Source organism: Amblyomma maculatum, chromosome 1 (assembly GCF_055883805.1).
Source record: "Amblyomma maculatum isolate TAMU_Amacu chromosome 1, ASM5588380v1, whole genome shotgun sequence".
Classification (NCBI taxonomy): domain Eukaryota; kingdom Metazoa; phylum Arthropoda; class Arachnida; order Ixodida; family Ixodidae; genus Amblyomma; species Amblyomma maculatum.
In genome coordinates, this window is record NC_139344.1 from 503,665,459 (window position 1) to 504,545,458 (window position 880,000).

Below are 880,000 nucleotides of genomic sequence, written 5' to 3' on the forward strand. Positions count from 1 at the left end.
ATATGGGTTCCCTCAAGAAATAAATTACAAGTGTTGAATGCTGCTGAACCAAATATTGAGCGAAAGCATTAACTGCGGATGACCGAGAGTTCTCTGTTTCTTCTTCCTCAGTCCACATATAAAGCCTCGCTTTAACCAAGCCGTATGAACGTGCCTCTGTGGCCTTTAGGGGTAACGTGAATGCCACGGTCTTAGCAGGCTGATTCTGACATAACCATCCCATGTGAAACGAGAGACCAAAGTTGGCAGCTCCTGCCGACCGCTTGAGTCGGTAGCCCAGCTCTTACCCTAATGTTACGTGGGGTGTGACGTCACAGCGCCTGTGGGTAAAACGTGGATACCGGCCGCGCTACGCTGAAGGCTCGAAACCTAGAGTAGTTTTGAATTAGCAATAAAATGTCCGCATCTGGAACTGCACCATTTTGGGGTCTTCCTCGAGTCCGAGGTTTAAGAACCAGGAATGCAGAATTCTATGGTAAGTAAAAGTGTCCGAAGTCTTTCAGGTAGTTGTTGGTGCCATCGATGGCTTCCTGGAGGGTCTCATCTTGCGTTTCTGGGCAACCACCTATTTTTCGCCGTATAGAGCGAGCCGTGTGTCGTTGATTTTATCGAGGGTCTTCGGTAGTATCAGCAAGCGACATTAAACAAGAGGAGCTATATGTGAACCTTGATGGGTGTCTGTCCTAGGTATTTGCTCCTCTTGATGTTCTTCAGGCTTGTGGTGGCCATATGGGTCCCACAATAGTAGGACGTAGTTGTAAGTTTGTTTTCCATAACTGGTGTTATGCAGGTCGCGAATAATTGCGGCGTGTGAGACGCTGTTAGACGCCCCGTCAATATCCATTGCAAGAATTCCGCTCTTGTTATTTTTGTCAAGGTGGTCAATAAGACCCTATTTGAGTTGAAATATAATGTCTTGGAATGAAAGGGGTTGACTGAAGCCATAGAGTGTAGTGAGGATGTTTCCTTGGCCTGTGAGATGGTTCATGACCGTGTGCTCGTAAACCTTCCCGCGCATGAGGTAAAGGATATAGGTCGCATGTTCCCGAATCCCGATGGTTTATTGGACTTGTGAATCATGATCACCTTAGCAAGTTTCCACGCTTCCGGTATATCTCCTGTCCTCAAGCTGCTATTTATTTGCTGAAGTAGGTATGTCGTTGCTTCTGTGTTAATGTGTCATAGCATTTTGCTTGTTATCCGGTCCTTTCCAGAGGTGGTTTCCGTGTGAGCTTTGCCAAGTACGTCATTATTTCCGTCGTCGTAAAAGTCCGTTCCAGAACCTCATTTCGGCTCCTTCGATACGTTGGGTGCATGATGTGGTGCGGAGGTAGTGAAATGAATTAAGTGGTGCGGGCACTGTATTAAGAGCAGGCACGGGATAGCGGCGACAATGCGTTCGTCGCTCACAAACCCGTTTCTATTCTACATGCAGTTCGTCACTTTGCTTGGCGCATATATCCCGTCCGAAGCTTCAGCAGTTTCACCGGCAACGCCGCCATCGGCATCGACTTTCGAACATGATGGAGCATATCTTTCTAACCTAGATTACGGCGTCCCTTCAGTCAGCGACTAGCTAGCGGCATCGTCACCGACAGTCTCATCAGAAGGGTACAAAAGGACGGTATTTCCGACTTCCGCCTTCAGTGGGCACGGGATAGCGGCGACAATGGGTTCGTCGTTGATAAAAAACCATCACTAAGAAGAGCAAGCGATCGAACAATATCTGCTTGCTGCTTATCCCGTGCCCGTTATTCCAATGTTTTTGTGATTGTGTACTAGTGACAAAGGCACTGGCTTGTGGTGATGTTGAGATGAATCCCGGGCCTCTCAGTGATTCTAGTGCACAGTATACATAATTGCTTGCGGTAATCTTCGACCTGTCATCTAAGATTGAATGGTGACGTGCAGAAGTTATTGAAGATTGAAAAACAGGACGCGCTCGCTCTAACCTTATCTCATTTAACGACCAGTAGAATCAGTTGGTAATTTTGAGAACTCGCCACCTGTGACAAAAATCGAGGAAGCAGTCAGAGAAGCAATCAAAAATGAGAACAGTCTCTCTCCCTGACGATCTTGAGGATCGATCAAGGAGGGATAACCTGCCCTTTTACGGAATCACTGATAGTCCCACAGAGACTTGCATTGAGTCTGAAATGGCGAGGTCGGGACATACTGTCACTGAATTTTGATATTTATAGCCAAAACATGGCTGTATCTAAAGCTGGGGTTGTTTTTTGCGAATTAGACCCGCCCTATAATTGTTATGTTCTCGGCATTTAAGAATAAAGTATCCTTTCCCTGAGGTCAAAGCTAAAAGGCTCTGATGTATCTATAGGTGAGGCTTTCTGCAAAAATACCAGGCAGATGAATAAGAAACTTCTTTGGAAATTCCAGCAAACAGAATTTTTCAGTTCGTTACAACAAACTGATCACTGACAAAAAAAAACAGGTTTACTGCGTCGCCATCGATAGCATCTGTGAGATGTATCCCCCTTCAAATGTGCCAGCGGCCGCACCTGAGTCTGCTGCCGCCCAGATGAGTAATTCTCGATAGCTATCTGCAGTACACCACAAAGTCAAAAGCTTATCGATACTGTTCAATAATACGCGAAGCGTACTCAACAAACGCGTAGCTTTATCATCAGCCATTGATTCTTGTTCTGCTGATATTATCATTACGAAAACGTGGCTATCCGCAGAAATAGGCAGCAGTGAAATACTGGATTGCGAAAACACTCAGTATATACTGATATGACCACGACATTCGATCAGGAGGGGGAGTCCTTTTTGGTGTCAAAGATGCTCTTGTGTCGCACATCATTCCTTTTCATCATCATTAGAGCTTGTGTGTGTACGTGTAGCCATCGCCAATCGCGAGTTTATTTTCGGTGTCTGTTATAGACTACCCGCTGCCCCTATTTCGTTTGCCATGAACTTCATGATGTGATTAATAATTAACCAGCCAAAGGACGAGACACAGGAAAGAAGAGGACAAGACAAGGCTGGACTAGCAACTGAATGTTTATTGATCAGAAGAAAACAACGAAGACTCCTTCCGAAAAGCTCGCGCACAACTCAACCGGTATTATGGCAGGAAATTGGGAAGAACATGAAGAAATTTCAAAGTCAAGGCCTAACGACTTTTCTAATAGATCGAATTCCTTACAATGAAGGCTAACCGACGCCTTAACCACACACTTGTCCTCGGCTTTAGCAATGTAAAATGCTTCAACCAACTCTCTGCAGAGTTGATTACCATTGATGTAAACTGTAACCGTATTATTGAAATCAGGCGCACAAAGGGACGGGCCATGCTCCGACTTACACTCTCGGGATTGCACATGTAGCGCCAGATTAGAACTCGCCTTCCCTCCCAGAGAATTAGAGTGCTCCGTCAGGCGCACATTTAGACATCTGCCTGTCTGCCCGTAGTAGCACCGGCCACAATTGAGCGGAACGCGGTAGACCACATTCTTTCTGCAGGTGGTGAACTTTTTCTTATGTGACACTGCACACCGAAAACTATCACTAGGTACACTGTCGAGCACCTTTCTAACTCTGGCGCAGAAGCCTCCTATCTTGTTTCTCGCTATAAATACAACGTCAACGTCGTACCTTGCCGCCAGCTTCTTCTGATCAATAAACATTCAGTTGCAAGTCCAGCCTTGTCCTGTCCTCTTCTTTCCTGTGTTTCGTCCTTTGGCTGGTTAAGTATGAACCCTTACCAACGTGCCCAGTCGTCAACCATGTGATTAATAACCTTATTGTTAGATACCCCCGTCACCCTAGGGATACTAGGGGATTTCAATTTGCCTAATGTTGTGCGGTCGAAGGATAACGTACTTGTGAAACAGAGTTGTCTTCAATTTTTGAACCTGTGCTGCGATTTTAACCTCATTCAACTTGTGCCACGCGCACTACACTGACTTCTACCAATATCCAGAACCTCATTCTTGCCCCCAACATGGTTTCACTTCTAACGATCCTGCAAGAAGCGACCATGTAATGAACCACTTTACTTTTAATGCGCACGTTCTTACTAAAAAAAAGCTCAAAAATTATACTAGATTATAACAGAGGTGATGGTTCGTGAATAACAGCTGAGTTTGAGTATTTCAATACAAACTACTTAATGAACTTTTCACAACGAACAACTGATGAAAACTGGTCTGTACAAAAACAAACTTCTGCCGATAATTGTCCGATATGTATCTAAAAGAAGAGTGCCTTCTAACCCCCGATCACCATGGTATAATAATGCGCTAAAGCGCCTGCGCAACAACAACAACAACACAAAAAAATCAGGGGTTTCGCCACGCTAAAACTACAAATCATCCTGAACATTCGTTTCTTTATCACCGCATTGCAAGTGAATAGTGTTCGGCAGTAGCCAGTGCCAAAAACACATTTCTGTATAACACTGTGCCATCGTTTCTGGTTTCTAACCCACGGAAACTTCGGTCTATTGTTGCAGGTACTAAAAAAAGAATGTTCTCCAATTAATTCAATCAGATGTGCCAGTTCCAACTCACGAGTGCTACGAAACCTTGAATAATACCTTCTTATCATTTTTTCAGCATTCAATACCCCCCGCTCTACCATTCTTATCGGCCCCAAGTTTTCCGCCTTTGGATCCTATGTTGCTGGACTGGATTGGCATCAGAAAATATATCAGAAATCAAAAGATTTCTTCTTCCTGTGGTCCCGACACTAGAATTCAACTACGCTAAAGTGTACTGAAGCTTTTTTAAGTATTATTTTGTCAAATATATTTGAGCAGTCCTTACAGCTTTCTACCCTGGCCAAAGACTGGAAGGTGGCAAAGGTAGTTCCGGCTCATTAATGAGGCAACATTCATTCCTCTTATAATTATCAACCAATTTTATTGACATGCATTCCAAATAAAATATTAGAGCCCATAATTTATTCACACCTCATTATTTACTCGAGATGAATTCCTTCTTCAACAACGCACAGCATGGATTTAGAAAGTTCATTTCCTGCGAAACCCAACTCCTGTCTTCTACTTACGACTTGTTTATTAATTTAGATCAGCAAATTGATACTGACTGTGTATTTCTGGATTTCTCGGGAGCTTTTCAATCTGTTTCTCATGAATTACTCATTTTCAAACTTTCCATTTTTAATATTGCCCCTAGAGTATTTGCATGGATTAAGGATTTTCTCTGTAACAGGACCCAGTGTCCAACCGCTAACTAACCTTAATGATTCAAGGGCGCTTCAAGATGATCTCGTTAGTGTATCAAATTTTATAACAAAGGGAAAATGCAGCCTAACACAAATAATTGCAAATGTATGCGTGTTTCCTTCCGCTCTACCCCTTGTGATACCCCCCCACCCTTCCCTATTTTATTAATGGCACTTTCTTGTCAGTTGCTAACTCTTATAAGTATCGTGACCTGCAAATTACTAGCCATCTTTCAGGGAACATGCATTGAATATATTGTTAGGGTTTATTTACAGAGTGATTCTGCACCTTAGCCTGATGTGCCAACTAACAGATGGTGAGCCTCTTCTTCTTCCTCTATTCCGGAGAGCCTCTTTTTGCACTTCCTTCTCCTCTTCTGTGCGCATGCCTGACGTTTCCCCCTCCGCAGACGAAGCCCCTGGGCTGTCAGAGTCCCGAGCGAGAGTGGCAGCGCTTCATTCTTGCGACATGAACTATCAGTGTTTTCCTAGAGGGGCGACCGTGGGAACATTGGCGAGACACGACGTAATGCAACTCATTGATGCGTTGAGCACAATAAATGGGCATGTGTAGTGCGACAACAGCTTCTGGGACAAACCACGCTTGCGGAGAGGTGTCCAGAGCCACACTAAGTCGCCGGGAAGGTAGGAGACATCCTGATGCCTGCGATCGTAGGGCTGCTTAGAGCGGTCCTGCGAGGCCAGAGTGCGTAATCGGGCGACCCGACGAGCCTGTTCAGCGCGGCAGAGGGTGCTCGAAACAAACGGCTCGGTGTCGAGAGAGAATGGCAAAATGGTGTCAAGAGAACGTCGAGGCATAGAGGAGGGAAAATGGACTATAAGAAGTTGTCTCATGCTTCGAGGTGTTATAGGCATAAGTAATGAAAGGAAGCACGTCATCATGGTTCTTGTGCCGCAAGTCAACATACATCGCAAGCATGTTTGTCAGTGTCCGGTTTGTACGTTCGACGAGGCCATTTGTCTCGGGAGGGTACGGCGTAGAGTGACGCAACTGGCAAGTGCAATATCGCAGAAGCTGTTCCACAACATCTGCCGTAAACTGGCGGCCTCGGTCACTGATAATTACACGAGGAGGCCCATGACGGAGGACGACAGCGTGAAGAAGAAAGAACGAGACGTCAGCGGCGGTGGCGGAAGGGATGGCGGCAAGTTTCACAGTAACGCGTGAGATGATCAACGCACACGATGACCCAGCGATTGCCTTTGGACGAGCGGGGAAACGGGCCTATGAGGTCAACACCCACTTGCTCATATGGTGTGGTCGGTGGTGTCACCGGATGTAAGTGGCCCGGCAGGGAAGTCATGGGGAGCTTGAATCGCTGGCACTGCACGCAGGAGTTCACGTAACGCTGAGTCGTTCGACGCATATTTGGCAGTGGAAACGTTCCTTAATGCGCGTAAGACTCCTGGCAAACCCCAAGTGCCCAGCTGTAACGTCATCGTGTCATAGAGTGTAGAACAGAGGAATAGATGCTAGCCGGAATGTCAGGCATGCGATCAGAAACTGGTGAGTCGTTGCGTGGTAGTACGTAGCGGTAGGAGCCCGAAGGAGGGGGATAGGTCGGGTCACGGACTTCTGCACTCACAGTAGAACGGCGATTTGTCCATTGGCGCTGGTAGCGTGATGCCGGGTTCCGGCGGCGGCAGAATCTGGATATGTGGCCAAGCATACCACAGCGGTAACAGACGGGTGGCTCACGAGCACGGTCCAAATAATAGCCCTCGGTAACAGGATCGCAGCGATCAGCAAAGTCCAGCCGCTGGGGTTGTTGCGGAGGAGGTGGCGTTCTGTAGTGGGAACGAGCTAGGGGAGCAGGGCCATATGAGTCGTTTCGGTAGTCACGGACGGGAGGAGGAGCGGTAGAACACCAAGAAGAGCGCTGGACAGGAGCTGCCTGCAGGGAGCAGCTATCACAGGGGATTGCACTGCGGTTCACATCTTGATCGCGGGAGAGCTCATCACGGACAATTTGGCGAATCATGTCGGCCAAATGCGGAGGCTCATTTTAATGCTCGTGAGAATCCGCGCTTGCAACAGTGGTCACGTTAGGCAGACGGCCGAATTTCGGGGTTATGCGACGCAGCTTTAAAGTTTCGAACGTACGACAGTGCTTGATCATGGCCGCGGGAGAATCTAAGTTTTCTTTTGTAATTAAAAAGTTATATACGTCCACCGCGATGCGCTTTAAGAGGTGGCCAACTCTGTCTTCGTCAGACATGCTCGGATTCACCGCTTTGCAGAGTTTTAGGACCTCTTCTATATACATTGTGCATGTTTCACCAGGCCCTTGGGCTCGCTGGAATAAAGTCTGCTCAGCGCATTCCCGTTTTGCCGTGGTATCCCCGAAACAATTTCAAATCTCCTCTTGAAAACGATCCCAGCTCGTTAGAGACGCTTCATGGTTCTCAAACCATGTCAGGGCTGTGGAGTCTAAGAAAAAAAAAACATTTGCCAGCATTGCAGTGGCATCCCAGCGATTGTACTTGCTCACCCGCTGGTAATTGGTGAGCCACTCATCCACATCTTCGCCAGCCTTGCCAGAAAAGGTCCGCGGCTCACGGTAATGCTGCCATGCGGGTGCCGCTGGACCTGGCTGCCGTGCGTCGCCGTCTTGGATCATTGTGGTGGTCAAAGGGGGAAGCCCAGCGAGTCGTCGGCTCGAACGAGGTAGAGAGGAATCCGTGGTGATCTTTGCAGCACCTTCCACCACACTGTTAGGGTTTATTTACAGAGTGGTTCTGCACCTTATTGTTGTTGTTGTTGTCCAAATAATTTATGGCACATACCCACAGAGGGGGATCGGCCAAGAATTGGGTAGCAAAGAATTTTTTTTAATATACTTGCATAAAAAAAAATGATTTGAGGGGTAGAGGAAAGGAAACAAAACGGGAAATAAGTGAAATATGAAATGAAAAGTGGTAACACTCACGGGAGATTGACACTATAATTGTAGAACAAGATATGTTTAAATATTTAGCAAGGCAAACGATTTGAGTCCAGTAAAAAATTTTGCATGGCGGTAAAAACAGACCTGTGACTGTGCCCAAGGATGGTGGCGCCAAGTGATAACAATGTCGGGCTGCTTAAACTAAGGCCAAGCTGTTGCAATGGCCTTTCCATCAACTGTTTTCTCAACGTAGTAAAGCGGCGGCAAAACAATAAAAAGTGATGTAATGTTTCTTGTTCACCGCAAAATGCGCAGACGGGAGACAGTGCCAAACCAGACCTGTAAAGATAGAAATTTAAAGGTGGGATACGGCATCGCAGCCTTGTTAGTGAAATCTCAAGTTGCCGTGAATGACATAATTTTCTATTCCAAGAATAATTTAGATGCAGGTAGTCATCAGATCTTAAAAGATGTCCATTTTTCATATTTAATAGAACGTTTCTTCGAAACCTCGCTGCGGTGATGTACGCGGTCGCCGGAAGGATAGATAATACGGGGCCATTAAGGGACTCTTTTGCCAAATTGTCAGCATATTCATTTAAAGTCACATTGCTGCGGCCTGGTACCCATACCATATGTACAGTTTTCAAATGTCTAGGTATCAGGGAGACAAAGGTTTTTACTATTGCAGAATCCACCGACGAAGAGAGAGATGAACACAAGGATAGAGAGTCGGAAATTACTGCCACTTTAGAAAAAGAGGAGGCTAATTTCCGTAAAGCGAGTACCACCGCCAGAAACTCCGCCTCAAAAATTGGGGTGAAGTCCGGAAGCCGGACAGAAAAAGACCAGTCTAAATGTGGACAATATATACCCACACCCGCCTTTTCATTACTTTGAGATGCGTCAGTAGCTACAATTAAACTAGCAGAAAGACTTCTTAAATGATCTTCTAATAATCCGTTAACAATAACCTTAGCCTGATGTGCCAACTAACAGATGGTGAGCCTCTTCTTCTTCTTCCGCTATTCCGGAGAGCCTCTTTTTGCACTTCCTTCTCCTCTTCTGTGCGCATGCCTGACAATATAACTAGCAATGCTAACGGAACATTAGGTTACCTAAGACGTAACTTTGCCTCCGCTCCCACCTCACTAAACCTTCATCATCATCACCATCGTGACTATACCCACTTCGGGGTATAACCATGTTCAAAACGCTCGTCCGTCTGAAATTAGAAAAAGCGTGTGCCATATGAGACTCTGCTCATTCCAATCTCATAATTTCTCTTGAAAGCATCCACAACCGTGCAGCGCGCTTCATTCTCTCTAATTATTCACGTTATTCTAGCGTACAATTCATGAAAAAAAAACATTAGGTCTGCCTGACTTTTCACTACGTCGCAAGCACTCTCGCCTTTGTCTTTTTCCTAGAATATACTACCTCAATTATTTCATGAAAGAAAGTCTTTTCACCAGACCCAGTTACATCTCATCTCGCATCGACCATCAACGCCAAAGGTACCAAGAACCGCCACTGAATGAACAGTTTTCCCGCCTCCTCAATTGCCATCTGTGACAGCACCAATTTCAAGCTCGCTGTTCAAAGTGCCTATAGATCCTTCAATAGTTTTTCGTTCTGCAAATAATGTAGCTTACCACTCCTTTCTGTATAAAAGTATGCACAATAAATAAATAAATAAATAAATAAATAAATAAACTGCTTCTTTATATCAGGGTTTCTTGTGCCGTGCTGTTTTGGGTGTTTATTATTCTGGCCATTATTTTGCGAGATTTTGATTTCGACTCTGTAGTGTTGATCGGAGATTTAAGAATGTTCCCAATATTACGGCTAATCGAGATTCTTGAAGATGGTCGCAGAACTGGCACCAATTTCGTCCTCCTAGATGTTCGGCATATTGTTCTGCCTGTTTTGAGATTTTGACAATCCGCTTCTTTACAGTCCGGTTTCTCTTCGGCCTCCCTCATCTTCAAAGGCATTCCAAATGTACAGGAAGTGAATGTTCACAACCGGAGCTTCTCTGATGAGGTCAAACAGTTTAGTGTGAAATTCGACTTTTTTCATTTAAGAATTTTTCCAGGCTTCGAAGTCGACCGCCGATTAGAGCGAGGGGGGGGGGGGGGGGGGTGAGTGTGCGATGCGGTGGATGATAAGGACTAGGCCCGTATGATGTGCGTCCGGCGTTTTCACTCACGTAGTAGAGTGCGATTCTGCCTAGGGAGGGCGATGAGTATGGTAACGGTGTGATTCGCCTTTTGGCGGCTGCCTTGAAGTTCGCGTTTTTCGCTGTATAAGTATGCGTTCTTACGTTCCTAACATTAGGGCTGAAATGCACCAGAAAAAACGAGCTTTTATTTTTTATTTATGTGCTTATATCCGAAAGGAAGAAAACGGACCTAGAAATTTTAATAATCATTCTTAGGGGTATCTTGTGTACTGACACATTATGCGGCTCGAGTACACAGTTATGGGGATGCTTGTTAGCTCTTTCAAGCCCACGGCCTTGCCTTTTGTATTTCCAAGCCGTTTTAGTTAACCCCTTAGTTACTCTGTGCATAAGATTATACAATGTGGGAGTAAAATCCAGGTTCGTTGTCTTTAATTCTTCTGCACCTCTTCAAGGTACTCGTCGATTCGGCAGGCGACGTGTAGTTTGCACACACTCAAAACGAGACGTAGGACGACGACCTTGAAGTAACACGACGAAAATTAACTTTATATAAAGTGTTTGTGTTATATAAAGATAATTTTCGCCACAGAAAAGTTATTATTAAGAGAGAGGCGACTACACTACAAGAGAGGCTGACTAAAAGGTAGCGCGCTGCTACACGAGCTGACACGCTAACAGCAAAATGAGCTCATTGCTCTTTATACGACTTCTAGGTAGAGGCTTGCCTGCTACCGCTAGCTGCGTTGACGACCACAACCAGAAACGCCGATGGCTGCGCGACGCGAACTCAAATAGCCGGTGCCGAAACTTCCAGACGCGGAGGAGGAGCGGAAACAGCATATATCGTTGCCAAAGCTATGCTCTCTTGCCCCGGCTCACTAGAAAAACCTGGAATCTACGAGAAGCCATCGTCAGCACGCACGGCCTTCCCAATGACGCGAAGTGAGGAGGAGGGCCAGGGCCGTGCGGAGGGATGCCCGCGTGAGTGAGAGAGAGAGAGAGAGAACAAACTATTTCAAAAAGAAAAAAAAGGGGGACAGTGAGGGGAGTCTTCATTTCAAGACCCCAGTGGCCTGGGCTGCCGCTCTTGCCTGAGTTACCAGCCTAGGCTGGGTTGCTAGGTCAGAGCATAGCAGAGTGGCCTCCCACTGCGCCTCCGAATGGTGTATGTTTAAGTCTGTAGGTTTCAGGCCCGTGCACCCCCATGTGACGTGGTAGGCGGTGGGCTGGCCGTTACACCAAGGGCAAATGTCTGTGTAGTGTTCTGGGGAAATGATGCTGCATTGATGGAGTTTGGGGAAAGTGTTGGTTTGGAGCGGTCTCGATACCGGCGTTTCCTGTGCATTCACCTCTTGCGTGGAGGGGGATAAATCCGTCGTTATTCTCGTAGGTGTACTTAAGTCGCGCGCAGTAAGCCGCGGGGACCGGAATGCTAGTTGTGAGATCGGGGATGGTGGCCGCTCGGTTGGTGTGATCGCGAGCTAGCCTGTCCGCGACTCATTATCTTCCAACCCGGCATGCCCCGGGACCCAAGTGATCTGATGTTTGAGAGTGAATTTGTAGCCAATGGATTTGTTGTAAAGTGAGCTAATTTTTTAGGTATTCTGCTTGCAGAGCCGACACGCCGCTTGTGAGTCAGTGATTACGTTGAGCTCTCGGTTGGTCGCGTCTGCGCAGGTAATCTCCAGCACGATCGCCGCCACTTCCGCTTCTGTGATAGTAAAGTGCGGAATGGACATGCTGGAGACTTCTGTGTAAGAAGAGCCCATCACCACGGCTGCGGCTGCGGTCGATGTATGCTGGTATAGAGCAGCGTCCACATAGACAGTTTTCAGACTGCGTTTCACTGCGCGCTTAAGGTACTTCACTCGGGCGTTTCTTCTGCCTTCGTTGTGTGCTGGAGACATGTTCTTTGGGAGCGGGGCCACATATGCCCTTGCCCGGTGCGAAACAGGAATGTTAGTCGTTGACTGGATGGCATTTAGGTCCGCAGGATAGCCAACGGGCTCGAGAATGAGCCGGCCTCTCTCATTTGACAGAAGGCGTTCCCTCTAGGACAGCAGGACAGCCTCTTGAATATCTCCACATGTGTTGTGCAGTCCAAGAGCTTCCAATTCGACGTTGGAGGTGTATGGTGTAAGGCCTAATGCGTTCTTGTAAGCTGCACGTATTATTGCATTGACTTTGTTGAGATCTATTCGTAGCAGGGTGAGGTAAAGTAGTCCATATGAGAGGCGACTGCTGACAAGGGCCTGCACCAGACGGATCGTGTCTTCTTCCCGCATGTCTTTTCTGTTTCTGGCTACCCGGCGGATCATTTTAGAGATCTGTTGTGTTGTATTCTTGAGGAGGTGGAACACGTGATCTACTTTTCTATCACTCTGAAGCCAGAGACCCAGGATCCGGATGAGTGCTACTTCCCGGATTGAGACCCCATGCAGGGGGATGCTAAGTTTACCTGGTGATGTATAGTGGTATCCACGTATGCGGATGACTTCGGATTTATCGGGGGAGCATCGGCACCCGCATCGAAAGGCTTCTGTTTCCACCCAGGTTGCTGCTGCTTGAAGTGCTTCTTCCTTTTGATCTAGAGAGCCGGTGGTTGTCCAGATCGTAACGTCATCAGCATGCAAGGTGTATCCAATGTTCGGGACCTGTTGCAGAGCTCTTGCGACTGTAATCACGGCGATGTTGAAGACGAGCGGGGAGATGACCGATCCCTGTGGCGGGCCCTCGTTTGGCATGTCTGAAGCCGATCATGGAGGGATGGAAGAGGCCGTTATTTTCTATGTAGTGTTGAAGTCAAGTCAGGATGACTCCCTCGTAGAGCTTGCCCAGGCACGAGGTGAGTGATATGGATCGTAGCGTTTCGACTGCAGGCTTCTTGTCCGGTGTCGGAATTACGATTATCTCCGAGCGTTTCCAGTCACAGGGAATTTCATTCATCTGCCACTGCGAGTCATTTATGTAAGTGATGAGGGCGCTGATCTGTGCCTTGCTGAAGTTGCGGATCATGGCGTTGCTGATCTTGTCTGCTCCCGCCGCCGTGCTGCGGGTGCATGATCGAACTGCAGCGTACACCTCGGCTTCAGAGATGGGAGCATCGAGTGCCGGATTTTCCTTGCCCTGGTAGGTCAAATAGCAGGGTGGAGTAGTGCTGGTGCCGAACTATTTTTCCTTTAGAGCCTGAGGCAGCGTGACGTCGTCCCCCAGAAAAAGGTGAGTAATACGCTTCTGGGTCCGTGTAGATGCAGATTTTGTTTTAGAGGGGTCAATGAGGTTCCGCAGGATTGCCCAGGTACGGAAGGTTTCCAGCGTTCCTCGCAATGAGTCGCAAAACTGTTGCCAATTTTGTTGTGCTAGGTTGGTGGAGTATGTCTGGGCTTCCTCCGTGAGCTGCGCAATCCGCAGTCGGAGAAGTCTGTTAAGGCGCTGCCTTTTCCATCGCCTCACAAGGCGGCTGCGCTTCGGCCATAGCTTGGCGGTCTACCCCTGGGGCTTCCTTGTGCATTGTATTTTTTTGGTGGATTTCTTGTGTGCTTGTCTGATGTCTTCGCTCCAGTTTTGTATGAACTGGATTGGACCCGATGGGACGTATGCGTTTCGGAATTTGGGCCAGTCGGTGATGCAGGCAGCGTCCAGATCCTTTCGGATTTTGGTAGCTGATATGGATGTGCTTAGTATGCAGTGGTCGCTTCCCAGAACTTCCTCTAGTTTCGTCCTTGTAGCCTCAGCAACGTTCTTGATCAGGGTGAGGTCCGGGCAGGAGTCACGGGTGACGCTGTTGCCCTCCCTGGTCGGATATGGAGGGTCGGTGAGGCGTTCCAAGCCGAGGGCTTCTCTTGCTCACGCGACTGTCACTCCTCTGGCTGAGCTTGGCTGGTACCCCCAGTCCTGGTGGGGCGCGTTGAAGTCCCCGACCACGATAAGTTGATTTGCTTGCGCCAGTCGAGTGGCTTCGGAAAGGAGGAGGTCAAGTCGGTCTTTGCGGGTTTTGGCGGCTTGCACGTGTTGATGACGAATGTGCCCTTTCGGCCGCGCTTGTTAAGCGCTATTTCCACGCGTGAGTCAGCGTACCTTAGCGAGGAGGTGCAGCGCGGTGGTCAAGATTGCGAAACCGACCGCGCCTCGGTAGAGAAGCCGCTAGATTTTTCCAGTCCGGCGGAGTACGTGAGCATGGTATAACGCTTTTTCTTCGTTTGTGTACGAACCGCCAGACCGAAGGGACCCGATTGCCGTTTCCCTACTTCGGATGTTTCCATCTTCGACGGATTTATCAAACCACGAAGAAGATACCGCGCGAGCGCCCCATGGCTACCACGACTACGCTGAAGGTGCATCATCAAGGAGGCATCCAATCCAGGCAGGTGACACCGGGCGAACAATCAGTCAATGAATCACGGGTATTTTATTCACCACAAAGATTGTGGAGGAGGCCGAGGGGAAAGCAGTGTCTGCGGCTTGAGAAGGCCTCAGCCTCCTCAAAGTGTGAACAGCAGCAGGGTTAAACGAAAGTGGGCGCAAAACGGTTGCAGGCGTTAAAAAATTAATTATGAAAAAAAAAACAAAAACAAAAACAAGAAAGAAAAGAAGAAAAAATTATAAAGGCAACATAATGCACATCAGAAAATGCACTCTGAAAAAAAAAGACAATCAACATGCACCTGACTTAAGAAGGCACACTCGCTGATCAAAGGCTGCAGTTCGTCGGAGTACGTGAGTACGGTATAACGCTATTTCTTTGTTTGCGTAGGTGAGAACAATTTTTTCTAACTTTTTACTGTGTCCAAAGTCTAACCTACTCCGCCGGACTACACAAAATTGCTTTCAAAACGTCTGACAGTGATTGTCTTGCGTGCCTGAAAATTATTGCGCCTTGTAGACCGTTTTACCGCGAGCAAGCAGGAGAGGAGGAAAATACTCTGTAACCAGATTCCTTGCGCCGGCCCATTGTTGCCAGTATCGAGTGGGCTGGGCACGCTTCATGCATAGCAGAGTGGCCTTGCACCTCGGTATATTGTCGTTTCAGAGACTTAAATACCTTTATTAGCGCCCATTATAGTGGTAATGTCATCTGGACAGCAATGCGTGATCCTGGAATGCAGAAACAATTAAAAAAATTACACGATGATTGCCGAGAGCGTATGCGGGAAGCGTGCATCGACAGTCCGAGTTCGGCTATGATATGTTTCTGCTTCACCGCTTTCCAGTCTATCCTGATTAATTTCGCCTCTGAACGTCTTATGTAAGCCAGATAGATTTAGTACCAATGACAGACTCGCAAATATGATGCCCATTTCACTTCCTACGCTGTAGTAACCACCCACGCCGGGCGGATCGTTCCTCCCCCAAGCCCTGTGCGCCAACGATACGGTGGATCTCTTCTGCCAGCGCAAGAAGAGCACGCTAAAATCTGTTCTTCACTTAAACAATAAGCCAACAGCAAAAAAAAAAAAAATCTTTCTTGCGGATTTCTGACCATACCGTGTTATTGATAATTGCAATACAAATAAATTACGCAACACATTGGTGCGGCGCGCGGGTCATCGTCTGCACAGTGGCTTTACATCTTTCTTTTACTGATACTATGGGATAGGCAGTAAAGCAGTTCCATGAGAGGCCATTTACACTAGCGCTGAGCAATTACAAAGCGCCGTCGCACGTGCCTTCGATGGGAAACAATTTAGGCCTAGCGACGACTAGGGAGCAGCGCTTGACGAAAGTGCTGTAGTCCGCCGCTTTCTTAAGCGCTGCTGTATGTGCTGCGAATTTGTCGTCTTCGCTCATGGTGCAGCTGAGAGTGCAAGTTCACCAACGTTTTGCTCAACAATACGTCGCGCAAACGATGCTGCTACGACGTACGGCCCGGGGGTACACGATGTTGTTGCGCCGCAGGACGAACACTAAGGCATCATAAAAACGTCGACGGATGGTACTTTAGACACTACTTCTTTGATGTGCTGGTCTTGAACCGTGGTTTAACTTTAAAGTATACATTGTTGAAGCACGACAGCTCGATCGTATATCGAAATGGGTCGCACTTCACGTAAATCAATGCGGCGATAACTGGAGAGCATCTTTCGTAGTATCTGCATTCCGCGTTCGGTAGCTGCCCGTACGGTTCATTCGCTGTGTGTTTGTGTGTACAGTTACCATTGCGATTATAAAATTTAATTGAAAATACATGTATCGTGAACGATACAACAGATACACCCTCACTGCGGAAGTGAAGCGCAGTCCTTCGCAGTCAGTCCGGCCGCTAGTGCTGCTTCCAATAGCTGCCGCCATGCCAAACGGATAGTATACGGTTTGCTCGCGCGCTCAAACACAGCACAAATAGCTCCAAGGTGTCGGATAGCTTTCACAAGCCCCGCGAAACAGCACGTTTACACTACCTCACCGCAGCACCAACACGAACAGCACAGCCCAAGATGGCGTCAAGAGGAGCCCAGGGGGGTAAAGCTGAGACGAAAACGAAGTTCCCCCATGTAGTGCCGCCATTATCAAAGTGATCATTATGGCCAGCATAGTTTTTCCCCGCGATGTCAAAAATGAGCGAAGTTTGGATTGGAGTTTTAAAAACTGCGGTAGATAACGCAGCTTTAAACAATTTTTACCCGCTTTTTCAAGTTTTGAAACACTTTTGAGACAATGTTTGGGGCTTTAGGAGTTGATGTATGACAACTGTGGATCATGCTTCCGAGAAGACGCTCCGAATTTCGGTCTGAAAGTTCGGGTTTTGACTGTCCCTTCAGCTTCAAGTTGCAAGATCAAAGCATTCAAAATAAGAAGCTGTTCGTAACAAAGAGGCGCTTGCATTCTTATGCATCTTGATGGAACTTTCATGATTTGTATGAAAGGCCAAAGCTCCAAAAAGATTCGCCATATCGCCTCACGCACATGTGAGATAACGCGCCGCATTGAACTTACATTTGGAAATATCAGTGCAGGTTTTCTCTCCATTGCGAGCAGCATGGACAGCAAGGCGTGCGAACGAAAACATCCCGAAAGAAATGACAACAAGCGAACTGAACGTTTTATTTTCATTCAACAAGATAGTTTTGGATGATATTTTTATTCGCCGATTTTCTTGCGAGAACAACTGGACTCGTTAAACGCTACGGGTTTACCTCCGTCTCATTTAGACCAGAACATGCTGCTCTGCTCACAGCATTCTCAACCGTCATTGTAAAGTGAACAGTAAACACACGCGATCACTCTTTGACGTTTGCTGTGCGGAGCGGAGCGCTGGCTATTCAGAATAATACAGGCAGAGGGTGAGATGCGTGTGTGCTCGACGGACGAAATGCAGGCTAAGCGCGTAACATTCACAGACTAGCTGGCCTTAAGATAACAACACAAAACAATCTTGACTCCTATAAGACCCTACAATTGATACGCGACGCAACGTACCATCACAAAAGTTCCGGACGCGACGATTTTGCCGTTGTTTACAGCAGCTACTCAGTTGCAGCCGTCCGCTGCGCGCCTCCATCTTCCAACGATCTAAGTTGCCAGGTTCAAACCTTGTTCATCGGCCAGGTTCAGCAAGCAAAAGTCATCTGGCAACCATCAAATAGTTTGATAGTGGCGGCAATCACGTACGCGTTCACCGCTAGAATGCATTGGCTGAACGGGCAGCTTTCCCTCTAGAGTTTTTGTATTAGCTCTATGGAGGAACCGAAGCTGACTTTCCCACTTTGGCTAATACGGGGCGCCACCATCAAACTAAGGCATCGATACTAAAAAGGTCTATAGCCACAGACTTCAGTGCAGCGATTGTGGTAGCCTTTATCACATTAGCAAATGATCTGGCGTCACAAAAGCTAACCTAAAAAGCATGTCGGCAGAAGCGGTTCGTACTTGGCTATGTCCAACATGTGCAAACCGGAAATTGCGATCGGTACGCGGTGCAAGCGAGCATGGTAGGAACACAGCAGCAGAGTGCAATAAACCTTATCTGGCTGACGTCGTGTCAAAGCTAGATATTGTACTGAGCCGTTTAGACTAGCTTGAAAGAAAACAAGAACAACAAATGCCCAAACTACTAACCAAGAGCTTCAAACTCAAGGAGCAACAATACAGAGCATAGAAGCATCATAAATTTGCTTTGTTCTAAATATGATGAAATGATCAGAAGTCTTGAAATTCAGAAAGGAGAGGTGAAAGCTTAGCTAACTCAGAGAACCGCTGATCGATTGCTTACGAGGACGCTTTCTCAACTGGAAATGGAGGTGAGCAAGTTGGAATCCTATTCAGGCGTAATAATGTAGAGATGATGACAAGCGTAATGAGAGTGAAGACTTGAAAGCAGTCATAAATTTAATAGCCACTAAACGTGTGCTCCTAATCCCCAGCAATGAGGAAATCAGTGCACAGGATTAAAGGCAAAGCAGATGAAGAGGCTCCCAAGTTTGTACATTCCACCAAGAGGTAAATACGGGAAAACTGGCTTACGAAACGAGCCGCACTGAAGAACGACGACATTTGCATATATTAAAATTTAACCCATCTAAGAAGCTTCGATGGATGGCAAAACGCGTGGAACCTGAAAAGCAGTACAAGTATGTCTGGGCGGTCATGTATATGTAAGGTGATTCTTGTTGAGAGTGAAGCGTAACTCTGTAGGATAACGACTGAAAGTTCATTTTCTGAATGGACGCCGTGAACTTTTGCGTGTTTCGATCTCATCCATAATGTGAGGAGCCTTGAGTGCTTTCCTGGAGGTCATAATATTAATATCTGTGGCTCTGAGGCTTCTGTTTATAATAATATACAGGATTTGCAATCACATGTCTTATGCAAAGAAGGCAAACGCAGTGGAGGAGTGCTTGTTTTTGTGAAAAATGGCTAGTTTTATGAGCGCTTGAATTTTGATTTTGATGAAGGCGAAGTTATAACGCTTAATCTCATAAATTGGGATGAGGAAATACTACTGTGTGCTGTGTACAGGCCACTAAGCAAAAATGTTACAGTATTTTTAGAGGAGCTGGATTCCTTTCTGATATAATATGGAGTAAACAAACGTGACTCATACCGGAGATTTAATTATTGACATATTAAAGAACTGATAAAGCAGGTTTAAGCGATTATCTAACGTTGCTGGCCAGTTTCGGCTTAGAGAATAAAATAGAAGGCAAGAACTTTGTAGAGCAAAAAGACGCAGACATGTATTGATCAGTACAACTGCAAAGGATTGGGAAATACTCGGCTATATTATTAAATAAAAGGTCGCTGATCATTATTTTGTTTCTATTACGCTACTTAAAGTAGGTAAAACGGTGCCACTTGAGCAATCTGCAGATAGGCTGGTAGTTAACGCCAAAATAGATAAACTAATCAAGCCATTTGACTGGAATTCGCTTCTACAGTACAATCATTTAGATGCTTACGGAATGCTTGTAGGGAAGTTAAAATCGATTTACAACTCATCAAGACTAAGGTCAGGCTGAAGCGGCGAAATCAGGCCAGTCCTTGGATAAACTAGGAAATAATTGAATTATCATATATTAGGAGTAAACTATTAAGAAGATATTTGAAGTCAAGAGTTTGACGGAAGCCCGTCTGGTCGGTATGGGACATGTAGAAAAATAAACGGCACCGAACAAAAGAAGAATGATGGAATGACGTTTCGGCTCCCACACGAGAGCCTTGTTCACAATGAGGTGAAATGAAAGGCTGTGCGCTTCATTGAAATGAAAGGCTGTGCGCCTATCGCGCCAAGAAAAAGACACTCTCAGGAGCCTGCGTACTAATCTTGACATAGTAATTCTGCCAGCGGATAAGGGTAAAGCCACCGTGCTGTTGGACAAGAGCGACTACCGAAAGAAAATCCAATACACTATAGCACAGCAAAAGACGAGGACACAAGAGCGAGAGACGAACACCACGTCCTCGTCTTTTGCTGCGCTATAGTGTATTGGAATCATGTACCAACAAGCCCAAAAAACCACGCGAAAGAAAATGTTGTCCCTCTTGGAAGACGCTGACACGTACGCTAGTCTCGCGCGGGATCCGACAGCAAAAGTACAAGGAAAGCTGCAAAAGCTGCTGGCTGACGTCTTCAGAATGGTTCCACCGCAACACCAGTCGTTGTATTACCACCTATTATGCCACAATGGTTCAGCCCCTGCGATATATGGCCTACCAAAGATCCACAAGCCTGATGTCCCGTTGTGTCCTATTGTGGACTTCACGCGTTCCCCCCTTCAAAACCTGTCGAAGTTTTTACACAGAGTTATCTCGCCACTCATCGGCAGGAGCACCACGCACACAAAAAACACCTACGACTTCACAGAGAAGGTCCGAGACCTTGAAATCGACACGGGAAATCATGGTCTCGTTTGATGTAAGGTCCCTGTTTACAAGCGTGCCGATAGACCTTGCTGTGAATGTCTGCACCTCCGCCCTCGAAACTGACCGCACGCTACCAGAAAGGTCTCCCTTCGAAGTACAAGATTTGGCTAGATTTTTTCGCTTCTGCCTCTCAAACACTTACTTCACTTTTGAGCAAGCACCGTACAAGCAGATTCACGGAGCCGCAATGGGGGCATCGATTTCGGTCACGGTGGCCAATCTGACAATGGAAAACGTCGAGACTCGGCACTAGCATCGTTCACGCGTGCCCCCAAAGTTTTTCTGAGATACGTGGACGATTGCTTTTGTGTCTTGAAGAAAGAAACGCTGGACGCATTTAGGCTACACCTTAACAGTATGGAACCAGAAATACAGTTTACCGTTGAAGAAGAAGTCAATGGCCGCCTCCCATTCCTGGATGTACTGGTCTCCTGTGAACCATCAGGACTAACCTTCAACGTATACAGACAACCAACGCACACCGGCCACTACCTTCATTTCACTTCTGTTCATCCTGTTTCCCAAAAGCGTTCCGTGGTTGCCTCGCTCCTCCGTCGAAACGAAAGAATATGCACAAAAAGAGAAGATAGGTGTACTGACACCTTGCGCATACGCCATGATTTGTCTGCTTGCGGCTACCCTGGACATTTTATTGACTCAGTGGAACGACAGTTTGCACGCCCTGCGCTGCATCGGACCCCAGGCACCCGAAAGCGGGCATCGATTCCATATGTCCCAGGCGTGAGTGAAACGCTGGCACGCATACTGCGTCGCTACGACGTGCAGACTGCGCATGTGCCAGCCCACAAGCTCAGGGGAGAATTGGTGCGAGTGAAGGACCCACTCAGAAAGGAAAAGTTCCCAGGCATCGTATACGCAATCCCATGTGCCGACTGCGCAGCTGTGTACATTGGCGAGACAGGGGATTTTTAAAGAAGATTGCGCGATCATCAAAACGACGTGAGGAAATAGCGGGTGGCTTCGAACGCGCTGGCCGAACATTCGGTATCTGCCAAACACAATATTGACTGGGCACAGGCACGTGTGATAGCGAAAGAAAGGAACAGAGCATCACGGCTCTATCTTGAGTCGCTGATCATTCAGACTACAGCAAATACGCTAAACCGTAATCATGGTAATCTGTCCCATGTATACGCAAGATGTCTGGGTTATGTGATGCGCCGTATTTAGGGCAACGGTTCCCCGTTTCGCCTCATTGTGAACAAAGCTCCCGTGTGGGAGCCGAAACGTCATGCCATCATTCTTCTTTTGGTCGGTGCCACTTATTTTTCTTTATTAAGAAGATGCGTTGAGGGTGGGGGACAATGCACATGACCTTGTACTAAGGGTAGAATACTGGCAGCTACGGAATAAAATCGCTGCAAAGATACGACTGGCGAAGAAACAGCACTAATTTAATCAACATGCAGTGAGGATATAAAACACAAACATGGAACTTACTCCAGAACGCTATAGGAAAACCACCCAAGGAAAGCATTGATGCTACTCTAGAACAGGCATTTCTAGATAACGCAGACTTGGAAGACGACTTAAATAACCACTTTATAGAGTCTGTTTTATTCTTGAGTTCACAAAGGACAGCCATTAGGAAGGTTACTATTGCTACATCGAGCGTTCATTCAGCTTACATGCCTACTCTTACCGAGCTAATTTGAGGGCTGCATTGCAAACAATGGAAAATACAAAATCGCCAGGATATGATGGTGTCAGGATGAGAGACCTTATGGTTCATTTTGATAGATTTAAATGAGTCTTAATTTTTATCATCAACAAAATTTTACAAGTGGCCAAATATATACATATCTGTATATAAATGTAATAAGACCATTACATAAAAGAGGTTCTAAGAGGGCCTTTAATGAATACCTGCAAATTGCAATTTTGTCCTCCATCGCTTGCATTATGACGAAAATTCTACATGCTAGCGTGATATCCTTTTGTGATAAATACAATCTTCTAAACATCGCCCAGTATGATTTCCGCATAGGCAAAAACACTCTAAGCTCACTGGAGGGTTATCATGACTTAGTCTGTAAAGAAATTGACAAGAATAACAGTGTGCTTAGACATATTATTGATTTGCAAAAAGCGTTTGATACTCATTAATCACAATCTATTATTAGATATACTCTACCATTTTGTATTCAGAGGTTCCTATATGTGCTTTTTTTAAGAGCTATTTTACTGATAGAGCGCAGTGTATAGGCGGATCATACAGTTCAATGCTAAATGTTTTACCGGGTGTTCCTCAGGGTTCTGTTTTAGCACCCTTATTATTAAATATTTACGTCAATGATATAACCAACCTTCCATTAAACCCTCAGCTTTTCTTATATGCGGATGATACCGCTCTGGTGATCCCAAGTGAAACATATGAAGAGGCAGCCAACAAGATCCAGCCGGATGTTCATTCCTTAGTGGAATGGTTTAATGCTAATCAGATCTTTACTAATAATTCAAAAGCCTGCCTTGTCTGCTTTTATAGCCCATGTAAAATCTTACAAATATGCTCTAATGTATACCTTCACGATAAGAATTATACGGGCTGTTCATGTCTGCCTTTGGAGCTGAAATCGAATTTCAAGTCTCTTGGGATAAGATTTGACGAAACACTGTCGTGGAATACCCATATTCAAGAAATAACCCAACGTTTGCTCCTGGTATGCATTTATATGTACGCTCTACGATCCTTTTGCAATGTGTGGGAGAAAGAGGGTGCATAAGGGCTAAGGAGAGTGCATAATACGATATGGAATATCAATTTACGCACCGCATCATTATATAAACTAAACACGCTTAGCCGCATTCCGCACAGGATTGCAAGTAATCTCGCCCACGGAATCGACTATCACAGTGAACCGGCAGTAGCTTGTGTGGAACACTTTGACATCTTTGACAAAAGCAATTTATCTTTGATATATTACAGAAGAAATTCTTTCGCAGCTCTATTAAAATCGACAGCATTAAAATCCGGCCTCTCCGTCGGTCAGAAAAGTATGTCACACCCCGCATCTTCACTAATTATGAAACAAAAGCTCGTGTTATGTTCCGCACTGCTTTAATAAAATGCGAACAGTCCCGATCATTACCGGAATAAAACAATTGAACATGTTTCTACCGCTTACCACTGTCATGACCTTTGGTCTCAGACGAACGCCGTCAGCTGGAAGAGACGGATGTGATAGAGCGCGTCAACGCATCAGAATGGGTCTCCTCTATCGTCGTGGTAAAAAAAAAAAGATGGAGCGATTCACCTTTATATTGACCTTCGAGAAGCCATTAAGGCCGTCGTGCCGCACAATTTTCCGCTTCCCCATACTGAAGAACTTGTGCACAGCCTTGTGGGCGCAGCATACTTTTCAAAGTTAGATCTGGCATCTGCTTATCATCAAGTTTTGGTACATCCAGAGAGCCGTGATTTAACAGTCTTTGTAACACATGACGGACTTTACCGCTTGAAGCGTCTATGCTCTGGATTAGTTTCCGCCCCCTCGGCCTCCCAACGCATGATGTCGCAAATTCTTCAAGGATGTTCTGGTGTGTTGTTTTACTCTGACGACATCATTGTTCTTGAAAAGAGTGAAAAAGATCACTGGGCAAACCTTGCGACCGTTCTGAGGAGTATAAAAGAAGCAGGACTCAAGCTAAATGGCAAGTTTGTATTTTAGACAAATGAACTTTCATTATTGGGCCACAAAGTCACGCTCGATGGCTTCAATCCACAACCGGAGAAGGTAGAATTCATCAAAAACATCCCTGCTCCCGCAGATGCTGCTGGTCTTCGATCCTTCCTTGGCCAACTTAGTGAAATATTGCGCAAAGTTTGTTCCAAATTTAGTCGATGTTGTGGAGCCTATGCGCGTCCTTCTTTGCAAGAATGTGTCTTTTATTTGGTCTGAGAACGTCGATGCCAGTTTTCAAAGGTTAAGTCCATGCTCGATTCCGGACAGTACCCCGGATGTTCGACACATCACTTCCAGTCATTGTCGCCACAGATGCATCCGACTGCGGCCTCGGAGCAGTTCTTCAAGAATTGTATGAGCACTGTGACGTTTGCGTCATGCACACTGTCGCCTGCAGAAAGAAGGTATGCTGTGGGAGAACGCGAAGCGGTCGCGTGTGTCTGGGCTATCGAGCATTGGCAGACGTATCTTTGGGGGCGCCACTTCACACTGTACACAGACCACCAGGCCTTGGTATCTCTTGCAGAGTCAAGGTACTGGTAGACGGCCGCTGCGCATAGCAGGCTGGGCAGAGCGACTTCTCCGATATAACTATACAGTGCAATACCGGAAGAGATTGGGAAAACAAGTTGCAGACACTCTGTCACGTCTTCCAATTACGTTACGGCAAGACGAAACGTCTGCAGAGGAACCATTCATTCATGCGCCATCGTGCACCACCAAAGAGCAATTTCAGAAGAGTCTAGCTGAAGACAAAACGCTACAGCAAGTCATTTCGCACGTCCAGTCGTCGTGGCCTTCGCACAAAGTGCTTCCGGTTGAACGTAAGGTGCGCCAAGAATTTTTCTTTGTTGATAACTTCCTGCTCTGCGGAGAGGGTCTCATTGTTCCAGAAGCACTGACTCCGCAAGTGGCCGCCGCAGCACGAGGCCCATCCCGGAATCGTCAGGACGAAGGCACGTCTACGAGAGCGGTTTTGGTGGCCGGGCATGGGTCGGCATGTAGAGCTCGCGATTCAGACCTGCAGTATCTGCCAGGGAGCAGACAAGAGCGCCAGTGTATTTTCTACACCACTGCAGCCAGTGCCATTCCCAGACGGCCCATGGCAAATGATAGCACGCGACATCGTGGGGCCCCTGGAGCGAGCTTCACATGACTGACGCTTTGCAATTACGCTGGTCGACCTTTTTCGAGGTGGCCCGAGGTACAGTCTGCTCCGACATCTCCACTACTACAGTCACAAAGTTTTTGCTTTCTGTATTTTGCAGTAAAGGTTAGCCGGATGAATGTTTTTGATAATGGCCCCACAGTTCACGTCTAGAGAGTTTGAGCAATTTCTAAAAGATCGTAGCATCCGCCTTCTGCATGAATCCTTGTATCATCCTCAAGCGAACAGGGAAGTTCAACGGTTCAACAGAATTTTCAAGTCGTATGTAGAAGTGGCAGCATTGGAACAGCGCCAGCTTCGTCAAGCAGTAATGAGGTACCTGGAAATTTACCGCTTCTCTCCTCATCCTACTACAGGGCTTACCTTTGCATTACTGCTCCATGGACGCGCACCAAGAACGAGACTTGATATTGTCGGATACCCGTCACCTGCCTTTTTCAGCTATCCCGACTCTGAGCTGTAGCGCCTGCGCGAACGGGTGAAGAAGCAACAGTACAATCAGAAGTATACGGAGAGCCGCAGGTCTGCGAAAGCGACTACTGTGAAAGATTGAGACTTTGTGCGGGTGAAGAAGCCAGCCGCTTCGTTTACGGGAGACTTCGCTTTCACGGGTCCCCGCAAGGTAACGAAGAAACATGGGCTATCGTCCTTCCTTCTCGACGACAGCAAGATATTGAATGCGGCCAAGCTGTTGAGGGTTCCAGCTGTGCTTCAATTGTGGAACCTCAGCGAGAGTGGTGAGTGTGCTGAGAGAGTTCGCATTCAGCATGGGTCGTCTCCTGACGCATCACGATTGCTCGGATCAGTTCTTCACACTCCGGACCCACCACAAGACACGACAGATGCGTTGCTTCCACTGTCGGACCCGCCGCGCCGTGTACTGCCAGCTCGCCAGAGACGACCGCCTCACCAATATGGCTACACGTAGTGTGAACACTAGGAGAAGAGTGCATAAATGGATTGAGCTGTGATAATTTTCTAAAATTGGAACGATTTACATCTACATGTGCATCTGACATTAGTAAATTCTTTGAGATGTTGAAATACGTACTAATGTACTAATATACTAACCTTAAAATAAGGGAGGGAATATGTTGTATATTTAGTTCTTGTTTCGTTTTCAATGTGAACGCTGCCAGGGGGCTACAGTTGTATATATATATATATATATATATATATATATATATATATTGCCACCTAGCGTTGCCAGGTGGCGCATGACTGAGGTGGAAAAGGAGGACGAAGTTGAAGAGGACGACAAAGTGTCGCTTACACGTTTGCGTCTGTGCTGCTGTGTTCTTGTGTCTGGGCTACCCCCTGCTATCATTGGTATCCTTAGTCACCGTGTACGTGACATTCTGGTGGAGGTGCGGGGTAAAACGATCGCCTATGCAAGAATCTCCATCTACAAGACGTCGCGCCAGCCCTGTACCATTGGACACCCCCGTGCATCGCTCCAGTCGACGGCTCCAGGGACTGTCTCCGGAGTTTCAGCCAGCACCCGCCGCCATGACATCTAGTGCTCCTGCGCAGCAGGTGACGGGCCTCGCACCGGCCTGTAACTACACCTTGCAGGCCTCTCGGGTACCGAAGACTTTCCATGGGGACCTCTTTGAGGATGTGGAGGATTGGTTCCTTCAGTTTGAACGTGTCGCTGCATTCAACCAGTGGGACGATGCTGCCAAACTAAGGAACGTCTACTTCAGCCTTGAGGACGGCGCCCGTATCTGGTACGAGAACCGAGAGCAAGCTTTAACTTCGCGGCGGGAATTCCGTCGTCAACTGCTCGAGGCTTACACTAGCGCAGATCGTCGCGAGCATGCAGAACGTGCCATTCACTCTCGCATCCAAAGGCCGAATGAGAGTGTCCAAGCATACGTCGAGGACATGACGCGCCTCTTCAGGCGAGCCGATCCCGCCATGTCCGAGGACAAAAAGGTCAGGCACTTGATGCAGGGTTTGAAAGAGCAGTTGTTCGCAGGCCTTGTGCGAAACCCACCCTCGACTGTAAACGGATTCCTTGCGGAGGCCACCACAATGGAAAAGGTGCTACACCAACGTGCCGTGGCTTATGACCGACCTTTTCATACACGCACAACCGCGGAATCATTTGCATCTTCAGAGCGGCATCCCGATGCATTGCGCGAACTGATTCGCAGCGTCGTGCGCGAAGAACTAAGCAAGTTCTGGAGCCCTCTGCAGCAATCGCCATCTTCCGTTTCTGCTATAGTGCGGGAGGAGGTGCGGCAGGCACTTAAGAGCCCTCTTTCGCCTGTAGTTCCGAGCCCGCCATTGCTGTCAGGGACCGACAATCGTCCCACATATGCGGAAGTTCTGCAGAGTCAGGCTCCCCCTTCACCACCGCCCATTCTCGCGTCACCTACAGTTCCGCTGCCCTCGGTGCAGCCAGTGCAGAACTTCGACAATCGCCCGCTGCCCCGACGCAAAGCCGACATTTGGCGCACGCCTGACCGCCGTCCGCTTTGCTTCCACTGCGGTGAACCAGGACATCTCTACCGGGATTGTCCGTATCGACGCCTCGGTCTCCACGGCTTCCGCATCGACTCGCCTTCTCCCCGGTTTGGTCAACGGCCCCGAGTTATTGAGGAGTACCTGGCGGAGCAGCGTTCATCTCGTTCGCAGCGTCAGCCCCGCTCCCCTTCGCCAAGGCGCTCCTCCTCGTTCACTCACGGTTCCTCGCGAGAGGACCAAGGCCGCTCGTCTAGCCCTGGTCGGGAAAACTGAAAACAGCGACCTTCGGGGGCGAGGCCGCTGGTAGTCGCTGCGTTGAAGACCTCCCGTCGTCGCCGCTTCGATCCGACCGCGAGCTGCTGGTACCGTCACCTAGGGAAGCAAAAAGCGTTTCTCTGGACCTTCCGGTTATTTTAGACGGTCGCACTACGGTCAATGCTTTAGTGGACACCGGTGCCGATTATTCAATTTTGAGTGGTCGCATGGCGACTGTTTTGAAGAAGGTGCTCACTGCTTGGCCAGGTGTGTGCCTTCGAACCGCCGGCGGTCATATAGTTACTCCAAAGGGGATGTGCACGGCTCGCATTCAGATTAACGGACGTACGTTCGTCGTTAGTTGCGTTGTTTTAAGTGACTGCTCCCGTGACCTTATCCTCGGCATTGACTTTCTGCGGGAGTACGGAGCAGTTATCGACCTGCGAAATAGACTCGTCACGTTTTCGATGGGACAGTCTACCGAACAAGATAGTAGCAGTCCTTGCAATAACGCACTTCGTGTTTCCGCTGAGAGCGTCTCGCTGCCGCCGCGAAGCAGTGCTCTTGTGGAAGTTACCTGTGACGATTTCCGTACCGGTGATGCTGTAGCGGAGGCGAACCATACACTCCTGCTTGCTCATGGCATTTGCGCTCCCCGAAGTTTATTGTCGTTTCACAATGGCCGGGCTGCACTCCTTGTCACAAATTTTTCTAATGAGTACCGACACTTGTTCCCGGGGACTGCTATCGCTTTTGCTGACCATGTTGCGCACGATCCGGTCTGTTTTGCATCCACGGCAGTAGAAACTAACGAGCCATCTCTTGACAACATCGACATTAACTGTCACTTGTCAAAGGAGAAACGGCGGGCTTTAGAGCAACTGCTGCTAGACTTCAAGCACTGCTTTGCTTCTTCCTCGAAGGTTCGTCAAACGCCCATTACACAGCATCGCATCATTACTTATGACGACGCTCGCCCAATACGACAGCAGCCTTATCGTGTGTCTGCGAAAGAACGAGAAGTGATCCAGACGCAAGTTCAGGAGATGCTGGATGATGGTGTTGTGCAGCCTTCACAAAGTCCGTGGTCTTCACCAGTAGTCCTTGTCAAAAAGAAAGACGGCACTCTTCGATTTTGCGTCGACTATCGGAAATTGAATAATGTGACAAAGAAAGATGTATACCCGTTGCCGCGCATCGATGACTCACTGGACAGATTGCGACGTGCGAAGTATTTTTCATCTATTGATTTAAAAAGCGGCTATTGGCAAATTGAAGTAGACGAAAGAGACCGAGAAAAAACCGCATTTGTCACTCCAGATGGCCTATATGAATTCAAAGTACTCCCATTTGGATTGTGCTCTGCCCCAGCTACATTCCAAAGGATGATGGACACCGTCCTCACTGGCCTCAAGTGGCAGATCTGTCTTGTGTACTTGGACGATGTAGTTGTTTTTTCCGAAACATTTAAACAACACCTCGAACGCCTTCGAGCTGTCCTGGAAGCCCTCCGTTCTGCTGGAAGCCCTCCGGATGGGGTGCGCCCGGATCCCGATAAGACTGCTGCCGTCGCACGATTTCCCGTTCCAGCTAATAAGAAGGCTGTTCAGCGCTTCCTCGGCCTGTGCGCATATTATCGGCGTTTCATTGCGGACTTTTCTCAGATCGCAGAACCTCTGACGCGCCTTACAAGGAAGGACACCTCCTTTGTGTGGAACTCTGAGCAGCAGATGGCCTTCTCTTTGCTTCGTGAGCGCCTTCAAACATCCCCTGTTCTGGCGCACTTCGATGAAGCGGCTGACACTGAGGTACACACTGACGCCAGTAGTATCGGTCTTGGCGCGGTCCTTGTTCAGCATCAAGACGGATTTGAGCGAGTAATAGCCTATGCTAGCCGCACTCTCTCTCGTGCCGAAATGAACTATTCCACCTCAGAAAAGGAATGCCTGGCGGTCGTATGGGCTACTATGAAGTTTCGTCCCTACCTTTACGGCCGGCCATTTAAAGTCGTCACCGACCATCATTGTTTGTGCTGGCTGGCAAATCTGCGAGACCCATCTGGACGACTTGCACGCTGGAGTTTACGTCTTCAGGAGTTTGACATAACCATTGTTTACAAGTCCGGCCGCAAACACGAAGACGCCGACACGCTGTCACGAGCACCCGTTGACACTGGCGATACTACAGCCGATGACGATAGCGGTTTTCTAGGAGCCCTCAGCGCATCTGAGCTCAGGGATCGACAAAGAGCTGATCCAGACATCCTTCCACTCATCGATTATCTGGAAGGGCGTGATACGATTCTGCCTCGACACCTATCTCGGCACCTTGGTTCCTTCTGCATACGGCAAGGCGTATTGTATAAAAGAAACTCCCAGAGCCAAGACAGAACTTACCTTCTGGTAGTGCCATGCGAGCTCCGTGAGGATATTCTCCTTGCTTGCCATGATGAACCAACTTCTGGTCATTTGGGTTACTCACGGACGCTTGCTCGCGTCCGCAACATGTATTACTGGCCAGGACTTTCCGCAGCAGTGAAACGCTATGTACGAAGCTGTCGCGAATGCCAGCGCCGTAAAACACCGCCCCAGAAGCCTGCCGGATTTCTCAAGCCCGTTAAAGTACCCCGCATTCCGTTCGACCAAATTGGAATGGATCTCCTTGGCCCTTTCCCTTTGTCGCAGGCCGGAAACAAATGGATAGTAGTCGCTACTGACTACCTGACTCGATACGCTGAGACAAAGGCAATCCCTCATGCCACAGCTTCCGAAGTAGCAGAGTTTTTCATGCACAACATAGTCTTGCGGCATGGCGCCCCTTCCTACGTCATTACCGACAGAGGGACAGCTTTCACATCACAGCTGATCGACCGCATATTTGAGCTGAGTTGCACGACCCATCGCAAAACCACAGCGTACCATCCACAAAGCAATGGCCTTACAGAAAGATTGAATAAGACGATTGCGGACATGTTGGCAATGTACGTCGATGTGCAGCACAAGACCTGGGACGAGGTGCTGCCGTACGTTACATTTGCGTATAATACAGCCTTACAAGAGACAACGCGCTTCACACCATTTCGACTTGTTTACGGACGCGAAGTTCAGAGCATGCTCGATTCCATGCTCCCGTGCCCAGATGATGACCAGCTATCCTCAGATGCCCAGCAATATGCCATCCGCGCTGAGGAAGCCCGCCAGCTCGCCCGTGTGCACATTGGGCAGCAGCAGACCACTGACGCGCACCGTTACAACCTCCGGCACCGCCAGGTTGACTACAAGCCTGGAGATCAAGTCTGGGTATGGACACCAGTTCGCCGTCCAGGCTTGTCAGAGAAACTCCTTTCCCGCTACTTCGGGCCGTACAAAGTGTTGCGCCGTGTGAGTGACCTTAGTTATGAAGTTATCCCAGACGGTGCCACACAACCAAAACGTCGAAAGCACAGCTCGGACATTGTGCACATTGTGCGGCTGAAGCCGTACTACCACCGATAGCGTATGGCCACCCGCTGTGACCACTCTCTTGCTTTTCACACCATTTTTACCGGCCCTTCTCATTTTTTTTCCGGAGGGAGGGGGTAATGCCACCTAGCGTTGCCAGGTGGCGCATGACTGAGGTGGAAAAGGAGGACGAAGTTGAAGAGGACGACAAAGTGTCGCTTACACGTTTGCGTCTGTGCTGCTGTGTTCTTGTGTCTGGGCTACCCCCTGCTATCATTGGTATCCTTAGTCACCGTGTACGTGACAATATATATATATATATATATATATATATATATATATATATATATATATATATATATATATATATATATATATTGTTACGATGAAATAAGAAGGGGTGTTTGTTTACAGTGCTGATGTAGCGGAACAAGATGAAGCCTGCTAGTGCCCAGAAATCAACGCTTCTTCTTCCTCTTCTGCCACACACTCACCATCCTTCATCGTCGTCATTAGCGTGACATTTCCCCCCTACTCAGACGAAGCCCTCTGGGGGTTTTCGTGAGTCGTGCGAGGCTGACACGGCTTCAAGCGGGCAACATGACATAGTTCGGTTTTGCAGACCGGCGACCCGATGCTGTCAGGCGGGCTATTCCATAAGTTAAATCACTAATGCGTTTTACAACCACATATGGGCCGTCATAGTGGGCCAAGAGTTTTTGATCTAGGCCACGGCGCCGAATTGGATGCCATAGCCAGAATAAATCACCTACAGAGTACGTGACCCGCCGGTGACTGGCATCGTATCGCACCTTAGAACGTTCTTGTGAAGCACCAGACCGTAATCGGGCGATTCTCTGAGCTTCTTCGGCGAGACAGAGGGTCTCAACCAGGCAGGGGTCTTCACGACTTGTGAAGGGCAGGATAGTATCCAGAGAGTAGCGTGGCGGTCTGGCATAGAGCAGAAAAATGGACTGTATCCAGTCGTCTCATGCGTGGCGGTATTAAACGCATACGTGATGAAGGGTAGTATGGTGTCCCAATTCTTATGCCCTGCGTTCACATACATGGCTAGCATGTTGATAAGCGTTCTGTTGACGCGCTCAGTCAAGCCATTTGTCTGGGGATGGTATGGCGTCGAGTGTCGGAAAGTTATGGCGCATAAACGCATGTGCTCTTCAACAACATCAGCAGTGAATTGTCGGCCCCGGTCAGTGATGACAATTCGTGGCGGCCCGTGTCTTAAGATGACTGAGTGCAGCAAGAAAAGCGACACCTGATGCGCTGTAGCAGATGGAAGAGCGGTGGTTTCACAGTAACGTGTGAGATAGTCCACGCAGATCACAATCCAGCGATTTCCATCTACAGACTTCGGAAACGGACCTACGAGGTCAATGCCTACTTGATCAAACGGAGCTGTCGGGGTCTTCACAGGGTGCAGCAAGCCAGACGGAGTCGCAGTTGGACGTTTGTGGCGTTGACATTGCTTGCAACTGGCAACGCATTGTTCAATCGTCGAGCGCATTCTGGGCCAGTAAAGTCTTTCTTCAGCACGGTGGAGTGTTCGAACCGATCCAAAATGCCCAGAAGTTGGATCATCATGCATAACATGCAATACGTCCGTGCACAACGTCTTGGGAACTACGAGTAGGTATCGCTGGCCGACAGGCGAATAACTCTTTTTCCATAGGAGGCCATCATGCACACACAAAACGGCTTGTAGGTACGTTGGCTTGGGCAAAGAGAGGCTGCAGATTGCTATCATTTTGCAGTTCCGTTTTGAAAACATTCGTGTCGGGGAATGCTGGCTCGAGGGTCGATATATAATTGTCGAAATCGTCGCTTTCAGGTCCACTCGTGGCCATTGGCATCCTAGAAAGACAATCTGCGTCTGCATGACGCCTCCCGCTTTTGTACACCACGGCAAAGTCATATTCCTGTAACCGGAGGGCCCAGCGTGCGAGGCGACCACATAGGTTTCGAAGGTTCCGCAGCCAACAGAGTGAATGATGGTCAGTTACGATAGTAAACGAACGTCCGTACAAATATGAATGGAAACGCTGCACAGCTAAAACTACAGCTAGGCATTCCTATTCGGTGAATGTGTAGTTTCGCTCCGGCTTGCTCAGGGTACGACTTGAGTACACGATAACATGCTCTCGGTTATCGTGCCGTTGGACAAGGACCGCACCGAGACCGATTCCACTAGCGTCCGTGAGTACGTCTGTCATTGCAGTAGGGACGAAGTGACGTAGGGTGGGTTTCGATATTAAAAGAAACTTCACTTGACGGAGTGACGTGTCGCAGTCTGGTGTGCAGTCAAAAGTAGAGTTTTTGTGTAGAAGGCACGTCAATGAGTAAGCAACGTCACCAAAGCGATGTATAAAGCGTCTAAAATACGAACACAACCCTAGAAAACTGCGCAACGCCTTCACTGTCTGCGGGGGTTTAAAAGACTCAACAGCGGCAGTTTTCTGGGGATCCGGCATTACACCATCACAATTGACAAGGTGTCCTAGCACCAGCGCTTGGCGCTCTCCAAAGCGGCACTTTTTGGAGTTCAGAATTAGGGCGGCGTTGTGCAGACAATTCAAGACACGTACTAGACTGTCATTGTGTTCTTGGAAGGATTTCCCAAATATGACGACATAGTCCAGATAGCAAAGACAAATGTCCCATTTTAAGCCGCGCAAAACTGTGTCCATAAAGCGTTCAAATGTGGCTGGCGCAATAAACAGCCCGAATGGCATAACATTAAACTCATAAAGGCCATCTGGCGTTACGAAGGCTGGTTTTTCTTATCCGCAGGGTCCATTGGAATTTGCCAGTAGCCAGATCCGAGATCAAGACGAGAAAAATAGGACGCACCAGAGAGGCAGTCGAGGGCATCGTCAATGCGAGGAAGAGGATAGACGTCCTTTTTCGTAACAGAATTTAGACGCCGATAATCGACGCAGAATCGCCACGAACCGTCTTTCTTGCGTACAAGAATAACAGGGGCAGCCCTGGGGCTAGATGACTCCTGTATCACCTTCATCCGTAGCATGCCCTCCACTTGCTCATGAATGGCTTTGCGCTCAGATGGGGACACGCAATATGGCTTTTGACGAATGGGACGAGCCGAACCAGTGTCGATGCTATGATGGGTTCGATGTGCAGGGCGAGAGGTTAGTCCATCTGTTTGAGAAAAGTCAAATATAGGCGAAAAAGGTAGAAGAATATCCACAAGAATACGGCGTTGAGGTGAGCTGAGATCCGCGCGGATCATGCGGAAGATCGAAGTTTCATCAGCAGGCAGAAGTGCGGTGGCACTCGTAGCATCTGTGACTAAAGCAACGGCGTGGGGCGCATCGGGTCCACAGGAGGCAAGCTTCAATCCAGTTGGTAAAACTGCGGGCTCGGACGATGGATTGAGGGTCCATAACGAGGCACTACCGTGATGCACGGAGATCATACAGTGAGGGATAATTACATTTTTCTTCAGGCATGCTGAGTGAACTGGGTGCACCTCGGCCTGGAATGAAACCTTCTCAAGAAGTGGAACGGACACGGGGACGAACATGGCAGACAAGGGTGGAACTACTGTGTCTTCGGTAATACTAAAAACTGTTTCTTCATCACGGCCACTTTCAAAAAGTGTCGGCAGATGCGAGCCATCAAAATGAACCTCTTGACTTCGGCAGTCCACGGTAGCGCCACAAAACTTCAAGAAGTCCATTCCTAAATGATGTCATGCGTAGAGTGGGGTAAGACTACGAATTCGGCTTGAAAAATTGAACCACCCAGAGACACTTGCGCACTACACACACCCAGTGGTCGCAACGCCGCTCCACTCACACCACAAAACGTTGAAGCATGGTCATATTCAAACATTACTTTGCGTCCCAACAAACGTCTAAATTGATTACTCATCACAGACACAGTCGCACCCGTATCTGCCAAAGCTAATGTACACACACCATCAGTGAACACACGAATTTTGGTTCTGAGCATTGCAATTGGAGGGATGTTGGCACACGGCACATTTCCAGCGGCCTCACCCCCATCGGTCGCGCTGGTTAGTTTTCCTTATGGGGCGACAGGGAGCGCCGCCGCGGTGATGGAGAACGACGTGCACGGAAGGCGGGTGGAGGAGTAACACTTCGCTCAGATGCAGGCGAATGGTCGCGGAGATTCCCGTTCTGAATGTTGTCGAAGTACCCACGGGGAGTATTGGATTGCTGGAAAACGGGGCTGTATTGCCGATTGTTTGGTACTGCTGGAGGCACCGGGCGGTTATAGCGTGGCGGGAACCTACTGCGGCAGTACCTGGCGATGTGACCTTCGACGCCGCAGCGGTAGCATATCGGTGGGGAAGGTATAAAATGCTGTTGTGGATACGAGCCAGGCACAGCAGGGCGCATCGTAGGTCTGGCTGAATGCTCACACTGCACAGGAATCCTTGTCGATCGAATAGAAGGTATAGGTGCTCTCGAGGTGACGTCATACCTTGGGGCTTCAAGCATCGACGCAGTCGGGTTGGCAAAATGCATTGGCGGGTAGTCAATAGAAGCTGTAATTTCAGGAGCTTGGGAGAAAGGCTGCACTTTACTCGCTTGTGGTGGTGAAGCTGGCCGTCTAGAGGCCCTCTGGACAGAAACCTCAGCAGATTCATGCAGGGGAAGCGTGTTGATCCGTAGAAGTTCTTCGCGCACGATTTGCCGGATAGTTGACGGAAGATCTAGTTGGGCATGGTCATGAAGACTGGCCGCGGTAGGCACGTTGGCCAGCCGCCCAAATTTCGGCGCAATACGACGTGTCTTAAAAGCTTGAAACGCGCGGATGTGTCTAATGACATCGGAGACAGTATCAAGGCTGTCTTTGGCGATTAAGAAGTTGTACACGTCCGCCGCGTTACCCTTCAAAATGTGACCGACTCTGTCTTCCTCGGGCATGTTGGAATTGACACATTTGCATAACTTGAGGATCTCTTCTGTGTATGTTGTACAAGTTTCATCGGGCAATTGAGCTCTTTGAGCAAGGGTCTGCTCAGCCCGCTTTTTGCTGGGAACAGAGTCGCCAAACCGCAGTTTTAACTCGGTGACGAACCGTTCCCAAGTCATTAAGTTATCCTCGTTATTCTCAAACCACGTCATAGCCGTGTGAGTGAGTAAGAAAACGAGGTTTGTTAGCATGGTAAGAGGGTCCAACCGGTTGTACCGACTAACTCGTTGATAATGAAGCAGCCACTTCTCAACGTCCTCACCTTCTTCTCCGGCAAAAGATCGTGGTTCTCGATGAGGCTGGAACGGAATTGGGCTGCAGTGGGCAGGCATGCCGCCAGCCTGGCTTGCAGCGTCGCGGCTTGCATGGTTTGAGTCGGTGTGGTCCATGATGGTCGTGAGCGGTGGCAGTCCAGCGATGCGGGGACTACGTCGAAGCTCCAGTTGGTCTTGCAGCGCTGTAGGTAGGGATCGAGGGATCGTACGGAGCACCTTCCACCAAGTTGTTACGATGAAATAAAAAGGGGTGTTTATTTACAGTGCTAATGTTGCGGAGCAAAATGAAGCCTACTAGCGCCCAGAAACCAACGCTTCTTCTTCCTCTTCTGCCACACCATCACCATCCTTCATCGTCGTCATTAGCGTGACAATATATATATATATAGGATGCGAGAACAGTTAACATACTTGGCCGCTTAAAAAATTTCAGAGCGAAGTATACGCTTCATTTAAAGAAATATTTTATTGGGCTAGACGTTTCGACCAGAAGCTGGCCTTCATCAGGAGTGCGAATGCAAACGATGCGGGTAGGTTCTATAGGCGAAGAGTGGAAAAAGAAACAGGTGGGTCTCGAAGAAGCATGCAATGGTATTGTAGTGATGGGTGGGGTAAAAAGCAGGTGCAGGCGGGGAGTGAAAAAAAGTGCAGCTGCGGAGTGCGAGGAAAAAAAAGACGACACATGGAAGGAAGCACAGTAATAGGTATGACCACAGTCGACGAAAGCAGGCATTGTGTGGCCTTCATTGCGTGCAGGGTGGGGGATGCTGACATTCCTTCGGTCTATTGACAGTAAGCTTGACTTGGCAGTTTGGGTGAGTTTGCGGGAGGAAGTTAGGGGGTAACTGAAATTTGAAGTGGAGAAAGAATACCAGGGCTCTTATTTATGCCGGCCTGCTGGGCATTAAATTTTAATATCAAGTACGATTCTCGTTGTTCCCGTTCGCGGTTGCTGTGGAAGCCGCTCTGGAGCAGAATAACTTTAAGTTTGTCGAATTTGTGACTTTTCTGTTGCAGGTGTTTGGACAGGGGAAGATGGGGGAGAGATTTAGTGTGCGCGCGACGGTTGTTGAATCGAATTCGGGAGGGGTTCACGGTCTGGCCTATGTACTGCATTTGACACTCGCTACACTCCAGCATGTATACCACGTTCCTGGAGTCACAATTCAAATTTCCGAGAATGGAGTGTTTAAAATCAGAGTCTGTGCTGTTTGCCGTGGTCGTTGTTTGCATGTGTTTGCAAACTTGGCATTTGCCAAGTTTGCAAACACATGCAAACAAGTTTCGCTTGATTAAAAAGGGCCAGCTCGCTTGTTCTGCTGCTTGCTACGTGTTTTGGTCACATTTGGTTTAGGTGCGGGGTAAAATCCCATGTACGTTGCCCTCGAAGACGTCAGTGATGCTGCTCATCGATGCGCGGACAGAACTTCCGTCCATAAAGCTAGCCGTAGCCTCCGAGGCCTACAACCTGAGTTCGAACCAGTGACCACACCGCTGCGGGCCATGACACCCACGACGTACAGCCAGACAAGTCAGCATTCCAGCAACGCCCCACCATTCGTCCTTTTCGCACCTCGATCGCCGGCATCATTTCACGGTGACCGGTTCGAGGATGTGGAAGAAGGGTCGGCCAGTTCTGACCGCGTGGCCGCATTCACCCAATGGGGCAACGAGCGGAAGCTAATGAATGTGTACTTGTTGCTGCAAGACTCGGCCAAGACGTGGTTTAAGAACCACGAGGCGTCCTTAGTCAACTGGACAGCCTTTCGCCGTGAGTTGCTTACAACATTCAGCTCGAGTACGCGCAAAGAAAACGCAGAGATTACAATTCGTTCGAGATCTCAGCAGCCAAACGAGAGTGTGGCCATGTTTGTCGAGGACGTGACGCGACTTATCAATCGGTCCGACCCTACCATGCCTGAGGCAACGAAAGTACGGCTTCTCATGCGCAGGGTAAAGAAACAGTTGTTCGCTGGCCTCATTAGCGACCCTTCAAGAACTATCGCAGATTTTGTGAGAGAAACTGCCAGCATAGAACGTTCACTGCAGGAACGGAGTACCTAATACGGCCGGTAGGCAAGCGTAGCGGCCACACCCTACTGCGCTTCCGTGCCAGCAGCCAGAGACGAGGCATTGCGGCAGCTGGTGAGGAGCATTGTCCGCGAAGAGCTGCAGAACCTCAACTTGGACGCTCCACCTGCAATGAATTATTCTACCGGAGACATCATCCGTGATGAAATCCGGCAAGCAGTGCAGCCACCACCAGCACCACAACCGGAGCCATGCATTATGACTTATGTCCTACGTCGACCTGCTCCCGAGCCACATGCACTCCGCCCCTTTGCCGGACCACCCCCTCGCTACGTGCGCCCCGTCGAGCAGCAACAAGATCTGCACCCCGTCGAGCCGCAGCATGAACAGCCTCCCGCTATCAGCAAGGCGCACTTGTGGCGCACGCCCAACAGGCGGCCGCTCTGGTATCACTGCGGCGAGACTTGCCACATTCTTCGCATTTGCCCATACCGGAGAATAAGTTTAAGAGGATTTCCACCAAACGCGCCTCGACCCCGCTATGGCGAAAGACCACGGGAGATTGAAGAATACCTGGCTGCTAACGAGATGCACCCGACGTCACCGCAACGGCAGTCGCGATCGGATTGGCTGAGGCATTTTGCTTCACCCAGTCGATATTCCGCCTCTGGGCAATTCAGAGGTACGTACCCTCGCCGGGAAAACTCAACACGGCGACCTCCGGAGATAAGGCCGCCGCTACGGCTCAAATTAAGCAGCCTCCACCCGACGATTTGACGCGACGGCCTGAGCGGCGACAACCCGATTCGACGAACTTACCGACGTGCTGCGAACGCTTTGTTTCCGGGGAGTGTTTGTAACTGCCGACAGTTGTGAGGTGACCGCACTTGTGGATACCGGCGCCGTCATGAGCAGCCAGCCCACGGCACTCCGCAAGGTTCTGACGCCTTGGTCTGGGCCAATGATGTGCACCGCCGGTGACCATGTGATAACGCCGATTGGCATGGGCACTTGGCGCATTGAGATCTGCGGTTTTACTTTCACTGGAATTTTTGCCGCATTACAATAGTGCTCCAAAGATGTGATTCTCGGTATGGATTTTCTTCAAGAGTATATGGTGCTGTTAGAGACCTTCGTGATCAGCTCATGGTATCTTTTTCAACCAAGCGAGCCGTTGACAGCAACACGGACTTCCAGAAAACTATGTTGCGCGTCTGTGACGACCACATAACGATCCCTCCGCATAGGAGGAAGTTCGTCACAGTCGAATGTAATGTCAGCACCGGCACGCGTGGCATTGCTGAAGCTAATATGTCACTGTTTCTCACTCGACAAGTTTGTGTAGCTAGGGGCCTTGTTGAACGTCTCCGTTGGCAAGCCGAAGGGCTAGTGGCAAACTTGACGTGTGAACTCCAACATTTGACAGTGAACACGACGGTCGCTTATTTTGAAGAACTTGGAGAATGTACAGGCCAGTACGCTTTATCCAACACATCAAACGTCGACAATGCGACGTCTACAACCATTCAGACCGATGTGGATCCACTTGCCCAGTCAGAAACACCGCACAGACAATCTTGTCAATTCGTTCCGCAATTGTTTTGCATCAACCTCCAAAGTCCGACAAACGCCACTAACGAAGCACAGAATTATACTCGCCGATGCCCAATGTCCACTATGTCAGCGTCCTTACCGGGTGTCTTCAAAAGAACTTGACACCATCCGCCGCCAAGAAACAGAAATGCTACAGGACGACGTTATCCAACCGTCGACGAGCCCCTGGGCTTCGCCTGTTGTCCTCGTTGCGAGAAAGGATGGAACCTTGAGGTTCTGCGCAGATTACAGACGCCTCAACAACTTCACGAAAAAGGATGTGTACCCACTGCCACGCATAGATAACTCCTTTCATCGCCTTCGCCATGCCACTTACTTTTGAACGAGAACATCTTCGGCGGAACTCTGCCTGGTTGGGTACTTGAAACAGAAGAGATACACTTAAAACCAACCATATTATTTATTAGAACCCGACGTTTCGGGACTAACTCGGTACCTTTCTCAGGGGCAACTAAAGTTTGAGGCCCGCAGTAGCTGGCAGCGGCCTACGCTTCCCCTTTCTCCACACGTGGCGAAGTCCGATTGTGTACGCGGAGGGTTGTGTCCCCGGTTTTCTGTTCTTTGCTGCACTGTCAGCCGGATGAACCACGACACGACGTGACGTTGTCTCGACATCAAGTATGTTCACCTCCTCAAAGGCGATTTTGTGGTCGGCGCGTTCGCAGTACTCGGCGAGGGGGTTGCTTTCCGAGTTAAATTTCCGGGCGTTATTTTTGTGCTGAAAAATCCACCGACGATTTTTCGTTTTGCCGATATACGAGGCCGGGCACTCGGAGCAGAGAATGTTAAAAACAACGCCTGGTTGTTTTTCTCTGGGGATACGGTCTTTTTGTAGTGGTAGAAAACGGCCGATTGTTGAGGCAGGTTTGTGCGGCGCACAGACGTGTTTGCGTAGAATGCGAGCAAGCGCCTCACTGGTGCCCGCCACGTAAGGGAGCACAATGCGAGGGCGCTTCGCCGTTTCCGCGCTGACCGATCCTCCTCTCCTGCTAGCTCGACGGCGGTATGCACGTTGAATAAAGGTGCGTGTGTAGCCATTCTTCTTCAGATCGGAGAGAGCGGTGGCTTCTTCCGCTTTTTTCTGCGCCTCGGAGGAGCAAATGTACTCAGCTCTCCTCAGAAGAGAGGAGATGACGGAGACCTTGTGCGCAGCGGGGTGGATTGAACTGAAATTTAAGTAGCGGCCGGTATGAGTGGGCTTCCTGTATAAACTGAAGTTTAGGTCTCCCCCTGGCCTTGAAATTAGGACATCGAGGATTGGTAACTGATGGTCCTTTTTCCGTTCCAAAGTGAACTGTATAGAAGGCTCAACCGCGTTCAGGTGCGCAGGAAGTTTTCAACTTCTGATGTTTTTATGATGCAAAAGCAGTCATCGACGTACTGAATGAAAACTTTTGGCTTATCTTTGAAAGAGGGCTTGTTTCGCGCTTTCTCTTCAATGGCTTCCATCATTAAGTTGGAAGCAATGACTACAATCGCGGCACCCATAGCCATGCCACTTGTTTGTAAAATTCCCCCTTGAAGGAAAAGGCCGTGCTGTTCAAGCAAAACTCCAAGAGCCGGAAAAGTTCTTCCGAGTTCAAGCTCGTCTTGACACCGAGGTCAGCGTCCGCTTCGAGGGCTTGTTTCGCTGCGCAGACGGCACCGGGCACAGGAACGCATGTAAAGAGCGCGACCACATTGAAAGAAACCATGCACTCATCTGCTTCCAGTTGTACGTGGGAAAGAAGTTCGACGAGGTGGCGGGAGCTGCGTACGTGCGTCGATGTTTTGCCTGTCAGGGGGAAATAATTTGATGGAGATAGTTCGAGATGGCTCGGAGCGGAGAAGAGGTGAAGTCAACGATTAGCGAAGCGAAATTCCAGGTTTATGAAATTTGGGGATTCCATAGAATATTGGTGCCGAGCCGTTCCAGCATATCAGGCGTGAGTACACGTGTTTAGACGGAGAGCAGCGTTTGAAAATGGAAGCCAAAAGCTTGTTCATTCGGGTCTGAAGTTGAGTAGTAGGATCCTTAACTGATTCTTCGTAAGCTGGGCTGTCGAGGAGCAACCTGACTTTTTGCTCGTAATCCTGTCGGTCGAGGACTAACGTTGAATTTCATTTGTCTGCCGGCAGAATGACAATGTTCTTGTCCCCACGGAGGAGGAGGAGGAGGAGGAAAAATTTTATTCTGCGAAGCATTCGAGGCACGCAGGCCTCCTGGGTCTCCGCACGACCCCACTCCCGATCTAAACGTTCATGTGATGTTGATCCATGACGTATGCGGCCCGGCTGACGACGATCTTCTGCCTAACCGGGTCCGCTGACTGAAGTGAGGTCTCCCAGTCCTGCCAGGTTCAGAGAGGCACCGGCCCGGCGGGGGGAGGAGACGTCGGGCAGGATAAAAGAATGTGAGTAAGCTTGGCCTTGGGGTGGGAACACAAAGTGCATATGGGGGATACCGGCTTAAATTTGGAAAGTAGAGCTGGTGTCGGCAGCGTTCGTGTCTGCAGGCGACGCCAGATTGACTGTTCTCTGGTTTGAGGGATGGGTGGGGTAATGGATAGATGAGGCGCTCAGTGCGAGAGTTCGCAGTGAACTCAGCAAATGAGTGCATACGCTCCTTCGAGAAATCCCCCACGAGGTCTGCCTGTGCCCGGTTTCTAGACCCTCGGGCTAAAGAGTCGGCGGCCTCGTTGCCGAGATTTCCCGAGTGCGCAGGCACTCAGATGAGCTCAAAACGCCGGGAGAGGAGTTTTCTTAGAGCTGACATTTCTCCTTGGAAGATATTCGTCGGTTGACGGCAGGGTAGCTTGGACAGGACCACGATCACCTTTTGACAGACTTCTTCACGGGCGGAAGGCTCAACGTGCCTCATACCGTCTTCCACGGCACAACTAGTTTTCGGAGGGGCGGCGCCATTACTGTGGTGTTGAACCCGTGGCCTTTCGCCAAAACAGAAGTTAGATTGGAGATAGGGGTCTCGAAAAAAGTTTTTTGACAAAGTTGGAAACATCACCAGGTGGCCTACTTGTCTAGTCTTTTTCCTGTCACAACCTGGAGAGTTTCACTGCGTGGGAAGATGCCTTTTTTTGGCGTAGGAGGAGGAGACCTATCGGCGAACGATTTAAGTGAGTCGAACGCACCCGGTACTCAATGTTCAAGCTGCCGACGCAAGAACAGGTCCAGCTCTTTCTGCCTTAGGATGTCATGGCTCTCATTTATCCTTGCGTGCACCAGTCGTCGTTCAGCTTGGTATTTACAGCACAAAAATGACGTCCGGCAATTTAACTCGGAAAGCAACCCCCACGCCGAGCACTGCGAACGCGCCGACCACAATATCGCCTTTGTGGAGGTGAGTGTACTTGATGTGGAGATGGACTCTTTCAAATGACGTCACGTCGAGTCCTGGTTCACCCGGCTGACAGCTGCAGCAACGAACAGGAAACCGGGGCACTACCCTCCACGTACACGGCTGGACTTCGCCACGTGTGGAGAAATGGGAAGTGTAGGCAGGTGCCTGCTACTGCGGGCCTCGAACTTTAGTCGGCCCTGAGGAAGGGACCGAGTTTGTCCCAAAACGTTGGGTTCTAATAAATAATTTGGTTGGTGATAAGTGTTTCTCTTTTCTTCCACTTACTTTTCGTCACATGACCTCCAGAGTGGATATTGGCTAATAGAAGTTGACGAGCGAGACCGTAACGCCGGATGGTTTGTATAATTTTAACATGATCCCGTTTGGCTTGTGCTCGCCCCCTGCAACATTTCAACGAATGAGGGACAGCGGTGTGACATTATTATTCTTCTTATTATTATTATTATCAGCGGCGCTTTATCCGGCTTGTGTGCCGAAACATTAGAAAACGGACCACTGCGGCCTTACACGCTCCACCATAAGAGGATTGCTGTGCTTTTTTGCCCAGCCAAGCCGAACACATACAAATGGGCGCGGCTTTCCGTCCACCAGAACACAATTACATGCACACTTTCTGCTTACAGTCCTTGGATGGCACAATTGACATTCATGATATGTGGCAGTTCTTGCCACACAAAGTTTACAAACGACTTTGTCGTGTCCAGTCACAGCACTGCATGCAAAAAGTTCATGGAGGTCCTAAATCCTGAAGTTCTGCATACACCGCCCTTCATGATGGTCTTGTCCGGAAAGTGTCTTTGACGCACTTCGCTCATCACTCTCTGCGCACAAGCGCGCACACTTTGTAGAGGCGAGCGAGACCCCCATGCCCGCCGGAGCAACGTGGTTCAAGCTTGCCTTGCGGTTTCTTTTCGTCATGTTCATTAGAGCCAGGGAGGTAGGACTCAATGTGTGGCTCCCTTGGATTTTCACTTATGCTACCCACTTGTGGTGTTTGAAGTGCCGTGTCCTCATCCTCGTCTTTCTGTGACTAGAGCAGTGCGCCTTACCGGACAGACCCTGGCACCCCTCTCCGTGCGTCGCCTCGAGAATTCGCCCACTGTCCGCGCCCATCGGGAAGCTCCACGGCGGGCTCCCTCACCTTCCTGTTCAGGGAAGCAAGTCCCATCTGTGGACGTGCATTCCCTCCTAAATTCGGCCGGCCAGTTCGGCTTTCGCCTCGGCAAACGCTGGTCGCACCCTCTTGTCTGCTTAATAAACAAAGTTGACAGTACCGCCTACATCTTTTTTACATTGACGATGAGAAAGTGGATAGGACCCACGCTACGCAACGCTATTAACAAGCCATGGCTACGCGAGAGGTTCCAAACTAGATAGCAGAATTCAACTCTTAACGTGGTCATCGTGCTCTGGACGCCTTCAGTTCTTCTTTGGAGCTAACGACATCACAGATCCAGCCTTGAAGGGTGCCAATCTGCTAAAGCTGTGCGGGGAGAAGACTTACACATTGTCTGCGCCCTTATTCAGCCAAGCGCACCAGCAGAAGTTCCTTACGATGACATCTTTACAGCATTGATAAAGCAGTACGACACGAGGCCATCAGAAGTTTACAGCCGAGCCCGCTTGCAGCGACGAGATCAACTTGAAGGCGAAACTTTCAGAGCATACATAGCAGCGCTCAAGAACATTGTCATCATCATCATCATCAGCCTGACTATACCCACTGCAGGGCGAAGTCCTCTCCCATATTTCTCCACTTAACCCGGTCCTGTGCTAGCTGCATCCACTTGACCCCTGCGAACTTCTTAATCTCATCCACCCAACTAACTTTCTGCCGCCCCCTGCTACGCTTTCCTTCCCTTGGAATCCAGTTTGTTACCCTAAGCTACCATCGGTTATCCTCTCTTCGCACTACATGTCCTGCCCATGTCCATTTCTTCTTCTTAATTTCCACTAGAATGTCGGTAACTTGAGTTATTTCTCTGACCCACTCTGCACGCTTCCTATCTCTCAATGTTACCCCTACCATTTTTTGTTCCATAGCCCTCTGGGTTGTCTTCAACTTAAGTAGAACTCTCTTGGTTAGCCTCCACGTTTCAGCGCCATAAGTGAGTACATGTAAGATGCAACTGTTATATACTTTCATTTTAGCGATACCGGTAAGTTGCTAGACATAATCTGCGAGTGCTTGCCAAATGCGCTCCATCCCAATCTTATTCTTCTTGTTATTTCCTTTTCATGGTCCGGATCTGCAGTTACTACTGTCCTAAGTAGACATATTCGCCTACTACTTCCAGTACTTGGCTACCTAATGTAAACTGCTGTTCCTTCCCGAGGCTGTTGAACATTACCTTAGTCTTCTGCATATTGATTTTCAAGCCTACCTTTCTACTTTTCCTGTCTAGGTCATCAATCATTATTTGTAGTTCATCTCCCGAGTTGCTTAGCTAGGCAATGTCATCAGCAAATCGCAGATTACTGAGGTATTCTCCATCTACCCTTATCCCTAACTGCTCCCATTCCAAGTCTCTGAATACTTCCTCTAAGCAAGCTGTGAATAGTACTGGGGAGATTGTGTCTCCTTGCCTAACACCTTTCTTTATGGGAATTTCGTTACTTTCTTTATGCAGAACTATGGTTGCTGTGCAGCCACTGTATATATCTTCCAGCACTTTCACGTACGGCTCGTCTACCCCCTGATTTCGCAATGCCTGTATCACCGCCGAGGTTTCAACTGAGTCAAATGCTTTTTCGTAATCAATGAATGCTATGTATAAGGGCTGGTTATATTCCGAGCATTTTTCTATCACCTGATTGATGGTAGGGATATGATCGATAGTAGAGTACCGTTTCCGAAACCCTGCTTGATCCTTTGCTTGATTGAAGTCTAAGGTTGTCCTGATTCTATTAGCGATTACCTTAGTAAATACCTTATCGTAACAGACAGTACGCTGATTGGTCTGTAATTTTTAAGGTCCTTAGAGTCCCCTTTTTTATGAATGAGGATAATGTTTGCATTCCTCCATGGTTCCCTGTACTGTCGATGACACCAGGCACTGCGTATACAAGGTGGGCAGTTTTTCTAACACGATATCCCCCCCGTCCTTCAGGAAATCCGTAGTTATCTGATCCTCTCCAGCTGATTTCCCCCTTTTCATAGTTTCTATTGCTTTCTTGACCTCGTCCTTCGTCACTGGTGGAACGTCTGAGTGCTTGTCCCTACCGCCAATCTCATTACTGTCCTGACTACTTTGGCTACTGTAGAGATTTGTATAGAACTCCTCGGCTACTTTGAATATCTTATCCATATTCGTGATGACGTTGCCCGCCTTGTCCCTCCTCGCATACATCTGGCTTTTGCCTATGCCCAATTTCTTCTTTAGCGCTTTAAGGCTTCCACCGTTCTTTACAGCATGCTCAATTTTCTCTATCTTACACTTCCTTATATCGGCCACCTTGCGCTTATTGATTAGCTTTGATATCTCGGCCAATTCGATCCGGTCCGTTGGATTGGAAGCTTTCATTCTCTGCCGTTTCTTAATCAAATCTTTCGTCTCCTTAGACAGCTTACGGGTATCCTGTCTAACTGTCCTACCGCCTACTTCGACCGCGCACTCAGTAATGATACCTCTGAAATTATTGTTCCTTGCTTCTAGGGTAATGTCGCCATCCTCGGTTAGAGCTGAATACATATTCTGTAGCGAGATCCTGAACTCTTCGGCCCTCCCCCTCACCGCTAATTCGTTGATGGGTTTCTTTCTTACTAATCTGTTGCGTTCCTTCTTCAGATTTAGGCTAATTCGGGACCTCACCATCCTGTGGTCACTGCATCGCACTTTCCCGATTACCTCTACATCTTGCATAATGGCGGGGGTTGAACACATTATGAAGTCCATTTCATTTTTAGTCTCCCCGTTCGGACTTTTCCATGTCCATTTCCGGTCCTTCCGTTTGCTGAAGAAGGTATTCATGATTCGTAAGTTATTGCGCTCTGCAAACTCAACTAGTAACTCCCCCCTGCTATTCCTAGAACGAATGCCATAGTCACCTACTGCCTTGTCTCCTGCCTGCTTTTTTCCTACCTTGGCATTGAAGTCGCCCATAAGTACAGTATACTGCGTTTTCACTTTCGCATTGCCGATTCTACATCTTCGTAGAAGCCTTCAACTGCCTGGTCATCATAACTACATGTAGGTGCATAGGCCTGTACAACCTTCAGTTTATACCGCTTATTAGGCCTAGTTACGATGCCTGCCACCCTATAGAATACTATAGAATTCATCGATATTACCCGCTATATACTTATTCACAAGGAAACCTACTCCTAGTTCTCGCCTCTCTGGTAAACCTCGATAACACAGTACATGCCCATCCTTCAGTACAGTATATGCCTCATTCGGCCTCCTAACCTCACTAAGCCTTATGACATCCCATTTCATACCTTCTAATTCCTGTAAGAGCACTGCTAAACTGGCTTCACTAGCTAGGGTTTTAGCATTAAACGTTGCCAGGGTCAGTTTCCAATGGCGGCCTGTCCAGCGGAGCCAGGCTTTCTTAGCACCCCCTGCTGCGTCACAGGTCTGACCGCCGCCGTGGTCAGTTGTTCCGCAGCCGCTGGTGACTGAGGGCTGGGGTTTTGTGGAGCTTATCATGGGAGGTTGCGGCCAATTACTGCACCAGGGTGGCCAAGTCCTGTTCTGGTGAGGGAGTGCGTTGCCCGAGGTGTTCACCGGCATCAGGTCGCACCCCAAACCTGTTTATGCAATTCCATCGACACGCGGAGTTTTTTATTTTATTTATTTTTTAATCCGGTGGAGAATTGCGCGGCACCGGGATTTGAACCCCGGTCCTGTTGCATGCGAGGCGGATGTTCTACCGCTACGCCACCGCTGCAACCTACGCCACCGCTGCAAGAACATAGTAACTGACTGCAATTTTGGGACGCTGACCACAGCCTGGATAGCTACCGGGCAGGAAGGAGACGCAGCTTCTGCTAACACCACCATGCTTCCTTTGGACGTCATGCTACGTGACAGATTTGTGTGCGGACTGAGTGACGAATCGCTACAGCAGTGCCTGTTCGCTGAGAAGGATCTTGCGTTCGACAAAGCTATGGTATCGCCGTACGAGCGGAGAGCGCAGGTCTTCAGCAGAGAGAGATGCGGCGGAACACCGATTCGGTTCACCAAACAAGCAACCGGGTACGCAAACCTGTTGCAAAATCTGTCGAGAATGCACAATGCATCTGGCGCTGGGACGGTGTGGCGGCCAACACAATTCCCAGGGATGCCGATTCCAGTCAGCCACGTGTAATTTTTCCCAAAAGCGCGGGCATATTGAGAAAGCGTGCATTACGAAGCGGAAGCTGCCAAGATAATGTCATCTCAGCGTAAACACAGCGTTGACGCTTCAGAGAATAGGCCGCCATTTGAGGTCCACTGAACATCAACACTATCATCAGTGTTGTATGATCTAAACTTCGTGAACCTCGGCACGCGTCCGAAGAGTTTTACCGAAGGTACCTTGCATCATGAATTGATTAAGTTCGAGGCGGACTCAGGCGCAGCCTGTTCTCTGATGAGTAAGGCCACGTTCCGAACTTCGTAGTCATCAGACGCACCACCCTTTCAAGAACACGAAACGCACCTGCGAAAGTAATCAGGACAAAACTTCCCACTATTGGGCTTTGCCAACGTGCTGGTTTGTTACAATGGCCAGACTCACACGCTCCCTCTCCTTTTGTGAAGGGCTCAGGATCAAGCCTTCTAGGGAGAAACTGGTCTTCTCCATCAGGGGTGACGACATATGGCCTACACCAAACGCCGAGCTATAACGTTATTGAGCAAATGCAGGAGAAATGCGAAAGAGTATTGTCTGAGGATATTTCAGGAAATGAAGGGCCCCCTGCCACACTGTAGTTCTTAAGCGGCGCACAACCGAAGTTTTTGAAGGCCAAAAGCTTCAGTTGAATGGGAGTTGGACAAACTAGAGCAGCAAGGTGTCATCGAGCCGACCCATTCACAATGGGCCACACAACTTGTTGTAGTTCGCAAAAAGAACTGAAACATACGCCTATGCGGAGACTACAGGAGCACCGTTAATTTTACGACTAAAGCGTCGCCTTTCCCTCTGCCGACAGGTGGAGAAGTGTTCAGTGTACTACGCGACGCAAGTCTTCAGCACACTACACCTCTAGACCTCACTCAGGGACATCAATAACTGAAGGGAAGTGAAATAACTTCAGAATTACTGACAATTATCACGCTAAAAGGCCTGTACAAAGTCAAGAGACTGCCCTTTAGCGTAGCTGCAACCCCGACTATATTTCAGAACCTCATGGAGACAGTACTTCAGGGAAACCCAGGAGATTGTGTCTACCAAGACGATGTCATCATCAGTGGCAATGCCACGGTAGAGCATGTAGCGCGCCTAGAGTACATTCTTTAAAAGCTAGCAAACACAAAATTGCGTTTAAGCAAATAAAATGCTATTTTGCGGTGTCAGAGGTGCAATTTCTGGGACAACGAATTGATGCAGAGGGCACCCACTCGACCGAAGACAAAGTGCCAGCGATCACCAAAGCACGGGCGCCAACAAGCAAACAGAAGCTACAGGCGTTTCTCGGGCTCTGGCCATTCTACGACCGTTTTTTGGAACAAAGAGCTACCGTGGCCAACGACTTGTACCAGCTGCTGCGGAAAGATGTGAAATGGACATGGTCGCCACGCTATCAGCAAGTATTCGACGCCCTTAAAGACCTGCTTCGAAGGTGTCCTCACCGACTACGAGGAAAGGAAGCCCCTGCTTTTGTCTTGCGACGCATCCCCGTGCAGAGTCGGAGCGGTTCTGTCGCAGATTGAAGACGGAGGAAGGGAGGCCCCGATTGCCTTCGCCTCCCCTGCGAACGCAACTCGCAAGCGGAGCGCAACTACGCACAAAGAAGGGCATCGTATACGCATCGACGCACTTTCCCCAGTACCTTGCCGGCCTAACGGACCGCTACTGGGCATTTTGGGGCCACGTCTATGCCAGCGACGTTGTCTCCGCGAATGACACGTTGGTGCATCAAGCTCTCAGTTACGACTACGGCAATGGGACTAAAATGGCGACGCACTATGCCGCCTGCCACCTCCGCCCGGAAAATTTCGTATATTCGAAGCGCTGCCGGAACCTCCGCCTACAGCAGGCACAGTTGCAGCCTCTACGCATCTCTGCCACAAGTTAACACAGCTGTTCAACAAGACAACGTGGAAAAACTCAAAGCGGACAAGTTCGACGCTTATCGCAGGCGAGCTACAGAGTTGAGCATCTATCGCGACTGCATCCTCTTCGGATCTCGAGTTGGGATTCCGAGAACGCTAAGCGCACTAGCGATGTTTCTCATCTACGCTGAACATAGTGGCCTCGTTGCCACGAAAACGTGTGCCAGAGGCTACATGTGGTGGCCTAACATTGATCGCGACATTGAAATGACAGTTCGAAATTGCAAGCCTTGCCAAAGCAGCCAGAGCAATCCGCCGAAGGCTCCTCTTTCAGATTGGGAAAAGCCACACACACCTTGCACATTAATTTTGCAGGCACAATTGAAGGCTGCACTTTTCTTGTGCCTGTAGCTGCCTACATAAAATGGCTTGAGATAAGGGAAATGCAACAGACGACTTCGGCAGCAGTCATTGACACCTCCGATTACTGTTCGCAACGGTCGCAATTCCCGGCAAGGTAGTGTTGGACAACGGAACATCGTGTGTGTCTGCGGATATTCTCGAGATTTATCGTGACAACGGGATCCACATCAGTCACATTGGCCCCCTACCAGCCAGCGACAAACGGACAAGTCTAGCGCTACGTTGCCGAGCTAAAACGTGCCCTTGAAAGAGACCAGACAGGGTCGCTGCAACGCCGCCTTGCGTGTTTTCTCTTCAAAGCAGTACACGATAGGTGAAAACACTACGGGCCAGACCCCAGCAAAAATGATGTCCTTACGCGAAATGCGAACGCAGCTCACAGCTATCCTCCCCTGAGCCAGAGGCAGAGACGACTCGGGACGCAAAGCCGATTCCGCGCTGCGGGACACTTGTTGATGGGCAGCGCGTCCTCGCCCGCCAGTTTATCAGAAAACCACGCCGCTAGGAAACTGCTGTTGTGAGACGCATAGGCCTGCGCTCTTGGCTCGTCAACATACATAGAGCAGTAGCACGCCGACACCTCAACCAGCTGCGGGGATTTACGGCGCCTTCCAAGAGCGGTCTGGCAGCGGCGAAGGCAAATACACTATCCTCCCATATGACTTGGCATCTCTCCTCAGAAGAAAAGACTGCGCCCAGGGCAGACCTAGAAAGCACATTTATTTATTTATTTTATTTATTTATTCAGTGATTGTGTGGGCAATACATGGTACTGCCCGTGGGGCAGGACAAAAGGAGGTAATTAGTCTCCTGACGAGGTCCTGGCCCCACTGGGCGCAACAGCAGCGGGTACAAAGTACAGGCAATGCACATGCAACTACATATAACAATCTTCACCGTATATGAAACAAAAACACATGAAACAAAAACACCGAGTTAAAAACTATCACCGCAGTACAAAATACGCATTCAGACACGTGCCAATAACAAAACATAAGGAAATGTAACAACAGTTATGAAACTCTGGAACAATGTAAAGGAATAGCACAATACATTTCGATTTCGCATCTACTTTAGTCATGTATTTGGTTTTCTGTTGAAGTGGAAAGAGGTTTTATTCTCCGTTTGAAAGTTGGCAGACTTCTACTTGTTCTTGCGATATCAAGTATGTCTGGGTAATTATTACATAGTTTCATGATTTGATGATCAATTGTCTGCTTAGCATAATTAGCCCGAGGTTTATCTACAACAATGAAAGTCCTCCGCAGATTGTGACCAGTATCCCTATTTAGATAATGACTAAAAAATCTATTATAATTGCTCGACACTTCAGAAAATACGTACACAGATAATTTCTGCTTGTATATATCGTGGAAAGGTAGGATATTATGTGTTGCCATGAACGTTACGGTGTCTAAACTTTCCTTATATAATGCTCTAATGGCCCTCCGCTGCAGTGCAAATAGTCTATCATTATCAGTCTTAATTCCGGTACCCCATACTAAACAACAGTAATTAAAGAGAGAGTGTATTAGTGAGAAATAGAGCTGCTTTTTGAGCCTGACAGGGATAAGATTTCGAAGGCGGCTTAACATTCCAATACATCTCGCTACTTTCATTCTTACATTTCCCACATGGTGGGAGCATGTTAGGTTTGACTGGAAAGTAACACCTAAGAATGTATGACAATCTACACGCTCAAGCAAAGCATCATTATAGTACAGGTTCACATTGTTGAGAATGGGCTTGTTTTTTGCAGAAAATATCATATATTTTGTTTTGCTAGTATTTATTTGAAGCTTGTTTGTATGTACCCATAAACCAAGGTCATTCAGCCATGCGTTCGACGTGGTCTCAAGTTCCTCAAGGCTCTGCCCAGAAAAAAAGACACTTGTGTCGTCAGCGTACAGCAACACCTCACCCGCAGTTGAAATGTTAATTATATCATTTATATACAGTATGAATAACAACTGGCCGAGTATAGAGCCCTGAGGAACGCCGTATTTAATGTTTTCTTTTCCTGACGTAATGCCATGTATGGAAATAAACTGAGCCCTCGAGTGTAAATAACTCCGTATAAGACTTTGTGCTGTGCCTCTAAAACCATATGCCTCAAGCTTACTGAACAAGATATGGTGTTGTATAGAATCAAACGCCTTACGAAAGTCTAGGTAGATTCCAACTGTAAATAACTTGCCTTCGATGTTACGGATGATTTTATCTTTAATATGCAGCAGGGCCATTTCGGTCGATTTCCCCTTCTGAAATCCGTACTGCTGTTCAACTATCACTTACCTTGACGATAAAAAAGTGCTAAATCGTTTATAAAGGATTCGCTCTGCAACTTTGGAGAACAGTGGCAACACTGAGATTGGCCTGTAATTGTTTAACTGATTGTATTTACCACCTTTGAGTATTAGAGTAACGCGAGCAATTTTCAGTCGTTGTGGGAAGATACCAAGGGCTAGCATTTGATTGAAAATATGAGATAGGGGCTTTGCTATGTCATCTGCAACTGCCTTAATCGGTAGGGCTTTAATATCATCTTCACCAGCAGCCGATTTGTTGTAAAGGGAATTCAAAATAGAAATAACTTCATCCTCAGATGTAGGAACAAGAAATAGACTGTCCTTTACGACATTATTAATATAACTTAAAGGGTTGCACTCTGGTTGGTTACCTGGCACGATCATTGAAGCTCCGACATTTATGAAATAATTGTTAAACAGACTGGCTAACGATTCGCGGGAGTATGTTCTTCCATTAATTTCCAGTTCTAATGGTAAGTCAGCCGTCGGGGCGTTGGTCAACTCACGAAAAACTTTCCATGTTCTGCTACTACTTTGGGTAGAGTTCTCCAACTTACGTTGAAAAAATGCAAATTTGGCTTTTTTTAAATCTGAATTTAACCTATTCCTGAAGCGTTTGAATTCATGCAATAGTTCGACTTCACGCGTTTTTAGAAAAAGGCTGAACATTTTTCCTTCTGTTTGATGCGCTTATAAAGATCCTTAGTTATCCATGGTTTCCGGGCTTTTTTGTGCTGAAGTATCGTTGATAACGGAAAGGCAACATTATAGCAATGCTTTAGTGTAGAAATGAATGCATCATATGACTTAGAGGGATCGCTTTCAGCGTACACGTTTGTCCATTTTGAAGTAGCCACCAAAGACGTGAATAAACTAACACTATGGTTGTTAATGTGTCTTTTAGTGTGTTTTATACTTTGAGAGTTGCTTTCTATGGGAAGTGCTGCAAATATGGATAAATGATCACTTATATCCGAACACAAGACACCGGATAAAGTTGTCTCCTTAGGAATGTTTGTGAAACAAAGATCAATCAGCGTGCTTGAATGCATTGTTACCCTAGTGGCTTCGGTGATTAAATTTTCACAACCATTTGCAAGCATGACTTCTAGAAGTTGGTATTTTGGTTGCTCAGCTGAAAAAAGGTCAACATTGAAATCACCAATGACAACAACGTTCCATTTTTTGGCGTTTACTAAAACCAATATTCTCTCAACAAAGCTAAGAAAGTTTTGAAGAATGCCATGGGGAGGCCGGTAGAGTGCAAGAACTAGTACATTGTGACACACAATCGCAACTGTTTCAAAATCATTGGTCACGCATGTGAAATCTGGCAAGAATTCAAACTGATGATGCTTCCGTACATAAATAGATACGCCCCCACCGCGCCTTTCCGCGCGATGAACAGAAACGTGCCTATAATCACAAAAACTGACTACTTCTGAGCTATCGCAAAACCAGGGCCCGCTTGCACAAAACAATCTTAAGACTGTCTTAGCTAAGTCCAGACTTAACTGGAGTCTAAAGAATAGGCAACTAGCATGGCCGCTTAAGACTGGAGTCAAGACTGGACTTCAGTCCTGACTTGAATAAGTCGCTTGTATGATTACGACTCTAGTGCTGTCTTGGTTAAGACACAAGGACGCCAGGTGTCTAAGTAGAGAAATTAGGGAAATACAGGGATGCGCTGGCACTGTCCCTGCTGTAAGATGTACACATTCCGTCAATTTTGCGTTGTGTAAAATCCGTGCCATTGCTTTTTGCGGCTTAAGATTGTGTTACGAGGAAAAATGCCCCAAGTGGTTGCTGAGGCCGTTCTGGGAAGCCACTCTGGTGAACATGAACCCGAAGCGTTCGACGTTCGAAACACGAGCCGTCTTAAATAAGCTTGGTCTTTCTAAAGGCACCATTTAAGTCTGGACTTAGCTCGGACTTTATCGTGCAAGCCGGCCCAGGTTGTGACAAATGATGCCGTATTGGAAGGCTCACAGAATTTCGACCTCTTCTCTAAAGGTCGCTCATTCACGGATCGTGCATTTTATCTCGACGCAAGATTCACCAATCATGCATTTTATCTTGACGCGAGACTCTCGGGTCGCTCATTCACCAATATCTGCACCAATATCACTCAGTATCAATATCAATCTAATGTTCAATATCATTCCGTTTTTAGAAAACGCCTCACTAGCTGCCACGCTCACACATTCCCATTTTTGGAGCCGTCACCACATCCTTTCTTCGACACGGTTTCCTTACCCACTGCTGGCACAGGCCCGTCGCTGGGAACGTTGCCTGTAAACCTATTTACCAGCAGTATACAAAACGGACCACAATAGCACTAAAACAAAATGCGCTTAGCACAGGTTAGAACACATGCCTGCAACACCCCTGAATAGAAAACGGGGACGTATTGACGTACTGCAAGATATGCGGATTTCGTTTTAGAGGGGCTTCGCAAAAAAATCTATACGATTGAAATATGCTTGTTAATCTATCCGTCTTCCGAAAAGTTGATTTGAATTTGTGACTAGTGTAAAAATACCAATTATACCGTTAATTTCTTAACCATCTTACTTTGAATGCTTGCACGCTTCGCCGTGATCGCGTGCACCATGCAGTGAAGTATTCTCAAAAAGCGACGGGGCCGTTTTGAAAAGAGGGCCTTTGCGACGGTGTGCCCAGTAAAGCGCTTTACCCGATAATAACGTGGTTCTCAATACGCTTTCATTTAAAAAGCAGACAAAATCGCGCAAGTGCACGGCAGGTACAAATGGTTTCGGTCAATTTATTCAGGCCCCTTAAATAAACAATGCTTTCTTATATACTGCATATTTTTTCTGGATCCTTAAAGGCTGATATAGGTATACGGAAGTTTACTGCATTCTGCCACGATATGACAGCTCCCACTAGTTTCATGCAGGACCCTATTAAAAAAAATTGTATGTCCAAAGCTGTGTAACATTTGTAATGTACTTTTAGTTCTGGTGTATGCTTATGCACAATATCAGTCATGTGCAAATGTTAGGCAGAAATGACATACAAATTTTATTTTTATTCATTTTTATTATTTTTGCATCAGTCTATTGAATATTTATTCTAATGCATCCTTCGCCACAAATGTACTTGATTTGTATATCAAAATGTCAGTACTCCACACCCCAATTTCTGAAACACAAATGAACACAAATATTTTACAGTATTGTTGACAAATACAGCTGTTCATATGTCTACAGCAGTTGCCATCATGACAGTAATGTGGTATACTTGTGCAACCACAGAATTTGCTCTCCACCGTTTTTTCCTGCAGATAAAGAAAAACGACCAGGTACTTTACTTCCAGTCATATAATTCTGGCCTGTTCTCGGTGTTGGATGTGCACAGGTATCGAGTGGTATTGCAACCAATGGTATTGCAAGATCAGTAGCCCTTGAGGTGATTTAATGCAAGCATGTGACTAGCACCAGCACGATATTGAGCAAAATCATTTGCACATACTATTCTCGTAGCTACAATTGAGAAAATGGTAGCCCACATTGGCAAGAAATATTATCATACAAGCAAAACAACACATACTTGAGAAAAGTACAAAATGACAGTTGTAGATGCCTTACACACACACCAGACATGCTGATATTTGCTCTGCAGGTCACACTACATAGTCAGCAGCAAAGAATAAATAAACAGTTTGTAAGGGTTACAGGTATTGGTCTCAAAGAGTGGAATTAATAATTTTGAAGCACTTGCGAGAGTGTAATGCAGAAAAGCTTAGTTAACATAATAACTGAACACAACAAAACATGCACATGATTTGAATCACGGTGGGTGAGGAGTGCTACAGAAGGCTATAAACATTCTAATACAAGGTTAACCAAAATGCTGTTGAATATTGTACCTGCAAATAATAAGACAGTTTTCTGTGGCCCTATATATATTTTTCAGCTGTCGCAAGTGTAATTGCAATGTAAGCACTGTCAACAATACAGGTGTGATCATTGAAAGTTGATGGCAAAATTACTCGTTACACTTTGAGCAGGTAGCTCGCATTTTATTTTTATACCACATGGCTCGTCCGAGCATTGCTGCCATGGATGCCGTACAGCGAGACAGTTTATACAAAACCTGGGGCTGTGAACACCTACCACAATAAGGTTGTCCGGACTTCTGCTTTTGCACACATTCACCAAGTCTCCCAGAGTTTACCATTGCACTCTGATACCATGCAAGTATTTGACAAAATGGCAATCTTTGAGTGATGGAAAAACATATTGCATGTTTAACAATTTACTGCACAGACTCTAACAAAATATTGTCATGGTGTTGGCGACTGGGGCTAGGCTAACAGAGCTGGTACAGGTGGAATTACATGGTCCAAGGTTTAGGTACGTCCTGCGTGTCCGGAGCCGATTCACTTCAACCTCGTTTTCACTCCGAGCACCCCATGGCATTCCTCCCTCCTTAAGCGTAACGCACACAGTCACACGTGCACACAAGCGTGCAAAAGCAACCCCCACCCCCCGAAAAAAAAAGTTTGTAGATGTAATTTGTCAGTCACCGTGCAAAGTGCGGCTTCAATCGTAAGACATGAACTGTCTCTGGACGAGGTAGCCGACGGCCTGTGTGCTCTGATTCATCTGGGAGCACCTCGTAATTGACGCTACTGATGCGTCGCACGATTTTATACGGTCCGAAGTAGCGGCAAATTAGCTTGTCTGAAAGGCCGCGACGTCGAACAGGAGTCCACACCCACACCTGGTCCCCAGTGATGTAGGAAGCTTGTCTGTGGCAGAGGTTGTACCGGCGTGAATCCCTGTCCTGTTGCTGGGTGATGTGGACGCATGCTAGTTGGCGTGCTTGCTCAGCATATTGGGCAAACTGCTCGGCGTCAGAACAAAGTTCGGTATCTGTTTGGCAAGGGAGCATTGCGTCCAGCATCGTCCGAACCTCCCTGCCGTAAACGAGGCGAAACGGCGTGAAACGTGTAGTCTCGTGGACTGCCGTATTATATGCGAACATCACATATGGTACGATCGCATCCCAAGTCTTGTGCTGGGCATCGACGTACATCGCCAGAATAACCGCGATGGTCTTATTAAGCCTTTCCGTCAGCCCATTGGTCGGCGGATGGTAAGCAGTAGCTTTTCGATGCGCCGTACCGCTGAGATGAAAGACTAATTCGGCCATCATTTTTGAAATAAAGGCAGTCCCTCTATCAGTAGTAATACAGGTAGGAGCACCGTGATCTGGTGTACAAAGAAATGGGCAACTTCAGACGCTGTACCACCAGGTAACGCTTAGGTATCGGCATAACGAGTCAGATAGTCTGTGGCGATGATTATCTAATGGTTGCCACCAGAGGACCAAGGGAAAGAACCAAGAAGGTCCATGCCGACTTGACCAAATGGTGCTCGTGATGGTATTATGGGCATGAGGAGGCCTGCAGGCTTTGATTGCGGAACCTTCGGGCGCTGACATTGCCGACAGCACTTGACATAGCGCTAAACAACAGTAGAATGTCTGTCGTATCCTAGCAAGTGTACGAGAATAGCCCAAGTGGCCAGAAGTTGGTTCATCGTGGCACGCGGAAAGAATTTCCTCTCTCAGAGCTGTGGGTACCACGAGGAGGTAGGTTGTCGACTCGGATCTAGAGTTCTGCTTATAAAGCACACCACCTCTCAGACAGATAGTTGAGAGGCTCCGAGAAAAGCACTTAGGTATGGTGACTGGCTGACCTTCTAAATAATCAATCAGTGCTCGTAAGTCTGGATCGGCACGCTGCTGATGAGACATATCTGAAGCATCAACAGCTCCGAGGAAACTGCCAGCGTCTTCCGTGTCTGGTGAAGCGAGCTCGACAGGCGCACGGGAGAGCGTGTCAGCATCTTCATGCTTATATCCGGACTTATAAACAATAGTGCGATCGAACTCCTGCAGGCGAAGGCTCCATCGCGCCAGGCGGCCGCATGGGTCTCGCAGGTTGGCCAGCCAACCAAAAGAATGGTGGTCAGTGACCACTTTAAATGGGCGACCATAAAGGTAGCGGCGAAATTTCGCATCAGCCCAAATAACGGCGAGGCATTCCTTTTCAGTAGTTGAATAGTTCGTCTCGGCGCGGGATAAAGTACGGCTTGCATAGGCGATGATTCGTTCAAAACCCTCTTGACGTTGCACGAGAACCGCCCCAAGGCCAATGTTACTGGCGTCGGTGTGTATTTCTGTCTCCCCCTGCTCATCGGAATGGGATTGGAGACGGAGACGCATCTCGGCAAAAGCAGCTTCTTGTTTGTGAGTCCAAACAAAAGGGGTGTCTCCCCGGGTGAGCCGAGTCAGCGGTTCAGCGAGATCAGCGAAGTTATCGATAAAACGCCGGTAGTAACTGCACAAGCCGAGAAATCGGCGAAAAGTTTTCTTGTCACGTGGAATCGGAAATTCCGCAACAGCAGCAATCTTGCAGGGTCGGGCTTCACGCCGGCGGCGCTGACGACATGGCCGAGAAATTTAAGCTCTCGGCAGCCAAAGTGGCATTTCTGTGGCTTAAGTGTACGGTTAGCGGATCGAAGGGCTTCGAGTACTCTACCGCAGGCGCTTAAGATGTGCAAATGATTCTGCGAAGACCCCCACGTCATCTAGGTAGACTAGACAAGGCCGGCGAGGACAGCGCCCATCATCCGCTGAAATGTGGCCGGCACGGAACACAGGCCGAAAGGTAGAACTTTAAATTCGTAAAGGCCGTCGGGTGTTACGAAGGCCATCTTCTCACGATCTCGCTCATCGACCTCAATCTGCCAGTAGCCACTTTTTAGATCAATGGATGAAAAATAGTTTGCACGCCGAAGGCGGTCGAGAGAGTCGTCAATCCGCGGCAAGGGGTAGACATCCTTTTTGGTTACGGCGTTCAGTTTGCGGTAATCGACGCAAAAATGTAACGTGCCGTCTTTCGTTTTAACTAGAACGTCCGGGGAGGACCACAGGCTATTGGAAGGCTGGACAACATCATCTTCGAGCATTTCCTTAACTTCGCGCTCGGTTGAAGAGACGCGGTAGGGGTGCTGGCGGATTGGGCGCAAATTATCAAATGTCACGATCTGGTGCTTGGCGATGGGAGTTTGATTCACTTTTGACGACGATGCAAAACACTCTTTGAATTCGAATAACAATGAAAACAGCTGGCCACGCTGGCTGACCGATAGCTCTGAGCAGACATCGAGATTGTCGAGGGATGTGGGCGGTGGCAAGGTTTCTGTGGACAAGCACTCGGAGACATCAGAGATGCGTTCGGCGAAAGCTACGGCAGTGTCACGAAAAAGGGGCCGTTACTCGTGCGAAAAATTGGTAACAAGTACCTTGGACTGACCACGGTGAAGATGTATCAAACTGCGGGCCACGCAGACTCCTTGTGTCAACAGTAACGATACGTTAGTTTCGGCTATTGCGTCACCATCGTGAAGGGCATTGCATTTGCATTAACGAAGGGGCTCGTTCGGGGTGGCAGAGTGACACTGTCCTCATAAACTCGAAGCACATTGAGTGGTTGCTTTGCACCGCTGAGGGCCACTGCTTTCTCAGTAGAAAACGAGACCTTAGAATTCCGGAGAAAATCTACGCCCAGAATCAGGTCACGCGAACAGCTTTTCAGAACAAGGCAGCTTACCACAAATGTTGACTCTTGAATTTGAACTCTGGCCGTGCACATGCCCAGAGGAGTAATCAGATGACCACCCGCAGTGCGAAAGTGTGTGCCAGCCCACAGAGACAAAACCTTGAGAACTGCGGCAAACTGGCTGCTCAAAATAGAATATCAGCGCCAGTATCCAACAGAGCTCGAACATGGCGATCATCGAGTACTACGGGTATGTCCAACGAAAGCTGCTCGCGAATGTCAGGTTTCTCAGTCTTTGAGTGCTCTGCGTCGGTGTACGCGGTATGCTTCACCTGCAATACGTCGTCGTTGCAGGTGTGTGTGTGTTTTGTTTTATTTAGAACATACTGCAGGCCTACAGTAGGCCCAAGCAGGAGGGGCGAATACATAATATATGCAAAAAGAACAGGATTAGCAAAATTGAAAAATGTTAAAATACAAGTTGTAACACAAAATACAACAATAAATACAAGGCAGAGATGCAAAATACAAAAAGTAAACGCAGAAATAAATGGCTCTCAAATTAAATGCTGTGAAGAAAACATTGAGTCAAAAGAATCAGCTCTTGTTAAAAGATCTGGCGGACACCTGTTGCACTCCTCAATGGTGCGTGGAAAAAATGTGTATTTAAAGGCGTTAATCCTAGCACTGTAAGAGGTTAATGATTGTCCATGATGATTTCGTGTTTGGCGCGTAGTGTTAGGTTTAAGGAAGGGGTCTGCATTCATAGACAGTTTATGGTTTTTTAGTAAGAAAAGTAGTTTCAGTCTTTGAATTTTCCGGCGCAGCTGTAATGTTTCAATACCGTGAGTTCTCATGAGGGTCGCTGGTGAGTCAGTTACACGATACTTTGAAAAAATAAAACGGACGGCTTTGCGTTGAATCACTTCAAGGGCCTCGATGTTACGTTTAGTGTAGGGACCCCAGACGGTGCACGCATATCCTAGTGATGGCCTTATTATTGAAAAGTAGGTTAATTTTTTAAGTTCAGGTGGCGCAAGTTTTTGTTTATGTCTAAGAAAGCAGAGTTTACGAAAGGCTGAGGAGCATACATTTGATACATGTTTATTCCAGCTAAGGTTTTTCGTTATTGTAGCTCCTAGATACTTGTACTCGCTGTCTTCGGTCAGAAGGTGAGATGAAATATTGTAAGGAAATGAGAAGGAAGCCTTTTTGTTAGTTATCTTCATGTATACAGTTTTCTCTAAATTTAGCTTCATGTCCCATTTATTACACCATGTATGTATGTTCTAAAGATTGGAGTTTAGTAAAACTTGATCATCTTGGCAAATAATCTGGTGAAATAAAACGCAGTCATCTGCAAATAATCCAATTTGAACAGGGTAGTTATAACGTTAGTAATGTCATTGATATATATCAAAAGGAGGAGCGTTGCAGCGTTCCTTCCACCGGCAATTCGTCGTCGTTGCGGGTGCGTGATTGCGTCGTTTGTTCTACCGGCAATTCGTCGTCGTTGTGGGTGCGTCGTTTCGTCTTCGTTTCCACCGGCAATTCGTCGTGGTTGCAGGATTGTAGGTATTAAAATACAAATTCACAGCTTAAAGACATATCTGTAATCTATTAAGTACCATACTTTACCATATGGAACCAACTCTTGGTGTAACCGATGTTAAGGTTACGCTTGGTTTCATTTATTGGGCTTAACATCCCACAGTGACTCAAGCTACGAGAGATGCATTAGTGGAGAGGTTGGGAAATTTCGACCACCTCGGATCTTTTAACAATCACTGACATCGCACAGCAGACGGGCGCCTATGTTTTTGCCTCCATCGAAATGTGGCCACCGTGGCCAGGATTCAATCCTTCATCTTCGGGTGCAGTAGTCGAGCACCCTAACCACTGTAATTGAGGAGAGCATGTTGCCGGGCTAGTTGGTGATCCATTAAGTAAAAAATTTAGCGCAAAAAAAGAACACAAAGGACAAAGAACACATAAGACGTTTGACGAGCGCTAACTACCAACTCTTTATTCAAGCCGAAATATATGAAAACATCGAGCATGTGCAGAAGGGGGCAGATAAAACAGTAGCAGTCAACACAAAAACATGTCTAGAAAGGCATATTCCGCCGAGTACATGTGTACAGATGTATCGCTAACACAAAGATCGGATAGCTTATCTATATGATATGCCTGTAATAGAAGTCTCGCCTTATAATTCCCACTTTAGCCCAGAATTGTCGTCTTCCCAAATCCTGCCCTACACTTACAAGAAGCAATGTTCCGCACAAGGTTGGCGTTTTCATCTTTAATTTCAACATTTCGAGCATGCTCCCTCAACCGGTCATTGACCAACCCCCGCCGGCACACCCAGTGATGCGTGGCAAAGCTTAGAAAGCTTGTTGGGTGCTGTAAACACCAGGGGCACGTTGTGCCTGCCCGCAACTTTTCTAAGATTGTGAGACAAACGGTGTACATAGGGCACCGCAACCGGCTTGGAATAAAGGGGTTCAGCTCTTCTTCTTCGGGTGCCCTTCTCTTTTTGCAGGATGGTCTCAGCTACAGCTGATATGACCGGTTTTGAGTAACCTGCTGCTACTAGCCTCAAAACCTGATCATTCAGACTAGCTTGCATTTTGTGAGGGCAAGACTTTTGAAGCTCCGACTCCAAGCAAAGTGAGGCTATGGCTCTTTTAACCACTTTTGAATGCGCCGAATCATAACTTAATAAATCTTTTCTGGATCGGGGGGAGAACGCGTCGTGATATTGTAGACACCGAATTTGTGACTGCGAGTGCAGCAGTTTGGTTTTTATTGTCGGTCTTGTGCGGACCACCTGCGAAACGCTAGCGCCCGTTTGGCCTAGCGCGGCTTCTGCCGAGGAGACCGGCCCGGAGGCCCCTTCACCGCCGGTCTACCGTCGCGTTTGTGGACCAAAAATGACGATTCACGTGACCGTAGAAGGTACTGACCTCGATCCAGAAGACTACGACAGCACCTGTGTACAAACGCTCAGGAAAAAGGTTGAATCGAAAAGCAAGCAGACGCTCTGAATGATTCCAAGGAGGACAAGGTGGTGCAACACCGCGTTCCAAACGGAGAAGCCGCTCATGGCGCTGCTAAAGCAGCTAGAAGAAAATTGGCTGAACGGTAAATAGCTATGAATCTTCCGAGGTTCCCGGAAGAAGGTATCAAGGTGATTATTAGGCCTCGTGAAGGTCTAGCCGTCATTAAACGCACGTCGGGCCCGCTGCTTAGTCAGGCCCTCGCCATGGCTGCCGGAATCAGCTGGTCGGAGCTGGACTCATGGTGTGTCAACGGAAATCAAGGTACGGTGCTCTTTCTTTCCTTGGACGTTAGTCGAGACGTGAAGGTAGCCGCAATTCGTTGCTTTAAACTCGATGACAAGGAGCATGAAGTGGTGGCCAATCTGATCGCAGTGGAGGATTGCGGCCGAGGTGTCGTCCATGGGATCTGTGATACATTCACGGAAGAACTGTTGTTCAGAGCATTGAGGGAGGATCCACAGAACCCAACAGTCGCTGGGGTGCGGCGGATGGGGAAGACTTCCACTATTATTATCACCGTTTTGGAACCTGAAGTCCCAAGATTTGTCAGGATTGAAGGCATGCTTATGCCATGTCGCTTGGTCAAAAAAAGATATGAAGTTTGCTTCAGATGTGGGGAACTTGGTCCTCGCTCAGATGTGTGCGATAGTGAAAAACCTAAGTGCCGTGGCTGTGGGGTGGTATCGCCGCCCGAAGATTACCAGTGCACTCCCCAATGCCGCCTATGTGGAAAGGGCCACCTAACGGGAGACAGACGCTGCAAAGAACTCTTCCGTACACCCTACGTCATCAAGAAGAGACAGTGGGAAGCAAAATTAGCCGCCGAGGAGGCAGCCAAAAAAAGCTAGCCGTCGAGGAGGAGGCCAAGAAGCTACAACAGGTCCGCTTTAGTCGTCGCGATGGGCGTAGTGAGTCCCGCAACCGGTCCCAGAGCCGTACAAGTACCCGTTCCTCTTCGTTCCCGCGACTGCAGCCGCCGTCGTCCAAGACAATAATGGAGGGCTCTCGACCAAAGCAACAGCCGCAGCAGCAGCAGCAGAAACCGCCGCAGATACCATCAAAAGGAGTGAGTAGTGACTCTCAGGACTCAGCTGAGGTTTAGGCTCTAAAAAAACAATCAGTTGTTACAGGCGCAAGTTAAGGCACTGCAGGAACAAATCATTGCGATAGGCGAAATTTCACAGCCAATGGAGCCCAACATGCCGGTAGCGGAGGCACCGCAGAAGGAACAGGAAAAGACCTTTAGGGACAATCCTCCTGCAACAAAAAAGAAAAGAGGTCCCGAGCCGGATCTTGAAACCCTCGTCCAAGGATTGGAAAAACGATTCGCTAAAAAAGGAGACGACGACAAAATTTTACAACAACAAGTTATGACCGTGTTAGAACGCCTGAACAGTGCTATGGCAGAGATGCGGGTCGAAATCGCTAGGAGATATGTGGGAATTCAGTTAGTTTACCAAGAGATTCATAACCTTAAAAATGGCTCTGTGTCACCGTAGAAATACCATTTGGCAGTGGAACTGTAGGGGCTTCAGTCGCAAACGCTCTGTTCTGGAAACTTTTTAGACCAACATTGACAAACCCGAAGTAATCGCATTGCAGGAGTGCAGTAAGCACGCTAAGCTAGCGAGTTACAAATCATACGCGGGACGAGATGACAACACGCGAGTGGTCATCCTTGTCAAAAGGAATATAACGGTGCTGCAGCATAATACCGGGACAACAAACGTTGACCAAATACTAATCAAGATAATCCCACAAAAAAGAAAATTCAAAAGTCTATTCATTCTCAATGTATATACCCCGCCTCGACAAAAACGTCAATGCAACTTCAATGAACTATTCGCCAAAGCGCGAGTGATCGCGAAAGGAGGACCCCTGTTGATACTAGGGGACTTTAACGCGCATCACACGGCATGGGGTTATAGTTGCACGAAGGTAAAAGGACGCGAACTATGGAACAGCATTCAGCAGAATGGCTTATTGCTTCTGACGGATCCCCTGAAACCAACCCGCCAGGGTAACAGTCTTCTGATAGACACATCTCCGGACTTAACTCTAACCGGAGGCTGCATTTACACAACGTAGCGCAACACAGGTGATAATTTAGGCAGTTCAGTTCAGTTCAGCCGTTCAGTCGTGTCCGACTCTTCGTGACCCTATGGACCATGTCACGCCACGCTTTCCGATCTCTCACCATCTTCCTAACATCACATAACTTCATCTCTAGTGCCTTGAAGATGCCATCTAACCATCGCGTTCGCTGCCAACCCCTTCTCCGGCGACCCTCAACCTTTCCCAATATCAAATCTTTCTCCACCGACTCCTCTCTTCTCATCAGATGACCAAAGTAGCTGAGCATTAACTTCAAAATTTGACCCTCCAATGAGCAGTCAGGGTTTATGGTCGGCAATATCAACTGATTTGATCTTCTGGCAGTCCAAGGAACTCTCAAGAGTCTTCGCCAGCACCACAATTCAAACGCGTCAATTCTTCGGCGGTCAGCCTTTTTCACAGTCCAACTCTCGCATCCATACATCACAACTGGAAAGACCATAGCACGAGTTATACAGATCTTGGTTGGCTGACTAATGTCTCCGCTCTTTACTAGGTGGTCAAGGCTAACCATTGCTCTCTTTCCCAGAAGCTGGCGTCTCCTAATTTCATGGCTGCAGTCTCCTTCCGAGGTAATCTTGGAGCCCAAGAAGAGAAAATCTGTCACAGCTTCCACTTCTTGTCCATTGATGCTCCAGGACTTGATAGGGCAAGACGCCATGACCTTTGTCTTTTTATTGTTTAGTTAAAGCCCAAACTTCTCACTCCCTTCTTGTACGCGCATCAGAAGTCTCTCGAGTTCCACTTCACATTCTGCCATTAAAGCGGTATCATCCGCATATCTAAGGTTGTTGATACGTTTTCCAGTAATCTTCACTCCAGCTGAAGACTTGTCCAGACCACCCTTCCTCATGATGCACTCTGCATATAGGTTAAATAGGCAGGGCGACAGTACGCAGCCTTGCCTCACTCCTTTCATTATCGGAAACCAATCAGTAAGACTATGCCTAGTTCTGACTGTGGCCTCTTGCCCTTCATACAGGTTCCTGAGGAGACAGATGAGGTGAAATGGAACTCCCATCTCTTGGAGAGCTTGCCACAATCTGCTGTGATCTACGCAGTCAAACGCTTTCGCATAATCAATAAAGCAGAAGTAGATGGGTTTCTGGAACTCTCTTGCTTTTTCCATGATCCAGCGAAGGTTGGCAATTCGGTCTCTAGTTCCTCTGCCCTTGCGAAACCCAGCTTGCACGTCCGGAAGCTCCCGATCCACATACTGCTGCAGCCTACCTTGGAGGATTTTCAACATCACCTTGCTAGCATGCGAAATAAGCGCGATCGTGCGGTAGTTGGAACAATCTTTGGTACTGCCTTTCTTTGGAATGGGGATGTAAACTGACCTTCTCCAATCCTGTGGCCATTCCATGGTTGACCAAATTTTCTGACATAATGTATGCAGAATGTTAACAGCGTCATGGTTGAGGTATTGAAGCAACTCAGCTGGAATGCCATCAATTCCGCTAGCTTTGTTCTTAGCAAGGCTGGCTAAGGCCCATTCAACTTCACTCTTCAGGATGCCCGGCTCGAGATCAGTAATCACAACCGTCTTATGTTGGGTTTGCTCATTCGGATCCTTCTTGTACAGTTCTCCTGTGTATTCCTGCCACCTCTTCTTTATCTCTGAGGCTTCAGTGAGGTCCTTGCCTCGTTTGTCCTTTATCACGCCCAGCTTAGCACAGAAGCTTCCTTTGATATCTTTGATTGTCTTATACAGAGCTCTTGTGTTCCTTAATTGGCTGTTGTCCTCAACTGCTTGGCACTCTATGTTCAGGAAGGCATTCTTATCTCTCCTTGCTGTTTTCTGAAAATCCGCATTGAGAACCTTGTATCTTTCTCTTTCCCCTATAACTTTTGCCGTCCTCCTTTCCTCAGCTATTTGCAAAGCCTCTTCAGATAACCAGTTTGCTTTCTTGCATTTCTTTTGCTTTGGAACTACCTTAGTAGCAACTTCATGTATTATATCACGAACATCAGTCCACATCTCTTCGGACTCTCTGTCTTCTATATCTAATTCTTGAAATCGATTCCTCACTTCCACAGCATATTCTAATGGAATTTGATCCAGATCATACCTGCAAGGCCTTCTAGTTTCCTGCGTTTTCCTCAATCGAAGCTTAATTTTGGCAACAAGAAACTGATGATCGGTGCCACAATCGGCCCCAGGCCTTGTTTTTACTGCTTGTATAGCGCTTCTCCATCTCTGCCGGCAAAGATTATAATCGATCTGATTCCTGTACAAACCGGCAGCGACCATAAAATTATAGAAATCGTAGTAGATAACGGCCCACCGGTCGTCCGCACCAAAACGGCAACGTTGGTGAACTGGAAGGCTTTCCGAAATGGCCGCACAGGTGACGAGGAAGGCATAAGTAACATTGACGATTGGAATAAAAAGGTCATTCAGTCGGTCAACGAAGCAACGGTGGAGGTGGAGGTTGACGAAGACATTGAAGGAGTAGACCGTCACATGGTCAGTCTCTGGCGTAAGAAGAAGGATCTAGAAACGAGACTCACACAGAAAAGAGGGAATAGGAACTTGCGCAGGGAGTTGGTAGTGCCTAACAAAGAAATTGAAGAATATGCGCTCGTTTTTACGAGGAAAAACTGGGGCAGCATTTGTGAAAAACTGGACAGGAATATTGGGAAGGCAAGTACGTGGCACTTACTTCGGCATCTTCTAGATCCAGACAAATCTAAACTGGAGGCCAGGCAGCAAATTCACAGGCTAATACATACCTTTGACCGGACCGTGGCTACTCTCATAGCCCAAGTCCGAGACCGGTATTTGAACTGTGCAGAGGGTATAGGCCAACAAATGCCTAATTACAAGGGCCAGGAAAGCCTGGAGCTAGATAGCCCGATAACGGTTGCCGAAGTCCGGGCAGAAATAAATAAACTGAGAACAAAGTCTGCTGCAAGTCCGGACAGAGTCAACAATCGATTGCTAAGAAACTTGGACGACGCGTCGATCCGACACCTCGCAGCATTCATGCAGGAATGTTGGGAGGCCAATCGGCTGCCGGCGACATGGAAGGCCGCAAACCTCGTATTCCTCCCAAAGCCGGGGAAGCGGCCGGATTTTGAACACTTGCGTCCGATCTCGCTCACGTCATGCGTGGGGAAACTAATGGAGCATGTTGTCCAGGTCCGGCTGAACCGGTTTTTGGAGGACAACGATATCTATCCGAACACCATGATAGGATTTGGACCGCATTTGGCCGCATGCGATGTCATGTTGCAGCTAAAAGAACAGATCATATACAATTCAACAGTAGACACCAGGGTAATCGTTGGTCTAGACGTGTCAAAAGCTTTTGACAACGTGAAGCACTCGGCTATTCTGCAGAATCTCAGTGCATTAGATGTTGGAGTTCGCACGTACAACTACATACGCGACTTCCTCAGCAACAGAACGGCAACTATCAGTATGGGGAGACACACAGTGGAAGGTATTCGACTGGGAAACAAAGCCACACAACAGGAATCGGTGTTGTCCCCGACGCTGTTTAATATCGCCATGATTGGTCTCCCCGCAAAACTAGAGGAAATCCAAGGGCTACACCATACATTATATGCAGATGACCTGACAGTGTGGATGTGCAGGGGCAGTGACGGTGAAATTGAACAGACACTCCAGCGGGCAATCGAAGTTATAGAAATATACTTAGAACCGATCGGGCTCAGATGCTCGGCCGAGAAATTGGAAGCGCTCATTCTCACGTCAATGCGACCGCCCCATCGTCGGCGTATAAAGCAGGATAACCCGGAAATAACACTCAGGGTCAACGGTAACGTTATACCAACGGTGGCAAGCATTAGAGTTCTGGGATTACGAATTCAGGCCAACGGCAGGATCTCGGAAACGATACAGAGGCTAGACACTAGCACCAGTCAAACCTGTAGACTCCTGAAGCAGATCGTAAACATATATGCGGGCATGAAAGAAGCTAACCTCCTTAGGCTAGTCCAGTCTTTTATAATCAGTAGGATAGTCTACGTGGCGCCGTATTTACGACTTCACAAGGCAGAAAAGGAGAAACTTGACGTTCTCATTCGTAAAGGGATAAAAACGGCACTAGGTTTACCACCCAATACATCGACAAACAAGATTATGAGACTAGGGGTTTCCTATACCCTCGAAGAGCTCATTGAAGCTGCAAGGACTTCACAATACCAGAGACTGTTGCGCAGTCGTACTGGTCTGAGCATTTTGGAAAAACCGGGGTATGAAGGAGGGTTGAAATCTGGGTCAGTTGGTACATAGTCAGAGAATAAAAACCAGCCGAGGGACGAGGACGAAGAAAGACGATTTACACACGGAAGCTGGAAGTATGCTCCACACGTACAGAAAAAGTACCTAGACAGGCTAGGGACAAATTAAAAATACCTCCGCTCCCCAAAAACATGCCCCCCGTTTACCATGATAGCCGGAGGAGTGATAGAGCAACAGTGCTGCAAGCCCGTTTTGAGGGAAGACAGGACGTCTTATATACAGATGCCGCACAATGCGCGAACGGTAGGGAACGTGTTTCAGTAGCAACTAGAGAAGATGGGGGCTCGGTAGTTTGCTGCAGCACCCGAAATTTGACCACAACGGAGGCGGAAGAGGTGGCCATCGCGCTAACTCTAACAAAACAACAGGTCAAAATTATAGTTACAGACTCGAAATCAGCGACTAGAAACTTTGATGCGGGCCGCATTTTGGCCATAGCAGCAAGAGTGTTGGCCAGTGGTCCACCACCGGCAGAGCAGATCGCGCTCATTTGGACACCGGCGCACCAGGGGTTGAAGGGGAACGAGGAAGCGCACGTACTGGCCCGAGGATTAGCTACATTCCGGGATCCCAGTGACGACTTATGCGCAACCCCGTACCCCTTGCGCGATGAGGAGCCCCTACAGTTCGACGATGACCTTAACACCTACCAAGATATCCTAAATCATTACAAATTAGGCAGATCAGTACTACCAAAAGCGTGTAAGCAACTCACTAAAAGCGAGGAGGTTATGTGGCGTAAGCTACAGGGTGAAGTATTCCCGAACCCCCAGCTTTACAGCAAGTGGCACCCGGAAATTTTTAGCCCCAGGTGCAAACGTTGCGATGACATAGCGGACATGATCCATATGATATGGACGTGTCCTAGATTTGGAGAACCTGACAGAACAGATCAGTCCTGGGAGGCACTACTTCTCAAGCAGGACGAAAAAGGGCAACGAGAAGTCATCCGTCTTGCTCTGGCCGCTGCTCAAATCCAAGGGATCCAGGTCAACGGCTGAGGGGGAGGACATGGTTGGGACAGAGCTTCGCCTCGGATCTTCACCAACCTTTTGACGGGTGCAATAAATGTTAGTTCTCTCTCTCTCTCCCTAAGTCGCTTGCACTAAACGTTCAGTGCGCGTTTAAGACTGCGGTTAAGACGGAGCTTATAGACGGCGTTCAGGCTGTCTTAACTGCAAACTTTATTAAGATTCAAAATGGCTGCAGTGCGGCTGCTACGGCTGGATGCACACGATAGACCCCTTAGAGCGTGGAAAACGTGCGACTAAGATTTTTCTGTACCCTTCGTGTTGATGCAGAGGTGAAACGCGTTCTCTCGGAGTTGTTTAGTGACTGGGAACTTATGTCGACGTTCTTCCGTTGCTCTTTGGACTGCCATGCGAGTCGCGCTGGCTTCGTCGGCTTGAGGTAAGCTTGAACATTTTCGCCATTCTTTTGCGCGGGTGCTTTGCTATGATATGTCTCTCGTGTATTAAACGGTGAATGCAGTAAAAAATAATAATAACAGTACGCGGAACGTATTGATGCTCTTCTTCACCGTTTTGTTTCTACTATGATACCGGGCAATGCAGAATAATGGATGTTTCCGAAGCCATTTCTTGGTTGCCGTATTTGTCGTCGTAGTTGTAGCGACGCACATATTTTTTTTTTCGTTTTCCCTGTTGTGTGTACTGGCACCGTACATCCGACGGGGGCCTTTAGTGGTGTGACTACGTCTAATTGCGGCACGAACTGCCGGTTTCAAACCTGGCATGAGTCTCGCTTGCTAATCGCCTGTTTCTTTCCGCTCAGTGTGTAAAATGGGGCGTGCAGCTCAAACATGCGTTCGTACCGCTACATGTAGGTTCCAAATCAAGAGCAATTGAAATGTGTGTCAGAAGTAAAACAAGTACGTCATGTTTCCAGCCGCCATTCTCCAGAGGATGGGCCTGGCGTGAATACATCAAAGCTTTGGGAGGCTTCCAACGCGTCGTGGGTGCCATCCATTGCACTCGCTTCAAGATCCTAGTGCTGGGCTGCATCTGAGAGCGTGCACAAACCAACTGATCGTCTTCGCATTAGTGCTTCAGTGATTTTGCGCTGTTCAAACAGGGCTTGTTCTGTCATCTCAGGTAGCAGCTCGCAAGTAGCCCGTTGATGGTGGGATGTTATACGTCCCCGCTGCTTTTAGTGTCAACGCTTTGTGCTTACCGTGTGGAGCCGGGACGTTCACAGCGTCACCAAAAGTGAGACTAGCTGCAGATTCTTTTGATTGCTCATTTGTGCTTGGTGTCAGCACTATGTGTTCAGTGTGTGCAACTTGGATGTTTACAGTGCCGCTAGAGAAGTGAGACCCGTTGCCCCTGTGCTGTTGGTGTCAGCCTTGTCAGCTTTGTGTGGTGCCGAAACGTTGAGTGTGAACACATGTGAAGCTGCAGCTGCCAATGTTGGACTTCTAACATATCTAGCAAACCTTAAAGGTTGCTGTATCAAGCTCCAGCATATTTAAGCACTCACTTTTGTGGAGACAATTGGTGGAGTCCTGACCGGCCTGCTTTTAACATGTGATTCACAAGAATGAAGATATTTGCAAAGTGTTTACGCAATTAAAATGGCAATTGCATTCATTTATAGCAAAATATCAACACACTGTTTAAAATGTATTACTGCATTTGCAACTTTTGGAACCCTTTCATTATCCCACAGTGTTCACATACTCCTGTATCCAATGTGAGCAATGTGTTTTGAATACTGATACTACCTGTTGCTGCAAGCAGGTACGTTATGTGTTTGCCAAGAATGTGAGAGATGTTTCCAACTCCCTGGAATATTCTGTCGCCTGTCTTGAAGGCCTTTTTCTCAGACTGCATGACCACCCTAAAAATGTGCTGTAGCAAAATCCAGCTCTGAACCAGGGCTTGTCCTTTATGTATCATTTATTTATGTATTACGTTACTGTGAAAGCTACTGTGGCAATCAGCAAAAGACGATAAAGATGCAGGCGCAAAAGTTAAACTTATCCGTGGCAAAGTGACAGTAAATGGTGTAGCCTATACCTGGAACATAGAAACTAACAGTCGTGTTAAGCTGAGCAGCACTCGCGGCAGCTCATCCGATAAAGACCATTGACAAATGTTCAATAAGGAACTCAGTCGGCTAAATGTTAATGCCCCCAGTACTGTTAATAAGCCTGAACTATTCGAATTTTTGTCAGTGTTGCACGAAGCGCACTTAATTGCTGGCACGGAAACTTGGTTGCACGACGACGTACAGGACGATAAATTTTTTTCCACCTTACTATAATGCCCTCAGGGAAGACCCAAAAACAAGAGGCGGTGGCGTCGTCTTGTTAATTAAGAAACGTTTAACCTACAAACATCTTCATCCCATAGATGACCATAAAAATCTATGGTGCACGTTATTTCTTAAGGATACCGCATTGATAATTGGTGTATTGTATAGGCCCCTGGTAGCTCTGTTGAACCTTTTCAGAAGACGGATGATTATATTGCCAATAAGCGTAGCAGAATAGTACTGTTGGGTGATTTCAACCTGCCAGGTGTAGACTGAGAATTTTGAATCCCAGGAACAGTAGAAAAATTGCATGCCGATTACATGTTAGAAATAATGGCTAAGCATGGTCTAATCAGGTGGTTCTAATACAGCAACTCGAGTGCAAGGGCAGGGCAGCGGAATACTGGACTTACTTCTGCCAGACAGTATTTTCCAGTATGACGTAACTATAGAGGACGGAATTTCTGATCACAGCTGTGGCGAACATTTCGTTGGATACCAACATTACACTCAACAAAAGGGTAACTGCTTATAACTTTAATCAGGCTGACGATACCGCAATACTTGACAATTTAGAGTTTGAACTCGACCGAATCCCCAATACTAGAGATGTAGGCACTTTATGGACATATTTTAAAACTGTTGTTCATGACTGTATGGTTCAATTTACAGCCGCTCAAATCAGACGAGTAGAAAGACCCAGTCCACGGATAACTCGTAAAATAATTCACTTAAAACGAAAACTACGACGAGCACGGCAAAAAATTTCAATAAACCCGGTTCTTATTGCTAAGTTTAGTATGCCGGTTCGAGAAGAGCTACAGAAAGCTAGAAGATTGTATTTTTCTACCACATTACAAGCATGTCTGCAAAGTTCTCCTCATACGTTCTGGTGTTACCTATCCGGCTCTAAACCTGATTTGAACGGTGTCGAGGTGAATGGAAATATCTGCATTACTCCATCCATAATTGCTAAGGCATTTAACAGTTTCTTCAGCTCTCTTTGTCTCAAGGGCTGACAATAGTACAACGATAGCAATGTATAAGGCCAACACTGATTGTAGTAAGGATCAAAACATTATCTCGAAAGAAGGAGTGTTGCCATTGTTACTAAAGATGGACCCGAAAAAGCCGTCAGGTCCCGATATACCTAATGAATTCCTCAGCCATTATTGCGAATGGCTCTCAGAGTTCTTGGTGAAGGTTTTTACTGTATCTCTGTGTGAATGTTCTGTTCCGAGTGATTGGCTGCTTGCGAGGGTTACTCCCAGTTCATAAATCGGGTAAAATTATCCTTTTATATTTATTATATATACTTCGTGCAAACTACTCGATCATGTTATAGCTATGGTATTTCCCTTTCCTTTTTACCAGGTCTGAGTGATCACTCAGTCGTTGTTTTTAATGTGTCTACCACCTCACCTCGTAAGCAAAGCAGGTTGAAACTAATTAGGGATTACGCAAGAGCAGACTACTCATCAATTAATATCGAACTTCAAGTTTTCGTAAATGAATTCCTTGAGATGTTCTCCAAGCGATCGGTTAATGACAACTGGCTCATTTTTAAAACCAAAATTGCTGAACTGACTAACAAATATGTGCCCCTGCGTAGGATACGAAAGCTCGCCTTGGTTTACGCCGACGCTGAAACGGCTGTTGAACAAAAAGAAGCGCATTTTTAGGCGAGTCAGGAAAGATGGGCCGCTTATCACCGTGTGGCTGATGAATACGCAAATGCATTATCTGTCGCCAAACACGCTTTCTTCAATAAAACACTTCCATCCTTGTTAAACAACAGCCCCCGCAGGTTTTGGAACATTATTAATGGGAACGAAAAAAAACCCATAGACCTTACATCTGATGATGATCTACCTATTCCAAGAATTCATTGTTGTACTGTCTTAAACTCCATTTTTTCGTTGTCATTTTGTACCATTGTGCCATGTTCATTTCCTACTTTACCTGCTTGCAGTTTTTCAGTGATGGACCCGATTGTAGTTGACTGGGCTGGCATTAGCAAATTACTCGAGAATATAAAGTTTTCTTCTCCCGGTGAAGATGGAATAAACCCGAATTTTTTAAGAAATACTTCCATATACTCTTCAGTGATACTAACAAATATTTTTTCACAGTCTTTGGAATCATGTGTTCTCCCTGATGACTGGAAGGTGGGGAAGGTGGTTCCTTTGCGCAAATCAGGTAACTCTCATTGTCCACAAAATTACAGGCCCATATCATTAACTAGTGTACCATGCAAAATTTTTGAGCACATCATTTATTGTCACATTGTAACCTTCCTCGAGTCCAATTCATTTTCCAGTAACTATCAGCATGGCTTCAGAAAAAACTATTCCTGTGAAACACAACTGCTCTGCTTTACTAATGACTTATTTTCTGCTATTGATCGTTCATCCACTATAGACTGCATATTCATTGACTTCGCTAAAGCTTTCGACACCGTATGCCACAGATTACTAATGCTCAAGCTAAGTGCACTGAACCTCGATCCTAACGTTCTTAAGTGGATAGAATGCTTTCTTTCTAACCGCATGCAGTTCGTAACAGCTAATGATTGCAATTCACCCGCATGCCCTGTAACTTCTGGCGTACCAAAAGGATCTGTCTTAGGACCTCTGCTGTTTTTAATATACATTAATGACTTACCTGACAACATATCTTCTTCAATAAGACTGTTTGCTGACGATTGTGTTATTTATCGCGAAATCCTTAACCCTGCCGATCATCTTGACCTTCAATCTGATCTAGATACTATTTCTTCTTGCTGCGACATTTGGTTAATGAAACTAAACCATACTAAATGCAAGGCAATGCGAGTTTCACGTAATCTTACTAACTACTTTCCCTGCGATTACAAGCTTAATGGTGCCCATCTAACCAAAGTTGCATCTTATAAATATCTCGGCGTGCACATTACTGATGACCTTTCATGGAAAACTCACATCGACTACGTAACAAAAAATGCCAGTCGCACACTAGGTTACTTACGCCGGAATTTTTCTCTTGCTCCTACTAATAGAAAGTTGATGCTTTATAAAACCCTGGTCCGACCGAAACTCGAGTATGCGTCATCAATCTGGGATCCGCATATCAATACACTCATTAACAATGTTGAAGCCATCCAAAATCGTTCTGCACGTTTCATACTATCAAACTATCAGCGTACTGCCAGTGTCTCCATAATGAAGTCAAACCTTAATATACCTGATCTGTCTCTTCGCCGAAAAATATCACGCCTCTGCTGATTTCATAAGATTTTTCATTTCAATTCCACTCTTAGATCCTCTCTGTTTAAGCCACCATCATATATTTCATCACTCACCGACCACAAGTTCAAGGTTGCCATACCCAACTGCCGGACGAATCTACATTTTAATTCTTTCATACCAAAGACTTGTTCTGACTGGAACCACCTTCCCGCCTCCCGCGCTGCCATTATTGACACCAGTCTCTTCAAAACAACCATTTCTAATACCATTTAATGTACCATTGTTTATATTGTATAATGTATTCAGTTCCCTGTTCTTGTTTTTGTTCAAATTGTGTTTATTAAAACACTCCTCTCTGTAATGCCTTGGCCTTGAGAGTAAATAAATAAAATAAATAAAAATAGCTAAACATTTAATGAACTTTCTCGAAAATAACAGTCTGTTTTACCCCAGGCAATATGGTTTTCTACGTTGCTTATCGACAGTAACTCAACTTATTGAATCAGTTCGTACCTTCGCAGCAAAGAAACAGATAGATGTTATTGAATTCATCATCATCATCATCATCAGCCTGATTATACCCACTGCAGGGCGAAGGCCTCTCCCATATTTGTCCACTTAACCCGGTTCTGTGCTAGCTGCATCCACTTGACCCCTGCGAACTTCTGAATCTCATCCGCCCACCTAACTTTCTGCCGCCCCATGCTACGCTTTCCTTCCCTTGGAATCCAGTTTGTTACCCTCAGCGACTATCGGTTATCCTCTCTTCGCACTACATGCCCTGCCCATGTCCATTTCTTCTTCTTAATTTCTACTAGAATGTCGGTAACTTGAGTTATTTCTCTGACCCACTCTGCACGCTTTCTATCTCTTAATGTTACCCCTACCATTTTTCGTTCCATAGCCCTCTGGGTTGTCCTCAACTTAAGTGCAACTCTCTTGGTTAACCTCCACGTTTCAGCCCCATAGGTGAGTACAGGCAAGATGCAACTGTTATATACTTTCCTCTTGAGCGATACCGGTAAGCTGCTAGTCATAATCTGCGAGTGCTTGCCATATGCGCTCCATCCCAATCGTATTCTTCTTGTTATTTCCTTTTCGTGGTCCGGATTTTCGGTTACTACCTGTCCTAAGTAGACATATTCGCCTACTACTTCCAGTATTTCGCTACCTAATGTAAACTGCTGTTCCTTCCCGAGGCTGTTGAACATTACCTTAGTCTTCTCCATATTGATTTTCAAGCCTGCCTTTCTACTTTTCCTCTCTAGGTCATCAATCATTATTTGCAGTTCATCCCCCGAGTTGCTTAGCAAGGCAATGTCATCAGCAAATCGCAGATTACTGAGGTATTCTCCATCTACCCTTATCCCTAACTGCTCCCATTCCAAGTCTCTGAATACTTCCTCTAAACAAGCTGTGAATAGTACTGGGGAGATTGTGTCTCCTTGCCTAACACCTTTCTTTATGGGAATTTTGTTACTTTCTTTATGCAGAACTATGGTTGCTGTGCAGCCACTATATAAATCTTCCAGCACTTTCACGTTTTCGCAATGCCTGCATCACCGCCGAGGTTTCAACTGAGTCAAATGCTTTTTCGTAATAAATGAATGCTATGTATAAGGGCTGGTTATATTCCGAGCATTTTTCTATCACCTGATTGATGGTACGGATATGATCGATAGTAGAGTATCGTTTCCGAAACCCTGCTTGATCCTTTGCTTGATTGCAGTCTAAGGTTGTCCTGATTCTATTAGCGATTACCTTAGTAAATACCTTATACGTAACGGACAGTAAGCTGATTGGTCTTTAATTTTTAAGGTCCTTAGAGTCCCCTTTCTTGTGAATGAGGATAATGTTTGCATTCTTCCATGGTTCCGGTACCGTCGATGACACCAGGCACTGCGTATACAGGGTGGCCAGTTTTTCTAGCACGATATCCCCCCCCCCCGTCCTTCAGCAAATCTGTAGTTATCTGATCCTCTCCAGCTGATTTCCCCCTTTTCATAGTTTCTAGTGCTTTCTTGACCTCGTCCTTCGTCACTGGTGGAACGTCTGACTGTTTTTCCCTACCGCCAATTTCATTACGATCCTGACTACTTTGGCTACTGTAGAGATCTGTATAGAACTGCTCGGCTACTTTAACTATCTTTTCCATATTAGTGATGACGTTGCCCGCCTTCTCCCTTATCGCATACATCTCGTTTTTGCCTATGCCCAATTTCTTCTTTACCGCTTTAAGGCTTCCCCCGTTCTTTACAACATGCTCAATTTTCTCTATGTTATACTTCCTTATATCGGCCACCTTGCGCTTATTGATTGGCTTTGATATCTCGGCCAATTCGATCTGGTCTGTTGCATTGGAAGCTTTCATACTCTGGCGTTTCTTAATCAAATCTTTCGTCTCCTTAGACAGCTTGCCGGTATCCCCTCTAACTATCCTACCGCCTACTTCTACCGCGCACTCAGTAATGATATCTCTGAAATTATTGTTCTTTGCATCTAGGGTAATATCGCCATCCTCGTTTAGAGTTGAATATCTATTATATAGAGAGATCCTGAACTCTTCTGCCCTCCCCCTAACCGCTAATTCGTTGATGGGTTTCTTTCTTACTGATCTGTTGCGTTCCTTCTTCAGATTTAGGCTAATTCGGGACCACACCATCCTGTGTTCACTGCATCCCACTTTCCCGATTACCTCTACATCCTGCATAATGGTGGGGGTTGAACACATTATGAAGTCGATTTCATTTTTAGTCTCTCCGTTAGGACGTTTCCATGTCCATTTCCGGTTCTTCCGTTTGCTGAAGAAGGTATTCATGATTCGTAAGTTATTGCGCTCTGCAAACTCAACTAGTAACTCCCCCCTGCTATTTCTAGAACCAATGCCATAGTCACCTACTGCCTTGTCTCCTGCGTGTTTTTTCACTACCTTGGCATTGAAGTCGCCCATTAGTACAGTATACTGCGTCTTTACTTTTCGCATTGCCGATTCTACATCTTCATAGAAGCTTTCCACTGCCTGGTCATCATAACTACATGTAGGTGCATAGGCCTGTACAACCTTCAGTTTATACCGCCTAATTACGATGCCTGCCACCCTCTCATTAATACTATAGAATTCATCTATATTACCCGCTATATACTTATTGACAAGGAAACCTACTTCTAGTTGTCGCCTGTCTGGTAAACCTCGATAACACAGTACATGCCCATCCTTCAGGATGGTATATGCCTCATTCCGCCTCCTAACCTCACTAAGCCCTATGACATCCCATTTCATGCCCTCTAGTTCCTCTAACAGCACTGCTAAACTAGCTTCACTAGCTAGGGTTCTAGCATTAAACGTTGCCAGGGTCAGTTTCCAATGGCGGCCTGTCCAGCGGAGCCAGGCTTTCTTAGCACCCCCTGCTGCGTCACAGGTCTGACCGCCGCCGTGGTGAGTTGTTCCGCAGCCGCTAGTGACTGAGGGCCGGGGTTTTATGGAGCTTATCATAGGAGGTTGCGGCCAGTTACTGCACCAGGGTGGCCAAGTCCTGTTCTGGTGAGGGAGTGCGTTGCCGGAGGTGTTCACCGGCATCAGGTCGCACCCCAAACCTGTGTATGCAATTCCATCAACACGCGGTTGTTCTTTTTTCTTTGTTTTTTTTTTCATCCGGTGGAGAATTGCGCTGCACCGGGATTTGAACCCCGGTCCTCTTGCATGCGAGGCGGATGTTCTACCGCTACGCCACCGCTGCACCTGCTCCACCGCTGCACCTATCCTTCTTTTCTGTCCTTGTTTTCTTTGCGCTACGTTTCCTAAAATGCGTACAGGTGCTGGTGTGTGAGGGGGGGGGGGGCAGGCAGGCCGCGGATATCAGACTTGTACGTAGTAGTGCTGTTAGGGAGCTTTAATTAACTGCTGTCCTCAAAAGCAAGTATTGCGCTGACGTCAGTGCCGGTTGAATCACTACTGAGGCATATTATAGGAATTGACCAGTTACATTTAGACGCTGTCCTAACAGCTATCAAAAGCTGAGAGTTGTCCCCACAATTTTAGAGCACTCTACTCACTGCAGCTACAATTGAGGTTATGTTCGCCGCAAATGTGACCTAAAATCAGGGCCCGCTTGCACAAAACAATCTTAAGACTGTCTTAGCTAAGTCCAGACTTAACTGGAGTCTAAAGAATAGGCAACTAGCATGGCCGCTTAAGACAGGAGTCAAGACTGGACTTCAGTCCTGACTTGAATAAGTCGCTTGTATGATTACGACTCTAGTGCTGTCTTGGTTAAGACACAAGGACGCCAGGTGTCTAAGTAGAGAAATTAGGGAAATACAGGGATGCGCTGGCACTGTCCCTGCTGTAAGATGTACACATTCCGTCAATTTTGCGTTGTGTAAAATCCGTGCCATTGCTTTTTGCGGCTTAAGATTGTGTTACGAGGAAAAATGCCCCAAGTGGTTGCTGAGGCCGTTCTGGGAAGCCACTCTGGTGAACATGAACCCGAAGCGTTCGACGTTCGAAACACGAGCCGTCTTAAATAAGCTTGGTCTTTCTAAAGACACCATTTAAGTCTTGACTTGGCTCGGACTTTATCGTGCAAGCCGGCCCAGGTTTCTGAAAAAACCACAAAGTCAAACGCGCAATCGAAAACCGATAGATATGCTTCGATTTCCACATGTTTGTTTCGGAGACTTCTTGCGTTCATATGAAAGAGAGAAACGTGCTTATTGCGCAAACAATTTTCACTGATCAGTAATCTTTTAAAAGTTTCAGTAGTGTACGTGGCCATAACTTAAATTCGGATGTCACAGTGAGCTTGAACTGAGACAGTCTTTTCGAGGTCTTCTTCGTTTGAGATCCTGATAGCAGTTGCACCGGTGCATTTGCGCACAAAGACTCGCCCTTCTGAAGTCCAAACATACTGATACCCATTTTCTTTCGCTTTACGTTTTGCAAGCCAGCGCAGCTGTTTGTTGGTTGCCGTCAGGTTGTCAAAGAATATGACGCCAAGTTTCTTAGTCTGTAGTTCCTTTCTTTTCTCGAACCATTTGGCCCTAAGAGTTCGCGACGCAAATCTGACAATTACCACATTTGGCTTGCCGTCTTTTTCGGGCAGTCTGTGTAACCCTTCAATGTCGTCTTCAGTCAGTTCTGCGATCTCAAGATGCTGAGCTAATTTATTCACTTCTAGCAGGAGGTCCTCATCGTCTTGTCGTTTCAGACCGTGAATTTCAATGTTTTGTCTCCGGCTGTACTGCTCTAGATCATTTATCTGTTGTTTTAGTCCGGACACAGTTTTCAGTACTGGTGAACTTTCCATGGCGTCTACCCGTCGACGCAAGTCGATTATTTCCTGGTCTTGCCTATTTTGCGTGTTTCTTAGGTCGTCATAGGTATTGGACAGGAACTGAACGGATTTCTCAATATTTGTTACAGTTTCCTGCAAGCTCATCAACATATCCAATTTTGCTTCGAGTAGCGGAATTTGGGACAGCTTTCCATTTATTTCTGCCAGCTCTGCCTGTATTTTTCCAGTCATATCTTGTATTTCATGCTCGCTAGCGGAAGGCTTGCAAGACAAACATTTCTGCTTTTTTTTAGTTGTTTCTTTCTTCGGTCGAAAAGACCGTTCAGATATGCCACTGCATTTACCAAGGTGAAACTGCAAGTCACATTCAGCACATGTCATTATCAAATCATCTTCATCAAACTCTTGATGACGAGAGGAGCACTTATCTTTATCAAATGGCATAGTACACTTCAAGCCAGGGGCGGCCTTATCAAGAAAGAGAAATCTTAACAAGCAAAGACGGTAAGAGCAGCAGCAGTAGCAGTGGTGCAGTTGGGCTAATAGTACATAAAATAAGGCGAAGTGTTTTTTCACAAACCTGCAAGGAATGCGGGATGCGTTTTAGGCACCGGAGAACTGGACCATGCCACCGCTACCGCTGCCGCCCAAGAAGTGAAGATATCGGGGTCCGGATTGTTGCTTTTGTAGACGGGTGCTGGACGATGATTTGTTGGCGCGGCCTCTGATGCGATGGTGACGCCAGTGGTGATCACGATGGTCAGCGTTTTCGTTCCGTTATTCTTTCACGGCGATAATATCTGTAAGGAATGCGGGATGCGTTTTAGGCACCGGAGAACTGGACCATGCCACCGCTACCGCTGCCGCCCAAGAAGTGAAGATATCGGGGTCCGGATTGTTGCTTTTGTAGACGGGTGCTGGACGATGATTTGTTGGCGCGGCCTCTGATGCGATGGTGACGCCAGTGGTGATCACGATGGTCAGCGTTTTCGTTCCGTTATTCTTTCACGGCGATGATATCTGCAAGGAATGCGGGATGCGTTTTAGGCACCGGAGAACTGGACCATGCCACCGCTACCGCTGCCGCCCAGCCTACAATATCCAGCCTACAAGTGGTTCTTCCCTGTGTGCACAGAGCCAGCGCGTCTCCACACGTCCTCGCCGCCCCCTACACGCTATAAGGGAACTTTTTAAGGGGGAAGGAAGTGTTGTGCTTGAAGTGCTTTGCCCTCGTCCTGTGACTAGAGCAGTGCGCGTTAATGGACAGACGCCCCCTATAGCGGGATCCCTCACTCTCCTGTTCGGGGAAGCAAGCCCCATACGTGCGTTGTCTCCGTTCTTCGGCCGGCCAGTTCGGCTTTCGCCTCGGCCAACGCTGGTCGCACCCTCTTGTCTGGTTAATAAACAAATTAACAGTACCGCGTACGTCTTTTCTACATATCGACCCTCGAAGACGACACCACTGCAAGCCTATCCTCGCGCGGGGCGGTCGCTGCATCGTGGAGCGTCTCTGGTTCAAAATTACGAGCAGGGGCTAATTCCGAGCCTATTGTGAGTCCGACATTTGTATTTCCGCCTGCTACTGAGGCCGCTATGCTGCAAACTGTATCTCCTACGGTCAACACATTTTCTCTGATCTCGGCGATCGCATCCTTCGCGATCGCTGTCACTGAAACAACAGCTATCACGCCTTGTTCTTTATTTGCTATCGTGCTCGGTGCCGCTGTTCTGCCCGCATTTGGTGCATTTAACTATCCAGCGAAAATCTGACCACACGCCGCAGCTTTCGGCTCTACGATTGCCTTGCCTATAGGTATTTTCGGTTCTATCTCCTGCTGCCGCGAATTTTCCGGTGCACCTCATGGGACGTTGACGCCCTCGGTAATCTGAACTCACGCGGGAACTTCTACTGCTAAGGCTTCCGCAGTTATTTTCCGTTGTTTACTTCGCTGGCCAGTAGCGTGCCGCGCACGCCGGTTGAATCGCTCTCCTCGCCGAAGGTCGTCTCCGCTGGCTCTATGCTCGCGGTAGCGTCCTGCCTCGAGGCTGCTGCGTCACCAGACACGCAGCTTGGGAGTACTCGCGGTGCTGGTAGGGGCCGCTCTTTTGCGTTCGTGCTAGTTCCTTCAACTTTACTTGATTCGATTTGGGATCCACGAGGCATTTGTCTTATTTCCAATAACCTATAACCACTGCTTGTACCTTTCGAGCTGTAGCTAACAGTTTTTGAGTTTCGAGTTCGCGCTTTCTCACTTCTGCCTCGATCTTTCCAATTTCCAACTCAGCTGCTATCTTCCTAATTTCTACTTTTTTCCTTTCGTCTTTGCATTTCTCGCCTCCGAGCCTTTCGTCTAATCTCTGTCTCTCGACGCTTCACTTCGTGCTTACTTTTCGTCTATGTTACATAATCCTTCCGCAGCTACGGAGACTCTAATGGACGCACTGGTCTATCCGGAAAACACTGACTTTCTATTGTTCATTTTTACTAACCTAACTGCACATCGAAAGCACACACCTCCCGCTACTAATGCCCGAGCCGCGCACACCAACGGGGGCAAGAAATTCTGCTTACCTGAGCAACGGGTGCGCCTTCCTCGCCGCGTCGCTCTTCGTTGTGGGTCACTTCCGATTGTCGCTGCCTCTGACCGTCACCACTGGGGGTCTCTGGGTCCTTGCACGCATCGATGAGGCTCCTACCCCGAACAACCGGGACACCTCGGACACCTCAGCAACGCTTGCTCCTTCCGTACCGCGCAGTCCCTCGCCGGTGGACATTTCTACTCGCTGTTGCCTCTTGGGGTCCCTAGGTCCTTGCACCTCAGCAACACCTGCTTCTTCCTTACCGCGCAGCCCCCCTCCGGTGGACATTTTGATTCGCCGTTGCCTCTTGGAGTCCCTATCTCCTTGTACGCAGCGATGCTCGTCCACCTTGAACGGCCGGAAGACGTTGGTGAACGCCGATAACTTTGCGACGGCTCGATTAACGGACTGGGCTTGCGGAGTGCTTCGGGTGTGAAATCGTAGTTTCAACTGCGCCAGTAAAGGTCAGGTTTGTTGTTTTCTTCAATTCTTGCACCTCTTCAAGGTGTTTGTAGATTCGCAACATGAGCTCATTGCTCTTTTTAGGAATTTTAAGTCGGGGCTTGTCAGCTACTGCTAGCTTCGTCGACGCAAGGACCGGAAGCGCGGATAGCTGCGCGGCGCACGCTCAAATAACCGGCGCCGAAACTTGCAGAGGCGGACGAGGAGCGGAAACAGCATATAACGCTGCCAAGACTATACTCCGCTCCCTCGGCTCACTATAGCCACGAAGCACAAAAAGAGCTAATTGACATCTAGAATATGTCTAGGCCAAGAAATGGGCACGTCTAAAAGAAGTCTCATGTGAGACGTTCTCTAGACCCAAGAGCTACAAGCTTTCCTGTAGCTCCGATTTAGCTTTGCTAATGCTACGCTGGTAGAAGTCTTGAAAACCTCTCACCTAGAAAATTTTTATACTTGTTCTAGACATTGCTTCTAGCTGTAGCTCTGCTATAGCTGTGCTAGTAGACATTTTTAAACTCTCTTGGCTAGAACATTTCTATTCTTGTTTTAGATGTGTAACGATTTGCAGTTTCTGCTCATTGTCCTCAATTCTGCATATGAGGTCACACACTGCTCTGCTTTGAGAGCATTATTTTTCTAAGTTTAATGAAATTACACATTTACCTGGGAAGAAGGCGAATTGATGGAGGCTTGCACTTTGTACAACACAATAAGACACAGCTAGAGATGGCACAAAATAAGTTGGGCTTAGAGAATTGAAATTTTAAATTTTTTTATAGAATTTTAAATTTTACTCCTTTACCACCCCACCGATTTTGTGCCGTCTCTAGCTGTGTCTTATAGTGCTGTAGAAAATGCAAGCCTTTAACAATTCACTCTCTCCCCAGTTAACTGTAAATTAAAAATTTAGAAAAAAATGCTCTGAAAGCAGAGTATTGTGCGAACTCACATGCAGAATTGAGGACAATGAGCACAAACTACAAATTGCTACACTCAATAGTGAATGCACATGCTGAATGTATGAAGAACACATGCTTCTCCAGTCCCAATTTTATTGCACTCCATCTACAAAAGTAATAGCAATCAGCAAATAAACTTGTTGACAATATGAATTTGAGAAGCCTTTTTTGAAGGTTCTTCTGCAAAAGTAAATTCCAAACAACTTGCACTGGCAAAAAACAGGTAAGTTACAGGCAGGCATGCAAATACACTGGTGTAAACTCACTGGAACCATCCACCCTGAAGGTTCTGCATAAAAATATTTTTTTATAACTTGCATAGAATAATAAAATCATAATGCACACTGAAGACATTGGCTGATGAGCTAAATTCAATGGCTTATCGTAAACTCCATGTTCTGCCTTTTCCAGAGATCTTTAAGACAGACAAGATCCAGCAACCTGCAAAGACACAAAATACTCAAAATTATCAAACGAGCCAAAGGCAGTGGCAGTTGAGCCACGTGCCTGGGTTTTGTGGGGTTTTTAAGAAAAAAAAATATGCGCGGAGAAAGGAAACACCAAAATAAGATGATACGACTAGCATCTATTCAAAATGCCCAGACCTACTATGAACGCCATTGAAATCGTTCACCTAGTAGGCCCCATGCATGAAAAAAAATCCCTCATAGCTCGCACCACAAAACGAGGTCGAGGCAGTGGCCTTATGCTTCAGGCACTGACTTACCGTGACCTTAAAGAACAGTCTTTGCTAGTGTGTTTTAAGCGAAGAAATCTTTATTCACCCTGTACATATACAGAAAACCTTGAAGTGAGCTGAGGTTACTGATTTGAAAACGCTACGGTGCAAAGATGACAATAAAAACGAATAGGACACCATATGCGCACAACTACAAAGTATTTACTGGAAGAAAACACGAATATTCTACATCTGATGCCAGTGAAGTGCCAGAATGTTTTCGAACAGACTCATACAATTCCACATCTTCAACACGATCATTAGCAACAAAATAATTCCTCGAGATATATTACTTCAGTTCTACATTTGCTACTGCACATACTTAGCACGCATCAGTGAAGTTAACAAAGCCAATACATTACAGCTAAGTTGCTTGTTGGGCGAGTTGGTTGGACAGTACGTTAAAACAGCGCTAGAAACATGGCCAGATAGAAAGACAAACACGCAATGTGTGTTTGTCTTTCTATCTGGCCTGGGTAGATAGAAGGACAAACACGCAATGTGTGTTTGTCCTTCTATCTACCCGTGTTTCTAGCGCACTAGTCAGACGCATCTGCGGCTCAGCTTCGGCGTCCTGCTTTCACCATACAAGAGAAGTGGAAAGTTACTGTTGAGAAATATGAGCTCCATATCACAGCGCAGCAATGGTTGTAAAATACAGTGCGGGAAAGCTGCAAAATCAGCGTAAATGTCCAAGCGCGGGAAACAAAGACAGCACACCGAACACACACCATCGAGAGCACGTTGAGTAACCATTTAGCATGTCGAAAGACGAGAAAGGATGAGTTGAACGATCGGTGCGCGCGGGTAGCAAGCAGTCGCTAGCGACTGCAACGCCAAAATGCTAATAAAGCAATAAGTGCCTACAAAACCCAACTATTACAAAAACAATTATGGGTTTAATTTTATATTTTTTCTCAATTTAAAATTTATGATTTGTAAAGAAACAAGAAAAAAACAAATGAAGCAATGTTGACAAATTGTAAATTGCATCGGCATCTAGCAAAGCGCCACCACGCAGCAGGCTTCAGCGTGCAGAACGATGTTTGAGCGTACGATCGGCTCTCCTGCTGACTGTTCTCTTGCCCAAGCAACAAACGACTGGTATACAATATTTGCTATGCATTTTCCGGCAGTGCGGTGGTTTCCTCGTGCTCCCAGGCAAGCCGGAGTAGAACCATGTCATTCGCGTTCCTCCCGTAGTCTTTCAGGACCCGTATGCTACCCCAGTGCGGCCTTATGAGCGGCAATACGGTGGTTTTCTGGTGTTGGCCAGGCAAGCTGGAATGAAGAGGCATTCGAAGCATAAAAACATGTTGCCATTCGCGTGCCTCCCCTCGTCTTTCAGGACCGGTGTGTAACCCAGTGCAGCCTTACGAGCGGTAGGTTAGCTGGAGCGTAAATGATGGGGCTTTGGTTCCCGCTAGAACGAACCGCAGTTTCAAAGTTCGAGATTATTTTAAAGCAGTCTCTTACCTTCTGTTCCTGATTATCAAATAATCAAGTTGAGACATTGGAGTAATGCAAAACTGTCTAACAATTTATGTGCCGTAGTTGTTTAATTCCGTGGCTGCAGTAAACCATGCATAGAAAATGTTCGCTGTGATTCGTGAACATTCTTTGAACAGGGATTCAACATTCTGAACAGGTGAAACATGGAGTATTTTTTGTGGACTTTTAGAAGTTAGTAAACCCTTTCTACAATAGTATTTGTGAAACGTTTCTGAATAAACATCGCTGAGAGGTCTTTGGCAAAATATCTAATTGACGTCTCCAGAAAAACATATCTGAGACGTCTTTGAAAAGGCGTCTTAGTATAGACGTGCCAACGAAGTTTTCTAGGAAACTTCTTTCCGTCGACGTCTGTGAGATGTTTTGGCCTAGAGCAAGATGTTTGTAGCCTTCCAGAGCTGTTTAAAGACGTTTATTAGACGTTATGTGTTTCGTGGGTAAAGACCTGGAATCTACGAGAAGCCATCGTCAGCACGCGCGGCTTTCCCAATGCCGCATAATGGGAAGGAAGGCCAGGTCCGTGCGAAGGGATGCACGCGCGAGTCAGCGTGTATTTTCGCCCATGTCGACGAGGGCGAGGAGGCGCAGCGTGGTGGTCGAGATTACGCAATCGGCCGCGCCTCGGTCGAGAAGCAGTCAGATCTTTCCATCTGCGTCACTTCCTCCCGCGTGCGCGCCGAAACATTAGAAAACGGACCACAGCGACCTTACAGTGGGATTGCAAATATTTTTTTCGTTTTCTCGGTATTACGTTTTTCAAGGCGAAAACCTTTATTGCCTCATCGTTGTTGTAAGCAAAAGTGCACGCTTTTACGGCGGCTCTGATCGGTCGAGACGGGATGACGTCATGAAGGTCTCGACCAATCACAGAGCACCACCATGCGCGAATGCGTGCCTTATAGGGCCATATGTCAATCAATAATCAGTTACTAATAATTAATAATTAGTAATTAACGAATTACGTAGCATTGATTGCTGACTAATTACAATTTCCTCACTATTGACTAATTAAATGTTTGTCACCAATTAGAAACAGGTACGCAATTAGTGAATTATACTACTTAATGCATAATTACTAATTAATACCTGATGACTAACAATTTATTACTTACTAATTAGTGACAGTCCGATTATAATTATTAATTACTAATTGACACCGCGCACCTGGAAAAATCAACCACACAACAGTAAACGTAGAACTTCGAAGATACAAGCAGCGGGATCGCGTCGCTACCAAGCAGAATTCACTGAACGTGCAGAATGTGTAAGAGTTGTCGCTCGCTTAATACGTAGAAGCATTCATCGCTACCCGCGCAACAGTCGCGTAGCAAAATGCAGTACTCAGTCTTTCGCCTTTCATCACTTTAGTCGTAAAAGTGTCCTGGAATTTGTTCTGTTAATTTTTAATACAGTGTGTAATGAATACTCCCTCAGGCTTAGTCCACAACATAATTTTTTTCAGCACGCAGAACCCTTTATTTCTGTCGAACACTTTTGCGTAAACCTAGCACGTTAATCGTAGAAACCACAGCTGACGGTATCAGCTGCCATCTGCCGCTAACTGGCACTTCAAACAAGCAGAAAAATGCTATTTTGCTGGCGCATTTTAACAGCGCTGCAGGTAAAGCAAGCAGCATCCCTTGGCCAAAAAAAAAGCGTCTCATGTCCACTCACGTGCAGTTCGCAAAAAAGAACGAATACCGGTCATTGCGCTAGTCCGAGCACCCTCGCTCATAAAAACAAAGCTCACACGCGATACGTGCGTACTTTTTATCTTCCAAAGAGTGAGGCTACGAAATTACACCAGCTGCCATCGGAGCGAACGAGCGCCTACAAACGCCAGCAAACGTAACGCCACCGCTGGGCCGCGTTCCGACAGCATTCGGAGCAGCCTTGTTCATTTTGGCAAACATGGTACATGGCTTGGGGGCCGTTAACTGAAAGTGCGATCATTCATATGAAATCAGATATATACATTCTCTTGGTTCCCCTAAAACCATCCTGAATAAAAAAATAGAAAAACATTTAGGAGAACGCTGCAGAATCTGCACTGGAGAAACGCATAACCGTTAGCGTTGCTGTGTTGTCCGAGAGATGCGTCAGCGAGACTTCGCGAGTGACAGATACTGCGCCTTTCATTTGAACCAATTATAGTACGCCGGCGAGATTCGATGCGTCCAAGGGAACGCTGGTAGTGTTCTACAAGGAGCGCGCAATGTACCGTGTGCAGCAGCAACGCTAAGGATTTAGCATTCGTTCACGGCATTTCCGCAGTGCTCTCGGAATTCTGAAGTGAGAATCTCCAATACGAGGTTTGGAGCCGAGCTTCGTGTGAGCCGGTGCAGAGATTTGTCAGTTCTGTGTATGCGCGAAACCGAGTGACGTATGCCGTATTCCGCGACCGAGTGACGTCACAGCCAAGGCCAGCTGCGCAGCCCCCTCGCCAAGCTCTGCCGGCGCTGCCTAGCAACGCTTAATATGTGTGCGGCTCTTCCTCATTAAAAAAATCTCCAAAAAGTCTCAATCTGGGAATAGAACCTCCATCCCTTGGATTCCCAGCCGAGAGAGAGAGACAACTTTTATTTGTCCAACAGAGTGACTATCCCGCTTTTCGGGGGTTATACCCGGAAGGTGGGACAGTCGCCTTAGTTGAAGGCTGGTAGTTCCTGGACTCCGGCGGCATCTTCGGCCAGTCGAACAATTTCTCTTTTGGTAGCTCTTGGGTCTGATCTTCGCACAAAGGTCTCCCAGGTGTCTTTAGTTATATTTGTAGCCCTGCCTGGTGACTTCGCCCATTTCCATATTATGTGATCTAGTGATCCCCTTTCCTTAGATAATGAACATAAGTCTGGTCGTATTTCTGGCCATATATGGTTGACTAGAACTGTGGTCGGGTATGTTTTTATCTGTAGCTTTCTCCATGCTACTGATTCCTCTTTGCTTAACGTGGGGTCTGGTGGTGGTAGGACCCTCCTGCTCAGTCTGTAGTGCGTTGTTATTTCGCTATAGTTAATCAAGTCCTCTTGTTTGCCTTTCTCTGGTGGCACTCCTCCAGCCCGGTGTGTGAGATCTCGGGCTAGTTTGTGCGCAGCTTCGTTTCCGGGCACGCCTGCGTATGCTGGTGTCCAAACAAGGGTGACGTCTCTTTCTATTCGCTCTTGATCAAGGATTCTACCCGCGATTTTTGCTATTACTCCAGCGGCGTAGCTCCTGATTGCGCGTTTGCTCTCACTATGTATTTTCCCTCGGTCTGAGCCAGTGCTATTGCAGCCTCTTCCGCGGTCTGTATTGATTTTTTTATAGAGACTGGTGTAACCATTTCTCGCCATTGATTACGACGGCATTCATTTTTCCTTTGCAGCTTCTACATATGCAATTCTACCTGGATTTTCTGCCTCGAATCTCCGTGTGTGCATTTCTGCCCTTTTCTGTCGTCTTCGCTTATTATATTATATTATTAGGTCCGGAAACGGATCCATATCCCCAGCCGGGCGCTGTACTGCTGTGCCACGCACCGGGTCGTGAAACGCTCTTCATAATTCCGCTTGTCTACCGTGACGATGATAGCGGATTCCGCGAGTGACAGATGGTGGGATTGGCTCGCAATTTGAAAGTATTTAAGACTAAAATAGTTAAGTAGGGTGACGTCAAGAATGTGACTTCGCCAACCTGCCGTCAGCTGTGAGGACTAAGTGGGAACGAGTGCGCTCCAACACCGTCGGGCGGCGCTTCTTGCCTTCCGTGAGCGACAGATGCTGCGCCTTTCCTGTAAACGAATCATAGAACGCCGGTGAACTTAGACGTGCTCGACATGGAAGCCAAGGAGAGTTTAGGAGAACGGCGCAGAAGACTAGTGAAATTAACTTCTTCTGATCCCGAGGTAGTCACTGCTTTTCGCTACCTATATCCAGGCATAGCAGAGCTAAGCCAACTTTTTTTTTTAATACAATAACTTGGTTGAGTACCTTTCTTAACATATTTTCTATTTCCACCGTTTATGCACGCAAATGACACCTTTTTCTGCTCTTTCTCGTTCAAATAGTGCCCATTTCCCGCTATCTGAAGTTTGGTCTACTCACCGGAAGTACAGTACCTCATGACGTCATTTAGAAGTCGTCATTGCTCCTCCCGGCTATTGCGATGCCTGATTTACTTAATTGGTTTTAGGTAAATACATAATTAACCCACATGCATTAAACTTTTCCCCAGTGAGATTTGTTCTTCCTCTATCTAATGAAATTGCTCTTTTTCTTGTAACTTGTTTCATTCGAACACAATCGCGTTGAGAACGTTTGGTGACACAAAACTGTAGACATATAGCCATACAATGCTTACGCTTTGAAAAAAAAGCAGAAAGAAAAGGCAGCCTACTCCTAAAGCTAATCTTTAGTGTCCTGTATAATTTTACTTCCGCTCAAACCTTTTTTCATCCACGCGTTTCTTCTATTTCTATATTATGACCTAAATTCATTTACACTTATATATCTTCGCATTCATGGCTTGTAGAACAATCCAATCATACAAAAACTTTCTTCAATTTATATTATCTCCTAAACGACGCAGCATCTGAAACGTTAAGCCTTTGAGTATAGAGGAATGCATTTCGAAATGTGCCATACAGCGTAGTTAGCAGTACAACAACGCCACCGCATGAGAGCATTGCCTCGATTAGGAAGAAGACGAAGCCAGGGGTGAAATCGGCCCGGCTGCAGCAGCATACACGATGCAAACATTTTATGTGAGTATTTCGTCGCGCCGTGATGCAAAGTCTACTTTTACGCGCCTAACTACTATGCGAATCAGCCTGGAGGTCCAAATGCTTATTTCGTGCTCTGTAAACACACATAGCCTTTAAGGAAAATGAACGTGCTCTGAATATAAGAGCAATTTTACCATCGCATGTTGTCCAGAATTAAAGGGACCACGCAATGCCTAAAATGAGGTAAAACAAATCGGTCGAGAGATAGGTACTCCCTCGGAAGTCAATTCACCGCAAGAATTTTTCAGCTAGCTTCATTAACACCGGAAATATCTGCGATTAAAAATGGCGTCCCTCGACTCCCCCCTCAACTCAATACTCGGAGACACCAGAAAAAAAACGAAGAAAACAGCTCGGGAACTCCGCACCGCCCACGAATCGTCATCGGGTGAAACTCGGTTCTCAGACGGTTGCCTGTTTTTCCGATCATCGCATTCACGGTCTCTGCCCGTCTGCGTTTGCATAGCTTTCAACCTTGTCTGGTGTCTTCCTCGGATGCCGGTTTCTTGAGTTTCTTGACCTCTTGGAATTGTTTCGGACAGCGATCGACTCGGGTCGTTAGCGAGCGCATACCTGCATGTGGGCACACACGCCGGCGGCCGCTGCGAAGGAGCACTTTTCTTCATATCCCAATCCCATTCAGCGCAAATTAGCGTGCACTCCTGCAGAGCACGGCTTTCTACAAGACCGCTTTCTTCTATCGCGCTGCCGGGGTCAGTCTCCGGTGTCAGTAGCTTTGGTACCGTCTTGTGCGGTTTGACCAACGGCGGCCGGTAACCCCTCGCGGAGTTGACGCGCGATAGCATCGACTCTGCATGAATGTTGGCAGATGATCGAGCTTGCGAGTTGGCCGCGTGCGAACATGCCGTTTTTAGCCAGGAGCGTTTTCATTATGGTCGGCGAGAGGCATCTCTTGTGGTACATAACGAATGGAATGCATACGCGTATCACCGACGAGAGCACGGATTGATCATCGCCACAGAGTTTGGATATCGGTTTACAGGTGAAAACGAATTATTCGTTCACGAATCTTAAGAATTGAGATTTAAAAAAAAAAGGGTAGTGTAGTGTTTTTTGGTTCTTTTTAAGTCTTTTCGCACATCGTTTAGGAAGCAGCAATGCGTAACGTTCACGCGTGTATCTCATGTGTAAGCATCATCCGAGCCAGAATCGACGGCGCAAAAAAGCAGCTTGGCCCATGCAGTTCGGAAGCGCAGGTTGTCACTGACTTCCGCAGCTACATGCAAGAATCGCGCGCAGGAGCATGCGAGCGGCTACGCTAGAGACGCAGCGAAGCGGGCGATTCTAAAATGCCGTCAGCCGTGGCTTCGATGCAAAAGAAAGAAGGCCTAGCTACGACCAGGGACACGGCCGGTCTCGAGGGAGAGCGCGCTTCTCTTCTCCTACGGCCTCTCCAATGGGGTCTGTTTCCACCGCCCGCCGCGCCTCGCTGGGGTCGCCACCGCTCCACTGCTGCTCCTCCGCTACAGCCGTTCACGCGCAAGGGAAACGCGCGCTCGCTTTTAGCTTCGCCCGCGTCAGTTGCAACCTGCAGGTCCTGACATTTCGCCCCTTATGGTTTATACAAAGGCCGTAATCAGCATTGAACATTTATCGTGTACGAGGAATAAAATACAGTCAACAATCCGCTCACGCGCGCGCGCCTTCGTCAGTGCGGCCGTGCACGGTCGAATGAAGCTTCGGGTACACATTAACATTTTTTGCCCCTAAGTTTTGTACAAAAATAAATTTACCAGGCTATGCAATGTGCCTTTGGATGTTTTAAGCAGGTGTAGCGCGACCTGACGTGAGTGCATGGTGAACTTTTGGGTGGAGATTCTGTCAACCGCTACCGTTTTCGTTTAGATCAAAAGACGCACCAGCGAAAATTCATGGCGCGTCTCAGATTCAGAGAAAAGAACAAAATTTATTCATATAGTAAACATTTCACTTGTCTTGTGGAGTACATGTCAAAAGTACCATTGAGGGATAATTTTGACCGTAACTGTACAGGTCATTAATAAATCCAAATCCACTTTATTTCCACTTTGGGCGTTCCCTAGGGAAAAAGCTGTCACAGACAGCTTGACTGGGCCCTGGGGGCCTACAGGCAGCATCTAACAGTGGATTTCACAACACAGTCAAAAAATGGATATGTACACGAGATCAAAAGCAAAATAATTATACAGACATCAGATTTCAGAAATGAATATGAACATCGCAGTAATATTCATTGCCTCATCATAAAATTTGTTAATTCGTGTCTAAATGTGTTAAGCGGGGCAGTAAAGTGAATGTGGGCTTTAAGTTTATTATAAAGTGATGGTATGCGGTAGTCAAGAGTGGCCATAATTTGTTCGTGGCACTGCTTTTAGTTCTCTACGTAAACTGTAAGCATGCAAGGGACGGTGCGTTTATGCATATAGAGAGACAGTTTGTAATCATATAATTTAGTTGCTTTGAGCATATTATGTTTAGTAAACCAGGGATCAGTAGATAGTTGGCTAGGGTTTCCATAAAAGTTTTCAAGAATTCGTAGCACCTTTTTTTGTAGTCGCTCGAGTTTATTATAATTATGGATGGTTGTAACTCCCCAAACTAAAATGGAATATGAAAGAGGAGAGTAGAAATTAGCAAAATATATTGCTTTTTTGAGCCTCACTGGAAGTAATTCTCTCAGCTTTAGAGACAACCAACTGTTTTGCTTAACTCTATCGCAAGCCTGCCAACATGCGTGTTCCACGACATGGTTTCTTCAAACTAGACGTCTAAAAATGTTTCTGAAGTTGCACGCTAAAGTGCTGTACCTTGAAAGTTTAGGACTAGCTCAATCTCACAGGCTTTGTTATAAGGCTTGAAAATAATATATTTAGTCTTTTTATCATTCAAGGTTAATCTGTTTGTATGCAACCATTCTTCAAGTTTGATAATATAACTATTTATGACAGTGTTCAATTGTGTTACGGTTTGTGCGGAGAAAAAAATTTGGAGGACGCTTAAGCTTCGCCTTCAAGAGTGGAACGCGATAGCGTTATTGCACCTCGTCGAGAAAACTTCTTAAACGCAAGGGTATTGGGGCATACTCGCACCGGTACCCGCGCGGCCCGAAGGAAAGACGCTTGATTTTACAACCCGTGAGGGTGCACGGCGAAACGTCAGGGGCGAGTGGCGCGCCACGTGTCGGGGCGAGGAGGGGTCCTTCTGTGTTTGCCGCAAGATGGCTCTGCATGTGCGCAGAGCGCAGAAGAAATGTAGCGAAAACGTACTTCGCTACTCGTGTAACTGCGACTTCTGTAACATGCTCATAATTACCGATATACGCCGCAGTATAACGTTCTACGGCACGTTTCTAAGGCAACACCGCATTCTCTAGAAGCGCTTTTGTACCGCTTTCAAGCATCGAACTCGTGGCTGAGTGGTAGCGTCTCCGTCTTACACACCGGAGACCCTGGTTCGATTCCCACCCAGCCCATCTTGGGAGTTGCTTTTTATTTATGAAGTGCATGACGGGATTTATCGCTCACTGCCAACGACGCCGACGACACCGGCTTTTCTGCGACACGAGCTCCTTAACGCTACCGCGTTAAAATATTTGTCATCAGCGTATTTGACCAGTTTCGGTGAAAGAGGCAAATTGCACATTCATTAATATACAAAATGAACAACAAATGTCTCAGGATCGATCCCTGTCTTACTGTTGTAATCGAAGACTTCAGGTCACCAACATTTGCACACTGTTTTCTGTCTGAGAGGTAACATGTGATAAGATCAAAAACAACACCACGTATGCCGTAATCTTACAACTTTGGGAGTGAGTAATATATTATGGTTTACACAGTCAAATGCTTTTCTGAGGTCAATGAATAGGCCTACAGTGAATTGTTTGCTATCCATATTTTTAAGTATTTCATCTTTGATTTGTAATAAGGCCATTTCAACTGATTTTCCTTTCTGGAAGCCATACTGCGATTCACTGATAGCATGGTATTTAGTAAGAAAATTCGTAAGTTCAGAATTAATCACATTTTCAAAAACCATAAAAATATGTGCAAAACGAATATAGGGCGATAATTTGATATATAACTAACACTTCCACCTTTGTGGACCGGGGTATACGCGCTTGTTTAAGGTCAGAAGAAAATATACCTGTTTCAATTATTTTATTGATTTTAAATGCGAGTGGTTTGACTATAATAGGTTCTATATGTTTAATAGGGGCACTGCTCACGGCATCTAGTCCAGCCGCGACATTCATTCGAATTCTGGCCATGAAGCTGATGACTTCTTGGGAAGTAACTGGGGAGAGCATAACTGAATTCTCAAGCCTTGGGCGAAGTCTCGAAAACGAATTAGTACAGTCTCTGTTTGGGGAAACGTATTCGCCAACATTAGCAAAAAACTCATTCATTGTGTCCAACGTCTCTATATCAGTCTTCCCATCAGCAAAAGCTGCAATATTAAGAGGACACTTAGCTTTAAGGTTATTGGTCAAATTACTGACTTCCTGCCATAGCTTTCTTGGAATGTTGTATATCGTACCAAACAGACACTGATAGTAGTACGTTTTTGCAGTCCTTAAATCAGCATTTAATTTATTACGGAATGTCTTGTATTGTTTTAGTAGGATAGTGTCACGTGATCGGAGGAAAGAATGTTACATTTTGTTTTTTACTTTTATTCTCTTATGCAGGGTAGTCGTAGTCCAAGGCCTGCGTATTTTTTTTCTTCGGTTGGACTTGTGCACCAAGGGAAAATGTTTCTCATAGCAGGCCTTGAATATACCCAGGAAACGACTGTATGCTTGACTAGGATCGCATTTGGCGTAGACACTTTCCCATTGAATATTTTCTATTTCAGTGTAATATTTCTCTAGCGAAGCAGAACTGATGTCCCGATAAGTAGAACTAAAAGTGACTTTCTGCTTGACGATCACAGTCGGCAAACATGTAAAAATCGGGAGATGGTCACTGGTATCCAGGGAAGGCACACGTGATAAGCACTGGTCACAAGGTACGTTGGTGATGCACATATCTAGAAGTGTGGCACTGGTATCGGTAACACGGGTAGGCAAGCAAATTATATGTGAACAAGCGAAAGTGCGAAGTATGGTTTCTAGGCGCTCAGAAGATGAATCTTAACCAAGCATATTAATATTCACATCGCCCATAACTAAGAAGGCTCCTTGCATTGAAGGGAGGCTTGACAGCAAAATTTCCATGAATTCGAAAAATTGGGACTTGTAGCTTAATGGTGGCCTATAGACAACACCTATACGAGTATTTTTTAACCGTACCACAAAGCACTGAACATTGGGTGTAATGTATGTTAATTCGCTGATAACTTCACAGGCAATTGAGGCTTTGATGAACATGCCAATTCAACCGCCTTGGTTTGCGGGCCGCACGATGCCGTGATAAATATAATGTGGTATTGTCGGCGGACTATCAGCAACAGAAAGTCAGAATTCTGTGAATAATATCGCATCAAATTTATCCCGGAGGTCATTAGAAAACATGCGCAGATCGTCCATTTTATTTTTGATGCTTCGAGTATTTAGGTGAAATGCCCTGAAGTAGTGGGACAGCACTTTCAGTGCTTTGTTGAAATTGCCAAGTTCATAGTATTTACAGTCTGGTGCGGAGCCATATCGCTGTTTGCGCGAAAGTTAGTTTTAAAAAAGTATTGCAAGTCCTATTATTGGATTTTGTTCAAATCTCCCTGGCGGGTAATTCTTACCATATCTGGTGAATCTGTCTTCCTATCCCAAATTTTTCCGCCTTGTGTCCAAACAAATTTCCATCCTGCCCCTGCCTTTCGTTTCTGTGCTACTGCGGCTCCCAAAGGCTGTTTGATTTGCCTAGTCAGGTGCTGATTGACAAAAACAGAATCATCTGCTTCGAAACCAATGTCTGTAGTGGAACAACGTGCCTTCCTGGCATTAGCCAATACAGCATTTCGCTTGTCACGTCGCACAAAGCGTACAACAATGTTCTTTTCATTACATTTGTTGGTTGGTACTCTGTGGCAAATGTCAACACCTTCCTGAGGGACCGGCTCCCCTACGTTTTCACAAATATGCTGCACAATATCAAAACTATCTCCCCTATCAGGCGCACCCTTAATGTCGAGGTTATTGGCCCGTGAGTACTGTTCCTATTCTTTGATTCGCATGTGCAGTTTCTGATTTTCTGCAGCGAGTTCTTGGTTGCAGTTGCGCGTGGCAGCAAGTTCCTCATGTAGAGCCTTTATTTCTGCGAAGAGTGTGTTGATACCATAACAAGGTTCACTGCAATATTCTATACTCTTTTTGAAGGAACGAAGCTCAGCACGAATCTCCCGTTTGAAATCATCAAGCATCTTACTAAGCTCCTTCACGTTTGACATCACAAACAACTAATTGAAAAAACTAGAACTGTTCTTTGGCAGCAGTACGCGCAACAACAGCCAGTTAATAAGAAATGAGGAAGAATGGTCCTCATCTGTACGAGAAAGAACTTGGATGAGCGTTGTGAAAACCGCACGTACTGCTGCCCCAACTGAGGAAAGCACGTGAAAGCAGTCCGTATGTCTCTGGTTTGGCAGGACACAGCGCAGGCGCGGCAACGTCGACGTTCACCAGCTAATCCCGGAGGATAACGGTGAAGCGATGCTTGTCGCAATCAACGCTTTTAGCTTGTCAGACACGTTCGTTTCCAGCGCAGCTTGTACCCATGCAGATGCCAACGGATATTGCCGAAGAAAGTATGCGCTCCGCACCTGTACGAGAAAGAGCTTGGCTGAGCGTTGTGAAACCCGCATGCATTGCTGCCAAACTGAATGACTTGGCCTGGTTTGTGGGTGTGTACGTTCCAAAGCTACTGTGATTATGAGAGACGCCGCAGCAGAGGACTCCAGAAATTCCGACCACCTGGTTCTTTAACGCGCACTAACATCGCACAGCACATGGCACGGGCACGGAGCTTTCGCCTCCACCGAAAAGCAGCCGCGCAGGCCGAGATTCGATCCCGCATCCCTGAGCACTTTAGTCGAGCGCCTTAAGCACTGTGCTACCTCGACGGGGTTAAATTAAAGGCAATCCCAGAAATGATTCGCTCCACTAGACAGGTTCAGCCTCATGATGACGATGATAATATCTCAAATTTCGTCTTGCAGTTAATGAGGCACCAATTATCTCATATGTGTACACTTCTTCACAAAGGCTGTTCAGCTTTGTTTGGTGGAAGGTCTGACAATGTGCGTAAGCAAGCTATGCCCAGTGGTGCGCACGTTATACGTAGAGCTGGTGTTTCTATGCAATACTGAGGGGAACGATCTCCCATCGCCCCTTTATGGTCAGATTTCCCCCGCGGTAGTTACTCTAGCTATTGCGGAATGGCGCCAACATTGGTGGCTAACATAAACTATCGAGATATGGCGCCAGCGTCGCGGCAGCACAAGCGCCATCCCTTATCTTGTCGCCGGGCACGCGGGCAAAGTTGTCTCTTCGGCTGGGGAGCTCGACGCGAGCGGAGAGAGAGAGAGAGAGAGAAAACTTTATTTCAAAAAGAAAAAGAAAAGAAAAAGGAAAAAAGGGGGGGGGGCAGTGAGTGGAGTCTTCATTTCAAGGCCCCAGTGGTCTGGGCTGCCGCTCTTGCCTGAGTTACCAGCCTACGCTGGGTCTCTAGATCATAGCATAGCAGAGTGGCCTCCCACTGCGCCTCCGAATGGTGCATGTTTATGTGTGGAGGTTTGGGGCCTGTGCACTCCCATGGGACGTGGTAGGCGGTGGACTGGTCGTTGCACCAAGGGCATATGTCTGTGTAGTGTTCTGGGAACATTATGTTGTATTGATGTAGGTTGGGGTAAGTGTTGGTTTGGAGCTGTCTGCATTCCCGCGTTTCTTGTGCATTTAGTCCCTTGTGTGGAGGGGGATAAATCCTACATCGTTCTCGTAGGTACTTAGGTCGCGCGCCGTAAGTCGCTGGGACAGGAATGCAGGTTGTGAGATCGGGATTGATGGCCACTCGATTAGTGTGACCTCGAACTAGCCTATCCGCGACCTCATTACCTTCCACTCCAGAGTGCCCCGGAACCCAAGTGATCCGATGTTTGAGCAGTGAGTTTGTAGCCAATGGGTTAGTTGTGAAGCGAGCTAATTTTGTAGGTATTCTGCCTGCAAGAAGGAGCCGACACGCCGCTTGTGAGTCGGTGATTACGTGAAGCTCTCGATTGATCGCGTCTCCGTAGGTAATGGCCAGCACGATCGCCGCCACTTCCGCTTCTGTGATAGTACAGTGCGGGATGGACATGCTGAAGACTTCTGTGTACGAAGAGCCCACCACCACGGCTGCTGCTGCGCTCGATGTATGCTCGTATAGAGCGGCATCCACATAGACAGTTCTCGGACTGCGTTCCACTGCACGCTTAAGATAATTCACTCGGGCGTGTCTTCAGCCTTCGTTGTGGACTGGAGACATGTTCTTTGGGAGTGGGGCCACATATACTCTTGCCCGGTACGTAACAGGAATGTTAGTCGTTGACTGTATAGCTTGTACGTCCGAAGGATAACCAACGCGCTAGAGAATGAGCCGGCCTGTCTCAGTTGACAGAAGGCGTTCCCTTTGGGACAGGAGGACAGCCTCTTGCATTTCTTCAAATGTGTTGTGCAGTCCAAGAGCTTCCAATTTGACGTTGGAGGTGTATGGTGGGAGGCCTAACGCGTTCCTGTAAGCTGCACGTATCATTGCGTTTACTTTGTTGAGATCTCTTCGGAGCAGGGTGAGGTAAGGTCGTCCATAGGAGAGGCGACTGATGACCAGCGCCTGCACCAGACGGATCGTGTCTTCTTCCCGCATGCCTTTTCTGTTTCTTGCCACCCGGCGGATCATTTTAGAGATCTGCTGTGTTGTGTTCTTGAGGAGGTGGAGCACGTGGTCTACTTTTCTATCGCTTTAGAGCCAGAGACCCAGGATTCGTATGAGTGGCACTTCCCGGATTGGGACCCCATGCAGGATGATGCTGAGATTGCCTGGTGATGTATAGTGGTACCCACGTATGCGGATGACTTCAGATTTATCTGGCGAGCATTGGAGCCCGCATCGAAAGGCCTTGGTTTCCACGCAGGTTGCGGCTGCTTGAAGTGTTTCTTCTTTCTGACCTAGAGAGCCGGTGGTTGTCCAGATCGTAATGTCATCAGCATACAGGGTGTATCCAATGTTCGGAACCTTTTGCAGAACCCTTGCGATTCTAATCATGGCGATGTTGAAGAGGAGCGGGGAGATGACCGATCCTCGTGGCGTGCCCTTGTCTGGCATGTCTTGAAGATCCGATCTCATGTCACCCATTCCTATCGTTGCTTTTCGGTTGGACAAAAAATTCTTGATGTATCGCAAGGTGCGTTCGCCTCAGTTTAGGTTATTGAGCTCGGAGAGTATTGCCTCGCGAGACACGTTATGAAACCCGCCTTTTAGATCTAGCGCCATAATGAGGTGCTCGCCTCCTCTCGGAATGTTAGAAAGAACCTCCTCCTTAAGGAGAAGGAAAGCGTCTTGAGTGGACAATAATAGAGTCGAACGATGAGCTAGTTGGTCACACATCTCTTGGAAGAAGGCAGCCGAGCTGTTAATACCAGTTGAGTGGACAGGCCCGATCTGAAGCCGATCATGGAGGGATGGAAGAGGCCGGTACCTTCTATGTTGTGTTGAAGTCGCCTCTGGATGACTCGCTTGTAGAGCTTGCCCAGGCACGAGGTGTGTGGTATGGGTTGTAGTGTTTCGACCGCCGGCTTCTTGCCCGGTTTCAGAATTACGATTATCTCCGAGCGCTTCCACTCAGAGGGAATTTCATTCTTCTCCCACAGCGAGTCGTTCAGATACTCGGTGAGGTCGCTGATTTGTGCCTTGCTGAAGTTGCGGATCATGGCGTTGCTGATCTTGTCCGTTCCTGCCGTCGTGTTGCGGGTGCATGATCGAACTGCAGCACACACCTCGGCTTCAGAAATGGGAGCATCCAGTGCCGGATTTTCCTCGCCCTGGTAGGTCAAAGAGCAAGGTGGAGCTTGGCTGGTGCCGATGTATTTGTCCTTAAGAGCCTGAAGCAGCGTGGCGTCGTCCCCTGGAAAAAGGTGAGCAATACGCTTCAGGGTCCGTGTAGATGCGGATTTTGATTTAGAGGGCTCAATGAGGTTCCGAAGGATTATCCAAGTACGGGACGTTCCCAGCGTTCCTCTCAATGACTCGCAAAACTGCTGCCAATTTTGTTGTGCTAGGTTGGTGGAGTATGTCTGGGCTTCCTCCTTGAGCTGCGCAATCCACAGACGGAGAGGTCTATTTAGGCGCTGTCTTTTTCATCGCCTCACAAGGCGGCTGCGCTTCTGCCATAGCTTGAGAAGATGGCGGTCTACCTCTGGGGCTTCCAGTGTGCGTTATATTATTTAGGTGGCTTTCTTGTGTGCTTGTTTGATGTCTTCGCTCTAGTCCTGTATGGACTGAATTGGACCTGATGGGACGTATGCGTTACGGAATTTGGGCCAATCGGTGATGTGGGCAGCGGCAAGATCCCTACAGATTTTGATAGATGATATGGATGCGCTTAGTATGCAGTGGTCCCTTCCCAGGGTTTCTTCTAGGTTTGTCCATGTAGCCTCAGCAATGTTCTTGATCAGGGTGAGGTCCGGGCAGGGGTCACGGGTGACGCTGTTGCCTTCCCTTGTCGGATATAGAGGGTCGGTGAGGAGTTACAATCCGAGGGCTTCTATTGCTCGCGCAACTGTCACTCCTCTGACTGAGTTTGACTGGTACCCCCAGGCCGACCACGATAAGCTGATTTGTTGGCGCCAGGTGGGTGGCTTCGGAAAGGAGGTCGGTGAAGTCGGCCTTTTTCGGGTCGTGGCGGCTTGTACATGTTGATGACGAATGTACTCTTTCGGCCTCGTTTGTTAGGCACTATTTCTATCGCTAAGTGCTCAACGTCCGGTTCGGATAAGGAGTGCTCGACTACAGTAATGGCGTTTGTGACGAGGATTGCAACCGACGTCATGTGGGGTTGGCGGACCGTGTAGTAACCGTCTAGCGTCGGTGATCTGTCGGCTCCTACCTCTTGCAAACAGATAGTGTCAGGTCTGATGAGGGTGGCGCAGAGATATTGTTTCAGCAAACCCTGTTTTCGTCTGAAACACCTACAGTTCCATTGCCAGATTTCTGTGTGTTCGATGTTTGGGCTATGGTGTGGGGTGCCAACGGGTAAGGGACACGAGTGCCACCTGACTGCTAAGGCCCATACTGAGTTCGAGCGCGGATTTTGTCCGAACGTTCGTGCAAAACAGAGCACGACTCATGTCCTGCATGATGGTTCGACGGGCGACCGGCGGCAGCACAGGGGACACACTTACCGTTGGGGTCCCGGACGGAGCGAGGGCAAGCCGCCAAAGCATGTGACCCCGCACAACGGGTACAACACGCCTTCGAAGGATCGTTCTTGAGCTTGCACTTCAAAGCGTGGCCATACTGCGCACAAAAAGTGCACAGGGGAACGTGCACGTCCTCACGAACCTCGACGGAAGTCCAACCGATGGTTACACGATGCGCCGCCCAGGGACGGCCAAAAGCGGGTGGGTCAGTTTCAATAACATGAACAAAGTGTCCGGAGCGCTGAGCAAAAGAGAGCCTGACCTTATAAGAAGAAGGGTCCAGATGAAGAGCGTGGTTCCGATGATTGAGTGCCGCGATGAGCTCCTCTGGCCTTATATCGGGGTCAACCCCAGTAAGCCGTACTTGCGGATTCCGCTGCTTGGGGATTCGGACGTTCACGGAGTTCCACGTTGCCTCGATCCGTGAGATTGCGGACTTCAGATGGTCGAGGTCCTCAGGGTCTCTGAAGGTAACCGTCAGGGCGCGACGAGAGGCCCTGAGAGTAACAGTTCTGATTCCCTCAGCTTCCGGATCGATGTTCGCCTTGAGCAGAGCCGCTACCTCGCTGCCAACGTTGTCCAAGGGTTCAACAGAAGTTAGGAACATCTGGTGCAGCTGAGGATCCGGGCACGAGTCTCCAGACTGAGGAGGCCTGAACGAATTAGATTTCGCAGCAGGAGCTGCAATGACAGCGCCTCCCTGTTGATGAGATTCTGAAGCGCCGCTCAACGTGGCAGCATACGTCCGCGGGACCTGGGGTTGCCGCCTCACGTCGCAGAGGCCTGCCGCAGTAGTGGTCTCATGGGTAGTCCCGCAAGCAAGCCGCATTCGGAGGACATCCAGCTCATGCTCTCGCGCCGCCAGAGAGGTCCGGAGCGTTTCTGAATGATTCAGCTCAGCGACCGCACACGCAAAGAAGTGCGCAGTGTGTCGGTACAGGGCACAGACCAGAGGCAAAAGGACTGCCCTGGTTCCGGGACCAATCTTGTTATCTTTGTCCAGATTTGCCGCAACGATCTGCTGATGGACCCTCATGGCGTCCGTGTCTGTACCAAGCTCCAAGCGGTCAGATTGCGGCGACTCCAAGTTCGCAGTTGTCCGCGGCGGAAGGCCCAGGAACCCCGAAAGCTCAGAAATGCCGGGTTCCAAATGGAGACTGGCGGAGGTGGAGGCAGGGTGGGACTCACGAAGCGCACCAGGAGGTGCAAGGACGACGGGGTGGTATGAAGTCTGGTCCGCGGTGGTGTTATGAGCAGCCCGACATGAGGACGCGTCGCACAGAGACGGTGGGCTGCCTGGAGCAGCCTCGTCGGCCATGGCCAAACAGGCAGCCGGTAGGCCTACCCAGCCAGCAGCCAGAGACCAGAACGGGGAAAAAAGCTATCCAAGGGCACGGCCCGCCAGGAAGGAGGCCACTCGGAGATTCTCCCAGGCCTTACCGGGCTCCTCCGAGTAACATGGGTACCAAGACACCCGGAAATTAATATAAAAGCGAAGTAGTAAGAGAGGCGAAAAGAACCGCCTGTCAGCCAGCCATCTTCGTATCCTCGTGCGACTCTGCAGTCGCCGGCGAGGCGATGGCCTCGCGGGACTTTTCCACCTTGTCACCCTGTCCGGCGTCGGAGTTTATCCTCTGCCCTAGCGTGGGCGAGCATTCGCATTTATTATTGCTGGTAAGTCGGACGACCTAGATTCATTAGCGTGTTTTATTGCTAGCTGGCGTTGTTACGGCAGTAATAAATGCCTGTTTGTTGTAGGCACGTGTTGTTCCTTTGTATCCAAGAGCACGGCCCGTAGTGGTCGGCATCCGCTCGGTAGCGCACGCGATCACTGGGTGAGGCGGACCGGTTTGGACTGTCAGCCGCGATTAAGGGGGGAAAACGTATATATCCTCATATTCAAACCCCCATCTTGCGCCCAACGTGTGGTCGCTCTTAGAAAATTGGACGACTGTTTGTTCGGGACAAGGGACGCTATTTGTTCGGACATGACAAGTGCTAGGCCTAGAGTGAATTTTGATAGCTAGGCCTGCAGCAGGCTTTCTTGTGTGCGGCATGAATTGCACTGCAGGATGTTTGAATTTTTCGACATGCTCAGCACACTTTTTGTGGGCTTTGGAGAAGTTTCTTCAGCTTAAAAACCACACAGTCCACACCGAGAGAGCGGGAGGCTTAGCGCCCGTGTAGGCGCCAAGCCTGTAGCGAGCGAGTACGGAAGCCACGTTGGGGGTCCAAGGTTTGTGTACATATTTTCTTATCTTTCTCTTTTGCCACTCCGGTAGCCGCGGGCTCCTGGAGCCGAGTAGCCTGGGGCCACGAGTGGCACGATAAGCTTGCTGGTATTGCAGCTCGATACCGGGTGTTCCGACACCATCCGTGACGGTGGGCGTTGACCGCAAATCCGCTTCGAGCGGAGTAGGACCAACCCATCGTGCTGTTGCCTCGCAGCTGTGTGGACGTAACCCTTTTCCAGTTTTTTTTAAGGCTGGCCTTTGTCATAGCGAATATTAGTCCTAAGGTTTTGCATAGCTATTTGAACCACTTCTGAAGAGACAACCGCCGGGAGCGTGGTGTTGTAGAGTGGGAGCCACAACTGCCAACTTGTTTTTGTAGTATTCTCACACGAACTGAGCAGACAGGGCTTTGTTCACTTTCGCATGACACGTTTTGCTAGTGACCTGTGTATGGAGCCATGTGACCCGTGCAGATGCCGGTGCCGCCTCTCGTAACTTACATTAAAACATCAGGAGAGCGTTACGGCAGTTAAGCAGGTTCACTGGAGCCACCCCGGCGTACTGGCCTCTGCACATCGTCGCGCTGCTGCTAGCTGCGACGGAGGTACATGTAACTGTTCAGCGCATCCATCCGGAGCAGTCATGGCGAGACTAGTCAGCAGTCAAATCTAGCTGCTGCAATCCCGGCTTGCACCTTTCAGCCGCCCTCGCGGGCTCTGTGGACACATGGCCCTCTCTCCGCGATCCCTGATCTAGCGCAGTACCAGCACCTGGCTCGGCTCGGTACCCTCTCTAGCGTCGGCTGCATCTGCTTTTCAGGCAGCGGCTCTGCCTGTATGGTCTCCTGGCCGCATGTTTCGACCGGGCCCCGCTGCGTACCGACCTGCAGACACTGAAGTCCACGTGACACGCCAGCCATCCTGCGGAGACCTTCACGCTACCGTTTGCGCACCGCGGAAGTCTGTGAGGACGTCGCCGGTGCTCTCTGCTGCAAGCTCCTGCCTTACGTGAAAGTTCGTGAAGACATCTTCATAGCATGTACTTGCAGGCGCGTGGGTCAATGTAAGGTTGGCGGGATGTGGGAGATTTCCCATCGTCCCCTTTAAGTTCGGCTTTCCCCAGCGGTTCTTACTCTAGCTATCGCGTAATAGCGCCAACATTGGTGGTTGACAATAATTATCGAGAGATGGCGCCAGCGTCGCGGTAGTACAAGCGCCATCCCTGATCACGTCACCGGGCACGCGGGAAAGCGAAGTCTCTTCTGCCGGGGAACTCGACGTGAGCGGACGTATCCTCGCGCGTCTCTGCAGTCGCCGGCTAGGCGAAGTCCTCGCAGGACGTTTCCCGCCTTGTCGCCCTGTCCTGGCTCGGAATTTATCCCTTGTGCTAGCGTGGGCGAACATTCGCCTGTGGCCTTGCTGGTGAGTCAGATGACCTCGATTCACTAGCATGTTTTATTACTAGCTGGTGTTGTTGGTATTGCAGCAATAAATGCCTTTTTGTTGTCTACACGTGTTGATCCTTTGTTCCCAAGAGTACATACAGCCCACAGTGGTCGGCGTGCGCTCGGTAGTGTACGCGATCACTGGGTGAGGTGGTGATTGGGACTGTCAGCCGCGTTTAAGCGGGAAAATGTATTCATGCCCCTATTACAACCCCACATTTGATGGCTTTCATGGAATTAAAATAAGTACTTGTACATTCAACTATTTCTACGTGCGTCATTTATCAGCAGGTGAGCGTCTGTAAAGCAGAAATGTTTTCGAGTGAGAAATTTGCACTTTTCATATCCTTTGCTCTTACACGATAGCGTCAGTACGCCATGCCTTTGAGAAGTCGTTTTCAGCTTTGTATTTTCGATTTTATCTTGAAACTTGTCAAGAAGCAAGACGGCAGGGAATCTTGGAGGCCCACAGGATCGGTACTTGGGAGCACAGTGCAGCAGAAATTATTTATCAGAGCTTATCCCTCATAACATTTTTGTTATCTTTGGCCAATTTTTTTCTTCAAGAAAGGTTTTTTCAGCAGTGTTTTGCTCCCTGCCTTGGTCACGTGTTCCGATAGGCACCGCTTAAATACGAGTTACCTTCGTTCGAAAATAAAAGTTCAGCGCTCCGTCCTGTCTACATTCGTTCTCTTGTGTTGCGTCCTGTTCTGCGCTGTATTCCCAAGTATGGATTTGAACCAACTAGTCCAACAGCAAGTGTTGCACAGGATCGGATGAATTTCATATGCACATAATTTCGGGCGAAAATTGTGACACAATCGTTCGTTGTGCACCGTTCAGGCTGATGCCACACTATTTAGCTTCCAATTTAGCAACCATCAGGTGGCCAAGTTGGAGGCTGGATGCGAAACGACGACATTTGTAGCCCCGCCGGGGTGGCGCGTGGTTACGGCGCTCGACTACTGTTCCCAAGGATGCGGGATCGAATCCCGGCCTCGGCGGCAGTTTTTCGATGGAGGTGAAAAGCAAGGCGCCCGTGTACTGTGCGATGTCAGTGCACGTTAAAGAACCCCTGGTGGTCGAAATTTCCGGAGTCCTCCACTACGGCATCTCTCCTAGCCTGAGTCGCTTTGGGACGTTAAACCCTACAAAAATAACATCAAACGACGACATTTGTATGTAGCGTTTTTGCCGAAAGGTACAAGGCTGCATGTTCGCTTCCAAGCCGAGTAGGAGGGAATTGAGTGGGCAGGGCGAAAGCGCTGGCAGCAGACAGCTTACCATGCATGTCGTCCTTGTGCAGTCTTTGCTTGCATCGGTGGCTGCTGAGGAATTACTGATGGCTACGACTAGGCTGCTTCCAACAACATCAAACGATATCAACGGGCATGCTCGGAAACGTTTAATCCTTGACTACTATGCGCATCAGTCAGATCGTGGTTGAGTAACGTCACCAGCCAGCATTCCTGAAAGAAAAGTCCGCATCTGACGATAACCATTGGGCATGGCGATAGCACTGGGCGCAGACAGCTTACCATGCATGTCGTATTCCTTATGCAGGCTTGCTTGCATCGGCGGCTGAGGCAATACTGGCGCTTACGATTACGCTGGTGCCAACAACATTAAGCGATATCGAAAAGCATGGTTGGAAATGACTCATCCTCGATGACTCTGCGCATCGGCCAGATAGTGGTTGGATGACGTCATCAGCAAGCATTCTTATATTAACAGCTACACATCTGAAAATCCCCAGTGGGCACAGCGAAATTGCTGGGCGCAGACAGCTTACTATGCATGTCGTCTTCCTTGTGCAGGTCCGTTACACCAGTCCCTTTCGCAGTGATGATAGATCTCTTGTGATTCTGCCGTGCCCTCGTACTTGCATGAGTATTGTCCATGAATGTTTTGTGCTTGCAAATTGATTGCATGTGGCGATGTAGACGAGACACTGGGACCTTCTTCTGAACACATGTTACCCTCGTTGGTGGAAGGACAGCAGGACCATACCAATGAAATTGCCGCTTAAGAGGTTGCCTTGAATACACAGAAGAGGCAATAAATACATTTAAAAAAATTGAGCAGCTTACAAAACATCGTAAAAGGCACTCAAACAAAGACTACTGCAACCAACGCTCTGGCTACATCTGTATCTATGATCAAAAACACCCATATGGGCCAACATTAAAATATAGTTGACTTGAGAAGACCGCTGCCGACGGTGTAATCTTGTAATATTCGGAATTCCTGACATCCCTAATGAATTGGAGCCACTTATACGTATGAGAAATATTAAAGAAGGGTTTGAAGAACAACTGGTATTAAGGTGTCCACTAGTAGAGCGAATACATCGCCTGGGAAAGGCTTATTCGAAGAGAACAATAATTTTGTACTTGTAAGGTTGTACGAAGAAGCAGGCAGTCCTTCATAATGCTCGACGGTTGAAGGGAACTGGCATTTTTTTGCAGGGCGAATATTGCACTGACGCGTTGCGCAACCGGAGGCTGGTCTGGCGCAGCGCGAAAGTAGATAAATAGATGGGCAAAGTGGTCAACAATAAGCTAAGCACTGACGAACAGCTTTACACGTGGGATGATAGGTTGAATGCCCGTAAGCGATCAGCGAAAATGAACAGCTCACCTCATTAAAGCTAGCCATTAAAATATCATGAGCTCCGCTTGCTCTCTTTCAATGTTAGAAGCATCGTCAACAAAGCAGGCACTAGATGATATTCTGCTGTTGCATGACCCGCATGTTTGTGTTATCTCTCAAACATGGTTCGAAACGATAGCACCACCCGATTATCGTATGTTTGGTTCTCGCTGGGCGGTAGTTACAAACTCTGGTCTTGATGCTCTCATAAAAGTGAATTTTCATTTCTTTTGTGTTTACCGTAGCCAGGATGATTCATAGATGTATAAGCTCTATGATTTTCATTTCAAGCTCCCCATTGTTAACTGGAATGTACTTAATTATGGACAGTCTGCTTCTTGCAACGCGGTTTTATACTGCTGTCGCACGGGCACGGCTGTACTCCTTTTACCTCCCTTCAACCAAGGTAGTCTTTATCTCAATGGAGATACGCACCGTGTCACACGGCAGTCCTTTAGGAAAGGAAGTTTAAGGAAGTTCCTAGCGTAAGGAGTTCCAATTATCTCCCTCGATTAGGTAAAGGGAGTACTCTGGTTCCCCGTGAGCTTTATGCAGGTTTTAAAAGAAGTACTTATGCATTAATTTTGCGTTTGTAACTAATTTTAATGCTGCAGCACAACGTAGAGCATGGAAAAAAGGAAATGCGCTAATATCCAAGCATACACGCAAGAATTTTGCAAGCACATTGTGGTCAGCAGAAAGGACAAACCCACTATGCTAGTAAAAGTAACAGCGCATTCCTTTCATATGAATGAAGGTACATTTATATTTTAAATTAAATTCAAACTGTTGCAAAGAAAGCAGCTAAAAATTACGTGTTTCCAACTTGATTATATAATATGCATACACAAAACGAACAGCGCCTAATGGGACCCTGACGGCGTCTTTGAGGAGCTCGTTCTTAACCGCCGTGTAACACGGCGACAACTTCTTTGGGGCTGAACTCCCTGCGTGGTCCTTTATGGAAAAGAGGTTCGAGGGAGTTGGGACAGAAGTATTAGACACGATGCTGAATGAGCCTCCAACAAGTTGTGAACGATTGTGCCAGAGGAGGTAATATACTAGACATTGCTTTTATTTGTGACATATTTACAGAGAGAACGGCACAGGTTGGAACTAGGTATTTTGCACCAAAATGATATCCTTCGGTTGGAACACGCCTTCCAGTGGGGCTGATAATTTTTTTCTTGGTTCTAAAACAGTTCTAGACATTAGCCAAGCAGATGACGTTGCAGTGATTGAGTACATTGATATGCACTTGAGTATAACCAGTGATGATGCTGACCTCTGTTGGAAGACGTTTTGTGAGGCCAGTAAATTGTGCATTGAAACCTTTGTCCCTTGAAAACAACTCAGAAAGCGGGAATAAATCCGTGGATTACTGGAGATCTTATTCACGCTAAACGTAAAATCAAGAGACTTAGGAAGAGACATAAAACGACGACGCCACAGTTCGCAAAACAAAAACGAGAATTATTATCCAAAGTTAAACTTGCTAGAGATGAATACTTTAATCATAGACTTGCAGACTCTATTTCAGGTGACCGAGCAGAAATTTTGGTTGCATTTAAGTGAAATTAAACAAGAAACAGAAAAGGTTAAAGTCAAGGATCTAATTGTATCTAATACACATAGCATTGCGGAGCAGTTAAACAAGTATTTTCAGAGTGTTTTTCACATCCTGAAGAGTTCGAAAGTAGTGGCAGGAACAGAGCCTCGATAAACGATCTTATAATCACCCAGGAGGATGTCTTGGGAATGCTTTTAAATGTTCAAATAAAGCCTCCGCCAGGCCTGAAGGTATTCCAAATTAAGTTTTGAGGCTTTACGCTGAGTACATAGCTGAACTTCTTACAAATAATTTTTTGATGTAATTATTAATAGGAAGGATACCTTCTGACTGGAACAAAGCACGAGTTGTCCCAATTCACAAAAAGGGAGACCGTTTACCAGTATCAGACTACGGTCCAGTATCGAGCACGAATGCTTGTTCGAAACGTTTACAGCACGTTTTTGCAAGACTTATTTATGACTTCCTCAGTGATCAGAATGGTTTTCTGAGCATCGGCACGGTTTCAGGAGAGCATTCTCTGCTGTAGCAAAACTCGTGGCTACAGTACATGAATTTTCGCAAATATCAGACATGTCCGAAAAAGTCGATGTTTTGTTTTAGACTATCGCAAGGCTTTTGACAAGGTACCATATGGAAAGTTAGCACAGAAATTAGAGTGTATAGGTCTCCCTTTTGGCATTATTTAATGGATATATGATTACCTTAGAAACAGATAACAATTTGTTGTGGTCAGAAATTGCTGTTCTAATGTTCGCCGTGTTACTTCTGGTGTTCTGCAGGAAAGCATGCTAGGGCCACTTTTGTTTTTAATATGCATCAATAATTTACTACTAAACAATACTGATTCCATTCACCGTTTGAATTACTGATTTCATTTTCTTGTGAATTAGTAATTACTCAAATTGATATTCACTGCTTAAACTGTACTGATGGTTAATTTGCAGATTTATTCTTCGTTTTTGGTTTGAGAATTGTTTTGTTACAAGAGCGAGTGTTCTTTTTACCCATTTCTTCTCGCAGCTGGTAGGCTGCATTGGTTTTGTGTACACCATTAATTTGGTTCGTGTTTTTCTTACGTCTGCTCATGTAATTACTCTGTACTTCGCCCCTCCTGCCTGGGCAGCAACGAGGCGTGCAGTATTAAATAAATAAATAACCATTGATTATAAACGAACCAATAATACACATTTGACATGCGTGACAGAATCACATTGATAAGGCCGCATAGCGTCGGCTGCCAAAAACAACAAATAAAGTTTTGAAGGTTTCACGGCATTCCTCCCCCCAAACATGATCTCCTTAGTGTTCCAAAATAAACAAAGCAACTTAAGCAAACATTACAGAGTTTAATCACCACGAATTCTTTAACGCACGTAATAAGGCTCCAGATGAATAACATGAATGATTTCCGGATGCACGTGTCGCCGTTGTGATGTTGTTTTACCGCCGGGAATGACTTATTAGTCGCGTTGTCCGACGCGGCGAAGGATTTTGTACGGCTCAAAGTATCGACGCAGTAGCATTTCACTTTGTCCACGACGGCGAATTGGTCTTGTAGATTGTATTCTGCGTGGCGGCGTCGTAAATTGTATCTTCAGGTGTCGGTGCGCTGTTCGTCTTTATGCGCAGCCGTGCGAGTTGTCGGGCTTCCTCTGCACGCTGCAGGTAGGCGGTGACGTAAAATTTGTTCCCCTTGGTTACGTGCGGCAGCATTGCAACGCGCGTCGTCGTGGGCTCCCTGTCATACACAAGCTTGAACGGGGTCGCTCTGGTCGTCTCCAAGACTGCAGTGTTATCCTGAAAGATCGCGTACGGCAGGATGGCGTCCCAGGTCTTGTGTTCAGCGTCGACGTACATGGCGATCATGTCGGGGATCATTTTGGACGCTCCGTAGGTCCATTAGTCTGGGGATGGTACGCAGTTGGTCGTTAATGGCTTGCATGACTGTATTTCAGGATGAGTTTGCGTCAACTCTGCCGCAAACGCCGTTTCCCTGTCCGTGATGAGCCCTTCCGGGGCGCAGTGTCGCGAGAGATTTTGTTCGACAAAAAGTTTGGCGACTTCTGCCTCGGTGCCATTGGGTAGTGCTTTTGCTTCGGCGTAACGGGTAAGGTAGTGGGTCGCTACGATGTTCCACTTGTTACCCATACATGAAGATGGAAAGGGGTCGAGGAGATCCATGCCAATTTGTTGAAAGGGCAGGATTGGGAGCGGAATCGGGTTCAGTAGTCCAGCTGGTCTTATCGATGGCGTTTTGCGTCTTTGACACTCACGACACGTCTTCACGTAGGGGGCAACTTTGCCAGGCAGTCGCGGCCAGTAGTACTCCTGGTTTCGACGCAACGCGCGCGCAAACCTGAGATGGCCTGCTGTGGGCGCATTGTGCAACGCTTTCAGAATTTCTTGCCGATGGCTTTTAGGCACAGCAAGAAGCTGCGCGGTCTTGTTGGGTGCAAAGTCAAGCAGTCTGCATCGGAGTGCTTGCAGCCTGACATTCTTGAAGACGTAGGCTCCATCGCGCAAGGCCGCCGGAGGGGTCTTTCAAATTTGCCTGCCAGCATAACGTGTGGTGACCGCTTACCACCTAAATCGTCAGCCGTATGAGTACGAGCGGAACTTCGACGTAGCCTAGATCATCGCGAAGCATTTTTAGTCGTCGAGTAATTGATTGCAGCTTTTGAGAGGGAGCTGCTAGCGTAAGCGATAACCTTTCCACATCCAGCATTCCTCTGAACGAGCAATATGCCTCCGCGTTTTCATCAAAATGCCCTAGGTTAGGTGGGGACTGTAAGCGGCGCTTAAGCATGCTTCTGTTTGGGGTGCTTTTCTCTGAAATGGCACGTCTGCCTTTGTAAGTAGCGTCAAAGGTTCGGCGAGGCGCGGTAATACGCGTACAGTCCGAGGAATCGGCACACAGCTTTCTTATCACCTGGCTAGGGAAACAGCGCGATAGTAGTGTTTCGTTTGGGTCTGGACGAACACCGTCCTTGCTTATGATGTGGCCCAGAAACAACAGCTCCTCGTAAACGAAGTGGCACTTCTCTGCTTTCAGTGTTAGCTCCGACGAGTTGATTGCGTCGATCACTGTGAAAAGCCTTTTCAGGTGGTCTTCAAAAATAAAGACAACGACATTATCTAAGCGTACATATTCAGAGAGAAATAAGACAGGTATTGTTCTTTGTTTTCTTCAAAAACATGGTTAAAGAAATATTATGTAAACGCGGAATGAATGGGCAGTGTCAAAGGCGCGTCTACTCTTAAGGCGAATCTTCTAGGGTGAAATGATACGGCGCCACTCGAACTTGTGCACATGGTCTTTGGTATTTCCGACGTTTCTTCAATAACGAGTCTCTAAACTTTCCACGTGTGTGAGGATCATATATATATTGCTACGCGATGACGACGACGAAGTGTGTCCTCTTGCCTCGCGGAAGGAACAAGGTGATGAAGAAGTGGGACTGGTTCCGTGTTGCTGCTCGCTGCCGTGCCAGTTCTGTGCTGTAAATATACTGCAAATACATCGAGTTTCCACTTAACATCTTGGTGGAGGTGCGGCCGTTGATCCCGGCGTTAGCCACCGCACGACAGAACTCCGCAGCGGCCGCCTGCTTTCCTGCCCAAAGATGCCTCAAGATACTGTCCCCACACCAGCGGGGGCCTTGCCATCGGTCATCCTCACCCACCCGCGCGATCCTGGCAATTTCACTGGTACCGGCACTACGGACTTCGACGAATGGATACGCAAGTACGAACGTGTGAGCACCTATAATCGCTGGGACCCGACCCTCATGCTAGCGAATGTTTTTACCTCGAGGGCACTGCGCTCGCCTGGTACGAAACTCATGAAGATCAGCTCACCAGTTGGGATACTTACAAAGAGAAGCTCCACGAACTCTTTGGAAAGCCCCTTGGTCCAGAGCTTACAGCACAGAGAACCCTCGAGACCCGTCTCCAGACAGCTACCGAGTAATACGTGGCCTACATCCAGGACGTCCTCACCCTTTGCCACAAAGTAGATCGCAACATGTCGGAGTCCGTCAAAGTTGGTCATATCCTGAAAGGCATCGCAGGCGATGCATTCAACCTGCTTGTGTACAAAGATTGCAACACAGTTGATGCCATCATCAAAGAATGCCGCCGTTTTGAAGACGCCAAAACTCGTCGCATAGCTCATTCATTTGCCCGCCTTCCAAATACTGCCCCGAATTCTTCGTGTTAAGATTTGCTCTCCCAACACCAGCCAACTTCCACCGAAAATGTAACCCGTATCGTCCGCCGCGAACTCGAGGCCATAGCTCCCGCTACCTTGCCGCCACATTTGGCCGACGGCCACCACCCGGACGTTCCCCTAATTCAGGCCGTTGTCCGTCAAAAGCTCGCCACCTTGGGACTCAACTCCGTTGCTGCCGTCAGCCCGCCCCCTGTCGCCGACGTTCGCTCAGTTTACCATCGTCAACCTCCTTATGACACCGACATTCGCACAGTTTATCTTGGCCAACTTGCTTATAACCCTGACGCTCGCAACCTTTATTCTGTCCGACCTGCCTATGTTGCCCAGCGTCGACGCAATCCTGACGAATGGCGCACATCTGATAACCGACCTATTTGTTTTACTTGTTCCGGCGTCGGCTATATCGCCCGTTATTGCCGAAATCGTTGGTTCCAGCCACAAAGGTCCCGCCTAGCTGCCACCGTCCTCTATCTACGATGACCACTCTCGTCCATTCCCACCTCGTCATGACCCTTCAAGCACAGCCGCTGGTACCGAGTCTTCACGCCTCAACCGATCACCCCCCCCCCCCCCCCCCCCGCCCCAGTTTCGTTCGCCCCAACGCCGTCGCTTTTCATCTCCCAGTTCATATGGCCGCTCTCCGACGGAAAACTAGGCGCTGCAGCGTCTAGAGGTGATGCTGCAGTAGTGACCACGATCTCAAATCCTCGTCTAGCTCTTCGTGCACGCCGAAATTGGCTCACCGTGCTCGTGGATGGCACAGCAGTTCAAGCCCTCATTGATACTGGTGCGCAAGTTTCTGTCATGAGCCCAGAACTCCATTCTCGCTTGCGGAAAGGGCTGACCCCTGCCCCTATACAGCTTGTGCGTGTAGCAGATGGAGCAACTTCAAAGGTTATTGGCTTGCGCACTGTCCGCGTAACGATTTATGGCCGCTGTACTACTGTCCTCTTCACAGTACTGCAGCATTGTCCTCACAACATCATTCTTAGCCTCGACTTTCTTTCTCACCATGCAGCCGTCATAGACTGTGCTACCAGCGTCGTTGAACTTGACCTCTCCTCTCCTTTCGACGCACCCTCTCGTGTTCTACACCGCCTTTGTAGTGTCGACTTTGTCCGCCTGCCACCTGAAGCCGCAACCTATGTTACGTTTTGCTCTGTACCCTCAATTCTCGATGGACAGTATATCGCTGCCCCAACTCTTGATGCTCCCCTAACCCGACGCATTGCCCTTGCTCATACAGTCGTCACAGTGACCGCGAACCAAACATGCCTCCCTGCTCTGAACTTTGCGTCGCAAATCCAGCCCCTTCCGCAAGACATCTCGTTCGCCACTTTGTGTCCTGTAAATGAATGTAATCTCTCTGCTGTGACTACCGGCTTACCGCCCTCCTCTGACTGCTTTTTATCTGAAGTATCCGATCTCCAAGACTACGCCAAGATGGTCGCTCCTGACCTTTCTCCTCCACAAGCTCATGCACTCTGTCGTCTGCTGGTATCTTTTAGAGACATTTTTATTTTGGATCAGCGCCCATGGTCTCGAACTGCTCTTGTGCAACATAGCATACACACCGGCGACGCTTCTCCTATACATCACCGTCCTTACCGCGTATCCGGTGCTGAACGCCAGGTAATACAAAAGGAGGTTGACAAGATGCTCGCTCAAGACATCATCGAATCCTCGACGAGCCCTTGGGCGTCTCCAGTCGCTCTGGTTAAAACGACAGATGGCAGTTGGCGCTTTTGTGTTGATTATCGCCATCTCAACAGTATCATTAAAAAGAATGTGTACCCCCTCCCCAGAATTGATGACGCCCTAGATTGCCTCCATGGAGCTAAATACTTTTCTTCAGTCGATTTACGGTCCGGGTATTGGCAGATCGCTGTTGACGAGCAGGATCGTGAAAAAACAGCCTTTGTCACACAAGACGGCTTGTACCACTTTAAAGTCATTCCGTTTGCTCTCTGCAATGCACCGGCGACCTTTGAACGAATGATGGACTCCCTTCTTCGCGGATGTAAATGGACAACCTGCCTGTGCTACCTCGACGACGTCGTCGTTTTCTCGCCGACCTTTTTTTCGCACCTTGAACGCCTTACCAGTATACTCAATGTATTCCGTACAGCCGGCCTTCAGCTCAATTCATCAAAATGCCAGTTTGGTCGCAGCCAACTCACCATTCTTGGATACATGGTTAACGCCTCCGGAGTACGACCTGATCCGGCTAAATTTCAAGCCGTCAAAGACTTTCCGCGCCCCCAGTCTTCGAAGGATGTGCGCAGCTTTGCCGGCCTCTGCTCTTACTTCCGCCACTTTATCAAAGCTTTTGCGCGTATCGCTCGTCCTCTCACAGACCTCCTTAAGAAAGACACCGCTTTCACCTGGGGCCCTGACCAGCAAGGAGCGTTTTCAACACTTATAAGCTTACTGACGTCTCCCCCTATCTTGGCTCATTTCGATCCCTCAGCTTCCACTGAAGTTCGCACAGACGCCTGTGGATATGGGATCGGTGCAGTGCTGGCTCAACGCTAACATGGCAACGACCGCGTCATTGTATATGCTAGCCGCCTTCTCTTCAACGCGGAACGCAATTATTCGATTACTGAGCGTGAGTGTCTCGCCCTTGTATGCGCTGTCGCTAAATTCCGACCTTACTTATTCGGCCATTCTTTCTCAGTTGTCACTGGGCACCACGCGCTTTGTTGGTTGTCATCACTGAGAGATCCCTCCGGCCGTCTTGGTCGGTGGGCTTTGCGCCTTCAAGAATACTCCTACAACGTCGTTTACAAGTCGGGGCGCCTTCATCAAGATGCCGATTGTTTGTCTCGCTATCCTGTAGAGCCCGCTGATCTCGGTGATGCAGAGGCGATCCCCTGTGTCTTCGCCCTTTCCAATCTCGCCAACATAGCAGGCGAGAAGCGCAACGACCCATCTTTAAGAGCCATCACTGAAGGCCTGGCATCTGGAAGAACAGATTCTTCTCTCCAGCTTTTTGTTGTACAGGATGGTATCCTCTACCGCCGTAACTTTCATAATGGCGGTTCTCCCCTCCTGTTGGTGATTCCCAAAAAGCTCCGCTGCTCTGTTATTCAAGAACTCCATGACCTGCCCATAGCTGGCCATCTCAGTGTGTCTCGCACTTACGACCGGGTACGGCGTCGTTTTTTTTGGCCGGGACTATACTGCAGCATCCGGCACTACATCGCAGCATGTGACACGTGTCAGTGGAGGAAAAAAACCATCGCGGTCACCAGCTGGCCTTCTCCATCCTATTGACGTGCCCTTGGAACCATTTTATCGTGTTGGGCTTGACCTTCTTGGCCCCCTCCCGACGTCACGGTCGGGTCACAACTGGATCGCAGTGGCAACCGATTATGCAACACGCTATGCCATCACCCGAGCTTTGCCCACGAGCTGCGCTACGGATGTCGCTGACTTTCTTCTACACAGCGTCATTCTCAATCACTGTGCTCCTCGTCAATTAATCACCGACCGCGGTCGCTACTTTTTGTCCAGAGTTGTTGAAGACATCCTGAGTTCATGTTCCACGAAGCATAATCTCGCGACCGCGTACCATCCCCAAACCAACGGTCTTACCGAGCGCTTCAACCGCACACTTACGGACATGTTATCTATGTATGCATCACTTGATCATCACGACTGGGGCTTAGCGCTGTCATATGTGACCTTTGCTTACAACTCTTTTAAGCACGAGACGACGGGTTATTCACGCTTCTTCCTGCTCTTTGGCAGGCACCCCGCTTTACCTTCGGACACGTTGGTTCCGCCTGCTTGCCGCCCCATAACTACCTACGCACGTGACGCCATTGCGCAAGCCACTGAAGCGCGCCAAGTAGCCCGTAGTCGGCTCCTCGCCTCTCAGACTTCTCACAAGTCTGCCTACGATAGGCGACATTGCACACGTAACCTATGACCCTGGGTCCTTGGTTCTTTTATGGTCTCCTGCACGCCGCATTGGTCTCTCGGAGAAACGTTTGTCCCCCTACAGTGGCCCTTATCGGGTTGTGCGCCAAGTCACTGATGTGACGTATGAATTTGCACCTCTTGTGCCCGCCTCCTCCTCCTCTCGCCCCACTACTGATATTGTCCATGTTTCACGCCTGAAGCCATACAAATTCATGCCTTCTTTACCAGCTAAGCGCCGGGACGACGCTTACACCGCCGGGGGGTCATGCTACGCGATGACGACGACGAAGTGTCTCCTCTTGCCTCGCGGAAGGGACAAGGTGATGAAGAAGTGGGACTGGTTCCGTGTTGCTGCTCGCTGCTGTGCCAGTTCTAACTGTGCTGTATATATACTGTAAATACATCGAGTTTCCACGTAACAATATATATCTCGAATTAATATTGCTTGCCAGTCATGAATGTTCTAAAGAATTCTGTTTCGAGCTTCCTATACGGCACAAACTTACCACGATCTTAGAGTGCATGATGTATATCAGAGGGATCGCGGCACGGTTAACAATAATGACAGTTGTATAATGAATGAACTAGTTAATAAATTAATTTATTGCAATTGAAGCAGTGGCAATTTGGGGAATTACGAAAATAGAAGAGAGGAAATGTAGCTTCTTTGTTATATTTCATGACATTCAGCCGATCGGCCCATTGTCGTCCTCTCTCTCAAAACTCTGCCATATGCTGCAATAACATGTTGAGGCAAGAAAAATAATACTTCAAGCACAAAGTTTGTGCGGAATTTTTTAACCCTTTCGCTGTCGGGCGTTTCTGGCCGTGACGCATCCCCAGTGTCGGCTTGGTTACAGAGAACGAGCATATCAGGGAATGATCATAGCAATTTATTTTTGATTATGATTACTTACAATTAAAATAATCAACGGAATATGCATATTTCAGTGTTCTGCAGGGGTTAACATCATCATCATTATCAGCCTGATTATAAATTCGATAAATGAGGATAATATTATAAAAACAACTGCTTGATGCTTCTTGAGAGACCGAATCCGAGCTCGACTGGTATTTATAACCAAAAGAGCCATCGCTCCAGTCCGCAGTCGAAGGTCCCGCGTGGTCAGCCAACCGAATGTAACTGCTCTCACGAAGGGCGCCCTTTCAGGGACCAGCACAATGGAGATAAATGACACGTTGTGAAATACAGATAACAGAGGGAGATCGAAAGAGGCTAAAAAAACCTCCTTTGCTGCTGCTAGCCGCAAATAAGCGCGCGGCAAGAGAGAGCGAAACCAACGATCGAGTCACGTGTCAACCTATTGGAGAGGAAACAGCGCGAGCCCCAGAGCTTGACGTGTCGTAGCAGACACAGAAAGAAAGTAAAAATAAAAAGATGCAAACCTGTGGCAGATGGCAGAACAACCCTTGAACCCGCAACTGCATGCACGCGCCACGAAACGCGTGTGCCGCATGAGCAGCAAAGAAAGTGGCGGGGGTGGGCGCGGTCGCTCCATACTCTTTACAACGCGCGACGAAATTATGAACTTGTAGAAAGATTTTACAGATGGCGCAGCCAGTCCAAGCACGCCAGCTTCACGTTCAGGCGCGAAGTTTTCAATGCCCGATTGCGAATGTACCGGTACGTCGGTGACATTGGGGGGGGGGGGGGCGAAAACGTGACAGCAAAAAGGTTAATTCAGTTCAGGTTGACGTCTTTTGCGTTCGGCTCCGGAGACTCATGTCGTTCAGGTTTCCGACTGGTTCGCCCCAGCCCGAGCCGGTTCAAACGGGTTGAAACGGGTTCAGATAAAAAAGAACAATGTACATTTTTTACTCAACTTTTTTAATACCTGTTATTTTTCCTGTGCCCCTGTATAATAAAAACTGAACATTCTTGTAGTATTCCTTCTATTGTTATGGGGTCAGATGTGACGGGTTTCCTTTGGTTGTACACACCTCAGCAAAATGTTTGTAACAAGTGACGGAAAATTAGAGCAGGATGGGGGAAAAGGATTATTTTCATTGGCACGTAACAAACTAATGCTGTCACGTGCCGAAAGAAAGCTGCAAAATAATGTTTCTGCTCCGCTTTCCTAATACACAAACTTTCACATGAATTTTAGTTTAGAGCGAAGCCTCTACTGCTACATGTACAAAATGTTTCGTCCGGCTTCCAGTAATGGATTTTGAAATCAGATCAATGTCGAACCATGCGCATTGTTACGTTTCGCCACCGACAAGTGGGACAGCTGACGCGGCCACCGCATAGCAAGAGGCAGAACCGCGAGCGGATCGGCCATTTCGGCGCCGTTCATCGGCCGCCCAACATTTCCTCCCGCGGGCAAGTCTCGACGTGATCCTGCCACGCGCCAAATGTGTGTGCGTGCGTGTGTGCGCAAACGTCGGCCAAGCCCGGAGCTCGAGGGAGAGTGCGTCGCCCTCGCCCGTCTGCAGGAGGTGGAGGAGATGCGGTCGGGCCACCTGCGATTGAGTCATCCCGTCTTGCCCAGACTTGTCGGGCTCTCCCTTCCCTTTGAGGGCTCTCCGTTTCCCTGTGAACTGGCAAGCCTATAAAAAGCAGCGGCAGACTCCGCTGCGACAGAGACTACTTTGACGCGCCGTTGGCACGACGCTAGACACCAGCTGTGTGAGAGTGTCTGTATTCTCTCCGGGTCAGCTTCTCTGCCCGTTCCTTCATGATGTTTTAGTAAAGGTCGTTTCGTTAGAAGACGCCTCGTCTTTGCTGGGACCGTTGATGCCGTCCGCCGAGCCACGGAGCCGCTAGGCCAACTCTACCGAGGGGCGCGCAAGCCCAAACGTAATAACTGGTAGGCAGCGGTGGGACGACCAAGCCGTAACCGTGGTCGGAGTCAGACGAGCCAGGCGATACCGTCGTCCAACAACTGGCGATTAGCGAAGGGACGATGACGACCAAGCCGTGACCGGGGTCGGTGAGGTGAGCCAGGCCTGACCGAGGTGCAACATCTGGTGGGAAGAGCAGAGATGTCCCTGGCGTGACCCGTGCAACAAGCAGCTCAGCGGAAAGCTGGGAGCAGTGCAACGAGCCCTGTGTGATGACTGGTTGCCTGCAGCGTAACGATTGCGTTGGATTCTTGGCTGCGAGGTTTGGTGAGTGCGGGACTTTCTTCTACTGAGTTTTGCCAGGCTTTTGTTAAGTAGAGAACAGAGCTGGTAATTGGGTTGTCGTTGTTTCTGGGTTAATTGCAGCAAGGCAATAGTGGGCAGTAGAGAAGGCAGCACTCGTAACAGCCATGGATCTGGATTTGAAGTTGTTGCGCAACCCGAAATTGCTGGAGCTTGCGAAGGAGTTGGGTCTGGATTTGTCAGACAAACTCAGAAAACCAGAAGTGTTAAACGCTATTCTTGTGTTGGAAGCTGAAGATGACGAGCGTTTGGAATGCCTTGAGATCATTGACGAACGTCACGAGAAAGAGGATCTTGAACGTAGGGAACGTCACGAGAAAGAGGATGCCCGCGTATGGCAATTGATGCAGCTGGAGATTTCAGCACATGGAATAAGCGTGGAAAAGATTAAACCTTTTATTGCCATTCATTGTAACGGTTCAATACCGCGAGACGGTCCACCACCGTTCCTCATCGCCGAGGATATGGCAGAGTATTTGACAGACTTCGAGAGTGTCTGTAGAAGTAAACACTTCGAGCGAGATAGTTGGACGATGAAGTTGGTAGCTCTTCTCTCCGCTGAAGCGTCGGAAGAAATCAAGCGATTGGTTGGCAACCGCTCGAAAAAGTATGATGAACTAAGAGTCATTGCTGATACGATATCAGATAACGCCTCATGGTCTTCGGAAAAGATATGAGAGCGAGAAAAATTGTTACAAGTCGTACTTTGGTTTGGCGTATCAGTTGAAAGCCGCTGTTAGCGAATGGCTAAACAGTGCGGAAGTTCCGGAGCAAATCGAACTTGCACCGGAGTGTGAGAAACAGCTTGGGGAAACGGCCGAGCAATGTGACCGCAGCAGCGAGCCGACCGAGCCTCTAACAGAAGAGTATCGTGTTACCTTGGTCGAGCCACTAGTTGAGAAGGTTAGCGCCGGCTCCAACGGCGGGAAATCCGCAGGGACGCTGTCCAGCGAGGTGAACTGCACGCCGACCCAAGTAGCTGTAGTAGATACAGTTCCATCAAATGAGAGTGGGGAACTGGCAATAACTGAACCGCATCTCGAGTTAAAAGCAGAAGCTTGTGTAGAGTGTGGTGGAGATCGAAATGAGCTAGAACATGAGAAAATTTCGGTTTCCGAAATCAGCCGTGTCGTAGAGCAGGGCACGCAGAAAAACACAGTGCCGATCAGCGAAACTATGCAGCCCGCGAGTTGTGATCAGCCAGGGCATACCGACGAGGAGTGCACGTCGGCTTTAGAGAGCGAGACTTGCGAAGGCGACAGCGAACGACCAGAGCAGAGTCAGAATCCTTCGTGCCCCGATACCGCGCTAGATTGTATTCGCGAAAGCAACCCCAGTGCGAACGCGGACGTGGCACACATGGCCCTTACGCAATCCGAAGCGCACCAGCTGTCGAAGGAGCTTTATCGTGCGCCGGTTAGCGCTGAGCAATGCGGCTCATCCGAGGACCCGGGTAACGTGAGTGGCGAGCCGCCAGAGGAAATGCCTAGCTTAGGGGCTGGCGTGAGCAGTTGTTGTTCGGACTGGTCTGAAGGTGAGTCATGCGCTGCTGGCCGCGATGCAGACGCGGCACCACATTTTGACCATTCAGACGACACCGGAGTCCTACTAGCTCCAGTTACCGCTAGAACGTTGACCGCTAGCTTGTCAGAGATGGCCCAGAAAGAAAGCAGAAGGCTAGTATTCCAGTGCTGCCGACGAAAAACGAGAAAGGGCAGGCACGAGAAAGAATGCTGCCATCGTAAGGAGAGCAAACTCAAACGATTGCGAAAAGAAAGTAGAAAGCCTGTGTTCCCTTGCTGCCGAAGAAAAAGGCGGAAAAGCAAGCGCGAGAAAGAATGGAGCAAGTTGAAGTTATCGCGAAAAGGAAAGAGACTATCCCAAACGCACAAATGCGCCCGTGCCGAAATAATGCATGACTGGTGCGCTCCCCGTAAGGAGAGGGATAGGTTGTTCAGAAAAGTGAGTGATTAATGCTCATGTGTTTCTTTGCATAGAAACAGGAAGGTAAGGTTGTTCCGTGAAACGGACAGCCGAAGCTTTAGTGAAAAGGGTGATCTCAACGGTAACGCCGATGTCTTAAGTCGGAGCCCATGATGTGAGAAGGATCCTGTTTTCACTTGTTGGTGTTTTTCTTCCTGACATAGGATTTTGAACATACTGCATTGTATTATCCTTGTTTGAAGTGATGTTTTGAAAATGCGTTTTTCAAATTTGTGGACGCGTTCCAAGTGCTGCTGAGCTGCCCTTTAATATAGATAGGGGCATAAGAGGAAAATAGTCTGGCATGACCTAGTGAAGATTGCACCGTGCTTGCTGGTTGAGCGGTTGAGTTTTTAGCGTGGTTGTGACGTTGCGGGTTGTCAGAAAACTCTCCTGAAGACAAGTTGCAGAGTGCTTTGGAAACCCGAACTTGCCAAGGACTTCTTCAGGCTGTTTGGGCTCAAGGGAAGCAGAATCGGACGACCCCGGCTAGCAGCAACATCCCGATCCCTCCGGACAGCGGATGCAGTCTCCTGCCCTTCGGGATCTCCCTTCCCCGGCGGGACAGTCTGTTACGTTTCGCCACCGACAAGTGGGACAGCTGACGCGGCCACCGCATAGCAACAGGCAGAAGCGCGAGCGGATCGGCCATTTCGGCGCCGTTCATCGGCCGCCCAACGCTTTCTCCCGCGGGCAAGTCTCGACGTGATCCTGCCACGCGCCAAATGTGTGTGCGTGCGTTTGTGTGCAAACGTCGGCCAAGCCCGGAGCTCGAGGGAGAGTGCGTCGCCCTCGCCCGTCTGCAGGAGGTGGAGGAGATGCGGTCGGGCCACCTGCGATTGAGTCATCCCGTCTTGCCCAGACTTGTCGGGCTCTCCCTTCCCTGTGAGGGCTCCCCCTTTCCCTGTGAACTGGCAAGCCTATAAAAAGCAGCGGCAGACTCCGCTGCGACAGAGACTACTTTGACGCGCCGTTGGCACGACGCTAGACACCAGCAGTGTGAGAGTGTCTGTATTCTCTCTGGGTCAGCTTCTCTGCCCGTTCTTTCATGATGTTTTAGTAAAAATCGTTTCGTTAGAAGACGCCTCGTCTTTGCTGGGACCGTCGATGCCGTCCGCCGAGCCACGGAGCCGCCAGGCCAACGCTACCGAGGGGCCGCGAGCCGCACCTAATAACTGGCGTCAACGGTGGGCGGAGCCACGTGAGCCACAAACGTAATAACTGGTGGCAGCGGTACGATACCCAGGCTCGCGAGCCTCAAACCTAATAGCATGCACTCCCAAAAACTAACGATGTAAATACAATATGTAAAGAACGCAGTGTGTTGTAGTTAGCGAGACATCCTCCTCTTATGTTGTTGTGACGTAGGGAGTACCACAAGGATCGGTTCTAGGGCAGCTCTTTTTTTTAATGTATATTAATGATTTTGTGAGGGTCTCGTCTCATATACGGCTGTACGCTGATGATTGTGTAACTTACTTCTGCAATTCGATTGACGTTCGCATTCTGCAAAATGATTTGAACTATGTGGAATCAAGGTGTGATATGTGGAAAATGCGTCTCAATATTAATATAATTTTGTTATGTGCAATTCACGCGAAAACGACAGCCCTTCCCCTCCCATTACCACCTGAATGGCGACTCTTTTGACCGTGCTAATAATTTTAAGTATTTAGGCGTATACTTCTCGTCCGACTGTTCATGGAACAAACATGTAGACTTCTTGGCTAGCAAAGCTAGCACTGTGTTGAATTTCTTTAGGCGAAACTTCGAAACTGCACCCCTTGCCCACAAAGAAGCATTCTACCTCACTAATATCAGCCCTATTCTATAATATGCGTGCCCGATCTGGGACCTACATAGGCAATACCTGATTAACGAACTAGAATGTATTCAGAATCGCGTCGCTTGTCTCTATAGCGCCCGCCGACGCTATAAAGCTGAAGTGCTGAGATTAGCGTTACCAGCCGTGTTAGAGAAAAATAAAGATGTACAGCGCGTGCTCGGAGCTCAAGCTTGGCACGGGCTGTTCAGAATGAGAAGCCTGCCACGCTGGTCATCTTGCTCTGGTGCTCCGCTGCGATCCTGCAAATTTGCAACAGTGGTGACTCCGGCCTAAGAAATGACAGCCACCAGCAACCTACCGCCCTCAGGCAATCTTCCACCTGATGCTACCTTGCGCCAAATGGACGTCGCGGCTTTTCAGCTCCGCCTACAAACATTGTCCCAAGTGTCTGCAGATCTGGTTCGCCCAAGTGGAAGCCATTTTCTATCTGCACCACATCACCCCGGAGGCATCTCGGTTTCGTCATTTACTTTCCAACCCGCCTCCTGAAGTGGCTCAAGAGGTGGCGGAAATTATCGCTGGACCCTTGGGCGATGCCCCGTACCAGCGACTAAAGCAGGGCCTTCTGGACCGCACCACGGCGTCCGAGAGTGCACGTCTCCCGCAGCTGCTCACCTACGAAGAGCTTGGAAACCGCCGCCCCTCCCAGCTACTCACTAGCATGCGGCAGCTCCTGGGCGAAAGCAGCGTCGGCTCGAATGGCGCATTTTTGAGGCAGCTCTTCGTTCAACACTTGCCGCAGTCCACCCGCCTCATCTTGGCTGCTGCGGGGGATTTGATCCTTGACCGCCTCGCCCAGCTCGCTGATCGAGTCCACGACGCGACTTCTCCTTCCGTCGCTGTCCTCTCTTCTCCACCGGAGACCTCCGCCATTTCATGGTTAGAGGCCCGGATTGTTCAGCTGGCCGCTTCTATCGATGCCCTTCGGACGTCCTCTCATGCCCTGCACGGTTTCTCCTCGAAACCTCGACGCCGTTCGTCTTCGCCGAGCGGTCCGCACTCACCCATTCCTCGCAGTCCGCGCCTCTGCTGGTATCCCCGAACTGTCCAGCACTGCGCCCGCCAGTGCACTCCACCATGCAATTGGTCGGGAAACGCGGACTGAGATCACTGACGGCGGCGTGTGACCTCGCTCTTCAACTGGGCCTCCTTTTCGTCGCCATGGATCGCATTTCTGGCCTGCGCTTCCTCGTCGACACCGGTGCCGAAGTCAGCGTGCTGCCGACCTCCAAGGCCGACTGTGCTTCCAAGTCAAATGGACCTATTCTCCGTGCGGCCAACTCAACCTCCATCGCAACGTATGGTCTCCGATCTCTCACTCTGGACATTTGCCTGCGGCGCACATTTCGATGGGTCTTCATTGTCACTGATGTACATCAAACCATCCTCGGATCCGACTTCCTGACGCATTTTGATCTGGACGTCAGCGTGCATCGCTATCGTCTCATCGACAGCAAGACGCGCCTTTCCATCACTGGCGTTATTTTGGCTGTCACTTTCACTGGCATCCGAACTCTGATTCCGTCATGCCCGTACGCCCAAGTCCTCGCAGACTTTCTTGATGTCACGAGGCCTTGTAATCATCAGCCACGCAAGCATGGTATAGCCCACTGCAATGTCACGCAGTGTCCACCTGTCGCAGCTCGTCCGTGCCGCCTCTTCGGTGAGCGTCTGGATATTGCAAAACGGAAATTCGACTACATGCTCCAGCTGGCTATTATTCGCCCTTCATTCAGCGTTTGGGCCTCACCACTCCATCTGATGCCCAAGAAAAAATTGGGTGACTGGCGTCGTTGCGGCGACTATCTGGCTCTCAACGCTCACACGGTCCACGACAGCTATCCCCTTCCACACATCCAAGACTTCACTAGACATCTGGAAAGCTGCAAGATCTTTAGTAAAGTGGGCTTTTTCATGGTCTACCACCAAATTTTGTTGAGCTGGCCAATATTCCGAAGACGGCATCACTACACCCTTCGGACTGTTTGAGTACGTACGCATTCAATTTGGGCTACGCAACGCAGCTCAAACTTTACAGATTTATTGCAGAAGTGACGCGTGGACTCCCGGCGGTATTTGCCTACATCGACGACATTCTCGTCGCGAGTCGTTCTCCATAGGATCACGAGCGTCACCTCCGGGAACTCTTTCAACGCCTCCAAGAGTTTGGTTTGGTCGTCAATGCCCAGAAATGTGTTTTCGGCTCTTCTGAGCTCGAATTCTTGGGCCACCGCATCTCGGCATACAGCGATGTACAGAATGAGATGTACAGCGCGTGCTGGGAGCGCAAGCTTGGCACGGGATGTTCAGAATGAGAAGCCTGCCACGCTGGTCTTCTTGCTTTGGTACTCCGCTGCAACCCTGCAAATTTGCAACATTTCGTTACTAAAACTAATAACTTTGGCACCAGCAGAATAAACGTTAAAACCAAACGTAGGTGGCCGCCCCTGCACCAAAGAAGAAAATTATCGACATTGAACTTTTACCGCGGTGTATTTAATAGTGACACTGGAATAGATAAAAGTATTTAGCTGGAGGACCAACAGTATCTTTGGCCTAGAATTTACCATCCCAAAAGGTTAGAGAGATTGCTTGCTTCACGAATGTTCGGAGCATTCATTGTTTTTCTTTTACGGTTATCGAATGCAATCGACTGCCTGAAAGAGCCGTCAATGTACTGTCCGCCGTCTTTTCCTCAGTCCCTGTTGAAGTGTGTTTTCTGTGAGCTTAGTTACACTTTTCATTGTTTATTATGAATTTCATTATGTATAAGATGTATATTCTTACGGTAAAATAAGAAAGGGGGTGTTTATTTACAGTGCTGTTGCAGCTGGACAAGGTGAAGCCTACTAGCCCCCAGAAACCAATGGTTCTTCCTCCTCTTCTGACACCATCACTATCCTTCATCGTCGTCAGTAGAGTGATATTTCCCCCCTACTCAGCCGAAGCCCTTTGGGCGTGTTTGTCAGTCGTGCGACGCTGACACGGCTTCAAGTGGGCAACATGACATAGTTCAGTTCTGGAAGACCAACGACCCGATGCTGTCAGGCGGGCTATTGCATAAGTTAAATCACTGATGCGTTTGACAACCACATCATCATCATCATCATCATCAATATACTGTAATAGAAGAGACATCTGGGCGAGTTGGTATGGTGACATGATAGAAAAACAGCGCAACAGACGTGGACGGAGGTGAAGAACAGACAGGACGGGCGCTGAGACAGGATCAGCGCCCGTCCTGTCTGTTCTTCACCTCCGTTCACGTCTGTTGCGCTGTTTTTCTATCATATCATCATCAAGCCTGATTATACCACTGCAGGGCGAAGGCCTCTCCCTTATTTCTCCACTTAACCCGGTTCTTGACAACCACATACGGGCCGTCATAGTGGGCCAAGAGTTTTTGATATAGGCCGCGGCGCCGAATTGGACGCCATAGCCAGACTAAATCGCCTATAGAGTACGTGACACGCCGGTGAATGGCATCGTATCGTACTTGAGAACGTTCTTGTAAAGCACCAGACCATAAACGGGCGATTCTCCGAGCTTCTTCGATGAGACAGAGGGTCTCAGCCAGGCAGGGATCTTCACGGTTTGAGAAGGGCAGGATAGTATCCAGGGAGTAGCGTGGCGGCCTGGCATACAGCAGGAAGAATGGACTGTACCCAGTCGTCTCATACGTGACGGTATTAAACGCATACGTGATGAAGGGTAGTATGGTGTCCCAGTTCTTATGCCCTACATCTACTTACATGGCTAGCATTATTATCAGCGTTCTGTTGACGCGCTCAGTCAAGCCATTTGTCTGGGGATGGTATGGCGTCGAATGTCGGGACGCTACGGCACATAAACGCATCACCTCTTCAACAACATCAGCAGTGAATTACCGACCCCGATCAGTAATGACTATTCGTGGCGGCCCGTGTCGTAGGATGACTGAGTGCAGCAGGAAAAGTGACACCTGATGCGTCGTAGCAGATGGAAGAGCGGCGGTTTCACAGTAACGCGTGATATAGTCCACGCAGATTACAATCCAGCGAGTTCCATCCAAGAACTTCGGAAACGGACCTATGAGGTCAATGCCTACTTGATCAAACGGAGCTGTCGGGGTCTTCACAGGGTGCAGCAAGCCAGATGGTGTTGCAGTGGGACGTTTATGGCGTTGACATTTCTTGCAACTGGCAACGTATTGTTCAATCGTCGAGCGCATTCTGGGCCAGTAAAATCTTTCTTGAGCACGGAGGAGTGTTCGAACCGATCCCAAATGCACAGAAGTTGGATCATCATGCATGACACGCAATACATCCGTGCAAAGCGTCTTGGGAACTACGAGTAGGTATCGCTAGCCCACAGGCGAATAACTCTTTTTCCATAGGAGGCCATCACGCGCACAAAAACGGTTTGTAGCTCATCTGGCTTAGGCGGCGGCAAAGAGAGGCTGCTAACGGCTATCCCTTTCCTGTTCAGTTTTGAAAGAATTCGTGTCGGGGAACGCTAGCTCGAGGGTCGATAGATAGGGGGTCGAGACAAAATCAGAATGAAAATTTTTGCTGACGAATGTTTAATTTACTCTCCGGTGGCTTCCACGGAAGGTTAGATGAATATAAATAAGTGTCTTCAGTCGTTAAACTCTTGGTGCCTGAAATGGGACAGGAAAATAAATTACCAAAAATCTACTTACATGCATGCAATAAGGAAGCAGAATGTTATGCCGTTTCAATATAATATCGGTGAAAATTCTTTGGATGAGGTAAAGTGTTTTAGATACTTGGGAGGGACACTAACACATGATCTGTGTTGGCGCACCCATATTGAAAATATCTCTTTAAAAGCCTATCAGTAGCTTTGTTTCCTGCGAAGGAAGTTGCCGAATGCGACTAGAGAAATTAAATTGATTGCGTACAGGACATTCGTGCGGCCAATCCTAGTGTACGCAAGTGTATTGTGGAGTCCACATCAAAAGGGTTCAAAACGAAAACTGGAATGATTGCAAAGGACTTCGGCACATTTTATTTGTTCCAAATGCCGGCGCACTGACTCAGTCACAGAAATGCTAAAACAGTGTCAGTTAGAATCACTAGAAATGAGAACAAAGCATAAATTGAAACTTTTTTTCTGGTAATGAATGGTAATGTAAAAGTTAATAAACAACACTAAGTTACACGTCCTCTGAAGCGTTGCCTACGAAACAATCACAGTAAGGTATTGCAACCTATTATTGCATGTACTCATGCATATCGCTACTAATTTTTTCGGATGCAGTAGAAATCTGGGACCAACTGCGAAGCGAAGTTGTGGACCAAACAGATGTAGAAAAATTTAAGATGGGTGTTAACACGTTCTTGGAGCATTACAGTGCAAATCTATAATTCTGTTGTATAGAGTGTATTTTACCGAAGAGAATTGTACTTGTATGTGTTTCCCTCCCTGTAAAGACCCTCATATAGAGGGTTAACAGTCATCATCATCATCAGCCTGACTATACCCACTGCAGGGCGAAGGCCTCTCCCTTATTTCTCCACTTAACCCGGTTCTGTGCTAGCTGCATCCACTTCACCCCTGCGAACTTCTTAATCTCATCCGCCCACCTAACTTTCTGCCGCCCCCTGCTACGCTTTCCTTCCCTTGGAATCCAGTTTGTTACCCTCAGCGACCATCGGTTATCCTCTCTTCGCACTACATGTCCTGCCCATGTCCATTTCTTCTTACCAATACACTATAGCGCAGCAAAAGACGAGGACACGAGACGAGAGACGAACACCACGAGCGCTACCAACAAGCCCAAAAAACCACGCTACTGATCTTCTTCTTAATTTCCACTAGAATGTCGGTAACTTGAGTTATTTCTCTGGTCCACTCTGCACGCTTTCTATCTCTTAATGTTACCCCTAGCATTTTTCGTTCCATAGCCCTCTGGGTTCTCCTCAACTTAAGTAGAACTTAAGTAGAAGAGTTCTACTTAAGTTGAGGGTTAACAGTATGAATAAATAAAAAAAGATAAAGTATGTGTCAAAATCGTCGCTGTCAGATCCAGTCGTGGCCATTCGCATCCTAGAAAGACCTGCGTCTGCGTGACGCCTCTCCTTTTGTACACCACGGCAAAGTCATATTCCTGTAACCGGAGGGCCCAGCGTGCGAGGCGACCACCTGGTTCTCGAAGGTTCTGCAGCCAACAGAGTGAATGATGGTCAGTTACGATAGTAAACGACCGTCCGTACAAATATGAACGGAAAGGCTGCACAGCGAAAACTACAGCCAGGCATTCCTGTTCGGTGACTGTAGTTTCGCTCCGGCTTGGTCAGAGTACGACTTACGTACCTGCTCTCGCTCATCGTGCCGTTGGACAAGGACTGCCCCGATTCCACTAGCGTCCGTGTGAACTTCTGTCACTGCAGCAGGACCGAAGTGACGTAGGATAGGTTTCGATATTAGCAGAAACTTCAGTTGACGGAATGACGCGTCGCAGTCTGGTGTCCAGTCAAAAGTGGAGTTTTTGTTGAGAAGGCACGTCAATGGGTAAGCAATGTCAGCAAAGCGATGTATAAAGCGTCTAAAATACGAACACAACCCTAAAAAACTGCGCTACTCCTTCACTGTCTGCGGGAGTTTAAAAGACTCAACAGCGGTAGTTTTCTGGGGATCCGGCATTACACCATCACCATTGACAAGATTTTCTAGCGCCTGCGCTTGGCGCTCTCCAAAGGAGCACTTTTTCGAGCCTATATTTAGGGCGGCGTTGTGCAGACAATTCAAGAAGCGTACTAGACGGTCATTGTGTTCTTGGAAGGACTTCCCAAATATGACGACATCGTCCAGATAGCAAAGACAAATATCCCATTTTAGGCCGCGCCAAACTGTGTCCATAAATCGTTCAAATGTGGCAGGCGCATTGCAGAGCCCAAATGGCATAACATTAAACTCATAAAGGCCATCTGCTGTTACAAAGGCTGTTTTTTCTTAACCGCAGAGTCCATTGGAATTTACCAGTAGCCAGATCTGAGATCAAGACAAGAAAAATAGGACACACCAGAGAGGCAGTCGAGGGCGTCGTCTATGCGAGGAAGAGGATAGACGTCCTTTTTCTTAACAGAATTTAGACGCCGGTAATCGACGCAGAATCGCCACGAATCGTCTTTCTTGCGTACGAGAATAACAGAGGCAGCACAAGGGCATGATGACTCTTGTATCACCTTCTTCCGTAGCATTTCCTCCACTTGCTCATGTATGACTTCGCGCTCAGATAGGGACATGCGTTATGGCTATATAGCCGAACCAGTGTCGATGGTATGGTGGGTCCGAGGTGCAGGGCAAGAGGGTGGTCCATCTGTTCGAGAAAAGTGAAACATAGGCGAAAAGGGTAGAAGAATATCCACAAGAGTACGGCTTTGAGGTGAGCTGAGATCGGTGCTGATCATGTGGAAGATCGAAGTTTCATCACCAGCCGCAGGTACGGTGGCACTTGTAGCATATGTGACCAAAGCAACGACGCAGGGCGCATCGGGTCCACAGGAGGCAAGCTTTAATCCGGTTGTTAAAACTCCGGGCTCAGACGATGAATTGATTGTCCATAACGAGGCACTACTGGGATGCAAGGAGATCATACAATGAGGAATAATAACATTTTTCTTCAGGCATGCTTAGTGAACTGGGTGCACCACGGCCTGAAATGAAACCTGGTCAAGAAGTGGAGCGGACACGGGGACGAACATGGCAGACAAAGGTGGAACTACTGTGTGTTCGGTAATACTAAAAACTGTTTCTTCATTACGGCCGCTTTCAAGAAGAGTTGGCAGATGCGAGCCGTCAAAATGAACCTCTTGACTTCGGCAGTCCACGGTAGCGCCACAAAACTTCAAAAAGTCAATTTTTAAAATAATGTCATGCGTAGCGTGGGGTAAGACGACGAATTCGGCTTGAAAAATTACACCACCCACTGACACTTGCGCACTACACACACCCAGAGGCCGCAACGCCTCTCCACTCACACCCCAAAACGTTGAAGCACGGTCATATTCAAATATCACTTTTCGTCCCAACAAGCGCCTAAACTGATTACTCATCACAGACACAGTCTCACCCGTATCCATCAAAGCTAATGTACACACACCATCAATGAACACACGAATTTTGTTTTTGAGCATCATAGTTGAAGGGATGTTGGCACACAGCACATTTCCGGTGGCCTCACCCCCATTGGTCGCGCTGGTTAGTTTTCCTGCTGAGGCGACATGGAGCGCCGCCGCACGGAAGGCGGGTGGTGGAGTAACACTTCTATCAGATGTAGGGAGGAGAAGTGGACAACGACGGCGCAGAACTGACAACGGATTTAATGGAAGAATGGAAGAGCATATTTATATACACACATTTGGTGTACCCACATGCGCATAGTAAAAATTTATAAAAATATATCGGCACATGGACGTTGCGGTAATACCCACGCGGAGCATTTGACTGCTAAAAAACGGGGCAGTATTGCCGAATGTTGGGTACTGTTAGAGGCGCCGGGCGGTAATAGCGGAGCGGGAATCTACTGCGGCAATACCTGGCGATGTGATCTTGGACGCCACAGCGGTAGCATATCGGTGGGGAAGGTAGAAAATGCTGTTGTGTATAAGAACCAGCTACAGCAGGGTGCGTCGTAGGTTTGGCTGAGTGCTCATTCTGCTCAGGAATCCTGGTAGATCGAATTGAAGATCTAGGTACACTTGAGGCGACATCATACCTCTGGGCGTCAAGCATTGACGCATTCTGGTTGGCAAAATGCATAGGCGGGTAGTCAATAGAAGCTGCAACCTCATGTGCTTGGGAGAAAGGCTACACTGCAATTGCTTGTGGTGGTGTAGCCAGCCGTCTAGATACCCTCTGGACAGAGATTTCAGCAGATTCTAGCAGGGGAAGTGTGTTGAGCCGTAGAAGTTCTTCCCGTGCGATTTGCCGGATAATCGACGGAAGCTCTAGTTGGGCATGGTCATCAAGGCTGGCCACGGTAGGCAGGTTGGCCAGCCGGCCCGATTTCGGCTCAATTCGACATGTTTTGAGAGCTTGAAACGCGCGGATGTGTCTAATGACGTCGGAGACAGTGTCAAGGGTGTCTTTCGCAATCAAGACGTTGTACACGTCAGCCGCAATACCCGTCAAAATGTGGCCGACTCAGTCTTCCTCGGGCATGCTGGAATTGACACATCTGCATAATCTGAGGATTTCTTCTATATAAGTGGTACACGTTTCATCGGGCAATTGGGCTCTTGAGCAAGGGTCTGCTCAGCCCGCTTTTTGCTCGGAACCGAGTCACCAAAACGCTGTTTTATCTTGATGGCAAACCGTTCCCAAGTCGTCAAGTTGTCCTCGTTATTCTCAAACCAGGTCATCGCCGTGTGAGTTAAAAAAAAACATTTATTAGCATGGTGACAGGGTCCCACCGGTTGTACCGACTTACTCGTTGATAATGAAGCAGCCACTTCTCAACGTCCTCTCCTGCAAACGGTCGTGGTTCCCGGTAAGGCTGGGACGGAATAAGGCTGGAGGGGGCAGGCCTGTCGCCAGCCAGGCTTGCAGCGTCGCGGCTTGCACGGCTAGTGTCGGTGTGGTCCATGATGGTCGGGAGAGGTGGCAGTCCAGCAAGGCAGCGGCTACGTCAAAACTCCAGTTGGTCTATCTGCGCCGTAGGTAGGGATCGAACGGAGCACCTTCCACCAAGTTGTTACGGTAAAATAAGAAAGGCGGTGTTTATTTACAGTGCTGTTGCAGCGGGACAAGGTGAAGCCTACTAGCCCCCAGAAACCAATGCTTCTTCCTTCTCTTCCGACACCATCACAATATTTTTATTATTGTTCTTGTTCTGTTTTGTATCTCCATTGTTGTTCCTGACTTTTCTTTCTCATGACATACAATGCTTGTAATCCCCCTACAATGCCCCACCGACGATGTAGGCATATGCGTAAATAAATGAAGAAATATCGCACACCACACGGACGTCTTTGCATTTCTCGTTTCTGTGGAGCTAAAACGCGGACATCCGTCTGTTGGAACCCGAAATGCACTAGCATAAGTTCCCTCCGCTACATCATTATAGTCCGGAAAAGCGACAATTTCCTCGCTTCTGTGGACGCCGTCTTATTGGACGTCAAAGGCTAGCTATATACCTTCTTCTAGGCCACTTTGAGGCCAGAGTGGTATGTTTAGTCGCATAATTTACAACAAGCGGGACATCACATCATGGCTGCTCGCAAACATTTCACTATGTGACCAGCAAATGCAGCCGACATTTTATTTGCCAGCCCAAAAAGACCGAAGTAAGATGACATTGTAGAGGGTTGTTGAAGGCATCCGGGCTCTATGACAAGAGAAAATATACTTTAGTCCAGAAAATGCTCTGTCGACGCTGACTTGTCACAGCAAGCGCTGTTGCAGCTAGTCAATACAATTCAGGGCGCCGCAAATTTTCCCAACGTTTCAGAACACCCTAGTCTTCTTTTCAGGGCACCTTTTCAAACACGAAGAGCAGGCTCTGAACTAAGTGTCGAGAGAACTGCAGCTGTCATTGTTGTTTACCAAATACCATATGACACATACCCACACAGGGGATAAGGCAAGATATGCGCAATGCAGCAGCTACCCGTGATTGGTTCGCTGCTACCAGATATTGGTGCTATGTATTTTGCAATGTACTTTCCTTTGTTCTTGAAATCATTTTGAAAAAAAAATGATATTCAATATAGTTTTGATGTTTGCTATGGGCAGTGGTGGTTTGAAATAAGCGAGAACAGCGTTTCACAGGCAGCCATAAAAGAAAAAAGTATGAAAGTAAGTTGCCAGCATACATGGGTTGAAATCGAACCTAAAATCCGTTTCAGAGCTGTTCTTCCCTCGTTTTCGAGGGACATTTTGGGTTCAGTTCCGGTGGGAAACCATGCCCAGTGCAGCACACTAACTTCTTCCAGGCGGGGCTGCAGCTTAACAATGAGCTGCGCAACCTTTCCAAAGAGTCAGGCTCGGAGTCGGGCACTACTCGCTTCCGATTCCGATTGGTGGCCTGCCTCCTCGCGGGCGCCGTGGTGGCCGGCGTGGCCGTCATGACGCTGGTGCTGGTGTTTCTTCCACGCACACGACGCGACGGTCTTCAATCCCGCGGGCTTCTTTGCGTGCGAGACGAGTGCTTCCTAGGCGCCAGCGTCATGAACCGGGCGCTGGACCGCGGCCGGGATCCCTGTGACAACTTCTACGCCTACGCTTGCGGTAACTGGAAGCCCACTGCGCGCGGGGCGCGCTCCGCCGTCGATGACGTACGCCTCAGGACGCTCTCCAGGTGAGCAGATGCGCAGAGCCCTGCTGATCACTTGAAAGGCCTGAAAGATACCCGCCGAGCACTAATTTAAAGAAGGCCTTATTTTGACTTTTTTTTTTATTTGGAATGACGCACAATAGAGCTGTATATATCGATTACCACACAGATTGTGCCCCCTCCGGTTAAAAAATATTCCGAAAGAACTGCAAAATTCTAATCAGATAAAAGCAAAAGCCTAAGGGCTGCTGCTGCACATCGTGCGCCCCTTGTAGAAAACAAACAGCGTTCCATTGAACGCGTCAAAGTTCACCGGCGTTTTATAACTGGTTTACAGGAAAGGACAGGTGCAGTTTCTTCACTTGCGGAATCTTGTTGACAGATCTCGCTGACGCGAAATGTTTACTATGAGCCTGCAACTGCTTTCGCCTTAAAACATTCTGCCTTCTGATGTCGCCATAATTCAGTTGAGATCATATTTAACGTGGCGGCAAGAAATGCAACACCGCAGCATGATAGAAACGAATCGAGGTGTTGACATAACGATAAGATATTCTCTAGCGTGAAAGATGCACCCAGCGCCAGCCATGTAGCATCGTCTTCGTCTTAAAAGTAAGATAGTACTGCGCACGGAGCTTGACAGCAAAGCTGCTAATTTCAAATCAAATCGTTTATTTTCACCAGGTGCTTGCTGGTTGAAGCACTTGGGCTAAAGATGCTCGAGGTAGCTTGACGACGCCCGGGTGACCATTACAAAAACAAACCAAGGTTCCATGGCGTGCGTGAAAACACTTCGACAAAAAGCACAACAAAAACCAAACTGTCTGCTCATTCGCACGGGACTTATGAGGCGGATTCGAAAAACAGTTCGAATGATTTAAAATGACAAACCACCGATTACAACCTAGGTTTCTCTCCCTATTGTATGCTCATTGGTCTGGGGGAATGCAACCAAATCGAGCGTAAATAATCTAAGCAATATCCAAAATAGGGCTATCCGCATCATGTCATCATCATCAGCCTAATTACACCCACTGCAGGGCGAAGGCCTCTCCCATATTTCTCCACTTAACCCGGTTCTGTGCTAGCTGCATCCACTTGACCCCTGCGAACTTCTTAATCTCATTCGCCCACCTAACTTTCTGCCTCCCCTTGCTACGCTTTCCTTCCCTTGGAATCCAGTTTGTTATCCTAAGCGACCATCGGTTATCCTCTCTTCGCACTACATGTCCTGCCCATGTCCATTTCTTCTTCTTAATTTCTACTAGAATGTCGGTAACTTGAGTTATTTCTCTGACCCACTCTGCACGCTTTCTATCTCTCTTAATGTTACCCCTACCATTTTTCGTTCTATAGCCCTCTGGGTTGTCCTCAACTTAAGTAGAACTCTCTTGGTTAGCCTCCAAGTTTCAGCCCCATAGGTGAGTACAGGCAAGATGCAACTGTTGTATACTTTCCTCTTGAGCGATACCGGTAAGCTGCTAGTCATAATCTGCGAGTGCTTGCCAAATGCACTCCATCCCAATCTTATTCTTTTCGTTATTTCCTTTTCATGGTCCGGATTTTCGGTTACTACCTGTCCTAAGTAGACATATTCGCCTACTACTGCCAGTATTTCGCTACCTAATGTAAACTGCTGTTCCTTCCCGAGGCTGTTGAACATTACCTTAGTCTCCTGCATATTGAGTTTCAAGCCTACCTTTCTACTTTTCCTGTCTAGGTCATCAATCATTATTTGCAGTTCATCCCCCGAGTTGCTTAGCAAGGCAATGTCATCAACAAATCGCAGATTACTGAGGTATTCTCCATCTACTCTTATCCCTAACTGCTCCCATTCGAAGTCTCTGAATACTTCTTCTAAACAAGCTGTGAATAGTACTGGGGCCTAACACCTTTCTTTATGGGAATTTTGTTACTTTCTTTATGCAGAACTATGGTTGCTGTGCAGCCACTATATATATATCTTCCAGCAATTTCACGTACGGCTCGTCTACCATCTGATTTCGCAATGCCTGCATCACCGCCGAGGTTTCAACTGAGTCAAATGCTTTTTCGTAATCAATGAATGCTATGTATAAGGGCTGGTTATATTCCGAGAATTTTTCTATCACCTGATTGATGGTATGAATATGATCGATAGTAAGTACTGTTTGCGAAACCCTGCTTGATCCTTTGCTTGATTGCAGTCTAAGGTTGTCCTGATTCTATTAGCGATTACCTTAGTAAATACTTTATACGTAACAGACAGTAAGCTGATTGGTCTGTAAATTTTAAGGTCCTTAGAGTCCCCTTTCTTGTGAATGAGGATAATATTTGCATTCTTCCATGGTTCCGGTACCGTCGATGACACCAGGCACTGCGTATACAGGGTGGTCAGTTTTTCTAGCACGATATCCCCCCGTCCTTCAGCAAATCTGTAGTTATCTGATCCTCTCCAGCTGATTTCCCCCTTTTCATAGTTTCTAGTGCTTTCTTGACCTCGTCCTTCGTCACTGGTAGAACGTCTGACTGTTTTTCCCTACCGCCAATCTCATTACGGTCCTGACTACTTTGGCTACTGTAGAGATCTGTATAGAACTCCTCGGTTACTTTGACTATCTTTTCCATATTAGTGATGACGTTGCCCGCCTTGTCCCTTATCGCATATATCTGGTTTTTGCTTACGCCCAATTTCTTCTTTACCGCTTTAAGGCTTCCCCCGTTCTTTAAAGCATGCTCAATTATCTCCTTGTTATACTTCCTTATATCGGCCGCCTTGCGCTTGTTGATTAGCTTTGATATCTCGGCCAATTCGATCTGGTCTGTTGGATTGGATCATGTAAAATACTTCATCTCTTGAACATATTTGACTGGAGATCGCAACAGCCTCAGCGGCAACATGCTAAGGAACCCCTTCTGTTTCGTGCTGCGGGTTGTGACATTTCTACCATAGACAAAGGGATTGGGTAAAGAGCGGACACTTCCATAGCACTCAGCAACCCAATTGACTGTAGCACACCAAGCGGGCTGCAGCTTGACGCACATCTGTTTTCGGTTAAAGGCGCGCAGTTTGAATGCTAAAATGCGCTGCGCCATGGTGCGCATGAGAGGGTTGCAGGCATCGTAATTAGACTTAATAAGCGGTATAATCTGAAGGTTGTACAAGCCTATGCACCTACATGTTAGTTATGATGACCAGACAGTTGAAAGCTTCTACGAAGATGTAGAATCGGCAATGCGAAAAGTAAAGACACAGTATACTGTACTAATGGGCGACTTCAATGCCAAGGTAGGGAAAAAGCAGGCAGGAGACAAGGCAGTAGGTGACTATGGCATTGGTTCTAGGAATAGCAGGGGGGAGTTACTAGTTGAGTTTGCAGAGCGCAATAAGTTACGAATCATGAATACCTTCTTCAGCAAACGGAAGAACCGGAAATGGACATGGAAAAGTCCGAACGGAGAGACTAAAAATGAAATCGACTTCATAATGTGTTCAACCCCCGCCATTATGCAAGATGTAGAGGTAACCGGGAAAGTGCGATGCAGTGACCACAGGATGGTGAGGTCCCAAATTAGCCTAAATCTGAAGAAGGAATGCAACAGATTAGTAAGAAAGAAACCTATCAACGAATTAGCGGTGAGGGGGAGGGCAGAAGAGTTCAGGATCTCGCTACAGAATAGGTATTCAGCTCTAACTGAGGATGGCGACATTACCCTAGAGGCAAGGAACAATAATTTCAGAGATATCATTACTGAGTGCGCGGTAGAAGTAGGCGGTAGGATAGTCAGAGAGGATACCGGTAAGCTGTCTAAGGAGACGAAAGATTTGATTAAGAAACGCCAGAGTCTTGCAATCCAAAAGACCAGATCGAATTGGCCGAGATATCAAAGCTAATCAATAAGCGCAAGGTGGCCGATATAGGGAAGTATAACATGAAGAAAATTGAGCATGCCGTAAAGAACGGTAAGGAAGAAATTGGGCATAGGCAAAAACCAGATATATGCGATAAGGGACAAGGCGGGCAACGTCATCACTAATAAGGACAAGATAGTCAAAGTAGCCGAGGAGTTCTATACAGATATCTACAGTAGCCAAAGTAGTCAGGACCGTAATGAGATTGGCGGTAGAAAAAAATAGTCAGATGTTCCACCAGTGACGAAGGACGAGGTCAAGAAAGCACTAGAAACTATGAAAAGGGGGAAATCGGCTGGAGAGGATCAGATAACTACAGATTTGCTGAAGGACGGGGGGGGGGGGATATCGTGCTAGAAAAACTGGCCATCCTTTACACCCAGTGCCTGGTGTCATCGGCGGTACCGGAACCATGGAAGAATGCAAACATTATCCTCATTCATACGAAAGGGGAGTCTAAGGACCTTAAAAATTACAGACCAATCAGCTTACTGTCTGTTACGTATAAGGTATTTACTAAGGTAATCGCTAATAGAACAGGACAACCTTAGACTGCAATCAAGCAAAGGATCAAGCAGGGCTTCGGAAATGGTACTCTACTATCGATCATATCCATACTATCAATCAGGTGATAGAAAAATGCTCGGAATATAACCAGCCCTTATACATAGCATTCATTTATTACGAAAAAGCATTTGACTCAGTTGAAATCTCGGCGGTGATGCAGGCATTGCGAAATCAGGGGGTAGACGAGCCGTATGTGAAAGTGCTGGAAGATATATATAGTGGCTGCACAGCAACCATAGTTCTGCATAAAGAAAGTAACAAAATTCTCTTAAAGAAAGGTGTTACGCAAGGAGACACAATCTTCACAGCTTGTTTAGAGGAAGTATTCAGAGACTTGGAATTGGAGCAGTTAGGGATAAGGGTAGATGGAGAATACCTCAGTAATCTGCGATTTGCTGATGACATTGCCGTGCTAAGTAACTCGGGGGATGAACTGCAAATAACGATTGATGACCTAGACAGGAAACGTAGAAAGGTAGGCTTGAAAATCAATATGCAGAAGACTAAGGTGATGTTCAACAGCCTCGGGAAGGAACAGCAGTTTACATTAGGTAGCGAAATACTGGAAGTAGTAGGTGAATATGTCTACTTAGGAGACGTAGTAACCGCAGATTCGGACCATGAAAAGGAAATAACAAGAACAATAAGATTGGGATGGAGCGCATTTGGCAAGCACTCGCAGATTATCACTAGCAGCTTACCGGTATCGCTCAAGAGGAAAGTATACAACAGTTGCATCTTGCCTGTACTCACCTATGGGGCTTAAACGTGGAGGCTAACCAAGAGAGTTCTATTTAAGTTGAGGACAACGCCGAGGGCTATGGAACGAAAAATGGTAGGGGAACATTAAGAGATAGGAACCATGCAGAGTGGGTCAGAGAAATAACTCAAGTTACCGACAATCTAGTGGAAATTAAGAAGAAGAAATGGACATGGGCAGTGTATCAGTCAGGACATGCCAGAACAGAATGAACGTTTATTGATAGAAGGTGTTCGCTTTTATAGTGGCTGATCGATGCCGGCACGTGCTGGTATCACCGGCAGTGGTCAGTGCATGACGTTGCCGGTAGGCACTGCGCATGCGTATCTTGCACGATACATCTTCCCCTGTTTATTAGTTCTTTGAAAGGTCAGCGAGTTGTTATTTGGTTGAAGTTACCATCGTAGTGTAGCCAGGTTGGCTGGCGCCTGATTCTGGAGGACCGCCTTACTGTTGGCGTCGACTGCCCGTCCGTAGTTGGCGCCGCTACAAGTCTCGGGCTGGGCACGTGCTCGTCTACGGGCTCGCACTCACTGTCGGACTCTTCACTTTCGGCTATGCCGCTCTCGAAGGGTTCCAGCGTCGAGTTTAGGTGCCTTCTGTTGCGGCGAAGCAGCTTGTTATCTTCCGTAATGACCCGGTATGACCGCGGGGCAGCCGGTCCCACTACTCGCGCTTTGCGGGTCCACTGTTTGTCACGAATCCTAACCACCTCTCCTTTCTTGAGGCACGGTAGAGATTTAGCATTAGCATCCAGTGGCTTGCGCTTGAAGACAGTTGTCTTTGGCTGGCGGCTGAAGTCAGGGAGCAGCGTGCGCAGTCTTCTGCCTTGCAGGAGCTCACCCGGTGAACGACCGTCCTCCAATGGAGTCGACCGGTAGGACAGCAGTCCCAACCAGAAGTCCTGACGTGTCTCCTGCGTCTTTTTCATGATTCTTTTCACAATTTGAACGCCTTTTTCGGCAAGTCCATTAGATTGTGGAAATCCAGGGCTCGAAGTCACGTGCTGGAACTCGTACCTGGATGCAAAAACAGCAAATTCGTGGGAGGAGAATTGGGGACCGTTGTCACTGCAAACTTCTACTGGTATCCCGTAGCGGGCAAAGATGGCGCTTAATTTGTCAATAACAGTGCGAGCTGTGGTGTCGCTGAGTTGTTCAACTTCCGGGAAGTTGGAGAGGGCATCGTACACGCACAGGTAAGAACTACAGCCGTGCTGGAAGATGTCCACGCCGACTCTGTACCAAGGGTAATGAGGTGTTGGCCGCATCAAAAAAGGCTCGCGTTGTCGTTGGTACGCGTATTTCTGGCAGACAGTACAACCGTTTAACATCCTCTCGATATCGGAGCAGAGTCCGGGCCAGAACATTAGCTGTCGAGCTCTTGCTTTACATTTATTCAAGCCCAAATGACCCTCATGTAGACGTCGAAGCATTTCTGCCCTCATAGACTTTGGAATGACTACTTTCGTCCCTTTTAACACGATTCCTTCTATGAAGGACAACTCTGCAGCGAATGGCTTCAGGCTGCCGAACAGATCACTGTTGTCTCTAATGTAACCTATAACAGACTGTAGATCAGGATCCTTTGCAGTAGCCTCCACAAGTCTAGTCATTGTTCTGCTGCTCACCAGATCCGTGACCACTCCAACGGCATGAACCTCTACGTCGTCTGGGAAGCCGGTGGTGTCCGCTGATTCCTTGGGCGATGACCTCGACAGCATGTCGGCCAGCAGCAACTGTTTCCCTGGTACAAAATGAAGGGAATAATCGTACTTCATCAAGCGTAAAAAAAAACGTTGAAGCCTTGGCGGCATATCGCCAATATCTTTCGATGCAATTGCTAGGAGTGGGTGGTGATCCGTTTCAATGACAATTTTTCTTCCATAAACAAAGTGGTGAAATTTTTCGCAGCCAAAGGTAATTCCCAGTGCTTCTTTCTCAATTTGCGAGTACCTTTGTTCCGTTTCAGTCATGACACGCGATGCGTAGGCGACAGGTCGCCAGCTATCCCCGTGACGTTGCAAAAGCCCAGCTCCTAGACCGTTTTTTGATGCGTCCGAGCTGACCTTTGTTTCCTTAGCTGGATCAAAAATTGCCAGCACAGGTGTACTGCTTAAAACAGAGCAAAGAGCAGCCCATTCAGCGGCGTGTTTCTCTGTCCACTGAAAGATTGTGTCCTTTTTGATAAGATCTCGCAACAGCTTGGTCTTATCAGCCATACGCGGAATATACTTCCCAAAGTAGTTGGCCACCCCCAGCATTCGCTGAACAGCCGTCTTATCAGCCGGGGTTGTCATTTCGGCAAATGATGCTGTAAACGTAGGATTAGGCTTTATCCCGTCTTGGCTGATAATGTCGCCCAAGAATTCAACCTCTGTGCAAGCGAACTTGCATTTGTTGGCATTGAACGTTAAGCCAGCGTGCTTTGCAAGTTCCAATACCCCACGGAGGCGCTCATCGTGTTCTTCACGTGTCGCACCCCATACCAGAATGTCATCGACATACACGCGCACGCCTGGGGCTCGGTCAAATATCTCGCTCAATGTTTTTTGGAACACCTCTGGTGCTGAAGCAATCCCGAACGGCAGTCTCAAGAAGCGGTAACGCCCGAACGGTGTAGCGAATGTGCAAATTGTTGATGTGTCCTTATCCAATGGAATCTGATGAAACCCAGAATTTGCATCGAGACGAGAGAAGTATTTAGCGCCAGCGAGCTCCGCCTCAATATCATCACGCTTTGGCATCTGGTAGTGTTCCCGCTTCAGGTACTGGTTAATGTTTCTAGGATCCATGCAGACCCGCAGTTTGCCATCTTTCTTCCTAACAATAACTAGTGGGCTCACCCAGTCTGTTGGCTCGTTGACCCTTTGAATGATGTGGGCCTTTTCCATGCGTTGCAGCTCCTCCCGCAATGGTTCTTGCAATGCCAACGGAACACGTCGCGCTGGCTGTATCACTGGTATGGCATCTTCGCGCAGAACCATCCGGTATGGACGGGCAACACAGCCGGTACCTTGAAAGAGCTGCGGGAATTCTTGCAGTACTTTTTCAGAACACTCCGTGTCCACGGCTTCCACCGAACGCACCACCAGTCCCAGCGACTCAGTTGCGTGTAGTCCAAGTATTGACTGCTTGCTTTTCTTCACGATAAAGAAAGTGAAAGTTCCGGACTTGTCGTTCATCACCACTGGTAAGGTCGCCGTGCCGAAGTGTTTAATCTCGTCCCCGCTGTAGGACCGAAGAATGGAGCTGCTTGGCTGCAGGACTGTCTCTGCTTTGCATTTACGAAAGACCGAATAGGGCAGCAAGTTTGCCTGAGACCCAGTGTCTACTTTGAAAAGAACATTTTGATTGGCTACTTTAGCTGCAACCATCCAATCAGGTGTTCTTTCGACAGTGCAGACCCTGACATTGAGGATTTCCAAGCTTTCCTCGTGAACTACTGCACCGACTGCAGGCTCATTCTGGCAGCAGACAGCGAAATGATTGGCCCCTTTGCACGCAAAACATGTCTTCCCGAACGCTGGACACTTTTTTCGCTCGTGTGTTCGATTGCACTTGCCACAACGGAAACGCTGACGTTGTTTCACTGAAGCCACTTGCCTTTCTAACTGGCCCCAGGCCTCATTTTGCTGCGATGACACTTCCGCAGCTTTGCAGATCTGTTCCGCCTTAAACAGCGTAAGGTCTTTCACTTTAAGCATCCTCTCCCGGACCTTCGGACTACTTGTGCCGAATACTATTTGATCCCGTATCATTGAGTCACTCAATGCTGCAAAATTGCAACTCTGGGCTAGCTTCCGCAGGTCACGAAAAAAATGTTCAAAGGTTTCACCTTCCGCCTGGATTCTTGAACGAAACGTGTATCTCTCGTACACTTCATTCTGCTGCTCTTGACAGTAAACTTCAAACTTCTTCACGACCGTTGCATAGTCGTCCTTGCTTTCCTCCTCCGAAAAGGTAAAGTTATTAAATACCTCAAGGGCCTCGTCCCCAGCAACACTCAGCAGCAGAGCCGTCTTAGCCGCTTCCGTCCTTGGTTCTTTGGTGGACACTGTAGCCTGCAGGAAGAGCTCGAACTTCTGTCTAAACAACGCCCACTTCTTTGCGATGTTCCCAGACAGAAGTAGTTGGTCAGGCGGCTTGAGTAGCTCCATTATCTGGCGGCTAGCACGGACGTTCCCTGCTTCCTTCAAGACACTGTTCGAAAGGCCAACAGCCGGCCCACTTCTGACACCATGTATCAGTCAGGACATGCCAGAACAGAATGAACGTTTATTGATAGAAGGTGTTCGCTTTTATAGTGGCTGATCGATGCCGGCACGTGCTGGTATCACCGGCAGTGGTCAGTGCATGACGTTGCCGGTAGGCACTGCGCATGCGTATCTTGCACGATACAGGCAGGACATGTAGTGCGAAGAGAGTATAACCGATGGTCGCTTAAGGTAACAAACTGGATTCCAAGGGAAGGAAAGCGTAGCAGGGGGAGGCAGAAAGTTATGTGGGCGAATGAGATTAAGAAGTTCGCAGGGGTCAAGTGGATGCAGCTAGCACAGAACCGGGTTAAGTGGAGAAATATGGGAGAGGCCTTCGCCGTGCAGTGGGTATAATCAGGCTGATGATGATGATGATAATGGCGCGCAGTTTGAGTGCTAGTGAGCGCTTGCCGTACTGTCGCACCCTGTTGGCACATTATTTCTGATATCTACAGCCTGGCAATATTTTTCTATTTTCAGCAAAGAAATATAAAATTAGGTAACAATTACTGCTTACTAGCCGTCAACGCAGCTACTCAAAGCCCTTGCCAAACAAAATACTGTAAAAGCAATATTGCAGGAAAGATTCCAGGGGCTCTGTGATATGAACTTTTATTTTCCTTCATGGAAACACAAAACCGACGAAATTATGGCAATTCGGTGCATACAAAGCAATCCGGAAGACAGACAAAATGTAGGATACGTCAGCACACGTGTACATTAGAACAAAATAAAAAAACACTGCACAAGAAACAATACACAGCTTTATGTACCATTACATGCAGATATACAAAGTATCGAAAATGATAGATAAGAAAATAGACATGCACTATGCCACAATAAATTCGCGGCTCCCTCAGAATACCTTGTATTTTATTTTAAACACAGATTTCAAGCAAAATACTTCAAATCGTCTTGGGTATTATGCCACGGAGACATTGCTTTCAGCTTAAATGCGCACCACTTCCCAACTCCGTGCTTTTAGGTGCGACCTTGGCAGCAAAATTCCAGCAGACTATCACGTGTTTGGTCTTGTGTGTAGGGTTTAACGTCCCAAAGCGACTCAGGCTATGAGAGACGCCGCAGTGGAAGACTCCGAAAATTTCAACCATCTGATGTTCTTTAACGTGCACTGAAAACGCGCAGCACGCGGGAGCCTTGCTTTTCGCCTCCACCGAAAAGCGGCTGCCGAGGCCAGGATTCGATCCCGCTTCCTTGGGCACAGCTGTCGAGCGCCGTAACCACTGGGCCACCCCGGCGGGGTGGTCATGTCTCATCCTCAGCATTACCTTTAAGAAAACTTGAAGGGTTTCTAAACACAAATATTCTGTAAGCCCGAAATGTGCCGGAAACATTGACATGTGACAAAGTGCCTTATATTTATTGTACAATACAAATGTAACTAGCACTCATAAATTCATAGTCAGAATGCACAATATTGTCAATATTGTATGGTTCCTCTATTGGGCGCGTCGTTATAGCGCGAGTCTCTTTTGGACGGCAAAAAAACAGAAACCAATCAAGCTTTGCTTGCAATGCTCTCACATGGCATATTTGTTGTAATGTAAAATAATGTACTGATAATATTTCAGGAAACATTAGGGATATTTATTTCATGCTGAGTGATACAATTTTCATCTTGAATAACAATTATATCGTTGAAGAAATGCCTGATGTGCACGTTAAGTCACGTGAAATGGCAAGTCGAAAGTGAAAGCTGAAAACTATTGACTCGTGTAATGCGGGATATTGGTCCGGACCTCTTGCAGGTATGCTGCAATTGTTTCAGCAGGGCACACAGCAGCGAGCGCCCAATGCTAGCATCAGATGTAAAAATTTACAGTAGAAATATTTGTCATCGTGATACACCTTTTACTCAAAACTGTGTAAACAGATTAAACGCGAGAAATCTGTAAAAAAATAAAATTAAGAACATGGTCTATGGTTTATCGAACCTCACGTGCATACCCACGTTTAAAATGCACATATCAACCTACACGGCGAAGATTCATATCAGTAATTTCTAAGCATTGCTCCATTTCCCAATGGAAGTCTTTAGTTTTAAAAACTGCATTGACAGCCGACTACGCGTTTCATTCAATAAAAATATCTGATACGCGGACGGCAACAACAAAGGGGCTACCAGTTGCCAGACATCTATAGTGTGCGTTAGGAGCATTGAAAGTAAGTGCGCGGGTGGAATGCATGTTTTCGGAAACGGAGTGGCCGGAATTATCGGCGCAACACTTCTTTAGTATCAATTAGTTTAAAAACACCTTGGAGTTTCCTTTTCTATTGCCTTTCTTAGAGCGCATTCCCTTGCTGCGCGCGTGAAAGGCGGGTTTTTCGTCGCAGATAACAGTCCTCGAGGCACAAGTTCCTGTTTTTTTCCAGGTTTTTTGCGTTACCGTTTTTTTCCTGCCTTCCTATTCATAACGGTCCCATACATACTACGCGAGAATGCTCATCTTTGAAACATTGGCCTAACCTTTCTGTGTTCAGATTTTATCCGGCAAACATATAGCACCTAAAAACGATTGTGCACTGGTGAAGGCCATAAAAAAAGCACCCCCTCACGTAGAACCCAACGAGAAACCACGCAAATGTAACCACCAGGCAAACCAAGCAAAAAGCGTCAGGCATGGGTTCGTTCTTATCTAAATGCGCAGTAATCGGCGGGCCCTTGTTGCGCCATAACCGAGCAAATATGTGCCTTACTTTCACAACCGCGCCAGCCAGAGTGCTGAGCTAAACTGCTTAAAATATAGATAGTTTCCAAAAAGAAAACATTTCTTACTTTGCCTTTGCTGGAAGCTGCCGGGGTGTCACAAACTGGCCGACCCACGACCTGCGCACCGGCGCTTGTTCATGAGCTGCGCAATTCAAGAAACCGTACGGAGCGGCAAGCTTAAACTGCTTGAAATGTAGCGCTTTTCGGCAAAGTAACGTTCGTCTCTTTGTCCTCCTGACCAACTGCAGTCCTTCCGATTCGAAGGCCAATAAAGCCGTAAATGTACGAAGTCAGCCCTCGCAAACAAAGCGCAGTTGTGTGTGTTCCTAGTCCTGTTGTCCTTGCCTGCCAGCGCTGCGACATCATAATGTTTGACAAACAAACAAGCAGCCCGCGTAGACTACCCTGCCCTTACGGAGTCTGCTTTATTCTGCGCCGCGGCACCCGCGCTCGGCGCGCTCGCGACAAATGCTGGTGGCGCACTATTTGGAGGAGCTGAACTAACTTTATCAGTGAAGCCTCATTTTCTAGGGCCGCATTTCGCCGAGTGTCCCAATTCTTTACCCAATCCTGTCTGTATAGTTCACTGTGAGCTGAGTTATCATCGAAACCCTCGAGGCGTATCCGATATCGTAGACACGCGTCGGCGACATTTGCTACGTGGAAGATCCGACAGAGCTAGCTATTGTTGTCACGCCTATGCCAAATGCGGTTGCTTCGGGCCACGTGACCCACTTTCCCGCTATGAAAAGACAGACCACATTGAGCCTTATCAGTGGGCATGGCAGCAGCCTCAGCGGTAACATGTTAAGGGGCCTTTTTTGTTTCGTGATGCAGGTTGTAACGGTTCTGATGCGAGCTGTTATCGTCATCCACTTGTTTCCGCGCTGCACCACGCCATCATTGAAAGACTAAGGGCGAATCCGATATCGTCGACACGTGTCGGCGCCATTTGCCACGTGGAAGATCCGACAGGTCTAGCTATCGTCGTCACGCCTATGCCAAATGCGGTGGCGTCGGACCACATGACCCGCATCCCCGCTATGAAAGGAAAGACCACACCGGGCCTTATCAGTGGGTATGGCAGCAGCCTCAGCGGCAACATGCTAAGGCATTTTTTTTTGTTTCGTCCTGCAGGTTGTAATGGTTCCGCTGCGAGCTGAGTTATCGTTATGCAGTTGTTTCCGCGCTGCACCACGTCATAATGAAAGCCTGTGAACGTATCCGATATCGTCGACACGTGTCGGTGACATTAACGACATGGCACATACGCCAGCGCCAGCTGTTGTCAAGCCTATGCCAAATGCGGTTTCGTGGGACCACGTGACTCACTTTCCCGCTATGAAAAGACAGACCACATAGACTATCAGTAGGCATGATAGCAGCCTCAGCAGCAACATTCTAAGAAACCTTTTTTTGTGTCGTGTGGCAGGTTGTAACGGTTCTGCAGCGAGCTGTTATAGTCATGCACTTGTTTCCGCGCTGCACCACGCCACGATGAAAGCCTGGGAACGTATCCGATATCGTCGACACGTGTCGCCAATATTTGCCACCTGGAAGATCCGACAGCGCCAGCTATCATCGTCACGCCTATGCGAAAAGCAGTTAGGTCAGACCACGTGACCTACTTTCCCGCTATGAAAGGACAGACCACATCGAGCCTATCAGTAGGCATGGCAGCCGCCTCAACGGCAACATGCTAAAGAAGCTTTTTTGTTTTGTGCTGCAAGTTTTAACGGTTCTGCTGCGAGCTGTTACGGTCGTGCACTTCTTTCCGCGCTGCACCACGCCACAATGATAGCCTTGGGACGTATCCAATACCGTCCACACGTGCCGGTGACATTTTCCATGGGGAAGAATCGACAACGCCAGCTCTTGCCTTCACGTCTATGCCAAACGCGGTTACCCGCGATAAAAGGACAGACCATATCGAGCCTTATCAGTGGGCATGGCAGCAGCCTCAGCAGCATCATGCTTATGAAACGTTTTTGTTCCGTGCTGCAGGTTTGGACGGTTCTGCTGCGCGTTGAGTTATCCTCAGGCACTTGGTTCTGCGCTGCACTATGCCACAATGAAAGCCTGGGGGCGTATCCGATATTGTCGACACTTGTCGGCAACATTTGCCACGTGGAAGGTCCGACAGAGCTAGCTATCATCGTCATGCCTTTGCCAAATGCGGTGGCGTCGGACCACATGACCCGCATCCCCGCTGTTGTTATATTCAGATTTGTTTTCGGTTTGTATTCTTTATTCCTCAGGGGCGTTTCTGTTCTCTTTATATATGTGTGTGTATGTGTGAATAAACGGGGTGTGTTCGGGACAGCTGGAATTATCTTCCACCTTCGAAAACATCACATTGGCGACGAGGATGCTGTGAACCTACCCCCAACACCGCCGTCTGGAACCGGCGCCATGAACTTCACCGGACTTGCTCCGCCACCGTTCTTCCTTCCGACGCCCGGCCGTCCGTCATTGCAATGGGAGCAGATTTTCAACGTGTACTTGGCGGCATCCGGAGCCACCGCATTCAAGCCAGAGCAACGCAAGGCTTCTCTTTTGCATTGTTTGGGGGCGGAGGGCCAGCGTGTTTATCAGACGTTACGTGCAGGGACCAGCGCCGCAGTCCTCGCCGATGACAAGTCTGCCGCTACTGACGAATATGACTCCACACTCGCCGGATTACGGCAGCAGTTTTCGACGTCGTGCAACGTTATCGTCGAGCGCCATTATTTTCACCGCCGCAGATCACAGGCGAGTCCGTTCATGACTTTGTTGTCGCTCTACGGGAGCTAGCCGCACATTGTTCGTTTGCTTCGCAAGATGATGCTCTACGGGATCAATTCGTTGCTGGCGTAGCTTCCAACCGCGTACGTGAACGGTTACTGTTAAAGGGTCCCGCACTGTCTTTCGATAATTCAGTTCGAATTGCACTTCAGTTTGAGCAAGCAGCGGAAGAACTGAAGGAGCTTTCTGCTTCAGTCGAGGCAATTTCACTGCGGCAGTCTCGTAAACCTTCCTCGAATCCTCCGAAAAAAAGAAATGCTCATCCAGCAGCTCCCTTTCAGCAGAGGTTAAGGAGGGGCGCGGGCGGCTCACGTGCGCCGCAGCGGAACCGAGAACGGAGTAGCTGATCCGTTTCAATACATTGTTTCCGATGCGGCTCGCAGGACCACTTCGCATTAGCGCCGCAGTGCCCAGCGCGTGCGAAAACGTGTTCATTCTGCGGTCTCAAGGGCCACTTTCAGAAAGTATGCAATCGCAAACGAACTCAAATGCAAGACCGAGTCCGTGAAGTTCAGTTACATGAAGATGTTCCGTCATGAAGCAGTGGTGAGCAAGTTTTGACTTTGCAACGTTCCGCACCTAGCGGAATTCATATTCAAGTGAAAGTCTTGAATGTCACTTTGACATTTCTTCTCGATTCAGGGCCGTCTGTTTCAATTCTGTCGGAGCAAGAATACAGTCGATATTTTCAGAGCGTTCCACTCTTGCCTGCTCCGCATGTCACTCTGTTCGACTACTCTCAACGGCCGAAATCCGTGCTAGGTTGTTTCCAGGCACACGTTCAGTTTAAAGGCCGCGCAGCTTCACTACGCTTTTATGTTGTTCACCGAAGAACTTGTCGGATCGGTCTTGACGGCATTCAAGCCTTGGATCTTCGCATTGAGGGTTGTGTCTTAAATACTTGCGCACGTCCGTTGCTCCGCTGTCGACTGTCAATGACCCGCTATCTCGTTCCATTTCCACACCGTCAAGCGAGCAGCCCCGCAACAAAAATTTGCCGCCAGCCTTAGCAGATGAGTTCAGTTCGCTTTTCAGTCCCGAGTTGGGTCTTGCTAAGGGGTTCATCCATCGCATCAAGATGCGGCAATGCGTGCAGCCTGTAGCTTCCAAGCTTCGCCGTCTGCCATATTCTCTCCGGTCGCCAGTATCAAATGAGCTTCAGGGCTTATTGAGCCTTGACACTATAGAGCGCATCGATGCTTCTGAGTGGGTGTCCCCTATTGTTGTAGCAGATGCACTTTCTCGGCTGCGAGCACCTCCCTCAGAGGCAGAGATTGCTAAGGAGGAAGGAATCGTCTCGTTCATTGAGCCAGCCTGTGTGACAAAGGAAACGTTCAGGCAGGCCGCCCTCGACGACGGTTTCCTGGAAACCGTCAAGGAATTCGTACTGAATTCCTGGCCACCAAAGAAGTCCATACCAGAAGAGGCGAAATCATTCTACCCTATTCGGGAAGAACTGTCCGTTGTTGACAATTTGCTACTGCGTGCAGAGCGCCTCGTTGTTCCATCCTCCCTCACGGCTCAGATCATCGGCACCGCGCACGAGTCACATCGGGGTATCACGCGCCAAATGCACGACTGCGTGAGCGGTTCTGGTGGCCACGAATGGATCAGCAAGTGGAAATGGCAATAAAAAAACTGCCACATCTGCCTGGAGGCAGATAAGTCCGCCAAAACATCACCAGCACCATTGCAACCTGTTGAATGGCCTGAGCAACCACGACAGAAGCTTGGTCTAGACATTGTTGGAGCTTTGGTGCATGCAGTGTACAACAGAAGATTTGCCGTAACGCTTGTTGACTACCATTAAAAGTTGAGAGGTACACTTTTGAGCGAAGTGTCTACAAGCACTGTAAAAGACGTGTTAATTTAACAAGTGGTTTTGCTCGTGAAGGCCATCCAGAAGAGATAGTCTGTGATAATAGACCAGTTCACATCGCACGAATTCATCACCTTCCTGCAAAGTAGACATCCGTCTTTCGCATTCGTCGGTGTACTATCCCCAAGCGAATGGGCAAATAGAGCGATTCAATCGCACACTGAAAAACTTCCTTCAAGTTGCACTCCTCGAACGACAACCACTTCGGCAAGCAGTCATAGAGTACTCTGCCATTTATCGATGTACTCCGCACGCTACCACAGGGGTCGCCCTAGCAGTTCTGCTACATGGTACAATGCCCCGAACTAGGCTGGATGTTGTGAGCTTTTCAGCACCAGGATTTGCGGAAGACCCAGCCAAGGAGTTGGCGCGACTCCGTCAAAGAATCCGGCGACAACAGCAGAGCAGCAAATGCTACACGGACTAAAGGAGAGCTGCCAAGAAGACTAAGATAGCCGTAGGCGATTTTGTCCGCGTCGGAAAACCACCAGTTCGGTTTAAGGGATACAGCGTTTTTTCTCGACCAACAAAGGTGATCGAGAGGAGGGGACCAGCTTCTTTCAGACTTGGAGATGGCCGTACGTGGAATGCCTCCAAGCTTTCCAGGGTTCCAGAGCCACGGTCTCCTGGCGTACTGTCTCTAGCCTCTCCTGGCATGCTCCGCAGCCCCGGTCTCTTGGCGTGCTGCCTCCTGCCACACCCCAACCCCGGTCTCCTGGCATACTGCAGCCGCCTTACCCCAGGACGCAGGCCCGATCTCCCGGAGTACTGCAGCACCAGCCTACGAGCCTGTCGCCGGAGTCGCGGTGCGACGTCCAAAGCGAGAGCGCCGGCCACCGGCCTGGATCCAAGATTACCAGACCCATTAGTTGGGAATGACATGTACATATGTGTAAATATGTACATATGCATATATGTGTAAATAAGTAGTGTGCATGTCTTGGGGTTTCCCTGCTAATAGCTACTAACAACTAATCACTAAACAATAAGGGGGAGTATGCTATATTCAGTTTAGTTTTCGGTTTGTATGTTTTCTTTATTCCACAGGGGGCGTTTCTGTTCTTGTTATATATATATATATAATGACACATGCCATTCATAGACTACGAAGATTTGAACGGGCGATTCGGAAAAGACGACGAAGCAATACGGTTCTCCGCTTTTGTGCTGCCTTGACTGGCTGTTGGTGTTCTTCGGTGCCAGAGTGCAAGAGCGCCTTCTGTGTAACGTTACGTTACAAATCTGGTGGAGGAATTGCCAGGTATCGATCCAGTCCTGCATAATCAACCTGTAAATACGGAGCTTACCCCCGTACATCAACGCCTCGGCCGCCGCCTACGTGGAGAGCCCCCTGAATTCGTACCCCTTCCGGCCGCTACCAGAACGACGCACCCACAGACGGTCGTAGAATCTGCTGCAATGACATCTGAGAGCAGGCTTCCCACCCACATTCTATGTCATCAGCCGCGAACACCCCCCTCTTTTCATGGCGACGTGTTCGAGGACGCCGAGGACTGGCTTGAGAACTACGAGCGAGTTGCTCGTTACAACGGGTGGACTGATGAGCGTAAGCTCCACAACGTGTACTTCACTCTTGAAGAGTCTGCACGGACATGGTTTGAAAACCATGAGGCTTCCTTCCCATTCTGGGCAGCCTTCTGTAGTGATTTTAAAGCCACTTTTCCTAGCGCCGACCGCCGGGAGCGAGCAGAAGCTGCGCTACACTCGCGCAATCAGCACCCGAACGAGAGCGTGCGTATGTTCTTTGAGGACATGTCACGCCTTTTCAAGCGTGCAGACCCACAAATGCCAGAAGATAAGAAGCTGCGTCACCTGATGCGGGGCGTTAAACAAGAACTTTTCGCGGGACAGGTGCGCAGTCCACCGCGCACTGTGGCGGAGTTTCTCAGCGAGGCAGCGACCATGGAGACAACGCTGCAACCCCGAGCCCGTCAGTATAACCGTAATGTGAACATCATTGGGTACGACGCACCCCCTGTATAGGTCGGCAGCGACATGGACGCATTACGAAATCTCATTCGTTCTGTCGTGCGGGAGGAACTGCACGCGCTCCGGATGCCTTGCAACACAACACCTTTTCCTTCACTGGCTGAAGTCATCCGGGACGTGGTGCGTATGGCAGCTGAGCAAGTTGCTGACGTTCCCCAGCAGCGTGTTTCCCACCAGACGTTCGACATGAGGCCCACCTACGCGTCCGTCCTACGTAAGGCTCCCCCGCCGGACCATAGTGTCAACGCCGTAGCTCCAGCAATGGATCCGCAGGGTCCTCGCATGGAGCACCTCGTATGGAGTCGCATGGAGCCTCGCTACTCCCCTCTGTCAATCTACCAGCGACCCCTTAAAAGTCAAGTATGGCAGCCCCGGGATCGTCGGCCCCTGTGCTATCATTGCGGTGAAGCCAGTCACCTTTACCGGGCGTGCCCGTACCGCCGCGTCAACATGCGGGGTTACGCCTTGGAGGGCCTCTACCCTCGGAACGCAGAACGGCCTACTGAGATTGCAAGCGACCTTGCAGCGCGACAGTACCCCGTCACATCCGGTTACCAAGAGCATCGGTCTACGTCCCCGACGAGCAACCGTTCGACAAGTCCCAACTCTTCCCGACGCCGCTCTCCCAGCCCTGGCCGGGAAAACTAATACCAGCGGCCTTCGGAGGCAGGGTCGCTGATGTCGGGAAATGTGAAGATCCTCCGTCATCGCCAGGCCGAACCGACGAGACTTCGCTTGTGTCAGGTAGGGACAGCATCCGGCATACTACCTCCGATTTGTGTGTAACGATTGATGGAGTAGATGTCACCGCGTTACTCGACACTGGTGCCGATTATTCAGTAATGAGCCGTGGTCTCGCCCGAGAAATGAGGAAAGTTTTGACACATTGGTCCGGCCCGAAAATTCGTACGGCGGGAAGTTACTTGATTGAACCTGCAGGCAAGTGCACAGCGCGGGTCGGCATCCGTGGTTTTGTGTATGTCGGAGAATATATCGTGCTTCCTGAGTGTTCGAAACACTTGATCCTTGGTCTAGACTTCCTGCAGACCAACGGCGCTGTCATTGACCTGAAAGAAGCACGTGTTTCCTTTTCGACGAAACGAGCCGTGGCGCGCATTGAAAACGAAGATCCGGGTCTGAACTTTTTGCGTATAGTAGACGATGACGTGAGGGTTCCGGCACGTTCTAGTGTGCTGGTTCTTGTAAAGCATGATTTGTTCCACGATTACGAGGGCATCGCGGATGGGCACCTTCCGCTACTACTCGAGAAGGAGTTAGCCATTGCTCGAGGACTCGTACAAATCCAGAACAGTTGTGCTACTGTCCTCCTGAGAAATTTTGCTAAGGAGATGCAGCATCTCGCCAAGGACACGGCTGTTGCCGTCCTTCATGATGTTACTGCCTTACCTCATTTATGCACCGCCGGAGCGAACCCTTAGGAAGAGACCACGCCTTGTCAGGCTCTGCAAACCGTTAAAAGTAGCCCCGACTTGAGGCCCGATCAAAGGAATCTTCTCTCGGCTCTTCTGAGTGATTTCGCAGACTGCTTCGCCACAGGCTCGAAGGTCGGTCGCACTCCTGTCGCCAAGCACCGCATCATCACCGATGAGACCACGTTACCGGTATGCCAGCGCCCGTACCGGGTTTCTCCTAAGGAACGTGAAGCCATTAAAACGCAAGTGGATGAAATGCTTGCGGACGACTTGATCCAGCCTTCGACGAGCCCATGGGCGTCGCCAGTGGTCCTTGTCAAAAGGAAAGATGGCACCTTGAGATTCTGTGTCGATTACCGAAAGTTAAATAACGTGACCAAAAAGGACGTCTATCCGCTGCCCAGGATTGATGATGCCCTCGACCGACTATGCGATGCCAGGTACTTCTCCTCATTAGACCTCAACAGCGGATACTGGCAAATCGAAGTGGATCAGAGAGACAGAGAGAAGAATGCATTTGTGACGCCCGACGGCCTATACGAGTTTAAGATGCTTCCGTTTGGTCTTTGCTCTGCACCGGCCACGTTCCAACGTATGATGGACACGGTTTTATCAGGTCTCAAGTGGCAGTCGTGCTTGGTGTACTTAGATGATGTTATTTTATCGCCTACTTTCGAGCAACACTTGGACAGGTTGCGCATCGTGCTTCAAGCACTCAAAGGCGCGATACTAACGATCATGCCTGAGAAATGCCACTTTGCTTTCAAGGAACTACGCTTCCTCGGCCATGTTGTCAGTGTACAGGGCGTACTCCCTGTGCCCGAGAAGACTACCGCAGTGTCAAATTTTCCACGTCCCACCGACAAAAAGGCACTTCGACGATTTCTAGGTCTTTGTTCGTACTATCGACGCTTCGTCCAAGATTTTTCTAAGATAGCTGAACCACTGACAGCACTAACCAGAGATGACATACCCTTCCTGTGGGGAGACGATCAAGAGCAAGCCTTCCAGGAGCTTAGAAGCCACCTACACAAACCCCCAATACTCGCCCATTTCGATGAAGACGCCGCAACAGACGTACATACTGATACCAGCAACGTTGGCCTCGGCGCGGTACTCATTCAGTGGCAAGGCGGAGTAGAACGGGTTATCGCCTACGCGAGCCGAACACTCTCACGATCAGAGGCGAACTATTCGACAACGGAGGAGTGCCTTGCGGTAATCTGGGCCATCAGCAAGTTTCGACTATATTTGTACGGACGACCCTTCCGTATTGTCGGCGACCATCATTCCTTGTGCTGGCTGGCAAGCCTTAAAGACCCTTCTAGACGCTTAGCTCGTTGGAGCCTCCGTCTTCAAGAGTATAACGTTACTGTTGTCTATAAGTCTGGACATAAACACCAAGATGCGGATTGCTTGTCACGCGCGCCATTGGACTCCACTGCAGTAGAAAACGCCGACGATTTTCCCTTTATTGGGGTCATTACTCAATCCCATATGGCTGACCTTCAACGCAAGGACCCGGAGCTGGCGCCGCTCATCGATTATCTGGAAGGACGAAGTGGTAGAGTACCGCTTGTTTTTCGTCGTGGCTTGCAGTCATACGCTTTACGAAGTGGGGTTCTCTACAAGCGCAATTTTGAAAGATCAAGAGAGACATTTCTACTCGTAGTACCTACGCACCTACTGCCTGACATCTTGAGCGCTTGTCACGACGAACCGTCCGCCGGCCACTTGGGAGTTAGTCGTACGCTTGCAAGAATTCGGGTGAAATACTATTGGCCGAAATTATTACCTTCTGTACGATCTTACGTTAAAACCTGCCGTGACTGTCAACGCCGAAAGACTCCACCCGTGAAACCAGCTGGATTTCTTCAGCCGATCGCTCTACCGCAAACTCCATTCCAACAAGTGGGAATGGATCTTCTTGGTCCTTTCCCGAAGTCAACTAATGGAAAGCGTTGGATTGTTGTCGCGACAGACTACTTGACCCGATATGCTGAAACCGCGTCGCTCACAAATGGAACTGCCTCCGAAGTAGCAGAGTTTTTTGTCCACGACATCGTGTTGCGTCATGGCGCTCCGGCTGTTATCATTACCGACCGCGGGGCAGCTTTTACGGCCCGCTTGACTAAGGCTGTACTGAACCTTACACATACTAGCCATAGACGGGCCACGGCATACCACCCGCAAACTAATGGTTTGGTGGAGCGGCTAAACAGAACTCTGGCCGACATGCTGTCTATGTACGTGGATATAGAGCATAAGACCTGGGATCAAATCCTCCCATATGCCACGCTCGCATATAATACGGCACTTCAGGAGACGACGCGGCTCACATCCTTCGAGCTTGTCTTCGGCCGTCGAGTGACCACTCCACTGGATACAATGCTGCCCGTATACACAGACGACGAACATGAGCTTGACCTGGACATTGCTAGTTTTACTCAGCGTGCGGAAGAAGCGCGGCAGCTGGCAAGACAGCGCATATACCTACAACAGCAACTAGACGCTGACCGTTACAACAAGGGACGGCGCTTCGCTGCCTACGAGCCTGGAGACTATGTCTGGATTTGGACGCCCGTTCGTCATCGTGGGCTCTCTGAAAAATTGCTGCGTCAGTACTTCGGCCCATACCGTGTCCTCCGCCGCCTCAGCGACGTTACTTATGAAGTTGAATCCGCGACCCAAGATCCCTCAAGCCGCAGACGACGCAAGTTCACTGATGTTGTGCACGTCGTCCGGATGAAACCCTACCACGATCGCCCCGCTGACTAATCTTGAGACTGATGGCGCTCCGCTTTTGTGCTGTGGTATCCCATACCAACCTAGCATACTATCTGTCAGCTCATCGCATCAAGCAGCATTTGAAGCATCGAGGCGATGCTGCCAAGAAGGGGGGCAATGACACATGCCATTCATAGACGACGAAGATTTGAACGGGCGATTCGGAAAAGACGACGAAGCAATACGGTGCTCCGCTTTTGTGCTGCCTTGACTGGCTGTTGGTGTTCTTCGGTGCCAGAGTGCCAGAGCGCCTTCTGTGTAACGTTCCGTTACAATATATATATATATAATATATATATATATATATATATATATATATATATATATATATATATATATATATGTGTGTGTGTGTGTGTGTGTGTGTGTGTGTGTGTGTGTTCGGGATGGCTGGACTCTGCTTCCACCTTCAAAAACACCACAACTATGAAAAGACAGACCACATCCAGCCTTATCAGTGGGCATGGCAGCAGCCTCAGCAGAAACATTCTAAGGAACCTTTTTTTTGTTTCGTGCTTCAGGTTGTAACGGCTCTGCTGCGAGCTTGTTTATAGTCATGCACTTGTTTCCGCGCTGCACCACGTCACCATGATAGCCTTAGGACTTATCCAATAACGTCCACACGTGCCGGCGACATTTGCCACGTGGAAGAACCGATCGCGCCAGCTCTAGTCTTCACGCCTATGCCAAATGCGGTTACCCGCGATGAAAGGGGAGACCGCACCGAGCCTTATCGGTGGGCATGGCATGGCAGCAGCCTCAGCACCAGCATGCCCGTGAAACGTTTTTGTTCCGTGCTGCACGTTGGGACGGTTCTGCTGCGAGCTGAGTTATCCTCAAGCACTTGATTCCGCACTGCACCACACCACAATGAATGCCTGGGGGCGTATCCGATATCATCAACACGTGTAGGCAACATTTCCACGTGGAAGATCCTACAGCGCCTGCTATCATCACCACGGCTGTGCCAAATGCGGCTGTGTCGGCCACGTGACCCGCGTTCCCGCTATGAAAAGACGGACCACATCCAGCCTTATCAGTGGGCACGGCAGCAGTCGCAGCGGCAGAATGCTAAGGAACCTTTTTTTTTTATGTCGTGCTGCAGGTTGTAGCGCTCCTGCTGCGAGCTGTTATGGTCAGCACTTGTTTCCGCGCTGCACCACGCCACAATGAAAGCCTTGGGACGTATCCAATAGCATCCACACCTGCCGGCGACATTTGCCACGTGGAAGAACCGACAGCGTCAGCTCTTGTCTTCACGCCTATGCCATACGCTGTGGCCCGCGTTGAAAGGACAGACCACATCAAGCCTTACATTGGGCATGGCATGGCAGCAGCCTCAGCAGCAGCATGCTCCTGAAACATCTTTTTCGTGCTGCCGTTGGGACGGTTCTGCGGCAAACTGAGCTATCGTCATGCACTTGTTTCCATGCTGCACAACGCAACAATGAAAGCCAGGGGGCGTATTCGATATTGTCGACACTTGTCGGCAACATTTGCCACGTTCAGAAGAGCGTGTTGTCGGGCTAGTTGTTTCTGTATAGGATATAAGAGAAATGCGCTACGAATTAGACAGGACACAGGTAGAAACACATACAACAGTTCACGAGCGCAACTACCAAATGTTTAATGGGGTGAAGCAACAACAGCATATATACAGAAAGCAGAGCATGCGTAAAGGTAGCGCAGGCATACACATCTCCAAACACCGCAATTTTACACAAACTAATCAAGATATGAAACTTCAGTATCATAGATCTGCAACGAAGCATCTCTTATGCAGCGATCAGATAGTTTTTTGACAAGGAAGGCCTCTAAGACAAGCCGGGCTTTCACATTGGTACTCCTGCCTAGAATCTTTGCCATCTAAAATCTTGCCCTACACGAGCTAATGCAAAAAGAAATATGCCTTACAAGGTTTGAATTTTTATCATTATTGTCTACATTTTTTGCATGCTCCCGTAGCCGGTCATTAACGCAACGGTCTGTTTAGCCTACTTAGGAAGAGCCACAAGAAAGGGGCAAGCTGTATACCACTCCTGTGGTGCACTTAACATAGGAGGTGCCATGCCTTTTCTTGCAACCCCTTTCACAAACGCCAGAAATCCGGCGGCAAAGCTGTGATAGCTTGTTGGGGGCTGAGATCACCAAAGGTACATGATGTCTACTGGCCACTTTCTTCAGGTTATGAGACACCTGGTGCACATAGGGGACCACAACCGGCTTTGAAGCCGAGTAGTCAGGTCTTTTCTTTGTGCGCTTTTTTGTTTCTGCAGGAGGGTTTCAGTGACGGCAGATATGATCGGACCAGGGAAGCCTACCGCCAAGAGGCGGGAAACCTGATAGTCGAGACTTTCCTGCATGCTATGAGGGCACGACTTGTGAAGCGCCGACTCCAAACAGAGAGACGCATTGGCTCTTTTTACAACTTTGAAATGTGATGAGTCGTATCTCAGTAGCTCCTTGTTAGCACGGGGGGAATACATATGGCAAACGTGGTTGCCACAGAACGTAAGTTTGAGGTCCAAAAAACGTAACTCACGATTATCTGGGAGTTCATGTGTAAAAACCAACCCTCGTCCCAATTGATTAAAAGTAGATAAAATCTGTGAAACAACCTGGTCAAGGGATGTGAAGGTCCCAGGCTTTAAAAGGATTAAAAAATCGTTAACATATCTAAAAATTATTAAAACCGGGCCATCACTCTGGGTTAGTTGCAATGAGTGGTCAATATAAGGTAAAAAGATGTCGCATAAAATGGGTGCAACACATGACCCTATGCAAATGCTTTTGCGCTGCAGGTAAGACTGGTTGTCATGAAAGATAAAGGTAACATGCAGGTAATACTCTAAAAGCTTTAAGAAATTATCTGTAGAAATGCCGGCTATGTTCTGGAATGCCACCGCCCCCGAGCTTTCGATACAATCTCTAACAGAGGCCATCAAGTCAGCATGTGGGACAGAATAAAACAAATCTTGAATATCCACGGAGAAGGCAGAACCTATCTGATCGCTATTTTGCAGAAACTCGGCAACATCAGCTCACTTTTTTTACCAAGAACGGATCGTTAAAGGAAAGGCATTTAAGCTTAGCAAGAAGGAATCGGCTGACTTGGTATTGCCAGGATCCCTTCTCACTTACAATACCCCTAAACAGAAGATCAGGTTTGTGGGTTTTTGCTGTAAAAGATACTGACAAAGAATTCTTAGAACTGGCATCGATTGCATATGCTAAAGACGTCAGTTGCAAGCTCTTACAAAAGTTAATAAATTTGGTTCTCACTCTCACTTCGCTTTTTTTTAACGGGTGCAAAGTTTTTGCGAACCGCCTCGAGTGCTTTTTCTTGAAAGAAGTCATTAGGTAAAGTTACAAATCTGCCATCTTTGTCAGATTGCAGTAAGCGCAAATCATGACTTTTGAAATGGTGCACAACAGAATTTACGTCCAAACAGCCCTTCTTACAAGAACGAAAGCTAGCACACCTTTTTAGGCTGTCCACACCTTCTAGGAGGCACCGCTCCTTGTCCTCATCGTTGGTCTTTGAGGCAATATTCCTGTTTATGGCGAGGAGCTCATGCGCAGGTACCTGGGGTTGGATGCCAAACTTGGGACCTTTTTCCAAGACGGATGAAATCTTCTCTGGGACAGAAGTACCTCCAGCGAAAACCACGCGATCCTTATTGTCATGGCGTCTATTCTTACCGCAGAAGGCAAGAAGGTAGGCAAGGTCCGCTTCCATTGTTGTTCGATGAGGTGCGACGCTAACTTCTTGAGGTCAGCTAGCTTCTTCTTGGCGAACCATTCAGGGAACGTTTTTGGCAGACGACCCACATCCAGTCATAGTAGAGCCTAATCTGGCGCCAAAGCTTCGACTGAAAAATCTTCACAATTCTTTATACATGGCCCCACGAAGGTTGAACGGGGCCTGCAAGTGCACTAACACGCACAGGAATGACCCCCTTCCTGAGGCAGAAGGCATACTGTCTTGCTAGACACGAAGTGACCATGTGCCGAACTAGGTGATCCAAGAAGGAAGGATGAAGGGGTGGGGAACAATAAAAAGAATGTAGACAATAATGATAAAAATTCAAACCTTGTAAGGCACATTTCTTCTTGCATTAGCACGTGTAGGACAAGATAAAGATTCTAGGCAGGAGTACCAATGTGAAAGCCCGGCTTGTCTTAGAGGCCTTCCACGTCAAGAAACTTTCTGATCGCTGTGTAAGTGATGCTTCGTTGCAGATCTATGATGCTGAAGTTTCATATCTTGATTCGTTTGTGTAAAATGGCGGTGTTTGTGATGTGTGCGCCTGCTCTACCTTTACGCATGCTCTGCCTCTCTGTATATATGCTGGTGTTGATTCACCCTAATAAACAGTTGGTAGTTGCGCTCGTGAACTGCTGTGTGTGTTTCTTCCTGTGTCCTGTCTAAGTTGTTGCGCATTCCTCTTATGTACTATTTGCCACGTGGAAGATCCGGCAGAGCTAGCTATTGTCAGGCTATGCGGTTGCGTCAGGCCACGTGACCCCCTTTCCTGCTATGAATAGTCAGACCACATCGAGATCGAGCCTTATCAGTGGGCATGGCAGCAGCCTCAGCGGCAACATGCTAAGGCATTTTTTTTTTGTTCCTGCGGCAGGTTGTAACGGTTCTGCTGCGAGCTGTTATCGGCATGCACTTGTTTCCGCGCCGCACCAGGCCACAATGAAAGCCTGGGGATGTATCCGATATCGTCGACATGAGTCGGCGATATTTGTCGCGTGGAAGATCCGAGAGAGCTAGCTATCTTCGTCACGCCTATGCTCGACCATAATCCCGTCTTGTGCCCCCTTCATCATGTCTCATCCCAAATTTATCATTCCCATAAGCTCGCTATTCCTTTCGTTAAACCAAATGTGCAGCATACATTTCCATTCCACGAACAGCAAAGGACTAGACTCACCTTCGCGGGCCCATTGCCTCCATCACCGAACATCGTCTTTTGCAGTGCTTTAGCTAGAATAGGAGGATATATGAATGGACAGATGGAATATAGGAGCGTCCCCTTTGAAACGGGGTGGTAGCAGTAGCTATCATGCTCATTTTTCTCAATATATCTTAATTATTGGTTTAGATTGGTTAACCATACCATCATTCTATTTATTAAATTTTTGTGTCTACGTTTCTAACAATATGTATTTTTTCTGCTTTTAAGGCACCCTTCTTTCAGTTTTTTTTTGCTAGCTTCTACCTCTAGCTTCCACCGCGAGGATGGATGGATGGATGCATGGAATATAGCAGCGTCCCCTTTGAAACGGGGTGGTAGCAGTAGCTATCATGCTAACTTTTCTCCCTATATTTTATTTACTATTTTAGATTGGTTAACTATACCATCATTCTATGTATTGAATTTTTGTCTCTACATTACTAATAATATTGCGAAATATTAGCGCTGCGACGGAGAACAACAACGAGGGAGTAATGACAAGGACAGGCGCTACTATCAACTGAAAGTTTATTCGAAGAACACAGAATTAATACTCGCAGAAGACAACCAAAGGCATATGCGCTTCACAGATTTTTCCTAGGTATCCAGATATAAAATCTCACAATCTTGCATGCTTACAGATGGTGAGCTCGCGCACGTGTCACTGTTCTTATGGATGTGATACGACTCTGACAGTTCTCTAGTCATTTGATCTTTGTGTCTAAACTTAATCTTGGTTTTGATAACAAGCGGTAGGCATTTTTTCCTACTAGGCACATTTGACCCACTATGTTTATTCAAATTGAATAAATTGAAAAATTTGAAGCTGGTTTCCCCTCCGGTAAAACCAGCTTCAATTTTTGGATATAAGATTAGAAAAAAAGCTGGATCATGTTTGTTGGTCTTTTCTACAGCGGTCAGAGAAGCCCTTGCTTAGTTATCATTCAGGTCATTCAAAGATAGTAAAATGTGGCATTGCAGTGTCTTGTTTAAGTTCTGCTGTTACAAAATCATGTGTTCACGCTATAGATAGCAGTTTCAAACAACAGGTCCAAAGGTTACGGTTAGCGGGCTTTCCGATGGATGTGATAATTCTAGCTAGCAATAAAATCATAAAGAAGATTAAGGCTTTTGGTAGAGAGGATACACAGGTCCATATCAATAGCGATAGAAAGAAGTATGCAGTGATCACGTATTTCCATGGGTTATCCCATAGGCTTAAGCAAGTCGGCAGTAGATATGGAGTTAAAGTGTTATTTTCGGTTCCTAATAAGCTGGGCAAAATTTGTGCGGCAGTTGACAGAAGGGCTAGAGATCAGAAACAAAAAAGTAGAACAAGAAAAGGTGCGTGCCAAGTGGACCATGATTCGCGTTTTGTCGCATGTGAAGAAGGGGTTGTGTATCAAGTACCTTTAAAATGTGGAAAAAATTATATAGGGCAAACCGGCAAATGTATTAATACGCGCCTGCGCCAACATAACACTTCTTTGAATAGTGCCCCTTCATCCAATTTGGCCCTTCATTGTAGAGACTGTCATTTGAATAAGCCTAGTGGGTCAAATGTGCCTAGCAGGAAAAAATGCCTACCGCTTTTTAACAAAACCAAGATTAAGTTTAGACACAAAGATCAAATGACTAGAGAACTGTCAGAGTCGTATCACATCCATAAGAACAGTGACACGTGCGTGGGCTCACCATCTGTAAGCATCCAAGATTGTGAGATTTTATATCTGGATACCTATGAAAAATCTGTGAAGCGCATGTGCCTTTGGTTGTTTTCTGCGAGTATTTAATGTCTTCTTCGAATAAACTTTCAGTTGATAGTAGCGCCTGTCCTTGTCATTGCTCTCTCGTTGTTGTTCTCCGTCGCAGCGCTCGTATTTTGCAATCATGTACCAACTAGCTCAACTTTCCGTATTACTAACATTACGTCACTTTTCTGCTTTTAAGCCACCAATCTTCCAGTCGTTTTTTGCTAGTGTCCACCGCCGGTTTATTCACCCGGCCACTCGTATCTCTAAACCCCAGAGCTTCAGGAACAGTGACTGCGCCTGCATCAACTTCTGGATGGATACCATTACTTTCGAGTATAATATGGTCAATTGTTTCACTGGAGTTACCACATACAGCACATGCGTAATCTTCATTGTTCAATTTTTTTTTGTAGCTGCGTGTTCTAAGGCACCCTGATCTAGTTTCAAAAAGTAGGGCACTGCCTCGAGTTATCAAAGAAAGCTTCCTTGCTTATCTGCATTTTCCACTTTCGGTATAATTCCACACTCTGTTTCTTTTCCATAGAATTTATCCAATTTTTACCTTCTGTGTTTTTCACCTGTTGCTTAACGCTCTTTATTTCTCCGTCCTTGTGACTAACATACTTACTAGTTAGTGTCTTAGTTCTTTTCCTCCATTGTGAGTCAACGCTTTTTAAGTACAGGTATTTAAATACTTTAGCTGCCCATCTGTTACTGTCCAATTTCCTCAGGCGTTCCTCATAAAATATTTTGCTCTGAGCTTCCCGTACTTCGAAAGATGGCCAGCGCATATCTCCCTGTACCGCTTCATTTGTGGTATTGCCGTGGGCACCTAGTGCTAATCGTCCAACGGCTCTCTGATTTATTGCTAATGTCGACTGTACCTCTCATTTTAGGCACAAAACCGCATTTCTGAAAGTAAGTCCGGGCCCCATAATTCCTTTCCAAATACCCCTCAAAACCTCATAGCTATTTGTATCCCCACAATGCCTTATGCTTCATTATCCCTGCATTCCTTCGCCCTTTGGTCTTAAGTGATTGCTCATGCTTTCCAATATTTGCCAATCCTTCGTTTACCCTTAACCAAAATATTTATATTCTACTACTCTAGGTATTTCATGGCCTTGTATTTTAAGACCCTGATCAGTTGAGCCGTTGAAAATCATCAGACCCGACTTAACTGCGCTGAACTGAAGCCTAGAGCGTCCCCTTCGTCTCCGCAATACTTAACTAGAGTTTGCAATTCTTCCAGACTCTCAGCTAGCAGCACAATATCGTCTGTATATATCAAACCGGGGAGGCGCTGCTCTACTGCCTTTCCACCTAATCTATATGACAGGTTAAAACCTAGGTTACTGTCTTGTATCCTCCGTTCCAGGTTTATCATATAAAGCTAGAACAGCACCGGTGATAGAGGGCAGCCTTGTCTTAATCCTTTCCATAGTTCGACATCCTCCGTACTTCTTATCCATTCCCACGTAATTTCTACTTTCTTATCGGGGTATATTTCCTGTAGGAACTCTATTATCCCATAACCGATACCTTCTTCTTTTATTTTGCTCCACAAGAGTTCCCTGCTTACGTTGTCGTACGCCGTTTATGTCCAGGAAGGCCAAATACAAAGGTCTATTTTCCACTCTAGATATTTCGATGCATTGGGTAAGCACGAACAGGCTATCATCTAAGCGCCTACCATTTCTAAAGCCGTTCTGACATTCTCCGAGTATCTTGTTACTTTCAACCCATGCTTGCACCTTTAATTTCACCGCCTGCATGGCTAACCTGTACATTACAGATGTTATGGTAATCGGCCTGTAGGATTGTATGTGCATACTGTCTCCTTTCCCTTTATAAATCAAATTCATTTTACTCTGCCGTCAGCTGTCCGGAATTTGCTTATTCGTTATGACTGTTTCCAGAGCTTTTAACAACGTTTCCTTATTTTTTGGACCGAGTTCATTAATAAGCTTGATCGGAATTCTATCTATTCCTGTAGATGTGTTTTTCGGAATATTTTTTTCTGCCTTTCTCCAGTTTAGATTGGTCAGTTCTCAGCTGCTTTGTATTCTGCTACCTTGTGTTGCTTCCTGATTTGCGGAGATTACCCTGTCGTCGCTCTTAAATGACTCGGCTATAACTGATGTAATGTAGTTCACTGCGTTATCTCCCTTTAAACAATTTTCCTCGTTATCTTGAATCCGATCCTGCTTTCTTTGATTCTTCTTCTCTAACCAGCTTATATGGTTCCAGAATTTTCTTGCTCCGTCTCCAGAGGCATCGGGTAGGTCAGCCATCCAGCGATCGGTGGACTGCCTTATTTTACTTTGGACGAGGGCCTGCACCTGAAGTTTCTTTTATCGATATGATTCCCATTTTTGGTCGATTTCCTCCTGAGATACCTGTGCTTTCTTTGCCATTCGGTGTTCCCTTGAAGCAGGCCGTCGTTGTTCAATAGCTTCCCTGATTTCCTTATTCCACCAGCTCCGAGGCTTCCTCTTTCCATTCCAGCGGTTTGCTACTTTAGCCTCCTGAATTTTCCTCCTTATGAGTAGTTCTACCTGTTCATAATCCCAGTCTTCAATGGGGCTTTTCTCTATTGCTTCCTCTATGTCTGCTGCTATCTGCGCTATTTGATCGTCGTTTAATTTCGTGTTTACTTTTTGTCTAAGTTCTATTTCTCTTTTCATCAAAGGTCATATCTGCAGACTAATACGTTTATGATCACTTCCCAGACTACAGTCCCCTTCTTCGTATATTTCCATTTTTGTGACCTTGCTATAAATTTCCTGTGACATTAGACAGTAGCCAATGGTCGTCTGCCTATTGCGGAATTCCCACGTGATTTGGCCTTCACCATTTTGTTTCTCTATTTACTATAACTAGATCGTGTCGCTCACAGAAATCTAGCATTAGCTTCCCGTTACAATCCGTGTATCCATCCAGATCGTCGATGTGGCCGTTCATGTCCCCCAGTAGAATAATATTGGTCCTGTTTCCAAACTGGCTTATATCGTCACTGAGACATTCCACAAGATCCTTGTTTTCTTGCCTGCATTGATGTCCTGTTCCTAAATAAACTACCCCTAGCCATGTCCTTATGCCGGCCTTTGTTGCTGAAACCCAGATATGTTCTTTACAAGATGATTCCTAACCTGTTTCCTAATTAAGCGCCATCTGGCGAGTGAAGCAAGACGCCTTTGCTGCCGCCATTAGATTGGCGAGCCACTCCGGTGGAGTCCGTACGCGCGTATAGCCGTGACGCTATCCGCGTGGACTTTCCCGTTTTCTCCGTGTTGCCGTTCCATCGTTAGAACTGCTGCTTTGAAAAGTGTGCCCGAATCATGCCCGTGCACTGCTGTGTGCCATTGCGCAAGCAAAGAGCAGTGCTCGACGAAAAGTACTCAGGAGCAAGTATGCTTATTATCAGCCTTTTCACATTCATGTACTTGTCTCAGTTCGTGCGTGACCTTGTGTCTACTTATTTTCTTGTAGGTTTTCTTTTGCTTTCCGAGAGACGCTTATTGGAAGAAGAGGTGGCTTATTGAAATTAAACGCGATGAGGGCAAGTTTTTCACCGTTACGAAGTTCAGGAAAGTTCACTAGAGACATTTCACGGAAGGCAGCTATCTCCCGAATGTAGCGGGGAACCGGCGTTACCTGAAACAAGGGGCACGACGTCGCAGCCTCCATGCGCTCACCGCTGTTTCTTGCTCAGGTGCTGTCCTGCGTCCTCTTTTCTTGGTCTCCCGTGGATCCATCATCACTGGATGGGGCATTCAAGCATGCACCTATCCATTTCATCATCATCATCATCATCAGCCTGATTATACCCACTGCAGGGCGAAGGCCTCTCCCATATTTCTCCACTTAACCCGGTTCTGTGCTAGCTGCATCCACTTGACCCCTGCGAACTTCTTAATCTCATCCTCCCACCTAACTTTCTGCCGCCCCCTGCTACGCTTTCCTTCCCTTAGAATCCAATTTGTTACCCTCAGCGACCATTGGTTATCCTCTCTTCGCACTACATGTCCTGCCCATGTCCATTTCTTCTTCTTAATTTCCACTAGAATGTCGGTAACTTGAGTTATTTCTCTGACCCACTCTGCACGCTTTCTATCTCTTAATGTTACCCCTACTATTTTTCGTTCCATAGCCCTCTGGGTTGTCCTCAACTTAAGTAGAACTCTCTTGGTTAGCCTCCACGTTTCAGCCCCATAGGTGAGTACAGGCAAGATGCAACTGTTGTATACTTTCCTCTTGAGCGATACCGGTAAGCTGCTAGTCATAATCTGCGAGTGCTTGCCAAATGCGCTCCATCCCAATCTTATTCTTCTTGTTATTTCCTTTTCATGGTCCGGATCTGCGGTTACTACCTGTCCTAAGTAGGCATATTCGCCTACTACTTCCAGTATTTCGCTACCCAATGTAAACTGCTGTTCCTTCCCGAGCCTGTTGAACACTACCCTAGTATTCTGCATATTGATTTTCAAGCCTACCTTTCCACTTTTTCTGTCTAGGTCATCAATCATCATTTGCAGTTCATCCCCCGAGTTACTTAGCAAGGCAATATCATCAGCAAATCGCAGATTACTGAGGTATTCTCCATCTACCCTTATCCCTAACTGCTCCCATTCCAAGTCTCTGAATACTTCCTCTAAACAAGCTGTGAACAGTACTGGGGAGATTGTGTCTCCTTGCCTATCACCTTTCTTTATGGGAATTTTGTTACTTTCTTTATGCAGAACTATGGTTGCTGTGCAGCCACTATATATATCTTCCAGCACTTTCACGTACGGCTCGTCTACCGCCTGATTTCGCAATGTCTGTATCATCGCCGAGGTTTCAACTGAGTCAAATGCTTTTTCGTAATCAATGAATGCTATGTATAAGGGCTGGTTATATTCCGAGCATTTTTCTATCCCCTGATTGATGGTATGGATATGATCGATAGTAGAGTACCGTTTCCGAAACCCTGCTTGATCCTTTGCTTGATTGTAGACTAAGGTTGTCCTGATTCTATTAGCGATTACCTTAGTAAATACCTTATACGTAACAGACAGTAAGCTGATTGGTCTGTAATTTTTAAGATCCTTAGAGTCCCCTTTCTTGTGAATGAGGATAATTGTTGCATTCTTCCATGGTTCCGGTACTGTCGATGACACCAGGCACTGCGTATACAGGGGGGCCAGTTTTTCTAGCACGCTATCCCCCCTTCCTTCAGCAAATCTGTAGTTATCTGATCCTCTCCAGCTGATTTTCCCCTTTTCATAGTTTCTAGTGCTTTCTTGACCTCGTCCTGCGTCACTGGTGGAACGTCTGACTGTTTTTCCCTACCGCCAATCTATCTCAACCTCCATTTCAACCTCAGCTTGATTGTTGCCGATGATGCTTCGATAGCAAGTTGGTGCGTCTCGCCTCTGCATCTGCCTCCCAGTTTGGCTCAGACTGCGCTGGTGATCTGGCAACACGGATGCACGAGCAGCGCTATCTTCGAGGGGCGGATATTTATTCGCCAGTTTCAAGCCAGCCAGCTGGGGCACGACGTCGCAGCCGCCATGCGCTCGCCGCTGTTTCTTGCTCAGGTTGGTTACCGGTTTCCCGCTGTATGCTATTGCAGTTCCAATCAATGTATTATTGCGGTGTCGTGCCCCGATGGTCTGCTTTGTGGTATGAAAAGGTGTGCTGCTATGTGGAAGTATGGTCATGGTCTCCTATGTCAGATTTTACTGTTATTATGTGGTGATGTTGAGAGGAATCCCGGTACCGATTACGATACTCCTCAGTTTAATTCGGATAGCGAAGCTATTGCTGGGATTTACGCAGTATTGAAACGTCTAGAACTACGCCAGATGCAGTTTGTTCAGGAACTCCACATGCTTAAACAACAGCAGAGCGCTACAAGTGCGTCTTTGCAAGGCTTCCGGGGCAGTGTCTCTGCACTAGAGACCGACTTCCATTCCTTACGGCAGAATGCAAATGCTCGTACTCCGAATGCATTACCCTGTGTTTACACCTTATCCAGTCATATTGCCCATCTTAAGGCCTGTTTTGAAGATGTATCCATAGGCCCCACAGAAATAACCTGCTTATCCTAGGTCTCAAAGATTCCGCAACAGAGAGTTGGTCTGAATCTGGAAAAAATGTGCGCGCTTTCTTTTCCTCTTTTCTTTTCCAAGATGTTCCATCTGAAAGTATCGAAAGTGCTCACCGAATAGGTCGCTTTGTTGAAGGCAAAACCCGACCTATTGTTGTTACATTTTACAGTTATAAGGTCATGGGCAGTATCTTATCATGTGGTTTTAGGCTCAAGGATACTAAGTTTGCCTTGTGCGAAGTCTTCACGCCTGCGGTTAGAAAAGCACGTTTCAAGCTTTCACAATACGCTCGTGACCAGGCTTTTCCTTCGAAGTTGCGATTCGATAAGCTTTTCGTAAATAAAATGTGCTTTGTCTATGATTGTGAACATGACCTAGTTGTTGAGCTTAGGGAATAGCAAAAAGGGGGGCAACTGCCCAATCAGCAGCATGGGCCTGATCTTTATTCTACGCCTATGGCATCATCAAATTTTGAATTGACAATTCCCATCGTGACATGCAGGAGTATAAAAAATAAAACTGATGAATTTGCTGCCCGTGTTTCCTCTGTGAAGCCTCATGTTATAATTGGCACTGAATCGTGGCTGGATTATTTCGTTCTGAGCCCTGAAGTTTTCCCAACTGGTTATAACGTGTATCGTCGCGACCGACACTTGCATGATGGAGGGGTATTTATACTTGTCTAGGAATGCTTTCGCGCTACAGCAATAACAGCGCCCTTAGTTGGCTGCGAATCAGTATTGTGCAACCTTCGCCTAAGCAATGGAAGGGACCTGAAAGGGTTCCGTCTACCGTCCGCCTTCCGCTACCAACCCTGACGTTTTCAGGTCACTGTCTGAATTCTTGCTTTGCTTAAAAAATGACTTTGGCGGAGATTTCAATATGCCTGATTTCAAATGGGTTGACTACAAACATCTTCGTACGAACCAATCTTCATTGTCTTTGGCTTTTTGTGAATTAATTACTACTAATGATCTATATCAGTACGCCACTGAGCCTACTCGGGAAACTCAGCACTGATCTTCAGTGTTCAATTTACTCTTCTGTAACCGGCCATCGGCAGTACGCGGCACTGTTATACTATAAATAAGTGATCGCAGTTGTGTTGTTGCTAATGTTAGACATTTTCCTTATTTATCTCCAAAAGGTGTTTCTAAGAAAGGTTTTGTTTTTACTAGGAGCGATTATACATCAATGAATAACGAACTTGGTTCCTTCCTTCAAATTTTATTACTCTAAGGCAGAGTTTAGCCTGAAGTTCAATCTGGGAGGTATTCAAAACTAAATTGAGCAGCCTATTTGATAAATACATCCCAACAAAACTTCTTTCTGGTAAGCGGCGCCGCGAGAAATCAGACGGCTTGTCAGGAAAAAATATCCCCATCTTCAATTCTATAAAAAGAATCGATGCCCTGCTGTACTGCAGTCAATTCGGGCCATTGGCAGTACACTAAAAATTTAAGTTAAAGCTCATAACTATAACTTCGTTAATAATCTGGGTTCTAAACTGAGTAGTAACCCCAAGGAATTGTGGACGTTTCTGAAACACAACGGACGCGAACCAGTCGGAATCCCAAACTTAGACGTCGATGGCGACCTTGTTACTACTAATGGTGATAACGCTTGCCGCTTTTCTGCATAATTTCAGTCTGCCTTCGCGCCAGCATACATCGGAGAACTTCCGAACACTCGTGAATGTATTACCAAAACCATGCCTGAATTGGTTTTTACTTACCAGGGTGTTTTAAAACTGTTTAGTAACATCACTGCCGCCTCCGCCAGCGACCCTGATGGTATACCTACCTTTGTTTTAAAATCATGTGCGAATGAAATTGCTCATTATTTAGTCACCTTGTTTCAAACATCGCTTAACTCGGCATGTTTGCCAAATGACTGGAAAAATGCTAATGTTGTCCCAGTGCATAAAAGCGGTTCGAAAACGTCTGTTGTTAATTACCGACCCATTTCCCTGACTAGCGTGTGTTGTAAAACATTGGAACATATAATTTACAGCGCAGTCATGAAACACCTTGACTCTCATGACTTCTTTACGCCAGTTTACCATGGTTTTAGAATGGGTTTTTCCAGTACCACCCAGTTACTTGAATTCAGTAATGATCTATTTTCCCTGTTTGACCACGGATATCAAATTGATTGCGTCTTTCTGGATTTTAAAAAAAAGCTTTTGATTCTGTACCTCATGTGCTATTATTACATAAGTTACGTTGTCTGGGTCTGCATCCCAATATCATTGACTGGCTTCATTCATATCTCCGAGACCGCATGCAGAGTGTTGTAATTAATGGTTGTCACTCCGATTCCGTAAACGTCTCCTCAGGTGTGCCCCAGGGATCTGTCCTGGGACCCCTTCTTTTTCTCATTTTTATTAATGATATTGTTCTTGACCTCACCTGCCAAGTTCGGCTATATGCTGACGACTGTGTGCTTTACCATGTTGTGGAAAGTTCTTCTGACGCATTAAAACTTCAAAGAGACTTAAATTCTACCAGTATTGGGGCTCAAAATGGCAAATGTCTTGAAACATTTCAAAGTGCAAACTTGTCTCGTTCACTCGTAAGCGTTCCCCTCTACAGACCTGTTACTCATTAAATAATGTTCCCCTTCAAAAAGTTTCTGAATATAAGTATCTCACCGTATATTGCACGTCTAACCTTACGTGGACGAGACAAGTTGAGCATATTACATCGAAAACCTGCAGAATGTTTAATTTTTTAAAGCGTAATTTCAACAAAGCGCAGTCAAATGTCAAGCAGCTCCTGTAGTTCACTTACATAAGACCAATTCTTGAATATGCATGCGCTGTATGGGATCCCCAGTTTATTTGCTTATCTGACATGCTCGAACGCGTCCAAAATAATGCTGCCAGATTTGTGTCTAACAATTACAACTTTCCATCTAGTGTCACGTCTACTAAACATCATCTTGGCTGGGAATCTTTAGCTCACCGCAGAAAACATTTCAGATTGCAGATCGTGTATCGCATTTATTCATTTATTTTGAAAAGCTCAGCATTGATAAAGACCGGTACCTGCTTCACCCTCACTTTTTATCTAGACGACTTGATTATGAATGGAAGATCCGAGAAATAAAATGCCGCACAAATGTATATAAAACCTCGTTCTTTCCACTGACGATCAATGAGTGTAACCGACTGCCAGCTGGCATCACTTAGTGCTGCACGGAAAATTTATTTCGGGCTTTTTATCAGATGTGTGACGTAGCGCGCAGTTCTCTTGCGTGTGTTTCCTTCATCAATTTGTTTTTGTGTGTTTTCATCACTTTGAGAAACATGCATCCTTTAGATGCATGTTTCTCATTCTGCATTAGCACTTGTGTCGTGTTATTTTCTTCATTTTTATGTATTTGTATTGTACTTCTGGCGTTTCTAGCAAAGTTATTTGTCATCTCCTCCTCCTGCAGTAAGGCCTTCGAGCGCTGCAGAAATCTGTAATAAATAAATAAATAAATAAATAAATAAATAAATAAATAAATAAATAAATAAATAAATAAATAAATAAATAAATAAATAAATAAATAAATAAATAAATAAATAAATAAATAAATAAATAAATAAATAAATAAATAAATAAATAAATAAATAAATAAATAAATAAATAAATAAATAAATAAATAAATAAATAAATAAATAAATGTTGTGCCGGCTGTGTTTTTGTGCGTCGAAGCCTCCACCGAGAAGAAAGCCCCGAAGCAGACAAGTATGCAGCCTAAACTCGACCACCGCCGGTTCTAGTGCCGCTACATCCGATCTTGTGCCGACCACCGATGTTGAAACCTAGCCATCGGAGGCAGCAGAAATGATCGACGGGAGCATTCCTGCCGAGGTCAGCACTTCGGCCAGCATCGGTGACGACGCTACGTGCGATTGTGTGCGTTCGCGTGAGGTGGTGAAAACATTTATTATATCACATAGAGGTATATACACTGGATGGCCTGGTGGGATGCCTAGACAGGCACTCCGTTGGCGTTTGCCGCAGTCCGGGCGCGCTGCGTTAAGACCTTTTGGGCCTCTAGGGTGCAGCAGCCGGACAGGGTCGCCTCCCAGTTCTCTCGGGAGGGGTTGGGGATAGGGGGCAAAGATGGGTTTTTCTGGCAGGCCCACACCATGTGGTAGGTGTCGGACACCTCCCCACAGTGCGAGTACAGCCCGTCGAATTGCGGATTAAAATGTTTTAGAGTAGCCGGGCACAACATTGTTTTGGTGAGCAGGCGCAGGAGCACCCGCTCGTTAGCCTTCCCCAGCCCTTTGCACGGGGTGGGAAAAGTTTGGTGCGTGGATCTGTAATACTCACATATTTCTTTAAATTTGTAAACTGGGCTGAAATCAAAATCCTTGTCCGCATCGGATGCTGTGGGAAATGCCCGGAGAAAGAGCGCGCGGGCGGCGTCGTCGGCTGCTTCATTCCCTTGGAGACCTTGGTGACTTGGAGCTGGCAGATCTCAAGAAAATAGTGGACGCACTGACGGCGCACATTGAAACCTTTGAGGCAAAGCTTAAGGGCCAAGCAGAGAAACTCAGTTTGGCAAAGTCCTCTTTGTACAGGGCGCAACGTGATCGTGAGCTGGTAGAAGCTAAAATGTGCAGCATGAAAAACAAACGAGTCGAAAATTTTCTGTTGAATGTTTTCAGGACAGCCCTGAATACATGGCATTCTACACGTGCCTTCTTTGCTATGATATGAAAAAGAACTGAACAAGGGTAAATGGGGTACGCCTCAGTTCGCAGATGAGCCAACGTTTCGACAAGTGGACTTTTCTTCGTCTGGGCATAGCGATCATCACTAGCAGGGGTTTAAATACGCTTTTTCTTCCGAAGAAGAAAAGCTGGGGAGGGGAAAGTGGGTGTGAAGGAGTGGGGAGGAGAGGATGGGTGAGAAGAAAGTGGGTCATGAAGTGAAAGAAAAAAAAATCTTCAGTATGTACTTATCAGCCTGGAACCAGGAATTCTGTGGCCTGCAAAAGAAGTAAAAGCGGCAGTACCAGGAAAAACTACAATGCCGGGTAGGTGATTAGTCACCACTTAAGCCGCTTTGGTGCAGATACACCTTACAAAGGGACAGGCTATACAAAGGGCACTGATAAGGCATATATCTAGGGGGACAATTCTTAAAAGGAGGGGGTAGGGGGGAGCTTTTTAACTTCCTTGATCCAGGGGAGAACTGCGAAAACCCTAAGGTCTGGTCAAGAAGTTGTAGGCAGGGCTCTAACAATGCTGGAAGGCTTCATTTGCTGCCTGAAAGAACAGCTGTTCTTAGTGCTGGTCAGGCTTCGTGTGGCCTGCTGGAAAAAGACCTAGCCTACAGGATTAGGATTTCAATGGCAACGGTATCCAGGCTGTGCACAACCTGGATAAGCTTCATGTACAGTCTTTGCCAAAAATATACAGCCCAACGGTTTCGCTTCTAAGCCCTGTAACGCGGTTTCTGGTAGCAATATTGGAATATGAATGTAAGCTAGAGCAGAATCAGGACGAGTTTTGTCACCTTTGAGATTGCGAATGCCAGAGCTGCGATACGAGTCCTGTTACGGGGCTTAGAAGAAAACCCCTTGGGTCGCATATTTTGACAAAGGCTGTACCTTCAGGTAGGCCAGCTTAACTTTCGGATGTCAAGAGAACTAGTGCCAGCTGTGTTTACCGCACAGGGGTGCTCTAGCACCAGAGTAATCATAGATGCAACAGAAGTAAGGTGTGAGGTCCCAAGCTCTATTGTACTGCAGTCACAAACTTTCTCTACCTACAAGTCCGCAAATACATTTAAAGCATTCATTGCTATATAACCAGAGGGGACAATGACTTGTCGAAACTATTTGCCGGATCGATTTCCCACAAGGACGTCGTGCGAAAATGTGGATTCCTAAAGCTTTCCAGCCTGGAGACACTGTCATGGCTGACAAAGGATTTAAAATAGACGAGTTGCTCAACAAGATTGGTGTCACATCGAATACGCCTCCATTCTTACGTAGAGAATGTTTCACAGCAGAAGAAGTAACCAAAACACAAAAGATTGCAGCACTTAGTATTCATGTTCAAAGGCGAATTGTGCGCATCAAAGCATTTCACATCTTTGACAGGCCAGTCTCACCGACCATAAGCGCCTATCATCAATGAAATGTGGGCTATTTGTGCATTTTTGATCAATCTCTAGAACCCACTTATAGGATGCGACGATACTGAATAGTGCATTTGCGCTCTTTGGTAGCCTTTTTTTAATTATTGTATAAGTATGCATGCTCTTCCCTTATTTTCCCCTTATTATTAGTGGATACGTGATGTTAATATTGATGGTTTATTATGCTGCATGCTCTGAGCAGTGTATCGGGCTCCTGGGCTCCGTCAAGCAGAGTACATCTCCCTTTTGCCCTTGCATCCAAGACTTCGTTGTGTGAATATCAGTGTCAATAATGTCACTAGTATGTGTTTGGTCTCAGTCTGTAAAAATAGTGAAGCAGTTCTGTTCTTATTTTTCAAGATTTTAGATGACCTGCAGTTTATTGTTCTGCCAGAAATGGGAGACAGGTGTCAAAGTATAATTTGTCGAGTTTGTTTTGGCATAGCTGCCATGCAGCTTCATCGAACATTATTCTTTCAATGACGATAAAACTCTTTGAAGAAGGCAGCAGAGCAGGTAACAACACAAAGCGTTTGAGGCACACACACGCACGCAAGGACAACGATAAAATGTGGTGAATAGACCACAGTCTGCCCACGTGAGGCTAGTTAGCACCATTTGTCCAAGAACTTGATAATAATAAGCATCTTGGCGATCAAGCCGGATAACTGCGGTGGCATCCTTCACGAGGCCTTCTATCTTGGAAAGTCCACATACTTGAGTAAGGACACTTGATCTCAATAATTCCATGGCTGCCTTCTTCTTGGTCCCAGACTATCCTATCTGGTGATGCTCCCAGCCACGGGCAAGCTCGACCTGCAGCAAGTTCACAGTGCAATGTCTGCACGTCGTACTGAAGGGCCTGCATTGCTGTCGCATATCGGCGTATGCCTTGCAGCTCATTTGAAATGCCGTACCTGAAGTAGGGACAAGAAAGCTGGTTCTACACTGTACTAAAAGCAACACCTCCAGTCATAAAAGAAAGACTGCCAGTGAAAGCAGAAATATGACCATTATTAACCTACGCCGAATGAGGTTAGCTAACTTGTAATGTGGTAAAGGTGATTTTTTTTACAAGACAGCATGAATGATTATGACAACCTGCTCATGGATAGGAGAAAGTAGTTTTTCGTGTCAGAGACGAATGCCAGCAATACTATGTTTGGGGACGTGCTGGTGGTGCACGTGTTGGCGCAGAATTTTCTCTTTTCTGTATAGCGCCAGGGGGCGCTCGGAGAGAAAGACGTTGAAGTGGCGCTCGGAGCGAAAAACGAAGTGAATCTGCTCCGCACTCGCAGGACATACCCAGAACTCGGAGCTTTGAATTTCGCCTGTACCGGCTCAGTTAAGCTAGCCCCAGTCACCAACATCGTGACAAATCTGGTGGAGGTGAGGTCTGATGTCCCGTACCCCTCCGCTAGGCAGGAGGGCTGGTCATATATTCGAGGAAACGCCTGTTCACCGCACCAGCCGCAGTCAAAGAGGCCTACCACCTGAGTTTCCCCATCGACCATGACTACCGGCAGCCACGACGTCGTCGCAATGCCTGGAGCGACCCCCACTTATGTTACATTTCAGAACCCCCACGTCCCAAAGACCTTTCAAGGGGCACAAATGAGGACGTCGACGACTGGCTGCAGCACTACGAAAGGCTAGGTACCTTCAACCTCTGGGATGACTCCGCCCGGCTTCGCAACGTCTGCTTCAGCCTTGAGAATGGCGCCCGGATGCGGCTCGAGAACCATGAAGAGCAGCTGTTTTGCTGGAGGGAGTTGAAGCGTCATCTTGCGGCTACTTACGGTAGCTCATATTACCGCGAAACGGCCGAACGCGCTCTCCAATTTCGGGTCTAAATGCCTAACGAAATCGTCGTGGCGTATATCGAAGACATGACACGTCTCCTCAAGCGTGCAGATCCTACAATGTCCGAGGACAAAAAGCTGCGCTACCTCATGCGTGACATTAAAGAGCAGCGTTTTGCTGGCATCGTGCGCAGCCCGCCAAAACTGTCGCAGAATGCCTTGCGGAAACATCCACGATAGAGAAAGTGCTTCAGCAGCGAGCTTTGGCACAGGATCGTACCGTCCACGCCCCTCCGTCTCTGCCAAGTTACCATCGCATGGCACGGACATATCGGCACTACGGGAGCTCGTACGTTCGATTGTGCGCGACGAACTCCGACTGCTGTATCGCGCACCTCAACCAGCTTCAACCTCCATTGCGAGCGTTTTCCGCGACGAAGTGGAGCGAGCGCTCCGTCCTCCGTTTCCAAGCGGTGAACCACCTTTCCCTGCTCCTCCTCTTGCGCCACCTGAGTGTCACCGCCCCACATACGCCGAGGTGCTACAATACTATCCGCCCCAGTCGCCGACCCTCACTCCTACTAAGGTAGCTTTACCGATAACACTAGCCCCCGTGATCCAGTACCTAACGGATTCCCGACCGTCTACACGGAAAGCAGACGAGTGGTGTACCCCCGACCGACGGCCGTTACACGTTCACTGCGGCGAATCAGGTCAAGTCTATCGGCGCTGTCTCTACTGTCGACTGGCCCTTGAAGGTTTTTCCGCGGATTCTCCGTGGCCTCGCTACGGCGAACGGCCCCGAGCCGTTGAAGATTTCGTTAATGACTAGCGCCGTGGTGTTCCGTCTCGTCTGCGGCAATTTCGAGCACCGTCGCCCAGAACTTGCCCTTCGCCATCTGCTGCGAGGTCTTCATGGGCAGCGCAAGGCCGATCGCCCAGTCCCCGGCGAGAAAACTGAAACCAGCGACCATCGGGGGTAGGCTCACTGGACGACGCTGCGCGGGAGACCCCCCGTCGACGCGGACATGGAAAGGCTGCCCATCGACATTGGAAAAGTCCAGGGTTACCGGTCATAACGCTACCTCGACGCCACAAAAACGCACCCGCCCCGACGACGAATTGCCGGTGGAACAGATGACGCAAAAACGCTCCCGCAACGACGACGAATGGCCGGTGGAACAGATGACGTGACAACGCACCCACAACGACGACGAATTGCCGGTGAAACGGATGCCGCAACAACGCGCCTGCAACGACGACGAATTGCAGCTGAAGCAGACCGCGTGCACCGACGCAGAGCAATCAAAGACTCAGAAGCCTGACATTCGCGAGCAGCTTTCGTTTGGCATACCAGTAATACTGGATGGTCACCATGTTCGAGCTTTGTTGGATACTGGCGCTGATTATTCTATTTTGAACAGCCAGTTTGCCGCAGTTCTCAAGAAGGTTTTGACTCCGTGGGCTGGCACACACGTTCGCACGGCGGGTGGTCATCTGATTACTCCTCTAGGCATGTGCACGGCCAGGGTTCAAATTCAAGAGTCGACATTTGAGGTAAGCTGCCTTGTTCTGAAAAGCTGCTTACATAACCTGATTCTGGGCGTAGATTTTCTTCCTGAATATGGCGCACTTATTGAACTCCGGGATTTTTAGGTCTCATTTTCTACTGAGCAGTACAAAGCGACCACTCAATGGGCTTCGAGTTTATGCGCACAGTGTCACGCTGCCACACCGAACCAGCACCTTCGTTAAGGTCAAATGCAATGCACTTCACGATGGTAACGCAATAGCCGAAACTGACGTCTCGTTACGGGCAGAGGCACATTATTTTATGTTTTTTTTGGGGGGTAGCCGCACCATAATATATGTTGACGCAGGGAGTCTGTGTGGCCAGCAATTTGATCCATCTTCACTGTGGTCGGTCAAAGGTACTTGTTACCCATTTTTCGCATGAGTCATCATCATCATCAGCCTGACTATACCCACTGCATGGCGAAGGCCTCGCCAATATTTCTCCAATTCACCCGGTTCTGTGCTAGCTGCATCCATTTGACCCCTACGAACTTCTCAACCTCATCCGCCCACCTACTTTCTGCCGCCCCCTGCCACGCTTTCCTTTCCTTGGAATCCAGTTTGTTATCCTAAGCGACCATCGGTTATCCTCTCTTCGCACTACATGTCCTGCCCACGCCCATTTCTTCTTCTTGATTTCCATTAGAACGTCAGTAACTTGAGTTATTTCTCTGACCCAATCTGCATGCTTCCTATCTCTTGATGTTACCCCTATCATTTTTCGTTCCATAGCCCGCTGCGTTGTCCTCAACTTAAGAAGAAACCTCTTGGCTAGCCTCCACGTTTCAGCCCAATAGGTGAGTACAGGTAAGATGCAACTGTTGTGCACTTTCCTCTTGAGCGATACCGCTAAGCTGCTAGTCATAATCTGCGAGTGCTTGCCGCATGCGCTCCATCCCAATCTTATTCTTGTTATTTCCTTTTCATGGTCCGCATCTGCAGTTACTACCTGTTCTAAGTATACATATTCGCCTACTACTTCCAGTGCTTCGCTACCTAACGTAAACTGCTGTTCCTTCCCGAGGCTGTTGAACATTGCCTTAGTCATCTGCACATTGATTTTCAAGCCCACCTTTCTACTTATAGGTCATCAATCATTGAAGTTCATCCCCCGAGTTATTTAGCAAGGCTGTGTCTTCAGCAAACCGCAGATTCGCACGAGTATCGGCACCTTTTTCGTACCACTTCCGTAGCTTTCGCAGAGCGCATCTCTGAAGTCTCCGAGTGCTTGTCCATAGAAACCGTGCCGCCGCCCACATCCCTCGACAATCTCAATGTTAGCTCACAGCTATCGATCAGCCAGCGTGAACAGCTGTTTTCAATTTTACTCGAATTCCGAGTGTTTTGCATCGTCGTCAAATGTGCATAAACTTCCATCGCCAAGCACCAGATCGTGATGTTCGATGATGTGCGCCCAATCCGCAAGCATCCCTACCACGTCTCTTCGAGCGAGCGCGAAGTTATTCGGTCACAAGTTAAGGAAATGCTCGAAGATAATGTTATCCAGCCTTCAAATAGCCTGTGGTCCTCGCTGGTCATTCTAGTTAAAAAGAAAGACGGCACGTCACGTTTTTGTGTCGATTACCGCAAGCTAAATGCCGCAACCAAGAAGGTTGTTTACCCCTTGCCGCGGATTGACGACTCTCTCGACCACCTTCGGCGTGCGAAGTATTTTTCGTCCATCGATCTAAAACGTGGCTACTGGCAGATTGAAGTAGATAAGCGAGATCGTGAGAAGACGGCCTTTGTCACATCCGACCGCCTTTACGAATTTAAATTTCTACTTTTCGGACTTTGTTCCGCGCCTGCCACATTTCAGCGGATGATGGACACTGTCCTCGCCGGCCTTAAATGGCAGTGTTGCCTGGCAGTTTTGCCTAGTCTACCGAGATGACGTGGTAGTTTTCGCAGAATCGTTTGCACAACATCTTAAGCGCTTGCGGTTAGTACTCGAAGCCCTTCGATCCGCTAACTTGACACTTAAGCCACAGATATGCCACTTTGGCTACCGAGAGTTTAAATTCTTCTCTCATGTCGTAAGCGCTGCCGGCGTGAAGCCTGACGGTGACAAAGTTGCTGCTGTTGCAGAATTTCCGATTCCACGTGACAAGAACGCTGTTCGCCGATTTCTCGGCTTGTGCAGTTACTACCGGCGTTTTATCGACAACTTCGCTGATCTCGCTGAACCGCTGCCTCAGCTCACCCGGGAAGACACCCCTTTTGTTTGCAGTCACAAGCAAGGAGCTGCTTTTGCCGAGCTGCGTCTCTGTCTCCAATCGACGCTTGTTCTAACCCATTGTGATGAGCACGGTGAGACAGAAATCCACACCGACACCAGTAACATTGGCCTTGGGGCGGTTCTCGTGCAACGTCAAGAGGGTGTTGAACGAGTCGTCGCCTATGCCAGCCGTACTTTATCTCGCGCCGAGATTAACTATTCAACTACTGAAAAGGAATGCCTCGCCATTATTTGGGCTGCTGCGAAATGTCGCCCCTACCTTTATAGTCGCCCATTTAAAGTGGTCACTGACCACCATTCCCTGTGTTGGCTGGCCAACCTGCGTGATCCATGCGGCCGGCCGACGCGATGGAGCCTTCGCCTACAGGAGTTCGACCTCACTATAGTCTTTAAGTCCGGACATAAGCAGATGCTGACGCGCTCTCTCGTGCGCCTGTCGAGCTCGCTTCACCAAACACGGGTGACACTGGCAGTTTTCTCGGAGCTGTTGATGCTTCAGATATGTCTCATCAGCAGCGTGCTGATCCAGATTTACGAGCCCTGATCGATTATTTTGAATGTCAGCCAGCCATCATACCTAAGTGCTTTTCTCGGAGCCTCTCAACTTCCTGCCTGAGAGGTGGTGTGCTTTATAAGCAGAACTCTAGATCCGAGTCGAGAACCTACCTCCTCGTTGTACCAATAGCTCTGAGAGAGGAAATACTTTCCGCGTGCCACGATGAACCAACTTCTGGCCACTTGGGCTTTTCTCGCACACTTGCTAGAATACGACAGACGTTCTACTGGCCAACCCTTGCCACTGTTGTTAAGTGCTATGTCAAGAGCTGTCGGCAATGTCAGCGTCGGAAGGATCCGCAATCAAAGCCTGCAGGCTCCCTCGTGCCCATAATACCACCACGCGCACCGTTTGATCATGTCGTCATAGACCTTCTCGGCACTTTCCCTCGGTCCCCCGGTGGCAACCGTTGGATAATCATCGCCATAGGCTATCTGACTCGCTATGCCGAGGCCAAAGCGCTACCTAGTGGTACAGCATCTGACGTTGCCCATTTCTTTGTACACTAGATCATACTGCGGCACGGTGCTAAGAACTGTATTATTACTGACAGAGGGACTGCCTTTACTTCACAAGTTATGGCCGAAGGTTTTCTTCTCAGCGGTACAGCGCATCGAAAAGCTACTGCTTACCATCCGCAGACCAACGGGCTGACGGAAAGGCTTAATAAGACCATCGCGGGCATGCTGGCGATTTCGACGCCCAGCACAAGACGTGGGATGCTATCCTACCATATGTTACATTCGCGTACAGTACGGCAGTCCAAGAGACGACACGCTTCACGCTGTTTCGCCTCGTTTACGGCACGGAGGTTCGGACGATGCTGGACGCAATGCTCCCTTGCGAAACAGATAGCGAGCTTTCTACTGACGTCGAGCAGTTTGCCCAAGATGCCGAACAAGTACGCCAACTAGCACGCGTCCACATCGCCCAGCAACAGGACAAGGATTCACGCCGGTACAACCTCCGCCACAGACAAGCTTCCTACAACATTGGGGACCAGGTGTGGGTGTGGACTCCTGCTCGACGCCGTGGCCTATCAGAAAAGCTACTTGCCGCTACTTCGGACCATATAAAATCTTGCGGCGCCTCAGCGACGTTAACTATGAGGTGCTCCTGGATGGCCCAGAGCAGAGAGGCCGTCGGCTACCTCGTCCAGATACAATTCATGTGTTGCGAATGAAGCCGTATTTTGCGCGGTAACTGAAAAACGGCATCTGCAAACTTTTTGTTTGTTTGCTTTTGTCCGCTTGTGTGCACGTGTGCCGTGTGCGTCACGTTTAAGGAGGGAGGAATGCCAGGGGGCGCTCGGAGCGAAATACGCTGAAGTGAATCGGCTCCGCATTCGCAGGACGTACCTAGAACTCGGACCGTGGAATTTCACCTGTACCGGATCCGGTCACCAACATCGTGAGAATAATTTCTAACCTCACATAGTTATGCCTCTAATGTACTGTATGCCCTTACTGTGAATTCATATAATTGGTCTAGTTTACACTTGTTTTGTTCCTTCTCCTTGTCACATTCTAGGTTTTGTTTTATATTTACATACTAGATTATGTTACTCCCTGTGTCGCCTTTTATCTTGTGTTTCTTCTTCCCAGTATTTAAAAGCTTGTTAATTATTTACCTTCTCCGAGTTTCTTTTAGATCTCTGACGCCCCTACACACATGAACGTCACACGGGCTGGCCGACTTTGAATAAGTGTTGTCCAAACCTCGCTTTTAGATCGTGGGAAGCATGAAGTCCCTGTGTCTCCACGGCTTACGCATCCAGTCGACGAGCAGTTTGTGACACATGTCAAAGTTTGAGTGTACAAAAGTGGCGACCACTGAACAATTAATAAAAGACTTTATTTCATGCAGTGGTGTTTTGCTATTTGTGCACGTTTGGATGCTACCAGTGTTCGTTTACAGTGCTGCTGAAGACTTCATGGCCTATCAACTAGCATCTACTGGTGCCTTTCTGTCATTTTATAATGCCTTATTACAGAGTCCGTACCTAGTGTCCATACTAGTAAAAGTTGCCAAAAATTGTAACAGGCTGCCACAGATCACCCTAAAGATTAATGCGCTGTGGAAGCAGTGCATACAAGCAATAAAGTGAGCACCGTTTGTGTTTACAAGCAAAATAGTAATTATGTATGCTTACTGGATTGCTCTTACTCGTGACAGATCCCTCTCGGCAGTCAAGTTCTTGAGACCCTTCACTGTCTAGTTCTCATGTTTCATAACTGCACCAAAGTTGGATGCAGTCAGTTGCTGCCTGCCATGCAGCACTCTTGTTTTGCCCACGGCTACTTTTCTCCAACTGGTGAGCCTCGGTGATGGTAAGGCTTAGTGATTGCAAAAACAAAGGGAAATATGCTTGCACACGTAAAAAGTAACATTTACCAGATAGATTATAGCAGCAGCTGTACTTCTAACACATTCATATTTGAGTGAAATATTAGTTTGTTTCGCACTATGGTTGACATGTATATATTTATGTTTGCGCTGGGTGAGCAGTGACGTTCAGCCCTTTACCATAGTTAGACGAAGCCCTGTGTTTGCACTCTGTGTGTTATGTGCATTTAAGAAAGATAACATTAGGAACTGCAGCTGCAGACATTTTTTCTAACATACTAGCCACACTTGTATTACTACATATTGGCTTACTACAACTTCTCTATTTACCTCAAGTATGGCTTTCTGTGATGCTGGCAGATGTTGAGATGAAGCGACATACAGTGATGTTGAAGGTATGATAGTTGGTTCTGGTGGAAAGAGTCGGCACCTCTTGATGTGGAACCCAACTTGATTTCTGGACTAATATGAGTGGAGAAATGATGAGGCATTAACGGGTTCTGGCTCCATAACATACTGCCTTCGCAAGTTTCCCCATAGCCAGAACCTGAAGGTTTCACTGTCATTGCGTGCAAATGCTTTGAAAATGGGGTTTGTGCCAGTTTTGCGAAATCTTGGCCGAATTTAAGAGCAGCTTTTTTAACATCCTCTGCAAGCCTGGTTTTTTTGCGAGCTTCATAAAGTCGAGAGGCCGTGACACATTCCCCACCACCAGGCCGTACGGACCTCCAATTGCATCATCTACCGCGCTGGATGATATTTTATCCCCACGCGGTCGTTTCCACTTCTGCGGCAACTCCGTGCAGGACAACTCAGGCAGCGGTTCTTCATATTCTTGCTCCTTGAGCAACACAAGTAACTTGAGCAGTGCCAGAGCATGGTGACACACACCACTCTCCCGCGCAGCGCACTCGCATGTGCAGCCGTCGATGAAGCCATCTTGCGTTATCACAACACTGACTTGGTATGGCGACGCAGTCTTTTTCTGGCTTCTAAAGCGCCGCACGCGTGCACGCACGAACCTTGAGTTACTGCACAAGAAAAAAAAAGTACGAGAGTTTTTGATTGATGTTGCTTACAGCACAACCGAAGTGAAACAAATAGCAGGCACTCGGTTTAACCGGCCATGCCTGCTATTGAGTGCATCCGCATAAAGCTTGTGCGCTCTATTTTCTCCCTCAGAATGCGAATGAGCATAGGTGGTTCAGCAAATAGAACGCATCTAGCATTCGAAGACAAAAAAAAGCATAGTCGCACAATGTGGCAGCTTACTGTATAGTGAATGGTGACGTTTCAATGTAAGCGCACTGAACGTAGCTCTCGGCGACAAACTTGTGGCTGCGCTCATCGTTCCATTGCTGAGGCTTCTGGGAGCGCTGTACGCTTGTATTCTGTCGATGGTGAGGCTCTTCGGGACAGGAGAAAGGCTTCTGGACCATGAAATTGCTAGCGAAGGGGACAGTACAAATAGACTCAAGAAAGAACGCGGACGCTGAGTGATCAGTGGTGTTCGTCGCCAAGCTAATGGCGTATGGCGTCGGCGACCAGTGTTGCCGCAACGAATTAGGAAATTATCCTATTGTACGAGCAGCAATACAAATATCCTGAAAACATGCGCCCTGTTTGTATCCACTCCCCTCTTCAATGCCCCCGGCTTTGAGGATAAAATTAAATAAATATATTAGGTACAAGAATTCAATTAACGCTTATGCCATTCCCACTGGTTGGTGGTCGCAACGCAGTCGGACATATATGCTCGAAAGGCGCTCACGTGGACGAAGGGGGCGTTGCCCAGCAACGGGATTCAGGTGCGCATACCCCTTGTGGGTGCGATTCCTCGGTCCTGGGTTGTGCCGGAGAACATGCCGCTACTTCATGTTAAGTGTGGATGTTTCATGGCATTCTTGAAACAGTGTAACGATGGGCGTTGCAAAAGCCATTATTTATTATTATTATTTATTCATATTTGCAAGTACTGTTCGTCCTTCCGGGCTGTTACAGGGTGGGCAATGTACATTTAAGCTGCACAACAAAATTCCAACTCTTTCTCAAAAGTTTCTAAAGAACAGGTTTTTTTCAAATACGCTTCGGTCAAGGTTGCTCCATTCAATGATTGTTTTAGGCAGAAACGAAAATTTAAATACATCAACTCTTGGCACATACGACATCACTTCAAAGGAATGATTAGTGCGAGATGACAATCTCCCGGGCGGCCGCAAGTACAAGCCGGAATCCAAATTGAGTTTATTGTTATAAAGTTGATAAAGGAACTTGATCCTAGCAATTTTTCTACGAATAGCCAAGGTGTGAGCTCAGCAAGTGAAACAAGTTCGGTTGCGGACTGTGTTCTTCGATAGTGAGAAAACACGAACCTCACTGGTAATCTCTGAATCCGTTCAAGCTTATCTATGAGATATTTCTGGTTTAGGTCCTAAATTATGCTCGCGTATTCCAGACTTAGCCTTACCGATGATTTAAAAGATTTTAGTTTGACAGCCGGTGGCGCATCTGTTAACTTTCGCCGTAGGAATTCAAGCTTTCGTTGGGCTGCTCCATAAACATTCTGTACATGATCACTGCAGTTCAAATCATGAGAAATTGTAACACCTAAATATTTTAATCTATTGTTTTATTTCAATGTTATTAGTTATATACGGAAACACTAATGGGGTTTTCTTGTTCGACACAATCATAGTAATTGACGTTTCAGAATTGATTTCCATGTCCCACTTAACACACCATTCATACACAACTTTTAAAGAGTCATTCAAAAGGACTTGGTCTTGCAGGCTTTTTATGCGACAGAATAATACGATGTCATCAGCAAATAATCGAGCTTCAACGAGAGGGTTTATGTCCTTTACAATGTCATTTATGTACATCAAAAATAATATGGGACCAAGAACGGACCCCTGCGGTACACCGGATGACACTGGTGATGTTGATGAGTAAACATTATCAATAACCACAAACTGTTCTCTGTTCAACAAGTAAGCCTGAATCCACTGATAATTTGCACGTCGATACCAAACTCTTGCAGCTTGTGCAAACGTTTCGTGTGACACACTCTGTCAAATGCCTTCGACAGGTCCACTGTAATCACATCAATTTGTTCTCTAGAGTTTATGGCTGTTGCAAAAGCATGAGTAATTTCAAAAAGCTGTGTTATTGTTGATAGACGACTCCGGAAGCCATTCTGCTTACTGTAAAAAAGTCTACTACTTTCAATGTAATCTACAAGATATTTAATTATTATATGCTCAAGCATTTTGCATGCACAACATGTGATAGATATTGGACGATAATTGGAAACAACAAATTTGTCACCAGATTTGAAAACCGGAACAACTCTTGCTAACAACCAGTCACTCGGTACAGTGCAGTCACATAACGATGCTACGAATATCTTCTCTAAAAAATAGGAAACCCATTCACATCATCATCATCATCATCATCAGCCTGATTATACCCACTGCAGGGCGAAGGCCTCTCCCATATCTCTCCACTTAACCCGGTTCTGTGCTAGCTGCATCCACTTGACCCCTGCGAACTTCTTAATCTCATCCGCCCACCTAACTTTCTGCCGCCCCCTGCTACGCTTTCCTTCCCTTGGAATCCAGTTTGTTACCCTCAGCGACCATCGGTTATCCTCTCTTCGCACTACATGTCCTGCCCATGTCCATTTCTTCTTCTTAATTTCCACTAGAATGTCGTTAACTTGAGTTATTTCTCTGACCCACTCTGCACGCTTTCTATCTCTTAATGTTACCCCTACCATTTTTCGTTCCATAGCCCTCTGGGTTGTCCTCAACTTAAGTAGAACTCTTTTGGTTAGCCTCCACGTTTCAGCCCCATAGGTAAGTACAGGCAAGATGCAACTGTTGTATACTTTCCTCTTGAGCGATACCGGTAAGCTGCTAGTCATAATCTGCGAGTGCTTGCCAAACGCGCTCCATCCCAATCTTATTCTTCTTGTTATTTCCTTTTCATGATCCGGATCTGCGGTTACTACCTGTCCTAAGTAGATATATTCGCCTACTACACCCAGTATTTCGCTACCTAATGTAAACTCCTGTTCCTTCCCGAGGCTGTTGAACATTACCTTAGTCTTCTGCATATTGATTTTCAAGCCTACCCTTCTACTTTTCCTGTCTAGGTCATCAATCATTATTTGCAGTTCATCCCCCGAGTTGCTTAGCAAGGCAATGTCATCAGCAAATCGCAGATTACTGAGGTATTCTCCATCTACCCTTATCCCTAACTGCTCCCATTCCAAGTCTCTGAATACTTCCTCTAAACATGCTGTGAATAGTACTGGGGAGATTGTGTCTCCTTGCCTAACACCTTTCTTTATGGGAATTTTGTTGCTTTCTTTATGTAGAACTATGGTTGCTGTGCAGCCACTATATATATCTTCCAGCACTTTCACGTACGGCTCGTCTACCCCCTGATTTCGCAATGCCTGCATCACCGCAATGCCTGCATCTCTAACATAATCTCTAGCGGTAGAAGTAGGCGGTAGGATAGTTAGAGAGGATACCGGTAAGCTGTCTAAGGAGACGAAAGATTTGATTAAGAAACGGCAGAGTATGAAAGCTTCCAATCCAACAGACCAGATCGAATTGGCCGAGATATCAAAGCTAATCAATAAGCGCAAGGTGGCCGATATAAGGAAGTATAACATGGAGAAAATTGAGCATGCTGTAAAGAACGGGGGAAGCCTTAAAGCGGTAAAGAAGAAATTGGGCATAGGCAAAAACCAGATGTATGCGATAAGGGACAAGGCGGGCAACGTCATCACTAATATGGACAAGATAGTCAAAGTAGCCGAGGAGTTCTATACAGATCTCTACAGTAGCCAAAGTAGTCAGGACCGTAATGAGATTGGCGGTAGGGAAAAACAGTCAGACGTTCCACCAGTGACGAAGGAAGAGGTCAAGAAAGCACTAGAAACTATGAAAAGGGGGAAATCAGCTGGAGAGGATCAGATAACTACAGATTTGCTGAACGACGGGGGGGATATCGTGCTAGAAAAACTGGCCACCCTGTATACGCAGTGCCTGGTGTCATCGACGGTACCGGAAGCATGGAAGAATGCAAACATTATCCTCATTCACAAGAAAGGGGACTCTAAGGACCTTAAAAATTACAGACCAATCAGCTTACTGTCTGTTACGTATAAGGTATTTACTAAGGTAATCGCTAATAGAATCAGGACAACCTTAGACTGCAATCAAGCAAAGGATCAAGCAGGGTTTCGGAAACGGTACTCTACTATCGATCATATCCATACCATCAATCAGGTGATAGAAAAATGCTCGGAATATAACCAGCCCTTGTACCCATTCACAGTAACGCTTCAAAAATTCATTAGGTATCTTATCAGGACCAGGTGATTTCTTAGAATCGAGCTTTAAAAGCAAGGAGACTATACCCTCCCGTGATATGACAATACCATCACTATAATGCCGGTCTGACGCTTTTATCGAAGGTTCGTCTCTTTTTGGAGTAAATACAGATACAAAGAAGCTATTAAAGGCTTCAGCGATTGACTTCGGTTCGCAACTTAAAGTGCCATTTATTAGTACTCCATTTATTCCTTGGCTGGAGCCAGAGCGATATCTCCAAAATTTCCGCGGAGCGCTCTGTATGTACTCCGCCAACGTGGTAGAAAGGAAATGCGATTTGGCTTTCTTCAATTCCCTTCGCAATTGCGCACTGAGAGTTGCAACTACACTGTCACGTCTGGGTTTCTTTTTGCGAGCAGTTTGTAGACGGCGTTTAAGGTGAATAATACTTCTCGTGATCCACGGATTTTGTTTTCGTAACCGTTTTCTTTTCAGTGGAATAAACTGGTTCAAACAATGCCTCACTGTTGAGATGAAATATTGCCACGCGCTCTCGACACTATCATCTTGTGGCATTACATCAAAGGCAGATTCCAAGTAGTCAATAACTGAAGTGTCATCAGCCGCGTTGAAATTGTAAATGTTTACAGTCTTGTTTTTAGAGGCGCATTTCTTGTTAATATGAATAGTAGCAAGTACAATTTTATGGTCTGAAATTCCATCGTAAATATCTATTTTATAATCAAAAGCTTCTCCTGACAAAAGTATTAGATCCAACAACGAATGACAGTTTCCTTGAGTTCGGGTGGGTTTCTGGACCGTCTGAATGAGGCCGTACTTAGTCATAATCTCTAACATGATGTCACAATGAGACCGGTCGATAGCCCCTGGAACACGTGCATCCCAATCTACACCAGGTAAATTAAAGTCCCCTACAAGTATTTACGAAAAGCTTTACGTATTTACAAAGCTTTACGAAAAAGCATTTGACTCAGTTGAAACCTCGGCGGTGATGCAGGCATTGCGAAATCAGGGGGTAGACGAGCCGTACGTGAAAGTGCGGAAAGATATATATAGTGGCTGCACAGCAACCATCGTTCTGCATAAAGAAAGTAACACAATGCCCATAAAGAAAGGTTTTAGGCAAGGAGACACAACCTCCCAAGTACTATTCATAGCTTGCTTAGAGGAAGTATTCAGAGACTTGGAATGGGAGCAGTTAGGGATGAGGGTAGATGGAGAATACCTCAGTAGTCTGCGATTTTCTGATGACATTGCCTTGTTAAGCAACTTGAGGGATACACTGAAAATAATGATTGATGACTTAGACAAGAAAAGTAGAAAGGTAGGCTTGAAACGCAATATGCAGAATACTAAGGTAATGTTCAACAGCCTCGGGAAGGAGCAGCAGTTTACATTAGGTAGCGAAGTACTGGAAGTAGTGGCGATATGTGTACTTAGGACAGATAGTAACCACAGATCCGGACCATGAAACGGAAATAACACGAAGAATAAGATTGGGATGGAGCGCATTTGGCAAGCACTCGCAGATTATGACTAGCAGCTTACCGGTATCGCTCTAGAGGAAAGTATACAACAGTTGCATCTTACCTGTACTCATCTATGGGGCTGAAACGTGGAGGCTAACCAAAAGAATTCTACTTGAGTTGAGGAGAACCCAGAGGGCTATGGAACGAAAAATGGTAGGGGTAACATTAAGAGATAGGAAGCGTGCAGAGTGGGTCAGAGAAATAACTCAAGTTCCGACATTCTAGTGGAAATTAAGAAGAAGAAATGGGCATGGGCAGGACATGTAGTGCGAAGAGAGGATAACCGATGGTCGCTTAGGGTAACAAACTGGATTCCAAGGGAAGGAAAGCGTAGGAGGGGGCGGCAGAAAGTTAGGTGGGCGGATGAGGTTAAGAAGTTAGCAGGGGTCAAGTGGATGCAGCTAGCACAGAACCGGGTTAAGGGGAGAAATATGGGAGAGGTCCTCGCCCTGCAGTGGTTATAGTCAGGCTGATGATGATGATGATGGTGATGACGATGATGACAGGTATGATTCTGATTCTATCATTGGTTATTATGCTTAGATGTTCATAAATCTTTTGGAGGTATTCGACAGGGCTTGCTGGAGGCTTATAAATGACCCCGATTACTAGTGTCATATACGGTATAACTATTTTACACTGCAAAAGACACAGGAGTAGATTTAACGCTTGCAGTGCCCACTGGTAGGTTACAGCAAAATAGGCGGAGATATATGCTCGCAAGGAGCCGACATGGACGATGGTGTCGCTATGCCATATGAAGTGTGAATGTTTATGACCTGCACAAGACACAGGAATGTATTCAACGCTTTTTGGATGCCCACTGGTCGGGGGCGCAAAGCAGTCGCACATATATGCTCACAAGGCTCTGACCTGGACAATGCGCTGATATCTACAGGGGCCAGGTGCGCATATTACTCGTCGATGCGACTTCTTGATCGTGGGTTTTGCCGCCACCCCTCCTTTCTATTGCCTATAAGTGCTCTTTCATACCCCATGTGGAGAGTTAATGCTCAACTGGATTCTTGAGTTGCAGTAACGATGGGCTTAGTTAAAAGCATGGCCTGTACAACACACAGGCATGGATTCAACGCTTCTGCTATGCCCACTGGTCAGTAGCCGCAAAGCAGTCGGATATATATGGTCGCAAGCCACTGATTTGTACGATGGTGGGCGATGCGCAGCAATGCGCAGAGCCAGGTGCACATGCCCCTCGTCGGTGTGATTCCTTGATGCTGGGTTGTGCCTCAGAATACGCAGCTATGCCATGTGAAGTGTGAATGTTTGATGGCATTCTTCAGTCGGTATATCGAAGGGCATAGCAAAAAGCATGGCCTGCTAAAGACACAGGAATAGATTCAACGCTTCTGCGATGCCCACTGGTCGGGGCGCAAAGCGGTCGCACATATATGCTAGCAAGGCGCTGACATGAACGATGGTAGGCGATGAGCGGTAATCCATGGGGTCAAGGTGCTTATGGCCTTCATCGGTGCTATTGCTTGATCCTGGTTTGTCCCGGCAAAACATGCAGCTACGCCATGTCACGTGTTGGATAATTACCAGCGCACACAGGACAGGGACAAGGAAGAGAACACCACAAGCGCTGACACGGGAAGAGGAGCTCGCAGTACTAGAAATGAACGTGCGAATGATCTATATTTATCTTTGATTCGGTGTAACGATGGGCTTAGCCAAACAACTGTCTGCACAAGACACAGGAAAGAATTCCACGCTTCTGTTGTGCCTCTGCTCGGTGGTTGCAAGCAGTCGCACGTTGTGGTCGCAAGGCACTGACGTTGACGACGGTGGGCGATGCACAGCAATCCATGGGGCCAAGTGCGCTTGCGCCTTGTCGGTGCGATTGCTTTTTCCTGGGTTGTGCCGGACAACACGCAGGTACGTCGTGTGAAGTGTGACTGTTCTATGACATTCTTGAGCCGGTGCAACGATGCGCTTTGCAATAAGCATAACCTGCACATGTCTGCGAGGAACAAGTGCCACATAAGTAGAACGTCGAAGACGACGAAGACAAGCAACAAACGCATGGTGCATCGACTAAACATTACGTGGGGAAAAGCAACCTGCGTGGCCCATCAAGAAAGTGCCACGTGGAGCAAGCCGCAGGTGGAGACAAGGGCGCAGGCAGAGCGGGGAGTCAGGACGAGGACACGGAAGAGAACAGTCATGGAGAAAACGTCTCTTGGATACCTCTGTCTGCTGGCGACCAGAGTGACCAAGCTTAGGCTTCCGACACAGACGTCCGGGATTGCAGACCTGGAAGTCATCGATGGCAGAAAATTCTTTTGGCGACCTGAGTGACCTGGCTTGGGCTTCCACCCAGGCGTCGGGGGTTCAAAACGCGGATTTACTCGATCTTGACTCCAGACGCATCTGCCAGAGCTAGAGGACTCAGGCGCAGCTGGACTCGCACCTTCCCAGAAACTATGATGACGTGGCCACCAGCCGGTTGGCCGAACGCAAGTGGCCCGCGTCTGTACCAGACGCTGCTCAGGCCACCTGGAATGCAGTACGAGACGCGTAGCTGTCGGATCAAGGCTGCACCTCAGAGGCCTGCTGTAGAGCGGCCATTGATCCGAATCGTCGGTTCGGGACATGCCCAGAAACGCCGACTCCGCCGACACCCAGACAGACCACTTCGCCGTATGCACCACCACTTCGAAGAACACCAGCACAAGAGTGCACCTTTCCATTTCGTTTGTAGATTATTTTCCTGTTCGTTGCGCATTTCATTTTCTTTTTGATGGCACGTGCTGTCGTTTCTTCGTTGTTCAATTAGGTTTTTTTTTCCAAGTGACGCCCCCTGGTCCGTTTAATTTTACCTTCATTCTCGACAACCTGTTCAGAAAGACACAGGAATGAAGTCAACGCTTCTGCCATGCCATGCCAAGCCGTCGTACATTTATTTATTTATTTATTTATTTATTTATTTATTTATTTATTTATTTATTTATTTATTTATTTATTTATTTATTTATTTATTCAGATACCCTAAAGGCACTGGGGGCATTACTTTTCCTGAAGCTCTGGGGTTTAGAGATACCAGTGGCCGGATGAATAATCAGGCGGGGGAAGCTAGCAAAAGACGACGGGATTGGTGGCTTAAAAGCAGAGAAGTGACATAATGTTGGTAATGTAGAAACAAAAATTTAATAAATAGAATGATGGTATAGTTAACCAATCTAAAACAATAATTAAGATATAGGGAGAAAAATGAGCATGATAGCTGCTGCTACCACCCCGTTTCAAAGGGGACGCTCCTATATTCCATCCATTCATCCATAAACCAGTATACAATTCTTTGTTAACGAAACAATCAACCAAACAAACAAACAACAACAAAAAAAAGAACAGAGAAATGGAGATGGTGAAGTAGCACTCATGAAGAACACACCCAGAGATAACATAGCAATATATACTAGAAATTTGGCATAATGCAATCTCGGTGGAAATTCATGCAAAAGAAAGAAAACAGCGTAAGGAAAAGAGACGGCATAGTGATCCAATATATTTACCGAAATTGTAATGATTCGATGTAGGTTTTCAATGCTGAAAGATGATTCTGTTATCGTGTCGATTCTGGGTGGCAGTTCATTCCATTCTTTTATTGATAATATTAATAGTGAACGTTCGTATTTTTCCGTTCGGGCAAAAACGGGGTTAACTTTATGGGCATGATCAACGCGATGTGACGTATGAGGGGGTGGAGAAATATGCAACCGGGTGAACGGAGTGCTATTATGATAAAATGTATGAAAATGCAATAAACGGGTGATTTTTCTGTGCACTGATAGGGATGGACATGTTGAGTGTTTCCTTCAAAGATGAAACGCTTTGATATCGTGAATAGGATGACAAGATGAATCGAGCAGCTTTATTTTGGACGCTTTCAAGAACGTTAGTTAGGGTGTTTTGATAAGGGTGCCCAATTATTGATGCATATTCCAGAGAAGGACGCACAAGGAAATTATAAGCTTCAAGTCTAGTGTCCCTGTCGGCGAGATATAAGCGACGCTTCAGAAAACCAAGTTTCTTTTCTGCTTTAGACGTAATTTACTCTATGTGGTCAGTCCATGTTAATGTAGAATTTAGGTAGACGCCGATGTATTTGATTGAGGAGACCGAGTCTATTAAACTTTAACTTATAGTGTAAATATCGGGAGAAGACGTTGAACCTATTGGAAACTTTATATGTTTAGTCTTTTCTACAATAATTTGCATCTGCCATTTGCAGCACCATGCCGTTAGCTTGTCTAGATCAGATATATTGTAAAGTAATTATGCCGTTAGGGCTGCTTATATCTCTGTATGTTATACAATCATCGGCAAAATCCGAACTGTGGAAGTAATATCATCAGTTATTTCATTAATGTATATTACGAATAAAAGCGGGCCTATTACCGAACTTTGAGGGACAATTCAATTCAATTCAATTCAGTTTATTTCCTTTAAAGCGGCAGGGGCTCGAACAAAAGTGAAAAACACTTCACTTGACGAGGTTCAAGCCCCTGTGTACAAGGCATACAACGGTCGCAAATGTTTACATAAGCAGTGCATAATCTGCAGGAAAACCTTTTATAGAAACAAATTAATGTGCAAAGACATTGCATACACTGAAGCAAACATAATAAAATAAAAAGGCTTCATTTGCATGTTCAAAATTTGCTCAATCAGTGTAATAACACAATACATATATACAGTATGGACAAAAAACAAAAAACAAAAAAAAAGATAAAAAATAGTCATCATTATACAATTAGTAACGAAGGTACCATCTCTATTATGATGCAAAAAAAAGTCTTCAACGTTGACATACTGACATTTTCTACCATGATATTGTGAGTGGAGATAATTAAGTAACGATGGAAATGAAAATTTCAACATTTGACGGCTAAAGGTTGTGCGTAAAAAAGGAAATTTCCAAATTTCTGGTGACCGGGATGTAGACCTACTCTCCCTTAAACTTAAATTTGCAATGGATGTGATAAAGGCTTCATTGTTATGTAGACCTTGCTTGTACCTTCTGGCCAAGGTGAAAGAGTAAAGATTATGTATGGGAAGTATTTTAAACTCCGTGAAAAGGCTTCTGGTGTGTGTATTTGGTACTGCACCTGCAATGAGTCCAACGGCTTTCTTTTGTAGAATGAGAACTTGATTTAAATTTGTGAATGTAGTGTTACCCCAAACAAGAAAACAGTAATTTACATTGGACATAAATAACGAATTAAACAAATGAAGTTTAACAGCCGGCGGTAAGAAATATTTGAATTTAGCTAGTATACCCACGGTCCTTGAAATTCGAGAAATCACGTTATTAACATGAACATCCCAGAACATATGTTTATGGAAATACACACCAAGTGTTTTAATTGTATCAACCACCTCTATTGTTGAGTGACCAATAGATGGGTTTATACCCTTTGTCGTTGTAGACTGTCTTGGGGTGGAAATTACTGCCTTAGTTTTTTGCTGTTTAGTTGCAGGGAATTCGATGTGCTCCATAAATATAAATCGCTGAGCGTTTTGTTTATGTCATTTTCTAGGCAATTGTAACTGTGATTACCAAACAACAAGGTGGCGTCATCGGCATATATGACAAACTTTGCAATCGAGGTGATGCTCGTTATATCATTGATATAAAAATGAAATAGTAAAGGTCCCAGGATGCTTCCTTGAGGTACTCCTGTCGTAACTGCTTTATAGTTCGATAAATATTTACCTTTTGCTACACATTGCTTACGATTTTGCAAGTATGATGTCATTAATGCTAATGTAATTCCCCGCATGCCATATAATTCTAACTTCCTTAATAGTGTTAGGTGACTGAGACTATCGAATGCTTTAGAAAAATCAATGTAAAGGCCCGCTGCAATTTTCTTGTCTTCAATTGCTTTCAGGATTATTTCTTTTTGCGTTAAAAGAGCAGGCTCTGTCGACCTGCCTTTACGAAATCCAAATTGAGATGCACTGATAACGTAATGCTTATTTGCAAAATTTGTTACTCTCGAGTGTATTATCTTTTCTAAGCCTTTTGAGAATACCGGCAAAATCGAAATAGGGCGGTAATTAGAAAATAAATTTTTGTCACCTGATTTAAATACTGCTATAACTTTGGATATTTGCATTCTGTCCGGAAAGATACCAGTTGAGAGGGCGAGATTGTATATATGTGTAAGCTGTGGTAAGATTAGGTCAAGAACATATTTAACAGGAATTATTTGAATATTGTCAATGTCGGTAACATGGCTGTTTCTGAGCGATATAAACACTGTGTAGATTTGAATATGCTGTGTAGATTTGAATGAAAGATTGAGAATATGCAGATGTGAAGAGATTGAGAAACTCGTTATACGCGTCAATTGCAGAGTTAAGTTCATAAACGTTATCCCAGCTTGTTTCCATTATTTTCCTCCGAAAATTATTTAACGTTCGTTCATTGATGTTTTGCTTTTCGCACCGGTCTTCAGCTTCTGTATCAGAATGTGTTAATGGTAATGTTGTGAACATGTAGATGGGTAGGTGGTCACTTATGGTTGCAGCGCATACGCCCGCGGAAACCTCGCGGGTAGGTAAATTTGTAATGAACAGGTCTATTAAAGTATTCGTGTTTATTGTAATACGAGTTGCGGTTTGTATTAAATTGCTAAACGCGTTTGAGGAGAGTGTAGTTTGAAATTTACGTTGAGCTGTTGAGTGACTTAAAAGATCAATATTGAAGTCACCTCCTAAATATAGCGTCAGGCCATTTTCATTTGTGTACCATAGCAGTCTTTCCAAGCTAGCAAAAAGGTTTTCTATATTGCCATCAGGAGGGCAATAAACAACAGCAAAAAGGTTTTTGGAGCTGATAGCAGCAAGACATTCAATGTGATCGGTGATAAAACAGAACTCTTCAAGTAAATCGCAATTTAGATTTTTCTTCACATTAAGCAATAAACCACCACCGCGCTTATTATCTCTGTTAAAAAATAGGTATTATATCTTTTATCCGTCATGACATCACTATCGCTGGAATACCAAGTTTCCGTCAACATTATGACATCAAAAGAAAAAGTAAAACTTTCTAGAAGAATATGCAACTGATCTTCTTTATTTACTGCGGATCTTATATTTGAATCGAAGCACTTAAAAGCAAATATCTTTTCAGAAAAAATGTTATTGATATCCCACGGCTGTAATGCCATTCTGGACAAAAATGAAAACTGGGTGCAAGTTCAATGTGGGTTTAGACAATTAACTGCACGTCACGCTCGCATCGTACATTGACGACGTTAGCCCGTTCATCTTTTCGAGCAAAAATTTTGCCATCCCTGGTCCACGCGAACGTCCACTGGCATTCCTCCTTTCTTGCCACAGTCAGTCCCAAAAGTCGCTTCATTACGGGACATAAATGCTCATTAATGTAAACGGGTGTACTGTCGCAGTTTTCGTCAAGGTCTTTTATGGAAATACGTGTTTTCCTTTCTTTAAGAAGCAAGGAATTTCCTTTAGATCTGTTTTTAAATTGTACAATTATGTTTTCAGATGAATCCTTTCGAATTTTCACTCTGTGACACAGTTCAATGTCTTCTTGTGTCACTGGTTCATTCAGGACATTTCCAATTTCACTGACAATCTTTATCAGGTCTTCACTGTCCACCTTTTCAACGCCTTTGATTTCAATGTTTCAATTCCTTGCGTATTGTTCACTAGCTGTGATTCTAGTTTCATGCTCTTCAAGTTGCTTTTTTGCCTTCTCACACTCGTCTGCAAGTGCTTTCTTGAGTGCTTCGTTTTCCGTCTCAAGCTGCTCGTTCTTACTTTTCGCTGGTGCTGACTGGTGCTGGACTGAAAATAGTACGGTTCAGTTTAACCGCCTGAAGATGATTGGTGAGGAATGCTTCAAGCCATCTTATTGTTTTATTATGTACTTCCAGATTGCGTATTTTCATTAATAATGGTTTATGAGGTACTCGGTCAAAAGCCTTTGAAAAATCGATAAAGATACCATCCACTAATTAATCAGTTGCAATGAAGTGTGAGTGTCTGTGTCTGGCATGAAAGCTTCGGACGGAAACCGTGCCGATTGTTTATCAGCAAATTATTTTGGTTCAGGTGGGCCATAATGCGGGTGCAAAGAATGTGCTCGAGCAGTTTACAACTGATTGAAGTTGGCCAAATGGGCCGGTAGTTGCGGAAAAGTGTATTATCGCCAGATTTAGGTATTGGTAGAACATAGGCTAATCTCCAGTCATCAGGTACACATCCAGAATCGATTGATTGCAGAAATATAAGGGAAAGTATAACAGCTAAAAACTCACTTGTTAGCTTTAAAAGTTTACCACTCACGCCGTCGGACCCTGGGCTAGTTTTCAAAGTTAGACAGTCTATAGCGCATTTCACGCATGTGCGGTGATGATAATGGACGGGTATGCTAACGGCATGCTTAGCCTGGGGAGCTTAAGGGAATCGGAGATTGGATTTTCTTGTGTGAATACGCTTGCAACGTGCCTGTTAGTGTTCAGCGCACTCATCTGGTGGTAGTACGTTGCAACCTGTCCCTGTCATGGCTGGAATCGACTGATTTTGCTTAGCATTTATCATATTCCAGAACTTCTTGTTCTTAGGATCTGTTTTTAAAAGATTCGGGAAAGTGCAATTAAAATATTTCTTTTTCGCATCAGCAACTGTTTTTCGGCAAGCTAGGAAATTTCCTTGCATTTCTGCCAATCTTCATGAACATTTGACCGACTAGCTTTTCTATACGCTCTCTTCTTCCTGTTTAGGTGCCTTCCAACATCCCGAGAAAACCATGGGTCGCTTTCACGAGATGTTATTGTACATTTGGGCACACATGAATCTTCTATATATTTCAGCTGATCTCGAAATAAGCACCAGTTTTAATTAGTTGAATGAGTCATCATGCTGGAGTGAAACTGTTAAAAAACCATCTAGCATAATATTTATTCTTTCGGTATCTGCGCGCGCATAGTTTATTATTTGTCTTTTTTATTTTTGTCTTTTCAGGGCGGGGTAGAAACAATGAGCAGTAAACGGCTCTGTGATCGCTGATTTCTTCCATGATTTGAGTACATGCAAGGTCTGGACTGTTTGTCAGGATGTCTAATATGTGATTTGCGCGAGTTGGTTAATCGACTACCTGGGTGAGGTGATAGTAGTGAAGGCAGTGAGGAAACCGAATATTTTCTGCGCGATCATGCTGTGTATTAATAGATGAGGTGCTCCAATCTATGGCTGGATAGTTAAAGTCCCCGAATGTGACTAGAAAACTGCGTTGAAATTTGATCAAGATTTGGTCAATTGCGTCACTGAACAGTTTAGAGAAATTAGACCGGCAGTCTGGCCGTCGGTAGCAAGCACCAAGGACGCAATGAATGTGCGAAAAGTGGACAGAAACCCAGAATATTTCTAGAGGCGATTCAATATCTTTGAGCGATGGTTGAAACTGTTCCTTTGCCGCAATAAGCACTTCTCTAGCCCCGATCCTATCTCGACGGAAAAGTACAAATGACGATGGGAACATTAGTTCGCTGCTGGCGATGTCGTTAGAAAGCCAGGGCCCGCTTGCACAAAACAATCTTAAGACTGTCTTAGCTAAGTCCAGACTTAACTGGAGTCTAAAGAATAGGCCACTAGCATGGCCGCTTAAGACTGGAGTCAAGACTGGACTTCAGCCCTGACTTGAATAAGTCGCTTGTATGATTACGACTCTAGTGCTGTCTTGGTTAAGACACAAGGGCGCCAGGTGTCTAAGTAGAGAAATTAGGGAAATACAGGGATGCGCTAGCACTGTCCTTGCTGTAAGATGTACACATTCGGTCAATTTCGCGTTGTGTAAAATCCGTGCCATTGCTTTTTGCGGCTTAAGATTGTGTTACGAGGAAAAATGTCCAAGTGATTGCTGAGGCCGTTCTGGGCAGCCACTCTGGTGAGCATGAACCCGAAGCGTTCGACGTTCGGAACACCAGCCATCTTAAATAAGCTTGGTCTTTCTAAAGACACCATTTAGGTCTGGACTTAGCTCGGACTTTATCGTGCAAGCCGGCCCAGGTTTCAGTTCCCACAAGGATATCGGCAGAACAAGTGTGAATTATTGTTTTTAAAACATCAAGTTTACCAAATATGCTGCGTAAATTTGCCAAGAGCAGAGAAATCGGATTTGGGGAGGCCGTTTTCTTATGTGCTTTTACATGCTGTCATTCACTGGTTTTCTCTTGGTTTTGAGAGTGAGAAGTATCGGTTACAGTAGGAGAGGCGCTTTGTTCTTGTACATGAGGGGCAGAGATACGGAAAACACAGTCTGAGGCTGAATCATAGTGATAAATGCCGCCCCTCATGTGTAGGTTATTGTAGCGCACTCTGAAACGCTCGTTTGCACTGCGTTACTCTTTGGCGAAGTCGCGTAGCCTTTTCTTTAGTAAAAACACTTTAGGAGAAAAATCCTCATCCAACCAGATTTTTGGTGTTTTGACATCCTTTAACTTGATTGCATTACTTAGATCTTCTGTTTTCGACTAAGAAGTTAAGGAATTTAACAATGCTTGGCCGATGTCTCTCAGCACGACGCTGTCCTAAACGGTGGGCTTCGCCGACTTGAATACCGAGACAGGTACGTACCTCTAAATACTTTGAAAATGCGCTCGGATTCAGCATATCCTTGTTCGACTTCAGGAAGGTCTTTAATAATCAAGTTATTTGTTCAAGTCCTCCACTACACCAATAAATGCATTGCTCGTTTTGTTAATGTTCACCTTACATTCCTGCACATAGTCGTTTTTGAGCCCCGATGCACCAGTCATTGTTCGCGCATTAATGGAGTTGATTTGCTGATTTATTTCTCTCAACGACGTAGTGGTTTCAGTATACATCGTAAATCTTATGCCTCTTCGTCGCCCTCATTGCAATACACATGGATAGTATAAGCGAAGGTCTAGGGCACAGCATACGTAGAAGACCATATTCTAATGCGAAACGCTCACTACAGGAGCAGTGAATTGACCGATGAGCAAAAATTTAACCAGTGCGAGCACGGTACGTACACACGTCAATACCCATTTAAGCAAAAATCTAGAAACAGTAATAGGGCAGCCATTGTGGTCAAGAACTTTGAAAGAACAAAGAAACAAAATGCCTACCTATAACAGCAAAGGACACAAGTTACACATGTGCAGTTGTGGCTGGGAATCCAAGGGCGATGATGCCAGGCGGTGGTCTTTAGAGGGTTTGTTGGTGCGGCGACCTCTCGTGGTAAGCCGGGGTCCCGAGTCACGGTGCGGTGCAGGATGATTGCCGGTCCTCAGCTGGCACACCTGGGAGACAGATAAGATGGCGAGCTGGTCCTCGGTAGATAGCAAGATGTATCAATAGGGCTTGGCTGGCACGAGGCAAGGCACGCCGATCTAAACCAGCAAAGGACACGAGTTACACATGTGCAGTTGTGGCTGCGAATCCCAGGGCGATGATGCCAGGCGGTGGTTTTTATAGGGTATGATAGTGCGGCGACATCTCGTAGTGGGCCGTGGTCCCTAGTCACGGTGCGGTGCAGGATGATCGCGGGTCCTCAGCTGACACACCTGGGAGCCAGATAAGATGGCGAGCTGGTCCTCGGTAGATAGCAAGATGAAGCAATAGGGCTTGGCTGGCACGAGGCAGGGTACGCCGATCAATAACAGCAAAAGGACACTAGTTACACATGTGCAGTTGTGGCTGCGAATATATGCTCGTAAGACGCAGACGTGAATGATGGTGGGCGATGGGAAGCAATCCACGGGGGCCAGGTCCGCATGCCCCAAGTCGGTGCGATTGCTTGATCCTGGGTTGTGCCGCAGAACATGCAGCTACGTGATGTTGAATGAGAATTTTTCGACGGCACTCTCGAGTCAGTTTAACAACGGGCTTAGCAAAAAGCACGGCCTTCATAAGACAAGAGTTTATTCAAGGCTTATTTATTTTATTTATTTATTTACAGGATACTGCCGGCTTCAGTTTGAGGCCTTAGGCAGGAGTGGGCATATCAATAATACATCAAGAAAACGAACATAGAGAAAAACATCGCAAGAATTTAAGTGAGAAGAAGAGACGAAATCCAGCAATAATAATAGTAACGAAAAGCAAAGCGCGACAAAAACAACAAGGCGCGTACACAGCAGCATGACACAACCACGCATGCTCAGTCACTTGAGCAAGAAACGAAATGTACAAACAATGAAAACAATCATGCATATGAAGCACTCAAGGCATTGCGCACAACGACACGATGGTAATTCTATTTTGCTTCAATACTGTTAAGCATGCCGCAGAATGACTGGACCGTCGGGCATTCCACTGTACTCGAGGTGAGCGCATTCCACTCACGTACTGTCCGTGGAAAAAACTAGTTTTTAAACACGTTAGTCCCGCAAGAATATTCTTTAATTTTTTTCGAATGATTAGATTGTGTTGGGCGCTTAGAAACTAAATTAGTGTACACATCCTTATCTATTCCCAGCATATCATGATATAGTAGGTACATATATTTCAGTCTGTCCCTATACCGTCTCAATTTTAATGGCTCTAAGTTTGCGTTGTTTAGAAGAACCGTCGGAGATACTTGCCAGCTATAACAGTTGAATATAAATCTAACCGTTTTTTTTAATGCTTTCTAACTGTGTCATGTTTTTCTGGGTATCATCATCATCATCATCATCAGCCTGATTATACCCACTGCAGGCCGAAGGCCTCTCCCATATTTCTCCACTTAACCCGGTTCTGTGCTAGCTGCATCCACTTGACCCCTGCGAACTTCTTAATCTCATCCGCCCACCTAACTTTCTGCCGCCCCCTGCTACGCTTTCCTTCCCTTGGAATCCAGTTTGTTACCCTCAGCGACCATCGGTTATCCTCTCTTCGCACTACATGTCCTGCCCATGTCCATTTCTTCTTCTTAATTTCTACTAGAATGTCGGTAACTTGAGTTATTTCTCTGACCCACTCTGCACGCTTTCTATCTCTTAATGTTACCCCTACCATTTTTCGTTCCATAGCCCTCTGGGTTGTCCTCAACTTAAGTGGAACTCTCTTGGTTAGCCTCCACGTTTCAGCCCCATAGGTGAGTACAGGCAAGATGCAACTGTTGTATACTTTCCTCTTGAGCGATACCGGTAAGCTGCTAGTCATAATCTGCGAGTGCTTGCCAAATGCGCTCCATCCCAATCGTATTCTTCTTGTTATTTCCTTTTCGTGGTCCGGGTCTGCGGTTACTACCTGTCCTAAGTAGACATATTCGCCTACTACTTCCACTATTTCGCTACCTAATGTAAACTGCTGTTCCTTCCCGAGGCTGTTGAACATTACCTTAGTCTTCTGCATATTGATTTTCAAGCCTACCTTTCTACTTTTCCTGTCTAGGTCATCAATCATTATTTGCAGTTCATCCCCAGAGTTGCTTAGCAAGGCAATGTCATCAGCAAATCGCAGATTACTGAGGTATTCTCCATCTACCCTTATCCCTAACTGCTCCCATTCCAAGTCTCAGAATACTTCCTCTAAACAAGCTGTGAATAGTATTGGGGAGATTGTGTCTCCTTGCCTAACACCTCTCTTTATGGGAATTTTGTTACTTTCTTTATGCAGAACTATGGTTGCTGTGCAGCCGCTATATATATCTTCCAGCACATTCACGTACGGCTCGTCTACCCCCTGATTTCGCAATGCCTGCATCACCGCCGACGTTTCAACTGAGTCAAATGCTTTTTCGTAATCAATGAATGCTATGTATAAGGGCTGGTTATATTCCGAGCATTTTTCTATCACCTGATTGATGGTATGGATATGATCGATAGTAGAGTACCGTTTCCGAAACCCTGCTTGATCATTTGCTTGATTGCAGTCTAAGGTTGTCCTGATTCTATTAGCGATTACCTTAGTAAATACCTTATACGTAACAGACAGTAAGCTGATTGGTCTGTAATTTTTAAGGTCGTTAGACTCCCCTTTCTTGTGAATGAGGATAATGTTTGCATTCTTCCATGGTTCCGGTACCGTCGATGACACCAGGCACTGCGTAGACAGGGTGGCCAGGTTTTCTAGCACGATATCCCCCCCGTCCTTCAGCAAATCTGTAGTTATCTGATCCTCTCCAGCCGATTTCCCCCTTTTCATAGTTTCTAGTGCTTTCTTGACCTCGTCCTTTGTCACTGGTGGAACATCTGACTATTTTTCCCTACCGCCAATCTTATTACGGTCCTGACTACTTTGGCTACTGTAGATATCTCTATAGAACTCCTCGGCTACTTTGACTATCTTGTCCTTATTAGTGATGACGTTGCACGCCTTGTTCCTTATGGCATACATCTGGTTTTTGCCTATGCCCTATTTCTTCTTTACAGCTTTAAGGCGTCCCCCGTTCTTTACAGCATGCTCAATTTTCTCCATGTTATACTTCCTTATATCGGCCACCTTGCGCTTATTGATTAGCTTTGATATCTCGGCCAATTCGATCTGGTCTGTTGAATTGCAAGACTCTGGCGTTTCTTAATCAAATCTTTCGTCTCCTTAGACAGCTTACCGGTATCCTAACTATCCTACCGCCTACTTCTACCGCGCACTCAGTAATGATATCTCTGAAATATTTGTTCCTTGCCTCTAGGGTAATGTCGCCATCCTCAGTTAGAGCTGAAAACCTATTCTGTAGCGAGATCCTGATCTCTTCTGCCCTCCCCCTCACCGCTAATTCGTTGATGGGTTTCTTTCTTACTAATCTGTTGCGTTCCTTCTTCAGATTTAGGCTAATTCGGGACCTCACCATCCTGTGGTCACTGCATCGCACTTTCCCGATTACCTCTACATCTTGCATAATGGCGGGGGTTGAACACATTATGAAGTCGATTTCTGGGTATACGGGTCCCATACTACTGAGGCGTACTCAAGAATTGGTCTAATGTACGTTTTGTACGCTAAAAGACGGATTTCTTGTGTTGATTGTCGAAGCGACCTCCTCAAGTAACCAAGCTTGCGCATTGCTTTTTTTGAAATATATGACATATGCTCGTTCCATCTGAGGTCAGATGTAATTACGAGACCCAAGTATTTGTAGCTGTTGACCGTGGAGAGAATATTACCGCCAGTGCTGTAAGAAAATTTTAAAGGGTTTCGTTTTCGCGTGATTGACATAGCGACCGTTTTCTTTGCATTCATAGTCATTTGCCATGTGGCGCACCATGCTTCTACACTGGCCAATGATGAATTCAAACAAACCTGGTCACTGCAGTTATTGATTTCTTGATATAGTATGCAGTCATCTGCAAATAACCTTATTTTCACGTTCACTACTTGTATCATGTCATTGACGAAGATAAGAAAGAAAAGGGGCCCAAGGACGGATCCCTGTGGAATGCTCGACTGTACCGGTGCTGAGTCAGAGCGCACACCATCAATAAACACACTCTGTCGCCGTGATGACAAATATGCAGAAATCCATGCAAGCAGCAGATCATTTTTAAGTATTGGCTGTAGTTTTAAAAGTAGTTTAGAATGAGACACGTGGTCAAATGCCTTTTCGAAATCTATGAATATCATATCAATTTGACCCTGCTTGTCTAAAATTGCGGCGAATTCGTGAATGGTTTTGAGAAGCTGCGTTGTTGTAGATAATCCCTTTCGAAACCCATGCTGCCTGGAATCAATTATGTTGTTGTCATTCAGAAAGACCGAAATATGTTTGAATATAATATGTTCAAGTGATTTGGCGCATGTGGGCAGCAATGAAATTGGTCTGTACGAAGTGATAAGCGACCGGTTTTCTGTTTTGGGTATTGGGGTAACCTTTGCGTACTTCCAGTCATTTGGAAGTGCTGCGCACGATAAAGACTTATTATACAGAGTACACAAATACTTCGAGCACCACTCGGCGTATCTCGGAAGAAATGCAGTAGGTATGCCGTCCATTCCAGGCGATTTCTTGATATTTAGATTTAACAAGAGGGATAAAATGCCTTCTTCAGCCACTGAGATATTATCAATGGGTGGGCACTCAATTGAAGGATTAAAGGTTGGCTTTCGACCGTCATCATTCGTAAACACCGAACAAAAGAAGTGATTGAAAGTCTTTGCAATCAAACATTTATCTGTTTCTCCGTCTATGCAGAAACTGGATAGGGGCTGTTTTTTCGAAGAAAAGTGTCGCCAAAACTTTGCAGGGGAGGAAAGCAGATAATTCTTCAAAGATACACTTTATTCCTTTGCATTTTTAATGGCCATTTTTAGTTGGAGGCGTATGTTAGAAAGTTTAATGGTGCTAATCTCTGTTGGACGCTGACGGTGTTGTTTTCTTATTCGTTTAGCTTTCCGCCCTATCCGTACTATTTTCTTCGTCATCCATGGACGTTTGCACTGCTGTATACTTAGTTTCGTGGGAACAAAGTCCTTAACGCATTTCAGGACTAGGTTCTTAAAGAAAGACCATAGCTCGTTCACGCAGCATGTGCTTGATTCAGAAAGCGAGATAAAATCCGACAGCGACCTATCCATGGCGTCTAAAATATCGACGTCTTCAGCGCGCGAAAAGTTTGGAACGAAACTTTTTTTTCTTTCAATGTCAGTGGTACGGCGAAGTTGAACTGTTAAAGATATCATTTTGTGGTCAGATATTCCATCAAAAATATGTACTTCGGGATTACGGTTGAGCACTGCATTGCTTACAAGAAATAGGTCTAAAATTGAAGCTGTCTCGTTTTGAATTCTGGTGGGCACTTTTACCAACTGAGCCAAGTCATGAAATATTACGAGGTCAACAAAAGGTTCAGCTTTGCTTGTAAGGGGTTCGGGAAAATCGCTACTCCAGTTTATTGACGGCATATTGAAGTCGCCACCCAAGAGGACATTGCAAGAATAGCTTTGAATGGAACATAGAAATTCGTTTAGCTCGGAAAAAAAGTTTTCTTGTGTAGGTGGACGATAAAAGCCACCCACAATTAAATTGTGCTCATCGAATTGTACTTTAATGATGACGCACTCGATTGCAGGTATATCAGGTAACTTTGAGACAAGTAATGATTGTTAGTAAATAATTGCAACCCCTCCGCCTCGCGAATTTCTATCTTTCCGGTGAATTCCGTAACCTGGTAGTGTTATTTCGTCGTCGGAGATATCAGAGTGAAGCCAATTTTCTGTAACTATAAGAATATGCGGTTGGTGCGTCATAATAATACTTTCAATGTCATCTGATTTATTAATGATGCTGCGTGCGTTAACGTTGAGGCAACGGAGTGGCTTTTTGACATGGGTTTCGGTTCACTGGGGCGGTGACGGTGGGTTATGTGCGTCTACTGCTGGTCTGCTTGTGGGAATCCTTCCGTTACTTGCACTATTCCAAAGGAACAGTTCGCCGTTAATTCTAGTTTTGTCGTACACTAGTTGCACTTTCCCTCCAGCTGCTCTAATTTCCGAAGTACTATCCCAGAGTTTCTTTCTTTTGAGCCTTGTATGTGCTGAAAAATCTTCCGAAACTGAAAATGCTGTATCCTTCAATTTGGAACAATTCTTTAGAATGGTCATTTTTTCGCGGTGGTCGAAGAGCTTAATTATTACCGGTCGTGGTCTAGTCCCTTGTTTGCGCCCAATCCTATGTATACGCTCTACCGAAGACACTTGCACTCCAAGGGTGTTCTTAAACACGCCCTCAATCACAGCTTCCTTCAAATCGTCTTGAGTTTCTTCATCTTTTTCTTTGACCCCGAAAACTAGAAGGTTGTTCCTCCGGGAACGGTCCTCTAGGTCAATAAATTTGTCTTGCAAGCTGCGGACAGTTTTTTCGAGACCAGAGACTTTTTTGCTAATTTTCTTAACAGCCGATGCTGACTCCTCAACTACCTTTAGCTTCATTTCAATTTCTTCTAACCTCTTTTCAATTTTCTTTTGCCCATTAAGTATTTCGGCTAGCATTTCCTCAGTAGTGGGCCCAGGATTCGGCTCTACATCTCCAGAAAGCATTAGTAACGAAAGCACAAAATCACGAACAACCAAGCACAGTGTACATAGGATTGGTGGGCACGTCAGCTGGATGAAGCATCTATCGCTAGATTTAACAGTAGCAGACTTGTTACTGACCTGCATGAAAAAAAGCAACGGGTTGGACATGCTGTCAGGCGGCCAGCCAACGTGCCCACTGGAAGACGGTGGCTGGCTTCTTATGTAGGCTCTTGATGATGTCGATGGGCCTGGACGCATTGACGTCCAGCGATCGTCATGGTGCGGCGGCTCGTACGGGCAGACTGCGTAGGTGGCTGGTATTGTGATGACCAAGCACGCTGAATCTTGCAATGCGCTGACCGATGTTGTGCCAAACAGGAAGAACTGCATGTAAAAAAGCAACGGGTTGGACATGCTGTTAGGCGGCCAGCCAACGTGCCCACTGGAAGACGTTGATGGTGGCTGGCTTCTTATATAGGCTCTTGATGATGTCGATGGGCCTGGACGCATTGACGTCCAGCGATCGTCATGGTGCGGCGGCTCGTACGGGCAGACTGCGTAGGTGGCTGGTATTGTGATGACCAAGCACGCTGAATCTTGCAATGCGCTGACCGATGTTGTGCCAAACAGGAAGAACTGCATGTAAAAAAGCAACGCGTTGGACATGCTGTCAGGCGGCCAGCCAACGTGCCCACTGGCTGGCCGCCTGACAGCATTCTGTCAGGCGGCCAGCCAGTGGTATTCTGTGCTCAATGGTCGCTGGCCGCATATCAGTCGGATATATGCTCGTAAGGCGCTGACGTGTTCGATGGTGGGCGATGCACACCAATCGACGGGGCAATGTGCGCATGCTCCTAGTCTGTGCAATTGCTTGCAGCTACGTCTTGTGAAGTGTGAATGTTCCATGGCGTTTTTGAGGCAGTGTAACTGTAGGCTTAGAAACGACTACGTCATGCACAAGACACACCAATGAGTTCAAAGCTTCTGCCGTGCCCAATTATCCGTTGCCGGAAAGCAGTCGCACATATATGCTCGCAAGGCGCTGACATGCAATATGCGCAGACATCCACGGGGGCCAGGTGCTCATGTTCTTCGTCGGTGCGATTGCTTGATTCTGCGTTGGGCTGGAGAATCGGCAGCTACGTCATGTGAAGTGTGAATGTTCCTTAGCAATCTAGAGTCGGTGTAGCATGCGTTTTGCAAAGCGCACAGCCTCCACAAGAGGAATCGATTCAACGCTACTACCCTGCTGACAGGTCGCTGGCCGCAGAGCAGTCGTACTTGTATGCTGGCAAGGCGCTGACGGGGACAGTGGTTGGCGATGCGCAGAAATCCACGGGGGCCAGGCACTCGTTTTACTCATGGGGTGATTGCTTGATTATGGGTTGTGCAGGAGAACATGCAGCTGCGTCCTGCGAAGAGTGAATGTTCCATGACATTCTTGAATCGGGGTAACGATTGGGTTTGCTCAAACCAATGCCTGCACAGGACACATAAATGAGTTCAAGGCTACTGCCGCGCTCACAGGCCGGGGGCCGCAAAGTTGTCATACGTACATATATGCTCGCAAGGCGCTGACGTGGATGACGGTGGGCGATGCGCCGCAATCCACAGGGGCCAGGTGTGCATGCTTCTTGTCGATGCGATTGCTTGATCCTTAGTTTTGCTGTAGAGCATGCTTCTCCGTCATGTGAAGCGTGAATGTTTCAAGGCATTCTTGAGTCGGTGTAACGATGTGCTTAGGAAAAATCACGGCCTGCACAAGACACAGGAATGGATTCAACGCTTATGCCGTGCCCACTGGTCGGTAGCCGCAAAACAGTCAGGCACATATGTTCGCGAAGCGCTGACATGGACGATGGCGTGAGATGCGCAGCAATCTACGGGGTTTAGGCGCGCATGGCCTTCGTCGTTGCGATTTCTTGATCCTGGGTTAGACCGGAGAACATGCAGCCAGGTCATGTGAAGTGTGAAGTTTTCATGGCATTCTTGAGTAGGTGGAAGACAAGAGAATGGATTAAACGCTTCTGTCATACCACTGGTCGGTGTGCGCAAAGCAGGCGCACACCCCCGCAGGCGCACCATCACCCCCGCGACAAACTCACCACCCTTCCTCTCTATTCTAAGCTTTCCATTTGTTGCGATAAAGCGTACAATTTCAGATAATACCGAAGAATACGTCGTTCGCACAGCGATCACTGCCTGTTCGTAGAACTAAAAAAGAAAGTGATGTCCCAGCAGGGAGTGACGGCTCCTAAAGAGACAGCAAAAAGAGTGAGGGAAGCTGGCCTGATACCTCCCTCGCCTCGGCAGAGAATTCTGGGTCATGGCGCTGTTCATGTTCCGGTCAACGCTCGCGCGATAACCTTCAAATCGCGCTCGACTGTACACATATGCTCGCAAAGTGCTGACGTGGATGATGGTGGGCGATTAGCAGCACTCCACGGTGGCCATGAGCGTATGGTCCTTGTCGGTGCTATTGGTTGATTCGGCGTTGGGCCGGAGAACATGCAATGCAACTCCATCATGTGAAGTGTGAATGTGTCATGACATTCTTAAGATGGTGTAACGATAGGCTTAGCAAAAAGCATGGCCTGCAGAAGACGCAGGAATAGATACAAAGCTTCCGTCGTGCCCATTGGTGGGTGGCTGCAAAGCAGTAGGACATATAAGCTCGCAGGCAGTGAAATGGATGATGCTGGGTGATGCGCAGCAATCCACGGGGACCAGGTACGCATGCCCCTTGTCGGTGCGATTGCTTGATCCTGGGTTGTGTCGGAGAGCATTCAGCTACGTCATATAAGTATTCCCTGCACAAGACACAGGAACGGATTCAGCACTTCTGCCATGCCCACTTGTCGGTGGCTATAAAGCAGTCAGAAATATATGCTCACAAGGTGCTCACGTGGATGATAGTGGACGATGCGCAGCATTCCGCGCGGCCAGGTGCGCATGTCCCTCGTCGGTGTGATTGCTTGATCCTGGGTTGCGCCGGATAACATGCTGCTACGTTATGTGAAGTGCGAATGTTCTATGGCTTTATCAGTAACTTTATCAATTAACTCTCTCAAGTTTATATCAGTAACTTTCTGCGCTTTGTACACAGTGTTGCGTAATTTGGGATTCCATTAATTCTCTTTTGTGAAGTTAGCGCACTACTACAATAATTATGAACAACCAACTATAGCCCCCTTTAAACCATTATTAACGCAAAGCAAAAAGCTGCGTTGCTGCAGCTTGAGAGAAACCCTGGACCTTCTTCCGGAGTGTATTACACAGCAGCTGATCACATCCGCAGTGGAAGAGCACACTCACAGACACAAAGGGATACAACCACAAATTATCTGAATTTACCATTTGAAGGAAGTTAGGAATTTACAACCACGGAACAGAATTTGTCAAAAAAGCTACTTTTTATGTACAGAAGCCTTACTTACAATCAACAAAATACATGCTCTCTGCATTCGCTTGTACGATAGAGGCAATTATGAAGCTATCAATAACCAGCTTCAGACATTTTTTCCTATCTTTGAAACAGGCTTCTAGGACCGATGCGTTCAAAAAAACTGGCTGACTTTCAGAAGTGAAAGTTGAAAACTAGCGACTGAATTTATTGCCAGCGTAACGTTTCATTCTACCCAAAATAAGCCACGGTTCACTAAATCTATAAAAAGGCCAGAAAATAAGAAAAAGCGCCTGTTCCGTCCTGCTAAACGCAAACTTAACGTACGCGCGTGGAACAAGTATTATGCAGCCGAGGGCGTGTATTTGAAATCCATCCGCAACGCTAAACACACATTTTTTGGAACAGATCTGCCTAGAATAATAATTCAAAACCGGAGAAAATTCTGGCAAGTACTAAACCCTCAAAAGACACGCGCTATCACTAGGGAGGAGACCAACGACGCCGAATGTGCAAATATGTTTAACACGGCGCTCCCATCCGTTTTCACTCAAGAAACTGATGTGTCATTATCTGCCGCAAATCCGATATCCCCAATGACGTCAACCACATGGGATCGCCTTTTCATCCTCACTTCTCTTAAATATACTCGGCATGTCTGCTTTTCGCGCAACCACCCAGTGATTGGATAGGTCATTCCAGTCTACAAACCAGGTAACAAAGAATGCCTTCTTAACTACCGTGCTATTTCTTTAACTAGTGTGCCATGCAAAACATGGAACGTGTGATTTATTCTCACATAAAATTTCTTGACTCGAACAATTTTTTCATCCTTCACATCACGGCTTTCGCAAGGGATTCTCCCGTGAAACACAATTAGCCATTTTCATTCACGATCCGCATATAAATCTCGATTCTAACATTCATACTGACGCAATATTTTTATACTTCGCTAAAGCTTTCGACAAAGTGCCTCACAAACGCTTGATACTAAAACTTGCGCATTTAAATTTAGACCATAATGTACTAGAATCGATAAGTGAATGTTTAGCACACCGCACGCAGTTTGTCTATGTTATTAACCAATCTTCTGATTCTCTTGCAATTTCATTCCGGGCTTAGATAATGTGCTTATTTTTCATATTTTCATTTTCATGGTTTCATTGCTTAGTTGTTTTTGCTGTTACAGTGTACTGTTAGCATATTGACGATCCTCAGATTACGTCGCGTGCTTGTGGTTCCTTTTTCTTATTCTAAGGAATTAAACTTCAGTTGGTAGATTGCGCTTAACCTCAGCATGTTTCCAGTTCCTTTGTCCTTGTACAACTAAGAAGCGCAGCATTTATGAGGACGCTTATAAATTCTCGTTGGGGTATTGAATGGCATTGCGTATCATATTGAAATCACCCGATAAAAATAATACTTGCTGGTTTGTTACGTAATCAAACAGGGTTTCAAGGAGGTCTAAGCAAACTCTAAAATTTCCATCAGGAGGATGGTACAGAACGGTGAAGACGTTATATCTACCGTCAAATGTCAGGATTTCAATATGTCGGGTAGAAACTGAATTGTTTGTTTTCTATGCAGTTTGTGTGTTCAGTGTCTATAACGACACTCCGCCACCCCAGCGCCCAGGTCTATTTCGAACAAAGTGTGTGTCATTACTGAATGCTAAATAGTGTCGTCTTGATACCAGGTCTCGGAAAACATAATAACATCGAACCATGGGGCATGACACCACCAGACACAGAATGTTCCCCAGTGTACTCACCTTCCAGGTCCTGACGCACTGGATCCTGGCAAGTGCGTGCCCTTCGGTCTACTGCCTGCCACCTACCGGAATCCTCTGCTTGCATGGAGCAAGCCCGCCGCCATCTACAATTTTCCTGCCCAGAGGAACACCGCCTGTCACCCGCCACTACTAGCACACTCCTGGCTATCGACCTGGCAAACCTGGCCTTCGGCGACGTCAACTGTCACGGGACCGGAGCACAGCCTATTTAGTCACAAGCAACCCAGCAGCTACTCGGGGCATGACACCGCCAGTCACAGAATGTTCACCAATGTACTCACCTTCCAGGTCCTGACGCATTGGATCCTGGCAAGTGCGTGCCCTTCGGTGTACTGCCTGCCACCTACCGGAATCCTCTGCTTGCATGGAGCAAGCCCGCCGCCATCTACAATTTTCCTGCCCAGAGGAACACCGCCTGTCACCCGCCACTACTAGCACACTCCTGGCTATCGACCTGGCAAACCTGGCCTTCGGCGACGTCAACTGTCACGGGACCGGAGCACAGCCTATTTAGTCACAAGCAACCCAGCAGCTACTCGGGGCATGACACCGCCAGACACAGAATGTTCACCAATGTACTCACCTTCCAGGTCCTGACGCATTGGATCCTGGCAAGTGCGTGCCCTTCGGTGTACTGCCTGCCACCTACCGGAATCCTCTGCTTGCATGGAGCAAGCCCGCCGCCATCTACAATTTTCCTGCCCCAGAGGAACACCGCCTGTCACCCGCCACTACTAGCACACTCCTGGCTATCGAACTGGCAAACCTGGCCTTCGGCGACGTCAACTGTCACGGGACCGGAGCACAGCCTATTTAGTCACAAGCAACCCAGCAGCTACTCGGGGCATGACACCCCCAGACACAGAATGTTCACCAATGTACTCACCATCCAGGTTCGTTACTTCCCGTTTTGTAGAGAACTAAGAAGCGATGACGGATTCCTCGTCGCGGTGGCGTGCCCCTACGACTTGAAATGCCGCGATCTTGCCAACCTCCTTCGCCTCTGTTGTGAAGTGTATGCTTTTGATTTGCTCTGTCAATTTCTGTTATCACTCTCCGGCGATGCTGAGGAAAATCCTGGACCCCCTCAAATGCTGATGAACTCACAGAAGCCCTCACGCGGTTAGAAGCTAGCCTCGCCGTCCTTCGCGCAGATATTAAACAAATTAAATCTGCCCAAAATACACAAGAAAAGTTAATATCCGATTTGTTAAATCGCACCAATAATTCTGACACAGCTGAAAAAAGCTCAGGCAATGTCGCCAACACAGACATGACACAAAAATTTGAACAGGAAATCGCAGCACTGAAGGCAGCAAATATCGACACCAATAATCGCATGCGCAGAGCAAATCTTTTGTTCTTTGGAATCGAAGATTCCTTCAATGAGCAATGAAAAGATTCCGAGGACAAGTTCTGTCGCTCTGCGAAACAAATCTTGACCTTAAGCTCGACCCTTCGTGCATAGAGCGTGCAAATCGCCTTGGTAACTTTTCATCCGGGAAAAAACGCCCAACAATCGTCAAACTCGCCCATTTGAAAACCAAAGAAAGCATACTGAGCTGTGCGCGCAAGCTCAAAAATACAGATTTTGCCATTAGAGAAGACATCGCTCCTTCCACGCGGTTTGCACGCTCTAAACTATTGGCATTCGTCCGGCCACTGAAATGCGCTTTTAAGCTCTCCTTCGATAAACTACACGTGGGAAGCAAATTCTACTTTTACGATTCCGCATCCAACACCGTAAAAGAGCACACCATCCCTCGCTCCACTTCTTCCATTGTTTCAGCATCTGATAATACTTGTGCACGTGCAAAGTGACGCCCTATCCCGCAATTCACTCCGATTGCTTTAAGCACCCGTCCGCGCTGTTTTCGAAATTTCAGTATCATTTATACCAACATACGAAGTGTAATCCCGAAGCGTGAAGACCTTCATTCTTTTATCGAAGATAGTAAACCGGACATCATTCTGCTCACCGAAACGTGGCTACACCAGGACATATACGACCACGAAATTTTCTCTTCCAGTATGAACTCAACACAGTATCGTGATCGGCAGGAAAAAAGAGGAGGAGGTGTACTTTTAGCCATCAGAAGCTCCCTATCATCATCACTCATCTTCCATGACGACAACACCGAACTATCATGGGTCTGCGTGCAATGTACAGCTATAAAAGTAGTTTTTGGTGTCTGTTACCGTCCTCCAGGAAATAATCCGTCGTTTAGCAATTCCCTTCCCCTATCACTGACGTTAGTTCGAGCGAAATTACCCAACGCCCCTATACTTTTTTTCGGAGACTTCAACTATCCGACCATCAACTGGCCCCTGCTATCAGAACTTCATAAGTCATCGTCAAACGAAGCAAACCAGTTTCTAGACTTAGTTTTAGATTTCAACTTACATCAGGTAATAACATACCCTACACGGGGCGACAATACTCTGGATCTTTTGCTTACATCTAATCCGGATCACATCAAATGTATAAACTTAATACCCGGCTTCAGCGACCATAGCATTCTTCATGTGTGCATAGCACTGCCTATCAAAAAGCGATCTCCCACTCATAAATTAATCACCGACTACAAGAGGGCGAACTTTGAAAAAATTAACCTTGAGCTCGAAGGCTTTTATGAACACTTTAAAACTTCATACTCTGCTCGTTCCGTTATTACCAACATGGGAATTATATAAAAATGTAGTGTTAAATCTGCAATCCTCATACATTCCGACCATCCTAGTAAAGTGTGATTCAAACAACCAATGGTTCAATAATCGTCTAAAACGCCTGCTTAATAAGAAAAAACGCCTCTACCGAAATGCTAAACAAGCCAACAATCACAAATCATGAGAGCGATATCGACGTAGTGCGAATTGTTATGTGAAAGAATTAAAAGCTTCTAAAAGAAAATTTTTTTCTTCTGACCTCTTATCCATTCTGCAGTCAAATCCAAGCAAATTCTGGCGAATTCTCTCCCCAAAAAACCGCATAAAGCAAATAGAACTCTTAAGTGCAGATGAGCATCTTAATGGGATTGATAAATGTGCGTCGGCCCTAAACAATTACTTCTCATCAGTATTTTCTACCCCTAACGCCGATATCCCCTTATTTACCGACTTATCGGTGACTCCAATGCCTGAAATACAAATCAGTCCTGATGGAATAGCAAATTTGATTAAATCCCTCAAAATATCATCGTCAGCTGGCTGCGACCAAATCAGCCCCAAAATGATAAAAAATACTATCGCAATATCAAGCAAGATACTCTACGTGTTATTCACACAGTCGCTTACCAAACGCGAAGTCCCTCACGATTGGAAAAAAGCAAAAATAATTCCCATTTTTAAATCCGGCGATAGATCAAAAGCTAATAACTACCAACCAATTTCGCTCACAAGCATTCCGTCCAAACTCCTGGAACACGTGATAGCATCAAATCTAATCACTCAGCTTGAATCGCTGAAATACTTTTATCCGCTTCAACATGGCTTTCGCAAGTTTCTGTCATGTGAAACTCAACTCGCCGAATTCACACACGACATCCTTCAGTACATGGATGACCGCTTACAAATTGACGCCGTATTTCTCGACTTTTCAAAGGCATTTGACCGTGTTCCCCATAATCGTCTACTAGTTAAACTTGCCTCCCTTGGAATCCGGCACTCATCCTGAAAGGCCGTGTAGTTTACTTCCGCCAACAGTCATATCGCTAATTGACCTAACATCAGGGCGCTGGATTGTCGCCGTTATTATTTCTCATATACATTAACGACCTCCCAACTAACATAAAAACAAAAACTTCGACTTTTCGCGGACGACTGTGTCATTTATAACGCTATCAAAGGCCCTGAGGACACCATTAGGTTGCAAAATGACATCGCCACGGTTGTATCATGGTGTGAGCAATGGCACATGCCGCTTAACGTAAGCAAATGTCAATACATGTCCTTCTCTCGTAAGCGCAGCTCTGAATACAGCACATATCGTATCAGTTCCACTCCCGTTGCTCGCACGTCATCTTATAAATACCTTGGCGTCCACCTAACATCAACTTTATCATGGGTTACTCACACTGAAACAATATGCTCGCAGGCTTCACGCACTCTTGGTTACTTACGGAGAAATTTACAATCAGCACCACCCCAAATCCGACAGCTCGCATTCCAGACCTATGTTCGTCCAAAACTAGAATACGCTTCATCCATCTGGCACCCTTCACAAGCATACCTCGCTAATAATCTAGAGGCCATCCAAAACCGTGCCGCGCGATTTATCATGTCACAGTACTCACGTGAAACCAGCATCACAGCACTAAAACGAACTCTTTCCCTCCCAAGCCTTCAATCACGCCGCATTATATCACGTCTCTGCCTCTTTCATTCTTTTTTTTACCATCCTCACAACCGGCACCCTCTCCTGCAGCCTCCCTCAAGAATTTCCCGTCGACTTAATCACAATCACCCGATAAATTTGATTTTTGGCCGCACTGCAGCAATGAATAACTCTTTTTTTCCAGATGCCCAATGGAATGCTCTACCGGCCGTTATTGCTTCATGTAAAGGTCGTAAAATTTTCCTAGCAAAACTAACGAGTCACCTTCAGTGTTCTATTTGACAATGCACACTAGCCTGCTCTTGTATATTTTGTTAATGTTTGGTTGTTGGTTTCGTTTTCTTTCCTTGTTTTTGTTTCTTGAACTGGTGTTCGTATGCTGTTGTACAATGTTATTGCCCCCGCCTTATGTAATGCCCTCGGGCCTTTAAGGCTTCAATAAATGAAATGAAAAATTGAAAACAGAAAAAAGGGCTTCTATGTCATCAGCTTTGCTATTTATCGAATAGCAGTTGAAGTGAAAACGTTTTATGGCATTTGAAGCTTGCCTAATTCTGCTGGAGCAAGTAGGTGATAGCAAACCATGACGATGGATTCCTTCTTAGGTCATCTTGGCCATTCATTATCTTTAGCCGTTCTGAATTGATTGCGTGACGCACCCAAACAAACTTCCAACTTGATCTCACAGCAAGCGCTTGCGTTCTGTGCTCATTTAGAATTTGTTTCCTCAAACCAATGACAGCCTCGTTTTTTATGCCTGTTCAAGGAAAGCGCTTTTTTCGACGGTGCTTTTCTTTTTTGCTTCCATGAACACCCTGTCGGAAGGCGCAACACCCAAATTTCCAGGATTTCATTTGTGCTGACTGGTATATTAGATTTCCACATTTGGGTCCAGCGAATGCTGTTCACAATGCCGCGACTCACACAATTTGACCTGGCCAGCTCGAGAATCACAGCTAAAGTTCCTTGACTGTGCTCTTCAAGTATTTTTGCTATGAGGTGCCTCATAGTATTTTTCGCTGATGAATACTGGTTTTTATTTCTCTGAGTTAATTGCGAACACCGCGCTCAAGAGATTTGCTGAAAGCCTTAAATTCCACCCTGATTTCTTCCTTCATATAGCGGTAGCGCTAGTTCCATGCTGAATTGGGTCAAAATAGTGCGAGGCAAGCTACCGCAAAATAACAAGCGTAGCAGTTGACAAATGGCAGTCTACAAAAATCTATAAAGCAAAATGACCGCTCACGCTACCATTGGATGATCGGTCGCCACCGAGCTTTTGAAGCACGCGGACGTCACCGCGCCTGGTCACAGATATCTTCAGGTACGATTCTCTCGAAAAGATATCCGTGCTTGAATGATACCGGCATAGCTGCAGCAAAGCAAATAGTCGGGTTAGATTTTATGTATAGGTCGCGCTGCTCACACCACTGCCGTCATGTCAAGTGTGAATGAGTCGGTGTAACGATAGGCTCAGCAAAAACCCCGGCATGCACAAGACACAGGAATGGATTCAACGCTTCTGTCGTGGTCACTGGTCGGTGGCCGCAAATCAGACGGACCTATACGTTCAAAAGGCGCTGACAGGGACGATAGTGGGCGATGCTCCGCGTTTCACTTCGGCCAGGTGCGCATGCCCTTCATCGGTGCGATTGCTTGATCCTGGGTTGTGCCGGAGAACATGCACGTGAAGTGTGAATGTTCCATGACATTCTTGAGTCGGTGTGGCAATGGGTTTAGCAAAAAGCACGGCCTGCGCAAGAAAAGGGAATGGATTCAACGCTTCAGCTGTTCCTACATACTTTCGTTAGCAAAACGGTCCGCAGTGCGTTAGTTCTGGCTGAATGATACGTCTCTATGCCTACGGCAAAAATGAGCCGGGCTGACGCGTGTTCTTGTAGAGAGCTATCTAGCCCAGAGAAATGTAGATGCAACATAAAGCGAAGCCGCCATCCATCTAACCAGCAAAGTCTGAAGCAAAACGCCAGACCCGACATTAGGTAGATGGCAGGTTCGCTATTATGGGAGATACTTCAGGTTCGCTTTTGAGGGTTTGACGCAGTAGCGCCAAAGGCTCCCGTGTGCGGCTTCAGTAGAGTTAGTTGTTGGGAAAGTTGGTATTTTAGATTTAAGGACATAGTTCTCTGCACAAAGGCACGAGGCAGAAGAAAAGAAGACGGAAGACAACGGACGAACACAGCGCTGGCTCAGAATAGTTCATTTAGGGATGCACACAAGACTTATTACATCGAGACTAGCGCCGGCGCATACCGTGCAAGGTAAATGAAAAGCAAAAGAAACGCATCACACTTTTTATCTTAAGAACTTAGAAAGTGCTTTCTGCGTTATATAAAACAACTGAGCTATCACTAGCACAATCTGACCCTCTGAATATAACATGCTTTTTTCGTTTCACGTTTTTAATTTGCTTCTGCTCAAATCCTTACTCCGGAAAATATCGTGAACTGCTTGCTCGTCGTAGGAGAGCAGCGGAATCCCGGACCGCCAGTATAAATTCCGCCAACAATTACGTCCCATACTCCTATGTCCTTCACTGATTCTCACAAGTTTTCTGCTGTATTGCCTGATAGCTCTTCGACATCATTACTGAGGTTTAGGGTCACTCAGTTATCTAACCTGACATCTGCGTTTTTCCGACATCAGGACTCGTAATCAAGATGGCGACTACAAGTTATCGCGGTGTGCTTCAGTGGAACTGCAGAGGACTCTCCACAAAGGTCGGAGAGCTCAAATCCCGTCTCCGCATGAACAAGCTTCATGTTCGGGCCCTGTTACTGCTGGAGACTAACGCGTTGCCAGCCATTCCTGGTTTCAGCCAATACGTGTCTCCTTCCATGAGCGACCGACGTGTGCACACGGATACACATCCAGGAAAGGTGGCTGTGTATGTTGACACACGGTTTCCGCAGGTTCGCCTTGCTCTGAAAAACTGCCATACTCCATATCAGGAGTGAGTTGCAGTGGTATTCAAGTTTAATAAGGCAACTGTTGTAGTTTTGTCAGTCTATGTCAGACCTGGGGGTGACGCTCCCTCCCGCATAAACATGGGATGGTTACTGAACGTTAGACAACAGTACCCGGGATATCCAGTTTTAGTTGATGGTAACTTCATTGCACCTCACCCGGACTGGGGATACTCCACGTTAGTCCTCGCGGCAGGCGAGTGCGGGACGCCTTTACGGATGCGTTGTTTATTCTCCTGAACCACCCCGATACTCCGACGGGGCCTGTTTCATACTCGAAGTAGAACATGCGCTCCAGATCTTACGGGGGGACGTGATTCCGTTCTCTCAACGGTAGGGTCCTCTGAGTAGCGTCACCTGGCGACAGATAGCGGAAATATTGTAAAAATAAATAAGAACGCATTTAAAGCCTGCTTCACTCGTTGCTTCAGCGGCGCAATGGATTGGCACTACTTACCCGACCACTGAACGAGTAAATCATCCGTTCGAATCCTTTAAGTGCAACTTTCTTATTATTTTTTTTAACTCGCAAGGTTAAATTAAGCTACCAAGATCTCGCCTGCGGTGTGTTTCCCTTTAGGTTGCATTATGTGCGATTTTTCCTGATTCTTAATAGCCCCAAAACCAGCCACGAACAGAGTCACGAGGTAACGGCATGACAACGGTAACACTATCAAATTACTTCTACCGTAATCATTTCCTGCTTTCAGTGAGTGTATTTTACCTTTAGGTTGCGTTCAGTTCAGAAACACCTCTTGGTGACAATCGCCGTTTAACCCGCTGAGAGGCAATCAATGAGGAGAAAGAAGTTGCGGGACCCTACCGTTGAAGAGACGGAATTACGCTACTGGGTGGTCAGGACCCGGCACTCCCTCATGGCTCATGGAGCCGGACTCCTGGGGGAGTGATCATCATCCTGTCGTCATCGGCCTCGATCCATCACAAGCCAGATGATTACACCGCAAGTGTTCAGCTGTCCACGTGGACAATTTCCGCGCCATTCTTCAAAATTACTCTTTGGAGTCGATACCATCGCTTCTAGACTGCATAAAAAGCGCACTAAATGAGGCTACAACCATTACCTGGGTGGAGGATGGTCGACCAACACCAAATGTGCCTCTGCTCACCTTGTGGGCTACATGTCGACAAGAGGAGTTGACTGCAACTAGAGACACAACTTCTGCACAAGCACGTACAAGACTGAATTATATTACTGATAAGGCTCGAAAGTATGCACGTGATCTCTCCCGACGGCAATGGCATCTGTGCTGGGAGCAGTTCTCCAGAAATGCACCTAATGATAATCTCTGGCGAACGTTCCATGCCATGGAGCATGGTTGTCGTCGTTCTGATGAAGCGGCCACAGCATGCTTTGTAGCAAACTTGTCTCCGGATGATTTCACAAGACAAGCAGCGCACAAGTGCTTCCCCAAGTACGACCTGTTGTCTGCACCAGTTACAAGAACTTTCTTGTGGGGCATGCCAGCCCATGTCGATAAGCTGCCATCTGCTGCCGACGCTGAGGGAATCGCGAAACCATTCTCTATGCCCGAATTGATTGCAGCTATAGATTAAGCCAACCGAAAGACAGCGCCCGGTCCGGACTCGATTACGTACGAGATTTACAAGAACCTCAGTGGTGAATAACTTCAACTCCTTGACACCATAAACAAGGTATGGCTGGACGGCGATGTACGAGAGAGCTGGAAATCGGCTACTGTGGTCCCTATTCCAAAGCCGGAGAAAACGCCAACAGACCTTAGAAACTTTTCACCTGTATCCTTAACGCCAACAATTTGCAAGCTTGCTGAGAAAATGCTCGCCACACGAATCTTGTGGTGGCTTGAACATCACGGTTTCTACCACCCGGCCCAAATTGGCTTTAGACCATCTATTGGCACAGAAGATGGGTTGGCTCTCTTGGCGTCCTCAGTATTATCATCCACCCGTAGCCACAATGTACGCACCGTCCTCGCCATGGATGTCAAAAAGGCTTACGATAAATCAGTCATGCTGTCATTCTGGATTCAATTGACATAGTCCATTTACCACATAGAGTACTCAACTTTGTAAAATCCTTCCTTGAAGGTAGACAATTTGCAATACACCTCAGTGCCAATGACATAGGATCATTTGACCCTCTTCGCGGCGTACCCCAGGGATCAGTGTTGTCACCAATATTATTTAATATTGCATTTATCTCACTTGCATTTTGGTTACATATAATTTCTTTAGTTAAATTCTTAATATATGCTGATGACATTATAGTGTGGAGCACACACAAACACTTACTGACTCAATCTTCTGCCCTGCAGTCAACTTTAGATATTACGTCTATACGTTATCGTAAATTAGCCTCGAACTTTCCGCCAGAAAACTAAGTTTATATCAGTCGCCAACCACTGGGGGCGCCGTAAACTAGCGGCCACACCTATTCGCCTACATCTGTCCGGAAACTCACTTCAGGAAAGTTCAACAGTAAAAATATTGGTTTTAACGATTCATGAGTCAGAAACTGGAACTTCATGGATGTCTCAGGCTTAAAAACAGGCGTTACAGACTCTGGGTCTGATCAGACGTATTGGTCTAAAAACGGATGGCGCTCGCTCAGATGTTGCAAGACAGCTGGTGCGGGCAGTTGTGCAACCGCGCTTTGTTTATCAAGCCCAATTCCAGCATTTGACAAGGGCACAATGGGATCGCCTTGAAGCTATAAACCGAGAGGCAATAAGGGTCATCATCTGCCTCGCTCGCATCCCACTAATCGTGGCACTCCAAGAAAACGCGCAGCTAAACACAATAGATGAACTGGTGCAGCAACGACGTCATGCACGCAGGCTTAAGGGCACCCCCTCTCCCGCAACGTGCCCTCTGAGGGCTTATGCTTCATCACATTCACTTCTACCACCGCCACTGCCAGTTCTTCCTCCTTGACGTTTTGTACAGCTAAGCAATAACAAGCCCACTGATTTACGACGGCCTTGAACGCAGGAAACGGCATCGTCACTTCGCGAGCGAATTATGGAACAAGACGCCTGCTTGCCATAAGGATCCATTATAATTTACCTCGACGCGAGATTCATGCCTGCGAAGTGACCACTGCAGTTTACTGCCCTAGTAAGTCTTCACTGAAGAGGACATCAAACTTTCAATTACCGGAACCTCCATCTTCTTTTTGTGCGGAACTGCTTGCAGTGCAAGAGGCGATTCGCTCTGTGACCGTCATTCTCATGCCTCCCACGGTCCGTATTACCATACGCACTGATGCCCTCTAGGTGACAGAGCTACACAGACGCGTTAGTGGTAGCACAGAAATCTGCCAAAACATACACAGTCTAGCAGCACGATTACCACAGCCAATTCGTATGGAATGGACTCCGCGTGACAGTTTAAGTGCTCAAAGCCAGGCGGATTCTGCTACCCGCCTTCACCCTCAATCTCGACATCGCCGAACCTCATAAAATTGGACAATACTACCCTGCTTTTGACAAGAAATGAACACCTCCGACGCCGTACACGTGCTCTGAGGAGGATTAGAGTTGGGGTGGCCCTAACACCGGCAGTGGTCAGAAAGTGGCCTCAATTTCGACATTGGTATCCACAACCTGAGTGCTGCGTCTGTAAATCCAGAAACACAGAAGCTGACATCCATCACTTGCTGTGGGAATGTCCAGCGCTGAAGACAACGCGGATCTGGCATTTGGTGGCAGCTGGCCTCTCCCCCCATAATCGGCAGTCATATGCGGCTTGGACGCAGGGACGATATCGTCGTTCACTCCTGAACTTCATTGCATCAGCCAACCTTTATTCATTTATTTGACCCCACCCTTCATCATTCATAGCATTTTTTATGCCCTGAGGTAATAAACATCGCAAAAAAAGCCTTGCCAGTAGTGCAGTGCGCGACAAGGTTAACACCTTCCGTATTATTTAGGTCTCTTGCGTGCTCCCTGAGCCGGTCGTTGATGCAACGCTTTGTTTGCCCGATGTACGATCTACGACACGTCAGGGGAATTTCGTACACTACGCCGGTGGCGCGTTCCGCAAAGCGGTTCTCATGCCTGTTTTTACCCGCGGGCTTTGTTATCACCGGTGAAGCGTCGGGCCAATTGGCCAAGCTTTCCAGGGGCTGACCAACGGCACCTTGTGCCGGTTTGCCATCTCCTTGAGGCCATAGGAGATTTCGTGCACATATGGCATCACTTCAGGCCTAACTTTAGCCTGCGGAGGGATTATTGCCTCCTTACCAGCTCCAGAATTCAACTTCATTAAGAGCGTTTCTGAAACAGACAACAACCCACCCAAGGGAAACAGTAGCCTCAAACCTTGCTAACTGATACCTACCTGAAGCTGTCTTGTATATCATGTACACATGATTTTCGGAGCACAGACTCTAAGCAGTATTTAGCGATCCCTCTCAAGAATATTTGAACAGGCTGACGTATATGGTAATAGCTTTTTTTGTGCTCTAAGTGAGTACGCCCAGCAAACGGTTGATTCAGCTCCCGATTTATTCCAGCCTGCAGTTCTTGGATTTAGGAATTAGGTTCACAAATAATCACGTTTGCTAGACGTACTCGCTCTATCAAAATGCATAATCAGCAATGGTTAAAGTAAAAGCACATTATACGGTACAGACGGGCGAACTTCAATGCCAAGGTAGGTAGAAAGCAAGCTGGAGACCACGCAGTGGGTAACAATGGCACTGGATTAAAAAATAGCAGCGGGGAGTTAATAGTTGATGCAATAACTTACGAATCATGATTACCTTTTTCAGCAAATGGAAGAACCTTAAGTGGACATAGAAAAGCCCTAACAAGGAGACTCAAAATTAAATTGACTTCGTACTGTGTTCTAACCCCAGCATTATGCAGGATGTAGAGGTAATCGAAAAGGTGCAAGGCAGTGACCACAGGGTGGTAAGGTCTCGACTTTATATCGATTTGAAGAGGGAGCGGAACAGAAAAGTGAGGAGGAAGTCCAGCAACACCTTAGCGGTAAGGAAAACGTAGAAGTATCCAGGCTCTCGCTCAGTGCTAACCGAGGAAGCCGACCTTAGCCTCAGTTCAGTTTAGTCGTTCAGTCGTGTCCGACTCTTCGTGACCCTATGGACCATGTCACGCCACGCTTTCCGGTCTCTCACCATCTTCCTAACATCACATAACTTCATCTGCAGTGCCTCGAGGATGCCATCTAACCAACGCGTTCGCTGCCTACCCCTTCTCCGGCGACCCTCAACCTTTCCCAACATCAAATATTTCTTCAGCGACTCCTCTCTTCTCATCAGATGACCAAAGTAGCTGAGCTTTAACTTTAAAATTTGACCCTCCAATGAGCAGTCAGGGTTTATGGTCGACAATATCGACTGATTTGATCTTCTGGCAGTCCAAGGAACTCTCAAGAGTCTTCGCCAGCACCACAATTCAAACGCGTCAATTCTTCGGCGGTCAGCCTTTTTCACAGTCCAACTCTCGCATCCATACATCACAACTGGAAAGACCATAGCACGAGTTATACGGATCTTGGTTGGCAGACTAACGTCCCTGCTCTTTACTAGGCGGTCAAGGCTAACCATTGCTCTCTTTCCCAGAAGCAGGCGTCTCCTAATTTCATGGCTGCAGTCTCCTTCCGAGGTAATCTTGGAGCCCAAGAAGAGAAAATCTGTCGCAGCTTCCACTTCTTGTCCCTTGATGCTCCAGCACTTGATAGGGCAAGACGCCATGATCTTTGTCTTTTTAATGTTCAATTTAAGCCCAAACTTCTCACTTTCTTCTTGTACGCGCATCAGAAGTCTCTTGAGTTCCGCTTCACTTTCCGCCATTAAAGTGGTATCATCCGCATATCTAAGGTTGTTGATACGTTTTCCAGCAATCTTCACTCCAGCTGAAGACTCGTCCAGACCGGCTTTCCTCATGATGCACTCAGCATATAGGTTAAATATGCAGGGCGACAGTATGCAGCCTTGCCTCACTCCTTTCTCGATCGGAAACCAATCAGTAAGACCATGCCCAGTTCTGACTGTGGCCTCTTGCCCTTCATACAGTTTCCTGAGGAGACAGATGAGATGAATTGGAACTCCCATCTCTTGGAGAGCTTGCCACAATCTGCTGTGATCTACGCAGTCGAATGCTTTCGCATAATCAATAAAGCAGACATAGATGGGTTTCTGGAACTCTCTTGCTTTTTCCATGATCCAGCGAAGGTTGGCAATCTGGTCTCTAGTTCCTCTGCCCTTGCGAAACCCAGCTTGCACGTCCGGAAGCTCCCAATCCACATACTGCTGCAGCCTACCTTGGAGGATTTTCAACATCACCTTGCTAGCATGCGAAATAAGCGCGATCGTGCGGTAGTTGGAACAATCTTTGGCACCTTAGCCTAGAAGCAATGAAAAACAATTTCAGAGATATCGTTACTGTAGAAGTAGGCAGTAGGATTTGTACAGAGGATACCGATAAACTGCCTATGGAAACGAAAGATTTGATTAAAAAATGCCAAAGTATGAAAACCTGCAAGCCAACAGACCTCATAGAACTGGCAGAGATATCAAAGCTAATAGATAGGCGCTAGGTTGCCGACATAAAGAAGTATAACACGGAAAAAATTGAGCATGCTCTAAAGAATGGTAGTAGCCTGGAAGTGGTAGAGGAAATTAGGCATAGGCAAACACCAGATGGATGCACTGAGGGGCAAGAAGGTCAGTGTCATTAGTGACATAGAGAAGATCATGGTAGCCGAGAAGTTCTAAGCGGACCTCTAAGTATCCATAGCAGTCAGGCTAATAAAGAAATTTGCTGCTGAAGAGAAATCAGACGTTGCACCAGTTACGAAGGAGAAGGTTAAGAAAGCCTTATTTGCGATCATAAGGAGAAAGCAGCTTGTGAGGATCAAGTCTGTACAGATTTAATGAAGGACGCAGGGGATATCGTGCTAGAAAAACGGGCCACCCTCTATACGCAATGCCTGATGACATCTAAAGTACCGGAATCATGAAAGAACGCTAACAGTAACTTAATTGATAAGAAAGAGGACGCTAAGCGTTTAAAAACTTACAGACCACTCAGCTTACTGTCTGTTACGTATAAGGTATTTACCAAGGTAATCGATAATAGGATCAGGAAAACAGACTTTAATCAACCAAATGATCAAGCAGGAGTTCGCCGAGCTCTACCATCATTCGTATCCGCACTATAAACCTGGTACTCAGAATTTAACCATCCCCTATACATAGCAATTATTGACTACGGGAAATCGTTTGACTCGGTCGAAACCTCAGCGGTCATGCAGGGAGTGCGATAGCAGGGTGTAGTTGAGGCATTTGTGAAATTAGAGGAAGATATCTTTAGTGGCTTCACTGCAACCATATTTCTGCATGAAGAAAGTGATTAATTGATATCAAGAAGAGTTTTAGGCAAGGTGACACGATCTCCGTAGTGCTATTTACAGCTCTCTTAGAGAGTGTAATAAAAGGCATGGGCTGGGAGCAGTTAGCCATCAGGATAATGGAAAATATCTCAGTAATCGTCGATTCTCTGACGACATTGCCCTGTAAAGGAACTCAGAAGACCAACAGCAACTGATGGTAAATGATCTATACAGGGAAAGCAGAACGTTAGGGCTAAAGATTAATATGCAGAAGACTAAGAATCGCATATCCTGATCGCGAAAGAGAAACAACTAGGAGAATAAGATTGCTATGGAGCAGATTGGAAGGTACTCAAAGATTGTGACTAGCAGCTTACCGGTATCACTCAGGAGGAAAGTGTATAACAGTTGCATTCTACGGGTACTGGCCTATGGGGCTGAAACATGGAGGTTAATGAAAAGAGTTCTACTTAAGTTGAGGACGACGCAGAGGGCCATGGAACGGAAAATGGCAGGTATAACATTAAGGGATAGGAAGTGTGCAGAGTGAGTCAGAGGAATAACTCAAGTTACTCACATTCTAGTCGAAATTAAGAAGAAATGGGCCTGGGCAGGACATGTAATTCGAAGATAGTATAACCGATGGTCTCTAAAAGTAATCAATTGGATTCCAAATGGAGGTAAACTTAGCAGGGGGCGGTAGAAATTTAGGTCGGTGGATGAGATTAAGAGATTTGCAGTGGTCATGCGGATGCAGCCAGCACCGGACCGGCTTAATCGGAGGAAAATTGGAGGCCTCCGCCGTGAAGTGGGTATAGCCCGGCTGATGATGAAGATCAGTATTATGCTTTGTTTAGAAGGACTCGAAATACTTTAGGAAAATTTGTTGAGAACTGAAATTTATGCTAACATTTTCGAGGAATATGCATATGCTATGCAATGTTTAGGTATTGTGTAACTACACATTTGCATTCCATAGTTGGTACGCAGATTCTCTTCTGGATACGGGCCTTTTGCTACTTGTTTAATGTTTCATGAGTATATATTTCAAAATATTTTAAATATATATTTCAAAATATTTCATGAATCATTGTTGCCTGTTTCATTACCCCCTGACTGGCTCATGGCCAGAGTTGTACCTATTCACAAAAACGGAGACCCCTCATTGATGGAGAACTACCGCCCAATCTCGTTAACTTCCAATTCCTGCAAACTCATCGAGTATGTAATAGCAAATCATATAACGGAGATTCTAAATTCAAATTCAGCTCTTAGTTCATGCCAGCATCGCTTCAGAAATAAATTTTCAACTGTCACGCAATTAATTACAGCCATTCACACCTTTAGCGAAATACTGGATAAATCCTGACAAGTTGACGTCATATACCTCGATTTCAGCAAGGCTTTCGATAAGGTTCAGCATAATAAACTAATTCTGAAGTTTAATACAATTGGAGTGCCAGCACAACTCATCAACTGGATTTCTGCTTACTTAAAACAGAGAACACAGTATGTGGAGATTGACGGATTCTGTTCCCTCCCACTTGATGTTACCTCCGGTGTTCCGCAAGGGAGTGTGTTGGGTTCTTTATTGTTTTTGATTTATATAAATAATTTGGTCTCTTTTATTGATGAACATGTTGAAATTAATCTTTTTGCTGATGATTGTATGCTATTTAAAGAAATTCGCTCTGGTTCAGATCAAACTCTGCTTAATACAGCTTTAAATGATGTTGCGTGCTGATGTAACCAATGGGGAATGTCACCGAACCTTGAGAAAACTGTATTTATGAGTATTACGAGAAAGAAGATGCCTCTGGACTTTGTCTACACCCTTAAAAATATACATGTGACTAAAGTAAATAAATACAAGTATTTAGGCGTAATAATTAACGACCAGCTAACATGGAGTGATCACATTTCCCATATAACTTCATCTGCAATGAAAAATCTGGGTTTCTTAAGACACAAGTTGAAAGGTGCACCAAGTAACGTAAAAAAATTAGCTTATGAATCTATTATTCGGCCAAAACTCGAGTACGCTGCCGTGGTGTGGGACCCTAGCTCACACGAAAAAAGACATCGCGCGGGTAGAAAAAGTTCAAAGGCGGGCCGTACGCTTCATCTATAGCAAATATCTAAATTCTGATTCTCCATCTTTCCTTATGGAAACGAACAAAATAAAACGGCTCTGTACCCCACGAAAGATAGCAAGGTTAGAATTTTTACACTCCTTAATTCATGGGAAGCTCGGAATATCGGCAACACTTTATGTCACACCATCCCTCACTCGAAAAACAAGACACACAATTATAGCTTAACTCCCCATTTCGCCAGAACCAACATTCACAAATTATCCTTTTTTCCAGGAACTATCGAGGACTGGAATGTGCTGTCTGGGGAGGTTTTCACTTGTGAAAAATTCAGGGAAGCCATTGTCAATGTTTTTGGCCACTGAGAGAGTTTTTGTCCGGTTGTTTGCAATGTTTTTGACCTCTGAGAGAGTTATTGTCGTTTTTCGTTTTTTTTTTTTTGATAGCGACATAATCAAAATGGCCATCTGTACCAATTCATGCTTCCAGGTTATTTGTAGAAGTGTATCTGTGCATGACACGCAAAAATTTCTCCTTTTCTTTGTTATTTCTTAACACTGATTTTGCCCATCCTGCTTGAACCAAAGAGGTCTGCAGCATCATGTAAATAAATAAATAAATAAATTATTGTTTTTATTTTTCTCCTATTATTGCACACCTACTCATAAGCATGCAGTCCTAAATTACTACATTACTACAAGACCACACAACGCAGATATAGAGCCTCACTTTACTAAGTCGCACCAACCTGTCTGTATGCCTTCGTGCAGAGTGCTACACTCCTGATTAAGAAGGGAGTAGATTACAGTCGCACTCTCCCATCTCAGAAGGTTAGTCCAAGTTGCATCGCCTGCCAAGGTCGCCAGGTTATTAGATCTTATGACGTCACAGAAGCCGATGACCAATCTGTGAATGGGCATTCCGCCTGGCAAATACCACCTTCCGGAGTCATAACAGCATTTCAATCAGCTTTCATTTTCTAAACAACGGGGCTTTGACACTGTCGATCTTCTCAAATTAGCATTTTCTTCAGGGCCGCACTTCTCCTGGACCAGCAGTACGGAGAGGACTTTATCGGCCAAGCTGCGGCGCTGTACAGGAGCTGCCTGGCAACCATTCGAGGAGAGCAGGATCTCACGGGCACACTGAGAGCATTCCTCCAAGCAAGGTAGGCGTATCCCGCTATATTGAGCAGTCTCAGAATTTCATGCGATAACGATAACATACACACACATTTGGGGAGAACATGCTAGGCCCAAAGGGTCATCCACCCAAGGCGCCGGCCGCCAGGAGCCATCTGTGTACAATACTGGCAGCCGCGGAACAACCTCAGGAGAAAAAAAAAAAAAAACAAACAGGTGGGGAACCGTGTTTATTGCAGATGGTGAAAAAATTTTTTGCCGTTCTCACTAAAAGATGGGAGCGCCAAGCGTGAAGGAGGTTTTTGGGAGAAGTGGTCAACTATCAATGGTCAATTGAACATTGTAAAAACAAAAAAAAACAGGTGGGGTACCGTGTTTGCTTCAGATGGTGAAAAAATCTTTTTGCCATTTTCACTAAAAGATGGGAGCGCCAAGCGTGAAGGAGGTTTTTGCGAGAAGTGGTCAACTATCAATGGTTAATTGAATTTGAACATTTTTTCTTTTTCTCTGCTGTACCTGTTATCCTCCCCACCCTTGCTCCGACCCGCGGCCCAACAGGATGAAAAGACAAAAAAAAACACACACACACACAACCGAGTGTACATTGCTGGTTAGAAGAACCTGACTGCGGCGAGTAAAGTTCGAGCCTGCTTAGAGCGATAAGCAACTCGCGACGAGAGATGAATCTCAAAGAAAGAAAAGAAGAAAAAAAAATATGGGGGGCAGTAGAATGGTGAAATACTTTGAGGTTTTTGCTAAAAGATGTGAGCACCAAGCATGAAGAAGGTTTTTAGGAGAAGTCGAATATGGAGGGTATCAAAGAAGCGGAAAAAAAAAAGAGGGGAGTGGGGGGACGAAAACAACCCGAGGAAAACTGTGAAGGGATAATGATTGATATATGAGCTTAGCATTAAACTTGCAGGGCTTGTATAGAAGACATTGCCCCAATGTTTTCATTTATCCCAGTATTAATTGTCCTAAACTTATAAATAAAGTAGGACTCACGCTGCTCCCGTTCCCGAGTATTATTGAATCCCCCCTGAAGAAATGTTAGTTTCAATGAGTCGAATGAGTGCTGTTTCTGGTTGATATGTTTTGAAAAAGGAAGGTTGGGCAGAGAGAGCGGACATGAGCACGGTGATTATTAAATCGCATTCGTAGTGGGGTAGCTGTCTGGCCAATATACTGCATGCGGCATATACCGCATTCTAGGAGATATATTACGTTTGAGGCATCGCAATCAAAGTCACCATCTATTGTCCACTTAAAATTTGACGCTGTGCTTGTTGCGCAGCTTGATGTCTGCATGTCCTGCACACCTGGCATCTACTCTTTCCGCAAAGCCGGCACCCCAACCGCGGGTTATTACCTATTTTTGAGTGGACTAGGATGTTGCGGATGTTTTTCGGTCGTCTGTAGACAACCTGGGGAGGAGTCGTGAAAATATTGGAGAGACGTTCGCTCTGTTCTAGAATGTTGAAATGTTTCTTTAGGATTTTGTTCACGTTGGGGGGGTTACTCATGTAGGTGAGTACCAGGCTTGTTCGACGGTCTATGTTTTCCTTTCGTGGACCTCCCTCCAGTATTTCATCTCGGTCGAGTTCATATGCCTTTTTTATGGCGTCATCAACAATATCTGGCGGGTATCATTGTTCAGTCAGGACTTCCCGCATACGTTTTGCGTTTCGTGCGAAGTCCTGATCTTGGGAACAAATTCTTTTGAATCGATGAGCCTGAGAATATGGAATGCTTGTTTTTGAGTAATGAGGATGACAGCTTTGAAAATGTAAGTATTGCTGCCGGTCCGTGGGTTTTCTGTATACGCTTGTGGTGAGCGAACCTTCATAAACCACAATATCAACGCCCAGAAAGTTATTTTTGTTTCGGGAATATGTGTGCGTGAAGGATTTGCTAGGATGGTGGAGATTCAATGAAATGTAGGAGTGACTGTTCTGTGTCAGTCCAAATTAAGAAAATATCATCCAAGCAGCGTTTGTATAGGGTGGGCTTAATAGGGGAATTCAAATTCAAGGCTATGCATGAAACATAAGCAGGGGCCATTTTTCTACCCATTAATTTGTAAGTAGTGTTCATTGTCGAATTGAAAGTTGTTGTATTCTAGTTTCGTCAATACCTCTAGGACTTCTGGATCCTTCCTTCCTATTCTGATTATAGGCCTCAATCAGAGCTTTGATTCCGTCGGAATGCGGGATATTTGTATATAGGGAGACTACATCTAAGGCTACAAGGAAGGCCCCCTTAGGAAGATTTGGGAGTTGCAATTTGACGTTTTCTAACAATATTCTCACGACTTAGTTTGGTAAGCTTATTAATAGCATCCTTAATGATGGGAGCCTGATAGGGTTGGAGGATGGAATCCGTCCAAGTTTTAGGGACGTGTCAATCACAGCTTGGCACATTTATGACCTCATCTTTAACTGCCTGCGACACGATACCATATAGAAATCACCTGTTCTCGCCGCACACTTTCACCCGGTCCCCCGAGGAGCACCACACCCGAGTAGCTTCCAGCTACTCGGAGGGTTTACATAGCCACCATAAAGAGGCTTCGTTACTCGGCACCTTCCCCACGATCGCAGAATCGCACCGACGAACGGAGCGGGCTAGAATGAATGACCTTCGAGTACACAGCGGCTTCAAACTAGAGAGATGTCGCCAGGCCACACATTGAGGACCTTAACATCACAACGAAATCGCCGCAACACGAGACGCCTTCTCGAAACGAGCCCCGAGAGCCTATTGACTGAAATGCATCGGCGGGTACCTTCGGCTGAGGACGGCCACTCGGATGCACCCAGGTCAGATGACGCTGTGGCTCAGCCCAGATGGTGAAACAGGATTGACGGGACGGCCAGACGTGTCCACCTCCCCCTCAGCAGAGGCCACGTACTCTCACAAAAAAATTTTTAATTCTAATAAAAAAAATTTATAAATTAATTAGACATTAGCTCCACATAAAGTCCCTCAAAATTTATCTCAAAGCAAATGTCCCTAAGGACCTCTCGATATTTCATAACCCTTCCATGCTTGATCTCTCGAATACACATAGACAAGCATGGAATGCAGAGCTGCATAGCTCGTCATTAAAACTGCTTCAAATAACTATTAGACACTGTGAAGAAATGCTGGCATCGCTGAAACACGAGAAGTGTGCGCGGGAGGGTATGACACTTTCCGTGTCTGAGTCCGAGGAACTTAAAGTCTTCGAATCTAAAAAAATAGCTGAGATCTGGGCCATTAAATTTCATAAATTTTCACGAGATAACATCCTCTCCGAGGCAATATACCACTCTGCCGCACCAAAGTCCAAAAACCAAAAAGTCACACTCGGGGACACCAAAGAGCGCTCCAACATTCACCTTACCCCCCCTAATCAAGGATTAGACACCGCTAAACACAAAGATAACATAATTAACCTCTCTAAAACATCACTGACCGAGGACGAGGTATCGGTTCTATCCCGAGGTCTAAAATGTTGTCCAATGAATACGAACTACTAAAGAACCTGAATAATTTCTCTAACTCTGATTACAAAAATATTTCTTTGATAAAGAAAGGCCCGCTAGCTCACTTCCACCCGCTTAAGAACAATGGGCACCCTTACCCGGAAGAGATAAACATATTGACACATATATAAAGGATGTAGAACAACATATAATTCATGCTTTCGCAAAACAGCCGGCCGGATCCCCAAACCTCTCAAAAAACGAACGTGATGCTTTAGATGCTTTGAAGAAACGAAGTGATATCACTATCAAGCCCGCAGACAAAGGAGGGGCATAGCAATTTTGGATACAGAAAAATACATACAGAAAGGAAACCGCCAACTTATTAATACCAAATTTTACAACTCCTTCTTTGCAGACCACACCACAAAACATCAAAATACTATAACCACCACTCTGAACTAACTAACCCAGGAAGGAGAAATAACACCTCGAATAAACAAGGCACTTACAGTAGCCAACCCGTCTCCAGGCCGGTTCCACATGCTCCCAAAGTCATAAAGAAAACAACCCAGGGAGACCAATACTTTCCGGCATCGGCACGCTCACGGAACCCATCTCCGCTTGCATAGACTCACTAATTAAACACATACCCTCACTTACCCGTCCTACATATGCGATAGTAGCCACTTTCTCGAAGAGTTAACGAAATTAAAAGTTCCCGAAGGCGCGCTACTTATAACCCTATATATGGTTTCTCGCTACACTAATATTCCACACGATGATGGCATGCAGGTCCTAGTTACAGCCTACGAAAAATACAACAGCAAAGATTCCCTAACCCGAGGGCAATCATGACACTCACCATGCAAGTTAGTATTGGAATTAAACTCATTAAAATTTAATAATAACTAATACTTCGAAACGGGCGGCACGGACATGGGAACTAAAATGGCACCAAATTAAGCGAATATATTTATGCCTCATATCGAGTCAAATTTCCTTTCCTCAAATCCGTTTAAACCGGCCTTTTACAAGCGATTCCTTGGCGACATATTCATGATATGGACAGACACAGAAAAGAACCTCAACCAGTTTATTGTAACGCCCATCCAACTATATCTTTCACCAAATAAACGTTTTGCGCCTCACGATCCAAGTAGAAGGGGGCACGCTAATCACTAGCGTCTACAAAAACCCACTGACAGAAAACAATACCTTCATTTTAAAAGATGCCATCCACGACACTGCAAAACATCTATCCCCTACTACCAAGCCCCTAGATTTAAGCGCATCTGTTCACGCCCTGAGGACTTTGAGGAAAAAGCCAAACGCCTACGTACAGTTAAGAGCCAACACTATCCAGCTCCCATCATTAACGACGCTATTGGTAAGGTTACCAAACTAAGTCATGAGAATATTGTTAGAAAACGTCAAATTGCACCTCCCGATCCTCACCCCTCGAACCTGATTCTAACTTTCACAAATAACGCCCCTAACATCAATAAAATTTTGAACAAGCACTTTAATATTATTGAGCAGAGTGGGCGACTCTCCAAAATTTTCCCAAATACTTCACGGCTAACCAACAGACGGCAAAAAATATACGAAATTACGTAGTTCACACTAAAGTAAACAAACCACCTCCCGCAGGTTGCCTACCTTGTGGTGAAAGTCGTTGCCAGTTGTGCAAACACATGCAGACAACAAAAAAGACTAACAACGCACATTCAGCTTTCAAGCATGACATTAAAAAAAACCTGTACTGCGAATCTGGCAACGTTGTATACCTACTGGAATGTTGCCAAAGTCAGATGCAATACATAGGTCAAACCCACACTCCCTTCAGAATCAGATTCAATAACCACCGCGCACGCACCAAGTCACTACCTAACCTTCCCCTATCCAAACACACTAATCAAACAGGCCATGAATTCGAAAAACTGAAAGTTACTACTACAAAGCAACTTCAGAACTAATCGTGAGAGTGCGCAACGTGAGTCGTATTTTATTCATAAAATTAATACAGTGGATTGCGGCATAAATGAGCACCCGGGAATCATTTCGGCCCTTCGGGGTCACTAACCTATCGAAGCATTCCAAGTAACAGATTCACTGTGAGGATAATCTTAGCCCTGTGCATCTATTTAGTTAACTGACTTCACAAATAGACACAGCCGGCGCCGTCGTCTGAGACCATACCGAAAGTGTTTCGTCCGTTTTCTCCCCATTTCACTCCCACCCCCCACTCTCGCTTTTCTTCTCCCCCCGCCCTCTCTTTTTGGTTATTTTTCTTTTTTTTCTTCTAATCTGCTTGCCCCCTCTTTCCCGGCCTTCGGAATCTTCACGCTCCCTGCATTTGGTTGGTTGGGTTAGGGACTTTGGGATATTCTCGGGGGGGGGGGGGGGGGGGGGGTACCGGACACTGGTTAAGCAGGAGACACATGTGCGAAAGCTTGACCGGCGTGCCGCAGCGAACGCCGCATGCGAACTCCCGCCGCAGTGCCAGCCGGGACACATGGAGCACCGCGCGTCCGGCGAGCGAGCTCCCTCAAGCTCCGCCCACAGCCGGTGTCACCTCGCAGTGGAGACGGAAGGCTGTTTGGCTTGATAAACTTCACATGAGTTCACGCTCGTACAAGAAATGACAAAACAGCGATGTTATTAGAAGGATTGTCTGCTGTACTCGTGCAACAACAGCATGCCTGCACACGTACGAAGCTTTCGGCAACGATGCCACCCGCGGACGCGCTGGGCGACGAACTCCATCGATTCGTGCTTGCCCTAGTCGTCGCTAGGCCTAGCCGGTGTCGTACCGAAGAGGCAGCGGACCACGCTTCGGAACGGGCCAACGCTGTAATAAAGGTTCGAATTTCATCACCAGCGTACTGAGAAAGCCATCTTATAATAGAATGATTATAAGCTCGATTTGAGCGGCGCATTCGGCAGCGGAGCGAGCAGACGTTTGGCGATCGATCGGGCAGCAACAGTGGCTGGGCGAACAAACTCGCTTCTGTCGCAGTTATCACTCGTAGCAGCACCTCAGTATTGGCCAGCGATCCTCGCAATTTGCTTGTAGTTGACAGTCCTGTATTTAGTGACTTTTTATGTACACGAAGAAACAATACTGAAGGGCTTTTCAGATGCCAGCGGCCGGCGCGTTCGCGTCGTCCGCTAGGCAGTACCATAGAGAAAGAGATTGGCAGTACCTCGACGGTGGAGCCAAGAGGCGCTCCATCGCACAGCCCCCCTACGTCACCGTGACGTCACCGCTGTTCGCGCTCGCATTGCCTGCGGCCACCCGCCGGAGCGTCGCTTCGCCACGCTTCGCATGCGGACTGCCGGAGACGCGTGATTCCGTCTTCTCAACGGCTGGGTCCCGGAAGTTACGTACGCGTCACTATTAAAGCAAACACAATAAAAACAAGTAATTATTCGTTAGCGGTTTGATTATTTATGCTAAATATTTTTATATATTAGAAAGTGTGTTTTATAATATATTCAACAGGTTTGAAACTCGATGCTTGCAAACAAAACTTCTCATCGCTCACGCTTGTTCTGCCATCTATTGTGCAAAATAAACAGGCGCGGTCTTCAAAGAAAGCAGTCGACGCAGTCATTTCTCGCAAACTTACACGCATTTGGCTTTAGGACAGGCTACTGAGTCACGCCGCTACTGCTGCTGCTTGTTACCACATGCAATTTCACTTTTTTGACACGGAACGTTCAAAGTGTGCTAAGAGCGTGTCAAGTGAGAATACTGGACTTGAGCGGCGATTGCCGCTGTCGCCGACTCGGCCGCATAGACGCCGAGCCACTTAGCTTCTGCTGGTGCTGTGTGCGCGAGCTGCAACATCATCTGGAAATGGTATCGTATTGCGCAGCAACATAGACTGCGAAGCAAGTGCAACATAACGTTACAGCGCGGCCACAAACACAGCGTGGACCGTGTACAGCGTCAGGAAAGAGGTAAAGTTACACTTCTCTGTCATGTACCTTTGCGGAATTCTGAAATCTTTGGTGCTAGAGATTTTGTAGTACAGTTAGATGGAATATTAGTAGTTCGAACTTTTTTCTAGCCTCTCGGTAAATATTGTTTCATAGTCCGTTTAGAGATTACTGCTTCTAAATATGATCTTGGTTGGGCAGTCATATGCAATAAGGCCGACCACGTTTTGGCCAGCAACCTAATAATTTAGATTGATTACATATGTATACCAATATCTGACTTACTTCCGGACAGCTAAATTAAAGTAGCCTTGCATTGAAGCCAACCCACATTATATGCTTACGCATAGTTAACATATCCTGCCAGCACAATGCCTTTGTGTCGAACCCATCGTGTTCTTCGCTTGTGGTATTATGAAGCAACTGCACTAACAATACAAAAAACCTGATGTTTCATATTAATCTGACTTAGTAATGAATATAATGGTCAGAATAATTAGTAACATGTGTTGGACATAAATGTAAGAAAGCTGTACTATTATTATGTTTGCAGTGCACTGCACCCTAAATTTGTTCTTTTGCTTCCCTGTGGCAGGATGATATGTCACAAAGTGCAAAGTTTCAGAGGCAAACTTTTAAGCCGACGCAACACAAAGTGCGAGGCCACAATTGACATAAAAGTGAAGCTTGTGAACAAGCGCACAGCGAAGAATGACATCTTCCTTCGCCGAGACCCTCCTCTGTGTGCTGTCATGAAGTTAAGTCTACAGCACAACCATACAGTTGAGAGTGCAGATGCCCTCCGCCTTCTGCGCTGCAGCAACGAGACTAAGGAGAAGTTTCGAGAGTACTTTGCCCAGGGCTTCTCACCCTCAGAAGCCAGGCGTCTACATGAGAGCAGCCTTGCTATAATGGAAGATGCTGCAAGCACATTGCAGCTTGCTAGCGGATCTGTGAATCCCACAAAAAGGACTGTTTACCACCTCTTCGAGGCATGGCAGCGGGAGCACCATGGCACCATTGTTGATCCCTTGACAAAGCTGTAAAAAAAAACTGCCGGAGTACTTATCCAAAGGCGAGTTTGAAAATTGGTTAATGCCATTGTTATCTACTTACCTTTCATCATGGCACAGAGCCACAGAGGTTGAAGCGTATGTAACAATAGTGCACAGACTGAAGTGAACAGTAATGGAAAACAATAGTATGTATGCTTATGAAGCACAATATATGTGTAAAATATATGTTACCTATAATAATAGAACCGAAAAAGGAGAAACTGCAGGAGCAGTTGTGTCTATTCAGTGAGCTCCTCATCTGTGGCCAACATGGAAGATCTGGCTGAGACCTATTAAAGCAGAGTTTCACACGTGAGCAATTGTCACCCTAGTGTTAAAAAAAATTGCAGGCTAACGGATATCATCAAAGCAGATAATTTCGTCTGCCACTGGATATATGCATGAAGGTATCCGTTATATCAATGAAGTAGTGGAAAGTATGCTTATAAGCAGTAAAAATAGATGCCAGCATCTCTGGCTAGGCTAATTCATTCAACCTCAAAAATTCACATTCATTAAACCAATGTCGGTCATAAAATGCAATGAGCTACGGCTTTCGTAAAGGTGCAGTGCATGTAGGGTATACTGCTGGGCTAGTTGGTGGTGGTTATCAAACATTATGGTATCGCAGCGCTGGCAGGCAAGGTCAAAGGACTAGGGACACACACAACTGCGCTGACAGTGCATAGTCACAGTAGAGAACACCAGCATAAGTGACAATTTAAAGAGTAAGCAGCCACAACCATGAGATGTTCTAAATTCTGCAGCACTAAAGAAATGTATATGCATGTTGAAGTGCCAAACAAACACAAGTGCTTAAATTGACCTTGGAGTTTTATATAAAAAAATTAATATTCCTAAATAAAAGAAAGGCTAAGCTACAGGACTTGGACTCTATAAGTTCCCCACTGGCAGCATCTGAGTAACAAAACAATCTTTAGCAAGCCGATTTAACTTTGATACATTTGAGTTGCTAAAGGAAGAAAAGGAATATAGTGGTTTTTGTGTTGAGATACGTGGCTATCATTTAAAGTAGCGAGGGATACCCTGTAAGTGAACCTAGGAGTGATCATAAGAGGGAAAATTTAGGACAAGCGTCATTTGGTTTTAGTTCTTAGTAAAAATTTGTTAAATGGCTCTTTCTAGGAATGCTGAGGTCTGAATGGCACAAAAAAAATGTGCTGGTTGCTGAAAATTTGCATATAAACCTTTCCCCGCCCTTCTATTCTAACTCATGATGTCTGTGAAAGAAAGTACTCTTGACCACCATTCTAAGGTGGATGGGAATGCACAATAGATTATGGGATCTGTGCTAAAAAATTCCTATCCATGGGATGCAGCCTATTGGCGAAATCATTATTTTGGCAAATCAGCAATATTTAGTTTTTGGCCATTCCAGCTTGTGAAATTCTGATTTTTAATGAGCACAGTCTATTTATCATGATGAAGTAATCTGCCTGCAAAGGTCAATTTCATGTTGTCTTCAAGTGCATATTTCATCAGTGATGCAATAACTGCCTTGAGCTTTGTAGGCCACAGCCGTCTTGTTGTAAGTCGAGGAATAAAATGAATGAATATAAATGAACGCTATTTGCGAATGCAGGCTCAAAATTTAGTATGTTGCGCCAATATTTGAATATTCTGTGCAGGCATCGACGTGAAGTTATGCATAGATGAAGCCACTGGCTGCTGGGCAGTTGTTGTAACTTCGATTATGAGGCATGCACAGCTTCTCCAGTCTGCCTCGGAGATAATCTTCATCGACTCCACGGCATCCTGCGACACGGCAAGAAGCACCGTGACTGTGGTGCTGACTGCCACAGCTGCAGGGGCTGTGCCCATTGCTGTCGTGGTTCACAATGCACAAACCACAGATGGATATGTAGCTGCTTTTGGTCTCCTCAAGAGCAGTTACCCCTTTTGTTTTGTTGGGCTTGAGGTGAGCATACAACTTATTCACAGAAAATGTGGTTTGGTTATTACAACTTTAAATATACTTGCACTGCAAATCATGTACGTTAATTTAAAAGCATGAAAAATGAAATTAACATTTTAAAGGCCAAACCACAGAATGATGCCAATGCTGGAAAAAGCCAGTTGTATAACAATTTTTCTTGCATTAGCCAAGATACGCCACAGCTTGGCACAAAATGCTCAACTAATGTTTGGGTACTGGCCGCTGTCTCCACTTTTGAATAGTGTTGATAACAAAATTGGCATCAAGACAGTACTGGCAATTTGAGAAGACCATATGCAAGTTCTGGTCTTTGCCTCTTTGCCACCTGTGTCTCATTCGCACAGTTCTTCCTTTGTGCCAGCTGATGGACCAACATGTGTCTCTTGCAAACAAGGCTCTCAACTTATTCACTTGGCAAATAGGTCATTTTAGTATGGTTTCCCATTTGCCGCCCAAATGAAAGGTGTGCATATCTGCAAAAGTACCATTTATGTGCTAACATTGCCTCTACATTATATGCCATTTATGTAACTATTAAGAACCCACAGGCATTCATGACGGACAACAGTGCCGTGGAAAAAACTGCACTTCTGGAAACTTGGCCACAAGCTAGGCAGTTGCTCTGCCATTTTCATGTGGCACAGGCCGAGTGGCACTGGCTGAGTTTGGCCAAGCATGGAGTAACTGCAGTCCAAAGAAGGCAACTGATGTCAGCATTCCAAAAGGTATCGAAGCCACTTATTTTGCGCATAATATTCATACTACTATTCCATACAGTCAAGCTTATTTCTAATGAACCTGATGGTCACATTGTGTTCATTGTATCAGAGCTGCACAGTAAAAGGACCTCTGATGTTAAACAAAAAGAATATAGTTACAGAAAACTGTCCCTTATTTTTTAAAAGTGGGTTATGCACACACATTTTAATATGCACTTGTCGGTGCATTTTCTAAGCACTGAAGCATGGTCCTTGCTATGACTCCAAGTGCCAATTTCCCCTTGAATTCACTTTACTGAGATTTGATTTATGGAGTTCTACAAGCCAAAGCTATTTGAGCTATGAGAGGCATTGTAGTGGAGAGCTGTGGACAATTTTGACTACCTAGATTTTCTAATGTGTGCTGCCATTGCACAGTGCTGGAGCATCTTACTATTCGCCTCCACTGAAATGCAGTCACTACAGCTGGGTTTGAACACTGGTCCCTCTGGCTCAGTAGCCAAGCACCCTAACCACTGAGCCACCGCTGCAGGCAAGGGATGAGCTGTGTAATACAGGTGTGAAATGCATTTAAAGTCATTTTGCCACATACATTTAGTGTCATAGACTAACTCTGAGACAAATGTAGGTTTGCATATTGTCACGTGGTGGTGACAATGCTGTGCGCACAAAAGAACAAACAGGCATAGTAGCACTGAAAGCAACTCTTTATTGGGCTGAGCTTCGCTCGTAAAAGAACTACAACTTCGTGGAGTCGATAGCAGCAAACATGCTCGCTGGTGCTCAAAAAGACAATGCCCACTGAGTTTGGCAGCTCTCAAATTAAATTCGACGAAGAAGCATCTAGATAACCTAGCCAAAGGTGATGATGACAACCTGGAACATATGGAAACAGATGCATGTGGTGGTAAGCATTCTAGATACATTTTGACGCATCTTGCACGGCAAAGAAAATGGTGAAGTCCACTCTCTGCAAAACTGAGTGTGAAGAAACAAAGGCCACAAGATTATTCAGCATAGTACAAGCGAAGTGAACAAAGCGATAAGGTCCGATGCTGGTGGCTGTTGAAACCAATAAATAAAGGTAACAATGGTTCACAGCAATATGCACGGAAAGGTGCCAATGAGGTATCTCAAAATAACGGCTTGAGGGGCTAGTTGGTGCTGCATAATATTCAGAAATGTGGCGCAACAAACACAAACACGTGTTGTGTTTGTGTTTGTTGCGCCACATTTCTGAATATTGTGCCAATGAGATCTAAACATAAATTATTTTTGCAGTACAATTAAAGAAAGCTTCCTATTTTCCAAAAAATATCTTTGTCACTAACAGTTGGAAGGAATGCTCTACCTTGGTGGAGAATTACAAAGGGCAAGACACTTCTCTAGGAGGACCGAACTATTTGCTGCGGGCCACCTCGGGCTACGTGCGTGAAATCTAGTAATAACACCTCGTTTGAGACCGATTATGTGTGAGAATGAGTGGCCATACTGATAGCATTGCCCAGCTTTTTGGGGCTCGTCATCCTCGCGGGTTCGCCACCTGTTTTCATTGTCAGCACTGTCCGCAAACTGCTGGCTTTATTATTTTTTTGTTGTGTACTTATTGAAGCTCTGGCACCCAGCTTTCACTGCAACATGGATACATCTATGTATTGCATCATCATCATCATCTCTGGCACAAGTGGTAGGTTAGTGTGCAGGTCTTGACAGTTTGCTATCTTCAGAGAATCCTGGGAAACATTTTGTTTTCACGGAGCCACAGAGTATAAATCATTCGTATTAACTTCACAAGCAACGGTTTTACCTTGGTTAGAGATGTTGAATTTATTGATGCAAAAAATAAATGAAATGCTGGTTTCTTAGATAACCCTAGTTTATTTTGCAAAAGTTGTTTTTTATTTTGGAGTGGGTGTTTAGGATAGGCTAGTAGCGATAAGACGTTCCATCAGACTGCTTGAAGCCCTGAATCCTGTACGGGAGCGACCCGTACCAAGAGTCAACAAGTGTGGGGTGAATGAAAAAGACAGCTTATTGCCAAACCCTGCGCACCAATTTACCACTTGTACCAGCAATGATGCAGTACATTGGTGTAACTATTTTGCATGAAGATGCTGCACATCAAATCTTCTGGAGTACACAGAAATAGAGAAAAAAAAACTAGCAAGCAGCATGTACCGAGCTGCTAAGGTTTGGCTTTGCAGTGGCCAGTCCTTAGACATAAAGGCAGGCACTGAGCAAGTCCTGAAAGGACAGGCGATGCTATCACTTTGGCCGCACATCCTCTCACACAGTCCGTCTCAAACCAGGCATGATCGCCAGATGTTGCACACATAACACTGAACAGCCCGAAGCGCACAGTTTAGTCGTTCTAGAGAAGCGTTTTGTCATCTGTACATTTTAATGACCTTTGGTATTGATGACAACAAATATGTAGTGGTGGCGAAAAACTGCATTTCAAAGAAACACTTCAATTGTAGCAACAGCTATCAGTATTTGACGTGACAGTGTCAGTATGAGCATTATGCGATAACATGTGCAAATGTCTGAAACACATTTCTTTTATTAGTGCAAAAGCACTAATTTGCAGGTAAAAACCCTAGCAAAATCATTGAATGCTTGTATGTCCGCTTGTAGTGCTTTCACACTAAAAGAAGAAACTGCTGGAGTGGAGTTGATTTGGTTTTGTTTGTGAGGTTTAACATCCCAATGCGAGTCGGGCTATGAGAGATGTGTAGTGGGAGCCTCTGGAAATTTCGACCACCCCAGGTTTTTTCAGGTTAATTTTTAGTTCAGTAGCCGAGAGTGTGAACCACTAAGCCAGCATAAGGCAGGGGTACACATCTTGCATTTCTTTTGGCTAGCTATGCAGGAAACTGCAGCCTGAAAGCAGTGCTTGAACTGAACTCTTGACCATGCTCTGAAATGTCTGACATGTCATGCCATATTACTGCTGTTTTTGTTGAAACTCTCACCAAGTACAACTGGTGTTGGGGAAACTGATATAATTTTGCACACTACTAGTGCAGTTGTAATGGTGTTGCATACAAGTATGAATTAAAGTATAAGCGCATTTCAAGGTAACTAGTCTCAAATTCGAAAGAACAGTTCACACAGATTAATTCAATTTTCAGATATATATAACTCCATTTTCCTTTTCCTTCAACCATGCAGATCATGTATGCCAACACACCAGACGAGCTGGAGACGGCTAAGGAGGATCTTTGCTGCCTCGATCACAAAGACTATGTAGCCCGTGTCCAATCATTTTTACGAGAAAGAACATGAATGGGTACTGTTCCACAGGCTCACACTAACAACGAGAGGGCATAACACCAATAATTATTCGGAAGCCTCCATTAGAATACTGAAGGACATTATCCTTCAGAGGGCAAACCCTATTGCACGCTCCAGCGCCATACCTGATTATGGTCCCAGTATGACGCTGGAAACTGGACACACTGGGACGCGGCATACTGGGACGCTCCGCACTGGCGGCATTGTTCGCCCGGAGAAAAAAAAGGCGTGGGATAAAAATTAAAAAGTAAAAAGTAACGAAACAAGTTAGGTACATAAAAAAAACGTAAAAAAAAAAATTTTGTGCAGCAAGCGCGCCTCGAACTACATCCCTACGAACTACTTACCAATCACTAGCTCAGCACGCTAACCACTCGGCCACGCCGAGAGGTGTATGTTGTCGAAACATTTCTGCATTTTATGTCATGACACGCATTTATAAAGTTGGGACTTCATGTTTCGCAGTCTACAGGCCATTGCTACCGCACTAACAATTGCAACTTCTTGATCATTTTAGCTTGCTGTCTGCTCTCACGACTTGCAACTAATGTTCTGGGTGCCTATGCGCGCTATTTTGTGCACTGGAATCATTTTAACAAGTGGAGTTCGACATCGCTGGTAAATTTACCAACGCCGTCTCTTGGGTGGTGCTCTGCTACCGTGGGCGTAATTTTCGCTAAACACGGAGCTTTAGTAGAAGCCTTCAAGGAAAAAAGTGCGACCGAGCTTCAATACCGGCAAGCGCCGCAGCGATGACCCTAATTGCGTGTAACTAAACCTTATTTGTATGTTAACATTGCGGGAAGCGTTGCGATGACCGAGGGCTCGGCTTGTTGATACGCAGAGTAAGAAGGAGCACAAAAACTTGAGAAACACGCCAAATATTTTGTATTACAAGCGCTGTATGTTGTTGCTTTTTCTCTCATGGGCCCATCGATCGGTAAACTACTCTCTTTCTGGTTTTAGTTTTTCTTTCTGCTGTTTATACTGGGCCGTGGTGCAGGCTACGCTCGCCTACGATTGAGCCCGCATTGAACATTTTGGCAGTAATCATTGTGTTAGAGTGCCCTTAAGATCAGCTGTGAAGTTGGTTATGCATGGAAGCCCACATTATTCAATTCCAGCTTTAGTTGTGCGTTAATCGCCAGTGTGTAATGAGATCGAGGCGCGGCGGTCGTTGTCTCTCTCGAAACGCTCGAAACGACTTATGGAAACATGGAAACTCTAGAAAAAAGATACTGCCTTTGTTTTATTACAAATGCGCAATGACTTCGCAGCAAAAAGCGCTTGCTTGAACTATATTTTTCATACGCCCCCCGATGGTCGATTGAAAGTACGCTGTTGCCCTGTTGGCCCCTGAGGGATGCTACTCCGGCTGACGCCGCAGGCCGCTCCGGCTATTCGCAACTTTCACGTACAGTGCCGCCGCCACGCGGCCGCTTCCGGTACCGCCCTTAAGGGGATACTCGGAAAACGGCTCGTGCTCCTCCAGCTTGCTGCTGCGTCTCCCGCGAAAATTCTTTACGTGTAGCTCGGTACTGCAGCTCCTGTAGTGTGTAACTGCTTTTCGAGTTGACTTTGGCTCGCAGCCATGACAATAGATTAATAATATAACTTCTATTTGGTATGTGGGGCACGCGTAGTATGAGGGGAAAACATAAAAGCAGTCGAATCTTCCATACACCGATGTGTTCTGACTGCACGGTCAAAGGCGGGATAAACTTTCACATGTTACCTCCAGATTATATGCCCCGGAAGGAGAGGATAATTAAGTTAATTAAGATTTCGGTAAGATCAAGTCGGTTACTTTATCGTGAAAAGCATTGTGATAAATCCTGGTCGACAAAGAAACACCCCCTTAGTGACAGTATGAGCGGCGTAGCTATCTCATTTCTGGGGTTATGCATGAGCCTCGTTTTTCATTGCCGCTATAAATTCTGAGCAGAACCAAGTTTCGCAAAAAAAAAAAAACTGCGACTAAAGCTATGACGGTTTTCGGTGCGCATTTTTGATGTGAGAAGTTAGACTGGCGTAAGTTGCGAGCCATACCTGCCTGATATTTTTGATGCCGACCAATTTATGGCCCACACATGTTTGAGAAATTAAGAATGTTTGTTTCCTACCCGGTTGAGTGAATGCAGTGTTTGCAATCAGCACCTGCCATATGAACGCTAGATTAGGAGCATGTATTGAACGTTACGGAACATACACTCGCACTCCACATTGAGACTGTTCTCAAAGCCGGCGCTCTAGCTGTCTTGCTTTTCAAGTAACTGTTCCCGAAAAATTGTCTGTGTCAGCACTGGGTCATCACTTGCGAAAGTAAAAATCACTGCCTATCAGAGGTGCAGCAAAAAAAAAGAAAGAAAAGTAAAACAGATTGGTTAAGGTCATCACAGTAGACCATCATTATTACCTTGTAGGGATGTTTTCTTGTGCCCAAACAGGGTAGTAGGTACTTCGATGCGACGGCGTATATTTTGAAGTCAAGGAAAAACTTTGGCCACATAAAATTCGGGGTTGGCTGCTCGGCATGCCTGTGCTACGCGCGTGAATGCACAGCACGACTTCTTGAAATGCTGCAGTTCGCGAGTGCCCGTGATCCCTGGATAAAAGTGGAAAGTTTTATCTATATGCATGTTTATTGTCGAACGTTTCTCTGTAGCACTTTGTGGCGCGATTAGAGTCGCCTGGGAACCTGTTGTACTTGCGTACAACACAGTCAGCAGTAGGATGTTTCACATACCTGACCCGCCACACTCGAGGGGTCCTTTGTATCGCACCCCTGCAACGCATGCTCACAAAGGGCTTGCATACGCTGACTGACAACGCCGTGCATACGTTCGCACCACAGAACACTCGCGCGAATATTTTAATGCAGCTTCAGGAAACGTAGCCCAGCGTCCCAGCACAACGCACTTGAAGCGTGACAGCCGGATCACCTTAAGGGCAGCCATATTGGATTTCCAGTGGCGCCGCCTATAGCCCGTGAAAGTTGCGAATACTGGGGCACTGGGACCAGTGCGGCCCCAGCGCACATACAGCGCTTCTCCCAGTGCATCGCGGATGCCAGCGACACACCCAGCGTCAAAAGGCTAATCCCAGCGTTTTTCTTCCATCGCACCAGTGCAGCCAGTGTCTTCCCGTTACTACTCCAGTGAATATCGCAGACCTCCAGCGTGCCCAGCAGATCCAGTGCAAAACCAGCGCGAAAATCTTACTGTTTTTGCACTGGAGACGCTGGTTTTTGCAATAGGGAAGGCATTCATCGCAGTTGCCCTCGTCGAATTTGTTGCAGTGATATGGGAAAAATATTTCCAAAATCGGATCCTGCAGCATGCCAACCACCGAATGGCTCATCACAAGATCGTCTACAACAACCTTTTGAAGAAGCTGCCTGACGAGGAAAAATATCTTGTAACCTGCGAAGAGCCGAATATTTATCAAGTGCCCAGTGGGAAGACAAAAGATGAAAAGGATGTCGGAATTTGCACTTGCCGATCTGGCTAGCAAGGTGCATTCTGTAAGCACCAAGCACTCGTGCGCCAAATGTTCGGCGGAACTTTCCCAAATGCTCCACTCCTGAGTAAGCAGGCCCGCTATGAACTGGGGAGACTTGCATTAGGTAATGCATGCCCTGAAATTGAGTTTTTCTAAGGGCTTCATGAGCAGCAGTCGGAGCCTTCCAGTGTTGCTAGTGTTGCATACTATAATGAAGAAACTCCTCATTATGAAGACTTTGAGTCTTCAGCTGCTGCGCCTTTGGGCGAACCTGCTTACGGAACGCTACAACAGCCTTCAGGCAGCCAAAAGAGTCAACCAGAAATCAAGGTTTGCGCTTCATTTCCGTTTCCTTAAAAGCGGCGAACTGTCTCAGCCATGATGTAGTTGATTTCACAGAATTGTTGCCGATGTGCTGTAACTGACTTCTTTTAGTGTTTATAGAATTATCGCTTTGAACAGTTTAGAGTATAGCTACTGCAGTTTGTTAACCTAAAATGTAAATGTTTTTAAGTCGCACTTTGTTGGTATATAGACAAAGAAACCGTGTGCTGTTTGCGTAAAATGGATGGTCCTGGGCTATAACAAGGCACTGTTCCATCCTTTTTGTACCATTTCAGAACATGAAAAAGAACCCGTACAGAGAGATGCTGGCAACGTTTCAGGAGCTCGAAGTCCTCGCTCACAATGACCCAGGTAGCCAGATGTATGCGGCCAGCATTACAATGCGTCTAAAGAAGGTTACCAACAGGAAGCGATTAGCTGTAGTCCTAATGACAATAAATACATCAGTTGGCAGGGCTACGCGGTCAGGAAGCAAAATCGGCGTACAGCCAACCAGCATTGCCAGACGACGTCCTGGCCTCAACAGGGCTCGAAGCGTGCGCCAGCGGGACGGCCTTCAAAAGGATCAAGAGCAAAGCGCACAAAGAGGAGTCACTCACTATGCCGCAACATCAATAACGACGAATTGCCTCCAAAATGAAGCCTGTTGGAGTGCCATGTGATTAGCAGCAGCACGCACTCCACCTGAAACCAACTGTGACCTGGCGTAGAAAGTACAGGAGAACCTTCAAATAGTTCCAGTTTTGTCTCTGAGCCTAATGTTCACGAGTTACTCAGACTATGAAGGGTGCCGCAATGGAAAGCTCCAGATATTTTCGACCAACAGGGTTTTTTTTACTGTGCACTGACATCACACAGCTCAAACTGCATCTTGAAAATTATGAAAAAGAGTGCCATAACCAGTCAGCAAATGTGGCAGGGCAATGAATCATGAAGAGCCTCTAGTGACTTTCCGACGTGACAGTGTACTGCGGTTCCTCTGCAGTCACCCCGGCGTCTTGATCTCCCACCGGACCAGGACGCTTGTCGAGCAGCATGCTGCTCGTACCTAAGCCGACATTGCGCTGGGCTCGGACTTGCCGGACGTGGCTGCGCTTGTGTTGTGTGCGTTACCCGCGGGGCACCCAGTATAGCCCTCTGTGTTCTGCGGACCTCCTCACGGTGCTTCCGTGCTTCGGCCCCTGACTCTGCGGACTATTGCTCGCGCGTCCTCCCCCCCCCCCCCTCAACCGTCCCCTACCCATTCCCCTGGATACCAAGAGTGCCGCCGCTCGCTCAGGCTGGCATACGTCGTGTCCAGTACCCCATCCCCCCTCATCATAGTTACCGCCACCACGACCAGCCTCTAGTGTGGAAGTGTTGCTATGAGGTGATAGCGCGTGGAAGCATACACAGAACAGGTGCTGACACCTACTACCTGCAGAGTTGTCATCGTGAGTGAGTATGAAAAGGCTTGGTAAGGAAGTGGTTAGGCCAGAATAAGCACTGCTCCCTTTTGCAGCAAGATCGTTATTCTGTAAGACACCACACGACCTGTCAATGTTTGAACGAGCTGCAGTCATGCTGTCTTATGCAAGATCCCAGTGATGGCAACGTCCTCACAGATAGGAAGTTGCGTTCCCTTATATGTACCATGATATGAGAGGAGCTCTATGGCCGCCCCACCCCAGCCCCTAGATCTCCGATTCTCTCGCCAGCTACTGCGGATTTGCGCAGCATCATCAAAGATGAACTGGCCACTTTCAACTGCGTTGTGGCACCTGCTACGCCTCCCATCGCCCCTCAGTCGCCAACCTATGCTGAGATTGCTTCACACCCACCCGCCCTGACTCCTCCGACTTGTCCAGCACCCGTGTGCAGTCACGTCGCTGCCATGGCACCATATCCTCCTGTGCCTCGTCATGTTCCAACTTAGCGTCTTCCCACCCTGTGTGCTACTACTGTGGAATATGTGGCGACATTTCCCGTATTTGTCGCCGTCACCAGCAGGATGAGCAATGGGGTTATGTCCCCTTACAATGTGCCCTCGTGTGCCAGACTGATGATTGTACTGTGCCCTACTCAGACTTTCCTCAGCGTTCTCCCCGCATACGAACTCCCCCCCCCCCCCAATGTTTCCCGGCCCTTGCGTCCTTCTCGACGCCGATCCCCTTCGCCTTTTCGCCGCACGTCACCGCTTTGTCCTGCCTCACAACTCTTTGCACCTAGAGTGGAAAACAAACCGAAGCAGTTTTTGGAGGGAAAGCTGCGTCGAGTACGAATTCTGAAATTCCTCCCGGGTGGCCGTCAAATATGCTAACAGTAATTACTGAAAGACTGTATTGAGGCCCTCAGCGACATGGGCGCCATTTATTCTGTCATACAGTTTACCCTCTGAGCCTGTGCAAAGTTATTACTCCATGCATCAGTCCGCCACTTCGTGAAGCTAATAGCACTCCGATCAAACCCACCGGCCAATGCACAGCATGTGTCTTCATCGATAGTCAGTGGCATCATATCAAATTTGTTGTGCTCCCCACGTGCGTTCATCTCCTGATCTTGGGGTGGAAGTTTTTGTCCTCAGTGTCTGCCGTCATCTTTTGCTGCAAGTGCCTCATCCAACTTGCGGACCCGATATATTATCCCCGCCTGACTGTTCACCACTACGTGTTCGCAGCAGTTCATTTCGTTCTGTTCCCTGAGGACGTGAGCAGCTAATCATATTGGCATTGGATTATGCTCTTGACGGCGAAGCCTTAGATATGCCCACTCCACAGTGGACCTCCGACGGCCTAGCTTTTGCCTCGTGTCTCACCTGCTTCACACACGGTTGCGGCCCTGAATACAACTGGCCAGCCATTTTTACTGCCCAGAGCTGTTGGCTATATTTAACGGCAAGCCTGTGCCCCTCAACATACTTTCCTGTGCACCACCGTCTGCTGCCAAACCACTCAGTCCGAATGTTTCTGCGCTCGCAGCCGCCATCAGCTCTGACCTCACATTCGAGCAGTCAACAGCTCCGCTCGACGTCCTCTTGCGGCACTGAGAACATTTTGATGTGCGCACCTCTGCTTTAGGGAAGACCTCCGTCACCTCTCATTGTATAGAGACAAATGGCTCTGCTGTTGTTCAAAAACGGCCATATCGTGTTTCAGCATCAGAACGAAAAGTCATTAAGAGCAAGTTGCCGACATGCTTTCTCGAAATGTCATCCGGTCATCAACGAGCTCTTGGTCTTCGCATGCGGTTCCCGTTCGTAAACAAGATGGCTCAGTCTGTTTCTGCATGGATTACCGGGCCCTTAACGAGATCACCCGCATGTTTAACCTTTGCCTCGCGTTGACGACGAATTAGACTGTCTCCAAGGCGCTGAATATTTCTCGTCTCAACTTTTGCTTGGGATACTGGCGAATTCCCATCCACGATTCAGACAAGGTCAAGACTTCCTTCTCTGCACCCGACGGTCTATACGAGTTTAACGTGATGCCTTTTGGACTCTGCCATGCGCCGGCCACCTTTCAGGGCATGATTGACACCGTGCTTCGTGGAATGAAATGGAAGACCTGCCTGTGTTACCTCGACGACAATATCACCTTCTCATCGAACTTTAGCCAGCAACTCCACCACTTGTAAGATACTACTTCAAGAAGTGTCTGTTTTTCCAGGACAACCTGGCACACAGCTTGAGATGCTCACAGCGGCAGCGAGCGATGATGGGTCTATACAGATGAAAGAAGTGAAAGTTCGTGCACTGTGCTCACTTTCTGGCAGCATTTGCTGCTTCTAAAGGCTTCGCTAAGTCCGTGTATTTGGTTCGCAGGTTAGTTGAACTAAATTTTTTGGTCTTGCTTGTTTGATATTGCCGCAGGTGCTGCCAGCTGCCTTTTGTTGTTTACTGTCGCAATTGTTTGAAATTCCTACGAATCCAGAGCTCGCAAAGAGAGTTGAGGAACTGGAGTTGTTACTTAAAGGGAAACTAGAAGACGTGGTGGCCGAGATCACCACAAAGGTTTTTTCACAAATGAAAGCTACTGAAGGTGACGACAATGCTTCTTTGCTCAACAGTGTTCAATTTGCAAATGAATTGAAATAAATGAAAGTCAGGGAGGCCGAGTTCATGAATGCCAACAGGTTGCTGGTAGAGGAAAAGGACAAACTCCACAAAAGGGTTGGTGAACTCGAACAGTATTCTAGGATCAACAATGTGGAAATAAAAGGTGTTCCAGTAACTAAAGGCGAGGATGTTAAGAAAGTGCTTGAAACCATCGGTGATGTCATTTCGTGTCCTATCAACGCCGCTGACTTTGACATCGTCTGACTTTGAAATGAAAAAACCATCATTGCTCGCTTTGTGTGTCGGGAAAAGAAAAATGAATTCGTGTGCAAGGCACGGAAAGCTCGGCCAGAAACAGACCAAATTGGTTTTCCTGTAGATTCAAATTCCCCAGTTTTCGTAAATGAACACCTTAACTTTGAAACAAGAAATTTTTTGTTAGAACTAAGTTGCTAAAGAAAGAAAAGAAATGAAGAAATGCAACATCTCTGGACTGACAATTGTCACATACTTGTGCGTCAGACTGGCGTGAGCACGGTCTTCCGCATAAGCACACAAACAGACCTTCAGGTCTTCCACTAGTTCATATACATTCATGGCTTCTGACGGTGCTAAAACCTTAGGCACCCCGCTATTCCCTGATGAACTTCATCTTATCTTTGCAAACAGTAGTCATTCTCTGATCCATTTCAATGCACGCAGCCTCAGGAAGAATCGGGAATCTATTGATAATTTTATCATCTCACTTCAGCACTCGTTCTCTTTCATCTGCGTTTCGGAGACCTGGCTTTCCAGTTCTGATGGCAATCTATTTGGTTTTACATCTTATCTTCCAGAATACTGTCATCGCTCGCAGATACAGAGGCGCTGTAATCTTTATTTTCCCTGAAATTTCTTACCAGCGTAAATGTGATCTCGCTCTGAATGTACCGCAATCTGTTTCGATAGAAGCTAACGATTATCTTTTCCACTGACTCTCGAAAGTTGGTACTCGGCTGCATTCACCACTCACAGTCTTCATCAATCCCGGAGTTTCTGTTAGCATTAGACACCACACTAAATAAGCTATCTTTCGAAAACAAAAATGTTTTAATTTTTGGTGACATTAATATTAATCTTTTAGATACAGGTAATTCTAATGTTGTTTCCTATACCGATTGCTTCCGTGGGTTCGGCTACGAATTTATCATCAATGCTCCAATGAGGTGTACTTCCAGTGGATCCTCTTCTTTAGTGGACCATGCCCTGACAAATATATTACCCTCACCCCACTCAGGGGTCATTGAACTTGACATTACAGATCATTTTCCTATTTTCGTTACGCACAGTAAACCATCCCGTACTCCAAGGGCAATTTTCTACACTTCCAGATTCAACAACGAAGATTTTGTTAACTCTAATCAGTAACACAGACTGGTATCCGTGCCTCTTGTTCAGCAATCTGGAGGGAGCAATGGAGTGTTTTTGTCACCTTTTTTCCAATTGCATATCTGAGAGTACAACAACAGTTAAATGTAAAAAGTATTACAAATTTCACCATAATCCATGGCTTACAAATAGTTTATTAAGTAATATGCGTCGAAAAGAAAATCTGTACAGAAAAACGAAGAAGCAGCCTTTTAAAGCTTCTTTGAAAGTCCGCGACAAAAAATACTCCGTTGTTCTGAACAACTTACTTAAACACGCGGAGAGATCTTAGTATGAACACGAACTGTGTAGAAACGCTAACGTTACTAAAAAGCAATGGAGACTTCTGAGCAAATTCCTCAATTTTCCCTGCGCTAACAATGCCCCTACTGAAATTAATTTCAATGGTACTATCTACACTGAGCCATTTTACATCGCGAATTCTTTCAGTGACTTCTTTTCTGAGCCACATAACCAACTTCCACTTCCACCAGAGCTAGATTTAAAACACACTAATCAATCTTTCTGTTTCCTGTCTCCTCTTGTAAAATCTAGTTGACTATTATTAGCCTCAAGGACACTAGTCCTGGACTTGATAACATATCCTCATGGCACCTGAAACTTGTTGCTAATCTAGTTTCTAAACCGCTTTGTCATATTATTATTCTCATGTTAAAGAATGGCGTTTTTCCTGATTGCCTTAAAACAGCGAAAGTCATTCTGGCCTTCAAAAAAGGTGACAGACAAATAATATCTAACTATCATCTCTTAGTAATTGAAAAATCAGTAATCAGTCACTTAGACAATTATCTAAATAAATTTAATATTATTTCCTCCTGCCAGTGTGGTTCTAAGTCCGGCAGCTAAATTAACTTGGCTCTCTTCTCTTTGACTGAATTTATTAAGCATGGCATTGACAATGGCAAATTTTTTGGGTCCGTGTTTTTGGATTTCACAAAAGCTTTTGATACGATTAACCATTTGATTTTGGTAAATAAACTAGAATGTTATGGCATAGTAGGCCCTGTATCTCTCCTTCTAAAAAGCTACTTACAAGATCGTAAACAAGTAATCAATATTAATGCAACTACCTTTCTAGCTTGAACTATTAACCAAGGTGTTCCTCAGGGATCTGTTTTCGGACCTTTACTGTTTATATTATATATTAACAACCTTCCTACTTCTATTAGTCCAACTCACTGTGTTTTAAATGGTGACGATACTACCGTGTCATTATCTAACAGGTTCATTGATGATCTTACTGTTGATTTGAATACCGTTTTGAGTAACATAACAAAATGGTGACTCAGTAACCACCTGGTTATTATCCCCACTAAAACAAAGTTTTTAATCTTCAAAAGTAGCCAGAAAATCCTTCCATGCACTCCTAGGTTAACCCTCTGTTCTTACACTATTTCAGCTTCTGATAACACTAGCTTTCCGGGCATTATTCTTGATTCTGCACTTAAATTCTCAGCCCACCCATTGCTCATCTGAAAAAAAAAAAATCTATGTTTGGTATTCGAGCTCTTATTAAAGCAAGCCCATATTTTTCTTGTTACATTCTCTTATCTCTGTATTATGCTTTCATTCACAGTAGCCTCACTTACGGGATTGTAGTTTGGGGAAATACAACTGCCATTTATCGTCTGCACAGATATACAAAATCAGGCCATCCGCATTATCACCTGCAGCACTTTTTCCACTAATGCTCATCCCTTATTATAAGAGCATCATATATTATCAGTCCACCAGCTCTTTCAGTATCACCTTGTAATCGCATTCTTTAAGCTATTGAATGGAAGCCTGCATTTCCATTTGTTAATGCGATCCTACTTTCAAACTGTAACTCTACAAGATTTGTAGCGCATAACAATTTTTTACTCCTGAAAGTTCATACTAATTATGGAAAAATGACATCTTTTGCAGCCATTTAATTCTGGAACTAATTGCCTTTAACACTGAAAACATATATGTCCTTGCCCGGATTTAAAAATAACTTGAAGGAGTATTTGTTGAATTGCTGATGTTTTATATTTTTATGTCTAATACCTGTGCTAGTGCCTTTGTTCTTGTATAAAAATACTGATTTGGCATGTTTTGTATATTATAACCATTCGCTAACTATGCTGTTATTATTTATTTTGTTGTAGTAATCTATCGAGGGTCCTGGTGCAGTCTTCCGACTTGGGACCCTCGTCTGTATTTTTATGCACTTTGTAAATATGTTCAAGCTAATAAACTTTCACTTCACTTTAAAAATACATTTATTTAATGAGGTTATATTAGGCTCGTCAGTGCTGTCGAGTCTGTGTAGCCGGTACAAAAGGGGCAATACAATAACTGCCCTAGTATGTTGTGCATTCCTTAACCACACTGTTAAGGAAAGCGCTGATGGAGAGATTGAAAGAAGGGAGAGGTCAAAAGGCACTGCAGTAGAGGGCTCCTGCATGCCAAGTGCCAGTGAGTAGCTATAATAGTCAAATGATCTAGCTATATCAAAGGTATATCACTAAGTGACAGCTTTCACTGTGCTAAGTTCAGTGGACCTTGACTAGCTTAATTTTTGTACTTGGACATACTTGTGACAGAAGAAATGTGCAGGTTTCTGTTTTTCATGCATTTGGCAAATTAAGTCTCCAGTGCCAAGATGCTGTTAGGGAAGCACTGAGGACAAGGTGAAGTCTGCCCACTTTTTCAGTGAAAAAAAAATTTTTTTTTTAGAAGTTAGAAGAAAAAATAAATAAATATGGGTGCAGTTTCCACTACTGGATGTTATAACAAGTAAACTTCCGCAAGGCACAAGTCACTAATTTGAATACATTGGCAAGAAAACGATATATTAATTTTTAGAGCTAATTTCCGAATTTAAGAAATCATTCTTCTTCTTCTGGACAAACATCAACATACCTAAATGGGCCTAGACGAATTTTCTATTAATGAAAAATGTATAGAGCTGTCCTTAGTGCTGCTTTAATGAGTTTAATGGTGTCAGTACAGACGTTTTTAAACATCTTTATTAATGTTGCATGGCACCAAATATCGGATGCCGTCAAGTGTTTTTTTCGTTTCATCTTTAGTTAAGAATGCAAGTATGTGTGAAAGAAAAAAATAAAAAAAGCAAAACCCCATTGTTTTGTACTGCACTGGTAAATCAGATATTCCCAGAAAAAAAAAAAAGAGTATGAATATATTGAGCACAGTAGTTTCCTGGCTGAGGATCTCCGTGCACACATCACAGAGCTTGATTATGCATAAAATACTCAACGACCTCTTGCATCCTCTGTGTGCAGTCAAAAGTACCATAATGCAAGTCATCATATGCGATAGCAGCACGCCAAAGAGACATATCCAACTAATGTCTATATTTGGTCATGGCCATAATGCTTGCCTTATTGGCAACAGTAGCCTTCACAATGTTAGTACAATAATGCAATGCCAAGTACGCGTGATCAAAACTTGTGCTGTTTTATCTCATATCCACGAACTCCAAAGTGACGGTAGAATGAGGAAGTGAAAACCAGACATGGCTATGAAGCAATCATGAATACACAGAACAGATTTTTATTTTTCAATTGTTCGCATTTGATTTACTATCATATCTGACAGTACCAGACACACCTGCTACATGCCCCCCAAAGACGTTGTTGCCTTTGTATGTTTCCAGCAGCACAAACCTGTTGTATAATTAATTGCCTGTTATTATGTTGCACCTGACATGTTTCCTGGCCATGATAATGCACTACTGCCGAGTTTTAGTACTGTTGTGGAGTTAGTGATGCATGTATGCTACAAATTGCTTTACAGGTGCATGAATGAGCGCAGATATTTTGTTCTCGTAAGGTGATCGAAACTGAATTTCCGTACCAGTGATCCTGCTTTTCCATGGAACGGGTAAACGCAGATAGGAAATATTGTTATACACAAAGTAGCACTTCGTAATGCCCCTCGCTCTAATTTTGTCACGCAAGCGTGGCTGATTGCTCTGCCAACAACTTTGAGCAGGGATGTGCACTTGTTTGTTGCCTGTGCTTTCATGAAGGTCATGAAAATATGTTCTGCAGGATTGCGCTCTCTGGAGTCTCCTTTAAGACTGCATTTCTTACCTGCAAGTGCTATATCGACTGCATTGTCTATTTTACGACTCGCGTTTTCAATGGCGGTCCAGTGACGCATGAAGTGCACCTCAACAAGCAAAAAGGTCACCACACAGTTTAACGCTTAAAAGTGTGCTCGTTGCACCTTGTTCTGAGCTCCTGAAATAAGGGTCAATGTTGGCTCTTGGCTCTCGCAAGCTGTCATCATTTTCTTGACGTCCACTGTGTCGCGTGAGGCGAAGTTTCAAAGCTTGGAGAGATGTCAAAAGGTGCGTCTTCGTGCCCTGATATTGAAGCGGACATCGCTGTAGGCTGAAGGTATCTCGTATTTTTACAAAGAAAAAAAAGGAGCCTTACTTTGTAATAATTCAGACCGTTTCCACTAATGGCCCTTCTGGCTAGTTCTAGCTAGTACTGCTAGTACCCCTTGCAAGGTATACATATATGCCCCTTGTAGTACAGATGTCCGATGTGCCGATGTTTATCTACCGATGTTTCCAATGCTGCACGATGCTATGCTGCTGCCGACGTTGAAGCTAGTTTGAAGTGATAGCAAGTAACAACTATTTTCTTTCAACAATGTTATATTGTTTCACAGTACTCAGAGCTACGTTTTTGTTGTTATTTACGCTGAGATCATTTATTTTGGGTTCAGATTTTGTGAGTTCTGTTTGGCAGGCTGGCAGCTTGTTTGGGCGCTTAATCAGCTTGACTGTTGGCTAGATTTCAAGATGGCAGCGTCCGGTGCGTAAATATGGTGCGTATAGTGATCTAGATGACTACAGTATTCTAGTTCACTTTAATGGCGCGTACATAACCAGTCGGAGAAAAGGATCTATAAACGATACAGTACAGTACTGTAGCCTGTAGCCTTGTTTTGTGAGCCGATATTTCATTTATCCTAGTCTGAAAGTACTATCCTAGTTCACTGCCTTTTCATGTTTGCGTGAAAATTGTTTCAGTTCGAATTTTCTTGGCATGTTTGCGCCTACGAAGTCATGTTAATATTTGTACTCTGGCTGCATAACACGGCAAAGTGTCTGAAAATTAATTTCATATACTGCTCTGATAAATAGTCCAGAAGAATGTATGTAAAGCTCCGTGAAGCTTAACTAGCAGGGTCGGGACGTTGCTACAGCTGTTGCGCTTAGCAAGGCCACGTTTTGCAGTACGGTCATAGTTGCCCTATATTTACCAACTAAGAGTCGTACACTCTCAATAAAGCAAACAAGGTTGCATACTGCCGTAGCAAGAAAGGATTTATTGTTTATTTTTCCCTCCCACAAATATAAATCTCAGTAAGCCCCAGTACCACCCTTAACAATCTCTGCGAGAGAACCAACTGTAATCACCGCCCGGTCATGGCCCTTTGTGGGTATGAGCCACTTTTATGAGGGCAAAAAAAAACAGTGTTCAGTGGTGTTTAGTAGAAATGGCAAGGGTTGACGCAGATTTGGTAAATACACAGCTAGGTAATACTAAAGATAGAGGACTACCATCTTCGCATCGGAGACTTTTTCAACAGCCTCGGATAAATTGGAGAAGAGAAAGCGCCACTGCCATTTCACTCAAAGCTGACCTTGATGAGGGCTAGGCCAGAACAGCAGGTTCAGCCAAGGAAAGAGAAAGGATGCCTGCACTAGGAACACCTTATATTCAGAGCATTTTACATTGCCTAAAAAGAAATGGTCGAAAAGCCGTGATGACCGACCCTAACAAACTGAAAGGTCTGTGCAGACGAATGAATGATAACACTGCAAGAAAGAAACAGATGCACGATTAAGCACCGAACCCCCTTTTTAGGCTAAAATGTTCCGAGGCCTTGTTTATTCATTGCCTGTGATATGTGGGAAAGAGTACATAGAACAGACTGGCAGGTACATGAATGAAACACTCTAGAACACGAAACGAATTTCGAGCAAGCGTCCAGAAACCTGGGAATTCGTTGCACAGACTGTCCCTCAAAACCTTGTGCACCTGAGCTAGGCAAATGCAAAGCAATCGTCAAACACAAAGAGCTGTTGATCCAAGGAGGTATCGAGGCAGCTTCAATAGCGAGGCTGAGAGATAGCTGCATCAGCACATCGTCTGTCACATTAACAAACAAGGAACTGAACATGTCACAAATGTGATTCGCCTCTTTCATTAAAAGTCTTTGCTTGTCATTTGAGATCGCCTCAGTGATATGGTTGTTATTATTTGAGTTGTGGTGCAGATGTTATATAAGAAGTTGTGTTGTTTAAAATAAAAACTGAGTTTTAATTCAGTACTTGTGTCTTGTCCCGCTGTTCTGCACTGTTTTACCACAAGTGGACAACCAACTTGACCAAGCTACTGCCCTGACGATGTATGTCAAGGCCGTTGTAGTGGAGTATAGTTTGGTTGTAGAGTTCAACATCCCAAAACGACACAGGCTATGCAGAGATGTCGTAGTGGAGGGCTCCGGAAATTTCAACCACCTGGAGTTCTTTAATGTGCACTGACATCGCACAGCACATGGGCACCATGCTTTTCATCTCCGTTAAAATTGACCTCCGAGGCCGGGATTCGATCCCGCATTCTTGAGTTCAGCAGTCGAGCGCCCTAACCATTGAGCCAACGGCAGGTGTCGCAGCAGTAGAGTGTTCAGCCTATATAGTTACCCATCATACGCATAGGCGTGCACAGAGTTCTGCATTGGGGAAGCCAAGTTTCATTGCTGCCCCCCCCCCAACAACCCTGTATTTAAGGCCCCTACAGCCAAAATGCAATGTGAGGATAAGGAATGGTTATAAAATACTTATTTTGACGCGATATGAAATAGCAACACACGCAAAGTATTTTGTGCTTAAGAGACAAAACAAGCTTTTCCATCGATGCAAAACTGAACATTACTCGATGACTGACTTTTCAAAATGGTTCTTTATTGAGTCCACGATTTTCCGGAGGGTAAGGTAGCTTCGAACGCAACAGCACGAGTTCTCGGCCGCCAGCGTAGTAAAAAAAAATGTCCACGACCATAACCCTGCACTTTTAAAAATGACACACAGGTCCGACAGAGTAAAGATTTGGGACGAACTTGGCACCCCCCTTTAGAGGATTACGGGGGATGGCCGCCCCCTTTGCGCAAGCTTATGATCGTATGTTCAAAATTGCAAGTTGTGTCTACCATAGATCGTGGCAGTGTGCACACAGAATCACAGTCAAAGCTAAGCAGTGAAGTGAGGTATAACAAAGTAATCAAAATTCTTTTTAAATATACCTCGAAAATCAACATACTTAATGTCTAATTTAAATGAAGAGAAAATTTTCTTGAAATGAATATAACAAACTTGTTTCACTTGAGAATAATGATATATAGTTACTTCACACCGATAAGTTAATTCCAATACTAGAGAGCATGCAATCACTAAAGCAATTCAAAACTTATACCGGAGGCTTGCTCCTCAGCATTTCTTTTCCTGCCCTCCTTCAACTCCAGCTGGCAAAGCTGAGAGGAGGGTGAAACCATGGCACCAACTGCAGTGTGCAGATACAGTCACCAACTGCTTCTGACACCCCTCGATAGGCACCAGCAGTTGTTGAGCGAACTAGATGGCTTGGAGAATGATGGCAGCGGAAATTCTTTGCAAGCCACAGCAGCTTTATGGCATGCTGTTTGTTACGCTGCTTTTGTGCCCGAGAACAATATGTTCTGCGGCTGCATAGCTGTCGACACTGATGCCGTCGCAACGTAAAAGCGAACATAGAAAGGAATTGTATGCACTGTGACCTTACTGATTAGGACAGCTACGAGTGTGCCGTAGGTGACTGTGACAGTCTAAACTTAGGGATGTCCAGTTACGAACTCAGTGCAAGACGATTAAGAGGATCGGATGGAAACAGTGCTATAGTGCAGGAAGTGGCCCTTTCCGAGAAAACTTGTTGGAGCATAATGAATGGAATACTTAGCTGCAGAATGGGACTAAGCCAAAATTTACTTTTTCCTAAAACGGGCTAATATACATTCTTCTTTTTCCTTTGTATTCCCGCCCATGGTCTCATAACACACCATGAAGATCGCATGGGGATGCTCGATCGAGGGGCAAACCGCCTGTTGGCGTCAATTTACTTGGTGGTATGTCTCTCTGGCATGCCATACTGGTAGGAAATGGTTATAACAGAGTAATAGTTACGAAAAATTTTGACTTCACCTTCAACTTCATTAAATGGCATTTGACTGTGTGAGTGAGGTATAAACACAGAAGTAATGTGTTTGAAACAGCTGGCTTAGCTGTGTGAAATACCAGTGGTCCATTGCAATATCTTTATCTTTCACCAGCATCACTGATAAAGATAAAATAATTTAATCGAGTGAGACAATCCAATACAAAGCTATTTTAGTTGTTGGAAGAGGCAAGTTTTCATTGTCAGGATATCCAGAATTGCTGCACACCTCGCATTTCGTGACCTTGTGGCTACGTATGTTCCTAATTTGTGGAATTGAACGGCGGCGCAACACGGAAACGGACACAGACAAGAAGGGGACACCACATGCGCACACTACCAACTATTTAATAAACGGAAAGGGGGCATATTTATACGTCCATCTCAAGCATCAGACTCATCGCCACAGTCCACTCCAAACCCAACCCGTGAACGCCGAGCAGTACCAACAGGAAATCAGACAAGATATTTCTAACCTCAGTAGATAAACTATCAAAAACGGAAAAAAAGAAAGAAAAAAAAAACAAAAAAAAAAGAAGCGACCAGCCCGAACCCTAAAAAATAAAAAATAAAACGATAAAACAGTCGTAGCAAAAGCAGTGTCAAAACAGTTAAGCAAAAGCACTCAAAACCCTAAGCCAACAACAAAAGACGATCGTAGCAAAAGCAGAGACAAAACAAATGAAGCAAAAGGCGTCAAAAAAACTAAGCCAACAACAACAAAAGACGATCATAGCAAAAGCCGAGTCAAAGAAATGAAGCAAAAGCAGTCAGGAAAAGCAAAAACAATCATAGCAAAAGAAAAAACAATTGTATACCAAAAGCATAGTCAAAAAAAGGGGGAGCAAAAACAGTCAGGAGCCTAAAAGCAACTAAAAACGATCGTAGAAAAAGTAGTCAAAACAAAAGAAACAGCGGTCAAACCTGAAACACAGCAACAAAAAACCCTGGTAGCAAACGCAGAATTAAACGAGCGACGAAATTAACAACCCGCCTAACTAAGCATCACAAGGCCGTTAAAAATTCCGGCCTTAAAGTCGCACAGAGCATGCCGTCACAAAAAATTATCAAGGAATGAAACTTCATTTCTACAGAGGGATACAGACGAGTCTCTAACACAAATGCTACCCTTCTTTTTGATCATAAAGGCTTCAAGAATTTCCCGTGCCACCTGATCTCGACTCCTGCCCAGAATCCTTATACCGTTAAGCATTGGCTCACAGTTGCATTCTTTGCAATGGGTAGACAAATTTAACCCGCCTCCGTTTTCTAAAGATTTCTCATGCTCCCGTGCTCCGTCGTTAATACAGCGACCCGTCTGGCCTATATAGACCCCTCCACAAGTCAGTGGGATTTCGTAGACCACTCCGACAGCACAGGAACAGTAATGCTTGCCGTGCCTCTTTTCCACAGGGCTTTCTTCTTCTGCCCGATTTTCGAGCACAATCCGCTCAGCTTTTTGGGCGCGGAGAAAATGACAGGTACGTCTTACCGGCCGGCGACCTTCAAGTTATGTGCCACTCGGTGAATATAGGGGACCACTTGTGGTCGCCTTGATCCTGGCTTAGCATGGGATTTCTTCCTCTTCCCTTTCATTTTTTGTAGGACGGTCTCCGCTACGCTGCAAACAACAGAACACGGGAAACCAGCCATTCGAAGTCTTTCGATCTGATTGTTGAAACTAGCCTCAGCCATGTGAGCACAAGACTTAAGTAATGCGGACTCTAGGCAAAGCGAAGCGATCGCCCTTTTTACAGTCTTTAGAGTGTGCTGATTCGTACGGAAGCAGTTCCTTTTTGGCACGGGGGCAATACATCCAACACACACGCCCTTCAAGAACTTTGACATTGATATCTAAAAACTGCAAGCTGTCCTTAACTGGTAGTTCATGAGTAAATGCCAGCCCCTTTCCTTGTTGTCTGAAAACAGATAAGATATTTTCCACTTTGCTAGGGAGCGTCAATGCAGTGTTAGTTCTTTTAAGAATTACCAGGTAGGCAACTGTTTAGATATGTTGAATATTTTATAATATACCCGTTTCAATTTATACACTTATCTGCATAATCACTCAAAGTACAAATGAATGTTTGTTGTTTTTGTTGTGTTTGTTTTAATTGTGGTGCGTACGTAACTTCCGGGACCAAGCCGTTGAGAAGACGGAATCACGGAATCACGCGCCGGAGACATCTGCCCGGTTGGACGCGGGCGGCGAGCGCCGGTTTGCCGGATCGGACTCGTCCGGACGCGGCGAGCCGGACCGGATCGCACTCGCTTTTCGGACATGTGTCCCCGCCTTTATGCCGGCCTAATGTCGCGGCGGCATTCTTGGTGTCCGGGGGATGGGGAAGTGGGACGTGGGGAGGGGTGGGGGCCCCCGCATTTTCTTGATTGGGCCGCCCGCCCGTACTAATGTTTTGTCTTCTCCCTCTTTCCTAGCATTCAACAGATCCCTCATGGCCCTCTTCTCCTCTTTTTTTTATGATCCTGCTTACCTGCGTCTGTACATTTTCCAAACCTTTAAAACTGAAATTCAAGCAATGTAACCACAGTCTTGAGAAAGACCGGACCCCGGTCGAAACGTCGACGAAGAATAAATGAAGTGTTAATTTACCTTCGCTATTTATATCCTCTGCAGCCAGAACGTCTTTTTCGCAAGGATATATATATATATATATATATATATATATATATATATATATATATATATATATATACAGACATGGGTTGCTTGTTACTAATGGGCCAGAGTTAAATTCAAACAGGATGTCACACAACTTTCCCGATTAGCTATTTTATTCCAACAGTTCGGACGGTGGACCGTCCTTCTTCAAGGTAGAATTGAGAATCTACCTTGAAGAAGGACGGTCCACCGTCCGAAACTGTTGGAATAAAATAGATAATCGGGAAAGTTGTGTGACATCCTGTTTGAATATATATATATATATATATATATATATATATATATATATATATATATATATATATATACATACATACATACATATGTACGTACGTATATAGTGAAGAAGATGCCACTGCACCAATAAAAATGACGATGAAGGCCTATGGCTTCCTCATAAGTTATCGTGCTAATTTCAATTTCGATGCGACCAGGTATTGTACTCCGTAACACGTTCATCTTGCGCATCCGGTCGCTGTCTGAAGCGCTTCTGAAAACCCAATAAACCCCTCTCCAATTGGTGGAAAGGGCGTGTACGACTTATACACGATCACCGTGAGCTCCCTACTCATGTAAGACAACAGCCAGTAGCAACCCCGTCGCAGTTAATCTCATTCTTCGGAGCCGTTCGACAGCGAGACCCCGCTGTTTTCAGCGTGAAGATTGGTCGGCCTCGTACCAGACAATCGAGATGACCGCAAGAAGATCAACAATATCATCTTCTGCCTAAGCGACGTTGCTAACCTGTAGTATCGGAATAATGGACTGACATACCAACTTGGAGCGCCTTCAAGACAACGTTCGTGGAAGTTTTTGGTCGTTCCATAGTGTGGAAACTGCGCTGAGCAATCCTTGTAGGTGCGAGCTCAGGATTGCAAATTACGAGCGCTGCGACGGAGAACAACAACGAGAGAGTAAAGACAGGCGCTTCTATCAACTGCCAACATCCTGAGCCCCAGTTCTCAGCAATATTTAACTTATTTATGTCGACCGAAAAATAGAGAGCGACCTAACAGGAAAGATCATTCGTATATTCCAATACGTAGATGATTTCCTTGTTTTAGTTAGATCCTTGGATGCTGTAAGTGTGCCTCAGATCCTTGACATTTTTGCTCGGAATGATACAGGACTGAAGTTCACCTTTGAGGTTCCTCAGAAAAAAAGTGTATTGCAATTTTTAGATTTAAAGTTGACTTTTTATGTAAATCATATGGGTTGGCAGTACTCTCCTAGGAGTGTAAAACCTCTTTTAAACTATAAGTCATGTCACTCCAAACTTGTTAAATCTGGAATAGTAACAGCTTGTTTTAGGATGGCTATAAGTCTTGTGCACATCAAATGTTTAATAGCCTTGAAATCCAAGCTAATAGATGTAGGGAGGCTGGTTATCCACACTCAGTGGTTGTAGCTAGTGCTGATAAGGTTCTGCGTTCTTTGAAGTGTTCCGGACAGATAGAAAGAAAAAATGAAAGAAATAAAATTGCAGTTGTCTCTTACATACATGCATTGTCACATCGGTTTAAAAAAGTAGGCTCAAAATATGGCGTACAGGCGTTGTTTTCAGCCCCTAATAAGATTGGCAAGGTAGGCGCAGCAGTTCAAAGAAACCTGGGGGGCCCAAGAAGAAAGAACAGATGCCAGGTTAGTCACGCCAAGAGTTTCATTAGTTGTAGGATGGGTGCAGTATATCGAATACCATTGTCCTGTGGCCGTACGTATATTGGGCAGACAGGCCGTTGCATCAACATTAGGCTGATGGAGCATGAGCAGTCCTTAAAAAAGAATGAAACAAACTTAGCAAAACATTGTAACGCGTGTGAGTGTGTACCTTTCTTTGTTGATACTAATATATTGTTTCTTCATAAAGACCAGACTACTCGAGAAATCGCCGAGGCTTTCCATATTAACCGAAAGCAAAATGTTTGTGTTCGTAAAACGTCCGTCGCATTGACAGAAAAAGAGATGACCATGCTGCACAATCGATAGTGCGTCGGCAGTTTTCACCACGTGCGTTTGATGGGGGGAGTTTTACATGTGCTGATATATATTTTTATGAATTTTGACTATGCGCATGTGGGTACAACAAGTGTGTGTACATATATATGTTCTTCCGTTCTTCGATTAAATCAGTTGTCAGTTCTGCGCCGTCGTTGTCCACTGCTCCTCTTTGTCTCGTCTTTTTGCGCGCGTATTTTACTGTTTCATCATGAGTCCATTCGTAAATAGTTACTTTTTCCTCCTTTATATATTTCACGCCGAACTGGTCACATACATAAAATAGGCATTTCTACATGCAAAACTAAAACTTTTTTGGATTCTTTTATTCCTTGAACGTCATATGACTGGAACCATCTCCCTTCTTCAATTGCCACAATTTCTGAACCTGCATTGTTTCGGTCTGCTGTTACAGTTTCTATTGTGTAATATATCCACTTCTTTTCCACTTCTCCTCTTTGTCTCGTCTTTTTACGCACGTATTTTACTGTCCATCATGGTTCACCGACCCGCCCAATCAGCCGTTCTTCTACAGTTCATGATGAAACATTTTGTGAAAGAGACACAGGCGTGCAATTCTTCGTCGTGATGCAACTAAAGTTAGGCCTAAGCTATTCTTCATGGCAGTTACTCTTGATGTGCACTGAAAATCATAGAGTATAAAGCGCGCTGATTTATTTTGTGTCATTTCCAGTAGGTCAACCAAGCTATTTACACCAGGATCCCAGAGTGATGAAGCATGCTCTACTTGTGAGCGTACGAGTGTAGTGTATAGTAAAAGCTTGATGTTAGTTGGGGCTGCGTGAAAGTTACGTTTCAGGTAACCAATTAGCTTTGATAATAATATGCTTAATGTGCGCGTGTCAGCTAAGGTTAGACGTATTATGAATTACCAGGTATTTATATGTTGTAACCAGTTTAAGTAACACTCCGTTTCGAGTATATAAGAGAAAATCGCTACTAACACGATAAATCCGCATAAGTTCGCACTTGTCAGCATTCAATTTCATATTCCAATTTTGACACCAAGGCAATAACGCGTTAAGGTCAGACTAAATCATGTGCTTGTCCCTATCACTTGTTATTTCACGAAAAATAACGCAATCATCAGCAAAAAGATGGACAGAAGAAGAAAGATTATGGGTAAATCGTTTATAAATATAAGGAAAAGCATGGGCTCAAAGACGGTGCCTTGGGGTACGCCGGAAAGAACAGGGTGAGTGGTCGAATTAACGTTGTTGACGGCAACGAATTGCTGATGGTAAGTAAGAAAAACTTGAAGCCATTTGAGAATATTAGTATCTAATCCTATCGTGCGCAGTTTTGCTAAGAAGGGAATTGTGGGTAATTCCGTTTTCACGTATTAATCATGGCCTAATCTATTACAGGGAAGCAGTATCGATATACATAACATCTCAAAGAAAAAATGGAAAGAACACCTGATATTAGAAAGAACGTAAACATACCATTTGTTTACTTTTTTTTTTACTTTTTTTAGTTTCTGTTTTTTTTTTACTTTTTTTACAGTGAATACTAAACAATTATTTCGTGCAAAGTGTGCATTTCAATGTCCTGTATTTTCTTTTTTTATTTCTGTTGTTATTTTCCGAGCAAGTGCATAATTACGCGACATTGTGGTTTGAGTGATCTTAAAGCGTTGTGAATTTGTGCATAAGTGCCTGTTTTTGTCTTCCACCCACAGGGGCAGGAAGCCCGTCAAGCTACTAGTACAGTAGCTTTTTGTTTCTGCCCTACTATTTTTTGTAAAAAAAACACTGAATAAAGGATTTGGATTTGAAAATATGATGGCAAACGTTATCAAATGTCTTTGCGAAGTCAAGGAAAATCCTGTCTGCAATAGAGCGACGGTCCAAGATTGCTTGAAGTTTGTGTGAACAAGAGTAGTTGTGTTTCGCATGAATAGGACTTTCTGAAACCTTGCTGAGGGGGATGATAAAACGAGTTAGATTCAAGGTAAGTGATAATATGTGAAAAGAGTATGTGCTCGAAGATTTTGCATGGAATTCTGGTAACAGATTTGGGTCGGTAGTTCAAAGGCGATTGTTTACTACCAGATTTATGCACACGAACCACCTTACCTATCTTCCATTCACCCGGTATTTCACCTTTGTCAAATGATTGCTGAAATATTTTAGTTAGAGCAAGGGATGAGTACATTTTAGTACTTTTCAGGAATTAAGCAGTTATGCAGTCAACACCAGCAGAAAAGGATGTCTTAAGGCTCTCAATTATTTTCACAATACCGTCAGGATGGATGACTAAAGGATACACTGGGAGGTAGTTGAGGCATTTCAGGCAAACCCGTATATACAGTACTTGAAAAGAAGCTGGAAAATACTCTCACGTGGTGGTGACAAGGTCGATGACACAAATGAAGAGTCGGTGATTGCACCGAAGAAAATCTTTATTGGGCTGAATTGCGCCCGCCAAGGATATAAGCAACTCGGCGGCGGCGATAGCAACAAACGTGCTCGTCGATCTTTGAACAAGGAATGCCCGTCACACTCGTCAACGCGCAATTTAAAAACTGCTCAGAACAATCTAGATAATGTCGTAAACAGCTACCAGCGCAAGCTGGAACATCGTAGAAAGACACACGAGTGGCCGGAATCTTCGAGACAGATCTAGGTGCATCTTACGCTACAACGAAACTGATAAAGGTGCGACTCGCGACATCGAGCATTAACAAACAAAGAATACAGAACTGATACGCGATCCAGAATCAGAGTGATAAGGCCATATGCCGGCGGCTGTTAAAAAACAACAAATACAGTTTTGAACGTTTCGCGGCATTACTCCCCCCTTAAAAAAACATCGCCTCGATGTTCCAAAACAAAGCAACTTAAACATAAACAACAACAAGGTTTAAACACCACAGCTTCTTTAACGCGCGTAATATGGCTTCAGTCGTACAACATGTACAATTTCTTGGCGTGCGCGTTGCCGTTGTGATGCTGACGTTTCGTCGGGAATGACTTCATAGTCCAGTAGTCCGACGCGGCGAATGATTTTCTATGATCCAAAGTATCAACGCAACTTTTCACTTAGTCCGCGACGGCGAATTGGTGTCCATTTGGTCTCCTGAATTGTATTCTGCGTGGCGTCGTCGTAAGTTGTATCGTCGGCTGTCGGTCTTGGTCCTTGATACGCAGCCGTGCGGGTCCTCGGGCTTCCTCTGCACGCTGCAGGTAGGCGTTGACGTCAAGGTTGTCCTCGTTGGTTACGTGCGGCAGCATTGCGTCGAGAGTCGTCGTGGCCCCCCTACCGTACACAAGCTTTAAACGGGGTCGCTCTGGTCGTCTCCTGGACTGCCGTCTTATACGCGAAGATCACGCACGGCAAGATGGCGTCCCAGGTCTTGTGTTCAGCGTCGACGTACATGGCGATCGTGTCCGCTATCGTTTTGTTCAGGCGCTCCGTAAGGCCATTGGTATGGGGTGGTACGCAGTTGTTCGTCGATGGCATGTATGACTGTATTTCAGGATGGTTTGCGTCAACTCTGCCGTAAACGCCGTTCCCCTGTCCATGATGAGCACTTCTGGGGTGCCGTGTCGCAAAAGAATTTGTTCGACAAAAAATTTGGCGACTTCTTCCGCGGTACCATTATGCTTTTGCTTCGGTGTAACGGTTAAGGTAGTCAGTGGCCACGATGATCCACTTGTTACCCATAGACGAAGCTGGAAAGGGGCCGAGGAGATCCATCCCTATTTGTTGAATGGGCAGGTCTGGGGGCGGAATCGGATTTAACAGTCCTGCTGGTCTGATCGGCGGCGTCTTGCGTCGTTGGCACTAACGACATGTCTTCACGTAGTGGGCAACTTCGGCAGGCAGTCGCGGCCTGTAGTAATTCTCCTGGATTCGACGCAACGTGCGTGCAAATCCGAGATTGCCTGCTGTGGGCTCCATCATGCAACGCCTGCAGAATTTCCTGCCGGAGGTTTTTAGGCACAAGAAGTTGCGCAGTCTTGTTGGGTGCGAAGTTCTTCTTCACGAGGAGGCCATTGCTTAACGCGAACGAAGATAAATGTCGCCTGAACGCACCAGAAGGGGAAGCGGTCTTTCCTTCTGAGTAATCGGCTAGCGCTTTGAGCTCAGGGTCTGATCGCTGTTGTTCTGCGAAACTGCTAGCGCTTACCGGCCCCAAAAAGGCATCGTCGTCATCGTCCTTCGGGGGAGCGTCGACGGGAGCGCATGATAAGCAGTCTGCGTAGGAATGCTTCCGGCCCGACTTATAGACTACAGTTAAGTCAAATTCTTGAAGTCGTAGGCTCCATCTGGAAAGGCGGCCGGAAGGATCTTTCATATTAGCCAGCCAGCAGAGCGCGTGATGGTCACTTACCACCTTGAATGGTCGGCCGTATAGGTATAGACGAAACTTAGAAGTGGCCCAGATGATCGCAAGGCACTCCTTCTCGGTCGTCGAGTAATTGACCTCGGCTTTTGTGAGGGATCTGCTAGCATAGGCGATTACTTTCTCCAGTCCGGCACTCTTCTGGACGAGAACGGCTCCTAGGCCCACACTGCTCACGTCGCTGTGAATTTCGGTCTCGGCGTTTTCATCAAAGTGGACAAGTACAGGAGGGCGCTGCAGGCGGCGCTTAAGTTCGTCAAAGGCTTCTCCTTGGGCACTTCCCATTTAAAAGGTACTTCAGCCTTTGTGAGCTGCGTCAACGGTTCGGCGATGCGCGAAAAGTTTCTGACAAATCGTCAATAATAAGCGCACAACCGAAGGAATCGGCGCCAAGCTTTCTTGCCGGCAGGTGGTGAGAATAGTGCGATTGCAGCTCTTTTCTCCGGGTATGGGCGCATACCATCCCTGCTAACGCTGTGACGTAGAAACCGCAGTTCTTCGTAGGTGAAGTACACTTCTCGGCTTTTAGCGTTAGTCCTGATAACTTGATGGCTTCCAACATTGTCTGCGGTCGTTTTAGGTGGTCTTCAAAGTTTGTCGACAAGACAACAACGTCGTCTAAGTATATCAAGCAAATTTGCTACTTCAAGCATGCCAGGACTGTGTCCATTACTCGTTGAAACGTGGCTGGTGCGGAGCCAAGGCCAAATGGCATCACCTTGAACTCAAAACGGCTCTCTGGTGTGATGAATGCGGTCTTCTCGCGATCTCTTTCGCCGACCTCAATTTGCCAATATCCGCTCTTCAGGTCCATCGATGAAAAGTACCTTGCATTGCAGAGCTGGTCGAAAGAGTCGTCGATGCGGGGAAGCGGGTAGACATTCTTCTTACTTATGTTATTCAAGCGGCGATAATGAACGCAGAAGCGAAGTGCGCTGTCTTTCTTCTTGACCAAAACGACTGGTGCCACCCAAGGGCTGTTCGATGGCTGGATTACGTCATCACGCAGCATTTCCTCAACTTGATCGCGAATGGCCTGCCGTTCTTGCGGCGATACACGACAAGGGCTTTGGCGCTGAGGTCGGGCTTGTTCGTCCGTTATAATGCGGTGCTTGGCAAGTGGTGTTTACCGTACCTTCGATGCTGACGAGAAGCACTCCCTGTAGCCTCGAAGAAAACTGCGAATCTGGTCTTTCCTGCTGTGGATCAATGCCGGGTTGATGTCAAATGTGGGCTGACGGAATTTGTCCGGTGCGTCTTCCAGTCGTTGGTCGTGGAGGGTGAACACATCATTGAGGTCCGCTAATTCGTCGAGAAAAGCTATTGTCGTGCCCTTGTTAAGATGCCGGTATTCTTCGGTGAAATTTGTTACCAGCACCTGAGCTTGTCCTCTCCGGAATTTCGCGATGCCTCTTCCGATGCCGATACCTCGTCCCAAGAGCAATTGGATATTTTCTTCGACGATGCCTTCAGCGGTTTCGATGTCTGCGCTACCTACGCTGACTGCGACGCTTGATTGGGACGGCATGGTCAATTCTTCGTCGAGGACGTTTAGAGCGACGTGTTGCGCCGAAGTCGTTGTAGCAGGAATGGCTTTGTCTGCAGAGAGCTTGACGAGCTTAGATCGGAGGTCGATGGTACACCTATGTACATTTAGGAAGTCCATGCCTAAAATCACGTCTCGGGAGCTCTGCTGCAAGACAACAAAACTGGTGGGGTAAGTACACCTATTTACGGTTATTCTTGCAGTGCATCGTCCCGATGGAGTAATCAAGTTGCCACCTGCGGTGCGAATCAGCGGGCCATCCCAAGCGGTGGTAACTTTCCTAAGCTGAGAGGCTAACGGTTCATTGATGACTGATTAGTCAGCTCCGGTGTCTACTAGTGCAGTGACTCTGCGACCGTCGACATCAACTTCAAGGTCGCTTATTCACTTCTTCGCATTGCATGTGGGCCTTGGTGTCCGATCTCGGCTCCGTCGTTTCTTCAGGTCATGGCCGGTGAATACCGTTATTATTTCACTGGGCGGCGGTATCGACTTGCACTCTGGTCGTGTTGTCATCGACGTCGTCGTGTGGAGCGGCAATGCAAAAGCTGCGTCGTCATTAGTGGTCGTCGGCGGCGGAGGATGTTGTCTTTTCGCCGTTTGGCAACCTCACCTCTAAAGGTTTCTGCCTTTAGTTACCCCTACGGGGGCTAGGAGACCGTCCTTGCACATAAAAGCGGCCCGGTGACGCAAATCGGGCATTGTGCGGCGATGGGGAGCGTGACAGACGCCTTGGTGACGAGTGCTTTCCGCTGCGCAGGAAGTCGTTGATTTCCTGTGGTCGCTCGCCAAAACGGGGTCGTGGGGCGTCGACAGCGAAACCACGGAGGCCGATCCGCCTGTACGGGCAGTGAAGGAGGATGTGTCCTGCCTCACCACAATGGAGGCAGAGCGGTCGGTTGTTTGCTGTCCTCCAGGCGTCGCACTTCCTGGGGCTTGGGGGGTCCTTGGTAGGCTTGGCGGGCGGGGGCCAAGGGGCGGTTTTCAGGAACAGGACGGTAGCGGCGAGGGCTCGGAAAGTCATCACGTCGGGGCGCAGGGCGACGCAATGCAGCAGAGTAGTTCATCGCTGTTGCCTTTTGTGCTGGAACAGTCGCAGCCATCGCTTGAGGTACGCCCAGCGCCTGCTGGACTTCTTCACGGACGACGTCCGCAAGCGTCGCCACCTGGGGTTGTTGCGATGATGGCATCACTAGGCGGAGCTCCTCTTGCACGATCTCCCGGATGAGGTCCCGGAGGTTCTCTCCGCTTGCAGATCTGCTGGGGTAGTGGCTTGAGTATTCCGGCTGAAGTGGTCGCTCTTAGTGGTGCATCCGGGTGTCCAATGTCTTCTCGATGGTAGACGCTTCCGTTACAAATTCCGCCACGGTTTCTGGCGGATTTCGGACAAGACCTGCAAAAAGCAATTCTTTAACGCCTCGCATTAAAAATTTGACTCTCACACCTTCGGTCATGTTAGGGTCGGCGCGGCGAAAGAGGCGCTTCATCTCCTCCATGTGCGCGAGGACTATCTCGATAGGGAGTTGAACTCTTGATTGGATGAGGGCCTGAGCTTTTTCCTTTCGGACATAACTTCCAAAGGCAGTCAAAAACGCTTCCTTGAAAATCTCCCAATCCTTCATAGCTTCCTCATGATTTTCGAACCAGACTCGGGCGTGTCCTTGAAGAACAAAGTAGACTTGCCGGAGTTTCGCGGTTTCGTTCCAGCGTTGAATTCTGCCACACGGTCAAAAAGGTCCATCCAGTCTTCTGCATCTTCACTGGGCAGTCCTTGGAACATCAGGGGCTTCCGGGGCTGCACAAAGACGACGGTTGTTGTTGGCTGGGCCATTTCCGAGGTTGATGCTTTTTGGAGTCGAACGGAGTCAGGCAGCAGACCGTGTTCCGGTTGTAGGCCTTGGAGTCGGCGGCTGGCTCGGGGACCGGTAGGCTGGTCCCCCAGGGTGACAGGAACAAGGCTAAGGTCTTGACTTGAAAGATCAAGGGCAGCACCTCCACCAGGTGTCACGTGGTGGCGACATGGTCGATGACACAAATAAAGAGTCAGTGATTGCACTCAAGAAACTTTATGGAGCTGACTTGCCCCCGCAAAAGAAACTAAGCAACTCGGCGGCGGCGATAGCAACAAGCATGCTCGTCGATCGTCGAACAAGGAATGCCCGTCACACTCGTCAACGCTCCATTTAAAGGCTGCTCAAAACAATCTAGATAACGTCGTAAGCAGCTACCAGCGCAAGCTGAAACATTGTAGAAAGACACACGAGTGGCCGGAATCGTTGAGACAGATCTCGGTGCATCTTACGCTACAACGAAACTGATAAAGGTGCTACTCGCGACATCGAGCATTAACAAACAAAGAATACAGAACTGATACGCGATCCAGAATCAGAGTGATAAGGCCGTACCCCGGCGTGTGTTAAAAAACCACGAATGCAGTTTTAAGTATTTGTTGTTTTCATCATTCAGTACGTTTGCACAGTCACTATCAGATATGTGTCCGTCACTCAGGTTGGTTAAAATTAACCTAGATGTTTTGGATGGGTTAATGGTGCTCAAAAATTTTCTCGGATTATTAAGCAACATACCCGGTAGTGTGACATTCTGATAATTTGTTTTAGCGCTCTGGACAGCAGAATTATAGATGTCAGCCGCAGAGTGGTAGCGGGACCAATGATGTTCAGTGCGATATTTTTTAGGTGATCGGAAGAAACGTTCCTTACGGTTAGACAAGCGTCTAAGATGGACATTATACCAAGGTGCATGTAGATAGATATCACGCGAGTGGGTATGAAGCGGTTGGTGAGATCTAAAATTTTGTTCTTGAATGAGAGCCAGTTTGTGTTCACCAATCCCGAGTCGAAGTCGTCGAAAAACGTTTCCAGGAAAGAACTTAGTTCATGAATAATTTTGCTGAAATCGGCGCGATGATAAAGGCGTATTGTTTTAGTGTGACTAACATATTTTTGTAAAGGAATGTTCACAGAAAAATTTAGCAAAGAGTGATCGCTTATCTGGGACATGTGGGTAATTTCTGAACACAGTTCTCGGCTTGTTGTTAGTACGTGGTCTAATGTACTTGCTGTAGCTGCAGTAACCCTTGTAGGTTAAGTAAAGATCTGAGTAAGGTTAAACAGCGATCATAAGTGTTGAATATGAAGAAGGTGCTCCAATGACCAATCGATGCCCGGAAAGTTGAAGTCGCCCAGTAGAAAGATTGAGGACGAAGGGTGGCGCGTTATGACAACATTATTGGCATCGTGAAGCTCGGCAACAAATGTAGGAGATGCATTAGGCGGTCTATAGCATGTGCCTAGGATTACGCTGCGGTGCCTTAGTAGAAGAGATACTCATATCATTTCTATGCTTGATGTTATGTGAAGGGAATACTACTGAATGTTTTATACTGACAGCAATAAGTACGCCACCGCCTTACCTATCCTTTCTGTCACATCGATAAAAGGGGAAATGATTTGAAAAATCGAATATTTCACAGTCACGTATGTACTCGTGTAGCCAAGTTTCAGTTAGTACGATTATGTCAGCGCAGCACTCACTTATGGCAGAGGAGAGTTCTGTACGTCTTTTGATGACACTTCGAACGTTAGTAAATAAAACTGATATTTTGGCTACGCTTAGCCAACGACCACTACCCCTCGGTAACCGGTAGTTGGATTTCACGGGGCTAGATGAAGCCAGGGGAGATGAACGCACGTGTTGGGTTCTCGGCTTGGTGCTTTCTGCGGCAATCTCGATTGTATTATCGCTAACACGATTATTCATGTAGAATCTCTTACTCACGACTAGCTTATCGTATTTTTGTTTAAAAGATGGGAAGCCGGGTAGTGATTTGGCAAAGGAAACCAGTTTCTTGCATGCTTGGCGCGTAGCAAATGAATAATCTTCAGCCACTTGAATATCATGATCTTTGTTCTTTTTACATTTCAGGATTTTTCTCTGGTTTTGAGGCTGCTGAACTTCGCAATCACCGGACGGCATCCGGAACTAGAATACCTTCCTAATCGATGAGTGCGATAAATATCGTTAGGTGAGAGTTCGCCGCCGACGTATTTAGACAGCACATTTACAAGCTGTTTTTTCCGCTTCATCCCATGTTTCATGGTCATGGTCACCAACGATGCTATGAAACACCAACTTATTTCTTCTGCTCTGGTCTTCTAATTCATGAATTCGTGCGTGCAGCAGTTGATATTGTTCGCAGAGATCAAGAGTTGTGCTTTTAAAACTCCTGTTCTACTTCATCTATCGCTTCAAGCGAGTGTTCAACTGCAATAAGCCTGGCATTCATATTGGCGAGGGCAGTGTCAATACTCTGCTGTCCACGCCATAGCTCTTCCATAGTTTTCTTGATTTCTTCGTTAATGGCTGAAAGCGCGACTGACTGTGCCTGCAATTCTTTTAAGATACGAAGTACTTCCATGTCTTGTTCCGATTGTGTTAAGATAACATTAGCTGCATGGCTGTCCCCTTCGCTTGATGTGTCTTTGCATGGTTCGTTGACGATAGTTTTGGTACGCGTCTGAAAAGTACCTGGATTTACTTCCACATCTCCCGACAATAGCAGACGAGGACAGCTGTTGAAGTATTCAGTGCACACGCTCAATAAAACCCGTGGGCACGGGAGCAGCCACAAGCATCGATTGTCACTTTTCTTAACATACAAAGGAAAGCAGTTACGCACCTGTGTGGCAAACATAGGCGGTCCGTTAGCCATTGCAACTGCAACGCTGCTGTCGTGCCCACAGTGGTTTGGGCGCCCGTCTCGGCTTCGGGAAGTGTTCAGTTCGAAACCCGCCGCCGGACACCCACCGGTAAAATATGGTACAAGCGTCCCCCGGCCCGGCGCCCGGCTCTTTCAGAGGTGTGCGTTTGGAAGAGGCTCTGCTAACCCTGATGTGCTCCTTCGAGGGCTTAAAGTTTCGAAGAACTAATTGCCTGCCAAGGCCGGGCTGACAGAAAAAAGGGCCTCATAATGGGCTTTTGCCGCACAAGGCGGACTTATTGTTGTCTGACGGCGGAACTTATCACTGCAACATCGGAGTGTGAGTGAGTGAAAAACTTTATTAAGCTCTAGATTGGCTTGTCTTCTGCGGTTTACAGATGGCTTCTTCCATCTTCTAAGAAAACGGTCGGTTGCCCTTAGTCCAGGGCTCCGCTGGATGCTGCTGTCAGTTGTGCTCGCCGAATCAGACCTTCTTGGTCGACTCGGCGATCGCTGGAGAGCACTCCTGTAAGGCCGCAGTGAAAAGCGACTCGCACGTGGAGTCGCGCTGGCGGTCGAACCCCCCCACGCGCCGAGGCCAAGGAGCGAGCGCTGTTGTTTTTTTTTTTCCTTTTCACCCCTTTTCTTGGGCGCGGGCTCGCGGGGCGCGCGGGAGGCCTGGTTTGTTTCGTCCTTTCGCCCCGAGGTGTCGCCAAGACGCGAACGACAGACGCTTCCAATTATCAGCCGGGAACAACAGTGGCACGCTTCTGCGAACCACTTCACGGCCAGCTCGTCCAGCAATCTCAGCGATCTCCCGCCATGGCGCCAAGCATGGGTGCATGGAGACGCCGTTCATGAAGCTTTTTGCACTGCCACAAGCGCTCGCTAAATGGCCTGCAGAGGGCGACAATAGGCGCGACCCTTGCCCCCCCCCCCCCCCCCCCCCAAGTAGGCAATCAGCCCAGCGCTCTCCCGCTGTGCCCGAGACATTCTGTGCGACGGCGACTGTACACTGCTCTGGAACAGTGCCCCCCGCCCCTTTTTCCTCGAACGGGACGGCTGAGTGGCCTCTTCTCGAGATCCCCGCGGCGTTTCTTTCACAAAGGCACCAGCTGCAAGGTCGCGTCGCAAACACGCTGAGGAGGGGAGGTAAAGACAGGCGCCGTGTGAGAGGGTTTGGGGACCGGCGAGTGGAAAGAGTGTGTGTTTTGAATGTTGTATTTTTATTTGAAGTAATTAAGGACCTGCGTCCGAGATTATTCCCAACCCACGGGGGTTGTGGCATGTTTTTCAATAATTTGATTGGCTGCTTTATTTTCGGGGCGGATCGCCGAAGGTGACCGCCCTCGGGCCTTTGTTGATGTTTGTCATCAAAAAGCGGTCTTCGGACCATGTTTGTCAGTCAAGTTTGAGGCTCCGTGCTTAGCACGTATTTACAGTCCCTAGGCTTTAACCGAAATGCTCGGTAGAAAAGTAAGGGCTTGTAGAGTGACTTCTCTGTGTGAGAGTCTGTTTTGTTTTAAGTTACAGTTGTCTGTGTGACTCTTGTTACTGTAATTTACAGTTTGCCAATGTATAATAGTTTCCTTCTGTAAATATATATATCTCCTCCTGACCATCATCAGATCATCGTCGTCTGCTTCTGTACCTGCCGAACACGAACTTAACATCACTGGCGCAGCCGACAGGATTCGGCAACCAGCGACCACAAGCATCACCCAGAGCACCCAGGCCCTGGGAACCCACTAGGCAACAAGCGTCCGCACGTCCAGCCAGAAGCAGCAAGGTGATCCAGGCCGCGAACCAGAGGCAGCGTTCTGGGGAAGGACTCCGACGAGGCTGCGGCACCAAGGGACAGAGGCCCCAACTGGCGACACCAGCACGGGTAAGCGGGATTTCTTGCGCTTTATTGAAGTGGCTATGGCTCAAGTGTAAAGTGGCGTATGGTTTTAACACGGAGCATGATGGCGAGCATAGACGAGAGAGAGAGACAGGGGGAGATATAACAGATGACAGCGAGCAGTCGCAGCGAGCGACAACTCAGCCGGTAGCAGGAGCGCCACGTGAAGTAGCGGAGATGTCGGTATCCGATGCGGTTGCAATTCGCCGCATGGAACTAGATTTCGAGCTGGAAAAATTGAATATTCTTTCACAGGAACGCCTAGAGTTACAGAAACTTGGGCTAGATCCAGCGGTTGCAATGGCGATATCGGGAAGCGGGCAGACGTCTGTAAGGTCAGACATTGACGATCAGCATCGAATGGGGCCCGATCCAGTCTCCCAATGCGCTAAAGCCCTTAAGGGACTGAAGCTGCCGTGTGACGCGAACGTGCCGTTATGGTTCGAGGAAGTCGAGATAATTTTCACGACGTACAAGGTGCCAAACGAAAGCCGCGTTCACTTAATCATGCCAGCACTAGCTGAGCGTGTCAGGTACCTTCTCCGTAACCTCGGGGACGATGAGTGTGGCAGCTACGAGTCGGTAAAAAACAGCCGTTTTAAAGGAGCTGAAGCTTAACCCCTCAGAATACCTCGAACGCTTTGAGCGCGCGACGAAACGCCGGGATGAAACTTGGTCGCAGTTCACCTCGCGCACTAAGACGTACTTTCAGTACTACCTTCGGTCACGGGACGTAGAAACCAAAGACGACCTGGTATCATTGATCATCGCAGATCGCATAAAGGGTAGCTTGAGTCTTGAGGGCTTAGAGTATGTGCGTCTTCGAGAGGAGGAGAGGTGGCTAAAACCGGATGAAATATCCGACGTTCTCCAAACGTTCGAACAGGCTAAGGGCAAGGGGCGCGCAGCGAAACAAATTGTTGTGTATGCGGAAAAACCGAAGGGACCCCCGCAAGGGGCGAACAATGATAGCAAACGGCCAATTCAGTGTTATGTTTGCCGCGCACCTGGCCACCGAGCCAAGGAATGCCCTCGCGCTTCACAAAACGTGCAGAAGAAGGAGAAACGCGCTCGAGCTCAAAAAGTAGCTGTAGCCAACGTAGAGGCATGCGAAACACCGGCGTCAGTAACCTCCCAGACAACCCTAGTAGCAGAGATGAAAACGCCCCAATCATTCGACGAGGTACGCAAATCGAAGCTACAGCAGGTGGAGATTGAGTGCGCAAGGATACCGGCGACATCTATAATTGCTACCGGTAGCGAGATAACCGTGGCTAGGGAAGGCCTCGTGCCAAGTATATGTCGGGAGCCATCCGGCTCAATAAAGCTAGTTTCGGCTTTTGGGGAGACGGTTAACGCAAAACTGGTCACTCTTGCGGTAAGCATCAGGCGGCCCACCGCACACATAGCAGGGCCCGAGGCAGTAGACATTGTATGCGCGCTTTCGGATAAGCTGGCGGAGGGAGTGGATTGTTTGCTCTCCAGGGAGGATTGGGAACTGCTTTCGGAGATAGACAGTCGTTACGAGGCACTTGTTATGAATAAGGCCTGCCCTCTGTCTGAAGCAGTTAACGCGTCTGTCACCATGGCGGAGCAGAGCGCAAAGCTGAGCTCTACATCACACAAGGAGCAAGCGGCGGGGCCTGAGGCAGACAAACTAATGAGTGGTGAGCAGGGTGTGGCGACGGAACAGCCCTGTGAAGTAGATCTGGAAGAAAGTGAGAAGGAAGATGTAATCTCGATTCAGGATGACGTGGACGCAGCCCTAAAACAGCGCCAGGTATTCAGATCCGACCAAGTATCAGACGAAACCTTAAAGGAAGCGTGGGCTGACGCAAAGGCAAGGAAGGCAGGCATGTTTGTTTCAGACGGTTTGTTGTATCACTGGGACGCGATCTCCGGTAGCAAAGTGAAGCAGCTTGAGCTCCCCCTTAGCAGGCGTGAAGAGGTACTCTGCCTTGCGCATGAGTCCCTTTGGGAAGGCCATTTGGGGCCACGGAAGACAAAGACCAGAATTAAGTACAGTTTTTTCTGGCCAGGCTTAGAAGTGGACGTAACGCGACACTGCAGGACATGTCACGGCTGTCAAGTGCGCTCAGACAGGCGAATTAAAGATAGGGTTCCCATCACACCTCTCACCAGACCCGACCATCCATTTCAGGTCGTAAATGTCGATATAATCGGGCCGCTCGATGTTCCGTCGAGCAGGGGTCATAGGTACGCTCTCTGCCTCGTTGACTTGTGCACGCGGTGGCCGGAGGTAGTCTGTTTGCAATCCCTAACCGCTAGGGCAACATGCGACGCCTTGCTTACGATTTTCAGCCGCACAGGCATACCTGAGGTAGTCTGTTCAGATCAGGGAACGAACTTCACGGCGCAGCTGACAAGTGAGATGTTAGCAAGACTGGGATGCGCACCGCGTTTTTCGACTCCTGAGCATCCGGAGAGCAACACGGGACAGTGGAAAGGTGGAACCGCGTTTTGAAGAACATGTTGTTCCATGTTATTGAGAGATCCCAAGAACTGGGATAGACTGGTCCCGTTTCGTTCTCTGGGCGTACAGGGAAGTCCCCCATGACACTACAGGCGTGGCGCCGTTCCGGCTCTTATTCGGTAGAAACCCTATCGGACCGCTAGCAATTCTGCAGCGAACATGGATAGGCCAGCAACCCCTCCCGAACACACTCAGGAAAGAACCCGCGAAGTATTTGCGACAGCTACGCGAGCAGCTAGAAGTAGCAGCAGAAGTAGCGGGTTTGACGTCGAGCGCACGTCAGGAAAGTTACGCGGAGGCGTATAACAGGCGCGCACGGAGCAAGACGTTTGTCGTCGGAGACCAGGTATTGCTCTTTGACACAGACCCTGGCAGTAAAATGGCCCCCAAATGGCTCGGTCCATTCGTCGTAACCGCGCAAGAGAGGCAGAACTCGTACAGAATCGACAAGGGAAAAAAGGCTACAGCGATAGCGCATGCGAACAGGCTGCGACCCTACTACGCACGTGTCAGCCATGTCGGAGTAGTTTTCGAGGAAGACGAGGAGTTTGGTGAAATCGAGTACACCCTTCGGTCTGTGCCTGAGAGATGTGGTGGTTGTCTGATAGATGCGGAGAAACTCGCACACCTACCTACTCAGGACCGCCTCGAGATCTCGGAGGTGTTTGCCGCTTACGCTGATTTGTTCAGCGAAACGCCGGGAGTCGCACGAGTTGGGGCACATAAGATAGAGCTGCACGAAGGCCACCAGCTCAAACGCACTTTCCCATATCGCGTGCCGGGGTTATTAAGGAGTGAGGTGAGCCGCCAGGTAAACGAGTTGCTAGACCTCGGGCTGGAGTATCCGGTGGAAAGCGAGTGCGTCCATCCCGTTGTATGCGTGGGTAAGAAGGATGGATCGGTGCGCATGTGTGTTGACTATCGCGCTTTAAACGCAGCGACGCGCACGGATACCTTTCCAATGTCACCCCCTAAAGAGCTCATCATGAGGGTGGGCCGCGCTAGGTATCACTCTTATCGACTTGCGACGCGGATACTGGCAGGTGCCGGTAGCTCCGGAGAGCCAACATCTTACCGCCTTCGTAACTCACGAGGGACAATATGCTTGGCGCGTCATGCCGTTCGGGCTAAAGAACGCCGCGGCCACCTTTCAGCAGATAATGAACACCCTCCTCTCGAAACATCAGGCTTATGCGGTCGCATACCTCGATGACATCGCCATTTTCTCTCCCTCGTGGACTGAACACTTGCGGCACTTAGAAATATTTTTTGATTTGTTGCGCGACGCCAAGCTTAAAGTGAGCCGAGAAAAGTGTCAGGTTGCACAGGCCCACATTAAGTACCTAGGACACATAGTGGGAGGCGGAACCCACGGGCGTGACCCAGAAAAGATATCGGCCATTCGTGGGCTCGTGCCCCCCGCAACAAAGAGACAGCTACGGAGTCTGCTAGGCTTATGTGGTTACTACTGCGATTACGTTGAAGGATACGCCGAGGTGGCCGCACCACTCACGTCTTTGACGAGGTGAGGTGTAGCTAACACGATTCCGTGGAGCCAGGAAGCGCAAAACGCGCTCGACAGGCTCAAGTCAGCTCTGTGCGAAGCTGCATCGCTGAACACCCCCGACATTAAAAGGCCATATTGGCTGTTCACCGACGCGTCCGACGTTGCAGCGGGGGCTTGTTTGGCGCAGATCGGATACGAGGGACGGGAAAGGCCGATAGCGTTTGCCAGCCACCGATTCACGCCAACGCAGACCCGCTGGTCTACGATCGAGCGGGAGCATTCGCCATTATCTGGGCACTAAAGAATTTTGATCATTGGGTGCACGGGGCAGAAATTAACGTGGTGTCTGACCACAACCCCCTCTCCTATCTCACTACTAGTACGCCTCATGGGGCAAAACTCGCGCGATGGGCGCTGGCCTTACAGCGCTACAATGTGACGGTGACCCACAGGAAAGGGTCAAGCAGTGGTAACGCCGACGCGTTAACCCGTGTCCCCAATGTCACTTGGGGCGTAGAGCAAGCACACGCTTGAGCCATGGCCTTTCGACGACGCGTGAATGTTCCCGCGTACCCGGTGCAATGTGTGATGTGAACGGTGGAGTGCGCGTGAACTTGACGTGAGGACATCCAATTGCTGGCGCGCGGGACTTTCACGAACACTGTCCGGTCCGCCAATGCGAATGTGTGATTTGTTTTGTGTTATGCCCATCTTGTGTCGCGAGTTTCATTTGGTGTTCCATTCACGTGCGAAGTGTCTTACATGTTTTTTTTTTCTTCGCGGGTTGTTGCGGCCTTTGTTGTATTAGGCTGAAATGACCGGATTCCAAGCTCATTTACCCTCTTGGGAGGGGCGTGTAAGGCCGCAGTGAAAAGCGACTCGCACGTGGAGTCGCGCCGGCGGTCGAACCCCCCCCCCACGCGCCGAGGCCAAGGAGCGAGCGCTGTTGTTTTTTTTTTTCTCCTTTTCACCCCTTTTCTTGGGCGCGGGCTCGCGGGGTGCGCGAGAGGCCTGGTTTGTTTCGTCCTTTCGCCCCGAGGCGTCGCCAAGACGCGAACGACAGACGCTTCCAATTATCAGCCGGGAACAACAGTGGCACGCTTCTGCGAACCACTTCACGGCCAGCTCATCCAGCAATCTCAGCGATCTCCCGCCATGGCGCCAAGCATGGGTGCATGGATACGCCGTTCATGAAGCTTTTTGCACTGCCACAAGCGCTCGCTAAATGGCCTGCAGAGGGCGACAATAGGCGCGACCTTTGCCCCCCCCCCCCCCCCCCCCCCCCCCCAAGTAGGCAATCAGCCCAGCGCTCTCCCGCTGTGCCCGAGACATTCTGTGCGACGGCGACTGTACACTGCTCTGGGACAGTGGCCCCCGCCCCTTTTCCTCGAACAGGACGGCTGAGTGGCCTCGTCTCGAGATCCCCCGCGGCGTTTCTTTCACAAAGGCACCAGCTGCAAGGTCGCGTCGCAAACACGCTGAGGAGGGGAGGCAAAGACAGGCGCCGTGTGAGAGGGTTTGGGTACCGGCGAGTGGAAAGAGTGTGTGTTTTGAATGTTGTATTTTTATTTGAAGTAATTAAGGACCCTGTATACGCAGTGCCTGGTGTCATCGACGGTACCGGAAGCATGGAAGAATGCAAACATTATCCTCATTCACAAGAAAGGGGACTCTAAGGACCTTAAAAATTACAGACCAATCAGCTTACTGTCTGTTACGTATAAGGTATTTACTAAGGTAATCGCTAATAGAATCAGGACAACCTTAGACTGCAATCAAGCAAAGGATCAAGCAGGGTTTCGGAAACGGTACTCTACTATCGATCATATCCATGCCATCAATCAGGTGATAGAAAAATGCTCGGAATATAATCAGCCCTTATACATAGCATTCATTGATTACGAAAAAGCATTTGACTCAGTTGAAACCTCGGCGGTGATGCAGGCATTGCGAAATCAGGGGGTAGACGAGCCGTACGTGAAAGTGCTGGAAGATATATATAGTGGCTGCACAGCAACCATAGTTCTGCATAAAGAAAGTAACAAAATTCCCATAAAGAAAGGTGTTAGGCAAGGAGACACAATCTCCCCAGTACTATTCACAGCTTGTTTAGAGGAAGTATTCAGAGACTTGGAATGGGAGCAGTTAGGGATAAGGGTAGATGGAGAATACCTCAGTAATCTGCGATTTGCTGATGACATTGCCTTGCTAAGCAACTCGGGAAATGAACTGCAAATAATGATTGATGACCTAGACAGGAAAAGTAGAAAGGTAGGCTTGAAAATCAATATGCAGAAGACTAAGGTAATGTTCAACAGCCTCGGGAAGGAACAGGAGTTTACATTAGGTAGCGAAATACTGGAAGTAGTAGGCGAATATAACTACTTAGGACAGGTAGTAACCGCAGATCCGGACCATGAAAAGGAAATAACAAGAAGAATAAGATTGGGATGGAGCGCATTTGGCAAGCACTCGCAGATTATGACTAGCAGCTTACCGGTATCGCTCAAGAGGAAAGTATACAACAGTTGCATCTTGCCTGTACTCACCTATGGGGCTGAAACGTGGAGGCTAACCAAGAGAGTTCTACTTAAGTTGAGGACAACCCAGAGGGCTATGGAACGAAAAATGGTAGGGGTAACATTAAGAGATAGAAAGCGTGCAGAGTGGGTCAGAGAAATAACGCAAGTTAACGACATTCTAGTGGAAATTAAGAAGAAGAAATGGACATGGGCAGGACATGTAGTGCGAAGAGAGGATAACCGATGGTCGCTGAGGGTAACAAACTGGATTCCAAGGGAAGGAAAGCGTAGCAGGGGGCGGCAGAAAGTTAGGTGGGCGGATGAGATTAAGAAGTTCGCAGGGGTCAAGTGGATGCAGCTAGCACGGAATCGGGTTAAGTGGAGAGATATGGGAGAGGCCTTCGCCCTGCAGTGGGTATAATCAGGCTGATGATGATGATGATGATGAATTAAGGACCTGGGTCCGAGATTATTCCCAACCCACGGGGGTTGTGGCATGTTTTTCAATAAGTTGATTGGCTGCTTTATTTTCGGGGCGGATCACCGAAGGTGACCACCCTCGGGCCTTTGTTGATGTTTGTCATCAAAAAGCGGTCCTCGGACCATGCTTGTCAGTCAAGTTTGAGGCTCCGTGCTTAGCACGTATTTACAGTCCCTAGGCTTTAACCGAAATGCTCGGTAGAAAAGTAAGGGCTTGTAGAGTGACTTCTCTGCGTGAGAGTGTTTTGTTTTAAGTTAGTTACAGTTGTCTGTGTGACTCTTGTTACTGTAATTTACAGTTTGCCAATGTATAATAGTTTCCTTCTGTAAATATATATATCTCCTCCTGACCATCATCAGATCATCGTCGTCTGCTTCTGTACCTGCCGAACACGTACTTAACATCACTACTCCCTCCCATTGCTCCGCACTCGGGTTTGTTTTAACAGGTACCACGCTTATCCTCTGGCATGCCCACTTTATGTGGTACAGCGTGGGTGGTTCTTGGCACCAAGGGCATTTGTCAGTGTATTGTGTGGGATTCATTTTGTTGAGTACGTGTAGGTTCGGGTAGGAGCCCGTTTGTAGCTGCCTCCACACGACTGAGTCCTCTCTGCTAAGGGAGTTGTGTGGTGGTGGGTACCGCTTTCTGTAGCCCTTGTAATGATTTAGTATCGCCGAATAATCTTGGGGTACAGGTTCGTTCCCCTCGAGGTCGCCTACGTTGGATGCTCGGTAATAAGTGTACCCTCGAGCTATCCTGTCCGCCTCTTGGTTCCCTATTACTATCGGAGGAACTATTTGAGACATTAGACCCCTTTCCCAAACATTTCACCCCAAAGAGCCGAGCACCAGGCCGGGGAAAAGCTTGTACCCAATGCAAAGCCGATGGGTACCCGGCTGCACCAGAGATCGAACCTGGTACAGCCGAGCGCGATTTAAAGGTTATCGCGCGAGCGTCGACCAGCTTAGCACTCCAGGCACCTGGCGGCCGGGTTTGGAATAGGAAAAATTATCATTCTGCACTCTTCTCTCCCTCGTTCGCTTTTCCATACAACAACCATCACCCCCGCGACAAACCCATCGCCCTTTCTCTCTATTCTAAGCTTTTCATTGGTTGCGATAAAGAGTCCAATTTCAGATAATACCGAAGAATACGTCGTGCGCACAACAGTCACTGCCTGTTCGCAGAACCAAAAGAACAAAAAAGAAAGCGATGTCCCAGCAGGGAGTGACGGCTGCTGAAGGAGCAGCAAAAAAGTGAGGGAAGCTGGCCTGGTACTTCCCTCGCCTCGGCAAAGAATTCTGGGCCACGGCGCTGTTCATGTTCCCGGTCGATGCTTGCGCGATAACCTTCAAATCGCGCTCGACTGTACCTCCCGAACATGAGGCGAATGCTCTACCACAAGGCCACGCGGGACGGCGGGGACGACTTTGAACTTGTCATCACTACCTAGTGCAGTCTAGTCTAAGCTCTGGAAGCGCCAGAATTGCTGTTGTCGAGTGCCTACTGAAAGAGACCCTATCACGACATGAGATTGAAACCGCACGCAAACAACGGTAGGCGATCATAAGTCTTGCCGACGCCTACAAAATGATTGAGTAAGCCTACGATATTTCTGCTTTCGTATGTTTTCATGTATCAAGGTGATTAATGCGTTTAAGGCGGGCCTACGAGACACCAATAATGAATCCTGCTCTAGACTGCTATCCACAAGCATAAGTGACAAAAATATGTTTCGTGTTCACATCGTTTTGAGCAGCATTAGTCAAATAAGTGCTGCGTATGATAGTAGAGACTCCAAAAATTCCAAAAATCACTATGCACGACATCGTAAACGATAATTTGGCCATGTAGAAAATGTGCTTCAAGCCAAATATTGATTGAAGACTACAAGAACAACGAAGTGGAGGGAACATCTGGACTTAATTTGAGCCTTGAAATTGGACCTTATTCATTGGAAAGTGTCTTTAACGGTGACGAAAGATGTTTGGGCGAGTTGGTGAGGCATACTTGGCATGAAAGGCAGACGAGCACAGTCTTGGTGTCCTCCTCGTCCATTTCATGTCAACAAAGATCGCAATTCGATCCTGAAGCGAAGCGCTAAGGTCTTGACACCTCAAAGTCCCCTCGCTCCAAAAAAGCACGCGTGAGCCAGTCAAAAGTGAAAACAACGTAAATTATCTTTTTTGACGGCATTGGTGTGGTTCACAAAATTACAACCCCGAGGACTCGCAACAAAGCTGTTTAGTACATAGATGTGTTCTAGAGATTGAGAAAAAGGGTCCTCCGACTGCGACAAATCACCGATACCTGGCAGTTGCATCACTACAGTGCTCCCTGCCGCACTTGTCTGCGCGTATGGGCATTTCCTGCTACGCACGGCGACGCTGCCCCAGCCCTCCTATAGCCCAGACCTGGCAGGCAGACGTCTTCCTGTTCCCGACAATCAAATGCGGCCTGGACTTAGTTTCGGCAACATCGAAGCGGTCCAAACTGCCGTGAGAAAGGCTGAAACGAGGTTCCTGTCGACGCCCTCCAAGTTATTTACAATGCGTGACAGAACCACTGCCAGAAATTTTGTAGGTGCTAAAGGGGTCTACTTCACAGAATTGAAAAGGGTCATAACGTTATTTTGAAATATTTTTCTACCGATAAAATTACACTACATTCCGGACGCACCCTGTATACATTGTCGAGTTTTAGTGCCTGTACTAATCTTGACCATGCAGTTATTGACTGCACCCGTGCCCCCGTCTCCTACTCTGCGCTCTGTGATGCCATTCTCGTCGACACGCCATCTTTCGCTTTCGCCAACTTGTTCCTGCCGACACCAACATTCCCCCCAACTGCGCTCTGATTGTTCTCGTGTGCGGACTTGTTACTTCGGCTCGATGTTTCTCTTTGCACCTTCTCCCGGGTTCGCTTCTCGCGGCCACCTAATCCTTCTGTTTGCTGTCATCTTCATTAACTGCAGTGCAGCCGACATTTTTCTATTGCCTCATCCGCTGTGGTTCCATTACTTGATGGCAAATGCCTCGGCCGTGTCGTTGCTGATCATCTCGCCAATTCATGTTGATATGCATTTCCCAGAACGTGCCCGCGTAGACTTGTTCACGACGACTACCGCTTCTCCCGATCAACCGAGTTTGCGCCTTCAATTTTCCGTGGCTCCGACCCCACTAACCACAAGCTCTCCTCAACTAATTCAGGTTTTCGCTTGAAGTTGAGACGACGCACGACCGCGGTCACCACATCGGTAATCATGCGCCTGTGTCGCCTAGAGAGCGCCGTCATTGCTGAGCAGGTCGACAGCATGCTGCATCGCGACGTAATTCAGCCTCTTTCTAGTCCCGTGGTACTTGTGAAAAAGAAGTATGGCTTCAAAAGTGTTTGTATTGACTACCGCCATCTTAACGAAATTACCCGTAAATACGTATGCCCACTACCCCGCATTGACGACCTCATTGAACGTTTATTAACGCTTCTTTATGGGCAAGTTGGTTTATTTTGAAAAATTTGAAACAGCGCTAATATACACAAGCACAAAAGATTCGAGTAACTATGGGCAACAAAGTGCACTTGCTTTCCTATCGCGCACCGCTGCCCAACTACTGCAGGAATGCTTTTCCTAAAGTCATCTCCTACAATGATTTTTTTTATGCTCGTCGATCCTTTACAAGGATCCTGGATCCGGCAGTTTAGCAGCGGTGCGTGAACGGAAGTCGCTATCCCTTGTGCTTTTTCAAGTATCAAACACTTATACTGACAACGCGTGGTGGAGATGCTTTGTATTGCCACGGTTAACCATGTCTGCCTGGCTACAGCAGATCAATTCCGGTGCATAAATTGTGTCGGTGTGTGTCAACTGTTTTCAGCTGCCTTTGACAGCATTCCTGAGTCTGCAGTAGCTTCAGTAGCTGCAGTAACGGAAGCCGCTTCTGCTTTTTTCAGGTTAGCGAATTAACCTTTTCGTGCTCAGCCCATAGTTTCTTTGCTCACTGCTGCAAAACTCGAATCTGTCAAGTAGCTTTTCTGCCGCTCTTGTGCCATGTCGAAAGATAAAGAAATAGGGAAAGCATTGCACGATTTCAAACGTGAAATGAATTCCTGCCTTGACTGTCGAGCAGTGCGGACGTGCGTCGCATGGGCCTCGACGGCAACTTTTGGCGGAACGCTTTGGGTCTTGGACATTCCACTTACTGGAGCATCTAAGAGGGACCACCCGGCACCCGTAGATACCAATTCTTGGCACGTCGGCCCCCAGCTTTACCCGGACGAAGTGACGGATAGAAATAAGCCTAACCCGTGGCCTTCATTTTGTCATTTTTCTTCGTTACGCATGACTTTACGGAAGACAAACGCCGGTCATAACGGAGGATAATGACGAAATGAAGTTTGTAAATGAATCGGGTGTTCTTACAACTGTTGACTGTCTACCTGAGTTCCACAATTGTCGGTTGGAGAGACTAGGGAATTTGCATCCCCTGTTGCACCCATTTTGAGTAGTAATTTTTTTTAGCAATGTGGATCGTATTCTTAGCCAGAAGTTGGATGGCATGCACAAAAGTATATTTCGTTATGTTGACGATTTTGTGGTTTTCATTGACAGAAGGGGGTTTAGTAATCGCATGGGGAACATCATAAAAGTCTTCAAGGGGCTGAAATTCACCTTGGAGATTCCTAAAGAAAATAGGTTACAGTTTCTTGATCTGAAGCTGCACTTCAACCACACACATGTTTGTTGGCAATACTGGCCTAGATAAAAAAAAACACTGCTCAAATACAGCTCACAACATTCGAAACTAGTTAAAAACGGAATAGCGGTTTCTTGTCTCAGATCCTGCCTTGCAAAATTATGCCCACATGTTCTCCCTGATAGCTTCAATATCCAAGTTTCTAGATTGTCAAACGCAGGTTACCCCTATAATGCCATTTCCCAGTCATGCATTAAGTTATTGAAATGGGTCAAAGGTCGCGTATCACCCGCTCAAGTGAACTTGAAGAAGCGCGCTGTCATCCCATACATTCATCGCCGGTCACATGGGTTAAAACATGTCGCAAAAAGATATGATGTAGGATTAGCCCTATCCGCCCCTTTCAAGTTAGGAAGATTATGTCATCTTGTGCAAAGAAAGACAGAAAATGTACCCAATGATTCCCGCACCTGCAAAGTAAAGCATAGAGCAAGGTTTGTGCGTTGTGAATCTGGTGTGGTGTACAAAATTCCTTTTCTCTGCGGTTTGGCTTACATAGGACAAACTGGGCGATGTTTAAATATTCGACTTCGTGAGCACAAAAATGATAGCTCTTCTGGGCTGAGTGAACACCTGCGAGAGAGTAACAAATACAGTCCCATCTATGAAGATACACAGGTCTTATTTCGTCATCATCAGCAAAGAACCAGAGAAGTGATGGAAGCGTTCTATATTGCATCATATGGTAACTGTGTAAGCAAGCCTCGGTTTCACTATCTAAGAGAGAAATAGGATATCTGCGAAGGTTTTGACATTGTTTTCTTCTTCGCCTGGATTTGTTAACTGACTATCTTTGTCGATTATATACTTGTTCACATTGAAGAGTTGGTATTTTTCCCAATAAACCGGTTGTGAAAACGGCGCTTGTCTTGTATTCTTATCTGTGTCCACCTTCCGTCTGCGCCCTCTTATCCATCATGAACAGCTTTCTTGCCCAACTTTCCCAACTAGCCCAACTTTCCATTCTGCTGAACAAAAACTGCATCTTTTTTACGTTTTTTGAAAGTTTACTCTTGAATCTTGCCAATTGCTGGTTACCTTTTGTAATAATGGGTGATGTTAATATTAATCTAATGCATGATGATTGTAGCACATGTGAATTGAATAATCTTATAGCGCCTTATAATTGTATAAATGCTATATCTCTACCAACTAGAGTTACCGTTGATACAGCTTCTCTTTTGGATGTTGTGTCACAAATACGGTATCTCCTCAAATGGAGGTTGACCTTTTCTGAAATTAGTGACCACATCTCGTTTTTGTGTTTCTTATGAACCGCAATATCGAAAAGCGCTGAAAAGGAAACTATTTGCGAAATAAATCATGTTAAATTTCGAATTCTTATTGAAACCACCATTTGGGAGAATATATATGGCATAATTTCCTTCAAAGTGCATTGGGTGCTGCATTTCCTTTTCTTGAAGTAAAGCCAATAAGCGGCTATATAAACAAATACAGGTTAAAAATAAAATGTATGTATGCACTCGTGATGCAACCATTTCTATTACGTTTAAGAAATTCAGAAATAAATTAAAGACAGCACAAACAGCTTACTATACAGAACGTTTCTCCAGAATATAGAACGACCGCAAGAAAGTTTTACATGAGGTAAACGAAATATTAAACAAGTCCAAGTACGGAGATAATGTGAAATTGTTATATCCCAGGCTAGTGAAACTGATTTAGTAAACACCATAAACTTTTTCATTGAAGCTGGTAAACCCAATTTGGATCAACCTTTATCAAACCCCTCTGTTAGTGACTTCATTCAACACTCATCTATTACTATTGCGTTGCTGCCTGTGGTTCCACAAGAAGTAGCTCTTTATATTGGTAAAATAAAAAAAAACTATTCCGCCGTAAATAACGGCACCAAAGCTATGCCGTCGGAGTATGTATCCCATCAGTTTGCGACGTTCTAGCATGTCTTAAAAATCTAACTTTCACCAATGGTGTATGTCCAGATGAGTTAAAAAAATGCTCGGCTGTGTCCGGTCCGGAATATAAAGGAAAAAATAGAAATTATGTCTCGAATCATCGACCTATCTTCGTATTATCTGTTTTCTAAGATATTTGAAGGAGTCATTCATAGCAGAGTGGAAAATTGTTTCAGTGTTCATATTATTATTAACCAGACCCCAGTATGGCTTTCTAAAAAATATATCGACCAAACGAGCTTTACTCGCTGTTAAACAGATAGTTATTGATAATATTGAGTCCCAAGCATATACGCTTCGCCTATTCTTGGACCTCCAAAAGGCTTTTGATTGCGTGCACGACAAAATTCTTTTAAGAAAACTAAATTGCTATGGAATACGTGGGACTTCCCTGAACCTGCTTAGAAGTTACTTGAACAAATATGTAAAATGCAATAATTTTGTCTGAAATTTCTTGTGCATTACACAAGGTGTGTCGCAAAGATCTATCCCCTTCAGGCGCCAATTAAATGTTCTGGAAGGAAAACACATTGCAGACAATGCCCGACGAGTAGACCAGGAAGAATTCAAATATAAAATATTATGGAAAAATATTTATATTTCAAATTTCTTTATTCACGTCCACATATGTGGACGCCTCAAAGCTGCTATGCGAATGAAAACGTTGCGATATTTTCTGCATTTTTGAACTAATCATTAAGCAAGAATAAATGTTTTCCTCTTAGAATGCCTTGGCGCCTTCACGAGTGGGACACCTGCACGCGATCAGTGTATTATTTACTGCTCTGCACAAAACAACGAAGCGCCGCGGAACGAATGCGCTACATTGAAAATTTGCGCATTAAGACACCGTGTCCGCATTTGTGGACGCGAAACCCTGAAAGTCTGCTGAAGCACGTTTTCTGTGTCTAATATAATGAAATCTGGTGAGCTATTTCTACAGTGATTATTTATTTATTTATTTCTGGTACTGTCAGGGCCATTGGCATTAGAGAGGAGAGTGGTCTAAAACGAACCGTAACAAAACGAGATGAGGCTATTGTGAAAAAAGTTACAGGTGTGCCTAATCATACAATGCAATTAAGGCGTTTTTGAAAAGATGGTAATCTTTGATGGTGGCTGATGGTGCGGGAAGGTGATTCCACTCTGCTGCTGTACGAGGACTGTAAGAAAGCGTTAGCTCTGCAAAATGGGATACCAATTGTGTAGTTGTGATCTCAACTTGGGGACAGGGGAGTTCACTGCACAATTTCGGATCCTATGGAATAGGCAGATCCGAAACGAAACATTTTGCGACGTGAAGCTAAGGTAGATATGCTAGCAATCCTGTTATAGTTGGAAAGAATGAATCGGGTTGCGTTATTTTGGATCATTTCAAGAATTAGGTTTTCATGATTAGGGTCCCGTATAGATGGGGTCTGTTCTAGTTTCGGACGTACCACCGCCTTGTATAGCAGTAGTTTGAGGGATGTAGGCGTTCTGGCGAAGTTGCGGCGGGTGTAACTCAGCATACGATTGGCGTTGTTGCTTTGTTACATTGTTAAGGTACTTGTACAAGTGTACCGATTCTAAGAGAACATGATTTAGGAAATACGTAGGGGTACAGTGGCAAGTGTGGACACGCGAACGGATTTACATTTATTGATGTTTAGTTCCATGAGCCATGTTTTGCACCACGAAGAAATAGCATTCAGGTCAGATTTAAGTGGTTACATCGTCGCTGCATGTTATTGCACAAAACATTACACAGTCGTTAGCAAATAAATGACTATGTCAGGAAGCGGAGGAAGCCAAATCGGTAATGTAAATTAGAAAAAGAAGAGGACCAAGAGCCTTGTGGGACGCCAGAATGAACAGGTTTTGAATGAGAGCTGTGATTATTGGCTGACACATATTAAGAACGGTCAGTTGCAAAATATTTAATCCAAGTAATAAGTTGGCAGTCCATGTTCATTGGCTGTAGTTTGTGAAGTTGGCGATCCATGTTCATCAGCTGTAGTTTGTAAAGTAACAGTTTGACACACTTTATCAAAAGCTTTGGAGTAGTCAAGAAAAATACAATCTGCCATTGAACGATTTGTGAAGATGAACCACAAACACACTCGTTGTTGGGCCTCCACAAATATATTTGGCAGGACCCGCTGAGCGGGGACGGGACAGCGAGCCGCCGGCATTCAGTCCTCCGAACTGCGCGCGCTTGGCAGGCCGTAGATTATAAAGCATACGATGTGGTATATGTGTTGAGCAAGCCAGTTGAGTTTCCCGTTTTACGAAAGCCATGCTGTGGGCTAGAAAAAAAAATCAGTTAGATTCGAGAAATATTGCAAGACATTAATATAAAGTATGTTCTAATATTTTGCATGGGTTACTGGTGAGTGAAATAGGTTGGTAATTCAGAGGCGACTTTTTATCTCCTGAGCTATAGAGTAGAATCACCTTACCGACTTTCTAGGGTGAAGGAACGGACTAGTTCGTAAATCATCTTGGAAAGCAAAACAGCGCACTTCAAAACCCAGTGCGCTGTTTTGCGCTGTTTGAAGTGCGCTGTTTTCTAAGACGACTTTCTAGTCAAGGGGCAGGTATCCTGTCTCAAGTGATTGCTGAAAAATTTTTGCTAGTATAATGGATGAATAAACAACAGTACAGGGCATACATTTGACTGTAATTAGGTTACAACCGGGAGCGGAAGAGATACGCAATGAGTTATTCACTGCTTCGAAGCTACATGGATCAGCTGTAATTGGGAACTTATCATGGCTGTCGTAGTAAGGCACAATGAGTAGCAAGAGGTTGCAAGCTGCAGAAAAGTTTTGGGTAGATGTGTGATTAAGAAGAGACGCGACAAGGTACGTTTCCAGAGTTGTTAAAAGTGGTGTCGTCATCGTTATAATTTGTGACGCAATATAATTTTGGTGTTCTTTTGCGCCGACACGTATTCGCTGTAAATTAACTTTTAGGCCTTCTAACGGGCTTCATATAAAGAAAGCTTGGCTGACCTGTACAGTCGCTTCCTTTTATTTCATTGCCGTCTGACGTGATTATTATACCAAGGAACTTCTGGTTTGTTGGTTACAGTGCGAATGAGAATGTACTTGTCTGTTAGGTAAACCACGTTTTCCACGAACATCGCCCAGTTAGCTTCGATTGCAGGTTTGTCAAAGTTCGCAAAAAAATGTCGAGAAATGAGCATAATTCGTTATCATTCAAGTCAGCGTCTGCGTTTTTGTAATTACGAGTGGTTACTGCTTTTCAGACATGTTTAGGTTGGGCGAGATATAAGTGAAACGAACGTAAACAGTGGTCGCTCACGCCTGGGACGTGAGTGGTGAAGGATACTACGTCGTGCTGTGAAGCAAGAACGAGGTAATGTGTGTTAGATACAGAATGCAGTAGATCTTGTCGGTTCAGTGAGCAGTTTTCCGTGAGAAAAAATTATGCACATTTCTAAAAATTTCTAAGCAAACGTGCAAGGTGGCTGCATTGTAGGGATAGTGTTACAAAAAGGTTATGCTTGGCATAATAAAGTCTCCGAGCCGAAGTAGTGAGCAGTTTTGATAACGAGTGGAAAGGATGGAATGCTTTCACTTCAGATGCAAGGTCACCCTTTCAACATAACAGTTATCCAAGTCTATGCATCAACCACCACTGCTGAAGAAGCTGATGTTGAGAGATTTTATGCTGACCTGCAATGCCTTTTAGACCGCACTCCGTCATCAGACGTCTTTTTCTCATAGGAGACTAGAATGCTAAGGTGGGAAGTGAAGAAATATCCGGAATTACAGGCAAGTTCAATCTTGGTGAGCCAAATGAAGCTAGGCAGAGGCTAGTAGAGTTTTGTCAACAAAAAAACCTGACGATAGCGAATACTCATTTTCAACAGCAAAAGAGGCGCCTGTACACATGAACTTCACCGGACGGTCTGTACAGGAATCCGATTGATTATATTCTTTGCCGGCAGAGATGGAGAAGCACTATACAAGCAGCAAAAACAAGGCCTGGGGCCGATTGTGGCACCGACCATCAGCTTCTTGTTGCCAAATTTAAGCTTCGACTGAGGAAAACGCAGAAACCTAGACGGTCTTTCAGGTATGATCTGGATCAAATTCCATCAGAATATGCTGTGGAAGTGAGGAATCGATTTCAAGAATTAGATCTAGAAGACAGAGAGCCTAAAGAGATGTGGACTGATGTTCGTGATATAATTCAAGAAGGTGCTACTAAGGTAGTTCCAAAGCAAAAGAAATGCAAGAAAGCAAACTGGTTACCTGAAGAGGCTTTGCAAATATCTGAGGAAAGGAGGATTGCAAATGTTATGGGGGAAAGAGAAAGATACATGGTTCTCAATGCGGATTTTCAGAAAATATGAAGGAGAGATAAGAATGCCTTCCTGAACATACAGTGCCAAGCAGTTGAGGACAACCGCCAATTGAGGAACACAAGAGCTCTATATAAGATAATCAATGATATCAAAGGAAGCTTCTGTGCTAAGCTGGGCGTGATAATGGACAAACGAGGCAGGGACCTCACTGAAGCCTCAGAGTTAAAGAAGAGGTGGCAGGGATACACAGAAGAACTGTACAAGAAGGATCCGGATGTGCAAACCCAACATAAGGAGGTGATTACTGATCTCGAGCCGTTCATCCTGAAGAGGGAAGTTGAATGGGCCTTAGCCAGCTTTGCTAAGAACAAAGCTAGCGGAATTGATGGCATTCCAGCTGAGTTGCTTTAAAACCTCAACCATGACGACGCTGTTAATGTTCTGTATACATTATGTCAGCAAATGTGGACAAACTTGGAGTGGCCACAATATTGGAGGAGGTCAGTTTACATCCCCATTCCTAAGAAAGACAGTGCCAAAGATTGTTCCAACTACCACACGATCGCGCTTATTTCGTATGCTAGCAAGATGATGTTGAAAATCCTCCAAGGTAGGGTGCAGCAGTAGGTAGATCGGGAGCTTCCGGACGTACAAGCAGGGTTTCGCAAGAGCAGAGGAACTAGAGACCAGATTGCCAACCTTCGCTGGATCATGGAAAAAGCAAGAGAGTTCCAGAAACCCATGTACTTTTGCTTTATTGATTATGCAAAAGCGTTTGACTGCGTAGATCACAGCAGATTGTGGCAAGCTCTCCAAGAGATGGGAGTTCCAATTCACCTCATCTGTCTCCTCAGGAACCTGTATGGAGGGCAAGAGGTAACAGTCAGAACTGGGCATGGTCTTACTGATTGGTTTCCGCTTGAGAAAGGAGTGAGACAAGGCTGCATACTGTCGCCCTGCATATTTAACATATATGCTGAGTGCATCATAATGAAGTCCGGCCTGGACGAGTCTTCAGCTGGAGTGAAGATTGCTGGGAAACGTATCAACAACCTTAGATAGGATAATTATACTGTACTGGCAGAAAGTGAAGGGGAACTCAAGAGACTTCTGATGCGCGTACAGGAAGAAAGAGAGGTTTCGGCTTAAACTGAATATTAAAAAGACAAAGATCATGGCGTCTTGGCCTATCAAGTCCTGAAGCATTAAGGGACAAGAAGTGGAAGCTGTGACAGATTTTCTCGTTTTGGGCTCGAAGATTACCCCGGAAGGAGACTGCAGCCATGAAATTAAGAGACGCCTGCTTCTGGGAAAGCGAGCCATGGCTAGCCTTGACCACCTAGTATAGAGCAAAGACATTAGACTGCCAACCAAGATCCGTATAACTCGTGCTATGGTCTTTCCAGTTGCGATATATGGATGCGAGAGTTGGACTGTGGGGCTGAAACGTGGGGCTGAAACGTGGAGGCTAACCAAGAGAGTTCTACTTAAGTTGAGGACAACCCAGAGGGCTATGGAACGAAACATGGTAGGGGAAACATTAAGAGATAGGAAGCGTGCAGAGTGGGTCAGAGAAATAACTCAAGTTACCCACATTCTAGTGGAAATTAAGAAGAAGAAATGGACATGGGCAGGACATGTAGTGCAAAGAGAGGATAACCGACGGTCGCTGAAGGTAACAAACTGGATTCCAAGGGAAGGAAAGCATAGCAGGGGGCGGCAGAAAGTTAGGTGGGCGGATGAGATTAAGACGTTCGCAGGGGTCAAGTGAATTTATTTATTATTTATTTATTACAAGTTCCTGCAGCGCCCGAAGACATTATTGCAGAGGGGGAGATGACAAATAATCTTGCTGGGAACGCCAGTGGTACAGTAAAATACATAAAAATGAAGAAAATACCACGACACAAGTGATAATGCAGAATGAGAAACATGCATCTAAAGGGGGCAACTGCGCGACATACAAAGTGATGAAAACCCTCAAAAACAAGGTAATGAAGGAAACACACGCAAGAGAACTGGGCGCCACGTCACACATCCGATAAAAAAGCCCGAAATAAATTTTCAGTGCAACACTCAGTGATGCCAGCTGGCGGTTGGTTCCACTCATTGATCGTCAGTGGAAAGAACGAGGTTTTATACACATCTGTCCGGCATTTTATTTCTCGGATTTTCCACTTGTGATCAAGTCGTCTAGATAAAAAGTGAGGTTGAATTAGGTACCGATATCTATCAATGCTGTGCTTTTTAAATTAAATGCGATACATGATCTGCAGTCTGAAATGTTTTCAGCGGTGAGCTAATGATTCCGAACCAAGATAATGTTTAATAAACGTGACACTAGATGAAAAGTTATAATTGTTAGACACAAATCTGGCAGCATTATTCTGGACGCGTTCGAGCATGTCTGACAAGTAAAGAAACTGGGGATCCCATACAGGGCATGCATATTCAAGAATTGGCCTTATATAAGTGAAATACAGGAGCTGTTTGACATTTGACGGCGCTTTGTTGAAATTGCGCTTTAAAAAATTAAACATTCCCTAGGATTTCGATGTAATATGCTCAACTTGTCTCGTCCACGTAAGGTTTGATGTGAAATATACGCCGAGATACTTATATTCAGAAACTTTTTGCAGGGGAACATTATTGAGTAACAGGTCTGTAGAGGGGAACGCTTAAGAGTGAACGAGACAAGTTTGGATTTTGAAATGTTCAAAGACATTTGCCACTTTGAGCACCAGTGCTGGGATTTAAGTCTCTTTGAAGTTTTAATGCGTCAGAAGAACTTTCCACAACATGGTAAAGCACACAGTCGTCAGCATATAGCCGAACTTGGCAGGTGAGGTCAAGAACAATATCATTAATAAAAATGAGGAAAAAGAAGGGGTCCAAGGACAGACCCCTGGGGCACACCTGAGGAGACGTTTACAGAATTGGAGTGAAAACCATTAATTACAACACGCTGCATGCGGTCCTGGAGATATGAATGAAGCCAGTCGATGATATTGGGATGCAGACCAAGACAACGTAACTTATGTAATAATAGCACATGAGGTACAGAATCAAAGGCTTTTTTGAAATCCAGAAATACACAATCAATTTGATATCCGTGGTCAAAAGAGGAAAACAGGGCCGGCTTGCACGATAAAGTCCGAGCTAAGTCCAGACTTAAATGGTGTCTTTAGAAAGACCAAGCTTATTTAAGACGGCTCGTGTTCCGAACGTCGAACGCTTCGGGTTCATGTTCACCAGAGTGGCTCCCCAGAACGGCCTCAGCAACCACTTGGGGCATGTTTTCTCGTAACACAATCTTAAGCCGCAAAAAGCAATGGCACGGATTTTACACAACGCAAAATTGACGGAATGTGTACATCTTACAGCATGAACAGTGGCAGCGCATCCCTGTATTTCCCTAAGTTCTCTACTTAGACACCTGGCGTCCTTGTGTCTTAACCAAGACAACACTAGAGTCGTAATCATACAAGCGACTTGAATTCAAGTCAGGACTGAAGCCCAGTTTTGACTCCAGTCTTAAGCGGCCATGCTAGTGGCCTATTCGTTAGACTCCAGTTAAGTCTGGACTTAGCTAAGACAGTCATAAGATTGTTTTGTGCAAGCGGGCCCAGATCACTACTGAACTCAAGTAACTGGGTGGTACAGGAAAAACCCATTCTAAAGCCATGCTGAACGGCGTAAAGAAATCAGGAGAGTAAGGTGTTTCATGACTGCACTGTAAATTATATGTTCAATGTTTTACAACACACGCTAGTCAGAGAAATGGGTCGGTAATTAACAACAGACATTTTCGAACCGCTTTTATGCACTGAGACAACATTAGCATTTTTCCAGTCATTTGGCAAACATGCCGAGTTAAACGATGTTTGGAACAAGGTGACTAAATAATGAGCAATTTCATTCGCACATGATTTTAAAACAAAGGTAGGTACACCATCAGGGCCGCTGGCAGAGGCGGCCCTGATGTTACTAAGCAGTTTTAAAACACCCTGGTAAGTAAAAAAAATTTCAGCCATGGTTTCGGTAATAGATTCACGAGTGTTCGGAAGTTCTCCGATGTACGCTGGCGCAAACGCAGACTGAAAATATGGTATAAAGCTTCAAGCTTTATCACCATTAGTAGTAACAAGGTCGCCATCGACGTCAAAGTTTGGGATTCCGACTGGTTCGCGTCCGTTGTGTTTCAGAAACGTCCACAATTCCTTGGCGTTACTACGCAGTTTAGAACCCAGATTATTAAAGAAGTTATCCTTATGAGCTTTAATTTCAGTTTTTAGTGTACTGCCAAGGGCCCGAAGTTGACTGCAATACAGCAGGGCAACGATTCTCTTTGTACGATTGAAGAAGGCGATGTTTTTTCCTGACAAGCCGTCTGATTTGTCGCGTGATCCATGGTTTGTCGCGGCGCCGCTTACCAGAAAGAAGTTTTGTTGGGATGTATTTATCAATTAGGCTGCCCAATTTATTTTTGAATACCTCCCAGAGTGAACTGCAGTCTAAACTCTGGCTTAGAGTAATAAAATTGGCAAGGAAGGAAGCAAGTTCGTTATTCATTGATGTATAATAGCCCCTGGCAAAAAAGTCGGACATGACGAAGAGTCGGACATGACTGAACGACTGAACTGAACTGAACTGGAAACAATGTTAAATACATCATGTAATTCGTTATCAAGTTCTGTACATGGGTAACAGACCCCGCAAATAAGTTTTGTAGGGAATTTACAGGGTCGCAGCGGGGCACCAGAATAAGAGAACCAGCGTGGCAGGCTTTTTGAACCCAACAGCCCGTGCCGTGCGTGCGCACCAAGCACGCGCCATTCAACTTTTTTTTGTCTTTTGGCGACTTGGAACGCCGATTTTAACACCTCCGCTTAAGAACATCGCTTTGCGGAACAGGGCTCCCCACCTAGACGGCACAGCGAAATGTACGCACCCACGGGGTAGGGATAGGGATGCTTCGGCTGCAGGCAGGTCGGCAGATAACCTAGCAACATCCGAGGAGAGGTCCTCGGGACGTGTTTTCATGTATGCTGGTTTGAGGCGATCTAAGGAGCCGATCTCTTACCGAACATCGAGCATGATAGTCGCCGACTTTGTCATCTTGATGAGAGCGGGGTACGGGTGATGTATGGAGGGTAAGGGGCGCTTTTATAGCGTCTCAACTTAGAAAAACATGCGTCGAGGACGCAACGTCTGGGTGCACGACAACCTGACGGTCAGATGATCGAGGCGTGACTGGGCGCAGGTGTTGAATGCAGTCCTGAAGGCGTTGACGATACTCCAAGGGCTGAGACGAGGGAACCGAAAGAACGAACAAGAATCTGGGAAGACGCAGGGGTGCACGGAAGACTACTTCGGCTGCCGAACAGCCAAGCTCACGACGAAGAACGGCGCGTGGGCTAAGAAGCACCATAGGAAGGTAGTCAGCCCACTGCTTACGATCAAGGTGAGCAGCGAGGGCAGTCTTGAGCTGCAGATGGAGCCCCTTGGCCATGTCGCTGGCACAGCTAGGGATCGTATGCTGTGGTGCGGCAGTGTTTAGTGCCGAGAAAATGGGTGAGGGAAGTGAAGAGGGCTCATTCAGACTGTCGGCCGCGATCCGTGGTGACAATTCTGGGGCAGCCGAAGCGGGAAACGCATGCTGAAACGAAGGCTTTGGCAACTGTTTCCGCAGTAATGTCCGACCTCGGCACTGTTTCATGCCAACGAGTAAAGTGGTCGATCATCGTCAGAATGTACCGGCAGCCATTAGAGGGAGGTGCTATAGCGCGTGGTCGCGTTATCAGTCGCGGAAGCATTGCCCGCCTTTGGAGTGCATGACGTCACTGTCGGTGTTATATATCTGTACTGCGTCGGAAATAAATGTTCAGTTGTTTCAGGATACCCTTGTGATAAGATATATCATTCTGGCGTTGAGGCTGCCTACGTCCCGCGTAGGCATGCAGCAACAGGCGCCGGGTCGGCAGTGCAGGCTCGGAAACGAACGGCAAGCGTAGCTTTCGTCTCGCACTCGAAGCCTTTAGCGAAGTACGTACTCCTGGATATCGTTCCTGACCACTGACCGACGCCTGGTATTACCGATGGATGGCAGCGTCAAGCGACCACTGAAAAAGGACGGAGAAGCACCGACCAAAGCTGACTACGCAAAGGAAGGAGCCAAGCTGATCAGTGCTGCATTTTCTTTTCGGCTACGGAATGTCGCGCGTAGGAAGGATAGCAGAGTTCGACCCCAAAACACAGAACATTGAATCATACCTCGAAAGATTTGAGCAGTTCCTATTAGCGAACTACACAACCGACGGAAAGAAGTTACCAGGATTTTTAACAGTAATCGGCCCGAGAGCGTACAAAGTCTTGAAGAGCTTGGTTGTGCCGGCGTCGCCAAGCGAGAAACCTTATGCTGAGGTTTCCAAGTTGTTGAAAGACCATTAAAGCCCCAAGAGTTCAGTGATAGCGGAGCGCTGTAAATTTAACCGGCGTTGTCAGAATGAACATGAAAGCGTGGAAGACTTCATAGTCGAGTTGAAGCATTTGGCGAGGAAGTGCGTATACGGCGAAATTTTGCAAGGTGCCCTGCGCGACCGGCTAGTTGCAAGCATATGCAATGGAGAGAGTCAGCGTGCCTTATTCGCCGTGGAAAACCTGACGTTTTAAGGCGCCTGCAAGGTCGCACTCGATAGAGAACTAGCGGAAGGAAATACGGCGCTAATGCAAGCGAGAGACCAGGAGGCGTCGCTAAACGTGGTCAGCAGACGTTCGCTAGGAAGGTCTAAAGAAGTGAAACATGACCAAGGTCAGAAGAGAGAAAAATGCGGAAGGTGTGGCAAAGGACATTCGTCTGACGCGTGCTGGTACACAAACTTTGTGTGCCGGAAATGCTCAAGAGAAGGAGATCTGAAAAAAATGTGTCCGAACGGGGAAGTCGTTGCCGCAGAATGAATGCCCTAGAGTGTTCTGAAGAAGACGAGGAGCAGGAAGTCTATTATATCATAAACTCCAACCATTTAGGTTACGAAGTGAATGTATAAGTTGAAGGGAAAGACTTAAGCACGCAGATTGACACCGGGGCGGCTGTCACAATTATCCCTGAGAGTATACGAGTCTCTTTCTCCGCATGTAAAGTGCCAACCCTCTAAAATCTCTGTCCGCACGTACACGGGAGAACAAATGCGTAGTGCGAGGTATCTGTTCGCTACAAGAACCAAAGAGCCACTTTACCATTGATAATTGTCAAGAACAACGGAAAGAAACTTCCAGCGCTCCTGGGTCGAAATTGGTTGGAATACCTAAAGCTCGACTGGCCAGAAATTGGACAAATCATGTCTGAAGATAGGATGCGAGCACTGGAGAAGAAGTATCCTTCTGGTTTTACCGCCGCCCTAGGTACCATACAGAACTTTGAGGCGCAAGTAGTGTTGCGAACTGGCTGCGCTCCAGTTTTCTGCCGCGCAAGACCCGTTCCTTTCGCTCTTGCAGAGAAGGTAGGATGCGAGCACTGGAGAAGAAGTATCCTTCTGGTTTTACCGCCGCCCTAGGTACCATACAGAACTTTGGGGCGCAGGCAGTGTTGCGAACTGGCTGCGCACTAGTTTTCTGCCGCGCAAGACCCGTTCCTTTCGCTCTTCGAGAGAAGGTAACAGACCAGCTGAACAGCATGGTGGAAAAGGGAATTCTTCGCCAAGTCGCGCACAGTGACTGGGCAACGCCGTTTGTTATTGTTCCGAAACAAGACGGCAGTCTCAAATTCTGTGGCGATTACAAAATGACCTTGAACCCAGTCATGAAAACCGATCATTATCCCTTACCCAGGCCAGAGGATCTGTATTCGCAAATCGCAGGAGGCAAGGTGTTTTGTGTCCTTGACCTATCTACCGCGTATCAGCAGGTTCCTCCTAAACCAGAGTCACGACCACTTTTTACCATTAATACCAGCTTGGGACTTTTCGAGTTTAAGCGCCTTGCCTATGGCGTGGCCAGTGCACCAGCGAATTTTCAATCCATGATGGGCGTGGTTTTGAAAGACATTCCGCACGTCGGATTCTATATGGATGATGTAATCGTAGCGGGGTTCGACAAAGCGGACTGCCAAAAGACCCTTGAATGTGTCCTGGATAGGTTGCAAGAGCACGGTATCATGCTGAGGATGGCAAAGTGCCGTTTCTTTCGGAATGCCGTGACATACTTGGGCAACACGGTAACCTCTGAGGGAATTTATCCCACACGCAAAGAAGACGGCAATTTTGGAGGCACCGGAATCCACCACAGTTACAGAACTAAGGGCTTACTTAGGCATGCTGAACTTCTATTCTAAATTCCTAAATAATGGTCCCACCGTCGCAGAGCCGCTGCATCGACTATTAAGGAAAGGTCAAAAATGGTCATGGACAGAGTAATGCCGTCAGGCTTTTACCGCAGCAAAAGAGCTGCTTGCTAGCAGCCAGGTAATGACGTTCTACGATGTAGATAAGCCGATAGCGATGCTTTGTGACGCGCCAGCGTATGGCTTGGGGGCGGTTGTCTTCCATGAAACGGCTGCCGGCGATGAAAGGCCGATAGCATTCGCGTTCAGAACGCTCACAGCAGCCGAGCAAAAGTACGCGCAGTGCGAGCGCGAAGCATTAGCTTTGATCTTTGGGCTTAAAAGATTTCATCACTACCTGTACGGTAGGATTTTCACGATCTACACAGGCATTTTAGGGCAGAAGTCAACGCCTACGTTAGCCGCTGCGCGAATGCAGCGATGGGCTATGATACTGGCAGCATACCAGTGCCGCCTCCGGTACCGCCGGGGGAAAGATGTACAAGTGGCCGATGCCCTTTCCAGATTACCACTGCCAGCCAAAGCTGAGGAAGGTCCAAGGGAGTGCTTCCAGTGTTCAAATGCCTGTCGATAACGGCCGCTGACATTGCTAAAGCGACAAGGCGAAACTGGGCTTTGCCTCATGTAACAGAGTTCACCCTGAACAGTTGGCCTAGGCAGTACGCAGAACAACTTGGAGCCTATTACAGGCGTTGCGATGAACTTTCACTGGAACAGGGTTGTGTAACCTGGGGTGCTAGAGTGGTGATTCCGGAAGAAATGAGGGATCACGTGATGAACTTGCTGCATGAGGAGCATTAAGGCGTCAGTCGCATGAAGATTCTGGCTAGGAGTTTCGTTTGGTGGCCTGGCATTGATCTGGCCATCGCGCAGCACGTAGCAAGGTGTAAAATCTGCTAGGCCACAATTTCGGTATTTATATCTACACCCTGGGTGCCCCATCTGCAAGTCAAGAAATATAGAAGCTGACATCCATCACCTACTGTGGGATTGTCCAGCGTTGAAGCCAACGCGGATCCGGCACCTGGTGGCAGCTGGCCTCTCCCCCCCTAATCCGCAGTCATATGCTATTTGGACACTGGGACCGCATCATCGTTCACTCCTCGATTTCATTGCATCAGCCAACCTTTTTTCATTTATTTGACCACACCCTTCATCCATCATAACATTCCTTTTATGCCCTGAGGCAATAAACTTCGCAAAAAAAAATCTGCTAGGCGGTTCAACCCGCGCTCAGCCTGTACCATTGCAGCCGTGGAACTATCCGGCAAAGTGTTGCGGCCGCGTGCTTGTAGATTTTGCCTCCAAAGGCTCTCATGTGTTTCTTGTCTTAGTGGATGCATTTTCCAAGTGGGTCGACATCCACCTCGAAAACTATTGACGAACTCCGCAGTATCTTTGCAGCTTACGGCTTGCCTGACATCCTAGTCAGCGATAACTGTCCCCAGTTTATGTGCTCGGCGTTTGCCGCATTCTTGTCTCGAAATGGAATCAAGCACATCCGTCCCCTCTTTACCATGCTGCGTCAAACGGCACTGCAGAACGCACAGTGCAAACGCTAAAAAAAACATTGCTCAAGCAGGTTCTAGAATGCCAGGTTTTTGGTGTGCCCTGTTCGCTCCAGGAGGGATTTCACAGTTTCCTAATGAGCTACCGCAACACTCCAAGCAGCGTGACTGGCCGCACACCCGCCGAGCTGTTCTTGAAGCGCCATCCCCGTATAAAACTGTCGCTACTCAAACCAGACTTTCACAATGCTATGCAAAATAAGCAGGCACATTTGAAGGAACAGCGTGATGTGACGCGAGGGACTGAGCGTGTATTTGGTGTGGGGGACCATATGTTCGTGAAATCAGTGCGTGGTGAGCGTGTCAAGTGGTGAGTGCGGTGACCTACATATTGAAAGTATGGAACCAGCTTCGCTCGTCACTCCAGCCGTTGTACCGAGCCACTCGCTCGAAGGTCGCCAGCCAATCCTCAGCGTCTTCAGACACCGACCACTTGCGCCCTCGGCATGCAGATCCAATCTCGAGTCCGGCGCGCCCAATGCTGCTAGAGCAGCGACCATCGCCATGCACTGACGTCCCCGCGGAAGTGTCGTTACCCGCGACTGTCTCGGAAGAGCCTGTGACTGCACCGCCAAACACGGAGTCAGTACAAGACGCGACGGGTGAACACCTGACATAGAATCGGCGGTTCCTGCGGCAGACCTGAGTTTCAAGTCTCCACGAGTTGCCGAGACGGCACTTCCGCCAGTCACAACAGTTGGAAAAGAACCGCTTCGGCGAAACTCTCGTGCACGAAAACCCCCCGATCGTTTCAAGCATGAGGACTTTTCGAAATAAACTTTTTTTTGGTTGTGGGAAGGAGGGAAATGTTATAGCGCGTGGTCGCGTTATCAGTCGCGGAAGCACTGCCCGCCTTTGGAGTGCATGACGTCACTGTCGGTGATATATATCTGTACTGCGTCGGGAATAAACGTTGAATTGTTTCCAGGATGCCCTTGTGATAAGATATATCAGAAGGTAGCGGTCCAACAAAGTGAAGATGAACGGGATCAGAGCGACAACCAAGTTGCAGATAAGACTGGGGTAGAGTCTGTATGGCGGGTCACTTTAGCGGACTGGCAAGCAAGGCACGAGCGGGCCGGGCCCACTTGCGAGCGTCGGTGTTAATGTCCGGCCTGACGTATCGCTGGGTAACGAGGCACTGTGTGGCTCTCATGCTGAGATGGCAGGTGTCGTGAAGTGAATGGAAAATGGCCCGACGAAAGGCCTCCGGGATGAATGAACAAGGTAGAGCATGCGATATTTCGCACCAGAGCAATCCGGTCACGCGCGGATGAGGCACGAGCTGCAGAGGGAGGGCACGGCTGTGTTCGCATAAGCCTTGAAGCTGAGGGTCTTCGAGCTGCGCCAGAGCCAGACATTCCCAGTCCACAGCAGATGCGGACACGCCGATGGAGGTAATTCGTGAAATTCCATCAGCTGCCTCATTGTCAATGCCTTTGATGTGCTGGATATCTGTTGTGAACTCCAATATGTACGCCAGTTGACAAAGTTAGCAGGCGACGTACTTTGAAGAATTCAATAATAGCGCAGGAATAAAGGGACGGAAAACACAGGAGAATAGAGCGCGAATAGAGAATAGAGCGCAGAAGAGAATAGACACAAATAGAGACGAATAGACGATGATCGCAGAAAAGTAGCCGTAATTCCATATGCGCACCAGACATCACATAATCTAAAAAAAAAAACATTGGAAAAAGAATAGGGGTTCAAGTTGTGTTTTCTGCTCCGTTGAAACTATCAGTATTATGTGAAAAAACAAACCCATTCGCAACTAAGGAGAGCAGTTGCAGTAATAGTCATCAAAACCGCTAGGTCAGTTGTTAAGAGGGTTCAGTATATCGAGTGCCTTTGTCGTGTGGCCGCGAATATATCGGACAAACGAGCAGATGTGTTAACACAAGATTAAAGAACACAATAACCACGTAAAAGAAGGGAACCAGGGTCAGCTCAGCCTACACTGCCGTACCTTCGACAACAAATGTGAACGACAACATCGGAAAAAGCCATGCGTGCCAGCGTTTAGTATATGCACAATTTAAAGCAAACAACAGGATCAGGGAGTAGAGAAATAATCGAGGCGATGAAGATTGCGCGTGCGGGGGATAAGTGTGTAAGCATGCCATCGGTCTTTTTCAGCCAGAAGGAACTCAGATTTTTAGATGTATGAAATTGGGCTGCTAGTGATATGCTGTGGCATCATGACGAGTGTCGTTTCCCTTTTCACTTTTTCTATGATTTCACACTTGCTGGTATATGTATGTATACATGGCACGCTTGGTGAAATAAATAGTGTGAAGAAACAGCGCTCTATTCTCTTGTGCTTTCCGTCCCTTCTTTCTACCTGCGCAATTATTGAAGTCATGAATAACCAACCAGCCCAACGAACACCAATCTTGTAGTTGGACGAGTTCGTACGGAACATATTGTAACGGGTATTGCGCCAAACGTCCAGGCAACGCCCTGAGCCTAGAAGACTGCTGAAGTCCGAGAGTGGTCCGAGCAGTGGTCTGAGCGCGGTTCCAAGCAACCAACTTCGTCGTCTACGCCAACCAGCAACCACTTCATCGTCTACGCCAACTAGCCACTGATTGTCTCCGCTTCGTCGTTGACTATAGCTTGTATCACTGCCCCCTCCTCTGTTGCATCGCCTCGATGCGACGCGGTGCTACTAGGAAGAAGTTAGCGAAAGGCTGCACAAAACTGTCACTAGGACACAGCGGCGTTGACGAAAAGTTCAGTCATGCACGATCATGATAGGGCTTCAGCCGAACCACGTGTACGACTTCAGGACGCTGTGGCCTTCGGGACGGAGCTGAAGCTGCGGGAACAACGGCGTAGGTGGCGTCACTGATACGGCGAACAATCTCGTAAGGGCCGAAGTATCGGCGTAGTAACTTTTCAGATAGGCCGCGATGACGAACAGGTGTCCACACCCAGATAAAGTCGCCCGGCTGGTAAGTGACGATTCTTCGGCTGAGGTTATACCGAGCAGCGTCATTCCCCTGTTGTCGGTGGATTCTGAGGCGTGCTAGTTGCCGCGCTTCCTCAGCACGCTGAACAAAGATGTCGGCGTCAAGTTCTGCGTCAGAGCCGCAAGAAGGACAAACTGGCATCATGGCATCTAACGGCGTGCTCACTTGGCGACCGATGACAAGTTGGAACGGGGTCAGTCGCGTCGTCTCTTGAGTGGCGGTATTGTACGCGAAAGTTATATAGGGCAAAATCGCATCCCAGGTGCGATGTTCTGCGTCCACATACATAGAAATCATGTCGGTGAGGGTGCGATTGAGGCGCTCCACCAGCCCGTTGGTCTGAGGGTGATACGCCGTCGCACGTCGATGGCTAGTGTGAGTCAGAGTCATGACCAACCGGATTAGGCGAGCCGTAAAAGCTGTTCCACGGTCAGTGATTACCACGGCGGGGGCGCCATGACGTAGGACAATGTTATGAACGAAAAATTGAGCAACTTCGGCTGCAGTACCTTTAACAAGGGGCGCGGTCTCTGCGTACCGTGTTAGGTAATCTGTCGCGACTGAATTAGTACTTCACCACTTGTCGCTGAATTAGTACTGCACCAACCCCAACGTTGCTGGCATCAGTGTGAACGTCAGTTACGGCGTTTTCGTCAAAATGGCCTGGTATCGGGGGATTCTGTAGGCGGCTGCGAAGCTCAAGGAAAGCGGCCTTTTGTTCACTTCCCCACAGGAACGGCGTATCAGCTCGAGTCAGTGTGGTTAGCGGTTCCGCGAACTGCGAAAAGTCTCGTACAAAGCGTCTGTAATAGGAGCACAAACCTAGGACCGTTGAACAGCTTTCTTGTCAGTAGGTAGCGGAAAACCAGAAACGGCAGCTGTTTTTTCAGGGTCCGGGCGAACACCTTTTGCGCTGACCACGTGACCAAGGAATCGAAGTTCCTCAAAGCCGAAGTGACATTGCTCTGGTTTGATTGTCAGGTTGGCGTCTCGGAGAGCTTTTAACACAAGGCGTTACCTTTCTAGGGGTTGGTCGAAGGTGGTCGAAAATATGACATCGTCCAGGTAAACCAAACACGACTTTCACTTCAATGCAATAAAAAGCTGCGCTAATAAGACACGGACGAAGGAAAGCACTAATAAGACACGGACGAAGGAACTGCGTTTGTGTGCTTCCTACCTTTCCTTCGTCCGTGTCTTATTAGCGCAGCTCTTTATTCCATTGAACTATGAACCAACTAGCCCGACAAATTTTACTCATACTACTTTCACTTCAAACCGGACAGAACGGTGTCCATCATGCGTTAGAACGTGGCCGGTGCCGAACATAGGCCGAACGGTAACACCTTAAACTCATACAAGCCATCGGGTGTCAAGAAAGCCGTCTTCTCCTGGTCTCTCTTATCCACTTCTATTTGCCAGTACCCACTTTTTAGGTCTAGCGACGAGAAGTATCGGGCATCTTGCAGTCGATCGAGTGCGTCGTCTTTGCGGGGAAGTGGGTAAACGTCCTTTTTAGTGACGAGATTAAGTTTTATGTAATGTACACAGAACCGCAGAGTGTTTTCCTTCTTTCTGACGAGAACATCCGGCGAAGCCCACGGGCTTGTAGGCGGCTGAATGACATCGTTGGAAAGCATTTCGGTGACCTGTCTCTGAATTGCTGCTCGTTCCGTTGGAGAAACGCGGTATGGGGGTTGACAGGGCGCGTGGTTTCGTCTGTTATTATACGGTGCTTGGCGACTGGAGTTCGGCCCACTTTGGAAGACGTTACGAAGCAGTCTGCAAAATCTGCAAAGACAGCCGAAAGCAGATCCTTCTGAGCCGGCGATAACTCGGTGTTTATTTCGACAGGTGGCAGAACGTGGCGAGGTCCAGTGACGTCTTGAAGGGCTTCTTCCACGGAAGGAAAGCGTAGCAGGGGGCGGCAGAAAGTTAGGTGGGCGGATGAGATTAAGAAGTTCGCAGGGGTCAAGTGGACGCAGCTAGCACAGAACCGGGTTAAGTGGAGAAATATGGGAGAGGCCTTCGCCCTGCAGTGGGTATAATCAGGCTGATGATGATGATTCCACGGTGTACAATAGTGGAGACTCCGCGACGTCTTGGAGGAAGGAGATCACCGTGCCTTTGATGAGGTGCTGAAATTCGTTCGAAAAGTTGTTGAGCAGAGCGGTAGTGCAGCCATCCCGTAGGTGGGCGAGACCCCTCTCAAGCAGCAGCGGGTTATGACCCTCCACCATGCCCTCAAAGTCATGAAATAGGTCATTCTGCACGCGCATTATGCACCGTGTTGGCACCGTGATATCATCCTCCACAATATGCAGAGCATGGCTACAGGGATTGCGGGTGTCTAAGCGTGCCACTGCGCGTTTGGTCGAGAATGTGACTCGTGCCTCGTGTAGGTAGATCACAGCACCGTTTGCCTGCAGAAAGTCGAGCCTCAGAATCAAATCTCTTGAACATTCGCTCAAGACAACGAATTCCCCGACGTAGACGAAACCGCGGATGTCAATTCGGGCTGTGCACCTTCCGGCCGGGCTAATGAGGTGACCTCCAGCCATGCGAATGCTAGGGCCCAACCATGGCGTCACAACTTTGCTCAATTCCTGGGCGAGGGCGTAGCTCATCACTGAATAGTCTGCACCGGTGCCAAGTAAAGTGATCGTGTCAGTTCCGTTAAGTGTCACGCACAAATCAGAAGTAGCGCGTCGGATGCTGTCGCTACCCTGATCCTGTGAGAAATCAGCGTATCGGCGTATCGGCGGCGGAGGATCTTCAATTTTTCCGCCAGCAGTGGCCCTGCCTCAGGAGACCGCTGGAATTAGTTTTCCCGGTGTGGACTGGGAGAACGCCGCTCAGTATTGCTGGCGTCTCTTCGAGGGCTTGGGGGACGGTACCGCAGCGGAGTAGACGATCCTGAGTCATAGCGCCTGTATCTCCCAGGCCTCTGACGGGCCGAAAGATGAGCTTCAATTTCGAGCGGCCGTTCACCGTTCCGTGGACAGGGCGCATCGGGTCCGAAGCCGCGAAGACCCACTCGGCGATACGGGCATGCACGGTAAAGGTAACCGGCTTCCCCGCAGTGGTAGCAGATTGGCCTGCGGTCCCGCGTACGCCACACGTCCGACTTGCGAGGGCGTGGAACAGGCACCACAGCTTGAGCCGATGCGTCATACGGACTGATGTGGCTAACCACCGGTGTCGGGTCAATAGGACCACAGGCGTGCTTGACGTGCAAAGAACGCGTACGTTCGTTTGTCGTCGACCCGTGGGGCATAGTAGCGACAGGATCGTAGGCAGCTGCCTGACGAACAACGGATGTGTGCGTGGGCATTTCATCGACGCGCTGCTGTACGTTGGTGACCGGGAATTCACGAGCAGCTTCATCTCTGACGACTTCGGTCAGTGATGTCACTGGCGCACTCTGAGGCAGACGGAAACGTTGGAGTTCCTCTCGAACAACCGACCAAATGATGTCACTTAAGGCGTCCGCACCGCCTCCATGGCACAACGAAAAAACATCTGAGGCCAGGCTGCTGACATCTCGGTTGTACTGCCGGGCCCGTTGTTGGAGCGTCGTTTCCATGGTCGTTGCCTCCGCGAGGAATTCAGCAACGGTACGCTGTGGACTGCGAACGAGGCCCGCAAACAGCTCCTGCTTAACTCCACGCATGAGGTGGCGACGCTCCTTCTCCTCTTTCATATTGGGGTCTGCGCGCTGGAAAAGACGAGTCATGTCTTCACAGAACATGCGAACACTTTCATTTGGCCGCTGGTTTCTGGACTGAAGTGAAGCTTCAGCTCTCTCGCGGCGGTCGGTGTTGGGGAAGGTGGTCAGAAGTTCACGGCAAAATGCTTGCGAGGTGGTAAAGGCGCCCTCGTGGTTTTCGAACCACGTACGCGTAGACTCTTCTAGGGCGAAGTAAACATTATTGAGCTTTCGCTCGCCACTCCAGCCGTTGTACCGAGCCACTCGCTCGAAGGTCGCTAGCTAATCCTCAGCGTCTTCGAAGACGTCGTCGTGAAAAGATGGTGGCGTTCGCGGCGGGTGGCAAAGGATTGGATCTGAGAGCCTGGGATCAGTGGCCATGTCGAGGTGGCTCGAGAGTTGCGGCTGCGTGATCCTCGTAGGGGTGGAAAGGGGCCCAACCTCAGGCGACTGTCCGCGCAGGCGGCGACTGAGTGGACTGGACCGGAGTCAGATCCGTCGTGAAGCGTGTAAACGTGGGAAAGCGCACCCAGCACCTCCACCAGACTGTAACGAGTATTGCGCCAAACGGCCGGGCAACGCCCTGAGCCTAGAAGACTGCCGAAGTCCTAGAATGGTCCGAGCAGCGGTCTGAGCGCGGTTCCAGGCAACCAACTTCGTCGTCTACGCCAACCAGCAACCACTTCATCATCTACGCCAACTAGCCACTGATTGTCTCCGCTTCGTCGTCGACTATAGCTTGTATCAATATATACAAGAGGCTTTGGATCCTTAAGGGCATAGCTGCCGATGACCGTGTGAGCGTTGAGAGCTCTGTATTTACCGCACGGATGCCAGTTTCCCGGTTGTTTCTTGGGCACCAGATGGAGCAGTGAGGCCGAAGTGCTGGATAAAAGGCTAATAACACATAGTTGGAGCATGTGGTGGAATTCCCGTTAAGCAATAGTCAGACGCTCACTGAAGAGGCGGCGCAGACGAGCTGCGGTGGGTGGTCCACGCGTGACAATGTGGTGGGTTATACTATTCTTTGGTGGGTGGTGGCGATTACAAGGCCTCGTGACCTCGGGAAAGTCTGCGAGGACTTGGGCGTACGGGCATGACCGGATTGGCTTGCGGATGTCTGTGGAAGCGACTGTCGATATAACGCCAGGGAGACAGGAGCGTCCTGGTGTCGATGAGACGATGACTACGCATGCTGACATCCAGATCAAAATACGTCAGGAATTCGGAGCCCAGGATGGGTTGATGGACATCGACGACGATGATGACCCATCGAAATGTGCGCCGCAGGCCAAGGCCCAGAGTGAGGGAGCGAAGACCACACGTGGGGATGGAGGTTGAGTTGGCCGCAAGGAGAGTAAGTCCACATGACTTGGAAGCACGCTCAGCTTTGGTGGATGGCAGAACGCTGACTTCGGCACCAGTGGCGACGAGAAAGCGCAAGCTGCAGTGTTGTCCAAGGCTACGAAAAGGCGACCAGGGTGAAGGGCGAGGCCACATGCCCCTGTCAGTGATCTCACAGCGCGTTTCCCGGCCAGTTGCATAGTTGAGTGCATTGGCATGCGCGATGCTGAAAAGTGCGGTGATACCAGCAAATACGCTGACTTCGAGGACTTGACAAGAACCCGTGCTGGGCATGAAAGGACGTTCGAAAGGCATCGAGAGAAGCGGCCAGGTGATCAATCCGGGTCTCGTGAAATGACTTAGGGGTCTGGTGGAGAGGAGAGGGTGGCGATGAAAGAAGTCGCGTCATAGAATCTGACGCTGGGCGAGGAGGTCAAGGGTGAAGTCCCCCGCATTAGCCAAGATGAGGGAGGTCTACTACGGCAAGCATGGTAGGAAGAGCTCTCTCAACAGTGCGCCGGTGAAGTCGGCGTTGCTTTCTCCCAGGATCTGCCGCATGCTAGTGAGTAGCTGGGAGGGGCGGCGCTCTCCAAGCTCTTCGCAGGTGAGCAGTAGCTAGAGGTGCGCAATTTCAGAGGCCACGGTCAAAGTCATAGTTTATTTCCCATCTAAAACTACAGATGGAGGAATCGAAGAAAAAAGCTGCCCTTGGGCAGCTTGACGAGTCTACAATCCTAATTATTGGCAGGGAGGCAACACAAGAGTTTATACAATCTTAAAAACAAGCTCATCAAGAAACACCAGAAGATACACGAAACAGCAATATGTATACATAATGAAACTTAAACCATGTTATTCAAAAACAAATTATGTAGTTCACGACGTGGAAAAGAAAACAAATCGAGGTTAATGTGGATATACCTATTTAGAAGAGATGGAAGAGTGTACTGAAGGCATTCCCTACCAAGATTCCCTACGGTGCCATCCAGAATCCAATGCTTAAGTTGTTGGTCCAGAGTATTGCCCAAAATCTAAGGAGGACATCCGCCCCCTCTTGAGCCACCTGAGGAGGCAGGTTGAAAGTAAATAAACCGAGATGCCTCCGAGGTGACGTGGTGCAGATGGAAGATGGCTTCCACCTGGACGATATTTGTGGCTCTTTGGGCCAGAATCTCGGCAGGCGGAGCTGGATAGCTGCGACGTCTCAGAGCCGCAAGGTAGCGTCAGGCGGAGGGTCGTCTAAGGGTAGTAAGCTGCTGGGGTCGGTCTATAGGCCAGCGTCGCCACTCTAGACAATCTATGTGGTCGAAGCGGAGCACCAGAACAAAACGATCAGCGCGGCAGGCTTCTCGAACCGAACAGCCCGTACCACTGCGTGCGCACGGAGCACGAGCTGTGCAACTTCATTTTCTTCTTTCGTGGCGGGGAATGCCGATGTTAGTGCCTACGCTTTACAGCGTCGCTCTGCGCTACACTTTCTATTGATTTAAAGCAACGCATGTCCAAGCAGTTTTTAAGGTGTGTTAATATGAATGCACTGCGAAGTGAAAATTTTTGTAATTGAGAATTAGACAACTTTTTGTCCCACAAAACGATCGCAGCGATAGATAGAGAAACTATGTTACAAGAAAACTTCTTGGTCTCGAATTTCAGAACGCAACCAAGTATCTTTTAAAATTAATATATCAACGCAGCACTTGAAAATGCAAGACATAAGACAGGTAAAAAGAGAGTGCATATCTGTCAGGACGAACGTACACGTTCCCTCGCGCGTCCCTACGAGCTGCCGTGTGGTGAACTGGCAAAATTATCATGCACTGAAGCAGGTTTCTGCGCGTGCTATTTAGCCGAATTAGTGTGATGATTATCACCCGAAGGCGGCTGCTCTACAAAATCTGTAACAGAGTTAGATTCGGAATCATACATATTGTATTTCTTATTCATGAGTAGCTTGTTTCATCGCAGTTGAAGCTAACCGTTGCTGGATTCTTTTTGGCATACTCTGTTAATTTCCTTCTAGCATGACGTTTAGCTGGTAAATAATCTTAATAAACTGTGACATTGTTTACTTTTAGCTGTCTGCGTGCAGAAAAGACCCGTTCTTTAACTTTGAACTCCAGAACATCACAATGATTGGGCGCTGTTTTCCCGACGAATAGGCGATGAGCGCGTTCGAAAGCTGAATCCGGAGTTGTGTGAAGCACATCAGCCAAAACTTCCATGAAAAACTTCCGATAAAATAAGGTTTCAGCATCCTGATTGATCTCATATCTCGATCAGTCGTAATTGCGAGAAGGCCGAATCGATAGATAATGATTGTAGTGACGATTGGACTCGCCAAGACGTGATCAATGTGGTCGAGGGAGTTGGTTTTACCTTCCAGGTCGTCTATAGCCTCTTCTCGATAGCACCAAAATTTATATCAAATGTTTTTTGACTGGCTTTATTAGCTTTTATATCGACGATTATACAGGTCTAGTTGTTTGCTTGAAAATGGTTTAAAATATCAAAATATCACTTTCATCTGCTTAGAAGGATTCTCAGGCAATGACTGGTTCAGCTAGGGAGTGAGAGCTAGACGGGGGTCCAGGGTTACACTCGATATCACCAAAAAAACAGTAGTAAGAATGCCATAAAAAACGGTCAACAGCATATCGCAAAGGACACGTAGGGGCGAGAACAAAAATAGGAAACGGTCATTGCTCCACTTGGCGTACATAGAAAAAATATTACATACCTGTAATGTGCAACAGCGTGGAGCATGAGAAACGGTGATGGCACTGCGTTCCTTGAAAAAACTGTCGTAGAGACTGCTTCTTTTGACTTCGGTGGTGGTTGACGTTGCTGCCGATTTGAATGATACGCGGAAGACAGAAATCACCAGCTGGTCAGGACGGGCGATGTGGTGCTCGAGGTGATGGTGCGGCATTGATGATATTAGTCTGGACGAGCGTTATGCGCGTCGGCAGAAAAAAGGTGCGGTGGACAGCAGGAAAAGCGGCAGGAACACCTGTAATGCGCTACAGCACGGAGCGTGAGACGTGGTATCGATGATGGCCTCGTGCTCACTGACGAAACTGCCGTAAAAGCCGCTGCTTATATTTCCGGTCGTGGTTGACGTCACCGTAGATTTGGATGATGCATCCAAAAGACGGGAATCACGAGCGGGTCAGAACCGCTGATGTGTTGCTGGAGGTGATGGTTCGGCTTTGATGGTACTGCGCTGGGCGGGCATTCATAGATAGGGCGCCAAAGGTGCGGCGGACAGCAGATGAAGTGGCAGGAACAATTATAATGCGCTACAGCGCGGAGCATGAAACAGAGTTTCGATGATGGTCCCGCACCCACTGCAGAAACTGTCGTAGAGGCCACTTCTTATATCTTCGCTGGTGGTTGACGCCGCCGCAGATTTGGATGATGCGCGCAAGAGGGGAATCACCAGCGGGTCAGAACTATGTGGTGCTGGAGCTGACATCATGGCATTAATGATATCGGGCTGGATGGGCATTCAGATACATCCGAAGCCAAACGTGCGGTGGCCAGCAGGAATAGCAGTAGGAACGCATGTAATCCGTAATAGCTCGGAGGGTGAGACTTGGTGTCCGTGATGGCAACGCGCCTGCTGAAGAAACAGCCGCAGAGGCGGCTTCTTATATCTTCAGTGGTGAGTGACATCACCGTAGATTTGGATGACACGCGGAAGAGAGTAATCACCAGCTGGGCATAACAGTTGACGTGGTGCTGGAGGTGACGGTGCGGCATTGATGGTATTGGGCTGAACAGTGATTCAGATACTTCGGAAGTCAAAGGTGCGGTGGACAGCAGGAAAGCTGGCAGGGACACCTGTAACACGCAACACGCATACTGTGTTAATTTATTCCTAGCGTGAAGTGTAGCTAGTAAATAATCTTCATAAACTGTGACATTGTTTTCTTTTAGCTCTCTGCGGGCAGAAGGGACCAGTACATTGAATTGTAGCCTTGAGAACATCACAGTGATTGTTCGCCGTTTTCCCGATGAATATCATCCTAGGCGATGAGCGCGTTCGAAATCTCAATCTGGATTTGTGTGAAGCACATCAGCCAAAACTCTTACTTTTTCTTCTGACTCCGGCCATGATTAGACTTCCGGTTCCGCCTTGCGTGGAGTGCGGACGCGCTTCACGTCGGCTTCATGCGAAGATGGCGAAATTCGCTAGTAGCCCGAACCAGTGGCCTTTATTTCACCGTCAAGAGCCCCGTGAAGGTGGGCGCCACGCCCATACCACTTTCGGCCCGAACTGGCCAGTTTTCGGGCCCCCATGGCCCATTTCGCCTTGAGCCGCCGCGTCGCCCGAGCTAGGCCTACTCCGAACGCGACCTCCAAGCACAAAGTCATCATGAAGGTGCAAGGGCTAGGCGAAGCTATTTACCCTCAAGACTTCAATCCACGAGACTGAACTCACATCCTCAGTGTTCCCGCCCGCACCCAGGAGCAACAGCAGAATCACCAGATCTCCGCCATGCAGACCGATGAGGCAGACAAGCCTACCACAGACGCTGGAGCAGCATCACCTGCCACCCAAAATACTATCAAGGCCCAGGCAACCGAGCAGCTGCGCGCCGCCCGCGCTGCCGCACAAAGGTCACGACCCCAGCCGCCACTACTGACTGAAGATTGCAAGGTGATTTTCCGTTCCCGTAGAGGACTTAACCTCGCCTCTGTACCGTCACGGCAGGTCCGCGTTTCAATCTTGAATGCCACCGCTTCCCTCCAGGAGCCCACCTGCACTCAGCTACGCGTTCATTCCACCAATGACACGTGCACAATGAGCACGCCACACCAGACTGACGCACTTATGCTGGTGCAAATCACCAAAATTAATTACCAAAACACCGACTACCACGTAGCAGCCTACATCGCTCCCCCGGACGGCGCGGTGAGAGGGGTAATTTCGAACGAATACTGGAATGAAACCCCCAGGGAGCTACTGGAGGATCTCGTGAACAGCAATCCGTGTACTCCAATAGTGGACGCTCGACGCATGATGCCACTCGATCGATATAAATACTTTTATAGAAGGCCCGGTACCTGCACAGTCCTTTATGGCGGGAGACTCCACAGGTGCACCCCTTACAGAGTCCACATGGACGCTTGTATCAACTGCAGACAGCCAGGCCACAGGATAGATGTGTGCACGCTGCCACGTATGAATAACTGCACGAGGTGTGGCAAACCGCATCCCAAGGAGACTATCCCTTCCTGCACTCCGGAATGTATGTTATGCGGAGAAGCACACATGACGGGCACGGAGTCATGCAAGGCTAAAGGGCGAAGAGCTGTAACCAACCCTGCACCTCAACACCTCTCTCGTAAGGACAAGCCGCCCGGAGACGATACTCGGAAGATAGCACGCAACGCCACTCGCTCCACGTCGCTTCGCAAAGGAGAACGCGCAAAGGTCCCAGAAAAATATCATGGGCCGACCGAGCAGCTGAAGTCATCTCCGAACAAACCCCGCCACTCCAGCCCCACCAGGAGGACTCACGCGACAAGGAACTCAGGGCCCTGCGGGAAGAGGTAAGCCGCCTTTCCTTCCTTATACAGACCACCCACTAACCCTCCTAATCCACCCTCCTTTCCCAAGCCGTACCTCCTTCCTTTGCTCCAACATCTCCAGCCACGCAACCACCTCCAAAAAGAAATGTACATCAGAACCCCCACTTGTCACACATAATTTCCTTGAGCAAGTTGAGGCAAAATGTGAATCAGAGCTAAATGCTTTAGAAGCTCGGATAGATTCCAAAATTGGTTGGTTTGTGGGGTTTAACGTCCCAAAGCAACTCAGGCTATGAGAGACGCCGTAGTGGAGGACTCCGGAAATTTCGACCACCTGGGATTCTTTAACGTGCACTGACATCGCACAGCACACGGACGCCTTGCTTTTCACCTCCACCGAAAAGCTGCCGCCGAGGCCGGGATTCGATCCCGCGTCCTTGGGAACAGTAGTCGAGCGTCGTAACCACTGCGCCACCCCGGCGGGGTAGATTCCAAAATTGACTCCCTCTTCAACCAACTCGAGTACAAAATTGACTCGATGTTCTCACGCCTGGTTCATACGCTCGTCATGAGAATGACCAACATAGACACCCGCATTCAAATCATAGAGCACAGGCAAACCGTTATCCTGAAGCACATCAATCTCAAACTACCTCCACTTCGTCCCTCGAAACCACCACCCTCTTGAATGCCTAGCGCACTTGGCTCCCAATTGCTCCACTATTGTGGGGCAGCAACTTAATTTACTCATTCTCCAGTGAAATTGCCGCGGCTTCCGGGGCAAGCGCGCGCCTTTTCAATTACTCGTTTCCATCCTCACCCCGTCACCCCATATCCTCCTTCTGCAGGATACGGCAACTAGAGCATCACTGTCTAGTTTTGTGCCCTACCACTCAGATGCCACGGACATACCCAGGTGTCCACTCTTATTCACCGTTCAATCACCCACCAAACACAGCCCCGTCGGGGTGGCGCAGTGGTTACGGCGCTCGACTACTGTTCCCAAGGACGCGGGATCGAATCCCGGCTTCGGCGGCCGCTTTTCGATGGAGGCGAAAAGCAAGGCGCCCGTGTGCTGTGCGATGTCAGTGCACGTTAAAGAACCCCAGGTGGTCGAAATTTCCGGAGCCCTCCACTACGGCGTCTCTCATAGCCTGAGCTGTTTTGGGACATTAAACCCCACAATCCAAACCAAACCACCAAACACACGCCATTATGTCAGAGACACCCTACGTTATCACGGAAATAACGCATCACACAGTACCCTCCATCTTCATTGCAAATATAGACCACCCCCCATCTCATCCAGTGTCTTCCCTGGAGATGCTCTTGCGGGACCTCCACCGACTCACTGGAAAGTACTCTCTCCTCATCGGAGGAGACTTCAACTGCCAGCACACCGACTGGGGGTACTGTTATACTACAGGCCATGGTCGACGCCTCTGCTCCTTAGTCCAGGAGCCGCGCCTCACTACACACAACAATTTCCACACACCTACGCGGATCGGCACCAGCGTCAGCATGGACACCAGTCCGGACCTGACGCTCAGTCGCTTCCTCGGTGGCGTCACCCGGACAAGAACACAACACACACTGGGAAGCAATCACTACCATCATTAACATCTCGCTTCCCTTTAAACAATCCCGCCACACACACACATCACACAAACTGGTGAACTGGAACGCCATCCGCACATTGCGGAAGGACGACTCAAACACAACAATCACAGGCATAGAAGAGTGGGTAGAATCACTTATGATCGCTGTCCAACACAATACCCGGCTGATTACAACCACACAGGACACCCCCTTCTAGATTCCCACCTCCCCCACCACTGGGAGGCGTACTACAGCTTACTCGAGCGTTGGAAACGCAACAAGTTAAACAGAACGCTTAAAAAGCGACTGGCCGCACTGCAGACGCAGATACAACACGCATAGGAAGTCTACCGCTCTAATTGGAGGCAAGTTCGCAACGGACTCGCCGGAAAACTGTCCACCATGCGAGCTTGACAACTTCTGAGGCAATTCACAGATCCCCCACAGTTCAAATTTGCTATACAACGCCATGTTACACGCCTCGTACACACACACAACAGAGACCCGGACGCTCTCCTTGACACACTTCAGCACACATGCACCTCACCTGGCACATCCGACTCCATGCCCCTACTCAGGAAAACCTAACCCGGAATTAGAAGCTGATATTTCGGAAACGGATGTAAGAGCGGCCCTCCTGACTCTCCGCACAAATTCGGCACCGGGACTGGACAAAATCTCCAGTTCTGTAATCCGCAACCTTGATGACAAATCAATCGCACAGATTACAGACTACAACAAATGCTGGGCGGAAGGCACCCTCCCCCGGCCCTGGCGACACGCCAAGGTAATATTTATACCAGAACCGAACGAGCCTCTTAAACTAGAAAACCTGCGCCCAATCTCGCTCACCTCGTGTCTCGGGAAACTTTTCCAGCACGTGGCACTATCGAGATTGACACTTCACATGGCGGACAACGACCTTTACCCACACAGCATGGTGGGATTCCACCCCCATCTCCCCGCTCAGGAAGCCATGCTGCAGCCCACTCACTACATCTTCGACCCGGCTATTCCGGGCCACACAAAGCCAGTCCTGGCTTTGCATCTGTCCAAAGCTTTTGATCGCGTCGAACATCAGGCGATCATGACTGCCCTCCCTCCCCTTAACATAGGTGCACGGATGTACACTTACATTCAGGCTTTTTGAACCGACCGCAAGGCTGAGGTTCGTTTTGGCCCCCTTGCCTCCCACCCTACACCCTCAGGAGCGTCGGTAATCCACAGGGGTCCGTTCTCTCTTTTCCTGTTCAACGCCACCCTCATTCCCCTCAACCGGAAACTGTCCACGATACCTCATCTTAGACATACCATTTATGCGGACGACATCACACTGTGACCACACACAGTAGCGATGGCGACACAGAGGGTACCTTACAAAGCGCTGCATCCCTCCCACAAGAACACGCCCAGAGCATCGGACTCTCATGCTCCCCAGAGAGGTCTGAGCTACTTATACTTCGCACCACGAGCAACGGATGCCCCACCACACCCATTGTCATTGAATTCGATGGCCGTCCCGTCCCAGAGATGAATACGCTTCGGGTTCTGGGACTTAACATCCAGAACAATGGCAAGAACACCTTAACTCTCAAGGAACTAAAGCGGGTGACAGGCGCGATATGGCACTTCATCTATCGAGTTTAGGGCCATCACAGAGGCATGAAGGAGAACGACCTATGTCGTTTATATCACGCCTTCGTCTTCAGCCGCTTCTTATACACAGCGCCCTATCTCCGACTCAACAGGCAGGAAATGGACGCCTTGGACGTCATGTTGCGCACGGCATTCAAGACGGCCCTACATCTCCCAATCAATACTTCCACAGAATGCATTCTACAGCTTGGCCTTCACAACACAGTTGGGAAACTTGTGGAGGCCCATCGCGAAGCCCAATACTTGCGTCTCACCAAGACCTCCACCGGTCACCATATCCTGGAGACTAGACATTCGCGTCCCAGTGAATGACGTGGGGGGGGGGGGGGGGGGATGGGGTCCCACCTGTGTTGCTAGGCAAGGTGGGGACATTTTTATCCCTTTAGAGGTGGTCATGGAAATACTCCCGTAATCTCATGTGGCGCGCAAAGTTATCTAAATCTTTAACCAATCGAAATTCATTGTATCGTCCCGTTGTTGGGCAGAAACTAAGGGCGCTAGAGAGGGCACTCACCTTTGTATTGCTAAGTGCGGCAATAGAACTATTTACCATCGGATTATTGTAGCATTGATACTGTGTTGCAGAGAGAGGTATGGGAAGTGCGAGAGATGTGAACTCCGAAAGGGTAGTGACGGCGACCCCATTACGTAAAAACGTTTGTAATGGAGCTACCCAAAAATCTAACCGCACGAACCTTGTCCTAACACATTCTTGCTCTGTTCCCAATGTCTCGCACATTCTAGACAAACACTACAATATACTCGAGCAGACTGAACGCCGCAAATCTGTTTTTGCAGAACCACCACGGATCGTGTACTGACAAAACAGAAATCTTAGGGACATTTTAACGTCTTCAAAAATCAGCATTCCTAAGACCGCGGGTTGTACGCCTTGCAATAAGCCTCGTTGTCTGGTCTGCGCCCAAATGAGCACATCAACCACCACTGTTAGCACAGCCTCCGGCGTTTCCATAAAAAATAAAGGGTAACTTCAATTGCAATAGCTAACATGTGCTATATCTCCTTGAGTGTTCAACATGTCAGCTGCAGTATATCGGGCAAACACAGACACGCTTCAGAATAAGATTTAATAATCATCGTGCACATGCCAAGTCACTCCCTAATCTCCCCTTATCGACGCATGTTAACATTCTCGGTAACGAATTTAATAACCTGAAGGTAACAATCCTGGAACCAAACTTCTGCACACACCACGACAGGAAAGTGCGAGAGTCGTATCTTATATATAAATTCAAGTCAGCTTCCTCGGGACTTAATGAGAGCCCTGGAAAACTCACATATCTACCTATAGTATATGATTCCTATTTGAAATGAAATCGCACCCATACATAACCAGAATGTTTCACTTTTCTTTTTTAATTAATTCATATCCCTAATTAGGGCTGCGTTCTTTGGTGTCACTTCTCAGCATTACTGCTCTTTTCTCGTTGGAATTTGGTATCCGGAATGTGGATTTCTTTTCCTTTTTACCCCTGTGCAACTCTTGATTGACTGGTTGGTCTCTATGCTTGTGTGCGTTCCGAGGTTTTATTTTGTGTCCCCCTGTACAGCCCACTGTGAATACTTTACATACAGCGACTCATCCTTGAGACGCGTCTAATGTGTGCAGCACAATTTGGGGAACAAAGAGCACTCACTTTTGTATTCCTGGTGTCTTCCTGTCGGCTTTCTCCTGCTGTGGTACTTTTCTGAGAGGTAGGGTTACTTGGCCTAGACACTGAGTTCGGCGCAGACCTTACCATATTGCTTTTTTGGGCTCTTCATCTTTTTTCAAGAATTTTCGGTCCCTGTGGAACTCATGCTTGGCTGGATGATCTCTGTGTTTGTGTGCCTTCCGGAGTATTTTATTGCGCCACCGTGTATATGAATAGCTTACTGTGACCACTAGCCATATTTGTGAGCAGTGACTCCTGCTGGAGACGCGGCTATTGTGCGCAGCGCAGGTTCGTGGAGAATGGGTCAAGGGCAGGCTTCCAGTCGTAGTCTTGGTGTCTGCCTGACTCATGCTCGACTGTCTGGTCTCTGTGTTTTAGGATGTGTGTGTGTGTGTGTGCATATGCATTCAGTTATCTTCTGCCCATGTGTACGGGTTACTGTGACAACTGAACATCTTTCCGAACCGTGAGTCATCCCGTGCCATGTGCTTCTTCGAATCTTTTGTCTGTTTTTAACTCAGGCGCACTGTAGCTGCCTCCCTCAAAACCCTATAAAACTGATCCTGATCTGTAAATGCCACCCTGATGAAGACTTTTCCCCAGTCGAAACGTCAGTAAAACCTTGTAATGTTTTAAGCGTGTGTCAGTCTACTTTTTATAATTATATATATATACATATATATATAGGTTGCGAGAACAAAACGTACTAGACTGCTAAAAGAGTATATAGCGAAGTATACGCTTCATTAAAGGAAACATTTTTTTATTTTTCATTTCACTCGAGGTTTCGATCGGAGACTGATCTTTCTCAAGAGTGAATCTTCTTGGATAGTGTTGCCGCTTTTAAGCGTTTGGACACAGACCCCATCTGGGCAGGAAAACGAAACGAAAGAGACAGATGCAGTAGGGAAGGATGATGTCCAGGTGTGCCATCCCGGGTGCAGCTCTGAGCTCGACAGGCCTGTCGAATTGCGCTGACACAGGTGCCTGGATGCACAGCCTCTGCTGCGAAAGAATGCGGGCTATTGCCACTCTTCCTGGCCAGGACGGCCGAAGAGTGGGGGTAGGGAGAAAGAGATGGCCACCATTGTTGCCGCCGGAAAAAAAAAAGGGGGGGGGGAGGTGGAGGTGGATAAGGAAGGATGTTAGCTTAGAAAAAAGTCGGAAGCAAGCGAAAGAAAACAGAAAGGAGGTAAGTGGCCTTGACAAAACGAGAACATGCAAACACTTTGGCATTCAAAAAAGGCGATGACCTCAGACGACTTGGCTAGGTGTGCTTTGTGCATTACAGTTAGAATTTCCCTGTGTTCGTGACATCGGAAGAGAGGACAGGACCCCGTGGTTTTCGTTTAAGCCCTGTTGTAGAGCGTTAAATTTAAAAATGAATAATGATTCTCGTTGTTCGCGCTCACGAGTGTTTTTGAAGCCACTCTGTAATATTGTGACTTTAAGATTATCGAACTCATGTCCTTCCTTGCGAAGGTGCTTCGAAAGGGGGAGGTTGGGAAGGGTTTGAGCGTGCGAGCGGTGGTTATTAAATCTCAATCGGAAGAAATTATCCGTTTGGCCAATGTACTGCATACCACAGTCACCACACTCGAGCAGGTAAACAAGGTTGCTAGAATCGCAATTTAAATATTCTCGTATAAAATGTTTGAAATTTGAGTGGGTGCTTTTAGCCAGTGCTGTGGACTGCATGTGTTTACAGATTTGACATCGGCTTTTTCCGCATGACGTGCAACCCAAAGGTCTCGGTTTATTGACAGTTGAGTGGACAACTTGGCTTTGTAAATTCTTTGGTCTTCTGTATGTTACCTGAGGAGCCGTCGAGATTATTTTGGAGAGTCGTTGACTTTGTTCTATAATATTGAAATGTTTTTTAAGGATTTTGTTAATAATCGGGATATTGTCTGATAAAGTTAGAATGAGATTACAGTGTTGTGGTGTTGGCTGTGATTCCGCAAGAATGTGATGACGATTACTTATTTCAGCCCTTTTTATGGCATCTTCGATGATAGAGGGCGGGTAGTGTTGTTTCTCTAGTGTTACTCGCATGCGATTAGCGTTTGCTTGAAAATCTACGGATTTTGAGCAAATGCGTTTGAATCTGACAGCCTGCGAGTATGGGATTGAAGTCTTGCAGTGACGTGGATGGCAGCTTTTGAAGTGAAGGTATTGTTGTCTGTCTGTGGGTTTTTTGTAAACGCTAGTGATTAATGCGCCTCCTTCAACCCGAACCAGAACATCTAAGAAGTTGATTTTACTACTTGAGTAGGTGTGTGTGAAAGAGATGTTAGGGTGTATGGTTTTTTTTTTTCATTTTTTCATTTTATTACCTTCAAGCGCATACGCATTACAGAGGGGGTGGTACATCATGTATGATAGAAAGCATAGAGCACTAAATGAACAAAACATAACACAGGCTAAACGAAACAAGGGAATACAGAACAACGAAAATAGTCTTACAATAAAGAAAGTTATACAAGCGGAACAAATTGAAAACAATCATAAGCGGGGAGAGAACAGCATTATACAGCGAAAAGAACAACAGCACTGGGAGCAAACAAGCATGAAAAACCAAAAACGGAAATAAGATAATAGTCAGGAAAAACAAAAGTGTCACGGATCAGCTTCAAGATATTGCATCAGTGATAAGCGAAATGAATCGTGATCTTGGATTAATGCGATATCGGGCGGAAGGCGATTCCACTCTACTGACGTACGAGGTAGAAAGGAATGAAAAAAGGGCATTAGTATTGCAAGTTATGACATTTACTTTGTAAGCATGATCGAAGCGGGAGGAGCGATACGATGGCTGCGAAATGAAAGTATGCCTCAATTCGTTATGATGATAAATTTTGTGAAAAAGGCTAAGACGTGAAATTTTCCTTCTAAGCTCGAGAGATGGCAAAGATAGCTTTAGTTTCATTGAAGTTATGCTGCTAGTGCGACTGTAATTGGAAAGAATGAAACGCGCCGAATTATTTTGAACCATCTCGAGTGAGGATTTCAAGTTCGGGAAACCGGGTTCCCAGATTGCAGAAGCATATTCAATCTTTGAACGTACCAATGTTTTGTACATAGTCATTTTAGTCAAAACAGGTGCCTTCGAAAAGTTACGGCGCATATACCCAAGCATGAGGTTAGTGTTGTTAATATTGTAATCAATATGTTGCTTCCAGCTGAAGTCATTAGTAATATGCACACCCAAATATTTGTATGAAGTAACAGTATCTAAAGGAGTGCTATTAAATACATAGCAAGCAGGGGGGAAATTACTGCGCGACACTCGCGTAGCTTTACATTTTTTAACATTTAGGTCCATACACCATGTGCTGCACCATTTAGTTATATTATCGAGGTCAGATTGTAAAGCAGAAACAATGGCGGGTTCAGCAATCTCGCGATAAATAACACAGTCATCGGCAAATAAGTGAATAGGGGAAGTCATACAGTTAGGAAGGTCATCAATATAAGCTAAAAAAAGAAGGGGGCCCAAAACGGACCCTTGGGGTACACCTGACGTAACAGGTGTTGACGGTGAATTATTGTTGTTAGCAAAGACATGCTGTGATCGACCGATGAGGAAAAATTCGACCCAAGTAAGAAGATGTGTGTCAATATTAAGGCACTTGAGTTTAAGTAGTAAAAGGCGATGGTTTATTTTGTGAAATGCCTTAGAAAAATCCAAGAAGATACAATCAGCCAAGGAAGGGTTGTCAATAAGGGTTAGCATGGAATTTGTGAAACAAAGCAGCTGTGTCTCGCATGAGTATGATTTCCTGAAGCCATGTTGCGCTGGATTGAAAAACAGGTTCAAGAAAACTAGCTGGGTGTGAGCAAATGACATGTTCAAAACTTTTACATGGTATGCTAGAAAGAGATATGGGGCGATAATTAAGGGGAGATTGCTTGTTACCGGATTTATGATGTGGAATCACCTTCGCCTGCTTCCAATGTACAGGACGAGCGCCAGTATCTAAAGATTGTTGAAATATTTTTGCCAAAAGAACAGAGGAGTACATGCTTGTTTCTTTAAGGAATCTTGCATTTATATTGTTAACACCAGAGGAACATGAATGTTTTAGTGTTTCAATGAGCTTTGCAATCCCGTCGGCATCTATTGATATCGGATGCATAACCGTATAGCCCGAAAACGAATGTGTAAGCAGTTGAAGATTAGATGCAGATGAAACGTTCAGTGTGAACATATTGTTTAAAATCGATGCGCACTCTTTGCTAGGCACAGGTAAGTCGTTCTGGTCAAGTAAAGAAATCTCTGATTTGCTCTGGGAGTTAGTTACGATGTTCCAAAATTTGCTAGGCTTATTTGTGAGCAAGAATGGTAGAGTGCATTTCAAAACAGTAGATTTTGCAGAAGCGACAGCTTGAGAGCAGGTGCGAGATGCATTACTGTATGCTTGCCAGCGTGCCGCAGTCTGCTGCAGTTTTGCAGCCCGAAATAAGCGTTTTTTTCTGTTCGAAAGTCGATTTAAGTACGGGTTATACCATGGTGATTGTCTATGTACTGTCAGTATTTTCTTGGGAATTTAGGCCTCAGTTAGATATGACATCTTATTGACGAACAGGTCCCAGTTCTCTTGGACAGAACGATGTTCAAAACCACTAATATAGCTGTCAAGGAAGAGCGAAAGTTCTCTATTTATCTCTTCAAAAATTGCCTTTTTGTAATGAAATAGAATCTTGCGTTCTTTCGTAGCTGAAGACGCGGTAAAGTTTAGGTCGAAATGAAGTAAAGAATGATCACTGAGTCCCGGCATGAAAATTATTGGGCCTATCATATCAAGGTTAGTGGTGAGGCGATAAACTTAACGAGTTCGTCCTTTGTTTCGGTCCAAATCATGAATATGTCATCCAGAAAGCGTTTGTAAAAAAATTGGTTTGATTGCACATGAGGACAGAACGTCGGACTCAATTTTGCTCATAAATATGTTTGCGTAATTTGGAGCCATTTTGGTGCCCATAGCTGTACCACTAGTTTGAAAATAGTATGAGTTGTTGAATTCAAAAGCGTTAAGTTTAAGGACCAGATTGGCTAGTGTCTCGATGGTACTTGGACTAGGAGAGTCTTAAATTTTATATTTCTCGTATGCTCCGATCATGGCCTGGATTCCGTCGTCATGAGGGATGTTGGTGTAAAGTGACACCATGTCTAGGGTGACTAGGAAACGGTCATGAGGGAAGGTAACATTGGATAATTCTCTCAGGAAATGATTGGTGTCGCGTATGTAAGATGGATATTTCGGAGGTATGTGTTTGACTAGGGAATCGATATAATCTGAAATTGGCTCTGTGAGTGTGCCGATACCGGAAACAATAGGTCGCCCTGGATAACTCTCTTTGTGTATTTTCGGGAGCATGTAGAAGCGCCCCGCTGAGGCATTTTTTGGCGTCAGAGCCTTACTTACACGTAGGGGTAATTCACCTTCATCGGTTAGTTTAGTAAGAGTTTTTCCTATGATGCTCCTGTGTTCAGCGGTGGGGTCCGATGAGAGTTTCTTATAGAATTTTGGGTTATTGAGTTGACGGTTGCCCTCCTGAATGTAATCGTCTTTGTCTAAAATGACTATACCTCCACCTTTGTCGGCGGGCTTAATAACAATGTCAGTTCGTTTGCTGAGTAAGCCTAATGCATTACGTTCTTTCCTTGTGAGGTTAGGTGGGCCAGATCTGCGTGTCCCAAAGGCCTGAAGAATATCCCCTTGTACTGCTTTTATATACATGTCCAGTTATTTTTCCCTACCAGGTTTGGGCGTCCACGGTTCCTGAGGTCGGGGGAAGTGCGGATTACTCGAGTTTGGTCTATCGACAAAATATTCACGTAGTCTAAGATTTCGAGAAACGTTATCCAGATCTTTGAATAGTTGAAATTCATTATACTTTCCATTACTTGGACAGAATTTTAGGCCGCGTGACAAAAGGGACTTTTCATCGGAGGTGAGTTGAGAGTTTGAGAGGTTAATTATAATTTCTTGAAGGTGTGGTTCCTCGGGTGTTTGGTCTAATGTGGTTAGGTGTTCGGTTACGGTTTTGAGGTTCTCGTTGGATGGGTGTATGTGGCTCCCTGGTTGTAATTCTTTTGTAGGGTATATGTTCGCACCAACAATTATGTTATCCCGGGAGAACTTTTTAAGTTTCTTTGACCAAATTTGCTCAGATTTGCAAGACTGGAAGACATCAAGCTCGATTGCCTGTGATGTTGAAAGCAACATGTTGTGACGCGCCCGCCTCTCCTCGAAGTTTAATGATGCCAATGTTTGTTCGAAATGCTCAATTGTTATTTTCAAAAGTTTAAAAGATGCCCCGAGTCGTTCTTTGGTACATGTATAGTCGATGGGATTCCGAAAGGCTATTCATCGACGGGGTTAGAGATAGAGTAAGTCCTCTCGGTACAACTTCCAAATTCAGATATATTCGAAGGGATTTTACGTGGAGCTCGTGCCTGATTCTTTTGTCTATTATTTTTCCTAACTTTAGAAAATTCCGAGAGTGTATGTCATCGCCAGAAGGAGAATTGGTGGGCGCGTGAGCCTGGTCGGCCTGTCAGTATTGCTTCAGCCGTTGGGCTGAGCCACAGCGTCGTCTGAGGTCATACCTTTGTTTTGGCGTGGTGGCTTCATCCCCGAAGTACTGCACAGTGATTGATGTTTGCTGGGATCCAAGTGCCGGATCCATGGGTGCCGACATTGGAGCCATCCGTGGTCCCAGGGTTGTCGGCGTGGAAACCGGCGACGTGTCGCCCTTCCCTATTGGCGTCGGCAGTAGGGACGGGCAGTTTGACGTAGAGCTCTCGTTCCGGGGTGTGGTTTCTCGTGCTGCAACACTGGATGATTTTGCGGCGTCTTGAGACACAGTGCGATGCGATGGTCTGCTTCCTGGAGTTGGCAGCAAAGCTTGGCGAGGGGTCGTAGTTGCCTTATTGAGCCTGGTGTCACCTGAACATTTTGGGGGTGAATTCTGGGAGGCTCTACTCCGGAGACACATCCGACGGCGGTCTTGCAATCCAGGAGATCGGCTTTGGTGGATCAGATCCTCTGCTTCCGCAATGGTCGGGAAATCAGGGGATGCGGGTGCCCTGGCGTCTTCATTGTTTTTCTTGGTCTCCTCAAAATAGCTGTCGGCTATTCGGGTGCTGTGCTGTATCGTGCGCCGGTGGATCCTCTCAGGTGTTAGGAGATGATCTTGCCATGGGGAAAGGGAGTGTCGTCGAGCACTCAGGATAAGGTTGAAGATGTTCCAGGCGAGCACCGAAACGCCTCCAAAGCTTGGGTGCACTCCATCAACAGCCAGAACCCTGATCGCGGGGAAAGCTTCCCGGTAGTGATAGAGGTAGAACACGTTTTCACTTTGAGCGCACAATTCAACAAGTTTGTTGTTGAATATGATGGCACGTTGGTTAGGTTTCTCCACCAACCGCCGATTTCCGGAACCTCGTCCGCGATTAGGGGCCCGCGGAAGTACTAATTTGTCATAAACCACCTCTATATCAGGACGTGCGGTGCGTATGAGCTTAATTGCTTCCTCATAACGAGCGAGGGCTACATCAGTGCTTGTTCGGTACAGGTCGTTGGTGCCCAAGTGAAGTATCAGTCCTCTAACACTGGGGGGCACGAAGTCCAGGAGCTTTCTCACCTCGGTGATCTCGGCTCCGGGTTGCGAGATAAAGGCAGGTGCGCACAGGCTTCATGCTTCAAAGTGGTTGTAGAAGTGTTTGGTCTGGGAATCTCCAATCAAAGCCCATGTCAGCGCGTTGAGTGAAAATTTCCAGAAAACGTACCTTGAAGCGTTGGTTGCAGCCATTGAAGAAAACAGGTTGCGATAACAAAACGTACTAGACTGCTAAAAAAGTATATAACGAAGTATACGCTTCAATAAAGGAAACATTTCTTATTTTTTCATTTCACTCGACGATTCGATCGCAGACCTATCTTTCTCAAGAGTGAATCTTCCTGGATAGTGTTGCCGCTTTCATTTCACTCGACGATTCGATCGCAGACCTATCTTTCTCAAGAGTGAATCTTCCTGGATAGTGTTGCCGCTTTTAAGCGTTTGGACACAGACCCTATCTGGGTCGGAAAACAAAACGTGAGAGACAGACGAAAGAGACAGATGCAGTAGGGAAGGATTATATCCAGGTGTGCCATCCCAGGTGCAGCTTTGAGCTCGACAGGCCTGTCGAATTGCGCTGACACAGGTGCCTGGATGCATAGCCTCTGCTGCGAAAGAATTCGGACTATTGTCACTCTTCGTGGCCACGACGGCCGAAGAGCGGGGGTAGGGAGAAAGAGATGGCCACCATTGTTGCCGCTGCAAAAACAAAAAAAGGGGGGGGGGGGGCGGGTTGGAGGTGGATAAGGAAGGATGTTAGCTTAGAAAAAAGTCGGAAGCAAGCAAAAGAAAACTGAAAGGAGGTAAGTGGCCTTGACAAGACGGGAACACGGAAACACTTTGGCATTCAAAAAAGGCGATGACCTCAGTCGACTTGGCTAGGTGTGCTTTGTGCATTACAGTTGGAATTTCCCTGTGTTCGTGACATCGGAAGAGAGGACAGGACCCCGTGGTTTTCGTTTAAGCCCTGTTGTAGAACGTTAAATTTAAAAATGAATAAAGATTCTCGTTTTTCGCGCTCACGAGTGTTTTTGAAGCCACTCTATAATATTGTGACTTTAAGATTATCGAACTCATGTCCTTCCTTGCGAAGGTGCTTCGAAAGGGGGAGGTTGGGAAGGGTTTGAGCGTGCGAGCGGTGGTTATTAAATCTCAATTGGAAGAAATTACCCGTTTGGCCAATGTACTGCATACCACAGTCACCACACTCGAGCAGGTAAACAACGTTGCTAGAATCGCAATTTAAATGTTCTCGTATAAAATGTTTGAAATTTGAGTGGGTGCTTTTAGCCAGTGCTGTGGACTGCATGTGTTTACAGATTTGACATCGGCTTTTTCCGCATGACGTGCAACCCAAAGGTCTCGGTTTATTGACAGTTGAGTGGACAACGTGGTTTTGTAAATTCTTTGGTCTTCTGTATGTTACCTGAGGAGCCGTCGAGAATATTTTGGAGAGTCGTTGACTTTGTTCTATGATATTGAAATGTTTTTTAAGGATTTTGTTAATAATCGGGATATTGTCTGCGAAGGTTAGAATGAGATTACATTGTTGTGGTGTTGGCTGTGATTCCGCAAGATTGTGATGACGATTACTTATTTCAGCCCTTTTTATGGCATCTTCGATGATAGAGGGCGGGTAGTGTTGTTTCTCTAGTGTTACTCGCATGCCATTAGCATTTTCTTGAAAATTTACGGATTTTGAGCAAATGCGTTTGAATCTGATAGCCTGCGAGTATTGGATTGAAGTCTTGCAGTGGCGTGGATGGCAGCTTTTGAAGTGAAGGTATTGTTGTCTGTCCGTGGGTTTTTTGTAAACGCTAGTGATTAATGCGCCCCCTTCAACCCGAACCAGAACATCTAAGAAGTTGATTTTACTAGTTGAGTCGGTGTGTGTGTAAGAGATGTTAGGGTGTATGTTGTTGAATGAGGCGATAAACTTAACGAGTTCGTCCTTTGTTTCGGTCCAAATCATGAATATGTCATCCTGAAAGCGTTTGTAAAAAATTGGTTTGATTGCACATGAGGACAGAAAGTCGGACTCAATTTTGCTCATAAATATGTTTGCGTAATTTGGAGCCATTTTGGTGCCCATAGCTGTACCACTAGTTTGAAAATAGTATGAGTTGTTGAATTCAAAAGCGTTAAGTTTAAGGACCAGATTGGCTAGTGTCTCGATGGTACTTGGACTAGGAGAGTCTTAAATTTTATATTTCTCCTATGCTCCGATCATGGCCTGGATTCCGTCGTCATGAGGGATGTTAGTGTAAAGTGACACCATGTCTAGGGGACTAGGAAACGGTCAGGAGGGAAGGTAACATTGGATAATTCTCTCAGGAAATGATTGGTGTCGAGTATGTAAGATGGATATTTCGGAGGTATGTGTTTGACTAGGGAATCGATATAATCTGAAATTGGCTCTGTGAGTGTGCCGATACCGGAAACAATAGGTCGCCCTGGATAACTCTCTTTGTGTATTTTCGGGAGCATGTAGAAGCGCCCCGCTGAGGCATTTTTTGGCGTCAGAGCCTTACTTACAGGTAGCGGTAATTCACCTTCATCGGTTAGTTTAGTAAGAGTTTTTCCTATGATGCTCCTGTGTTCAGCGGTGGGGTCCGATGAGAGTTTCTTATAGAATTTTGGGTTATTGAGTTGACGGTTGCCCTCCTGAATGTAATCGTCTTTGTCTAAAATGACTATACCTCCACCTTTGTCGGCGGGCTTAATAACAATGTCAGTTCCTTTGCCGAGTGAGCCTAATGCATTACGTTCTTTCCTTGTGAGGTTAGGCGTGCCAGATCTGCGTATCCCAAAGGCCTGAAGAATATCCCCTTGTACTGCTTTTATATACATATCCAGATCTTTTTCCCTACCAGGTTTGGGCGTCCACGGTTCCTGATGTCGGGGGAAGTGCGGATTACTCTAGTTTGGTCTATCGAAAAAATATTCACGTAGTCTAAGATTTCGAGAAAAGTTATCCAGATCTTTGAATAGTTGAAATTCATTATACTTTCCAATACTTGGACAGAAGTTTAGGCCGCGTGACAAAAGGGACTTTTCATCGGAGGTGAGTTGAGAATTTGAGAGGTAAATTATGATTTCTGGAAGGTTTGGTTCCTCGGGTGTTTGGTCTAATGTGGTTAGGTGTTCGGTTACGGTTTTGAGGTTCTCGTTGGATGGGTGTATGTGGCTCCCTGGTTGTAATACTTTTGTAGGGTCTATGTTTGCACCAACAATTATGTTATCCCGGGAGAACTTTTAAGTTTCTTTGTCCAAATTTGCTCAGATTTTCAAGACTGGAAGACATCAAGCTCAGTTGCCTGTGATGTTGAAAGCAACATGTTATGACGCGCCCGCCTCTCCTCGAAGTTTAATGATGCCAATGTTTGTTCGAAGTGCTCAATTGTTATTTTCAAAAGTTTAAAAGATGCCCCGAGTCGTTCTTTCGTCCATGCTAGTCGATGGGATTCCGAAAGGTTATTAATCGACGGGGTTAGAGATAGAGTAAGTCCTCTCGGTACAATTTCCGATTTCAGATATATTCGAAGGGATTTTACGTGGAGATCGTGCCTGATTCTTTTGTCTATTATTTTTCTTCACTTTAAAAAATTCCGAGATTGTATGTCTTCGCCAGAAGGAGAATTGGTGGGCGCATTAGCCTGGTTCGCCTGTCAGTATTGCTTCAGCCGTTGGGCTGAGCCACAGCGTCGTCTGAGATCATACCTTTGTTTTGGCGTGGTGGCTTCATCCCCGAAGCACTGCACGGTGATTGATGTTTGCTGGGATCCAAGTGCTGGTTCCATTGGTGCCGACATTGGAGCCATCCTTGGTCTCAGGGTTGTCGGCGTGGAAACTGGCGACGTATCGCCCTTCCCCATGGGCGTCGGCAGTTAATGTAGAGCTCTGGTTCCGGAGTGTGGTGTCTCGTGCTGCAACACTGGATGCTTTTGCGGCGTCTTGAGACACAGTGCGATGCGATGGTCTGCTTCCTGGAGTTGGCAGCAGGGCTTGGCGAGGGGTCGTAGTTGCCTTATTGAGCCTGGTGTCACCTGAAAATCTTGGGGGTGAATTCTGGGAGGCTCTACTCGGGAGACACATCCGACGGCGGTCTTGCAATCCAGGAGATCGGCATTGGTGGATCAGATCCCCTGCTTCCGCAATGGTCGGGAAATCAGGGGATGCGGGTGCCCTGGCGTCTTCATTGTTTTTCTTGGTCTCCTCAAAATAGCTGTCGGCTATTCGGGTGCTGTGCTGCATCGTGCGCCGGTGGATCCTCTCTGGTGTTAGGAGATGATCTTGCCATGGGGAAAGGGAGTGTCGTCGAGCACTGAAGATAAGGTTGAAGATGTTCCAGGCGAGCTCCGAAACGCCTCCAAAGCTTGGGTGCACTCCATCATCTGCCAGAACCCTGGTCGCGGGGTAGGCTTCCAGGTAGTAATAGAGGTAGAACACGTTTTCACTTTGAGCGCACAATTCAACCAGTTTGTTATTGAATATGATGGTACGTTGGTTAGGTTTCTCCACAATCCGCCGATCCCCGGAACCTCGTTGGCGATTGGGGGCCCGCGGAAGTACTAATGTGGCATAAACCACCTCTATATCAGGCCATGCGGTGCGTATGAGCTTAAGTGCTTCCTCATAACGAGCGAGGGCAACATCACTGCTTGTTCGGTACAGGTCGTTGGTTCCCAAGTGAAGTATCAGTCCTCTAACACTGGGGGGCACGAAGTCCAGGAGGTTTCTCACCTTGGTGATCTCGGCTCCGGGTTGCGAGATGACGGCAGGTGCGCACAGGCTTGATGCTTCGAAGTGGTTGTAGATGTGTTTGGTCTGGGAATCTCCAATCAAAGCCCATGTCTGCGCGTTGAGTGGAAATTTCCAGAAAACGTTCCTTGAAGCGTTAGTTGCAGCCATTGAAGAAAACAGGTTGCGAGAACAAAACGTACTAGACTGCTAAAAGAGTATGTAGCGAAGTATACGCTTCAATAAAGAAAACATTTTTTTATTTTTCATTTCACTTGACGTTTCGATCGGAGACTGATCTTTCTCAAGAGTGAATCTTCTTGGATAGTGTTGCCGCTTTTCAGCGTTTGGACACAGACCCCATCTGGGTAGGAAAACAAAACGCGAGAGACAGACGAAAGAGACAGATGCAGTAGGGAAGGATGATGTCCAGGTGTGCCATCCCAGGTGCAGCTCTGAGCTCGATAGGCGTGTCGAATTGCGCTGACACAGGTGCCTGGATGGATAGCCTCTGCTGCGAATGAATGCGGGCTATTGTCACTCTTCCTGGCCAGGACGGCCGAAGAGGGGGGTAGGGTGAAAGAGATCGCCACCATTGTTGCCGCTGCAAAAAAAAAAGGGGGGGGGAGGTGGATAAGGAAGGATGTTAGCTTAGAAAAAAGTCGGAAGCAAGCGAAAGAAAACTGAAAGGAGGTAAGTGGCCTTGAAAAGACGAGAACACACAAACACTTTGGCATTCAAAAAAGGTGATGACCTCAGACGACTTGGCTAGGTGTGCTTTGTCCATTACAGTTGGAATTTTCCTGTGTTCGTGACATTGGAAGAGAGGACAGGACCCCGTGGTTTTCGTTTAAGCCATGTTGTAGAGCGTTAAATTTAAAAATGAAATATGATTCTCGTTGTTCGCTGTCACGAGTGTTTTTGAAGCCACTCTGTAATATTGTGACTTTAAGATTATCGAACTCATGTCCTTCCTTGCGAAGGTGCTTCGAAACGGGGAGGTTGGGAAGGGTTTGAGCGTGCGAGCGGTGGTTATTAAATCTCAATCGGAAGGAATTACCCGTTTGGCCAATGTACTGCATACCACAGTCACCACACTCGAGCAGGTAAACAACGTTGCTAGAATCGCAATTTAAATGTCCTCGTGTTGCTCCATCATGAATATGTCATCCAGAAAGCGTTTGTAAAAAAATTGGTTTGATTGCACATGAGGACAGAAAGTCGGACCCAATTTTGTTCATAAATATGTTTGCGTAATTTGGAGCCATGTTTGAAATTTGAGTGGGTGCTTTTAGCCAGTCCTGTGGACTGCATGTGTTTACAGATTTGACATCGGCTTTTTCCGCATGACGTGCAACCCAAAGGTCTCGGTTTATTGACAGTTGAGTGGACAACGTGGTTTTGTAAATTCTTTGGTCTTCTGTATGTTACCTGAGGAGCCGTCGAGAATATTTTGGAGAGTCGTTGACTTTGTTCTATGATATTGAAATGTTTTTTAAGGATTTCGTTAATAATCGGGATATTGTCTGCGAAGGTTACAATGAGATTACAGTGTTGTGGTGTTGGCTGTGATTCCGCAAGGATGTGATGACGATTACTTATTTCAGCCCTTTTAATGGCATCTTCGATGATAAAGGGCGGGTAGTGTTGTTTCTCTAGTGTTACTCGCATGCGATCAGCATTTTCTTGAAAATTTACGGATTTTGAGCAAATGCGTTTGAATCTGATAGCCTGCGAGTATGGGATTGAAGTCTTGCAGTGGCCTGGATGGCAGCTTTTGAAGTGAAGGTATTGTTGTCTGTCTGTGGGTTTTTTTGTAAACGCTAGTGATTAATGCGCCCCCTTCAACCCGAACCAGAACATCTAAGTTGATTTTACTAGTTGAGTAGGTGTGTGTGAAAGAGATGTTAGGGTGTATGTTGTTGAATGAGGCGATAAACTTAACGAGTTCGTCCTTTGTTTCGGTCCAAATCATGAATATGTCATCCAGAAAGCGTTTGTAAAAAAATTGGTTTGATTGCACATGAGGACAGAAAGTCGGACCCAATTTTGTTCATAAATATGTTTGCGTAATTTGGAGCCATTTTGGTGCCCATAGCTGTACCACTAGTTTGAAGATAGTATGAGTTGTTGAATTCAAAAGTGTTAAGTTTAAGGACCAGATTGGCTAGTGTCTCGATGGTGCTTGGACTAGGAGAGTCTAAAATTTTATATTTATCGTGTGCTCTGATCATGGCCTGGATTCCGTCGTCATGAGGGATGTAAGTGTAAAGTGACACCACGTCAAGGGTGACTAGGAAAGCGTCATGAGGGAAGGTAACATATTGGATAATTCTCTCAGGAAATAATTGGTGTCGCGTATGTAAGATGGATGTTTCGGAGGTATGTGTTTGATTAGGGAATCGATATAATCTGAAATTGGCTCTGTGAGTGTGCCGATACCGGAAATAATAGGTCGCCCTGGATAATTCTCTTTGTGTATTTTCGGGAGCATGTAGAAGCGTCCCGCTGAGGCATTTTTTGGCGTCAGTGCCGTACTTACACGTAGGGGTAATTCACCTTTATCGGTTAGTTTAGTAAGAGTTTTTCCTATGATGCTCCGGTGTTCAGCGGTGGGGTCCGATGAGAGTTTCTTATAGAATTTTGGGTTATTGAGTTGACGGTTGCCCTCCTGAATGTAATCGTCTTTGTTTAAAATGACTATACCTCCACCTTTGTCAGCGGGCTTAATAACAATGTTAGTTCGTTTGCCGAGTGAGCCTAATGCATTACGTTATTTCCGTGTGAGGTTAGGTGGGCTAGATCTGCGTGTCCCAAAGGCCTGAAGAATATCCCCTTGTACTGCTTTTATATACATGTCAAGATCTTTTTCTCTACCAGGTTTGGGCGTCCACGGTTCCTAAGGTCGGCGGAAGTGCGGATTACTCGAGTTTGGTCTATCGAAAAATTATTCACGTAGTCTAAGATTTCGAGAAACGTTATCCAGATCTGAATAGTTGAAATTCATTATACTTTCCATTACTTGGACAGAATTTTAGGCCGCGTGACAAAAGGGACTTTTCATCGGAGGTGTGTTGAGAGTTTGAGAGGTTAATTAAAATTTCTGGAGGGTGTGGTACCTCGGCTGTTTGGTCTAATGTGGTTAGGTGTTCGGTTACGGTTTTGAGGTTCTCGTTGGATGGGTGTATATGGCTCCCTGGTTGTAATTCTTTTGTAGGGTCCATGTTTGCACCAACAATTATGTTATCCCGGGAGAACTTTTTAAGTTTCTTTGTCCAAATTTGCTCAGATTTGCAAGACTGGAAGACATCAAGCTCAGTTGCCTGTGATGTTGAAAGCAACACGTTGTGACGCGCCCGCCTCTCCTGGAAGTTTAATGATTCCAACGTTTGTTCGAAGTGCTCAATTGTTATTTTCAAAAGTTTAAAAGATGCCCCGAGTCGTTCTTTGGTCTATGCTAGTCGATGGGATTCCGAAAGGTTATTCATCGACGGGGTTAGAGATAGAGTAAGTCCTCTCGGTACAATTTCCGATTTCAGATATATTCGAAGGGATTTTACGTGGAGCTCGTGCCTGATTCTTTTGTCTATTATTTTTCTTAACTTTAAAAAATTCCGAGAGTGTATGTCATCTCCAGAAGGAGAATTGGTGGGCGCGTGAGCCTGGTCGGCCTGTCAGTATTGCTTCAGCCGTTGGGCTGAGCCACAGCGTCGTCTGAGGTCATACGTTTGTTTTGGCGTGGTGGCTTCATCCCCGAAGCACTGCACGGTGATTGATGTTTGCTGGGATCCAAGTGCCGGCTGCATTGGTGCCGACATTTGAGCCATCCGTGGTCTCAGGGTTCTCGGCGTGGAATTTGGCGATGTGTCGCCCTTCCCCATGGGCGTCGGCAGTTGATTTAGAGCTCTGGTTCCGGAGTGTGGTGTCTCGTTCTGTAACACTGGATGATTTTGCGGCGTCTTGAGACACAGTGCGATGCGATGGTCTGCTTCCTTGAGTTGGCAGCAGGGCTTGGCGAGGAGTCGTAGTTGCATTATTGAGCCTGGTGTCACCTGAAAATCACGGGGGTGAATTCTGGGAGGCTCTACTCGGGAGACACATCCGACAGCGGTCTTGCAATCCAGGAGATCGGCTTTGGTGGATCAGATCCTCTGCTTCCGCAATGGTCGGGAAATCAGGGCACACACACACACACACACACACACACACACACACACACACACACACACACACACACACACACACACACACACACACACACACACACACACACACACACACACATATATATATATATATATATATTGTTATGCCGCGTAGCGGCGCACTGAGAAGCAGCAGAAGCAGAAGAAGAAGCGGAGAAAGCGAGGCGCGCTCAGACTGATCCGGGTTTTCTGAGCCGTGTGCGTCCGTCCTTCATACGAAGTTCATATGGGATAAAATCACTTTATCCGCTACATTTGGTGCTGGGCGCTGGGTAAAAACGTTCTGGATCCGCCAGTACCTCATCGCAGCCGTCGTGTAGCAGGTTTGCCACCTTTATCTCCTCAACAGTACCTTTCAATGGCTGCCACCCGCACAACGCATACTCATGAACAGCAACCTGAAGAGACGACGGCCTTTTCCAACCAGCGAGAGCCACGTACGTTCCACGGTGAGCCCGAAGATGTGTTGAGGAATGGCTCCGACATTACGAAAGATGCAGCAAGTACAACCGCTGTAACGAAATTGCACGTCTGTACAATGTTGTTTTCTTTCTCGCTGGCGCGGCTCTGACATGGTTTGGTAACCACGAAAAAATCCTGACGACCTGGGACCGCTTCATTGATGAAATACGAAGTCCTTTCGGGATACCCTTGCGAAGAAGGAACGCGCTGAGCATCAGCTTTCCCAGAGAGCGCAGCTGCCCGGTGAGACATGCATACGTTACATCGAGGAAATATTGAAACTCTGTCGCATTGTAAGGCGGCAGATGTCAGAAGAAGACAATGTAGGGCACCTTCTGAAGGGGATTGCTGAGGATGTGTTCAACTTCTTATTTCGCGCGACACCCTTGCCACAGTAGCAGATGTCATTCAGCGGTGTCGGGCATTTTAGGCGTTTAAGGCACGTCGGAGAGCGCCCAAATTTGGCCGTCTTTCTATGACTACTGTTGCCGGTATCGACATTCCGGAGACTGAAGACATCGCTTCTATGGTCAGGAGGCTTATACGCGAGGAGCTGTATATTCAGCGGCAACATATAAATTTCGATGTACCTTACCACTCGACTTTGAGGTCCGTATCATCATGGGAACAATGCACGCCATGGGCTGCACAAAATAACCGCCAACCATCTTACAATGACGGCGTGGAGCGGACCCTGCAACCAATATCGCACCCTTATTTCCAGCAGCGTCCAGCCCATCCGGATCAAGTGCCTCGTGGTGCTCCTCGTCGCGCTTCTGTCGCCGAATCTCGGCCTCCAAGGAGTCGCCAGCCATCCGTGTGTTACGGCTGTGGGGGCAGCGGACATATCTCCCGCTTTTGCTCGCGTCGTCAAATTATCAGACCCCCTGTCCCACGAGCACCATGCTTCACGAATAGGGCCCAGTGGAAGCAGCAGCCACCCGCTACCTCCTATCGGCCCTCTTCTCCTCAACGCCACTCACGGAATGACTCCCCTGTGTCCGATCGCAGCATCACAACTCTATCGGCCCTCTTCCCCTCAACGCCACGCACGGAATGACTCCCCTGTGTCCGATCGCAGCATCACAACCCCACTGCAGCGACAACCCCGTTCGCCATCCCCATGTCATCAATTTGTTTCTCCACCGCTGGAAAACTAGGTGGTGCAAACGATGGAGGTAAGGTCGCTGGACGGCCAATTTCACGCATACCTATCGCCATGCTAAAGAACAAAGTGTCAGTGTGTGTAGACAATGTTAAAACGGATGCTTTGGTCGACACTGATGTCGCTGTGTCAATTATGAGCCTTTCATTTAAGAACCGCCTTCGACAGAAAGTTATGTTTGTGTGGGACAAAAACACTACGTTTTGTGGCGTTGGGGGTGAAACTTAAGTTCCGGTTGGCTTGTGCTCAGTTTCAGTTGTAATTGGTTACGAGTGTTATAGGGCAGAATTCCTTGTATTGAGACGTGCCACGCATGACGTTATCTTGGGTGTTGACTTTTTGTGCGAGTGTGGTGCGACTTTAGACTTTAGTGCGGGTGGAATTTGCAGCCGAACATTATCCCCGCATTAGTAGATAACATGTCTTAGAGTCATCAAGGAGTTCTCGCCGTGAAGGAAGATGTGCTGCTGCCTGCGATGACGGCGACGTTTCTCCCCGTGATGTCATCTGAATCCTTCATGGATAAACATTCAATAGTCGTCGAGCCAGATGTCTCGAATGGAGCGAAAAAAAAAATATTTTGGTGCTACGCTCTGGGGGGGGGGGGGGGGGGGGGGTTGTGCAGGCGGAGGATGGTCACGCATACCTCTTGGCTGTGAACGTGTCAGAAAATCCTGTTCGTTTTCCTTCTGGCTTGACACTCGCGAGATTTGATAATTATGTGACTCATACCGTTAGAATTATTTCCGATTGCAGAGGAGCCACGAAAGACAAGTCTGAGTATTGTGCTGAGTTTGAGGGCATGGTCTACAAATCGCTTCCATCTAGTGAACGTCGTATTCTGCAAGACATTTTCACTTTGCCTCAAACGGATCGGGCAGCCATTTCCCAGCTTCTCGTCTAAAGCATAAAATTAACACAGGAAACGCACCCCCCTATTCGCCAAAAACCTTACACAGTCTCCCCGGCAGAGCGCAAGATAATTCATGAGCAGGTTGACGAAATGCTTCACAAAGGAATCATCCGAGAATCTTCCAGTCCGTGGGCCACACCTGTGATCCTGATGCGAACAAAAGATAATTCTTGGAGATTTTGCGTAGACTACCATCATTTGAGTGTGGTAAAAAAAAGGCGTATACCCGTTACCTCGCATTGATGACGATGTCGACTGTCTGCATTCGGCATCATATAATTCTCCTCTGTTGATTTACGATCTGGCTATTGGCAAATTCCTCTACATCCATCCGACCATGAGAAGACTGCCTTTTTAACACCAGATGGTTTATACGAATTTAATGTAATGCCCTTTGAATTATGCAACGCTCCCGCGACGTTCAAGCGATTAATGAACACTATCCTTCGAGGCCTCAAATGGGAAATATGCATGTGTTATCTTGATGTTATCATTTTTGGAAAGACCTTCCAAGAGCACAATGAGAGGGTTAATAAAGTTCTTGAATGCATTGGCAAAGCGGGCCTCATTTTGAATTCGAAGAAATGCAATTTTGGAGAGCGACAAAGTTTAGTTCTTGGGTTCCTCGTTAACGAGGATGGTTTCAGGCCGGATCCGCACAAGATTGCTACATACGCGACTTCGAAACTCCACGCACCCTGAAAAGTCTTCGGAGCTTTCTTTGCCTCTCTTCTTATTCTCGTCGCTTCATTGCTGGTTTTGCGCAACTTGCCCACCCCCTCACTTCTCTACTGCCCAAGGATTCGCAATTTGTGTGGGCACCAGAGTGCGAATCCTCTTTTAACCTGCTCAAGTCTTCTCGAACCTCAGCACCACTGCTGCGCCACTTCGACCCTTCTGCGGTGACAGAGGTTCACACTTACGCCAGTGGCGTTGGTCTTGGGGCGGTGCTTGTGCAGCTGCATAGTGGGGCTGAACACGTTGTAGCATATGCCAGCCGCACGTTGACAAAATGTGAACTGAACTACACAGTTACCGAAATGGAGTGCCTCGCAGTTGTGTTCGCAGTGCACAAGTTCGAACATACCTATACAGACGCCACTTCACCGCAGTTACTGACCACCATTCGCTATGCTGGCTCATCGGACTTCGCGATCCATTTGGTCGTCTGGTGCGCTGGGCATTACGCCTGCCAGAATACAACTTAGGTGTCGCGTACAAGTGTGGACGACATCACAGTGATGCAGACTGCTCGTCACGGCACCCATTGCCGACTTCCGTTAACGATGAAGACGGCTTCGACGGGTGTTTAGCCTCAATCGCGTCGACGTTTCCTAGTATGGCGACCTTTAGGCGAGAACAACTCAATGACCGGTCACTACAGCCTCTTATACAAGAGGCAGAAGGAAGAGCAGAGTCAAAGCAGTTTACTATCGAAGATGGTGTTTTGTTCAAGACGAACTACTCAATTGACGGTGCTGCCCTCCTTTCAGTCATTCCAAAAAGTCTCCTTGCACAAGTTTTGCATTCCATGCACGGTGATATTACCTCTGGACATCTAGGCTTCTGTCGTACCCTGCACTGAATTCGCCAGCGTTTTTACTGGCCACAATTTTATAAGACCATCAAGCAATACGTTGCGACATGTGAAAAATGCCAACGACTTAAGGCACTCACCACCACGCTGGCACGACCTTTACAATCCGTCAAGCCACCTACCTCACCATTTGAGAAGATTGGAATTGACCTGCGCGGTCCTTTTCCAGAGACTGTAGAGGGCTGCCGCTGGGTCATCGTCTGCGTTGACTATCTTACCAGATACGCGGAGACCGCTGCTCTCGCTAGCGCAGAGGCTGCTGATGTTTCGTCGTTTCTTTTGCATTCCGCTATTCTTCGCCATGGCGCACCCCGTGTTATTAATGTGATCGTGGTCGGCAATTCACTGCTGATGTCGTGGAAGAAGTGCTCCGACTTTGTGGTTTACACTACCGACACTCGACGCCGTATCATCCGCAGACCAACGGTCTCACCGAGCTCACCAACCGCACCTTGACAACCATGCTGTCAATGTACGTCTCGTCTGACCATCGCAACTTTGATGCGGTGCTACCGTAGGTGACGTACGCTTATAACACTGCAAATCATGAAGTTACCGGCTGTTCTCATTTCTATTTACTCTATGCAAGAACTTCCCACGTTTTCTTAGACACCATCTTCCCATTTTTCCCCAACGACGAAGCGTCTGTTTCCCAGACACTATGCCGTACCGAAGACGCCCGTCGTTAACCCTGTTGTGACCGTGCATGGTCCGCGCTTGCGCGCACTATTGTGCGCCTGTGGACATGGTACTGATATGTGCTGTTTGTGCAAGGGCTCTAAGTGAGCGTGTTCACATGAATCTTTTTGTGTGAGCATGCTTTGCTTTGTCGTGACCCTACAACTGCCAAGTTGGCCCTGTCAAGGGAACGTCAAGAAAAATACAAAGAAAGGTCGCCCTGTGAGAAATAGCCGAAAGTGCTTTTGTTCAACTGTTCATCCTTCCCGTCGAGAGGCGCTATTGTCAAGTGAGGAATGCATTGTGTCCAAAGGAGACGATCGGAGTGACACGTCCGCTGAGGTACAGGAGAAGAAAGGAGCATGGGGATTACGGCCATTAGAGGATTTCCCGTGAATGCAGGAAAGAGTTGCAATTGCCGGAAAGGCACAATGCTGGGAGCAGTATTGTGGCGCGCAGGTACGCTTGGGTTTCTGAGAAGGAAATCCACTTGCCGGAACCAACATAGCGGATCTTTGCAGAAGAATCGAAATTTACCTCCTCGCCGTTCCCAAGCTCTACCCGACAAGTGACCACGCCCGACGAAACAATACTGGACCAGTCAGTACATCAGGCCATCAGTGCAGGGATGTGTTCGATTGGTTGCCGATATCTGAGGGGTGTGCACTGGAACTGATTGGTTAGCATCTTCAGAGAGAGGCTGGACATAGGGGATTTAAGGACGTTGCAGAGCACGAAATGAGGCTGTGAGCCCTGGGTAAACGGCTCATCCAGACGCTTCTCACTATGAACTTTAACGCTTGCCATTTTGCTGATATACGCTCTTTTTTTCATGTAAATAAGTTTTCCCAAAGTGCCATTAAACCTGCTGGCATATATTTCACCAACTTCGAAGATTCAATCCTTCATCAACCCGGAGTCTCTGCACGCTACCAAGTGACGGCCGGGTCGACTTAGTCCCAGCGTCACGACAGCCCGCATATGCACACTGGCTTCTCAAAGCCGCTCGAAAGAACACTACGATCTTCACCATCGTGCAGTTGCTTACTCCCCTGGAGACTACGTCTGGCTTTGCACGCCTATTCGCCAGCGAGGATTATATTAGAAGTTTCTGTGCAAGTACGAGGGCCCCTTCGTGGTGTTGGACCATTTGAATGACGTGAATTACGTCATCGCCAAAGTCACGACGGATAACCGCCAATCCCGCAAGACACAAGTTGTTCACGTGGCTCGCCTGAAGTGCTGCCATCTTCGATCTGCCTAATTTTCTCGAGGACGAGAATTGTTTGCCCGGGGGCAATTGTTGCGCCGCGTAGCGGCACACTGCGAGCAGCAGAAGCAGAAGAAGAAGCGGAGAAAGTGAGGCGCGCGCAGACTGAACCGGGTTTTCTGAGCCGTGTGCGTCCGTCCTTCATACGAAGTTCACCTGTATTAAAACCATTTCATCCGTTACAAGCTATATATATATATATATATATATATATATATATATATATATATATATATATATATATATATATATATATATATATATTGTGGGCCTCAGCCCTCACTCAGGGGGGTTCGTGAGCCGCCACCCATGCGACAAACGACCGGCAACAACGTGAACAAAAGAAACCGCTTTAATTTTAGCAGTCAAAAATAAACTCTATGATGAAAGGCATGGTGAAACGCATGGTGAAAGCAAACAATCTTGCGAGTTGCTGCACAGCACCGTACAAGGAAGCGAGCATCGATAACACGCCACACAACCAGGTGGAAACACAAGAGCCAAGCCGCATGTGGCGAGGCCGGAAAGCGCCTGCGCTGCCGGACAAAAACACGACGCTTCGAAAACGCACACACTCACGTAGAGCTCCCGGCGAACGCCGCTGCCCGGGCTGTCCAGCGGGAAAAAAGCCCCCTGCGGCTGTTTGCTCGTCGCTTATCTAGACGCTCGGCGAGTCACGTGCAACGTTACACGTCAGAGTCCAGGCTGCCTGACATGCGCAGTAGCTTCGGTGCCGGCCGAGTGCGGCCGGCTGCGTTGTTGCATTGATATGCTCCAAAACAGGGGCCGAGGGCCCCACACTCTCCCCCTCACAAGACGGTACCCCTCCCTGGGGTTAAAAAGAGAACTGTAATATTGTTCATAATGGACAGAGTAATAACGTTCATGAGGTTCAAAAGGTACTGCATGGGTGTTCACGACAAATTAGACATCGTCTAAGTCCAAGAGGTTGTCAGCTGCCACCGCGTCTTGAACTGCAGGTGCTTGGGGCAGGCTTTGGCTGTGGATTAGAGCTGCGGCGAACTCTGTAAGCAGGCGGCGCCTGGCGTCATTTGGAGCACCCGGCTGCAGAGCCTGGCGCAATGTGTCGTGCAGCCGCTGCTGCTCCTGGTGTAGCGCGCTGAGGGAGTGCGCCTCTTGAAAGATTATGCATGTATCGCATAGTGAGCACCAGCCTACGTTGGCTTCCTCGGGGAGGGGCCGGATGGGGTCTCTACGGCGATGCTCCTCCACGGTATGGCCGGTGAATGGCGGTGGTGCCGGTAGACTGCCTCTCTCCGGCCGTACCTGCGTCTCCCAGGCGGAGGCCGATGCAAAGCACGCCACCGTGCCGTTGCCGATGTGGCACCAAGTTGCCACGTGCCGCCAGCGCCCGGGAACCTCGTCCCTTGCTTGCCGACGCCGTGGGAGAGCAAGATAGGCGGGTCGACTGTACGGAGTCTGGACCGTCCTGCGATGACTGCGGCTGCGGTAGGCCGCAGAGCTGCCATCATAGCTGGGAAGGCTCCTTTCGTTGCGGTGATCACGTGGCATCCTGTAGAGCAACGGAAAAGGATGGGGACAACAAGGATCGGTCTGCGTATGGACGTTCCAATTCGGAGTGCAGCGACAACGATGAAAGTGTTGTAAAGTCCAAGACACCGTTATTAGTGGTTTAGAGGCTCGTGGTAAGGTCTTAGATCATTGATGGTAACGGGGCCAATTGTCCGACCACCATGCATGTTTCGGAGAAGGTAGGCTAGACTGCTGACGCGTTTTATTATTAAGAAAGGGCCCTCCCATCGCGGCACGAGGGAGGCTGCAAACCCCTTTGCAGCATCGCTGAGTGGGTGTGTGTGGCGGAGGACCTTGTCGCCAGCAGTGAATTCCCCGTGTCGCCTTCCCTTGTTGTACTGACTGCATTGCTCCAGGCGGGCGATGTCCAGGTTTTCTCTGGCCTCCTTCAGGGTCCCGGCAAGGCGGCTCGATAGATCCTGGGTGAACCTGGAGTAATTGGATGGTGGTAATTCAGAGCTGGAAGTAACGTCGTGCTCGATAGGAAACCGGAGTTCGCGACCAAGAATAGCTGCTGGCGTAAAACCTGTGGATCGGTTCACCGTGGTTCTTGTGGCGAAGGCCATCTCCTGGATTCGAGCGTCCCAGTCCTTGTGGCATTCTGTGAAAGCCACCAGCATTGTCTTCAGGTTTCTGTTGACCCGCTCTGTAATGTTCGTTTGAGGGTGGTAGGGTGTCGTTTTTTTGTGCTGTACTCCGAGAGCTTTACAAGAGTCAGTAAATGTCCTGCTCGTGAAATAACTTGTGTTGTCAGTTATAAGCTGCGCTGGGAAGCCAAAACGGGTGAACGTTTCTTGCAGCTTATCCCAAATTAGCTTAGAGTCGAGCTTTCGCAGTGCGTATAGTTCTACCCATTTTGAGAAGTGATCAGTGAGCTCTAACAAATAGCGATTCCCTCTCACCGATCGGGGGTAGGGACCCATTACGTCACAGGCCACGATTTCCCATGGGTATCGACTCTCTACGGGTTGCATGAAGCCCGGTGGTTTCCCTCCCCTCGGCTTCGCGATCTGGCAAGTGTGACAAGCGCGAACATGCTTGACGACGTCCTTTCTCATCTGAGACCATGTCACGATACGACACAACTTGTCATACGTTTTCCTACCATCGCTATGACCCGCGAGGCATGTGTCATGGTAGTACTCGAGGAAGGCTTTGCGAAGGCTCCTAGGGACAACGACCCGAAAGGGGACTCACCGCCGTCCGCATCAGCAGTAGGTATATACCGCAAGAGTAGGCCGTCAGCTGCTTCCAGGTAGCTGTCGTAGTTGCCGGCTGGTACTGTGCTGGGCCTGCTCAGACACTGGCGTATCTGGATGCACTGGTCATCAGTGTTCTGGGCGTTCAGGAGCTGTTGCCTAGAGACTAATGTTCCCCAGGCGTCTGCGGGCGCTGCTACAGCCAGGGCTGCAGGTGTTGGCCCCCCTTCTCCGGGAAGTGGAGCTCTGGACAGGGCGTCTGCTACCTTATTGAAGGTTCCCTTGCGGTATTCCACCCTGTAATGGTAATTTTGGAGGGCGAGAGTCCAGCGGGCCAGGCGGCCAGCTGGGTTTTGCAACTTTGAGAGCCATGACAATGCCTGGTGATCTGTCTGAATGGTGAACTCGGCTCCATCCAAATACATGTCAAATTTCTTTAGTGCGAAAACTATCGCATGACACTCCTTTTCTGTCACGCTATAGTTGCGCTCTGGCCCAGTAAGGGTATGACTCGCAAATGCCAAAGGGCAAAGCTTCCCTTGATGCTGCTGAAGCAATACCGCACCTATGCCGTACTCACTTGCGTCCGTTTGCACCGTGAATGGCAGGTTGAGGTCGGGAAGCCATAGGCGTGCCGTATCCGCGATCGCTGCGGACAACGCTCGAAATGATCCATCCTCAGTGTCCGTCCAGGACCAACAGGCGCCTTTCCGAAGTAGCTGATGGAGGGGTCGTGCTAGGTCGGCGCAGTTCGGAATGAAGTGCCGGTAGAATCCTACCATGCCCAAAAAGCGCTGGAGCCTCTTGACGTCTGTCGGCGGTGGGAACTTCAGTATGGCCTGGAGTTTTTCTTCAACTGGGCGGACTGTGCCTTGCTCCACAACGAAACCAAGGAGGTTGATTCTATTTGTCACCAACTGGACCTTGCTGGGAATAATGGTGATACCTGAATTCTGCATTCGCTGAAGAACGTTGGTTAGATGATTGAGGTGTTCTTCTAGACTCTCCGAGAACACTACTACATCATCCATGTAGGCCATAGCGTAGTTAAACTTAGCGTCTCCGAGCACAATATCCATTACTCGCTGAAAAGTGGCAGGTGAATTACACAAACCGAAGGGTAGCCATACAAACTCGAACAGTCCTCGATGGCAAGTAAAGGCAGTTTTTTCAATGTCATTACGGTCAATCGGGATCTGCAGAAAACCTCTGCTACAGTCAAGAGTAGTAAAAACTTTGCTGATCCAAGTGAATACATGACCGATTCGACAGATGGAAAGGGGTAGGAGTCTCGAACTGTTGCAGCGTTCAGCCGCCGATAATCGACGCACAACCATGCTGTGCCGTCTTTCTTAGGCGCGAGAACAACAGGGAATGCCCAAGGACTTTTTGAGGGTCTCACCGCACCAGTGGCCAGCATTTCGTTGAGGGCACCATCCAACAGTGCTCGCTTGTGGACGCTCAAGGGCCTTGGGTTGAACCGGATCGGACGAGCCCTGCTGGTGTCGATCCTGTGAGTCAGAACGTTGACCCTCCCAGGGGCCTCCGTGAACATTGCTGCGAAGGGCCTCAGTGTCCTCTCGATTCTGCACCTTACGGCTGGTGATCCCCTGAAAGACTTCAAAACCGTGAGAATACCACTTCCAGTGACGGTGTCCGAATGGCTGTTTGTGGCCAGTAACTGTGAATGCAAAGAACCAGGTTGTGCTGTGAAGTTAAATGCCGCAGTATTCATGCCGTACTGGTAAGTTTGGTTTCGAAGGTCTATCACGATTCCCGCCTTGGCTATGAAGTTGCGGCCCAATATCACTGGACAGGAAAGGCCGGGAAGGTGTAGGAAGCGCTGTCTAATCTTTCGCCCATTGATTGTGACTGTTAAACGGGCTGCCGAGGTGGCAGATGCTACGTGAGTAGACGCCATACGCAGGTTGGTGCTTGCACTCCGTAACCGGAGGTGTTTCGCATCACAGGCGTTTTTAACTCTATCGCCGAAAACTGAAACTCTAGAGCCTGTGTCTAAAAGCGCAGGCACTTCTATTCCGGCCACATTCACCGCAACCAGCGGCATATTGTCAAGGTGGGTCTCATTACAACGAGATGTTGACGGAACAGCGCTCACCGTTTGTTCCTGAAGCTTTTTGGGTAATGCCGGAGGCTCCCACGTTGATCTGGGCCGGGTGAGCGGTTCTCGTCTCTGCTTCACCGGCGGTCGTTCACGGTTGCATTTTGTGGCAGCAGGATGGTGCGACGACCAAAATATCCTGCATCGTGGTGTGGTTCTGGCCCCCCGAACTCCGTCAGCAGGAGGGGGAGAACGACGACTTGCACCCACAACTCCGTCAGCAGGAGGGGGCGAACGACGACTTGCACCCACAACTCTGTCAGCAGGAGGGGGCGAACGACGACTTGCACCCACAACTCTGTCAGCAGGAGGGGGCGAACGACGACTTGCACCCACAACTCCGTCAGCAGGAGGGGGCGAACGACGACTTGCACCCACAACTCCGTCAGCAGGAGGGGGCGAACGACGACTTGCACCCACAACTCCATCAGCAGGAGGGGGCGAACGACGACTTGCACTCACAACTCCGTCAGCAGGAGAGGGCGAACGACGACTTGCACCCACAACTCCATCAGCAGGAGGGGGCGAACGACGACTTGCACCCACAACACCGTCAGCAGGAGGGGGCGAACGACGACTTGCATCTGACACCGCGGGGCAGTCGGCAGGTTGTGTACACGGCACGCCTACCGGCACTTCATAGCAGGCTGCAAGGAGGCTGGGCGGCTGCAAGGAGGCGCCCGGGACCGGTAGGTTGCGGGCCGGCAAGTGGTCATAACTGCTTACCACCGCCGGCCGTCGTCGTTTCCCTGCTTACGAGAGCCGCGGGGACTCGGGCACTAGCTTCTGTAGTGGCCTCGACCACCACACTGGAAACAGACCGGAATGTCAGTGTTTGTGTCGTCCATACCTTGCCGCGTGCTTGGATCCGCAGACCGGCGACGGCCCTGGGTACGCCGTGGGGGTGCTCCCGGGTTCCGGCCTCGGAGTGGGAAGGGGCCCGGGGATCCAAGAGCTTGGTAGCTGAACGGGTTCACCGAGCGAGGCAGGGGCGGAGGCAAACGAGGTCCCCCATTTGCAGTGAGTGCACCAGGCCACGCGCATGAGGGCTCCAGGGTGGTTTCTGGAGGGGGCGGAGGCCGATAGGTCAATTCGGCTAACATGGCGGCCTGGATATCAGAAGCCGCTTTTGCGAGATCGTCCAGTGACGAAAAGCTACGCCGCCGCAAATAGGCCTGAAAGCGTGGGTGGGCTTGGCGTATCGCTCGTGTGACCTTCTCTGTTTCTGGTGCAGAGGGGTCGGCACGCTCATAAAGTTCTTGAAATGAGCGTATATATTCCAAAAGGCTTTCCTCCTCTGCCTGTGTGCGAGTGTACAATTCATCTTTAATGCGGACGGCATAGTCGGGGGGAAGGAACTCTGCCCTTAGCAACTGCTCGAAATGAGTCCAGTTTTGAAACGTCTGTCGACGCCGCCAACGTGCGGCGGAGCCTTTCAGGGCCACTGGCAAAACGCGTTGTAAAATAATGTCGTCTGGTAGGGCTTCCGCGTTACGGTAGTCAAGCATTTCTTGTAGGAAGTCTGCTACAGATTTTTTGTCCGTGTGCCCTTCATATGTCGGCACTGCGAGCTGCAAACGGAAGGTGGGTGGTTCAGTTTGTGCCTGTCGCTCAAGCAGCGTATTTATCCGGCTCAAAACGTCGGTCATATCTGCCGCGGCCGCCCCTTTTTCCTCGTTGTCAGACATTCTGTCAGTCGGTTGGCTCGTTACGATTAGTAAGTTTACCTGATCGTAGAAGCATTAGAAATGGAACTGTCCGAGGAGAAATGTTTGGCCCACAGCTTACGTTCCTTGACGCAGTTGTATCCGGCAAGTTACTGGGGCTGGCTCTGGACGGGGGTGGTTCCCTTGCATTGGCGGTCCTCGCGGCACGGGTGCGTGCTCAAAGTGGCGGGTAACAACTCCCTGAAAGCTCAGAAAAAATCCCGTTGGGCGCCAAATGTGGGCCTCAGCCCTCACTCAGGGGGGTTCGTGAGCCGCCACCCATGCGACAAACGACCGGCAACAACGTGAACAAAAGAAACCGCTTTAATTTGAGCAGTCGAAAATAAACTCTATGATGAAAGGCATGGTGAAACGCATGGTGAAAGAAAACAATCTTGTGAGTTGCTGCACAGCACCGTACAAGGAAGCGAGCATCGATAACACGCCACACAACCAGGTGGAAACACAAGAGCCAAGCCGCATGTGGCGAGGCCGGAAAGCGCCTGCGCTGCCGGACAAAAACACGACGCTTCGAAAACGCACACACTCACGTAGAGCTCCCGGCGAACGCCGCTGCCCGGGCCGTCCAGCGGGAAAAAAGCCCCCTGCGGCTGTTTGCTCGTCGCTTATCTAGACGCTCGGCGAGTCACGTGCAACGTTACGCGTCAGAGTCCAGGCTGCCTGACATGCGCAGTAGCTTTGGCGCCGGCCGAGTGCGGCCGGCTGCGTTGTTGCATTGATATGCTCCAAAAAAGGGGTTGAGGGCCCCACAATATATATATATATATATATATATATATATATATATATATATATGAACGAAATAAGCCAACAGTCGGCGAGGCTAAGGAAAGCGTATATATATATATATATTTATATATATATATATATATATATATATATATATATATATATATATATATATATATATATATATATATATATATACGCAACAAATTTTAGTTTACCGAATGCACATTTTGTTCAGATTGTCATGGGCACAACAACAGGCCCTAATTTTGGTAATATTTTTGTGGGCTGCCTGGAAACCGCGTTTCTAGAAAGCCAGAGCTTGAACCCGTTCTTCTAGAGAAAATTTATTGAGGACATCTTTCTTGTCTGGGATAACGGGCAAGCAGAACTAGGCACATTTATAAAAAAATCTAGCCGTTTTTATCCATCAATCTCGCTTTCGCACTATTACTCAGCTTCAAATATTAATTTTCTTGATGTGTCAGTATCAGTGCCTAACGATCAACGTATTACCAATCTTTATAGGGAGCCTACGAACTGCCATCGGTACCTCCACTTTTAATAGTAGCCGCAAAGAACATTGCAAGACGAGCTTTTCTTGCAGTGAAGTAGTCCGCTTCAAACGAATATGCTCCGAGCCCCTACACGTTTCCCGCGACTGTGCAAAACTTCGAGATCTTACTAAACAAAAATATCCGCCACAGCTGAATAACGGCGCCATTAAAAGAGCAGACGCACTAGACCGTAGGGCCTTTATTGGTAGACTTAAAGAACCTACGCAACAACAGCAAACTAACCTTGTGCTAACTTTGTCAGCATAAATGCCCAATGTAACAGGCATTCTAAAAAGGCATCACAATATTCTAATGCAGAGCGAGCGGTTGAAGGATATCTTTCCAGAACCACCGAAAGCAGTCCATCGGCGTGCTAAAAACCTACGTGACCGCTTAATTTCGTACAAAATAACTACTGCAGTTTTTAGCGGCTGTTCGCTTTGCAAAGAACCACGGTGTAAAGTTTGTTCCCAAAGTACCACGTCACAATTAGCCGCCTAATTACAAGGTAAAGATAAAAGGCAAGTACACATGTGACAACGAAAATGTAGTCTATCTGCTTGAATGTTCTGTCTTCAGGCTTCAGTATATTGAGCAAACTGCGACATCATTTCGGTTGCGTTTTAATAACCACAAAGCAATAACCAGCCTTCCTAATTTGCCATTATCTAAACATGTAAGGGTCACTTATTTGATAAACTAATTTGGAATAAGGATTTAGATCCCGACTGAAAAGACAGGGAATCGTTCGCAATTCATAAATTTAAAGCTGCATCGTCAGGCGATAATGAAAGCGCCGGAAAATTAACTGCCTGTCAAAATTCGTCCCGTTGGACGACAAATATCATTGGGGTCGTGACGGTGTCCTCTTTTCAAACCAGGTATGCGTTCAAACATGTGCTCATGCTACGCGCGTTTTGATTTGTATTGCTTAATGTCCGTGTAATCTCTGAATAATTTTTATTACTGAGCATCATTCTCGTACATTAATTTTTTTTCTTTTATATAACTACCACGTGATCGTTATCGCATTGTGCCATACTTGTATTCTGTATGCAGTTCGCTTTCAGTGATTATTCTTTGAACGTCGCTGACCTGGAATCGCGATACGTAATCACATCTTGTTTACACCATTGCACTTTCACGTCACTGCTTCGCCACGTGCCTCTTCAGGATTACATATTTTCGATTACGTCATTTTAACGCTATGTTGATATCGCCAACCTCTATATATTGCCGCAAAGCCTTCAAAACTGTTTTTGTTGTTTTTAAACAGCCGCCGGAATGCGGCCTTATCACTGTGATTCTGGCACGCGTAAAAATTCTGTATTCATCGTTTGTTAATGCTTGATGTTGCGAGACGCACCTTTATCAGTTTCACTGTCGCGCAAAATGCGCCGAGATCTGTCTCAAAGATTTCGACCAGTCGCGTATGTTTCTACAATGTTCCAGGTTGTGCCAGTAACAGTTTGCGACGTTATCTAGATCGTTCGGAGCAGCCTTTAAAATTGAGCCTCGACCAGTGCGACGAGATTTCTTAGTTCGATGATCGACGAGCACGCCGCTACGCAGCACTTCGCTCCCAACAGGACCGCGCAGCTTCTTGTCGTGCCTAAAAAACTCCGGCAGGTATTCTGCAGGCATTGCACGATGAGCCCACAGCAGGCCACCTCGGGTTTGCGCGCACGTTGCGTCGAATCAGGGACAAGTAACACAGAGATTTGAGCTAGTTGATTCATCTTCGATATTTTACCGGCGCTACGACAGGGGACGAGGAACAAGACCAGACGAGACAAGCGCTCGGACTAACAACAGTTGTTAGTCCGAGCGCTTGTCTTGTCGTCTCTTCTTGTTCGTCGTTCCCTGTAGCAGCGCCGGTAAAATATCGAAGCAGGAAGAAGTACTACTGGCCGTGAGTTGCCCACTACGTGAAGACATGTCGTGAGTGCCAGCGACGCAAGACTCCTCTCATCAGACTAGCAGGACTACTAAACCCGATTCCGCCCCCAAACCTGCCCTTTCAACAAATTAGAATGGATCTCCTCGGCCCCTTTCCATCTTCATCTATGGGTAACAAGTGGATCATTGTGGCCACTGACTACCTTACCCGTTAAGCCGCAGCAAAAGCACTGCCCAATGGTACCGCGGCAGAAGTTGCTAAATTTTTTGTCAAACAAATTCTCTTGCGGCACGGCGCCCCAGAAGTGCTCATCACGGACAGGCGAACGGCGGTTACGGCAAAGTTGACGCAAGCCATCCTGGAATATAGCCATACAAGCCATCGACGAACAACTGCGTACCATCCCTAGACCGATGGCCTTACCTGAGCAAAACGATCGCGGAAATGTTAGCAATGTACGCCGACGCTGAACACAAGACCAGGGGCGTCATCTTGCTGTACGTGATCTTCGCGTATAACACGGCAGCACAGGAGACGACCAGACCGACCCCGTTCAAGCTTGTGTAGGCAGGGAGCCCACGACGACGCTCGACGCAATGCTGCCGCACGTAACCAACGAGGACAACTTTGACGTCGCCGCCTACCTGCAGCGTGCAGAGAAAGCCCGGCGACTCGCACGGCTGCGTATAAAAGCGTATCAATAGTGACTGCAGACCTCTGTGGAACATCACCTCATCCACCGGCTGGCATGATTAAGATACTGTGCGCCCCAGCAACGGGTGAGGAAATTGTAAGCGTGTTGCGAAGCATGCACCAAGCTTCGGCACCCGGACCAGATGGATTGGCTCGGGGTTTTATTGCACTTTTTTCATGTCATTGGAAGGCATCTGACGCCCCTTGTGCACATTTTGCTCGAAGGTAAAAAGCCAGCATCATTTTCTTCAAGCCGAATCGTGCTAGTGCCGAAGCATGATGCGACGTTATCGGAGCCGGAGGCGTGGCACCCGATTACGCTACTTAACACAGATTACGAGTTGGTCGCGTCCCTTTTGGTGAAACGGCTGCGCCCCGTCCTACCATTTCTTGTCAGCGAGTATCAATCATGTGCAGTTCTGGGTCGTTCCGTCTTCGCGTCAGCGCCGCCGGGGTGGTGCAGTGGTAAGAAGCCCGACTACTGTGCCGGAGTACCCGGGTTCGAACCCGGCCTCGGCGGCTGCGTTTCGATGGAGGCGAAACGGAGTGGCGTCCGTGTGCTGTGCGATGTCAGTGCACGTTAAGGAACCCCAGGTGGTCGAAATTTCCGGAGTCCTGCACTACGGCGTCTCTCATAACCTTAGTCGCTTTGGGACGTTAAACCCCACAAACCAAACCAACCCTTCTATGCGTCACTCACGCTGACACGAGGAGTGCTCGCTTATGCAAGAGAGAAGGCAGTAGACGGGGTCTTTCTCCCCTTAGATCAGTCGAAAGCATTTGACAGAATCGAGCACGGCTACTTGTTTGCTGCCCTCCGCTGCTTCGCTCCTCCTCCGGTATTTATCGACAGTATACGAGTTTTGTACGGCAACCTAAGTAGTGCACTTGTTCTCAACTGGTCAGTAGACCCTCCTTTTGCCTAGTTTTATAGCGCTAAAGAAACACCACAGGAAGAAAGACACAATATGACGCAAGTCGTTCACGAGTATAGAAAACTGGGCGAGTTGGATTGGATTCATCTTAAAGCAGCGCGAAAACACAAGACTAAAAGGAACAGGAGACGTACCAATTTGTAATCATGTACCAACTAACCCGTCAAAAACTCCTTTCGCCGTAACAAGTGGAGATCTCCAGGGTTGCCTCATGTCGCCTGCACTTTTCGTCCTGTCGTCGGATCCGCTCTTAAGGAACGTTGCCTTCGATCGGCACATCGAGGCTTTCCAGCGACGGGGCAAGAAACGGTCGCGGTATCAGCTTACGTTGACGATCTGTCCCTTTTCTAACGCGATGGCCGCAGCTTCGACGCTTTTCTTGCTGTTTTTTACACATATTCCAATTTGTCTGGAGCGCAGTTGAACGCCAGGTAAAGCCACGCGCTGCGCTTTGGCTCTTTCGCGGACCCTCTCCCAGTTTGGGTTCCATTTGTCGACGCGGTCCGTGTGCTGGGCGTCTTTTTCGAACTGAGCGGCGTGTCACCGCGGACGTGGCAGGATGTGGTCGCGCGTGCCACAAGTGCGATGTCGGAGGTCTCCCACTTTGCACTTTCCGTACAGACAAGATCCGCTGTACCCGGGGCGCTCCCTGTTACAGTACTGGCTGAGCACAGCTCTCTGGGTCTTTACTGCAGACCGGCACCTGGGCCCACAGACCAAAAGGCCTCACAGATTCTACCAAACGGTAGCAGGCTTTAAGACAGCGATCGACAGCGACCTGACCTCAATATGTTTTAGGTGCCCCCCCTGCAGGTCAGCGAGATGGTTGCCTCCTGGCGTCTAAACAGCGAAGACCAGCTCCACACTGCCGTCAACAAGTGGCGTCGGTGGGCGGTGAGCCGTGTGCCTTCCGAGGTCCGCGATATCGAGTGGCGCCGGCGATGGGGTGGGTTACCCAAGCGAGAGCGCCTCACCTTGTGGCATGTCGTGCTGAATGACCAATGCCCAAACTGCGGCCACACGGAAACCATGAGGCACGCGTTCTTTGAATGCCCAGTCGCGCTGGTAATGTGGCCCTTAGTGAGAAGGATGTTGTCCGTGCACGGTGGCTCTGGCGCCAGGCCACGACGCGGAAGTTTTACGCGGCTAGTAGCCGCCTGTGTATATTTTGTGCTGTGGAAGAGGCGTTGCCTTGCTGAAGTCCGTAGGCTACCAGCCAGGGCCATGTACCCAGCGCTGCAGAAACTGCATCTTCTACTGTGGAAGTATCGCTCTAATCATCTGGACAGAGATGGAGAGGCGCGGTTTCTGCAGCGCTGGCACACCCGTTTCTTCTTCGTTTGAGGCGGGAAGCGTGTGATGCCAGCTTTGCCATACTAACCCCTCCACCCTCTGTTACGTACATTGCATCATGAGGAAATATTTTGCCATATAAGATTTAATAATCTGTCATTAAGTTTCTCATTGTAATTCCTTTTGATCTTGTGTTCTGTGGGTATTGTCGAACACGGAATGACTATTAATATGTGATTGTTGCTTGTATCGCACGTTTTGTTGTCCTCCCATGTATGTACTGCAGTGCGTGTGTGCGTATACACAAGTACCTATGTTTGGAAGACAATAAATTCCCTCTGCTGTCACTGTGATTCTGGCATGCGTATAAATTCTGTATTCTTTGTTATTGCTTGATGTTGCGAGACACACCTTTATCAGTTTCATTGTCGCGCCAGATGAGCCGAAATCTGTCTCGAAGATTTCGCCCAGCCGCGTATGTTTCTGCAATGTTCCAGGTTGTGCCAGAAACAGTTCGCGACGTTATCTAGATGGTTCAGAGCAGCCTTTAAACTGAGCATTGACGAGCGCAACGGGCTTTCTTAGTGCGACGATCAACGAGCAGGGTTGTTTCTATCGCCACTACGCAGAACTTCGCACCCAACAGGACCGCGCAGCTTCTTATTGTGCCTAAACAATTCCGGCAGGTAATTCTGCAGGCGTGGCACGATGGGAGCCCACAGCAGGCCATCTCGAGTTTCAGGCGCGTTGCGTCGAATCCAGGAGAAGTACTACTGGCCGCGACTGCCTACCGAAGTTGCCCACTACGTGAAGACATGTCGTGAGCGCGAACGACGCAAGACGCCGCCGATCAGACCAGCAGGACTACTAAACCCGATTCCGCCCCCAAACCTGCCCTTTCAAAAAAGTGGGATGGATCTCTTCGGCCCCTTTTCATCTTCGTCTATGGGTAGCAATTAGGCCATCATGGCCACTGACTACCTTACCCGTTACGCCGCAGCAAAAGCGCTATCCAATGGTACCGGCTGAAGCCAAATTTTTTGTCGAACAAATTCTCTTGCGACATGGCGCCCCAGAAGTGCTCATAACGGACAGGGAAACGCTGTTTACGGCAGATTTGACGCAAGCCATCCTGGAATATAGTGATAAAAGGCATCTACGAACAACTGCGTACCATCCCTAGACCAATGGCCTTACGCCTGAACAAAACGATCGCGGAAATGATCCCCATGTACGTCGATGCTGAACGCAAGACCTAGACGTCATCTTGCCGTACGTGATCTTCGCGTATAGCTTGGCAGTACAGGAGACAACCAGACCTGCCCCGTCCAATCTTGTGTAGGAAGGGAGCCCACGAAGACACTCGACGCAATGCTGCCAAACGTAACCAACAAGGACAACTTTGACGTCGCCGCCTATCTGCACCGTGCAGAGGATGCCCGATGACTGGCACGGCTGCGTATTAAAGACCAACAGCGCACAAACAGCCGATGATACATCTTACTACGACGCCAAGCAGAGTACATCCAGAAGACCAAGTGTGGGTTTGGACATCAATTCACTGTCGCGGACTAAGTGAAAAGTTGTTGCGTCGAAACATTGGGCCTTACAAAATCATTCGCCGCGTCGGACCACTGGACTATCAATCTTTCCCAACGTAACGTCAGCATCATAACGGAGACGCACACGCCCAGAAATCGTACATGTTGTAGGACTGAAGCGATATTACGCGCGTTAAAGAATCTGTAGTGTTTAAACCTTGTAGTGTTTATATTCAAGTTGCTTTATTTTGGAACATCAAGACGATGTTTTTTTAAGGGGGGAGTAATGCTGCAAAGCATTCAAAACTGTGTTTTGTTGTTTTAACAACCTCTGGCTTGCGGCCTTATCTCTGCGATTCTGGCACGCTAATCAATTCTGTATTCTTTGTTAATGCTCGATGTTACGAGACGCACCTTTACCAGTTTCATTGTCGTGCAAGATACGCCGAGATCTGTCTCGAAGATTCCAACCAGTCGCGTATGTTTCTACAATATTCTAGGTTGTGCCAGTAGCAGTTTGCGACCTTATCTAGATGATTCGGAACAGCCTTTAAATTGAGCGTTGACGAGGGCGACAGGCTTTCTTGCTTCGATGATCGACGAGCACGTTTGTTTCTATCGCCGCCGCCGAGTTGCTTAGTTCTTTTGCGGGCGCATGTCAGCCCAATAAAAAGTTTCTCCCCTGCACTCCAAGACTCTTCATTTGTGTCTTCGACCTTGTCCCCACCACGTGATAATGTGACGCTGCTAAGCATGCGCAATTTTTTCTGGTGAAGACCGGTGCCGCAGCCGAAACGCCAATAAATTGTTCCAAGCCACAAACGTCTTCTGATATTTTTTTGCGTATATTTGTAACCGAGCCCAAGGAAGGTTTTTCAATATATATATATATATATATATATATATATATATATATATATATATATATATATATATATATATTGAAGGCCTCGCTTTCAAAAGACGGGTCCGCGAGCAGCAATGATCTCGCCAGACGAGTGACAAATACAGTCTGTTGAAAACACCTAAACGAAAGAGCATTGAATCAAAACAAACATCAAGCGCTACTGCTCTGAGAACATGCTGATCATGCGCGCAACAATAGAGCACCAAAGAAACGTGAGAAGAATGTCAGGGCTTTACCCCGGCGAGACAAAACACACTGCGGAGCGAATAGGGTGAGCAATAGGTCCAAAGCGCTAACTGCGGCCCAAGAAACATTGCTCTTCGCGTGAAAAACTCACGCGAATACGCCTAGGCTGTTTCTGCAGGACTCCTCCCATCTTCGTTTCGCCGGTCCTCTTTCCGTCGTCCGTGCACACCCCGCTGGCCCGTGACGCTCGCTGGCCTCCCCGCGCTAACCTCTCCGCCTGCACAAAAGGCCTCGCGCCTTGCTTCCGACGAGCTTATCTACCCTCGTCTTTTCGCCGTTAACATCCCGCCCCCAAGACTAGCTGCTCGCTCATGCGCATTCGCGCTGCCCGCGCAAACAGAATACATATAGAAAAACGCGCGCGCTTTTTAAAACAATTAAAAGGGCTGCGGAGCCCCCTACTCCCCCCCTCTCAAGACGGGGCACCTCCCGAGACGTGAAAGAACGAAAGAAAGAATGGGGTTGGGAGGAGTACAAAAAACAATGCTGCTGCTGACGAGCTGCCCGCTTGAAGACATCCGCTGGGTTAGAGAAATTCATCAGACGATGGTCCAGGTGGCTCACATCAGGTAGACCGAATGCCTCTACGTACTTGCCGTCTTGTTGTACTTTCTGAGGTCGGCGACGTTGTCTAGTCTGGTCTCCCGGCCACTCTGCACATGATGAAGCATGTACGCGAGCGGCGAAAGAAGCTTTATTACTACGAAAGGACCATTCTACCGAGGAGCGACAGAGGCGGCGAACCCTTTGGCGACATCACTTAGGGGGCGCGGTCGGCGGAGTACTTTATCCCCAACCTCGAACTGCAAAGGACGCCTTCCCTTGTTGCATTGGCCGCAGTGCCCCAGGCAGGGTTCCAGCGAGACGATTGGAGAGATCATGGGTGAACCTGGAATAACTGGGAGTAAGGATATGCTCAATAGGAAATCGAAGTTCACGACCTAGACATATAGCCGCCGGCCTAAATCCAGTCGACCGGTTTACTGTGGTCCTTGTGGCAAAGGCCATCTCCTGCACACGCGAATCCCAGTCTTTATGACGCTCAGTGAAAGCCACGAGCATGTTTTTCAGGTTTCTGTTGACCCGCTCTGTGATGTTGGCCTGAGGATGGTAGGGCGTAGTCTTTGTGCTGCTCGCCAAGAGCTTTGCAGGTGTCAGCAAATATTCTGCCCGTAAAATATGTCGCATTATCAGTGATCAGCTGCGCGGGGAAGCCGAACCGGCTGAATGCGTCTAGGAGCTTATCCCAAATTACCTTCCAGTACAGTTTACGCAGCGGGTATAATTCTACCCATTTAGAAAAAGGGTCAGTGACCACTAGCATGTAGCGATTTCCTTTCACCGAACTAGGATAAGGGCCCATTACGTCACAGGCAAAATTTCCGACTGGTAACCGCTCTCAAGAAGCCCGGTTGACCTCCCCTTGCCTTCGCTGTCTGGCATGTAAGACAAGTACGGACGTACTTATAAACTTCAAATGTACGGAATCTGTGGTAAACCACTCAGACTGCTTGAAGATTACCTCCAAAACAGAAGCCAGTCAGTATCTGTAGATAATGAACTTTCATCCCCTTTACCTATTAGCTGTGGTGTCCCGCAAGGGAGCGTACTTGGACCCCCTTTTTTAATACCTATATAAATGACATTGTAACTATAGATCCTATTCATTTTATAATTTACGCCAATGATTGCACATGACTTCTTTCAGTCCGTAATCTCAACGGTTAATAGCGAAAGGTAACGACCTACTGGATAGATTATCTAGATGGTCAATGATGAATAAATTAAGATAAATCGTACAAAGTCGAAGGCTGTAATATTTCGCGCAAGAAACAAGCCGACATCACTAACCTGTGTACTGAAGTTTGAAAACCAACAAATAGAAATTGTTCAGGAACATAAATCCCTTGGTGTATATTTTTCATCTCATTTAAACTGGAATGCTCACGTTGAACATATCTGCAAAAAACTGTCTTCTGTCTGTGGGGCCCTCTCGCGATGTCGTGCAACTCTAAATACGAAGCGTAAACTACAAGTTTACTACGCATTATTTTTTTTCACCTTAACTACTGTCGTTTAGTGTGGGCCACAATGACCAAGGCAAATATAAATAAGCTTCTCGTATCGCAAAAGAAAATTGTTCGAATAATAGCTAATGTTGATTATGCGACTGCCTCCAAATATGCATTCCAAGTACATAACATTATCCGTGTTGATCAATTGTAAGATTATAGGTTACTACAAATCATATGTTTTTCGAAGGCATCCGTTGCCGAATTTTATTCTTCCTTACATCTTTGGAGACGTATCGTGCTAACATGCACACAAGAAGTACTAATGCATGGAATGTGCCACGTTTTCGCACTGATTCTAAATTACAAACGCTATCTTACAACCTGCTCCATGTTTTAAACAGTTATCAAAATACAATAGGATACACAAAAGCCGAGCTGCGCAAATAATTTGTTGAAATGTGGTTTTATGCTTCTGTTTGTAGATTGCTGAATGTTTGCCCAGTTGATATTTTTATCTTAAATCAGTGCGCATTTTAACTGTTTTTCTCTTTGTGCCATTTACTTTAAAGCTTATTAGTGAGTTTACATGTGTATTTAATTTTTTGTTATTGAATGTGGAATACTGTATGTATGACAGATTTGGAGATTTCCTTCACCACTCGTCTGCTACTGCTTGTATCGGTTTCCTGGACACTGTCAAGCTGCGAAGGCAGCTTTTATCCGGGAAACCCTCCATTTGAACCTAGAAATAAACTTATTATTATTGTATTGTATTGTATGTTACGACGTCCTTTCTCATGCGGGGCCAAGTCAGAATGCGACCCAACTTTTCATACGTTTTCGTACCATCGCTGAGGCCTTGCGTGTGTCGGGTATATACCGCAGGAGAAGTCCATCCTCTGCTTTCGGGTAGCAATCGTAGATGCCTGTAGGCGCTGTGCTCCTGCAGGGTTGGCACTGTCCAGGCCTTTTTGTATCTGGATGCACTGAGGATCGCTTAGCTCAGCTTCGAGCAGCTGTTGACGGGAAACCAGTGTACCCCAAGAATCAGCGGCTTCTGCCGTCACCAAGACTTGTGCTTGCTCGCCATCTGCAGGTAACGGAGCTCGGGACAGGGCATCAGCTGCCTTGTTTAAGGTGCCTTTCTTGTATTCCACCTCGTAATTGTTCTTCTGAAAAGCGACAGCCCAGGGGGCTAGACGACCAGCTGACTTTTGCAGCTTTGACAACCAAAACAGTGGCTGACGATCGGTCTGAATTGTAAACTTAGCCCCATCCAAATACATGTCGAACTTTTTTAGCGCAATTAAATATAATTACCAAGCATTCTTTCTCTCTTACCGTGTAGTTTCGCTCCGGAGATGAGAGAGTGTGACTTGCAACAGCCAAGGGGCAAAGTTTCTCTTCGTGCTCCTGAAGCAAAAAAGCACCGATGCCATACACACCTGCATCAGTATGCACTGTAAAGGGCCGGTTTGGGTGCGGGAGCCGCAGACGAGCATTATTGGCGATAGTGTTGACAACGCCAGAAGCAATTCCGGCTCCGTGTCCGTTCAGGACCAACGGGCACCTTTCAAGAGAAGCTGATGAGGGGATCTTGCCATGTCCGCGCAGTTTGGAATGAAGTGGCGGTACAAACCCACCATGCCCAAAAATCTTTAAACACTCTTGACATTTTTTGGTGGTGGCAGCTGCAATATTGCCTGCAGTTCCTCCTCATCAGTCTGGACTGTGCCCTGTTCAACAATGAAACCAAGCGCGTTGATTCTGCATAAAACCAACTGCACTTGGCGGAGGTTAATGGTGATGCCTGCGGCCTGCATTCGTTCTAAACAGTGATTTAATGGATCAGATGTTCACCTAGGCTTTCTGAAAACACCACGACGTCGTCCATGTATGTCATTGCATAGTTACATTTCGCGTCTCCGAGCACTATATGCATCACGCGCTGAAAGGTAGCAGGTGAACTGCATAAACCAAAAGCCAGTCTGACCAACCCGAATAATTCCCGATGGCATGTGAATGCAGTTTTTTCGATGTCACTCTGGTCAATCCGTATCTGCAGGAAACCCCTGCTACAGTCCAGAGTAGTGAAGAGCTTTGCTGATCGAAGCGTATACATGACGGAGTCGACTGGCGGAAATGGGTACGAATCTGACTGTTACGGTGTTCATTCGCTGATAGTCGACACATAAGTGTTCTGTGCCGTCTTTTTTAGACGCATCATTAACGGGAAAAACCCAAGGGCTCTTTGAGTGTCTTACTGCACCGGTAGCAACCATTTCATCCAGAGCTGCACCCAGGCGTATTAGCTTCTGGACGCTCAACGGACTCTGGTCGAAACGGATCGGGCGGAAGCTGCTCCGTCAATCCAGTGCGTCAGCAAGTTAGCATTTCCAGGAGCCTCCGTGAACATGGTACTGAAGGGCCCAAGTGCCGCCCGGATTCTGGATCTTTCCGTTTGTGACTCTGCGAAAGGCTCCAGGACACTGCGAAAACCACTTTCTGCCACTCCGACAGAGAGGGGGGGGGGGGGGGGGGGGCTGCGACTAGAAGATTTAAGTAACGCTCTGTTATCTTTGTAATGAACTTGAGTGGTTCTGCATTAATGCTCAATCGGTAGCTGTCTGAATGTAGGTCAACGATGATTCCTTCATTCGAGATGAAGTTACGGGCCAAACTTACCGGAAAAGAGATTCCGCGAAGATGCAGAAAGCACTGCCTTATCTTCCGACCATTCGCAGTAACTTTCAGACATGCTGCAGAGTTTGCCGATCTGTGGCGATGCCATCCGAAGCTTTGTGTTAACCTCTATTAATCGCAAATGTCTTGCGTTGCATGCTTGTTTGACCTCATCGCCAAAAACAGAAACAGTGGAAGCTGTGTCCAGTAGAGCAGGTACATCCATTCCTGCTATTTTGACAGCCACCAACGGTGCATTATCAGGGCGGGATCCTGGAGGCGGAAAGTAGCGGCAAATCGATACTTCATGAAGAAAATCGCAAGCAGATTTCTTGTAGACATATCCTTCAAACGTCGGCACGGGAAAATTCAGCTGCAGGTGGTTATCGCGATACAAGGGAGTCGGCGCTAACGAAACTTGCTCGCTTGCCACCATTTCTCTGAAATGTGCCTTTGATTCAAGTAGCTGGGACAGCAGGCCAATCATTCCGGTATCGAAATACTACGGTTCGCTTTTCCGGTCTCCTAACTGCTCATGCACAGAACCCGCATGGGTGGGAAGCGGAAATTCAGCCGTCAACTGGGCGCTTGCGCCAGGTAAGTCGAGATCGTCCGTCATAGCTGCGCGCGAAAGCATGGAATGTTGTCACTAAATTTGCGACACTCGCGGGGCAAACCAAAGCTTGAGCAAAAGTTACGTTGGGCGCTAGATGAAGGCCTCGCCTTCAAAACACGGGTTCGGGAGGCATGGTGTGGACCGACGAGTGACAAATCCAATCTCTATAATTATTATTTCATTTATCCGGAATAAACAGCGGTTTATTCCGGATAAATGAAAAAGCATTCGATAAAAAGAAACAACATCAGGCGCTACTGCGCTGAGAAACATGCTGCTCATGCGCGCGACAATAGAACACCAAAGAAAAGCGGGAAGAATGTCAGGGCTTTACCGCAGCGGGACAAATCACACCACGGAGCGAATAGGTAGAGCAATAGGGCCAAAGCGCTAACTGCGGGACAAGAAACATTGCTCCTCGCGTGACAACAACTCACGTGAACATGCCTAGGCCGTTTCTGCAGGCACTCCCTCCATCTTCGTGGCGCCGGTCTTCATCCGTCGTCCGTGCACACCCCGCTGGCCCATGACGCTCGCTGGCCTTCCCGCCGGCGCAAAAGGCCTCGCGCCTTGCTTCCGACGCTCTTATCTACCCCCGTCTTTTCGCCGCTAACATCCCGCCCCCATTATTGGCTGCTCGCTCATGCGCACTCGTGCTGCCCGCGCAAACACAATACAAATATGAAAACGCGTGCGCGGTTTAAAACGCCTAAAGGGAGTGCGGAGCCCCACAATATATATATATATATATATATATATATATATATATATATATATATATATATATATATATAAGTCTTCCAGGATCCGGAATTATGTATAAGATGAGGTAGGGGCGCACAAACGAAACCAACGGTTTATTTCCGACATTTCGGCCGGGGCCCGGCCTTCGTCAAGGAGTGCGCAAAGCAGCCTATGCTTTCCGCTTAAATACATGCGCTATCGAAGGACATGTGACAAGTAGTAACACTGTAATTACAATAGAATAAAATGTGCGTAAAACTACAAATAATACATTGTCAAAGCGGTTGTACCATTTCATAATGGCGCGTATGGCGCTTATGCAGTACATTTTCGGCGTGGCATGCAGATACAAACCAATTCGGCACACAGTGTCCGCTCACATGCGCACAAGGTAATGATTAACGCGTAGTGCATCTTTTAAAATATTATTTGCGTATATTAACTTATTACCTTTTTATTATTAAGATATTAACTTGCGTATGATTCTTAGTAATATCTGTCGAGGGAATATCGAGGATCACGGGCTTAGAGAAGAAAAAACGGGCTGTAGCCGGTCGTCTTATGTGTTGCAGTGTTGAGGGCCAACGCTATAAACGGCAGTATTGTATCCCAGTTCTTGCGGTCTATGCAATGTACATAGAGAGCATTTTGAGGAGCGTGTGGTTAGTGCGCTCTGTCAAACCGTTGGTTTGAGGGTGGTATGGTGTGGAGTGTCGAAAATGTGACACGCAGAAACGGAGCAGCTCTTCCACAACATGTTCCGTAAATTGGGGACCTGGATCACTGATGATCACTCGCGGAGGTGCAAGGCGCAGGATGACGGAACGGAGCAAGAACATGGACACGTGGTGAGCGGTAGCTGAAGGAAGAGCTGCCGCTTCGCAGTAGCGGGTGCAGTAGTCAGCACAAACCACGATCCAGCAATTTCCATTGGAAGATTTCGGGAAGGGACCCATAAGGTCGTCGATCAAACTTTCTCAAATGCACCTTGTGGTGGAGTCATAGAATGCAGCAGGCCTTGTGGCGTGGGCGTAGGACGTTTTTGTCGTTGACACTTACTGCAGCTCGACACATATCGCTCCGTCGTCTGCGCATCTTCGGCCAATAAAACTGGTCGCGGGCACGTTGGAGGGTTCGTGCAGAGCCCAGGTTACCAGAAGTGGGGTCGTCGTGCGTGGCACGCAGGATGCACGAGCGGTAACTCTCGGGAACCACAAGCAGAAAATTTGTGCCGGTGCTGGAGTAAGCCTTTTTGTAGAGAAGGCCATCACGGAGACAGAATGGACTGGGAGCTGTTGAATCCGGCGCCGCCGCAAGCAGTGGCTCGATGCTTATATCGGTCTCTTGCGCAGTCCGCAGAGCAGAGGCGTCGGGAAACTCTAGGACGACGGAAATGTAGTGATCGAAGTCAGCAGAGTCACATTCGGACGTAGGAAGGGGAAGACGTGAAAGACAGTCTGCATCAGCGTGTTTGCGGCCACTCTGGTACGAAACAGTGAAATTGTACTCCTGCAGACGAAGGGCCTAGCTTGCCAGACGACCAGATGGATCACAAAGGTTGACGAGCCAACACAGGGCATGATGGTCCATCACAACCGTAAAATGGCGTCCATATACGTAGTACTGAAACCTCTGAACAGCGAAAACAACAGCGAGGCACTCGTGCCCCGTAGCAGTGTAGTTGCGCTCAGGTTTGTTGAGCTAACGGCTTGCATATGCAATTACATGCTCGCCGACTGCCGAACATTGCACAAACGCAGCACCAACACCAATCCCACTTGCATCAGTGTGGACTCCCGTCGGAGCGGAGGCGTTGAAATGCCGTAGTATGGGATGTGACGTAAGCAGAGATTTGACCTGGTGGAAAGACGTGCCACCATAAGGGGTCCAGTCGAAAGGGACGTACTTTTGAAGAAGGGAGGTCAGAGGGTAAGCGACGTCGGCAAATCTTGGGATGAATCGCTGAAAGTAGGAGCACAGCCCCAGAAGACTGCGGAGTTCTTTTTGAGTCTGGGATCGTTCAAGTGCTGCAACTGCTGCAGCCTTCTGTGGATCTGGCCGAACTTCATCGCGAACGACGAGATGTCCGATTACCAGTGGTTGACGCTCGCCAAAACGGCACTTTTTAGAATTCAGGACAAGGTCAGGCTTCTGGAGGCAATCTAAAACAATAGCGAGTAGCGTGTCACGTTCAGCAAAAGTCCCACCAAAAATACCTACGTAATCTAAATAGCACATGCATATTTGTCGCTTGAGGCCACGCAGTACTGTTTCCATAAATCTTTCAAATGTGGCCGGCGCATTACACAGGCCGAAGGGCATCACATTGAATTCAAATAGGCCGTCCGGAGTGATAAATGCAACTTTTTCTTTGTCAGCGGGGTCCATCGCGCTCTGTCAATAACCCGATCGCTAATCAACCGAACAGAAATAAGATGCAGAGAAAAGGCAATCTAAGGCATCGTTGATGCGCGGGAGAGGATACACATCCCTTTTAGTGACGGAATTGAGGCGACGGTAGTCGATGCAGAACCTTCATGTTCCGTCTTTTTTTTGCCAATATAACGGGAGCAGCCCAAGGACTAGAGGAATCTTGTATTACGCCCCTCTTCAACATTTTTTTAACTTTCTCGGTGATCACCTTGCCCTCTGACGGCGACTCGGCGGTACGACTTTTGGCGGATGGGATGGGCGCGCGCGCGACAGCGGAAAACGTTCAGAGCCCTTGGATTGATCGAAATCAAAGACGGACACGTGCCAAGAGGTTTTTCAACATCTGTCGTTGTGAGGTGTTGAATGATGCGCTGATAATCGGAAGAAGCTTCTCGTCAGCAGGTGAGTTAGTAGCGGTGTTATCAAGAGGAGTAACGAGAGTCACTAATTCGGGAGAGCTGCGCTACACGAAGCTAATTTAGAGCCCACTGGAAAAACAACCGGTTCCGGTGAGCAATTTATAGTCCACAGCCCGGTACGGCCCTCTTTCACACAAACAATATAATGCGGCACTAACACCTTTTTTTGACGCACTGTAAATTAAGAGGCGCTAAAAAGTGCGCGCCTCAAAAGAGTCGTTAATTGCACGGGAGCAGGACACCTGAACGCACACTGCAGAATGTAGCGGTACGATGACTTCATCACACGCACACACAAAGCGTCCTCATAATTTGACGTCTCTTCCAAAACTTCACGAGGAAGAGAACCACTAACACTTAGCGCTCCCGTTCGAAAATCAACTGTAGCGCCGCACATACGCAGGAAGTCAATTCCCAAGATTACGTCGTGTGTGGATCGGGGCAATACTGCAAACTCCGCCAGAAACACTGTGCCCCCCAAAGAAACTTTAAAGGTCCCCTGAAATGGGTCTTCAAGTAGGGTAAACAACACCATAACACTAATAGATATTGAACCACCCATCATTCTCCCGCAAAAATTTTCGATCTAGCTTCTGACAAACCAGAGATATCGGCGATTAAAAATGACCCGTCCAATTTTCCCTCTCAACTCGTACACCGAAGGGAGCCATAAAAAAAAATAAAAATACAAGCAAGTTCAAAGCTCCACCCAGAAATACGTCACTTCGACGAACTTTCGGTTGACGCGCGCTCGCTCGCTGGCGTACTCGCGTCAACCCGTCCTCGCTCGCACACGCCTGCAGTTCGCCAGTTCGCGCAGCGACGGTTAGTGTAACCGCGAACCCGTTGTTAGCCCATGTTACACTGCGGACCAAACCATGTTTACACCACTAACCGCGGTTATCGCAAACCGAGTTTGGCGACCTCGGTTTGCGTCGTTAATCGAGGTTATGACGGCGTCTGTTGACGGAGGCTACTCGTCGGCGCCCGAGTGCGCGAAACGTACGAGCGGGTCTGCTTCACAAAGTTATTCATTTGCCCACTGTATCACGTTTAAAGCTCGATGAATAGAATATGGTGCCCCCCAACGTCTTCGATTATGGCCAACAGCGCACCGACTGCGTACTGAAGCCTTGTCTTGCCTGCAGTATCGTTTGAACGGCTAGTTGCTGAGCAGAACGTCAAAAAATGCGCGGCCTTAGCTATGAAAGTACACGAGTTTGCAACGCTTGCAGCACGGGATGCCGCAAGCAGGCTGAGTTACGTTACACAATTACCGCGGGGGTGGGGCGCGCGAGCGCGGCGAATGACGGCGCCGTGCGTGACCGTCCCTAGTCGTCGCTTGGCCTCAATTGTTTCGCTTCGAAGCCGCGGCGGTGGGCGCTTTGGAACTGATCAACGCTGTCGCAAATCGTCTACTTATGAAACTGCCTTATAGTGAATCCTGTCCTGTCGTAGTAAAAAAATTATAGGATTAACTCTGGCGACGCATTAATCGCAGAGCTAGTACGAGTAGATCGGATCAGCCGAAATGCACCAACGGCAGCTGGCTAGAGCAGAAACTTGCTTGTATCACGGCTATCGCTCTTACCAGCAATTTTCTGCTGGTCAGCGATCCTCACGAGGGCTTCATGCTTGAAATTCGGCTCAGTATTCCAGACGCCAACAAATTTTAGCGCGCTTTATTTCGGACATCGGTGCTAATCCGCCCTGTCGTTCGCATACGGTATGCGGGAGGAGGGGCCACAGCGGCGGTGTTTACGGCGGTCGAGGAGGTGCTGCCATCGTGCGGTGCTTGACCGTGCTGTTGACGCCTCATCGGACGACACTCCGGTACTCCTGAAACCACGTTATATAATAAGATATTTGTAAATGCAGCTTCGTTCCGCCGATCACTGCGTCGCTTCGGTTGTTGTACTTGATGGGCAATGGCCGCCTAACCGATAAGGGCGGCGAGCTGTGTATCAGCCCGCACAGAGTTCGAGCAGCGCTTGAGCAGACGACTTCCGCAGCAACCGGAAGTGTGTCCGTGACGTCATGGCTGCAGTGGCCGCAGCGCATGGCAGCTTCTAGCAAGCCTTGCCAGTGAACTCACCATGACGTCACGGGTTAAGGAAATAGTTCCATGCGACACCGCCAAACGACGACTTCTCTGCCCCGCGAATTTCAAAAAACGCTGTTTTTAAAAATTAATAATAAATCGCTGGCTTTGTTCCAAGGCGTTATACTTTGGGTTAGTGCTCAAAAGTATTTGTTCTACACACTGAACACGTTTATCAGTGGCTTCTTGGTGGCCGTTTCAGTGGACCTTTAACGCTGCATACCCAAACAGGATACAATCACTCTCCACTCACTCCATAAAAATTAGCAGTTTTGTCCCAAACAAACATAACTTTGTTCGTCAAAAGGTTCTTAAAATCTAAACTCATTACCGAAACAGTAGTAACAGGGTGTACCAACGCCATCGTAGGCAAATCGTCAACAAGTACAATAACCTTGTTCTTTAACACGTACATAGAGGGAGGAATAATAGGAAACAGCGCACATTGTCCAGCGACCTCACCTCCACTGGCCGCGCTGGCTAGTTTTCCTGCAAGGTGGGCGGCGATCGGCGCCGTATTGACGGGGAACGGCGCACGCGAAATGACGGAGGTGGTGTTACACTACGGTCAGACGCTGGAGAATGGCTGCAGAGCCCTTAGTTTTGCAAACGGCCCCTCCGGGGAAGATGTTCTGGTCGATAGGTGTCGATGTAGGGCTGGACGGCGCGTCGGTTTGATGCCGTCGGAGGATTCTTGAACGATGAGCGCCGACTGCAGTAGCAGGAAATGTGACGCGCGACACCACACCGAAAGCACACGGGAATAGGCCGATCAAACAGAGGCGCTTTATTGGACTTTTGAAAAGTAGGACGCGACGAATATTCAAATGTAGGTTTCGGGTCGACGTAGCTTTCACGCGGTAGGCGCGGTGTACGGTTGGAGTTGGACCGAGGTTCTCTGCGCTAAGAGAATTTCGGGTAAACCTGGTTGGGCCTTGGTCGCGGGGTGTCCAGGTCTTCGCGGAAGGCGAAGTCGGTGTCACTGGCTGGTGTATAGCTGGACGTTGGTGGGCACCCACGTGCATGGGCTGGAAAAGCGTATGCTTTATCAGCGAAGCCAGAGGGCCGGGCAAACAGCTCACGTCGTGAAATTTCATCCTTAACGATTTCACGAATGGCACACAGGAGACTTTGGGATGGAGACTCTGCGACGCTGGCCACGGTAGTGACATTTGCCAGCCGCCCAAACTTCAGCGAATGCGCCGCGTCTTGAGGGCCTCGAATATCCGGCAGTTTCGAATAACGTCGGTGATCGAACCCAAGTTGTCTTTGGCAATGAGGAAGTGATAGACGTCTTCCGCAGTGCCCTTGAGCAGATGGCGTACCTTGTCTTCCTCGGTCATCCGACTGTTGACGGTGTAGCATAATTTCAGCATTTCTTCGATGTATGTGGTGCAAATCTCACCTGCTGTCTGAGTTCTGTGAGCAAGTGTGCTCGGCCTGCCTCTTATTTGCAGTTAGATCGCCAAAACAGTCTTTGATAGCTTCTACAAAGCCCTCCCAAGTGGTCAGAGAGTCTAAGTGGTTCTCGTACCACATCAAGGCGGTCTGCGTCAAGAAAAACACCACATTCGCGAGCTTCACCACCGAATCCCAGCGGTTGAAGCGGCGCACACGTTAAAAGTGAGTGAGCCACTCATCAACGTCTTCCCCTGCTTGACCGGCAAAAGAACGAGGCTCTCGAAACGGTAGCGTCGTAGCGTCGCGTTTGAGGCAGTGGGTGGTACATCACCAGACGGGGACGGAATGCTTCGAGTTGATGTTCAGGACTGCTCAGTTGTCGCATTCTCAGAGGAATGGGAGGAAGACCAGCGAGGCGATGGCTCCGGCGAGGCTCTAGTGGTTGAGGATGCGTCGTGAGGGTATTCGTACCCAACGCCTGCCACCAAGTTGTTACAACCGGGGTTTGACGTCGGAGCGCTGAACAGGTCGAGGAGGCATAGAACTCAGCTGGTCAACGGCTGCTAGTCCGGCACGGGCACGAGATTCTCCATGTCTTTCTCAACGTCTTTTTCTCTATCTTCTTCGATGTGTTTGCTCTTCTTCAAGATTGCTACAATATATATATATATATATATATATATATATATATATATATATATATATATATATTAATATATATTGTGGAAGAAGGCTCGGTCAAGACGGCGAGGTCGTGGCGGCAAGGACAGCGAAGCCTTGTCTAGCGTTTTAATCCGATCACGAACCCAGGCACGCGCCGGAGCCGGCGCCGCGGGACGATGATGATGGTATGTACAAATGAAAGAAGATGATGATGGCATGTACAAATGAAAGAAGGTCCACAGCAGGCTCACACAATCTGCCCGGGGGGTCGGAAGCGGCCAGCGTGGCCGCTCCTGACTAACCGATGTACCGTGGCTTACAAACGGTTTCAAGCGAGAAACATGAACAGTTTCAGTTCCACGGTGGCGTCGATCGGCTGGGGGATCAACAGGCGTGACTTTGTAGTTAACTGGAGAAGTTTGGCTGATGATCTTGTAGGGACCAAGGTAGCGGTGGTGGAATTTGTCACTAAGGCCAGGGGTGCGCAGTGGAGTACAAAGCAGTACTTCGTCACCGGGACGATAAGAGACCACGCGATGCGTAGAATCGTAGCGAGTCTTGCGGTCTTCCTGGCACGCTGCTGTGTTGAGGCGGGCAAGATGACGGCATCTGGCCACACGAGACAAGAACTGGGTAGGTACCGATGTGGAGTAGTCGGGCGTAGAGAAGAAGGAAGCGTCGAGAATTGTAGTGGGAGGACGGCCATAAACGAGGAAAAATGGAGAATAACCGGTAGTCCGCTGTACTGCTGTGTTATAGGCGAAAGTGACGAATGGTAGAATAGTGTCCCAATTTCGATGATCTGGTGTGATGTACATAGAGATCATATCCGATAAGGTGCGGTGAGATCGCTCAGTCAGCCCGTTAGTCTGGGGATGGTAGCTCGAGGTTGTCTTATGAAGGGTGGATGACGCGTAAAGGACTTCGGCAACGACTGTCGATAAGAAGGCCGTCCCGCGGTCACTTAGGAGCACCCGAGGAGCGCCATGACGCAATACAATTGATCGCAAAAAGAAATTTGCTACTTCTTGAGCGGAACCGGTCGGTAAAGGTGCTGTCTCAGCGTAGCGTGTAAGGTGGTCGACAGCTGATATAATCCAATGGTTACCCCCATCGGAGAGAGGTAGGTGACCATATAAATCGATGCCGACTACGTCGAACGGCGTGGCGGGACAGGGAATAGGTTGTAGAAGGCCAGCGGGTGAAGAAGTTGGCCGTTTGCTACGTTGGCATAGAGGGCAGGATGCGACGTATTTGGCAACGCTGGAAGATAGGCCAGGCCAAAAGAATCGTTTTTTAACGCGGTCGTAGGTTTTGTCAACACCAAGGTGACCTGCAGTAGCGTCATCGTGGAGAGCCGCCAGTATACGTGGGCGAAAGACGCGCGGCACGACTGGGATCCAGCGAGTTCCATCAGGGCAATACACGAAGCGGAGTAGGATGCCATCTTCGAGCTTGAAATTGCGAAGTTGTCGGCGAAGCCGAGCATTGGGTGGGTACGAAGCGCCAATAAGGCGGTCGATGATGGGACGGCAGTAGGCATCGGCTAATTGCTGTGAGCGGAGAGCGTGTTTGTTCTCAGAGTCGTCAAATGAAACTGTTGTGATATACGTCGGGGAAAGAGATGGTCGGCTGTGGTCATAGGTGGAAATGCATTGGGAAGAAAAACAGCAAGCCGATTCCGAAAGTGGACAGCGAGAAAGAGCGTCGGCGTCTTGGTGTTGGCGACCCGGTCTATAAGGGACGTCGAAATTGTATTCTTGCAAGCGTAGAATCCAACGGCCAAGTCGGCCTGTCAAAATTTTGAGCGAAGACAACCAACAAAGAGCATGGTGATCGGTCACAACTGTGAAGTGCCGACCGTATAGGTAAGGGCGAAACTTTTGGACAGCCCAGACGACGACAAGGCACTCCTGCTCGGTAATAGTGCAGTTTTTCTCAACTGGAGTCATAGTCCGACTGGCGAAGGCAATCACTTTCTCACGCGAAGTTGCATCGCGCTGCAGAAGTACAGCGCCAAGACCGAGACCACTGGCATCAGTGTGCAGGATGGTTGGAGCGCTGTCACTGAAGTGGCCAAGAACAGGGTCTGATGTGAGGGCGTGCTTCAGGTTATTAAAAGCAGCTTCGCACTGTTCAGGCCACACGAAAGGGCTGCGTGCTTTAAGCAGTTGATGAAGTGGAGCAGCGATACTTGCAAAATGCTTTATAAAACGCCGGAAATAAGACGCCAGGCCGAGAAAACTGCGCAATTCTGTAGTCCGTTGTGGACGAGCGAATTTGAAGACCGCGATGATTTTTTCTGGGTCTGGACGAATGCCGTCATGGCTGACTAGATGTCCCAATATTTTAATTTCCTTCTGTGCAAAGCGGCACTTCTTGATGTTGAGCTGAAGGCCCGCTGAAGCGAGACACGTAAGGACCTCATTCAGGCGCGTGAGATGGTCGTTAAAAGTTGACGAAAAGATGACAATGTCATCCAAGTAACATAAACAGGTTCTCCATTTTAGGCCACGAAGCACAGTATGGATCATCCTTTCAAATGTCGCTGGTGCGTTAAAAAGTCCGAAAGGCATAACATTAAATTCGTAAAGGCCATCGGGAGTTGCGAAAGCGGTTTTTTCTTTATCGTCCTCGTGCATAGGTATTTGCCAATAACCTGAGCGGAGGTCCAAAGTCGAGAAATATTCGGCGCCTTGGAGAGAGTCAAGGGCGTCATCAATTCTTGGCATTGGGTATACATCTTTGCGGGTAATTTTGTTTAGTGCGCGGTAAAAAACACAAAAGCGTACCGAGCCGTCCTTTTTTCTAACTAAAACTACTGGGTAGGACCATGGACTTGTCGAGGGACGAATAATATTACGATGGAGCATGTCATTTACATTTTCTTCAATTACTTTTCGTTCTGAGATGGAAACCCGATAAGGCCGTCGGCGAACGATAGAGTTACCTTCAGTAATGATGCGATGGTGCGCAACAATATTCCGTCCCAGTGGTGGGGAAGTGGCATCAAAAATGGCTTGGTGTTGTCGAAGCAATGTCAGCAGTTCTTGGCGTTGGTTCGGCTTGAGGTTAGGATTAATAGTCTTTGTGAGAACGGAAAGAGAGACGTCTGTCGAAAGACGGTGCTGAGGCTGAGGGGCGGTGAGCACAATCAAGGACAAAGGTTGAACATCCACCATGCAGGGGAGAGAAGTTCCTTTTCGGAGCACGAGTGATTCACGTGAAGTGTTAGTGGCCGCTACTGTCGCTGAGCCGTTCCAGAACCTCACAAGACTAGACGGGAAGGCGATACCGCGTGCAAGATGACGATAAGATGGTGCGATGATTACGTCCCCGTCAGCGATGTGGTCAGAAACAACGGTAAGCAGTTTTTCGCACTGAGGAGGCAGAACAGTATCAGCGGCAGCAACGAGGGGATGATGTCGTTCAGAAACTTCAGATGAAAAATCGCTGTCTGTCATATGGACAACACGGTCGCCACAAGAAATTAACGCCGAAGCGGTTGACAAAAAATCCCATCCAAAAATCATCAGATGCGCACATGGTGAGAGCACAGCAAACTGCACATTATGGCGGACGCCGTCAATACCAACTCGTACGGTGCACTTTGCTAAAGGGCGCAAAGGGACGTCATTGGCTCCACGGAGTTCAGGCCCATCATATGGTGTCGTAACTTTTCGCAAACGGTAGCACAAATCAGCGTGAATGACAGAAATTGCAGCCCCTGTATCAATCAATGCTTCGACCGGTAATCCTTCAGCGAAAACAGAAATCACATTATACGGGCGATCTGGAAGACTTTCGGTAAGTTCGCAGACTGCAGTTTGACCTCCGGAAACTGCAACGCTTAGTTTTCCGGATGGCGGACAGGGAGAGTTGTTGCGGGTCTGAGAGGGGAAACTGAGTGGCGGTATGGGGATAGGGACCGACGTCGGGATGCATGAGTTCCACGAGGCTCAGACGAGGATTCTGGAGGTGGGGATGATCTTCGAGGTGGGCTGGAAATAGGTCGTCGCTGATAATATGAGGGTACGTCACTTTCGAAGGCGTCATAACCACGCCGCTGGTTCTGAATACGTCGACGGCAGAAGCGGGATATATGTCCTCGTATTCCACAGTAGTAGCACACTGGGCGAGAGGGGCGCCTGGGTGCGTAATAGGGTGGCGTAGGCTGAGCCGTCGTCACGGCGTTGATGTGGTTGCAGGGCGATGGCAGTTGGGGCGGCGGAACAAAAGGAGGGGGTCATGCTGCGACGTGCGCGTAAGTCGATGTTGGGCTGGGTGCAGGAGGGTCGGACGCCATAGGTCGCGTGATTGTTGCCAGCTCATCTTTAATGATGTTGCGGAGACCGGCGTCATTAGAAGGTACGGAAGAATGATCGCACCGTGTCGACAGACCGGCTTGAGGGCTTGGGGCTCCTCCCGGATGATGGCTCGAATCAGTGCCCGTAGATCCAGGTCAGCATAGGTCGGGCCAGTAGCAATGCCGGGCTGCAATCGGGAGGACTGCAGCTGGTCGATGCGTTGGCAGGTTGCAATAATGGCGTCAACAGTAGAAGGATTCTGGGCAATCAGGGTATTATAAGCCACAGAAATAATTCCTTTTAAGATGTGGTGTACGCGTTCAGGTTCCGGCATGGTGGGACTAACACGCCGGCAGAGTGTAAGTATGGCCTCTATGTAAGACGCGTACGACTCATCGAGACCTTGGAGGCGAAAGGCGAGCTTGTTCTTTGTGACCTTAGTCCGAACTGCTGGGTCCGCGAAATATTGGCGGAACTGCTGCTTGAATGTTGTCCAGTTAGTGGTGTGGGGTTCGCGGTTAATAAACCAGGTTCTGGTGACCTCAATGAGGTAGAAAGAAACATTCAGAAATTTTAGAGCATCGTCCCACCGGTTGTAGTTACTGCAGCGTTCATAGGTGTCCAGCCAGTCATCGACGTCTTCGTCGCGACGACCAGCGAACAGCGGCGGGTCGCGTTGTCGTGTGGGCACAGTCGGAGGGGGTGGTGCAGCCGAGGTAGAGGGTCCTGCCGATTCGTGGGTGTTCTCGGTAGATATAACGATGGTGGCAGGCGGTAAACAGCGACCGGAACGTAGCTCCAGCGAGAGGCAGGGCACAAAACAGCAAGGGGATCACTTCTCACCTCCACCACTTGTGGAAGAAGGCTCGGTCAAGACGGCGAGGTCGTGGCGGCAAGGACAGCGAAGCCTTGTCTAGCGTTTTAATCCGATCACGAACCCAGGCACCAGGCGGAGCCGGCGCCGCGGGACGATGATGATGGTATGTACAAATGAAAGAAGGTCCACAGAAGGCTCACGATATATATATATATATATATATATATATATATATATATATATATATATATATATATATATATATATATATATAGCACAGGAAGGTAGCCGTACTTTGTTCATCATCATCATCATCATCATCACCATCAGCCTGATTGTACCCACTGCAGGGCGAAGGCCTCTCCCATATTTCTCCACTTAACCCGGTTCTGTGCTAGCTGCATCCACTTGACCCCTACGAACTTCTTAATCTCATCCGCCCACCAAACTTTCTGCCGCCCCCTGCTACGCTTTCCTACCCTTGGAATCCAGTTTGTTACCCTCAGCGACCATCGGTTATCCTCTCTTCGCACTACATGTCCTGCCCATGCCCATTTCTTCTTCTTTATTTCAACTAGAATGTCGGTAACTTGAGTTATTTCTCTGACCCCCTCTGCACGCTTTCAATCTCTTAATGTTAACCCTACCGTTTTTCGTTCCATAGCCCTCTAGGTTGTCCTCAACTTAAGTAGAACTCTCTTGGTTAGCCTCCACGTTTCAGCCCCATAGGTGAGTACAGGCAAGATCCAACTGTTGTATAATATCTTCTTGAGCGATACCGGTAAGCTGCTAGTGATAATATGCGAGTGCTTGCCAAATGCGCTCCCTCCCAATCTTATTCTTGTTGTTATTTCCTTTTCATGGTCCGGATCTGCGGTTACTACCTGTCCTAAGTAGACATATTCGCCTACTACTTCCGGTATTTCGCTACTTAATGTAAACTGCTGTTCCTTCCCGAGGCTGTTGAACATTACCTTAGTCTTCTGCATAATGATTTTCAAGCCTACCCTTCTACATTTCCTGTCCAGGTCATCAATCATTATTTGCAGTTCATTCCCCGAGTTTCTTAGCAAGGCAATGTCATCAGCAAATCGCATATTACTGAGGTATTCTCCATCTACCCTTATCCCTAACTGCTCCCATTTTAAGTCTCTGAATACTTCCTCTAAACAAGCTGTGAATAGTACTGGGGAGATTGTGTCTCCTTGCCTAACACCTTTCTTTATGGGAATTTTGTTACTTTCTTTATGCAGAACTATGGTTGCTGTGCAGCCACTATATATATCTTGCAGCACTTTCACGTACGGCTCGTCTACCCCCTGATTTCGCAATGCCTGCATCACCGTCGAAGTTTCAACTGAGTCAAATGCTTCTTCGTAATCAATGAATGCTATGTATAAGGGCTGGTTATATTCAGAGCATTTTTCTATGACCTGATTGATTGTATGGATATGATCGATAGTAGAGTACTGTTTCCGAAAACCTGCTTAATCATTTGCTTGATTGCAGTCTAAGGTTGTCCTGATTCTATTAGCGATTACCTTAGTAAATACCTTATACGTAAAAGACAGTAAGCTGATTGGTCTGTAATTTTTAAGGTCCTTAGAGTCCCCTTTCTTGTGAATGAGTATAATGTTTGCATTCTTCCACGGTTGCGGTACCGTTGATTACACCAGGCACTGCGTATACAGGGTGGCCAGCTTTTCTAGCACGATATCCCCCCGTCCTTCAGCAAATCTGTAGTTATCTGATCCTCTCCAGCTGATTTCCCCCTTTTCATAGTTTCTAGTGCTTCCTTGACCTCGTCCTTTGCCACTGGTGGAACGTCTGACTGTTTTTCCTTACTGCCAATCTCATTACAGTCCTGACTACTTTGGCTACTGTAGAGATCTGTATAGAACTGTTCGGCTACTTTGACTATCTTGTTCATATTCGTGATGACGTTGCCCGCCTTGTCCCTTATCGCGTACATCTGGTGTTTGCCTATGCCCAGTTTCTTCTTTACTGCTTTAAGGCTTCCCCCGTTCTTTACAGTATGCTCAATTTTCTCCATGTTATACTTCCTTATATCGGCCACTTTGCGCTTATTGATTAGCTTTGATATCTCGGCAAATTCGATCTGGTCTGTTGGATTAGATGCTTTCATACTCTGGCGTTTCTTAATCAAACTTTTGTCTCCTTAGACAGCTTACCGGTATCCTCTCTAACTATCCTACCACCTACTTCTACCGCGCACTCAGTAATGATATCTCTGAAAGTATTGTTCCTTGCCTCTAGGGTAATGTCGCCATCCTCAGTTAGAGCTGAATACCTATTCTGTAGCGAGATCCTGAACTCTTCTGCCCTCCCCCTCACCGCTAATTCGTTGATGGGTTTCTTTCTTACTAATCTGCTGCGTTCCTTCTTCAGATTTAGGCTAATTCGGGACCTCACCATTCTGTGGTCGCTGCATCGCACTTTCCCGGTTGCCTCTACATCTTGCATAATGGCGGGCGTTGACACATTATGAGGTCGATTTCATTTTTATTCTCTCCGTTAGGAGTTTTCCATATCGATTTCCGGTTCTTCCGTTTGCTGGAGAAGGTATTCATGATTCGGAAGTTATTGCGCTCTGCAAACTCAACTAGTAACTCCCCTCTGCTATTCCTAGAACCAATGCCATAGTCACCTACTGCCTTGTCTCCTGTCTGCTTTTTCCCTACTTTGGCATTGAAATCGCCCATTAGTACAGTATACTGCGTCTTTACTTTTCGCATTGCCGATACTACATCTTCATAGAAGCTTTCAACTGCCTGGTCATCATAACTACATGTAGGTGCAATGGCCTGTACAGCCTTCAGTTTATACCGCTTATTAAGCCTAATTACGATGCCTGCAACCCTCTCATTAATGCTATGGAATTCATCTATATTACCCGCTATATACTTATTGACAAGCAAACCTACTCCTAGTTGTCGCCTCTCTGGTAAACCTCGATAACACAGTACATGCCCATCCGTCAGTACAGTATATGCCTCATTCGGCCTCCTAACCTCACTATGCCCTATGACATCCCATTTCATGTCCTCTAGTTCCTCTAACAGCACTGCTAAACTAGCTTCACTAGCTAGGGTGCTAGCATTAAACGTTGCCAGGGTCAGTTTCCAATAGCGGCCTGTCCAGCGGAGCCAGGCATTCTTAGCACCCCCTGCTGCGTCACAGGTCTGACCGCCGCCGTACTTTGTTGCTGCAGCTATATTCAGGTCGGAAAATGCTTCACACAGATTTTTTATTTGCATTTTATGCGTAGATTTGGCATGTCTTAGCGCTTGTAAACAAACAGCTCAGCATGTCATAAGCCAAGAACGAGCTCTTTAATACTCAATAAACAAGATTCGTTTCGCAGTGCGTAACTTACGGACTTGAGCACTCTGAAAGAATATTCCTGTTGGAACCATCCCCCATCTTCCCTCCCGCGCGTCGAGAATCGTTCTGAGATATTCAAAACAGACGCATAGCCACGAAGACGTCTGTCTTTACTAGGTTTATCAATCTTGCTACATTACAAATCAGTGCCTTCAGGGGCGTATACTTGACTGCAGGGATCGGTGCATTTGATCACCAAATATGCAGCCTCACTTTCTGTACTTATTCATAACGCGCCGCAGTTACAGTATCTGAAAGGAGTAGAGTAGCTAATGAGAAACTACAGGCCTCTACACCATAGGAGAGCGATACAGTTAGTAAGCAATAATAAAGGAAATCGTCCTCTTACACACCCTCGAGCACTCATACCATCATTTGAGTCGCCATGCTGAGCTGATGACCGCATGTGGTAGGTTGAATTTTGACGCATATTTGTCCCACGGATCATAGCTGCAACCCATTCTTAGAGATGTGTCTATTTATTTCACAACGCTGTGAGCTTTTCTCACGTCTAACACGAGTGAAAAGAAGTGCAAACTACAGGCATTGTATTCCAAGGCAGGAGGAAAACGATACAGTAATCAATGTATCAAAAGCGCGGATCAGTAAAAGCAAGGAATCGTTGGTGCCAGTGATCAAAAAGAGGATGCGGCTACAACTCTACGAATATGACATTTCTCGGAAAAAGATTTAACACTGGTAGCAAAAGCATCAAGTGACACATCATTCATAAATAGATGGGGCAGGTTTTTTGGTATTTCAATGGAAAGGGGAATAAACGAAATTTGAACGTCATGTTTAGCAGAAAATTGTGTTATATACAAACCATGGTTGGGTCCTTTACAGCGGTGATAAGGTGGCTTTATCTGTAAATCTTCATCTAGGTTGACACCATTGCAATACAAGAGGAAAAGAAATTTCATGCAGGCAAAGGTTGGCAGCGTAATTAACTTGACTAAAGGACATCGCATCTGAAAATGAAGAAGCAATGGGCAACACATCTAACGCAAACGGGAGATTGACAAACCTAGGCTCGTTTATTTAGCATAGTGGCTGACTCGAGGAGCAGATGGCTGCACATGGTAAAATGGGCGCATGAAAATTTAGGGGATTACGGTGGTCGCAGCCGGCGAAAAAAAGAAGCTGCTAAATTGTAAATTAGCATGGCGCCTTTCCAACGTAGCTTGTGTTCAGCACAATGCATGTCACCACTTTACCAGGGGCTTGTCCTGGCCACGCGCCACGCCGGTCAACACTACTGCGGACCCCCTCGAAGTCCTCGTCGACCTGTCTCTCAGCTGGCGCCTTGATCTCTGGTTTCACCTGGCCTTGGTAGCGGCCAGTGAGAAATCCCTTCACGTCCGCCTCCAGCCGGGCATGGTCAACCGAGACTGGGCTCGCTTCCTCTGGCTCGTCCACCAAGACGCCCAGATAACGCACCTCGCATACCAGCAGGTGAAAGGCAACATTCGGTGTATTTCACACAGGATCCAATAGGCCATGGATGTGAATTGCAGGAGGTTTGACACCTAAGCTTGCACCAGATGCTATAGAATTCTATAAAGGCACTGCCCTGCCCCACCGGGGTGGCGCAGTGGTTACGGCGGTCGACTACTGTGCCCAAGGAAGCGGGATCGAATCCCGGCCTCGGCGGCTGCGTTTCGATGGAGGCGAAACGGAGTGGCGTCCGTGTGCTGTACGATGTCAGTGCACGTTAAAGAACCCCAGATGGTCGAAATTTCCGGAGTCCTCCACTACAGCGTCTCTCATAACCTGAGTCGCTTTGGGACGCCCAGAAAACCAAAACCAAACCAAACAAAAGCCACTGTACTTAAATTTGACTGCGTCGTGATGACCTACATTTTAGCGTAAATCCAGCGGAGCTATGAATCGCGCCCCAGGCAGCGCGGATGATGGGCCCAATATTGGGTGCATGTTGGCAATTTTCCTCTCCAAGTAATGCAGTGCCAACACATTTCAATGTTTAGATGATAATTTGTGCTTGCGAGAGGGAGCAACTGTAGAAAAAAATGAAACCCCGCTATAAATAATAAATAATTGCACTTACGCTCTTAAAGCGCGATCTCTATCGTAACGCATATGCTACTTGGATGGAAAAACAGCGCAAAAGACGAGCGCTCGTCTTGTGTTTCTTTGCTCTGGTACTTGTCTTTTGCGCTGTTTTTTCATCCAATATGCTCCACCAACTCACCCGTTTGGCTATAGTGTTGAGCATATACTACCCCGTCGTAGTAATGTGTCCTTCTAGAATAATATTCAGGAACAAACCTCGAATTGTGAGATCTCTGCTCTTGCGATCCGAAGCTATTACCATAATCTCAGCACATTACCTAACATAGCTCAAATATAGGACCCACTAGCTCCAAGGTACAATTTTCCAGCAGACTGCGATCTCGCACACGATAAAGTTAACCGCAACTTCCCTTTACCCCCGCCAGATATCGTGCCAAAATTAATTGCACTCGACGCAAGAAAGTTGTTCAAAAACAATTTTTTCCGTTATAAGTGCAGTGAAAGGAAAAGGATGGGAGAAAATGATGAATCTTCAAAAGTGTGCATCCTTCTTCACTGCTGAATTCTAATACACCTTTAAAGATCTCTGTAGACAATACAGCAAGGAAGATTATTGCAGACTAATATTTACACGCAGTCTCTTCGCGTACTCAGAGGTGTTCACCCCAGAAAAGCAGCCGATAAATTGTTTGTAGACACCATACAAAATATAACAGCCACTGCCCAGACACTAGCACTCAGAGTCTGATGTGTCCCGAGCCATGTTGGAATGAAAAGCAATAAGAGAGCAGGCGTATGGGCAGCTTAAGCTTGAGACAGACAACGAAAGTAAGTATACCCTTTGAAGATTACAGAAATTTAATACATTGTAAACTGAGAGATACATGGTAGTCTACATGAAAAAATGCAGTAGGCAATAAACCTCACGGAATAAAGCCTGTATGGAGAAAGGAATACATGCACTCACCAGGAACGTTTTCGGAAATGTATATTATGTCGGCTTCGCATATACGCTTTAATCCTGTAACCGTTTATATGAATACACACCGTCGCAGAATTGTGCACCGATAATTTTCGGTTACAACATACCGTATACGTTTTAGCGGTTACGCTTTACCTTCAAACTTACTGCCTGTCATGAACTATAATGAGGCTAGGATGTAACCCTCATCTTTGACCTCAATTTTGATAAATTTAAAGGCTGAGCGGCGACCATCATTCCTAACGTCGGCCGTGAATATTTGCAGGTTACGTTGCAACCTTAATTTTGTCCTTTAGAGGTCACATTTTAACTGTCATTTTGTCATTTTAATTTACTCATGCGTGCATACAGGCGTACTTACAATGAGTATCATGAGAGCTTTACAATGAGATCTTTGCCTAGCTGCTCGCAGTCACCTCATGCTGGGTGATCTGTTATAGATTCACGTTTTTCAAAGTGGCTATCCAGCTATTCCTTGTTTTTTTTTTCCCCATCGCAGTTGCACAATGTGGAGACCCACAGCAGCTGTGATACATTGAATTGAGTAACTGCGGATTTAAACATCTGCATAAACTGCGCGAATAAATACTTCCTCATTAGTGAGGTTACCAGAAGTAATCAGTTACATGCGTACAAAGCCCACAACGAGAATAATTGCTAGTAAACAAATATCTTTCTGAATATTTAATTCAAAAAGAAACTGAAATGACTATCTATTTTTGATTTATTTAATACTGCAATCCCCTAAGGGGATTTTAGCAGGATGGGACACAGTACATATGTGAAGAGTACAATGATAACACAGGTTAAAAAATAATGAAAATAAATCAATACAAATCAGATCAAATGAGCTCGAAGTTGGCGCTCTGTAATTTTTTTTAAACAATGCTTGAAACAAACGCCGATTGTGATGATTTCAACACTTGGTCATCAGTAAGGCGATTCCATTCTGCGACAGTTCGTGGAAAGAAAGAATACTTAAAAGAGTTGTTACGTGCAGTAAATGCGGTTATTGTACGACTATGTCTCTCCTTAGTAGCATAACCAGAAGAAAAAACTAGTATTTCCGTGAGAGCTATGTTGTAGTGTCTGTTAATATGCTGAAAGAGGAATTTAAGGCGTGACACTCGGTTTCCTTGCGTTAATGATGGTAAGTTTGCTTTTGTTAAGAGCTCTGTTACTGAAGTACGTCCAAAACTATTATAAATGAAGCAAGCTGCTCTTCTTTGCACCATTTCTTTCTTGTTATTGCTAGTTTTAGTAAAACGGTCCCAAATGACACATGCTTAGTCTAGTATTGGCAAAATTATCGTTTTATATGCAAGTAAGCGGACAGCAGGAACAGAAAGTTCCAAAGCTCTCCTCAGGAACAACTTGCAATTAGCAATAGCTACTACATATTAAAGGTGCTTAGTCCAGTTTGGGTTATTAGTGATCCAGAGTCCGAGACTCTTGTACTGTGTTACTTCAGAAAGAAATATATTACTAGCCGCTTAAGGAAACTTTAGTTTATGCTTTTTGTGATTAATGAACATGAAAACAGTTATGTCAAAATTAATCCCCATTTGCCAATCGTCACACCATTTTACAAATTTTTGAAAAGCATCGTTTAAGATATTCTGGTCAGTTGTGTCGTCTATTTCAGAGTAAAATACACAGTCTTCAGCTTAAAGCGTAACCTTAGCCGCAACCCCTTGCGTAACATCATTAATAAATGAAAGGAACAGGAGTGGTCCAAGAACCGAGCCCTGGGGAACGCCAGAGTCTATTAAAGTCTTTCAGAGTAATGCTCATTAAAAACAAGTCTCTTTGTTCAACGTAAGCTGTAAGCCAGTTCATCAGCCGCGAACTTTTCAGTGCCTTGCGCAATTTGTGAAGGAGGCTTTCGTGCGAGACCTTATGGAAAGATTTTGAAAAGTCCATAAAAATTGCATCTATTTGCTTCCTCTTGTTAGTTGCTTTCACGAAATCATGCACTGTTGGAACTAATTGTGTAGTTGTCGAAAATTCTTTTCTGAAGCTGTGTTGATTTACCCAAGAATTCTACGATATGATTATCTATTATATGCTCCAAAAGTTTACATACTGTGGATGTTAAAGAAATTCGTCGGTAGTTCTGAACGGAGTGCTTTTTGCCTGTCTTATGCAGCGGCTTCACTCTGTCAGTTCTCCAGTCACTCGGAACTCGTCCCTCGCACAATGATCTAGTGAAAATAACGTACAAGTACTTTGCTGTCCATTCATCATACCGCTTTAAAAAGCAGTAACGATCAGGTTCTTTGTAGTCTTCAAATCTTCCGCACCTCTCAAAGGTGCTCTCCGATTCTGCAGGCGACGTGGTGATCACACACACACACACACACACACACACACACACACACACACACACACACACACACACACACACACACACACACACACACACACACACACACACACACACACACACACACACACACACACACACACACACACACACACGCACGCACGCACGCACGCACGCACGCACGCACGCACGCACGCACGCACGCACGCACGCACGCACGCACGCACGCACGCACGCACGCACGCACGCACGCACGCACGCACGCACGCACGCACGCACGCACGCACGCACGCACGCACGCACGCACGCACGCACGCACACACACACACACACACACACACACACACACACACACACACACACACACACACACACACACACACACACACACACACACACACACACACACACACACACACACACACACACACACACACACACACACACACACACACACACACACACACACACACACACACACACACACACACACACACACACACACACACACACACACACACACACACACACACACACACACACACACACACACACACACACACACACACACACACACACACACACACACACACACACACACACACACACACACACACACACACACACACACACACACACACACACACACACACACACACACACACACACACACACACACAATGAGACGTAGGACAGCGAACTTGCAGTAACAAAACGAAAATTTACTTTAAATAACAAGAACACAAAGCACAGAAAACTATTTATAGGAGGCAGAGAGGCGACACACTTTACAAACAGGTTCTGAGCGAACAACTCACGAGCGCATAGCTCTTTTTACAACTTCTCAGTCGGGGTCTGCCTGCTACGCTGTCGTCGTCGGCGAGAACTAGAAATAGAATCAGAACCAGAATCGTCGATGACTGCGCGGCGCGCTCCTGAATAGCCAGCGCAGAAGCTTCTAGGCGCGGTGGAGGAGCGCAAAACACCGCTGCCAAAGCTATGCCTTCCTCCCTCAGCTCGCTAGAATGGTCTCGAATTTACTGGAGGAGGGCCGGGTCCGTGCAGGGGAATGCATGCGCTACTCAGTCCATGACGACGAGGACGAGGAGGCGCAGCGCTGGGGCCGAGATTGCGTAATCGGTGGCGTCGCGTTCTCGATGCTTGTAGATATTTCCCTTGCCGCTTTCTGCGGCCGAAACATTAAAGAATGGGCCATTGCGGCCTTACAAACGCTTTTTAAATGTTGTCCGGGCCTGAAGATTTCTTAAGGTTAGGATTTAAAAGCTACCACCCTTGGTGTAACAATCCCGGGAGTTGAAAGAATTCATCGTCTAGGCGCAGCAAAGGCCAACAAAATCCGACTTATCCTCCTGAAGTTATTTGATTTTCGTGACAAAACTAAAATCTTCCAAAAGTGCTATAAATTGAAGGATTCCGGAATATCAGTAAGCGAAGATTTTTCGCCACGACTGCGTAGCATCCGAAAAAAACTTTGGGACAGCTGCAAAGCAAACAAGGATAAAGGCGAAAAAGTTTCGTTGGTCTTTGACAAGATTAAATTTAACGATGTGCTGTGCACCTGGGACGATGATAAGGAAACCAAAGTAGCCGTAGGAAAGAAACGTGCAACACGCAGCAAAAAAAAACTGAGCAAACTTGACACTCCTCACTTCCTAACAATTGCCAACATAAATGCCAGCAGTGTCGTGAATAAAGCAACTGAACTCGAAGCCTTCAGTATCGAACATAACCCTGACATTATCACCATAACAGAAACCTCGATTTCTCTCAATATATCTGATGCAAATATTTTCCCTCCTGGCTATAACGTAATGCGTAAAGACCGAGGTACACGTGGCGATGGAGTGGCTGTCTTGATCAAGGATAGCATACATGCTACGACCATGCCAGCTGTAAATGGCGTTGAAGCCCTCTGGTGTAAAGTCACTATGGAACAAGGCTTACTTTATTTAGTCACGATGTATCGACACCTGATGACATCGATGAAACGTTATGCCTGATGGCAGAATACATGAAATATTGCCATCTAGCGTTGCCAGGTGGCGCATGACTGGGGTGTGAAAGGAGGACGAAGTTGAAGAGGACGACAAAGTGTCGCTTGCACGTTTGCGTCTGTGCTGCTGTGTTGTTGTGTCTGGGCTACCCCCTGCTATCATTGGTATCCTTAGTCACCGTGTACGTGACATTCTGGTGGAGGTGCTGGGTAAAACGATCGCCTATGCAAGAATCTCCATCTACAAGACGTCGCGCCAGCCATGTACATTGGACACCCCCGTGCATCGCTCCAGTCGACGGCTCCAGGGACTGTCTCCGGAGTTTCAGCCATCACCCGCCGCCATGACATCTAGTGCTCCTGCTCAGCAGGTAACGGGCGTCGCACCGGCCTATAACTACACCTTGCAGGCCCCTCGAGTACCGAAGTCTTTCCATGGGGACCTCTTTGAGGATGTGGAGGACTGGTTCCTTCAGTTTGAACGTGTCGCTGCTTTCAACCAGTGGGACGATGCTGCCAAACTAAGGAACGTCTACTTCAGCCTTGAAGACGGCGCCCGTATCTGGTTCGAGAACCGAGAGCAAGTATTAACTTCGTGGCGGGAATTCCGTCGTCAACTGCTCGAGGCTTACACTAGCGCAGATCGTCGCGAGCATGCAGAACGTGCCATTCACTCTCGCATCCAAAGGCCGAATGAGAGTGTCCAAGCGTACGTCGAGGACATGACGCGCCTCTTCAGGCGAGCCGATCCCGCCATGTCCGAGGACAAAAAGGTCAGGCACTTGATGCAGGGTTTGAAAGAGCAGCTGTTCGCAGGTCTTGTGCGAAACCCACCGTCGACTGTAAACGAATTTCTTGCGGAGGCCACCACAATGGAAAAGGTGCTACACCAACGTGCCGTGGCTTATGATCGACCTTTTCATACAAGCACAATCGCGATTTGCATCTTCAGAGCGGCATCCCGATGCATTGGGCGAACTGATTCGCAGCGTCGTGCGCGAATAACTAAGCAAATTCTGGAGCCCTCTGCAGCAATCGCCAACTTCCGTTTCTGCTATAGTGCGGGAGGAGGTGTGGCAGGCACTCAAGAGCCCTCTTTCGCCTGTAGTTCCGAGCCCGCCATTGCTGTCGGGGACCGACAATCGTCCCAAATATGCGGAAGTTCTGCAGAGTCAGGCTCCCCCTTCACCACCGCCCATTCTCGCGTCACCTACAGTTCCGCTGCCCTCAGTGCAGCCAGTGCAGAACTTCGACAATCGTCCGCTGCCCCGACGCAAAGCCGACATTTGGCGCACGCCTGACCGCCGTCCGCTTTGCTTCCACTGCGGTGAACCAGGACATCTCTACCGGGATTGTCCGTATCGACGCCTCGGTCTCCACGGCTTCCGCATCGACTCGCCTCCTCCCCGGTTTGGTCAACGACCCCGAGTTATTGAGGAGTACCTGGCGGAGCAGCGTTCTTCATCTCGTTCGCAGCGTCAGCCTTGCTCCCCTTCGCCAAGGCGCTCCTCCTCGTTCACCCACGGTTCCTCGCGAGAGGACCAAAGCCGCTCGTCTAGCCCTCATCGGGAAAACTGAAAACAGCGACCTTCGGGGGCGAGGCCGCTGGTAGTCGCTGCGTTGAAGACCTCCCGTCGTCGCCGCTTCGATCCGACCGCGAGCTGCTGGTACCGTCACCTAGGGAAGCAAAAAGAGTTTCTCTGGACATTCTGGTTATTTTAGACGGTCGCACTACGGTCAATGCATTAGTGGACACCGGTGCCGATTATTCAATTTTGAGTGGCCGCATGGCGACTGTTTTGAGGAAGGTGCTCACTGATTGGCCAGGTGTGTACCTTCGAACCGCCGGCGGTCATATAGTTACTCCAAAGGGCATGTGCACAGCTCGCATTCAGATTAACGGACGTACGTTCGTCGTTAGTTGCGTTGTTTTAAGTGACTGCTCCCGTGACCTTATCCTCGGCATTGACTTTCTGCGGAAGTACGGAGCAGTTATCGACCTGCGAAATAGATTCGTCACGTTTTCGATGGGACAATCTACCGAATAAGATAGTAGCAGTCCTTGCAATACCGCACTTCGTGTTTCCGCTGAGAGCGTCTCGCTGCCGCCGCGAAGCAGTGCTCTTGTGGAAGTTACCTGTGACGATTTCCGTACCGGTGATGCTGTAGCGGAGGCGAACCATACACTCCTGCTTGCTCATGGCATTTGCGCTCCCCAAAGTTTATTGTCGTTTCACAATGGCCGGGCTGCACTCCTTGTCACAAATTTTTCTAATGAGCACGGACACTTGTTCCCGGGGACTGCTATCGCTTTTGCTGACCATGTTGCGCACAATCCGGTCTGTTTTGCATCCACGGCAGTGGAAACTAACAAGCCATCTCTTGAGAACATCGACATTAACTGTCACTTGTCAAAGGAGAAACGGCGGGCATTAGAGCAACTGCTGCTAGTCTTCAAGCACTGCTTTGCTTCTTCCTCGAAGGTTCGTCAAACGCCCATCACACAACATCGCATCATTACTTATGACGACGCTCGCCCAATACGACAGCAGCCTTATCGTGTGTCTGCCAAAGAACGAGAAGTGATCCAGACGCAGTTTCAGGAGATGCTGGATGATGTTGTTGTGCAGCCTTCACAAAGTCCGTGGTCTTCACCAGTAGTCCTGGTCAAAAAGAAAGACGGCACTCTTCGATTTTGCGTCGACTATCGGAAATTGAATAATGTGACAAAGAAAGATGTATACCCGTTGCCGCGCATCGATGACTCACTGGACAGATTGCGACGTGCGAAGTATTTTTCATCTATTGATTTAGAAAGCGGCTTTCGGCAAATAGAAGTAGACGAAAGAGACCGAGAAAACACCGCATTTGTCACTCCAGATGGCCTATATGAATTCAAAGTACTCCCATTTGTATTGTGCTCTGCCCCAGCTACATTCCAAAGGATGATGGACACCGTCCTCACTGGCCTCAAGTGGCAGATCTGTCTTGTGTATTTGGACGACGTAGTTGTTTTTTCCGAAACATTTGATCAACACCTCGAACGCCTTCGAGCTGTCCTGGAAGCCCTCCGTTCTGCTGATCTCACGCTGAAGGCCCAGAAATGCCACTTCGGGTATACAGAACTCAAGTTCCTCGGCCATGTTGTAAGCGCTGATTGGGTGCGCCCGGATCCTGATAAGACTGCTGCCGTCGCACGATTTCCCGTTCCAGGTTATAAGAAGGCTGTTCAGCGCTTCCTCGCCCTGTGCGCATATTATCGGCGTTTCATTGCGGACTTTTCTCAGATCGCAGAACCTCTGACGCGCCTTACAAGGAATGACACCTCCTTTGTGTGGACGTCTGAGCAGCAGATGGCCTTCTCTCTGCTTCGTGAGCGCCTTCAAACATCCCCTGTTCTGGCGCACTTCGATGAAGCGGCTGACACTGAGGTGCACACTGACGCCAGTAGTATCGGTCTTGGCGCGGTCCTTGTTCAGCATCAAGACGGGATTGAGCGAGTAATAGCCTATGCTAGCCGCACTCTCTCTCGTGCCGAATGAACTATTCCACCTCAGAAAAGGAATGCCTGGCGGTCATATGGGCTACTATGAAGTTTCGCCCCTATCTTTACGGCCGGCCATTTAAAGTCCTCACCGACCATCATTGTTTGTGCTGGCTGGCAAATCAGCGAGACCCATCTGGACGACTTGCACGCTGGAGTTTACGGCTTCAGGAGTTTGACATAACCATTGTTTACAAGTCCGGCCGCAAACACGAAGACGCCGACACGCTGTCACGAGCACCCGTTGACACTGGCGATACTACAGCCGATGACGATAGCGGTTTTCTAGGAGCCCTCAGCGCATCTGAGCTCAGGGATCGACAAAGAGCTGACCCAGACATCCTTCCACTCATCGATTATCTGGAAGGGCGTGATACGACCCTGCCTCGACACCTATCTCGGCACCTTGGTTCCTTCTGCATACGGCAAGGCGTCTTGTATAAAAGAAACTCCCAGGGCCAAGACAGAACTTACCTTCTGGTAGTGCCATGCGAGCTCCGTGAGGATATTCTCCTTGCTTGCCATGACGAACCAACGGCTGGTCATTTGGGTTGCTCACGGACTCTTGCTCGAGTGCGCAACATGTATTACTGGCCAGGACTCTCCGCAGCTGTGAAACGCTATGTACGAAGCTGTCGCGAATGCCAGCGCCGTAAAACACCGCCCCAGAAGCCTGCCGGATTTCTCAAGCCCGTAAAGTACCCCGGATTCTGTTCGACCAAATTGGAATGGATCTCCTTGGCCCTTTCCCTTTGTCGCAGGCCGGAAACAAATGGATAGTAGTCGCTACTGACTACCTGACTCGATACGCTGAGACAAAGGCAATCCCTCATGCCACAGCTTCCGAAGTAGCAGAGTTTTTCATGCACAACATAGTCTTGCGGCATGGCGCCCCTTCCTACGTCATTACCGACAGAGGGACAGCTTTCACTTCACAGCTGATCGACCGCATATTTGAGCTGTGTTGCACGACCCATCGCAAGACCACAGCGTACCATCCACAAAGCAATGACCTTACAGAAAGATTGAATAAGACGATTGCGGACATGTTGGCAATGTACGTCGATGTGCAGCACAAGACCTTGGATGAGGTGCTGCCGTACGTCACATTTGCGTATAATACAGCCTTACAAGAGACAACGCGCTTCACACCATTTCGACTTGTTTACGGACGCGAAGTTCAGAGCATGCTCGATTCCATGCTGCCGTGCCCAGATGATGACCAGCTATCCTCATATGCCCAGCAATATGCCATCCGCGCTGAGGAAGCCCGCCAGCTCGCCCGTGTGCACATTGGGCAGCAGCAGACCACTGACGCGCACCGTTATAACCTCCGGCACCGCCAGGTTGACTACAAGCCTGGAGACCAAGCCTGCGTATGGACACCAGTTCGCCGTCCAGGTTTGTCAGAGAAACTCCTTTCCCGGGCCGTACAAAGTATTGCGCCGTGTGAGTGACCTCAGTTATGAAGTTATCCCAGACGGTGCCACACAACCAAAACATCGAAAGCACAGCTCGGACATTGTGCACATTGTACGACTGAAGCCGTACTACCACCGATAGCGTATGGCCACCCGCTGTGACCACTCTCTTGCTTTTCACACCATTTTTACCGGCCCTTCTCATTTTTTTTCGGAAGGAGGGGGTAATGCCACCTAGCGTTGCCAGGTGGCGCATGACTGAGGTGTGAAAGGAGGACGAAGTTGAAGAGGACTACAAAGTGTCGCTTGCACGTTTGCGTCTGTGCTGCTGTGGTGTTGTGTCTGGGCTACCCCCTGCTATCATTGGTATCCTTAGTCACCGTGTACGTGACAATATTACCTAAGTGAATCAAAAAATGTTGTCCTCACAGGCGATTTTAACCTTCCTTGCATCAACTGGGAAACTCTTCACCATGGTAACATCGACACACTTAGCGCGAAAGCGCTGCTTGAAATCTATTTTAACTTCGGTCGCATTCAAGTAATCCGTGACCCGATGCGCGTTACAAAAACAAGCACCAGTACTCTTGACCTCACGTTTATTAGCGACAAAGTTCAGTTTGCTAAATATTCATGCGAGGTTGTAGATGGTGTTTCAGATTACAAGGCTACATTATGCACCCTCCCATTATGCAAATCAACTTCCGTTGGGAGAGGAAAAGCATTGATTTTTGACTGGTCCAAAGCGGATGATGTCAGCATACTTGACCACTTGACACTTTCATACACACATTTTAGTTCCAGTTCTCAAATTACCACACTGACTGTCAACCAGTTATGGCTGACGTTTGTAACTATGGTACAAGATTGCTTATCCAAGTATATTCCGAAGAAAACCTAGCCAGTACACCGATCGAACCCATGGATAACAAGTGCAATTATATATCTTAAGCGCAAAATAGCTCGATTAAGGAAGCTGAACCGTCGACTCCAGTTACCAAGTTATGCTGTTAAAATTCGCAGCCATTCTCAGGCACTCAAAGAAGCCGTGAAAGCGGCCAAGCATGAGTATATGAATGTCAAACTAACAAATATAATCAAAACGGCTCCTAATAAATTCTGGTGGTATCTGAACTCGAAGACTAAAAGAGTAAACCTCATCCGAATGTAGCACCAAACACAGCCACAACCTTTAACAATTTTTTTTAGATCTGTGTGATGATGGAACCATCCAAGCGCTAGAATCCCAAAGTAATAACAATACACTCGATGAAATAACATTAACTGAAGAAGGAATATTTTCCTTGCTACATAGTATCGACACAAAGAAATCGATGGGTCCAGACAATATACCAGACGCTTTTTTGAAACGTTATGCTGAATGGATTTCAAAATACTTACTGGTTATATACAATAAATCAATAGAAACTGCAGAACTACCAGAAATGTGGAAATTAGCAAAAGTGATCCCGATACATAAATCAGGAGACCCAGCCAATGTTGCTAACTATCGCCCAATTCTCTTACGTGTACAGCCTGTAAAATCCTTGAACATTTAATTTTGAAGCATAATACAACGTTTTTCAAAGACCACAATTTAATTATTCCCAATGAGAATGGCTTTTAAAAAGGTTTGTCTACGACAACGCAATTGCTAGAAATCGTCCACAAACTAGCTATCACAATCGATAAGAGGGGGCGAACAGACATCGTATTTCTTGATTTATCAAAAGCCTTCAACCGGGTATCTCATCCCAAACTGCTGTATAAATTGGTTCACTATCTTGGTAATGGAGCAATCATCAACTGGTTGAAAGCATATTTAAATGGTCTACGTCAATTTGTCTACTTTGAAAACGGCCAGTCGGATTTGGCAGAAGTGCTATCTGGTGTGCCACAGGGCACTGTACTTGCCCCAATGTTTTTCCTTCTCTATATCAATAATCTAACCAACAATATCGACGCAACAGTACGTATGTTCGCAGACGACTGCGTTATCTACAAAGAAATTAATAGCTCTGCCGACCAAATAGCTCTGAACAACTCACTGCAGTACGTGTCAAAATAGGGTGACGATTGGCAGATGGCCCTCAAGCTGGAAAAAACTGTCTGCATGGCGGTCACTAGAACGAAATATCCATTAAATTTCACTGATGAAATCGAACATAACGCACTCACTAAGGCAGAACACTTCAAGTATCTTGGGGTGATTATCGACTCCGATTTACGATGGAACAAGCACGTGACACACACTACCTCAAAGGCGCATTCTTCTCTTTACACGATACGACGTTCCCTTCGACTTGCTTCACCGGAAACAAAACTTTTGGCATAAATTTCACTTGTCCGTTCTGTAATAAAATACAGTAGTATTATCTGGATGCCCTACACCAAACAACATTCCCAGTAAAAAGCTGCCCGATTTATTTTCAATAAATACAGTCGTCATGACTCACCCGCACTGCTTCTGCAAAAAGCCGGCCTTCCCACGATTCACACACGAGCCAGATGGTTGAGGCTCAAGTTTCTTTTCCTCCTTTTAAACAATAACACTAAACTTGACCAGATATCCACTTGAGACGTGTCACAAGAGCAAAACATGCTAAACATCCGAATACAGATACATTCATATTTTCATTTTTTCCAAATCAAGTGTGCCTTGAAACTTTTCTGTCGCAGTTGACAAGCTATTTTGAATAATTGTAAACGCATTGTCACCATGTGCGATTTATTATTTTTGTTTTTATAAGAGTGAAAAGGTTGCTTCTCTGCTGTGTGTCTTTTTTGTTTCCGTACTCTTTCATATGCATGTAAACCCGATCCTGTTACGGCCTCAAAGTGAGGCCAACATTATGGTTTAAATAAAAAAATAAATGTTTAGTATGCCTGGTTCACTTAACTGAACCTCGGGAATAGGTGGCAAAGGCAATTCAAAATGTGGCATTACACCATTATCTGTGATAAATACGGATTTAAAGTGTTTGTTGAATGCATTTGCTATTTTTTTTACATTAAGAACGGCCTCCCCATCAACATCAAATAGATCGCATTCCTTCGAGGTTGGAGATATAGAACGCCAAAAGTTTTCTGGAGCTGTGGTCATTAATCTTGATAGTGATTCACCAAAGTAGCGTTGTTTATCGATGTCTGCTTGACATCTAAGCTGTAAGGAAAGGTCGTCGATCTTTGGAGTAACTAAAATGTATGGATTTTTAATTGTTTCTTGAGACGTTTTAATTTCCTTTGAAGCCTCAATGTCTCACGAGAATGCAAAAGGTTATTACTGCGTTTCTTTTTGTTTGTCCACGGGACAAGGCGGTCAATACACTCTGCAACTAATTTTTTTAGGCCTGCACCAAAGCGAGTCTACATCTTCCGTGCTAATTGAAAAGTCATCAAAGTTTAGAGAAAGTGTGCCAATATTTGATACATTATCGGCTCGAGAAAAGTTTCGGTAAGATGAACTTTTTCTTGTGTTACATATGACGGTGTTTGAAATGGTATTACAGCCTCGTGGTCCGATATTCCAGGTAATATTTCGCAATCTGTCTTGTTGGTATGGAACCGCTGACAAAAAAAGGTCAAGTACTGACTGCCTCGAATTCTTGTGTTTTGTTCTAAATTTGAAATAGATCAACGGAAAAGGCGATGTCCAACATCACTTCCCCAGGGGGGTCATGATTTTTAAGTTGCCCATTCTATATTAGGGAAATTAAAATATGTTGATTGTAAATACGATCATGATATTTTACATTTCTACACATATACCGCTTCAGATTGTCTACAATGGTAGAACAAGGAGGACTATACATTGCTGCAATAACATATGTAACATTTTGCATAGTACGCTGTACAAAAAATACATTCAACATCAGGTACATCAGGCATTGAAAAAATTATCAAGGATGATTTGAAAAGAAGGCTAACGCCTCCTCCTCTACCATCCCGGTCTTTTCTGTACGCACTGTAAACAATAGGAACAAACTCACTGTCATGCACAGTGTCGTTAAGCCTAGTCTCTGTCAAAACCACTACATCTCGATCGTGCAAAAGCAGAAGAGCCTCCAACTCAGGAGTCCTATTCAGAACACTCCTACAATTGATATTTAAATGTTTTCAGTGCCCGTGGTGTCTTCGTACTACGTCAGTTTGTTTTTGTTTGTGTGTGTTTTAAGCTTGAAACGCAACCCTGTGGTTTCGTCCCAACCATATAGGACACTGTCAACGCTTAGTATGTCGAAGATCAGCTTTCTCTTGGCTCCTTCTGTTCTTTCTTCTCCGCAGCTTTTCCACAATTCTTTAAATATTTACCGGACCCGTTTTGAATAGTCCTCAGCTATTGATAGTCCGGAGTCTTTGAGCTTGTGACAAGATTGCAATACATTTTTTTCGCGAAAGTCAAGCAGTTTCAAAATGACAGGGTGAACCCTGTTTCCGTCCTTTTTGCCTAGTCTATGGCATCTTTCTACTCCACTGTTAAACCGAAATTTTCGAGAAAATCGCCACCGGTAACTTTTTTTCTAGTTCCAGGCTACACTCTCCTCTGACCTCCTCTACACCGCAGATAATCAGGTTATTTCTCCTGTCTCTGTTTTCCAGATCGTCTATCTGGTTCCTGACTGAAGCGAGCTGTCCCTGGACATGTAATATGGTGGTTTCCATATTTTTAATCCTTGTGGCTAAGAGGCCAGATAACTGTATTTCAATACTGTCTATGCGCTCAGGGAATAAGGAAAGGTTACCTTTTATTTTGTTCTGGAAAGCCTACAGGCCCTCCACAGCTGAACTATTCTTGATCTGGCCAGCTAGTAATTCGAACAAAATTTCGTGGTCTGTTGGATCAGGATTCGCTTCAATGTCGCCACAAGACAACAGATTTTTCGATAATGTGATAACACAAAACAGAAAGAACCGAACACCCAGTGGGCCAGGCAGCAGCATTAGAAATCGATCGTCACTTCGATAACAATGTTCATATTTGTGTGCCACAAACCTGTAGCGCAAAGAAAAAAGGATTGCTAAGCATACTGTTGTGGCTCCTGCCTCGATGCCCACAGGAGAAGAACGATTCTGTCGGTAATCTTATAGTCCCTGGATGAGACACGTTACATGACGTCCCCGATGTCGTCAACGGTATAGTCGCTGACAGCCACGGTTGATCTGGTCCAGGTGTGACATTGGTATAGAGCAGTGCGAATGATACGGCCCCGAATTCTGGAAGATAATCGGCACGTGTCACTCGATGGAATCCATGAGGAAGACCTGTAGCGCAAAGAAAAAAGAATTGTTCAGCATACTGCTGTTTCTGCTGCTGTGATGCCCACAGGAGAACGATTCCGTTCGTAGTCTTATAGTCGCTGGATGAGACACGTTATATGACATCCCCGATGTCGTCATTGGTATAGTCGCTGACAGCCAAGGCTGATCCGGTTCAGGTGTGACACTGGTATAGAGCAGTGCGAATGATACGGCCCCGAATTCTGGAAGATAATCCGCACGTGTCACTAGATGGAATCCATACAACGCCAGTAAAGCTGCGAGGAAGACCTGTAGCGCAAAGAAAAAAGGATTGATCAGCATACTGCTGTGTCTGCTGCTGCGATGCCCACAGGAGGAGAACGATTCTGCCGCTAGTCTTATAGTCGCTGGATGAGACACGTTACATAACGTCCCCGATGTCGTCAACGGTATAGTCGCTGACAGCCACGGTTGATCCGGTTCAGGTGTGACACTGGTATAGAGCAGTGCGAATGATACGGCCCCGAATTCTGGAAGATAATCGGCACGTGTCACTTGATGGAATCCATACAACGCCAGTAAAGCTGCGAGGAAGACCTGTAGCACAAAGAAAAAAGGATTGCTAAGCATACTGCTGTGTCTGCTGCTGCGATGCCCGCAGGAGAAGAACGATTCTGCCGGTAGTCTTATCGTCGCTGGATGAGACACGTTACAAGACGTCCCCGATGTCGTCAACGGTATAGTCGCTGACAACCACGGTTGATCCGGTTCTGGTGTGACACTAGCATAGAGCAGTGCGAATGATACGGCCCCGAATTCTGGAAGATAATACACACGTGTCACTTGGAATGCATGAGGAAGACCTGTTGCGCAAAGAAAAAAGAATTGCTCAGCATACTGCTGTGTCTGCTGCTGTGATGCCCACAGGAGAAGAACGATTCCGTCGGTAGTCTTATAGTCGCTGGATGAGACACGTTATATGACGTCCTCGATGTCGTCAACGGTATAGTCGTTGACCGCCAAGGCTGATCCGGTTCAGGTGTGACACTGGTATAGAGCAGTGCGAATGATACGGCCCCGAATTCTGGAAGATAATCCGCACGTGTCACTTGATGGAATCCATACAACGCCAGTAAAGCTGCGAGGAAGACCTGTAGCGCAAAGAAGAAAGGATTGATCAGCATACTGCTGTGTCTGCTGCTGCGATGCCCACAGGAGAAGAATGATTCTGCCGGTAGTCTTATAGTCGCTGGATGAGACACGTTACATGAAGTCCCCGATGTCGTCAACGGTATAGACGCTGACAGCCACGGTTGATCCGGCTCAGGTGTGACACTGGTATAGAGCAGTGCGAATGATACGGCCCCGAATTCTGGAAGATAATCCGCACGTGTCACTCGATGGAATCCATGAGGAAGACCTGTAGCGCAAAGAAAAAAGAATTGCTCAGCATACTGCTGTGTCTGCTGCTGTGATGCCCACGGGAGAAGAACGATTCCGTCAGTAGTCTTATAGGCGCTGGATGAGACACGTTATATGACGTCCCCGAGGTCGTCAACGGTATAGTCGCTGACAGCCAAGGCTGATCCGGTTCAGGTGTGACACTGGTATAGAGCAGTGCGAATGATACGGCCCCGAATTCTGGAAGATAATCCGCACGTGTCACTCGATGGAATCCATGGGGAAGACCTGTAGCGCAAAGAAAAAAGAAGTGCTCAGCATACTGCTGTGTCTGCTGCTGTGATGCCCACAGGAGAAGAACGATTCCGTCGGTAGTCTTATAGTCGCCGGATGAGACACGTTATATGACGTCCCCGATGTCGTCAACGGTATAGTCGCTGACAGCCACGGTTGATCCGGTTCAGGTGTGACACTGGTATAGAGCAGTGCGAATGATACGGCCCCGAATTCTGGAAGATAATCCGCACGTGTCACTCGATGGAATCCATGAGGAAGACCTGTAGCGCAAAGAAAAAAGGATTGATCAGCATACTGCTGTGTCTGCTGCTGTGATGCCCACAGGAGAAGAACGATTCTGCCGGTAGTCTTATAATCGCTGGTTGAGACACGATACATGACGTCCCCGATGTCGTCAACGGTATAGTCGCTGACAGCCACGGTTGATCCGGTTCAGGTGTGACACTGGTATAGAGCAGTGCGAATGATACGGCCCCGAATTCTGGAAGATAATCCGCACGTGTCACTTGATGGAATCCATGAGGAAGACCTGTAGCGCAAAGAAAAAAGAATTGCTCAGCATACTGCTGTGTCTCCTGCTGCGATGTCCACTTGAAGCCAATCTAAATAACTGAGAAAATAAAAAAACGAGCGCGAAATTGAATACACTGCCTTATTAAATGCACATAAGGCTGAGAATTATTTTTCCTTTCGTGGTAAGGAAATGGCGCAGTTATTGCTTCACATCTCGATGGACACAGAGACGCGCTGTAGGAGGCGAGCAAGAACCGATATAATGAAGAGGTCGGGAATAATACCTAATAAAACGTTGCGAGCTAGTTGGTTCATGCAAAGGGGGAACAGCGCAAGCTACACACGAACAAAAAGGGGAGGACGAGACACACATAGCGCTGTGTGTGTCTTGTCCTCGCCTTTTTGTCCGCGTGTAGCTTGCGCTGTTCCCTCTTGCAACAATACCTACTACCTGGGGATTGTTATTGTGCACTGACATCCACGATGACGCATTCACGTTAAAGTGGCGGCTGCGGCTGAACCTAAGACATTTGGCTCAGTAGCCGAGGTCCCATGTTCTAACCACTGAGCCAATAAGGCTGGTGGAAGGTTCAACAAATAACTCTGACTGGCCCAAGTTTAAGCTTGATGTACTGAACAGTAGGGAAACATGTGCTTAAAAGTTATGCTATTGTTGCGTAAAAAAACATGTATTACGATGCAAAATTTGTTTTAGTTAACCTCACTGCTTGAAAAGAATATTGTCACGTAGTGGTCACAAGGCCGGTGACACCAAAAGAAGACACAGGCTTGATGGTACTGAAATTAACACTTTATTGGGCTGACTAGCGACCGCAAAAGAACTAAACAACCCGCCGGCGGCGATAGCAACAAACGTGCTCATCGATCGTCGAACAAAGAATGCTCGTCATACTCGTCAACGATCAATTTAAAGGCTGCTCAGAACAATCTAGATAACGCCGCAAACTGCTACTAGCACAATCGGGAACATTGTAGAGAACAGCAGAGCGCGTGGTGGTCGCTTACCACTTTGAATGGTCGACCGTTAGGTATGGACAAAACTAGAAGTGGTCCAGATGATCGCGAGGCACTCCTTCTTGGTCGTTGAGTAATTAACTTCGTCTTTTGTGAGGGACCTGCTAGCATAGGGAATTGCTTTTTCCTGTCCTGCCCTCTTCTGGACGAGAACGGCTCCTAAGCCCACACTGCTCGCGTCAGTTTCAATTTCGGTCTCGGCGTTTTCATCAAAGTGGCCAAGTACCGGAGGGCACTGCAGACAGCGCTTAAGTTCGTCGAAGACTTCTTCTTGTGTCGCTTCCCATTTAAAAGGTACGTCAGCCTTTGTGAGCTGTGTCAACGGTTCAGCGATGCGCGTAAAGTCCCTGACAAATCGTCGATAATAAGCGCACAGCTTTCTTGTCAGCAGCCGGTGGAAATTGTGCGATTGCAGCTGTTTTCTCCGGGTCTGGACGAACACTATCATTGCTAACGATGTGACCTAGGAACCGCAGTTCCTCGTAGGCTAAGTGGCACTTCTCTAGTTTTAACGTTAGTCCCGATGATTTGATGGCTTTCGATACTGTCTGTAGCCGTTTCAGGTGATCTTCAAAATTGGACAAGAAGACAACGACGTCATTCAAGTATACCAGGCAAATCTTCCACTTCAAGCCCACCAGCACAGTGTCCATTACTCGTTGAAACGTCGCTGGTGCGGAGCAGAGGTCAAATGGCATCACCTTGAACTCTAAAAGGCCGTCCGGTGTGATGAATGCGGTCTTCTCGCGATCTCCTTCGTCGAAATCAATTTGTTAACATCCGCTCTTCAGGTCCATCGATGAGACGTACCTTGCATTGCAGAGCCAGTCCAGTGTGTTGTCGCTGCGGGAAAGTGGGTAGACATCCTTCTTAGTTATGCTATTCAAGTGGCTGTAATCGACGCAGAAGCGAAGTATGCCGTCTTTCGTCTTCACCAAAACGACTGACGCCGACAAGGGGCTGTTCGATGGCTGGACCACGTCTTCAAGCAACATTTCCTCAACTTGATCGCGTGTGGCCTGGCGTTCTCGTGGCGATGCACGGTAGGGGCTTTGACGTAGCGGTCGAGCGTTTTCGTCCGTGATGATGCGATGCTTTGCCAGCGGAGCTTGCCGCACCTTCAACGCTGAAGAAAAGCACTCGCTGTAGTTTTCAAGAAGAATGCGAATCTGGTCTTGTCTGTCTCGGGGGAGCGCTGGATTAATGTCGAAATTGGGCTGCTTGGCTCGGTTAGGTGCATCGTCTTCAAGTTGGCTGGGGAGCGCGAAGACTTCTCGGGTGTCCGCTAGGTCGTCAAGGAAAACAATCGCCATGCCCTTGTTCAGGTGCCGGTATTCGTCGGTGAAGTTCGTGACGAGCACATTAGCTTATCCATGACGGAAACGGACGATGCCTCCTGCGATGCCGAGTCCTCTATCCAGTAACAACTGAGTGTTTCCTTCGACAACCTCTTCCGGGATTTCTACTTCTGTTGTAACCAAAAGTATGATGACGCTTGATCGGGGCGGTACGGTCAATTCTACGTCGAGGACGCTGAGAGCGACGTGATGCGTCGAAGCTCTCGTAGCAGGTATGGCTTTTTCGGTCAAGAGCTTGATGAGTTTGGATCGGAGGTCGATGATCGCTCGATGTTCGTTTAGAAAATCCATGCCCAGAATCGCATCGCGGGAGCAGTGCTGTAGGACAACGAAGCTGGTAGGGTAGGTACGTTCATTTACTGTAACCTTTGCGGTGCAACGCCCCGACGGCGCAATAAGGTTGTCACCAGCGGTGCAGATTAGCGGGCCGTCCCAAGTGGTCGTCACTTTCTTGAGCTGGGCGGCGAAAGCTCCACTGATGACAAGGCCGTTGACACCAAAAGAAGACACAGGCTTGATGGTACTGAAATTAACTCTTTATTGGGCTGACTTGCGCCCGCCAAAGAACTAAACAACTTGGCGGCGGCGATAGCAACAAACGTGCTCGTCGATCGTCGAGCAAAAAATGCTCTTCACACTCATCAACGCTCAATTTAAAGGCTGCTGAGAACAATCTAGATAACGCGGCAAACTGCTACTAGCACAACTTGGAACATTGTAGAAACATACGTAAGTGATCGGAATCTTCGAGACAGATCTCGGCGCATCGTTCGCGACAAAGAAAATGATATCGCGTCGTATCGCGACAATGAGCATGAACAAACACGGGATACAGACCTGAAAAGCGTGCCAGGATCACAGTGATAAGCCCGCGTGCCGGCGGCTGTTAAAAAAACGACAAATACAGTTTTGAAGTTTTCGCGGCAATATACAGAATGAGAACGAATCTGATTTGGGTTCTGTAAAGAGTGCTAATAAATCTTCGCGGCAGGCTCCACAACCTTACAAAACCATATTCAAAACAGTCAGGGCTTTCTTCACAAGGGCAGAAACAATGCCTCTAAGAATTTCCCCACCAGCACTATTTTTTGCACCAGAAAAAGAATTTTCGGAAAAAAAATTGACATACTCCAAGTTCTTAATGTAATATATGAGGAGACAAATAGCACAGGAGACGAGGATGACTTCATTATGGCTGCCAGCAAAAACGTTCCGTCCGTGCAAGTGCAGATGTGAGGACTTTTCACTTGTACTTCAGCTGCCGGCAGTGCCGTCTACAAAAAAAATGAAAAGGAAGAGGTCGTATATAGAAATGAATAAGTGGCGCTCATGTGACAGAGTTTAATAGTGGTCTAATGGTCATGGTTATGTCATACAGGCGAGAAAGGTTTTCATACGCTCGTTTCACCGCATATTGGAAGCACACGATGTAAATTAAAGACAAGTGATCTTTAAATTTCATTTATCAATCTAAATTTTAGCATGGCATCCGACGAGTCTCGCGCCATGAACCAATAGAAACCCCGACAGAGACTGAAAATGCGAACAGGCACACTCGAAACACGCACTATACGCCCGGAAGAAAGGCACTGGACCAAGTTTTGCATAGTAACGGTGCCGGCTCGCGCCAAGTGTTCGCCCGACATTTCTCCGGGATCAACCCCATTCACCACCACGAGAAAGATGAAGGGGTAGCCTAAGAAGTTCTGGTCTTTACGGTACCATTTCTTTCCCTATTTCATACCCCTCCAATATCTAAACACGAAAGCCATGGACAAAAATTTTGCGAGATGCCGTAGCAACGCTTCAATATTGCTTTGGTGTCACTAAGCGGCTATATGATAGCGTCTGGACTGCGCTGGGCGATGACTAGTGGCGTCCCATATTCGCTTCACTGACTGCCTGAGTGCTTGTTTTGTTTTAGGCGAGGCTCTTTCAAAACTTTGGTATTAGTGGTCGCTATTGTCGGCAGCCATGCGGCCCTCTTTCTTGACGCGGGACGCGATGGGACACATTCACGGGGCAAGTCGCCAATTTCGCGTCTTTAAGAAACGAAATTTTGCAGTCTTGCCTTTTTATCTTGTCTATTTTGGTTATTAGTTGAGCATTCGTGTGCTTGCCACATTGCAAGCGTGATAGCTACTAACAGTGGCTTCTATATTAGCGGATTGTGGTCATTGAGGGGGACCAATAAATTAATTCTAATCATGCCTGATTTGTTTGGTAACAGTAAATATAAAATAGGTTGCACTACAATGCTAGCAGCTGACACGAACAAACAAAACTGGTATGTCAAAAAACCCATCGCATGCTGCCAACAGTTTGCAAAAATATACAGTCCTTCTCCTGAGACATGGATGCACAACTAATCACCTAAAGAGACAACATAAAGCGAGATGTCAATATTTATTGTCTTAAAAATGAGAAAAATTTTCAGGGGGCAGTCTAGACTACTACTCTGCGAGGAGGCGAATGCTTCTATCGCGCGGTGGTACGAAAGGCTCCACTGCTGAATTTCTTCCTTTTTTCCTCCTTTTCTTTACGGCACGGTTAAGGTGTCCGCGGAGAATCGGACACATACGGTGCATTTTCTTTGCTTTAGACCAATATGAAACGCCGCTGATGCCTGCTATACTGCGTCTGTTTGCTGCGAACAAGCTCCAAATGAAAGGCGGGGTCGTGTATGCGTGATGGGATAAAAACTTTATTCTTCCACCAGATGAGGCCCCCAATCCCCGGCCTAAGGAACGGGAGCCGGGACCTCCGCGATCAGAAGCAGGCAAAGAGGCTCTTCGCGGCTTCTTCTGCCAGGCGGATGGCTTGTTGCTGTGGAGCAGGGACCTCGCTCCGCAGCAGGGATTCCCAGCCTTCTCTACAATTTATATTTGATTTAGCCCCTGGGAAGCTAGCGCACTCCCAGATTATATGATCGAGGGTCCGTCTCTCTCCCACAGTGCTTGTATTTATCATTTTTACCATAGGCCATCTGGACATAATATGCCCAGACCTGGCTTACAAAGGTCCCAGCTTGCAGGCACTGCCATACGACTGCCTCCCTATTGTTTAGACTTTTATCCGTATCTGGTGGTGGCACTAGTCTCTTGCTTAACCTGTAATTTTCAAGAATGATTTCCGTATGATTTTGCATACGCTCGTCCACGTTCCGGCAGTCGAGGGGCTCCACAGTTACCCGGAAGTAGAGAGCTCGGGCTAACTCGTGGGCCGCTTTGTTGCCAGGAACGAACGCGTGTGCAGGGGTCCAAATTAGGCTAAGGATGCGGCGTGCTACACAGGGAACGCTTTGTCAACTGCCGCAGAGTTGTCGTGTACATGATTTCCCTGTGGGGAATCTTTTAACAATCATTGACGCAGACAGGCCTCAATGAGAGTCTAAGGGAACACATAAACTCGTGTGCCACACTGTCGGCTCCTGGAAACCTTGCGACCCATTGCTCTCGTATGTAGAACAGAAGACGCTCACAAGACTAGAGGGGTAACCATTGTGTACCAAGGTTCACCGAAACTAAGAAGCTGGCTGGCGCAAAAGACAGCTTTAAATGACAGATTATAGAAGCATTCGAGATGATTTCGGAGGAAGAAGGGGAATGCGTGAGTGTTCCGTCGGTGGCGCTCAACAGGAAGGAAGCGATACTGCTTCAATAGAAGAGACATCTGGGCGAGTTGTTATGGTGAGATGATGGAAAAACAGCGCTACAGACGTAGACGGAGGTGAAGAACAAACAGGGCGGGCGCTGCTTCATTCAGACAATATGACAAGAAGATAGAAGATTGCTATAGAAGATTGCTTTTGTATGAAACTTTTTCTTTTATACGTTAGTCTTTCTAATGTTTCTCTTCTGTTGTATATTGCAAGCTTTCATTATGTTTATATTATTTCATTGTTACATATTTGTTGACACACTTGCTGTGTACGCCATGCCTTGCAATGGTTTCCTGGACTTAGTCAAGCTGATCTAGTAGCTTTTATCCAGGAAACCTTCCAGCAAAACTGGAAAATAAACAACATAACATAGACGCCATTTGCCATTATTTTTGTTTTATTATCATTATATTTTTTCTTCTGAATTTTTTCTTCGCATTTCTTTTTTGTTGTCTGTTTTCTTCATCTTATTGTACCCTTACGTTTTTTTGTGAGGCTTTGTTCTTCTTCGTATCTCAAATAGCCAGTTGGTAGTGAGCGCATCATCGGTGTGAACGTCTTGCTGTAATCTCTTGGGTGTGTGTCGTGTTTTTGTGCAACTATGCAGCGCCAGAGGTCTTAAGAGTCATCTAACCAACTAACCCGCACGCAAGTACTACTAGGCTGATTTTCCTGTTTAGTCGTCTACTGGCCAGAATCCTTGCCGCTTCCGGGGAGACCCTTTCCAAAATTCTATATGGCCGTTTTGCTATCGCTGATTATGAAATTGGCTTGCGTTCTGAAGCAAGCGAGCGCTATTGCAACTTCTTCGGTCTTTTCCGTCTTGCGGCTGCTAATGGTGGCTGCTGCTAATGGTCGACCACAGAGGCGGCCGCCGCCCCCGTTTTGCCACTTGCCGCGTTCACGTACGCAACCGACTTTGCTGTCCATAGAATCGAAAGTATGATTAGTGCTTCGGCTATCTTCTCTGTGTTGAATATGGGATGCATGTTACGAGGGAGGGGGGAGGGGGGGAGAATTATTATATTTTTTCGACAGTCCTGTGGGATGGTTGATTTTTCTCGTAGTCCCCTATCTGTCTGCAGGCGTACCATTACGTGTATAGTTCTGCCCACGGTCATTCGACTTAATCTTTCTAGCTGCGAAAATCTGAGAGCCTCCCATAGAAAGCAGCTTCTCTGTGGATGTGGTAATTGGTAATCCCTCTCTATGCAACGTCGAATGAGTCTAATCTCCGCTTATCCTCCTACCTGATATTTAAGAACGGCGTGCAACAGCTCATGCGAATTATTACGTAAGCTTGGGTTAGCTTAAGCAAGCTTCTTTCATTCAGGACTCGTCCTTTCAACGCGATCCTTCTAAATATGCGAATGGCTTACGTGGCGAATCCCTCTAGCTTTTTCATAGTCTAGTCATTATATTCATTCTCCTGAATAAATCGTCCTAAGATTCTGATTTGATCTACCCTTGGAACTGATTTCCCTTCTACTTTAATTTCAATTTCCCAGCTGCGCTTGCATCGGAGTGGGGTTAGAGGTGAATAATTCCGATTTTTGCGGCGAGCATGATAGACCTCTTCTGGCAGCGTAGTCTACGACAGTGTCCGCCGCCGCCTGCAGGCGCTCCTCAATGCTCGCATCACTACCCTGGTTAATCGAGAGATTGATGTAATCCACATAAATGCTGAAATTGAGCCCCTTTATGCTCCTCAGAGCTTCTGGAAGGCCCCTCATTGCCACGTTGAAAAGGAACGGGGAGAGAGCCGAGCCCTGAGGCGTCCCCCTGGTCCCTAACTTCACTGTGGAGGACTGAATGTGTTGAAACTTCATGCAGGCAGTTCTCTCTGACAAAAAGTCCTTGATGTATTGTATGTTCGTGCACCTATTCCGATTTCTTGGAGACTGCGGAAGATCGCTTCGGGTTTACCTTTATCAAAAGCCATTGTCAATTCCAAATCGAGAATCACTTTGGCGTCTCTAGAACGCGAGTCGATTATGTCGTATTTTAGTCGACGCATCACGTCCTGGGTTCACAAGCCCGGTTGGAAGCCGACCATCTCGTGCGGCCAGAGTTCGTTTTCTCCATAAAGCGCGTCAGTCGTGTCTGGACTACATGCTCCATCAATTTCCCCATGCATGAGGTTAGAGAAATAGGTCTTAGATATTCTGATTTCGGGAGTTCGTCCTGCTATGGGGTGAGAATTACGTTTGCCGACTTCGACTGCCGAGGCAGGTAGCCTTTTGTCAAAATTTCTTGCATATACTCAATAAGAGCGCTGATGGCGTCATCATCTAGGTTTCTAAAAATTTTATTAGTTATCCCGTCAGGACCCGCGGCCGATTTCATTTTTAGTTTGTGGTTTCGACGTGGGCATAGGCCACCAACCACCGCGGGTTCGAGCGTCGCGCGAGCCGAAGCCCCGATCAGCCGTCACCACGCGCACACTGAAACACCGCAGCGCGCACTCAACCTCCACAGGGAGGAGAGCACTTCGCTGCAAGGACACAAGCCTCCAAGTTCACAAAGGAGACGTTTATTGAAACGCTATCCTCCAGCGGCACACACATATACACACACACATACACATATATACAAACGCACATACAGACACATACGCAGTCACCGTGTCCCGGGAGCGCGCGAGGAGCAAGGCTCCGCTGCGCGCACGCAGTGACAATGAATGCGCGCCGCCAGCACGCAAGGGCGTGCTGTGATCTCTCTCTCGCAGTGACCAGAGGGTTCCTTTGAGAGAGAGTGGGCAACCACCTCAAGGTACGCCTGTCGCGGATCGTTGGATCACGATCGACAGGCTCGAGCTTCGCTCTCAGGTACGACCCGGAGCAGACGAACTCGAGTACACACTGGTCTGCGCGGACAAAGGCCGGCAGACAAGAACAGTTGCGTACGCACCTTGCGATGTCTCGGAGTGCTCTCTCTCTCGGGCCCCGCTCAGAGGGTCGCGCGAGCGCGGCCGTCGAAGCGGTGCCGTGTTCCCGCCAAAAGGCGCCAATGGGAACAGCCACTGGGACGCCAGGGCGGAGCTAGCTGTGGCCCGAACGACAGTGACAAGTCGTCCGAGCCTCTCTCCGCCGCCTCATGCGGGAGAAAGGGAACGAGGAGAACAACTGGGAAGCGGGCGGAGGCCGCGCAAATGGCAGCCGCAGCAAGCCCGAATCCCACAAGTTCCAATATTTCTGCCCTGACCTCCACCCCCGTGATGGGTGCGTCCAGCTCCTCGTTGGGCAGCACTTTCACCTCTGTAAATTGAAAACGTTTTGTATCCCGAGAGTTTTGCTGCTTTTCCCGTCTCTTGCAGGGATATAGCTAGCGGTTTCTCATCGAATAGCGTCAAGTACCATTGCACTAACGCCCGCTTGGGTTGGAAGGCGCTACATTTCCACTGCCAGATTAAAGACTCACTGGGTGCGCCTCTGGGCAGTATGGAGCTTGTCAATTTTTCCTCAGCTTTTTGCTGCCATTCTCCGATGGCAATTCTGCCCTTTGCAGTTGTGCTTCGGTCGTAAGGGTTTGGATGGGGTTTTTAATTTGATTTATTGCTCCCATAATTTCGGTCATAAAACATTTGAATTTAGCTTCGATTTTGGCTTCGAATCTTCTCTCTAGTGCCACCAATGGATCAGCGTCTTCCCCTTTGCGTTTCGTTGAGAGTGGTCTAGCCGATTCTGCAATATTTTCCTTTTCCGGTGCCGCAGGCTGCGTGGGAGTGGCAGCCTTAGGGGCCTGGGCAGTTTGTTTCGATACCAATTTCGGTTGCGCTCTATGGGAGGAGTGGGACACAGTACGCGCTTGCCCTTTTGGTCTATTTCAACGCTTGAGCGAGCTTATTAATGATATCTTTAAGCTCCCCAACTTCTTTCTTTAATATATAAATCTCCTCGTCCTTCTTATTTGCCTGAGAAACCCCACTCCCAAACTTACATTTTTAAGGTCCCTGCTCGGGCTACGCTTATTATCCACGGGTACTCGGTGTCCCTGGAACTCGATCTCCCGCTGCGTCTGGATCCGGAACGCCCCATGGAGTGGGAACTCGACCGGCCGCGCTGCTGTCGTCCTTGGGTAGTCTCCTTCAGCCTCGGGAAAGAGTCGTTTCTAGCCCGAAAGTCATCGTTTCCACGCTTGACTTTGAAACGACCTCGATAATTTTCCTCGACGGTCACTTCGACTTGCTGTTGCTGCTGCTTCTGAAGTTGCTGCTGCTGTTGCATGTTGACCTTGCGTTCCCATTGCCTCTTCACCTCGTATGAAACGCGGTAGAATTCCCGACATGTTTTGTCACCGAGCGGGTGTCCTTTTCCATGCAGTTGGCACTCGCACTCACAGAAATGGTGTTGTGGTGGTTGTTTCATGCTACAGTCAGAGCATTTCATATTTGTGGGGTCCGGGCAGACGTACTTTGCGGTTTTCGAGCTGGCCGCAGGCGTTGCAAACTTCAAACTTCTTGTGGTAGAGAACGCAGCGTTGCGCTACGGGCGTGAGTCACCCACCGCGGCACCGCTTTGTTTTCAAACAGTATTAAAACTGTCCTTGAGTTTCTTTCCAGTCTTCGCTCTACCAAGACCGGAGGATTACCACCGATTTGCAGCCTTTTCAAAATATCTTCGTCTGAGAAGGACAAAGGGACTTCATGTACGACGCCTTTCCCGCAGTCCTCTGGCATAGTGTTGTACAAGCTCGTCCACTTCCAGCTATAACACACTCACTACTTTCAAATCGCCTTTGCATCCGACCCGGGCACGCTATGAAGTTAAATGGCAGGCCATGTGAAGCATCACGTCCCTTTTTGCTCCTGTCACTTTGCTTCGATATTGTCTATGTCGGACGCAAGGTTACTTTGAAAGCAATGACCATGTTATAGCTAGAAGTGGATGACCCCGTAAGTAGTGAGTTCGATTTTTCTCCCTTAAAACACGCGGAGCTTCAAGTCGGCGTACTTTCTCTACTTTTCCGCGTTGACGGAGGCGACAAGAATGGAAAGTTGCTTCACATTCAATGAGATGACATCCTCTCCGGCTGCGCCTGGGCTCACGTCAGCCGCCCTAACTATTACGTCAGCCAAATACGCACTTCCGTATTTCATCAGACGTACGAGACCACCGTGCGGCCTCATGACTATTTTCTCGGGGCCATCCGGAATATGGGCAAATTGCCTTTCGACCGACTTTGCCGCCATCTTCCTGCCTGCGAGCTTCTCGGCGGCTCGATGGCATTCCATATTGCGTGCTTCGTCGTTCATTAGAGCGGCCGCTTTCCCTTTCTGTTTACTAACGTACCATTGTCCCGGCACGTTCAATTCTTCTGTATCGATCTCCGTACCTTCTACGGTCTTTTTCATGGCCAAGGCAGTCTCGAGCGGAGCCTCCGCCGCCGGTGTCTTCTGGCCGCTAGGCCTAACCTCCGGCATAGCTTACCACGTGGCTCGTCGGACACATCAAAGTCCCAAAAATCATACAGAGACGAAGAGGGCTCACCTTTGAAGAACTGACATCTTCGGCGTCCGTTCATCGAATATTCAAAATCCGCCGAATCCAACTTGTGCTCGAGCGGCCGTAGTAGATGGAGATTTTCGAACGCACCTCCGCTTCTCGTATATGCGTGAATCGCCTGGTGACATGAATGACCAGTCGTAACGTCTTGGTCGGGTTGGACGTCATCGTTACGTCAGTTACGATTATTAGACATGGCTGGAGATGATTTCCGGTTGATGTGACGGCACACCATTCCCGTGGCGATATAGACGTCCGCGCTATTTCGACCCAATTTTGACACATTTGACTATAATGAGTAAACTTTTTACTCTACTGTCATCGAACCTGGCTTCTAGGTTCATTTTTCTGCTCGATCTGATGCAATCACTCGTTTTCACCTATCTTTATTAGTTCCCACTTACGAAAACGTTACGGGTGGATGGATTGACACGGTTGTGGCCGCAAGCACGAGTCATTCAACACTATCGTTTTAAAGACATGACGTGATTGTGTGCCATCAGTTCAGCAGATTGGCCGCGCAGCGAACAAGAGGACCGCATGGCTGCCCGCGAGCACGAGCTACCAAAAGCGACCACTAGCCCGTAAGTTCGGAAAAATACTCGCATCACGAAAAACGCGCTCAGGCAGTCATGCAGGCGAATATAGGACTTGCTTGCGTCAAGTAATCACACAGCGTCGCCTAGTGACGCCAAAGTAGTTTTGAAACTGTGCTCCAGCATCTCGCCAATGTTTTATTTATTTATTTATTTTACAGGTACTGCTAGCCTTGTTATCAAGTCTCTGGCAGGAGTGCGCAGTTCAGGTGAACCAAAGAAAAACAGCAAACAAGATACTAGACACTGAAGGATTAATCATAACAAAAACACAGGATAATATTTACATGATGAGGTCATTTGACGAGGAGAGGTGCATGTAACTATGACTTGGGCGCAAGTGCGCAGAGGAATGAAGGAATAGTTGGGGATTCAACAGTGTCGGCGGGTAACGCATTCCATTCGCAAATAGTACGCGAAAAAATAAGAGGAAGAAGATGGTTTGCACGGTATGAAGAATTGAACAAGGGTAAATGGGGTACGCCTCAGTTCGCAGATGAGCCAACGTTTCGACAAGTAGACTTGTCTTCGTCTGGGCCCAGACGAAGACAAGTCCACTTGTCGAAACGTTGGCTCGGCGTGCGAACTGAGGCGTACCCCATTTACCCTTGTTCAGTTCTTCTTCATAGCGAAAAAATAAACGAATTTTTAAATGTGTCAGTCCTGCACGAATAATCTATAACTTTTTTGTTATGATACGAGCGCGTGGAGCGGCGATTAGCTGGTAGAATGTATACACTTGTATCTATTCCCAATTGGTTATTATAAAGTAAATAGAAACATTTCATCCTATCCCGGTAACGCCTGAGTGCAAGACTTTCAATTTCTGCAGCTTCTAGAAGGAGTGATGGGGATGTGCGCCAGCTGTATCGGCTAAAAATGAACCTAGCTGATTTTCTTTGCACTTTTTCAGTTTGGTGGTATAAGTTTGTGTATGTGGATCCCAGACAATCGCGGCGTACTCTAGGATGTGTCGGATAAATGTTTTGTAGGCCAAAATTTTAACTTCAGGTGAAGTGTTGCCTAACGTACGCCTTGAATAGCCACGTTTCTTCATTGCCTCATTGCAAATGTGTGTTATATGTTCATTCCACCTAAGGTCTGATGTGATTATTGCTCCCAAGTATTTATAGCTGGAAACTACAGATAAACACAGGTTGCTAATTTTATCGTCAAATGTTAAGGGGTTCTTTTTGCGTGTTATCGCCATTGCAACGGTATTTTTAAGGTTAATGGTCATCTGCCATTTCGAGCACCAAGTTTGTATTTTAGATAGGGAGGTGTTTAAAATTGCCTGGTCGTTTGAATTGTGTATTTCATGATACAGGATGCAGTCGTCTGCTAAAAGCTTGGTCTTGACGCATATGTCGCTGAAGATATCATTGATGAATATCAGAAAGAAGAGCGGACCTAATACTGAGCCTTGTGGGACGCCTCAGTGTACGTGTGCAGATGTAGAAGCTGCATCATTGACTTGAACACACTGTTTCCGTAAAGACAGGTATGCATGAATCCAGTTAATTAAGGCGTTGTTCTTTAGAATAGGTCTTATTTTTATCAATAATTTGGATTGAGAGACCCGGTCGAATGCTTTTTCGAAATCGAGGAATATTACGTCAACTTGGCTTTGTTTATCTAAAGCAGCTGCTAAATCATGAACTGTTTCTATGAGCTGAATTACGGTGGAAAACCCTTTCCTAAACCCATGTTATCTTGCATCAATTAATGCGTTGTGATTGAGAAAGAAGGGTATGTGTTTGAATATTATGTGTTCGAGCAATTTAGCGCATGTGCAAAGTATAGGCATTGGCCTGTATGATGTTACGAAGGACGGGTTTTCTGTTTTTGGTATGGGAAAGACCTTTGCGTACTTCCATTCGGTTGAGAGTGCTTCCATTGAGTACTTCCATTCGCTTGACAGTGATTTCTTGAGTATTAGAGTTAAGTATCTTGAACACCACTCGGCGTTCCGAAAAAGAAATGCGTTCGGTATTCTATCAGCTCCAGGTGATTTTTTGGTGTCTAGATTAAGCAAAAGTGATAACACACCCTCTTGAGTAATCGTGGCATTATCAATTGGCAGAATGTGTTCATAGCCTGGAAAGTGTGGGCTGATACCGTCATCATGTGTAAACACCGAGCAGAAGTACTGGTTGAGCGCATCGGTGATATCTGCATTCTCAGTGATAAAATTATATTCGATACATAGTTTGGGTTCAACTTTCGTGTTTGTGGTGATTTCCAACCCCGGGAACGTGCCTCTGCCACGGTTGCATGAGTATATAGCTCTGCACCACGTGCTCACTCCAGTCGACCGTATACGTCGCACTTGGGAAATAAGGCGCATAAAGACTATACGCTTTCATTTAATGAAAGGCTTACTTTCATGTTCTTATTCCTGTTCTTACGACGTAATCTGCAAAGAGTGGTAGCCAAAAGCATTTATTGCCCAGTCGAAAAAAACTACAGAACTGTGTCAAAAATACGACAAAAAGTCCTGTAGTTCTGTCGTAACCATCAGATTTTTCTGTAGTTCTGTAGTACTTTTCTGTAGTTCTGTAGTTTTTCTGTAGTATATTTCTGTTGTCTGTAGTTCTGTAGAACTTTTCTGTTGTAACTACAGAAATTTCTGATGTTACGACAGAATGTTCTGTTGTAACAACAGGTTGCCCGTCAAAAACCGCACAGAAATTCTGTCGTAACATCAGAAAATTTTCTGTAGTTTTTTCGACTGGGTGCTTAAAACCTAAAGCAAAGAATCTACATCAATATCCCCCCCCCCCTCCCCAGCATTCATTGACTGTTCCTCCAACTTTAATTAGTGTTCCATAGTGCAGCCTATCATGAAGCCACCTCGAGAAGCAGGCTTCCGAAACGTGAGGCTCAGTTCAGCCAACATTTGGTTGCAGCACTGCGCCATCCGTAAGATACACAACAGTCGTCACCAAAAGCGCCAATGTGAGGCTCTCCTCACATTGGCGCTTAGATTCTGAAGCAAGAAATGAATCCTGCACATGTGTACCCTATCGAATTGCTGACCTCGATGTTTCGTCCTAAACGTTTACTCAGGAAGTCGCACTTGAAGGACACGCCGTATTGACGAACCAACCTTTACCTTCCCTTTCGAGGTTCTCACATTTGCGGCTCCTTATCGCGCTTCAGATATCAGCCTTACCTTTAAACTGAAACTTTAGGCGACCTTTCGGCCTCGGAAAGGGAGCGTTCGCAAAGGTAGCGTCTGACCTACCTTCAGGAGCTCCTATCCAATTCAACATGGTGACCGAGTACGACAGCTTTTCCGAACTCGTCGACTTTTTGGAATTTATGGAAAAACTTAAGAACGAAAAAGTCTCTCATCGTGTGGAGGATCGCCTCAACCCGATGGAGGTATTTGACGACGACGTGTTCCTCGCGAGATATCGCTTTTCTAAAGCTGCTGTGCTGGAACTGCTGTCCATGATGCCGCTGCTAATACGCCTGCTACACGGCTGACTTAACCACGGTTACGCTTAACCGATGTTACCGAGCTTAACCACGGTTCACCGCCATTCTCGGTTAGGCGGCCATTGCCCATCAAGTACAACAACCGCGGTGATCGGTTGAACAAAGCTGCTTTTACAAATATCTTATTGAAAACGTGGTTTCAGGAGTACCCGACTGTCGTCCGACGAGGCACCAATAGCGCTGTCAAACACCCCACGATGGCAGCACCTCCTCGACCGCCGAAAACACCGCCATGGCCCCTCCTCCCGCATATCATACGCGAACGATACGGCGGATTGCTAGCGCAGATATCAGAAATAAAGCGTGTTAAATTTGTTGGCGTCTGGAATACCGAGCCGAATATCATGAATGAAGCACTCGTGAGGATCGTTGACCAGTAAAACGTGCCCACGATTACGTTACTTCCTAATGCGAAATTTGAGCGCAGCTCATCAGCTGTTTCACCTTATCGATAGTTTGAGGCAGATTTCGAGCAAGATACGTATGTACAAATACAGACAGCTTTTTTAATTTTTCACAAGTATTCCTTGTGAATATCCCCCCCCCCCCTTTCTTTCCTCGTGTTGTGCAGTTGCCGCGCGCGCTCCTTCCCCCTTCGTTCGCGGCTGAGTGTTGCCCCCCCCCCCCCACCCCTCTTCCTGCGAGGCTCCAGTTGCCGAAGCGCCGGCTCGAACAGGTGGGGATGAAAGGGGGGCGGAGTGGTTACGAGGCCGGCGACGCCGACGCGAAACCCAGGAACGGGCGCCAAAGTGCTGCGCTCTAAAAATTGCTGGTAAGAATGATAGCCGCGATACAAGCAAGTTTCTGCTCAAGCCAGCTGCCGCCGGTTCATTGCGGTTCATCCGATCTGTTTGTACTAGCTCTGCGATCAATGCGTTGCCAGAGTGAACCCTATAATTCTTTTACTATGGCAGAATATGTTAAGAATAAGGCAGTTTCATAAGTAGACGATTTACGACAGCGTTGATCAGTTCCAAAGGCTTCGAAGCGAAACAATTTAGGCCTAGTGACGACTAGGGATGGTCAAGCCATAGAGTTCCTTACACTAACTAGAGGGAAAGCTGAGGGCGCTGCACTTCAGCCACCATGGGCGCGCTAAGAATCATGGGCCGGCGTGATACTTGTTGCGGGACAGGCTGTTTTTCTGGGTACGTGGAGTGGCATTACTGCGATGTTTCTTTTTTGTCATCATCATCACCTAAAGGTGCGTACATAGGCCGCGAAAGCCATAGTAACGAAGACGCAAAAGCAGACGTCGCCAATAAATGGTTTCTGTTTCCCAAAATGCCACTAAAAACTTCCTTAAGTGATTCCACAACCATAAATATTTTCAAGATTTTTTTTATTTCAAAGTGCTAAATATTGGTATTTGTGCTGTTCAAAATAAAGCCAATAGGAGAAAGAGCCATCGCTTATATTGGATAAATCTCACACTGACATGCTGTTTCTCTCTCTTTTTGCAATTTATACTCACACTATTCAATCTTAGGACACAGGACAATCTTTTTATTGTTAAACAAATGTGCTTTACTGTATACTTTCAGTATTGTAACATGCTCATTTTAGGTATTTTTTTACCGTTATTGCCACCCCTGCTATAATGCCCCTGGGCGCTGCAGGTACTTGTATAAATAAATAAATAAAAATTAGGACATTATTTACGGTAGAACAACGTTTATCTTTGCATTAGTTTTGGCCAAAAGTTGTAGTTCTGCACTCGGTAGCTCTCCGGCCCATGATGCTTTGAGCGCCCATGGTAGCTGAACTGGACGTCTGGAAACTCCATGTAAACTCCCATAGCCGGCAGCACAGCTTTCCCTCTAGGTAAGAGTAAGAAACTCTGTGGGTGAAGCACGGCGCCGTCGTGCGCCCCACAGCCGCGGTAAGTGTAGCGTACCTCAGCCTGCTCGCTGCATCCTGTGCTGAAAGCGTTGCAAACTCGTGTACTTTCATGCTACAGCTAAGGCCGCAGATTTTTTGACGTTCCGTTCAGCAACAAGCCGTTCAAACGATACTGCAGGCAGGACAGGGCTTCAGTACGCAGTCGCTGCGCTGTCGGCAGTAACCGAAGACCTTGGGTGGCACAGTAGACACCGCCTATTTTATATTATATAGCAATCTTTAGGCGTGATAAAGTAGAAGAATATGAAGCAGACCCGCTCATACGCTTCGCGCACTCGGACGCCGACGAGTAGCCTTTGTCAGCAGACGCTGCCATAACCTCGGTTAACGACGCAAACCGAGGTCGCCAAGCTCGGTTTGCGATAACCGCGGTTCTTGGTGTAACCACGGTTTCGCGTAACCGCGGTTACCCTGCCCGTGTAACAGGGGTATTAATCTGACGGACGAGGTTGCCCGTGCCGCCGCTCCTGGGACTGCTGATCGCCCTGCACTTCTATGGTGAAGGACATTTCAAGTTGTGACAGGTGATCCTGTGCTGTGCGCCGTACCATCTGCGTCCTAGTGATTTCGATGCGTAGTTTGCAGTCTGCATGCCTATCACCCGTTAATAATTAGAAGGATTATTAAGGATACGCCCTTAACGGTGCGCACACTGCCAGATACCCTTAGAGTGAGTGGGGGTAACTGTTCCGGTCACAAAGGAGATGCCTTCGACCTGCGTTACAAGCTTAGCCGGAATTCAACTACCTTGTAGTGACAGAAAGGGCCGGGTGGCAGTTTGGTGCCCAGCTTCCGCCGGTTCAAACCAAAGTAAGGGTCGGAGTCAGAAGCAACAAACAAAACAAACTTTATACACAGCAAGAGACGATACAGAGGAACACACAAACGGTAAAATTACGCCGACGAGAGGTTCACAGAAAACTAACGCTAAGCATGCAACTACAGAGGTATTCAATAACACAGAGGCTGTACAACACAGATCAAACACGAGAGATTCACATAAGGAAACACCCATTGTTCACCGGCCACTGTTGCAGTCCAACGCCTCGAGAGTCACGATGTGGCCGCCATGCAAGACGAGCGCCGCTCCCTCCAAGGTCCGTGGGCTTGCCAGCAGCGGGTGATCCCCGGGAGTCCAGCCGAAGCGCTAGCGAACACGCCGCAATCAATGACTGACTGACTAGACAAGCGGCGCGGCCTCCATAAATAGGGCGCGCTGTGTCTGTCTGTTAAGGCGCGCCAAGGCTAGCTCACACTAGCTTCGCGGGTTAGAACGCTCCCTTTTCCTCCCGTCGAGCCGCGCGTCGTTATTGGCTAGGTCCCATAGAATGTTCTGGAGACGTCTGGCATTTTCCGGACTGGTGAATCACCGTCATCGCCGGGTGACGAGAAAGAGGGCGACGGCGACGCGTACAAAGCTACGCGGGGGAAGGAGGTTTTTCTAGAACCTTGTGGAAGTTTCGATGCAGCGACGCGCGGGCCTCGCGTCGCGCCGGCTTAAATGTGCGCCGATTTCGTGACAATGCCCCTGTCGACTCATTCTCAACGGAATATGCAGACGATAAAATAAAAACGATACTGGCGGAGCTTTATCTTAAATTCTTCTTTAAAAAAGACAGTTTGGCGTTCATGCAATGATAACCACGATTCCACTTGTACGTTTTCCGGCTAGCAGACGACGCGCACACTGTCTTGTAGCACTTGTTGACAAGGTCCACTAGAACGCCACGCTCATTCCCTGTAAACGAGCATCGTTTTCTTTTGGTTCCATTTTGAGACACCACAAAAAATAAACAACGAACGCACTCACAATGCAGCACGAGGCACACGACTGAAACCAAAAAAAAGAGGACGCGCGGACGAACGCTGCACGAGGCTCACGAAATTCTCGAGGGTGTAGTAAGAACGCGCATGCCGTGGCAAGCCCAAAGTTACAGCGGAGCATCTGTCACGTGAACAGGCATCGATTCAGCGAGCGTTCTTGCAGCAATGGCTGCCTGTCATTGTTGCTGAATCAACTGAACGTAGGTGCGTCAAATTCACTACAACAATAGTTAATTTCGTGTAAAAGATGTTTATGGCAGCTTTTGTATATATCTAGGGATAAAAATAAGCCAGGCGCACATATGCTGCTGATTGAAACATTATTATTTGGTTAGCCTCGCTACAATATCACTTACTACTGCGCTGAGGAGCCCCTCCCGGAAGGCTGCCCTAAGGTGGGTTTTGAAACGCGGCTTAGCCTTTGCGTTATCTTCCCCTTTTCGTTACCTTTATGAAGGTCGCCTTTGCAGTTGCGGGAAGGTAAAGGTTGGGCCGGTTTGTGAATATGGAGGTAACGGGCGAAGCATGAGATGCGCTACACAGGTGCTCAATTTCACGTCTTTGTTTATGTACGAACAAGAGTGCTATAGTATTAACTACATAAGTAACTATCAGTTAAAAGTCCACATTAAGATGCTCTCTTTTATCCTCCCGTGTGCTGCCGGGCAGTATTCGCACTCGATTTTCGATGTCGACAAAGAAGTCACAAAGATTTTAAGTGCACCGCCCTGTGGTTGCAGCCATCTTGATTTCTGTTCTATCGTGAAACGAGATGACGCATCTTTGACGAACACACCTAAGTCAGTTATTCTCCTCCTTTTCTCCCCGTCTCTCAACGTTATAAGTTCTTAAATAAGCGACAGTTGGAAAACGGCGCTGGCCAGCTGCGCTGTGGAGCGGCCCAAACCGTCGTCGGTCAGGCGTGAGTTGATCGTAACGCGACCAGGGCATCCCCCCATCTGTGGTACGTGCCTGACCACATAATAATATAATAATAATAATAATAATAATAAGAAGAAGAAGTTTGTTTTTCTATCATCGTGTACATGATGGCGGCGGTCTGAAGTAAAAGCTGTCTTTTGGCAGCTTGACAGAGCCCCAGACCCCCACTTTAGCAAGCGCACAAAAAACCATGTAACATAAAAACTACAACATTAATACATGACAGAAATTGCCTGCAGAAATATATTAACAGCGCTTCGCGCACAGAAGAAACTAAAACACACAATAATAATAAGGCATACAAAGTAAAATAAATTTTCATCAATTTCACCTCGTTTTTTTTTGTTTTTTTTTTGTCGCCATCGCCATGTTACGGCATATTAAGAAAATACTCAAAAAGTTCTTTAAACGACATTTCCGATAGAGTGATGTTTGTAATAGCAATTTAATAAACGGGGCAAGCGGTTCTCTAGTGTCTGTTGTCCATATGTAGTTCTGTAAGTTCTAACTTTCCATGGATCGGAGTTGCCGGTTTCATACGTTTGTGTCCGGCTTTCTAGGTTTGCCAGTGTTTGAAAAAAACCTGTACGGTTTGAGATTTTACGTTTGTAATTACCAGCTAAAACGTACCTTGAGAGTTTTAAGACTGAGATTATTTTGTGTTTTAAGAAAAAATAACTTGTATGGTGTAATGGTGCTACTTGTTCCACAATGCGCAAAAAGCTTTTTTGTAGAACGTGCTGTTTTCGTAGATTTTCCTGCGTTGTTGTGCTTCAAGTCAAGATTACATAACTAAGTCGGGAATAAAAAAAGAGATTTATAAATCAAAAGTTTTACAATTGATGGTAACACATGACGGTTTCTATGAACGATACCAATCACTTGAGATATTTTTTTTATAAGGTCAGCGACGTGATCATCCCACCTCATTCTTTCATTCATCATCATCATCAGCCTGATTATACCCACTGCAGGGCGAAGGCCTCTCCCATATTTCTCCACTTAATCCGGTTCTGTGCTAGCTGCATCCACTCGACCCCTGCGAATTTCTTAATCTCATCCGCCCACCTAACTTTCTGCCGCCCCTGCTACGCTTTCCTTCCCTTGGAATCCAGTTTGTTACCCTCAGCGACCATCGGTTATCCTCTGTTCGCACTACATGTCCTGCCCATGTCCATTTCTTCTCCTTAATTTCCACTAGAATGTCGGTAACTTGAGTTATTTCTCTGACCCACTCTACACGCCTTCTATCTCAATGTTACCCCTACCATTTTTCGTTCCATAGCCCTCTGGGTTGTCCTCAACTTAAGTAGAACTCTCTTGGTTAGCCTCCACGTTTCAGTAATGATATTTCTGAAATTATTGTTCATTGCTTCTAGGGTAATGTCGCCATCCTCGGTTAGAGCTGAATATCTATTCTGTAGCTAGATCCTGAACTCTTCTTCCCTCACCCTCACCGCTAATTCGTCGGTAGGTTTCTGATTAGGTTTCTGAATGTAGGTCATGATTTATTCAATCAAATACCTTAGTAAATCATTGAAAACACTGATTACAATTTTATTTTTATCTAACGGCTTTAATATGTACTCCTTTTGCTCTAACAATGCAAGCTCCGTAGATAATTATTTTAGAAACCAAACTGTGAATCCATTAGGATGCAATGTTTTCACTAAAAGAACACAAACGTTTATGGAGAACTTTTTCAAGCAGTTTTGAAAATATTGGAAGTAGTGATATCGGCCTGTAATTACAAAAATTATTTTTGTTCCCATTGTTTAATACCACAGACACTCTAGCTACTTACATGCGACGTGGGGAAACTGAGGTGGAGATACATAGGTTTATGATGTGGGAAATATATAATAACAATAGGTCCATGACATAAGCAATCGGTTTCATTTTAAAACAATCAATATTACATCATCATCATCGTCGTCGTCATCATCATCAGCCTGATTATACCCACTGCAGGGAATCCGCAGCCGCTGGTGACTGAGGGCCGGGGTTTTATGGAGCTTATCATATGACTCCTAATGATTTAAATGTAGGGACCAACTCCAGTGGAAGAGACATAAAACTTATTCTTAGGCAAACGTTTTTATTCTTGGCCCTGAAAATTACGATTTTCGTTTTCGAAATATGTAGTTCAAATGCGTTTCTCGTGCTCCAAGTGTCTAAATTCTCTAAAGTGGGATTAGCTTGTTCAACTATGTCATCAATGTTGTCTCAGGAAAAGAACATATTAGTGTCGTCTGCGTAGATTATGAATTTAACTAGTGGTGCAATTGAAACATTATCATTAATATAAATATTAAAGAGAAATGGGCCCAATATACTTCCTTGTGGAACACCGCTGGAAATAGGCAATATTTCAGAGATAAAGCCGTTTACACTAACAGCTTGTTGACGATCCTGCCAATATGATTTTAGGAGGGATGCAGCCTGCAAATGGAAACCGTAACATTGAAGTTTGCGCAAAAGTAGGTCATCATCAAGTAGGGTTTCGGAAACGGTACTCTACTATCGATCATATTCATACCATCAATCAGGTGATAGAAAAATGCTCAGAATATAACCAGCCCTTATACATAGCATTCATTGATTACGAAAAAGCATTTGACTCAGTTGAGACTTTGGCGGTGATGCAGGCATTGCGAAATCAGGGGGTAGACGAGCCGTACGTGAAAGTGCTGGAAGATATATATAGTGGCTGCACAGCAATCATAGTTCTGCATAAAGAAAGTAACAAAATTCCCATAAACAAAGGTGTTAGGCAAGGAGACACAATCTCCCCAGTACTATTCACAGCTTGTTTAGAGGAAGTATTCAGAGACTTGGAATGGGAGCAGTTAGGGATAAGGGTAGATGGAGAATACCTCAGTAATCTGCGATTTGCTGATGACATTGCCTTGCTAAGCAACTCGGGGGATGAACTGCAAATAATGATTGATGAGCTAGACAGGAAAAGTAGAAAGGTAGGCTTGAAAATCAATATGCAGAAGACTGAGGTAATGTTCAACATCCTCGGGAAGGAACAGCAGTTTACATTAGGTAGAGAAGTACTTGAAGTAGTACGCGAATATGTCTACTTAGAACAGGTAGTAATCGCAGATCCAGACCACGAAAAGGAAATAACGAGAAGAATAAGATTGGGATGGAGTGCATTTGGCAAGCACTCGCAGATTATGACTAGCAGCTTACCGGTATCGCTCAAGAGGAAAGTATACAACAGTTGCATCTTGCCAGTACTCACTTATGGGGCTAAAACTTGTAGGCTAACCAAGAGAGTTCTACTTAAGTTGAGGACAACCCAGAGGGCTATGGAACGAAAAATGGTAGGGGTAACATTAAGAGATAGAAAGCGTGCAGAGTGGGTCAGAGAAATAACTCAAGTTACCGACATTCTAGTAGAAATTAAGAAGAAGAAATGGACATGGGCAGGACATGTAGTGCGAAGAGAGGATAACCGATGGTCGCTGAGGGTAACAAACTGGATTCCAAGGGAAGGAAAGCGTAGCAGGGGACGGCAGAAAGTTAGGTGGGCGGATGAGATTAAGAAGTTCGCAGGGGTCAAGTGGATGCAGCTAGCAAAGAACTGAGTTAATTGGAGAAATATGGGAGAGGCCTTCGCCCTGCTGTGGGTATAATCAGGCTGATGATGATGTAAAGCCACTGTGTTATTGAATACCTCTGTAGTTGCATGCTTAGCGTTAGTTTTCTGTGAACCTCTCGTCTGTGCAATTATATTTTAGTGTTTCTGTGCTCCTCTTTATCGTCTCTTGCTGAGTATAGTTTGTTTTGCTTGTTACTTCTGACTCCGACCTTACTCTGTCTTGAACCAGCGAAAGCTCGGCACCAAACGGCCACCCCATTCTGTCACTACAAGGCAGTTGAAGTCCGGCCGAGTTTGCCACGAAAGTAGAGGGCATCGCCTTTGCGACCGGAACAGCTATTGATTGAATAACTTTATTTGATCAGGGTATTCTTCGCGGTTGCTCCTTTTGTAGAGCCTTCAGCACTGGTTGGTGTCCTTATTCCAGGGCTCCGCTTGCTTCCGCCTTCCGTAGAGCACGCTGTATCAGACCTCGTTGGTCTTCACAGCGGTCGCTGGCCAGCACTGCATCCCATTGCTCTGCACTAGGGTCTTGTATGACGTTTACGACGTCAATCTTTTGGCACGTCCATGTTGTATGATACATCGTGGGTTTTTCACCACACCACGAGCATAAGGGCGGATATGCCGTGGGGTTAATAATGTTTCGTACGTACAGATTCGAGAACGTCCCTGTCTGTAGTTTGCGCCATATACCCCCCTCCTCTTTGTTAAGATTTTTATGTGGTGGCGCGTATCTACGTCTCGCCCCCCCCCCCCCCCCCCTATAATATGCAAGTATCGCCGAGTACTCGCAAGGCACCCGCGTAGGTTCTTAGAGATCGGATGGTCAGGGAGCTCAGCACCGTACATATTCTCGAGCTACCCGATCCGCCTCTTGATTCCCCGCCATTCCTGCGTGTCCCGGCACCCATATGATACTGTGCTGTATAGGTCTGATCACTTCTTCAGCTTTTTTGTATTTCATCACAAGTCGCCTCAAGGAGTATACGCATGGCAGCCTTGTGCACCCTGCCGTCTTTAAAATTCCGGCAAGCCCTTTGAGAGTCGGTTAGAATTGTTAGCGACCGTCTTTTACGAAAGCCTTCCGCCATCGCTAGAGCCACGGCGACATCTTCCGCTTCCGTTACCGAGCAGTCTCTGATCGATGCGCTTGCAACCTCGTTGTGTCTGGAGTTGACCACCGTCGCAACTGCGTTCTGTCTGTCGTTTCCGTACGTGGCTGCGTCCACATACATCACTACCTTCTTCTTCTCGAGACTTCTTTTCAAGGCTTTCACCCTTGCCTCGCGTCTGTCCGCGTGGAGCCGAGGGTCCACGTTTCTTGGCATCGGGGCCACCCTTATCATCATGCGTGTCTCATGTGGAATGTTGCATATTCCTTCAACACTCGCAGCTGCCCCTGGTACCCTAACCTTTTTAGGAGGGCCCTTCCAGTCGTTGTCTGGGTGAGTTGTATTTTCTGCATGTGCAGCAGGGCTTCCTTATGTTCTTCGTAAGTGTTATGGAGCCCCAGAGCTAAGAGGTTCTCCGTTGACGTCGTTTCGGGGAGGCCTAGCGCCGTCTTATACGCCGATCTTATCATGGCCTCCGCTTGGATAGTTTCAGACTGGTTGAGAGCCTGGTAGGGCAGGCTGTAGGTCACTCTTTTTACCACCAGACTCCCCACCAGCCTGATTGTGTCTTCCTCCCTTAGCCCATGTCTTTTCCCGGTTACTCTTATCATTTTCGCTACCTGGGATGTCGCCGTTTTTAGCAGCGCTAGGGTGTGGTACTGCACGAGTTCGACTTTATCCACATCCCCAATATCCGCACCATGTTCTTTTCTGGTATTTTTGCCCTGTGAAGCAGTATCTTGAGACCCGGTTCTGCTGCGATCTGCTCTTTTATTTTGCTGCCTCTCCAGATTCTTATCAGCTCTGACTTTCTCCGAGATTCTTATCAGCGCCAGGACGTACTCTTCCACGCAGGTGGTCGCCGCTTGCAGCCTCTCCTCTTTCTCTCCGAGGGATTCCGTATTAGTCCAAATTGGTATATCATCCGCATACAACGCATGACCGATTCCTTTGATTTTCTCCAATTTTCTGACCAGCCCTATTATTGCTACATTGAATAGCAGCGGTGAAATGACTGACCACTGCGGCGTGCCCTTGTTGGGTACGTGGAACTTTTCAGATTGGATTTCGCCCAGTCGTAGCGTGGCCGTCCGGTCCGACAGGAACGCCCTGACATAGTCGTAGGTCTTCTTCTCACAGCCGAGCTTCTCAAGCCCTTCGAGGACCGCGCCATGGCTCACGTGTTCAAAAGCACCTTTGACGTCTAATGCCATGACGACGCCCTCGTTTGCCTTCGTTGCTTTCTGGATGACTTCCTCCTTTAGCTGTAGCAGGACGTCTTGCGTTGATAGTTTCTCTCCGAAGCCGAACATCGTTTGGGGAAATAGATCTTTGTCTTCCATGTAATTCTGCAGCCTTTCGGTGAACACCCGCTCATAGAGTTTGCCGAGGCAAGACGTTAGCGAGATCGGTCTCAGATTTTCTATTGCCAGTTTCATCCCTGACTTGGGGATCATGACCACGTCCGCGTGCCTCCATTCCTCCGGCACCGTATCATCCGCCCAGTTCATGTTCATCAGATATGTAAGCTCCTGTATCGCCTCGTCATTCAGGTTCCGAATCAGAGCGTTGTTAATCTTATCCGCCTCCGCAGCCGTGTACGTTCGAGCCGTTTTCACGGCTGCGTAGACCTCCTCTTTGGTGATGGGTCTATCCAGGTACTTGTTGTCTTTTCCTCTGTAAGGCCTGTACTTGGCTCCCGGGTATACTTTGTCTCCATAGTATTTGAGCTTGATCTTCTCGATCAGCTTTTCATCTGTGCCTTGAAAGATGTGCCGTGGCCTTGATCTGGCCATGGCTTTACCGGTTTCGGTCTTTTTTTTTTCTTGGATCTATCAGTGCCCTCAGTATACACCACGTCTTGGCCGTACCTAGCGTCCCATTGAGCGAGTTGCTAAACTGTTCCCAGTTCTGCCTTGCTAACTAAAGCGTACTCCTCGGCTTTCGCCGTAATTTCCGCTATTCTTAGCTTCAGCTTTCTGTTGTGCTTTTGCTTTTTCCGTCGCTTTGTTAAACCCCTCCTGCCTTCCCACAAGCTTAAGAGCCGACTGTCCACTTCCGGTGTTTCCACCGTCCCGTCAAGCGTTTTCGTGCATTTTTCTCTGATGTCCCTTAGCCTCTTGCACTTTTCTTCAATGGATTCTAGGCTTCCCGGTTTCCACTCGCTTTCTTTGCGGAACGCCTCCCAGTCAGTGATTCTGGCTTCGCCAATCTTTCTTTTGAAGTTTCCTGCTGCCACTCGTTTGCTCAATACCTAGTGATCGCTCCCCAAGTTTTCCATCATGTTCATCCAGTCCCCCTCTCCGTTCCTGATTATCATCAGGTCCGGGCAGGTGTCCCTGCTCACGCTATTTCCTATCCTAGTAGGTGTGTTGGAATTTGTTAACAGCTCCATTCCATAGTTTTCGATTTGCTTCAGTAGCGTTGTCTCCTTCGTGTCTTGTTTTGGGTAACCCCAGCTCTTATTTTTAGCATTGAAATCTCCTAGGATGAGCAGTGTATTTTTGCCGGCCAACTTGATCGTTTCTCTGAAGAGTTCGAAGAACTTCGGCCTCTTTTGTCTAGGCGGACTGTAAATGTTCACAACGAACACGGTCTTCCTCGGCGCGCCTTTCTTCCTTTTGTTCACCAGCTCGACGGTTGCGTGTTCTATGTTCGTCTTGTTTACATTTGGATGTTGTACAGCAGTGATCACTTTGCTGAACAAGACGGCCGCTCTCCCTTGCCCCCGACTCTCATAGGTCTCATATCCCTGCAGGATGGGCTTAGTGCCCGTCTCCTGTAATGCTAGACGTCCGGAGGTATCAGTTGGCTCCTGCGTATTGCTTAAGGAGGCCCTGTTTTTTTGCGGAAGCCTGTGCAGTTCCACTGCCATATATCTAATCGTTCTGTATCCGTACGACTTTCGCTATCCGTAATTAGTTCCTTGAGGCAGTCATTTGAGTTGTAGCCTGGTTACCTTGGGCTATTAACCCCGGCCTATAGTAGACCTTTTCTACCTTCTCCTTAACATTTGTAAATCCGAGCTGCTTTCTTACATAGCTCTTCAGTTCGTTACTTGATTGCGATAGTTTCTTGTCCATCCCAGCATCGAGTGGACCTAGCTTCCCGTCCTATCTGGCATTTATTCTTGTTTCCATAGCTTCAAGCTTGGCGTCCAGCAGCTACCCCCACTCACTCTAAGGGTGTCTGGGAGTGTGTGCACCGTTAAGGGCGCATCGTTAATAATCCTTCATAATTATTAACCCGTGACAATCGGCTACTACGTTTTCGCATTCCGGACAGTCAGGGGTCTTAGGCATTTTAACACTTATTGGCAGCTGCAGTGGCAATAGTACAGCAAAAGATAGCACAGGAAAAAAATATAATCCTAGCAGGATTACACCACCAACCTGCAAATATGCACAACAGATAGGCTCAGATGCAGGCGTCCGTGGCCACTGCCGCCACCAAAGTACTCTCAAGTGAACTTGGCCGTCTTTTATAGTTGACGACAGCAGCCGTTGATGGCCCGTAAAAGGTCATGCGACTTTTCCCCAGCAGTTGGTGGATGGGTGGTTCCTGGGATCGGCTCTTGGTTGAACGATGAAATAGCAGGTAAGCTTGTCGTAGCTCAGCCGTGCGCTGCAAATCTGCAAATATGCACACCAGATAGGCTCAGATGTAGGCGTCCGTGGCCACTGCCGCCGTTTCTTCGGCAAAGTATGTTCCGTTGAACATACTTTGCAACTCGCTACAGATGCCATCCACGCATATACACAGGCTATAGGTCTTGCGTGTGCACCGCAGAAATCTGAGCTCTATAGTCATAAAGCCTTCCCCACGTGCCCCAACTATCACCATACTCCTTGACAACGCTCCTATTCCCAAAGTACCACGGCTCTGACTGCTGTGTCTCCACAATCAACAGGACACTAGAGCTACCCACACCACACACCTCCTACAGTGCCAAATCAACCAGACCACACATCTAATCCATCAAATTTCTAGCCGCAATCATGGCCTCAAGGAAAAAATGGCAGTGGCTTAGCTTGGTTAAGCTCGGTAATTGCGAAAGCAATAGCTATGGCTACACCTAGGTTCAGCTGGTGGCGTAGCTGGTTGTGGTGCTTGTGGTTATGCTTGTAGTTATGCAGTGATTCACTCTGGCCACGGCATATGGTTCAACTATTGTTTGTTGCGGGGAGCTACCTGGTTATTCTATATATGACTAGTAGCGAGGCAAGGAGTGCCGTGGCTGCAACGATATACTTGGTTATACTCCAGCACCGGCTGCAACGGCATTCTTTACGCCAGGAGAAATCAAAGCATCCCTGGAGACTGCGTTGGTTCCACCTGCTGCTAGGCAACTTCCTATAGTATCCAAAGTTGCACCCCCGGCGGTAGCTGCGGCTGCAACCCCATAATTCTTCTTAGCTTTAGGAGCATGTGGCACAACTGCAGCTCCGCCCGGCCGTAGATCAACGTTGGGCTTAACTCTCGGTGTGTAAGGGCGTGCCCGAACCGGCGCCCCAAACGTCATTCTAAACGGTCTCACAAGTCTCAAGCATGACGTCACTCCGGCTGTAGCGCCTCTCGTGGAAGGAGCGGGAGTTAGGCCGCGGTTGGTAGCTACCGCCTCGCGAGTTGACGGCGCGAGTTGGGGCCCATGTTTTGCGCAGCTGTGCTTGGCGGCGCGCCAAAGGTCACGCTAAAGGTCAATGGTAGCTACCGCCTCGCTACGCGAAGGGCTGAAAAGTGAAAGTAGTATTGCTTTCGCAATAAAAGACACATTGAAGGCCGCCATACGGTCGTATTTAGAGGCGTTTTGACCATCCGCCTTCCGCCAGCTGGCGGATGCGTTCAGCCTGGGAGGCGCATAGGGTGGTCTACGGTCACTTTTGGGAGGCGGATTTTTCCGGCGCTCTGATTGGCGCGCCCGGCGCGCGCTGCTTCGAACGTCGGAACTGCATATGGCGGCTGCGGCGCTGGTTTGGAGAAACCTTTCCTCTTCACGGTGGCTCTCGATCATTTGTTATCAAATTAATTTGCGCCCTAGATGTAGAGTTATTGAGCCCCCGCATATACAACACAAATAGTATGAACTGACCACTAGTAGAGCGATTAAGTCGCCGGCGATGCAATGGTCCAGCAACAGTGTAGACGTACGCATGCCCCAGCGGCGCCTGCTTTCGCCGTCTACTTGGCGTGTTTATGTTAGTATGAGGTGAAGACGGCACGAATGTTTTCATGTACTCCCGGACGTATAAATTGAAAGGTAAAGTGTATATATTCATATCTCCCCTGCCTGTGTTCGCGCGTTCACTTTGGCATAGCACTCGCGGCAAAGATGCAGGAGCTGGTCATTTATTGTTTTCATCCGCAATTACAACCTAAACGCATTTTACAACAAGCATGTTTTACTGTGAGAAAATAGACTGCAAAGCATAAAAAAACATGCACATCATTTGTAACATGTACAGAAGTACTATTTGCCGTGCGGTTCTCTCCGGTGGTAGCAATCTCTTAGTGGCGTACATTTCGCCACGTAATCCTCATTTCTGGTTGCAACGTACAGCTGTGGTGTTGCATATGAGATGCATTTGAAAATGTGATGAGGTTCATGACAGTAACAAATCTTCAAAAGTGAATGGAATATTTGGTATGGTATCCATGCTATAGCAAATGATTCAAACAGTGCATGTTCAAATTATCTCTAAAATTCAATGTGTTTACTTCTTCAAAGACATTTAACATAGCTACACAACTAGTTTATTTGTATTCAGTTTGGTTTTCAGCACTATTCACATTTGATGCAGCAGCAAGACTATGCTATTTATAATTAGTTTAGTTGGCAAAAATGTAATTTGCATGCCCCCCACTACGTAATACCAGTTTCTCCTTCTCTGTGCTCAGTATTGCCTATATTAATGAGTCCTTCATGTCAAGTGCAGCATAAACTTCCTTTTCTTGACCTATGCCATTTGGTCTTCCTAGGTTTCATGTGTGTGCACTGCTTTTGTCATTTCGGACACTGAAAGTAGCAAATGAAATCTGGCGATTGAGTGTTAACATGTCTGTGTGTGTACCATTGTGCTTTAATCTGTGTCGCGTATTTCTTTTTGATATAATAAATTCCGCGTCGTACTATTTTGTTTGTTCATATATTAATTACCTTTGTATTTTTTGCCTGTTTCCTTACATTTTATGTATATATTGCGCTGTATAGATTTTATGTCCCCCTTACAGAATGCCTAATGGGCCTGTAAGGTATTTTCAAATAAATAAATAAATAAACAAAGCTCAAGCCACTCAGCTGCGGCATGTACTGAAAAGAATTGTTACCATTAAGACAGCCTCTTCCAGCTAAATATCAAGTGAGATATTTGTACAGTTAGCATTGAGCAGAAAAAAAGTCGAATTATGGCACGACTGTGCTGCTGCTGAGGAAGAGTCCAGAAAGCTTTCGAATCATTGCATGATATGCAATGACTATTCTGAGTACAGATATGTAAATATTGGATGTTTTGTGTGGAATGAGGGTTTTATTCTTCTGTTGTAGTTTTATTTCAGTGTTTCTCATACTTAAAACAATACAGCTAAGAGTAAGCACTGAAATGTTGTGACACTGCACGACAGAATAATAGTGCACGGCCGGAGCGGTCAGTTGGCACCAAGAAATACTAAGCCCCCACTGCATTGCATCAGCTAAGGATTCCCACTTGTAGAGGAAAAATGTCTGAGGACTAATTGTAAAACAGTGACCAAGTGTTATGGCATGCCACTTAGTTGCCAGGCCAGCATGCATACGATGGAATTTTGACTTAACTGTGAACATGAAATACTATACTTGTATGACTTGTGTACTTAACTACCCAAGTTTTTTGCTTTGTTTACATAACTATACTGCAAGCCCATATGTCAAGTTCATCGTGGAGTGCATACACAGATCCTCAACACGATTCAAAGAACAGAAACCAATTGTAGTGGCATGTAAACACAGTGCAGTTCTCCAAAAGAGTTATGACAAAACTGCACCTTGTGATATCAAATAAAATATCTCCTCTTAGAATTCAATACTCTTCTGAGAAAGAAAACTGTGCTTGGAACTCTGAACTGTCACATAAAAGAAAAATGGAAGAAAGCGAGTGTGTGTGGATGTTAGGAGTCCTTGCCACGGGAGGCTAAATGCCTTGCAAACCCAGATGTTTTGTACTCGGTGGCTCGTGTAACAAGTAACGAATGCTAAGACAGAGAGGCAAGGAAAGCAGTACTGAACTGCAAGATGTTTACTAGGTCAATATTATAATTGCATATAGTGAGAAAGCTGCTGGATATTCGTGTCAATCCAAGAAAAATGCTTTTATTGACTGTTTGCAATAACCTGGTCTCTTTGAGGCTGATTAAAAAAATGCTGGCGATGCCCACCATCGATCGAACGGTTTGAAATTATGGTTGCATTTTGTACTTACACTTATTCCCTTAATCAACTGAAACTGGCTGTGCTTTTTTTTTCTCAAAGCCAGTTCAGTTCAGTCGTTCAGTCGTGTCCGACTCTTCGTGACCCTATGAACCATGTCACGCCACGCTTTCCGGTCTCTCACTATCTTCCTAACATCACATAACCTCATCTGCAGTGCCTCGAGGATGCCAGCTAACCATCGCGTTCCCTGCCTACTCCTTCTCCGGCGACCCTCAACCTTTCCCAACATCAAATCTTTCTCCAGCGACTCCTCTCTTCTCATCAGATGACCAAAGTAGCTGAGCTTTAACTTTAGAATTTGACCCTCCAATGAGCAGTCAGGATTTATGGTCGACAATATCGACTGATTTGACCTTTTGGCAGTCCAAGGAACTCTCAAGAGTCTTCGCCAGCACCACAATTCAAACGCGTCAATTCTTCGGCGGTCAGCCTTTTTCACAGTCCAACTCTCGCATCCATACATCGCAACTGGAAAGACCATAGCACGAGTTATACGGATCTTGGTTGGCAGACTAATGTCTCTGCTCTTTACTAGGCGGTCAAGGCTAACCATTGCTCTCTTTCCCAGAAGCAGGCGTCTCCTAATTTCATGGCTGCAGTCTCCTTCCGAGGTAATCTTGGAGCCCAAGAAGAGAAAATCTGTCACAGCTTCCACTTCTTGTCCATTGATTCTCCAGGACTTGATAGGGCAAGACGCCATGATCTTTGTCTTTATAATGTTCAGTTTAAGCCCAAACTTCTCACTCTCTTCTTGTACGCGCATCAGAAGTCTCTTGAGTTCCACTTCACTTTCTGCCATTAAAGTGGTATCGTCCGCATATCTAAGGTAGTTGATACATTTTCCAGCAATCTTCATTCCAGCTGAAGACTCGTCCATGATCTTTGTCTTTTTAATGTTCAGTTTAAGCCCAAACTTCTCACTCTCTTCTTGTACTCGCATCATAAGTCTCTTGAGTTCCACTTCACTTTCTGCCATTAAAGTTGTATGCTTAAAAACCCATTTATGGCAGCTTTTTGTTTTGGATTGCTCATCTCACTGAATTTTGTGTATTTACAGGCACACGGAGGCTTCAGGGTCATTTTACGATATCACCAAGCTGCAGGGGTACCGTAAAGAACGCATTTCATTCTTTAGCCAACCGCTGCAGGATCTTTCGTCAGGGAGTCGGCCTCTGCAAAAGCATTGAATGTAAATGTATGGACCAGTGAGACTTTACATAACTGCTAGAGGACGCATGCATATGTAATAGTCATTCGCCACTCTTCCATATGTGCCATTTAGTAACTCAAATAGCATCTGCCTTGTAGTGTAAACATGCCGCTAGGATGCTACACGTGCTGACCATCATATGCTAGTAGAAGTACTTGCAGCAGGGCTACTTGGTTCACACTGACCAATGGAGCGGCACAAGGACATAACAGGAAAAGAACATGGAAAAAAAGAGTGCCTTTCAATCCCTCTTTTCCTATGATCGTGTTCTTGTGCCGCTTTATTGAGCATATTATGCTGGGCTACCATTTCTTGAATGCGTAACAGCGCCCTCGCTTCACTGCCACTGGAAGGTTCTAGTCTGTGCCTGGTTCAATAGCCCTGGGTTTAGATCGCCCCACCAGATTCTGCTCGCTGTAGAGCTCATACTGTAGGATATATCATCCTGTCACGTGTAAGATGTGAGTAGGTGTCTATATGCATTCCTGATAGTATTCTTTTTAGCCTGTGTATCAATGTTACTTTTAAGATGTTTCCAGGATCATGCACAAATTCCTGTGAAGATTTGTGGATGTGTTCCTACCTGCGCTGTAGTGTGTTCATTTCCTTCTCTGCCATTGTCATTTCCCTTCATTCACTCTCCAGGCCTTTGGGCTGCGTCGAATAACATTGGCCAGCACTACTGCTTCTTGTGCGCCTTGTTTTTGTGCTTTTCGTTTCTACTTTGTTCCCCTTAAGACTGGATAGAAACTAGTCTATGCAGTTTCACATTTGGTAGAACCCGTCTGCTTTACTGCGTAGACTCCAAGTAGACGAGGGGGTGGGGGGACTGTTGTAATGCAGCAGTGATACATAGTGATATGCACAACGTGTAATATTGATGGTTACACCTTGTAAACTAGCAGACAGTGCTGTTTTGCCTTTGAGCAGTGTGGGTGACCATATTTCTGGGTTCTTTTCTATCACAAATTTATTTGGTTTCGTTTGTTTTCGGGGTTTAACGTCCCATAGCGACTCGAGCTATGAGAGACGCCGTAGTGGAGGACTCCGAAAATTTCGACCACCTGGGGTTTCTTAACGTGCACTGACGTCGCACAGCACACGGGCCCCTACCTTTTCGCCTCCATCGGAAAGCGGCCGCCGAGGCCGGAATTCGATCCCGCATCTTTGGGCACAGTAGTCGAGCGCCCTAACCACTGCGCCAACCCGGCGGGGTCTATCAAAAATTGAATAAATAGATAAGTTGGCAAAGCACTACTCTTGCTCATTCATTGCAATCATGTTTTATTTACGCATGCACTTACGCATGCATTTACGCTGTAGTATCACTTCTTCACACTTGCGCAGTGTTACATGGGCAGACAGGCTCTGTGGAATTTTCCATACAAAGGGGTCCTTGCAATGGGTGTTTACAGTGACAGCTTCATTTAGGGGGACATTATAAATATACCCAGTGAGCTCAACAGGGAAAGAGAAGTACATTGCTCTGAGAGGACACATTACATGCTGTAAGATGCTGTGTTCCGGAGTTGTGAAGCGCACTAAGCTTTCGGTCAGTCCGAGATTGCTATTTAGGTAAATGCTGACGCCACTGCATGAATTACCACTTGACAACCACATTTTTGGAGTACTTAGAAGCACTCCAGTGAGTTTAGGTGTGGGTAACATGGCTTTTCTGAGATTTCAGGCTGTTTGTGTTGCCTAATAGTAAAGCTGCAATGCTCTGGTTGAAGCCAGGAAATTGAACAAAGCAAAGAATATTTTATCCAGATTTCTGCATGCTATACCATGAACAAAAATGAATGTTGCCTGTCTTTAGCAGCAAGTTTAAGCTGTTATATACATATCCCCAATTGTAGCATCTCACATTTGTTACTAGTATAGTGGTCTTTGAAGCCAGAAAACAAATGTTTATCCTTCCCATTCTGGTTCTCAACATTTGGTTCTTGCCAAGTAATTTCTTTTTTCTTCCTACACTAAGCAGCAGCATTTAACATTCTCAAGAATCATTTGTTTATGCAGCTCAAGGCAATGAAACGACGGAATTCTACCTGAAATATTATGCTGTAGAGGGTTCGCACTATCGAACCTTTACGGTTTAGTCTCAAGGAAACTTGTTTTAAAATTCATCTTGCTCAGTTGCAACTCTTTATTTGAATTCGTCTTCCCCTCAGTGTGATCAAGGGCCCTGCCATGATAAAAGTGTGCAAGTACCTGTATATAGTTGGAGCTGGAAGAATGTATAGTCAGGTTGAAAATTCCTTTCAAATTCTACATTTTTTTATTCTGCACCATAATATTGCCCAATTCATTTCAGTCTTATAATGAGCATCACCATCTTTCTTAGCCATTCATTTGGTGGCATCTTGCTCTGTTGGGCCAAGGATAGAACGCAAGAAGTTCATTACATGGCATGTGCTCTATTGGGACACGCATCTCGCCTCTTGTTTTTGGCTCAGCACCAAACCCTTTGTAGCCATCATAGATATGTGCTCTTTTCATAGAGACAAAAAAATTAACAGTGCTGCAGCACCCACAGCATAACGTTTAATCAGAACAACACGTGGCACAGACAAGATAGACTTGCTCTAATATAGCTATAATTGCAAGAATTATGCTTTATGAAGAATCACGCCACTGCGTGGTGCCGATGCTTCTGTAGTCACATCAGGAAGCAGACAGTGAAGTTCATTTCATTAATGCAAAATAGTTTCCAGAAAGGTCACATCGCCCCCAGCCTGTTTTCATGCACAGTAGACACGAGCCACAATCAATATTTATGATGGACACGTTGCAGGGACAAGGGCGGCCATGCATGGTCACTACAGGGAGAGGAACAAACGCAACTACCTGCACAGATGGAACTTTATTTCAGCATTCAGAAAGCAGCATACGTGTAGTGAGCTTTTCAAACGAATGAAATACTTGTAGACAATTTCAATCGCAAAAAGAATCAAGATGTAAAAATAAAAAAATAAATGAATCAATGAGAGCAGGAAATCTGCAGTAAATAATAGGTGCATGCTATTGCCATTATGAAAAGCATTTTTTTTTTGGTTGTGTATAAGACAAAGAGGGAAATGTATATTGCAAAACAATATTTTTAGCCAAATTTCTTGCCGCTGGTCAGCTGTTTACAGCATTCCACGTGATGTCTGAAGTGCTTACATGTGCAAACTGCCTGTCCTGAGAGTACAAAAGCTTATGCGATGCTATTTTCTGCATATACCTTTGGTTTTTATATGTAATGCACTTCAAAGAACTGTGGTAGCAGCCCAATTGTTAGCAAACTCAGCCTGAAATTACTTGCTCCTTCTTATACCTCTGCGACGCGAACACTTGTGATCCTCATTGAGGTTTTCAGGAAGCATTGAAGCATCCGGTGCTGCACGGCCGTTTTCAATGACCACTGAGAAGCTACCTTCGTGTGCGTTAGGGGACATCGAGGGTGGCAACGCCAGCTCTCGGATGTGTTTCAAAACTCAACAGCACTCAGAAACAGCTTCGATCCAAGCAGGCTCGGGCGCAATTGCACGAGTTGAATGCAGATCGAGTTCAATGAGGATCGAAAGTGTTCGTGTGACCGCATTACATACCTTCTACTCATTAATTTATCCCTAACAATCTTTGCTCCTTGAGTCATACTTGAGAGTACCAGCATTCATCATTCTAATGAAGTGTTACTGCATGCAGCTTAAGGCATGCCAGATGTAAACATTTGCCTTGTGCAATGTATTTGCACCCCCATGTTCAAACTATCTTCTGTGCGCCGCATGATAAAGCTAAATCCATGGAGCCCAATGCACTTTCATGCAGGTGGTTTTCTACTGAGATCTTGCTTGCTGATACTCTTACTCTATAATTATGGCTCACAGTGAGAGTCTTTTTAATGAGAATATTGTCACGTACACGGTGACTAAGGATACCAATGATAGCAGGGGGTAGCCCAGACACAAGAACACAGCAGCACAGACACAAACGTGTAAGCGACACTTTGTCGTCCTCTTCAACTTCGTCCTCCTTTTCCACCTCAGTCATGCGCCACCTGGCAACGCTAGGTGGCATTACCCCCTCCCTCCGGAAAAAAATGAGAAGGGCCGGTAAAAATGGTGTGAAAAGCAAGAGAGTGGTCACAGCGGGTGGCCATACGCTATCGGTGGTAGTACGGCTTCAGCCGCACAATGTGCACAATGTCCGAGCTGTGCTTTCGACGTTTTGGTTGTGTGGCACCGTCTGGGATAACTTCATAACTAAGGTCACTCACACGGCGCAACACTTTGTACGGCCCGAAGTAGCGGGAAAGGAGTTTCTCTGACAAGCCTGGACGGCGAACTGGTGTCCATACCCAGACTTGATCTCCAGGCTTGTAGTCAACCTGGCGGTGCCGGAGGTTGTAACGGTGCGCGTCAGTGGTCTGCTGCTGCCCAATGTGCACACGGGCGAGCTGGCGGGCTTCCTCAGCGCGGATGGCATATTGCTGGGCATCTGAGGATAGCTGGTCATCATCTGGGCACGGGAGCATGGAATCGAGCATGCTCTGAACTTCGCGTCCGTAAACAAGTCGAAATGGTGTGAAGCGCGTTGTCTCTTGTAAGGCTGTATTATACGCAAATGTAACGTACGGCAGCACCTCGTCCCAGGTCTTGTGCTGCACATCGACGTACATTGCCAACATGTCCGCAATCGTCTTATTCAATCTTTCTGTAAGGCCATTGCTTTGTGGATGGTACGCTGTGGTTTTGCGATGGGTAGTGCAACTCAGCTCAAATATGCGGTCGATCAGCTGTGATGTGAAAGCTGTCCCTCTGTCGGTAATGACGTAGGAAGGGGCGCCATGCCGCAAGACTATGTTGTGCATGAAAAACTCTGCTACTTCGGAAGCTGTGGCATGAGGGATTGCCTTTGTCTCAGCGTATCGAGTCAGGTAGTCAGTAGCGACTACTATCCATTTGTTTCCGGCCTGCGACAAAGGGAAAGGGCCAAGGAGATCCATTCCAATTTGGTCGAACGGAATGCGGGGTACTTTAACGGGCTTGAGAAATCCGGCAGGCTTCTGGGGCGGTGTTTTACGGCGCTGGCATTCGCGACAACTTCGTACATAGCGTTTCACTGCTGCGGAAAGTCCTGGCCAGTAATACATGTTGCGGACGCGAGCAAGTGTCCGTGAGTAACCCAAATGACCAGACGTTGGTTCATCATGGCAAGCAAGGAGAATATCCTCACGGAGCTCGCATGGCACTACCAGAAGGTAAGTTCTGTCTTGGCTCTGGGAGTTTCTTTTATACAATACGCCTTGCCGTATGCAGAAGGAACCAAGGTGCCGAGATAGGTGTCGAGGCAGAATCGTATCACGCCCTTCCAGATAATCGATGAGTGGAAGGATGTCTGGATCAGCTCTTTGTCGATCCCTGAGCTCAGATGCGCTGAGGGCTCCTAGAAAACCGCTATCGTCATCGGCTGTAGTATCGCCAGTGTCAACGGGTGCTCGTGACAGCGTGTCGGCGTCTTCGTGTTTGCGGCCGGACTTGTAAACAATGGTTATGTCAAACTCCTGAAGACGTAAACTCCAGCGTGCAAGTCGTCCAGATGGGTCTCGCAGATTTGCCAGCCAGCACAAACAATGATGGTCGGTGACGACTTTAAATGGCCGGCCGTAAAGGTAGGGACGAAACTTCATAGTAGCCCATACGACCGCCAGGCATTCCTTTTCTGAGGTGGAATAGTTCATTTCGGCACGAGAGAGAGTGCGGCTGGCATAGGCTATTACTCGCTCAAACCCGTCTTGATGCTGAACAAGGACCGCGCCAAGACCGATACTACTGGCGTCAGTGTGTACCTCAGTGTCAGCCGCTTCATCGAAGTGCGCCAGAACAGGGGATGTTTGAAGGCGCTCACGAAGCAAAGAGAAGGCCATCTGCTGCTCAGAGTTCCACACAAAGGAGGTGTCCTTCCTTGTAAGGCGCGTCAGAGGTTCTGCGATCTGAGAAAAGTCCGCAATGAAACGCCGATAATATGCGCACAGGCCGAGGAAGCGCTGAACAGCCTTCTTATTAGCTGGAACGGGAAATCGTGCGACGGCAGCAGTCTTATCGGGATCCGGGCGCACTCCATCAGCGCTTACAACATGGCCGAGGAACTTGAGTTCTGTATACCCGAAGTGGCATTTCTGGGGCTTCAGCGTGAGATCAGCAGAACGGAGGGCTTCCAGGACAGCTCGAAGGCGTTCGAGGTGTTGATCAAATGTTTCGGAAAAAACAACTACATCGTCCAAGTACACAAGACAGATCTGCCACTTGAGGCCAGTGAGGACGGTGTCCATCATCCTTTGGAATGTAGCTGGGGCAGAGCACAATCCAAATGGGAGTACTTTGAATTCATATAGGCCATCTGGAGTGACAAATGCGGTTTTTTCTCGGTCTCTTTCGTCTACTTCGATTTGCCAATAGCCGCTTTTTAAATCAATAGATGAAAAATACTTCGCACGTCGCAATCTGTCCAGTGAGTCATCGATGCGCGGCAACGGGTATACATCTTTCTTTGTCACATTATTCAATTTTCGATAGTCGACGCAAAATCGAAGAGTGCCGTCTTTCTTTTTGACAAGGACAACTGGTGAAGACCACGGACTTTGTGAAGGCTGCACAACACCATCATCCAGCATCTCCTGAACTTGCGTCTGGATCACTTCTCGTTCTTTGGCAGACACACGATAAGGCTGCTGTCGTATTGGGCGAGCGTCGTCATAAGTAATGATGCGATGCTGTGTAATGGGCGTTTGACGAACCTTCGAGGAAGAAGCAAAGCAGTGCTTGAAGTCTAGCAGCAGTTGCTCTAAAGCCCGCCGTTTCTCCTTTGACAAGTGACAGTTAATGTCGATGTTGTCAAGAGATGGCTCGTTAGTTTCTACTGCCGTGGATGCAAAACAGACCGGATCGTGCGCAACATGGTCAGCAAAAGCGATAGCAGTCCCCGGGAACAAGTGTCGGTACTCATTAGAAAAATTTGTGACAAGGAGTGCAGCCCGGCCATTGTGAAACGACAATAAACTTCGGGGAGCGCAAATGCCATGAGCAAGCAGGAGTGTATGGTTCGCCTCCGCTACAGCATCACCGGTACGGAAATCGTCACAGGTAACTTCCACAAGAGCACTGCTTCGCGGCGGCAGCGAGACGCTCTCAGCGGAAACACGAAGTGCGTTATTGCAAGGACTGCTACTATCTTGTTCGGTAGACTGTCCCATCGAAAACGTGACGAGTCTATTTCGCAGGTCGATAACTGCTCCGTACTCCCGCAGAAAGTCAATGCCGAGGATAAGGTCGCGGGAGCAGTCACTTAAAACAACGCAACTAACGACGAACGTACGTCCGTTAATCTGAATGCGAGCCGTGCACATCCCCTTTGGAGTAACTATATGACCGCCGGCGGTTCGAAGGCACACACCTGGCCAAGCAGTGAGCACCTTCTTCAAAACAGTCGCCATGCGACCACTCAAAATTGAATAATCGGCACCGGTGTCCACTAAAGCATTGACCGTAGTGCGACCGTCTAAAATAACCGGAAGGTCCAGAGAAACGCTTTTTGCTTCCCTAGGTGACGGTACCAGCAGCTCGCGGTCGGATCGAAGCGGCGACGACGGGAGGTCTTCAACGCAGCGACTACCAGCGGCCTCGCCCCCGAAGGTCGCTGTTTTCAGTTTTCCCGACCAGGGCTAGACGAGCGGCCTTGGTCCTCTCGCGAGGAACCGTGAGTGAACGAGGAGGAGCGCCTTGGCGAAGGGGAGCGGGGCTGACGCTGCGAACGAGATGAACGCTGCTCCGCCAGGTACTCCTCAATAACTCGGGGCCGTTGACCAAACCGGGGAGGAGGCGAGTCGATGCGGAAGCCGTGGAGACCGAGGCGTCGATACGGACAATCCCGGTAGAGATGTCCTGGTTCACCGCAGTGGAAGCAAAGCGGACGGCGGTCAGGCGTGCGCCAAATGTCGGCTTTGCGTCGGGGCAGCGGGCGATTGTCGAAGTTCTGCACTGGCTGCACCGAGGGCAGCGGAACTGTAGGTGACGCGAGAATGGGCGGTGGTGAAGGGGGAGCCTGACTCTGCAGAACTTCCGCATATGTGGGACGATTGTCGGTCCCCGACAGCAATGGCGGGCTCGGAACTACAGGCGAAAGAGGGCTCTTGAGTGCCTGCCGCACCTCCTCCCGCACTATAGCAGAAACGGAAGATGGCGATTGCTGCAGAGGGCTCCAGAACTTGCTTAGTTCTTCGCGCACGACGCTGCGAATCAGTTCGCGCAATGCATCGGGATGCCGCTCTGAAGATGCAAATGATTCCGCGGTTGTGCGTGTATGAAAAGGTCGGTCATAAGCCACGGCACGTTGGTGTAGCACCTTTTCCATTGTGGTGGCCTCCGCAAGGAATCCGTTTACAGTCGAGGGTGGGTTTCGCACAAGGCCTGCGAACAACTGCTCTTTCAAACCCTGCATCAAGTGCCTGACCTTTTTGTCCTCGGACATGGCGGGATCGGCTCGCCTGAAGAGGCGCGTCATGTCCTCGACGTATGCTTGGACACTCTCATTCGGCCTTTGGATGCGAGAGTGAATGGCACGTTCTGCATGCTCGCGACGATCTGCGCTAGTGTAAGCCTCGAGCAGTTGACGACGGAATTCCCGCCACGAAGTTAAAGCTTGCTCTCGGTTCTCGTACCAGATACGGGCGCCGTCCTCAAGGCTGAAGTAGACGTTCCTTAGTTTGGCAGCATCGTCCCACTGGTTGAATGCAGCGACACGTTCAAACTGAAGGAACCAATCCTCCACATCCTCAAAGAGGTCCCCATGGAAAGTCTTCGGTACCCGAGGGGCCTGCAAGGTGTAGTTACAGGCCGGTGCGAGGCCCGTCACCTGCTGCGCAGGAGCACTAGATGTCATGGCGGCGGGTGCTGGCTGAAACTCCGGAGACAGTCCCTGGAGCCGTCGACTGGAGCGATGCACGGGGGTGTCCAATGGTACAGGGCTGGCGCGACGTCTTGTAGATGGAGATTCTTGCATAGGCGATCGTTTTACCCAGCACCTCCACCAGAATGTCACGTACACGGTGACTAAGGATACCAATGATAGCAGGGGGTAGCCCAGACACAAGAACACAGCAGCACAGACACAAACGTGTAAGCGACACTTTGTCGTCCTCTTCAACTTCGTCCTCCTTTTCCACCTCAGTCATGCGCCACCTGGCAACGCTAGGTGGCAATATCATGAGGACTGTCCTGCACAAAGTGGAGAAAACTTCGATCCTTCTGCCCTCATACTGCTCCAATGGAGAAACTGGATAATGCATAAGATGGCATTTCATTTCAGGTTGTGTCTGTATATTTTTGCCACATAACACTGCCCAGACTATTAAATTTGTCCGAAAAAATCTTACACACCCTCTTAGCTTTCTCAGCCATTTCTACAGTAATCGTTCCATGCACAGAACAAGAATGTTTTTTTTTCTCGGCACTAAAACTGGGTTACGAGCCCGCCGTGGTTGTGTGCCCACAACTCATACCTATATATAAAGAGGCCAAGAACACTAACAACAATTCTGTCCGCGCACGGTTGTAATAAGAGCATTCGGAGTACAACGATTAATCCCAATGAACGCATTAGTCAAGACATCGAACGAAGCAAAGATAACAAGCAACCATCGCAAGCATACTTAACGAAGCATCAAACAGCAGATTGGTGCCGACTTCCCGACGCTTCTCCGTACAGCCAAAATCGTTTCGCGCACGTAAAATAGTTTTCAGAAAGGGCACTTCACACCCACGACAGTTCTGAAGCACAGCACATAGACGAAACACGGTTGATATCAGTGATCGGCACGTAACACGAACAACATCGTATGCTTGCGATCGCTGCACGCAGACGAATGAATGCGACTAGCACAGCTCAAAATTCATATCAACATTCGGAAAACAAAGCGTGCGCAGTGAGCTTTTCGCTCGTAACAGATATACTTCCAGGCGATTTCACCAACTTGGCAAAACAGCAGTCGTTCCGAACGTATCACTTTCGCTACACTCCCACTAATTGTCGCTGCTATGAAACTGTCTACGCGCACACAGAATTCACTGCGGCGAGCTGCTTTTTGATGCTGTCCGTGAAAATCCTGCAACAATCACAAACGGCTCCAAATAAACACATCGAGTCACCGCAGCTGTGTAGCAGTAGCACATCTTCCGTAGGTTTGTCGGCCACTTGCCAACTCGGTGCAGGTCAACTCAAATGAGGGAACTGTCACTCGACGCTTGTGCACATGGCAAGGCAAACTTCCAAGTCGCTTTGAATAATCGTAATAAACGAGCAATCGCGACATGAAGTATATCTTTCATCGGCAGGCACCGTCCACCTAGGCCTTGTTTCGCCTACGCTCGGTCGGCGGCCATCTTTGAAAACGTAGGAGGAACTTGCAATGCGCCTCAGAGAATGCATGAGGCAAAAGTTGAAGTTGACCAACTCTATGCGGCAGCCAGGCGGAGGACGCATGCCTTCGTCCGCCCTATGGTTAGGCCCTGGCGGATGCGCCCTCGAGCGGATGGGCGCAGCGCTCAAATAGTGAGCGCACGCAGCCTTAAGACTCGTAGACGCCCTTATCGTTAGTCGACAAGCCTACCACCTCCCCTAGCACCACATCACCAAAACACAACTCAATAAACTTGACGTCTTACACCGCTCAGCCGTTAAAGCTGCCCTTCATTTACCTCGTCATACCAGTCCGATTCGGCTCGTTCAATTAGGTGTACATAACAATGTTGAGATGATAGAGGCGCATCTCTCCAGCCAACAACGTCGACTCCACACAGCACCTACAGGCACCCATCTCCTGCGCTCAATGGGCTACAATACCCCTGATCCCTCACCTGACACTCATATAGCCATCCCTCCGCATCTGCGGAGCCTAATCGAGCTCAAACCCCTCCCACGAAATATGGATCCCGAACACCACAAAGGCCGTCGCACAACACGTGCCTCATATTTTTCCAAGCAGTACTCTACACGCCAGGACATCATCTACACGGATGCTTCACACAATCCGGACATTCCTCACATCTGCACTACTGTGTTCACGGACATTCACCGCTCGACATTCAATGCAGCCTCCATCCACTGCACTGGCATCGCCGAGGCCGAATGCTTGGCCATTACACTCGCTATTGCACACATTAGTCAGTTGCAGACTCAGCACACCACAATATGCGCAGACTCCCAAACAGCATACAGGTATCTCCTGCGAGGAACCCTCCCACACTCATCTGCTAAGATATTCTCTACTCTACCTACCCCTCCCGATCCCATCACCATCACATGGTTTCTTGGGCACGAGGACATCCTCGGAAATGAGCGCGCTCATGCGTTTGCCCAATAACTAAGCTTCCGGGTGCCGGTGTATGGCCTCCCCAAACCTTCATTATACACCCCGATCGAACCTCTTGACTACATTACAATTGTTCACTACTATACAGACCCGCCACCACACCACACGCTCTCTCACATCGACAGCACATACTGGCGACAACTCCAGACACATTCGTTCCCATCTCCTCAATTTGCCCACATATTTCACCCCACGGACTTCCCACCATACTGCACCACATGCAACGCCACCCCACCCATCCTCTGCCATTACTTATGGGAATGCCCACATCCCATCCGCGTTCCTCCCGTCAATTACCTCACCCCCTCCTCCTGGGAGGCTGCCCTTCTAGCCACGCAACCTGCAGATCAGTTGTGGCTGGTTGAGCGGGCTAAGCTAGAAGAAACAGCCAGAGGGCTCCTGGAGTGAGGTCCTCCTGGGAGTGTTTGCATTTTTTTTATATAAAGATTTTTCTCATCCTTTGTCTTCGGCACCGTGTCATCGTCAGGACTACCGACGTCGTACGAGGCAAAATTCAGGCGCTTGAGGCGAGGCGACGTAGAATGACGCAGCTATCTGGCGGTGCCGCATCACGAACTCTCCTGCACCGTCCCTTGAAAAGAACTCTTGGGTTGCGCGCCTACTCTGTAGCCCCGTGCTCATGGACATGGACGCTCCGGTGCCCATATGGCCTCGAAAGGGGGGGGGGGGGAGGGGGGGGGAATAATATAGCGATTCTAAAATCTATTCCATTCCCTCGGGGATCACGTCAAAATTGTGAATGAGGTGACGAAACTTGAAAGTACAGGAAGGGGGGGGGGGGGGGGGCAAAAATCCCAGGCTGCTTTGACCAAGCGCGGATCAGCTGCTCTACGCTATCGCGGCGCTGTTACTGCACGTATGCCTCGCCGTGCTCGGGTTGCCAGGGTATGTGTTGAGAGGGTGTGAGGCCTCACTCTTTCTCGTTTTCTCGATAATGGAGATGGTAAAAAGATAGTGCGGCATGTGCGTTGACGTTTCGCTGTTCGCTCTCCGTGGACGGCTGTGATGCAGCGCTTCCCGGAGCAGAAGACGGATGGCAGAAAGGAACGCGCGATGCTAGCGGCCGTAGATGGCGTCTGCTTCTCCCTACCTTTCGGCTTCTTGGTGGACGATATCTTGTCTTTGTTTTCACATAAAGACTTTTGCGACTCTCTAAGCTAGTGCTTGGATCTTTCGTGAGCTGTATTACTGGTATTGTTGTTTTATTCCCTTAGTTTCTCAGAATTCGCAACATTCAAATCTTGAAGGAGGGTTGAAATCTGGGTCAGTTGGTACATAGAGAATAAAAACCAGCCAAGGTATGAGCCAAGGGATGAGCCAAGGGATGAGCCAAAACCAGCCAAATCTTACCACAGGAAGCATACTTAGCTTACATTTCTAACCTGTTTTTATTGCTGGGAAGCGCTGCATCATAGCCGTCCACAAAGAGCGAACAGCGAAACGTGAACGTGCATGCCGCACTATCTTTTTACCATCTTTGTTATCGAGGAGAGCGAGAAAGAGTGACGTCTCACGCCCTCTCAGCATATACCCTGGCAACCCGAGCGCGGCGAGGAACGCTTACGGTAACAGCGCCGCGGTAACGCAGAGTAGCTGCATCGCGCTTGGTCGGAGCGGCCTGGGATTTTTTGAGCCCCCTGCACTTCTGACGTCCTGCAGCGTAACCTTATTACTGGTCAATGGCAGAGAAGGAATAGAATCGTTACATTCCTCCCCTGATGTCATCTTTTCGCTACTTCAGGCTCCTTATAAAGAAGTTAAAACCAATCCTTTCCGCATCCTTGCTTAAGGGTCTAATTCGAAAGGTCGTAAATACTAGTGCAACAAAAGTATTTCTACCTGGTTGCTTTAGATGTTTAAATATTAGATATTTAGATTTTGAATATTTTTGACAGCATGCATTGCATTTTAATGATTGTGAAAGCTGATGCAGAGCGGAATACGTGGACAGAGTTTAAGAAATGCCAAAAATGATTTTTTTATTTTAATAATTTCGCAATGTTCGGTGCTGTCTTCAAATCAGCGCGGTCATTACTAAATATTGGTACGTCATATAAATATGACCTGAAGTAGTTTAATAGATACGTTTCCATGAAACATAAAGGAGAATTACTGGTGCTCTGTCAAAAGCCTTTTTTGAGCAAAGACCTGCAAAGTGTATGAAAATCTTTCCCGGGGTCGATTTTGACACATTTTATAAAAAACCTATGTACTCTCCATGAAAATGAAATACCTGAGCAGAAATAAAGACATGCACATCTTAAGTGAAACATTTTCCGCTATATTATTAATACGTTTATGCATTTATTAACCATATCACCAAAACAGCAGAGCACGTAAGCAGGGCACTCAATCTGCTCTTTAGTTTTAATTGCCAGTGCTTCAAAAAAATAATATGAGGAGCAAACCCAATAGCCAATTGCTCTCGTTTTCAGTTATTAGTCAACAATATATAAAAATTTGACAAGGCACTTTTGATACTATGTGGAATCACCTGCGAAGCTCGCATAGGGATTCTCATCGTGATGATGAGCGCATGGTGAGTGCGACTCTGATCTTTCAAGACCAAGGATATGCGCCACTAACCCAAATCTCAGGTATGAAATTCAACTTCCTCTGCAATGGCAACATAAAGAATTAATGACGAGATTGAATTTTGTTTTCCCAAAAAACATGAATGCCCCTTATGCTGTCCATCAGTGTTTGCGGCAACGTATGAACCGGGAATGTTTTATATCATTTAACCTTTATTCTGTGCTTTCCCGCTAAAGATGATGGCTCGAGTTGATGCTCGTCTGAAAGAGCAGGATCGATTTCACTCCGCATGGTTACAAGTCTTTTTTTTTTCCTTTGCAGCAGCGGAGTCAAAAAGAATACCCGCGCATGCTAATAAAAAACCGTTGCAACCGAGAGAAAACAACCGGCTTCCCCGACTTGTTGATCGACATCGGATTGCGGGAAAAGCGTACAGTGTCCTTGAAAAACAAACAACCACCTTTGTTTTTATTTCGACCGGGACGCCGCGCCGCTTATAGGTTACCGTGTCAGAAAGAGAAAGCTAACAGACGAGGGACAAGAAAGAGGAGGACACACACATGCGCTCACTAACAACTTTATTTTGGAAGACAGCCGATCCGCGATGGTCAGAGCTCAAACCGCAGCAAGCATCCAAAAAACAGCATCTGTTATTGAACACAATCAACGCTGTGGGGCGGGGCAGATGCAAAGAAATAGAACAGGTGCACATGAAGCCCAGATAAAACGATATATAAGGAGCCAAAAAGTAACATGACTAAAAGCGAAAATGAATGCATGAGACCCATAACAAAAACAACAAAACAGCGCGGGCATAAGCTTAGTCGAAAAGGCAAGGCTGTAAAAGTCAGCGAAGGTAATGGCGCTAAAATAGGAAAACGTATGTAAAACATGAACAACTAAAAGACGCTGAATGAAAACACTGAAATCTAATCAGACAAAACCGGGAAAAGCGAGTAAAAGTGCACTGACAAAAAGGTGACCGTGGTCAGATAGGTGCGTTTTGTCAGTTACAGAGCCACGAAAACCGGTCTTCAGTATTTTTCTGTATGAGTTACAAGGCAACATTTTCGTAAATATTGTTACGTGGAAGATTTACAGTCCCAAAGCTGTCCGCACAACTAACGTTGATGAGGGCATCGATTTCACAACACTCAGCGTCGTCGTCTTCTCGGAGTCTGTTGCGCTTCTTCATCCTCATCACAAACAGCGAATACAGCTAAGTAACACTACCCCCCCGCGGGAAAAGCACAGTCCCGGTGCGGTCTATGTTAGCGAAATAGAACGTTGATGATAGGGCTTCAGACGGGACACATGCACTATTTCGGAGGTTGGAGCTGTGGACGTGGACTTCGGAACCACAGATTCAACTTCGTAGGTGACGTCGGTCACGGGGCGCAAAACACGGTAAGGGCCAGTGTAACGGGGCAAAAGTTTTTCACACAAGCCCACTCGACGGCACGGGAGCCACAGCAAAACGAGAGATCCAGGAGTGTAGTGGACATCACGGTGGCGGCTGTCGTACCGGATCTTTTGAGAGTCTTGGGATGCAGAGAGCCTGGCATGAGCTAACCGGCGGGCATCATGAGCACGGGTGACGGCATCACTGGTGTAAGTACTGGTGGCGTCTGCCGCGGGTAGAGAGGTGTCGAAGGGTAGTAACGGGTGTCGGCCAAATAATAAATAAAATGGGGAGTATCCAGCGGTAGAATGGACAGATGAATTGTAGGCGAATGTGACAAAGGGGAGATGAACGTCCCAATCTCGATGGTCGTCAGACACATACATGGCCAGCATGTCTGTGAGGGTACGGTTTAGACGTTCCGTGAGGCCGTTGGTCTGGGGGTGATATGCGGTGGTGAATTTGTGGCGGACGGAGCACGAACGGAGAATTTCGTCAACCACTCGCGACAGGAAACAGCGGCCACGGTCAGTTAGTAGTTCGCGAGGAGCACCATGATGAAGAATTACGTTTTCTAGAAGGAAGTCAGCGACGTCTGTGGCGCAGCTGGTCGGGATGGCTCGGGTAATAGCGTACCGAGTAGCGTAATCGGTGGCGACGGCGATCCATTTGTTCCCCGAGGTGGAAACTGGAAAGGGGCCAAGGAGGTCAACGCCTATACGGGAAAATGGGTCAGTTGGTATGGGTATTGGCTGCATATGAGCTGAAGGCAAAATTGTGGGCTTCTTCCGACGCTGACACAGTTCACACGCGGCAATGTACTGCTGGACAGAGCGGTAGAGCCCCGGCCAGTAGAAACGTCGGCGCAGGCTGTCGTATGTGCGAGAGACACCCAAGTGGCCAGCCGTGGGAGCATCATGGAACTGTTCAAGGAGGGTGGAACGCAGGTGTTGTGGAACGACGATCAAAAGGTCTGTGCCATCTGGTCGCATATTACGTCGGTATAGGGTGTTCTCGTGGAGCACAAATAAGGCGAGAGATGGGTCAGGGCGGTCGGAGGTAAGACGGAGGATAATGGAATGCAGAGAAGGATCTAGGTGCTGTTCCTTGGCAATGTTGGCAAAGGCGGAGACAGATAAGACATATGCATCATCGTCAGAGTCTGTAGGACTAGGGGAGTCGACGGGATGACGTGACAAACAGTCGGCATCTTGGTGAAGCCGGCCGGACTTGTAGACGACGGAAAAGGTGTATTCTTGTAATCGTAGCACCCAGCGCCCCAAACGGCCAGTAGGATCTTTGAGAGAGGAAAGCCAGCACAAGGCATGATGGTCTGTTATCACAGTAAAATGGCGGCCAAACAAATAAGGGCGGAATTTCGTAATAGCCCAGACAAGCGCCAGGCACTCTCGCTCTGTAATAGAATAATTTTGTTCGGGCGTTGACAGGAGGCGGCTGGCATACGCAATCACCCTTGTACGGCCGTGTTGTTGCTGAGCGAGAATAGCTCCTATTCCATGGCCACTTGCGTCGGTACGGAGTTCAGTATTGGCGAAAGGGTTGAAGTGGGCCAAAACTGGTGGAGTAGTAAGAGCAGCAATAAGCTTTGAGAAAGCTGCAACTTGTTCAGGCCCCCAATAGAATGAAACGTCTTTCTTGAGGAGTTGGGTGAGCGGACGAGCAAGGACTGCGAAGTTCGGGACGAATCGTCGGAAATAGGAACATAGGCCAATAAAGCTTCGGACATCGCTGGATGAACGCGGAGTGGGAAAATCTGTGACGGCACGTATCTTGTCAGGGTCAGGCTGCACACCGGAAGCATTAACCAAGTGACCAAGCACTTTTATTTCCCGATGGCCGAAACTGCATTTCTTTGAGTTGAGTTGAAGGCCGGCGCGGCGGAATAGCTCGAGAATGGTAGAAAGGCGAGAGAGGTGACTGTCAAAAGTGGACGAGAAAACAATGACGTCGTCTAAGTAACAAAGACAAGTCGTCCACTTGAAGCCGCGCAGCAATGAGTCCATCATCCGTTCGAAAGTTGCAGGGGCGTTACATAGGCCAAAAGGCATGACTTTAAATTGATAGAGGCCGTCAGGGGTGATGAACGCTGTCTTTTCACGGTCTCTCTCGTCGACAGAAATCTGCCAGTAGCCGGAACGAAGGTCGATGGATGAAAAGTAGCTGGCTCCGTGCAAACTATCAAGCGCGTCGTCGATGCGCGGAAGAGGATATACATCTTTTTTGGTTATCTTATTCAAATGACGGTAGTCAACGCAGAATCTCCAACTGTTATCCTTCTTCTTGACCAGCACGACAGGGGATGCCCAGGGGCTACTGGAAGGCTCGATTATGTCGTTCGCTAACATCTTTTCGACCTCCGTTTGAATGACGCGTCGCTCGCAAGCGAAACACGATAGGGCCGCCTGTGGATAGGACTGGCGTCCCCGGTGTCAATGCGGTGGGTTACAACTGCCGTTTGACCCAATGGGCGGGTGCCGAAGTCAAAAAGGTCACTGTAGGTAAACAAAAGCTTGTGTAAATCAGCGGCGAATTCAGGTTGCAGATCAGCTGATATCATGCTGTCAAGCGGATCAGGGCGCGATGTGGACGACGAGGGGGTGTTGGCAGGGACGGCAGTTGTATGATCTGTAGACAGAGCTGAAATGGCACAATCGGTCATCGGGGACAGCGAAGCTAATGAAATTCCATCGGGCAGAACTTGAGTTGAAAAGCTGAAGTTGAGGACTGGGAGAGTGGTGCGGTTCTGGGAGATGTGCACAATTAGATGAGGAAGGGTGACGTGCCGCTGCAGCATGACATCAGTAATGGGACAAGCGAGATAGTCGCCATCTAGGACGGGTAGGAATGGCGACATAGGGATGTAAACGGCAGTTTCTGGAGGAAGGCGGCTAAACTGTGCTGATCGAAGTCGGGGTGAGCAGGAGGGGTCTTCAGAGCAGAGCGTGAGGTCCAAGCGAAGTAGGCCACTAGAGCAGTCGATAAGGGCAGAGTGGGCTGTTAAGAAATCAATGCCAAGGATAACGTCGTGGGGGCATTCATGTAGAACGGTGAACAACACTGGGACATGACGGTCAGCAATTGTAACTCGCGCCGTACACATGCCAACCACGGCAGCAGGGCTGCCATTGGCGACGCGAACTGTGGACGAGACGGCTGGCGTAAGGACTTTCTTGAGGCGACGACGAAATGAGGAGCTTAGAACGGACAGTTGGGCGCCTGTATCAATTAGAGCAGAAACGGGAACTCCATCCACAAGGACGTCGATACGGTTATTTTGTAGGGCAGGGGTCAACAGAGGCTTTTCAGTCCGGGTCATAAATGCAGCGTCACCTCCGGGAGCTGCATTGGCTAGTTTTCCGGTAAGTGGCCAGAGTAGGACGTTGGCGAACTGCGGCGAGGATGAGGAGAACGCGAACGTCGTGCTTGCGGGGATGGTGAACGGTTGGCAGGACGGACAGTGGAACCGGGGTCAGCAAGGGTCTGGTCGGGGCGAGGTGGGGAATAGCGAGGGGCATAGTCTCCGCGGCGGTCAACGTAGGTGTACTGACGAGATGGCGTGTACCAGCGACTACGGCAGTGGCGGGAAATGTGGCCAACGCGAGAACAAGTAAAACAGATGGGGCGATTGTCATGGGTACGCCATTCATTTGGGTTGCGGTAACGATATTGGGGCGAGAAACCGGCGTTGGTTGAGGTGGCAGCAATTACTGGAGGGGCAGGTCCTGAATCCGTGGTGTCGGTGGTGCTGGTAGAAGGGAGGCCCATATTCGCAACCTCTTGGCGAACAACAGCCTTAATAAGTGATATGGTAGCCAGGGTGTTGTCGGGTGTATGCGACAGCGAGGCCGCGGGAGTCATTGCCTCAAGCTCTTGGCGGACAATGCGTGTCAAAGTGCTGTCGTTCGCAGGCGGTCGAGGAGTCGGGATATCGATACAGGAGGAGCTAGCAGCCGTGTTCGGCAGCCGGTCGAAACGGTGATATATGCGCCTCTGTTTCGCCTGCTCGAAACGTCGGCACACCTGCAGCACAGAGTCCACGGTGGAGCAATCCCTGCACAACAGGAGGTTGAAGGCATCGTCGGCAATGCCTTTTACTATATGGCCGACTTTATCCTCCTCAGGCATGCCTTGGTCGACTTTGCGGCATAGAGACAGGACGTCTTGGATGTAAGTGAGATATGACACCGTAGACGTTTGGGCCCGAGAGGCGAGCGCTTTTTTGGCGGCAATGTGGCGGCCAATAGGCTTTCCGAATAGGTCGTGCAGCTTTTGTTTGCAAATATCCCAAGATGTTAGCTCGTCTTCGTGGGTTTCAAACCACACTCGCGCGGTCCCAGCCAAGTAAAATATTACATTCGCGAGCATGAGTGTGGCATCCCACCTGTTGTGCTTGCTCACGCGCTCGTATAGGGCTAGCCAGTCGTCCACGTCGACGTCGTCGGTCCCGCAGAAGGTTCCGGGGTCACGGGGGTGGACCATTACAACAGCAGGGGCGGCGGCTGTAGCGGTAGAGGCGTCGGTAGTCATCGTGGTGGTTCCGATGTGGCGGCCGCTGCGGAGATCCAGCTTGTGACAGGGGATCGAATAGATTAACCTCCACCATGAGAGGTTATCTTATAAAACGCCCTTCTTGAGTTGTTAAAACCTATGTATCGGCCAAGAATGATCAAAACATTAAAAAAAGGCGGTGTAACGATAATTTAGACGCAGTTATTGTTCTTAACTCTAATATAGGTAGCTTTATGGTTTACCAGGATTAGAGTCTATACCCACACACCACCTTACACAAAACTTTATACTACCAAAACAAGACACCCCTTAATAACCGCATTTGGAGATTACTTCAATTTAAACCATGTCTTATTCTCGTACAGATAACCGTAAACGCTAAGGTAAAACATTTTTCGAGTTTTACAATGAACAGATTTCTTTTCATGCGGCATTGATGTTTGGTGAGAATGGCCTTGTTGACTTCTTCCCTATACTTAAGTTTTTAAAAGAAGCAGATATCGTAAGTAAACAACACGTTATTACAGCATTAATATCCATCAGCCCATCAAGTAAATATTTAACCTCTTGTTTGGCGCATAAAAGCCTCAGTTATTTATGCACCATTAAACCCAGCCCGCAGCAGCAACTTATGTTAAAGAACTCCAGATGGCTTTTCATTGGGATCCCCCTTGCTAATGACTGCGACATTAAACTAGCGTGGAAAAATCCCGAAGGACCATACCCCCGTTGCTGCGTCTACATAGCCCATGTGTGTTCTCGGAACACATCTGCACATAGTAAGGCCTTTCTTGGCTGATTAGTCCCATGAGCAGAGCATGTCGGCGTCGCAGAGTGCGTGCACAGAACCAGTGTGGGCACAGTGTGTGCATTAATGTAACTTTACTAAATTTTGTATTCAATCTAATTTTAGTACAGCCAACTCGATTGTGACTTGGGATGCCCCACACCCACAATTTCACCCCTAAACCTCCAAAATCTGTCCTCGTCAGAATTTAACCAGAATGGATGTCAACCTATAGGATTAGAATATGGCCAGAACTCTCTTAATTTGATCAAAATTGATTCAGTATGGCCAATTCAGTGGTCCCCAAATATCTGCCCCCTGGATGCATGAATTCGACGTCCTCACTTCACAGTAATCAATTTCAAGCCTACGTCGAATATGTAAGTGGTGTTGTGAGCTCAAAATTTAAATAGGCCACCACTGAAATTTGGGCTTCTTTAATCTCTGAAGCTTGACGAAAGATAATAGCGCACAGGAAGAGACCCACAAGTGAAGAAGACACAGGACACTTGCGTATGACTTCCTGTGCGCTATATTTCGTCAAGTTGCAATGTACCATCCAGCCCATTTTCAAGTTTTGTTAAATAATCTCTGAAAATTTTTATTTTCAGGATTTGACCCAAATCGAGTTCAAACCTAACTTGCGTATGCCGAACACAGTGGTGACTTTCAAATATAGTTCGGCGATTACACATGTCACCCGGGACCACAAACATTTGACTTCATCCGAATGAGACGAAAATTAGTGTCTCACCTAATATGTGCATTGCCAACGCAAAGGCGACATGCAAAATTCAAAGTGTCAAAGTGTTTTATTTCAGACAACACAGTTACAGTTCTCTAGGGGACAGACCAAAAGGCAAATAAGTTCCTGAAGAAGAGTCTGCCCCCTTCTTGCTCCTGCTCAGGAGCACAAGGCATTCAAAGCAGAAGGCACACACTCAGTACATAATTCATAATTGAACGTGATGAAATGTCTTTATAGTGACGAACGAAAAAAGCACAAAAAGTAATTGATAAGTGAATAGAATGGTTACGCCTGGAGTGACAACAGGTACAAAACGATGTTCTTTTTGTAAGCTTTCAAAGACTTGCATTCATAAATAATGACGATCGTTTAAAAAACTGGAAATTATGTGATTTACTGGGTGCCGTAGTTAGTGCGAATTGTTGCTTTATGGAAATTTGTGTGTCGTGTCTTGTAGTTGTGTACTTTGGCGATGTACTTGCGGTAAAATGCGACAGAAACGGAATGCATTTCTGAGCAAGCGACTAGTGCTGTCTCTTTGTTGTCTTTTCGTGCTGGCCACACTCAAAATTTAGTCCCTTCCTCAACCCTCGAAATTTGAGTGTGTCCAAATTTGACCAAAATTTATTCTATACTGCCTTGAGACAGGAAACACGATGTTTATTCCCAAAGCTACAGAAGCAGCACTACTTAAAATTAAGGAAGAAATTCTGCACAATATTGAAAATAAATCATTCGCTCTGGGTATATTCCTCGACTTCAGGAAAGCGTTCAATAGCGTACAGCATGATATACTCTTAAGGAAACTTCCACATTATGGAATCCGGGGTAAAGCTTTAACCCTCCTTAGTAGCTATTTAATGTCCCATCAAAGGGGTATCTTCTAACTTACGGAGTACCACAAGGGTCCATACTCGGGCCAGTTTTATTTCTGATATACATAATGATATTGCTAATATACCGGATGCTTCGAATTTAGTTTTATACGCAGATGATAGTAATACTTTCTTTTCGGGACCTGATTTAGATACATTGTTTAGGAAGGCAAACGATTGGATGCAAGGCTTGACGACATGGCTTCAAAGTAACCGCCTCCAACTGAATATCAAGAAGACGAAGTATGTTGTATTCCGCTCTAAAGGTACAATAATGCACACAGTTCCCTCTTTGGAATTTCAAGGAGTGAACATAGAACAGACTTCTACTACCAAATTCCTAGGTGTCACTTTTCACGAAAATTAACTATGGAATGCGCACATCGACGCACTCAAAACCGCTCTTGCTCCAGCCATAGGTATCTTAAATAGGCTAAGAAGTTATCTTCCAGTTGCCCTGAAACGACAGGTGTATTACTCTCTTTTACAATCACGCCTTAGCTATTGCTCCCTTGTGTGGCAAACCACAACTAAAACAAATACAAATGCCCTATTATCAACGCAAAAGAGAGCAATACGTGCTATCGGTAACTTGGAGTTGTCCTACAGTTGCGCGACCTACTTTAAATTGCATGGTATACTCGAAGTTCGTAAGGTACGTACATACAGACTAAGTCGAAGTCTTTCGTCAATACCGGTTCGATAAAACAGGCTTTCGAACAAAATACCACGAAAAAAACAAGTGCATATGATTCAAGAAAAAACTTTATAGTAAAGCCCCGAGCCCTGGCCAACTTCGCATATCAAAGATTAAGCTACCACATACCGGATTTATTGAACTGCTATCCAATCATTCTGAATCTATTAACCGACTCCCGTTCACTAAAAATTAAAAAAAAGGTGAAATCATTCTTAAAGGAATAATACCGTTTTATAAGTGACAAATCTGCTCTCAATGTGCCGTAATTTTTTTTTCCTACTTTATATATGTATGTTTTTTTTAGTGTGTTTCCATATCCATGTCGGTTGGCTGTATACTTGTTTACTCAACATTTGTGTGCATGTAGAAACTTCTGTCCTGTAAAAGAACGAATTTTATCTGTCTTTGACCTGTGCTTGAGTGTCGACCGCTGCTTGCCACAAGGTGGCGTGACCTCTTCAGGCAGTTTTTTCCCTGCCTTTAGTCACGTCCCCCTAAGACAATAGTTATGTACTATTGTCCTGAATAAACAAATAAAAAAATTTGGGTTCAGTTCAGTTCAGTCGTTTAGTCAGTGTCCGACTCTTCGTGACCCTATCGACCATATCACGCCACGCTTTCCGGTCTCTCACTATCTACCTAACATCACATAACTTCATCTGCAGCGCCTCGAGGATGCCATCTAACCATCACGTTCGCTTCCTACCCCTTCTCCGGTGAGCCTCAACCTTTCCCATGATGAAATCTTTCTCCAGCGACTCCTCTCTTCTCATCAGATGACCAAAGTAGCTGACCTTAAACTTTGGAATTTACCCTCCAATGAGCAGTCAGGGATTATGGTCGACAATATCGGGTGATTTGATCTTCTGGCAGTCCAAGGAACTCTTAAGAGTCTCCGCCAGCACCACAATTCAATCGCGTAATTCTACGGCGGTCACTCTTCTTCACAGACCAACTCTCGCATCCATACATCACAACTGGAAAGACCATAGCACGAGTTATACGGATCTTGGTTGGCAGAATAATGTCTCTGCTCTTTACCAGGCGGTCAAGACTAGCCATGGCTTTCATTCCCAGAAGCAGGCGTCTCCTAATTTCATGGCTACAGTCTCCTTCCGGGGTAATCTTGGAGCACAAGAAGAAAAAATCTGTCACAGCTTCCACTTCTTGTCCCTTAATGCTCCAGGACTTGATAGGGCAAGACACTATAATCTTTGTCTTTTTAATATTCAGTTTAAGCCCAAACTTCTCTCTCTTCTTGTATGCGCATCAGAAGTCTCTTGAGTTCCACTTCACTTTTTACCATTAAAATGGTATCATCCGCATATCTAAGGTTGTTGATATGTTTTCCAGCAATCTTTACTCCAGCTGAAGACTCGTCCAGACCGGCCTTCCTCATGATGCACTCAGCATATAGGTTATACAGGCAGGGCGACAGCATGCAGCTTTGTCTCACTCCTTTCTCGGTCGGAAACAAATCAGATAGACCGTGCCCAGTTCTGACTGTGGCTTCTTGCCCTTGATACAGGTTCCTGGGGAGACAGATGAGGTGAATCGGAACTCCCATCTCTTGGAGAGCTTGCCACAATCTGCTGTGATCTACGCAGTGAAACGTTTTCGCATAATCAATAAAGCAGAAGTAGATGGGTTTCTGGAACTCTCTTGCTTTTTCCATGATACAGCGAAGGTTAGCAATCTGGTCTCTAGTTCCTCCGCCCCTGCGAAACCCAGCTTGCACGGCCGGACTTCCCGATCCACATACTGCTGCAGCCTACCTTGGAGGATTTTCAGCATCACCTTGCTAGCATGCGAAATAAGCGCGATCATGCGGTAGTTGGAACAATCTTTGGCACTGCCTTTCTTTGGAATGGGAATGTAAACTGACCTCCTCCAATCCTGTGGCCACACAGGGTTGTCTAAATTTGCTGACATAATGTATACAGAACGTTAACAACGTTATGGTTGAGGTTTTGAAGCAACTCAGCTGGAATGCCATCAATTCCGCTAGCTTTGTTCTTAACAAGGCTGGCCAAGGCCCATTCACCTTTACATTCAGGATGCCCGGCTTGAGATCAGTAATCACAACCATCTTATGGTGGGTTTGCACATCCGGGTCCTTCTTGTACAGTTCTGTGTATTCCTGACACCTCTTCTTTATCTCTGAGGCTTCAGCGAGGTCCGTGCCTCGTTTGTCCTTTATCACGTCCAGCTTAGCACAGAAGCTTCATTTGATATATTTGATATATTTGATTGTAGTCCTCAATTGGCTGTTGTCCTCAACTGCTTGGCACTGTATGTTCAGGAAGGCATTCTTATCTCTCCTTGCTATTTTCTAAAAATCCACATTGAGAACCTTGTATCTTTCTCTTTCCCCCATAACATTTGCCGCCCTTCTTTCCTCAGCTATTTGCAAAGCCTCTTCAGATGACCAGTTTGCTTTCTTGCATTTCTTTTGCTTTGGAACTACCTTAGTAGCAACTTCTTGTATTATATCAAGAACATCAGTCCACATCTCTTCAGGCTCTCGGTCTTCTAGATCTAATTCTTGAAATCGATTCCTCACTTCCACAGCATATTCTGATAGAATTTCGTCCAGATCATACCTGAAAGGCCTTCTAGTTTTCTGCGTTTTCTTCAATCGAAGCTTAAGTTTTGCAACAAGAATGTGATGATCGGTGCCACAATCGGCCCCAGGCCTTGTTTTTACTGCTTGTATACCGCTTCTCCATCTCGGCCGGCAAATCAATCTTATATATATATATATATATATATATATATATATATATATATATATATATATATATATATATATATATATATATATATATATTACATATTGTAGCAATCGCGAACGCAATCAGCTCGCGCGCCAACCCGAAGAGGTAGACGAAGTAGAGCCAGAGCCTTGTTCTCACTGCACTGTTGGCAAGCTGTTGGTTTGAACGCTACCCCCGTCGCTTTGGTTTGCGGACGTTACATACGGTCTTGGTGCTCCAATAAACACCTTACACTTGGTGGAGGTGTCTCGGTAGTCGCCCCAGTCCTCCTCGAAAATTTCACCCTGGAACTTCGGAACCGCACGCTACCGCCTTCGGTCACAATCATGCAGGACGCTCCCAGCCAACCATCGGCGCCCATCCTTGCCACTCCTGCCACCATCGTCTGTCCCAGGGCACAACGCCCCCGTGACCCACCTTTCTTCAGTGGTACCGACGACCACGACGTTGACGACTGGCTGGCCTCTTTCGAGCGCGTCAGCACTTCCAACCGCTGGGACGATTCCATAAAACTGAGTAACGTCCTCTTCTACCTCACGAACGTGGCAAATCTGTGGTTACAAAACCACGAAGCCGATATTTCGACATGGTCTGTCTTCAAGAAGAACTTCGCGGATGTCTTTGGCCGTCCTGCGGTACGCAAACTCCGCGCCGAACAACGCCTCAATGCACGGCTTCAACTTCCCGAGCAAACGTTTACCAGCTACATTGAGGACGTGGTTGACCTCTGTAAGCGGGTAAATCCGTCCATGCCCGAGCCCGAACGAGTCACACATGTTCTAAAAGGTCTCACTGATGATGCGTACTATATGATGTCGGCCAGGGACGCTACTTCCGTATCCGACAATATAACCCTGTGCCAGAGGTTTGACGAGCTACGAAAGCAACGCGCTTCTACGCGGCGGGCTGCCGCACCTGCCGGCATTGCTGGCTTGGCACTGGCTACGTCGTCGGCGGAACAGTCTCAATTTATGCAGAATATTCAAGACTTCATCCGCGAAGAAGTTGCACGCCAGCTGTCCCTCCTCCATCCAGTTCAGCCGACCATCTGCACTTCGCAATTAGCGCCGGCCAACGCGCCATCCATATCGCCGGCTATCCGCCAAGTTATCGAGGAGAAAGTCGCCGAAGCGCTGCCTTCTAGTGTTCCCATCGCTCCTGTGCAAGCCCCACTCACGCTCAAGTGACCACTGGTCCGCTTCCTACATCGTCTTACCAGAACGGCCCTACATTTTATGCTCCACCTCGTTTCATGGCCCCTCAGTTTCCGATCCCTCGACCGCGACGCCGCATTACGAACCCATGGCGAATCGCCGACAATCGCCCAATTTGTTATGCTTGCGGGCTCCCGAGTCACGTCGCTCGCCTTTGCCGTCAGCGCCCGCTTCATCCTGAGAACAGAGTCCGTAAGTACCACAACGATCCCGAGCCGCCCTTGAGCAACGTCTCTTCTGTATCGTCTCCACCTCGGGCTCAGTACTCGACACGACGTTCGCCTTCGCCTCGCTGACGTTCCATTTCGCCAATGCTCGGGCGACAGGGCCGTACGCAAGGGGAAAACTAAATGCCGCAGTTCTGGAGGCAAGAACTGCGGGTTTGACGAACCCGTTGAGTCCTCCGCCTTCTCCCGCCAACGCCGTTGAAGTGTTCTGTTCGTAGAAGGTTTTCCCGTTCTTGCGCTGGTGGATACAGGTGCCGCCGTTTCCGTAATCAGTGATGCCCTTCGCCGCAAAATTCGCAAGGTCACGACGCCGCTTTCTGCCTTTTCGCTTCATACGGCCAGTTCAGAGCGCATCACCCCTGTGGCAGCATGCACGCTAGGAATTTGCATCAAAGACATTACGTATCTCGTCGAGATGGTGGTGCTTTACGCCTGCTCCCACGACATCATCCTCGGCTACGACTTTTTGTCGACGCAGAGTGCTGTGATTGAGTGGGCCCGTACTGAAGTTGAGCTTTCCCCTGTGTGTAATGTTTCCCTGTGTGACCCGCCTGTGCGCCCTGCTAAACTCCTTGTAGCTGCAGACACCGACATTCCTCCCTTTTCTTCTGTTCTCGTTCCCCTTATTTCGACATCTGCCCTCCCTAGTCCTGTTCTCTTTACGCCCAAACTCGCATCCGCCCACCATAACTGCCTCCTTCTTCCTTTCGCTGTTCTAACGATTTCTGAGGGCAGCTGTGTCATCTATGCTTCCAACCCTTTTCCCTGCCCGACGGTTGTTCTTCGCGGGGAGTGCCTCGGCTACATTGAAGAGCTGGACCCTAATCGCACTTACATGTTCTCCGAACCTGAAGTTTTTCCTCACGTCGCTGCCCTGACGTCTTGTGCTGCTACGAGTGATGAGCTTCCTGTTGACGCCCTTGATCGAGCTATCGCGACCGACCTTCCGTCCGCCCAACGGGACCAAATAGTCGCCCTCCTTCAGCGCTTCAGTGCATCTTTTGACGTGTCCCAGCCTTCCTTGGGCCGCGCCTTGACCGTTTCGCTTGCAATCGACACAGGTCCTCATGCTCCCCTGCGGCAGCGACCATATCGCGTGTCGCCCACTAAGCGCCGCGTCATTCGTGACAATGTCGCCGATATGCTTCAACGGGGCATCATACGACCATCTAATAGCCCTTGGGCCTCCCCCGTAGTGTTGGTGACGAAGAAAGATGGCACGATCCGCTTCTGTGTGGACTACCGGCGTCTGAATAAGATAACCTGCAAAGAAGTTTACCCACTACCACGAATTGACGACGCGCTAGATTGTTTGCAGGAGCGGAGTTCTTTTCGTCGCTAGATTTGCGCTCTGGCTATTGGCAAGTACCGATGGCTTCCGCTGACCGCCCGAAAACAGCCTTCATCACTCCCGATAGCTTGTATGAATTCAATGTGATGCCATTCGGGCTGTGCAACGCCCCCGCCACCTTCAAGAGAATGATGGATAACATTCTCAGTGGGCTCAAATGGGAAACGTGTCTTTGTTATCTAGATCACATTGTCGTTTTCTCGAAAGATTTCCTTTCCCACCTTCTGCGCCTTCAGCGTGTCCTTACGTGCCTTACGGAAGCCAGCCTACAGCTCAACTTTTAAGGAATGTCACTTTGCCGCTACCAAGCTCACAAGACTTGGTCATGTCATATCCAAGGATGGCGTTCTACCGGATCCTACCAAACTTCGTGCCGTCGCAGACTTCCCCAAGCCCACAACCTTGAATGAACTTCGCAGTTTTGTTGGTCTATGTTCGTATTTTCGCCGTTTTATCCGCAACTTCACCGGTATAATCGCCCCTTTAATGCAACTTCTCGCCGGAGGCCCGAACCTCTCCTCTTGGTCACCAGCCTGTGATGCTGCGTTCAGTACACTACGCCGTCTACTGGTCTCTCCCCCTATACTCCGCCATTTTGACCCTGCCTGCCCGACCGAAATACACACTGATGCAAGCGGCGTAGGTCTGGGCGCTATTCTTGCTCAACGGAAACCTGGATATTCCGAGTATGTCGTCGCGTACGCTTGTCGTACCCTCACGAAAGCGGAATCGAACTATTCTGTGACCGAAAAGGAGTGTCTGGCCATCATATGGGCCATTACCAAGTTTCGTCCTTAAATTTACGGTCGCCCATTCTACGTTGTTACCGACCACCACTCACTCTGTTGGCTATCCTCCCTCAAAGACCCCTCCGGTCGCCTCGCCCGCTAGGCGTTACGTCTTCAGGAGTACGATATCCACGTCATCTATCGATCTGGACGCAAGCACACCGACGCTGATGCCCTTTCCCGTTCACCGCTTCCTAACGACTCGACGACTGGCTTCGTTTGTGCCTACGATATGTCGCCGCTCAACATTATCAACATGACATCTGAGCAGCAGAAGGATCCATGAATATCCTCCCTCTTAACATTCTTGTCTACGCCCGCAGAGCTGTCTCCGTCACGTGAACTTCGTCGTCAGGCCCACCACTTCGCCACTCGTGATGGACTTTTATACCGCTGCAATTACCATCCCACAGGGCGAAAGTGGCTTCTCGTGATTCCGCGACATCTCCGTGCTGAAATCTGCGCCTCTTTCCACGCCGATCCCCAATGCGGCCATGCAGGTGTCATGAAAACCTATGCTCGACTGCGTATGAGATATTACTGGCGCGGTATGTACCGCTTCATTCGTCAATACATCCGATCCTGTACCGCCTGCCAACGTCGCAAGAATCCACCCCCTCAGCCATCCGCTCCGTTGCAGCCATTGCCTTGCCCCAGCCGCCCGTTTGACCGTGTCGGTATCGATCTGTATGGCCCGCTTCCGACCACTTCGGCTAACAACCGCTGGGTCATCGTAGCCGTTGACCACCTAACCCGTTACGTGGAAACATCGGCCTTGCAGTCTGCCACCGCACGGGATGTTGCTTCGTTCATTCTGCATCGCCTCGTTCTTTGTCACGGCGCACCGAAAGAATTGATCAGTGACCGCGGACGTGCGTTTCTTTCCGACACTGTCGAAGCCCTCCTCAATCAGTCCCAGGTCATTCACCGGAGCACCACAGGGTATCACCCCCAAACGAACGGCATGACTGAGCGATTTAATCGCACTCTAAGTGACATGCTAGCCATGTACGTTGATAGCGCTCACTCTAATTGGGACCAAGTGCTGCCTTTCGTAACGTACGCCTACAATACGGCTACGCAGACTACGACTGAGTTCTCCCCCTTCTTTCTTTTATATGGTCGTGAACCCACGTCCACCATGGATACTATCCTGCCCTACCACCTCGACGCTTCAGAGACCACTCTACTGTCTGAAGCGCACACATTTGCCGAAGAATGCCGACAATTGGCGCGCTCCTTCACAACGGAGAACCAGGCTCAACAAAAGTATAACCGGGACCCTACAAATCCAGCGCCTTCATATCCCTCAGGTGCCCTCGTTTGGCTCTGGGTGCCTTCCTCAGCACCCGGCCTCTCATCCAAACTCCTATCGCGCTATCATGGACCTTACCGCATTCTAGAACAATCTTCTCCCGTCAATTACGTAGTAGAGCCCTTGAACCCTTCTCCAGATCATCGCCGCCGCGGCCGAGAAACTGTACATGTCGACCACCTCAAGCCGTATTATGATCCCCCTACCCTTTCCTCACCATGAGTCGCCAGGATGGCTCCTTTTCCACCGGGGGGTATTGTAGTAATCCCGATCGCAATCAGCTCGCGCGCCAACCCGAAGAGGTAGACGAAGTGGAGCCGGAGCATTGTTGGTACTGCACTGTTGGCAAGCTGTTGGTTTGAACGCTACCCCCGTCGCTTTGGTTTGCGGACGTTGCATACGGCCTTGGTGCTCCAATAAACACCTTACAATATATATATATATATATATATATATATATATATATATATATATATATATATATATATATATATATATATATATATATATATATATATATATATATATATATATATATATATTTATATATATATTGTTACGTACTTTGTACGCGATGTTACGTACTTTGTACGCACGGGGGGTTTATTTACAGGGATCTGTACAAAGAGGACTGCGGCGAAGCGTACAAGCATTCCTCTGCCCTTGCTCTTTCTTCTTCTTCACCGATCTACCCGACCGCTCTTTTTCATCTTCCTTCGACGTTCTACGAAGGCGCGTGACATTTCCCTCCTCGCAGACGAAGCCCGTCGAGCGAGTTACAGAGATCCTCTGGAATGAAATCGCTTGAGGCGGGCTACATGCACCACTTGCGACTGCCGTGACCGTCGACCATTCGCCGTTATGCGTGCTATGACGTAATTCAGGTCATTGATGCGTTCTAACACAACAAACGGTCCGGTGTAGTGTGAAAGCAGTTTTTGACAAAGACCACGCTTACGGAGAGGTGTCCACAACCACACATAGTCACCAGGAGCATAGGAAACTTGTTGGTGTCGGGCGTCGTAGCGGTTCTTAGAACGTTCTTGTGCAGATAAAATTCGAACTCTGGCCGGCTGGCGGGCTTCTTCAGCTCTGCAGAGTGTGGTAGCAAGAGAAGGTTCGTCATGAATGAAAAATGGCAGTATGGTGTCGAGGGCACAGCGAGGCGTGCGAGCATAGAGAAGGTAGAAGGGACTGTAGCCTGTTGTCTCATGTTGCGCTGTGTTATATGCATGCGTAATGAACGGTAGAACACCATCCCAGTCCTTATGGTCTGCATCGACGTACATAGCCAACATGGTGGTAAGCGTCCTATTAGTTCGTTCTACCACACCGTTCGTTTGGGGATGATATGGCGTGGAGTGGCGAAAACTGCAGGCGCTGAGGCGAAGAAGTTCTTCGACAATGTCCGCTGTGAATTGGCGTCCACGGTCACTAATGATGACTGCAGGAGTGCCGTGCCGAAGAATGACGAGTCAAAGTAAGAAATTTGATACTTCAGACGCAGTAGTGGATGGTATCGCGGCTGTCTCACAGTAGCGGGTTAAATAATCAACGTACACAAGAATCCATCGGTTTCCTTTAGAGGACCGCGGAAAAGGTCCAAGAAGGTCAATGCCAACTTGCTCAAACGGGGCTGTTGGAGGTGTGACTGGCTGCAGTTTTCCATGTGGGCTTGAAGTCGACAGCTTAAAGCGCTGACATTGCACACAGCTGGCTACATATCGCTTGATCGTTGAACGCACCTTCGGCCAGTAAAATCGCTGCTGTGTACGGTGGAGTGTTCGGGCCACTCCCAGGTGACCAGACGTGGCATCATCATGCGTCATTTCTAGAACTGTGATACGTAGGCTTTCCGGAACTACAAGAAGCATACGTGCTCCCCCAGAGGCGAAATTTTTCTTGTAAAGCACTCCTTCGCGAATGCTAAATGTGTTCTTCATAGGATCGTTGGCGGAATCAAACAGTGAAGTTAATGTTTTGTCTTTGCGTTGCTCGGTTCGGAAAACTCTGAGATCGGGGAAAGTTTGTGCAATTGGAGCCAAATATTCATCGAAATTGTCTGAGTCATTATCAGTCGTTTGAAGCGGCAAACGCGAAAGACAGTCAGCATCTGAGTGTTTACGGCCGCTTTTATGCACCACAGTAAAATTAAACTCTTGTAGGCGTAAAGCCCATCGAGCGAGCCGCCCACAGGGGTCACGAAGACTCACGAGCCAGCAAAGGGAATGGTGGTCGGTCACAATCGTGAAAGCATTCCCGTACAGATAGGAACGAAAGCGCTGTACAGCGAAAACAACGGCTAGACATTCTTGCTCCGTAACCGTGTAATTTCTTTCACATTTACTCAACGAGCGGCTGGCATATGCTACCACGTGCTGATCGCGTCCATGGCGTTGTATAAGTACAGCGCCGATACCGATACCACTTGCGTCAGTGTGTACTTCAATTGGAGCGGATGGGCAGAAGTGGCGGAGGATTGGGCCCGAGGTCAAAAGAAACTTCAGATGACGGAAAGCTGAGTAACATTCGCTGGTCCAATTGAATGGTGTGTCTTTATGCAGTAGACTCGTAAGTGGGTAAGCGATGTCTGCAAACCTTGGTATAAAGCGTCGAAAGTACGAGCATAGCCCCAAAAAACTCTGCAGCTCTTTTACTGACTTGGGCACGGTAAAACTTTTGACGGCTTCAATTTTCTTGGGATCTGGTCGAACACCTTCTTTGTCAACTAAGTGACCGAGGACAATTGTTTCACGATTGCCAAAATGACATTTCTTTGCATTCAGTACAAGACCAGCTCGTTCCGTGCAATTAAGTACGATATCCAGACGGCTGTTGTGCTCACTAAATGTTTTGCCAAATAATACTACGTCGTCCAAATAACATAAACAAATTTGCCACTTTAGTCCACGTAGAATTGTATCCATGAACCGCTCGAATGTGGCAGGTGCATTACATAATCCAAAACGCATAACGTTAAATTCGTAAAGTCCGTCTGGTTTTACGAATGCCGTTTTTTCTTTGTCTGCAATGTGCATGGGGATTTGCCAGTAACCGGATCTCAAGCCAATAGAGGAAAAGTATGAAGCTGAGTGCAGACAGTCAATTGCGTCATCTATACGTGGAAGCGGGTAGACATCTTTCTTTGTGACTGAATTTAAACGGCGGTAGCCAACACAAAACCTCCATGTGCCATCTTTCTTTTTAACAAGGATAACTGGAGCTGCCCAAGGACTACAGGACTCTCGAATAATGCCGCGCTTTAGCATGTCTTGAACTTGCTCATCTATTACCTTACGTTCAGTTGCTGAGACTCGATAGGGCTTCTGACGTATTGGAGGGGCGGAGCCTGTGTTGATCGTGTGATGAATACGACTGGTAGGCAGTGGCATTGAGTCATCCTTGGCAAAGTCGAACACTGTCACGTGTTTCAGTAGTAGTTCCACTAGAATACGACGCTCAGTTGTAGAAAGAGACTTACTAATCATAGCCGTAACTTGGATCTCCATGCCTGGTTGCACCTGCTGCTCAGTGACAGAGCTGTTTAACGCCGCGACGGAACCGGATATGCCTTCCTCGAAACGGGCGAGTTTCAGAACCCGAGGCAACACAGATGGCTCTTCGGAGTGGTTCACTGTCCATAGCTGAGTGCGGCCTTTAGTCACGGGAATGACGCATCGAGGCACAAGGATACTCTTCTTAGAGCAGGTGAATCTCGTAGGTTCTACTATAGCCTCAAAAGATTCGCACTGGTTCCGAACAGAGAAAACCCGCACGAATGCTGCAGATAACGCTGGCACAATTGTGTCTTCTTCCACAGCAAATGCTCCAAATTCAGGTGTCGAGTCATCCACAAGAACCGAAAGTAGTGAAGGATTCAAAGCAATCTCTCCCGTACCACAGTCTAAAGTTGCACCACACTCTTGCAGAAAATCAATCCCAAGAATCACGTCATGAGTAGACCGAGGCAGTACTGCAAATTCTACTCTAAACTTGAGGCCGCCAATAACATCATCCGAAGCACACACACCAAGAGGAACTAAAGGTACACCACCGACACCACGGAATAACACTGCACGGTCACCACTGAACATTACTTTTCTACCTAAACGGTTCTTAAAACTCAAACTCATAACAGATACTGTAGCACCAGTGTCCACAAGAGCCATTGTTTTCACACCATCAACAAACATTTCCAATTTGTTCTTTAACATAAACACGGGCAGCGGTATGGACGTCATCGACTCGCCGGCGGCCTCACCTCCATCGGCCGCGCCCCCTAGTTTCCCGGAGGTGGAGGGGTAGAACGACGTCGAGGGGAAGGTGACCTGCGCGGGCGCTGGGGTGGCGGCGTCACACTACGATCAGATGCAGGAGATGAATTCCGCAAATGTGTCGAATGGTGTGAGTCCCCAATAGGCATAGTCGGGGATCGTTGTTGTTCGGTGTGCAGCCGTCCGTGAATGTTCGCGTGGGGTCGGTAATCTTGTACAGTTGGAAAACGACGGCGGCAGTATCTAGCGATATGCCCCGCAATGCCACACCTGTAGCACACAGGTTGAGGGCGCCAGCGATCAGCATAAGAGTCCTCACTAACAAAGTCGCGACGTTGGTTGTAGCGAGGCTCTCGCTGCTGACGAACCACATTTTCAGAGTATGCGGGCCTCTTTTCCATCGGCTGGTGGTCATAACGTTGAGTATAGCTGCGCTGATCGTCCATATGCGAAGCGCCGCTAGGTTGAACCCACGGAGTGGACAGGGCGGCAACATTTGCCTGCGGTGCACAACTCTGCCGCACATATTCTTCACTACAGATGGCGTCCCTAGATCTTGACAATTCCTCGCGTACAATCTCTCGTATCATATCAGCCATGGAAACTGAAGGACAGGCTTCAACACTGGCTACAGAGGTGACATTGGCCAGTCTTCTGAATTTAGGTGTAATTCGTCGCAGCTTGAGAGCCTCAAATGTTCTACAATGCTTTATAACATCAGCGGTGGTGCTCAGGTTCTCTTTGCTAATAAGAAAATTATAAACGTCTTTTGCTATTCCTTTCAGGAGATGACCGACTTTGTCTTCTTCAAGCATAGTGGGGTTGACGAGTCTGCATAGCTTTAAGATAGCTTCGATATATGCAGTACAAGTTTCTCCGGGTACTTGTACCCGGTGAAACAAAGTTTGTTCAGCGCGCTTCTTCTTTGCAGGTTCATCTCCAAAATTTTTCTTGATTTCGCTGGTAAAGATAGCCCATGTACTTAATGAATCCTCGTGATTATCGAACCAGTCGAAGGCAGTGGCGGCAAGGAAGAACACCACATTAGCCAGCTTAGTAGCGGCGGTCCAGTGATTGTATTTACTCACTCTTTCGTAGTGCTTCAACCACTCATCAACGTCCTCCTCAGGTTTTCCGGAAAAAGTACGCGGCTCTCGATAATGGGGCCAGTTGTTCGCCGTGGATGGTCCTGGCTGCTCGGTACTGCTGTCTTCAGCCATGTCTGATGGCATTGGTGGTAGGCCAGCAAGTCTACGGCTTCTTCGGTAGATGAAACGCTCCGTGGTCGCTACCCAAGCACCTCTCACCAAGATGTTACGTACTTTGTACGCGATGTTACGTACTTTGTACGCACGGGGGGTTTATTTACAGGGATCTGTACAAAGAGGACTGCGGCGAAGCGTACAAGCGTTCCTCTGCCCTTGCTCTTTCTTCTTCTTCACCGATCTACCCGACCGCTCTTTTTCATCTTCCGTCGACGTTCTACGAAGGCGCGTGACTATATATATATATAATATAAATATAATCACCAAATCTAGGTAGGCCGTCTCTAAATGTGACTTGTATAAATTTGACCGTTAGAAACTGTTACTAAGAAATGGCAGTGAGCAACAAAACGCGGGCATCAAAAGGAACTGGGCAAAGAACTAGCAATGCTTTCAGCATTTCTGCACTTAAGCAGAATTAAGTGCATCAGTATTATTTTTGCATCTTCTACCATGCCCCACTTTTAACGCGGGAGCTTCAGCATCCCTTGCCTCAGGTTGCTGATGTTTAGCGAGGCTAAATTTAGCATAACTTACAAAATCACTTCTTTGCTATCTTGGAATATGGTACACGCAGATAAGCCGCTATTGGTGGTCACGCCACATGCCTCTGATAACTACCAAGAATGACCAAGGTTCATTTCAAGCAGGCTCAAATCACCGGGTAGATCCCTCCAGTTTGCCGGGCAAAATCAAGCGTCGCATGTCAGTTGTGACGTGGCGCACACGTTTATGAAAGCAAAGAGACAAGTAACTTGAAAGGGTTTGGTTCGATTTGTGCGGTTTAACGTCCCTAGCGACTTAGGCTATGAGAGACGCAGTAGTGGAGGGAAATTTTAACCACCTAGTGTTATTTAGCGTGCACTAACATTTCACAGCGCACGGGCGCCTTGCTTTTCGCCTCCATCGAAAAGCGGCCGGGATTCGATCCTTTGGCTCAGAAGTCGAGCGCCCTGACCACTACGACGGGGCAATTTTAAGGCGCACTGCTGAGAAATTGCGGTTTTCTCCGAAGTCGCTAGAATTGCATTCGGAAGGTGCGAATAAGTGAAGCGGTAGCATTTATTTGACGTATTTTTGTGACGATGGCGTCATTCTCTAGATTTTGAAATTGCCGACGAGGTAGGCGTGACGTCACATGTTTTCCAGCAACCTACTCCCTTCGCACAGTAGTGGCATCGATTCCACTGCCGCGCCTGTGGCTTCCAAGTAAGTGGCCTGAAACGTGCAATACATTGGTAGTTTTTAAGCAAGTGTTAGTAGGAGCGTCGATTATTCAGGTGTTGAGACAATCAGGGCACATACATATCACTTGGCTACGATCTCGCCAGCTCATTAAGTTACGAATAGTAGAATAGGCACGGTGAGCAGGACATCTTGGCCAGACACCCAACCTCGTAATAGCTGGTATTAACCACTACAAAAATGGTCTATGTGCTTCAATGGAAACGTTTATGCTCAGCTATGTCTATCTATGGACTTTTACAGTGAGCTATAATGTGCCATTGGAATATCAATAGGCACCTATAGAAAATTATATGCGACTTCGTCTATAGCTTCTAAACCATACAAAATCTATTTCGCTAACTATAGAATGCCATATGTTCGTGACGGTATAGATAATTAGTCACACAGTTATCTTTAGCTGTTTATAGAGATGGGAATAGCTCTAAAGCTACATACTGTAAGTCATAAAATTAGTTTTAGCAAGCTATAGAAAATTGTGTTTCTGAAGCTATAGACTATTAGTCACGCACTTATTTTTAGCTATGTATAGAAATTTGAATAACTCTAAAGCTACAGACCGCAAGTTATAGAATGAGTTTTAGCAAGCTATAGAAAAGTGTATGCTCCAAAAGCTATGGACTATTAGTCATACAGTTATGTTTATCTGTCTATAGAAATATGAATGCCTCTAAAGCTGCACACTGCATGCCATATGAGCTGTTTTAGCTGGCTATAAAAAAGCGTATGCTCCTGAAGCAGTAGACTGGTACTCATGCAGTTATCTTTAACCTTCTTTAAAAATGTGAATGCTTTAGCCTGAAAGCCATATAAGCTGCTTTAGTTGTCTATAGAAAAGTATATGCTCCTGAAGCTATAGACTAGTAGTCATACGGCTATTTTTAGCGGTCTATAGAAATGTCAACGCTTCTAAAGCTACAGACTGCAAGCCATATAAGCTGATTTAGCTGGCTATAGAAAAGTGTATGCTCCTGAAGCTATGCGATAGTAGCTATAGTGTTATCCTTAACTGTCTATTCAATTGCCAAGCCTCTAAAGCTACAGACTGCAAGCCATTTAACCTGTTTTAGATGGCTACAGAGTATTGTATATTGTCACGTGGTGGTGACACGGTCGATGACACAACTGAAGAGTCGGTGATTACACTGAAGAAACTCTTTATTGGGCTGACCTGCGCCCGCAAAAGAACTAAGCAACTCGGCGGCGGCGATAGCAAAAAAGAAAAATTTATTTAAAACTGAATGTACACAAACAACATAATAAGGGAGACAAGCTTGTCTGTAAAATACATACTGTTCAAATACATACTTCACATAGAGGGATGCTCTCCAACACATAATAAAAACCAGAAATAATATCAACTTCAAGTCAATTGCTATGCAAGTCGATTTTCCTCCGAACACTTTTCCCTTTGTAAAACTATGGGACATAACGCGTTGTTAGGGCTCAGTGCTACGCTTATATGCACATACTAAGTTCTCTTATTATGCTGAAATATTGCTTGCCCGACTATGTTTTCCTAGTTTTGTATAAAGATTACTATGACTAGTTATATACTTCCCTCACATACCACGATAACATCATCTGTTATCCTGTTTTTGTACTACCCTGATTTGCTTCCACATCCCCCCCTATGTATTGCCCTATTGGGCCTTTCGGGTATTTCAAATAAATAAAATAAAGGGTGTTTTGGCTAGCCCATGTAGCGCCCCAGGGATCTCCAGCTATTCTGCATTAACAGAGCCGGCTGGGAGGTAGTTCGCTGGCCTTTTACACCGTATGAACCATGACAACCGCAGTCACTTGTGCGAAGGAAAGAGAAAAAAAAGGGGGGGAACAAAAACGGAGGAGGGGGATGTTGGTGAGAAAGGGTTCAACAAGAGGTCCAAGTGCGCTTCTTGGCACATGTTGTTACGAGAATACAACTTAAGTACCACCCTCCCGTTGAATACATGTATGTGGCGAGAGGACCATTTCCACAGGAAAGCCTGCTCACCCAGCAAGAAAAGCTCAGTATATAAAAAGTTCCACAGCAACACTATCAGTCGTTTAGAGATGGGGTACATTTGTCGATGCGGTCGCCTATAGTAGGTGGCTGCATTTCGGGTTTTTCATAGTATGAAGCCAGTTGGCTTCGCAACTAGTCGCTCAGAAGCTCCGCGTGGTCGTCTTGTGCACGAGACTGGGATAGAAAATGCCCGAGTCGCTAACCGGCGAAATGTGCGCGTCACTACGCAGTCGTTTAATGCATCCTGCTGTGTTTCTATGTGACCGCAATGGACACACTTGTTGTCTGGCACAATCCCAAACCGGAGAAGCCGTTCTTTCGTCGGCAAGACTCCCCACTCGACTCGCCAGCGTAAATCATTTACGGTATCGGGTAGGTCGGGGCAGTGAGCGTCCTTCCATTTAGGGTCGCGCATTGGGCTTGGTGCTGTACCCGGTGGCAGCCCTGCAAAACACAATGTCTCACACAATCGCGAGGTGGCCATTTCAGTGCTTACCAGCAAACGCTTCCTCAAGGTGTGTGCATATGCCGCTGCGTAGTATGGCAGAGGTGTGGCTGCTGATGGCGCACTGTTTCCTAGGGCGCACCAAGGAACGGCTCCCAAGCAATACAGGAGCCTTCCTACTGCCTCGCCTACAAGACACCCATTTAGCGCATATTGCCCTGCAGAACGTTACCAAGCATGGCATGCTCCACCCACCGCAGTCGCGCGCAAGACGAAGCTGGGCTCGCGAGACTAGTTCAGTTTTGCCCTCCCAGAACCAGCCAAACAACAAAATGTGTAGTTCGCGCACTACGGAAGAAGGAGGCAACGCGACGTGTGCAACAAACCATAGCTTACTGCACAACATGTTTTTCACGAAATATGCCCTTTCTCTCATGGGCAAGGGGGAGCGGCGACGACCGCCACTTGCTTCTGTATTGCTGTGACAATCTTCTGCCACGTGCATGGAGAGACTCCGCTCGCACAAAATGTGACTCCTAAGATTGTGAAATGCTCGGAGCGCGCTAGCATGTGCGGAAGAGTATCAGCAGAAAGCCCCAGACATAACACCTGACATTTACTTTCATTCAACTTTCCGCCAGAGAGAGAGGCGTACTCAGTTACAGTCGAGAAAAGCTCCCCAGGCTGTCATGCAAGAGCAACGTTACGTCATCCGCGTATGCCGTAATCCTTGAGACGCCAAGCACCGAAGCCGAACCCTCCACACGTCGCAACAGAGGGTCTATAGCGAAGAGCACCGGCGATAGCGGGCAACCCTGCCCAACGCCGCGGGTTACAGCAGAGGGTGGTGTAGCAACTCCATTCAAAAGTACATCAGAAGTCATGTTGCTTTACAGCAGGTGAATGTGTTCAGTGAAGGCTTCCGGGAAATTGTAACAGCGTAGGATCCCATTTAGGTACGAGGGTTCTAGACAATCGAACGCCTATTCCAGGCTAACTGCAATCCCGCTATTGACGTGAATGAGTAAACTCAACCATGTCACGAACTAGCGTTATTGATGTGAAAGTACTACGTCCCGAGCAAGACTGCTGGGGACTAATTAGCTGAGGAAGAAGAGAGTTAATGCGCTTAACAAGGATAGCTGTCAGGATTCTCTAATCAGTATTTAGCAGCGTAATGGGGCGCAAGCTGCTAAATACTGATTAGAATGAACCCTTTCGGAATGAACGCGGAACGAAGTCCCGAGAAAGTGCGTCGTTTAGAGTCCTGGGCCCGCTTGCACAAAACAATCTTAAGACTGTCTTAGCTGAGTCCAGACTTAACTGGAGTCTAAAGAATAGGCCACTAGTATGGCGGCTTAAGACTGGAGTAAAGACTGGGCTTCAGTCCTGACTTGAATAAGTCGCTTGTATGATTACGACTGTAGTGCTGTCTTGGTTAAGACACATGGACGCCAGGTGTCTAAGTAGAGAAATTAGGGAAATACAGGGATGCGCTGGCACTGCCCCTGCTGTAAGATGTACACATTCCGTCAATTTTGCGTTGTGTAAAATCCGTGCCATTGCTTTTTGTGGCTTAAGATTGTGTTACGAGGAAAAATGCCCCAAGTGGTTGCTGAGGCCGTTCTGGGAAGCCACTCTGGTGAACATGAACCCGAAGCGTTCGACGTTCGGAACACGAGCAGTCTTAAATAAGCTTGGTCTTTCTAAAGACACCATTTAAGTCTGGACTTAGCTCGGACTTTATCGTGCAAGCCGGCCCTGATTAGCATAGGGTGTATTTCTGCCCAGAAAGTGCGATAAAATTCAATAGGTATGCCATCAGTGCCTGGAGATGTACCCGTGTTCATGCCCTGCAGAACGGATAGCACCTCGTCTGTAGTGGTCGGACTCATGAGAGAGGCCGAGTCTTCATCATTAAGTCATGGGAGGATGGCGCCAAACTGGTTGACACGCGTGTTGTATTCCTGGTTTGTAGTGTGTAGCTCAGAAGTGAACAGAACAGAAAAGTAATTCCAAAACATGCTCTCAATGTCACGTCGTTGAGTGCTGTCTTGACCATTCTCTACGTATACGCTAGCAAAGTATGTCGGCAAATTTCCGGTCGCGTTCGCGTCCCGTGCTAGGCACAATACTTCAGGATCGGAGATGGGTCGCTTTTGAGCTGTCATGCGTTCTGCGGTGCGTGTATGTAGGCACAGCAGACGCGAGTACCAATCACGCTGGAACTGCAAGTAGGCCTGGGCTTCTGGAGTCCTAGAGCCGCCTAACTTAACCATGCGGATGCGCCTTAAACAGACTTTGAGAACAACCGCTTCGTGTTCGCGTTTGAAGCGACCCGCCCTAAGGTTGCAGCGGTGGCGTAGCGGTAGAACATCCGCCTCGCATGCAAGAGGACCGGGGTTCAAATCCCGGTGCCGCACAATTCTCCACCGAATTTAAAAAAAAAACCCGCGTGTCGACGGGATTGCATAAACAGGTTTGGGGCACGACCTGATGCCTGTGAACACCTCCGGCAACGCACTCCCTCACCAGAACAGGAGTTGGCCACCCTGGTGCAGCAATTGGCCGCAACCTTCTATGATAAGCACCATAAAACCCCGGCCCTCAGTCACCAGCAGCTGCGGAAAAACTGACCACGGCGGCGGTCGGACCTGTGACGCAGCAGGGGGTGCTAAGAATACCTGGCTCCGCTGGACAGGCCGCCATTGGAAACTGACCCTGGCAACGCTTTACGCTAGAACCCTACCTAGTGAAGCTAGTTTAGTAGTGCTGTTAGAGGAACTAGAGGGTATGAAATTGGATATCATAGTGCTTAGTGAGGTTAGGAGGCCTAATGAGGCATATACTGTACTGAATGATGGGCATGTATTGTGTTATCGAGGTTTACCAGAGAGGCGACAACTAGGAGTACGTTTTCTTGTCAATACGCATATAGCGGGTAATATAGATGAATTCTGTAGTATTAATGAGAGGGTAAGAGGCATTGTTATTAGGCTTAATAAGCGATATAAACTGAAGGTTGTACAGGCCTATGCACCTACATGTAGTTATGATGACCAGGAAGTTGAAAGCTTCTACGAAGATGTAGAATCGGCAATGCGAAGAGTAAAGACGCAGTACACTGTGCTAATGGGCGACTTCAATGCCAAGGTAGGGAAAAAGCAAACAAACGGAAGAACCGGCGGCGGTGATAGCAACAAACGTGCTCGTAGATCGTCCAACAAAGAATGCCCGTCGCACTCGTCAACGCTCAATTTAAAGGCTGCTCAGAACAATCTAGACAACGTCGCAACTGCTGCAAGCACAGGCTAGAACATTGTAGAAAGGCACATGAGTGGCCGGAATCTTCGACACAGATCTGGGTGCATCTTGCGCTAAAACAAAAATGATAAAGGTGCGACTCGTGACATCGAGCATTAACAAACAAAGAATACAGCTATCCAGAATCAGAGTGATAAGGCCGCTTTCCGGTGGCTGTTAAAAAACAACAAATACCGTATTGAAGGTTTCGCGGCAATATACGAAAAGTTATAGACCAGTAGTCATACCCCCTTATATGAAGTTAATGTATCATCGGTTGGAATCCCTCGTGCGACTTGTCCTCTGACCTCATTAATAGTTGTGTGCTGTATGCAAAGAGAAACCGTATGTCCTCAACCGGAAAGCTGTACGTGAAATGGATTGCGTCACGATTTTGGTATAACTGATGGGAGCATTGTCTCTGTATGAAAGTCCGCCTGCGGTGAGTACCTCCGATCCACGATGGTTTTAGTCATGGGGGCTGCTGACCAATTTTCAGTTATTTAGGCATAAAATTGAAAATGAACGTTCAAAGATACAGACTATGACACACAGTAACATACACATACATGCACCGCCCCTACACACACACATAGACACGCACACACACGAGCACGCGCATCTTCTATAGCTGACCATGGTAAATGTTAAAGACTGCAATACATTACGACACCAGAATTAGTCCATAGGTTATAGACTTAGCTTTTTGGGTTAAATATCTATAGCCGATCATACAAGGGATTTTCTATAGCTGACCATGAAAGTTTGTACGCGACCTTAGAAAATGCTAAAGACTACAGTACACAGGCCTATAGAAACGGTTAGACTTCTATAGCACACCTACAGCAGAACCTAATGACTGCCATAAGAAACGGCTATAGCTTTTTGGGCCAAATAGCTATAGACGATCATACAAAGGATTTTCTATAGCTGACCATAAAGATTTATATCTCATCATAGAAAATGGTAAAGACTACAGTATATATGGAGCCATAAGTCTGCACACTAGGTTAAAGACTTCTATAGAACAGACTATAGAAAAAACTGACGACAGCAATCGAAGCGGCTGTAGATATTTGGCCGAATATCTACAGCCGATCATACAAACTATTTCTATAGCTGACCATAGGAAATATTTGTATTGGAAAACATGTATACAGCTATTCACCTTGGTGCCAGGATGAAGGCGATGGGGAGAGGGATTTAACATGACGTAAGCAGCACCAACGAATAACTACTTGAAGTTTAAATATAGTCACTGCAATACCATTAGCCATATACTTGCTCCATTTTGTGTTCCTCCACCATTGTTAGTTTAAACTGACAGTCTTTTGTGAGTACCTCCCATGAACCAAAACCGGCAAACCGTGAGACATGAGCATCGTTAAACATTTACGGGACTGCGCGTAAGTCCTCATAACGGGAGAAGCTGCGAAAGCCAATTTACAGGACTGCTTTCATTAAAGGTGTTATGACCGCAACTGTGGAATATAAACTGTTTATTGCATCTTATCCCTGATGTGCAAAGAACATAAACCTTAAAATTTTAGCGCCATCGTTTCTCCAAGAATTTTTAACACGTATTTTTGTTTTTTCGTGAACACTTTCCTAATCTGACAATCCGCGTAGCCGGCGACAACATAAACCGACGCAGCGTCGTCTGCTGCATACTCTGTGCACGAGCAGCGTCAACCACCGTTACCTCAAACCGCGGAAAGCCGATGTGGCGGATCAAACAGCAGTCATGCCGCTTACCGTGGTTACGGCGAACTGAGCTCTTCGATTTCTTTTAGCCTTTTTAATGTAGGAAAACAATCGCAACGGATTAGCTCGGATATGCCAGGATATACGTAGCGACAGCTTTCTTCCTCTGGTTTCAGCAAGCTGCCAAGCCTATTGTTGAGCTTATATTGATTAACAATGAAGTGACATTGATCATCACATATCGTTTTTTTATTTCATGCACAGAAAGAAAGACGGCCCGGTGATCAGTATAGTAACACGTGACCATAGTCCTTCGCACACATTGCACATATATCCGAACGTATTGTTCACGAAGTCAGCTTCAAATGTTGGAGTGGCGTATGAACTTTCTGACAGTCTGATGGTATGATCAGCTGCATGACGGGCCTTTACATCCTCTTCTGTCGCTGTCGTCGGTTCCCCTTGATCTCCTCAAGGCTCCATCACAGCTATTATGCGCCCGCTGTTACGCTGTGATTGCCATAAGATTGCCATAAAGTACACTAATCGTTTGCTGTTCACGTTGCAAGTGTTTACCCTGGCCATCCATATTCTAATCGCCGCTCTACTGTCTGCAGCCTGTACATCATTGTCTTCTGCGACCATGAAATGCCATGAGATCATAATTTCGGATCATCCTGTGTCATCGCCACTCCTGGACTTGCCTTCAGCACCGCCGGAGAACGTCATCCAGGATAATCCAAGGCCACTCCCTTCAGCGGGAATATCAGGATCTGTGATTGGGATAAAGACCGTGCTATCATCACCGTTGCTCTGTGGGCTGGGTAGCTGTGCAACAGCGCAGTATACTAATCGTTTGCTCTTCACGATGCAAGTGTTTACCCTGGCCATCCATCTTCGAATCGTCGCTCTACCGTCTGCCGCCTGTACATCATTGACTTCTGCGACCATGAAATGCCATGAGACCATAATTTCGGACCATCCTGCGTCATCGCCACTGCTGGACTTGCCTTCAGCACCGTCGGAGAACGTCATCCAGGATTATCCGAGGCCAGACCCTTCAGCAGGAATATCAGGATCTGTGATTTGCATAAAGACCGTGCTATCATCACCGTTGCTCTGTGGGCTCGGTAGCTGTGCAACAGCGCAGTATACTAATCGTTTGCTCTTCTCGATGCAAGTGTTTACCCTGGCCATTCATCTTCGAATCGCCGCTCTACCATCTGCCGCCTGTACATCATTGTCTTCTGCGACCATGAAATGCCATGAGATCATAATTTCGGATCATCCTGCGTCATCGCCACTGCTGGACTTGCCTTCAGCACCGCCGGAGAACGTCATCCAGGATTATCCGAGGCCAGACCCTTCAGCAGGAATATCAGGATCTGTGATTTGCATAAAGACCGTGCTATCATCACCGTTGCTCTGTGGGCTCGGTAGCTGTGCAACAGCGCAGTATACTAATCGTTTGCTCTTCTCGATGCAAGTGTTTACCCTGGCCATTCATCTTCGAATCGCCGCTCTACCGTCTGCCGCCTGTACATCATTGTCTTCTGCGACCATGAAATGCCATGAGATCATAATTTCGGATCATCCTGCGTCATCGCCACTGCTGGACTTGCCTTCAGCACCGCCGGAGAACGTCATCCAGGATTATCCGAGGCCAGACCCTTCAGCAGGAATATCAGGATCTGTGATTTGCATAAAGACCGTGCTATCATCACCGTTGCTCTGTGGGCTCGGTAGCTGTGCAACAGCGCCGTATACTAATCGTTTGCTCTTCTCGATGCAAGTGTTTACCCTGGCCATTCATCTTCGAATCGCCGCTCTACCGTCTGCCACCTGTACATCATTGTCTTCTGCGACCATTAAATGCCATGAGATCATAATTTCGGATCATCCTGCGTCATCGCCACTGCTGGACTTGCCTTCAGCACCGCCGGAGAACGTCATCCAGGATTATCCGAGGCCAGTCCCTTCAGCAGGAATATCAGGATCTGTGATTTGCATAAAGACCGTGCTATCATCACCGTTGCTCTGTGGGCTCGGTAGCTGTGCAACAGCGCCGTATACTAATCGTTTGCTCTTCACGATGCAAGTGTTTACCCTGGCCATCCATCTTCGAATCGCCGCTCTACCGTCTGCCGCCTGTACATCATTGTCTTCTGCGACCATGAAATGCCATGAGACCATAATTTCGGACCATCCTGCGTCATCGCCACTGCTGGACTTGCCTTCAGCACCGTCGGAGAACGTCATCCAGGATTATCCGAGGCCAGACCCTTCAGCAGGAATATCAGGATCTGTGATTTGCATAAAGACCGTGCTATCATCACCGTTGCTCTGTGGGCTCGGTAGCTGTGCAACAGCGCAGTATACTAATCGTTTGCTCTTCTCGATGCAAGTGTTTACCCTGGCCATTCATCTTCGAATCGCCGCTCTACCATCTGCCGCCTGTACATCATTGTCTTCTGCGACCATGAAATGCCATGAGATCATAATTTCGGATCATCCTGCGTCATCGCCACTGCTGGACTTGCCTTCAGCACCGCCGGAGAACGTCATCCAGGATTATCCGAGGCCAGACCCTTCAGCAGGAATATCAGGATCTGTGATTTGCATAAAGACCGTGCTATCATCACCGTTGCTCTGTGGGCTCGGTAGCTGTGCAACAGCGCAGTATACTAATCGTTTGCTCTTCTCGATGCAAGTGTTTACCCTGGCCATTCATCTTCGAATCGCCGCTCTACCGTCTGCCGCCTGTACATCATTGTCTTCTGCGACCATGAAATGCCATGAGATCATAATTTCGGATCATCCTGCGTCATCGCCACTGCTGGACTTGCCTTCAGCACCGCCGGAGAACGTCATCCAGGATTATCCGAGGCCAGACCCTTCAGCAGGAATATCAGGATCTGTGATTTGCATAAAGACCGTGCTATCATCACCGTTGCTCTGTGGGCTCGGTAGCTGTGCAACAGCGCCGTATACTAATCGTTTGCTCTTCTCGATGCAAGTGTTTACCCTGGCCATTCATCTTCGAATCGCCGCTCTACCGTCTGCCACCTGTACATCATTGTCTTCTGCGACCATTAAATGCCATGAGATCATAATTTCGGATCATCCTGCGTCATCGCCACTGCTGGACTTGCCTTCAGCACCGCCGGAGAACGTCATCCAGGATTATCCGAGGCCAGTCCCTTCAGCAGGAATATCAGGATCTGTGATTTGCATAAAGACCGTGCTATCATCACCGTTGCTCTGTGGGCTCGGTAGCTGTGCAACAGCGCCGTATACTAATCGTTTGCTCTTCACGATGCAAGTGTTTACCCTGGCCATCCATCTTCGAATCGCCGCTCTACCGTCTGCCGCCTGTACATCATTGTCTTCTGCGACCATGAAATGCCATGAGATCATAATTTCGGATCATCCTGCGTCATCGCCACTGCTGGACTTGCCTTCAGCACCGCCGGAGAACGTCATCCAGGATTATCCGAGGCCAGACCCTTCAGCAGGAATATCAGGATCTGTGATTTGCATAAAGACCGTGCTATCATCACCGTTGCTCTGTGGGCTCGGTAGCTGTGCAACAGCGCAGTATACTAATCGTTTGCTCTTCTCGATGCAAGTGTTTACCCTGGCCATTCATCTTCGAATCGCCGCTCTACCGTCTGCCGCCTGTACATCATTGTCTTCTGCGACCATGAAATGCCATGAGATCATAATTTCGGATCATCCTGCGTCATCGCCACTGCTGGACTTGCCTTCAGCACCGCCGGAGAACGTCATCCAGGATTATCCGAGGCCAGACCCTTCAGCAGGAATATCAGGATCTGTGATTTGCATAAAGACCGTGCTATCATCACCGTTGCTCTGTGGGCTCGGTAGCTGTGCAACAGCGCCGTATACTAATCGTTTGCTCTTCTCGATGCAAGTGTTTACCCTGGCCATTCATCTTCGAATCGCCGCTCTACCGTCTGCCGCCTGTACATCATTGTCTTCTGCGACCATTAAATGCCATGAGATCATAATTTCGGATCATCCTGCGTCATCGCCACTGCTGGACTTGCCTTCAGCACCGCCGGAGAACGTCATCCAGGATTATCCGAGGCCAGTCCCTTCAGCAGGAATATCAGGATCTGTGATTTGCATAAAGACCGTGCTATCATCACCGTGGCTCTGTGGGCTCGGTAGCTGTGCAACAGCGCCGTATACTAATCGTTTGCTCTTCACGATGCAAGTGTTTACCCTGGCCATCCATCTTCGAATCGCCGCTCTACCGTCTGCCGCCTGTACATCATTGTCTTCTGCGACCATGAAATGCCATGAGATCATAATTTCGGACCATCCTGCGTCATCGCCACTGCTGGACTTGCCTTCAGCACCGCCGGAGAACGTCATCCAGGATTATCCGAGGCCAGTCCCTTCAGCAGGAATATCAGGATCTGTGATTGGCATAAAGACCGTGCTATCATCACCGCTGCTCTGTGGGCTCGGTAGCTGTGCAACAGCGCAGTGTACTATTCGTTTGCTCTTCACGATGCAAGTGTTTAGCCTGGCCATCCATCTTCTAATCGCCGCTCTACCGTCTGCCGCCTGTACATCATTGTCTTCTGCGACCATGAAATTTCATGAGACCATAATTTCGGAACATCATGCGTCATTGTCACTGCTGTACTTGCCTTCAGCACCGCCGGAGAACGTCATCCAGGATTATTTCTTTATTTATTTTTTTATTTCTTTATTTCTCTTTCAAAAAATGAAAGAAGGAACTGCGACAAAAGGCGGTTAGGCCTGACGGGGTCACAGTTCCCCATACAGATCACAACGGCGCGCAACGCGGAAAACAAACGATAACAGAACATTACAGCAAACGTGGTAATTAAACATACTGGAGTAAAACCTAAAAAAAGAAACAATGTGCACTATACACTCAAAAAACAAACAACAGCATATGGCACACAAAACACGGAAAAAAATTTGTACAGTAACATAACATGATAAAAATTGGCATTTGGCAAATACAAAACCAGACTAAACAATCATTCCTCTTCGGAGAGTATCAACTGCTTTTTTATGTCTCTTTTAAATCTGCGTTTAGAGAGTTGGAACATTGAACATAGGGATGGCTTTTTGAGAATAGTTGGAATCTGGTAATTAAGCTTCTGTTTACCGTAATTTGTCCTTGTTTTTGGGACGAGGTTTCTGTGTTATCTGAGAGGGTATTTAGTAGGAAATCAATTAGGAGAGACGGAGAAAAGCCTATTGCTATGGATATGTTGTAACAAGCGGTATGTATAGACTCGGTTAGCTTGAAGTAGATTATGTTTTTGGTATAGAGGTGATGTTGGTAAGTGTTCCGGTCTTCCATGATAACCCTCAATAGCCCGGAGTGCCTTTTTTTGCAGAAACAAAAGCTTGTTAAAATTGCTATTTGTTGTGGTGCCCCACACCAGTGCACAATAAGATAACTTAGAAAAAAATAGAGCATAATACATAGATACTTTTAATGAAACAGGTAAAAGGTCACTGGTCCTGTAGAGACAGCCAACAGTTCTGCTAAGATCTGTGGCAAGTTTAAAAATATGTGTATTCCAGGATAGGTGTTCATTGAACCAGACACCGAGAAACATCTGAGTGGTTACCTGCTATAGTTGTTAGCATACCTTATATCAAGTGTGTAGGGGATTGGGGCGTTGATAGGTCTGAAAATAATATAACTAGTCTTGGACAAGTTTAAGCTAAATTGATTTGCCTGCATCCAAGCGTGCAATTTTACCATGTAGTCATTTACAGTAGTTTCTAAATCTGGCAGAGTTCGGGCTGTAAAAAATATATTTGTATCATCAGCATACATGACCAAATCAGGTGAATCAGGTATGTTACAAACATCATTTATGTAAACTGAAAATAAAAGTGGGCTTAAAATAGATCCCTGCGGCACACCTTGAGTAACACACAAGAAATCTGAAACAAAATTATTGCATTTGACATATTGAGGTCTGTTGCTCAAGTAACTTCTAAGCAGGCTCAAGATAGTACCTCGTATTACATACCTAGTCAGTTTGCTTAAAAGAATTTCATGCTGCACGCAATCAAAAGCTTTGTTTTTCAGAGGTCCAAAAACAATTCAAGTGTATATGCTCGGGACTCAATGTTGTCAATAACTTTCTCTTTAACAGCAAGTAAGGCTTGTTCGGTCGATCTATTTTTTAAGAAACCATACTGGGACGGATTAATTATATTATGAGCACTGAAGAACTTTTCCATTCTGGTGTGAATGGCTCCTTCGAATACCTTAGAAAATACAGATAATACGGAAATTGGTCGATAATTCGTAAAATCATTTCTTTTTCCTCCTTTATATACTGGGCACACCCGGGCTATTTTTAGTTAATCTGGAAACACACCGCTGGTGAAAGTTAGATTTATAAGATAAGCTAGAACGTCGCAAATTGATACCGATACATACTTTAACGGTATGGTCTTGATGCCGTCATGGCCGGCGGAAACATTGTTTTTTTATTTTATCAATGTATAGAGTAACTTCTTGTGGAACCACAGGCAGCAGCACAATAGAATTAGATAAAGGTACAATGAGGTCACGCATAAAGGGGTTTGATAAAGATTGATCAAAAGTGGGTTTACCAGCTTCAATGAAAAAGTGGTTTATGGTGTTTACTATATCAGTTCCACTGGTCTTGGAATCAGATATAAGCAATTCTGCATTATCTCTGCACTTCGGCTTGTTTAGTAATTCGTTTATCTCATGCCAAAATTTCATGCGGTAGTTATATATTCTCGAGAAGCGTTCTATATAGTAAGCCGTTTTTGCTGCCTTGAGGTCTTTGTTTAATTTATTTCGGAATTTCTTGAACCCAGTAAAAAGGTTTGCATCACGAGTGCATACAAAGTTATGGTACATTTTATTTTTAACCTGTATTCGTTTATATAACTGCTTATTGACCCATGGCTTTCTGGACATTCGAAAGCTCTGCTTAACTTGAATTAAAGGAAATGCAGCATTATAACATTCAGTGAACTTTGCAAGAAAAGTAGTATATGACAAGTTGACATCAGATATGTAATATATATTGTCCCAACTAGTATTTTCGATAAAAGTTCGAAATTTAAAAAGGTTTGTCTAACTAATATCCCTAGTTACCTTCTCGGCGCTTTTGGATACTATTTTATTGTGGTTCATAGGAAGAAAACAAAAAATCGGGATGTGGTCGCTAATTTCAGAAGATAACAGGCCAGCCTCCGTTTGAGGAGACATCGTATTTGTGAAACAAACATCCAAAATAGAAGCTGTATCATCGGTAACTCTAGTTGGTATAGATATAGCATTTATACAACCATAAGATGCTATAATGTTATTGAATTCATGTGTGTTACAATCATCATGCATTAGATTAATATTAACATCACCCATTATTACAAAAGCAACCGGAAATTAGCAAGATAGAGCAGTAAACTTTCAAGAAACTTTAAAAAATGCAGTTTTTTCACAGCTGGAGGTTTGTATATCACAACCACAATGATATCGGACAATGATAGAGCCAAACACTCGTCATTGGTATCTATCATCGAAACGTCTTCTAGTACACACTGTGGATAACAGTTTTTCACATACAAGGCAATACCACCACCTCTCATATTCGGGCGAATGAGCCCATGATGTCGGTAGTTCTTGAATGGCAAATGATCATCTTGAGATTTTAACCAAGTTTCGGTAAAGAAAAGCACATAAAACTGCACATTTAATGACCCAAAGAACTCATCAAGACTGTCACGTTTGTTCTTCATACTACGGACGTTAATATGTATGCCAGAGAATCTTCCCATGAAAGTGGCAAACTTGTTGTTAAAGCATCGTGTATCACAATGAATGCACTGGAATGGGCTGTCCATGTCAATAAGATATCAATCCAGCTATCAGATAAGTCCACACCTAATTAGTCATTTTAGCCAGATCAGATCCTGCAGAGATTTTGATTGTGTCAGATGATTCATCCCTGCGTGCGAAAATTTTGCAGCCATTCGTCCACACAAATTTCCAGCCGAGTTCCTTTTTTTTGAGCAATGGTCGCTCCTAGCAGTTTTTTGTTGGCATAGGTCAAGTGTTCATTGACGTAGATACGCCCGCTGTCTGTGTCTGTGAAGCCAAGCTCCTTATTGACAGCCCATGCTTTCTGGCCTTGGAAAGAAATGCGTGGCGCTTATCTCGGCACACAAAGCGGACTATGATGTTGGTTTCATCTTTGCGGCTAGTGGGGATTCTATGACACGTGCCAATGTCAATGGAAGAAACAACTTCATTAATTACCTCGCCGATTTTCTCTACCCCTTCAATTGGTTCAACATCTGACTTTACACCCTTGATTTCTAGGTTGTTTAGGCGACCATACTGCTCAAGTTCTTCAAACCTTAGAGCCAAACGCTTGTTTTCGGCTCTCAACTTCTCATTACAGCTTACCAGATCGCTAAGCTCTTTTCTTAGGGCCTTTATTTCAGAGCTGATAACTTCCTTCTCGTCACAAGTGTCACTGCAGCATTTTAGGCTATCCTTGACAGAAGGCAGCTCAGCTCATCCAATGCTTTCGCTATTTCTTTATCTTTCGACATGGCACAAGAGTGACAAAAACCACTACACACAACTTCAAGTTTGGCAGCAGTGCGCAACGAAACTATGGGCTAAGCAACAAAAAGTTCAGTCGCTCACCTGCAAAAAGCAGAAGGGATAAGAGGCTTGCTTTTCGCTCGCGCACTGCTGCCAATCTACTGCAGTCCCAGGAATGCTGTCCGTTTTAAAGGCAGCGGAAGACAGTTGTCACACGGCGATTGGACGCAGATTATGCACCGGAATCGCCGATGATCTGCTGTGACCAGGCAGACAGGGTTAGCCGTCGCAGTCCAAGGCAGCTCCAGCACGTGTCGTGAAGTATAGGGGTTAACACTGCAAAAAGCAGAATGGATAAGAGGCTTGCTTTTCGTTCGCGTACCACTGCCAATCTATCCGAGGCCAGTCCCTTCAGCAGGAATATCAAGATCTGTGATTGCCATAAAGTCCGTGATATCATCATCGCTGCTCTGTGGGCTCGGTAGCTGTGCAACACCGCAGTATGCTAATCGTTTGCTCTTCACTATGCAAGTGTTTACCCTGGCCTTCCATCTTCTAATCGCCACTCTACCGTCTGCCGCCTGTACATCATTGTCTTCTGCGACCATGAAATGCCATCAGATCATAATTTCGGATCATCCTCCGTCATCGCCACTGCTGCACTTGCCTTCAGCACCGCCGGAGAACGTCATCCAGGATTATCCGAGGCCAGTCCCTTCAGCAGGAATATCAAGATCTGTGATTGCCATAAAGTCCGTGCTATCATCATCGCTGCTCTGTGGGCTCGGTAGCTGCGCAACAGCGCAGTATACTAATCGTTTGCTCTTCACGATGCATGTGTTTACCCTGGCTATCCATCTTCGAATCGCCGCTCTACCGTCTGCCGCCTGTATATCATTGTCTTCTGCGACCATGAAATGCCATGAGACCATAATTTCGGATCATCCTGCGTCATCGCCACTGCTGCACTTGCCTTCAGCACCGCCGGAAAACGTCATCCAGGATTATCCGAGGCCAGTCCCTTCAGCAGGAATATCAGGATCTGTGATTGGCATAAAGACCGTGCTATCATCACCGCTGCTCTGTGGGCTCGGTAGCTATGCAACAGCGCAGTATACTAATCCTTTGCTCTTCACGATGCAAGTGTTTTCCCTGTCGATCCATCTTCTAATTGCCGCTCTTTCGTCTACCGCCTGCACATCATTGTTTCCCATGTACCTGAAATTCCATACTATCATTATTTCGGATCATCCCGCATCATCGCCACTGCTGCACTTGCCTTCTGCACTGCCAGAGTACATCATACAAGATGCTTTGCGGCGAGTGCCATCAACAGGAATATCAAGATCTTTGACTGCGATAAAGATCGTGCTATCATCGCCACCGCTCTGTGGCCTCGGTAGTTGTGCAACAGCGCAGTATACTAATCGGTTGCTCTTCACAATGCAAGTGTTTACCCTCGCTAATAATGTTCTAATCGGCGCTCCTCAGTCCGCCGCCTGTACATCATTGTCTGACATCACCCTGAAACGTCATGAAATCACAATTTAGGATCATCCTGCGTCATCGCCACTGCTACACTTGCCTTCAGCACCACCAGAGTATGTCATGCAGGATGATGAGCGGCCAGGCCCATCAGAACGAATATCAAGATCTGTGATTGCCATAAAGATTGTGCTATTATCGCCGCTGCTCTGTGGGCTCGATAGCTGTTCAACAGCGCAGTGTACTAATCGTTTGCTGTTCACGACGCAGGCTAGTAAGCTCTTCCTATTTGCTAAAAAAACAGAAACTACGTAATGCAGCTACCGAGCCCTCAGTGACACTTTAATGTTGTTGCCGAATGGTCGAGTCCTTTACGGAAATTCCATATCTGCTCCAGACATGGACATATGCTGCCAGATACCAATATATAAGGCAGCAAACAAGACCTTATCTGGGCAAATCAAATCGAAAATCAGACCAGATAAGGTCATATGTGTGCAAAATGTTGCCCTTATATGGCTCAGATTTGGCCCCATCATGCAACATATAATCCATATTTGAACGGGTAACGCGACCTTATATGGCTTGATCAGGGGCATATATGGTATCCTTGCGACCTTATGTCGCCTGATAGATGGCATATATGGCGTCGTCATGACCTTATATACACAGACCAGGGCCATACATGCCTGGCGTCAACAGGACTTTATACAGGCTCATCGGGGCCTTAATTATGCAGGCCTCATACTGACTGTATATTAGCAATATATGGCCTTCGTCTACCTTCTGCAAATATTTAATATTTGCACCATGTGGCCGAGCTTCAATTTTTCTACACTCAGCATGGCCAGCCTGCTTAGTTTTGACATAATTTTATCCAGTTTAGAAAATAGCTACGACTCTAATATTTCAACTATTCTGCAGATTTCGCTGCACTATAATTATAATACCATGTGTTCCCTAATCCAGAAGTGCGCTGGGGTATGGCTACACGCTCCACTTTCCACCTACTAACTGGAATTTTCATTTAAAATGCGGCGGCAGTCCGGTGCACAAAGCATGGTCGTTTAAGTTGAGCGATTCAAAATATCAAGCAAATGATGGGAGTTCAGTGAACGGCCCCTCCACGCTGTCTAGACGGTGACTCATCCTCAGAGACAGCTGGTGGTTGCTGCGCCGCGCTGGCTAGATAGTGACGCATCCTCTCCAGCGTTTCCCTCTTTCTTCTAAGACAGCAGCGGTCGCTGTGTCGCGGGCTCGCATTTCATCTCTCCTCGCAGTTGCCACGCTCTTCCGCGGAGGCCACGAGCTCTCCGTTTTGTGTGTTTGCTTCTTTTCCCTCCCGCTTTCAACTCCGTCCGCGGCAGCACTTCTTGGTGTCTCGTTCCTTTTCGGTGGCAGACATCGGAGTTCGGTGCGGCTCGCAGGCGTGCTGCATGTTGTGTATACTGGTGTGTGTGTATGTGCCAGCGGCTGTTGGCTATTAGCTGTGTGCATGTAACAAAAATGCGACAGCAAACCTACAAGAGCTTCAATTTGACCGCCGGCACAGGAAATTACTGTCCCACTGCGGGTGGAAGCTGCCTCCCCAGCCTTGGCAGCGAACCTGATGGTTGCTTGAGCTTTCGGGGCTTCTGCCCAGAGTGGCCCCAGCCAAATCTTTACCATTGTGTAGAAACTGCCAGCTGATCGCACCCTCATCGTGTCGCTTCATCTTCACGCCTGATCACCAAAACCGTGAACATGAGACTTCTTGTCGGAACTAGCATTTGCCAGCCTGAGGATATTGTTCACTTTATTAATTTGATAGAAAATAACCTTCCAATCAGTAAATTGGATAGCAATTGTCAGTAGGTGATATGTTTCCGTACATTTCGTTGCTAATTTGTCTTTCGATTCGGTAGTTTTGAAAAATTTCAGTGGGTGGATAGGGTCCTTTGTTGTTGTTGTTTATTAATATTATTATTATTTTTACTACCCAGGTAGCTTCATGCTTGTTTCAGTTTAGGGGCAGAGCTATCGCTGTCATTAAAAATGCCATCAGACATTTTTTTCTTTGTTTTCTCTCTTAATTTCAAAAGCTACCAGGAGTTAGGCACGTTCGCTCATTTTGCACTGCAGTCTATGCTTAAGGTAACACCAGTACTTCCTGACAGCCTATATGCACTTTGCTAAGGTTTAGGTATTAGCAGCAGTTTCAGCAGTGTGTGGTTTGTCGCCCTACGGTTTAGCGGTACCTTTTCCGGGTATCGACAAACCTTCAAATTCGATTTCAATTGTCTACTTCGATTTCAATAGCCGTTCTCTATTTATTTTTTATATCTTCGCAAGTAAATCAGCTCAAATTAAAAGCATTTACTGGTTAAAGCTGTGTGTAAAAGAGTAGATTAAAAATATAATATCTAATTTATTAGATGTCTTTCACTTTAGCTTCCCGTGTAGACAGGTAGGTTCATTATTCTGTTCAGATACCTCATTAGTTTGTTATAGTATCCCGCGTAAATGAGTAGAATTTATATATCTACTAACGGATGAACATGTATTTGACCCTAAGTATACCACGTAATTCAGGCCCGTCTTTGAGCGATTTCATATAGGGAAGGAAAAAAGAAAACCTGTGGTTTCAAAGCTGTTTTCCTCTAAGGTTTGCAATGAAAGGGGAAATTCAAGTTTCCCTTGGCAAACTCGATTGAGCATGGGGGACGATTAGCTGGAAAACTGAAATTGTCTTGTATATGTTGTAATAAAGAGTTATGTTGATATGCAGATATATAGATCTATAGTTCAAAACCTACTGCCATGCGGGCTAGATCTTTACATCAGGAATTGGGTAGATAAGGCATATCTGACCAGATAGGCCTTATCTTGTACTCGAAATCAAAAATTGGGCAGATCAGGCATATACAACCAGATATGCCTTATCTGGTACTCGAAATCAGGAATTGGGCAGATATGCCTTATCTGAACAAGATTTGTTGTTAATACCATATCTGCCCAATTCCTGATTTACCTGATCTCGATTTTTTTTATAAGTCCAGATATGGCATTTCCGTAAGGGACGTGTTTCTCTTGTTTTCTCTTGCTGTCGGAGGATTTGAAACCTACCCTGGTTTCGACCATTCCAACAGCATACTTTCGAACTCCACAAACCAACTGCCGGGTAAGCTAAATTAATCTCTTATTTACTGGACAGGACACTAAAGCACAGCTGAAAAACTACACATACAACCTTAGCCGACTTACACAAGCGCATGAATCTTCTTGAATCTCACAACGCAACACTTAACTGCCCTATATTCCGAAATACGCGCCCTGAAAACTTTACACATGGAACTGACCTGCAAGAATGGCAAACTGGAAGCATTTATGGACGATGCTGAATATCGCTGTCGTCGTAACAATCTTATATTTTACAATTTCCCCGACACCAATCCCGCTAAAATTATTGTATGCGCAATGTGAAGATAGTCATTCGCCATTGCCCTGCCAAACTTAATTTCACCTTTGAACCTAATATAATAGAATGTTCTTACCGTCTCGGGCGCCATTAGGTACCAAAATAAAGGCTAAAGTATTGAGGAAGACTTTTTTCTTCCTGTTCGGAAGGCTCGCAAACATGTCGTAGCCTTTGCCAGATCGGTATCAGGGAACAGATCGGTTAACAGATCGGTAGCTTATGAGATGGCTGGGTCAGAAGGATAAGGAGGAGGAGGGTAAGGAAGACCGGATCAGGAGAGTAAGTCTTGCTTTAAACAAACAAGCAAATTACCACCCATGTTCCAGACACGAGCTTCTAACAACACCTCAAGGAAGGTCTTCCCGTCAAAACCCCTGCCAACCTTTAACACTCATTCCTACCCGCACCCCAGTTCTTCCCCCACGCAGTAGACCTATGGAATTCCCTGCCTGAAAACATAGTCACCTGCACATATAGAACACAGTTCCGCGATAAACTAAAAAGTCATATAAGCTAACACGCCATTCTAGCTGAACGAACTACACTCTGCCTTATTTTCAGCATTTTATATTTTGTTATTGTTTTCCCCTGCTTGTTCTGTTTTTCTTGTACTTCTATTTGTTTGCTTTGTATTTTTCTTTATCTTTTTTTATAATGTTCATGAAACGTTAAAATCTGTAACCTGCCCCCTATGTAATGCCTTCAGGCCCTTAAGCTGAACAAATGAAATACCTCCCCACCCGGCCAACAATAAAAAAACGCTGAACCCAAGCGAGCGAGCCTTCCGTAAGCTTCCGGGGTGAGCGAAGCACTGTCACGCATATTCAAAGGATATAACGTTTACATTTTTCTTGTGCCTACCAGCAAGTTAAAGCAACAACTGGTCCGGGTAAACGGCCGTCTAGATATCTCAAGATACTCGGGCGTGGTGTACAAGACACCGTGTGGAATCTGTGACACTGCCTACACTGGCGAAACCAGAAACTTCAAGCTCAGAGATCATCAGAATGACGTCACGAACGGCCGCTCCACATTTATTGGTTTGGCGGAACACAGCGCATCAACGGGACACACCACCGATTGGCACGAAGCAGAAGTCATTACCACAGAGTGAAACTTATAATCTCGCCTTCTTTTAGAATCTTTTCATATTCATAACACGAAGCATATTCTTAACAGGACACGTGGAAATCTTCCAGAGATCTACAATCTGGCACTACGCAATGTTAACCGTATTTAACCCGCCGTCGTTCCATGCAGCGCTCTATGTGATCAAGGGACCCGTACGGGCCCCGAAACGTCGTGTTTCCTTTTTTTTAAGCATACTTTTGCTATAGTGCATGTATGTTTCTGCAGATGTGTGAGACACTGTTGTTTCAGTCGGTCACAAGATGAGTACTTGCAGCTAAGCAAGGTTTGGTTCGCAATTGCTGTCAGAAAAATCGGTACCTAAAATCGGACCCGGAAGATTTTTCACTGGCACTGCACTCGGATCTATATTCTTGAATGTTTAGTATATTACGGAAATATATGAAGTTGTATGTCCGTTCATCACACCTCCCTAACGTTAGAACCTTGCGTAAGATATAGATCCTTAGGCTCCCGATCTCATCCGCTGGTTTGACAGCTGGGTGGTCCGCGTTCGAGTAACATATACCCAGGATAGCCACAGTTTGGTAGCCACCTTCCAAAACATTATATCATTCTGATCATTTCAGTCAGAATTGCTACAAATGCGTTGAAGGATGTCTTGTTTGAGAGAGATGCAGTAAAAGCTTAAAATAAGTTTATTATTCAGTTTGTAACAATATACAAAAAGCATTTCATAAAAAAGAAACAAAAGCCACATAAGAATATTCGAAAACTTTGGGTCACTAGATACCTCCTGAATAAAATAAAGAAATGTGGACGCCTGTATGCAAGGTTTCTAAAAACCCGCTAGCCCGCAAATCTAAAAACATATACGATTTTCCGAAATCAGTTGGACAAGGTGTTAAAGAAATGAAAGAGTAATTATTACTTAAAACCTTTTTTCCTCATACTTCGGAAAGCATCCTGAACTCTGGAGTAGAGTAATGTTTTGGGCAAAAAAAAGGAAAATTGGAGCCAGAGGAAAAAATTGTTTACATGGTGAGATATTAGAAGGTCAGGACATGCATTTAATCATTATTTTGTTCATAGAGAACTAGAGTCATTGTTAACCTTCAGCTTCTCTGCAGACCAAAACATAGTATTTTTACCACAGAGTTATGCTCAATTGTTTTCAGGATTTAAGCATTCCAATAATTGCGATGCAGATGGCTTGCAGATCCGATATGTTATACGCGTCATATCTCCGTTTTAGTCCACGTTTACAACCTGTGTATTAATTGTTAGGCACGTGTACAGATAAAGTAAAAACTGCGAGAGTTACGGCATTGCATAAGAAAGTTAACAAGCCAGATATAAAAAATTATCGTCCTATCGCCGTTCTTCTCGTTTTCTCAAAGGACTGGAAAAAGTAATACAAAATCAGTTGTCATCGTTCTACTCTAAATTTAAATTTAATGAAAAGGCTCAATATGGTTTTCAGCAAAATAAGTCATCAGAATAAAGTGGCTTGTTGGGCTAGTTGCTTGGATATTATGTTAAAACAGCGCTAGAAACACGGACAGATAGAAGGAGGAACAGACATTGCGGTGAACTGACAACTGAGGATTTATTCATGAAGCACGTCTATATACGCAGAGTGTGATATAAAGTGGACAACCAGTTCCAGCGCGTCATATGAACGTCACCCTCTCCAGAAAAGCCCTTTTCCTACGTGTCAAGTATGAGGGAGGTGCTGCTCACGCATGTTTACTGCCTCAATAATTTATCTTGCTGTTTGGTTTCGGCGTATTTTGAAAGCATGCTTCACACTTGCAGTCCTGACAATGGTCAGCACGATCTAAATTGTTTTGTGCTCACGGATCCTGCCATTTAAACAGCGCCCTCTTTGACCAACCTTTGTCCTACCACGTGTCAATGGTATCCTATACACAACTGCTTTTTCGCATGCGACCGCAGCGTCTTTGTGTTTATTTTTAAACCCAATGACGTTTCTTCCTGGTTATTATTTTGCACAACTTTTCCAACTTGTATGGTGCGGAAAAAAACGCCTTTGCTTGCACCCAATTCTCTAGAAGTTATGAGACAGCTTGTGGATCACGTCTTTGCTTTTTTCCACCTGCTGCCAGGCTGTATGTTCTTGGGGGGGGGGGGGGGGGGGGGAGGTGTGAAGTTTTTTTAGCATGCATTCTTCCACCGAGATCAATACCTGATGTCGATACGCTGCGTCTGTGAGCCTACCCACTTGCTGTTTAAAGCTATCATAGACTCATTTTGGGGAAAAGTTTTCCAGAGCGTTTTAAAAACATAGCTTGATAATCTCTTCATTTGCTTAGAATTTGCGGAGCTAAATGGCAACAAGCTTTTGTTACCTCTGGCCTGGTACATCCAGCAGATTTCATGTGGAAAGAACGAAAGTCAAGGAACTAATGGAACCAGGAATAATTTGATCATACGTAACTGTTAGTGTGTCGAGAAATTCATTAAAAACAGCAAATAGCCCTGCTACATTACAGTCGCAGTTATCTTCATAATGGTTAAAACGCACCAAATAATCATATACAAATCTGAACAATCTAACGCCCTGCGCTTTAAGTTTCTTCAGCATTCCTTTGACATGTGGAAGGATATACGTTGGTCGAACGGAGCGCTGTTTAATTTATAGGATCCGTGAGCACAAGAACAATTTAGAGCAGAAAAGGGACGGGAATCGTGTTTACCATTGCCAGGACTGCAAGTGTGAATTGTGTTTGCAAAATACTGAAACAAGACATCAAGATAAAATTATTGAGGCAGTAAACATAGCAGATGGTAAAGAAACATGCGTGAGCAGCACTTCCCTCATACTTCAAGCCAGGAAAAAGGCTTTTCTGGAAGCGAGAGGGTGACGTTTTATGTCACGCGACGGTACTGGTTGTCCACTTTCTATCACACTCTATATATAAAGACATCATGAATAAATTCTCAGCGCAATGTGTGTTTGCCTTTCTATCTGTCCGTGTTTCTAGCGCTCTTTGCGCATAAAGTGATCAGAGCTAGCGCTGCGTGAATAAAAAGAGTACGTCTTAAATAACATCAAGCAGCAACTTCTAACCAACGGAATATATGCTAATTGTTCACAGGAATTTGATCACACAAATCAGACTCTTATACTTGTAAAACTTGAACACCGCGGAATGAGGGGTCTCTCTAATGAAATCATAAACTCTTGTCTAGCCGACAGACACCAGTTTGTTTGTATATATGATGTGAATTCTCATGTGATGAAAATACCCTCATGTGTTCCGCAAGGAAGCATTCTTAGCTTGCTTCTCTTTAGCCTCTATGGTAATAATATTGTCTTCATTCAGGAACATGTAAAATTCGTAATGTATGCCAAATATATATTGTATTTATTCCATCTGCTTCTCCCACCGAGGCAAATGATCTGCTATTTAGATTGAGCAACTGGTCAAAAAGTAAAGAGATTAGAAGTAAATGTTAATAAAACAAAAACTATCATTTTCCGGACTAGGGGTACGCGAGTACCTTCAAAGGTTCTCTTATCCTCTAACTCTACTCATATCCAAATCGTCAATAGCTTTAAGACCCCGGGAGTATATATTTCCGACATGCATCAGTCTGAAAATCATGTGAATTTGGGTCTTAAAGACTTAGTCACACAGTGGGACTCATTAATCTGAATTGTTATAACTTTCCATCCCCAATGAAATTATTATTATATAAAGCAATGTTCGCTTCCCACGTAAATAACCGTCATTTAGAGTGGGGCACAAGAACTAAGTCGAACATCAATATTATTATAGAATAAGGCTACGTATGTTATTGAGAATGCATCCTACACAAAACACACCTCAGAATTTTTTTTCAAAATCATAAGTGTATAAAAATTCAACATATGTACAGATATGACTTGTTCCGATAGCTTTGTTATGTCAATAGAAGAAACAGCACAGCATTATCCAGCATTTCAAATCTACACTTAACAATGCCTTCGCGTACCACACGGAATTCAGGCGAATACGTCGAACTAGAGCAAACTGTGGTCTCAGAATGCTTCACCACAGCTTGCCTACACTCCTAAACTGTATCGAAGGCATAAGTAATCTTAAGTTAACCCCTACAGAATTCAAATCATTCCTAACACGCGGATCTTTTCACTAACCTTCTTGTGTAAGAAATGAATGTTCGATTCTTTTTCACCCTGTATTAATTTCGTCCTTGTGTGAAGAAATATTCCGGAATGCTTTCATACGAAAACCACTGGTGTTCAACATTTTTTCTGGGGGGGGGGTGCAAATGTCTGGTTGCGTATTAATTTTACTGCTTGTCCAAGTTCAGAACAGTTGTCATCTAAAAAAAGATTGTCAACGCCTTCGGAGATCGCTCCTCAGCTGTTGCATGTAAGGGGGTCAAGAGCCCCTCAAGCTGCTTCCGTGAAGCTTTTTTCCATGGTCTCCTTCATATATTTTATGAAAATAAATAATATATAAGTCTCCTGGCCCAGGAGACTACAGAAAGCGACCGCACTCTGCGCGTGTCCTCAAACTGGGGCTCTTTTGAGACAGTATCCATATAAATAAAGCGAAGCTCTGCCAAACGCAAAATTTAACAGCGCCCAACTAGCAGACAAGCACGGAAACAGCAGTGGCATTTCAGGCGCACTACTTGAATAAAACAAATGAACGAAAAACTGGCTTTGTCCAAGCAACGATTTTGTTTTAGTCAACGAACGTCAGTTTTTAGTGCAGTACAAAATTAGTCGAAAATTTAGTGCACTTTAGGACACTCAAACCGCCAGAAAATCTGTGCTTTTCACCTAAAGACTGCCTTGTTGCTGCCCATTCAACCAAGCTGTCTGCATTCCAATCTCCCATTTCCGTGCCAACAGCGATATTACCTGTATTCTTATGACGACGCTGGAAATTGTGAGAGAGAGCTGTCGTGCTTTGGCACTAAAATTGCCCATCGCCTTCGGCGGAAACGGCAGTATCGACAATCGCAACGATGCTTTTCGAGAGTGTTTTGAGCGTTGGTATCCACAGCAAATATTTTCCGTCGTTATCCTTCAAACATCTCGCAGATGGTCAGTTGAACAAACCAAGGAAGCGTATCTTTAAAAGTTGTACTAGGAATATGCCCTACTCGGTCTCTTCATTATCCCATTCAGGTCTACCAGAACTTAAATATCAATAGGATATACTGTGTGGTCTAAGTCACCAAAATGAAACTGCCACCACGCAGCTAATAATTCACATGCGAGCATTATCGCGTCTTTCAATTCCTTGAATAGGTGACAACATAATCATGCAGCAAGATTGGAAAGACAGTACCCTTTGCATATTCTAATCCAATAATTCATCTTTGAATTTTGTTTTCTTTTTACCTTCTGTAGCCAAAGGCACATATTCAAATTTTCTACACGCTTGTTTCTCTTGCAATGACATAAGCAACCTCTTTGTCATACCATGTTGTACAATGCGATATACATGTATCTGCGATATCACTTTATTCTCCCCGCCGTGGTGGCGCACTGGTTACGCCGCTCGATCGCTGTGCCCGAGGATCAAATCCCGGCGGCCGCTTTTCGATGGTGGCAAAAAGTAAGGCGCCCATGCGCTGAGCGATGTCAGTGCAAATTGATCTCACTTTCAAGAGTCCTCCACTACGACGTCTCTCATAGCCTGAGTCGCTTTAGCACTTTAGACCCCATGAACATACCACTCACCTTCTTCTAAATCCTCACATCCAAAGTTTTCGGTCTGTCGCTTAAAATTCTCGGCAATGTCGACTTATTTCTTCTCGTCCTGTCAAGCACTGTCATGTCAAGCAAGACGGTTCAATATCAAAGAGCCGAAATTTCAGTGTAGTTACTCTGATATCGTGAACGATAGAAAGTTTTTAAGGAAAGGCAGAAGTCACGCTAATCAAGGCAGCGTTTCGTACAGTGCTTGGATTCTCCCGCTTCGTACGCTCTAATGTTATCGGGGCTTCACGCTTGAAGAACGCGGGCGCTGTTCGCAGGAAACCGCCAAATTATTCGCCACCAATGGATCCGAGGCCATGACGGAACACATGATGCAGCAGCTGGCATCGCTCGAGCTTCATGTTGCCCAAGCGCTCTCAACCGGCAACATGACGACGCACTGGGCCGTCGCTCTCAGCCGCAGTAGCAGTCGATCATGCGACCGAGTAGGGTTGCAGAACATTGACTGTCTGACGCCCGGTGTGAAGCCTTCGAGATGGCTGTTGGCGCTGATGCGGCACGTAGACCCAGCGGTACGTACCAAGCTCGTTGTCAAAGAGACACTGTCGGAAATTTCAAGATGCCATGTGTCAATAGCTCACTGCATTGTTGTCAAAAAAGGGAAACTTTCCCACAAAATATTTGTACGCTCGGAAAAAACAAAATTACGAGGGACTTTAGCGACTAAAGTAGTGAAAGGCGAAAGCCTTAGACGTCTCATCTTGTCTAGCGTTCCTACCATCTATTATAATCCCACACTTGAATGCGCGCCAAGAAACGGCACGCGACAAGAGCGATGGCGTACCAGAAAATGTGACATATAATGCGCCTTTCTTCTAGAAGTGTCAACTTGTCTAGCGTTCCTAGCGTTCCTGGGGTGGTGCAGTGGTAAGACGCTCGACTACTGTGCCGGAGTACCCGGGTTCAATCCCGACCTCGGCGGCTGCGTTTCGATGGAGGCGAAACGAAGAGGCGTCCGTGTGCTGTGCGATGTCAGCGCACGTTAAAGATCCCCAGGTGCTCGAAATTACTCCGTAGCCCTCCACTACGGCTCCTCTTCCTCTCTATCCACTTTCATCTCCCACCCTCCTCCCTTCCCTTACAGCGCGATTCAGGTGTCCACGGAAAGAAGTGTGACAGATACAGCGCCTTTCCCTTCCTGTGAACTAATTATTATTACTACCATTCCTGCCTTCTGCCATCCCACACTTGAAAGCGCGCCAAGGAACGCCCCGCGAAAGCCGCCGCAAAAGCGGGACACACTTTGTCCACGACAGTATGAGCCTTTAAAGGCTTTCGCCTTAAAACCAATTATAGAGGTGGAACCAGTGATGACGCCGCGGGACAAAAGCACAGGCATAACAATTTGTGGGGTTGTGTCTGTGCCTACATTAGTAACATTATGTCACTTCTCTGCTTTTAAGCCACCAATCCTTTTTTGCTAGCTCCCACCGCAGGTTCATTCACCCGGCCACTGGTATCTATAAACCCCAGAGCATCAGGAAGAGTGACTGCGCCTGCATCGACTTCCGGATGGATGCCATAACATTCGAGTATAATATGGTTAATTGTTTGTGTGGATTTACCACATACTCCACATCTGTCATCTTCCTTGTTAAATTTATTTTTGTAGCTTCGTGTTCTAAGACACCCCGATCTAGCTTCAAAAAGTAGGGCATTGCCTCTTGAGTTATCAAAGAAATCTTCCTTCCTGATCTGCATTTTCCACTTTCGGTATAATTCCACACTCTCATTCTTTTCCATCGAATTTATCCAATTTTTTCCTTCTGTGTTTTTCACCTGTTGCTTAATGCTCTTGATTTTTCCGTCCTTGTGACTAGCATACTTACTAGTTAGTTTCCTAGTTCTTTTCCTCTATTGGGAGCCAACGCTTTTTAGGTATAGGTATTTACGTACCTTAGCTGCCCATGTGTTAGTGTCCAATTTCCTCAGGCGTTCCTCATATAATATTTTACTCTGAGCTTCCCGTACTTCGAACGATGCCCAGGCCATATCTCCTTGTACAGCCTCATTTGTGGTTTTGCCGTGGGCACCCAGTGCTAATCGTTCGACGGATCTCTAATTTATATCTAGTGTCGACTGTACCTCTGTTTTTAGGCCCAAACCCGCATTTTCGAAAGTCAGCCTGGACACCATATTTCACTTTCTGCAAAATTGCTGCCATCTATCGGACCTTCAGCGAACCGCGTCATGTTGAAGGGTTGAGTGAGTTGGCTGCCTTCGTGCCAGTTGCGTTGTGATTTCCGTGCTATTTGTTCGCATACAGAGCCAAAAATGGTGGTATAATCGACGACTGACTTGTCCCCGCTGCCTACATTTCTATTTTACTTCGTGAAGCGACACTGCACTGCCAAAACTTCTTGCGAACAGTGGCATCAGCCACAAACAACAAAACCTTCGTTGCTGCTCGAGCGCATTCCTTGACATGCTACTCAAATACGGGTCCATAAAAACATATTGATATTCCTTCCGGGTGTAAATCATGTCTGCGATGTCATTACGATGCGTCAGTCGCCGCAGGATGTTTTCGAGTCGAGCACGGACAAGGCTCAACTTTTCACTGCGTCCGGTGCTTGGCCGTGATCGTTGTCGTTCCGTATAGTACGTTGTAAGATTACGAGTACACGAAGGAGCTTAATGCAGTTTCTTCTTTTCAATATAGAACGTATGCCTAATAAAGACGGTGCTCCAATGGACAATTTCCAGTACAGCGCGCGCACTAATGTCCGAATGTTTAGCGCTGATGTAACTCGTTAGCGTGTAAACAACCATATACCAGATCCCCTATTCTATATGCCATTGGCTAAAACCCAAACCACGTTAATTTGCTGGCAAAACGCGTAGGGCTAACGACGTGATTTCGTGCGCGCTGATCCTCCTCAGATATGCAGCTCCCGTTACCGTCACATCGTGGTTCTATTTCGTGAAAATTGATGTATTATACTTGCGAAGTCACATCGCACAGGTCTGCCTTATACTGAGACGCAATGCCAAGCTCCTTCGTCGACGTGTACTCGAGCACTTGCTTGCCATAATTTTTGGCAGATTTGAAGTATTTAATTTTTGTTTTCGTGGTCCATGTCATGGACAGTAGTGAGACAGGCACCACCTATTGGAGCCCGAGTTATAACCAGTTGCACCCTCCTCGCACTCCCCTGTTCAATGAAACCACGGAGGCAAATTAACACGAGAATTAAAAGAGGTCTATCTCATTCATAAGAATTCTGACACGTGCGTAAGCACTTCATCTGTTATCATTATTCACCAACAAAATCTCATATGTTCACGAAACTGGTTGAAGTGAATTTTTGTTTTATCTGCGAACATGCGCACTAGGTTGTCAGAGCATTTTTGTATATATACGTAGTAGAATTTATGTCGTTCGTTCCTTTTCGGAAGGTTCTTTAAACCCTTCCTGTTATGTAGTTCGGCGTAGAGAAGACCAGGAGGCGTAGTTGAAGGTGATGATGGTAGAGCATATATTTACAGCATGACATATATATACAGAGAGTAAAACTGGAAGTTCGAATGAATTTACAAAAATCAACACTGCGCTACTTTACTCTTCGAGCTAACTGGTTAGAGCCTAAGCAGAACAGCCGCGTTACATGCCTACGCATGGAGCTCAGACTGGACTGAACTCTCTTGGATCCCGTCTCATTTTACACCTTCACAAAACAGAGAAGTAGGGGCGGTCATTTTCAGAGGCCAGCCCCACACATCAACCGTCCAATGAGGAAATATGCTAGATGGGCACAGCCCCATGGGTTGGCCTTAGCCTCTACCCCAGGGCCCCACTAGCAATACAAATTACAACAAACAAAGCACAGAGAAACTCTTTCCCCAGTGAGGGTGTCGAACCCTCTCCTCTCAGGAGACTTTCTTCCCACTTGTCTCCCGCACACTGCCGCCCCATCCACGCTGCCGCTGCTAGCTGAATCTTTTCCACAGTGCATTGCCCCGCGCCACCCGTGTTTACCACTACGAGCAACGACACGGAAAGGGAGAGATCAACCAGCCGTCATGCTGAAGGCCTGGCGCCGGATTAAAGGGGAGCTTCTGGCTTGCCCGCTCTGAGCACAATACCCGAGTCAACTCCTGAATGCTTCTTCGGGCGCTTTTTTGTCGCATCTCCAGACAGGATAAACTTCCTTCCGCACTGCTCAAAGTCGCAGTGTAAAAAAAAGGCCGAAGGGTCATTTGGGTGCTCGCTACCGGTCAGTACGAAGGGTGCCATACATGCGAGCACCCGGCAGCACGTTCCGCTATGCATGTTCCCATGAATGACCTTCGGGCTAAAACGGTCCCGCAACTCCGGCGCCGACGGTCCGGTCGGCTCTTCCCACACGCGGCACACGCTTGTAGAAGGGGGACCGCTTCTACAATACCAGAAGCAGACAGGCGGGTGGCGGCCCCGTGCAGAGACGCGAACCTGCAAGTGATTATTCTCGGGCGCGGCCCTACATACGTGTTCTTTCAATAAATCATGCAGTTGATAGTCAGCGCTGTTCCCGTCTACTCGCTTGTCCTACGTTTGTTGCGCTGTATGCTTTTAAAAAAGATGCACCAACTAGCTCAGCTCTCAGTGTTATTTCAGGAACAACACTCTTGCAGATATTTTACGGAAAAAAAGCAATGCGCAGTCCCTCTGTAGGCAAATTTAACACACCGTGGGCAATATATTTCGTCTGCCTGAGTACCGAGTACGGATTTGCAACCTTCCAAAGCACGTTAAATATTTAAGCAACACTTGCTGTTGGGCTAGTTGGTTCAAATCCATATTTGAGAACACAGCGCGGAACAGGACGCAACACAAGAGAACGAAGGTAGACAGGACGGAGCGCTGAACTGACAACTTTTATTTTCAAAAGAAAGAAGGTGACCCGTATTTAAGCGGTGCCTATCAGAACACGGGATCAATGAAGGGAGCAAAACACTGCTAAAAAACCTTTCTTCAAGAAAGGATTGGCCACAGACAGCAAAAATGTTATGAGGGATAAGGTCTGATAAATAATTTCTGCTGCATGAAAGTTGTCTCCAGTGCCGATAACCAGAAAAAAGAGATGAACATTTAAAAGCACAAAACACAACAATGTTTCTACAAACAAGAATGTGAACATGGCACTAACCGCATTGGAAAGAGGTAAACAGGTTTGAATGATAGAAATAAAAACATTGGCAGGACTGTGAGCATGACGATAACAGGATAAAATCCCAACAAAAAACACGGCCAAAAATGATCACCAATGATAAACGACTAAAAACACAACCAAAAAGAGGTGAAAGTTTTCAAACTCTGTTAAAATCTATACTATCTTGAGAGAAAGGCTACTTCTTTTTCTGACAGTAGAATTGAAGGCATGCTTACGCACTGATCATTCATCCTTTGAATGCTGGCAGCTTCCATAATCTCACGTGTTAGCTTATCGACATGTCTCCCTATCACCGAGGTTTTTTCGAATTCTGGTAAGCATCTTGATTCCGCATGTTCACAGTCCCTACAGTGAATGCCCAGATGGCGCGACTTTTGAACGGTTACACTGCATTTGTGTTCTTTCAGTCTCTCGTTTAATCAACGACCCGTCTGACCAATGTACGTTTTGCCGCAAGACAGAGGAATGGAATAAATAACCGACTTAGAACACTGAACAAAGGGCTGCTGGTGGCGAGTGGTGCAAATGTTCCTTACTCTTTTAGGTTTATTTACACGATTGCAGAGACGTGCTAAACGCTCAGGGGCACTGAAAACTACTTCTACACCAACTTTTTTTCCAATTTTTCTCAGGTTGTGGGAAATTTGGTGCTTGTATGGCAGGACAACCAAATTCTTTCTGCGCATCTGTTGCCTTTCAGCTAAAGGCCTTTTTGACATATTCAGCATACCTTCAGCAGCAGAGGCCAACAGCTTAGGAGGGTAGCCTTCTTGTTCCAATCTGTTCAGCGCTGCGTCCTGTCTACCTTCGTTCTCTTGTGTTGCGTCCTGTTCCGCGCTTTGTTCCCAAATACGTTAAATATGATACCATTTTACTACTCAGGCGCGCCGTTGATCGAAAGTGCGTTTATTGCGCGACATGCGAGAGCCGATTAACACAAGCCTAAAAAAAAAAATCCCTCACGCGACTTGCTGCTTCAAACTTGCTGCTTCTTTTCCTTTACACCGTTATTTTAGTTTTGCGTACAACAAGGGACACAGCAGTATGTCGATATTATCGGCGACAAAAAGCATTAACGCAGAGGGTCGCGAAACCCCCTGCTATACCGCTTGCCGCTCCTTAATTCAGCTACCCTTAAATATGGCGGAAATACTCGCGGCGGTCGGTAGATGGCAGCAATTTTGCATAAGGTCTTGGAAAAAACGAGGACGAACATTCCAGTGCGGGCAACGTGGCTGGGACAAGCACTGGCATGGAAGGCATAAGCAAAGTAGGTCACGCGGGTTCGAACCGAATGAGTTATTTAGAAGCAGCTATTAAGAATTCGGGAAAAAAGGAAGAAGAAAGGAAGAATGAAATCCTACAGGGAAGGACACAGATAGCCGAAAGCAGGAGCCAACAGTTGGAAGAAGGAGAGAGAAGGCCCAGGTGCTTATCGCCGGAGATTCTAACATGAGCAGGTGCAAGCAAAGATATCTTGGAACGTGTAAACGGTGATAAGCGAGTGTTAGTTACATCCTTCCCAGGGAGGACAATGAGGGCTGTGCTCAAAGAGAGTAAAAATAGGCTGTTGACAAATTCCGCAGAGCGCAGTATGGTGATAGTAGCCGCGGGGGCTAAACGATGTCCTAAATGGTGACGCTGCCGGAGTGGTGGAAAGTTTAGCTAAGGGAGTTGACGATATCAGGGAGATAAGACAGCAAGCGCAGATGGTTGTATACACAGTACCGGAGGTGCTAGGATTCAACGGAAAGCTGGAAAAGGACGGGGTGACAGTTAATCAGGATATAAGAATGTTAAGCCGGGAGAAGCGTTTCGAAGTGGTTGCGGTAAATAGGGAGGTGCATAAAGCAGGTTTTGGTAGGGCCTTTCAGCTAGATGGCATTCATTTTAACAGAAGGGTGGAAGCAGAGATCGGCTGGCGCCTGGCAGGCAGGGCTGTAGATTTTTTAGGGGGTCCGCGAAGACTCCATGCACACAGGTAGTTAGAAGTGAAGCAGAAGAAAGTGTACTAACGGAGGCTGAGCCCCAAAAAATGGCAAGCAGGAGGTCGAGAAAGAAAAGTACGAAAAAGAAATTTAACACTAGGATCAGCTACATAAACATGCAAGGAGGTAGAAAAAGAGCGAAATGGCTAGAGATAGAACAGCAGCTGAAGGATGACAAAATAGGTGTGTACGCTCTATGCGAGACTCATCTCAGGGATCTAGAAGATCCGCCGAAGAAGGCTACGTCTGGGAAGGGTGCAACAGAACGAGAATGGAAAAAAAATAAGGGTGGAGGGGTAGGTATTTTTATACACCAGGGAACAAATTGTCATAGAATAAAATCATCTTTTAAAGAGCATATCTGGGTATCAGGAACAATTTCCGGCATAAGGACATGGCTAGGGGTAGTTTATTTAGGAACAGGACATCCATTCGGGCAAGAAAACAAGGATCTTGTTGAATGTCTCACTGACGATATAAGCCAGTTTGGAGACGGGGCCGATATTATTCTGCTGGGGGACATGAACGGCCACATCGGCGATCTGGATGGATGTGCAGATTATAGCGGGAAGCTAAAGCTTGATTTCTGTGAGCGACACGATCTAGTTATAGTAAATAGAGAAACAAAATGTGAAGGCCAAATCACGTGGGAATTCCGCAACAGGCAGACGATCATTGACTACTGTATAATGTCGCAGGGAATTTATAGCAAGGTCACAAAAATGGAAATAGACGAAGAAGGGGAGTGTAGTCTGGGAAGTGATCATAAACGTATTAGTCTGCGGATGCGGCCCTTGATGAAAAGAGAAATTGAACTTGGACAAAAAGTAAACGCAAATTTTAACGACTATCAAATAGCGCAGATAGCAGCAGACATAGAAGAAGCAACAGAGAAATGCCCCATGGAAGACTGGGATTATGAACAGGTAGAACTACTCATAAGGAGGAAAATTAAGGAGGCTAAAGCAGCAAACCGCTGGAATCGAAAGAGAACGCCACGGAGCTGGTGGAATAAGGAAATCAGGGAAGCTATTGAACAACGACGGGCTGCTTCAAGGGAACACCGGGTGGCAAAGAAAGCACAGGTATCTCAGGAGTAAATCGACCGAAAATGGGAATTATATCGACAAAAGAAACTTGAGGTACAGGCCCTCGTCCAAAATAAAGTAAAGCGGTCCACCGATTGCTGGATGGCTGATATACACGATGCCTCTAGAGGCGAAGCAAGAAAATTCTGAAACCATATAAGCTGGCTAGGGAAAAATATTCAAAGAAAGCTGGATCGGATTCAAGATAACGAAGGAAATTGTTTAAACGGAGACAACGCAGTGAACTACATTACATCAGTTATAGCCGAATCATTTAAGAGCTACGATAGGGTGCTCTCCGCAAATCAGGAAGCAACACAAGGTAGCAGAATACAAAGCAGCTCAGAACATGATCAATCTAAACTGGAAAAAGGCAGAAAAAATATTACTAAAACACATCTACAGGAATAGATGGAATTCTGATCAAGCTGATTAATGAACTTGGTCCAAAAAGTAAGGAAACGTTGTTAAAAGCTTTGGAAACAGTCATAACGAATAAGCAAATTCCGGACAGCTGGCGGCAGAGTAAAATGAATTTGATTTATAAAGGAAAAGTAGAAAGGATGCACATAAAATCCTACAGACCGATTACCATAACATCTGTTATGTACAGATTGGCCATGCAGGAGGTGAAAGTGAAGGTGCAAGCATGGGTAGAAAGTAACAAGATATTCGGAGAACTTCAGAACGGCTTTTGAAATGGTAGGCGCTTAGACGATAGCCTGTGCATGCTTATCCAATGCATCGAAATATCTAGAGTGGAAAATAGACCTTTGTATTTAGCCTTCTTGGACATAAACGGGGCGTATGACAACCTAAACAGGGAACCCCTGTGGAACATATTAAAAGAAGAAGGTATCGGTTATGAGATAATGGAGTTCCTACAGAAAATATACCGGGATAACGAAGTAGAAATGACATGGTAAGGGATAAGAAGTACGGAAGATACCAAAGTATGGAAAGGATTAAGACAAGGCTGTCCTCTATCACCGCTGCTGTTCATGCCTTATATGATAAACCTGGAATGGAGGATACAAGAAAGCAACCTACGTTTTACCCTGTTATTATTGATTAGGTGGAAAGGCGGTAGAGCAGCGCCTCCCCGGTTTGATGTATGCAGACGATATTGTGCTGCTAGCTGAGAGTCTGGAAAAATTGCAAACTCTAGTTAAGTATTGCGGAGACGAAGGGGACGCTCTAGGCTTCAGTTTTAGCGCAATTAAGTCGGGTCTGATGATTTTCAACGGCTCAACTCATCAGAGTCTTAAAACACAACGCCATGAAACACCCAGAGTAGCTGAATATAAATATCTCGGGGTATGGGTAAACAAAAGATTGGCATACATTGGAAAGCATGCGCAATCACTTAAGGCCAAAGGGCGAAGGAATGCCGGGATAATGAACCATAGGGCATTGTGGGGATACAACAGGTATGAGGTTTTTAGGGGTATTTGGAAAGGAATTATGGTGCCCGGACTTACTTTCGGAAATGCGGTTTTGTGCCTAAAATCAGAGGTAGAGTCGACATTAGAACTAAATCAGAGAGCCTTTGGACGATTAGGACTAGGTGCCCACGGTAAAACCACAAATGAGGCGGTACAGGGAGATAGGGGCTGGGCATATTTCGAAGTACAGGAAGCTCAGAGTAAATTATTATATGAGGAACGCCTAAGGATATTGGACAGTAACTGATTGGCAGCTAAGGTATTTAAATACCTATACTTAAAAAGCGTTGACTCACAATGGAGGAAAAGAACTAGGAAACTAACTAGTCTTGAATAAAGATAAAGGGCACAGGAAACACACACAAGAGAAGCAGACACAATGTATCTTTAGTCAAGCAATGCACCATCTAGCCCAATTTCAAGTTTTGTTAAAACTAACTAGTAAATATGCTAGTCACACGGTGGTGGTGGTAGAAAACATTTATATAGGACAAATACAGGAGGTTATGCGTGAGCTGGCCCTGAAGGGGCCAACCCTCACAAACACTAGGTGGAGGTCCCTAGTTCGGGACCCCAGTGGCGTCTGCCGCCGCTCGGGCTCGCCCGACTAAGGCCCGTTGGGCCTTCAGGTCGGAGCAGCCGAGCAGGGTCGCCTCCCAGTCCTCCCGGGTTGGGTTGGGGTGAGGGGGATAGCCGGATTTGAGGGGCAGGCCCACACCATGTGGTAGATGTCCGAAGACACCACCCCTCAGTGCGGGCAGCTGCCAGAGAAAGCAGGGTCGAAGTGTTTTAGAGCTGCCGGGCACAGCAGTGTGTTTGTATAGAGGCGGAGTAAGAGCCGCTCATCCGCCTTTGAAAGGTCTTTACATGGGCGGGGGTAAAAGCTGTGGCTAGATTGGTAGTAATTTACGATATCTTTGAATGTATGGAGAAATAAAGAGCGTTAAGCAACATGTGAAAAACACAGAAAGTGAAAATTGGATAAATTCGATGGAAAAGAAAAAGGGTGTGAAATTATACCGAAAGTGGAAAATGCAGATCAGGAAGGAAGATTTCTTTGATTACTCAAGAGGCAGTGCCCTACTTTTTGAAGCTAGATCAGGGTGCCTTAGAACACGCAGCTCCAAAAAGAAATTTAACAATGAAGATGACGCATGTGCTGTATGTGGTAACTCCAGTGAAACAATTGACCATATTATACTCGAATGTAATGGTATCCATCCGGAAGTTGGTACAGGCGCAATGACTGTTCCAGAAGCTCTGGGGTTTAGAAATACCAGTGGCCGGGTATATAAACCGGCGGTGGAAGCTAGCAAAAACCGACTGGAAGATTCGTGGTTTGAAAGCAGAGAAGTGACATAATATTAGTAATGTAGAAACAAAAATTTATTAAACAGAATGATGGTATAGTTAACAAATCTAAAACAATAATTAAGATATAGGGAGAAAAATGATAATGATAGCTGGTGCTACCACCCCGTTTCAAAGGGGACGCTCCTATATTCCATCTATCCATCCATCCATCCGTCTATAAACTGAAGGTTGTACCGAATTAGGCAGCTACATGTAGTCATGATGACAAGGTAGTTGATAGCTTCTACGAAGATGTAAATTTGGCAATGCGGAAAGGAAAGACGCAGTATACTATCGACTTCAATTCCAAGGTAGGGAATAAGCAGGCAGGAGATCAGGCAGTGGGTGATTATGGCATTATTTCTAGGAAGAGCAGGGGGAAGTTACTAGTTGAGTTTGCAGAACGCAGTGAATTACGAATCATTAAGGCCTTCTTGAGCAAACGGAAGAGCCGGAAGTACAGTAGTACTTGCGTGCGGGCTAGTTGGTTAGATTACTCTGAAGACCTCTGGCGCTGCATAGTTGCACAAAAACACGACACACACCCAAGAGATTACAGCAAGACGTTCACACCGATGATGCGCTCACTACGAACTGGCTATTTGAGATACGAAGAAGAACAAAGCATCACAAAAAACGTAAGGGTACCATAAGATGAAGAAAACAGAAGAATAAGGTAAAGTGTGAAGATAAAATTCTGAAGGAAAAATAAAACGATAATAATGGTAATTTGCGTCTATCTGCTTGTCATATTGTCCGAATGGAGCAGTATCACTTCCATCCTGTTGAGCGCCACAGATGGCAAACTCACGCATTACTTTTCTTCACCCGAAACTTTCTTTAATGCTTCGATGTCTTTTCAACTGTATTTTGCTCCAGCCAGCACCTTAGCTTCGGTGAACCCTCTCCGGTGGTTATCCCTCGAAGAGGACAAGCTGTCGGGCTAATTGGTTTTCCATAGTTATAGCAGCTTACACGCGAAATACTGGAAGCCGCTTTGATTGCTAAGCACAAGGATGAATGCGTCAGCACATCCTCAGTTTTCCTTTCGAACAAAGAAATTGCTTTTCTCTCTGATTGTGCTTGATTTTATCTTTGATTTTATTTGCACTCTTTACATGCCTTCGTTTTATACATTTTGAATTGCAGTCAGTCATATTGTTGAATTCATTGTTGTTTTTTTGTTTTTCAGTGTTAATTGTTGGCTTTCAATTTTGTTTCAACATTTGCATCTATCTCTCTTCTTTTTTCATGTTTAACTTATTATTTTTTGTCCATCTCATAAGTTTCGCTGCAGTTTTTTAAACAAGTTCTTATATAAAAAATGTTTTCTGCGCATCCACCTTTTTTAGCCATTGTTGCTTGTTAAGGACTTGGAATTTTTGTTGATTTTTCCCGCACTTTCACTACGGCCACTATTATCATGTTCTGTTACTGTATCATGTCAATCGTGTGTTAGGCATTGAGATTTATCGATTTTTTATACTCGTGTTTGATTTTGTTGCACCGGTTTTCGCCACGTGTCTAGATTTTGTTCCTCTAGTGGGCGTTTCTCTGTTATATACATGACATGGTTGGCTGATTTCCAAAAATAATGTTGCAGTTCAGCGCCTCTGCGTCTTACGTGTTCCTCCGTCTTCGTCCTTGTCCGGCCGCGCGCTGCTATAACTATTATACCTCAAGTCCTGTTTAGCGTCTTCCGTGCGACAACGAGAGCTATGGGTCGCCAGATTTCCCGGAGCCGACAATTCGGCACACGAATTTCTGTGTTTCCTTAACCTGCCTCTGAGGCATCGGGCTGTCTGCCCACATAGACTTTCTTACCTGTCTGATCTGATACAAAACACCTGTGCGGCAATTGAAAAAGCGTTCCCTGTGCAGCACGCCGCATCCTTTCTTTGTCTTACTCGTTCCGTTCACTTTCCTGCACATACCCTTTACTTTTTGGGTGCAGAAAGCCCAACCCTGATTTCAAATCGGCTCGCGATCTTCTAAAGAGAATGTCAGATGCCATGTACATAGGGTAGGACAACCAACCTGTCTCCTCTTTTCGCATTTGTGATAGAAAAGAACCCAGCAATATAGTCATCCACACTGCTCAAAGGCAAAGCAGCATTGTCTGCTAGTCTACAAGGTGCGATCATCACTATTATATGTTGTGCATACCACTGTGTATCACTGCTGCATTACAACAGTACCCCCCCCCCCCCCCTCTTTCTACTTGGGGACTACGCATTAAAGCAGACAGGATCTCCCACGTGTCCAACTGCATGGACTAGTTTCTATCCAGCTTTAAGGGGAACAAAGTGGAAACGAAAAGCACAAAAACAAGGCGCACAAGGAGCAGTAGTGCTGGCCAATGTTATTCGACGCAGCCCAAAGGCCCGGAGAGTGAATGAAGGGAAATGACAATGGCAGAGAAGGAAATGAACACACTACAGCGCAGGTAGGAACACATCCACAAAGCTTCAAAGGAATTTGTGCATGATCCTGGAAACATCTAAAAAGTAACATTGAAACACAGACAAAAAATATAAAATCAGGAAAGCATATAGAAACCTACACGCATCTAACACGGGACGGGATGACGTATCATGCAGCATGAGCTCTTCAAGCGAGCAGAATCTGGTGGGGCGATCTAAACCCAGGGCTATTGAACCAGGCACAAACTGGAACCTTCCAGTGGCAGTGAAGCGAGGGCGCCGTTACGCATTCAAGAAATAGTAACCCAGCATAACATGATCAATAAAACGGCGCAAGAACACGATCATAGGAAAAGAAGAGGGATTGAAAGGTGCTCTTTCTTTCCATCTTCTTTTCCTGTGGTCATGTCCTTGCGCCGCTCAAATGGTCAGTGTGAACCAACTAGCATGACAGGAAGTACTACAAGCATAAAATGGTCAGCACATGTAGCATCCTAGTGGCATGTTTCCATTGCAAGGCAGATGCTGTTTGAGTTACTAAATGGCACATATGGATGAGTTGCGAATGACTATTACTTATGCATGCATCCTCTAGTAGGTATGTAAAGCCTCACTGGTCCATACATTTACATTCAATGCTTTTGTAGAGACAGACTCCCTGACGAAAGATCCTGCAGCGGTTGACCAAAGCATGACATGTGTTTTTTACGGTACACCTGCTGCTTGGTGATATTGTAAAATGACCCAAAAGCCTCCATATGTGCCTGTAAATACACAAAATTTAGTGAGATGAGCAATCCAAAACACAAAACTACATTAGATGGGTTTTTAAGCATAGGTAGCATTGAGGAAAAAAAACACTGCCAGCTTCAGTTGATTAGGGAAATAACTAAGCATACAAAATGCAACCATAATTTCAAACGGTTCGATGGTGGGCATAGCCAGCATTTTTTTAATCAGTCTCAAACAGGCAAGGTGATTGTAAACAGTCAATAAAAGCATTTTTCTTGGATTGACAAGATTATCCAGCAGCTTTCTCGCTATATGCAATTATAATATTGACCTAGTAAACATCTTGCAGTTCAGTGCTGCTTTCCTTGCCTCTCTGTCTTAGCATTCGTTACTTTTTACACGAGCCACCGAGTATAAAACATCTGGGTTTGCAAGGCATTTAGCCTCCCGTGGCAAGGACTCCTAACATCCACACACACTCGCTTTCTTCCATTTTTCTTTTATTTGACAGTTCAGAGTTCCAAGAACAGTTTTATTTCTCAGAAGAGTATTGAATTCTCAGAGGGCATATTTTATTCGATATCACAAGGTGCAGTTTTGTCGTGACTCTTTTGGAGAACTGCACTGTTTACATGCCGCTACAATTGGTTTCTGTTCCTTGAAATGTATTGAGGATCTGTGTATTCACTCCACGATGAACTTGATGTACGGGCTTGCAGGATAGTTATGTAAACAAAGCAAAGGACTCGGGTAGGTAAGTACAATAGTCATAGAAGTATAGTATTTCATGTTCACAGAGAAGTCAAAATTCCATCAAGTCTGCATGCTGTCCTGGCAACTATGCCATTACACTTGGTCACTGTTTTACAATTAGCCCCTAAACAGTTTTTCTCTACAAGTGGGGACCCTTAGCTGATGCAAGGCAGTGGGCGCTAAGTATTTCTTGATCCCAACTGACCGCTCCTGCCATGCACTATTACTCAGTCATGCAGTGACGCGACTTTTCAGTGCTTACTCTTAGCTGTATTGTTTTTAAGTATGAGAAACAGTGAAATAAAACTACAACAGAAGAATAAAACACTCATTCCACACAAAACAACCAATATATACATATTTATACTTAGAATAGTCATTTCATGTCATGCAATGTTTCGAAAACTTTATGGACTCTTCCTCAGCAGCAGCACAATTGTGCCATAATTCTTGTTTATTTGTGCTCAGCACTAACTGTACAAATATTTCACTTGAAATTTGACTGGTAGAGGCGGTCTCAATTGGTAACAATTCTTTTCAGTACATGCCGCAGCTGAGTAGCTTGAGCTGCGTTGCACGTTAACACTCAATCGCCAGATTTCCTTTGCTACTTTCAGTGTCTCAAATGACAAAAGCAGTGCACACACATGAAACCTAGGAAGACCAAATGGCATAGGTCAAAAAAAGGAAGTGTATGCTGCACTTGACATGAAGGCACTTATTAATATAGGCAGCACTGAGCACAGAGATGGAGAAACTAGTATTACGTACTGGAGGGCATGCGAATTGTAGTTTTGCCAACCAAAATGATTATGAATAGCATAGTCTTGCTGCTGAATCAAATATGAATAGTGCTGAAAACCAAACTGAATACAAATAAACTAGTTGAGCAGCTATTTTAAATGTCTTTGAAGAAGTAAACAGATTGAATTTTAGAGATAATTTGAACATGCACTGTTTGAATCATTTGCTGTGGCATGGATACCATAACAAATGATTCCATGCATTTTTGAAGATTTGTTACTGTCATGAACCTCGACACATTTTCTGCGTGCAAATGCATCTCATATGCAACACCACAGCTGTACTTTGCAGCCAGAAATGAGGGTTACGTGGCGAAATGTACGCTACTAAGAGATTGCTACCACCGGGGAGAACCGCACGGAAAACAGTGCTTCTGTACATGTTACAAATGATGTGCATGTTTGTTTATGCTTTGCAGTCTATTTTCTCACAGTAAAACAGGCGTGCTGTAAAATGTGTTCTGGCTGCAATTTCGGATGAAAACATTAAATGACCAGCTCCTGCATCTTTTCCGCGAGTGCTATACCGAAGTGAACGCGCGAACACGGGCAGGGGAGATATGAATATACACACTTTACCTCTCAATGTATACGTCCGGGAGAACTTAAAAATTCGTGCCGTCTTCTCCTCATACTAACATAAACACACCAAGTAGACGGCGAAAGCAGGTGCCGCTGGGGCATGCGTGCGTCTACGTTGTTGCTGGATGATTGCATCGCCGGCGACTTAATCGCTCTACTAATGGTCAGTTCATACTGTTTGTGCTGCATATGCGGGGGCTCAATAACTCTACATCTAGGGTGCAAATTAATTTGATAACGAATGATCGAGAGCCACCGTGAAGAGGAAAAGTTTTCCCAAACCAGCGCCGCAGCCGTCATATGCAGCGTTTCGACGTTCGAAACAGCGCGCGCCGGGCGCGCCAATCAGAGCGCTGGAGAAATCCGCCACCCAAAAGATGAACCAAAGTGACCGTATAGCACCCTATGCGCCACCCGTGCCGAACGCGTCCGCCAGCTGGCGGAAGGCGGACGAGCGCAGCGCCTCTAAAAACGACCGTACGGGGGCCTTTAGTTAAGGCCGGTGCGCCCGGCCGCGCAGCGGAGGCGCGGAGGATCTGCTGTGCGTGGGTCGCATTCGCCGTTCGTTCTTACGATTCGCTGCATTCTGTGGTCACAAATTATTTGTTGGGTTGCAGTCGCTGGGTTGCAAACATTTTCGCTGCCCTGATAAAATATTTTTCACTTCCCCAAATTAGCTTTACGAAGCAGAAGCGACGCTAAGTTTGGTTCGCTGCCGTCCAACGAGCAGTGAGCTGGCAATAATGCCCGGATCTGCCGCGTCTAGATTTTCCACGAAGAGTTTTTCCCAAACGAGGACACAAAACATTGATCCACGTTTCATACCTCGTCAAAAAAGAAATTGGGCAACTCATGCCAATTGGCGTTCCTTCTGTGCACATATTATTTTTTTTCTCAGAGTAATGAGAGTTCTGTCTAATGTGTTTCCCAGCAATATGATGTCATTAACTTGATTTTTATTTTATAATTCTGGGCGTATTTCATGTTGTATGTCTGTGCGATTTTCTAGGTTAATTTTTGGAAACAGTCTAATTCTTACTAGGTAGGTGGCCCTTCGTCACGCGTCGATAGCCATTTTTCCAGCTCTCCTCCGGTTTTCATTGCTTCTGTAATGCAAACGAAATGAAAATTGTAAAAAAAAATACTTGCCTGTCTGACGTGGCCCTCCTCTGTTGAGGTGAAGGCTCAGTTGCGCTAATGACATTTCGATGTCTACTGAGCTGTTCAACATGCCATACACCTATCGAGACTCTCTGAACAGATATTATTCATTACACGCCATCCTGCCCCAAACGAGGGCTACCTTCCCCTGTGCTAACTTTGTTTTGTGGTACAGGAGTCGAAAATACGATTAAAGAGGCAATAAGTACAGTTAGAAAAAAAAAACGCATTCAAGTCGGAATTTGAGGCGGGATGTTCTCTCAACGAAAGAGAAAAGTGGGCATGCTACAATTCCTACATGCCTAAGAGGAAAATATGCACGTGTATTAGAAACCGTAGATTGATTGTGTTGCCGTGCTCTAATGGAGTTTTCCAATTTCATAGCGCTTTGTCGCTGTATCAGCTACCGCGTGCCCGGCACCGCGTGGACAAAGCATCAGTGTGAATCTGCTATCTTTTATCGTCGAGAAAAGTTGCAACAGCAGCGGCAGAAACACAGGTAAAGCTTTTCAAACATCTTCTGCGTAAGTGCCTGCGGTATTCTCCAGCTCCGGTAATCGTTCGTGAGTTTCCTGGCTTTTCGCGTGATTTCAGGCTTTTTTCTCCTCTTCGGCTTCATGGATTCCTTTTCTTTTCCCACACTGGCTCCATCCTTCTCCGCCGCGCAGTTCCCCGCAGCTTTTCTTTTTTTTTTTCTCAGCCATTCCCACTTGGAGCGTTCGAGGCTGGCTTTGTGCGAAGGTGTGCTACACATAGGAGGAAGGGTGTTCGCCACAAGTATTTTTGTATTTTACTACATTTCTACGGTTTTCGTATTCCCCCCTTCGTTTTTGCTCGGCCTTTTCCAACTGCGCGCGCTTCTCCTTCGGTCATCTTTCGTTTCTCGTATTTTCAACCTAGAAATAAACGCCCAGCAGGCAGCCAGAGCTCGTCCGTATCTCTCCCTCTTGTGTCGTGTGACTCCTGCATTGTTTATGCTTCGCTACATCATCCTTGCGCAGACCCCGAATGCATACCCACGGCCCCCTGTTTTAAGCGCGCGCCATGCCCAGGCGGCCGCACCGGCCAATACGAAAATCCTCCGGCGCCCAATCGTGGCGGTTTCTGTTCGCCGCTACTGCTGCCCCCTGGGTTTCTGCACGGTGCCCATACACAGTGCCTGGTGTCATCGACGGCACCGGAACCATAGAAGAATGCAAATGTTATCTTAATTCATAAAAAAGGAGACGCTAAAGACTTGAAAAATTGCAGACCAGACAGCTTACTGTCTGTTATGTATAAGGTAATCGCTAATAGGATCAGGACAACCTCAAAATACAACCAAGCAAAATATCAAGCAGGTTCTCGGAAAGAGTGCTCTACAATCGATAGTATCCATGCCATCAGCCAGGTAATAGAAAAATGCCCGGAATACAAGCAGCCCTTATAGATAGCATTCATTGATTACGAGAAAGCATTTCACTCAGTAGAAACCTCGGCGGTGATGCAGGCATTGCGAAATAAGGGGGTAGACGAACCGTACGTGGAAGTGCTGGAAGATATATATTGTGGCTGCACAGCAACCATAGTTCTGCATAAAGAAAGTAAGAAAATTCCCATAAGAAAGGTGTTAGGCAAGAAGGCATGATCTCCCCAGTACAGCTTGCTCACAAGAAGTATTCAGAGACTTGGAATTGGGAGCAGTTAGGGATAAGGGTAGAGAAGAATACCTCAGTAATCTGCGATTTGCTAATAACGTAGCCTTCCTAACTAACTCAGGGGATGAATTGCAAAGTATACCTAGGCGGGAAAAGTAGAAAGATAGGCTTGAAACAATATACAGAACACTAAGGTAATGTTCAAAAGACTCGGAAAGAAACAGCAGTTTACATTAGGTAGCGAAGTACTGGAAGTAGTAGGCGAATATGTCTACTTAGGACAGGTAGCAAGCGCAGATCAGGACCGTGAAAAGGAAATAACAAGAAGAATAAGATTTGGATGGAGCGCATTTGGCAAGCACTCGCAGATTATGACTAGCAGCTCACCGGTATCGCTCAAGAGGAAAATATACAACAGTTGCATCTTATCTGTACTCACCTATAGGGCTGAAACGTGGAGGCTAACCAAGAGACAGCAGCTTGAGCATGTTGGTTATTCATTCTTGATGGAACAGCGCAAAACAGCGCAAAAAAAAAAAAAACAGCGCTTGTCTCTTGTCCCGATGTTTTGCGCTGTTCCATCAAGAAGTAACCTAGAGAGTTCTACTTAAGTTGAGGACAACCCAGAGGGCTATGGAACGAAAAATGGTAGGGGTAACATTAAGCGATAGAAAGCGTGCAGAGTGGGTCCGAGAAATAACTCAAGTTACTGACATTCTAGTAGAAATTACGAAGAAGAAATGGCCATGGGCAGGACATGTAGTGCGAAGAGAAGATAACCGATGGTCGCTTAGGGTAACAAACTGGATTCCAAGGGAAGGAAAGCGTAGCAGGGGGCGGCAGAAAGTTAGGTGGGCGGATGAGATTAAGAAGTTCGCAGGGGTCAAGTGGATGCAGCTAGCACAGAACCGGGTTAAGTGGAGAAATATGGGAGAGGCCTTCGCCCTGCAGTAGGTATAATCAGGCTGATGATGGTGATGATGATGATGGTGGTGATGATGATGATGATGATGATGTACAGACTTAGGAGCCTATTGCCCACCTGGCTAGTCTTTTTTCTATGGCACTTAATTGAAATTGCACTTCGATCGGCCGAATTCACAGACTAGGGAGAGGCAGTGGCGACCGAGCAATAATCGTATTTTATCAGAATTACAATGAAAAGCAAGAAGTAATGAATAACTGTCATACGTTAAAAGGTAAACAAATATCGGTGCAGAATGACTATTCCCGAGATACGCTAGGGAAGCGAAAACCTCTCTGGGAAAGTGCTAAGGAAGAAAGAATGCAGAAATAAAAAGTTTATTTAGTCAATGACAAGCTGCAGATTGGAGAAAATATCTTTATTTGGGACGACAATAAGAAAGGAATAGTTAAACTGACCAGAACTGAAAGCATCTTGCCTAATCATCGACGTGTCACCCCGCAAGCTACAAACTTACGCCTGTTGACCTTGAATGCGCGAAGCATCGTGAACAAAAGCGAAAAACTGGATGCAATTGGCTTAGACTATAACCCATATATAGTGGTAATAACGGAAACTTTTTTACATAACAATATTGGTGACGATATTTTTCCCAGCACTTTTCGCGTGTTTCGCCGTGATCGAGAGTCAAACTGTTGTCTGCAATTCCTTTACAACAGATTGATGATCACGAGAGTATCACTTTGGATGTCAATTTTTGTGGGGAGAGTATTTTGTTATTTGCTGTTTACAGAGCACCCAATTCTCAGCCCCAATTTTTAATTAACGTGTGTGAACATATGGCTACGCGTTTACTCACGACAAAATAATATTGGCAGGGGATTCCAACTTGCCTGGCACTGTTTGGAAAAAACGCTTCCCTTGACAGCACTGTGAACAATCATTCTAATCATAGTACTTGCTAAATCATAATACAAGTAGTCAACGAGCCTACTCGTATAACTGACTCTTCTAGTTCTGTACTAGATCTAGTCTTTGTTAGCCACTCAAGTGAAAGTTTTGCAGTGACGGGGACTAGCTTCGCCTTGCATATCGGATCACAAAATAGTGTGCTTCTCATGTGTTTTCAGTGCTACTCGCGACTTACTACCTGTACAACCTTAAACTGTCGAAAAGTTTTCACGTGCAAGCGACGAAAGCTTGCTAGACTATCTTGATCTTCGACTAAGTGATTTCTACGGGTCTGACTTCACCGCAATTTTGCGCCAGTTAAATGAGATATGCAATCATTGTCTCAATAGTTTTATCCCAAACAAAATCAGGAAGTGTACAAAGCCAAAATCTTGGATTACACGATGGGTTTTACAAACACTAAGAAAACTGAAGCATTTGAAACGAAGTGACGCCAGCCAGCGCATCACTAATCGTACACGGACCTCACTTGCTCAAGCTGTGAACAGTGCCAAGCTGCACTATTATCAGGTTACTTTGCCAAACTGTATAAACATTAAGCCTGATACATTTTGGAGCCATTTATCCAAAAAATGAGAAAGCCAGTGGTTCAAATACTTAATGGCGGTGCTATAAGTTATGACAAGCATGTTATTGCGAATCATTTTAATGATTATTTCCACATTGTTTTTTGCATTCCAGTCAGACATGCGCAAAGTGATGTCCTCCAACAACAAAACGGAGATGAGTGTGACTTGCTGTCTTTACCTGGTGTTTGTGCAGTGCTTCTGAATCTAACATTGCGATCGTCTGCAGGTTCAGATAACATTCCGAATATATTCCTGTACCATAGCGCTCAAATATTATCAAAGTTATTAGTAGTTATTTTGCGAGAGCATCCATTCCGTCGGCCAACCTTTGTGATGACTGGAGAACGATTCGTATAGTCCCTGTGCTCAAAAAAAGCAACTGCTCCCTACTCCAGAATTATCGCCCCATTTCACTGCTATCATTATGTTGTAAATTTTAGAACACCATCATTGCCAAATATATTACTGAATTTCAAAATAACAAAATCTTCCTAACTCCACTTCAGCATGGCTTTAGGAAAGGTTACTCAACTGTAATTCAATTAACTTCATAGTATGAAAGAACAAGGGTAAAGGGCCTCAGTTCGCAGATCAAGCCAAACGTTTCGACTAGGCCCAGAGGAAGACATGCCAACTCGTTGAAACGTTGGCTCGACCTGCGAACTGACCCCATTTACCCTTGTTCAGTGCTCCTTCATACCGAGTAAACCATCTTCTTACTCTCGTTCTACCTGGATCCTCAATTAACTTCAATTGTGTACAGCTTCGCTGAAATCCTCGATACATCGGGCCAAATGAATGTATTTTTTTAGATTTTACCAAAGCATTTAACCTCGTTTCACAAAAAACCTAATTCCTAAAACTCAAATTCGCAGGTCTCCCTTCTTTTTTAATAAAATAGATTATCGCATACCTCACTAACAGAACCCACTTTATTTTTTTTTGGTGGTCAGTCTTTACGCTCCCTTCTGGTAACATCTGGGCCCGCTTGCACGAAACGGTCTTAAGACTGCCTTAGCTAAGTCCAGACTTAACTGGAGTCTAAAGCATTAGGCCGCTAGCATGGCCGCTTAAGACTGAAGTCAAGACTGGGCTTCAGTCCTGACTTGAATAAGTCGCTTGTGCGATTACGACTCTAGGCCGTCTTAGTTAAGACACAGGGACGCCCGGTAACTTAGTCGAGAAATTAGGAAAATGCAGGGATGCGCTGGCCCTGTCCTGGCGGTAAGATGTAAGCATTCGGTCAATCTTGCACTGTGTAAAATCCGTGCCATTGATTTTTGCGGCTTAAGATTGTGTTACGAGGAAAAATGCCCCAAGTGGTTGCTGAAGGCGTTCAGGGAAGCCACTCTGGTGAACACGAGCCGAACCGAAGCGTGCGGCTCGTTTAAGTCTGGACCGTTTAAGTCTGGACTTAGCTCCAACTTTATCGTGCAAGCCGGCCCTGGAGTCCTTCAGGGAAGCATCCTTGGCCATTTATTATTTCTTATCTATATAAATGATATTGCTAACTTTATCCAAGGCAAGTTGAAATTGGGCTGTTCGCGAATTACTACGTTTTAATCACAGAAATTGAAACTTCGGACGACAAAGTAATGCTTAACTCTATCCTCAACAGCATTAACGATTGGTGTTGCAGACACGATACAAAACCAAGTGCCGAAAAAATAATTTACATGAGAATAACTGATAAAAACACAGCTTATCTTATCAGTACTGACTATCAACATGGTCCCTGACAGAAGTACAAGTACCTAGATGTACAATGACTAACACCTTAAGTTGAAATGCTCACATTTCTAACATTTGTGCAATACCTTTCGTAAACGGTTTTTTTCTTAGATATAAATCAAAACGGAGCCCCTTCAGCAACCAAGCTCCTAGCTTATACATCAATCAGTACACTGAAATTAGAATATGCCTGTAGAGTGTGGGATCCTTTCACTAAATCCAATATCCATGCATTAGAAATGATCAAGCAGAGAGCCGTTCGTTTTATTTTTTCTAAACTCCGCACTACCGATTCCCCTACAACCATTAATGAATATTAATGGCATACAAACACTAGAAACTCGATGAAAGCTTTTGTGAATAAATTTCTCTTTTTGTTGATAAATAAGTTATCCATGAGCCCGGACCCTTACATAAAACCACTAGTGATATACTCAACGAGACATCGCCACGCCTAAACACCTTATCGTGCCAAATTCAACTTGTGTAAATATTGTCACGTAGTAGTGCCCAGGCCATGCACACTAAAAGAAGACACAGGCGTGATGGTACTTCTCTTTCTTTATTGGGCTGACTTGCGCCCGCAAAAGAACTAAGAAACTCGCAACGGCGATAGCAACAGACGTGCTCGCCGATCGTCGAACTAAGAATGCCTGTCGCACACCTCAAAGCTCAATTTAAAGGCGGCTAAGAACCATCTAGATAACGTCGCCAACTGCTACTAACACAACCTGGAACATTGTAGAAACAAACGCCGGGGCCGTAATAATTTAACGGAGGCTCAGAACCATCTAGATAACGTCGCGAACTACTACTAGCACAACCTGGAACATTGAAGAAACACACGCGGGTGGCCGTAATCTTCGTGGCAGATCTCGGCGCATCTTTCGCGACAAAGAAACTGATAAAAGTGCGTCTAGCGACATCGAGCATAAAGAAACAAAGATTACAGAATTGATATGCGTCCCAGAATCACAGTGATAAATCCGCATGCCGGCAGCTGCTATAAAAACAACAAATACAGTTTTAAAGTTTTCGCGGCATTACACCCTAATTAAAAAATATCGCCTCGATGTTCTAAAATAAACAAAGCAACTTAAACATAAACATTACAAAGTTTAAACACCACGAATTCTTTAACGCGCGTAATAAGGCTTCGAGTTGTACGACATGGCGAAGGAGTTTGTATGGCCCAAAGTATCGACGGAGTAACATTTCACTTAGTGCATGGCGGTGAACTTCAGTCGAAACCCACACTTAGTCTCCTGGATTGTACTCTGCGTGGCGTCGTCGTAAGTTGTATCGTCGGGTGTCGGTGCGCTGTTGGTCTCTAATACGCAGCCATGCGAGTCGCCAGGCTTCCTCTGCACGCTGCAGGTTGGCGGCGACGTCGGAGTTGTCCTCGTTGGTTACGTGCGGCAGCATTGCGTCGAGCGTCATCGTGGGCTCTCTGCCGTACACAAGCTTGAACGGAGTCGCTCTGGTCGTCTCTTGGACTGCCATGTTGTACGCGAAGACCACGTACGACCAGATGGCATCCCAGGTCTTGCGTTCAGCATCGTCGTACATGGTGATCATGTCCGCGATCGTTTTGTTCAGACGCTCCGTAAGTCCATTGGTCTGGGGATGTTACGCAGTTGTTCGTCGATGGCTTGTATAACTGTATTCCCGGGTGACTTGCGTCAACTCTGCCGTAAATGCCGTTCTTCTGTCGGTGATGAGCACTTCTGGGGTGCCATGTCGCAAGAGAATTTTTTCGACAAAAAATTTGGTCACTTCTGCGGCGGTACCATTGGGTAGTGCTTTTGCTTCGGTGTAACGGGTAAGATAGTCAGCGGCCGCGATCATCCATTTGTTACCCATAGATGAACATACAAATGGGCCAAAGAGATCCATCCTAATTTGTTGAAAAGAAAGGGTTGGGGGTGGAATCTGGTTTAGTAGTCTCGCTGGTCTGATCGCCGGCGTCTCGCGTCGTTGGCAGTGAGAAACTTCGGCAGGCAGTCGCAGCCAGTAGTACTTCTCCTGGATTCGATGCAACGTGCACGCAAACCAGAGATGGCCTGCTGTAGGCTCATCGTGCAACACCTGCAGAATGAACGGCCGGGGGCTTTTAGGCACAGGAAGCTGTGCGGTCCTGTTGGTTGCGAAGTTCTTTATTACAAGGGGGCCATTGTTTAACGCGAACGATGATAAATGACGCCTGAACACAGCAGGAGGGAAGCGGTTGTTTCTTCTAAGTAATCGACCAGCGCGTTCATCTCAGGGTCTGATCGCTGTTGTTCTGCAAAACTGCTGGCGCTTACCGGTCCCAAAAAGGCGTCTTCGTCGTCTTCGCCGGCGCATCAACGGGGGCTCGTGACAAGCGATCTGCCTCGGAGTGCTTGCGGCCTGACTTGTAGACGACTGTGATGTCCAATTCCTGAAGACGCAGGCTCCAACGGGCAATGCGGCCGAAGGGGCCTTTTAAATTTGCCAGCGAGCAGAGCGCGTGGTGATCGCTTTTCACATTGAATGGTCACCAGTATAAGTACGGGCGGAACTTTGAAGTGGCCCATCCCTAGTGAAAAATTCCGTATCGCGCCTTACGGATTTGAACGGGTCCTGTATTATCCCGTATAAATTTCATACCGTTTTGACCAGTCCTGTATGAAGCTTAACGGGTTTATATCTAACAGGTCATGTGCGGTATGAATCTCAATGCGGACGGTCTGGTCCGGTAGAGAGTTAGTACAGGGCAGACCATTTCCAGTATGCAACTCATACAGGACATCCCAACCCAGTATGGGTATGAAACATTGCGGACTAGTCCTGTATTGAGCTCATATACAGGACAGGTCATGTCCGGTTGAAGTGAAACCGGGCAAACCCAACATGAATGGAACTTATGCGGGACAGAGTATTTCCTCTTCTCAACACAATTCGGGCGGATCGTGAATCTCAACCAGAATGACCACATCGGAACATGCCTTCGCGCTAAATAAGCATGAAACCATACATATTATACGTTACAACTTTTCTGTATGTGTGAAGTACGGGTTGTTTCGCAAATACCTAGAAGATAGGAAGCCGTGGATGTGCACGCTAGCAAGTAAATATTCGCATCGCGTTTTGCTTTTGCGTGTGCAGCAGTCGCTGCAGCTTGTACGATCTTGCGGTGCATCTTCATATCTGCGCCTGAAGATCTGCCACCTTTAACGCGAAAGTGCAAGCAAGAACGTAGCGTTTCGTTAGCGAGGATAAAATACGCTCGAGAATAAATGAAACACATCGTTGACCATCGAAATATGCACAGGTCAGTCGGACATCGGGAGTCGCTTCCTCGAGTGTTTACATATGCAAAGCACTTGTCGGAAGTAAATTCATTGACGTCACTACTCCGCTGGCAGCAGGTGAAGCTAAAACAAGCAGTAATAAAAGTGTTGGTGCAACGTATATATCTATACGTAGCAAAAATGACATGCGTTCGAAGATGACAAAACACATCAGCACTAGTACATTGTGACATTCTGAGGTTTGTCTGCAAGAAAGCGATACATTGTAAAGATTCGGTACACGGATAACCCTTCGTGATAGCCAGGAAAAAGATTCAGCATGTTTGAAGGGCGATCGTTTAATTACGTCCACAAATTCTACACCCTACAAAAATACACAAAGTACGAAAAAACAACGTCCACTACATAAGCAGAAATATAGCCACCATTGGCGCATTCCGTCGTGGTGTAGTGGTTAGGTTGCATGCTTTTTGATTGTGAAGACCGAAGCTCAAATCCATGCTACGTTTTTCTTTCTCTTTTCTTTTTCGTTTTCAAATGTAGTCGTGTTATTTTATAGCTGTGCATGTTTTTCCAGCCTGGCGTCCAGTTTTTTTCTGAAACAAGGGCCACGGACTACACAGGTATTACCGGAATGAGAGCTCCGCGCGGTTTCATTTTGGTTCAGCCTGTATCAGTTAACCAGAAACAGGACGAACGCGTCATTTCTGGAACTGATACCGGGCAGAGTATTCCCGCTTATGAACGGAAGCCGGGCCGATCGATGAAGCTTAACCAGAATTACCATGCCAGACACGCCAGGGCACTAAAAAAGCATATTACACAAACATATTATACAATTATTCTGTATATAAAGAGCACGCTTCGTTTCCCAAATACCTCGAAAATACGAAGGCGTCGAAGTGTGCGCTAGGAAGCATATACGCGTGTCGCGTCGCTTTTGCGCGTAAAAGTCGCTGCAGCCTGTGCGATCTTGCGGTGCGTCTTCACATCTGCGACTGAAGATCTGCCGCCTTCAACGCGAAAGTGGAAGCACGAACGTATCGTTTCGCCAGCGATGACAAAAAACTCTTCGAGAAAAAATAAACAAACATCGCTGACCATCGAAAGATGCGCAGATAGCCGCACACCGGGTGACGCGTTCTCGAATGTTTACATATTGAGACCGCTCAGTCAGATTTGTGTTCATCGACATCGATGCTCCGCTGGTAGCACGTGAAGATAAAACGCACCAGTATCACATGTATTAGTGCACCATATATCTCTGTATGTAGGAAAACTTACAAGCGTTCGTAGACGATGGAAAACTCATCAGCACTAGTAAATTATGATATCGTGAGGTTTGCCGTCTATAAAGCGACGCATTATAATGATACGGGACATTTGTGAACCCTCGTGATAGCCTGGAAAAATATTCAGCGTGTTGAAAGGGAGATCGGTAAATTACGACCACAAATTCTACAGCGAAGGAAAATATACAAAGTACGAAAGAGCAAAAGTAGCTACATATACTGAATAATAACCAGTCTCACCGTAACCCGCCGTGGAGTAGTGGTTAAGGTGCCCGTCTCAAAACCATGAAGAGCTAAGCTCGATTCCAGACTTCACTATGAAAAATCTAATTTTTTATTTATTTTTTAATTCTAGTAGTGGTAGTTTGTATTGCTGCGTGCTTTTTTCAACCTGGCAACGCGTTTTTTCCGGAAACGAGGGCCATCAACCATACAGGCCATTCCGGTATCGGAGCTGCGCGGTTTCATTCCGGACTTTCCCGGGAAGTAGAGGAATTTCCCGAAATGCCAACAATCCTGTATCCCAGATCCTGTACAGTAAACCTCCATACGATTTCCTGTACGAATTTTATAGAGGATTTTTCAGTAGGACAGATGATTGCGAGGCGCTCCTTCTCGGTCATCGAGTAATTGGCTTCGGCTTTCGAGAGGGACCTGCTAGCGTAGGCCTTTACTTCCTCTTGTCCGCCTTTCTTATTGAGAACGGGGACTAACGCCAGACTGGTCGCGTCGGTATGTATCTGTCTCGGCGTTCTCATCAAAGTGGCTTAGCACAGGAGGGAACGGTGAATGGCGCTTAAGTTCCTCGAAGGCTCCCGCTTGCGTGGCTTCTCATTGAAATGACACGTCTGCCTTTGTAAGCTACGTCAAAGGTTCGGCGAGGCGCGAGAAGTTCTTGACGAATCTTCGGTAATAGGCGCATAGTCCGAGGAATCGGCGCACAGGTTTCTTGTCACCGGGCTGTGGAAACTGTGAGATCGCAGCTGTTTTCTGTGGCTCGGGACGAACTCCCTCCCTGCTGACGATATGACCCAAAAATAAAATCTTTTTGCAGACGAAGTGACACTTCTCTGCTTTCAACGTTAAGCCTGAGGACTTGATTGCTTAAAGTACTGTTCGAAGCCCTCCCAGATGATCTTCAATGTTCAGAGAGGACAAAAATGTTGTCGAAGTACATTAGACAAATTTCCCCTTTTCAAGTCAGCCAACACGGTATCCATTGCATGCCTGAACGTCGCTGGTGCTGAGCAGAGGCCGTCTGGCGTGATAAACGCGGTCTTCTCATGGTCTCTTTCGTCGACCTCAATTTGCCAGTAGCCGCTCTTCAGGCCCATCGACGAGAAGTACTTAGCATTAATGAGCCGGTCCAGTCTATTGTCGATGCGGCGAAGCGGGCAGACATCCTTCTTCGTTATGCTATTCAAGCGGTGGTAATCAACGCAGAAGCGCAGTGTGGCGTCTTTCTTCTTCACCAAAATGACTGGTGCTGCCCAGGGGCTGTTCGATGGCTGGATCACGTCCCCAAGCAGCTTTTCCTCAACTTGATCGCGTATGGCCTGGCGTTCTAGCGGCGATACACAGTAGGGGCTTTGACGTCGTGGTCAAGCATGTTCATCCGTTATGATGCGATGCTTTGCCAACAGTGTCTGCCGCACCTTCGACGCCAAAGAAAAGCACTCGCTGTAGTTTTCAAGAAGAGTACGAGTGTGATCTTGTCTGTCTCAGGGGAGTGCTGGGTTGATGTCGAAATTGGACTGCTTGGCTCGATTGGGTGCATCGTCTTCAAGTTGGCTGGGTAGGGCAAAGACTTCTCGGTGTCCGCTAGCTCGTCAAGGAAAACAATAGTGCCCTTGTTCAGCTACTGGTATTCTTCAATGACGTTCTTGAGAAGCACTTGAGTTTGCCCGTGACGGAAACGGGTGACGCCTCTTTCGACTCCAAGTCATCTATCCAGTACCAGGTGAGTGTTTCCTTCCACAATCCCTTCCACAAGTTCGACTTCTTTTGAACCCACAGGAACAATGACGCTTTATCGGGGTGATACGGTCACTGTCGAGGACGTTGAGAGCGTAGTGATGAGTCGAAGTTCTCGTAGCAGGTATGGCTTTCTCCGTCGAAAGCTTGATGAGCTTGGATCGGAGTTCGATGATTGCCCGATGTTCTTACAGAAAATCTATGCCCAGAATCACCTCGCGGGAACACTGCTGTAGGACGACGAAGCTGGTAGGGTAGGTACCGTCTTTGCCAAAAGTAACCAGCAGCGTGTTTTGCTTCTCACTTGTGTTATAAAGCTAATAAAGATTCCCACTTTACCACAACTAGTTAAGAAGTGAAGACAGGTGCTCAAATATGCACTGCAGAGATTTAGAGCTTCAGACATGGTATGAATCTGCTACCATATGGCTGAGAAGCAGATCCTGCAGCCTGGTTATTTTTGGCAAAGACGGTACGTCTATACCGTAACCCTTGCTGTGCATCACCCAGGCGGTGTAATAAGGTTAGCACCCGCGGTGCGGATTAGCGGGTCATCCCAAGTAGCTGCCACTTTCTTGAGCTGGAAGGCGAAAGCTGCACTGATGACAAAGTAGTCGGCTCCGGTGTCCACTAGGGCAGTAACCGTGTGCCCGTCGATAGTAACGGCGAGGTCATTTGTTCATGCCCTCGTATTGTATGTTCGCTTTGGTGTTCAATCTCTACTCCATCGTTTGCTCAGGTCGTGGCCAGGGCACACTGTTGTCTCTTCACCGGGCGTCGGTGTCAGTTTAACGTGTGGTCTCGAGGTCGTCGGTGTCCTCGTCGTGCGTAGCAGCGAGGTATTGCTTGATGCATCGTCACTCGTCGTCGGCGGTGGAGGATCTTTGTTAGCTCGTCGTTTAGCAACCTCACCTCCAATGATTGCTGCCTTTAGTTTCCCCTAGGGGGGCTAGGGGACCATCCTTGCATGTAACCGCGGTCTGGCGACGCAAATTGGACATTATACGGCGATGGAGAGAGTGACAGATGTCTAGGCGACGCGTGCTCCAAGTTGCGCAGGAAGTCGTCGATTTCCTGTGGTTGCTCGCCAGGACGGGGTCGTGGGGCGTTGACAGCGAAACCATGGAGGCCTGTACGGGCAGTGACGGAGGATGTGTCCTGCCTAACCACAATGGAAGCTGAGCGCTCGTTGTTAGACGACCTCCAGGCGTCGCATTTACTGGGGCTTGGAGATCGTTGGTAGACTTAGCGGGTGGGGGACAAGGAGCGGAATTTTGGAGCAAGATGGTAGCGACGAGTGCTCGGAAAGTCACGTCGGGGCGCAGGACGACGTAATGCAGCAGCATAGTTGATCGCTGCTGCTTGTTGCGCTAGAGCCATCGGAGCCGTCGCTTGGGGAACGCCCAGTTCCTGCTGGACTTCTTGACGGATGACGTCCGCGAGTGTGGGTACCTGAGGTTATTGCGATGATGGCAGGAATCAGCGGAGCCTCTCTCGCACGATCCCCCGGATGAGGTCCCGAAGGTTCTCTCCGGTTGCAGATGCCCTGGGGTAGTGGCTTGAGTCGCTCGGAATGGCGCATCCGGGTGTCCAACGTCTTCTCGATGATAAACGGTTCTGTTTCAAATTCCGCGACAGTATTGGCGGATTTCTCACAAGACCAGCAAAAAAGAGACTTTTTAACGGCTCGCATTAAAATTTGACTCGCTCAACTTCGGTCATGTTAGAGTCGAAGCGGTGAAAGAGGCACTTCATCTTCTCAATGTACGACAGAATAGGCTCGTTAGGCAGTTGAAGTCTTGATCGAAAGAGGGCCTGGGCTCTTTCCTTTCGAGCGATGATTGAAAAGGCTGCGAAAATATCTTTCCTGATTATCTCCCAATCCTTCAAAGCTGCCTATGATTTTCTAACCATATTCAGGTAGGTCCTCCAAGAGAACAGCTGACTTGCCTGAGTTTCGTTTCATTGTTCCAGGCGTTGAAAGTTGCCACGCGTTCGAACAGGTTGAGGAAGTCTTCCGCATGCTCGTCCGGATGTCCATGGAAGCAGGGCGGCTCTCGGGTTGGACGAAAACAACCGGTGCTGTAAGCTCGGCCATTATCAGCGTTGATGCCTTCCGAGATCGAGCAGGGTCCAGCAGCAGACCATGTTCGGGTTGGAGCCCTTGAAGACGGCGGCTGGTTCACTGGCCTGTTGTCTGATCCCCCAGGATGGCAGGAACAGGGCTGGTGTCTCGGCTTGAAGAGGTAAACTGGGACTCGAAGGGCAGCACCTCCACCAGATTTCACGCAGTGGTGCCAAGGCCGTCCACACCAAACGAAGACACAGGCGTGATGGTACTGAAATTAAATCTTTCTTTATTGGGCTGACTTGCGCCCGCAAAGAGCTAAGGAACTCGGTGGTGGCGATAGCAACAAACTTGCTCGTCGATAGTCGAACTAAGAACGCCTGTTCAAAGTTCAATTTAAAGGCGGCTAAGAACCATCTAGGTAACGTCACGAACTGCTACTAGCACAACATTGTAGAAACATACGCGGGTGGCCGCAATCTTCGTGACAGATCTCGGCGCATCTTCCGCGACAGAGAAACTGATAAAGGTGTGTCTAGCGACATCGAGCATTAAGAAACAAAGAATAGAGAATTGATATGCGTGCCTGAATCACAATGATAAAGCCGCATGCCGGTGCCTGCTCAAAACACAACAAATAGTTTTGAAGGTTTCGGGGCAATATTCTTATTTTCCACCTATTATAACGGAGTGCAACCAGCCTCTTTTGAGTTTCATCGGTTTCATCGTCTGGAGCGGCAACGCAAAGCGGAGCATCGGAATCCTCCGTGCTCTTCCCTCAACTCCACAGCAAAATCATCACCGTCTGCGGCGCTGATTATCTGCACCCCGCATCCAGCGATGACAGGAAGCATATATAGCCAAGCCGAAACCGTCCCTAGCTTCACACGGCAGTGGCGACGACGTGAATTGGCATCGGCCTAAACCCGCTCTTCTACCTTACTGCAGATTGCTTCGTCGACGGTTTCACGGACTGGAGCGGCAACGCAAAGCGGAGCATCAGAATCGAGCCGACCTGTTCCCTCAACTCAAGAGCAAAATCTTCCCCATCTGCGGCACTGATTATCTGCATCCCGCATCGAGCGATGACAGGAAGCATATAAAGCCAAGCCGACACCACCCCCAGCTTCACACGGCTGTGGCGACCACGTGAATTCGCATTGGCCTAAACCCGCTCTTCTACCTTACTGCAGATTGCTTCGTCGACGGTTTCATGGACTGGAGCAGCAACGCAAAGCCGAGCATCGGAATCGTCCATGTTCTTCCCTCAACTCGACAGCAAAATCGTCACCGTCTGCGGCGCTGATTATCTGCACCCCGCATCGAGTGATGACAGGCAGCATATAAAGCCAAGCCGACACCACCCCCAGCTTCACACGGCTGTGGCGACCACGTGAATTCGCATTGGCCTAAACCCGCTCTTCTACCTTACTGCAGATTGCTTCGTCGACGGTTTCATGGACTGGAGCAGCAACGCAAAGCCGAGCATCGGAATCGTCCATGTTCTTCCCTCAACTCGACAGCAAAATCGTCACCGTCTGCGGCGCTGATTATCTGCACCCCGCATCGAGCGACTACAGGAAGCATATAAAGCCAAGCCGACACCACCCCCAGCTTCACACGGCTGTGGCGACCACGTGAATTCGCATTGGCCTAAACCCGCTCTTCTACCTTACTGCAGATTGCTTCGTCGACGGTTTCATGGACTGGAGCCGCAACGCAAAGCCGAGCATCGGAATCGTCCATGTTCTTCCCTCAACTCGACAGCAAAATCGTCATCGTCTGCGGCGCTAATTATCTGCACCCCGCATCGAGCGACTACAGGAAGCATATAAAGCCAAGCCGACACCGTCCTCAGTTTCACACGGCAATGGCGACGACGTGGATTCGCATCGGCCTAAACCCGCTCTTCTATTTTAGTGCAGATTGCTTCGTCGACGGTTGCACGGACTGGAGCAGCGACGCAAAGCGGAGCATCAGAATTGAGCCGTGCTGTTCCCTCAGCTCGACAGCAAAATCTTCACCGTCTGCGGCGCTGATTATCTGCACCCCGCATCGAGCGATGACAGGAAGCATATTGTTACGAGGCACGTCGAGATATTAGTAGGCGATGGTACGTCGTAGCCGCAACAGTTCACCGTCAGGGACACACTCACAGGAGAACCAGGCGTAGCTGCAGCGTCGTCTTTCTCTACTAGCCCAGCACTTCGTCATCGTCTCTTTCATTGCGTGCCGTAACAATACCCCTCCGCGGAAGAAGCACAGTCCCGGTGCGTAGACTACACAGGTGAGCGCGAGATATAAGGTTTGAGACGGGCGACATTCACGACTTCTGGATGATGGTTTGCCGGAGAGTGGTGGTTCACAGGGATAATCTCGTACGTCACGTCGGTAAGTTGCCGCAAGACCTGGTAAGGGCCCACGTAGCGGGGCAGAAGTTTCTCGCACATGCCTACACGTCGAGCAGGGAGCCAGAGGAGTACGAGGGAGCCAGGAGGGTAGTAGGCGTCACGGTGCTGGAGATCGTAACGGTGCTTTTGAGAACGCTGGGACGCACGAAGCCGGTCTCGAGCAATATGACGGGCGGCATCCGCGCGGGCGATGGCATCAGAAGCGTAACTGCAGGAGGAATCGTCAAGAGGCAGTAAGGTGTCGAAGGGAAGTAGATGGTCGCGGCCGAAGAGTAGATAAAAAGGAGAGTATCCGGCGGTATCATGCCGTGAGGAGTTATAAGCGAATGTTATGAAAGGTAAAGAGCTTTCCCAGTCACGGTGATGGTCAGAAACATACATTGACATCATATCGGTGAGGGTACGATTAAGGCGCTCAGTAAGACCGTTCGTTTGTGGATGGTATGCCGTTGTGAAGTTGTGGCGCGTAGCGCATGAGCGCAGAAGGTCATTAACAACTTTAGAAAGGAAGCAGCGACCGCGATCGGTGAGCAGTTGACGAGGAGCACCATGAAGCAAGATGATGTCATGCAAAAGAACGTCTGCAACGTCGGAGGCACAGCTGGTGGGGATAGCTCTGGTTATGGCATACCGGGTGGCGTAATCGGTCGCTACGGCAATCCATTTGTTCCCTGAAGTAGATGTGGGGAATGGCCCGAGCAGGTCGAGACCAACTCGAGAAAAGGGCTCAGTTGGAACTGCGAGTGGTTGCAGGGGCCCACTAGGGTGAAGAGACGGGGTCTTCCTGCGCTGGCACAGCTCACAGGCGGCGACGTAGCGACGAACAGAGCGGTAGAGGCCAGGCCAGTAGAATCGCCGTCGAACATTGTCGTATGTGCGGGACACTCCTAGGTGCCCTGCTGTAGGAGCATCATGAAGGTGCGCAAGAACAGCAGAGCGTAGATGTGTCGGGACAACAAGCAAAATGTCTACACCATCTGGGCACATATTGCGTCGGTATAATGTGTTATTAAGCAGCACAAACATACTGATGGGCGAATCGGTGCTGTCGTTGCGCAGGTGATCAATAATGGGGCGCAGGGAAGGATCACGACTCTATTCGAGGCCGATGTGGAGAAAGTTCGAAATGGACAAAACGCAGTCGTCAGCAGTATTGTCAGGAAGTTCAGGAGGGTCAACGGGGTGGCGGGACAAGCAGTCGGCGTCTTGATGTAGGCGGCCTGACTTGTACACAACAGTAAACGTGTATTCTTGTAATCGCAAAGCCCAGCGACCTAAGCGGCCAGTAGGGTCCTTAAGTGATGACAAACAGCACAAGTTATGATGGTCCTTCACTACGCTGAAGGGCCGCCTAAACAAATAAGGGCGGAATTTGGTCAACGCCCAAACAAGTGCAAGGCATTCGCGCTCCGTAATGGAATAATTGCGCTCGGACTGAGATAGAAGGCGGCTGGCATAGGCAATCACACGAGAGTGGCCGTGCTGGTACTGGGCAAGGATGGCGCCAATACCATGTCCACTAGCGTCGGTGCGCAGTTCTGTAGGCGCAGACGGGTCGAAGTGCGCCAGTACAGGAGGAGCGGTGAGCGCGGAAATGAGCGTTGTGAAGGCCTGAGCTTGTTCACGGCTCCACGAGAAATTCACGTTTTTCTGCAAAAGGGAGGTAAGGGGACGTGCTAGGTCAGCGAAGTTCCAAATGAAGCGACGGAAGTAGGAGCAGAGCCCGAGAAAACTTCACAGATCACTTGTATTGCGTGGTGTAGGGAACTCGCGGACTGCACGAACTTTATCAGGGTCGGGCTGCACACCATTTTTGTCAACCAAATGTCTGAGGATTTTGATCTGGCGGCGGCCGAAGCTGCATTTTTTTGCGTTGAGTTGAAGTCCGGCGCGGCGAAAGACTGCCAGTATCGTAGAAAGCCATTCAAGATGACTCGTGAACATGGAAGAGAAATTGACAACCTCATCTAAGTAGCATAAGCACGTTGTCCACTTGAAGCCACGGAGAAGCGAGTTCATCATGCGCTCGAAGGTCGCAGGAGCGTTACAGAGGCCAAATGACATGACCTTGATTTGGTATAGTCCGTCAGGGATGACAAATTCGGTTTTCTCTCGATCCCGTTCGTCGACAGCTATTTGCCAGTAGCCGGAGCGCATGTCGATCGAGGAAAAATAGCTGGCACCATGCAAGCAGTCGAGGGCGTCGTCGATTCTCGGGAGCGGATAAACGTCTTTTTTAGTGATCTGATTGAGGTGGCGGTGATCTACACAGAATACCCAAGTTTGATCTTTCTTTTTGACTAAAACGACAGGAGACGCCCAGGGACTGCAGGAAGGCTCAATAATATTATTTGTCAACATCTTGTCGATCTCCTTCTGTATCACGTGGCGCTCAGCAAGAGAGACTCGATAAGGTCTTCTGTGAATAGGGCTGGCATCACCTGTATTGATGCGATGGGTAACGACCGATGTCTGGGCCAACGGTCGGTCGGCCAAATCAAAAATGTCCTTGTACGAAAGCAAAAGGTCGGAGAGAGCACCGGCTTGCTGAGGTGTCAAATCCGGTGCTATCATGGGAGTAAAAAGGGTCGAACGAGAAGCTGATACGGGGGGTTCAGACAGAGGCACAGACAAGAGGGCAGAAACTTCGCAGTCAGCTAACGGAAGCAAGTCAGTGAGTGCAATGCCATGGGGCAAAACTTGGACAGAGCGGCTAAAGTTAAGGACGGGAAGATAGGTTCTGTTATCCGTGACGGTAAGGACAGTGTGAGGAAGTATGACGTTACGGTGGAGAACAACATCGGTGATTGGACAAGTGACGTATGTACCATCAGGAATAGCAGGAAACGGGGCCAAAGGAACATACATGATAGCTTCGGGCGGTAGGCGAACAAACTCGACGGAGCAGAGGCGTGGCTTGATATCTGTGCGGTCGGAGGAGAAAGGCAGGTCTAAGCGAAAGAGGCCACTTGAACAATCAATCAGGGCAGAGTGCGCCGTTAAAAAGTCGATGCCGAGGATCACATCGTGAGGGCAGCGGTCGTTTACAGTGAAGAGCACAGGGGTAGTTAGACCACAAATGCTCACGCGCGCAGTGCAAAGTCCCATGACGGCAGCGACGCCTCCATCGGCGACACGAACTGCTGATGAAGAGGCGGGTGTGACAACTTTTTTGAGTCGGCGGCGAAACGAAGAGCTGAGGAGGGAAATTTGTGCACCAGTGTCAATGAGGGCGGTAACAGGCACACCATCTACACAGATATCTAGAAGATTGCGGCGATGAGCGAGGATCAGCAGAGGATTTTCGGGCCGGATCGTCAATGCATCTTCACCACCGTAGCAGTCTGGGCGTGTTGGTTATTCATGATGGAAAAATACAGCGCAGAGAAGGACGAGGACAAAATGAAGACACATAGGACACACGATCGCTGACTTGCAACAGTTTATTTCGAGCCTCAGAGCCTTATTATACAGATGAAACCCCCAACATCATACATGCGCAGTAGGCGATACATTCATATCTTGTCTTAAGTATATCAACTCCTTACGAGTAAGAGCGATAGAAGGCTTGGCTACGCAAGACCCACCCAACCGATCTATCATTTCAGCTTCTATAATCTCACGAGTCAGTTGACAACGGTTTTTTGCAATAACATGGCATTGTTGGTAGTCAGGATGGCACACGGACATTTCATCTGGATCGTGTTGGTTTAAATTTTCGTCATTACAGTTTAGTTTACATTTCCTGCAGTGTACATCCAAAAACCCTCCTCGCTTTTCAGACACATTGCTACAATGTTCCCGAAGGCGGTCGTTCAAGCACCAACCGCTTTGTAGGGCAAAGCGGTAGGTGCTTTCCCTACAAAACCCTAAAAACCCGCTCTTCTACCTTATTGCAGATTGCTTCGTCGAAGGTTTCACGGACTGGTGTGGCAACGCAAAGCGGAGCATCGGAATCGTCCGTGCTCTTCGCTCAACTCGACAATAAAATCGTCACCGTCTGCGGCGCTGATTATCTGCACTGCGCATCGAGCGACGACAGGAAGCATATAAACCCAAGCCGACACCGTCCTCAGTTTCACAAGGCAGTGGCGACGACGTGAATTCGCATCGGCCTAAACCCGCTTTTCTTCCTTACTGCAGATTGCTTCGTCGACGGTTTCACGGTCTGGAGCGGCGATACAAAGCGGAGCATATGAATCGAGCCGTGCTGTTCCTTCAACTCGACAGCAAAATCCTCACCGTTTGCGGCTCTGATTATCTGCACCCCGCATCGAGCGATGACAGGAAGCATATAAAGCCAAGCCGACACCAGCGTAATATACGTGCGCAAAAAGACGAGACAAAGAGGAGAAGTGGACAACTACGGCGCAGAACTGACAACTGATTTATTCGAAGAACGGAAGAGCATATATATGCACACACTTGTTGTACCCACATGCGCATGGTCAAAATTTATGAAAATATATATCAGCACATGTAAAACTCCCCCCATCACACGCACGTGGTGAAAACTGCCGACGCACTATCGATTGTGCAGCATGGTCATCTCTTTTTCTGTCAATGCGACGGACGTTTTACTAACAAGAACATTTTGCTTCCATTTATTATGGAAAGCCTCGGCGATTTCTCGAGTAGTCTGATCTTTATGAAGAAACAATATATTGGTATAATCAAAGAAAGGTACACATTCACACGCGTTACAATGTTTTGCTAAGTTTGTTTCATTCTTTGTTAAGGAATGCGCATGCTCCATCAGCCTTATGTTGATGCAACGGCCTGTCTTCCCAATATACGTGCGGCCACAGGATAATGTATTATGTAATACACCCATCCTACAACTAATGAAACTCTTGGCGTGATTAACCTGACATCTGTTCTTACTTCTTGTGCCCCCCAGCTTTCTTTGAACTGCTGCACCTACCTAGCCAATATTATTAGGGGCTGAAATTATCGCGAGGATTCTCCGCCTCCTGAAGAAAGCCCTACGCCACATCCCAAATGTACATTACTTATCCCCAACAAAGCTTTTGTTTCAAATGTATCAAATTATCAGAATTGACCGCATGTATGACTTCCGCAAGCTACTATTGGTTTCTTTCTCTAACTGCTCGTACAAGGCTTAGGGAAACGGCGTCATTAATATGTAAACATACTTGTGCTAATACTCGCAGCGCCGATACTTGGTTTAATTGTCGCTCATTTTAGAACATATTATAAACTCCAAAGACCAAAACACAACCTTCCTTACATACTTAAACACACTGGAAATTTCAAATTCAAAGAATTGCGGAAGTATTTTGTTGAGCTGTGAGATATTTGTGTTGCTTCTGATCTTATGGGTGCAAACTGATGTTCGGAGCAAATTTTATTTATTAATTTAGAAAGTTTGATTGTGTCTACTATTTGATGTGCTTGTTATGAACGTGCAGGCTGCAGCTGTGGCGCGGGGGCTGCTTTCAGGGCATCATTGCGTCCGACATAAAGCTAGGCCATGCAAAGCATTACCTGCGCGTCCCACATATCGCTTTGCTTTGATATGCGCCTGCATCCGACGCAGTGCTGCTTTGGAGGCCGTGTTGTGGCTGGGGGTGGATCACCCTGGGGCCCTATTCTCAAGAATTCGCCATTTTTTTTTAAATTGTAACGTACGCGTGACGTGTGCAGTAGCACGGTGCCAGGTTACGTAAGTACGCAATCAGGTTACGCATTCTGAAGAAAAAGAGAAAGTGACATCAAAAAGCGTGCTACTATATATTGGTGCCAAGAATGAAAAACGACCGTGTTCCTGCAGGAACCGATACTCTGCGATGAATTCCGTAATTCGGATCCCGGAGTGAAGCGAGTGATCTTGTAACGTTGCGGTATAAGTGTGTCATGGCATACTTGCGGTCGAACATTCGGCATCAGCTACGCACCGAAAGAGTGCGCGAGTTTCAGCTGAAGAGCAAGAACGGCAATGGAATATTCGCAGTGGGTTGGTGCAAAATGGGAGCAGAAAGCAGCATTGTTGTTCATAAGCGCCATTGACCTCTCGCGTTCACTTATCTGCGGCTTTTAAATGCAGGAACTAAAACGTTTAAGGACTTGGTCGTAAACAGAACGAATCGACAGATTTCCGGAGTAGCTCTAGCACTGACGAAGAGGTGCCGGCACATCCGGTAATGTCAATCTCTGAGGACAGCGCTAACAGTCTGAAAGTATCAATTACTGTTAGGTAGTGGCTGTGCTATCCACCTTTTCCAAAAGCCGCCTTATGACCAGCTACCGTCAGATCACCAAGTCTGCTTAAGTTTCTAACATAATGTCTCGGCTTGAGTTGTGTAGAGCGCGGAAACCAGCGCAGAGAGAGAGTTGAAGGGAGACAGAGTTTCCACAGACACGCACACACACACACGAAGTGAAAGGCATACGTTGGGCCTTACACCTAGTCGGTTAAATTTTCACGCGCTGGCATGCGAAAGCTTCCAATCCAACAGACCAGATCGAATTGGCCAAGATATCAAAGCTAATCAATAAGCGCAACGTGGCCGATATAAGGAAGTATACCATGGAGAAAATTGAGCATGCTGTAAAGAACGGGAGAAGCCTTAAAGCGGTAACGAAGAAATTGGGCATAGGCAAAAACCAGATGTGTGCGATAAGGGACAAGGCGGGCAACGTCATCACTAATAAGATAGTCAAAGTAGCCGAGGAGTTCTCTACAGATCTCTACAGTAGCCAAAGTAGACAGGATGGTAATGAGACTGGCGGTAGGGAAAAACAGTCAGACGTTCCACCTGTGACGAAGGACGAGGTCAAGAAAGCACTAGAAACAATGAAAAGGGGGAAACCAGCTGATGATGATGATGAGCTGGAGAGGATCAGATAACTACATATTTGCTGAAGGACGGGGTGAGGGGGGGGGATATCGTGCTATAAAAACTGGCCACCCTGTATACACAGCGCCTGGTGTCATCGACGGTACCGGAACCATGGATGAATGCAAACATTATCCTCATTCACAAGAAAGGGGACTCTAAGGACCTTAAAAATTACAGACCAATCAGCTTACTGTCTGTTACGTATAGGGTATTTACTAAGGTAATCGCTAATAGAATCAGGACAACCTTAGACTGCAATCAAGCAAAGGATCAAGCAACGGTTCTCTACTATCGATCATATCCATACCATCAATCAGGTGATAGAAAAATGCTCGGAATATAACCAGTCCTTATACATAGCATTCATTGATTACGAAAAAGCATTTGACTCAGTTGAAACCTCGGCGGTGATGCAGGCATTGCGAAATCAGATGGTAGACGAGCCGTACGGGAAAGTGGTGGAAGATATATATAGTGGCTGCACAGCAACCATAGTTCTGCATAAAGAAAGTAACAAAATTCCCATAAAGAAAGGTGTTAGGCCCCAGTACTATCCACAGCTTGTTTAGAAGAAGTATTCAGAGACTTGGAATGGGAGCAGTTAGGGATAAGGGTAGATGGAGAATACCTCAGTAATCTGAGATTTGTTGATGACATTGCCTTGCTAAGCAACTCGGGGGATGAACTGGAAATAATGATTGATGACCTAGACAGGAAAAGTAGAATGGTAGGCTTGAAAATCAATATGCAGAAGACTAAGGTAATGTTCGACAGCCTCGGGAAGGAACAGCAGTTTACATTAGGTAGCGAAATACTGGAAGTAGTAGGCGGATATGTCTACTTAGGACAGGTAGTAACCGCAGATCCGGACCATGAAAAGTAAATAAAAAGAAGAATAAGATTGGGATGAAGCGCATTTGGCAAGCACTCGCAGATTATGACTAGCAGCTTACCGGTATCGCTCAAGAGGAAAGTATACAACAGTTGCATTTTGCCTGTACTCACCTATGGGGCTGAAACGTGGAGGCTAACCAAGAGAGTTCTACTTAAGTTGAGGACAACCAAGAGGGCTATGGAACGAAAAAATGGCAGGTGTAACATTATTTTATTTTTATTTTATTTTTTAAGAACATACTGCCAGCCTGATTGTCAGGCTTTAGGCAGGAGCAGGCATACAATTCTTTGCAAAACATACAATTTACACAATGCATACATAGCGTCAATACACGGAGCCGTAACTACTCATCATAAATACAAGTCAACGTTAGACCAGCAAGCGACGCCACGATGTGAATAGAATACAACAAATGTGTCAATATATTGAGGACAGCGCGTGACAGAATGAAGATACACTTGTGCATTGGACAACATCAGCAGGTAAGGTATTCCACTAACGAGTCGTTCTAGGAAAGAATGATTCTTTAAAAATGTTGGTTTTAGAGGAGTATTCTTTAACTGTTTTAGGGTGATAGGAACGTGTTGTGCGTGGGTTAGCGATTTCAATATAAAGCGTTTTATCAATTCCTAATTCGTCATGATAGAGCAAGTAAAAAAGTTTCATTCTTTCCCGGTAACGTCTTGATGCTAAGCTTTCCAGGTTGGCATCTAGAGAGAAAGCGTGCAGAGTGGATCAGAGAAATAACTCAAGTTACCGACATTCTAGTGGAAATTAAGAGGAAGAAATGGGCATGGGCAGGGCATGTAGTGCGAAGGGAGGATAACCGATGGTCGCTGAGGGTAACAAACTGGATTCCAAGGGCAGGAAAGCGTAGCAGGGGGCGGCAGAAAGTTAGGTGGGCGGATGAGATTAAGTAGTTCGCAGGGGTCAAGTGGATGCAGCTAGCACAGAACCGGGTTAAGTGGATATGGGAGAGGCCTTCGCCCTGCAGTGGGTATAATCAGGCTGATGATGATGATGATGATGATGATGATGATGATGATGGCGTGCGAAAAGCTCTTGCGAAATGCAAAAGATGTCCGAGAAAGAGAACGAAACAGAAGAACAGAATAGCAGGAAAGATATATAGGCGATTCTAAGGCTGCCGTACACGTAGCGAAGGGGATAAACGGACAATATGGAAAGAAAGCGAACGATGACTGAGGAAATCATGGTATGAAACTAGGGCGGCACCGCGCGCGCATTCCTTACTGTGGAAACACTGAAATGAAAATAATAAAGGGAGATTTTTTCAAGTTGCATTAAAAAAGGAATCAGCACAAAATGTCACTCAACTACATCATATGATTAGAGCGTACCGTGATAACGTCCCAGGCAGCACATTTCATCGGCCCAATAATGGGGATTGATTGGGGATTACTGGCCCACAAGTGGCCCAATGGTGCCATTGAGCTACCAATAATGTGCAGCCACGCTATACCATAATCATTATTGGCCCAGTGAACTTCACCCATATCCGTTATTGGCATTCAACCGGCTAAGAGCGGTCAATAATGCCCATTCAGATTGAACAGTTTGCCATTATTGTATACACAATGAGGCAGCCTGGTCATTATTGGCCAACCAGCTGCAATTGTTTGCCAATATCTTCCACACCATGGTATAACCTGGTAGTCAATAACAACGGCTTCTCAATATTGAATATATCTAGGCATACAGTGGTCAATAATGGCCAACCAACTTTGGAGGCTTCCTAACATTGTAATATCTTGGTTTCTAGTGGTCGATATTGTCTAATGAGCCTTGATGGCTGACCAGCATTGCACATATCATGGCATAGCTTGGCTAATATTGTCCGGCCATTATGGTTGCCTCGTCAACATTGAATATATCTTGGCATACATTGGTCAATATTGCCCCACCAGCTTTGGTGGCATCCTAACATTGTATATATCTTGGATTATAGCGGTCAATATTGCCTAATGAGGTCTGATGGCTGGCCAGCATTGCACATATAATGGCATAAATAGGTTAATATTGTACGGCCATTATGGTTGTCTTGTCAGCAATAATTAAATCATGGCATATATTGGTCAATAGTGACCCGACTGTCATGGCGGCCTGCCAACAATGTATACATATGCATTATATTGTTCAATAATGTTCGATGGACTGTGATGGTTAGCCAGCATTGCACCCTAATGGCATAGGTTGGGCAATAATGTTCTGCCAATATGGATGGCTTGTCAACATTGCATATATCTTGACATAGATTGGTCAATATTGTCCGATCAGCTTTGATGGCATCCCAACATTGTATATATCATGGTTTCTAGTGGTCGATATTGTCTAACGAGCTTTGATGGCTGGCCACCTTTGCACATTTCAGGCTGCGGCGGAGCTAAAAAAACAATAGAAGCAGCTCTGACCGACAGAGACATTTCTAATGCTTGCATCTCAATATGACAGTTTGTTGAGGCTAATTTCGTCGCAACTAAATTTTTCGCTGGCCCGGACGTCAGTTTACGTTCAACTGTAGAAGATATTCATACGCCATACGTAATTTGGGCCACCATATATATAATGTTTATTGGGAATAATGTATAGATTGTCCTAAAATTGTTTGACTGAGCTGACCAGACAAAATGTTTAGAAGTGCCCATCACGGAAAATATAGAATATATTTTTCTGAATACATTTTTCGTGATTCGCTAATTGTTGTGGATGACCTGCGATTATACTTGAGAATTTTGGTAGAGAACTCTTTTATTTACGACTTTAGGCACAATTAATTGTTATGTAAAATTCTGCATATAATATCTTCGAGACAATTCCTGCAGACTAGAGGCCCGGATGTCGATCACGCGTGGACGTAGCTAACACAGATAGTGTTCCAAACTTTAGCCAAGTGTCGAAAAAATTCTGACAGCACGTGGAATCTACACTGCAGAAATTAGCGAAGGCGAGATTAATGCTACTGCATACGGTGCATTACGTATCATTATCGTTATCAACTAAACGCAGCGTCATTACCATTGATTCTGTCATCATTGTCATCATCACTAATTGCAGCGTCATCCTCGTCGCTATCCTCACGGTAGACAATGAGAATTACGTATGGTGCTGGTTTCGCGATCCAGGGTTTAGCGCAGTTGGTTAAAGCGTTAACTAGGCTAGGAATTCGATTCCCGGTGGAGACGATTTGTTTTTCTGATCTCGTCAAATCAGGATGATTAAAGTGATTGACAAATCAATGCACAGATCCGATGCACAGATATATCCATGCACAGATCTCGAACACATCTCGCGCACAACTCTTGCGCACGGGATTTCGTTCCATGGGCCTATTTATAAGCATACGAGTACAAGCATACGCGCACGCTCGAGCACACATCTGATCTGACAAGCAAATGTTTAATAGATGCGTGTCCGCGAAAAAAATCCTGCGCAGTCAAGAAACGCAAGGTACTCAAATGCAAAGAACGCAACAGAACGTGTGTGTCGCTTGAACAAACACCAGGGGTTACGTTTGGATAGTAAACGCTGAAACGATCGAATATATCCGGTGAATCCACATCCTGTAAACGTTTGTCCATGATTGGAAACACGCACGCGTAGCATCATTATTTCCGCCTTTTTTTACCTGATGGAAAGAAGCCCAACATGTTCAAGCTAAGCAGAGGTGGGAGAGATCGATCGCGCTAGCCAATCAAACACGCACTGCATGATTCGCCATTACCCTAGCTGTTTCCGGCATTCAGCATAAGCACCGACTATACCACGCTTCAGTACTAGCTGTTCTTATAGACAGATATGTTGGGCTGCTTTCAGGGCCTTCGAGTTCTAATATCTACTAAACACAAATTTGTACTGTACTCTTTTGCGCTCTGCTGTCGGCTTCAGCAACAGACAAAGACTGAACGACTTTGGCCATCGGTGCAGCAGCGCATAAAATATTTGAGCTGAAATAAAAAATACAAGCAACATATATTCTACGTTATGTCTAGCTAATTCACTTGACAAGAAAACAAATCTGAACTGTCCTGGAATGGTTCGTATTCTAATGCGACGTAAATCGCACACTGCCAAAAAGTAGTGTACATGTAAAAGATAATAAAAAAAAATCAACAGCACTGCATGGGGCAAGGCAAACGAAAAAAAAAATAAAAATTTAAAACAATTACCTACAGTGTAATGAATGCGCGCACATGTGTCGCTAGCATATATGGTACAAAATTGAAATTGCATAATAACGATGTTCTTTACGGAAGTTATTTTTGTTCGAAAGCTGTAATATATGGCTCATATTGATGCATTTGACCACAGCGTTTGACAGCGTTCTCCTAAGCATTGTTCAGAAACTATTCTTCAAACATTCATTGCCTTATTATCCAACCATATAATCACCGCACCGAAGGCGTTTCCCTTCAGAGAACTAAACAATTCTATCCCATCATGTCAACCAGGCAGCTAATTGCAATTCATATATATTAAAAGTAATGCGAGTGCGTTACTTTAGCAGTTTTGAGGCATTTTTAGAGAACACCACTCTCGAAGAATTTAACACATTATTGAGAATTGGGGTTCCTTTGTGAAATATTCTGCCGGTTTCTCAAGCGCTGCTTCCGCGGGCTGAAAGATGATTATACCGCGCTTCTTTTTGAGGACTACCTTGTCCCAAGATCGTAGATATAGTTTCAATGTTGACCCTTGCTTTCTTTCTCTTTTTTCTTTACTGCAAATTTAGTTCTTCGGATCTTAGCTCGTCGAGTATTTTGTATTTTTTGATATGCCCACGCTTAGTTCTTCGCGGATTTTTTTCTTGCTCTAAATGTCCACCTGATTTGAAAAAAAAAAAAAATGAATAACATGGGAATTTTTAACCTTGAAGTACCCGTAGTTATGGTCGTTTTCGCTTTTCTTTTCCGTAATAGGAATACAGCAAGTATGCGGGCTGTTGCATCGCTCAGTTGCGCGTGATGACGTTTCAAGAGCACTCCGTCATGAACCTGTGTGCCATCTTTAAAAAAAAAAAGATGTCCATTTGTTCGAACCGAGGACGATTCCGTGAAAACTGAAGATTGTTTTACGTATGTGATTATTATTTGAAACTATGAGGTAAAACGTATTTTGCATTAACAAAAAAAAATATAGCGAAATTATCATTCCACTGAAAATGTTACCGAGCCAACAGTCGAGGCGACCAAAGAGCTCCGAACGCACTCCTCGTTGTTTTAGCGAAGCCAAGGGCAAAACTCTGCGCATTCCTCCTCACAAGCTTGGCGCAAAGAACATATGGTTTCCATTCTCTCGTCCTTTTGTCGCCTCTCCGCCCGAGGGCCTTGACTAAAGCTATTCTCCAAACCGCTTTCAACTTCCCGTCTTGTAGCCTTTTCTCCCCGTAAAGCAGTCATCGCGGAAGGGCAGCGACCTTCACTGCCCTCTCTTTCCTCCCGGCTAGGCAGGCGTTGCTCACAATGCCCCCCACTCTACTCCTCCTCACTCTTCCCTTCCTTCCCGCCAACTTTCCTGGCCGGCAAACTTCTGGGCTCACGTGGTCCTACGGGACCTCTTTCATTTCTCTCACCCCCTTTCGAGCTTTATGCCTACTCTTTCGACAGATCTCAAGCAAAAAAAAAAAAAAAAAAGAGGGAGAGAAAACACAACCATCCTTCTGCCCCCTTCCAACCGTGCCTCAAAACTCGACACAAGCCGCTGATTCAGAGGCGTCTGGTCGGCCACGCAATCCCCACCCGCTCGAGCTGCTCGAGCTCCCGCAGCTTTGGACAGCAGAACCGAAAAACCAAGCCTTGTGAAAGTTCCGATTCGTCTTAATGGCCATGCCTGAAAGAGGATATTTGTGAGTACCACCAGCATTTTAAGTTGTTTGTTCATAACTGAGCTCTCTGAGATTATTTCTTGCTTTGTCTCCTTGTAAGATCGCTACTTTTTCTTACCAGGTGTATAAAGCATCAGATCCCTGGGATGTACTTTGCGTGGCAGCATTCATTTTGGATTGTTGCAACTGAGGTCTGCAAATCTGCGCTAGCCGTATGGTAAGATACTTTTTTTTTTGCATTATTTGATGCAGTATGTTGTCAGCCTTGATCAACATGTCAATAACCGATATGCTTGCGAGAACGGGAAGTCATTTATTTCGACCGCACCACGCCAGTCAGTTCTGGACTGTATTTTCAGCGCACTATTTTGTATGCATAAACTCTGGTCATAATGACAAAATTTACGGCGCAAAAGTGGCCAATTTGTATTGCAAAAGAAAAACGTGGTCTCAAACATGACGCGTGTTTTGTGTGATTTTCAGGTTACAACTTCATCGCGCGTGTGTTGTGTGTCTGAAGTGGTCAGTTTCTTTTACAAACTATATTCAAAACTCAGAGTTAAGTCTAGCTTTCTGGGACATGATTTTTAGTTGCGAGCGAATATTTAATATTCTAATTTGCCGTTATGAATGCGCTATTGGAATGGTCTAAACGACGCGTAGCTTATTCACGTGTTTGATCTTTCTCTTGCGCTAATTCCGAGTAGTAGAAGTGTCATAAAATAGCCGCTTAAAATAGGTTATTTACAGTTGCTACCATAGTTCTTATACTTTACCACACGTACAAACTTGTTCCCACAACAAACGTGATGCTAAGCTACGGATTTCTTTATTGTTTCAGTTCGGGTGTATCATACAAACCCCAAAGCATCTGTGTCGTACGTTGTTTTGGCTCCAGCTTTGACAACTTTTAAAACGTTCTGTTTGCAGTAATGATGCGGTGCACACTAAATTTAGCAGCCGCGGTCGGAGTGCGACTGCCATTTTTTGTGTCTGTTTTTTCCTTTGTAGTTTCTTCTTAGTTCTTGCGGCAATCTATTCAAAGGAAAGCTATTGATTTGAAGCTTCCAGTTATGACGACGTCTTTCTTCTACAGGTGTTCGATCACAAAGGCACTACAAGTATAAGGGGGCAAGCACTGACTACCGTTTAACGAATAGACAACGGCAAATATCATTTTGTTTTATGTTTCCAGCGTCAACAACACATCCACATGGGAAGCCGTGCACTGCCAGATGTCGCAACCAATGTAACCAAGTTAATATGGCCGGCCTCACTGAGCATGCAGCTTATTTCAACCTGAGTAAATCAGACAAGAAAGTTGCCTGAGGGCCAGCAGGTAGTGCTTTATTTTGCATTTTTACTCCACGGTCTAGCTGCACTTCCACTTTCCAAAAGTTTTCTGTCTTAATGGGATTTATGAATGTTGCTTTTATTTCCAGGCGCCATCTGCGAAAGGAAATACATTGTTATGCACGCTGCTCAAGTCCATATCTTTAAAGACTGCATGGAGCTGCTGCCCCTACAACCGACCACAAAAGAAGCTGCGATGAACGCAGCGCCTTCCTCCAACCTGGGACCTGAGAACACCTTCCCAAGGGACGCAAAGACAGGAGGAGCACTGAAGTCTAAGATTTCTGCCTAAATGTTTCCATGCCCTGTAACACGTGCACACCTAATAAATCACCATGCAGTGAACCTTTCAGCTGTATTATTTTCTGTGCATGGATATCCTCAGCATGCTTTATTTAAATAAAAAGCTGCATGAAAAATATCTGCACTGCATAAGTAGGGGATGGCTTTGCAGGTGTCTATTAGTCTTAGCACGAAAAAGCAACTAGCCGGATTGCCAATTGCTCTGGCTGGATGCCAATAATGCAAAACCAGTGGGCAAGATTGAATTGGAAATATTGGGTAGCCGATAAATCTGGCTGGATGCCAGTTGTGAATATCCAGTGAATAAGCATGGATACAAGATATTGGATGGCCAGTGAGCTTGGCGGGATGGCCGTGATATAACAACCAAGGCAGCGATCCCCTTCATGGATCGCTGCCTTGTCGTGGCGGAGGGGCTTGCGAAACTCGATGAAGTCGTGAGCTCTGCTGTGTAGGGCCACCCAAGATAGACAGGTCACGGCAGAGAGTTCTGACAAAATGTGATTCCCTGGAGAAGGTAATGACAACCCACTCCAGTATTTCCTGCCAAGAAAACCCTATGGCCAGTCACAATACCATTAATGATATGGCGCCGGAAGATGAGCCCCCCAGGTTGGAAGGCGTCCCTCATGTTACTGGGGATGAACAAAGGGCGATTCCTAGTAGCTCCAGGACGAATGAAGCGGCTGGGCTAAAGCCAAAAGGACGCTCAGTTGTGGATGTGTCGGGAAGTGACCGGAAAGTCCGATGTTGCAAGGAGATGTATCACATAGCAACATGGAATGTAAGATCTATGACGCAAGGTAAACTGGATATCGTCAAGCGAGAAATGGACAGATTGAACATTGATATCTTGGGTATCAGCGAGCTCAAGTGGACCGGAATGGGAGAATTTAACTCCGGCGACCATTATGTCTTTTATTGTGGGCACGAATCCAAGAGAAGGAATGGGGTCGCTCTCATAGTAAACAGAAGAATGGGCAAAGCAGTGCTAGGGTACAACCCCAAAAACGACCGAATGATTTCACTTCGGATCCAAGGTCACCCTTTCAACATAACAGTTATCCAAGTCTATGCACCGACCACTACTGCTGAAGAAGCTGACGTTGAGAGATTTTATGCGGACCTACAATGCCTTTTAGACCGCACCCCATCATCAGACGTCGTTTTTCTCATAGGAGACTGGAATGCTAAGGTAGGGAGTGAAGAAATATCCGGAATTACAGGCAAGTTCGGTCTTGGTGAGCCAAATGAAGCTGGGCAGTGGCTAGTAGAGTTTTGTCAAGAAAACAACCTGACCATAGCGAATACTCATTTTCAACAGCACAAGAGGCGCCTGTACACATGGACTTCACCGGACGGTCTGTACAGGAATCAGATCGATTATATTATTTGCCGGCAGAGATGGAGAAGCGCTATACAAGCAGTAAAAACAAGACCTGGGGCCGATTGTGGCACCGATCATCAGCTTCTTGTTGCCAAGATTAAGCTTCGATTGAGGAAAACGCAGAAAACTAGAAGGCCTTTCAGGTATAATCTGGATCAAGTTCCGTTAGAATATGCTGTGGAAGTGAGAAATCGATTTCAAGAATTAGATCTAGAAGACAAAGAGCCCGAAGAGATGTGGACTGATGTTCGTGACATAATACAAGAAGTTGCTACTAAGGTAGTTCCAAAGCAAAAGAAGTGCAAGAAAGCAATCTGGTTATCTGAAGAGGCTTTGCAAATAGCTGAGGAAAGGAGGATGGCAAAAGTTATGGGGGAAAGAGAAAGATACAAGGTTCTCAATGCGGATTTTCAGAAAATAGCGAGGAGAGATAAGAATGCCTTCCTGAACATACAGTGCCAAGCAGTTGAGGACAACATCCAATTAAGGAACACAAGAGCTCTGTATAAGACAATCAAAGATATCAAAGGAAGCTTCTGTGCTAAGCTGGGCGTGATAAAGGACAAACGAGGCAAGGACCTCACTGAAGCCGGAGAGATAAAGAAGAGGTGGCAGGAATACACTGAAGAACTGTACAAGAAGGACCCGAATGTGCAAACCCAACATAAGACGGTTGTGGTCACTGATCTCGAGCCGGGCATCCTGAAGAGTGAAGTTGAATGGGCCTTAGCCAGCCTTGCTAAGAACAAAGCTAGCGGAATTGATGGCATTCCAGCTGAGTTGCTTCAAAACCTCAACCATGACGCTGTTAACATTCTGCATACATTATGTCAGAAGATTTGGACAACCCTGCAGTGGCCACAGGATTGGAGGAGGTCAGTTTACATCCCCATTCCAAAGAAAGGCAGTGCCAAAGATTGTTCCAACTACCGCACGATCGCGCTTATTTCGCATGCTAGCAAGGTGATGTTGAAAATCCTCCAAGGTAGGCTGCAGCAGTATGTGGATCGGGAGCTTCCAGACGTGCAAGCTGGGTTTCGCAAGGGCAGGGGAACTAGAGACCAAGTTGCCAACCTTCGCTGGATCATGGAAAAAGCAAGAGAGTTCCAGAAACCCATCTACTTCTGCTTTATTGATTATGCTAAAGCGTTTGACTGCGTAGATCACAGCAGATTGTGGCAAGCTCTCCAAGAGATGGGAGTTCCAATTCACCTCATCTGTCTCCTCAGGAACCTGTATGAAGGGCAAGAGGCCACAGTCAGAACTGGGCATGGTCTTACTGATTGGTTTCCGATTGAGAAAGGAGTGAGGCAAGGCTGCATACTGTCGCCCTGCCTATTTAACCTATATGCAGAGTGCATCATGAGGAAAGCCGGTCTGGACGAGTCTTCAGCTGGAGTGAAGATTGCTGGAAAATGTATCAACAACCTTAGATATGCGGATGATACCACTTTAATGGCAGAAAGTGAAGCGGAACTCAAGAGACTTCTGATGCGCGTACAAGAAGAGAGTGAGAAGTTTGGGCTTAAATTGAACATTAAAAAGACAAAGATCATGGCGTCTTGCCCTATCAAGTCCTGGAGCATCAAGGGACAAGAAGTGGAAGCTGTGACAGATTTTCTCTTCTTGGGCTCCAAGATTACCTCGGAAGGAGACTGCAGCCATGAAATTAGGAGACGCCTGCTTCTGGGAAAGAGAGCAATGGTTAGCCTTGACCGCCTAGTAAAGAGCAGAGACATTAGTCTGCCAACCAAGATCCGTATAACTCGTGCTATGGTCTTTCCAGTTGTGATGTATGGATGCGAGAGTTGGACTGTGAAAAAGGCTCACCGCCGAAGAATTGACGCGTTTGAATTGTGGTGCTGGCGAAGACTCTTGAGAGTTCCTTGGACTGCCAGAAGATCAAATCAGTCAATATTGTCGACCATAAACCCTGACTGCTCATTGGAGGGTCAAATTTTAAAGTTAAAGCTCAGCTACTTTGGTCATCTGATGAGAAGAGAGGAGTCGCTGGAGAAAGATTTGATGTTGGGAAAGGTTGAGGGTTGCCGGAGAAGGGGTAGGCAGCGAACGCGATGGTTAGATGGCATCCTCGAGGCACTGCAAATGAAGTTATGTGATGTTAGGAAGATAGTGAGAGACCGGAAAGCGTGGCGTGACATGGTCAATAGGGTCACGAAGAGTCGGACACGACTGAACGACTGAACTGAACTGAACTGAACTGAGTGAGCTTGGGTGGAAGATATTGAGTAGCCATTGAGTGCCGTTGAATGCCAGTAAACAAGGTAGTATGCCAATACTGGTTTTGATAGGAGAGCCGATCAAATTGGTTGGCATATATCTTGGCTCTTTGTGCGCCCCAATCAGACGCCAATATTGACCAATATTGGGACCAATATATCCCAATATTGGACCATTGGCAGTCAATTGACGGCGTGCTGCTTGGGGTGCTTCGGTGTGCTTATTTTTTTCTAAAAAATAAGCAAATGGTTAGCCCGCTTGCATATTAAATGAAAACTTTATATATAAAACACATCACATGTGGCAAGCAAACATGTGTCATGTACATGGAACATACATTCCTTTATTAAAATAGCTGTGAGTATTTTTGCTTTCTTTGCCCATCGTGGAAAGCCTGTTCAATTCATTAAAATTGCAGCACAAAAGCAGTGTCCCTTGATTGGCATTCTGGTGGCAAAAGTTGGCAAGGAATATAGGTCCTTCATTTGAACTTGGGCAAATTACTACTTTTTCCAACAATGGCCTCACCATTTATGCCAATAGTATGCCAATTCGTCGCCATTTTATTGTCATGAGTATGCCTGCATACAGCCAGCCCGTCGCCAAGGGTATGCCCACGTAGAGCCTACCTGTCCCCACGCTCCTTCCGAGACTTTGCCCATATCCAGCCATCCTACCCCCACACTTGTGCCATGATTACGCCCATATCCAGCCATCCTGTTTCCGCTTTTGGACCATGATTACAACCATATTAAGCCGGAATATTGATAACCCGAGATTCATGCCAAGGCTTGGAATATGTGCAGCCAGTTGCACCCTGGCTCAGAATGCTTTCATTTCAAGGTGACTGTTGAATTTTTAGACCAGTGGGAAATCCAACCAGGGGCACCCCACTTAGTTATACACCATATCCTCTTGTATATTCTGCAAATTTGTTTTGTTTAATCGACAAGAGAAGCTGTAGGCAATAGTTCAATACACAATGCAGACTCCAAAAATTCGGACTTACACCGCTTGTCCTCCCCCAGTAGGAGGTTTCATATGAAACCTCTTGCATATAAGCGACGAGCAGTCATGCAAAAAAGGGAACCAAATGATCGAAGAAACAAACTTTATTTTATTTCAAGCGTCACGAGTGGGGTGGGACGTAGAGGGCAGGCTTGCAGAAGGTGGTTGGGATAATCGTGGGAGCTCTTTGCAGGCTCAAGGTGTGGCAAAGACTGCAGACGGTTCCGACTGTAGGAAGGGGGTATGAGTCATAGATGCGTGGCTCTGTGCAGCGAGCTGAGATATCACAAGTATTCGCTGGTAGGCCCTGGATAGCAGACTCCTGGCAGCCACACTTGCATAAGTCGTTACCGCCAGCTCCACCGCAAGTTTTTCCCATATTAGCATCTGCACAACGTAATTACGCACTGACGGCCAAGGAATAGATTTCACAACCGCACACTCTAGATTCAAAATAAATCAAGTTCATTACCTGACAAAAAGAAAAGGGAGGCGAGCATGTTATTAAACAGAGGATATCACGTAGTCATAGATTGAATACATTATTTACCCCTTCATGGACCTGGCGCTCGGAAACACTCCTGACATATTGTGAAGACGTTGCAGTAAACTATACTTTGTGAAAGGTCGCCTACTATTACTGGTGATTGACATCTGCAACAAGTAACTATCACCGTAAAGCGAAAACCATTGATGCGAGGTTTCTTCCGCGGACGTGCGATTTCTTGAGCTTAGCCGACTGGAAGACCTAAACTAAAAACATAAACAATTATATCAACATCATATTCATCAAATGCGCACTGTCTGACAAACAATACACAAAACAGTGCAAAAAATATTTCGATGACATACCGAAACAAAATATTTGTAAAGGTAAGATTGAAATTTGCTTGGTGTGCCCTGCACAGCTTCGAAACCTCATTTTCTAATCTCTCGTAGGCACCGTGAAGCCATTCACCACCACATCTCATTCTCTACAATCTCCTTCAATTCCTGACCCCCTCTCCTCAGATGTAAAAGCTGTATATCAACTTTGACCGATGCTTTATTTTTAAATGGGACATAAATTTTCTACTTGCATAAGTCGTTACCGCCAGCTCCACCGCAAGTTTTTCCCATATTAGCATCTGCACAAGGTAATTACGCACTGACGGCCAAGGAATAGATTTCACAACCGTGCACTCTACATTCAAAATAAATCAAGTTCATTACCTGACAAAAAGAAAAGGGAGGCGAGCATGTTATTAAACAGAGGATATCACGTAGTCATAGATTGAATACATTATTTACCCCTTCATGGACCTGGCGCTCGGAAACACTCCTGACATATTGTCAAGACGTTGCAGTAAACTATACTTTGTGAAAGGTCGCCTACTATTATTGGTGATTGACATCTGCAACAAGTAACTATCACAGTAAAGCGAAAACCATTGATGCGAGGATTCTTCCGCGGACGTGCGATTTCTTGAGCTGAGCCGACTGGAAGACCTAAACTAAAAACATAAACAATTATATAAACATCATATTCATCAAATGCGCACTGTCTGACAAACAATGCACAAAACAGTGCAAAAAATATTTCGATGACATACCGAAACAAAATATTTGTAAAGGTAAGATTGAAATTTGACTGGTGTGCCCTGCACAGCTTCAAAACCTCATTTTCTAATCTTCCGTAGGCACCGTGAAGCCACTCACCACCACATCTCATTCTCTACAATCTCCTTCAATTCCTGACCCTCTCTCCTCAGATGTAAAAGCTGTATATCAACTTTGACTGATGCTTTATTTTTAAATGGGACATAAATTTTCTACCCGAAATGCCAGCAGAGCCAAGTAAAATAAGCTGAATACAGAAATCGGAGGCCACTTAAAAAAATGAATTTAAATAGTTTGCTATGTCGCTCGGGGTGCACGCAACTGCAGTATTATAGGCTCCCAAAGCATCGCTGGCGGTGCTGCGGCTCCTGATGGGCAGCGCCATCTGTGGCAGAAAAACACACACTGGGGCTCCGCCGGCTTGGCTTGCTGCCTTCGCGGCGTGCGCCGCGCGCTTTCTCTCGCACGAGCACACGCCCTGACGCGCCCTCGCAGGCGCATCGCGACATGCCGCCTGCATTCCGTCTTGATTATTGGACAACCTGTCGAGTATTTCCATGGAGGAAACGTAATTATAGGCGAGAAAATTTTTATTCACGTTTGTACTGCACAGCAGACAACAGACGGCGATTAGTAAATATTGATTGTGAATGCGTTTCCCACGTTAGCGAAAACGAAGGAAGTGTATTTCGAGGTAAGTCTGCTATGTAATTATATTATTGTATATAATATGTTTAAAAACTACAAAAGTATTATCAATACTCTGAATTAAAGCGGCTCGCTCGTTGATCATCGTTTTGGCCTGTAGCATGAGATCTGTATACGGTTTTGTTTTTATTATAACGACGTTACTAACGCAAATCTTGAAGTGGAGGAATAAGATAGTCCGAAGGAGGTGTTTCTTCAAAGGCACGAACGCTAACAGTCTGAAAAGCACATGTGTGATCCACGCGCTGCACGCGACATAACCGGCTCGGAAGGAAGGAGAAATCCAAGCTTGTACTACAATCTTGTTTTATTTCGGTTCTTAATAAATGGTAGTGCTTCAATTCTATTTGGTTTGCATTCACGAAACCTGTGACGCGAATAGGGTGCTCCGCGCGAGTATTGTCAATCGAACTAGGATCGCTTTTGTGTTGCACTTCCGACATATTTTCGTTATGAATAATAATAATGTTGGTTCATTTATTGGCCAATTTGCGGAAATCTGTAAAAGCGTCTCAGCTTAGCAAGGCATGTCCCCTCCCTTCCAATAAAAAAAAAGGTCTCGTTCCTAGATATTTTCTTCGTCTTAGGGTACATTCACATATCATTGTCGATTGCGGACGTCGCACTCTGGATATCTGTTGATTTGGTTGCTTTCAGAGCACTCGCAAAGCAGGGAGAGAGCACAGAATATCGGCAAAGCAAGACACGCGGGGATCGAAGAGCTGGATATTCCTCCACCCCCTTCGCTTTGTATGCATGGTTTTAAACCACTGTAGTCTTTCGATACCTCTTCAAGCCGTCTTTATCAACTGTCGACATTTCTGAGTTTATGGAGAAGGGGGAAATTGGCTCTTTTCGTTTCCACAAAGAACGCGAGACTTCTTCGAACGCTCTCACGCGGTTGGAAAACAGGTCTTGTGGAAACGCTTCCAAAGGAATCTGCAAAGTTTCACACATGGGCCTCGTCTTTTGGCTCTTCGCCTACTAATGTGGCTGCCCATGACACAATGCTACTTAGTACCTCCGTTTCATAACAGCGGAAGCGTTTTTGTATCGCCAAATAACCGCCAGGCGCAACTCGATCGCCGCACGTGCACAGGAAGCTAGCGGAGCGTCTGCTCCGGCGACGTCCTATCGTTTCACATTTCGCCACCATGCCAGGAATGCGGCGCTGCCATCGCGCGGCGAAACTTGAGCTTCGGTTCCCTATTGGGATACTCGAAATCCTTAAAAAACGTCCACTGAACAAACGAGAGTTATACCTTTTTCACTGAGAGTAAACTTCTGCAAAATTAAAAATTTCGCTGCATCACCACCTCCTTCTGACTGCGTTCACTCAATGGCTTGTATGTGATAAACCTTTAGTCTCTTGCGTAGTTGCAAAACCGAGCGAGTAAGATTCTTGTCTTGCACAAATGATAGACGACCTATTTTTCCACGATCGCATAAGACGCGATACTACATTGCACCTAAACCCGCTAATTGACATTTATCAACGTTCCTTGGATGCATCTTAACAAAAACAAATAATCATGCTTTTATCATTCCAAAGGTATTACTTCCTGCGCTACGTAACTTAAATATTGCTCAATGAAAGTTGTCCGAAAAATCAGTATGCGCATCGCTTTTCCTCCTGGGAAAAAATTGAAATAAACACCGGATCGAGCAATCATCAAACCGCCCAGACTATTTCATTTCCAAAATTGTCCGAAGGTAAACAGACAGTGGTACTATCAAAAAGCACTTTTTTGACCGGCTTCTGGACTACGCCGGAGCTGTAGTAGGCATCAGATTGCCTTTTCGCTTGCAAAGAACCACGGCCGAACGTAAACCTCGACTCCAAACGCACACGTGCACGCCGCCATGAGAAATACGAACAGCTCACCACGAGCGAGCAAACATTCTTGTCGCGCTGGTTGTCACGCAGGCTACCAAACCAGACTCATTGCCTATTGTACTCAACTGCTCGAGCGCTTGCCTACTGAGAAGCACACAGGAAGAGAAGGTATGCAGCTGAAAGATGTGTAGAAGGACGAGGAGAAAGGGAATAAGCCACATGCAGCGCACTCAGCCGAGAGGGAAAACAGGTTCGAGCAGGCCAGTAAAAAAAAAAAATAGCGCCTTGCGCGGGAAGAGGAGTGGGGTGTTTTTCTGTGAAAAAGAGGCAAGCGAGGGGTAGAGCTGGGAAGGTGAGGCTCGGAGGAGGCAAACCTAGTTAAAGAGGACAAAAGCAGGGAGAATGCCTTGCGGGCCGTTCACAGCCAGACGTCAGGTGGCGAAATATCCTATTGCAATTTTTGCAGGGAAAAGCGCGCCTTTGACATAGTTGTCCCTTAGGCATCTCCAAACAGTCCCATAATGTGTGCAACCCCATGCAGTGGTCTTCGTTGGTCAAAGGTGGCATAAAAATGTTGCCACAAAATTAAGAAAATAATTTTTAAAATATACTAATCGGAATTGCGTAAAATGCATGCTAATGCACTGTTTTACTTAGGATACATGTGGCACACAAGCTAAGATGCTAAAGCAAGAAAAAAAAAATACGGCGGGTAATTGATTCTTTTCGTAGCAGAGCAATCTACTACATTTTTTTACTGTAAAAAAACTTGCGAGTTGGCCAAGAACATGATTGTGTGGCCCGTACGTGCCAGCCCAAGCTTTCTTGAAGGGAAGCGAATTCTGCCGTGTTCGCATTGCAGCGTTATAAAAAAAATTATGCACGAGAACGACTATATCCAAAGTGGCTAACTACTTCGGATGCATTTTTTTCATTAAATACAACGTCTAAAGCAAGAACGTCGGAAAATAAATATAAACACATGCCCAAAGCAGCAATATATATACTACAAGAATGCCAAAAATTCTAATAACAAGAATTTACTACATTCTAAACGGAAGAAAAAGAAAAACAAAACACGAAATCAAGGAATGCAGGGACATGTGCTAATGACACGCCATACAGAAGCCTGGAATCCTCTCTGCAATTTCTGATTTTAGAACACTACGCGATCGATTTTATTCTAGTATTTGCTAAAGCTGTGCGCAAAAGCTGCCCAGAGATTACACTTCTAAAAATTGTGTTGCAGCTGTTCTAATATACGGGTGCAGGCTCGGGACTATGGAAGTCAATGTTTTATGTTAGACCGCGTTCGGGCTGATTTCGAGATGCTTGTACCAGCAAACCGCAGAAAACACCTTAAGAATGCCATTCAATCCTTATGAAATAAGCGCGCTTTAATTCACGGACATCGGACAAGCGCCATTCTGGGAATGCTGCACCTAGCCCATCTAAGACAATTAATAGGAGCTTGGCTAAGCCATACTCGCAGCAGTCGTTGATTCGCTGGGGCTTTCCGAATGAGTATTTTACCGCTCAGTTTTCACTCCGGTTGGTTCTTCGTTTTCTTTATTATGCGCCAATTCAAAAATTGTTACCGCCAAAGAACTTCTCCGCTAGGGGGCCAACGGAGGCGCATGTGCTTCGTGTGGGCTCCGCGTTTCGAGCACCTGCTACAAGGGACAACACCCGGATACGTCGACTGCGACACACGGACAAGAACCGTGAGTGTACAAGGCACATTTCAAGACCTTTTTTACGCAAATCGGAGCTCGGGAGACCGAGCTCCGACTGTCTAAATCCAGCGTCGCTCCGGCGCCCTTGCTTACCCGAACGCCAGGCCTAGTGCGGCGCGAACGCCACGGCGGCAGTCATGGAATACGCCGTAGTTGGGACGAACGCTTCTCCAGCCGAATTCGAAACACCAGACTGGAAGACAATTGTTTCTTACCGTACCAAGAACCCCAAATCTGAGTCATTAACACCTCAGAGGAAAAATGAGCAGTCCGAGAAACCGAAGGCGAAACCTCTCCCTCCGCTACATCCGAAGAAACCGCTACCCCGACTCCCGGAAAAGGACTATAAAATCATCTACAGACCAACGGGTGGCGTAGACATCACGCGCTACACCGAGAAATCTATCAGACAAGCGATCGCAACAGCGAGCGGCGTCACCGCGTCCGCGGCCGAAAACGACCAATCTAGAACCAACTCTGCAAAAAATGTGATCACCATATCGACGCCGGTGCAGGCAAACGCACTACGCTACGTCGCAGTCAAGCAAATCAAAATAGAAGGCAAAGACATTGTTATGACGTCGTACATCGCCCCTCCGGACAGGGCCCTGCAAGGCATTATCTATAGGGCTTACGATGGCGAAACGCACCAAGAAATGATGACCGAATTCCGAAAAAGAAACCCGGACATCGTTCAAGCACGCACCATGGGAAGAACATCAAAGTCCCTCCTGCTTCACTTCGACGCGGACGAACTCCCAGATAGCATCGTCTACTTCGGAGTCCTGTACCCAGTTTACCCCTTCATTCCTAAAGTAGAGGCGTGCACAAACTGCAGAAGAGTCGGTCACAGAAGAGACGTATGTCCGGAGCCACCGCAACAACGGTGCCCGTACTGCGGAAACCAACACCTGAAAGAAGAAGTCTGCGACCCGGTCTGCATTATCTGCGGAGGAGGGCACCGCACAGGCGATAACAGCTGCAAGAAGCGATTTCAACGACACCAAAAGAAAATGTCGGAGCACCAATCAAGACCCAAATCACGGACATGTGACGACCCAACATCTACCGAAAGGAAGGACCGCTCGAGCTCCTTCCCGTCCTTGGACAGCGGACGCAGCAGCAGCCGTAGCGGACGGAGCAGCAGCGGCGGACGAAACGGAAGCAGCAGCAATGGAGGAGGCGCCAGCACTAGCAGCCGGACTCAGAGCCCCGGGCCGAAACAGGCGAGCTGGGCAGGAGTGGCCTCTCATGGGAAGGGGATGGAGCTGCAGACATTACAGTCTAAACTAGATCAGGCACTCCATCACATTCAAATTCTCACGGATAGAATCAAACACTTGGAGGAGGAAAATAGTAAACTAAAAGCACCCGTCATATCTAAGGACCCACCTCCGAAACCACTCCCATTGCCGGAAGTCACAGAAATGGAAACTACTGTGACCGCCTCAGTCGAAACCCCAGTAAGCGTAGTTAGCAAGGAAGAAACGCCTCGCAAAAAACGAGCAGTAGCAGCTGACGTAAGAAATACCTCAGTGGAGGATGGAGTCCCAAAACTCGAACAAAAAGTGGAGGAGCACAGCCAGAAACTCGATAGTCTAACCCAAAGAGTTGATAATTTAACACAAAGACTCGAACAACACATACAGGATGTAAATCACAAATTCGGAATAATTGACACCGTTTTACAGGAAATTTTACACCGGCTTCCCCCTTTAGCTCAAGGGGCGCCAATCGATCTATCCCAGCAAAATGGCCAATCCTAAAACCGTAACAATTTGGCAGTGGAACTGCAGGTCTATGCGCAACAAAAAAACAGATCTGCAGTTACACATTCAATCGCAATCCGAAAAACCTGACATTATAGCGATTCAAGAACCCAGAATGTCTCGACTAAAACTGCCAGGGTACCGGGCGGTTCTGCCATGTCACATCAAAGAAAAGCCTTTAACCACCACGTTGGTACATAGAAATTTTACCGTGGTTAACCACGAGATTGAAAACGTAGAGCTCGATTGTATATTAATTGAAATTCTGCCTAGCAGAAGAAACTCCTCTTCTCTGTTCGTACTAAACGCATACAGCCACCCCAGGGCACCGGCTGGACCAGCGAAAGCCGCTATACTCAAAACCCTCCAAATCGCAGGCCAAAACCCAACCCTAATTGTGGGCGACTTCAACGCTCAACACGTGCAATGGAGACACGCAACCATGTCCAGGAAAGGAACGGCCCTAATGGATTTTATCCAGCAAAAAGGGCTCACCCAATACACGGACCCCATGCAACCTACTAGGATAGGAAACAGCGTGACCAGGGACACGTGCCCGGACCTAACGATAGGCAAAAATCTCCCAGACTTAAGCTGGAGCAACACCAGACAAAATCTGGGAAGTGACCATTATATCATAATGTCTAAAATCACCATTGCCAATCTCAAACCCCAACCCAGAAAAAACAAAATCACCGACTGGGACAAACTTAGGACTATCCGCGACCAAAACAACGAACCAATCATAGACTTAGAACACTGGACACAGACCCTCCTATCGGATGTGGGAAAGGCCACTAAGGAACTAGTACATGACTTAGGCGTAAATACGGTTGACAGCCGACTTACGCACATGTGGGAGGCAAGGCAGAGCCTAGAAAAAAGATGGCTTAAGCAAAAATATAACAAAAAGCTTAGAAACAGGATCGTCACACTCACGAAAGAAATTCAACACCACACCGCAGAACTAGCGAGACAGCAGTGGAGCCATATTTGTGAAAATGTGAATGGCAATCTAGGCACGAGGCAGACGTGGAATCTTCTGCGGCATCTGCTTGATCCGGAATCCAACAAAGCTACCACTCAAAAGGAAATCACCAAAATTTTAAACATAGACCCAGGCACGGATCAAGATATTATAGACACGCTACAGCAGAAATACTTCTGCACAACCCGTGAGACGAAGTCCCTGCCCAATTATAAAGGAGAGCCTAGCTCCATCCTGGATGCTGACATAACATTGGCGGAAATAAGAGCAGCCCTCTTTAAGGTACGTACAACATCCGCCCCAGGAGAGGACGGCATTAACAATAAGACACTCAGAAATCTAGACGACGCTTCTATCACAGCCCTCGCGGACTTTGCGAACGAGTGCTGGAGGGAGGGAAAACTCCCAGCGTCTTGGAAACATGCCATCGTTAAATTTATCCCAAAACCTGGCAAAAAGCTCGCGCTCGAAAACCTCAGACCTATTTCGCTTACTTCTTGCATAGGAAAACTGATAGAGCACGTCATACTAGACAGACTCCAGTCCCACATGCAAAAAGAGAATTTATATCCAAACACTATGGTCGGCTTTAGACCACATTTGTCAACACAGGATACGATGCTAAGACTAGCAAACGAAGTCCTATCTCATGAGCAAGAAAGGAGTACCAGGGCAATCCTAGCCCTAGATTTAACCAAAGCCTTTGATAACGTTAAACACAAAGCAATCCTAGAATCTCTTTCACTGCTGAATGTAGGCGCAAGAACGTTTAACTACATCAAAGACTTTCTCTCCGATAGGACGGCTAAAATTCAAATTGGCACTATCAAATCCGACACCTTCACTTTAGGAGATAGAGGAACTCCGCAAGGATCGGTCCTCTCCCCCTTTTTATTCAACATAACCCTAATCAAAATGGCACACGAACTCGCAAGAATCCCAGACCTAGAACACTATTTGTACGCGGACGATATCACCCTTTGGACCACCAAGGGGAGTATTGGCACGATACAAGATACGCTACAACAAGCGGTAGACGTAGTCGTAGAGGAGGCGCAAGCCGCGGGACTCGCGTGTTCCCCTCAGAAATCTGAGTTACTCATTCTACACCCAAAGCGTCAAAGAAAGAATAAAGCGCCTGCGATAAAAATCTACGCGGAAGGTGCAGCCATCCAAGAAGTGGAAACACTAAGAATCTTGGGAATGCTCATACAGTCAAACCAAAAAAACGACACACTAATTAAGAAACTGAAAAACACCGTGAACAAAATTTCCCTCCTCCTCAGACGAATCGCGAATAGGCGTGGAGGAGTTAAAGAAGCTGAGACCAGGAAACTAGTAGAAGCCTTCGTTCTTAGCAGAGTTATCTACTCTACACCATACGTCACCCTCACAGTTAGAGAAAGAGACGACCTGGATTCACTAATTAGGCAGTCCTATAAAATTGCGCTAAACCTCCCTCGTCATACCCCAAATGAAACACTACTAAAGTTAGGAATTCATAACACCTTAGCGGAAATGGTGGAAGCACACCTCACCGCACAGTATGAACGACTGTCAAGCACTGAAACGGGACGTTTCATCCTAAAAAAAGCAGGAATACAATATGAAGGGACCCGGGCCCACACTTTGCCGATTCCAAGACACGTGCACGAGCAATTAATAGTCCGTCCTCTGCCTAAAAACATGCATCCAGAATATGATACGGACAGAAGAAGGGCTAGAGCACAAAAATTACACGAAAGATTTTCAGTACAGAAAGACACGGCGCACGTGGACGTGGCAGAACATGCGGACAGAGATGCCTTTTCCCTGGCAGTTGTCGATCATCGAGGTTCTCCCCTCGCATCGGCGACAATCAATAAAACAAAATTTCCGGAGGAGGCCGAAGAGGCTGCCATAGCTTTAGCCATTACCTCCACCACTGCCAAATACATCCTTAGCGACTCTAAAACTGCAATTCGAAATTTTGCAAAAGGAAGGGCCCACTCCGCAGCCATCAAAATCTTACAAAAAATCTCCCATACCCGCCTTATCACATTGATCTGGGTCCCTGCCCATTCGGACCATCCTGGGAACGAGGCAGCGCACCAATTTGCCCGAGGATTCGTAGTTAACCGGGAGGTGCGCTGCCCTGAGCTCAGGTCGGCTAGGGAGCGGATGACAACCTACAAAGAAATTACTACCCACTTCAAGAAAGAAAGACAAATCTTCCCAGAACCACATCGATCACTAAGTAAAACACAACAAGTCACCTGGCGCCAGCTTCAAACAGACACTTTCTTTAATCCGTACATGTACTCCATATGGTTCCCAGAGCAGTTCAGCCCTGTCTGTTCTCTCTGTGGACATCAAAAGGCAGACACACCACACATCCTATACTCATGTAATCAAGACAAGCCATCACAGAGTCTGCAGCTCTCTACCCAATCTCAGTGGGGGGCCGCGCTGCTCAGCTCCGACCCGGAGGTTCAACTCCGAGTCACGGAGCGAGCCGAAGAGGTCGCCGAACGACATCGTCGGTCGGCCACCTGGCGTCCGGCCTAGAAGAGGAGCCCACCGCGGGGACGGGAACGCCAACCCACCCCGCGCCTACGACCTCTTCTTTAATAAAGTTTACCTCCTCCTCCTCCTACACCTCATATATGTTGTTTTCACCTAAAACTGCATATGTTAAAGTTGATATATATATTACACAATTATTGGACATTACGGAAGATTGCATCAAGCAATCAGTGACAGGTCGTACACTGCTCCATTTTAAAAATCGTACAGGTAATATAAGGGAAGCAGCAGACAAGAACCATTGTGGTCAGTTTTTTGGTGTGGCACTGACAATATGGGCAGAGTAAGTGGGGCAATCAGGGCCATCGTTGAAAGTGTAACGCAGTGGCATCGCCCATATGGGTAGAAGAGAGGACAAACGCAGTGGCAATGCCCATGTGGGTAGAACAGAGGACAAACAGGGCCATCATTGCAAGTGTAATGCAGTGGCAATGCTCATATGGGTAGAATAGAGGGCAAACAGGGCCATTATTGGAAGTGTAACGCAGTGGCAATGCCCATATGGGTGGAACAGACGGCAAACAGGACCATCATTGGAAGTGCTAGAAAGTTGTAATGCCCATATCGGCAGAACATCGACCTAACAGGGCCATTATTGGAAGTGCTAGCGAGTGGCATTGCCTATATTGGGAAGCTAGTGGCAACACGGGTCCATTGTAGGGCCAAATTTGCCAATACTTTGCCATCTCTTTTCTAATATTGGGCCTTTCATTTCTGCTGCCTGGCGCGCACGCGCTGTTCTCGGGAACCCAAGAGTATATATTAACGTGCATGTGAATACCAGTTGTACAGAAAGTGAGTGGACGGCCAAAATCAAAATTTAGCTTCTGCAGCCATGCTATGAATGCGTTTAAATGCAATTCAACTCAAATACTATTCCAGAAATTCCATGAGATGGCTTCTAGCATACGCGCAATACAATTATAAAAATATGGATCCCTGACTTCATAATTGATTATATATAACCTTTTGCTGCTACCATATACTTTCCAGCGAAAATTTCGGAGATCAGCCATCCGTTTCTCCAAAACAGCTCCAAACATTCCATTAATAGATATGTACCGCCATGTGTTGTGGCCTGCATTTCATGGTGAAATGAAAAGATAACATCTTAAATAATAACTAAAAGGCTTTCTCAGAAATTTTAATGAATTGCTTCTAGTACGGTGTATTAAACTATTCGAATATCGATCCCTGTTTTGATTTGAATAATAACACTAAATTAAATATAGCCAGGTCTCAGCATGGCGCAAACAATATTGGGATACCGTCATTGTCGGCTGTTTTTTAGAACGTCTTGACAGATATTGAAATAAGACCAGAGAATGTAGTCTAATGTAGACAGTTTTTAAAACCGGCATGGCCCATAATTGCAGCACACAGTACAAAGTGGTCCGATGTGGCCAATTGTTAGAGGTGGCACGTCCGATATTGCGTGAACGTAAGGCAAATTGGTCCAATGTCACCAATTTCTAAAGGCGGCTGCAGCAATATCAGGAACGTATGGGATACACTGGTCCAAATCCGCCAACATTCTAGAACGGTAGCACCAACATTGGGGGAACGCATGAGCCTTGGTCCATCGTTGGATGTCTTGTAGACTGGCTTGACCGATGTTGGTCAGGTAGCGGCAAAGTTGGTCCTCTGTAGAACCACCGTTTGCCAATGCATTACCAATATTGGCCCACTGTCACGTGCTTCCTGGTTACAGCAATGGCAGAACATCCTTCGCGTAATGAAACTTCATTTTGACGTCATCAATAAATGTTTATGCATGACATATTTCCCGCCATACAATGTCAGCCAATCAGATTTCAGGAGTCGGCTCTTCACAGTGGGCGGTTCATTTCAGCCCATTCGTAATACAAGCGTAAGTGCTTCCCTGTCTATCATATAAACCTCTGTTTTCCCTCCACAGTTACTTATATATATCCTCCATGCATCATGAATACCGCTGATAAAAATTCGTTTTCCCGCTCACGTCATTTTTCGTCACCGCAAAAAGCCGTTTCGACACACTGAAATTTCGTGCCACAAGTTTGAAACACGTGACTGGTTTAGGAACCAATTAGTTTAAGAACCAACATGTTTCATCTGTACACTAGTGAACAGTCAGCATGTCCGGGTAAATTTTCTACATGTCCTTATGCATACTTCTCATTTATTGTAGTCGGTGACCCTAAAACCGGCATATTTTGCACCAAATAATTTCCTTTATCTAGTGCATTAACTTAATGTATCCTATAGAGTGTATTTTCCTCTCTTTTTTACATGCATCATTCTCCTGTAGTAATTCTGTTACATGTGGATGCCGCTGCTTTGTGTAACACTTTGTAAGGGTCCCCCGGGCCCCGTCAAGCTGCAAAAGAAGATTTTTGCCGGGAGATCCCTCCAGTTGTACTGACGAAGTAAATAAATAAATAAGTAAATAAATTTAAATAGGCCAAGTCCAATCAACAGATGCCTGGCCCACTACCATAGGCATCACTGAATCCACCTGACAGCCCTTCGGATGAGTGACGAGGGTCAGCATCGCTGGTAGTGATGCCGATTTTGTGCCTGGTTAACGACGCAATTTCGGTACCCGCAATAATAGGCCGTCCGATACCAGCTTTCCAAGCATTCCGATCCTATTGCATTTTTCCACAAATACACCGCCAAAGTACGCACCTAAAACACGCGAGAAACAATTTTCAGTAAAGCACAAATTCGCACTAATTACGGCACCCAGAAACTAACATACAGAATTTCGAGTTTGTTCAAATTATCATTATATATCCCGCTTTATTCATAATTTAAGAAAGCAAGTCTGAAATGTTGTAAAAAGAACATCATTTTATGCCTGTTGTCATCCCAAACGTCATCATTCTATTCACTTATCTTCAGCATCTTTGCATTTTGGGCGAGTTGGTTGTACATAGCTTATGTAATGAGGGAGTAATTACTTATTAGCATCCACAAAAGCGCAGCCACCCGGCTAGCCGTGTGGCTGCGCTTGAGTGGATGCCAATTAGTAATTACTCCCTTATTACAAATCTACTCCACCTTGGGGGATCCACCTAAATATTTGACCTGCATAGCTTATGGAAACTGTTACGCACACACCAAATGATGACAAGAAAGGGGATATATTTAAGCAACACTTGCTGCGGGACTAGTTGGTTCAAATCCATATTTGTGAACGCTGCGCGGAACACGACGCAACACAAGAAAACGAAGGTAGACAGGACGGAGCGCTGAGCTAACAACTTTTATTTTCGAAAGAAGGTGACCCGTATTTAAGCGGTGCCTATCAGAACACGTGATCAAGGCAGGGAGCAAACACTGCTGAAAAAAACCTTTCTTGAAGGAAGAAGACAACAAAAATGTTATGAGGGATACGCTCTGATAAATAATTTCTGCTGCATGAGAGCTATCTCCAGTGCCGATAATCAAAAAAGAAAAGAGATGAACGTTTAAAAACAAAAAACAACAACATGTTTGTACAAACAAGAAAGTGAACATGGCACTAACCGCAATGAAAAGAGATAAAAAGGTTTCAATGCTAGAAATAAAAACATTTACAGGACTGCGAGCATGAGGATCACAGGATAAAAGGCCAATAAAAAACACGGCCAAAAAGGATCACCAATGATAAACGACTAAAAAACACAGCCAAAAAGAGGTGAAAGTTTTCGAACTCTGTTAAAATCTATACTATCATGAGAGAAAGGCTGCTTCTTTTTCTGACAGTAGAATTGAAGGCATGCTTACGCACTGGTCATTCATCCTTTGAATGCTGGCAGCTTCCATAATCTCACGTGTTAGCTTATCGACATGTCTCCCTATCACTGAGGTTTTTTTCGAATTCTGGTAAGCATCTTGATTCCGCATGTTCACAATCCCTACAGTGAATGCCTAGATGGCGCGACTTTAGAACGGTTACATCTGTATTTGTGTTCTTTCAGTCTCTCGTTTAAGCAACGACCCGTCTGACCAATGTACTATTTCCCGCAGGACAGAGGAATGGAGTAAATAACAGACTTAGAACACTGAACAAAGGGCTGCTGGTGGCGAGTGGTGCAAATGTTCCTTACTTTTTTAGGTTTATTTACGCGATTGCAGGGACGTGCTAAACGCTCTGGGGCACTGAAAACTACTTCTACACCAACTTTTTTCCCAATTTTTCTCAGGTTGTGGGAAATTTGGGGCTTGTATGGCAAAACAACCAAATTCTTTCTGCGCATCTATTGTCTTTCAGCTAAAGGTCTTTTTGACTTATTCAGCATGCCTTCAGCAACAGAGGCCAATGGTAGCCTGCTTGTTCCAATCTGGCTGTCTGCCTTAAGAAACTTTTTTCAGTGCAGTGAATGCAAGATTTTGTGAGAGCATTTTTGAAAACAGCTTGAATAATATTCCTTTTTACAAGCCTAGAGTGGGCTGACTCAAACAGAAGGATGGGCTTATTGCCCCTGGGTTTATGTGACCAACATATACGATCTACCTTAAATTCGAGACTGAGTGTCAACTTTCGCCGCGTGTAATGACCATGTGTTTCTACAGAAACAAGGTATCTGCATTGGATCTGTCATAGCGCTAGTTTTAAGCAACCTGTATCTAGCTAAACTTGACAATGCTATTATTAGACGGCTGGAAGGAACGAAGATCCTTAAGGTCTTCCGGTTTGTTGATGATTTTCCGGTGCTCTTTGAATGCAGTCATGATATGTTTATTCTGGAAGTAGAAGCAGCCTTAAATTTGTTTTCACAATGCCTGACACCCTTAGGTTTAACCCATGAGCGGCCTGAAAAAGACGTGTTACATTCCTTGAACTCAGTCACGAATTTAAGGTAGATCATATATGTTGGTTATACAAACCTAGGGGCAATAAGCCCATCCTTCCGTTTGACTCAGCCCACCCTAAGCTTGTAAACAGGAATATTGTTCAAGAGAGCACGTTGTTGGGCTAGTCGGTCATACATACTTAAAAAAGGGAATTGCGCTAAAAAAGACACGGACGGAAAGAGGACATGGAAGGGCGCAAACTCGCGACTGATTTTATTCAGAAAGAACACAAATATATATACCTTGAAGCTTATCCAATCAATGCCTAAGCGCACATACCAAGAAAGTTTTCTCTTTCTTATACAACTTGATATTAGAATCGCTTACGCTCTCATCACCTGACTTATCAATGAAAAAAGCCTCTGCGAGTTCACGTGCTACCTGTTAAGCGCAATAGCCTAGAACTGTTTTTTTCCGTGAAGACGCACAAATATGACAAGCCGTTCCGGTGCATTGTGAGTGAAAGGGATACGTGGCAACGGGAGATTAGCTCTTTCCTCCAGAAGTGTTTAAAGAATTTAGTTATACAAGTTATACAAATTTTATGTTGACCGCCGGGCAGGGCTACACTTTATCTAGCACAGAATGTGGGGCCCCAGTAGGTCCGATGTAGGCAAGTGGGGCTGGGGCAACCATCATAAAACCTGCATCGGTCCCCGATGGGGCAAAAGTGGGCAAGCCCCATTTAGGCTTGCCCGTGCTCCTCCCGCATGGGTCCCATAGCGGCGTTTCTTGGGCTAATGCAGAGCACATTCCTACATCCAGACCACAAGGGTCCCTTGCCGGATATTTAAGGGCAATCCAACCTATATGTGGGCTTTTTATGGGAAAGCCCTCATAGACCCGAAATGAGGCCGCCCCAATTAAATCTTTGTGGGACCAACATCGGCCGTAGTGGGGCAAAAAACGGACATACCCACATGCTCTCCAATCGGCCCCTTGTAGGTTACTTGAGGGCAGGTGAAATATGAATAAGGGCTCAATTCGGGCAAGCCCTCGTGAATCCCAAATGAGGCAGCCTTAGCTAAACCGCTTTAGGACCCACATAGGCTGTAATGGGGCTGGAAGGCGGGCGTGCCCGCAAGGTACCAAAATCGGTTCTTTGTGGGGACGTTGAAGGCCCGTGCAACAGCAGGTGAACTCTAGGTTCAAAAACAACGTCCTGCCCAATTGGGGCTGCCCACATAAAAGTGCTTTATATCCCACATGTGCCGTAATGGGGCTGGAAGGCGGGAGGGCCCGCATGATACCAAAATTGGCCCCTTGTGGGGAATTTGAAGGCACGCGCAACAGCAAGTGGGCTTTAGGTTCAAAACCAACACCCAGCCCAATTGGGGCTATCCACACAAAACCGCTGTAGATCCCACATCGGCCATAATGGGGCTAGAAGGCGTGCGTGCAATTGCGTAATCATTGTTTCCAACCTTTATTTGCATTAGATGTTGCGCTAAATTACTATTATAGATGATTTGTATAATAGTTATTGCCATGTTTAGTCGATTAGAAATTTACACGGCTCTAGTTCTCGCGCTCATGCAAATTGCGCTACAAATACTAAAACAAACTGATTGCTAACTGTTGCCTCTTATATGGTTGCTTTGGACAGCCTGCAACTCTAAGAACAATATTACTGTTCAGAACACATATCTCCATAGCCTGAACAAGATGTACATGAAGTCATTTCGGCTAGATGAATGTTATGAATTATTGTAAAATTTAATATTGTGGCTGTTTAGAAAGTGCAGACATGTATAAAATAATTACTTAATTATGTGCATAAATATTGATTGGGAAAACTTGTACTAGGGCTTTCCATCAATTTTCTGCGTCGGACCCCTATGAGAATAATGTGGGCAAGCCCAAGTGCGGCTCGCATTGGTCCTATGTCATTATCTGAGGGGCTAACTGAAATAAAAAAAATGTTCCTCCAAAGCGGCTGCCCAAATCGGTCGAAAGTAGGACCATCGCGTGGAGTTGGTGGGATGTGCCCTTTTAACTATGCCGGAAAAATGTGGGCAGCCCCGCAAGGGCTGCCTGCATCGGCCCCTAGTGGGGCCCATTGGGGCTTTGTCGACAGCCCCCTTCGGGCCTACGTCGGCCCCTCTTGCAGCACCCACATTGAGCCCACCGGGGCTGTCCTGCATTGCCTACATCGGGCCCACCGGGGCCCACCCTTCATAGCCCACTTTGTGCTACCTGGGATATATAGCTTGGCGAAAGAGACTTCGTTTCTTATTAGATAAGGGGTTTGGCCTAGGAGAATAGGAAGCCTCCCTGCATTATCAAACATCAAAGGAAATTCACAGAATGTGCTTCTGGAGTAGTTTACCGCACTTCCCTAAGTTGTGGAAAGGTTTACATAGGCCAAACCGGCAGATGCTTTAATGAAATAGCAAAAGAGCACAATTTGAATGTGGAGAAAAATGAAAGAGGGTTTTTGGCCGAGCACTGTGCTGACTACAAGAAAGAAAAAAAAACTGGAACGCGTGCCTTACTTTGAGAGGACGAAGTTTCTGGCCAGGTTGAAAGACAAATGGGAGCGCCTAGTAATTGAAACCTTCTACATCAGCACCACAAGCTTTTGCGTCAGCAAGCCCTCAATTTCGTTGTCGGAAAAAGAATTTAAGTTTTTAGAAGGTCATATATAGGCTCAGCTTTGGCCTTCTTTCATGTGTCTGCGTTGTGGGTTGAGTGTTGGTCGGATGTCTCAGCTTCGCGAAATTTTTTTTTTTTTGTTAGTGTTGTTGTTGTGGTTGGTATTAATGTTAGACAATTGGTTTTAGCCTGACTTGGTGCCTTTTTTCACTGCATTTCTTGTTTCTGACGAGGCTTGGATAAGCTGCTTGTGTGACCTGGTTTTTATACCATGTTTCGTTGTCCAGCCTGAAGATGGTTGTATGATGTACTAGGGGTTTTGTCTTGCATCACAGTGTTGTATTCGTGCATTACCATTTGATGGTTGTGCTGATAATTCGTTAGACTGGAGGATGTTTGGTTTTGGTTTACTTAGTGGGCCGGCCCTAGTTAAGTTTATCATCTATGCAGCAGAATTTGATATTTTGTGTTGTTTTAGTGCACGTCACTTCTTCGCTTGCTGTTTTTTGTGATTAGATAGTAGCGGAGATCGCGTATATATGCCTTGGTTTTCTTCACGAAATAAAGTTGTCAGTCTGCGTTTGTGTGCGTCCTACCTTTCCTTCGTCCGTGTCTTATTAGCGCAGCTTTTTATTGCATAGAGTAGTGTGTCGTGGTCGCTAAGGCCTGGTACTGTGACACCTCAGAACTGAAGTCAGGAGCTGTTGCTAGAATTAGATCAAAGACGATGATAATGGTGTCACACGTGTTGGTAACTTAACATGTTACGATATATTGAAATCAGAACAAACGGTAAGAAGATTAGAAGCTTCAGTGGCAGTAGAACAAGCGCGAGAATTAGACCAGTCAATGACTGGAAAATTAAAATCCCCAATCAAAAGAGAATAAAGGGTCCCTTAGATATCTCGATCGACGAAAGCCTGCCCCTCCTCTCCTATTATTTGCCTCTCATCTTTCTAATACTGGTAGTTCCGTAATCATGCTGAGTCGTACCTAGTCACCGTAGTCATTACCACTCATAGCCAAGCATATTTACTCATTTCCAGTTAGTGCGGCCATTACAAGTCGTCGTTTGTCATACTGGTTGTTCCGTAGTCCTGCTGAATCATAGTAAGTCCTTGTACTCATAACCATTCATAGCTAAGCATATTTACAACCCCCTGGGGTGGCGCATTGGTTAGGACGCTAAACTACTTTGCCCAAGGTTGCGGGATCGAATCCCGGCCTCGGTCAACGCTTTTCGGTGCGGTCGAAAAGCTAGGTGCCCGTGTGCAGTGCGATGTCAGTGCACGTTAAACAACCCCTGGTGGTCGAAATTTCCGGAGTCCTTCACTAGGGCCTCTCAATGCCTGAGTCGGTCAAGGATATTAAACCCCACAAACCAAACCATACTTACTTATTCCCAATCAGTTGCGGCTATTACAAGTCATCGTTGGACATATTGGTCTTTCTGTAGTCATGCTAACTCATGTGTAGTGATTACCACTCATAGCTGAGCATAATCACTAATTTCCAGTCAGATGGGGACATTACAAGCCGTCGTTTGACAGATTAGTTGATCCGTAGTCATGCTGTGTCACGCCTAGCGATTGTGACACTATCACTGATAGTTAAGCGTATTTACTCATCTCCAGTGAGTTGCGGCTATTAAAATAGTCATTTGACATACTGGTCGCTCCATAATAATACTGATTCATGCCCAGTCACTGTAGTGATTACCACTAATAGTTAAGAATGTTTGCTTATTGCCAGTCAGTTGCGATGATTACAAGTTGTCGTTTCATATATTGGTAGTTAAGTAGTCATGCTGAGTCATCTGTAGTAATTACCACTTATAGCTGAGCTGACCTCTACTGACCTCGATCTACGATCCATGATTCGAGCGATAATCCGCGAGGAGCTCCAAGCCCTCAGCCCTTTCTGCCGCCACGGGTGCCATCATTCGTCTCCTCCTTCTAACGACACCGGCCTCCGCCACATCATTAAAGAAGAGTTGGCCACTATCAACCACCCTGTCACACCTGATCCTCCTGCACCTCGCCCAGCACCGACTTACGCTCACGTCGCTGCATCCCCTCCTCCTTTTGCTCCCCCACCCCAAGCACCACCCTACAACCACATCAACGCCATGACGACGGCTCAACCAACGCCACCCTATTACGCACCTTGGCGCCCCTCTCGCCCAGTGTGCTATTATTGTGGAATTCGAGGACATATATCTCGCTTTTGTCGCCGACGCATTCAGAACGAGCGACGTGGTTATGACGCCTTCGAAAGTGAGATACCTGCATATCATCATCATCATCATCATCATCATCAGCCTGATTATACCCACTGCAGGGCGAAGGCCTCTCCCATATCTCTCCACTTAACCCGGTTCTGTGCTAGCTGCATCCACTTGACCCCTGCGAACTTCTCAATCTCATCCGCCCACCTAACTTTCTGCCGCCCCCTGCTACGCTTTCCTTCCTATAACATATTATCAGCGCCTGCATATTATCAGCGACGACCAATTCCCAGCTAACCTCGTCGATTCTCTCCACCGCCGGTATCCTCGTCTGAACCAAGTGGGGCTCATGTATCCCGACGCCGGTCCCCTTCCCCATACCGCAGCTCTGTTTCGCCCCTTCGACCAGCAACAACTCTCCCTGTCCGTAAAACTAAGCGATGCAGTTTCCGGGGGTGAAACTGCACATTGCGAACTTACAAAAAGTCCTCCTCATCGCCCGTATAATATGATTTCCGTTTTAGCTGAAGGATTACCGGTCGAAGCTTTGATTGACACAGGGACTGCACTTTCTGTTATTCACACTGATTTGTGCCACCGTTTACGGAAAGTAACGACACCATATGATGGACCTGAACTTCGTGGAGCAAATGGCGTCCCTCTTCACCCTTCAGCAAAGTGTGCAATTCGAGTTGTTATAGACGGCGTCCGCCACCATGTACAATTTGCTGTGCTTTCACCGTGTGCGCATTTGATGATTTTTGGATAGAATATTTTGTCAACCGCTTCAGCGTTAATTTCTTGTGGCGACAGTGTCATCCATATGACATTTCTGCACGGCATCATTCCCTCATTGCCGCAGCTGATACTGTGTTGTTTCTGAACACATCACTGACGGGGATGTACTCATCGCACCACCTCATCATCAACTTGCACGTGGAATCGCCTTCCCATCAAGTGTTGTACGATTCCGCAGAAGCTCAGCGATAGTAGCTGCCACGAATACTTCCCGTGAATCCCTCGTGCTGACTAAAGGAACTTCGCTGCCATGCATAGTGGATGCTCACCCAATATCCATAATGGCGCTCACTGCCCCGCTACTTCCGCAACGTGATTCATCACAAGTCTCTCTTTCCATGTTGTCGAAGACAATCAATCCGAACCTCATGCGGCACCAACGCCAAGAATTGCTGCAATTGCTTCAAGCCCACCAAGCCATTTTTGATGCCACTTCCCCACCACTGGGACGGACTGGTGTTGCACATCACCGCATCCTTACTGAAGGTAACTCAATTATACGCCGACGACCTTATCGGGTTTCTCTCTCGGAACGAAAAGTAATCGAAGAAAATGCCAATGACATGCTCCGTCGTGATATTATTCGTCCATCAACAAGCCCACGGTCCTCCCCAGCAGTATTAGTTAAAAAAAAGGACGGATCGGTACGATTTTGTGTTGATTACCGCGCACTCAACAAAATTACCAGCAAAGATGTCTACCCGATGCTGCGTACTGATGACGCCCTTCACTCTCTCCAAGGCGCCGAATATTTCTCGATCTTGGACCTCCGCTCAAGTTATTGCAAATACCTATGCACGAGGACGACAAAAAAAAAAACGCTTCCACAACTCCCGACGGACTTTACGAGTTTTGTGTTATGCCCTTCGGCCTTTGTAACGCACCCGCAACATTTGAAAGAATGATCGATACTGTACTTCGTGGCCTCAAATGGAGAACCTGTTTATGTTACTTGGATGACATTGTTATCTCTTCGTCAACTTTTACCGACCATCTCACGCGCCTGAATGTAGTATTCACGTGTCTTGCTTCAGCGGGCATTCAGCTCAACACCAAGAAGTGCCACTTTGCAGAGAAGGAAATTAAAATATTGGGACATCTGGTTAGCCATGACGGCATTCGCTCAGACCCTGAAAAAATAATCGCGGTCTTGAACTTTCTTCGTCCGCAACGGACTAAAGATTTGCGCAGTTTCCGCGGCCTGGCGTCCTATTTCCGGCGATTTATAAGGCATTTTGCAACTATTGCTGCGCCACTTCATGAACTACTTAAAGCACGCAGCCCTTTCGTATGGACTGAACAGTGCAACACTGCTTTTATCGATCTAAAGCACACCCTCACATCAGATCCCGTTCTTGGCCACTTCAGCGACAGCGCTCCTACCATCCTGCACACTGATGCCAGTGGTCAAGGTCTGGGCGCTGTCCTTCTGCAGCGCGATGCAACTTCGCGTGAGAAAGTTATTGCCTTCGCCACTTGGACTATGACTCCGGCTGAGATAAACTACACCATTACTGAGCAGGAATGTCTCGCCGTCGTCTGGGCTGTTCAAAAGTTTCGCCCTTACCTATATGGTTGGCATTTCACAGTTGTGACCGATCACCATGCTCTGTGCGGGTTATCCTCACTGAAAAATTTGACAAGCAGACTTGGCCGTTGGATTCTACGCCTGCAAAAATACCATTCCGACGTAGTAGTTTATAAATCGGGTCGCCAACACCAAGACGCCGACGCTCTTTCTCGCTGCCAGGTTTCGGAATCAGCCTGCGGTTTTTCTTCACAATGCATTTCCACCTCTGACCACAGCCGACCATCGCTTCCACCAACGCATATCACTGCAGTTTCTTTTGACAGCTTTGAGAACAAGCACGCTCTTCGCTCACAGCAATTAGCTGATGCCTACTGCCGGCCCATATCACTGACCGCCTTATCGGTGCTTCGAACCCACCCAACGATAGGCTTCGCCGACAGCTTCACAATTTCAAGCTTGAAGATGGCATACTACGCCGCTACGTGTATTATCCTGATGGAACTCGCTGGCTCCCAGTCGTACCGCGTGTGCTTCGCCCACGTATACTAGCGGCTTTCCAAGATGACGCTACTGCAGGTCACCATGTTTTTGACAAAACATACGACCACGTGAAAAGACGATTCTTTTGGCCTAGCCTGTCTACCACCATAGCTAAATACGTTGCTTCCTGCCACCTGTGCCAATGTCGCAAGCGGCCGACTTCTTCCCCCGCTGGCCTCCTACAGCCCCTTCCCTGTCCCGCCACACCATTCGACGTAGTCGGCATCGACTTCTATGGTCCCCTACCTTTCTCCAATAGGGGTAACCATTGGATTATAACAGCTGTCGACCACCTTACACGCTATGCTGAGACGGCCCCTGCACCGACTGTTTCCGCTGAAGAGGTAGCTAATTTCTTTTTGCGATCAATTGTATTGCGTCATGGCGCTCCTCGGGTGCTCCTAAGTGACCGCGGGACGGCCTTCTTATTGATAGTCGTATCCGAAGTTCTTCGTGCGTCATCCACCCTCCATAAGACAACCTCAAGCTACCATCCCCAGACTAACGGTCTGACTGAGCGATTTCATGGCACCCTATCGGATATGATATCCATGGACATCACACCGGATCATAGAAATTGGGATACTGTTCTACCATTCGTCACATTCGCCTATAATACTGCAGTACAGCGGACTACCGGTTACTCCCCATTTTTCCTCGTTTTCGGCCGTCCTCCCACTACAATGCTCGACACTTCATTCTTCTCTACGCCCGACTACTCCTCATCATTACCAGCCCAGTTCTTATCCCGTGTGGCCAGATTCCGTCATCTTGCCCGCCTCAACACAGAAGCGTGCCAGCAAGACCGCGAGTCGCTACGATTCGAAGCATCGCGTGGTCTCTTTTCGTCCTGGCGACGAAGTACTGCTCTATACACCATTGCTCACCCCTAGCCTTAGTGATAAATTTCAGCGCCGCTATCTTGGTCCCTACAAGGTCATCAACCAGACTTCCCCTGTAAACTACCAAGTCACACCTGTTGATCCCCCAGCCGACCGACGCCACCGTTGAACTGAAATTGTTCATGTATCTTGATTGAAGCCGTTTCTGCGCCGCTGTACATCGGTTGGTTAGGAGCGGCCAGGCTGGCCGCCTCCGACCCCCCAGGCAGATTGTGTGAGCCCTCCGCGGATCTTCTTTCCTTTGTACATACCATGATCTTCTTCTTCCTATTGTACATACCATCATCATCGTCCCGCGGCGCCGGCTTCGGCACGCGCTTGGGTTTTCTCCATCAGATTAAACGCTGACACGGCATACCTTGCCTTGCCTTCACGACCTTGCCGTCTGGACCTGGCCTTCTTTCACAATATTTACTCATTTCCGGTCAATTTCGGCCATTACAAGTCGTCTTTTGCCATACTGGCCGTTCCGTAGTCATGCTGAGTATGCCTAATCATTGTAGTCACCACTCAGAGCCAAGCATGTCCAGCTTCATATTTTCGAGTGAAATGATATTGTTACGGACGAAGGAGAAAGAAGAGGGCAGTGGCGGGGGCAGGAGCGCGCGCGCTAGGCCCACACACAGATTCATTAAACGTCATCTCACGACCGTCGAGCATCTTCTCTCTGTCCTCTGTTCTCCTGTTGTCATCACTTGCCGCCACGTAACAATATGCTGCTCAATACTTGCTAGATGTTTATTTGAAAAGAAATGCTTTTAGAGCGAAACAAGCAGAAAACGGACGAGGACAGAACACAGCACGTTCATTTGTTTTGAATGTGGTGTTATAGAGGAGACCTGATTTTGCTTAGGTTTTGGAATAGTGTTGTGTTGTGTTGTGTTGGGTTTAATGGCGCATTAGCAGCTCAGGCTATCATGCGCCAAGCGCAAGGTTGTAAGTGGCGTACACTATTTATTCTACAGTTTCCGTAAAACATTTGCTTCCTTTAAAAAGCTAAAAACACATGATAGATCTACAAGTCCGCTTTCACCTAAAATCAAAGCTGGATGGAAAGGAATGTGTTCATCGTAAAATCGAGTAAAATACTTTTTCCTTAGCATTTCAAATCTTGTGCATGAAAGTAAAACGTGGTTTATGGTGAGTTCCTGTCCGCATTCTTCACACAGAGGTTTGTTTTCTTTTCTCAACAAAAAATTGTGTGTCATATGTGTGTGGCCAATGCGGAGACGGCATAAAATCACTTCTATAAAACGTTCTTGATTGCGACATGATTTCCATTCCCCTAAAGTGGGCTTCACCAACTGCAGTTTGTTATTTACCTCCCTACTCCATGATGACTGCCATTCGTCCTTTAGTTTGTTGTGCACCAGCATCATACAGTCTCTGTATGGCATGTCTATGTTCTTTATTCGTTTTCCATGGGCCTGGGCAGCGCAAAAGTCTGCTCTCTCATTGCCTCCAATGCCGACATGACTCGGGACCCAACGTTATTTTATGTCCTCGAGCAGAGGCTGTTGATATGTTGTGTATGATTTGCCCGAGTAGTGGTACAACTGCATTTTTATGGTGAAGGGCTGTGAGAGCACTTAAGGAGTCTGTATATAATACTGTTTGTAATGTCCTCGTTGACTATTTTGCTCACAGCCACTGCCAGAGCATAACATTCAGCTGTAAAAATACTTGCACACTGAGGTAATCTCACAGTTTTTTCCCATTTTCCATGCACTATTGCACTTCCTACATGTTTTGTTGTCTTGGATCCATCCGTGTAAAATTGTGTGCAATTGTCATACTTTACTTTAAGAGCTAGAAATTCTTGCAGGATGTGTTCAGGTGGTGTTTTATGTTTAGAAAACTGAGTTAGTGTGAAATCGCACACAACAGGAAGGTTGTACCATGGTGGCAGTGAATTTTGTCTTGATGCAATATTGGGGAGGGCGTTTAGTATTCCTAATTCTTTGCATTTATCCTCAAATCGAAGTAACAAGGGTTTGATTCACTGAGGCCTATTTTTGGACATTATTCTGGAGGCACATTTAGTGACAATGGGGTAGCATATATGTTTTGGTAGGGAGCGTATTCTCAGGATATATGAAAATGTAAGCTTGGTCCTTCTAAGTTCTAGGGATGGTTCGTCGGTGTCTACATAAAGGCTTGCGATAGGTGATGTCCTATAAGCGCCAGTAGAAAGACGCAAACCTGAATTATGTACAGGGTCCAAGCGCTTCAAATATGAAGGTCTTGCTGATCCGTATACAATGCAGCCATAGTCTAGGCAAGAGCGAATGACTGTGCGGTAGATGTGCAAAAGGCACGTCCGGTCAGACCCCCAGTGTTTGCGTGAGAGTACTTTGAGTATATTCAGAGATTTGGAAGCTTTCTTTTTCAGGACGTTTATGTGAGGAAGAAAAGAGAGCTTCCTATCAAATGTTAAAACTAGAAATTTATGTTCGTGTTTTACTGGTAGTGTGATTTCATTTAGGTAGATGGTGGGGTCAGTGTGCAGTCCTCGTCTAAGAGAAAAGAGAACAGCCACAGACTTTTGCGTGGAAAACGTGAAACCATTTTTATCTGCCCATGATGCCAGCTTATTTACAGTTAGCTGAATCTGCCTCTCACATGTTGCTACGTTTGATGATGTGCACGCAATTTGCAAGTCGCCTACATAAACTGAGTACATAATGGATTTCGGTAGTACTTTAGCTATAGAGTTCATTTTTACTATGAAAAGCGTGGTACTTAAAATGCACCCTTGGGGCACACCAGTTTCTTGTGTGAAGTTTTTAGAAAGTACGGAACCAAGACGTACTTGAAAGGATCGATTATGTAGAAAGGCAGCTAGACATTTTAGCACCCTGCCGCGAATTCCAAGCTCTCCCAAATCTCGCAGGATCCCAAACCTCTATGTGGTGTCGTAGGCTTTTTCAAGGTCAAAAAAGACGGCAAGGCAGCGTTGCTTATGTAGAAACGCTTCTCGAACTGTGTTTTCGAGGCAGATTAGGTGGTCAGTAGTGGAACATGTTTTCCTGAAGCCACACTGGTGAGTGTCAAGCAGTTTTTGGGATTCGAGGACAAACATCAATCTTATATTTAAAATACTTTCAAAGCACTTTGCAAGACAGCTCGTCAGGGTTATTGGCCTGTAACTACCTGGAGAATTTGGCGACTTTCCAGGCTTCAAAAGTGGCACTATAATGGCCTTCTTCCAGGACTCAGGAATTTTTCCGGATATCCAGATTTTGTTAAACAGTTTTAACAATGCTTCTACAGAGGTTTCTGATAAATGGGCTAACATTTCGTAGTGCACATCATCAGGTCCTGGTGCAGTATGTTTGCCAGCTGACAGTACTCTATGTATGTCTTCTAGTGTAATTAAAGCATTAAAAGGTTCATTTAGGCTACCAGTCATTGGGAGTTTTTGTTTTTCAGCTGTTGATTTATACTTTAAAAAAGACTGTGTATAGTGTGTAGAGCTTGAAACTGCAGCAAAATATTCTCCCAATATGTCTGCTTGTTCCTCTATACTGGTTTGTGCGCCAGAGGTTGTGAAAAATGGAACTGTGAAAGGGAGTACTTTCCATCCAGTTTATGTACTTTTTCCCACATGTCTTTGGATGTAACTGACCTGTTGATAGAAGATACATACTTCTGCCATGACTGCTTTTCAGCTGTGCGGCGGATATACCGAGCTTTAGATTTTGCCTTCTTGAAATTTATCAGGTTTTCATGTGTTGTGTAGCGGCGTAAAATTCCTCATGCTTTGTTTTGTTCCTTTTTTGCCTTTCTACATTCTTGAGTATACCATGCTTTACGATTTTGTCTCACCACACCGGAAGTCCGTGGAATGGCTAGGTAAGCGGCGGCAATAATACATGCTGTGAAAGTTTCATTTAATTTGTCCACATCAGAACTGTCCGAAAAGATTTCTTCTAGGGCAGCTTCCTCGCGGAAGAGCGCCCAGTCGGCCAAATTTAGCTTCCAGCGCCGTGGTTTTGTTAGGGTGATTGATGGTGATGATGCTAGGCTGATAATGACTGGAAGATAATCGCTCCCATAGGGGTTGTCAAGAACGTCCCATTTAAAATCGGTAAAAACACTTGGTGAACAAAAAGACAACTCTAGGCAGCTGAATTTGCTAGTGCTTGGAGAGCAGTATGTGTGGTTCCCCGTATTTATCAAACAGACATTGTTGCACAGAATAAAATCTTCTAAAACCTGACCTCTGACGTCAGTTTGTCTGCTTACCCAAAAAGAGGAGTGAGCATTAAATCCCCAACTAAAAGATATGGCGATGGTAGTTGTATTAAAAGAGTTTCAAGTAGTGAAGTGCAACGGTTAGACGAGGATCAATGAAGTGCAACGGTTAGAAGAGGATCATTGTATATGGAACATATTGTTATCTCTTCAAAATGGAGCACTGTGACTGCAACTGCTTCGTATGTGGTTTTAAGGTCGATTTGTCGGGTTGGAAAACCACTTTGGACCACAATAGCAGTGCCACCAGAGAGTCTGCTTGGGTTCTGTCGATCGCAACGAAAGACTTGATGCTTTTTAAGGATGTTTTTATTCTGCGGTCCAAGGTTTGTCTCCCGGAGACACAATGCGACTGGGGAAAAAGAACCTAATATATCTGTTATGTCAGTGTAATTGTTTAAAAGTCCACGACAGTTCCAGTGAACTAAAAATGCCATAGTAAAATATTAGTTGAGGATAGTTTAAAAGCCTAGGTAGTTGGGTCCTTTGGACCTGTTATTGGTACTTTGTCCCTTCGCTTTCGCTCGAGAGAGCTTTGCCGCCGCTGACGCGGCGGCGAAGAGGGAGATGTGTCCATCACATCCTCAGATGTGTTGGACGTTCGTGCAGAGGGCATGGGTGCACTTGTTTTAGACCTTGACCCTTGGGACAAGGCCTTCGGGCCCGCTGACCTGGGGGTCAGCGCAGCTTGCTTTGGGGGTAGTGGAGCAGCACCAGCTACTTCCACCAGGGGCGCGGATGGCACCACCCCAGACTCATTTTCCGTGGCCTGGGTAGGTGCTGAAGACTCCTGTGGTGTCGCTCCCTGCTGCGCCAAAGAGGAATAGGAAGGGTGCTGGATTGAAAATCGTTTGCGTGGTTCGGTGAACGTGATGTTTTCTTTTACCTTTAGAGCGATTATGCCCTTTTCGGTCTTCCACACCGGACAGCTACGCGAATAAGCAGGATGGTTGCCCTGACAGTTTGCACAGAAATGGGGTTGAGTTTGGCAGTCATCGGTTTTGTGCTCATGTGCAGCACACTTTGCACAAGTGAGTCGGCCTCGGCAGCTCTGAGCACCGTGACCGTACTTCTGGCAGTTAAAGCAACGTCGTGGGTTCGGAATGTATGGTCTCAGGTTGAGTTTTGTGTACCCCACCTCCACAGACTCGGGGAGTACGCTCAGTGCAAAGGTAAGGACAAAGTGTTTAGTCTCGATTTCTTTGTTGTCACGTCTTATTTTTATTCGGTATACATTTGTCACGTGTTGCTCTTTCAGCCCTTCCAGCAGTTCCTCCTCTGTCATGTACTTTAAATCTTGGTCAGAAAGAACACCGCGAAAAGTATTCAAAGAACGATGTGGGCTAATCACAACAGGAATGTCACCAAAAGCGCTGACTCCTGAGAGTTTCTCATACTGATGATGATATAAAAGTTCCAACAGCAGGTCTCCATTTGCAAGCTTCTTCATCTTGTAACCCTTGCCTATAGCTTCAGTCAGTGTCTTTGCAACAATGAACGGTGAGGCTTGTCTTGCTGTCTTTTCTGAGTGCTCACTATGAACTGCATGAAAGTGTGGGAAGGTGCTGTTTGTTTTCAAAAAGAACTGGGCAGTTTGGTCGGTGCGCCCTCGTTTCGAAGGAGGGCGATCAGTTGAAGAAGAGGAAGCCATAAAAAATGTATATTGTTCGGCTGCGGTGACAGCCACCCACCATGGAGCCCAACGAGGGGACGGGACAGGAATTGGCAATCAAGTCCTGCCCACGCCAGCTGTACACCGTAACTATAACCCAATATGGCGTAACTCAGGGTGGTTAGCCACACAAGGTTAACCCTCGCCGCCTGGAAGTAGGAATAAACGAAGAAGGTAAGAGAAGACAGGACAGTTGCAAGAAAGGGGATAGAAAAGTGAAAGATGGAGGGGAGGACAGGAAAAGGCGACTGCCGATTTCCCTCGGGTGGGTCAGCTCGGAGGTACCGTCTGTGGGAAGCGTGGGCCAAAGTGGTGTGTTGCCTCCGCCGAGGGGCCTTAAAGGTCCAAACACTCGGCATCGGCTCAACCACCAGGGTTCCCTTTTCCCCAGACACGGCGATGCCACGCACGGCTAAGCGTGGGTGCTCGGGGTCCGTGGTGTCGCACACTACACGCAAACATCTGCTTTAACAGATGCCCCCTGCGGGGGTTTTTGGAATAGTGTGGGACAAGTAAGATTGGTTGTCTTCTATCCTAATGTATCTCTGGATGGTTTCTTTTACCATTTTGAACGATTCGGGTCATATCGTTATCATTTTCTTCGGCATCACCGCACATCGACAGAAAGAGTGAGCAAAACGATGCTAACGGTAGGCATGGAAGTACAACCATAAATGGATCATCAAAGTGAAAGCATTTAGTAAAGAGAAATCGGCGACTAACCTGAACAAAAAAGACGATAACGTGTCAGTGTATCATACACCAGGCACTTCCATGCCCAGCAACAAGGGAGCGCTCGTCGCCGTCTCTAAATGTTAATGTCAATGAGGCCGGACTACGATAAATGAGGCCTCGGTTAGCATTCCCGTTCCCAAAAAGCAGACGATGTCGGTCGACTGTGGCAATCCAGCGAAGCATTATTCAGCCAATCCAGTAACCTTTCCACATGAGTAGTGTGCTTGAGTCTTGAAGGGCGTTCCCGTACCAAGATTGCAGTAGTTGATAATGGAAAACTGCACAAAAACGAATGTGTGAGTGCATCATCCTCGAGGTGCTTCCATGGGAGTGCTCGGCGCCGGCCTTTAAGCTCTCCGTTTCTCGAAGTGTTGATGTCAGTAGGGCCTGAATACGATGGATGAGGCCAGGGATGGCAGTTCGGTTGGAAAAACAGCAGTGGATATCGGTTGATAAGGGCGTTCCCGCACCAATTATGCAGTAGTTGAAGATAGTGGAAATCCGCATCAGCGTCTGAGTGCATAATCATCGAGGTGTCTTCATGCCCACTGACAAGGGAGCGCTCGGCGCCGGCTTTTAAACACTCCGTTGCTCGAAGTCGACGAGGCCGGACTACTAGAGTTGTGCACAGATTCCACTTGTATGTGCTAGTTATTGCAGACTGGTAGATGCGGACGCATGGAAGGTGTTTGAATGGTCCCCATTCAATGAATGGTAACACAGGGCCACTGCAAGAAATGCAGGAAGTGCTATTGAGAGTGTAACTGCGAATCAGACTGGTTCTTCGATTGCGAGCCTATTTGGGGAGTCTGAATTGAGGGCCAAAGTGAGGGACGAGTTATCCAGGCCTGACACATATCCAGGGGAGGCGAGCAAACCATCAATTGCCTTATCAAATCAAATCGTTTATTTTCACCAGGTGCTTGCTGGTTAGAGCCCCTGGGCTGAAAGCTGCTCGAGGCAGCTTGACGAGGCCCAGGTAACCCTTAAAGAAACAAAATCAAGGTAGGGCGTGGTGAGCATGAAAAGAATTCGTTAAAAACACAACCAGAACAACGATAACCGACGTGTTCGTACGTGCGATGCACAGGCGTTCAAACAACCAAGATATGCAGTATATGTAAAACAGATTACAAATAAACAATTCCAGATACATAATCGCTGATACCACATGAAATGTCAAACACTCGTCCGTTATACAGTACTTAAAACGTTATAGCACATATGCAAGTTAAGGAAAAACCATCAAGGTATAAAATAAAAGAGCATTAAATTGTAAGATGTGCTCAACCACTTCAACCAATGTGTTGCATCAGATCAATGCAGTGTACATTCTCATGAGATTTTTATTCTACATGCTATAAAATTGGTTTATCAACTGGTTTAGCGTAGGCTTCGTATCATAGATGTACCTGTACCATAGAGACCCAAGCAAGAACATGGGTTTCTGGGTGGTGCTATTGGTTAGCCTCCCCTCTTTGCTTATATATTACCCTTCGCTGGTTACCTTGTTTACTCTTCATTGGAACTGTTTTTTCAATTTTTTGCTTGTATTGTCGCTGGGATTCCATACGGGTGTTGATTAATTGTTTTACTTTCACTAGTTTGACTCTGCTCTTGCTACGCTTAATAAATTCCTCTGCTTTTGACACAGTGTCTAGCTCATAAGGAAGACGCACACGGAGAGCAGGGGGACAGGACACACTCTCCTGTTGTTGCTGGTGTTCTCTTTTTTGTTGTTATTGCTTTTCCTTCTCTAAAATTTCAATATGATACGACTTCTGTGCTGCTGTTTTTCACGAGTCATCCGTTTTTTGAGTGGCTGCACATGCCTTCCCATCATTTTCGGGCTGTAAGTATGTTACGCCTAGTTTGATAAACTTTTGAGTGATCTTGATGCAGGCTAGACAATATTGTGCCGATTCATTATCTGCTTGGTCCCCCTGTAATGTTCTGTCTGTCCTTAATTCTTTGCCGTTATCAATAACATTTCAGTCGTTTGTCAGTGTCAGTCTTGTAATGTGTGTTTTCCTCTTCTGTCCCTATTTTTTGCGCTGCATAGTACTTTTACGTAAGAGAAGCTAAACTCGGGATCAGAAGGTTCTGGTGCGTTGGTGCGTTATCCCAAAGCAGCTGCCCAAATTTCCAGCTTCTGTCACCTCGACCAAGAAATGTCGTGTAACGGCACACAACCTGCCCAACACATGTCACATCCCATCAACCGAAGGCACATGGTCGAAATTGTCTGCTCACGATGTTAGCAACGACAATGGAATTTTTGAAACTACTGTTTCAAAACTATAGCGTTAAACTTTAGTTCTCTGAGGACCATATAAAAGCACCTTGGAAGCACAAATCATAGGCCCAAATTTGCAGGTGAGTTGGCATCGCACTTGCCTACATAAGCCCAGTCTATTGCCAAAACGCGCCAATATATGGCGAGTGGTCAGTGCTGCCTGGGCAACAAGCGAGCCATGAGACGCGGTATCTGACACAATATCTGCTTTATACGCGTCCATTTGCTCGAGTGCTTTTTGTCATATCATTCGTTGTCGGCAACAATTTAAACCCTGCACCTCTAGATTCAAAGGAAATCGTTCCACGAAGAATTAGCCTGCAAGGTGACCCGCAGCTTCCAAGCTGTTTCCCGCAAACGGCGGAAGCTTGGTTCAGGGTCCGTTCATTGGCTTACCTGTCCCGCTGACTTTAACGAGCAGACGAGGGCCGAGCAATGAAGGCAAGACCGTTTCGAAGAGCTGCCAAAAACACATCAAGGTATTTATTTCCTGTCTTCTGCAGGACTACCAGAACATCACGGCGTCAGTATGGAATTCGTGGTTTGGCGAGTCCCTCGGCAAAATCCTCTCGGATAACCCTAATAACCAGCTGCTCGATGTTGTAGGGTGGACAGTGGTTCAGGTAAGTATCGATCATCTTTTCTTTGCCCCTAAATTATGCTACACTGGTGTTAACCTAGCCTTTCAATTTCAGATAAAATCGGTTTCCATGCACATTTTCGACAGGGTTTTATTGCACTGAAAACTAATAAAACGTTAAGAATAAAGTGTACTGGGGTGCGAAAAGCAATAAGCTCGGCAGGCATGGCTAAGGCAGACGCTCCAACATGGAAGGCGAAGAAGTCTGGCGAATGCCGAATCAGGTTGTCCAAACTCATATCGATGCAGGCAGACTGGTTGGCAGATTTGCAACATATTGAGTACACCTGTGGATCATATCGAGCTTGCTTGTTGATAATTGTAAAACAGCGCGAGCAACGGTACACAAGAACGAGAAAGACACGGGACGAGCGCTGACTCTCAACTAAGTTTTTATTGCCAACACTGAGCGCTTTTAAAGGAAAGACGTACAGTACATTCTACGACACTGTGAAGTCGATAAAACCAAAAACCAAAAAGCAGAGACACGTGCGATACTCATTAAAGAAGTCTTCATATCTGACGTTGTTTTAGACGACACAAGAATATTTTTTTTACATTGCTATATACGAGAGTGCTGATCCGGAGCTATGTTCCATGCCATACCTGAAAAGTAAGACATTAAGAAAAGCGCTTCTGATGAGACGACGATGGAGGCCGTTTATTCACAGTCTGTCTTCACTATATCTTTTGATGCGAGTAGCCATGCTTCATGCACCGTATGAACAGGCTGTCCTGGCTTGCAGATTTTTGCATGTAATGGAGGCAATCTGCGCAGCTCAGTAGTAAATGTGACACCAACCGCGTTACTTCTAAGCTTAGATTGCTACAAGGCAATGAAAATACAGCTAATTTGTTTGTATGACAGGATTTGTGCCCTGAAAGAACAACTTTAAAACACAGGCTAGGGAATAAAGCCAGAAACCCTGCTTGCGAGCAAGCCGACGGCGCTGTCACACTTGTTTCACAGCATTAACAAGTGAATTTCGCGCAACACTTGCGCTTTCTCCATGATAGTAGGTGGCTTCGAAGCCAAAGCTGTCGTAACGTAGATATACTGTAGCCATGTACAGGGCAATGGCAGCACTCAAAAGCTACGTGTGTGCTGGCTGCTTCACGCTTCCGCGCCGCGTGTAGCAAACCACGCGCCCGGCAAAGAGCAAGAGTTGACTGCAGCGCCGCCAGTTCACGCGACCGCCACTTGAGACTCACTCCACCGCTGGGCCGTATGGGGAGCTGGGAAACTGAGGGAGTGCCCTACTTTTTGAAGCTAGATTAGGGTGCCTTAGAACACGTAGCTACAAAAAAAAACAATGAAGATGATGCATGTGCTGTATGTGGAAACTCCAGTGAAACAATTGACCATATTATACTCGAATGCGTAGAAAGGTAGGCTTGAAAATCAATATGCAGAAGACTAAGGTAATGTTCAACAGCCTCGGAAAGGAACAGCAGTTTACATTAGGTAGCGAAATACTGGAAGTAGTAGGCGAATATGTCTTCTTAGGACAGGTAGTAACCGCAGATCCGGACCATGAAAAGGAAATAACAAGAAGAATAAGATTGAGATGGAGCGCATTTGGCAAGCACTCGCAGATTACGACTAGCAGCTTACCGGTATCGCTCAAGAGGAAAGTATACAACAGTTGCATCTTGCCTGTACTCACCTATGGGGCTGAAACGTGGAGGCTAACCAAGAGAGTTCTACTTAAGTTGAGGACAACCCAGAGGGCTATGGAACGAAAAATGGTAGGGGTAACATTAAGAGATAGAAAGCGTGCAGAGTGGGTCAGAGAAATAACTCAAGTTACCGACATTCTAGTGGAAATTAAGAAGAAGAAATGGACATGGGCAGGACATGCAGTGCGAAGAGAGGATAACCGATGGTCGCTTAGGGTAACAAACTGGATTCCAAGGGAAGGAAAGCGTAGCAGGGGGCGGCAGAAAGTTAGGTGGGCGGAGGAGATTAAGAAGTTCGCAGGGGTCAAGTGGATGCAGCTAGCACAGAACCGGGTTAAGTGGAGAAATATGGGAGAGGCCTTCGCCCTGCAGTGGGTATAATCAGGCTGATGATGATGATGATGATACTCGAATGTAATGGTATCCATCCGGAAGTTGATGCAGGCGCAGTCACTGTTCCTGAAGCTCTGGGGTTTACAGATACCAGTGGCCGGGTGAATAAACCAGCGGTGGAAGCTAGCAAAAAACAACTGGAAGATTGGTGGCTTAAAAGCAGAGAAGTAACATAATGTTAGTAATGTAGAAACAAAAATTTAATAAATAGAATAATGATATAGTTAACCAATCTAAAACAATAATTAAGATATTGTGAGCCTTCCTGGACCTTCTTTCATTTGTACATGCCATGATCTTCTTTCATATGTACATACCATCATCATCGTCCCGCGGCGCCGTCTTCGGCGCGCGCCTGGGTTCGTGATCAGATTAAAACGCTAGACAAGGCTTCGCTGTCCTTGCCGTCACGACCTCTCCGTCTCGACCTTGACTTCTTTTACAAGTGGTGGAGGTGAAATCTGATCCCCTTGCTACCTTGGTCCCTGCCTCTAGCTGGAGCTACGTTCCGGTCGCCATTTGGCAACTACCACCATCACTATGTCTACCGACAGTACCCACGATCAGGCCGGACCCTCTACCTCGGCTGCACCACCCCCTCCGACTGTGCCCACACGACAGCGCGACCCGGCGCTGTTCGCTGGTCGTCGCGATGCAGACGTCGATGACTGGCTTGACACCTACGAACGCTGCAGTGCCTACAACCGGTGGGGCGATGCTCTGAAATTTCTCAACGTCTCTTTCTACCTTATTGAGGTCGCCAGGAATTGGTTCATCAACCGCGAGCCCCACACAACTAACTGGCCCACCTTCAAACAGCAATTCCGACAGTACTTTGCCGACCCGGCACTTTGGACTGAGATCGCGAAGACCAAGCTCGCTTCACGCCTTCAAGGTCCTGATGAGTCATATGCGCCTTACATAGAGGCCATACTTGCACTCTGCCGGCGTATTAGTCCCACCATGGCGGAACCTGAACAAGTACACCACTTCTTGAAAGTAATCAATTCTACGGCGTATAACATCCTAGTTGCCCAGATTCCTTCAACTATTGATTCCATTATTACGACCTGCCAACGCACCGACCAGCTGCAGTCCTCCCGATTGCAGCCCGCCAACGCTACAGGCCCGACTTATGCTGATCTCGATCTGCGGGCACTCATTCGAGCCATCATCCGCGAGGAGCTCCAGGCCTTCAAGCCTGTCTGTCGACACGGGTGCGATCATTCTTCGGTAACTTCTAATAATGCCGGTCTCCGCAGCATCATCAAAGAAGAGCTGGCAACAGTCACCCAACCTATGGCATCTGACCCTCCGGCACCCCGCCTAGTACCGACTTACGCGCATGTCGCAGCATCCCACCCTCCTTTGGTTCCCCCGCCCCGACCGGCACCAACCTACAATCACGTGAATGCAATAGCGACGGCTCAACCTGCACCACCCTATTACGCACCTTGGCGCCCCTCCCGACCAATTTGCTATTACTGTGGCATTAGAGGACATATATCACACTTCTGTCGTCGCCGCCTCCAGAACGAACGCCGTGGTTACGATACCTTCGAAAGTGACATGCCTTCAACGTCATATTATCAACGCCGGTTTATTCCAAGCCGACCTCGATCATCATCCCCACCTCCAGAATCCTCGTCTGAGCCTCGTGGAACCCATGCATCCCGACGTCGGTCTCTATCCCCATACCGCCGCTCAGTTTCCCCTCTCCGACCCGCAACAACTCTCCCTGTCCGCCATCCAGAAAACTAAGCGTTGCAGTTTCCGGCGGTCAAACTGCACTCTGCGAACTTACCAAAAGTCCTCCAGATCGCCCGTATAATGTGATTTCTGTTTTCGCTGAAGGATTACCGGTCGAAGCATTGATTGATACAGGGGCTGCAATTTCTGTCATTCACGCTGATTTGGGCTACCGTTTGCGAAAAGTGACGACACCATATGATGGGCCTGAACTCCGTGAAGCCAATGACGTCCCTTTGCACCCTTTAGCAAAGTGCACCGTACGAGTTGTTATTGACGGCGTCCGCCATCAGAAAGGTCATTGAAGGTACAGCCAAAAGCGAAATTCAAATAAACAGCGGAAAAATTCATTTATGCAATCTGACTGTTTATTGGTCGATGTCTTGAAGATGAGTTACAGCGTGCTCAAAAAAGGGCTGCAAGATTCGTCACGGCTATCTACGACTACCGAATTAGAGGTTCTCAAATCAGGGGAAGTCTAGGTTGGAAACTGCTCTCCGCACGCATGAAAATCTTCCGGTTAAAGCTTTTCAACAACCTTAACAATAGTAACACAAGAATTGATAGGAACACACATTTAAAACAACCTCATTATCAGTCTAAGAGACGAGACAATTCCAAACAAATCAGGCCATATCAAAGTCGCATAAATGCGTTAAGGTTTTCTTTCTTTCCACGCTCAATTTCAGATCGGAATTTACTCCCGGATGAGGTCGTATCGGCGCCCAATTTTTCACTAGCGATCTAGAACATTATATGAATCTGTGTACATTACAGGCAGTGTACTTTATCGTGAAACTGAGTCACAAATATTTTTTGCTCTGCCTTTTACACTTGGCATTTAATGTGCTTCCATCCGTTTTGTTAAAACTTTTTTTTAGAACTGATTGAATATTTTCGCTTCAGCTTTTCTGTTTGCTTTATGTTTGCAACTAGCTCGCTTACGATAATGCCCAATGGGCGCTTTAGGTATTTGTAATAAATAAAAATAAATAAATGTTATGCTGACAACGGAGGTGAGGGGCAACTGGGGGGAGCAATAAACGCCCACACTTCCTATTCTGTGTTCTAATCTGAGCATATGAACATTGATTTGGGCTAGACGTTTCATATAACTTTATTGGATGAATTGTTTTATTGGTAGATATCTCATGGCTTTTAATATTTTAAAATTTTATGCTTATGCTTACACAACACGCGCTGTCTGTAACCCTTTTGGTGCTACACTGAAGCTTAGCACGCAGCGACAAAAGAAGGCATTGACTAACTGCACGACGACTAAACTCCAAACAAAAAAAGCAGCTTATTTTCAAAACAGTGCCGTGCTGCGGGAGGGGCATGCCATAGTAATAATATCGGATTTCAAAACACAACCATAACGGTTGTGATGTTCCTAGATTAGATAAGGTTATTATACTTAGGTCACAGTGTACACTACCTAGTAAAATAATATTTCTGTCCGTCATATACCCATTTCTCTCGGTTTCTGTTCATGTCAGGTAGCAATGCGCCAACTCACAATTAGGTTTTGATAGGCTGGCATAATAGCGTACAACGTTCCTCGACAATAATGAATCATGAATCACGATACAACTTCAATGAACCCTGTTTACCAATTTTTTTTGGTGAGATGCTCTTATGCAGTGTAGTCCGCAAAAGTTTTATTTGTGGGGCTTAACGTCCTAAAGCGACTCAGGCTATGAGGGAAGCCGTAGTAGAGGGCTGCGGAAATGTCGACCACTCGTGGTTCATTAACTTTCACTAATATCGCACAGCCACGGCCGCTCGATGGAAGCGCACTAGGTGCAGCCTGCTGCGTCGCGTCGCCGTCAATGGGCACGTGCGTCCTTAAGGCGTTTACAGTTGTGCCCACTGTTTCTGCTGAGGGCGCCACTGTTCAGCGAAACGTCGCCGCCGCGGTCTCCAGGAGCCCCATCCTCGAAATTCGTCTTCACTTGGCGGCGCCATATTTTCTTTCTGATTGGCTCTGAAAAGAGTCACATGCTTCAAACTTATGGCGCGAAACCGTCAGTTGAGGCAAGCACTTTTCGCGGCTACGTTAAAATGACGTAGCCGGGAAAATTGATGTTAACCGGAGCTATCTTTATTGCCTGGATGACAAATACGAATGATTTTGGATAGAAACAAAGTTACTGATGGTGGTTTGGAGAACACTCACGCTCGAATAACCAATGCGGTGAAAATAATTGCATACTGGGAAGGAGCAGATGCTCAAATTTGAATGGCTGGAATTATGACACACGAAGCACGTTATACTAAAGCATATTTAGACGACACGGAATTGACGCGTCGTGACGTAATTTATGTGCCGCCATTACCAAAATGCTGACGTTTGGCTGCCATAATTTTGTCGAGCGGCGAGGTACTCGAATTATGCTAAGGAGATGATGGCGACAGGCAAGCTGATTTATGCAGTATCTTAGCTTGTTATCTGGATTATATAGATAACTTTATAAACATTCCTTTGGATTCTTAAACGCGATAAAACTGCAAAATATGACCGTGTGTGAAATAAAGGATGCTTGAGACCGTCTGTAATGGGGGCAAAAGCGTGCGGCCGCGTGACGGCGCCAACTGCTTTCTAATTGCGAACGCTTCCTTATCGCGGTAGGAAATCATTGGTCTGCGCGGTTATGATAGCCCGGCAATGGCGGTGGCCATGGTGGAAGGCGTGCTTGTGAGCGGTCTGCTTGCCGTTTGTCGTCTGCAAGTGGTGATCAAGGATTTGCTGCAGCACAGCAATGCTGTCAAATTGTTTTAAAAGGTAGCTGGCCAGTACAGTACAAGGTGTGTAGTGTGGTAGCTTTGCAAGCTCCGAGGAGAGAATCACCCCGCGCTCGGAGTTTTGAACTGTTAAGCTGCAGGTGTTTCGGGTGCGATCGCCAGTGGTGAACGCGTCTTTGTATGCGTGGTGGCTTGATGGCACGAAATGTATTCGTGCGGCCGGAATGTGGCTTCTCGATGGGTGTCGAGGAGGTGCAGCACGTCGAGCAAGCGCAACAGGTTCGTACAGCGTCATTCATGTAGTACGCAGGCGGCAAATCTGACATTTTTATTCAGCATTTTACGTTGCTTTTTGCTGCCTATTTCTACGGCGCATTATAATTTTCTTCAACTTCTCTACACTGCACGAACTTAAAAAAATACTGAGTGTGCTCGAAGTTCCCCAGATTTCTTGGTTTGCGATTTCTTCGGCCGAGAATGAAAAATAAGTGAAGTCGCCTGATTAAAGTCGTTCCTTTAACTGCCAGAGAAAAGTTAACCATAACCACCAGTCTACAATCTCCGCCACCAAGCCGCCTGTTTCTGTTACGGAAATTGTTCACTTAGCTGATTGGTTTTGCATTAACCATTTCTTGCATTCATGGTTTAAACTTTACCGCAGCTTGGCTTTCAGCTTTGATGATTTTGAACGTTCCTGAGTCCTGTGTCATGCTTGTTTGAAATTTTACTTTTATAGAATTTAGGCACTAAACAACGCGTCAATTTGTAGGTGATTGTGTGGACCTTGTGCAGCCGTTGCAGCACTCCCAGCCTGAGTCGTCATGTGGTGAGAGGTCCTGGGCCCATATTCAAAATCATTAACCTCTCTGCTAGGCTTGTATAATCTGGGAGGTCACGCCTTGTCTCGGGACGGCCACCTCAGATGTGAAGTGCTAGGCAGTGTGGACAGAAGCTCTTTTTGAATGACGTTACAGCTTGTAGTGTGTGAGAGATCACATGACATTATCGCCACCTGCAAATGGTGATCACAGCAGGAATACCAACAAGTACAAGGAAGAGAGCATGCAATGTTTATATTAACTCGGACAGGAGAAACTTGATCACCTGCATTTGGGATTTGCACTCGCTGTCATGATTTTGATATATGCCACAAGTGATCAATGTGCACTTTCTTATTGCTTCATATTCGGCAGCATACTGCTGAGAAGCCATCAAAGTCTTAATGGTTTCTATGGGTTTGGAATATAGCCATATTTTTGATGTACATTTTGTTGATATTATGTGCAAGAACCAAGTTTTTTTTGTTTAAATGCAGCGGACAATGCATGGTCCTAGCAGGAGGGGCACATTCAAACATTCTGCAATACAAGAAATTACAAGTATATGCATAGAGAAAAAAGTTCACCTTTCTTCGGTGCTAAAATTTTTTATCTACAATTTGTAGACATACGAAGAGTATTCTTCTACAAGAGCTGTGTTCTGCTTGAACTCAGTGTGCATTTTATTAGGTGCTTTATACCAATGAAACACAGGAAGGTGCAAAAACGATCTCCTTCTACCTCCAGAAGTGCCATTCTGAGTAGGACGTGCGTGCACCAATACTTCACAATTCACTTTGGTGTTTGTGGCAAGCAGGCAGTCTGCGGTGTACTACTTTAGTGAGAATATTTGACATACACGCACCCAGGTGAATATGTCTCCTGTCGTTTACTATAGCGGTGTTCATTCCTTTACACCTATCTTGTGTGCTACTGTGGTAAAACGTGAGGTGTCCATTGTGTTTTTCCACAAACTGCAGAGTGAAGCGAGCTGTGCTTCTTCGTAGTTGGTTGCCTCTGTGCTTGTTCTCTGTTGCTTCTTTCATACGCTGTATGTAGTTAAACAGCAATAAACTGGTGTTCTCAAGGAATCTTCGAGCGGCAGTTTTTTTTTATTATTATCACGCAAGCTATTTGGTGGTTATTGTATTTCATTGTTGTATGCACGAAAAATGAGACCCCCGCCAACTTGTCGACCCATTTTGGCGATGTTAGATTCCGTTTTTGTGAAATTTGCTATTTTCACTTTGCTTCACTCCAATTACTGATGCTGTTAGGTGATTTTAAGCAAGATCCCAGATAAGCTGTTTAACCTCTGCACAATTTGGGTGACTCGGCTATCAATGAACATGTTAATATTCTTCAGTTCTTTTTACAAATGTGACTATTACGTCTCTGTTTTATTGCTAGGTAATATTGATGTACATGTGCACCCACTGGCAAAAGTTTTTGAAGGCGGCTCTGCATGTTACACTAAGTAACCCATAGTCACAATAATGATGCACAAGCGCAGGAATGAAATAAAACTTTTTGGAGAAGGTCCTTCATGAATTTGTGACTGCAGCTCTGTAAAAAGCTTCGTTCCTTTTGTGCAACATATCTTGTTCCATAAAATATCTCCCTCCATGATAGCGTCCTGTGCAGGCCTTCCGTACCCCTAATGCTGCTGCCACATGCCCACCGGCACTCACATTATTGTTAAGAGAGGGCTGGTAAAGCTTTCATTTTCATACTCGAAGCAACATGGCTTCATCACTCGAGATGTTTATGGAATGATTGCAACTGTGTATAACCGCTTCATTAGTTTTCTGTTAGTTGCTTTACTAGCCTTATCTTCATTGTTCTTTGCTAGCTTTACATTGAGAATTTTAAGGAAGGGAGATAAAATTGATAACAATCACTTTAATTTCATTTATGCAGAAACACTATCACGGACACTTTTGCTTTGTCATCAGTTTTCAACATTTTGTACCATTGTGCTAGTACTGAGTTATATAACTATTTTCTCTCATTAGTGACAGCTGCACTAGTTTCACTTACACCTATCCTATTGTCACATTTGTTTTCTACCTTCTCTAGTATCGCTATGGTTTCCTAATTAAATCAGATTCAGTAGTCCTGTCTGCACTGTCCAGTCCGGATTTAACCTTCAGAATGTGTTCCATGTTTTGCACGTCTGCTATGTGTACAGCCAAATTGAATTAAACACCACAATATATTTTTATGAAGATTGCATTAAAAAAAATAACTTCATGAATGTAGAATCCTACTGAACACAGTAGACATCATACCATCAATAAGTGAGCCTTTCTTTTTCAATATGTATGGAACAATTTGTGAACAAAACAATTTCATTCTTTCTTGACCACATTCATCTGTTGTTTCTGCGCTACAGCCTCTCCCACAGCTGCATCTATAACTTGGCTGTTGGCACCCTGGTCACAGGTCTTGTGAGCCAGCAGAGCCTGTTGTAGCGTAGATATTCAGCTCTTGAATTCTTGCTTTTTTTGATGCAGCAGCGTTAAAGCCTCTCTTCTACAGAAAATTTCACATTGTGAGCAACAAAACGTGAGCATGTTTCTGGCAGGTGACATGGCCGAGTATTCAATGGTCCATCGGTTGGGTGACGTCTCTGGCTTATCTTTTGAGATGAATGTGTGAGGTGATAAACTTGCAGGATCTTTGGATAATACGTAAGACAGGCTACCATTAACCCATGAAAACGCATCCGTACGGCTTGGTTAGAGTGGTCTTTATAGGTATCTAGACCAGTGGTCTTCCACATAATTGGGTAGCTTACAAGTGTTTGCTACTGAATATGTATCATATAATAAAGAGTAGGTGTTAGCAGTAGCAAATTCGATTCACACGAACGAGAATCTGTAGACAGGAGCCTTAAAGCTATAGTGTCCTAGCGGTAAATGCAGAGCTTGCATGTCTCCACAATTGTTTTGAGCATGAAGTTTTCAAGTGCTGTGCTGCTTTGCCTGATTGCCGTCTCATTAAGTTACTTGCTTAAATAATGCTTAAGGCTTGTTGTCTTTCTCAGATAAACATTTCTGCTTTTTGGTGGACTGAATAAAGAGAGTATTCTAGGTGTGGCAGGCATTTATGCACAGGTAAAATCATTCTTGCAAACTCTATAACTACCATTGCCCTGTCCATATCAGAATCAGGAAATACTTGCTCTGTCACAGGTGCCGACTGCCCTTTAAATGATGTTGAGTTCCATAATATTTCATATTGGTAATATTGCAGAAAGCATAGCATCCCTTGACTGTAGTTGCACCCTAGTGCATTGATCATCATACTTGAAAAGACTTCACAGCATAAAAATATTAATACTTATTCCTTTTTTTGAATGTGCATAGTTTTCACATCGTGATTAAGACATATATTTACAGCTTTGTGTATCTTCATTCTACTTGATTTGTATCTCGGTTGATTATAAATGCGTTTCCTGTACATAAAAAGGTTTAGTAGTTTCTTTTGTCAAATTATGTCGAATGATATAGAGGCATAACTTTATGCAAATGTTAATGTATATATTCTGTGGATGTATTTCTTTTGTGTTTGCGAGTGCGCTCTTACACTGCTGTTGTGATCAGCTGCTGGACTATAAACGCCGGCAGAGGGCGCAGGGTCTCAAGCTGCAACAATGCAACTTTCTGCCTTGCGTCCTCTCTCCTTTGTTACTCATGTAACCTTGTGAGAGTTATTAAAGACATCATTCATTCATCATTTGGGCACCAATCCTCAGTGGTGTTGGGCACTCATTGGTAAAACTTTGGTGCTACTGAGGTTATCTTAGGCGAAACACTCGGAGAATAATTTTTTGACCCTATCTTGTGTTCCCGTGCGTTGTATATCTAATTTCTCTTCTTTGGTCTCCAAGGCCGTGCCACCTTTCCGATATGGCGATAAGCTGTACAATTACAACAATACTGTAATTACTTGAATGTGTGACATCCTTTAATTTCAGGCTGTGTATTGTAGAATGTGAAGTGCTGTAAAAAAATTTGTATTTTTTTGTATACCGTAATTTTCAGTTGCCTCTAGGGTAATGTCGCCATCCTCAGTTAGAGCTGAATAGCTATTCTGTAGCGAGATCCTGAACTCTTCTGCCCTCCCCCTCACCGCTAATTCGTTGGTGGGTTTCTTTCTTACTAATCTGTTGCATTCCTTCTTCAGATTTAGGCCAATTCGGGACCTCACCATCCTGTGGTAACTGCATCGCACTTTCCCGATTACCTCTACATCTTGCATAATGGCGGGGGTTGAACATATTATGAAGTCGATTTCATTTTTAGTCTCTCCTTTAGGACTTTTCCATGTCCATTTCCTGTTCTTCCGTTTGCTGAAGAAGGTATTCATGATTCGTAACTTATTACGCTCTGCAAACTCAGCTAGTAACTCCCCCCTGCTATTCCTAGAACCAATGCCATAGTCGCCTACTGCCTTGTCACCTGCCTGTTTTTTCCCTACCTTGGCATTGAAGTCCCCCATTAGTACAGTATACTGCGTCTTCATTTTTCGCATTGCCGATTCTACATCATCATAGAAGCTTTCAACGGCCTGGTCATCATAACTACATGTAGGGGCATAGGCCTGTACAACCTTCAGTTTATACCGCTTATTAAGCCTAATTACGATGCCTGCAACCCTCTCATTAATACTATAGAATTCATCTATATTACCCGCTATATACTTATTGACAAAGAAACCTACACCTAGTTGTCGCCTCTCTGGTAAACCTCGATAACACAGTACATGCCCATCCTTCAGTACAGTATATGCCTCATTCGGCCTCCTAACCTCACTAAACCCTAGAGGCAAGGAACAATAACTTCAGAGATATCATTACTGAGTGCGTGGTAGAAGTAGGCGGTAGGATAGTTAAAGAGGATACCGGTAAGCTGTCTTAGGAGACGAAAGATTTGATTAAGAAACGCCAGAATATGAAAGCTTCCAATCCAACAGACCAGATCGAATTGGCCGAGATATCAAAGCTAATCAATAAGCGCAAGGTGGCCGATATAAGGAAGTATAACATGGAGAAAATTGAGCATGCTGTAAAGAACGGGGGAAGCCTTAAAGCGGTAAAGAAGAAATTGGGCATAGGCAAAAACCAGATGTATGCGATAAGCGATAAGGTGGGCAACGTCATAACTAATATGGAAAAGATAGTCAAAGTAGCCTAGGAGTTCTATACAGATCTCTACAGTAGCCAAAGTAGTCAAGACCGTAATGAGATTGGCGGTAGGGAAAACAGTCAGACGTTCCATCAGTGACGAAGGACGATGTCAAGAAAGCACTAGAAACTATGAAAGGGGGGAAATCAGCTGGAGAGGATCAGATAACTACGGATTTGCTGAAGGACGGGGGGGATATCGTGCTAGAAAAACTGGCCACCCTGTATACGCAGTGCCTGGTGTCATCGACGGTACCGGAACCATAGAAGAATGGAAACATTATCCTCATTCACAAGAAAGGGGACTCTAAGGACCTTAAAAATTACAGACCAATCAGCTTACTGTCTGTTACGTACAAGGTATTTACTAAGGTAATCGCTAATAGAATCAGGACAACCTTAGACTGCAATCAAGCAAAGGATCAAGCAGGGTTTCGGAAACGGTACTCGAGTATCGATCATATCCATACCATCAATCAGGTGATAGAAAAATGCTCGGAATATAACCAGCCCTTATACATAGCATTCATGGATTACGAAAAAGCATTTGACTCAGTTGAAACATCGGCGGTGATGCAGGCATTGCGAAATCAGGGGGTAGACGAGCCGTACGTGAAAGTGTTGGAAGATATATATAGTGGCTGCACAGCAACCATAGTTCTTCATAAAGAAAGTAACAAAATTCCTATAAAGAAAGGTGTTCGGCAAGGAGACACAATCTCCCCAGTACTATTCACAGCTTGTTTAGAGGAAGTATTCAGAGACTTGGAATGGGAGCAGTTAGGGATAAGGGTAGATGGAGAATACCTCAGTAATCTGCGATTTGCTGATGACATTGCCTTGCTAAGCAACTCGGGGGATGAGCTCCAAATAATGATTGATGACCTAGACAGAAAAAGCAGAAAGGTAGGCTTGAAAATCAATATGCAGAAGACTAAGGTAATGTTCAACAGCCTCGGGAAGGAACAGCAGTTTACATTAGGTAGCGAAATACTGGAAGTAGTAGGCGAATATGTCTACTTAGGACAGGTAGTAACCGCAGATCCGGACCATGAAAAGGAAATAACAAGAAGAATAAGATTGGGATGGAGCGCATTTGGCAAGCCCTCGCAGATTATGACTAGCAGCTTACCGGTATCGCTCAAGAGGAAAGTATACAACAGTTGCATCTTGCCTGTACTCACCTATGGGGCTGAAACGTGGAGGCTAACCAAGAGAGTTCTACTTAAGTTGAGGACAACCCAGAGGGCTATGGAACGAAAAATGGTAGGGGTAACATTAAGAGATAGAAAGCGTGCAGAGTGGGTCAGAGAAATAACTCAAGTTACCGACATTCTAATAGAAATTAAGAAGAAGAAATGGACATGGGCAGGACATGTAGTGCGGAGAGAGGATAACCGATGGTCGCTGAGGGTAACAAACTGGATTCCAAGGGAAGGAAAGCGTAGCAGGGGGCAGCAGAAAGTTAGGTGGGCGGATGAGATTAAGAAGTTCGCAGGGGTCAAGTGGATGCAGCTAGCACAGAACCGGGTTAAGTGGAGAAATATGGGAGAGGCCTTCGCCCTGCAGTGGGTATAATCAGGCTGATGATGATGATGATGAATTTTTAGTTTTTCTTATTATCAAGGCTTCATATCAGGTGCATGCATAAAAAAAACACCAAAAAGTACTGAAAGAAAATGGTACACCAATTGTTAGTCAACAACGAGCTGTTGAAAACTGCAAGGAATGTGTTACGTGAGGAGCAGGTCTATTAAAGTGCGTATGTTTTGCCAAAACAAAAGACAGAGACTATGCTGCAGCCTGTTGGAAAAACCATGCAAACAAGTCGCACTAACTGCAAATCATACGCTTATTTAAACAAGCCATCACGTTTACTTTTTCAATAATATTGTCACCAACACACGTAGCAAGCAGCACAACAACCGAGCTGGCCCTTTTTAATCAAGCGAAAACTCGAGAGAGACGAGGATGACGCTTAGCCACGCGCCAAGACATTCGGCCACTTTGTGGCACTAGAAGATGGGCAGCGGTGTGTCATTGCCCCCCTTCCAAGAGGCATCGACCCGATGCCGCAAACGTAAGGGAACAATAGAAAAGCGGGGCAAGTTATACGGGAGTCTCTGGCTCTGGTTTGGACCCTACAATTGTTTAACGGCTGTAATAAGGCTTCATTCTGGTGACGTGAACTATTTCAGACTTCGGATGCCGAGAGGAGCGGACAGTGCCTTGTGGTAACACCTCGTAGTTCACCGCGCTGAGACGACGGAGCACATCGTAGGGTCCAAAGTAACGGAGCAGAAGCTTTTCAGAGCGCCCTCGCAACCGTATTGGGCTCCAAACCCAGACTTGATCCCCGGGTGTGTAAGTCACCTCTCGGTGTCGCAGGGTGTAGCGCTGGGCGTCGTGTACTTGTTAGTGCCGAATTCGCTGTCGGGCAAGTTGGCGTGCGGCTTCTGCGTCACGAATAAATTGGTCAGCCCCCATGACAGTGGAGGGAGCAGAATCCGGAAGAAGCATGGCATCCAGCATAGTCAAAGGTTCGCGTCCATGGACCAAATGAAATGGAGTGAAGTGTGTGGTTTCCTGAAGCGCAGTTTTGTATGCGAACGTGATGTACGGCAGAATTCGGTCCCAGTTCCCATGATCGTCGTCTACATACATAGAAATCATGTCGGCAATTGTCTTGTTAAGCCGCTCAGTTAGTCCATTAGTTTGAGGATGATAGGCAGTTGTTTTGCGGTGGGTGTTGCCACTGAGTCTAAGGACCTCGCTCGTGAGTGCGGACGTAAACGAGGTTCCCCTGTCAGTTAGGACGACTGTTGGGGCGCCGTGACGGAGTACAATGTTATGAATGAAGAAATGCGCAACTTCCTCTGCGGTACCACGGGGAATGGCCTTGGTCTCACAGTAGCTGCTGAGATAGTCAGTGGCAACCGCTATATACCTATTACCCATTGAGGACTTCGGGAATGGGCCCAGTAAGTCCATGCCTACCTGTTGAAATGGGAATTTCGGGGGATCGATAGGCTGCAGGAGGCCAGCTGGTTTAATGGGCGGTGTCTTCCGCCGCTGGCACTCACGGCAGGTACGGACGTAGCGGTGCACAACGGCAGCTAGCTTGGGCCAGTAGTACTTTCGGCGAATCCGTGCCAATGTGCGAGAAAACCCGAGATGGCCGGAAGAAAGGTCGTCGTGGCACGCACGAAGAACTTCGTCATGAAGCGTGGTGGGTACTACTAGCAGATAAACAGTTTCTGTTGGACCGTAGTTCTTCTTGTAGAGCACACCATCGCGCAAGCAAAATGATGACAGTCCGCGCCTGAAGAGCTGAGGAGGAGATGACCCGGTTCCTTCGAGGTATTCGATGAGGGGCAAAAGTTCAGAATCGGCCCGCTGCTTTCGGGCTAACGTGGACGACGTGATAACCCGAGGAAAGCGGTATCGTCGTCGCAGCCGTCCGTGTGGCAGGGAGTAGGGGCACAGGACAGACAGTCAGCATCACTGTGTTTCTTGCCGGACTTGTTCACGATAAAAAAGTCAAATTCTTGCAACCGAAGGCTCCATCGAGCAAGCCGACCCGATGGATCTTTCAGGTTTGCCAGCCAACACAGTGGGTGATGGTCGCTCACGACACGAAACGGACGACCGTACAAGTACGGACGAAATTTCATGACTGCCCACACAACAGCGAGGCACTCCTTTTCCGTAGTTGAATAGTTAACTTCAGAACGGGGCAAAGTGCGACTGGCGTAAGCAATGACGCGTTCTGCACCGTCCTGCCACTGAACATGGACCGCACCGAGGCCAACGCTACTGGCATCCGTGTGCAGTTCCGTGTCAGCCTCTTCGTCGAAGTGGCCAAGTATTGGCGTACATTGGAGACGGGACTTCAGTTCCGTGAAAGCGTTTTCCTGGTCGGGGCCCCAAAAGAACGGCTCGGCGTCTTTTGTCAGGCGGGTCAGAGGCTGAGCGATCTTAGAAAAATTGTTAACAAAGCGACGATAGTACGCGCAGAGGCCGAGAAATCGACGTAAGGTTCGTTTATCCGCTGGTTTGGGGAATGAAGAGACAGCGGCCGTCTTCTCTGGGTCTGGGCTAACACCTCGAGCGCTGACAATGTGGCCGAGAAATTTCAGCTCGTTAAAAGCAAAGTGGCATTTTTCGGGTTTTAGAGAGAGCCGGCCGATCGGATGGCCTCGAAGACAGCACGCAAACGTTTCAGGTGCTCGTCGAACGTGTCCGAGAAAATCACAACGTCGTCGAGATATACGAGGCATGACTGCCACTTCAGACCAGAGAGTACAGTGTCCATCATTCGCTGAAATGTGGCAGGGGCCGAACACAGGCCAAACGGGAGCACTTTAAATTCATACAAACCGTCCGGCGTAATTAAAGCGGTTCTCACGGTCTCGCTCGTCAACCTCTATTTGCCAATATCCACTGCGGAGGTCAAGGGACGAAAAGTAAGTGGCATGGCGAAGGCGATCAAGGGAATCGTCTATGCGTGGCAGGGGGTACACATCCTTTTTCGTGACGTTGTTGAGGCGTCTGTAATCCACGCAAAACCTCAAGGTTCCATCCTTCTTTGCGACGAGTACAACAGGCGAAGACCAGGGGCTCGTCGACGGTTGGATAACGTCGTCCTGGAGCATTTCTGTTACTTGGCGGCGGATGGCATCACGTTCTTTTGAAGACACCCGGTAAGGACGCTGACATAGTGGACGTTGGTCATCGGCAACTATAATTCGGTGCTTCGTTAGTGGCGTCTGTCGGACCTTGGAGGTTGACGCAAAACAATCTCGGAATGAATTGACAAGATTCTCAATGCAGCGTTTCTCACTGGGCAAGAGGTGCGGGTTCACATCAGTCGGAATGCTGCAGGCGTCGCATTGTCGGGGTCTGACGTGTTGGATAAAGCGTACTGGCCTGTGCATTCTCCAAGTTCTTCAAAATAAGCGACCGTCGTGTTCGCCGTCAAATGTTGGGGTTCACATGTGAAGTTTGTCACTAGCACGTTGGCTTGGCCACGGACAAGTTCGACAAGGCCCCGAGCTACACAAACTTGTCGAGTTAGAAGCAGTGACATGTTAGCTTCAGCAATGCCACACGTGCCGGTGCTGTGATCACATTCGACTGTGACGAACTTGCTCGCACGCGGAGGGATCTTTATGTGGTCGTCACAGACGCGCAACATCGTTTTCCGGAAGTCCGTGTTGCTATCAGCGGCTCGCTTGGTTGAAAACGATACCATGAGCTGCTCCCGAAGGTCTATGACAGCACCATACTCTTTAAGAAAATCCATGCCGAGAATCAGATCTTTGCAGCACTCTTGTAATACGGCAAATGTGCCAGTGAAAGTAAAACCGCATATCCCTATGCGGCAAGTGCACATGCCAATCGGCGTCATTACATGACCACCGGCGGTACGCATCATTGGCCCAGACCAAGGCGTCAGAACCTTACGGAGTGCCGTGGCTAGCTGGCTGCTCATGACGGAGAAATCGGCGCCGGTATCCACAAGTGCGGTCACATCACAACTGTCGGCGGTTACAAAAATTTCCCCGGGAACAATGCGTTCGCAGCACGTCGGTAAGTCCATCGGATCGGGTCGTCGCCGCTCGGGCCGTCGCGTCAAATTGTCGGGTGGAGGCTGTTTAATCTTAAACGTAGCGGCGGCCCCACCCCCGGAGGTCGCCGTGTTTAGTTTTCCCGGTGGGGGGACGTGCCTCTGAATTGCCCAGAGGAAGAGTACCGAGTGGGCGAAGCAAAACGCTTCGGAGATGTCTATCGCGACCGCCGTTGTGGTGACGTTGGCTGCATCTCGTTAGCAGCCAGGTACTCCTCAATCTCCTGTGGTCTTTCGCCATAGCGGGGTCGAGGCGCGTTTGGTGGAAATCCTCTCAAGCCTATTCTCCGGTATGGGCAATTGCGAAGAATGTGACCAGGTTCGCCGCAGTGATAACAAAGCGGCCGTCTGTTGGGCGTGCGCCACAAGTGTGCGCCTTGCTGATAGCGGGACGCTGGTATTGCTGTGGCTCGACGGGGCGCAGATCTTGTTGTTGCTCGACGGGGCGCATGTAGCCAGGCGGTGGTCCGACAACGGGACGGAATGGATTTGGCTCGGGAGCAGGTCGACGTAAGACATCACTATAAGTCATGATGCATGGCTCTGGTTGTGGTGCTGGTGGTGGTGGTGGCTGCACCGCTCGCCGAATTTCATCACGGATGACGTCCACAGTAGAATAATTATTTGCAGAGGGAGCATTCAAGTGGAGGTTTTGCAGCTCTTCGCGGACAATGCTCCTCACAAGCTCCCGCAACGCCTCGTCCCTGGCTGCTGGCACGGACGCGCAGCAGGGTGTGGCCGCTACGCTTGCCTGGCGGCCGTATTGGACACTCCGTTCCTGCAGGGAACGTTCCATGCTGGTAGCCTCTCTCGCGAAATCTGCGACCGTTCTTGGGGGATCGCGAACGAGGCCAGCGAACAGCTGCTCCTTCACCCCGCGCATGAGGTGCCGTACCTTCGTTGCCTCAGGCATGGTAGGGTCGGCCCGATTGAAAAGCCGCGTCATGTCCTCGACAAACATGGCCACACTTTCATTTGACTATTGAGACCTTGAACGAATTGTAATCTCTGCATTTTTTTTGCGCGCACTCGAGCTGAATGTTTTAAGTAACTCACGGCGAAAGGCTGCCCAGTTGACAAAGGACGCCTCGTGGTTCTCAAACCACGTCTTGGCCGAGTCTTGCAAGGCGAAGTACACATTCATTAGCTTCCGCTCGTCGTCCCATTGGTTAAATGCAGCCACACGGTCAAAACTGGCCAACCAGTCTTCCACATCCTCTGACCGGTCACCATGAAATGATGGCGGTGATCGCGGTGCGAGAATGACGAACGGTGGGGCGTTGCTGGAAGGCTGACTTGTCTGGCTGCTCGTTGTGGATGTCATAAGTCGTAGCGGGGTGGACAGCGGTTCAAACTCAGGTTGTAGACCTCGCAGGCGACGGCTGGCTTTATGGACAGGAGTCGCGTCCACGCGTTGATGAGCAGCTTCACTGACGTCTTCGGGGCAACGTACATGGGATCTTATCCTGCACAATCCACCAAATGTCACCAACACACGTAGCAAGCAGCACAACAACCGAGCTGGCCCTTTTTAATCAAGCGAAAACTCGAGAGAGACGAGGATGACGCTCAGCCACGCGCCAAGACATTCGGCCACTTTGTGGCACTAGAAGATGGGCAGCGGTGTGTCAATATGCAATCAAAATATCGAAAAGGTAAATGTCATGCTTTATTCCCGTATTTATGCCCACATCCAGGTGAGGTTCATTTGAGCAGGTCTTTGAGTCACGAGTGTAGAGTGGATGTTATACAGTTGCGCGCTGAACATATTAGACATTGCTGGTAGAGCACTCAGGGGATGACAAAGCCAATACAAATTATCCAGTATTATTGTCTGGCATTAGTGAAACTTTGCCAAAAAACCCAGAACACTAACCCTTTGCGTTGCTGTCTCTCCTAAAAATTATGTGCTGTGGGCCACATCAGCCTTGCGATTCATGCCTCTTTTTGTCTAATATTGTCCCTGTGCGGGCTTCTGCTTTTATTGCGTTGCTGTTATTGCTTTTGGTGCCCATAAAGTGACGTTTGTTTTCCCCTTTGGCTCCTTTGCTTCACCCAGACAGGTTCAGGCTTTATGTGACATGTGCACTGGTTAATGTGTGCATGAATTATATATTACAATGGCAATTGCTTCAAGAAAATGGTTTCCATACTGCTTCTAGATCATTGTAATAAGGCATCATGTATCATATTCACTCTTTGTCTGTTCTTTCATTTCCCGAACGTCAAATAGTATATGTGAAGGTATTTCTCTAGCCGACCTCTTCACCCTTCTCTCCTCTCAGGAATCTTGGTGCACTGAAAGAAAGTGCCGGATGCTATTGCAAGTGCAAAACTGGTAAATAGAGGCTGTACCTGACAAATTTTGTTTCACTTGTGACATTGTGGTGCGATGTGTACCTGCATCAGACGAGCAGTAATGCTACTTTTATAAAATTCTTTTGCGCAACATGCTCAGAAACCAAGGAGGATTATACCGACAGTTTTTTATTTTAACGAGGTAATTAATACATCTGCCACAGAAGGGTGACACACTGCAAGCATACAGCCTGCTATGTGCATATAGCCTGCTATGTCTAATTCAGGACACATTAAATTTCATCAGCGTGAAAGCTAACCCGTTGCCGTCAGTGGGCATCGGGCTACGCTTCTTTTATTGCATTTTCATTGCTTCCAGAAAATCATATCTCCTTACTTTTGTGACGAAATTTTCAGTAACGTTTCCTATGCGGCTGCTTGCAAACGTCCCCGCCGCGATGGCTCAATGATAATTATATATGCTCTCGGCTACCCGCAGTATGTGCGCAGCCTAGCTACGACGATCGCATTTCGATGGAATTAACACGCTTAAAGTGGTCCGATGTCAGCGCAGGCTAAGATCACCAGATATGGTCTAATCCCTGAGCATTCTACTATGCGTGTTTTCTTAGTTCGAGTATATCTTGCGCTCATACTACGCCGCTCCACCAGGCCGATATCCGTACGCTACGCCACTGAAGCCGACACGTAGGTTTTAAGCCGTAGCAGACTTGCTAAGTGATGGAAACGGTGGGCTGGCGTAGGCAGTTTCCAGCGGCAGTGATACCTTGAGAAGGCCAGCGTTGTCGTCGGACAGGTGTGTCTCTTCTCTAGTGGCAACTGCAGCCCGAAAATCTGCCGGGCGCTTCCTTCACAGCATTCATAAACAAATTATTTATACGCACTAGCTGAGAAGTGAATGTACAAAGCGCGATTTGATCCTCGCCTATTTCTCTGCGCAACTGAAGTCCATAAATGAAACTTATGCACAGTAGAGTTAGTTGTTGGGCTAGTTGGTATTCTAGATTTGAGGACATAGTTCTCAGCGCAAATGCACGCGGCCAAAGAAAAGAAGAAGAAGGAAGACTAGGGACGAACCGAGCTCTGACTCACAACTGTTAATTTAGCGACGCACACATACATCGAGACTGGCGCAGGCGCATACTGTGCCAGGAAAAAGATAAACAAAAAGAAACGCATACACGCATCTCAAATACGGCATCGTTCACACTTGATGACCGGCTGTTTGTGAGGGTTTTGTCCAGTACCGCCGTTCTCTCAGCCTAGCTGCTGTTGACGTCCGACAGCATGTGTAATATGATGCGCTGTGGTCGCAACGACCGCAAGAACAGTACAGTACAGCCACAATGTATACTTAAGTATCTCTTCAGCCTTGCCCTGCCGTGCGACGCGTATATACAGCGTAAGCACGGTTCGCACCGACCCTTTAGCTTCTCGGCATCGGAGCGTTCTCATTTTTGTAATCGGCGCCAAGTACCAGACGACGGCCCTATTTTCTGTAACTTTTTTTCTTGTTTTACAAATTTCATAATAAATTTTTGTGTATACGCGTTTTCGCGCCGCTCCGATTTACACGTCACAGGTGGGTCACAATATGGCCGAAAAGGCGAATTTCAAGAATAGGCCCCCAGCTCTCGTGGTTGATTTGCTTCCTTTGTAGATGCGTGTCTGCGTGGTCAGCGCAAACTTTGTGTGTGCAAGCACGTTAACGTCGAGATGGGACGCGCATGGAGCTAAAATCTGTGCGCAGGAGCTGTGCGTGTGATCTGTGCGTAGCATCTCTGTCAATCGTAAAAGCGGACATTTGAGGAAGGAGATTGAGAATGAAACTTTTTGATGGTAATAGGTAATGGATAAAAGTTATACATCGATAGAGGTATACAAAGACGAATGCTAATGATTAATAACGATGAATAATGACTAAAATGACTTGTAGCGACAAGTACGTCAAACTACGACTTGTAATGGCAGCAATTGATTACAAATCAGTAAAATGATTAGCGATGTGGTAGTGACTACAAGGACTAGGCATGGCTCATCAATACTGCTAATGACTACTAAATGGCCAGAATGTCAACCGGCGACTTGTAATCACCACACTGATTGGAAATGAGTAAACTTGCTCAGTAATGATTGGTAAGAACTGCAATGGTTGCGCAGGCATGACTCATAATGAATACAAAAATACTCCTCTTCCGAGACATCTAAGACACTTTTTTTGCTCGCTTCAGGCAAGGGCAGCAGCGAGGAGTGAAATTGCACCCACTTCCTCTTAAATGAAAGCTGCGCTGGGGTTAACATGCCATTCAATTTGCTACCAGAGGCAGCAAACGGGGTTTTTTAGTGATTAACTATAGGTTAACAGCGCAAAAAACGTGACACGAACACAGGAGAAGACGACACAACAGCGCTAGTTGTGTAGACCTCTTTTTTGTTTTCTTGTCACGTTGTTTGCGCTGTTAACATATAGTTACTAAGGAGAGGGCCAGTGAACTAGGATTTTTAACGATGTGTTGTGAAGCAGGGGAACATGTTGAGGTGACAACGGAAGCTCTTCTTGCCGGTCATGTTGCGAGGGCATGCCAGAAAATGGTACGAGGCTTTTTTATGTAAGCATACAATTTGTTGTAACTTTTACCGCTGGTCTGAGTGACCTTGCAAGCAAAGAAGCCTGTGCATACAAGATTTGTTTATACTCATGAGACTGAGCCGACGCGATGGAGGGAAAAGCCCCGTTATACTGGAAATCCGGCGTTTACTTCTCGGCGAAAAGTCGAAAAAATACATTTCTGGTAAGATGCACTTTTGGTGGTGATATGGCCAGGCACCTGTGGCGCAATAAGAACACATTACATGTTGAAGGTTGCAGGAGCTGGCAGCTGAGAGAGAGTCAATAAGATGCCAGAGTGAAATGGGAAATTAAAGTGGGAGATCCCAAGTCGAGCACACTACTCCTGTAGGGCACATATGCACGGCTTCGGTAAAGAAGGGCTTTATATATGTGTGCTATTTAATATAATGCTGTGGCTCACGAGTGTATTCTAATTACTATGCGAGAGAGGGGGTAGTTAAATGATGAGTAGTAAAGTGCGGGTACTCTGACGAGGATCCGCAAAGAGAGTTAAGAACCCCCAGTTTTGTTTATCACTGCCAAGTTGTTGCTTTATGCAATATTTGGTCTTCAGGCGACATGTCAGTCGTTCAGGAACCTGAGCAAACTGGACCGTTTACAGGTTTATAAAAAACAAGTTGAATGCTACAGTAGAGCGCCTCGAAACTGCGCTACGATCCCGTCTTCATCACGCGGAGGATCGATCTAGACGGAACAATTTGGTTGTTGTTTTTTTTGCATAACTGACAATGCAGATGAAACATCGTCCGAATCGGAGCAAAAAATTCTCGAAATAATAAAGACCACTATGAAAATTGATATATGTAGTTCAGATATCTCCCGTGCACACAGACTTGGGGGTTTTGTCAATAGAAAAACAAGACCACTTACAGCTAGATTCGAAAACTATAAAACTAAGGAACTAGTCTTCTCAAGACGGGAGACTGAAAAGTCGCGGTAAAGGAGTTGCTGGAGACTTCTGCCCAGCAACGCGTCATATCCGAAAAAAAAAATAATCGAATTTGGCAAATCCAAAGGTGGCGTATCCTTCGAACTTGATTACAAGAAAGTTTTTATTCGAGGAAAGTGCTACGGCTACAACGAAAATGAAGACGCCATTTATGAAATCAGCAATTCCTACGAAAATTCAGCAGAACTCTCCGGTCTGGTCGCATGATATCTACTAGCTAGGATCATATGAAGGGAATAGCCTCGAATATTCAGTGTTATATACAAACATCCGTAACCTTTGCCCAAAAAAAAGATTAATTATGCGCAATGAGACGACTGTAATGCTGATATTATTGTGTTAACAGAAACGTGGCTAAATAACTAGCAGAGTTGGTGGTGGGGCCCTAATGGCTATTAGTGAATGCATCGATTGTTTGGTTGTGCCTATTATTACTAATTTAGAACTAATATGGTGCTGTCTGAATCTGAACTTTAAAAAGGTAATATCAGGCGTATGTTATCGATCCCCCTTGGCTGACTCATCATTTTGCGATAACCTTTACGATTCTCTAAATCATATTTCAACTTGTTTCCCTGGTGCTGATCTTTTACTTCTAGGTGACTTCAATTTTCCAAATATCGTCTGGTCCTTTGATAACTCATTTTCAAATCCCCCGTCCGCCGAATCTGCTTTGTTTCTTTCCGTTTGCTCAAGCTTCAACTTATCACAGATTGTTAGTCGTCCTATACTTGTAGCACCATGTACATCGTCAGTTCTCGACCTTATTGTCACGTGGTGGTGACAAGATCGACGACACAAATGATGAGTCGGTGATTTCACTGAAGAAACTCTATTGGGCTGACTTGTGCCCGCAAAAGAACTAAGCAACTCGGCGGCGGCGATAGCAACAAACGTGCTCGTCGATCGTCGAACAAAGAATGGCCGTCACACTCGTCCACGCTCAATTTACAGGCTGCTCAGAACAATCTAGATAACGTCGCAAACAGCTACTAGTACTTAATAAGGCGGAAACTTGGGCGAGTTGGAAAGCATTTGAACTCATCTTTTCTAGCGCTTCTTTAACACACAAGGGACATTAGATGAAGGAGGAACACATAAGAACAGGACGGATCTTATGTGTTCTTATGTGTTCCTCCTTCATCTAATGTCCCTTGTGTGTTAAAGAATCTCTAGAAAAGATGAGTTCAGCTACTAGTACAACCTCGAACATTGCAGAAACTTACGCCAGTGATCGGAATTTTCGAGACAGATCTCGCGGCATCGTTCGCGACAAAGAAAATGATAATGCGTCGTATCGCGACAACGAGTATGAACAAACACGGGACACAGAATTGATAAGCGCGCCAGGATAACAATAACAATGCCGCATGCCAGCGGCTGTCGAACAAGAACAAATAAAGATTTCAACAGTTCGCGGCATTACTCCCCCCTTAAAAAAACATCGCCTCGATGTATTAGAATAAACAGACATGAATTACATAAACATTGCAAAGCAAACATGAATAACCTTTAGCGCGCATAATATGGCTTAAAGCGTACAACATGCACAATTTCTGGATCCACTCGACGCCGCTGCGATGCTGCCGCGCCCTCGGGGACGACCTCGTAGTTCAATTGTCCTGGTCGGCGAAGCACCTTGTAGGGGCCCAAGTATCGGCGTAAAAGCTTTTCACTCCGTCCGCGGCGGCGAATCGGCGTCCCAGACTTGATCTTTCGGCTTGTACTCAGCATCGCGTCGTCGTAAGTTGCAACGTCGGGCGTCGGTTCGTTGCTTTTCTTTAATGCGCATTTGGGCGAGTCTTCCTCTGCACGTTGAAGGTAGGCAGCGACGTCCAGGTTATCCTCATCGCTTACGTGTGGCAGCATTGCATCAAGCGTCGTCGTGGGCTCCCTGCCGTACACAAGGCTGAACAGGGTCGACCTGGTTTTCTCCTGGACGGCGGTATTATAGGCGAAGATGACGTAGTGTAGAATGGCATCCTATGTCTTGAGCTCGGCATCAACGTACATTGTAATCATATCCGCAATAGTTTTGTTGAAACGCTCCGTAAGTGCATTTGTCTGGGGCTGGTACGCACTAGTTCATCGAAGACTTGTATGACTGTATTCTAAAACAGCTTGCGTCAGCTCTGCCGTAAATGCCGTCCCCTTGTCCGTGATGAGGACTTCTTGGGCACCGTGTTGCAAGAGAATTTTTTCGACAGAAAACTTTGCGACTTCTGCCGCAGTATCATTGGGCAGTGCTTTAGCTTCGGCGTATCGGGTAAGGTAGTCGGTGGCCACGATGATCCACTTGTTACCCGCAGATGAAGATGGAAAGGGGCCGAGGAGGTCCATCCAGATTTATTGAAAGGGCAGGGTTGGGGGCGGTATCGGGTTCATTAGCCCAGCTGGCCTGATCGGCAACGTCTTGCGTCGCTGGCACTCACGGCACGTTTTTACGTAATGGCCAACGTCGGCAGGCAGTCGCGGCCAGTAGCACTTCTCCTGGATTTGATGCATCATGCGCACAAAACCGAGGTGTCCTGCTGTTGGCTCGTCGTGCAACGCATGAAGATTTTCTGTTTGAGGTTTTTAGGCGCTGTCTTGGTGGGAGCGAAGTTCTTCTTTACGATGACGTCATTGCTTAAGGCGAACGACGCCAACTGACACCTAAACACAGCAGGAAGAGAAGCGGTCTTGCCTGCCAAGTAATCTGCTAGGTCTTTTAGCTCAGGATCTGATCGCTGTTGTTGTACAAAGCTGCTGGCGCTTTCTGGTCCCAGAAAGGCATCGTCGTCAATTCCTTCGGAGGAACGTCGACGAGAGCGCTGGATAAGCAGACTGCGTCTAAATGCTTGCGGCCCGAGTTATATACTACAGTAACGTCAAATTCTTGAAGTCTTAGGCTCCATCGTGCAAGGCGGCCGGAGGGGTCTTTCAAATTAGCCAGCCAGCAGAGCGCGTGGTGGTCGCTTACCACCTTGAATGGTCGACCGTATAGGTATGGACGGAACTTAGGAATGGCCCAGACGATCGCGAGGCACTCCTTCTCGGTCGTGGAGTAATTGACTTCGGCTTTAGTGAGGGACCTGCTAGCGTAGGCGATTACCTCCTCCAGTCCGGCCCTCTTCTGGACGAGAACGGCTCCTAGGCCCAAACTGCTTGCGTCGGTGTGAATTTCGGTCTCGGCGTTTTCATCAAAGTGGCCAAGGACAGGAGGGGACTATAGGCGGCGCTTAGGTTCGTCAAAGGCTGCTCCTTACGGCGCTTCCCATTGAAAAGGTACGTCAGCCTTTGCAAGCTGCGTCAACGGTTCGGCGATGCGCGAAACATTTCTGGCAAATCGTCGATAATAAGCGCACAGCCCAAGGAACCTGCGCACTGCTTTCTTGTCAGAAGGCGGTGGAAATTGTGCGATTGTAGCTGTTTTCTCCGGGTCTGGCCGAACACCATCCTTGGTAACGATGTGACCTAGGAATCGTAGTTCCTCGTAGGCGAAGTGGCACATTTCTGGTTTTAACGTTAGCCCCGATAATTTGATGGCTTCCAACACTGTCTGCAGCCTTTTCAGGTGGTCTTCAAAAATTGACGAGAAGACAACGACATCATCCAAATATACGAGGGAAATCTGCCACTTCAAACCCGTCAGCACAATGTCCATTACTCGTTGAAACTCGCTGGTGCGGAGCAGAGGCCAAATGGAATCACCTTGAACTTGAAAAGGCCGTCCGGTTTGATGAATGCGGTCTTCTCGCGATCTCTTTCGTCGACCTCAATTTGCCAATATCCACTCTTCAGGTCAATCGATGAGAAGTACCTTGCATTGCAGAGCCGGTCCAGTGTGTCGTCAATGCGGGGAATTGGGTAGACAACCTTTTTAGTTATGCTATTCAAGCGGTGGTAATCGACGCAGAAGCGAACTGTGCAGTCTTTCGTCTTCACCAAAACGACTGGTGCCGCCCAAGGGCTGTTAGATGGCTGGATCGCATCCTCACGCAGCATTTCCTAAACTTGATCGCGTATGGCCTATCGTTCTCGCGGCGATACATGGTAGGAGATCTTACGTAGCCGTCGAGCGTTTTCGTCCGTGTTGAGGCGATGCTTTGCAAGGGAGTTTGCCGCATTTTAAACGCTGAAGAAAAGGACTCGCTATAGTAGTTTTCAAGAAGAGGGCGAATCCGGTCTTGTCTATCTCGGGGGAGCGCTGTATTAATGTCAAAATTGGGCTGCTTGGCTCGGTTGGGTGTATCGTCTTCAAGTTGGCTGGGGAGCGCGCAGACTCCTCTGGTTTCCGCTAGCTCGTCAAGGAAAGCAATCGTCATACCCTTGTTTAGGTGCCGATATTCGTCGGTGAAATTCGTGACGAGCACATCAATTTGCCCATGACGGAAACGGACGATGCATCTTGCAATGCCAAGTCCTCTATTCATACAACTGAGTGTTTTCTTCGACAACTCCTTCCGTGATTTCGACTTCTGTTGTAACCACAGGGAGGGTGACGCTTGATCGTGGCGGTACGGTCAATTCTCCATCGAGGACGTTGAGAGCGACGTGATGCGTCAAAGTTCTCATTGCAGGTATAGCTTTGTCGGTCTAGAGATTGATGAGTTTGGATCGGAGGTCGATGATCGCTCGATGTTCGTTCAGAAAATCCATGCCCAGATTCACATGGCGGGAACAGTGCTGTGGGACGACGAAGCAGGTAGGGTAGGTACGTCCGTTTACTGTAACCCTTGTGGTGCATCGTCCCGACGGCGTAATAAGGTTACCACCAGCGGTGCGGATTGGCGGGCCGTCCCAAGTGGTCGTCACTTTCTTGAGCTGGGCTCCACTGATGACAGAGTAGTCGGCACCGGTGTCCACTAGGGCGGTAACCGTACGTCCGTTGACAGCAACCTCAAGGCTTCTTGTCAAAGTCCTCGTATTGCACGTTGGCTTCGGTGTTCGATCTCTGCTTCGTCTCGTGCTGAGGTCGCGGCCGGGGCACATCGTTGTCACTTCGCTGGGCGGCAGTGGTAGCTTGAAGTTTGGTCTTGTCGTCTTGGATGTTGACGTCAGGCGTAGCGGCGGTGTCACCTTGAAGTCTCGGCGTATCGAGGGCGTCTTCACAAGTAATGTGGGTGTCATAGCGGCGGCGTCGTTACTCGTCGTCGGCGGAGGATATTTGTTAATTCGCCGTATAGCAACCTCGTCTCCAAAGGTTTCTACCTTTGTCTCCCCGACAAGGGCTTGGGGACCTTCCTTGCACACTGTCATCGTAGCTGCGGCCTGGCGACGAAAAGCGGGCCCTGTACGGCGATGGGGACCTGAATCGACGGGTCTGTGGCGCAAACTCACCGCTACGTAGGTAGTTATCGATTTCTTGAGGTCGTTCACCGGGACGGGGTCGTGGGGCGTCGACAGCAAATCTGCGGAGGCCGATTCGTCGATACGGGCAGTGGCGTAGAATGTGGCAGGCCTCATCGCAGTGGAAGCACAATGGCCGGTTGTTTGCAGTCCTCCAGGCGTCGCACTTCCTGGGGCTTGGGGGTCGTCTGTAAGCTTGGCGGGCGGGGCCAAGGAGCGGCTTTCAGGAACCGCACGGTAGCGGCTAGGGCTTGGAAAGTCATCACGTCGGGGCGCAGATGCAGCATCGTAGCATCGTAATGCAGCAGCGTAGTTCATCGCTGTTGCCTCTTGTGCTGGAACTGTCGCAGCCGTCGCTTGAGGAACGCCCAGCGCCTGCTGGACTTCTTCACGGGCGACGTCCGCGAGCGTCGCAACCTGAGGTTGTTGGAATGATGGCAGTAAGTGACAAAGCTCATCTCGGACAATCTCACGGATGAGGTCGCGAAGGCTTTCTTCGCTTGCAGAAGCGCTGTGGTAGTGGCTTGAGTAGTCCAGTTGAAATGGTCGCTCGTAGTGGCGCATCCGGGTGTCCAACGTCTTCTCGATGGTCGATGCTTCACTTTCAAATTCATCCACAGTTTTCGGCGGGTTCCGGATAAGTCCTTCGCTTCGTCGTTCCAGCCGTTGAATTCTGCCACACGGTGAAAGATGTCCATCCAGTCCTCCGCATCTTCAGTGGGAAGTCCTTGGAAGATGGGGGGGGGGCTCCCGGGGCTGCACCAAGACTACCGGTGTTGTTGATTGGACCATTTTGAAAGTTGATGCCTTCCGGTATTGAACGGGGTCAGGCAGCAGACCGAGTTCGGGTTGTAGCCCTTGAAGTCGGCGGCTGGCTCGGTGACCTGTTGGCTGGTCCCCGAGGGCGACAGGATCAAGGCTGGGGTCTTCGCTTGAAGGAGCAAGGGCAGCACTTCCACCAGATATCACGTGGTGGTTACAAGGTCGATGACACAAATGAAGAGTCGGTGATTTCACTGAAGAAACTCTATTGGGCTGACTCGCGCCCGCAAAAGAACTAAGCAACTCGGCGGTGGCGATAGTAACAAATGTGCTCGTCGATCATCGAACAAAGAATGCCCGTCACACTCGTCAACGCTCAATTTACAGGCTGCTCAGAACAATCTAGATAACGTCGCAAATAGCTACTAGTACAACCTTGGACATTGTAGAAACATACGCCAGTGATCGGAATTTTCGAGACAGATCTCGGCGCATCGTTCTCGACAAAGAAAATGATAATGCGTCGTATCGCGACAACGAGTATGAACAAACACAGGATACAGAATTGATAAGCGCGCCAGGATAACAATAACAAGGCCGCATGCCAGCGGCTGTCGAACAGGAACAAATAAAGCTCTAAACAGTTCGCGGCATTATTCTTTCAACATCAGCAGACAACTTATGGATGGTTTCACACCTGCCCGGGCTGAGCTATCATGATATCTTACACTTTACGCTAACGGTGACTCAAACAAAAACAAGCAGACAAAAAAGAAAATCTCGTGATTTCGACAAAGCTAGCTACAGCGCTATCAACAGCGAAATCTGCCTATTTCTAGACCTGTTTTTGCCATCACTTTACAACTGGTTCATAGAAACTAACTGAGACATGTTCAAAAATAAAATTTCCGAATTAACCATCCGATACGTCCCCCTTAGAACCGCCTACGCTAACAGCAAAGAGCCTTGGTATAGTAGACATCTGAACAGTTTATCAAACAACAAAAAACGTTTCTTCCGTGCTGCCAGACACTCTTTAAAACTAACTCATTGACAATCGTACAAAAAGGCGGCAAAACGTTACGTCACGTCTTTAAGGTCAGCTAAGTTTTGTTTTTTAAACACTACTCTTCCACAGTTACTAAAGGCTTATTTTGGGATGTCATACGAGGGAAAACTAATAACAACACCTTATCATTACTCACTAATTCAGGGGACTCAGTGCCGTCTCACCTCTGTTCAAATGTACTTAACGACACATTCATTCAGTCCTTTTCATCCCCTGTACCCACCACTCAGATTCCAGTTGTGAATGCTACCAATTATCAGCTCATGAACCCCATAATATTTGAATCAACAGGTATCAAAGCTTTAATAAATAAATTAAAACCCAAATTACCTTGTGGAACTGACGATATAATCAACAGGATAGTTAAGCTGGCGAGTTGGTGATACATCATCCAAAAAACACCGCGAACAGTCAGCGCATGTATTAACACACGACTCAGAGAACATCTCAACTCATTAGAATCTAATCGCTCCACTAATCTAGTTGATCATTGCCGTGAGCGTCAATCCTGTTTTCCGTCCTTGCATTTTACTGACATTTTGTACAAACACCCTGACCAGTTGACCAGGGAAATCATCGAGGCGTATAATTTGGCTAAGAAAGAAAACTTGTGTGTCAGCAAACCTTCCCTGCTCCTTCGTGACTGCGAGGTTTCATATCTGGATATCACATAGTAACACTTGCGTTCTGGTCTTGGTGTTTTATTGTTTCTGTTCCTTGTATAAACGTGTATCCTGCGAATAAACTTTAGTTGAGAGTCAGCGCTTGTTCCTGTGGTTTCTTCCTTTCGTCCCCGTTTGTTCTCGCTGTTTTTTGGATGACGAGAAAAAAGATGAAATTTCTGCAAACCACGTTCAATAATACTAGAGTGCATTTTTTCACAATCTTGGCGTTTTACCTCATGACTGGAAATGTGCCCATCCAAAAGGCAGGTCCAGCACACGATCCCCTCAATTACAGGCCTATTTCCCTAACATCCGTACCTTGTAAAATTATGGAGCACATTATATATACACATCTTGTTAACTTTCTCGAAAATAACAAGTTTATTTTCAAGTGCACAGCATGAATTCCGTAAGCTATTCTCTTGTGAAACTCAGCATGTCTGCTTCACTAATGATTTGCATGCCCATTTAGATTCTGGCTTTTCAACTGACTGTATATTTCTTGATTTCTCTAAAGCTTTTGACAAGGTAAACCAAGCACTACTCCTTCATAAACTAAGCTTTCTAAGCATCGACCCTGCTGTAATTAACTGGATCCGCGCTTTCCTCACGTCCTGCGCACAATTTGTAAATGCTAATAAAATCAACTCACCTTCTGTCCCAGTCCGGTCCGGCGTTCCGCAAGGGTTTGTTCTGGGACCGCTCTTTTTTTTATTTAGATAAATGACTTGCCTTCCTGTGTTTCTTCGAAAATTTGCTTTTTGCAGATGACTGTGCCTTGTGCCGTAAATTTGCTGATAATTCTGACGTCCTATTAATCCAGAATGCCCTTAATAATATTCGCGAAAGGTACAGTAAACGGTGCATGCAATTAAACATTAACAAATGCAAATCAATGAAGGTATCACGAACTAATGTAACAAGTCCTATGTATATGCCTAATAACGTCCGATTAGAATCTGTAAAGTCATACCGTTACCTTGGTGTAATCGTTACTAGTGATCTAACTTGGAAATCACATGTCAACTCCATCACCGCTAAAGCCAATCGTACTCTCGGATACATTCGCCGTAATTTCTCCCTTGCACCGTCATCATTAAAATTAATAATGTATACAACATATATTCGTCCACAACTCGAATACGCCTCATCTGTTTGGGACACCGGTCAAGCACACTCATACACTCCGTTGAGGCAGTACAAAATCGCTCAGCCCGGTTCATCTTAAATAACTATCAAGGACAGCCAGCGTTACTAATATGAAAGCATGCTTACATATGCCGCTGTTATCGACCCGAAGAAAGCTATCCCGCCTCTCACTTTTTCATAAAATATACTACCATAATTCAACATTGCACTCCTTATGGGTTCAACCACCATCCTACATTTCTTTTCGCCGTAACCACAGTCAAAAATTAAACATTCCACACTCAAACACAGTTGCCTATTCTAACTCGTTTCTTCCCTGCACCTGTAATGATTGGAATAACCTGTCTGCATCCCTAACAAGTATAACTGAAGAATAAAAGTTTAAATCCGCGCTACAAACTTTCTTCCTTGCCTAGTAATAAAACTTATTGTGTGGTTATTTGCTTATCTTCATTGTATACTGTTTTGTTTATTCTATTTTTATATTTTGTTATTTATTTTTACACCTATGCCGTCTTCCTAAAATACCCATGTACCTCGTTGTTCTTTCATGTGCTCTGTTTTTTCAGATTTGTACGATTAGGGTATTAACCTTCTGTTTTATATACATATATATATATATATATATATATATATATATATATATATATATATATATATATATACCCTAAGAGTACAAATCTCTGAAAAACAGAGCAAATGAAAGAGCAACGAGGTACATGGGTATTTTAGGAAGACGGCATAGGTGTAAAAATAAATAACAAAATATAAAAATAGAACAAACAAAACAGTATACAATGAAGATAAGCAAATAACCACACAATATATATATATATATATATATATATATATATATATATATATATATATATATATATATATATATATATATATATATATATATATATATATTGCCACCTAGCGTTGCCAGGTGGCGCATGACTGAGTAAAGGACGACGAAGTGTCGCTTGCGGGTTTTGCGTCAGTGCTGCTCCCCGCTGTTGTATCGGAGCTAACCCCTTGCTATTCTTGATATCCTCAATCACCTTGTACGTGACATTCTGGTGGAGCTGCTGGGTAATATCACCTGTGCAAGAGTCTCCATCTGAAAGCCGTCGCGCCAGCCCTGTGCCATTGGACACACCCGTGCATCGCTCCAGTTGACGGCTCCAGGGACTGTCTCCGAAGTTTCAGCCATCACCCGCCGCCATGACATCTGGTGCTTCTGCTCAGCAGGTAACGGGCGTCGCACCGGCCTGTAACACACCTTGCAGGCCCCTAGGGTACCGAAGTCTTTCCATGGTGACCTCTTTGAGGATGTGGAGGACTGGTTCCTTCAGTTCGAACCTGTCGCTGCTTTTAACCAGTGGGACGATACTGCCAAACTAAGGAACGTCTACTTTAGCCTTGAGGATGGCGCCCGGATCTGGTTCGAGAACCGAGAGCAAATGTTAACATCGTGGCGGGAATTCCGTCGTCAACTGCTCGAGGCCTACACTAGCGCGGATCGTCGCGAACATGCAGAACGTGCCATTCACTCTCGCATCCAGATGCCGAATGAGAGTGTCCAAGCGTACGTCGAGGACATGACGCGCCTCTTCAGGCGAGCCGATCCTGCCATGTCCGAGGACAAAAAGGTCAGGCACTTGATGCAGGGTTTGAAAGAGCAACTGTTCGCAGGCCTTGTGCGCAACCCACCGTCGACTGTAAACGGATTCCTTGCGGAGGCCGCCACAATGGAAAGGGTGCTACAACAACGTGCCGCGGCTTATAACCGACCTCTCCATACTGGCACAACTGCGGAGTCATTTGCATCTTCCGAGCGGCATCCTGATGGTTTGCGTGAACTAATTCGCAGTGTCGTGCGCGAAGAACTGAGAAAGTTCTGGAACCCCCTGCAGCAATCGCCAGCTTCCGTTTCTGCTATAGTGCAGGAGGAGGTACGACAGGTGCTCAAGAGCCCTCTTTCGCCTATAGTTACGAGCCCGCCATTGCTGTCGGGGACCGAAAATCGTCCCACATATGCGGAAGTTCTGCAGAGTCAGGCTCCCCCTTCACCGCCACCCATTCCCGCGCCGCCTACAGTTCCGCTGCCCTCGGTGCAACCAGTGCAGTACTTCGACGAACGTCCCCTGCCCCGACGCAAAGCCGACATTTGGTGCACGCCTGACCGCCGTCCACTCTGCTTCCACTGCGGTGAACCAGGCCATCTCTACCAGGATTGTCCTTATCGACGTCTCGGTCTTCACGGCTTCCGCGTCGACTCGCCTCCTCCCCGGTTTGGTCAACGACCCCGAGTTATTGAAGAGTACCTGGCGGAACAGCGTTCATCTCGTTCGCAGCGTCAGTCCCGCTCCCCTTCACCAAGGCACTCATCGACGTCCACCCAAGGTTCCTCGCGAGAGGGGCAAGGCCGCTCGTCTAGCCCTGCTCGGGAAATCTGAAAACAGCGACCTTCGGGGGCGAGACCGCTGGTAGTCGCTGCGTTGAAGACCTCCCGTCGTCGCCGCTTCGATCCGACCGCGAACTGCTGGTACCGTCTCCAAGGGAAGCCAAAAGCGTTTCTCTGGACATTCCTGTTATTTTAGACGGTCGTACTACAGTCAATGCATTAGTGGACACCGGTGCGGATTATTCGATTTTCAGTGGTCGCATGGCGACTGTTTTGAGGAAGGTGCTCAATGCTTGGCCAGGTGTGTACCTTCGAACCGCCGGCGGTCATATATTTACCCCAAAGGGGATGTGCACGGCTCGTATTCAGATTAACAGATATACGTTCGTCGTTAGTTGCGTCGTTTTGAGCGACTGTTCCCGTGACCTTATCCTCGGCATTGAATTTCTGCGAGAGTACGGAGCAGTTATCGACCTGCGAAATAGAAGCGTCACATTTTCGATGGGACAATCTGCCGAACGAGATAGTAGCAGTCCTTGCAATGCCGCACTTCGAGTTTCCGCCGAGAGCGTCTCGCTGGCGCCGCGAAGCAGTGTTCTCGTGGAAGTTACCTGTGACGATTTCCGTGCCGGCGATGCTGTAGCGGAAGCGAACCATTTACTCCTGCTTGCTCAAAACATCTGCGCTGCTCGAAGTTTATTGTCGCTTCACAATGGCCGGGCTGCACTCCTTGTCACAAATTTTTCTAATGAGCACCGGCACTTGTTTCCGGGGACTGCTATCGTTTTCGCTGACCCTGTTACGCACGATCCGGTCTGTTTTGCATCCACGGCAGTCGAAACTAATGAGCCATCTCTTGACAACATCGACATTAACTGCCACTTGTCGAAGGAGAAACGGCGAGCCTTAGAGCTACTGTTGCTGCACTTGAAGCACTGTTTTGCTTCTTCCTCGAAGGTTCGTCAAACGCCCATCACACAACATCCCATCATTACTTATGAAGACGCTTGCCCTATACGACAGCAGCCTTATCGTGTGTCTGCGAAAGAGCGAGAAGTGATCCAGACGCAGGTTCAGGAGATGCTGGATGATGGTGTTGTGCAGCCTTCACAAAGTCCGTGGTCTTCACCAGTAGTCCTGGTCAAGAAGAAAGATGGCACTCTTCGATTTTGCGCCAACTATCGGAAATTGAATAATGTGACAAAGAAAGATGTATGCCCGTTGCCGCGCATCGATGACTCACTGGACAGATTGCGACGTGCGAAGTATTTTTCATCTATTGATTTGAAAAGCGGCTATTAACAAATCGAAGTAGACGAAAGAGACCGAGAAAAAACAGCATTTGTCACTCCAGATGGCCTATATGAATTCAAAGTACTCCCATTTGGATTGTGCTTCTGCCCCAGCTACATTCCAAAGGATTATGGACACCGTCCTCACTGGCCTCAAGTGGCAGATCTGTCTTGTGTACTTGGACGACGTTTTCCGAAACATTTGACCAACACCTCGAACGCCTTCGAGCTGTACTGGAAGCGCTCCGTTCTGCTGTTCTCACGCTGAAGCCTGAGAAATGCCACTTCGGGTATACAGAACTCAAGTTCCTTGGCCATGTTGTGAGCGCTGATGGGGTGCGCCCGGATCCCGATAAGACAGCTGCCGACGCACGGTTTCCCGTTCCAGCTAACAAAAGGGCCGTTCAGCGCTTTCTCGGCCTGTGCGCATATTATCGGCGGTTCATTGCGGATTTCTCTCAAATTGCGGAACCTCTGACGCGCCTCACAAGGAAGGACACCTCCTTTGTGTGGAACTCTGAGCAGCAGACGGCCTTCTCTTTGCTTCGCGAGCGCCTTCAAACATCCCCTGTTCTGGCGCACTTCGATGAAGCGGCTGACACAGAGGTGCACGCTGACGCCAGTAGTATCGGTCTTGGCGCGGTCCTTGTTCTGCATCAAGACGGGATCGAGCGAGTAATAGCCTATGCTAGCCGCACACTCTCTCGCGCCGAAACGAACTACTCCACCTCGGAAAAAGAATGCCTGGCGGTAGTGTGGGCCACTATGAAGTTTCGCCCCTACCTTTACGGCCGACCATTTAAAGTCGTCACGGACCATCATTGTTTGTGCTGATTGGCAAATCTGCGAGACCCATCGGGACGACTTGCACGCTGGAGTTTACGGCTTCAGGAATTTGACATAACTATTGTTTATAAGTCAGGCCGCAAGCACGAAGACGCTGACGCGCTGTCACGAGCCCCCGTTGACTCTGACGATGCTGCAGCCGATGGCGACAACGGCTTTCTCGGAGCTCTCAGTGCATCTGAGCTCAAGGATCGACAAAGAGCTGATCCAGACATCCTTCCATTCATCGATTATCTAGAAGGGCATGATACGACGCTCCCTCGACACCTATCTCGGCACCTTGGTTCCTTCTGTATGCAGCAAGGCGTCTTGTATAAAAGAAACTCCCAAGGCCAAGAAAGAGCTTACCTTTTGGTAGTACCATGCGAGCTCCGTGCGGATATTCTACTTGCTTGCCACGACGAACCGACCTCTGGTCATTAGGGTTACTCACGGACGCTTGCTCGAGTCCGCAACATGTATTACTGGCCAGGACTCTCCGCAACTGTGAAACGCTATGTAAGAAGCTGTCGCGAATGCCAGCGCCGTAGAACAGCGCCCCTGAGGCCTGCCGGATTTCTCAAGCCCGTTAGAGCACCACGTATTCCGTTCGACCAAATCGGCATGGATCTCCTTGGCCCTTTCCCTTTGTCGCAGGCCGGAAACCAATGGATAGTAGTCGCTACTGACTACCTGACCCGATACGCTGAGACAAAGGTAATCTCTCATGCCACAGCTTCCGAAGTAGCCGAGTTTTTCATGCATAACATGGTCTTGCGGCATGGCGCCCCTTCGTATGTCATTACCGACAGAGGGACAGCTTTCACTTCGCAGCTCATCGACCACATATTTGAGTTGAGTTACACGACCCATCGCAAGACCACAGCGTACCATCCGCAGAGCAATGGTCTTACCTAAAGGTTAAATAAGACGATTGCGGACATGTTGTCAATGTACGTCGATGTGCAGCACAAGACCTGGGACGAGGTGCTGCCGTATGTCACATTTGCGTATAGTACAGCCCAACAAGAAACAACGCGCTTCACACCATTTCGACTTGTGTACGGGCGTGAAGTTCAGAGCATGCTCGATTCCATGCTCCCGTGCCCAGATGATGACCAGCTTCCCCCAGATGCCCAGCAGTATGCCATCCGCGCTGAGGAAGCCCGCCAGCTTGCCCGTGTGCACATCGGGCGGCAGCAGACCTCTGACGCGCACCGCTGCAACCTCCGGCACCGCCAGGTTCACTACAAACCTGGGGAACAAATCTGGGTGTGGACACCAGTTCGTCGTCCAGGCTTGTCAGAGAAACTCCTTTCCCGCTACTTCGGCCCGTACAAAGTGTTGCGTAGTGTGAGTGACCTCAGTTATGAAGTTATTCCAGACGGCGCCGCACTTTCAAAACGTCGAAATCCCAGCTCGGACATTGTGCACATAGTGCGGCTGAAGCTGTACTACCAACGATTATGCACGGCCACCTCCTGTGACCACTCTCTTACTTTGCACACCGTTCTCATCGGCCGTCTTCACTTTTTTTCCATTTTTTTTTAAGGGGGGGGGGGTAATGCCACCTAGCGTTGCCAGGTGGCGCGTGACTGAGTGAAGGACGACGAAGTGTCGCTTGCGGGTTTTGCGTCTGTGCTGCTCCCCGCTGTTGTATCGGAGCTACCCCTTGCTATTCTGGATATCCTCAATCACCTTGTACGTGACAATATTGTTACGGACGACAAGGAAGAAGAAGCGGGCAGTGGCGCGGGCAGGAGCGCTCGCGCTAGGCCCGCGAACATTCACTAAACGTCATCTACCATCGTCATCGGTCATGTTCTGTATCCTGTCTTCATCGGCTTACGGCTTCGTAACATTTGGTTGGAGGTGCGGCGTACGACATCCCCATCCTCGCCTTGGAGCATCGAGGCCATCTTCATGCCGGGACCATCACCGAGGGCCCAGGGACATCGCCGAGCAGCTTCGCCCCAGCCCTTCAAGCCCAGACCTGAACAACTACCACCGCCAAGCCGCCAGCCCGGACCTGAAGACAAGGAGAACAGACATACGAATCAGAACCGAGACGAAGGACCGAAAGACCCGAATGACCCGAAGGAACCGATGGACACGAACATGCAACCCCCGCCCAAGCTGCCCGACGTGACCTCGAGCCATCGGTCCCACGGACTCTGGTGACGGATGGTTGACAGCTCCAAGGGAGGCGGATCACCCACGCATCAGACATCAAACCGGCAAGCCGTTCTATTCTTACTTTTTCCTTTTCTTCTTCAAGCATCCAGACACGCCCATCATCATGCCATAAAATCATTAACATCGCTAAACTTCCTCGTCCACGATCGGGACGATCGCTCGGTGGCCCCGGTTCACGTTACGGACGACAAGGAAGAAGAAGCGGGCAGTGGCGCGGGCAGGAGCGCTCGCGCTAGGCCCGCGAACATTCATTAAACGTCATCTACCATCGTCATCGGTCATGTTCTGTCTCCTGTCTTCATCGGCTTACCGTTTCGTAACAATATATATATATATATCCTGTATGCACCCCTCCCCTCTGTAACGTACATCTGTACCCTGATGGTATTTTAAATAAGAATAAAAGTACAGTAGATACTTGATGTACCCCCGCGAAGGCAGAAACCAAACTTTGTCAGCTTATGCATGCACCTTCATTAACCGGATAATGAAGTCTCAAGAGGTCTGGCGAAGCAGCAAGCTTTGTAAAATTTTGAATTGAACATTGCTTCCCCACTATACATAGTGCTTGCAGCTAATCTGTGAAAACAATGACCGTGCCAATCCTGAAGAGCTATGCAAAATATCGTAAGGAAACTGCTGCGCCCCCTGATAGCAAACTGGGCTGGAATTGTCAACTCAAAAGTGGAACGACTTCTAAGGCTATGGCGTAAACCTTTCTCAAGGAAGGTTCTCCGTCTGCGAATGTTAATTTTCTTCCTTTTTTTTGTGTGGCCATGCAATAAACGTACTTAGCTGCCCGTTGAAACTCGGCTGCAGTTGCGTTCAGAAGCGTTTTACAACTTCGCTGCACTAAATGTATTTTTATAACTTATAAAAGTTGACATCCTTAATATTCCAGGGAAATGTGCTGAATAGTAGCGAGACATTCTTGTGATCGCAGGGAAGGATTAGTTTCACAACTGGAAGCCTCGATGCGCGTTCTCCCATTGAAAATTACAAAGCGGCGAATTTATATGGGTTCGCAAGCAGCAAATAAAAACAGGAATAGAAAGGTTTAGGCAGATATACGCAGCACCTTGAGGCAGACCGGCACTATGGAAGCGCGCTTACTTGGACCGGTCGTGCACAGTGCGGGCAGCCATGACGTTCTGGCTCACAAAGTCTGAAGTCTCCAACTAAGTCGAAGATCCCAGATTATCATTTAGATTTTATCTAATAAACGCCTTCCTATTTCCACCATAAATTTGTCAGAAAATAAGACTAGAAAAGGTTGGCTATAAGTCGCAGTTTCACAGAGGTTGCTCAAAGTAGGGCCACATTTTTTATTGGATAGTGCTGGCGGCCTAAAACAGATTGACACCAAATTGGCGTATACAAGCTGTATGCAGGAATGAGTAAACGGTATGAAAATGACACACACGGAATTCTTGACATAGTGATTTAAACGGCGATGCATTAGAGTACCTTGGCAGCTGAGCAGCTTCGAACTGTTCACAACCGAGTAAAATTTTCATGTGACAAACTTCACCCGAATGCAACATCACGGTAATGCGAACACTCCAATCGGGTGGCCTTCAACTACCATCACATTAAGTTTTTCGGTGTACTACACTCCAGTATACATCCTGGCCGAGCGAGCGCTAAGTGCTGACATGCTCACACTAGACATAACAGTATATACGAATTCGTGTTGCGAAATTATGTCAAACGGAGCTCTTATATCCTTAAAATAAAAGGCTCCTACCACGCCGACGCCCTACTCAATGCGCAGCCACGCGCTGCTTCCCCCCCCCCCTCTTCCTTTGTGGCGACGCGGTGTTCTCCGGATGCCGAAGCGCCGGCTCGCTATCAGCGGATCACGGTGCGTGCATCTCAAGCCTAAACGCAAAACCACGTTGTCTTGAGTCGCTAGCGGCGTCAGCAGCATCAGTCAGTCGATGCTATCTCTTTACCGCGCAACGTTCCTATGTGCCCACGCGCTGTCTCCCGCAACCTCCTGATGACTTAACTGCTCTCTTACTTACTCCGACCACAAAGCCTCCTTCATGACAGTCAAGAAGTGCTAGTGGAGTGTTTCTTGAAGAATTATGTGGGAAAAATTAAAAAGTTGTCCCTAATTGTACGTACATGCCTTGCTACAAATATTTGACTCAATCTATTGATAAAGTGAAACAGCTGATGAGGTACGCAAAAATTTGGCATTAGGAAGTAACGTAACCGTCGCCAAAATTTTTTAACAGTTGTTGTGATCGAAATGCTCTGTTGCTGCGCTTGCTGGTGCCGCACACGTGGGCATGATGGCAAACGTTTGTTTATAATACTGTACGCGAATCGAGATGCTGCGCGGAGGAAGGTTTCGTTGGACAGAATCGACCGGGCGGACTTCAACTCAATGCTATGGTCGCGGCTCTGTGGAATATGCCGCCACACACCCTGTACGGATTCGTTCATTTTATAGTCTTGCCAAGTGTCGTATGCCCGCGCATTATAATTTCGCGGTAGACATCGATTAAGGAGACATCGTCATGCCCAATCCTTAACACCTTATCGTGCCAAATCCAACTTGTTTAAATATTGTCACGCAGTGGTGACAAGGCCGTACACACCAAAAGAAGACACAGGCTTGATGGTACTCAAATTAACTCTTTACTGGGCTAACTTGCGCCCACAAAGTAACTAAGCAACTCGGCGGCGGCTATAGCAGCAAACGTGATCGTCATGCGTCGGACATAGAATCCCTGTCGCACTCGTCAAGCTCAATTTAAAGGCTGCTCCTAAAAATCTAAACAACGTCGCAAACTGTTACTATACTCCGTTTCATACATCAAGTGCAACACTGCCAAAGCTACAGATCTTGTTTGCGCTTTCCGAATCCGCGATGGAAAATAGTGCCTGCTCTTTACGAAGGAAATAATACTTATTTTGTTTGCAAGCCTAATAGATCTTACATTTGCCATAAACTTCATAAAAGCACATTTTTTAGGAAGAAAGGATCAGATTCGGTGAATTTGATTGTTTTTTTATGTCGTTTTCATTCGCGCCGCGTTTTCGCTGCCCCGCAACCTTGCCAGCTGTGCCACTAGATGGAGCTGGCTGCGCCCTCCACGCTGCGCATCTCTTTTTGAGAAAATGGTTCTTCGTTGCACATTTTTTCTATAAGATCCGCACTGCGAAGATGTCTAGGCATGCAAAGCAAGTTATTGCAAACGTGTATGCTCGGAACAGAGTCCGTTTCAGAAGAAACCACTCGGCCACAAAACGAGCGCGTAGTGATATGCCTCCTTTTTTTTTCTTGCGGACTACTTGCGTAGCTTTCGCAGCGTTGCACCTGATGTATGAAAAGGAGTATAGCACAACCTGGAACACTGCAGAGACACACGCAACTGGTCGGAATCTTCGAGACAGATCTCGGCGCATCTTGCGCGACAAAGAAACTGATAAAGGTGCGTCTCGCAACATCGAGCATTAACAAAGAAAGAATGCAGACTTGATACGTGGGCCTGAATCAGAGTGATAAGGCCGCGCAGCACACCGGCGGCTGTTAAAAAGTAATAAAGAACGTTTTGAAGGTTTCGCGGCAGTATAGAATAAATTCCTTGGTTTTTAGCTTCGCAGCCGTGCTTTCTGAGGCGTTGCATTTGTCGTGAATGTAAGCTAAGTGCATATATTGAGTGTGTCGCTGCATTTACCGAAATGGTGACGGCTCTTAGGCGACCGGACATAGAAACATATTTTGTATTACATTTAGTTTGAAGGACTTTAGGCCCACGCATGCACCCTACCACGCCGACCCTTTTGAAGCGATAGCTTCACTACGAAGCCGTCAGCGTGGCTGCGCTTCAGCCGTGTCGGTACGGGGGAGCATAGACATTGTCATGGCAACCGCCGCAGATGAGGTGGGGCCTCGTCTTGTGTGACACTTCGTGCTATTAGCGTAGGTCCGTTCGATTAAGGTGCACTTTCTGCACCAGTTCCGTAAAGTTCTGTGGCGGTTCTGCAAGCGTGCAGCACCAGTTGAGGCGGTTCAGGTGCAGCATCGGTACCGGCAGCTTCCTAAACGAATGGTAGAGTCTGCTAGCCTTGGGTGTCGCAAAAAAGCTGAGGTCGGCTGTGTGCAACTCACGTCAACCGACGCCAATGTCTCAGTTAACTTGATGAATTTTCAAATAGCCATTAACTTTGCCATTAACCAACCACGATGCTTTTGGCTTCTGCGTCGTAATAAACAGGGAAAAGACCCCAGTTAGTTATTCCACTTGTCAACGAGAACGCGATCGAGCATGTGCACCATGCGGCAGCTGGCACAAAGCGCATACAACTTCACGATTGTTGTGCTTACTTGTTATAGGCATGGTTTGAAATACGCGTCGTCGTTTCTTTGGCGAACACGGACGTCACCATTCTCGTTGACGATGATCACAACACGCAAGCCATCGTCTGGTTTCATGCGGCGGCTGTAGCTGCCCCATTTCGGCACTGACCTCTGAGGTGGTGTACAGTTTTGCTGAGCTTTTCGTGAACTCGACCTGCACGACGTCTGCACTTTTTAAAACTAAAGACGACGTGCAGATGGCGCCCCCTTGCACCGCTGAAACGTAAACACAAAATTAAACGACGATCAAATAACGCAGATAGCAGCAGACATAGAGGAAGCAATAGAAAAAAGCCCCATGGAAGACTGGAATTATGAACAGGTAGAACTACTCATAAGGAGGAAAATTCAGGAGGTTAAAGTAGCAAACCGCTGGAATGCAAAGAGGAAGCCACGGAGCTGGTGGAATAAGGAAATCAGGGAAGCTATTGAACAACGACGGGCTGCTTCAAGGAAACACCGAATGGCAAATAAGGCACAGGTATCTCAGGAGGAAATCGACCAAAAATGAGAATCATATCGACAAAAGAAACTTCAAGTGCAGGCCCTCGTCCAAAGTAAAATAAGACAGTCCACCGATCGCTGGATGGCTGATATACACGATGCCTCTAGAGGCGGAGCAAGAAAATTCTGGAACCATATAAGCTGGCTAGGGAAGAAGAACGAAAGAAAGCAGGATCGGATTTAAGATAACGAGGGAAGTTGTTTAAAGAGAGATAACGCAGTGAACTACATCAGTTATAGCCGAGTCATTTAAGAGCGACGATAGGGTAATCTCCGCAAATCAGGAAGCAACACAAGGTAGCAGAATACAAAGCAGCTTAGAACTGACCAATCTAAACTGGAAAAAGGCCGAAAAAAATATTCCTAAAAACACATCTATAGGAATAGAAGGAATTCCGATCAAGCTGATTAATGAACTCGGTCCAAAAAGTAAGGAAACGTTGTTAAAAGCTCTGGAAACAGCCATAACGAATAAGCAAATTCCGGACAGCTGGCGCAGAGTAAAATGAATTTGATTTATAAAGGGAAAGGAGACAGGATGCACATAAAATCTTACAGGCCGATTACCATGACATCTGTTATGTACAGGTTAGCCATGCAGGCGGTGAAATTAAAGGTGCAAGAATGGGTTGGAAGTAACAAGATACTCGGAGAACTCCAGAACGGCTTTAGAAATGGTAGGCGCTTAGATGATAGCCTGTTCGTGCTTACCCAATGCATCGAAATATCTAGACTGGAAAATAGACCTTTGCATTTGGCCTTCCTGGACATAAACGGGGCTTATGACAACGTAAGCAGGGAACTCCTGTGGAACATATTAAAAGAAGAAGGTATTGGTTATGAGATAATAGAGTTCCTACAGGAAATATACCGGGATAACAAAGTAGAAATTACGTGGGAAGGGATAAGAAGTACGGAGGATGTCAAAGTATGCAAAGGATTAAGACAAGGCTGTCCTCTATCACCGGTGCTGTTCATGCTTTATATGATAAACCTGGAACGGAGGATACAAGACAGTAACCTAGGTTTTAACCTGTCATATAGATTAGGTGGAAAGGCGGTAGAGAAGCGCCTCCCCGGTTTGATGTATACAGACGATATTGTGCTGCTAGCTGAGAGTCTGGAAGAATTGCAAACTCTAGCGAAGTATTGCGGAGACGAAGGGGACGCTCTAGGCTTCAGTTTCAGCGCCGTTAAGTCGGGTCTGATGATTTTCAAAGGCTCAACTGATCAGGGTCTTAAAATACAAGGCCTTAAAATACCTAGAGTAGCAGAATATAAATATCGGGGGTATGGGTAAACGAAGGATTGGCATACATTGGAAAGCATGAGCAATCACTTAAGGCCAAAGGGCGAAGGAATGCCGGGATAATGAAGCATAAGTCATTGTGGGGATGCAATGTGGTGTGAGGTTTTGAGGGGTATTTCGAAAGGAATTATGGTGCCCGGACTTACTTTCGGAAATGCGGTTTTGTACCTAAAATCAGAGGTACAGTCGACATTAGAAACAAATCAGAGATCCGTTGGACGATTAGCACTAGGTTCCCACGGCAAAACTACAAATGAGGCGGTACAGGGAGATATGGGCTGGGTATCTTTCGAAGTACGGGAAGCTCAGAGTAAAATATTATATGAGGAACGCCTGAGGAAATTGGACAGTAACAGATGGGTAGCTAAAGTATTTAAATACCTGTACCTAAAGAGCGTTGACTCACAATGGAGGAAAAGAACTAGGAAACTAACTAGTAAGTATGCTAGTAACAAGGACGGAGAAATAAAGAGCATTAGGCAACAGTTGAAAAACACAGAAGGTAAAAATTGGATAAATTCGATGGAAAAGAAACAGAGTGTGGAATTATACCGAAAGTGGAAAATGCAGATCAGGAAGGAAGATTTCTTTGATAACTCAAGAGGCAGTGCCCTACTTTTTGAAGCTAGATCAGGGTGCCTTAGAACACGCAGCTACAAAAAGAAATTTAACAATGGAGATGACGCGTGTGGTGTATGTGGAAACTCCAGTGAAACAATTGACCATATTATACTCGAATGTAATGGTATCCATCCGGAAGTTGGTGCAGGTTCAATCACTGTTCCTGAAGCTCTGGGCTTTAGAGATAACAGTGGCCGGGTGAATAAACCGGCGGTGGAAACTCGCAGAAAATGACTGGAAGATTGGTGGCTTAAATGCAGAGAAGTGACATAATGTTAGTAATGTAGGAACAAAATTTAATAAATAGAATGGTGGTTTAGTTAACCATTCTAAATCAATAATTAAGATATAGTGAGAAAAATGAGCATGATAGCTGCTGCTACCACCCCGTTTTAAAGGGGACGCTCCTATATTCCGTCCATCCATCCATCCATCCATCCATCCATCCATCCATCCGAAACGAATGGCGAAGTGCAGCACCACTCTCGTAGTGCAGGTGAATCGAGCGGACCTCGTGGCTGCGGCAGCCGTTCAGAGGCTGCGTCTTTCATTTACTATATTCCAGTTCATATTTTTATACCGTTCCTGATTCCTTTTCACAATACAATTTTCTGAAAACGCTATACAACGATGGATAGTTCACTCCCCACAGTGTGTATTAAAGTGAAGCGCATTGGAGTCTACATTGTTTACAAAATGAAGACCAAAATTCGAGGGCATTTTTGAACAAGACGCAACAAAAAGGGGGGCACGGCGAAGTGGCCAAGCGAAGATCGCTAACCATAAGACTTGATTTCATCGTACAGGCCCTGTTCCTGTCCGTCAGTGGAGCGCTGTTACCGCCTGAGGCATCTTCGTCGGCAGCAACTGACTTTATCGACAGGCATGCTGGGAACTTTATCATCGCAACGAGAGCTACCATTCCTGCTACCAAGCAAGGCTTCGTGACGTCATCATATACAAGCTCTATTAAAGAAGCACACCTGACTTCAATCAATGGGCACGGCGAAGTGGCCAGGCGAAGATCGCTAACCATAAGGCTTGATTTCATCGTACAGGCCCTGTTCCTGTCCGTCAGTGGAGCGCTGTTACCGCCTAAGGCATCTTCGTCGGCAGCAACTGACTTTACCGACAGGCATGCTGGCAACTTTATCATCGCAACGAGCGCTACCATTCCTGCGACCGAGCAAGGCTTCGTGACGTCGTTAAATACAAGCTCTTTAAAAGAAGCATCACATCTGACTTCAATCAGTGGGCACGGCGAAGTGGCCAGGCGAAGATCGCTAACCATACGACTTGATTTCATCGTACAGGCCCTGTTCCTGTCCGTCAGTGGAGCGCTGTTACCGCCTAAGGCATCTTCGTCGGCAGCAACTAACTTTATCGACAGGCATGCTGGGAACTTTATCATCGCAACGAGCGCTACCATTCCTGCGACCAAGCAAGGCTTCGTGACGTCATTAAATACAAGCTCTTTAAAAGAAGCATCACATCTGACTTCAATCAGTGGGCACGGCGAAGTGGCCAGGCGAAGATCGCTAACCATACGACTTGATTTCATCGTACAGGCCCTGTTCCTGTCCGTCAGTGGAGCGCTGTTACCGCCTAAGGCATCTTCGTCGGCAGCAACTGACTTTATCGACAGGCATGCTGGGAACTTTATCATCGCAACGAGCGCTACCATTCCTGCGACCGAGCAAGGCTTCGTGACGTCGTTAAATACAAGCTCTTTAAAAGAAGCATCACATCTGACTTCAATCAGTGGGCACGGCGAAGTGGCCAGGCGAAGATCGCTAACCATACGACTTGATTTCATCGTACAGGCCCTGTTCCTGTCCGTCAGTGGAGCGCTGTTACCGCCTAAGGCATCTTCGTCGGCAGCAACTAACTTTATCGACAGGCATGCTGGGAACTTTATCATCGCAACGAGCGCTACCATTCCTGCGACCAAGCAAGGCTTCGTGACGTCATTAAATACAAGCTCTTTAAAAGAAGCATCACATCTGACTTCAATCAGTGGGCACGGCGAAGTGGCCAGGCGAAGATCGCTAACCATACGACTTGATTTCATCGTACAGGCCCTGTTCCTGTCCGTCAGTGGAGCGCTGTTACCGCCTAAGGCATCTTCGTCGGCAGCAACTGACTTTATCGACAGGCATGCTGGGAACTTTATCATCGCAACGAGCGCTGTCATTTCTGCGACCGAGCAAGGCTTCGTGACGCCATTAAATACAAGCTCTTTAAAAGAAGCATCACATCTGACTTCAATCAGTGGGCACGGCGAAGTGGCCAGGCGAAGATCGCTAACCATAAGACTTGATTTCATCGTACAGGCCTTGTTCCTGTCCGTCAGTGGAGCGCTGTTACCGCCTAAGGCATCTTCGTCGGCAGCAACTGACTTTATCGACAGGCATGCTGGGAACTTTATCATCGCAACGAGCGCTACCATTCCTGCGACCGAGCAAGGCTTCGTGACGTCATTAAATACAAGCTCTTTAAAAGAAGCATCACATCTGACTTCAATCAGTGGGCACGGCGAAGTGGCCAGGCGAGGATCGCTAACCATAAGACTTGATTTCATCGTACAGGCCCTGTTTCTGTCCGTCAGTGGAGGGCTGTTACCGCCTAAGGCTACTTCCTCGGCAGCAACTGACGTTATTGACAAGCATGCTGCGAACTTATCATCGCAACGAGTGCTACCATTCCTGCGACAAAGCAAGGCTTCGTGGCATCATCCGATTCAAGCTCTATGAAAGAAGCATCACACCTGACTTCAATCAGGGAGCACGGCGAAGTGGCCTGGCGACGATCTCTAATCTTGCGACTTGTTTTCATCATACAGGTCAGTTATAGCTCCTCAATCCGTAGTGACGAGAGATATTTAATTGTTCTTCCGTGCCCTCACACCATTTTAGAAATGGCATATGAGTGTTTATGTTCCTGTAAAGTTATTCTGTTTGGTGACATTGAAGAAAACCCGGGACCATCTATCGAGGAAATGCTACAGACGCTAGTGAACGGCCAACAGATCATAAGAGCTGATATTGCTGACATGATAACTCGCCTGGAAACTACGGAAAAGAGGGTAGAATGTACTGAAGTTAGGCTGGCTAATATGAAGCAGAAAACCGAAAATATTCCTAAGATCGGCGCCACTTCTGACATCTTAACGATCTTTGATAAAATGCAAGAGGCTCAACGGGTAGAGCATACAAAGTTAGTCAACTTGGAAAAGCGTAGCCAAACCTTGTTGCTTTTGGCGTTGAAGCCAGTTCCGACGAATCGGAATCGTTTTTGCGCAGCAAGACTGAAATATTTGAAGCTCAACGTAAAATGCACGTCCATTAGCCGCATTCACAGATTCGGGAAACCTTCGCCTAAAGGACCGATTACTGTGCGCTTTGAAGATAATAGAAGAAGAGGCGATTCAGCGCAATGCTCGGAAGCTGAAAAGATCCGGCATGTCTGTCCAAAATGACTGCTGCGCAAAGACGCTCCGAAAGCGTAAGCTTCTCTGGGAAAGTGCAAAGAGCAAAAAAGAAGACGAGAGAAAGTGAACTTATTCCATGATAAACTTCGTGTTGACGACCAATTTTACATTTGGGAGGACAACACCGTGTCTCGCGCTACCGAAAAAGGCAGCCACCTTGCCTGATAGCTAGCAAACAAAGCTGAATCAGCTACGCATGATCTCACTGAACGTATAAGCGTAGCGAAAACAGACGCATTAGAGACACCTTTGATTTCATATGATCCCCATTTGTGTGATCACTGAGACCTGGCTGCACGGCGATATACATGATGATGAAATCGTGGCACTGGAGTATCACCTATATTGGCGTGACAGAGGCGCGTGTGGTGGCGGTATACCAGTTGTTACGAAGTGTTACGCTGATGTTACTGTCTGTGAACAAATTGCTATGCATGAAAGTCTTTTGTTTAAAATTTGCCTATTCGGAGTCACAATAATTTTGTGTGCGGTATATCATCCTCCAGACGCTGATGACAATTTCTTTGACCGTTTATACGACCGCCTCCTGGAGTTGACCGCAAAGAATGTTATCACGGGGAATTTCAACCTGCCTTCGATTTATTGGAACTCCTTGAATTATGGAATTTCCAGATCACAGATATAGTACTAGATATGTTTTTTTTTTTTTTTTTTTACTTAGAGCAGCGTGTTCGTGAATTCACTCGTGGCACCGCGATTCAGGATCTTTATTCATCACTGAGTTGTTTCATGGATCAGAGATTTCAATAGAATAATGAATTTCTGGCCACAAGTTGATATGTTTACGGTGGTTATCACAAGATCAAACGCGGCAGCAAAAGCAAAAAACAGAGTAGTCAGATATTTCCAGGGCTAATGATGTTCCAATAATTGATTACTTGGATATCTAGTTTGACAGCGTGGTGAAAAATGATGAAATTTCTTGGCAAACGTTTTGCGACGCCATCAGTTTTTGTGTTAACTTTGTGCCCACAAGAAATGTTCGTAGCCGACGCTTGAATCTCTGGATTACCCGCAACATTATCGATACGAAACGTAAGATGAAGCGACTAAGGAGACACAGCAGGAAAACTGCACGCTTCCATCAACAAAAGCAAGAGTTATTGGCAAAGGTTAGGGACTCTAGAAATAATTACTTTGGTGATCGTCTTCCTCACTTCATAAACAGCGATGCTAGAAAATTCTGGCGTCATCTAAATGATAGCAAAAAGGAAATTAAGAAAATAAAATAGCAGATACAACTGGAATCGCTCGACGTTCACTGGCGCAGCTAAATTCAGGGCACACGTGTAGCACGCTTCTCGGTCATAGCTTTTGAATCAACTATCTTCGTTCTTGACAGATATCCACAACTGGTGTCGTTCATGTTTACAAATACGGTGATTACCATTTCAATCACATGCCCTTGTCATTGCCACCTACATCTGGGAATTCTTGGAAAGCCGTAACCTGCTATCACAGTATCAGCATGGTTTCAGGAAGCACAACTGTTACCGAACTTGTTTGTACTGTCCACGAATTCGCACAATTTCTTGATATGAATGGGCAGCTAGATGTGCTGTTTCTAGACTTCTCGAAGGCTTTCGATAAAGGGCCACCTGGAAAGTTATTGTACAAATTGAATTGTGTTGGTCTTCCCTTTTCTATCTTGCAGTGGATTTGTGCCTAGCTTAGAGATAGACAGCAGTTTCTTGAAATTGTGAATTGTTAATCAAAAATTCTGTCTGTTACTTCTGGTGTGCCCCAAGGCAACGCCTTGAGGCCGCTATTGTTTCTGAAATACACCAATTGATTTGCCTCATTCATGGTGACGTTTCTATCCGATTGTTCGCCGATGACTGTGTGGTTTTAAAAAACATCACAGCGCCTAATGATCAATCTTACAAACAAATCTACAGGCTATTCATGAGTGGCGTGTACGATGGGGAAAGCAACTTAAAGGTCCACAGAAACGGCCACCAAGAAGCCACTAATAAACGTGTTCAGTGTGTAGAACAAATCCTTTTGAGCATTAACCCAGAGTATAACTCCTTGGAACAAAGCCAGCGATTTATTATGATTTTTTAAAAACAACGTTATTTTTTTTAATTCGCGGGCAGAGAGGATGTCGCTTGGCGGTGTCGCATGGAACTATTTCCTTAAACTGTGATGTCACGGGTGAGTTAACTGGCAAGGCTTGCTAGAAGCTGCCATTCGCTGCGGCCACTGCAGCCATGACGTCACGGACACACTTCCGGTAGCTGCGAATGTCGTCTGCTCATGCGCTGCTTGAACTCTGTGCGGGCTGTTGTTACACAGCTCGCCGCCCATATCGGTTAGGCGGCCATTGCTCATCACGTACAACCGAAGCGACGCAGTGATCTGCGGAACGAAGCTGCATTTGCAAATATCTTAATATAACGTGGTTTCAGGAGCACCGGAGTGTCGTCCGACGAGGCGTCAACAACACGGTCAAGCACTGCGCGATGGCAGCACCTCCTCGACCGCCGTAAACACCGCCGCTGTGGCCTCTCCTCCCGTATACCGTACGCGAATGACACGGCAGATCGTTAGCACCGATGTCCGAAATAAAGCGTGCTAAAATTGGTTGGCGTCTGCAATACTGAGCCGAACATCAAGTATGAAGCCCTCGAGAGGATCGCTGACCAGCAGCAAATTGCTGGTAAGAGCGATAGCCGTGATACAAGCAAGTTTCTACTCAAGCCAGCTGCCGCTGGTGAATTTCCGCTCATCCGATCTGCTCGTACTAGCTCTGCGATTAACGCGCCGTCAGAGTTACTTCTATTATTAGTTTACTATGGCAGGATAGGATGCACAATAAGGCAGTTTCATAAGTAGACGATTTACGACCGCGTTGATCAATTCCAAAGCGCCGACCACCGCGGTTTTGAAGTAAAACAATTTAGGCATATTGACGACTAGGGACGATCGCGCGCCCCACCCCGAGGGGTGGGGCGCGCGACAATTGTGTAACGTACCTCAGCCTGCTCGCGGCATCCCGTGCTGCAAGCGTTGCAAACTCGTGTACCTTCATAGCTAAGGCCGCGTATTTTTTGGCATTCTGCTCAGCAACAAGCCGTTCAAAAGATACTGCAGGCAAGCCAAGGCTTCACTACGCAGTCGCTGCGCTGCCGGCCATAATCGAAGACGTTGGGCGGCACCATATTCTATACATCTATCTTTAAACGTGATACAGTCTGCAAATGAATAACTTTGAGAAGCAGACCAGCTCCTACGCTTCGCGCACTCGGGCGCCGACAAGTAGCCTCCGTCAACAGACGCCGCCATAACCTCGGTTAACTACGCAAACCGAGGTCGCCAAGCTCGGTTTGCGATAACCGCGGTTAGTGGTGTAACCATGGTTTGGTCCGCCGTGTAACATAGGCTAACCACGGGTTCGCGGTTACACTAACCGTCGCTGCGCGAACTGGCGAGCTCCTCAGGCGTGTGCGAGCGAGGACGGGCTGACGCGAGTACGCCTGCGAGCGAGCGTGCGGCAACCGGACGTTCGCCGAAGTGACGTATTTCTGGGCGCAGCTTTGAACTTGCTTGTATTCTTTATTTTTTTATGACTCCCTTCAGTGTACGAGTTTAGCGGGAAAATTGCAAGGGTCATTTTTAATCGCCGATATCTGTGGTGTTGCGGAAGCTAGATCGAAAGTTTTTGCTAGAGAATGATGGGTGGTTCAATATCTATCAGTCTTATGGCGTTGTTTACCCATCTTGGTGACTCATTTCAGTGGACCTTTAATACAAAGAAAACAGCCCTGTTGCAAGTTAAAAGGAAAAAAACTATCAGCGCCTTTTCTTATTTACTTAACAACAATATTATAACAGAAGTAGAGGTGCATAGATACCTTGGTGTTACGCTAACTAATAAACTAACCTGGCACATATCCGCCATTTGCTCTTGTGCTCGTTATAAGCTGTGGTGTCTAAAGAGAAAGGCGCACATTCAATGCCAGCCAAACTGGGATCCGTACAATACGAAGGAAATACTGCAGTCCAAAGAAAAGCTGTTCGGTATACCTTTAGTAAACACGATTCTCCATCCATATTTATGCGGCAGCATGACAGAATCTCTGGAATCTCGTAAAAAAGTTAGTCGGCTCGCCTTTTTGCATAATTGCCTCTCAGGTAAGCTAAGGCTAAACTTGCCGGATTGCGTAAAGCCACATTGCACCAGGAAGACTAGACACACACCCTCGCTCCTTGGCTCCAACTTTTGCAAGAAGAAACACTTTTTAACATAGTTTTTTTTCCCAGAACTATCGGTGATTGGAATTCCTTGCCTTTGCACACTTTCGCATCCAGCGACTTTGCTTAAGAATTGGAGCATCAATTCTTGTGTTGTTAATTGTGCTTCGCTCGTTATGAATATTGTTTCTGGTATGCAATTTGTTTTTGTGGCCATATGCTTGTTATATGTGTTGTAGTAATCCCGATCGCCATCAGCTCGCGCGCCAACCCGAAGAGGTAGACGAAGTGGAGCCGGAGCCTTGTTGGCATTGCACTGTTGGTTCGAACGCTACCCCCGTCGCTTTGGTTTGCGGACGTCGCCTACGGTCTTGGTGCTCCAATAAACACCTTACACTTGGTGGAGGTGTCTCGATCGTCGCCTCGGTCCTCCTCGCAAATCTCACTCTGGAACTTCGGAACCGCACGCTACCGCCTTCGGTAACAACCATGCAGTACGTTCCCAGCCAACCATCGGCGCCCATCCCTGCCACTTCTGCCACCATTTTCTGTCCCGGGGCACAACGCCCCCGTGACCCACATTTCTTCAGTGGTACCGACGACCATGACTTTGACGACTGGCTGGCCTCTTTCGAGCGCGTCAGCACTTAAACCGCTGGGACGATTCCATAAAACTGAGCAACGTCCTCTTCTACCTCACGGACGTGGAAAATCTGTGGTTTCGAAACCACGAAGCCGATCTTTCGACGTGGTCTGTCTTCAAGAAGAGCTTCGCGGATGTCTTCGGCCGTCCTGCGGTACGCAAACTCCGCGCCGAACAACGCCTCCATGCACGGCTTAAACTTCCCGAGGAAACGTTTACCAGCTACACTGAGGACGTGGTTGACCTCTGCAAGCGGGCCAATCCGTCCATGCCCGAGCCCGAAAGAGTCACACATGTTCTAAAAGGCTTCACTGATGATGCATACTATATGATGTCGGCCAGGCACCCTACTTCCGTATCCGACATTATAACCCTGTGCCAGAAGTTTGACGAGCTACGAAAGCAACGCGCTTCTACGCGGCGGGCTGCCGCGCCTGCCGGCATTGCTGGCTTGGCACTGGCTACGTAGTCTGCGGAACAGTCTCAATTTATGCAGAATATCCAAGACTTCATCCGCGAAGACGTTGCACGCTAGCTGTCCCTCCTCCATCCAGTTCAGCCGACCGTCTGCACTTCGCAATTAGCGCCGGCCAACGCGCCATACATCTCGCCGGCTACCCGCCAAGTTATCGAGGAGAAAGTCGCCGAAGCGCTGCCTTTTAGTGTTCCCATCGCTCCTGTGCAAGCCCCACTCACTTACGCCCAAGTAACCGCTGGAACGCGCGGTCCGCTTCCTGCATCGTCTTACCAGAACGGCCCTACATTTTATGCTCCACCTCGTTTCATGACCCCTCAGTCTCCGATCCCTCGACCGCGATGCCGCATTACTAACCCATTGCGAACCGCCGACAATCGCCCAATTTGCGATGCTTGCGGGCTCCCGGGTCACGTCGCTCGCCTTTGCAGTCAGCGCCCGCTTCATCCTGAGAACGCAGTCCGTCAGGACCACTATGATCCCGAGCCGCCCTTGAGCAACGTCTCTTCTGGATCGTCTCCACGTCGGGCTCAGTACTCGACACGCCGTTCGCTTTCGCCTCGCCGACGTTCCATTTCGCCGATGCTCCGGCGCCAGGCCCTGCGCAAGGGGAAAACTAAATGCCGCAGTTCCGGAGGCAAGAACTGCGCGTTTGACGAACTCGTTAAGTCCTCCGCCTTCTCCCGCCAACGTCATTGAAGTGTTCGTACAAGGTGTTCCCGTTCTTGCGCTGGTGGATACAGGTGCTGCCGTTTCCGTAATTAGTGATGCCCTTCGCCACAAAATTCGCAACGTCACGATGCCGAAAAGGCAGAAGCCTTTTCGCTTCGTACGGCCAGTTCAGGGCGCATCTCCCCTGTGGCAGCGTGCACGGTACGAGTTTGCATCAAAGACATTGCGTTTCTCGTCGAGATGGTGGTGCTTTACGCCTGCTCCCACGACATCATCCTTGGCTACGACTTTCTGTCGACTCCCCTGTGTGTAATGTTTCCCTGTGCGACCCGCCTGTGCGCCCTGCTAAACTCCTTGTAGCTGCAGACACCGGCATTCCTCCCTTTTCTTCTGTTCTCGTTCCCTTTATTTCGACATCTGCCCTCCCTAGTCCTGTTCTATTTACGCCCAAACTCACCTCCGCCCACCATAACCACCTCCTTCTTCCTTTCGCCGTTCTAACGATTTCTGATAGCAGCTGTGTCATCTATGCTTCCAACCCTTTTCCCTGCCCGACGATTGCTCTTCGCGGGGAGTGCCTCGGCTACATTGAAGAGCGGGACCCTGATCGCACTTACATGTTCTCCGAACCTGAAGTTTTTCCTCACGTCGCTGCCCTGACGTCTTGTGCTGCTACGAGTGATGAGCTTCCTGTTGACGCCCTTCATCGAGCTATCGCGACCGACCTTCCGTCCGCCCAACGGGACCAAATAGTCGCTCTCCTTCAGCGCTTCAGTGCATCTTTTGACATGTCCCAGCCTTCCTTGGGCCGCGCCTTGACCGTTTCTCATGCAATCAACGCTGGTTCTAATGCTCCCCTGCGGCAGCGACCATATCGCGTGTCGCCCACTGAGCGCCGCGTCATTAGTGACAATGTCGCCGATATGCTTCAACGGGGCATCATACAACCATCTCATAGCCCTTGGGCCTCCCCCGTAGTGTTGGCGACGAAGAAAGATGGCACGATCCGCTTCTGTGTGGACTACCGGTGTCTAAATAAGATAACCAGCAAAGATGTTACCCACTACCACGAATTGACGACGCGCTAGATTGTTTGCAAGGAGCGGAGTTCTTTTCGTCGCTAGATTTGCGCTCTGGTTATTGGCAAGTACCGATGACTTCCGCTGACCGCCCGAAAACAGCCTTCATCACTCCCGATGGCTTGCATGAATTCCATGTGATGCCATTCGGACTGTGCAACGCCCCCGAGAGAATGATGGATAACATTCTCAGTGGGCTCAAATGCGAAACGTATCTTTGTTATCTAGATGACATTGCCGTTTTCTCGAAAGATTTACCGTCCCACCTTCTGCGCCTTCAGCGTGTCCTTACGTGCCTTACTGAAGCCGGCCTACAGCTCAACTTGAAGAAATGTCACTTTCCCGCTACCAAGCTCACAATACTTGGTCATGTCATATCCAAGGATGACGTTCTACCGGATCCTACCAAACTTCGTGCCATCGCAGACTTCCCCAAGCCCACAACCTTGAAAGAACTTCGCAGTTTTGTCGGTCTATGTTCGTATTTCCGCCGTTTTATCCGCAACTTCGCCAGTATCATCGCCCCTTTAACGCAACTTCTCGCCGGAGGCCCGAACCTCTCCTCTTGGTCACCAGCCTGTGATGCTGCGTTCAGTAGACTACGCCGTCTACTGGTCTAACCCCCGTATACTCCGCCATTTTGCCTTCTCGACCGAAATACACACTGATGCAAGCGGCGCAGGTCTGGGCGCTGTTCTTGCTCAACGGAAACCTGGATATTCCGAGTATGTCGTCGCGTACTCTAGTCGTACCCTCACGAAAGCGGAATTGAACTATTCTGTGACCAAAAAGGGGTGTCTGTTCATCATATGGGCCATTACCAAGTTTCGTCCTTATATTTACGGTCGCCCATTCTACGTTGTTACCGACCACCACGCGCTCTGCTGGCTATCCTCCCTCAAAGACCCCTCCGGCCACCTCGCCCGCTGGGCGTTACGTCTTCAGGAGTACGATATCCACGTCATCTATCGATCTGGACGCAAGCACACCGACGCTGATGCCCTTTCCCGTCCACCGCTTCCTAATGACTCGACGGGTGGCTTCATTTGCGCCTACGATATGTCGCCGCTCAACATTACCAACATGAAATCTGAGCAGTAGAAGGATCCATGGATATCCTCCCTCTTAACATTCCTGTATACGCCCGCAGAGCTGTCTCCGTCACGTGCACTTCGTCGTCAGGCCCACCACTTCGCCACTCGTGATGGACTTTTATACCGCCGCAATTACTATACTACAGGGCGAAAGTGGCTTCTCGTGATTCCGCGACATCTCCGTGCTGAAATCTCCGCCTATTTCCACGCCGATCCCCAATGCGGCTATGCAGGTGTCATGAAAACCTATTCTCGACTGCGTATGAGACATTACTGGCGCGGCATGTACCGCTTCATTCGTCAATACATCCGTTCCTGTACCGCCTGCCAACGTCGCAAAAATCCAACCCCTCAGCCAGCCGCTCCGTTGCAGCCATTGCCTTGCCCCAGCCGCCCTTTTGACCGTGTCGGTATCGATCTGTATGGCCCGCTTCCGACCACTTCGGCTAACAACCGCTGGGTAGCCGTTGACCACCTAACCCGTTACGTGGAAACATCGGCCTTGCAGTCTATCACCGCACGGGATGTTGCTTCGTTCATTCGGCATCGCCTCGTTCTTCGTCACGGCGCACCGAAAGAATTGATCAGTGATTGCGGACATGCGTTTCTTTCCGACACTGTCGAAGCCCTTCTCAAACAGTGCCAGGTCATTCACCGGAACACCACAGCGTATCACCCCCAAACGAACGGCATGACTGAGCGATTTAATCGCACTCTTAGTGACATGCTAGCCATGTACGTTGATAGCGCTCACTCTAATTAGGACCAAGTGCTGCCTTTCGTAACGTACGCCTACAATACGGCTACGCAGACTACGACTGGGTTCTCCCCCTTCTTTCTTTTCTATGGTCGTGAACCCACGTCCACCATGGATACTATGCTGCTCTATCACCCCGACGCTTCAGGGACTACTCTACTGTCTGAAGCGCACACATTTGCCGAAGAATACCGACAATTGGTGCGCTCCTTCACAACGGAGAACCAGGCTGAACAAAAGCATGACCGGGACCCTACAAATCCAGCGCCTTCCTATCCCTCAGGTGCCTTCCTTTGGCTCTGGGTGCCTTCCTCTGCACCCGGCCTCTCACCCAAACTCCTATCGCGCTATCATGGACCTTACCGCATTCTCGAACAATCTTCTCACGTCAATTACGTAGTAGAGCCCTTGAACCCATCTCCAGATCATCGCCGCCGGGGCCGAGAAACTGTACATGTCGACCGCCTCAAGCCGTATTATGATCCCCCTACCCTTTCCTCACCATAAGTCGCCAGGATGGCTCCTTTTCCGCCGGGGGGTATTGTAGTATTTCCGATCGCCATCAGCTCGCGCGCCAACCGGAAGAGGTAGACGAAGTGGAGCCGGAGCCTTGTTGGCACTGCACTGTTGGTTCGAACGCTACCCCCGTCGCTTTGGTTTGCGGACGTTGCCTACGGTCTTGGTGCTCCAATAAACACCTTACAGTGTATTTACATTTTTGTTATGAATGCCCCTCCTGCCTGGACCATGTATATTACGGTCTGCAGTATCTGCAAATAATAATAATAAATTTGCGCCGAAATGAATTTCTTGGTTGGGTGACTGTAACCTGCAAAATACCCATGCAACTCTGTGGTAGCGATAGCAGCAAGTATGCTCAGTGGTCGTACAAGCCTGAATGCCTGCAAAACTGGACAATGCGGAAGGAGGTTTGTCGCGTGCTTCGTAGGACCAGAAAATGTCCGCAATGATACTTTAAGAAATATCATCTTTGCAGATCCTTCGCCAGAAAGCACTGTACTCCGTGACTATAGATGTGATAGCATTATGCGCCTCTCCAGTGAACGTCCTATTGAACTTTCATCTGCGACGCTCCTTCATTTCACCTGCGTAATTAAGCCTAGTACCCAGACAGTCGCAGCAAGGCGCTCGTGTGATGTCAGTGCACGTTTGGCAACCCCAGGTGTTCGAACTCTCCCGAGCCCTCCTTTGCGGCGTCTCCCAAACTTCCGTTGGGACGTCCGTGAACCAAAGCCAGATGGTACGCGTTCTTTGTGGACATAACCAAGTCGTAGTGAGCGGTAATAGTAAGAATAATGCTTTTGAATTACATGAGCTAAGCAGGCTGAAGTGTACTGCTGGAATTTTTAAACTTTACGAGAAACATCTAGGCAAATTGGTCCTTTGAAACTAGTAAGGACTTGAACAATGGGAAAGCTGTCGGGGCTTAGCTTAAGTCATTCAACATAAATCTCTGCGCATGTCATTCTACACAAAAAGCGATGAAGTCATTCCACGGGGGCACTGAGGAAAACTGCTCACGTTCGTTCTGCGCGCGATATGCACTTAGATAACGCCGCTTGCAAACGGTTCTTAGCAGCAACAAATAAAGGATATAATATTTTCGGCTTAATCTTGTCCATAGCCTCTTTTATACTCTGTGGCTGTCAACGCGCCGCGCGAACAATAGAGCGGCGCCGTCGAGTAAAGTTGCGCAGTCCCCTCGCTGAGGACGCCGCTGACGTAGGGGTCGAGGCGCACGGGTCGCACGGTTACAAATGTCGGCGCGGGGCGGGAGCGCTGTTATTCGCTGGCGGTATAACTGTTCCTCAGCATGAGTCATGCATATTTAGCATATTTCCTTGTAAGGCCGACATCCACTAAGCATAACAAGTGATGTGATCATGATACTTGTTAGGCAATAACACCAACGCTATATGACATTTTATGTCAGGCAGTTTCAAGAAATTGCGCATGGCTCGAAAAACTGCATGACTGCTCCGCTAGCACCAATGGTAATAGAAAAATTACAATGCTAGTCTACGCTGCAATAAAACAAAATTTAAGAAGAAAGGCACCAGCATTTATTTACACATTTCACAACAGCAATTGTGCTTCACGAGTACCACGTAGAAGTGGTGTGATGAATAGCTGCCACAAGTAGGGAAAAAAGTTCACGGTGACTGCTGTCACTGATAGCACTTCAGAAGCCAGCTTGATTTACAGATGATTGGAACAACTGCATCGCAGTATGCCATTGAGATCTGTAAGAAGAACAATTTTGGTATCAGCTGTTACTTTCAATGATTCATCGCGTCGTACAAACGTTTCTTTTTAACTAGAAAAACAAGGAAAGACAAATATACGCGTTGCATTTTTCTGTTTCGATCACTCCAAAATAATCGTCACAATAGGCAAAGCTCGTGTTTTTATTTTTTTCACAGAAGTGCGCAGTTAGCGAAACAAAAAATACTGCGCTGGAGCACATGTAACATACCACACAGACGAGCTAACCAGGGGGGAAGTTCGCGTCGCAGTCCAGAAAATACACGTGCACATTTATATTATTCTAAAGAAGACAAAGAACAGAAAGCGCTGCGGCATCGCCATCACCATCGCTTGTCTCCGGCGCCCATCTCTCGCGCTGAAGCTGTGCCCTGCGGCTGGCAATTCGACCCTGCTGGGCCCGAATTACTGGCAGCGCTAGACGTTCAAACCATCTATTAAATCTACATTTCACTTGGTGGAGGTGTGGGGCACACATCACGACGAGTAATTTTGTTGAGGCGGCGGTAATCAACACAAAATCGTATGGAGCCATCTTTCTTTTTAACTAGGAACACAGGAGAAGACCATGGGCTACAGGATTCTCTAATTACTCCGCGTTGCAGCATGTCATTGACTTGTTGGGCAATAACACGGCGCTCAGTCGGGGACACACGATATGGCCGCTGATGAGAGGTGGATGAGCGCCAGTGTCGATGAGGTGGGAAACGGTCGTCGTGCGGCCCAAGGAAGATTTGGGGATGTTGAAGGAGGAGCGGAATTGGTGCAGAAGGTCAAGAAGTTGCTCGCGGTGGCGCGGCTTTAGAGCGCTGTCCACAGAATGGTCAAAAAGGTCCTGCTGTAGCGGATCGGAAGCCACACGAGTTGGGGTCAAGGCGTCAACTTGGCAAACAGGGAATGACTCATCATCAAAGGCGAACAGAAGGTCCACGGGCTCGATGCGGCCAAGACACTCCCCTTCGATCAACATAGCGGGAGACGCAAGAGGATTGGCTACCAGAAGTGTGCTAGCGCCGTTGTTCATGTCATATTACCTTACTGACGCGTAATAAACACACTTCTGGTGCTGTCATTATTTCGCACAGGCCTTAATGCGGTTGGTGCAAGAAGGGAAACTAATATAGGCTTTGCAAGATTTGATTTACCTCACTTTAAAGTAGTCATCTTCACAATAGGTAGATCTTGCGTTTCTATTTTATCACAAATTTTCGTAATTAGCGCATACTGCAAAAAAAAAGCTTCGCGGGAGCACACTAACACACTACGCAGACGAGCTAGGCAGGGAAGCAATTAGCATTGCAGTCCAGGAAGCACAGATGCGCATCTAACATTACTATTGCAGTATTGACGCTTAATAAACACATTGGTGCTGTCACTATATTTTACAAGCCTCGAAGCAGCTGAATACTACGCAGCGATCGCCGGAAGGACAAAGCAAAGCTGGCACTTACCAGTTGGTGCAATGCTGTATTCCTGCGGCACGCGAAGGCAGAGAAAAGTAGAAGCATGCCCTTGCACACAGCAGAACAGTCCACGAAACAGCGAGACAGCGGCAGCGCGTGGCTATCCGAACCGCTTTGCAACACGACGCATCCGGCACTCGCCTGGCGAAGGTGACCCTACGTCGCTGTCGCCATCTCTTGGCAGCCAGCGGCGTAACTTGTCAACGGAGGAGGAGCGGCGGCGACGGCCGCGGAGCGTGGAGTTGGCAGGCACAGAGTGTATAAAGGAGGCTATGTCTTGTCCATCTCGTTTTTCGCGCCGGTATCAGTGCCGCATTTTCATTTTAGATAGGAAGGACAGAAAGGAAGATATTTGACCACTGTACGTTTTCGCTACCACAGGAAATGTAACATTCACACTCAGAGGACATCAGGCGCCTCTTGCTGCAAAGCACCTAAATCTGGCCTTATGTTGTCGGGTACGCGACTAACTGGACCACCGGTACGGTTGGCAGAAATAACGGATACCTAGAATGAAGTAGCTGAGACACAGGTCTCATTTCCCACGGGGTGCTTGCAGATGCTGGGCTGGGCAGCGCATCCACTGCTGGCCTACATTCGGCTAGGCGGGGAAGTGGACGCACAGCAGAGCTCGCCTCTCTTCTGCCTGGCCGCCACCGAGACTCTGCTGGGGGAGGCTGCCACCGCCACGCTCCTGGCCACGCACCTGCCCCAGAGACACCGCATGCAGGTGCGCCTATGTGCAGCACGTACGCGGCCTTCAGTTATGAGTAACAACTTTCTTTAGAAGCGATAGCAATAAATCGCTCTCGAGAAAAAAATGCCGGAATTGGGCCGAGAATGGTTTTGGGAAATCGTGATCCCAAAAAGTCATGTCGCGTTATACGGAGCTGTATGTGGTCTCATCATTCACTATCGTCACTTGTAACTTAACATTAATACATGTAATTATTAGTAGTCATTATTGACATCAACTGGGAATTGCTGCATAAGCCAGCTTGAAACAGCTTAACCACCAAGGTAACCTGCTATATGAGCTTTATTTTGCTTGGGGGGGGGCACATGTTATCCTTATCAAATGGCAATCTGGGAGGCGCATGCCTCACTGACATTCTGTCCTGTCAGCCGTGCATCCATACGATGACTCATCACCCTGCAAAACAGTATTCAATAGCAGGCTGTTTTATTGCTTGTATGAAGACCATTCTTCCGACATCACTACCGTGCTTTTGACCTCCACCCGTCCGTCGAACCAGTTCCCTCGCCACACTTGAAACTTCCCTGCAAATGCATCGTTAACAGCAGCAATAGTGACGTGGACGCCTCGTTATTTGCATATCTGGCAGGGAACTCGACGGGCCAGACAAAGCGAGAGACCTCCACCCACAGGTTCGCGAGTGCACTACTGGTGATGGCGAAACTGTTTTCTGCCAACCATGCAGAAAGAATGTGCTAAAAACGTATTTTGGTAGAATCATGATCTGAAAATAGTGAAGCCTTCAAATTCAGCCGTCGTTCATGGAAACTGTTTACGTTTTATGAGATTTGCCCTTGCATTGTGTCCCATATACTCAGGGTTTCATGCTCTAGAGTTTTTCAGGAACATTATGTTTATTTGTCCCGTGTTAGTGATGCCCGTGTGATTTTCTCTGATTTTGTGTGAAAACAAGTATCATCTGGAACAGCCCAAAAACTGCAGGACGTCGACGAAACGTCGGAGGCCTAGTAGCCCTCAGCATCGCCACTGAAACCCTTAACGTGAAGGCAATCATTCTTTTAGAAGCCTTTAGACGAATAACGCTTTTAGGCCAATTTATGTAAGAACTAAGAGGGTGCAAATATTTCATGAGCCGCAATTTAAAATCCAATACTTTTAGTTCTTGCAACCGAACGCATCGTCCGAATTTACGCATGCGAAAACAGTCGCTCTGTATGAGAAATCCATGAAAAGATACGAACTCGGCGACTGAGTCACCGTGGCTGAAAAAAGGTATCATTTGTTGGCCAAATCCTAAATGAAAGCTTGAAGAATATGACAAGGTATTGCTTGTATGCTCCAAGAACTTGGAGAAGAATAGTGGGGAATATATTTTCACGTAGTGGTGACCATGCCGTTGGCAACAAATGAGGAGGCTTGATCTGAACTCTTTATTGACTTCCGCCCGCAGTGATAGCAACAATCGTCCTCGGCGCTCGTCGATCTACTATACTCCGTCAACCGCTCAATTTATAGGCGGCGAGGAAACATCGCGATAAAGCCGCAAACTAGAACATACATACGCGAGTGGTCTGAATCTTCGAGACGCATCTCGGCGCATTTTGCGCGAAAACAAAACTGATAAAGCAGAATTCTCATTTGGGAAAGTTGGTTCATAATTGTAAAACAGCGCAAATAACGGTACACAAGAGCGAGAACGACACGGGACGAGCGCGGACTCTCAACTAAGTTTTTAATGCCAACACTGGGCGCTTTTAAATGAAAGACAGTGCATTCTACGTCACACTGAAGTCGATAAAACCAAAAGGCCGAGACACGTGCGACACTCAAAGGTCACCAGTGAAAGCTATATCTTTGTAATTTAGAGTAACAGATGGTTTGCTTATACATTTTGAGTCTTGACTGATATGGAAGGCTTCCATTATTTCCCGTGTTGTCTGATCGCAGTGCTTGTAAAGTATATCTGTTCTTCGCCATAAGGCGATGAAAATTCCCTTCTTCTTTTTCATTGTTTCACACTTCTTGCAGGCTTACCAGGTAAGATAGTTCCTTGTAACTGTCTAGATTATTTTTGTGCTCGAGTAACCTTTTATTTATGCAGTATGTCTGTCCAATGTCTCTGCCGTTTGATTTTGGTTTTATTGACTTTAGTGTGATGTAGAATGTACGGTATTTCATCTAAAAGCGCCAAGTGTTGGCATTAAAACTATGTTGAGATTCAGCGCTCGTCCCGTGTCTTTCTTGTTCTTGTACCGTTGTTCGCACTGTTTTACAATTATAATACAGCTGGGTTTCGTGACAACGATCATGATCAAACAAAGAAACCAGAATTTCTGGCTTGCCAGAATCATAGTGATAAGGCCGCATGCTGGCGGCTGGTCGGGAGAAGAACAAGTAAAGATTTGAATGGTTTGCAGCATTATTCCCCCCTTAAAGAGGCATCGACCCGATCGATGCTTACAAAATAAACACAGAAAGGTAAACAAAACACATAGATAACAATAAGGTTTGAGGCGGTAATAATAATGATAGTAGCGAAGACATTTACGATGCAGAAAGCAGTCCTGGAAAGTGACTTTTACCAATTCCGCACTTAAGCAGGCTAAAATACAGTCGCGTGTGCTGCTGTAGTCAAAGCCACACTAGGGTAATAATAATAATAATAATAATAATAATAATAATTGGTTCACAAGGCACACTTGTCACACTTGTTTCTGTGGACACCTGACCCGCGCTTTAAGGGAAGGAAGGAAGGTGGGAGTGAAAGTCGAATTGAAAAAGAGGAGGGCTAAGGAGTAATTTCGACCACCTGGGGATCTTTGACGTGCTCTGACATCCACAACACACGGACGCCTCTCCGTTTCGCCTCCATCGCAACGCAGCCGCCCCCACTGCACCACCCGGGCGGCCACAATAGGGCAGTAGAAGTGAATTTCGCCCTGCCCTTCATGGGCCGCAAATGCGCATGCGTCGCGTTTGTTCCCTTCCCTCGTCTAGGCTTCGTGCCGTTGCGCTGCACCACTTGATGAAGATGTCACCATGGCAACATGATGCGCGCTGTTGTTCCGGGTGTTCCGGTGTTCCACAGGTGTTCCGCGCTGGTCTCCACCACTTCGCCGCCTCATTACGTCACGTGCCTCGCTCTTCATTGATTTATTTATTTCACATTCCCACAGTGCCCAGCAGAGGGCGTTTAAGAGAGTCTGGACGGTACAGATTTTCCACGACTAAACTATGGTTATTTTACCTAACATAATAGTTTTGGTCTGGTTTGTGGGGTTTAACGTCCCAAAGTGACTCAGGCTATGAGAGACGCCGTAGTTGAGGACTCCGGAAATTTTGACCACCTGGGGTTCACGTGCACTAAAATCGCACAGCACACGAACGCCACTCTTTTTCGCCCCCAATGAAACGCAGCCGCCAAGGCCGGGATTCGATCCCGCTTCCTTGGGCACAGTAGTCGAGCGCCGTAACCACTGCGCCTCAATAACGCGATTAAGAAAAATACTCTGTAACATCATTGCACAACATTAGCGAAAATTCAGATTTCAAAATACTAAAAAATATGGAGGGTGCAAGAAAACTAAGAGAAAAAAAAAGTTAAGACTGTGCAGGGTGCGGTAGAAAGAGTACAACTGAAAATCCCAAAAGCAGTTTCAAATATCAAATAGACACAGAAACTTGATAAGAACATTGGACAAGCAGTTTTAACAACAAGGAAGCGCACAGAGAAATTGGTGTCATGCACTCTCAGCATCAGAAATGAAAAAAGAACTTATACGGGTTCAACGCTGCTGAACCGAGTGCGGAGCGAAATCTTTGAAACAAAAGCAGGCATCAAATTTCACCTACGTTTTAGGTGGTAAAGGCGTTTATTGCACCTAAATATGGGGGACATTTCAGCCTTCAATGGTATGACGCACATAAAGCCCCGCTTTAACCGAGCCGTGCCTTAATGACATAGTAGTAACGTGAATACCAGGCTGATTCGGACATAACTGTCCCATTTGAAGCGAGATACCTAAGTTGGCATTGCCATTTGTGGCTACGGCATACGAGCATACCCAACGAGCCGACCTGGCTGGAGTAGTGTTGCTTTCGCAACAATAAAAATGTGCCTAATCTACTGCGAAGTGTTCCCGTAACTACTTTTTGAATTCTTCAGTATTGTTAGTGGTAAGCAAAGCGGTTGGTAGGTGATTCTCCTCTGAAGACGTCCTCACTGCGAAAACCGTTAGCCGGTCCCCTCCACTGTACCGAGTTTCCTTCTTCGCGTCTGAATACGTAACTGCGCGACAAAGGACGCGTCTAACCTGGTTTGCCTTTTTGCGCAAGTTCTGACTACATGTAAAGAACCGCCACCCAAGGATCACGCCACCAATCTACAAGCTTCAACCACAAGTGCGGGTTGTATCCGACAGTGAACGAAAACTGTTGGAATTTCGGACATTTTCCTGTTCCGCACACCGGAGCAACGTCGTCATAACCTGCGCCGACGGGCACCGCCCCTGAAGATTTTTAAGGCGAAAGCCTTTAATGCCTCATCGTTGTCGTGGACAAAATGTGTCCCGCTTTTACGGCGGCTCTGATTGGTCGAGACGGGATGACATCACCAGTCCCCAAATTCGAAGCAGCCAACCAGAAATCTTATGCCCAATCACCATTGAATCGATACTTGAAAAATAACAAACCCTGTCTCGGAGAATCGAACCTCCATCTCCTGGATCCAGCGCTTTACCACAGCGCCCGGATTTGTTTTATTTATTTCCGTTAAAAAAGAGAAAACTCCACTTAAACGTCTGAAGTTACCGGGCTGCTTTATACGAACCCGCCATATCCCGACAACGCACCGTCATCAAAACATCAAAATTCTGGGAGGCACACACATGCATCTAGGTACGGCATACAGTTTGAAGGTTCTTCGTGTGCAGCATATACACTCCTCACTAAAGCACACTGAAACACGGATTTGGACGATCTTGGTGTCTCGGCATGCCTGTCCATCACACAGCTTTTCCAAATATTGCACAGTCCCACCAACACAAATAGACCATAAGGCACGGCAGAGCTTTTGTCAAGAGGCAAAAATGAAATAGTGCATGTTGTAATGTCATGTCCTTTTTTTAAGTTCCTTTTAAGAGTTCTTTGTAGTATGTCCCCAGAAAAATATAGCACCACGGCACAGAATAAAGCAATGATCAATTGTCTCAGGCATGTTACAGAGATGGCAATTGACCGTGCAGGGCACAAACATCTCCTTATCATGAATAAATGCCTTGACAAGCAACGGCGCTGTGTGTAGTTTGAATAAGAAAGTTTTTGCGGCTGCAGGAATGCACACTTTGCCTAACACGCTTTAGAACAGTGGTGTCCCAAAGCCCCAGATACAGCTGTCAATACAATGCTGTAGGGAACAAAGACTCAGTGAGAACCTGGGTCATCTGCTTTCTCGAGCTATACAGGTAATCTATAGATAAACGAGTGAAACTTAAGTGTCAACAGCCTCTTTAGGAATCCCCATTAATGCCCCTGACGAGCCTGCCCAGTCAGTGCGAATAAGTAAGCCAAATGAGGACTAACACGCCTAATTAGCACAGCTACGAGAAACGGGTGGTTTGCCAATTTGAAAAACAAAAAATGGCAACAAGTTGATGCACAAAGAAGTGAACAAGGCCCACTCCACCAAACTTTAAGGGAAGGAACAAGTTGCCATACCACATGCGCTCCCATTGAGACCGCTACGCGAATTTTGCATATATGCTGTGTATTACTTGTACCTTCCTCCTCGCATAATGCAGGACTTGAAGGACATACGTAAGCTTTGGAAAGTAAAATAGGTTACAGACCTGTGCCCTAGCAAACACTGAGAGCTCCCTACCCATCCAAGCCTGTGTTTGTCGCCGCATAGGTACGATTTATGAATCGCAGCAGGCTGCGCTGTTGCGAACGCGGTGCAGCGGCACCCCTACGTACAGAAGTCCCAGCATATGCCTCCAAACTGGATCGATCTAGTGCCCAATGGCCCAACCAAAAGCTTTTGGATTTATCTAAATTAAGAGCAGCGCCTGATAGATCGCAAGTGTAAACCCTCAAGTACACTCTTTTTGTCAGAACAAAAGAGGGCGAAATATTCAGCGTAGGCTAAAATCTTAACTTCACATTGAGCCACAATGAAACTAAGGACGGCTGCGATCCTAATTGTACTGAGAAAAAGGGGTTCCAGATGTAAGGCAAGCAACAATGGAGACAGTGGACATCCTTGACGAACAGATGATTCCAGTGGTGTTGCTTTTGTTAGCTCCTTATTACAATTAGTCTTGTATACGAGATCACATAACTCAGCCTTATGCCTTTGAGCAAAACGTCACCAATGTTTGCATGCTCCAAGACCGCGAACAAGAAATCGTGCCAAACTTTATCAAATGCCTTCGCCAGATCAATTTGAATCCGAGCTACTTGGCCCGCCTATCTGATACTGTCTCCATTCCTGAACGTGCAATATGGATGTGTGTTTGAATACTGCACCCTCAAATACCACATACCTGATGCGAACCTATCACGTCCATAATGACCAGCTGCAGACGGTAACAAAGAACCTTGGGAAAAATTTTGTAATCGACATTAGAGAGGGAAATTGGATGATATTCTTCAACAGTTTTCAAGCGATTAGTGTCTTTACTTTTGGGAATTATTATTGTGTGGCCAGAATAGAAAGTGGGAGGCAGGAAACCCACATCATATGAGGCCTGGAAAACTTCTATCAAAACAGGCGTTAGGCAAGGAGAAAATGGTTTATAGAATGCGCTAGTAATACTATCTGTGCCAGGAGATTTCTGGCTCGGAAGGCCTGAAATGGCGGATTTAATTTCGTTCAAAGTGATGGGTCCCTCCACTACAGCGCACTTCTCATCGTTTAGTCGAGAGAAGTTCTCAAGTAAGTAATTGTATTCTGAACCCTAATTTGGATCTTCACAACTACCGAACAGCTTTCGATAATAATCATAGAGAGTAGCAAGAATACCAGGAGCATCACTGTATGTGCAATAACAATACTGAATTTCCAATATTTCCTTCGTAAGAGCATTCTCTTTTTCATCACTCAGGGCCCGACGTGAAATCGGCTCCGCAAGAAACCTTCGGGCCCTAGATCTTCTCAGGGCCCCCTTGTATCTTTCCGTCGCAAATTGTTGAAGCTCAGCTGCATTTACGTTATTAATTTCTTCAACACTGGTATCCGGGCAAATCCTCTCTAACTCATGTAGTTCAGCTTGAATGCGCCAGAGGTCACGAGGGTGGTGTCTCTACAGGAACGCGATTCTTGCAGGGTTTCAATTGCCAAGTTTTTCGTGTCGTGTTTAAACAAGTCTCATTTTTGAAAAAATAAAAGATCACGGCTCGACCATATGTCTTTCAAACAAGTAGGTACAGCACGGTCATCTTTTCCAGCTCGCATCGAGGGTGAAGTATGTGCCGATGTCACCCGTTAATAAATATGGGGTATTATTAACGATGCGCCCTTAACGGTGCGCACACTCCCAGACACCCTTTGAGTGAGTGGGGGTAGCTGTTCCGGTCGCAAAGGAGATGCCCTCGACCTGCGTGGCAAGCTCAGCCGGAATTCAACTACCTTGTAGTGACAGAAGGGGGTGGTCGTTTGGTGCCCAGCGGTCGCCGGTTCAAACCAGAGAAAGGATCGGAGTCAGAAGTAACAAACAAAACACAATTTATGCACAGCAAGAGACGATACAAAGGAACACACAAGATCACTTGAAATGCACAGACGAGAGGTTCACAGAATAACAAACGCTAAGCATGCAATTACACAGGTATCCAATAACATAGAGGCTTTACAACAGATGAAACACGAGAGAGTACATAAACAAACACCAAATTGTTCACCGGGCACTGTTGCAGTCCGACGCCTCAAGAGTCACGATGTGGCCGCCATACGAGACGAGCGCCGCTCCCTTGAAAGTCCGTGGGCTTGCCAGCAGCGGGTGATCCCCGGGAGTCCAGCCGAAGCACAGGCGACCACGTCGCAAAACACTGACGAACTGACTGACTGGCTCAACAAGCGGCGCGGTCGCTTTAAATAGGGCGCGCCGCGTCTGTTTGTTAGCACGTGTCAAAGCTGGCGCACACACACACTTAGCTTCGCTGGTTATAGCGCTCTCTCTTCCCCCCGTCGAGCCGCGCGTCGCCATTGGCCAGGTCCCATAGAAGATGCTGGAATTTTCTGGCTGATTCCAGTCCGATGAACCACCGTCCTCCCCGGGCAATGGGAAAGAGGGTGGCGGCAACGCGTACAAAGCTACGCGCTCTCCCGCGCGGGGAAGGGGGCTTTTCTCTACATGCTTTCCACGCGACGCCGCGCGGACCTCGCGCCGTGCCGACTTGATGAAAATGTGCGCCGATTTCGTGACAGCCGACTGTACCTCCCTATCTTAAGAGACACCACACGGTGGTCACTGAAGAAGATGGGCCGCATCCAGTAGCCAAACACATTTGCTAACGTGTCTACAGAAACATAAATTCTCTCTAGGCGGGCATTAGAGGAAAACTGAAAATGAGTAAAATAAATACGGTCATCGTTTTGCTGCCCCACATCCACAAGAATATATTCACAAGCCAAATTGTTAAGTAATGCTGCACTAGTTTCATCTCTCGTACATAACAGTGATCGGTTCTCATCCCTACAAACACAATTAAAATCTCCCAACAGTATACTTTAGCGATCTGTGCGCAAATGGTTAACTATGACAGAAAAAAAGCCTTCTATCTCTCTGCTTTATGGTGGAGTAAACACAAATAATTCGCCACTGCGTGCCTGAAATTGTGAGGTCACAGGAAATAAGTCGCTCCTCGTCATCTATGCAATGAGACATGGCTGTCATACCTAGCGTTTTGGCCAAGAATAGCATACACCCTCCGGACAAGCCTCTAGCGTGGCTAACAATAATGTTATATTCCGGCAAAAATTACTCGAGAGCAGCTTTTGTCTCTTCATCTGAGGACAATATTTGTTTCCTGGATTGCTGCTACAGACACGCTCCATTTCGTTAAAACATACTTAACTGCTTCTGCCTCCGACGATTACGCATACCCCTAATGTTAAGGGTAGCGACTTGATATGCTGCGACGCTATCCATTTTTGATACCAGTCCTATTAAACACCATCCCATGGAATGGGGTGGCCCGCCTACAAATTGGCGGCCTTTCGGGCAGACATCACCCTCCTCTTTAAAGTCACCCTTCCCGTGTCTTCTACAGTGTGCCTTTTGGCCAGCACCATCAATACACACTTCATCTGCGGGACGCTTCAAAGATGCTGTGTTGTCCATGTCCTCCTCTGAGACACCCAAGGTTTCGGCCCCTGAACCTGAATGAAGCGCATCGCTCGCTGCCACACTGACAGCTGACAGAGAACCGGAAGCGCCAGAGGTAGGCGCCACACACGGCTCACTGTTACCCTCCAACAACGAAGAAGAATCAACCACGAAGGAAGATAGGCGAGCATCCACTGGCAGTATCGTCTCCACTGACTCCACAGTAGGCATATCCAGAGGTCCTTCAGTGACAGGTGGTTCCTGCGCAGCAAGCCCAGCACTCTGAGTCGCACTCACAGGCGGGCCCGGTTCAGTGGTTTTGGCCCTGGGGACTCTGATTCTAGGTGGTTATTCACTGCAGATTCTTCCATGTTGATTTAAGGCGCAGAAGGCTTCTGGTCCCCATCAATTTGGGGTTCACAATCACATCGACAACTTCTGACACATCCATGATATGTTCTGATGCCACGTCATCTTCTCGTGACCACTGGCCTTGACGCAGCCTATCAGCATAACTCAAAATACAGTGCTCCACTGTATAGCCAAAGCGCCGGCACTGGGTGCATCGAGGCGACCGACACTGGCGCAGTACATGTCCACACCCGGCTGCATCGAAGACACAGTGGAGGTCTCCCTGGGATAAAAACTAATGCCTGCACACCATAAACATTACGAGCGTGGGGAAATGTGCTTGCTGACACTCCGTCTTTGAGCGTTTGGGAGATTTCACGGTTCGCCGTTTTCATATGCTCCATCCCTGGGCAACGCCACTTTTCACGCTCCACAGATTGAATCGCTCCATAAGGCTCTAAAGCCTCCAGAATCCTCCGGTGCTCCATATAGCGGGGAAGCCAAAGAAGCTTTACCTTGACATTCTTTGTATCCGGGTCGAACACCATGCACCTAAGCCCTTTAACAGGGAACTCTGCTTTGTTAACTAGCTTCTGCTTGGAAGAACTGCTCTCGCAGGTGACCATCCATACGTGACTCATTTGGTATTCACTATTGCAAAAAATTTCCCGGAGGTACAAAATCCGTGCGAGTGCGTCTCGAAAGTCAGGTGCTCGGTACGGGCCACCCTTAAAGGGGTCATGCAATGCCTAAAACGGGGTAAAGCAAATCGGTCGAGAGATAGGTGCTCCCTCACAGGTCAATTCATCGCAAGAATTTTTTAGCTAGCTTCATTAACACCAGAGATATCGGCGATTAAAAATGGCGCTCCTCCTCGCTCCCCTCAACTCTAAACTCCGAGACACCAGAAAAAAAAAGAAGAAAACAGCTCGGGAACTCCGCCCCGCTAGCCCCGCCCACGAAGTCTCATCGGGTGACGCTCGGTTCTCAGACTTCCGGTCGTCGCGCCTGTTTTCCCAAGAGCGTCGCCCATGCATTCCTTTCCCGTCCCGTCTGCGTTTGCATAGCTTTCAACCTTGTCTGCTGTCTTCCTCGGCCGCCGGTATCTTCAGTTTCTTGACCTCTCGGAATTGTGTGCGACAGCAGCCCGAACGACTCGGGTCGTTCGCGAGCGCATACCTGCAGGTGGGAGTCCACACATACCGGCGGCCGCCGCAGAGCGAGCACTTTCCTTCATATCCCTGTCCCATTCAGTGCAAATTAGCGTGCACTCCTGCCGAGCACGGCTTTCTACAAGACCGCTTTCTTCTATCGCGCTGCCTGGGTCAGTCTCTTCGGTACCGTCTTCTGCGGTTTGACCAACGGCGGCCGGTGACCCCTCGCGGAGTTGACGCGATAGCATCGACTCTGCATGGATGCTGGCAGACGATCGAGCGTGCGAGTTGCCCGCGTGCAAACATATGTCGTCGTCACTTTTAGTCCGGAGCTGCTTTCATTATGGTCGGCGAGAGGCATCTCTTGTGCATAACGAATGGAATGTATACGCGTACGTATCACCGACGAGAGCACGGACTGATGATCGCTACAGAGTTTGGATATCGGATGACAGGTGAGCACGAATTATTCGTCCGCGAATCTTAAAATTGAGATTAACAAAAAGGATAGTGTAGTGTTTTTTTTTTTTTGACGTCCTTTCGCACATCGTTTAGGAAGTGCCAATGCGCGACGTGCACGCGTGTTTATCTCATGTGTACGCATCGTCCGAGCCAGAATCGACGGCGCAAAACATCAGCGAAGCAGCTCGGCACATTCAGTTCGGCAGCGCAGGTTGCCACTGATTTTCGCACCGACACGCAAGAATCGCGCACATGAGCATGCGAGCGGCTACGCTAGAGACGCAGCGAAGCGGGTGATTCCAAAACGCCGTCCGCCGTGGCTTCGACGCAAATAAGGCCTAGCGACGACGAGGGAGCAGCGCACGATCGGAGTGCCGTCGGTCGCAGCGCCCGCGGACGGCATCTCTGCGGTAACCTGGCGACATCCGGTGCTGCACATAAGCGGTGCGAATTTGTGTACTTTCGCGATGAAGCTGAGGACAGACCTTTTTTGATGCACGTTTCATTTACACGAAGGTTGATGCTGCCTTTTTAATCGGTACGGTGTTGAATCGGACCTGCGTGCTCTTTTCGCACTGCTGCACCGACGCGCACTTTCAGTCGGACGCACATAGTTTAGGAAGTGCCAGTGCGTAACGTGCACGCGTGTTTTATCTCATGTGTCCGCATTGGCCGATCCAGAAACAACGGCGCAAAACATGAGCAAAGCAGCTCGCCACATGCAGTTCGGCAGCGCAGGTTGTCACTGTTTTCCGAAGCTACACGCAAGAATCGTGCACAGGAGCACGCGAGAGACTACACTAGAGACGCAGCGAAGCGGACGATACTAAAATGCCGTCCGCCGTGGCTGCGATGCAAAAGAAACAAGGCCTAGCGACGAGCAGGGAGCAGCGCACGACCGCAGTGCCGTCGGCCGAAGCGCCCGCGCCTGGCGGCATCGGGTGCTGCACTTAAGCGGTGCGAATTTGTGTACTTTCGCGATGAATCTGAAGGTACACCTTTTTTTTGACGCACGTTCCATTTATTATTAACACGCCGCACAAATGGTCGATGCGGCAAAGACGAGACGGGACTACAGTACGTTGCTGCACCGTCGGTCGGTACATAAAGGTTGATGCTGCCTATTTAATCGGTACGGTGTTAAATCGGACCAGCTAGTGCTCTTTTCGCACACCTGCACCGACGCGCACTTTCAGTCGGACGCCACCACCTTTTCGGTTAACATCGCAAACCGAAGCGTCAAGCTCGGGTTCACGCATGCATTGCAGCACTCGAGCAGACGACTTTCGCAGCTACCGGAAGTGTGTCAGTGACGTAGAGGGCGTCGCGGCTGCCGCCAATGGCAGCCTGTCGTGGCATGTCACTATGGGACTGGTGATGTAGGAAATCACGGCAGAATAGTACCAAATCTCGCCGCCACGCGGAAATGGCGCCGCCCGCGAATTTCAAAAAACGCTGTTTTTAAAAATTAATAACAAATCGCTGGATTTTTTCCGATGAGTTTTACTTTGAACGAATGCTCGGAAGCATTTGTTCTGCACATTGAAAACGTTTGTCAGTGACCTTTCTAGCCGTTTCATGCCCCCTTTAAGGTCAGCATGTAGAATAACGGTACTAAGGACAACTTTACCGGTGGGCAGGTGTGGAAGGACAGCTTTGCACGAGTCTGTCGAAATACCTCGGCCAACGGCCGATGCGCTGTTTCCAGCAAGGAGCATTTTAAGGCACAGCCCCCAGAATGGCTTATTCTTATGCGCCACGGGCCGGATCGTGAAACGCGCTTCATAATTCCCCTTGTCTGCAGTGAGAACGACAGCGAGATTCCGCGAGTGACAGATACGGCGCCTTTATTTGCCTGTACACGAATTATAGAACGCCAGTGAACATTAATGCGTTCATTGAAATACTGGTTGTGTTCGACAAGGGATGTGCGATGCATGGAATGAATGAATGAATGAATGAATGAATGAATGAATGAATGAATGAATGAATGAATGAATGAATGAATGAATACCACCCAATTTCCATCGAAAAAGGAGCCCTTCATCTCCCGTCCCCAGCACGCAGGCCGGGGAGCGGGTCAGGACTCAGGAGGGCCGCGCAGGCTGAGGTCAGGTGAGGTTACAAGCACTCTTCACGGCCTCAGCCGGCAGGCGGGTCGCGTGCCGCTGAACGGTGGGATCTTCGCTCCGCAGACAAACCTCCTAGGCTTCTCTAATGTCAGTGTTAATGCTGGCGCATGGGGAGGCGGCGCACTCCCATATTATATGATCTAGCGTGCCTTTTTGGCCGCAATGTTGCTAAGAAGGTCTGTGTTAAGAAAACGCAGACGGGGCAGATGTAGTTACCGACTTGTAATCGCCTCCAGATGCGTGCTTCATTATTAGTGAGAGACCAATCTGGGGGAGGGTAGATTTTTCGATCAGCTTGTAAGATTCAGTGATCTCATTGTATGTGACAGCGCAATCTTTAATTCTTGAATTCGGGCTGTTCTACTGCTGCCCGGTGGTAGAGATTTCGGGCAGGTGAGCAGCTTCATTGCCAGAGACAAACTCGTGTGCTGGTATCCATATGAAGGATATGGCTCTAGTAATGTGATTTGTGAGAAGAATCTTTTTGGCCTCCTCTGAGATCCGTCCTTTTGCAAAATTCTAGGCAGCAGTATTGCTTTCGCTGATTATAATTTTGGTCTGTGTGCCAGTGCATGCGAGCGCTATTGCGACCTCTTCGGCTATACTAATGTCGCGGGTGCGTGTTGAAGCCGCAATTTTAGATGCACCTTCTCCATTTACAACTGCTGGGACGGCTGCTCCGTGTCGTCCGCATGATTTGTCTACATAAGCAACTTCCTCGACTGCTTTGCGTTTCATTCTTTTAGCGATGGATTTGGCTCTGTGTTCTCTGCGTTCTTTGTTGTAGTCAGGGTGCATGTTTTGAGATAAGGGCGGTACCAGTATGTGTTCTCTTATGTTGGGTGGGATAGATGCTTTCGTGTGTGGGCATCTGTCTGATTGAAGTCTGACCCAGTCAGTACCGTCACGACAGGTCATGACGTCACAAGGCGAATCGTGCATATAGAAAGCTGACCCCATCGGCCGTCCGATCCAGGCGTCCGTACTACCATTCACTTGCGCTTTCTTGAACGCCGCACCACACAGCAAACAAAGACAGACCTAGATGTCTAGGAGCCGTTAGCAGAGGAGGCATCAGTGGCGTTTAAAATTGTTTCACAGCATAGAAAGGTCGCAGGTTCTGTCACAATTCTCCGCGTAAACATGTACCATGGCGTAAAGGCAGGGAGGAATGTGAAACAGTAGTCACCCTCTTTGCTCGAAGCATCATTCACTGCCACATTCTCAACAAATGCGTAGCAGAACGCGGCACTCAGGCTTTCGCCTTCCACCACTTTAGTCGTCAATATGCCTCGTAATGTTATTTCTTCAGTGGGCAAGGCATGGCGGAAGTAGAGTGATGGCGAAGGCTGTGCTCAAAAGTGGTTTAGCGGTACCGCAGCATTGCCACATGTCGGGAGGGGGAGCAAGCACTCAAATTAGAAAAACAAAAAGTATTACTAAGAATTAAAAAGTATGAATCAAAATAAGAAGAATAGATAATTTGACAACGTAGCTATTTTATTACAGCATTCTTAAAATTTTAAAAATCTTGCAACACTCTTATTACGCCCTTCTTGATGCTGCATCGGTCTTGGTGAGACTTCGCAGGCCCTGTGAGGTTCTTGCGAAAAAGACAATCACGGAGGCAACTATGCAAGGCAACGAAACTGACTAATCCACGGAGCGGTTTCTTACCGCTGTCTGCTGTGGTGCGCCTGGGAAAGCGTATAACTTTAGCTCGCAAGTCTGAAAGTGGCCCTTTTGAGAAAGATTTGGACGTCCTTGCTTGTCGCTGCTCTGCCGCCGTTTGGTAAGATTAATGTACCTTTGCAACCGAGCTTTTTTTGTTTCGTCTCCTTCGGCGTGTGGCCAGTGCGAAGTCTTTTTGCAGCATTGTATTACTCTTCTCCGTCTTCGTTTGTAGCGCTTAGCGTTTTATCGCAAAATGAGGCCGTGCTAAATGAGGAAGCGAGGCTCTGTGGCACAATGCGGCAGCGTGGACTCAACCGTCGGTGTCTTACCGCTTCCCGCCTAACTTTCGCCGGTGAGTGAGCTGTTGTCAGTGTCGTCTGCTTCCATAGCGCCATAGCTTTTTTCGGGCTGGTCTCGCCTGTGGAATTTCGTGTGGCTTCATGTGTTGCAGAATATTTAGTAACCTGCATTACACACCTTTCATTCCTAAGGATGTGCGTAAGTTAACAGGAAGGCCTGCTAAAACAAACCTTAAAAATTCTGCCACCGTTCCTTTATGCACAGAGTATTTTGTTGCTAGATTTTTGTTTCTTGCGTCCATAAAGGTTTTAATCTTGCGTTGTCTTCAAAGCTGAAAACTTTTATTGAGATATTGCGAGCTCATGGATAGCGTATGAGAGCATGCATTTCACTACAATAATTGAACCTCTGTTCTTGCTGTTTGTGTCGCTAACCATGGTAGCAAAAGCATGTTTTCCTCCTTTTTCGACAACTGTCTGTGAGTTCATCTTATTGTAACTTATTGTATTGGTTATATGTTCACCTGCATAGGTAAACGGAGAAGCGATAGGATGCGCATCCCTTTTAGTTGTTGTTTGCGTGAGAAGCATATCTTGCGCTCTTCAAGCTTGTATTGCATATAACAAATTAAAATTATTATGCACTCTCTATACCTTCTCATTTCATTGAAATTGATAGCGTAAACTAATCCAAGTGCTAAGCAGAAGTTAACTTCAACAGAAAGCATTTTTCCTCCACGAGTGATATCGTAACTTAACCGCTTGGTGTGGAAGTTACAGTTGTCTGAAAATTAATAGGTACCAGGGTACTAATATCTCTCTTCTTGGAAATGTGAATCTAAGCGGAACTTGGTCGCTGCATCAGAAATGAGAATCAGGTGGGAAGGGTTGTGGATACCTCCCTGAGAAGTGTTGATAGGAGAATTGTTTAGTAGGCGCTCAACGAAGCAGTTCCAGGAGTCACAATCGCAGCGACTCATCATAGATGGTCATTTCCAATCTTTTGGAACAGTGCAAGACATAAGCTGCGTGCTTCACAGACGCAGGAGCCCACGGTTTTTCGCTGAGTCAAGCGCGGACCCACGGCGGCAGTGCCTTGATAGAATTTTATGCAAGTACTGAATTTCCTTTAGGGGGCTTAGAAAATCTTTTGTGCGTTGTTTGGTTTGTGGCTGCGCTTTCGCAACTGTGTTGTATCTATATTTAGTTCTTGCTTTACTTCCTGCTATCGCACCACACCTACGCTCGGGCTATCACGTCACCTGCATTGACCAACACGGCTGGAGAGCTTTCAGGAATGCGTGCTACATTATCACCACAACCCTGGCGCAGCAGTTCATCGCTTTCTTGTGAAAGTTCGTGTTGCAAAAATTGTGACGCATTCACACTGACATGCAATGATATATGCACTTGTACTAAACCTCAGAGATGCTAATTGCTCTGCTGCTTATTGTTTGCCCCGCCAGTGAAAGGCTGCCAATTTACTAATTCAGAGCCAAGCGCAGGCAGCTTTGTGACTGCAACAAGAGACTTCAAGGACGGCTGCTCCAGCGCCGACCATGAAGACTGCAGCCAAAGTGGTAGAAACTGTGCGTGACCCCAGCTTTTGTTGCTCTTGTAGAGGCGCACTTGACGATGAGCAACACCAGCACATGTGGTGCAGCCAGAACAAAGCGTTTGCTTTCGATCTCTAGTTTCGCAGCCCGAACCGTCATTGCAGGCAACGCCTAAAACTTCCATCTATTAGGTCCCTGCCGCTCTGGCTTTCGGGTGAACTTTTTCCTGAAGTTTTCTAGTTGACCAAGAGACGGGCAGTGTCTTTTCCGCAAAGTCATGGCTTGCTTTATAATTTTCAGTGAAAGGCATGTTGCACTTTCGTACAACCCAGTGTGAGACAGATTTCAAGCCTTTGAAGATTGTGTGGTACAGCACAACGGCAAAATCTTGCAAATAAAGCTCTTGTGTTCATGGCCAAAGAAATATGCACACTGTGGATGCAGCCTCTTGGTTATCTCAGTGCAAAGAGCAGCACCTGCGAGTGTTCTGCGTCACCTTCCAGTGCTACAACTTACTGTTGGCAGATGGATTGCAACCTGTGGCCTTGGATTGTGATCAGGGGAACCAAAATGTATCTTTGTTTTCGAACCTCGTAACCCCTCAAAAACCCATACTTACGCATTAGTGGCGAACTTCTTTTTTTTATTTGTAATCCACTACATTTGCTGAAGTGCTTGTGCAATATGTTCTTCAAATATGACTTCAGAATACGGGCAATGAGCCAATATACAAGAGGTTTACGAGGGAAAATGCCGGCAGGAGACCAGACAGTAGGTGACTATGGCATTGGCTATATGAATAGCAGGGGGGAGTTGCTATAGTAGAGTTTGCAGAACGCAATAACTTAAGAATCATGAATACCTTCTTCAGTAAACGGAAGAACCGGAAATGGACATCGAAACGTCCTAACGGGGAGATAAAAGTGAAATTGACTTCTCACTGTGTTCAACCCCCACCATTATGCAAGATGTAGAGGTAACCGGGAAAGTGCGAGGTAGTGACCACAGGATGGTGAGGTCCCGAATTAGCCTAAATCTGAAAAAGGAACGCAACAGATTAGTAAGAAAGAAACTCATCAACACATTAGCGGTGAGGGGGAGGGCAGAAGAGTTCAGGATCTCGCTACAGAATAGATATTCAGCTCTAACCGAGGATGGCGCCATTACCCTAGAAGCAATAAACAATAATTTGAGATATCATTACTGGGTGCGCTGTAGACGTAGGCGGTAGGATAGTTAGACAGGATACCGGTAAGCTGTCTAAGGAGACGAAAGATTTGATTAAGAAACGCCAGAGTATGAAAGCTTCCAATCCAACAGACCAGATAGAATTGGCCGAGATGTCAAAGGTAATCAATAAGCGCAAGGTGGCTGATATAATGAAGTATAACATGGAGAAAATTGAGCATGCTGTAAAGAACGGGGGAAGCCTTAAAGCGGTAAAGAAGAAACTGCGCATAGGCAAACACCAGATGTATGCGATAAGGGACAAGGCGGGCAACGGCATTACGAATATGGACAAGATAGTCAAAGTAGCCGAGGAGTTCTATACAGATCTCTACAGTAGCCAAAGTAGTCAGGACCGTAATGAGATTGGCGGTAGGGAAAAACAGTCAGACGTTCCACCAGTGACGAAGGACGAGGTCAAAAAAGCATTAGAAACTATAAAAAGGGGAAAATCAGCTGGAGAGGATCAGATAACTACAGATTTATTGAAGGACGGGGGGGGATATCGTGCCAGAAAAACGGGCCACCGTGTATACGCAGTGCCTGGTGTCATCGACGGTACCGGAACCATGGAAGAATGCAAACATTATCCTCATTCATAAGAAAGGGGACTCTAAGGACCCTAAAAATTACATACCAAATAGCTTACTGTCTGTTACGTATAAGGTATTTTCTAAGGTAGTCGCTAATAGAATCAGGACAACCTTAGACTGCAATCAAGCAAAGGATTAAGCAGGTTTTCGGAAACGGTACTCTACTGTCGATCATATCCATTGCATCAACCAGGTGATAGAAAAATGCCCGGAATTAAACCCGCCCTTATACATAGCATTCATTGATTACGAAAAAGCACTTGACTGAGTTGAAACCTCGGCGGTGATGCAGGCATTGCGAAATGAGTGGGTAGAGGAGCCGTACGTGAAAGTGTTGGAAGATATTGTCACGTACACGGTGACTAAGGATACCAATAATAGCAGGGGGTAGCCCAGACACAAGAACACAGCAGCACAGACGCAAACGTGTAAGCGACACTTTGTCGTCCTCTTCAACTTCGTCCTCCTTTTTCACCTCAGTCATGCGCCACCTGGCAACGCTAGGTGGCATTACCCCCCCCCCCTCCGGAAAAAAATGAGAAGGGCCGGTAAAAATGGTGTGAAAAGCAAGAGAGTGGTCACAGCGGGTGGCCATACGCTATCGGTGGTAGTACGGCTTCAGTCGCACAATGTGCACAATGTCCGAGCTGTGCTTTCGACGTTTTGGTTGTGTGGCACCGTCTGGGATAACTTCATAACTAAGGTCACTCACACGGCGCAACACTTTGTACGGCCCGAAGTAGCGGGAAAGGAGTTTCTCTGACAAGCCTGGACGGCGAACTGGTGTCCATACCCAGACTTGATCTCCAGGCTTGTAGTCAACCTGGCGGTGCCGGAGGTTGTAACGGTGCGCGTCAGTGGTCTGCTGCTGCCCAATGTGCACACGGGCGAGCTGGCGGGCTTCCTCAGCGCGGATGGCATATTGCTGGGCATCTGAGGATAGCTGGTCATCATCTGGGCACGGGAGCATGGAATCGAGCATGCTCTGAACTTCGCGTCCGTAAACAAGTCGAAATGGTGTGAAGCGCGTTGTCTCTTGTAAGGCTGTATTATACGCAAATGTAACGTACGGCAGCACCTCGTCCCAGGTCTTGTGCTGCACATCGACGTACATTGCCAACATGTCCGCAATCGTCTTGTTCAATCTTTCTGTAAGGCCATTGCTTTGTGGATGGTACGCTGTGGTTTTGCGATGGGTCGTGCAACTCAGCTCAAATATGCGGTCGATCAGCTGTGATGTGAAAGCTGTCCCTCTGTCGGTAATGACGTAGGAAGGGGCGCCATGCCGCAAGACTATGTTGTGCATGAAAAACTCTGCTACTTCGGAAGCTGTGGCATGAGGGATTGCCTTTGTCTCAGCGTATCGAGTCAGGTAGTCAGTAGCGACTACTATCCATTTGTTTCCGGCCTGCGACAAAGGGAAAGGGCCAAGGAGATCCATTCCAATTTGGTCGAACGGAATGCGGGGTACTTTAACGGGCTTGAGAAATCCGGCAGGCTTCTGGGGCGGTGTTTTACGGCGCTGGCATTCGCGACAGCTTCGTACATAGCGTTTCACTGCTGCGGAAAGTCCTGGCCAGTAATACATGTTGCGGACGCGAGCAAGCGTCCGTGAGTAACCCAAATGACCAGACGTTGGTTCATCATGGCAAGCAAGGAGAATACCCTCACGGAGCTCGCATGGCACTACCAGAAGGTAAGTTCTGTCTTGGCTCTGGGAGTTTCTTTTATACAATACGCCTTGCCGTATGCAGAAGGAACCAAGGTGCCGAGATAGGTGTCGAGGCAGAATCGTATCACGCCCTTCCAGATAATCGATGAGTGGAAGGATGTCTGGATCAGCTCTTTGTCGATCCCTGAGCTCAGATGCGCTGAGGGCTCCTAAAAAACCGCTATCGTCATCGGCTGTAGTATCGCCAGTGTCAACGAGCGCTCGTGACAGCGTGTCGGCGTCTTCGTGTTTGCGGCCGGACTTGTAAACAATGGTTATGTCAAACTCCTGAAGACGTAAACTCCAGCGTGCAAGTCGTCCAGATGGGTCTCGCAGATTTGCCAGCCAGCACAAACAATGATGGTCGGTGACGACTTTAAATGGCCGGCCGTAAAGATAGGGACGAAACTTCATAGTAGCCCATACGACCGCCAGGCATTCCTTTTCTGAGGTGGAATAGTTCATTTCGGCACGAGAGAGAGTGCGGCTGGCATAGGCTATTACTCGCTCAAACCCGTCTTGATGCTGAACAAGGACCGCGCCAAGACCGATACTACTGGCGTCAGTGTGTATCTCAGTGTCAGCCGCTTCATCAAAGTGCGCCAGAACAGGGGATGTTTGAAGGCGCTCACGAAGCAAAGAGAAGGCCATCTGCTGCTCAGAGTTCCACACAAAGGAGGTGTCCTTCCTTGTAAGGCGCGTCAGAGGTTCTGCGATCTGAGAAAAGTCCGCAATGAAACGCCGATAATATGCGCACAGGCCGAGGAACCGCTGAACAGCCTTCTTATTAGCTGGAACGGGAAATCGTGCGACGGCAGCAGTCTTATCGGGATCCGGGCGCACCCCATCAGCGCTTACAACATGGCCGAGGAACTTGAGTTCTGTATACCCGAAGTGGCATTTCTGGGGCTTCAGCGTGAGATCAGCAGAACGGAGGGCTTCCAGGACAGCTCGAAGGCGTTCGAGGTGTTGATCAAATGTTTCGGAAAAAACAACTACATCGTCCAAGTACACAAGACAGATCTGCCACTTGAGGCCAGTGAGGACGGTGTCCATCATCCTTTGGAATGTAGCTGGGGCAGAGCACAATCCAAATGGAAGTACTTTGAATTCATATAGGCCATCTGGAGTGACAAATGCGGTTTTTTCTCGGTCTCTTTCGTCTACTTCGATTTGCCAATAGCCGCTTTTTAAATCAATAGATGAAAAATACTTCGCACGTCGCAATCTGTCCAGTGAGTCATCGATGCGCGGCAACGGGTATACATCTTTCTTTGTCACATTATTCAATTTTCGATAGTCGACGCAAAATCGAAGAGTGCCGTCTTTCTTTTTGACAAGGACAACTGGTGAAGACCACGGACTTTGTGAAGGCTGCACAACACCATCATCCAGCATCTCCTGAACTTGCGTCTGGATCACTTCTCGTTCTTTGGCAGACACACGATAAGGCTGCTGCCGTATTGGGCGAGCGTCGTCATAAGTAATGATGCGATGCTGTGTAATGGGCGTTTGACGAACCTTCGAGGAAGAAGCAAAGCAGTGCTTGAAGTCTAGCAGCAGTTGCTCTAAAGCCCGCCGTTTCTCCTTTGACAAGTGACAGTTAATGTCGATGTTGTCAAGAGATGGCTCGTTAGTTTCTACTGCCGTGGATGCAAAACAGACCGGATCGTGCGCAACATGGTCAGCAAAAGCGATAGCAGTCCCCGGGAACAAGTGTCGGTACTCATTAGAAAAATTTGTGACAAGGAGTGCAGCCCGGCCATTGTGAAACGACAATAAACTTCGAGGAGCGCAAATGCCATGAGCAAGCAGGAGTGTATGGTTCGCCTCCGCTACAGCATCACCGGTACGGAAATCGTCACAGGTAACTTCCACAAGAGCACTGCTTCGCGGCGGCAGCGAGACGCTCTCAGCGGAAACACGAAGTGCGTTATTGCAAGGACTGCTACTATCTTGTTCGGTAGACTGTCCCATCGAAAACGTGACGAGTCTATTTCGCAGGTCGATAACTGCTCCGTACTCCCGCAGAAAGTCAATGCCGAGGATAAGGTCACGGGAGCAGTCACTTAAAACAACGCAACTAACGACGAACGTACGTCCGTTAATCTGAATGCGAGCCGTGCACATCCCCTTTGGAGTAACTATATGACCGCCGGCGGTTCGAAGGCACACACCTGGCCAAGCAGTGAGCACCTTCTTCAAAACAGTCGCCATGCGACCACTCAAAATTGAATAATCGGCACCGGTGTCCACTAAAGCATTGACCGTAGTGCGACCGTCTAAAATAACCGGAAGGTCCAGAGAAACGCTTTTTGCTTCCCTAGGTGACGGTACCAGCAGCTCGCGGTCGGATCGAAGCGGCGGCGACGGGAGGTCTTCAACGCAGCGACTACCAGCGGCCTCGCCCCCGAAGGTCGCTGTTTTCAGTTTTCCCGACCAGGGCTAGACGAGCGGCCTTGGTCCTCTCGCGAGGAACCGTGAGTGAACGAGGAGGAGCGCCTTGGCGAAGGGGAGCGGGGCTGACGCTGCGAACGAGATGAACGCTGCTCCGCCAGGTACTCCTCAATAACTCGGGGCCGTTGACCAAACCGGGGAGGAGGCGAGTCGATGCGGAAGCCGTGGAGACCGAGGCGTCGATACGGACAATCCCGGTAGAGATGTCCTGGTTCACCGCAGTGGAAGCAAAGCGGACGGCGGTCAGGCGTGCGCCAAATGTCGGCTTTTCGTCGGGGCAGCGGGCGATTGTCGAAGTTCTGCACTGGCTGCACCGAGGGCAGCGGAACTGTAGGTGACGCGAGAATGGGCGGTGGTGAAGGGGGAGCCTGACTCTGCAGAACTTCCGCATATGTGGGACGATTGTCGGTCCCCGACAGCAATGGCGGGCTCGAAACTACAGGCGAAAGAGGGCTCTTGAGTGCCTGCCGCACCTCCTCCCGCACTATAGCAGAAACGGAAGATGGCGATTGCTGCAGAGGGCTCCAGAACTTGCTTAGTTCTTCGCGCACGACGCTGCGAATCAGTTCGCGCAATGCATCGGGATGCCGCTCTGAAGATGCAAATGATTCCGCGGTTGTGCGTGTATGAAAAGGTCGGTCATAAGCCACGGCACGTTGGTGTAGCACCTTTTCCATTGTGGTGGCCTCCGCAAGGAATCCGTTTACAGTCGAGGGTGGGTTTCGCACAAGGCCTGCGAACAACTGCTCTTTCAAACCCTGCATCAAGTGCCTGACCTTTTTGTCCTCGGACATGGCGGGATCGGCTCGCCTGAAGAGGCGCGTCATGTCCTCGACGTATGCTTGGACACTCTCATTCGGCCTTTGGATGCGAGAGTGAATGGCACGTTCTGCATGCTCGCGACGATCTGCGCTAGTGTAAGCCTCGAGCAGTTGACGACGGAATTCCCGCCACGAAGTTAAAGCTTGCTCTCGGTTCTCGTACCAGATACGGGCGCCGTCCTCAAGGCTGAAGTAGACGTTCCTTAGTTTGGCAGCATCGTCCCACTGGTTGAATGCAGCGACACGTTCAAACTGAAGGAACCAATCCTCCACATCCTCAAAGAGGTCCCCATGGAAAATCTTCGGTACCCGAGGGGCCTGCAAGGTGTAGTTACAGGCCGGTGCGAGGCCCGTCACCTGCTGCGCAGGAGCACTAGATGTCATGGCGGCGGGTGCTGGCTGAAACTCCGGAGACAGTCCCTGGAGCCGTCGACTGGAGCAATGCACGGGGGTGTCCAATGGTACAGGGCTGGCGCGACGTCTTGTAGATGGAGATTCTTGCATAGGCGATCGTTTTACCCTGCAGCTCCACCAGAATGTCACGTACACGGTGACTAAGGATACCAATAATAGCAGGGGGTAGCCCAGACACAAGAACACAGCAGCACAGACGCAAACGTGTAAGCGACACTTTGTCGTCCTCTTCAACTTCGTCCTCCTTTTTCACCTCAGTCATGCGCCACCTGGCAACGCTAGGTGGCAACATATATATAGTGGCTGCACAGCAACCATAGTTCTGCATAAAGTAACAAAATTCCCATAAAGAAAGTAGTTAGGCAAGGGGACACGATCTCCGCAGTTCTATTCACAGCTTGTTTAGAGGAAGTATTCAGAGACTTGGAATGGGAGCAGTTAGGGATAAGGGTAGATGAAGAATACCTCAGTAATCTGCGATTTGCTGATGACATTGCCTTGCTAAGTAACTCGGGGGATGAACTGCAAATAATGATTGATGACCTAGACAGGAAAAGTAGAAAGGTAGGCTTGAAAATCAATGTGCAGAAGACTAATATAATGTTCAGCAGCTTCGAGAAGGAACAGCATGTACGTTGGGTAGCGAAGCACTGGAAGTATTAGGCGAATATGTCTACTTAGGACAGGTAGTAACCGCAGATCCAGACCATGAAAAGGAAATAACAAGAAGAATAAGATTTGGATGGAGCGCATTTGGCAAGCACTTGCAGATTATGACTAGCAGCTTGCCGGTATCGCTCAAGAGAAAGGTATACACCAGTTGCATCTTACCTGTACTCACCTATGGCGCTGAAACGTGGAGGCTAACCAAGAGAGTTCTACTTAAGTTGAGGACACCACAGAGGGCTATGGAACGAAAAATGGTAGGGGTAACATTAAGAGATAGGAAGCGTGCAGAGTGGGTCAGAGAAATAACTCAAGTTAACGACATTCTAGTGAAAATCAAGAAGAAGAAATGGGCATGGGCGGGACATGTAGTGCGAAGAGAGGATAACCGATGGTCGCTGAGGGTAAGAAACTGGATTCCAAGGGAAGGAAAGCGTAGCAGGGGGCGGCAGAAAGTTTGGTGGGCGGATGAGATTAAGAAGTTCGCAGGGGTCAAGTGGATGCAGCTAGCACAGAACCGGGTTAAGTGGAGAAATATGGGAGTGGCTTGATTTTTTGCTTGGTTGCAGTCTAAGATTCTGATTCTATTAGATATTACCTTAGTAAATGCCTTATACGTAACAGACATTAAGCTGATTGGTATGTTAATCTTCAGGTTCTTAGCGTTCCCTTTGTTATGAACTAAGATAATATTTGTGTTCTCCCATGGTTACGGTACCGTCGATGACACCAGGCACTGTGTATAGGGTGGCCAGTTTTTGTAGCACGATATCTCCCCCGTCCTTCAACAAACATATAGTTACCTGATCCTCTCCATCTGCTTTCCCCTCTTTCATAGTTTCTAATACTTTTTTAAATTCGTCTTTCTTCAGTATAGAACTCCTCGGCTACTTTTACTATCGTCCATATTCGTGATCACACTGCCCGCCTGGACCTTAGTTTATACATCTGATTTTTGCCTAGGCCCTGTTTCTTCTTCATCGCTTTAAGGCTTCCCTCGACCTAACCGGGGGTGACGACATTACCCTAGAAGAAATAGACAATAATTTCAGAGCTATCATTACTGATTGCGCTGTAGAAGTAGGCGGTAGGATAGTTAGAGAGGATACCGGTAAGCTGTCAAAGAAGAGGAAATCTTTGATCAAGAAACGTATTAAAGCTTCCAATCCAACAGACCAGATAGAATTGGCAGAGATATGGAAGCTAATCAATAAGCGCGAAGGGGCCGACATAAGGAAGTATAACATGAAGAAAATTTAGCATGCTGTACTGCAGGCATTAAAGTCTGCCAACCTCACTGAAGCTGTACTATATGTATCCTTCAGGTGGATCGCAATTGCTTAAATTCTGGTTGCTGATCATTTCTGGCGGTTGTACACAGACTCAATGTGTGCTCTAATGCTCCTGGGTTAAGTACGTGTGTTGATGCTAAAGCTATCTGGACCATTTCCTTGCAAACCGGTGTATTCTTTAAGCCGAAGATTTTAAATATGAAGAGTAATCCCAATGATTTATGTTCCACGTATATTTATTTATTTATTTACGATACCTTCAAGTGCCGAGGGATTACTGAGGAGAGTGGGCAGGCAAACAACGAAGAAAATGTTTCTTTAAAGGCGGCACATCAACGTAGTAAAATGTAGGAAAAGAAACAACAACGGTAACAAATGTAACGCAAGCAGCTCAACGATAACAGCAAAAAAAAAAAATGAAGAAACTAACAAAGCACAAAGAACTAACTATTCGCTTCAGATAAAATCGTCCACATCAGAGACTGACGATAGGCAGCATAATCACGTATACATGTCACGGCAGAGGAAAGGTGGTTCCACTCTTTCGATGTGCGAGGAATGAAAGAATGCAAAAAAGTGTTCGTACGGCAAAAAATGGATCCAGTCTTATGTTGATGGTCGACACAAGAAGAACAATAGGTGGATGTAGTGATAAAACGAGAGTGCAGTAACCGGTGATGATAAAGTTTATTAAAAAAAGCAAAGGCGTAAAAAGTTTCTACGTTGTGCGAGAGACGACAAGGAAAGATTAGATTTCATAGCTGTAACACTTGAGGTCAGGATAAAATTAGAAAGTAGAAAACGACCTGCATTATTCTGAACAAGCTCTAGTGAAGCGCTAAGCGAGACGGGATAAGGGTCTGAAAAGGGTCGGCACATTCTAATTTAGGAGGAACAAGTGTTTTATAAAGTAGTAATTTTAAACAGACAGGGGCTGTGTTGAAATTACTACGCAAATGCTCTAGCATGTGGTTAGCGCTGCTAATAATTAGTTCGATGTGCGGTTTTCAGGTTGGTGACAAAGATATGAGTGCACTCAAGTACCGATGTTACAGATGCAATCGAAATATTTTCCAAAGCGTCGGAGGAAGTAGTATTTTGTCTGGGAACTCTCGTTAAAGGGCACTTGTGAGGATGTGGTTGCATTTGCCATTTTTTACAGCAGAGAGATGTTATTGAGGTCAATCTGAAGGTAGTGTATCTTGATGCACCTACTTTCATGTCATTTTATTTCAACTGCAGCCGTCATAGCTTGGTTTGCTGTACATGCTTCTTATCTGGTGATGTTTTATGGCACTTCAAGCCTTTTCTACGCCATGGCTGTGACCACTGAGATGATTAGCCTGCTTAAACAGTGCTACTGTTTGTGCTGTCTGCAACATTGTTTTAAATTTTTGCTTTACTGCTATATTTGATTGGGCTGGATAGTAGTTTTTTTTTACCTTTCTTTTTACCTTTTTTTTCTTTTTTTTTTCTCTCTCTTCAATGCAAAATTGTTGATTGGAATAATCCCTATTCATTTTATTCTAATTGGATTAAGCCCGTTATACTACGTGGCACGGGCAGAGGCTCTTTATTTCTCTTTCCTTTTCATGCCTCAACATAATATATGTATTTGCTTGGTAGCCGCGATACATTAGTGGTGCGGGCGGAGTATGTCTTTGGACTCCATCTTATATATTTGCTTGGTTGACATAATAAATCATGAATATGAAAACTATATTTGTACACTTGTTACACTCTGTCGCGAACTGAGCACGCAACTGGGCACGACTGTCCGGTTGCAACAGCGTTTCTGCATCACACCTTGCTGTACTGAGGGGCAAAGTACATCGCCAGTGTGCATGCATGTCTTGAAACAGTATTTGCATTATGAATTTGCATGCTGTCTATGTTTGGTAGTGTTGCTGCCTTTCTATGCCACCACCTTTGCGAAGAACTTTCAACACCTGCTCATAAAGGACGTAAACAACAGAAACTCGAGTTCTTTTAGATGGCAAAAGTTGGCGCGCTGAAAGGCGCGCTTCAAAAGTTGCAGGCTCGTCAACACCACTCGTCGGTTTTATAAAAAAAAAAAAAACTTTCGCGCCAAAGTAACCGTATGCGTGACGTCATTCAGCGCCATGCGTACTGCATGCGAACTCACCATGCGTACTGCTGCCCGAGGTGGCAGAATGTTCTAGTTCACTTCACTGAAACTTCCGTGTCAACGCGTTCATTTAGAATAATATGAGACCATCCGGCTTTCGCACGATCCCTCCTTTCTTTTAAAAGGCACTGCTTCATGAAGAGGCCAGCATCTTTTCCATCCTTCCAGTAATAGTATAGTTGATTTCACAATTGATAAGAGATACAAGAGGCGCCTGTACACATGGACTTCACCGGACGGTCTGTACAGGAATCAGATCGATTATATTATTTGCCGGCAGAGATGGAGAAGCGCTATACAAGCAGTAAAAACAAGGCCTGGGGCCGATTGTGGCACCGATCATCAGCTTCTTGTTGCCAAAATTAAGCTTCGATTGAGGAAAACGCAGAAAACTAGAAGGCCTTTCAGATATGATCTGGATCAAATTCCATTAGAATATGCTGTGGAAGTGAGGAATCGATTTCAAGAATTAGATCTAGAAGACAAAAAGCCTGAAGAGATGTGGACTGATGTTCGTGATATAATACAAGAAGTTGCTACTAAGGTAGTTCCAAAGCAAAAGAAATGCAAGAAAGCAAACTGGTTATCTGAAGAGGCTTTGCAAATAGCTGAGGAAAGGAGGATGGCAAAAGTTATGGGGGAAAGAGAAAGATACAAGGTTCTCAATGCGGATTTTCAGAAAATAGCAAGGAGAGATAAGAATGCCTTCCTGAACATACAGTGCCAAGCAGTTGAGGACAACAGCCAATTAAGGAACACAAGAGCTCTGTATAAGACAATCAAAGATATCAAAGGAAGCTTCTGTGCTAAGCTAGGCGTGATAAAGGACCAACGAGGCAACGACCTCACTGAAGCCTCAGAGATAAAGAAGAGGTGGCAGGAATACACAGAAGAACTGTACAAGAAGGACCCGAATGTGCAAACCCAACATAAGACGGTTGGGATCACTGATCTCGAGCCGGGAATCCTGAAGAGTGAAGTTGAATGGGCCTTAGCCAGCCTTGCTAAGAACAAAGCTAGAGGAATTGATGGCATTCCAGCTGATATTGCTTCAAAACCTCAACCATGACGCTGTTAACATTCTGCATACATTATGTCAGAAGATTTGGACAACCCTGCAGTGGCCACAGGATTGGAGGAGGTCAGTTTACATCCCCATTCCAAAGAAAGGCAGTGCCAAAGATTGTTCCAACTACCGCACGATCGCGCTTATTTCGCATGCTAGCAAGGTAATGTTGAAAATCCTCCAAGGTAGGCTGCAGCAGTATGTGGATCGGGAGCTTCCGGACGTGCAAGCTGGGTTTCGCAAGGGCAGAGGAACTAGAGACCAAATTGCCAACCTTCGCTGGATCATGGAAAATGCAAGAGAGTTCCAGAAACCCATCTACCTCTGCTTTATTGATTATGCGAAAGCGTTTGACTGCGTAGATCATAGCAGATTGTGGCAAGCTCTCCAAGAGATGGGAGTTCCAATTCACCTCATCTGTCTCCTCAGGAACCTGTATGAAGGGCAAGAGGCCACAGTCAGAACTGGGCATGGTCTTACTGATTGGTTTCCGATTGAGAAAGGAGTGAGGCAAGGCTGCATACTGTCGCCCTGTCTATTTAACCTATATGCAGAGTGCATCATGAGGAAGGCCGGTCTGGACGAGTCTTCAGCTGGAGTGAAGATTGCTGGAAAACGTATCAACAACCTTAGATGTGCGGATGATACCACTTTAATGGCAGAAAGTGAAGTGGAACTCAAGAGACTTCTGATGCGCGTACAAGAAGAGAGTGACAAGTTTGGGCTTAAACTGAACATTAAAAAGACAAAGATCATGGCGTCTTGCCCTATCAAGTCCTGGAGCATCAAGGGACAAGAAGTGGAAGCTGTGACAGATTTTCTCTTCTTGGGCTCTAAGATTACCTCGGAAGGAAACTGCAGCCATGAAATTAGGAGACGCCTGCTTCTGGGAAAGAGAGCAATGGCTAGCCTTGACCGCCTAGTAAAGAGCAGAGACATTAGTCTGCCAACCAAGATCCGTATAACTCGTTCTATGGTCTTTCCAGTTGTGATGTACGGATGCGAGAGTTGGACTGTGAAAAAGGCTGACCGCCGAAGAATTGACGCGTTTGAATTGTGGTGCTGGCGAAGACTCTTGAGAGTTCCATGGACTGCCAGAAGATCAAATCAGTCGATATTGTCGACCATAAACCCTGACTGCTCATTGGAGGGTCAAATTTTAAAGTTAAAGCTCAGCTACTTTGGTCATCTGATGAGAAGAGAGGAGTCGCTGGAGAAAGATTTGATGTTGGGAAAGGTTGAGGGTTGCCGGAGAAGGGGTAGGCAGCGAACGCGATGGTTAGATGGCATCCTCGAGGCACTGCAGATGAATTTATGTGATGTTAGGAAGATAGTGAGAGACCGGAAAGCGTGGCGTGACATGGTCCATAGGGTCACGAAGAGTCGGACACGACTGAACGCCTGAACTGACTGAAGAGCAAATTAAAGCGCGCTCGCCGTTTCTTCTACCGCCAAACGAACTGTTTAGCGCTAACTGCATAGACGAATTCTTATTCGCTGAAATCTCTGCTGCGCATATCATGAGAATGACCACTCACTTCTTGGCCCATTCAAATATTGATTAAGGTAAATTCTGTGAGCTTATGTTTCGGGTAGCAATGGGAGCTTGCGTCGGGTTCCGTCGCTTGCGTCCTGGTACAGAGCAGTAACGGACCTTAGCAACCGTTTAAATAAACTTGAGAAGCCTCAGTAACAATGCACGATAAAAAGGTCTCATGCGTTGCAATCGAAGAGGACACTGACGCAATTGCTTCTTGAATATTGGCACCGTGATCGGTCTCAGCGGCTACTTCTGGTTGGCCGTAAATGTAATCATGGAATTTTGTGCAACTGTGTACAATAGCGAGCGTCTTTTTTTCAATTTGTGCCTGTGAACGACCGAGACTAAAAAGCGGCCTTCCAGCGCGTAGACTGGCTGGCATCGACTGAGAGGATGGTAGGTTTACTCGGGTTGAAGTACGATAGCACAGTCCACCAAGGACTGCCGCAACTTCTCAAAACTTGGTTCCTGCTCTTCGGTCCACACAATTTCTTTGCGCAGTAATGATCGAAGCGGGGTAGTCACACCAGACATACTGGGAATGGACCGATTTACGAATCATGCCAAGAAATACTTGTAGCTCCTAGCAATTCTTAGGCGCTGTAGTACATCTTTAAATCCTGCCTTTGGAAGATATGGTAACGCCCTTGAGGCTGCAAAAACACGCATTTCTTGAGTCCTTCCCCAGAGTAATATCCATAACTACCGCCACGCATGGTAATCTTTCTAACAAACGGTGCATTGCTGCATCTCTGGTGCAGAGGCGATTCCGAAGGGCATGTGAAGAAATCGTTAACAACCGTACGGCGCGCTTATTGTGCACATTTTTGAGCTTCCCTCGTTCAATCTGCCAAAATCATGATGCGGCATCTAAACTAGAAATGAACAGAGCCCCGGAAAGTCGCGGAACTACGTCCTCTATTGTTGGCACAGGATAGTTTTCTCGCAAAATTTGGATAGAGTCAAACGCAGTCTTTTTCGCCACTGTGATCCCAGACCAGTCAGTAGGCTCAGTTACCTTTGTTATGACGCCTTGCTCTTCTTGGGCTGTAGTTCCGCATTCACCTTGTTTTGAAGGGCTACCGAAACTGGCATGATGATACCCGCGGCACCAGGCTTCAGCTTCATCTTGTACTCGAAGTCTTAACTTGCTTCGCCCTTTGAAGACTTCTGCAAAAGGCTGGGCTGGGGGGGTGGGGGGGGGGGTAGAGTTGGTCATGCTGAATGCTCTGCAAGCGGCTGATAAACCCCAAATGTTCCGCGGCTGTATCACTTAAGCGTTACCGGCACGTCATGCTCCACAACGAAAAAGGTTTTTTCGTGAGCTTTGTCGTTTGTAGAAAGTAACAGCTGTTCTTTCCCACGGGAAGTGGATTTGTGTCCGAAAAACGCCGTAAGCGTCACCAGGCAGGTCTATTCCGGCTTATCTCGCAGTTTTCTTGTGTACTTTCTAGAAATAACCCAGCAGTTAGCCCCCGTGTCTAAGTTGCACTTAATTGGTGTACCGTCAATGTCCACAGTAGTACTCCAGTTGTCTGCCGTCAGTGTGTGCACTGTCAAAGTTTCCAAGAAGTAATCCTCATCTTCAGCTCTCGCAAACCTTTTCTTCCCTGAATCGCGCCTCTTGAACGCGACGACGACTTGCATACCTGTGCGGTTCCGCGTGACTGCCAGTTTTACCGTTCGTGTGTCATTTTCCGCTACGGTGCGTCCGATGACCGCCTCTATTGCAGACGTGGTTTTCAGCAGCTACTGCATGAACTCCGCTTATCTTGCGAAATTCTCCTTACGGCCGGTTCTTCTGATAGGGAGGGTTCTCTGCGATCAACGTTAGCTGCAAGTTCCCTAACGCCCACAATAATGCAGCTCTCTGAATTGGCAGTTTTTTTGCCAGTATTCGTAGGTCTGTCAGCCATTCACTGATGCTTTCGCCTTCCTTTTGGTCTCTTGAGCCGAAGCAGAATTGGTGAAATGTCAGGTTGGTTTCAGGCTTACAGAAATCCTCAAACAGGACGTCGACATTGTTTTTGTCTCCTCCTGCTTCGAACTTGAACGTGCGCCTTTCTTCTTCGTCACTAGCACCTCTTTGCTCTGCTTGCTCAACATAGTAGCGGTAGAAAACAACGTAAACTCACTTTTCCATGTTTGCATTCCAACCAAGTGTTGCCTGATGTGTCCAAGGGCTTCGGTGGCGGAATAAGGAACGCTGGCGTCCACATGCCGACTAGGGACACCATGTAGGCAGTCGGTGAAGAACGTTTATTGCCGATAGGAGAGACCGGAGGGTAACGTAATAGGTCATGGTTACTGTCAGTGTGATCTGCTACAAGAAGGATGTAAAGGCAGCGATAATATGCGTTTCTCTTTTCAAGTCTTCGCTCTGTTCCTTGCAGCCCTACTTCTTAAAGATGTTGGCAGAGTAGTTCAAGTTGATATACCGCACCCTCTATGTGCTTTTGCGCATACAGAGTCTTATCAAATAGCGCAGTTCCGCCTATAATTTACGAAGAGGGTGAGAACGCCAAGCGCATCCTCTTTGAGGTGGGGCGCAGCTCCGTGCACAAGCCGCACTGCCCTTACTCGACAGAAACGAACCGTTACACGTGATGAGCGCTCTGTAATTGCGAAATTGAATAGAACCTAATAGCATTGGTAAAGGCTGCGGTAAAAGCGTCTCATATTAGCCTCAAATTAGCGTATTTTTCGCAGTGAGCTTCTGCTCCCCATACCAACCGTATGTGCTCCGCATATTTGGAAATGAACATCTACCCCCTAACACCTCCCGCTACATACGTAACTACTCCGTTCTTGGAGATTGAAAATCTAACCCAAATGAACTCCCGTGGCCAACAGCAAGTGCTCCTTTTTCTTGGGGTAACATTTACTCTAATCCAGCGTTCTAAATAGAACCTCGTTTAGGGAGGACTCAGAGGACAAGCAGTTTACTCCGGCTTGGGTACGGTTTGGGTACGGTGTACGGTTTCTGGGCTGCTGGAAGCTATTCTAGAGAACCAAAAGTTGTCCTGAAATGAACTTAACTCTATTCGGGAAAGCCTAGAATCTCACGTTGCGTAAATGAACAAAATGCTGGTTTCAATTGAACAGAAACTCCAGTTCTTCCCTGTACAATGGGTAGAAGAGTGTGAGCGTTTTGTTTCGAAGCTGAAAGACGAGACTGATGTGGTACTAATGAATACTGATGACCTTGAGAACGGAAGCCGGCGTAATAATTTGATCATTTATGGAATTAAAGAATCTGAAAATAAAATGGTGAATTCTCCTGAGAGATACTGTTTTGAGAGAAATGTTTGAAGAGAAATTGAGAATCCAAGTCAGCAGTCTTGAACGCAAACAGCGCCTGGGAAAAAGGGGGTCGAACAAGACACGTTCAGTGATAATTCGATATTATGATTACAATTAAAAAATGAGCTTTTGAGAGATGCAAAGAAACTTAAGAATACTGAATTTTTATTGTCTGAGGACTATTCACCCAAAATTCTGAAAATAAGAAAGCAGTTATGGTCAACCGTTAGCGACAGTCGTGCGCCTGAAGATAGAGTGTATCTGAGACATGATTAGCTTGTTTTCAACACGGAAACTTACGAGGTCAAGAACGAAAGACGCAAGCTTGTTAGATCTCGTACAGGTTTAGACGATGAATCAGTTGTCACGTGTGAGTGCAAGACGCCGCCTCAGGAAGAAAAGCAAAGAATTAACAAGAACGGAAACGAAGAAACAACCGGCCCGCAAAAGGCGAAGCAGACGTATACCACGGGGACGGAGCGAGGCAGACGGCGTAAAGTGCGCGCGTCTGCGCGGAAGCAATAATCGTTTAGACAGAAGACCAGACGTCGTGAACCTTTCGGGAATCTCAAGGTCACGCAAACTCACGGATCCCACGGCCGGGAAGATACATGGGCGCAATGCTCCCGGCGGGAGAGGAGAACGGTATGCACGCGACAACACCTGCTCCGTGCGGCTGCCCCGGGGGCAGGGACAGAGAGACGAGCCTTGGACCTGGAGCGGGAAAGACGCATCGAGGCTGCCCTCCTAGGCCGACGCATCTCGGCCGCGATCCGGATCGTCGAGACGCCCCTTCGGCTACGCTCCGGAGGCCCCAGCGAGGACAACTCGAGCGACACCCCTCATCTGAATCGCCGCTAAGTACCGATTTGAACATTTGCATACTCATCGATTCGTTTTTTCGTGAAGGACTCTAAAGACCAATTAGGACCATATTGTCGCGATCCTTAAATCCACCTGCGTGTTGTGTTGCCTGATGTGTGCATGCTGATTTGTGCCCTGTAACCTCTTTCTTTTTGTTTTTATCGTTGTTTATGGTTATACTAAAAGTTGTTTCTCGAGATGTACACCTCTCTGGTTTTTCGACTCACGTTCTAGATATGTAGTGACAAATTTATGGCGAGCCTGCCAGGATTCTCTTTAGTCATTTTGTCTGAACGTTAAAGTCAACACGCTTGTGTTCGTGCTAAAACCAGAGAGATGGACCTCCAAAAGCTTATGCTTAAAGCCGAAAAGCTCGGGTTCACGAAAGAGGAAACAATAGGGAGTTTTAGAATAGGGGAACCCAAGGCTTGGGGCCCCCAAGAAAATAGAGAGTTTTAGAATAGGGGGCCCCAAGGAGCTTGGGGCGTCGAAATGCGCATGCGCAGAACGTAAGGCGCGCTTGGGGTCTTGGGTTAACGCTAGGGGCGGCCCCTATTTTTCGGAAATAGCGTTCGCCCCAAGCCGCCGTTGGGTCGCTTGGGTTACGGCAACATGGCGGCGACCGGCCAAGCGGCGGCCGCTCGCCTCGGCACACATTCGTCGTCACCGCTCCATGGTGTCGCGCGTTCATGGCAAACGAAATGCCAACGAAGCTTATGCTATGTCTCATGATGCCCGCACCACCAAATTTTAGCAATAAAACGCCCTATATTTTCTGATTGCTTCCGGATTTACCGAGCTGCTAGGCCTAGCGAGTTCGCCTCGTTCGGTTGCCATGGGGACCAGACGGTGGAAAGCGCGGAATGTTCAAATGAGTTTTTCCGGCCTCGGCCTGGATTGACAATTGGCCGATTTCCTCTTGTATGACAAAAACAGTTTGTATAACTGGTAGTTTTAATATATTTTTGTGCAATAGTAGCACTTTTTGATTAACAAAATAGCGTTGTTGGCTCTTATATATTTAAATGCTTTTTCTTGGTTTACCGTTGTGGCGCTGCAATCGACGAACGCAAGCCCGGCTCCGCTGCGTCGGGAAAACCCCTATTCTAAAACTCGCCGCTTGGCTAGCACGTTGCGCCGCCGCACGCTAGTTCCTTGGGGGCCCCAAGCCTTGGGGCCCCCTATTCTAAAACTCCCTAATAGCGTGCCGTGGCGCAACGTTCGAGCCGACCGGCGAGTTTTAGAATAGGGTTTTAGCGACGCAGCGGAGCGAGGCTTGCGTTTGTCGATTGCAGCGCCCAGACGGTAAACAGTGAAAAGCATATAAATATATAAAAGCCAACAATGCTATTTTATTAAAAAGAAACTGCTGTCATTGTACAAAGCTATCTTAAAAATACCAGTTATATAAACTCTTTTCTTCAGACAAGACGAAATCGGCCAATCTTACCAATCCAGGCTGAGCCGGGAAACCTCATTTGAACCTTCCGCGCTTTCCGACGCCTGGTCCCAATGGCAACCAAACGAGGCGAACTCGCTAAGCCTAGCGGCTCGGTAAATCCGGAATCAATCAGAAAATATGGGGCGTTTTATCGCTTAAATTTGGTGGTGCGGGCATCATGAGACATAGCACAAGCTTCGTTGGCCTTTCGTTTGCCTGAACGCGTGACACCATGGAGCGGTAACGACGAATGTGTGCCGAGGCGAGCGGCCGCCGCTTGGCCGGACGCCGCCATGTTCCCCGACCCTATCCGGCGATAGGGTCCACGCTATTTCGCCGAGATAGGGTGACCGTCGTCCGCTGACCCAAACACCCAAGGCCCGCTTGGGTTGTGCGCATGTGCACTCGCGCCCCGCTATTACCCTATTCCCCTAACCGATAGGGTCCCCCTATTCTAAAACTCCCTAATGGCTGTTTATGAGGAAGAGAAAACGAGACACAGAGAGGAAAAAGAGTTGGCGCACAAGCAGGCGCTTGAAGAGAGCGACAGGGCTCGCGAGCAGGCACGTGAAACAGAAGAGAGCGCTAAGCGGATGGCTGAGGTAGAAGAAAAGAGAATGGCACAGCAGAAAGAAGTGCTTGAACTCAGGTTACGCCTTGCGAACACTAACGTTGGAGCCGTGCCAGAGGCAACAGGACTCTCGTCAGGTGTTGGGGCCCCACGCCCAACAGCTGTCTGTCCAAGGAAGCTGATGGCTCCTTTTGATGATAAGCGGGAAGATTTGGATGCGTATTTGCACCGTTTTGAGAGAATCGCAACAGGCCAAGGATGGAATAAGAGCGAATGGGCAACAGCGCTGAGCCTTTGTCTGGTGGGCGAGGCATTAACAGTCTTTGGGAGGATGCCCGCATCAGAGTCGACGGACTATGACAAAGTAAAGAAAACCCTTCTGCAGAGGTTCCGTTTAACCGCGGAAGGTTTTCGAGAGAGGTTTCGAAGCAGTAAACCAAATGATGCGGAAACAGCAAAGCAGTTCGCATCGCGATTGTCGAACTACTTTGAGCAATGGCTGGAAATGGCAGAGGTTGAAAAAACCTACCAAGGGGTGAGAGATCTAATGGTGGCAGAACAGTTTTTGGCCTGCTGCCACCCGAAGTTGGCCATATTTCTGAAAGAGCGGAAGTTGAAGACAGTAGAGGAATTCACAGAATATGCTGACCAGTTCATGGAAGCCCAAGGCCATAGAAACCTAGGAAAGGTCAAGGAAGACAACGGGAGAGCTTCCGATGTCGACGCGGTAAAGCGAGGAATGCAAAGTGGCACATTTAGGCAACCCCCGAGGTGTTTCTTGTGCAATCGTGTTGGACACCACGCCTCGGACTGTAGGCTCGGAGGAAATAGAGGGCAGACGCAGACATTCTGCCAAAACTGCAACAAGAGGGGCCACCGTACAGAAGACTGCAGATATCGGACGCAAGAGAAAGCCGCGTGTATCGTACATCCCCGACAAACTGACCTAACCGCAGAGGAAGTCGAAAAGACGGCAGAGGGTGAGAGATCGGAAGGTGAAACGGCAAGGCACGCAACCGTCAGCGAGTCGATGCCTGTAGTTAAAGGTGAAATTCGCGGACAGCGCGTGAGCGTGTTGAGAGACAGTGGCACAAACACTGTCCTAGTAAGAAGGAGCCTTGTTGAAGATGAGGAGCTTACCAGTCAACTTGCGGCGGTGCTACTGGTTGACAGGACGGTTCGCTACCTTCCCGAGGCAATGATTTGCATTTCTACACCGTACTATTCGGGACCGGTCTGGTGAAATGCCTAGATGCACCCCTATATGACTTGGTGCTAGGAAACATCGCGGGCGTACGAGAAGTTGACGATCCCGATGCCGACTGGACCCTCAGTGAGGAAGATTTCCTGGATCAGGATGAAAAAGATGAAGAGGAAACCGTTGTGAAGACTTCCTCCAACGTGATTTCAAGAGAGTGCAGCGGAAACCTAGAGCCGGCTGAAGGAAAAGTTGAAGCACCCACAGTGTCGTCGGCCGTACAGACTAGAGCAGCAAAAGCACCACAAGGGAAGACGCCCAAACTCAAGGTTCCTGCGGCGGAACTACTGAAGGTGACTCCCGAGAAGGTAGCGCAGGAGCAAAGCAACGACGCGTCACTGGCGGACTGTTTCAAGAAGGTTGGCGAAATTCTAAAAAGAAAGAAAGGCCGGCCGACATTTCAGTTTCTCATCCAAGATGGGCTGTTGTACCGAAAATGTACTTTCAACTCAGGAAGGGAATCCCTACAACTAGTGACACCAAAAGAATTGAGACCATCCGTCGTGTGTCTGGGTCACGATTCGATTATGGCTGGACACCAAGGTGCCAAGAACACAGTGAACAGAATAACCGAAGAATTCTACTGGCCTGGCCTGCAGAGTGACGTGAAGCGGTATGTCAGATCTTGTGACATATGCCAAAGAACGATACCGAAAGGAAGAGTTGGGAAAGCATCACTTGCAACTATGCCGACCATTGAAATGTCATTCCAGAGGGTGGCAGTCGACATCATTGGGCCTATGACACCTTCCTCAAGAAGAGGAAATCGGTACGTCATCAACCTGGTCGACATGGCGACTAGCTACCCGGATGCTATCGCCTTGAGAACTATCGATACAGTCGAGGTGGCCGAAGCGCTACTCGAGATGTTTTCGCGATATGGTGTGCCGAAAGAGATGCTTAGAGAAAGGGGATCCAATTTCACATCGGTCTTGATGAAGGAATTAAGTGAGCCGACTCATGTCAATGAAGCAACTGCTGACAACCCCCTATCACCCGATGTGCAACGGCCTGGTGGAGCGCTTCAGCGGGACAATCAAGCACATGATGAGGAAAATGTGCCAAGAAAGACCGGCCGACTGGGATCGATACCTCCTAGCACTGCTATTTGCATATCGCGAGGTCCCTCAGTCAAGTTTAGGGTTCTCGCCGTTTGAAATGCTATACGGCAGAGCCGTCAGAGGACCACTAACCATTCTCCGAGAGTTTTGGTCCAATAAAAAATTGGGAACGGAACAGAAGACCACGTATACCTACGTACTGGAGCTGACAGAGAGGTTGGAAGAAACCTGCAAGATCGCACACTGCAACCTGGAAGCCGCAAAGGAGAAGTATAAGAAATCTTATGATCGAAAGTCGGTGAATCGACAGCTCAAGCCAGGGGCAAAGCCTTGATCCAGCTGCCAAGTGAAAAGAACAAGCTCACAATGCAGTGGAAGGGCCCATTTCCAGTAACAGCAAAGAAGAATGAAGTAGACTACGAGCTGCTCGTGAACGGAAACAAAGTATTCCACATAGATATGCTGAAAGGTTATGAAGAGAGGCGCCCTGATCTTGACCATACAATCGCCTGCATGGTCATCAATGATGAACCGGACGCGGGGGAAGTGCCTACTTTCAACACAAGAAAGACATCGGGACCAAGGGACGCGGCGCTTAACCCGACTCTGGACGCAGAAAATATAGCGCAAGTCAAGTGTCTGCTGGAGCGATACGACGCCATTTTCTCAGACCTGCCCGGGAAGACGAAGCTTCTTGAGTGCAAGCTGCGACTGACCACCGAGCAGCCCATACACGTCAGGCAGTATCCTTTGCCACTGGTTGCACACAAGACAGTCGAGAGAGAAGTAGAAGATATGCTGGAACTTGGCATAATTGAACGCACGGAGTCTGCCTATAACTCACCCCTCGTAGTCGTCAAGAAGACAGATGGCTCCAGTCGACTTTGTGTTGACTTCAGGCGACTCATTAGCGTGTTAATCCCTGACAGCGAGCCAATTCCGAGAATCGATGCGGTGTTTGCGAGCGCCGCGCAGAAGAAATTTTTCTCGAAGTTCGACCTCGCGAAAGGTTATTGGCAAATACCTATGGAGGAAGGTTCCAAAGAAAAAAACAGCTTTCTCATGCGCTAACGGCAAAACAGCTTTCTCATGCGCTAACGGCCTGTTCCAGTTTCGATTCATGCCGTTTGGCTTAAAGACTGCCGCAGCCACGTTCACTAAGCTAATGAGAAAGGTTTTGGGCGGTCTTCCAGATGTACACCACTATATAGATGACATTCTGGTCGCCACAGATACTTGGCAAGAACATCTGAATGCTCTCGAAGCCCTGTTCGAGAGACTCCGTGAGGCAAACCTGACGATGAAGCCCACAAAGTGCGAGGTCGGGTTTGAATCAGTGTCTTTTCTCGGGCACAAGATAGGAATGGGCAGGATAGCGACGAAGCCAGATATCCTGGAAAAAATACAGGTGGCACCAAGACCAAACACCAAGAAACAGGTACAGTTGTTTTTAGGATTAACTGGATATTACAGGGAATTCATCCCACAGTACGCCGACAAAGCTCTCCCTCCCGTAGAGATGACAAAGAAAGTGGCGCCAAATGCGGTGCACTGGACTGACCGACACCAAGAAGCGTTCAGTCAACTGAAAGAATGCTTGGTGCAACCACACGTCTTGCTAGCCGCTAATGTAGACAAAGAATTTGTTTTGCGCAGAGACGCATCAGACACAGCTCTGGGCGCAGTACTGATGCAGGAGGAAGACTGCATCCTTCACCCTGTGGCGTATGCGAGCAAGAAGCTTAGCCAGTGCGAAAAGAACTACTCGACGGTAGGAAAGGAATGTTTAGCACTGGTGTGGGCAGTAAAGAAGTTTCACTTGTACTTCTACGGAACAAATTTCAAAGTACAGACGGATCACCAGCCCCTACAGTGTTTGACAAAAACTAAACGGTCAAACGGAAGGCTGATGAGGTGGAGTCTGACTCTCCAGGAGTACGACTTCCACATCGAGTATATAAAAGGGAGAGAAAGCTTAGGAGCGGACTTCCTAAGTAGGCTGAACTAAGGCTATATTTGTCAGCGTGTGTAGCATGTCCATATAGCAGCAGCAAAGAAGAATACACGTGTGTTCGAGCTTTGCTATTGATGGTTCGTACTATGTGAACAGTGCCGTTTGTTGTGACGTTTGCCTGTGCGTGTGTGTGTTTATTACGCCTGTGAGTAGTTTTCCGTGCGGGAAAACTCAAGTGTGGGGGTACTTGCAAGGGTGGAAGAACGGGCTAGTTGGTAATTCATCTTGGAAATCAAACTAGCGCACTTCAAAACAAAGACACAGGAAGAGAACGACAACACAGCGCTGACTTCAACTGGTTTTTATTAGAGAGTGACACAATATATATGTACGAAAAGTGGGCGTGAAAGAATTGATAACTGCTGAGTTTGCACATGGCGTAAAACACCGAACGCAAAGTTAAAAGGCGCACGATAACAATATAGGTCAAAGCAAGGCAAAACGGCAGGGCTATAAAAAATAAAGAAGCGAAAAACGGGGAGGCATGTAGGTAAAAACAGTTAAAGATGGCACGATCCGAAGATACATACTAAGGTCGAAAAAAGGCCAAAAGGGGCATTAAGAGTGATAAAAGCCAATAGGGGCATTAAGAGCCATAAAAAACACAAAAGGGGCATTAGGAACGATAAAAGAATCAAAAGGACAATTACGAGCATTACAAGACCAAAAGGGCATTAAAAACAGAATACCTAAAACAACCAAGGCCAAGCCGCTAGAGGCTGAGGAATGAACCCGGAATCTAAACATTAAAACTACTGTGCGTCTGGTTCAGATATTCTAACTCGCGTTTAGTCAGGGCTATTGAGGGTGTGCTAACACAATTTTGACCTAGCTTTAGAATGTGAGCGGCTTCTATGGTTTCGCGTGTGAACTGATGTGCATTTCTCGCAATGACAGTGCAATTATGAAGGGATGGCTCACAGGGCTGAGAAGGACACTTTAGGCAGTGAACACCTAGGTTTCTTTTTGTAGTATTACTACGAAAAGAAACAATACAACGTCGTACAATACTACGTCGTACAATACGTCGTACAATACTTGGCCTGTCATCTGACAGTAGATGATCCTTTCCTTCTGACGAGACAGGTTTTTCACATCTTAAAAGACACCACTGATGTTCTAATGCCTTTTTCAGTCGATATTAAGGATCTTTACTATTCACTTCCACATGACAAGCTTCTTTTGTGTGTTGAAAGTTGTATCGATGCGTTCGGATCCGTTACCTTCCAGAATTCTTGTGGCATCTCGGTGAGCGGCTTCTTGGAACTTTTGACAGTTTACCTTAGCTCAACTTTCGTTTCATGGGATGAAAGCATTTTTATTCAAAAGAGCGGAGTGTGCATTGGCTCCTGCATTGCTCCAATATGAAGTGATATATATCTCGCCCATCATGACCGACTATTAGAACAGCAGCTATCTTCGTCAGCTGCTGTGAAGATTTTCAGATTTGTCGACGACTACTTAATCCTTTTGGCTAGTAACGAATGCACTTTTCAGAGCTCAGTTTCAGAAGTGCTTTCTCGCTTTGAACAGTGCCTCTCTCCCCTTGTTTTGACCCATGAGGTACCGGATAAGGGAGCTTTACGCTTTCTTTATTTAAGGCTATCCAGGGCAGATGACCACCTGTGCTGGTGGTACCAGCCGAGAGGGGGCAAGTCCTTGTTGCCCTACAGTTCAGCCCATTCTAAGATTGTTAAGAGGGGCATTGTGAACCTTTGTTTCAAAAATGCCTTAATGAAGTCCTGTGTACACTCTATGGGCCGGAGCATCCAAGAGCAAACTCAGCGGCTGATCAATGCTGGCTACCCTGAGCATTTGCTGACCTCAGTAGCAGGCTCCCTCTTGCAGAAGCTTAAAAGGGGTCAAGTGAGAGCTGCTCCGGAGCATCAACACGAGGTTGCTGTGGTGCCTTACCTTCATACTATTTCCCAAAGGCTCAAACGGATAGGGCAAACGGCAGGCCTCCGTATTGTGTTCTCGGCGCCTGATAAGCTTTCCAAGCTTTGCCGCAGAGTCAATGCCCCGGCTGTGCGAAAGCCAGCCTGCCCTGTTAGGCACCAGGCACCTTTCGTTCCCTGCCAAGTTGGTGTCGTCTATAAGATTGCACTGAGCTGTGGCAAGGCCTACGTGGGGCAAACCGGGCGTTGCCTAAACGAACGACTTATGGAACACTCAAACAGTGTTTACAATACTACGAAAAGAAACCTAGGTGTTCACTGCCTAAAGTGTCCTTCTCAGCCCTGTGAGCCATCCCTTCATAATTGCACTGTCATTGCGAGAAATGCACATCAGTTCACACGCGAAATCATAGAAGCCGCTCACATTCTAAAGCTAGGTCAAAATTGTGTTAGCACACCCTCAACAGCCCTGACTAAACGCGAGTTAGAATATCTGAACCGACGCACAGTAGTTTTAATGTTTAGATTCCGGGTACACTCCTCAGCCTCTAGCGGCTTGGCCTTGGTTGTTTTAGGTATTCTGTTTTTAATGCCCTTTTGGTCTTGTAATGCTCTTAATTGTCCTTTTGATTGTTTTATCGCTCTTAATGCCCCTATTGGCTTTTATCGCTCTTAATGCCCCTTTTGGTCTTTTTTCGACTTTAGTATGTATCTTCGGATCGTGCCATCTTTAACTGTTTTTACCTACATGCCTCCCCGTTTTTCGCTTCTTTATTTTTTATAGCCCTGCCGTTCTGCCTTGCTTTGACCTATATTGTTATCGTGCGCCTTTTAACTTTGCGTTCGCTGTTTTACGCCACGTGCAAACTCAGCAGTTATCAATTCTTTCACGCCCACTTTTCGTACATGTATATTGTGTCACTCTCTAATAAAAACCAGTTGAAGTCAGCGCTGTGTTGTCGTTCTCTTCCGGTGTCTTTGTTTTGAAGTGCGCTAGTTTGATTTCCAAGGTGGGGGTACTTGTCACGTGTGAGTGCAAGACGCCGCCTCGGGAAGAAAAGCAAAGAATTAACAAGAACGGAAACGAAGAAACAACCGGCCCGCAAAAGGCGAAGCAGACGTATACCACGGAGCGAGGCAGACGGCGTAAAGTGCGCGCGTCTGCGCGGAAGCAATAATCGTTTAGACAGAAGACCAGACGTCGTGAACCTTTCGGGAACCTCAAGGTCACGCAAACTCATGGATCCAACGGCCGGGAAGATACATGGGCGCAATGCTCCCGGCGGGAGAGGAGAACGGTATGCACGCGACAACACCTGCTCCGTGCGGCGCTGCCCCGGGGGCAGGGACAGAGAGACAAGCCTTGGACCTGGAGCGGGAAAGACGCATCGAGGCTGCCCTCCTAGACCGACGCATCTCGGCCGCGATCCGGATCGTCGAGACGCCCCTTCGGCTACGCTCCGGAGGCCCCGGCGAGGACAACTCGAGCGACACCCCTCATCTGAATCGCCGCTAAGTACCGATTTGAACATTTGCATACTCATCGATTCGTTTTTTCGTGAAGGACTCTAAAGACCAATTAGGACCATATTGTCGCGATCCTTAAATCCACCTGCGTGTGGTGTTGTCTGATGTGTGCATGCTGATTTGTGCCCTGTAACCTCTTTTTGTTTTTATCGTTGTTTATGGTTATATTAAAAGTTGTTTCTCGAGATGTACACCTCTCTGGTTTTTCGACTCACGTTCTAGATATGTAGTGAAATCAGTACAACCAGCCTATGCCTCGGACAGATCGGGTCATCACACGGTGGATGGTCGCAGACGGAGCCTACAACTGACAAGAGCGTAACACTTACTCTCTGCGATTGCTTTCTTTAAATGACAGTGTTGTGAATATGTTAACTGAATTTGAAATGCTCCTTTATGACCCTGACCCACACGTTGCGTTGCTGACGGAGACCTGTTTGCATGCGGGAGTCCTTGATAATGAAATTATTCCCACGTCGTGCAAAATTCAAAGATGCGATAGACAGTCCGATGGGGTGGAGTAGCTATTGTTAAGGAAAGCATAAACGTGACACTTTTGCGAGCATTTCCCGATCACAAAAGTACATTCTGTAAAATTAGATTTTACGATGATTTCATTGTTATCGGTGTTGTATACCGTTCTCTAACAGGAGATGTTGGGTCTCTTGAGCAACTATATGACTATGTACAGCGTTTCCGAGGGAACAAGTAAAATTTGTCTTAGCAGGGGACTTTGCCGAATATTGTCTGGTCAAGCATGAATTCAATGGGAATGAATTCTAGGGACTCTGAGCTTCCTTCGAACACTGCTTATTATGCGACCTGGCTCAGATATGTACTGCCAGTCATACACTTTATTTTTTATTTATAAGCCCTGCATTGAAATGTACATCTGTTAATGTATAATTGGGCTCTCTCATCACAAGTTTGTGTCCGCCACTTTTTCCTTTCAGAAGTATTCTGGAAAAAATAAGTCCACAATTGTTGTAAAAGATTTCAATAGGGCAAATGATGTGAGTATCCTCGACTATTAAGAATTAAATTGTGACTGTTTTAGTGCTGAAGAAAATGTAAATTCATTGTGGTGTAAGTTAAAAAAATTTGCCATCACTGTATTGCAATGTTTGTAACATGTTTGTAACATTTCAATGTTTGTGACTAGAAACATAATTCCTGGGTTACGAGATAAATAATCCACATTAAACGAAAACTCAAGAGAATGAGACGGTCAGGGCGGCCTCGGGATTCTGTTATGAACACGCTAAACACAGCGCTGAAAACGGAGATCAGAAAAGCTAAGGACACCTTTTTCACTGTCACTTTCAGCAATTTACTTAACGAAATGCCGGACAGATTTTGGAGGTACTTAAACGGCAATACATCCTGCTGTATTTTATTAGTGGACGGCTCCGCGGTTTCAGATGCTAAAGCAGTTGCAGATAGATTTAACTAATTCTTTCAATCCGTATATGCTTCGAAATTTGATAACAATGTTATAACTCAGCCAGAAGGGCTTTTGTCTATCATACTTAAAAAAGGGAATTGCGCTAAAAAAGACAGGGACGAGAAGAGGACATGGACGGGCGCAAACACCGTAAGTAAAAAGTAACAGCAACAAAATAAAAAGCAGAAGCATACACAGGGACAATATTAGACAAAAAGAGGAATGAATTGCAAGGCTGATGTGGCTTGCAGCACATTATTTTTAGGAGAGACATCAACGCAAACGGGTGGTGTTCTGGATTTTTTTGGCAAAGGTTCATTAATGCCAGGTGATAATACTGGATGATTTGCATTGGCTTTGCCATCCCCTGTGTGCTCTTCAAGCAATGTCTCATGTCCAGCGTGCAACTGTCAACATCCACTCTCTACACTCTGACTCAAAGACATGCTCAAATGAAACTCACCTGAATACGGGCATAATAATGGGAATAAAGCATGGAATTTACTTTTTCGATATTCTGATTGCATATCATTGGAAAACTAAACTTGATGGCTTGTTTAAAGGATATGATTTGCAGCTAGTGTGTCTTGTATGCGTGGTTTTTCAACAGGTTGTAGTATAGCTTCTGTCGTTTATTTTGGCAAAGCATACACACTTTAGGAGACCTACTACTCACGTAACACATTCCCTGTAGCTTTAAACAGCTCGTCGTTGACTAACAATTGGTGTATCATTTGCTTTCGGTACTTTTTGGCATTTCTTTACATGCACCTGACATGAAGCCTTGATTATAAAAAAAAACTGAAAATTACAATTCACAAAACAATACAAAATTTCTTTACAGTCCTCCGCAATCTACAATACACAGCCGAAAATGAAAGGCTGTCACACATTTAAGTAATTACTGTATTGTTATACTTGTACAGCTCATCGCCATATCTGAAAGTTGCACGGCCTTGGAGACCAAAGAAGAGAAATTAGTTATACAAATCAAGGGAACACAAGGTAGGGTCAAAACCCCATTCTAAAAGTGTTTGGCCCAAGATAACCCCAGCACCAACAAAGCAAGCATCCACTGTTTTACCAATGAGTACCCAACACCACTGAGGATTGGTCCCAAAATGCTCAAAACCACTAGGCTGCAACTGCAGTGAAGGGATGCTATGCGTTCTGTAGTATTACCAGTGTCAAAGATTATGGAACTCAACGTTACTTAAATGGTAGTCGGCACCTGGGACAGAGCAAGTATTTCCTGATTCTGTTATGGACAGGGAAAAGGTAGTTATAGTGTGTGTAAGAATGATTTTACCTCTGCATAAATACCTGCCACACATAGAATACTCCCTTTATGCAGTCTACCAAAAAGCAGAAATGTTGGTCTGAGGAAGGCAAGCCTTAAGCAGTATTTCAGCAAGTCACTCAATGTCACGGCTATCAGGCAAACCAGCACAGCACCTGAAACCTTTATGCTCAAAACAATTGTGGGGACATGGAAGCTCTGCATTTACCGCTATGACACGATAGCTTTTATGGCTCCTGTCTGCCGACTCTCATTCGTGTGAATCGAATCTGGTACTGCTAACACCTACTCTTTATTATATGATACAGTTCAGTAGCAAACACTTGCAAGCTACCCAGTTATGTGGAAGACCACTTGTCTAGATACCTATAAAGATCATGTTGTGAAAAAGACACATCTAACGGCTGCAGGCCTCCGTCTTTCCAGCCAGCAGCGACTTTCTCAGAAGAAGCTTTTTGTACCCCGTCCTTTTCGGACGTGCAATGTATTCGTGCGTAATATATGATGTTGTATGATGTTGGGGGTTTCATCTGTATAATAAGGCTCTGAGGCTCGAAATAAACTGTTGCAAGTCAGCGCTCGTGTGTCCTATGTGTCTTCATTCGTGAGATTAGAGAAGCTGAAATGATAGATCGGTTGGGTGAGTCTTGCGTAGCCAAGCCTTCTATCGCTCTTACTCGTAAGGAGTTGATATACTTAAGACAAGATATGAATGTATCGCCTACTGCGCATGTATGATGTTGGGGGTTTCATCTGTATAATAAGGCTCTGAGGCTCGAAATAAACTGTTGCAAGTCAGCGTTCGTGTGTCCTATGTGTCTTCATTTTGTCCTCACCCTTCTCTGCGCTGTATTTTTCCATCATGAATCGTGAGAATATAGAAGCTGAAATGATAGATCGGTTGGGTGAGTCTTGCGTAGCCAAGCCTTCTATCGCTCTTACTCGTAAGAAGTTGATATTGTCACGTAGTGGTGACGAGGTCGACGACACAAATGAAGGGGTCGATGATTGCACTAAAGAAACTCTTTATTTGGGCTGACTTGCGCCCGCAAAAGAACTAAGCAACTCGGCGGTGGTGATAGAAACAAACGTGCTGGTCGATCGTCGAACAAAGAATGCTCGTCACACTCGGCAACGCTCAATTTAAAGGCTGCACAGAACAATCTAGATAACGTCGCAAACAGCTACTAGCACGGGCTGGAACATTTTGGAAAGACACCCGAGTGGCCGGAACCTTCGAGACAGATCTCGGTGCATCTTGCGCTACAACAAAACTGATAAAGGTGTGACTCGCGACAACGAGCATTAACAAACAAAGATTACGGAACTGATACGTGGTCCAGAATCAGAGTGATAGGCGTGTATGTTGGAGGCTGTTAAAAAACAACAAATACTCTTTTGAAGGGTTCGCGGCATTACTCCCCCCTTAAAAAAACATCGCCTCGATGTTCCAAAACAAAGAAACTTAAACATAAACACTGCAAAGTTTAAACACCACAGATTCTTTAACGCGCGTAATATGGCTTCAGTCGTACAACATGTACAATTTCTGGGCGTGCGCGTCGCCGTTGTGATGGTGACGTTCCGTCGGTAATGACTTCATAGTCCAGTGGTCCGACGCGGCGAAGGATTTTGTACGGCCCAAAGTATCGACGCAACAACTTTTCACTTAATCCGCGACGGCGAACTGGTGTCCAAACCCACACTTGGTCTCCTGGATTGTACTCTGCGTGGCGCCGTCGTAAGTTGTATCGTCGGCTGTCGGTGCGCTGTTGGTCTTTAATACGCAGCCGTGCGAGTCGTCGGGCTTCCTCTGCACGCTGCAGTTAGGCGGCGACGTCGAGGTTGTCCTCGTTGGTTACGTGCGGCAGCATTACATCGAGCGTCATCGTGGGCTCCCTGCCGTACACAAGCTTGAACGGGGACGCTCTGGTCGTCTGCTAGGGCAGTGACTCTGCGGCCGTCGACATCAACTTCAAGGTCACTTGTTCGCGTCCTCGCATTGCACGTGGGCCTTAGTGTCCGATCTCGGCTCCGGCGTTTTTTCAGGTCGTGGCCGGGGCATACCGTTGTTTCTTCGCTGGGCGGCAGTGTCTGCTTGACTCTGGTCATGTTGTCGTCGATGTCGTCGTCTGGAGCAGCAATGAAATAGCTGCATCGTCGTTAGTGGCCGTCGTCGGCGGAGGATCTTCGTCTTTTCGCCGTTGAGCAACCTCACCTCTAAAGGTTGCTGCCTTTAGTTTCCCCTGCGCGGGCTTGGGGACCTTCCGCGCACATTTCCAGCATAGTTACGTCCTGGCGACGCAAAGCGGGCCCTGTACGGCGATGGAAACCTGATTCGACGGCTTGGTGGCGCAATATCCCGCTACGCAGATAGTTGTCAATTTCTTGTGGTTGTTCACCTGGGCGTGGTTGTGGGGCGTCGACTGCAAATCCGCGGAGACCGATTCGTCGGTACGGGCAGTGTCGCAGAATGTGGCCGGCCTCACCGCAGTGGAAGCATAATGGCCGGTTGTTTGCAGTCCTCCAGGCGTCGCACTTCCTGGGGCTTGGGGGTTGTTGGTAGGCTTGGGGGGCGGGGGCAAAGGGGCGGCTTTCAGGAACAGGACGGTAGCGGCGAGGGCTCGGAAAGTCATCGCGTCGGGGCGCAGGGCGACGTAATGCACCAGCGTAGTTCATTGCTGTTGCCATTTGAGCTGGAACAGTCGCAGCCGTCGCTTGAGGAAAGCCCAGCGCCTGCTGAACTTCTTCACGGACGACGTCCGCGAGCGTCGCCACCTGGGGTTGTTGCGATGGTGGCAGCATTCGGCGGAGCTCCTCTCGCACGATCTCCCGGATTATGTCCCGAATGTTCTCTCCGCTTGCAGACGCGCTGGGGTAGTGGCATGAGTAGTCTGGTTGAAGTGGTCGCTCGTAGTGGCGCATCCGGGTGTCCAACGTCTTCTCGATGGTCGATGCTTCACTTTCAAATTCTTCCACAGTTTTCGGCGGGTTTCGGACAAGCCCGCAAAAAAGCGACTCTTTAACTCTTCGCATTAGGAATTTCACTCTCTCGCCTTCAGTCATGTTAGGGTCGGCGCGGCGAAACAGGCGTTTCATCTCCTCTACGTAGGCCAGGACGGGCTCGTTTGGTACTTGAATTCTGGATTGGAGGAGGGCCTGAGCTCTTCCTTTTCGGACAGAACTTGTAAAGGCCATCAAGAACTGTGCTTTGAATATCTCCCTATCCTTGAAAGAAGTCTCGTGATTTTCAAACCAAATTCGGACATGTCCTTGAAGAACAAAGTATACCTGCCTGAGTTTCGCAGCATCGTTCCTGCCGTTTAAATCTACCACACGGTCGAAAAGGTCCATCCAATCTCCCGCATCTTCATCCGTATGTCCATGGAAGCAGGGGGGCTCACGGGGTTGGACGAAAACAACCGGTGCTGTAGGCTGGGCCATTGTCAGCGTCGATGCCTTCCGAGATCGAATGGGGTCAGGCAGCAGACCGTGTTCGGGTTGTAGGCCTTGAAGTCGGCGGCTGGCTCAGTGACCTGTAGGCTGGTCTTCCAGGGCGACAGGAACACGGCTTGGGTCTCCGCTTGAAGGATCAAAGGCAGCACCTCCACCAGATGTCACGTAGTGGTGACGAGGTCGACGACACAAATGAAGGGGTCGATGATTGCACTAAAGAAACTCTTTATTTGGGCTGACTTGCGCCCGCAAAAGAACTAAGCAACTCGGCGGTGGCGATAGAAACAAACGTGCTGGTCGATCGTCGAACAAAGAATGCTCGTCACACTCGGCAACGCTCAATTTAAAGGCTGCACAGAACAATCTAGATAACGTCGCAAACAGCTACTAGCACGGGATGGAACATTTTGGAAAGACACCCGAGTGGCCGGAACCTTCGAGACAGATCTCGGTGCATCTTGCGCTACAACAAAACTGATAAAGGTGTGACTCGCGACAACGAGCATTAACAAACAAAGATTACGGAACTGATACGTGGTCCAGAATCAGAGTGATAGGCGTGTATGTTGGAGGCTGTTAAAAAACAACAAATACTCTTTTGAAGGGTTCGCGGCAATATACTTAAGACAAGATATGAATGTATCGCCTACTGCGCATGTATGATGTTGGGGGTTTTATCTGTATAATAAGGCTCTGAGGCTCGAAATAAACTGTTGCAAGTCAGCGCTCGTGTGTCCTATGTGTCTTAATTTTGTCCTCGTCCTTCTCTGCGCTGTATTTTTCCATCATGAATAACCAACACGCCCAGACTGCTACGGTAATATAGTCCTCTGTTTTGTTTTCCTCAAAAAACGTAGTTGTCTCTTCACTTTTGTCTAATGTCGAACCCAAGCTCAAACGTTATCTCACATATTGGTGCCGAAACCCGGCAATTAGATCAAAGTTTCTTGTGAGCCTTTCATAATTGCGTGTGAGCGAGCAAATATATTGTTTCAGAGAATGTGGGAAAAGGGGCTAAGTTGCGACGAGCCTTCGCTCCTTGATTTGGAAGCGGAGTGGACACATTGGTGTTCAGAACTCGTGAAGCTCAAGCAGCTACATTTCCCACGCTGCATCGTGCCCAACAATGGAATTTCTTGGCAGTTGCACATTTTCTGCGATGCAAGCCCACACAGGCTTACGGCTCCTGCGCCTACTTGAGGATTCAGGACGACAATGGGAAGGTAAGCGTCAGCCTTCTTTTTGCAAAGTCAAGAGTAGCACCTCTGAAAGCTCTGTCTTTACCTCGACTCGAATTAATGGCAGCCCTGATTGGAACAAGAATGGCAACATATTTGCAAAATATAGTCCCTCAGAAAGTGGAAACGTATTTTTGGTCTGATTCAACAATTTGTCTACATTGGATCAAGAGCTCAGCCAAAACCTGGAAGCCTTTCGAGCGGAATCGAGTTGGAGAAACACAAAGTGCGAGCCACCTAGAACAATGGATCCACTGTCCGGGTGCGGACAATCCAGCCGACTGCCTCACTCGAGGAATGAAAGCGGAGACACTCTTGACAAGCAGATATTGGTGGAACGGTCCTGATTGGCTCGCGAAATCCGCAGGTAACTGGCCATCGAAATGTCTGCTCGAGTGCGACAACGTACTCGTAGATGACGAAAGAAAGAAGCAGTCGAGCCAGCTCCTGATTGAGGCATCGCATCTGCCACCTTTGTTACAGGCAGACACTTTCAGCAATTACACTCGCTTGCTGGGAGTCAATGCATGGGTCATGAGATTTGTGAAAAACTGCCGCACTGAAAACAAAACCACTCATGCATACCAAACAACAGCGGAGATACGTGACGCTGAAAAATACTGGATAAGGCTGGCTCAGCTGAAGTGTTTCCAGTTCGAGATGAATGCTCTGTCTCTTGGGAAGAACCTACCGACATCATCGCGGATAATACAATTCAAGCCCTTCCTTGACGCAGACGGTTTGATACGTGTAACTGGCAGACTTCAGTTTTCACCATTTCCTGAAGATATCAAACACCCAATGCTCCTTCCAAAAGACCATGCGATCACGAAACTTGTCATACAAGCAGCTCATCTGCGGACACTCCACGGTAGGCTACAGACAACCATGACAGAACTTCGCAAGAAGTTTTGGATCCAAAGCTGTGGACAAGGTTTGCCTCCGAGACCGAATAAAGCCGGCGACTGCTCCAACAACGCCTCTCCCAAGTGATAGAATGAGTGGTGGCCATGCTTTCGATGTCACTGGCATTGACTTTGCAGGACCGTTATACACAATGACCAAGAAAGTTAGCTGCAAAAGCTACATCGCCCTTTTTGCCTGCGCTACAACGAGGGCCATTCATTTGGAGCTTGTCTCCTATTTAACGACAGAGTGTTTTCTTTTGGCCTTGAGACGGTTTGTTGCTCGGAGAGGAATGCCATCGGTCATTTATAGCAACAACGCTTTGACATTTAAGAAGGCATCAAAGGACGTCAAGGCACTGTGGAACATTGCTCGCAGTAGAGAAACGCAGGACTACTGCAGTTCACGTCAAATCAGCTGGAAGTTCATAATTGAAAAAGCAGCCTGGTGGGGAGACCGGTGCGAACGGATGGTTAAATCCATAAAAATTGCCCTACGGAAAATCCTCTGCCGTCAGAGTCTCTCCTTTGAAGAGCTTGCTACCGTACTGACCGACGTAGAAGCCACCATAAACTCCCGACCGCTAACTTACACGACAAATGATCCGGGTGAGCCACCTATTCTGACGCCGTCACATTTGTTGACTGGCAGGAGGCTGACTTCCCTCCCTGCAACACGCTTAGCCCGTGTTCCGTCGGCCACTGCTTCGGACATTACTTGTCGCTTCAAGTACCGACAATCTATCGTCAACTCTTTGTGGAAGCGATGGCGAAGAGAGTACCTCTTGCAACTACGGTCGGCTCACACAGCGGCAGCAAGTCCGGCCAAAACCATGCAAGTAGATGACAATCGTTATTGTCCACGACGATAATGCACCAAAGCACATGTGGCACACCGCTCGAGTCGTTGAACTTTTCAAGTGTCGAGATGGCCACGTGCGTTCTTGCGCCATAAAGATGCCATCGGGAACGCAGCTACGGCGACCTGTGAAACTCCTTTACCCTCTAGAGGCGAATGTAAAATGAGTATACTCATTTGGGAGGAGAGTGTTGTGAAACAGACACATCTAACGGCTGCAGGCCTCCGTCTTTCCAGCCAGCAGCGACTTTCTCAGAAGAAGCTTTTTGTACCCCGTCCTTTTCGGACGTGCCATGTATTCGTGCGTAATATAGTCCTCTGTTTTGTTTTCCTCAAAAAACGTAGTTGTCTCTTCACTTTTGTCTAATGTCGAACCCAAGCTCAAAGGTTATCTCACAGATCACTCTAACCAAGCCGTACGGATGCGTTTTCATGGCCTAACGGTAGCCTGCCTTACTTATTACGCAAAGATCCTGCAAGGTTTATCACCTCACACATTCATCTTAAAAGTGCAGTCAGAGACGTCACCCAACCCATTTCCCATTGAATACTCGGCCATGTCACCTGCCAGAAACATGCCTACGTTTTGATGCCCAAAATGTGAATTTTCTGCAGAAGAGAGGCTTTAACGCTGCTGCATCAAAAAAAGCAAGAAGTCAAGAGCTTAATATCTACGCTACAACAGGCTCTGCTGGCTCACAAGTCCTGTGACCAGGTGCCAGCAGCCAAGTTATAGATGCAACTGTGGCAGAGGCTGTGCCACAGAAACAACAGATGAATGTGGTCAAGATAAAATGAAATCGCTTTGTTCACAAATTGTTCAATACATCTTGAAAAAGTAAAGCTCACTTATGGATAGTATGATATCTACTCTGTTCAATAGGATTCTACATTCATGAAGTTATCTTTTCAATGCAATGTTTAAAAATATATTGTGGTGTTTAATTCAATTTGGCTGTATACATAGCAGACGTGCAAAACATGGAACACATTCTGAGGGTTTAATCCGGACTGGACAGTGCAGACAGGATTACTGAATCTGATTTAATTAGGAAACCATAGCGATACTAGCGAAGGTAGAAACCAAATGTGACAATAGGATAGGTGTAAGTGAAACTAGTGCAGCTGTCACTTATGAGAGTAAATAGTTATACAACTCAGTACTAGCACAATGGTATGAAATGTTGAAAAGTGATGATGAAACAAATGTGTCCTTGAAAGTGCTTCTGCATAAATGAAATGAAACTGATTGGCATAAAATGTATGGCCTTTCCTTAAAATTTTCAAATTAAAGCTCACAAAGAAGAATGAAGATAAGGCTACAAAAAAACTAACAGAAAACAAAATAATGAAGCAGATGTACACAGCTGCAATCATTCGGTAAACATCTCGAGTGATGAAGCCATGTTGCAGTGGCTTAAAACATGAATGTGTGAGCTTTACCAATCCTCTTTTAACAATAATGTGAGTGCCGGAGGGCATGTGAAAGCATCAAGAATGTGTCAAGAAGCAACTGACCCAGATAGTAGCTGCATAATAGGGGTATGGAAGGTCTACGCACAACGCTATCATGGAGGGATATATTTTATGGAACAAGATATGTTGGAATGCACAAAAGGAGCGAAGCATTTTGTAGAGCTGCAGTCGAACATTTATGAAGGACCGCAAGCTAAGCTGCGGTAAAGTGTAAACTATGAATGCAAGAAATGGTCAGTGCAAAACCTATACCTAAGTGAACCCTTTCCGTAACAGATAAAGACAGCTTGGTGGCGGAAGTTGTAGAGTGACGGTTAACTTTTTCTTTTTTTTGCAGTTAAAGGAACGACTTATATCAGGCGATTTCACTTGTTTTTCCTTTCTCGGTCATCGAAACCATTAACCAAGACATCTTGACAACTACGAGCACAATCAGCATTTTTTTTTTTTAGGTTCGTGCAGTGTAGAGAGGTTGAAGAAAATTATAATGCGTCGTAAAAATAGGCAGCTAAAAGCAACGTAAAATGCTGAATAAAAATATCTGATTCGCCGCGTGCGTCCTGTAACTATTCCTTTAAACTTCAGTCATTTCCCGCCTGCGTACAACTTGAATGCGAATGACGCTGTATGAACAGTTACCGTTGCAGGTTTTCCTATTGCACTTACCTCTGTGATGCTCGACGTGCTGCACCATTTCCAGCAGATTGACTGCGTTGCCTTGCTGGTCGACACCCATCCAGAAGCCCGACACATTCTGGGAGCTCGTTGCTCGGCCGCACGAATACATTTCGTGCCATCCACATCAGAGGCGTTCACCGCTGGCGATCGCACCCGGAACACTAGCAGCTCAACAGTTCAACACTCCGAGTGCAGGGCGATTCTCGCCTCGTAGCTTGCAAAGCCACCACACTACACTCCTCGTCAGATGACTGTACTGACAAGCTATCTCTCAAAACAATTTGGCAGTATTGCTGTGCTGCAGCAAATCCTTAATCACCACTTGCAGACGACGAACGGCACAAAGACTACTCATAAGCGTACCTCTCTCCATGGCCGCCGCCATTGCTGGGTTATCATAACCGCGCAGACCAATGATTTCTTACCATGGGAAGAAAAGGGTTTGAGATAAGAAAGCAGTTAGCGCCATCACGCGGCCGTACACTTCTGCCCCCATTAGAGATGGTCTCAAGCGTCCTTTATTTCATACGCGTTCATATTTTGCCTTTTTATTGCGTTTAAAAAGCCATACAAGGTGTTTATAAAGTTATTTTTATACTTTTAATGACTAACGAAGAAACTACAGTAGGCTAACGGCTGCATAAATCAGCTTGCCTGTCGCCATTGCCTCATTAACATAATTCGTGTACCTCGCCACACGGCGAAATTATGGCGGCCAAACGTCAGCATTTTCGGTAATGGCGGCACATCAGTTACGTCATGACGCTTCAATTTGACGTAATCTAAATAGGCTTGCGTGTCACGTGTTTCACGTGATACAGCCAATCAAATTTGAGCATCCGCACCTTCCCACTATGCCATTAGTTTCATCACATTGATTAATCGAGCCTAAGTGTTCTCCAAACCACCATCAGTAACTGTGATACCACTAGAAAATCATTCGTATTTGTCGTCCAGGCAACAAGAATTGCACCGGTTACAATAAATTTTCACGGCTACGTCATTTTGACGTAACCGAAAAAAGTGCTTGATTCAACTAATGGTTTCGCGCCACATGTTTAAAGCACGTGACTTTTCAGAGCCAATCAGAAAGACAATATGGCGCCGCCAAGGGAAGGCGAACTTCGAGGTTCGGGCACCCTGTTAGCAAAAGTCCAAGCGACCGCGGCTAGATTCATTTATAACAAATATAAAAGAACTGACAGTCCGACAGAAATGATCTCGGCCTTGACACACTTAAAGCCAGACGTAGCGAATGTCGATTGAGGTACAATAAGCAGATCCTAATGAAGAATCACAATTTGATTACCGCTAACACTTGGCGAGCAAACTCCTCTTTTGATAACGGTAAAATGATTCAAGAGTATGCCGCTATAAATAACATTTCATTTTTTTCTAGAACCATAAGCGAGCAGAATCAATTACCGAACGATATTGCGTTGATGCATTTATTGCAAATTTGAAGAAAATGCTTACGTGGTGCACTTTTACACCTGTGTCCGATTTCATTTGCTTCAGTTCGTGTTATTGCATGGTGTAACTTTTATTGTATATTTCTTTGTGCTTACTCCTGCTTGAAGTCATGTAGAAACTATGCAATATTGTAATAAAAATATGAAATAGGCCCCAGCGTGTGCGCTTGTTAGTCAGATAGGGCATAAATGAAGAATTAGACGGTAAGCGCGCGTAAAGTGCATAGCATCTTCAAAGACTGCGAAAAGCTGCGTCGGACGACCCGGAAAACAGTTACTTGGTGTGCCCCACAGCGCATACAAACACGAAAGGCTGAGCTTAGCGCGTCCGCAATAATGGGAAGGACGTCTCGAAAGCGACGCAGACACCGAGTCGAGGTTTCGCTATGGATACCCTCGCCTAGCTGACCTTAGCCACTGGCAATTTTTGTCATTCCACATTTAAGGAAGTGGTGAAGGTATTTTCTTGACCGCCGAGGTTTCTACTGAGTCAAATGCTTTTTAGTAACCAATGAATGCTATGTATAAGGGCTGGTTTTATTCCGAGCATTTTTCTATCACCTGGTTGATGGCAGTATGCAGTATGATGATCGTAGTAGAGTACCCTTTCCGAAAACCTGCTTGATAGTTTGCTTGCTTGCTGTCTAAGGTTGTCCTAATTCTATTTGCGGTTACCTTGGAAAATACCTTATACGTAACAGACAATAAGTTGAGTGGTCTGTAATTTTCAACTCCTTACCGTCTTCATTCTCATGATTAAGATAATGTTTGCATTCTTCCATGGTTCCGGTACCGACGATGAGATCCGGCACTGCGTATATGGGTGGCCAGTGTTTCTAGCACGACATTCGCACCCCTCCCCCCCCCCCCCCCCCCCCGCCGTTCTTCAACAAATCTATAGTTACCTGATCCTCTCCAGCTGATTTCCCTCTTTTCATAGTTTTAATGCTTTGCTAACTTCGTCCTTCGCCATTAACAGAACGTGTGACTGCATTTCCCTACCGCCAATCTTATTATTGTCCTGACTTCTTTGGCTACTGTAGAGATCAGTATCGAACTGTTCCGCTACTTTGACTATCTTGTCTATATTCGTGATGACAATGCCCGCCTTATCTCTTGCGCATACATGTGATTGTTGTATATGCCGAATTTCTTCTTCATTGCTTTAGGCTTCAACGTTATTTACAGCATGCTCAATTTTCTCCACGTTACACTTCCTTATATTTACCACTTTGCGCTCATTGATTAGCCTTGGTATCTCTGCCGCTTCAATCTGGTCTGTTGGATTGGAAGCTTTCATATTTTGACGGTTCTTAATCGAATATTTCGTCTCCTTGGACAGCTTGCCGGTATCTTCTCTAACTATCCTACCACCTACTTCTACAGCGCACTTAGTAATGACATCTCTGAAATCAGTGTTCATTGCTCTTAGGCTAATATCGTCATCCTCGGTTAGAGCTGAATATATATTCTGTACTGAGAATCCTGAACTCTTTTGCCCTGCCCCTCACCACTAATTCGTTGATGGACTTCATTTTTACTAATATGCTTCATTGGCTCTCTATTATTGAGACTAATTCGAGACCTTACCATCCTGTGCTCATTGCATTGCACTTTCCAAACTACATCTAAATCTTTCACGATGGCGGATTTAGAACACATTATGAAGTCAATTTCATTTTTGTAGAAACCTCGGCGATCATGCATGCATTACAAAATCAGACTGTAGACGAGCTGTACGTGAAAGTGCTGGAAGAAATATACAGGGACTGCACAGAAACCATAGTTCGGCATAAAGAAAGCAACAAAATTCCTATAAAGAAAGGTGTTAGGCAAGGAGACACGATCTCCCCAGTACTATTCACAGCTTGCTTAGAAGTATTCACAGACGAAATGGCAGCAGTTACGGATAAGGGTAGATTGAGAACACGTCAGTAATCTCCGATTTGCAGATGATATTGCATTGCTAAGTAACTGAGAGGATGAACGGGAAAGAATGATTGATGACCTAGACAGGAAAAGCCGAAAGGTAGGCTTGAAAATCAATATGCAGAAGACTAAGGTTATATTCAACAGCCTCGGGAAGGAGCAGCAGTTTACGTTAGGTAGCGAAGCATTGGAAGTAGTAGGCGAATATGTCTACTTAGGACAGGTAGTAACCGCAGATCCAGACCATGAAAAGGAAATAACAAGAAGAGTAAGATTGGGATGGAGCGCATTTGGCAAGCACTCGCAGATTATGACTAGCAGCTTACCGGTACCACTCAAGAGGAAAGTATACAACAGTTGCATCTTACCTGTACTAACCTATGGTGCTGAAGCGTGGAGGCTAACTAAGAAGATTTTACTTAAGTTGAGGACAACGCAGAGGGCTATGAAACAGAAAATGTTAGGGGTCCATTCTAGTAGAAATTAAGAAGAAATGGGCATGGGCAGGACATGTAGTGCGAAGAGAGGATAACCGATGGTCGCTTAGGGTAATAAACTGGATTCCAAGGGAAGGAAAGCGTAGCAGGGGGCGGCAGAAAGTTACGTGGGCGGATGAGGTTAAGAAGTTCGCAGGGGTTACGAGGATGCAACTAGCACAGGAACGGGTTAACTGAAGGAATATCGGAGAGGCCTTCGCCCTACAGTGGGTATAGTCCGGCTGATGAAGACGATGAAGGGATTTACGTTTCTACGAGGTTCGTATAAGAAAGTATCGGGAACAACTTTATCTTGGTGTAACTGTTCGTCACATTGCAAAGAATGATGGATGAACTAGGTAGGAAAAGCTGAAAGGTAGGCCTAAATAATAACATTGCCGAAAACTAAGAGTTGCATAAGACTAATGCAATCTTCAACAGCCTCGGTAAGGAGTGGCTGTTTACAATAGGTAGCGAAACAACGGAAATACTCGGTGAATATATATATTTACGATAGGTAGTAATCTCAGATCCGGACTAGATTAGGATGAAACGCATTTGAAAAGTACTCACAGATTATGACTAGGAGCTTACCGGTATCGCTCAAGAGGAGAGTATACAACCGTTTGCCTGCCTGTACCTAGCTTTGGGGCTGAAACGTGGAGGCTAACGAAAAGGGTTCTATACTTAAGCTGAGGAAAACACAGATGGCTACGGAAGGAAGAATGGCGGTTGACGGAATATTTAGGGGAACCGCCAAGCTGGAGTAGATTTGTAATAAGTGAGTTATAGCACCATTGATATCCACCCATGTAAAGCTATACAGCTGCAATGGAAAGCTCTAGCGCTTTCTCAAAAACCTCGTAGTTAAAGAAAAATTTGTCCTGATCAGGGGATCGAGCCCCCACCGCCTTTCCGTGGCAATCACTCTACCAACTGTGCTAACCAGGACGGTCAACAGAACAAATGGTAGGGTGAGAGTAAATTGATCAATACCTTGAAGAAGCAGCGATGTTGATCGAATATTCAAGGAAATCCCCCAAGGGGCAGCAGATTTTTAAGGAGGGAGCGATTAGTCATTGATATCTGCTCATGTGGAGCCATAAGGCTACAGAGGAAAGCATCTCAAACTTCGTGAAGAAAAATTCACCGTAGTCAGGGGAAAAATGGTAGGTGTAATGTTAAGAGATCGGGAGCGCACAGTGTGGGTAAGATGAACAAGTCGGGTTAATGGCATTGAAGTGGAAATAAAGAAGAAGAAATGGCTATGGGCAGGACATGTAGTGCGAAGAGAAGATAACCGATGATCACTTAGTGTAATGAATTGGATTGCAAGGGAAGGAAAGTGTAACAGGGGGTGGCAGAACGTTAGAGGTGCGGATGATGTTACGATATTCGCAGGGGTCAAGTAGATGCAGCTAGCATGTGACCGGGTTAGCTGGTGTAATACTGGAGAGGCCTTCGCCCTGCAGTGGGTATAATCAGGCTGATTATGATGATGACTGCACGTCGCATTGAACTCATACCATTGATAAGCGGTGGAGGAGAAGACGCATCAAGCTTCAGTCACCTGCGAGCGTTATTTTAGGCTAGATCATGTTTTTTGTGGACCTCTGTCGACAGACCGGCTGCAAGCGCATGATGCAACGAATGATTGAAGAGTGGTGCGCCATTAAATATAATGTTGGTGTGGTAGATCCAGGTACTGAGATTTTGGGCATAATTTGTCAAGTATTTAAGAATGAATACTTGCCACAAACTGCAGTGTTTAAGTGGTAAAAGATTTTTAAATACGGACGAGAGATTATGGAAGACGAGCCCCGCACAAGACGGCCGTCGAAGCCAAGAAAATACAACAAGCGACATGTGTTCGAAGTGCTGCATTCAGAGGACCAGTTATGTGTGCGAATGGTCGCAGATGAGACAAGCATTGAAAAGATGACCGTGCATAGCATTATGACCGAAAGTATGACGACGCGAAAGATCTGCGCTAAACACGTTCTGAATGTCTTGAAGGATGAGCAAAATTAGACCATCAAGACAATGCAATCAGGAACTTCTGCACCAAGAGCAGCGCCGAACCTGATACCTCATACCTGATACCTGATGCCTCAACCGCATAAGTACACCGACTTGGCACATGGACACTATGCACAAAACGGAAATCCTCTCTCCCCGTGACCCTAAACGCCGTCATAAAAGCTTGTGTGAGAGACCCTTCATGAATCCATCTACCGAGGAGCCTTTCATTCATGGAAACTCATTGGAAAAAGTGTATCAACACTCACGTGGTGTATGTTGAAGACTTTTGAGGCATTATACCTATACCTCTAAAAGTTATTGAAGCGTTTCCCGCTACTTTATATACAAACCCTGTGTAAACGTTTTCGAGTCATTAGCTTGGAGTTCTTCATGATGAGATCTTCAACATTGACCCGCCTGAGAATATTGCGTCTCCACTCACAGCAGCGACGAATTGCTCAGGCGGCTGCCAACTATTATCATTCATTGCTGTTCTCACAGTTTTCAACTATTAGGCTGAGATGAATAAACCACACATATAACCTCAACAGCAAGTAGGAGCTTTCTCCCCCCTTAAAACCAACTAGATCCAATTGACTTCGCTTGACCACCAAATAGAAAATCAGTTCAGTTCAGTTCAGTCGTTCAGTCGTGTCCGACGTTTCGTGACCCTATGGACCATATCACCCCACGCTTTCCGGTCTCTCACTATCTTCCTAACATCACTTAACTTCATCTGCAGCGCCTCAAGGATGCCATCTAACCATCGCGTTCACTGCCTACCCCTTCTCCGGTGACCCTCAACCTTTTCCAACATCAAATATTTCTCCAGCGACTCCGCTCTTCTCATTAGATTACCAAAGTAGCTGAGCTTTAACTTTAGAATTTGACCCTCGAATGAGCAGTCAGGGTTTATGGTCTACAATATCGACTGATTTCATCTTCTGGACGTTCAAGGAACTCTCAAGAGTCTCCGCCAGCACCACAATTCAAACGCGTCATTTCTTCGGCGGTCAGCCTTCTTCACAGTCTAACTCTCGCATCCATACACTACAACTGGAAAGACCATAGCACGAGTTATACGGATCTTGGTTGGCAGTGTAATGTCTCTGCTCTTTACTAGGCGGTCAAGGCTAGCCATGGCTCTCTTTCCCAGAAGCAGGCGTCTCCTAATTTCATGGCTGCAGTCTCCTTCTGGGCTAATCTTGGAGCCCAAAAAGAGAAAATCTGTCACAGCTTCCTCTTCTTGCCCCTTGATGCTCCAGGACTTGACAGGGCAAGACGCCATGATCTTTGTCTTTTTAATGTTCAGTTTAAGCCCAAACTTCTCAGTCTCTTCTTGCACGCGCATCAAAAATCTCTTAAGTTCCACTTCACTTTCTGCCATTAAAGTGGTATCATCCGCATATCTAAGGTTGTTGATACGTTTCCCAGCAATCTTCACTCCAGCTGAAGACTCGCCCAGAGCGGCCTTCCTCATGATGCAGTCAGCATATAGGTTAAATAAGCAGGGCGACAGTATTCAGCTTTGTCTCACTCCTTTCTCAATCGGAAACCAATCAGTAAGACCATGCCCAGTTTTGACTGTGGCCTCTTGCCCTTCATACAGGTTCCTGAGGAGACAGATGAGGTGAATTGGAACTCCCATCTTTTGGAGAGCTTGCCTCAATCTGCGGTAATCTACGCAGTCAAACGCTCTCGTATAATCAATAAGGCAGAAGTAGATGGGTTTCTGGAACTCTCTTGTTTTTTCCATGATCCAGCGAAGGTTGGCAATCTCGGTCTCTAGTTCCTCTGCCCTTGCGAAACCCAGATTGCAAGCCCGGAAGCTCCCGATCCACATGCTGATGCAGCCTGCCTTGGAGGAAATGGGAAGTGCCTACTTCCAAATGGCAGGTATGGATGGATGGATGGATGGATGGATGGATGGATGGATGGATGGATGGATGGATGGATGGATGGATGGATGGATGGATGGATGGATGGATGGATGGATGGATGGATGGATGGATATATGGATGGATGGATGGATGGATGGATGGATGGATGGATGGATGGATGGATGGATGGATGGATGGATGGATGGATGGATGGATGGATGGATGGATGGATGGATGGATGGATGGATGGATGGATGGATGGATGGATGGATGGATGGATGGATGGATGGAATATACTAGCGTCCCCTATTAAATGGTTGTAGCAGTTGCTATCATGCTCATGTTTTCCCCGTATATCTTAATTATTGTTTTAGATCGGCGCACTATACCATCATTCTATTTTTAAAATTTTTGATTCTACATTACTAATATTGTGTCACCTTCCTGCTTTTAAGCCATCAATCTTCCAATCGTTTTATGCTAGCTTCCAGCGCAGGTTTATTCACCCGGCCACTGGTATCTCTAAACCCCCGAGCTTCAGGAAGAGTGACTGCGCCTGCATAGACTTCCCGATGGATACCATTATTTTCGAGTATAATATGGTTATTTGTTTCTGTGGATTTACCACATACTGCACATGTGTCATCTTCATTGCTAAATTTCATTTTCTAACTGCGTGTTCTAAGGCACCCTCATCTAGCTTCAAAAAGTAAGGCAATGCCTGTGGAGTTATCAAAGAAAGCTTGCTTCCTGATCTGCCGTTTCCACTTTCGGTATAGGTCCACACTCTGTTGCCTTACCATCAAATGTATCCATTTTTACCTTCTGTGTTTTTAGCCTGTCGCTTAACGCTCTCTATTTCTTCATCCTTGTCACCAGCATACTTACTGGTTAGTTTCCTAGTTTTTTCCTCGATTGTGAATCAACGCTTTTTAGGTACAGGTATTTAAATACTTTAGCTGCTCATCTTTACTGTCCAATTTCCTCAGGCGCTCCTCATAATGTTTTATACTGAGCTTCCCGTACTTCGAAAGATGCCCAGCCTATATCTCTCTGTACGGCCTTATTTGCGGTTTTGTCGTGGGTACCTAGTGCTAATCTTCCGATGGCTCTCTGATTTATTTCTAATGTCGACGGTATCTATGATTTTAGGCACAAAACCGAATTTTCGAAAGTAAGCCCGGGCACCATAATTCCTTTCCAAATACCCCTCAAGACCTCGTACCTGTTGCATCCCCACAATGCCCTATGCTTCATTATCCCGCCATTTCTTCGCCCTTTTGGCCTAAGTGATTGCTCATGCTTTTCAATGTGTGCCAGTCCTTCGTTTACCCATACCCCCAGATATTTATATTCTGCTACTCTGGGTATTTCATGTTTTATTTTAAGAACCTGATGAGTTGAGCCGTTGAAAATCATCAGACGCGACTTAACTGCGCTAAAACTGAAGCCTAGAGCGTCCCTTTCGTCTCCGCAATACTTAACTAAAGTGTGCAATTCTTCCAGACTCTCAGCTAGCAGCACAATATCATCTGCGTACATTAAACCGGGGAGGCGCGCTTCTACTTAGGCCTTTCCGCCTAATCTATATAGGTTACTTTCTCGTATCCTCCGTCCCGGATTTCTCATATGAAGCATGAACAGCTGCGGTGATAGAAGACAACCTTGTCTTACTCCTTTGCGTACCTTGACAGCTTCTGTACTTCTTATCCCTTCACATGTAATTTCTACTTTGTTATCCCGGTATATTTCCTGTAGGAACACTATTATCTCATTACCAATACCTTCTTCTTTTAATATGTTCCACAGGAGTTCCCTGCTTACGTTGTCGTACGCTCCGTTTATGTGCAGGAAGGACAAATGCAAAGGTCTATTTTCCACTCTAGATATTTCGATGCATTGGGTAAGCACGAACAGACAGTCATCTAAGAGCATACCGTTTCTAAAGCCGTTCTCAAGTAGTATCTTGTTGCTTTCTACCCATGCTTGCGTCTTTAATTTCACCGCCTGCATGGCCAACTTGTATATAACAGATATTATGGTAATCAGCCTGTAGGATTTTATGTGTATCCTTTCTCCTTTTCATTTATAAATCAATTTCATTTTACTCTGCCGCCAGCTGTCCGGAATTTGCTTATTCGTTATGACTGTTTCCAAAGCTTTTAACAATGTTTCCTTACTTCTGAACCATGTTCATTAATCAGCTTGATCGGAATTCCATCTATTCCTGTAGATGTGTTTTTAGAAATGTTTTTTCTGCCTTTTTCCCGTTTAGATGGGTCACTTCTAAGCTGCTTCGTATTCTGCTATCTTGTGTTGCTTCCTGATTTGCGTAGTTTACCCTATCGTCGCTGTTAAATCACTCGGCTATAACCTTTGTAATGTAGGTCACTGTGTTGCCTCCCTTTAAACGATTTCCCTCGTTATCTTGAATCCGGTCCTGCTTTCTTTGATTCTTTTACCTAGCCAGCTTATATGGTTCCAGAATTTTCTTGGTCCGCCTTTAGTGGCGTCGTGTATGCCAGCATCCAGCGATCGATGGACTGCTTTATGTTACTTTGAACGAGGGTCTGTACATCAAGTTTCTTTTGTCAATATGATTCCCATTTTTGGTCTATTTCCTCCTGTGATACCTGTGCTTTCTTTACTTCTCGGTGTTCCCTTGAAGCTGCCCGTCGTTGTTCAATATGGCTTCCCTGATTTCCTTATTCCACCAGCTCCGTGGCTTCCTCTTTGAATTCCAGCTGTTTGCTACTTTACCTCCTTAATTGTTCTCGTTATAAGTAGTTCTACCTTTTCATAATCCGATTCTTCCAAGGTGCTTTTCTCTATCGCTTCCTCTGTATCTGCTGCTATCTCTGCTATTTTATCGTCGTTTAATATTACATTTAGTTTTTGTTTAACTTCCCTTTCTCTTTTTATTAATGGCCCCATCCGCAGACTAATACGTTTATGATCACTTCCCAGACTACACTCCCCTTCTTCGTCTATTTCCATTTTTGTGACCTTGCTATAAATTCCCGGCGACATTAGACAATAGTCAATGGTCGTCTGCCTGTTGCGGTATTCCCACGTGATTTGTTCCTCGCATTTTGCTTACCTATTTGAAATAACTAGGTTGTGTCCCTCACAGCAATCTAGCATTAGTTTCCCGTTACAATCCGTGTATCGATCCAGAACGTGGATGTGGCCGTTCATGTCCCCCAGTAGAATAATATCGGCCCCGTCTCCAAACTGGCGGTTATCGTCACTGAGATATTCAACGAGATCCTTGGTTTTAGCCTGCGTTGTTGTCTTGCTCCTAAATAAACTACCCCTAGCCATCTCCTTATGCCGGCAATTGTTCCTGATACCTAGATATGTTCTTCGCAACATGATTTTATTGTTTGCAAATTTGTTCCCTGGTGTATCAACATACCTACCCCTCCCCCCTTTTTTTTTTCCATTCTCGTTCTGTTGCACCCTTCCCAGACATAGCCTTCTATAAACGGCGGATCTTCTAGATCCCTGAGATGAGTCTCGCACACAGCATACACACCTATTTTGTCATGCTTCAACTGCTGTTCTGTCTCTAGACATTTCGCTTTTTTTTCTACCTTCTTGCATGTTTATGCATCGGATCCTAGTGTTCAATCTCTTTTTTTGTACTTTCCTTTCTTGACCTCCTCTTTTCCATTTTTTGGGGCTCAGCCTCCGTTAGTACGCTTTCTTCTGCTTCACTTCCAACTCCCCCTAGCTCTCGCGGACCCCCTAAAAAAGCTACAGCCCTGCCTGCTAGGCGCCAGCCGATCTCTGCTCCCACCCTTCTGTTAAAATGAAAGCCATATCGCTGAAAAGCCCTACCAAAATCTGCTTTATTCACCTCCCTGTTTACCTCAACCATTACGAAACGCTTCTCCATGCTTAATTCCAAGACTAACTACGTCCTTTTCCAGCTTTTTGTTCGTTCCCAGCACCTCCGGTACTGTGCATACAACTATCTGGTGCGTGAACCAGTTATGCACCAGCTGCGGTTACATGAGACAGTTGTGATCAGCTAAAACCACCTAAAACCATTTCGTTTTTTTTTTATTTGGGTGAGTGTTTTACTTTGCCTGGCGAAATGTAAGGCTAGATTTGAGGACAAGTTTAAGATAGACGAAATAATCCATAGCGCAGCAAAAACAAAATGGATAGACACAAGCGCTAATAACGACGAGCAGCTTTTGTAGCATTCCACAATGCAATAGATAGGCTCTATTCTAATCATGGAATCCCTGTTTTGGAACAAAACGTCTAAATGCGTAATTTTTTCCAGCTCTGACAGTAGAGGGCCCGCTTCATTTGAACCCTGGATAATGCAGTCCTGCTTCAGGTCGTCAATTCAGTGTGCACTGAAGTCTTTCATGCAATACACCTTGAATACGGCACTTCATATGCGAGTAAAAAGGATACCGAAGAGGAGGACTTGGATCTCAAAGAGGCAGGTTCTGTTCAGAAGGCCTGTGACGGTTAGCAACTGGAGACTTCAACCAGACGCCGAAGCCGCCCCTGATGGTGCCCAAATATGTTTCTGCATTGAAGTCTCTCATTAAAATGGAAAATCATCATATGAAGTGATGGGAGCTATCACTAGTTGCTGTTCTTTTATATTAGGTTCATTTCATTTCTGTATCACTTATTTCGACATCACATTCTACGTGGGCTTCGCTGGGTCCTTCCGGAGGTTCTAAGTAGGCAGAACATGAAATTTGACAAACTTGGCAAGCCGGTATTGATCCATAACATGCGAGAGCTAAACCTGGATGACGGACAAAGGACACGCACTATAAGCACCATAACCTCCAACTGAAAGAAACCTAGAACATGTCATCGACGGCATAAGTAGCCAGTTCAAGGGATGGTCTTGCAGGGAAAGGCGTGGTAGGATGGCGCAGGGGTCTGATATTACCCGCTTCACCTTGACGCTGCTAGAAGTAGGCGTTTCTCTTATTCTCTCGCTGAGGCCTATGGGTGGAGTTGAATGCGTGAGTAGGTGCACTTTCTGCGTGCGGCCTTAATTCGCCTTCACATGCCACGGTTTTGGTATGCTCATAGTGCACGGCAGTAAAGGTAAGATCAAAGTGTTTTAGAAAATTAAACTAGTCAAATAAAAGCCTGGCCGAACGCTAGATAATTATATTTGGAAAAATGGTTTTTTTTTGTCTAGTTGGCTCATTTTTTCAGTACTTAATTGTCCCGCTGCAGCGCTGGTCTTCTTTCTCTTGTCGCCGTTGTTGTGCTGTTTATTGCTGAATTATGTACTCAACTTGCCGTATTACTTAAACGCTGTAGTTGTGTGACTCTTCTCTATTGTAGCAGCACAAAATTCGGACGTTACGACCGAAATGTCTGTTCGGTCCACAGTGAAAAACCGCACAGAAAGAACAAAAAACTTTCAGCACTTTTTTCGACTGTGGTCGGTTACGCTGCAGGTGAACAGCGTTCTCGATTCCGTGGCCAAGAGCTTCTCTCACTTGATGAAGGTCTCCACCAATGCCCTCAGCCTCGGTCATGATAGCGACTTCGATCCCTCGCGAAACGTCGGCCTCTCTCTCTGGCCCACGGCGACCACCCGAGTGCAGCTGGAGCGCTCGTACGCCTCCTTGACTCCACTGAAGCTCGGCACCTCCTTCCTCGACAGCTGGCTCACCCTTGCCCCCGCAGTAGCCCGACTTGCCAAGGAAGCCACGCTCGCTGGTGGCTCGCCAATGGGACCACTCAATTTCAAGCCCTTTGCCTGGCATCACCGCTACGAGGCAGAAGACTTCGGGGTGCTTCTGCCAATTTGGCTCATTTTTCCCCCCGTGTACGGACCAGGTGAGCCACATCTTTGGAGGTCGTATGATGGAAGGCAACGATAATTATTTTTCAGGATTTCGCAGTACACATGAAAGAACTAAATATTTTCCTATTAAGGCATGTGCGCGGTAATCGTTAAGATATAAGGCGGTCATTGAGTATAATACAAGATGCCTGGCCTGTGTTTTACTTTTACTGGTGCTTCCTGAAAACAGATATTGACCTACGACAGTTTATTTAAACCGCAAAGTTTGGAAAACATGAATTGGAGTATAATGAAAAAAAAACAGCGCAAGGAACGGGACGAAACACGAAGGAAGGGAGACAAAGACACAGGCGCTGTTAACAACTGAAATTTTATTCCGAAGCAGGACACATATATAAGGTACAAAGAGAGGGGTGTGGCCAAATGCGATCCTGCACAATCACCGAAACAGTGTAGTCACGTCCAAGAGTAAAAAACGATAAAAAGGTGAAAAGCCGAAAAGACTAAAAGCGATAAAAACCACGGTGTAGGAGGCCGGGACGGAAAGTAAAACCGGTAAAACAGATATATACATAGCCAAAAAGGCAAGTAAAAGCATTAAAATATAACGGTAAAAAAACACGGGACTAAAATCGTGGCACAAGGTGATTAACAAAAGTAGCGGAGAGGGGCATTCAAGAAAAAAATTTTAAACATTTACCCAGCCTCTGAGAAAATCCAATTCTTTTTGCGACAAGCACAGGGAGGGTGCACTCACACATTGCTCATTTGCGCTGTGGATTTCGAACGCTTCTGCGATTTCCCTGGATATCCTATCCCGTCCTCTAGCAATAATTGTGCTGCGATTGAAATCTGGGTAATACGTTTTGTCCGGATCATCATCGTTATGTTTACACTTTTTGCAGTGCATGGCGAGGTGCCCGGAAATTGCAATGCTGTTTACGTTTTTCCTGTGAAGCCTAATGTTGAGACACCTGCCTGTGTGGCCAATGTATCTCTTCCCACAGGATACGGGCAGGGAGTAGACGACGCCGGTTTTGCAGGGGACGAGTTGTTCCGAATGAGTCAGCCCACATCCACGGGCGATCAGAGGTTTGTTTACCTTCGCGCTAAGGGCGGAAAGCTTATTAGGCGCTGAAAAGACGACGTCAACCCCTGAACGTTTCGCGACTTTTTTGAGGCGGTGGCTGACCTCATGAATGTAGGGTCTGTAGGTTCAGCGCCTGTGTCTTTGTCTCCCTTCCTTCGTGTTTCGTCCCGTTCCTTGCGCTGTTTTTTTTTTTTCATTATTTTTCATTTTTTTTCATTTTTTTCATTTTTTTTTTTCATTTCCAACTAGCCCGGCGTCTTGCACTTCTTGCACTTATGAATTGAAGTACCCGCATATGCGTCTTGATTGCGGAAAAATAGCTTTGAAGGGCAAATATCCGTCCACGGCAAATAAGAAACAACCCGAAGGTGGACCACGGTGGTGTCTTTATGACCGCTAGGGCACGGTAGAATCAGTCGTATGTATTTGCCGTTAAGGAGAGTCAGGAGCGGCACATTAAATTAATTTGCTCTAGGTGGATGGCTCTTCCGCTCTATTTATTAACTGTCTCTCTTTAGAACCTTATGACGTCAATAACAGCGCAGGCAGAAAGAAGGGACGGGAAGGCGCAAGAGAATAGAGCGCTGACTTCCAACTATTTATTTTACCAAGCGTGCCTTGTATAGTACATACACCAGCAAGTGTGAAATCATAGAAAAGGGGAAAGGGAAACAACACTCGTCTTTCTTTCTTCTGTGCTGTTATTGAAGTCATAATTAACCAACTAGCCCAACGAGCATCAATCTTAGAACCTCATATTTTTCAATGACTAGTTTCCACGATATAATATGAAAGGTGGGATGAGCAAAATTAGAAATCTCACCCAGATTTTGTCCTGCCTAACTCTGTTACTCCATGTGCTTCCCCATGGCGATATTCGACTCTGCACTCCTCGGTTATATTTTTCATTACGAAGAGACAAACAAAATTAGCAGAAAGCGCTTAGACCACATCTGACGAGCGGTAGTGGTTCGCTTGGGTTTCGCTAATACCACGAGACATCATCGCTGCCAATCAAGCTATCCCTGGCATATTCGGAATCATCCTTAAAGGCCATTAGTCATGATCAAGTGGTCAGTTAGACATGCTTGGCACATAATACCAGTCTCATTCTGCCTCCACACCAAGCGGCCACCGAGTTTGTTCATGAGGTCGGTGACCCTTAGGTCTGCCACTGGCTGTGACCTTCGGTGGAATGGGAGCGCTGTACGCGACACTTCTCGCCGAAGGACTTCCCATGGAGCTGCTGGACAGCCTGGTCAGGAGCAGCACGTCGTCACTCTGCACCACCGAGCCCTGGCTGCGGCGTGCCATTGGGGTCGAGGCTGCCTGGCGGGCGCTGCGCAGGGCGCCTTCTCTCCACCACAGCGAACACCTGATGGGGCTCGAGGAGTTCTCCGGAGGCAAGCTGTTCTTCCTGTCAGCCTGCCTGCAGTTGTGCGATGCCCCGCTCTCCAGGCGCGCCGAGTGCAACTTCGCGATGCGCCAGTCAGACGCCTTCGCCAGCGTCTTCGGGTGCGCCGAGGGCTCGAGCATGAACCCAAAGGACAAGTGCAGGCCTTGGTGATGACTCGCTAAGACATCTATGTTGCCGGTTATTACAGTCCTTGTTTACTGAGAATAAACACTGGAACTCTTTGTTTCAGCTTCTTGCAGAAGCATTGCTCTTATTCTGGGACAGATGAAATTAGACGCTTTTCGCCTTAAGACGCGATAACAACACCTTTTCATTTCACGGATTGTTGGCATCGAAGAACGGGCAGCGAGTTTGGCAAATGGCGATTCTTAGATGACTTCAGTTGGTTTGGTTTTTCATAAAAGAAGGCGGAATAAGTGTCTCACTTCCTCGGGGATCGCCTGCACTTACAACGAACGGCACATGAATGGAGGCACAACTGTTGTCTCTCCGAATTCTTTTCGCAGACTGGTGCGCAATCTGATTGGCAGAAGAATTGTGAACGGTAAGCGAATTGTTATGACGCCACCGTAACGCCGAAAAAATGTGTCTGAATTTTGATTCGAAATCATGTGCACATTTTTTCCGACACGTATTTTTTAAAACTATGGAGCGGGCAGGGCAAAATATTTTTCAATCAAACGAGCACGCTGAAGCGTAATATTACTAATTCTTTTTCGAAAGAGATGTCAAATTCAGGCCTGCCAAAGAAAGGCTTGAAGTCTATTCGTTGGCACACGGTATTACCATTGATAAACACACTTCTCATAAAACGTTAGCAAATTTTCCCTGGCAGAAAAGAAAATTCCAGCACATGGATCTGAAGGTCGCTCTTGTAACAAGACACCTTCCACTTCTGTAATAAAGCTACAGAATTGCTTAAAACACCAGAAAAAACTATAACTGCGATGTTGTACACGTAATACTCTTGTTTGGGCGAGTTGGTTCATCTTTGAAAGGTTACGTATACTTGCGCGAAGAAGACGGGACACAAAAAGGCACACATGCGACACGTACGGACATGCGCTCCGTACATGTCGTATGTGTGCCTTTTTGTGTCCCGTCTTCTTCGCGCAAGTATACGTAGCCTTTCAAAGATGTTGTACACGTAACATTCTCATGCCGCTGTCATATGTGCAAAAACTTTACTCCTAATGGGACACCGTTCTGCAACATTATACGATGTCATTTACTGTATGTCCAGTTCGTGGCGCTGCCGAGCCATGTATGGAAATAGCTCAATATAGTTACGAACACATCAATGACATAATACGTCGCGCTTTGTAACGTTTCTAGATGTCCAGAGCTCAGCCACCGTCTTTGCACTACGAAGTTTTTTCATTCACTGCTACCGAGCTTTGATAATGGAGCTTTATCCTGCAGTAAATGCAGACAGGATGCCAAAGAGAGAATAAGCATCTTCTACGCATTGAATATTCTGAAGTCTAAAGAAAGAAAAAACTTTCATTTTAACAAAGCCAGTTATGGGAACTTAAGCTAAGTATTAGAAATTGCACCCTCCAACCTAGAATCTTTTCAGTGATTTGTTTTGTATGTGTGTGCTCAAATCAAGGCTATTTTATAACTAGTTAAAAAGGGCGGGGGGGGGGGGGGGGGAGGGGGGACTTCGGCAATTTACGTGTTTCATGCCATACCTTCTTCATACGCGTAGTGTTGCCAGTGTTTCTTTGCGTAGGAAATGCCAGCTTGGTGTCTTAGACACTAGTAAATTCGTGCTCGGTGGTGGTGGGTGGTGGTGAAAGCATCAGGCAAGAGACTTTTTACGAGGAAGTTCGAAGACATTATATAACTATTTACACAGTGTATTTACAATTTCATAAAATTGGAGAAACCGCGTTCGGCCTAGACGACCGCCTTAAGTTCAGCCAAGGATTCCGCGCCCCAAAACAGCTTGGCACGCATTGCGCCAGCGAGACTCAGCAGCTAGCCTTTCACTAGGCCGCCTTTGGTATAACTGGGCTCTCCCTACTCCCGCCTTTTCATGGCTTTTTAAGACCTTCTGGAACAAAGTGGTTGCGGCGGCCAATCCATGACACCCACCCAAGGTTTAAAAACAAATACAGTCACCCCTCTCATGTCGCTATTGACGATGGGCACAACCTAGAACCTACGACAGCAAACCAACCAGAAAAAGAACTCAAACAAAAAAAAATGCGCACCTGCCACGAGAAGGCCGAAAACTGAAAACAACAAGGCGTAAGTAAAATTAAATGCCGAACCACCTTTGCACGAACGGTAGACATGGTGCATGTATAACTATTGGCATACATGCGAAAGGCACAAAAAATTACGAGACACTTTGGCGACCAAAGTGGTGAAAGGTGAAAGCGTCAGTGCCGCATTCTGCTACGCATTTGTTGCGAATGTGGCAGTGAATGATGCTTTGATTAAAGAGGGAGTTAAATATCAGGTTCTTTTCTTCTTGTTTTCTTCAAATTTCTCTCATCTCCCGATTAAATGGACCAATCACTCTAATTGCAGAATACAGAATTTATTTACAACTATATACACGTTGCAGCACAACTCTGTCAGGTTGAGGCCTCTCATCACGGCACCCGAAAAGAGTCTCTCGTTTGCCGCGTCACTCGGACGCTTCAAAGTCGTTCTCTCCCTCGAATTCTTCCTCGCCAGGCTGCTGGGGTATCCTCACTTCCCCCGTCGTTTCGCCGCGGCTGTTTGTGGCTGGTGCAGACACCTTCCACCACCGTTACAATTGTTGACCGCCAGCGGCCGTCGAATTCTCAGAAGCCGACTCGCTGGCGGGGATATGGTTGCAGGCAGATTGGATGTCTTCGGGAGCGACGCTCTTCTGCTGGCCGTCCGTGCGGCGCCAGCTCGCAGGCCGCCTCACAAGTTGGGACAGTACAGAGGGCGTCTGCCGCTCCGTTTGCCTACAAACACACACATATGGCAGTCTTAACATGGCAGGGCCATGTAATTTCTGCTAATAATGACACACACTACTTTCCAAAATGTCTTACTCTAACCATAAGCAAGTTTTCATGCCAAACCTACGCTCCCCACAAAAAAAAAGTGCTGCATCGTTTGGGGACGCATCTGGTACGAATACATTCAGTGAAAATCCCGATGGTCATTCGTACGCAAATGGCATGTTAATTGACATTCATAAAGCCACAGAATGCTGCACACAGCGCAGCGAAGCAGCCGCGTCGGCAGATTCCCCACTTCTCAAAATGTCGTCACGCAACGGCCAATCACAGGCGGCGGCACGACCCATGGTGAGCCCCGTCACGCGGGCTGCATATTTCTGCTGAAAAAAAAAAAGGCTATTTCGGCTTTCTTCTGCCTAATTTCAATCTGATATTCGTATTGGCAGCATGAAAAAGTGTGTCTGCTGAAAGCCAAATTTTTGCAAAAAGTGCTGAGTGTCCCTTTAAGGAAGTTGTCGAAACGTTCCATTTCCTCACTGTATGGTTTTCCTCGGAATACCTATACAGCTTTTTAGCGCACACAAAGACAAGAGAGGCGAGACCTGTGTGTGTACATCCCGCCTTTCTTGTCCTTGTCTTTGCGCTAAAAAACCCCTACATCAAGATGAACTACCAACTCGCCCAACAAGAAGTTTTAATACCTATACAGTGTATCCAGAAGACCGATGACAAAAGTTGTTATTGAGACATTGTTTCCTATACCGATGTATTGGTAGCCTTACCTCTCCTTTCTAGACAATAGCGTATTAAAGCGGTTTCAACGAATGTATATTCAATCATCCGCAAAGACTTTCGTTTTTAAACTTGACGCATCAACCTTACCTGCCAAAACATGGTGCCTTGGTCATTGGGTTCTGACAGACAGCGAAAGAACTGTTCGCGCGTGAAGTTTCTTAGAGTGTTGAAATAAAAGCTCTTGCTTTCTTCAATTCAAGGTTCAACGCAGCAGAGCCAAAAGATTTTTCTGCGCATTCTTTGCAATTTCAAGTGAATGATACTGCGGGTGATCCAGGGCGTTTTCGGTTTGTTCTTTACGTGTTGTGGGAATAAAATTATTCTAACAAGGCTTTACTGCAGCCTTAAATTCTTCCCGTAAACCATTAACATCGTATGAAGGTACGTGGGGAAAACCCTAAAAAGCTGTTTTTAAATACTATATGATATCATCTGCTCAATTGTAATGTTTTAAATCCATGACGGGATAGTTTTTGTTACATGCCTGTGCCGTTAGTGCGCAGAAGGTCAGTAACATCATTTTGTGATGAGAAATACCATCTTCTATTATAATTTACGGTTTGGGAGTGTTCGACACAAATGCCAGGTCCAGCACTGACGCGGCGTCTCCCTCCTGTCTTGTTGGATGAGTAACTAGCTGAGTTAATGAAAAAAGAAACATCAGGCTGATGAAGAGATCGCAGTTTTCTTTTTCTCTGGAGTCAAGCGTATGTGTAGCCCAGTCTATGCCCGGAAGATTAAAATCGCCGGTTATTATCAGTTTATTTCTGGTACTTACCTTAATATATTGGGGCCTCACAGCCCCTTTTAGTGTTTCAAACCGCGTGCGCTTTTTCCAGCTTGTGTTGGTGTTCGCCCGGGTAGCGCGAGTACGCATGAGTGAGCGGCCTGGAGTGGGGGCGGCATGTTATTGGCGTGAAACCGAGGGTTGATAAGCGCGTGGGAAGCAAGGCTCGAGGCGCCGGCCGGCGAAGGGCAGCCAGTGAGCGCCACAGGCCGGCGAGATGTACAAGGACGACGAGCGGGCTCCTGCCAGACGAAGACGGAAGCAGTGCCTACAAGAATGGCTTAGGAGTATCAGCGTGAGTTGCCACGCGAGAAGCAGTGCTTTTGTACCACTGTTAACGCTTTGGCCCTATTACTCACTGTCAAGTGCTCGCGCCCTGATCGTGGGCAGAAAGAACGAACGAATAGAAAGACTGCGACGCATGTGTATTGGCGTTCGTGTGTATGTGCGTGCGTGTGTGCAAGAGAAGCGGCCGTGGATGACGCCTCCCTGTGAAAGACCCGAACTTGGGAGGGAGTCTGCGGGCTGGCGCCGCACGGCCGACCGGCGATGTCGGCCGAAGAAAAGCGCCGCTCCCGAGAGGACACCGATCCTCCCTCAACCACCCCCCAGCCGTGCCAGCGAGTTGTTTCCAGGAATTCGGAGGAGAGCTTGCAACGGCTGCTACGCTGACGCCGGACGACGGGGGAAAAGCAGAACCCGGAGAGGGGGAGAAGGAATCCGAGCGACGCGGCGAACGGGAGACTTGTTTCGGGTGCCGTGACGAGAGGCCGCACCCTGACTGAAGTGAAGTTGTGCTGCAATGGTGTATATAGTGTAAATAAATTATGTATTCTGAAATTAGAGTGAATTCCGGTCCAGGTTAATCGGGAGAGGAGAGAAATTTGAAGAAAAGAAGAAGAAAAAAGAACCTGATATTTAACTGGCGCAGTCGGCAAGGATCTTCCGATTCGAAGCGGACCGGCCATCGGATCGACGGAGGCAAGACAAAAAAGGAGCCAGGGCTGAGCCATGAACCTCGGGCGCTGACCAGCGGGCCAAGCCATCTTCGGAGCACGACACAGGTTGGTGTCTTGTAGGTCCCTCTTCCGCGGCGCACTATGACAACTGTGGGGCATAGTTTGCGGGACTGTAGCGGGGAAGGATGGGGCCGGGGTGCTGGAGATGGGCAGATGGAGCTGGTGGCGGGCGCAAAGGTAGGGGGCGTCAGCGGAGGCTCGGGGTTGTCGTTTGCGGACGAGATGGCGCGGTTAAAATTGAAACTAAAAATTGCAGAAATGAAATTGGCAGCAGCGAAATTGCAGTACGGGGAATCTATCAGGGCAGCGGCGGCCGGCAAGAAACAAGCGGCGAGTCCAGACAAAGGGGCGGGCATCGCGGAGAGTCTCGAAGGAGGTCACAGAGCGGAAAGTTTGGACCGCGGACTGGCAGATTCGGGAGGCGGCGATGAGGCCGAGGTTGAGAAGGAGGAGGCAATTGTTAATGCGTCTGAAGTGCGTTCTGACGACGCAACGGAAACAGGAGTAGACGCATTTGACACTGCGCTTCTCGGTGCTCCGAAGAGCATGCTAGCATTTGAGGAAGATGCGATATTGGAAGACGTCACAAATTCGCAGTGGTTAGAAGCGACACCTGTAGTGCGCGTAGAGGTGACGGCGCGGAAGGAGGATTGTGACGATGGTGAGATATGTTCTGAGGCAGATGTGGATGTAACGGTCATATCAGCAGAGGCAGACAGTATCGACAGTGCAGAAAACGGGCACTGTGCGCATGACGGGGCTGCAGAAATCAACGGATTCATGCGTAAGCTAACTGGCAGCGGTACGTCGAACGAAACAGAGGACAGCTCGAGTGCGCCCGTTCACGATGAGGCTGCTGCAGAAGTTTTGCTTGACCAGGGAGATAAAATCGCAAGTCAATCGTGCGATCCGCGGGCAGCACGGCAGTCGCGCCGGGCAAAGATGGGGCGGGCCTCGATTGACTGCGTGCGGGTCGGTCACAAGGCTGGCAGAGATTTTCATCAAAGGAAGAAACGCGCATCCCGCTCGACAGAAAGAAACATGCGCAAAAAGCGCTTCGATCAGAGCTTTTGCGAGCGACGAATGAAGTCCGGTGCGTGGACAAACAGCAGGGCACGAAACCACCAAATTGTAAAGGACACAACCTTGGAGACGATCCGTATGGGCGACACGGAACCGACGGACCGCCCTCCGCCGCAGGGGGTCGGAGTCATCCCGCGCCTGGCCTGACGCGCTGCCGACGCGTGTGCACCAGCTCCATTGCTCAGAGGGAGCGGGCCCTTTTGTTTAAAGTTTTAAGTTTAGCTTTTGTTGTCATGGTGCGCCAGAGGGGGATTACGGACATCAGCCGCGCTCTGGTGTTGTGTGAGGTGTGATGCGTTCCAGTAAGTCACGCATCACAGTGGCGGTGGAGGTGTCAAGTGCGCGCGCCCTGATCGTGGGCAGAAAGAACGAACGAATAGAAAGACTGCGACGCATGTGTATTGGCGTTTGTGTGTATGTGCGCGCGTGTGTGCAAGAGAAGCGGCCGTGGATGACGCCTCCCTGTGAAAGACCCGAACTTGGGAGGGAGTCTGCGGGCTGGCGCCGCACGGCCGACCGGCGATGTCGGCCGAAGACAAGCGCCGCTCCCGAGAGGACACCCGATCCTCCCTCAACCACCCCCCAGCCGTGCCAGCGAGTTGTTTCCAGGAATTCGGAGGAGAGCTTGCAACGGCTGCTACGCTGACGCCGGACGACAGGGGAAAAGCAGAACCCGGAGAGGGGGAGAAGGAATCCGAGCGACGCGGTGAACGGGAGACTTGTTTCGGGTGCCGTGACGAGAGGCCGTACCCTGACTGAAGTGAAGTTGTGCTGCAATGGTGTATATAGTGTAAATAAATTATGTATTCTGAAATTAGAGTGAATTTCGGTCCAGGTTAATCGGGAGAGGAGAGAAATTTGAAGAAAAGAAGAAGAAAAAAGAACCTGATATTTAACTCTCACCCGATTCGCGCTGCAGTGGGTTTTTTGTTGCCGCGGTAAAGCTTTGACCCTTGTTCTCTTTCATTCTTGATACTCCATTATCGCGCACCTCGACGGCATGTTTTCAGCGCAGGTTTGTCCAGTGTTGTTTCTTTTTTATTAAATGTTTTTCTGTTGATCCGTAATATACCGGTGTTTTTTACCAAAGACTTGGCTGTTCACTCGTTGTGCGAGACCATGGCTCGCCGACCCGTATTCTAGAAGGGGAGCCTTCATCTGGCGCCCAACGTGATTTCTGTTCGAGCTTTGGCCCCGCGAGTGTCGCAATATGGTGCGGTTTTGTGCGTAGTGATGTCGGACTATTTCAATTTACCTGGTGCCCAGTTGACAGAGGCCTCCCACACAGGCGGGTTCCGGGCATGAGCAATCTGGAGAAAAGAAAAGCAAACCATCGGACTTCGGTATCGAAATGCTTGGCCTACTGTCCCAGCTATTTCAATCCAAGGCACATTTAAGAGATATGGTTGGAAGCGATGCAGTTTCTTTAGCGCCCACTCCCTTGTATCGCGATAATCAGCTGCAGCTGAATTTTCCCGTGCCAAGTTTTGAAGGATACGCCGACAAGAAATCTGTTTGCGATCTTCAACATGAAATGGACGATTATCAGATGGCAATGGCAATTTAGGACCGCGCTCTGGTCATGCGTGTGCTGCCTGTAGCTTTAGTAGGTTCCGCAGCAACCTGGAGGTGCACAGCGGCCGTTCAGAACAAAGCAGGATTTTATAGACCGTTTTCGAGCAGAGTTGCCGCCTGACTATGTCATCCGTATGAAGGACGAGCTTTGCACCAGAATGCAAGGCGAAAACGAGGCTTTGCTCGAATTTTTGCGCTGCTTTCAAGAGCTGCATGAGCGGCAGATCCTGGAGCTCCGGAACCAGAGAAGGTGACTCATGACATACATCGGTGTCATCCAAAGTACCAGCCATATATCCGGCGTCGCCAGTTCGCGGACTTCGATGGCTAGAGAAGCATCCCGTATCGAGGCATTTTTCCTGGCAGAGCACCAGTACAAGCCACCACCCCTGGCGGAGACCTGCCTTGAGCCATCCTTTGCGTGGCCTGGTTCATCGGCAGCACGCAGCCTGGAGACGCCAGGCTGGCATACGGAGGCTGGCGACTTGCACGAAGTCACAGGCCCTGGCACGCCTTCTCAGGTGACGAGCCGATTGCATGGGGTGGCAGGTCAGACGGGGCCCCGTATCTTCTTGTCATACGCAGTTGCTGAGACCCCTTGTGTGGCAGCCCTTGGGCCATCGAAAGTCAGAACGTGCAACTCACGGACACCACCTTCAGCAGCTGCCATCTACCATACACCATCGGATGCAATGATACCGCCTTTAGGTGCAATAATGCTGCCTTCGGGTGCAATGATGCCGCCTTCAGGTGCAACGTGGGATTCACCTTCGGGTGCAATAATGTCACCACCGTGTGCCATATGTCGCCTTCGGGTGCAACGTGAGTGTCGCCAGCGGTTGCAACGTGGGATTCACCTTCGGGTGCATAATGCCACCACCGGGTGCCATAATATCGCCTTCCGGTGCAACGTGGGTTTCTCCAGCGGGCGGAACGTGGGATTCACCTTTCGGTGCAATAATGTCGCCATCGGGTGAGATATGGGTGTCACCTTTTGGTGAGCCATGGGTGTCACCTTCGGGTTCAATGGTGTCGCCCTCGAGCGCAACTTGTCCTCCGATTCGCAGATTCAGAACACCGCACGGCAGGGTGTTTTCGTCATCGCACCATCCAGCTGCCAGGTCGCACAGACGCGGCCAACCGCCGGGAGAGCTGACCCAGTCGCTACCCCGCCTGCCCGAATCGACACAGATGCTTTTGGCACAGGTGCCATTGTCACCACCTGCTGTACACAGGTCAGACCCCGAGAAACCCTACGACCACACGATGAGTGCAGTACCGTCAACCTCTTTCTTTGATCAAAACCAACTAGATAAGACCCGCTAGTCGCGGTCAAAATGGCCGGACTTAACCTTCTAGCCCTTTTAGACACAAGGTCTGCAGTGTCAGTCTTTGGCAATTAGGTAAAGAATTCCTGTGAGGCAAAACACGTACATTTGCGGAGTGTAAACACTAGCCTTCGTATGGGGTCGACTCATGTAGTACTCGTAACTTCAGCAGCCAGAATAACAGTTTCTATAAACGGTCAAAAGATTAGAAAACGTTTCCTACACCTCCTCGGTCTATCCTGGCCAGCCATACTCGGCCGTAACTTCATAGTGAAGGCAGGAATTGTGATGGATCTCATTAAGGGTACCTACCGGCACGGCACCAGGACAGAAGCGTTTGCGTTCATGACTAATGCCGCTGAGCCACAGTCGCAGTTGCTTTCCACAAACGGCCATTCGGCCAATGTCAAAGGAAGCGGTATGCTCACTGTTTTGAAGTCCTTCAGGGTGTCACCAGGGGGAAAATGCAGAATCGAGACAGTACTCAGACCCTTTGCAGAAATGTTCATGGCGGCTTCAGGGAAGATCGACACGGGCGGTGCCTGGCCGATCCAATTCAATCCAAGGCCCTTGAGTGCCCACAAGCGAGCACTGCTGGATGTTGCCATCGACGAAATGGGGGCTACCGGTGCGGTGAGAATCTCAAAAAGCCCCTGGGCATTCTCTGTTGTTCTCGCGCCTAAAATGGCACAGTCCGGTTGTGTGTCAATTAGCGACGTCTGAACGCTGTGACAGTGCGAGACTCTTTCGCTTTCCCCTCAGTTACTCTGTCATGTACTCACTTGATTCAGCTAAGTTTTTTACAACTCTTGACTGTAGTAGGGGTTTTCTGCAAATCCCGATTGACCGCTGTGACATTGAGAAAACGGCTTTCACTTGGCATTTGTGCGATTGCCTTTCGGTTTGTGCAATACACCTGCTACTTTTCAGCATGTAATGAATATTGTGCAGGGAGACGCTACCTTTAACTACGCTATGGCCTACATGTATGACGTAGTAGTGTTCTCAGAAAGCTTAGAAGAACATCTCCTTCATCAAACCAATGTCCTTAAACGAATGCAGAATACGGGCATCACCATTAACTATGGCAAGGTACAGTTGGTTCCAAGCACAATCAACCTTTTTGGTTTCATTGTGAAACAGGGCACAGTTCGCCCGGATGAAGAAAAACTTCAGGCCATTCTGCAGCTCCCACCACCAACCAGTATAAAGAGTCTCCAGCGTTTCTTCGGCTTGAAGAGATTCTACCGCCACTTCATCCCGAACTGTGCTGACCTAGCGCAACCCCTCCATCAGATCCTCCGGAAGGGTGCCCGCTGGTCGTGGACAGAAGCAGAGCAGGCATCATTCCGTTCACTGTCTGCAGCCGTCCGGGATAAGGCATGCCTGCAGCTTCCAGACATTAACTGGCCATTCACAGTACAAAAGGATGCAAGTGAGTACGGCATTGGTGCGGTATTGCTTCAAGAGCATCAAGGAAAGGAAAATACCTATAGTGTTACAGAGAAAGAGTGTCTCGCGATTGCATTTGCACTAAAGAAATTTGACATGTATTTGGATGGAGCCGACTTCACTATTCAGACCCACAACCAGGCTCTATCATGGCTTTCAAAGTTAAAACCGAGCTGGCCGTTTAGCACGCTGGTCACTTGCTCTCCAAATGCACAATTACAGGGTGGAATATAGAAGAGGCACTTTCAAAAAATTAGCCGATGCCTTGTCCCGATCCTCACATCCTGGTGAGGGCGAGCATGCCCCCGTGGTGCAAGCTGTGGCAGCTCCTGCAGACACCTGGGGCACACTGGTGTCCCGTCAACAGCTGCTCGATGCTAAGGTCTCAGACGACCAGTGCAACCAGATACGCCAAAGCCTGAACAGTGCCAACCCTGCAGGGAGCCGAGCGCCTAACAGAAGCTATGAGAGCTACGTGGAAGCATAAGATGGCCTGCTCCTGCGGTATATACCTGCTGTGGACACCGCGAGTGGTGAATCCGCATTTCGTGTGGTCGTTCCTAAGGGCCTCCGCAAGCATTTTCTTGCGTGCTTTCACAATACACGCCTCGCAGGCCACAGCGACGGCAAGAAAACACAAGACAAATTGTGTTGCGTCGCAACATGACCCCGCATGAGAAGGGATGTCCTCAAATACTTCCACACTTGTCATACCTGCCAGACCGCGAAGCCAAGGGGAGGGAAACCACCGGGCCTCATGCAACCTGTAGAGAGCCGATACCAGTGGGAGATCATAGCCTGCGAAGTAATGGGTCCCCATCCAAGATCACTGAAAGGGAATCGCTACTTGTTAGTCATCACTGATCATTTCTCGAAATGAGTAGAATTGTATCTCCTGAGTAGGCTAGAATCTAAGATAATTAGTGATAAGCTACTAGAACCATTCACCTGCTTTGGATTCCCAGCTCAGGTTATCACTGATAATGCCACGTATTTCACCGGTGGGATATTCAGTGACACCTGCAAAGCTCTTGGCGTGCAGCACTAAAAGACTACGCCCTTTCACCCTCAAGCAAACATTACAGAGCGAGTGAATCGAAATCTCATGACTATGATGGTGGCAAGGTCTGGGACGCTCGTATCCCGGAGATGGCCTTCGCCACAAGTACCACGGTAAACCGGTCAACAGGTTTTACGCCAGCGGCCATGCTCCTTGGTCCCGAGCTAAGGTTCCCTATTGAGCATGCTCTGAATGGGCTTTGATTTACTGGGTCTTAGCCATTCTAAGTTCGCGCATCATCTTTCCAGCCACTTGGCCGAGACTCCGAAGGAAACAAGCGAGAACTTGAACCTTGCCCACCTGGAACACTGCAAGCAGTACAACCAGGGAAGGCGACCTTTGAAGTTCACAGTTGGCGACAAAGTCCTTCACCGCGCGCACCCACTAAGTGATGCAGCAAAAGGGTTTGCTGCGTCTCTCGCTCCGCGATGGACTGGCCATTACACGATAACAAAGCGCGTGTCTCGGCGTCCGTACTCTATTCGGTATGTGCAGGGTGGTCGAGAAACCGGACCAGTCAACGTGGCCGATCTCCGAATTTACCACGGCCGTCCATTAGTCACATAGAACCACTTAACCTACCAGGCAATACGGCTACCCACGCTCGGCGGATACCTCCAAGCATACGCCCCACCAGCAGCAGTACCGGTTCCGTCCTTTCTCCCGCATTGTTTTGTTTTACGCCTCGGGAAGTGTCCCGTCTTGAGAGGGGGGAGTATGGGGCCCTACAGCCCCTTTTAGTGTTTCAAACCACGCGCGCTTTTTCCTGTTTGTGTTGCTGTTTGTCCGGGAAGCGTGAGTACGCATGAGTGAGCTGCCTGGAGCGGGGGCGGCGTGTTATCGGCGTGAAACCCAGGGTAGATAAACGCGTCGGAAGCAAGGCTCGGGGCTTTTCGCCGGGCGCAGACCAGCGAATGGCGGCCAGTGAGCATCACAGGCCGGCAGGATGTACACTGACGACGGAGCGGGGCCCTGCCAGACGAAGACGGAAGCAGTGCCCACAAGAATGGCTTAGGAGTATTAGCGTGAGTTGCTGCCACGCGAGAAGCAATGTTTTTGTGCCGCCATTAACGCTTTGGCCCTATTACTCGCCCTATTCGCGCCGCAGTGTGTTTTGAGTTGCCGCGGTAAAGCCAATTCAATTCAATTTATTCAACATCGTGAAGATGTGCGTGCGCCGACAAAAAGCCAGAAAAAGGATTGACAGAGATCGACGCACACTACAAAGAGTTGACAGCAGTATGCGCAAACAAGCATTAGTTACATAATGAAGTAACAATCTCTACAATACAATAATAGCAGCTAGGTCTATATGAATAGGGTATAAAGCAGAACGTGAAACACTTAAACTACCAATAATACACACAAAAAAAAAACAAGTAGAAATCACAGGGATGCAACATTCTTGATAGTGCTTTGTATACATTAGTTTACTTGTACGTTGTTTAGCAAATAAGGAAGAGTATAGCGCGACGTTTGGGGACCATAATTGGTTCTAGTTTTTGGCACAGTCCATGTGAAACGAGCGCGAGTGGAACAGAAGAAGAATACAATAGAATGCAGTAGAAGCCCTGACCCTTGTTCCGTTTTATTCTTGATAGTCGATTGTCGCGCACCTCGACGGCATGTTTTCAGCGCAGTTTTGTCCAATGGTGTTCATTTTCATTTAATGCTTTTCTGGTGATCCAGAATAAACCGGTGTTTCTTTTAAGAAAGATTTGGCTGCTCACACTCAGTCGAAACCAAGACTAGCAGACCCGTATTCCAGAGGGCAGAGCCATCAGTATGTAAGGAATCCTGCAATTGCATAAGGTATTCGACGGGGGCGTTACGACACGTCTACACCCGACCTATCAGAACTGACGTGCCGTAAGCATTAAGGGTGCACGAGACATTTTCGTGGCCAGGTATGCCTCTGTGGTTTAGAAATTAAATACCATTTTTGATTACTAAGGCTCTGTACGAAGAATTCTATAAGACCCTGGAATTAGTTCAGAGCCATGGATATCAGGGTGCAGGTATACCAGGGTCCAGCCAGATTTCTGTAATTACCATGATGTCAGGGAAGCAGCAAAGGTTCTTCGAGTTTTTCTCTTTTGTTTACGATGCTGCGTGCATTAAGGCACAATAAGGTCAAGGAGCTCCTGGTTGGCGGTCATTTTATTGCGTAAGCCATACTACTCCAGGTCTCAGCCCCTTAGCCGCGGCCGGTAGCCACGGTGACCTTTAGAGCAGCTGCAGATGGGCTCCCAGCTCTAGCCGTCGGGTGGCCGCGGCCGGTAGCCACGGTGCGCCTTAGATGGAGCGGTGCCGCTGCCGTCGCCATGGCAACAGGAGCGGCTACAACTGGCACGGCCGCTCAATGGAGGCGCACTTGGGTGCGGCCCGTCGCGTCGCCCAGAAGAGCCGTATTGCGCCTAGTTCTCATCGCCACCGCTGCGGCGCCACCGCTCCGGGACGAGTCCGGGCGGATAGCTGCGCGCAGCAGCCGTGGCTCTGCTTTCGTTTCGGCGTCCGCGTGGTCGGCGCTTGCTCAATTTAGGATTATAAGCGGCGTTTCATACATTATGTGATGCTACGTGCAAGTTTGCTATTGATAAGGTGATAGCGGCATGTCATCATCACTAGGCTTTTCCAAGTCATTTGTGGTCTTCCGTTTACAACGAGAACGAGGCAGTCGTGTGCTTCGCTGATTGCGCACCCATTTAGTTGCGTTTCAACCACTGTAATAACGTAATAAATATTACAATCTTGAAATCGGGACACGGTTTGGTGTCATTTATTCAGAGCGCACTTTTCTGAAAACTTACAATTCAGGACGTAGCGTTCAACGTTATTGTTCAGCCTGTTCCTCCGTTTTCACTGGAAATAATATTCAAGTGGGCACCACCACCAAAACATACTATCTAACACAAACTGTTGCAAAAGAAACAACACAAGACAGGCAGTTCAACGACACGCCCGCAGGCTCAGGCAATCTTCCTCTCGTTTGATTATGAAGCCGCGTGATGCACAGAAGACACGCAAGTTTATTTTACAAGCGAAGAACTTTCCTCGAAAAAGGTTTATGTGCAAGCGTGTTTTTTTCCACTGTCATATTGATGTTGCCTGTCCAGTTGGTCAGCAGTGGTCGCGTTAGTTTGGTTAGGTCCTTAGTGCGACTGCGTTCTTCTCTCTCTCAAATCAACTTCGGAAATTGCACAAAATAGAGAAGAAGGGACGAAACTAACATGATGCATTGCTTGCTGTTTCTTCTGACCTCCGGGCACTTCATCACCTTGCTAACAAAGGTGCATAGTGATTTTCAGATACCTTAGGCGTCCATCGTCAAGAATTTTGATAAGTCCAGGGTTTTGCAGGAATCACAAGGCACAAAGTTAATAAATGGATGGGGACTAATAAAATAAAATTATTGACATTCTAAAGTAAGCACTAGAAGCTATTTAAACTTTGGTAATATATAAATAATGAAAACACGGGCAGGCACTGAAAACAGAATAAATACAAATGTTTCATGAGATTCTGTAAAAATGTTCATACTTTCTCTTCAAATGGACGTGCAAGGTAACCAGTCAAGAATGCAATCGGTGCTTACTCTATGTCAGCTGCTGGTTTACACCACACATGATTAATCCAAGCTGACTCGAAAACTCTCTCGCAGCAGACGTGATATGGCAGTTGGCAAGGTACGACTTTCATAATCACGAATGCCAAGTTTTATAGCTGCCTAATTGTTGATAGATGCATTTGCAGACTGATGCTTGCAAGATACCAACCTGTACAAAGCATGGCAAAATGTGTATAATCTCAGTCGATATATATTTTTTTCGCTAGTGGCCCCTTCAGTTTTTTCTCCGATGTGAAAACTGCAGCCCTTGCGTCAACTTTGTCGTTCTCGCCTTTGAATTGCCTTAGGCTGCTAAAAAGCGTTACTATAGACCCGCTTTGAGAGCCTGCTTTAGGGCGTATCGGAAGCTGAAAATAAGATTCGGTTAAATGCAGTGCACTAGTAAGGCACACAAGAAATTGATGTAAGATACTTGACGTGATCAACAAGGTATTTAATTTGCGTTACTGTGGATCTGGTTGTCATGATTGTTGCTTCGTACTTTTGTTTGGTTAGCCTTTGCTTCGACGTGCCTCCTTTGACCTGAATGTCTTCGATATGGAAAAGTCCAACTCTAACCAAGAGAGTCGCTCGTCATCTGACAAATAGAGCGGCTCCTCTTGATGTCTCCATGGCTTCACTATGTTGGGCAAGGCATACCATTTTGATATCATTGTCATAAAAGTGATCGTGGGGGAGCTATCTTGAGACACACCTGCTTGAGGATGACAAGGGGGGTTGTCCATAAGAGATGAGGTGTAGCCATAACAAGTGGGGAAAATGTATCTATTGATCTGCGCACGATAATTTTTTCAAGGTTGTTTGGCTCAGCATGAGCCCGCGTGAGTAACTTAACTTGTAATGTGGGCAGTTCGGGAACACGGAGGGGACAGCTGAAGGAAGCAGGATCTTCAGTTTTATGTTCTTACTGTAATCGTCATATGTGAAGTGCAGTGAGTATACCAGTAACTTGTCACTCGGCTCTCACCGGCTTCCTTTTCCATCCTAGCCCTCCCGAGATATGTTTTTCAGCCATGCTGCTCCACGTTGTGAATCGCACGGGAACTCATGGTAACCGATCTTTTCTTGCTTTAATGGTGCGCAGCGGCACACAGCAGTTGCCTAGCATGGTGCTGCATACGCTTAGGACGCTGTTGACATAGGCACCGATGACACGCATGCAGAACTATCAGAACCACGCGGTTATGCTGAGTAGTCAAAACGATAACAAGCGCCAACACAGCCAGCGCGCTCCTTCCGCGTCGTCGGCTCGTCCGTGCCGGCGGCGCCTCGTCATGGAGTGGTGGCGCCCCCGCGGAGAATGACGGCGGAAAATGTAACTTCTCCCAATACGCGCTTCCCCAGCCAACAAGTGCTTGAGATTGAGCTAGTTGGGACATCTTCTCGCAAATGCTGCGCTGCTTAGTTGTACACGGATAAAGGAACTGGACAAACGCTGAGGTTAAGCACAATCTACCAACTGAAGTTTTATTTCTTAGAAAAGAAAAAAAAGGAAACACAAGCACGTGACGTAATCTGAGGATCGTGCATACACATAAATCATAACAGTGCACTGTAACAGCAAGAACAACTAAGGAATGAAACCATGAAAATGTAAAAAATAAACACCCTATTTATATCTATAAAAACACCTTATCTAAAAATAAACACCCCAGACCACGGCCGGTCTCGAGGGAGAGTGCGCTTCTCTTCTCTTACGGCCTCTCCAATGGGGTCTGTTTCCACCGCCCGCCGCGCCTCGATGGGGTCGCCACCACCCCATTGCTGCTCCTACGCTACAGCCGTTCACGCGCAAGGGAAACGCGCGCTCGCTTTTAGCTCCGCCCGCGTCAGTTGCAACCGGCAGGTCCTGACATTTTGCCCCTTATGGTTTATACAATTATACAAAGGCCGTAGCATTCTCGACCTTGTTTTGGCTACTCACCCTGAGGCAATCTGCACTCCTTCGTATATTACGGGCCTTAGTGACCCCCCCCCCCCCCCCCATGATGTTGTTCATACTACTTTCTCTTCCAGCTTTCCCAAAATCCCCCAAATCCAAAAAGCTACTAACACTGTACGACAAAGGTGACTGCATTAGCATGAATCGTGACCTCCTTGAATTCTATAACGACTTCGCTTCTGCGTATCCCTCACGTTCTATTGAGTCGAACTGGTCTCTCTCCAAATTGGAAATATTGTGCTTGATACGACTTTACATCCCTACCATCAGCATAACAGAACGAACACTCTCGCCTTGGTTTATAACAACACTAAAACGTTTAAATAACAAGAAAAAACTCCTTTCCGTTCTGCCAAGTTACCTAATACTAAATGTGCATGGGACAAATACTATACCATTACTAACCAATACTCCGACCCTACTGCCAAAACTAAACGCCAGTTCTTTTCCAATACCCTCCCTCAAATGTTACGAGTCAACCCAAAGCGCTCCTAGAAAACAATTATTCCTGATAAAATTACTACTATTTCACTATGTGACAGTAGCGGCTCGAAAGTAGGCATATCTGACGTGTCCCATGTATTAAACTACACATTCTGTTCAGTTTTTACTAACGAAGAGTCTCATGTTGTTCCCAACCTTCCACCATTGCCACATCCACCAATGGACAGCATCGCATTCAACTCGCATAGTATTGTTATTATTATTGATTCCCTGAAATGTTACGAGGCAACCCAAAGCGCTTCTGGAAAACAATTATACCTGATAAAAATACTAATATTTCACTATGTGACAGTAGCGGCTCGTTACTAGGCGTATCTGACGTGTCCCATGTATTAAACTACACATTCTGTTCAGTTTTTACTAACGAAGAGCCTCATGTTGTTCCCAACCTTCCACCATTGCCACATCCACCAATGGACAGCATCGCATTCAACTCGCATGGTAATACTGATATTATTGATTCCCTGAAATGTTACGAGCCAACCCAAAGCGCTTCTGGAAAACAATTAATCCTGATAAAAATACTACTACTTCACTATGTGACAATAGCAGCTCGTCAGTAGGCGTATCTGACGTGTCCCATGTATTAAACTACACATTCTGTTCAGTTTTTACTAACGAAGAGTCTCATGTTGTTCCCAACCTTCCACCATTGCCACATCCACCAATGGACAGCATCGCATTCAACTCGCCTGGTATTGTTAATATTATTGATTCGCTAAAATGTTCATCGTCCTGTGGTATTGATGGAATTACTTCCAAAGTATTGAAACACACGAAACATGTTTCCAGTCTTGATCTTGCACTTATTTTTCAGCAATCTTTTGATACTGGCTCCGTTCTACTTGACTGGCAAATAGGGATGGTCATTCCAATCTTTAAAAAAGGTGACCGATCATCTCTAGTTAATTATCGACCCATTTCGCTAACCAATGTATGCTCTAAAATCATGGAACACATCATATACTTTGATGTCGCTACTTTTCGAACTTCAGTTAACTTCTTCCATACAAACCAGCATGACTTCCGGAAAGGCCACTCATGTGAAACCCAACTAGCTTTGTTCCTGCATGATATTCATTCCAATCTAGACCCCAATATCCCAACTGATGCCTTATTCTTGGACTTTGAGAAAGCTTTTGATAAAGTACCCGATTCCCGCCTCTTACTCAAACTGTCCGTTTTAAATCTTCACCCGCTTGTCTTCAACTGGATCCGAAGCTTTTTAACAGATCGGGTACAATTCGTTTTCGCTAACGGCTTCTCATCGACTTACTCGCATGTTCTTTCAGGAGTACCTCAAGGCACAGTCCTGGGCCCATTACTTACTTTCCTGGGCCCATAACTAACACCGACGACACTTCTGTCCTTCAAAATGATCTTATTAGCATACACCAATGGTGCTCAACGTGGCTAACGTCTCTAAACACTACAAAGACAGTACTTTTTTTTTTTTCATCGCCGCCGAAATTATACTCCGCATGCTTATAAAATTAATGATTTTACCGTTACTTCCACTAACTCTTTTAAATACATTGGTATTAACTTCACTAGCGATTTATCATGGACGTACCACGTCAACCACATAATAAATTCTTCTAACCGAACAATTGGCTACCTTTGTCGTAATCTACGCATGGCTCCTTCTTCCTTAAAACTGTTAACTTACAAAACACATGTGCGACCTAAACATGAATACGTCAGCGCTATCTTTGATGCTCATCAAACTAACCTTATTACAGCTCTTGAATCTGTACAGAACCATGCTACTAGCTGTATCCTATCAAGCTACTCAAGATATTCTAGCATATCCGCATTAAAACTTCAACTTCAACTTCCTTCTCTCGCCTCCCGTCACCAAATTTTACGCATATGCCTTTATCACAAGTTTATTCATAGTTCACCTCGTGACAGCCAGCTCATCCAACCGGTATGTCGAACATCCCGCACAGGCCATTCTAACAGCGTCATCCCGCATCGTGCCCGCACTACTACATTCTAGAAGTCTTTTTTCGTATACACAGCTCCCGACTGGAATGACTTTCCCGGCAGCCATGCCCTAAGCTCCGACCCCACTCATTTCAAGACTGCCATCAAAGAAGCCTCATCATCTTTGTAATCATTTCACAAAAACCATTGTTATCCGCCGTTCAAGTGCCCACCCCTCATGTAATGTCCCATCTGGGGGCCCTTGAGGTTCTAATAAATAAAAGGTTAGTTTCTCAACGACTATAGTTACTGAATCAGTTGAACGATATTGAGATAAGATGATCCTGGCTGCTTAAATCTTTTTTATTTCTATCTATCTGGTTCTTTTTGAATGGGTCCTATAGCTAGTTTCTCGAGCATTTGAGTTACAGAATGAGTTGAACGATTTTCGAATACGATGATTCTTGCTGTTCTCTCTTTTTCAATTTCCCTTACCTGGGTATTCTTGAACGGGTCCCAAGGTTACTTTCTCGCCCATTTGATTACTGTATCCATTCAACGATATTAGGTCGCTGCTCTTCTTTTTTTCTCAATTCTCCCTATCCGGTTCTTATTGAACGGCTGCCAAGTTAAATTTCTCAAGCATTTTAGTTACTAAATGGGTTGAACAATACTTGGATAAGAGGATCCTCGTTGCTCCTCTCTCTCTTTCATATTTCTCTATCTGGTTCTTTCTCAAAGAGTTCCTAGGTTAGTTTCTCAAGCATTTAAGTTACTGAATCAATTTAACGATATTGAGATAAGATGATCCTAGCCGCTCTTCTCTTTTTTTCAATTCCCTCTATCTGGTTCTTTTTGAAAGAGTCCCAAGATTAGTTTCTCGAGCATTTTATTTACGGAGTCAGTAACAAAGCTAGCGGAATTGATGGCATTCCAGCTGAGTTGCTTCAAAACCTCAACCATGACGCTGTTAACATTCTGCATACATTATGTCAGAAGATTTGGACAAACCTGCAGTGGCCACAGGATTGGAGGAGGTCAGTTTACATCCCCATTCCAAAGAAAGGCGGTGCCAAACATTGTTTCAACTACCGCACGATCGTGCTTATTTCGCATGCTAGCAAGGTGATGTTGAAAATCCTCCAAGGTAGGCTGCAGCAATATGTCGACCGGGAGCTTCCGGACATGCAAGTTGTGTTTCGCAAGGGCAGAGGAACTAGAGACCAAACTTCCAACCTTCGCTGGATCATGGAAAAAGCAAGAGAGTTCCAGAAACCCATCTACTTCTGCTTTATTGATTATGCGAAAGCCTTTGACTGCGTAAATCACAGCAGAGTGTGGCAAGTTCTCCAAGAGATGGGAGTTCCAATTCACCTCATCTGTCTCCTCAGGAACCTATATGAAGGGCAAGAGGCCACAGTCAGAACTGGGCATGGTCTTACTGATTGGTTTCCGATTGAAAAGGAGTGAGGCAATGCTGCATACTGTCGCCCTGCCTATTTAACCTATATGCAGAGTGCATCATGAGGAAGGCCGGTCTGGACGAGTCTTCAGCTGGAGTGAAGATTGCAGGAAAACGTATCAACAACCTTAGATATGCGGATGATACCACTTTAATGGCAGAAAGTGAAGTGGAACTCAAGAGACTCCTGATGCGCGTACAAGAAGAGAGTCAGAAGTTTGGGCTTAAACTGAACATTAAAAAAACAAAGATCATGGCGTCTTGCCCTATCTAGTCCTGGAGCATCAACGGACAAGAAGTGGAAGCTGTGCCAGATTTTCTCTTCTTGGGCTCCAAGATTACCTCGGAAGGAGACTGCAGCCATGAAATTAGGAGACGCCTGCTTCTGGAAAAGAGAGCAATGGTTAGCCTCGACCATCTAGTAAAGACCAGAGACATTAGTCTGCCAACCAAGATCCGTATAACTCGTGCTATGGTCTTTCCAGTTGTGATGTATGGATGCGAGAGTTGGACTGTGAAAAAGGCTGACCGCCGAAGAATTGACGCGTTTGAATTATGGTACTGGCGAAGACTCTTGAGCGTTCCTTGGACTGCCAGAAGATCAAATCAGTCGATATTGTCGACCATAAACCCTGATCATTGGAGGGTCAAATTCTAAAGTTAAAGCTTAGCTACTTTGATCATCTGATGAGAAGAGAGGAGTCGCTGGAGAAAGATTTGATGTTGGGAAAGGTTGAGGGTCGCCGGAGAAGGGGTAGGCAGTGAACGCGATGGTTAGATGGCATCCTCGAGGCACTGCGGATGAAGTTATGTGATGTTAGGAAGATAGTGAGAGACCGGAAAGCGTGGCGTGACATGGTCCATAGGGTCACGAAGAGTCGAACACGACTGAATGGCTGAACTGAACTGAATAACGATATTGGGATAGGATGATCGTCGCTGTTTTTCTCACTTTTTCAATTCTCTCGATCCGGTTCTTTTTGAAGGGGTCGCAAGTTAAGTTTCCCGACCACTTTAGTTACCGAATCATTTGAACGATTTGAGATAAGAGGTTCTTCACTGCTCTTCTCTGTTTTTCAATTCTATCTATCTAGTTCTTGAACGGGTCCGAAGTTTACTTTCTCGAGCATTAAGTTACCGAATCTTTTGAACGATATTGGGATAACATTATCTTCACTGCTCTTCTCTCTTTTTCAATTCCATCTATCTGGTACTTCTTGAACGGGTCCCAAGCTTTGTTTCTCGTGCATTTTTGTTACGGAATCAGTTTAACAATACTGGGATAAGGTGATACTCGCTGCTCTTCTCTGTATCTGGTTCACTTTTAACGGGTCCCAAGTTTAGGTTTTCGACCATTTTAGTTACTGAATCGGTTGAACATTATTGGGATAAGATGATCCTCGCTGCTCTTCTCTCTTTTTCAATTCTCTCCATCTGATCCTTGCCGACACGGTCCCAAGGTTAGACTTTCGAGCATTTTAGTTACTGAATCGGTGCTACGATATTAGGATAAGATGTTCCTCTCTGCTCTTGTCTCTTTCTCAATTTTCTCTATCTGGTTCTTTTTGAACAGGTCCAAACTTAGGTTTCTCGAGCATTCAGTTACTAAATCAGTTGAACGATATTGGGACAAAATATTCCCCGCTGCTCTTCTCTCTTTTTCAATTCTCTCTATCTGGTTCTTGCTGAATTTTGGTTACTGAATCAGATTACCTATATTGGTATAAGATGATCCTCGCTGCTCTTCTCTCTTTTTCAATTCTCTCTATCTGGTTCTTTTTGAAATAGTCCCAAGGTTAGTTTCTCGGGCATTTTATTTACTGAGTCAGTATAACGATATTAGGATAAGATGATCGTCGCTGCTCTTCTCTATTTTTCAATTCTCTCGATCCAGTTCTTTTTGAACGGGTCGCAAGTCAAGTTTCCCGACCATTTTAGTTACCGAATCAGTTGAACGATTTGAGATAAGATAATCGTCGCTGCACTTCTCTTTTTTTTAAATTCTCTCCATCTGGTTCTTTCTGAACGTGTCCCAAAGTTAGTTTCTCGAGCATTTCAGTTACAGAATCAGTTGAGTGATTTTCGGATACGATGATTCTCGCTGTTCTTTTCTTTTTTAATTTCTCTTATCTGGGCATTCTTGAACGTGTCCCAAGGTTACTTTCTCGCGCATTTGATTACTGTATCAGTTGAACGATATTAGGATAAGATGATGGTCGCTGCTCTTCTTTTTTTTTTCTCAATTCTCTCTATCCAGCTCTTTTTGAACGGGTCCCAAGTTATGTTTCTCGAGCATTTTAGTTACTGATTGGGTTGAACAATATTTGGATAACATGATCCTCGTTGCTCTTCTCTCTTTTTCATGTTTCTCTATCTATTTCTTTTTGAAAGATTTCCTAGGTTAGTTTATCAAGCATTAGTGTCACTGAATCAGTTCAACGATATTGAGATAAGATGAACCTCGCTGCTCTTCTCTCTTTTTGATTTCTCTCTATCTGGGTCTTTTTGAATGGGTCCCAAGGTTTGTTTCTCGAGCATTTTTGTTAAGGAATCAGTTTAACGATATTGGAATAAGATGATCCTCGCTGCTCTTCTCTCTTTTTCAATTCTCTCTATCTGGTTCTCTTTTTACGGGTTCCAAGGTTGTTTTATCAAGCATTTAGTTACTGAATCGGATGAACGTTGTGGGGATAAGACACTCGCTGCTAGTCTGTTTTTCAATTCTCTCTATCTGGTTCTTTCCGACCGGGTCCCAAGGTTAGATTCTCGAACATATTAGTTACTGAATCAGTTGAACGATATTGCAATAAGGCGATCCTCGCTGCTCTTCTCTCTTTTTCAATTCTCTCTATCTGGTTCTCTTTTAACGGGTTCCAAGGTTGTTTTATCGAGCATTTAGTTACTGAATCGGATGAACGTTGTTGGGATAAGACACTCGCTGCTAGTCTGCTTTTCAATTCTCTCTATCTGGTTCTTTCCGACCGGGTCCCAAGGTTAGTTTCTAGAGCATTTTAGTTACTGAATCAGTTGAACGATATTGCAATAAGGCGATCCTCGCTGCTCTTCTCTCTTTTTCAATTCTCTCTATCTGGCTCTCTTTTAACGGGTTCCAAGGTTGTTTTATCGAACATTTAGTTACTGAATCAGTTGAACGATATTGCAATAAGGCGATCCTCGCTGCTCATTTCTCTTTTTCAATTCTCTCTATCTGGTTCGTCGTTTACGGGTCCGAAGGTTAGTTTCTAGAGCATTTTAGTTACTGAATCAGTTGAACGATATTGCAATAAGGCGATCCTCGCTGCTCTTCTCTCTTTTTCAATTCTCTGTATCTGGCTCGTCCTTTACGGGTCCGAAGGTTAGTTTCTAGAGCATTTTAGTTACTGAATCAGTTGAACGATATTGCAATAAGGCGATCCTCGCTGCTCTTCTCTCTTTTTTGTTTCTCTCTATCTGGTTCTCTTTTAACGGGTTCCAAGGTTGTTTTATCGAGCATTTAGTTACTGAATCGGATGAACGTTGTTGGGATAAGACACTCGCTGCTAGTCTGTTTTTCAATTCTCTCTATCTGGTTCTTTCCGACCGGGTCCCAAGGTTAGATTCTCGAACATATTAGTTACTGAATCAGTTAGAACGATATTTCAATAAGGCGATCCTCGCTGCTCTTCTCTCTTTTTCAATTCTCTCTATCTGGTTCGTCCTTTACGGGTCCGAAGGTTAGTTTCTAGAGCATTTTAGTTACTGAATCAGTTGAACGATATTGCAATAAGGCGATCCTCGCTGCTCTTTTCTCTTTTTCAATTCTCTCTATCTGGTTCGTCCTTTACGGGTCCGAAGGTTAGTTTCTAGATCATTTTAGTTACTGAATCAGTTGAACGATATTACAATAAGGCAATCCTCGCTACTCTTCTGTCTTTTTCAATTCTCTCTATCTGATTCGTCCTTTACGGGTCCGAAGGTTAGTTTCTAGAGCATCTTAGTTACTGAATCAGTTGAACGATATTGCAATAAGGCGATCCTCGCTGCTCTTCTCTCTTTTTCAATTCTCTCTATCTGGTTCTCTTTTAACGGGTTCCAAGGTTGTTTTATCGAGCATTTAGTTACTGAATCGGATGAACGTTGTTGGGATAAGACACTCGCTGCTAGTCTGTTTTTCAATTCTCTCTATCTGGTTCTTTCCGACCGGGTCCCAAGGTTAGATTCTCGAACATATTAGTTACTGAATCAGTTGAACGATATTGCAATAAGGCGATCCTCGCTGCTCTTCTCTCTTTTTCAATTCTCTCTATCTGGTTCGTCCTTTACGGGTCCGAAGGTTAGCTTCTAGATCATTTTAGTTACTGAATCAGTTGAACGATATTACAATAAGGCGATCCTCGCTGCTCTTCTCTCTTTTTCTATTCTCTCTATCTGGTTCGTCCTTTACGGGTCCGAAGGTTAGTTTCTAGAGCATTTTAGTTACTGAATCAGTTGAACGATATTGCAATAAGGCGATCCTCGCTGCTCTTCTCTCTTTTTCAATTCTCTCTATCTGGTTCGTCCTTTACGGGTCCGAAGGTTAGTTTCTAGAGCATTTTAGTTACTGAATCAGTTGACCAATATTGCAATAAGGCGATCCTCGCTGCTCTTCTCTCTTTTTTTTAATTCTCTCTATCTGGATATTTTTGAGAGTCCCAAGGTTAGTTTCTCGAGCATTTTATTTACTGAGTCAGTATAACGATATTGGGATAAGATGATCGTCGCTGCTCTTCTCTCTTTTTCTGTCCTTTCTATCCGATTCTTTTTTAAATGGTCGCAAGTTAAGCTTCCCGAGCATTTTAGTTACTGAATCAGTTGAACGGTATTTGGATAAGATGGTCGTCGCTGCTCTTTTCTTTTTTTAATTTTCTCTGTTTGATTTTTTTTAACGGGTCCCAAGTTAAGTATCTCAAGCATATAAGTTACTGAATCAGTTGAACGATATTGGTATAAGGTGATCCTTGCTGCTCTTCTCTCTTTTTTTATCTCTATCTGGTTCTTTTTGAACAGGCGCCGAAGTTAGTTTCTTGAGCATTTCAGTTACTGAATCAGTTGGACGATATTTGGATAAGATGATCCTCGATGTCAGTTCACGTCAAGGAGCCCCAGGTGTTAGAAATTTCCGGAATCCTCCACTATGGCGTCTCTCATAGCCTGAGTTGCTGTGTGACGTTAAGCCCCCAAACTAAACCAACAAATAAAACAAGAGAATAAGGCTTAAGAGCCATCGCTAGCCTTTACCGCCTAGTAAAGAGGAGAGACATTACACTGCCAACCAAGATCAGTATAACTCGTGCTATGGTCTTTCCAGTTGAGATGTATGGATGTGAGCGTTGGACTGTGAAGAAGGCTGACCGCCATAGAATTGACGCTTGTGAATTGTGGTGCTGGCGAAGACTCTTGAGAGTTCCTTGGACTGCCAGAAGAACAAATCAGATATTGTCGACCATAAACCCTGACTGCTCATTGGAGGGTCAAATTATAAAGTTAAAGCTCAGCTACTTTGGTCATCTGATGAGAAGAGAGGAGCCGCTGGAGAAATATTTGATGTTGGAAAAGATGAGGGTCACCGGAGAAGGGGTAGGCAGTGAACGCGATGGTTAGATGGCATCCTCGAGGAGCTGCAGATGAAGTTATATGATGTTAGGAAGATAGTGAGAGACCAGAAAGCGTAGCGTATTATGGTCCATAGGGCCACGAAGAGTCGGACACGATTGAACGACTGAACTGAACAGAATGTTTACTACTTCCTCCTACTATCAAGGAACCTTGTGATATTTGTCAAAAAGATTCAGAAATGTAAGCATAGCTAGCAGTGCAAAAGCAATTCCAAGCAAACATGCACAGGACTCGCGGGAAAGAAGACATCAGTTGTTTCTTCCCTCAGGGCGCGTGAGACTTCCAAGAAGACACATTCCCAAACTAGGTTTACCTTGTTCATTGCCTTTTGAAAGAACTCTTTTTAACAATACCACGTCAGCTAGATGTAGGATGCTGTATGCCGATACCTAGCGGTGCAACCCACCGTTGACCGCCTCGGATTATCGCGATAGCTTCGTCTCCACGTGTAGCCAACATCACTCATCTTTGTTGTGCACTGATAACAACGAGGCGACCACGCCTAGCCGACCATTTCTTTTTTAGTGACAGGAAGGCAAATTTTCTTCGCTTTTTAATGATAAATTCGGAAAAAATGAAAGAACGACACCATAACGTTCAGAAAAAAAATACTTGAAACGGCATGGCCACAGGAGAAACTGCATAAATATTCGGAGAGTGCAATTTACCTGGTTTAGACAAATTACTTCGAGAGTCTATCAACTTTCATTTTGAACGTTCACGAGCATACCCCAGCCAACTGATTGAAAAGTCATGGACAGAAAGGCAGGAGGGTCAGGTGCAGCAAGTGGCAGTTAACCAGCTCTGTCATTGTTCAACTCCATTATTGCTGAAACGCTACATGGCATACTGCAGCGACAAAACAGGAGGGTCAACGAATCTCCGCCGTGATTCACCTCTCGAAAGAGGGAGAGGAACATGGATTGCTCGTTTTGGGGAAGAGCTAAAGAGAGACAGGGACCAGGGACAGACAAAGCGCTTGGTCCCATGTTTCTGTCCCGTCCCTGTCTCTTCTTTGCGCTACGTAAAATTGAGCAAACTCCACCAACTAGCCCAAGGAACAGCATTGCAGAGAGGCAGAGTTCACAACCATTTTTTGCAAGCCTAAAAAAGCTAGCAAACTCTGACTACACTGAACCAAAGTTGACCACAAAAATCTGGCCATGCACAGGGAAAATGTTTTGTCTAACGTGAAAATTAACTCATTCTGACACCTGTACTGCTTACCATTCCAGACACGTTGTCTAGTGTGGGGATTGAATTGTCCACATGTATCGCTGACGAGAACACCAGAGTTAAAATTTTTGAAACTGTGCGCTGCATGTAACTCGAAGCACTGATCTATATTAGCTTGTAAAGGAGAAAATGTTTCCGAGCTCTCGCTTCGGCTATGCTTGTATGGAGCACCTGCATCCAAGACGAAGTCAATTTCTAGCCGTCGGTGGCAGTCGGTGGAAAGTATATAGCCGTCGGTGGAAAGTATTAAGCCATAGTACTTCGCCAAAGCACATCCAAAAAACATCATTTTGGGGGTACTGTGACGGGCCAAAATCACGTCATTTTGGAGGTAGTGTGACGTGGAGCGGGGGGAACTACTCGAAGACTTAGTTACAGTAGTTACGGAAGTTTTGTTAGAGAGGGAATGTGAGGATTGGCAGCCATGTTTGTAAGGTCTTCGACTTTCTGTACTGTTTCTTCGGGATGCTTTTCTTTTTTTTTTTAATCAAGTGTGAAACAAACTGTATACTGAAGACATAATAAAACTACGCAGGAGACAGGACACCGAAAAGAGGCAAACAGAACGAGCGTAGACTAACAACTGATTTATTAGAACGAATCATTCTTCCAGTTATGCCTTAAGCAACAGTGCGGTAGTACACGAAGTTATCCCGTTCGCTTTCTTTGTGGCGGCAATTCTGCCTTGAAAATGGGGTAAATGAAGCGTCAATCCAGCATCAGAAATTAAAAAGAATTGTGCAGTGCATGAATTCTGAACTTTCGCATATCGCCCTAGTAGGTAGCTTTCGTGATTAAACGCAAATTATGAAGAAGGCATAGCTCGGAGTTCTTGAATACTCGCATAGGAAAAGCCTGCGTACTCCGGTTTTCGGTGACCGCGCAGACTGCAGTAATTAAGGTTCACAGTATTCTCCGAATGCAACGTATAGAAACCAACAGTGCTTGAACGTCGTACGAACTTATACATGAGCACTCTCTGTAGCGTAAACTAAAATTGACGTTATGAGCCTTCCAACTTGGTGTGGGATGTCATTTACTTTCAGAACTCGCTCACGTGGCGGTATTCTGCTCCTCTTCGAACACTTTAGTTGAATGGGCTGTTGACAGCGTAACCTTTGTGCACTCATTGATTTTGTCGTGCTTGAAGGTGAAAGCATTACTAGAATTCAAATATTCGGTAAATCACTGCACGAAATAAGGGTACAAAATACCATCAAAAAACGAGTTCGCAGTCATGCATGCATAGAATGTAAAGTACGCACCTGTGTTCAATCTCGTGGCTAGACAACCGATGAGTACATACCTTTCATAGCCTTGCTGGTCACTGAGGATTCGGAAGTCTGGTAAACGACATGACTCCGGAACAACTGGTGGAGAAGACATCCAGCCACCATGAACACGTCTTTGGATTTGTCATCTTTTGTGTGAGTACATACCTTTCATAGCCTTGCTGGTCGCTGAGGATTCGGAAGTCTGTTGAACGACATGACTCCGGAACAACTGGTGGAGAAGACATCCAGCCACCATGAACACGTCTTTGACTTTGTCATCTCTTGTGTGAACCAGCTTCCCGCGAATTCAGGTCTGCACCGTGCTGGACCTGATTGCATATCGCCATTGGCAAAACCCCACTGCAATCACTGCCAGATGGTCTGCATCACAACTACCATTTGGGTCTGCTACACACCTGATGAACAACCCTGTCTGCAAAGTGCACATGCTTAAATGTTGTTACCGGAGAAAAGCTTATTTGGACACCCTTTGCAAGTCTTCTGATTGTCTTATCAGTATTCAGCAAGTGGTATCCCTTAGAGAAAAATAGCTATACTAAAATTTTATTTCAAATCCATTGTATTTATTTCGTATTAATTTTTTATTTATGTCCCCATACCTAAAATGCCAAATATCATCATCATCAGCAGCAGCAGCAGCAGCCTGACTATACCCACTGCAGGGCGAAGGCCTCCCATATTTCTCCAATTAACCCGGTTCTGTGCTAGCTGCATCCACTTGACCCCTGCGAACTTCTTAACCTCATCCGCCCACCTAACTTTCTGCCGCCCCCTGCTACGCTTTCCTTCCCATGGAATCCAGTTTGTTTCCCTAAGCGACCATCGGTTATCATCTCTTCGCACTACCTGTCCTGCCCATGCCCATTTCTTCTGCAAAATAACTACGTCAAAAATACGCCAGGAGTTGAAGACCTCGCCTTCAAAAACGGTTCCGCGAGCCATGGTCTCGTCCGACGAGTGACAAATCCAGTCACTTAAAAACACCGGTTTATTCCGTATAAACTAAAAGCATTCAATAAAAAGAAACGTCAGGCGCTGAGAACATGCTGTTCATGCGCGTGACAATAGAACATTAAAGAAAAGTGGGAAGATTGCCAGGGCTTTACCGCGGCGAGCCTGAACACACAGCAGAGCGAATAGGGCGAGCAATAAGGGCAACGCGCTAACGGCGGCGCAAGAAACATTGCTCCTCGCATGACAGCAACTCACGCGAATACGCCTAGACCGTTTCTGCAGGCACTCCTTCCATCTTCGTGAAGGTAGATTGTCTTCATGTCGCCGGTCTTCTTTCCGCCGTCCGAACACACTCCGCTGGCCCATGACGCTCGCTGGCTGCCCCGCGCTGGCCTCCCCGCCGGGGCAAAAGTCCTCGCGCCTTCCTTCCGACACGCTCATCTACCCTTGTCTCTTCGCCGCTAACAACCCGCCCCCAAGATTGGCTGCTCGCTCATGCGCACTCGCGCTGCCCGCTCAAACACAACATAAATAGGAAAACACGCACGCGGTTTAGAACACTTAAAGGATCGGCGGAGCCCCACAGAGTACAACACTGGATATCATCAAGAATATGTCAAAAGATTATTTTTGCCTTTTGAGTATGTTTTTAACATACTTACAATGTACAATCTTCTGTTTGGCTTGTTATGCAGGGTTCACAAAAATCTTCCACCAAAAGACAGACAATGTACTTTGAATTCATGCTTGTAGAAAGAACCCTTGAAATACGTTAAAAATTAATGAAAATAGGATGTACCCATATTTTTTGAGAGAATTACAAATATTTTGCCACTATATTTTGGGAACCAACAAAATATACTAATAATATACTAAAGGCATAATTTCCAAAATTCTTGGAATGCACTAAAAACACATGAAAAATGTGATGCGCTTATACTCTTTATGCTTTAAGTATGGAAAGCAAACTAGCGCACTTCAAAACACCGACACAGGAAGGGAACGACAACACAGCGCTGACTTCAACTGGTTTTTTATTAGAGAGTGGCACAATATATATGTACGAAAAGTGGGCGTGAAAGAATTGATAACTGCTGAGTTTGCACGTAGCGTAAAACACCGAACGCAAAATTAAAAGGCGCACGATAACAATATAGGTCAAAGCAAGGCAGAACGGCAGGGCTATGAAAAATAAAGAAGCGAAAAACGGGGAGGCATGTAGGTAAAAACAGTTAAAGATGGCACGATCTGAAGATACATACTAAAGTCGAAAAAAGGCCAAAAGGGGCATTAAGAGCGATAAAAGCCAAAGGGGGCATTAAGAGCGATAAAAGCCAAAGGGGGCATTAAGAGCGATAAAAAACACAAAAGCGGCATTAAGAGCGATAAAAGAACCAAAAGGACCATTAAGAGCATTACAAGACCAAAAGGGTATTAAAAACAAAATACCTGTATTTAAGTATGGGTTGTTACTGTATTTTCTGAAACTAAGAACAATATACTAAATATAAAATACTAAGTGTCATCTTAAATAATCTGTTCGCTCCCAGCGTTAGTGCTAGATTAGGCTGGGGGGCTATGGAAGCTACAACCTATGAGGGTAGGAGGGTGGGGAGGCTTTGTTTTAAGCTGCATCATACATAAAACCACAAAAAAAACGAAAATTCCAGCAACAGGCATTTAGAGAGAAAACCAGAACGAAGACACGAGGTCCCCGCATATTCTTCGTTTTAGGAGGTCCCTTTTTCTGAGGTGATCTGCACTTGCTTAGTGACTAGAGAAGAGATTTTCATGGTTTCCTGTGAACCTTACCTTCCTGTGGTGGTGGACAACAATGAAAAAATGAAAGTTGCCATTAAATGAGATAATGAGGAAAATCTTTTTCCGCCACCACCTTACGCTGTCCCCCTATATATCTCAAATAATTCCATCAGTTCTTTTTTGCTATTTTGGGGGAGGAAAACGGGCCATGTCAGTGCGAGGCTTAGACTAGTCTTTTATGTAATACCTCCGCGTTTAAACGTTAAAAATTGCGCTTGTGTTCTGCGCGTTGCAAAACTAATGCATCACCCTTGTGCTAACTCTAGTACTTCTTTAGTTCCATGCAGTTAACATGAAGCAGGATATATTGTATACATCATTGGATATATAGCATATTAGGAAGGGCCGCTGTGTGAGTGTGCGAGGGGTGGGGGTTACATATGGACTTTAGCAGGTTGCATAGAACTCTGTATTCGAAGCTTTCCCTGAATATATGTTAATGGTCTGCCTGATGTTTTATGAAATTTGGCTGATGTAGTTTCTAACATCTATGCTCTTTGTTGCCAGGTCACACAGAGCGTTGATAAAAACGAGGATTGAGAAGTGCCCCTGGATTGTTGCCAGGTGTGAAAAAGGCTTTTGGCAGAGAAGGAGAATGCTCATGGCATGAAGTTGTCGGCGTTGTTTAATTACAGATTTGTTTCAGTTGGCCCGAATACAAGGAACTTCGTATTCGCACAGTGTGGAGTTTCTCGATTCATATACTTTGGTATCTAATTTGCAGCACGGGTCGAACTAAGAACAATCAACATAGTTAACACACAACATCTCACACTGCATTCTTTTCTTGATGGACTTTATTTTGAGATGTTTCAAAATACCTTCTATTCCTCTGTTGAGAAACTTGGTGTCCTATTAGAGCTGCCAATAAAAAAACATTAGTTGTGATTTAACTCTGGTTATCTCTGAAACTTAACTCTGATTTACCTCTGGGTTTAACCCTAGTTTAATTGCAATAGCAATGGTGGAAGTTTCTTTTGACTGCTACCTTATTCCCGCATCACGCCCTATCAGTGTAAGGTGCTATTTGTTATGGACGCGTTATGGTAGCACTTGTGCTAGTTTTTTTTCTTTTTAACTATTGTGCTACAACCAGAAAAAAAAAAGTTCATTGAGGGTTAAAGAGGCAAACTGAAGCTGCAAGCAGAGTCTAAGATTTCAGTTTTTATGTTTCAAGTTTATTGTGAACATATATTACATACACAATAAATAAATACAAAAGGAAGTCCCATAGTGAAAAATACTGTACTGTGACCTCCTGAGCTAATTAGAACGAGTTATGAAAGGGACACAGTGGTAACAGCAAATGTACAAAGATAAAATATTGTCACGTAGTGGTGACAAGGCCGTTGACACCAAAAGAAAATACAGGCTTGATGGTACTGAAATTAACTCTTTATTGGGCTGACTTGCGCCCGCAAAAAAACTAAGTAACTCGGCGGCGGCGATAGCAACAAGGGAGCTGGTCGATCATTGAACAAAGAATGCCAGTCGCCCTCGTCAACGCTCTATTTAAAGGCTGCTCAGAACAATCTAGATAACGTCGCAACTGCTACAAGCACAAGCTGGAACATTGTGGAAAGACACCCGAGTGGCCGGAATCGTCGAGACAGATCTCGGTGCATCTTGCGCTACAAGGAAACTGATAAAGGTGCGTCCCGCGACATCGAGCATTAACAAACAAAGAATACGGAACTGATACGCGATTCAGAATCAGAGTGATAAAGCCACATGCCGGCGGCTGTTAAAAAACAATAAATGCAGTTTTGAAGGTTTCGCGGCAATATAATATGTTATAACAAATATAATGCGAGAGGCAAGGGAGAAAAAATCTATGTTTAAATTATAGAATACTACACATAGAAGCAACCGTAGACAAAACGACAAGTAGTACCATAGCATAAAAAAGATCAAAGAAAGAACCGCAGCATAGTGTAAAGTAATACAAGAGAATACAAGTACGCATTATTCAAATATTATACAAACAAGTGAACATGTGCAAAAAAAACAGTTTTAAAAGTACATTTTTACAAAGTGTGTATCAAGTATTTCGTTAGTTGGTGGCATTGAATGATTGAAGAATAGAAGAACAATATGAGCACCCTTAAACAAATGTAGGGAAGGACTTCATTTGATGTCCAGTGGTATGTTTTTTCATGCTTTGACTGATTCGAATACAACTCTTGGCAGGAAGAAATCTTGATTGAATTCTAGTGGTATTGGGGTTAGTAAGATTTTGACAATGTATAAACATCAACAAAAGAATATGCCAAAGTGCCTTAGTTACACGTGAGTAAGGCGGAGATGGCAGAATGTTAAGATGCTGAAAAAAAACGCAGTAATATTGGCACGGTATGGGCTGCATGAAATTGTACGTAAAGCTTGGTTTTGTACGTGTTGTAGCGGTGCGAAGTGGGAAAGATATGTGGAACTCCAAGTCGTAAGCAATAATTGAGATGACTATGTAGGAAAGCGTAGTATTATGTTCGTATTCGTGGAGAGAGGACCACACAGGTTTGAAATCCATTTCTCGCTCTAGACGCTGACAGTCTGAGCGCCACTTGGCTGTCTGCAAGAAACAGGAATTAGTGAAAGAGCTGCTGCTTCTAAAGCAAAAAAATGGCTTGACAAAAGGCTGAAAATGAGAGCACTTGTACGGGGGTCAGCGTGTAAAATATCCCCAAGTTGCAGTTTCAAAATACACAGTGTTATCAAGTGTGTTTACCATGCTTAGGGCACACCATATCAGAGGCTGGTCATCAATAAACATAAGTTTACTCACCAAAGCCTGTTAATTTGCTTCTGTCAAGCTTTATTGATGACTTTGAAATCGTAATATTAATGCCAATGACACCTATAGTTGAATGGATTTACTGAAAAGTCAGTGACTTTACGTTTTATAAATTTTTTCTTTCCCATCTTTTAATACCTCACCCATATCTCAAAAGAGCGCTTTAAGCCCTGGTCACATTGTTACATAAACAGGGATGTGGCTCTGACATGCACCAAGCTGAAGGTTTTTTACGTTTCTTTCAGCTTTAATGTCACTCGTGCTACCGCGAGTGACATTCTGTGAGCAGTAACGCCTGCGATAATTATGCAGAAAACAGCTGACTCATAGAGTTCATCATCATCATCCTCAGCCTGACTATACCCACTGCAGGGCGGCGCCTCTCCCATATTCCTCCAATTAACCCGGTCTTGTTCAAGCTGCATCCACTTGACCCCTGCGAACTTCTTAATCTCATCCGCCCACCTGACTTTCTGCCGCCCCCTGCTACGCTTTCCTTCCCTTGGAATCCAGTTTGTTACCCTCAGCGACCATCGGTTATCCTCTCTTCGCACTACATGTCCTGCCCATGTCCATTTCTTCTTCTTAATTTCTACTAGAATGTCGGTAACTTGAGTTATTTCTCTGACCCACTCTGCACGCTTTCTATCTCTTAATGTTACCCCTACCATTTTTCTTTCCATAGCCCTCTGCGTTTCTCCCATAGTGGAGAAATATGGGAGAGCCCTTCGCCCTGCAGTGGGTATAATCAGGCTGATGATGATGATGCTGATGATGATGATGATTGTTTAGTTGAATCAGATCCATGTACGTATATATCTTGACCATTAGGACGGGCTATATGCGGCTCTAGGACAAGCAAAGTCATGGCCACAGTCAGTGCTACCACGTGTATCTTCACGTTTTTGCAGCAACAAGGCACGCAATAATTGCCCCCGGTGCATGCAACTGCTCGCGTCTGCCATAGGATGCCACAATGTTAGAGACTCGGGTTATAATAAAAGACAAAAGATGAGTGTTTGACCTGTGGCAATGGAGTCGCTTACGATTTACATTTTTCCAATGTACATTTAGATATTTAAATGTTCAGTTCTGCAGAATTGCTGATTTCAACTCTAACGTCGCCCAGACAACTAAAAAAGACGCTCTTCCTAACTAAATATCGTTCCAGATACTGACATTATGGACACTTTTTCGCTTGCAGTTGGCCAACGACCATGCAGCGAACTTGGCCTTCCAGCATTCACCACATGGCATTCTCCATTTTTCTTCCATTCATTACCCTTAACATCCGAAGCGTGTGCGTATACAACTTTAGGTGGGCGTTTCAATCAATTTTAAATATAAGTTGTTTTTTAATTATAATAGCCATATGAGCACTTACGCCTGTTTCACATTCAAGTGAAAATGCTAGCAATTTCTGCCGGAGTAACGAAAAAATCTTATTTGAGCTGTCACGGCAGCTCGAGCGATTCAGTTCCAACCTTTTAGAAATGTTTCGCTGTGTCGATGCCGTTCACCGCTGAATTCACTCAACCGCTTGCATGTGAACCAGCCTTTATGTGAAGATTTAAAAAGTAATTGAAGAAATTTTAGTTAAATAGGAAACTAGCAGGGATAGTTATTGTCTCCTAAACGTTCATCGAGCCTCATAAAAGGAGTATAAAAATGAATTAGTCGAAACACGCGATAACGAAATCTCGAGAATACGAAATTCTCGCCGCAACGAAATATTTCCGGATCCCCGGCAAGTGCCCATAGAGGCCAATGTATTCAGTACCTCTCGGTAACGAAACATTTTCGTACCGCAATCCTGCGTTAACAAAATTTGCTGCAACGCTGGTCCCCATACTGTCTCCCATATTATGAAACAAGCGCTCAAATTGAGTTGGCGTGGCTGCAGCGACGGTGTTGGCAACCTTGCAGCCACCTTTAGCCGGCGACCGGGGAGCGGCTAAAACTCGCCATGAATAATGCCAGTGTTGCCTGGATTTTTGCTGGACAGCCGCCCTGAATCCCTAGCAATCCCTAGGTCGGATTATCCCTATTTGAGGGCACGGCGTGCCGGCAGGCCACCGCTCATCGCCCGCCACCCACGCTTGGGGGTGCCGCCGGTGCCGCGGCGGCGGTTTGGTCAGGTTTGGTGCCGTGGCTTTTGTTGTAGTAAACGAGACTGTGCCTGTTGCACGGACGGGTGCGATCGAACTGACTGGTGTGCGCGCCATGAACAACCCTGGCACATCTGCTGCGGCTTCGGTACAGAAAGGTTAGTGCCCGGTCTGTGAAAAGATTTGTTTAATTGTGGACAAAGCATGCCAATGAAGGTGCCTCCCTGTTCAAATTTTAGCTGCCCCTTTTACGTGCAATGTTCGTGGTGATATGCTGTCCGCTTACCGTTCTTATTTGTCACATACTGCAGGGATTTGTGCCAAGGTATGCACTTACAGCACGCGCCGATTTAGCACGGTTGAAGGCGAGCACTGCACTGTCTTATGATGCTGCGAACTGGCGCTTGATGCTTTGTCTTCTATCAACCAGATACTCACGGCACTCGTCAGTGATTAGCTGCTTAGGGCGACGAAGCTCATTTTATGCTTTTTTCCGTTCTTGGCCCCGATTCTCCATACGCTGTTCGTTTTGATCACATCCGGGTGAAGTACTTGCATATGATATCGCTCGAACATCACTAGCTTGAAACCAGTGATACGTATTGAGCACCAAAAGCTCGAAACTAGCACTGAACCTTTTACAGCCAAAAGCGGCAGCTATATGGATGATATTCTGCGTACCCTCGATGAAATTTTACCTAGTTTGCATCGGGTACTACAAAAGGATAACCTCTGTTGAGACAACAGAAATGATAACGTAAATACCGTTTAGACAACTCCATTGTAGCACGGAGACCACGTAGCGGTGCTTCGAAGTAATGAACTCGCTACTGAACTCCCCTTATGTGTGTGTGATTTTTTTTTCCTGTACCTTTAGTTTCTTGCACTCCTTACTAGAGCCCTACACGGGTTGGATTTTCCAGCCCCTTCCCTGGCCCACGTTTGAAGACCATCCCGGGCCCATGATTCCAAGCCCATCGGCAATGATTACATGGCCCGGAGCCGGCCTGCGCTTCCACGACAGGGCCCGTGCCAAACCTACAAAGTAAGTCTGAGCAGACGCCTTAAAAATGTATTGCTTAACTAGCACATAACAATAAATCAAGATGAGAGACAAACCTTGCAAAATATTCTTGGTAGAGAAGGGCACAGTTAAAGCACCGACAGAAGCAAAGGCAAGGTGAAGAATATTTTGACAAGACATTTTATGTAAAGCTATCTAGCACAATGTACATTTAAAAGGTATGGAATACGGGCATTTTAACTATGACTACTTATAAGCAATTGGCTCTTGGTGCAAGTTCTTTGCTTAATCACCTACAAAAAGACTGCCCCTGGCAACTTTGCCCCAGGAACATGAGTGGGCAAGGGCAGAAAAAACAAAAATTTACATATTCATTGAAGAAATCACAGCCTCATTGCCACATCTCTGTGGAGACGAAGATCGGTAGTGTCTGTTCATTGTGCATGTATATGTTATTGGATATGTAAAGATTCCTAAAGCAATAAGCTCTTATCCTACAGCATTTATTGTAGCATAGAGACATTCTTTGGGGGGGGGGGGGGGGGCAAAGCAGACAGTCAGAACTTTTATGAACAGATGGCTGCCTGCCGCGCAGTCAATTGAAGGTCCTTGTCCAGGGGCTGTTATGAGGCTTCAAATGTCCGGCCGTTAGCAGTAACACAAAGGTTAGAAGCTACCCTCTTGCTCACTGATTGCTGAGAAATCCTAAGCTGATGGTGTTGAGTACTTCAGTAGGCACGTGCTTATGCAAATGGGCTGTGTCATGCATGACAGGTTACAGCACTTCATAACACCTCCATTGTAGTACAGTTCGCTATCGAGTTTTGAGCCTTTCCTTTTTAACTTTTTTCACTTGTGTCATTGAATGCAGCCCGGCATGTTCATACTAAATTACTTGGACAAAACACCGAGTGGCACTGATTAAACTCTGTTTACAAATGAGCTTTCTCTCATTCTCTGTCAACGTATGTACTAGTAGTGGTTTATTCATAAACCACTGGAATGATTTTGCTGCTGGAATTCCATCTCCAAAAGAAGCCATACACAGCTTTACCCAGCCTGGCCTGGTTCCGCCACTGCAAGCTGCAAGCCCAGGCCTGCATGTCAAGCCCGAGCCAGGTCCAGACCCATAAAAACGGCAATTTCCCAGCCCGGCCCAGGTTTTCGGGCTGTCCGAATTCATGCTCTGCTCCATACACTGTTGAAATTATTTGTCGAGAATAAGTTCTCAGCAGGCAGTACTTTGGTAATCTTTGTTAGGAAGAAATTACATGCCATAATTTTTTTGCCCCGGAACCTTGGGTGATATCTGGCTTACACGACTACCTTGCCTGCAGTCGCTTGCTGTACAAACAGCATTGCAATTTATTTGCTGACACTATGGCGCATGTAGTGCGAAACAAAAGGAGGTCATTATTTGCTAAAAGATGATTGTGAAAGTATGAAAAATTTCAGTCACTGCTATTTTCATGGGAAAATGTCGCATGGCCTTGTATAGCCAATTAGGGCCAATTGATGAGAAATTTTTGCTCAAGATTTCTGCCAGCAGAGTAAGCACTGCTGTCATTTCTAATAGCTATTTCGTTGTTCATTCATTTGCAGCGGCACCAACATGTTCTGTTGTCTGTGTTTTGTGCACCCATATTCTGTTCGTTGCTTTAAAACATTTCTGGGTAAGTGCAGTTGTTGCAAACGCCAGCGGCCGGCGTTCGCCTGCCAACGGGTCGGCGGCAGCGAACCCGTTAGAGCCCAACGAGACTGATGGCTGGGGCAGAAAGAACTGGGTTTATTGTGTGCTTTGGGTTTTTATACCAAGCCAAAGAAAAAGAAGAACGATAGGAAAGCTGCAAGCAGAGGCTGCCGTGACGCTTGGTGATGACGAGCAGAGCGGAGGCGGGCACACGTGGCGCTTACGAAGCATTTAGCAGTTCGCAGCATCCCCCTTTTCTTGGAATCCATATCTTACTACGGGCCTCCTGACACGTGTTGACCGCCGCAGCACCGGACCCTCGATGTCGCTGGCTGTGGGAGCCTCCGTTCTCTCCAGCTCCACGTCTGAGTGATCCGCAGGTACTCCAGGGCAAGCAGGGGGAGTTGAAGCAGCAATGGGTGCATCGGTGCTTCTTCTGCGGAGCTGGTCCATGTGACGGTGAACAACCCCGTTGTCTGTCTCCACTTTCACGACACGCGAGCCCGTGGTTTCCTTGACCTTGCCCGGCGTCCATTTCTCGCCGCTGCTATAGTTGCGGATGTATACCGGATCTCCTGGGGCAAAGCTCCAGCCGGCGTCTTCCCGTGACTGGGCCGGGTCGACTGTCTTGCACCTGGGCGGGAAGCACATATCTAGTCTCGTGCGCAATCTGTACCCGAGCAACATTTCGGATGGCGAGCGCCCTGAGGGTAGCGGCGTGCTTCTATAGCTGCACAATATTCTTGCCAGGGCCTTCGTTATATCCCCTTCTGAGCACCTTTTAAGTCCATCTTTAATGGTTCGTACAGCGCGTTCAGCCAAACCATTGCTTTGTGGGTGATACGGCGGTGTTCGAATGTGTGTCACGCCGTTCCGCTCCATAAATTGGGCAAATTCCCAACCGATAAAAGGCATCCCATTGTCAGAGACAACTGTGCGGGGTAGACCAAACTGACTGAAAATTGTCCGGAGGGCCTTGACTGTGGTGCAGGAAGTGGCGTTGGATAGGGGTATGGCCTCAATCCACTTGCTATGCGAGTCTACGATGACCAGGATCATCTTGTTTTGAATAGGTCCCGCAAAATCAATGTGCAACCGCGACCATCTTTCCTGCGTCTCTGGCCAGCTAACAGGTGCGTGGGTAGGCGGCATTGGAAGCGCTTGAACGCAGGTTTGACACCCAGCAGCCACCCGTTTAATATCTGTGTCGAGACTGGGCCACCAGAAAGTAGACCGCGCAACGGTCTTCATGGAAGAAGCCCCTTGGTGTGCTGCGTGTAATAACTTCGAAAATTTTCCTCTGGCTGCTACCGGAATCACAACACGGTGGCCCCAGTAGAGCAGGTTCTGACTAACGGACAGCTCGTGTCGCCTTTTCGAGTATTCCGCCATCTCCCTCCCTTCCATAACCAAGTGCCTCGGCCAACCCTCCAAGACACACCTACAGACCTTCGAGAGCACTGCGTCTGCTTGCGTGAGCACTTGCAACTCCTTTAGGGGCACGGCAGGCTGGTCCCAGGCGTCCAAGGTCAACACGTACTCTGCCTCGTCCTCCGAATCCTCGGGAACCTGCTGAGATGGTAGCGGTAGGCGGCTTAAGGCATCCGCGACGAACATGTGCTTACCAGGCTTGTACTGTAACTTATACTTGTATGCGGCAAGCAGAATGGCCCATCTCTGTATTCGAGCAGCTGCCATGACGGACGTTTGCCTGTCATGCTTTAGGAGACCCAACAAGGGCTTATGGTCTGTAATGAGCGTGAACTCCCGCCCGAGTAGATAGTCTCGAAAACGCTGCACACCGAAAACTAAAGCCAGGGCCTCCCGCTCAATGTGAGAATAATTCCTTTCAGCGGCGTTTAACGAGCGCGAGCGAAATCCGATCGGACGATGTTCGCCATCTATGCGATGGGAAAGCGTGGCCCCAACACCATAGGGTGATGCATCGCATTCTAAAAATAGCTCTTGTTTCGGGTCGAAGTGCGTGAGCACCGGGGCCGTGGACAGCGCCTCCTTCGCTAAGGAAAATGCATCTTCTTCCTTAGAACTCCACACCCACTTAACACCCTTTTCGAGCAACCGGTACAGGGGGGCTAGCAACGTAGCCATGTCAGGCAAAAACTTGTTGTAGAACGTTACCATGCCCAGAAACGAGCGCAGCTCGCTCACATTTTGGGGGGAGGGGGCTGATTTGATGGCATCAACAGCTTTTTCAGTCGGATGCAGTCCGTCCGCATCAATACGGTGACCGAGATAAGTGACAGACGTCTCGTGAAATCGACACTTGTCAGCACGCAGCTTGATGCGATGCTCACGAAAGCGCTGAAGAACCGCCCTGAGGTGATTGCTTTCGCCATCGTAGTTTTCCGCAATCAGAACGTCATCGAGGTATGCTTGTACCCCGGGCATGCCTTGCAGAACAGTTTCGATACGCCTCTGGAATATGGCCGGTGCAGAAGCAATTCCAAAAGGCAAGCGATTGAAACAAAACAACCCTTTTTGGGTGTTGATTAATGCCAACTGGCGGAATTCTTCGTCTAGCTCAATCTGATTGTAGGCATCCCTCATGTCCAATACGCTGAATCGCTGCCCTCCTCCCAACTGAGCAAAAATATCATCTATAACTGGCAGCGGGTACTGTTCCATTTCACACACTAAGTTCAGCGTAACCTTAAAATCTCAATATATGCGCACTCGCCCATATTTCTTGAGAACTGGTACAATAGGTGTGGCCCATTCTGCGTGAGTGACCGGTGATATTATGCCAGCTGCCACAAGCCTGTCCAATTCCACTGAAACTTTATCGCGTAGAGCGTAAGGTACTTTCCTTGCCTTGCAGAACTTCGGCTGTGCTTGTGGCTTGACCTGCAGGTGCACTGGTGAACCTGTCATGCTTCCCAGGGCCTCCGTGAATAAGTCTGCGTAGTCCTCCAGAACGGCAGTCTGTACAGCAAGGGTCAAGCTGCGGTCCTGTGGCGAACGCAGAACATGTCGCACAGCTGCTTCTTTGGTTTCGAGTTTCTGCAGCAAATCCCGGCCACAAAGTAGGGGTCCTTCGCAATCTAAGACGATGAGGTTGCAATCGACAGCTGCAGTCTTATAGCGCACCCGCATAGGCAACACTCCGAGTACCGGCAGTCTCCCCAGATAGCAAGACAATTTAATCGTCGGTTTCTGCAACTCTGGCCATTGATTACTCTGTGCTTCGTAGGTTGTCCTAGGAATGACACACACTGCCGATCCGGTATCTACATCCATTAACAGCTTAATGCCATTCCAGCTGAAAGTTTTTCTAATTGGTGGCACCAACAGTTCATTTGTAGTCACTGACCATAGCTGGGCTGCACTAGTTTCGCTATCGCTCTCTGTATGCGCTGTGACGTTCACCGAATGGTTTCTTTCCTTTCAGCACATTCGAGCCAAGTGGCCTTGTGTGCCACAACTGTAACAGCGTCGGTGACGCATCGAGCAGGCGGCATTATCATGACCGCTGTTTCCACAACGCTCGCACTGCTTGTCACTCGCGTTCCGCTTCGCGCGCCAACGCCGCGGCATCTTTAATGCTAGCAAGTCAGAGGAGGCTTCTTCGTGGCTTATCTTCTGCGAATCAAGCTCTGCATGCTCGGATGCTATCGCAAGTGCTGTCGCTTCAGCTAAGGTAAATCTTTTTTTGCTAGCAATTGTTTTTGCAAGTTCTTCGAACCGACGCCACATACGATGCGGTGTCTCAACATCCTGTCGAGCATTGTTGCAAAGTTGCAGTTCTGAGCAATTCGTCGTATTTCGACAATAAAATCTTGTACTGACTCCCCTTCGTGCTGTTGCCGGTGAAAGAACTTGAAGCTTTCGGAAATCTCGTTCGGCGTAGGGTCGTAGTACTTGCTTAACTCGTCTACTACTGACTGATAGCTCAAAGAGTTTGGCTTCTGTGGGGCGACTTGTCCGCAAAGAATATCAATGGTTCTTGACCCAAGCGCGGCGACTAGCAAGGCTCTTTTCTTGGCATCGTCAGTTACTTGGTTAGCTTCGAAATAGGCTTCAACTTTGACGAGGTACGATTGCCACTTATCTTTCACGTCGTCGAACTCAGGCAGGTGGTGGCCCATGGCTGCAGGAAGGTCCGAGGCCTGGATACTATCGACAGACCCTTGTGTTATGGGTCGCAGTCGAGACCGCGAGCATAGTGTTGGGCGAATTCACCAGGCGGCATAACAAAAAGAGGCAGTGTGGCGTAGAGGAATCCACTTGTGCTAAAGACAGAGACTGCAACCATGCCAGACAGGTTGCCAAGACATCGAACGAGAAGCCAGACTAGCCTATTGCCGAGAAGCTTACCAAATGCGGAATCGAGCCAAGATTGGAGCGGCAGCTACAAATGCGGCGCCGGCCGATGGCTAATGCTCTTGACTTGGTTCAAAGAGAGCTGAACCTCTACAATTTTTAATATTTCATAACAAATGCTTCAAGGATTTGCCTCAAGTGATTCCAGGTAGCCCTGCATGCACAAACCTTTGTCACGGATACACCTGCAGGAAACAAATAGTGGCGCGTAATTGCTCCAAGCGATGTTCTCTTTGTTTTCCTTTTTAACTTGATGCCATAAAAAGCACCCTGTGTGGCAGCACCTGCTGACTTGGTCATGTCATGTGGCCTTGTGATGTCACGCAACCTGACGGACAGTCATTGCAGTGCTGCGTCACCTTCCTGCCACTTGCCAGATACATGCCCATAATTTTTCATGGATGCCAGATTTTCTGCAGTATGGGACCCGTCACAATATTTTTGTTGCCAGAATCCAATAGTGCAGTGTTTCGTGACTTTTTTGTCGCTTGTCCGGCAGCAAGACACATTTATTGCCGAGATATTTCGATTTGAAGTTGACGAGGTCTGTTTTCCTTCCAAGGAATTTAGACTTGGGAAAATGACGCAAACGATGGTGTAAACATAGACTCCGTGATTCTTGATGCATAGCGAACAGTGCAATCTAGCAGCAGCTGAAATTAAAGCTAGAGTTCGCCAAAGCAGTCTATTTGTTTGCACCAGGCATATATCGTGAGCTTGACTTCAAAGTTCTCGCAGTGAATCTTGACCTTGGCACGCACAGAGCATGCGGTGCTTTTTAGAGTTGAGGTCACTTGACTAACAGGATAGAATTTATGAGCGCCGACGTGGCGGCAAAGTTTGTAGCTAGCGAAGCTATGGATGCGGCCACTGACATTGCCGAGCTACCATCACGAGTGACGAGTAAAGACTGCTGCAGATCGTCTTTTTTGAATAGCAGCAAGGGGTGAACAATGCATTGTGGCAGAAAGTTAAAAGAAAAAAGGGGTACACAGGGCCTGTTTTGCTCAATTTATTTCGTTTCCTTCACTATTGTATTTCTTAATAAGAACCAACTAAGCTCCCTTTCGTTCAATGCTTCCTTGGGTGTCTACACCTTATGTGGTTTACTCTAGCGTCGCTGCCCAGCCGATGGCAAACTGATGTGCCAGTAAGGTCTGTGCATGCACGCTGGGACCGCAGAAAATAGAGAAATAGAAATATTACGAGATAGCTTGGCAAATTCCTATGCTTATCATAGATATGAGACATCGGTGACACTATTAACAGCCAGCAAAATCATTCAGCACACTTGGGATGCAATTGTTTAGCGGTGAGTGAAAAATATGAGTAAAAAATGCAATTGCACTACACAAGTAATGTAATGCGAGAGGTCTCAGCTGTTCGTGTGGCGCAATGGCTAAGACATTCAGTTAAAACTCCAAAGGACTTAGGATTAAATCCCGTTCGAGGCTGGTTTTTTTTGTCGCTTTTTTTTGTTTTTAAGCACCCATGCAATTTTAAATCTTACTTTTTCCAGCCTTTCTTTTCTTTCCCAGCTCCCCTCTGGTCTGTGCAGGTTTATTCCGCCCAGTAAGTTATAACTTAATCCTGTGTGCATTTCATACCAGATTTTTGAATAGAGAAGCGCTTACTGAGGCATGAACTTCATCAGAGGAAAACTCTGCTGCTCCGCACTTGTAAACCAAAGCATGTATATCAAAAATGAAACCATGTGGTGATGCCAAATGCATAGCTGTGACTTCAAAGAACCAAAACATACCAAAACGAAACTGACTGCCTATGGCACTGCCAAGCGCAAATTTATTTTTGGCTTCCAATATTTAGCCTGTCTTTTTGCCATTTTTGAAACAAAAGTTAACAATTCAAACATGCAACCATAATACATGTTAGGCAGCCTCCGGGATCCCTTGCATGTCATTGTGCATGCATTTGCGATTTCTGTATTTCTGCAATGCCTGCATTTCTGTTCTCTTTTTTCTACCATTTATAAGAGTTTTGTTTTCAGTGAAAGTGGTGTTTTTGTGATTACGAGCCAGTATACCATCGCTGCAAGCCTACTTTTTCTTTCAGTATTCCTTTAGCACTACTTGCAGGTCTACTGCAGGTCTTTCGTATTTTACTCTGAACAATTTTTTACCCATGCTTTTCACTAAGATTTTCGAAGCATGATGGGTTGTAGCGAATGGATTTGATTGCACCTGAAAACTTCAAACACAAATTGAGAGCCTGTAATTTCTCATTTTTTTTTGCTCAGTGCGTGTTCTTTGCGAATGATGAATTTGACCACTTGCTTCACGAGGGAAGGCTCGAGGACGTTGAAGCTACTTTGATTGCCCATCACTAGGTACAGTTATAGCAGTCTCGTAGCTCACTGGGTGCATGAGGTATTTGAGGTTGCTACTCCTGCAGCGGTGGCGTAGCGGTAGAACATCCGCCTCGCATGCAAGAGGACCGGGGTTCAAATCCCGGTGCCGCGCAATTCTCCACCGGATGACAAAAAAAAAAAAAAAAAAAAAAAAAAATCCGCGTGTCGATGGAATTGCATATACAGGTTTGGGGTGCGACCTGATGCCGGTGAACACCTCCGGCAACGCACTCCCTCATCAGAACAGGAGTTGGCCACCCTGGTGCAGTAATTGGCCACAACCTCCTATGATAAGCTCCATAAAACCCCGGCCCTCAGTCACCAGCGGCTGCGGAACAACTGACCACGGCGGCGGTCAGACCTGTGACGCAGCAGGGGGTGCTAAGAAAGCCTGGCTCCGCTGGACAGGCCGCCATTGGAAACTGACCCTGGCAACGTTTAATGCTAGAACCCTTGCTAGTGAAGCTAGTTTAGCAGTGCTGTTAGAGGAACTAGAGGGCATGAAATGGGATGTCATAGGGCTTAGTGAGGTTAGGAGGCCGAATGAGGCATATACTGTATTGAAGGATGGGCATGTACTGTGTTATCGAGGTTTACCAGAGAGGCGACAACTAGGGGTAGGTTTTCTTGTCAATAAGTATATAGCGGGTAATATAGATGAATTCTATAGCATTAATGAGAGGGTTGCAGGCATCGTAATTAGGCTTAATAAGCGGTATAAACTGAAGGTTGTACAGGCCTATGCACCTACATGTAGTTATGATGACCAGGCAGTTGAAAGCTTCTATGAAGATGTAGAATCGGCAATGCGAAAAGTAAAGACGCAGTATACTGTACTAATGGGCGACTTCAATGCCAAGGTAGGGAAAAAACAGGCAGGAGACAAGGCAGTAGGTGACTATGGCATTGGTTCTAGGAATAGCAGGGGGGAGTTAGTAGTTGAGTTTGCAGAGCGCAATAACTTACGAATCATGAATACCTTCTTCAGCAAACGGAAGAACCGGAAATGGACATGGAAAAGTCCTAACGGAGAGACTAAAAATGAAATCGACTTCATAATGTGTTCAACCCCCACCATTGTGCAGGATGTAGAGGTAATCGGGAAAGTTCGATGTAGTGACCACAGGATGGTGAGGTCCCGAATTAGCCTAAATCTGAAGAAGGAACGCAATAGATTAGTAAGAAAGAAACCCATCAACGAATTAGCGGTAAGGGGGAGGGCAGAAGAGTTCAGAATCTCGCTACAGAATAGGTTTTCAGCTCTAACTGAGGATGGCGACATTACCCTAGAGGCAATGAACAATAATTTCAGAGATATCATTACTGAGTGCGCAGTAGAAGTAGGCGGTAGGATAGTTAAAGAGGATACCGGTAAGCTGTCTAAGGAGACGAAAGATTTGATTAAGAAACGGCAGAGTATGAAAGCTTCCAATCCAACAGACCAGATCGAATTGGCCGAGATATCAAAGCTAATCAATAAGCGCAAGGTAGCCGATATAAGGAAGTATAACATGGAGAAAATTGAGCATGCTGTAAAGAACGGGGGAAGCCTTAAAGCGGTAAAGAAGAAATTGGGCATAGGCAAAAACCAGATGTATGCGATAAGGGACAAGGCGGGCAACGTCATCACTAATATGGACAAGATAGTCAAAGTAGCCGAGGAGTTCTATACAGATCTCTACAGTAGCCAAAGTAGTCAGGACCGTAGTGAGATTGGCGGTAGGGAAAAACAGTCAGACGTTCCACCAGTGACGAAGGACGAGGTCAAGAAAGCACTAGAAACTATGAAAAGGGGGAAATCAGCTGGAGAGGATCAGATAACTACAGATTTGCTGAAGGACGGGGGGGATATCGTGCTAGAAAAACTGGCCACCCTGTATACGCAGTGCCTGGTGTCATCGACGGTACCGGAAGCATGGAAGAATGCAAACATTATCCTCATTCACAAGAAAGGGGACTCTAAGGACCTTAAAAATTACAGACCAATCAGCTTACTGTCTGTTACGTATAAGGTATTTACTAAGGTAATCGCCAATAGAATCAGGACAACCTTAGACTGCAATCAAGCAAAGGATCAAGCAGGGTTTCGGAAACGGTACTCTACTATCGATCATATCCATACCATCAATCAGGTGATAGAAAAATGCTCAGAATATAACCAGCCCTTATACATAGCATTCATTGATTACGAAAAAGCATTTGACTCAGTTGAAACCTCGGTGGTGATGCAGGCATTGCGAAATCAGGGGGTAGACGAGCCGTACGTGAAAGTGCTGGAAGATATATATAGTGGCTGCACAGCAACCATAGTTCTACATAAAGAAAGCAATAAAATCCCCATAAAGAAAGGTGTTAGGCAAGGAGACACAATCTCCCCAGTACTATTCACAGCATGTTTAGAGGAAGTATTCAGAGACTTGGAATGGGAGCAGTTAGGGATAAGGGTAGATGGAGAATACCTCAGTAATCTGCGATTTGCTGATGACATTGCCTTGCTAAGCAACTCGGGGGATGAACTGCAAATAATGATTGATGACCTAGACAGAAAAAGTAGAATGGTAGGCTTGAAAATCAATATGCAGAAGACTAAGGTAATGTTCAACAGCCTCGGGAAGGAACAGCAGTTTACATTAGGTAGCGAAATACTGGAAATAGTAGGCGAATATGTCTACTTAGGACAGGTAGTAACCGCAGATCCAGACCATGAAAAGGAAATATCAAGAAGAATAAGATTGGGATGGAGCGCATTTGGCAAGCACTCGCAGATTATGACTAGCAGCTTACCGGTATCGCTCAAGAGGAAAGTGTACAACAGTTGCATCTTGCCTGTACTCACCTATGGGGCTGAAATGTGGAGGCTAACCAAGAGAGTTCTACTTAAGTTGAGGACAACCCAGAGGGCTATGGAACGAAAAATGGTAGGGGTAACGTTAAGAGATAGAAAGCGTGCAGAGTGGGTCAGAGAAATAACTCAAGTTAATGACATTCTAGTGGAAATTAAGAAGAAGAAATGGACATGGGCAGGACATGTAGTGCGAAGAGAGGATAACCGATGGTCGCTGAGAGTAACAAACTGGATTCCAAGGGAAGGAAAGCGTAGCAGGGGGAGGCAGAAAGTTAGGTGGGCGGATGAGATTAAGAAGTTCGCAGGGGTCAAGTGGATGCAGCTAGCACAGAACCGGGTTAAGTGGAGAAATATGGGAGAGGCCTTCGCCCTGCAGTGGGTATAATCAGGCTGATGATGATGATGATGATGATGACTCCTTATCGCCATAGACACCAGCAGGCTCAGCATATGTACCTAGGCATGCGGCTTCTTGTTGGTTGACCCCTTATCATTTATACTGCGCAGTTTGTTAAATAATGGAAGCGTACAAGTTGACGCAGGAAATGAAATGCCATGCAGTCCTCATCGCACTGGCCGCGCGCCACAGCGACTTGGAAATTGCCAACTTTCTGAATGTAGCGAAGTCTTTCGTTAACAAGGTGCGAACAGAACTGATGTGCTGTGACGGTGACGTGGCATCTGTGGCGAAAAGGAAAAAGCACAGTCAGCGGTCAGACGTCGTCAGAACACCTGATTTTCTTCAGAGGCTGCAAGTCATCGTGAGTGACAACCCAGAGAAGTCAATGCGGGCCATTGCAAAGGAGCTCGATGTCGCAGAGTCAGCTGTCAGTCTTGCTGTGCACGAGGACAGGAGGTACCATTTCTGTGTCATGAGGAGGGCGCAATTCTTTTCTGGTAAAGCTCGAGAGAATCGTCTGCTCTGGTCCAAGCGCTTGCTAGGCAAGCTGAAGAGCCTGGAATGCTCTTTTTTTTTCTTTCAGATGAAAAGAACTTCGATCAAGACCAAAAAGCTAATTGCCATAATGAAAGATGGCTTTACGGAAGCGCTAATGAGGTGCCGACAGCATTGCACACAAAATTTCTGTCTGTGATGGTGTCAGCAGCCGTCAGCAACAAGGGTGATGTCATGCTGCCACACTGTTTTGCAGAAGGACTCCGCGTTAATGCTGCCGAGTACGCAGAGGTGCTTGCCACAGTTGTGAAGCCCTGGACTGATACTGTTTCGAAAGGAAAACCTTGTCTTTCAGCAACATTCGGCTCTCGCCCACACCGCCTGCGTCACCCACGAGTGGCTGGCCAACAACTTCCAATAACCACATCACTCCCAACTTGTGGCCTCCTAGTTGTCCAGATTTGAATCCACTCGGCGTCGTTGAGAGAGAAGCCGACAAAAGGCCACATAATACAAAAAACTCTGAAGGTCGCCACTGCGAACTCAATGGGCAGTACTCTAAGAACCACCTGATCCGTGCATGCAGCCATTTCCGAAGCCGAATTGAATTGGTTATTTCTGCAAGTGGCACATTCATTGAGTAATGTGAAAATAAACAGTAAGAGAAATATCTCCTAAAGTTTGGTGAAAATATATATATATATTTGCTGGAGATATTCTCTGCCTGAAGCCAACATTGCATCCTCAAATGCCTCACGCACCCGATATATTGCAAGATATGTGACTCGAAAGTTAAGGCACAAATCAAAATGCAGTACTTATTCTGTATCTAATTTTGAGCAAATTATGTGTGCAAAAAAAAAAGAAAACGAATTCATCTCAAATTTTGACCACCGAGGTCTTCTTTACACGTCTGCAGAGCTTGCAAAGCTCGTAAACACGCTGGAAAATTAGATTTTTTTAAATTATTTATTTCATTTCGATAATTGAGATTAAGGCAAGCAGCATTCATAATTTTGCGATGTTTTTGAAAAGCCCAGAGGTTCCCGAGCCTGGATATTCTGCCCATGACAGAAAAATTACTCATCGCATAGAGAAGTTCTACGTCCAGATGAGGTTCTGTTTTTATGTGAAGTCACTAAACTAAGAGCAGAGCTCTAAACCAGAGCAGATAATGCACCTGAAGGTGAGGAGATGGAAAAAATTATGTTCTAGGGCTCTATTTAATGACTCTGCCTGCGTCTTGTGTATTTTCAAATTTAGCAGCTTAATTCATTCACGTGCTCGTAGTTCAGTGACATTTTTCATATAATTCTGTAGTGTTTCTTATGTTGGTACCATATGCTTGAACTATTTATATTCACTTAAAGGGGTCATGACAGCTAAAATTTGAGCATAAACTGATTATTGCATTTCACTCCATTCACGTTAATCATAAATCCTCGAAATTTGAGATTTCAGTGCAGTAGATAGTTTAAAATGAATTTTCTTATTAATAGCGAAAGCAGCTTTATGGTTTGGCAACCTTGGGCGCTGACGTCACACGATATCATCCCCATGTTTTCTGCTATTCATGGTGACTGCGGCACTCTTGCATGCATGCCGTGGATTGTGGTCACTGAGAGAGCCTTTTTCTTTCTTCAGCAAAAATATTTCATTCGCATATTTTTTTTACTTTGGCAAGCCTTCACTATAGTGTGCAACCTTAGCGATCCTTGGACTTGTTTTGGGCTTCGTCTAGAGATTGTCGAGAGGCCAAAATAGATGTGCTCATGCTGTATTATTTAAGCATACAATCTGAAGCACATTCTTCTTACGTTTTGAGAGTTAGCTTGTTTAGCAACAAGCGCTCCCATATAGAAAAAGGCACATGTCCAACGTTTCCTTCCTGGTCTTTAATCGGTAACCAATCAGCAACACAGTTCATATTAATCGAAGTTCGGTTTACATCCGGCTTCTGTTTTGGTGAGCAGTCAAGTTCGACAAGTCTCGTTCTGAACGAGGCCAATTTGGGAAAGCGACCCACGGTTTGCCTTTGCAAGTGTGAAAATCGGTCAATCTGAGCGGTTCCTTAATCGCACACCCTTTGCAATCCTCAATCGTGAATGGGCCTTTAAACTGCACGCTGGTCACATGCTGGTTACAGTCAGTCCGCAGTAAAACATCTTCAGAACACAGCGGGCCTGTTTGTAAGCAGCACAATTTCTGCTGCCAAGAAGGGTAGAAAGGCCTTTATGACTTATTGGAGATTTAATTGACCACATGCTCTGAAGTTTCTTCAAAAAGCCGATATTTCTGCTATAAAACTAACATTTCTGCTCCATAGCTGTTTCAGAACGTCTGTTCTGCTTTTTGCTCCATTTAGCTGCTCCAAAAAGCATATTTGCTTGCTCCAAGATCTGCTCTAAACACCTATTTTGGCCACGCACACATGGTACTGCTTTTCACGAGCCCCTGTCCAAAAGTGCTGGAAGAAGACAATAACGATGCTATTTTGGGGCCTACTTCACGGAACTTCAGCACTCAGACTAAGACTACCTTGAACGAAAGTCATCCTTGCCTCTTAGAGTGTTCAAACGTGGACTAGCCTCCCTTGCGCTTTATAATGGCGTTCGCACCCTGACCGCCTACTTACTTGTCCCTGTGGGCCTTCTCGATGAAATTCTACAGGCCCCTCATGATGAGCCCACAGCTCCGCGTCTTAACTTTATTTTACTCTCAGTCACATTCAGGTTAAATAACATGGGCCCATATTGGTCTCGTCTATCTGCTAATGTCGCGCACTATGTCAGGAGTTGCTGCGACTGCTAACGCCACGGAACACTGCTAACAAGACTGCAGGATATACAACCAAACCAATCACTTGTGAGGCCATTCCAACAGATCGGCATGGACTTACTAGGTCATTTCCCGACATTGACATCTAGCAACAAGTGGATAATAGTAGCAACTGACTACCTGACTCGCAACGCCGAAGCAAAGGGCCAAAGGCTTCTTCAGACGAATTATCGTTGTAGAAAGCGAGAAACACATCATAATATCCGTCGTGTAAAACCCCCACTTCTCGTTGTCCGTGGCATTGTCCTCCTTGCATGCATTAGCAGTCAGTCGGCCTGAAAGTTAAGCCGATGTAACTAGTTTCTCGCTTTAATGTCAGCACAGTAGCCCGCCGCGCTGTTGCTGCTGGCTAGGAGCGGAGAAGCAGGTCAACTCCATTCCACCTTGTGTATGGCAGGGAGCCCGAAAATTCCGAGAGCACTGTGGAATCTACACTGCAGAAGTGCGAAAGGCTGAGCGTTGCTGGTGCACATGGTGCATCATGTTTGCTCTCATTATCATTATCAACTAAATGCACCGTTATCATTGCTAATGCCGTCATTGTCATTATCACTAATTGCAGCGTTATTGTCAGCGCTACTATCGTCGCATGTGAGACAACCGCCAAGCTTGCCTTGCAGCGCCGGGTGAGCACTTTACCATAGATGGTCCAGCGAGGTACACAAGTACATCGTACTCAAGTGCTCCAACACCAGATGGATGCTTTGAACGCGAAGGTTGACAGAGGAGTACGGAATTCCACAAGCCGGCCTGTTGGAGATATTCCAGCTTGCGTGGAGAGACCAGATTCATAACCAGGTTTGAGAAGCAGAAATGAAGAGATGGCACAGCGAAGCACGGGCAAAGTCATCCCTGGCGGCGGACTCCAGCACAAAACACACGATCCCTAATGAGAACATCTATGACAACACACGAGACAGCGGACGCAGCGGGTTACTCTGCGAGGCACGGAGTGGTTTTCTGCGCACAAGTGCTCCAAGTGCGACGCAGCCGATAAAACCATACAGCATGTTGTGATCGAGTGCCCGAAACTGTGGCCCTCCCCCCCTACAACTGCGATATCAGCACTGATGGAGACTTTCGTCAGCACTTGGTCTGCAGTCTATGTCACCACCCAAAGAGCACACCCTGGGTAGGGCAGTAGAGGTGACAAAGCACCGCCTTGACTGGTGGCGTAAACGAGAAGATTGTTGAAGGACTCCCCCCTTCTTTTCCTACCTCTTTTCTTTTTTCTGGACTTTTGACCAATGCACAGCAGTTGGTATAGTTTTTGTTCTTTTTCTACTCCTTTATTTATTGGCCTAATGAAGAACTCTGTGATCCCTCACTACAAAGGGGAGTGGCCGCATCAGCATCATGCAGACAAGAATTATGATGTGTGTTTTAACTCATCCTCACGATAGGCAAGGGCCCTCCGGGGTGGCGCAGTGGTTACGGCGCTCGACTACTGTTTCCAAGAATGCGGGATCGTAACCGGGCTTCGGCGGCCGCTTTTCGATGGAGACGAAAGCAAGGCCGCCTGTGTTCTATGCAATGTCAGTGCACGTTAAAGAACCCCAGGTGGTCAAAATTTCCGGAGTCCTCCACTACGGCATCTATCATAGCCTGAGTCGGTTTAGGATGTTAAACCCCGCAAACCAAACCAAACCAAATCACTGTAGACAAGATTAATGTGTAGTTCACGATCCCGGGCGTGGCGCAGTTGGTTAAAGCTTAGGCTGGCGATGCAAGGGATGCAGGCTCGATTCCCGGTGGATGCAGGATTTTTATCTTTCCAGTGACATTAGTTTCGGTTCCAGGTGATGTAATTTGATTGAAAGCTATATTGTGACCGAACGAACGCCGACAGTATGAGCCATTAAAGCGCAGCTGCATCACTTTTCGAGAATTCTGCGACATTCAAGAATTTGACTCTCCATAAGCTGCCGGTAATTGTGCTATCTTTTAAACTGAAGAAGTAATCAACGATTACAATTCGAGCTTCTCCTCACAGCACTGAATGACTGCGTAGAGGCTCAGTGATGCCATCACGGACGGTAATATTTTTTCTTTTCGTTACCTTCGCCCACATCATGCGGTGCCTTTTTTGATGCCATCAAACAATGTTTCTGGGCCTTCAATTTTGGTAGCCTTGTTTTTACTTCTTCCAACCAAGCCATTCTATGCGGGAAACATACCGGTGCCGTCAATGATGTCATTATGTGTCCCCCCACGCGTCGCTGTGTGGTGAGAAGCTCGATAGCTGAAGCGGTTTAAATCGCTATTTGCGCCATTGTTTGAAATGCTAGAGCGAAGATATCTTGCATGCTTAACCTGGAAGCTGTAATCATTTGATTTCTTGAAACTCATCAAAATCTACAACCGGTGCAGTTTCCCTTTAAAGGCTTTCGCCTTAATACAGCGCTCGATGTCATGCTGATGCCACATGTAACGGAAAAGGACAGCCTCAGTGTCACTGCCTACCTTCAGCGTGCAGAAGCAGCCCGACGACTCGCCCAGCTGCGCATAAAAAGCCAGCAAGGCACCAATGCCTAGCGTAACCTACAATGACAATGAAAATTACAAGCCAGCAGACCGACTCTAGGTTTCGATGCTGAATCACCATCGTGGATTTAATGAAAACCATAAATTTTATGCTGCTGTTTCCGCAAATCAAGTTCACTCATCTAGATGAAATGGGCTATGGAATTGTAACCAGATGCTGCTGACAGCACCCCAGGGGTGATACATGTCCAGAAATTGTATGTTGTGTGCCTAAAGCCCTATTATAACTGATGAACAATGTTTATATTTTGCTTGTTTATTTTTGCCTACCTTTCTATTCAATGTAGAGCATTGGGCCGATGCTTCTTTGAGGGGGAAATCATACCGCAAAGCTTTTTTTTTCACGCTTTACGCCACCTGGACGAAGCTTTTACTCTTTTTGTTGTACAATGATGATGCACAGAGATTTACCTCGAATAATTGCCACAACACGACACTACTTCTACATTGTTCTTGATCGTTGTACTTGGCAGGTTTACCTCTGTTTCCTTGTTGCCTTTAAACTGAGCACTGGGCATTCTGTTGTTCGATGACCAGTGGCTTTGTCGTGATTGGCACCTTGTTGCAACGGAATAAACTCTGAAAGTGAATCCAGTGTGCAGATAATGCTGTCAAACAGAGTACTGAGTTCTTTTTGGCTGATAGTAAATGATGGAATAAGAACACATGGTTGCAAAGAGCATATGTAGGCTCCTCATGGAATTACCTGTGCTCCTTCTGCCATTAGCCTGTTAATTGGTGTGATGAACCACTAGTTTAAGAAACACTATCACCAACCAAATTATTTATTAGAACCCAACATTTCGCGACCAACTCGGTCCGTTCCTCAGGGACGACTAAAGTTCGAGGCCCGCAGTAGCAGGTAGCGGCCTATGCTTAGCCGATCTGAAGAAGAATGGCTATACACGCGCCTTTATTCCAATGTGCTTCCTGCCGTCGAGCTAGCAGGACAAGAGGGTCAGTCAGCACGGAAACGACGAAGCGCCCTCGCATTGTGCTCCCATACGTGACGGGCACCAGTGAGGCGCTTGCACGCATCCTGCACAAACACGTCTGTGTGTCGCACAAACCTACCTCAACAGTCTGCCGTTTTCTGCCGCTACCAAAAGACCGTATTCCCAGTGAAAAATAACCAGGCGTTATTTATAAAATCTCGTGCTCCGAGTGCTCTGCCTCGTATATCGGCGAAACAAAAAATCTCTGTCGGTGCATATTGCAGCACAAAAATGACGCCCGGCAATTGAACTCGAAAAGCAACCCCCCTCGCCGAGCACTGCGAATGCGCCGACCACAAAATCGCCTTTGACGAGGTGAACATACTTGATGTGGAGACCAATCCTTTCAAAAGACGTCACGTCTTTTTTCGGTTCGTCCAGCTGAGAGCTGCAGCAGTGAACAGGAATCCGGGGACGCTACCCTGGCTCTGCTACACAATTGGACTTCGCCACGTGTGCCTGCTGCTGCGGGCCTCAAACTTTAGTCGCCCCTGAGGAAGGGACCGAGTTGGACCCGAAACGTCTGGTTCTAATCAAAAATTTGGTTGGTGATGGTGTCTCTTAAACTTTTGTTTCAAGTACCCAACCAGGCGGAGTTACACCAAAGATGTTCTCGTTCAAGTCAATGAACCAATAGGAGAAACTTTAGGCCTTTCCAGTGATAGGCATCGTAAAGAACCAATGAGCGCGGAGGACAGGTCTATTTGCCATGTTTGAGCCTAGTCAGAGCCTCTATGAAGGCACACAAAGGACAACTTGATAAGAAGTTATCTAGCTCATTTTGGATATGTTGACATTCATCCAGCAGTAGTTATGGCTGACTGCATGGCAGTGTAGCCTAGCCTCTGAAATCTGCTTCCAAATATTGATGTCAACATACGCAGTTTACTTGTGCAATCTGCTGGTGTTGGCAATACCTGTACTTTTTTTGTATTTTGTATTTTCCAGTCTACAAGAGTTCTATTTCTTGCTGTCTTTTTTTGAGACTCACTTTTGACAACTTGGAAAATCTTTTTGCAGAGTTCAAAGCCTGGAAGGACTATATGAAAATCTGTGAAGTGGCTCATTTTGTTAGTGGCAGGAATGGCTCATATGCATACCATGCAGGTTTTTGCAAATGCTCATCTGTTTGTTAGCAGACTTTGAAAAATATGAGGGCTAAGGAACCTGTTCCACATCGTGTTCAAAATAGGCTGTGCTTATATGCCTAAGCTGCTTCTGAGATTGCCATGGTGCTTTTGATTTTGTATACAAATGCTATATGAATAAAAGGTGCCTACATATTTTGTATGTTGAACTCAAGCATGTGATGGCTCACATGCATGACATTGTTAATGATGGTCCCTAAGATACACAGCATTTAAATTTAATTAATGCTAATTATATCGAGTTAGCTGCACTTTAACCCTGTAACCGCCAAATTAGCTCCCGAAAAACATGCTAACATCGCCAGGTTTAGTTGTAATGGTTTTCATACCATTCTAATTCTAAAAAGTTTCCTTCATTAGTAAAGCATGCTGTCACTTTGCCATCTTTTTTTTTACCAGTGCATGCACATCGCAAACGGGGTCAGAGTAACTGTCAGGTACAAATTCTAGATTGTCAGCGAAGCTGCTGTCTGAACTACTTTACGAAAGAGCTCTTTTTTGTTGAGGCATCACCACCACCGGCACTCTATGTGTGTGGCACTATCATAAAATGACTTTTGTTATGCCAAAAATGTGTGCTAAAGACTGAAATGCGCATTTTTTTCCATGGATAACTATGGCTCTGTAGAGTTGAAAATGCAATCAATGTATTTACCAAATCTATTCCTTTTTCATTGGCAGTGCAAGCAATGTAAGAGCAGGTTGGACAAGTGCCACTTGTCACTGGCAATACTGGCACAATTGCCAATGACAAATGAAGCTCTGAGGTAAAGGACTAAGCCAGCATATGGTTTTGTGGATGCGGAAAGTTATGTGTAGTTAGTCAAGTTTGTACACAGTCGTCTGAAAGATTCTCAACATTTTTACAATGATTATTGCAGACCTGCAATGAGACACCAGAATATTCACTTTTACATAGAAAAGTGATGCTGCTTCAATAAAGGCAATATGCGAAAATGCCCGTATGGTATGCAGCAGTATTAGTAGTGCACAATAAAAGTTCCCAAGAGGCTAAAATTGTGGCCCTCCTACAGCCTGGAAATAAAACCCCATATACTTTGCTGATATGCACAGAAATACTGCCTTTTGATAACTAGACATACGCTGCACCTACCTCCACTATCTGTGCTTGCCTTGGATTGCAATGCCTTATGTAACGTGCACAAAGGGATTGTACTTTATTTTGCAATTAATTTCGCATGTACATTTTGGTGAACTGTCTGCAGCCACAGGGCCTGCTTTTGAGCTGCATAGATTGTTTTCTCCTCATGAAAGTTTACAGTTGACAAGTGTTCTTTTCGGTTTATGGGGTTTAATGTCTATTGGCTATGAGGGATGCTGTAGTGGACAGCTCCAGAAAATTCTGACTACCTGGGTTTTTTATGTGCACTGGCATCGCAAAGTACAAAGCCGCCTTGCATTTCGCCTCCATCAGCTGCCACCGCAGCTGACAGTAAACCTGTATCCTTGGGATCAGCAATCAAGCTCTCTTATCACTAAGCCACCGCAGCAGGGTACAAGTGAGCATGGCTGAAAACAGATCCACGGCATGAAAAGTTTTCCCAGCTGGTGTACCTGTAGGCATAAGTTCCGGTGCAGAAACATTTTCTACAAGATTTTGCCTTGCAAACAAGCAACATTTGTGCACAACCTGCGCTGTGTGCAAGGAGGCTGCAGTGACAAAGCCGGCACCTGTTTCCAAAGCTAAGGTAAAGCTTGGCCACAAAGCTGCACATGCAAAAAATGAAATGATGCATTTTGAAAAGCCCAATGCTCAGCTTCATTCAAAGATGTGTACAAAGCCAAAATTCCTTCCGCCAAACATGAAATCCATGTTTCCTGCACAGCTGTTGTGCATAAGATGCCCATATGAAAACCAATAATCAAAAGTTTCGCACCTTGCTTAACTGTGAGGAATCCATTTTTATTGCATGCTTCAAGCTTACTCAAGCTGTTGGGCTCTTCCTAATTAGTTAGCATTGTGCAAATTATTGCAGTGCAAGTTTGCTAGCTGGCTAATGTGCATCATTTAAAATGATGCACTCTAGCCCGCAACCAAGCTTGAACGAAACTAGCCAGAGTTCTTCAATAAATTTGCATTTCGGAAACACCCTGGAGCCTGAAAGTTGCAAGGAATGGCGATTGCTAAATGGCTTTTTTCAGCTGCACAGTGCCTTCAATAACCTCAACCTGATGACACTATTTGGCAGTAAAGTCTTTTACTGGCCTGATTGATGCACTATCCACAAAAAAGCATTGGCACTCGTGCTGAGCAGGTCTAGAATAGGAGATGTTAAATGGTTCACAAGACAGAGCACAAGCTGCTTTATTCTAGGTGTAGGAAATTACCAACATTACAAAATAGAGAGAGGGTACATACACAGGACAGGAAAGAAAATGGCTGACTAAATATTCTCAGCCTGTGGAGTCATCTGTCTGACTGTTGGGTCAAACGCTACGCAACCACTAGATAATTCCGTTCTTAAAAGCTTGGGCTCGCCTCATGACAATGGCATTAATATTTTTCTATTTTGCTGCATTAAACAGCCGTATTGCTGACACAAGCTGCAAGTCTGCGAAGTGTTCACTAGACAAACTGCTTTCAAGCAATGTAAACCGTGAACGCCACTACTTCTACCATTCCACTAGCACAAGCAGCAAGCATCGGTGCCGGAGAGCTTCTAGCAAAGAACACTCAGAAGCATAAAAGTCGCACAAAAAAGTGTCTCGGTAGTAGTTAAACCGCTTGCGTTTTTCATTCCATAAGGTAAATGAAAATGCGGTGCCGTTTCGAATGTCATCAACAGAGCGAGGGGTGCAGACAAGAGTAGTAGCCAAAGGAGAAATCTTCCCTACCGTGGTGGCATTTTATGCCATCAAGAGCAGTTCCCTTGAATACCGCGCGATGGGCCCTACGTAGCCGCAGTGCTCATCAATGTGCTGGGCGAGGAAAAAAGGTTAATAAATTATATTACAAGCGATGGAATTCGGGCAAAAACAGCGGTAAGCAGATCAGAATAGAGCTTGGACAGCCAGAGAAAAGCCTACATTTTCGGTCCTGATTCAACCTCCTTAGTCCCGGCGTCAACCATTCCTTGGCACTTATAGGTGCACACTTCTGAACCTAAGCATAAAGATATAACTTTCATAAAGCACAAAACAACCGGCGCGGGAACAATCGCGCCGTCGCGAGGACGTGCGGCGGCCCTTTGACGTCTTATGTCCTTACCTGCAAGAAAAAGCAGCACCTTGGATGCGGGACGTGTTATTTATTAGCGAGGACCGTGAAACTTTGTTATGGGTAAACATTCAGGATTAGAAATCTTCAAAAAAGACGGTCACTTATGCGTCTCAGCGCAAAACATGAAGGCAGCCATCTTGAATGTGTTGTTTTTCTCTCTTTTTGGTGTACATACACAACAGATGGCGCGAGACGCTACAAAAACGATAATGATGACAATGGCCGCGAATTTTGTAAATTTAGTTTGCGCAGAAGGGTGGCGTTTTTCGCTTAAATTAGGCGCAAATTCGACGAGTTTATATGCAGACGCCAGGCATGAAAGGGAGATTCAGTTTGGCTACGAAAAAAAAATTTACGCCATACATAGCATAAAAACAAATCCCACTAATAGTCATTTTCGACTCCACACTCGGAGACAACTTATGGCAGTGTGGCCAAGGTATGATAGGCCACTGTTCCCTAGCCTTGGAATAGGAGCCAACTCACCCCTAGTGACCTTACACTTTCTCTTCAATTTATCCCTTTCACCCGTCCCTTCGCCTTCCACAAGGCAAGAGGACCATGGCCTGTCCTCTTTCCTTTCCTGTCTGGCCTTGGCCACAGTGAGAGAGAAAAAAAAGGGGGGGGGGGTATCCCTTAGTATATACATAAAATATACTGACAATGAAACATGAACTGATCGGGCAGTGCCTAGCTTGTCCGTGCGACCCTCCATAGCAGTTGCAGATCCTGTATGGCCCGAGAACTTGTGTTCCGTCCAAAAAGCAAGGAAAGGCACAAGCTTTCTAAACTGGTTTATTTTATTTCATACATACTGCTAGCCTCCTTTTGGAGGCTGTTGCAGGTTTGGGGTATAATATAGAAACAGCAAATGACAGGAATACTGACAATCAACTCTTGTCTAACTTTTATATAATTCTGTATGGCAGTGTGGAACAAGAAATGGAAAAGAAGGATATGATACAATACAATCACGCTGAAGACACATGTTTCACTATATTTGTACAGAGGTCAGGCTACACATATATAGGGTACTCAAAGAACAATTGCCAGCCGTGAACTGAACCCATCTAGTGATGAGCAATTAACCACTTCATCGGCTAAACCATGCCATTCGCGGACCGCCAGAGGAAAGAAGGAGAACATGAACGTATCACAGTGTGCTCGATACTCGACTAAATGCTTGGAATGACACATTCTTTCGTTTCTATATGGTGACAGTTTAATAAATTTGGAAGCTGTATGCAATCAAGAACATCCACACCATGTGTGCTGCATAGCAAACAGCCTTCGGATACTTGCCGTTGAATCAAACTATAATTGGAGTCTCTATAAAAGTCTTGACCATGAGCTGCAGTACTTTATGTTGCTTTTCACCTCATCTTGGTTTGCAACTTCAGGTTTAGGTTCATTGCACAGGCAAGTTCTGAGTGTAACTATAGGCAGGGGTGTTGGAAGAGGAGGAAAGGCAGGGAGGTTAACCGAAGAAGAAACCGGTTTGCTACTCTGCGCTGGGGGAAGGGGGTAAGTGGATGTAAAAGTGATGTGTAAAAGAAAGTTACAGAAATATGAAGTCAGTACTGTCACATCACAGCCACATCACGTCGCATCGCAGCAAAATCACAGTCTACCGATCAGCATGTTGATGAAAACAGCACTCGCCGAAGTCACAGACGAAACAGAAGAAACAGAAAAAACAAAACATAAACACATTGACGTTTCGGCACCGCTACGGGTGCCTTGTTCACAATGGAAATGAAACGAGATGGGCCGTTGCTTATGAAGTTAAAGTGTTGCGTACAAAGTGCATGTACATCTCGGGTAGATTTCCCCGCGTCCTGTTTATCGCTTCGCTTGTCAACTATCTACCGATCAGGCCCGTGGTTTTCATGAAGCAGAGCAGTGCCTGGGAGGTCTTCACCGCAGACGATCGCCGCAGTCAATGGCATATAATCTTGATTTCGGTCAGTGGGTGTCCATATAGACACTCTAGTGCAGGGCAGAGAAACTGTCTTTCCGCATTGTATGAGGTCCACTCGCAAAGAATGTGACCTATAGTCTCGTCAGACCCACAGGTTGCACATGCAGGGCTATTAGCCATACCTATCATAAACGAATGAGAATTTGTGAACACTACACCAACCCACAGGCAGCACAGCAAAGTTGCTTCACGTCGGGTAGGCCAGGAGCAGGGGTGGCGAGAGGCCTGTTCTGCTTATGATATAATGACAGCACCATATTTAAGCTGCAGTGAATATGTTTTGTTAAGAATGTTGCAATAAGCGGGTACCGCACGGTTGCTGATTTATCTATACATAGGAGAGTGCCCCCTTATATGATACAGGGAAAGAAATAACCACATAGCGATCAAAAGGATGGAGGAAGGAGAGACTGATGACAGCATGCTTTCTTGCCACTGAAAAACTGTGGAATAAAAGAAATCAGGCTAGTGCCAAGAGACGGATGGTTGGTAACTGGTTTATGGGGTTTAATGCCCCAAGCATCTCGAGTCGTATGACATCAAGAGAAGTGGTTATGGAAAAACCAAGCACATATAACAGTGCTCTGCACATATAACAGTAGGACAAAAAAAAAAGACATAAGAGAACTTGCCCAGACATAACAGATAAACAAATAAACAGACAAGTGTAGCAGTATAACACCAAAGCATTGTGCCTTACAACATATTTACAAATTTGCTTCCGTGTGCATGCAGGAACTTGTTATAGCCTTTTCAAGATCATGGAATCAAGCATGTTGCATGCAAGGGCAAAAGTGGCTGTAAGCGTGGGAAGAAGGTGACACAAGCCGCTGACTAGGAGAAAGCTTTGAAACAGTTCACAGGAATAGGGAACGTAAGGCACAATGAGCAGGTACAGGTCTGGACGGTATCGAGGAAGTGACAGTGGCTGCGCATGATTGCGTCGCATGAATGTGAAATGGGTAGCCTCTCAAATGACGTCAATGTATCCATATGCATTTGCATTTTAGAGTGCAGTTGCTGTTTGTTTGCTTTTCTTTTTTTAGCGAAGTGGGGGCTTGACTATGGCAGGCCTGAACTGTTTGAGATCAAGTTAAATATTTATCTAAAGCTTTCCAGACTCCATTTGTGTTGTATCTCTGGAAATACGATTTCCCATCATCATTCTGTTGTTCTGTATACTGATGTCGATTTAAAGCAACATCAGGAGAATGTGGCTGTTAATATTTAATTTCGCAACAGATGCTTAAGCTAGGGCAGCGCAAAATGCTGAAACCAGTCTAGTGCTCAATAATACTGGGTGAGGTTAGGGCATTGAAGGATACTGGTTTATATCTACGGCACTCACACGCCATGCACGACTATCCTACGAGGGTGTGAAGGAGCAAGCAGTCGGAGGTTGCAAGCCCAAGCCATGGATGACAACAAGGACAAGTGAGCGGATGTCTATACCATGAGGTAATGCTAATTTAAGCATCTAGATCATCATCATCACCCTCAGCCTGACTATACCCACTGCAGGGCGAAGGCCTCTCCCATATTCCTCCAATTAACCCGGTCCTGTGCAAGCTGCATCCACTTGAACCCTGCGAACGTCTTAACCTCATCCGCCCACCTAATTTTCTGCCGCCCCCTGCCACGCTTTCTTTCCCTTGGAATTCAGTTTGTTGCCCTAAGCGACCATCGGTTATCCTCTCTTCGCACTGCATGTCTTTCCCATGCCCATTTCTTCTTCTTAGTTCAACTAGAATGTCGATAACTTGAGTTATTTCTCTGACCCAATCTGCACGCTTCCTATCTCTTAACGTTATCCCTACCATTTTTCGTTCCATAGCCCTCTGCGTTCTCCTCAACTTAAGTAGAACCCTCTTTGTTAGGTTCTACGTTTTAGTCCCATAAGTAAGTACATGCAAGATGCAACTGTTGTATACTTTCCACTTGAGCGATACCGGTAATCTACTAGTCTTAATCTGGGAGTGCTTGCCAAATGCGCTGCAACCCAGTCTTATTCTCCTTGTTACTTCCCTTTCACGTGGTCCGGATCTGCGGTTACTACCTGTCCTAAATAGATTTATTTGCTTTCTACTTCCACGTTCATACGGGTTGGTTAAAGAGGGTCTTTATATGTGGGCTAAGGAAGAAGAAAAAGAGAAGAAGAATGCTCGGCCACCCGCAGCTAATGCGTTCGCTCAATATTTGGTTCAGCTGTTTTGAACCCTTGTAAGTTTTATGCTACCAAGTTTCTGTAATCACTTATAAGTCAGACGCATGATCTATAACTGTAGCTTCATGATTCAAAATTTTAGACCTACTGAATGCGCGATGCTAACGGCGCCCGACAACGCCGTCGTGTTTTGCACCGTCTTCAGATTGCTTTCCGAAGCTAGAAGGTGGCATCCATGCCACAGAGATATAAGTAATTGACAAATTGCACGCTAATTTCGATCTGTCATATCTGCAAGCTCAAAAACAATTAAGTACCAGGTTGCTGTTTAGCTTAATTCACTGCTGAATGACACCTCTCGCATTGATTTCGCGGACAGAAATGGACACGACATCCACCTACCGCTGCACTCAGCGCACTATGTCAAAAAATGACAATGGCTTACGTGAGAAGCGACGGCCGATGTCAGATCGTTGACGCAGACATCGCAAATTTGCTCGGTACCCATGAATCGAACGTCCGACTTTTGCAGTTGAATGGTTTAATGTTAAGGGTGCGTTGCACTACCTCCGCCGCAGCAAAACCACGCCAATAAACTGAGAGACTTTACAAACACTGCCCGAATGCGCCGACGACGGCGTCGTCCAGAGCTCGTCAATCCAAAAGCTCGGTACGCCGTCGGCGACAACGAGGAAAGAGCCGAAAAGCCCGCCAGCCCGCCACGAATCTGGGGACAAATTCAGACTCAACTAGGCACATAATAGTCAGCATTTAGGTACTTTGTAAAAACATGGCGTTCAATGCGTTTGGGGAAATCTAGAAGCAAAATTTTTGCCGAAAAAACCCTATTCATGGCGGGTTTTAGTCTCGCCCGCGACCGGCGCAGCGCGTGCCCTCTGATATCGGTTCCGCAGGGCGGTGCTCCCTCCGAGACGTGCGGGTGATCTCGGATGCTATGCTCAGGGTAGGCAGCCTCGCAGCGACACCATCAGGAGGCGACACTAGACTTATTGTGGGCGCTACACTTACGAGTGTTCGTTGTGTGCGGTGGTATAATGCCTAGAATATACTGGCTAGTGTGCCGTGCGGAGGGCTCTCTCAATGGGAGGAGGTGTCCGCGCCGGCGATGCCTTCCAACTTTGGCCGCCAGGGGCGCTGCTCATCGTAAAGGTGTAGGGTGCCTCTATACTAGCGCCGCCGTACAGGGTGGTGACACCCTTTGGCATGCCCCGCGCCGCCGCATTCTCCGCGCTCGCCATCTTGGGGCAAGTCGCTTCGTGCAGTTGCTGCGGAGAGTCCGAAGCGGTTGTGCTGTGCGCTGGGCGATTGTACTGTGTTCAGTCACGGAAACTAGCATGCCAGGCTCTTGGGTTCCATTCTGTGCTGGCGCAGCAAAAATAAAGAAGCCAGATGATTTTGTTTTCCACGGGATAAGAGACGGAGAAATGTATGGCAGGCGAAAATGAAGCGTGAAGACTGGACGGCGAATCGCAACGCGTAGATCTGCGAGGTAAGCCAGAATACCTGTGCTGCTTTTAGGCATCCGTAAATAGGTGCGAATAGGTGCAATTCGATTGTGTAAAAAAAAGGTCTAGCACAGACCACTAGAAAGATGACAAACACACACCTGCGCCTGCGTATGTGCGCGTGTCGTCTTTCTTGCGGTCTGCATCTGTTTATACGAAAGCGTTTTACAATATATTTTTGTACTTTTCTAATGCAGTTACCCACATCTGTTTGGAAGGACATTACCTCACACCGCTTCACCCATTTGCTTGTAAGCACGAGCTTTGTGCGGGTTTTGGCTTCCCAATCTAGCGTTTTGCGCAACCGATTTTGGTCTGCCTTCAACTTTGAAGCATCGGGATAAGCGCGGTGTGTTTTTAAGTCTAAATTTTGAATTTTCAGCGTACGTGAGGGCTTATAAGCTAAATACATGGACAATTGCGTCTGCTATGTTGCAGTCACTCGTAAAAATTTAGTGTAACTTTCAGTGAGTGACACTCGACTTTAGTATCATTCGCGTAGTGTCACACAATAATATCTGTTGATGAGGATCTCCTCCCTTTCTGTGTTCATAGCCGCACCAAGAACATGCGGAGAAGGTCGAGCCTGGTATTTGGCAAAGGAATGCACCATTGCGCCCTTTCGATCGCTCCCATTTACACTCGATCTTGAAAGCTAGTGTCAACCGCCGAGGCTTCAGATTCACACGGATTACATTCTCTCTCTCCTTCTCGGGAAATAATACAAGGGAGAGCGACGAATGGCGTGTCACCTCACGACAGATTAGGAAGTGGAACGCAGTTTGTAACAATTATTTTGGTCGAAAAAAAAAAAAAAAACTTCCGGTGAGTGGGCCCGCTGGAATTTAGCAAGTGTGCCCGGCATATCGCTAGTACAACATCTCGCGAAACAGAGATAACAGGTCCTCTGAAGCTGTTTCTTTTTTAATTATACACAGGAGCAGTTTTTCGCGAGGTTTCTGAGATTCGCAAAAATATAAAAAATTGGGTTCTCATGAAAATTAGGTCGTTTTAAGTATATGATTGGTAGCTCGACAAGTCACAAAGAAACTGATCCCGTGAGCTGGAAGGTGTAGCGGCATCATGTTGTGAAAGCGGTCGTGGGGAAGCAAGGTGCTTGCGCAGTACAAAAGTTCATCCCGAATGCAGCTTTTCCTTCTCTGTGTTATTAATTACGCATCGCAAGGCGATGTGCACACCCTGTTGTCTCCGCACTCGTCTGAGGTTAAGCCAAATTTAGGTGAAGCTATATTTGACCGCCTGTCACCCGAGTTGGTGCTGTCGCTTGCTTGGCATCCATAGCAAAATTTTGCGATCGCACATGTAAATATCGCATTGGTTTCATAATGTTTTTAATATTTCATTCATTTGCATGCACACTACAAAAGACGCAAAATGACTGTTTCGTCGCCTATCTCATTTCAGCGCCAGTTCGAGGGCAAACACAGTGTATGGATGGTGGCTCCTCAAGTCAACGGTTGTCCCGACATCGTTTGATTGTGTGTAAAAATTTATCAGAATAAAATATCTGCCATTTGAAGAGTCTAGTAAACTCCGTTTAATGCCTTATCGAACAAACCGTTCCGATTCCAGTGGTTGATTGCGCGGAACACCCAAAGCTGATAAACAGACTGCTAGAACGGTTTGGGACGATGCGCTTGCACATTTACTTGAATTGGCTAAGTCAGCCAGAAAAATCGAATGATGGGTACGGCAGCAAAACTGTAGCTGGCGCCAACCTTGATTAAAAGATGTCTCCTAGGCGTGCATCCAAAATCAGCTTCGAAGTCTTGATGGGGATTGTTTTGGAATAAAATGCCGTGTGCATCAGCGTGCGACACGGGTCAAAGGTTGATTTAAGCATCGTTTTTTTGCTGTGTCTTTCTACGGTTTACGATGGGCCATTGCGATACAAATATTTTTCGGTATACGGCTGACTGAAACTTAGAGAGACAAAGAGAGAGAAGGCAGAGAGGTTAACCAGGAAAGCTTCCGAAACGTAGACATCGTTGTTGATCTATAGCAATAGACGCAACTGAATGTTATGCACCTCATAAACTCATTCATGTCCGGCAGAGCAAAGTGCATTGCTTTATAAAACAGCCAATCTTCAAAATAACCGCATTTGAGCATCCGAGATGGCGAACGAGTAAATGCTTACCATCTGCAATTTGATCATTTCCTCTTAGAACTACGCATGCTAGCAAGCAGTAGTTGCTTTCACATTTTTTTTTTTCGAGCACGAAAGCGCTCAGGATTGCGAGTATGTGTGTAAAAACGTTAACCAGCTGAACCTGCTAGCGCAAGAGCGTGCTGAACAAGAAATCGGGCCGACGCTCCATAGCCCGCCGTGTCTACGCTTGCCCCAACATGGCGCCGTCGACGGCGGTGTCTCCACCCTGTACGGCGGCGCGCTACATCGAGGCACCCTATAAAGGTGCCGTCGACGCTGTCGGCCGCCGGCGCGCCCTTGATTTGCCGCAGCTGCGCTGGCCGAGCCATCAGTGGGTTCGAGCGCTTTGGACGCGTCTACGCTGTTCTTTTGTTTTAGTCGTTCTGTTTCTTGCATTCATATGAGATAATTAAATTTGCAACGACTAATGATGCTAAAAATAAAGTATCAGGGCCGGGAAAAGACATGTTTCGTGTCGCTCTGTCGGAGTGGCTACCGCTCAGGACTAGGTTTCTATGTTCGGTGTGCCATCGGACCCTGCGCAGCTTGCGTAGTGGAAGCGGCTGATTAAAAGACAGGACCGCAAGTTGACTTCAACGTGTGTTGTCTGCGAAAAATATTTTGAGGAGAGCTACATCGAGAGAACATTCAAAGTGACAGTAAACGGCATCGTCAACGAGCTCGCTAGAGATAGACCACGAATTAAACCCGAAACCGTACCAATGCTATTCGACCATTATCCGAACCATCTTCTGCCTAAGAAGACATCGAAAAGAAAGTTGAGGAACCTCTGTGACCAACCGGCCGCTAAACGACAAAAACGCAGTGCCGTAATGCCAGTGGTGAAGACGACAGCCATGCACGCACCGGCAAGGATGTTTGACAATGCTTCCAAGGAGCTGGCAGCAGAAGAGCCGAGCGAGAACTCATGCCCGCAGCAGCAGACGTGCAGCTTTGAGTCTCGGGATCCGTTTGACTCAATTTACATACCTGCAACTTGGACCAAATTAACCGAAGCACCTGCTGGATCTGTAGCCTACACGCGTTATCGAGCCTAAAAAAAAAAAAGAAAAAAAAAACCTTTGTCATTTTGTACATAGAAAAAGTGATAACTTTTGGAAGCCTGAACGCAGTTCTGTGGACACTACAGTGTATATTCTCGGAAAAGAAAAAAAAAAGCGCGTACAACAATATCTAAAGCTGAAGATAGAGCTAGATAGGTAGAGTGCACTGGAGGGTCTTTGTTCCGAATGTGGCCTGCAACCAGCTGATTCAGGAAGCACATATCATTCATGGGAATATATTTTGCAGAAAAAGTGTCGCTTGACCGTCAACTCTGAAGGGGTTAGCTGCGCTTAATTCAAATACCAGCGGAGGCTTACACAAGATGCGCAGAAAGAAGGAAAAAGCATGCAACTAGCCAAATAAATGCTGCAACATTTCTCGCGCTCTGATAAGAGCTAAGAGAAAACTGGCATGGAGCGCAGAACAAGTGGCTCTATTGAAAGCGCAAAATGAGGAGCTAATAAGTGAGTCTGCGGTTAAAGCTTTTTTTTTTTTTTTTTAATCCCGCGCGTGACCTAGACAATTGTGACCGTACAACAACCGCTCGGCTGCTGAAACCGCGAAGCCGAAACTGGTGAAGAAAGTAAAATTAATTATAAATTACTTAGCGGTGGTAAGCGAGAAACCACGTGGAGAATTATACAGGAATATCTAGCGCATCATTAGCAAGTGAAAAAAAAAATACCACCAAAAATTGCTATCAGACTACTTTAAAATTATTGCGGTGTCATATGTGCGGCCTTTCTCCAAAACCTTTAGCGGTGCATTTCTATATTTTTACTTGTTTATTGTTGCTGCGCCTTTTTGCTCAAATTTTACTATATTGTAGACTTTGTAAAAAAAAAGAAGAATCAGTGATACAATCACCACTTTTGTTTCTTGCCTTTCCTTCTGTTACAAAAGAAAGCACACCGCATAATAATCATTTATGTATGAAGCAACAATTAAGTGACTTCCTAATAAAACAAATGAATAAAGAGTAAGAGCAAAAACTGAAGTCAGATTCAGACTGCTTCTGTTTATTGTCGCATGCGATCTTTGAAAACATGCGCGCGTGCAATATATGTTACGAAAAAGCAAGTGTCACGAAATCGGCGCCCATTTTCATCAAGCCAGTCAGTCAGTTCGTCAAGTGTTTTGCGACGTGCTCGCCTGTGTTTCGACTGAACTCCCGGGGATCACCCGCTGCTGGCAAGCCCACGGACTTTCAAGGGAGCGGCGCTCGTCTCGTATGGCGGCCACATCGTGACTCTTGAGGCGTCGGACTGCAACAGTGCCCGGTGAACAATTTGGTGTTTGTTTATGTAACTCTCTCGTGTTTGATCTATTGTAAAGCCTCTGTGTTATTGAATCATTCTGTAGTTGCATGCTTAGCGTTTGTATTCTGTGAACCTCTCGTCTGTTGTATTTCAAGTGACCTTGTGTATTCCTTTGTATCGTCTCTTGCTGTGCATAAATTGTGTTTTGTTTGTTACTTCTGACTCCGATCCTTTCTCTAGTTTGAACCGGCGACCGCTGGGCACCAAACGACCACCCCCTTCTGTCACCACAAGGTAGTTGAATTCCGGCTGAGCTTGCCACGCAGGTCGAGGGCATCTCCTTTGCGACCGGAACAGCTACCCCCACTCACTCAAAGGGTGTCTGGGAGTGTGCGCACCGTTAAGGGCGCATCGTTAATAATACCCCCTATAAAACGTCACTAACAGCTGATATATATCACCTTAGCAATAAGCATGACTGAATTGCAGAAACGTCGACGTAACCTATCCGAAAGCATGAGGCCCGTATTGACGTTCGTAGCACTTGACTGCGGCATCGCGATATACCATGGACCATAAGAAAAGACCGAAGAGTAAATAAAATTCAAAGTTAGATTAATGAACAGTGTAAAATATTAAGGGTATTTTCGGATACCTGTGTCACACGGACAATAACAGTCGTCGTCGACCCGTTCCGGGTTAGATCGCGATTGAGAATATAGTTCCCATAATTCGGGACAACCACCTGGGCTGACTGAGCGCTCACTCAGAAGGAAGATGCATACGATACCTTACATCCGCAATCGCGATGCGTGGATCGCAATCGAGTGGCTCTAGATCAAATAAAATCGTCATCGGAATATTTCATAGCAATATATTGAATCCGGCCCGGACTCGATCGTTTAATCAAAGATTAACAAACTATATTGCAACCAACGTGTCAACTTTAGGTGGTTTTCTCAAATTTCTTCTCTCGCTGGATATCAGGAAGTCAATATGTGTTCTGCTTAAGACCTTATCCGGTTCAGCTGAATAAATAAAACAGATATATAGCATGACATGGACCAGACAGTATTTGTTAAACGCTTCCTCGAGCGCTATTTGAGCGTATGATTTTCTCCGCACAGTACTAGGACGGTATGAATGTCTTCCACCAAGACTGTTTTTAGACACAAAGTGCACTTAAACCGTCAAGAGACAGGTTTCGCAGTGGAAAGCGCAGCGCGCTATCCGGACCTATATGCCGCCTATGCTGCCGAGGCCGCGAACGCGGAGCGATAGCACCTTAGCTATTGGTAGCGCCGCCCCGCGGCGGTGGCGGGAAGGCATCACCGCGGCGGACACGCCAGCGCGCGCCCTCGGCACACTAGCCAGTATATTCTAGGCACTATAGCGGTGGTATAGGTATAGTGCCTAGAATATACTGACTAGTGTGTCGAGCGCGCCGGCCGGGATGGCTCGATAGCAATGAAAGCCGCCGGCGGCCGCATAGCGGCGCTGTGGTGCGAGAGGGTGCGAGCCGGTTTCGCGCGCACATTGCGCCGCGCTGCTGAGAGTTGGAAAGGGAGCTGCGCGTTGCTTTGGCTCACGTTTAATACTTTGTTTTAGACCTCTTTCAGGAGCTTAGGATTGATATAACGTTTTAACATGGTAATGTTAATATCGAATTGCTTTGTGCAGATTGCTCGAACTTGAAAGCTCAATCGGTACGTGAGTCACACGCTAACCCGGTAAACGCACATGAGAGCTTTCGCGTTTGGAGGAATTCAAACTCAAAGAATACAAGTCACGAAACACAGATTCGGTTTAATAGAACGAAGGCAGCATGTTTAATCAAAGGTGACAATGCGAGTGGAAGGCAATGCTGGCATGTTCTTCCCACTTGTCCAGATATCCTAAAAAGTCTTCCAAGAAACGCATGTCTGCAGCTACCCGGCTTAAGTGCACGCTTGGTTATCCTGGAGGTCATTACTCGTATCAGGCGATTGATTAGCTTGACGAAGTCTTCTGTTGGTTGTACCCGAGTGTATATAGTCTCCACATCCCGCCGGTGCAAAAAAAGTCCTTTAATAACCTAATCTCCAAAAAGTTGGAATGCAAGGTCAACCTACATCTTTTCAAAGTTATTGGGTCTTAAGCATAAGCTAGGCTGTCATCCACGGAAGGTATCCGCATCCATGTAACCGGAATGAGAATGTCCTCAAACGGATGACGGCCTCCGTGGTGGTTAGGTGTCTGCAGTGCAGCCTGGCTGCCACTGTTCACCCAGAATGCCCGCTTCACTGGAGCCGGAGGAGTCGTTGCAGTCTTGAAAGCCAGCTTCGAGAAAACAGTAGCCCTCGTTGATTTCCGAGCCCGAAACGCGGGTCCAGTCCCTGCGTCCCGCTTATGGCGTTTACGAGCTTGTTACTGCTCGCATATGTTTCTTTCCTTCCTTTTTGGTGCCGTCTTGGGCACAAGGTGTGGAGGGTATAATGTTAACGTTTTGAAAATAACGATGTTAAAATAACCATCTTCTACATGCTTCTGTTTCGCACCCCAGTTATGTAACCCCCCTCACATAATACTCCAATCGGAGCCCGTGAGGTATTTGAATAAAAAATAAATAAAAAAAAAAACAGCAGAACACAAACGAGGAACCTTTACTTACAGCGGCTAATTAAGGTACATCGCGGCCTGCGATTGCACAAGGTTTTGCCGAAGTCACCATCTTTTGAATGAAGAAGCTGACGAAGTTTTTTTTTTTTTCTCAGATACACAATATGCACGAGACGCGGCCGGTTAATCGCGATGAAGCTCGTTGGTAATGCCGCGCTTACGGTGAACCATGCGCCTAATATATTACTGCATCCATATGACATATGTGTAGCGCAAAAGGACAATCGAGGGACACAGAAAAGGTACACAACACAGGTGCTGTCTGTAGCGCCTGTGTACACTGTTTGTGCTACACACTGCCATGGAGCACCGTTACCGACTCGCCCAGGTTTGCATCCTTGTGAATATAACTGCATGCTCTAAAAATGTTTCTCGCCAACAAAAGCAGTTGCCGTTTACCTTCCGTCATTTCTATCGATGCTTCGTTCCCATTGTACAGAATGCGTACTTACGTAGCATCAGATAGCGCAGTAATACGTACGCTCCTTGTTCTAGCGGTAGCCCCGTTTGCCAAAAAAGCAAGTCTTCTCTGTGCACCACCGCTTTCTCTTTGGCATTTTTCTCTGCAGTCTAGTGAGAGGCACTGGGGAAACAACAATCGGGAACCGCGCTTCAACACTGGCGACACAGTACAAAAGAAGGGATACAGGCGAGCACAGAACGCGCGCACAAAACGAGAAAAAAGAAACCGATGCAATCGTCGCCGAGCAGGTAGAAGTGCGGAACGACTCGCATGAGCAAACACCTACACCGTAAATAAACTACTGCACCTTCGTGAAAGCAAAAGACGCGCAGAAGCAGGTTTAACACGCACGCACAACATCAACAGATTGCCGTATTCTGAAGAGAGAAAACTGCGTCGTCTGCTCAGGTGGCACGGATGGATGGATGGAATATAGGAGCGTCCCCTTTGAAACGGGGTGGTAGCAGTAGCTATCATGCTCATTTTTCTGCATATATCTTAATTATTGATTTAGAATGGTTAACTAAGCCATCATTCTATTTATTAAATTTTGCTCCTACATTACTAACATTATGTCAATTCTCTGCTTTTAAGCCACCAATCTTCCAGCCGTTTTTTGCTAGTTTCCACCGCCGGTTTATTCACCCGGCCACTGTTATCTCTAAACCCCAGAGCTTCAGGAACAGTGATTGCGCCTGCATCAACTTCCGGATGGATACCATTGCATTCGAGTATAATATGGTCAATTGTTTTACTGGAGTTTCCACATACAGCACATGCGTCATCTCCATTGTTAAACGTCTTTTTGTAGCTGCGTGTTCTAAGGCACCCTGATCTAGCTTCAAAAAGTAGGGCACTGCCTCTTGAGTTATCAAAGAAATCTTCCTTCCTGATCTGCATTTTCCACTTTCGGCATAATTCCACACTGTTTTTTTTTTTCATCGAATTTATTCAATTTTTACCTTCTGCGTTTTTCACCTGTTGCTTAATGCTCTTTATTTCTCCGTCCTTGTTACTAGCATACTTACTAGCTAGTTTCCTAGTTCTTTTCCTCCATTGTGAGTCAACGCTTTTTAGGTACAGGTATTTAAATACCTTAGCTGCCCATCTGTTACTATCCAATTTCCTCAGGCGTTCCTCAAATAATATTTTACTCTGAGCTTCCCGTACTTCGAAAGATGCCCAGCCCATATCTCCCTGTACCGCCTCATTTGTAGTTTTGCCGTGGGCACCTAGTGCTAATCGTCCAACGGATCTCTGATTTGTTTCTAATGTCGACTGTACCTCTGATTTTAGGCACAAAACCGCATTTCCGAAAGTAAGTCCGGGCACCATAATTCCTTTCCAAATACCCCTCAATACCTCATACCTATTGTATCCCCACAATGCCTTATGCTTCATTATCTCGGCATTCCTTCGCCCTTTGGCATTAAGTGATTGCTCATGCTTTCCAATGTATGCCAATCCTTCGTTTACCCATACCCCCAATATATTTATATTCTGCTACTCTAGGTATTTCAAGGCCTTGCATTTTAAGACCCTGATCAGTTATGCCGTTGAAAATCATCAGACCCGATTAACTGCGCTGAAACTGAAGCCTAGAGCGTTCCCTTCGTCTCCGCAATACTTAACTAGAGTTTTCAATTCTTCCAGACTCTCAGCTAGCAGCACAATATCGTCTGCATACATCAAACCGGGGAGGCGCTGCTCTACCGCCTTTCCACCTAATCTATATGACAGGTTAAAACCTAGGTTACTGTCTTGTATCCTCCGTTCCAAGTTTATCATATAAAGCATGAACAGCACCGGTGATAGAGGACAGCCTTGTCTTAATCCTTTGCATACTTTGACATCCTCCGTGCTTCTTATCCCTTTCCACGTAATTTCTACTTTGTTATCCCGGTATATTTCCTGTAGGACCTCTATTATCTCATAACCGATACCTTCTTCTTTTAATATGTTCCACAGGAGTTCCCTGCATACGTTGTCGTACGCCCCGTTTATGTCCAGGAAGGCCAAATACAAAGGTCTATTTTCCACTCTAGATATTTCGATGCATTGGGTAAGCACGAACAGGCTATCATCTAAGCGCCTACCATTTCTAAAGCCGTTCTGAAGTTCTCCGAGTATCTTGTTACTTTCAACCCATGCTTGCACCTTTAATTTCACCGCCTGCATGGCTAACCTGTACATTACAGATGTTATGGTAATCGGCCTGTAGGATTTTATGTGCATCCTTTCTCCTTTCCCTTTATAAATCAAATTCATTTTACTCTGCCGCCAGCTGTCCGGAATTCGCTTATTCGCTATGACTGTTTCCAAAGCTTTTAACAACGTTTCCTTACTTTTTGGACCGAGTTCATTAATCAGCTTGATCGGAATTCCATCTATTCCTGTAGATGTGTTTTTCGGAATATTTTTGTTCTGGCTTTTTCCAGTTTAGATTGGTCAGTTCTAAGGTGCTTTGTATTCTGCTACCTTTTGTTGCTTCCTGATTTGCGGCGATTACCCTGTCGTCGCTCTTAAATGACTCGGCTATAACTGATGTAATGTAGTTCACTGCGTTGTCTCCCTTTAAACAATTTCCCTCGTTATCTTGAATCCGATCTTGCTTTCTTTGATTCTTCTTCCCTAGCCAGCTTATATGGTTCCAGAATTTTCTTGCTCCGCCTCTAGAGGCATCGTGTATATCAGCCATCCAGCGATCGGTGGACTGTCTTATTTACTTTGGACGAGGGCCTGCACTTGAACTTTTTTTTGTCGATATGATTCGCATTTTTGGTCGATTTCCTCCTGAGAAGCCTGTGCTTTCTTTGCCATTCGGTGTTCCCTTGTAGCAGCCAGTCGTTGTTCAATAGCTTCCCTGATTTCCTTTTTCCACCAGCTCCGTGGCTTCCTCTTTCCATTCCAGCGGTTTGCTACTTTAACCTCCTGAATTTTCCTCCTTATGAGTAGTTCTACCTGTTCATAATCCCAGTCTTCCATTGGGCTTTTCTCTGTTGCTTCCTCTATGTCTGCTGCTATCTGCGCCTCCCGACAAGTAGCGCCCTCTGGCGCTAGCGATTGGCTTTCATTGCAAAGAGCACCGTCCTCGCCCATAGGGAAGCGCTGGCGCTTGTCACACTAGCCAGTATATTCTAGACACTATAGTATAGGCACCGTGCAGGAGTAACTCGGGGTGCGACGCGCGCGCCCCTCGCGGCGGGAAGAACAGTTTGGTAGGGAGACGTACGCCCGGCCGTGCAGCGGAGACGCGGCGGATCTGCTGTGCGTGGGGCGCATTCGCCGTTCGTTCTTTCGATTCGCGGCATTCTGTGGTCACAAATGAATTGCTAGGTTGCAGTCCTTGAATTGCTGCTGTTGCACACATTTTCACTGGCCTGATAAAATATTTTTCGCGTCACCGAATAAGCTTTACGAAGCGAAGCGACGCTAAGTGCGAATCGCCGCCTTCCACCGAGCAGTGAGCTGGTAATCATGCCCGTGTATTGCCGCGTCCAGATTTACCGCGAAGCATTTTTCCCGAAAGAGGACAGACTATACCTTCACCTGCATTAGCATCCTTTCTTAACCCGCAAAAAAAAAAAATATATATAAAGAAATTGGGCAACTTATTGGCATCAGCGCTACTAGGACCGCCGTGCGCGCCCAGTGGGCCGCGCTCGTGGATGCAGCTGTTCATTGCATAATTCTTATTTATGCTGTCCTCTGGTCTATATTTCCCTGTCTACGATAGCTTGCATAAGCACTAGTACAATGCAGACAGTAATCAACAGGAATGGAGCGTTTTAATGGCGCATTTACTATGTTTTGCGTATTAGTTTCGCGAAGTTACCTTGGCAACTTTTCTTTTTCTTGCTTGCTTGCTTTCATTATTTTTTTCCTTCCTCTCAGCTCGTTCCTTTTTTTCTTTCCACACCCTTTCCTTCCACGCTTATGCCGCTACATTCCTTCTCCTCTTGGGCGGCTTCCTTTGTCCGTCCGCCAGCCTGACGTTTTTTTTTTTCCTCGCCATCCTTCGCTGTCCGCTTCGCCCTCCTCTGTAGATGTGATTCTTAAAGCCCCTGTCTGCCATTCCATACGCTTTATTCATTTAGTTGTGCTAATGACATTTCGATGTCTACTGAGCTATTGAACCTCGAATGATAATTCAGCTGTTTCTCATGCGATACTGCTCAATTGAGACTATAGTAAAAAATAAGCAAAAGAAATCAATGTTATTTTCTTTTTTTACTTACTCGTGGACGCTCTGAACAGATCTTGCATTCAATACATGCCATCCTGCTCCAAAAAATTTGTCGAGCGGCTGGCTGCCACCTAGCTGTTACCTTCCCCTGTCAAAACTTAACTTTGTGACAGAGGACTTGAAAGTACCGTTAAAAAGGCATTAAGGATCGTTAAAAAAAAAAAAAAACTGGCATTCAAGTCCGGATGAGGCACGACGTTCTTTCAACGAAAAAGAAAATTAAGCATGCTACAATTCTGACATGTGACAGAGAGAAGACATGCATGTGTATTAAACTGTAGATAGCTTGAGCAGTACTATAAGGGAGTTTCCATTCTCATAGCTGTGTCGCTGTATCAGCGACCGCGTGCCATCTGCCATCTTTTCTTTTATCGTCGAGAAAAGTGGCAACCGCCTCACCAGAAAACAGCTAAAGCTCTTCAAATTCTGTCTGCATAATGTGACTGCGGCATTTTCAGGCCCCGGCAATTGTGTTCTCAAGTTTTCAGGCTTGTCGCTTCTTTTTAGGCTTTTTTCTCTCTTTCGACTACATCTATTCCTATTTTTCTCCCACGCTCGTTCCATCCTTCACGGCCGCTCGATTCCCCGCAGCTTTCTTTTTTCTTTTTTTTTTTTCTCAACCACTCCAGCTTGGGGCGTTCGAGCTGGCCTTTGTGAACTGTACCACACTTGGGAGGAGGGGCGTTCGCCACAAATGTTTTTTGCATTTTCTACATTTTTACCGCGTTTTTTACGCCCCCCACCCTTCCACCCTCTTTTTGCTCGGCCTTTTCCAACTGCGCGTGCTTCTCCTGTCGTCTTTCGTTTCGCGTGTTTCCAGCCTAGAAATAAATGCCCAGTGGGCGGCCAGGGCTCGTCCCTGTCTCTTCGCCTTGTGTCGTGTGGCTCTCGCATTGTTTGTGCTTCTCTACGTCACTCGAGCAGGCTGGAACTGCTACCATTTCGCTACGCAGGCCGCCTTTTTCAAGCGCGCGCCCAGCCCAGGCGGCCGCGCCGGCCGCGCGTCTCCCTATCAAACTGTTCCGGCGCTCACTCGTGGCGCTGCCTGTTCGCCGCGAGTGCTGCCCTCTGGATTTCTGCACGGATCCTATAGTGCTCTGCGGTGGTGGTGGTGGCGGTGTGTGTCACAGTGTCAAAAGAGGGAAGTTCTGGGCCAGTTGGTTCGACATAGTTGTGGGGAAATAGGAACCGCGAACAAGACGAGAACGAGAAGTGGACAGGACGTGCGGTCCACTTCTCGTTCTCTCTTGTTCGCGGTTCCTATTTCCCCCACAGCCGTGTCACAGTGTGTGAGCAGCAGCCGGCCCGTTTCGAAAGATGTCTCTACCAGCCAAAAGCGAAGGTTTCTGTCGCAGCAAGAGAAGGCTGCCATCATTGCTCAAGTAGAAAAAGGCAGGAAAAAAAATGGATATCGCCGACCAGTACGGGATTGCGTGCGCCTCTCTGTTCAGAATTTTTAAAAGTAAAGCGGTAACAGCATGAGGCGACAATCGATCCGTCGCACGACAGCGCTCGCCAACGCCTGTCGTTGCCGCTGGTGCACACCACCCGACGGAGTTCAGAGACGCGCGTTTTCAGCGTTGCTCTGTTACAGCTGCCTCGTCGTTCGGTGCAATCACGCTATATCCCGTTTGCAACACTAAACAGCGTACGATAAAATACTGATGAAATTTCTTGTAACACATCGCATTTTAAAGGGTTACCGCTCAGCGGTGCGCTACTACACTGCGATGCCGACTTGCATTGCGAGCAGTGACTTTCTCTTGTTCCTTCCGAAAATTAACAATACCTAGCCACACTAGCCTTTTTTTTCTTTACTACACTATTAAGCTTTTACTAAACCGTCTCGATGAGCACGGATCAGAAGAAATGCGCGTCTTCGCCCAAACCGGACTAGGAAAACCAACTTCACCCGCAAAACGAAAGAAAAAAGCCAGCACGGAAGTTGACCACCCAAAAGCCTTCTGCGATTGGCTGCCTGGCGAGCTGCTTACGGGAGACACGCAAAAGTTTCGAAAAATCCAGAAACTGAGCGATGCGATGAGCGCCAATGCTTTGGCGGCACACCGCGCGACGCCGTCGCGCGAATTGTAGCCTCATGCGGTTAGGCCATTGTTGGTGCGTTTGAGAATGGTGCTCGAGCAAAAAACAGTGACGGCTGCAGGCGTTCCCGGGCGTCGACAAGGCGGTGTTTGCCCGGTTTTGTGAACAGCGCGCGAACAAAGTGCCTCTGTCTGGCAAAGTCCTGCAACAGAAGGCTCTGGGCTTTGCCTGCATGCTCGGGCATGAATTCAGAGCAACCGCTGGCTGAATGAGCCGCTTCAAATCACGTCACGATATTGTGGTCAAAGTGATTTCGGGCGAAGCAGCAGGACCCGGTGTTAACGTCGATGTGGCAGCTGACTGCCGAAGAAACCCAGGGGCAGTACGAACCCTCAGACGTGTACAGTGCGGACGAACCGGGTTTTTCTATCAAATGCTGCCTTCCAAGACCCTTGACCACGGTGGGAATCGCAGCAAGCAGCGCGCGACAGTATTGTTGTGCTCTAATATGGACGGCACAGACAAGCGGCCGCTTCTTGTCATTGGCCGGAGCAAGAAGCCCCGCTGCTTTAAGGGAAACCGCACGCTGCCTGTCCAGTACATCTAAAACGGGAAGTCTTGGATGACCCGTTCAATATTTTCCACCTGGCTTGAGGCTTTCAATGCCGACATGAGAAAGGCAGGCAGGTCGGCGAGTCTTTCTTTAGACAACTGTACCACCCATCACGTTGATATGGAGCTCACAAACATGCGCTTGTTGTTTTTTTCCTCGCCCGGATGCACTTCTGTTGTGCAGCCGCTCGACCAAGGTGTCATACGAAGTGTAAAGTGCACCTACAAAGAGAGGTTAAATCAGCGTCTCATACTTAACCTTCATCTCAACCTCTCAACGTGGACTTGTTCATGGCTCTTGAGATGCTGGCCGCTGCATGGGTTGCGACGCCGCCGGCCGAGATTGAGCACTGTTTCAAGCACGCGGGCTTCGCCCCCATGCAGCAGACATCATGCGCGGACTCGGATTCAGAGTCACCAAATGGACACGTTCATGAAGAGACACTTCACAATGACTGTGCTGCCAAAATCACTGGCATGGGGTCGCTTAAATGTGCTGGACGCCTTCGATCGTTTTTAGTCGCACACGACGTGGATAACTATGAAGTTGCTGAAAGACAAGTCTCGGAAAGCGAACCGACTGTTGGCAATAAATTTTCTTATTGCGCGCTGTTTTCTATCTTTTCTGTCTCATTTTCGCGGCAAAGAAATTCTCGCGAAAGCGAATATTTTTGCTGTCCCCGGCGATTTCGTTATTGCGGGTTTCGATGCAGTGGCCATCCTCTCCTGTTTTAAAGAATTGGATCTTCTGTGTCCACTTTTCTGCTCCTCCTCTTTAGTTTAATTAAACTGCCATACAACATTTGATAATATGCTACTGTCAATAAATAGTTGTAAGCAGCGTGCTATGTTGTTCATGCAGCTGGCCATGATATAAACATTTCAAGCTTCAATAGTTTTAGAAAGAAAAGCTGGGCTAAGTTCCTATTGAATGGGAAAAGGTTTTGTCCTCTGGACTCATAACATTTTTTTTTATGAGAGCAGGAAGAAGTGTCAGTACCTTACCCTGCACCAAATGATGCAGACAGCACAGGCTCTGAAGAGGAATGAGGTACTCAAGTAAGCAGGCTTCTTTTTTTTTCTGAAATGCTGAATGTCTATATGTCATATAGAACACAAATGAGAAGAATGAAACCTTCAGGATACAGTAATTGTAGCTCAAAATTGAGCTTATTATATGTGAATAATTGTAAAGGATAATTCCATCTTAACACCAAAAGCTTTGCATGAAGTGGAAACAGTAGACATTTTTTGCAGATAACCTTTTCCTGGCTTGCGCACCTTTATGTCATCATCATCATCTTCATCAGCCTGGCTTTCTTGGGGCAGTCAATACAAGATCGACGCCACACTTTTTGTCAACTGTTTTAAACAGTGCGACACGGTGTGCACACAGGGCATAGCCACAAGTCGAGTATGCCGATGGGGATCTTCACGGTTTTGTCGCCGTTCAATTCTCACTTCTTTCAGTAGCTTTTCAGCCACAGATGTAATGGTTTCTTCAGGAAACCCAGCATTGTATTGACTGCCCCAAGAATGCTTGTGCGGCTGTGCCCTCTTGTGAACGGTGCGGCAAGACAGCCGATCTGTGCTAAAAAGCACCAAACGCAGTTCGTCCCGTACAAAGTCGGTGTCGTGTACGAAATCCCGCTCACTTGTGGCAAGGTATATATTGGACAGTCAGGTCGAGGCTTAAATGAAAGGCTGGGAGAGCATCGTTTGGCTGCGGGATTCTGCGGCCAATTGTTTCATGCACTAAGTTTTGATTGTGCTCTCTTCTAGTGCCCGTTGCCGCGTGCTCTTCCTGCAAGCTTGGTGACGCGGCCATTATATCACCGATGCGTTATTGATATCAGATCTACCGCCTACCGACGTTTCATCTCCGAGGATTCACAGCGACACCTGTTTCCTGTGGCTCCGGGTGGCAACACCGCACTCGTCTACTTAAAGGCTGCCGAAATTAACGGATGTGGGATTCTGCGGCCAAGTGTTTCATGCACTAAGTTTTGATTGTGCTCTCTTCTAGTGCCCTGTTGCCGCGTGCTCTTCCTGCAAGCTTGGTGACGCGGCCATTATATCACCGATGCGTTATTGATATCGGATCTACCGCCTACCGACGTTTCATCTCCGAGGATTCACAGCGACACCTGTTTCCTGTGGCTCCGGGTGGCAACACCGCACTCGTCTACTTGAAGGCTGCCGAAATTAACGGATGCGGGATTCTGCGGCCAAGTGTTTCATGCACTAAGTTTTGATTGTGCTCTCTTCTAGTGCCCGTTGCCGCGTGCTCTTCCTGCAAGCTTGGTGACGCGGCCATTATATCACCGATGCGTTATTGATATCGGATCTACCGCCTACCGACGTTTCATCTCCGAGGATTCACAGCGACACCTGTTTCCTGTGGCTCCGGGTGGCAACACCACACTCGTCTACTTGAAGGCTGCTGAAATTAACGGATGCGGGATTCTGCGGCCAAGTGTTTCATGCACTAAGTTTTGATTGTGCTCTCTTCTAGGTGAGTAACTTTTATCCTGATACAAGCTTGAACTTTGCTGTAATTGGCCGCAGATCCCAGTGAAACTTGCTGTCGTGCATTGCTGTTTTGGGTGTTGATTTGAACACGTACCGCGTTCGCATTGGCTGTTTCTTTCAACACTGCAGAAAACATGCCCAGAAGAGTTGTGGTTTGATGTGGCTGAAGGCTGGGTGTTGGCTCCCCAGCATGAGAACACTTCTGCTTGCACTATGCATCGCGAAATTATTGCTATGTTCCGGTGATGTAGAACTGAACCCCGGTCCTGACCAACTAGAACTAATCCTGGAAACAATCAGCAACCTTGAGAAGGCTATCAGTTCTAACGTTGAGCACCAGAAAAAAATTGATTTGCAACTTGAAACAATCTCTTCGGGGATGCTTGACATAACCAACCGAGTATCAAGACTTGAAGTGAAAATGAGTGAATTTACTGGATTGACGGAGGAAGTGAATGCGGTCAAATGTGATATAAGTGTCCTTAGATCAGACATGAACGTAAAACAAGCTAGTGAAGGTTTGGCTGGTGTGGTTGATGATCTGAACAACCGAATTCGCAGGAACAACTTAATAATTAAAGGTTTACCTGAGTCTGCATCAGAAACCTGGGATGAGACAGAAAATATTGTTAGAACGCTTTTTCGTACCCACTTGAAGGTGGGTGCTGGCGAAATTGAACGGGCCCATCGTATCGGGAAGTATAATTCTGTATCTCGCCGCCCTATCATTAAGTTTCTGAACTACAAAAGCAGGAATGCTATTTTAGGACATGCCCACAAACTGAAAGATGCATCTGCGCCAAAAGTATGGATAGGGGAAGATTTTTCACCGAAAGTTCAACTCGCACGGAAAAAGTTGAGAGATTTCGCGAAGGCAAATAAAGATGAAGGAAAGCACAGTTTTTCTTATAACAAACTAAAACTAAACGGCAGCATCTACAGATATGACGCGTCCTGTGACCATGTCGTAGAACATAAGCAAAGCCAATGCTGTCCTAATGTCCATCAAGAAAAGTCATTTCAGAACCAACTCGGTTAGCAAACTCGGTCCGTTATCATTCCTTCTTGCCAATTTCCGCAGCCTTCTACCAAAACAGGATGACTTGCTGTCTCTAATTGACACGTGCGATGCAAATGTTATTTTGGGGACAGAAACATGGCTTAACCCAAGCATCACAGACTCGGAACTTTCTTTTTCAAATGCATTCACAATTTATAGAAAAGATCGCATTGGCGCCAAAGGAGGCGGTGTTATGATCGCAGTGTCACATTCGGTACCATCTACTATGGTCGATGTTGATTCAGAGCTGGAATATCGGTCTGGGCTTTAAGAAAATCTTAGTTGGCGTCTGCTACAGGCCGCCTAACTCCAGTTCTGACTTCACGGATAGTCTTCATGATACTATCGCTAAAGTTCAGTCGTTGTTCCCAAATGCTGTGTTAGTTCTGGCAGGCGATTTTAATTATCCCGGCATCAACTGAACTTCAAACACAGTCCTCAGTGAGTGTACAAATATAAGTGAATGTATAAAAACGCTTGATATAGCTCACTACTTTTTTTGCTTACAACAACTTGTGACTTCGCCAACTCGTGACACTGCTGTTTTAGACCTGTTTTTCACGACCCACCCTGCGCATTCGACAACAATGGTTACTGATAAAATAAGTGATCATCTTGCCGTCCATGTTAATCTCTCCCTCGAAGTCGAGAAATGCGACCGTGCAAAGAAAAAAATATATGATTACAGACGGGCAGACGTTGAAAATATGACGACAATGCTGGTCGATTTCTCGTCTTTTTATCTCGATGGATTCGAGAATCGGTCGATCAACGACAACTGGGTATTGCTTCGTGATAAACTTCTTGAATGTCAGAACGCATGTGTACCTGTGTTAGAAATAGCCCCTTGTCATCGTAACCCATGGTTCACGACAACAATTAGGCGCAGTATACGCAAAAAGAAACGCCTATACAGGCATGCAGCTGTCTCGGACTCGGAGCAGCGCTGGGAGGCTTATCATGCGCAGTCTCTTCTCGTGAAAAGACAGATAAAAGAAGCTAAAGATGATTTCTTTAATACTGAAATTGCTAACATGATGCGGAATGATCCGAAGAAATTTTGGAAGGTTGTAAAACACAATTCTTCTAACGCTCTCCCGAATTTAGATATAGATGGCATGCCTATCGACGAAACTCTTTTGGCGAATCAATTCAATGTGTATTTTAGTACTGTTTTTACTGACGAAGAGTCTTTTTCCGACACGGGCATTCTGGAATCTGTTGGTCACTCCATGAATGATATCACTGTTTCCTGTCATGGGGTAGAGTGTGCCATTGACCGTTTGCCTTCGAACTCTAGTCCCGGACCCGATGGAATTTCCACAAAACTGTTAAAACTAACCAAACATATCTCCGGACCACTGCTTTGCAGGCTGTTCCAGTACTCCCTTGACACAGGCAAATTGCCTAAGGATTGGAAAATTGCTCATGTCATTCCTGTCTTTAAGTCTGGAAACAAAAATTCACTTCACAATTACAGGCCTATTTCGCTCACTTGCGTTTCATGTAAACTCCTTGAGCACATTATAGCATCTCAAATCATGCAGTACCTTGTAAATTCTAAGCTCATCTTTTCTAATCAGCACGGGTTTCAACGTGGACGTTCCTGCGAATCGCAGCTGTTTGAGTTGGTCACTGATCTTCACCATTTTGTTCATTCGACTCATCCCATTGACGCCATCTTTATTGATTTCGCTAAGGCCTTCGATCGCGTTCCTCACTTCCGCCTAATCCATAAACTTAATGCAATGAATTTATCCCCTGGCGTCATTGACTGGATCAAGGATTTTTTAAGTGATCGCTCTCAATCTGTCATCATTAACAAAAATGCCTCTGCTCCTCTCTCAGTGAAATCGGGTGTACCTCAAGGTTCTGTCTTAGGACCGATTCTTTTTCTCATGTACATAAATGACCTACATTTTAACATTGCCTCTAGTATTCGTTTGTTTGCAGACGATTGTGTCATTTATCGTCCAATTAAAAGCCCTCGTGACCACATTATCTTACAGGATGACTTAAACGTTATTTCTGACTGGTGTACAACGTGGCTAATGCAAATAAATACTAACAAAACTAAAGCTCAAACGTTTACTAAAAGGCGACGCGTTGTCCTTCATACCTATTTCATTGGTAACGATGCCATTGAACATGTGTCATCCATTAAATACCTAGGAGTACATTTATCTTCTGACCTTACTTGGTGTACTCACATTGAACACATTATCAACAAGGTCGCTAGAACATTAGGCTTTCTAAAACGCACTCTCTATCAAGCTAATGAAAAAACGAAACTCCTAGCCTATACAACACTTGTCAGGTCTCAGCTTGAATATGCATCCATCATTTGGCACCCTCATCAAGCTTACTTAACAAACTCCATTGAATCTCTACAGTGTAAAGCAGCCAGGTTTATTGCCCACGATTATTCCTACCCAACTAGAGTAAACAGTATCAAGCAACGATTTAATTTATTGCCCCTTGAGACTAGGCGACGAAATGCCCGCCTATCTTTCATGCACAAACTATACCATGGTTCATCAGACTTTCGAAAAACATTCCTTCGCCCTGCCCCCCACATATCTGCTCGCGTAGACCATCCATTTAAAATCAACCCCGTACATGCGCGTACAAATCTGTTTAAATATTCACCACTGCTACTTGCTATTTCACAATGGAACAGTTTGCCAGCAGATGTCGCTACCCTACCTGACCATAGTTCATTCCTCAAGGATTTGGAGGGAATTGAATGTTAAACTGACTTAACTTTCTTAATAATATTTTGCAATGCTCATTACTTTTTTTCCTTGATGTGTAGTGCTGTGTTATTTCTTGTTCATTTCAGCCTGCTGCTTGGTATTAAGCGCGCGCATACCTCGTTTCTTCAGTGCATGTAAAATTGCTTAGGTCATATAACTACTGTATAAAAAAAAAGGAAAAATAGCGACCTGAATGACTTTTTTTTTTCTCTCCTTTCTGATCCTTAAGTGCAATTGTTACTTATGTGCCTGTTATAACCAACTTTGTTCATGTGACTCCTCCCCCCCTATGTAATGCCTGAAAGGGCCTTTAGGGTATATAAATAAATAAATAAATAAATAAATAAATAAATAAATAAATAAATAAATAAATAAATAAATAAATAAATAAATAAATAAATAAATAAATAAATAAATATCAGCGGGGCGGGGGGGGGGGGGGAATCTCGCTGATCACTGCAAGCGGTGCCTCATCAAAGAACACCCCGGCGACCCAAACCCCGTACCCTGCACACCGATCCTTCAGAACACGCGCGTACTAGCAACAAATAAGGCTCAATCAGAAAGGGAAATTGTCGAAGCCCTGTGTATAAATAAGGAAGGCCAAAACTGTGTCAGTACTCCATCTGTGTATCTATCTGATAAAGAGCTATCGTACCTTAAGCATGGCACCCCCACTACGCTTGTGTGATGTTCATTTTGAGATCGTATATATGACATGTTGCTTCAATAAACAACAGTTGCAGACTAGCGTCCGTCCTGTTCTTATGTGTTCCTCCTTCATCTAATGTCCATTGTCTGTTAAAGAAGCGCTAGAAAAGATGGTAACGTGAGAACGTCGCAGAGGACCTAGCAGACAGACGAGCGCACTGTGGCTGTGGTCATGTGGAATTTTGCAAAAAAAAAGAAAGGAAGCAACTAGTTCTGAGCGAGTGAGGAAGCGCGCAGGGATTATAGTTGGTTTTTGTTTAAAATCACAAAATTCGCACGTGAAAAACGTTTGTAAAGCCCTTTCGCAGCTAAAAATATACGTACTTCAATGTTCGCGTCAGCGTTTTTCTTTTCTTTTTGCCCCTGCATGGTTTCTGTTACGTTGCATAACTACAGCGCAAACGACAGGACAGAGATGTAGGAGGGACACCAGACAGCGCTGTGTGGTTTCCCCCCTTCATCTATGTGCCGTCTTTTGCGCTGTAGTTATGGATAATCGAAAACACCCACTCGCCCAACAACTGGTTCTCTGACGTCAAGCTTCGCCCATCGGCTAACTCAGTGCAAAAAACGGCTCCCCCGATGGACGCAGGTGACACTCGCAGGCGGCCACTTTGGTAAAAGTCCGTGATACCGTGAGCGCGGAAGAACGCGTTTTTCTGTGGTTTTTTTCTTCTTTTACCTTGTGTGCCGCAACGTCACACATTTGGAGCAATGCCACTGGCTGGAGGTAGGTCCTTTGAGGGCTGTTTGCTGCTTTTTTCTTGACCTGTATCCGACTATAGTATAGCAGTCCACTTTCTCAACGTACCTTATACTAATGTTTCTGTGGTTTACCTTGCGGCCACTAACAAAGGTTGCAACAAGGGCGCGGAATGACTTGAAACTACAGCTCGCGGTAGTTATGATAGCAGTACTACCATTAACAATGTATGCTTACTGTCAGCGCTGGTGTATTCGTCTTCAGCCCTCCTGCTAAAGTTGCTATATATAGCACAAGGAGTTCACTAAAAAACAAAGAAAAAGAAAAATAAGGAGGGGGAGGGGGGCTTCAGTTGACGGTCAACACTATATAGCGTCGTTTGTTTCAATGCTTAGATAGGTACAGTAGCGCAAACAGACGGGGGCATAAGGCCGGAAATGAACACAGTGCTGACTTTCAAGTAAACTTTATTGGTTGCGAAAGGGCGTTTATACAACTCAGCTCTTTGCCTTCCAGTAAAGTTCATCAGCGTTGTCCGCGTCTTTCTGTGCTGCTGTACCTGTCTAAATGGACCACCGACCAATCCAACAAAAGCCCGTTGTCAGCTGTTTTTCAGTGCTAATTTTTTTTTTTGTAGTTTTGCATCATGAGTAAAGCTTACGCGCCGCAGCAGTTGTAGAGGATGTATTGGAATTAGGACGTACTGGCAAGTAGAAGTAACCTTGTGAAAAGCTGCTGCATACGAACGTGAGGATGGATCTGCTTTTGGGACTGCCCCCAGGAAAAAAGAACACCTGCCCTCCGAATGTGCAAGCCGTTTCTTCGAGCCTTCAAGCGTTGTGCAAGAAGGTGTTTATACAAGTCTGATTTTGGCACGAATCTTCAAGGACGAGTTACGGGTGACCTGCAAAAGTGAGCACGATTTTCGGACGTGGTGCTCAAGCATCACCAAATTCATCTGGAATATTTTTCGTCCAAAGCTGCCTAAAAGGAATCAAGGAAAGTTCATCGATCTCAGTGCGAAAGACATTCTAGAAAAATACTAACATGTTTTACAGACCAAAGTTCGCCATTGAGCCCAGTCTGAGACCTTGCAGAAAAGGTGGCATATTTCAAGAACATTGTTCGTCTGGCTGCTAAGGACTTGCGCCCTAGGTGCACCATGGAAGGTGTAGACGTGCTGGAGAAAACACATGGTATGATGGATAAGAGGGCGCATACGGAACGTGGAAACAGAGAAGAATACAACAAGACAAGCGCCGCTGTGTCCACGTTCCGTCTGTGCCCTCTTATACATCATGAACAGCTTTCAACTAGCCCAACTTTCCATTCTGCTGAAACACATTGTAAGTAGCGCAATATTGCGAATATGAAGAACATTGTACAATTCTTGGCAGGTAGCGCCCTCAAGTTGATGGCGGCTGATAAGGAGGGATGTTTTGTGGTGCTTCTAGTGGGAACCTTTACTGAGAAGGCGTTCGAAACCCTGAACAAAAACTTCAAGCAAGTTACATTCAAAGGTAAAGGCACAGGCTGTTGGCATTCTGCAACGCCACAATTTGAACAAGCTGGCTGAAGCTGTCAACAAGTCAACTGGTTAAAAGCTGGAATTTTCACCTAAGACCCACAAGCCAGGTCACCCATTTCGTCCCATTTTCTATGAAAGGGGATCGTGGCAGTATGTGGTCTCGGGGTATTTGCAACGGTATCTGGCGTCCTTGTGTGTACCGAGCCCATTTGTGATCAGAAACTCGCTGTTTTAAAGCAGGACAACCCTGGCACCTACAAGTTTTTCATCATTGACGTGGTGTACCTTTATTATTCGTTGCCGCATCCTGAACTGATGAAAGCATTCAAGTTGTGCATAACAGAGGACGATGATGAACTTTCTTTTATCGACAAGTGCGGTGTGTCGGTGGGCAGTTTTCTAGAACTCTTGGCATTTTATGTATCGGAAAAAGTGGTTGAATGGGAGGAAAATTCCTTCGTTCAAGCATCCGGGGTGTGCATAGGTGGCACCTGCACTGGCTAACATTTTTTTTAGCACCATTGATAGAGCCATTGCAAATGCAACAGATGGTTTAGTAGTTCGAATTTTTTGGTACGTCGACAATTACTTGGTATTGACCAGACCTGACTGCTTTTCTAGAAACGTAGTTAATATTCTAAAATTTTTAATGAATGTGGATCTGGACTAAAATTTACAACCGAGGTGCCAAACAAAAAACGAACTGCAATTTTTGGATTTGACAATGTGTAGTGAATATAAGCACGTGTGCTGGTGCTATCATCCACGATCTGTGAAACATCTGCTAAACTTCTAGTCTGGTCACACAAAACTTATAAAAGAAGGCATTGTTGTCTCGTGCTTGCAATCTGCGCTCAAGAAATGGGGCCATGAAAGAATAAGAGACAGCGTTTCAGTTCAAACAGGGCGGTTGAGAGCTAATGGCTACCCTGCTATATTGATTTCGAGAGCAGAGAACGCGCTTCTTAGACAACTTAAGAAACTGATTCGGCCCAAAACCAGAAAGGAAAAAAAAAAGGGTTGCTGTTTTCGTACGCTATTGCATGTCTCATGGGCTTAAGATATGAAATAGATGTGGTGTTGTCGGCCCCTAGAAAATTAACCCCAATGTGCAAACAGGTCATGCAGAGGCAAGATGGCAAGAGGGAGGCCTGTCAGGTGCGTCACGTATCATCAGGATTTCGTGCGAAGTAGGGGTGGTGTATCGGATTTCCTTTTCATGCGGCGCCACGTACATTGGGCAGACTGGGAGGTGTGTGAATAAGCGAATAATGGAGCATTAAAACACAAGAAAAAAAGATATTCATCACACACAGCCGTCCACTGCAAAAACTGCAAATGCAAACACGAGAAATAATACGAAGAAAGGAAAGCAAAAGGCGATCCTCTAGCCCGGTCTACTTTCATATGCAAAAGTGCAAATGCACCCCAGACTACAAAAACAGGCGCATTTTGTTTCAACACACCGATAAGGTGACACGCGGGATGATGGAGGCCTTCCACATTCATAATCATGGCACCATTTGCATCAGCAGTCCTTCCGTTTTACTATCAGAAAAGGACATGGCATATATTTCGGCGCACGTACCCTTTAGATAATTTTTGTAATGATAAGTGTTTCCTGGAGTATTAATATGCTTCGTTGTTTATTAAACCTCAGTGGATAGCCAGCGCTTGTTTGTGTTTCATTCTCAGTTTAGCGCGTCTTAGCGTCTTAGCGCGCTGTGAGTGAAATGAATATGTACCGAGTCGCCCAAATTTCCACTTTACTTAAGTGTTACAAAAATGATATCTTCTTATCAAAAGTATATTTCTTTCTAACCTGTACAGCAGAAAAAAAACGTGGTTGCTCATGGCGTCCGTCAAGGTGCCACGAAGCCCACAGAAGGGGGTCCTTGCTTGCTGCGGACTTTTATACGCTTCCTCTGACGTCACTGGCTGACCAAAGGGGCGGTGCAAGTTAGGTGATTTTCGCCGTTGCTCTTTCCGTGGACGTGGCAGTCAGCAGGGTATGGAGCATTATGTGGTGATGACGTAGCATCGCCAGTGTTCCCGATGCACGGTGCTGTATTGTCGAAGATTAGTTTTCAGTGGTCCCCATCAGCCCGAGCAGCATCTGTACAAGAAGAAAGTGGTTGCTCATGGTGTCCGTCAAGGTGCCACGAAGCCCACAGAAGGGGGTCCTTGCTTGCTGCGGACTTTTATACGCTTCCTCTGACGTCACTGGCTGACCAAAGGGGCGGTGCAAGTTAGGTGATTTTTGCCGTTGCTCTTTCCGTGGACGTGGAAGTCAGCAGGGTATGGAGCATGATGTGGTGATGACGTAGCATCGCCAGTGTTCCCGATGCACGGTGCTGTATTGTCGAAGATTAGTTTTCAGTGGTCCCCATCACTCCGAGCTGCATCTGTACAAGAAGAAGAAAGTGGTTGCTCATGGTGTCCGTCAAGGTGCCACGAAGCCCACAGAAGGGGGTCCTTGCTTGCTGCGGACTTTTATACGCTTCCTCTGACGTCACTGGCTGACCAAAGGAGCGGTGCAAGTTAGGTGATTTTCGCCGTTGCTCTTTCCATGGACGTGGCAGTCAGCAAGGTATGGAGCATGATGTGGTGATGACGTAGCATCGCCAGTGTTCCCGATGCTGTATTGTCGAAGTGGTCCCCATCAGTCCGAGCAGCATCTGTACAAGACGAAGAAAGTGGTTGCTCAAGGTGCCACCAGGCCCACTCAGAAGGCCGGGCCGCCATAGATCAAACATACTTTTCGCCCCAGCGCACTATAATATGCTATGCTCTGACACTTGCTCGCGAGCGACGCGAACTCGTCTTACTTTCATTTGTATTTCGTAAATAATGTACAAAGCTCCCTCTGTCCTTTCTTGCTATCGCTCCCCTCTGCATTTCTTCTCACTATCCTTTCACTATCAATTTGCTTTCTTGGCGGTCGCAGCTCGGGTGCTTCAGATTTTAGAGAGCAGTGCCGTGACCGGCATCACTCTTTTCCTCCCTTTTGTTTGATTATTCAGTAAACAATCACTACCACCGCCACCACATACAATAGGCAACTGTGCTCTAACTAGCGTCTTTGCCAATTACAGGGCCGAGGGGCACGTCGGAGCAGAATTAACTATTACAATGCCCATCTTTCGCAGTGGTGCAAACATCTTGTGAGTCAAAGTATATTATACATAGGCGACATAAATATTTTATTTATTTATTTATTTATACACAGTACCTACAGCGCCCTCACTGCGGCATTATTGTAGGGGGGAAACATCATAAGTAATAACAAACATCTAGTACAGAATAAATTAGGCAAATGATGTGGTCTAGGCAGAAAATACAGAAAACCCATGTACTATGGAAGCAAAAACAAAGAAACAAAACATAAACCATTGTAGAATGCCAAACATAACCTAAACACACACACACGCATACGAAAAAAGATATGTTTTAAAATAAAGCACTGCTTAAAGAATAAAGCTTTAGGAATAATGAACTTTGGAAAAATTTCAAAGAGGCCACATAATACACTCGGACAAGAATTATTGCACTTATATTGACAGGTGGCTTTGAAAATCGGTCAGAAACGATGTAGGAGGAGCGGTAGCGACCAGCAAAAGGAGGCAGTTCCAGTCATGCACTGTTTGTGGGAAAAACCTATATTTGAATACGCTTATACGGCAATACGTTTATACGTTTATACGCTTACACGGCAATTAGTTGCAGCAGTGGCGCAGCGGTAGAACATCCGCCTCGCATGCAAGAAGACCGGGGTTCAAATCCCGGTGCCGCGCAATTCTCCATCGGATTAAAAAAAAAATCCGCGTGTCGATAAACAGGTTTGGGGCGCGACCTGATGCCGGTGAACACCTCCGGCAACGCACTCCCTCACGAGAAAAGGAGTTGGCCACCCTGGTGCAGTAATTGGCCGCAACCTCTCATGATAAGCTCCATAAAACCCCGGCTCTCAGTCACCAGCGGCTGCGGGATACCTGACCACGGCTGCGGTCAGACCTGTGACGCAGCAGGGGGTGCTAAGAATTCCTGACTCCGCTGGACAGGCCGCCATTGGAAACTGACCCTGGCAACGTTTAACGCTAGAACCCTAGCTAGTGAAGCTAGTTTAGCAGTGCTGTTAGAGGAACTAGAGGGTATGAAATGGGATACCATAGGGCTTAGTGAGATTGGGAGGCCGAATGAGGCATATAATGTACTGAAGGATGGGCATGTACTGTGTTATCGAGGCGACAACTAGGAGTAGGTTTCCTTGTCAATAAGTATATAGCGGGTAATATAGATGAACTCTATGGTAATAATGAGAGGGTGGCAGGCATCGTTATTAGGCCTAATCAGCGATATAAACTGAAGGTTGTACAGGCCTATGCACCTACATGTAGTTATGATGAACAGGCAGTTTAAAGCTTCTACGAAGATGCAGAATCGGCAATGCGAAAAGTAAAGACGCAATATACTGTACTAATGGGCGACATCAATGCAAAGGTAGGCGAAAAGCAGGCAGGAGACCAGGCAGTAGGTGACAACGCATTGGTTCTAGGAATAGCAGAGGGGAGATACTAGTTGAGCTTGCAGAGCGCAATAACTTAAGAATCATGAATACCTTCTTCAGCAAACGGAAGAACCGGAAATGGACATGGAAAAGTCCTAACGGGGAGACTAAAAATGAACTTGACTTCATAATGTGTTCAACCCCCGCCATTATGCAAGATGTAGAGGTAATCGGGAAAGTGCGATGCAGTGACCACAGGATGGTGAGGTCCCGAATTAGCCTAAATCTGAAGAAGGAACACAACAAATTAGTAAGAAAGAAACCCATCAACGAAATAGCGGTGAGGGGGAGTGCAGAAGAGCTCAGGACCTCGCCACAGAATAGATATTCAGCTCTAACCGAGGATGGCGCCATTACCCTAGAAGCAATGAACAATAATTTCAGAGATATCATTACTCGGTGCGCTGTAGAAGTAGGCGGTAGTATAGTTAGAGAGGATACCGGTAAGCTGTCTAAGGAGACGAAAGATTTGATTAAGAAACGCCAGAGTATGAAAGCTTCCAATCCAACAGACCAGATAGAATTGGCCGAGATGTCAAAGGTAATCAATAAGCGCAAGGTGGCTGATATAAGGAAGTATAACATGGAGAAAATTGAGCATACTGTAAAGAACGGGGGAAGCCTTAAAGCAGTAAAGAAGAAACTGGGCATAGGCAAACACCAGATGTACGCGATAAGGGACAAGGCGGGCAACGTCATCACGAATATGAACAAGATAGTCAAAGTAGCCGAAGAGTTCTATACAGATCTCTACAGTAGCCAAAGTAGTCAGGACCGTAAGGAGATTGGCAGTAGGAAAAAACAATCAGACGTTCCACCAGTTACTAAGGACGAGGTCAAGAAAGCATTAGAAGCTATGAAAAGGGGGAAATCAGCTGGAGAGCATCAGATAACTACAGATTTCCTGAAGGACGGGGGGGATATCGTGTTAGAAAAGCTGGCCACCCTGTATACGCAGTGCCTGGTGTCATCGACGGTACCGGAACCATGGAAGAATGCAAAACATTATCCTCATTCATAAGAAAGGGGGCTCTAAGGACTTTAAAAATTACAGACCAATCAGCTTACTGTCTGTTACGTATAAGGTATTTACTAAGGTAATCGGTAACAAAATCAGGACAACCTTAGACTGCAATCAATCAAAGGATCAAGCAGGTTTTCGGAAACGGTACTCTACTATCGATCATATCCATACCATCAATCAGGTGATAGAAAAATGCTCGGAATATAACCACCCCTTATACATAGCATTCCTTGATGGCGAAAAGGCATTTGACTCAGTACAAACCTCGGCGGTCATACAGGCATTGTGAAATCAGGGTGTAGACGAGCCGTACGTCAAAGTGCTGGAAGATATATATAAAGGGTGCACAGCAACCATAGTTCTGCATAAAGAAAGTAACAAAATTCCCATAAAGAAAGGTGTTAGGCATGGAGACACAATCTCCCAAGTACTATTCACAGCTTGCTTAGAGGAAGTATTCAGAGACTTGGAATGGCAGCAGTTAGGGATAAGGGTAGATGGAGATTACCTCAGTAATATGCGATTTGCTGATGACATTGCCTTGCTAAGCAACTCGGGGGATAAAGTGCAAAAAATGATTGCTGACCTAGACAGGAAAAGTAGGAAGGTAAGCTTGAAAATCAATATGCAGAAGACTAAGGTAATGTTCAACAGCCTCGGGAAGGAACAGCAGTTTACATCAGGTAGCGAAGTACTGGAAGTAGTATCCGAATGTGTGTACTTAAGACAGGTAGTAACCGTAGATCCGGACCATGAAATGGAAATAACAGAAGAATAAGTTTGGGATGGAGCGCATTTGGCAAGCACTCACAGATTATGACTAGCAGCTTACTGGTATTGCTAAAGAGGAAAGTTTATAACAGTTGCATCTTACCTTTACTGACCTATGGGGCTGGAACGTGGAGGCTAACCAAGAGAGTTCTACTTAAGTTGAGGACAACCCAGAGGGCTATGGAACGAAAAATGGTAGGGGTAACATTAAGAGATAGGAAGCGTGCAGAGTGGGTCAGAGAAATAACTGAGGTAACCGACATTCTAGTGGAAATCAAGAAGAAGAAATGGGCATGGGCAGGACATGTAGTGCGAAGAGAAGATAACCGATGGTCGCTTAGGGTAACAAACTGGATTCCAAAGGAAGGAAAGCGTAGCAGGAGGCGGCAGAAATTTAGGTGGGTGGATGAGGTTAAGATGTTCGCAGGGGTCAAGGGGATGCATCTAGCACAGAACCGGGTAAATGGAGAAATATCGTAGAGGCCTTCGCCCTGCAGAGGGTATAGTCAGGCTTATGATGATGATGATGACACGGCAATTGTACTCGCGCTCCTTAAGTGGGTGGTCAGTGCGGGCGGAAATGTAGCTGGGTTCATTCATTTTGCATGATGTCGAACATTTTGTTTTTGATATCTACTTGAGCTATCGTGAAAGTATGTGGACGATTTATCAGCAGATCGCCTAAGCTTTCACTCTATCAAAAACAACAAGAAAAAAAGAAGTGATGCCTGATCGAGCGGCGGCGGTGCGCGTCGCCACTGGAGTTAGGCCATGGCAAGCAGCACCACGTTGTCCAGCTGTAGTCAAACAAGGAGCAGATGAACGCACACGGCGGGTAGAAAAATGGGGCTTTGAAAACCCAACAAAGAAAAGCTTATCTACAAAGCCAAGGTCGCTATAGGGGCTACTTGGAGCAAGACCAGTGGGCACTTTCTCATGGATGGATGGAATATAGGAGCGTCCCCTTTGAATGGAGTGGTACCAGTTGCTGTCGTGCTCGGTTTTGTTTTTCCTATATCTTGAATATTGTTTTAGATTGGTTTCTATTTATTGAATTTATATTTCTACATTACTAACATTATGTCACTTTTCTACTTTTAAGCCAGAAATCTTCCAGTAGTTTTTTTTGCTACCTTCCGCCGCAGGTTCATTCACCCGGCCACTGGTATCTCTAAACCTGAGGACCTCAGGAATAGTGACTGCGCTTGCATCGACCTCCTGATGGATACCATCACATTCGAGTATAAGATGTTCAATTGTTTCTATGGATATATCACATACGGCACATATGTCATAGGGAAAATAAAAACCGAAGCAGATACAGGAAGGAGGGAGGAGACGACACAGGGTGGTACTATCAACTAAAATGTTTACTGAAAAACAAGGGCTTTTAAATACAGATGGCACAGGTCACCTTACAATCAGGTAAAGTAGAATGAGACATGAGAGCCAAACAAGACCCTCGGCGAAACTTAAAAGGCAACAATCAGCACGTGGAGTTGATAAAAGGGTGACAATAAAACAGTATCTGTAAAAGGAAATTATTACGAAGGAACCTGAACGACCGACAACAGCACATGAAGGAAAAGGCATAAAAATCCCGCACGAGGTGAGCATGATAAAGAAAACAAAACAAAATGTTCCAAAACCTAAACTACCGACAACCGCGGGATAAAGTGGATGCATGAAAACCACTGCATAAAAATAAACAAATGCAACCAGGAGGAACCCGGTTCTTTTAGGAGGAAGGAGACAGAAGGTCAGCTAACACAATCATCAGGTTGCGAATGCAGGATGGCAAGCGCCTCTGTTTCTTGCCACACATGGCTGATTTCGAAACAATCTTTCCTACCAAATGGCATAATCTGGAAAGTGAAGAAAAATAATATCAGTGCCATATTTTCTTGAAATCCCTTTCGGATTATAATCAATATAAGGAATGACGAAGTTTTTTCCGGCTAGTCGGCTAATCAGGTTCTTTTTCCCTCTTGGCCACCGATTCGGCAACCGCGCTTAGCAAAAAACTCGCATAACCTGCCTTTTCCAGTCTCTCCATCTGAAGGTGCAGACTGTGAATGCATGCTTTTAAAACCACGGATCTAAAGCATGAAGAGGCCTCACTAGGAATCGAAAGGCAACAAAGCTTTCTCCGTCCTAGGTGGGAAAGTGCAACACACATGATCACTGTGGTTAAAAAGCATATTTAAATCTAAAAACTGAATGGAACCATATTGTGGAAGTTCCACAATGATTTTAAGAAAGCTTGAGCAGCTGGAAAAGTCGCCTAAAATCTCATCATCAGCTACTTCTGGTAGTACGTCATCGAATGAAAGCTTAAAAATAGTCTGAAAAATCGTATACATATATATATCTAAATAGATTTGCAATGAACAGTTGTGTTAGCTTAAGCTCAAGAAAACGGTGTAAATGCGCAAGAAAAATTTCACACAGTACCGGCGCGACGATCCTATACATATTCCCTTCTTCGGAACTTGTCGTCAAAAGACACAATGGTGGAACCGAGATAAAAAAAAGCAGCTCCAGAAAATCTCCAGAAGCTCCAGTTCTGGAATCTAACTAGGGCGCCAACATCAATCGACGCCCGGACCACATGCAGCGTTTTCTTCCCCACGATTTTCGTAATTCGAAAAGGGCCGCCCAGCTCGAGATACATGGAACGACGAAGTGGCACCGCCTTGGATCCCTCGATACAAAAGCACCAGCGAGCGGGAATACGTGAGAAAGTGAGGCTGTCCCTCGCGCTAAAATAGGTGCTTAGTTGAAATGCTACTGTGCTAAATGTAGTTCTCGCTCGAATGAACGAAGATACCTCGGCTATCAGCGGCACGATTCTTTATTTTTTTATAAATTTCCCTTCAGGGAGAAAACAAACACATTGCGATCCGAGAGCGCGTCGTATACTCACGAAAAAGCGACATTCCGTGCTTGATTAAGCGTTTATTTTCGCGATAATCGCATTTCTGTTGCCGAAGTGCCGCACACCTCGCATGGCGGCCATGTTGACAGCGGTCGCTCAAATTGGAAATGCCAGCTTTCCGAGCTCCTATTGGCTCGCGTCCGCTTCCGGTTCGAAAGGACGCGTCAAATGTCTAGCAGGGCCAGATAGGCGGCACGTTTTTTCCGACACTGGCCCTCGAACGGAAAACACCGGCGACAACAACCGTTTATCGTGCGGTATGGAGTAGAACAACTCTTCCAGATTGACGGACAAGGATGAATTGGCACCTCAACACTGCAACTAGGTAGTCAGACTGATCTTGAAAGGATTCTCCCTTTTAAGTTGTCCAAGCGGGTTTTATTCTGACTTGAGCCTACAAGCTCTTTCTTTCTGTAGTAACAATAGCTCTGAAACGGCACAGATCTTTCTGCGTCTTTGCCGTACAAAACATGCTCAGTATGTTCAGATCGCTTCCCAACACCTGTTTTGACAACTTCTGCAGGTTAAGTTCACTTAAGAGAGCCGTTACCTTGGTCAACACTTTTGAAGGCTCTTGAGATACGGGTTTAAGATTCTTACTCACCGCATTGATGGCTTTTTCGCAAAATAAGGCCAGTGGGAGTACGGTAAGCCCACCTTCCTTGTCAGCCTGTTCCTGCTGCGGAAATATCATACACTTCCATATCATACATTGGAATGGAAAGAGGAAGCCACGGAGCTGGTGAATAAGGAAATCAGGGAAGCTATTGAACAACGACGGGCTGCTTCAAGGGAACACCGAGAGGCAAAGATAGCACAGGTATCTCAGGACGAAATCGACCAAAAATGGGAATCATATCGACAAAAGAAACTGGAGGTGCAGGCCCTCGTCCAAAGTAAAATAAAGCAGTCCGCCGATCGCTGGATGGCTGACATACACGATGCCCCGAGAGGCGGAGCAAGAAAATTCTGGAACCATGTAAGATGGCCAGGGTCTAAGAATCAAAGAAAGCAGGATCGGATTCAAGATAACGAGGGAAATTGTTTAAAGGGAAACAACGCAGTGAACTACATTACATCAGTTATAGCCGAGTCATGTAAGAGCGACGATACGGTAATCTCCGCAAATCAGGAAGCAACACAACGTAGCAGAATACAAAGCAGCTTAGAACTGACCAATCTAAACTGGAAAAAGGCAGAAAAAAATATTCCTAAAAACACAGCTACATCTACAGGAATAGATGGAATTCCAACAACCTGATTAATGAACTTGATCCAAAAAGTAAGGAAACGTTGGTAAAAGCTCTGGAAACAGTCATAACGAATAAGCAAATTTCGGACAGCTGGCGGCAGAGTAAAATGAACTTGATTTATAAAGGTAAAGGAAGGTAAAGGAGAAAGGATGCACATAAAATCCTACAGGCCAGTTACCATAACATCTGTTATGTACAGGTTGGCAATGCAGGCGGTGAAATTAAAGGTGCAAGCATGGGTAGAAAGTAACAAGATACTCGGAGAACTTCAGAAAGGCTTTAGAAATGGTAGGTGCTTAGATAATAGCCTGTTCGTGCTTACCCAATGCATCGAAATATCTAGAGGGGAAAATAGACCTTTGTATTTGGCCTTCCTGGACATAAACGGGGCATACGACAACGTAAGCAGGGAACTGCTGTGCAACATATTAAAAGAAGAAGGTATCGGTTATGAGATAATAGAGTTCCTACAGGAAATATACCGGGATAACAAAGTAGAAATTACGTGGGAAGGGATAAGAAGTACGCAAGATGTCAAAGTATGCAAAGGATTAAGAGAAGGCTGTCCTCTATCACCGGTCCTGTTCATGCTTTATATGATAAACCTGGAACGGAAGATACAAGACAGTAACCTAGGTTTTAACCTGTCATATAGATTAGGTGGAAAGGCGGTAGAGCAGCGCCTTCCCGGTTTCATGTATGCAGACGATATTGTGCTGCTAGCTGAGAGTCTGGAAGAATTGCAAACTCTAGTTAAGTATTGCGGAGACGAAGGGGAAACTCTAGGCTTCAGATTCAGCGCAGTTAGGTCAGGTCTGATGATTTTCAACGGCTCAACGGATCAGGGTCTTAAAATACAAGGCCATGAAATACCTAGAGTAGCAGAATATAAATATCTGGGGGTATGGGTAAACGAAGGATTAGCATACATTGGAAAGCATGAGCAATCGCTTAAGGCCAAAGGGCGAAGGAATGCCGGGATAATGAAGCATAAGGCATTGTAGGGATACAATAGGAATGAGGTTTTGAGGGGTATTTGGAAAGGAATTATGGTGCCCGGACTTACTTTCGGAAATGCAGTTTTGTGCCTAAACTCAGAGGTACAGTCGACATTAAAAATTAATCAGAGAGCCGTTTGACGATTAGCACTAGGTGCCTACGGCAAAACCACAAATGAGGCAGTACAGAGAGATATGGGCTGGGCATCTTTCGAAGTACGGGAACCTCAGAATAAAATAATATATCAGTAATGCCTGAGGAAATTGGACAGTAACAGATGGGCAGCTAAAGTATTTAAATACCTGTACTTAAAAAGCGTTGACTCACAATGGAGGAAGAGATCTAGGAAACTAACTAGGAAGTATGGTATTCACATGGACGGAGAAATAAAGAGCATTAAGCAACAGGTGAAAAACACAGAAGGCAAAAATTGAATAAATTCGATGGAAAAGAAACAGTTCGGAATTATTCCGAAAGTGGAAAATGCAGATCAGGAAGGAAGATTTCTTTGATAACTCAAGAGGCAGTGCCCTACTTTTTGAAGCTAGATCAGGGTGCCTTAGAACACGCAGCTACAAAAAGAAATTTAACAATGGAGATGACGCATGTGCTGTATGTGGTAACTCCAGGGAAACAATTGACCATATTGTGCTCGAATATAATGGTATCCATTCGGAACTTGATGCAGGCGCAGTCACTGTTCCTGAAGCTCTGGGGTTTAGAAATGCCAGTGGCCAGGTGAATAAACCGGCGGTGGAAACTAGCAAAAAACGACTGGAAGATTGGTGGCTTAAAAGCACAGAAGTAACATAATGTTAGCAATGTAGAAACATAAAATTTCATAAATAGAATGATGGTTAAGTTAACCAATCTAAATCAATAATTAAGATATAGGGAGAAAAAATGAGCATGATAGCTACTGCTACCACCCCGTTTCAAAGGGGACGCTCCTATATTCCATCCATCCATCCTTGAGCTCTGTTATCGGTTGCGTGTTGTATATCACATTTGCTCACGACTGCGCATCTTCTCTCTCCATCTTTTTTAGTGGCGCTTTTGAAAGGTGCAGAACTGCGCTTCTTGCGAACGGTAGTCCCCGTTAGCACCAATTTATTTATTACATTTAGCCATGATGGGCAGTCGGTCGCAGACGATGCACACAGAGCCAAGTTTTCTACCTCCATTATGAGATGTTTCCCAATATTCGGATTTTTTCAGTGTCAGTGATGCCGTAGAACTGCGAATGTCAGTGCTTTCCAATAATTAGGACAAATTGCCAGCAAGTTGCACAGAAGCAAGAGACTCAACTTTAGCTTCGAGTTGATCAACACTTCGCTTCAACTTATCTATTAACGTTATTAACAGCCAAGTTTTCTACCTCAGAAATCCATTATGATATAATTCCCAAGATTCGGATTTTTTCAGTGTCAGTGATGCCGTAGAACTGCGAATGTCAGTGCTTTCCAATATTTAGGACAAATTTCCAGCAAGTTGCACAGAAGCAAGAGACTCAACTTTAGCTTCGAGTTGATCAACACTTCGCTTCAACTTATCTATTAACGTTATTAATAGCCAAGTTTTCTACCTCAGAAATCCATTATGAGATGTTTCCCAAGATTCGGATTTTTTCAGTGTCAGTGATGCCGTAGAACTGCGAATGTCAGTGCTTTCGAATAATTAGGACAAATTGCCAGCAAGTTTCACAGAAGCAAGAGACTCAACTTTAGCTTCGAGTTGATCAACACTTCGCTTCAACTTATCTATTAACGTTACTAACAGCCAAGTTTTCTACCTCAGAAATCCATTATGAGATGTTTCCCAAGATTCGGATTTTTTCAGTGTCAGTGATGCCGTAGAACTGCGAATGTCAGTGCTTTCCAATTATTATGACAAACTGCCAGCAAGTTGCACAGAAGCAAGAGAGTCAACTTTAGCTTCGAGTTGATCAACACTTCGCTTCAACTTATCTATTAACGTTATTAATAGCCAAGTTTTCTACCTCAGAAATCCATTATGAGATATGTTTCCCAAGATTCGGATTTTTTTAGTGTCAGTGATGCCGTAGAACTGCGAATGTCAGTGCTTTCCAATATTTAGGACAAATTTCCAGCAAGTTGCACAGAAGCAAGAGACTCAACTTTAGCTTCGAGTTGATCAACACTTCGCTTCAACTTATCTATTAACGTTATTAATAGCCAAGTTTTCTACCTCAGAAATCCATTATGAGATATGTTTCCCAAGATCCGGATTTTTTCAGTGTCAGTGATGCCGTAGAACTGCGAATGTCAGTGCTTTCGAATAATTAGGACAAATTGCCAGCAAGTTGCACAGAAGCAAGAGACTCAACTTTAGCTTCGAGTTGATCAACACTTCGCTTCAACTTATCTATTAACGTTATTAACAGCCAAGTTTTCTACCTCAGAAATCCATTATGAGATGTTTCCCAAGATTCGGATTTTTTCAGTGTCAGTGATGCCGTAGAACTGCGAATGTCAGTGCTTTCCAATAATTAGGACAAATTGCCAGCAAGTTGCACAGAAGCAAAAGACTCAACTTTAGCTTCGAGTTGATCAACACTTCGCTTCAACTTATCTATTAACGTTATTAACAGCCAAGTTTTCTACCTCAGAAATCCATTATGAGATGTTTCCCAAGATTCGGATTTTTTCAGTGTCAGTGATGCTGATGCCGTAGAACTGCGAATGTCAGTGCTTTCCAATAATTAGGACAAATTGCCAGCAAGTTGCACAGAAGCAAGAGACTCAACTTTAGCTTCGAGTTGATCAACACTTCGCTTCAACTTATCTATTATCGTCATTAACAGCCAAATTTTCTACCTCAGAAATCCATTATGAGATGTTTCCCAAGATTCGGATTTTTTTAGTGTCAGTGATGCTGTAGAACTGCGAATGTCAGTGCTTTCCAATATTTAGGACAAATTTCCAGCAAGTTGCACAGAAGCAAGAGACTCAACTTTAGCTTCGAGTTGATCAACACTTCGCTTCAACTTATCTATTAACGTTACTAACAGCCAAGTTTTCTACCTCAGAAATCCCTTATGAGATGTTTCCCAAGATTCGGATTTTTTCAGTGTCAGTGATGCCGTAGAACTGCGAATGTCAGTGCTTTCCAATTATTATGACAAACTGCCAGCAAGTTGCGCAGAAGCAAGAGACTCAACTTTAGCTTCGAGTTGATCAACACTTCGCTTCAACTTATCTATTAACGTTATTAATAGCCAAGTTTTCTACCTCAGAAATCCATTATGAGATATGTTTCCCAAGATTCGGATTTTTTTAGTGTCAGTGATGCCGTAGAACTGCGAATGTCAGTGCTTTCGAATAATTAGGACAAATTGCCAGCAAGTTGCACAGAAGCAAGAGACTCAACTTTAGCTTCGAGTTGATCAACACTTCGCTTCAACTTATCTATTAACGTTATTAACAGCCAAGTTTTCTACCTCAGAAATTCATTATGAGATGTTTCCCAAGATTCGGATTTTTTCAGTGTCAGTGATGCCGTAGAACTGCGAATGTCAGTGCTTTCCAATTATTAGGACAAACTGCCAGCAAGTTGCACAGAAGCAAGAGACTCAACTTTAACTTCGAGTTGATCAACACTTCGCTTCATCTAACTATCCTTATGTTCAGCGTGACGTCAGTTCGAGGCGCTGAATGGCATCAGAATCGATCTTCCTTGGGCCCAGGATTCCACTTGGGCAGCAGTAAGAGATGCAGCAACGAGTTCGCATGAGGCCACGAAACCATAACAAGACATACGTTACTGCGGCACTCTTGAATAACTAATACAAGATGACCCGAAATACTGGTGTTGCACAACATTCGAGTTATCTCTCGCCAACAGATTGGCGGCCTCGTGGCCCAAAATGGAGTCTCTTGTTGGCGTCGCCCTTCGTGCGCTGCTGTGTCACCAACGAGCCCAGCACCAAATTCGTGCATGGGCCTCCCCCGTGCGTTTTGATAACCACTCCCCTTTGTCCTCGATTTGGGTTCAGAGAAGGGGCATCTTGTCTTGACTGTGGCCGCCCAGGGTGGCCACATCAAAGGCCGGCCGCGAACAGCCGGTCCCGAGGAGTCTCGCGTTGCCCTCGCTGAAAGAAAGCGCCCTCCGGAGAAGTCGTAAAAGTACGTGCCCGCCATAAGCGCCGAGTGCTTCGTTGGGGGTCGTCTGCACGTGTTTTTGGAAAGCTCGCCCGCCAGAAACGCCGTTATGACGTCTGTGTGTTTAGAGCTCAACACATGGAGGCTGCAAGTGATCAGCTTGCTTGGTTCTTTCAAGCGAGTATTTAGCGCCGCCTATTTACGAGCGGATACGTGGGCTCTTCCGCCCGGCACCGAGGTCTCTTTGGCGCAGGGAAAAGCGGCATCCCTCAAATGGCGACGATGAGGAGCTTTTCTTCCAAAGATGAAGAGAATGTGCGACACAGTTTCATCCTAAGGCAATCATCCCCACAACACATCGCTCACTTTGAGTACGCTGGGGTGACACCGTTACACGCTAATGGACTTGTTCGCCGATTGCTTCTTTGGTTGCTATTGGGAACCTGCGCTGCATAGGTGGGGCTGCATTATACCGCAGCGTGACTCAAAAATGCTGCTGTTAGCCGCTTGGTTCGCGATAAACAACCGAGCACACTCAGCAGCATTATAGATACGCGTGGGACAGCGTTCTTGCCCAGGCGCTCTCGATGTAGCCCAGTAATATGCAAAGCTTCATCAGAGCGTTCAATCTGATTCCTGCAAGCTCATGCAGGGGGCGTGAAAACGCCCTCAGAAGTGTTTGCTCTTCTCGCTATGATATGTGTTAACACAGCGGACTTAATTGCAGGTTGCCTATTAGCGCTGCTTGGCGTTTAAACGCATTGGCAGTTGGAAAGCTGAAAGGCCCATAAAAATAAAAAAGAGCGAATATTAGAGTTGAACAAGTCATTATTTCAGGTGGTTTACGCCGATCTAGAAGTATCGCATGCAGCAAAATTACATCGACATCCCAAGCGCACCTTCAGCGCTTCCCAGCTGTATGACATAGTTCACGATAGGACAAACGACAGAGGCAAGAAAAACGCTGACTACAATTCTGATTATCACACGAAAAAACAAAAACAAGCTGCACAGCAAACGCGTCTGAATCCGGTAAACCATAACTGGCCTGCGGACCCCTAAACACAACCTGATATACTAACGTTAGCCAAGGGTTAGGGAGGTAGGCCAGAAAAGCCATTTGTATACAGCAGCCAGCCATATCTGACGCATCACAGGAAATATCTCATTTTGCACTTTACTAATTTCTATTGCCTTTAGAAAATAAATAGGGTTTGCAAAGTTGGAGAGCATCTTCTCAAACCTTCATTTATTTACCACAAAAAAAAAGCCTTATGTGCATCGTTTTTCCTAGCTTAAAGGAAGCTCGCGAAATGCAAAAGATATCCATTTGCGCGTCACGATTTTGCTGCTCTCAACCTGGCCTTCGATGAAGGTGCGGTTCGACGACCCCGTTGCAGGTTTTTCCTCCGCAGCTGGAACCGAGGTGTCACAACTGCAGCTGATTTCGTTCACTCGAACCACATTTGTTTCGTATTTTTTGCATTTCACGGGCTTTCTTTACAGCTTGGAAAAACGATACAAGTGAGGCATTGTTTATCGGAAATAAATGAAATTAAGGATTCAGAAGGTGCTCTCCAACTTTGCGAACCCTATTTATTGCCTAAAGGCAATCGATAGTAAATTAAAAATATAATGTAATTAGTTATTTTTTATTAAAAAATTCATGTTGTGCGGCAGATGCCTGGCAGCTGTATGCAAGCGTTTTCTCTGGCCTATCTCAAATGTATTTTTTAACCCTCGGCTAAAGTTATCTTGCACACACTGTCGGGCTCAGTAATAAAGAATGGAAATCAAAAATTATGAATTTATTTTCCCCACACAGTAGCTATTGTTTCGTCTTGACCCTCGTTACTGTGTGGCAGGCAATAATCTTCCTTTCTAGGTGATCTCTCATTTCCTCTGCCCTACGTCTTGCACCTGTGGTTGCGTCAAGGATTTTAGTGGATCTTTTTTGTATGCGTTGGAACACTCGCTCTTATTGTTGCTGGGTTTGTTAACGGTTGCATTGCCTGTTTCATCTATTGTGACCTCGGCCTGCCTTTACACAGGTCGTGTTTAACCTTCAGGTTGCCTTTTGAAGATTTCTTTCTCCACTACAGTTCTTTATTTCGTGTTTATATTTTTATGTTATGTAAGATCTATTTCGTACAGTAATCTTCCTCTTCATAGGCACCTATGCATTTCAGCCTTATCGATTTTAATCACTTCAGCGCATGTTGTACACGGGAAGACTTTACGTAGCTTTTCATCAAATTTGACACGACTGCAACTGAAGGCGGCACCAGCGGAGCAAGGAGGAGGATGAAAGAAGGAGAAAAAAAAACACGTGTACAAATGCGTCCTTTCCGGAGTAAAGTCTAGCGTGTGTCCTGTCCGCCTACCTACAGTGTGTGTCTTTCTTGTGCGCCATGTCAGATTTCGTTCATCAACTAGCCCAATTAAGAGCATTGACAAACCACCTTTCAGCTCTGCTACTTGCCATCGATCAAGTTAACACAAGGCTCGTAAGCAGCTGACATGTTGCCAAATTGATTGATCCGATTTTATTGATAGCAGAGCTTTTGCACACGTCATGTTATCATTACCAGAAGTGATTCTGCCCTCACAACGAACTTTAGCGGTGAAGTATCCCTTGTCGAACACAGTTAAAATCAAATGCTTGGAGAAATGGTCGTATACGTAAAGATAAATTATCTGAAACAATCCGAATTATCATTGATATACCTATCAGCATAGCTAAGCATAGATGCTACCCAGAACGTCATTAACGATCATCATTTTGGGTTCATCAAATTAAGAAATTCCAGAGATGGCGACGAGTGAGGACGCCATGTTTCTGGCGCAGTCGAACGAAAGATGAATCTAAATTAAAGAAAAAAAACCTTGCAAATCTGTACACAGAACGCACCTTGGGCTCGTTCTGTAGGTGCGAACCTCAATGGTATGGCTGCTATTTTCCTGGTTGATTTGCGGAAGAATTGCGGTCGCACAATGCACCTTGCGAAGCTCATAGTTTGCCTTCAATTATGTTGGAGAAAATACATTGCCAGACTCTGATGCATAGCAAAACGTTTATCTTCTTGATGGTAATTTCGTGTTATTTCAGTGCGCTGAAACCGCAGTTTTATTTGTTCGCCACAAAACTTCATTTCTGCGGGTTTGGCAACCAAAATGTGCACTTCATTATAATCGGTCGGACTTTGCAATTTCAATCTCACGATCACTCGGAAAATGAAATGTAAACGCATTTCTTTTGTTATCATCATAATCATCAGCCTGACGATACCCACTGCAGGGCCCCTCCCATATTCCTCCAATTAATCCGGTCATGTGCTAGCTGCATCAACTGCACCCACCTAACATTCTTCCTCCCCCTGCTACGCTTTGCTTCTCTTCGAATACTTTATTTCGAAATGGCAGCGAAGTAAATAAATGCACTATAGGAACGAACTAAATGTAATAAAAACGACGCCAGGGCTGCTATTTTAGTTTTATTTATTTAACCATGGGGCCGTATTTGGCGCTTGCAGATGCAGTCAAAGAAACGCAATAAATACTACGCCGCACGACGAAAAGCATGCTCAAAGAAACCATTTGGCTGGTGCAGCGGCAGCACAAAAGCCACTGTATAAATGCTTTTTTTCCCTCCTATTTCTTACTTGTATAGAGCATTTTCGTGCGCTTGCTCTACGTATAGATTATTTTAAAAAACGAATGGAAAAAGAATACAATGAAAATTGTAAACAGCGCAAAGGACAAATATACAGGACACACTGCCTACGGCAGGCGCTCTGTGTGTGTGTGTGTCCTCTATATTTGTCCTTTGCGCTGTTTAAAATTTTCATCATCAACAAACAAATAGCAAAATAACGGCTTGAGGGGCAAGTTGGTGCATCATCGTATTCAGATATGTGGCGCAAATAAACACAAACACAGGAGAAGATACACAGCACACGCGCAAAGCGCAAACAAATAGCCCGCACCTCAACACGAATAAGAATAGAGTACTTTTGCTGCCAAATTGAATACAAATAGTTCGGACAGTTAAGAAATGAATCAAGCGAAGTTGACATATTTGTGCCACTTTGTAGTACTCGTGCGAATACGGGTGCAAAAAAAAAAACGTCCACACGTGGCACTGCTGTAAGCCATCAAGTTCAATAAACAAAACAAGCCACAGATAATCAGTACAGGCTCTGCCGTTTGCGTCCACATATTCACAACCGGGATCAGTTCGAGCAAACGAAGACGCGTTTATTTGCCCTCGTTTTATACATGCATGAAGACAAGTGGCGAGCATGAGGCTATAGTGCCTAGAATAGGCACTATAATGAGGCGGTGATTCAAGGGGTCGGTATGAATAAAAAAATGAAGTCCGGGCGAGTGGATGGGCTGATAACAAACTCGAAGAGGGGATAATTGACACAAGAGTGGATGGCGAGGGTCCTAAACTCAAGTTTTAGCACTCATGGAGGTGCTACGCGCAGTGTGATGTGGCCTATTAGATGAATATTTATATGCTCATACGGAAGTGAAGTGTTACGGAAGAAAATAATTTAACTATATGATTAGGGAAACGCCATTAATAACGGTCTTCGCGCGTTCCAACTTTTTTTTAGTCAAACTTTAAACAAACAACAGTTCATGACAACCGGTCACTATTCAAAAGGAAAATTGAAGAATTGGTTGAAAAATTTATTCCTAAAATGACCGTACGAAACAACCAACCAAACCCATGGTTCACCAAAACATCAAAACGTTTGGAAAACAAAAAGAAACGCCTTTTCCGCTCAGCTAAAAAGCAACACACTGACAGCTCATCGAATAAGTATTACGAGGCCGAGAAAGTATATCTAAAGAAAATTCGTGATGCCAAACCAGCTTTTTTTATTCCGATTTACCTAAACTGCTGACCCCCGGAAGTTTTGGCAAGTCATCAATCTACACCATGCGCGCACCATTTGAATCGCTGATGAATAAGGCGAAACAATCTCTGATACAGACTGCGCCAATATAATTAGTGAAGCGTTTTTATCCACATTTACTAACGAATCACCTCTTGCTGTACAACAGACATTTTCTTTCCTGCAGGAATCTTATCATTGATAAAAAACATGAAGCTGTCATCTTCCGCCGGTATCGACAATATCAACACTAAAATACTGAAAAGCACCAAAGACACACGTGCGTCTTTATTGTCATTGTTGTTCACGCAGTCACTACTCACAGGCCAACGACCCAACGATTGGAAACGTGGGAAGGTCGTTCTCGTCTTTAAAACAGGTAACAAGAGTTCGCCATTAAATACCGTCCCATTTCTCTAACCAGCGTACCCTGCAAAATTATGGAGCATGTTATCTATACCCATATCATGGCCTTCCTTGATTCTAACAACTTTTTTCACCCCGCGCAGCATGGGTTTCGTAGGGGCTACTCTTGTGAAACCCAACTTGCCATTTTCGAGCATGACCTACACATTCTATCAACAGTCCGACGTCATATTCTTAGATTTTGCTAAAGTCTTCGATAAAGCACCCCATAAACGTGTAATGATAAAACTTTCCCTATTAAATCTGCACCCCAACATTTTAAAATGAATTGAACAGTTTCTACCTAATCGCTCCCAGTTTGTTACTATTAACAATAAGTTCTCTAACTCCCTTCCGCTGACGTCAGGTGTTCCCCAGGGATCAGTAGTTGGCCCCTACTGTTTCTAATATACATTATTGATCTACCAACACATGTAACCTCTAACATACACATGTTTGCTGACGATTGTGTAGTTTATCCTACTATCACTGGCCCCACTGATCAATCAACACTACAAAATGACCTTAATGCTGTACAAAACTGGTGTGACCACAGGCTAATGGAACTTAACCCACATATTATCCTTCCACCGTCGTCGTAGTCCTCTCATTTTTTCCTACGTAATCTCTGTAGTGCCCGTACAACCTGTTCAGTCGTAGAAATATTTAGGCGTAACACTTTCTAGTGATCCTTCTTGGAATTGGTATGTAACTAACACAATATCATCGGCCAATAAAGCATTATTTTTGTTTATTCAATATGCCCCTAAAGGTCTTCATTCAAGGGTATTACATAGGGGGGGGGGGGGGGGGGGGGTCCGTGTAAAAAACAAAAACACATGTAACAGAAACATTAGTGCACGTTAAAGAACCCCAGGTGGTCGAAATTTCCGGAGTCCTCCACTACGGCGTCTCTCATAGCCTGAGTTGCTTTGGGATGTTAAACCCCACAAACCAACCAACCAACCAAAAAGCAAATGAACAATAAACAGGCTATTTATAACATGGGAAAATAATTAAGCACCAGAGAATAAAGAAACAGCTTACAGAAAGCAATAGAATACAATGTATAGGTTTTAGAAAACAATAGGCATAACAGAAATGAACGTACTACAGTGTGTACATATTGCCAAAAAGAGTACATTTCAAATGTCAACGTCGCTGCGGATCAGATCGTGAAATATGGAGGCGTTGGATTCGATGGCTATGTGTGCTGGTAGATTGTTCCACTCTATGATAGTGCGTGGTATGAATGACTTTGCAAATGCAGATGAACGACACGCGATGAGCTTAACTTTGTGCGGATGGTCGAGCCGTGGAAAGAAGGTTGATGGTGATAGGAAAAAATCGTGGTGTAGCGGTGTATGGTGATACATTTTATGGAAACGTGCTAGTCGTGATAAGTTGCGGCGGAAAGACAAGTCTTCTAATTCGGCGCGATTATTTAGGGCAGTGACACTGGTGGTATAAGAGTAGTCAGAATAAATAAAACGCGCAGCATGGTTCTGCAAGGACTCAATGTTAGCTATGAGATAGGCTTGTTCAGGATCCCAGATGGCTGATACATATTCAATCTTCGGCCGAATGAGTGTGAGGAACGCTAGTTTCTTCAGGGGGGGGGAGCCTGTCTGAGATTGTGCTTTAGAAGGCCGACTGAGCGGTTGGCGGATGCTAAAGTATATTAATGTGGTTACTTAATGTTATATTAATGTGGTTAATTACTTAATGTGGTTGCGCCATGTTAAGTCGGATTGCAGATGAACTCCAAGGTACTTGTAAGTAGTAGCAAGTTCAATATAGTTGTTATTAGGAAATAAGTTGTGGGAATACGAGCGCTGCGAGTGAAATACAAAAGCTTAATTTTGGAAGTATTAAGTGGCATAAGCCAATCTGTGCACCATGCGGTTACTGCATCAAGGTCAGTTTGCAAACATTGTTGGTCAGTGATAGAAGAAATATTTCGGTATATTAAGCAGTCATCGGCAAATAGCCTAATTCGAGAAGAGACAGATTTGGGTAGATCATTAATATATATATTAAAAAAAGGAGTGGGCCAAGGACGCTCCCCTGTGGTACCTCAGAAGTGACTTTAGAGTGAGTGGAATTGTAGTTATTAATGGAGGTGAACTGAAGTCTAGCGCTGAAGAAGTCCGCAATCCAAGTAACAACAGTAGGGTGAATATTCAACTGAGTTAGTTTGAGTATAAGCCTATGATGAGGAACACGGTCGAAAGCTTTTGAAAAATCCGGAGAAACGGCATCAATTTGACCACCAGCATCACTGGAGGAATGCAAATCATGAACGAATCCGGCGAGTTGTGTGTCACAAAAGAAGCCCTTGCGAAAACAGTGCTGGTATTTTAAAATTATGTTATTGTTTTCCAGGTACTTAAAAATTTGACTGTGAAAGACGTGTTCAAGAAGTCTGCAGAAAGTATTCGTTAGTGAGATAGGGCGATAATTAAGCAGAGAAGATCGATCACCGGTTTTGAAGATCGGTATTATTTTGGCAACCCGCCAGTAATGAGGTATGACACCAGATGATATTGCTTGAGAGAACAGAGCAGTTGTTATTGGACAAATGGAGTGCGATGTGCTTTTGAGTATTTTATGTTTGAAGCCATGTTGGTCAGAACTGGTAGAAATCGTAACATTATTAAGTAGGCATAATATACCAGTTTGACTAACTAATATGTCGGAGATTGATATGTTAGGAAAATTATTTAAGCTGGGCGCTGACGATGTGTCTTCATTAGTGAAAACGGAAGAGAACGCGTTGTTAAATAGCTGAACACAGTGGGCTTCAGGAACTGGAATCCCATCATTATCGGTAAGAATTAAATCGTGATTGCTATTTGGGTTTATTACTTTCCAGAAACGGCGAGGGATATTTGATAACATAGATAAGTCCTTAATGAAAAAGCGGGGCCTGGTTGACTTGAGAGACGTTTGGTAAAGCTTATCGCATTCCTTGTATTTTTTCCACGCACTCGAAAGATTGTTCTTATCTGCTTGCCTGTAAAGGCGCTTCTTTTTATTACTTAGTTGGCGAAGCTGTTGGTTGAACTAAGGTGCACATTTATTCTCTTTTATTGTAACTATTGGAATGAAGTTATTGATAACGTCACTGAGGGTATCTCTGAAAAGTGTCCAATTTTCTTCAACAGAGCGAGATAACAAATCATCCAGGAACTCCAGGGAAAAAAGATGCAGTTTATTATTTATGACACATAGTCGCCTTTATTGTAGCATCGGATTTGTTTTGTTCTTATGTTCTTTTTGTTGAAAGAGCAAGAAAGATTGCCAGTTATAATGGCATGGTCAGAAAGCCCATCCAGGTGATTTAAGTTGGAGCAGATGTCGGGATCGGTTGACAACACAAGGTCCAAAATGTTAGCAGAACTAGTTGAGGATCGCGTAGGCAAATGAACGAGCTGCGTTAACGAAAAATCAAGACAGGAGTGGAGAAACGCATGAGCTTCAGTGTTACTGGGAGGGACGGCTAATGAGTTCCAGTTAATGCTTGGAAAGTTAAAGTCGCCGAAGATGATCAACTTACTGTTGGGAAAACGCGTACATATATCACTCAAAATTCGTGAAAATACTTGCGAAAAGCCAGTCACTAGGTCGGAGGGACGATAAAAAACACCGATTATATTGTTAGTTGCTCCGCACCGCACTGAGACTAAAATGCACTCGAGAAATGAAGTAACAGTGACAGGAACAACAATAAATTCTTTTCTGATAGCGAGAAGGACGCCGCCCCCCCACGAGAGTTCCTATCGCACCTAAAAAAAAATTAAAGAATGACCCCTGTACTAAAATACAATCATCATGAACGGTATCATTAAGCCACGTTTCGGTAAGAGCTACCAGTGATGCAGAGCATGAATCAATGAGTGATGACAGCGCAACGCTCTTCGGCAAAACACTTCGGATGTTTTGCCGAAACACAGAAAGCACACAGTGCTCACACGTGCAGGTGGACGTTGGCTTGAAAAATGTAGTGAACTGCGTGAGCAATGTCAATCCGCACTGCGCTGCGATACGCACACAGCATGATTAGCTGATGTCCCATTAATAAAAAACTTGTTGAAACTCAGACGCACTTTGTCGCCTTCTTTTTTAAACGTTTTACAAAACTAGAGTAGCTTGCGACGTTTGACAAGGACGGCCTCGGAATAGTCCCGCGAAATGCTGAAATGTTTGCCTTTTAGTTTGAAGCCCATACTTATGACTGTTTCTACATCCTTGTCGTTATAAAATTTAGCAATTATAAGACGACAATTGTCAGTCGAAACACGACCCAGCCGATGAGCTCTAGCGATGGAAGAAGCAGTGACACCAAGCATCTCGGTACAAAAGACGCTAACGAGACGTTCCGAGGCTTCCCAATTTTCAGACTCATCAGAATCCTCGATACCACAGAAAAGTACGTTTGACCTACGAGAGCGGTTTTCAAGGTCGTCAATTTTGTCCTGCATTTTACAACTTCCTTGATCAACATTCCTGGCGGCAGGGACATTTTACAACGACTCGACCTTTGACTCAAGTTCCTGGACTCGCTTGCTTAGGGCTTCCATCTCGGTTTTAGGCGTAATATGAATACTTAGAACTTTGTTAACAGTTTCGAGGATGCTTGCATGACCAGCGTCTCTACGCGTAACTACCTCCGCCAGATAGTCAAGCTTGTCTTCCTTAGCCTTGGTCATAGGTCCGGGGTTAGTCTCAATATTGCCGCCAAGTAGCAAGAGACGCCGAAGGTACCCAAGTACAGCACGGAAGCGCTTGAAACAAAGGGGGGGCCACGACACCGCCAAAAGACAAACGTCGTCGTCACGATAACACTGAGCATCATTGTAACTAACCTGGAAGCACATGACGATTGAGCGTTGTGCCACGAAGATGGTGCCGTGACCATGATTCTTAAAACGTCATCTGCATTGCGCGCCTCAACATGTTAAACTCTTAGCCTATAATTCACTCGTCAGGTCTAAACTGAAATTCGCGTCACCCATTTGGAATCCCTATCAAGCTTACCTCCTTAATTCTCTCGAGTCCGTTCGAAATCGCGCTTCCAGGTTCGTCCATGCACTGCATTCTTATGATGTTAGTGTCTCTGTCCTAAAAACAGCCTCAGGTTTATCATCACTACCTCTCCGTCGTCGCACTTCAAGCGTTTCTTTATTACATAAAATATTAGACAGTCCCATGCGGGCAGCCCCTTATATTATTTCCCAGCGCGCTTATCACCAGTCATCGCCCGCACGTCGCGCGTCCATTCTCACGTACCTTTTCGAACTCTTTTTTTCCCCGCGCAGCTGCAGACTGGAACGGCCTTTTAGGTGGCATCGTTGTTATCACCTGCTCATCAAAGTTCTTTGAAAGTGTGAAAAATATGTACTATAACAATGTTGCTATAATGTTTCTCACCCCTTATGTAACATCCCTTGCTGGGGCCTTTAGGGAAAAGATTTCTGAGTTCGAGATAAAGTATTTTGAAGATGGTAAAGATTGACGTCGATGAAAAGATAATAGAGATGTTTTTGTCGTGTTTAAGGACATTCGCCATTTTTTGCACTAGGTTATTACGCATTCAATGTGAAATTGAAGAACTTTGGGACCATTACTGATGGTTAAAGGGCGGTGTAGGGCCGCGCCCAAGGATAATCACTTGCAGGTACGCGTCTCTGCACGGCGCCGCCGCCCGCCTGTCTGCTTCTGGTATTGTAGAAGCGGTCCCCCTTCTACAAGCGTGCTGCGGGTGGGGAGAGCCGACCGGACCGTCGGCGCCGGATTTGCGGGACCGTTTTATCCCGAAGGTCATTCGTGGGAACATACGTAGTGGAACGTGCTGCCGGGTGCTCGCATGTATGGCACCCTTCGTACTGGCCGGTAGCCAACACCCAAATGACCCTTCGGCCTTTTTTTAACACTGTGACTTTGAGCAGTGCCAAAGGAAGTTTATCCTATCTGCAGATGCGACAAAAGAGCGCCCGAAGAAGCATTCAGGAGTTGACTCGGGTATTGTGCTCAGAGCGGGCAAGCCAGAAGCTTCCCTTTAATCCGGCGCCAGGCCTGCAGAATGGCGGCTGGTTGATCTCTCCCTTTCCATGTCGTTGCTCGTAGTGGTAAACACGGGTGGCGCGGGGCAGTGCACTGTGGAAAGGATTCAGCTAGCAGCGGCAGCGTGGATGAGGCGACAGTGTGCGGGAGACAAGTGGGAAGAAAGTCTCCTGAGAGGAGAGGGTTCGACACCCTCACTGGGGAAAGAGTTTCTCTGTGCTTTGTTGTCATTTGTATTGCTAGTGGAGCCCTGGGTTAGAGGCTAAGGCCAACCCATGGGGCTGTGCTCATCTAGCATATTTCCTCATTGGACGGTTGATGTGTGGGGCTGGCCTCTGAAAATGACCGCCCCTACTTCTCTGTTTTGTGAAGGTGTAAAATGAGACGTGATCCAAGAGAGTTCAGTCCAGTCTGAGCTCCATGCGTAGGCATGTAACGCGGCTGTTCTGCTTAGGCTTTAACTAGTTAGCTCGAAGAGTAAAGTAGCGCAGTGTTGATTTTTGTAAATTCATTTGAACTTCCAGTTTTACTCTCTGTATATATATGTCATGCTGTAAATATATGCTCTACCATCATCACCTTCAAGTACGCCTCCTGGCCGAACTACATAACAGGAAGGGTTTAAAGAACCTTCCGAAAGGGAACGAACGACATAAATTCTACTGGCGGTAAATAACGCAGTTGTCGGCAAATTAACATACCGACATTAGAACGAAGGTTAATTGGTAGGTCATTTATGTGAATAAGAAAAAGAAGGGACCCAGGACAGTGCCCTGGGGCCTTATTTTGGACACACATGGCCGCCGTTCGGTGCCACATTTTATTTATCTGATTGGATGTCAAAATTCATGTGCCTCAAATTTGTCGCGCTAAATTGCTGTCTGTCGAAATGGCTTTTTGCGGGGACGTAAAAATGACGTGAGTGCGAAAAAAGGTTTTGAGCAGCGCTATTCATGATACCTGGATGGTATATATAATTGTGGAGTGAAAACGAAAGTATAGATGTTTGAAAGGAAAGAACTTACGCTTGTATCACGAATGGGGTGATATGAAGTGTCCTCTGTCGAGAGTCGCCTCCTGAAATCCGATTGGGAAATGACGTTCCATTACGTAGAGGATGTGTTGCCACTGCTGTAAATGACCAAAGTTGGGCGCCACATTTAGGACCACTTGAGGCGACCGCATAAAAAAACATGGCAAATTCGACTGGAAATATAGGCGGGTGTTAGCTCACCGCAGTTTGGTAGAATGTTTGGCGGGCGGTAAAGTAAGCTGAGACATCTTGTAATTGCAGAAAGCTCTGAAACGACGTCGTAAGGGTAATTTTCAGCTGCACAACCTTTTATAGGATTAATAATGAAGACGCAAATTTACAGCCGCACGAGGGTCCTAGCTGCCAACCCCCCCCCCCCCCCCCCCCCTCTTGCAAACAATTTGCCCTCATAGAGAAACCATCGATCCGCGCCGTTGTTGCCAAGCTCAGAAATGGTGGCCTGCCAACTCAAGCGGTTGATCTGCGCGATATGAGGCATTTCAGAGAGAACCGCGATGCTTTCTAATTATCTGTCTCGACGGTTTGTGAGTTTAACCTTAGGGAGCATATGGTTAGGTGACTGTGCAGGAACGTCATTAACTTCAACTAGCCCTCTCTCACAACTTTTATATCCACTTATCCCCTTCCCCCAGTGCAGGTTAGCAAACCTGTTGCTTTTACTGGTTAACCTCCCTGCCTTTCCTCCTCATCTTCCTCCTCCTCCTCCTCACGCGGCAAGCAGCGAGGGATCACCAAAGACTGCGTTAAACGTCGGCCCTGAACACGTTGCCTTTTCTTGTATAGCACTATGCACTGACTGCAATGTTAACGACTTGAGAAACCTTGCCACGATGGGAAAAAGCAAGCAAAAATACTGACAGCTTCCATTTTAATAAAGGAAAATATGTGCCATTTAATTGGCACATGTTTGCTTGCCACATATGTGATGTGCTTCATATAATGTTTTGTTTTGTTATGCCTGCGGGCTGACCATTCGCTTATTTTTAGAAGAGTGCTCCACAGCACGTTATGACGTTACGCTCTAATCATATGATCTGGTAACTGACATTTCGTGTTGATTGCTCTTTTTATTACAGCGAGAAAATAATCTCCTTTACATGATTTGCAATTTGCCGTTTCGACAGTAAGAAATAGGCGCGCGTGGCACCGCCCTAGCTTCATACCACGATTTACTCAATCCCCTTTCGCTTTTTTTTTTTTTATTCTCCGCTTATCCCCTTTTGCACGTGTACCCTGAGCATCGCCTAGTTAACCTTCCGATATTCTCTTGTTCTGTTTCTCTGTCTCTCTTTCTCACACACTAGTGCGTGTGTGGAAGACACACACATGCGCGCACGCACGCGCGCACACACACACACACACACTCTTGATTTCTCCATCTATCTGCGCTGCTTTCCGCGCTCTACACAACTCAAGCCGACACAAGATGTTAGAAAGTTAAGCAGACATGCTGACCTGGCGGTAGCTGTTCACAACGCAGATGTTCAAAAAAGGTGGGCAGCACAGTCAGCACTAAACAGTAATTGATCCTTTGAGACCAGGACCATGCCGGCTGCGCGGGTGCCTCTTCGTCAGTGCTACTTTGGAAGTCCCTTCTGTTTACGACGAGGTTCTGCTTTTAAAAGCCGCTACAAGTGATCGGCGCTTAGAAGAGCTACTTTCCGCTCCCATTTTGCCCCAACCACGGCGAATTGTCAGCTGAAACTCGCGCAGCCTTTCCGTGCTGCCGAATGTCATGACTCACTGAGACCGCAACGCCACATTTCACTCGCGCTCACTGCAACCTGAGTCTTCCGAATCGCGGAATGCACCGTAGCGGCTCGGTTCCTGAAACATCGTCGTTTTCCTTACTTGGATATAGTAGCAGACGACAGCGTTTTTTTTCTCTTTTCCTTCAGAGTGCGTAACCTGATTGTGTGCTTACCTGGCACCGTCCTGCTGCATACATCACAATTTGAACAAAATGGCGAATTGTCGAAATGTAACCGGCGTGTGAGGAATTGTTGCCGATTAATAAGAAAGTACTGAATCCAAGCACAATTGTTAAGGAAAAGGCGTTTATGAGGAACCTTGTCGAAATCTACAAACAACGAAACGTGCTACAATTTAAGTCGTTAATGAACAGTGCTAATTGAGTGTCGCAAGATAATCCTTTTAGAAAACCATGTTGACTAGGATGAAGAAAATTACCGGATACAAGGAATTTTATAATATAAGAAAATATAACAACTTCTTTGAAGGAATGCTCGTGATTGACATGGGCCGGTAATTATGACGAGTAGATGACGGACCGTGCTTTGCAGCCGGAATGACTTTTCCAACTTTCCAATAGTGCGGTACAACACCGATGAAAGAGATTGCTTAAATATGTGAGACAGTATGATGCTGGTAGTGTGTTCCGTGTTCTCTAAAATTTTTGCGTTAATACCGTCAATACCTGCTGACGGCATTAGTTTCAGGGAGTTTATAATCTTATAGACTCAAGCGTTATATCAGGCATTGCAGGGAAATCAAAGGAAAGGATATCTGGAACATCTCCATCCGGTTCGTGGGTGAATATAGAGCTGAAGGTAAGGTTTAGAACTTGTACAACCTTATTTTCTGCTATTAGGTTATTATCATCGTAGCAAAGGATTAGCATTTTGCTTTAGTTGGGATTAAGGTATTTTTAGAATTGACCAAGATTGGTATGTAGCCTTAGTTCTAGAAACGTGGGAGTTATAAATTTTTTCAGCTTCATGATATTTGTGTCATGTAGTAGGATCGCTAGTTTTTATGGCTGATCGAAAAAGCCTGTTCTTCTTGTTGTTAAAAGGGGCCCACAAAAACCTCCTGAGCATTGCTCACAAACTATCTCAGTCGCTAGATTATGCTGCGATACACATTTGAACGTAATAAAACACGTGTAGTACAGGTCGTCCTATTCGAAAGTTGGCGCTCTCTTTCCTCCTTCTCCGAAGTGCAACGCTGCTACGTGCATGCGTATGACTATTGGTCTGCTTCTTTGCGACGTCACGCTACCACTTAAGCCGAGTGAAATACGCCTGACTTTTACTTATTAGGAAATAAAGGTAGAATGTTTTGTAGACAGAAACATTTTTGAAAAGCTTTTTTGCTTGCACTTCCGGTCTCGCGCGGGTACCACGGTAACCACGGCGCGGTCGGGCGCGGCGACCTTTAGGCAACGGCGGCGACCTCGTTTCAGTTTCCTGCTCGTTTCTTGTGTCTCCCATGCGAAATGGACTTCGAAGTCGGCTTACCGGTCTCCAGCATTAGGTCGGTGCCTTAAATGCCGTGCGCCAGTGCACCGTGCCGTACGTAGTGCAGCAAAATGCCGGAGGCAACCGCTCCGTTCCCGTGTCCACCAAACCAAAATACACACCTCGGATCGAGTCAAGGTGACAACATACGCTGGTAAGTAGTGTGTTTACTAGCCTGAATATAGCGCACAGATAAACGATGGTTTCACAGGTGCAATGAGTTAGTCATTGTTTTAATGTATCAATACTATGGCGGCTTTTAAAATCCTATCCGTCTCAACTGTTGACTTGATTGCGTAAAGCTCGTTTTGGCACGTAGTACGTTTGTAGCGTATAAACTTTTGTCTTATAGTAAATTAGCTAAGACAACTTTACCTACCTGGCTCGGCCTTGCGCGATGCGCGAGCCCGCGGTATCGTGTGCCGGCATTGGCAGCTTTCGGCCCCTGATACTGGTGCAGATAGGGGGTTCGCATTGTACGCAGCAGCAACGAATTAAGCACCCTTACCTAATTTACTACGAGCAAATAAAGGTTACCGCAATATCAAAGCTCCGTCTGCAGTTTCCCCACAAACGACTGAGAGGTTGAGCCGGAGAGATACAAGCCACCGCGGTAAACACGTATTAGGATACGCATGCTGATAAGAAGGCACCGAAGAAACAAAGAAAACAACTTCATTTCGAGAGAAGGCTTACAGAATTTCTCTAGATACGTCCTAGAGCATATTCCATTATGCTCTGAGGCACTAAACAACGTTATTAATAAACAGAAAATTCTCTCCGCGGCGAAGCGCTGTGTTTTTTTAATCGCTCAGCAGTATAAATGACCGGTAAGAACACAGTATTATTTCGCGCACACAATAATAATCAGCGCAATTATACTGTTGTCTTGCAAACTGTTTAGCTTAACGGATGGGGAACTGCGAGGCCGTGAAAAGACAGATGTGACATGGTCACTTGTGAAGTCGGCTCACTTTAATTACTTCCATTTGCTTCCAGCTCGGCCTCATGAAGCTGAACAACTGTGATCGGAATAATTATTGGCAGTCTAGCCTTACACACACCATGAACCCACAGTTGCTCTGCCTTTCCTACTTTGTTTCAAGCGGCAGCTTTGATGCAATACTTGAAGGACCTGCGGGCGGTCGCGCACCATGTGGAGTTGCCGCGATAAGCAAATAGCAGCATGTTTTGTGTGCACTTTTGCTTGGCCGCAGCCGGAAGCGAAACACAGAGACATGGGTATAAGACTCCACTCACTACGACAGAAAAAGTCATATGAAACTGTGCTCCAGCTATTGCTGGTCGTAGCAAACACATTGAAACAATTGTTTCGGCTCCAGCGGCCAATGCTTTGCGGCGCTGATGTCAGTCTGTTGAGCATTTGGGTCAAGTATACTGACAGTTGTACTGTGCAATTCAATAGTCGTGATGAAGCGCAAGTCAGTGCCTGTGTGCAGTAATTAGTTCTTCTTTTGACGGTCTTTCATAGGCATCAGTCATAAGGTGGCGCTATGAAGCTATGCTTGCAGCTGTCACTTGTCTCTTTGTGTGAAGAGCCCTGAGACTGTTTCTCCGACTCCTGGAGGAGCCTGTGGATGTGCGCTGCGTGAAATAGTCATCGAGATTACAACAGTTCACTTATCTTTTCGTGTAATATTATAAGTAGAACAAAGTTTTAACTTACAAAAAGTGGGCTCCATTTTCACTGCAGTGGCACTGAAATGTCCTCTTCTTGATTTTGCCATTTTCACTTTCCAGCGGTCCTCTCCTTTTTTTTTCTGTGCCTAGAGCCTTTAAGGATTTTCATTGAAGTGAATAGCAGCCAGATGTGACCTAAAAAGAAGGTAAATATAAATTAATTTCTCATACTTTGTAAAAAAATGTGTTTCTTGCTGCCTTCTAACAAACTTATGCTGAGTAGAGGCTACTATATGGAACCATTATGCAATATATTCACATCACTGTAGCAGAGATTGCTTCTGTTTTGGCTTCTATATCCAGCACCTTTATATCGAATTAAGAATGTGATGCAGCGATCTTCAAGCAGCAAAATGACTGTATGACATGGGCTATAAAATATCACTTCGTGAATAACCCGTATTCTCCCTGCTGTTGTATTCTAGCGATCATCATTAGTCCAAGTGATCAACTGAACCTTGAGCATTCTTTCAGTTTCAATACAGTAGCTTCGGGACATTCGAGACGATTTAAAGGGGTCGAAAACTTGCGCTGATAACTTTCAGTTCTTTAAAAGCTACCTTTGTCTTGGGACTGCACTAAAATGAGGCGCACTAAAGAGAGACGAGGTGTTTTTCCAGCCTGCCCTCCATGCTCGCCCTCAACTTTGTGTCATTGCAGTGTCTCAGCTCTTGTCATTTCTGTCTGTATGTATTCCTGGTGCACTGTTCTTTATCTCATCCCATCTGCCTATTCTAATATAACAGCAATGACTTTCAATGAGGACCATTGGGTGGCCTGTGCAGTACGTCTATCGCCTCCTGTCTCACTTTTTCCATGGAAGGGGATTACAGAATGGCTAGTGCTACCATCCTACCAAATATGTTTTTATCCTATTAAATGAAGCATTCTTGAATGTCTGAAGTGTGCATCGCAGTCTCCTCCAAATGTATGAAAACTACCTTTGACATGGCAGTGTTCCAAGTTTCGAAAAGAAAGACACAAGATAAGTCCAGCTAATTTTACAGCAGTGTATTTACTATCAGGATGGAAGGATTGTGGCAACTGGCTCATTGGGTGCCTACTTTATGCAGAAGTTGAGATTGAGTTACGTGGTGGGCACTTTTTTTAGGCAGATGTCAGAGTCGACTCCCGTGAATCGCAATTCTAGGGTCTCGTTTTACCTGGCCTGATAACATGAGAGCTTCAGATCAAGCACTGCACTAAGGAGACTGAAGTCAAGCCCAACTTTCATAAAAAGAAGGCACCCGATGCATCCAGTAACACAGCAGCTGCTCCCTCCTCACATTAAAAAAAAAAAGCACTTGAACTCAATTTCTCTTTTTCTCCTGACCTCAGCACTACACCATGAGAAAGACTGTTTAGAGGTGCTTGAAATTGGTCACAGTGATATTTTTCAGCCCTCCGGGGCTATGGAATAGCCCCGGAGGGCTATGGAATACAAGTCATTACTAGTCATTTTAGTCATTTCTAACCAATTGCAATTACTGGTTGTCTATAGACATATGGGTCATTACAAGTCATAACCTCTAATAATCAATATCACTATCATTTTTCCTTCCATCTGTCCTCATATGGCCGACACTTCCCGATGACGGGTCCGCCGGTCACTTACTGAAAATTAACAAACTGACTATGTCCTCATTCAAGCACCCATTTAGTGCTGTCTCTACATCCTCTGCCCATACGTTTTGAGAACATGATTGTTTTTGTCTACAGGATTTAGCATGTCAAGTTTTAAGCAATGCCATAGTCGGGATGTGCACAGCTTACTGCAGCTTTTTTTTATACCTTTGTCATACAATCACTTTCGATTCTCATAGAGCTCGATATGCATTGAGGTTTTCAAGAACGGTTGAAGCATCTAGTGCTACACGGGCGTTTTCAATGAGCATTGAGACATTTTTCTCGTGTACGCTTTAGAGCTCGTTGATGACCAGGGTGTCGACGACCACTTTCGAGTGTGCTTGAAATCTCAAGAGCGCTTGAGGAAGCAGCTTGAAGTTAAGCAGGATCGAGTTCGATTGCACTGGAAAGTTGCCGTGTGACAACCTCGATCTGCATTGGGTTGAATGCAGATCGAGTTCAATGAGGATCGACACTGTTCATGTGACAGGGGTATAACATGCACTGAAATTGCACAGTGCACGGTCAGCTTTGTGTTTAGCCACCATCTAAACGCAGACACCAAGGCCTGAATCGAAGTACGGTTCTCGGGATCTAACAGCCAAGTTCCGTAAACTGGGCCACTGTGCTGTGCTCAGACAACATGAGTACCCACAGTATGCCGGGCGGCAAGCTGTGATGGGAATGATATAATTTTGGGCATAGCAACAACACAAGGGCTTGGTTATGAGAAATTATGGAGGCTGGTAAAAAGGCAATAAATGAAGGAAACACTTAGATTTGCAAGAGAAAATTAGTGAAGAAAAATTATTCCCCCCCCCCAAAAAAAAAAAAACTAGATAAACAACAGGTATGCAAATGCTTTCTGGGCACTGCCTTTATAAGACAGAGATGAACTAGCATAAGAACAGAATGCAACCCGCCACCACACTGAGCCTCTTGCGAGTTGGCTTTAAACATTTTGCATGTACTTACTTGCCCAATGACATAGGCAAAGATGTTCATAGAATGGCTGAAAAAAGAAACATGCAGTAGACTGAACTCAAAAAACACAAAGCGTCTTAATAATAATTGTCAGCATTTCGAAACTAGGACTACTAAATAGGAATGTTGCATGTTTATATAATTTTGTAGTAGTGTATTTAATACAAATTGCATTGAAATACTCTAAACGTTACACAGGTACCACTTGAAAGATTCAGTGCACTATGCATCATATTGTGAAATACAAAACAGCAATTTCTCTGCACACAATAGTGGGTATGTGCCCCCCCCCCTTTTTTTTTTACTTCCAAATAATAGGTTAACCATTGTCAAGACAAGAATCAGTATTCGGATATTAGCAAGGAGAAAGAGCATACTTTCAGCAACGATATTTGATGTCCCTAATGAAACCAGATACGAAGGAGAGTGCATAAATATTTCACCAACCATTTATTGCTGCTGGGTGTTGTGACCATGACCTCCTTTGCCTACTGTAATCATTAAGGTATTGACAGTACTTAAAACCTCATGCCTGGAGGCTTTGTTGGAGGCTTTCACTTGACAACAAAAGCAAAGATTAAGAAGCAAGACAAGTGACGACACTGCACTTATAGAGCTGACCTGACGAACCGTATGCAATTTTGTTCTCCTGTAGAACAATCGAGTTATTTTTCTGCCGAAATATTTAAATTTCTGTAAGCAGGAAGTGTTGTAACAAAATTCTTTCAAACTTGGCATATTGCAATCATTACATTCAATTGTAGCCCTTTGAGATTTACACAATTATTTCAATGATGACCATTTGAAAGTGAAGTGCGGCATAGCACAACCACAATGAATTGTGTACAAACAATATACCACGATACAGAATCTTAACAAAATAGCCTGTTGTGCACACTATTTCCATGCCCTCAGCCTGCTCAATAACCTAAAAAAAACTACAGCAATTTAAAAAGATTATGAGCCTTTAAAGGGTTGAATGTTGAAAGATTGTAATTTATCATGTGAAATATTGTGATGCTACTATCTGAAAAAGCCTGAGCCAGCGACAAATTAAGATGAGAGGGTTTTCAGGTTTCGATAATGCACAGGTAGAGCGGGAGTACATGAAGTCATGGGTAGTACCAGCATCTTGCATAAAAACAATTGCTTTAATACGCGAAAATGCAACCAAAGAGCAAAGCCCCAATGCAATGTACGGTAGCACCTGATGAAGCACCATTTTGTGAGGACCGTGATAGTGGAAATGAAATATGTTGCCTTGCGTATTGTGATTAAAGAGCTTTTCTTCTCTTTTGTGGTGTGAGTAGAAGTCATACTTTTGATCATCAATTCCTTCATCAGAATGAATACCCACGTAAAAATTGGCAACGTTTTTGTCCACCCTGTATAGCAATGATTAGTGAATTATTACGGAATTATAAGAGCGATTTGCTACCCTGCTATACTGGTTGTCTTTTGCATGAAGGCGTTCTTGCATAGCTCCCTCTCATACTGCATTCACATTCCATTAGGTAATTGTCCTGTGTCTGCCCCTATGAAGGAGAGTACCACTTGCAAATTGTGTCAAATTAAAGGTGCTTACACAAACAGAAACAGTTCAATTGCACATAAACTTCAAGCAAATTATTACTTATAATGAATTACAGTATTTGTAAATATAATTAAGCTAGAAACATTGTGACCTGAAAATGCATTGAAAACAAGTCATTAACAGGGAGGTGAATTTGGTACACCATTTCAGATTAATAATTGCATAGATGAATTATTTTGAAATGACCACTGTAATCAATTACGCTTCTGATCAAGTAAGTATACTTTTTCCATTTCTGTAATGCTCTGCTTAATGGTAATGGTGCCCATGAAAGTATAAGATTACACAGCAGCTCAGCTGGTACTGTTCTGTATGCTACTATATAGGTCATAGTTGAGGATGCCCACGTAGTGTTCTTTACTCTGCAGTAATTTACATTTCAGCCATCATGTGATTTCGTTGTCCATATGGCAGTGATGAATACAATTTTTATGCATATATACTTTCAAAACGACAGAATACTCTCAAAGCTTTTGGTGATTCGTTATTTGACTGTTGTCTACTGCGTGTGTGTTGTGCGACGTCAGTGCATGCTAAAGAACCCCAGGTGATCGAAATTTCTGTAGGACTTCACTATGATGTCTCTCATAGCTTGAATCACTTTAGGACACAAAAACCCCAGGAAGCAAACCAATCATGTGTGTGCCATTACGAGCCCCTCATTTTGCTACACTTGATTGGCCAACACTGACAACATTTATTTTTATTTATTTATTTCCAACACTATAAGATCTTACAGGCTGTCACAGGGTAGGAAAATGAGAAAATACAGAAGGCACGAATATTACTACAAGAAATACAATTCTAGTTTTTACTCGAAAGCTTCAGCTTAGCTGGTGTTATAAAAAATGTGGGGGTTCAGTTTATTAAATTCAACAATGGTTTTCGGAAGGAACGAGTGCATAAACTGGTCAATTGTAGATATGTACGGCATGAAGGCAAATGAGTGATTAGTACGAGCTGATAATCTTCCTGGGGTTCGGATGTACAGAGTGAAGTCTAAGTTGAACTTATTTTCATGGAGCATATAAAGAAACTTGAGGCGCGCTATTTTTTCTACATTTGTCTAGTTCAGGTAGCTAAGCTTTGATGAGTAGAGCAGTGCCTGACTGTGTTTTCCGTTAAGCGGAAAATATAGAGCTTAAGGCTAATATTTGCCCCCTCTTGAGTTTAATGATCTGATACTGGCAATGTGGGTCCATATAATACTTACATATTCTGACCTAGGTCGGACCATACTTTTCAATGCTTGAAGTTTAACCTCAGGTGTTGAGTGTTTCAGTTTACGTTTTAAGAAGCCAAGTTTTCGTTGAGTTGAACTACATATCTGAGCAATGTGTACGTCCCAATTTAAAGTTTCAGTAATTGTGATGCCTAAGTATGTTAATTTCTTGCACCTTTGGATTGGAATGTTGTTAATATTATAGGTAAAAAGTAGGGGAGATTTCTTGCTGGGTATGGTTATGCAACAAATTTTATTGAGTTGATTTGCATATTCCATTTCATACACCAATCACAGACTTTTTCAAGGACTAATTCAGCAACATTTTATCATCATCAGTTCTTACGTGGCAAAACGAGAGACAATCGTCTGCGAACAACCGCACTTCCACATGACAGTCTATATCTTCAGCAATGTCGTTATGTATAATAAAAATAACACCGGACCTAAAACAGAACCTTGTGATACACCGGATACATGAGAGGTGGATGAATGTTCGGCGGCTATTTCGACAAATTGTTTCCTGTCGGAAAGGTAAGCGCATACCCAGTTAATAATCTGCAAATCAGTGCCATAAGTATACATTTTTTAAAGCTGTTTATCATGACACACTTTGTCAAATGCTTTACGTAGGTCCAATGCAATAACATTTATCTGTTTCTTTGGGTTGATGGCTGTGGCGAAGGTATGAACAGTTTCAAAAAGTTTAGTTACTCCCGATAAGCGACGTCGAAAACATTGTTGCCTGGGGTAAAACAGATTGTTATTTTCGAGAAAGCCCAACAAATGTTTAGCTATGACATGTTCGAGCAGTTTGCACGAAGCAGATATAATAGATATAGGAGGATAATTTTCTATGTTAAATTTTTACACGATTTATGAACAGGAGTAACCCTCGCAAGCAGCCGATGCCTCGGAACAGAACGTTCATGCAGAGATACAGTAAAAACTAAACCTAGAACTCTGAGACCCATTCACAATAACGCCTAAGGAATTCATTAGGTATGTCGGGACCTGACGACTTTTTCCGGTACATCATTAGTAACAGACAACACTCTTTCTTTCGAGATACCAATGTTTTGATCCTTATTAAAATCAGTGTTGGCCTTATACATTGCTACCATTGTACTATTGTCAGGCCTTGAGACAAAGAGAGCTGAAGAAACTGTTAAATGCCTTAGCAATTATGGATGGAGTAATGCAGATATTTCCATTCACCTCGACACCGTTCAAATCAGGTTTAGAGCCGGATAGGTAACTCCAGAACTTATGAGCAGAACTGTGCAAATATGCTTGTAATGTAGTAGAAAAATACAATCTTCTAGCTTTCTGTAGCTCTTCTCGCACCGGCATACTAAGCATAGCAATAAGAACCGGGTTTTTTGGAATTTTTTGCCGTGCTCGCCATAATTTTCATTTTAAGTGAATTATGTTACGCGTTATCTATGGACCGGGCTTTTCTACTCGTCGGATTTTAGAGGGTGTAAACTGAAACATACAGTCATGAACAACAGTTTTAAAATATGTCCATAAAGTGCCCACATCTCTAGTATTAGGGATTCGGTCGAGTGCAAACTCTAATTTGTCAACTATTGCGGCATCGTCAGCCTGATTAAAGTTATAAGCAGTTACCCTTTTGTTGCGTCTAATGTTGTTATCCAACCAAATGTTCGCCACAACAGATCTGTGATCAAAAATTTCGTCCTCTATAGTTGCGTCGCACTGGAAAAAACCTCCTAGTAGAAAAAGTAAGTCCAGTATTCCGCTGCTCTGCCCTTGCACTCGAGTTGCTTGATTAACCGCCTGGATTAGACCATGCTTAGCCATTATTTCTAACATGTAATCGGCATGGAATCTTTCTACTGTTCCTGGGATTCGAAATTCCCAGTCTACATCTGGCAGGTTGAAGTCCCCAACAGTACAATTCTGCTACGCTCATTGGCAATATTTGCAATATAATCATCCATCTTCTGAAAAACTTCAACAGAGCTACCAGGGGGCCTCTACAATATGCCAATTATCAATGCAATATCTTTAAGAAATAACTTGCACCATACACTTTCATGGTCATGTATGGGATGTAGATGTTCGTAGGTTAAACATTTCTCAACAAGGCGACGCCACCACCTCTTGTTTTTCGGTCTTTCCTGAGGACATCATCATCATCATCATCATCATCATCAGCCTGATTATACCCACTGTAGGGCGAAGGCCTCTCCCATATTTCTCCACTTAACCCGGTTCTGTGCTAGCTGCATCCACTTGACCCCTGAGAACTTCTCAACCTCATCCGCCCACCTAACATCCTCCCGCCCCCTGCTAAGCTTTCCTTCCCTTGGAATCCAGTTTGTTACCCTCAGCGACCATCGGTTATCCTCTCTTCGCACTACATGTCCTGCCCATGTCCATTTCTTCTTCTTAATTTCCACTAGAATGTGAGGACATTATAGTAGGGTGGAAAAGCTTCATCGTCCGGTACATTGTCGTGCAACTAGGTTTCGGTGCCAGCAATGAAGTGCGGTTTGTGCACCACTGACAAACATTCGAGACATTCAGTCGTATTAACAATACTGCGGGCATTAAAATTTACCAGTCTGAGTTCTTTATTGAATATTTGTCAATGGTCTTTATCGGATGAGCTGCCGCGAGTGCTGCTCAGCTTAACACGACTGTTAGTTTCCATATTTCCGGTATAGGCTACACCATTTATTGTCAGTTTGTCACGGATAAGTTTACCTTTCGCGCTTGCATCTTTTGCTGATTGCCACAGTAGCTTTCACAGTAACATAATACATAAATACATAATAAATGAAGGTCAAGCCATGGTTGAGAGCTGGATTTTGCTACAGCGCATTTTTATCGTGGTCATGCAGCCTGAGAAAAAGGTCTTCAAGGCGGACAGAGTATTCAAGGGAGTTGGAAACATCTCTCACATTCCTGGCAAAAACAATGTACCTGCTTGCAGCAACAGGTAGTATCAGTACTCAAAACATATTGCTCACACTTGATACAGGAATATGAGTATGTGAACTCTGCGGGCTAATAAAAGGGTTCCAGAAGTTGCAACTGCAGTTATACATTTCAAATTGTGTAGATATTTTGCTATTAATTAATGCAATATGCCTTTTTAATTGCATAAACACTTTGCAAATATCTGCATTCTTGTGAATTACACTTTAAAAGCAGGCTGGTCAGGACTGCACCAACTGTCTCCACAAAAGTTAGTGCTTAATTATACTGAAGCCTGATACAGCAACCTTTAAGGTTTGCTAGATATAATAAAAGTCCAACGTTGGCAGCTGCAGCTTCAGATGTGTTGACACTAAACGTTTTGACACCACACAAAGCTGACAAGGCTGACACCAACAGCACAGGTGCAACGGGTTTCACATCTCTAGCGGCACTGAACATCCACATTGCACACACTGAACACACAGCGCTGACACCAAGCACACATGAGCAATCAAAACAATCTGCAGTGGGTCTCACTTCTGGTGACGCTGTGAACGTCCCGGCTCCACACAATAAGCACACAGCGTTGACTCCAAAAGCAGCGGGGACGTATAAACATCCAACCATCAATGGGCAACTTGCGAGCTGATACCTGAGATGGCAGAACAAGCGCTGTTTGAACAGCGCAAAATCACTGAAGCACTAATGCGAAAACGATCAGTTAATTTGTGCACGCTCTCAGATGCAGCCCAGCACTAGGATTTCGAAGAGAGTGCAACGGATGGCGCCTACGACGCGTTGGAAGCCTCCCAAAGCATTGATGTATTCACGCCAGGCCCACCCTCCGGAGAATGACGGCTGGAAACAAGACGTACGTGTCTCACTTGTGACACACCTTTCAATTTTTTTTGTACGCAAACTTGCCATAAGGCATATTATATAAACTCATGTAAATGGTTTTCCGTGAGGAACCGGAGCAGGCTCCCGCTCTTAGCGTTGTCGGTGAGCCATTTAGAAAAGTCCTCTTCCCTTGTTGTGGTTAGACCCACTTCGCGCAGAATCTGTGTCCTTGATTCCCTTGTCCCTGCACAAGTCCATAGCAGGTGGCGAACATCCACTTCTTCAGCTGGTGTGGAACACTTTGGGCATGTGGTTGGTCTGATGTCAGCTTGCGATTCCCATCGGCATTTTACCGACGGGGTAAGGGCCGCCCCAGCTCTTATCCTTCTAAGGGAAACCTCCTCCAATCTCGTTAAGTTACGAGGGAGTGGGAATGTACACGGGGGAATGAGGGCACGTGTACTTTTCCTTAAAGAGGATGCTAAAATGGAAACAGCATTAGTGTGTGGAACTTCGTGTGTGAGGTGGTCAACTTTTCTCTGCTCAGCGTTCTCAGCATTTTCTTGTGTCCAATGTATCTGGATGCTTATCTTTATTTTTTTATTGAGTGCGTGGATTTCCTGGGTAACACATAGCGTCTTCGTCACTTTCTTCAGTTGTTTTATGGCGGCTAAGGAGTCTGTATAGATGTGGGCTTCTGTTATCGAATCTATTTTATTTATGGCCTCCATAGCATCGCGGATTGCATAGAGTTCCATCACAAGCGGGTCCGGGTATTCTGAAAGATATTCTTTATGTACCTTTAGTTCGCTGTGTGTTGGACTAGTAGCTGCTGTTCTACCGCCATTTTCTATAATTGATGCGTCCGTATATGCAATTAAGGTACCTGGAAGTGCATCAACCAGAGGTCGAGATGCCAGCTTTTCTTTGCGACGAAGCCGAGTGGTCTTGTTTCTCGTGATAGTAGTGAATTCCCAGGGAGGGGGGTCAGCCATTGGTGGTGTTCGTACTGCCACTTCGTTGTACAAGGATGCTATGGGCGTAACGTACTTTCGCTTCATATCCCTTGTTGCCTCTCGTTGTTCAATTAATTCTGTCAACGTATTTATCTGTGCAAACTCTTGGAGAATAGGGAGAGGGGTAAGTTTTGGTAAGGCCGTGATAGTCCGCATTGCGTTTCTATTTATTGTTTCCAATTTCGCCCATTGCCGCCTCGTGAGTCTTTGGAATTGGGCCTGGTATAGTATCCTCGGCTGTAACACTGATTGTACAAGACGTCTTGCCATGTCCGCTCGAGCTCCTCCTCCCCTAGACGAAATGCGTTTTATCAAGTTTAAGGAAGTCGCAGCTACTTTTTTTACCTTATGAAGCCATTGTGTTCCTTTGCCGGATTTGCGAATTTCTAGGCCAAGAACTCTCAACTCGTCCACCTCTTCCAATGCCTGATTTCCAATCTTTAGGGAGACTCTTTGCGTTGCCAATTGTTTTCTTCCATTCTTGTTGGCAACATGAATGTAACTGGACTTTTGAGGTGATAATTCCAGGCCTGCACTTCGCACGTACTCCTCTATGGTATTTAAAGCCTCTTGCAGATGCCGATTCTGTCTCTAAATTTGTTTATGAACAGACCAAATCGTGACATCATCTGCGTATATCATGAACCCCACTTCTGGTATTTTAGCCAATTTCCCCGCCAATGGGATCAGTGCGATATTAAATAATAAAGGTGCTAACACTGACCCTTGTGGCACGCCTCTGTTCGAGGTGTAATTGCCAATTTGTTTTTCGTTTATCCGGATAGAAAACGTCCTGTCCTTAAGCAGATTATGTACTGCTTTTATGACCTGCAAGGGAATACCCATACATTCCATGTTGCTAAGAATCTTGGCATGTAACACGTTGTCGTATGCCTTCGCCATGTCGGTAGCCACTACAGTGCGCACTAGGTGGCTATAAGGCGACACGTGTATGACCTCTTCAGCGAGCACAGCCAGTCCATTTTCTGTCCCAAGGTTTGTTCGGAACCCAATTTGTCGAGCATGGTATTTTTTATTACTTTCCAATCACCATGACAGGCGGGTGGCTATAATCTTTTCATAGATTTTGCAAATTGTGGGTGTTAGCGAGATAGGCCGCAAAGATTCTAGACTTGTTGGAGGTTTCCCAGCCTTTGGTATTGTTACCACCACCGAGTGTTTCCAGCCGAGTGGAATGTCTCCTCCTTGCCATACCTCATTTACCACATCCAACAAGCCGTCAACTGCGGCTCCTTCTAAATTCTTGAATAATTCATAAGGAATATCGTCATGTCCAGGCGCAGTTTTACCATTCGCTTCATCTATAGCAGCCAATAACTCCAATTTGGTAAATTGTAATGTTATTCCTGTTTTATCAACCGGATCCACTGTCGGTGAAGGCGCCGGATAATGTGCGCGGTTCGGGAAGAAAAGAGCAGCAGCCTGATCTGCAAACTCCTCTGGTGTAAGCTGTAAAGCGAGTCTAATACTTTCTGCATGATCTTTAACCTGCCGCCTCTTTTCCATGCTATGGAAAGTCCTCCAGAGGGCCTTGTTAGTCGTTCCTGAGCCCAAACGACTGCACCACTCATCCCATCTCCTATGAGCCAGCTGTTTTTCATATCGGCGTGCCTGTGCCGCCACTCTGTTTACCTCAATTCTTCTTTGCACGTCTTCAGGATGGCGACCAGCCTGTATCTCGGCCCGCTTTCGGCGTGCCCAAAGTTTTAGTAGGTGCAGGTCGGGAGTTGGCTGATCTTCGTTCACTGTAGTTGTAATGGTGTGATCCTTGAGTACCGTTTGAAGGGTGGTAACCAGAGTATTCGGGCTAACTGAATGCTTTCGAGTATCCTGCCGTACACCATCCCAATGTGTAACAGACGCTTTCTTTCGAATTTTCTTCATATGTCCCAAATTAAGACCAATACTAATGAGGACATGGTCACTACCCCACGCATCTAATTCCACCTGCCATTGTGGTGCACCAGAGCCCTTCCACCATGTCAAGTCTGGTGGGCGTGTTTGTGTTGCAGGTAGTGTTGCGACTCCTGGATGATTCAGCAGTGTAAATTCCATTTCTGTGAAGGCAGTATGAACTTGATCACCCCTTTTAGAATCATAATCATATCCCCATACGTTGTGCGGAGCATTAAAATCTCCACCGATTAGTATCGCAATTCCAGGGTATGAATGGCGAATATGCTTAACCCATCCAAGATTAAGTACTGTGTTTCTTGGCCGAGCGTACACGGACTCTAATATAAGGGGCGTTTTGTTCGGACGCGTGAGTACAGCAACTACTTCCTGCTGAGTGTTGCACCACTTGCTCAAGTCGTGGCGTTTGGGGAATGTTGGCCCTAATATAAACGGCAGCTTTTCCTGGTGTTTCGGCCTCTGCTCTTGCTCGTTTATCAGGGATAGAAGGACACTGGTACCCTATATATCCTCTTATTGAATATAACCTATTGTGCTCCTGTATCAAGAACGCCCATGAATGTAGCTTGCCGTACAATAATTTTGTATTTATTTCCCCAACTTTATTACACAGCCCTCTCCAGTTCCATTGTGTAATCTGTTGCCACTTGTTTCGGCTACTTCTATCCATGATGTCATCATCATCATCATCAGCTCGATTATGCCCACTGCAGGGCGAAGGCCTCTCCCATATTTCTCCACTTAACCCGGTTCTGTGCTAGCTGCATCCACGTGACCCCTGCGAACTTCTTAATCTCATCCGCCCACCTAACTTTCTGCCGCCCCCTGCTACGCTTTCCTTCCCTTGGAATCCAGTTTGTCACCCTCAGCGACCATCGGTTATCCTCTCTTCGCACTACATGTCCTGCCCATGTCCATTTCTTCTTCTTAATGTCTACTAGAATGTCGGTAACTTGAGTTATTTCTCTGACCCACTCTGCACGCTTTCTGTCTCTTAATGTTACCCCTACCATTTTTCGTTCCATAGCCCTCTGGGTTGTCCTCAACTTAAGTAGAACTCTCTTGGTTAGCCTCCAAGTTTCAGCCCCATAGGTGAGTACAGGCAGGATGCAACTGTTGTATACTTTCCTCTTGAGCGATACCGGTAAGCTGCTAGTCATAATCTCCGAGTGCTTGCCAAATGCGCTCCATCCCAATCGTATTCTTTTTGTTATTTCCTTTTCGTGGTCCGGATCTGCGGTTACTACCTGTCCTAAGTAGACATATTCGCCTACTACTTCCAGTATTTCGCTACCTAATGTAAACTGCTGTTCCTTCCCGAGGCTGTTGAACATTACCTTAGTCTTCTGCATATTGATTTTCAAGCCTACCTTTCTACTTTTCCTGTCTAGGTCATCAATCATTATTTGCAGTTCATCCCTGGAGTTGCTTAGCAAGGCAATGTCATCAGCAAATCGCAGATTACTGAGGTATTCTCCATCTACCCTTATCCCTAACTGCTCCCATTCCAAGTCTCTGAATACTTCCTCTAAACAAGCTGTGAATAGTACTGGGGAGATTGTGTCTCCTTGCCTAACACCTTTCTTTATGGGAATTTTGTTACTTTATTTATGCAGAACTATGGTTGCTGTGCAGCCGGTATATATATCTTCCAGCACTTTCACGTATGGCTCGTCTACCCCCTGATTTCGCAATGCCTGCATCACCGCCGAGGTTTCAACTGAGTCAAATGCTTTTTCGTAATCAATGAATGCTATGTATAAGGGCTGGTTATATTCCGAGCATTTTTCTATCACCTGATTGATGGTGTGGATATGATCGATAGTAGAGTACCGTTTCCGAAACCCTGCTTGATCCTTTGCTTGATTGCAGTCTAAGGTTGTCCTGATTCTATTAGCGATTACCTTAGTAAATACCTTATATGTAACAGACAGTAAGCTGATTGGTCTGTAATTTTTAAGGTCCTTAGAGTCCCCTTTCTTGTGAATGAGGATAATGTTTGCATTCTTCCATGGTTCCGGTACCGTCGATGACACCAGGCACTGCGTATACAGGGTGGCCAGGTTTTCTAGCACGATATCCCCCCCGTCCTTCAGCAAATCTGTAGTTATCTGATCCTCTCCAGCTGATTTCCCACTTTTCATAGTTTCTAATGCTTTCTTGACCTCGTCCTTCGTCACTAGTGGAACGTCTGACTGTTTTTTCCTACCGCCAATCTCATTACGGTCCTGACTACTTTGGCTACTGTAGAGATCTGTATAGAACTCCTCGGCTACTTTGACTATCTTTTCCATATTAGTGATGACGTTGCCCGCCTTGTCCCTTATCGCATACATCTGGTTTTTGCCTATGCCCAATTTCTTCTTTACCGCTTTAAGGCTTCCCCCGTTCTTTACAGCATGCTCAATTTTTTCCATGTTATACTTCCTAATATCGGCCACCTTGCGCTTATTGATTAGCTTTGATATCTCGGCCAATTCGATCTGGTCTTTTGGATTGGAAGCTTTCATACTCTGGCGTTTCTTAATCAAATCTTTCGTCTCCTTAGACAGCTTACCGGTATCCTCTCTAACTATCCTACCGCCTACTTCTACCGCGCACTCAGTAATGATATCTCTGAAATTATTGTTCCTTGCCTCTAGGGTAATGTCGCCATCCTCAGTTAGAGCTGAAAACCTATTCTGTAGCGAGATCCTGAACTCTTCTTCCCTCCCCCTCACCGCTAATTCGTTGATGGGTTTCTTTCTTACTAATCTGTTCCGTTCCTTCTTCAGATATAGGCTAATTCGGGACCTCACCATCCTGTGGTCACTGCATCGCACTTTCCCGATTACCTCTACATCTTGCATAATGGCGGGGGTTGAACACATTATGAAGTCGATTTCATTTTTAGTCTCTCCGTTAGGACTTTTCCATGTCCATTTCCGGTTCTTCCGTTCGCTGAAGAAGGTATTCATAATTCGTAAGTTATTGCGCTCTGCAAACTCAACTAGTAACTCCCCCCTGCTATTCCTAGAACCAATGCCATAGTCACCTACTGCCTTGTCTCCTGCCTGTTTTTTCCCTACCTTGGCATTGAAATCGCCCATTAGTACAGTATACTGCGTCTTTACTTTTCGCATTGCCGATTCTACATCTTCATAGAAGCTTTCAACTGCCTGGTCATCATAACTACATGTAGGTGCATAGGCCTGTACAACCTTCAGTTTATACCGCTTATTAAGCCTAATTACGATGCCTGCAACCCTCTCATGAATACTATAGAATTCATCTATATTACCCGCTATATACTTATTGACAAGAAAACCTACTCCTAGTTGTCGCCTCTCTGGTAAGCCTCGATAACACAGTACATGCCCATCTTTCAGTACAGTATATGCCTCATTCGGCCTCCTAACCTCACTAAGCCCTATGACATCCCATTTCATGCCCTCTAGTTCCTCTAACAGCACTGCTAAGCTAGCTTCACTAGCTAGGGTTCTAGCGTTAAACGTTGCCAGGGTCAGTTTCCAATGGCGGCCTGTCCAGCGGAGCCAGGCTTCCTTAGCACCCCCTGCTGCGTCACAGGTCTGACCGCCGCCGTGGTCAGTTGTTCCGCAGCCGCTGGTGACTGAGGGCCGGGGTTTTATGGAGCTTTTATGATGTAAGCTGCTCTGAATGAGGTGTGTCAGTTGCGTAAGTGTGTCCAGTACCGCCTTCCAAATAGGTATGTTATCGGTAGGTTTACAATTCGGACATCCACTAACCTTGCTGTCGTACTGCCTGCAAGCGTTTCTTTCTGTTTTTCTGAGCTCTCCTTTCGTCGTTGGGCTATATGTGCTTTCTTTTGTCGCAGCTGGGCAATTTGTGCTGAAAGCATCGCAATTTCTTTTTCTATTGCGTCCTGCTGGCTTGTGCAGTCTTTAAGGTCCGGAAAATCATCAGCAGTGAATGCAACTGTGCTCCGTTTTGTGCGTCGTCCATGTTTTAGCGTAGAAGCAAAAGATGCACTGTTCTGTGCAACCACCTCAACAGGCTCTTCTTCTTCTAGGGGGTCATCAAACAGCTCTTCGGCCAGAGTTGCAAATCTGTTTTTAACCATTAACGGTGCATATTGTTTATGTCGTCCAGCCCTTGCTAACTCGAGCTTTCGCTTTTTTGTCGGACACTGAGATGAAGTGATATCGTGATCATCAGATTTGCATAGGCCGCATTTGAACTTCGCTTCTCCAGATTCAGTTATGTATTCGGGGTTAACTCCATATGGACAAAATTTCTGCATATGGCCTTCTCTGTAGCACCTGTAACAGTGAACCGGTCTAGGTTTGTACGTTTTGGGTCGCACTATGTAGTGCGACATGTACATGTAGTACATGTAGTGGTACGAACGCATGTTCGAGCTGCGCGACCCATTTTACACACTGAACGGAAAGAAACAGGCGATTAGCAGGTGAGAGTACTCATGCGAGGTTTGAAACCGGCAGCTCGTGCCGCGTTTAAAAGTAGGCACACCCCTAAAGGCCCCCGTGGGATGTACGGTGCCAGTACACACAACAGGAAAAACGGAACAAATATATGAGTCGCAGCAACAACGACGACAACTACGGCAACCAAGCAATGTCTTCGAAAACACACCATCAATTATTCTGCATCGCCCGGTATCATAGCACAAACAAAACGGTGATGAAGAGCATCACTACGTTCCGCGTATTTTTTTTACTGCATTCACCGGTCAATATACGAGAGACGTATCATAGCAAAGCACCCGCGCAAAAGAGCGGCAAAAGTGTTCAAGCTCACCTCAAGCCGACGAAGCCAGCGCGACTCGCATGGCAGTCCAAAGAGCAACGGAGCAACGTCGACAGAAGCTCCCAGTCACTAAAGAACTCCGAGAGGACGCGTTTCACCTCTGCATCAACACGACGGGGCACAGAAAAACTTAGTTGCACGTTTTCCACGCTCCAAGGGGCCTTGCACGTGCATCCAGCCATAGCAGCCGCACTGCGGCCATTTTGAATATTAAAGTTTGCAGTTAAGACTGCCTGTACGCTGTCTTTAAGCTCCATCTTAACCGCAGTCTTAAACACGCACTGAACGCTTTGTGCAAGCGACTTAAGCCGTAGGGAAATCTAAGCTAAGAACGCTGGCCATAGGGACATCCAGAGCCAACCGACCCAGGTAACGCAAAACATTGCCTAAACGTTGCCTGTATGTATGAACTTCCACACAAGGTAGTGTGACAAAATCTTGCATTGCTGCGACGTTGCCAGACATACGTTGCCATGACGTTTAGAGATTACGTCATCATAACGTTTATAGGCATACACAGCACTGACGTAGGGTGTACACATCTCACCAACGTTTTGATAACATTGCTATTGCAGCATTTATGAACAGGCCGAGTTAGATATTACTGGCGAAGCTAATAGAGCTGCAAGAGTGAAACGCGAAATTCCTGGTTGGACAAGAATATATGCTCAAGTGATAAATGGCAGCTTTATAACATGGAAACAATTTTAGATAGTAATGATTTTCCAACAAATCATCAGATCACAACGGTCAAAAATATCACAAACTATACTTTTATTAATTTACAATACAGTTGAGAGCCCAACAGACAGTGAAAACTTCATCATGGACATGAGTGCAAACAAACACCGTGTTGTGGGAATGGTTTTGTCATTGTCAGAGAGTACCAAGCGAAGGTATGGTTTTTGCAATGGGAGCACACAAAATTAGTATCTGCATTTTTCTTGAATGGTAAGCACACATATTTTGTACCAATTTCATTGATGCTCCACGTACTCAGACCCCGTGAATGTGCTCGGGCTCTGTAAACGCCTATGTCAGCAGAGCACAGCGTTGCATCATGAAAGTTATTAACATCGGCATAGTGCTGCCCACAAATAAGGAGTCACCTTCAGCTGCTATAAAATTTCTTATTAGGACAAAATTTCCACCCATCATCCTCACACATCTGTCTTTTGGCTTTGTAGAATACACTTTTTTCCCAATCGTAGCCTTACTGAATTGCTGCCCCCGGAATGTTTCAGGGACTGGTCCATTTATGTGAATATTGGACAGCTTGATGCCATCACTTCTAAGAGTCACTGGCTGCTTGCACTGCTTTAGTTCAGCTGCTCACATAAAAATTTGTTCCATTGGAAGGGCGTGGCCTCTGACCAGTCTTTTCAGCTTTCCTAGAAAAGCTTCAAAAGGAAAGGCTGAAAATAGGGCAAGATGGCGAAACCGTCGCACATCTGCCAGATGCGAGAGGCTATGTATGCTAACAGTGTAGATGCCACTGCATTTAGATTACCTGCCTCTGTAATGAAGCTAAGCAGTAGCTGCTCAGCATATTCACACAAAAACATATAAAGATCGGGTGAGGCCAGTATTGTGATGCCACAACTTCAAAAAGTGCGTGTAAAATGGATGAGCAAGGTGTTGCTTCGGAACAATGGGGCCAAAGTAAACAAGAAAGTTTCTATCCTCGGATGCCTTTCAAAATTATAGAACACGCATGGTCCTTGAAATGCGCTGAAGCTCCTGTGGAGTGTTGACAGCCAAAGTCACTAAGTTCTCAGAAATGGCCCTACGTGCACTCAAAGGCAACTTTGACACTGATGGGACAGTTGATGTCCAATACTGCACTAGAAGTCTCTTCATAACTCCTAAGAAAACCAAACGGATATAGCCTAGTGGGAACCTACTAACCAGTCCGATGCCCAGCTTAAGCAACGGTGATGTGCAATTGTGATGATCAGGCTGTGTCATGTTGGTGAAGTTTTCATCTGTACGCGGAGGGGCCAACACATCAGGAAATATAACTTTCCTATGCTCTACAGAGTACATTAATTTTACACGGAGTACATGCCTTTTTGCATGCACTTTTCACATGTATAGTATGCTGCATGTCCTTTAGTACATTTAAGGAATGCCCGCGCAGGCATGTCGCAAACAAATGCATGAACAATCACTGGGAACACAGCTTCACCATGGTGCAGTCCATGCTCTAAAAGTGAACACTCTCGGGTTTTGAGTCCCCCATGTAGAGAACTGCAAGGAAAGGTTCGTTTTGCAAGCTTTCTTCGGCCCGCACAAGCACAGGCCAGAAATGTTTCGACGAACTCATAAATAAGGGCACACCATCGACGTTCATCATCAGGGAAATCACTGAAGCGCTCATTGATATGGCTCCACTTTCTAGTTGCTGAATGATGTTTCCAGTGATGCCAAAAAAGCAATAAGTGCCACTTCCCATGCTGGTGACTACTGGCATGAGGCGTCTGCAGCAGTGTTCTGACATCAGAAGGGATGTCTTGGTGGTGCGGCTATAGAATTTTCAGAAGCTTAGTGATGTGGGCGGCACAAATGTTGTTATCCACAGCCATGAACGAAGTGGGTCGTGCAAAGCCGGAGCTAAATCCACCTCACTCTCGCTTGACAAAACATCGCGGAGCTCACTGCTGCATGAATACTGCTGTAGAATTTTTTCTTGAGACTCGGCAACTTAGCCAGTTGGCGGTGGATCAACGGGGCACAATGGAGAAACCAATTCTTCATCGTCATTGCTATGATAACTAGCACTGGATTCACTGCTGTGAAACAC

The 880,000-nt window shown here is 46.7% G+C and overlaps 2 protein-coding genes, 1 long non-coding RNA gene and 6 pseudogenes across 3 annotated transcripts; 7 read left to right on the forward strand and 2 right to left on the reverse strand.

Annotated features, from left to right (window-relative positions):
• The first annotated feature begins 116,671 nt into the window (after positions 1-116,671).
• LOC146210347 (uncharacterized) lies at positions 116,672-118,306 on the forward strand (annotated as a pseudogene).
• Positions 118,307-139,281: 20,975 nt separating this feature from the next.
• LOC146210348 (neprilysin-1-like) lies at positions 139,282-736,561 on the forward strand. The gene is made up of 8 exons (XM_084575627.1): positions 139,282-139,514; positions 237,937-238,071; positions 394,577-394,811; positions 512,458-512,712; positions 600,510-600,629; positions 663,978-664,148; positions 733,552-733,936; positions 736,161-736,561. Exons 1-8 carry the CDS (start codon positions 139,282-139,284, stop codon positions 736,559-736,561), a joined length of 1,935 nt encoding a protein of 644 aa, XP_084431753.1.
• On the forward strand, positions 152,789-157,240 carry LOC146210349 (uncharacterized; annotated as a pseudogene).
• On the forward strand, positions 245,431-258,249 carry LOC146210350 (uncharacterized; annotated as a pseudogene).
• LOC146210351 (uncharacterized) lies at positions 311,170-317,441 on the forward strand (annotated as a pseudogene).
• LOC146210352 (uncharacterized) lies at positions 361,948-362,968 on the reverse strand (annotated as a pseudogene).
• Positions 607,137-651,379, forward strand: LOC146210353 (uncharacterized). The gene is made up of 2 exons (XM_084598087.1): positions 607,137-607,166; positions 648,300-651,379. The coding sequence occupies exons 1-2, from the start codon at positions 607,137-607,139 to the stop codon at positions 649,992-649,994; spliced, it is 1,725 nt and encodes a 574-aa protein (XP_084454213.1). The 3' UTR covers positions 649,995-651,379.
• LOC146210354 (uncharacterized) lies at positions 673,815-677,147 on the reverse strand (annotated as a pseudogene).
• Positions 736,562-803,087: 66,526 nt separating the features above from the next.
• LOC146210355 (uncharacterized) lies at positions 803,088-805,209 on the forward strand. The gene is made up of 3 exons (XR_014703533.1): positions 803,088-803,349; positions 803,563-803,616; positions 804,791-805,209. It is a non-coding gene; the product is annotated as an uncharacterized LOC146210355 (long non-coding RNA).
• Positions 805,210-880,000: the final 74,791 nt, after the last annotated feature.

Bases quoted from the DNA above. Each gene is read 5' to 3' on its own strand.
- LOC146210353 (XM_084598087.1), top strand. From the start codon at position 607,137: ATGGCGGTGGCCATGGTGGAAGGCGTGCTT. The intron at 607,167-648,299 runs GTGAGCGGTCTG...TTCATCGTACAG, and splicing joins CCATGGTGGAAGGCGTGCTT to GCCCTGTTCCTGTCCGTCAG.
- LOC146210348 (XM_084575627.1), top strand. From the start codon at position 139,282: ATGACGCTGGTGCTGGTGTTTCTTCCACGCACACGACGCGACGGTCTT. The intron at 512,713-600,509 runs GTACGTACCAAG...TGTCTTCTGCAG, and splicing joins TGCGGCACGTAGACCCAGCG to GACTACCAGAACATCACGGC. The intron at 664,149-733,551 runs GTGCGCCTATGT...GTTACGCTGCAG, and splicing joins CCCAGAGACACCGCATGCAG to GTGAACAGCGTTCTCGATTC.